The sequence below is a fragment of the Cloeon dipterum genome, chromosome X (assembly GCF_949628265.1).
Source record: "Cloeon dipterum chromosome X, ieCloDipt1.1, whole genome shotgun sequence".
Lineage (NCBI taxonomy): Eukaryota > Metazoa > Arthropoda > Insecta > Ephemeroptera > Baetidae > Cloeon > Cloeon dipterum.
The window spans coordinates 26,125,804-27,099,798 of record NC_088790.1 but is presented as its reverse complement, the minus strand read 5'-3'; the positions used below and the strand labels follow the sequence as shown (position 1 = coordinate 27,099,798).

The window sequence follows — 973,995 nt, the reverse complement described above, 5'->3', positions numbered from 1 at the left end:
TTCACATCCATAGATAAAAATACCATTTTAGCTTCTGATCATTTATGAAAATTAGTTTTTAAGATCATATTTCCATCGTGTCTTTTATTTAAAGATTTTATGTTTTTGAAAATTGATCTCAGGTTTCCGCGAGACCTTGAGGTAACCCTGGCAAAAGTAGGTCACCCGGCGCCGCAGTGCCGAGAAGCAATTTCGGATATTTTTACTCGTCTCGGCTTAGGCACAGGTCTACCAGAATGCCCTCTCGTCCCTAATCTTTGTGTGAAGAGAAGAAGAAGGGTCTGCTGAGCTGCGGCTCCAAACAAAGCAGACGTCTCTAAATAATGCACGCCGCTCTCACCTCTGAAACGCTCCTTTTTTCGCGTTTAAGTATTACAGAGGAGAGTACTTGCGTCACAGATTTACGACCACAAGAACGAGAAAGGGCTGCGTCTGCTTCTGCCGTGCGGCGCTGGTCTTTTGTTTTCACGAGATACCACCGATGTTGAGTGTGTGGATTTGCCTCGTATAGCATTTCCTTGTGTGTGTTTTGCCTGCGCTCTACCAAAACAAGCGTGCAATTTTTAGGGGTCGGTTTGTTTATGTTTAAATGCGAATCTACGGGATGTATAAACTTATTTGAGGACTCTCGCCAGAGGCAAACACAGTTCAATTATTATTCAAACAAAACTGGAGCTCGTCATTTTGCGTGAAGCTTTAAAATTATATCAGGTGCGTGAATGCCTGATGTTTTTATCTCCAACACACGTTATTTTTCTGCAAAACGCTCTGTTCCTTTAAATTCAGGCTATAGTATGACTCATATTGTTTCAGTTGTCCTTCTTTACCTTCAACAATCTTGAAAAAACGCTTAAAACCCGTCTTTGACTAAGTTTCTGAGCACACCAATCGATTCCTGAGGGTCGAATTAGGTTAAATGGATATTTTTCCGACCAAAAAGTGTAGCGCGACGTGCGTAGCACAAAAATAACCTTTTCCCGCCAAAACAATATGAATGCGAGAACTGCGCATGCGTCATAGCTGGTTTGAGCACTTGCAGAGAGACCGATTTCATTGTCAGATCCAGCCAGCTCTGACGCATGCGCAATTCTCGCATTCAGATTGTTGTGGCGGGAAAAAAGTTCACACGTTGCGCTGCACTTTTTGGTCGGAAAAAATATTTAACTTACCTAATTCGACCCTCAGGAATCGATTGGTGTGCTCAGAAACTTCGTCAAAGACGGTCTTTAATATTCCCAGCCCTAAAATGGATTAGTCAATAGATAAAACATACAAAATTTCATTTATTAATTTGCTGCTTAAAGTTTAATGTTGATATCTTAAATTTGAACAAAATCGTACGATGAATTTCTAAAAAAGCTAAAAACAGCATTATTTATGCGACCTGATTTTTTGTCTTGAGTCTGTCAGATCAGTCAGATTTCGTCTTGCAAGCAATTTTAACTAGTCTTTTCAGGTTTTCAGGCACATTAATTTAGATTCAGTTTAAAACTATCCCACATCTTGCTTTATCAAGTAAAGATTTGTTTGAAACTCGAACCTTATTATAAAATCATCAAAGGGGAATTACAAAGCAACGAACTGTACAATCTACAGTCTAGAAACCCCATCAGCAACACTTTCAGCTTTTGAAGTTGCGCTCTCGCACAATGCTTCCATGACCTGCAGCATTAATGAACTGCGGAAACCATACGCGTGCCGCTCTGGGCTCTTAAGAAGCCGATTTTGCAGCGGAACACAATAATGAGAGCGCACTCCCGTGCTTTGAGAATACCAATTCCCGTAGGCATCCGATTTTAATATCAATTGCTCACGTGACAGGCCTTTTCGCCCTCTCGCTTTATCTTCAATCCGTCGCACCGAGGAGAGCAAAATATATATATAAAGCACTCCGGCTCAGCTTTATCGCTTTAGCTTGTCATATGCAAATGTGCCGTTTTTGTTTCCTAAACAACTTGGAATTAATCTTGTGCCGCCTGTCTTATTGTCAGATGGAACGCACAGATTCTACGCGAAGCATTTCAAGCTGACTCCGATTTGCTTTCAACGCGTCATAAATGGTAAATATTTAAATTTGTTCAAGTAAAATACTAAACAGTACACAGTATGGTAAAAAGTTATGATAATGACATGTTAAAGTTGGAAAAATTCCCAAGTTGGAAATGGAAATTTGCTCAAACGGGTAAAATTGGAATATTGACAGCAATTGACCAGTTGCATAAACCCTTAGTTATTGAAGCCGCCAACAAATGGCGCAACCACAGACTTTCTTAAAAATGTTGTTTTAAGCAATTTTAAGGCATTTCCGCTGCAATTTCAGACTCAATCTAGCTATTTTGCTTTTTTTAATTAATTTGCTAATTTTTGACGTGCTGAAAACCAAAATCGGTTCAGCCATTCGCCGTAGAAACGTTGGAAAAGATTTTTTTATTTCAAAAAATAGTTTTTCACGATTCTACGGCGATTGGCTGAACCGATTTTGGTTTTCAGCACGTCAAAAATAGCAAATTAATTGAAGAATGCACAGTAGCTAGATTGAGTCTGAAATCGCAGCGGAAGTGCCTTAAAAGCGAAAGTCTACGGTGGCGCCATCTGTTGGCGGCTTCGAACACTTAGGGTTTATGCAACTGGTGAATTCGAATACAAAATTATTTTTGGCTTTAAAAAATTGATTGATGAGAAAAGGTGAATTTTTTAATTTTGTCAGCAAGTCAAATAGCACATAATTTGTACCACATTAAAATTAATATATGTTTAAAAAGGGAGGAAATTAAGCCCAAAAAATAAATGTAAAGAAATGAAAATTATAACAACCGCTTAATTGAAATTTAAGGGAAACATGGCAGGGGATTTAACATTTAAACTAAACAACTTGTGCGCCCTAGGTGTGGATTTTTAATGTGCAAATAATGTAGCGGAAAATTCAGTAGTAGCATTGAATAATCGATTTGTCTCAAAAACAAAAAACCTTTTACGGCATTGCAAATAGAACGGATTTGTTTGAGTTTTTTTTTCGTGTAATTTGAAAAAATACTTGTCAATTTCTTCAAATCATTTTATTTCATCACAATTTATCTTAAAATGGTTATTATCCTTAACAATTAAATGTCGTCTGTTGTTGAGCCATTATTATAGCGTAAAAAAGGCACAATAAGTAATACTTAAATTAAAACTATGCACAAATACATACACATAAATATATATTATCATATATATGCAACAGCAAAAAATTAAATAGTATACAAACAAATTTCCGCTGACTTGTGAGACTTAAGATTAATATTTACAGAGTACCAAACCCATATTACCCTGCATGTCTGTTAAGATTTTTGCGCGCTTCAATTTTTTCTGATCTTGAGGATGAGCACGCTAGCCGAGGAGAACACAAAGACCCAGATGATGATGGTGATGAAGCCATGATAAACCACGGGCTGCTCAATGGTCCATCCTCTGGCCAAGATGCTCCTCATCGATTCGGTCGGATAGGTCAAGGGCAGAATAGAACTCATTGTGCGCAGATAGTAATTCATTCCTTCCACCGGCCAAATGATTCCTGCGGGTAAAAATAAATTTATTTTTAGCCCAACGACAGAAGGGGATTTGGCAATCCATCAATCAGATCTGCCTCGGGCACTTTTGCAGTCAAGCATTATAGACAATTTCTTTTCCATCGCGTTATCTCCAAGTTTATGACATTGATTGATTGATTGGGTTTAATAAAGTACGCTGGGTAATTGATATTTTCATATTTTAAGCCAAAATCGGATTAATTAGATGTTTCTTACGAATGTACAAGAAATTAATTCCGAGAAAACCAATTTTTTCCTTAGAAAAATACAAATTTTATTTAAACAATAAAAAATTCCTCAAGTGGCACCTTCAATAGAATTTTAAAGAGCATAAAAATAAAATAAATATTTTAATTTAAAACAGCGGGGTCCAGATGTGCGGTAAAATTGGTTCGCACTGCGCAGATCCAAGATGGCGTCTGAATGTGGGAAACAAAAACCTCTCTTTGGATTGCCGTACGAGTGTCAAGAGTTTGTTTGTACGATCCAAAAGACACAATTAGTACAAGAAATGTAAATTATGTCCCAATTTTCGCGCATTTTCATGTGACCCTTTTTCCCGCCATACTCCACCGGACGCCATATCTGCGCGTCGCACGAATCTGGCCCCCGCTGATTTAAAAAAATCTGATTATTTAATTGCGTATACTATAGCTGACAAAATCAATATTAAAGTTCACGATCCCAGAGGAGAGTTCTGTTCTGTGTGCCAAGCATAAAAAAGAGATTTAAATCGTTCTCACCGCAAAGCATGACAATAGGCAGGAAGCTGCCAAGTCCGAGGTAGGTTGCCGTCCGCTCGTTTTCGCAGAGACACGAAATCACCATTCCTGCGAAACGTCAATTACATACGTCAATGTGAACTGCTAATGCAAACGAGATAGTTACCGAAGCACATGCCGCACAGGCCCTGCAGCATCAGCATGAGGCCGACCAGGTAGACCGGACCCTCGCACGTGATGTTGAACACGGCCAGGGTGAACACAATGACCAGGACGCACTGGCTCGTCATGACCACGAATTGGGTCACCACGTGAGAGGTCAGAATCTCCAGGGGCGTGATTCCTGCGAAATCGAACAGATATTTGGATTAAAATAAACGAGTTTGAAGCTCAGGGGAATTATCCGAAATTTGATTGGAAAGGGAAATATCCGGATTTCATATTGGGAAAATAATGACGACTGAGGAGATAAAGGAAAATCAGCTCACCACACACGAGGCTCCGCTCCAATAATCCCTCGACGCGCTCGATGATCATGGCCCCAGACATCAGGGCAACGGCCAAGAAGAAAATAATTCTGCAAAATAAAGACTCAGCGTTAAAAATTGAAGGAGTTATTTACACGACCAAAAATGCTTTGATTTAATATTATTTTAAATTAAACTCACGTCAGCATTACTCCAGGAGCGGCGAAATCCGTGAAATTCGGCACGGCTGGCCCGTAAACAGGTTGCAAGAACTGCGAAATTTACGCCAAAATTAAAACACAGTACAAATTAAAAATTCTGATGCGAACTTACTTTAACAGGGACTTCAACAAGTTCTGTATTCTCTTTGCAAGCAGTCAAAAGGCCTTTCATGAAGCTCTCGTAGGACTGGTGCAGATACCTCTGCAGCATCAGACCGATGTGCTTGTCTATTTTGACCAAAATTAGGTTAAAAGGTTATATTAATTACAATCGGTTGTGGAAACTCACTCGAAAGATCCTGCCAAACTCGCATCTCGCTTTGGTCCAGGGTCTCCTCGTCGGCGTCCTTCCACAGAGCTGCCCTGGCCACCAGGGCGTCGGTGTAATTCTCCGTGAAGTAAAGGGCACCCCAGGCATGACCAGCTTTGATCGCGTTTTTCGCACTTTCGACGTCTCGGAATGGTTCCTGAAATCAATGAGATTGAGCTGCACTGGCTGGAAAGCAAAGGCTATACATTTTCAAATTTATTTATTAAATCTATTTTAAGTAAAAAAACCTTTAAGCTGCATGGAAATTAACTGGCACTGAAATTTTTCTATAGATGTAACAATTTATTTAGATAATACAGTTTATTTAAAAAAAAATAATTTTTAGAGGAAATAATGCGATTTAATTCTTAGATTTTTCACTTATTAGTTTTTCTAACTGTTAACAAATAATATTTTGAGCTCTCCAGAGGGATCAATAATATTTAAATTAGGGGCCAGAATATTTCTCGAGAGAAAAACTAATTTTCATCCTTCAATGTCATATAATTTGCATGAAATGATTCAGAAAAGTTAACTGATGGAATTCGCAAGTTCGCAAGCCTATTACTGATGGCTTTTATTTCCCCGCCGCTATTAAAAAATAATCTGATGTGTAATATTTTACCAGTACGACTGGATATTCTCGTAAGCTGTCCAAAAATCGGCAGGCCATGTGCGTGAGGTTGCATCCGGTCAGGTCGGTCGGGCAGGACTTTCCGAAGGGCGTGTCGTGGTTGACGATGGCCAAGGTGAGACCTGCAGGGTCCCTGCCGACGGCCACGCAGAACAGAACCACCTGTATAATCGGCAAACCGACCACGAACAGGATTATCCTGCGAGAGAAGACGAAAGCCGGATTAGTGTCGGAAAGTCGAGAAAAGGGACGGCAACCGGCCACTCTGGCAGGTCGAGCCGGTTGCATAATTCAAACGTTGTGCATAAATAACCTGTGTGATATTTGAACAAGCAACGACGGGAAATAGGATCATTGAAGGAGAAAAGGAAAAGACAGTTTAGTGATTTTGTCCTGGAAATTTGCGAAAGAAATAAAGTTTTTTTTTAATAAAATTGCTATTGTAGCGGTTCGCGCTTATTGGCGTTAACTTAGTTTGTAACCTTTAGATGTCACTTGTAACTGTATGATAAGCTTTTCTCATTTACCCTGTATAATACACCTTCACTGACCGCTCACCTACGCACGCATACGGTCATGTCGCATTTACCTCTCCGGCCGGGAGTATAATGCCGTGCGCATATATGACGCTTGTAATAACTTAATAGACCCGAAGATAATACCGGGGTAAGCATTGTATTTAACTGTGATAATTATTGTTATTCTCGACTCGCATATTGATGCGTTAATTAATTGTTTATATATTGACTTTCCCTTGAGATTTTATTGTGAATATTTATTATGTAAAACTTTACAGTCTTAATTATGGATTAAATCTTCGTCTACAAAGGAACCAGATGCATTTCCTTTTGGCTCGAACCGAGTAACCCACATTTGGTGACCCCGACGGTGACGCACGGAAATTTGCCCATAGACGCGGAAATTCAGGAAATTTGAGATGAGAAGATGACATTCCTCACGCCCTGAAATTCCGAATCCACCTTCCAACGCAGCCCAACAACTTCAGATATTTCAACAATTATTTGAGAGAACTTTTATGTGGTAAAATTTATATTTCGAGCCAGTGACATTTCCCAAATTTCATTCGCAACGAACATTTCATAGCCAGTGATAGATTCCAGTAATTCTTAACTCGCCGTGAATTTGTTTAAATTGTTAACGCGCATTCTTGCCCACAAGTTTGTAATTTTAATCCCTTTGTGAAGCTAAGTAATTCCTTGAGTGCTCAACATACGCTTTTAAAATTTTGCTAATCGGTCTATGAGTCGAATCTTTCGCCTTCACTGCTCGCGCTACTGATGTCTTAGGGTCACGTCGCCCTGACATGCTACTGCGCTAGAGCCCCTCACGACCTAGAGTCATTGTCGCTCTGTCGTCGCATAACGTTTCGCCGCTGCACGCCGGGGAAGCCGAGGACTGTTGCGAGCGGCCGCCATGAGCCCCCCAGTCCCTTCCTTACCGATTTGGTATCGTTTTGGACTCAGTCGAGTCAACGCCGCGCCGTGCCCGAACGTTCCTTCGTCTTTGATTCATCCGCGCCGCGCAACCGCCGGCTAGGACCATCATCGACAAACGCATCCGCGAACACTCACAGCCCTCTGCTAGCATTACAGCAGAAGTGAGACAATCTCGGTTTGCACCTCAACTAACTCATTATAACCGTACCGTCCGAAAAGCATTCATTCCTCAAGATTTATTTTGTAAAACGCAATTTGTTTCTTTCCGGCTTCCAGCCTCAAAGGGGGGGCACTGTAGCGGTTCGCGCTTATTGGCGTTAACTTAGTTTGTAACCTTTAGATGTCACTTGTAACTGTATGATAAGCTTTTCTCATTTACCCTGTATAATACACCTTCACTGACCGCTCACCTACGCACGCATACGGTCATGTCGCATTTACCTCTCCGGCCGGGAGTATAATGCCGTGCGCATATATGACGCTTGTAATAACTTAATAGACCCGAAGATAATACCGGGGTAAGCATTGTATTTAACTGTGATAATTATTGTTATTCTCGACTCGCATATTGATGCGTTAATTAATTGTTTATATATTGACTTTCCTTTGAGATTTTATTGTGAATATTTATTATGTAAAACTTTACAGTCTTAATTATGGATTAAATCTTCGTCTACAAAGGAACCAGATGCATTTCCTTTTGGCTCGAACCGAGTAACCCACACTATAATTTCTAATTTTGGTTCTTCCTGTAGGCCTCAAAGACCACTTAAAAAGTGGAATGATACAGGACAACAATTGAAAATTATTTGAATTGTTGGATGCGATAAACAATTGATCGATAAAAAATTTGTTCATCAATTTCCTACAGTAAAAATTAAAATTTTGCCAATTTTCTCCAAAATGTACAGTGCTCGAACATATTTTTTTGGCATATTCCGATTCCTCTCGTCGAGATCTGTCCAAAGGCGTATGCCACTTATTGGGGAAACTCTTGGTTTTGAAATTAAATCAGATTTCAAGTAAGGAGACAGCCATTACCATTTGAAAAGCACGCTAACTTTCCAGCCAATTTTCTCCAAAAATTACAGTGCTTCTTAGGTCAATTTAGGCTTTAACTGAATCCTAAGGGATGAGTTTATGCATTGGCAACAAGCATTTTCCAGGCTTTTGCTCCTCTTTCCTCTTTTGATTTTTAAAAATTAATTGAACCCTTTTTAAATAATCTTCTCGCAATTTATCGTGATTTTTAATTAATTATTCTAGTTACAATTGATTCCGTAATAAATCGGATTGTGCTGTTTCATAAATTGGAATAAACCGAACTGACAAACTGCAAGCCCTGGATGTTTTGACAAGCAATGACAGGAAATTGGATAACTTGAAGGGCTGCAGATAGAGTCGAAGTTTGAATTGAACTGCGTGCAAATTGAGTTGGTTCATTAGTATTAATTTTCCATTCAGCCAGCGACATTAATTATTACGCACACAGACGATGTGCAACAATGGGAAAGTTTGCGGGAAAGTTCTGCTCCCATTGACCTAGAAGGCCTAATTGGAGTTTATTGACAAATAATGCGCCAGTGCACGCGATTTCGAAAGGTTTTAACGCAAATCAACGTGCATACACGCGAAGTTGCACAACTCCCGATGGAAATTTTCAGCTGCAGCTTTTAATAATGTGTCACCGCTGATGGTGCGCGTTGGTGATCGTTCAATGGGCTGCGTGCATTATTTCTGACGAGCGCACATGCATTTGCGTGATTCGTACTTTTTAACACGCGAGAGCAGTGCAATTACGTCGTTGCCGAGAAATGGATGCAAACGAACGCAGCCTCACCACCTGCTCACCTTGAGCCGACCCTAATAAACGCCTATCCTTGCGCTAGAGCTGTGCGTAATAGCGCACACAGCGAGCGAGTCTTTAAAGAAAAACGACCGCCTCAAGAGTGTGATTGAAATAGCAGCGCGTGTGACGGTGAATGCTCTTTTTATTGCAGTGGATGATATTCAATTTTATTGCAACTTCATTATAGAAACGGAAATTTCACCAGGAGATGATTATTTTTAGGGCAGAGAAATTTAGTTGATTATTTATCTTTCTCTTAGCGCAAATAATGCCATTTCGCGAAATTCAAGATGCAATTTTTTGAGGAACAAAATTAAACAAGCAGAATTATAAAGCTATTACAAAGAGAGTAATTATGCTTCTTCTGAAGGCCAAGCCATCCGGTAATTTAAAACTTCATAAAATTATGCCTGCATATTTATTGAATTATTTTTCTGTTCTTAAAATGTCATTATAAGTCATTTACATCACCAAAATTATGTAAGTTAAATGAATATCTTTTAATTATACCTTATACCACTTTTAGAGGAAAAAAGACGTGAGCTTTAATTAGGGTTATAATCCAAAAATTAATTTTATTCCTTCTACGAGCCGTCAGATTTTGTTTAATCTTCATTTTTCTCTCAGACCTGGATTTTTTAAAAAGCTCAGCAAAGAAAATGAAAAAATTTCGTCACATTTAATCAGCTTTTAAATCTAACTTCTTTTCAGTGAATTTTACAAATTACATTTGTTACTATTTATTATTTTTATCGGAAATAAAGCCTTTTGAAAAAACTTTAGAGGTGGCAAGAACTTTTTCGACATTGTTGGGGAAGATTGTTGAGTAAAAACTGCATGCTTTTATTGCATTATTGGCGATTACCGAGAATTTCATGCAAACAAGCGTTTTTAAACTCAAAGTACCGACCAAAGTTCAACATTAGAGGGCATTTTATTTAATTTAAAGCCGACTAATGTGCTCCCTAGAATAGTGGTCTTAAAAACCAACAATTAAAGAGGAATGATACTGCAAAAGCCTGGAAAATGCTTGTTGCCAAGGCATAAACTCGTCCCTTAGGATTCAGTTTTGAGAAAATTAACCTAAGAAGCACGGTAATTTTTTGAGAAAATTGGCTGGAAAGTTATTGAGCTTTTCAAATGGCAATGGCTCTCTCCTTACTTGAAATCCGATTTAATTTCAAAAGCAAGAGTTTCCCCAATAAGTGACATACACCGTTGGACTGATCTCGACGAGAGGAATCGAAATCTGCCAAGAAAATATGTTCAAGCACTGCAAATTTTGGAGAAAATTGGCAAATTTGAATTTTTACTGCAGGAAGGTCCTCTTTTATTATTGCAAATTGTTGAAAAAATTGTTAATCGATCAATTGTTTATGGCATCCAACAATTCAAATAATTTTCTATTGTTGCCCTGTACCATTCCACTTTAGAAATAATCAAACTAAATTATTCCATAACGTTTTAGCTCATGCTGTGAAACAAATTTAGCATTTTATTGACGCGAGGCTATTGTGTCAAGTGCAAGGGCACCTTCCTCCTCTTTCCGCCTCTGTACTTAATGTAACTCGGTTTAAACAGAAGCATGCATGCTTTTAGCTCTCCATTTGATCTGCGCATCTCCTGTGTGTCATTTGCAATGCTGCCAAGGTCTGCAGTTTCTGTACAAAAAGCAGGGTGACTGCATGCGTTTGACGGTCTAGCTAATGGAAAGAGCAAATAAGCAGAGTCCCACCGCCGAGATGCATTTTCAGCTTCCATTAGCAATATGTCGGCACCAAACGACTTTGCGACAAGTTGGAAGGACGTATTTATTAATTCACAGTATCAGAAAAAAACGCGTGTGCCGATAAACAGCACTATTTGGCCAGTTTCAACTTTTTTCAGGCAGTAAAGAAAATTTCTGTCGTGAGTTCCGACATACAGAATAGACTGGTAATTGAAGAAGCTGCAGCCACCGCCTGAGGCGACTTGAACAGCGTCCTTTTGTGCCACACAAACCGCGCGGCGTCTGCGGAACCACCAACAACTGCGCTCTTTGAAAAGTCCAATTTGCTCGCTGCTCGTGCAAATTGAATAGGGAAAATTAATTGCGGTTCGCGGCGCTAATCATGCTAATTCCGCAGACGTAATTGATTTTTCCGCCTTGGAAAATCCACCTCGGGCGCCTCATCGAGAGAAGAGAGGAAGAAAAAAAATAATGAATCGCTGCAGTGATGGGATGACGATAAATAATGCAAGAAGAAGTGAATCGTGTGCTGAGTAATGGAATGACTGCTTTTTATATACATACTTCAGAAATCCTGCTTGAGCTGTGAAATGCTAGAATCTGAGCACCGATGCGAGTACACGCTGCCTTGATAATTTTCCCCAGAGGCGAGTTGGAATAAAAAATTTCCAAGGCTGCCTTTGCATCGCAAAACAACAATGCAATTGGATATTCCAAGAGTTTCATTCGATATAATTAAAGTTACGGGAAACACAATAACAAACTATTACTTCAGATCATGTGATTTCAAAATTGCCTGTTTTTAATTTTAAATGTAATGCAACAGCACAGAAATTTAAAAGGAGAATTTTATGAATGAAAGGGGGTGAAATTTTGAACTCACCCTGGATTTCTCCACATCCACATGAAATTTTTCCATAGTAGGGCCTTGAAAATGTTGGACGACGACAGCTTCAGATTTTTCTTCCAGCCTGACTGAGGACTCTCGTCTTGTTTGTATGAGAAATCTTCCTCCTCACCTGGCTGTGCAAATAAAAGTGCGTGTCAATATATAAGTCCTTTGAACCGTTTGCAAAGGGATGCAGCAATCACATACCTGACTGCTTTCGAGCGTTGGCTCGACAACTGCTTCAGCATCCATCTGACCACCCTGGAAAATTACAATATTATAATAAGTATTTTCAAGCTTTGAAACGGGGAAATTTGGCTCAAATATCTCAAAAACTAATTTAATTTTTGCGAATCAACTCACAATTGGTACAGCGTGTGCTGAATTCTCGGCCTGGATAGCCCCCTGCTGTTTGTTTGTTTGTTCTCTGCTCAGCTTGAGGAAAACTTCCTCCAAACTATCACAGTTATATTGCACCAGCATCGACTCCGGGGATTGCTCGGCAAGCAGACGACCGCCGCGCATCAAACCAATCTGAAATCACAAATAAATCAAAATTAGGCTTATTACTTCTCGGAAAAAATTTTAAAATATAAAAATCTACAGAATTAGATCAGCGTCTTGAGCAAAGATCACTAGCAGAGCTTTAGACCAATTTATTTCTGACATAAAAATGCTTCATTTTTTCAAAGATTAACTTTTGAACAGCTCTTTTACAAAATTCACTTAAAATCTTCCAATCATTTTTTTGCTCCTTTTTACCGCAAGATTTTTTAAAGATCGCTCTGCTGAGCTTCGTTGTTAAATTTTTAACACTCGGGTGCTTGTGCTTTAAAAATTAAAATTTTCGTTCGTGCAATGCAACAGTTATATTTCTCTTTTGCGTGTTAAAATTCAGTTTCTACCCAAGAAATAGAGCTAAAAATATAGGATGTGTAAAAAGGCTGTGAGGCTGTTCTTCTACTTTATTCAAAGGCCGCTGACCTCAAGCACCACTTGTTGCGACTTATTAAAAATTGCAGCAAGGCCTTAGGAGTTTTTAACCCCTGGCTGTGACCTCGCTGGCAGACCGACGACTATCTTTCAGCCGCGTGCGCGCGATACTCAATCGACGACTCTTGCCGCCGCGTGAAAAATGCAAACCACCTTCAGCGAGATTGCGTTAGCCTTCGTTTCTGACCTTTGGCGAACGACATGCAAATCGGTCGCGAAGTTGGAATAACTGTAACCACCGAGTCGATATAATGAAAGTGGGAAAACAAGCTCTAAAAGCAATTTATCAGAGTGGTTTCAATGTTCTTTATTAATTAAATAGGATTAATTTTTCTTGCTGATTGTGAGCTGAGCAAAGAAATCGGTTCTCGACTTAAGAAAAGCAAAAATATGTTGACAAAAATTGTTCTCATGCCTCTCATTTAATATTTTGAACAATTTTTCACTAAATAAATTTCTTTGATTGGACAGATCTAGTATAAAATCCAAAAGACAGAGACAGAGCACTTTCTGCAATCTGGATTCTACTGATTTTAACCTTAAGAAATCCCTTTAGACTCAAGAAAGACCAAATTGCAGCAAGAAGTGGGACATTTTTCGACTATCTTTTTAAAAGCAGAGCTCGTTACTGATTAATTACAGGCTGCAGACACGAATTATGACGTCAGCGGATCTGGTATAATAAGTGAACACAATTATCTCCCTCTCATCTCTCGCATCTGGATGCCTTATTAGCACAAGGTTCGAATTTTATATTAAGAAAGAGCAATTTTTATAACTCTCTCGCGAGTTGCTTCGTCCGATTTAATTAAGGAAATTTATTCCTCTCCCCCGGTGTAAGGCAACGCTCGCCTGCGCCCATCCATTATACGGTACTTCTTGTCTTACTTTCGCTTCCAAATCAGCGAAGCACTGGAAATATATTATTTCCTGGGACGATAGGGACGAACAAAATTTGTCGCGAATAACATAACCTTGACTCGCGGAAAGTCAGTGTAAACACGCACTACGACAAACATATCCGCTTAATTGTTTTACAAACACATTGCGTGAGACAAGAAATATTTACATTTCACTCCAATCCGCGTCTAGAGACTTGGAAAGGGGCCTTAAAGAGTAAGGATGCGACCCTAGGGTCGTGAAGAAGAAGGACGCACGCATAGAAGAATACATATACATCCTTTGTCAACCTTTGCGTCTATATCAATAATGAGTAGGAAGAAATTAAGCCTGCAGAATTTATTATAAACCGTTGCTTGGAATTCACGGTCGCAAATTATCTTTTCTTTCAAGTGACTTTGCAGTTATAAAAGCCTTGTTCATAAACTGTGCCGATGATTAAGGATAATTAATCTTTTTCAAAACTATGCTCATGCATGTCATCCTGTCTATCACTTAATTAATATGTACATTGCAGCTCATCAAAGGCATAAAATATGTTTGAATTTTTTGTTTAAAGTAGAATGATACAGGGCAACAATTGAAAATTATTTGAATTGTTGGATGCCATAAAAAATTGATCGATGAATAATTTGCAATAGTAAAAATGGGCCTTCCAACAATAAAAATTCAACTTTTGCCAATTTTCTCCAAAATTTGCAGTGCTTGAACATATTTTTTTGGCATAATTATTCCGATTCCTCTCGTCGAGATCTGTCCAACGGTGTTTGCCAATTATTGGGGAAACTCTTGGTTTTGAAATTAAATCGGATTTCAAGTAAGGAGACAGCAATTACCATTTGAAAAGCACGCTAACTTTCCAGCCAATTTTCTCAAAAAATTACAGTGTTTCTTAGGTCAATTTAGGCTTTAACTAAATCCTAAAGGACGAGTTTATACATTGGCAACAAGCATTTTCCAGGCTTTTGCAGTATCTTTTTTTAATGGAATTTATTTATTTCAGCAAATTCTTATTAATTATTTTACTATTGATAGTAAATCGCAGCTATCATCTAGCAAAAATGTGTTTTAGTCTTCACAACAAATTGTGTTTAAAAGCAAAAGAGAGAAGCCATTTAGAGGACTCAGTAGCCGCTTAATTTTTTAGGCGGCTGCTTGCTGGGTCTGCTTAGCCGAATTTCAGCCCAGTGGCAGAGGATCAGAAAGTTTTAAAAGTGAAGTTTGATAGAACTTTGTAGTGTCCCAAAGGTCCAGGGGCCATAATGTTTAATTTCTCTGACCTTTTGACCAGCGGCTGGCGTGGCTGGTATACAGCTTAGTTAAAGTCACGGTGGCTGACGGCGGATTACGTGACCAAACAACTATTCCTGTACATTATGGGCGCTTTCTTCAAGTGACAAAACTACCATAAAAAATAGTCCATTCAATTAATTTTATCGACAGATATAAAATCGCTTCCAGGTACGCTTATATTTTTTAGAACACATTTTGCACTCTTGCAAAATGAAAATTAATTTATTCTTAAATAAACTGAAGAGTTACATGATTTCTTTTAGTTGTAATTTGGCAGTTCTACTACTTACTTGACCTTTCATTGCCAATTGTTTTCGATCAAGTTAGAGCGGCACAATTGCTGCAAAAAAAAAGCGAAACAGGTTTTCGCGAGCTAAACTTTTCTCATCAGCGGGGTTTCCCAACATGCAAAAAGTGACGCAAATCCAATATAAGCCGCCGTGGGCTCAGTCAGCGTTGTGTGCGCGGCTCAAGAGAGCGAGATAGAGGGAATTTGCTGTTCGCCGCCGCCACCGTAGCAGCAGCAGCAGCAACGCAAAGAAAGAGAGCTAGCTCTCGTATATATCTGACCTGTCTTTTACGCCAGAACCAGCTGGTTTTAATCATCCACTCTGCCAAATGAGGTTTGCATATAATAACCGGCCAGGCATGAATTTCTCGCTCAAGGGGTTGAGGAGTAATAGCGAGCGGAACTGCAAACTTTTCAACCGCACACTCATGCGTTCAATACCGACATCGCCTCTAAAATGGGCAGCCTGGCTGTTTAACCCGACAATTAAGTCTACATTATAGCAGATCAAATGCAGAGCAGGAAATTTTCTCCATGGAAAATCATTCTTTTGAACCGTTTCACTTAGAGCAAAAATCTGAATCGCTTCTAATTTCAAAAATCATTTCTTTAATTTGTGATGAATTAAAAAGACTTCTAGGAATTTAACCTGTGAAAATTTTTTCTAATGCTCAGTAGATTGGAACTGAAATATTATTTTAACGCTTTTAATTGAAAATAAATTTAATTCCACCTCGAGATATATTTTTCCAATTCAAAGAAAGTCCAGTTTTAATTCCACTGTTCGTTTTATCACGAAAAAATGTCTCAAAAGATTGTTCAGTTCTATTGAAATGTGACTTGAAACCTAATGAAACCACGGCTTCATCGGTCAAGACCAGTTTTAAGGGTAGAAAACTCATCCCGTGCAGACGAAAATGATTAAATTGTTATTATAAAATGGGATATCTTCCTAGAATTATTAATTTTTGGATTACATTTTCCTGTGACCTTCGATACCGGAATTTAAAATGTTAAATTTACAAAAAAACAATGAATACAATAAAGTAGAGAACGTGAAAAAATATTTCATTTACATTCTTTTCCCTTTCAATTTTTACGATTTTTTTATCGGAAAACCCCTTTAGGTATAAATCGATGGACAAAAATTGATATTTAGGAAGAAATAACCAAAATAACGATGAAATTAGAGGTTTGTGCAGTTGATTTCTGTTCCTGTTTGATAATTTTCACACTATATCTTTAAGTGGATTGATACAGGACAATAATTTATATGAGTTGTTGACTACGATTAGCAGTGATCAAGAAAATTAACTCGATAATGGGCAATAATCAAACTAGGACTGAGCGCCGTATAACAGAAGTTAAATTTCAACAGTTTGTCGATGTTTTTTGCTTTATTTTGATTACTCTCGTCGCGATCCATCCAACGGTGTTAGCATTGTGACGTTAATTATACCCTCTTGATAAAATAATTCATGATTATTAGTAGGGATACAGTGCTCGCTACTTGATTTTAGCACGTAAACTGGATTTTCTCAGAAATTTAAATTGCAATCAATATTTTCAGAGTATTTCAAAAGGTAAAAATGACTCTTCACAATTTTCCTGTATACTTGTGTTCACTTTTTTTAGCTATAAAATCCTCATTAATAAATTCCATTTTAATTGGCACCAATAATTCAACAAACATTCGACAAATTAGCTGTGATTTACAGCAAGCAAGGCTATACTAAAAAATTACAAAATGCACGTGTGCAGCTTGGAGCGCTAATTAATAGAATAACAAATAAAATAGACTTTCATTTCCTTGCTTTTAAGGTTCGGCCTCGTTCAGTTTTTCTCCTGGCCTTGTAATTCGGAAAAGAACTTTCCAGCCCCAATCAAAGGGGAAGAAGCCACTTTTCGGGTGGAATCGAATCAATATATACGTGGCGTTTCTTTTTTTCTCTCACTATCTCTTGACAGTCGTTTAACGATTCCCATAAAAAAATGCACGGCCGAGTTGTGAGGTAAGAGCAGCGGCGGCGCGCCGACGAAAGAACATAACTTTCACTCTCGTCTATGACATAACCTGATTCAAGAGGGATCTCGTGTTTACCATTATATAAGCGCGCGGACCGAGTATACGCGGTATAAATGGGGCTTTGTCTCGCGCGCGTTTACTCGCCTGGCTTTAATTGATTAGCCGGTCCAGTGCCTTCCTCCTTTTTCGGATCTGCGCAATTAAATAGCTGCTCTTGCAACAGCTAAAAAAATAAATACCGCTCCTAATGCGTCATTAGGACTGATTAGTACTAAAACCTTCGTTTTTTTCCTTCCTGCGAGTAATTTTGAAGCTTTCTGAACCTTGGAGACAATTAATTCGTTCATTATGCATGACTTTATGTCATATATAGCTACTGAAGACACGCGTTTTGCAATTAAAAGTGACTATTATGTTTCACAAATATGGCGCAAATTGAGCTAGTCGGTAAAACACGCAGGTTAAAAATAGTAAACTGGTTTTAAGACGCAAAGGATTTTGTATCCTGTTCAAAACGGGCATTTTTAAACAGTGGTCGTCCTAAAAATCCTTGAGCCTTAATGATTTTACGCGCCAGACAATGCAAACAGAAAGATCGTTTTATGGCGCTTGCCTTTGCTCCGTACACTGTGCTAAATTATTGCCTACATCCCGCTAAATAAATTTTCGGCGTTCCAGTTAAAGATTGCGCCATTTCATTGCGCAGGAGAGATTTTTGTTCATTATTACAATTGCGCTAAGTAATATCAGATTTGAACGGCAGGCATTGAAGGCCGCGCGGCCGCACCATCCTCGACGGAGCATCCTATAAATAATGCTATACCTGCACGTGCAACATGTGGCGAAAGCTAGACGGATCAATTTCGGCTTTAACTCAATCCTTAGGATTTTGGCAACATTTCTTCTTGAAATATATTATGGTACTGAAGGTGGGAAATTTTGCAATTTTCATTGAGATTAACAATTAAAATTTCGCGAGTTAAAGTGGATTGATAGAGGGCGACAGTTGGAAATTCTTTGAATTGTAAAATTTACAATAATAAAAAAAGGACCTTGCAATATTAAAAATTCAAAATTTCTTTTAAATTTACAGCGCCTGACCATATTATTTTAGTGAGATCTGTTCAATGCAATCTTTTGGGAAGCTCTTTGTTGTGGAATAAAATAGGATTTCAAATAAATAGACATTTCTCATCATTCTAAAAAGCTTTCTAATTTTGCAGCCACTTATAAAAAATTTAAAGTTTTACTTAGAATTAATACCAGTCCGCTTTAAATGCTTTAAAATTTGTTCATAGAGTAAACCATATTTAATTGTCAATCAATTTGAACTAAAATTTCATTCCAAATAAACTCAATTTTGAATACATTCACGACAGCAAAAGTAAAGCTTTATTCGATGATGGCAAACCGCCTCTTTTCAGACAAAAACGTAACGAATCGACAGCACATTTTAGGCTTTTGTGTGCATTATGCACTGACATTGGTCAACCCCTGCTAATTGAATTTTCACCTCTCTCTCTCTCGCTCTCTCAGCCAGACAAAGTTGCCAGCTGTGTTGGCAAAATTGCGAAATAGTAACAAACGTGTTCATTTTCACCGGGAGGTGCGTGATGCAAATTCGATTCGAGGCAAATCAGGTGGCACATTGTTACAGAAAACGAGGTGCGTCGTCGAGTCGTCGCGTCGTCGCGTTTCTCTCCGCGCGAGCTCAAATTATTGAGAAAGAATGGAAAAATGATTGGCACGTCGCAGCGGCGCGGAGAAGAATCGGAAAAGAAGAGAATAGCAATTTTCAATTTTTTCACTCACGGCGTGCGCCTGGCGAGCTTCCTCAATGTAATGAGTCGTGATGATCACAGTCTTGTTTCCATCCTTGGTAATGGCAACCAGATGCTCCCAAATGCTGCGAACCAATCGATATTTTTACGTATAGCAAAATGCAATCTCGTCCAAATGAGTTTTTTTATATAGAGCTAATCAGAAAAAAAAGATTGATTTTCCTACCTTTGGCGTAAAACCGGGTCCACCCCGACGGTTGGCTCGTCGAGGATGAGAAGCTCAGGGTCGTGCACCAAAGCAGCTGACAAAGAAACTCTTCTTTGTTGGCCTCCGCTAAAACCAACAAAACCACAACCTTATATATTGACTCTAGTAAATGGAGCTTGCGTCACGTCACGTTCAGTTTGCAACTTGGCTCACCTGAGAGTTTTGACCAGACGATGCCTTGAAGGCAATTCCAGGAATTTGAGCAAGAACGAGAGTCTTTCGTCAACCTTCTCCGTGCTGAGTCCCATGATCCAGCCAAAGTACATCATGGTCTCTTGGATGGAGAACTCGCCGTACAAAGCGATTTCCTGCGGCATATAGCCCACCCGGGGCCCCGGCACCCCGCTGCCCGGGTCGCCGGGTTTGCCGCCCAGCACCCAGATTTCACCCGTGTTGAGCCGACGTCGACCCACGATGCACGTCAGCAGGGTCGTTTTACCGCAGCCGCTCGCACCCAATAACCCGTATCTGTATAAAATTGTTGCAGTAAGGCAAATATTAAATTTTGCTTTGTAATAAAATCCAAAAGGTAAATTACAATTTTATAAAAAAAAATGTTTAGAACAATTTCTCCTCCAGACGAGGTATTTATTTTATGGATAAAGATGACAGGACATAAAAATTGACAGAAATATCTAATGATATAATTTGTTCAGAAAATAACACCATTTTATTAGTGTTTGAAGCCGCCAACAGATGGCGCCACCGTATACTTTTGTAATAAATTTAATTTTAATTAACTTCCGCTGTGATTTCAGACTCAATCCTGCCACTGTGAATTCTTCACTTAATATGCTTTCTTTTGACTGTCTGAAAACCAAAATCAGTCAAGCCATTCGCCGTAGAAACGTTGGGAAAGATTTTGTATTTTAAAAAATAGTTTTTCACGATTCTACGGCGATTGGCTGGACTGATTTTGGTTTTCAGCACGTCAAAAGAAAGCATATTAAGTGAAGAATGCACAGTAGCAGGATTGAGTCTGAAATCCCAGCGGAAGTGTCTTAAAATTAAATTTATTACGAAAGTATACGGTGGCGCCATCTGTTGGCGGCTTCAAACGCTGGTGTATTTAAAATAAATTAAAAATTACACACATTACACATTACTGTATTTGAATTTAAATCTTGTTTAATATTTATTCATCAGTTCAACGTTCAGTGGTGCCTAAAAGTGCTTTCCAAGCATTTAAAAAATTAATAAAAATGCAATCTTGTTCTACCAGAAGATTGGTACTAGTTTTTAAAATCCATAATATATTAACAAAAATTATCCAATGCAGATTATTTTCTGTAACACTGACACATATTTCAAAACATTTAAAAAAATCCAAATAAATTAAAATCATGCTCACATTGATCCCTTTGGCACGGTCATGTTGAGATTTTCAAGGACGACGTGCGGATTGCTGTTGGTGCCGTATCTTTTGCACGCCTTTCGCACACACACGGCGTTCTGTTTGCGTTGCCACACAGTGGACACCTGTGAGTTGAGCGGCGGCCGCGGAACGGGAACCGCACCCGCATCTTCTCTCGTCACCTCCATGGGGGCTGAAAAAGTCGGAGCGAGAGCCAATTACTCAAGGGGTCGCAGACAGATCAGCAAAAATAAGTCTGTTGGGTGCTGACGAGCATGACGCTTCGTCTAAAAGCATTTTGTTTAGGATAAACTACTTGCAGAAAACATCTTTTTGTTTGTTTTTTGCTTCTGCTCTCGTGCCAGACAAATAATACTTTCGCTCTTCCGCTTATGACAGCAGTTGAGCTACGAAGAACATCTTATTGTTTTGTCCTTGAAAATTTGTGAATAAATGTTGTCAGACCTTAATCGATTTCATATATGGAACCTGTCCTAGTTGCAAGGTGATATATTGAATGGCATTTCCCGAGGAGAAATAAATAAACAGGTTTGAAATATTGCAGTTGCACTCTTAGAAATAAATGAAAATTGTAAAGGCTTCCTGAAGCCATTTTTTGCAAATGAAAAGATGATTTTCATTGTCTGGAACTTCTAGATTCTGTTTTGTTCAAAATATCAAAATATAATTATTGTTGCACCATATCAACGCTCATCTCTTCTTAGTAACGGAAAAATTGCGGAGAAAAAGATTTATGAAAATTGGAGTGTTTGTTGAGCGATGTGCAATTTCTCCGCCAACAGGAAAATTTTAATATCGATTTTAATGATTTTTAAGTAAAGCAAGACCTCCTGGTGATATCGAAATAAAATGAATGAAAATCTGTATTTCCCATAAATTATATTTAATTTAATGTAAACTCCAACTTTATCCGAAATTGGACTAGACTGCGGTATTAAAATTGTTATATTATATTTTAAAAACACAAATCTTTAGATGGAATTAGAATTTTTTCATCATATAATGCAAGAAAAAATCATAGAAATAATTCTAATTTTGTGTGCAAAGAGTAATCGGCAAAAAAGAATAAAAACCTGAAGCGGTTTCATCGCTTTAACTGTCAAGAAAACAAATCTGGCAAATTTACCAGTCGTTATAAAATGTCAGCGTTGCGGAAGAATTACGTGAAGGAAATAACAGCCTTTGAATATCTCTGTTTCCTTTTCTCTCAATAAAACATAACGATATATATAGGGATGACATTTAAAAATCAGTGGGCGATCCAGTTGCGTAAGCAAGACGCACAAACCCTTATATATAGCAAACGCGTGTCTACCCTTAAATAAGCCAACCCCCGAGTGCAGGAATAGCCTCACTGCGCCAAAACGCGAAAGTTAAAATAGACTGCACGAGTAGGTGCGATCCAAAGAGTCCGAACTCCGAACGCTGCATGGTGGTTGCATAAATAATTCGGCAACCCTCGCCATAAATCTATATAGCAGGCGGATATATCTGCGAGTTGCAAAATCGCGTTTTCTGCAGCGGCTGGTTCAAATGTCGCCGCGGTGATTATTTTACGACTCCCTCGAGTACACGTTGCTTAGCGTTTTTAGGGCCGATTTATGACCGCCAGACCAGCGCTGCAAATGTTTGTATATAATGGAATTTCGGCTTCCACGACGACCCATCAGAAGGAGAAACCGCAAAAGGCGCTGACGCAAAAAGGCAGGATTAAAACTTGAAGCATATAACACATACACATTCGGCTGCGTTGTCCTGCTAGAGCTCGCGAAAAACCTTGCCGCTGGAAAAAAAACGGAGGAGGCGATGGCCGTCGTGTGTATATATATACAAACGTCACGCTGTGACTTTGAACTAAAAACGTGTGATTCATCTCGCAGCGTTACATGCACGAATTAGACAATTAGCTGTCATCTTTCATATATTGAGAAATAGTCAAGACATGCACTACTTCAAAGTTGATGATATTTGGTTAAAATCAGTGCCAAAATTTATTTATTTAAATTTATTTTTGAATATTTAAATATAAATATAATTCCTTTTATGCCACGGTGGTGAGGTAAAAATTCAAATGAATCTAAATTAAAACGCAGTTCATATTTTAAAATTTACAGTCATTTTCTGTGGGTAATTTTCCTATAGTTAGCATTAATTTTTTTAGTGAAAACAGACAAGAACAACTTGTGCAACGGCGATATTATTGATAGAAAATGAATGGCAAGACTTCATCAGTTTTTGTATTCACTCGACCAGTTTGTTGCAATTTCCTCTATCAAGAACTAACCTCGAGAATAAATTTCCTAGTGAATCACGATAAACGAGAATAAAAGTGAACAACACACCTCATATTATTGTTGCAACACACACGAGAAAAAAATGTAGTTTTTTTTGCTACGTTTAATTTCTTCAATAAATTTACTTCTACAGACGTGTATTGCATCTCGCATTTTTAAATTTGTATCTATTTATTTTTCCATTCTTTTCCAATCTCAACATCCCGGATTAAATCAACAATATAGCTGTTGGCAGCAAATTAAAAATTCGATTTTATGGAAATCCCAACTCTCAGAGGTCACGTCACGCAGGAGAGGACAGTTGGCGACAGAATATATATAGCAATTCAGCAACCTTTTGCTGTTCTAGAATGCGAACTGCGATTAGGTAAACTTTCGGTGTCGCTCTGTAATATGTGTTTTTCAAAACCTTGGCTGGCAGTAGCCTCCAATAAAACTTCCTAATTCAAAAGTCAAGGCTTTTTCCCGGGAGCCAGACTAAGGCGCACAGATCAATGATTCGTCGGAGAAGCTTCGTTGAACCGCCTTTCCAACACTCAAGGCTGTGCATCAGCCGCGTTATTTCTGCAGTTTGCAATAGAGAGAGTCTAAATAAGTGTTTGAATTGACACTACATGCATTTTAGTGGTGATAATATTGAGCAAAGCGCTGTACACTCTTTTATTAGCTTGAGAACAATAAAAATTTCGGCCTTCATTCGACCATTTAAAAACGCAATTTTGGCTGACAACACGGAGAAGAATTTTTGCTCTTTTTGGAACTTTACAGCCGCCTTGAATTTCGCATTTTGACGAAATATTAAAATTTTTTGTCCGCAGAAGGTGCTTTAATGAGAGTTGGTTAACCTTGAATCCGGGAAACCCCGTGGTAACGCATCAAAAACGCTGAATAACGAGTAGATTCAGATCAAAGCTATACGCGCTTCTTCTTCTGACGATGAGTGCGAAGTAAGAAGCAGTGAGCGATTACAGCATTTACAGCACACGACCCATACAATTTTACGCAAGGAGGAAACGAGTTTTCCCGGCGCTGCTCCGTTCCAGCCTCTCATCAAAAGTAGAGAGAAAGAAAATCACCTTTTCTCAAGTGCGTTCAACTCACCTGCCTTTTGTGCTGCAGCGGCGAATTTTGCTCAAGACAAAAAGAGTTTTTTAAGTCGCGCTTGACGGAAACATCCAGAGGGGCGATTGATCTCTCGAAGCGCTTTTTCACGTGGAATGCCTTGGAATTATTGTTATTATAATGTATGCACGCACGCCTTTCGCACTTTCACTGTTGATTTTCGTAACGCGTGCACTCACGCACTCGGCCCCTGCATAAGAACGCACGCCGGCCGCCAAGGTGCAAACGTAGACTGGCTCGATGCGAAAATCCACCACAGCTCTTGCACCTGAGTGAGCGAGCCAGCCAGGTTCCCCACCTGAGCCTTCCTCTCCCCTCCTCGCCAGAGATCCGCTAGCTGCGTTCGCCGCGCGAGAGCGTGTAAGGATCAGATTATCCAACCTAAGGTCACCGCCTATAACCGATTTAGCACTCGCGCTTGTATAATAGGAGAAATTCTCAATCTTTAGTATGTACCAAGGAAAAATACACAACTGATTGCCGCCAGCTCGCGCTGTAATGTGTAATAATAATTATTAGCTTTCAGTTTTTTAGTGTGATTTTTTTATTCGATGGCCTTACATTTTATTCCAACCCAAAATGCCGTTAAGGGACTGTTTAACTTAAAAAAATAATCTATAGCTGAGAAAATCAAAAATTTACTGCGCAGATTTTATCCAATTTAAACGTCTTTGGCAGTTCAAAGTAATTGATTTCACTTTTCAATTCAAATAAATGGATTTCAAGTGATCTTAATGGATACACGAAGCAAGGATTATTAATTTGAAGGAAAGACTCGAAAGGAAAAAGTTATGAAATTACTTAATGACTCACTATCAGGAACTGGAAAATTGATGTTACACGGAGTAAACAAATTACTCTTACCCATTGGGTGAAATAAAAATCTTCGTCATAATCTACAGATGTTCGTCATCACTATGGAGCACTGTTTTTTAATTCATTTTTTTAATGATTTCAAATAATAATGTTTTTATCTTGGTTTAGTTTGAAATACCTCGATGGAGTTGACTAATTATCTTGTATTTTCTAGTCTGTAAGAAGGAAAAAATCAACTGATTGCCGCCAGCTAGCTCGCGTTGCAGTGGGCAATTTTGTGTGTAATATCTGTTGCTGAATAATTAGCTTCCAGTTTTCTTACGATTGCTCTGAGTGAGAACGACAAAGAGAAATATTTCTACGAATCATTTCACTGCATGAATATAATAATACCAGACAAAAAGAGAGCGTGGGACGTTATGACGATCGTTTTTTGATATGCCACGCGCGATAAAAGCCTGTTCGGCGGCACAGTTTCCCTCCCTTTGCGAGTATTTAACGTTTTTGTGATGTGTATTTTGGGCCTCTTTTTGCTTTACTCTCCTAGGCACGTTGGTGCTGTCTCTCACTCATTCCTCTACTGACAATGAATGTGATATATTCATTTTTAAGCGAGGATCAAGTTCTCCCGATGGTAACTGATAAAATATACTTATTTTAGGGAATAATATGAGTTTAATGTCTTTAAACCAATTTTTAATTTCTAAACCAGAAAGCCAATCAAATGACTGAATTTTGGACAAAAAAATCCCATTTTAATGACCTTAAAAATAAATTATTTATAGAACTGTAAATTTTACTTTTGCTAGAAGAACTTTATTCTCAAAAGACACAAGATTTAATAAAATGTTTTGCTTGATAAAATGCTCGTTATGATTTAATTGTTAGGCTACATTTTTTCTACTTCTTAGAATATCAAAATACCTCGGTGTGGGAAGGAAAAAAGAAGGCCCAAGCTCCCCTATACAGCCACTTGGGCCCCTAATTATCCGTTCAGTGGGGTTTAAGACCTGGTGAGTTCGAAGCCTACGGAATGTGCTGAGCGCAGAGGCTAAAATAATAATAATAATAAATTGACCTAAAATAATCCACGAACACCACCTTAAAGCAAGCTGCATCGTAATGTTTTAAAACTATAGAAACACCCAATAAAATCATTTAAATCCCTGATGAATTTAAAAAAAAATATTCCCTTAATTCACCAGTTGCATAAACCCTAAGTGTTCGAAGCCGCCAACAGATGGAGCCACCGTAGACTTTCGATTTTAAGGCACTTCCGCTGCGATTTCAGACTCAATCTAGCTACCGTGCATTCTTCAATTAATTCGCTATTTTTTGACGTGCTGAAAACCAAAATCGGTTCAGCCAATCGCCGTAGAATCGAGAAAAACTATTTTTTGAAATAAAAAAATATTTTCCAACGTTTCTACGGTGAATGGCTGAACCGATTTTGGTTATCAGCACGTCAAAAATGAGCAAATTATTAAAAAAAGCAAAATAGCTAAATTGAGTCTGAAATCGCAGCGAAAATGCCTTAAAACCGCCCAAAACAAAATTTTTAAAAAAGTCTGTGGTTGCACCATCTGTTGGCGGTTTCAATAACTAAGGGTTTATGCAACTGGTCAATTGCAAGTTTTTTTGTCATCTTTAATTTTACAAAAAAATGTATTTATCTGTCTTATTGCGAATACATGAAACTTTAGAATATATTAAATCGATTTAATCATCTCTCGATATTAAATCACAAGAAGTGTTCATATAGCTATCATGTTTAGTTAACGATATTGATTTCTGGGTAATAATTCAATATTTTTTGCTCTTCTTTTTGACTGGCAAATATAGCCGCGAATAACTCGCAACCATTTTTGCTCCTTTTTTTAACTGTCATACGCATTTGGCACGTATTTCAAGTTTTCAGCGAACATCCCCCTCCAATTAAGAGAAACAATTTTCCTTGCCGACAAAATTGTCACATTCACGGTTTTCCAATCACCTCTTCTTTGAATCTGAGCCAGTATTATTCGCAGTCGCTTTTGTGCGCGCCCGCCGCCTATTCCAGTATACAGGAGTCACGTACGCACCCGATCGAAACTGTGTATTTATACCCACCCTGCAGTATATATATGTATATCTGCCCAATTTTACAGCGGAGCGGCGCATTTTCTAGGCTTTCGCTTGCCAAATAAATCAACAGATAAACCGAGATATAAAGTGCTAATCTTGTGTTTGGGCTCCCAGCTTGATGGAGCGTCCAAAAGTCAGATACGATCACCCTGGTGATCCTGCAATGCTGCAAAAAATCTGCTCCCTCAACGCATTGCTACGACTGAGAGGTGTTTCAGCTTTTTGTTCAAGAAAAAAAAAATTGACGCAGAGTAAAAACTGTTTTATTTGTTATTGAACGGAAAATAAATTTTTATCTGCGTGAATGTCTCTTTTTTGAGTGCTGAGCAGCGGGGTCCAGATTCGTGCGACGCGCAGATATGGCGTCCGGTGGAGTATGGCGCGAAAAAACGGTCACTTGAAAAGAACCAAGTTTTCGTCAATATTTTGACATAATTTGCATTACTTGTATTAATTGTGTCTTTTGGATCGTAAAAACAAACTCTTGACACTCGTACGGCAATCCAAAGAGAGCTTTTTGTTTCCCACATGCAGACGCCATCTTGGATCTGCGCAGTGCGAACCAATTTTATCGCACTTCTGGACCCCGCTGGTGCTGAGAGAGCGTTAAAAATTTTAAACATTCATTAAATTATAGAAACAAATGATAAAATATTTCGCCCTTGAATTTTTTAAAGGAATTATTAGCAATTTTTTCTTAATTGAAAAAATTAACCCTTATTTGAATTTTTTGAAATCATAATGTTCCGTTCAGAACATCCATAATTTTATCTTATTAAATAGTAATTAATTTGAAAAGAATTTTGCTATTACAGAAGTAAAAATAGCAACAATCGGGACACAATTTTACAAGTTCTTAAAGCACAATACTGTTTGCTATATTTTTAACAATAATTTTTTTTTAAATAAAAATGAATAAAAGGGCCAAAACCTGTCGACGTTTCAGCGACCTGTACGCTTTGAGCATGTGCCACTTTTCATTTTTTTTTTATTGTTGATCAGTGAAATGAACTAAAATTAAATTTAAAATATTGCTTGACTGTTGAATGTAATTGTTAAATATATTGTTTTTATTTTAAAAATGTTTTAATATGTCAAAGAACTAAAGAACCAAAATCCCTTAATTTTTACTCGTGCGCAAAAAATTGTAAAAAACAGGATTTTTCAAAAATCAAGAATAACGTGTACCGAAAAGGAGAGTCTATTGCAAATTTCCCAACGATATAATTGGTGGACGAAAATGGTTCATTTTAACTTATTTTAAAATTAAGGCTCGGAACCGACGTTAAATTTCGTAAACTCGAAGGTGATGCATTAGAGATGAAAAATTTTATTTGTCATTTTATTCTAATTTCATGAAAGTCTTCATGCTTCTGATAAAAACATTTTTGAGAGGAATTGCCTATGCTCAGGGTTCGCAAAGACCCGCATTTTTCCGAAAAAAACCCACTGCATTGCAAAAAACTGTCTTTTTGCGGGTTTGTCTGCAATTTTGCGCATTTTTCCGACACGCATGCATTCTTTTGGAAAATAAAAAATTCTCATAGTGGATGACTAAAAATAGGGATTTTCCAAAATCACCAAAATCAGTATTAGAGCCACTGGTTTCACCAAGAGACTGAAAATTTTAACACTCAATCACGTAATTTTCTGATATTTCAGACTCTTTTGTAGCAAAAATTGACTATTTTTGGGTTAAATTCGGAAAAATGCGGTAAAACCCAAGACTGGTGGGTTTTTCCAGCCGGTTTTTTGCGCAAAAAACCAGTGGTGCATTTTTGCGCATTGCAAAATTGGCGAACCCTGCCTATGCACCCGCAGGATTTCCCTTTTGTAAGATGAGTACAGGGCGAGCGTCTTCAGGGAGTAACTTGGAGGTGCACTCGTGAAGCACAGGCATCAGGGACTACTTTATGCATTGGCAGCAGGGATTTTCCGGAAATTCGCTGCATATCAGAATTCACAATCAGAATCCTCTTCAGGAGCCAGTTGCTGGTAGCGCCGTCAGATGGCAGAGGCGTGGCGTGCGAGCTGGCGGCGACATGCAACTAGAGGGAGTGCAAGTAGAAGAAGTGAAACTGCTGCTGCTTTCCTTTGCCGAGCAGCAGGCTGGGCTTGCTCGCTCGCTCGTACAACCTTGGCTTTCGACTCGGCCGCGACGGCGACGACGTGTTGCTGTGGCCGAAACCGCCGTCGACCGCCTCTCGCCCGACTCGCCTAACCGCCGAATCGTGGCCGAAACCGTGGCGCCACGATGACGACCAGAGGGTGAGTTCGCTCCTCGCAAGCCTTTCGCGCTCGCCGTGTGGGGTCGGTTTTCGCGAGTCGCGGGCCCCCGAACGGCCTCCAGCGTCCCGGGGCCGGCGTCTGGGACCGGGCCGATCTACTTCGGGCCGACGCGAGCCGGGTGGGCCGGACGGACGCGCTCAGGGACCACCTGGCAACCGAGGCGGCCGAAGGGTCGGTTAACGGTGCGTCGACCTTCTGACACGATTCGCAGGTGCATTTTATTCATTTTGCTCCTGCTGCACTCCGCGGGATTTTTATACACAGCGTTTTGGGCTTTAATTTTTACTGATAAATTGCTACAGCAGCCGTAGAACGGCTGACCCCGAATTTTATTTTTGTTAAAATTTAAAAAGGGTTAAACTGGAATTAGTATTTAGTTGGACTCCGCAGCCAGCATTTATAATTGAATTATTTTAGTATCAAAAAATGTAATATTTCTGAGCTAGGGCCTATTAAAATGTTAAATTATTTTATAACTATTACAATAGTGGAATTTTTATAACGACGGGTGTTTTAGGGTAGTAAAAATAAAGTGTATTTTACAGAATAGAAAAAAACTGTTTTTTTTAAATTATATGCAGTGAAAATCTGCTACCAAATATTTTTTTTAAAAAAAGAAGAAGACGCCTTTTTATGGTGTTTGAGGAGATAATGTCTTATCTATTTGTGTAATCACCTAGCTTGTTTAAATGATTTTAAAAATTAGAAATCATGTAGTGGATCTTAACTTTATTACATCACATTGAGATAATGAGGAAACCTGGAAATATCCTATTAAATTAAATTTTTTGAGTCTTAACTGATTTGTGAACTAAACAAAAATTTCTGATTTCAAATTTGTTTCTGGTATTACTACAATAAAGCTGTCAGATCAACGGTTTTTTTATTGCTGAGGCAATATCTCTTTGTTATTGTTGAGGAATAATTTTTTAAAGTGGATAAATTGTGAAAAATAATCATCTGAAACTTGTATTATAAAAAGTGGGAAAAGATAAAAAAAATTAATCATGATTTATTTCACTATTTTAGTGAAATTTTCCTCATAATTCACACACACTGGTGGCTTGCTTACAAAGAGAAATATTAGTGAAAAAATTATGGTCAAAGCTATTTCATTCTTCAAGAAATTCGTAAAACCAGAATTTAAATTCATTCCCTATCCTGATTTAACTATTTCAAATTTTAGGGAATATTTTTTTCTAGGTTCCGCATACAATAAATTATTAGGCTGCTTTTGTAAGTAACAAACAACGGAAAATGTCTTTAAATTTAATCTTGCCTAGAAAAAAAATCCACTGAAACTGAAAATATTCGGTATTTTACGGCACTTGACAACGCCAAATCATCTTTTTTCGTGCATTTATGCAGTTATTGCCTTTGTTCGCGTATTTAAATAATCTTATCTGTAATTTAACAAATTGAAATTCACACACATATTATTTCTTAATATGCCTAGGCCTACATGAGAAAATTTTTGTAATATTTTTTAATAGCGATGGAAAATGCCTCATTTTGAAGGATTGTCCGATGCTTAAAGACGGTTTTAATTATGGTAATACGATCAATTTCTGACCATGTTAATTTAACTCAAAAACTCCGCCCCGGCCCCCAAGGGACAGGGGTGGGTCTCACCCCCCGAACATGGCCTCTAAACGTCAGAATAAATTATTTTCAACTGTATTTGGGTCAAAGCCGGTCAAAATCTTCACACACTAAAATTGCTCTATTTAAAAAAACATTTTCAGGGTGCAAAAAATACGGTTTTCCAACTTTGACATCGATTTTCTCAATGAAGAGAAAAACACCAATTTTTGATATGTTATTGTCACGTAAATGGGCCAATTTTGATTTTCAAATTTTAATGTACGAAGGTGTGCCAGATTTTGTTTTAATTTTTACCTAATTTTTGGGACTTTGACCTTGACCTCACGAAGTTATTCGCCAAAAGCAACTTTTTTGACATCAAAGATACAACAATTTTGCCACTAATTTTCTCAATACAGGCTAAAAATCGCGTTTTAAAAACTTACAGCCCTAAAAAATAGGCAATTTAAGGAACTTTGTTTATTTATTTTTCTTTTTTTTATACCTTTGCTCAGCACATTCTGTAAGCTATGAGCTCACCGTGTCCCAATAATCCGGCCGAGCGGAAAACATGAGGCCCGAGTGGCCCAATGTGGCCATCTTTTCGCCTCCCTGCACCGAGGTCTTTAATTGAAACGCCAGACATTCGTCCCTAAAGCCGCTGGAAAGGTGCGCAAACCAGCAAGCAGCCCGTTGAGCTATTTGAGCATTTCGAGTCACTTTAAGGTGCGACGCAGGACTGTTAGGGCAACCCCTCCAACCAATTTCGTCCAAATCTGACAATGAGGAGCCATATATACTTGAAAAAGTACGCACATATTTTTCATAACTTTCCCACGGCCTCAAGGTTATTGCAATTGGCAGCAGTGGACGGCTAAAAAGTCTACTCGAGAAGGAATGAAATCGCTTGAAACGAGAGACACGGGTGAAAAGCAGCTCTACCGCCGCCTTTCATGCCGAACAGAATAAGTTCGCGCGCATAGGGTCACGTAGCAGAATTTTGCACAAGGGAAGAAAGAAGCCTGTGAAACAACAGCTCGCCCGCTCCGCTCGCATTTTGTGCCGTAAGGTCGGCGGCAACGGCGGCGGCGGCGGCGCCTGCTCTTGAATATGGATTAGGGTCTCTCTCTCATCCTCTCGCTCTCGCGTCGGATCAAATTAATTTGGCCCAACCGCACTGATAACATTCCTTTGTTTATACATTATTCGCAACCCTGGCCTGGCCTGGCCACCTTCCTGTTCCGTCCCGCCACCGCTAATTTTCGATCAAGGGGCGTAATTGGAGCAGAGACGTTCGACCGCACCCTCCGACTCACAATCAGGCCTTTGCTTCATTTACGTCCAGCCACACCCTGCAGTTCACGGCCGCAAATTTTTCTAATTAGGAAATTTATAAAATGGACTTCATCGAAACGCATAATTTTGTTCTTTACAAATTGAGGCATCGAGAAAAATTAACCGATTACAAAACTTTAAAGGCAGGGTTCTGAACTTTTCCCACCCGGGGTTTTTCGGTTTTAACCTGGCAAAAAACCCAATAAATCCACTATTTTACCCAAGGCGCCAATATTTTCAGTATCAAAAAGGGAAAGTAAAAATATTTTGCTTGTTGGCTGTTTTTTTCGCTAAAAAAAGTAGTGCTGCATTTTTGCGCATTGCAAAATTGGCAAGCCCTGGGGTATGGGGAGTAAATTTCTTCGTTTCTTAGTTAAAAAAAGCAGTGAATAGCAAATCTGAAAAAAAAAACCAGGTGGGTCGGGCAAAATGTAAAAAACCCGGGTTTTTCGGAACCCTGCTTTAAAGTGTTCCAAAAATACACTTCAGTTCACAAAAAGTTGAATTTTGCATTTTTTAACGTTTTCCTTCTTGTAGGAAACGAAGGCAGATTTTCCCTGTGATAAAAAAGAACAATATTAAAATTAACTTAAGATAATGGAAGCGGAAAGCATTTTTTTCCTTCCTGAGCATGAATCAATCGTTTGCCTTGCCGGCAGCGAGCGAGTCGCGTCGGACTTTTCGAAATTGTGGAACGTTTGTCAGTGCGAGAGCGGTACATGTGCTCGTTATCTGGCAATTAAGCTGCTAGATTAGATTTATCACGAGTACAGAGAGAGCGGCGCGCATTCTCTGTCTTGACCTGCGTCGCGTCGCGCCAGCCGCAGACCCAGACTCAGAGCTAGGAGCGAGAAACGCTTGACCACGCCGTTGACAGGCCCCATGTTCGTTTCCAACTGGCAGGCGTTCACGTGCTGCAGACAATTGCAAACTTATTATTGTTGTTTCTGCTCCGCAGGTGGTTCCATCCCAACATCTCGGGCATCGAAGCCGAGAATCTGCTCAAGGAGCGCGGCTACGAGGGCAGTTTTCTCGCCAGACCTTCCAACAGCAGCCCCGGGGACTTCACCCTCTCAGTCAAGTATGAATCACAAGCAGAATTATTCAATCATTTGTTGTACTTTACGGCGAAACTATTAAATAAAGTAGTGCTTATTCGTTTTATTGACCTGAAAATTAGAATAAATAATTTGGATAAAAAGTTTTCAATTTATTAATGTTTTTTTTTTTTGGGGGGGGGGGGAGCAATTCACGTTTACTAGAGGAATTTTTATTACATTTTTCATTTAGAGTCAGAATTCCAAAGTATTTTTTACGTTAGAGGTTAAATAATAATAAAAAAACAGATTAAACATGCTTCCGGCTCTTGATTTTATCATAAATCATGAACCTGTATAAATATTTTCATCTTCTTGCACTATTTTTTTCTTAAAACACTTTCATTTTCCTTCCTTGCGCAAGACTACAAATTTTACATTAAAACTGACATTTTATTTCTACTAAAAAAAATCTATCGCCTACAAAATTACAATTTTAAATTTGGATAAAATTTCATACAATTAAGACGTCTTTGGCAGTTTAAAGTATTAACTTTTAATATTTTTTTTAATTAAAATAAATGTATTTCAAGTGATTTTAATGGAAACACAGAGCAAAGATGAGTTGAAGGAAAGACTCAACAGGAAATAATGATGAAATTTCTTAATGACTCACAATAACAGGAACTATTGGAAAATCGATGTTTTTTTCCAAAAATACTAATGGAGTAAATAAAATCATTCTTTCCCATTGGGCTAAATAAAAGTCCTTGTTTTTCAACACTATTGAGCACTGTTTTTATTTTACAATAATTTCAAATAATTTTTAGATTGAAATACTTAGGAGTTGACTAACTATCTTGAATTTTTCAGGCGGAACGGAGAGGTTACACACATAAAAATCCAGAACAATGGCGACTTTTACAACTTGTTCAGCGGCGACAAGTTCGCCACCCTCTCCGAGCTGGTCCAGCACTACATGGAAAATCAAGGCCAGCTGCGAATGAAAAATGGCGAGGTCATCGATCTCAGGCTGCCGCTCAACTGCGCTGATCCCACCACTGAAAGGTCAGTGATTGATTAATTCAATTTGGAAAAAATTATTTATCAGTGAAAGAGTAATTCTCTGAATGGATGTATTTAAAAACCGAGGGCTGCGATAAATAATAAGAAATGAATGAACAGACTCGATATCAAACCCATTAAGGCTTGAGTGGAAGTGCCTTCCACAAGATGTAAACAAAATAGCAAAACAATGTTACCACTTGAGCTAGCAACCCGAGAAGCAAGCAGCGAATGCGTGTATTTCTGGCTGGCGCGTGCCCTCTCTTTTTCTCGGCTCCTTGGGCGTTTCGCAACCTGCTGCTGCCGCTGCTCGCTCAGTGCATTTCTGCTTCAGCCCTCAAAGAATGCGGCTGTGTGCTGCGAGAGAGAGAGAGTGGCGCAGAGATCAGCCAGCGAGCGCAGCATCACGCCACACTGCCTCTCAATGCATATTCATGGCGTGCACTGCGGCGCACTCTTGCCCAGCGAAAATCAATTTTGCATTGCGACCTTCAGCGAAATGAGCTTCATGCAGATGAGCTTCTTCAAAGGCGAAAAGAGAGAAAGAGAGGACGGTGCAGACGACGTGACGTAAATGGGCAATGCAAGGACGCTGCTCAACTTCGACGCAATTAAAAGGAGTGATTTTCAAGATCGTAAAAATAATTGATAATTGATTTCCAGGATTGCATTTGCTTACCACCCCTGGTTTTTGCGCAAGAAATGAATTTATTCCACATTTGCCTTGTGAAAATCTACAATTTGCGGTCGTAGTGGTCAAAATTTCCTCTACTGCGCAGATTATTTATTTAAAATTGCAATTTTCTGGTTCAATTTCTTCAAAAATTTATCTCTGACAATATTTCGAGTCAAGGTCATGAGCTAATATTTAGAAAATTATTGAAAATTGAGGTGCAAACATTGCCTGCAAGAGATTGATTAAATTTTAAAAACAAAACCACTGCACTGCATTTTTTAAAATGCGGGTTTTTAGCAACGCTGTTGATTTCTGGATTGTTAAAACCCAACTGTTTAATTTTAAAGTCTAATTTGGCGTTTCTTTTTTTGGCAAATAAATTGAAGTTTGGTAAAGAGTGGAATAATAAACTCGCCATTAATCTTAGCGTTTGAAGCCGCAGATCGTGCCACTGTTCCTTTTCAATATTTTATTACTGCATTGCGATTTCAGATTCGATCCTGATACTGTGCATTTTTGGCATAAAAATATTTTTATTTTACCAAAATCGGTTCAGTGATCAGTCAATCGCCATAGCAACCGAAATTAATACAAGACAAAAAATTCTTTTACCGTTTTTAGAGAATGTATGGTGAACAACGTTCGGTTGCATCATGATTTATCCAAAAATATCCCCCTCGCGTGATTTCTTTTGTAGAAATCGTCGTTGCTGAGGAAATGCATGCGTGAAAACAAAAGCTTTACTTTTGATTTGTATGCAGGCGAGGCGAGTGACGCACGGTAGCGACTCTTTGGACTTTACCTTGCATGCGGCTGCTGTTTGGAAAACGCGCGCTGGCTTACATATGAGCATTAAGCAAATAAATAAATCCTTCGACGAAGTCGCACGAGGCGATGCATTTTTAACGAGAATCACGATTGGTGACATCAGCAGCCGCAGCCGCCGAGGAGTCCGTCCTTAACGAATTTTGTGTCTTTTCCTCGTCTTTCGTTGTCTTACACACCGCACCATATTAGGCCATCATTGCTCACTCTCCTCACATTTGGCAGATGGAAATCTTTTAATTGGGATTCAAATTCCTCAGGCACTGCAACTTCTTGGCCTTTAAATTATTCGCGCTTTCCAAGGAGGCAGACGCTTATTATTTATTTTGAATTATATTATAGAATAATATCTACATAGGACACATTGGGATAAAATATTATGCCGTTTGCACACGTGTTTAAATGAATACGCAAGTTCTAGTTTATTTTCCTTCGGCAGCTGCCGTCTGCCAAGATTTCCAGTTCCGACTGGCAGCACAATTTATTTATCAATTTTCAAAGTTATCTCCAAGCCACAATATTTTCCTGTGGCGAAATCGGCGGCGAAAATGAATCACACCGGCCAGCCTCGGATAAAAACAATACGCACACGCGCACTTGCGTCGAAATGCAAAAAAGGCCGTACAAGTGCATTTTTATTTATCCGTCGGCGTGTTTACTCACTCGGCGTGGTGCAAACGCCTCGATACAGATTGCGTCGCAGATTACGCGTGGTTTCTGCAAGCAATAATTATGCAATCCGCCTCGCAGCTTCCAGCAAGGTGCGTCCACGAGGAAGGGAATGCGGCAAATTGCATTGAGTTGAGCATAATGGAGCGTCAGCAATTTTGCGCACTTCATTATAATCATGCAAACGAAGCGTGCGTGTTGCATTATTATTAATAATTGAGCGAAAAAGGAGGAGCTCGTGATTTTTTTCTTCTTCTGAAGGTTTGTGAAAATTGGTTATGTTTCTGTTCTTAAAACGAACATTGTCCAGGGATTTGCAATTAACATGTGTAAAACGTGGCTGAAATTAAGTCGTTTCACAGAAATCCAACTTGTTTTTTTCCCGGGAAAATAATTTTAATATGAAAAATAGCCACAGAAGATAAAATATTTGTTTGTAATTGCAAGTTGTAATTAATCTCAAAAGCAGCGGGGGCCAGATGTGCGATAAAATTGGTTTCCACTGCGCAGATCCAAGATGGCGTCTGAATGTGGGAAACAAAAAGCTCTCTTTGGAGTGTCAAGAGTTTGTTTTTACGATCCAAAAGACACAATTAGTTAAGAGTAATGCAAATTATGCCACAATATTGGCCAAAACTTGGTTCATTTTCACGTAACCGTTTTTTCGCCGGACGCCATATCTGCGCGTCGCACGAATCTGGCCCCCGTTGCTCAAAAGCTCTGTTGGTTTAAGAAGTTGCAATTTTTTTTTAACTGGCTCCGATTTTAAATAATATAAATTAAAATGACCTTAAATAAAATCCAGCAAATTCACGCCATAGCGGCAATGTAAAAAACGTTTTAATCGGGGTTTCCCTCAATGGAAATCTCATATTATTTGCAAAGTAACTTCTCTGTAATTACATCCCTTGCGGTTGGCTGATCGGAAATTTTCCAGCGCCGATTGCCTACCTGACGCCGCTCAATGCCAGAATGGAGTGTTAGCGGTGAAAACTGGGAGTGTTAGCATTGCGATCGCGTCTCCCTGCAGGAGTAATAACTCCAATTACGGCGCCTCTAATTCAATTGTCACTTAGGAATGAGACGGACGCGGGGCCATCGCTGACTGCAATAATAATGCGCCAACTAGTCCGATCTGTAGGCAGAATCTAGCTTGCCCCGACTCCCACCCCCCTTGTGATATGTGCGCTGATTTTTAGACGGATTTTTTATAAGAATTAATGGTAGAGCAGGGAATGACTTTTTTCCAATCAACGCAATTAGTATCGTTTGTCTTCCAAAATTTTAAAACTCAGAAAGTAGATTTTTTCTAATTAAACCATGAAAGTGATTTTAATTCATGGGATAGCGTCGTGAATATGCGATTTTATTTATTTATTATTATGATTTATTTAATTTTTTTCAAATTAAAGAGATACAACTTGAATTAAAATTTTCCAACGCTATCAATAGATAAACGGGAATGACTAAAATCTTTAAAATACATGTAGACCTCTTGTAACCGGTGAAAAATCAATACAAATAGTGGTAAAACATGAAATTGGTTTTTTTCCTTTCGTAGTTAGAGTATTGATACCAAAAGAAATACAATTTCAGCAACATAGCAACATTTCCAATCAATATAAATGAAAAATGACGCTCCCTAATAGAAGTTTTGCTTCTGAATATGTTCCTTGGTTTTGAATCGCATAATTTAGAGGCATTTCTAACTCTGCAACACACACACGAAACATAAATTTTATTTAAACATGCACCTCCGTGCCTGTGAAGCCGTCTAATATCAGCCGAAATCAGAGTTCATGTCTTTGTTCCATTTTGGGAGCGCGAATACGTCGGCTACACCTGCTCACCCTTGACATTTCGCCGGTTTCGGGACAGCGATATTTCGTTTCGTGCGTGTGTCGAAATATGCTTGCGTGCATTCTCACCACAAACGCAGCTGCACCGCGAAGGAGCCAAGTCAACGACCGGCCGATCAACGTTGCAGTGGCCGCTGATTGTTCGCGTGGATAAGATATCTTTCTCGCCTCCTCAACCTGACGCGAATGCGTAATTCCAACCCCATTGTTGCAGTAGTTGTGCATAAGCAGTTCAGAGCGACACGTTCGCAAAATGCTTAATGTGAAATGAAGGGTTTATCTCTTGCAATTGGGCAAGTCGGCTGGATTGCATTATCGAGGACAAACAACACCTTGCACAATTAGCCAACTGCTTTATTTGAGTTGGATTTAGCACAAACAAAATTGCAAACATGGGTGTAAACAGCTCGTGCAACCATTGTTCTCTCTTGAAATTCTTTCTTTTGTGGCGACTGCAAAATAATCGAGTTCAATTCCTGCTGAGAAAATAACTCCTTAGAGCTATTTTTGTCACTCTGAGTCATTTTTCTTGTATAGTTTTTCCCTCAACACTCAACCGCGCTGAAGGAATCACACCATTCACATTTTTATCTCTGCGCCTTTTTGGTTTGTTCAACTGATTACGAGCTGTATGCCTGCATCCGCAGAGATAAGCTGCACAAGTGCATGTTCTCTCTCGTGCGGCTCGATCTCATAAAATCGGCCTGTGTGCTTTGTGGGCCGTCCCACCATGCCGCGAACGAACGAACGAAAATTAGTGAAACAGGAAAACGCGTCGGCGGCGGCGGGTAAGTTGCACTCGCGGTGTACGTACACAACACGTAAAATCACACTCGCTCCAACACACGAAGAGGCGGCTGAACGAAAGATTGACTCACTTTTCTTGGCGAGAGCGTGCATAATAAAATGAGCCTCTTGACGAGCAGACGAGTCATATCTTATTTATTTGGTTTGAATAATATGCAGCCTTAGTCAACATCCGAGAAGGGTGTATTTCACATTTTGTTAACCACAACTGACGCAAACCCACACACAACTTCCTTGATCGTTGTTCGTCTTTTTAAACTCAACTTTGATTCTTTTTCTATTTTAAGGAAGCTTTTCCCATACTTCTGATTTAGCTTTTAACTTAAAATAAATTTTTTCCTATGGAACTGATATCACAGCGGGTCCAGATGAGCAATAAAATTAGTTCCCACTGCGCAGATCCAAAATGGCGTCTGAATGTGGGAAACAAAAAGCTCTCTTTGGATTGCCGCACAAGTGTCAAGAGTTTGTATTTACGATACAAAAGACACAATTAGTAGAACTAATGCAAATTATGTCACAATATTGACGAAAACTTGCTTCTTTTCGCGCCATACTCCACCGGACACCATATCTGCGCGTCGCACCAATCTGGACCCCGCTGTGATATCACATCTTATTTAAAAAAATGATTTTCGATGCCGCATGAAATTTAATCTTTTCCAACAAAACGTTTTATCGATGCCTTTGTTGCGTCTTCTTCTTTGAAGCTCAAGTTGCTCCTTAAGAAGAAAAGCGTAAATAATGCATTTGAGCAAGATGCGACGTCACTGAGAAAGCAGCTTTATTCCACGTAAAAAAGACGTAATTGGAGAGCACAGTTTTTTCAAGCGGTGCTCAAAGGGGAAAAATGTTGTTGACAACTTTATTTGGCGTTGACTTTCGCATAGATTAAAACCAAAGGAGGAAAGAAAAATTTCCACGTACGCGTGAGATCGTGAGGAATGTCCGCGACACGTGTTTAATGTTTGGATTTTGGAGAGCCTAAAGTTCATTTTTATAATCGCTTAAATAAATATGACGTAACTCGTCTCATCAAGTCTGTTTCTACGAGAATTCTCAACGCAAATGTTTGTCTAGTGACTTTTAAATCTACTCTTCGTGGAGCACTTCGACTCCTTTTTAGTGCCACGGTGCCAGGAATATTAAAAATATATTTCCAAGGTCAGTTCAATCACGGCTCTGCAGAGGCATTGTGATGCGCAGGATGTTGGGGGTTTTGAGCGTTCGTTGCAAAATGCGAAATGCGTCGTTCTGCATGAGTGTGGAAATAAAATGACGTCAAAAATATTAACAACTAATCTGCATGTTAAGGGTTTGAGCTTTTTATCAGATTAATTAGCAAAGCGTTAAGGATTAGCCATTGTATTGAATGACGCGTTCACGTCCACCAAAATCAAGGTAGTTATAATTAATCAAATAGGTTTGAGGATTATAATTGAAGCATATGAAATAAGCTCTAGATAAAGTTGATTTATGATTTTTTTAAAACTATTTTGCAAATGCAATTCGGTTCAAGGTTCGAATTCGGAGAAAGATTAACATGATCTTGATCTCGATTTGTTTAATTCTTCAACAATAAGACATTCAAAATTTAAAAGAAAAATCCAGAGTGATGGGAAAAGGGCATTTTTGTTGTGAAAAAAAACTCGTTGAAACACTAGAGATTGGAATATAAATAAATTAATTAATTTGAATCTAGAGGTTTTTTCTGTTACGTGTAAATTGAGTTCTTTTGAGCCCGAATCACGGGATTTCAAGCAATTGAAACCATTTTTAACTTCGAGCAAAATCGAAATATAAATCACGAAAGTGGCTAAATGGAAATATACTTGGTCTGTTTGAACAAAAACGCTGCTTTTCGTTACTATAGTTTTGGTTAAACGGTATTTTTGTTTTTTCAATTCTGTTATATCTTTGAATCAAATCGTAACAATCACTAAATTAAGATACTTAAACCTCATGCACGTTTCAAATTCTATTTTTTTAGTAAAAATCACCGTTTCTCAGGCTTTATGCATGAAAGGTCGACCATTTAATTAATTATCCAATTAAAATCTCACTAACTGTTAAACGTTCAAATTAATTAACCAAACCGTAACACGATAATTTTTATGAAATTATTATCTATTAACTGTCAAGATTCTCAGACGTCATTAAACAAATAACCAGCACAAGAGGGAAATGCCCCTCGACAACGAGCCGTTTGCAAGGCGCAGTATGGTTTGTAAAAACCCCAAGCCTCGGAAAAGGGAGGAAATTGACACTAGTTAGTCACCCGAAAAAAAAACAAATAAAATCAGCGACAAAGAAGAAGACAGTGCAAAATGACGTCGCACACGCCGGCGTTCTAATTCACCTTGGAAGGAGTTGGCCGTCCGCGAGAGGGGGGGGGGTAAGGGAGTCGGGAGAGACGCGCACCTTGCCGCTTTCGCGAGCCAGTATAGTCAGTCAGTCAGTCGCTGGTCGGATGGTGGTGTCCGGATAGTGAGAGATGGACTCGTGTTTGATGTTTCCGAGCGGCGGGCCGGCGCCCAAGAGCCACCAACGGCGGCCGTCGCCGACGCCGACAAAGGGCCTCGGCCTCTATTACGGCGCCGCGCTCTCGTACTACGGCGTGCTGAGCGCCGCCTCCTCGGCCGCACGCATCCACTTCGTGCAGCCGCCGCCGCACGGCCTCTCGCCGCCGCACGCCAGCGTCCAGCGCACCGTCCGCACGTCCGGTGGCGTCTCCGTCACGCACATGGCGCCTAGCAGCGAGAAGCCGCTCATCCAGGTCCACCCCCCGGAGCACAGGCTCGTCTCCTTCGCCGACGAGCACGAAACGTGAGCCCCATTTGCCTTGTTGCTTGTTTCGTCGTCCGAATGACACATATTCCAGTAATTGAATTTATTTTTAATGTTGTAATCAAATATTATAAATAAGGGACGGAAATTTAAATTCGATGACGAAATTGTGTCTTAAAACCGACTTATCTCGCGTAAACCTCATTCTCTTTTTAAAAAGCACGTCCTAAAACTAAACCTAAATAGTTATTGCATAGTCAAACAATTTAAATCCAGAAATGTAAACATTCTTCCCTTCGAAAGATACAATTTTACTCTTTAACTTGTTTGAAATTCAAGGTATTTTATTTATAGAGGGTGTCTAATATCAGAATGAAATTTTTCCCATGAAATTCATGCAAGCTTATTTTTCTTGTGTAGAGAACTGACTGACACTGTTATTTACGAACGTCCGGAAATTATTTTTAGCTGAAATCGACCATATTGATCCATGACACGGATTATAAAACAGTCGAAGTTTTGGCCAGAAAAACCGACTAATTTTCTAACCTTTTTTTAAACTCCGATACCCATACAACCTTTGAACTAGAAATTTGACCTTCCTAAAAATCAGTCTCGATAAAAGATTACAGTATTACATTATATATTTTTATCAGATTGTTCGGAGAAAAATACTTCTTATCAAAAAGATTTTCATTGTTGTTCATAATTATGATATGAAAATTAATCGACTTACAATTATTAATATCAATGGAGCCGTGCTATTTACTCCTAGATTCTATTTTAATCATTTTATTATTACGAAGTGCTGATTAGAAATTGTTTTACGCTCTTTGTTATCTTAAATGTAATTACACAGACGCGCCCTGCACGACTTTTTAATTATTTCATTACACTTGAAGCGGATAAAAATCAAAGAAAGTTAAAATCTTAAAATCATATCCGCGTCTTAAGATTTTCACGTGAATGACAGGCACTTAAGTATTATTAACTTTCGGTACTCAAGTTGGGTGGTGTGCCCCCTCAAAAGATCAAGGATTATATTTTATAGATAATGCTTATCTAGGTTTTATAACTCATAACCGATTGTTTCCCTAATTAAAGCAATCAAAATCAAAAAGCACGTCTACGCTCGAGTGTTTTCGTTTTCCTCTCGCACGTTTGCCCTTTGAACTCGGCGACAGTGTAGAAAGTCTATCTGCGATAATTATTAATTATTACGTGCTTCGAATGCGAAAAAGGGGTTCTTCATAATTTTCGATAGCGACTCGCAACCGGCTAAGTGGCTCGTTTTCGGCTCATTAGCGCTGGCACCGCGCCAGCGAATTTTCCCAGCAACAACAATATAATAATTCCGACTCTGTTTGTACCGCAGGATTCACGTCTGCGTGCGTTATTATCAAATTATCCCAGACGAGCCGAGGCGAAACACACAAACAGCACTGAAATTCTTCAAGGTCTGCGCCCGTTTATAATCTAATTCTGCGCCTTTTACGCCAAAGAATTCGCAACCGTCAAACTAATTGCTTTGCCTCGTAAACTTGTCAAAATGCGAAAAACACAACTAACTCACGAATTTGCATTTCGGCAACCAAAATATTTGGGTTGCTCTCAACAATGCGGCAGTTTCGAAACACTATTATGCCGTCGTAAATAATGCCTGTAAAATAAGCGGGAAGTGGCGGTAATAAAATCGCAATGAAATTAGAATAGAAGCCCTCCTAATTTGAATTCCTCCATCCGCTCGGCACAATCCTCTCCTCGTTAATTTCATTAATAATGGGAAATGATGCAACCGGTTGGTGTAAAAGTGTATAGAAGACACGGCCGTTTCTTTGGCAGTGATGAACGCCGGAATTTATTCGAAATTGATGAAAATGGGTCCCCATTGAGAAGACGAATGAATTCGAGGAATTCATCCCACAAAGAAGGGCTTAGGTTTGGGCGGAATTTATTCTCTCGGAATTCAAGTGGGGTTTTGAGCGTCTCCATCCATAAATTAGAGATTATATAATCTCGCGTCAGTGTGTAATTGGATTTTTTTAAGTATGGGATCGGAGTAATTTAAAATTAACACATATAAGCTGTTATTTTGTGCAAGTTGCGATTAAAATTGTCCAGCTGAGCAAATCGAGAGCACATTTCTCATCTAACAATCAACAGTTTTATCCTAATTTATATTTTAATGTGTTCCAGCATTACGCAATCAAACCAACGATTTTTAGATTTTTAATTGGTGTAATTAAAATTTTACTCAAGAATAATGCTAATAAAATGCAGCTTTCGATTCGCAACAGTCTCTCATAATATGCGAAAGCGTTTAATTTTTTCCATTGAGTTAATACGTAATGGCTGTGAACAATTCCAATTTAAAGTGCAGCTCTCTCAGTTTCCGGAAAATAACGCACTCAGATGCAATTAAATTGTGAACGACCAAGTGCGACCGAGTTCACACGGCGAAATTTCACTCGAGCCGCAGCAGTGCGTAGAGAGCAATCGATTTTTTAGATGAAACAATTTCTAAACACCTTGATTACTATTGTAAAATCAGGTGTCGCCTTATATAGGTTGAGCGATCGCCGAGCTGCTTCTCGATCCGTGTAAAATCTACACCACGTAGGTGGACTTTTATGGATCAAAAACACCACACATGCGACTTTGTGTATATTGGGAAAAGGACGGCGCAATTCTCATTGAGCGCTGAGGAAAATTAGAAAATTCCGTAGTGCATCGAATGTGGCGAAACAAAGTGGTGTAAAAATCCCGTCGAGGTCCTCCGTGTGCATCAGCCGTTTAGCGAGAAAAATCCAATCAGTGCCGCGCGGAGGGTTCAAAGACGAGGCCGCGAAAATTTGATTCGTCTCATCGGCAGAAGCAATCAATCACCGGCAGAGAAATGAGAGAGACAGAGGCAGCGGCCGGAATTCGCTGCTCTTTAATAACTCGTGGTCGGGCGAGATTTGCGCAAAATTAGTGTGGGTTTGGCACAAAGAAATCTGTGAAATGAAAGAGCGTGCGTGTGGGTCGCGTCGGCTGTGATATTAAATTGTAAATAACACACAAGTTGGTTTTTTTTACAACGGCTGAGTGAGTGAGAGAGAGAAAAATGACGAGAAGTGCGCAGGCGGGCCCTCTTTACATTTTTCTCGTTGCCTACGAAGAGAAAATGTGTGCGGCTTCGCTCGCTCGCCTGCTCGCTCCGTTCTCCACACTGTGTGTTTATTTTTATTTCTTCGCATTGAAAAGCGTAAAGGACGAGCGGCGGGCGCCTCTTTATTTTTTTTTTGCTGCAACCATGCAGCAGACGAAACCCTGAATTGCCATCGTTTTATTCAATTTCTTCCACCTCTTGCAAAAGGCGCAGGACTCGTGCTGTGAGCTGTGACCCGCTGCCGGTGGATTTATGGAATCTTGACCTGCGTGCGTCAAACCAGATCGGCTGTTTGCACAGCCAGATGCTACTTTTATGGCGGCTCGTCTGTCGCAGTTAGTTGTTGTTGTTGTTTCGAAATTTGAAAGTTAGTGTCACTCACGGATCATTCATTGGTCCAAAACTATTTATTTAAAATGAGGCGAACGTTTAGACATTGCAAAAAAAAATAGTTGAACGTTTGTGGTTTTTAGATGCTAAGAAAAAGAACATCAGATTTGGATCCAAATGATTGGAGCATTTTCTGTTTTGACATAATAAAATTATAACCTAAATTAGTTAATTATTGAAGGAAATGGTTTTGAATCTAGAGTTAAATAAGAGCCTTTATAGACTTGCGAAATTAAACGGTGGCGCCTTTCTTAAATTTTAATTGTTAAAAACTTAAGACCAAAGTCTTCTCGATCTGTGCCATTTTTATGTGAAGATTTATAAACGTAATTTACCAAGGGTTTGCCCAAGTTACCAAATGAAAACTATTATCCATCAGCGGGGGCCAGATTCGTGCGACGCGCAGTTATGGCGTCCGGTGGAGTATGGCTCGAAAAAACGGTCACGTGAAAATGCGTGAAAAGAAGCAAGTTTTGGTCAATATTGTGAAATAATTTGCATTACTCGTACTAATTGTGTCTTTTGGATCGTAAAAACAAACTCTTGACACTCGTAACGCAATCCAAGAGAGCTTTTTGTTTCCCACATTCAGACGCCATCTTGGATCTGCGCAGTGCGAACCAATTTTATCGCACATCTGGCCCCCGCTGTTATCCACCTGCTAAAACATGATCTAATTTAATTTAAATACGATTTCTCTATGTATTTACTTTACTTTGAAGCAGTGGTAGAAATCGTCTGTTTGTTTGTTGTGACGCTTGTGTTTTTTATTTCTGCTTTATATGAGGGCCTATCTGGAGCAGCGAGCCGAATTGCGGCAACGCCACCTTTGCCAAAACGCAAATCGGCCGCATCTCATCTGATGATACCATTTAAAGAGCCTGACGCCGCGTGGGACGCGAAACAAAACGGGGTGGAGCACGCTTGTTCTATGCTACAAGTTTATTACACCCGAGCGAAAATAATTTTGAAATTCTGCCTTAATTTCGGCGAGCCAGGCCGTAAATCTGTTAGCTCTCGCCTAGCGAGGAAAGCGTTTAAGACGGCAATAAATTGTATCGCGGTATTTATTTGCGAGAGCGTGCCACAGTACAAGTGGCTCGAGTTTGATCGATGCGATAATCAAGTGACAACAGACATAATGTACAATAGATAAAATGACAATCGGGTTATTTATCAAATTTGAAGTGCAATCCGAAGGTTATTTAGCCGAGAGAGAGATATATACGCGCGGCTGCTCGGTCCAATCCTTTCAGTTTATGTGCACTCGGCGTGCAGTCCCAAGCTGAAAATTTCAGCGTTGCAAAATAGTTGCTGAATCAGCGTCGGCTGGTGAGGGTCAGTATTTTTATTGTTGCTGAAAGGCGGTAGAACGCAATTAGCACCTAACAATGGACGATCCGAGCGGTCGGCCGATGGAGGAAGTAGCGAAATGGGTGAAGGTGGCGGGCAAGATGATGTAAGGTCAGCGCGCGAGCTGGCCTGGCCGACCGCTGCGACGACGTGGCGCCTTGACAGTGGGTGCCGGGTGTAATAAACGACATTGACTCTCGGAAGAGTCACGTAAAACCTTGGCAAATAAATCCAACTTGCGTGCCTTATATTCTATTTTCTTCGGGTCATTAAGCATGCAGCTTCCAAGTCGACAACTCCAAGCCGTTGTCACTGTAAACAAAATTGGACAGCGACATTCCCTCCACAAGCAATGATCCGTTACAGATTTTTTCTCTTTCAATGAAAAAAAAAAACACCGTTCGGAACGAGTCTCGAGCTTAATGGAATTGTCTGAAGTGCTTGAATGTAACTGAAATTATTTTTTTCCAGACAATCTTGTATGATTGTAAGTAGTTTTTTCATCCCTGATTTTTTTTAGATTTTAAATCGCATGAAATGAATGTTTTGCTGATTTTCGTGTTTTTGAGACTTTGGTTTAAAAATTTTAAGTAAAAGAAATCAGCGCACTGAACCTAACATAATTTGTAGCAAATGTTTCACCGCATTCCTCTGATTTTGCTCCGCAGGTGGTTCCACGGGCACCTGTCAGCCAAGGAGGCCGAAAAGATGATCACCGACAAGGGAAAGAACGGAAGCTTCCTGGTCCGAGAGTCGCAGAGCAAACCCGGCGACTACGTCCTGTCGGTCAGGACGGAGGACAGGGTCACACACGTCATGATCAGGTGCCAGGTGAGCTGAATGAGAGAGAGAGAGAGATACCGATGCTAATGCCTCGCTCCGAGATGGGGCGCGCCTATTTTGGTGTTGCGAAGGTCAGGCTAGCCAACTGCCTTGCCTAGCTTGTTTATTTTTTATTTATTTCTATATAAATAGCTATGAACGAACATCTGTTAAGGGTTTGCACCGTTTGGGGCTGATCGGAATGTCCTACCCCGGGGAAACGAGGAGAAAGTGCTTTTAAAAAGAGGAATTCATTTGTGCGAGGTTATCTGTAATTAAAATCGGTTACGACATTCTCCTGAGGAAAAAAAACAACAAGTTGTGAGACAATGCGCAATTGACTGAGAGACACAAAAGACAATATCCGAGAAGGACAGATCGCAACAGAAATATCGAGGCGTCTGCCAAGTTTGCCGCTCGCAAGGCTGTGGTCATAAATGCGAAAAATCAGTTCATGTCTCCATATAAAGAAGCAAAAGCAGCGACGCTCATTAACACGATAATTAATCTCGGAGCACACAGCATGAGAAAATAGGCAGGGTTGTCGACTTTAAACGCTGAAATTGCTTCAATTTAAAAAGAAATGGAATAGAATATAGAATAGGCCCCATTTATTTTATCTGTTACTTATTTTTTTATTCTAAAATTATGTAATCTTTTTAGCCTCCACTTTTCCCGATTTAGAGACACCTTATTAGTTTCAGAAATTTTATTCTAATAGCCATACATAGTCAATTTTTATTTTTTCTTTCGCCCACTTGGACCTCCATTTTCCAGAACCACAAACCATTTCGAGACATTTTCCTTTCATCATGAATATTCTGATTCATTTTCTGACAAAGCAGTCTAGACGCACTAATTTCCAAGTTGAAAATAAAGTGAAACTTCCTGCTAACAACATCCAGAGAAAGGTCAAACCAGTTGAACCAGAAAATCTCGACTCAAGTTCGCGACCCGCGTGTCGCGCTCTTCCTTTTCGCAACGCGCGCGTCGCTCTTTTTTGTCGTCTAAAAATTCATATTATGGAAAGGGCACACGACCGGCGGCGCAAAATATACGCCAGTGACCTCATGGCAGCAGGCAGCCTTCACTTTTTGCACCGCCACGGGCGACCGGAGCGAGCAAGCGAGCCGAAAAGTGCCATACGTCCGCGCGCGCCGAGCTACTAATAAAAAATGCTAGTCGACTAATTTATGCACAGATTGCCCACCGTAAATGGATGGATGCATAGTTGAAATAATGTGTGTGTGTGTGTGTGCGCGCGGCCGAGGATTGGGGACGTGAGTCGCCTTTTTATCCAGACTCGATTTGTGCGGCTGCCAGCAACGTGATTTCATTTGAGCTGATTTCATCTCTTCCTGTGTGTGTGCGCTGGCAGCGCACTGCACCGAGCTAACTAGCTAGCTAGACACATGAATTATTATAATGTAAATATATTTATGTACTCACTCGACTGGTGCCTGCCGAGAGTGCCGAGAATATTATAATCCCGTTATCATAGGGCTGCTGAAAATGAATAGTCAGCAGGGTGGTGAAAATTTGCTCATAAGCTCTCAGCGAAATTCATTAATAATTGAAAAATGGTACAAGTTTCTTTACAGTTCATCCTCTTTATTATGTAACACTTATGTACTTAATTTCTTTATCTGTTTGAGCCTCTTTAGAGAGCATTAATAATTTCAATATTTTAAGAAAAAAGGGAACGTTTTATCCAGCTCAAAAATGATTTTTTTAAAGAGGAATGATACTCGAAAAGCCTGGAAAATGCTTGTTGCCAATGCATTAACTCGTCCCTTAGGATTCAGTAAAAGCCTAAATTGACCTAAGAAGCACTGCAATTTTTTGAGAAAATTGGCTGGAAAGTTAGCGTGCTTTTCAAATGGTAATGGCTGTCTCCTTACTTGAAATCCGATTTAATTTCAAAACCAAGAGTTTCCCCAATAAGTGGCATACACCGTTGGACAGATCTCGACGAGAGGAATCGAAATATGCCTAGAAAATATGTTCAAGCAATGTAAATTTTGGAGAAAATTGGCAAAATTTGAATTTTGATTGTAGGAATGTCCTTTTTTACTATTGCAAATTGTTGAACAAATTGTTTATAGCATCCGAAAATTCAAATAATTTTTCAATTGTTGGCCGGTATCTTTCCACTTTGATTTTTAGCAAACTATTTCATTTTTATCTCCATGATTTCAAGTCCTTCACTTGGTAGCACGTACCAGAAAAATAGTTTTGAAAAAACTAAATGCACAGCTTTACTGACATAATTTTTAGAATGTGTAGAGTAATGACCAATCAAAAAAAAAATGCCAGCTGAAAGAACTGATTGAAATTTTCTCATCCTTTCGTAAACCAATTAACTCTCTTGTCAACCTGATAAAATCCTGATTGGATCTATGAAGCAGACAAACAATAATTGTCTGGCTTGGAAATTTCTCGTCTGTACCGGTTTGGTGCAGAATTTCTTTTCTTGAGGTCATTCTGTCATTGCGTGACAAGACATGGGAATTTCGCCTCAAGTGCTTGAACCACCGCCGTCCACTTGTCTAATTACATCTATATATGTATATGAAAATTTTATCTGATATTATTGACAATGCAAACATCGCTGTTACATGCTTGTTACTCGCAACCAGTGCACGAAAAGAAGAGTCCGATTGCAGGATAAGATAAGAGCAATTTGCACAATTGCGGGGTTTTTAGAATTGTGAGAACGCAATAAATTGTGAATGTGGAACTCACTCTCTCAAAATAAAATTAGTGCAACATTTTGCATTGAAGGCTCTTGAACAGAGAAAAAAATCCAACGTCTTTTATTTTTAATAGTCAAATTTATAGGTTAAATTACTTCACATTTATTAATTTTCCTGATCATTAAACACGCTCTTTCACTTTCATTTCACCATCGGACATCGCCATAACCGAGTGCTGTTGTCGCCCGCGTCGAAAATGTGTGACTGTGTTGACTCGCGCGTTGCCCAACAGCTCTGGCAATTTCCACTTCCGATTCGCCTTAATTAGCCAAACCACGTTCGCTGGAGTAGGAAACGCGCTGCGCGCAGAGGTTGAACGCGCGACGAAAATTAATCGGCGGCATTATATCGATTGGCCAATATTTGCTCATCGCGCGCGCGGGGGCCTTTCAATTTCAATTAGCACAATTTGCGTCACGACGCGCACGGTGAGTTAATGTGTATTGTTCTGCGTTGGGTGGCTCTCTCTTCTCTGGCGGCGGCATTTCGGGACCCAGCGAAAACAGAGTGCCCCCCGACTTCCTCTCGTCCCAATCGCAGCCGCTTTGTTTCTATATGCACGCTGTTCGCTTCATCTGCGCGTCGGTTCCGGCTAATTAATTCAGTTTCCTCTTGGCTCGCAATAAAGCGGGGAAGAATGTCAGCAGGTGCATGCCTGAATGCGAAATCGAAAGTGTGCCCGATTGCCCACTGACGGATTTGATAATGAGCCGGAGAAAAACGGCAAATTGAAGAAAAAACATCCGGGGTTTTTCAGATGATGTCGTTTTTTAACTATTTTCGTTCTTGTTCTGAGCAAATTACCAAATATTTGCAAGTTAGGAAGGTCAGGAATGGATAATTTTTTAAGTTTGGTATTGCAGTTATTTTGATGAAAGTTTTACTCTAATAAAAAATAAATTTTTATGCTCAATAAAATGTTTTTGATCAGTTTTATAGTCCAAAGAGTCGCATTTCTTGCAAATTGTTAGACATAATTGACCTGTTGCATAAACCCTTAGTTATTGAAGCCGCCAACAGATGGCGCAACCACAGACTTTCATAAAAATTTTGTTTTAAGCGGTTTTAAGGCATTTCCGTTGCGATATCAGACTCAATCTAGCTATTTTGCTTTTTTTTAATTAATTTGCTATTTTTTGACGTGCTGAAAACCAAAATCGGTTCAGCCATTCGCCGTAGAAACGTTGAAAAAGATTTTTTTATTTCAAAAAATAGTTTTTCACGATTCTACGGCGATTGGCTGAACCGATTTTGGTCTTCAGCACGTCAAAAAAAAGCAAATTAATTGAAGAATGCACAGTAGCTAGATTGAGTCTGAAATCGCAGCGGAAGTGCCTTAAAATCGAAAGTCTACGGTGGTGCCATCTGTTTGCGGCTTCGAACACTTAGGGTTTATGCAACTGGTGAATTAGCAAGTTATTTTTTGTAGAGAGGAAAATGGAAACGTTTCAACTGCTTTATATTTTGTATGAAATAACTTCCGGTCTTTGTTTAGAATTTTCTTTGATAAAAAATTTTCAATCCACTGTAAAAACTGTCTCCCTCTCTTTAAAAACAGCAAAAATTTCCTTAAATCATTAAAAGCCTAATAAATTTTGCTACAAACAAAGTCAAAAACCTCCGTTAGAATTAAAACCATATTATGAAATGAGCCAGAAAAGTTGTTTGAAACATATTTATATTCAAGAGTCCTGTTTTTTCTTCTTTCTGCAGGATGGGAAGTTCGACGTCGGCGGTGGCGAGCGTTTTGTCAGTCTGACCGACCTAATTGAGCACTACAAAAAGAACCCGATGGTCGAGACGAGTGGCACTGTGGTTCACCTGAAACAGCCCTTCAACGCCACCAGGATCAATGCGAGCAGCATCGATAGCAGGGTCAAAGAACTCCAGGTCAGTAACCATTATTACGCCTAATTCGGTCAAATTTTGTTACATGTAACAAATTACAGAAGGAAAATGATAAATCAACGGGTAAAGCGGGATTTTGGGAGGAATTCGAGTCGCTTCAGCAGCAGGAATGCAAGCACTTGTTTTCGCGGAAAGAAGGCCAGAAGCCGGAGAATAGAAATAAAAACAGATATAAAAATATTTTACCATGTAAGCAGCCATTTTTTAATTAATTTCATTCCAAATTTAATCCGAATAATCCATCCGCAGTCGACGACACGAGAGTGAAACTGCGCGGCGTGGACCCGAACGTGGCCGGCTCGGACTACATCAACGCCAATTACATCAACTCCGAGGAGGACCTGTTCTTGGAAGAGCCGAGAAAGTCATACATCGCCACGCAGGGCTGTTTGCCGAGCACCACCGGCGACTTCTGGCACATGGTCTGGCAAGAGGGCACCAGAGTCATCGTCATGACCACCAAAGAAATCGAGCGGGGGAAGGTGAGCCCACGGAAAATCAGATAAATCACTCTAGGCGTCATCGGCGCGCCGTTGCCGCCGCCGCCGCTTTCCTATTTCATAATGGGCGAAAGCAGCTTAAGCGATTTTCGTGATGATTTATTTCGGGCGTGGTTGCAGAACAAATGCGCCAGATATTGGCCGGACGATGGCCAAGTTAAGGAGTACGGCGCTGTGAAAGTGAAGAATATTTGTGAGAGTTCCAACGCCGATTACACCCTTAGGGAGTTTCTCGTCGGCAGAGAGGGTACCCAGGAGGAGAGAAAAGTGTTCCATTTCCACTTCCAGGTAAGCATGAATATTGCATAATATTTTAGTGGGAAAATTGTGTGTTCTTTAATTATCACACAAATAAGGTTAACAACAAATTGCAGAAGTTTGGGAATTTGTGTAAAAAATAATTCTTTGGTACCGGGGTTTTTGGTATTAAATAATTCTATATTTTTTATGTGCGTGAATCCGAAATATTGGGCGTCGAAACAGCCGAAATCGGCCGCAGAAGAGGGGGGCGTAACCGAGGGAATACAATATGGCGGCGCGGACACTGCAGGCAAGAGTGCACTGCTTCTTGCCGCTCATAAGGGGCGTGGTGCGCTGCCATACTGTATTCCCTCGGTTACGCCCCCCTCTTCGCCCGCTGATTTTGGCTGTTTCGGCGCCAAACATTTTAGTTTCACGCACATCAAAAAATCGGCCAAAAAATCTAGTATATTTTTACACCAAAACCCGGTGGAAGGAAACATCCCTTCTTAATTAATCATTAAATTCTGATTTATAGCTTCTTATTATCGAGTAAAACCAACTTTTTGTTTTGCCAAAACCGTCTCCTTTTTTATCGGAAAACCAATTAAATCATCTCAGTGAAATAATTTACAGAGGTCGAAATCTGCTCTCCAATTCCCAATTTCAATCCCATGTTTTCAACTCTTTTAGGCTTGGCCAGACCATGGTGTTCCTTCCGATCCGGGCTGTGTTTTGAATTTCCTGCATGACGTGAACGCGCGGCAGAGCAGCATTGCAGAGGCCGGGCCCATTTTGGTGCACTGCAGCGCAGGCATCGGGCGCACCGGCACTTTTATCGTAGTGGACATGATTTTGGACCAAATCAAGCGACAAGGTGAGGCCAATCCGGCGCCGTCTGCATGTCCTGACCGAAACTTACCCTTGGACCTTGCCGCAGGCCTTGACTGTGAAATCGACATCCAGCGTACAATCCAAATGGTGCGTTCGCAGCGCTCGGGAATGGTGCAAACGGAGGCGCAATACAAGTTCGTCTACCTCTCCGTGCAGCACTACATCGAGACTGTTTCCACCAGGCTTCAAGCCGAACAGGTGCGTTTTTTACCAGTTCTTGATTATTCATAGCTTAGTTAGAGTGTCTTTTGTTTAATTAACTTTTTATTAAATTTACTTTGCAAGGAAAAAATGAATAGTGGACTTTGCCAAAATAATGCATCATTTTTAAAGTGGAATGGTACACGGCAACAATTGAAAATTATTTGAATTGTTGAATGCCATAAACAATTGATCGATAAACAATTTGTTCAACAATTTGCAATAATAAAAAGGACCTTCCTTCAGTAAAAATTCAAATTTTGCCAATTTTCTGCAAAATTTACAGTGCTTGAACATATTTTCTTGGCATATTCCGATTCCTCCCGTCGAGATCTGTCTAACGGTGTATGCCACTTATTTGGGAAACTCTTGGTTTTGAAATTAAATCGGATTTCATAAAAGGAGACAGCCATTACTGATTAAAAAGCACGGTATCTTTCCATCCAATTTTCTCAAAAAATTACAGCGCTTCTTAGGTCAATTTAGGCTTTAACTGAATCCTAAGGGACGAGTTTATGCATTGGCAACAAGCATTTTCCTGGCTTTTGCAGTATCATTCCTCTTTAAAATCTTTATCAAAACCGTGACGAAGGTTACAAATATTAATTTTCGTTGGTTCATAGAAACTACACATAATGGATAAATCAAAGTTGCTAGAACATTTTGATTTGAAGAGTTAAAATAATTGTAATATTTTAATTTTTGTTATTTTTCGGGATACACAAAATAAATAAAAAATTCTCATTCAGGAAAGACACTCTAATTCACACCGAAAAAAACCCAATCCTTATCTGTTGATTAATTTGATTCATTTCAAAAGGCGAAAAATAAATGGATAACCATGTATGACGCAATTGTGAGTAAATAACCATCTGCGTTGTTTGAAATAATGTTGACCAAATCTCGTCTTCGCACCACTTTCTTTTTTTGTTTTCGAGTGCAACATTTCACTTTTCTATCTCTCTCCCTTTGTTTGGCGTGCCTTGACCAACTTTTCTTTGCACAGAGGAGCTTGCAAATGGGCCGAGACTACAGCAACATCCGCTACACGAGCGGAAACACAGCCGCTGCCGACTTGAGCGCCAATATTAACAGGGTAACCCCCGCCGTCTCCACTGTTTCCCTAGCCTCCAACTGTCGAATCGACCCCAGTACCAATGGCAACAGCAGATTACAGGCTGATGCAGAAGTTACTCTTCCAAGGTGAGAAGATTTATTAAATTTATTCATAGAAAATTTTTAAATAAAAAAAATACGGGTTTACCACTCAATTTTCACGAATTTCTTGCGCAAGACATGAATTTATTCCATTTTTCTTGTGTGAAAATCTAAAATTTGCTGTTGGAGTGGTCAAAATTTCCTCTACTGTGCAGATTTTTTCTTTTAAATTGCCATTTGCTGCCTCAATTTCTCCAAAAATGTATCTCTGACGATTTTTCAAGTCAAAATCATGAGCAAATAATTAGAAAATTATTGAGGTCCTAACATTTCCTTTAAAAAAGAGTTAAAATTGAAATAAAAATGCTTTTTTGCCACTGCATTTTATTAAAACAGAAAAAATTCGAGTTAATTCATTTTTAAATTTAAAAAACACGACTTTTCCGACTTTATCGGCTTTTTCAAATATTTTCAACTTTAAATCTGCGGTTCTAAGCGTCAGAATTGAAAAACTACCCACTGTTAGACTGGTCTTTAGCTCCCCTAAGAAGCCGCAGGGTTTAGGGGAGCTCCTCCACCCCTAATATTTTCGGAAAAAAATTATTTGAGAAACTTTGCGTAAGTAATTTTCAGAAAACCGTCTATTTTGCACCAAAAAGCTGTACAAAATTATTTGCCTACTATGTGGGAAAGATACTGTTTAAATTTTCAATTAAAAATTAGTATATATTTTTTAATTATTTCACTTAATTGTCTCTAATTTTACTGACGGAACTTTTTTCGCCTGTTGTTTCAGACCACCAGAGGAAATTCCTCACCAAATTTACGAGAACATTCCGCTGAAGGAGCGCAAAACGCCGGTGAACAGCAACTCGATCAACATTTGCCCGCCAACGAGTTACGCTCCTCCGCCGCCGTTGCCGCGCAAGCCGTGAGGAAAAGCCGGTGAAATTGGGCTCTCGAGTTTTGCTTTCTTCTACTACACGCTGTGAGGGTTCCTAGCGATATTCCCCTTCCGCAAGTCAAACGGAACCAATCGATCCTCAGTTCAGGGACCTACACTAAAATCACACACACACACACACACACAAACGTATTTTTGCAGTTTCGGTTGAATAGTTTTTAAACTTTGCGTCGGTCGCTTTCTGGTTTAACTCGTGAGGAGGAACTTCGTGTTTCAGTTTTGCTTTTTTCCACTTTTTTGTAATTTATATAGGATCCCTGCTACCTATTGTATAATGTACATTAAATATTATTGCGGTTATTAATACTTTTTTGAGCAAAGATCAATAATTGAATTTCCATTATTGCTATTAAAGATATGAAGATATCGATAAATAATGTGAATTGATTGCGTTCAAGTCAACACGATGTCCTGCACAAAAGATAATAATTTGATCGCTATCACACTTAAATGCAATGTTAAAATACTATTATAAATGGGATTTTGTGATTCGGTGGAGCAAACAAAGTTGCGGGGACGAGAATGAAAAGCAGCCGAGAAATTTCTGAGTCTATTTTTAATTAAAATAATGCAAGAGTTTCACTATCTGATCCACAAACAGAAGAATGATAATTTCACTGTCACCGTAAAATTAACATTAAAATAACATTATTAAATTCTAGTCAAAATAAAATAAAATATAGCTTAAGATGCAGAAATTCTGAGAGAACACGACAACAGTTAAGCTGAGATGTACAATAACATAGATAAAAACGATGGTTTCCTTCCCTCCCTCGACATCTGTGACCAAATTGGACAATTTTAGCCCTGGAAATATTTGAGAACTCGACGCGTCTGAATGATTTTCATCTTCCGCTGACAGGAGCAGCATAACTGTAACAGAAAAACAAACACACACATATTTTTGTAAATTGCGCCAATCGAATTTATTACATTGCTTATATTTCATTGTTTTATGTTAACGACAACAGAAAACTGATCTACAATTACTAGCGTAAGAGCATCTTTTGTGGCAAGCCAACACATGAAATGCGAATTTGGATGTTGACAAACTAATCGTCTATGACGTAACGTACACAACACACACTTTGGATGCATCATCACTTGCAACACACACACATACACTCGAGTAATAAACGTTCAGTTATCGAATATGCTGAGTAAACAAAACTGCTTTTCTTTTCTCACCTATTGGTCCCGTGGTTGAGGGCATTACCACTCTTGAATATCGATCGGATCTCCTCGATGGTTTTCACCATTAGGATGGGCACGTCGTCGTCTCTTCTCTGCAACAGAAATTATAGCGAGATATTTAAATGCAAGGAAATGTTGCAATCAATTGGAGAGGATTTTTCTTTGGAGTATAGATAAAAATTAGAAATAAATGAACGAAGAATGGAATTTTAGTCGGTTTTCTTGGATGAAATTTACAACTTTTTAATCTATTTCTTGTTTACCTGGCTGAAATAGTTTATAATTTTAGGTGCTTTTTAATATTCTTGGGGACAAAAATCGGCACATTAATTTTGTTCTTTGCTTTAAGCTTTACATAAATAATGAGTTTTTAGAGTGTTTTTCACTCTTCCAAATGACAAAGAATAAAATGTAGGATCAGAAAAACCTTGATTTTAAGGGTCCAGAGCGAAAATTTGGACAGCTTGAAATTGTAGATTTTGTACTGCATTTTGTTCACCTTTATTATCAAATCATTAGCGAATAAAAAATGTAAGCAATTGGAAAATAATTAAATAAGGCTAGTTTTCACTAACTTTGGCAACTATCAGTAATTTTAGAGACAAAAATTCAGTTTGAAAAATACTAAATTGAAAATTTACTTGCTTAGGAGAGCAGCTGAGCCTGCCTGATTTATTAAGGAAACTAAGATAGGTCATTTAAGGAATATTCCTTGGATTTTAGACTTGCTGTGGAATTTGCAAATGGGTCCTTATCGTAGCTAAATTCTGTTATTAATATAAAATTAATTTATCTTTTTTATATTTTCTTGACTAACTCAACTTTTTCTAAAATTAAAAAAATTACATCCAAGACAATTTCTAATGTACAAGTAAAAAAAATGTATCATCATTAGCAGCATTCAAAAAGTTGAATTATTTGCTCAACGGCTAACCGTTCAACACCCGGAACCATCCCTTAAGGGAAATTGTTTCCAAAAAGTAAGACAAAAATGTCTCGCTGATCGATTTATCTAATTGAAATATCTCTGCATGGAAGTAAAATATCAGCTAAACTTAGCAAAAACTGTATTTTTAAATTAATTTATAAATTTTGGGATTTTTAAAAAATTGCTAAAACTGTCAAATCGAAAAGCAAAATAGGAAAAAGGCTTCACAAATTCTGTGATTTCGCAAAATAAAAAATTAAAACATTTAAAATCCAAAGAATTTCCTTGTAATAATTTAAACTGTCAATTCTTGAATTTGGGTTGTTCTTTTCAGTTAGGTACTTTACAATTATTTAACCATTATCAAGAGCAGAATTTTTTCTATTTAATATCCCTTGATTGCTTTTTTAATCTCAGCAGGTTTTTTTCTTTTTGGCATGGATAAACTTTTATGGGAATTAAATATTCAAATACACATACAATGTTACATAATCAAAATTAGTTAATTTATTTATTTTTTCCTTACCTGGAATAAAACTTCGCCCTCGAAGTCGACGAAACAGTGCTTCCTGGCTCTGAGAAGGATGCCGACGACTTTGTTTGAAATGTGTGTGTAAATCTGCAACGAGAATAGGTTTTTAGAGAAATTCCCCGACAGACGCACACAGAGTGAGCGCGAGCACGTGGCGGGCGCGCGGAGACACAGACTTACATTGAAAAGCTCGCCAAAGCGAATGTACTTGTGACTTTTGCTGGTTGGCACGCTCTGGCCGCAATCGTTGATGATCTCGCACAACTCGAGGATCTCCTTTGCCACGTGCTGCATAGCTTTCTGGCCCCGCTGGTCAGTTTTCGATCCCTCGACGGGCCTGGAACAGCGCCAAGTGATTTTTTAATTAATTATACTGCCGTCGATTTTCAACAAAGTCTGCCAAGACGATTTAATTTTACGACCGCGCCCTGATCAATCGAGGCGCCACATGGGCAGATACAGTATAAAATTAATTGCACGCGATTTAGGCTCGAATACACGCGCAGGAGGGATTTGCGCGGTCTATTTTTAATGTTTATATATGGAAACTCATTTAAATTCTTTCCCTCTGCGCTGCGGTCCCTATTTTTAGATATACAGAAGCATTTTTTTTTTTTTGTTAATTTTCCTCACAACGCTTGCTTTAAATTTATACTTGCCCCAATTAAACTGTTCATGTGTGTTCAAGCTAATTTAATTTTATTAATTTGAATGCTCTCTTTTGTTCTTACTTTTCTTGCGAGTCTTTGTGCGGCCTCTAAAATTAATTTGCTAAAACGTGGTTATGTAACTTTAAATTCAGATATTTAAAACAAACTATTAGGAAGTCTGTTTTATTCGGTTGAAATTTGTTGGTTTAACAAAATCACAAATTTCAAGTGACTACGAAATGTCTAATTTAAGAAGCACTCTGAAATTAAACTGTCTTATTTCAGCTTATTTAAACTCTATTTGAGTGGTAGAGCAGAACAAACGTCGAGATCAAATACAATATTTTTAGAATTGCTCTTAAAACGAACATTGCGAGAGCTCGTGGAAAAGGCGAGAGTTTGGTGCTGAAGAATGTCAATTACGACAAGTGGAACTCTGGGCCAAGAATCCGTGCGTAAGAGCAGCGTCTTTTAATAAAAAGACGCCGTCCTCAGAGGAGGCGTGAGCCGACACACGCGATATTAATTAATCGTCAAGTGAGGCGCGGCGAGAAGCGCATTTACAAAAAAAAAACGCGTGATTCACACTCTGCGAGGGTTGAAAAAAGCCGTCCTCAAGGGCGGCAGAGAAACAAACAAAAGCAGGGATGACTGAGAGGTGTCGTTACAACTATTTTTGTGTGAGCTCTTTTACAGCCTCATTTGGAGCCGGTCCACGAGACGCGAAAAAAATTTTTTTTGAAGAGTCGTCACGGCGGGTACAGCGGGCATTTTATTTTTGCACGCTCAACCTTAGCGTACGTGCGTGTCTGTTTTTGTTTTGTGCGTATATTTTCTTCCTGGTCTCTCCGAATGACGCATCAGACGCCACCAAAGGGTTGCTATTTTTGACCAGCAGCGATTGCCTTTCTGCGCGTCAACAACCGCGGAATCTTTCACGGCCGCGCGACGTGCGATATGAGCCAATTTGTACATACTTAATTTGTTATTAGAAATAGATAAACACGAAATTTAATAGTTAATTATCACTAATTAATCGAGCACCGTAGAGGTACTTACTTTCTAATCTGCACAATATGTTGAGTGGCCGAAGATAACAATTAATTTTTTTGAATGACAGTTGACGAATTGTTCAAGTATTTTTTATTTGAAATTTCAATCGTCTGGCCAAGAAGTACATCTTTGATAAGAAAAGGACAAATTTTTTTATCGGGTTAAAATCAGTTAGTCAATTACACATGTTTGACACGGAGTACTTGTTTTTCAAAATTATAATTATCAGCAATCCATCATTTAAGGGTCCAAAATTATTAGTTAATGGCCAGATTTGAATTGGATTGATTTGAAATGATTATCGTCAATTGTTTATAAGTTAAAGTTGTATAGAAAAATAAAAGGGATAATTTTAACAATGAAATTGAGTCTTTTTTCCGTAATTTGTTTAGATTTCATTGCAAAATTTATTTACAATTTCAATTTTGTTGTTGTTTGGCATCTTATTTTTAAATTTTGTCGGTTTTGCAATCATACAAAACGTCTGACCAACTAATTACGTGCTTTGGAGATTCGTACAAGGTACAGATATTTTTATACTGACGAGACTGACGTCTAAAACGAGCTTTGGACAGTGAAAATATTGGTAATTCCCCAGTGGCACAATCTGATTTTGACCTTCAAGCTTCAAACTCTCTTTAAAATCAAGAAAAATATCTACATTAACCTCCGCAAATTTAATATTTTTATCAAAAAAATTAGTTGTCTAAATTCCCAGCCTTTCTTAGCAAGCCTACCTACTTTTAAATTTTAAAAAGCTGCAGATTTGAATATATTTTAGTCGCAAAATGTATAAATACAACCTTGTAAATAATAATTCCTCCTACTGTGTATTAAATTCTCCCCAAGTTTGTTGTCTAATTTTAATTTGATAACGGCTTGACTTTTGTCAACAATGTTTGTTTTGCCATTTCGACGACACGGCGGCGGCCATATTCGTGATGCACGCGTACTACGTCCTGTCGCAAATCTTCCCTGCTGGCAATGATAATATTCGCCGCAAATTAATTGGCACTGCTGCAGCTGCACTTAAGCATATATCGACTCGTCGCGAGTTGGACATGATACATTGGATGCGCGACCAAAACAGACCTTGAAAAGCGGTGCACCGCGTATAAATATTGAAGGGCGATTACTCAATGCGCCAGTGCCAATTTTAGATGACAGCATTTCCCGGCCATGCATCATCGCCCGCCGCGAGAGAAGCCAGAGGCCGCCCAGGAATCTCCGTTGCTAATTCGAGACGTGCGGTATAGCAATATATGCATTCATTAAAATTCCGCAGCGCTAATTCGCGTCCGCCGCTCATCGCCCACGCTCTGCCTTTAAAGATTTGAAGAGAAAGAAAGTTTTGCTGCCAAAAAGGGGGAATTTTTGTTTGTATTTGCATTGTTGGCAAAAAGATTTGAATTAAATATAAAAGGGAAATTACATGCTTGATTTTTAGAAGCAAAATGAAGACAGAAACTGTTAAAAGCATCAGCACTGAATTATTTTCATCAATTTACATATTTTTGTTGATTAAATTCATTGTTAGATATGGGAACTTCAGTTTTTTACCATTTCTCTAGCACTAAAATTAACTAACAGTAAACTTTTGCTTACGAAAGAAGAGTTAATATTCCAATTTCTGGATTAAAGCAAAATTACTGGTTCTTAATTGAGAAAAATCATTATGATTTGGTTTAAAATTTTGAGGGGAGTTGTAGCAGCTGCAAAAATAAAACGGAAATTCTATTTGCCAGTGCATAAATTAATCCAATCAATGAATTAAAGCCAAAATTGACCTAGTCTGAACAATAAATTTTTAGATAAAGTTTAAAATGGTGAATGAGCACTGTTTCACTACTTGAAATTAATGATGGTCTTTTCTCACTTTTCCCCTTTTTTTCAGGAGGATTGATACTGAAAAATCCTGGAAAATGCTTATTGCCAAAGCATGAACTCATCCCTTAGGTTTCAGTTGAAGCCAAAATTGATTTAAGTAGCGCTTTAAATTTTATTTCAGAAAGTGGCTTCAAATGGTGAGGACTGTCTCCTTACTTGAAATCCGATTTAATTTCGAAACCAAGAGTTTCCCCAATAAGTGGCATACACCGTTGGACAGATCTCGACGAGAAGAATCGAAATATGCCAAGAAAATACGTTCAAGCACTGTACATTTTGGAGAAAATTGGCAAAATTTGAATTTTTATTGTAGGAAGGTCCTTTTTTTATTGCAAATTGTTGAACAAATTGTTTATCGGTCATTTGTTTATTATGGCATCCAACAATTCAATCAGATGATCACTTTGGTGGCTGCTAAAATATGCAAATTAAATCGAATGTTTAGTTTTTACTCGATGTGCATAATATTTTTTATTCGAACGCTAAAAATGCATCTCTGTATATTTTTAAAATGTTACAAACCTTTCATTTAGAATATAAAATGTGACCTTCATGAGAGTTTGAAGTAACAATGGTGCAATTCAGCAAAACCTTTCCCTTTCACAGCGGAGTTAAAGAGAAACTATATACACATAAATAATGTTCATTCTCCCATGCACAGAAGTCAGTTTCCAAAATGCGCGTATCATAACGCACGGATGCGTAGGTGAGAACCGACTGCTACGGTTCACGGAAATGTCAATCAACTCTCAGCCATCTTTATCTCTTCGTGGGAGTCGCTTGAGAGCGCGAGCCAAAAAATAGATTAACCGGCCGCTTTCACCCCGCGGTGAGCCGCTAATTTGCTATTTTCCCATCAGCATTATTTTGACTCGAAAGCCGCGACAAATGGCATTCTCGCCGGGCGCAATGTAGAAATAGACGCTGATGAATTTGGCAGGAAGGAATGCCGACTTGTCGCAAGTTTAGTTGGACAAATACAAGTTTATCTTTGAGGGGGGACATCCGAGCCACCAAGGACCATTTGTTATTAGTGGCGTCCGCGAATAAGGCAGCCTGACACTGAATGATGCGTTTTTTGACTCGCGACTTCTCGCAGCGTCAGGTAATACGCACCGATTTCGAAAATAAGTCGGAATGTGGGCCGAAAGCATCATTTTGCACAGGAGAATCGACGCTTTTGTTTTATTTTTAAATCTCTCTAGAATAAGAAATGGCAAAAAAGACGTTTCGTAACAACAACAGCCTTTCAGAACTCTAGAGTTAATTATTTAAGAGGATTGTTTGCATTTTTCGGTGATTTCAGTAAGTATTTGATTGAAAATTCAGCGGGGACCAGATTCGTGCGACGCGCAGATATGGCGTTCGGTGGAGTATTATGGCGCGAAAACACGGTCACGTGAAAATTGGGACATAATTTGCATTTCTTGTACTAATTGTGTCTTTTGGATCGTAAATACAAACTCTTGACAATCGTACGGCAATCCAAAGAGAGCTTTTTGCTTCCCACATTCAGACGCCATCTTGGATCTGCGCAGTGCGAACCAATTTTATCGCACATCTGGACCCCGCTGTGAAAATTAAAACTCTAAAATGCTTAAGATACATTAGAGACTTTTTGGAGCAATTAAAATTCAAGCTATGCCAATTATCTCTAAATTTTACAGTGCTTTGACCCTATTTTCCAGGGAAAAACAGTTTGTTTATTAAATAAAATCAGATTTCACGTAGGCTCTAGAAAATATTTAGCTCAAGGATTAGTTTATGCGATGGCACAAAGTATTTCTCAGAATTTCGCGGCATCAATCCTGCTCTTTAAGAGCGAAATTAACACCCTCTCAGTCATCGCGCGAAAACAAACAAATTCCCCGGCGGATCGTGTCAGTCGGCGACACGATCTCGGCCAACGTAAAAAACGTTCCACGCCCTGAATAATACGCGCGTATCATCGGCGGTCGGCGGTCAGATCAAAAGTAGGACTTTTGTCCCGAAATAGCTCCGTGTCCATTTTTCTCACCTGCCGTAATTTGCGTCTTTCGTGTCCAGTGTCGGCTTGATGCCGTTGCTGCCCGCGTGTCCGCTGAACGGATTGCGCGACTGTCCAGCCTGGTGGTTCTCCGCCTGGCCGTTGAACATGGCCACCTTGTCGCCCAACGCCCCTCGACAGTGTCTCATATCTGAAGGAGCGTGCTGAAACAAGAAGATGAAAAAAAAACTATTAATTTCAAGTTGGAGTGTTTTCTGTAGTTTTGGGAAGAAGAAAAACTCACACTGCAACTGTTCTTTCGTTAGTAATGAGTAAAATTTAAATTATTAAGAGACTATTTCGATGAATCGCTATCACAGCAAGTTATCTCATCACCTGAGGACTTTATATCTCAATTATTTCTGTACTTCTTGCATCAAAATGGGGAAACACACGAATCTGTGTATGATTCACATTAAAATCCTTATGTAATGTCCGAAGTTCAAGAGCTACTTTAAATAATGCAATCTTTAAAAACCTCCGTGTTAAAAATAATCGAGGAAAACCTTCAAGAAGGGTTATAAATCTTCCTTTGTGTACTTCTCAAGAGGTTTAATTTTAAAAAATATTTCACCGAAAAAAACTTCTCAGAGGCGACGGAGCGTTTAAATTTCACTAATAAATATTTCTTGGCGGCTTGCTCTCATTTATAATTTCTTTTATTCTTCCACGAACACAAACAGCACACTGCTTATATTTCACTCAACAATAATTTCGTTCTGCGCTCTTGCACCTGCGCTCGCTATTTTTCTTCAAATAAGTGTCCCAGGAAACCCAAAACTTGTTTATACATTACATTTTTGAAGCTAAATGCGCTCTGTTCTTTGGATTTGCTCCAAAAACTCGGCGTCCCGAGAAAAATTCCAACTTGTTTGGCTACTTTTGCACAGCAGCTGCCGCAAGAGTAGTTTAATAGCTTTTAATTATTTGGCCAGAAATGCGCGAAGAGGAAATTCTCGGCAATTTGTGAATTTTTTAAATAAATGGCAGAGCCACTTTTGAACCCGCGCGCCGCCGTTACAGGTGCTATATTTTGATACATATTCGCGTGCAGCAAAAACTTGATTTTATTTTTTGCTGGAATGCTCGGCTGAGCTCGAGTTATTCGTTCACAGAATTTTAAAATAGAGCGTGCCAACGCCTTAGCTTGCGGATCTTCAAAAAAACAGTTCAGAAAGAGGAAAGAGCGCGATGTTATGATAGACGAGAGCGTTTCAAAATTATGACACGTTCAAACGGGAGATGTGAACTTTAACACACGTCAGAGAATTTATTTTTTGGCTTTCACTTAAATGTTTTTCTCATCTTGAAAATGATTTAGTTGCGAAAATTTCTTTAGAGAGCAGCTCAGGCACGTGAAAAGATAAATTCGTCCTGGTCCCGGTAAAATTGCGCAACGTTCAACAAACACCCAAATTTTCACTGTCGAATTGATTGTTACAACTTGCAACAAGGAATTACGCGTTTGGTTGTTGAAAGTTGCGCAATTTTACCGGAGCCTGGACGAATTCGACTTGGTAGCGGAAAATAATTGCGCATCACACAGCAAACACACAAGTTTTAAGTATGTACTTGTTTTAATCTTGTTATTTTTTTATCAAAATGTATTTTAGATATTCGCACTTCCTAGGAAATGTCAATCTTTATACGTTAAAATTAAAAAATTTGGAAAACTCTAATTAAAGAGTAAGTAGATTAAATATTGAATTGAAAACTTCCTTCACAAAACGAAATGATTTACTTGGCACATTCAAAACCGAAACTTTCTTTGTTTAAATATCAAAAGTTACGTAGTCCTGAAACATTCAAATTATTTCAACAGTAAAAAAAACGAGAACAGAGAGTTGAATGCCCCCAATGATTGAGAGCAGATAGTTGTTGTTTTGTATTTTAAATTCGGCACCTTCTCATCCTGATAAGACTTCAACTGTCATATTCAACTTCAATTCGACAAAGGGGCGAGAGGAAAAAAGAATGAAAGCAGTGCTCACCAAGTATTTGAGTGCGTCGTCCTGCACAGAAGAGGTTGCAGCCATGGCCATTGAAAAGCTAAGCGATGAGGCAGCGAGTGCCAGCAGAAGTGACTCGAAGCTAATGCAGACAATAACGTGTAACGTTTGATTGTGGCTTGGCAGCGTGTCCGAAAGCGAGATTCAGGCTAGCTCATTAACCGGCCGAGTGCTGCTGGTCGAGTGGAGAGAACTCTGCAGAGTAGCAGCCTCGACATTGGCCATAAGAGCGCGCGGAGGGGTGTTGGCGTTCGCGGTGTCGCCACTGTCGCTGCAGCCAAGAATTCTGCACGTCAGAAGAGCGATTCACGCGAATTCCTTGGCTGCACGCCGACTCGCTCAAAAAAGGCTAAATTTAGGAGAGGGTACGCGGGATTGCCGACGCCGCTGCCACTGCTGCTGGATGCGCCCATTCTCCTGTCTGCCTGCCGCCTGCCTGATGGAGCTTTCACCTCTCTTCTGCGAAGAAAAATGGTGGGAATGACACATGCACGGCCGGCGCCGCAGCCCGGATACACAGATATTTTGTTGCACCAGTCCCACGCTCACGGCCGCTGATCCTATGCATCAGCGTCTATTTTCGCACCCCTCTCGCGCTTTCCCTATGATCTGCATCTCGGACAGGATGTCTGCTTTTATGGCAAATTAGCCACCCCGATTGCGAGAATTTGCGTGGTTCCCGTATTGCAAAATTTACCTTCTTCTCTCTCTACCTCATTAAATTTTGTTAATTTGATGCTAGACTCTATAAAAATATTTTAAAACGTTTTGCAGAAGCAGTAAATTTCGGCCTATTGTTCTTATTGTTTATCTTCACACTAGGTCAATACCAGAGGGGGTCAGATGTGCGATAAAATTGGTTCGCACTGCGCAGATCCAAGATGGCGTCTGAATGTGGGAAACAAAAAGCTCTCTTTGGATTTCCGTACGAGTTTCAAGAGTTTGTTTTTACGATCCAAAAAGACACAATTAGAACAATTAATGCAAATTGTGTCACAATATTGATGAAAACTTGGTTCTTTTCACATGGCCGTTTTTTCGCGCCATACTCCACCTGACGCCATATCTGCGCGTCGCACGAATCTGGTCTCCGCTGGTCAATTACATTCATTTTATTAAAAAGTCGTCAAAATAAAATAAAACATGTGAGGAAAGGCAAACAGCTCGTTAAGACTTTACCTAGGAGGACAAAGCAGACATGGGCCTCGCACTCATATACGCCTTACACTGCTGGAAACGGCGCCGCCGAAGAGTCCTTCATTGCGGGTGGTGCAGCGTTCCAATCCCAAATTTCTCTTCTCATATTGATTTCAAATACATTTTTGTCAATTTAATTCCAAACCAATAAGTTTTAAAACTATACCAAAAGGTTGAAGTGGCAAGAAATTGTCAATGTGCAAAATAGAAAATCAACAATTTTTGATACGAAATCATTTCTGATGCAAAATTGTGCATTAATCCAACATTTATTTTTCCTTGGAACTTCAAAATGGGTGAAATCATAATAACTCATAACTGATCAATTGATTAAACTGCTTGAAATTGGTGGTCCAACTTTTTATGTGCTTTATAGCGTCTTAAAGAGTCTAAAAATTTAGTGGGACTTGATACCGCGTTGATTGGTTATGTTTTTTTAATTATTCCAAAAATGCTATATACCAGCGGGGTCCCAGACGCGCAGATATGGCATGGTGGAGTATGGCGCGAAAACACGGTCACGTGAAAATGCGCGAAAAGAAGCAAGTTTTCGTCAATATTATGACATAATTTTGCATTTGTCTTTTGGATCGTAAAAACCAACTCTTGACACTCGTACGGCAATCCAAAGAGAGCTTTTTGTTTCCCACATTCAGACGCCATCTTGGATCTGCGCAGTGGGAACCAATTTTATAGCACATCTGGCTCCCGCTGCTATATACATTTACGGTATAGAATGCTAAATAAACAGCCCTTTTAACCAATTATCTACCCTGTTGCCAAACCTCCTGCAAAAATAAAATTGGTTCGTGTATCGGTCAGATCCAAGATAGAAATAAATATAAACTCTCCGAATTTGAAACAACAAACAACACATTTACTTTACAGAATAGTGAAAATTAGGTTGGCTGGCTAGACAAAACGGCTGAACTTGACTCGTTTTTCTCTGTCACCCTTGAGCGCAAATGTAATTTCACTAAGAGCCACGCCTAAGTACTGCTTTCATTTAAAAGCACATAATTCAACGACGCCGCGCAGAAAAAGGCTGTGAGCGCGCTTGATTTAAACGGAGGATGAAATTTATCTTGCCGCCCCCGAGACGCGGCAAAAGCTAGGCACTCGACAGGAGGCAAAAAAATGATCTCGGTGGCGCCAAAACTGAAATTAGCCAACGACTGATAGGGGGCCTAGTGAGATTTACGCCGGCAAGTCGTCTGACAAGTCCAGGCAGCCAAAACAACCGCGTGCGCGCGCCAGATGAAAAAGTGCGCCTCCAGTTGGTATAGCAGCGAGGAAAGCGCAGCCATATGAGCCGAGATTTGTAGCCGAATTAATTTTTTATAATAAAATTAGGTGCATTCCAAAGGGCCACTGTTACACCTGGGCTCTGGAAAAATAAAATTTTAAACTTGTTATTAATCCTATGACTCTCACGAAAATAATAACAGAGGGATGAAAATTTTACGTAGGTTGCTTTGGCCTGAGCAAAATATTACTAAAGGTTAAGGGCTTTGAAATAAATATTTCTCCATATTTTTTAGCTTTTGGCCAATAATTTTTCATGTCTGGAAAATTTTACTCTTACTGACTTACTTGGAATATTTTTAAAAACGTTGGTGGTTTAAAAATTTTCAATAATTTGCTGCATGACAGACTGTGAAGTATTATTTTATTACATAGTAAGTAAAAAATCAACTGATATTTTAAACCAGAGCTTTTAAACCTTCAGCAATTAAATTAGGGGCTTAAAACAACGTAAAAAACTGCGAAAATTCGGCTGCAAATCCTGACTCCGTGTTTGGAGCCGGCACCGTGTCGGGGTTAGTGCCAAATGGGCCCTCTTTAAATCACACTCACCACATGTGCAATTAAAAGAAAAGCTCGGCCGGCGGCGACGGTGACGCGCGCCACGGAATGGATGTTTATTAATAAACACGCGCACACACACAAGCGCGGATGGCGCCCGCGGAACCATCATTTCATTTCCACACACACTCTTTTCTCTCCGTTCCAATCTGCGCGGCCGATCCTGCTGAAAAATATTCTGCGCCTTATTGGAGTGTGCGGGAATGTTGTTTTTGTCGTGGCGGCGGCGGTGGCGGCGGCTGCTGCTGCTCCTGCTGTAGCAATTAGCCTTGGAGATGCTCTTGGCCATCGGAGCCAGTCGAATTTAGAGTGCATTTTTGTGTCTGCGGGCCGCGCCGGCCTCTGCCAAATGCACTTGTGACGACAAATTAAATGTATCGTGTTCAAGGTGCACGTATATTTCAATTTTAAAAATATCTTGTGCTCATTTGCATCACTCGTGTATTCTTTTCTTGAATTCCTGCAGGATTTTTTTTATTTTTGCTTTTTATCCCTGTCCGAAAATTTAAGAACAGGTCACGGCTCACGGCTTTATTTTTATTAAAGAGGAATGATACTGCAAAAGCCTGGAAAATGCTTGTTGCCAATGCATAAACTCGTCCCTTAGAATTCAGTTAAAGCCTAAATTGACCTAAGAAGCGCTGTAATTTTTTGAGAAAATTGTTTTTCAAATGGTAATGGCTGTCTCCTTACTTGAAATCCGATTTAATTTCAAAACCAAGAGTTTCCCCAATAAGTGGCATACACAATTGGACAGATCTCGACCAGAGGAATCGGAATATGCCAAGAAAATATGTTCAAGCACTCTAAATTTTGGAGAAAATTGGCAAAATTTGAATTTTTACTTTAGGAAGGTCTTTTTTATTATTGCAAATTGTTCAACAAATTGTTTATCAATCAATTGTTTATGGCATCCAATAATTTAAATAATTTTCAATTGTTGCCCAGTATCATTCCACTTTAATTTGAAAACATGACTTACAATTGCGATGGTAAATGAATCTGTTAAGAGAAAGTGTACATAAAAGAGAGTGAGCGCTGACTACTTTGAGTTTAATTTAATAATTTTTAATTAGATTGAAATGTCCTCGGAAGAGCAGGGAACAAAGTACATAAATTAACATTAAAATACAATTCTGATCTATGTTAACAAATTTTATTTGTGCGTAAAAGTTTATTTAACAATATATTTTACCTAATTTCTTACACAGTGCTGAACATAGCAGCTACATATATTATTTTTCAGTGAATAATGGACCAAGTCAGTAAAGATGAAATCCGTTAAGCAATCTCAGGCCTAGCGTTCTCATTATGTGGGAACCTAATTTAGCTTGTCTGTTTATGTTCTGTATATCTCTAACCTGCATCAACGTGACTCAAGCCGTTAAAAAGTAAACATAAGCCGCGCTCGTCCAGTTTATTTTACTTTGAGATAAAAGCGAGCGCCTAAATAGAAAGCCGGAAGCAGCGGAAGTGCGCACCTAACCTAACACACACGCACGCAGAATCGGTAAATAGGCCAAATAAGCAAATCGACGCGCTTCGACGAATGTGCTGACAACACGGCTAAATTTAGCCATTGATATAAAAAGAAGAGAGCGTGGCGAGGATGCTCAAAACAACCGTGTGTTTTCGCACCCAAAGAGAAATATGTATGAAATCACGGCTAGAGAATTTACTTTTGTGATTCAACCTCATTTTTAGCCTTTTCCTCGAAATATTATAGAGTTGAAAAAGTAGTGCTTCTGGCGCGGATTGCGCCCTTTTACTTCTTGTGCGGCTGGGAATGTCTGGCATTTAGATTGGTTTCCTGTGAAGAGCTTCACGTGCTTCGTGAGTGTTTAGTTAAATTTAGGCAATGGAAATTTAAGACTGCTGCTAATTTTAAATCATTTCAAGCATAACAAGGAATTTGCTTTGCCTATTTACCATGCGATATATTTTTCAATTTATTTTGTTTCAAAAATAGCGTATTCATAGGGCTGCGAATATCCAATGATTGACATTTTTTACAAATTTCATGCAGTGTGTCGTAGGGATCTCAGCCGCAAGATTTAAGGCTGCGGCTGGCGGGACTGGCTTAGCACAATATTTTGTCTGGTGGCTGGCCATTTTCACCTGCGGCTGGCGCTTAAAGACCGTGTTTGACGGAGTTTCTGAGCTCACCAATCGATTCTTGAGGTTCGAATTAGGTAATGTGGATGTTTTTTCCGACCAAAAAGTCCATCGCGACGTGCGAACTTTTTTTCCCGCCAAAACAATATGAATGCGAGAAGTGCGCATGCGTCAGAGATGGCTGGATCTGACAATTCGTACAGGTAGTCTCTCTACAATTGCTCTGACACATGCGCACTTCTCGCATTCATATTGTTTTGGCGGGAAAAAAAGTTCGCACGTCGCACTGCACTTTTTGGTCGGAAAAAATGTCCATTTTACCCAATTCGACCCTCAAGAATTGATTGGTGAGCTCAGAAATTTCCTCAAAGACGGTCTTTAACTGTCCCCGAAGGGCCGGAAGACATTTTTCTCCTGCCCTTTTTTATTTTTGACCCTTTTTCCTCGGTGGTTGACTGGTGGCTGCCCACGTGAACCAAAATTTTCCGGCTGGCTGAGACCTCTAGTATGATGTCCAACAAAACCGTCTAAAACCAACAATTTGCTCCTCAAACTATCCGTAAATTTTGCTTAAACGCACCGTCTAAAATTCACAGCCCCAAGCACCAGTAAAAAAGCCAATAAAATTTGGAAGTGCTAACAAATCGAATGAGAATGCGTGTCTAATAAGTACATCTCAAGGCTGTCCGAGGCAACGAATTGCAAAACACATGTGTGTGCCCCTAATTCGAGGAGCAGAGCATCATAATTTGCAACAACAGAACATTGAGAAAGAGCACGCGTCTATTTGCATGCTGATTCATGTTTAAATTACGTTCCACTTCATTCAGAGTCGCGGGGGAGAACATTAGCAACAGGCTGAAGACGTTAAAACAATCCCACGCAAAAAGCGAGCGGCCGAACGCCCGCAGACTGCGCTGCCTGCTTCCATTCACCACTACTTTCCCTTTGTTTGTGATTCTATCGCGTTTGTTATTGGAGTCGCGCCGCGTACGTCTCACATAAGCAATTCCTCGTCTCCCAAAACGGAGCCGCTCGTGGTAACGCGCTCCGATTTCTTATTCGGATGAAGCTGTTCTGACAATGAGCCGTTGGCCAGGGAGGCCCTGCTCCGAGCCGGAAACCTGCTGAGCACGATGCCCTCCGGAGTGATGCCGCCGTGGATGAGCAGCATGCACAGACCCAGGATCAGACCAAACAGCAGGAACAAACTGGCGATCGCGGCCCTCCTCTGTCAGATCTGCTCGTCCATCGTGTTGCCGGCGGTTCGACGACCTCCTGATCCCTTCTTTTTCGTCACTCTGGCAATTAATTAAAACAAATTCAGGGAAATAATTATTATGGTCTAGATTGTCTGATAGTTAAACTGGAAAATTGGACGCTATTTTTATTCAATTGATAATCGCATAGTTTAGCTTAAGTTCAAACTCTATCTTAAATAAACTCCAAATGATTAATTGTGAAATGTAATCCAGCGTGAATGAAGAATGAAGACTCTTAAGTTTGAAAATAATTTGACAAACAAATCAACAGAAGCTATGCGTTAAGCTTTTCTAATTTATTTTCTGGTTCGCGCTCTGCTGAGCATGAATCACGGATCACGGAATTTCAAGAAATTAAGTCCGCATCAAACTCAACTATATTGGCATTTCCATCGAAGTTTTCTTATTTTCTTGAACTTTTTTCCTCTTAAACTCAATCCTAATATTATTTTTTTCTTTAAATTTCACACGAGGAAGGCGGAAGCCATTTCTGATTATGGAAAAAACTTTCAGGTTTCGCCTCGTTGGTTGAAATTGAGATTTTTACTATCCTCGACTTTCGACATGTTCTCCAACTTTAAATTAAATTATAGCAATTTTAATTAATTGGTTAACAAAACGCCAAAATATTTAAATTTTGCAACACAATCGTTTGTTTTTAAGACTTGTCAAATAATTTTACATTGTTTTCATCGTAGAAAAAAGCAGTTTTCCATGCAATAAGAAATGAATGTTAATAATTATTATTTTCATAATCTCTCAGGTTTCCAGGATTCTGAATAACTGTCTGAATTCGTCAACCATTGATTTTTACGAACTGAAATCTCTTAAACTGAAAAATTTAACTATCAGTATTATTCGCATTTCTTAAAGAAGTTTAAAATGTCGAAAATCGTCCAAATCTTGCTGAAGTTTGTTAAAACCGTTGTCAATTTTGATTGGGAATGGCCCCAGCCATTAAAAGTTACCATTCGACCCCGAAAAGAAAAAAAAACTAAAACGTGCAACCTCACACGTCAGTTTTTTCTCTACTTTATAACAAAGAATATGTAAACCACTTAATTTCAAACCGCAAAATTGAACTGATTGTAGTAAAAAGTAATCATTATTATTTACCTGTTAGATCTTCCAGGCGTTGAGTGGGCTGACGATGGTCTCGACTTGATGTTTTTCTTGCCCTTTGATTTTTAAAGAAAAAAAAACACTCACATTTATTATTTATAATTTTAAAAAATGTAAAAGTCTCACGTACTGAAACTCGTGACCTGGAACTAGAAGTTGCCGTCGAGTATCCAGTATCTTGCCTTGAACCTTTTGCAGGTGCTACTGTCGCTCTACTGTCAATCAAAATTAATTCTATAAAAAAAAACCATTAATGATCTTACAGATCTAGACAATTTTTTGTAACAACCCCGGGATTTTTATCAATTTATTATTAACGAAATTTAAAATTTTTCTGTTCTCTGTATTAAGCGTTATTACCTTCTCTTTGAGTTTACTGCTGCCGCGTTGAGAATGGTGCTTATCTGCGCTGGAGTGAATTCGTCCATCGGATCGTGTTCTTCCTCGGAAAATGACGCGTCTTCTTGGTCCTCCTCCTCCTCCTCGTCGCTGCTCTGTTCCTCTTCTTCAAAACGAGCAGTTTCCTGGTCATCACCGCTCAGGTACTCGTCGTCCCCGCCCATCTCCAGTTCACGCAAATCGTTCGCACTCAGCGACTTTCTCCGCGCCTGTATAAACATCAATTTTTGTTTTATCTGCTTGCAAAAAAATGCAGTTCGGTTTGCGCGCTGGCAGAAATTTGTTGACAACATCTGACGATGCTCACCCTTTGACCCCCGGTGTCAAGGCGACTGGCTGGATTGGAAGCGACTCCCAGCATCTCGGAGCAAGAGGTCGAACTATGGCCAGTGTTTCGTTGCTTGCTGCCTGTTTGAAGTTTGAATCCAAGAGAGAGAGAAAGAGAGTATGCAGTTTTAGGCAGTGATTCGTGAATGGTGCGTCGGTGGAAAATTCCAAAACGAGGAAAAGTGTGCGTGCAAATTTGAAAACTATGCAGCTACAATGAGGTAAGGCAAATTTTTCATGAACAAAATGGTACAATAAGATGCAGTAAAAATTAGTCCCGTTGGCAAAATACGTATAAAACTCAAAATCTGGGCAAAACTTAGCAAGTTTCAGAGTGTGTTAAGGTTTTTAGGCCGGGTGGATAGTTCGAAAGAAGATAGAAACCATAATACACAATTTTTTCAATTTTAATGTTTGAAAAACTTTGTCTTCCTTATTTTAACTTTCCAGCGACGTTTTGTGTACTCGACCTTGGACCTTAAAGTTGGTCAATGACCACAAATTGTTCAGTACGTCATGGACGCTAAAATTACAAAAATATCTCAGCTAGGATCAAAGTCAAAGCCGTCTGAAAACTTAGATTTTAGAAGAAAAAAATGCAGATTTGTCTACCTTGTGATAAATATTAAATTCAACGAATTTCGACCTGAGATATTTAAAGGTTCAACTATAACGCAAAACCTGAGGGAGGTTTGCCATTACATGATTTTCTGGGGGAGGAAGGCTATTTATTTTTTTTAAATTCACCAGTTGCATAAACCCTAAGTGTTCGAAGCCGCCAACAGATGGCGCCACCGTAGACTTTCGATTTTAAGGCACTTCCGCTGCGATTTCAGACTCAATCTAGCTACTGTGCATTCTTCAATTAATTTGCTATTTTTTGACGTGCTGAAAACCAAAATCGGTTCAGCCAATCGCCGTAGAATCGTGGAAAACTATTTTTTGAAAAAAAATATTTTCCAACGTTTCTACGGAGAATGGTTGAACCGATTTTGGTTTTCAGCACGTCAAAAAAAGCAAATTAATTAAAAAAAGCAAAATAGCTAGATTGAGTCTGAAATCGCAGTGAAAATGCCTTAAAACCGCTTAAAACAAAATTTTTAAGAAAGTCTGTGGTTGCGCCATCTGTTGGCGTCTTCAATAACTAAGGGTTTATACAACTGGTCAATTCAGTGTGACCTTTTTTCTTTGGTTTTGGAAACGGTCCCATGTCGAATCCGTATTTTCCACCGCCTGAAGATTCAATAGCGGCCAGGACGAGAGAAATGTCGGGCGATGGGTCCCTCTTGCTCCGCCTTTTCTTCTTTTGCTTCTTTAACGTATTTCTTTTCTCTGCAAATACTACGTAGAGCCGATACAGCTGAAGGGCGATTACCAACGTGTTTTTGCAGGTGAAAAAAATGTTCATGTAACTGATGATTTTGTAATATCCAATGAGAAGGGCTCTGTAATGTAATTTCATGTAAGACAGATGTATATAAAAAATAAATTCTTACCTAAAGATGACAAAAGGCGCATCTTGGAGTAAAATATTAATGACGATAGCCCAGACGTCGACTGAACAGCAATATGCGGCCAACCCTTTTCGGTTGCGACTCTTCTTCCCCTTTTTCTTCTTTTTGTTTGCATTCTGGACTGGAGCCGAAATCCTCGAACGCCTCGACGATTTCGTTGCTGTCAACACAACCGTGAATTGCAGTAAACTCCAGGACCAAATTGCCAGGGTTAAAAAGGGCAGAACCGGATGTCTTCCAATCGTCTCATCCTGCAGAATTATAATAATATCGAACTATTTAGTTTATTGAGGTTATGCCTGAAATGTATCGAAAAATTCTATGATGTCAGCCGCAGTTCCGATGTAGACAAGCAACAGCTGCGAAAGTTGATCCCTGGTCAGGTCTCCTTTGGGCAGCATCCACCGGCCCAAAATCAAAATCAGCATCAAAAACTGCTCGATCAAGGTCAGCCATGTGTCTGGGGAAATGTTCAGCGCGGTGATTTGCACATGAGGCTGAAATTTTAAAAAAATATTAATAATTTGCCAGAAAAACGTTTTAATTAAAAATCTCCAACCCCTAAAAGTTGATCCAATTTGTGCAGCCCTTCGAGAGTGGTTGCATTCAATCCGGCGCCGCCTTTGTACTTTTTGTCGATTTTATCGAGTTCGAGGAGCCAAATGGCAGGGACGACGCTTCCCAGGTAGAGAAAAACGCTCGGACAGAACCTGTGAAATGGATTGACATCACGTTCGAGGACAAAAGCGCATGAATGGCTTTTAGCCGATCGAGTTTCGCTAACAAAAGACGCGCTTGACATGACGAATTAAAGCAGGCCGAGCAAAGGAATCTGAATTATTCGGAAACTAGGTCAATCACATCATCACACGCTTTATTTTATTTAACGTGTTATTAGAGTCGTAGAAACGTGGAAATAATGCTAGTAGGAATTAAAATTTGACCTTAAGAAAAATCCCAAGTCGCGGCGTGCCAAAAGAGCCGGCTAATTTATTGCACAAGCCGCTCGTGTTAGCGATTCAGAGCAAACGCCTGCAGAGGCCGTGGTTATGCCATCCGCTTCACGCGGCAAAACTGCGAGTTGCCCGTGATCCGCGCGTACGCGAAGAATCGTAATCGCGCGGCGTGATGGAGAAACAAACACATCAATTTGAGGGCTTTGCGGCGCGAGCCAAAAATTGCACGAGAGAGAGAGAGAGAGAGAAAATCTGTAAAGAGTTACACCAAGGCTGTTGTGTATTTATGACGGCTTTCTTCTTTTGACGGATTAGATAGTGTCAACACCATCAGCGGCCGACCCTTTGAAAAGAACATACGAGTGAACAAGAGCTTTCTTGAAAGCCACAACACGACGTGCCAAAATATAATTACTTGTACCAAGGTAAAACAAAGAGAACGCGTCGTTTTCAAAATATGTTTTGGCAGTGGAGTGCGAACTAAAGGTTAAGGTCACTCTCAGGGCCGGAATGGGAAAATTGATTTTCGTTAAATTAAAAAACTTTGAATTCTGCATTTCATGAAGTTTCTCTCAATCGATTAAATTTTTCAGCTTTTACTTTATAAAAGTCATATGTTTTGATAATATTCAATTATTAATTTCACGTATAACAACAAATTAGAGGAGTTTTTCATTGAGCTGATGAGTTGCATCTATAGCATTTTCAATGGAAAAAACTTGTTGGATTTTTGGAACCTGAAGTAATCAATTTTTCTCGTCAAAAAACGTTTGTATAAATTAAATTTCATCGCAATCAAACAAATATTTTAATCACTTTTGTGAGAAAGTTCGATATCTTAAGGGTCCATAGATTTAATAATAAATAAACTTCTAAAAAAATTCGAAGAAGGAACTCGATTCACACTGTGTAACATTGAATAAACTAATTCATTGGGTTCATAATTTTATAATAAAAGTAGGGTTTTGATTAATTCCTCAAATAAATCATATAATAAATAAAAAATGAGTTAATAGCCTGAATAACATACATGATTTTATTTCTGTGAAGGTTTGATAGATAAATAAGACGATGGTCGTCTGTTTTTTAGGGTGGGTCTCTAAATGTCCTCACTTAATCCATCTTTAAACCGTCTTAAGTGCACTTGAACCTTTCAAAACACCATAAAAACGGTCGATTTTTTTTGTGATGAAAAAAAACATACTGGCTAAATTATACAGCATTTCCAAAATGCCTTGTTAAAAGATTTTGAAAATTTAAGAAATAAAATATGAAAAAACATCATTAAAAATTTATATTTTGTTTTCATACAAAAAATTCCAAAAACACAAGATTTGGGCTTAATATCTTGCATGAAAAATTGACCTGAAAGTTGTAAAGTCATGTGTAACATTGATCATTTTGCATGTCTCTCTGGATATATATTTATTCAAAAAGTGTAGATCCATCTAAATTAGTTTATAAATCTCCAACAGAGCAATCTCTATATCGCTGTAGCGCAGTGCATTTTTATCAGCAACGTCTCACAAAATTAAACTCAAATTAGAGTGATGCAAAAATCGCTCAAAAATTGATGCAAAAATAAAAATCCAATCATTTGTCAAAGGTTACTGCTGGGTAAAGGCACTGCCACAGCTATGTAGATATCAAACCCTCACAAAATTAATTTTTGAAAAAAAAACTGCTGAAAATTCCCACCTAATTTTAAGTAAATGTTTTCTTAAGACTTCACGCCATCCGGTAAAGAGATTTATGAATCAACAATCCACTTGTAAACTTTTTAATCAAGGTTATGGAATTTTTTTAAAGTTTTTTGCGGTTTATTTGTGGGGTTCAAGTATAAATTCGCCTCAATCAAAAACGTTTAAATAAATCCTGAAAGAGTTAAATCCTATGCTCAGCTTTAAAACTTTAAAATTCGGTTTTACCATTTCCACTCCTGGCTGCGCTTGATGGTCAACGTGAAAATGCCCTCGAAGAAGAGGAGCAGCACCGGTGCCGAGAGGTACCAGAAGTAGAGCTCCTTCTTGAGGATGGTGACCTGCCAGATGGCGAGCAGACCGTGGCTGCCGAACACCACCCTGGTGACGATGGCTTTAATCGAGGCCACCACCTTCGCCATGACCAGCCCCCGACGCACTGACTACCGCGATCTCCGTTCCTCCGGGGGCTCTCTCGCTCTCTCTCCCTCTGATGGATGGCCGGACAGATCGCGCTGAATAAGCGACAACCCATTTTCCGAGCAAATAATAATGCAAACGCGGCTCATGCTGATAGACAGACGAAGAGAGGGAAAATCGCTCTGTCAACCGCCAGCCTGCTGGACAAATGAGCCTTTTCCATTAAATAGAGTGCCGGGAAAGCTGCTTTTGCACGTCTGCTTTCGTTTAATGCAAATCTGATATATTTTTGGTTCTTGATTTTTAAAGTGGAATGATACAGGGCAACAATTGAAAATTATTTGAATTGTTGGATGCCATAAACAATTAGCAATAATAAAAAATGGACCTTCCTACAGTAAAAATTTAAATTTTGCCAATTTTCTCCAAAATGTACAGTGCTTGAACATATTTTCTTGGCATATTCCGATTCCTCTGGTCGAGATCTGTTCAACGGTGTATGCCACTTATTGGGGAAACTCTTGGTTTTGAAATTAAATCGGATTTCAAGTAAGGAGACAGCCATTACCATTTGAAAAGCGTGGTAACTTTCAAGCCAATTTTTGTCAAAAAATTACAGTGCTTCTTAGATCAATTTAGGCTTTAACTGAATTCTAAGAGACGAGTTTATCCATTGGCAACAAGCATTTTCCAGGCTTTCGCAGTATCATTCCTCTTTAAATTTTACTAAAGCGGTTGATTTGAATCACAATAAAATTTACTCTTATTTGGACTTGATTGCGATATTTATTTGATTAATTTATAATAGTGATAAATTGACAATATTTAAAATTTACAGATTTGGTCTGCTCTTGACAAAATCGCGAATTTCGTATTTCTTTTATTTTTTCGTTTTATTAATGTTTTTGCTTACAAAACTTCAGAGTATGTTATGTATTAAAGCACACTTAATTATCGATAAATTTTGATTGAGAAATTGAATGACAAGATTATTTAGAAACTGTTGCCAGCGTGCAGTAAATATATGTATACCCGTAAGTTGATGCCAATGCCAAATCCTCTATTACCGCAACGAAACACTTTTATGTCTTTCAAAGGTATTTCACATCATCTATTTTCGGAACAAAAATAGTCACGTTATTTCACACTCGTTTATTTTTTTTTAAATAATGCCAAATGCCTGAAAAATGCCTTCATGATTCGAACAGTCGAATTTCACTCTGTTTTCTTCGTTTTCCTTATTTTAAAATATAAAACCGAGTATCTGCGTGCTGCGTAGAAGTTAAAACTGAATGATCCACGTGCTTCTTGTACGAATTGACTTTCGGACACAGCTGTAGGATACTGCGCCGTCAAACTGCTATGCGAAGCAGGTAACATACATAGCAAGGATTCTAAAGTCTTAATTAGTGTTTTTAGTTCATGATTTTTACTTGTAAGTAAACGCCATTTTAAAATCCCACTTTAACATGTGGAAAATACTTAAAATTTTAATTTTCAGAGTGTAGATTTTCAATTATACCTCCTAAATTCAGTTTCATATTTTTAATACTTTCTCGTGCTCACATAATATCGCAAACAATGTGATTTTTTTTTAGATACGAGTTTCAAATTAGCGTGTAATTCAATTTTAAACCAGCGGGGACCAGATTCGTGCAACGCGCAGATATGGCGTCCGTTGGAGTAAGGCGCGAAAATTCGGTCACGTGAAAATGCGCGAAAAGAATCAAGTTTTGATCAATATTTTGACATTATTTGCACTAATTGTCTTTTGAATCATAAAAACAAACTCTTGACACTCGTACGGCAATCCAAAGGGAGCTTTTTGCTTCCCAAATTCAGACGCCATCTTGGATCTGCGCAGTACGAACCAATTTTATCGCACATCTGGACCCCGCTGTAAATAAACTAAAATCGTTTATAATTTATAATTTTTTTCATTTTTTTGTCAGGTCAAACAGACATTTTTGAGCTCAGTGGAAAAAATAAGTGCTCTACATAAATACTAAATTCCGCAATGACGTTAATTGTTACTCAATTGATTCGACTTATTTATATTCTTCTCCGTAATCAGTGTCACTTTTAGTGCTGCTGTTCACATTTTGAGGCAATTATGTAAATCGGATATAGACAATACAGTGTGAACTGATGTCTGATGCATGTGTGAAGCAGAAGCACCGTCTAGGGTTCATGCTTTTGCAGTACACGAACTCATACCATAGCACTACTCAATCATGCATTGCATGCCGCGTCACACGCCCGGCCTTTACGGGCCTTCTACGTTGGCGGGCGATCGAAATCGAAACGCAAGGCGCGCGATGGTGGAGCCACCGCGCGGCAGTCGCCGGAAGCGCCAGTTCCAATCCATTTTTGGCCGAGGGGACACGTGAGGCTGGCTAGCCGTAAGCCGTTGTTTTGCGACGTTCGGCCTGTGATGGTGGCCGCTTTTGGCCTGTGACCTTTCGAGAGGTGAGTGACACCCCGACCCACCCCCGGCAGCCGCCCCCGAAGGCTGTCAGCGGGCGAAAAAGGCGGCCGCACGCCCGCCACTCGGCACTGCCGCTTGGCCCGGGCCCAAAAGTGCAAGCAGCCGCTATTTTTGGCCGCTCTTTCACGTGATTTCGGCCCGAATCGGGCCCCCTGCCGCCGGGCCGGCCTCCTCGGGCCGCCCGCGGCCCCGACTCGAGTCACGACCGGCCGCGGTCGGCGCCTCGCCGACTCGGCATGCCCGTCCGTATGCGACCGTGCATATTTCTGCTCGTATTTCGGTCAGATCGCCGTGTTTTCGGCCCAAATTCCGACGAGCCGCTCGAATTCCGGTCTGGACACCTGAATCGCGACCCCGGACCGGCCGAGACGGTCAAAATGACGCGTGTCGGCGCTGGAAGCAACCCACCCCAAGGACACCTTGCACGAAAAAAAATTCATGTTCGGCGCCGATTATGCTCGTGCACGAGAGGTGCGAGCGAGAACTCCTATTAAGTGGTCCAACCGCTTCAATTTTGCGCATTTAGCACGGCAGCAATTTAATTGCTGGCTGCCTCTGCCTCCTTATCTCTGCAACGTGGTTCGAAGGCCGAATTTCTTTCAATGGCACCCTGTTAGTCGCTTCTATATTTGACACACAAAACTATTGTGCAAACCCATGTATATTTCTTAAATTTCTTTGTTAAAAAAATTAAAGAGGATTGATACTACAGGACCTTGGAAGCGGTGTAAATTTTTGCGAAAAGTGGCTGCAAAGTTATCATGCTTTTCAAATGGTTGAGGACTTGAAATCCAAATTTATTTCACAACAAAGAGTTTCCCTCAAAGGTTTCTCATGCTGTTAGACAGATCTCAATTAGAGGAATCGAAATCTGCCAAGAAAATTGGAAAAAAATTGAATTTTTGCTACAGCAAGGCCCTCTTTTATTTATTGCGAATCATAAAACAAATTTTTTATCGATCAACTGATTGTTGCGTGCAGCAATTTTACTTATAATTCAATTGTCGCCCTCTATCGATCCACTTTAAATGTCTTAAAGTGGAATGATACTGGGCAACAATTGAAAATTATTTGAATTGTTGGATGCCTTAAACAATTGATTGATAAACAAATTGTTCAACAATTTGCAATAATTAAAAAATGACCTTCCTACAATAAAAATTCAAATTTTGCCAATTTTCTCCAAAATTTAGAGTGCTTGAACATATTTTCTTGGCATATTCCGATTCCTCTCGTCGAGATCTGTCCAATTGTGTGTGCCACTTATTGGGAAAACTCTTGGTTTTGAAATTGAATCGGATTTCAAGTAAGGAGACAGCCATTACCATTTGAAAAGCACGCTAACTTTCCAGCCAATTTTCTAAAAAAAATACAGCGCTTCTTAGGTCAATTTAGGCTTTAACTGGATCCCAAGGGACGAGTTTATGCATTGGCAACAAGCATTTTCCAGGCTTTTCCAGTATCATTCCTCTTTAAATGTCTCAATACACATCTCAATGCCCTATTTTTATTTTCTTCCTGTTTTTTTCACGGTTTAACAATTTTGCTGGCTGCATTAAGAAGTATTTCGAATTTTTATTGTTTATTTTTGTTCTCAGTATAAATATGAAATTGCCACATTTAAATACAGAGCGTAGATTTTAGATCTATCCGACGTTGTAAATATCACGAAGCGGTTGTGAAATGAAATAAGGCTGCTAACCTTTTGAACAGCAGCAAAATTACAACAAAGGATAGGTTTTACCTTGAAAACACCGAGATCCTCTGTTTATTTTCTTTCGCATTCATACTGGATTTCTCAATACAGACCCCGGATGTGACGAAAACAGGTATTCCGAAAGATGTAAAGAATGGTGTCATGGTCAAAAGACGGTTGACCAAACCACCCCCTACATCGCGTTCCTTAACCCTCCTTTTGAATAGGAGGACACATCATGTCATTGTTCCCTCCCTGTTGTTAGCCTTTTTCAGGATTATGAAAGGAGCGTTCGCTTTCCCCTCTCCCTCTCCCCACGTGACAACACAATTGTGTTTCTGCATTTTTTCTTCCACTATTTCTCTGGGTCTATAAATTTCATTTTGTGCCTGCTTGCAGAATCTTCAGTGTGTCAGCGATGGAATACATATTTCAAGAAAGTCAAAATAGTCTGGGTTTCAATTTTAATGAGGATGTGAGCGTAAGTATTGTTTACCTTTTTTTGCGTTTGTTTCAAAACGTAATATTTCCTCTTCGTGTCATAATTACACAACATTGATTGTAAAACTCTTATCTCCGAAAGAATAGTGAGATGGTTTAGATTACGTAAAAATTTTAATCGTTCTCATACTATTACGAGCAAAAAATCGTTATGGCGTATTAAAAAAACCAGCCCCGCCATGGTGAAAATTTAAAATTCTAAATCATCATGCTTCATGTCTGTGCGTCTTCATGGTCGTTAAATTTTGAAAGTTGACGCTGCTTAAGTTTATCATCCATTACATGATGGTTAAAACCGACAAAATTATGTCTCTACGGACATTTTAATCTCTAAATTTTGTCAATTTTGTATTTCCAGGATCTAGTGAACGATGATTCAGACGACGTTATGATGGCTCTCTTCAACAGGGAACCAGAAATGTGGGATGAGTAAGTAAAATTCTTATATTTTCAACTCTTTAAGTGATAACGAAAAAAAATTAAAGAAATGCATGGCAGAAGATTTACTCAAAAATAAATCAATTTACTTTGAGATTTTTCTTGATAAAAAGCTCTATACAATGATAATAACTTACAATTCTGCCTTTTGATAAGATTGCTGGGATTATAAATATATAAATTGACACTGTCCCTTGTTTTTATTTTCATTTTGTCTAGAAATTAATCCTATCGAATGATTTTAACAACAGAGTGCATTTTTTACTGTCCTAATTTGTAAGGGCAATTATTTTTAACTGACTAATTAGATTGAAAACGCGTGACATAAAATAAGGCAGTCTTTTTTAATATGGGAGTCATTCAGGCGCGGCACACTCGGACTCGGGGGTTTCATTCGATAGTTTAACCTGTCAGATTGACACCACAACCTGCTGCCTGAGTGTGTGCGCGGCCTGACTGGAATCTACCTTATTTGCAAAGACTGCCTTATTTCATGGCACGTGTTCCCAATCCAATTAAAACTAATCGTCATTACAATTTAATTAATTATAAATTAGGACAGTAAATAATGCAAATTGCTCTGCCGCGCTATTTACATACGTTTTTACCCATGACCTCGACTTACGCAATGGGTACACAGGAAGTTTTCGCCAAATTGATTGTAGGATAGAGTATTTCTTAAACTATAACTCGCTACAAAACAGTAGAACTTCTCACACGTAACCGCAAATTTTGAATTTTGTTCGGTATAAATTTGAAAAAAATTAGTCTCTAGCATTTCTTTCACGAGAAATTGTTAAAAATTGACCTGCAAAAACCAGAACAAGAACTTGCGAGCTAATTTTCTTTTCTAATTTCACTCATTTCATCCCTTAGTCTACTCAGCGTAGAGTTGAGTCATGTTGTGTTATTTTTCTTATTTTAAAATCTTTAATTGTGGTGCAAATTAATTTTTCTTATGGGCTCAAGAATAATTTTTCTATTTTGACAAATAGTCTAGACACGTCACAGGGTTTCTTTTGCTTACCAACCATTCTATTTTAACTAATTTCTTGCGCAAGAAATGAACTTAACAATTTTCCCTGTGAACATTAAAAATTTGCGGTTGTCGGAGCGTGGTCAAAGTTTCCTTTCCTGTGCATATTTTATTTTTTAAATTGCTAATTTCTCCAAACATTAATTTCTTATCATTTTTCAAGTCGAGGTCATGAGCAAATAATTACAAAATTATTAAAAACAGGTTTTCTGCTAGAATCCAGTAAAAATTGAGAAAAAGACGATTTTAACCACTGCACTGCATTTAAAAAATGTTTTTTTGCAACCCTGAGCCATTTCAACCATTTTATTATATATTACATTGTGAAATGCTTGTTGAATTGAAGTAATTTATTTTTCTCTCTTATTTTGCAGCTTGCCATTTAACAGATTTGACGTGGATGACATGCTACACCCTCCTGGGGAGGATAGCAAGAAGATCCTGGAGCAGTGGAACGAGCAGATGGGGGCCATGCAGGCGTCGGACAGCGAGGACCTCGACATGTGCCCCGGTGAGCCGTTTCTGGACATGCTTTTCGAAGGTGACGTCAGCCTCTCGTCGGCGCCTCCCTGCAACTCTCGGTCGCTCCTGAAGCCACGCCAGGAGCGCCTCTCGGCCTCCAACGTGGTTTACGGACTCAAGGCCGAGAGCCAGGACGTCCAGCTGCCCATCATGTCGGACAGCGAGGACGAAATCGATGTGCTCAAGCCTATCAAGCAGATCAAAATGGAGCTCGAGGATGAAGACTGCGTCGACGTGGAGACGGTCGTTGACCACACGCCAAGTAATTTGATTTTGTTACCTTTGTTAGGATATAATTTAAATTAGGTGACTTTTACGATTTCCTAATTTGGCTGAAGTAAATCTTGAAGATTACAAAATGTGGGCTGTGCAGTTTTGTTATTTTTTTTCTGAAGCATCTAAATTGGCATGCAATTTCAGGCTGATGGATCCACACTTAACCTCGCCCTAAACTTTATAAAACAAATTCAGAAATGTCCTTAGCCGGAGGTGCAAATGAGGTGAGAAAAGGACTGGCAAGTGTTTGAAGGGACAGGTTTGCAGATGAAGCTTGGGATTTAATGACATTGCAATGCAAACTAGCGCTTCAACGGTTTATGCTATTGATCTCCTTGCACAATTTGTAAAGTTACACTCCCTGATTGTGCAAGCAAATAGAGAAACGTCGAATATGGGCGTTTTTCAACCGATTAAGGCATCAGTATTTTTTCACAATTTCCGTGTGATCAATTTTGATTAGAATCTGTTTTATTTTCATCTAAAATTAACCTCCTTGTTTGAATTCGAAAAAATAGACCTTAAGCTTTTAAATTTGGCATTTTAGCTAAAGTTCAAAACTAAATTTGTTGTTATTTTGCAAGACCATAAAAAAGAAAGATTCAGCAACAACCTGTTGACGATAGGGTGATAAATGTCATGAATAAAGTCGTAATTAATTTTTTATGAAGAATATCATCGTGAATAAGTCCTAAAAATATTTTCTGCATTCTCCTACACTGTTCTACACTGCCCAAAAATTATTAATTTATATTTTGAGATGCGTGAACTATAATCATTTATTAATAAATTGACTTTACTTGTTTGCTGGAATCTTACAGCACAAAAATATCATTGCTTCATGTGTTATTCGCTCAATATTTAAATCATTCATCGTGACACTTATTTCTTGGCATTCTAAAAACCTTTGCCATCAATTGCTGCAACCGCATGTCATTGCACCCATTCATCTTGGGTTATTATAGAGATAAACATTGCAAACAATGACATCACTAAACACGCAACAAGGTGCCGGTGCTATTCGCAAATCAATAATTTTCAATAATTCTGATAGCAGAATGTTTTCAGTTTTGTAACCTTTTAAAAATTCAGCTTCCTCATTTTTCTCTCCCACTTTGTTCCAGTCATTGAGGCCCCCGACCTCAAATCTCTAATGGAGCAGTTTGAGGCGTCAAGCAAGGTGAATCAAGCTACAGACATTGACAACGTTGTGCCGTCGAGTTTACCCGTCGTTTCCAACAACCTCCTCGTGCTGTCCAAGCAGAAAATACGCGATGCTCTGCCGCAGGAAATGGTGGAGAAAATCAAGGTGCTTATAATAAGCTCAATCCGCGTGTGAGCATCTATTACGTGGGAGTGTTGATTTCAGGCCTCGTCACGCAAGGTTATTCACGTAATCCCGGCCATTCCCTCAAAGCCCTTGGTCACCGGAACTCGCATGCAGGACGCTGCTGCCACTCTCAACAGGAATAAGCTGCTCAAGATTGTGAGTAATTAAACATGAAAAAAAGGGAAACGCTTTTTGCACTGCAGTAGCCTCTATTAAATTACTTTTGTCAAGAGTTCACTCATTCAAACGGTTTGTAGCACCTTTGTAGGCTTCAAGACTTCAAGAGTGGTTCTTTTGTTCTATTTTGTTCTGGATTTAATTCCCCTAAAACTAGTTTAAAAAAAAAACAATGAAATTTCATGCTATGAATTACCTGCTCCTTTTTTTAATCGCAATCCTCATTGTAACAACATTAAATCAATTTAAAAAAATAAAACGAATGAAAATAATCTCTGTAATCACCACATTACAAGTTTTAACATATTTTTTTGCGCAGGTTGCTGCCGGAGACTCCGTGCAGCGCGACCACGACTACTGCTCGAGCATCGGCGAAAGTCCTCCGCCGCAGATCAATTTCCAGCACAGTAACTCTGTTGAGTACAAACCTAGCCCGGTGCCAAGCAGAACCTCCTCTGAGACTGCGAAAGAGAACAAAGAACTGAAGCCAGCTGCGACTTGGGACAAGAATTCCAAAAAGGACAGCGGACTTGAGTCTGGCGAGGTCAGCGACGCCAGCGAGGAGGCAGCCCCGCTCCTTAAGGAGGCTGCCGAAGCTCCTTCACTGCCTGTAAGATTTTTTTTTTAATAATTCCAAATGATGATTTTAAGATAGTTGTGGAAAACAATTTTTTTGACTATTTTAATTGTTGAAATTTTCTCATTTTTGAGGGGAAAATACTTTTAATAATTTAGCTTTGGTTTTAATTTTTTAGCCTGTGAAAGTGAAGAAAAAGATCAACTTGCAAGAGTATCGCAGTAGGCGTGAGGAGCTGGATCGGCAGAAAGCGAGCGGCTCCAGCAGTTCCATCAGCAATGCTTCCTCTTGCCTATCGAGTCCAGCTCACCCCGCGTCGCCAGAACAGGTTGCCGTGAAGCCTGAGATGCACAGCGTAGAGGTTCAAACTCAAGACCATGACATTTCCACTCAGCAGCTGGCAAAAACTGAAAATAAAGACTTCTCAAAAGTAGAAAGGTGTGTAGGCGATTTAATTTAATCTTTAGAAATGCATGACTTGGAATTTTGATTGGTTGACTAGATTAAAAATAATGTTGAACAAAAACTAACTATATCGTTTGAAAGAGGACTAACATCTAGGATTTTCACTGAAATCTTTATTTTCTTCTCATTGGTCTGGATAAAAAATTAGATGCTCAATTTTCTTTCCCTTGAATAAATCTTTGTGCTCGAGAAAAGTTTGAGAAAACCGGAAATTTATACATTTTCTTAAGTCCAGACCACATGCATCAATGCATGATGTAAATTTTCTATAAAAAAATTGACCACGGGATCGGCAAATTTTTTTTTTGGGATAAGAATCCTGATGAGCAGTAAACTCAGGACAAAAATATTCCCAAATAAAAACTACTCACGTTTTTAAATAAATGAGATCTAACCTTTTTAATTTTCCTTTTTCCTCTTATCATAAAATTTAATGGTGAGTTCTTTTATATTTTGGACCAACAACGATTCACACTGCTTCAACAACTCAAAACTTCGCCGTTTACTCATTGAGGCTCAATCGTGTTTCAGACCTAGTCGTTCCCCCCACAAAAATCGTCAGTACCGTTCCCACAACAGCGAATTCCATGGTAGATCAACCTCAAGGTCGTCATGTAGCAGTAGCAGCTGCAGTTCCTACCGCCGAAGTGGGCAAAAGTCCAGGAGAAAACAGGGGAGATCCTCATCCCTTTCCTCTTCTGGATCTTCCAAGTATTTGATCCCTTCTGTCATGTGAATTTGTTGATTTATTATTTTGGATGGATGTAGCTCAAGATCTCGCTCAACCGGAGCCTCGTCCGCCAAGCGCAGGCGGCACGACTCTCCTTCCTACAGGCGAGCTTCAAGACAGATTAGCAGATACTCTAACTCCAGCAGGAGCCGTAACAGGTATTGCCTTTTTTTCTTAAATAGTTAGAATTATTTGAATATTATTGGCGAATGAAATGCGAAAATAATTACTTGACAAGCGAGAGGCGAATTCTAATTGCAGCTAAACTATCGCGATTGCACCTTTAAAACTTGGTGTGCTTGTGAAGAATTTCCCAGGCTACATTTTAGCCTTGAAAAAATGAAAAAATCACCCCTTAATTTTTAATGTTCGAAATAAGGTCGCGAAAGGAGACCCTGACCTTCAACCTGATAATTTTTCGAAACTCAAAAAGTTGTTCAGGTTCGAAAACTAGGTTAGGCAGTGATGATTTCAACGCAACGCTGTTAAGAGTTCACCTTTAATTAGCAGAGTTGGATTTTCAAATTTGAATATTTTACCTTTTCGTATTGCAGTCTTGAAGTATTTTTCTGCCACAGTAAATAATTTCTCTCGTTTTTTGTGGCAGGTCCAATTCTCAAGCCAGCACAGCGAGCAGCCACACAAGCAATACCAGTTCAGAGTGGTACTTGAACGGCAAGGACCGTCAGCGGCAGGTGGAGGAGCGAAGAGTAATTTATGTCGGTCGGCTGCCGGACGGAACAACCAAAGTGGAGGTTCGGAAGAGATTTGAAGCCTTTGGGCCAATCATCGACATCTCCATCCACTTTAGGGAGCACGGGTAAGGATGGCCAACAATTAAAATAAATTACTGATTACTTAAGTTATTAATTTGATCCGCAGAGACAACTATGGGTTTGTAACCTTTGCCTGCAAAAATCACGCTTATGACGCCGTGGAGCGCGGAAACGACAACCCCGATCTGCCCAAGTACGATTTGTGTTTTGGAGGGAGAAGGTCGTTCTGCAAAGTTCGATACTCTGATTTAGGTAAATATTAACAGCTTTGTTGTGTTTTGTTTAGTTTTAAAGCACTTTAAGTTGATACACACCTGACAAGACTCGATGTCAGAGTTTTATTGCTTTCAAAAAACAATGTAATTTTTTTGACTGGAAAATGATTTTAATCTAGAAAAATACTACTGAGGAATTTGTCTGCTGGCTAGAAATTTTTATGAGGGATGGTGTACTAGTAAACAGGATTGAGCCACTCTCTGACGAAATGTTATATCTCCAATGACAGTTTTTGTTAGACATTTAGACAATTGTCACCGCATCGTAATTTTTAAGACCACATTAAACCAGTTAAAGCTAGTTTTTTTTAATAATTTGAACATAAAATTGTTTAATCAGGAACTTTGATTGGGCCACAATTGACTGACATAATAAATTTTCTGCATTTTTCTTTGAATATTTCAACAATCTCCTAAAGCAGATTTAAAGACAGAAAATAGGAACATGATTTTTCCAGGGCTTTAAAAAAATGCAGTGCAGTGGTAAAAAGCGTTTTGTTTTTAAATTTTAACCAATTTCTTGCAGGCAATGTTTGCACCTCAGTTTTATTTAATTTTCTAATCACTAGCTCATGACCTTGACTTGAAAAACTGTCAGAGAGAAATGTTTGGCGAAATTGAGGCAGAAAATGGCAATTTAAAAGAAAAATATGAACAGTAGAGGAAATTCAGACCACTGCAACCGCAAATATATACGATTTTCACTGGAAAATATGGAATAAATTCATTTCTTTGTTTCCCAAGAAATTGGTAAAAATTTCAATGCTGAAAAAACTGGATAGTAAGCATTATAATTATGCAACCCTGTTTTTTTTAAATCATATATTCCCGAAATCTTAAATTATTTTTTTAATAAACGCTTCATGCTAGACGTTTGGTGCCGATTCAAAGTAAGCAAAAGGGGCGGCGCCCTGACGATGAAAAAATCGCGAAAAGTAGCCCCGGGACCGATCTCAGGGTGGGGTATCCTGAAAATGGTCGTCAGGGTAGGTCAGGTAGTAGGGCTCGGCGAGACAATTCGTTAGAGATATTGTGACTTCCAATCCATCAACCTGTTGAATTATTAGAAAATTAAAACTGTCGCACCCTCCAAGCTATCGACATTGCATATTATAGCGCCTTGTGCGCGTCTTACTTTTAAAATCTTAATATAAGCTTAGTAAAAGATAAATTTTAAAATGATCTTCACGGTTTATCCCATTATAGAATGAAGTTTTGGCTATACTTGCGATACATGCAGTCTTTGTTTAATTTTTTAAAATTCTAAATCTTATAAGGTCTTGTTTTCTAGATAAATTTTAACAAAGCATTATTCCACAGTTTATTTTTAAAGTGTCATTTCCTCAATTAATTCTGCGTCGTGGTATTTTTGGCGACAGAGGATTTGTTAGCTACTTCGAATTTAGCCCAAAAATAATTTTAAAAACTAGAATTTTGTTACCAGAACATGAAAAGACAATAAAAAATCTATTAAAATAATTGCCATTCGAGATCAGGAGTGAAAAATCCCCTGCTGAAAACGCTCAGCATCCCTTTTCTTTCTCCAGAGGATTTTCCATTCACGACCTTTATTTGATCATTTGGTTCGATTTGCTTTGCAGATGCTCAGAATAGTCGCAACAAAGGCGGCAACTTGCACCACGAAGACACATTCGACAACCTGCTGCGGGAAACTCAGGCCAAGCTGCAGAAGCGGGGCAAGCTGCTCTGACCACCGTGGCGGCCGGCGAGGCGGAGCTCAGGGTGAGTGAGAGCCCATTTCCTCCTCTGCAGCCACCTCTGGAGTGGTAGTCGACAAATAGAAAGAAAGAGAGAGAGAGCAGTCGTTTTCCAAGAATTTTCTCTAATAAATAGCAGGGTTCCAACAAACAAACAAACAAAACCATCAGAAACTGGGTTTTAATTTTTTTTAACTTAAGCTTTTTCTCAAAGTGTACATCATATTTTTAGGCCTGATTTGTAAATTCCCGTGAATTAGCGATTAAGATTTTATTTTCCTTTCATTTCTTTCAAAATGTTTCATCCGCATTTTTTACATTGGTTTTAAAATTAATTTAGCAACCAAAAGGGTAACGATTGGGAACCCTGTCGGTTGAAAAATGAATATCGGTACTGGCAGGCAGGCACTTGATTATGTGTCGCTCCGGCACGCTGGACCGATCGTTGGCTTAACTCAAGTGCTTCAAAGTTTGTTACCAGAGTGCGGAAGAAATCAAGATTAAATTAATCGAGAAAAGGTTCGTGCCATAGAATGTGATCAGAGTAGAATACAGTAGCAGAACGAAGGCGATGAAAGACGGGGAATAATTACGAAAATGATCTTGTTATGCCACACACAAACACACACACACACCAGCGAAATCACTATATAACTTAGCCTACTATACTGTTTAGCTGTTATTCTAATGTAGCCTACGCTAAATGTGACACACACTTTACACGAAACTGAATCATGTTCGGGTGGATATTTTCAAAGGGCAGCTGAAATGTTGAATGATGTTGATTTGCCGGCAGCGAGCAGTGGATCTGCCCTGTCCTAAATGTTCTACTACTTGTTGAAAATGAACCACGAATAAAATTGTATGAAACGTCTCAAAAAAATTCTGTTTGATTATTCATTGAAGATTCATTGAAGAGCGAAACCTGTTTGCGCGAGACGCCACGGTAAACAGGTGCAGGCGCAGGTGCTAATTCGGGTTGATGCCGATAATAAAACCCGAGGTTCGCGCGCCGCGTGATTTGCTAATTATCGACACCTTTCGAATCACATCATTTTTACTTGTTGATAGCGTTTTGCAACACGAGGGCGGGCTTGTCTCGCTAAATGGCTTATTTTCGGACGACATAGAGGATAGGTATCTCCTACAATTTATTATTTGCACCACGCTACTTCAGTATTCCAAAGTCTAGACTTTGTCATTAATGCTTGTTTGCACTCCGAAAACAGTCTTTTGTGGGAGAATTTGTTTCCACAGACAACTTTTATTGTTGGCTTCAGAAAAGGAAATAAAAGCTTTTCTTTGCCTTAGAAAAAGAAAAACATACGCAATTTTCAGCCAGCTGTTTTTGGCCGTAACTTACTAATCAAAATTTATTTCTACATCCCTCGGAAAATGCAAAATTCAATTTTTTCGTAATCAATATGAATTTTTGATTTTCTGAATTTTTATCAATATTAGGATAACTATAGCGATTAAATGTTTGGTGTTTACGCTAAATTTTATTTCTCTTTGCAAAACTGTAAAATTCAAATCCCCTGCTTTTGAAATTTGCCCAAAAACTGAGGATTGCAGTCACAGCCGCTAAATTTTGAGACTCCGCGCCCAGGAAATTTGGGGCTGATTAGATTTCGAATGTAATAATTAACGATGATCGGAAGGTTTTTGCTAAGTTATCAAATCATTGATAAATTTTAAACAAGGAAGCAGATCAAAATTTAAAAACAACAAATTTTAAAAATTACATAATTGTGGGTTGATTTATTTAAAGTGGAATGATACAGAGCAACAATTGAAAATTATTTGAACTGTCGGATGCCATAAACAATCGATCGATAAATAATTTTTCCAACAATTTGCAATAATAAAAAAGGACCTTCCTACAATAAAAATTCAAATTATTGCCAATGTTCTCCAAAATTTCCAGTGCTTGAACATATTTTCTTGGCATATTACGATTCCTCTGGTCGAGATCTGTCCAACGGTGTATGCCACTTATTGGGGAAACTCTTGGTTTTGAAATTAAATCGGATTTCAAGTAAGGAGACAGCCATTACCATTTGAAAAGCACGGCAACTTTCCAGCCAATTTTCTCAAAAAATTACAGCGCTCCTTAGGTCAATTTAGTCTTTAACTGAATCCTAAGGGACGAGTTTATGCATTGGCAACAAGCATTTTCCAGGATTTTCCAGTACCATTCCTCTTTAAAAAAAAATCATGATCAATATCTATGTCAACAACAATGATTTTGACCTAACAATACAAGTTAGCGATTTTCCGAATGTCTGGATTTGCATGGGAGTGATAATAAAATCGAAAATAAACTGTCGGAAGTGTAAATCTTATCAGCAGATTTCCGCTCGTTTGGCTCTCGCAAGAACTAAGTAAGAAGAAGGAAAGTGGTTAGTAGTTAGTTGCTGCTTTGGCGCCGAAACGGGCGTCGATATTGCGCGCGGCAGCGGCATCGGCGGCGACGGCACCCCTGCGCTGGGGGCACACGCGGTGCGCGCGGTGGAGTGCGTGCGCCCGCCGCAGCCACCGCTCCTTCCTCTCTTTCTCTCTCTCTCACTCTCTCGGCTCGGAGCTGTTTGCATCGATCCCTGGCTCGGGCGCTGCTCTCTCAGTCGTCAGTCAGTCAGTAGCAGTGTGCTCTCCGCTGCACGAGCATGTCGGCGGAGGTGTTGTCCCGAAAATCCCTGTCCAACGCAGGCGAGGAAAATGAGCAGCCTGCGGCGCCGGCGGCCGCGTCCAACGGCGGCGAAATCCGGCTGGAGGCCAAGATGACCCTGGTCAACGGCATCACCGTCATCGTCGGCAGTATCATCGGCTCAGGTGGGTGTCACCCCTTGGCGTGCCTCGTGCTGCAGCCAGCACGAGGGTGGCTTTTCCCTGGAAATTTGACTGAAAGCCAGCTCGATTCCGGCTCGGCGCCCCTAATTCTCTTCCGTGGAAAATTGCCCGTTTGTTCCGAGTATATTCGTCTGATGAAATCGGGCGCAGCATCATGCATAAAGAATTGCTATTGATCTGTTATGCGGAAAAATCGAATTTGTTATTTAAATCAAATCAAAACTGTCCGATTTATTTTTTTTAAAAATATATTTAGATATTGGGCCAGTAATTTTCCATACTTTAGATCACACGTGTCGCCCAGACAAAGGGAAGTTCAAATATTACCGTTTTTCAAGTGATAAGTTTTGAGCACTTCAAACCAAAACCAGTTTCATCACGAAACCTTTCTTTTTCTGGTTATTTTATCGTTTAAAACACAACTACATCTATACTATTTATTTTAAAAATTGTTGAACTTCAGACTATGTTTGCTCTGCAAATAATGTAACATGACCAAGAGTCAATATTTTTTATGAAATAATAAATTTAACACTCACAGAAAATGACAAAATTTTGTATTCTACATTTTAAATCATAATGTTTGGATAAAAATTTATTTAATCTTTAAAAAGACAAAAATATATAAATTAAAAAATTAAATCCTGGCTTTCAGTGGTCCAAATTCCATTAAGTACAAAATTAAAATAGGAATGTTATGTAAATCAATATTTATTTAAATTTATATCATTTTTGTAAAATTTTGATCAACAATTTATTCAATCAAGTCTAAAAAACCTAAAACTGGTTCAGATCTGAGAGATTTTGGTCTCAATAAAAAATTAAAATGGTTAAAAAATCGAAAATTTATCAAAATGGATCTAAGAAAGATATAAATCGTGCAAACAGCAATTTTCCGATGACAAATTGAATTAATTGGCCAGGTTGGCTCATCTTTAAAAATTTCAGAAATTTTGTCCCTCGTTACAAAAATGTGTGCCCGGATTTCTAGGCATCTTCGTGGCGCCGACGGGCGTGCTGAAGTACACGGGCAGCGTGAACGCGTCGCTGATCGTTTGGGTTACGTCGGGCATCTTCTCCATGTTCGGCGCCTACTGCTACGCCGAACTGGGATGCATGATTTCCAAGTCGGGCGCCGACTACGCGTACATCATGGAGACGTTCGGCCCGTTCCTCGCGTTCATCCGGCTGTGGATCGAGTGCATGATCGTGCGGCCGTGCTCTCAGGCCATCGTGGCGCTCACCTTCAGCGTCTACGTGCTCAAACCCTTCTTCCCGGAGTGCCAACCACCTGACGAGTCGGTCCGCATGCTCGCCGTCTGCTGCATTTGTGAGTACATAAAATTTTTAACATCAGTAATTTCGTCATTTGCTGTAAAACTAAAATTATTTCTACGTTTGGTATGCATGGCTGCACAATTTGTTTGATAGGAAAAAGCGTTTCACGGAATTTTAGGAGTTCCTGAAGTAATCGTTGTTTGTTTTATTCATTCTTCATTTCATTTCGCATCATAACATGACCTAGTTTTTCTCTTTTGGTTTAAATTTGAGAGTTGACGTTCAAATTCGAACGAATTGGAATTGAAATATTTTTATTTAAAAGATTCCGTGCATTTTAAATTAGCTGCAAAAGTGGATAAGTTGTCGAGAAAGAGAAAATTTTATCTTGTTTGAACTTGAAAAATTAAATCAACCCGGCAGACCATGAATCAGGATTTTTTAAATATTTTTTTAATTAGATTTAATTACATACTTGATTTATTTTCTTTTATTTGCGATCAATTAATTTTTTAAACGGATCAGCACGCGATCCAGCCTCTCTATCAGCAGCAAAGGGTGAAAGGTTAGTGTCTCACTGTGCGACGTAGGTCAGACAAATAAGCATTTCTTTCCATTTCTCGTGTTGCGCTTTTTTTCGCGTGCAAAGCAGATCATACTGACCCACTGACCAATATATTCAAATATAAAAATAAAATATTGTCGCCGTTCAAACTTCTTTAATCGCGGCAATTGCGCACTTTGTTTGGGTTCTGACGCCGATTACGAACACAATGACCCTTAAAAGGTCGAGTATTGGAATGTGATAGTAGCAAGTAGAAAATCGTTTAATTAATAACACTCATCAAGTACGCATTTTGAAAGGATTTCGACACATATTGTGTGGAGAAATCCTAAAAAACCTGTTGTTTACTTAAAAGGGAATTTTTTTTTCAAAGTTTGTTTCTATGAAATCGAATTAGAACTTTTAAAAAACAGGCACGTGTTGTAAAATCTCAACAGTTTAAATAATTTTAAACTGACCCATTTTATCGCCACAATAATATTTTATCAGGGCCCGGCAGTTTCACGGAGTTTTGCTTTATGCCCGGATAAATTTCCGTTGTTTGATTGTGTTTGAACACAATAATGGCACCCCGCCCCTCGCGATTTCCTGGAATTTTTCGCATCATGAGTCACCGCGAGCGTCCATATAATGGCAGAAAATTCGCCCGCTTCACGCGACACACAGCAGCTCGAATTTCGTGCTATTCCGTGTAAATCAAAGCACGGCGTCATTACTAAAATCAGACACGCACCGCGAAGTAATTGATGTGCGTTGTTGCAAGTGCAGGAAAATCCAGCCGCGCATTCTCTGATTGACAGACGCGGTGTTCTCTTGAATTATTCATTCTGCTCTGCGACTGACTGTGTGTGTGGCAAACTTTGATTTTCAAGCTTGATTAAAGACAGTCTCGAGTCTTGAAATAGCGCCTAAAAATCGTCTCCCTGCGAAATCATCATAAAACTTTGCGGACAGATTCCCACCACATTCAGAAATTCGATATCACTCACTCTTGAATAGAGGCAGTGGCGGTAAACGTGTTTTTTTCTCTAGCACGCCGGTGACAACAGCTCAAACATTTACTCATGGATTTGTAAATCGTAAATCGCTCACTCAACCAAAACATAATAGGAATTTTACGGTTTCGTTAAATCCATTTTAAATTTAATGATTTAAGAGTAAAGAAGATCAAAATTAAATTTGTTAATTAAAATTTACTCGCACGAAATGCAGTCTAATATGAGAAATCTTGAAGATGTTCAGCAAGTACTGGTTTGAACCGGAAAAAAAGGAGTTAATTTCCTTTTTTATTTTTGTTTAAAAAAATTACCAAATAAGGCATTTTTATCTTTATCGTATAGGAGCGAGATTAATGCTTTGTCCAAAACAATGGCGGGATTTGTTGAAGTGGTTCACGAAGAATGCAAAATTCTTGAAATTCACGATGAAATGGTTTACTAGTTCTAATTCCTAGCATAGCATTTGCAAATTTCATAATTGTCAATGTCAGAGTTGTACGTACGTTTCTGTTAGCTTTTGGGGTCCAAATTCAAAATAGATTAATTGTTATATTTTAATTTTTCTTGCAAAAATTTATTAAAATCGAAAGGTTTTTTTAAATAGAATTATAATTGACCAGTTGCATAAACCCTTAGTTATTGAAGCCGCCAACAGATGGCACAACCACAGACTTTCTTAAAAATTTTGTTTTAAGCTATTTTAAGGCATTTCCGCTGCGATTTCAGACTCAATCTAGCTATGTTGCTTTTTTTAATTAATTTGCTAATTTTTGACGTTCTGAAAACCAAAATCGGTTCAGCCATTCGCCGTAGAAACGTTGGAAAAAATGTTATTTCAAAAAATAGTTTTTCACGATTCTACGGCGATTGGCTGAACCGATTTTGGTTTTCAGCACGTCAAAAATTAGCAAATTAATTGAAGAATGCACAGTAGCTAGATTGAGTCTGAAATCGCAGCGGAAGTGCCTTAAAATCGAAAGTCTACGGTGGCGCCATCTGTTGGCGGCTTCGAACACTTAGGGTTTATGCAACTGGTCAATTTAAAAAAGATTTTTGTTAAATATACAAACATCCGGGAGAAATGATAGTATTTTAAATATTGGTAAAAAAATATCAAATTTCGTCCTAGGCTTTTATTGAGTGCTATAAATACCATGATTTGTGATCACTTTTTTAAATCACACGTACCTGAACGTTTAAAAAATAAATAACTTATTTGCGTTGAAGCATAAATCAAATTTTTTTCTATCAACTAACTAATGTCCAGAAAGCCATGAGCAAAAGTGTTATTTACAAATTCAACCGCTGCTTCTCGTTCGTTTTTGCGCACTCGCAGAAATTAAAGGGAGGATCGAGTTGCGCCGGCATTGTAATAACCGTCAAAACCGAAAATTCCAAATAATGACTGGAGCTTTTTGCTCATAATGCACCGCCGAAACTGGTTTCTCCGGCCTTGTTTGACAGAACAAGAGGAGTTCGTTCTGTGAGTGTGTTGGAAGCAGCGCAGCGTTTCACAGTATTTTATTATTTGTGGTGCATGCACTTTGAAAGAAATAATGGGGAAGGGGAGAGAGCAGCGCAGGAACGTCTGAGAGCGCGCCATTAGCATAAATGTCGAGACGTAGAGTATAATAGCGATTTTTGCATACATGCAGGAAATACCTGCTTAACACTGCTGCACGTCCACCAACATGTTTGCTGTTGCTTAGGCGTTAATTATGGGCGGAATCATGCATAATGCGATCGACTCGGCCAAACACAATTCGGCAGGGAATTTAAAAAAGGATTTTTCATTTTTTAGAAAACAGGCTGCTAAGTTATCAAGCGTTTCAACGGTGAGGACTGTCTCCTTACTTGAAATCCTAATTTATTTCACAACAAAGAGTTTCCCTAAAAGGTTTCAAACGCTGTTGGACAGATCTCGACGAGAGCAATCGAAATCTGGCAAGAAAATGTGGTTAAGCGCTATAAATTTTGGAGAAAATTTGAATTTTTACTGTAGCAAGGTCTTTTTTTATTTTAGCAAAAGTTGTAGAACAAATTTTTTGACGATCAACTGTTTATTCCGATCAAAAATTCAAATAATTTTCAATTTATCACACGCCTAAAACATAAAAAATCTTGAAAATAGGAAAAAGAGGCGAAAATGCATAAAGAAATGCGAAACAACAAAACACACACGATTTAAAATTTTCTTTTCAAAAAAAAATTAAAGTTCCTAATTCTGTATTTAACTAGAGCATGAATAAATTATTATTTTTTGTAGCTTCTTATCAAAGCAGTCTTTTTAGACTGATTTTCTGATTACTAAAATTAAAATTCGGTGATTTTCTCGTGAAATTCAACTCTTCTTGAGCTTAGAAGGGATACCATTGAAAAATGGCAGAACGATAAAAAATACCATCTTTTAATGTAATTAAAACTTTTTAATTTTATAGTGTGCAAAATGTTGCGCAGATCCTAAAGGTTTTTGCTGCATTAAAATTTGTGTTTGTGCTAAATAAATACAAGCAAAATAAATTTCGCCGCCAAACATTGCCAAGGAAAGAGGGAAGCATTCATTTTTAGAAATATCGATGCATGCGTGTTACGTGACACATGGTATAAACTGGTCTGGAATCCCTGTATTCTCGTCAGCTGATCTATGTGATTTAGTCTTTAAGTTTAATAAGCTGATGGCTCAAAACGGGGGTTCATAGAACTAGCCACCTTTTTAGAAAATCTTAAAACCAGTACCGCGATTTGAAATAATATGATTTTTAAAATATTTTTTGTTATTAGGAAAGAAATTTTGACAATTGACCAGTTGCATAAACCCTTAGTTATTGAAGCCGCCAACAGATGACGCAATCACAGACTTTCTTAAAAATTTTGCTTTTAAGCGGTTTTAAGGCACTTTTGCTGCGATTTCAGACTCAATCTAGCTATTTTGCTTTTTTTTAATTAATTTGCTATTTTTTGACGTGCTGAAAACCAAAATCGGTTAAGCCTTTTGCCGTAGAAACGTTGGAAAAGATTTTATTATTTCAAAAAATAGTTTTTCACGATTCTACGGCGATTGACTGAACCGATTTTGGTTTTCAGCACGTCAAAAAATAGCAAATTAATTGAAGAATGCACAGTAGCTAGATTGAGTCTGAAATCGCAGCGGAAGTGCCTTAAAATCGAAAGTCTACGGTGGCGCCATCTGTTGGCGGCTTTGAACACTTAGGGTTTATGCAACTGGTGAATTGTTTCGGTAGAGAAACCATCCCACAAGTTCAATCATTTTTTCTGGGAACTGTCTATGAATCACAAGTTAAAAAATTGGGAAATAAAAAAAACTGGATTCGAGTCACGGAGTGTGCTGCGTATTTATTTTTTCCATGTAAGTGGAACTCGTTGATCCGTGGCTAAAGAAATTTAATCAGGTGGTGTGATCAGGCTTCTGTTCTCTCTTGGCGGGCATGTTGTAAGCATGAATTACACTGGAGACAATACTAAAACGTAAAGGTAGCAGCCAGCGAGCAGGTTCCGGTCATGCAATACATCAAAATAAATATAAGTCGGTAGATAGCATCCAGAAATTCACGCCACTCTCGTACGTTGCTTCTCGGAAAGTCAGTTCGTGACAAAATGTGGTCAGCTAATGGAATGTTATTTTGTGTACTCACGCGTCGATACGTTTATTAGGAAAACTGGTTTATTGACATCCGTTTTCGCGCGCGATACAAAAATACAAATTGAGCATGGGGTGCCGCCGTCGCGCCAGATTTATTTACTCGGCGCGAATGAAAGAAGAAGATGTTGCGTGCATGGCAATGCAAATAAAAGACGGACTGACCAAATAAGGGAACGCAAATAAATCCTTTCTTTATTTGACGTGTGCCGCTCACGACAGTGTTTCAGAGAGAATCAGGAAGGTTCAATCCCAAAGGGAGCTGGAGGATCATATTCTAGCCAAAGATCAGTAGCGGAAATTTATTTACATATGATAAAAAAAGGAAATTGTATCTGGTCCCTTTTTTTAATTAAATAAATCTAGCAGGAAAATTTAAATTAATTTTATATCATTGTTTTCTCTGGAGTTCTATGCAATTTCATTTATTCCAGATTCGTGCGACGCGCAGGCATGGCGTCCGGTGGAGTATGGCGGGAAAAAACGGTCACGTGAAAACGCGCGAAAAGAACCAAGTTGTCGTCATAATTTGCATTACTTGCACTAATTGTGTCTTTTGGATCGTAAAAACAAACTCTTGACACTCGCACGGCAATCCAAAGAGAGCTTTTTGCTTCCCACATTCACACGCCATCTTGGATCTGCGCATTTGGAACCAATTTTATCGCACAACTGGCCCCCGCTGATGTATTCTCCAAAAGTCTATGACATAAAGTCACAGGTGCTGTCTAATGAATAAAAACAACAAGGAATTTGACGCTTTTTAACGCCTTGCTTTTGACAGCTATTAGACCAAAAATTAGTTTCCAAATTAAATTATGCGCCGTTGCTTTTTATGCTCGGCTCTGCTTACCGGTCGTTAAACCAAATTGCCTTGTGCTAGTTGGTGAAAGACGCTGGCTGGCCAATTGCGGCGAGCAAATATGATTTCCATGTAATTGCAGGTATGGATAATGATGTTGGTTTTATGCGTTTCTCAAACCCATCATTATATCCAGCAACCGACAAGCCGCGCAGAGCCAGTCGGCACTTTTTATTCGCGAACACTATGCACGTATCTGGCAGAGTGATCTCGATAATCGGTTCAGGCCGTGAGCACGATTTAAAATTTCAGTATATGCTTCGATCTCGTTAGCAAGTTCCAGTGCATCGACGCAAAATGTTTTGGGCGAAAGGGAGGGGGATTAGCATTTAAATTCCTTTTGCCAAAAAATAATTATTGGAAATACACTTTGGGCTGCGCTGATAATTTTTTTAAACTGAATAAATGTCTAATTTACTAAGAAAAAATAAAATATAATTTTGCCCAATGTTTCGTAAATATCAGCGGGGGCCAGATTCGTGCGACGCGCAGATATGGCGTCCGGTGGAGTATGGTCACGTGAAAATGCGCGAAAAGAACCAAGTCTTGGTCAATATATTGTGACATAATTTGCATTACTTGTACTAAGTGTCTTTTGGATCGTAAAAACAAACTCTTGACACTCGCACGACAATCCAAAGAAAGCTTTTTGTTTCCCACATGCAGACGCCATCTTGGATCTGCGCAGTGCGAACCAATTGTATCGCACATCTGGACCCCGCTGGTTAAAATTGTTTTTTTTATATTTTTTTCGCACCAAAATTAATTTTGAGCAGAATAAAATTGTTCATGCAATTAATTCTTAATACTAGAAAATATGTAACGAATCATTTTTAACGAAAACTTTACTGCGCAATTAACGCTTTTAAATGTAGAACATGAGTGGTTTTCCAATTTGAATAAAAATTGGGAAAAACTGTGGACATGAAATCTTAAAAACAATCGAATGCTAGCAACCATCTGGATATTAACTGAAAATGTCTTAAAAAATTAACTTTGGGTCATTGAGAAGCCGTGAAATTGGCGTTCAAAACTTATTTGATTCTCAGAAAAAGATTCAAAATGTTTAAATTAAATTCGCAGTTTTGAAAGTTTGGCAAATTTTAAATATTGTCGAGAAAATCGGAACACTTTTAGTTTTTTTTAATATGATTATACAATTTAGCTAAAGAAATTCAAAAGATTTCTAATTTCGAAACAGGGGAACATGCAAATTGGACAAAATTCATTCTCCGTCTAATTTAATTAAAATTTAAATGCAACTCCTAAACCGAGAACCTTGGAAAGTTTGAATATTTAAAACAAGATTTCATCTCATTTGCAAAATAATTTTGCAACCAATTCTGTTTTTCTTCTCTCTTATGCGGACCTGTTGATGAAATTTGAAGCGGGCTTTCGTACATAATTACCGTTTATGAACCTGTATTAAGTCCAACAATAAAATGCAAATGGGCTGGTCGAAATTATTTAAAACAACTATTGCGAAACACGCGAGACAAAAACGTGCAAATTGCTTTTGCCTGCTCTTTCCCTGCTTTGCCGATGCAGCGTGAAGGTGCCAAAAGGTAAATTATACACAGCGCGCAGGTTCAGAACAGACCGTCTGCCTCATCAAGCGCGGAGGAGACCTTCGAAGGTTCGCGGACCTTGATGCGCGCATCTACGTGTTTCCCTCCGCGAGAAAGTCGTGACGAACCCTTTTTTGGCGTGGCGAAATTAATAATTCGCGTGGAAGTTGAGGAAAATCCACCACGTGCATGTGTGTGTGTGTGCGTGAAAAGTGATTCTCTCACGTTAAAAAGTTGCGCCGTAAATCTTCGGAGCAACACTCACAAAGGTTTATGGGCGTTGCTCGCGCGGCATGTGTGCTGCACAAAGAAATGAATGAATGCGGTGTTGTGATTTGGGTTTGGATTTGTAAACAAGCATAAAATTGACGTTAGAACCCGATTTTAATGGGCTCTTTGAGTTGCGGTCCGCTACTTTTAAAGCTCCAGAAATTTTTTTAGTGTATTTTCTCTTTAAAAGGCTATTTAGATTTAATTTCCGTTCGGTCATAAAAGATATGGAGAAACTTATAAATTACGAAATAGTAGAATTTAAATTCTTGGCCCTGAAATAACTGTTTCATCATTGACACTCATTTGTATAGCCGTCAGCGGATGACAATCAGTTCTTCCGGAAATTCTGGGGACAAAAAATCCTCGGTGATTTATCTCTCAGGCTTTGTCGAATTGAAAAATTTAGACTTAGAATTAAGCTTTCTCTGCACCTCAGTTTAATTGTTTGTGCTCGTAAAATTTCAGTTATCTCGAAAACTCTTTATTTGTAACGAGTGTACGGTAAAATTCAGGAAAAAAATTTTGCAAATAATTCATTTTGTTGGCTCCAATATTTATTCAACTTTGCGAAGGAAAAAATCACAAATATCACCCTAATTCATCTCTCAGAATGAATATTTTGGTTCTAAAAATCGGATTAAATTAATTGAAATCCCTTTACCACTCACAAAGATTGGCTAAACTAAATATTTCTGAAAAGAAAAAATGAAATTTAAAACAGGTGTAGTCCTTCGTCAGTTAAGTGTCCCTCAGAAATAAAAGAAACGCGTTCAGATTTTAAATAGTTTTTTTTATAATCAAAAAATTTATATTTAAAAAGTTGTATATAACTTCAAGAAAACAAAAATAAATAAATATTATATAAAAAATGAGCTAAAGAGTAAATGGATCTCTACAGATCAAAAAATTGGAACACTTTTGCATTGTTTTCTAGAGTTAGTAATTTATAGTGTTGATTTTTTGTAGAATAAAGACACATTCTCTCTCTGAAATGTAAAAAAATCCAGAGTTTGCCAAATTTCTGTATGAAATTAATAAACGATTTCGCCGTGACTGTATTTTTTATTTTAAAGCTGAACATTTTAGCTTTTTTCCCAATTTAAAGAGATGATTGCAAGGATTTTACACAATTTTTCGGTACAGCTTAGCTTTAAAAATGCGCTGAATGGCAAGCTTTTCGGTAATCTAGACGCTATAATATATAACGAATCTTTAATCGAACACAATGACTCGGCACGAAAAACGTTCTTTCAAATTGTCTTCCCGTCTCGAGCAAAATCGATCATCCCATGCATGCACTTCTTTTGCACTATTACCCCGTCGTGACTGTCTTCCCACGTGGGTGAAATTATTTTGAAAAGGATATGTCCAATGCCCACTTGAGAAGCAATTTGAGTGTCTGCACGCGCGTGGTGACGAAGCTAGGGCCCGCAATTATCCGCCGAGTTGGGCTGATGAATGCAGCAGACGCTGAAATTGGCTGGGGATGATCAAATTTGCTTTGATATCGGATTAGCCCGGGCGTTACCGAGCTCGATGCATCCCGTCCATTAGCTTATTGTGTGTCCACACAATTGCCGAAGAAAGCATTCATCACTGTCCTGTCCCCGCCGGATAAACATTTTATTTTAGGCGACTTATTAGTTGGCCCAGGAAAATTTGACCTAAATAAATAAATAAATAAATAGGTCTGGAAGCAGATTTTTCGTATGTAATAAAAGCGTTATATGCGAGGAAACACTATTTATTTTCCTCTATTGTCCAGCATTTAACATTTAAATAAAAATTCTGCTTTGGTGATTTTTTTTTTAAGTTTAACATGATACTAAATTTTATTTTGATGCCAACTTGACTGAAGAAGAAGTTTTTAACGCAGACTGTGCTCTCAATCATCAATTATCTTACTGCTAGAAAAGAAATAATCCTTTACTATAATTATACCAAAGCATATAAGTGGAGAAAAACAAGTGAATGATAATAGTATATCATTGTGCTCGGCAGGAAGTTGTGGACGGCTTCGTAATAACACATCGCACAAAATTATAATTCGCGTGAGCGTGTTTTCTCCTGCATCGCTGGGCTCGCCTATTCGCAAAACTACGCCCTGAGAACTAAACACAGAATTGCAGCAAGACGCTATAACAGGGCGTTAAAAATTAAATATTTCGGCTGGAACAAATTATGATGATGGATTCGTCGGCTCTTTCATCAAATCCGGTTAAAAAATTACTATTATTAATTTAAATTGTACAGAAGATATTTTTTAAATTATAAAATAAATAAATTTGAGACATGGTGATGATTGGAAATTGTTTGAGTTGCCTGCTACGCATTAGGCAGTTGATCGAGTTGCCATATTTTTTAAATAAAGTAAGATTTCTAGAAGGGAAACAATTTTCGCCTATTTTCCTGAAAACTTCCAGTCAATTTTGGCTTCAAAACAATCCTAAACATTTACTCTCTGCATTTTTCTTGATTATTGGAGACTGTAAGAAATATTTGTGTCCCAGCTTGGCCTCCTTTTGCGATTTTCTGACCTATATATTCGCTGCCGAGCAACAATAAAACGCGCGAATGTGCGCAGAGTCGAAATCGACACTGCATCTTTTTGTATATATAGAAAAAGGTGACGTCACAAGCGCCACCCCCGCATAAATGTATCACTATGCTACGGAATGACGTCACACTTTTGGGGGGTTGAAATCGATTAGGTTTCTCTCGCGCGGCTCAGTTCGCTGCTTGAATGGAGCTATAGTGCGCGTATAATATTATTCTTCCGCGGCGAGAGAGAGAGACCACGTGGGCTGGCAACACGCAAACCCTTTTGAATCGGGGAAAGCCACCAATGGGTGTTTCCCGTGCAGGAAAAAAACCGCACCGTGGCTTAGCTATCGCAGCGTCACCTTCCAGAATTTACTTCTTTTCAAGAAGTGCTCCTCTGCGTAGTAAAGATTAGAAAATCGACTCAAAGGGAATGGCACTTAATATAATATCTAATCACGAGGGTGTATCGTTTGCGAGGATTGAATGGCGTCAGTGGTTTGTTTTCTTGTCGATGCATAATGCATAATTAATGCGTTTTGCCTCTGATCCACTTACCACGAGGAGAGAGACAGGTGTGCATTTGCCAATAAAGCGAGATAATTAATCGCCCCTGCAATTACGTCTCTCCGTTTAACGACTCTCTTCATCCGCCTGCGGAGAACAAACAAATGGCGCACTTTTTGTCTCAGGGAAATTGGAAGCAATATGCGTTCATTCAAATATATTTAATTTATAAAATCTGTAAGAGTAATCAGATTAATTTGATCTTGATATTTACCTAAAATTATTGATAAGAAACTTGGAATATTTGGTCGTTTAGTTTTGCAGCAAAAAATACGAACTTTTTGTTGGTTTAAAGAACAAATTAAGTCTTTTTTATATTTTCCGGAAATATATTCGTTTTCTAATTTTAATGGGGCAATAATTGTGATTTTTAATAAATTTCTAGGGCAAAATTCTCTAGTTTAGTTTATTGCCAGCGGGGACCTGATTCGTGCGACGCGCAGATATGGCGTCCGGTGGAGTACGGCGCGAAAAACCGGTCACGTGAAAAAATGCGCGAAAAGAACCAAGTTTTGGTCAATATTGTGACGTATAATTTGCATTACTTGCACTAATTGTGTCTTTTGGATCGTAAAAACAAACTCTTGACACTCGTACGGCAATCCAAAGAGAGCTTTTTCTTTCCCACATTCAGACGCCATCTTGGAACTGCGCAGCGGGAACCAATTTTTATCGCAAATCTGGACCCCGCTGTTTTTTGCAATGTTTAATTTTGTTTTGCAGTAAATACACAGTCGATGAGGATTTAATTACCAAAACAGTACCAATAATTTTATTAATTTATGTCTCTTTTCTTGTGCCTTTGTGTAAAAATTTTAAAACTTGAAAATAAATTTAAACTTTCAGATCAATCCAGTCTTTCTTTCTTTTTTATTTGCGTCGTCGTGTCTTTAATTTAGTGTCGCAAAAACGGACATTTCGCACAGACCTTGAGTTAAGATGTTTTTCCTGACCTCCCAGTTGACTGCCAGGTTCGAATTGACCCCTGACCTAACAAGTCACGACGCAAATCCATCGTCGGCAATCATAGAACAAATTCAATTTAGTCAAAATTTGAGGGATTTCGCCGGCCAATTGCTTAGATTAGCCTGGAGACGCTAAATGAACTCAAATCACGGGGGATTATGAGGAATTTTTCGTGTCGCTTATTGCAACGAAATAAATGACCAAACTGGTCCCTCGCCGACCGTATCGTCACTTGCAGAAAGAGCTCGTCGTGTGCGTCTCGAGGTCACCTTCGTGTTCGTTGTTTTTATGGTGGGCTCGACTCTCGCGGCTGACGTCGCGCATTAACGTGTTTTTAATATTCTTTTATAGATGCGTGCACGAAACGCCGCCGCAATTGGCGAGAGGCGAGCCCCCAAAACCCGCGAGATGGGAAATAAATTGAAAAAATAAACGCTTCAGAGATTTATTTTAATTTTTTTGACAGATTAAATAAGACTTGATGGACGGGCATGCAAAACCTGTCTGCGGAGATGCTAATTGGGAAATTTAAATTCATTTTAGAATAGCCAGCGGCCAAACGTGTTAAGTGGTTTTAATATTTGACGAAAGAAACAGACGGATTCTTTAATTTAAATTTTTTTCTGCATTTCTCGCCAACCATCTCTGAAATTCGCAAGCCTTTATATTTTTAATATTTGTATTTCCATAAAATTTCCTGCGTTTCTTCCTTTTTTTCTCTTCAGTTTTTATCAACTCGGTTTGACGTGTTTTTTATTTCTTTGTTTTTGCAGTGGTGCTGACGTTCATAAACTGCTACGAGGTCAAATGGGCCACCATGGTGCAGGATTACTTCACCTACGCCAAGCTTTTCGCACTCTTCTTGATCATCCTCACCGGCATGTACCAACTGTACTTGGGTGAGTTGCAAAATAAGAAGTGTAACATTATTTTTCTGAATTTGAGATCAAAGATGCGAGCCGACTCGCTGCTGCGTGTCTTCTCGAATTCAATTAAATCTCGGCCGGGCTTCCTTTTATTTACTCCGCTCATTTCCTTCTCTCTGTCTGGCCGGCCGTTCCTATTGCACTTACTGACACGGCTCGTAATTAAATCCGGCCTCTGACAATAGAAGCTCTCGCTAGCGTGAATTCGCAAATCGCACACTGGAAGAGCTGATGCAACAAGTAGGGTTGCCACGCGAAAAGACGAGTTTGAATTTGAATAAATTAAAAATACTTCGCGCTTCTTTTAAAAAATTAATGCCGAAAAGTTGTAGATTAAATTCTAGCTTTTTAACTAATTTTTTCTAAATAAGTTTCAAACCGCAAATGAAAAAACGCGGCGGTTGCTGTTAGATCAGAAAAGAATTGGCGCGTGTTGTGGACAAAGGAAAAACTTTTAGCGTCTCGCCTTCTATTTCCAGCGGCGGTGATTGTAGCTTTCAACAGGTGTAACTCGCGAGTTAAACATATTGACTGTCTCGCCAGGCGAATAATGTGCACACGTTTGCTCGACTTTCAAGTGAGTGGCCGCAACTTGACACTTGGGAATGCTTTAATTCGACAACCTTGAAACTAATTTCCCTTTTCTTTATCTCAATAATAGCTCACGAAATAAAGTTCCGATCCACGTGTATCAATTCGATATTTTTAAATAAAATATATATACATTTCAGCGCGTTGAACCGTGAAAAGTGCACTTAGACAAATGAAAATTTTCGCATCCGCTTGACTAACTCTGCTGAAGCAACTCACTCTGTTTTACTCACTCGCCTTAAACAAAACTCCTTCCGTGCACAAAAACCGCCAGGCAGCAAAAGTCGTTTGCACTCGAGCACAACTTCGCATTTGAAAGGCGGCGAGTGCTTGGGCTCGCTCGACTTCCACCGCTTGCTCTCTGATTGTGAGCGTTCCTAATCGAATGTTTTGTGAGCGAGAAGGATGTGCTAGCTAAAGCAGTGTCTCTCGAAACTAATGGAGAACCAACAGCAGCTATTGATCGCAATAAATTGAGTTGGAGCAGATTGGAGATGGTTTCATTATTAAATTTAACTACCCAGCCGCCCAACTGAGGGACAGGTTTTGAGGTTTTGTCTTCAGATCAATCGCAGCTAAATAAAATTAAAATGTGAATTTTATTTCATTCAAAAGATATTTTAATTTTAAAATGAACAAAAATACTACGGAACGACTCAGAGAAGCGTAAATGATTTTACAAAAATATTTTTAATTGCTAAAAATAAAAATAATCTCTTGAAAATAAAAAAATCCCGGTTTCCTCCTGAAAGCCATTATTTGTATTTTATTTTCCTTATTATTTTATTTCTTTTTCATCTAATATTTTAAATAATTTGTTTACAGGACACACCGAACACTTCACCTTTGACGATACGAAATCCGACGTGACAGAAATAGCGCTGTCATTTTACTCGGGTCTTTTTGCTTACAATGGATGGTGAGTATATATGTACTTGGGCAACAATTTCACTCGAGTCTTTTTGCGTAACGTATCCATTAAATTTATTTTTTTTATCTGAGAGTGGACAAAGTAACTTGTTCGTACATTAACTGGCTGATGATGGACGTTTCGCGGCAATAAACGTGTAGCTCTGCACCGACGTGCTGAGATTCTTTTGCAAAAGCCAGTGTTGCGATTCAGCGCGCCTGCTGGCTCACAGTCACTGTCAAGGTCTCATCTCGTCGAAAACCGCGGAAAAGCGCGCTGATAAAACAAAAAAATATAGAAACTATTCTGCTTGTTTTTTGTGATTGGTCTGGCCTGTTTTTCTATATTTATATACACAGTTAAGCCGCGGTTAATGAAGCCTCGAGAGAGGTCATTATATTCTAACTGATAAGCTGCTTTCCGCTGCAGCATAATATCGCCATGCCTAGGGTATCGGGAATTCAAGACTACATATTGATTTTTTGCTATGAGTCTGGAGAACGAATCACACAATTTTAAGACTGTTGAGCTCATTAAATTTTTAAATTAAATTTCAAAAAACTAGTTTGGAAACAATGAATGAGCTAGAAAAAATGCCGTTTTAATCGCTCAAGGCTAAACATTTAAAACTCTTCAAAATCTCGATGCTCTCGTTTTAAGATCGTGTCTTATTTCAATTTCACATACAAATTTATGGCTTTTTTAAATTGATTTTTAATGTAATTTGGAGAATAATAATTTTTTGTAGAAAAAAAATCTTCCCAAGCCATGTGCATCAAGTGGAAACTTTAATTTTCAGGAACTACCTGAATTTCATCATCGAGGAGCTGAAGGACCCCGTGCGCAACCTTCCCAGGGCCATCGCCATCTCGTGCACGTTGGTCACCTTCGTCTACGTCATGACCAACGTCGCCTTCTTCACCACCCTCTCACCGGTGGAGATTCTCGGCTCTGAAGCCGTCGCTGTGGTGAGTGCCGCAAAAAATAAAAAACAAATCTCAGAAAAGTTTGTAACCTTTCTGGCTTTCAGACGTTCGCGAACCGACTTTACGGCTACATGGCCTGGGTCATTCCCATGTTCGTCGCCATGTCCACATTTGGCGCCGTCAACGGAGTCCTCCTCACTTCATCTCGGTACTGAAAAACTCTCAGACAACTTTTTGTATTCATACTAATTTGATAAAAAATAAAAAACGCAGCCTCTTTTACGCCGGCGCCTGCGAGGGCCAGATGCCCGAGATCCTGACCATGATCCAGATCAAGAGGCTCACCCCTGCACCTGCTGTTCTGACGATTGTGAGATTTCGGTCTGGATGTGTGCCCTGAATTTAATTTGCTTTTCAATCTTTCAGGCTCTGCTCTCCCTGCTGTATCTCTGCGTGTCGGACATCTTTGCTTTGATCAATTATGTTGGCTTCGCCACTTGGGTGAGTAATTTTATATTCTTGTGTAAGAAAAAATTTAATTGCCAGAAATGTTCAGCAGTCCAAAAAATTAATACGCAGATTTTTATAGACGAAAGTAGTTTAAATTGAAAGTGTTTATTGTCCTCTGAGAAAATCTTGGTTGGTTGTATTATTATTATTTACCTTTTAGGAATATTCTTTAACATTTCGGCAATTTTGCAAGAGATATTTTTTAAATATAATTTCTGGAACAATAAGCGCTTTGAGCTTACGTCGGGGGCGGTGGATGGTTTTTGAAGGAAAAGATGTCTTGGCGGCATTGCCGGGAATGTTTTGAGTCATTAATGCAAGATTTTTTTGTTCTTCCAAGATTTGGACATTTAAAAAATCGCAGTAATACGAAAAATGGTCAGATTTGAGAAAACTGCACTTATGGGAGGACGTGCCCCACCAAGGGGCATTGACTGGTGCTAAAATCTTGGGCCGCCGACCAACAGGGCCCCAAAAATCATAATTTTGTAATGTCCAAATAACGTTTATTCACCTTTAAAAATCAATAACTCGGATCCTATGGGTCGTAGAGTAAAAAAACAGTGTTTGTCGGACTCGTGGTAAAATTCTGCGTAGAATGAACCTAAAAATGGCCCCCGTGCGCCCCCTCCAGACCAAAATCTGCGCAAAAAGTCCTTTTTATGATTTTTTTTATTTCACCAATGGACCGGAGGGTGATTTTAACTTAATAACGCTTCATTTGGCATCGAGAGACATTGAATGGCCGGGTTTCGGGCCAAAATTACCATGTTTGACATTTTATACACGGGAAGTGTTTGGCCACAAAGGAGTAATGTGAATTTATGCTTGCATTTTTTTTAAAAAAAATAAGCAAAAATAAATTTTAACAAAATCCTAATTTATAAAAACTTTGCAGTTGAGCATAGGAGTTGCCGTTCTTTGTCTGCCAGTGCTGCGCTACACTCAGCCAAATCTGCCGCGGCCTCTCAAAGTGAACCTCTTCTTCCCCATCTTCTACATCGTTTGCAGTGTTTTTGTTACTGTCGTGCCCATGATTGCTAGTCCCGTAGAAACAGGTGAGTCATCAATCTCTTCTATCAAAAGCAGACCCTATTCTATTCATTTCTCGCTCTTTTCCCTTGTGTAGGTTATGGTCTCTTAATGATTCTGACCAGCGTACCTGTGTACTTGGTATTCATCGCTTGGAAGAGCAAGCCGAAATGTGTGAGATCTCTCACCAGTAAGTATCGCAAATTTGTTATATCACATTCAATTCGTCGAAGAAGGAAGAAGCTTCATTTGCTATTTTTATTGCATGAAAGCTTTTTAAATTAATGTCCTTCCCACGATGTTTCTCATTTAATTTCAAACCCATTTAATGGTTTTGGTTTTTCGGACAAGTTAAATTTAAGCTTAAAGTTCGCCACCCGTTTGCAATTTCAGATGGAGCTACCAAGTGGTTACAAAAACTTATGATGGTTGTTCGTCCAAAGACAAGGTCAATAAACAAATAAATAGGTTTAAGGGCATGCTATGTAATCAGTATTTTCCTTTACTGCACTGCATGCTTTTCACTTTAATTCTTGCTTCTCACCGACTCACTAATAATTATTACTCTCCAAATTTCAGCTGTGATCACTAGGGATGGGAGTTTGAGACTATTTTTGTAAATAAAGATAATGCAATCTGTTAATTTAACGCTGATTTATTTATTTCTATTTGTTCAGTTCCATAAATTCATTTAAAGATCGTCTTTGACGAGGTTTCTGAGCACACCAATCGATTCCTCAGGGTTGAATTGGGTGAATTGGATTTTTTTTTTCGACCAAAAGTGCATCACGACGTTCGTAGCAAAAGTAGAACTTTTTTACCGCCAAAACAATATGAATTCGAGAAGTGCGCATGCGTCAGAGCTGGCTGGATCTGACAAAGAAGGCGGTCTCTCTTCAGGTGCTCAAACCAGCTCTGACGCATGCGCAGTTCTCGCATTCATATTGTTTTGGCGGGAAAGAAAGTTCGCACGTCGCGCTGGACCTTTTGGTCGGAAAAATATCTACTTTACCTAATTCGACCCTCGAGAATCGATTGGTGGGCTCAGAAACTTCGTCAAAAACGGTATTTAAATTTCTGATGATTTTTAATTTTTTCCCCGTGATTTTTTTATATTTAATTTTTCTTTTTCATTTGATTTTTTCTCTATTTGTCGCTCTAAAAGGAAATAATAAATCTACGACGTTTATTTTTTTTCCAAAATCCAATAGAAAGTGGAAGAAATTATTGCTCTTTCATAATTATGCATAAAATTTTGATCGTTTGGTATTTTAAACTGTTCGAAAAGTTTCAAAAAGGATTTAGACAGATTCGGAATGTTTTAAAAACGTGATCCACTCACATTCGAGGCAACTCCTATAAATATTCGATCGTATCAAATTCCCAGCCCCACAGAAAATGCACATAAAATAAGCTCAAACTGCTGGCCCTTCAATGCAGTATATTTATTCACGGAGCGAGCATCAGCTTCGCATGAAAAAATAGGCAACCGGCACGCTTTCCAAGTCGCGCGGGTTGCCTAACTTCGCCAACTAACATTTTATCTTACGAGTGCACCGATTTGTAACTTTTAAGCACCTTTAGAAAGAAAGAACTCTGTCAAAAATTCCACGCACGCACGCACGAATTCTGAAATGTTTTCTTTCTGCCTTTTGCAGCAGCAGCAACTAGGCTGCTTCAGAAGCTGTTATTTGTGGTGGGTCCGAACAAGGCGGCGCAGGTGTGAGAAGAAGACTCCGAGCTCGCGACAAAACCAACCCACCACGACGCATCAAAACTGCCATTTATCACCATATTCACATTCCCCCCACGAGTATCGAAAATTAGATTTTGGCTTGCGTTTTTCTCCCGGCAGTTGAATAGCAATTTACTCTCAATTGTTATTTTAGCTGGACTAAAAATTGTTTCTCTCCGACATTCCACACACAAACACACACACAAATTGGCATTTATTCATACACACATATATTTTTGAATATACTCTGCAACAAAGTTTGATGCTCACTACGCCTATTATTAGGATTATTAGTAAATGCATCAAAAGACAATATAATCGTTGTTGAAGCACTCGAGATGAGAAAGGGTTTGAAATGTAACTGTTAGGAATTAGTTTAATTCATTCCTCTCACACGGGGACCACCGAATATATACAAAACCATCCATCAGATTGCATTTCCCGGCATATTGATTCACTGGAAACAAAAATGTTGGTGTTTTTTGAGGCTAAACTTTATCCAAACCTCAATATTAGTTGGTATAATAAAAAGTCACGGTTGCTAATAATGACACGCCAAACGGTTTGCGACAATAAAAGCAATGTTAGCTTGTAAAAATATTTGGATAAAGCCTCCTCAAGAAATTCTCAAGGGCAAAATGTATTGTTTAATTCGACCACATTTAACTATAAATAAAGCTTTGGCTGTATTTTTGCGAAATTGTTTCTATGTGACATTGCATGACGATTGAATTACAAAAATGCAATACTCATACGCAGTGCAAGGATATTTTTACAAGAAAAAAAAGAGTCTTCCTAGTTAGATATCTAAATTACTCCCCATTGCACATTATTTTATTTTGCCGCACGCGTTTATTGTCTTTTTATCAATTGTCCGCACTGCTTTTCGCGATTGTTTTCGAGCCCCGGTGGCCAGAAGTATTAATTCGGCACTGACCTGTGCGAACGATGTACTCATTCCATATCACACGTGTATATTGTTGTTGTTGTTGAATCACGCGCGTCTATGAAATAACAGATTTGCTGCGCGCTGGCTATACGCACTTATCGAAAGGAAAATAAAAGAAATAAATAAAACTACTCGTCGTAAGTGGCCTAATGAATAGGAAAATATCAGAAAGTCGGTTGGGAGCCGTGAAACACACACTGCGCATTTTATTTGCGAAATTAATTGCTTCGCAAATATGGTTGTTGACAATAAATTAACAAATATTGGTGTTTTGTTGGAAAATTAAGTGTAAAAATTAAAGCCTGCTGCTTCAAAATCTGTGAAAATAAAAAAATAAATAAAAGATCGTGCAGAATATATTATCCGTCTCTTTTAATTAACACCTGACATTTAAAACCAGAAAAAAATAAATCAATTTTGCTCCGTGAAAGAAGCTTCTGGGATCTACGGCATGAAATATTTGATTTTCTTACGTCAATTAAATCAGTAAACACCATCATGACAGGCGCTACGAACCTACCAAGAACGAAACAGTAGAATTTTCGAATTTTACATGGGAAAAGCCTACTCTTTACACGCTGCAATGCCGCGCTTTCAGCTCAAACTGATCGATCCGGCGCTGCGATTGGCCCGCCGGTGCAGAGCTGCCAACGTGACGCCTGGCTCTGGATGTTGGCATTCGCATTCGCACCGCATTCACCATACACTCCTGTACATTCAAGATGGCAGACATCACTAAAGACGCTCTTCGCAAGGAAATTGCCGGTAAATAGCTACCCTGATTTGTAGGCGCGGGCCGATCGGCCGATTTCGGCGAATCGGACCTCGCACGAGAGTCGGGCGTCGATTGGCGGGCGAAAAGTCGGCACCCCACATAGGGAAAAAGCGGCATTGTCTGGTGCGGCGACGGGGGGACTTGGTAAAATTCGGTCTCGTAATGGCCTCGTACTCGCAGAGACGCTTGTGCGCCGCCTTCGACCCGCTCCCCCATCAGACATCGCCCCGAATTCGACCGTTAAGTCGGCAAAGTCGGCTCGTGGAAAAATCGGACGGAAAATCAGCTGGCCAGATGGCCGGGCGGGGCGGCCGATGCGGGCCCCCGGGGGCCGAATTCGGCGCTTTTCGGTGGCCGACCCACCGACGGTCCTATAGTGTATTACACACAGCACAGATCAGGCGAGAGAGGCTAGCCAGCTATAGCTACGGTTGCTCGTATATGTCGTTGTCAACCTTGGTCGACTTCTCGGCCCGCCGAATCGGCCTACGGCGCTGAGCCTGGTGCCGAAACGCTCTGTTGGCCGATTAGGGACGACGCGTTGCTCGTCGGCATGCCGATTTGACGGCGTGTCATATCGATTTTGGCCTTTATCTCGGCGGCTCGCCGCCGAGGCTGAATAAAATATTAGAATACAAGCGAGTAGTAGTGACTTCATCTTTATTGGTATGGGCGAGCGAGCGCGAGCGCGGCTTCTCTTTCGCGGCGCGCCTCGCTTTCACGCGCAAATACATACACGCGCATTAATTTGCCAATTTTTGTCCTCGACACACAAAATGGAAATGAAATGACTCCTGCGGAGCGCTCAAGTTAACTCTTTTTTCACCTGCCTCTTCACTGGTATTTTTAAATTTGAGATTATTTAAAAATTATTTTAATTGTATAGAATTTGGCGTTAAATAAATAAATTATTAAATTAATAATTTTTTTAATTTAAAACATTTTAACAAAACTTGCCATTTTAATTATTCTGATTCAAATCATTAAAAATGCCATCGAAATAAAATTTAATCGCAATGACCCTTTTCGCCCTTTAAAATTCAATTTTAATTAAAAAAATTAATAACCTATGAACTGTCTATAATCAATTGACATGAAATATTGTTAAAAACTGAGCTGCCATTTAAGAATGACAAATTCTGGGCAGTCGTAATTTATTTATGGACTAATAATTGTTCAATTACCTTCTAATTTGCGAATTTAAAACTCTTCTAAAAATTTATATTTTTAAAACAACTATCTCGCACCAAATTAATTATTGCTTGTCATAATTTTTTCTTAAAGAGGAATGATACTGGAAAAGCCTGCAAAAATCATCCCTTAGGATTCAGTTAAAGCCTAAATTGACCTAAGAAGCACTGTTAATTTTTCGAGAAAATTGGCTGGAAAGTTACCGTGCCTTTCAAATGGTATAATGGCTGTCTCCTTACTTGAAATCCGATTTAATTTCAAAACCAAGAGTTTCCCCAATAAGTGGCATACACCGTTGAGCAGATCTCGACGAGAGAAATCGGAATATGCCAAGAAAATATGTTCAAGCACTCTAAATTTTGGAGAAAATTGGCAAAATTTGAATTTTTATTGTAGGAAGGCCCTTTTTGCTATTGCAAATTGTTGAACAAATTGTTTATCGATCAATTGTTTAAGGCATTCTACAATTTAAATCATTTTCAATTGTTGCCCAGTATCATTCCACTTTGGCATTATTTTAAGAAGGTTGGCAGCACTAAGTCAGATCTTGAAAACCAGCCAATGAGCCGATAGAAATATGTATTATCATTGCCGAACGAAATTCGGAAGAATTGGCTAAATTTCGGCTATGTGTTCCCAGCCATCCTGAAGGATGCCGATTTGTCGACCACCTCAGCGAAGAAAGTGAGGCAGCAGATCGAGGAGAAGTTGGATTGCGATCTGTCCGAGCGTCGCAAGGAAATCGACGAGCTGGTCATGGAGTGTCTGGAGAAGAAGGACGGAAAGAAGGAGGGAGGCAAGAAGAGGTCCAAGAGCGACGACGAGGACGAAAGCGAGGAGCAGGTAAATCATTTAAAATAATAATTAAAAAAAGGTCATCATTAATTTTGTATAAAAATTGATTTGCTGTTCCAAAAGACTTGAAACTCTTCAAGCAATCTTTAATCTAGTTCAGGTTAGCTCTCTTTGGCTTATTTATCATACAGGCGTGTCAATTCGGGTCATTTACGTGCCACCCTGACATTATGGCTAGGAAGCCATGTTACTTTTACGGCAAACACGCTGTCAAAGAGAAGAATCACTGCCTAGCGGGGTAAACAAGGCAATTTTATACTATATTACAAAAGCCAGTTCAAATAAATATTTCTTGAGAATTTTTTTCGAAAAATAAACAATTTTTCAACTTATCTAGTGTGAGAAATTAATTGGTTTATTTTTATTACCAACTGATAATTGCTTCAAAATTTTCAAAGTACGAAAAAAACTATTTTAGTATTTTCTAAAAATATCTGAGTGAAAAAATTGGACTGTAGGCAAGACAGGAAGTGTTGCGAGTTGATATTTTAACACAGTCCCCTTTTACCTTCCATTCGGTGCACATTTCCTGTCCTTATCTGACACATAAGCGAATATCAAGGTTTGATGCGTATATTACTTACACGTTGATACCTGTGAAAAAAGCTTACTTGACGCGTGGTAAAAAAAACCCAACATTTTTGGTAAGCTATGGTAAAAATTGTTTATAGTTAGTTAGGCCTCCCTCCGCCTCTGCCTCTTGACGATTGATTGATTTTGTGGTTTTGTCACTGACCTGTTGATTGGGAACCAGCTTTAGTTAGTAACTCGTGAAGCACTTTAAAGGGCCAGTTAAGATTCAATACCCATTTATAGATATTTTTTTACAAAGTTAAGTGGTTAGCCCGATTTAAAGAAGGTCACTTGTATGTAGAAGTTCCTTAGTAAATAAAATGTTACCCCTCTTGTAATTTCGGCTTGCTCTTGAAGTCCATTTTCAGCGTGACGATATTTTGGCTCTGAAATATAAAATTTGGAGTGTTTTATTTTTTAGTTTTATGCAAACAAACCTTTAAAGTGGGGACTAGGGGGCGGATTTTAATATTTTTTAAATTAGGAAAAAAATTTCAATTTAAAAAATGGTGACATTCTTTTTCAGTCTTGTCCAGGGTTCGCAAAAACCAGCATTTTTCTGGAAAAAAACCACTGCATTGGAAAACACTTCAGGATTTTTCTGTAATTTTGCACATTTTTCCTTAAAACATGCATTTTTATTGAGGATCAAAAATTTTCATGATGGATGACCAAAAATAGGGATTTTAAAAAAATCAGTATAGATTAAAGAAGCCACTTGTTTGACCAAGAGAACACGGAAATTTGAACACCCATCGTAATTTTCCAAAATTTCTGACCCCTTTGGCATGAAGTATCACTTTTTTGGGGTTAATTTAGTGGAAAATCAGGAAAATCCCAACAATGATGGTTTTTCCAACTGTTTTTTTGTGCTTAAAAACAGTGGTGCACTGTAAAATTGGCGAACCCGGGTCCTGTTTAAATTAAATTATTAAAAACAATTTTGCCACAAAGGATGAAAGCTATTTGGTCTCAACACTATATACATATATTCTGTTCTATTAATGTAATCCTCTAAATACATGACATTTTTGCTGCGCAGGAGGAGAGTGAAGAAGAAAGCGAGCAGGAGGAGCGCAAAGAGAAGCGCTCAGCCGCGAAGAAGCCGCCTCCAAAGCGGGCCAAGAAGGCCAGCTCAGACGAGGAGAGCGAGGAGGCATCCGACGACAACGCCAGCGACGAGGAGTACAACCCTGGCAAGAAGGCCAAGGCTGGCGGCAAGAAGCCCAAGGGCAAGGGTAAGAAGAAGGGAAGTGACAGCGACGACGGCAGCGACGAGGACTGGAATAAGAGCAGGAGGTCGGCCGGAGGCGCCAAGAAGGCTGGAGGCGTAAGAATTTCCTCCCTTGTAAAATGAGCTCAGGTCTAAATCGAATCGGTTCAGGCTGCCAAGCGCGGTGGTGGTGGCGGCGGCGGCTACACCAGGGCGTACAACCTGTCTACAGAGCTGGCTGCTGTTATGGGCACTGATAAAATGGCCCGCCATGAAGTTGTCCGCAAAATGTGGAGCATCATTAAGGAAAAGAATCTCTACGTGAGTATCTATTTACGCGAATTTAAGTGGAATATAAAATCTAAATCCATGCCGACAATTTGTTGTGTATTATAGTGGAATGATGGTGATTTTTTTTTTTATTTTTAAAAATTACATTACATGTAAAGTTGACTCTTTACAGCCCAATTTTTTGTATACGTTAGTCCAAAAGTGCCCCAAAATCCAGTTTTACGAATTTTACCGGTAACGCCCTCTTTTTTGAGCAAAGGAAATTAATTGCTTCCGGATGAAAATAAATAGTGACTGGATAAAAAATAGTACTTTTGAGTCTTGCAAGTTATTTTTTATTTTGCAAAAATGGCAGATTTTTGAAAGGCGTCTGTGTTTTGCCTCATTGAAATGCACCAGTTCAAAGGTAAATTCACTATCATTCCTCTTCAAAGCCAGGGTTGCTGATGAAAGTGGCTGAAATACAATACAAACGAGTTCCAATGAGGTTTTGAACATTACAAGTTCCTGGCCATACAAATATCTCATTTCATTTCACCTTGAGATTTAAAAAAAGTCATTATTGCAGCTTTTGTTACACTTTTTATTTTTCATCACTTGTCATGTTGATTCGTTAAACTATTTTGAACACATTTAAGTTGTTTTTTTTGTATTTGCGCCAAATTAGTTACAAAAAAGACATACAACTTTTATTATTTTGGTTATTTTTATAATTTCTGAAAGATTTTCGACATTTTGAACCCTTGAAAATGTGCCTGGTCATTCAAATTAAAATCAAGCGCCTTTTGGTTAGATAATTTAATTTTTAAACTATCCTAATCTTAATAAGCTTGTGCAATGTTTAAAACAATTCATTTGACTTATTATTTACATGTTAATTAAATTAAGTAATTCATATATTTGCCTAGAGTTTTAAATTCAGATTATCTCTAACGAAAGCAAACCCCAATCTTAATTATTGTTGGGTTAGGACGAATTTTGAGGGGTTTTGAGGTTTCCAAAATGTTTGAAAAATTATGAAAGACGTCTAATCAGGCAAAAATGACCTGTTATTACACCATGGACTTTTTCCAATTACCTATAATTTGATGTTCATTTGATTAGGAATGGTGAGAGGAATATATTTCACTCCTCTCTTTTAAAATGGACCTAGAAGAGATGCGTAAGTTTTCCAAGAACGTCCAGTAAAACCCGCCATAATGAAAAATTTGGTGATTTTACTCCACAGAAAATATATCATAGTGTAGATCAATTAATGCTATTAATTTCATAGAATTTGCTTTCGGTCTGCCAAAACTGTCCTTTCATTTAAATCATTTTTATATTACTTTCCAACATCTTATTTTATTGCCATCTGTTAAACAGTCCAATTTTTGTGTGCGCAGGATCCCAAGAACAAGCAGTTCGCCATCTGCAATGATGAGCTTCTCCCGGTATTCGGCGTGAAGCGTTTCCGTACCTTCGGGATGATGAAGTACTTGAAGAACCATTTCCTCGATTAATTTGCTCCTTTCTCGATCCACGAAGTAATTTAGCCTATACTTTTAAACTAAATACAGCAGCATTTGCTGTACTCGAATTGCTGGAGCCTGTGACAAAATCGTAATTATTATAAAGCTACGCATCTGTTTTCCGATTCGGGATTTTTTCCGGCGAAACTTATGAATTTGTTCATGTGATTATTATGCTCTGGTAAAAGCAACTCGAGTCGTCTATGCTATTATTATGGAGAAGAGTTTGGTTAAAACCGCAGAAATTAGCCTGGTCGGTCATCTTACATTGACGTGTAAATTTCATGTGCATGGTACTACTTGTATTGCGACCACATCTCCCTTTGAATCTAATTATTACTGCAATAGCTGCTGAGCTGCAGAGGATTTGCGACCTAGGCAGCTTTGGTGTTTCCAGTGTCTGACAGAGCGTTGATTTAATAATCCGCTTGTAGTGGTTCCTTAGTCAAGTCCGCACTTCAACACGATTACCATTTTTATCAATTCAGTTCCTTTCGGCATTGTAGACTAAACAACGCAATTAATTATTTTGGGTAGTGATCCAAGTCCAATGTTCTAAAACCTTGCTTACGAGAGCGCAGTATGTCTTCTTATTTTTGAAATAAATTGTCTGATTTCCTTATGAAACTCTCCTGCGTGTCATTAGAAAAATTCTTCCTGTCCTGGAACAGTAAAATTCATTTTTTATATGATTTCTAGTTCTTGGATGTGCAGTTCATAAATAATTTATCGCTTATTTATTGTCCACAAATGAGAATCTTACTGTAGATTGACTATTCAAACATGGAAACTCATTTGAGGATTCGTTTTTTTTTTAGTTTTCGGCGAAATTATTGAATTTATATGTAGTATCCAACGAATTAAGAGTTTAATGGGGAAAATCTTTGATTCGATGGAGTTTGGGAAATATTTCAAACTCGAATTGTGAAGCCAGTTTTCATTTAATTTGATCGTTTGATATTTTAGAAGTAGACTCTACTTGGCAAGACAAATCGATCAATGGGTCACCTTTAATTCCCAAATATTTCCTGCTGAAAAATGGCTCATTTACGGTCCAAGATTATGGTTTGAAAATTCCTGAACTTACTACCACGTTATGTAGTTCCACTTTTGTCACTTGACCTATTTTTTTATTTTGAATTAACACATTTTTCTTGGAATTGAAATTTTACAAGGACTTGTTAAAATAGGAAATTTTATCAGGTTTCAGAATATGATAATTTTATTTCTTATTTTTTCTACAGTAATTAAACTATAATCCTTGCAAGGAAATTTAATTTTTCCGGGACAATTTGTCTCATTGAACAGGGTCTACAAACCAAAATTCATGCGAATCGAGCAAAAACTGTAGTTTTTAATCAATTTGGAAAAGAATTGCCATTTCCTTAAAATTCAAAGAATTGTTTAAATCGTCGTCTTCTATGAAGTTTACATATAACTAAAGGCCACATGAATTCCATGGTTTTGCCAAAAACTAAGACCTTGAATCCTTATGGTTTCCTTGTAAGCTCTGTAGAAGGCAAGACATATTTTACGAATCTAAATTTTGCTTAGAATTATTTCCCTCAACAAGCGGTCAATATTTTCCTCTGAATAAAAATTTTCTGCCCTTTTAATTTAATTGTGAACGTACTTGAAAGGGTTGGCGTGCATTTAAATCCTATTTATTGACGAATCATCTTGCAAAACCCTGAAAATGATTGTATCAAAAATGTATGTCTAGCTCAATTATCGCTATGCACAGAAAATTTAACTGCTCCAATTATTATAGCTATTAATAACATCTTAAAAACGATTGGTTTAGCAGGAAAAGAACTTTTGTGACCAAAAATCGAGTTTAACACACAGTTTCATTGAGTAATGGTCCATGTAAATTCCTTCAATCAACGTTATTTGTAAACGGAATCACACTTACTGTAATTCTTCAGATTATTTAGTATTGTATAAGTGTTTGTGATGAATACAAAAAATAAAACCCAGCCGCAACATTTTGATTCTTTATTTTGCAACAGACATAAAATTATTACGTTTCGGAACACTCGTCGTGTCATATTTGTGCAGCTTGGCATTGTTTAGTCACTTGAAATGGTCTGCAACATAATAATACGTAATTGTATATTTGAAACTATCGTACTCTCAGTTTATTGTAACAGCTCGTGAAATTGCACATCATATCTTTGCTCAGCGGGTAAATTATTCACATTTATGGCACTACCGAGTTGTTAAGGTAGGGCTGGGAAAGGAAGGAGAGAAAAAAAATTATGGCCGGGGAAATAAATTACAACCGTTTTTTCCCTGAACATGATGACTGACTTGATTGCTATTAATTATGCATCGGCAAAAGAAAGAGAGGTATACTTATTATATTAAAATTATTTGGTGGGAACAATTAATTAATATAATATTACATTCTTCTTATTAAAAATACACGATTCTGCGGTATTTTGATCAGCAGATAACATTTTCAGGCAGATCTTGTTGCTTTTCTTGTATCTTATTTTATGGCGGTTTTTTGATATATATTGTAATCAGTCCTACCAGAGTGGCACTAAAGTAGTTTCGTCGTACAAAACAATTTATATATTATATAATTTATGTCAATGCCGATCCTCATAAAATGTGACGTCAAATTTTGTCTCCGATTGAGCTTATTCACAACGTACGCGTACGCTTCAATAAAAAGGAAAAGAAGAAGAAGAAGAAGAGCAAGCACTACAGAGAAGGGGCGTTTACATAACATGAATTATTATTATACTTAATTAATTTAAAAACTCGACCGGGGGAATATATACTCAACTGAACCACATTCATTTCAATTTGGCAAATTTCTCGCTCGGCATCAATCGAAAACTAAGGTATTGGCCAAGGTCAATGAAACAATTAGGAACTGGGTCCCACAATCTAATATAGCAGTCCACGTTGGCCGAGATCCAGCTCGGAATCACGAGCACGCGGCCTCGACTAAAACGAAATCTGCTCTTTCATCGTGACAAAATTTGCCCACGCACTGTGAACTTATTTCGGATGTATCACAAAAAAACTCGCTAAATATTCCAATCATCAGACTTGAGCTGCTTAATTCACTTTTCAACGTAAAATATATGAACATGAATTCGACTCGCAAATTTCTGTTTTTGTTATTTCGCGTCTGCATGGTTAATTCTGCTTCATCAAAATTCCCAGATACCCTCTCTGCTCAACACACAGCACAGCTGTTGATCATAATAATTAAACCTATCTCGATGAGTTAATCAATAATTTTTCCATTCGGATATTTTGTTCCGCTACAAACATAATTATAGGAATTCTCAACTTTGCCGCTGCCGCTTCGCTACATACATAACATAAGAGGTCGATAATTTTCCAGTTCTATCCAAAAGGGATGGTTTTTGATTCCTGCGCAGCAGTAGAATTAAATTTTTTGTCGCTTCTTTGGCTTTACTACGTTCACGTTCGTCTCACGACCAGCGTCGCGCGCCCCTGGGGCGTCAGCCGCGTGTGTGAGTGTCGAAATACCCAAACTATCGAGGTGATGTGTATATAATGACGAGAGAGGTTCAATGCAGATCTCAAAAGAGCGGAATTTTTAAAATTCCGAATCGACTCGCGAGCTCAATACAAACTCGGGGCCGACGTTTCCTTATCCATCACATTTTTGATTTGGGTTCTTTTGTTTGTTTCTGTTTCCAGAGAGTTAGAGAGAGAGAGGCGTGAGTGAGTGACTTGTTCTTTTTTTTGTTGCTTTTCATCTCTCAGTAGAACGAGGCCCATCCACTGTCTTCGGGCGGCGGTGGCGTGTCCAGCACTTCGAGGTTAGACATCAGGTAGTCGCTGCTTTCCGTGTTCACGGGCGTCAGACACTGGAAGGCGTAGTTGGCGCCGTTGTTGTTGTCCCAGAAGACGTCGCCGGCCGTCGTGTAGCGCACGGCGAACTCGAGCCTCTGTCCGATGTCCAGCGTGTTGGCGTACACGATGAACGAGAACTTGTCCGAGAAGCCGTCCGACGAGCCGGACACGTAGGACGCCTGCAGGTCGGCGAAGTTCTCCCAGTTGTCCAGGGTGTAGCGGACGTGGACAGACTTGTGGAACTCGATGTTGAGCACGCGCACGGTGCCCGTCACGCTCATCATCTCGTTCAGGTAGGCGTTCTCCAAGCACAACCGCTGCGTCCTCAGCCTGTCCAGGAAGTCTGCGGAGGAGCACGGCTGCTGGAACAAGGCGAACAGGCACTTGTTAGGAACCTTGTTGGCCTGCTCTTGCAGCCCGCTCCTGGCGTCGAGGGCGGCGTCCTTCAGGTCCCAGTAGGCGCAGCTCGGCACCTTGGGGATCTCGTCCATGAAGGTTCGCACGTCGGCCAGGTCCAGGCCCAGCACGTCCGCGAACCGCACGATCTTCTTGCGTCCGGGCGTGCCGGGCGGCGTCTTGCCGGTCTTGAGGCTGGACGAGCGCTGCACGCGTCTCGGCGTCTCGTCCGGCGTGTCCAGCTGGGTGTCGTCGGGCGAGCCGGCGGAGGCCTCGCACGCCACCAGCGCGCACTCGGCCTCCTCGGGCGTCTCCGCCCGCGACAGCACCACCTTCGGGCTGCTCACCGAGTCGACCAGCAGGGTCTCCTCGTGCAGCACGCTGTCCACGTGTTTGTTGCTCACCTCCATGCTCTCTAGACGCAGGCACAGCTTCTCTTCTAGAATTTCTCGCTCCTCGGCAGTGATTTCGAGTCGGCCGTTCTCTTGAATCAACGCCGGCTCGTGTGAATGCTCTTCTGGCGTTTCCTCCTGAAAATAATAAACGACATATGCGTCAGAAGAAATAATTTTCGGGGCTGTTGTAATTGGAGTCAAAAACTTAAAGTAAAATCCTTCTGCACGGTTCCGTCTCATTTTTCAAATTAAAGATGGAAGTACTGAAATCTATCAAAGCCTTAGTTATAAAAAAATTCAGATACCCTAAAGTTTTTTTAAAAAATTTCGCAGTCTTTTTTGCCTGGCTAGACCGAAAAGTTCAGCCGATTTTAAATTTTAACCCGAATAAATTAAACTAGCAGTTCACTTTTCCATCAACTTCTAGCGTGTCATTTTTTTATCGTGAAGTTTTCACTTTTTTGTAAATTGTTGATATCAGTGAAATAAATTTATATAAAATAAATAAAATAAAATATTTAAATTTTTTTTCAACGGTAGGACTAATAAACCAAGCAAAAACCTTTAAATTGAGTTAATTTAAATTATTTATAGCTGTTCAAATAATTTATATTTTAGCTAAAATATAACACCAAAAGGGAACGTGTGAAATCAGACGAAAAAACTGCAATATTTTGCTAACTAAAAATTAAAACTAAGAATTTCAAGCCATTCTCTGTCTGAGAAAACTTTGGAGAAAAATTTGGCCAGACAAATTTTTCCAGAGGCGAAAAAATCGTGTAATAAAAATGCAACTTGGTCATTACACTGTTCAAACTTTCAAAAAATACTCCTGCAAAACGCAAAAGCCGTAAACTGCAAAATCTAGAGGTCTCAGTCGCCAGATTTAAGGCGGCTGGCGGCTGCCAATATTTTAATCGTGATGTTTTCTGTTGCGTAACGGCCTGAGGGACCAGAGGACAGTTTTTCTCCGCCACTTTTTAATATTTAACCCTTTTTCACGGGGGCTGGCGGCTGCCCACCAGGGTTGCATTTGCTTACCACCCAGTTTTTTCACCACTGGTTTTTACTACTCAATTTCTACCAATATCTTGCGCAAGAAATTAATTTATTCCATATTTCCCTTGCGAAAATCTAAAATTTGCAGTCGGAGTGGTTAAAATTTCCTCCACTGTGCAGATTTTTTATTTTAAATTGCCATTTGCTGCCTCAATTTCTCCAAAATATTATCTCTGATAATTTTTTAAGTCGAGGTCATGAGCTAATAATTAGAAAATTAATTAAAACTGAGGTGCAAATATTTAATTCCTGCAAGAAACTAGTAAAAAATAAAAAAACGATTTTTTTTCCATTAAACTGCGGTTTTTTTTGCAAATTTTCCAGCTAACAAAATCCCATAAAAAATGTGACAAACCTGTTCAATTTTTCGCAAAGTCCTGCCCGCGTCTGGGCTGACTAGCATCCTGCACAGCTCTTCTTCCGCGTCCTCATCCTCCTCTTCCTCCTCCACCTCCTCCTCGTCGGCGCCTGCTTCACTCTCACTGAATGCACTGTCCAGCGTCCTGGCACCGTCCTGCGGCACCAGGGCAGCCCTCTCGTCCTCGTCTTCGTCTTCATCTTGGTGCTGATTGCCGTTTTGCTGCTGCTGCTCGCCGTTTTGCTGCTGCTCTTTCCGCTCCTTCCTGCTGCCTGCCAGCACCTCCTGATGTCTCTTCTCTGGCGGCACCAAACTGGCGAACGCGTCCGCCAGCACTTCGCCCCACGCCGGCTCAAAGTACACCGAGGCCTCCTCCTCTTCGCTGTCGCCTTCGGCACCATTCACCTGCGTTGGCGACGCAAGCACGCATCCCGACTCGCACTCGGTCGTTAAGCCATCTGACTCGTTGATTATTTCGTCCTGCTAAAACAAAGGGGGCCAAATGAAATTACAAAACTTAAAATTTGATTGTTTAAAATTTTTAAAGATGTTGAAATTCCTATTTTACTCGCAGTGGAATTTTAGAATCAGCGAAGGCTGGAAATAAAATTTTTAAGGTGCTGATAGGAAAAATCTCAAGATGGAATGAGATATTTTCAAAATTGTACAGCCATAATAAATTATTTAAACAATTCATTTATAAATCTCATTCCATCTTAAGGTTTATTTTTCCTTTCAGCATATTTATATTAAAGTTAAAAATTTCTCTCAAAAGAAAAAAATAATAATTGCCCACCAGGTTTAAGTTTAAAGGATTTTTTTTAAAAAAATTACATTCTTTATCCCATTTGTCATAACACGACCTGCCTTTTTCTGTAACAAGAACATGGTAAATTTAATAGTATTCAACCACTGAAGATAACTTACAATAAGGTTGGGAGTTTAAAAATGCTTACTTTAAGATTGTGACAACTCTTTTAAATGGTTTTTGGCTCCATTTAGACAATGGGGTCAAATTCAGATGGCTTCTCTTGGTGAAGCTAGACTATTTCGAGGAAATTCAAATACAAATGGGAATTATCCTTGGTCTTCAACTTTCCCAGGCTCATTAGAAGTCGGCAAAACTGGCTTTATAACTACACGCCGCATCAAATAAAATTCTGATAATAACAAAGTTTTCCCTATAAATCATCTTTTACACATAAATTTAAAACTCAATTGATTATTCGGCTTAACAATCTGTTTCTGGCAAAAAGAGTAACAAAATAAAAAGATGAATTCACCAGTTGCATAAACTCTAAGTGTTTGAAGCCGCCAACAGATGGCGCCACCGTAGACTTTCGATTTTAAGGCACTTCCGCTGCGATTTCAGACTCAATCTAGCTACTGTGCATTCTTCAATTAATTTGCTAATTTTTGACGTTCTGAAAACCAAAATCGGTTCAGCCAATCGCCGTAGAATCGTGAAAAACTATTTTTTGAAATAAAACAATCTTTTCGAACGTTTCCACGGTGAATGGCTGAACCGATTTTGGTTTTCAGCACGTCAAAAATTAGCAAATTAATTGAAGAATGCACAGTAGCTAAATTGAGTCTGAAATCGCAGCGGAAATGCCTTAAAACCACTTAAAACAAAATTTTTAAGAAAGTCTGTGGTTGCGTCATCTGTTGGCGGCTTCAAACACTAAGGGTTTATGCAACTGGTCAATTAGACAGTTTCGACTTTTTTATTTTTTTTTGCAAAAAAAATAATGGTTATAAATCAACAACAAATTGTTGTCTTTTGTTAAATCAAACCAGCAGTTTATTAAAAATGAAAATCAACAAAAAAATGTAGTTTTGTAGAAAAATTAGTATCAAGCGGGGATTTTCAAGTGTCTTTCAAGTTTTTCACAAGCGATTTGGACCGTTTTTGGAACTTTGAGACAGCTTCCTTTAAATTAAAAATGTCGATCGTTTCAAATTCCCAGCACTATTAATTTATTACAGTACATTTTACTGGGTGGGTCCTAAAGAGCTCATCTCCTTAACTTTTTATTTGCAAAAGGCGTCAAAATCGAAGTGAACTCGTTTCGAATTAAATTATAGTGAACATTTATAAACAACATGTTTCTCGCTCTCGGCGCAAAATTGTATTGACAAGGTGTAAATACCGCCACCCTCCAAAGCACAAATTATAGGCACGCAATTTTTTACCAACCACGCATAAAGATTGAAATGTTTTGCACTCTTACCAAAACTGTGCACGAAGTGGAAAATGCTATTTTTAGGTGGAAGTTGTAAAACCACAGTTTAGATTTTTGAAAATATTCAATTTCAGTTAAGAAAAAATCAATTTAAAAATTTTAGTTTCTGAAATTTGAAATTTTAAAAACCAAAATAAAACGTATTCTAATTTTAATTGTAATTCAGGTCCTTCAAGCTAAGATCAGCGGGGGCCAGATGTGCGATAAAATTGGTTGCCACTGCGCAGATCCAAGATGGCGTCTGAATGTGGGAAACAAAAAGCTCTCTTTGGATTGCCGTACGAGTGTCAAGAGTTTGTTTTTTACGATCCAAAAGACACAATTAGTACAAGGAATGCAAATTATGCGTCACAATATTGACGAAAACCTTGCTTATTTTCGCGCATTTTCACGAGAACGATTTTTCGCGCCAAACTCCACCGGACGCCATATCTGCGCATCGCACGAATCTGGCCCCCGCTGGTTAAGATTTATTTCGATTATTTAATAACTTAAACGAAGCGAGAAGTAACAAATAAAAAAATGACGAATTTTAATTTACGAACCTCATTGGCGGGACTAGAAGCTCCCGAATGTTGGTCGACGACGTCAAAATCGTAGAACCTGTCCGTGTTGTTGGAGTCGGGCGGCGAAACAACAAGGGCCTCCTTGCTGCCGGTGCGTCGCACCTGCCAGAACTCTGGCGAGTCGGTGGGCTGTTGACCCGGGACGCCGTCCGAGTCCTCCTCGTATTGGCCGCTGCCGTGACCGAGGGAGCGGAGGCGGTTCGAGAGGCGGCGTGCGAAGGTCTCGGCGCGGCCTCTACACCCTGACGGCAACAGGGAGCCAAGGCCGCACCGCTCAGCCGCCATTCTGCAATCGCAACAATAACAGAGTCAACAATCGGGCTCATTCACTTCTCACTACTTATCGCTTCCAAGGAACTTTATAGGATTCTATTTTTATTTCGGTGGCGATAAAATTTGCTAATTGAAAATTGACGTGCCAAAAAGCACGTTTTTTAAAATGCCTTTAAAAAAATGAAGTCATGAGAAAAAAATTCACCAGATCCACACAAAGTAAGCTTGTTTAAATGAAGTCGTAAATCATTATACATTTAGCTGTGAGGAATACAAAATACTGATTAAGGATTTCTACAACACAAAAAATACAATTTATTATTTGTCAAATAGAAGGATCCTGGAAAGCTCCTTAACTGTGCATTATTCTAATCTACGCAAGCAGAATAGCAAACAAAATTAATTTGTTTCTTTTTGACAAAATTGTGCACGGAATTAGCTGCAAATATTTTCGGTAGCAGTCGATTTTTCTATAGCATGTCTATTTATTTATTGAATGCGGTCGGTTTAAAGACGAGTCAACTTAGTTTGGTTGGATAAGTTTTGCAGATTATAATACTTGGTCGTAGTTGAATAATTGCAACAACTGCGAATTTGAAGCAAGCGAAGGAAGGCTCCTCCTTTGATTGGAAGTAATTCAGATCAAGAGCTATTAAAGGCTCAATTGGACACCAATTGCGCGAGTGACTCACAAGTGTATGTAGGATGTGCTCTCCTTGGTTTTGTATCTGTGGACGGAAGAAATGAGCGTGTCAGAGAGAACAAAGCACATTTCGGCGTCGATCGATAATTTGGCTTGGCGTACGTGTGCAGGTGGTACTTACATGCTTAACATGTTTAAAGCGCGTCTGTGTCTTTCCTGTTCACAAAAAATGGTCCCCACTTAATCCTGTTGGTGTGGACGTGATTTGCGCGTTAGAAAGTTTATTTCGATCTTTTTTTTGGCTGCTTCTACTTCTTGCTCACTGTGCGACTTTCGTGAATTTATCCCCGTATGGGGCCCTCCAAAAATAATTACACGACACCTTGATTTAAGTGCAGCACGGACTGGAATAATTGCTTTTCCGTGTCTGAGCGATTAGCGGGTAAGTTTCAATGGGCATTCTATATTTACTCTACTGTCCAATTTCATTGCACACCCCCGACATTTCGTTTGTCCTCCTTTGGTTTAAATTATCAGAAACGTTTAAATTAGAGTTAGTATACGAATTCAATTATAAATTTCAAATAATGCTGACTTTCTATAGATGATCAGGCTGTTGGAGTAATTAAATCCGTAATTAATAATTAATAGGTAAGCTGGGAATAAATTTTTGCATTATTTAATCAACATGAATTTTGTTATTGAAGGTGGAATAAAACCTAAAAAAATTGGGACCTTCCAATAAGGGCACAGGCCGACAAGACAAGGTCTTACTCTAACCACAAAAAACTTGTTTAGTATATTTTGAAAAGTTGTTATCATTTAAAATTTAAAATACCAAGAAAGGAGTTCACCTCTGCGAGGATTTACTTAAAATGAATTCTAGTACAAAATTTTGCGTAGCGCTGATTTGCATTTCCCATTGATTTATATTTAATAAAATTACCTGCGCGTTTTTTATTTATTAATTCTGTTTTTAATTATTATTTTCCAATTGACCAGTAGTATAAACCGCCCTTAGCGTTTGAAGCCGCCAACAGATGGCGCCACAGTATACTCTCCAAACAATTTTAATTTTAAGGCACTTCCGCTGTGATTTCAGACTCAATCCTGACACTGTGCATTCTTCACTTAAGATGCTTTCTTTTGACTTGCTGAAAACCAAAATCGTTTAAGCCAATCGCCGTAGAATCGTGAAAAACTTTTTTTTAAATAAAAATGTTCTGACCTAATAAACAATATTTATCGAAATTTAAAACCGTCAATTAATTTTATTTGAAATTAATTTACAAAAATAAAGATAACTTATATATTGATTCAAAAATTGCATCTTTTTGGTCCAAGTTTTAGAAGAGTGTTTTTAAAACAAACGAATAACTTGAGCTGAAGAGCCAACTTAACAAAAATCCAATAGTTTGTGCAAATTGAAAGGCTTCTTTCCTTATGTATACAAGATAAAACACTGGCTTATCAGCTTATTCACGCGGTTTTGACACTCAAAATTCGCAAATTTAATGTCCTGCTTGTTTGATGTTTCCATAACGACTAAAAGCTCAGAAAAAATCGCCCAAACTTCACAGTGCCATTAATGTCACATAATTTAGTTGAAAGACCTTGTGGTGCTTCAAATGTCACTCTCACTCAGCATTATAGAAGTTTTTTTCTCCGTTTTGCATAGGTTCGGCGCACGACTGAATGAAACGGCCGAGATTGAAAATAAACTGTAGAGACTCGTTTACGATTCACCCCTTGCTTGGAAGCACTCAAGACTTGCGTAATATTTTTTAGCTTCATATCTATCTGCTGTTTTCCGCGCACGGCTTGTTTATTAATAGCAGTAGCGCAATCCGAGCCGGCTCGCGAGTGGCAAAATCAAAGTTTCCGCAGAGGTGAACCGGCTGCCGGCGGTGCACCTTCGGCGGCCGCAAAGGTGCTTGGTTACGACGAGGAAGATTTTCTTCACAATGACGTGCTCGCTGAGTTTTCTACTCTAATTGAGTGCCCAGCTTTGTTCTCCGTGCGTGCAAAATGCATTCGGATGCGAGAAAAAAAGACACGTGCGGGACAATGGCGGCGGCGGGCGGCTCGTATTTTTGCAACTGCTCTTTTATTCAAGTTCACGCGTGCAAGGGGCGGTTTCCATTATTTATAAATATATTTATTATTATGCACGCTCGCTATAGCGGTTTAGGAAGCGCATGTGTGGGTAATTTTGGACTTGCATGCATGTGACACACAGCTCCTGCTCTCATCGAGGTTGATAATCCGACTGCGAAATTTTGATCTCGGGCCAGCCTCCACTCGTGAGAATGAGAAATTCCACTTGGGCGCGCGCGGCCCGCTCGCGGGGAACAGAGTCGCCAGTCAATCGATTTCGGGCCACCATGATTTTATATGTACCGTGCAAAATAGCTGTTGGACCAGCGCCAAGTGGCCCAGCTGTACATGATGGTGATTTTGAATGGTCCGAGATTCGACAATTGGCACATGTCACGACTCGTCATTCTTCTAAACAATCAATTCGTAATTTTCCTCATTTAATAATGATTAATTATGTCAGTCGCAAAATTGTTCTAAAAGAGTTCAGTGACATTTTTTAAAAATATTAAATTTAAAGTGGAATGATACTGGGCAACAATTGAAAATTATTTAAATTGTTGGATGCCTTAAACAATTGACCGATAAACAATTTGTTCAACAATTTGCAATAATAAAAAATGACCTTCCTACAGTAAAAATTCAAATTTTGCCAATTTTCTCCGAAATTTACAGTGCTTGAACATATTTTCTTGGCATATTCCGATTCCTCTCGTCGAGATCTGTCCAACGGTGTATGCCACTAATCGGGGAAACTCTTGGTTTGGAAATTAAATCAGATTTCAAGTAAGGAGACAGCCATTACCATTTGAAAAGCACGCTAACTTTCCAGCCAATTTTCTCGAAAAATTACAGTGCTTCTTAGGTCAATTTAGGCTTTAACTGAATCCTAAGGGACGAGTTTATGCATTGGCAACAAGCATTTTCCAGGCTTTTCCAGTATCATTCCTCTTTAAATTTTTGTCACCAACCATTTCTGTAATTAATTTAATTTTTGTAGAATTAAAACATAAATAAAATGGACATAAGCCGCAATAATTTCAAAAGGGAGAGATTTTTAATTAAACTATCCAATTAATATTTACAAAGAAAGGGAGGTAGAAATTCCTGAAATTACGGAGGACAAAAATAAATAAATTCATTATATTTGACTAGAAAAGAGTCGAGTCGGCTGAGCACAAATTGGAAAAGTACTGTTATGCGTCAAACTTAGATATTTCGGCCAATCCCAGGACTGATGTATTAATTTTTAGTAAAAATGTTGTCACTCTCTTGTCATTTTAATTCGAATTTTTGAAAGCATTTCAGAAATGGAACAGAATTGATCCTGGCTTTGTTCCTTGTGGTTTCGGATAAGTAGCAACAAAATGTAAATTAAAAGAGAAAATTATACGGCATGCTTTGGCATCAGCATCAGTTGTTTTTCTGTAAAGAACTGTTCCTCATTGACCGTAGAAAACGGTTGAATAAATTTGCTCTATTTTGGTGTTTAGCAAAAATCCGATTTTTTTTTTTTTTTTTCGAGAAAACCTACCGCAATGCAAAAAACGTTGGGTTTGCGAGTGATTTTTGCACCGTAAATATAATTGCATGGATTTAAAAAATCAAATTTCACTGATTTAACAAAATTATTAATTTTAAAGCAATTAATAATTATTTAATTTTAAACCTCTCTGGTTTGGCGTATAATTTGACCTTTTCTGGGGTGAAAATTCTGCAAAAATGTGGGAAAACGCTGAAATCCACAAAATTGGTGGGATTATCTGGCTATTTTTCAGTATAAAAAATATTTGCGGGAAATTGTGGGACCCTGAAAATGAGAACGAGTGACGAGTGTCCTGAATTTCGCCACTCACCCCGTCACCTCTCCTGAATAATGTATTTCCCAATCGTATTTTCCCAGGGTTGCATTTTCCACTCAAAATTTATACCAATTTCTTGCGTAAGAAACGAATTTATTCCACTTTTCCCTGTGAAAATCTAAAATTTGCGGTTGGAGTGGTCAAAATGTCCTCTTCTGTGCAGATTTTTTTATTTTAAATTGCCATTAGCTGCCTCAATTTCTCCAAAAATTTCTCTAAAAAAATTTCAAGTCGAGGTCATGAACTAATAATTAGAAAATTATTGAAAACTAGGTGCAAACATGGTCTGCAAGAAACTGGTTAAAACTGAAAAAAGGTTTTTTGCTGCCCTGAATTTTCAGCATCAAAGTTATGTAATTTTTACATAAGATTTTTCGCAATATTTTCCTCCTTTTTTAAAAGTAAGAAATTCCGCAGAACAAAAAAGGACATTCACCTCAGATTTCAGTGCGTCGTTGGAACGGAGTCGAATTTAACTGCGTTGGCAGTTTGCAAGCAGTGCGGCGAATGCAGCTGCCGGTCGTGGTCTGGCCACCGAGTGCACGTACATCACAATGCAAACTTATGCAAAAGCCACACATTAACAACAAATGAGCTACACTATTTTGAAACGCGCCGACTGCTGGTGCCAAAAGGGCCGCGTGGTGCTTTAATTTAAAGAACTCGGCGAGATCACACGATCAAAAAATAAAAAAAAAATCCGCCGACGATCACATGTCCGCTGTAAATACGGCGAGTTGGACCGAGACGGACGCGTTGCTGACGCAATTTTCTCTTGTGACCAGCTTCTGAAAATCTCTCTTCGTAAACAAACATTCTCGCGAGTGCTCCACATTTGAAATGGTTTCTCACGTCAAAAATCTGCGAGACTAATTGCCCGAGTGCGTCGAAAATGTCAATCATTGGAGCAGAAAACATGTTCAAATAACGCGACGCAGGGTCAGATGTTGATGTTGAGAGCGTTTATATATAATTAGACGGATATAATCAATGTTTATTACCGTGTCATGGTGAACTTGTCTAACGAGAATCGGATGCAGATATGGAAAAGAGATCTGCATTAACGAGGACAGCGATTGAATGAATGAAGTTATCTTTAGCTCTTTGAAAATAAAAAAAACTTGGTGAAGAAATTGAAATGATTTTTTTTTTAATTTCATGATTAATATTTGAGCCGTGATTATTATAAAGCTCCACAATGGCGAAGCAAGATGCCTGTAGAACTTAGAAAAATATGAAACATTTTTTTGGAAATTCTGAAAAGATCGAAATTTTCCATTGAACCAAGTTTAGACAAATATATCCCAAATAATATAATAAACAGATTTGACTTAGCTTAACTGATGGAAATAGAATTCAATTTTCAAAGTAAATCATGAAAAATAAACAAAAATTAACTGGCGAGTTAAAGGACAAAAAATAACGATCTTTTAAACGTTTTAACATACCACTTTCGCTATGCCACTGATTGTGTGCGCAACGCTTTTAGCTTGAAAAGGAAGCCACAGAACGGAATGTTGGCCAGTCGCACGGATCACGAATTAGAAGCAGCCAAAAACAGCTTCTCTGCTGCTTTAACGATTCGCTAATAGAATAAAATAGGAGGCGAAAACTCACCTAAACCGCGTCTAAAGCTAAAACTACCTCACTACTGCCTTCCACGATAGGCGGTGTGCGAGAATTGGCCTGGATCTCGGCGGCGTGCACTTGCTGCTCCGAGTGGGGACAGATGGACAAATAAAGTATTCGCACTGTGCGATTCGCACCGTGCCATCTCGGATCGCCTGCGACAGGTGCCCCCTCAATTTCCACCACTGTCACTCGCAGCCACGTTCCTTGCATTGCTCTTCGTTTCGAATTACTTTTTACTCCGTGCCTTGGTGATGTCAACATAAAAGACATCTTTGTGTGCAGTGAAAAGTCGAGAAAATTAGCTAAATATATTTTAGCCATCGCGATTGGTGTTGGTTTTTTTGAAATCGCTTTATAATTTGAAAAAAAATATATATTTACACGAGATTTGCTTAGAAAAAATGTCAACCATCAACCTAAACTGCCGATATAAGTTCACAATGAATGTTATTTTTATATATTTTGATCTAAATACAGAATGGAGCAGAAACTTAAATTCATAAATTCATTCCAGCAATAAGGAAATTTTGGTTCTTAATTGAAGCTTTTATTGTTGATTTTTCAAGGTTTTTTTGTACTGCTTTGAAATTAAAAATTGTGTTTATTAAATTAAATGTTTGTTAAATGTAAAATATTTATTTAAATAATATGTAAATAAAATAATGAATAAAATTTCAAATTAAGACTTGATTGATTTCTTATACATATGTTTTTAATATTTATTTTCCCGCACACCTTAAAAAGGTTTGTAATCAGAAATTTTAGCTAAATATATCTTAGCCATCGTCTTTTCTGTAATAGCCGATTTTTTTTGTATCGCAAATATGTTATAACCCCAGAAAGGATTTTTAATTCTTCTGGAGAAAGGTAAAAACAGATATATTGGATCAAATTGAAGACAAGCGCAGTTCAAAAGTTTTACAAAGGTTTAAAATTTGGATGTTAACAATTAAAGAGGAATGATACTGGAAAAGCCTGGAAAATGCTTGTTGTCAATGCATAAACTCGTCCCTTAGGATTCAGTTAAAGCCTAAATTGACCTAAGAAGCGCTGTAATTTTTTGAGAAAATCGGCTGAAAGGTTACTGTGCTTTTCAAATGGTAATGGCTGTCTCCTTACTTGAAATCCGATTTAATTTCAAAAGCAAGAGTTTCCCCAATAAGTGGCATACACAATTGGACAGATCTCGACGAGAGGAATCGGAATATGCCAAGAAAAAATGTTCAAACACTGTACATTTTGGAGAAAATTGGCAAAATTTGAATTTTTACTGTGGGCGAAGGTCATTTTTTTATTATTGCAAATTGTTGAACAAATTGTTTATCGGTCAATTGTTTAAGGCATCCAACAATTTAAATAGTTTTCAATTGTTGCCCAGTATCATTCCACTTTAAGAGACTATAACTTGTTCTCGCAATTCTGTGGTGGTAAAAAATAAAATATATAACTGCTTAAGAGGTGATGTGGAAAATTTAATGTAGTAGGATTATTTATTTATTTTTCAATTAGCATTTTAGTGCAATTTCCAACAAGAACGAACCATTTAATACAAATTAAAAGCAGATTTTCATTCAAATTTAAATTATATTAGACCAGCAGCCCAATTTTCCTCATCTGCTTCAAACTGGTTATTTATTCTAATTTATAATTGATTTAATCCCAATTTTAAAGATAAACTTACTGCATTTAAAAATATTACAATTTATAAAAGGTTCAAAATCTTTATCCAGGCCCATTCAATTTAATCTTCGTTCGAATTAACGAGTAGAATTAATTAACAGAGTTTCCCTACTGTCTTTTTATTGGATACGCCTGCTGTTGCTGCTGCTTCACGCGGTGTCTCACAAACGATTGCGCGAATGGCTCGAATTCTCTCTCGCTAATCTCTCTTTCTGACTTTTCCATTTGCTCGAAATTAGCTTTATTGACAGAGACGCGTCGGCGAGAGGGTAGCAAGGAATGCACCCAAGGGAGAAAAAGGCGTACGAGAAATTTCGGCTGCTCGCGCGTCGCGCTGGCGCACGCACTGGCGGGAAACTGCTCTTTTTCGACAACCGCGCACTTGACATTTTTGCGAGGAAGCTCTTTAGAGGATAAAAATAAACAAAAATAAAAAGATGATGGTTAAAACCACTCATGGCGAGGGGAAAACGAAAATGTCAAGTTTTATTGAACAGAAAATTTATCTGTTATTGCTATTGATGCCATTTGATGACAAAATACGTAATTATCAATTTGGCCCCGAAAATTTGCATGAAAATATTTACTGAATACTTGCGGATCTTAGTTCACATCGGCAGTAAAAATAGTTAATAATTTTGATTGACCTTGTTGGATTGACAAAAGTCAAAGAAATGTGGAGCAATAAATGTGATCGATAACAGAATACGACGGATATAAATTCGCTAAACTTGCCCTCTTGTTACATCATCAACGCGGAAAATCGATATGAGGTCTAAAACTGTAAAACTGGACAAAAAGATAAAATCAAATAAAAAAATGCACGATTGAGTAAAAATAAATACGATTGTAAGTAAGTGCTTTCATGTTTGTTGAAAATGCAAATTTTTTAATGAAATGGGATGGATATATTTAGGTGTCAAATAACTGACCTATTTGACTAAGAATATATTACGCAGCGTAAATCTCAATGTGGAGGGAATATCCTTTTTTATTCGGCGGCAACGCAAATCGCTGCGTATATGCAGAAGCTTTTAGAAGGTTCTACGAGGCCGCCCGAATTTCTGCCTTCTGTTAAACTTTTGAAACTAGTCAACCCAGTAAATTAATGATGATTTATGGCTACAAGCTTATTAGATACCAGGTAAATACACAGAAAAAATTATTTAGAATTTAGCGAATTAAGGTCATCTTCATTTTTAGAAATTCGGCAATTATGCAACAAAAACTTAAAATTTGGCGGTTTATTGATTTTTATACAATTATTATAGAGTCTGTCAAGAGCGTTGGACTAGGCAGAGGCGGCTATTTTTAAATTACACAGATCAAATCAGAACCACGTGCCATTTCAAAGCGTGATGAAATAATAAAATATTTATGAATATACATTAAACAATCAAAATTAATACCTTTAAACTGTTACGAAATCTGCAAAACTTATCCAAAATCGATAGGAGTGAGTCACTGTAACACGAATCAAGATGAACGCGAAAAGCTGAGCAAGAAAGTGATAAGGCCAAGGGTAACAAATAACTCAACCGCAATGGCCAAAGAATCCGGACGAGGAAGCACAGCGTGCCGTGTGTCGGGTGTCGGTTCAACTGCTGAAGCCTACTCGGCTTGTGCGCACACTGGACACTCACGGTAGTCGACCTACGTGACCGACGACAAGCAGCACACACGCATATACGCATCCACCACTGTCACTGCCATACGAACACATGAATGAAGTTAAGAGTTGGTCCGCGGCTGCAGCAGCGTTTCCTGCATGGTGCTCAAAATCACACACACTTCTCACGGAAAAAAAATCAGAGAAAGACGCGGGAAAATATTCTGATGAGAGAGCTTCCAATTACCTGAAGTAGTCAATGGCTGAGAGGACGACTCACCTTTGGCGCGGAGGTCGCTTACTCGCGGGTCATGCCGCCCGCGCGCTGGTCAAGGACGAGCAAGGTCACACGCCGGAGCAGCGCCTCCTGCGGGCTGCCGGCCGCCGCCTCGCCTCTGGCCGCCTTGCCACCGCTCGCCACCACCCTCTCCTGCTGAGGGCCGCGACTGTCAACGTCCTGCGGGACTCCCTTGGCCGTCCTCGTCTACAGCCGCTCGGTGACCCGCATGACTTTCGGTGTCGGTGCTCGGGTGAGAGGCGCCGACCCTGCCTGTATCAACCAGCCAGCGCCGCAGCGGCTTTTGGCGCCAACTGACGGTCGACCCTCGTAACTAGCGCCAGCCGGTCAATCGAGCGCGCCACCCGGCGTCGGGAAATCTCCATCTCCGCGCCTTTATCGCGGTTCCCTTTCGCCCTTTATGTGTTTGATAAAATTGTACAAACACTGCATGGAGATAAGGAATGAATTATCCTGGCGGAATTAATGGGGCCGAACCGAAGTCGGAGGGAAAAATTAGTCCGGGGTATTCAGAAGCTAAAAATAACCAAAATAACTATGACTTGCAGATTTTAATGAACTTCTCTAGGCTTTTTATAGAAATTAGTTTGGCTAAGCAACGATATTTCTCTGTCATTGTGTCTAAATATAGGGTGCAGTTCCTATTTACTAGCAGCTGAAAAGTAAATTGAAGACAAAAACTGACTCAAAAATAGCTGACAAGGAAACTCTTAGGTTTTGACGTTTTAGTTTTTGGCAAAACCATGGAATTCGTGTAGCTTTTCCTGGTGTGAATCACGAACAGTGCTGGAAATCCTTCAATTCGACGATTTTAGTAAATTTAAATGTTCCAAACTTTCAAGTAAGTGATTTAAAAATAAAATTTGCGCTTAACTAGCGGAATTTTGGCGTTTTTAGACACCGTACAATGAGAAAAATCGATCAGTGGGTGAGTTTTGACGTTCAAACAAAAAAATAAAATTTCCCAAACAGGTTGAAAACAATTAAATTTAATTTTTTAAATAGGTCTAGAACTCTCTTGCATAGTTTTTTATATCCGAAAAATAATAATGTTAATTGAAAACACAAAATAAAGTAAATCAAATTTTTTTAAATGAACGAAAGCTTGATTAAACAATAAAATTGTATAATAGACAAGATAAAAAGGATGTCATCGCACTCAACTGCTCATTTGTGCTTTGGTAAATTTGTAATTTATACGAAAATCAGGTCCCTATATTTTCTTCCATGTGGTTAAATTTCATTGTTTCATTTCCGCTAAAATCAGAGCGGATTAAGGGAATTCCAACCGCAGAAATTTCTTGGGAATGCCAATTTTTGTTTCGTTGTGTGGCTTTCAAATGATGTCAGGAAATTTGATCTGGTTAAAATCAGCGGGGTTAATGTGCGATAAAATTCGTTCTCACTGCGCAGATCCAAGATGGCGTCTCAATGTGGGGAAACAAAAAGCTCTCTTTTGAATCCCGTACGAGTGTCAAGAGTTTGTTTTTACGATTTAAAAGACACAATGCAAATTATGTCGCAATATTGACGAAAACTGCTTTCTTTTCGCGGCATTTTCACGTGACCGTTTTTTCGCGCCAAACTCCACCGGACGCCATATTTGCGCGTCGCCCGCTGGTTAAAATTCAGTCTAAATTGTAAACATTTCAAACTGGCAAAACTATTTTATAAATTAAAGTCAAAATATAAATTTTAAAGAAATTTTATTCAATAAAAGGCACCGATTGAGCTCAAAAGCATACAAACTATACCTCAACGTGAGTTTCGTTTAATAACTTCCACAATAATTTTTGTATAACAATAAAACAATGTATAAAAACTAACTTAAAATAAACAGAATGATGAGAAATTAAGTTGCATTAAAATTCTAGCCTCTTTCGTAATGATTGCGTTCGATTCAATAAATAAACTTTCAACCTCATCGTACGATTAAAATAAAATTACTTATTCGTCGAGAATTAAGTAACTCCGCCATCACCAACATGCTTAAACTAGGGCCCATTTTTATTTCTTTAAAAGAATATAGAGAGAGAGATTTTTTCTGACACATTTTTTTCCGAGTTAGCTGGACGAAAACTGTCTTCTCACACAAGAGAGTACTTTTTCTGCGGATTGCTTGTTCCGCTTCCGGGGGCCTCGTAGTCGCCCTTCCGCACAGTTGTTGGGCCTTGACTCGTCTTCCTCTCGACCACGGGGGTGTTGGGCAGCGAGTCGTCCGCGGCGGGGGTGACGACGAAGCGCATTTTTTCCTTGTTGGGCTTCGGAGTGGGGCTCGTGCTCGGGCGTCGCGGACCGTGCTTCGCCACTGGAGTTCCAGCTAAAAACAAATTAAATTGAGATGGAAATTATTGGAAAAGAAAATGAAAATAAACTAAATTGATTTAATTAAAACATTTTATGCCTCTTAAATTTGCAATATGTGCAGCAAAATTAGCTTGAAAGCCGACGCTTTTATAAAATACGCCAATTGTATAAGCCCGTAGTGTTTGAAGCCACCAACAGATGGCGCCACCGTATACTTTCGTAATAAATTTAATTTTAAGGCACTTTCCGCTGTGATTTCAAATTCAATCCCGCCACTGTGCATTCTTCACTTAATATGCTTTCTTTTGACGCGCTGAAAACCAAAATCAGTTTAGCCAATCGCCGTAGAATCGTAAAAAAATATTTTTTGAAATATAAATCTTTTCTAACGTTTCTACGGTGATTGGCCTCACCAATTTTGGTTTTCAGCACGTCAAAAGAATTAATATTAAGTGAAGAATGCACAGTAGCAGGATTGAGTCTGAAATCGCAGAGGAAGTGCCTTAAAATTAAATTTATTTCAAAATTATATGGTGGCGCCATCTGTTGGTGGCTTCGAACAACTGGCGAATTTTTTATTCTATTTTTTGAATTTATTTTTTTCTCACAATCAATTTTACCTGGCGAGTTGGTTTCTGTGATAGTGGCAAGACTGATGTTGGGAACCTTCGAGTTGGGTCTGCTGACGGATTCGCGGCGCTTGGCGAGCGGCATGGCTGGCACCGAGGTTTTGCGAGGCACCGCCGAGAACGATCTTCTGCGCATCGCCGCTCCGGTCGTCGGCACCGGCAACGGCACGTACGACCTGGGACGCTGGCCAGTCAGGGTCGAGTACAGGTCCTCGAGGTCGCGGATGGTCGGACGCTCTTCAAAGCGGCCGACCGTGTTGGGCGACCAGGTGCTCTCGTTGCGGCCCATACTACCGCTGTACGTGAACTGAAATATTTTTTATTTGAGGATTTTAATTCTTTTTTGAAGTAAAATTTAATTTAAATTATCTCATTGACAGATCTTGGAGATTTTGATTTTTCTTGATTCAGTAGAACGTATTTTTCAAGAGGGAAACCAGAAATTTAAACAAAAATTGAATAAATATGAGTTACAGAGAACTGGATTGACAATTTTTTTAATTTTAATAAAATAATTCTAAAAATTGGCCTAATTTTAAATAAATATTTCAATGCTGACTGAACAATAAAGGAAAAATTTCTAATTTCCTTCAACGATGATCCATATTTTCCTATTTAACAAAACTTAAATTTAAAAATTATGCGGCCTTCATTCCATAAGGATCAATTTGGAATTAATTTAATTTAACAGTTAAATCTGAAAACTATAAATAACCTACATTTGCGTCATGGTGGCCATTCATGAAACTAATCCTGCGAATTCGGTCGAAGAAGGTGCTGTCCCTTGTTGCTTCGTTGACGACGGCGTTCAATTTGTCTGTTGACATTCCCCTCAGCTCCTCGATCAGTCTGAAAAAGCATCAAGTGGTGAGACACCTGTTGGTATGAAGTTCCAGACGTAAACTCACTGATTTCCCATATTATTGCCCTCCTCGCCGTGCATGGTGCGGTTGTAGTCTCGCACGAACTTGATGTCGTGCTTCCAGAAAACGTCCAGGTCGTCACGCGATGATTTCGGCGCCACTTCCTTTATCTGAATTGAAACGTAAAATGACAATTTTTTATGACGATTTCGCACGGAAACTCTTTACTTTTAGCACGATGATGCCCGCAATGAAGATGCACAGGATGTTGAGCAACGTGAGACAGAGGCTGATCGCGCCGAAACAAGCCAGCTCGGCAGCCTTGTTTTCTGAGTAAATGTGCAAAATTTTCGGCGACTCGGTGGCCATGTCGATCTCCCGAGCTGTTGCATTGAACCTGTCCTGCGCTTCTACGGCTTCATCGTGGTACGGGTTCTTCGTCAGCTCAGCCACGGCCAAAGCCCAATACAAACCCTGCAGAAAAGTGTTTTAAGATTGGTTAAATTTGAAAAAATAAATAATTTAATTCACCAGTTGCATAAACCCAAAGTGTTCGAAGCCACCAACAGATGGCGCCACCGTAGACTTTCGATTTTAAGGCACTTCCGCTGCGATTTCAGACTCAATCTAGCTACTGTGCATTCTTTAAAATATTTGCTAATTTTTGACGTGCTGAAAACCAAAATCGGTTCAGCCAATCGCCGTAGAATCGTGAAAAACTATTTTTTGAAATAAAAAATCTTTTCCAACGTTTCTACGGCGAATGGCTGAACCGATTTTGGTTTTCAGCACGTCTAAAAATAGCAAATTAATTAAAAAAAAAGCAAAATAGCTAGATTGAGTCTGAAATCGCAGCGGAAATGCCTTAAAACCGCTTAAAACCAAATTTTTAAGAAAGTCTGTGGTTGCGCCATCTGTTGGCGGCTTCAATAACTAAGGGTTTATGCAACTGGTCAATTTGAATTTAAAATAGATTCAATTTTTTAAGTTTCGACAAGAAATAAATTCCAGTGTGTTGCAAACTTGGTGTTTTTTTTTTTTGCAATCCTCGTTTCAATAAGTTACATAATTCAACTTGTTCAAATTTTTCAAACAATCACAAGGTAGAAAATTTCTAAAAATATTTAATTAAACGATTTGGTGTCCCGTTCCATCCTTCTCGGTTCTCTATTTTTTATTTATTTATTTTTTAACATAAAACTGAATAAATATCTTACAGCATTCACGGCAGGAGGCAGGAGGGATGCAGAAATAGCGACACCGACGAGGGAGCCCGCGTTGCCCCCGAGCACCGAGAGGGCCACTCCGGCCCCCGACGGAAGCGCGATCAAAACGCCAACCCACAATGAGCGAAGAGCACCTCTAAAATTTGGGAATAAGTGAAACCAGAAATAAAAAGGCAAGAAAAAGAAATATATTTTATACCTGGCCTGCATTTCGTCGGTGGGCCACGGAGCATCGGGACTGCCAGGCCAGTGGGGCTTGATTGAAATTATTATCAGTCCAAAGACAAAACCGATCACTAGACACATTAGCAGGCCGAACAGCTCGTTCATAACGCCGACCCGCTGCAGTTGCCTGTCCCTGATGACGGTGCCGAAGACACCAGCCAAAATTGGACCCTAAAAATATAAAAAATAAAATAATTTAGGTGTGTGGTAATGAAATAATTGGAAATAATTAAAACAACGCATATTTGTTTTTTGGTCAAAAATTGTTTATTTTACGTTTACTTGAGTTTAGGGACAATTTTTTATTTATTATCTAGATAATATGTTATGATAAAACGTACTTATAGAATTTTTATTGTATTGGAATTCTGATAGAAAAACATTCTATATGGTTTTAACTATTTTCGAGGGAATAAGTTTTTACCCGTAGTGCCTCGATTTTTATTTGTTCTAAAGTTGTTTTTACGACCAGATGGTTGTATTAAAAAAATGCTATTTAAAATTAAATTCTAAAAAATTATAACAATAATTTAAAAAAATAACAATAATGAAATTTAGTCAATAACATACTGTTAAAAACCTGGCTAAATTTATCACAGAGGGAAGAGGGACAATTTTATCCCACACAAAATTAATTTTAAAATAAATGCTTAGCAACGCGAAAAATAATAAAATGGTGCTTGCAAAAATCTAACAATTATTGACATTAGCTTGTATTGCATTAAATTCATATTACTTTGCACACTCCATAAATCAAACCGTTGTCACGCACTTTTAAGCGCATGCTTTGCGTGCACGTTGTAATATGAGAATCCAAGCGATGTTTGGGCCTATATGCACCTATGTTTGACTTTCTGTCATTGAAATGACGAGTCCATTCAGATTTCTGAAGATTGCAAAAGCTTACCGACAAAGTGGAATGATACTGGGCAACAATTGAAAATAATTTAAATTGTTGGATGCCGTAAACAATTGACCGATAAACATTTTGTTCAACAATTTGCAATAATAAAAAAATGACCTTCGCCTACAGTAAAAATTCAAATTTTGCCAATTTTCTCAAAATTTACAGTGCTTGAACATATTTTCTTGGCATATTTCGATTCCTCTCGTCGAGCTCTGTCCAATTGTGTATGCCACTTATTGGGGAAACTCTTGGTTCTGAAATTAAATCGGATTTCAAGTAAGGAGACAGCCATTACCATTTGAAAAGCACGCTAACTTTCCAACCAATTTTCTCAAAAAATTACAGCGCTCCTTAGGTCAATTTAGGCTTTAACTGAATCCTAAGGGACAAGTTTATGCATTGGCAACAAGCATTTTCCAGGCTTTTGCAGTATCATTCCTCTTTAAGCGATAAAGAAAAAAAATGAAAAGCATAAAAAAATGTACACTGGATGGAAACTTGCGTTAACCAATTAAGAAACTATTTTGCGGCTGTTCAAATTCCTCGTGTTTCTTTTTTATAACACGGCAAAAAAAGTATTGGAATTTGAGCCTTTTTTGCCCTTTTCGCAGGTAAGGTAAGGTTCATCAGTGGCGCGGCGCGCCGGTTCAATTTGCACAGCTGTGAAGACGCGCAAGAAGTGTCAGTCACACCAGACACTCGACAGCCAGACTGTTTTTTATGATGAGAGTCGTAAACTGTTATACAGCTCTTTTCATTAAACCTGCATATTCGCTCAAGGCGTGAAGACACCAGCCGCGCGTGTTTAATTGAATTTCAGCGAATCGCTCTCGATTGTTAGCACACTCAACTGAAAACGAAAAAAAAATATATTAAATGAAATGAAATGAACACTCACCATCAACGGCGATATCAACATGCTGGCCACCAATATCACAGAGCTGTTTTCCACTAAGCCTAAAGCTGCCACAATGCTGAAACGGAAAAGTTTTATCTGAATTTATTTTACTTGGCGAAGAATAAATTAATTCATTTTAAGGGAGAGCAAGAGAGCAATCAGTGAGGTCGTGAATTTTAAAAATAAATATGGATTAATATGCTCTAGTCACAAAAATCAGGTTTTAAAATAAGATTTAATTGTGAAATTTTAATTGAACGCTATTTTGTTAATTTACATCCAGATTTTTTAAAGTTATGAAGCCAGTTGCAGACTTCATATTTTTTAGGAACAATTTCTGCCCAATTTTAATTATTATTAATTTTTAAACCATCTCTGAATTATTTAAAGAGGAACTATATACACAAAAGCCTGGAAAATGCTTGTTGCCAATGCATAAACTCGTCCCTAAGGATTCAGTTATAGCCTAAATTTACCTAAGAAGCACTGTAATTTTTTGAGAAAATTGGCTGGAAAGTTATCGTGCTTTTCAATTGGTAATGGCTGTCTCCTTACTTGAAATCCGATTTAATATTTAAACCAAGAGTTTCCCCAATAAGTGAAATACACAATTGGACAGATCTCGACGAGACGAATCGGAATATGCCAAGAAAATATGTTCAAGCACTGTACATTTTGGAGAAAATGGTCAAAATTTGAATTTTTGCTGTAGGAAGGTCCTTTTTTATTATTGCAAATTGTTGAACAAATTGTTTATCGGTCAATTGTTTATGGCATCCAACAAATCAAATAATTTTCAATTGTTGCCCTGTATCATTCCACTTTAAAAAGCGAAAAATCGCTGAAAAGCTAATGCAGGATGACTTTAGGAATAAAAAAAATCAGTCTCTATTTTATTTTGTGCGAAATCTCTGCTCGCCGAGCGATCATCAATTTATTGCGCAGCTGTCAGAGAGACGTGAACTTAACTAATGAGCGCAGCAATGGCAGGAGGCAGCGCTCATCTTTCGCAGAGGGAGGTGCAAGGTTAATGGAGATAAATTTATTTATTTACTCTCGCTCGCCTCAATCGTATAAATTGCTCTCGGTTGTGAAGCGGACTCACCCTGCCACCAGAAGGAGCATGCAGAAGTCAAAGGTGAGTTCTGCGTTGGACTTGACTTGCTCCACCACCTGCGCCACCGTCAGCCGAGCGCGCACGCTCGCCACGAACTTGCTCCACGCCGTCACTTTGTTCGGCGCTTCCTTCAGTTTCCTGGGAATACACAGAATTTTGTATGTTAAAAACAGATAAAAAGAAATATATGTGAAAAATATATTCAAAATTTAATTAGATTCGAATTGAGGTCCTTATTTTAAAGTTGGATTGAAATGCCGTATATGAGAGACGAATTTATTTGGATTTTAATATTAATTCAGCGGGGACGCAGATATGGCGTCCGGTGGAGTATGGCGCGAAAAAACGGTCACATGAAAATGCGCGAAAAGAAGCAAGTTTTGGTCAATATTGTGACGTATAATTTGCATTACTTGAACTAATTGTGTCTTTTGGATCGTAAAAACAAACTCTTGGCACTCGTACGGCAATCCAGAGAACTTTTTGTTTCCTACGTTCAGACGCCATCTTGGAACTGCGCAGAGGGAACCAATTTTATCTCACATCTGGCCCCGCCGAAATAAATAAAATTGGAGCGATTACTTTCATAATTGCAAGTATTTATGTCCTCTAAAATTCCATTCACAATCAGTTTGTCGAGTATTTGTTTTCTTATTATCATTTTACTCGCTTGCATATTGCCATGGGAATACCAGCTGATTATTAGATAGAAGTTTTAGTTTATTAAATTTAAACTGTTTTAAAATAAAAAAATTAATTTATTTTATAATATGTAATTTTCAGTATTTAAAAAACAATTTTGTTTATCTAATAAAATTAAATACTTATGAACAATTACAATATTTAATATATTTTTATTTTTTATGATGCATTTTTATTTTAATTTATAAATTTGTGTTTGCTAAAGAAAGAGATATTAGCAAACATTATATCTAAAAATATGTATAAATTCCAGCCAGAATGGCAAGAATTCATTGGTGACTAAACACTTTTGATATTGCAAATTGTGTGCGTATTATTTATAAATTAACGAAATTGATTAAAAAAAATGGTTAAAATGCTATTTGAATCCAACTTAGACTTGACTTACAACCTCTGAGAGCAAATTATAAATCTGGAAAGACCGAACAAAAGAGCAAAATTTGCACAAATTATGGAATAAAAAAATAAAAATTGTAATTTTATCATAGATTTAAGAGTTTTTTACTGACTTACTCTTCAGAACCGAATTCCTCTTCGCCTGACGAGTTGTCTGCAGCCGGCGGCGCTTCTTCAGATTGGCCTTCGTAGTACAAACTGCACGGAATTACACTGAAAAAGCAGAAAACTGAATTTATGGACGGGCCGCTGACAGTTTGACACTTTTTTACCTGACGACGGAGCTGTACTTTTGGCCGATGCCGCAATCCTGCAGACACTGTAGACACTCTTCGCACGGTTCGCCCGATCCGGTGGAGAACATTACCTGAAAAGGTCATGCGTCACGCATTTTTCTTTCCAGAATTTTTTTTCCAACCCGTATACCTGATAGAAATTGCTGTTTTTGCCCGGGCACCAGACTGCATTCTCGATTTTTAGCTTGCTCAGGACGTTCGTGAGTATCTGAAACGAAAAAAAGTGCTTTTCAATGGGCTGCTAACAACTGTGTACACAAAATTCGAATGTATGCACATGTAATTGCATTTTGACAGCGGGATGAGAGCATACAAATGGTCGGCGGTGGCGGCGGCTTCCTTTTGCGCACCCACACCACCTGACCTGGACCGCGAGAGCTGCTGCGGAGGCGTACACATAATCGCAATCATCATCGCATCAAGAGCAGCAATCATTCAGCATTACACGCTGATTTTGTCAGCAGCCAGGTATGCAAATTAGATAGGTGCTTGTTGGCGTAATGCGAATTTGCACACGGGCGTGTTTGATGCGTGGCAAAGAGTAATGACGCATTTATTTTCGTTCAATGATATCGGCAGTGGAACCGGCTCCATCAGACATCATTTTTTCTCCTTTGGTAAATGCCAAATGGCTTGTAATACAAGCATTGCTATTTTGAATCCGTTTGATCAAAAGAACATTATTTTTTAGCTTTGGATCGAGATCAAATTCTTTTCAAGTATTAAGAGAGCGTTGTTTTTAAAGAGGATTGGTTCTGCAAAGCAAAACTCGGGAAAATCCCTGCTGTTTCATTCAAAGCTAATTTTTTCAAATGGTGAGAACTGTCTCCCTACTTGAAATCGATTTTATTCAATTTCACAACAAGCTCCATCAAAAAGAGTCGCCGTTGGATAGATTTCTACAAGACGAATCGAAATGTGCCTTATAAATAAGACCAATTTCTGTAAGCTTTAGAGAAAATCGTATAAATTAGAATTTTAATTTATTATTGCACATTGTAGAACGTACTGATGTTCAAACTAACAATTTGATCAGCTTCTTATTGCAGTCAACAGTTTTAATATTTTCAATTGTTGCTACCCTTTGAATAAATCCACTTAAAGTGGAATGATACAGGACAACAATTGAAAATTATTAGAATTGTTGGATGCCATAAACAATTGATCGATAAACAATTTGTTCAACAATTTGCAATAATAAAAAATGACCTTCCAACAATAAAAATTCAAATTTTGCCAATTTTCTCGAAAATGTACAGTGCTTGAACATATTTTCTTGGCATTTTCCGATTCCTCTGGTCGAGATCTGTTCAACGGTGTATGCCACTTATTGGGGAAACTCTTGGTTTTGAAATTAAATCGGATTTCAAGTAAGGAGACAGCCATTGCCATTTGAAAAGTACGCTAACTTTCCAGCCAATTTTCTCAAAAAAATTACAGCGCTTCTTAGGTCAATTTAGGCTGTAACTCAATCCTAAGGGATGAGTTTATGCATTGGCAACAAACATTTTCCAGGCTTTTGCAGTATCATTCCTCTTTAAACATTTTAAACCAAATGAGTCTGACTCAATCTGCAAAATTTTCAGTAAAGTGAACTGACCCTAAAGTTGTACACGAAAAAAGAGCTTAATAAAAGAATTATTGATTGAAAACTAATTTTTCTTTATTCAAGAAGAGGTGTAAAAACCTGATCGGTAGTTTAAAAATTTATATAAATTGCAGTTTTCGTTTAAATAAGATTTTAATTAGATGAATCAATCAATTTTAAACGTTTGGTATCCTGAGAAAATTAGAAATTTTTCCTAGAAAAATACTTAAATAACAATAGCAGATTGTGAGCAAAAAACCCGCATATTAAAATTACTTATAATTTCCTGTTGACAAAAATTACTTCTTGCAGTTTTTTATTTACACCCGGTAAAAAATTACTTGATGAAGCGATTGATTTAAAAAATTTATAACTATGTTTCGAGATGACTAAAATTGGGCTACATTATTTGCTAATCAGCGCAGAAAATTTGGAGCAACCGTCTTACAACACATGCATCTCATGCCTTTTTTACAAGCTGTTAGTAATTTTTACAGTTAAATCATAATGAAAATTAAAAATGAGACCTCTTCAAAAAAGGATTGCAATTAAAAACCATTATGATTGAATGAATCAATTTCCAAGATTAGTTGCCATCACCTTTGAATTGGAATTTATTTTTGGTTATTATTCTTTCTTTGTAAAAAGTTTTCATATTCAACAATTTCACTATCGTCCCGTTTTTCAGTTTTTTGGCAATCATTGAACCTTCAAATTAAAAAAAATCAGACGTTTAACATTTTAATTTATGATATATCAAATTTTTACTAAAGAAAAAATGCTTGTAAATTAATTTACGAGTTCCCAACATTACCAGGAATGTAAACTAAACCAAAGACATTTAAAACCACGACATGGGGAGTAATTAAAATATTTATCGCTAGAATAATATCCATTTAATGGCGAGCCTTTCATCCTATTCCAGAGCGTACACATATACAATAACAAGGCTTGAAATACGAGTATTCGCGGCGGAGTTTAATATACTTGGTCAGAAAGTTCATTAGTCGGCACACCATAAAGCAGGATGTTTGTGGGATTTGACTGGCGTTTATGACTCTGTTAGTCGAGAGATAAACTTGATTATATAAATACACTTCAAATTAGTCGACATGTTATGCAGAAGCACGGGTCCGTCCAACAAACAAATATATTATAATGCAACTCGATATTTGTGTGCGGTTTTGGTAAGTCAAAAAGCAGGCCGAAACCGCAGTCACCGATGTCAAGAATCAAGGAGGAAAACAATGGGATAATAACCTCTACTCTTCGGAATGAATTAAAAATAATGCTGCTGGTGGTGTTCGCGTGCGTGTGCGTGTGTGTATCGGGATTAGTTGCATTGACACATTTAATTGTTGCACTTGACTCTTGCGTCTATAAGCAGCACCGCGCGGCGACAAAGGTCACGAGCACTGCGCGACAGATGCTTTTCTTGCTCGGAAAACGTGCGTTTGTTGACTCCGTGTGTGAGCGGGTAATTCCAATATACATAATGCTGGTCTCGCGACACGCAGTTCAAGAAAAAGAAAGTGCAAGGGAACGCTTAAATATATGGAAGCCATAGAGGCAGCGCCAGTAAGAGTGGAGAACGTGCAAATCGGCAGCTACGGAAAAATCGTTAGAAATTCATAAATATAAATTGATCAATCTAATTGTTGGTTATTATTATAATTTTCTGGGATTTTTAAGGTAAAAAAAATTTATGACACATTTTCTTCGTGAAATGTGCGCTAAAATTTACACCAATTTGAGTTTTTAATTTTTTTAAATCGTTCAAAGGGCAAAAAATAAAATGGAGAGGGACAAAGATTATTGGTTTTAAAGGTCTTCACATTTTCATCGACAGCGTTCAGCGGAAAATCGAGATTTTAAAGGAAAAATGTAAAGGTTTTGTCCCAATTTGAGAATATAATCGATTTTAGTCTGTTTCTAGGTGTCGGCTTTTTAAATTGCTTTAATGTTTTCCTTATATTGAATAAATATATATTGAAAGGATCAGCTAAATTGAAGTAACCAAAAAATATAATGTAATACCATTTATTTTATGTTTGGCAGAGTAGAATTTATAGTCATAAATTTATTCCAGCAATAGCAAAAACTTTAGTTTACAATTGGAGATTTTATATTATATTTATAAACTTTTTGCACTGTTTTGAATTGAAACAAAATTGTATTTATTAAATTAAATGATTTTTAAGTTTAAAATATTAATTTCAACAGTAAAACAGACAAAATAAATAAATTATCAGTTTTAAATATATTATAACTTATAAGTTTCTTATTTAAATATTTATTTTCCAAAAAACATCAAATCTAGCAGGTTTTTGCGCAACCGCAATTAAGTATTTTACTGAAAACCACACTCCTTTAAGAAGAATAAATTGAAAACAACAAAACCCTGTCAATAACCGCAGAGAAACGCGGTTAAACAGTGCACATCCTCGACGCATATGAATGTTTTCGGTCAATAATTTTTAAGGTAAACTTCTAAGCAAATCATTTTTTTGTAATTAAACTACAGTAAAACTCCAACAACTGTTGAAAGTAATTTTTCCATTAAAAATATAAATCCCGAGTGTTGTTAAATTTTCCTATCTAACTTTAGAATCAAACGAAGGATCTCTCTCTACTGAATGGCATGTTCAATTGAACAACTGGCGCTGAAGCTGAATTTGAAATGTGACAATCAATCACCTCAGCAAGGAAAACGCGTGTCCGATTCCATAGGCAAATGTCATTTGGGCCAACTTGCACTTGTTTGTCAAGGCGACGATCTGTCTCTGAACGTGCCAACCAGGCGTTAATATCATCAATAAAGTGCTGCACTGCACACAATAACTCAAGGTGAGCTTTTATCTTTCTGCATTTCTCTGCCGCCCTCCACGATCGACGAATGACCACACGAAAGGTTGACGGACATTCATCCTCCGCGCCGGTGCAAACCAGATGAGAGAATATGCAGGTGCGTGATGCGTTTTATTGCTGTGCTCCTGCTGAATCGCGGCTAATTAATTAAGCGATGCAGCCAAATGGTCGCCATTAATCCTCTGATTTACACAAAGAACCCTGGTACTACTTGTTTCTCGGAAGATTATTATTTATTTAATGCACACACGCGCGTGTTCTATGTATTATATTCGCAGCGCGACGATTGCGATGGGGTTAAAGGGCGCGGAACGGGCTATTGTCAGAGATTTTTTTTGTTAGCTCTGCTGTAACATTGTAGTGAAATTGATGGGGATCGAGAGGTTGCGAAATTTATGGACTGATTCGAATTGCTTCAGATTATTGTCGCAATTACTTTTAATCTCTGTTATACACGCTGGTGTTCGAAACTGTCACCATAAATTTAATCCTTTTATTATAGACGTCGCAATTTCATTTAGTACCTCAACATTTATTTTCGCCTTAATAGCTCCTAAATCATTAAATCAATTAGCAGTTTTGATTGAAAATCTCTACCAATAATAATAATAATCTCTCTCAACGATTAATCAATTAATTCCTCTCGTTGTAATCTATAGATCCAGCGGTGTTCGAATTTTGAGGTATAAATTCCTTTTTGGTGTAGTAAATCTTGATTTTTATTTAGAAAACAAAAACAGGTGCTTGTTATTCCCCTTTCATAGGCAGGATAAATCTCTAATAAATTTGTAACGAAACTGAGATTACGTGTGAATCGTTGGGGCTGCTATATATTTTTCTGTACACTTTCTAACAATTGAATTTTTTAGAATTTTTGCGTTAGTTAGAAAACCGACAGTAGGAAAAATCGATAAATATAATCAGTTTTGATTGATGTGCAGATTTTTCCTCTACGGCAAGGTGTTCCGAACAAATTTAGAACCGAGTACAAACCCTCACGGAAAACCTTCAAAACCACATTTTCTATTACTTAATTTTTGATTCGTTTCAATAAAATAGTCTATATATATACGAAATTTCAAATAGATCAGATACGGATGAAAACTGTAATTTAAAATGTGAGTTGATGTTCACAAATTTATAAAAATTGGCTGGGATTGCATGAACCAGTGATCTTAACAAGTAAGAACACGAATTCGTCATTTGAGTTCGCTGCAAGTTCAAGCTTAAAAATCCGCACGAAAGATTTTCCTTGTCTCTTGAATAATAAGCGAAGTTTGGAGCCGATTTTCTCTGATAGTTAAAACGGCATTCCCCATTTTCGTCCAGAATTATGCCACTTAAACAAACGAGGGTGAGATGTGATTCTTTTACAAGAAGTTGTCAAATGTTCTCAACAGGGAAAATATTTGTATTGGATTGATATACTGGTCATCAATTGAAAATGATGCAGTTTGAAGTCAATTATGTGTGTTTTTAATTTTAATCACATTAAAAGTGCAATAATCTAATATTAACAAGGAAAACTTTAAATTGTTATTTACTTTCAAGAAATTATAGTTATTTTGTTAAAAATATCAAGATTTTATTTTAATTGCGTTTTTCAATTTCCATTATTGAGATGTATCAAATGGGGTTTTTTCGGAGAAACTCTATGTTGTAAAATAAATAAACTAAAATATATAAAATTTCGTGTAAAAAGGGAGGCAGCTTGTTATTTAAAAAACAACTCGTTTTTTTAAGTTTGGCCGCATCAGTGCATCATTGAATATTTGTTAAACACTGGAAACACTAGTTTCCTGACTTAATTATAGATATTTTTCATTGAAATTGGTTGGCAAACTTTCTAGACTTTATTTTGTGTTGAATTTAAAATAAATCTCTAGATAAAACATGGACGCCTGTATTTAAATCCAAAACATCGGCGGTATAGTACATATTGCTTTTCGTTTGTCAATTAAAATTTCCTCCTTAGGAATCGAAGAACAAACTCTCATAAGTCTAAATTTTATTAGGACTGTGACTTAATCTATATCGATAAGAATTGTGTTTGCATTCAAACAGCGAAAATAAGAGTTTGCGTAAGGTAGATGTCGAAAATCAAGTTCACTGGTGAGCGGAAATATCAATTACATATTCAAAATCCATGAATAAATAATTGTTCTTTCAACAATCAAGGATTTTTGCTTCCAGCTCTGCAATCAGCCACAAAGGCCACAAATAAATTATTTTTTCCTTCAATTTGTGACTTATTATTTTCTTTGGGATCTACATGATCAAAATCGCTTTGACTGACGTTTAAAAATGAAAAAAAAAAATGTTTTCAGACGTTGTTTGCTGATGTAATTATGTCGTTTAACATGTTTACGCATGTAACATAGTATTAACGCACAAAACAAACAAGTGTTCGTATTTATTCATCGCGGATAAGAAAATTTAAAGCCGCTCCCCTATTAGCAGACGGGATGTTATCTGCGCAGAAAATAAATCTGACACGAGCTGGCGAAAATTGCGTTCAATCGAAGATATTCGCTGCGAATCGGCGGCCCTGGCTGATTTTCTCGATTTTCTGCCGCTCTCGGTTGGCTCGGCGATGCGCCTTATTGATACATTTTAGCCCGGAGCCGAGCAATTTTCATATTATATATATTTTTTGCCTCCGTCGGGGCGTATTACCATCATTAAGCGGCTTGGTCCATCGGACAGCATGACATTAAGCCTAATTGATTGATTTATTGCACGCGGCTTTGAATGCGTGTATGCACGATTATCCGTTGATTGTAATTCGACGACCAGCAGGTTAGCGGAGCGAATTTTCACCGGCAGAACGCACCGAATTCCTCGAAGCGCCGATTGCATCTTATCAGGTGGAAGCAAGCGCCTGTTTTTAGGCGTGAATTCTCCGAATGGCAATTTGCCTGCCTATTCATTCTTGACGCGCGTGTGTTACTTCCATTGAGACAAATGGAATTTATGCGCAATTTAACTTGTCACTTCTTTCTAAGCGCATAAATTCTGAATTGAAATTTAATCAGACACAATATAAAGAAAAAATGTTATAGAAATTTCAGTTAAATCCTCAAAATGTTTAAATTATAATTATTTCAAATAAAAATAACAATGAGTTTTTAAATTTTATTTTCTCTCTAATTTAAAGACCGTCTTTGACGAAGTTTCTGAGTACACCAATCGATTCCTGAGGGTCGAATTAGGCAAAGTGAATATTTTTTCAGACCTAAAAGTCCAGCGCGACGTGCGTAGCACAAAAAGAACTTTTTTCCCGCCAAAACATTATGAACTGCGCATGCGTCAGAGCTGGTTTGAGCACTTGCAGGGAGTTCGCCTGTACGAATGACTTCTTTGTCAGATCCAGCCAGATCTGACGCATGCGCACTTCTCGCATTCATATTGTTTTGGCGGGAAAAAGTTCTACTTGTGCTACGTACGTCGCGCTGGACTTTTAGGTCGGGAAAAATATCTAATTTCCCTAATTCGACCCCCAAGAATTGATTGGTGTGCTCAGAAACTTCGTCAAAGATGGACTTTAACCAATACTCTCATATATTTTTTAAATTTTTATTTATAAAGATTGATGGATTTAAAAATGCAATGGCCCTTTTGACATCAACACCCCAGTTAAATTCCTTTTCTAACAGACATGTGTTCGCGGGATATGCATTTTTATTTATTTCTTTATTTTCTTATTAAATGTAACCCTTTTAACCTGGGGAGAATAAGGACCGTGATTTTAAATGGTGCGACAGACAAATTGAGAATTCTAATAATTTCTCTACTGTATTGTCCGTTTAAGAATTTAAGATTGTCAACTTCTGTCAGTTTTATTTTCATTCTAGCCCTAAATAATCATGCATTAGGCGCAATTTAATCAAAGTAAAAACTTCCAAACCCGTCTATGGAACTCAAAACTGACTAAATAAATTATGAGAAACGTCTAAATCACCATCTAAATACGCGCAAAAACTCTCAACAAAAATTGCCTAAAATCATATTGTAAAATTTAAAAAAATAATTTAATCAAATCACTTTAAGATCACATGATTTGTAATCCAAATTAAATCGAAATTGCTCTCTTTCATGTTGTAAATTCCAGTAAATTTAAATTATTCATCTCTTATACTGTACACAATATTAATGTCATTTCCTCAACAATTTTGAAGGTTTCAAATGCCAGGTCATGATCGCATCATAAAAATTGTGACCTTCTCTAAAGGAATTCCTGTCGGATTGAACTTTACGATTAAAACTTCAGCGCGAGAAATGATCGGGCAGCGCGTCAGGTGGCGTGTCAAAGTCGTTGCTTTGCTAAATTGAAATCATTAAAACAACCTCTGGCCGCAGTCGCCGCCTCTCCTTTTCATGTTTGAGAATGAAAGGGCAGTTAGTTGTAGCAGATGATGAGCTGCTTCAGGTGTGCCCTGGCCGACGCGCGGGCCCATTTATATACATATTTGGCAGGCAAAATATCCCGTCGGCTTTGCTACACGCCTTTGTTCCCAGGTGGTAAAGTAAAGCAGCCAGCACATATGAAAGATTAAAATGTGTATTCGTTTTCTGCGCGCCATACATGTTTTTATCCTTCAAAGAGAGAGAGAAAGAAAGACGACGCACGCTCACGAAAAGATGAATTCAATTTCGTTCGGCTCCTCCATTCACGTTTCGCGGCCACTCTCGGGATACATATTCTCTTTATTGATTGCACTCGCGTCAGAATTTTGTGTATTTCTCTCCTGCCTAGTGCCTGCCTCTTGAATGACGTCATTTGAATCGTGACTGACTTGTATTATTCATTTGTACAAATTTGATTAATGTCGATAAATTAAATCCAATGAAAAACTCTACAATTTGACATAATTTTAATACGAAACATCAACGTACTAAAAATTTCAGATATTATAATGAATAAAACCTTTTGCTGGACAACAATAAAAATAAATCAACATTAATTTCAAGTTTTGCCCAATTTTCGTCAATGTGTGGTCACTCTTTGTTTTAATCCAATGGTGAGCAAATTATGAGCAGCGGGGGCCAGATTCGAGCGACGCGCAGATATGGCATCCGGTGGAGTATGGCGCGAAAAAACGGTCACGTGAAAATGCGCGAAAAGAAGCAAGTTTTCGTCAATATTGTGACATAATTTGCATTAATCTTAACTAATTCTGTCTTTTGGATCGTAAAAACAAACTCTTGACACTCGTACGGCAATCCAAAGAGAGCTTTTTGTTTTCCACACTCAGACGCCATCTTGGATCTGCGCAGTGCGAACCAATTTTATCGCACATCTGGATCCCGCTGATTATGAGATTAATTTTCCATTTCCCTGCTTCCCAACTTTGGAGTCAATTTTCTTTGAAATTTTAAACATTTTCAGATTTTCTTATTATTTTAATGCTTCGCAGTGAGCAAAATAGTAAAATTAATTCAATTTTCTAGACTTAAAGAGTGACTCGTTTAGGCTATTAAAATTATTAATTAACCAATTAATTTATTTATTTTGAAAACTCTCTAGCTACTTAAAATGTGCGACAGTAAAAAATTTTGCGCTGAAAAGCTCAGGAAAAAACAATTAACACCATTGATTAATTAAAGAAAATAGAAAACACAGAAAGAAAGCAAAATAAACATCATATTTAAATATTCTGGAATGATTTTAACCAATTTAATGTGCTTCTGGAGTAGAACACCGGATGTTCTAATTAAATTTGAATCATTTCCCTAGGAAAATTCAACAAAAATATTTTTTTTCGTTTAAAAAACAATTTTATAAATTTTACGAAAAAAAATCTTAAAAGACAAGCAACAAATATTCTATTTCCGGTTTTCACGTCATCATTCTTTGCAGTGTTAATGTTTTAAAGACATTTTCAACCAATATGTAATTCATTCAGGCTTATATGTTTCATGTTTCACGCTGAGTTTTTACATAAATCGGTCGGCCCACCCTTTGTACTTGGCGTACCTTTTACAGCCATTAACAGAAAAAGCAGGCAAGTGTAACTAAATCTCTGGTTCAGCAGCGGCAGGGTAATAAAAAAGTTTTCAGGAATTGGCAGCTCCGGCGAGTCTCAAATTCCAATCCAATTAGTGCGTGCTCGCAGCAGCTTATTATTTTCTCCCTTTGTGGCTTTGCACGCAACGAGAGAGCAGAGCAATAATATGTGTATTAATCTCTGTTGTCGGCGCGATCCGACCCACACGTGTCAAATTCCGCACCTCGCAAAGCCGAAATTGAATTTACGAGCACGCAGAGCCGCTTTTTAGCGCGCAGCAGTTAGTGCCCAATTTATTGTGTTGCGTGAGCGCGAGGGAGGCGCGGTGGCACTCGCAGCAGATAGATAACGAGTCTCTCTCTCTCTCTCTCTCTGCTCCTTCTTGAGCAGTCTTTTTCTCTCAATTTATTATGTCACTTTGCTGTTTAGCCACTCTGAAACGACGGGAGAGGTGCAAGGACGGGAGTAGAGACTGTGAATAATAGTTTTTTAATGTAATTTGAAGGTTTTAAGGTCAAGGGATGTAAATTTTAGACAGTCGGCTTTTTTCTGACTTCCAGAGTATGTAAATCTAAAGATTCTGAAAAGAATTTCAAATCAAAAGGTTTAAAAAAATAATTCAGAGTTTCGGAGGAATTAATATCTCTGGTAAATTATCATATAAGATTAAATTTGCTGAGATTTCTTGACTTCTTTTTACTAAAATTTATTTATTATTATTTTCTGATGCTTTTTTGCAATTCAGGTTTTTCTTTCGATTAAAATAAAAAATTTTGAAGGAAATAAAAAACGTTAAAAATGGAATGCCCTTCTTCAAAGGAATTTTCTGAACAAAAATAAACAAAAACACCGCAGTTGTATAAGCCCTTTGTGTTCGAAGCTTCCAACAGATGGCACCACCGTATACTTTTGTAATAAATTTAATTTTAATTAACTTCCGCTGTGATTTCAGAATAAATCCTGCTACTGTGCATTCTTCACCTAATATACTTTCTTTTGACGTTCTAAAAACCAAAATCAGTCCAGCCAGTCGCCGTAGAAATGTTGGAAAAGATTTTGTATTTCAAAAAATAGTTTTTCACGATTCTACGGCGATTGGCTTAACCGATTTTGGTTTTCAGCACGTCAAAAGAAAATAAATTAAGTGAAGAATGCACAGTAGCAGGATTGAGTCTGAAATCGCAGCGGAAGAGCCTTAAAACTAAATTTTTTTAACAAAGTATACGGTGGCGCCATCTGTTGGCGGCTTCGAACTTTAAGGGCCGTGTAATTTATTTTATTTTGACATGTAGATATAAAGAAATAGATTAGCATTCTCATTACGCATGGTCGGCTCTGGTGAAAACAAATGGATATTATTTTCAAGAGTGCATCAAACAAATAAAAAACCAGGGAAGATCAATTTTTTAGCTTAGTACAAAATAACCTTTGGAGAAGGAATCTGGAGTTTTTGCAAGGCACTGGTCTGATGTAAAAAAAATAATATGCAAGCCCGAAGACACGTTCAAAAGCATCGTTCGGCTTCATCAGCGAGTGAGCTGCTACTTTTGGACGCGGCGATGAACCGGCGTAGCTGGTGTTGCCAGAGGTGTGTACATTTATATTTCAAGATGTATTGGCCATTGTTAGACGGACGTCGAGAAATAAAGAGCAGCGCGGAGAAAAAGCATCTCATCTTCGCAGCATCCATATACATAGGTGTATAATAACGCGAGCGAGCGAGCCAGCCGTGTAAGCCGCTCTTTCTTTCTTTCTCTCTTTCTTTCTTCCTTGCATGAAAGGGAGCAGCGTGCTTTCGGCGCGATAGCCATCTCGGATATATATACACATTATAAAACTGCAGATAGATAGATAGATAACGCGATAGCAGAATTAAATTTTAAAAACCATCCAGCCGAAATTCAAATTGGCCGTACGCGTCTCTCTCGTTAGATGACGTGCAGTAATTAATAATTGTTGCCTGCGGTGAGAATGAATGCAGCCGGCGAAAGAGACACTGCAAAATTAGCAAGCTTCGAGGCACGAGAGGATCGATAAGAACATGAATGTCTCTCCTTCGCGCGTGCACCTCGTACAAAAAATTGTTGCTGATTTTTTTTTGCATGCGGCTAGATTCAATTCCTAGATAATGTTTATTTTTTTAGTTTGTTTACAGAATTAATCAAATGAGTCGGAAATAAAGGATAATAAAAAAAATGAGAAACAGCGCTTGATAAAACCTTGTTCTGGGGAGCAATAATAATTGATTTACCACTGATTGAACGAAAGGTTTTGATTAATTAGAGAAATCTAGTTTTTTATTTACTTAACAGTTAACTGAAATAAAAATAATTTTTTGTAGTACCTGCGGTTCTTTATCATAACATAAGAGACTGCAGAGATATGATTTCCGTCTGATAAAAATTGTTTAAAAACGTACAAATTATTAAATGTTTGTTAAGTTTAAATAATTAATTTGAAAAGTGAACAATAGTAGATATGATACAAATAATTTCAACACAAGAGATATTAAAAAGGTACATTCTCCTTAGCAATCTGATTTATGAACATCATAACTCATTCATGGAAGTAACGTTTAATTTATAATATACATTTTTGTAATAAAAAATATTTATAAAGACAAAATTCTGTACAGTTGAATAGTTTATGAAAATGTTTAAATAATAATATTAGTTTTAATATAAATTAAAAATTAAAATTAGTTTTTTAAAAATTATACTATAAAATTAATAATATATTGCCAAATTTTACAAGTTACAAGGTCAATCAAAATAATTTTTGACATTAGATAACTACATTTTACGGATTTGCGAGGAATTTTGTTTAAAAAATGAAGACCTCGGAATCTCTCATCTCTCCTTTGACGCAACTTTAAAAAGAAATAAGTGCTTTAAATTGGATTCCTCTTGCCAATCCCATTCAAAACAATACCACGATTGATGACCTAGAGGCTACTTCTTATAATTTTGGATTTGAATTAAAATTTTGAAAATGAAGTTTAGGAATTTGTTATTTTGAAAACGTTCTTAAAATTTGTCCCAGCTGATCCATTGTGTAAAAATTTAACAGATGGTGATTTATTTCATTTACCATAAATTCAACTTAAAGACTCAAAGTGAAAATTTTTTCGACCTTTTCGTGTTTTATTATTATATTCGTGCAAATATTATCAACTAAAGATTTCCGGTTCTAACCATCAGAATTGCAAAAACTGCACACCGCTAGAATCTTCTCAACCTCCCCTGACCAGCTCAAGGGTTTATTGGTGCTTAGCCTTAACCCTTTAAACCTCACATAATTTCAAAACATCAGAAAATTGATATGATTTAATTTTAGAGCGATCAAAAAGGCATTTAATTTTTTTGCAGAATGCTTGTGTTCTCATGGCATTAACAGTGTTGTAAGTTCGAAAGACACTATAATTAAAATGTTGGTGCAAATAATGCCGTAATGCTAGCGATGATTTATTTAACAGCTGCAAACGCATCAGAGAAATGCACTCGCAACAAGCAATAATTTATCGCCGCATGGCAGCGTTTCAGATTTCAAGCCGTACAATCTTACAAAGGGGCGGACGGCTCGTTTCAAATTGGTTATTTTGTTCCATTCGAAATACGTCTGGAGTAATAAATCGTCAATTTCTGTTATTTCGCGAAGCCAAGAGGGCAGTTATTATAAGTATGTGCGCCGGAATGAATAAATAATACGATCTTGCGAGAGTGCTAATGAAGTGCAGCGCAGCGCCCGGTTCGATGCATTAAACATGGCATGCCATTTAAGGCGTACTTTCGCCTCTGCACGAGTCTCGAGACGTGGGAAACGGCGGCGGCGCAGTTCGCAGTACTTCTCTTCAATCAGATAATTAAAAAGGAATTTATTGAAAATTCAGGGTTGAGAGTTGAGAACAAGAGGCAAAAACCTTGCTCAGCCGTTTGCATTGCCACCTTTTAATTATAAAGGAAAATTCAAAAGAAAAATCCGAAAACGCATCACCAAAATACGAAAGAAATTGTTTTTTCTCTTCAGCTGTCGATAATTTTGCCCTGAAAAAATTAAGACAGTTAAAAGGACAGTTTATATGGCTTTCATTTTTTTTTTAAAGTTTGAGGAGCTCGGAAAACTCATAATAAATAATTAGCCTAACAAAGTTAGAGAGATTTGTTTTGGTCAGAAAACCATGCTAAAATTTTCATCGTCAAAAAAATAAAAATGTCTTCCATTTATTTCTTGTGAATTTTTAAAATTGAATTTCACTTCCTCAGGAATTTTAAATGCCCTAAAAACCAAAAGTAATTCTAAATCTGTTTATTAATTAATTTACAGCGGGGGCTAGATTCGTGCGACGCGCAGATATGGCGTACGGTGGAGTATGGCGCGAAAAAACGGTCACGTGAAAACGCGCGAAAAGAACCAAGTTTTGGTCAATATTGTGAAATAATTTGCATTTCTTGTACTAATTGTGTCTTTTTGATCGTAAAAACAAACTCTTGACACTCGTACGGCAATCCAAAGAGAGCTTTTTGTTTCCACATTCAGACGCCATCTTGGATCTGCGCAGTGCAAACCAATTTTATCGCACATCTGGCCTCCGCTGCTAATTTTTTTATTTTAAAGTGACAAATTTCCTCCTCATGCAATCTTGTTCAAAACATTTACGTTCGAAAAGCTTGCGTGCATCAGCACAACCTCAATCAATCCAAGTTTGATGCAGAGCAACAAACTCTGCGCGATATTTTTCCCGCAAACTGGCTGCGCGATGCGAGATTGGAATAAACGCCTTTTAATGATAATGAGCTCGGCCAATAACACGCATCATTGTCTCCGCTCTTCTCAGCGGCTGGATGGCATTGTTTGTGTTTATTTACAAGGCAATTATCTGGAGTGGTGTTGTGTGCACGTCGATTGCACGTCGATTTTATAACGCGCACGTATACAGTGCAATTCATTTACATGCAATTTAAGCAGGAGAATTCTCTGCTCCTTACACGTGAGAATTTGCCGCCGCCGCCGCTGCTGCTGCTTCGCGCACTTGTTGCTTTTTCCGGTGGCTTTCTCGCGGCCCGATTTGCGGCATCCTCAAGAAACGCATTCGCGTCAATCTCGTCCGTTGTGCGTGTACAGACGGTGTGACTGGGAATGCGCCACTTGCCCGCTTGCGTGATTTGGTACGGTACTCCACATCGAGAGGCAATTTGCGGGAAATTAGTTTTCAATGTCCTTTTCAAGGTACAAACAGAACCTACTCAATCGTCTCCGTCATGAAATCGAGAAAATTGCTTCTGGAAAATACACTGAGTTCTGGGTCTTCGAATTCTTTGATCAGGGTTTACATAAATTTATAGCAAAACAATTGTTAAAACGCCAAAAAAGAATCCTCACACAAAATTTTTAGAATTTGATCTCAAAAAAGCCAGGGTTTGGGCCGGACAAGATAAAAAGGGTGAATTAAAATTCTATAAAATGTTCAAAATTCATTATTTTAAGAGTTCAGTGGCACTATGCTTTGTTTAATTCAATATTTGGCCTCCAGTTTTTATCTTAATGATAACTGTCTAACTGCATGTTCCAGAATAATAATTGTAAATATCAATATTTTCAATGCAGTAAAGTAAGCACGCTTTTCAAATGGAGAGGACTGTTTACCTACTTGAGATCAGCGGGGTCCAGATTCGTGTGACGCGCAGACATGGCGTCCGGTGGAGTTTGGCGCGAAAAAACGGTCAAGTGAAAATTCGCAAAAAGAACCTTTTTTCATCATTATTGTGGCGTAATTTGCATTACTTGCACTAATTGTGTCTTTTAGATCGTAAAAAAATTCTTGACACTCGCCACGGCAATCCAAAGAGAGCTTTTTGCTTCCCACATTCAGACGCCATCTTGGATCTGCGCAGTGCGAACCAATTTGATCGCACATCTGGCCCCCGCTGCTTGAGATATTATTTAATTTCACAATAAATAGTTTCCCCAAAAATTATTATAAACCTTTAGATAGATCCCGACGAGAGAAATTAAAATCTGCCAAGAAAATAAGGTCAAACGCTGCAAATTTTCCGAACAATTGGCAAAATTTAAATTTTAACAGTAGTAAAAGGTCCATTTTTTATTTTGCACATTGTAGAAAATGATCAACTGCTTATGTACTATACATAGCCAATAATTTTCAACTGTAGAAACTTTTCTTTTTTATTAATTAATGGTTTATTAAACGCAAAATATGCGTGCAACACTCTACATCTAAAGGTTAATCAATTTTTACACATTTTCGCTGCTTCTCTCAAAGTAAGTTTTCTTGCTGTACACTTTTGGATATGATATTTTTCACAAGTCTCGCCACAGAACTTACATCTACTTTTCTTTTTTATAGATAAAAATTCATTTTCGAAACGAAAAATAGGTCGTGCGCGCTGGCAATAACCTTGTTCTATTTTTTAAAATGTAAATATAATAATCCCTCGCCGTATCAGTATTTCCAGCCAACCTCTGCAATCTATACGTATGTATTTATCACCTGCATGCGCAGCAGAATCTTTATTTTATAACACAACAATTGATTAATCCCATATAATCTTTATTGCAGACCGCCATTGATTTTCGCCTTTGTGGACAAGTCAAGGATTTGTTTTTAATTAAATTTAATCAACCGACAAAAAATTACGACCCATAATATTTTTGTTCTTCATCGAGAGCAAAATAATGGAGGAAGTATGTGAGTTAAATTTTGGCATTGTGCCACTTGTTCGCGAAAACAGCTGTGAGACGCCGAGAATTTGCAAAAGGTCATTGCACACTCTCTTTTTCTGCCTAACTGCTAATATTCGCAATGAAGGCTGAGCACCCAGTAAAAACAAATTGGCGATCTTAATAGCCGCAGCTCAGCTGTTTTTATAGCCAATCAAAGACAGCGCCAATATATGAAAATTTCCTTCACACTAATCGCAAACGAGTTTAAATTTAGCATGCTGCGCTGTGTGTGTGTATTCAAAAGTTCTTTTTCTGCTTCAGAACGCTTCAGTCTGAGGCCGACCGCCAGTTTAAATTCGTACGTGAACTTTTTAGAGTGCTCTCGCGCTGACATCTTTTTATTCTGCCAGCCAGCGCCGGCCGGACAAATGAACACAGACATATAATACATATATTTATATGAATTCGCGTGCAGTGGAGAGAAGACGAATGAGTGTGCAAACAAACAAACATAGAGAGCAGACACGCGAGGCCCACAGGGTGTTGATCCCTCGACGTCATTTCGCTGCGCTCTCATTTAATAAAAAGGGGCGTGCTGATCTTTCAAACGTTTGCTATGATTAAAAAATTAAACCAGTCTATTTTCAAGTATCACCTATTGAGCCCTAACAAAAACAAAAACAAATAAATAAACTATGACTGTTTCCAAGGCCGCCGCTATTACATATAGTTGTCATTCTTTCCATGTTTGTATGGTCGTTAATTCAATCAATCAATATTTAGTTGATAACTGCTAAAAATCATATCGCTAACTGTTAATGAGCTCATTCAATCTTACTTGTATCATTATTTATATTTTAAACTGTTTTTAAAATTTTCCTTAAAACTATGGTTCAATTTATTCTGATTGATTTTATTTTTAAAATGCAAAAAAAATAAGAAATAAAGAACAAAAACTAATACAATATTTATTTCACAACTTGCCGTTATTTTTTAATATATATTTTACAGGCATTCAGTACATGGTTACAAACAGTTAAAATAAGTTTAAATTAAAAATATAAAGGCAAATAAAAACCAGTTTTCAAAACCAATCTTTTTTCTAGAAACCAACTGACTTGCCCAGAAATCACCTAATTGTCTATTTTCACTGAAACATTTTTGGTAAAATTAGTGACCAAATTTTTCACGAAACTTCTCAATTCCATAAAATTCTATGTTAATTTAAACTAAATGAACACATAATGAAAAGCCAGCTTTTTCCAAAAGCGTTTTTTTTTAATCAACCTGAAACTGAAATGGGGTTTAGAATTTAAATTGAAACACATTCTGCAAATTTAATTTTGTTTATCTTCAGAGTTAAATTTTTGCCGACGTTGATGAATTTTTTAAATCATTTTAATGATTTTCAACCAGTAAAAAACAATTAGGGCTTGGAAATTTGGATGATCGCCTTTTGTCTAAAATTCCTATCGATGATGGACGATGAAATGAGCACAAATCAAGCAATTTAAAACCATTTGAACCGTCTAAAACCGCTTAAATCCACAACTATTTGTCACGTCAGGAAGTTTTTCTCGCGTTTTAATTTTTTAAAACATTTTCAAAAACTTTGGCCCGCTGAATGCCACTGGATAGTTTCAAATCTGAAGAAATGGCACCAGATAATAATTTTGTTTCTTATTTATGACATGCGAAAACTAGTCAAAAATAATGGATCAAATAAAATAAAATTGGCGGAGAGAGCAGATCTGATTGTGAGCTCTACGATGAAAGAGAAGTATTTTTTATTTCCATCCCATTCTAATTGTTGCATGTTAAAAGTTCAAAGCCTCTGCCGTAATTTTTTACGTTCCTTTCAGCATAAAAACTTTCGGTTATAATTCTTACGTCACTTTGTTCTGAAACAAAAATAGAGCAGCCGAATGCACGAATGCAGGCCGGCCGGACGGACGTTTTTTCCTTATGTTGGATCATTAAAGCGCAAAAATACAATGAAGGGTAGTTTGCATGAGTGCGTGCACTAACAAATGCGAATTCCCCGAAACAATATGCCGCTGCTGGCGGAGTTTGTCAATAATTCTCAATGCCAGAGCGGTTTATACGGCATTCTGAAAGTCGAAATCTCTTGTCTTGTCCGTATAAATACAGAATGATATTAATGAGGCACCGTCGGCTAACAATTTTTCCACTTCACTTTGATGAATTTACTCGGGCGCATGCCGAACCTTAGAATCGCGGCAACGCGCGCCAGCGATAAACTTGTCGCATTGTTACAGCGCACGGCGCGTGATTAACAATGAATCAATGATGGGCACACAAAAGCTTAGCTCTTTCCTAACAAGTTGTTACACTCCTTAAAGTGGAATGATACTGGGCAACAATTGAAAATTATTTAAATTGTTGGATGCCTTAAACAATTGACCGATAAACAATTTGTTCAACAATTTTCAATAATAAAAAAATGACCTTCCTACAATAAAAATTCATATTTTGCCAATTTTCTCTAAAATTTACAGTGCTCGAACATATTTTCTTGGCTTATTCCGATTCCTCTCGTCGAGATCTGCCCAACGGTGTATGCCACTTATTGGGGAAACTCTTGGTTTTGAAATTAAATCGGATTTCAAGTAAGGAGACAATAATAAACATTTGAAAAGCACGCTAACTTTCCAGCCAATTTTCTCGAAAAACTACAGTGCTTCTTAGGTCAATTTAGGCTTTAACTGAATCCTAAGGGACGAGTTTATGCATTGGCAACAAGCATTTTCCAGGCTTTTGCAGTATCATTCCTCTTTAAAAACAGTGGATTGATACAGGCCAACAATTGAAAATTATTGGAACTGTTGGATGCAACAAGCAGGTAATCGATAAACAATTTTTTCTAGAATTTGCAACAATCAAAAAGCACCTTGCTACAGTAAAAATTCAAATTTTCTCCAAAATTTCCAGCGCTTGATCAAATTTTCTTGACAGATTTCGATTCCTCTCGTCGAGAGCTGTCCATTAGCGTATGAAACCTTTTTGGGAAACTCTTTGTTGTGAAATAAAATAGGATTTCAAGTAAGGAGACAGTTTTGCAACCACTTTTCTCAAAATTTTCACTGCAACTTTGGTCAATTTTGGCTCCAAAAGAATCCTTAGGGATAAGTTCATGCATTGGAAAGAAGTATCAATCATCTTTAACCGATACCGACAAAATTTAAATTTAATTTAAAGTCAAATATGTTTTTTATTAAAGTTTTTTTTTAATAACTTTGCGTGATTAATTCAGATTTTGCAAGTAAAAGTTATAACCAGATATTTTTTCAGATTTGCCCTGTTACCAAATGATATTTTCGTCATTTTGCTGTCGTATTGGATGTGTAGATGTACGGCGCATAGTTGCTCTACTGATCCGCAAAAAAATTACTTAAATTGATTAACTATACATGACTCACCATTTCTCACATTGCAATCGTAGAAAATGTGGTAAGGATCGGAAGCAGAAAATTTCACAATTCAAATATCTTAATCTCGTGATATGGTGGTTTAGATAAGATTTCTGGTTTGGCGCGTTTTTGTTTGTAAAACATTTGGTAGCCTTGATTCCTACGACTGTAAAACGCATTTTTTTATGTTTGTCTGCAGCCATAGACTCAAATATGACATGTGACGCAATAAAAGCCTTTTCCAGGATTACTTTTATTCCGTATTTTCCTGATTATTTCGCAAAATTATGAGATGGCAACGGCAATAACATCCTCGTCCGCTTTTCAGAGAAATGAGCTTAAAAATAGCAAATTTCATACTCAGCGATTAAGTGCGTTCTGTTGGAATTGAAATTTTACTCCGGTGTGTCATCCGACACGCAGGTAAAAAAAGAACAAAATCAGCTGTTTAATATTGACAAGTGTGGTGTTACTTTCTGCTTCGTTTCATTCTCTTGCATGTCAAAATAAAAACACGAACAAATTAGTAAAGTCAGCTGTTATTTGTTTATTTTCATGGCTTTTAATTCTCATAGTTGGTCAAAAGTTACAATTAATTTTGTTAAACAATAACACTCGACTAAAATATTTTTTTAATGCAGTTGCACTGATTTCCTAATCAAAAACTTTTCAGGAATCATTGTTTGCACTTGGATTTTCCATTTATCTATGACAAATATCGATATGGTTAATTTCTTTCATTTATTGAGCGAAACATTGCTAAAAATTGACTTGTAAAAAAGTTAAAAAAAACTGCAGTTTATCTTTTAAATTGGGATTAAATAAATTAAAAATTAGAATAAATAACCAGTTTGAAGCAGATGAGGAAAATTGGGCTGCTGGTCTAATATAATTCAGCGGGGTCCAGATTCGTGCGACGCGCAGATATGGCGTCTAGTGGAGTAAGGCGCGAAAAAATGGTCACGCGAAAAGAAGTGGTCGTAACTCGTAATATATCCTTCACACTTTTGTCAGTTTTTCCTATTTCCCTCTTCGTTTTCGAACTTTGTTTTAATTTGTAAAGAATTTACAATTTAAAATTAATACATGACTTTTGTAACAAGACTAAATCTCGCGCAACAACAATTATTTATTTACATGTATCGCCTTGCAATTAAAATGAAGCGAGAATTTATATTTTTAAGTCTCGTTTGCACTAAAATCCCCGACAATTAAGCGAAATTTACGACTTTAAGGCGTTTCTGCTGCTATTTTGGACTCAATCCTGCTCCTGTGTAATCTAAATTTATTTATTTTGCTGCGTTCCAAACGAAGATCAGTCTACAGACGATCACCGAATTGCGTTTCTACAGCAATTAGCGATTGGCTGCACAGATTTTTTTATTGTGCTGATTAAAAGATAACATTTGAAGATGAGCAGAGCCTATAATTCACACCGGACGTGCCTTTAAATCTTAAATCTATAATGGTGGCTTTGAACATTAAGCAATTACGCAACTAGTGGATTTAAATTTATAATTTCGTAATTTTCTACTTTTTAACCATTTTACATCTAAATGTTTTAAATAGTTTTTATTCTGCAGTAACGCAAATGCCATATGGCTCGACTATTGTGCAAATAAAAATCATCTCTATCGTGATTTACAAATCAATTTCGAGCACCGCCCGTGGTTTCAATTCCAAATGAAGGAGTCAGCGAGGCGGCCTGGAGCAAAAAAAGGGTTGGTGTCATCGCTGTGACGCTGGATGGGCCGCACCCTGCTCGCTCTGCCGACTCGATTCATGCAAAGACAATGGACCGGGGGTGCTGCAGGTGGCCTAAGCTGCAGGTGCCGCCGCCGTCGCCGCCGTGACGAGATGAGCTCATACTCAAGTGGCTGCTTTTTAAAGATAGGAGCCGAATTGCTGGGTCATCTACCTTGCCCGAGCGTAAATGCTCCGGGCGGATTATTAAAATACGCGCGCGGTGCAGCTCAGAATCTAATATCACTCTCGTGGCGGCTTTTTTTGTTTGTTGATATGCCGCGACTCTGCGGCTCGTCCATCGCGCCGCGCGGCTCTCGAGCGCATATTATTTTATTTTATACATTTGGTCCTGTTTGTCTCTCACGAGCCGTTTTCTACTCTGCCGCGTCATACTCGTGGAAATCTGCCTCCGCGAGGAAGAAAAACAAAACGCGCGCTGCTTTTCAAGAGGAGCAGACCCTCGCTTTTCTTTTCTCCCCGCGAGTGGAGATTAATCTTCGCCGGCCGCAGAGTAATTTGCTGCTCTCTATACGGCTGCACGCTTATCGCCCAGAAATTGCTGGGTGAGCCTCGTGAAAAAATTAATATAACAAAAATGATAATTTTTGCTTGCAGGCGATCAGGATTATTCTAATTTATTTAAAATTGGGGCATTGTTACCATGAACTCCGTTAATAATCTCTTTTGCTTAGGCTTATCAGATTTTTTAATCAGTTTTGAAAGGCGTGTATCGACTTGTACTTAAAAACAAGATTGTTGACGGCTTTTTTGTCCCTCAGAGATAGCTTATGAATGATTTTTCACTTCCCCGATTGACGAACATCGCAACAATTCAATAATTCATTGAGGAATCTTTACTCAACGGTCATGTAATGGTTGGAAAATATAGTATTTTTTAGATGATTGTTTTTATAAACAATTATTTTTGGCACTGATTCGCACAATACAAACATTTTTAGGGCCATCATTTCAAAGTAAATTTCGTACGTAGCTAATGTATTCCGTTTTGTCAAATTTAAGCGTTGAAAATCTTTGTTTTTAAGAAAAAAAAATCATATTTTTTGCTGAAAATTGGAAAAAGCCAGAGAATAACGGCTGGTTGAATTGTGGAACTTTCTTTTTATGCATGCGGTCAAATTCAGTATTTTAAAGACCGCCTTTGGCGAAGTATCTGAGCATACGAATCGATTCCTGAGGGTCGAATTAGGTAAAGTGGATTGTTTTCCCGACCAAAATGTGCAGTGCAACGTGCGAACTTTTTTTCCCGCCAAAACAATATTAATACGAGAACTGCGCATGCGTTAAACACTTTCAAACAGACCGATTTCTTTGTCAGATCCAGCCAGTGCTGACGCATGCGCACTTCTCGCATGCATATTGTTTTGGCGGGAAAAAAAGTTCGCACGTCGCGCTGGACTTTTTGGTCGGAAAAATATTTACTTTACCTAATTCGACCCTCAAGAATCGATTGGTGTGCTTAGAAACTTCGTCAAAGACGGTATTTAACAATAAATTTGCATCGTGTTTACTTTCAATACAAAAATAAGGCACAAATTTTTTGTTCTTTGGTCTTGATGAGTTACGTAAAGAATTTTTAACTTATGCCGAGCTTGGGAGAATGTTCTGGCACAAAAATCTCACACTCTCATTTCGTCCTATTTATTTTTATTCAAAATAATCGAATCTGAATTGAACCTAAAAGTTGTCTTAAAGCTAAATAATTCGAATGAAAATGGGATTTTATTTGTCGCTCGGACAAGCTTGTCGAACTTGTCCTTAAACCTGTGGTCTTATCTGTCAAAAACTCCCAATCACGCGCATTTTATCAGTTCTAAATTACGGTTTGAATTACCATAGCACTAAAACGGTCTGAATGTATAGAACTAACAATAAGAGCTCGACTTGTTATCTAATTTCCCCTCAAAATCCCACCTATGAGCGAAATTAATTTCTCGTTTCGCTAATTAGCAATTCTCACTCACGCCTCTGCCTAATTTGAATATTGCCTCCATCCATCACAACAACAGCATCTAATGAAAATTTGGCATAACACCCAACAGCAGGGCTAACAATATCTCGTCGTGCACAATCTTTTCCATTCTTTAGACTGCCCGGGAGTATACAGAAAAAAACATAATACGCGCGCGATCGTATCTTCTCGCGGGCCGCGGAGACGTAGCCGTAAGTTATTTGCAATTTGGTCCTCTTCACTCTAGTTTACATTTTACGTTTATCTGCACGTCGGACCATTTTTTACGCTCTTTAAAACATGCTCGGAATTAGAATTCGCGGCGCAGAGAGCGTGCCACCCAAATAGAAGAGCCGGCAAAAAAGTGCACTTCATTATTCCTTAATGACGAGATAAGCGAACAGTTCGCATTTTGGAGGGGAGTGCCGCCGCGGACGTATAGAGTAAAACGCACTTAAAATTGTTGTCATAAAGATAAAAATTAAACCCGTCGCTTTTGAAAGTTTCGATCGCCCGGCCTTTTTTTGCCAATCGATTTCCAGCCGTAAAAATTATACGTTGACTGACGTTAAGTGAGCGTTTGCAACGAGAGAGAGAGAGAGAGAGAGAGAGAGAGAGAGAGAGTGTGTCAAAAAGTACACGCTTTTCACGGAATCCAGACGTCCTGCTGCGCACGTGTTTCTGTCTGCATGCGAAATTTTGGGTGAAATGACGCGATTTTTGTAACCCTCGACGCATCAAACGACCTCATTTGCATATTTTTACTGAGCACATAGTGTAAAATAAAACTCTGTGCAAAGAAAAATATATAAAACTCGAGGAAAACACCACAAACAACAGGATGCAACAAGATAAATGATTTTCCTTGTTGAGCTTTACAACGTTGCGTTTCAATCGTTGTATTTAAATTTTAAATTAAAATATTACATTCCTTATTAGAATTTGAAATTTAGGTGGAAAATTTCATTTTTATCCTGGTTTCAACTTTTTTTTAGTTTTCCAGTTCTTAAGAAGTCACTTCTAGAGAAGAAAAGTTCAGTTTCTATGTAATATTTTAAGTTGTGTAGTCGTTTTTATCTTAAACATATACGTGATAAAAAATAAAAGCTAGCTAGATGCATTCCGAAATGAATTTTAACATCAAACATGTTTAAAATTAGCATGCTTGCAAATTTAAATTCATAGCTTTTTTAGTGTCTCAGTGGGTCAAACATTGTTTTTAATTCATAACTGTTGCTTAACATTGACGATTTCAACACACTTAAAATTGATTTTAATAATTAATTGAAATTTATTATCTAAAAAAATCTGATGCAGGTTATATCTTTCAAATTTTAAAGGAGTTACAAACAAAATTTCGTTACTGAAAATTCTAATTTTAGAAAAAATCCTTTTCGTCCCAAACTAATAGTGTGCTCAGATTCGTGCGACGCGCAGATATGGCGGCCGGTGGAGTTTGGCGCGAAAAAACGGTCACGTGAAGCAAGTTTTGGTCAATATTGTGACTAATAATTTGCATTACTTGTACTAATTGTGTCTTTTGGATCGTAAAAACAAACTCTTGACACTCGTACAGGAATCCAAAGAGAGAACTTTTTGTTTCCACATTCAGACGCCATCTTGGATCTGCGCAGTGCGAACCAATTTTATCGCACATCTGGACCCCGCTGGTGCTCAGTTTTGGCTGAAAATTATAACTGAAATGAAAAAAATCATTCAATTTTCTCATCACAAACTCACAATTAACCTATTTTGAAGGTTCAAAAATTCGACTTTCCTGTAAAGCTTATCTTGGGATCGACCGATTGTAAAAGAGGTCATTTGCCTCTTGAGTGGTTCTGCGAGGAAACCAATACGCTTGGGCACGAGGCGTCGGAAATTGGCAAATTGGCAGCGATAAAAGCGCAGCTCAGGGCGTTAGATCAGCCGCACTCTCGACAAACACAATCGACGCAATTCAGCTTTATCGCGAGATATTTTTTTTTATTTTTATCTGTCTCGCGATCAGCCACGAGCATTAAAAGAGCAAAATCACTATCTGCTGGGCCATCATTTATTCTAGCTGTATTGACACACAGACGCCGCGTTAATTAATTATTATTGCGGAGTTATTATCTGGTGCGGGGTGGTCCACGCGAGGATGTTAATCATCTCTGACCAAGCGATATACAGTCATTAAATTAATGCTTCTCATATTATGAGCAGGTCTATATAATTTAACCAAATCCTGCTGCAGCGGAAGATTTTGTTTGGAAATATATAGTCACAATTACTAAAAATTGCTGAAATGAAATGGAGCAAAATTATTTGGCAGTACTACTTTAAAAGTAATGGCACAAGCAGCTTAACCAAGGTCAACATTAAAAAAACAGCCTGTCAAGAGAAGATGATAATAAGATGATTATGACTTTGCAGGAGAAAAAATATTGACACAGATGTGCTGATATTGGGAAAGAGATTTATATAATTAATGCGATAAACAAGATCACTCAGCTTTAAAGACCGTCCTTGACAAAGTTTCTGAGCACAACCAATCAATTTTTGAGGGTCGAATTAGGTTAAGAGGATATTTTTCCCGACCGAAAAGTCCAGCGCGACGTGCGAACCTTTTTCCCGCAAAAACAATATGATTGCGAGAACTGCGCATGCGTCAGAGCTGGTTTGAGCACTTGAAGAGAGACCGCTTTTTGTCAGATCCAGCCAGCTCTGACGCATGCGCAGTTCTCGCATTAATATTGTTTTGGCGGGAAAAAGGTTCGCACGTCGCGCTGGACTTTTTGGTCGGCAAAAATATCTACTTAACCTAATTCGACCCTCAAGAATCGATTGGTAAGCTCAGAAACTTCGTCAAATATGGTCTTTAAGTGAAGAAGGGGTAATAGTGTAACAAAGGTACAAAAATTCCATTTTCTTGTACAGATTTATTTAAATATAGCCGTTGACCATATTTGTGTTTTTGCTATAAAAAAAATACAATTTTTATGTTGAATAAACCGCGGAATTCCTGATTTGCGATGCCCGCGCGCGTGTTTTGTGATAAACGATCAGGCTGGTTGGTTGGTATCAAAACCAGAGCGAAACGCTCCAATTCGGGCGTGTAATTTGGCTCAATAAACTACACTCAATGTGTCACGCGGCGTTGATTTATTCTGATATGGGCGGACTCCGCAACTACCTCAGTCAGAGAGGATTTCCATATCAAATAAGAAGAGAGAGAGGGCGCGAAATGAAGTCATAAAAATGCTCTCATCTCTCGCGCGCGCCGGATGGAGGCAGCCGCGACTGCGAGAAATAATGCCCATTCCCAGAAATTATCTCATCTCTCCCTTTTTCTCGCTTGAGTCATAACAATAAAATTTATTGGGCGGCTTTTTGCACGGATTTCGCTCGCGAGCTCAATGAACGCCGACGGGGGATGTGAAAAATAGTATTTTTTGTTTAATATTTTAAGTACAGTTTTGTAAAAAGTGGACAGTTAGATCGTTTTAAATTAAAAAAATAAATAAAATGGGAAATAGATTTGGTCTACGGAGTAATTATATCGCACATTTAAATAATTCTGCGTGCCTAAAAGTTAGTCGAAAAAACACGTTAGAAATTAAAAATATATTCATCAGCACTTTTTGATATCAATTATAAATTATAACGAGAATAAACTCAACATCGAACCATCAACATAAACATTGACATTTCAAATTAACTTGGATTTCTTACAATTTAAAGAGGATTGATACTGGAAAAGCCTGGAAAATGCTTGTTGCCAATGCATAAACGGATCGCTTAGGATTCAGTTAAAGCCTAAATTGACCTAAGGAGCGCTGTAATTTTTTGAGAAAATTGGCTGGAAAGATACCGTGCTTTTCAAGCGGTAATGGCTGTCTCGTTACTTGAAATCCGATTTAATTTCAAAAGCAAGAGTTTCCCCAATAAGTGGCATACACCTTTGGACAGATCTCGACGAGAGGAATCGGAATTTGCCAAGAAAATATGTTCAAGCACTGAAAATTTTGGAGAAAATTGGCAAAATTTGAATTTTTACTGTAGGAAGGTCCTTTTTTATTATTGCAAATTGTTGAACAAATTGTTTATCGGTCAATTGTTTATGGCATCAAACAATTAAAATAATTTTCAATTGTTGCCCAGTATCATTCCACTTTAAAAGGAATTAATTAATTTGTAAAACCAAACAATCATTTATCAAATATGCGAAAAACCGTTTTTCACACCCCTCTAACTAAGTGTTTTGTTGTATGTCGAGTTGAAGCAGTAGAAAAAAAGAGTAGTTGTGACACACAAGTAGTGTGCTTTCGGCGTGAATGAACCCTTTGTCGAGCGAAACAAGATACTGCTTTTTTTATTCGCGAGTAAAAACCGACTGAGATTTTCACGCAGCAAAAAGTGGCTCTTTGCTGACGCCGGGCTCGTCTCACAGATGCGAAAAGTGATAATAAAAGGGTTGCAGGATTTTATTGTGCCATTAAAAGCGTTCGCAGTTTGCAGGCTCAATTTTATAGATCTCTTTTTGTTTCAACTTAATTAATTTCAGCGGACTGCCGCGATGAGAAGAGATAGGGTCAAATTGCAAGAGGATTTTTCCAGGTGGTGAATTTAAATTTGTTAACCTTGTAATTGACCCACTTATAGAGTAAAATTATTTCTTTCAAGATTGACGAGTTTATCTCTGGAATTTAATTCTATCAAATGGGCAGTAGACCTGAGAGGTCTTTTGAAGGAACGACACTTTTCTGATAGCAACGGCGAGATAATCGGTTGTTATTCAATGATCGCGGGCGAACAAAAGGAGCTGGCTGATGCGAGAGCCATCATCACCTAAATTTGAAGAGAGAACGCCTGGTCGAATTTTAAACGCAAAGCAAGGGAGAGGATAAAAAACATTACTTTTTAATGTTGCGTTTTTAATTTTGTAATATAAATCTGTTGAATTCTCTGACATTTATACCATTGATTTATTTATTTTATCTTTGCAATTTTAAATAATATTTCAAAAGTTGTAACGACTGCTCTATTTTATTTATCTGACAACCTGGACATTTTTTTGCGGTATAATTTGAATCTTTCTCTGTATATATCATTTTTACAGATCATATTGCATCAAAACTCAAGATTCCAGTGTTTTCAAGGCAACAGACTTTCATGAAACCCACGATTTGAGACTTCCTTGAAGGAACATCGACAATTATTGCGCCTTTCCGCCGCAACTACTTCCGTTTTGCCTCTCACGCTCATAATAAAATAACACACAGAAAAGATGAAAAACGCGAAGTTAACAAACCCCTAAACGGAGCAACAACGAACATCATCTCTTAGGGGTCACTGACCTGTTCCATGGGTTTCATTTTCAGTCTGGTATCCTCGTCCTCCTCGGCTGGTGCTTCCTGGGGGAGCGGCTGCTGCTGCTGCGAAGGGCTCGGGGGGATGGGGTTGCAACTGCCCCCGAGGTTGGGCACAGTCAGGTTGAGCGCTGAGTGCGCCTGCACCGCGTTCGTGCTCTTCGCCAGGTCATTGTTGATTTGTGGCGAGCCTACGGCACGAGGGATTTTTTTTTCATTGCGGGAAATAAAAATTAAATTTATGTATGTTGTTTAAGGAAATTAAATTTTTTTGATTTTTGGTGGTGATAAAAGTATAGTTTATTTTTTTAAGCGGAATTTAAATGGTTTAATATTGGAAAGCTATTTAAATAACTTGAGAGTGCTGATTGTTCAATGTCCAAGAATTAAAAGAGGACTTACAATTAGCAACTGAAAAAATTATATGTTGCCAATATTCTCCTAAATTTTTACTGGCTATTTTTCAGGAGAAACTCTTTGTTGAGAAATAAAATGAGAATTCTAGTAGGGAGACAGTCCTCACCATTATTTGACCTACAAGTTTAGTTTGTGCACCGAAAAGGAGGATTTTTTATGGTTATGCGCTCTTTAAAATTAAAAATTAAGCACATTTTGCATTGAGGATTATTTAAAAAAGTGCATTAAGTTTATTTAGCAACAGCTTATCTACACAATGTGCAATAAGGAACAGTTAAATTTCAGATTGTGCCAAATTTCTCAAAAAGCTAAACAGGTTTTCAAGGATTATTCGTCTAATTTCGGCCCCTGATCTCCAACGGTGTTCAAATTATGAGATAAGTTTCCCTTCTGGCGAAATAAATCATGATTTCAAATGAGGAGACAGGCGCTCGCCGCTTGATTAGCATGCATGTAGTCGATTTTCTCACAAATTTAAACGGCGATTTAGAAAATTTTTAGCTTTTCCTCATTTTAAGATACAAATATGGTATTTTAGGTATTTGAAAAGGATTTTCACCATAAAAGGTAGAAAGTTATTTTAAAAGGAAATTGCAAACCAGCATATTTTGCATACCATCTAATTTCTCGTGGAATTGTCTGCGGTGCGGGTCAAACATTTTTTATATAATGAATGAATTTCTCTTAATTTAATTTAGGTGAGTATGTCTTGCTAAGAAAATTTGGTTTTCTCCTCAATTCCATAAAAAATCTAACGACAAGCACAAAATAAATTTAACACCTTTAATAGATTAATTTAATCAAACTTAATTATGTAAAAAAACCACGCTTATTAAAAAATCCCACTGTCCTACCTTGCGGGGGCGCGAGCAAATTGTTCTGCACGGAGTTGTTGAAGATGTTGAGCGCCTCCTGAGAGGCCCTGCTGTCGAGCGCCGACTCGGTGACCGCCCTGAAGAGTTTCGGGTTGGACAGCTTGGGCGAGGCGCCCTTGGCGGACGCCGACTGCGGCTGGTGGTTGTTGAACAGCTGCGGCTCGCTCTTGTAGAACTCGGACTTCTTGGTCGACTTGAAGAACTTGTGCTTTTTGCCGGACGGCTGCGGCGGCTCGGCCGGCGCCTCCTCCTTGGCGGTGTACTTGGCCAGTTCGGCCTCGTACTTGGCCGTCGGCACGCACACCACGAACAACACGCCGGCCATGCTGAGCACGGACGAGAAAAAAAGTCGGTGCGTTCCTGCAGACTAGCGGCGAGCCGTGCTTCCGATAACTGAATGGACTGCTGCACTAGGCACCTCTGGATTTATATTTGAACGCGGCCACGGCCACTGTATGGGGGCGCTTCGCACTCGCTGCTCTGTCGCTCTCGTTGCCTCGTGTGTGTGGATGAGCGGCGATCCACCTCCTCCTCGACGTCTCTCCACCTCTGCCGGACTTATCCTCTGCACGCCTGCGTTCGCAAACTGTCCGGAATGAGCCAAGAAGTGCGGCAGTCGGAGCGAGTTTTGGCCGCGCGAAGCTTGATAAAACAACGCGGGTCGGAAGTCGGAAGTTGACGGTTTTTCCTGCACCGTTAACTTGAGAGATATTTAAAATAATAAATAAATAAAATGAATTTAAAATAAATTGAAGCAAAACTTAACGTAAATAAGTGATTTGATATAAAGTAAACTTTGAAATATTAATCAGAATCCCATTTTTTATAGCAAAAAACGATAGCTACTGGGTTTTAACGGAATTACCATTAAATTTTTACCAATATCTTGCGCGAGAATTGAATTTATTCCATTTTTCCCCTGTGAAAATCTAAAATTTGCGGTCGGAGTGGTCAAAATTTCCTCTACTGTGCAGATTTTTTCTTTTAAACTGCCTCAATTTCTCCAAAAATTTCACTCAAACAATTTTTAAGTCGAGGTCATGAGCTAATAATTAGAAAATTATTGAAAACTGAAGGTGCAAACGTTGCCCGCCAGAAACTGGTTAAAATTAAAATAAAATGCTTTAACTGCAGGATTTATTTTTTTTTAAAAAATGCGGGTTTTTTAACCCTGAAAATGAATGGAAACCTTAAAGCCGTTCATTCATTCATTCATTCATTCCCTCTGGGGATCAACAATAAATGGACAAACCCCTGCTGCGCGTGCATTCCCATATTTCCAGCCCATTGTGTGGTTTCCTTTTGTATCTTCCCTCCCCAAAGAATGTCTGACTAGAAATGTTTGCTTATTGCTGGTACTAACCACACTGACCCGTTTGTGGTTTTTGTTACCCAGAGTGGCAGTCACTCTGGTTTTTAAATGCCTCTGTATTTCCCTTCAAATTTAAACATTTTTTAAAATATTCTAGAGATCCGAGTATTTTGTTTTATAAAATTATATTTTAAGTCCAGCACAAGGTTTAAAATTCCGCCATAAAAATATATTAAAATTTTAAGAAATTGGAAAGAAGAAAAATCTTCTTGAATTAACCCTGGTTACTGACCAATTATAAAATTCGTTACATCATTCACCTAAACCCGATAAAATGGCTGGAAACCCCCAGTCTATAAAAACACATTTTACGCTTTTTACCCTCTCTCAACATCAGGATTTTAATTTTAGGTATGAAATTTCAAAACCACCAAACTATCCTTGTCAAAAATGTGCGATGATTATGACGGATGAGCAATTAACTCAAGTGTTTTCTTTGTGGGCAGCAATCAATTGTCGCCTGTTGACTGATATCAGGACGCCGGCGGCGCACTCGTGGTGGTATTGGCACTGCTGACCGACTTAGATAATAATATATATAAGTTTTATTAATCGGCCAGCTGGATCACAGATCAATAAGCGATTGACCCAAATTAGTCAGCGGACAAACACAATGGGGCAAAATTCCTACAACAAAGAAAGAAATAAAACACTTGTCTTCTGCTTTTTATATCTGCTTGTCATAGAATTTATTGAAAAATATGCTTTTTCAACACTCTTCTTTTAATATCTTCCCCTCCAAATTTACGCGCGGCAGTTGAAGTGACAAGTTCTGACATGTCGCACGCATCGAATATCTAATCAGCTTAGCTATTCATTAAAATAAAAAAAGACATGCGTTGATTTACAGCGTGGCTAACGCATGATTTAAAATTACAAAACAAGGGATGGAAACTTGTATTCACAGGCCACGGCTTAATTAGCTAATCATTCAGTTAACATCATTCTCGCACGCACTCTACATGATATACCGATTTAGGTTGGGCGATTTCCATCCCGATTTACGTCAGTGGAATTTCAAGAATAGAAAAAATAACAAGAACAGAGCAATTTCTTGATAATACACATAATATAGTAATCAGTGCCGATTGAGAGTGACAGATGATTCGCTCGAAAATAATATGTACAAACCAGAATTAAAACGAACCGTGTTTGCATAATTATTCACGAGAACATATTACGTAAAAAAATCAGCCGAGTCAGTGCCGATCCGAAGCAACAATCATATGTTAGTCGTTATTATTTTTTCTCCACCGAGAAATCAGCAGTGTTCCGAGGCTTTTGCTGCACTTGAGCAGACACACACCCCTGTGTGCTTTAAAATAGACCCAAAAGGCATTCTCCGTTCCAAGGTCGCACTTGAAAACAAACTTGGCGCACACAACCATTAACTGCAAATCATTTAAAAGTACGAATACATAGAGCAACACTGACACAATTTTGGAATGGTCCCATTCTTGCAAAAACCATGGCTCAAGTGGGGACCCACGCGGTGTCACATTTGTTTTGTTTTTTTGCACAACATATACAAAAGCGAATTTATTGTATTTGAGCTTGGGGCTAGCTATACATGCAGGTATTTATCTCACGCTCGCTCTCTTTCTCACATCTCATTCTCGTAGGCATCCGGAAATCACACTTTTAAGCCTGGACTTTTGTTTCTCTTTAATTTGCTATGGCGAAGGGCAAATCATATTCAGGCACGCAGAAGAGTAACGTAAGGAGAGCAATTATCGCACCCTCGCGGGCCGAGGCCGGACGTCTGGACTTGATTAAAATTTCAGAGAGATCAGGTCGTTTGTTTTGAATGATTTTAGTGCGAGTCCAGTTGTTAAGAGTCCGGCGCCGCGGCCGAGGGTTTCTCCAAGGACAACCTACTAAATTCACAATTCGGTTCGATTGTGTGTGACTTTCTCGCCCCGCAAAAAGGTTAGTAGTAATCATAATAGTATTCTCTCTAATTTTAATAATCATAATAATAATATATTCAACTACGAGTTTGTAAGAACCCTGCCAGAAGGGCTTTGCTTGTGTGTGAAAAAACCTATTTGCCGACGGCATGGGCGGCCCGGTTGCTACTTTCATCACAAAATAAATTAATACTTATCGTTACGTTCCAGAATCAACGGTGCCATGCCGATCGGCAAATAACATGAGGAAACAATGATGCGTGTGTGTGTATATATATACGTGTGTGAGAGTGAGAAATGGATTTAAGAAATAATTATAGTCGCGTTTGTCACTAGACTACAATAAAAGTTTAATAAAACGAGTAAAGAGTTTCCCATTTCCACTCGCAATCCTTTGCTTGCGCTGCTGGCAATCAAAGTCTTGCCTTTGGAAAGCTTTCCGCAAAATTGTTTCTTTATAATATTAAACAGGCACTCAAACCAACGATGGGAGTCTGCAGAGCTCCAACGTTTCCTCATAAACCATTTATAATATATTACGCCTGCTACGGTAGCACTACTAGTTGCACTATAGTAGCATAGTTAATCTGTTTCGGCGGCCACTTGCACGCGCCACCACAGACATATACATTAATCAACAAATATTACATTTTGAAGGGGGGGGGGGTCGTGCCGCCTGCAAGTGGCCCGTTCATCAACTTTTGTGTACAAAAACAGTCCAGTTAACCATTGCAATCGAAAGAACTTGCAAATCCTCAATAAACACGAGCAGCTTGACCGCAGGTTCCGTCGGTAATATTACGAAAGGGAACTGTCTATCCGATATATTGTTGTACACACACGATTCTGCGTCCGGAAGATAGCAATGTCACTGTCCGCCTACTTTGTGCCGCCGGACTGGTCTGTCGACTTGGCCGAAGGCTGGCCCATCGTATCACTGCGTCGGTAGTATAGGATGTATGGCACAGAAGGCGATTTCGGGTGCAGCACCACAGACTCGGACACCACCTGCACCTGGTTGTCGTCGTAGCGAACCCAGATTCCCAGGTTCGAGTTGTACGCGTCCGTGATGTAGTGACCCTTGGACGCTTCCTTTCCATCGTGGTACACAACTGAAACAAGCGTTAAATTTAATATAACGTCTAACACAGTCAAAAAGTTCAATTGTAAATTAAAGCAGGCACCAACTGCTTGATTTAAGGTTTGTTTAAAGACATTTAAATTATTTATAAGCAAAATAATTATTTAATTAGTCTAGTTAATTGCTGTAAAGACTGTGATTCCATCATACAGGCTATTTAAATGGCTTCATGTGTACGGAGACTCGGCCTTGTACATATTGAGAGCATAGGCAAAAAAAATGTTTCACTAACCTGCAAACAGCTTGTAAGTTTTCTGCTTGGCGTTGTAGTTATTTTTCTTGTTGGTTAGAAGTTCTGCAAAAATAGGAGATAAAAGTTACAAAAAAACTGCCACTTGAATTCCCTCTTTTGACACTCACTGTTTTCTATCCTCAAGTCCACGGTGTAGTTGACTGTCTTCATGATTTTAGAGCAGCCATCAGCCTTGTAGTCGAACCACTTTAGGTGCAGCAACAGCACCGGGGGGAGTTCCTCAAGGGTAACCTGCTGCCATGCTTCCACCTGTTGGTGGGTGCGGGAACATGTGACTCCTTCTAGCCTGTCCTTGTCGACCATCTGCTCCAGAGCCTCCTTCACACTGTTTGCTCGCTGCACGAAAATAAATAAATATGTCGGTTTTAAAACACTTTAGCAGATAAAATAACGGTTTACCTCAATGTCCAGTTGAAGGGTGTAGAAGGGCTGCACGTTTTCGGTTTGTTGGTCCCCTTTCCTTTGCACGTGCGAGCAGAGTTGGCCTCTGAATATGTCAGAGACTGGAGTTTTACCATAGTCAGCCCGTCGCGTCACACAGGCCCGGTTTTTGGACTTCATTACCTGTGATAAATAGGCACACTAAAGTCATGAAATTAATGTAATTTTGATGTAAATAACAGTTTATCCCATGCTTTGTTCAAATTTAGACAGCTTCAAATTAGAAAATCGAGTTTAAAATAGCCCTAATTTATTTTCAAGAGTGCCAACTGACTCCTGAGGGTCGAATAACGTCAGGCAGCCGAATCACTCAGTCGGCGATTTGACGGCAGGGTTCGTTAAGACCCGCATTTATCCAGAAAAGCCGACTGCATTGCAAATACTGTTTTTTAGTGGTTATTATCCACTTTTACGCATTTTTCCGAAACACAAAGTCTTTTTATTGATGGTAAAAATTCTTATGGATATGGATGACCCAAATTAGGGATTTTTACAAAATGAAAGCAAAAAAATGTTAATTTTAACACTGATAGTATATTTCCAAATTTTTTACTTTTGCGCAAAATGTGACCTTTTTGGGGTTAAATTCAGAAACAACCAAAATTGGTATTTTTCCCAGTTGGTTTTTAGTGCAGAAAACCAGTGGTGCATTTTTGAACATTGCAAAATTGGCAAACCCTGTTTGATGGCGACGTTCTTTTCGCAGGGGTTTTTTGCAAGGGGGTCAAGGTTTAAAAACGCATAAGTAACGATTTTTACGTTTCCGCCGGGTTTTTTATGATCAGAATATTTTGTGAGGCCATAATTTATTTATGTACAGAGCAGATTACGTCAAAAAATATTTGAGTGGTTCGGCTGCCTTACCAAAAAATACGATCCTCAGGAATCGATTGGTACTGTCAAAAATGATATCGCAGCGCTACTTTAACAATTGGAATTTTAAGACGATCAAATATTTATTTGTCTGATTATCTTTAAGGCACCAAATGAGCACAATTTATGCATTTGCGAGGTTTTTGAGCCATCCCTGAGAGCGTCAAATACAGACTAAAGAGCCTAAATCTATCTAAGCCACTTGTGAATGATTGCAGGAAATTAACTGATTTATTAAAGGCATTTAAAAAAAAAGCTGTGCATAATTTTGAGCTAATTTTAAATAATTTAGAAAAACGTATTGGTTCTAGACAAAAAAATTGACATTTTAACTTAACTAGTCAAAGTTTTCTTTTGTTGGGTTTATGAGCAGAAAAAGATGGCAACAACCAAACAATTTTCTACCGAATTTCAAGAAGAAAATTATTTTTAAAAGATCTACCGGATCTACCTGTTGAGCTAACTTTTAGTTAGCTTTGGAAAGGTTTCAGAATAAATGGAAGCTTTTCGTTTAAAATAATCCAAACTCCCTTGAAATTGACCTTAGAGCTCTAACTGAAGCTAGAATCTAATCACATAATTGCAGCTCCTGAAAATGGAATAACATAGGAAAGAAAATTGCGTATTGTTACAGCCCTTCAAGCCTGTCTAAATTGGCTCCCAAAACAGTATAATTCTTTTTAAAAAATCCATCTTAAAATTCCCAACAGAGCCGAACAAAGTGCAGTATAAATCATAGCAAATAAGGAAAAATCAACTCACAGTCCACTCTTCGTCGTCCTCGGAGAAACCGTGGTCGGTGCTGCCATTAGCTGTGGGCGAAGGAGAGTGCGCTTGGCCGTTGACCAAGACCTCTTTGGGACCATCAACCATTTTCATCAGGTCGAGCATTTCGTCGTTTAGGCCATTCAGCAGGCAGCTGAGAAACTCCTCGGCGTCTTCCTGACGTCCCTCGACCTTGAACGCAGGCGTTCTGATGGAGCCGAGCATGTTGTACACACAGGATGGCTCAAATGGTGGACCCTGGGGGACGTCGACCACGTCGTCACCCTTCCTGGCCATTGCCTTCTCTTTGCGGGCCGGTTTGGCACCCGGAGGCAGAGAGTTGAACTCAAGCATGAATTCGGTTCTGGAACAAAAATAATTTCGAATTAAAACTCGCTCAGAAAATGGGAGTAATTACGCTGGCAGAGCAGATGAAATGGTATTTTCAGTGACTTCTTTATGAAATGAACCATGTTGTTTTTTACTTGAACTAAAATTTAGTAGTTAATCTTTTATGAGAGGATAAATATTGCACGTAGCTTCATAGAAAGAATGTGCGTGTAATAGTAATTTAATGAAATTCTAATTTTATTTGAGGATCATAAACAAAAAATTAGAAACTCGAGGTTTGCTAAGGGTTAGCCAAACACAAGCTCAATTTCCTTTAGGAATCGCTTTGTTGGTCAAGTACAAATTGTTGGGAACAATTAGGAGGTTGTCAAGCTGATTTGCCTGAACTCCGAAGGCATAAGTTCCCTTAATTAATATTCCCTTAAAACCAAACGTATCCTGGTAGTATGTTGCAGAGACACAAGAGGTTTTGGGGTGAGTTACAAGAATAAGTTTTGAGGTTGGTACTTACACAGCATCGATGATTGGAGTTTTGGACTTGTACTCGTATTTAGAATTGTTTCTTTGTTTGGAAGGCAGGTTTCGCATGAGGTTGTAGAAGGGAGGGCAGGCAACCAGTGCTTGCAGAGTTGCGTTTACGTAACACCAGTTACTGCGGTTCGTAAGACCACGCGGCTGAAGCGGGGATGAACGGTGGTCCAGCATATAAGTTGATAAGTATTCTGAAATAAAACATGAGCAATGATGTGAGGAATTGAATAGGAATTGAAATAGGTTGCCAAATTGTGTGCAATGCTCTCCAGAACAGCAGCCTTAAAATCTTGAACATTAATTGCAACAAAATCCTTGATTTACCTCCAAGGCGGACGAGGAAAGGTTCAGGTGCCATGTCATCTGCGTGGTCGGCACCAAAGTAATTATTAATTTTCTTGATGCTGTTGTTATTGTTATGGTTAGCTGCCAGACTGAATTTGTCTTCGTCACTGACCACTGCGCCAACGACAGTCGGCAGTTGCGGCGCAACAGAGGCCGGCTGCCTGAACTTGAAAGCCTCAGAGGACGCAGAGTCGGCCGGGGGTCCTGTCGACTGCACTATGCTGGCCCACGACTTCTTCACAGGTGCCGGAGGCTGCTGCACAACTGGCGACTTTACTTTCGGGTATTCCGGCGCTTTCTCAACGGGCTTGGGCGGCTCAGGCAACTTTTTTTCCACTACTGCGGGCACGACTTCCTCCTCAACTGGTGGCGCTGTCGGTGTCTCGATTATAGGCTCCTTGATTTCCAGTTCCTGTGGAAATGGCGTTCAAGCAAATTGCAATGATGAGAGTTGTGCAAACATTATCAACTAAAAATAACGACTCATCATAGATAAGATGACAGGGTTCGGATGGGAAAGGCGATTTCTCGCAATATAATGGCTAATAATAAGTTAGGTTCATCATATTTGCATGAACAAAGATTACGGAGTCAATTTAATTTAAATTAAATGGAAATGAAAACAGTCTATGTAGGTGTAATATAATTTTTGTTAACTAAAATTAGAACAGTTTTGTCTATTTGTCAACAAAGTATAAAAAATCAACAGACAGGGTTGCATTTTGCTTACCACCCGGTTATTTTCACCAATTACTTGCGCAAGAATTGCAAGAAATGAATTTATTGTATTTTCCCCTGTGAAAATCTTAATTTTGCGGTCGGAGTAGTCTTAATTTCCTGCTACTGTGCAGATTTTTTCTTTTTAATTGCCACTTGCTGCCTCAATTTCTCCAAGTATTTATCTCTGAAAATTTTTCAAGTCGAGGTCATGAGCTTATAATTAGAAAATTATTGAAAACTGAGGAGCAATCAGTGCCTGCAAGAAACTTGTTAAAATTGAAAAAAACGCTTTTAACCACTGCACTGCATTTTTTTAAATGCGGGTTTTTTGCAACTCTGTCAACAGAAACCTTTGTTCTTGTGTGTGCATGGACTGTTTTGACTAATCGATCGAAGAATTATAAACTGTAACCGAGAGAAAACTTTCCTGACGCAAAGCAAAAGTTAGCAATGGCCCATGGGACATTAGACGGTTTTAATAGTGATGAAATTACTTAAATTCTTGATCCTGGATCGATTGGAAGCTCAGAAAAAATAGAAGACAGTCTAAATTTCACAGACTTAGTGATATTTGATTGAAGGAAGTATAATAAAATAATAATTATGTCTCTTGCAGATGTTAATTAAGGCTGGGCTAATTTCTATGATTTCTCCAAAATGAAAGTTAATCCTGGAATCAATTATTCCAAATCCCCTTAGTTGCCAGAGTCGTTGGGTGCGATTTCAAGGAGGCACAGAGAGGAATAAATTTGTAGGGATTAGTTCTAAATAATGCTAGTAGCTTCACTCTTTTGTTGTGTCTTGCAACTTTACAAAAGAGGCAAGAAATTATTAGTATTCTGGAATATATATGACCATGCATTGAATCCATTTCACCCCTGACCTTTCTCAGCTAACACATTCAAAGTATGACGTATTCAGGAGTATTTGGCCACCTTATTCTATTTCCCTGTCTAAATCTTACAACATCAGTTCTATTAGAAAGGAAAACTCCTTAATTTGTTTGCCATGTAATAATAAATTCAAGCTCAGCAGCCACTTAACACAGCAATTGAGCTCAATCGTTAAGGATATTGACAAGCTCTTACAAATGAATAAATAGAAATAGCTTTACCTTTGCTGGGAGAGGCGACACGGCTACCGGCTCCTCAGCCACCTGCAGAGGCACAGCCTCCAGCTCTGGCGGTTTGAAGGCAGGGGCGGTCGGTCTGAGCTGCAAATTATTGTTGTTGAAAGACGGCGGCTTGACTGGTGGCGCAGGTTGGAAGCTCGGAAGAAAGGCTGGCGCCGTCGGCTGCAAGATGGAGGCCTCCGTGTTGACGATGACTGGCTGTGGAACCTCCTTGGCAAGATTCAGGGCCTCCGGCTGCGGCGGCAAATACATGTCGGTGGGGGGCGGCATCTCGGGCTGCATCTGCGGCGGCATGTACATCTGCGGGTAGTAGAGGGGCTGGCTGGTGGTGTATGGAGCGGCGTAATAGAGCGACGAGTGCGGCGCCATCCCCGGGTTCGGCTGGTAGCCGCCATAGTTGTCCTCCTTCTTGTAGTGCCCGCTGTTAACCATGTACGTGCCCATCAGCATGTTCTGGTTCGGCGGCAGCATCATCGAGTACTGCGACGGGTTCACCATTGACGCCTGCGACATCACCACGGGAAACAGCATCGGTTTGGGTTGGGACGGGTCGTTCGGAGCCAGATCTTCAAAATTAATCATCGAGTGTTAATAACAACCAGGCTAAGCAATATACAGGTAATTTAATTGTTTCCGTCAGTTATTATTTGCCAAACTTGGCCCAGGTAGAGAAAATATTATTAGTAAATGAACGGTTAAGGACATTTGAAAGTAATTTAACGAGTGAACCAACATTCTAGTTGTTTTTTTTACGATGATTAAACTTAGCAAGGAACAAAAGATCTTGAAAGAACTGTAAAATTAGAAATATTTACAACACTTGGTCAGAATTGTTGAGAAATTAATGACGAAACTCTTAATAGTACTTGAGATTTAAAGTAAGGAGATGTTGCTCAATATTATTTCAAAAATAAAATAAAAAACTTTCCAGCCACAAATTTAACAAATTTACTGCTGCGTCTAAATAAATTTTGGCTTCAATCCAAATCTCAAAGAGAAGTTTAATCATTGGCAACAAGTATGTATTTACCCGGCTTTTGCAGCACAATTCTTTATTAGCCGACAAACAATCGATAACAACTGCCTATTTCTTTAAGGTCACCCAATGAATAAAATTACTAGTATTACCACCAGTCAACGGTTTCCAAGAATTAAGAAAAAAAAATGTTCAAGAATATTCAGCCAGAGTTGGCTCATTTACACACCATTAAGGGGTTTGGGCTTAGAACGCATCCTGTTACCCATATTTCGGTGCGGGTCCCACTGGGCCTGGCTGACCATTGGAGGCGGCCCCGCTGGCAACTGCTGCTGTAGAGGCGGCGGCAGATGCTGGGGCGGCAAGACATGCTGCTCCTGTTCTCTCGGCGGAACGACGGATTTCCTGCTCGGCACCTTCACGGACTTCTCCTGGCCGAAAAGGATGCTCTGCACACGGGAGCACTCATGCTCGTCGACTCCTGCCCAGTCGATGAACTGAATCTGTAAAGCCAAGCCGAAATTTGGTAACATACTCCTGCGGCCCAGTTTCCGGCGTTGATGAGCAAGCGGCGGAAGTGTAAGCGTCAACAATCGGCACTCGGCCGGCTTTCGACGCCCCCGCGGCCGGTAAATCTCGATATTCGGCAAACACGCTGCCGCTTTCGGCCGTGCGGCTTGCGATTATACGCCGATCGGTGATATTTCGTCACCCACGTGCGCAAAATGCACAAATGCCTGGTGCCATCTTGCAGGCAGCAACCGCGATTTCGGCCGCGCTCACAGATCAATCTGCCCTCGCCAAGTGCTAATTCTACGCTACGTACCTTATCTTCGGTATCCATTATCGGAATATTTGCTGAATTATAACATTGCGGTCGGTTAATGGGCTCAAATTCGGGGAAATTTCGGGACTTTCGATGGTAAACTTCTTCTGCACAGATCGCTGCCGTGAGAGTGATGCGCGTTTGTTAAGCTATAAGCTACCGCTGGCGCAGGGCTGCCAACATTCGTTTACTGAGGCTTTGGTGAAAGTCTGGTGGAGTGAATCAAAATCAGAGTCCGCACGGGAGTACCAACATAATTATTTTTAGTAGTAAGGATGATAGAACTGGGTAGAATAGCATGCAGGACCAGCGGATACGCCACGCGCCATACTTTTCGGTTGGGAATTCGAACTCGCCCTCCTGAAATGCTGCGTTTCTGACGTCACGAGAGGGTAAGTAACATTATTTACACTGCCTGTCAAGTGGGCGTGTCTCTTTTCCACTACTAGACTCGGACATACTTATGGCGTATCCGCCGGTCCTGGGTTCTAGTTCTGCTATCCTCCTTATCCTTACAGTTCCTTTTTTTGCGCTGCAGTTCAGTACATATGTGTGTACTACCTTTTTCCTCTTTTGTCTTAAGCCTAGGTCGTAAGTTTGTTGTTTGTGATTATTATTTTTTATCTCTGATATCTTAACGTCTTTACATGAACACTAATGTCAGTTATCTTAAATTACAAAGATGATACTACTGCTGTGTGTCTTTTACTAAACTTACAACATAAAATGATGATAGATTTCCCCGCGGTCTAAAAGTTTCAGATAATAATAATTATTAGAAAATTAAATTGTTTTTTTAATTTTTAGCTGTTGAGTGTGTGTGCATTTTAATGCTATCCAAATTGATAAGAGGAAAATTAATAATAATTTAATGCTATCTTATATATAATAAGCTTTAAACTGTTTGCATAGCAATTAAAAATAGTTAATAACATGATTATTAATTAATTTTGTTATATAAATTTGACAGAAATAGGAATTCTGTGAATTAATCCTCTATAGTTTTTGTCAAATTTTATATCCCGTAAATTTTTTAAATTTATTTGTGTTTATTAAAGTCCTAAATTTTTTAATTCCCAAAAATAAATATTTTTTAGTTATTCAGGTGTATACTGTAAATTATATTAAAACGAACACTTATTATTTGCCTCTATAAAACTCAGAGTGGACATTTATTTACGTTATTTACCATCCTAGGCTCCATATAAAAAACGGGGTATAAATAAAATTCTCAGGAAATTCCTTTCCTTTCTTTGGCACATATCAAGTCAGTCTCCTTTAAAAACGCAAGTATCAAAATAAAATCTCCAAAACACGGAGATTTTGTAATAACAAACATTTTTTAATCAATTCTAAGATGTATTTCCCAGTGTCAGGATCATTTGTTGACTATTTTTTCTTATCCTCTTCCTTGCACTTTACATCAGCTTCTTTTGATGGCGCTTTAACTTGCTTTCGACTATTTTGTCTTCGAGCTTGTTTGTGGTGTTTGCCTTGACTGCGAAATGCTGTTTGCATAGGCCGAGAAATATTTGAGCGAACTTCGGGTTCCGGAAGCGCTTCGACGGGGGCTGGTTCATTCGCATTACGTCTGTGAAATAAAATATCATAGATGCGAACGCGTTCTGCATTGCTGAGGCCGCTCAAGTCCAAAAAATTCAACTCTCCTTTGAAAATATTTATATTGTCACTCAGGTGGAGTAAAAATTCCGGATCACATACAACATTTTGGATTCGAGCGCTTTCATCCGAGTTGAGACCAGTGATGTCCAAAAACTGCAACTTTTCTTCATGACGATTTGTGTCGGGGGTCGAATTCCTCTTGCTATTGGACAATTCTCGCAACCTTCTAGACTCTTCATTTTCGTTAATTACGGGGGGCAATTGCACCTGTTGGGCCGCGTTAGCCGGATTATGTAGAATATCTTCAATTCGAGCGATTTCATCCGAGCCGAGACCATTAAAGTCCAAAAACTGCAAGTCTGCTCCTTCATGAAGATTTGTTGCAAGGCTCGAATTCCTCTGAACGATTTCATTCCTCTTGCTATTGGACAATTCTCGCAACCTTCTAGACTCATTATTTTCGTGGGGCTCTTGCACTTGTTCGGGTGCCCATGGTCTTTGCTGATAAAAGGGTGCCCCCGGAATTTGCCGATGAACGGGTGACCACGGAATTTGCTGCTGAACGGGGGACCCCGGTATTTGTTGATAAAAGGGTGCCCCCGGAATTTGCTGATGAACGGGTGACCACGGAATTTGCTGCTGAACGGGGGACCCCGGTATTTGTTGATAAAAGGGTGCCCCCGGAATTTGCTGATGAACGGGTGACCACGGATTTTGCTGATGAACGGGTGCCCCCGGAATTTGCTGATAAAAGGGTGCCCCCGGAATTTGCTGATAAAAGGGTGCCCCCAGATTTTGCTGATGAACAGGTGCCCCCGGAATTTGCTGCTGATCGGGGGACCAGTGCAAATCATCAGGTGGTGAATGAAACATCCTCACATTGCTGCCGTCGATAGGGCTGGTAAACCAGGATTCTAAAATTTGCTGGCCACCTTCAATGAAAGAGGAAATATTAGTATCAAAAGCTGGCCAGTAAACTCACAACGAACCATTATTCCGATCCATTTGCATTGGCGGCTGCATTCCAATCTGATGATGGGGGATTGCTGGGGGTGGATGATATTCATTAGGGTCCTCGTTGATGTTGGCTGGCATCACCGGATTTTCCGTGTCATCTAGAAAAAGTAAAACGGATGAGTTATGATTATCATTTTCCACTAGAAGTTCAAATAAGGAGCAGGTATGGTGCGATTAGAATTCTTCCTACCAGCAGGGTTATTAATAGGAGTTCTCGGAAATTGTTGATTTCTATCCATCCTACAGTTCCTGTCTGTGCTTCGTAAAAGTTTAAAACGCAGTTAAATGCAAACTTAAAAAATTATAAATAAATATAGGCCACAGTGGCAAAAGCCGCTATGCTCGTTCGCAGTAAAGTGTGGCAATGCCTCAGCGAGACGGAATATTGATAAAAAAAATTCTTAAAATTCCTTCCACTCTCTTCTGCACCCAAACTCGCCTGCTTCTTGTATTGCACAAAATTCACATCATCTAAACACCTATTTTTGTATTGGTATTATTTATTAGAATTCCATATTATGAAAAAACGAACTTTGACTAGCTTATTTTCTTTGTTTCAACGTATGCTGGAACGGTGAACTTCTGAATAAAATTAAGATACCTCCCATGACCATGACTAAATGTGATTTTTGGAAAAAATAATTTGGAGAGTCCTGTCGCTAGTGCAAATTGATTGAAATGATAAACCTATGTATATTTAGGGTTTGATCAAATATTTTCCATCTCGCCCGATTTAAACCAGCAAACCTTTTTTTATAACCAGCTGTTGAAATTACTTTTAAAATAGGAACCAGAGAAACAATGTTTAAAAGCTCAAAACCATTATTTGCTGTAATTTTTTTATTTTTTAAATTGAAAGTAAATTGATACGTTCATGACTGAAATTCCATTAGCGATGAATAAAAACAACGATTTTAACCAACTCTTGGCAACTTGTTTCTTCTGATAACAATTAGTGTCTCTTATTGTTTTTAATGAGTGTAAAATAGGAAAGTAAAAGTCTTCCGCCGATAATAGAATAATTAGATTTTTTCAAGACTGTGCCCGCAGTATTTAAAGAGGAATGATACTGCAAAAGCCTGGAAAATGCTTGTTGCCAATGCATAAACTCGTCCCTTAGGATTCAGTTAAAGCCTAAACTGTAATTTTTTGAAAAAATTGGCTGGAAAGTTAGCGTACTTTTCAAATGGTAAAAGGGCTATCTCCTTTTACTTGAAATCCGATTTTATTTCAAAACCAAGAGTTTCCCCAATAAGTGGCATACACCGTTGGACAGAATATGCCAAGAAAATATATTCAAGCTCTGTAAATTTTCTCCAAAATTGGCAAAATTAGAATTTTTATTGTAGGAAGGTCCGTTTTTATTAATGCAAATCGTTGAACAAATTGTTTATCGATCAATTGCTTATGGCATCCAACAATTCAAATAATTTTCAATTGTTGCCCTGTATCATTTCACTTGAAAACTAATGGAAAAATTAATTGCATTATAAATACTGGTGAGGTTTTAGTTTCCTATTTACCACCTTAAACCTTATTCTGCTATGCGGTCTAATCATTCTCTATGCCGTAAATTCCTTTTATGGTAAAATTTGAATTTTACTATCTAGTAGAAATTGAGTTTAAAATAACCTATTATGTTTTGATGCAGGTGCCACGGGGTCACAGGGACAAGCTCCAGCAGACCTCCGTTGACGTTGATCCAAAGGGGATGGCAGTTAGGAGGCGGTGATGGTGGCGGCGGCACCCACAAGAAATCTCTGCGAGGGTTCGGCCACACCGGCGGCGGCGGAGGACGCGTCTCCCAGAGGCTGTCGGCGCGGCCAGGATTCGTTGCAGTCCTCACAAGGTAAATTACAGGGGTTGGCGCCCAGTACGGTGCCACCGGCACAGGCTGATACTCAAAGGGTTGCTCGTCAGGATTTGTCTCGCAATCGGACATGATGAAACGATGATATCTATGTGTTGAAAGCACGGAAGAAACTGAACTAGGTTTTTCTCACAGAATTAAGGATCGAATTGAAAATATGTTGTCTGCAGTTGAAGTTTCAAAGTGTAGGGTTCAAAGACTACTAAGATGTTTTGTTCCGCATTGTATATTGAAAGGTGTTTGCTAAAAGAAAATATAAACATTTTGTAAACAATCTGCAGCTCGTGTTACATCATTTTTAGGTTTTAAACAAAATTTAACATTAATAATGCATTGACAGAATTATATTCTGTGTTAGCCCTAATCGTTTTGGCAGAAAAAAATAAAATAGATTTGTTACCACTTTCGTCTTAATTACTGATAAGTGACTAATTAATATGGTATTAACTGAGAATACACAACTGTCATATTCAACTGAAAATTTATTTTTAAAACAATAAAAACATGTCAGACATCAAGATTTATCTTAATATAGATAAGCACGAATTTACATACTAAATTTTTCTCACAATTTTTTGTATTACAATTTCATTTGTTTCATTGCCAGACAATCAACGTTTAACCAAAGGACGTAAATCTATTGAAAATGTATTTAAATGTTAAAATTACGCTAAAAACATTTTTCTTTTACATGAAATAACAAATGTTTTCATTTCTGATAAGTGCCAGAGCAGCAAAGGAAGCATAATATACACTTCCATTAATTATTACATTATTCACTCTAAAGGCAATATATTTAACAAACTGTTATTAATAAAGTCATTCAGGTTTCCTTCAGCATTTGGTCGTTGTTCCACTTCCTATTTTTGGAGTTTCAAATTTCGGGCTTTGTTTGTTTGTTTTGTGGCGCCTTCTCGCCACTATTAACAGTTTATTCTCACTTTGTATTGGCGGTGCGAGCTAGGTTTGAGTTGATGCATCTTTCTTCATCAGTTTAGCATGATGCATCTGAGATTGCAGGTTCCAAATCGTTGGCAGGTAACTGTAGGCGTAATAGCCATTTCCTTGCTGGGTAGGTGTGACGTAAACTGGCACCCATATCGAATCTGCGCGGTTGTCGTAGGGGTCTATCATCTGTGTGAGGATGACTTGTGGTTGTGGCTGACCATTTTGTTGATGGTTTGAAAATAAATAAAAATTTTGATGGTTTGGGTAGAAATAATTAGCTCCTGGGTCCTGCATTGGCTCCTTTCTTGAATGCTCTTGCGTTAAAAATGGAACTTTAGGTTGAAAGAATTGTTGGCCAGCACAGGTTGTCTTTTTCCTCACAGTCAGTTACCTGAAATAGTTAAAACTATGCTCACATATTTTCACTCACAATGAGGAATTGGCGTCTGGTCCTTCAGGCCAAAAATGCACATTAATTAGAGGCTCAAGAGCTGATTTGCTCCAACCCATTGTGCCAGGAATCGAATTATAGCTCATTACGTTTTATTCCTTAGTTAAAGTGGAATGATACTGGGCAACAATTGAAAATTATTGGAATTGTTGGATGCCATAAACAATTGATCGATAAAATTTGTTCAACAATTTGCAATAGTAAAAAAGGACCTTCTTACAATAAAAATTCAAATTTTGCCAATTTTCTCCAAAATTTAGAGTGCTTGAACATATTTTCTTGGCATTTTCCGATTCCTCTCGTCGAGATCTGTCCAATTGTGTATGCCACTTATTGGGGAAACTATTGGTTTTGAAATTAAATCGGATTTTAAGTAAAGGAGACAGCCATTACCATTTGAAAAGCACGGTAACTTTCCAGCCAATTTTCTAAAAAAATTACAGTGTTTCTTAGGTCAATTTAGGCTTTAACTGAATCCTAAGGGATGAGTTTATGCATTGGCAACAAGCATTTTCCAGGCTTTTCCAGTATCATTCCTCTTTAAAAACGTCGAAAATTAAAGGCACGAATTGATACGTTCTATAAGATGATTGTTTTTAAATTAAGATAATCTCATTGTTTCCTAAATGTTCCAAGCAAAAAAAGGAAGTTTGTCAAAAAATGTCAATTTATTAAATTTATTTTTATAATAATAGCTACCTAGAAGCTAATTAAAACAAAAAATAATTGTATACAGTGGCCCCAAGATCAATTCGTATCAATTTCTATATTTTTTAACAAATAGATACAAATTCTGTGAGTGTAATTTGAATTAACTTTTACCTGTACTCGGCCTTTTGATGAGAGCTCCAAAAGACTTCAATCCATCATGTTGAAATGAAAAAACTATAAAGAAAGTTTTTCAACATACCTCCTCCCTTTTTACCTTTTTATATTACTCGGAGAACGTACCCCTACGCCAAAATATAATAATATGTTGCTCTGATCTAACTAAGCTTTTTTAAAAAATATTATTTGATATTACCGTGATAGGGCAAAAAACAACTCTAATATTCTCCTCTGTCGTTAATACACATGTCATTAAATGGTTAGAAATTAAATTAAGTGTTGATACTTTTTTTCGTTAAAGTACAATTAAAACTTCGGGCGTTAAAAAAATAATTTGTCATTTCTAAAACTGCCGCTTAACATTTTAATGTTAAAAACAAGGCATCAACTAATGACTCGCGTTTGTGCTGGCCTTCTGAATCAACATGTAGGATATAGTAGATATCGTGTTGTGGTAGCAGAAAAATAAATGCGCGTAGCTCAACAACCAAACGCGAATTTCCTTTTTGGCTTATTAACAATAAAATTGAATTTCCTTGTTGCACAAAAAGGCAACAATCAACTCTATAACACTTAAAAATTTTGTGTTTGTTGAAGAGGAATTATATTGGAAAAGCCTGGAAAATGCTTGTTGCCAATGCATAACCTCGCCCCTTAGGATTCAGTTAACCTTAATTGACCTAAGGAGCGCTGTAATTTTTTGAGAAATTTGGCTGGAAAGCTTCCGTGCTTTTCAAATGGCAATGGCTGTCTCCTTACTTGAAATCCGATTTAATTTCTAATCCAAGTCCCAATAAACCGTTGGACAGATCTCGACGAAAGGAATCGCAATATGCCAAGAAAATATCTTCAAGCACTGTACATTTTGGAGAAAATTGACAAAATTTGAATTTTTATTGTGGGAAGGTCCGTTTTTATTATTGCAAATTGTTGAACAAATTGTTTATCGATAAATTGATTATGGCAACCAACAATTAAAATATCCTGTATCATTATACTCTTTAACTTTTTTGTTTTGCTGTATCTGTGTTATTTTCCAATCAGCATTTAGTTTTTTCATTTTAAAATCCATTGAATCTTTATTTACTTTTTTCTTTTTGTGCTCATTTATATTGTTATGTCTGTAAGTTGCACAGGTTGTTTTTATTTACTAAAGACCGTGTTTTCTGTCAGTTCTCAAAATCTTTATTTCTAAAAACTCTTATCATATACATAATAAATTAAGGGGCAATAAATTAAATTTAGGACTTCTGCACAGCAAAAGCTGGGGAAATGCGAGAGCGCTGCTGGATAATATCGCGTATGCGTATAGCGATCAGATAAAAAGGTACAGTCAGAAAAGTCTATGTGATTGACTTGGTCAGGAAAAGAGAGGAGGAAGAGGTATAATTTTGCGTCTAAAGGTGGAAAAGGGCTGAGGTTTACTGGGTAGGGGTGGAGCTGGAAGCGGACGAGGAGGACGTCTGCTGGGGCTGGACGGTGGCGTCGCCCTGGGGGTTGTAGTAGCTCTTGTAGGCGAGCTGGTGGGCGTCGTAGACGCGGCTGTAAGAGTTGGAGGAGGCAGCGGCGGTGGGCTCCCAGGAGGTCTCGGCAGGTCCGTACGAGTTCTGGGGAGCGGACGGCGCGTTGTAGGGCATCGGAGGGGCGCCGTAGCCGGCGGAGGGGGGAGCAGGGGTCATCTCGGGCATGCCGGGCATCATGGCAGGGGGCATCATGCCGCCTCCGCCCAGTTTCTTGCACAGCTGCATGAAGACGAAGCCGACCACGACCAGCAGGGCGATTTTGCTGATCACCAGGGCCTTGACAGCCTTGATGCTGGAGATGAGGACCAGGATGGGCATCAGGGCCTTCATCTTGAGCTTGAGCAGCAGCAGAACGGGCAGCAGCAGCTTCTTCTTCAGGATGCCGCGGGCTGGGGAAAAGGAAATCACAGCGTTAGACAAAAAGGGAAAATGTCTAGAGAGCAGCGGGGGTCAGATTCGTGCGACGCGCAGATATAATGGCGTCCGGTGGAAGTGCGCGAAAAGAAGCAAGTTTTGGTCAATATTGTGACATAATTTTCATTACTCTTAACTAATTGTGTCTTTTGGATCGTAAAAGCAAACTCTTGACACTCGTACGGCAATCCAAAGAGAGCTTTTTGCTTCCCACATTCAGACGCCATCTTGGATCTGCGCAGTGGGAACCAATTTTATCTCACATCTGGCACCCGTTGCTTGGACAATTTAGATCACTGATTTTTCTGACCAAATTGTGATATCGATGCGGAATTCAGGTCACTTACCTTCAGCCATGCCCCTGCTCATGCGTTCGGTGGTGGCGGGGAACTTGTAGTCGAGGTCGAAGGTGCTGGGGTTGAAGGTGAGCTGGACGCCCTGGAACAGGGTCTCGGGCAGCTGCACCTGGAAGACGTGGCTCTTAGCGTATCTGGCGACGCTGGTGGCAATCATCTGGTCGAGTTTCTCGTCGGCGGCCTCGTCGCGGGGCACGGCGTCGGGGAGGGGGCCATTGTCCTTGCGCTCCAGCATGTGGGGGTGGAACTGGGGCTGGCGGGCTTGATTGTGACCTGTGAATTTCGGAACAAATTGAATCCAGGGAATGGATTTCGGGGGGCACCGCGGTGTTGTTCGCGAATTGGAATTCAGGGCACTCACCCATCAGCTGGTTCATGTACATGAGGACTCGGACGCGCATGCAGGTCATGGATTCGAGGTTGAGGCTCTGGAAGCACTGGTTCATGATGTCGGACAACAGGTTGTCGCCGGACATCTGCCTCTGGATCTCATTGGAAGCCAGATCGGCGGGCATTTGCGGCTGCAGCGCAAACGCGGCGCCGGCCAGAAGAGACAAAATCACTATCCTCATGCTGCTGAACGAGCGAACCGACTATCGACGACTAATTGCTGTTGCACAGCGGCAATCTGCTTTTATACCCGGAGCCGTTTGCCAAAAAAGCTGTTGCGCTGCTGCGCGAGTGTCCGGGGAGAGGAGGCGCCCCATTGACCCTGCCCGTTGGTCTACAAAGCCACACACACAACTAAAGAATGCCTCGTGTCCACTTCCGTGCTTATTATTCGCGCCATGTGGGTGTCTGTTTGCCTGCCCCGTGCGTGCCGATTGATTCCAATTTCGCGCATTGCCATGCGGCGCGCGTGCCGCGGCCATGCATGCCGACATGCCCGCGCTCAACTGTAGTTTTAGTGGACACACTTCCAACTTTTCATTTCTCGACCTCTTTTCGTCCCGAGCGTTTTTGGCGCGCTCGCCGGATTTTTGTCGCGCCCTTGATTTGCATGGGTCGACGTGTGTAGTGTGCTTGCGGTAATTGCGCGCTGCCGGTGCACTGAACTTTTTTTTCGCCACGCTTTGTTGTGCACATGTCATCACTTTACCTTGGCAATTTTTCATTTTCAGTTTCACTGAATCAGATCTTATCTTGGCCAATGCAAAATCGCTTACATATATGAAGTGTAAAAGAGAAAAAGTTGAAGGATAAGAAACACTCAATCCGCTTTCATTGCCAAGTTTTAATGTTTTGATCCGTATTTACACACATTTCTAAAAATAGGCTTGATTGAATTACTTAATAAGCTGTAAAGTTTAAAATTTCTTAGATTTAATTAATTAGTTGTAAACGTTACATAAATGCGTTATTCTGATTGAATTAATTTTATCTTTATAGGTGTATTTTTAATTTTGTAAAATTAATATTCTTTATTTATAAATACAACATTTGTTGGGCTACATTGTAGTCTTACGAACACGGGAGAATTTAAAAATAATAATTTTGGAAATTGATATAAGATGGTTTCCACTCTAAAAACGGAAATATTTGTCAAAATAGGCTCTGATCTGGTTTATCCACTACATAAAATGCGTATATAACTTTTACCGTCGTATTGGCTTTTCATTCTGGACAAATTACAAATAAATGAATAGCTTTTTAGCATACAAAATCTTCCTTTTTTTGGTTGCTTTATTCAGGAACTGTCATAAATAAAAAACAGTAATTGGAAAATATAATATTATGCTTTTTCAATAAGCGTTGATTGCAGGGCTATTTATGTATGTCTTAGATTTTGAATATTGGGAAATTAAACTAGGTAGTCCTTTTTATATGCATATTTTCCTCTTGCTTGTTGATGTTAAGTCGGTTATGAAAAAGCTGACCCAAGTTAAAATGAAACTATTGTGTCTGATTTTCTCTGTAGATAAGTTTTATTTTATTGTTCCTAGAGTAGCTTGCGGAGAAAACTGCAGAACACGCATTAGTTATAGATTAGAAAGTAGGCAGCTCGCACGACATTCGCGTTGAGCGGCGCAGTATTTTACGCTTGCAGGAGATGTCGATAGCTGCAAAGAGTCAATGAACCATACGAGTCACACCTTCAATTCAGTATGTGCGAAAGGCATTTGGCTTTGTGGCTTAACTGCAATGACAGTTTGGTCGAAAAGGGATGAGTTAGTTGAACAAATAATAAATTATCTTTAAGCAAGAATAGCATTACAACATAATTACAATTATTAATTCTTTTGATATTTACAACACTTACCCCTAAGAATTTTTGGGTCGGCGAATTACAATGACTGTTTAAACGTAACAGAGAGAATTTGAAAATTTAATTACAAACGGGACAACAATTAATTATGCCAAAAGAAATAACAACAATATCGCACAAACACCCTGCCATAACAGTAAAAGGGTTGCATAAAACCTGGTTAATTTATAGGTTCATTCCCTTTTTCTTTATACGATGACTTCAAATTTTTTCGAGAAGCATAATCATTTATTTAAAAAATTTAATTTTATTCATTTTAAAAAATTTCAACACGCTCGCAAGACTGGGCGGCCTGTTTCGACCCGCATGTAATTATTCTTGCCTTGCTCTTTGCCAACGAAGGTTAAAACTAGGGCACGGTCTTCTCACTTGGATAAAAAGCTAACTGATATAACAAAGTTTAATTCGATTTTATTTGTTCAGGATTATCAAGAGCCTCCATCTCATAAAAATAAAATTAAATCCAGTCATGAATGAAATTTTGATTACATACTCGAATTATAAAGTCAAGAAACTGGGTTAGATTATTTAATTTTATTTCTTCATCGTGTTACATTCTGAGGTTGTTTTCAAGGTACCTTAAACAAAAATTTTGTTGATGTTCTATTTTTCATGGAAGCGTATTGCTTTATCTTTTGGCACCTTTGTAAATTATTTGAGTACATGAGTGTTTTATCACATTTTTACTCAACTATTTTGAAGTTGATTCAGTTTTTTAATTGTGATCATTTGTGGGGACGATTTTTGTCGAGAGAAAGTTTGATGAGTTCACTTAAATCATTTATTGCTCAACGTAAATATAAATTTAACAAATTAATTTTTGGTCTCCAGTCATTTGGTCGGTGTGTCGGAAGTAGAAGCGGAAGGAAATCGTCGATGGAGTGTAGAGTTGCGTTGAAGAGGACAGACAGTGGAGAGGGGAGAAGGTCGTTGCACCCGAGGAGCAAGCTGGGGGAAGCACAGAGGGTTGAGGTCACAGACTAGAGGAGTTCTCGCGTCTTGGTCCTGAGTCATCACGTCACGGTGTCCGCCAATAATCGATTTAAATACTTAATAATAATTTAATAAATTAATCAGCCACGCTGGACCTGCGAAGGAGGAGGAGGAGCGGTGGATTAGTGAATCGATTTATCGAGCAAATGTGTGATTTACCATCTTATTCCTGCTTGTGGGCGGGGTAGGCGAGGTCCTGAGCTTCGAGGTTGCGGGCGTAGTGAGCGTTGTAGGCGTCGTAGGTGGCGTAGTGAGCCTGGGTCTGCGAGGCGTCAGCGGCGATCTTCTTGCACAGCTGGAAGATGGCAAGAGCCACGGAGATGACGAACGAGAAGAAGCTGAGCTGCAGGGCGTTCCAGGCCTTCAGACCGAGCACGCCGATGGCCAGGGGCACCAGGGTCATAGCCTTCAGGAGGACGAAGACGAGGATGGGGATGATGATCTTCTTCAGCTTGCCCTTGCGAGCTGCGGGTCGCAGGGGAGGATGAGAAAAAAAATGTGAATTATAAAGGATGCGGTGCCTACCTTCGCCGACGGACTTGGCTTCAGCGGAGGCGGGCAGCTTGACGGTCATGGAGAGCTCGTCCTGGTCGATGTTCCTGGGGGAGAAGGAGAACTGGGTGCCGGAGAGGATGCTCATGCCCTCGGGGACGGTGACCTCGACGTCGCTTTCCTTGACATACTTCTGCAGTCCGGAAAGGAAGTCCTCCTGAAAATGCCGGCGGTTGGTTATTGTATGTCCGTGTGTGCGGCGGCGGCGGCGCCAGGGTGGCTCACCTCCTCGTTGAGCGGCACGGCGAGGGCGCCGAAAGCCAGGCAGGCGACGATTAGGCACTTGGCGAACACCATTGTTGCTAATTAACTAACTAATTGAATTGTTAGTGCACTGAAGGCAGCTGATCGAATGATGTCCATTTGCTGGCCGGGCCCCCTTTTATACCTCCCACCTGAGAGCCGCGGTTGCCGCGAACCCTGTGCGCAGCGCGGCCACTTCCTAATGGACACGCCGCTCGCCGCGTCCTTAGCCATTAGATATTCAGGGCGCGCAGCGGCTCGCGTATTAAAATTTAATCCATGCGGTCGGTATCTTTTCGTACATGGTGCGTGCGATCAAGTGAGTGACCTATTGGTTCCCATTCCTCGCCGACGCGATCCGTTGTCACACTTTTAGCGTCCACCCTGATCCCGTTTTCACTTGTCATGCGGAGATTGAAATGAACGATATATTTATTCGGCGAGCGAAATTTTTCCAAGTGCGTAGTACGCTGCTTTTTGTGGAGAGCTATAGCGAAATGCATTTCTCAATGAAAAGCACTCGTGAATTGAAGTCACTACAACTTTTATTCAATGAACGAGTCGTTCTCATACTTGTTTATTATTACGCGATTTTGAAGAATGGACATGATTCATGCACGTTGGAGTAATACTCAATTTTAGTTTCTATACATATACCTTTGTTACTGTCGTTGTGTAAGATACAAACACAAACAACGTATTAATTGTTAGCTAACTCTGGTAGTCTTGGAAAGTGCTCAACATTTGCGTACAATTTCTTTATAATCCTTGAGTGAAGAATTAATAATGAATAGAAAAATTAACGCTGTCGTAAAACGTAATAAAATGTATTGGTGGCGGTTGCGAATTTTCACCATACTTAAAAAAATATAATAAATACAGCCTGGTCACGAGAATTTAAATCGGAATTAGTATATAGAACAAATAGTTTCAAACCATTGTAAATTTTCAGTGAGCAAAGCTAATTTGTCTAAAATTGTTGCCAGGTAATTTTTGTGTAAATCAAAATGTAGATCAAACACTAAAAAAAGAAAGAAATAGACTCGCAGTAATTTTATGAAATTATAATTAATTTATGGCGGAAATATTTCCTTTTAGCTGCTCTTGATCCAAATTAAATCAGCGCAGAGCTGAGAGAGCCATTCATTTATTTAAATTTCACAATTTAAAGTGAATGAAAGAAAAATTAGACACAAAATACAAACAACAAAACTTAAATATAATGGAGATATCAACCTTTTTGCTGCTCGTTTGAGACAGGGTTAAATTATTACTGCTACAGTCCAGGAAATATAAGTAATATTAATTGATTTCAAATATAAGAGTGATCCGAGAAGTTCTTAAAAATTAATGTATTTTGCAGTTAACTCAGCCACGCACTTAACATAATTATTGAACTAATTAATATTTTAATCAAATGCTAATGCCCTACACGTTTTATTTCCGATCACATGTACGAACATATTGGGAAGTGAATAAGACACCAACCCGGTCATTCATCTACCGGAACCGCTCGAGTCACATTTGGAAGCAAATTATGAGTCACTTGAATATAACAGCAGATTCTTGTCAAGACTATTTCATTGCTTTTTGAGAACCTTTGCCTTTTTCTGTTTTGTTTATTTAACCAATATCTTAAATTAAATATTCTCTATGCTTGAAATGTGCCTAAAAAATTAAACTATATTTGTGCTTTAATTATCATAGCACTTACATTTTTCCCTGAAAATGTTTTATCTCAAACGAGAAATATGTAATTTTAAATTCTCTGCGCATTGTTTTCAAATCCCTATATTTTTTCTTAGAGAATAAAGGCGGTCTCTTTTTGGCCACAAAACCTTGCAATGAAAATCTTGCACGCACACACATGACCAATTAAGAAAGGGGCGAACCCTGGTCTTGATTTCTTTCCCGCACATCGCACCGTGGAACGCTAGACATCCGCCGAAAACTTGAATTAATTTGTTTGAAAGAGAGGCGCGTGGATTTAATTTCAAGGAAGAATGTATTCGAGATTATAATTAGAAACAATAGTAGTTCAATTAATGATATGCACTCGATAAAGTCCTCTCGAGGCCTCATGACCATCTTCTCGCAAAAACGAAAGGCATCGCACTGCTCAACACACACGCGAGCCGCGCTGATTCGATATAATTACAGTTAGCATTCTCTTGATCACATATATGGACACATGATGGAATTCGTAGTTCCTCTCGCCCGCGCCGTCTGCATATTTCTGCATGTGCGTGCTGCGTGTGCTTATCAGCTTTGATATATTCAGGGCGGGATGCGTGCGTTAGGATTTTCACAGAATCTAATGCGAATGTCCCGTACGCGACACATATTTTGCGCATACGATTTTATCAAACGCGGTTTCACGGCCAGCCCAATTTGGCAAAAGGCGATCTCTGTGACAGATTTCGCGCCTCCGGGATAGATATACGTGTGACACCTTTTAACACCATTTATTTAGGTCATCCAAATACTTTTCCTTGAATTGCTTGGTCAAAATTCGATTTTATTCATTCAATGTGACTTTTTAGTTTCGTTTTCTTTTATATATAGTTTTGATTTGCTGATTTTGTTTAGGATTATTGATTGAAAGAGTAAATTTAGCATTGAAAATTCAAGTATTTTTATTTCATTCATTCATTTTTTTTGACGTAACAACTAAAGACGGTTTATAAATAACATTTTAATAAATTAAGAGAAGAGAAAATCTTCGCTTTGGTCGGATGACTGCTTATTCCTGAGTCCATCCCTGGTAGGGCAACTCGCGGCCCCAGCCGTGGTGCTCGGGGACGGGGTGGTGCTCGTAGCTCAGGTGGGGCTGGGGGTAGTGGTAAACATCGTAGTTGATCACCTGAAAATATAACAGGTTAGCAAAAAGGCCGGTTATTTTAGGGAAATTACAACCTTGGGCTTGGTGAACTTGAAGACGACCATGGCGGCGGAGAGGACCAAGGAGAGCAGACCCAGGGTCAGGGCCTTCCAGGTCTTGAGGGCGATCAGGGCGAGGGCCAGGGGCATCAGGGCGGTGACTTTGAATTTCAAGCCGAGCAAGAAGGGAATGACCACCTTCTTAACAAATCCACGTCCTGCCGGCAAAATTGTTTAAAAAACAACAAAAAACTGGCGCTGAACCAGCGTACCCTGGGGAGCAGGTCCGTTGCTCAGGGGCACGGTGACCTCGGCGGGGATGTCGATGAGGGACTTGGGCACGTAGCTGGCCAGACCGACGATTTCCTTGGGCACGCGGATCTTGAGGTCGTGGGTGGCGATGAAGTCGTCGATGCGGTCCAGGGCGACGGCCCTCAGGGCTTCTTTGCGCTCCTCGGCGTTCAGGGGCAGCTCGTCCAGGTCAGCCTGCAGCTGGGAACCGGTAGGGGTGGGTTCACCGTCGCGACGGACGATGACCATGTCCTGCAAAAATTATTCAGGGCTCGAACGGACCAAAAATAAAAATTAACGTCAGCTGCGAACCTTGGTGACGGGGATGCTGTCGTGCTTGACGGCCGTGCTGATGAACGCCAGCAGCTTGGGCTTGACGCAGGACAGCGATCCGTACTGCACGCACTCATGGTAGACGTGCTTGAGCACCTCGATGGCGGTGTTGTCCTTGGTGTTGGCACCGGCGGCGGCGCCGACGAACACGATTGCCGCGATGATCACAAGTGCGCGTGCCATGGCAGTTCTGATTCTAAGGCTTTTCGGGTTGGGCGCGCGTTTTATATAGCCGCCCCCACTTTTGATCGACGCGTTTTCGTTTTTCAAAGGTGGAGGAGAGCACTCGCGGCACGTGCCATGCATGCCAAACGACGCGCTCTCGGCAGAAGGATGTGTGCCTTCCTCAGGTACGCTAGTTATGCATGAATGAGGCGTTCGCGTATGTTCGTGTGTGCTCTACTGCGGTGCACTGGGTCGACGTACGCTTCCTTTTCGCACCCGCGCCGCTCTTTCCGCCTTAATGGCTGCAGACGGACAATTTGCTAAAATTGAAAGTGCGGATTTGTCTAAATGTTCCGACACGCTGCCAAAAAGTGACAATTGATGAGCACTGATTTAATCTATAAAAAGTTGCGTATTATTGTGTCGGTTTATGTAATTTGACACGTGAATAAGGTTCCTCTAGCGCACTACCCCTTCATTTTAGAATATTATAGCTATCATCAATTCAAAGCGAGATATTCAAATGTAGAACTAATCATAGGGACGGTTTTTAGAAAATCCACGTCACCAGAAAACTCGCATTTTAAGGAATTACTCCAGAAAAAAATTAAATTAAAACCAGCGGAGGCCAGAAATGCGATAAAATTGGTTCGCACTGCGCAGATCCAAGATGGCGTCTGAATGTGGGAAACAAAAAGCTCTCTTTGGATTGCCGTACGAGTGTCACGAGTTTGTTTTTACGATCCAATAGACACAATTAATACAAGTAATGCAAAATTATACGTCACAATATCTGACGAAAACTTGGTTCTTTTCGCGCAATTTCACGTGACCGTTTTTTCGCGCCATACTCCACCGGACGCCATATCTGCGCGTCGCACGAATCTGGCTCCCGCTGATTTAAACAAATTAAAACAACTTTATTTTTCCTCAAGACTTATAGAGAGACAAATGCGATTCTTCATTCCTACTAAGAAAATATTTTTGCAAAGTTCAGTAAAAAATATTTACATATTTTATAGCGATTTCTACTTTAGTCTACAATTTGTGATTTATTCTACATTTCAATAAAATTCGTCCGAGTCGGTGGCTTTCTATTTTTCATAATTTGAATTGCACCGAATGAATTTTGTTCTGTTTTCCCTTAAAACAGCCTGAGCCAGCTTTAATCTTACAAATTGTCGGCCAAGGATTTTTCTCAAAATACTGAACCAACACACGTTTTTTTCTACTTAAATTCTTTTGGATGAGGATGTATGCGGGGTAAAGTTGCCTTGCTGATCCGCAAAGAAACACAAATTTAGAATCTAAACTAAAAACTAACGCAATCAAACGAGACCACCCACAATTTCCTCTGTGCATTTTTATTTTCTGTTAAATTATGTAGGTTATGCTATGCTGTAATTTTTAGAGGTCTCGGCCGCGAAATTTGTAGGTGGTGGCTGACTGGTTGCAGAACTGACCACGCCAAATTTTGTCTCAGCGTTTGGCGTGGTTGACAAATTATTCCAAGTGCCAGAGGTTGGTAGTGCTTAAAAGCTTTTGAAGAGCTAGAGGTATATTATTTCGTCGGAACATTTATTTATAATTTTTAACGTGTTTATTTGTGGACTTCGCAGAATTACGGCCACACCCAAAATTTTCTAACTCTCGCGGCGCACATTACGAGAGCTCGAAAAATAGTTTTTACTAATTGTGTGTATTTAGCATCGAAAATCAAGTAGTTTTAAAACCCTCTGATAATTCAAACGAAAAATTTTGGACGCGCGCATTTTTATGAATGGGTTATGTTCGCTCGCAAGTTAATGATTTTTCTCTCTCTTAAAAAAAGCTAAGTATTGACTTAGCAAAAATATGTAGTTGTAATTTAGGCTATTTTTCTCCTTAATCTGATATTTTCCCTAACCAAAAAGCAATCAATATGAGTAAAATATGCCAACTAAAATTTCAATACACTGTTTTATCGATTTTGTGCTCAACTGATTATTAAATTTCCCTTTGCTTCGCGGAAAAGATGTAAAATTTGCATACTAAATTGTATATATACATAGAAACAGGAATAAATATGGTGCGCGCGCGGATAGGTATGGCAACTAGCACGGTGCGCGGTGCGGCGCCGCTCGCTCAGGCAGTGGTTGAGCGTGCAGCGCGTTGACAGATAAGAAAAACTTGACCCAATGGCCTCTAAAATTAGTTTGCCAAAGTAGACGTGATTGAATTGGTAATGCAGTGCGCGCTTTAAATTCCGAGGTGCGTTTATTTACTTCCACATATTAATTAGATTTAATTCGATGCTTTTTTAATGGAGTAGGGCAGTGGTCTAGATCAAATAATATTTCTTGGAACGACAGTAGGTTACGTCAATTTTTGGCAAAGAGAGTTTTTTCACGCCTGCAAATGCCAAATATTAAACATTTTTCACTTTCCTTTAGCGTGTGGTTCATTGCTATTTCCTAAAGTGTAGAAAATATTTTTTCTGTCTGATAACAGCTGATAAATTTTGTTGAGGAGTCGGTTGGAAAATGGCAAGCAATGTTAAAATACAGCTTTCTCTGCTGAGTTTGAAAATTCTATGAATGTCATTTATTCTCACAATTTGTCTTTACGAGTTAAAATAAAAACATGTGTGAAATTTAAAGAAAATGACTAAGACACTGACGAGGGATTGATTCTTCAACCCTTACATTTCGTTAAATATTATAACGCAGTAAAATTAATAGATGTAGTTTAGTAAAAAAGTATGCAAATGAGGACCTCGAAACGGGTACTCACCATTTTTGCACCAAGCGTGCGTAGGTAACGTTAATAAATTCCGAATGTTGTGAGCCTTTTTGCGTGCCGCAATCAGATATCATTCCCGATCAAAACTTTTCCGTAAGCTTTTCAGTCTACAGGTTTTTGTTTCCTTATAGTTTCACAGCAAAAATTAAAGTATCTTTGCAACAAATTCTCATAATTATGATGCGAATAATTTCGCCCGCATCGTTTAAGAAAATCAATTGAAAATCTGCATTTATGTCGTTGGAAATTTTTATTCACGTAATGAATTTTCCCACAATGCCCAGCAAGAGAAGGAGTGTGTGCATGAATTGAAAAGCTCGATGTCCTTGGAAAATTATTTCTCTCGCTTGTGAGAAGCGTCCGGCTTTGATTTCTAAGGAAAGGAAGTACTAAAATGAATGAGAGTTTCATTTGCGGGTGGCACGCGGATTGAAAAAGGCGTGTGACGCTTTGGACAAGCGGATCATTGCTACCAAATAGGTTGCCTATTGCGAATTTCTAGGCGTTGAGCACTTAACAGTTTCTCTAGATTTATATTCACACTCATTTAATGTAAAATAATATTTTAGTTGGTTTGAACTGAAAAATCGGAAATATATCATTCCTAAAATTATCTTTAAATTAAGAACTCCAGGTTTAGTCTTTAGTTTACGATTTGGAACCATCATCAGGTCTTCACTAATTTGAAAAATAAAAAACAGAAACATTTTAAAAAATAGCGAAGACCTGATGGTGCTGAAACTTTGTTATTAAAATAAAAAGACACGACAAGAGCCGAAAATCGTGGATTTTTTTCGAATAAGATGCGTCTTCTTGAAAATAACACCAATGTGTTTCAAAATAATCCTATAATATTTTTCCTGAAATATGTATTTTGTTTTAAATTTGGGAAGATGAAAGCTACAAAAGTATTCAAGGTTATTTGCCGTTCCAATTTTCGATAAAATCAGCTCCAAAAGTTTTCAAGCTAATCAATCATCTCGTGTCTTTCTAAGAATGTCGTGATTTATTTCGTTAAGAAGAGAAATTAACCTCAAATTTGGCACACTGTTGGATCGATCACGACGAGAGGAATAGAAATTTAATGAAAAATATCATAAACAAATTTATAAACCGTTTAATGTTTTTCTAAATATTCACGGACAAAATCTGAGCTTACTTTTGGTGATTTGATTTTCATTATTTGCAATGAGATCAATTATTGTTGGTTGAACCACAAATAATAGATTAATGGGCCAGTTAGCCAGAGCAAAAAAATGTATAAAATGTTTTTCTGTGTTAAAAGAACCGCGTTTTAATTATAATATTTTATTTAAAATGAAAAGGCCCGGCTCTATTTGAGTTAAAAATAGTTTTATTCGTTTCTTTTGACCGTTTGTATGCTTAAATAATTTTTTTAAGTTAGTCTAGCTCTATTATTGAAAATATTTCTGGTGCTTTTTCATTTTTTTTTTATTTTACGAGAAATTGAGCAAGCGCAAACGCACTCAATGAACTCCACTGCTTACAATTGGATTATGCCCGTGTTTTCGTTCACATTCTTTTGGTCTTGCACCTTCAAATAAATTTATATATTCGAGAATATTTCAAAATTTTCATACTAAAAAACCTGAATTTTCAAAAATATTAAAATTTATTGGTCTAAAAAGTGAGTTAAATGGAATAAAATAAAACGCACTTTCCAATTTTTAGTAGATTTTTGCCTTATTCAGTTGGCAATCGTTGGGCAGGTGCTTGAAGCATCTGCAGCCAGCTATCTGCTGTTAGTTCTTCTCTCTTCTCATTCGACCGAACGACCTTCTCTTCCTAATCGTGCTCTCTGGGAACAAACTGCCAAATAAATGGTTGTCAAGAGAAGCAAAAAGGAATCAGCCGGATAGCTCAAATTTTAGACCCTTCTATCTACATTCGAGAAGCTAGGTTTCTAATAGTCAGGTACCTGCATCGCCCTATATGTATAATTTCTTGCTTGAGAAACAGTTACTAAAAGACACGTCCTTTCTCTCTCTCAACAGGAGCAATTAATACATCTAGTGATCGATGATGCTGTGGACAGTGTATCTGGAGGGTGGGCCGAGGCGGGTGAACCACGCCGCCGTGCCCATCGGCTACATGATCTTCTCCTTCGGCGGCTACTGCACGGGGGAGAACTACCGATTGATGCGACCCATCGACGTGCACGCCCTGAACACGAACACCTACCGATGGACCGCGGTGCCCATACAGAACACGGCAATGGCGCCGTTCCAGCGGTACGGACACACGGTGGTCTCCTTCGAGGGCAAAGTGTACCTCTGGGGCGGCAGGAACGACCTCAGGGCCTGCAATACCCTTTTCTGCTTCAACCCTGGTATGAGAGCAAAGCTGCAGGTTGAGGTTTAGGTCTGAAATTTGTACGTTTTGCAGCTACTCGTCAATGGTCGACGCCGCCTGTGACCGGACAGGTTCCGGACGCTCGGGACGGCCACTCTGCCTGCATTTTGGACGACTGCATGTACATTTACGGAGGGTTCGAGGAGGAATATGACAAGTTCACGCAGGATGTCTACTGCCTGGACCTGAGGAAAATGTGCTGGAGATTTGTTAGAACGACTGTAAGGCTTTTAAAAATAATTTTTATATTTTTTGGGGAAAAAACACATTCTAGGGAATGCGGGGAATGCATGATATGCGTTTTTGTTGCTTCTCTTGCATTTTTTTTAAACCAAATAGTGTTTCTGTTTCCATATTTTTATTCATTTTTTAGTCTTAAAAACTATGGAAAGATCTTGTTAGAAATAAATTAAATGTTGTTGACGCAGAAATGGGCTAAAGGGGAAAGAGGAAAGAAAAATTCCAGCGATATCAAAATGCAGTAGGGAATTTAATTCATCTTTCCTTGCATTTTTGGGGTTAGGAGGTGGAAATTAAACCTTGCGGGATTTTTCAACAAATTCTTCTCTTTATAAACGTCAGTCACTTGGCGACTTAGTCTGACAGTTTACAAGGACCTTTAAACAGAAATGATTTTTGACTTTAGGATTAACAATTTAAGAGAATCGACTTGAAGAACAATTTAAATTAGAAAAGAATTTACCCGATTGAGCCGGGTCCTTCTCAATTAAATGCTCGGAACAATTAAGATGCGACTTGTTGGCTTAAGTGTCCGGCAAAAACTAATTTAAATTCAAAATCTCTCTCTGTTGCATTAACGAATTTCTAACAATCTCATGAATAACAATACCCTAGACTAAAAATGAAAAAGGAGTGGGAGCTCGGCTCCGCAACCACTACACATTAATTTTCAATTTCAATCCTTTTCCTTTGAAGTAAAATGGGGTTTACAGCCTAATTTGTCCACGAGTATGTTAATTTGGACTAAATATTTTTCTCCACCATATTTGCATTGCTTCATATGGTGCTTAAAATTTAAAATATGTTGCTTTGAAACAACCAACATTATTTATTTTGTCATGAGAATTTAATCCTTAATAGAAACCATCTAATTTATCATTTCCTTATTAAGTATGTTATGGTTGAGAAAAGATAATCCTCTAAAATTTCGAAAATTTCAACCAGCCTTTTCATAATCATAACATTTTTTGAGAGTTATGTCAGGAATTTTAAAATCAATGATATTTATTAACTCACCTAAAAAATAACTAAAACAACATTGAAATTAAAGTATAAAACGTCTGTGTACGATCTGCAAATTTTACGCTTTCATTGAAGCACATCCATAATTTCCAATTAAATTCAAACCCATTTTTGTTGCCAGATTCAACAGTAAAAAAGCCATTTTCATATTATGTTCTCAGGGCAATCCTCCTTCGTATCGAGACTTCCACACTGCAGCAGCCATCGGCCCCAACATGTACATATTCGGCGGGCGAGGCGACGCCAGTGGACAGTACCACAGCCAAACAGAAATTTACTGCAACCAAATCATATATTTGGACACAAGAACGGAAAAATGGCACAGCTCAGTGCCGAAAAACACACCTCCGATCGGCAGACGAAGCCACTCAATGTGTAAGAAAAAAGAGTTAAAAATCTTGCGACGTAGGAATAATTTGAGTAATTAATTTCTCAACAGTCGTTTACAAAGAAAAACTGCACATGTTTGGCGGCTACAATGGCAACTTCAACCAACACTTCAATGATCTCTGGAGCTACGATCCCGTGAGCCTCACCTGGCAGCTGCTGGACCCCAAAGGGCAGAGGCCGCCGTGTCCGCGCAGGAGACAGTCTTGCTGTTTGCTTGGCGACCGAGTCTTCTTGTTCGGCGGCACGAGGTACTACTTTCTCAGGGATGGGATGGGAATTTCACAACCTTGCAGTGCAGTGGCTTTTTTAACAGTATTTGTGTGTTTTTTTTTGCACTCTAAATTGACCAGTTTTACCATTTAAAACTATGTTAAACGGTTAAATATGGGAGTTGGTATGTATTTCGTTCGTTCCGAGGGAAAAGTCCAATCTCCCACTTGCCACTTTGTAGCAAAAGTCTGATGGACTTTTTCGCCAGTGGTAAAATTGTACGAACTCACTTTCTTACATCATGGGCCTCAAATTGAAGCTGACGTCACGCTGATCACGTGACTGTGGACAGAATCGAGTGTTGCCTCAATTTCTTGAATAATTTCTCTCTGACATATATTTTCAAGTCAAGGTCATGAGCTAATTAATAGAAAATTATTGAAAACCGAGGTGCAAACATTGCCTGCAAGAACAAGTAAAAATTAAAAAAATGGGTTTCACCTCTGAATTTAAAAAAAATGTGGTTGTTTGCAAACCCTGGTATTTATTAACTTTTGTTCACATAAAATTTATTATTCAAAACAAGCTTTTATAGAATTTTGCAACAGAGCCAATAATCAATGGCAAAGTCATTCCCATGCCCAGCCCTGTGTTTCATTGCAACATTTCTCACACCTTCTTAACTGTTTTTTGCAGTCCTTTACCTGATGAAGATTCCACTGATGAAGAGGTTTTAGCCCACTATTCAGTGCCACTGCAGGATCACAATGACCTCTTCGTTTTGGATTTTGGTAAGTACTCAACCTTGAGAGTGTAAATGTTGCAAAGGCTGTATTTGAAAATGCGTTGAGAAGAGAATAAATTCCATAACACAGCTGCCCAGTGTTCGAAATTTTAGCCAGTTTTTTTTAACTTTTTCTGAAAAATTTTGAAATTTACCGAATTTAATTTTCATCAAAAATCCAAATTCAGATTCTAGATCGAAATATAACGAGTGTTTGGTTAAAGTTTTGATGATAAACACAACTGAAATCCGCTAAATCCACACCTAAAGCCTTTTTGCAGGCATAAAGGAATTTTCCTGTTAAAACCGGTTTAAACCGCTCACATGGAATTATCCAGGAAAAGCCGGCATTTTGCGCGAACACTAAGCTGTCTCCATTATTATAATGAGATCTCTGTCTGTTTCAGCGCCTACTTTGAAAACACTCTGCTTTGCTACGATTTTGAAGCACAATATTGACTGCAAAAACGTTCCTGCGGTTCTCATGTAAGATATTATTTTTATCTAGCCGAGAGTAAAACTGACTTTGGATTGCTTCTAGACGAGAACTGATCATGATGACTTTACCCAACAACATCTCACACATCACCCGTCCGGATCCAAGAGGTTGAGATTATTTTTTTTTGTTTCCTACTTTACAGACTTTGGCTAGATTTAAGGGATACTTAAGTATGTTCATTATGAAGCAAGCACAAATTAGGTGTCTGGGGTGCAATTTGCAATATTGCAACCTTCTCTCTCAAAAGTGATAATGATTATTGAACAAAATAACATTAAAACACGATTTGTTTCTTCTCAAAACACGTTCAATAAAAAAATATTCGTCTGTTATTCGAAGAATATCGTTATTTATTGCAGTTTTGAAATCTTATGAATTAAGAAAATTCTTTAAGAATATTCAATATCAAAAAGCAAATGCCAATGATATCCATTTTTTTTAGTATGAGAGTTCCTAGTGCTCCAACGAACTGTTTAAATGAGTTGTATCCTTCGTTTCGTATTTTGAATATAAATTATTCAGAGATAAATTATATGGTTGAGCTAGTTACATATTTGGACAACACGCTATCCACTCACTCACTTAGCACTTACGGGTCTGATGAGAAGGATCAATGTTATTGCACCTATCCTTCCGAGAAGTGTGACTTGATCGAAAAGTGTCAGTCCTTCATATTTGAAATTTAAAACGGCAATTTGTTCATCTGAAAAATTCAAGGTATTAATTCTCATGAAAAAATTTATGAAGGCTCCGACTTTTCCGTATTTTCTCTAGCTAAAATTAGAATTACATAATAATTAGAGATTAAAATTTAATAGGAACTTGATCATTTACAAGCGTGCCCAGTTTTAAATAGTAAAAAACTTAACGAGAGCAAGAAAGCTAAGAATTCCGATATGATATTTTATTTGTAGACAGTATAATATCTAAATAAACGATTTTTTTATTTAAACAAACAGTTACGTTTCACTATTTGAATTACATCTCATGTCTTGAAATATTTCGAATATTTAATTTCAAATTTTTGGAATCAAGACATCAGACAGAACCTGACGAACTTATTTCCCGCCGTTGTAGTGGTAGCACTACTTCTTGACACTCGCCTGCCACGCCCACCAACTTTCACAGCAGTGTCTGAAATCAAAACATTGCTGCTGAAAGGACGTTCTCTGTTCCTAGCCTTGTGCATTGTGACGCAGTATATTAAACAAGCCCAGCAGACGCACCACTCGTCCCATTATTGGACATGAGCCGGACGGACATTGAGTAAGGCGTCTACTTGATGGGACTTCTCGGGTCAAAGAACAGCAAGGAGCAGGACAACCATGAGCCCGCTCCACGCCCATACAAAGCCCCCGTGGCCCCTAGCAATCTGCTCGTCCTCCACAGACTCGGGTGAGCAATAATTGCGAACTAACTGCGCTTTTAATTAATGTAAATGAGAAAATATGCTAGAACAATGTCATGTTTCGCATTTTGCGGCCTGAAAAATGCCCCGATTTTTAGCTAAATTCGGTTGATCAATCAATGGAAATGTTCGCATTGTGAATTAATAATTATTCCAGAAGTTGATGGAAATTTTGTCATGTCATTTGTTTATTTCTCTTTAGCGTTTAGGTAATACACAAGCCTTTGATTCACGGGTGCGTGTCTTTTTCTGCGGACTAACACTGTAATTTTACCTATTTTATCGTGATTTTTATTTATTCATGAATATTTGGCGTGCATTTTGCACTGAAAATTGCCGGACGCCTTTTTCTGAGCTTCTAATAATTGCGATCCCATTAAATAAGCACAAATCATGCGATTTTAAATCATTCAAATATATCAAAGTGAAAAAGGTTTAAATTAAGACTGGGGTAAACCGAGTATTTGGGTTTTATTGCAGAAGTCAGGTCCCTAATGTTCAAGAAGCTTGCATTCTAGCTGAGATTTTCCAATTCATTAAATTGTTTATGGTTTATTTTGGTTATTAAATCGATTTTCAGCAGTGAAAAATCGATTTTATAGCCAATTTTTAGACATTTTTAATTTAGCAGTAAAAATATCACAAAAACGGTTCATTCCATTCAGAAATTGAAATTACGGTACAATTTTAAATTTAATATCTAGTAAAATGAATAAGAAATATTTTAAATTAATACAATTTTTTATTTTGCTATTAATTTGGTATAAACGGCAACCGCAAACGTTTCCTAAAATTCATCCAAACCACGAAGCGCGCAAGCAATTAGTCGGACTAAACTGTCCTAAATTCACAGCCCTAATTATTTGAACAAATTAAAAATAATTTCTTCGTGTTTGTTTTGTACTAAACGCAGTGTTTGCCAATTTTGCAATAAGCAAAAATGACTCACTGGATTTTCGCGCAAAAAAAAACTGCTGGAAAAAAACACTAGTTTTGGGTTTTTCGCATTTTTTTTATGAATGAAACTCCGAAAAGGTCACATTTTGCGCCAAAAAGTCTGAAATTTTGTGGAATTACGGTGAAATTTTAAAATTTTTTAGTCTCAGGGCTTCTGTAAAAATCCACGAGAGTTTTTTTATCTTCGATACAATTGACCAGTTGCATAAACCCTAAGTGTTCAAAGCCGCCAACAGATGGCGCCACCGTAGACTTTCGATTTTAAGGCACTTCCGCTGCGATTTCAGACTCAATCTAGCTACTGTGCATTCTTCAATTAGTTTATTAATTTTTGACGTGCTGAAAACCAAAATCGGTTCAGCCAATCGCCGTAGAATCGTGAAAAACTATTTTTTGAAATAAAAAAATCTTTTCCAACGTTTCTACGGCGAATGGTTGAGCCGATTTTGGCTTTCGGCACGTCAAATATTAGCAAATTAATTAAAAAAAGCAAAATTGCTAGATTGAGTCTGAAATCGCAGCGGAAATGCCTTAAAACCGCTTCAAACAAAATTTTAAAAAAAGTGTGGTTGCGCCATCTGTTGGCGGCTTCAATAACTAAGGGTTTATGCAACTGGTCAATTGCATTTGTTTCGGAAAAATGCGTAAAATTACAGAAAAATCCAAAAATAAATTTTTTGCTTCCTGAAAAATGCGGATTATTGCGAATTCTGACTAATTATCCACTTCTTGTTTCGCAGGTCGCAGTTCTTCGATGCGGACGGCGACCTGGCGCACGAGTTCTACGAACAGGTGTCGTCTTCGGACGGTCGCGTCACGATGCGACGCGTGACGCACGGCCTGAGGCAGCAGGGGATGGTGGCCCTCGAGCACCCACGACTGCACCCTGACTGCCCCTGCATTATGCTGATGATGTGATGATTGTTACAAGGACGAGGCGACGTGGCTCTGCTCTCTCCCCTTGTTTTAAATCTGTTTCCTTTTGCATGCTATTTATTCGTGATGCCACGCGAGCTGGTTCGTTGGACATTGACGATCTGCGAGTGATCAGTGAATGCGCGTCTGAACTGCTGCTGGCAGGGCGCTGGCTGGCTTTGCAGGGTTAATTCTTAGGAAAATGCTTCATTTATTCGGATGAATTCAATAAGCGTTATTGAGTGGAGTGGAAAAAAATATTACCCTTTTTGCGTAGAAGCCCCAAGCAACTAGATGAAAAAAAATTAATACCTCTGAAGGTCCAAGTACGTAAACAAAATTATGTGAATTCACCAGTTGCATAAACCGTAAGTGTTCGAAGCCGCCAACAGATGGCGCCACCGTCGACTTTCGATTTTAAGGCACTTCCGCTGCGATTTCAGACTCAATCTAGCTACTGTGCATTCTTCAATTAATTTGCTATTTTTTGACGTGCTGAAAACCAAAATCGGTTCAGCCAATCGCCGTAGAATCGTGACAAAACTATTTTTTGAATTAAAAAAATCTTTTCCAACGTTTCTACGGCGAATGGCTGAACCGATTTTGGTTTTCAGCACGTTAAAAAAAGCAAATTAATTAAAAAAAAGCAAAATAGCTAGATTGAGTCTGAAATCGCAGCGGAAATGCCTTAAAACCGCTTAAAACAAAAATTTTAAGAAAGTCTGTGGTGGCGCCATCTGTTGGCGGCTTTGATAACTAAGGGTTTATGCAAATGGTCAATTGTAGTGAACAAGTTTTTGACATTGTTTCAGGCCATTTTACAATTATAATTAAATTCTCCAGTTGCGTTCGAAGCCCCAACAGATGGCGCCACCGTATACTTTCGATTTTAAGGAATTTCATATTTAATCCTGTGAATGTGCATTCTTCGCTTAAATAGGTTTTATTTTAACGGGCTGGAAACAAAAATCGGTTAAGCAAATCGCCGTAGAATCGTTTCTGAGGCGAATGGCTGGACTGATTTTTGTTTCCAGCTCATAAAAATAAATAATTCTAGAAGATTTGAGTCTTAAATCCAAAGTATACAGTAACGCCATCTTTTGGTAGATTCGAGCACGCAACTGGTGAATTATTTAAACTAGAAATTGTTAAATTTTTAATACGCCGTGTTTTTTTTTCATTTTGCCTGCCAAATCACTTTTTGCTTTCATTTATTTTTGTATTTAATCTCCCTCTCTCATCTCAGTTGGGGCAAATTGTTCCAACAATAATGGCAAGCACCACATTTTCCAATCTGTGGGGATTTTGCAATCCAACGTTTTTCTCAAAGTGATCCGGAACAGCCTGTGTAAAATCTGTTCAACCTTCAGTGGGCCTAAAAAATTTACAAATTACGAAATTATCCTTAAGATAATCATGCTACCTTGAAATCTATTTAATGAAGGTTGTGGATTAGTTTTAAACTTTGACGATTGAAGCAGTTTTATCACGTTCCTGTTGTGCAATATGATCTACAAAAAGCGTTTTCTTTAATGAATCCGATCCGACTATAAATAAATAAATAAATGATTTTATTCCATCGTACAGAGCATATATTACAATTAGCGCATATAAAAATAAATAATACAGTTGTTGTACACTTGATGCTTAGAAATTTGTGTCCAGTGTGTGTTGGAGTCAAGCACCACCACCACCACCTCCCCCGTAAAAAATTGTCACCGATTGTGTCCACACTTTCTTTTAAATACAACGATTTTAACGGCTACTAGCACTGTTTGGCAGCTCTAAAATGTTTACGACACAAAAATAAACACTAGTCAGTCAAACAAGACGGCTTGTATCCTTACGACTTGACGTTTTCTTTCTTCTGCTGCTGCTGTTGTTGCTGCTGATGCATTTTCTGCAAGGAGCGCACAATTTGCTTGCCCCAGTCCCTGTCCTCGTGATCCTGAAACATGGGTTTACTCAATTAGTTCAACGAAATTTTTGCCCACAAAAATGCAAAAATTTCATTTTTTAATTTGTTAATCAGTTACTTGGGATTTGATATTTAAGTTTTTGGTGGAAGCTTCTTTGGGGGATTTTTTATTATTTTATTTGGTGAAGTATAAACTATAGTCACACTCCGAAGGTTAAAAATTCTGGAAGGGATTTACCATAATGGGAAATTTTGAATTTTGAAGCCTGATTTCGGCCAATTGTGATGATGTTTCCTGTGGAAAACAATTTTGTACCTGAAATTTTGGATTTTTCGATTTTGGCTGGGAAAATTACACAAGCTCGTTATTGATTTGAGATAATGTTTTCAAACATTCTGAGCTGACTGCCACGTCATAAAGCTCCAGTTTGGTCAACGGAAAAATTCAAAATTTTCGTCTTATTTAATTTTGAGATTTTTATTTTTCACAAATAAAATAAATTAAAAATATAGTCGGAATGTAAAATATATATAGGACATTTTTTCCACCAGAATCCCCAGATTTTAGGATGATTATGTTTTATTTTTTTGTACTTTTGCCTATTTTTACAGATCTTTTGAAGAAATGCAAACGTATTTTTTTTTTAATTAATATTTTGACCTCCACACCTGATCATAGTTTAAAATTGCAACCTTTTTTCAGGAGAGACGCCTTCCTTTTTTCATTGTAATATGAGTATAATCACTTAAAATTAAAATCAGATTTTTTATTCCTCTTATAAAGCTTGTTTTGACCCTATTTAGCCACGATAAATAATATTTTTCTATTGGACGTACGTTTCATGTTTTCACTTTCCAACACACCGGACAGTTGGACAAATTTTTGGACTAGAGAAGAATATAACTTTCTCTCTTAAAGAGCAGGATTGGTAATGGAAAATCCTTATTGTCAATGCATGACTTAGGATTTAATTGAAGCCCAAAATTTATCTTACAATTAGTAGCACTGTGGAATGATACAGGGCAACAATTGAAAATTATTTGAATTGTTGGATGCCATAAAAAATTGATCGATGAATAATTTGCAATAGTAAAAATGGGCCTTCCAACAATAAAAATTCAACTTTTGCCAATTTTCTCCAAAATTTTGAGTGCTTGAACATATTTTCTTGGCATATTCCGATTCCTCTGGTCGAGATCTGTTCAACGGTGTATGCCACTTATTGGGGAAACTCTTGGTTTTGAAATTAAATCGGATTTCAAGTAAGGAGACAGCCATTACCATTTGAAAAGCACGCTAACTTTCCAGGCAATTTTCTCAAAAAATTACAGTGCTTCTTAGGTCAATTTAGGCTTTAACTGAATCCTAAGGGACGATTTTATGCATTGGAAACAAGCATTTTCCAGGCTTTTGCAGTATCATTCATCTTTAAAATGGTTAGGAATGTCTCCTTACTTGAAATTCTATTTTTCCGCAACAAAGTGTTTCCTTGAAAGGTTTCATGCGCTGTTAGACAGAACTCGACGAGAGGAATCGAAATTTGCCAAGAAAATGTGGTCAAGCGCTGGAAATTGGGGAGAAAATTTGGAATATTTGAATTTTTAAAGTAGCACGGTCCTTTTCTTACTGTTGCAAATTGCAGAACAAATTGTTTATCTACTGCTTATTGCATCCAACAGTTCAAATAATTTAAAATTGTTGCCCTGTATCGATTCACTTATAATTTTGTAAATTTGAACATTTCATCTTTATATTTTTATATAAGAATTAGTCTTTGGAATGGAATTAGTATAAAAAATTTTGACAAACCCGGTCCTGCAAACTCCTGCCGCCGCCGAATTTCGGGAAGAGGATGACGGAGGCGGCGAACAGGGTGGACAGCCCGATGAAACCGGCCATGGCCGCGAAAAGCGGGTTGGCGGTGACGGCGACGTCGTTGCCCTTGACGTTCTCCATGTCGTCAATGTCGTTTTGGCTCATATCCGTGCTGGACTCGTCGTCGCCCTGGCCGGGCACGTGCCAGTAGTAGACGCCCTGGCCGGAATCACCTTCGGAAGGAGTAGGATACTTGGAGGACGGGGCCTCCGGAGGACGCTGCAGGTAGCTCTCAGCGGCCTCGTTGTACCAGGTCTGCAAGTGGCTCATCAGCGACTGTCCGGGGTTTTCGTAGTAGGTGCTGGAAGGGTAGGTTTCAGGCACAGGCGTCGGACCCTGAATGCGGTAGCGCTCGGTGCTCAGCTGGTTCACCAGGGACGCCAGGTACAGGGCGCCAGGGTGCTCGGAGGACGTCGCCGGCGACACGTAGATGGGCCGCGGCGCCTCCGAAGGTCGGTATTGAGCGCTGGCGGCGGACGAGACCAAAAGAAGAGCGATTGATGCTGTTATTAGGCTCATTTTTTCCTGGAAAGAATAGGACAAAATTAAAGTGGAATGATATACAGGAAAACAATTGAAAATTATTTGAATTGTTGGATGCCTTAAACAATTGACCGATAAACAATTTGTTCAACAATTTGCAATAGTAAAAAATGACCTTCCTACAATAAAAATTCAAATTTTACCAATTTTCTCCAAAATGTACAGCGCTTTAACATATTTTCTTGGCATATTCCGATTGCTCTCGTCGAGATCTGTCCAACGGTGTATGCCATTTATTGGGGAAACTCTTGGTTTTGAAATAAAATCGGATTTCAAGTAAGGAGACAGCCATTACCATTTGAAAAGCACGCTAACTTTCCAGCCAATTTTCTCAAAAAATTACTGTGCTTCTTAGGTCAATTTAGGCTTTAACTGAATCCCAAGGGATGAGTTTATGCATTGGCAACAAGCATTTTCCAGGCTCTTGCAGTATCATTCCTCCTTTAATTGTTTATAATTTTTCTACTAATAGCTCCATCCATTCTAAGTCAGTAATAGTCTCAAGAGAATAAGAGGTGTTTCGTAATTTTATTAGGTTTTGGAAAAAAAGTTTAAGCCTCTTTTAATTAATTTTCGTGGAGCCTCAATTAGAATTTATTCACAGCTCTTTGGACTTGGTCCGGATTAATATTTTTATGACAGCTAGTGCGATGATAATGGATTTGTGTCGCATTAATGCCCTTTCCAGATGCTTTGATAAAATCGTTTTTAATCATTTTCCGTGCGTAGATAAGCTCTAGAGCTTGTCTATATTATTTATTTTTAAGCTTATATTCACGTTGGACATTATTTATTTTTTGTCTTGTAAAAATTTGAACAGTTCACCCAACAAACAGTTTTAAATTTTTTAGAAATATTTTTTTTCACAAGAAATGTCACCTTTTATTATTTTTAGTATACTGTTCACTTAAAGGAAACTCTTGTTTGGACCGAAATTCAAGCACAAAAAATAAGGAAAACTATGATTTTAATTTACAATCGTCTGCTTTCAATAAATTCAATTAAAATGAAATAGAGGAAACTACCCTTAAATGTAAATTTATATTAAAATATGAATTATTGCCAAAAACCGCATTAAAATTTGTTTGTAAACCCATGAGAGCGCTTAAGGTTTGGACCGGACAACAGTGGGTGAAATCTTGATAAGTAAATTAAATTTTTATTCCTGTTGCAGCGCTCTTTCGGCCCGCAGGCCTCATTGGCTGGCTGTACAAAAAACCTTTACTCGTTATGAGATCCTTTATTCTGATTTTATGAATTAAAATGCTAGATTTTTCCTCGAAGCTGCTTCAACCCAAAGCCCTATATATTTCACGGAGAGTAAAATATCAGACCATTAAAATTTCAATATATTCTGATTTTTAATTTGTGGCATATTTTATTAACAGGGACAAAAAATTCATGTCACAGGACACGTATGATTTATTTTATTTACTCCTCCTGAATTTCATGGTTTCATAGTTTTAGTCAATGCTGCGCAGAATAAAGCGATTTCGTAAACTTTTTAGCTTCCAAATGAGATAATTTGTTTAATACAAACGTCAACTTATTTGATTTGCGAAACAGATTCAACCATCCCACATTTTTCTCCAGTAAAATTAACGGTACAGTCAATTTAGCCAATTAAGCAGCGCGTTAAATGTTGTTCAAACAGCCTGAAATTGCATAATTGTGCTCATAAAACGATTAAAAATCGATCCTCTAGATTTCACAGCCATTTTAAATATATTTTCAAACTCTTTGAGGACGACTGTATATGCATACGCGAATCAGAACGGCTATTTGGTCGACATTCCACGATTCTAAGCTGATCCAGTAAAAATTACGGCGGGACATAATTTAATATTTGCTGCACCTTTTCTCTTCTGACACACAATTCAATTGAAATTTAAACGGAAAAGAAAGGGTCTGCATTGATTCCAACTGCGAGAGTGAGCAGCTAAACTGGTTTTTCTCATTGTGAAACGGGATAAGGCCTGCGCACGAGCTTTTGGCACCGATCGGCAAACATTTGGCTCTCAATTTTAAGCAAATCACTGCCACAATGCAACCACTCTCGGCGCGAGTGCTCTCAGTTGAATGTCAAACACAGTGCGTGTCAAGATGGTTCTCAAAAAAGCTTCGTTACCTTGGGACGGACTCTTGAGAGCTAAAGCTGTATATCGTCGAGACGAGATGCCGGGATGCTGCGGCTCGACTGCGGCAACTGATTGCGAGAAGATGTGCCTTCCTCCGACTAGCTAGTGGGTCAGCAGGAGTGCACCGTTAGGAGGCCACCACACCGCGCACGGCCGACAAACTTGTCCTGCGACGCAGCAATTATTTCGGGAAATCATGGTCAAGGTTGCGGCAAAAATTAATCTCACTTGTGCATTCGTAATAAATGGTAATTTTTATTTAAGTCGGACACGTGATTATACATATAAATTATATCTCGAGACTGACGCTGAGCAGCCTGCGGTCACACTATTTTAAACATTAACCGTATTGTCTTTTTTGTTGGTACATAATTCACTGGCGTGATTTGGTGCGTTTATTTATTTATTTACATCTACAAAAATAGGAATATGTATCGCATGGCGGTTTTGGCACCCTTTCTTGCTCAGTCTCACAGGGTCTGCACGATGTCGAATTTTCTTCGCAGGTCCATGTTTTCCTTCTTCGGGTCAAATTTCTTGCGCTGCGCCAGCTGCGCCCTCAGCTCGGCGGCCGTCATATTTAAACCAGGCGGACGATTGCTCTGCGAACATTTTTAAAAATAATGACGCACAGATGGCATAACTGTTTACTAATCCAAATTTGATTGCTGTCCTAACTGACGCATTTATATAACTCGCAAAAGGGCATTTTTATTTACACCGCTATGGTTCTGAGATAGCAAGAAACGTTTAATAAGCGATTTTATAAAAGAATTGACGAGTCCAGAGCATTGTTAAGTTGTTTTGATTTAATCGTCTTTTGTGAATATAGATAAGACAAGAACGGTTTCCATGGAAAATTGATTAAAAATAAGTATATGAGGTAGTTTTCGAAGAAGAAAGGGAACTTTAACAAAAATCCGAGGAAAAAAGGCGTTTTGAACAGCGGGGGCCAGATGTGCGATAAAATTGGTTCGCACTGCGCAGATCCAAGATGGCGTCTGAATGTAGAAAACAAAAAAGCCCTCTTTGGATTGCCGTACGAGTGTCAAGAGTCTGTTTTTGCGATCCAAAAGACACAATTAGTTAAGAGAAATGCAAATTATACGTCACAATATTTATGAAAACTTTTTACGTGACCGTTTTTTCGCGCCAAGCTCCACCGGACGCCATATCTGCGCGTCACACGAATGTGCCCTCGCTGGTTTTGAAGATGTTATAACGCTGATTTTTGTAATTTGATGACTAACCTTGACAATATCAGACAATCCCGACCAAAAATGCATAATTATTTTTCTCAATTAAAAACCAACATTTTGGCTTTAACAATAAATTCCAATCCAGAAATTTGAATGTTATCTCTACTCTTTCATAAAGAAAAATTTCCTTACAGTTAATTTTAGTGCCAGAAATGGTGAAAAACTGAAGTTCCCCTATCTACCAATGAATTTAATCAACAAAAATATGAAAACAATTCAGTGCTGATGCCTTTTTCAGTTTCTGTCTTCATCTCGCTTCTAAAAACCAAGCACACAATGTAATTTCCCTTTTCCCTCCTTTTCCTTTCATACTTTAACACGCTTCGCTTTCAGACCGGTCATATAGCAGCGGTCACTGAGAGCACAATTATTATTTATTTTCTTTCTCAGTTTTCCAAGTCAGCATGCAAAAGTGTCGCCGTTGGTGTCGAGTTTCACGCAAGAACAAAAGAATGCGATCGGCACAATCGCAGTCTCCGCGTCCGACGAGCGAGCGAGCGAGCGAGCTTTCAAGCGTGCGTGCAGCAAAACGCGACTCGGCTGCAGAAATTATAACAACTCCGCCCGAGATAGTGTAATATTAATACACACGAGACGTGTTAAGAGACACACTCTCCATGCTTGCGTAATTGCGGAGGTACAATAAACGGTCCGACCAGACCAGAGACCGGACCAGACACCCCTCCAGAGCCTGCGGGATTTTTTTTTCAACGTAAGAATTGCAAAAGAAAAAAAAACATCGTAAAAGTAGCCAAAATTTAAATAAAAACATTTAGAGCAGCCATAAAATTTTGGTTACATGTTTACCTTGTGTTATCTTTCAATTTATTTCCTGAAATTTATTTTAGATTCATGAAATATGTTTTAATTATTCCGTAAAACAAAAATTAACAGTCTTCCATGCACACATTTTGCAGTTACGGTGAGAAATTTGAAGAGAAACCGCGTTTTCCTACTGCGATTAGAAAAATTAATAAAAAATCTTCGCTAATGCTGTGCTCTTTTACAATTAGACCACACTCAACAAATCAGTAAATCATTTTCCTCGTCAGGTGAGTCAAAATCCTCTGAAGGTTGCTTAATATAGCCTTGATTTTGTTTTGCTGATGTGTCCTCAGAGGGATTAAAATAGCTGCTTCCTCGTGTGAAGCATGAATTTCCTCAAGATTTTCTACTATTCTGTCTTAAAGAATTCCAAAAATTGATTTTTAATCCATTTTTCCAGCTTAAAATCCTCAACGTAGTCTTCCTGTGTCCGTTCGGTTTTAGTTTCACGGCTAGTTTTTTCTCTAGATAATCCCTGCCGTTGAAATAATATAGCTTTTGACCAAATTAAAATCAACTAAAAAGAGCAAAAAGGTGCAAGCTAAAAGCTTTGAGGCAAACAAATACTTAAATTGATTTTAATTCCGTATATATTTCATTTTCCTGGACATAAATTATATGAAGAAATATATTAAAGGTGCATATTATAAATCTCCTTAAAGCCCTTGGTGTTCAAATCCACCAATAGATGGCACCAGTGGTTTCTTTCGATTTAAATGAACTTTTCCGCTGTGATTTAAGACTCAATCCTGCTGCTGTGCATTCTATTTCTAGAATTTTTTATTTACACGTTCTGAAAACTAAAATCGGTCCAGCAATTCGGCGTAGAAACGTCGGGAAAGATTTATTATTTTAAAAAATAGTTTGGTTTTCACGATTCTTTGTCGACTAGCTCCACCGATTTTTATTTTCAGCACGTCTCAAGAAACAATTCTAGAAGCTGAAAGCACAGCAGCAGGATTCAGTTTGAAATCGCAGTGAAAGTGCCTTAAAAATCCTGTTGGTGAATGTAAAAAATATTTTCGCTTGCAGAGCACTAGAAAATAAAACAGATGAATTTTAATTTCCGTCTTCTGTCTTCAGAAACATTAAAAAACAAAAACATTATTTAAATAATCATGAACAATAGTTAAGAATAATTTTATTATTCTTAGCTATTTTACAAAGGGTTGGCCAAGGAATGGACTTATCGTGCAGCCTTCAAGCTAATATTGACTCTTCATTTTGTTCAAATTTTATATTTCTAATTTTCCTGATCAAGAAAGATAATATCTATAAATGCGGGCGGTTAAATTTCCAGAAATTTTAAAAACAAAAACACTATAGACAGCCTTTTGTCAACTTTCCGGCCTTTTGTCAAATCCTGCTGCGTTTAATTAATTGATATTTTCCTTTTACTGCGTTTTAACAACCAGAGGTAAATCAACAGAAAGTGGAATTTGATCCTTTAATACACGTAGAGTGCACTCTCTCTCACCTGATTTGGAGATGCAGTTTGGGAGGGCTCCTTCTCAATCTTGTCTTCCATTTTTGGACTACTGGAGGCGATGCTGCCGTTGGACTTGGCCTCGATGGTGGTCGTCTCCGACGGGCTCTCCTCTTCCTCCTCCTCTTCCTGCACCTCGACGTGGTGCTTCCGGTCCGTCTCGGGCGTGGTGGCACTGCTGGTGTTACTCACCACCTCCTGCTGCTCTGCGCCGGACTGCAACCAAAAACAAACATGTGTCTGGTTAGGTGCCGTTATATTAGCTAACTCCATCGGCAAACACACGTTGAATCTCAATTAAGCCAAGGGTCCTCGAGCCACAGGCTGTGCGCACCATACAGAAATCACAAAATTCCGAGAAAGAAGTGAGGAATCAAGATAAAGCCTTTAAGCGCGTAATCGGTGATATATCATGAAAAGCAGTCCATTATTTTCAGGTGATTGACATTTTAGAAATACATTTCAAACTGATAAAGTCATTTCAGGTGCGACTGCCAGAACAATGACACTTTTCGGAGGAAAAATCTTATCACTGCAGCGTAACTACTTCAAATTTAACACTCATTTCACAGAATGTATTACATTTTAGACATGTTTAGATAGGACCGTGTCCATAGATTATGACTGTGGAAAAACAGGGTTGCATTTGCTTATCACACCACTGGTTTTTATCACTGAATTTGTCCAATTTCTTGCGCAAGAAATGAATTTATTCCATTTTTGCCAAGTGAAGATCTAAAATTGCGGTCGGAATGGTCAAAATTTCCTGCTACTGTGCAGATTATTTCTTTTAAATTGCCATTTTGCTGCCTCAATGTCTCCAAAAAATTTCTCTGACAATTTTTTAAGTTAAAGTCATGAGCTAATAATTAGAAAATTATTGAATACGGAGATGCCTGCAAGAACTTCGTTAAAATTGTAAGATAAAACTTTTTACCACTGCATTTAAAAAAATGTGGGTTTTTTGCAACCCTGGGGATAAACAGGCAGAGAAATTTCATTGTTAACTAATTTTTTTGGGTTGATTAAGAATAAACAAAACTGTAAATGGCAAAAAGGCGTATACACTTTTTAATAAATATTAAAATTGTATTGGGGGTTTAAAAAAGCATCCTGAGGTGATCTAGGGTCGGCACTTTAAAGTTTGGAACTCAAATGTCGATAATAACCAATTCAACAAGCAGTTTTTACTCAAAAATCCATACCAATAATTTGTTTTATTTAATTAAAAAAAATGGCGAAAATGTTCACCACGATAACGATCGAATATTTTTTTATGTAATTTTTTAAAGGCTAAATTAATGTATCATGCAATTTTAAGACCTTTAAAACCATCTGAACTGCATCTTAAAAACAGACGGGAAAATGGTTTACACTGAAATTTAACTACAAAATGTATCTTTAAATTGATTTTGATAAATTAAACGGTTACGCATTTACAAATTATGGTTGTGGCAGTAGAAAAAGAACAATTCAATGTTGCGATTTAAACATTCAAGCCGTTTCCTAGTTTTAATGCAAATATTGTAAATTCAACATGCGCATTTTACAATTTTGATGGCTTTAAAATTGGAAGCAGACGGTGACGGTGAAGTTGAGTGACCTCTTATAAATTTTCGTGCTTTTTTAAGCTTGTGTCAAAAAGATTTTGGATCTCATTGATCTATATCAAGTCGGTTCAGGGTTGCAAAAAAACGCACTTTGTTAAAAAAAATGCAGTGCGCAGTGGTAAAAAAGCGTTCATTTTTCAATTTTAACCAGTTTCTTATTTTTGGAGAAATTGAGGCAGCAAAAAATGGCAACTTAAAAGAAAAAATCGTCCCAATAGAGGAAATTTTGACCACTCCGACCGCAAATTTTAGATTTTCACAAGGGAAAAATGGAACAAATTCATTTCTTGCGCGAGAAATTGGTAAAAATTGAGTGGCAAAAACCGTTAAAAACCAGTGGAGAAAAAACCAGGTGGTAACAAAAATGGTTAAAAATTATACACCCCCATTTTATTCATTTTAAAACATGATAAATAGGCTAAAACCGTCTAAAACTGTTTAATTAAAAATTGTCTTCTAATTCATTTAGGAAAAAAGGTTAAATTTTTCAGCCTGAATTTATCGATCTGACATTAATTAAAGTGGAATGATACTGGGCAACAATTGAAAATTATTTAAATTGTTGGATGCCTTAAACAATTGACCGATAAACAATTTGTTCAGCAATTTGCAATAATGAAAAAAGGACCATCCTACAGTACAAATTCAAGTTTTGCCAATTTTCTGCGAAATTTACATTGCTTGAACATATTTTCTTGGCATATTTCGATTCCTCTCGTCGAGATCTGTTCAATTGTGTATGCCACTTATTGGGCAAACTCTTGGTTTTGAAATTAAATCGGATTTCAAGTAAGGAGACAGCCATTACCATTTGAAAAGCACGCTAACTTTCCAGCCAATTTTCTCAAAAAATTACACTGCTTCTTAGGTTAATTTAGGCTTTAACTGAATCCTAAGGGACGAGTTTTATTGCCAACAAGCATTTTCCAGGCTTTTGCAGTATCATTCCTCTTTAAAAATAGTCATTTAATTTAGCCCATCTCCATTACAATTTAAATTGCAATATTGCAAAAAAATAACGGCTGCTGCTGTTGGCAAATTGCGCAAATGAGATTGATGAAAGAGCGCAGCGATATTATTTGTCACCTTGCGAGTGCCGCATGCGGCGGCGAGAGCATTCTAATCTCGGGCACAAACAGTGCACCGATAAGGCCGAATAACAATTGAGATAAGGAATTCCTATTCATTAGGCAGGCCGAACCTTGTGCTGCTGCTGCTCCTGGTGCTGCTGCTGTGGCGACGGTGGCTGCTGTTGCTGCTGCTCTTGTTTGGACGAGCTGAGGTGGATGACGCCGGGCATGTCACCGCGAATCACCATCTCGCGCGTCTTGAAGTACGCCTCGGCCGCAGAGTCCACCACCAACAGACGCGTCTCGTCCGCAACCGCTTTTATCCGCGCCACCACCTGCCGGTGGTTCTCGTTGCTGATGTTCACTCCGTTTACCTGAAACAAAGCCCCGTAATGATTATGTGTGATAAGGCTCGGATCAGCTTTTCCAACGGATAATTCATGATAAAAACATAACAATATTATATACGATCATCAAGAGACCATGATGAGGTATCAATAACAGCCAATTCTATCTTGATGAAATCAATATATAATTATTATTTAAAATGTATTTTAATAATAAAAATAGGTAAAACATATTAAATGTAAATGAGAATATGGAACAATTTTGAGAAAATAAAAGAGATAAAGTTTATTAATTTTATTAAATATTTTTCAGGAAAAAAAAATAAATGCGTGTTGGTTTTCCAGCTTTTATTGTAAAGAATAATCAAGGATGCATAAAACCTGCATTTAAAAAAATGCAGAGCGCAGTGGTAAAAAGATTTTTTTATAATTTTAACCAGTTTATTGCAGGCAGTGTTTGTACCTCTCAGTTTTCAATAATTTTCTAATTATCAGCTCATGACCTCAACTTGAAAAATTGTTTGAGTGAAATTTTTGGAGAAATTGAGGCAACTTTAATGAAAAAAAATCTGCAAAGAAGAGGAAATTTTGACCACTCGTCCGACCGCAAATTTTAGACTTTCACAGGGGAAAAAAGGAATAAATTAATTTCTTGCATTTTGCATTTCAAGCAATTAGTAAAAATTAAGTGGCAAAAACAACCCGTGAAAATGCAACCCTGAGAATAATGTTTATTGTGTTTCGCCTTAAGAAAAAAATAGCCCCAATTAATAAAAAACCAGGCGAATATTTAATCGCCTATTAACTAATTTTTTTCTTGCCTTTCCAAGTTTCAGTCAACTGAAAAACGCCAGAGATACTTAATATTTATAAAACTCGTGCTCGTTTAAAAAAGTTAGTATTGCTATCACCCCCGTTTAGTGGGGCCATATTATGATGAATGGGCTCATGCTGTGAAGTCAGAACAGCCATTCAGATTCAACGACCACTTAGTTTGAGATTGCATCTAATGAAAAAAGCTATTCACTCTGTGCCTGTATAGCTTCTCAAATTAATTTCGCAACACACTTGGTCAGCCCTCCCGATAATATTCTATTGAATCAAACCACTTCATTAAAATTTTCTCGGAAAATAATTAATCAATTTGATTCAGCATATTGGAGAGTTTGGCAAATGGTAATTTCAGGGAATAACCACTCTTTTCTACAGTTAATTATATTATTGTTTTTGAGATTGACGTATAAAAATAGGAAGAAAAACACTTTTTACTATAGGGAAAACTGAATGAACTGAAAAATTAGTTTAAGCTGTGTTCTTGTTTCTATTTGTTACGATTTTAAACAGAGGGGTATTTATTTTTAATCGTTTAACATTGCGAAAAATATATAAGCATTCTGTGGTAGATTGTTTTTTTTTCCAGAGCTTTTCCAGCTCTCACAATAAGATTTTTTTGTAGAACATTCTAAGTATCTAAATTTAAATTGGTTTTAAAAATTATAACATTAAAATTTAACCATTATTAAATTTTCAATGTCCCAAACGAGTCATTTTGAGAAATAAAAATTTATTTTATATACACCGTGGGCCAGATTCGCGTGACGCGCAGATATGGCATCGGCTGGGGTACGGCCATTCGAAACGGGCTGAGCAAAATGTGGTTAAGAAGCGAGGCTTCGATAAAATTGTAACAAAATTTGCAAATATCTTGAAACAATTATCATTACACCAATCAGATCAGAAAAACACACTCGCGACACTCATTCAGAGAGCGAAAAACTTGAAATTTCCCAGAATTCGACGCCATTTTGGATCTGACTCGCGGAAACCGATTTCAACGCGAATCTGGTTGATAAGAATTTTCCCCTCTCCCTCTCATCTTTCTCAGTCATTTCGTCTTGGATTTCATGGGGGAAAATACATGAAATATTATATCTTCTAGAAAAAACCGATTGTGCAAGTCCTGGCAAATCGTGAGCTAGGGAGTTGGAAAAGGATTAAAAAATGCAATAAGTAGTGAGAATCCCCCGTGGATGTCATAAATCTAGAAATTACATTTTCTACGCATTTCCCTGCCTGTATATATTTTCACCGTCATAAAGAAGCTCATCGCTGATTCTGATCACGCGAATGACGGAGGAAAGGCGAGTGGAAGGAATTTTGAAATACGTATCAAGGACGAGAGACTCCCTTTTTATTGATTCGTCGCGTGCGATTTTATTAGAAATTATTTACAAACTCTCCCTCGGGGCTTTCATTTTTTTTTCCTCTGTCAAGAATATTTGTAATACCATGAACGCGTTTGCGTAAGCTTTCTCATTAGGATGGTGTGTCGCCGAATTCTAGGCCAAAGGTTCGTGCGGGTCACTTCAGAGCAAACACCAACAACCAGCTAGGTAACATCGTTATCCTGTCTATTCCACCGAAAAATTGTACAAATTTCATGCCGTTAACCGCAGCAGAAGCACGCATGCATAAAGTTTTATTTTTATTTCATGATGCTTCATGGTGAACTTTAATATTAAAATAAAATAAGGAGAAGTAGAATTCTATAGAACAAAGCAAAAGTTTAGTTTGACATTTATGAGAAAGTTTGAAAAACAGTTATCGCATTAATTCCTCTAATATTTGCAGTTTGTTGACCAAAATTTACGACTGTTTGAAACTCTCTAATTTGTAAAAGCAACACGAGAACAACGGCTGCATGATTACAATTTAAACTTTTAAGTGCAGTAGGTAGCATGAGAAGGAGACCAGTTTTTATCGCACCACTTAATTTGATAGGAAGAGGCGATAACAAAAAGAGTTGAATCCTTCTCGAAGAATCTAACCTGATTAATTTTAATGAACGCCGAAATAATCAGAGTTTAACAACCAATATCGCCTTAATTAATACCGTTATTATGCTTTGAATCAAAACCAAGTCAAAGTTATGCAGGATTATTGCGGTTTATGCGGTTTGATTGATGAAATCTCGCACTTTACGGTCCTGTTAGCATAAAACTAAAATTGATTTATGAATTTCAACCGTCGAAATAAAGCATGATGACTGTGAATTAAGAATAAAAAATGGATTAGCGCATTTCCCTATGCCACACAACTTGAAAAATAAAAAATCCGTTAGAATCACGAGCTTTTTGGTTTGTTTATGTTTCAAAAGAAATCTTAATTAAACTACAACACTTGGAAAAATAAAAAGATAGTTGGTATCATGACATAAAGGGAGGACAATCACGATTTTTATTCGAGAAAATTTTAAGTTAATAAAGCATAGAGCAAACACAATCAACTTGAGTACCTTCTGGCCCCATTTTAATCTTAACTCTTTCTAGAGTTTGGAAACACTAATAAAAATGCTAGATTAAATAGATAAGAAAATTAAAATGTCAAAAGATTGTGCCGGATGATGTCAAGATGTTATTCCAATGCAATAATAAAGCAGGAAAAGACGATTTCGATATCGAATGAACACAGTTAAAGTGGAATGATACTGGGCAACAATTGAAAATTATTTAAATTGTTGCATGCCATAAACAATTGACCGATAAACAATTTGTTCAACAATTTGCAATAGTAAAAAAATGACCTTCCTACAATAAAAGCTCAAATTTTGCCAATTTTCTCCCAAATTTACAGTGCTTGAACTTATTTTCTTGGCTTATTCCGATTCCTTTCGTCGAGATCTGTCCAACGGTGTATGCCACTTATTGGGGAAACTCTTGGTTTTGAAATTAAATCGGATTTCAAGTAAGGAGACAGCCATTACCATTTGAACAGCACGGTAACTTTCCTGCCAATTTTCTCAAAAAATTACAGCGCTCCTTAGATCAATTTAGGCTTTAACTGAATCCTAAGGGATGAGTTTATGCATTGGCAACAAGCATTTTCCAGGCTTTTCTAGTATATTCCTCTTTAACAATTTTTTAACTAATTAATTTCTTCTCGCATAATTTCGCCGCGTGCTTGGACACAGGTCACGGACCAAATATGCAAATCGTTCCGTTCGAATTCCTCGCGTTCGACATGTTTGAATGGTCGTGTTATCTATATCAAAAAGTGCGTCTGCATAAATTTAATATATTATAAGTGTGTGTGTGCATTTGGAACTGCGGGGGCACGTGCCTCCTTTGTGGCCGCACGCTGCTGTTAATTAATGCCTGCGCACACACACACATTCACATACACACACGCGGGCTACGTGCACAAACAGCCGTTTTCCGTTTTGCCATTGGCTCGGCATCGGCACAGATACATAAAAAAATGTGTGTGCATTACAGAGGCTCAGTGGAAAAAAAACGCCGGCGCAAACAAAAAGGCGAAAGTTTAAGGTAAAAGTCCCCGGCGGAATGCGAACGAGACGATTAAGCGCTATCGCTGCAGCGCGAAAGCATTTGCGAAACGACGCGGTTCATTAAATAATAATGTATGCAAGCAGGCGTTGTGCAGATATTGGACTATGCTATTTCTATTTGTGCAACGAATGAAACTCGAACAGACGAACACGGTGAGCATATCTTCCATTCCGAATCGGTCCAACGATTCGATTGTGCGAATGGGCAGCAAAGGAGGGTATATATAACTACTTTTTTCGATTTTATTCTGAGACGGAAGACGATAATGAGCACAAATTGTGCTATTTTCAATGTGTCAAACACTTAAAATCGACTTCTTGATTCATCTACACCAGAAAAAAGATTAGATAGTTTCTGGAAATTGGGGATAATTAAAAATTACAGTTCATTTAACTCTCAGATTTTCTTTTAACTACTTTTATCGGAAAGAAAATATTGTTCAATTATTATGTACAATATAGAAAATGTTATCTTCTTCGGAACGTGTTATTTATTTATTTATTTAGGTTAATCATTAAACACTTACAATAAAGCACAGGAAAAGCAATTAAGAAATTTTCCACTGATCGAGTTGATTCTTCAAATATTGAATACGAACCAAATTTAATCTTAATTGGGCCGAAACTGTATTTTTAAATCGAGTTTGAAATATTTTAGGATATATTTTCTTCAATTAAGTCCCAAAAATCGCTCAAATCATCGAATCTAAACATTTGTACCCGTTTAAATGATTCACATCATGAAAGCATACACGAATTTGATGGTTTCACAAAAACAGAAGCCCCGAATCCTTAAGATTTTCCACGATATAGACGATAAAATTCCAGCCAATTGTGTATTTTTTTAATTATTAATTTAATTAGAAAATTAACTGATGACATTTTAACGGCTTTTAAATTAAAAAAATAAAAATGGTTTCATGAACCAGAAAAAATGTTGATACAGAACTTCAAAATTAAATTCTTCAATTATTGAAGGCCAGGGAAATTAGACTGTTAAGCGATGCTACAATTTTCAATGTCATTAGAAATCACTCCAAACCCAAAGAAAAATTGTGCTTATTAAAATTTAACAGCCTAGTATATTATCCAGTTGGGAAACCCATTGAAAATTAAGTTGCACGCAAGCAATAAAAGCGCAGCTAATGGTTCGTAAATGATTATAATAGTTTGTAAAATAGTTGATAACAGAACAAATTATGGCAGGCTGTATATAAGATTAGCTGTTAAGTTTTGTTATCACTCAATAAAACTGTTGTTCTAAAAATATGTGTGATTAAGGAAAATTTTAAATAAAAATGTAGGCAATAGGATTTCGCAAAGGATATATATTATTTATGACTCTATACATATTTTTTTGACTGGGATGTTTCCTCATTTACACAATTTATTAACATGGCAGTGTCATCCAGGCACGTCCATGCTATTGAGAAAATTACTGTGCCTTTTTTATGCATATATTACAAGGAGGTATGAAATTTCATAATTGGATATCGATGCACTTGCAGAAAAGGGAAATGATTGTTGTCTAGATATTTCCATGGCCGAGGTTTGCATTATTTTCGCACCAAGTTCATTCATTGTCATTCTACAATGAATGCCACACTGCAACCTCCCTTTTGATAGTTTTATTTTTCGCTCATTATATTATTTCACAAAGGAGCCTCTTTTTTAAGTTTGTTCAATCGTCAGGAAAACCCAAAGGCAAACATAGCCGCATTTTTAAAATTTACTAGAGCTTGGGAAAATAATTTATTAGCCTTGTGACTGGTGTTCAAAAATTAAGCTTCCGCGGTGCATGCGTCTGTTTCGGTGAATTATTATTGAGAGCATTTAACGCGAAAATCTTCATCGGATTGTGTTTTAAAGCAATACAAAATAAATAAAAAAAATTATCCCTGGTTATCCCAATGTTTTTTGGCTTAATTTATATAAAAAGTGCGTCAGCACCTAAAAATGACAAAAAATTGCACGCAAAAGTTGTTTTTAAAGTTAAAAAACAAACTGTTGTGAAATATTTTCTGTAATTTAATTGATATTCTGTTCAATTTGCGTGTTCTAGTTTCGCTGCCTTGAAACCAAAATTTATATTATGAACAAAAATTTGCACCGTTCGCGGGTCACGCGATCTTTTCCAAGAAATTCAGAACACGGAGCAGTGTTAAGAGACTATGCGGATATTGTGGCGTTAATTAAGCGTAAAATTCTACTGCAGAGAACATGGACTCTCGTTCATTAAAGATATCTTCAACGAAAATTGAAGGCTTCCAGTAACATTTAATTATAAATATTTAAAAATTTATCAGAAGTATTAAAAAATGCAGCCTCCTCGGTATGTATAGAAAGCTGTTTTTATTACCATATTTCTATAGAGAGGTCGGACCACGTGCATGTGCATCACGACAAAGGACAAGAAATACAATGCTTCCTCCGAGGGCGAGGAAAATTCTAAAAAAGCACATGTGTGCCCGATCAGTTCATATATGAAACGACTTGAAGAGAACAATATAAAAAAGCAGCGAGGGGTAGCGTTAATAGCGGCTAAGGCAGACCGTTTAGGACTTTGAAATTTATTTATCCTCATTGTCAGCCCAGCCCCAGACGGGAGAGGAAATTTAACAAACCCCTGCTGATGCTTCATTTTCCCTCAAAATGCAAGAAATAACAAAAAACTCTTTCATTGATTTGGCAAAAACTAGCAATTTTAAATTAACCGCAAATTTAAATTGATTGTGTGACAAACTCTTATAAAATTGAAACACGTGTTTCAATTCTGAAGAAATATGAAAAATCTTCACACACTGAGGAAGGTGCATTAATTTAAATCTTCTGACAATCATGACAACCTCCTGTGATTTTCTTTAAATTTAAAAATCGTTCATTTCATCGGAACAATCTGGAATCAATTTATTATCATCAACAATTTCCTCTTGTTTGTCCAAGATTTGATAATTGCCTTCGATTAACTTCATGTTTCCTTGTATTTTTTTTATTTTGCTTCAAGAAATCAGAAAAATGATGGAAAAAATACCAATGAATCATTCAATTTGTTGCAATAATTAAAACCCCAATGGCAACGTCTCCTTCGTTACTTATCATCCGGAAACTATGTTGTTATACTCTTTTACAGCCACCTGGCGATGACGCATTTTTAGTATCGTGTATATGTATATTATCTCAATGCCACACACGCCAAATTGTTATAAAATTTCCACCTGACGAACTCAACCGTAAAAAAATGAAAATAGTTATCGCACCTCAATGATCCTGTCTCCCTGCTTGAGGCCGGCGGCCTCAGACGGCGAGCCGTCGTCCACCTTGCCGACGTACTGGCCGCTGCGGCCCTTTTCGGCGTGCAGGTTGAAGCCGAAGCCGTCAAAGTCGGGCCACTTTTGAATATGGCACAGTCTGGGCGCAGGAACTTCGTCCTCCGACATTCCCATTTCGAGTCTCGGTCACTCACTGTATACGTCCTAGCAGCCCGACGGCGGAATCCTCTCTCTCTCGTATGTATCTACCGCACGTTACGTCGTCTCTCTCTCTCTCCTCTCCTTCGTTTTCGATTTCGATAGCACCTGTCCTGTGTTTGGTCTGTGTGTGCGCAGCGCCAACACACCGTCCACCGTCGCGCCGAGAGCTTCTCGTTCACTCTCCTCTTTAAACACAGAACGAGAAGCGGCAAGCGGCGCAACAAGTTAGTTGGGCTCGTTCGATTCGTGCTCTTGTTGGACAGGATTCCATCCCTCCTCCTTTGCAAGGCACCCGAGACATACCGCGAAAATAGAAGGTTACCTTTACAGCGGTATAGGAGAAGTTGATGAGGGTGTTTGTAAAGGAGTTAACGTACTTCAGTTTCTGGCTGGAATAAATTCCCAGAAGTTTACAAAATTTTAATAAACAAATAAAGTTTTAAATATTTAAATAAGATTTAAATATATTGTAGGGTGTTTAAGCCTGTAAAAATTGTTCAATTCTCTAATAATATTCCTAAACCAGCATAACCATTGCACAATCCCCTATCTCTGTGACGTCACAATTAAAATACCGCGGTTTTCTCATCAGTTCTCATGCACCACAGCTGATTTCAATCCACAGTCCACGATTAACCTTATCTTGCAGTCCGAAATCTGCACTTTTCTGAGACAAACCACCACGGGTAAGTGGTCCAAATGGAAGAGGGAGACGATTTGTCCGAATTCCTCAGTTTGCTGGAGGAAGACTGCGAGGCAGAAGACGCAAAAGCCTCGCCGAAAATCAACACCTCGCAAGCAGTGCCGGCCTACAGGGAGATTACAGATCCGGATTCCTTTTTGCGACCACGCGAAGACACCGGGCCGTCCCAGATTCACGCCGGAGACACCGATTCCTCGGACGATGAGGACAACCGCAATTTCCAGGAGCAGAACCTGACGCCCTTCGGCCGGGATGTCAAAAAGTTGATGACCGCGCACAGTGAAGCTTCTGAGGGCGGCAAGAAGCAATTTTCTCTGAGCGGACTTAAAGGCCTGGGGACCAAGACTGAGCAGAATGACCCCAAGGTCAACTTGAGCCGAAAACAGGCCAATCCTGTGAACAACAGTCTTCGTAACGCGAAGACTGTCTCGGGACTGACCGGTCTGCCCTTGAAGGCTGAAGACAGAAACTGTTTTTTGGAGCCGATTTCTGGGATTCGAGTTGTGTAAGATTTATTACCAAGTTAATTTATGAATTATTTAATATGTTGTATCCACAGAAACCCGCTTGTGACCCAGGAATTTATTTCTGAGAGGACTGAAGGCCGACAAACTGTTTCCTGTTCCATGGTGAAGAGGAAATACGAGTCGAAAGCATTGCAAGAAGACTGGCTGACAACAGGTGTCATTGTTGGCACAACAAAGAGGATTTCCCAAAAGGTAATAATTAATAAAATCGTAGGAGACTCTAATAACAATATTTTTTACAGTCTAAGGAGTATTTGATTTGGACAATCAGTGATCTCAAGCAAGACCTGGCTACAGTGACTGTCTTCCTTTTTTCAAGTGCAAACACCAAGTTCACTCAACTTCCTAAAGGAACTGTGATTGGAATTCTTAGTCCGAATATCTTGCCTCCAAAGTAGGATAATAATAATTTAATTTTTAAATTACTCATTATTATATTAATTCTCCTTCATCAGCTCTTCAAAATATGATTTAATTCTAAGCGTCAACGATGCTCAGCGAGTGCTAGTGATTGGAAGCTCAAAGGATTATGGAATTTGCAAATCCAAGTAAGTTGTCACTTCTGTTTGAAAACCAAGCTAAATTCATGTTGCAGGACAGCCAAAAATGAGCCTTGCGCAAATTTTGTGAACGCAACCATCTGCCCGTACTGCTCGTACCATCTTAGTAAGGAATACAAACGCCACTCCGGCAAACCGACAGCGCCAAACTCTGCCCTGATGTCCAAGGTGCTTGGCAAGAGCGAGGTTTTCTACGGAGGAAAGTCTTTCTCTGCCAAAATGCTGCCTCCCAAGAAGGTCTGCTTAAAAATCCAAATCAATTTTATTTTATTTTAATTAATTTAAAATTTAGATTGCCCGTGAGCATCTATCCCAACTGTCACTCCCTCAGCCAACAAACAAGAAAATCCAAGCGAGAGACCAGCTGCGTCTGCAGTCTCTCTATGGAGACGAAACGCCACCGTCTCAAAAAATCGTATCCGTTAGTCCTGAGATCATCATGCCCAGAAACCCAACTCGAGCCACTCGCATTATGAACAACATGAAACATGCCACGGCTCTAGCTGCGAGAAAAACGCCTCAAACACCAGGCAGTGTTTCCAAGCTGACGGGCATCCTGGGAAAGAAGGCTCCTCAAAGCCCGGCTGTAGCTACTCCAAGTCCGAGCTCAGCCAAAAATACTGCAAGAAATACGCCTGACTTGTCAAATTTTGGAGTGAAGCGATCAACTCCGACAAATGCGCTCAATTCGTCCAAAAGCCAAGCAAGTCACGATAAAAGTCTGGACGCGGCGAGGAGCAGGGATAAACAGTCAAATTTAAATTCAACCCCGCCTCCAGCCAAGAAGGTTGATTTGTCAGGACTGGGAAGACCAACGCTTGGAAAGTTCAACACTTTGGATTTGGGCGTGTTGGGCAGGAAACCTCTTCTCAACAGTCAGGAGCGTGCCAAGGTATTTAAGTTTAAACTTTATTTTGATAATAAGTGAATAGTTGAATGAAGTTAAAGTTGGCTGAGTTAAACTGGATAAAACCGTTTGCTATCCTTAATTTGTTGAATAACAGGATTTAATTGAGTCAGTCTTGTACTTATTGTTGCGTTCACACAGTACCAAATTAACCAAAGCCAATTTTTGTTCCAATTTAAGCTTCAAGCTTTAGAGCTGGTACGAAAGAAGGGACCCCTCAAGAAGGAAGACCCGAACAAAGTGAAAAAAGCCGCCTCTTCATCAAAAGTCGCTTCTACACTCAAGAGAAAAAGTCCCTCCACTGGAGGTATTTATTTTTTGCCTTCCTAAACCATGAAATAGAGAGTTAAATTTTTTTAAATTTTAAGAAATGGATAAAGATGCACAGGAGAGAGCCGAGTTTGAGAAGAAGAAAGCAAGGTTCCTTGCCATGATTGAAACTGGCTCGCAACACCAGGATTTGATCGAGAGCGCGCACGAAGAAGCCGAGCAAAAATATTTCCAGAACATGGAGGTTAAGGAGAAAATTGAGGACAAAATGCTAAACACTCACAAGATCGAGGCTAAAGCTGTCAGATGCACTCAGGTACTTAAATACAAACTCATTACAATCTTGTTACTTAAATTTTTTTATTTTCCAGTGCGATTACTTGTCTCTCGCAAGAAGTGACTTCTGCCGCAAACAAGGCCACCAGGTCAAAATCATCCAAACGCACAAACGCTTCTTCCAGTGCAAAGGCTGCAAAAATCACATCTGGGTGCTGGAGTTGGTGCCAACAAAGGCCTGCTCCAACTGCGGAGACAACCACTGGCAAAAGGCTGGCATGATCAAGGTAAACACTCTATATTTTAATCCCCTCAGCAAAGATATTAAGTTGAGAACTTGCAGGACAAAAACGCCAAATTTGAGACTCTTCGCATCACTGCCGGCGATCGGGAAGTCTACAATCCAGCCAACATGAATTGTTTGGTGCCAGACTAATCAACTAACAATAAGGTCAGCTTTTAATAATAACGGTCATCATCAAATGATAAAACTGTTTATTTTCTATAAACTTGAGGATTTAATCTACAAAATCATTTTATTTTATTTCCTATGGTACAATAAATCGCTTATTTTTATATTTACACATTGAAAGAAAGTCCGGTCCCTTTAAGGTTTTTCTCAGTCCAGTCGTCAAACCGGCTGACCATGTCCTTGGACATTTGACCCTTGAAGTCGCCAACGCTGCCCTTTCTCATGAACGAACCCTTTTCGATCTCCTTCTTGTCGATCAAATTGTACTTGCGGTTAATCTCGACAACGTCCTCGTAATTCACGGATGGGTTGTTTTTCATACTGTTGAAACTCAGGTGCTCGGTGAGGATTGCCACTTTCTCATCGGACAGTTTCTTGCCGAGGAAGTCGGCTGTGGTTCTGATCACCGACGGCAAATCCTACAAAAATCCCAGAAATTTCATTAAAATCAATTCAAATTTATATTCATAATTATGAAAACTATCGCATCCCTTTCATATTGAATGAATTGAAAAATGTCAGAATTGAAAACGAAATTTTCTATTTTTCCGGTTTATTCAGTGTTTGCTGGACAGTTATTTTTGGATTTAAAAAAAAAATTCTCATATTGGTTTGTGTGGCATGTGCATGTCTTCCCTATTAATTTACCACAACCAACTCAATATATTCTAAATTGTAAATAATATTAAAAATTGCCACACTCTTGAATTTTATGTATTTCAATTTTACGAATTATACGCTTCCCCTTTTTATATATAATTTACATAAGGGTATAACTACCCTGTTGTGCCTTTTGAGCAGCATCTCACCTTTATCATGTCCTCATATTTGATGAACAAAAAGTTCGGCTCGTTTCGTCTATGCCAGAATTCCAGCACATGAGACCAGAAAGGCGCAAAGCACACTAAAAACGAGTTAATCAGCACCATTAGGATTTTCCAAGAGTTGCGACTTACGGGAGTCTCCCAAAAAGAGCTCGCAAAAGTCGTCAAAGGAGCCGCGGTAGCCTTCCAGCAGGCGCGAGTGGTGATAGTAAGACACGCAGGTGTCTTTCGCGTTCCTTGCCACGTAAATCATCTAAACAATTAAAATTAAATTGAAATTTTAGATTTTATAAGTGTCGTTTTGTACCTTTGGTTTCTTCTCGACAATTTGCCTCGGCAGCAGGGGCCACGGGAAGTGCGTCTTGATGAATCTGGGCGACGGGAAGTTGTCCAGGAATCCGATTGAGTCCAGAACGTGGGGTGGAAAGACGACGTCGGGACGCGTGGACAGCAGGTCTTCGTAGTCAAAGAGCGTTGTGTGGCTAGAAATGCAGTTTTTTAAATTATTGTAAACTCTAAAACGTTTTTAAGGGGGAGGTCAACAAATAATGTGGGTCATTTTTCCTCGAATTAAACGAAATTCGTCTTGGTTTGAATGAACTTGTAACGGTTTTGTTAAAATTTATCGTTCCTTTAAAAAAAAACATTTTATGTCCATTGAACCACACTTAAAATCGTCTAAAATTGCCGGTAAAATCGTGAAAAAACGACATTTTGTGGCTCCTGCGAGAAATTTAATTAATTTATTATTTTTTCTGTTTTCTAAAAGGTTTTTTGTGAATACAAAAAGTTGGTTTATTTAAAAATTGATTTAAAAAATGCACAATTCGCCCCAAAGCCCCTAAGAGTGTTTAAAATTCCAAGCCCTTTTTAAAAAATAAAAAACACGCGAATTTATCATCGACGTGTGATTTCTGACCATTGAAATTGTTTTTTCCTAGTACCTACTATATATCAAGTAATTTAAAATCACGTATGAAATTGGTTCTTAAAATTTCATGTCGATAAATTTTCATTGCTAAGTATCATTGTGACACTCCTCTGAAAAGTGTCATCATGTATCTGAATTCAAGTTTGCGATAAAGATCAGCAATGGCCTTGGTTACTCGCCTCGCATAATATTGTGCATAGGCGTTTAATATATATTTATATTATGTTGACTTTCTGACAGCTCTATATGTTACAAGCCGGAAAGCTAAAATAGAAACTTACTCGAGGAATGGGAAGCGAACCTGAAGTGGCACCTTTGCCGCCTCAAAGTCAAGGTCGTTGGCAATACACCAAACCATTTCCTGCGTCCAGGTGGTGCCTAGAAACAAAACAATCAAGCCTATTGTGAGTGAGAGATCAATTTTCACCGGCGTGAAAATAATCGTTTTTGATGTTTTTTGGGCCGAGGTCACATTTCTTTAATAATAGTTGTTGCCAAATGCTAAATTTGGAGCAAGGCATGGAGCCGGCACATTTATTAAGAATCACAAGCGTTAGGTAACACGCTTTGCGGTTTAACTACTTTTCTGCCTGTCACTTATATTCTTGCCTTTTCGCACTATAAAGTCACGCCGCTGGGAGAAAGCTGTCGTTCATTCATGGCGAATATTTTACGGACTGGCGCGTTTTATAAGGAAACTGAATGTTTTTTTTCTGTTTTTAACTGGAATTATAAAATTATATTCGTAATGACAGTAAATAACGTTATGAAACAAAACCTGACAACATGTTAAGAAGTACTTCTTGCTGGAACTAAAATAAATAACGCATTAACGGAATAAGAAATGCATAATTTATTTATTAAACATGCATGGCATACATATGCTAATGGAAAGCTAAATATGAACTCGAGTGACCCTTCCAGAGCACGTTTTATGTGCTTGACTGCACCAAATGCAATCTGTTGCATTCACTGACAGTGAGCACAGAGATACAGAAAGTGTTAGCTTTCAACTCTAATTGCAACAAACTACCTGAAAATTACTCGATAATCGTTAAAATCTCTCATGAGGAAAAACAGAAAATTAAATTCAACTTTTATGGAGCAATCAAATAAAGTGGGGGTTTTTCATTTATTTTTTTCCTTATGGCAATTCGTTGCAAAAAAATCTTTAAACCGAGACATTTTAAAATTTCTTCACCATTAAATTGTGTCGAAATTTTATTGATTTTATAATGGCAAACCTGTATGTTCTAAAAATAAGTCACGTGACAAGGAAAATATTTAAATAAAATACAAATGCGTTGCAGAGAGTAGGCAAAAAAATAGAAATGTTTTGGCGCAAAAATCGATAAACTGCAGCTAATTTTAAGACCGCCGGGTACAAAAAGTTGTAATTTTTCCATTTTTCTATAAATATAGCTGCACTCCGTTTGCGTTAAATCAATCAATCAATAAACTTAAAGAACATTTTCTTCTCTTTATTTTTTCTAAATGAATATTAAATCATGCGGAAGTGGAAAAGAAACCTGTCTTGGGAAAGCTGCAGACGAACGCGTCGTCGGAGCGCACGTTGAAGTTCTTGATGTCCTCGGCGAACTCCTGGAAGTACTCGGGCATGACGCCCCCGTTGGCCCTGACGTAGCCCTTGCGGAACAGGTTGGTGAAGTCCTTGTGCAGACTGTCCGACAGAGGCCCCTGCAGCCCTTGGAAGACCACCCTGTCGAAATTCATGTTGGAGCGCACGTCGAGCGACACACTGCTGCCTGCGAGTCCTACTGCCGTACTTTATATAAATAAAACTCCAGCACGCTGCTGGTGAGCACCGCGGGTTTGCACACTCGGAAGCCAAGGTCGCGCCTGTTGGTCAACAAAAGACCAAGGAGGGGGGACAACTCATTTGTCATTTGTCATCTCTTATATGTTAAGACGGAAAATGGAAAAAATAATGATAATTGAAGAGAAACAGAATACATAATTGACTTTTTTATCTTTCCTCGTAAGAGAATCTTGTATAAATATCATTTTTTTTTAATGATTTTTCAGTTGTGTTTTCCTTGTTTGTCATCCTTGAAACGGTTGCGCACGTAGCATCTAGCGGAGGCTGTTCTCACAGCCTCTGCCAAATGAAAAACCTAAACATTGGCTAGCACTCCTTCTCATGCGGATTTCTTTGCCAGCAAATTTTAATTGCATTTAAATGACTCGACAGTTTTCACACATTATTCGTTATAGGCGTATGCCGTGACCCACACTTGGTCAGGTGTTTTACTTCCGTTTTAATGATTGAAAGTTGTGCAGAGAAGGACAGTGAATCTTTTTAAAACACTAAATTACTATAAAGGGTTGTAACTACATATTTTTTCTAATTTCTGATCATCATTTTTAAAACTTGTTCACATATATGATTCCCTAAACTCAAATAAATAAAAATATTCCTTGATGGTGTTTCGTTTTTTCGTCTTTCCTGCTAAAACTGCTATTTTCACAGAAAAAGTAAATTAAAAATAAACAAAGAAGCTATTTAAGGAGTGAATTTTTACTCCACGATCTCCTTGTAGATTTTTAAAGTTATCTAGCAAAATGGCCCCTATCGCTGAACTGGAACAAAACGCCCCAGATAATTAAATTCAGAAATAAGGTAGATTCAGTAAAGCTGAATTAAAATGGGAATCAGAAAATGATTTAAAATTGTGAAACTCGGTAAACTATTTAAGTGTCACCTTCAAATCCTTAGTTATTTTGCTTCGCAAATGATGTTGACAAGAGTTCAAACCACAATTTTCAAAATCCTCGATTAATATACAGCTATTAAACTATTTAATCTAGAAATTTCTCCCATCGCTTCATAATTTCATATGGCCATTTTTATCTTTGAATGATATCAATTCGCTTGAAAGTGCCAAGTCCCGATTTTTCAAACGTGTCCTTTTTGAACGAATGAAGTTAATTCAGTCAGATTTCATTGTAAAATATTTAAAATATTTAAAAAAAAATTATCTCCCCTGTACGGTTGCATGAGAAATGATTTTAAATAACGTAACTTTAAAAAGGCAAATCAATTTATCCAAAATTATATTCAACCCCAGCCCAGCAATGATAAAAAATAATGATTAGGCAAAGAGTAACAATTGCAAGGACTGTGCTATGTTTTAATTCTTTCAATGGATACCACTTTCTTATCTGTTCCAACAAATGTTTTCATCTAGAGGTTTGTGATAAATTAATGTAAATTATGTGTATATTGCGATTCTACATCATCTGGTATGTATCACCCATCCAAGGCCACCCCTTATAAAGAGTTGTAATTTTCCATGTTTATAATATATAGTTGTACGCCGTTGGAGTTCAATAAATCAATCAATATTTAAGGAGTGAAATTAAAACATGCATTTTACTTAAACGTCCCTTTTTTCTTTTCTAAATTACAATTTTTGTTCTTGAGGAGGACAAAATCCACCAAGCAAATTTTTATTTGAGGAAAACCATTTACCAAAATATCAAAAAAATTAATTTTCGTTTTTTTACAGTAATTGATTCAGCTTTTTGGTATATATGTACTGCCCATAAACTATTAATAACTAATTTCTAGTGTGTATTTTTATTGCAACTTTTGTAACAAAACAGCAAGATATGTATTTTATTTATCAATTATATAATTTAAATGAATTCTCACCGCACTTTGGGAAGCTGGCAACCCACACATCATCTTCTCGGACGTTGAACTGCTTGATGCCCTGGGCAAAGCGGCGAAAGTAGTCGGGCAGGGTGGTGCCCTCGGCCCTGATGTAGCCCTTCCTGAAGGACGACGTGAAGTGGTGCAGCAGAAGGGCCTTGATCGGCCCCTCGGGAATTTCCTCGAGACGCACTACTGCTGCTTCTTCTTCCCGCCTAGAAGCCATAACAGCACTCTTGTCTTATTATGATAGCAAGCAAGCAAGCAGACAGTCGTCGGCTCCAATTCAATGACTGATAAAAGATTCTAGGAATGAAGAAGACAAGCAACGTTTAATTGCCATTCAGAATACAAACATATGAGAGCTTGGTGAAGAGCGAGAGTCAGTCAGTCACGGTTATCTGTTGGCAGATCGAAGTCCTCCTCCGCGCGGCCGCTGATAGTGAGCGCGAGTAAAATCACAAACACAGTGAAGTCGGTCACGAGGAATGCTGACGATTCAAGGCTCATTCTATTGACATAATAATTGCAAATTAAAGTTTTTATAATGGTCTTATAGAAAATCCGTTACATTTTAACAAGAAATTTTTCTTTCAACAGTTTAAAAAATTTAACTTGAAACTGCAAGACTCCGGAAAATCCCTGCTGCCAATGTATTTATCAATTCCTATACGGACTCGGTTAAACCCAAATTTGATAAGGTAAAGTTTCAAGAAAAGTGGCTGCAAAAGTTATCGTGCTTTTCAAATATTAAGGACTTTGTCTCCTAATTTTAATTTTATTTCTCAGCAAAATAATTCCCGAAATCAGCCTACACCGTTGGATATAGATCTCAACAAGAGAAATCCAAATTTGCCAAGACAATATGCTCTAGTGGAGTAAATTTTTGGTGAATTTTTGTTGAAGGTTGATTGTTGCAAATGTAGAACAAATTGTTAAAAATTACAATTTCAACTGGTAATTATAGAATAAATTCAAATTAAAGTGGAATGATACAGGGCAACAATTGAAAAATTATTTGAATTGTTGGATGCGATAAACAATTTGCACAACAATTTGCAAAAATGAAAAAGGACCTTCCTACAGTAAAAATTCAAATTTTGCCAATTTTCTCCAAAATGTACAGTGCTTGAACATACATATTTTCTTGGCATATTTCGATTCCTCTCGTCGAGATCTGTTCAACGGTGTATGCCACTTATTGGGGAAACTCTTGGTTTTGAAATTAAATCGGATTTCAAGTAAGGAGACAGCCCTTACCATTTGAAAAGAACGGTAACTTTCCAGCAAATTTTCTCAAAAAATTACAGCGCTTCTTTGGTCAATTTAGGCTTTAACTGAATCCTAGGGGACGAATTAATGCATTGGCAACAATCATTTTCCAGGCTTTTCCAGTATCATTCCTCTTTAATGTGTTTTAAACGAACAGCAGGGAAGGTGGCGATCCGGAATCAAGTGGCTCAATAGAGCAGGTAAGCAGAAAACTTGAATACTGTGAACTTTATTGTTTGTTTAGGCTACCTAATTATTTATTCTCTGAAACGAATTGTACACATGATGGTTCAAGTTACAGAACGGAAGAGATCGGCCGGTAAATAAGTAATACGTAAGGTACATAGCTACGAACATAAAAATATATTTTGAATTTATGATTTCGCTTACCTGAATTTTAGTTTTTGAAGGGAGAAAATGTTTTGACCAAACTTGGCAACTGCTGGTGTTGCACTGGAGAAAAGATGAGATTTTATTTTCGTATGTCATCGTTGCGACGACTCTGCTACTTTTTTGCTGAGCATAATTTGCGAATTGCTTAGTCATTTTTGTATATTCAAGCGGACTGATTTTCTACCAAGCAAACTATTTGCAGCGAAATGTATAACCATAGTTTTAAATCCAAACTGATCCAGTAAGATCATATAATATATTTCTCTTAAAATTCTGTTTAATTGATTATAGGTTTTAATTAGCTTGTTAATATTTTCCTGCCGAATTTCTGTTAATTTTCGGCAGAGGGCGCTTACAGTGCCACCAGCGTGCGGGAATATGTTACGAAGGATTTTTATTGTTACTCTTAATGTATAGCCTGATTTGAATTTGACGCGCAGCAGAGTGCCGGCAGCAATCTCATTATCTAATGCAGTCTTTCAGCAACCGCGCCAGAATAAAACGCATGCTGCAATGCTGCAAGACACCACTAAACTTTCTCCGTCATCAATTGTTAGTGGAAAAAATCAGGAACACCAATATAAATTTAGCTCGCAACCTTAGTTTTGCCGCGAATTCCGTCAATTGGCGACCTTTTCAACGCGCTCACCTTCGCGTTTATTTTCGGACATATATACCCTAATGTATATTCAGATTATTGGCAGGGTTTCGCCAGGGTTTACCGGATTAAAGAAGGCTGTTTAGTCTAGGAAATGGGGAAATGTGCATGACTCCCCCACTTTATACCAATCTTGAGATTGTGCAGAGCACTTGTTTGCGATTCAATCATTTGCACTGCATCGAACAACACGCATCTGTGCTGACAACTGTCATCGCAAACTTGAGTGAGCTTTTCCAGTTATTATTTACGCGTTTCGATTTTATTCTTGGAATAGATTTATTTGTCTAATTTCCACCACACTATGACCAACTGCCTAAAATTCTTGAACATCAATCTAACCTTTTTAGTTTCGAAGAATGCAAACAAAACTTGTTTGAGTTTTATCCTTCTGATGTTTATACTGTTGGTGGTTCGCATTTAATTACGCATCAACAAGTCCTCGAATGCTGATTAGGTAGTGTTCGTGATGCATATGCGTTTTATCCTGTCAGTTTGCACGAGGTCTCCTAAAGAACAACAACACACGTTCAGATAGAGGTAAATCGAGGCGCAAAAAAATCGAAGCACTATTTCTGCAGTGAATTTGTAATAATGCTTCCCATTGGTAAAACTATTTTCAAGGGGCCAAAACTATAAAAATCAACCAAATACGCACAGTCCTATATGATCGTCTAAAAGGATTGAAAGATTTCAGAGATAACAATCTGTTTATTGGCCTAGTTAAGATAAAGTGAATCATGCATCACCAAGTTAAGACAGAAATAGATTGTTCTCGTGTATGTATTTACCTTGATGCACAATAACAATTTGCGCAACTACTAAAAAATTGATTGAATCCACTATTGCCGGGTAATTGTTGATTTGCAGGAAAATGGATGGATTAAAAATGGAGCCGCTGGTCGATGACGACAATGAAAGGTTATCTAAGGACTGCGGCTACATGTACGGAAAGGGTTTTGTCCGCAGTCAGCCGGATGGATTGCTGATGCCCGCGGAATTCGTCGAGGTGGCCCAAAAGGTGCAGGACTTTGAGGTCCGGCCCGATGATATCTGGGTGGTTACCTTCCCAAAATGCGGTAAAATTGTTCACATTAAAAATGGTTCAGAATTAAATGTGAAATAAAGGAACAACCTGGACTCAGGAGATGGTTTGGCTACTGAAAAACGAGCTGAAATACGAAGAGGCGAAAAAAGTGCCTCTCGTTAAAAGATTCCCCTTCTTTGAGTACGATTTAAATTAAAAATTTAAAAAACTAATATAGAGCATTGTTAGAGTCACGTCTTTGGCGTCCAAGTTTTTTGAGGTGCTGACCGATGACAAGGTACCTTTGGATGCGTCACTAATTGATTTGGAAAAAGCAAGCGGGCCGAGATTCATCAAGACGCATTTGCCAGTGAAATTTCTTCCCAAGTCGTTGTGGACCGTCAAGCCAAAGGTCTATCCCATTTTCAGCCAGTTAGTATTTTATAATAGGGGATTTTCTAGATTATTTACGTGGCGCGCGAGACAAAAGACGTGATTGTCTCCTATTTCCACCACCAACGCCTCATGGTCGGATACACGGCTGATTTTGAGACATTCTGCCGCAGTTTCATGAATGATGAAGGTGGGAATTTAATTTTTTTTTAATCAATTCACCAGTTGCATAAACCCTAAGTGTTCGAAGCCGCCAACAGATGGCGCCACCGTAGACTTTCGATTTTAAGGCACTTCCGCTGCGATTTCAGACTCAATCTAGCTACTGTGCATTCTTCAATTAATTTGCTATTTTTTGACGTGCTGAAAATCAAAATCGGTTCAGCCAATCGCCGTAGAATCGTGAAAAACTATTTTTTGAAATAAAAAAATATTTTCCAACGTTTCTACGGCGAATGGCTGAACCGATTTTGGTTTTCAGCACGTCAAAAAATAGCAAATTAATTAAAAAAAGCAAAATAGCTAGATTGAGTCTGAAATCGCAGCAAAAATGCCTTAAAACCGCTTAAAACAAATTTTTAAGAAAGTCTGTGGTTGCGCCATCTGTTGGCGGCTTCAATAACTAAGGGTTTATGCAACTGGTCAATTCCAACTTTTAAATTAAAGGGTTAACCCCTGCTGTATGCTGAGTTATGCAACACGCTCAGCACTTGTGTTGAGATGATTGCATAAATTGTCTACAAACAATTTTGATTTATTATTCATGTGCAATTATTTTGACCTTTCGCAGTGCTCTACAGCCCATTCTGGCCGCACGCTCTTGACTTCTGGAAATTGCGGAACGAGCCAAATATTTTGTTCATCACTTACGAAGAAATGCAAAAGGTTTTTTAGGAAACAAAATTCCAAATAAAATTTACACCCAAAATCTTTGCACCTACATTTAGGACTTGGCTGGCATCGTGAACAAAACTGCTGATTTTCTTGAGGTTCAGATCAGTGATGAAGAATTGCAGAATTTGTGCAACCACCTCAGCTTCAAGGAAATGAAAGGCAACAAATCAGTAAATTTTGAAATTTACTCGGAGGTTCTGAGGGAGAAGAAAGTCTCAAGCGATGAGAATTGCAAGTAATTAGATCGATCATTAATGTGTCTGTCCGTTTGCTGGACCGTTTTATTTTTTAAAGCTTCATGAGGAAGGGAAAAGCCGGTTCGTGGAGGGAGCAGATGTCTGAAAGTCTCGCAGTGGAGGTTGATGCTTGGACGAAGCAACAGCTCAAGAACTCAAACTATGTGGCTTGAATCTTAATATGCGTTTACTGCATTTAATTTTTAACACTTTTTTAATCCTTAGATTATTAAAAAGAAATTAACAAGACATGGGACGTTTAACAAAAATTGGCTTTATATTTTTTAACACTTTAACAATTTTAACGGGAGTGTATTTTTATTTTCTATGCCCTCATTTGAATAAAAATTAAATAAATTAATCCAATATACAATTTTATTTAAATTCTGGCCACCCTTTGTAATGATTCAAATAAAAAAGAAATGTGAATTGAGGAAAATATACGAATTAAGTTCCCTTTTCTACCGCGGCTTCTCTCACCAACCAGATACAGATTACGTCACGAGAAACACACACGCAATGCTTTTAAAAAGCCAGCGCAGTCAGTGACTTACAGCAGCGCTGCACAGTTCATCGCGCTGCTCTACTGTGTGGTATGAATTTTCAAGGTTGATCTAATTTAATGGAATACTGAGAGACCGATAAATTATTTGGTTGGCCTATATTCACATTGGCATAATGTGCTAAAAATTCATTAATTTTGCAGGCGTTAACATGGAAAAAGCCGAGTTTCGGTACGAGCCGGCCGAAATTGATCGGCACGGCGTATTCAACGCTACTTCCGGCTACTTCCGCAGCATCCCAGATGGATTTCTCATGTCCGCTGGATTTGTCGAGGTAGCTCAAGACATAAGGGAGCTTGAAGTTTACCCAGATGACACGTGGGTCTTGACCTTTCCCAAATGCGGTAAAGAGCAGCACATCAAGGAAACCGGCGGAATTAATATTTTCAATTTATTTATTTTTTAAAAATAATGTAGGCACCACCTGGACACAGGAAATGGTTTGGCTCATCAACAACGGACTGGATTTCGCCAAGGCGAAAGAGATTTCTATATCTGACCGATTCCCTTTCATCGAGTATGTAATTAAATTTTGTTAAATGAACCACTTAATCAATTTGTAGGGCCTCAGCACTCGCTCCCGATTTAATGGAGTGCATTTCAGAAGGCACTCGGAGCGACATTCGTGGCAGAATCAAATTTGTCAAAAACATGCAGCGTCCCAGGTTTATAAAATCGCATTTTCCGCTCAAATTTCTTCCAACGCAACTTTGGACTAAGAAACCGAAGGTCTGTTTTAATTTTGCTTCTCACTTCCTTTAAAAACAACTGATCGGTTTCGCTTTCAGATAATTTACGTTGCAAGAGAAGTGAAAGACGTGATTGTGTCCTACTACTACCACAACAAGATTTTTGACGGCTACAAGGCAAACTTGGAGACGTTTTGCAAGGGATTCATGAAAGATGAAAGTATTTTGTCTAATATATTTATATATTTCCCCATTAATAATTTTCTTCTTAAGTTATGTACTGCCCTTTTTGGGGCCACATCACGGAGTTCTGGAAGCACAGACATGACCTTGGCCTGCTTTGGATTAACTATGAAGATATGCAAAAAGTCAGCTCCTCAATTTAAACAACTAAATTGTATTAAAAATATAATAATCAGAACTTGGCTGAGGTGGCGAGAAAAGTTGCTGATTTTTTCGGGAAGTCGCTCACCGAGGAGGAGGTGCAGCTTTTGTGCCAACACTTGAGCTTCAAGGAAATGAAATCCAACAAAAGCGTCAATTCCGAGGAAATTGTGCAACTTCTGCGCTCGAAGAAAATCAGCAGCGCCGGCAACAACGGGTGAAAACTTTTATCTTTCAATGTAATAAACGCCCATAATTAAACGAAATAAATTTTTAGATTCATCCGTAACGGAAAGTCTGGCGCCTGGAAAGAAGAGATTTCTGCAGAATTGGCCAAAGAAGTCGATGAATGGTCTTTAACACAAATAAGAGGGACTGATTATTTTACTGATGTGTATTCAGTAAGAAATAGTCATGCATGAATGTGTATCATGGAGCAATAAACTTCTCGTCTCTTGACTTGCACTCCGTTTAATTTATAAAGAGATTATGGGGAATGGTCGAGATAAGTCAAACCCCACAAATTGTTGCAATGCCTTTATTGTATTTGCCGTAATTTAGTCCCTAAAAGGGAGTTGTCAGAGATTGGCAATATACAAACAGGGTAGTTCAATTATTCGTCAATTATAGGGTTCGTAAAAGGGAGCTATGTGCTCAAGGTTAACGAACTCATAAAATGTGCGGCCGAGGGAGCAATATTTGCTGCTACCGCACACGTTTATCGTCGAGTTTAGAATAACTGCTTATCAGGTTAACACGGATATACTCGGGCAGCCAGGGTAGGAGAGAGCGCCACCTTTCGGCAGCCACCATACAGCCCCCGGACTGAAGACTGGAAGTCGAGGAAGTACCATAACGGTCTGGAAGCTTTATCGTTCTGCCAAAACGAGTTGTTTTAGGTTGAGTCTTGGTTGGCGGTGGCTGAATTCGAACAGTTTTGCGTTGTGGGGCACTTGGCGCTGGGTTTGGTTTTCTGGCTGACGGTGTTTGGGGAGCAGCACACGAAGGACCTGGTTGAGGTTCATTAGCAGGCTCTGCAGGTCGATCTGGCGGCTGTTGCACGGCACGTTGCGGCACGACAGGCGGCTGTACAGTTGGCTGCTGTGCGGCGGGCTGCGGCACGACAGGCTGCTGCACATCGGGTTGCTGTGCGGCGGGTTGCTGCACATTTTCAGCAGGCGTCAGTGTTATCCAAGGTGCTTCCTTCTGCTCTTTCGGCAAAATTGCTTCGATGAATGCAGGTTTTAAGCGGTCGATTGAAACGGTTTTTCGCTGTCCTTTGTAGTCAATAATAAAAGATTTCTCACCTCTTTGCAGTACTTTATGTGGACCAGAATACTGCGGTGTGAGAGGTGCACGCTGCTCACACCGGAGTAAAACGTGCGTGGAAATAGCGAGTTCAGGATGTACAAAAAATTTCTTCTTGGAATTATGCCATACTGGTTGCGGGCAAAGATGAGAGAGATGACTTTGAAGTCGCAGGAGCATTTCGGTCGGAGTCATCTGATTTTGAGGTTCAACGAAAAACTCTCCTGGCAAGCGAATACTTTCTCCGTAAACCATCTGGGCAGCCGAATAACCAAGGTCTTCCTTCAATGCTGAACGTAAGCCAAGAAGAACAGGTGCTAGCGCGGCTGACCAGGTCGTCGAATGGCACATCAGGGCGGCCTTCAGGGTGCGATGAAATCGCTCAATGAGGCCGTTGGACTGTGGATGATAAGCATTTGTATGGCGAATTTCTATACCTGCTTTCTCAGCAAACGTCTTGAAGGTTTTAGAAGTAAACTGTCTTCCTTGATCACAAATCAACTTGATTGGAAGACCAAATCTACTAATCCAGCCATCTTTGAGAGCACGTATGACCGCTTCGCTGGTGATAGAGGCAAGAGGGATTACTTCTGGCCAGCGTGTGAAACGGTCAATTAACGTCAGACAATAGCGGTTACCTTCAGAAGGCGGTAGAGGACCAATCAGATCTGCATGCAAAACAGAAAAGCGTTCTGAAATTATAGGAAATGGCTTAAATGGAGCTTGGTTATGGCGAGTTATCTTCGATTTTTGGCATTCCAAGCATGTGCGGGCCCAGTTTTTGCAGTCATTTTTCATTCCAGGCCAGACAAAACGTTGAATCACTAGCTTTACGGAGGCTTTCACTCCAGGATGAGCCAGTCGGTGCAGACCATCGAATGCTTCACGTCTAAATTTTTGTGGTAGAAAAGGGCGAGCAATTTCAGTCGTTGTATCACACCAAATCATCTCGTTAGAATCGGAGACAGGAAATTGTTTCAGACGTAGCGAGCTAGTTGGCAAAAGGTAGTCCTTAATTTCTGGGTCATCTTTCTGCGCGTTTGCTACTTCTAAAAAGGAAATGCTATTTTTGTTTGACGTCAGCGCGTCAACTCTGGAAAGGGCGTCGGCGACAATGTTCGCTTTCCCAGGTACATACCTGATGTCCGTGCAGAACTCACCAATAAACTGTAAGTGGCGAATCTGGCGAGGAGAACAGTCCGTTCTATTTTTCGTGAATGCAAATTCAAGGGCTTTCTGATCCGTATAAATGACAAACTCGTGTCCCTCCAGCAAGTAACGAAACTTCTTGACAGAATCGTAGATAGCCAGTAACTCCCTGTCATAAGGAGCGTAGTTTCTCTCGGCGGCGCTGAGCTTCCTACTATGAAATCCAAGTGGTTGCCAGATATCATCGACAAGTTGTTGTACGACGGCGCCAAGAGCAAAGTCAGAAGCGTCTGTTACTAAGGCAAGTGGAGCACTTTCTTTAGGGTGAGCGAGACAGACTGCTTTGGCGAGTTCAGTTTTACTCCTTTCAAACGCTTTCTTCGCTGCTTCAGTCCACTTCACAGGTTCTTTCTTGCTTTTCCGAGGTCCCGAGAGTAATTGGTGCAGTGGGACAAGGGTTTTTGCAATATTAGGGATGAATCGACGGTAATAATTGATCATACCAAGGAATCGTGCAAGTTTATCGGCTGTGGCAGGTAGTAAGAACTCGTTAATTACTTTCACTCGTTCAGGTAGAGGTGTAATTCCGTCCTTGCAAATTCTATATCCAAGAAAGTCAATTTGCTCTGCTCCAAGTACACATTTATTAAGGTTAAGGATTAGGCCATGATTATTCAGACGCTCGAGCACTTCACGAAGGTGACTTTCGTGCTCGGCGGCCGTAGCAGAAGCGATGAGGACGTCATCAATATAACAGAAGACGAACGACAAGTCTCCAAAAACCTCATCCATGAGGCGTTGAAAAGTCGCTGGAGCGTTCTTTAGGCCGAAAGGCATAAAGTTGTAGACAAACAAGCCGAATGGCGTCGTCACAGCCGTCTTTGCGACATCATCAGGTGCAACCGGCACTTGGTGGTATGCGCGGGACAAATCCAGCTTAGAGAAGATCGAACAGCCAGACAGCGTCGCAGTGCAATCATACAGGTGTTTCATGGGATAACGATCAGCTTCAGTACGAGAATTTAATTTTCGGTAATCGCCGACAGGTCTCCAAGTCCCATCTTTCTTCTTGACGAGATGAAGGGCAGACGCCCAAGGACTCTTGTCTCTGCGTACGTCGCCTGATTTTTCCATTTTCTGGAAGAGTTCTTTCGCAACTTTTAGTTTGTCTGGAGGCAAACGACGACAGCGCTCGAAGGACGGAGGTCCCGCTGAAGTGATAATTTGGTGCACTGTTGAATGTTTCACTGGACGGCGCACCGTAGCATCGCGGAACAGATCAGGAAAATCTTTCAAGATAAGGTAAAATTGGTTGGAGGTTTCTACAACCTTTATTTTTGGACTATGAGCCAGGCGGCATTCTTGCCGGCATTTAGTAGCTTGAGCGCCATAAGTTTGGTGGTACCAGCAAAGGGTTGGGTCTTGCAGCTTCATTTCGCACGAAGGAGAGCGTCGCTTGCGCGACTTGCTTCGCGAGGAACGTCGATCGCGGCTGCGGTCGTCACGCTGCTTCTTTCTACCGCGCTGCTCTTGGTTGCCGCGCGGGCTATCCACCTGCATAAGGTACATCATCTCAGTCATACGATTCACAGCAGCTTCCAGGGCAGCGAGGCGCTGTTCGCCCGGGTCTGCTGAAGTGCGAAGCGCCGCGCATGACGGACCTGGTGCTGATGCAGCGGCTTCAGGGGCAGGTACGGCCTGTGGAGGTTGATACTGTCGCAGCACATCCGCTTTCTTAGCGGCCTCATCTATGTCAGGTTCAACTATAAGCACATGTCGCCATTCCGCAGGCATTGCAGCGCGCCAAATTGATAGAAGATCCGCTTTGAAAATCGGATTCGCCAATGTTGCCTCGTCTGCTGTTGCACGCAGACGGGCTAAAAATTCACTTGGTTTGAGGGATCCAAGAGGAATTTCCTTCATGCGCGCGCGGAGAGCTTCGTAATTTTGAGGTTTCAGATTCTCCAACAACGCAGCTTTTAATTGGGTATAGGGAGTGGCATCAGGCATCTTCCGCACTAAGTTTCCTGCAGCCTCAGGTAAGTCGTCAAAGTCCAATGCGGAAGCCAGCGTCAGGTATTTGTCAATCTCATCGACAATTTGGAATTGCTGGAATCTTCCTTCCAAAATGGTGAAGAATTTGTCCGCATGCTGAGATGAGTAAGTAGGAGGTTTGAAAAAGGTTGAACGACCCTCTCGTGGTGGCATTGCTTCGTTCGGCATGTTGAAATTTCAAGTACGTCGAGGGTCACCAAATATGGGGAATGGTCGAGATAAGTCAAACCCCACAAATTGTTGCAATGCCTTTATTGTATTTGCCGTAATTTAGTCCCTAAAAGGGAGTTGTCAGAGATTGGCAATATACAAACAGGGTAGTTCAATTATTCGTCAATTATAGGGTTCGTAAAAGGGAGCTATGTGCTCAAGGTTAACGAACTCATAAAATGTGCGGCCGAGGGAGCAATATTTGCTGCTACCGCACACGTTTATCGTCGAGTTTAGAATAACTGCTTATCAGGTTAACACGGATATACTCGGGCAGCCAGGGTAGGAGAGAGCGCCACCTTTCGGCAGCCACCATAAGATCATTATAATAGATAAAGGCGCACGTGGCGTGATGTGCAAATGCGTTACAATTTTATAACGACTTGCCGAGTAGTAAAGGGTCGATTTTTATGTTATTATTTGAAAATAAAGCAGGTCTTGGAGGAATTGGCAGGCGGGCAGGCCGCGTTGGGTACACGTGCTATTGTCGCCAATGCCAACAATCGATCATAATTATTACCAACTCGCTGCCGCGCGTAACACCACGATATATGGCTTAGAAATTAACCATTCCAATCCAGCTGCGAAGCGATTTCTTGTCTTTTGGAGTTGGGAATTTTGCAATTGCCTTCACATTTTTTGGATCTAGGCGGGTGCCTTGCCCGCTTCCTCTATGTCCTAAAAGAGAAACTTCATCCCTTAGGAAAAAGGGATGAGTTTGAGCTTCAGTTTGAGCTTTGCTGAGCGGAGCTGTTCAAAAACCCACTCGAGAGTGTCTAAATTCTCATCGATATTTTGCGAGCTCACAACTAAGTCGTCCAATGCATCGATTGGCGTGTGGATTAAACGCAGTTAATAATTCTCACTGCGATGCCGCACGACTTGCTATCCTAAGACCGTGCTCCTGCACCATTGTAGCCCGTTTAGTATCCGGAAAACCGGATCCGTACGCTTCAGAAAGAAGACGCAACGCGCGCGAGAAGACGAATAATTGCCAATTCTGTAAAATATACGGTGCTCTTGACTGTCGATATTGGCGCCTGGTCACGGCGCCTCTAAGGTCAGTAACAGGCCAAAGAGTGTCACAACAGATGCTCTCGTGTGTCCTGCGCTCGTCCCTGACCCTAAGCGCCCATGCGTTAGCGAATTCAGTTTTGTTTAACACTCGACTTGCCTGCGCCCAATTCTCGTCAGCTCTCGGTGGCTTTCTTGCGGTTTTCTCTGTGAACAATAGTGCTACACGACAAGTCAGGTTAGATCTTTTCGAGACAGTTTTGAAATGGAACAACCTCTTCTTCTCTCAAGTGTGTGCAAGTGTTATTAGAGTGCAATCCCCACTTTGCAATTTTCGCATGGATAATGCATTTAATTTTTATATAATTTCTTCAACCCTTAAAGATTACAAATTTTTATTAAAAGGAAGTTAACAAAGGTACATTACGGGTAATGTAAAACTACTTTACCAATTTTAATGGGAGTGTGTTTTTATTTTCTATGCCCTCATTTGAATAAAACTTGAACAAATTAATCCGATAAATTAAATTATTTTGTTTCAATTGGCCAACCTTGTCACGATTCCAATAAAAAAGAAACATGAGTTGAGGAAAAATACGAATTAAGTTCCTTTTTCTACCGCGGCTTCTCTCACCAACCATAGATATTACATCACGAGAAACACACACGCAATACAATTAAAAAGCCAGCGTAGTCAGTAGCTTACAGCAGCGCTGCACAGTTCATCGCGTCGCTCTACTGTGTCGTGGTATGAATTTTCAAGGTTGGTCTAATTTAATGGAATACTGAGAGAGCGATAAATTAGCTGGTTGACCTAAAAAGTTATAATTTATACTTTAATTTTGGCAGGTGCAAACATGGAAAAAGCCGAGTTTCAGTACGAGCCGGCCGAAATTGATCGGAACGGCGTATTCAACGCTACTTCCGGCTACTTCCGCAGCATCCCAGATGGATTTCTCATGTCCGCTGGATTTGTTGAAGTAGCTCAAGATATTAGGGAGTTTGAAGTTTACCCGGATGACACGTGGATATTGACCTTTCCCAAATGCGGTAACGAGCAGCACATAGAGGAAATATTTAAATTTAAATTTTTAAAACAATGCAGGCACCACCTGGACACAGGAAATGGTTTGGCTCATCAACAGCAGACTGGATTTTGCCAAAGCAAAAGAGCTTTCTCTATTTGAACGATTCCCTTTCATCGAGTAATTAAATTTTTAATATTTAAATATGTTTATGTTAAATGAACCACAATCAATTTGTAGAGCTTCAGCACTCGCTCCCGATTTCATTGAGTGCATTTCAGGAGGCACTCGGTGCGACATTCGTGGCAGAATCACAGATGTCAAAAACATGCAGCGTCCCAGATTTATCAAATCGCATTTTCCGCTCAAATTTCTTCCCACGCAACTTTGGACTAAGAAACCAAAGGTCTTTTTTAATTATGCCTCCTCCTTTAAAACCAACTGATCGGTTTCGCTTTTAGATAATTTACGTTGCAAGAGAAGTGAAAGACGTGATTGTATCCTACTACTACCACAACAAGATTTTTGACGGCTACAAGGCAAACTTGGAGACTTTTTGCAGGGCATTCATGAAAGATGAAAGTATTTTTTCTGATATTTAAATTTTCCCAATGTTTAATTCCTTCTTAAGTTTTGTATTGCCCTTTTTGGGGCCACATCACGGAGTTCTGGAAGCACAGACATGAGCTTGGTCTGCTTTGGATCAACTATGAAGACATGCAAAAAGTCAGTGCCTTAATTTAAACAATTAAATTTTATTAATTTATAAAAAAATAATAATCAGAACTTGGCTGAGGTGGCGAGAAAAGTTGCCGATTATTTCGGCAAGTCGTTCACCGAGGAGGAGGTGCAGCTTTTGTGCCATCACTTGAGCTTCAAGGAAATGAAAGCCAACAAAAGCATCAATGGCGACGAGGTTGTGAAACTTCTGCGCTCGAAGAAAATCTGCAGCGACGGCGACTACGGGTGAAAACTAATCTTTTAATTTAAAAGCTCCAAAATTAAACGAAATAAATTTTTAGGTTCATTCGCAAAGGGAAATCTGGCTCCTGGAAAGAAGAGATTTCTGCAGAATTGGCCAAAGAGGTCGATGAATGGTCTCTGACACAAATAAGAGGGACTGAATATTTTATCGATGTGTTCAGTAAAAAATAGTCAAGCATGTGTAATGCATAGGAGCAATAAATTTCTCGTCCATTGACTTGCACTGCGCTTAATTTATAGTAGATAAGGCGCACATGGCGTGATGTGCAAATGCGTTACAATTTTATAACGCATGGCTTACTGCATGCATTTAATTTCTTTAAGGGAGTGTGTTTTTATTTTCTATGCCCTCATTTGGATAAAACTGTTTTGTTTAAATTGGCCACCCTTTCTTATCATGATTCCAATGAAAAAGAACAGTTAATTCAGGAAAAAATACATTTTAACCTGTATCGCCAGGTGCCAATGTAAAAGGTGTGTGATAAGCGTGGCACCCTTACTGCACCTTCACCCCCACTGCATCTTCAACCTCGCATGGCAACAGTCGAAACAAATGTTATCTTTCCAGCTGGGATTAGATTTCTTTAAAAAAATGTTCTAGAACTATTTCTTATCAAATCCGCAACCTAAAAACGTAGCGCAGTCAGCGACTTACGCAGCAGCAGCGCTGCACAGTTTTGATTTTTGCAGGTGCAAACATGGAAAAAGCCGAGTTTCGGTATGAGCCGGCCGAAATTGATCGGCACGGCGTATTCAACGCTTCTTCCGGCTACTTCCGCAGCATTCCAGATGGATTTCTCATGTCCGCTGCATTTGTTGAGGTAGCTCAAGACATTAGGGAGCTTGACGTTTACCCGGACGACACGTGGATCTTGACCTTTCCTAAATGCGGTAACGCGAGAGCAGCACATAGAGGAGACCGGCGGTAATAATATTTTCAATTTACAACGCAGGCACCACCTGGACACAAGAAATGATTTGGCTCATCAACAACGGACTGGATTTCGCCAAGGCGAAAGAGATTACTCTATGGGACCGATTCCCTTTCATCGAGTAATTCAATTTTCTGCTAATGATAAATGAACCAAAATCCATTTGTATAGGGGATCAGCACTCGCACCCGATTTAATGGAGTGCATTTCAGAAGGCACTCGGAGCGACATTCGTGGCAGAATCAAATTTGTCAAAAACATGCAGCGTCCCAGGTTTATCAAATCACATTTTCCGCTCAAATTTCTTCCCACGCAACTTTGGACTAAGAAACCGAAGGTCTTTTTTAATTGTGCCTTTCTTTCCTTAAAAACGACTAATATTTGGTTTTGCTTTCAGATAATTTACGTTGCAAGAGAAGTGAAAGACGTGATTGTGTCCTACTACTACCACAACAAAATTTTTGACGGCTACAAGGCAAACTTGGAGACGTTTTGCAGGGCATTCATGAAAGATGAAAGTATTTTTTCTAATATTTAAATTTACCCGTTGAAAAACTCCTTCCTAAGTTACATACTGCCCTTATTGGGGCCGCATCACGGAGTTCTGGAAGCACAGAAATGAGCTTGGCCTGCTTTGGATCAACTATGAAGACATGCAAAAAGTCAGTGCCTCAATTCAAACAACTAAATTTTATTAATATTTAAAAAATAATAATCAGAACTTGGCTGAGGTGGCGAGAAAAGTTGCCGATTTTTTCGGGAAGTCGCTCACCGAGGAGGAGGTGCAGCTTTTGTGCCAACACTTGAGCTTCAAAGAAATGAAATCCAACACAAGCGTCAATTTCGAGGATTTTGTGCAAATTCTGCGCTCGAAGCAAATCTGCGGCGACGGCAACAACGAGTGAAAACTAATCTTTCAATTTAAAAACTCCAAAATTAAACGAAATAATTTTTCAGATTCATTCGTAACGGAAAGTCTGGCTCCTGGAAAGAAGAGATTTCTGCAGAATTGGCCAAAGAAGTCGATGAATGGTCTCTGACACAAATAAGAGGAACTGATTATTTTACTGATGTGTTCAGTAAAAAATAGTCAAGCATGTGTAATACATAGGAGCAATAAATTTCTCGTCCATTGACTTGCACTACGTTTAATTTATAGAGGTCATTAAAATAGATAAGGCGCACATGGCGTGATGTGCAAACGCGCTTCTATTTTTTTAACATATAAACAGAATCTGTTTTCAATTAAAAGCAATCGTGACTATTATAATAGGGTCCAGGGCAGCTGAGCGCCATCTATTTAATAGTGGGGGCCGAGCAAATCGTTTTTTTCCTGTCAATTTAAGAGTGTTCCAATGACCTACTTCATCATGAAAGATTTTATTCTCTCTCCACAAGTGCAACACACGCTCCGTTGAAGGATACAAGCAAGCTCATATGCGTTAAACATTGCAGTGAGTAGGATTTATCGAATTTATCGGTTTAAAACATTTTGTTTTAGAGGATGGACGAAGAACTGCAATTTGAGCCGACTAAAATCGAACACTATGGGCATTTCTACTCGAACGGCTTCATTCGGAGCGTGCCCGACTCGTGCCTCTTGTCGAGTATTTTCCCGCAGGTGGCCAAGGAGATAAGCGACTTTGAGGTTCACCCAAATGACACCTGGGTCATCACATTTCCTAAATGCGGTATTTTTTATGTAATTTCCAATTATTAAATAATAAAATCTCTTTGTCAGGCACCACTTGGACGCAAGAAATGGTTTGGCTGTTGCAGAACAATTTAGATTTCGACAGAGCGAAGGAGATTTCACTCTCGGATCGGTTCCCGTTTTTAGAGTATGCGTGTTGCTTTACAGCACTTTTGTCAAATTTGTTTAATGCGATACGCTCGGTTTGTAGGGCAACATCAATGGCGCCAGATTTCTCCAAATTTTTGAGCGGACAGGAAGTGGCAGTGAACGCTTCAATCGAGAATATTAAAAATTCACCCCAGCCGAGGTTCATCAAAACGCATTTGCACAAAAGATTCTTGCCGAAGCAGCTGTGGACCGTGAAGCCAAAGGTATTTTTATCAAATATTTAGTTTGATAAGATTACTAGGTTTAATTTTAGATATTTTACGTTGTGAGAGAAGTGAAAGACGTAATCGTCTCTTATTATCACCACAAACGATTTTTCTACGGATACACAGCCGACCTTGAGACTTTCGCCCGATCTTTCATGAAGGACGAAAGTAATTATTATTACATAATAAATATTTATTAATAATTTTCTTTAGTTATATTCTGTCCATTCTGGAGCCACGTGACGGACTTCTGGAAAATTAAAGACGAGCCAAATATTCTGTTCCTCTCCTATGAAGAAATGCTGCAAGTAAGATACAAGCACAAGTTTTTTTTATAAAAATAATGAAATGTATTTCATTAGGATTTAGCTGCGGTTGTGCGGAAGGTGGCTGCCTTTTTGGACAAATCCCTGACGGCCGAGCAAGTGGACAAACTGTGCCACCACCTGAATTTCAAGCAGATGAAAAGCAATAAAAGCGTGAATTTCGAGGGCGTTGGAGAAGTCTTGAGGACCAAAAATATCTCCAGTGACGATAACTGCAGGTATTTATTTATTTATTTTTAGCTTTTAAATTTTGCTCTTGTAGATTTTTCAGGGAAGGAAAGTCAGGATCAGGCAAGGAGCAAATGTCTGAGGAACTCGTCAAGGAAGTTGACGAGTGGTCCAGGAAGAAATTGGAATCTTCTGATTTTAAAATGTATTTCTAAGAGTATAATTATTAAAATTTCATTTTTAAATTTAAAATGAACATTCTATTTGCTTTGAAAACCATGTTAAATTTTAGAAATGCTTTTACGACGCCCCTTTTTTCAGCAAAATTAATTATAGCCTAAAAATACACATAAAAAACTATCAACATTGCCCTAGTTTGTTCAGCTCACGTTGCTGTTATTTTGTATAGCTCCTAATGACAAACTTATCTAATTCAAAAGTGTCACAAAGTGTAACTGTTCTTCCCCATAGACAATTGCATATACATTAGATTGGAATGAACTGTTGCGATACAGAAAGAAATGTAACATATTATTTTTGGCAACAATTCACTGGCTTGTTTCCAAGTGGAAGTTAAATTTTGGCAGCCGAAAGTATAAGTAAGTTGTCCTGTTTACATTAACATTAATGTCCGCCATGCAAATAATAAAATTGTCACATTTAATTTTTCTATTAGGGATAAAATTGCAAACAAATAAAACGTTTCAATTTTATCAGGTAAAAATTCTGTTTCAAAAATAGTAGAAGGAACTTTATTAAATATCAATAAACCTGTAAAACTTGTAATATGAGACAATATATATCACTGGCGATCAAATGCAGTCGCGAAAAACTTCAGCTAGCGTCGCTTTTCAAGTCCATGTTTGCTCTATATTTATAATCATCCGTAAACCAATCTCGCTTGTTGGAAACCTCATTGCGCCAGTAATCTAAACGATATATAGACCCTTTGAGTAAAAAAAATAAATATCAGACAGGTGAAAGTCACTCACCAATTACAGAGTTCAATTTTGGTCCAGTCCCGCCGTACTCGACGGGCAACACCTCCGGATTAATCAGACCAACCAGAGGTTTTATTGTTCGATGAGTGTGAATCTTCAAAAAATTAACCAGATTAGACGTTCAAAACTAGAGAGGATTTATTTATTAATTACCCGCTGTCTCATTTTCTCGTTCATGAACTTGCGGAAAATGTTGAGGACCATGTTTATGTGCAGCGGCGAATTTACAAAGTCGATGCTTCGTGTCCGGACAGGATAGCAATCCTGTTTACAAGGGAAAATTAATTATTTTTTACTAAAAAAGAACAGAATCATAATTTTGTCCATAATTAAAATAATTAAAAAATTGTGCAATAAAGAGGATAATAACCAAGGTTATAGTCATTATTATCTTTGCACATATTTTTTAATTATTTCAATACAGCGGCCGTACAAAAATTTATATAAATAATATTAATTCCAATTATTCAGTCTTCATTTCATATTATTTTTCCTAGCAGGCGGAATTTTAGCTTGATTTTGACGTACTGTGTCAGCTGTTATATAACATTATGATAATTTTTTAAACGGTGTGCAGTTATTTTTACCTGCCATGTGTGGACAAGTTTCTTGATAAGATGAGGAGTCAACTGGAGAGCGTGACCAAGTCCGACTCCGTCCAAATCTATGACCGCCCGGAGCCCGTAAATGTAGAGAACGGTGGATTGCCGAGTCAGGATTTCCATCACCATTTTCGCCACCTGCACGAAAAAACGAGCAGTGTTAATAAGAGAAATCACAAAAGTAGCGGCGCAAAACCTTGAGTATGCTGTTAAAGGCCGTTTCCCTGGGATTGTGCAAGGCCGCGCGTACAATTATCACAGTTTGACCGGTCGCCGAGTCTCTTTTCAGCAGGGGAATAAAGATCCTGAGAGCTGGTTGAGCAAAATTTAAAATATTTGTTTCAGCACTTGCCCCATTCTGAGCAGCCTCTGGATTTCTTGATCCTTCGGATCCCTCAGGTCGTACCATTCCGGGGAGGTCGCCCTGAGTTCGTAAAAATTTCGGATTTTCTCCCTGGCCCTCTGCTGATTGAATTTGCACCCTCTGAGAAATCGGAGCAGAGTTTCGTCATCTGGAAAGAGAAGTGTAAAAAATATGAGCGTTTCGTAATAGAGAGGCGGGTGATTTGATATTATAGCATCTGTTTTCCTCATCAGCGCGGTGAAACGGCGGTGAAAGTGCTCTTATCACAAAAAGATGAGAGATTAATGTACGCCTGCCTGACTGCACTTTGTTCCTTGTTAGAACAGTCACTGCACACAAAATCGAAATCTTAAACTACAAATAAAAAACCATCTGTGGGATTTTTTTTTAATATAAATGAATATAATTAATATTAAATGATTATGATGATAGATAAGTTGACCGATACTAAATTATATCTCTGCTCTCACTGTTTTGTCCTATTGTAAATTCATCCTATCGCTGTTTATCTATTTATAAACATAATTTTTATTTTTATAACAAATGCGCACGACGGTTTTTCCATGGCTGTAGCACAAATAATGTTTGTGTGATAAAGAAGGGTCTCGTGATATTAAGACAATTCATTTTTAAGACATCTCATTTTAGCGTGACTCACGCATTTTACAGACCTTCAAATTAACAAAAATGTCGTCATCTTTAAAAAATAGGAAATGCTCCACATTTTCGGTGCGCACTTGGCACAAGAGTTTTTTTTTCTCGGCCTTTAAATTAAACTTATCAGGTTATTTTTTAAGAATTTGAATCAATATTTAATTGGTTTTAAAACCTTGCTGGTTGAAGATTTAAGGGACGAGGAAAACTGAATTTAATTGAGATTGAGTTCATTAACCACTTTTATCTGATGCTATATCAAATCAATGTGCAAATAAAAAAGATTTGGCGGTTAGCGAGCGACTGCACTCGATTGTTGGGAATTCCCCACAGATTTTGATTGATAAAACCTCACGTGTAGAGGTCATTTTTTATATTAGAAACTCATCGAGGTTAGATGTTCCATTATAATGAAAGAAACGGACTTTATTCTCGTTTCTCAAAAGCATTGATTATATAAGAATAAAAATTTAATTCTCCTTTCATGAACCTTTAAAAGCACGCCGTTTTTTGTTCAATATACCGTCAGTTTCAACAAAGTTTGAAGCGTTGTTAAAGGGTAACAGGGAAATGAATAAAATCACGTCAAAAATGAGAGCTGATTTTTTTTAATCTTTGATTTCCAGTCCCAATATCTGTCTACAACGGAAATACTGATTCAAGGACATTTGTCAGAGCAACGAGCGAACCGAGACGGCGTGGTGATAATTTAATAAATCAGAGTAAATTAAATCCGGTTCTTTTAGTCATTTTCCTGTGCTCAAAATTAGCCGATTAAAGCGAAATTCATCAATTGAATAAAATTACTAAAATCTCCAAACACTATCCTAAGAATATCCTCACGAGGTGAAAATTATTAGAAAATTTGGCTACATTTTAATTTAAAGTCAGCAAAATAGTAATTACTTATTTGCCAACTTTTTCTAAAACAAATCGTCTTGAACTCCCAACCCATTTAAAGTGGAATGATAACAGGGCAACAATTGAAAATTATTTGAATTGTTGGATGCCATAAACAATTGATCGATAAACAATTTGTTCAACAATTTGCAAAAATAAAAAAGGACCTTCCTACAATAAAAATTCAAATTTTGCCAATTTTCTCTAAAATTTCGAGTGCTTGAACATATTTTCTTGGCAAATTCCGATTCCTCTCGTCGAGATCTGTCCAATTGTGTATGCCACTTATTGGGGAAACTCTTGGTTTTGAAATTAAATCGGATTTCAAGTAAGGAGACAGCCATTACCATTTGAAAAGCACGCTAACTTTCCAGACAATTTTCTCAAAAAATTACAGTGCTTCTTAGGTCAGTTTAGGCTTTTACTGAATCCTAAGGGACGAGTTTATGCATTGGCAACAAGCATTTTCCAGGATTTTGCAGTATCATTCCTCTTTAATAGTAATATTACTTATTTGCCAACTTTAAAAAAAATCGTCTTGAACTTCCAACCCATTTAAAGACGAGCTTGTAGAACAATTATATATTAATCCTGCATACTCATCGCAATCAATAAGTTGCGCTAACAATAACAAAGACTCAATCTGTCAATTAAAAGTGCAACACAACTACATATTAGCGATTGTGAAAGGCATCACAAAGACACACATACCGTCGTGTGCGTTGAGATACGAGTTGAACTGCAGAAACTGTCTGAGGCTGTTCAAGTGCTCGCTCCTCTTTTCCGGGTCGTCCTTGAGGAATTCTTTGGCGTAGTCCAGATCTTGCTGGTCCAGCGTTGTCACGCACGTGTCTGGACATCCGTCTCTTTGGTCGTGCAGGTCCAGGTTGCCCACCTCCGAGTTTAGGGTCGCGACCGACTGCGAGTCCTCCTCAGGCGGCATTATTTTCCGAATCGATCGTCGCACTTGAAATAAATCTGCAAACATCCTCTAAGAGTGTTAGAATGAAATGCTACAACGCATGGACTTAAAAACCATTTTTCCCACCAGAAAATCTGATAACAAAAAATGATAAGCGCGTGAAGAAGATATGCAACTTTGGAGCAATCGTCACGCCAAAAGCTTGCACCGAAGTGTGAGACATTTTATTTTTATATATATCACTGTCAAGTAGCGAGAGTTTGTCCTACAAAAGTGTCACAGACGCTCCTCCAGACGCAGACATTGATATAATTTGTTGCCGCGAACTAGAAAGATAAGCAAACGACGTGAGTGCAAAGATTTTTAGAACAAAAACCAACAGACAGTCTCAAATCTCAAGTAGTGTGCTTGACCCACCCCGCACCCACCCACCCACAATGTCTGGATTCGCACGCCATTCAAGATAATTAATAGACTTAGATGGATTGCGTGTGTCACATACATTTTTTGGAGGAAATCCCAGCCGCATTATTTTACCTAACGGCGGAATACAGAACAATATAAACGAGAGCAGGTCTCATATTCTTTTATTAACTGACGCACGAGGAAGTTTCCGTGAGAAAATATTTTTTTATAACCGCAAAAGTTCGTGTGTGAGATTATTTCTCATAAATTAGAGCACTACTTTATTGTGAATAAAATAAGTAAAATAACCGAACTCTAATTTTCACTGGAGTGTTTTTCACGACAACCCTAACTTCACAGTCTTGAATTTTTTTTGTATTTTGTATTTTCCGCATAAGGATGAAAAACGGACCTGCGAATCATTTACTTTTAAACTCCACATTAGCAGAACTCACGCAATTATTTAAGACTTAAAATAAGCTAGACTTTCATTATAACCGTCTAAAAATAATATTAAAATCCTCCGATTCGCTAAAAGAACGGAACAAATTTGTACACAATTGATTATTAAAATAGTTTTTAGATGATTTTTCAAATACTATAAAACTGTTTTGATTCTAGAAAGATAAAATTTTAAATTACATAATACATTTGAATGTTTTGCTTTGGTTTTGTAGCGGTACAACAACGCGGTCCTGCTTTTTGTTGGGAGCCAATTATTTTCGGCGGTTTGAATTATTGTAATTTTGCATTATTGTTTAAAGAGGAATGATACTGGAAAAGCCTGGAAAATGCTTGTTGTCAATGCATAAACTCGTCCCTTAGGATTCAGTTAAAGCCTAAATTGACCTAAGAAGCACTGTAATTTTTTGAGAAAATTGGCTGGAAAGTTAGCGTGCTTTTCAAATGGTAATGGCTGTCTCCTTACTTGAAATCCGATTTTATTTCAAAACCCAGAGTTTCCCCAATAAGTGGCATACACCGTTGGACAGATCTCGACGAGAGGAATCGGAATACGCCAAGAAAATATGTTCAAGCACTGTAAATTTTGGAGAAAATTGGCAAAATTTGAATTTTTATTGTAGGGTGGACCTTTTTTATTATTGCAAATTGTTGAACAAATTGTTTATCGGTCAATTATTTATGGCATCCAACAATTTAAATAATTTTCAATTGTTGCCCAGTATCATTCCACTTTAACAGCAGAAAGATGATTTTAAAATAAGAATTCAGTTTTCGTCCGTCAGCCACACGGTGCTGACGTGATTCGTTTAATTGTGCAGAACGCGATTTATAGGGTTCTTGTACTTGATTAAGTTTCCGATCGGATTTGCAACTGTAACCTAATACACCAACCAAATTCGTCAATCTGAATTCATCGTTCTTCATCATTTCAACCCTTTCAATCTCCCAAAGTTTTTTTAAATTTTATTAAAATCCGGGGCAGTTAAAATTTAAATCAATCTTATAACAAGGTCGTTTAAAATGAAATGGAATATGAGCTTTATTCAGTCTGCTGGATTTTTTTAATTCGCTGTTCAAGGGAAATGCTGATATTAATTGATTTAAGATTACTATATATCTTAACTTTCATCTTAGATAATTGAAATCTGACAGAATGCCAACGGAATTTAATTAAATTAAAATCCCTTTTAAAACAAAATAAACCTGAAAATTTATGATTTTTATTCGTAAAAAATCGCTTAAAACTAAAGTGTAAAATTTCGCCTAAAGTGGTCTAAATTTGGTTAATTAATCTAAAAATCCTGTAAATAAAAATCTGAATCATTGCCATAGAGGTGACGCGAGAAAAGCGCGACGCATTTTTACTTGCAATAAAGATAGCATCATTTGGGTGGCATATATGGGCGTGGAAATATACAAAAAAGAAAACGTAATTAGTGGTAAATTATTCGTCACAAAAAATAGCACGCCTTTTAGAGCGTTAGAAACTGTGCCGCTGCACAGTGTCGTTAAATGCGGGCGCCCGCTGGATGAATATAATTAAATGACGCTTGACAACCAACGTCGGAACAACAAAACGATTTGTTTCATGATATTATTTTAAATAGTAACACTAATTAATTTTTTTAAAATTAGTTTTCTCCAAATTATAGAAAAGTTGTATGGTGAAGGTTGTAATTACCGCAATCATGGCAATTATGTATTTCAGGGAAATTTTTAAAAATAAATAATTATTTTGACGTAGCTTGAACAACTTTAATTCCATGCATGTTTGAAACAATAGAAATTAAATAAAACATAAAACTCACCAAGAAACTAAAGAGTATATAGCGTGTAATTGAGGCTGCTGCACTCAAGTGGCGTCGCCAACTGACTGCCGACTGATGTGATTCGAGAGAGGGCAGTCCTCGGAATAATAAAAGTAGCAAGTAACAAGCAAAAGTGGTGGGTGCAGCAGCTGCAGCGCGATACAAGAGGCCAATCACCGCAATGCGCGATCTATTTGTACGATGCGTGCGCGAACCAAATTTTAAAAAGACAAGTACACTTGTGATCGTCTGCGCGACTTCAAATTCAATTAAAGCAGTTATATACTGACCGTGGTCTCCACAGTTCACACTTTGGCCTTCTGTTGGCCGTCTTGCCTTTCACAGCGCGCACACTCGAGTGAAGTCTCACAAGCCAATTGAATAATGAATGCACTCTACTTCTGGCTTTCAATAAACAAGAGCTAGGCGTCTCGCTCTCGTAATAAATAATGAAAAAAAAGAAAGGTCCATTGTAAAAAAATGCTCCACTTAAAAATACGCGAGAGGTGCTGCCATCTCATGATTATTTTGTTTTCCTGGCTGAATAATACTGGGTTAAAATTAAATTTAGCATTTTAAAACACGTATCATTGATTATAAGCACTTTTTAATATCACAACAACCAGAACATTTAATCTGCTTCGTCTACGATAACTCGGATAACTCAATAATTTCACATCGACGCGAAAATTCTATGTAATAAATGCAATCACAAGTCGCAGGACAAACAAGGTTCTTGATGCTAACTAACAACAGTCATAAAATAAAAGATTCCCAGTAAATTTGGCAAGCGGTTACGTCCACAAACTCTAAATCACTACAGAAGCTTCTTTTTGGCACAGAGAATTTTCGGGGAGCGGTTTACTTTTTTGGCTACGTCTTGGCAGTTGTGCGGGTGCTGCTGAAAGCGCTGATGGCCAAATTCAAAAGTCAGCGACATCTCTCCCACGTGCGTACGCGGAAACACGTCTGGAACCCACTCGATGATGAACGGGGTCGGATTTTTCTGCTCTGGCGCTGTTAAACCTGTAAAAGGAAAAATAACCAGTGATGGGAATTAAAGACAATTGATTTTTTTTCCTATCTGATTTACTTTTACACTCTTCTAACATTTTTAAAAACATAAAAAACACCATACTTAAAGATTTTTCTCTACCAAATATTCTGGCGATTGTTTAAGAAAGTTATTTTATTGCTTTTTTCAAAAGTTAATGACCAAGAAAACTACTAATTGTGACGCGTTTTAACCGATAATAACCGAAATTAGCCAGTAAAACCATCGAAATGTGACCTAAACGCTCTTTTTAAAGGCTTGAAAGATGAAAAATAATTATTTTTATTACTCCTTCAAATATTAATACGCATTGCGTGGCGGTTTTTTTTTTTTGAAACAAAAAGAACTCGCTTGGTTTTCCCGCAATCGAGTGGGGGAGGTTTTTCACCCACCAGAGTACCTTTAAAAAGGGATTAAAAATATTAAGGGTTGAAATTAAAAAATCCACATCACAAACCCTCTGAGGAATTTAATTACGAGTGTTTTGACACCTAATTTGTCAATTTATCTAAAAAAACAGTAGGAGGAGATCAATTTTAAACGCGACGAAACGTGGTCCAAAAATAAAAAAACGATTTTTAATCTATTAATTCGAGTTGACGGATTTTACTTCAGGACGTCTTAAATGAAAGGTAATGGCGAGTACCTGACGACCTTACCGCACCCTGAGATCGTTTCCAGAGCAACTTTTCGCGATTTTTTCAACCATTTTGATACTTTGCTAACTCTTTTATCAATAAAAAACCTTAAAAACGAAGCGCTTTGATTTAAATTCCTTGAATGGTATAAAGTGAGAGCGAAAATTGCTACAAAAAATGGGAAAACCATCAAAATGCAGCGGAAAAAACCAACAGTAAAATATTATTTTAAATACCTATTTTCAAGTAGGTTTTCAGCTCCAGGGGCCGAATGAGCGGCATGTTAGCGGAGAAAAGGGACTTTTCCTCCTCGCTCAAGCTCACAAAGTGGTCAAAAGTTCCATCTTTATTCTCGACAAAGCTCCTCGTGATGTCCAACGGCACCTGCAACAACCATCTTCAATAAACCCTGCGATATTCAAATCCAATTTCTTACCGCTGGAGTATCAAAGATCTTTTTGACGTGAATAATATTGGTTATGTGCCAAGTGTACTTGACGAAGTTGCTCGAGCGCGGCGTAGAACTCAGCAGTCGGTTCACCGTCGTCACAGCGGGAATCCTTTTCTTCTTCCCGCCGTTGCAAATTCGCTCTTTCAGGCAGTCAAAGAACACCTGGCGAAGCATGATCAGAATTATTATTTGCGCGTTCAAGGAAACTGGTCAGGCAGGTTTGTACCTGAGGTACGTGGAACACCAGCGGGTCTGGTTTGCCAGAGGTCTCGTAGTGCATCGTCTCATTCAACCGCTCAGTCACAGACGCCAGCCACTCCATAAAGGCATACGAGGCCCGAGATTCGTCCACAGGCTCTGAAAGGCGAGAGTATTGTTATTAATTTGAACAACAAAACTGAGGCTCTCATTTTTTTAATTTATTTTATCATAGACGAAACGGTATTTGATTCAGGGTTGCATTAAAATTGCTTACCACCCGGTATTTTTCAACATTGGTTTTTACCACTCAATTTTTACCAATTTCTTGCGCAAGAAATGAATTTAATCCATGTTTCCCCCATGAAAATCTTAAATTTGCGGTCGAAGTGGTAAAAATTTCCTCTACTGCGCAGATTTTTTTATTTAAATTGCCGTTTAATTTACATTTCACATTTAATTCCTTCAGAAGTGTTAAAAATCATGCATGAGACTGTAAAAAAAATCAATTCCCTAGCTCCTTTTATTTTCACGAATTTCCTGGTATCTTAAGAGATAGGTTTTCAGCATTATTACAGTTGGACTTTTCTCCCTCTTTTCCTATCGATATTTTTGTATGTTTCCTAGATGCAGATTGAATTTGGAAAAATCAACGCATTTACCTGTTGAGGCTGGATTCAACTTCTTGGCAAAACACGCTGGATTCTTTTTGGCCACTGGCTTCCTCTTCCCCAAAGACAACATCGGCATGTCTGGTGGATGCGTCCTTGCGCTCGCTACTTCAGGCATGAGGAAAGCGGTCGAGACAGCAGAGTCAAGCACGTCCACCTTCTTCCCAACATCGACTAAGCCAATGGTCCGGTCAAGCAGTTGACTGTCCAGACTCGGGAAGGTTAGACTCTCATCCTGATCGCCAATTTTCATTTGAATATCGTCAAGGTTTGCGTCTAGTGAGTGCACCTAGTAAAAAAAATACAAGATTAATGAATTAATTGAAGAACTGGACAAAATAAATTATAATGATTTACCTCAGTGATTTGTCCATCATCGTTGAGGGAGAGACTAGTGGTTCCGAGGATGGACTGGTCACTCAAAACCTGGAAACTGACTTCTTGGCCACCATCTGCGGTCTGTTTTGTGACGACAGCTACAATCTGATCAATCGGTAATTGATTGACCAACAATTTGGTTGCATCAAGCGCATCTATAAATTAAAATATCAACAATTATCTTGAAACAATGATAATTAAAAAATAATGATTTGAAGATGATGGGAGCTACAAAATTTATATTGAAGAAAACAAGTGGATTCTTGCGCCCCTTGACGCGCCTACCCTTCTGGCAACTGTCCGTTGGGCGGCAAAATTGAACAAAAGACTCTCAAATATAGGCGCCTGCCCAGGCAAAACCACAAAAAACAGTCCTGAGGAAGGTCATTGACAGGCTAGGATGAAAAATCGTCGCCAAGTGTCGCTAAATGTGCTCGAAAGTACCGAAAAAGCGTTAAAAACCGGCATGGGAGCGAATCTCAGGTCGGGGTACCCTGAAAAAGGTCATTAGGGTATCCCAAGTAAAATTACAATCCAAGAGCTGTCCAATGAGGGGTCGTGGTCGACGATCCAACGAGCAACCGAATTTAAATAAAATCAAAACTATTTTTCGCCTTTGTAAAATATTGAGAAAAAAACGGTAAAAATTATTTTAATTTTCCTATGGGCGCAAAAATCCGAAAACTGGTTTCCAGACCAACGAAACAATGAATTTGAAGATAATGGGAGTTTAAAAAATAATGTTGAAGAAAATCAATGGTTGGGTAGCATCGAAAGTAGGTCGAGTTTTAAGTTTATTTGCTTTGTTTACCAAGTTTAGGCTTGTTGAAGAATTAACCATGAATTACCTTTAAGTTGAGTGATTTGCGGGACTAGCAGCGAAACATACATAGTAAATTCTTCAGACAACTTGACATCACTGGCAAAAGCTGCAACACAAGCGTAATAGTGCAAGCACTGCTTCTCGTTTGGATTCTTCCCAGGAACTTTGCTGGTCTGCAAGTAATTTTAAGGCTAATTAATTTAAAATTTCTCTCACAGGATTACTACCATGTTGTCATAGGCCTTGCAAGCGCAGCAGTATTTGTGCTCGACTCTCTCCTTAATTTTCGTGCTGAAAATGCTGAGGTGGACGTAGCCGAGCGGACACTTGGGGCTTGGTTTGCACTTCACGACCATCATATTTTTGGAGACTCTCTGCACCAGTGGCCCGTCGGTCTCAGATTGCAGAAGCCAAATGGCCTGAATTAAAATTAATAAAAATGCTCTCGGCTACCATTTAATTTCTCATCTCACCTGCTTGACCTCATTACTGACAACTAAAGTCTGCAAAATTTCGTTTTTAATCAGCAACGGCTGAGCTTGAGTGTAACATCGGACAGCAGCCTGAATGTGGTTGCAAGGCAGCAGCTGGAGAGAAGGAAATCCATTTTTGTCCTCAAACTGCCTGCTCAATCGATATCTAATTAAAAACAGTTTTGTAAACGATAAATTCAAGTATACCTTTGGCAATTCTCGACAAAGCATTGACCCTGAGAGTTTAGCAGACTGAGAGCATCGCTCGAAGCATCCAAACTAGACGCCGAGTCCAAGTTTTGGGGGACGTGCACGAATCCACGCACATCTGGACCTTTTTCTCTCACACGAACAGAATACAACTGCGAATTTGGACAGCAAAATAACTCTAACAAGGCCGGAAATTCCAAGCATTCAAACCTGGTTGGAGCCGCCTGTGATTAATTTGCACGCGTCGATCGGTTTGTTCTGCTTGTCCGCGAGCCCCCTGTTGAAGACGACGTCGCAGGCTCTGTTCTTGCAGCTGGACCCTCTGGTGCCGTTGTACGTGCCACATTTGGGACACTTGCGGACACCCCGCAGAGTGGCTCTGCCCAGATCCCCCAGCAGTGCCCGAACTCGAGCATCATTCGGCATGGCTTAATTAGCAAAAAGGGCTTTCACAGATCTCATCAACGTTCACTGCAATAATAAATCCTCAGTTGTAAAATTTTAGAAATTTTTTAACCTTGAGAAAACCTTACAACGCGACAATGAAAGATGAAATTCTTCTCTGTACTGCTCTGTGCTTCAGTTTTCAGTTCAGTGCCTGTGTCTGCCTGGTCCCTGCTGTGCTGCAGCTGTTTATTTTGATTCAGAAGTTAAGAGGAGCGCGAGGAGCGCAGTTTTTGCCGATTAGCCAATGAGAGAAGAGGGAACATTTTTTGCTGTCCTAAAATTCATTTTTTATTCACGCGAAAAGATCTCTTCTAATAAATAGCATTTTTATAATTCTGTTGTTTAATGATAGTTTTCAAATGAGACATATATGTATTTACTTAAATTGAATCAGCATTATGTATTCAATATTATTGAAACGTGTTTTTATTATTGAACAAATGAGCTGGAACAGTTTTGAATCAGACGCCCACTGCCGCCAGACAATAACAACCAATGCTGACGTATACTCCAGGTTGGCGCGCTCTGATTGGCTGCCAAATGAAGTGTTGTCAAAGCAGAACAGATGATTTTGGTTTAAATGGCGAACGTAGAAGGAATTGCCGGGGTCGACTGCCGATGAGATTCCGGAATCATCCATGATCGATTAGTGCTTTTTAGACATTTTCTACTGCAAAAATGAAGAGCACTATTTTGGTGTTGGTTTGGTGTTGCGTCAGTCTCGTCAACAGCGACGAACACACTCATACGGTAAGCAGAAAATCGTCCTCCGCATCTAAATTTATTCCACTGCGACTGTTTACATTTTCGCTCCTTTTCCGCGTTTCTCTTCAATCAGGAGATTTGTTGTGTGAACTGAATTAATTTGTGCGGGTTAGGAACGTAAAATTTGTTCAAAGATGAAAATGTCTTGCTAAAAGCAAGCCACGAAAACATCAATAAAATTTTAGGCTTGGAGCTGAAAAAAAATGTCAAATTTTGGGTGTATTTTCCGCCCCTTTTTGTGACGGATTGCAGCAGGAAAAATAATTACATACCCTGGCTAGAAGTGTGTACATAGAGCAAATTTTCTTATATTCCGTGTAATTAAACGTATGTATGTTATCTAGTCATCAAATGTTAGGGGAACCGGTGGTATCTATGTACAAACAATTTTGCACAGCTGAACAGGCTGGATTTAATACGTATCGAATTCAACTCTACGTTATTTTTACACGGCGATTTTATTGTTTTCATAATTGTTTTTACATTAAGCCTGTTGCTGTACTTGTCAAATCATAATAAAATACATACCAAAGTGATTTTGAGTCAACAAAAGCCATAACCCTTGACATTTCGGGCATTTCCAGCTTCTAAAACCAAACATACCCTAATTTTCACTGTTAGATTCAATAAAATTCTCTTATCGCTTGTTATTTCACCGGCTTTAAAACATTCGTCTTGAGTTATCTTCCGTGTTTTACTTGCTGACGTGAGCTTTTTGAAGTTTCGTCATGTTTAATTACATCTATGCACTGTTTACAAATTTTAATGAGACGGTTTTAACCAAATATTAACACGTTAAATAATAAAAAACCGATTTAAATTCGCCCACGTACACGTTTTCCCCCAGATTACCTTTGATAATTTTCTCGCTTGTGATTGTCGTATCTCCTCCCCTCTTGTCGTGTTTCTTTTGAAAAGCGGAAGTAAGAAGGAAAATATTCATTGATTGTTGTTCTTTCTTGCAGTACGATGAAAATGAGGAAGTTGTGCTGTGGATGAACACTGTCGGGCCGTACCACAACCGCCAAGAGACTTACGCCTACTTTTCCTTGCCATTCTGCGTGGGTTCCAAGCAGGCAATCAGCCACTACCATGAGACGCTCGGGGAGGCCCTTCAGGGCGTTGAGCTCGAGTTTTCCGGGCTCGACATCGAGTTCAAAGGTTTAAAAAAAACTAAAAACTAGTGTTAATTTATTAATTATTTTGGTTTGCAGCCGACATCTCGGCTACACCGTACTGCGAAATCGAGCTGACCGATGACAAGCAGAAAGCATTTGTTTACGCTGTGAAAAACCACTATTGGTACCAAATGTACATAGACGACCTTCCTATTTGGGGTACGTTTCTTGAGCTTTCAATCCTTCAGGCCTGCAGTGATTTGAATTTTAGGAATCGTCGGGGAGAGTGAGGAAAATGGAGGCACCGTGAACCACTTCATTTGGACGCACAAGAAGTTTGACATTGGATACAATGGCAACAAAATTGTCGACGTCAACTTGACCTCCGAGAACAAAGTTCGGCTGGACCTGAATGCCAAAATTCCGTTCACTTACGAAGTCAATTGGCGGAAGTCGCCGATTAAGTACGAGGACCGATTCGACAAGTACTTGGACCCTAACTTCTTCCAGCACAGAGTAAGTTTAATAATTTCCGTTGACATTAAAGTGCTAAAAAAGCTTGAAACCAAAAATCTGCCAAAAATAAATTTTATATTTCATTGATTAACTGATCTAATTATGGATTATGGTTAGAAAACAAAGGCACTCATGCATCAGACACAATTTTGTGAGCTCCAAATTGGTTTTAAGACTTTACTGAGCTTGGAGAAGTGCATAGTTTAAATTTAACATTTAATCAAAATTGAGGAAATGTTTTCAAGAATTTCAGAGCAACATTTTAGATATCAGTTTTAAAATTTGTCAGGGTTGCATTTTTTGCTTACCACCCGTTTTTTTCACCAATGGTTTTCACCACTCAATTTTTACCAATTTCTTGCCCAAGAAATGAATTTTTCCATTATTCCTCTGTAAAAATCTAAAATATGCTGTCGGAGTGGTCGAAATTTCCCCTACTGTGCAGATTTTTTCTTTTAAATTTCATTTTTTTGCTGCTTCAATTTCCCCAAGAATTTCTCTGTCAATTTTTCAAGTCAAGGTCATTGCAAACAATTTTTTTTAGATGTGTATTTTGCAACCCAGAAATTTTTGTAACTCTTGCTCACTCTGTAAACATTAGCAGAGAATATATGGTTTAATTTAGCAGCGGAAAATTATCTCTAGATAAAAAGACAACTGACAAGTATGATCCATATTTTAATTTATTTGTCCTATAAAATTTCAGATCCACTGGTTCAGCATTTTCAACAGTTTCATGATGGTCATATTCCTTGTTGGCCTGGTGTCCATGATTTTGATGAGAACGCTGAGGAAAGACTACGCAAGATACAGCAAAGACGAAGAAATGGACGACATGGTGAGCGTTGAATGACACGCACTCAATCAAACTTATCAGCTTTTTTACGACAGGAGCGCGATTTGGGCGACGAGTACGGTTGGAAGCAGGTTCACGGTGATGTGTTCAGGCCCGCCTCGCAGCCCATGATCTTTTCAGCCCTGATAGGAACGGGTTATCAGGTCGTCACGGTTTCTCTCTGCGTCATAATCTTCGCCATTCTGGGAGAGCTCTACACCGAGTAATTAGACGAAGCAATCAATAATGAGATAATATTAAAAAAACGCCGCCTTTTCTCCCCCCGCAGGCGAGGCTCTCTGCTGAGCACGGCCATCTTTGTTTACGCTGCGACCTCGCCAATCAACGGCTACTGCGGCGGCAGCCTGTACGCCAGGATGGGCGGCAAGGTGTGGATTCGGCAGATGCTGCTGTCGGCCTTCCTGCTGCCGGCGATGGTGTGCGGAACCGCCTTCCTCATCAACTTCATCGCCATCTACTACCACGCGTCGCGCGCCATTCCGTTCGGCACCATGGTGGCTGTGACCTGCATCTGCCTGTTCGTCATCCTGCCGCTGACCCTGGTGGGCACCGTGCTCGGACGCAACCTTGCCGGCCAACCGGACTACCCTTGCCGCATCAACGCCGTGCCCAGGCCCATTCCGGAGAAGAAGTGGTTCATGGAGCCCGCGGTCATCGTCGGACTCGGAGGAATCTTGCCCTTTGGTTCTATTTTCATCGAAATGTAAGTAAACCAAATGATTTTAAGTGTGATTTCTTTCTGCTCTCTTCAAAATTAATTCAAAGGACTTCAATCAGAATGATTATTAATAAAATTTGTGATTTTTATTCAGGTACTTCATCTTCACATCGTTCTGGGCTTACAAGATTTACTACGTCTATGGTTTCATGCTGCTGGTGTTTGTGATCCTGATGATTGTCACCGTGTGCGTCACCATCGTGTGCACCTACTTCCTGCTCAACGCCGAAGACTACCGGTGGCAGTGGACCAGCTTCCTGTCGGCTGCTTCCACGTCGGGATACGTTTATCTCTACTCCTTCTACTACTTCTTCTTTAAGACAAAGTAAGAACGAACTCTACCTTTAAAAATGCAGGACGAGACTAAATACGGATTTTTGTTTGTTGCAGGATGTATGGATTGTTTCAGACAATGTTTTACTTTGGGTACATGGCACTGTTCAGTCTGACGCTGGGCTTGTTGTGCGGCACCGTCGGCTACATCGGCACCAGCTTCTTTGTCCGCAAGATCTACTCCACCGTGAAGATCGACTGAGCCGCTACTTTATTTCAGCTGTTAAACACTATAAATGTCTTACTCTGTTTTCACGCGAGTTTTGTGAGTATTTTCCTCAAAAGTCCTCGTTTTTCTGTGACCACGAACCAACTGATGCACGAGTAGAAAACGATTTATTTTATTTTGCCGTCTCAAATCTGACCCGGAAGCGCACAATACATAAATTTGTGCGAGTTGTAACGTACTAGGAAAATTAAGAGCCAGGTCTTGTTTGAGTGGTGCCGTTCGCCAGCCCTGTTTTCCAAGACTGGCGGCATTGGCTTGAAGCATTCCAGCGTAGTCACCAGTGATCAGGATGTGTTTTGCTGCACGAAGACTCATTCAAATTGAACATTATTTGTGTATATTATCAGAGTTTTATTTATTTTGTTAAGTGCGAGTGAATGGAGTCGTGATGATTATCTGTCAGTGGCATTTCAGTCATCAGCTTTTTCTCTTCGTTTCTATATAGTGAGGTAATTTTGAAGAATAAGAGTTGGTGACTATTGTTGTGTGATGTCGCGGCATTATCTGACTACTTCTTGCAAAATGGACTTTTTTATGAAAATATGTAAAAAAAATGTTCTCATAAATGTATTACTGTCGGATGCATGTTCACAAGGTATAAATATAAAAGATACGAATAATATCAAAACTTCTTTCATTAATAATCAAATAATTTTTCACTATTTTCTATACTTTTCCAGACTTAACCATAATAATGAGTGTTCCAAGCTTTTCAAATCCGTTTGAAGACGAAAAAGATTAAATTGATGTTCATAAAAATAGGATATAAACCGCTTTAGATATTTTTCTGTTTTTTTTTGTGTGTGGGATCCGTGAATTCTCGAATTAATTGAAACCAGTTATTTTGAAGTGCAAAGTGGTACAAACGATCCGAAGAAATTTTTTATTATTAGTTATGCTTGACCCTGAGACGGTTTTTGCTTTGGTTGGATGCTCCTCTGAAGTGCTGGTCACGCCACTCTCTCTCCAGACCGACAAACGTGCCTCCAATTGGTCCCTGCGCGTGCGGGAATCTCGAGCCGGATGTATTGGAAGTTTTCCTCGCTAACCAGGTCGTTAGTCGGCGCACGGCTCTTTCCTCGTATTCCCTCTGGTCATCCTGATTGCTCCGGGTGGATAGATTTGGGTCCCAGTGCCGTCCAAAGGGTCCCCTGCGAACGTTAATTTACAGACAGGACTGGAAATTTCGTAGAATGTTATACCTGGAAACGGGCAGCACTGGGTTTTGGCCTATCGCGTTCAGAATTCTACTCCGGCTCTTCGCCGGCATGCTTTTGATGCTGCGCTCCTCCTCTCCGTCTTCGCCGCTGTCCTCGCTGCTCTCGCTGGAACTGCTCTCGCTTGAATCTGCCATCTCTTGAACACAGCTGCGCATATGGCGGGATGATGATGATGCCTCTTCATTTCCTGCGATTTTTAAATTTTACTCTTACTCATTAGGAACTCTGCGTCGCAATTTATTCCTCGTCTCGATTATCATCTTTTTAATGATTTATATAATAAATTAATTATCCCGGAGACTTTTTAACTTTAATAATTTAATTTGCATATTTGCCGTCGGTACAGAGTCAACGTTGCTATTATAAATTCAGCTTGCAAATACGTATCGGGGCATAATTTTCTGTCAATAACGAATATTTATATGTATTTTCCTTCAAATAAATTATAGGTGGAAAAGTTGCCTGATGGTCGTGAACGCTGTTCTGTTTAATATAAAAGTTTTTCAATAAATTATATCAAAAGAGTCTTTGTCAAATTTCTTTAAAATTTAAATACGAAATTTTAGAGAGTGAAGGGGAAAGAGGGTTAAGAAGGAAGAGATGCACCAACATTGGCCAGAAAGATGATGAAATAACGGAGGGCATAGAACAATAATCAAAACTGGCAGAAATGTCCTATTTTGAAAATTTTAAAAAATTTAGAAATACCATCTTGTTGATAATATTATCTTTAAACTCTTCCTATTCAATATATTTTGTAACAAAATTAATTATTTTCATAAACAGTTCAAAATAAAAAAAAAAAAATATCCAAGATCGAGGCATGGTAAAGTTTTCTTGATTTTGGCTTCTCTCTATGGAAAAAAATGATTTAAATGGCCAGATTTAAATCCACATGAAATACATATTTTTATTTTCCTTGCGCCACGCGTATAAAGGTGGATAATAAATAATTCGTGAAACATAGTGGCAAATTTAATTTTTGCATGACCGGAAAAGAGTTTTAAAAAAATGTCTATTTAATACTTTATAGCAAATTAAGGCATTAAAAAGGCTTTATTGCCTGCCAGAAGATATATAGCAATAAAAATAACCCTCTTGTGCAGTTCACAATCAGATCAGAAGAGAGCAGGGGACTAGGGAGGGGACAGTAGGGAAGAATATTTATTTATTCCTTTATTTGTCTTTCCTTTTTCTTTTCCTCGGCCCGTATGTTCCTGCATATATAGCACTTATACTTGTGTGTGTTCTGCAAATTGAAACTTAGGCTGTTGAAACACACAACTGATTTAGATTTTTGTTGATTCAGGTTGGAAAACATTCCAAAAATCGTGCGTCCTCCAACAAACTGAACATTTTTCTCCTTAGAAGATTTGTTTTTGCTAAGACCGAGATCTTCCTTTGAATTTTATATGACAAAATGTTTATATTTTAAAGAGGAATGATTCTGGAAAAGCCTGGAAAATGCTTGTTGCCGTTGCCAATGCATAAACTCGTCCCTTAGGATTCAGTTAAAGCCTAAATTGACCTAAGAAGCGCTGAAAAGCGAGAAAATTGGCTGGAAAGTTAGCGTGCTTTTCAAATGGTAATGGCTGTCTCCTTACTTGAAATCCGATTTAATTTCAAAATCAAGAGTTTCGCCAATAAGTGGCATACACAATTGGACAGATCTCGACGAGAGGAATCGGAATATGCCAAGAAAATATGTTCAAGCATGTAATTTTTGGAGAAAATTGGCAAAATTTGAATTTTTACTGTAGGAAGGTCCTTTTTATTATTGCTAATTATTTATCGATCAATTGTTTATGGCATCCAACAATTCAAATAATTTTTAATTGTTGCCCTGTATCATTCCACTTTAATAATCATATCAGAAACTTACGCTGCTCTCGGCCTCGACTCGATTCCCACACGAAAGGAGGCAAAAACGTGTGTCCTGGCTTCGAAGCGTCCAGCCGTAGACACGCCATGGTCGGTTTTTGTTCCTCAGCCTCCGCCGTTGCTTCCAACCCTTTTGAGCAGTCTATCCAAACCACATAAAAATTATAAATTTGGATTAAAGAAGAGGACAGACAAACCTTGTGTTTTGGCACTCGCGACGCACGACTGTCCCAACGGCGCAGGAGCGACGGCGATGAACGTCCGGAACTCCTGGAAGATGGCCCACGCTGCTTTGTCCTGCTCGTTCTCCAGCTCAGGCACGTGCTCCTCGTACTGGCAACCCTGAAGAGAAGGTCGATTTTTATTATTAGGAAAAAATCAAGTTATTTTGAGATTTGTCCATACCGTTTGCGTTTCAACGGGGGCAAACCTGAGGACCCTGAGTCCGCAGCAAGGGTGTTTGCCGAATGCCCGCTGACCTCCGACGAATTGAGGAGCATCGGGGTGGAGGCGGCACCAGCCGACCTGGCTCAGGCAGAACAGACCCTGGCACCGGGAGCAGTTGAGCCAGTGCGCCTCTCCCCACAGCCGCCAGTACACCTTCCGCCAGGTTCGCAGCTCGACCTTCAACTCAGCCACGTGGTCCGAAAGACTCCAGTTCACCAGCCTGGAAAATGGAAATTTCTAGAGTTACATCCTGGATTTCTAATTTTCTCTACGAATTTTTGTTTTAATTTAAACAGGTAATTGGGGGAAAATGTTGTATTTTTATAAGCACTACATTTTGTTCAAAATTTACAAAAAATAACAATGCACGCGGATTCAAACATTCAGATTAATTTGTTTTTAACCTTAAAACTAAAAATCATGAGGTTTATTCATACAAACACTTAAAGGGCAAATTTTTTGAACCTTTATCCGGCCAAAAATATTTTTATCGAACAGAAAATTTTCATTTAAATATATTAATTTGTGTTTTTACAAGTATAACTTTTATTTCTTAATAAAAAAATATAAAGATTCCTAACTTTATTCATTTTTATTATGTATCAAGTTAATTGACATTTGATTGCTGATAATATTCTTTAAAAAATTTGTTAAAAAACAATATTTGATTTCATTTTACTGGCCTCCAAACTAAAATCTTTATTTCAAGATAAAATCTCCGATAAAAAAAAAAACACGAACAATACCTTGTATGCGAGTGTCTGAGCTCTCCAAAATTGCCGATCTGTGTGGCGGAGGGTGCGCAGGGGATGCGGTGCGCGAGGCCGAGTGAGGGGATCAATCTGCGGCACTCGCCGCACTGGAACATGAACGCCAGCGAGCCGAAGTGGCCGCGTTGGTTGTCCGCCTCCGGCTCGCACAACGAGCTGATCAGCTTGCAAAACAGCCGCCCCTGGATGCGGTCCTTCCGATCTCGCAGCTGCTCCACCTCCCGATTACTGAAAAGACCGGCCAACCTGAAAAATATATTTATTCGGGTTGAAAATAAGCCACGCCATTTTGCAATTTATTTAATTAACTATAGATGTTTCCTGTAATTGTTACAGAGAGAAGCAATTTTAAATTAAATCTAACGGCGGTTCTACATAAAATATGGATTTCTTCTGCTGGTAATTTTTGATGTTCAATTTAATATTCTACTCACACAAAAAAACTTTGCTGTCGACGTGACTTTTCCAAGTTTACGATTGCTTTAAAACTTTTTGGCATTGATTGGCGCGGAGAAACGAAATTGTTTGCTCGTTAAAATAAACCTGAAAGCTGCTTCATTCTGCAGCCTTTTGACCTTCATTCCATATATTTGTATCCGAGAGTTTAACCTTAAATCCTATTTGATTTGAGCAGGGCATTGCGGTTCCGTCACTCAGCAGATCGCACAGCGTGTTCCTCTAATTAATTTCACATTTGACTTGGACACTTTTGCATAGACGATCCAAACTAAAATTACGATCGAAATGTTTTTTAATAAAATTTTAAAATTTGCACGATTATTATTTAACTGGGAAAAAGGTTTCAAACTTTCAAACCTTAGCATTATAGGAAAAGAAAAAAATTGCTCATTTTATTTCTGGTCTTAAAATTATCCTTAATAGAAAATAATCTAATTCACCAGTTGCATAAACCCTAAGTGTTCGAAGCCGCCAACAGATGGCGCCACCGTAGACTTTCGATTTTAAGGCACTTCCGCTGCGATTTCAGACTCAATCTAGCTACTGTGCATTCTTCAATAAATTTGCTATTTTTTGACGTGTTGAAAACCAAAATCGGTTCAGCAAATCGCCGTAGAATCGTGAAAAACTATTTTTTGAAATATAAAAATCTTTTCCAACGTTTCTACGGTGAATGGCTGAACCGATTTTGGTTTTCAGCACGTCAAAAACGCAAATTAATTAAAAAAAGCAAAATAGCTAGATTGAGTTTGAAATCGCAGCGAAAATGCCTTAAAACCGCTTAAAACAAATTTTTTTAAGAAAGTCTGTGGTTGCGCCATCTGTTGGCGGCTTCAATAACTAAGGGCTTATGCAACTGGTCAATTGGAAATTTAAAAAAAATCAAACGGATATTTGGGTTGAAAAATAGCTGATTGTAATTGATTTTAATTCTTTTTTAAAATTGTATTTTCATAATTTATATTAGAATTGCTATTTTAGCTTGTTTAATTTATATTCCAACTATTTTCTCACCGTGAAATAAAATTTACGATAGTGAAAACCCAAGAAAAACTAACCTGGAGAGAATGGAGTCATTGATACAAGCCAAGTTTGCCGGTCCGGCTAGCAATTCATTCGCCTTTGAATGGCAGAATTTCATGCACGCCTCAAACAGCTCTTCCATCTGGAGAAACGCGGCAGACGTGAGCACCGCCACCACATTCGAGCAGTCTGCGGAATCAATAAATTTTCAATTGAAAAAAATGAATATATTAAAATCATACCAAGCTTGGGCCAAGATTCTTTGTCATCGGGCTGTCTTTGCACCCAGTTCATGAGCCACTCAAAATTCGACACGTCACAGTGGACAGATATGTCCATTTCTTCCAGCCGCTGACCTTCACCACACAAAAACTCATAATCAATGAAATATAAAATTAGAATTTGTTGCAAACCTGCCGTGACTTCAGCAAAGTATCCCATTTCGGTGACCAAGAGTGCTTGCGGGCATTTGAACGTTTTCTTCAGCCCTTTGACCTCGTCGCAGACGTGGATTTCAACCTCAACATTGCTATTTTTTTTTAAATTTAAGTTTACCCCATTTCGTAAAAATGCGTTCAGGAACCTGTTTCTATTCTTGGCCTTTGCCAATTTGTCTTGGTGCCTGCCACGCCGGCTCGGCCTCTCAGGATTCGGGCTCGTGGACTTCTTTCCACCGTCCTCGCTCTTTTTGGCACTTGGGGCTGCGGCCGGAGGGGTTGTTTTCGGCACCAAATAGGGCAGCACTGAGTCGAGCAGACCCTCTTGGAGCACCTGGTGCAGCTTTCTCTTCGCCATCGTGTGCTCACTGCCCCGAAAAGATAATAGACTCTGCTGTCATTTCATCATTTTTACGCGAGAAACTTCTTTTCCAATGAATAAATAAATTGCTGTAGCAGCGGCGATTTTTGCAACACTTTAATTTGCGTTTCGTTGAAAGAAAAGTTACGGACAATCGCCTGCCATTTGAAGGATTTTTCAGTTAAAAATTAAAAAAATATCCTGAAAAAGCTAATTGCCAAATAAATAAGACAGTTTAGTCATTTCATTATATAGAGAAGTAAAAAATATAGATTTTCATCAAAATTAATTTTTTTGCCGACAATTTAAAACACCACAGACTAATTTCATGGTTTTAATCTTGGAGACCAAGTGATAGTTTATTTACCTTGGAGGAACGGCTCCGTTTTCCAAGTTGTGTCCGTTTTGAACAAGTGCGCTGGGAGTGTCCAGGAGCTGTCTCCAGTTGATCTGTTGGACCGACTTGCCCGCTGCGGCGCCGTCCGGCGGCGTCTCCACTGCCTGGTGGAGCTGGTAGGACGAGTGCAGGAAGTCGAGGAAGTCCTGCACGGACATGTCCGAACACGACTTGGCCCTCGGGAGGCCGTCGGTGTCCGGGGGCTCGGACACGGCCGCCTCGGCCATCTCGCTGCCGCCGCACTGGAGTTGTTTGGTTGTTTGGCACAAAAACGCTATTGCTTTTGGTGCTTGGCGGCAACCGGTACTAAATGTGGGAACCGGTTGGGAGATTATAACTGAATTTGCATTTATTGCCTTCAAGTGGCCGTTCGGTATTGCTATATTATTATTGCCTTTCTCTATAGGAGCTTTTTTAGTTTCATTTTCAATTGAGTTATTTTTTTTTTAAAAGCGTGACTTATTAATAGAAGCTTAGAAAAATATATTTAAGAATAGAGAGCAAAATTAAAATTTATTTTAACAATAAATTCGAAAATAAATATTAATTTGTACTGAAAAATATTTTAAAAAAAATTTTAAATTAATATTACGTGTAAATTTTTGATAATATTTGTTTTGCATAAAAGAATTTAAACATTTATCATGCTTTTTGTATTTTAACAGGTTAGTCTTATTTTTTTGTGATCTCTTTTTGGCTCAATTATTTTGCTGAGCGAAAATAAACATTCCTTTAAACTATCAAAGAAGTATTTAATCGGAATTATTCATTTATTTGGTACTGATATATATCGGTTCTGTCTTCACAAGGTCCGCGCCCCGTCAACATTTTATAGGGTATCCAGGCAACCAGAAAATTGGGGTTGATGTTGTGTATTTATGGAAAAATGAGCCGCACACACGTCTCTCGCGCGCTGCACGCACGACCGCTCGAAATAAAATTGATATAGAGAAAGGCAGCCGCCGCAACTCTCCAAGTGGAGCAGTTTGTTTGCAACAAACTTGTTCATTTTTCGACGTATTACAGTCCGTGCCCGAGGAGAGAACAGCGTTCGCGCGAAAATTTACCGTACCGTGTGTGCTGTGCATGCCATGCTGAATTGCCACCAATATCAATAATTTACGATTGGTCACGGAAAAGAGCTAGCTATCACGCAATAAACATCGGTCTTGTTTGATTGTGAAATTATTTTTTTTATTCCTAAAATAGGAATGAATCATTTTGACGATGAAGGATTTGGGAGATTTGCATAAGTGGAAAATTAATTTAAATATCAGAGAGAAAGTTTTAAACACGGTAAATTTTGTTTGGGAAAGACCTTATTCTGGAAAATAACGTCTAAAAGTTTTCTAATCAATTCTTGACAGCAAGGAAATGCTGGGCTATTGTTTAATCTCATTTCCTAAATCTCCAACCGCCTTTCTTTAACAATTAAGAGGGAAAATAATTATTCGAGCCCCTCTTAAAACCTTGAATTGTTTAAATAAAATAATGCCTGCCTCCAGTTTTCTTTATATACCGCTGATTTTTACCGTTTTTTATAAATATAGCTCTTAATTTTTTCAAAGATAATTGGAGAGCCATAAATTTAGAACGCCAGAGATATTTTTAATTGAGATCGAAGTTTTGCAGTTTTTAGGATCAATAACAAATAATTTAAACTCGTTCTTACAAAAACTGAAATTTCTGTCACAGAAACTCCTGCTTATTTTTCGTGGAAGTTGTTTCGGAATCTTGAAATTTACTATCTCGGTCTTCTGAATCGAAAATCTTCATCTATCGGTCTAGTGCAGTTAACACAGTTCTGATATTAAGATTTTCCAGACCATTTTAAACGAATTAAATTCTAAAAATTGTGTTCTAAGTTATTAAAATAATATTTCCGTGCGTGAAATTGGCAAACCTCGGCCGTTTTACCTCTGCATTGTTTTTATTTTAAATAAAAATCGTTTGCAACATTGTCTGTCTCTATATTAATGAATAATTATTCCTCTCTAGCCTGAGGCATTCATGGCACGACTCAATTAACGGCCAAAAAAGTTTATGTTCAGCTAGGCATCCCGCTCATCGCATCTGACAGGCGGTTTGCATAGCTATATCATTTGCAGGCGTCTGTTAAAAATAAAGTGAGCGGGAAAATAATGAAAATTCCCTCTTGTACTGTCGACATTCAATCGATTTACTGCTACGTTTTTATTTATTTTTGTTATTCACAAACACAAATAATAATGACGACTACGCCAAAATGCTAGGAACTTTTTGCTGCACATATCTCTCGTTCACCTCGTCTACTGTCTCGGGTAAACAGTTATGTAGGAAACTTTGGGCACGCCCGTCTGCGACTCGAAGCCCTTTTTGTCGCCAAGGGTGACCTTTTTCTTCGCTACGTTGCGCTCGGACGGCACCTTCTTTAGGATCGACGCCGTCGGTTGCTTCTTGAGTGGCTCTTTCTTTCCGGCTAACTGCTTATTCCTGTCGTCGTACTTGGGCATCTGCAGACGTGGCTTGATGGGCTCCACTTTCCGCCTGTGATACAACACCTCCGCCACCAGCGTCACCACTGCCAGCCCGAGACCCGCCAGCATGGCGATGAAAACACCCCCTGAAATTATTAATTATGCAGTGAAAGGCGTAAAAACGGTAAAAATATTTCCATTGTTTGTTTCATTCTCTGCTCTTTCATTTTCCAACTTTTAAATTAAAAAAATAATGGGTAAAACATACAGAGAGAGCGAGAGAAGAGGAATTGCTTTTAAAACCCCAAAAATAAATCTAAATGTGTTGAATTTTTTAATTAATTTCACTTTTTTTTCGTGCTCCACATAATATTTTACATAATTCATATGCAAACTCCCGTAATTGACACAAATTTACGCCTGCATATAAAAAACCTTATGCAAAAAACGGACTTTTTTATAGTTAAATCTCGCAATTTACTGTTTTAAATGGCAATAGCTTTAATAAGGGATGGAATTTTGGGCTAAATTTCATCGTAGGGAAGCGCCAAGTAGCGAGGATCTCCAGAATATGTTTGCTAATTTTAAGTTTTTCAAAATTTCGTACTTATGAATACTGCAGCGTTATAATTACATTTTTACAAGGCTTGAGGAGCCAAAAAATGACGAAATTGAATGATACTTTTGTATTATACATTTAAATACCGTCTTTGACGAAGATTCTGAGCACACCAATCGATTCTTGAGGGTCGAATTAGGTAACGTGGATATTTTTCCGACCAAAAAGTCCAGCGAAACGTGTGCGAACTTTTTTGCCGCCAAAACAATATGAATACGAGAACTGCGCATGCGTCAGAGCTGGTTTGAGCACTTCTTGCATAGAGACCGCCTTCTTTGTAAGATCCAGCCAGCTCTGACACATGCGCAGTTCTCGCATTAATATTGTTTTGGCGGGAAAAAAGTTCGCGCGTCTCGCTGGACTTTGTGGTCGGCAAAAATATCCAGTTTACCTAATTCGACCCTCAAGAATCGATTGGTGTGCTCAGAAACTTCGTCAAAGACGATCTTTAAATTCATCTTTTTACATTTAGACCAAAATAATGTCAAATAACATAATTTGCTAGCCTCTCACCTATGCTTTCAAGCGTGATTCCCGAGTCAGTGCGTTGGCCGAGGTTGCACTGGGCCCTCTTTGATTTGTTCCACGTCTTGGCTGAAATATCGTCGAAAAAACGGTCTCTCTGCATTTGCAAAATCCTTTAAAAGGAACGTTAATGTAAAAGGTGTTTTATATTGAATAAAGAAATCGCTCACGCTCTGCTAAAATCTCGCGAAAGAGGGCTTCCTGTTGGCACGCCGAGCGCGTACGGCTGCTCGGCAAACATTTCTCCGACCTCGACAAGCGAGCAGTTCCGCAGCACCTCGTATCGCAAAACGAGCGCGTCGTGGATAAAAGCGTAGTTTCCGTCGGATGATACAACCTGAAAGAGAAGAATTTATATAATTTCTTTTATCTAAATATTAAAAGATATACGGGGATATACTTTATCTAATCCTTCACGGAGAGTTTTGACCATATTTTCCGACGTGTTGAGAGTTCTGGAGTAAATAATTGAGTATTGCTCCCGAATCGGATAATTCCAAACTCGAAAAGTTGCGTCATCATTGTTCATAACGACTGCGGTCCATTGTCTGCGAGAAAATGTTATTTCGGAAACGATCAAGCCGAGTATTTATTGATACTTGTAAAGTGTCTTCTCAGCCGCGTACATGTTGTTGAAAAAGTCGCTGGCAATTCCGCCTGTCATCGCCCCATAGAGGATTTTCGACTGCCGAGACAGCTGCTCCATCGACGAAATTGGCACCTAAAGGCGAATACATTCATTCATACTTCAGTTCATTTGCTGTGAATTTGTATGCGAGGGAGTTCACATGCCTGCATTTTCTCCACGGTGAGAAACGCCGCGAGATTCGCCGTGAATGTAGCCAGCATCAGCACCACAAAAAACCAATATGCAGCCACAAGTATTCGCGCGGATAAGTTCTGAAATGTTCTCGGTTCAGTGGCATTTAGTAAGAAATTGTTCTATGTGGTTACCTTTGGTGGTTCTCCCCCTCCTTGGGGTGTAAATGATGTTAGCGTGAACCAGAAACATTCCTTCAGGTCGAAAGTTCTGCCAGAGAAGAACACAATATTTTGTGTGAATTCAGTGAATTCGAATTTTGTGGAGTGAGACTTTTATTAATTGATAAGGTTGGTACATAAAGACGATAGATTAGTTTTTCGTGCGTCTGAACTACTTAAACAAAATTTGGATAATATTTAGTCGCAATAAAATTCGTCTCAGGAATTCTAAAGTGTCTGTAACTGCCAAAAAGCGTCTTAATCACTTCTGAGGCCTGAATAATATACATTTTAAATGCACTATTATCGGCATTATAAATAAAAAATATATTTTCTTAGAGGTTTTCAGGAAATCATTAATTTTAACCTGTCTTTTCGGCTTCTATATATATCAACAAAAAACTTAATCAGACTTGAAAGTACCTTTTAAAGGCTAAAACTGGGTTCAATACAGGGTTGCATTTGCTAACCACCCGTATTTGAAACGAATTAATTCCATTTTTCCCTGCGAAAATCTAAAATTGGGAGTCGCAGTGGTCAAAATTTCCGCTAGCGTGCAGATTTTTTCTTTAAAATTGCCATTTGCTGCCTCAATTTCTCAAAGAATTTCTCTATGACAATTTTTCGAGTCGAGATCAGGAGCAAGTAAAGAAAATTATTGAAAATTAAGGTGCAAACATTGCCTGCGAAACACTGGTTAAAATAAAAAACGCGCTGCATTTTTTTAAATGTGTATTTTTGCAACCCTGGGGTTTAATATAGTTTTGTTTCCCCTTAAAAAATGTAACTTTATTGGCGAAATATAATAATTAGTATTAAATCTAAAAGCGTTTTTCGGTGCCAACACTCTATAGACAGTGTTTTCAGACCTAAAAACCCAAACCCGTCAGTAAAAATTGTTATATTCACTAAAAACCCATTTGAAATTCCCAACCCTTGTTTTTTTTTAATTTTTCAAATATTTTCCTATTAAATGTACAAATTAAAAAACAATTGGCAATTAATGCCACGGAAAAATAATCCATTTTTGTTGTCTCTCAAATATATTTCATTCTGTCGGAGAGAGTTGATTTGAACTCACCGGCATTCGTAAGGGTATCTTTCCGGACTGCGCGTGTAGCTGTATGGAGAAAACCTCTCCAAAATGTACATCAAAAGGCTGGTAATGGTAACGGACACAACCAGCGCGATCCAAACCTCCGTTTTCAGCACCGTCATGAATTTGAACAGGGACGTTTCCGCTACGGGCTGCTTCAAAACTTCAAAGAGTTTTATGTGTTATCAAAGAGCCTTTTTGTAATTAACAATTAACAAACCAATGCTCAATCCGGTCTGCTCGACGTATGGGGTGATGAAGTCGATTACCTCGTCTCGCTCGGCGGTCATCGTCAGCGGAGCGCAAATCAAGTCAAGGTCCTGTTTATCAAAATTATTTTAATAATTAATTTCAAGCAATGATTGAGTAAATTTACTCCTTTGGCCAGAAGACCGATGCCTCCAGTCCACGTGCTTGTGTTTGATCGTTCGCCCAATGCTGTTAAGGGAACGATGTCGGCATCAAAGTCCATGATCCGTCCGAGTTCTTCCAGTAGGATGGGGAAATATCCTTCCCATTTTCTGTTCTTCAACGTAGACCATGGCTCAGCCTGAAGCAGAGATGAAGCATAGGTAGAATTGATATTTTTAACTTAAAGACCGTCTTAGACGAAGTTTCTGAGCACACCAATCGATTCCTGAGGGTCGAATTAGGTAAATTCAATATTTTTTCCGTTAAACAAGTGCAGCGCGACGTGCGAACTTTTTTCCCGCCAAAACAATATGATATACGAGAAGTGCGCATGCGTCAGATCTGACAAAGAAGTCAACCGTATTCAGGCGGTCTCTCTGCAATTGCTCAAACCAGCTCTGACGCATGCGCAGTTCTCTCGCACGCATATTGTTTTGGCGGGAAAAAAGGTTCGCACGTCGCGCTGGACTTATGGGTCGGAAAAAATATCCATTTTACCAAATTCGACCCTCAAGAATCGATTTGTGTGCTCAGAAGCTTCGTCAAAGACGGTCTTTAAAATGAAATCAGAGACCCAAACTCCCAACCCTGGTTAAAAAAGTCAAAAATTAAATTTTTTAAATATTGCCTAGAAAATAACTGAACCTCTATCATTCCAACTCGAAGCAACTTCCTTGGAGCTGTCACCTCTCGGCCTGACGCCACTAAAAGCCCTCTTTCTGGGCTCCAGGATGCCAAAAATGTGCGTCCAGCGTTGCGCGCTCGGACAACGTTGACGTCCATGGACGCTTTATAAGACACGCGCCTCCGACTCAGGTCGTACAACAGAATCGGATGTCTTTGAATCACCTAAACATTTAACCCTCAGTAAATTTGGTTGGCTTACAACAAGGCAAATGAACCTGTTGGTACAAAGTGTTGAGGTCATCCAACTTTTGGTTGGTGCTGTCGTCGACCTTGCTGTGATTAGCGGCGCAGTCCACTCGCTTCATACTTGAAATCAGACCCTGACCACTCGCAATCACATCGATCATGAAGTCTAAAGCACGGGTGATGTACGAAGGAATCACCTACCAGTCGAGAGTTAAAATATATAGAAGCCTAGCTCTGGGAATAAATATAAAATCCATTTTTCATACCGGCGGCGGATTCAAGCAGTCGCAGCCAGCCGTGTCGCGGAGGAGCGGACAACACATGTCGGGCACAGACGGTTTCAACTCGCCGACAGCGTAGGGAAGGTCCATCACCCAGTCTTTGGCTGCTGTTAAATCAGGAATTTTTATTGAAAATAACTCATTATCTGATAAGGAAACTCTTAGGAGTTTTAGTTTCTGGCGAAACTATTGAATTCGTGTATTCGGCCATCATAAGTTTTAAAACAGTGCAGCAAATTTTTAAATCCTTTAAAATCTGATGAAATTTAAAAAAAATTACCTAAAATTACGTTAAATTGAAATCTAGAATGCTAAAAATGAATTATTTTTCCCAATGCCAAAAAAGGAGCTGCATGACCTTCATTTCAACTGAAAAAATTATTTCTTCTGCCGAGCGGGGACCAGATTCGTGCGACGCGCATATATAAATGGCGTCCGATGGAGTATGGCGCGAAAAAACGGTCACGTGAAGCAAGTTTTTGTCAATATTGTTACATAAATTGCATTACTTGTACTAATTGTGTATTTTGGATCGTAAAAACAAACTCTGGACACTCGTACGCCAATCCAAAGAGAGCTTTTTGTTTCCCACATTCAGACGCCATCTTGGATCTGCGCAGTTGGAACAAATTTTATCGCACATCTGGCACCCGCTGCTTCTGCCTTTTTTTTGTAAATTAACGATTAAAGACTTGCTTGTGGTGCCAGTGTTTGCCGCGACCAGATCGAGCACAATAATGAGCCATTGCTGGTCCTGGTTGATGATGCTTTGGCTCACGGCCGAATTTAAGATCGGTTCTATGCTGGCAACTTGTGCAAAAAGCAGAAACATATCAGGCCACGGTCGATTTTCCCGCAGCAGCCACGCAGTTTCGTTACGCAACGTGGCGTAAGAGGTGATTCGCAGACGAGTGGTGGCCCAAAGGGCTCGTGATGCTTGCAGCATGTCTAAAACATAAATGTGATTATTTTATTTAAAAAGATTTGCTCTGAAATAAAGCAGTCTATAGGTATTTGGGATAAATAATAAAAAGGTTGAGAATTGAATGAGGAATGAGGTGCTTATTTTGAGCGAAGAGATAGCCCCATTCTCACTGGAGGAAGCCCAGTCCAGAAAAGGACCAACTCGGGTTACTGCCCCGCACCTGTTTGTTTATATTGAAACTCTGTAGACATTCCGTCCCGTGAAATTAATATTCACGCGTGCTGGAAAAGTGCAAACCAACATGAAGCGAGTCGGACTTCTGAAAGTAATCCTCTTAATTCCGAATGGACTCACCATTGCAATCAAAGAGACACAAATTTAAGCGTATATCAGTCCACACTCGACCCCAAACATCACATTGCAAAGTGCGAACGCAAAGCAGCGCTCAGCAATGCGAGAAATTAACGGCTTGGCTTTGTGCTATTTATAAAAAATCGATATATTTTTTTTTATTAAAATATCGTCTTTGACGAAGTTTCGGAGCACACTAATCGATTCTTGAGGGTCGAATTAGGACCAAAAAGTCGAGCACGATGTGCGAACTTTTTTCCCGCCAAAACAACATGAATGCGAGAACTGCGCATGCGTCAGAGGACTTGCAGAGAGACAGCCTGTATAGGAATGACTTCTTTGTCAGATCTAGCCAGCTATGACGCATGCGCAGCTCTCGCATTCATATTGTTTTGGCGGGAAAATGTTCTACTTGTGCTAGGCACGTCGCGCTGGACTTTTTGGTCGGAAATATATCCACCTAACCTAATTCGACCCTCAAGAATTGATTGATGTGCTCAGAAATTTCATCAAGAAGAAATTAAATAAAAAAAACATCATGACTGAAAAACAAATGGGGTTTTTAATCGAGTTTTTAAGTTTTTTTTCCGTACATTTTTTCAAGACCGTAACTCGAAAGAAATGCTAAAAATAAATATTTTGAAATCACAGAATTGCACACGTTTTTTGCGAAAAAAATCTGTTCGGGGCGGTCGGATCGCGGGGTTCAATTTAAAAAATTGTTATGATAAAAGAACACAGAATTGACCAACATTTAATCACATTTAACAATAAACCAATTATAATTATCAGTAATTTGCTCCGCGATTTCGTCATTAATTAAATTCAGAGTGTTCATCGCATTACCTGCTTCATTTTGAAAAATGAGAGCCGCGTCTGTGGCATTAAGGTTGAGCACGTATTCGGCGGCGGCCCGCGCGAAGGGCCCAATCGTGGGCTCGATCCTGAAGTAGGGGATGTAATTTTGGTCGGCCATAGTCTTTAACCTCGGGAATCCATCCCCAGTTGCATCCACGATGATCGTGACACCAAAACTCAATTCGCCGCACACTATATTCAAACGAGAAAAATTAACGGATTGAAAAATGAAACCTTTATTTGCTCGTCATACCCGATTTCCAAGCCTCGTCTTCTTTGGAAGGAGTGTGAAAAACTGTCTGGACAGTCAAGATCTTTGCTGGCCACGCTTCTCTAAGATCGACGATGGATTTACTCACGTCTGACACAATCGTTACTTGTAGCACGTCCGCAACCAACACTGAAATTAAAATTTAATAAATCGGGATGAAGATATATACATTTTTATATAAAATATATTATTCCGATTTGCTAGCCAAGCGTCATTTATGAAATGATCATGACTAAATTTCCAGAATTCCCCTTGACGCAAGTAAAAATACTCTCAAGTGAAATTGGCTTCAATTTTGCGTGAGTAAAATAATCCTCCGCAAAAAAGCAGTGAAAGTTTTATCGAAAATGAACTTCACTAATTCCTACTCTTACGAAATAGCATATTCATATTTAAAAAAGGTACGTGGGTGGCGTTATCGATTTTCAATGAAATTGTTATATAATTCTTTTTTAAAGCCCACGCTTGTTTCTGAGAGAGTATGATTAACGCACATACTGTTGATACAAATTGTGAAATTGCCAATTTATTGATATAATCTTTTTGCAAGCATTTTTTACTTGTAAGAATAAACTTGAAAAAGGGGTTTAGTTAAAATGTCGACACTCGAGGTTGGTTATTGTTCTAGATATTTTATAATTAAAAGAAGACTTCTGTCCTTGGCTGCTTAAGGAGCCAGTTGTGTTTTTCATGAAATAGGGTTCTACTGCGACACCCAGAAAGTTTTCAGAATGAAAAATTAAATGCGAAAGTTGTACAAAGCAACAGTATTTAGCTAAAATTTCAATAGATATTTATTATCTATTACAAATTGTAAAATTCAGATTTTGAACAAAATGTTGCTTCATATACTTTTTATACGTGAATCCAATTGATGTTAATTGTTTCCTGGCCGATTTTACATTTTGTCACTTTTAGAAACCTAAAAAAATTGAAGAGTGCGTTTTATTCAAACATTAATTATTTTTAAATTGTCCTGTTTCTACTTTAATAATTCACCCATAAACCACAAAAGGACAAAATTACTTAAATTATTTATAGTTATAGGAGAGTAAACATTTTTTGCTATAAACTGAGAGCTTCCAAAATAAAATTTACAGCAAAATACATTTTTTGTTCTAATTTAATAAGAATTAAATATCCCAAATTTATTTAAATAGGGTCAAATTTTGTTATATTTAATTTTGTGCGTTCTTGAACATTTAAAAAAATGGCTAGAGTTTCCATAAAACATTTTGTTTTTGCGAGCTCTGATTTGCAAAAAAACTCAAATGAGTTTGCGTATCATTCATTTAACTAGAACTATTATATTTGACTAAAACAGTGTGAAAGAACGTTTCGACAGTTAGTAATATTCAGTAAAATGCCTCTCTACACGAATAAATAACGATTTTCGGTGCCTGTCAGCCAGCTACAAACATGTAATTAACGCCCACAAAATTGACAAAACAGGAGAACTCACAGAATTTAATTTCTTCCGATGGCGGCGGCGGAAGTTGGCTGTCGCACGTCGGGATAAAAAGATATAAAATTAGCAGCAGACACAGATTTTTATGCTGAACACTGGAGCTTCTGACAATGAGACTCATCTTGCGAGCAGGACCACCGCCATCCGGAACACAAGGCGAAATACACGAACAGTCCGACCTGTGGCGCACGAGAAGCACGCGTCTGTTGCCTGGCGACCTTTGCACAACAACAAACACTCGCTTGTTTGTGTGTCAGCCTGGACAATCATCTTGTCTTGTCACGTCGGGTAATGAGTCGAAACTCGATTTATTATTCAATATACACTTCATGAAGCTTCGCAACAATTTTGATTTTCTAAATCACTGCGCAAAAGGCGCTCAGAGGAAATCAACTTGAGAATTTAAATAAAAATAAAGAAATTTTAAATTTATTCAATAGATCAAGTTTTGATTTGAGAATTAAGGTGGATTTTTTTAAATTTATGATAATTAAATAAATAATTTATTTATATCCACCGCTAAATCTTACGCATTCTCAGTTCTCGTTCGTCAGTTTAGAACAGATCAGCGGGGGCCAGATGTGCGATAAAATTGGTTCCCACTGCGCAGATCCAAGATGGCGTCTGAATGTGGGAAACAAAAAGCTCTCTTTGGATTGCTGTACGTACGAGTGTCAAGAGTTTGTTTTTACGATCCAAAAGATACAATTAGTACAAATAATGCAAATTATGTCACAATAATATTAACGAAAACTTAGTTCTTTACGCGCCATACTCCTCCGGACGCCATATCTGCGCGTCGCACGAATCTGATGCCCGCTGGTACAGATGAGAATTTTTGTCTGGTGCGTATTTGAACTAACTTTATGTCCCAATTTCTATGCCGCGCGATGCAGAATTTTCCAATTTTTTCGCACGAGAAATCGAGCCTCTTGATTAGCAGGGAATTCATGGTATTTTTTAAACTGCAATAATTGCTCGTTCTACTTTTCTTTAGATTGAGAAAAAATGTTGACTTTGCGGAGCTAAGGTCTTGCTTAAAACTAAGCAGAGACAGACATTCTTCGGGTTTCATGATGAGAGCTTTAGAAAGTAATTTAATTAAAGCCCTTGGGGCGGATGGCCCTTCAAAGGACTGATCTTCTGGAACTTCCTTTTACGCCTTATAAAATGGATAATGCAAAAATAACAAGGTTTTCATCCAAACTAATAGCAAGCGCGGTGCAGCACAATCGTTACATAATGACGCAAAATGAAGATGTCCGAAGTTTGAAGATTAAATCCACCGATAAAATTTTACATGATAATTCAGATGATAATTTATTCTCATATTAAAGGACTTTTTTCGACGGTGAGATTTATTCCCGAAAAGTTGAAAACAAAATAAAGAGTTCTTTGATAGGAGTCAGCACCAAACTTTTTATGAATGATGGTTTCATGCAGCGGAATCAGAAAATCGTCTTGATGGATTCGCTCACAGGGGATAAAATATTGATGACTTTGAACGAATGTGCCTGTCAGCAGTTTCTTCTCTATTTTCGAAAGAAATCCAGGGCCACCCCCAAACGCGTCGAGAATGAAAAAGACACAGTCGTTATGTCACTTTCACGCAATGGGGTGGTCTGATTTATTTGCTTTGCATCAAATTCGCGTGGTTGACGTCGGGGAAATTAAACTTTCAGCCAACTTTTAATGCTTTAATAACTCGCGGAAAGTTGTTTCGAGTCGCATTGTCTGATTGCATTTTTCTTGGAATATGTTCATTTCGCACAACTTATATTTAAGAGGAGAATGAATTTCGTACAATGGCATTTGTGAGCTGGAAACCAGAATGTGGAAAGTTCGTTCCAATGTCGTAAAATTGAATTTAATTATAATGTGGCATTTGACATTCCTTACGTGTTTAGCCGCGGAGAGAATGTTATTATGTGCACTTAACAGTAAATGTAGTTCGCGCTCGCATCGAGAGAGAGAGAGAGAGAGAGAGAGAGAGAGAGAGAACGAGAGAGCGAGGCAAAATTCGTATTTCGGCAGAGCGCGTGCCCAAAGGTGCATGAAGGCAAACTCTATATATATTTGCAGCAGCAGCAGCCGGCTCCTAAAAGTTGTATCAATTCATCTCCAAAGTTGGGCGTTGAAGTGTCGGCTCGTTTATTCGTTCACCCAAATCCAGGATATTATATTGACAGTTCACCATGAAGGAATGGTAATGTACTTTGCACTTTATATTTTCGCTAAGAATTTTGTGGAGCAATTTTTAAAACGGGCGACTTGTTGATGAATGTTTACACCTATATTTTATTAATACAAAATCACATAATTTTTGTAGATTGCTGTTTCATATTTTGAATATGATTTAACAAAATGTTTGAGTGGAATTTTCATTTCGACTTTTCATTTCGACCAATCAATGGTGTTGGTTTTCTTGATTTAAAGTTGTCTATTTTTTTCTAAAATAGATGGTACAGATATCAATTTTGGCGGATGATATTTATTTAACAGATTTTAATTAAAAATCCCATTGATCTTTGAGTTGTTTAGACAGTTGTCGAAATCTGCAGAATAGGGAGAAGCCGAGATGGAATGAGATTTTCAACTAACAAAGAAAATCGGGATTTATTAGGAAATTACTACGAACATAAGTTTAAAAACTTCATCTTCATGAGGCATTGGCCGAAACCTGGTCGAGATGAATTATAATACGATTTTTTTTCTTCAAAACTCACTATTCACATTTTACTATGAATTTGCTTTTTATGTAAAAAAATATACGTGTTTCCAACTCTCACAATAATCCTCTTAGCATTTAAATTCAATAAACAGCCATTGAAACCTAGAGCGAATAATACACAACAAATCAGCGCTATTTATATTTTTTATTGAATGTGGTGGAGCTGATAATTTTGTTCCCGAGAGACCTGGCTAAAAATAATTCGTTTTTGACGGATATTTTAATTTTTGATTCATCATGATGTGAGGGAGGAAATCTAATATGTGCTGTCGGAGTTGATCATCGAGGAAACAATCAAAATGAAATTTCTCACACATCAACAGCCTAGCTGCTCCACTCACTGTAACCTTATATTGGAGCAGGTTGATGATGAAAATGTGTCTTGATATCGAAATTCCTACGCACACGCTCGCTCTTATATTCCCTAAAGCTAATTCCCGTCTCTTCGAATCTTCTCTCAAAGCTTATTGGCAATTTTCGGCCTTCACCTCGTGCAACCATCGCACCAGAAAATCAGCCCCGAACTGCTGGCGCTTTTAAACATGTCGCTGAACGACACGTTGTCCTTGCTGAAAAACCTCGAGTACCCGCCTCAGGAAATCGTGGACTCGGAGGCCGTGCAGGCTGTCCTCATTGTCCTCTACTCCATAACCGGATTCACCGCTCTTCTTGTCAACGCGCTGCAAATCTACATTTTACTCACAGGCCAGAGGTAACTCATTTTCTTTTTAACAATAAAAGAAAACGTTCAGTTTTGTAAAACACTAAGAAAAGGGTCGTGTCGCTGAGACATTCAACATAATTTTCCCTTTTCTCTTTTTAATTACATTCTTTGTTGTTTTCCCCCCTGTCAAAGAGGCAAAATTGAAACAAACATGATCAATTTATTTTCATTTAAGGCTCATTAAATTTTGAAATAAAGAAGTAAGCTTTTTTTCCTTGTAATTTTCCTGTTTCTCATTATTTATTTATTTTTTTAATCATGTTATTCGTTTGCAAATTTCACAGATCTTCTGCCGGAGCGCTGCGTCCGTATTTGATCAACGTTTCTTGTGCTGATATGTTGATGGCCGTGTTCTCCATTCCCTTCACATACACGCAGTGAGTAGAGAGAGTATTTTTGTGCGTGACTGGAAAGGAGATGAGAGGTTTTCTCACGCTGCCTGGTGTTGATCCTTTTTCATCAAACGCAAGCTGTCCAAATAAGCAATTCCACGCGTTACAAGACAAGTGGATGCTACTGGTGCTGCTGTAACAAATACTTTCCGGGTGGCTGCGTGAAAACTTGTTGGATATATTGATCCACTCCCAAACACTCTTATACTTGCCGTCTTATATTTTATAAGAACAAATTGGAAAATATATGCGCATAAAATATCGAAACGAGCAGGAGTATTTTTGTTTCTTAAAAAACAAGCATAAATCACTAGACTGATTGACTGATTTTACTTTTCCCTCTGTAATCAAAACAAAAAAAAATGCTTTGTTATATTTTTGTCGCGTTCTGGATGTGGATGTATGGGGTTGCTCTGCTGATCCGCAATAAAACCATTTTTGAACCTAAATCAAGCGCAGCTCCAATTACTTTTGCTATTCAGATTCTGCTCTCAGCAGACTCATTTTGTGTCTCTTAATAATTAATTTTGAAACAAGAACAGTTGATTTTATATGAGAATCTCTGCTGCTTTGATTCGAGCCTTATTTAACTGTTTTTGTTGGACGTTTTGCATCTATTTGTCTCTGGTTTCGTTTTAACTCATTAACAATATATTCTCATCTGTGCAAAAGTAGATCAAATTTAATCTCTAATTTATATTTTAAAGCCCCTGAGAAAGTATGAAACAGCTCTCTGACAATTTTTCGCTTGGAGCGAGATTTTCGACAAAATAAAGCTGTAAATCTTTCCACACACACCCGCGTCATTATCTCACTTCTGCTGCACTATTATTTTTAAAACGAGATGCCGGGAATTGCTGCATGTGTGGTGCTCTTCGACCTGTATGGTAAAGGATGACTGGCTCTGGTGCTGACTGTGATGTGGAGAATTGGAGAAAAGGCTTTGTGTCTTTTCCGTTTATATTATTTGATTGTCAAACAATGTGATGTGACAGTTGCGTGTTGGGATTGTCATTGTTTGACAGAATGTATCCCTTTTCTCTTAAAGTGGATCGATACAGAGAGTGACAATTGAATTGTTGGATGCAATAAGCAGTTGATCGATAAATAATTTTTCTACTATTTTCAATAATCAAAACATGACCTTTTGCTACATTAAAAATTCTATTTTTTTATATTTTCTAAAATATTTCCAGCGTTTGACCACATTTTCTCGGCAGATTTAGGTTTCTCTCGTCGAGATCTGTCCCATCAGCGTGTGAAACCTTTTATGGAAACTCATTTTTGATAAATAAAATAGAATTTCAAGTAAGGAGACAGTCCTCATGCACCATTTGAAAAATATGCTATGCAGCCATTTTTCTAAAAATTTGCTTTAAAGAGGAATGATACTGCAAAAGCCTGGAAAATGCTTGTTGCCAATGCATAAACTCATCCCTTAGGATTCAGTTAATGCCTAAATTGACCTAAGAAGCAGTGTAATTTTTTGAGAAAATTGGCTGCAAAGTTACCGTGCTTTTCAAATGGCAATGGCTGTCTCCTTACTTGAAATCCGATTTAATTTCAAAACCAAGAGTTTCCCCAATAAGTGGCATACACAATTGGACAGATCTCGACCAGAGGAATCGGAATATGCCAAGAAAATATGGTCAAGCACTGTAAATTTTGGAGAAAATTGGCAAAATTTGAATTTTTACTGTGGGAAGGTCATTTTTTTATTATTGCAAATTGTTGAACAAATTGTTTATCGGTCAGTTGTTTAAGGCATCCAACAATTTAAATGATTTTCAATTGTTGCTTAGTATCATTCCACTTTAATAATCAATACATGACCTTGTGCTACATTAAAAATTAAATTTTTTTAATTTTTTCTCAAAATTTTCCAGCGCTTGACCACATTTTCTCGGCAGATTTAGATTTCTCTCGAAGAGATCTGTCCATCAGCGTGTGAAACCTTTTAGGCTAACTTTGCAGCCACTTTTCTCAAAAATTTAGTTCAATTTTGGCTTTAATTGAATTCCAAGGAATCATATTTCATGCATTTGCAACAAGCAATTTCCATGATTTTGCAGTTATCAATCCTCTTTAAAATAAAAATCAATTTAACAATGACGCCTTTGGTTATAGTTTCATGTTGGGCCGCTGGATTTTCCCTCCGTCTTGGTGTCCGGTGGTGCTGTACATGCAGCAGGTGTCCGTGGTCGTGTCCGTCTACACGCTGGTGGCCATGGGCTTCGACCGCTACAAAGCCATCGTGCACCCGCTGCGACTGCAGGTCGGCCGCAAGAGAGCCCGCAGGTGCATTTTGGCCATCTGGCTGGCCACGCTGGTCGTCTCTGCCCACATTTTCTGGATAACCGAGGCCGTCTCTTTCAAATACAAAAATCAGTGAGCATACCTTTCAGTTTAATATTATTAAAAATTCAACAGGAATGTTTCTGGTGGCTGCAAAAATACCAAATTTTCAGGGTAAAATTGAAAATTTACCCAATTTAGAGGGAATATAGACTTTTGATCGATTTCCCGGTGAATCGAAAACATGACTTTTCACATTTCCAAAATATCCAATTTTCCTGCGAGCGTAATGCCGCACTCGCCTTAAACTAATTACGTGCTAATTGCAAAAAGATGCTCTCAAAGTCATCACGGAACTGCGATTACAAACAGTAATAATCCCGAGGAATTTGTTCGGGAGGGTGAGAAAGCCTCTTTCGAATTCGCCTCCAATCTGCTTAATTAAGGCGAAGGCTCGCCTGCTCGCAAAGTTTTCCTTTGAGACGATTTCTCCGCGTCAGAACTGGTGTAACGGGTGTTTGTATGCAACCCGCTCGTTAAGCGTGCCCAACCGGCGGCATAACTAGCATTTACGGGGATTAAAGCAGAAAGCTGCTGTTCTTTGTCTTGGGAGAAGATTCACGCAAAGTTCTCTCAAGCGTAAATTCAATTTGTTGCAATTTGGGCTGAAAATTTTCACACTCACAATCACAACTATTATTTGATTAGATCAGCCGGCGGAATATTATTTTACATGATGAGTGCAAATGGGAGGGTTTAGAATAAAGTGAGAGAGATGAAATTGTTCATTGCATGGTAATTTATTTAAGTATATTTGCTCTGAAAGATGTAAATTTAATTTCCAGCCATTTGTGCACGGCTGAATATATTTCTTACTTAATGCTACAAATATTAAGGAGAACCGCGGCCTATTCCAATAAAACGTTATGTTTAAATTTAATTAAAACTGATTTTTACCATCAAAATTTAGGCCAATCCAAAAATAATTGTTCATTTGCAAATGCCAAAATTTTCTAATCGAATTATGAAGTTAAAAAAGAAGTTAAACTGTTTTTTGCCTTCATCCAGAGCTAAATAATTTTGTTTGCAGAGTAATGTACGACTGTGCGGAGCAGTGGGATCCACAGTCAGACATTTCGCAGGTCTACACTTACGTGGTGTTTGCGTCTACCTTCGGATTGCCACTGGCGCTGCTTTTCTGGACATATTCCGTGACTTCCTGGACACTGTGGTTCAGTAACAAAGCACAAAGGGTGCAGCTGGTCAACAACAGCGAAGTGAGCAGGATGAAAAATAGAGTCAAGGTATCGGATTTCAGTTGATTTTTTTTTGCAATCCAATCTCATTGAAAAATATATGAAATTTCATATTATTGAAGCCCTTTTAAACTTTGTTTACAGGTTTTCAAGATCTCAGTGGCAATTGTAGTGAGTTTTGTGGTTTGCTGGCTTCCCCTGCAAACATTTGTCATTCTGTACTACTCGCTGCCCGAATTCAGAGGCTACTTGTCCGACTACCACAAAAACGTGTACGGCATTTCGTACTTCTGCTGCCACTACTTGGCCTGCGCCAACAGCTGCATCAATCCCCTGCTCTACTGCTACATGAATAAAAATTTCAGGGTAGATGGAATAATTGTTTTTGTGGGCTAATTTAATTAATAAAAAATGAATTTGAAATAATAGGAAGACTTGAAAGACTGGCTGACTTCAAGAATTAGGTGTCGGACAAAAGAGGATAGAAGAAATTTATCTTTGCAAAACAACACGGGCTCAAAGGAAGAATTCTCAAGAATCTCGCGCATCAGGTACAGTGCGAGAACGTCAGTTTCAAATGGTATGTAATTTAATATAATTAAAAAAATTATAATTATATTTCCTCATTAAAGTTCGCATTGATACCACGTCATTGTAAAATTAATGGTCATTGAAGAGAAAAGACAACGGTGATTTTGATGAAACAGGTAATTCTGATTATTCATTAAAATATTTTCCAAAGAGTAGAGAACAACAGTTTTGATTAACAAGCGAGAACGTATTATTATGAAGAGTCAACGTATTAAATTGTTACAGGGTCAGTCTGGCGATCACATCTTGAAATGGTCCGCTGCTCGAACTTGCTTGGAATGCCTTTGCAAACTGTTCCTTCAGGTTTTCTGGGAGCTGTGAGACAGGCGAATAAATTGAATGAAAACAAAAGAATCCATTAGTTTCAAACCTTCTTGTAAAAGTCCTTAGCAGCGACAGAAAAAATCGCTAAATCTTGACTTTCACACCGACCGATCCGAGCTTGAATCACAGGAAATCTAACAATGCCAGTTAAGAAAAGTTTGTAAAGAGATTATTTTTTAGATTTTTTTTCAATTGAAAAAGGATACAGAGCTTTGAGCCACGGGTTGCTGGAGGCGCCGACGAAAATGCACGTCAGACTCCAAACTGACATTCCTACCGGGGAACATTGAGTAAAGTTTGAGAGACACAAGACCAGCCAGTCCTGCAGGAGAGGCAGCTGCTCCCGCCCACACACGTCTGACAAGAGCTGGGAAGTAAAATGTTTGATTTAATTGAATCAAAAAACATTTATCTGCACATCAGTACCTGGAATACGACATGCGCCATTAGCTGGGGGTGCGGCTGGTGGTTGGAAATAAATTCGCCGATCACTTTGGTCAGCATTTCCGATGGAGGGAAAAACTCTGAGAGGACCGCAGGCATCACTTGGCAAACGGCTCTGGCCTCCTCAGGGTAGCCTTTTTTGATCCTGGAAATATTTCTTAGTTTGTACCAACAGCTGAATTTTTTAAGTGAACTTTTACTTATCAAAAAGGGCAGACGTTTTCTCAAGGGCTTGCAGAAGCTCTTCCGGGTCCTCGGTCGGATCGATTACGCTTTTTTGACTGGTGTACATGCATGCGAGAAGAAGCCGCAGACCGGCCATGCTGGTGCCAGGGTGCGTCGACCTGAGCCTCTCCAGGGCGAGCCGAGTTATCTGACTCTTTGAAGACGCATCCATCGAGCCAAATATTATCAGCCGCTCAATGCCCTAAATTTTTGTAAAAAAACACGTCATATTGAGGAAAAACTTAGCTAATTTGATTGCTAAATTAAAAATACCAGGGAAATTATTCATCACTGTGACGCATCTGGTGTAGCTTTATAAAAATTTAACAAAGCATTTTTTGTTTCCTTAATTTACTTACTATAAAAAATATTAAAAACTTAACTGTAGGAAAATTCACATGATTTTTGCGTAAAGAAAATTTGATATTTAAAATTCCCTTATTAAATATTCGAGTACAAAAATATTCTTGTTGTCCAGGTATTAAAATTTGGGACCTTTTTTAACATTCTAGTACTATTTGTGCACGCTGATTTGAATTTTTGACGGTCAAATTAATATTTTAAACAAAAAAATCAGTGGTTAATATGCGCTAAAAATAAACGCTGCCTTACCTTTACTAAGGCCATCGAAAGGTTGGTCTGCCCCGAGGTCGCCAACGCCAGTGCAAGTTGGAACAGAGCTGCGGACAGCTCTTCCGCACGTCCTTCCTCCAAAAGGAAAAAGATCAACGCCCACAAAGTGTACAGATGTCTTTCACTGTGGCTATTTGAACTGCAAAATCTTTTGTAGCACTTGCCTTGCAATTTTTTAATGAATATGCTCACCCAGACGCAAGGTCCATGTGTTTCTGCACGTATTCGATGGCCATTGGCAGGAAGTCGGCTAAGAGCTCTCCTTGCAGTAAAAACAACAAACTTTGAAGGCCGCAAAGTCTGGACGTAACGAATCCACTGCGCAAGCTTGTGTCCAACAGTTTTTTCACTCTTTCCAGCAACTCAGGCTCCATCTACAAAAAGCAGTTAAAATGGTTACAAATTTAATTTATTATTCCAATTTTAGCAGTTTGTGCGGGGGTTGTGGCATGATTTAAAGTTGAATGATACTGATTTTTTTTTTATTAAAAAATGATATTACATGCAAAGTTAACCCTAATCGACCAATTTTTCTGACCAATCAGATGTTTATTGCCAGTTTCCTACGAAATTGACAGCACTTGACCATGTTTTCTCAAATCATGATTTGGAATCCTCTCATCTATCTGACAGAGCGTGTCTTTTATTGGGCAAATGCGGAAATTCAGTGAAAATCACGATTGCAGAAATTCCTTAGAGAATTCTCCATTAGAAACAATGCTATCTTTGAGGCCGATTTTCTCGTAAATTTACGGCGTTCAACCAATCTTGAAGGAAATAAAAAAATAATAAATAATTTTTATTTGTTTGTAAGGTCAGGACGAGAATCCAATTGATTTACTTGCATTTAAAAAAAATATACAATTCCTAAACCAACAAGCAAAACCTTTTCAAACTAGTTTTTTTAATAATAATTTTTGAAGATCACAAGTTTTCGTTTCACCTGGTCAATTGCAACAGTGGCTTTGCAAACTCCAATTGTCAGCAGCTGGTGCATTATTTCGTCCTCGACTGGATGATTTTTGCTGATTTCCAAACACCTGTGCAGCATCCACTCGAACTGGGACCGCTCGGTGAAAACGTCCGACAACATCAACACAGACCTGATGACCTCCACTTGCAGCACGAGTTGCGTTTGCGCCTGAATAAAAAATAAATAAATGAAAGAGCGCAGGAGGAATATTTTACACTTTACCTGTGGGTCAGTTAGTTGGGTGTAGTGCTCGAGTAAAAAGTGTAAGCATGAATGGATATCCAGTCCTAACGCTTTGAGTCGCTGTTCCCTTTTTGTATAATCTTCATGAACTATAAACACACAAGAATTTATTTTCTTTGGTAAGGGGAATGACATAGATTTTACCAGGTAATGATGGGTTTTCAGATCTTTGAATTGTCTCCAAGATATATTTCCTTGACAGCTGGCTATGCCCATAGCTCCTGGAATATATAAATTGAATAAAATCATTTTTTTTAAAAATAATTCATGGAAACCTTGCATTCAAGCCGTAACGCTCTAAATTGCTCTGTCCTTTGCTTGATGAGTCAAGCTTGTAGAACGCTTTTTTCAGTCTGGCCTCGCTGAAATTTAACTTTGGGCTAGAAAATCAATAAATAAACCTTCAAAAAACATACATTTCATCGCTTCCTCTTGGAATGTGAACATAAGAGCCAGAGACGAGACGCCCTGGTTCGGGAAGCACCAGACTTTGCAGAATGAGCGAAGTGATGCCCCTAACTGCCAGGCACTGGGCCTGACTTATTGCTGTCACCTCCTCGGGTTGCAGCTCATGCTCCAAACTCGCGTTCAGCACGCCCAAATAGGCCATCCAGCTTTCCTCGAAATGCTGTCTTTTCGACCATCCCAAGGTGTTCAACCTAGGGAGATAACATTTCTTACACTCGCACTCCACTAACGAATTAAACTTTAATTTCAAGAGGGTTGATACTGCAAAATCATTGTTGCCAATGCATGAATTCATCCATTAGGATTAATTTCAAGCCAAAACTGACTTAAGTAGCGCCGCAAGTTTTTGAGAAAAGTGTCTGCAAAGTTAGCATGCTTTTCAAATGGTGGGGACTGTCTCCTTGCTTGAAATCTGATTTTATTTCAAAACAAGAGTTTTCCTAAAAGGTTTTATACGCTTTTGGACAGATCTCGACCAGAGGAATCGAAATCTGCCATGAAAATGTGGTCAAGAGCTGGAAATTTTAGAGAAAATTTGAATTTTTACTGTAGCAAGGTCCTTTATTGAATGTTGTAAATTAATTGTTTAATCTGCTTAATGCATCCAACAATTCAAATTGTTTTCAATTGTCGTCCTTTATTGATCCACATTAAACTAAGGTTTAGCTCAAATTGTTTAAAAATAAAATTTGCATTCTTGCGTTTTATTTGAGCCAAGATTTCATACCTGAATATGAACTGCTCCAAGACGTCAGTCTCCATCAAAAAGTCGACGGGCAAGGTGGGAAACTGGACATCTGGTGAAGGAGTCCAGCCCATTTTGAAAGCCTCCGGTGGCGTTGAGGCGTGGACAAACAGTGGCGGCAGAAGCGCCAGACTCCGAATCACAGTCTGCAATGGCTCTAGGAGAAATCTCGGGATTTTCGGATTTCTCTCGTGAAGCCCGTCTAGGACGCAGAGTAAGGTTGCGATCTGGACCTTGGCGCTTGTCGCGTCGTCACCGATTCCTGTTCAAATTTGATTATTCTCGGCGAATGACGACTCAAAGCCAAATCAATTACCTGGCGGCGCCGGCAGCGACTTGACTTTGAAGAGCATGAGGGTTATTTTGAAGAGCGAGCTGCACGCAGAGAGAATCATCGTGACTAGAGTGGGCTCGTTTGGCCAGCTCAGGGACAAAACTGACGACGCCGTGTTCAGCAGCACACTAAGGCTGGAGAGCGATTTTTTGTAGAACGAGGGCGTTGCCTGAATGAATAAAGCGATTAATTTAAGACTGATGTCGTGAATGAAATAACCTACTTCCAGACACAGCAAGCCGAAAATAAAGATGTTCCTTGGATACTCTTTGAGGAGTCGTATTGCTATGTAAGCACTGAGTGCTCTTGCCAGAGGAATAATTTTTGAGGTCCACTCTGGATTTTCCAAACACTGGGATAATCTTGTACTGTACATATCCTAAAGATTTTCTCGGTTTTTATTTCAGATAGTTGGTGGAAATTTAACTCTTACTTCATTATTAACGTCTGGAGAAATTTGAACGAAGTTCTCCAGCTGAGTAAAGAGGAACTTTTGGGAAGCAATCAAAAGAGGACTTGTTTCGTAGCCACCATTGCTTAGCTGTTTTAAAGAAATAAATATCTCATTATCAAATCATTTGATTTACTTACCACCTCGGTTGATTCAGCACCGATCAAAATGCAGTATTCTAGAGCACTCCAATCAAACTCTGGTAAGTTCATCACGGCCATCACGTCGTTCACAGACAAGTTATTAAGAAGCTTTGCACAGCACTCTGGATCGCACGATTTGCTCCTGAAATGGTTGATTTTAAAATGCATAAAAATTAATAGGAAGTGAGGTTGACGTACCGTTCTTTAATTTGAATCAAAAGCAGTTTCTGATCTGCTTCATCACTGGCGCTTGATAGCGTTGCAGGAGAAATCTCAGGAGACTCCCCGAAAACCCTTGATCGAAGCTTCGTCAGCAGACTCCTTAGACGCTCGTGTCTGCACAATTAACAAAAAATAAGAAACTAATGCCACCGGAAAATGAAAAAATTGTGAATAACTATTTTTTTAAATAAAAAAACTTTTTCAACGTGTTTTTAGACTAATTTATGAATTCAGCACCTCTCTTCCAGTCCGTAGATGAGCGTGTCCAGTTCGCCCTGAGACACCTTGCTAGACGCCTCCTCCTGCGAGAGCAGCATCAGCATTTCGGTCCTTCGACACGCCAAATTGGTCAGCTGCCTCTGGACGGCGAGCGCGCCGACCAAGGGCAGCAGCTGGCCCACGAGCAGGGTGAGCAGCGGCCAGGTCTGCTCCTGGTGCACGCCCTCGAGCAGGGCCGTGGCCAGTCTGGAAGCCATGGCTGCCGAGGTCATGGGCACCGACGGACAGGCGGCCAGCAGCAGGCCGCTGGCGGAAGAGTCTCGGTTGACCGTGTCGATCAATTCGTGGACAGGCACCTCCTTGCTCAGCAGCACCACTGACGTCAGATGGTTTCGCAGAAGCCACTGCAGGTGCTCTTCCTCCCCAAAGGTGTCGCACTGCGTTAAAAAGAAAACGGACACGCAGTGAGTTTTGAGCCGGCGTTTCGGGTATTTGGTGAGGACAGGGCCGCTCCTTGATTGAATTCATTTATTTAGTTTAAAACATCTAAGATAATCGCTTTAAAAGAGCTGCCCGTTGGTGCGAGTGTCAAGTGTGATTAAATAAAGTCCATTATAACAAATTAGAGTTAAAGAGAGCTACAGGAAATGATCAAAAAGTGCCGTGAACGTGAAATTCAATCAAAATTCTATTGGAAATTATTGGGTCGGAAATGAAAATAAAATACCACACATACTTCTTGCAAAGAACGTACTACTAAGTCTGAGAAGAAAATGAGGCCAGCTCTGCGGACCGTCTCCAGACTGGTGCAAGTGAGCCTGAAATTTCAGTTAAAGCGAGTGCGGCGCGATAGAAACGACAATTTACTGTTTATCAGACGTCTTTCCAATCAGCTGCGACCAAAAGGGCCGACTGCCACAGCCGAGCAGCACCAGCAGATACGACCACTGCACCGCGAGCGTCGGACAAAAGGGGGAAATCTTCAGGAAGAGCTGGTTGCTTGAATTAATGTTCAGCCGGTCTTCCTGCACGAGTTGGATTGCGGCTGTTGCAACCTTGCAGTACGCACCTGTCAAACGGGGTAATTAAAAATTAAATTTGTGACTCGCAGTGACTCACCAGACTCTAGCAAATAAATTACTATCAGGAGAAGGTGGGCAGCTTGCTGCTGCAAAAAGTCGGCGGAGCTCTGTTGAAGACCGCAGTTGGTCACCAAGTGACAAACTCGCTTCATTACAGTCTCCACGGTTAAAAATAACAGTCTGTAAAATTTTACCAGCTTGGAATATATAGTTCTTTGGGGATTATTTATGGATTACCTTGCTAAAATCACTTCTGGCGGGTCAGAGGAAAGGGAAACATTGAGGGGATCAGACATGTTCTTCCTGATATCAAGATTCAGCTGGACTATTCTTTGCAGAACATCATCTTCAGACCCAACGACCACCAGATGGGAAAGGGCAACAGAACAACTCGCCAGCCAACGCTGATTTGAGATGAATAAATCTTCAGACTGCAAAATCATAATTATTCATCGAGTCCAAGAATTCAACAGGGGATTTTTATAGCAGACAATTAAAGCAAGTCACATCTACAAACGTAAAAACGCTTACTAAAAACGATACAATAGGGTCCATCTCATCAAAACCCTCAACATTTTCTGCAAGCTTTGAGTTATGCGATGGTCAAGAAAGAGTTGAACAAATAAGAATATAAAATATTCACCGGTGCTTCTGCAAACAAAAGCAGCAAAAATGGGTCAAGGTTTTCGGTGACCGACTTGGGCAGCGTCCTGAACAGCTGCATCAGCGAGTCCAGCGCCTCCCAACTGTCCAGCCGCACCTGGAAGCTGGCCAGAAGAGGGAGCAGAGCGTCTAAGATCTTGAGCGCCCACCGACTCGACCTCTCCTTGTCCCTTCTGCTCTGATGCAAAATGAGAGCAAGAAGTCGCAGCACCTAAATTTAAATTTATTATATTGAATTTTTAATTAATTATAAAAATAATATTACCTCATGGTAATCAACTAATCTCAAGAGGACTGCAACCAATACTTCCTTCTGAGTTTCCAGCTCGGAAGATTCTGCCAAACCGTGTCCACTTCGAGACACAAACACGTCTTCAACAATCGGAACCAGAGCAGGAATGCCTGTGAAAAAATATGATAATCAAAATAAACACCAACCGTAAGAGGTCCCTTACAGTGTGTTTGCGGTGGTTGTCCGCTGGCCATGAGTCCGTCACAGAGTTGCAATATTTCCGGCACTCCAATTATTGCTTTCGAGTGGTTCTTCTCATAGGACAACTGCACCAGGAATTTGAAAATCTGCGGCACGAGCAGCTGGGCTTTGTGCGTGTGGCCCTCCTCGATCAGCTCAAACTGCTTCAGGACGAAATTGATGAAAATCCTTTCACTGTCCAGCAAGCAGTAGTTCACTCGCAGGAGGACCAGTTGGCTGAGCAGGCTCAAAACTGCACACTGCAGCTCTACATCGCTCGATGTCGTGTATTGCTGAAAGAGAATATAAATATTTTTTTAAATAAAAATCTCATTTAATATTTTAAGATTGGAAAAAGGATGACAAATCTTTTCATACCTCTAATGATTTGATGACCATCGGTTCAAACAATTTGATGTAGGCTGCCAACGAGGCTTTGTCTTTGCTCCTGATCGCTTTATTGCTCGGCTTCAGGCTCTCCACCGCGTATTTGAGTTCCTGGCTCTTGACCAGGTCGCTACTTCCTGATCGCAACGCCTCGATACTGGCGAAAACCTGTCTGTAGTGCGTGGCGAAACAGCCTTCGTAAAGGCCGTTGCCAAAGATCAGAGTTTCGCTGGCGCTTGGCGTGAAAGAGTTGGAACCAAATAGACTTCTCAGGAGCTGAAATGTAGAATAGATTAGAAAACTTGTAAAAAGAGGAAAAAAATAATTTTTGTACCCGTTGAACACTCTTCACAGTTGTAACAGGACAAACAGACACGGTGCACTTCAAGTATTGCAGCAACTCCTCGGCAACTCTGCCCACTTCCGTGATGGTGGCAAATTCCAAAAGTTGTGCCAGAACTGTCAGGGTTGAGCTCAAAAGGGAGAGGAACTTCTCACTCGCTTGCGTGTCCAAAGTCAGCTAAAGGATTTCGATTTTATTCTCCACTAAAAAGCTTTTTAAAGTCAAGAACTTACTTTGTAATTGGAGTGCGAGCATTTGATCAAATCAAGTATGTAAAGACTCTGCTGGCTTGCTGAAAACTGATTGGCAAAGTGTCTGTGGCCTTTTTTGTCATCTTTTTCCTCCCCTACGATAAAAAAATTTTAATTAAAAAATTTAGAACTCAAGAAATGATATCCTCACCTCCAGATTTGTCTGCCTGATCCTTTTTCTTCTTGATCGGCGACTGCAGTGCATTCAACGCTTGTGGCAAAACGTTTTTAGAGACAGGAGTGTCGTCCAGAGTGACGGCAAACATCGCCAGCAGCTGGCACGTGTGATTCCACAGCTGTTCTGTCACGGTAGCCAGTTTACTTTCTTGGATGAAATGGTGCCACTGTTGCTTTGGAAGTTCCTCTTCGGAAGTTGTGCTCGAACTGGAAGAGTCCTTTTTACTCAGGCAAAAGCCTAGTGCTCCTGAAATTGGTCCAATTAATCCCTGATGTAATATTTTTTCCTCTATCGTACCTTCAAGAAGTTTTCCTGCGAATAATATCAGCTTCTGTTGGCATCCAAGGTCAATTGTAACGGGGGAAGTGGTTAGAAGGGCGCAGACGGAAGAAAGAAATAAGGTTGCTGGGCTGCAGTTTTCGTTGGGCTTGATTTCTGATTGACTGGAAAAACATTTGTAGGGGAAAAAATAAATATGTGATTAAAATTACCTTGCTGCTTTCTTTAGAGTGGCTTTTTTCTCCTTTCGGCTCAAGTAAAAGCAGCCCCAAGCCTTTTGATATATTTTTGGAGGATAACTGCTAGAAATTTCAGCTAGGGCTTCACAGCAACCAAACTGTTAAGATCCAGAGTTGAGATTAATTCAGCTGGATTGGCCAATCTTACCGTTATGAATTTAGTTCTTGACGTGAGCAGCGTGTTTTTAAGAATTGCTACCACTCTGGACAGATTGGCACCTAATTTTACTTTGGCATCCACCTGTCCTGAATATAAATTGGAGGCTGGCTCCAGGTATTTCGAGCCAACTTCCCTAGCATTACTGGTCAGAGCATCTTCCAGAGGGTTGTCATGAGCCATGTATAAATTTGGAATAATTCTGGAATATTAAGAAAGATCAAATAATAAAACAAATCAATGCAATTTTCACTCTTTCGTACTTGACGAGTGCAGCGCAAGCTGCTGTTCGAACCCTGGCGTCTTCATCACCTAGAAGATGGAGGACGACGTCGTTTAATAAAATGTGCTGCAAGTGGTCACTCCCAGAGACGTGGGCCAAAATTGTGAACTTTAATTCAGAGACTAGTTCCAGCAGTCGAACCTGAAAGTTGTATTCAACACAGATTTAAAATATTAAAAATAAACCTTTCATTTTTTTATTTAGACAGTATGTAATTGTGATTACCTTAACAAGCCAGTATGGATTTTCTCTGTGCTGCACCGCAGCCTCAATGAGAGGAAGAGCTAGAATACTTTCCGAGCTATCCATCAGGGCACAAATGCAACTGGACAATGTTGCTAGAGTTTGATGAACTGTCACAGAAGATTCGCCGTTGATTCCCTTGAAAAGAAAACATTATTTTTTGTATCAATTTGCAGGCATTCTTCATACTTTTAGGATTGGCTCCACGATTTGATCGATTAAAATTCCTGAGCTCCAGAAGTGGTTTTGATTCGACCTGAGCACTGCGTTGATCAAAGAGGCAGACACCTGGCTGGACAAAGTCTGCAGTTGCGGGTCAGGGTGGCTGGAGAAGAGCAAAACGTCCGACACACACTGACTCTCTATTTGAAAATATTTTAATTAAATTATTCCGATGATGAGCAGAAAATCCAACCTGGATCGCATTTGTCGATAGGCAGCATCACCGCTTTCGGATACATCGCGAAAACTGCTGAGAGACAGCCCATGGCCAGGGCCTTGACGCTGACCCGAACCTCAGAGTCTTCCCAAAGGTCGCCGTGCGTGCCCTTCAAAAGGTACTGGTGGGTTAGCAATCTAGTGCAGTAAACCAGGGACACGTCAGGGTCCGTGAAAGCGCCAGTGTTGCAGGGCCGAGCTGATTTAGGGGAAGTTGGCTCTGAGTCAACAAGAGAAGGCGCTGCCTCGCTCTCGGACTGGTCTTCCGCAAAGGAATCGTCCCTCGGGATTCGAATCGGTATGTGCACTGGACTCTCCAGAACACCCTCTAAACCTGAAATACGTGATAGAAAAAAATTGAATTGTTGAGTATTAAAAAAGGGAAACTAAAAAAATGGATAAATCACAGGAATGGCGATTGTGAGATTAGAATAAATGTTAAAATTATGTTTTATAAAATATTATTGCCAGCATTTAAATAATCTAGAACTACCCTGATGCCAGGGTTAGAATGTGATATGTATCTTTCAGGAATTTTCATCAAAATGAAAGGAAAAGATGTCGATCCCAACCTTGCAACGAGAGCAGTGGATACAAAGTTGGGTCCAACGGCAGATCAAGATCTCTGGTTGGAGGTTCGTTGCCCATCTGCAGTTTAGACGCTGGAAAGTAAACTGCCGGTTCGTCCACCAAACTTCCAGGCTCTTCGTTGCTGTAGGAAGTGGCGACGCTCAGCTGGCCTGAAAAATCATACTGAAGAACGAAGCCATTTGAACCCAAACTGCAGCACTTACTGAACGTTCGTTTCTTCAAAACGGAATCGATATTGGCGATAAACGACCTTCCCAGGCCAGTTTGATCTGTCAGCATTTCCAAAACCACGGCAGGACAGTTGCGCAAAAACTGCTGCAGACACTCCATCGCCGCATTGGCCACATTGTGGTCGGCATGCATCGCAAAGTGTAGACACAGCTCATAAATCTGATAAGAAAAAACATAAAAAAATAGTAAACAATGTTACAAATCGTCCTGGTTTCAGTAAAATTGCGCAACGTTCAACAAACACCCAAATTTTCATTGTCGAATTGAGTGTTGACCTTTTCTTGCAACAAGGAAATTCGTATTTGGTTGTTAAAAGTTGCGCACCAGGACGAAATAATACAACAATGCGTGCAAGAAAATAAATATACCTGAATGAACGATTCTTTACTGACTAGTGGGTGCTCAAGAGACCCTTCAGCCAAAGAGCCCTTAATGTGCGGCATCAAAACTCTAAAAAAGCCCAGAGCTCCGATTATTGCTGCGGTTTCGACGTCGTCTTTGAGTGGCAGGAGCGAGGAGAGCACCGACGTCAGGCTCCAGGACAAAAACATTGGCGGCTTTTTGCAGTTAAGACAAATGGACAGTATGCAGGAGGCTGCTGTGCGACGAGCCACTGCCGACACTTGGTTCAAATTTGCCAGCAGAGTTTTCAGCAGCATCTGAAGAGCACAAAATAAGCTTAAATTTCAAAATAAGCAGTCCAAATAAACCTTAATCTCAGCATCTGCAGCAAACGTGCCAATTGAAGTGAAAATTTGCTCAACAGCCACGGCCAAGGTTTCCAGCACCTGCTCCTCTGGTCTCTTGGCAATCTGGTCCAGGCACGGCACCAAATTCTGCATGTAAACCCTTCCTTTTTGGGGCCGAATCAGGTGGCTCAGAGCGCCAAAGCGCCACAGGGCAGCTCGTAAGGACCTCGGATTGCCGTTTTTCTTTATTTCCTTGTGCAATTCTAATTGAATTTTGCCAACATTTCCTTCCAACAAGGCCTAGAAATGAAAACAAAAATAGTAATTTCGTTCGAGATAAAAAACGGAATAAAAATACCCTGGTAATGATGTTCAAACTCTCGTCAGCTGCCATACGAACGTCGGTGTCGTCGTCTCCAGCCGTGGTCAACAAAGTTTCAAAAGCAATGCTCAACATCTTAATGAATTCAGCTGTGTTCCTCAGTCCTGGCGCACAAATCGCTTCAGACACCACCACACAATGCTGCATTTTTTCCTTTTTCCTAAAAAAACAATTTGTTTTGAAAATTCTTATGCACCTTAACAGATGGATTATTTTTTAGAAAATTAAGCTAAAGTTTCAAGACATTTAAATTTTAAAAGCTCAGCGGGCCAACCTGTTTTGTGTGTCCTCCGAGGAGCCGATGGGCAGTTTGAGCGAGTCAAACGCCTTGATCAACTTCTCCAAGCTCGTCATGACGATCGGCCGGGAAAACTAGTGGAAATTCAGCGGAAAATCACGGCATCCTCTTCACACAATCCCGTCTGACAGTTCCCTGGAAGATTTATTTTGATTCTCCGATATTGGATCCAGCTGGAGGAGCTCAACAGGCCACTCCCTCTCGACGTTCGAATTCTGCCGCCAAAGCAGCGTGCAAAGACAAAGATTTCCAATGTTAAGATCTGCAGCGGCGAAAATGCCTAGCTTCAAGGCAAATTATGGAACACGAGTTCGAAAGTTTTGCGTTTTCTGAACAGAATTCGCAAAACAGACGCGTAATTCCGTAAATTTGAGTGCGCCGGTGCGAAAAGAGGATCTCGACAGCTGCCAGCTGGGGGAGCGGCTCAAGTAAAAATCGATAATCCTGCGGCAATGTGACTGCATGGGATTGTCGCAGCTTTATTTGTAAATAACTCGCCGTGTGAACATGCAGTACTCTACTAAATACGCCTTTTTGAATATCTGGTCTTGCGCACTTTTTGTACTTTTTATACTGATGCACACAACACCCAATGTGGTGCGATGCGAGGCTGCCAGCTTCAATTTCATCGAGTTCGCATACAAAGAGACTTCAAAAAATGTGAGTCTTCTTCTGGTTTAAAACTGTTTTTTGCTTGAAAATTACAAAATTTGGAAGGCTTTATTTCAATGAAAATAAATGAAGAAATGTTCTACTAAATATCTGAAGTGGGGTAGTTTTTAGATTAAAAGAAGCAAGGGTAATTGCCAATTATTTAGCAATAAAATTGGAAATTCCCATTACTATAGTTATTTGCTTTTTTAGTAATTCAATTAAACTCAAACTGAATGTTTTTAAAATTTGTAAGTTTCTTTCATTAACTCAGAAATAATGAAAATGAAAATTACTTGACTAATTTGTGCCTATTTTTCTTAGGAAATGACATATCAGGAATTTGAGCAAGCGTGTCAACAGAGTTCTGAATGCCAGAATTCGTTAGGCGTCTCCTTGGAGCACTGTGTGCGAAAATGCATTTCCCCCTCTTGTTACGAAGACTTGTACAGATTTGATGAGGTTATTGATCCTAAATCTGAATATATGCGTTGACTAATCCCCCATTTTCAGTTGGAGGAAGGAGAAATCGACGTCAGGCTGAATTCCTTCAAGGGATGTTTCATCCAGAGGCTCAACAGACAACGATCCTAAACTACATATTAACGAGATTGGCACTAATCCTATAATGGTCTAAAATGATATAGTGATGTATCCGTGCTTGCACTTAGCTCAATCATAGCCACTTATAAACATGGGGTGAGAATAAAAAGGCGAGTTCTTTTTTTTGCAGTAATTTGCTTTATTTCCTTGCGACTACAACTGAATTCATAAATGAGAAAAGCTACAGGTGTGTGGTTATATTTACAAGGGTTTAAATGTTAACCTAGACTAGTTAACTTGATCATCTCCTGCCTTCTGCGTTGAAATATACTCTCCCACAGCAAAAAACAAACCGTGATATTAATTTAATTTTTATTTCGCGTGTGACTAAATCTTAATAATTGCACAGAGTTTTCTCGTTAGTGACACTCCAAAAAACAAAAAAGTTGGCTGCCAAAAATATCTATTTTTTTTCTCATCAAAAATCTCCACCATAAATATCTCCGTAGTAGTTTTTATTGTAGTTGCATCACAGCATTATTATTATTATTTTTTCGCTTCAATTCGGGCTTTGCTAAAACGCGTTTCAAAAATACGATCGTGTATAACATCTGGGGGGAAGGTGAGAGGAAAAGTCAAAATTCAGCTCCTCGGGACCATTCCATTCATCATGATGTTGGCGAGGGCGTTGCGTCGCCGCCGCCAACCGCCGAGACTCTGCGCGTGGTACTGCAGCGCCCGCACCCACTCTTTGGTCTTGTCTTCAGACTTGAAAATGAATGTGTCCCTCGTCGCGATTTCCTGCACTTCGAAGCAGTCCTCCACGTCCGGCACTTCGGTGCACACAATGCACTTGTCCAGAGACAGTGGCTCCTGAAATTTACAAATCATCGATCATTTAAAGCAATTTTGAGTCTCGAAAATGTATTTTTTTAAACAAACCAAAAACAAGAAATCGCAATTAAAATTTTTAGCCAGCAAAAAATTGGTCTGGTTTTTTAAAATTGATAAAATTATTAAAAGATTTAGTAATTTATCCAGTGGGGGCCAGATGTGCGATACAATTGGTTCACACCGCGCAGATCCAAGATGGCGTTTGAATTTGGGAAGCAAAAAGCTCTCTTTGGATTGCCGTACGAGTGTCCAGAGTTTGTTTTTACAATCCAAAAGACACAATTAGTACAAATAATGCAAATTATGTCACAATATTGAAGGTTCTTTCGCGCATTTTCACGTGACCGTTTTTTTCCCGCCATAGTCCCCCGGACGCTATATCTGCGCGTCGCACGAATCTGGCCCCCGCTGATTTTTCTTGCAAAATATAAGGTTTTAAAATGTTTATTATTTCACTCAAAATTAACTTTTAGAAGAGTTAAAAAATCAGAAATCATACCCTGAGCATTGTACATCTTCCAGCCTTGTCTTTAAGGAGCAACAAACACGCCTCTTGGATGCCCGTGGCTTTCGGAAAAGTTAGGTCCCTCGATTGCGCAGACTCAGGTCTGTAGTTATCGTTGGGCTGCAAAGAAAATACAATTTAAAAAAATAAACATCGACATTTTTCCTTTCGCGCTACCTTTCCAAGGGTGACAAGGAGTGCATTCAGGTGGCTGAGTTTGATGGTTCGCCCTTTGCGCCAGTTGCTGTCCGTGGGTTGCGTGAACAGCAGCCGGCCTTCCATGACAAATTGCGAAATCTCGGGATTCCAGCCCAACACTTCCAAAGCCAATTTTCGCAGTTTGATATTCAAGTCAGCTTCGGAGTTGCTCCTCCTGCCTGGCACGTTGATTATCGAAATTCGGCGCCACAGCTTCGTGCTGCTAATCTCCTTGGCCTCCTAAAATCAAATTTGTAAGTTGAGAATTTTTTAAAATCGGTCTACTTTCAAACTGCAAAAAAATTCGTTAAAATATCTAAAAGATTATTAAATAATTTATCACAATCGTAATTTTAGAATATTTTCTAGGAATATTTTTAAGCCCTTTTGGACTTTTCCCTTTATTTAATAACTTAGAAAAATATTTAACAATTTAAATTTATTAAAATAGAGTCTAATTTCCTACAAAATTGTTTAAATCTGGAAATAATTAAATCGTAGCCCGTTTGAACTTACCGCATTCATGTGCTCAAGGTGGGCTTCGATTTTCTGCTGGGCCTGCTTGAGCAAGTCCCTCGCTTGGTGATGCGGTGGCGTGGTTTTGTGCAGTCTTGACAGAAGCAGGGGGTACTTGGTCACCCTCTGCACAGGCACCATCAGGAAGGAGTTGAGGTTCATCCTTCGCAGGACGGCGTTTTCCATTTGCGACACCCTGAGGAAAATCTTCAGCAGCTCCTTTTCCTTCTCTAAGCTGGCCAGAAGCACGGACGCGGCACCCTGCGACACAGAAAAGAAATATATTTTTTATGCAATCCGCCGCACACATCTGATCAACTGGTTGCATAATTTTTCTCTTTCGGGATTTTTTCAGAAAGGAAGAATGCATCTTAAAATACGAAATTGATTTTAAAACAGATACAAGAAATAAATTCCATATTTCGATGAAAATTGACCAGTTGCATAAACCCTTAGTTATTGAAGCCGCCAACAGATGGCGCAACCACAGACTTACTTAAAAATTTTGTTTTAAGCGGTTTTAAGGCATTTCCGCTGCGATTTCAGACTCAATCTAGCTATTTTGCTTTTTTTAATTAATTTGCTTTTTTTTGACGTGCTGAAAACCAAAATCGGTTCAGCCATTCGCCGTAGAAACGTTGGAAAATATTTTTTTATTTCAAAAAATAGTTTTTCACGGTTTTACGGTGATTGGCTGAACAGATTTTGGTTTTCAGAACGTCAAAAATTAGCAAATTAATTGAAGAATGCACAGTAGCTAGATTGAGTCTGAAATCGCAGCGGAAGGGCCTTAAAAGCGAAAGTCTACGGTGGCGCCATCTGTTGGCGGCTTCGAACACTGAGGGTGTATGCAACTGGTGAATTGGATTTTTTCCTTAGAAGAATTATTAATAATTTCTCCATTTAAATATTTAGATCTTGAATTAATTTGGTTGAAATAAGACAGAGAGAGAGGGTTAAATTTAATTAAATTTATTAATGTGATTTTTCAGAAGGATGATTAGAGTTTAAAAAATTACCTGTCTAATGCAGTAATTTTCAAACGCATTCAGCATTTTGGTGCAGCTGATGAACTGTCTGCCCACATTGACGGTCAACAGGTCCTCATCTCCTTGGTCCAGGGCAATATCCACAGCGTCTTGTAACCTCTCTGCCAATTGCTTACTCATTTCCAACAGTTCCTGCAAGGTTTAAATTAAATATTAAATTCTAAAACTGCCACAAGTTTTTTAAAACCATTAAAAGGTCATACCGGCACATTCAGGAAGATTGCGTCCAGTTGTTCCTGCGTGAGCAAACCGGCAACCAGCATCGGTCTGTAGAACTCCTCCATCATGATGTGCAAATCGCGTCCGTACTTGATTTCCGTCTCCAAAAGCTCGGTGATGATTTCCCGTCGCTCCGACCGTCTTTTTCCACATTTCCGGCACACCAGCGGCGCGTACACCACACCACTGTGTATGGTAAAAATGTGATCAGTCTCCAGCTGCGCGTCTTGAATCGAGGGAAATGGGACAAACCTGTCTGTGACTTGAGGTTCGACGTTTTGTTCGCAGTCTTCACAAAGCAAGTCTCCCTGTTCAGGATTGGTTTTACGTTGCAGAAGCCACCGACTTCTGCTGCTCTGGCTCGTCTCCGAGCCCACCCCAGAATCGTTTCGCTCAATCTCCGCAGAGCTTCTCCGGCTCTGAAAATAATTCCAATAAAAATTTAACAAGTTGGTAAGAGATGCCCATATTTTGTGAACCATAAATTGCAGGGAAATAATTCCTACATTTATTTATATTCTAAGATTGTTAATTTAATTTTTATAAGTCAGCCTATTTGATCATCTTGGCAGTTTTTTTTAAATTTAAATATTGTTCAATTCACCAGTTGCATAAACCCTAAGTGTTCGAAGCCGCCAACAGATGGCGCCACCGTAGACTTTCGATTTTAAGGCACTTCCGCTGCGAATTCAGACTCAATCTAGCTACTGTGCATTCTTCAATTAATTTGCTATTTTTTGACTTGCTGAAAACCAAAATCTGTTCAGCCAATCGCCGTAGAATCGTGAAAAACTATTTTTTTGAAATAAAAAAATCTTTTCCAACGTTTCTACGGCGAATGGCTGAACCGATTTTGGTTTTCAGCACGTCAAAAAAAATCAAATTAATTAAAAAAAGCAAAATAGCTAGATTGAGTCTGAAATCGCAGCGAAAATGCCTTAAAACCGCTTAAAACAAAATTTTTAAGAAAGTCTGTGGTTGCGCCATCTGCTGGCGGCTTTAATAACTAAGGGTTTATGCAACTGGTCAATTGGAAACAATTTTTTTAAATTAATTAATCTAATTTTAAAACCTAGGAGAAATTCAGAAAAATTAGTGAAGTTTTTTTAACACACCTTTGTAGGGGATGAACGCAGCGGCGGATTCGAGTCTTCACTCGAGTCGCTCACGTGGCTCGCGAGCTCCATTGGGGCGGAGATAGAGTTCCTGAGGGCGGGCAGGTCGAGCACCGGCGGGCAGTGCAGACCTCTCTCTTTGGCGCCGGCCAGGTACTGCAGGATGTCGTACTTGGAGGCCCCCTCGAAGATGGACCGCGCCGACGGCGGCGGCGGCGAGATTTCCTCGTAGATCGGGTCGCGGATCACGTCGATTGGGTCGCGGATCATTTCGTAGTGGTCTTCGATCTCCTCGTCGTCGAATTCCTCGTCCTCGTCCTCCACCGTGACGTACACTTTGCTGCTGCCGTTTGAAGCCTGAGAAAATTGGTTTGGAGTTTTTAGATTAAAAAATTAAATAAATTTGTGATTTGTGTAAAAATGTGTATTTTAATAAACGGGAGATGGTTATTTTTTTTAAATAAGAAATATAGAAAATTAAATGATGGCTCTCGTCTGCACGGATTTAAAGCCAGGATTTTGAAAGGACAAAAATAATTTCCGCATTAAGCAGCCAGCTCTTTCGGCTCTTTCCTGCAAAACAAAATTCCACGCTGCACGGAATTTTTGAGTGACCGGCCGTTGGAAACAATCGACTGCACTCATTGCAGAGCACAATTGATTAGAGAAGTAGTGACAAAATTTTATGAAACCAAGTCACTCATTCTGCCTGAGACAGATTTCCCTCACACGTCTAAAATTGTTTTCTTTTCTTGACGCTGCTTAAAACATTTTAAAAAAGAAGAAAATCCTAAAAAAACATGTGCCTCACTGGAGGTTGTCGCAACTGCCGTCAAATCAAGATTTAATAGCAATGTTCCTTAGGACATTTAGGAATTTATTTATTTGGGCTTCAAAAATCGCTAAAAATCAGGGAATAATATATGAATAGTATATATTATACGTATTATTTAAATTTGATTTTTCTTTTCATTTCATAAATTTGTTAAAAATAAAATCTCTCTAATTTTATCCCAAACTCGAACATTTATTTTTTACATTTTTTAAATTTAAAATTCAAATTAGCCATCATTCCTTCTATTAGAATTTTTAAAAAACAATATTGATATTTGAAAGTGAATTTAGGTCGTTTTTTTGTTCTCTCTTTCTAAAAGAGGAGCTAACTTGACAAAGTGGAATGAAACAGGGCAACAATTGGAAATTTTTTGAATTTTTAGTTGCCATAAACAATTGGTCGATAAACAATTTGTTCAACAATTTGCAATAATAAAAAAGGACCTTCCTACAATAAAAATTCAAATTTTGCCAATTTTCTCCAAAATTTGCAGTGCTTGAACATATTTTCTTGGCATATTCCGATTCCTCTCGTCGAGACCTGTCCAACGGTGTTTGCCACTTATTGGGGAAACTCTTGGGTTTGAAATTAAATCGGATTTCAAGTAAGGAGACAGCCAGTACCATTTGAAAAGCACGCTAACTTTCCAGCCAATTTTCTCAAAAAATTACAGCACTTCTTATTGTTAGGTCAATTTAGGCTTTAACTGAATCCTAAGGGACGAGTTTAAGCATTGGCAACAAGCATTTTCCAGACTTTTGCAGTATCATTCCTCTTTAAAAATAAATAAAATTAAAAAAAATCCTAATTTTTGTAACAATTGAGAATTTAGCTGACAATTAGGACCGATTCCTTTAAAACCTTCATCTAATTAGGATAACCCGAATAAAAAGAAAATTAAAATATCCCCCATCTTGGTTTTCAGCTTCAAGCCGCTGCGTGATTACGCAAGAGATTAAATCTGACGCTCAATCCGACTCCATTCATTTGGCATGAATATACTTTTAATACACCGTAATTGGAGCAGGTTGCAAGGAATTCAACTCAATAGAGTAACCATCAAACCGAATATGGTAATTACGCGTAATTACCTCATCGTCGGTGATGGAGGGATCGTCCTTGCCGCTCTCGCTGCAGACTACGCTTACGTAAGGCGGCTCCTCCTCGGGCTGGTTCACCCTGATCGAAACGTACGGCGCCTCCGTTGACACTCGACACCGTCGCGTGTTCTCCACCTACAATGTTATTTTGCAGTCTGCTTAGCACGCAGCATATATTGCTACAAAATCACATGCGTCGCTCAACATCGAATTGACAAGATTGCGTGTGCACGTATATAATATAATACACATCAAGCATCAGCGAAATCATTGCGGTTGTTTGAGATGAAATTGACCAACACGCAATCGAGCTTGTTTTTCAGTTGGTAAACACATATATAATATTATGGCGGCGCCAGGGGATGAGAATCGTGATCGGTTTTTTCATTTAAAACGTGTATTTATTTTTATTTCTTAGAATCATACACAAGCTGGGGCATTTTTTACTCTCAGATGAATGATTGAAGCAAGCAGAAAAAATTGTAAACATTTGCTTTCAAGGAATTTTAAAAGTGTTTCATTCAAGTTGGAAACAAAAAGATCCAACGAAGTAGCAAGAAATGAAATGAATCGAGTTACTTGCATGTAATTAAATAAACTTATTGTTTCTGTATTTGTTTTATTTACAGAATTTAATTTTTTTTTAGTTCAAAACCGCAGGGTTAAAGAATGGAAATATGTAGCTAAAGAATTATATTTGATAATTAACTATTTTAAAGCCACACTGTATCTTGCTTTAAGAGTTTTAAGAGATTTAAGAGATTATTTATTGTTAGTAATAAAAGTTTTTTTCGTGGAATCTAATTCAAGAATCTTGTTAAAAAAATAATATAAAGCAAATGAGAACAAAGAAATAAATAAATCAGATTGGAAAACCTCATAGATATTAAAAATAATGAAATTTGTCAAAGGGTGAAAAGGGTAAAAAATATCGAAAAAATAAAAATAGTTGATTTTGTGCACGTGAAATTTTAAAAACATGTAGAAAGCAAAAAAACTACAATTTAAAAATTTCAAATTCAACCGTATTGTCTAGTGTTTAAATTTTTAAACGTTTCTGTTTTGTCAGAGATTTTGTGGAGAATTAGGCTAAGTGTTTGAAGCCGCCAACAGATGGCGCCACCGTAGACTTTCGATTTTAAGGCACTTCCGCTGCGATTTCAGACTCAATCTAGCTACTGTGCATTCTTCAATTAATTTGCTATTTTTTGAAGTGCTGAAAACCAAAATCGGTTCAGCCACTCGCCGTAGAATCGTGAAAAACTATTTTTTGAAATAAAAAAATCTTTTCCAACGTTTCTACGGCGAATGGCTGAACCGATTTTGGTTTTCAGCACGTCAAAAATTAGCAAACTAATTGAAGAATGCACAGTAGCTAGATTGAGTCTGAAATCGCAGCGAAAATTCCTTAAAACAGCTTAAAACAAAATTTTTAAGAAAGTCTGTGGTTGCGCCATCTGTTGGCGGCTTTGATAACTAAGGGTTTATGCAACTGGTCAATTGGAATAAACTATTTTAGAATTTCCGGTAAAATAAATAACATTTTACGGCACGTGACAACGTCAAGCCAATTTTTTAGTTTCACGCGTCCATGCAATTTATATTTACCACATTTACTCACCTTTTGGACAATGGAGCTGTCGGCAACGGTGACCTCACCCATCTTGGTGCAAATGTGCGGCACCGAGGTGGTGGAGGAGAAGCTGTCGTCGCCGTTGAGGGTGACGATGGTGGTGTTGGCCGTGTCCTCGGCCGGCCCGCCGACGTTGATCCTCAGGGTGAGGCTGTCCTGGTTGTTGACCGTGACGACGGTGCGTCCGGTGACAGGGCTGCCGTTGCTGACCACCACCACCTCGCCCTTGTTGGGCGAGGCGGACGGGGGCGGCGGGGGCGGCTCGCGGGGCCGCGGCGGACTGAGCATGCGCTCCATCGGCTGCGCAGGGAAGACCTGGCGCGAGTCGATGCGTCGGTGCGAAACGCGCAGGCGCATCGTGTCCAGGAAGAGGTTGTGGTGGTCGCCGCGCACGTGCACTATTGAGCCACCCTCGCGGCGCCGACTTGACGAGCTGCGACCTCCTCGACTCGGGGCCACTGGCGCCGCTCCTGCGAAAAAACAATAACCAAAAATTATTGAGATTTTTAGATAGGCAGATTTAAATTTTTAATGTAAAAGCGAAAGCCTTTTGAGCTTGATGGTGCCAGCGGTTTTTTAAATTTTTTATTTAGCTGTTTAAACTGCGTATCAGACATTAATTTGTTTTGTGATTTCATTACATATATCAACTTGTTTCCGCTATTCATTTTATTTTCTATAGTTAAATCACAATTTATTGAGATCACAGAAGTTACTCGTCCTTAGCAAGTCGTTAGAGCTGGATTTACCGAAATTTTCATACGCATTACATCAGAAATTAATTACAAAAGAGCTGATTAAAAATGGTAATACATTAGATAAGGTTAAAAAATAGAAAAAAATAATTTAAATACTTGTAAAATCGGTAAACTCTCTTTAATATAGTTATGTTTGTCCAACAGCACCTTAAAATATTTGGATTTTTCTATTTTTAAGAGGAAGACAGCCCTTCACTTCATATACGATTATCTCGGCTTCTAGAAGTGCAAAAGAAGCGAACTCAACGCTGTTGTAGGGCTAATTAAGTGGGCGACAAATTGGAAAGGTCAAGGTTCAAGGTCATTAAAATTAAGCCGAATTCTTAAATTCGCAGCCAGATGCGAACGCTCAAAATTTTTATGCTCATAAAAATGTTCAAAATAAAGAATTCCTTATTAATTAAATTTTTAGTTTGATTGCATTCTTTTCGTTTTCGAGATATTTACAGCAAAATCATAAAAAATGGGTTTTGCTGGCACCGAAACGTGGGGTAATTTTCAATTTTTGACTAGATTTCGAGTGGATTTGATGACTGATTAGCGTGTTGAAATGATTAACCACCCGGGGGTAGTTTATAGGCTTTAGAAAATCATTACCAAAATTAGGATTCATGGTAATTGTTAGTTTATCTTGAGTTCTCAACCAAGAAACGGATAAATATCACGCAGTCTAATCTAAAGATCTCCAAAACGTGTTTCATGATGATCACTAAGTCGAAAATACACAATTTTCTGTTTTATTTTTAGTGGTAATATTTAATTTTACAATAAAACAGTTCATGTAACCCTTTAAAAATATTGTTCAGTGTAAATATGAACGAGTGTTTATTGATTTAGAATTATAAAATATGCGCACAACAAATTCAGGTTTTCACTTTCAACGTTGGAAGCCGCACGATTCAAGACGGCGAGCGTCGTTCCCATCAAACAATGCATCATGTATATTTACGGAATGTCATCTGCGCAGCGAGAGGCACTCGTTAGCAACAAAGCTGCCTGCTAAAAATGGTCAAACTGCATTATTTAACGAAAGCAGCCGCTCTGTTCCATTATATTTGGTTCGTTTTTGCGTCTGCTGCGCTGCTGGAAATTTGTTGACAAGAATAAGATCCAGTTATTGGGAAAGGTTAGTGAACGGTTATATTTATCGTCTGACAAAGTTGCGCTCCTGCAGAGGGAAAACCACTTTTTGCAATTGGACGCAGCGATCAATTGTTGTCGCCGCGCGCAGACGGACGAACGAACGTGTGTGCCTTTTTCAACCGATGAGGCGCACTTATTAATCAGCAAAAGAGCAAGCAGGCCGTCCATTCACTTCCAAGCTGCGGGAGATCTGCGATAAATCTCGTGTGCTTGCTCCTGAATTTCGCTTGTAAAGCAGTGGATTAATATCCGGCGCGAACGCGCAGGTGTTTCATCCAAATGTAAATGCGCGCGGCGCGGCGAGAGAGCGGCGGAATTTTCGCGCATTCGTTGAACTCTATCTTGTTTGTTTGCGTGGATGTCAATCAGCTCTGATCACGCGTGAAGCCTTTTTAATGATTTTTGACGCCGTAGAGAGCGTGCGTGTGCCTAGAGGCGAATAGAATTAACCAGCGCTGATCGAGTATTTTTAAATGCGCGAGACGAGAAGACAAGTCTCAAGATAAATATTCCCAATACCGACAAAAGTTTATATCTGAAGTAAATTTTTACAGCAAAATATGCCAGACTTGGATATTTGAGGCACATTTTTTAATTTACTATAAACTCAAACGTTTAATTGTGCTCGGAAAAAATATGCAAGATTTTAGATATTGCAATTTAAAAGGGATTTCGTATATTTATAGGTTTTTAATCCTTATAGGACCCAAAATTCAGCCAAAAATAATTAGAACATGTAAATTTTATCCAGCGGGGCCAAATGTGCGTTAAAATTGGTTCGCACTGCGCAGATCCAAGATGGCGTCTGAATGTGTGAAACAAAAAGCTCTCTTTGGATTGCCTTACAAGTGTCAAGAGTTTGTTTTTACGATCCAAAAGACACAATTGGTACAAGTAATGCAAATTATACGTCACAATATTGACCAACACTTGCTTCTTTGCGCGTGACCATTTTTTCGCGCCATACTCCACTAGACGCCATTTCTGCGCGTCGCACGAATCTGGCCCCCTGCTGAATTTTATCATAATTTTTAAAACAGCCATCTTTTATGAAATGCATAAAGGTTTCATGCACTTTAATAGGCCGAAATATTACCAAAAACACTCTTAAAGCCAAATTTTATTCTTATTATTTTTTAAACCAATATAAATACAATTTCAAATTTCCACAAAATTGATTCTTATTTTAACTATGTATCTTTATTTTTCATGAATTTTTCTAAGGAATTGTGAGGCACCGCGTTCTATTATTTAATTAAATCAAGCAGCCCGCTCTCAACTTAATATTATAAATAATTTTTCAAGCCCTTCATTAGGCAAAACATAACTGGGAATTTTTTGCAATAAAATGATTTACGAGTTTTTGAGAAATATCAAAGTTGTTTTTAAAATAATCTCTCTTTAGTAACCCTTTTGTAACCCAAATTTTGTCAGTCGTCATCTACAGAGCTCAAACAAAAAATAATCAGCAGATCGAAATTGCAAAGGTGAATATTTTCTCTTTTTAAAAATTGTTAAATGACAAAAGCAAATTTTCTATGTCCTATAGTAGTTAGCCTTGATGAAAAAAACTAAAAGTCATCTTGTTTTGGCGTCACAACAAAGTAGCATGCCAAAGATTGATGAAAGCGTCGATTTCCTAACGGTATCATTGTGTCCTAGGCCCGATCTTCTAATTTGTATTCAACAACAAATGACAGAAGAATCCAATCATCTCCTCAATCTCGAATTAACATATTTCAGGCCATTTTCTAACTTCTCTTTTCTCCGAATTCGAAAATCTGCAGGCCGATTCTTCCGAATCGCCGTCAGCGCACAATGGGCAATTATCCGAATTCCTCAGGTCGCAAATTTGCCTATCAACTTTTGCTGATTGAAGCGAATTAAGCAGTCAAAACTTTCCAACCGGCGGCGAACTCTTGTTTAATTGGTTCTCTTTACCGCGCCGCGTCCGAAATACAACCAACAATCACAAACGCCGCAGCGGCGATGAGAAATAATAAATTCAAGTGCGCACTTGGCCCCAGGGGTGCAGAGTCCGTCGTCCGTCTCGTCGGCGGCGCAGAGAAAGTCATACGAAAGCGAGCGTGATTATCGCCGAAGCTGCTGCTGCTGCTTCTTTTCATTCACCTTTAGAAAGCGCGGCGTGTATATATGTATGTGCATACGCCGCGTGTGTAATTGAAACAAACATGCATGCATATTGATGCGTGTGGCGGCAGGAGAAGGGAGGGAGCCGATTATCCTTTCGGGTCGGCAAATTATCATTTTTCGCCGGACACCTGCAATCTGCTCTCTCGCGGGATGATTCTCTTTTTTGTTCTGCTTTTCATGCTTTACGGGTGAGAGTATGCTGGTCATGCGCGTCGAATAATTCCAATTCGATTAACGAGAATTTCTTTCACTTAATTGATTCCGCAGCTAACGCGAATATTTGGCAATTCTCTCCAGTGATTAGAGGGAATGGTAATAATTATGTGGTGAAGTGCTATATTGATTTTTTGAGAGCCGTTTTGCGGTTCATAGAACACTTGGACGGACGATAGGGAGATTTTTTAAAAGAAAGCAGCGATGATTAGCATATTATTATGTTTTTGCCACGGTTTCAGCTTCTAGAGAGAACGTTACAGGCAAATAATTAAGATTATGTTGCATGTGTTTGTGGAATTTGCAACAATCTTTCTTTAAAATGTGAAAATATCAAATGAGGACCAAAAGACCAGTAAATTTCTGGGAAAATTAAACGGTTTGTTGATGGATATTTCCTGATTTAGATTTCTCCCATAATTAACAGTGTGTTAATTAATAAGGAGTAAAGTTTTGCTCTGGTGAAGTGAATCCTGATTTTGAATAAGAAGACTGTGCTCGCCGATTGATTAGAATTCAAACCATTTTAGCTTTTTCCCAATATTTATTTTAGAGAGTATTTCGACTGAAGGTTCAAAGGATTGGATATTTAGTAAAAATAAAAAGGATTATTCAGAATTCAAAAGAACACATATCCACTGTGAGTTCAATTATAGATGGTGTCACTGTTAAATTTGGATTATTTTCGACGAAAATTAATTAAACACAGGTTAATTTCTCAATTAACATAATTTTTTATGGAAATCTACCGGAAAAATAAAATTCTATAAGAAAAATCTAAAACTTAGACCAATTTGTGTATTTTAACGGTGTTTGTCAATTAATTTATAGATGGTTTTAAGGCAGTTTAAGACAGATTTGGGCGTTTAAGATGTTTTTTACGACATTATTACGTCGCTCCTAGCTTAATTGTATTTAAATTTCGAGTTACTAGCTGATTTAGCGTAAATATGATAACAAACCCAAATATAAATAATATCCAACCCTGCTCCTCTCTCAAACTCAACTCTCGTTGTTCGTCCAAGGTGAGCAATGAGAAGAAATAAATCAGTTGTTTTTTAATAAAATATGATAAATGTTATGAACAATATTTAGTAAAACCGGTTTGCTACATTAAATATTTTATATTATATGATTTAAAAAAGTGATTTTTAATAAATGTTCACAGTAACACTTGTTAATTTAATACATTTTAAAATTTACTGACAATAGATTTACAAGAACTTAATGCTAAAGCATTTTTGTATAAAATATATTTAATAAATAAATTGGAATCGTATGTATTTATTCAAAAAATTAATATTGCTTGCCCACTCTCTGATAATTTATCTCACTACTGTAGTACACCTCAAAACTCAATCGTAAGAATAACCTCACCGCAAAGCAATTAACACATTTGTCAATATTATTGTTAATGCAGCAAAAGTACTATCAAATATGCAGTAAAAATTGAAATGTGAAATTTTCCTCTGACGTAATTTTATGAGACTGTTTCAGTCCCTCGGCTATCCTTTAAAGTGGAATGATACAGGGCAACAATTGAAAATTATTTGAATTGTTGGATGCCATAAACAATAGATCGATAAACAATTTGTTCAACAATTTGCAATCATAAAAAAGGACCTTTCTTACAGTAAAAATTCAAATTTTGCCAATTTCCTCTAAAATTTACAGTGCTTGAATATATTTTCTTGGCATATTTCGATTCCTCTCGTCGAGATCTGTCCAACGGTGTATGCCACTTATTGGGGAAACTCTTGGTTTTGAAATTAAATCGGATTTCAAGTGAGGAGACAGCCTTTACCATTTGAAAAGCACGCTAACTTTCCAGCCAATTTTCTCAAAAAATTACAGTGCTTCTTAGGTCAATTTAGGCTTTAACTGAATCCTAAGGGATAAGTTTATGCATTGGCAACAAGCATTTTCCAGGCTTTTGCAGTATCATATTCCTCTTTAAAATCTGGCAAACTACTAATCCGCTCTAATAAAATTGCGCGTGTCACTTTGAACAAGTTAATTCCCGCTGTAAAATTTCGATGCTCGTCTCTGGATTTCTAGTCACATTTTTAGTGTAACGCAAAAACACGCCGATCTTGGTTGGCATCGACCTCTCAAGGCGCAGTCCGACGTTAATTCTATACATCAAGTCCTGGCGCACTTTTATGACGACTTATTCTCCTTGCGCTCGCTTTTCGCAATAAAAGAACTCGTCCGTCATTGCCGCCATGCGCGAGCTATAAATAATAATCGCGTTCGAAAAATCACGGCGTGCGCGTTTAATGAACTCGAAAATGCGCGGTGAACTCTCTGGGATAGCCGGGCGAATGGCTCGCTTGTGATCCGCTCGTGCATTTGACAGGTGGTTTGAACCTTCGCTCTCTCGCTCGCTCGCTCGTTCGCTCCTCGCAAGGGCTGTGAGGCGAAAAAGGCGCGCGCGCGAAACAAAAAAGAGAGCCACGCAGAGACCGACCGAGCCGCCGCGCTATTGTGTTGCAGAAAACTGGTTGCCCAGACCACAAAAGGGATCAAAATCGCTGCAGCAGCTCCTCTTTCGCGCTCATTCCACTTCGGGAAGCCAAGGTCGCGTCACCAAAGTCATCTCTGCCCGGTTAACTGCTGCAATATACCACTGCGTGACAATCTGCAAACGCAACTAAAAACTCCCTTTTTTTAAATTTCCTAAAGAGGAATGATACTGCAAAAGCCTGGAAAATGCTTGTTGCCAATGCATAAACTCGTCCCTTAGGATTCAGTTAAAGCCTAAATTGATCTAAGAAGCACCGTAATTTTTTGAGAAAATTGGCTGGAAAGTTACCGTGCTTTTCAAATGGTAATGGCTGTCTCCTTACTTGAAATCCGATTTAATTTCAAAACCAAGAGTTTCCCCAATAAGTGGCAAACACAATTGGACAGATTTCGACGAGAGGAATCAGAATATGCCACGAAAACATGTTCAAGCACTGTACATTTTGGAGAAAATTGGCAAAATTTGAAATTTTATGGTAGGAAGGTTCTTTTTACTATTGCAAATTGTTGAACATTGAACAAATTGTTTATCGGTCAATTGTTTAAGGCATCCAACAATTTAAATAATTTTCAATTGTTGCCCTCAGTTTAGAATTTCCTAATTTATGACTTTTTTTAATTATCTTGCAATAATAACACATTGTTGAGATAGATTTTCTAGTAAAAACTGCTTGTCATGATTTGATTAATATCATAAAAGTTTTAAAAAATAATCTTAAATAAATATTCGAAATCAAAACTTATTTTTAAATTACATTTTTATATTTAATAAAATTCATTGATTTACTCGACATCAATGTTAAAACAGTTTTATATTAAAAATATTTAATAAATAAATTGGAAATCTTGTATTAAACAGAATGCACGGTTGAAACTAAAATTAAACATCATGATTCCTCAGCAATAGTTTTCCATAAGATTGTGTTCACAATTAATACAGAGTGCATCTTTTAATAGAGTGCCAAGATGCCAACAAGCGTTTTAAAACTTCAAAGCAACGAGAAAAGTTCACGTGTGTGATTTTTTCAACTTTATTTCTTTATTTTTTACAAGGTGAAACCTCTTCTTAGGCTCAAGTATGAATCAGCTTGATCATTTTTGCTAATAGAAAATATTACAAACCAAAAATTTAGCTTCCTTTTGAAACAGTTAAAATAATTACGACCGCTAGAAAAAATTCTGTCTTCTAACCCATTTAATTCAATTTAACCAATCTTCTTAACAGCAAAAATTCAAAGTTAAATGATATTCTATTTGAAAATTGAAATCTTAAACCTGAATTATTGCTCAATAAATAACTGGTATTTTTTAACTGATTTTGAGCTCATTCGGTGTAAATTTAAACTCTTCGGTCGAGGAGAGCTAGTTTCAGAGGGGATGTTGCCACCGAGCGAGTGTTCCATCTGTCAGAGCGCTGCGGTTGATCGACTACAGTTATGGATCGTGTCACGGCCGACAATCATTGCTAGGTCACGTTTTTTGATCGAAATTTATTGCACGTATCATATCACGCGCACGCATGTCGGCAGTCTTACAAACGGCACTGCGTGTGTAGATAATTAGATTTATATATTGTGTTTCACAAATTACGTAACATTTTTAAGACTGCTGCTCGTCAGACTATAAAGAAATCAAGGAATATGTTTTACTACATCTTGCATTGCAGCAATAAGAGGTCGGATGAATAAATTTATATCTTAAATGAGAAAAAACAAAAGAGAATCCAACCACCGGGGTCCGGGTTGCGATCTGTGTTGGTTCCCGCCGGTCAGAAGTCAATATGGCGTCGAAATAATGGAGACCAATCAGAAGACAGTCCAGCGGCCAATCAGAAGCGTCGAAAAAGAGGCGTGCCGACCTAATAATTTCATTCCCGCGAATTTTGTTACATTTCTATTAGCCTGATGTTCCATCTAATGGTCGATTTGCCAATTACCGGGCTAGCCAGCTGTTTGTAAAGAAATAACAACAAAAATATTCATTGTGCTGATAAATTTTTCAATCTAATTTCATTTTGCGTTTGTAACTTTCCCGCCGTACTCTACCAGACGCCATGTCTGCGCGTCGGCTTGAATATCCGGCCCCCGTGTACCCAACAAATTTTTCCAATTAATAAAATCACAATTTCTCATTGAGAAAGATATTATTCTTGCAGCGAAACCCCGAAACAATAATTTATTTAAATAATTGTTGGTAATATTGGCTTAACAAAACTTTAAATTTGAAAAATTAAATTCACGATTTTCAGTGCCCACGTAATTAAAAAAGCAAACAATTTTCTTCAAAGTTTTGGTTCAGAATTTAGTTACAAATTGTATTCCTGCAAAGATAAATTCACTCTCAGTATCGCTGAGCAGGAGTTGGTATTAATGAGAATTTTTTATCGTTCGTGTCTGCAGCAGCAATTTCCTAAGGTTTTTTTTTATATTTCGAGCACCCAATAAATAAAATCAAACCGAGACGCTCGATGTTTTATTTTTTGCTCTCTCGACAACACCTGTGCGCATGAACAAAACCTGAACTTTTAATAATATCACGTGTGTGTGTACAAAACCTCATTGTGCTCGAATTCTCACGAGAAAAGCGCCCAAAGCAGGGTTTGCACTTTGCGTGTCGAACGGAGCAGCGCAGGATAAGGAAAATCGTGTGCTGTTTTCTGGTGAAAAAACGCTGGCAGAAGAAGATGAGAAGAGGAAGATCGGTCGAGTCGCAGCTGCCGCCGCCGCCGCGTTATTCGAGGCCGCGGATCGGCGCAGTTTTAATTGAGCCAGGTCAAACCCAAACCGCCCCCGAGGTCAGACAAACCCCGCTTTTCAGAGCGGCCGGTGTAACAGGAGATCTTTGAACTTTGGAAACAAGCAACGGCGCTTTGTGAGCTTTTATTGCGCGCGCGGCCGCTGAGTTATGAGAGAAAGATGCTCTGCTGGCTTTTCTGGCCGAAAGCCGCTGCCAAACTACGGCTTCTTCTTTTCTATCCGGCCGAGATGGCGAGAGAGGAAAGAAAACCCATACTTGCCAGCGGTTGGTGTGTACAAAACGAAGCCATAAAGTGGCCAGCACTATAGTGATTTTCGCTGCGTATATAGACTGCGTATAATTATGGGAACCTTTTTCCAGCACAGCCGCTGAGTCTCTCGTTTTTTATTCGGGCGCGCAAAATTAATGCTTCGAAACCTAATAACTAATAACAGGAGGCTGAAAATAGTCTACAATAACTGTTATTTTGTAAACTCGCGCAAAGGCAAATTATTAAAAAATTTAGCAGGAATTTCCCCGGCCGCTTTTGAATATAAATTTAAATACGAGCCCATTAAAAAGTTAAAATCATGCAAAACGGGGAACACTCATTTTAGAACTGTTGACGTTGAATACAGAGTTAATGAGTTAATTGCTGCCGAATGAAGAAAAGTCCAGAATTTTTTCCCCAGTCAAATCCATTATTTATTTATTTTAGAGAGTTTTCTCGCAAAAGTTTGTGTATTTTTTAAATGGCGAGCAGGTGTTTACCTGCTCTAGAAAGAATTTCTGAAAAATGTCCCACACACGACGTTGGATAGATTAAAACAGCTAAGAAAACATGGTCCAGCTGGCACGTTAAAAGAGGAATGATACTAGAAAAGCCTGGAAAATGCTTGTTGCCAATGCATAAACTCGTCCCTTAGGATTCAGTTAATGCCTAAATTGACCTAAGGAGCACTGTAATTTTTTGAGAAAATTGGCTGGAAAGTTAGCGTGCTTTTCAAATGGTAATGGCTGTCTCCTTACTTGAAATCCGATTTAATTTCAAAACCAAGAGATTCCCCAATAAGTGGCATACGCCGTTGGACAGATCTCGACGAGAGGAATCGCAATATGCCAAGAAAATATGTTCAAGCACTGTACATTTTGGAGAAAATCGGCAAAATTCGAATTTTTAGTGTAGGAAGGTCCTTTTTTATTATTGCAAATTGTTGAACAAATTGTTTATCGGTCAATTGTTTAAGGCATCCAACAATTTAAATAATTTTCAATTGTTGCTCTGTATCATTCCACTTTAAATAACAATAAACAAATTTGGACCTACATTATTTACCCTTTAGGTACCTTGAAGTGCTTGATTGTCGATCGCCATTTTTACATTCTAAAATTATTGTTGGATTTTATTCTCTGGAAGCCATATTGTTTGTTTAAATGTAATTGTTGCATACTCTCACGACAGAAAATAATACTACAATTATTATTGTTACTTCAATTCAAAATGGAGAAAGTGGTCAGGGGTTTGAAGAACTCAACGACGACAACAAAAGCCAAGTTCTGGAACACTTTTATAATGGCAATCTCTACAAGCAATAAATAAATAAAAATACCTGCGTATGTGCAATTCTTTTTTCTGTTCTGAGTATTTGTTGTCCCTTTCATAATTTTACTGCGTTTTTATTATGAATTGGGTACTACACAAAGAATAGACTGCTGAAGCCTACAGAAAAAAAATAATTTCCTTTCATAAATAGCTCAGACAAACATCCCACCTTTGTTGTACTAATTTTAACACCGCATTAATTAGTTAATCTGCGGTCTGAGGCAGTAATTTCCATTTCAACCCGAGGGCGATAAATTTCACTGGCAAGAAAGAATTAATGTATGCACACCGGTTTTTAAGAAGAAAAGGGAAAAGTGTATAAGCAAGTGGCTGAATAATAATAATTCATCGCGTTTTCGGCCTCGTAATTGGTCGCGCCGCGAACGAAAAAAAAGCGGTCCGTGCTAGCAGCCAACAAGTGACCAGCCGCTGAATTAATCGCGAGAGATGCTGCATCTCAGAAATTATATGGCCAATAACAACTTTCACTGCTGAAAAAAAGGTGGTCCACGCGGCTCGTTACGTCCGAACAGCTTTCCGCCGTATTACGCTGGAGAAATTGACGGGATTGAAAATAAAAGTTGTCGGCCGGTATAGTATGGCTAATTCGGTTTGGTCTCTTTTTATTTCCTCGTATGTGTGCAGCAGTCGAGCAATTACAGTCCGCTCTTGGTGAAGGGGCTTTTTATATTTTTGCGCAGCACTAAAACAATTGCACGACTTTTCTTTCTGCGCCGGAGTAAATAATAATAAACTTTTATAATTTTCGCTGCCAGTTTTATTTTCCCCGACGCGGAGGCCAATTATTTATTATTATTGCACTTTTAGCCAGGGATCATAATTTCGAGTGTTACGAAATACGCATGCGAGCAATTTTTTGTTTGTCTTGCTTACGAGCTGAAAATATTTTTATTGAATCTCAACGAGGAAATAATTGTTTATGAACAATGCTTGCAAACGAGAGGGCTGAATTTTTCTCTAATTGTGTATTATTATTTGGTGGAATTCTAATTACACGATTTATTTATTCACTTCATGTCTAAATTTCAACTCTGCCAGTCACGCTTGGAATTCAGAACGCTCGAAGTTTTGAATGATTATTTTAAGGCCAACAATTTAAATAACTAACGTAAATTAAGATATTCGTAAATATAGCATTAATAGGGATTTTATAACTGGAAGCAAATATTAAAAAATAAAAATATTTTGATATTCCTATGAATGTTTAGTGGAATTAATTGATATCAATATTCAATTTGTTAATAAAATATTTTAAAATATTGCATAAAAAGTTCACCATTTTTTTCTGATGTTTGAAATTAATAATAAAATCGATTATTTACATTTCGTTTGATATTTTTTGCCAGCTCAAACCCCTGATTAAATTATATCTGCGCGCAATCTGCACCATTTCTCCGGGCGCAGAAGCAATTTAAAAGAGTGACTTGCAAAGGCAAGAGTGGCGGGTCTTTACCCAAACACAAAATTAGAGAGTCGTCGCGAGTTGGTGCTAAACACGAAAAAATAAATAACAAAATTCGAATCCTACCTGCGGGCCGACGCTCCTCATTTTCGGGGACAGCCGAGTGTCGTTTGTCGTCGTCCTGTCCAACCGTATCCCGGACAGTGTCGTAAACGTGCTCGGCTGGGTTGTCGGCAGCGGCGTCCGCGGCGGTGTTGTCTTGAGCACAGTCCTGCTGCGACTGAGCCGGCCTTTCACTCTCGGCGGCGGCGGCTGCGACGCCGGCCGCGGCCGCGACTCCAGAGAAACCCACCTGAGCAGCAGCGCGCCCCGGGCCAAGGTCATTGCCACCCGTGCCCGGTTTCTCTGGCTGACATTTTCGCAGCTCGTCCGACTTGAACTGCACTTGCTTCTTGCGCTGCTTGAACTCCTGGTACGTCGGGATGTGCATCCCCGAGGGCTGAAACACCGCGCCGAACGCAAACGTGTCATTTTTCGAGTTTAAATACACACACGCAGGCCACTGCCCTCCAAAGCAGATGCAAATGATTATTCGCAATATAATTGATGCTGATGCAGTATTTCTCTGAATAGTTTCAGGCGATTCTTGACATACACTTTGAAAGTATTTAAAAATTGTGTTAAAATATTTATGATCAAAAACTTGATACGAAAATTCCTTTAGCAGTAATTTTATGAGACGTTAACTGTTTCAGCCCCTCAAATATCCTTTAAAATAAAAATATAAACATTATTTGACCAGTTGCATAAACCCTTAGTTATTAAAGCCGCCAACAGATGGCGCAACCACAGACTTTCTTAAAAATTTTGTTTTAAGCGGTTTTAAGGCATTTCTGCTGCGATTTCGGTCTCAATCTAGCAGGTTTGCTTTTTTAATTAATTTGCTAATTTTTGACGTGCTGAAAACCAAAATCGGTTCAGCCATTCGCCGTAGAAACGTTGGAAAATATTTTTTTATTTCAAAAAATAGTTTTTCACGATTCTACGGCGATTGGCTGAACCGATTTTGGTTTTCAACACGTCAAAAAATTGCAAATTAATTGAAGAATGCACGGTAGCTAGATTGAGTCTGAAATCGCAGCGGAAGTGCCTTAAAATCGAAAGTCTACGGTGGCGCCATCTGTTGGTGGCTTTGAACACTTAGGGTTTATGCAACTGGTGAATCCTGCTGTAAAATTTCGATGCTCGTCTCTCTATTCTAGTCATGTAAATAAAAAGTAAAAAACTCACCCCCAAAGTGCCGTAGCCCTCCTCGGACGAAACAGAGGTCTTCTTCAAAATCGACTTGATGGACACCTTCTTGAGACGCCGCCTCCGCGGGGGCGGCTTGGGCGTGGGCAGCTTCTCCGCCAGCGAGGGAAGGCTGTTGGTGCGGGGCAGCTCGGGGGCGGCCGGCGGCGCCGGCGCCTCTTCGGCCGGCGGCGACGGGATGGACGCGGCGGTGGCGGTGGCGGCGACGACCGCGTTGTCGTCCAGTTCGTCGCTCTCCGAGTGCTTCAAGTACTTTCCGATCAGTTCGTAGGCCGTCACGTCGCACTCGAGGATGGAGCGGCGAGGCTCCGGGGCCCCCTCGGGTTCTCCGCGCTCGTCGCCGCTGCTCGCCTCGTCCGACGTGTCCGAGGTGGACACCCACTCGTCTGCCCGGTCGGACAGGCGAGCCCTGATGGGCGACAGGCTTTTCGAGCGGGCACGCCCACTCATCTGTAATTTTATTTAAATATTTTCCAATTTTACTAAACGATTTTAATTTAATTTTTTTTTTTTAGTATTTATTATATAACAGGTGGTGCTTTTAGTGCTCTTGGCTTCAAACTGAAGTAGCAGATAAAAGCTGCACGAACATGGACCAATTGTAATGACGTGACAGCAAAAACAAAAGCGCCGAGAGCCGTGGGGCGTAATGTGCGTGAATTTGGAGGTCTTTTGACGCCCAGCTACTGAATTAATTTTGTTGGTTACAGTAAAAAATGGACTATAAAGCACTCCATGTTGCATAACAATTGTTTCCAGGAACTAAATATTATTTAAATTATTAAATTATACACAAAATTAGCTACATAATAATAAAAATTTATTTTTAAATACTTTTAAGGCGCAGTTATTTATTTTTCAAAATCATTTTATTTGTTTTTATTTATGATTATATAATATTGAATTTTATTTTGAAAACCATAACTTTATTGCAAATTTTTTAAAGTCTGAAAGCTATATATTTTTTATTTTAAATTTTTCCTCATAGCTTTTGGTCACAAAATTTCTGAAATTTAATATATATGTTCGCTTCGTCAGTACATTTTGTTTTATAATTATTATTCAGTCTAACCTGCTCCTTGTACGCGAGTCGCGACCTGCGGACCATGTCGTAGGGGTCGACCTCAGGCGCGATGTTGGCCTCCTCGTCGGACGGGGTGGTGGGGGTGGGTCGAAGTCGCATCGGCTTGATGGTGGCGGTGGGGCCGGCGAGGGGAAGTGCGGGCCGCACCTTGGCCGTGCCCCTGGTGATGGTGCCGCCGCGCACCGTGCCCTTGGCCGCCCTTTGGCCGCACGTCTTGCACACCTTGCCCATCTTCTTGGTGCCCGGACAGGCGCAGATGCTGGTGAACTCGGCCGCCGGCGGCACGGCCGGCGAGGCGGCCGCCACCACCGCCGGGTGCACGTACTGCCGCAGGGGAGAGTTCCACGGGTCCAGGTGGTCGGGCGCCAACAAACCGTATTTCTCACGGTACTCCTGATTGAGGAAAAGGAAAAGATAGGTTTCATTTAAAACGAGTTGGACGGATTAATAGATTAAAAAGGTCATCAATTTAATTTTCAGCTGAAGTGTAAATTTTATTTATCAAAATTATCGGGGTCTCTAAGTAAGACATGAAAAAGTAGGTTTTTTTACCAACATCTTGCGCAAGAAATGAATTTATTCCATTTTCCCCCTGTGAAAATATAAAATTCGCTCTCAGAGAAGTCAAAATTTCTATGCTGTGTAGCATTTTCTTTTTAAATTGCCATTTACTACCTCAATTTCTCCAAAAATTTCTCTCTGACAATTTTCAAGTCGAGGTCATGAGCTAATAATTAAAAAAATATTGAAAACTGACGAGTTATCTGCAACAAACTGGTAAAAATTAGAAAAAGGCTTTTTACCACTGTATTGAATTTGTTTTAAATGCTGGTTTTTGCAACCTGTGAAAAAGAGATATTCTTTTTATTTTCAAGATACTAAAATGTGTTTTGGAACAAAAATTAAGCTAAAACGACCTTTAATTTTCAAGACAATGTTTGTCAAACATCAAATGATGAGCTAAAAATTATATAGGAGTATCTGAAAAACTTTGATTAAGACGGTTTTCATTTTTTTAGAGTGAAAAAAATTACAGATACGAAGGAAAATCCAAAATTTAAAAATATGATGTTAGATTTTCGTTCATTTTACTGATTAAATGAGATAATTTTTCTCAAAACAACTAGTTTTTTAAGAATTTAATGAATTTTGCAGAATATGTGTGGAAAACCTTGAAAAAATTGAGTTCAAAAGCATAGAAATTGACGTGATCAAGTGAGTAACGTCTTTGCACAGTGAAATAACGAATTTTTGCGGAAACTAAATCGAACACAAGGGAATAAAACCCACCTGTCCTCAAAATGCTAATATTGAAGTCTCAAAAACATCACAATTTATGCTAAAATGCATTTTTTTTCTGATAAAATACAATTTATTCTTTTTGTTTCTGATTTTCTCTTTCATTCATATAAAATGTTTTTACCTAAATGGATCGGCAGGTTATTTTGGCTATTGAAAGAAACTAGAAAATTTGAATGTTTGATGTCTCGACCTTTGTAAAGGAATAATTTTATAACTGCAATACACATTAAGATCTGCTTTGGTTCATGCTTTGATGCACTCCATTGGCTGCATTTCAAAAGGCAGGTGTAACTTGTGAGAAATCCTGATTAAGTCTCAATGGCAAGCTTGATGTAAAACCAAAAGCGTATAGTTTCATCTTAAAATTCCTCAATAATATTTTGTGTCCTTTGTACTGCCTCCCAAAAAATGTTATATTCCTGTTCAACTAATTGTAAGTTAAGTGCATTCGAGCATGACTCAGGGAATCCCATTTCTCACAAACGCGGCCTAAAACGTAAATATACAGCTTTTTTCCTAATGCACCTTATTGATATTACTGCGGCTCTCCTGAGAGCATTCTTAAGAGCTTTTCCTGTCATTAAATCCGACATCAGGAATATTCAGGAGCTTCCCAAAATATTTATTCATTTAATTTTTTTAAGATTTTGACGCGAACCTGCAGGTAGTCCCTGTGGAGGAGCGCGGCCGGGTGGACCTGCGGGTGTTGCTGGACCACGTTGACGTGCTGGTTTTTCTTCTCCTTGGCCAGCCGCAGCCACGACTTCTTGCTCTTCTGGTAAGTGCCCCTGCTGACCGAGCCCACCATCATCGCCGGCTGAAACAAGTGAGCGGAAAATTACCATTAATTATCGAAATAAATACATAACAAAGTGGCTGTTTGTGTCCTCGGCGCATCCGGACATGCTGCTGACACGCTGTATGCCTTTCTGCTTTACTTATTTTAACAGTTCAAACAGTTTACACACGACGCGGTAATTGAAAAGGCAGAGATTGACTTCCTGGTCAGCGAAAGAACGGAATTCTTTTTTTCTTCGCCAAACAAGGCATAATACAAGTATTTTTTGCGAGCAAAAAGTGAGATGTTGTCGGCGCTGTTAGCCTTTCAAATTTGTCATGTGTTGGGTGCTTTCTAATATTTGCGAGCCGTGATTATCACGCGTTTCGCCCGAATTCCTCTCCTCCAACCTACCGTATCATTAAATTAAATCAATTATATACATGTTTTTGCCTCAACGCACGTGATTTAAGTTGGATGATGCAGGGAAATAATTATTTGAATTGTTCACTACAGCAAGTTTTGTTAGAATAATTTGATACAGCAATATCCTGGAAAATGCTTGTTGCCAAATGCATGAACTCATCCCTTTGGGATTTAATTAAATAAAAATTACCTTAGAAGCAGTGTAAATTTTTTAGAAAATTGGCTGGAAAGTTGCCGTGCTTTTCAAATGGCAATGGCTGTCTCCTTACTTGAAATCCGATTTAATTTCAAAACCAAGAGTTTCCCCAAAAAGTGGCATACACCGTTGGACAGATCTCGACGAGGGGAATCGAAATCTGCCAAGAAAATGTAGTCAAGCCCTGCAAATTTGAATTTTTACTAGAGCAAGATATTTTTTTGATTGTTGCAAATTGTAGAAAATAATTGTTTATTGCAGCAAACAATTCACAAAATTTATAAACGTTGCCCTATATATTAATCCACCTTTTAAAGCAATTTGCAAGAGTTTGGTTAATTTTCTCCAAAATTAACTGTGCTTGACCGTTGTTTTTTTTTATAAAATTAGATTGCACATAATCCAGCTCATTCTCGGGGAAACTTTCCTTGTTACGAAATAAAACGAGACTATTTCGAGTAAAAATTTTTTTCATAAAAAAATTAAAAAAAAATTGGCTTTAAATCACTCCTCAAAGTTACGTTCATGCATTGGTAAAAATAATATGCCATTTTAATTTCTGTTCCAGCAAGAAAAATGAGCTGCTCTCTCGTTCGCAGCAGCTAATCAATCAACTGGACGCGACAATGGGCAATTAGCCAAATATATAGTTGGCTGGTCATGTGCGCTGATTGCTGACGTGAAACTGCAAATCAGCAAACTAACGCGATTTCATGCCGAACGCGTTACGCAATAATGGAGCTCATCAGCAAAGGCGCCGATCATTATTTTAAGTGCGGCCGGCAAACACGGCGGCAAAAACGCCCTGGCTGCACTCGGCACTTTGTTACGTCGTGTGTGTGTGTGTGTGTGTGTTTGTTTGGCCGAATAAGTGTGTAAATGGCCGTAACGAGGTGTGCGATTGCAACAAAAGGACCCGACAATGCGCATGAAAGGGGCGCTCGGCTCATTATTTAGCGTGATCAGCGCCAACATACATCTTTTTTTTGCGCCGCGCGCGAAGAGGCGCACACTTTTCACCTTCCAAGAACGAGCCAACAGCTGAGATGAGTTTGTGTGTGTGTACACTCTCGCACGGAAGTTTTGGTGTGAACTCGCTCGAGAGGTTTTCAACCGCCGCAGCCGCCAACAATTGCGGCTGAAATTGCAGATGACATTAGACCGTAATTTATTTTCACGTGCTGCAGGTGCGCTATGATCACTGACGGAGGTTTCTCTCCTCGCGCATTCATCAAAAATTGCCTGCGTTTTTTATTTCCTGTGAGAATATTTATACTTTTACTTCTGTAGATTAACAAAAAAAGTAGATTTCTATCAAAACTAGTCACAAATGAAACTGCTAAAATTTAAATTTGAATTTTGGAAAAGATGTTTTTAAAGAACTGTAACAGCGGGGTCCAGATTCGTGCGACGCGCAGATATGGCGTCCAGTGGAATATGGCGGGAAAAAACGGTCTCGTGAAAATGCGCGAAAAAGAACCGAGTTTTGGTTAATACCGTGACGTAATTTGCATTACTTGTACTAATTGTGTCTTTTGGATCATAAAAACAAACTCTTGACACTCGCACGGCAATCCAAAGAGAGCTTTTTGTTTCCATATTCAGCCGCCATCTTGGATCTGCGCAGTGCGAACCAATTTTATCGCACATTTGGCCCCCGCTGGAAATGTAATTTGCAAAATGGATCTTCACTGCGTGAAACATAAGGAATGGGTGGCTTCGATTGAATTAATGGCCGGAAAAAATTTAATAAACATTTTTTCTAAGGTTTTAAAAATATTTATAATTATTACTTGGGTTTTTTCTATCAAAACATTACATTATCAAGTGAAATTAAATTAAATTTTAATTGAAAATATCAACGCTTCCCAACGTGGACCAGTCTATTTATTTTAATTAAAAAATATTAATTTCACCTGCAGTGTACAGAATTAACTAATTTTACAAAAATATCCTTTGTATACGTTTACGTTTAACTGGCAGATTGTTTTTTTGTTTTTGTTTTTTTTTCTCGTCCTAAAAGTGATCTAAGAGTATGTGGTGTGCTGCCAAAAATCGAGGAATTCTACAGAGCAGATATATTTTTGCAGGTAATTCGCGAATCGTGACGGTCAAATAAATGTTTGGTCACTATAATGATGCGCAAATTTTCGAAGCAAGGTTGAATCGATTGTGTGCACTCGGAATGCTGAGGGGGCATTCGTGAAATTATGTGTGTGTTTGGCAAACAAAGGAAACTGCCTGATGACAAGCCAATATATGCTCGTAAAAAGAAGTGCTGATTATAGTTTCTCGGAAGGAGAAACTAGTGAAAAATAGGAAATTTGACATAAATGCGTTCCTCTCCTTATTTAATTCTACGTTTTATCTGTTTTTAGGGAAAACTCGGCCGTCAATCAAACGTTTGAATATCAAGATTCTTGTGAACAATCCAAATTGGCCAGACGAGCATCCAAATCAAGATGAAAATATATTTTTTACTGCCGTTGGATAAAATCTACTTTCTTATGTTGTGTTGCGTCCTTAAACCACTGATAAATTATTCTGAAACCCTCTGGAGGCGAATGAGAATCGTGTGGTATATAAAAATCATGCAAATCAACACCAGGCAAGTTCAATGTCGACGGAATGAATAATAAACTGTCAGTCATCAGTCCACTTTTCCTTTTATTCTCGCGCGCGCCCGGCATTCCGATCTCTATTTGTAAACGGCTTATAAGGCGCTAAAACAGATTTTATTGTGGTGCCGGCCGCCGCGAGTGAGATAAAAGAAAGATTTGTTTTTGTGGGTCAGCCGCCCGAAGATGCTGATTTTTCGCCGCCGCCGCCGTTGCCGCGAGTGCATAATGTGGATTCGGGGGTCCGACCGACAAGGCACTTTCACCTTCACCTTTCTATTTCATTGCTCTTCGTGTAATTAACAATGTTGAGAGATACGAGCAGGCAGGCACCTGCTGCTCGCGCGCGCGAAAAAAAGGTCTCCACGCCCATAAATTCGTTTATTCGATTTCAGTTTCACTCTCGCTCGGCCCGCCTCGGGTGCAGCTAGGTGATATTTCCAATTCGTGTTATTATTTGTCAGTGACAGCTTGATGGACACTCGCGCCTTTGGCTCGCAAACAAATCCACTTAATGAGAGGCCTCTTAATGGCTTTTGTCGCTCGGCAAATTTGCCGTCGTAAATCTCCAATTCGCCTCCTTCCCAGTTTTCCCCTCTTTGTCTGCCTTCGTGACTCTTTTTTAATTGTTTGCAGTTTTTGCCTGTGCTGCTAAGGTCGCGATTAATTAGGAGATCTCTCGGGACAGCGGTTAATTAGAGAGGTGGCGAGTATTGGCTTCGCTCTGCCTGCCGTATTTTTTGCACCAAGATAGAGAGAAAGAGATCCGAGAGAGGCACGTTTACTCCAGCTTAAACGATTGAGAATGCGATGCAGTAAATCATTATTTTTCTACCTTGCGAACAAGAAACTGGATATTTTTTATACAAAAAATCTTCGGGAGCGTGTAAAATGCAACAAAAAACATTATACTGTTGATTAGGAAGATATTATGTTTTATTTTTTAAATATTTCATCTTAAGTTTTGGCCTATTTTTGAGCAAAATCAACAAAATTCTCATTATTTATATAAGTTTCTTTGCAACGAGAATGCGTGGAAAATTTCATATGTAAAATAATATGCGGGTCACTGGTCAAGCGAGATATTTATGGTAATTTTTAGAATGAAATATGTCAACTCCTTGTGGAGCTACACATATTGGATTCCTCTTTTCGAGCTCAATCAAATGAGGACCAATTTACGGTCATCGGTCAATGTCAAATCACCCCTTTAATCCTTCAGTTCACGAGGAAAGGTCAAGTCTTTGCAATTCCGGAGATTCAGCGATGGAAATATTTGCAAAAATCAGAAAGTGAAATTTTTCATAAGCAAAAAAAGTGAAGCACGTTTAAGGACTTTTGATGTATATATTTGGGAAAAAGGTTATAAATGACCCATCGGAAATTTAAATAATTATTCTTTTATCAACAAATAAGTCAGTTGACGACTAGGATAACAGAACACAAGGACCGCTTAAACAGAATTTAAATTGAAATCAGAACAAAATCAAATTTGACCTTGAACAGACTAACATTCTAAAGAAATGAATTTGATAAATCAATCCGAATTTAAATTAGAACAAGAATTAACCCGATTGATCAGGGTATTTCACTATTAAACGCTTATTCCGGAACTCTCTCTCAGTTGCTTTACGAATTTCTAACATTCAAAGAATTGGAAGAGTTAGAGAAGCTCTAAGGAGAGAGAAAAAAGGACTTATGACGAGCAAATCAACAAACTTAACGAAACTGACGAAATATTCAAATACAAAATCATAAAAATAATCATGACAGTAAATGTCAGGGGGTAAATTGCGTTAGAAAGCATATTTCTACAACAATAATTATTCAATAAACACTACTAACACTGCCCTAAACGGAAAAGCCAAATTAACTTGTTATATTTTAATGCCTTTTATTTATCATTTAAAATTTTTGAAGGTTTAACGCGAACGCATAACACATCTATAACAGAAAGTTTAAATTTTATCTTCGCATGATCGATTTACGTGTGAGAAAATAGTACTTTCTCAGTCCGTACCTGTCGAGGACCCTGGCGGTCGCCACCTGAACTGCCAGACCTTTCGTAGCAGTTGGAGCAAGAACCGGCAGGCAGCGCCTGCGTCAACTGAGCGCGCAGGCGGCGCCAACGGGTGTTCGGTGTCCCACTTTGCATTTATGGGTCATCTCTCTCTCTCTCTGAAGGTATACGCGCACCTACCTTTGAGTGTGTGTATTTATAATCTGCTCTTACCGGCTGGCTAAATGATATCATACTCTCGGCGGGCAGCTGCAGCACCTTTTCATTACGAAATGAAAAGCGCGTCAACAAACTAACAAGTCCAGGCCGACCGCGAGAGTAATAATAACATATACTATACGCTTTCCTCTCTGCTTTATTTGTGTTTTCTAAAAACGACATTGAGCTTTCGTTCGAACGGACGGAGGCACTTCTTTATTTTGATGGGATTAATTTAAAACAAACAAAAAACCAAAAAAAAGAAGCTGCTCGTCCGGTTTATTGTCTTTTGCTGATAATTTGACGCGGTGCAAAAATTGGCATACTTCTTTACCGCCGATTCGGAGTAATCACTGGCGTTCTTGCCATCTAGTGTGTCATTAGCCTTTTTATCGGCTTAAATGAGTGATGAGTGGTCAACCTTTTTTTAAGCGACATACAGACACACTTTGCTCATTTTTCGTGCGCAGTCACTTCCTCAAAAAGAATTAGTGTTTCGTTGTTGACAGCAACCTTCAACTCTTTGTCAATGTTAATGTGTGTTTTGTGCCTCTCATTTTCAAAAGAATTGATGGCACTAGCAACAGTAGGCACCTCTAAGACTCAAGAGTGTATGTTGAAATTTCCTGTACAGTACAGCATGGAGAACTCTTGAAAATTAATTGTTACGTCACAAAATGAATTACACTCTTAAACATAATAAATGATTAAAGAGGAATGATACTGGAAAAGCCTGGAAAATGCTTGTTGCCAATGCATAAACTCATCCTTTAGGATTCAGTAAAAGCCTATAAATTGACCTAAGAAGCGCTGTAATTTTTTGAGAAAATTGGCTGGAAAGTTAGCGTGCTTTTCAAATGGCAATGGCTGTCTCCTTACTTGAAATCCGATTTAATTTCAAAACCAAGAGTTTCCCCAATAAGTGGCATACACAATTGGACAAGATCTCGACGAGAGGAATCGGAATATGCCAAGAAAATATGTTCAAGCACTGTAAATTTTGGAGAAAATTGGCAAAATTTGAATTTTTACTGTAGGAAGGTTCTTTTTTATTATTGCAAATTGTTGAACAAATTGTTTATCGATCAATTGTTTATGGCATCCAACAATTCAAATAATTTTCAATTTTTGGCCTGTTTCATTCCACTTTAAAAGAATAATTTATGCTTAAATATTCTGTGTTAAATATTTGAAAGGATTTTTGGAAGTTTTCTTAAAAAGAAATCATTCTTAATAACCAGCCAAAATTTTAAAAGCAAATTAATATTTTACTGTAAAATAGAATGGAGTCGTGTAAGAACATTTTTAACCAGAATATTTTGAGATTAAAAACGCAAGATTAGAATCCGTGTGCCAACGTGTGTCACGTACCTTCTCTCTGTCATAATTATATTTCGTAACCAGCACGCCATTGCCATTAGATAATTTTATGCATACAGCGGCCTGTCATAAGATAAATATCTTATTCAGTGACAGTTGGTACCACTTGGAAAAAGCGGTGCTGCAGGAATGCTGTCGCTTTTGGATCCGATCAATTAAACAGCTCTGCGGTAATGAGCGCCATGTTGCGTGCGTAAATGTAGACGAGAATTAAAAAAAAGGCGTGCTGCTCTCCCCGGCGCGTTTCCTGCATTAAAATTTTTTTATTTTCTCGTTTGATTGCAGCGAAATGATGTGTCGCGCTCATATTCAGTGCCGAGATCAGGATGGATAATTTTCTAAATATAATGATCTCAGGCGGAGAGTTATTTCGCCACGCTTCATTGAGCATGAAAACGCTTTTGCTTTTGCTCTCGCTGACAAAAAGGAGCAGCGGAAATTTGCGGCCAGAAAAATTGCTGCTCTCTGCGCCGAGATCATGTGTTGCTAATTTGGCCGCGCGATCGACGGAAACAGATGATGTGAAACTGAAGCAGGCAGCAAGATCGTGTGAATTGCACTTGTATAATCATTCTCATTTTATATGCATTTGTTCCACGCAGAGAGAGAAGCGAGAAAATAGATTGCAGTAAAATCATTGTTCGATTTATCCCACGCGCAATTCAAGCTAGTGCGATAATTTCCTGGAATATATATTCCATTAGAGCAGGAATTTCTCTTTGAAACTGTCTCATTTAAGGCTAGAAATGTGGTACATAAAATGTAAAATCTATTTCAACGGCAATTTTTATCTTCTAACGAATATAACTTTTATAAGCAACAATTGAAAATTATTTAAATTGTTGGAAGCCATAAAAATTGATCGATGAACAATTTGCAATAGTAAAAAAGGACCTTCCTACAGTAAAAATTCAAATTTTGCCAATTTTCTCCGAAATTTACAGTGCTTGAACATATTTTCTTGGCATATTCCGATTCCTCTCGTCGAGATCTGTCCAATTGTGTGTGCCACTTATTGGGGAAACTCTTGGTTTTGAAATTAAATCGGATTTCAAGTAGGGAGACAGCCATTACCATTTGAAAAGCACGGTAACTTTCCAGCCAATTTTCTAAAAAAAAATGCACTGCTTCTTCCAGAAATACCACAGGACAGAGTTTTTTTTGTAAATTGAGCACTATTTTGTCAAATCCTGATTTATAAAGGATCCACGGACGAAGGATTTTATACGACGGCCTTTCTCGCTTCCTTGTGTTAAAATTCAGCTCCGTCCAGATTTTCCACGGATCGAACATATTTAATTTGCAATGCAAAACAATTCAAACGACCTTTCAAATTAAAAGCACAGAAAAAAACGTAGGATTAGCAAAAGAGCCTCGAAAGAAGATGCCCGGAATGTAAGGTCAGCATGCAAGCGTGCGCGTGTAAAACTCACCCTTGGCAGGTAGGCGTAGGTGGGCTCGACCACGAAGGGCGGCATCTCCAGGTAGGCGGACTGCATGCTAACGGCAGCAGGGCTCCAATTTGCCATGACCTGACATGGTGTGCTGGAAGCAGAAAAAAATGCTCTCGAGATTAGCATTTCAAATGCTGGCGAAATAATAAACAAAATATTGTAATCCCAATTCCCATCATTAGAGGCTGCGTGCGGATTTCGTTCCCTAACCATGACCGCGTAATCCGAACAATGACACCCGGCGTCTGCCGAGAAAAATACATACATATGCGCACTCATAATGTGGGCCCTTTTTTCACCGTCTCGCGCGAGTACCGTAAAGGCGAACACACACACGCACTTATGGCTTTTAAGTGTGGGTTTGCGTCACTCGTGAGCGTTTAATTAGAGATGCATCGCGTAATAAGAATGGGCTCTTTCAGCCGCATGCGCTCATAATGCCCGGCTTTTGTTTCGCCCGCGCTTATTCATGACTTTCGGCCTCAAATTGGAGGATATTGTTCAGCCGGAATTGCATTATTTATGAGGAAAGCAAGCAAGCAATCGGTCGAGTGCTTGCTTTTTGCAATTCAAATCCAAGTTTGCAACGAACACGTCGCACTTCGTTTGATAGATCCAAGGGAAATGCATTATTTTTTAGGAGTTGCGCTCGAGCGGAAAATTATTCCACGTCATTTATGGAAATTTTCGTACATTCAGTGTCCATTTTTCAACGGTAAAATATATTTTAAATTTTTTTTTCGAGCAACCGGCAGGACTGCAAGGAAAAATGTTCCTTTTTTTAATTTAGTACAGTCAGCGTTGTAGTGGGAACAGTAGAAAACCAAAATATATCTATTAAAAATCAATAATTAAAAAATAGAAAATACAGCATTGCGTTTTGGTCTGCAAAAGGCTCTATCAGACATGTTGGTTCAACCATGCAATATAAAGCAATAGAAAACCAATCTTATTTAATCAAAAAAATTATTAAAATTATCAGAATTTGTTTTTTTTGCTAGGCGTGGAAGAAAAATCGACCAAATAAATATTTAACATGGGTTTGCATTTTTAATTTTTGATATTTGCTTTCGAAAAATTCGAAAGGACTGGATGCAAATTTTGACGACTTGAGACTGCTATTTTAATTTGAAAATTTTCAAAGTGATTTTCTGGCCAATAATTCCCAATTGCAGTAAATTTTTTATTTCAATTTCTTTTTTTATTTTAGCGTCTAAGAAGAAATTATTAATCAAAGTCAGCTTAATCATCTGATACTAATTCTAATTACAAAAATGAGACAAAATCAATAAAAAACAAAGTCCCAGTTTTCGTGAATACTTTATTGCAAATAAAGAACGGCTTATATGGTTAATTACTGACGTCAAATTGACATTTTGAATCCTAAAACTCATAAATTTATTGAGAAAAACATCAATTTTTATTGAAGCAAGTTTTACGAGTTTTTTATTGTGTCTTATCAGGCTTCACAAGAAACTGGATCGGTTTTTGGCAGTTTTATTAGATTTTTTGGGTGCCAAAGACGGTTTTATATGTTTTAAAGAGCACCTAAATAGTCTTAAAAATTCTTGATTCAAGCCAATGTGAATTAAATTCCTAAACAACTAATCTTTTATGCATTTTACTGCTCGAAAATCCAGTTTAAGGGAAATTGCAGAGATCCCTTTTTTGTGAAAATTATTTTTTTCTAGCGCAAATGAGTTGGCATCTCTGCTATTTTGCTAAGCAATTATTTTCGGTGAACTAGGACAGCAGATGTGACCGAAACTAGCCGAGATAAAACAAACACACAACTCTAACAAGGAGGGCACGTCCGCTTCTTTCAAATATTTCACAACAACGATCCGTTCCAACAATCGGAACATTATTTCCGCGTGCTGCGTGCGTTCGGAGCAAAAGTGCGAAATTTTTCGAGGCTGGCACGGCGCTTGTCTCGGCTGATTTATTGGCAGAGCACGCCGGCCACGTTTTAATACCCTTTACTGCCATTATTACGAACGAAGAGCCAAATTTCGTCATCTCTGAGGTGAAAAGTACGTCGCCCGCCGATACCATGGGAATCCGTTGCAGTCGATCCAATTTGGAGCACATTTTATATGCTCTCCATTTCATTTCATTTGTGTTTCCTAACGCTGGAAACTAGATTGGCTGTGGATATGAGTAGTGCATAATATTATAATGGTCGAAGCGTGATCACCGCGATTGCATGAGAGCAGAGATAATGGCCTGATGTGTGTGTGTCTTCCCGGCCTGTATGTCGTGCCAGGCCAGACAGCTCATTTCGCGGCCGCGCACACCGCACATATGCCACGCGTTTCGCAACTTTTCTGATTGGTCCCGAGTTGCCCAAATAGGACTGATATTCGTAGCATTAAATTTCTCATTGTAATTTTGAAGTAAAGGTAAGCATAATGAATGTAAATTGCAAACTTGTTATTATGTATTTATTAAATCTATGATGTTTTTTAGATTTTCTAGATTCGTGTTATTTTTTTACAATAAAAATCATATTTTAGAAAAAGAAATTAAATTTTTAACAATTAATCTGTCGTATATGATGTAAAAATTATTGAAATTCACCAGCTGTACAAACCCTCAGTGTTGGAAGTCACCAACAGATGGCGCCACTGTATACTTTGGTATTAAATATTAATTTTAAGGCATTTCCGCTGGTATTTCAGATTCAATCATGCCACAGTGCATTCTTCACTTAATATGCTTTCTTTAGACGTGCTGGAATCCAAAATCAGTCCACAAATTCGCCGTAGAAACGTTGAAAAGGATTTTATATTTCAAAAAATAGCTTTTCACGATTCTACGACGATTGGCTTAACCGATTTTGGTTTTCAGCACGTCTAAAGAAAGCATAGTAAGTGAAGAAACCACAGTGGCAGGATTGAGTCTGAAATTGCTGCGGAAGTGCTTTAAAATTGAAAGTATACGGTGGCGCCATCTGTTGGTAGCTTCGAACACTGAGGGTTTATGCAACTGGTGCATTGTTGTATTTAAATAAAATGTATTTTTGGCTTTTGTAGTGTTCAAAGATGATCTCTTGAATTTTCCCATTTAAATTAAGCTACTACTAAAAAAATAAAAATTATCGTTTGGAACAAAATCTTCCACGCGTATGGTTCTGGATATAACTTTGCTTATTTGTTTTTTTTATTGCAAAAACTGTTGAGCTAACTCCTAATTTTTGCATCTTTTGCAAGCGGAAAAGAGTTAAAAAATATTGATAGATAGTTGTTTGGAAACCTATTAAACGCGTTCGAAGCTTCCGCAAATCCGCATAGTGAGATGAGCAGTTTAATTATACAATAAAAAAGAAACTCCATGTCCAATATAATGTATATATTATAAGCTTCCATATTCCCATACCGCAGAGAGTTGCTGTTTAAAATGCAAAATCGGCGGCTAACAACTCTTCCTGTTCATATTGTTCGCGAGCTGACACCCGAGACGAGCCGCTGGGAAAAACGCAATCAAAGTGCGCCTCGCGCTCAAATAATCAGTGAAAGTGCTGAAGCACTAATTTGTAATTAGATCGGTGTTGAATTTGCCGTGGCGCTGCCTGATACACACAATGGAAAAAAACGGTTTCACTCTCCTGCTAATTCTCATTTTCACAAAAGAGATGCGCCGCCGCTTGTGCGTTCTTTGCAAATAAAATAAGACTTAATATGCGTGCGGACCGTCGTTTGTTGTTGTTATTTTCTCTCGGTTGGTGTTTAGGAATCTTTTTTAATTGCCATGAGAACACCTCTGCCGCTTAAAACGGTGAACTTCTAGCGAAATCTCTATGGCTTGTCTTGACTCGACCGCAAATGTGCGATATGGATGCAGTGCTCACGCTTTTTCAAGGCGAGAAAACGTCAAATTAACTTTGTGTTGAATGTAATTTTTCCCTTAAAAGCCTTGCAATAGATTTGAGCAAAGCAAAACCGGAATTTTTGTAGACGGAAAAATCAATAATTTAAAAAAATTCATTTCTATAATTTAATTGGTGTTTATTTGGAAAATTTACAGTTAATTTAATTATTTCTCTGATCACTTGCGGTAAAAGTGTAAATATTCTTTGTAATTGGCCCGCAAATGTGTTTGCTTTTCAATTGGCAAGCTCGGGCCGCCGAAAATCGTGATTTATTTTATTAGATGGAGAATTTTCCTCACGAAACCGCACACCGTTTGATAAATTACGACACGCGAGTAATCGAAATCAGCCACAAAAGCATGGCCAAGTAGCTGTTCAAGTTTTCAAGATCTGTTACTCTTTCTATGAGCCAAAAATGCACATTAAAAAATAACCATTTTAACAGCAGCCTAATAAACAAAATTTCCACGAGAAACTGATATTTTGAAGTTTGGGCTATTACAGGTATTGGAAAGGTTTCTTTCTCTCGTACCATTAAATTTATAAACAATATTGTGTTACACTGAGGTAATAGAGAAAGGGCTAAAAGCATTGGCAAACAAGCAGTGTATTTTACAGATAGAAATTCTCTCTACAGAATAGCTAAAAATAGTTTTGGCAGAGAAAGAAAGAAAGCTTTTTCGCGGAAAAAGCAAATGTAATTGACGTAGCAAAAAGATTCCCAGTGCTAAAAGACGTAATTTCGCGCAGAAGATAAAAGCAGCCGCGATCGCAGAGGTAACTGTGCTCCTGTGAAATGCATTACACACAATTAAGCCCGTCCATTAAGCGCCTGCAGCACATCAGCGACGATTCCACACATTTTCCTTCTTTTTCATTGTCAGCTCTTTCCGCGAGCACCAAGTCGCGCGCATCATTCTAATTAAATCGCGGAAAGAGCAGCGGAACGATTTATATTTAATAGAGACAATCCAAAGGTCGTTGAACAGCGCACTTTTTTGCCGCATAATTGGCCCTGAAAGGTGAGCCCCGAGGCTACAGGTCTCGTCTGACCAGCCGCGAAAGTGTTGTGCAGGCGGCATATCAGCGACTAATGACCTCTCAGGCGGATTTCGTGGGATTCGACAAACAAGACGATTATCCGCCGACGGAACGCGATTTAACGATTTCAGTTTGACCGTTTACACGCCGTTTATGTTTGTGCCCAGACATATTTTCGTCGGTTTGCGGTCTAACCTTTGATTTTATGGTGTGTTTGACTCCAAACGCCGATGAACGCGGAAAAATATCCTTCCAAGCTGAATAAATCCAAAACTATTAGTAAAAATGTTAGAGAATAAAATTTAAATTAAGAACGTTGAAAAGCAGAGTGATATTTTTCGCAACGCAATTTATTTTCTTAAATTTATACAACCTGTTGAAATAAAAACCACATTTATATATATGATATTTCTCGTGGCCACGAGCTTCAATTTATTTTTCCGACTATAGTTTCGGCTTAACATCTGAATTCATATTAAAAATATTTTATGTATTTTTTCAGAGCAAAATATATAATATATTCTGTGAACAACCTCCTGCCTGTCCTATATGTTGAAAAAGAGCTGCAGAAGCGTTAAATTGAAACTATAGTCGGAAAAATTAATTGACGCAATGAGGAAAATCAATGTCAAGCTTTTATTTTGTCGTGGTAGGGCTGAAATTGCGCATCGCTCAACAAAAACAAACAGAATTTGTTTCCCTTTTCTTGCAACAAGGAAATTTGCGTTTGGTTGTTGAGCTATGCGCAATTTCTTCGCTACCGTAACGATTTCAACAATGGATTATTCCTTATTCGCTGAGGGGCTTCTTCGATAGAATATTTTAAACTAATTTTCAAACTTCTCAGCGTCAAATTTTAAAAGCAATAACGTAGTTTTGAGCACAATACATATCAGGAATAAAATCCTCTAAATTTTGGTCCGATCAACCACCAAACACAAAATAATAAAAAGAACAACTTGTACTAACGTAGAGCTTGCCAACTAAAAAAACACGGTTAAATAAAAATTCCAAACCCAAAGCTGTTTTTAATGCATTATTTTTTCAGATTTAATTAAAATGGCTTGAATTTCATAAAATAAAAGCACTATGTATAATTGATATTTGCCTTAATAAAAATGTGAACATCTATTCTTTCTTAAAAATAAATTTGCAGGAAATTTTATGAAGAATAAAAATTTAAGCAATGGCTCTACTCTGCACGAAATTGCTAAAAACCGGGCGGTTATTAACATACGAATTTGATGTTAGTTTATTTCAATCATTAACTCAGTCGTTTTCCAAGACCGCGGGGTGATGCAAAGTCCTCTGTGGATTGCTGCAGAATTTATTTTTTATCCAGGGTCTGCGAGCACAAACCGTATTTAATGTGAATATCTTTTTGTGTATTTCCCTGATTTTCCAACTGACTAAAAATTAAACTATTTTATTTAAATAAAAATACACGCAGCTAGAGATTAATCACGAAAAGCCGTTAAGAAATTTAATTCGTAAAAAAATGACACTTCTGAAAGCCATTCCGTTGGCGAGCTGTCAAACAAAATTAATTTCGCACTTACGAACGAGTGAAAAGAGAGCAATACCGCGGCTTATTGCCCTCATCTCTGTCAGGCTCGCAGTGGGCAGCGGTTACAGTTTTGTTGCCTTTTGAATGGTGAGTCACCCGCTTGTCCGCCCTCCCTCTTGCCTTTTTCCACACGCGTAATCCGCCAACAACAACAATAATTATTATTATTATTCAAGTTTCGAAGATCATTTCGTGGCTGGACTCGCGCCAACCTTCTTTTTGAACGAAATTTATTTATCGGTTGGCGGTATGGATGGCGGTGCGCGCAATTGAGTCATGAACTGGTTTTTGCTTCTTTTCCTGGCTCTCTTGCGAGGCGAAAAACGAGACTGCCGTCGCCGAGTGAAGGCGTGCGGTGGCGCAATTAGAATGCAATGAACTCTATTGGATTTGTTTGATTAATCGAAAGCAATTAGAAATCGAGCCGCCGCGCGTTATTTGATCTTTTCTACTACCTGACGCAACCAACGAAAACAAACTGCTAAAAATTTTCTCCATGCGGATCGCGTTGCAGAGAATAAATTTTCTTCAAAACAAATATTTGTCTATGCCGGAATGAAAACGGTGAGGACGATTCGCACGCTCGGACGTAAACACCACGAGAGATAGAGAGAAAAAGGGAATTAATTTTTGGGAGCAATGAAAACCGAAAGTTCAGTCATCTTTCTGCTGCTTCCGGAAGTGTCTTTCAGCTTGGCGCACGATTTTCGTAGCGAAAAGAAAAGCAGTGCGCATTCCCATGAAACGTGCACACGAAATCCCAAGCGTAAAATCGAATTTTGTAACGAGAGCTTGTGGCGTTGCTGATTTATTTTTTCCCCGGCCGCCGTGAATAATCAGCACTCACTCGATTTCGCCTCTCCTTTTTACGCTCTTTAAAATCGGTATTTAAAGAGGCAGAGAGAGAAATTAGTCTCCTTAATCGCTTTTTTACAGCCAAAGTAAAAAAATTGTGGAGCATATTTCACAGACACCTTTTACATCTATCCTAAAATTAAATTAGCAACAATTAATTCAGATTGTATTTATTTTACATCACCGGGGGCAGCATTCACGCAGAGCGCAGATATGGCGTCTGGTAGATTACGGCGGGAAAGTTACAAACGTAAAATTAAATTGGCTTGGAAATTAAATATGAAAATACCGTCAGTATAATGAGCATTTTTGTTGTTATTTCTTTACTATCAGCTGATTATCCCGGTAATTGGCGAATCGACCAATTAGATGGCACATCAGGCTAGTGGAAATGTAACAAAATACGCGGGAAAGAAATTATTAGGTCGGCACGCCTCTTTTTTGACGCTTCTGATTGGCCGCTGGACTGTCTCCTGATTGGCCTCCCTTATTTCGACGCCATATTGACTTCTGACGGGCGGGAACCAAAACAGATCGCAATCTGGCCCCCGGTGATTTACTTTTAATTTTTTGCTCAGGAAAATATTGTAAAAAATCACATTTTTTTCGGAATTCCCTCTTAAAAATAGATTGATATGAGAGTGTTAGACGATTTTAGAAATGAAGCAGCATAATATAATTTAAATTAGAAATGCTGTTGTTACCTTTTAAGGTACAGGTATTTTTAGTTTAATTGATGTTGCCGCTTTGTTGATCAAAAAATAAATTTTATTTGGTTTATCGATCCAAAATAAGTATTAAATTTTTTTAATTAAAAACAAAAATGTAAAAAATCTATCGGTACAAACATTCGTGCTTCATTTCTCTCCAATTGTAAGTAAAAAGTACAAACTAACGAAATGAATTGTTTGAAATGCCGCATAGGCTCGGTAAGGGAAATGAGGTCACGGAGCTGCAGTCACGAGAGTTGGACCAAACCTGCCGTGCACATCTAACGTTCGCAGCCTCTCTCTTTCATTCGCGTGGAGATATCTCTCTCTCTCCCCCCCATTTGAGATAGACTGCGGGCCCAGCCTCCGCACATTTCTTTTCGCTGCTATTTTCGCCGACGAGGCGGATCATCCGCTCGGCAAACAAGTGAAAATAACACCGCCATTCATTCGCAGACAGCCGATTTCACGAGAATACGAAAAGGTCAGCACAGTCAGCATGCAGGATCAAGAGGAGAGAAGCAGCTAGGCGATAATTAGATTTTAGAGTGAATCCGAAGCGAGCGCGGAAGTTGCGTGCGCGAAAATTAGCTTATCGGATTGATTAGACTGCAATTATGTTGTAAATGCGGCTGCCCTTTAAATGCATTTTAATACATAGATATTATGCGCGTGTTATCTACTTTCTTTTTTATTTTGATTATTATTTCCAGATTCATTTGCCGTGGGAGTTTCACTCTGGCTGTCGGCTCCATTGTGGGTCGGTTAGTTGGCAATAATTTTTAATCTGCCCTCGCACCAATTCATTTAAAGTACCTGCAAAAACGCAAACAATTATATAAGTATTTTAAAGCTTAATTATTAGAGCGCAGAGAATGTCCTAAACGTCACAGGAATTTTTAATTTAAAATAAAGGAAAAAATTCCTTGTTAAAGAGTTTTGCGATAAATCAAACTGGATGGAAATGTTTGAAACCTATTTAAAGAAAATTAAAGTGGAATGATACAGGGCAACAATTGAAAATTATTTGAATTGTTGGATGCCATAAACAATTGATCGATAAACAATTTGTTCAACAATTTGCAATAATAAAAAAGGACCTACCTACAGTAAAAATTCAAATTTTGCCAATTTTCTCCAAAATTTGGAGTGCTTGAACACATTTTCTTGGCATATTCCAATTCCTCTCGTCGAGATCTGTCCAATTGTGTATGCCACTTATTGGGGAAACTCTTGGTTTTGAAATTAGATCGGATTTCAAGTAAAGAGACAGCCATTACCATTTGAAAAGCACGGTACCTTTCCAGCCAATTTTCTCGAAAAATTACAGCGCAACTTTGGTCAATTTTGGCGAGGTTCCTACATTGGCAACAAGGATTTTCTCGGATTATGCAGTATCCTCTTTAAATAGCCTGTTTTAGAGCATAATTTTACGAAGATTCTGAAAATTTAGTGTTTTTACACAATTTTGTCATTTTTCTGTGCAGAATTAAAGAATAAAAATAATAATTCAGCTCCATTATTCTCATTTTAAAATCTCTCAATGTCATTTTCCTTAGACACAATTACAACCAATCTTGCAAGCAGCCTTCAATCTGTTATTTCAAAAGAGCAATCACGTGCGCCGAATATATTCGCTATGAAGAAATTAGAGCAGATTATAGCACATGATTGTCATTCATTTATCTCAATTAGAGTCGGGCTGCTATCATCATCTCATTCTCTTTCTCCGCGTGGCGCACATACTTCACGTCAGCCTAGCTGCATTCTCCCTTTTCGTCTTTCTCCGGCCATTGTTTCTACTCGGCGACTGCTCCAATTTAGCATAGATAATTACACACAGCAGGCAAATTATGAGCATCCATCACGCACGTGTGCTCATATCGCACGAACGCGAAGAAAGGAAGAAAGGAAAGAATAATGCGGCGATAATCTCGGTCAGAGAACGATCCCGATACATTTGTGATGTCGATCTCCGAACACGTTTATCTTTTCTCTTTCCAGATACACAATGCAATAATTAGCATGCACGCACGGTGATAAAATTAGACGCTGTCTTGGACGTGACTCTTTTCATCTCGACGAGCAGCTAGAAAAATGGTTTCGTTTTTTTTCAGACGAATAAAGCGCGAAGCAGCTCTCGTTCCCTGAGGAGTGAAATTCCGTGCCCGGCCAAAGAGTCGAAGAGAGAGAGAGAGTGAAAATTGGACTAAATAAGATCAGGATAACCCGCCCGACAAGAGAGTTGCGGAGACGAATCGTTATGTAAATTATTCTTTGCTTGATATTCGTGTAGAAAGCTGGCTAAACTTGCTTGTACTTAAGTTAAAACCTAAAAGGATTTTTTTAAAGGAATTTTCCTTAATTATTTTGAGCTGCTCAGTGGAATAATTGAAGGTTAAATTTATTGCGCTGTCATCAGGAGGGTCTCAAATTTAATTTTGTAGAATTTTTTTAATACCCGCAATTATAAAACTTTTAGTCATCGATTTGGGGGGCCAAACACCGTCCGTCATCGCAAAAAATAATTTAAAATGCATTTATAAAGCCAGCTTGGCCTTAATCACAGTTTTTTTTAACTCGGAAACCAAGTTTGACCGTTAAATTTTTTGTGATTTGTTTTACTCGAGATGTGTTGTATTTACACTCTCCACGTCTGTGATTTAATTTTTCATTTCTAAATCGTTTTGTTCAATATTTTAACAAGCCTGCCGTCCATGCAAACAAGCAGAACACAATCGAAAAAGCGGCGTGTAATTTGTAGTAAATAAGTGCGGTAAAACAACAAACAATTTTTGCTGTGACACGCTCTCGTCATCACGAGCGTGAAGATGTTTGAATGGAAGTGGCACGGCTGATTTCTTTTCCAGCATCAGCTGCAGCCATATATGAACATTAGAAATTATCAGATGCACGATAAACACTCGCGCCGCGCGCGGACAGACTCTATATATGCGGTACAATATTCCTTTTTCATACACACGCGTCGGAGAAATTAGCACAAAAATTATAATTGACACCGCAGAAAGGGGAAGGCCGGAGGAATGGGGGAAAAACAAAATCTGAACCGATTTAGTTTTCCTGGAAGCGAAGCTGCATACCGTTTTCCTTTTGTGTGTCCGCGCGAGATGCAATTGAAGCATGCAGCTAATTTGAATTCACGCACTGATTGCGGTTCAATTGTGATCTGCAACATTTCATTACAAAAAGTTGCTTCTCCAACGGACGCAAGTTCAATGCCGAGCGTGCCGTGAATTAATTAAAAAAGGAGGCGAGCCCGCTTCTCGTCTTCGCGTGCTTTAAATTCCAATCTCATTCCGAGCATTGGGCCGAGAACATACATATATCTATATCGCGTCCATTAAGAACAATAAAGGATGCAGTGAAAGGGGTGCTTGCATGCCTTCTTGCACATCTCTGATTCGAAGAGAAAAGAAGACAGTTGAAAAAAAAAGAAATAAAAATCGGAAAACGATTTAAATTCAAAGGGCACGATTAAATTATATTTTGTTGGCTTAATTTAATTTCGTCAAAGGGAAAATTCAAGATTTTTTTTATCTATAAAGGAATTTTAGGTAAGCAGACATGATTTAAAATGGCATTTAATTACAAGAGAAATTTCAATCCAATTATCAGCTTGATTTGCTTTTACTAATTTAATGGTCGAATGCATACTTTTAAATTATTTTCTACACAATTGTGGAATTTTAATGGACAAATAAGTTTCGGCTAGCATTTTTCTGAATAAATATTTAATTTATTTTCAATTGTAAATTTAAAAAAAGAATGTCTCATCGTCACTGCATGGTATTTGGGAAATTTGGAAACGAAATATTTAGAGTGACCCACATCAAGGTTACAAACGCACTCTACCACCCACGATCGCGCACAAAAAGCCACCGCGGGACGCCTAAAAAGAAATCCTGGTTTTACGCAAAAGTGAAATGGCCACACACATTTTTGTGTAGGTGTATTTTCCTACTACTGTCCTTGTTTAGTTCATTGTTTTGTTCTGAATCTTTTATTAAGACGCGACAGCAAATATCCAAGACGTTATACACTGGAACAAATTGATTATATATAGCACAGCCGTCACCTCACGCACTAATTAATCAACGAATCAGAAGAAATAAAGAAGAGCGAGGAAACGGTTTGATTTAATTACTATTTTCTTACAATTTATCTGGATACCTTGAGAAATAATTGTGCAACAAACAAGTAAAAAGTGATGCATTTGCAACAAATTGCCTCCACGTCGATTTGTTATTAATGTGTTTAATCGGTAAAAGTGCTACGCAATTTGAGCAGAAAAAAGTGGTTCAATTAAATATTACTCTGCAAAAACAAAAGCTCCGCAATTCTGAGTGAGTATTGAAAGTCACATTGACGCAATTAACCGATCGATATATAATTATTTGCTGTTCGATTTAGCCAATCTGGCGGACAAGTTTCCATTTAAAAAAGCAAATCAGCTCGAACGACGACGACAACAACAACTGTGTCGAATGGCGCGTGCATGTTCGCTTACGTACGAATTTCTAAGCACATGTAAAGCAACCAACTCTGGGCTGATAGCAATAATATAGCGTGCTAAGCGGTAACGGGACCTTATAGCTGGAGCTCACTCCGCGCCAGACACCATCAGGTCACAGATATACGTAACGACGGCCAACGAGAACGGAGACTAACTCAACTCACTTCCTCCTAATGATTTGCATTTTTGCATTCACAATGAGATGGGGATTCTCCCAGTAATAAAATAATTTTATAAGCTTCAACTAGAATTCAACAAATGGCTAATTTTAAGAATACGTACTATTTTTCTGTAATTTCAAGCTCATAATAATTAGAAACCATGGTTATTATTAGTCGTCTTTCACCCTAAATTTTTATTTACATGAAAAGGGATTAAAGTTTTTGCACTAATTAATTTTCAGCTCTGCAACCATGAGAAAATTGTATTTCCAATAAAAATACCTGGGAAAATTTAATTGTATTCCTCTTAAGAGCCCTAATTTTCAAGCCGATTCTTAAATTGTAAAATAATATTTATTCTGCACGTGCCGATTGGACCAATTTCTTGCGCAAAAAATGTATTTCACACAAATTATTAAATTTTCACCTGGAAAAAATCCAAAATTTTGTTAAAAGGTGTCATAAGATGAAAATGTTTACTGCTTTGTCGAGTAATAATTTAAAAATGATATTTCTGCCCTTAATTTAAGCCAAGATTATGGAGAAATAATTCAAAAAATTAATTTTAAATGTCATTTAGACGTTTTTTCTCGACCGTTTGTAATATTTCCTAGTGGAGTGTTTTCAAATTAATTTTAAAATCAATTTAATACAGCCCAATACCATTTTCACTTGCTTGAAAATGTGAGTTCATTGTCACTTGCACTATAACTGTGATAGCATTTACGCCGATGGGAACAATCAAATCGCAGGAACGCGTTCTGAGTCTGATGGAAAGGCTGTGATTTGCATTCAGAAAATTAGCAATTATTATTAGACTAGCAGCGAGTGCAATAACAATAATAGTTATGCAACTGCGGCTCGTGTGCCCAGAGGAGCAGAGTGCCGCATAATAATTAATAATCATATCTGGAAATTGTAGCCCGTGGTGTTAAGCTGCAGCCTTTAGACTTTAGACGCAGGTTCGTTACGCAAAAGAGAAAGACGATTCAGCAAATTGACCTCTCACTATTACTGCGATTATGCCACAATAATACATAGTGAGAAAATTATGTTGAACGGATTGAAGATAATTCCGAATGGTACTTTTCTTGAGGCGTACATTCTCCTAAAATTATATTTTTATTTGTATGTCAACTTGACGCCGCAGTTTACATAAGATTGACAGCAATTACACGTATATGACGTAAAGAGCAGCATTGTGTGTGTTGTAAAAACCTGTCCTTGCACCCGAGCGTAACCTTAATCCTCCAAAATCTTGTTAGAAAGCAAAACACGTCCGTCGCCGCAGCCTCCGGAAATCGGAAACTGGATTACACGCTCAATTCATCGAGTATAATTTTTGCCACCTAGTGGGAGTGCTCATCTTCGGAAGAAAAAAATTTATAATAAGCCCGTGCGCGCGTAACGGAACAAGGGTTTTCGCTCACAAATTCAGCACACCTGGTGAGATGCTCGCAGTCTAAAAAGATAATTGTTATGTAATGAACTACTGCCCGCGGACCGACATATGTATGTATGTGATCGAGATATTGAGAAACTTGCCCAGCGCGCCGGCCGTGAAAATTATTAATAAAATGCCACACAGCGTAACATCCAGAACTAGTTCGTCTTCGTCTAGACCTCAACTAACAGGAAAAAATAATTATTTCTAAAATTGTGTTTAGCTATTTAATTATTTTTTAAAATATATGCAGCTCAAATGATAGTAATTTTTTATTTTAAAAAGATATTACATGAAAAGTTAACCCTTTTTTCACATATTTCTGACCAAAAGTGCCCCAAAATCCAATTTCTCGAATTTTTCCGGTTACGCCCTCTTTTTTTGAGCAAAGGAAATTAATTGCTTCCGGCGGGTTGAGAAAAATTATGAATATTTAGTTGTGAGAAGATAAAAATAGTACTTTTGAGTCTTGAAAGTTATTTTTTGTTTTTTCAAAATGGCAGATTTTCGAAAGGGGTCTGTGCTTGGTCCAATTAAAATTCACCAGTTCATAATAGCGCCAAAAACTGCCTATATTCCGAAAGCTGATTAAATTTCCAGTTTTTTTCCTATATATCAAGCAAATTTCTCTCAAATTTACTATTTTCTCACCAAATTCGTCTAAAAATTTCAACCGGTACTCAATTAATTCACTGATTTGTTAGTCATTTTTAAGATAAATTAATTGTTTTCTTCTTCAAAAGAAACATTTCACGGTAAAAAAAATCCACTCTTTGTGTCTTAACCGCAAAACAAAGTTTTATCCGTCCTTTATAAATTTCCAGACGAAAAAGATTAAACTGTGCCAAACTTTCCGGACGCAGCTAGCAGCTACGAGACGAATTTGACGTTTTATATAAGCCGGTGCCTTGCGGCCAAATGGCCCCTCGAAGAGGCGAGCAGATGACTGCGAGCCGGAAGATCTCAATTTGCTCTGTTTTGCACAGAGAGCCAAGAAGAATGTGCAGGCGGCCGCCGCGCTGGTATTAGCATAAAAATTCCGCTGTTGCCGTAAACGAGCGGCTTGGCCTGGATATTCGCGCACTTGGTTTTATTGCATCAGAGCCGCGGAATCGGAATATCGCCTGCTGTCGTGTGTATTGTGTTCTCGCGCGGATCAAGAAGGAGTTCAAGCGGGCAACACAACACACACACACAGACAGACAAGTCGTGCCAGTGCAGTTTTGTCCTGAAATTACACACAGCGGGATAGATGCGTGAGCTGGGTATTATTTACGGCGGAGCCGGTGTTTCTCTCGTTTTGCTAATTGCGATGGACTCGAAACGCTAAAAGTCAGCCACATGCCAGGATATGGTACCATCAGCGTTATTTTTTTTTTACCGTTTCGGACGAATTTATAATCTTCTATTCGGCACGAACTTATTCATAGGAAAATTGATGAATTTATAAATATACGGTTTTCAAAATCAAGAAAAAAAGCGCATATTTAATTTGTCGGGACTTGTCAGTTCACGGATGTTGCATTGATTTAAAGCAGATATTAATGGATTAATTAGGGAATTTTCGTTGATTTATTAGATAAAAAAACGGGTTTCGGGGTTAAAAAACCACGGTCGTTTTAAGTCATAGCTGGAATTGGGTAATATTTTGATTTTTATGATTTTTATAGGGTTGGTTCTCGGACAAAGTTATATTTTTTGCAGAATATATTCTTTCCTAGTATTTCCTTACTTGTGAAATGCAATAAAATAATATTTTCAGAAAATTAAAAGCAAGAAAATGCAAAAAACGATTAATTATTACAAGGGCAATCTCTCGCTGCACTGAACCACAAAGACGGTTTGTACAGTACTTCATTTTGCTCTCATATTGATAATATTATTATTTTGATAAAAGATAAGAGTACAAACAGAAATTCATGACCTCCAAAAACAATAAATTTTCTTTAATTTTAATTTATTTAGGGCCTCGCAAATAACGCTAAGTCAGCAATTTCGTCTCTCCAAATAAAGGGCGATTGTCAATTCTTGTCTTTCACGGGGAATAATATGTATTGCAAATATTACATCCAACCCGGAGCTAATTCTAAGAAAAAAAAACTGTATATTGTTCCAAAAATGAGAACAAGCATGAAATTTTGTCCTATTGTACGCTAAAAGGTGCTGTCATGCAAAACAACATGGAAAAAGGAAGGTTATCGGCTGAAAAAAGGATTGAGAATAAAACTTGACCACCACCAAAAAACAAAATTTTCTACTCAAGGCCCTATTTAAAAAAATCTAAACAGCAAAAATTCCAGCTACTGCGATAATCCGTGATTATAGGAAAATAGAAAAATAATTCGTAGAAAAAGAGATTGTATCCTAGGGATTTCCAATCCGTCCACGAACTGATTGCACGTATTTCATTCAGAGCCCTTGGAGAAGGCCGCGCGAAATCCAATTTCGTTTCGAAAGGTCAGCACACATACATATATATAATACTTGAGGTACATGCAGGCAACTTTGTTTCCAGCCGAGCAGGATGCAATTATTTAGAAATGAAAAAGGTCGAGAGAGTGCTGTGTTCAAAGGTGTTCCAATTAGGGAACGGAGGAAACACATAGAGACGCGAGACTTCTTTTTCGAGCGGCCGTCGTAAATTATGAATTATACGCACCAATGGGTGGGTGGAAGGCGCGAGAGCATTCTCCGCGCGCCACGCAGTGAAAGACGAAAGACGGGCCATTCTTGTCTTTATTTTCAAGCCGACGCCTCTGCGCGCGGATAGCCCACTTTACAGCCTTTTTAGCCTGACCGCGAATTGGTCAAATGCTGTTTAACTGTGCTTTACTGACTCAGTTGGGCGCGAGCCGAACTCGAAAATATATATAATGCATGGCGCGCGTGGGCGTCAACCGAGGCACGTCCACTTTTGGTCGAACCTTCTCGTGCACATCATTTTGGCTTGCAATCCGAATTGTGGATGACTGCTTTTTATTCTTGGCTTTCGATCGTTATGTAACGCCCATTGAGAACAAGCAAAACACAGTTTTGAGCTTTTAAATCTAAATTAGAACCGCGGCGAGGATTAAAGCCCTTTTCCTCTTCCCGGTATTATTGGTTTTTCCCAACGGGGGCCGGATCCACGTGACGCGCAGATATGGCGTCTGGTGGAGTGCTGCGGGAAGTTGCAAACGTAAAATGAGATTGGCTTGGAAAATTTATCATGAAAATGCCGTCAGCACAATGAATATTTTTGTTGTTACTTCTTTTCTTGCACGGTAATTGGTGAATCGACCGTTAGATGGAACATCAGGCTATTGGAAATGCAACAAAATTCGCGGGAATGAAATTATTAGGTCGGAGCACGCCTCTTTTTGACGCTTTTGATTGGCCGCTGGACTGTCTCCATTATTTCGACGCCATATTGACTTATGACCGGCGGGAACCAACAAAAATCGCAACCCGGCCCCCGGTGGGAATTACGACTGCGCAGAAGGTTTTAATTTGGGTCAGGCGTGCGCAGTGATGAGTTTCAGCTTCCCTGTGAGATTTAGAAGCGATCTGATCATACTGCGCATGCTTAAGATGCGCATACTTTTACTGCGCAGCTTCAAAATGGGCGAATATTCAAACAACACAGATCGCTGGTTTTTCCCAAATATCTGCTTAATCTTGATCATCATCGCACTAATGACGGTCGGCCTCTCGTTCAGTCCCAGGGTGCAGAAGGCAGAAGGCGCAAAAAATATCAATTCATCACCGTTACGCCTCGTGAGAGTGTTTATGGTCTTAATTAACAATAGACATGGCCATTTTTTGCTTCGTGTGTGCCGTTAACGCATGCGATATGCAAAGTACAATAGTCCAAATCAATTATCTAGCTGCCAACGCCGAATGATGCGCGAAGCTTGAAGGCAGTTCGTTACCATTCGTCATTGAACCGCGCGGCTGCAAATCATTTTCAATTCGCATTCCCAAAGTTCCGTTACGTCATTTGCTTCCATTCAAGCATCCCGAACGAGCTTCCTCCGTGCGATATATATACACAATAAAGAAAAAAAATTCTTTTCTGCGAATGAACCTGCATATTTTCCGCGAAAAGTCGTGACGCTGACGGACGTATAATAGCCCGCAGTCGTGTGGATAGTTTATAAGAATAATCGGAATTTAATCATGAACCATGATCACATTAAAGCGGATTCCAGAAGCTATTCTATTATTGTCAGGAATTGACAATACAGAGATTTTTAGCTTCCCATGAAACAACCTAACAAAATGAATTTATATCGGTATTTTTAAATAATAAAAGCATCATAATATCGATTAAAATTGACGCTTTTGGCAAAGTAAGACGGCGAAAGCTGGAAGATGAGGATAAAAAACTACAAGCTGGGTTTTTTTCTCCTTAAAATAAATTTTGTTTGGCCCACGGAAGTGTAGAATTCGAAAAACTCCCAATCATATGAAGTTTTAGTGAATTCGTTTTTCGCCTATAATTTTTTATTGCCTCCAAATTCGTAAAACATGTTTTTCATCTGTGAATTTGACTATTTTGGAAATTTATCGGTCCAAGAGAAAATCAAGAATCGCCCTGATTAATTATTTTTAGCATTTTTTTCTGGTCTCCTCTTTAACGGTCGTGGTTTTTCTTGGTCAGCCAGCGTGCAAAACAAACATCTGCTGCCCCCATGAGCTGATTGCAAAGCGCAGACACGACACGACGTTTTTAAAAGTCGTGACTGATGCACACTGCGCGCCTCGACGAATTTGTCCCCTGGTGCAAGCTGGAACCGACGGAGGAGGCACAGCCGCCAGGTCACTCAACCCTGATGCCGCCCTTCTCAGGTTTCGCGTGCCACGCCACTGGCATATAAGCAGCAGGCAGCCGCCTCTTTGCTTTATTACGTATTTATTTATTCAGAGCTCATTTGCAAGGCTGACACTTCCTCCTCGTGTCCTCGGCCGGCATTTTCATTTTCACCTAAATTTCATTTTGCGCGTGCAGTGAGAGTGCGTTTGAACATTACTTTGCTTTTAATAGCTTGGTGTAAAATTGTTATTGAGCGAAGTTCAGTGAATTTGGGTCATTTTTTTCTCCTGGTTTTATCAGCAAAGGTATTTTTTACCATCCGCTGAATGTCGCTGCCTACAGCTTAATAATAATCGTTTGGAAGAAAGAATAAATTGTTGAACTATTTTTAATCAAGTGACATCTAAGACAAAACGTTTAAAAAGATCATTACCGCCCTTTGAAAGGCTACCCTAGCTAATTTCGATTATTTTTGACAAAATTGCATTACAATCAAATGTTTTTCGTCGTAAAAAACCTCTTTCAAGCTCTTTGGAGTCAGCAATATGATATTGCGTGCCAAAACCGGCTCCTAACCATCTCTGTTTCAGAGTGAAAAACCAACAAAATTTAACAAGAACATATAAAAACGAGTGAACTGTGATTTGAAGGGGGAAAATGATAAAATCTCAAGATAAATTAGGCTTTCCCGTGTTTCTAGAACCATCTGATTTCAAAAAATAATTATTTCAATGACAATATCACCTTCAAGCTTAATTTTTCTAGATACTATCTCAAAAACTGAACACGAAAACCGCTTCCCTCATTTTAAAGGTGGCTTCGCACGCGATTTTGACGATTTTAGACGGTATAAAAATAATTGTAATAAATAATATTATGAAATATTAATACATCAATTGATTTTAAAGTAATATGACAGCTTTAGCCTACATTTTTAAATAACACACATATTATTAAACATTTCGAGATTAATCGCATTGATAATATAAATCCCGATGCGTCCGCCTACGAGTCAATATGATTATCTTTCGGATTAGCAGCCTTCATCCAGTTCTAACACCCACAACCTTGACTCACTTCCCCTTTTATTCTTCGATAATTAACAGCATTTCGAGATAATATAGTGTAGAACACGGGTCATGTGAAATACTAAAGCGTGCATTTTTCATTTTATCGCGTTTAGAAATCGAGCGTTGTCCACGTCCAGGGCGTGCATAATATAATTTCCCATCGTTGCGCCGAGACCCCGTCCGGCTGCGTGAGAATCCGAGGCACCAGGGCCTTTCTTTCTTTCTTCCTTTCTTTCTCCGCGTGCGGCTCAGGGTCCGCCGTGCTCGTTTTTGTTTCGTGGGAACCCTCCGAGTGACACAGTCCTCGTTCCGTTTAGTCTTTTTCACACATTCGGAGAAAAGCCGGCTTCGGAAAAGATTCATTCGAAACGAGAGCCGCGCGCCCGCGCGTCGCTCTACTGCGCCACACAACGAATTGAAGGAAAAAAGACGCACACGTAAATGCCGAGATCGGATTGCCGGCAGTCAGGGTGATACTCGAGATTCAGTTTCAAGACCTGGCTTTCGTTTCAGTGCGTACTTGTTCGGATCAGGTACTATACGTGCCGCATGTGGATGTGTGTTTGTGTGGTACAATACCTGCTGCCACTCGGCGCGTCAATTAGTCGTCTACTCGGGATGCATACCTGGAACAGAAACGAGACAGACGCTTTTATTTATAACGGCTGACTGATTTGTGGACGAACTTGGGAGGACGTTCTTGGAAATTCGAGATGCTGCGAGGTCAGCCGCATTGCGCGTATTATTCACAACGGTGGTAATTTATTTTAATAAAGAAATCAAGTAATAAGTAATAATGTCAATTATGAGTGTAAGCGGTTTACCTTTCCACCACGCAAAGACTTTGTGCATAGAAAGGATTAAACCGAAGAGAAATATGGAGATTTCGAATTAAATAAGAATTGAAGACAATTTAACTTCTCTTTTGTACTTCCATTCGCCATGGATAGAATTTCTTCTGCATTTGCCACCTTCATAATTTAAAAAAATAAAGTTATATATTTAAAAAAAGCAATTTTTATTACACCAAATTGAAACTTTCCCTAACAGTTTAGGTTCAATCTTCAAACGATGAAGAAAGTATTTTAAAAACTACGACATATTAGGTCTACTAAACTGCTCGAAAAACGCTTACAAGGGAAGAGCACCATTTGATCCTAAAAGTTTGCGTTTTAACCATAGATGATGGCCTAAAACCACAAGTTTCCTTCTCCTTTAAGAGTGGTAAGCGAGTTATACGCGCTGTCGATCTATTTTAGCGTGGCGGAGGACCACAGACATTCTGATTGGCCTCAAGTAACGTATTCCACCGCTGAAGCCAATCGGAACGTTCGTGGTCTTCCGCCGTGCAAAAATAGATCCGCTTCTCGCTTAATTCACATTACGGTTAATTCGCCTACGAACGAGAGAAAGAAGCTAATGTTTTATCATTCATTTTTTTATTTAATTGTTATTTTTTTAAATCATTCTAATACACCAGTTGTATAAGTTGTTTGAAGCTGCCAACAGATGGCGCCACCGTATACTTTAGTAATAAATTTAATTTTAAGCCACTTCCGCTGTGATTTCAGACTAAATCCTGCCACTGTGCTTTCTTCATTTAATCATGCTTTCTTTTTACTTGCTGAAAACGTAAAATCGTGAAAAACTAATTTTTGAAAAAAAAATCATTTCCAACTGGATTTGATAGCTCAAAAACTTCTTAATTTAGCCCGAAATCAAATTAAATTATTTTTTCTGATGTAAACCCCTCAACCTTTCAAAAAAGTCGCAGTTCAAATTAAAAACAAAACACTAAATAAGCTCCTAGAGCATTAATTATTCTTGTCTTGCGCTTTATTAGTTTGTCGCAATATTATTTTCACCGTCTTGTGTTTTTATGAACCTATAGGAATTTCAAATTTTCTTTACTAACATCCAAATGTATTTATTTATTCAGCTTCCATTAAGAAATCCGCTGTAAAGTTAATGGTTAAAGCCCTCTCCGCGTACTCGCGGATTGCATTGTTCGGCGCGGTTATGTGTGCTGACACAAAATGAGTTTCCTATGGTTATGCATGCGCATTTGTTCAGCTCGCGCGAAATACGCTGGCTGAATATCAAGCGCGGCCGGGCTTTAAATCACGAAGAGTGTGTCACACACAAATCGTGTAGACAAAACAACGCACGGCGTCTCTCGCGAATAAACTCTCCCATGCACAAGAGCCGCGAGGATGAAACCGAGCCAAGCGGCGCAGGAAAGGAAACGGATATTGGCTTCCACACCGCAGTCTCTCTTATTATGTTAGCGGCAGATGTATCAACTTTTAATTCCTTTTCCGCCGCCACACCTGAATTCCTACCGTGATAAGCTGCCAAACAAAAAGACGGACAAGATCGCAGTTGTGCGTTTCAGGCGGACCGGAAGGCGGAAATTCGGCAATAAGGAAAATTTTAAAGGGATGTTAAAGACTCATTGGTTTAAAAACCATCATTTCAAGCAAAATTAACATAACATTTTTTTTAAAAATATGTTAGAGCTAAGATAAATATTGAATCCCATTTGGTAGGGGATCTTCGGATTTTGATGAAATTTGGTGAAGGTGGTGCCCTAGTAAACCTTAGTCAGACCTGAAAATTTCAGGATGAAATTCAAAGAATTGTAAATTTTGTAAATGGTAACTGTAAATTGGTTTTTGTAGAGGAAATTAAAAAATATTAATACACAATTCTGATTGTCCAGAATCTTTCTCATACCTTTTTTCAGAGGTCAAGGCCACTAATTTTTAGTTTAAATTCCGAACAAAAAGATTTTTGTAGCCAATCCAAAGGTTTTCAGTCACCAGGAACTTTTAGTATATTAAAATATTTAAAAAATGTATCGTGATCTAACTATCAGAATTATAAAAATTAACCCCGTTAGACTCAATAAACTGAAGGGATTATTTTTGGTCTGCAACAATTGTTTGTTCCTTTTTCGTTTTGGAGAAACTCGGTCAAGAAAATTTGACGAGCATATAATTTTCAACGTGGCAGCCCTGACGGATTTCACAGGTTGGGCGGATGCAAAGGGTGCTCCCGGAATAAAGCAGTGTCTTGATGCTTGCGCTGCATACAATAAAGCTCTCGGCATTATATTTTGTCGGGTTTGGCCTCGGCTGCTAGTCAAGGTAAACCAGATCGCAGCAATCACACTTACTTACTCACCATTCTTTTATCGAGCGGCGTGTGCAAGCATAATATTCGATGCAGAGAGCGGCTTATATCGCTATTAACAATATTAAAAGCGGAGGAGGCTAATTCGCGTCGCTGCATGTAAGGCACACACAGCGATTACCGTACGAACGGAGAAAAAGAAAACCGAGCAGGCGCGTATCTTTGCGACAATCTCAATGTCTATGCAGTTATTTAATGAATCACGAACATCATGCGCAATTAATTCAACTCACGAGAAACAATGGAAGGAGTTTTTTCTGTTGGGAATTTATTCAAATTATTAGGAAAAACGCAGTATGCATTGTTGTACCTTTTCGGGTGATTAGCTCTTTAAGCTTTTAGTTCATTAGAGGGGAGGGCAAGACGAGTTTATTTAAATTCTGAAGGTTTGAGAAAATAAAAAAATTCAGGGATTATTTCCTTCAAATTTAAAGTAGAATTTCCCAAAAAAAATAATTGGGAACACCACCCTACAATTTTCATACGAAGGAGATTTTTAGTTTTTAAAATTATATCACTGTATTCAAAAGCTGTGAAAAAAACCTTAAAGACCATCTTTGTCGAGGTTTCTGACAATCAGAGTACACCAATCGATTCTTGAGGGTCGAATTAGGTAAAATGGATATTATTTCCGATTAAAAAGTGCAGCGCAACGTGCGTAGCACAAGTAGAACTTTTTCCCGCCAAAACAATATGAACGTATATGCGCATGCGTCAGAGCTGGCTGGTTCTGACAAAGAATTCGTACCGGTGGTCTCTCTGCAAGTGCTCAAACCAGTTCTGACGCATGCGCAGCTCTCGCACATCGGTTTATATTGTTTTGGCGGGAAAAAAGTTCTACTTGTGCTACGCTCGACTTTTTGGTCGCAAAAATATCCATTTTACCTAATTCGACCCTCAAGAATCGATAGGTGTGCTCAGAGACTTCGTCGAAGACGGTCTTTAATTAAAAAAAATATCCTATGATCTCGACCAATGACCTCAAAGTTGGTGCTAATTTAATAAAATTGAGCTAGACGAAAAGAGTTTGAAACACACTATCTTTAAAACTAAAAAAATATATATTGTTTGATATTTTTGTTAAAATAATTAGTTTGTTAAATTTTATAAATGCTTTAAACGTTTATTTAAAAACTGAGTCGCTTCAGACTGTTATTTTAATACTATAAATTTTATGTTCAATAGTGATGTAATATAGAAAATTTCATGAAACTGTGGCTATTGGTATATGGTTTAATAATGAGTTTGATGATGAGATTTTATGAATTTGGATAGAATTAAAAAATAATATGCTTCGATTTAAAAAGCCATAAATTGAAAATGAAATAAATTTTCAAAGAGTAATATCGCTCAAAATGATCCGAAGATAATTTTTTAGACCCATAATAATGTGGCTTTAACTCTCTTTTGATTATTGCACATACATAATGTTGTAAGTTTTGAAACCATTAACCCTTTTAAACAAATTATTTGTTAACTTTTTCCAGTTGGAGAATTAAATTCACGAAATATATTTAAATAGTTTTGAAGGTCGTCAGACATTATCGATTGACGCAGTCCAATTACACAAGTGCAATTAAATTGATCGTAATCTCGAGTGTGTCTCTCCCTTGGGTAGTTCAGCTGGTCTCTGTGCGGACTGCAGAGACAGAGAGCGATTGCGAGCGAGTTTTTCCTTCAAATCCGGGAGAGAACGGCGAACGGCGGGCGCTGTGTGTTATGCTCACTCGGCTGCGTGCACCTTTTTCTCTGTCGCAGCCCCGCCCTAGCAATAGCAAGCAAGAGGGCCGCGGGTGGGTGGCTGGGTCAGATATTGTGACGACACCATAAAGAGATACATATAATCGCGCGCACCGGTATCGCCTTACTATGCGGCAAATAATAACTCCGGTATAAAGACCGAGGATACCTTCAGACTCGAACATTGCAAACTTTCAAGTTAAGTAACGCGCGCGCCGCACGAAAGGCTCGCAGGCCGCATTCCTGCGCCGTCCCCTGAATTATTATTTATATATATTGATTTTAAATTATCTCTCGCTCCATGGGCGCGTTTATTATTATTTATTTTTTTGACTGGATATACACTCGTGCGGTCAAGGTTTGCCGAAAGGGCACAAAATTTATAGTTCAGATTTCTTTCATTAAATATAACTGTCAAAATATAGACACACTAATCGCAAAAAAAATTAATCTCCACATATTTCTATCCTAGGACTCGTGAATTTTGTTAGGAAAGGTTTGTTTTGCTGGAGGTTGCTTGGTACTTTTTTTATTGCACTCTACCCAACGATTGCTGCAATTTTGACGGTCACCGCTGTAAACAGTTTAGGAAGCGAGATAATTTTTCTCTTCATTTTTAAACCATGGCTGCTCATCCAAAATTTAAACGACAATTTTATCTGGGCTTCCAAACGTCAGGAGTCATGAGGTACAGTCAAATGAGCCTAAGAATCCTTTGAAACCATATTGTACTGTCGAATTTTTTCATGAAAATCCTCTTGATCGTGAATTATTATGTACTTTTGCCACCCTACCAAAAATGAAAAAGCCATCAATTTATTTTATTTTTGGCACACGAAATAAATCAAGAGCGACAAACCTAAACAATGGTACCTCATCCAATCAACAAATCCAATTTAAACAAACAAAAATAACAAAGGAATAATAAATTAAAATTATAATTAATTATTTTTGCCACTGCCTGCCGTTCGTGAATAATTTAAAATTGTCGTTAGCGTGGATTTCACAACAATTTTCAAAATTAATTCCGCAGCTTGCAATAATTAATCAGCATGAAATCGGATTGTCTGCGATGTCGGCACAAATCCAGGTTAACAAAGCAGTAAATTTTAATCTCCTGGAAAAAATGGACGGTCAGTTGTGCAAACCGTGCTTTCAGTTGATGAAAATCAACAGGTTAGTGCGAGACGAGGTGTTGGCACACGCCTTCCGGATGCATTCTCTATTTTTGCACGCAGGCCTAAATTTAGCAACTACATACTGAAGGTTAGCGACACGGCCTTCTTAGAACATAAAGAAGTGGAATGATACTGGGCAATAATTGAAAATTATTTGAATTGTTGGATGCCGTAAACAATTTTTTCCACAATTTGCAATAATAAAAAATGACTTTTCTTCAATAGAAATTCAAATTTTGCCAATTTTCTGCAAAATTTACAGTGCTCGAACATATTTTCTTGGCATATTCCGATTCCTCTCGTCGAGATCTGTCAAACGGCGCATGCCACTTATTGGGGAAACTCTTGGTTTTTAAATTAAATCGGATTTCAAGTAAGGAGACAGCCCTTACCATTTGAAAAGCACGCTAACTTTCCAGCCAATTTTCTCAAAAAATTACAGTGCTTCTTAGGTCAATTTAGGCTTTAACTGAATCCTAAGGGATGATTTTATGCATTGTCAACAAGCAATTTCCAGGTTTTTGCAGTATCATTCCTCTAACAGTTTCTCTCTAGTTTCGGACTAATAGAAAATATAGCGAATCTGTCATCTGAGCAGCTAGATAACGGGTGCTAAAAATGAAGCTGTCATCTGGCGGCTCTTCCCTTTCAAGCGTAAGAGCTGCGAAATTGCATCCTTTCATGCGACTCTCGCGTCGAATTTTCGCCGTCATTCACTCATAAAATCCGCGTGCAAAGACGAGTAACGGCGGCGGCTGCATCTCCTCTGGGCCGCGGCGGCAAACTTGGCGGGTTCAGTCACCGCGCCGCGGCTGCAATCACAGCGCAGCAGCAGCAGCACTGACTTTAACTTTACTTCCGTTCCAACCCGACTGTGCTGTGAGTGCCCATTTTGCGTCTCGCGCCACGAGGCGTTATTACAGCCGTCATTATTATCGCCTCCCTGCATGCGCAGGTAGGCAACACCTGCCGAAATCAATCGCCTTGAACCCGCGGACCGTGCGGCTTCGCGGCCTCTGCACATTTTGTTCGCGACCACTCGTCGCCGCGCGCGCGATCGACCCGCGATGCCTTTTTCTTATTTTTGCTCGTCGTCGTCGTTTTAATTGTTCGGGCGCCTGAAATAACGATTTAATCTGATTGCGATGAGCGGAGTAATTACTTCGGATGGAGGAATGTAATTAATTGTTCTTAACTTGATGGTATCAGCGCTTATGGTCAGGCGCTGGGATGAAACGAGAATTAATTGAAAATTAAGTCTGATATGTAAATGTAAAGAGGTATTTTTTTTAAATTAGTAAGAAAGTGTTCATCACCGGGGTCCGAGTTGCGATCTATGTTGGTTCCCGCCGGTCAGAAGTCAATATGGCGTCGAAATGATGGAGGCCAATCAGGAGATAGTCCAGCGGCCAATCAGAAGCGTAAAAAAGAGGCGTGCCGACTTAATAATTTCATGAGCTATGTACAAAATACGTTAGACTCTCCTTTAAAGCAAAGATATTTGTCTAATATAATTACTGTGCGTGAACGTAAGATTTATACAGCCTTTAAATGACTTTTTAAAATTATTTTTAAAATTTTTGAAAAACATTTAATTTTTACAAACAATATTGAACAAACTACATTAATAAACATTAAAATTGAATATATAGATCTTACAACGATTATTTAAAATAAAATAATAAATATGAAATTTCTTAAAAAATGTTTTTAAATAACATAAATTAAATATTGCCATTTTTAATGCTTTTAAAAAAATTAACGTAATAAATTATTACTTATTCAGCTATTATTTGCTCCGTATACTTATTTGACAATTAAAATCCTCGTTATATTTTGCTCGTCCATTTTCGACAAAAATGACCGCATGGCCTTTCCAAATGTCTCAAAACAATATGTACCGCCAGTAATTGCAGCAAAATCCATTTAGTTCTAGAGCAAAACATATACACCAAGCACCCGTCTCGTTTGTTGTTGGACGCACAAGAAGCAAAATGCAGCAAGGAATTATTTCCTATTTATTACCACCTTGAAAAATGATAGCTGCCAGCCTTCGGATCGAGTTAGTTTATTGTAATTGAATCGCAAGCACCGTTTTCAAGGCGTGTCCAGCAGCAAAACAAATGCAATTGAAGCGATTTTCAGATAATCGGCTGCATTGTTTAGCACAGATTCCTTTTCAACGGAGAGAATGAGATAGAAAAAGGAGACTGGCGCGCGCGGGGAGAGATATACACCGCATTTACACAACACAATACATATATGCATTATTAACCGAAACACAATTGCATGCACTCTCTTTGCATTATCAGATCGGTCGAAACTAACATTTCCTGCTCGACCTTCTGAGCCCTCTTTCTTTCTCGTTACAAAATTCGAACACTTTCCTCTCATCTTGCGATGGAATAAATAATAACTACTAACAGTCGGCTTGGTCAACACAATGCAACTTAGATTTTCTATCGTAATACCATCAGGCTCGTTGTGTGTGTTCTATCTGAAAACTTCATGCTCACTGGCTGAAAAATGAAGCAGCGACTTACGTAATGCCTGCACTGCACAGCCGAATGCGGGCCTAATCACTCTTTGTCTTTAGTTTCGGGAAATGAGCCCGACAACGCGAGCAGATGCGCGGCGGAATCGTGTTTTTTTTTTCGGCCCGCGCGCGTGCTGATAGATAACGAACATAACGAACGTCGGTTGCGCATACTTTGTCATCGTGTTGATGATTTACAAACTGGAACACTCTTTTTTTCGTGTTAATTAGTGCCGTAATCGCTTGTTGGCAAAATATATGGTTTTGTTTTCGCACGCGTTGCCTGACTAAATAATGCAGCACGACAATTCGAGTTAACCAATTGCCTGGGAAATTTTTAAATACTGAGATTAACTTTATTTGCGCCATTTTTTAATTAAAATGATGAACTGTTAATTGGGGCAGAATGTTGAAAAAAAAAAATAATTTTTTGGATCAAGAATTGAATGCCAATTAGCGTTTTTAAACTTTAAAGTGCCGACAAAATTTCAACACAGTGGGATTTTGGATCTCAGGGATACTTAGTTATTGTAATTTTTATTAAAATCGACGTATTTCAGCAATTCTCTTGTCTCAATTTTATAATTTTTGGTCTAAAAATTGTTTTAAAGAGTTTGAAACAATAAGGATTTCATCTATGTAAACACATCAAAACAGTAAATTTTCGGATTAAACCCACTCATTGATATTAGATTTATACAAACCATGAATTTGTAATCTCTAGTAAGAAATTTGTCGAGCTGGGGTTGATTGAAATGTAGTAAAAGGAACTTTCTATGGGGAAAATTCAAATTTTGTCGATTTTCTCCCAAATATCCAGTACATTGACCACATTTTCTTGGCAGATTTAGATTCCTCTCGTCGAGATCTATCCAATGGTGTATGACATTTTTTAGGAAAACCCTTTTTGTGAAATTAAATAAGATTTAAAGTAGGCGGAGAAAGTCCTCACCATCTAAACAGCACGCTAACTTTGCCGTCACTTAAAATACAGTTAATTTTGGCTTTAAGCTTTAACACACTCCTCAAGGATTTGTTTGTGATTGGCAGCAAGGTCTTACTTGGTTTTGCAGAATCAACGACGAGGAGTTATTTATATATTTAAAATGCAGTGCAAACAAATTTGGTCCTAAATTTCCTTTTTAAAGCCTTTGAAATGTTAAAATTACTCTCTAAATCCAACGAATCGCTAAAAACTAGGATACTCCGTCTTTAAAATCCTATAAAAAATTTAATTTCGCAGAAACTTGAGAGACAACTCCTAAAAAAAGTGAAACTGCTTCTCTCATAAATTCCGATAACACCCGTGCGACAAGCAAACAACGCGTAGTATAATCGTGCAATAAAAAAAATCTTTTTTCTCTTCCTAAACTTTTACCTCTTTATATTCAGGCTCAATTCAAACACTGCCTCTCGGTGGCGAGACAAAAATTGGAGCTGCCCTGACAATGGAGAGCGGCGCGCATGCACGAAAGTAAAATCGGCTGCCGATCAGGCGTGACTGCATGAAGTGGCGGGCAAAAATTATTAATTATTTGAAAGCCGGTGCATGGACACAATGGCCGAGGAAAGAAAGAAGAAAGTGGCTGCAACAGCAGGTGCACATTGTTGTGTCCGCGCGCGATTCAATATTTGAAATTCAATCGCGCGGCGGCCGCGCGTCCATTAGTCGCGCGTGTCTTGTTCCACATTAATTTACTATTCTAAAAATAAATACAAATCCGTCCACGACGAGTTCGCGCAAGTCGAAAGTATATAATATGTACGCACGTCGTGCCTGCAGTGTGCATTGTAATAAAACGGGGCTGCATCGGCCATTAATTATGATAATGCAGTGCCCCGCCGCCGTCGAGCGAGAGAGAGAGAGAGAGAATTATAAAGCTCTGCGCGTTGGTGGAGCAGGAAATTGGAATGTTGATCTCGGCTTCAGATAAAATAATGTGCGGATAAACGATCACTTACGAGGAAAAAGGACTACGGGTCGATTCTCGATTGTTGTCGCTTCATCTGTGACAATTCCAAAGAGGAAAATGTTCGAAAATAAACGAAAGGGTTATTTATAGATTGATATTGATGAACAAATAAGATAAACCAATAAAGGCTCGATATTTTTAATTTAAAGGTTTTTATTTAAGTTTGAAAAATCTGCCAACATTATTTTTTTTGACAATTTAGAGACGATTTAAAAATGATAAACAACCAAATTAGTTATATAAAAAATTAAAAAACAAAAATACAACAACCGCATTCAATCTTTTTTCATATTTGTTTTTTATTATTTGTTTTTAATAAATTCGTTGGATGTTTATCATTTCTGAATCGTGGTGGATTTTAATAACCTTAAATAATAGATACTCATTGTTGGTTTTGACTTGAAATTTAATTGAATGCAACAATTAAAGTGGAATGATACTGGGCAACAATTGAAAATCATTTAAATTGTTGGATGCCTTAAACAATTGATCGATAAACAATTTGTTCAACAATTTGCAATAATAAAAAAGGACCTTCCCACACTAAAAAATTCAAATTTTGCCAATTTCCTCCAAAATGTACAGTGCTTGAACATATTTTCTTGACATATTTTCCGATTCCTCTCGTCGAGATCTGTCCAACGGTGTATGCCACTTACTGGGGAAACTCTTGGTTTTGAAATAAAATCGGATTTCAAGTAAGGAGACAGCCATTACCATTTGAAAAGCACGGCAACTTTCCAGACAATTTTCTCAAAAAATTACAGTGCTTCTTAGGTCAATTTAGGCTTTAACTTAATCCTAAGGGATGAATTCATGCATTGGCAACAAGCATTTTCTCTTTAAATTTGTACAGATTGGTGAAAACCAAAAAAAAAATATCGAATTTTTATGACGACACAATGACGCAATTCGGGTGGCTTTTTCTTTCCAAATTTTACTATTTTTAGAGAGCCTAAGAATTGCAATGGACTACAATGTTCAATTATTCATCGATATTTAATTCTTTAACTTATTAGTGGAAATTTGAATTCGAATTTTATATCATGTTCTCTAAGAAAGGCAAATTTAATGTATTCCCACAACGCTTTCCTCCAAACGTCGCACAACGTGTTTTTAGAGGCCTCCTGCCGAATGATTGTATGAATTATGCCGCTGTTCTCGCCTGAGGAACGCGATGCATTTATTCTCTTTCTCTCTCATTTCCATTTCAAACAATTCGAAAGAGAACTTTCATTGCCATCGAGTGCGCGCACATTACACATTATGCACTCATTACACTCAACGTACATTCGCAGTGAAATGTGCGGCGCCGGCGGACAGGTTCAGGGAGTAAGTAGTGCATGTGTGTGTGTGAGTGTGTTGCCGGCCGCCACCGGTCTCTATTAGCTCGCTTACTCGCTCGCAGATGTGCAACAATCGCAAAGAGCACTTACTCGCCTCGCGCAAGGTTAAGTGAAAGGTGCATATATTACACACGAACACGCACGCACAAAAAGCTTAGAGTTCTCCGCCCGGCCGCCCCCGCCGCCGCCGCCGTTGCAGAGCTCAAATTAAAGCAGCAGCCGCGGATAATTGGTATGTGTGTACGAATTAATTGCGTTCGACACATTGTTTGCACAATGTAAATTTAATCCGAGCCTTTCCACCTGCAACAACAATGGCATGCGAGCGATTTTCACCGTCGAGAAGGATATAAATAAATAAAGTTATGCAAGTCACCGATATTTTTTTTATCAATTAAATTTCTCGTAAATTGGATTGGCGTGTAAATTTTTTAAACACCTTGAAATCCATCCGAAATCAGTCTTTGCATGATGAGAGGTCAGCCTTGCTTTTGCATTGGATATATAAATGTAGAGCCGCAGCAGTCACGGACTTTCGGGGGAGAATCGACCTGGATGCGAGGAGTCACGCAATCTGATCGAGAATATTTTTGCTGTGCGTCATCCTTTTCTCACCAATAGGATCAAAAGAAGAGCAGAATGGATATCAAAAGGTTCATTTGGAAAGGGAGAGGTTTTGATCAGTTAGGGAAAATGATTTAAATTTAATTAAAAACTATTAGATTTAAAAATTATAGTCTCTGCGTTACCCTTTAAAAACCCTTTTAATTTTAAAGTGTGTTTGTACTGCAAAATCCAGGAAAATTATTTTAAAATTTGATAATTCAATGTCCACAGTTTTGGTAAAAGCTAAAATTTGTTTGAATTTCCATGAAAATCGGCTCTAAATTTTGCTAATCAAGCACCGTGCACTATTTTTCCCTATTCAAAATCGTGATTTATTTCACCAGATGGGAAATTTCCCTCATAATTCGTACACCATCGGACAGATCCACGATAAGAGGAATATAAATCAAGCGGAAAACATAGATCAGCTGTTTAATATTCGACAATATCCAAAATTTATTTCATGCTCAGTTTTTGGCTCATTTTATAAATTAAAAAAATGGAACTACAAACCTGTAAATATCCAGTTTAAATAAAACAGACTATTTTTATCGGTTTTAATACCATCACAATTTCTTTCCTGATATTTTTATTTAAATTTGTTCACATAAATCAGATTAGATAGCCTTTTTATGCGGTGAAAACCCGTCAAAAAACACCTCTTTAAACAAGTGGTCGTGTCTCACACGAAATATGCAAATGTCCTCAAGCTCAAAAGCCAGGGAAAACAATTATTATGCAAACGAGCATCTCATCTCGTGTATCTGTCGCACAAGTGTTGTTTTGCCGTGTGTGCAGTAATATATATCAGGTTTCTCGAAAAAAGAAAAATGCCTCTCTCTGAATCGAGACGAGAAGACACAAACACACACATTATTCACCTAGATCCTAATTTTACTTTCACTGCACCTCAGCGGTGCAAATAATTTAGCATTCAAATGAGTAGGTGAAAACTCCGCGTACATATGTTATGTGTGAAGAGAATTACGATTTAATTACCATTTTGGAAAAGGAAAAACTAAGTGTTGAACCGCGGTTTGGAGAAAATAATTGTGCGTGTGAAATATGAGCCCGTGTTCTCGTCGGAGGCGCCGCGCCAACAAAGCATCCGATGTGAAATGCTTTCTTTCTTTCTTTTAAATTTATATAGATGTTTCGGCTGCTTCTTCACAACTCGTAAATAATGATGTCTATGCGGTGTGGGTGAGACTGCGCGTTTCCTGCTCTTCTAACAGTGCGTGTTTAATGTGCGGCTAATTATACGCACTCGTAATCATCGAGAAATGGGCTGCTAATCGCCGCTTTTGAAAGTCCCCCTAATTGTAAGTGGAAGAAAAGGAATCCTCTCTTTTTATGGCTTTCAGATCGGACTTTTTCACTTCCTTCTGCGTTTGCTTTCTGATTAATGGCGCAGATAAAAATATTTAACTGCATTTTTAGAAATGACGAATAATAAGGAAACCTTATTTACTTTTCTAACAGCAAGGATGGCTTCCTTTACAATATAATTGTTATTCTAGCGAAACGCCATCCAAGAATCTGAGAAGCACTTACAATGAAGTTAGTAAGAAAAGCGAAATCAATAGTTTCTGGTGCACATAAAAGATAATGGCCAATCAAGGAGGCCTCGATTCCCTCCAGAAGCAAACAAAATTAGCTCCATTTTTCTGCCGTTTAATTTAGCAGCTTTCGTTTTAATCTCCGCGATGCTTATTAGTTCGATGAACTACTCCACTCGTCATTTCGGATTCTCCGCACAAGTGCGCATTTTAAAATATTATCATGATTGATTCAAGCTTTTGTCACCGCCGCCGCCGCCGAAACCTTGAGTGTGCATGTGTGTGTGTTTTATGAAAGCATCGATAATCGAAGAGGAAAAGAGTGCGGACGCGGAGATCTATCCATCTTAGTTGGCTGCGTGGCCAACGCCGCGAGACAGCACGGGACGACACCGGCGCTTTTAGGCTTTTCTCACTCGGACGAGTAATTTGTGAGCAGCATATCGGAGTCAAGGTGAGAAACGTCCGTATGCACGCATAAAAAGCCGACATTACGCGCCCTTATTCCCATATATCTCTCAGAATCACAAGATTCACTGCACTGCTCGCCAGGCAGAAAGTCCTTGGACATGAATAATTAACGATGCATTTTTCCTTTTAAAAATAAAAAAAGATTTCAGGAATCATTTAACCGAAAAATGTGGTTAATTCTTTTAAGGTAAAAAATAATCTAGATGAGTTAGAATTCTTTTTATCAAATTGATTTTTTTCCAATTTATTCGGTTAAAACCCGGGAAATGACCATGAAAATATTAAAAAAAAATAAAATCTTATCTATTTTCAAATTTCGAAGCGGAAAGTTTCTAAAAGAAAGTAAAAACGTCTCTTTAATTTCTTCACAAGTTCGTAAAAGTAATGAGAAAATTTTTGATGGGCTTTTTACTATTTAAAAAAATGGAAATTTAAAAAAAATGTCCCATAATAACCTTTGCCTAAGACCGATGACCTTATATTTGGTGCCCGTTCGATTGGACTTAACAAGAGGAATCCAATGCCCATCTCTTCTTTTAAAAAAAAAGTCCAAAGATAAAATTTCCCCACAAAACTCAAGAATTAAAATTTGTGATTGCTGATTTTCATCATGTTGGTTAACAACTGATTTAATATTGCTCTTTTCCTTTTTCAAACGACAATAATATCAATCAAAACACGTTGGATTTTCCCCGACTCGTCTAACAGGTAAAATACATACACGATTAATTTATTTAGAATCTAATTAACTGGTTCAGGTTGATGAAATGATTTCTCAATATATGATTCCATCGAGTAGCACACATTTTTTTATAAATTGAACCAACGTGGAATTGAGACCATAGGACAAAAAGTCGTGCTTAATTGACTCAATAAAGAGACAAAAAAAATCTGCCTGTCCAGTGAACCAACGCCTCTCTCTTTCCACAAAAGACCTCGTCAGGGTTGTAAAGGCCGGCGTGTGATAGGTGTCACCCGTCAAACCCGAGTGCTGGAATGCTTTTCAACTCACACTTGTTGCGTCTGTTATTTTTTTTTATCTTCACGCTACTGATTCGAAGAAAGTTTTCTCGCGCATCATCATGCATTGACATTAAAATGCAACGAAATTATTAAATAATATAATACGCATAATGGCGATAAAACTATAGTGAAAGTCACCTGTGAACTTTTCGTCGGTATATAAATGTATTTGAATCATTGTCCCACGCTTCTCTATCCTCTCTTAAGGCACGTACGCGTTATTTTTGTAACAATCGAGAGGCTGAGAGTTGAAGTTTTATTCGTGGGTTCCAGGAAATTCGTGTAAAATGGCATAATGCTTGATTATCTCATCGCCTCCGCGCGCACACACACACACGAAAAGCTAAGCGCGCCTCAATGCCATTATATGTATGAATTGTAATCAAGATGCTTTTGTTTGCGATTCTCTTAATTGCGTGCAATCTTAGAGCGCTCCTCTCTAAAGCACTGAACTTTGAGGTTTGCGAACTAAATATTATGTAAACATGCACTTCCGTAAGCCTCTTTAGTTGTAGTGAAACTCTTCACGGCACTTTGCATCGCTTTTCTTGACTACTTATAAAATTTGCTTAATTTTCTGAGCTGTGCGTCAAGATCAAGATGACATGACAGCGTATGTTTTTTTAATTCCATGTTGTTTGTTAAAAAATTTGTTTATGTCTCCAATTAAAACTTTAAAGCGTAATTTATGATTTTTTGAAATGCTGAAATATTATATTTTTCTGTAAAACTGTAATTGTTTGCTATTTTATATAATTATTATTTTTACATTAAAAAACTAACCCATTAGTTATTTATTAAATTCATTTTTTGGATTTTAAACGAATTTTATAGTATTATGCAGCGGGGTCCAGATGTGCGATAAAATTGGTTCGCACTGCGCAGATCCAAGATGGCGTCTGAATGTGGGAAACAAAAAGCTCTCTTTGGATTGCCGTACGAGTGTCAAGAGTTTGATTTTTACGATCCAAAAGACACAATTAGTAAAAGTAATGCAACTTATACGTCACAATATTGACAAAAACTTGGTTCTTTTCGCGCATTTTCACGTGACTGTTTTTTCGCGCCATACTCCACCGGACGCCATGTCTGCGCGTCGCACGAATCTGGAGCCCGCTGGTATTAAAAGCGATTTTATTGAAAATATAAGTATAAAAAACCGCACCGGTATCTATTATTCAAATAATTTCTACTGAATACTCAAAACTTTATCATTAGTTTAATACATTATTTCCCGCATTTAATCCACAAACTAAATTTATTTTGCTTGATTTTCTAGCTGACGCAAGGAATAAAATTCGCACAATCACGTGTGGCATAGAGATCACGCAATAATTTTGGGAGAGCTCTCAATTTCAAGGCGGCAGCAACTAATTGCGCCGCTCCACACCGCAATAGTTGCCTCAGTCAGCGCGCGTCATCGATTTTAATTGCAAATATCACATAGACGCTGTATGCGCGCGCGGAGAGAGCAATTTCGAATCGCTCGTCGTCTGCGGCGGTGTTGTCTCCCTGCAAAATAGACTAATGACTTCATCCCGGCCAAAGTCACTCGCAGCCTGATTAGTATTCCGCTCGGGCCCTTTGTGCGCCGTCGTCGACGAGGTTGAACTCCATTAGCCCGTTTAGTCTCGAAGGAAAATTACGGGCACGCCGCGCGGAGATGCTTTAATTGTTTTGCCCCCGAGTGTACCTTTGCATCTCGGAGAATTGTGCAATTTTTAATGTTGTTTATTACCATCGGAAAATGTGTGTACATGAAATATTAATGATCACCGTTTTATGACGAGATGCGCGTTCTTGACTTTAATTAGCGCGCCGGATGAGAGAAAGAAAAAGAGTTGCCTTTTTGCCAGTATTAATTTTCGACTGCGCGAGATGTAATTAGCGGTAAATTTTCACGAGACACATAACGTTGCGTAGCAGATAATTTTTTTACATTGATTTATAATTTTCTGATTATTCTGTCTCCATGGCAATTTTTAAATATTTATTTGTAACGGATTTTCAGTCACAAACTAAATTTGATAATAAATACAACCACCCCCTGTTGGAACTGGGAGCTGGGAGGGGTCGCATGTAACGTAACAATGAAATTCAGCGTGCAGGTGAAAAAAAACACCGCCGTTTCCATGGAGCCTCTATTGACCAAACAAGCCGATATAAATAAAGAAAAAACACGTTACCAATTCACCTTAAACTACATTTCGCGAATCAATATCAGTTTACAGCTTTGGATTGGACAAATCTCAACCTTGCAAATTAATATTTACCTGCTTTATTTTTTTTATTAAGCAAAAAATCCACCGTTGCTGTTGGTTTTCGCGTGCTCTTTAAACTAATATGAATTTAATATCGGCGGCGCACCGGCGGTGCTAACTGTTCAGCTGCGTCGTTCTCATCGCCGAGTCGCGACGGACGCAGCTGAAAATTAAAAACAAGCAGCCGAGAGAGCTGCTCAAATATAGCGGGACTCGGTGTGCTTTCCTTTATCTAGGACGACGCACATTTCTCATTCATAACGCACTCTGCCGCTGCGCTGCTTCGAATTTTGATCAAAACACAAACGGCGTTTATCAAACGAAACGACGAGTGACGGATCCGAAATTGATGTCACATTCTCGCGTCGGAAAGTTCAGAGGACATGATAGACAGGAAGAGCCTGGTTTTGCATTCTTATATGGTTTCTCCGCGTTCTAATTGAGTTATCGAAACAAAAAAATGGTTCAACATGGAAGATTTTTTTGCTAATTTATTAAAAAGGCGAAGAGAAACATTTTTTTGTTGGTAGAAGGTTTAAAAAAAAATTTTCTAGTGCATGTTACGAAGTTTTAGACTCCAAAAGAATTTCAAGCAATTTTTGTCCAATAATAACTTTTGCCTGATTTTACGTAACTATTTTGTTTTCTTCACTGAAAATTTTTAAAATTAATTTTGAGCAGGACAATAACTGTTCCTGCAATAATTTTAGTAAGATTTATTTAACAAGAGCAGTGCTTTCTTGACAAAATCATTTGGTTTTTGACCTTTCAACTTGTACATTTAAATTATACATTCAATTCATTCCATGAGCCGCTTTTCTATTTTATATGAAAATTTGAAGGATAGTAATTTTTAAACATCTGTCATATTTTTGAGCCAAAGAAGATTATCAGTTGAAATGGTATTTCTTATAGCCACTCCTGTAAATTTATAGTAATTTATATTTTAAAATGCATTAAATAAAATTTATTTAAAATAAAAAAATTTAAACAAATAAAAAAAATTATTAAGGTAAAATTTTAATGTTAATAAAATATTTAATTTTACTTTATTTTTCCAGTTTGTCTTTATTTAACATTAACTTATAAAATGTTTTGTTTAAATATTTTTTTATAATAAAACTATAAAACTATAAAATCTTAATTTAATATTTTTATTGTTTTGTAAATTTTCAATATTAATTCATGAACCTGTAATCAAAAGTGAAATTCAATTGAATCCTTGGCAAATCTGATTTTGTTTAACTGAAGAACTTGGCTTTCCTCTCGCCATAGGCTCGCTTTTCATGGCCGGGAAAACACGTCTTTCACTCTGCGTGCTCGAACCGATGTTTTCCGCGCCGAGTGGCAAATAATAAAAGATGCTACAAGAGGAAAGCCTTTTGCTTTTGTAAAAGCATGTTCAAACACTGCATTATTTTAGCTAATATTTCTTGCGGCGCAGCGCGCGTTTGAGAAAACGAGGGCCTGATCACGAGCGTGTAACGGAATGCGCCATTAAAAAAGCGAAATAATCCCACGAGGATCGGTGTGCGCTTCTGCCGGCTGATCAGGCCCAGCCGCGAGTTTTACCCGCGGCGCCCAAGGACTTTCCTTCGCAGCGCTCCTGGGAACAATTTGATTCACTTGTCGCGCACTCGTACTTGTCTTGTGCATGTCGATGGCCTCCTTTGATCGACCAAAAACTTGAACAATTCACTCGACAACTCCTTTCTTTCTTTCTTTCTTTCATTTGGTGCGTGTTGCGAAATTTTTTAACGCGATGAAAGTTGTGAAATGCGCAAACAGTTTTCGTTTGCATGAACCTGTTTGATCACGAATGGAAATTTAAATCAATTTACGATTCGAAATATTTTTTAAATAAAATCCGGGTTTAAATTTAAATCTAGGAAATTTTCTTGGGTTTCCCGGATAAAATAATCGCTCTCAAGAATGGAGAAATAAAAATTACATTTTTTAGGAGAAATTTAAAATTGAAAACCACGTGAATTTTTGTTATTTTTCGATCTTTTCAGTTCATTTAACCCTTCCTTTGACAAAAATTCTAGTAGAGGGTTGATTTCAAGGGTATAATTTTTCTAGAGAGTATGACAAACCTTTTAGAGAAAAAGAAATTTTAAAAAAATCGTTCCTTTTATTTATCCTACCTTAAGAATTTTTTAAAATTGTTAATAACAGTAATAAATGGTTTTAAATAATCCATAGACTTGGAATCCTCAGTCTTCCTTAGTTTGATCTTAATTTTTCCTCTAACAATTCACTGATATTTCGTTGATTAGATTAACGTTGGAATTAATTACTCAGACTCGAGTTTCCATTGATTGACGGTCGAACATCCATTTTTCAAGATCATGCACCGCGCCTTTCACTCCTCAATATACGCCGCTCAATCATATTTTAGCCATTACCATTAAATTCCCTGAGATTGAGAGAAGCTCTTTCTTTCTCTTGATTTATCGGAGTGCTGTTCGTCGAGCCCAAAAATCAAGGTCGATCAAATTCCCGCTGCGAGCAAATTGACCGATCCCTCACTGTCCGACAGCAATTGTCGGCGATTTGAAGTTAAAACCAGTCAATCACACACTTAGTCGAGATACGGGACGGCGAGTCTCACGAATGCACGAGAGGAAAGAGATGCGCGGCAAGTAGAGCAGAACTTTTATGTGTATGCTACGGTGATTGCAGGTCCAGTCCATTCTCTCGCCTCGTCCAGTTTGTCTGAATGGCTTTTTGATATTCAAATCGAGCCGTATATATAATAATAACTATGGGGGAAGAAAGGGCATTAAATCCTCATCAGGAAGCGATGGGAATTATAAAAAGAATGTTGCACGACATTGTCACTTGAATAATATTTATCTGATGACTGGCGTTTTTTTTCTTTTTATTTATTGTTTGCTCTTCCAGCGAGTCAGCTAGACTCTCGGGAAGGGTCATTGGTTTTATATATCGGCGCGTTGGAAGGGAAATTTAACTGTCTGGCCAATCAGCCTTGAACCTAATTTGTTTACGACTAATCTGCCGTGAAAATTCTGCATCGTCTACAAAATAAAATTCACCGTAACGATTCAACAATAATTCAAATTGTTATTTTTTTATAATAAATTGCTATTTAAAGTGGAATGATACAGGCCAACAATTGATTAATTATTTGAATTGTTGGATGCCATAAGCGATTGATCGATAAACAATTTGTTCGACAATTTGCAATAATAAAAACGACCTTCCTACAGTTAAAATTCAAATTTTGCCAATTTTCTCCAAAATTTACAGTGCTCGAACACATTTTCTTGGCATATTCCGATTCCTCTCGTCGAGATCTGTCCAATTGTGTATGCCACTTATTGGGCAAACTCTTGGTTTTGAAATTAAATCGGATTTCAAGTAAGGAGACAGCCATTACCATTTTAAAAGCACGGCAATTTTCCAGTCAATTTTCTCAAAAAATTACAGTGCTTCTTAGGTCAATTTAGGCTTTAACTGAATCCTAAGGGACGAGTTTATGCATTGGCAACAAACATTTTCCAGGCTTTTGCAGTATCATTCCTCCTTAAATCAAACTATAAATGCGTCAAGTCTAGTGTATTTTTGCATGACCTGCATAAGATGCATGTATTAACAAATGGTGTTCGCAATTGCTTAATGATTTGTGTGAATTTCAAATACAAGTTGTCGCTGCCGTCACTTTTTATTACAAGATTAAAAGGGAAACTAGCTTTCAATGTTTATAGATTGAAACCGAAGTCTCGCATGAATACTTATGAGACATTTCGCAACGATTTGGATTGTATTCGCGCGAGAGGAAGAAAAGTTTAAATGCCAAATAAAGTTGCATTAAATTAGCCGTTCTTCTTCGAAAGCTCCTCGCTGAATTCTCTTCTCAGATTTATGCAAGAACAAATTCCAAACAAAAGTAGTATAGCTTGCAAAATGCCAAACAAGTCACAATAAAGTACACGCACCAACAAACAGCGCGGACAATACGGCAAAGTCCTTGCTTTTCGAGAGTGTAACGTGCAGAACTTAATTCAAATCCTTGAATGTCTCATCTCTCAACAAAAGCGGCTGCTGTGAATCGAGATTGCAGTGGATGACATTTTATTCGGCTCTGTGCTTTTGAGGCCGCGAGTGTGTCGTCGTATAATTATTGGTGTTGGCGGTTTATGTCATCTTCTGGTTGCGAGCAGTGACTTCATCTCTCGCACAGAGCCGGATTCGCGTATACGTATGGTAAGGTGAGCTCCAAGACAATTTAACGAAGTCATGCCCATCATTTTAGAAATTTAACTTGAGCTTCAGTTACCTAACTGTAAGAGTCACAATGATTTGTGAGAATCTGATTATTTGCAACTCTTCTCGAGATGAGTTCAGAAAACGAGGATTTTCGGCGCTTTTTTCCCCTCATAAACAACATTCAATCCTAAAATTATTCTCTTTTAAATTGAAACTATTTTATATATTTAAATGTCTCCTACTTAATTTATGTTGAAAATCTTGCATTATTCATTCATTTATTTCATTTATATTTAATTTACTTTTAATCCATCTTACAAATTCTAACGAGATCTCTAATAAAACCATTCTCTCCAATCTGAATTGCAGTCAGAAAATTATAAATAATATAACTATTTAAAAAATATAATTATAATTATTTAAAAAATTTACTTTTTGAATCCCAAAGTACCAAGATTAATTTTAGTTCTCATTCCTACCTTTAAAATCAGCCGGTGAACTCCTCCTGGACGTTGTTTTCAATCCGATTTTCCGCCTTCTTTTCCGCACACCACAGTTGGAAAAATCCCAGAGTCAAAACAATGCGAAAGGTTGGTCCGCTTGGAAAGTAGGCAAACACCGCACCGGTGCTCGCTGTTTCTCACTAATGGTATAAGCAGCCGCTGTTACGGTAAAAATATCCTTCCTGTGTCCGTCACCTGGTGCGACTCGCAGGGCACTGCCTCGCCGTACCTGCCAACTGCTCGCCGCCACCTTGCCTCCCCTCCTTCCCCTCCGTCGCGGCGCGAACGCCAGACTTACCAATTATGGCCATTTAAACAAACGCGATGAGCGGGTGTATGTATTTTATTATTGTTTGCTTTCGCGTCCTTTTTTTTCTATCGAGCCAATTTTGAATTCAATTTATTTGTCTGTGCTAGAGAAAGAAAAAAAGTAAATAGCTTGCCTTTGGATGACAATGTGATGAAAATTGATTATGATAGAAAGTGCAGCTTTGTTTGGTTCTCCTTCAGCGCGCGCCAACTGCCTGCGGATGCGTGGGTAAAATTTTATGTAAGCAGCGCTCGGGTGGGAAAAAAATGCCAAAACACCATTATTTTGTTTTAATTTAACGGTCTTTATTCCTCCAATTGCTGCGGTCAAGGCAACATTATTTTAAATCGATGAGCATCGATTGAGTTTTTTTTCAATATTAATTCTGAACCAAAATCACGGAAATAAACTAAGTAAATTCATCTTGGGTTGGGATCGACTATTTTTTTGTGTCTCTGATTCAATTAAACACCAGATTAGCACGAATCACGCATTTTCAAGACTTTTGAGCAACATATCAACACTTTAAATCGACTACAACCTTGTTTCAAAACCAAAAATCCACCTAGTTATGACAACATCGCCGTCTATATTGTTTGAAAAGACTGAAATATTCGAGAAAAAGTCTAAAATTTTAATCTATTAAAAAGTTTTGAATTTTGAAATCTGTTTGGTCGAGGGAAATTGCAAATCAAAAATTTTTCTCGTTGTTTTGATCGTTTTTGGTGGTTTCTAGCTGTACACAGTTTGTCAACGAGTTTTTCCTGTAAATTTTGTGTTTCCTATAAAATAATCGAAAAGTACAAGTCAAAATCACTAAAATTTGAATTCCTTGCCTCCTTTCAGAAGCTAAAAACGAGATGTTAAAGAAATTCAACCCACCAAATCTCCAAAACAGTCAAACGCCGTATAAATCGGCACAAAAATCATCATCTACAATCCCAAACCTAATAATTACAGCTTTTCTTATTCCTTCCTCTCACTTCTTTTGTAAATGATTACATGCATGCCATCCATTTTAATGTTAGGTTATCCTGCAGTTAATTTTGATGCACACCAAAAAAGGACATAAATTAGCCTATTTGGCGTAGATTAATTCTGACATTATCAGAATGATTATTCTAGCAAAAAAAAAACGTTCATCAAGCCATTCTTAAAGTTATATCAAAGCAATAAAAGATTTTTTCGTCTCAGAGGAACACAGTATAAAACGATAAAAACAAAAGACAGCTGGCACTTGTGACTAGAAACGGTTTAAGGGAAGAAATTATGGCATCAAAATCTGGTGACTTTCAGGGGTGAAGGGGGAGAGTCGTATCTGGCGTAGGTGTTCTCGGGCGATGCGTACGAGCGGCCCGCCTTCAGGGTGGACGCGTTCGAGCCCCTGGGCTGTTCCGAGTAGTAGTTGGGGTTGGACACCCCCGCCGCCGCGTAGGGGCTCGCGTGAGGCGACTTGGGCAACGGCGGAGCCACCGGCACGTCTTCTCCGTGCATTCCGTGGTGCCCGTGGTGAATGTTGTGCACCGAGTCGTAAAGCGCCTGCTAGAATTATTAGAATTTCTGCATTAACGTTTTAGTATACGCAGAAAAAATGTTGTTAATTAAAATATTTTGGATATATTTCGATGAAGAAAATTAATAAAAAATTTTAATCTAGAATTCTTCAGTTTCATTGAAAAACAACCAAATGAAGAGAAAAAACGATCGAAACACCTTTATAGGTTTATTGAAAATTTAAAGAGGATTCATTTGAAGCCAAAATTTGCCTAAGTAGCCGTGCAAAGTTTTGAGAAATATTGCTGCGAAGTTAGCATGCTTTTCAAATGGTCAGGACTGTCTCCCTACTTGAAATTTGATTTTATTTCACAACAAAGAGTTTCTCTAAACGCTGTTGGACAGATCTCGACAAGAGGAATCGAAATCTGCCAAGAAAATGTGGTTAAGCGCTGGAAATTTTGGAGAAAATTTGAAAAAAATTGATTTTTTTGCATCAAGGTTCTTTTTTTATCGTTGCAAATTGTAAAAAAACTAATTGTTTATCGATCAACTATTAATTGCATTCTACAAAATTAATTCAAATAATTTTCAACTGTAGCCCTGTATCAATCCACTTTCAGCTCATGAACATGCATTTTTTTAAATTTTAACAATTTTAATTAATTTGGGCCTTAATCCTCATTGTTTTTTGATAATAAATTAATTAATTATTGTTTATTTCTCTCCAATGTCATTTACATAAATACAGAAAGAAAATGTCCTCTGCACATTTTCCGCGAAACCATAGAGACAAAAATCACATAAATACCTAGAGGTTATTAAATTTAACTAAAAAAATTATTTACAGAAATTTAAGGTTTTAAATGAAAGTTTAAAAGAAGGACCTTTAGAGCAATTATACTATATTGCTCTATAAGCAGGCCTTCTTTTCCTAGAGAAGGTATAATAAAGCAAATTAATTCTTCCTCGTATTCTGTCTTTGGAGCGGAGGAATAAATTATGAGCAGAAATAAATGCTTGTATTTTGGAGCTGGATATATTGTCTTTCCAAAATGAAACTAGTATTTAATTGCGTTCATGTAATTTTTATGCTGTAGTTTTTTCTCGTGAATTGAAACTTTTCGAGGAAATTAAAACTTCGACCACAGCATAGAGGAAGAAATTCCAAAAGTTCATTTGCGTATGATGAAACTAATCTAAAATTTCAAACATTACGCACAATTCTGGGAAAAATTAATTTTATTTTGCACCATAATCATGCCAAACTATTTTTTTCAGATAAAAATTGAAATTTTTTATAGAATTGACAGTTAAAGATCGTCTTTGACGAAGTTCTGAGCACACCAATCGATTTTTGAGGGTCAAATTAGTTAAAATGGATATTTTTCCGGCCAAAAAGTCCAGCGCGACGTGCGAACTTTTTTCCCGCCAAAACAATTTGAATGCGAGAACTGCGCATGGCTGGATCTAACAAAGAAGGCGGTCTCTCTGCAAGTGTTCAAACCAGCTCTGACGCATGCGCACTTCTCGCATTCAAATTGTTTTGGCGGGAAAAAAGTTCGCACGTCGCGCTCGACTTTTTGGGTGGAAAAAACATCCACTTTACCTAATTCGACCCTCAAGAATCGATTGGTGTGCTCAGAAACTTCGTCAAAGACGGTCTTTAACCAATTCCGACCATACAGTCGTCATTTTTACCTGACTGGACCTGTACTGAATGTCTAGGATGTTTGTGGAGCTGGAGTAGGCAGCAGCCGCGCAAGGGATGGCCGACGCGATGCGCGCCCTGGTCACGGAGGACACGATCAGGTACGTCCTGGGGATGAAAATGGCGCCGAGGATGACGGTGGCGCAGGCGACCTGCCCGCCGGCGATGACCATGGGACGCCAGGGCTCGTCCAGGATGACGAAGCCGGTGACCCAGAAGATCCAGCAGGTGGCGCACATCCAGCTGGCCAGGCAGAAGAAGAAGCCTTCGCGGTAGTTACGCTTGGAGCGGGCCACCAGCGGGCTGATCAGCACCAGAAGCAGCATCAGCAGGAAGTCGTAGCCGAGCAGGACGAGAAAGGCGCCCCGATGCGTGTGGCACACCACCTGGCTGTCCGTCTCGCTGGACGGCATCGCCATCAGCTCGGACTTGTTGAACAGCAGGAACTGAGCCGTCAGTGCCACCTGGACAAGATTATCAATTTTTTATTCAATTTTCTTTTTTTTTACATTGGAAAACAATGAATAGAATTTAATTTTTCTAGAATCTCTGTTCTGCACATCCTTTGAGCTCACAAGGTTTGCGAAAAAACCCGCATTTAAAAAAAATACTGTGATAAAAATCCTTTGTTTCTTGCGGGCAATGTTTGCACCTGAATTTTCAATAATTTTCTAATTATTAGCTCATGACCTCGACTTGAAAAATTGTCTGAGAAATTTTTGGAGAAATCGAGGCAGAAAATGGCAGTTTAAAAGAAAAAATCTGCACAGAAGGGGACATTTTGACCACTCCGACCGCAAATTTAAGATTTTCGCATGGGAATAATGGAATAAATTCATTTCTTGCGCAAGAATTGAAGAAATATTGAGTGGTAAAAACCAGTGGTGAAAAAACGGGTTATCAAAAAATGCAACCCCGCCAAGCAGATAACATGGAGCCTATTGTAGCCATCTGAGGTCTTTTTATTGGAACGCCAGAGAAGTTTAATGTTTTCCAGATCGAGAATATCAACAACTTGAGAGTAACTCAGAATTTCTAAGCGTCCAAATTTTTTAGATTTATTCAGTTTTGGTTTTAATCGATTAAAAACTATCATAATTCCCATTTATCTTGCTCAGGAGATCAAACCTTACCTAAAAATGATTTTTTTTTAAAGCTGCAGACAACTCTAAAAATCAGCGATCGTCTGTTCTCTTATTTCAATAAATTTATTTAAAATGATACCTTGTGGTTTTATTTTCCTTGTTTTCTTAATAATCCTTTCATTATATTATGTTAAATACGTTAAAATACACTACACATATCATCCAATGAAATGTATACTTATTTATCTGTTCTTTTAATTATGTATGGAGACGCACGTTATATTTATACAAAGAAAATTCAATTTGAAATGTGCTTAAAATTGTAGCAAATTTCTAAACAAATTAATTAAAATATTTAAATTTTAAAAAACATTACTTATAAAATATTTTTTTATTTTTTAAATTTAATAATGAGGAAAATTAATAAAAATTAAATATAACAACTAAAGCCATATTAACAAATAAATAAATTACAATTTATGATTTAAAGTTAATGTAAATTTCATCTAAAATAAAGTGGTAAAAACCGTTACAAACCAGTGGTGTAAAAACCGGGTGGTAAGCAAATAATGCAACCCTGTAACACACCGCCGAGCAGATAACAAGCAGCCTAATGTGGCCATCTGAGGTCTTTTAACGAACGCCAGACATTATTTGTCCCTAACACCGCTGGAATTAAGTGGGAAAACCAGCCTGTTGAGCTATTTTAGTGCTTTTTGCCATCTGTTCATTATTGTGCAGCAAGTAATGCTCAAATATCCCCTTTTGCTACGGTCTATGGCATAAAAATTCCAAAAAAATTGTTCGCCAATTATCTTTTACAGCTAATTTGAAGCTGAATATTCCAATTTCACTCATTGGAAAGGCGTAGAATTATCCCTAGAATGATAAGACTGATTAAACATTATTTTTAGAGTAATAAGATGAAGTGACAAGTGAAGAAAGAATTAAAATTTATTTAAAGGAATTTTTTTCCACACGTTCAAAAAAATTTGTCGTGACAATTTGTCGTTCATATTGTTTATTCTTGCTCTACTCAAATACAATAAAATGCATTACGTTAAAAAGATTATACAAAGCAATAAAGGGCGTAGAGTACTAGCGAAAAAATGCTAAAACGATCCATCACTCACTAAAAGTAATATTATAACGCAGCACCGAGCCGCATATTTTGCAGTAATAACATGTCGTATTATTATTTCATTTTCTCAAGCAAGGAACTTGCCAAGGCTTTCAAAATGATGTCTCAACCTGCGCTGATATTCGATTAAGCACTCTCAGATCATATTGCTTCCTTGGAAGATGTAAGATGAGATGCCTTCAGGAGAGGAAAACGTCGCTCCTGCTAATTGCTCTTATCTGAACAAAAATAATCTATTTCAAGCTCACTTAAAATCTGGAAAATTCCAATAAAAATAAAAATAAAACATCCCCATTTTAAAAAAGTGGCGGAATTCACAAGATTTCGTTAATCCTTCTTTTGTTATTTTCAGCGGGGTCCAGATGTGCGATAAAATTTTTCCCCACTGCGCAGATCCAAGATGGCGTCTCAACGTGGGAAGCAAAAAGCTCTCTTTGGATTGCCGTACGAGTGTCAAGAGTTTGTTTTGACGATCTAAAAGACACAATTAGTACAAGTAATGCAAATTATGTCACTATATTGACGAAAAATTAGTTCTTTTTCACGTGACCGTTTTTTCGCGCCATAATCTGCGCGTCGCACGAACCTGGTCCCCGCTGTTTCTAAATATACTGTCAATTTTGAATTTCCTGCAACTTTGAGTTTGGTTTTTCACGTAAATCACTGCTGATGCAACCAGAAGAAACCAGACAACTGAAGAAACGTGCAAAAATCTTTTTCTCTTCAATTCTTAACTTTACGAAACTTTCCGGTTTCAAATCCATACAGATTTGAGCCATTGGGAAATTTTTAAAACTTTGCAGCCTAAAAATAATTTTGAACTTAAAACAAGTCATTTTCTTAACGTTTTTTGTCCATAATTGTAAGTAATGCGCGTCACGTGTTGCTTAGTTTCGAGTGCTAACCAAATTTGCCCATCAGAGATCATACATCAGGAGCGGTGCTGAGCGCCGATTTTTCATAATCTCGTCGGGCTAAAAGCTCTGCTGGCTGCGAATGTAAGCGCGAAAAAAGTGAGACAGCACATTTCTAAAACAAGATTAGCGTTGCCAAGAGGAAGCCTGCGTTGCGTGCAGCTCGACGGGCGGGCTGCGAGGTTATGCAACCGGGCGGGCTGTAGCGTTAACTCGGTTGCCTACCCACACGCTCTGACTGACTTCGAGAGAGAGAGAGGAAGAGAGAGACACGTCGGCTGGCTCATCCAGCCTAACATCGTCGCAATCTCATTCTCCGCCTCGGTGCTCGCTCGCGTTTTATTATGTGCGACGACGACGACGAGTCAAAGCAGTGGGAAAAATGGATTCAATATTAAAATGCACGCCAGCCGCGCGCTGTTATTAATAAAATTGATGTCACTGACTGCTGCTTGTGCGGCTTCGGCCTTGCGCCCCGCGCGCGCTATGAACTCTTCTTGAGCGCATATTTGCTGTTTTTACTTTTGCAGTCGATCGAACGTGAAATCTGTTTTGTTCGCTGTTTGACGAGATGAAAAGATTGCGATGAGATTTCCTGGCAGGATAAAGGAAATGTACGTGTAAAAAATCTGCTGCAGAGAGTCATAAAAGACTTGAAGTTTGTGGAATATTTTGTATGTTTGCGCCTGCATGAAAGAGATTTTATTTACGCAGACTATTTGTCAACCATATTTCCTCACTCAAAATAGAATTATTCTCTTTGATGTCAGTGAGGAAATGAAGGATTATTTCGTGGAAATAAATTGATCATATTTTTGGCTTATCCATTTCCTGACTTATGCAATTTATTAAACCTCATTGTTATGAAATTTTTATACAAATTATAATACTTGAAAAGATAAATCAATTTTTATGGCTTGAAATTTGAACTAGCATGCGTTTTTTGCAACATTCACGTGAATTATGAGTTTCCGAGTTTTCTCGAAAAATGTTCCAAGGAAAATTTAGAAAAACTTTGAATTGAAGGATCTATTTTTTTTCCAGATCGAGAATATCAGCAACTTGAGAGAAAATTAGAATTTCTTAAGCTTCCAAATTTTGGCGATTTAGTCAGTTTTAGATTTAATCGATTTTAATGGCTTAAAGTGGAATGGTACTGGGCAACAACTGAAAATTATTTAAATTGTTGGATGCCATAAGCAATTGATCGATTAACAATTTGTTCAACAATTTGCAATTATAAAAAAGGACCTTCCTAAAATAAAAATTCAAATTTTGCCAATTTTTTCCAAAATTTGCAGTGCTTGAACATATTTTCGTGGCATATTTCGATTCCTCTCGTCGAGATCTGTCCAACGGTGTATGCCACTTATTGGGGAAACTCTTGGTTTTGAAATTAAATCGGATTTCAAGTAAGGAGACAGCCATTACCATTTGAAAAGCACGCTAACTTCCCAGCCAATTTTCTCAAAAAATTACAATGCTTCTTAGGTCAATTTAGGCATTAACTGAATCCTAAGGTACGAGTTAATGCATTGGCAACAAGCATTTTCCAGGCTTTTCCAGTATCATTCCTCTTTAATAGGAAAACCAGTTGTTTGACTTAATAAGCTATTTTAAAAATGATTTTTTTCAAAGCCGCAAAAAAACTAAATCGGCGATTGTCTGTTCTCTCATTTTAATTAAATCCGGCAGTGGTTTTGTTTTCCTTGTTTTCCTAATAATCCTTTCATAATATAATACATTAAATTAAACGATTTTACCCAAAATGAAGATATGTATTAGTCAAATAATAAAACGTCAAAGGCGTACGTGATATTTATAAAAATAAAATTATAACCAAAAAATACTTAAAATTGTAGCAAATTCAAAGATATATTTATAAAAAATATTTAAATTCAAAAATAAAATAACGAAAAATATAAAAAATATACATTATTAATTTAATAATATTAACAAGTAAGGAAGTTGATGTTTTGAAATGATTAAAATTTGTTTAAAATATATCAAATTATAAATTAATTTTTTTGGTTCTACATAACTTTTGCTGTGCTTTTAAGAATTTCGCTTAATTTCAAAGAGTACTGTAGGTCCCTCTTTACCTTAATCTTCCTCTCTGGTCCATTTATTCATTTATTTCTAAAAATCATGTAAATTAAAAAAATTAATCAAATTTCTACCTATTTCTAAGAAAGAGAAATCTGGTAACATCTTCCTCTTTGGAACAATAATAATTTCAATGAGCCAATCTTTAATTAAACATGTGGAAACAAAGGCTCTTCATCAATATTTTCGTTTACCGAAAATAAATCACTGTTGCTGACATACTGACACTGATTTTAATTAATTATTTCATACCTGGACGGTGATTATGAAGAACCAAAGGGCGGCCTGCAGGTATCCGCTGACGTGGCTCATGAAGCCCTGCTCGTCAGTAGTGGTGAGCATGATGGCCCTGGCGAGCATCACCGAGAGCAGAAGCGCGTAGCCGAGACAGGTGCCGAGTTCGCGGAGCACGCACAGCAGACGGGGGCCGGAGAGGCAGTAGGGCAGCACCGCCACGTACGTGAACACCACCCCTAACAGCAGGATGAACGAGAAAGTTGGATTACCCTCCAACACGTCACCTGATGAGAAGCAGAAAAGGGGCGGGAGTCAGAAAATCTCATTGTCAGGGTCTGTTTGTATGTGGGGGAAGTAGTGACCTTTGCAAATTCTTGTGATGATGAAGACGGCCACGGCGATCGAAAGGGCCACCCCCACGCCCGCCACGGACGTCACCACGGCCACCCAAATCTCGCCGTTCCACCGGATCAGGGACCACACTGTTGGTCTGTAAACCTGGGAAGAAAATTTGAGTTTTAAAGATCGATTTCCTCAACGGTTTCGATTAATATCGTGTAAAAGGATTGTGGAAAAAAGAAATTGGTGGGTTCAGATTGAATAAGTTGCATAGAGAAAATAAATGTAGTGGTTCTCCACTCGGCAGTTCATTTATTCAGGCCTCATCAGTGGTAATTTACGTTCAAAACATATTACTACGATTTTAGCCGCAGATAGCTCTGAAAGAGTATCGTCTGTTCTTTTATTTTAATAAATCGATCGAAAATAAAACGTTGTGATCCTGCAACTACTCCGAATTTTATTTCAAACATATAATTGGACTTTCAAGGAGCGTGCGATATGTATATAAAATAATATTCTACCCGAGAGATGCTTAAAATTGTTGCAAATTTCAAAAGAAATTACTTTAAATATTTGAATTGTAGAAAATATTATTTGTAAGAGAAAATGAAAGTTCAAAAATAAATTGACGAGGACAAATGAAAATGAAACATTATTGTTTTAGCCATTTTTAACAGATTGAAACAAACTCTTTTATACCAAACTATAATTCTGATAATTTTAAAGACCGTCTTTGACGAAGATTCTGAGCACACCAATCGATTCTTGAGGTTCGAATTAGGTAAAGTGGATATTTTTTCCGACCGAAAAGTCCAGCGCGACGTGCGAACCTTTTTTCCCGCCAAAACAATATGAATGCAAGAAGTGCGCATGCGTCAGAGCTGGCTGGATCTGACAAAGAATTCTTTCCTACAGGTGGTCTCTCTGCAAGTCTGACGCGTGCGCACTTCTCGCATTCATATTGTTTTGGCGGGAAAACAATTTCGCACGTCGCTCTGGACTTTTTGGTCGGAAAAAATATCCACTTTACCTAATTCGACCCTCAAGAATCGATTGGTGAGCTCAGAAACTTTAAATTTTACCTCGTTAAGACAGACACAGTCCTTCTCGCAGCCTCCCCTGACCCAGTCGAAGAGCAACTCGGCGGTGGCGTTGTCCACTTTGAGCTGGCCGGCCTGCAGGTCGCCGACGGCCTCGACGCAGTTGGTCGCCTGCTCGACCTTTCCGACCTTGAACTGCGGCTCGAGGTGTCCGGTGGGGGCGGCGGCCGGCGGCTCGAGGGCCGTCGGCGCCAGGGCCGCGTCGTCGCTGAAGTTGTGCTTGACCAGCGGCTTCAGCTCCGCGCAAATGCTGAACTGGCCGCAGTCGAGCAGCAGGGCCTCGCGGAGGCGGCTGGCCGCCTCCAGCACCACGCTCGACGCCCTCCGCAGCTCGGCCAGGTGCGTCTCGGAGGCCAGCGCGCCGTGGCCCAGCGCCTCCAGCGACTCCTGGCTCACCAGCGAGTCGAGCTGCAGCGCCGCGTCCGTCGACGCCGCTATCAGCAGCATGCTCGGCGGCAGACCCTCGTAGCTCGCCTCCTCGGAGATCGCCTCCCACGGCAGGTCCACGGCCGCAGCCACCCACGACAGGCTGCTGAAGTTGGCGCTGCCCTGCAGGCCCTCCAGGTGCTCCTTGATGGACGCCCAGCTGCCCAGGACCACTGCACTTCCGCTCGTCGGCGGCGAGCCGGAATCAAAGTGGTGCGTCTCGTCGCTGCGGATCACACATTTCCAGAATAATTATTAAAGAGGGTTGTTAAAGCAAAATACTACTGCCATCAATACATGAACTTCAGTTATAAAGCCTAAAATTGACTTAATAAGTGGCGGTGTACATTTTTGAAAAAATGGCTGCGAAGTTAGCACTGTCTCCTTACTAGAAATCTAATTTTATTTCACAACAAAGAGTTTCCCTAAAATGTTTCATACGCTGTTGGATATTTCTCAACGAGAGGAATCGAAATCTGCCAAGAAAATGTGGTCAAGCGCTGTAAATTTTGGATAAAATTTGAATTAATTTTAGATTGCATCCAGCAATTCAAATAATTTTCAATTGTCACCCTGTATCGATCCACTTATTTATGATCAGAGACAGTTAAATTAAAAACTATAAGGTAGTTAATTATCTGCAAATTACTCTTAGAAAGATTTATTTTCCTACTAAAATTCTTTCAAAATTATGCATTGAAGAAAAATTAAAATTTTCTGCCTCAATAACGTTTTTTTTTCAACTAATTTTGGCGTCTCAACTGGCATTAATTAATGAAATAGGGGATCAGCCAATCAAATTGCACAAAGGTTGGGAAACAAAAAATGTATCTTAATAAATATTATGTCGAATTTTTTACCTTTAAATAATATAATTCACATTTCCTTACAAACCGAACCAAAATGGAAGAAAATATATTTAAAACTAACCATAATTAAGTTTAAATGAATAATTATAATAATAATAATAATTAATTTTCGTAAATTATTTTTTTTTAAGAAATGAAAAAATTAATTTAAAAAAATATTAAGTCAAACTTTAAACTCTTCCCTAATAAGACTACAAAAAAATTGTTTTTAAAGCGTTTTAATCGATATTAATGGGAAGAATAACTATCATAATTTCCATTTATTTTGCCCAGGAGATCAAACCTATCTTATATATAGTTTTTAAAGCCGCAGACAACTCTATCAGCGATCGTCTCTTCTTTCGTTTCAATCAATCGATTGTGGTTTTATTTTCCTCATTTTCTTAATAATTCTTTCATATTAATATAAAATATAACACACTTCCATATTGGATTCAGAAGCAAGATGCATGTACTAAAACCAAAACCAAGATGAATTTTCTTTACATTAATTTGAACTTCTTGAGCGCACGTGATATGTATAAAAATAAAATTCGTACCGAAAAATGATTAAAATTGTAGCAAATTTTAAAAAATATTAAAAATAATTAAATTTTAAAAACCAAATTTAAAAATAAAACAAAAAAGACAATTAAATAAAAATGAAATATTCTCAATATTAATATTGCACGAATATATTCATAAACTCTGTTAGTATACTAACAGAGTTTATGATTTAAAACAATTAAAATTTGTTTAAATTTTTAATCTAATTTATGTTTAGATTGGCTTTGTTGCGCTCTTGTGAATTTCACATCATTTCTAAATTTGAGGATTAATGTATTTTAATAAATAAATGCCGCAGGCGTAACGAAGGTCATATCATGAATAATTCATATTTCCTTACAAACCGAACCGAAAAGGAAGAAAATTTATATAAAACAAACCATAATTAAGTTTAAATGAATAATTTTCAATCCATTCCAGTGTACATAAATACGTTGAATCTAACTTTCGTAAATTATTTTTTGAATAAAATAAAAATTAATTTAAAAAATATAAAGTATCACCAAATGAAACATTGAGAAATTTATTTTCAATGCGTGGAAGTTTGTGGAACATCCCGAGTCAAAATTTTCTGCTTGTGTTTCCAATATAAATTTAAAAAAAATTATAATTTTTGCAATTTTTCAACAACTTTGGTGCAACAGAGCCAATTAATGTCCAGGAGGGGTCTGAAGAACTTGATTTATTTCTCATCATTTCTAGACCTTATTTGACCAAAAGGGGGTTGAAGGGGTGACAAGACTGAAAGTGGAGTGTGGCTTTATAAATCTGGCGATTAGAAGCTGAGAATTCGACGTAAAAACATTTTCCCAAAATCCCAAAAACCTTTTGATGTACTTATAATTAATAAAAATAAAAAAAAAATGAGGGAAAACACCACGCCAGATTTTGACTTATCCAACCTTATTATTTTGTGCTCAATAAGATGACTATATCAAAACTAAAAATTTCAAGCAATTTTAACTTTCAAATTCGATTTTTGTGAACTTGAGCTTTGACCTACCACTTAGGGGACTCACTGTCAATTCTGATTTTTTTGTTCTACAACCAATTTAAACTGATTCGGAAAAAAACTCCAAAATTTCGGGATTCGAGATTCAAATGCTCGTGTATAAAACCCTTGAATTTGTGAAAGCCTGCGGGTTTTTTTAATTGCGTCTTTTGTCGCATAGAGTCTAGCTTCAGTAAAAAATTCCATCTAGATCTTCTGAATAGCCTCAATAATAAACAAACCGACTCAAGATTAACAATAAAAGTAAAACATGACTGTATATTGAAGACTTAAAGCCATTAATTCCTCTAGAAATAAATTAGGTTGTCTGGTCAATTTTCCCAGAAATTTAAACAAGAAAAATTTTAGTTCTTCCCAATATTCAGGAGAATAATCTAGTTTTTTGTTTCACTTTTTAAAATTTTACAGCGCAGTTTCACTTTATCTGGTATAAAATTTTAAGTGTTCGTTGAAAATTATTAATTTAAACTAAATTAATTCATTTTTTATGATTTTTCCCCTATTGTAGGATTAAATTTAATACGTACTCCACATGCATGACTTGCTGCCAAGTAACGCAAATATCCATCTTATTTGCGAGGGAGGTGAAGGTCCTCAAAGCCGCCGATGAGTGCGCGACGACGGCTGTCTGCGTGACATTTAAGGCTTTTAGCGTCTCAATGGCCGCCAATGCGGTGGGCCCGAGGGTTCTTTGCTCTGGCAGGTATTTGCCGAAAGACTGAATGTCAAGCGCCGCGAGCAGCGGCTGGATTACTTGCGCTGTTCGGTAACTGGACAAAACACCTGCAACAGACGACGTAACACTTTACCACACGTTAGTCCCACATAAAAATTGAGCGCTTCAATTTGGAACATTTTCAATATTTCAACGCTAAATGGACATTTTTACTCCGTTTAAAGTGGAATGATACTGGGCAACAATTGAAAAATATTTGAATTGTTGGATGCCATAAACAATTAATCGATGAACAATTTGTTCAACAATTTGCAATAGTAAAAAAGGACCTTCCTAAAATAAAAATTCAAATTTTGCCAATTTTCTCCAAAATTGAGAGTGCTTGAACATATTTTCTTGGCATATTCCGAATCCTCTCGTCGAGATCTGTCCAACGGTGTATGCCACTTATTGGGGAAGCTCTCGGTTTTGAAATAAAATCGGATTTCAAGTAAGGAGACAGCCATTACCATTTGAAAAGCACGGTAGCTTTCCAGCCAATTTTCTCAAAAAATTACACTGCTTCTTAGGTCAATTTAGGCTTTAACTGAATCCTAGAGACGAGTTTATGCATTCACAACAAGCATTTTCCAGCCTTTTGCAGTATCATATTCCTCTTTAAAATTATAGAAATGCATGGCATTCGGTTTTTTTTATGAATTTTTCCATTTTCAACTCGATAAAAAATTAAAATACTGAATTTTCGTAATTTTTTGTATCAAAAGTGTTGAATATTTGTACCTAGTGAGTAGTGGCCATCGCAATCAGTCTCTGAAATAGCAGACAGGGCTGCCTTGTGTGTCATGATGCTGTTGCTGCAGGTGTCAAACACTTCTAGTCCTGTAATCAGAGCGTAAAACGTGTGCATTAAAATCGATATTATCAGTGTTTCGCGATGTCATCATGCATACAATGTAACAACGCCGGGGGTATTTGATCGTGCAAACACCAACTTGAAATAGAATTACACCGACCTATATTGATTCCTGGCACGAGACTGAGTGCGTTGGCTTCGGAGACGGCCCAGGCGATGGCGGCCATTTGTTCCAGGCCGACGGCCACCGGGATGCTGCAGTTTTCGCCGGTGTGCCCATCAACAAATGCTGAAAATTGATTTTTTTTTAGAATTTTCAATTTAAAATTAAAATTGTATTGGTGTTTGTTTTCATTAAATGATAAATTAATGCAATATTCAAAGCAACTTATATTTTTTCTCTGCTTCAGTTTATTTTCGTATCTGTTAATCTAAAGAGGAAGTTTTAGATTGTTCTGTAAAATGTTATTATGTACCGATATTATTTATTTTCAAAGGGAAAAAAGAAAAAAGTAAAATATTAAATATATATCAATTTTTTCTTGGAATGGAGAGCAGGATAGATTTTATTTTGCAAAATTCTGCTGCTGACAGGCATAGGGGCCAAAAAAGCGAGATAATTTTCTATTTTCTCTTCGGAATTCACTCGTCACAGCCACCCATCCTAATTTAATTCCGTGCATTTTCTTGGTAGCATTGTACTGGTTTATTGGCTTTGTTCGTAACCTGAGACTTAAAAATTATTTTTAAAATGTTTCCCTTTCAGTACAGAGCAAATAAGAATCCGATAAACCAACCCAATCACTTCCCTCTCATAAATTATATTATTTTAATTAATAAAATACTACGCGTGGAGTTTCCGGCGGCCACGAGTGAAATTTGACATGATTAATATTTAAATCCGTTAACTTCTCGTCATCTTTGTGGTTTTATTCAAATTCAGCGGAGTTAGCGTTGCCCCATTTGAGCGCTGAAATGAGGGCAGCAGTCGGAACGGAAACTTACATAATTCGAAACTTAGTATCCACATTTGCAATTCTAATTTCCCCATTGCAGTTTAGAGCAAGTAAGTATTTTGCGCCAGAGAGAGAAAGAGGAATAAAATTTATCGTGCACACGTGGAGAGCGATATGAAAATTATTGCACAACGCGCGCGCGGCCGAACGAGTCGCCACGACGTGCGCGCGAATGGGGTGCCTGGGGGTAGCGAAGAGGTCACCCCCGTCCGCTCGCCCACGGACTTCCTGCCACGCACCTGGCCCGCTTTTGTGCGTGGACACACACGCTCCGCGATTGTGCAAAAGCCCCTGTTGCGACAAATTGCTATCGTCAAGGGAGAGAGTCTCTCTTTTGTCAGTCAGTTGGCGATTCTCACAACGGCGCCGTCACGTTTTATCGATTCGCCCTCTAAATTTGTTCGCGCATTATTAATCTATCTGGCACTTTTGTTATTTAACTTGGCGCAACGGCTTCTGGAGTTAAATCGATATATCGGTCTTAAAATGGTAATTTACATCTTAATCCCCCCCTTTTTTAACAAAACGAAAGATGGCGACACCGATCATTTACAATTTTTCCCTGTGATTTCAGACTCAAGTGACGTAGATGGGCTGAAAATCAAAATAGGCTCAGCCAATCTTTGTATAAGAATCGATTTTTTGTGGCATTGTGCTAATTTATTGGTGGAATATTTCTAAAAAAAATTATCACTCACCTGTGATGACCGCCTGCCCTTGGACGAGCAAGTACGGCATGACCGACCTGGGCTCGCACAGCAGAGCATCGTGCGCAGGGTCGGCTCCAACCCTGAGCAGCAGGAGGGGTATTAACCACAGGTACGGAGGAAACTGCATTATTTCTGCTCCAACTGAAATCAGCAGTCAGCGAAGGTTACGGCTTTTCTCGATCGTGAACGGACAGTCAGTCAGTTAGTTGTGTAGTTGTTTCACATCGCGTGTCTGGCCGGCCACTGAATTTAAGTTATTCCTTCCCTCTCGCAGGGTGAGTGAGACTCGGTCTCACGTGGCTGCCTGCCTCACTCTCGCTCCACACACAATGATCGATTTTGTCCGCCACACGCCATATGCCTACCGTGCACCCTATTACTGTACACACACACACATACATTTACTATTATTTTTCTTTCGTACGCTCCGAGCAAACTTGCTTGGCGCTCGTCGTCGATCGCTGATGGAAGATGGAACAGCAGCATGTCAAACGAAGTCTGCAGGCAGGGGAAAGAAGGCTCTCAAAATCATCAGTTTAAGCTTCTGAATGAATAACAGCTCAGTCTCTCGCTGCAAAACCGATTTAAGTCGGGATTCAAAGCGGATTTGCAGTACTGGCACACAATACGGACCACTTCCCTTGGATTTACAGAGAAATTGTCTGTTCAGCTGCTTCTGCGGAATCGTTTCGTACAATTTAAACCATGCACATCAGTGCGAATTTAGATTCTGGTGAAATTTTGCATAAAAAATTGAGAAATAATAATTTTTCTGTAGCTGGTAAGTTAAGGCATAATTGAAATTGTTACTATTTGGTAAACGCGATCCTTCTTCGTGCTACAGTAGTTGAAAACAGCCAAAATAATTAAATATACCGTAATTAACCGTACATTCATTATGATTTACTAATTTTGCAATATTGCACCTGTGTTTTTTGCGCAAGGGGATCCTGAAAAAATCCTTTAGTTTGGAAAATCAGTCTTTTCCGGCCAAATCTGCAAGCCCATAATGCGAGCAAATTAAAAATACATAAAATTTTTCACGAAATTTGATTCTTTCGGCACAGTTTCTCTCGCCGTGTAAAAGGACTGCAGAAAAAAATAAATTGATGGATCAGATTGAATTCTCACTCAGCACACTAACTCTGACCTAACGCACTAATTTAGGCCTTTTGTCAGCGGTAGTTTCCCTTCAAAACACCATGTCGTGTAGATACTACAATTTTAGCTGCAGAGAATTCAGAATCAGCGATCGTATGTTCTTTTATTTCAATATATTACACATCCTGTTTTATTTTTTTCTTTGTTTTATTATTTATCCTTTCATAGCAAAATACTTTATTTACTTTAAGATAATTATATAAATACACACAACATTGAAAACTTGAAATTAATTGGGAATTTAATTTAATTAACTCATTTTATAACTGAAAGTGCACGTGATACCGAAATATAAAATAAAATTCTACTGAAAAGATGCTTAAAATTATTGAAAATTCCAATATGAATTACTGCAAAATTATAGAACTGTAAAAAACTTTATTTAAAAATATTATTTTAACTAGTAATTAAATTATTTAAAAATAAAATGTCAAAAAGAAAGTCAAAAATGAAATGATATTGTTTTATTAACAGATAAATTAAGATAAAGTTTAGGGAAAAAAATGACCCCTCCCTATGGAAAAAGTGACCCCTCCCTATGGAAAAAAATGACCCCTCCCTATGGAAAAAAATGACCCCTCCCTATGGAAAAAAGTGACCCCTCCCTAGGGAAAAAAGTGACCCCTCCCTATGGAAAAAATGACCCCTTCCTATGGAAAAAAGTGACCCCTCCCTATGGAAAAAAGTGACCCCTCCCTATGGAAAAAATGACCCCTCCCTATGGAAAAAAGTGACCCCTCACTATGGAAAAAAGTGACCCCTCCCTAGGGAAAAAAATGACCCCTCCCTATGGAAAAAAGTGACCCCTCCCTATGGAAAAAAGTGACCCCTCCCTATGGAAAAAAGTGACCCCTCCCTATGGAAAAAAGTGACCCCTCCCTATGGAAAAAATGACCCCTCCCTATGGAAAAAAGTGACCCCTCACTATGGAAAAAAGTGACCCCTCCCTAGGGAAAAAAATGACCCCTCCCTATGGAAAAAAGTGACCCCTCCCTATGGAAAAAAGTGACCCCTCCCTATGGAAAAAAGTGACCCCTCCCTATGGAAAAAAGTGACCCCTCCCTATGGAAAAAAGTGACCCCTCCCTATGGAAAAAATGACCCCTCCCTAGGGAAAAAAATGACCCCTCCCTACGGAAAAAAGTGACCCCTCCCTATGGAAAAAAGTGACCCCTCCCTATGGAAAAAAGTGACCCCTCCCTAGGGAAAAAAGTGACCCCTCCCTATGGAAAAAATGACCCCTCCCTATGGAAAAAAGTGACCCCTCCCTATGGAAAAAAGTGACCCCTCCCTATGGAAAAAATGACCCTATGGAGGGGTCATTTTTCCGAATTTAACCCGAAAATAGTCAATTTTCGCTTGATAAGAGTCTGAAATTTCAGAAAATTATGCAGAGTTAAAATTTTCTGTCTCTTGGTGGAACCAGTGGCTCTAATACTGATTTTGGTGTTTTTGAAAAATCCCTATTTTTGGTTATCCATCATGAGAATTTTTTATTTTCCATAAGAATGCATGTTTCGGAAAAACTCGCAAAATTGCAGAAAAACCCGCAAAAAAGTTTTTTGCAATGCAGTGGGTTTTTGCATGCGGGTTTTTGCGAACCCTGGTTAAGATAGACAGAGTTCTTCTCGCAACTCCTTGAGCCAGTCCAGCCAGTCGAAGTGCATCTCAGTGGTGGCATAATTTTTGTTTTTATTTTTTATAAAATCAGTGGCATAAGGTTGAAAAAATGTGCAAAAAAAACAGGATTTGCGATGAATTTTTCAAGTAAAAATCGGGTTTTGAGAACCTTGAATTTCTCTACCATGTGAGCAGCAGCAAAAGAGTCTCCTTTTCAATTTTGATGACTTCACCGTTCCATAATCGTCTCAAATGAGCTTGCAATAAATTTAATTGGGCATTGTATTTATTTTTTAATTTATTCAAGTTTGAAGTAGAGTGTTACTGGATAATACATTTTTTGTTTTAAGAAATTCCTAAAATGTACCATACTACAGATTGCCTTGATAATTTAAAAATGTGCTTGCTGCTGAAAAACGTAATTTACTTTGCTCAAAGAAGCCAAAATAATGTCAGACTGTGACGTGAGGAACTGAAATAAGGAAAAAACACAGTAAAGCTTTTGTCATAATCTTCATTTCGATCAACTTGAAAAACTCTGGCGGAGGATGTTTTTTTTAATTCGTGTCTAGACTGGAGCTTCGCATGACAACAGTGAATTAATGTTTGATTAATCAATTGATCGGAAAAATTATCCACTTTACCTCAAGAATCGATTGGTACGATCAGAAACTTCCCTTTAAATTAAAGAGGAATGATACTGGAAAAGCCTGGAAAATGCTTGTTGCCAAAATGCATAAACTCGTCCTTTAGGATTCAGTTAAAGCCTAAATTGATCTAAGAAGCACTGTAATTTTTTGAGAAAATTGGCTGGAAAGATACCGCGCTTTTCAAATGGTAATGGCTGTCTCCTTACTTGAAATCCGATTTAATTTCAAAACCAAGAGTTTCCCCAATAAGTGGAATACACCGTTGGACAGATCTCGACGAGAGGAATCGGAATATGCCAAGAAATATGTTCAAGCACTGTACATTTTGGAGAAAATTGGCAAAATTTGAATTTTTATTGTTGGAAGGTCATTTTTTATTATTGCAAATTGTTGAACAAATTGTTTATCGATCAATTGTGTATGTCACCCAACAATTCAAATAATTTTCAATTGTTGCCCAGTATCATTCCACTTTTAAAAAAAGCATAAAATAAATTCAACTTGATCTTCGGTGATTTTAGCAAATTGACTCTGATGTCCAGAAATTTTCCACTCGGGGAGAGCGAGCGAGCGAGTGCGTGCGGTAATTGCATTGCTCACTGAGGAGCAGCTTAATTTGCTGCTGTGCTATTGTATGCAGATTCAATATTAGGCCTGGTGCGCGGCGAGGGAGGCTGAGCCGGGCGACGCCATACAGGGAGCACCGCACCACGAAAGCGTCTGCTGCTGCTGCTGCCGTGGCGTGTGCTACTTGGCGCTCATCAAAGTGTATACGCGCGCGTGTGGCCCGGCCGACTGAATGAGTTGTGCCGCTAGAGTGGTGGGCGGGCGTACACCACACCGCACCGCACAGCAATGCATGCGTTTGTGCTTGACTTTAATTGGCATCAAAACATTCTACATACATACCCGCCTCTGCTGCCTCGAGTGCTGCAATTGTGCGGCCGCGTGCGTCTCGTCTAACAATCCCTGCGACGAAAATCCACGAGCCGCAGAGGATTGCCACTTTGATTATTAAATGCCAATTAAAACGCGCTCATATACTTATATCGAAGGCCAATTAGTGCGAATATGTGCGCGGGCTGTTATATTATTGTTGCCATAGAAACTAATTCAGGGGTGGGTGCTCTCTGCTTTTCTAACTGCTGACACATATCAGCTAGTTCTCGCTTTTGACGCACGCAAATTTTCGTGTTGCCCCGGTAGCGCAACATTGCTTTTGGCAAATGGAAACCACCCCCGTTTTATAAATTTTGATCAGCTTGAAAGCATAGACGTTTCTAACTCTGGGAATAATTCAAAATTGAATTTTGGAGCCAATTTTTATACAATCGAGTAGGCAATACTTGATAAGACGAATTGATTGGTGGTTTGAAATCTTTTTTCCAGAAAGTCTTTAATTTTTCAGCTTTTGCAGGAAATTTGGCTAAGCTCATTAACGATTCGAGATTTCATTTTAAATATTTCTGATCTTACTACCAGGCCACGCAGTTTCATTTTTGTTTTAGAGAAACATTTATAAAATATTTGTACGTTCAATTTTTTGTAAATTACGCAAAAACACTTTTTTCAGAATTTCCACTATTGCTCACATCAGGAATAAAAGGCAAAAAAAAATTCAATTGTGTTGGTCAAAAGCGAAAAAGTCGAAACCTAATAGATTCCTTGTCTAGGGGAGTAATTCTGAATCTATTTTCCAAATTTACCTAAACGAAACCAACAGTTTCATGTCTTTTATGAAGTATGTGAAAGAAATTGCGGTTCTAAAAATAGGATTCAAGACAAATTTATGTTTTTCTGAAGTGATTCTAACGAAAAATTTTAATTGAAAACAAGTTATGACGCATTCAAAATGGTCCTGTAAATATTTTGCCATATTTGAATAAAAATAAAGATCTTGTTGCGCCATGAAATTGAAACTTCCTTTGCTCGAGTTTTTCCGGGAAAATCGGTTCTGAAGCTTGTGTGCCTTTTAAAAGGCAAGCACTCGCTCGCTACCTTTGAAAATCTCGTTTTATTTTGTGAAGAAAGAAAGAAAGTAAGTCTTTCCTTTAAAGGCCTTCTGGCAAAGATAAAAGTGTAATAACCGTGTATTTTTTATCACATTTTCTTTCAAAATACCCAAAACACATAAAGAGATTGTAGAATGTACGAAAGCTGCGTTCAAAAAATTGAAGTAACCGAGTCTTTTGATAAAAAACAAAACAAAAAATGGTTGAATTCTTCGACGAATATTTGAAGCGAACAGTAAAGCAATTAACTTGTATCAATTAACTTGTAACTCTATCAATACTTCTTATTTATAAAATTCTGTGTTCTCAGAGTCATTTTTTGTCAACATTAATTAGTATTGGAAATTTTTAACACAATCATCAACTATTTTAAGATGTGCGTCTCTCTCTCTCTGGTTTACTTTTAATCTTTAATAAGCACGAATCACTTTTTAAACCGTCTAAAATTGCCAAGTCGTTTGTGATACCGGAAACACACATTAAAAACACGCAAAATTTTAGATTTTCCTCAAAATGAATTTTTCCATATGGTTAACTTAAATAAAATTTGAATTTTTTTGTTCTAAAACACAATAAACTTGCCATGGATTTACAGATAAATTATGGCACAAAAAACGAGCTTCTGCTTAGATCTCAAAAAATGTAAAAAAGCCAATATTTTCCTCTCGTATACCTTTTTTAATCACAGCCCGTTTCATTTTTCATCATAAATATATTACAAAATATCCATCGCGACCATGGCATCAGTCAGTTTTTATGCGAAACCAATTTTCAGATGTGATAGAGGGAAAGGAGGCTGGCAAAATGACATGACGTGAGGAGGCATCGCGTGCAGCTTTTTTCGCCATCGACAAAATGTATATGCATGTATGTTTACGCTTGGGCCGGGCAGCAGATTTAGCCCATTTCGCCGAAAAATGCTTAAAGTGCATAGTGGCTTTTTGTGCTGCCTCTCTTTGATATTATGGCTTCGTGTATTTATTGGATTGAAAGGCGACGCCGGCTGGCAAAGGGGATCGCGAGGAAAGCACGAGAGTGACAAAACGCTGTGCGCCGCGCCGCGTATATACCCCGAAAGCAATCTCTCTTAGGAGCAAAAATTTATGCGAAACGAGAAGAGAGAGAGAGAGAGAGAGAGAGAGAGTAGCTCACTCACCCCCGCCCTCGCGCGCGCGCCCAATATCAGTCGGGCAGCGCAAAAAGAGCGTTTCTCGCTTTATAGGCCAACACGCAAACTTTGCACTATGTCTGATGGGAGCGAGAGACTTTTGACTTTCGAGGAGCTTTTGTATGTATATGCACACATCTTCCATTTCGCACGTCTCGCAGAGAATCGCTTTCTATATGTCTATTTTCCAACCATTCCGCTTGTTTTTCTTCCAACAGCGCCTCGGGTTGTTTGGTTTGGAACGTTTTGAAACCTTTTTCTGCTTAAATACACCCGAGGGAACGCTCCTTACTCTGCGTTTTTGTCTATGACTGTGTACTCAGCGTTAACATCGAGCTAGAATTAAAAGTTATATCGTGTTGCAAGAGCGGAAAGTTAATTTAAAATGGAAAATCGAAGCTGGGGAGCAAACTGGGTTAAAAATTTTAATTAAATTATTACAGCGTTTTGTTTACTGACAGATTTACGCTGTCCTCTCGTCAAGCTGGGGTTAATTAATCTAAAAAAATAAGATTTATTTACAAAAACATATTTGAACCAAAATTAATTAGATTAAAAAAGCCCAATGTTGAAAGTTGCAAGATTGGAGCATGGTGCGGTTTGAAAAAAATCGGAATTTATGTTTTGAAATTCAATTTCGCCTTTTTGGTCGATGTTCTTGGACTAAAAAGAGGCTTTCTAAGAGATTTTATGATTGAAACTCATTTTCTAGACTAAATTTCATCGTTTTTCACTCTCATTGGCCATAATACCATTAGAAAACCACAGAATCTATTTCTCTATTTCGAAGGTTCACCCAGAAATTAGAGCAAAATATTTTACAGCCTGAGAGGAAAATCAAGATTTTAAAGCAAATACTAGATTTCGTTTTGTAGCTTATTTTTAAATAAATGGTTTTTATCAGATTATAAATAAAATAAATGACTTGAATTTCCAAGCCTAATTTTGGCGTGAAAATCCTTTCTAAAAATTGTGTATTACTCATGTAGGTACTTTTTACCGCACTTACCGTGTTTAATTTAAACTGGTTTTTCGCGTGTATGCTACCAAACGCTCATTAGCTAATTAACAAAGTTGGTTGGTTGGTTGCATGCAGAAGATTGCACGTAACAAACTCTAATTAATTTACCAGATAAGATAAATGGTACTGATAGCATCATTTAGTCTAATTACAAATTTTTAAAATTAAAATATACACACCTCGCCAAGAGCAATGCTGGAACCGAGTTGTTGTTCCGACGGCCTGCAGACTGCACTCGCCCGATTATGCACGCGGTTTATTTCCCGTTTTCCACCGCAGTGGGTGCGAAACTTGGTGCGCTTCCTGACGGTGCGAAAATCTACTCGCGGGTTGCCTCAAACCAGCGAGCGCGGCATTTTAGACGTATGTGTATAAAGTGATGCTGCAGGTTTTTTCTTTTTGCGAAGGCGGTCGGGGCCAAATGACGACGAAAGCCGTGAACCGAGTGCGGAGTGAACAGAAAAAAAAATTGATAGCTCCTTGGCTCATGCTCTAGATGGCTCAATCAATTCTTCCCAGGGAAGCTCCACAAGTGACAAAAGCAACAACCCTCTATATCCGCGAGCAGCAAATAACCACTCGTCTCGCGCAGGGATTCCTGTGTAATTAAAAAGAGAAAGGCGTGTTTTGCAATCGAAGTCGGCGCGCGTTTAATTAAGTTTTCCTTCTTCGTGCTTTGAACGGAGGGATTGTTTCATTCGAATTAATTAGAATTTTTATTTCATGCAATTTTTATTGTTGAAAGCGGTAATTCTGGAAAGAAAGAAAGAAAGTAAAGAGCTCTCTATGTCAAAGAAAATGCAGCCAATGTTCGTTCGCTTATTAGATTTTGCTTTATTTTGTAAGTGGGTGTCACGGTCTTTGTAAAGTGCAGTTGAATACGTGCGCGTAGCTCTCCGTGTACAGCAGGTTGCATAAAGCGGCGTTGTTCTCAAAGGACTGCTCGGCCACTTTGAACTCCGGGTTGACAGCCACCTACAGCGTGAAAAGAGAACGTTAACGATCCCTCTTCATGGCACGGTTTAAGAGTGAATATATTCGAAAATTGGTTTGTATGTGTATCAGAATTTGGCGAAAAGGCGAAAGGTATAAACGGGACGGGCAGATTTTGGAATAATTCGAAACAGGATTCTCTCTTCAACGTGGTTAGAAAGTCTTAAAATCGTTTTTGTTTCGCTGAAATTTATAAATTCAGTATTTTTGCTGACAGAAAAATAAATGCTATTAAATTAAACTTAAAACTCACCGATTTAAAACATTTAATAAATGTTTTATGATCAGGGGCAAGGATTAATTTTGGAGGATTATTGGGGAGAAGATCCTGAAACCTCTATAGTTTGGAAAAAACATATTTTTTTAGGAAAAATCTGCAAGCCCGTGCGAAAGAGATAATTTAAAAAAACACTTTCTCGCTTCTACGTGCGAAATAAGATTTTTTCGGCACAGTTTCTCTCGCTGTTACCGCTTGTAAAGAAGCAAATATGGTCGAGTCACCTTAAAAGTATACATTCCAGGCTTGAGCTCGGAAATGTCGACCCACTGGCAGTCAATGTTGTGCTTGTAAATGTCGGCGCAGCCCACAGAAATGCCCTGGTCGCCGTAATTGGCGCACGCATAAGAGGGTTCCACACCTGCCTTGCACTGATTATCCTCGAGGCAAAAACTCGCCTTGTGACCCTCGGCCACTTTGCGGCCCGCCGCGTCAAACACGTCAAACGTGGCGAAAACCTCCATGCTGTGGTAATGCCTGAAATTCAATCGCGCACAGGTGTAATTATAATTAATTGGGTTTGTCGTGAAAGGGAAAGTATTAAAGTTTGAAACTGTTTTAAGTGGGTTGATTCTGGACAGCGATTAAAAATGGTTTTGAATGTCAGGTTAAACGTTTAAATAATTAAAAGGTGACAAGAATTCAAATTTGATATTTTTTTCTCCGTAAATTTACAACGCTTGACCTCATTTTCTTGGCAGATTTCGATTCCTCTCGTCGAGATCTGTCCAATAGCGTACGAAAACCTTTTAGGGAACTTTTTGATGTGAAATAAAATAGGATTTCAATAAGGAGACATTCCTCGCCATTTGAAAAGCATGCTAACTTTGCTGCCACTTTTTTTAAAATTAAAGGACTATTTTATTCATTGCCAACAAAGATTTTCCGGGAGTTTACTTTAAATAAATACCATTTTTTAGGTCAATTTTCTAAAAATTTACGTATATTTTGTCTTTAATTAATTTCACCTCTGGGATTTTGCCGAATCAATCCATATCAAATTAGAAAATAAATTCAATAAAAATAGGAAAAAGTAATACATGTGGCAGAGATGGAATTGCCAAAGGTGCTTGGGCACAAAGGGTCTGAAAGCGTCCGTTCCGACGTTGTGGATTGTTGCGGTGAACCTGAGCAGTCTGCGTGTATCCAGGTGCCAGTTTTCATTCTCGTCGCGTATTTTATACGCTTGGCTGGCGAGGCAATTTTCCTCCATGGCGCACTGCAGGAAAAATAGCTGCTTGTCCTCGAGGTGGCTCGACCGCATCAGCTCGTGGTGGTCGATGACCAGGTCTGCCAGGGCTGCGAATAAATTAGAATGAAAATCAGACACGCGCACACCGAGCAATTTTCGGGCAATTCGGGGAAGAGGAAAATTAGTTCCTCCCCAAAGGTAGATGATCCGTTACTTTATCTCAGAGCACATCTAAATCCTTTGAGACTTTTTCACCTTGCGTGCACACGACGGCTGCGATATTTTCGGATTCGCCTGGACAGTCGACTTCATTGATCTGGTGGTGCAGACAAGCATCAATGGACGCTTCGCTTCCCCTGCACTCCACCCCGCTGAGCACCATCGGCGTTGTTTTATTTGTCTTCTGCAAGACAATTTATATAGGAAATTCCATCATGTCGTGCACGCGCTCGCTTTTAATAAACGAATAATTAGCTTGCTCTCGTGTCTAACAAGATTGTGATTAAATTAGCTCCGGGCGTACTTTTGAGTAGCGGCCTCCGAAAAAGTCTGTCTGGACAGCTGCGTTCGCGAAACCGAGGCCTAGCTGCCTGCACACCACTATCGCCTCTGGCAACCCCCAGCCGTCCCCGCACAACACACCCCATTCTGAAAAAAGGATGTTTAATTATAGTTAATTATTGTGATACATTTTCAGCAGCAGGGCAGGAACGTTTTTTTTTAATAATTTGAGGGATAAAATCTATGTTTTTCCAGATATTCTTAAAAGTGTGCTCTTTTTTTAAAACAATTGACCAGTAGGTATAAACCTTAAGTGTTTGAAGCCGCCAACAGATGGCGCCACCGTATTCTTTCGTAATTAATTTATTTTTAAGGCACTTCTGCTGCGATTTCAGACTTAATCCTGCCACTGAGCATTCTTCTTTTGATATTCTTTATCTTAATTGACGTCCTGAAAACCAAAATCTTTTCAGCCAATCGCCGTAGACTCGTGAACAACTATTTTTTTAAAAAAAAAGTCTTTTCCGATGATTCTACGGCGAATGGCTGGACTGATTTTGGTTTTTTGCACGTCAAAAGAAAGCATATTAAGTGAAGAATGCACAGTGGCAGGATTGAGTCTGAAATTGCAGTGAAAGTGCCTTAAAACTAAATTTTAATAAATTATACGGTTGCGCCATCTGTTGGCGGCTTCGAACACTAAGGGTTTTAACAACTGGTGAATTAAAGAGACAATTTGTAGCCACAATTTTTCAATAAAAAAGTTCTAAACATTTTTAAATTATTAAAACAAGGGAAATAAATTCTGACCAGAAGCCGTAAGTTTCTCGATTTTTAAATTTTAAATATTATTAGAGGGTGATTCCACGAGAGATTTAATTTTCTCTGCTATTTTTTAATTTTCTTTTCCCTGAAAATCGGGGTAAAATCTCGGTTGATAATGATAATCTCTGCTTAATCATTTAAAAAAAATGCCCTTAGAAAACCCACAACTTTTTAAGTTAAACCAATTTTTTTTATTAGAGAAATTTTTTTAACTAAATCTTTATTTTTAAATATAAAAAACATTGAATTTGTTTATTGCTTCTGATAATTTAGCCTTTTCTAGATGGTGCAATTTTTATTTTGCGAGACGTGGAGGGTCAAAAGAATGAAAAACGTGCATTTTTTGGGTCAAGTGAATGGTGAGAAAATCAAAATTACACGATCAGTCAATTTTTACACTCGGAACATACTCGGGGTCACCCCTGAAGTCGGAAAAGACCATAAGAACATGTAAGAAATCTAGCCCTGGCGTCAGGGTAGCCCTCGAGCGATACATGTAATTAAATTCATAAATGTGGCCATTTAACCAATACCTGACGGGCTCTGTAATTGTTCGATCTGCAAGATTATTGGAAAGGCCAAGTTGAGAGCAGATCTGGATTTTACTGGAATAACGCTCTTGCTCTAGATTGAAAGTAATTGCCGATTTAATTTCATTTAATGTTTTAAAGTGTAATTCCGCATGCTTTAAAAATAATTGCGGGAGTAACACATTTTTTACAAAGCATGAAATTCGTATTTTAATCTTCACCGCTCTTTATTAGATATATTTTAATCATGAACTAATTTATTCAATAATTTAATCGTCTATATCTGAAAATTTGTAGAATTTTATACATTTATTAGTCAATACCTCCTGCCGGCGAAAACTTGACCTCGACCCTGCCCTCGTCGGAAACCCTGCCGCCCGTCAGTCGCAGCTTTAGCGGCTGTTTCGTCGCTTTCTAATTAAAACCATACGATATATATATATATATCATAATCATCAAATCTCCACGACGCGCCTACCTCTATCGGGATGAGCACTTTCGGTGGTTTGGTCGGAGCAGGGGTTGTCTCTTCCTGATTAGGGTGGCAGACAACCCCCGCAGCCTCGGAGCTGTCGCAGTCGCTGATCCCCCAGCCATCGAAGCGGCACTTGCTCAAGAGCCTCTCGTCCCCGTTGCAATACAAGTTATCCATCCAGAATTTCCCTGTAAAAAATACGAAGAGCGTGCTCAAGTAAAGGGTCAAAATCGTCGCTTGGCACATCAAGGGTGGGCTCCCCTTAGAGATTTTTTTTCGCCGAGAGAGAAAGAGAGAGCTAACCAGCAGCTTCATCAGTTTATCAAACTTGATGCATTTTCTGTCAGCACCGGTGGGCGAATCGCACTTCAATGCTCGCTCAAGCGTGTTTCGGCGTCAACACGAATTTTACTCCGGCTGACCACTGAACTCTAACTCTGCATTTAGCTCTTTAATTATATTCATATTGATAAGGTTGGAATTTTTCCGGTTTTTCAACGCAACAGATGGCTGTGAGATTCATTTAATTGGTTTTGGAGCCAATTTAGGAGGGTTTAGGCCGTACTAATCGATTTTTCGTTGCGATTTTCATGCCAAATATGCCATTTTGCTTAGTTTAGAGGCTTCTAATAGAGCTTTAAAGAAAAATTTAAATTATTTTTAATAGGGAATAGTCCAAATATGTTTCCCAAACGCTTAAATTTGTTGGGAAAAATTTTCTTGAAATAAATTAAAATTTGAAACAAAAAATGGTCGAAATTGTTTTAGCTATCTGTATCAAATTAAGAATTAATAAAACACACGATCAAAAAGCGAGGATATAATAGCCCAATTTACGTGAACATCACATAAAAAACTAGAAACGACTAAGATTGTTAGATCTATTTATCAAATATTCCACATTGCACATTCATATTAATTTATTTTTTGTTACTTGACAATATTTCTAGCAGTTTGATTCATGTACAATATAATTACGAGAGATAACTCAAACAGAAAAGGATATGGAATAATTTTCACAGCAATAAATATTTAGCTTTAACCAGCGGGGGCCAGATTCGTGCGACGCGCAGATATGGCGTCCGGTGGAGTATGGCGCGAAAAAACGGTCACGTGAAAATGCGCGAAAAGAAGCAAATTTTGGTCAATATTGTGACGCATAATTTGCAATACTTGACTAACTGTGTCTTTTGGATCGTAAAAACAAACTCGTGACACTCGTACGGCAATCCAAAGAGAGCTTTACGTTTCCCACATTCAGACGCCATCTTGTATCTGCGCAGTGGGAACCAATTTTATCGCACGTCTGGACCCCGCTGGCTTTAACTGACTTGAATTAAAAAAATATGACAAAAATTATATACATTTTTTTCTAAATCTCTGGTTTGCAAGAAGAACAACTTTCTAATTTACTAAATATTTTTTGCTAGGAGCTATAACATTTGTATGAGATATTTATTGGCTCTAAAGTAGTAAAATGTCGTGATTGGCGTGCAAAAGTAAATCAGCAAACGTGGAAAAAATAGCACATTCGTCTTAAATTCCTGACACTATTGACGTCACTCTGCATCACTAACTAAGGCAATGACTGTGTTAGGAACAATACAACTTTTGCATAAAAAATAACGAGCTAAATCTCGTGAAAATTTATTATCGTCTGACGTAACGAAGGAGCTGTGAGCCTTTTATAGAATCGCCGGAAACTCGCATTGAATTGTAAAACACGCCGGTTGACGTGCGTGAATTTACAAAAGTTGTTTGTCTTAGGTTTGAATAATAATACTATGATTTACTCACGTCTTGCTGGTCCATATTTGGACGAATGCGTCGCAGTGCGGGCACCTTTCTCGAAGCCCAGTTGTCTGCAGACGACATCAGCCTCCCTCAGGTCCCATTCGTCGTCGCAAACGTTGCCCCAGGAGTTCTTGTGGAATATCTCGACGTTTCCTTGGAATTTATGGAGCGAGAGAGCCGGTATGAAATATGTGTCGCAGGCAAAAAAATCAATGGCCGATTTAATTTATTACTTATATGCACCGCATTTACTTTTATTGTTTTTGGCGCCTGTTGTGCGACGCGGGTAAACGAACATAAAAATAAAAACGCCGCTGGACTTGCTCCCTCGTAAAAATTCAACTGCGCCCTAGTTAAAAAAATCTGTCGGCGTGGAGAAAATGTGCAAAAAGTTGTGCTACGAATGTTTAATTTTTTAGAGAAAGGATTATGACTCTTTAAAAATAAAATGCGGTAAATTTTAACCATGAATTCTTAAGCTCTCTAATGAATTACATGCAATTCCACTAAGCTCGCAACTAATTTAGGCTGGGAATGTTGCGCAAAGTATAGTCGACTTTTTCAAGCTGATATTTAAGGAAAATTGTCTATTTACGTGGTTTCTTGTTCGATTAGACAGTTTTTAGTCATCTTTTCAAGGGAAATTAACACGCACCTTGAAGTGTCAAGGGGGATTTTTAAAAGGGAAATCTTAATTTTTAACTATTTCCTATAGTGGTAAAATTACAATTTTTTTCGATAGAAAAGAAGGATCGTAATTTTGCAAAACTGGAATATTTTTTTTTAAATCTAGAACCATTTTTTAAATACTCTATAGAACCGAATGTCCATCCATCAAAAGCACAAGGACTTTCAAATTGATAATAATACCTATCAGTAATTTTTTAAACCTTTGAATTAAGAGCAGATTGAATGTGTCTGAATTCTGAATCCTATTTGATACTATTTTTAAAATATTAACAATGTGTTCTAGAATTTGGGTTTACGGTTTAAAGAGGGCAGGTTTTCCAATAATTCAGAACTGATTATTCACTTGAAAAATTAGACTGTTTTTAAAAATATTTAATTTTCGTTCTGCAATAAAGAATAAAAAACAAGGCATTAAATAGGGATTCATTATTTTGCAATGAAACCGACCGGCATTTAATCAGGAAAACTAAGCAAAAATTATTTTTTTATAGTTCTAAATTTTATAACATATTTCTTGCATAAAAATATTCACTCTAGCGTGGATTTTTATCCGTTTTGGCATTTTTAAACAGTCATTGATAGTCAAAATTGAGAGCTCTACAATTGAAATAAGCAAAAGTTACATAACAACACTTTATTTCCTGCTTATACAGATAAAAAATCTTGTTAATATAAACTATCAACATAATTCGACACTCTAACAGATGTTTCCATTTAAAAATTAATTAATAATTTTAAAAAAAGAAGAAAACTCCATACGATACCTTCATTCTTTTCACTGCCTTCGACCAGTCTGATTTGTCCCTGAGCCACCTTTTTCTTTAGGAACTTTTTGATCAGCTTCATTTTCCGCTCTCTGGCCTGTTCGGCCGCCTGCTCGGGAGCGGCCAAGTGGCCGAGCACGGCCGCCGCCAGCAGCACCGCGGCCAGCCTCATCGTGCGAGGATCGCCGCAGCAAGAAAGCGTTTAAACCTTCTTATTGCTGGCTAGGCGTGAAAAGTGATACTTTTGCCCGGCATCTGCCGAGGAAAATGGTAGAAGGGACTCGCCAGGCAGTCCACGTCGTCCACCAACTTGCGGCAGACGCGGCACAAGGCTTATAAGGGGCCGGACTGTGATTATTTATTTGAAAGGAAAATCAATATCGCATTGAATAAATTAGAAAATTAATTAATTCTCTTTTGAAGAGCACGAATACTTAAAAAAAGGCATTTTCTCCATTTAATAAAAAGAAAGGAGAGAATTCTAATTAGAATCAAAGGTCAAGGAGAATTAATTAACATATAATGGCTTCTTTTATTTCGTCGATGGTGAATTGTTCCGGCTGACTGACTGAAGATTTATCTCGCTATTGAGCTCGAGCAGTCCGTGCCTGCGCTTTTTGGTAAGGAAAATAAATTACCACTCAGTTAGTGATTAATTCCAAATCGGGAGAGCTCGTGGGTGCTGTTTGGATGGTTGTCTGGTCTTTCGTGCGCGCATTTGTTCTCTCCCCAAGCCGAAGCCGGTTTCATTTGCCATTAATTCCGAGTGGGTGCAATCACGATTGAGAAGCACACTCTTTGTTTCCGCGGCGCTCGGCCCTCTCATCCGCTGCTTCTTGTTAGCCATAAGCTATAGTTAGTCGTTAATGAGAGCACGATTTAGATCATCCTTTTCATGTTGTTTGCCGAAAAGCATTTCACAATTTTATCATTTTTACTCAGCAGCTGTTTTTTTTCTTTTTAATTCAACGAGGTCATCTTTCTCGTGTCGTAAATCACTCTTGATATTTTCACATTCCTTTTAGGAAAGAAGTAATTTTGAAATCAAGTTTCGTGTTGCGCTTGCAAAGCGAGTTTCAAGCAGTAACTTCGTCTGCTGTGCGCCTTCTTTGCGACCGAGCTTAGCCTCTTAAATTTTACGAGACGTGTCTGGAGGCACGTGCGCGTGCACCTTCCTCTTGGAAACTATTTCCAGACGCGGAATAATACTAAGCGAGGTTTTACTAGCCAGTTAATCACTTAATTTCAATTGCAGGAATTATTGTGCAATTATATTATTAATTATTGGAATCAGTATAATCCAAATATTAATTCCTCACAATCAGATCATCATCTGTTTAGTTCATAATAAAAGCTCAATCATGCGGGTGAGATTTAATGATTAGCTCGGCAATGAAAGCTATCGCAGTGTTATATTGTTCATAAATGTAAATAGCTGTAACCTGCTCTCGTCGTAATCTACGGAGATGGCGAATAATAATGCCAACGCGCCTTATCACCTCAAACCAACCAATGCCATGATTGGCGGATTTCGGTCACGTGATTAAATAGCGCCCACTTATTGGTTAACAGAAACGGGTGTTTCAAGGGCGGTTTTTGGGCGTTATTATCGATATCGAATTACAGATTTCACCAGTTTTTACAGCTGCATCTCTCTCTATTCCCGAATAGAAAAAATTAGAGGTTCAGAAGATGTCATCAGTCGAGCAAGAGTCCACCCACTGCCATTCCAGCGCGTGATTTCGCGCGGAGAAACCAGACGGCGATCGATATCAATTCCTGCCGGGCTAGCGGGGCGCCATCTTGAAAACACGCCACCGCTGGTGCCGTCAGTAGGTGTATGGTGGAACATACCGCCTCTCGCTCCAGCCGCAGCACCACACCCCGGCGAACCGACCTGATCTAGTGGACTGTGGATGGGACAGGGTCGATATCGGCCCGGGCACCGGCCAGGCAGTCAAGCTGGAACTCATGGAACTAGAGAACATCGTGGCCAATACGGTCTACCTCAAAGCACGAGAAGGTGCGTTGAACTTTTGACACCTCCTGAAGGGAGCTCGCGAGCACCACCCCCCCAGCTTGCCTATACAAGCCGAGTTGATCCTTTTTACGGCTTTCAGGGCAAGCAGATAGTAACAAGGGCAAGAGCAAGAAATGGAGAAAGATCCTGCAGTTCCCGCACATTTCGCAGTGCATAGACCTCAAGACTAAGATAGGTCAGTACAAATAGAGCGATTCGACCGACACGTCCTGCGAGGCGCTAACGAGTGACCTTGAGGCTCGAGGGTCCTTTCGTCCTGCGGGAGTTGCGGTCGAATTTACATGCATACATACCGATGCACGCCTAAAATAACATTTTGTGGTTTTTACTTCAGGTGGTGTTGTTTTTTTAAAAAAAATGCAGCATAAAACTTGAATGTTCTGCGGCTTTTATGGCAGACTCTTCAAGTTAACAAGCGGCATAATTTATAGTGAGTCACGACCCGCAGCTCCTGCCAAAAGCGAAAACTAACTAACTAAAAAATGACACCGGCAGCAGGGTGACTAAAAATAAAACCACCGTCCTAAACCATCAAATTCTCTGCCAATTGCATGTTGATTTTCTGTTATTTTCTGTTTTGACACAAATTCTACTTTATGTATTTCAGATGTAAGATACAACTACATAGTAGACCAGCAGCCTATCGGGCGGCTGCTCTTCCGTCAGTTCTGTGAGGATGCAAAACCAGAATATCATCGATACAACATATTTCTTGACTCGATCGTCAGTATTTTTGTGTAGTGACCGCCGCATTGTTCTCACCAATTTTCTCTGCAGGAGCGGTATGAGGTGGAAGCGGACGAAAACCGTATGGAAGTGGCCAAAACCATTTACGAAAGATACTTGAGAAGAGACGTAAGAGTGTTCCCAGTTTCCCTCCGCTCGCAAAACTAATTATTGACCTCGCCAGGCGGAAGATGCGGTTGACGTGCTCAATGAGACCATGATCGAAAAATGCAAGGAGAGCATGGCATCCGGAAGCAAAGATCTTTTTGAAGACTGCATGAGTGCTGTCAAGTCCTTCCTGGCCAACGAACCCTTCCGGTTGTTCGAGGGCTCCATGTTTTTCCATCGGTACTTGCAGTGGAAGTGGCTTGAAAGGTAATTTCAAATAATACTGCATCTAATTTCATGTCAAAACAATAATTTTTTGATAATAACTTCCTTGTCACTAATTCCAAACTAAATTTAAACCAGGAAGAGCAGTTATATCTTATTAATATTTTAATTTTATACCAATTTCAGTCAACCGGTCACTTACAAAACCTTCCGGATGTACCGAGTGCTCGGGAAAGGCGGCTTCGGCGAAGTGTGTGCGTGCCAAGTGAGATCAACTGGAAAAATGTACGCCTGTAAGAAGCTGGAGAAGAAGCGAATCAAAAAGCGGCGAGGCGAGGCGATGGTGCTGATCGAAAAGCAGATCCTCCAAAGGATCAACTCGCGCTTCGTAGTGAGTCTCGCGTACGCCTACGAAACCAAGGACGCCCTCTGCTTGGTGCTCACCATTATGAATGGCGGCGACCTCAAGTTCCACATATACAACATGGGCGGCGAACCCGGCTTTGACCTCAATCGAGCAAGATTCTACTCAGCAGAGGTGAGTGAGATCATCAGATCTTTCCTATTACATTTAAATTTAAGATTATCAGATAAATAATAATTGTAAAAAATCTTGTTTACTTGTACTTGAAAAATTAGGAAAAAGCTTGAAATTTATGAGAAAATCGGCTCAAAAGTTTGCATGCCAATCAAGTTGTGAGCATCGTCCCTATTTTGAAAGTCATGATTTATTTCTCCAGTTGGAATATTTTTACTATTTACCTCTTAATTCGCACACCATTGCATAAATCGCAACAAGAGGGATCAAAATCAAACCAAAAATTCATTGACGCCGCTTAATTTTTGAGAAATTTGGCAAAATTTGAAATTTAACTTCCTTGGTCCTGAATTAAGTTTATTATTACATTTTGAAGTTTCAACCTTTGCTAAATTTCACCAGGGTTATTTGCTTACCAACTGATTTTTTCACCGCTGGTTTTTGTCACTCGATTTCTACAAATTTCTTGCGCAAGAAATACAAGAAATTAATTTATTCCTTAATCCCCTGTGAAAATCTAAAATTACTCTACTGAGCAGATTTTTTCTTTTAAATTGCCATTTGCTGACTCAATTTCTCCAAAAATTTATCTCTGACAATTTTTCTAGTCTAGGCCATGTGCTAATAATAAGAAAATATTGAAAACTGAGTTGCAAGAAACTGGATAAAATTTAAAAAAAAAGGCTTTTTACCGCTGCACTGCATTTTTTTGCAACCCTGAATTTCACAAACAATAGTAAAATGGTCTTTATTCTTTGCCTATAAAGCTCGATCCAGTTTAATTTATAAAAAAATGCTAAATGGATAGTAGAGATTAGGATTTGACATAAGTAACAGACTCTATTACCATTGTTATTGAGTTATTTGTAAGATTTACATTAATTATACCTAACTATAGAATATTAAAAAATTGGCACCACCAATCAGATAGCGCGAACATCGATTCGTAATATCTACTATCCTTAAAAAAGACTTAATAAATGATGAATAAAGACCGCACTTCATAACATGAAATTTTATAAATTATCTTGCTCAATAAAAATCGCATTGGGAATCAAAATCATTAATTTGACATGATAGGCCTAACCTGGAGCCCAAGACAAAGATTAAATTGCGAAATGTGATCTGTTTATATATAGCGTAGGAATTTCCTTTGAAAATACTGAACAAAGCATCGGTTCTCTTTGTACGTAATTTTTAAATCGATATCGTGTTCAGGAAAAGATTAGAATAGATACCTGAACATAAAATTGCCTCTGTGAATTGAGTCATAGAATTGAAAAGGTTGCAGGGTAAATTTCCAAGAAAATTCCTCAATAAATTCTTTTCTTTTTTACGTGGCACGCAGGTATGCTACAGATTGTGAGAATCGTGTTTTTTTTAGAATATCGCAAGCAGTACATCTTTATAATCGGGGTTGCATTAAATTTGCTTACCAACGGGATTTAACCACTCCATTTTTACCAATTGTGCGAGAAATGATTTTTCCCCTTGGAAAATCTAAAATTTGCGGTCGGAGTGGTCTAAATATCCTCTACTGTGCGCATTATTTTCTTTTAAACTGTCATTTGCTCCCTCAATTTCTCACAAAATTTCTCTCTTACAATCTTTCTAGTTGAAGACGTGAGCAAATAATTATTAAATTATAGAAAACTTAAGGCCTGCAAGAAACTAGTTAAAATTGTAAAAACCATTACCACTGCACTACATTTTTTTTTTAAAATGCGGGTATTTTGCAACTCTGTTTATAATAGATCGCAATTAGAATAATGATTACCATACGTTTGTTACGAGAAAATCAGCGAAAATGTACAATTTATAATATCCAGTTTGTGTAAAAATTCTTGCGGGTAAAATTGTTGACATTTTGGAGAGCTTTTAAAGTGTTTACACCTGACATCGTTCAATTTGGTAGCTTAATTTGAAACGCTATTGTCCTCGTTGCTCTTAAATGGTGAATGCCATGCCACTGTTGCTTCTTGTTTGGCACAATACTGTTAGGTTCTCAACATCACCAGCAATAATAATATTGACGTCACCAAAGACGCAGTAACATCAGGCATTTGGTCAAGTGTCGTCAGCGACCCAAGATCCATTTTTTTCTTTATCCCTCGATATTTATTTATTTTTTCTTTTGGGTCAGCCTTCGAGAATTAAAAGTCGTTCGTCCACAGGAATGTATTTAAGACATCATGCTTTTTAATGAATTGCAGGTGCTTTGTGGCCTAGAACACCTGCACGCAGTCGGCATTGTTTATCGAGACTGCAAGCCAGAAAATATATTGCTGGACGATCACGGTCACGTCAGGATTTCCGATCTGGGGTTAGCTGTGGAAATTCCCGAGGGTGAAATGGTGCGGGGGAGAGTTGGCACGGTCGGCTACATGGGTGAGTGCTTGTTTAGTGGTTTCCATTCGCAGCTGCTCATTTTTCTAATTTACATTGCAGCTCCTGAAGTCATCGATAACGAAAAATACACGTTTAGTCCCGACTGGTTCAGCTTTGGTTGTCTAATTTACGAGATGATTGAGGGGCAGGCTCCCTTCAGAGCTCGTAAAGAAAAGGTATAATTTCGGTGTTTATTATTCCTAGATTTTAAAAAATCCAATTCGTTCGGGCCGAGGAAAAAGTCCGATCTGAAATTTGTAGCTAATGTCCGACGGACTTCTTCGCCAACGGTAAAATTGTGTAGATTTCACTATTGTGGCAACCACAGTCACGTGATCAGCGTGACGTCAGTTTAAATTTGAGCCCCATGATGTAAAAACGTGGTTTTGGACAATTTTACCGTCGGCGAAAAAGTTTGTCGGCCTTTTCGCTTCTAATGAGTTTTAGTAGTATTCATTTTATATCAACATTTTTCAGGTTAAAAGGGAAGAGGTTGATAGACGGGTGAAAGAAGACACAGAAAAGTACTCCTCAAAGTTCAACGATGAAGCGAAAACCTTATGTCAACATGTAATTTGATCTATTTTTATTTAATGCCGCTCTTTGACCAATTTTGTATTTTCGGCAGTTGTTAAAAAAGCGAGTGAAAGAGCGAATGGGATGTTTGAGCCATCGGCACGGTGCTCGAGAAATCAAACAGCACGAATTCTTCAGGTGCCTAAACTGGAAGAGGCTGGAGGCGGGAATCATGGAGCCGCCGTTCAGTCCGGATGTAATACCTCCACTCAAATTGTGAGCTCATTTTAATTTTAACCTTGCTCTCGACAGCCGCACGCGGTCTATGCAAAAGATGTGTTGGACATCGAACAATTTTCCACGGTGAAGGGGGTCAACCTGGACGCCACTGACGACACTTTTTACAGCAAATTCAACACAGGATCTGTTTCGATACCTTGGCAAACAGAGGTGGCAGTTGTCTTGATTGAAGTTACGAAATAAATCTTTTAAAACTTGCGCTCTCGCAGATGATCGAAACCGAGTGCTACAAGGAACTGAACGTGTTTGGCCCTGAAAACACCCCAACGCTAGATCTGATGATCGATGCTGAACCCGAGCCTGAAAAGAAAAGTTGCTTCCCGTTTAGAAGAAAGGTAAGTGTAAATTCTTATAGCTTAAAATTTATCACTGCTTTCGAAAGACCAGGCCCTGCAATTTAAATGATAGGAAAAATATTTAGTGCGTTTTAAAACTCTGGTTTGAATTTGTTATTTAAGCAGCGTACGCGGTTTTATACCATCTGCGGTTGATTTCACAGGGATTTTTTCCTGTAAAAAATGTCCGGTTTTCCCAAACAATTGGATATTTCGAAAGTTTTGCCTTCAAGTCGTGAAAATATTCAATTTTTAAGGATTGCGAGCTCTGAATTTCTTTTTACTGGTGAATATATTGGTTTTATTTATTAAAATTGTGCGGTAATTCGAAAATGCACTTTTCCTCGTGACTTGCCCTAAAGTAGAAGAAAACATCAGTTTAAAAATTTAAATTCGAGGAAAACTGAATTGCTCTACTACGTATGGTAATTTTGCATGGTCAGCTTGAAGCAACTAGTGGAAGGTTTAGGTGTAGGAAAATAGCGGCTACACGTAAATTGAAAAATGTATGATTTTTTCATTACTTTTTTAACAAACTATCGGGCTGCCTGGGTGTCGCAGGGAGTTAATTAAAAAAAATAATGAAAAAATAATGCATTTTTCAATTTGCGTGTAGTCGCTATTTTCCTTATCCTAAGCCTACAACTAGTTGTTACAAGCTATTAGTGAAAATTTTGAAAGGAAATACTATATAACACGTTTTCGCACTGTACAGCAGCTGTTCTGGCCCTTTTAATTTAACCTTCCCTAAAAAAAGGAAAAAATTCGCTTGCTCAAAAATACCATCCATTGTAATGTTAAGTTAATTTTAAAGAAAGAGATTCTGATTTTTCTAACATGAGAATTTATTCAGGAAAAATTCCTACGCATCTTTCTGACGGCTGCGAACTTGCAAACTGCTGCCCTATTATATAAAATAAGGATTTTAGGCAAAACTCCTGCCATTCGAGAATTATACTCTACAGATTTGTTCCAATTCGTAACTGGACCTCAATGACAAAAATTGCTCTCATTTGCACGTCATTTTAATTCGTTCCCGTTTCATTCCAGAAGAAACAGCAGTCCAGAACAAAGCCGTTGCCAGTGGCCAAGCATCTGTACGAAGCTCGTCCCGCAGTTGTCACCGAGATTGCGAGCTGATGTGCTGTAAAAGCGGACGTGTTGCTCGCCACCAATAAATATATTGCAAACTAACTGACAAGGGCAGCTGTGTCGCTGAAGAAGAGAACAACAGCAGCAGCAACCACCAGCACCAGCACCAACTTTTGCACCTGTGCAGGTGCCAGTTCATACTCAAGAGGCTCCTCGCCGGCGGCCTCGCTGAGAGCAACAAACACACACTCGTCAAGTATGTAAACACTTTCACACTGAACGAAAAAACACTTAGGAGAACTGCTGCGCCTGGCAAATCTCACAGTTTTTGTTTGACTTTGGGCTCGAGTGAAACCATTGGAAAAAACACTTCTTTCAACTCTGCACATAATTTTTCGATTTTACGGCATTTTTCCCGGTAAGAAGAGGCCCCATTATCGTGGTGTATTTTTCTGTGCATGTTGCTCTTACGCAGTAAGGTTCAATGCAATTAGTTGACCAGGTTTTTAATGTTACGTTTAAATAGTGCTTTGTTTTCAATTCGATTTTAGAACCGACTGCACGCGAGCAAAATTTCTTCAACTTTCCGGCTTTCTGATAGCTTTCTCTCCAGACTGTCTCATAGATTTCTGCTTAGCTTATTTTGGCAATGGAAGTTGATACTTAGATCCTGGCCAGTCAAATAGACAACCAATCAAAAGAGAAATAAATAAATTTTTAACGTATTGAGTGCGTTCCGTCGCTGCCGCTTCGAAGGCAAAGCCTTGGACAGCATCTTAGCCCAGATTTTACTGCTTGTTTTTTGAGAGGGTATCTTTTGATGAAAACCAAACTAAACGCGATTGAGAGTACAACGCTCGAGAGTTTTGCATTTAAAAAGTAGCACAAAACAACTTTTGCATTTTTATACAAACAACGCGAGAAACACACTCAAGGCAGGGATTTTGTCGCTTTTGGATGCTCGGTGGAAAGAAAACAAAAAGAAAACAAAAAATCAACCAACCAAATGCATTTATCAAGCAGCATTGCCAAATCTCTTGCATTCACACTCACTCACACACAAACTCACTAGAAACGGTGCTTTTTTATTATCATACTGATGCCAAAAAGGAATCTTGGATTTGCACAAATAATAATATATTATAGCTTGGACTTTTCTCGCAAGATGAGGAGTGGTTCACTTTGAGTACAAGTATTTTTCCCAACAACAGACTTGACACTAATCAGGGTTTTGGCCAGAGTTGGTGTCCTCGGTCCTTCTTCCCTTCCGAACACACAGTACACGCTGCTTTTTCCACTCACTCACTCACTCACTCTGCACACTTCCACCACCGAATGCTAGTCTTTTCACAGCTCCTTCCGGCACGCAACCAAATAAAGACAAAACACGAGGTGCCCAGCCTGGCCAATTGTTTTTATTGTTGCATGGTGCTTTCTTTATTTTTTTGTCGACCCGGAGCGGCATTGTTAAATAATCCGAATCATTCCCGAGATCGCGACACTTCGCCCGGTGTTGCACGCGCGGATTTAATTAAACTGTCACAAACATACACACACACGCACACGAACTAGCAGATTAACAGCCAAACGCCAATGAAAAGCTAAAGGCTCTCTCAACGCATAATTTATCATTTTTAAATTATACATGTGTACATTTCTATTGAATTATAGTTATAATTACGCAAAGAATGAGTTGTAATCACTGTTTCTCAAGATATAGTGTGATATTATAGGACTAGCAAAGACATATTGAACGTGTAACTAACACGCGCAGAACATATTTATAATGTTTGTCCGTCGTCGTAGTGAGGATGCGTGTTTGTCGGTCGAGTGTCTAAAACGATGATTCTTCTGGTCAAGCAAGCGCGCACTTTGTAAAAAGCGTCACACATACACACACACAACTTTTAATTCAAACTCTATGATATAATTGTAAAATAATCAAAGCACAGAAGAAAGAAAGAAAGCAAGAAAGTACACACAAGATAACATGTTCATAAAATAATAGTGCTTCTGTGTTAAGGTGGATGTGTAAAAACCATAATAAGTGAAATTAATGTGCCCACTAATTGATGTTCACCGAAAAGAGCGGTTTCTAGTTTTAAATCACCAGCCTCTCTCTCTCTTTCTCCTCCTCCTGCTCCTCTTTATCAGCTGTAAAACAACTCACCGACGCATTTTGGAATCGCGGACCTCGTCGGTCTGAAGCACAAAAATCAAACCGATTAAAAAGATGCATTTAATCTTATTCAAATTTTCTGCATTTTCAACACACACGTCACGAAACTCTCCTCGAAAAAGTGCTTTCATTGCTTTGCTTGTGTACAAAACTATGATACGGGCTTCAAGACTCTAATCTCTAATTATTTATATAGCGATTGATTGCTTCCAGACTTTTTTTATAGTTTTACGCATCGAGTATCTTACACGTACGGTTAGTATTGTAATAATAATTACGGTAATTCACTGACAATTATTTCATGTTCCTTTTATTTAGTGGCTCATCTTTATATATACATATATTATATTGCTATCAAATACGCATGATTGTTTAATTTGTTTTGTTTTGTTTGCAATCGGGTCAATTGTTCTCAAACGCACAATTTTTTGACATTGTGAACATTCGAAACGACGAGACGTGGATATTTAGGGACAAACAACGCGTTTTAATATAATCCTCCCAGAATAATCGGCGCGCGTATTGTGTATCTGTGTTCGGTATCATACCAGGAAAGCAGTTGTTTTAATAATAGCTTTTAATATCTTATATATAAATAATAACTGAAAGTGTTTGAGGAGAACGTCATGCATACAATTAATGTGATGAATCGAAAATGCAAAGAAACTTTCGAGAGAGGACGTTCGTTAGCAATGTCGAGGGCGCGGAAATGAAGAGCGATGAGTTTGTGAGCAGCGCCCCAAAGTATAATATTATAAAGAAAAAATAAAATAAAAATATGAAACATAGGATATATGTGTGCCAATACCTTGTATTGAAATGGAGAATCTGAATAAATGTTTGTTAAATATTTACAAAAAAAATAAAACGCTTTTTAATTCTATTTCCCTGTGTCACTAAAAGAAGTCGTACTTTGTTAAACGAGATTAATGGCTCAAGAACTGCTACTGGTGGACGCGTACAATATTATATTATTGCAAAACGAAGACCTGCGTGACTGGTTTGCTGGGATAGCTTAAATCCGTGCGTTTTACCTGAAGAAAAATACATACACACGCCGTGGTTGCAAGACAAGTAGTGGCATTATGGTGGAAAATGAACATTATTATTTGACCTCTACGGAGTGTCTCTCATATATAGCAGAAAGAATGTGTATTTTTATTAAAAAAAATTCTCGTCGTCGCACTGATGCGTTTGGAATTTGGGACAGGGAATGAACAAGACGCGTCAGACCATTTTTCTCATGCTGAAAAAATTATTTTATGAAGAAATATTAAGTTAACCGAATAAAATTGCAGGGGTTGGGGCGTTGACATCTATATATTAGCAACTGGAAAAGGCCTCAATAAAAGTGTGTTATTTACTATGCAGCCCGCATGCCGGCGCCGGCCATAAAGCCCAATTTTGCAAACGCTATGGGCGGTAAACTAATTCAATTTGGGTGATAAACATCTTAAAAGGAAATATTAATGTCATTTAATAGCGCCGTAAAAACTCTGATGACGAAATATATCAACCGATCCGCCCAGCATAAATTGACTGCGCTCCATCCTTAAAAAATTAAAACTTTCTTCAGGATAAATTGATTGCAATCGTCAACGGACCTGATGAGCTACCCACCCGCATTTTTTAACTTAAAGAATGTATTCCACTTCACGTGAATTTACAATTTTAGGCGAATTTTTGCCTTTTAAATTGTAAATTAGAGGAAGGAATGCGGTAGTGCCCCCTGTCGCGGTGAGCTGGAACCCGCTCGAGAATGTCCCCTCCCCCAACTCCCGTGTGTACCCTCCATGCATCCACTCCAGCGGCGAACGAAAGCACGCAGTCAACACAACTGCTGCAAGCTCCGCTCAACTCAACAATAGTGAGATCGGCGTGTCCGCGAGTGCTTCGTCACAACAATCGCTCGGCCCAACAATACAGTGTGTGATGCAACCGCAGTGATCGGATTTACCTTTCGCCAGGTAACCAACCTTTTCATTTTCGGCGCCAATCGGCACTTTTTCGGCGGTTTAAAAAATATTGTATACCTGAGCGACAATAATACATAAGTCGTCTTTCACCTGAAGCAGGGGGAGGGGCACTTTTGTGTGTTTTTTCCGTCGCACGGCCTGTTTCTTTACGGGTAGTTAGGCAGGGGTGGCAGGTGGTGCAATTAACGGTGATCATTCAATCCGGGGAAACGGGCCTCGTGGTGAATGGAGCGTGCCGGTTGCTCAATGAGTTCCACCTAACTAACAACTACGATTTTTTTTATCGATTTGTTAGCACTCCCACGCACCCGGCAATAAAAGTGACGTTTTTTCTGACATTTCAACGTTGATTCTTAATATTTTGATTTTTTAAAGTGGAATGATGCAGGCCAACAATTGAAAATTATTGATGCCACAAACAATTGACAATTTGCAATAGTAAAAAAGGACCTTCTTACAGTAAAAATTCAAATTTTGCCAATTTTCTCCAAAATTTACAGTGCTTGAACATATTTTCTTGGCATATTCCGATTCCTCTCGTCGAGATCTGTTCAACGGTGTATTTCACTTATTGGGGAAGCTCTTGGTTTTGAAATTAAATCGGATTTCAAGTAAGCAGACAGCCATTACCATTTGAAAAGCACGGCAACTTTCCAGCCAATTTTCTCTAAAAATTACAGCGCTTCTTAGGTCAATTTAGGCTTTAACTGAATCCTAAGGGATGAGTTTTTGCATTGGCAACAATCATTTTCCAGGCTTTTCCAGTATCATTCCTCTTTAAACAGCCAACAATATTTAGTTTATTATTTGTTCTCTCATCTTGAAGGATGCTATTTGCATTGTTTAAATTTTAAAAATAATATTTACTTTTATTAAGGCATTCATTTGTCATAATTTAATAATTGTTTCTTATCCATCATGGAACAAAACCAGTGTGGCACTCGGCCAACAATGAGATAATCAGATTAAAATCAGAGATGACGGACTTTGTCCCAATTTCTCGTCAATGTCAACCACGCCGGTTGACTGATGTCATTCCTTTGTGGAAAAAACATGCAATATATATAAAGTATGCAGAACATATTTATTCAATTATTATTTTATTGCCTCATCGAAGGCAAAGGAGACAATAGAAAAATCGCTCAATCAGCGCTTGTGTGCCATGCTGGGAGAAAGAGCAGTGGAGGGAAATAAATCACTCACGTAACCAATTAACATGATGTGCGGAATGCGCGTGTTATGCTAACGAGAAATGAAATCATGAGTCGCTTACTTAGAGTCGGTGGCCGCCGATCGTGCTGTTGGTTTCGTTTGTGTCGCAGTTGTTGTCACTATTATGATGCTAATTGAATAAATAATAATATGCTGTCTCCGCCGTTGTTGTGATTCCGTTGACTCAGACGGATTAGAATTGTTGTTTTTTTCTCTCTCGCTGCTCCGCTTTGTTCTTATTAAACACAGTCAGGAAAGGAAACTGGGAGTTGTCAATCAACACCGGCTGTTGTCAGTATTTAAATGGGGAAATTGAACACGTGGAGAAATTATTGCAAAAATATTGAAATTGGTTAAAAGTGTCTGATGAATTGCATCAGAGCAGCACTGATTATTTCCGCGTGAATGGAAAATTAATTTGCAGCGTATACGAGAGTATTCGACCCAAACCACGAGTCAAATATTAGTAGTTAAGAATTCAGGACTCTCCAACTGACAAATTTAAAGGTTTTAAAATAATTGCAGTTTTGCAAAATACGGCAAGTGGTTTAAAAATTCACAATTTTTATTTATAATACTTGGAATTATTTGTTAAACCTCGACTTGATTGTGAGGGCACGAAAAACAATTTTATGTTATAATTCTGCAAAGCGGTACAATTTTTTCACCATGCAAACGCCTATTTAGGATTTTTCTTGGAAACATTGAAATTTCATTGCTACCGTTACCGTTAGAAATTCGTAAAAATTGTCTCAGTGGGAAAATGCAACCCTGATTTTTTTTTCAAGCGAAAGAGAAATCAGAAACTGCACTAGATTTTGCTTCAAAGGATGTATAATAAAAGTGCCGCCTGCATGCAAAGTAATAAATTCCTTGAATACCCTTCGTGGAACACTTTACCCTCTTTTCCATAATTCAGCTATCCTCAATTTCGTCACAAGAGTTTGGGTTAGAAAATGCTTTTACGAAACTGAGCTGCTCAGAGAAGTTTTGGTTTAATCAATTCAATCGATCAAAGCATTTAAAAGGCAAGGAATTTTTTGAAGACCCTCAAATTGCAGCGGGTGTTACTTCACATTCCGAAATGCGGGATAACATATCAGTTTTATTTTGATAAACTGTTGTTTGTAGTGTAATTTAAGCCATATTACAAATGGAAAAATTCTTTATCAAGGTTACGACGTATAAAATAATTTAACTGTTTCACGAAATCAATTCATTTGGCCATTTATTTCCCGTATTATTTAAATTTTTAGTTAGAAATATTTACAGAAATGTGATAAATATAAAAGCAACTACTTATTTTTATAGTTTAATTAATATTAAAAAGAAATCATACATTCCAAATTGTTTTGAAATGCTGAATAAGTATTGGCGATTGGCATATTTAACAATTTTGTTAAGTTTCAAGCTAATCGCTATTTCCAATATTTCATATATATATTCTAAATGTTTTTATAGCAAAGTAAAAAAATGTTTCAAGTTAATAAAATTAATTACTTATTCATTTATTTATTTCTTTTATTTTTAAATCATTTAAAAAGCAAAATAATCCTTTACACACATGAAATTAATTATATTTTCTCAATAAATTATTAAATAAAATTTAATTTAATGAACAAGTGGTGTTTAAGTTTATGATCGTGAAACCACGTTTGTTTCGTCCATATTGCACATCGCACCAAGTTACAGTCTATGTCTATACTTGTTTACATCTATATTTGACAATATCAAATAATTATTTGCATGGTTTAAACTTAATTAATTGTCAAGAAAATTACATCTCACGTATTCGTAATGAACAGCTCACCGTTTCGGCTGGTTTTATTTGATAATTATTTTTGAATTCGATTTCATGACCAGGTTAAAGGGGATCGATACACGCAAATTGAACATTTTTAGGAATTTTAATAAAATTTCTGAAAATTTTAGTTTTGACTGTTTGTTCTACAGTCCGAAATAATTAAAAGAGAACCTTTCTACAGTTAAAATTCTAATGTTGCCAATTTTATACAAAATTTACATTGCTTTACCATAATCTGCTGGGAGATTTCAATTCCCGAGATTTAAGTAAGATCGATTGATAAGCATATTAGCCCCTTTTCTAAAAAAATATGTGTTCAATTTGTCTTTACAACAAGGTTTTTCTGGAATCCTCTCTTTTTAATATTCTGTGAAACACTTCTTCTTCGTCTTTTGTTTTCATTTTTCCGGCTTTCGGATGGCCGAAAGGCTTACAACGTGACCGTCTAATCAAGTCGGTCGATGAGATGTAAATGACGGAGATTAGCATTGCCTTTGTGTGTCAGTGCACACAAGCAAGTGCACACAGCACACGCGAAAAGGTTTCTCGTCGAATGCGCTCCAATTGGCGCCGCACGCCATCAATTAACGAAAACCGAAGTGCCTTTGCCACTTTGCCTTTGCCTGCCGGCTGCGAGTGCGAGGCTGATTATTCCTCTCGCCCCAGTGACACTCGCGCTGCTCTAATCACCCGGCCGTAATTAACTTTCATTGTTGTCGCAGTTTGTTTGGTGAGAACGGTTTATTGCCCAAGTAAGCCGCCTGCCTGCCTCTTGATATTGCGTTGCACACACACACACACTCGCTCACCGTGTGTTTTGTTCGGAGGCGGTGCAGGAACGAGAGCAAAATCGCGCAAGTAGCATTGTTTGTTTTTTCACTTGCACTCGTCCGTCGTAAAGTGGAAAGTTGGAAGTTGTAAAATTTGCTGAACGTATATTTAAATGTTGTTTTATTTCTTTTCACTCTCTCGCATTGATGTGATTTAAACCATTCCCATCACGCATATGTTATGTGTGTGTGCAATACTTTGATTGATTGGACCGGCGGATGGTGGTAATTATGAAGAAATTCCGTGAGAACGCGTCTCGGCCGGGCCTTATTTGGCTATTGATCAAGTGGGCGCGCGCAATCTTGCATCAAAGTGATATCATAACTCAAAACCGCAATATTGGAGATAAGATTGCATGTGTAATATAAAAAGAATTTTTGTCTTTTTAGAAAGAAGGGACAGATAATAATTTTCGTATTTCAACAAAATACGTTAAAGTTAATCTTTATAAATTCTAAAGACATGAAAAAATATTTTAGGTTTCGCAAGGGCAAGGAATTTGAAACATCTTTCTGGGTTTTTTCCATAAGGATTGATTCTGACTGTAAATTTCCATAACTACCACAGGGGGCCGGATTCACGCGTCGCGCAGATATGGCGTCAGGTGGAGTACGGCGGGAAAATTACAAACGCTTGGGAAATGAAAATACCGTCAGCACAATGAATATTTTTGTTGTTATTTCTTTACTAACAGCTGATTATCCCGGTAATTGGCGAATCGACTGTTAGACGGCACATCAGGCTAATGGAAATGTAACAAAATGCGCGGGAATGAAATTATCAGGCCGGCACGCCTCTTTTTTGACGCTTCTGATTGGCCGCTGGACTGTCACCTGATTGGCCTCCATTATTTCGACGCCATATTGACTTCTGACCGGCGGGAATCAAAACAGATCGCAACCCGGCCCCCGGTGATACTTACCAGGAAATTGTTCTAATTAAGAAAAAATTTAATGCTCCCTCTGCTCCCCCGGAGGAATGCGAAAAACTCAAGCAGAGAATTTTTCTTTAATTTCGTAAAGACACTATATATTTATTTAATTTTATTCTAGAACGGCTTTAAGTTAAATTTACCAATAATTTTGAGTTCTGAATAATTGGGAGAAGAAAGAAGTACCAAAATCACCACTTTACTGCTTCATTTTTTCTTTTAATTTTATCAATATCTTAATTTATAATTTTTATTCAAGAAATTGTTGGAAATAGACTGGTAAATGAAGGATAAACCGGTTGGAGAGAAAATGTAAACCCTGCTCTCCTCGGCATGGTGCATGCTGTAAAGTAAAATATAAAAGTCTACAAGCATATACATTCTTTTTCTGGGTGCATAACTGCTTTCAGTTGTTGGATTTGAAAGATCAAAATAATTGCAGTTTTCATCAAATAAATAAACCATTCATTTATTTATTTTAAGATGTGAATCTCTGGCATGCTGCCGATGGAGATGTGTATGAATGTGTTATTGAATGAATTGAAATAAATGTACAAGCATCCGCGCAACGCGGTAGAAGCCTGCGAGAATATAAAATTGCCGGTGTATTTATTTTCGCAACAAGTGCTCATTTCGCAACGCCTCTCACAATTGCTCGCGCAGCGCACGCGGTTTTCTAACCACCCACGGCCCGCCTTATCTCAATCCCGCGAGAGAGGCTTCTTATCTTGCCAACTAGTCGTTTAGCGCTAATATACTAAAACGATTCTCTTATTCAACTGGACGAGAGCAGAGAGAGCGAGCGAGAGAGAGAGAAGCAACATTGCGCTCTTTGGTAATCGCAGCAACCGCCGCCGCGGGCAAAAATAAAACGCCCCGCGTTTGCAAAACGTGCTTGCAGACGTAAGGAACTAATCGAATTACGCCGTCGATATCAGTTGTTGCTTCAGCTCGTTTTATTATCAGCTGCCTTTTGTCGGTATTTAAACAACGATTGATCTAACACTGTCAAATTGAGGGAAATTCTCTCCATGAGAGTAAATATTGTTGATTTTAAGGTCGGGGTGTTTTAAATATATTTTATGGTGGTGATTATACAGTACAGGGCAGATTGAATATTTCAATAAAAGATCATAGTTGGTCTTTCTTATTAAAAAAATTAATTACTTTATTTTAGGATAAAATAAATCAAAAATACTTTTAAAATCTAAAATAGAAATAAATAAATTTTAAATCCTAAGATCTAAATACAAGCAGAGTTGCATTTGCTTACCACCCGGTTTTTTTTCTAAAGTTTGCGGTCGGATTGGTCAAAATTTCCTCTACTGTGCAGATTTTTTTCTTTTAAATTGCCATTTTCTGCCTCAATTTCTCCAAAAATTAATCTCTGACAATTTTTCAAGTGGAGCTCATGAGCAAATAATTAAAAAATTATTGAAAACTGAGGCGCAAATATTGCCTGCAAGAAACTGATTAAAATTAAAAAAAAACCTTCTTACCACTGCACTGCATTAAAAAAATATGGTTGTTTTGCAACTCTGAATAACTAAGGAGTAAATAGGATCCTTGCGTATAATTAAACAATTAGAAAGATATCACTTCACTTGACAGCATTATCAGTTGGCTAATATAATTACGGTTGATTGGAAACACGCGGAATTATATTCACTGCACCGCCCGCATAAAATCGCATTTCGTTACAGGTGAGAAGGCAAGCGAGACCGTGTGGATTATGTGTGCGAGTGTGTGTGTGTGTGTGTGTTTTGCATGATTGCGCTACTTTTCATTGCCATACGCCACGGCGCCACCCATCGCTCACATTTTTTTTCTTATTGTGCTCAGAAGCGAAGTGTCGCCAGAATGAATTCTGCGCTCGCCACGCTCGGCCGATCATTTCTCGGAACCCGCCCCTCGGCATCGTTGCTTGCTCCATTTCTGCACAATTTACGCCCGATTATCGCTCATTTGCATGCCTTTCGAGAGGCGGGCGATGCCGGCCGACTGCAGCAAATCGCGCCTCGGCCCCAGAACAAAATGAAATATCTTCTACGTGAGATATTCGTATCCGTTTTGCACGAAAAATAATTCATATCGAATTTTGGAAAGCGCGAAAATTAATTTGAATTCAGTGAATCGCTCCAACCGATGCTCTCTAAAAGCAACGTTCCTGATTTAAAGTAACATTTTAATTTTTATTTAATGATAACCAGAGAAGTTCATGAAGGTTTTTTACTTTACAAGTTGTTGGTCAGTTGTTTAACATGAGATGCTCCGAGCATTTAATTTTATGATTCATTCCACACTTGGACGCACGCACTCACAGAGAGAAATTAATTATTTTTTTCTTCTTCGTCTTGGAACGTTATTCACCGGATACAGACAATAACGAACGGTACTCCAATGGAATTTTCACTTTTTACCATTGGACTTTTTCCAAATCCAATTCCAAATTGCGTTGAGTCGACGTAAGCTCAAGGTTTATACACGTTTTAAAAATTATACAAGTGCAGCGCATTCCAACATGGGGGCTTTTGAACAAGAGACTGTTATTTCTTACTAAAGACCTGGAACTGGAAACGTGAGGGTTGTCCTTTCAAGGAAAAGCTGAAAATTGCTACGACCCGCAGGCGTAAAAAAAACAACTGTTTATTTATCTCTGATAGTCTTGTCGATAGTAATATTTGGAAGTCGCCACTGCTTTTTAACGTTCCATTGCCAGGGTTGCAAAAAAACCAGCAGCAAAAAAAATGGAGTGCGTTTTTTTATTTTAACCTGTTTCCTGCAGGCAAGGTTTGCACCTCAGTTTTAAATAATTTAATAAATATTTGCCACTTGAAAATCGGTTGTAGAGAAAATCTGCACAGTAGAGGAAATTTTGACCACTCCGACCGCAAATTTTAGATTTTCACAGGGGAAATGTGGAAGAAATTCATTTCTTGCACTTCAAAATTGAGCGGTGCAATAAACCGGATTGTAAACAAATTCAATTGTCCACAATCAAATCTAAATTTTGATTTTATTGCATCTCCAGGACGATTTTTGGCATTAAAACATCAGACACGCCGCACATTCGTTGAGCCCATGTTAGCGAATCGGCTGTGCTGCTCCGTGTCAGATGCGAAACTCTGCAAACAAGCGTGGCGCCTGTTTATAGCTCCCTCCAGATTAGATATGCGTGCCAGTCCAAATTTAAATAAATAAAACAGAGGCCGCAAATTGATAAAAAGTCTCGGCTGGCACATCGACGATGCATTCCGCGTCTCGAATCAAATCGCGCGCCCGACTTTATTTTGGGCCGCGGCTCTTTTTTCAAGTAGTGCCGCCTGGAATCCGAGATGGTGTAATTAGCGAATCACTCGCTCGCAATTTATATTAGGCCCTGCGCTGGCGTCAGGATAAATAAAGCTGGCCGATTTTTTGCTGTCGGGTTTTTTATAATTGCCAGACAGCGCTCGCTGTAAATTGGATAAAAGTGAGCACCTCGAAATTGACTGGAGAAGTTTTCTCATCTGATATCACGCGTGTAGAAAAGACTTTCGTGGTTTCCACCGCAACCCACATTTTATGAACACAGGAGCAATGCAGATATGCCTCATTGCAAATTGTGAAAGTAAAATTTGCTACAATTTCATTCAAAACACACTTTTTCACTCTCATTTTACTTCCACCGCTCGTAAAAGGGACATTGTGAAAGTCGAGTCGTAAAATCAGTTGTTGTTGTGTTGAGGGTGGAAAAGCAGCTGTAAATCAATTAGAGAGGCGGAAATGGGCCGGACGGACGACGGAGGCGGATTCCTTTCCGTGAGAGAGTCGCAGTTTCGGCGGCGTTTTCGTTCGAACACCTGTTGTTGTCTCATTAGATAAAATAACAGCTACGTGCTTTGTAACGTTGCAAGCCATTGTAAATCTCGCTCTGGCATTATAATGCAGTTAGACAAAAGTGTCATTCCTTTCACTCGAATTTTAAGAAGTCTATTTTCACTCCCGATTCTTGAGAAACGAACTTGAAAGGTTTTTAACCTTTGAATGAAAGAAAATTACATCATAAGGTTTTATTTTTCTGTTAGTGTAAAAGATTTTTCAATTAACAAAATAAATATGAATCTCACGCTTGCTAGGGAAAGGAATTCTCGGCGATAAAAAATAGAAATTTATTTTGTTATCCGTACAAGTTTTTTTAATTAATTTTTCGTAAACAACTTTTTGACATCCCAAGCTAGATTTTTGAATTTCTCAAGAGGATTTATACTGCAAAAGCCTAGAAAATCTTTGTTGCCAATGCATGAAATGATCCCTAAGCCAAAATTGAGCTAAGTAGCTGTGTAAATTTGTGAGAAAAGTGGATGCGAAGTTAGCATGCTTTTCAAATTGCGAGGAATGTCTCCTTACTTGAAATCTGATTTTATTTCCCAACAAAGAGTTTCCCTAAAAGATTCCATACGCTAACGGACAGATCTCGACGAGAGGAATCGAAATCTGCCAAAAAAATGTGGCCAAGCGCTGGAAATTTTGAATTTTTACTGTAACAATAAGGTATGTATTTTTTATTGTAGAACAAATCAACTAACTGCTTTTTGCATCCAACAATTCAAATAATTTTTCAATTGTCGCCCTGTTTCAATCCACTTTAAGCCCCACCACGGAGAGAATTTCATACATAACTTTTTGTATATCAGTTCTTTTCAAAAACCTGTTCGACGTCAGTTTGAATTCATGCGTTGATCTCACTCTCCTAACGCAGAAACGCAAGAATACATACATATACATTTGAAACGAAAAAGACGAGAGCGAAGAGTCAACAATCCAATAAAGAGAGCATCGATTCCAACCCGGTCGACATTAATTCTCATTTTACAAGTGCGGTTGGGTTGAATCCCGTGACAGTTTTCTGTCCCGCTCCACCTGCAGATACATAATTCTGCGGCGGCACGGCTGCGGTTGGCCGCAGATAATGCACAGACTTCGCCATGTCAGTTTTTACGTGCACGTTGTATACTTTTTGCGTTTAATCGTCGCCAAGAGCGGAAATCATAAACAACCGACTAACCAATATTCGCGGCGCCGTGCAAAAAAAAAACGTAAAAGACGAACTCATTCACGTGGGCACGGCCAAATGTACAGTTTTGTTACTGTTTACAAGAGAGCGGCGGCCACCGCTTTTCGGCTCTTGTTTTTCGCACTGACGGACAGCTGAGGCTTTAAATTAAGCAGAGGCTAATTAGTGCGGCTTCCTCGGCGCACCTCCTAACATGGGCGTGCAATTATGACGCTCTTGCTCCCGAGTTTTAACACCCGGATGAATTATTATGTTTTATTTTTGCGCAACACATGACCTGGACTAATTTAAATTGTAAACTGAATGTGCTAAAAACTGTACATTCTTTATTTTTTATTTAAATAGGAGACAAGAGTCGGACAACTGTTAAAAATGAGTCAATAACCTTCCGCTAAAATTAAGCGCAATTTGTTGACCCAGTTAAATTATGAATACTCCCTTTTAAACCATTGCAAAATTTAAATTGATGCAGCAGCCAACCATGAAATTTTAATCCGTATAATTACAAGCAACCAATTTGGTTTTTTAGGAATATTTTAAACGATGATTAAATTAATATTGAATTTGAAAATTGAGTTTTTGGACGAGCAAAACTACTGTTATCTTAAAATACAAATAATGGCTCCTCACAGCCAATAAAGAAGATTTAAACTTGTAAATTTAACATTAATCAATTTAATTTTTTTATTTCAAAAATTTTAATTTAAAATTTTCCATCAATATGTGCCAAAACCTCAGTAACATTTAGTTTTCTCTTTAGCATCACGGCCAGAATTTCCCAACCTTTTTCAAAAAATGTCGGAGGATCTCACGGCATCTCTTCACTCTCACACATTTCGCAAGAGGCGGTGCCGTCGGCAAATTAATTGCACAAACGGCCGAATCCATATTCGCACACAGAGTAAACAAAACAAAAAGCAAAAGCACGCCGCTCTCCGTGCAAGCGTAAGTGGGGCGTTGAATGTCGAAACGACGGCCGCAGTTCCTTCAACTCCGCGTCGTGTCGATTAAAACCAACCGAGAGCAAAGGTGCTCTTTCACATTGAGGCTGGCGAGCTGGCCGCTCCATGACATGGGTGGTGCAAACGAAAAACCCATCTGCTCTTTCACCTACCCACTTGGGCCGAAGCAGCCATTAATTATGTATGCGCGCACAATATGCCTTTCTGCCTGTCTAACAAAGCGACGGACGAGCCCAACGAGCAAATCTCTTTCTCCGAACGGTACTGCCTGATGACTCAATCGCCGGTGATTTGCGAATTCGGAGCGCAGCGGACACTTTAAGCCGCAAAAAACAGATGGTGCGATTTTGGCGTCGTCCGATTTCCATTTCAATCGGCCGAAAAGCGAAATGATCCGATCGGGCGAGCGTTTGACACCTCTAGTCCTTTGAGAGCGACGGACGAAGTTGTGCGCAAAAAAAGCTCGCTTGTCAGATCTGACGTTTGACGTTTGAACAGAATGCCAAGCAAAAAAGGGGCACACCTGGTTATTCGAGCTGGGCAGCGCCGAACGTGCTTCGAGCTGTGATTGTTTGTTGTAAAAATTTGGTTTTTCGAATAAAGTAAAATGATTAACAACAAATTAAATCTAGCGAAAAACACAATCAGACTATAATAAGTTATGAGCAAGGCCATTCAATACTCCTCAATTTTTTAAAATAATAAAAAAACATTCTTAACGTACATTTCCAACGATTTCTAATCAATTCTCCCTTAAATTCGTTTTTTATTCTTGAAATTTTGAGCCTTTCAGTGTTTAGAAATTATAATGTGAGTAAATAAATGAAGTGAAAATTCAAATTCGTCTAAGTTGGATATTTTTTTTTTAAATATGAAAAATCTAGAAATTCATCTACGCACGGAAAACTACTCATTACCATTACTAATTTTTAGTAAGACCATTGGTAGCGCATTAAGTTTTTAATTTAAATTTAAAAAAATAAAAAATCTACAGTATTAAAAAAAATTCCTATATTTGCTTAAAAATGTAAATAGTTCCATAAAATTCTTGTACGACATAAATAATAGAATTCAAAATTACCTGTTTTATTTTATTCAGGGTTGCATTTGCTAACCACCCGGTTTTTTACGGTTTTTACCACTAAATTTTTACCAATTTCTTTCGCAAGAAATGAATTTATTCAATTTTTCTCCGGTGAAAATCTAGACTTTGCGTTTGGAGTGATCCCCATCGCACTGTGCAGATTTTTTTTCTTTTAAATTGCCAATTTCTCCAAAAATTTATCTCTGACAATTTTTTATGCGGTTGTTTTGCAACCCTGATTTAATTTTCTGCTCAAATTTCCTTTCATTTGAGCATACAAATATTTCCGTCCTTTATTTTAAAAATAAATTCTCATTGTGAGATAAAAGTCTGACATTTTACGCTTTTTATAGTGTAAACACAGAGAATAGCCGTAATCTGTTATGGTAGACGACTCGTCGGCCTCAAAGCAAACGAGATCATAATTTGCCCCAAACGCGGACGGTCTGCGGTGGAAAATCCGACGCGAAATTATTTACACAAGGCATGTGCAAAAAACGCGCATCCATAAAGCTTGGGATCTATCTTTAGAGCGCAGCATCAGCGGCCGTGTCTCAAAAGCTTAAAGACATTGCTGGCTGCACAAGGCGCAAATATTTCAAGTGAGGCGTGAATGTCACATTTTGGTCGTCCTGGCTGTGTTATTCGCAGAAGCCATACCCGAGACACGCATACCCACATCGCGGAGCAAAGGACGCGCCGTGGACAAATAAATAAATATATTTATACACATGTATGTGAATGCGCCTCTCGCATATTCCACGAGCAAGCGACCGACCGACCGCTGCTGCTGCTTTTTGTTCATTTCGCTGGTGCACATTCCAGCGCCGGTAGTCGCACATTAGACGGGCTTCCTCGCCACGGAATTTTATAATATGTACTCGCGCGGCGAATTAAGGTCGCAAGGTCGTTTTGCTTTAAATTAATTTCTGGCCTCCGTCAAATTGAAAGGAGCCATTAGGGCAAGTCCAGCAGCAGCAGCCTGTTTTGACGAGTGCTGCAGTGGATCTCATTGGGCGGAACGCTTTTGATGCCTAATTTTAATTATGCCTTTGGAATGAGAGAGGTCGAAAGGCGATTTTTCTTGCTGCACGACTAGCTTGTAATTCAAAACGAGTTTTTAAAATTTAATTAATGAATTTATCCGATTTCACCATTTCTGCGAAATTTGCCATATTTCTAGTTATTTTTTATTTTAAACAAAGCATAACTAGAGACTTTCAACTTTCAAGAGTCGCCGAGTCAGGGTTGCAAAAAACCCGCATTTAAAATAAAAAATGCAGGGCAGTGGAAAATAGCTGTTTTTTTAACCAGTTTCTTGCAGGCAAATGTTTGCACCTCGGTTTTCAATAATTTTCTAATGACCTCGACTTGAAAACTTGTCAGAGATAAATTTTTGGAGAAATTGTTGCAACAAATGGCAATTTAAATGAAAAAATCTGCACAGTAGAGGAAATTTTGACCACTCCAACCGCAAATTTTACATTTCCACAGGGGAAAAATGGAAAAAATTTATTTCTTGCTGAAGAAATGGGTCTTTCCTCCCATAAGAACCCCAAAATCGCGTATAATTCTGCCACCAAAGAGCAGTGAACCGATTATTTAATCTCTATTTGCTGCTGAAAAGTTGGTTTACCGATTTATGACCACAGAAACACTCCGAAACTTGGTTAAAACCTTAAATATTGGGACAAATTAAAAATCCTTTTTTAAACTTGTGATTTTTTAGAAAGGCGATATATTTCAGAGATTAAAAACTTTTGTTTGGTTAATGGTAAAAAATAGAACGTTTGACGCCCAATAACTTAGGAGATTAAAGGTCAAGGTCACGAATATCAGGTGGAGTATTTAAAAAAAACTTGTAAATAACCAAAATACATCTGGAAATAACTGAAAAAATCGGAGTTAATTTTGAAAAACGTGATATTTTGCACCCTGTCTCTGAAAAACGCCAATTTCTGTTCAAATTTCGATGGGCTTTGACTCATATTTAATAATAAAAAATAGTAATCATGACTTTCTGAAGTCATGGTCTGATCTTATCGTTCGGTATCATTCAAATCTGCGGTTTCGACATAATTAATTTGAAACCTCTTTTATAAAAAAATATTGCCACAGCTGATTTATTTAATTTTGACGTGGAAAAAGAAAGCACGTTCAAGGAAGTGAAGCGTGCGGTGATACCCATTAGCATGTAAAGCCGCTTTTTTATTTACTTTTTATACTTTCCTCGAATCAAATGAGTCGACAAAGGCCGTGGTGCAAAGAGATCAAATCGAGCGTCAAATTAATGGAACGCCGGCGAGCCGAGCCGAGCAGTGCATTGAATGAAAAGGTGCGAGGCGAGTGCAGCAATGCCCTCGAGACGGAAGACACTCGCGAGTTAATCAAAACAACATCGGTCATGTGCGCCAATTAAACCTAACTGGATGTGCGCGCGCGGGCATCGCGATCGCGTGAAATGAATTATTAGAAGAAAAGGTATTATTTTCGAGAAGAATCGGCCGGTTGGCTGCCGCCGTCGCGCCGTGTGCAAGTGTTTTTCAGGTTGCCGCCGCCGCTGCTGCTGATATTGTGCCCCGCGTGTGTCACTGACCTTTACGCCACACCGACCAGCAAGCAAGCCAGCGAGCACTCACTTCTTGTGTGTGTGTATTGTTACAAATGCGCGCGAGTGCACTCGCCGGAATTTTAAAACGCGAATATATGCTGCTTTCTAAAGCGAGCGAGTGCCAAATCCGCGCCGCGCGTTTTTGGCAATTGCAGCCCTCGGCCTTCACCACTTGAATTAAAATTTTAATGTATTCTTTGTCCTCTCAATGGAATTGAAATGCACACAGTATGTATGAATTATGATTTCATACGTGAGCTGACTTGAATTGCAAATTTAGACACTGATGCGTGGTTATAATTTTCCTTGCAGTTTCGTAAGAGTTACAGTTAGTTGCAAAAATAAACACGTATTCTTGCATGAGGTTTCCTATTCATTTATTTTAATATCCCACGAGTTGAACTCACTTGCCCTACAAATTTCCAGAGACTGCATGTTGCCAAAAAGTGTTAAAAAAAATTAATTCCGCATGCCACACCCTAAAGCAGTTTGGAATGTTAAATGATTGTAGTTTTTATCCTGAATTTCTTTATTGTTTTGATTTTTTTCCTTTATTAATCTACTCTTTTCCTTGGATGTTTTTTTAAAACCGATTTGATGACCTTCGTGTGTCTTTAAGGCGCTAAATGGGGAAAATTTCAAAATGAATTAGACATTTTCCAAGATTTACGGCAAAGAAATTAAAATATAATTCGAAAAAACCATGAAAACTAGAGAGACTAGGAATTAAATTGCTGAATTGATCCATGCACTCCTGTTTTCTTTGAAGTTTCGGATAATATTTCAATTTACTTGCCAAAAAATCTTGGAAAATTATCTCGTTCCTTCTTGATAATTAATTTGTCCATTTAAAATTTTTTAAACTAAATTTTCCAAATTCCCTTGCGGGTAAATTTTGAATTTTAACATAAATCAAACACCTTCAAGTTCTAATAATAGCAGCGGTCTTTTTATTTTGTCACAAAAAATCTAAACAAAAATATTTGGAGCATTCCAGATTATTGCCATTCTTTTCCCGATGGAAATTTCTACTCCCGGTGGTAGTTGACGGAGGCAAAAGTGTCGAGCGAGTGGTCACGAAGTGCGAGATGTTTAGAGCAAATTGCGGCTCTATGTGTTTGGCGTTTGAAAGGCAAACAATGGCGAGCGAGAATTCGGAGCGGCGCATTTCTCCATTGTTTGTGCTGCACTCGTGAAGTGTGTGATTTTATAAGCGTGCTGCGTGCGCTCTTCTCTCGGAAAAGTCAAACAAAAATGAAGACATAAATCAGGTGCAAATATTTTTCTAGCACGCGGCGCTGACCGTCACAAACGCGGTGCTGAGCTCATGTTTTGGAAAGAAATGAAATTACTGAGAATGCGCGAACCCTTCCTTGACTCGGTTCCCAGCCGCGAGGTGAGCTGCGTGGCCTACAATTAAAACAAAAGCTCTGAATGAACTGCCGTTGGTCCATATCTTGCTGTAATTATTGCTGCCTCGTCACAAAAAAACCTGTTCATCCATTCATCAAGCAATTAGCGTGCCATCAAAAATATTCCGCCAAAACAATAAATTAAAAGCCAGCTAACATAATTATTATATTTTTCGTCTTCCTGGGAAACACTTTTCGGGTGAAAATTGATGTAAACTGGAACACGACCGGCAGGCAGGCAGGCAGGCAGGCAAGCGGAGAGACAAGACATTCCGCACCTTGACAAAGAAAGAAAATAATACTAAAGTCGGCTTCTATTTTTACCCGGTCACGTCTGCAGGCAGATAGTTCTGCCGATTCGCCACAGGGAAGCCCGCGATGCTGATGATGATGAGTCGCTGGAGCAAAATTATCGCTTATTCAATCTCATCGGACTCGTTTCCAAACGTCATTCTTCAAAAATTAATCTAAAAGCTGTCTCTCGAATCAAATGGAAATTAATTTACTTTCTATCATATCATTTGCACGAAACTAGGAACAAACAAAATGACTGTTCTCCTGTTTTAATTAAAAATAAGTCTCAATAAATCTAGGATAGCGTGTGAGTTAGCCTTTAATAATACCTCTTTGGGTCAGAGCGCGCGGCAGTTTCTTCGTAAACGGATAATTTTTTTCTTTCTCGGTTAATGCCGTCATTAGAGCCGCGAACGTAAAATTTAAGTATGCGTGCTCGGTGCTGTCGGAACAGAACACAATGTGGACGCGCGCGCGTCTGTATTATTTTTATTAGAGGAGGAAGAGCCCGTTTGCACTCGCAGCTGCGCCGTTTGTTGGTGTTAGAAGAGCATACACTAGGGTGCTCCAGCAATCCGACGACGCCGCTACAGCCAGCGAGAGGGGCCAGATGCCGTGTACCAGAGCTTACGTTACGTGATTGTCAGATGGGAATTTTAGTATAATTATTATCCTGAGAAACAAGCATGAAATTGCTCTCTTCGCAGCATCCTGCTCGCGCGCGAGAAATCTCCGACAAAACTGACTGCTCAGTTTGGAAACCACTCCCATTCGCCAAATTGAATTGTACGGTGCGATGAGCAGCGAGTTTCTTGGCTCTCTAGTTGAAATTCGAGCGAGTTTTTCACCAAGTTAAACTGGAATTTGAGTTGGGCCTGTTTTGGTCCAGGAAATTGCTTTTAATCAATTTATACCATTAAAACAAATTTCTAAAACCCACAAAATCCAGCATTTCCTTCTAAATGACCATTTTCTGCGTTGGAAATAGATGGCGCCAGTGTATATCTACGATTTTAAGTAACTTTCGCTGCGATTTCAGACTCAATCCAGCTGCTGCTGTGCTCTCTGCACTTAAAATGATTTCTTGGGGTGAGCTTGAACTAAAAATCGGTTCAGCCAATCGCAGTAGAAACGTAGGAAACAATTTTTAAATGAAAAGTCATTGCTGACGTGTTTCTACGACGATTAGCTACACTTTTTTTATTTTTAGCACGTCAAAATAAATCGTTTGAAGTGACTCACGCAGTTACAGGATTGAGTTTAAACAGGGACGTTTTAGGGGATGATCAAACTGAAGCAAAATGGAAACCCTCACGCCCTTAATTGAGCCTAATTCCTTGCATGGCCAAAAAACCACAAAAACAATCGCATTCCAAATGACTGAGGGGTGGTAGGGGGTGAATATTTGATGCATCAACCTTTAATTAATTTATTCAAGGTACCATTCTGAAAATTTGAACCTGATGTGTCCACAACTGGAGAGCAGAAATCACGCAAAAAGGTTATATCTTTTTTAGGGGGCGGAGAAGGGTTGAAAATCACGGAGGATGAAAAATTTTCTCTTCACTATTTAGCTTAAAATAACCAACATTTGAATTAACCTCGGGATTTTTTTGTATAAGTTCTATTTAGAAGGATTCAAAATGCAATTGGAATTAATTTCTAATTTTTTTCGTCAATATTTTTTAAAAAGTTACAGTTGTAAAAACAGCTTTTGGATCCCTCAAGGGTTACTGAGCTCAAATTATTTCGCTTTGTCTCAGAAATTTTCATATTGGCCATTACAAGAATCGCTTATAAATACTTCTCATAATTATGTCTGAGAATAATAAAAAAACATTAATTAATATTTTATTGAAAGTATATAACGTAACATCTATCTCATCATCGAGGACAACTACTACTTCATTTCCTCGTAATTAAATTGTGTTCCTTATTTGCGAAAGAACGGGAGCATCATCCGCCAAGCAATTAACAATCGTATCAGTTGCGAAAACTGTCAGTTACTTTCGTTTGCGTCGAGGTGCTCTTCATTGTCGGCTCGGTGAGACCAAATTCACTGCTGATACCGAGTTAGAAAGTCAGCTGACGCGCGCATTGTATAATTCTTCTTTCTCGAAAAGCATTCCCACAAAGTTCTCGCGGCGCGCATACTTATTTTCGAGTCAGTGTGCCGCGGCTGCATGTTTTAAAAATAAAAAAGCCCGATGCATTATACGGTGGAACGAACTTGTGAGCTGCTGGGAATTTTGTGATCTCGCGGCTGAAAACTCGGTGAGAATCTCGCGACATTTGCGCTTGTTCCTCACCAAGCAAGAAGAAATGCTGATGTCAAATTTTAATGACCGAACCGCAATTATTTTATCCTGTCTCTGCTCTCTCTCTCGCTGCTAAAAGTGCAAATTGACAGTTTCGGATTACCGAACTCTGCGGCCGCAATCTTTTTTTACGACTTGAATAACGTAAGTAAATTGACGCTATCGAAAAAACGAATTCGCCCACGGAGAATCGCGTGAATTCTGTCTATTAATTATCCGGTTCCAAACCTTTCTTACACAATTATGTAATTTCAGGGTTTTTTTATTCGAAAAAAATTCCTGCTTTTAATTTGGCTTCGTCTCGAGATCCAGATTAAAGCCGAGCATCGTAAAGCAATTTCCACCTGCTTTTCGCCGCCGATTTTTAAGCGGTCGAGTCACGACAGGCAGGCATAACTCTTGATATTCACAGAATTTGATATTCACATCGGCAGCTTTGATACACTAAAAGTATGAACATGAATTTCAAATCGAAAAGTCGAATAACGGGCTTGGCTTTATGGCACCTACCTCTCTCGAGCTCTTCTGCACGTCAGTAGCCGCTGAACACACACACACACACACACAGAGCACAGACGCGCGGTAAGAGAGGCGTACATTCGAGATAGTGCGCGCCTTTGGAAAAACGTGATTTGTTACTTTCTTGTGTCACTCGAATATGTATTTTTATCGAATTTCAAGGCAAATGCTTGTAAATTGATGGCTTCAACACTTCTGAAAATCCATTAATGTCCCCATTTCGGAACAGACATCCAAGGATTTAAGAGAAAAGTCATTAACTTCAAGCACCAAAACAAACATGGAATTAAATTTAAATAATGTATTTTAAGCTAAGTAATAAAATATGTCTCATGAGATAAACAGAACCCGAACAGCAAAATTTGTCCAGATGAGAGCCGTGAAAATCGGCAGGGAAATTGTCTCCCTGTTGAAAATCTTGATAGGAATTTTCTTCACAGTTTGAATCGAAATCCAGGTCGTTTAACTCTCCCAAAATTTAACAAAATCCAAATTTTAATTGTTAAATGTCCTGATCAAATCATTGCACAGTTCAATTTTTGCTAGATTTTCCACGGAAAATTATTTAACTCAGGGTTGCATTTGCTTGCCACCCGGTTTTTTCTCCACTGGTTTTTTATCACTCAATTTCTTGCGCAAGAAATGAATTTATTGCATTTTTCCCTTGTGAAAATCTAAAATTTGCGGTCAGAGTGGCCGAAATTTCCTCTACTGTGCGGATTTTTTCTTTTAAATTGCCATTTTCTGCCTCAATTTTCCAAAAATTTATCTTTGACAATTTTTCTAGTCGAGGTCATGAGCTAATAATTAAAACTGACAATGAGGTGCAAATATTGCCCCCAAGAAACTGGTTAAAATTGAATTTTACCACTGCACTGCATTTTATTATTAAATTTTGGCTGAATGAAATTGACCACTATAGCAGACATTTTTGCGCCTCACTTCTCGGCGCTCTCATTTTCTCTCCTCTGCCTATTAGCCATAATAAAAACACCAGCGCCGAGTATGGTAATTACCCCGCCGCGAGAAAGAGGAGAAAAACGTCGATGCATATTCAAACAGCACACGTTTGTAGCACAATTTAAATGCCAGGTCTGCGCGGCGGCGAAGGAAAACACGCTCGGCTGCAGGAAAACAATTCGCCGATTTTTGTGAGAATCTACTTATGACGCAAGTCGTCGGACCGCGGGACGAAAGAGGACAGCCCGAGAAAGAAATACATATATTTAAACGCGTTATCCGCTTACTGATATAATAATGCGGAGCGCCGCGAGTCGGATTTGAAAGTTGTTAAACAGAGATCGCGCTCGACAGCAACTTGACACTCGCGGTTGAGGTCTTGCCAGGACTGGTTCTCCGCAGACTCAAAAATGCACACCGCGCGTGAAATTCGATGAACGACCTTGTTGCTTTTCAATTCAGATCCACCCTCCGGAAAAATGCCTTTGTTTCCAGCGCGTGCGAAAATACGGACAGTCTTTTTGAGGATGTCCAGTAAAAATGTCTCTCCGGGAGAAGAAAATATAGGAATTTGCTTTTAAAATTGTCTTTAATTTAATAATCGAGACAAATTAAAATTGTCATGCGAAAATCTTGAGCAAAAACCTGTTCAATTTCTAATGATTAAACTTTTTGCTCCTATTTCAGCTGAAATAATTTCGAAATTTTGAGTTTGGCTACAATTTTGACAAGCCACTGCGAAAAAATCTTGAGTAAAAATGCTAGGATATAAAGAGACGTGTTTTTTCAGAAGCTTAAAATTATTTCTAAGCATTAATCGTAAATCCTTAATGATAAATTTATCTTTCTAGGTGGATTAAAAAATTTACTAGCAACACAAGCTTAAAACTTATGGTTTAAATTAGAAAAACAATTTATTTTGCTATAAAAACCAGGAACTAAATAAATACTGGATTTGAATCATGGTTTCAAACCCTGATTTTTTTGAAACTCTTTCTTACCAATCACTTTTAATGTTTAATTATTAAATTTAATTTATATAAAATGCACAGAGACTTAATTCCTGTAATTTTTGAAAATGTATATCAAGTGGAGGCTTAATTGCGTCGGAACAGCTGCACAAATAATGTTGAATTAAATTGGTCTCATCCTAATGAACCTTCCCGGCGCAGCCTAATCGCTCTTTGTCTTTGTCAGCACTTTTTGCGGCATTATCTTCTTCTCGAGAGCGAGGTTCAGTTATATATTATGTACGAGTGTGTGATTTGAATGCAAAAAAATGCGTACAAGCCGTTGACTCCGCTGGCCATGAAAATTATTCCGCTCTTATCATGGCGTAAAATCAAATTGTAATGAAACTATAGCCGATTAGAATGTCTATACAGAAGAAACGAAACTGCATCTCCGCGCCACCCCGTTATAATTAATTAAGGCAGCGTGTGCTATTTGGAAAATCAAGTTTGCGTGACCTGATGAATAAATCCGTGCATAACATTGAAGAGCGCTCGCGAAAGCTACAAAGCGTGAAGCGATATTTTCTGCCCCGAAAAGCCAGATTGTGCGTTTCTTTTTCTTGGGAACGAAACGATAGCCATTATTGACGACTGAACATTTTTTCTACTAATATATGGACTTTTTGAGCGGTGGAGTGAAACATTTTATATTACTCTTGATCAGATTTTTTTTTCTAAAACAATATTAATCGTCACGGTTGCATCAATTTTATGAGCCTCTTTTTCTTTTATTTAAAATTAATTTTTATCCGCGGCACATTGTACATATTTTATAATATCTCGTCACGGCAACGGCCTTGCATTTTTTGCACTCTTTCGCAAACAACTTTTGCCTTTTTCGGGCCAGGAATTTCAATTACCGCGCGCGCCAGACATTTTTGGCCTGCAAACACAATTACGCGGGCAAACGAGGAGCCTCTCTGACCGATCAAGGGCGAAACAAAGCTTCCTTGATGCTGCCTTTAATTAGTTAATTATTCTCACGAGTGTCGTTTTGTCAGTTTGGCAACAAAAAGAAAGAAACACAGCAGTGACGAAGCAGCAATTTTGATTTATGAAATGCCCAAGTCGGTCGGTCGAGCGTTACATAAAAGTTGGATGCGGCAAGGAAGAGAAATGAAGCCAACAACACGCACTCGACTCGCACCATGTTTAGCCCGAGATGCCCCTTTTTCGCTGTAAACTGCATTTCATTTCTGCGCCGCTTTTTTGTTTGTTTGATTGTTCGGCTGTCATTGTGCGACCTTGAGAGCTGGATTCGCATCTAGGAAAAAGCACTGAGTCACCAGTAGCCGACTCACATTCACAATTATAGCGCACGCACTTCACACTTCACACTTTACACGCACCCGCATCAAATTTTCCGAAAGTTTTGGTGAAAATTTTAATTAAAAAAAAATCTCTCCGAATTTAATTTTAATTGTGGTTTGGCACATTTTTGTCGGGGGATATGCAGGTTTCTATAAGGTCGCCTTCCTAATTTTTCTATGCTCATCGTCTCTAAACAAACAATGACTTAATGAATTCAGTGGGTAGAAAAAAGTGACGGGCCTGTCAGATTGAATTTGTTGATGCGGCCTATACACGAAAACAAAAAAGCAGCGCTCGGATGGAGCAAAAAGTCAAAACCCAGCACCTGCCAGGCGCAATCACCGATTCTTTCTCAGTTTGTAGAATTCGCGGCGACTCCTGGCATTTCCTAGAAGTTCGTTGTGTGATTATTGCACTTCCAGGTAGGCGAGCGACTCGAAAAAGCGACTACCACACACACACATACATGCACTCGATCCGTTATGAATTTTTTAATGAGAGCCGAACGCGCAAATTAACCGCCGTTTCATTTGCTCTGCGGCGAGTTATCAATTTTATCTATCCAACTGGTTTCACAATTAATGCCTTTAAATGGCATGTTTGTTCCGTCTGGAACTTCATTTTGGTTAATTGATTAATAGCCGCCAAGGTAACAAGAAAACTCGGCTCGTTCAGATGATTGATACTCGCTAACATGAGTAGTTGATTTACCGTATCAGCCGGCGCGCTGCATTCCTCTTCAGATTTTAGGCAATTACTGTGACATGATGATGAAAACGGCTGATTAAAGAAAACAAGTTCGGAATGATGATCGGTTGGAAGGAATTAATGCAGAACTCACATTTTTCTTGGTACTTGTTCATTAATTATTATTGGAAATACGTATTTATGACAGCAAAATTCATCAAATTTTAAAACATTTAAAGAGGAATGATACTGCAAAAGCCTCGAAAATCCTTGTTGCCAGTGCATGAACTCATCCCTTAGGGTTCGTTTAAAGCCAAAATTGACCTGAGAAGCACTGTAATTTTTCTAGAAAATTGGCTGGAAAGTTAGCGTGCTTTTCAAATGGTAATGGCTGTCTCCTTACTTGAAATCCGATTTTATTTCAAAACCAAGAGTTTCCCCAATAAGTGGCAAACACCGTTGGACAGATCTCGAAAAGAGGAATCGAAATATGCCAAGAAAACATGTTCAAGCACTTTACATTTTGGAGAAAATTGGCAAAATTTGAATTTTTACTGTAGGAAGGTCCTTTTTTATTATTGCAAATTGTTGGACAAATTATTCATCGATCAATTGTTTATGGCATCCAAAAATTCAAATAATTTTCAATTGTTGCCCTGTATCAATCCACTAAACCAACAAAACCTTTACCAAAAATTTTTACAAAATGGTTCAATAAAAAATGTGAGATCAGCAGCACATTGAAATTATCTTCTCCACTTTATCGCTTTATAGCTGCAATTTACTTTCCGTTCGTTTCAAAGTCTATAGTAGCAGTGCAACAGATTATTATTTTCAAAATGAGTCAAGTTCTTCATTAATGCGGTCAATGTGCTTTTGATTAAATATTAAGTGCCGCGCATCAAATTTAGTAATTTGTAGCGAGAAACTGCATATCCTAGATGAACACATCAAGTATGATGACCTTAATTGCCCATTTGTTTACAAGAAACTTGGTCTTTCTATCTCTCTTTCTCTCTCACTTGGCGCTGTTGAACTGACGTTGAAGAGAAATCCCTCCAGATTTTCGTCCGCGCGTTTTGCTAAAAAGGTGAATGTCGTCGCTCTGCTGGCATTCGACCTGAGAGACTCCTGGCGGTGACCTTCAAAAGCACCCGATTGTCTTGTACCTTAACTGTAATCCAAGTGTTTTTATTCCCCCCGGCCGAGAATGAGATGCACACACGCGAAAAGGGGCAATAAATAATCATTTGGCCGGCGCACACGCTCTCTCGCCAGTTGCGCTCCTTTCTGTTCCCTTGCCCCTTGCTCGCCCGGTAATAATAATTATAACCCACTGAGTTGCCCATTTTAAACGGGTTATTTCTTCAAAGAACTCTGTGCAAAAATTCAGTGTGCCAAAGGCTGTTTCCTAATTGGATTATTATTTATTTTTAAAATTTAGCGGTACTTGGAAGTTTCAAACGGTTATTAGTTTTTTTTCGGGTAATTATTTTATAAATAAATCAAAATCTACAAATCGGGGTTTGATAATACATAATTTGTAGGCTCTAGGAGGAATTTCTTTTCCCTTTCTGGAATCGCCGCCAGGTCTGTACCATTTTTCACAGCCAAACGATTTATCTGTTGTCTATTGTTGAAAGAACAAAATTAGTATGATTACCGTATTTGATAACTATTCCTTTCCTGGTCTGAAGTATTTTAATTTATAAATTTATGAACATATCTAATTAAACATTTAAAGTGGAATGATACTGGGCAACAATTGAAAATTATTTGAATTGTTGGATGCCATAAACAATTTGCTCAACAATTTGCAATAATAAAAAGGACCTTCCTACAGTAAAAATTCAAATTTTGCCAATTTTCTCCAAAATTAACAGCGCTTGAACATATTTTCTTGGCATATTCCGATTTCTCTCGTCGAGATCTGTCCAATTGTGTATGCCACTTATTGGGGAAACTCTTGGTTTTGAAATTAAATCGGATTTCAAGTAAGGAGACAGCCATTACCATTTGAAAAGCACGCTAACTTTCCAGCCAATTTTCTCAAAAAATTACAGCGCTTTTCTTAGGTCAATTTAGGCTTTCACTGAATCCTAAGGGATGAGTTTATGCATTGGCAACAAGCATTTTCCAGGCTTTTCCAATATCATTCCTCTTTAAATCCTCTTTTGTTTCACTAAATTTAACGCGGTTCAAGTCGAAAATTATGTTCCATTAATCTAATTAAATTCTCCGAGTCTAAAATTGACGACCCTGATGCTTCCAAGAGCGTTAGTTTCTCGATGATGTGTTGCATCTCTCATTTAGAGACAATAATTACGGCTCGCGCACGCATCCTCCGCAGCTCTTATCTCTGTCAGCACCTAGCACAGTTGTTGCCCGCTCATTTCAGCGGACGACCTCAAATCCCACACTTCGATCAGCGGTGCTGCTGCTTCTTCTTCTTCTTCATTCGCGCCAGATTTATCGATCCACCAGCAGCATCCGGCACGATTTCTTTCCTAATTTGCCGCGTGGAATCCGAGATAAATATTTATTCGCATGACCAGGAGGATATGTTCGTTCGTTCGTTCAATTCCGAGGGGCAATGCAGTCATGTTCCGCTGGCTTTCCAAAACACACACACCTGAGACCGAAAAGGATGCCTCATGAATGACGATAGCCGTCGTAAATTTGTAACGCGATACTTTGAAAGTCATGCTTTTCCGAAGGAAATATCACATTGACGTTTTCGGCAGATGGACTTTTTTATGGCAGTTTCTCCTCATCAACAAAAAAATGAAAAGGAAGCCTCAATCAATAACTAATTCTGATCGGGAGAGTAGTTCTCGGTTCTCAGTTCTCGTCGGATAATTTAGTTTGTTTTTGTCTGTTAATTTTGTCCGTTGCGTGTTCGAAATTATAGTTGTGTTCTTTGATTACATCTGAAGGAGACTGATGACTTGTGTATACGGAATAAAAGTCGGACGGAATTTTCGCCAATATCTTATTTCGAGAGTGTGTATGCCGCGTGTTCCCGCTCTTGACGGACGCGTGTGATTTATTTTATCTCGATCTGGGCTGCTTCATAAAAAACGTGACTTTCGGCGAGATTCCCCGTTTTACGGCCCCGCGGAGCAATATCAATTAGGCAAATTGTAAACAAAATGGGCACTCAGTTGTCGGAATATAAATCATCGAGGTTGGACCCTCGGCCCGTGTATTCAAAGACATTACATTTCTCTCTGACTCTGTTTTAAATATTTACAACAATTTAATGGTCTACTGCGTCCTTTTTTATATTTATTTTCTCCCATTGCTGCAATCTCTTCGTCAAAATCGCCTGGGAAAATTCCATTTGGCAATTGCTCCAAAGGGACACCGCCACTGGAGGCTTTCCAACAAATAATCGTCACATCAGGGTGATTAACGAGCGATCAGGGGTCGCCCTTTTGAACTCGAACGTGCAGGGAGCCCAACTCTCGTGATTCGCTTTTACGCAATCCCAGGTGGAAATTAAAAACAACAGCTTCCACGTTAGATGTTTTGAGGCCGTCGACATGCAGACGAATCGTTTGGCTTTTATTATTATATTTCTCGCATATTATCTCCAATTTGAATGCCAGCCAGCGATTTCAAACGCTGCACTCTCTCGTCTGGATTCCAGGATAATTTTACACGCCGCATGCCGTCGGCCTCATATCTTTTAGTGTGCTCTCGTGCCTACAACTATGTATTTATTAGTTAAAGTGTAAAATGTGGAGAAAGAGGAAATTGAATTGAAAACATCAGCATTTAGGTGTAATCGTTGAGACCTTGGAAAATTATTTTGGTACAAGTTTATTCACAATTTATAGATATTTATAGAATATGAACCGATTTCTCTTGAAAGAATTCTTCTGAATAAGGTGTAAATTGAAGGAATGGAGGCTCCAGGCTATTTTTGAAAAGGTTTTTATTAAAGACCGTCTTTGACGAAGTTTCTGAGCACACCAATCGATTCTTGAGGGTCGAATTAGGTACAGTGGATGTTTTTTCCGACCAAAAGGTCAAGCGCAACGTGCGTAGCACAAGTAGAACATTTTTCCCGCCAAAACAATATGAACGTATATGCGAGAACTGCGCAAGCGTCAGAGCTGGTTTGAGCACTTGCAGAGATACCGCCTTCTTTTGCCAGCTCTGACACATGCGCACTTCTCGCATTCCTATTGTTTTGGCGAGAAAAAGGTACGCACGTCGCGCCGCACTTTTTGGTCGGAAAAAATATCCACTTTACCTAATTCGACCCTCAAGAATCGATTGGTGTGCTCAGAAACTTCTTTAAAGACGGTCAAAATTTACTCTTTAAATTTCTATAAATTGTTAAACAGGAAATATTGACAGCAAATTTATTTGTAATTATATAAATTTAAAAAAAAAACAATTTAAATTTTTTATGATAATGTCATGACGCAAAATTACTTCCAAAAACTGCTGAAAAAATTCAGTTTTTAATTTCCTTGGACAATTTTATACTGTCGTGAATTTTCTATTGGACATTTTTACCGATTACAACGGCTTTCGAGCATTTTTCTGTCAGGCAATTCATCATCCTTTACCTAATCTTGTTTAAAAAAGAATGTTGCTGACTCGTAACCGCATGGTCAATCCAATGAAGTAGAGATCAATTTTCGCCTCGTCGGCAGGCGAGGCCAGTTATATTGGCAACGCGTCTCTTTTGTTCACATACGCGAGAGAGAGCCACTCTTCACACTTACAGACAATTACGATCGGCCCGCCGAGATTGGGCAAATGAAAGAGGCAATACGTCAAAATAAGTGTCCTTTTACTTTCGCCTTGCGCGGAAAGTCACCTTGGACGGCCGCATTGTCGAGCAAAACGTCAAAAGGTGTATCGCTTGATATCTGAATAATCCGGCCGGCTCGAAATTGTCGAGGGCAAAAAAATACGGAGCTGACAGCATCTTCTGTGTCTCTCCTCGCCATTAGGTGACGCGCTGATTATGCCCTGATTTACTTTTTTTCTTCTTCTCGTGTCTCTCTTCTAGCTCGGCTCTTCGTACCTTGACACGCTTCTTGAAATTAGTCTCAGCGATTAATTCGACGCCTTTTTGCTCCGAGAAATAATAAGAGAGATGATTGGTTTCCACACAGTGTAATATTGTCTTACCTCGAAGCTCATTTTCAATTCGAGATTCAAGGTTTATTAGGATTATTAATCTTCAGACTTGTTTCAACCGCAAACGGGAATTCAATACATTTCGAAGAAAGAATTTCTTAGATTTTGGACAGTCATTTATTCTGCTTGGAAATAGGTCGTTCATTCAAATCGGTAGCACTTTTTCTCCAGCGCTGAAGCACGATCCAATTAAAATTATTGAGTAAAAGGGACCGTCCAAAATCGCAGCTCACGCGTTGGACAAAAGACGGATCATTTCACACGTCTCGATCGGATTATCCCGAATTAGGAACACACACTGCATGCATCGCTCGAATCACGACGCATAAACGCGCCGTAATTATTATCCTCTGCCCAGAGAGAAAGAAAGTCCGCCGCTGGCCGGGCCGTTTATTTTTCAAAGGTGCCAATAGCGTCTTTTTGAAACTAACTATTATTATAAAATCAAACTGGCCCGCAGAGCTCTTCTGCTCTCTTCTTTGTTTTGTCCCCGAAATGTCGCTTATTAATAATTACTTTCGCCTTCGAGGTTCAATTAAAGTGACGAGACGTCTGCCACATTTTTGTAACTCGATCGTCCCAGTTATTTTAATCTCTACTATTATAGCGCTGCGGCCATATTTGGTACATGATAATTTTATTAGGCCCGTTACATTCTGTGAACTATTAATTTTATTTTAATTAAATCGGGCTTTCTTTCTGTGTTGTATTCTTATTGCGGCATCTGGAATGGTAATTTTTTTCACTAAAATTTAACAAATTTTGCTAAATAATTGCGACTTTAATCAGTGTGAGGACATTTATATCGTTTTTACACAACTTTTTGGGTTTCAAAATCAGGGTTGCATTTGCTTACCCCCCGGTGTGTTTCACCACTGGTTTTTACCACTAAATTTTTACCAATTTCTTGCGCAAGAATTGCAAGAAATTAATTTATTCCATTTTTCTTCAGTGAAAATCTAAAATTTCGGTCGGTGTGCTCAAAATTTCCTCTACTGTGCAGATTTTTTCTTTTAAATTCCATTTTGCTGCCTCAATTTCTCAAAAAAAAAAATTATCAAGTTGAGGTTGTAAGCTAATAATTAGAAAATTATTGAAAAATAAGGTGAAAACATTGCCTGCAAGAAACTGGTAAAAATTAAAAAATAAAAACGCATTTTACCACTGCACTGGGGTTTTTGCAGCCATGTTCAAAATAAACTTCCAAGCTGTATACGCGAGTACCTCTGCTGTCGTAGTTAACCTGAAAACATTAAAAATAAGGGAGAGAGCGCACCTGTCGCCTGGCAAGGTTGGCAAAAACAGCTGTTTTCTCAAAGCAAGTGTTTCTCTGCCGCTGAAAGGTTGGAGGTGAGTCCTAAAATCTAAATTTATCCTCATTGCCAGGACTGTTTACTGATTTTGGTGGCTTTTGGACGAAATATAAAGGAAAATTTTCCAATACTTATTTTTTAAACTGAAAAATTGCCAAAGCTGTTAAATTCCACCTCGTCTTTTTATTATAACGTTGATCTAAAATGGATAAATATTTAAATATTGTCTGTCGAATTATCTGCTAAGTGTTTTTTTTAATTTAAGGGCTTTCGCAACTGATGAATTGAATGAGATTAATTTAAAAATGTCATAATTATAAACATTTAAACAAAAACTTCCTTAATGTTGTCGCTGTCACATTTAATTTTCACAAGTCTTGCTGTCACTGTCCCAATTCCGAGTCGAAAATTAATTTCCAGATGGCCGCAAAAAGAGAGAGTAACACATACGCAAGCGGAAACGCACCGAGCGTACGTACATGCACGCACACGCAAAAGATAAAACAAGAAGTAAACGCTAAAGTGGGTCTCTGGGAGAGCAGGCCGCGTACGTAAATGTGTGTTCCTCTCGGGCCGCTGACTGCGAGATGAACTCGGCGACGGCGATCTTTCTCCGCGCGCGGCTGCGGCTGCCGGTTTCGTTTTATGGCTCGCCTGCATAATTCGAGACATCCTCATTGTCGAGTAAATTATGTACATACGCGACGAGAGGTGTCACCTCATTAATTTGCAGCAGCGACCGACGCGTAACGGGGTTTGCACAGCTTTTGTGCCTCTTTCGAACACGCACTGCTCGCCTCACAATTCACAATCAGTGCGTCTCCGCGGGGATGTGAAAAAAGAGGCACAAATACCCAAATTCCAAAATGAGGCAGTCAGAAAAAATAAAAATGTTAGAAAGCAGTGCTTAAAAAATGAATGACAGTTATTTAAATTTGTCTTTAATAAATTTGAACTCTTTAAGGAAATTTATGTTGATTTTTTTATATTTTTTATTTTAATTTATAAATTTGGTGCAAAAAAATCTCCCATTTTAGAAAAAAATTCGTTTTTTAATTGTCTTAAAGTTAAAAATATTTAGTAGTAGTAAAATATTTTTTAGAATATGTAAGGCATAAATATTTCTCTTGAAGCAATATCCTGTTTGTTTAAATAAAACTCCAGATTAAAAAAATCGTGTATCATAGTTAAAACAATTTTGTTTTATTTCACCGTCGATTAAAATCAATCTGAAAAATTCCATTATATAAAAAAACTCGGCCTAAACTGTTTTTTTTTCACATCCCTAATAGAGCATCGGCCTCGTCTCTCACATATTCTGTGGCGCACTTCAATCACTGACGCAGAGGTCGATTATAATTCATTGTTCCCCGCAACGATTATCGAGACGCGCGATCGACGACCGCCATTCGAGATGAAAGGAAGATCTCGCGTCCTTTGTTGGCGGTGCGTTTCGTGCCAAGCGGACCTAATTAAAAGACGCTGATGAAAATTTGCTCAGCGAAATTCCTTTGCCACCGCCGTGCGCGTGTGGAGAGGTCAATATCGTGCATCTTGATGAGAAATTCGGCAAACGCTTTAGTCCTTAACCGCAAATACACACACCTGAAGGATTTTTCCAGTGGCATGTGGTTGGAAAATCGATTTTCTTTAATATTAAAATTATATGCTTGACCTAAATGTTGAGAAGACAATCTAAAATAAATTAAACACATATTATGATGAAGCAAAATTCAAATAAAGATGAAATTCCATTTTTCTTTGAATGAAGTTTAAATTTAAAAAAATCCTACGCTTGAGGGGTAGCCTGACGCCATTTTTTAACCGATTTGATTGTCTTATCAAACCTCAGGATAGACCACCAGTTTAAAAATCAACCTTTTTCCACGTATTTAAGTTTGTTGGTCTTCTAAATCGGCATATTTTTGCACAAATTATGATTTTCACGACACAATCGCAATTTTGTAAGCTGATTTTTAATTCCCCTGATTTTCTGGGACAGCGGCCTCCTCATTTTCCCACAAAATTAGTTATTTTGAAACCTCTAAAGTACCCTAAAAACATTAAAAGATGCTTAACAAAAAGAAAATTTGAACAATCGCAATTTTCTTACTTCTCGAAGTGCTTATTAAATTTAAAAAATAAACCATCAATAAAATTTGGAGTAAAATGTTCTCTTTCATGTGTGTTTCAGAAACGATGCCGCAGCCGGAGGTGTGCAGCAGCGAGGGCGACGCCGATTCCCAACGCGCAATGTCGGACACGCAGTCCGAACCGTCGTCCGAGGAGCTGCTGAGCGACCTGGGCTCGTCGCACGGCGGCACCCACTCGCTGTCGCCGCGCTCCAAGCCGATGAAGCTGCGGGGCCCGGCGCCACCGCCCAGCAACCCCTTGCAGTTTGTCAAGATCAAACCGCCGTCGCACTTGTACACGGCGCCGCCGGCCCCCAAGCCGGTCGTCGAGCGGGTGCGCAAGGAGGAAGCGGAGGACTGGCAAAATGTGAGCTATCCTTTCATCTCTGGCCATTTGTGCGCCGCGGTGCACCCACCCTCTCGAATTAATTTAGGACCGAGGAACAAGGGGCAATGCAAATGATGGTGCTTTAAGAAGAGTATTTTTTTTTGCTGAATGGAAAATTTTATTTTTTTACTGGTCAAATTGATTATTTATTTATTTTTAAACTCATTTGAACTCTATTAAAAATTGTTTAGCCGGCAAGTAGAGGCAATAATTTATTTAAAAATCATTACATGGTTTTTAAAAAATAATTTATCTTAAAAACCGAATTTTTCGACCCTTATTTGCGTCGTTCCCTCTGTTTTCCGCCCCAAAAAAATCAAATCTGAAGCCAATTTTTCGTTTAACTTTCTTCCATCTGCTTTTCCAACTCGTGGAATGACCATATTTTCTTGAAAATAACCATTTTTCGATCCTCATTTGCTCTAATTTTTACAAACTGATAAGGAAAATAGAGCTTGAAATTGGTTTAAGGGCCGTAAATTGTGCACTTTTGGAACCACAATTTCTCTAATTTAATTTTATTTGATACCGCATGCGTTTCAAAAAAATAATCAATTCAGGGTTGCAAAAATCCGCATTTTTTTGAAATATGCATTGCAGTGAAAAACAAACTTTTTTCAATTTAAACCAGTTTCTTGCAGGCAATGTTTGCACCTCATTTTTCAATAATTTTCTAATTGACCGGTTGCATAAACCCTTAGTTATTGAAGCCGCCAACAGATGGCGCGACCACAGACTTTCTTAAAAAATTTGTTTTAAGCGGTTTAAAGGCATTCCCGCTGCGATTTCAGACTCTATTTTGCTTTTTTTAATTAATTTGGTCATTTTTGATGTGCTGAAAACCAAAATCGGTTCAGCCATTCGTCGTAGAAACGTTCGAAAAGATTTTTTTATTTCAAAAAATAGTTTTTCACGATTCTACGGCGATTGGCTGAACCGATTTTGGTTTTCAGCACGTCAAAAAATAGCAAATTAATTGAAGAACGCACAGTAGCTAGATTGAGTCTGAAATCGCAGCGGAAGTGCCTTAAAATCGAAAGTCTACGGTGGCGCCATCTGTTGGCGGCTTCGAACACTTAGGGTTTATGCAACTGGTGAATTATTAGATTATAAAATTGTCATAGAGAAATTTTTGGAGCAATTGAGGCAGCAAATGGCAATTGAAGAGAAAAAAATCTGCTCTGTAGAGGAAATTTTGACCACTCCGACCGAAAATTTTAGATTTTCACAAGGGAAAATGGAATAAATTAATTTCTTGCGCAAGAAATTGGTAAAAAAAACCAAATGGCTAGCAAATGCATCCCTGAATTAATTTTTTGCATTATTTGTTATTTGTCCTGCAGTTAAAACCTTGCAGTGTACACTTTTATCTACAAAATATGCATCTTGATAAAGATGTCACATAATGAGAAAAGGCTATCAAGTGGCTGTCGTAAATTATGGTATTTTGGTCGCTTTGCCGCACATTCAGCGCAAAATCTACGATTAGATAAACTTGTTAGCCTTGTATATTGACTCTCGACCCTTATCTTCATGCCGAGAGCGGTGAGGCGTGTTTTAACAAAGTCGCTTCTTTTCAGGACCTGGACGGTTGGAAAGCCAATCGAAGGAAACGACAGGAGCAGCTCGTCGAAAGGGTTTCCGAGTTCAAGAGGCAAGACAGCGACCCGGGATCCGGCTCCAGAAAAAGCAAAACATTCAGCGAGATGATGAAGTGAGTCTTGTTTGCGATCATTGTTTTCTAATTGCTTGATCGATTCCATTCAGGTCACGGAAACACAACTTGGTGTTGTACGATGATGACAACGAAATCAACTTTTCCGAGTTAGGCCTCAGCAGCGCCGACAAGAATAAGGAGCAGCAGGCCTCCTCGCTCGAGCACCAGTTTGAAGTTAGCAACAATAATAACACTAGCGCAGAGCCGAATGGACAGCACTCTGAGACGAAGAAGGAGAGCAAAGTCAAGGAAATCGTTTCTGAGCGGAAAACTACAGTGGTGAGAGTGCATTATTATTTTTACAAATCTAGGAAAAGTCAAAGATATATGAATAATAGCTATAAATTACTTGCAAAAGCTGTAAGTGTTTTATTATAAATTTAAAAATATGTTAAATGAGCCCTCGTCAGTTACCAAAATATTTGGCAAAATTTTCTTTTGAAAAATTGCTGTTATGCTGTGGGAGAAAATACTGAGACAAATCAATGAGCCAAATTTAAAGGAAAAAAAGAAAGCAACACTTTTCTTTAGGCAAAACCCTTTCCAAAAAACGGCATTAATTCCAACGTTGCGAAAAACCCACTTATTTAAAAAAATGGAGTAAAGTGGTAAAAAGCATTTTTTTAATTTAAACCAGTTTGTTGCAGTTTTCAGTAATTTTCTAATTATTTGCTCATGATCTCAACTTGAAAAATTGCCAGAGATTAATTTTTGGAGCAATTGAGGCAGCAAATGGCAATTGAAAAGAAAATATCTGCACAGTAGAGGAAATTTTGACCACTCGGAGCGCAAATTTTAGATTTTCATTGGTGAAAAATAGAATAAATTATTCATTTCTTGCGCAAGAAATTGGTAAAAATTAAGTGGTGTAAAAAGCAAATTTTTTGCAACCCTGATTAATTCTGTCTAATGATTGGTTTCAAAATGTCTAAAAAATATTTGTTACTATCGAAGAAACACATACACATTAAAAAATACTAATTACCCATTTTAACAACGATTTTATTTCATTTCATTCCATTTGTGTTCAGGTCGAAGAGGAGTGCACATATGAAAAAGCGATAAAGGACTACGCAGAGTTCTCGTCGACGCGGTTAAGCGCGAGCAAGCCATCCGCGGAAATCGTGCAGCCGCCCAGTGAATTGAACGTCAACAATAACAACAACAACATCAACAAAGAGGTGTCCAACAAAAAATACGCGGCGACTGCTGTGAAGGAAGTCAAAGTGGTGACGGAGACCATCATAGCGAGCGACTCGGACGAGTTTTTGGACACGGAGGAAGAGCAGCAATTGCAGCAGCCGGCGCCCAAACTGGAAGAGCCTGCTCCCAGAGCTGCTCCTGTGATCAAGTCCAGCGTCGTCAAGAAACTGTCAGGCTCCGCTTCAGCCTCCATGTTTACTAGAACGGATCATTTTAATCTTCACAACAATAACAATCAAGATATCTTCAAATCAAAAGACGGTGCGTGAATTTTGGATTTATTTATTATTATTATTTTTTAATTTAAATAATACTTAAAATGCAGTTTTATTTATTGGAAAAGCCTGGTTTTTCGGTAAGATATTTCCCCAAAAAAATATCATCTTGGCATTTCTTCAGTCCATTGCATTACTTTATGGGAAATTTACAAATATCGATTAAATATTTTTTCAATACATAACGATATTTATAATTTCTCCGCAATTTTTCTTTGTATCTCAACCAAATCAACCGTTTATACAGAACCCAGCTTGCCCACGTCACCACTGAGCCCGAGCTCTTCAACCAACCGCTTCGAAAACCTGGAAATCAAACCGATCACAGACAAAATCAGCAAGTTCGAGAAGTCCATCGAAGAGTCGGTGCTGTTCAACCCGCCCACCAAGAAGCACAGGCCGCCGGTGCCGTCGAAGCCCCCCAAGACGGCCCCTCCTGCCCCTCCAGTGCCCTTGATGGCCCCTCCCCCGCCCTCAGTCTTCCCTACAGCGCCTCTGACGGCACCTCCCCTGCCGTCAGTGCCCTTGATTGCCCCTCTCCTGCCCACGGTCGCCCCTCCAGTGCCCCTGACGGCCCCTCCCCTGCCCATGTTCGCCCCTCCAGCCGTCCCCAAGGAGGTGGAGGAGCCTGTGGCTGCAATGCCCGTCTCGCCGGGCAGCAGCGTCTGCAACGACGTTCCCGACGCTGTCAGGCCGATCACAGAGCTGCCCAGGGCACTCAGTCCCAGGGACAGGTCGCCCATGGGTGGAGAGGACTCTGGAGTGCACACGGCTGATAGTGTCAGGTGATTAGAATTTATTGTTTTCCATTTTTAATTTTCTGAATAATTTAAAATAAAAAATCTTCATTTTTGATATTTTAATTTTGATGTTGCAGCCAATCTGATGAGGTGGAAGAAGAAGACCCCACAGCTCCTGGATCGGTGTCTTCCGGCCTCCTCGACATTATCAGTGCCCCAATTGTCGACCACGAGGTTTGAAACCATTAAACTCATCGTGTTTCACTCTTATAACTGTATTATTCCCTTCAGCTTTCCGCTCTTTTGGCGCCTCCAACAAAAATGGAACCGCCCAGAGAAAAGCCGCCCCCGCCGCCTCCGGTCGGAACTGCAGATGACACTGAAACGATGAGAAAGTGCTTCCTGGGACTTGAAATCACAAGTAAAAAAATTAAATTTACCACAAAAATGGTGGAAATTTCAAATTAAAATAATCAAGTTGAAAAAAAAATCCAGCTCCTTGTTGAGGAAAGCGTTTTAATTTCTATTTGTTGGCTCTTTAATGAATGAAATGATGGCAAGTAAATTTTAAAGCCTGCCTTTGAAAGAACATGTATTAATTTTTCCCCTTTTTAATTATTCTTTTGCAGAGACGCCTCCTCCAGTTCCGCCGCCGGTTCCTCCACCGCAAACGAACGAAAAGAAAGACGAATTCCTGAGCAACCAGCTGAAGGAAAAGCTGCTGAAGCTGGAGGAAGAGAAGAACAACGTGATCAACCTGGAGAAGAAGGTCACTGCTGAGAGAGTAAGCCCTTGACGGTGCCCCTTCTAGCCTGTGGTGTGGTGTCGGTACTGATTTACCAAAATTAATCCCGCTTCCATATTTGACTGCATCTCTCTAAGTCAGCTAGTTGAGTAGACTCTAGCAACAAATGCAAATCGGCCTGTGTACAAAATACATGGACGAACGACCAGTTTTCCGCACGCGGCGGTTCCTTGCTACACAAAATTTGTCCAAAGGGCAGCCTTATAAACGGCTCTTTCCAGCGGGAGGTGAAAAAAGGTTTGATTGAAACTCGGCCAAAATTATTATGTTTTTAAAAATATTTTAAGGTTTGTTTGGGCCCAATATATGATTAAAATCAGGAAAAGATATAAAATGCGATTTTTATGCATTTTTTAAAAATTATTTAGATTATTTTGTAGGTTGTTAGAATGCTAAAGAGGTGTCGAAATAAACCACTCTCTACTAGTTTAAAATTTGTCCCTTTTGGAAGCCGAAATAGTTAAATTTTAAGGTGTTTTTTTTTTTCAAAACTTTGTGCCTCTGTAAATTAGGCAATTTTTGATTACGGAAAATGTAATCAGGGTTGCAAAAACCCGCATTTAAAAAAAAAATCAATTTTAACTCCAGTTTCTTGCAGGCAATGTTTGCACCTCAGTTTTCAATAATTCTCTAATTATTTTCTTATGACCTTGACTTGAAAAATTGTCAGAGATATTTTTTTGGAGAAATTGAGGCAGCAAGTCGCTATTTAAATGAAAAAATCTGCACAGTAGAGGAAATTTTGACCATTCCAACCTCAAATTGCACGGGGGAAAAAGAATAAATTTATTTCTTGCATAAGATATTGGTAAAAATTGAGTGGTACGCAAATGCAACCCTGGATGAAATAATTTTGTTTCATCAAATTCAAATCGATTAAACCCTTCCAACTTTTTGTCACCTCCAAATGGAAAGAGCCATTTACAATTTTGGTTCTCATTATTTCAACTCCTTACCAGGCAGCTAGTCTTTTATTGTAGGCAATATAAGAAGAAAGAAATCTTCAGGTGAAATCTTAACACAAAATCGTTAGTTAATTATATTTGGACAAATTTTAACGCACTGATTATAAACATAAGGTTTCGTAGGGTTAGCCTCAATAATTTATATACATATATTACAGTATATATTATACAAAATACTTTGCTACTATGGTTATTGTGGATTACCCTTTGGTTAGACTTAATGGATTTGGATAAACAATAAAAGCATCGTGAGATGAAGTCATCCTCCACACAGTATCTTGGTGGTTGTTTCGCTTTTTTATATTATATAAATCTTCCTTCCTTCACTCGACTCTCGGCAACTTCACTTTCTTGAGACCGTTGACACTGCTTTTGTTCAATATCTCAGTCAGGCTGCGTTCGGACTCTCTCTATCTATCTCGAAATAACTCGCAGCTAGAAAAATTAACCAATTAAGTTAAAAATCTGCATCATCTGGTTCTGTCACACACACTCTGTATCAGCACTTTGACTAGAGTAAACTTATTGGTTCATGGCGATGAGAATCGAAACAATGTACTGAATGTGATGTGCGTACACCCCCACCATTGGACTAACAAAGGCGCATGAGGTTCTCTGGGCGTCTGTCTCTCACTTCTTCTTCTGAAAACGATGATGCCGATCGCACTTAATTAGTTAGTTAAAGAGACCTTTGACATTTCATGTGTCCAGCTGCCTCAGATTGTGCAAGAATACACCCTCAGCGCTCAGGTGAGTCCACCTTGTTGTTTGCAAACTTGCCCCACAATATACAACTTGCTTTTGTTCCGTTTATTATACGGCTTGATTTTTTACTGCTTTACTTGTTGCTTTTTGATTATTTCCCCCTGTTAGGAAATATGTATTACAGTCAAAGTCACGCTGTGAATAATTATACTGTTCATAGACATTTATATAGACACAAACAAACAATTTTAAGAGAATTGAACTGATGTATACTATTTTGTTCGGATTCAAGCAATTTTTTAAATATTTTGGGCTGTGAAATTTGGATACGAGTCAGATCTCATTTTATTTTTGACCAATTTCAACAATCCTTGTGAATCTTTTCAATTTAATTTCTGAATAATAAGCTCGCAGGTAATCCAAGAACAATTCGCCACATTTTTGATAATCCGATGTAAAAAAATACGTAAATTCCACTGCTTCCATGGTCCTTCCGCACCAAAAATAACATGGATTATTTTAAAATAATTTTTTCTTCAAAATAATCCAATCCATTGGCAAAGTACAACATTTTTTATTAATAAAAAAATAAAACAAATTTCAAAAAGTATGTTGATCGATTGATTTGTCTCGTCAACGTATTGAATTTCATTCAGATAGGAAAACAATTGGGCATTTTTAAAAATTAACATGAAAATCCCCATTAGACCACATAGATGTATAGAAACTCTTCCATGATCATTTTTTATAATTTCATGGAAGCCTACACGTCCGGTGCAATAAAATAATTTTTAATTTTGGAAGGTGTGCGAGGTTTCCTATTCTATTTTTCTTTCAAAATCAATCAAATCTTAAAATTTAATTTTTCAAATGAAAATGTTTTCGCTCCAGAAAGGAATTTCTGCAAACTCTTGTTAATGAAAGTTGAAATTTTATTTATTTATGACATTTTTCGTGTATATCTGTGCAACTAGTGCCCTATAGTCATGAAAAAATATTTTTCTTGTCAAACGCAATGTCATTTCAATTATTTCTGATTTAAAAAAAATGGTTACAATATATTTTCTACAACAAAAGGAGTAAAATTTCAATTTTGAAACAACAAGTTCACGTTTGATGTTTAGTCTGCATCATTTATAAGATCAGATATATTTCTGCTGCCATCTGCAGAAGTGGAATGGAAAAACAAAGGTCATTTTTGTTTTAAATAGTACAAATTCACCAAAATAAAAATAAAATTCCAATTGTTTTAATTGGCCAAGAAGCTCAAAATTATATTAGCTTAAAATATAATATTTACGAGTTAAAATCGTTAGGACCTTTTTATATTTTATATATTTATCAGATAATGTTGAAATCGACACGTTTAAAATTTTGCAGCCCTTCTTAATTATAACACAAATTAAACGGAGCTTAAGGAAGTGGGAACAATTATTATTATTATTATAAAAAAATCCGTTCCAAACTGAGAGTAATCGTTTCGCAGGAGAGACTGGCCGCGGAGCGCGAGGCGCTTCGGCTGGAGCGCGAGATGCTGCAGCAGGCGAAGAGCAAGCAGCTGGACAGCCTCTCGTACAGCAAGCTGAAGCTCGGCATGCGCAGCCTGGAGAGCCTCGACATCATCCCCACGGAGCCGGAGGGCCGCGAGACCCCGCCCGAGGACTACCACACTGCCAAGAACACGCCCGTGTCCGGCTCGCCCCTGAAGGTGCAGCGCAAACAGGACCAGCACCACGACTACGCCAACTTGCCCCCCGAGAAGCCGCAGCAGCAGCAGCCGCTGCCGCAGCCGAGGAAGACGCAGGTCGAGGAGCACGTCCAGAAGCAGGAACGCACCTACGTCAACCAGGCATTCTTCCAACCACCGCAACCTAGGTCAGTTTTAGGTTTAAATTAAAATTTTAAGCTTAAAGACCGTCTTTGACGACGTTTCTGAGCTCACCAATCGATTCTTGAGGGTCGAATTAGGTCAAATGGACTGTTTTTCCGACCAAAAAGGTCCAGCGCAACGTGCGAACCTTTTTTCCCGCCAAAACAATATGAATACGAGAACTGCGCATGCGTCAGAGCTTGTTTGAGCACTTGCAGAGACACCATCTGTACGAATTAATTCTTTGGTAGATCCAATTTAAAATTTAAAGTCGTATTGACCAGTTTTGAACTAAGGTAGATTTATTTATCGGCTTAAGATACTTTTGGTATTTAAAAAAAAATAAACTGTCAAAGAAAATTTAATCAAAGGAACGCAAATAGTTTGATGTGTGGTACTTTGGACAGAACCAAATTTATTTTAACAAGGCTTACAAATTAAGAAATCTTACGTTTGGAATAAAGAACACAGAATTGAGCCTCAAAATCTTTCAGGTTCTTCCCAAGGATCAATCAAAAGTACATGGGAAAAAAGTAGCCATTTGCTTAAATTACTCATGCTTAAGCTCCCTTTGCTAAACTGAGTGTTTGAATCAGGTACTCGAGTTTATATGAGGATCCCTTCAGCTATGACAGCAAACCAGAGCCAGTAGTGTACAGGAAGAAGTCGGGGCCGCCGCCGCCCGTCAAACCGACCAACAGACACTCGACCAGCGCCCTTCTCACAAGGTATACCTATTTTCAATGACGAATTACGCTAAGCCTCCTAGCTGTTTGTTTATTTAGCGTACTATAATCTCATCAATATTATCTGAACTAACAAAAAAGCGGCTAAATTGATTTTCTGCCGAATATATAATAGATTTTTTACTGTTCCGATAAATTGGGAAATGTCTTGGTAAAAAGAACATTTAAATATTTTATGAATTCAAAAATTGCTTTTATTTAAATTAAATATGGTGGTAGATTATTTCTATGGACATGATATTTTTCAAGAAATGGAATTAATTAAAAACAAACAACAAAATTTCTATTAAGTTCTTGATTTTTTTTTTAATTTGATCCATTATTATTTTTGACAATTTTATTTCCATCAAACTCCTAGTTTAGTAAATAAGTAAATCAGTCTCAAAATCCTTGTTTTGTTGCTAATAAAAATTCGTGGATTGAAATAATTAACGTGGTTCTCTGTGTAGAAACTTCTCCGCCGACTCGATTTTGGAGAGCGTGGACGACGGGGGCATCGCAGCGCCGGCGGTGCCCCGGCGCGACGCGCTCGCGGCCCGTCCGTCTCTACCGCTGAGCTGCTCGATGAGCCAGCTGCCGAAGCAGCCGTCGACGGCGCCGTCGTCGCAACAGCCGCAGCTCAAGAGCCAGCGGCCGCGCAGCTCGAGTGCGTTCGGCCTGGCCAACTACCACCAACACTGGCTCGTCCAGGTCAGACTCACCCTTTTCTCCCGTCCTTTTTTTTAAAATCGAAATTTTTGGTTTTAGGAGGCCGAGCACCGCAGGATCACCGAGCAGCAGCAGCGGCAGGCGGCGAAACAGCAGCAGCAACCGCAGAAACACCTTCCTGATGCCATAATCATGTCACTCACGCAAAGAGTTCAACAGAGGCAAAAGTAAAATCTATTTTAAATGAAAATTTTAGCTTTTTCCTAATTTAGATAGTGTTTCAAGTCGAGGTTAAAACAGTGGGTGCCAGATTCGTACGACGCGCAGATATGGCGTCCGGTGGAATATGGCGCGAAAAAACGGTCACGTGAAAATGCGCGAAAAGAAGCAAGTTTTCGTCAATATTGTGACATAATTTGTGTCTTTTGGATCGTAAAAACAAACTCTTGGCTCTCGTACGGCAATCCAAAGAGAGCTTTTTGCTTCCCACATTCAGACGCCATCTTGGATCTGCGCAGTGGGAACCAAATTTATCGCACACCTGGCCCCCGCTGGATTTTTTCATTTATTGAACGATAATTTTGTAAAAAATACTTCTTCCAGCACAAATTTTCATGCTAAAAATAGTTTTAATTCAACGCAACACTTGATTGTTATTATCTTTCAGTCTTTAAATAATTCTGTATGTGCTTTTGTGTGTTTGCGCAGTAGTCAGTTGCCGCAGAGGACGTCTCCACAGCGAAGTTTGCCGCAGAGAACGTCAAATGCAAATGTACCTCCTCCTGCTGTCCAGTCGATGGACGACAAAGTGCTTAGTGTCAGCGGCAAGAAAAAATGTTCCCACTGCAATCTTGAGCTCGGTACGAATTACTTCTGACCCAGCAACTAGCAACCGACGTACAAATAAATAAATAAATGATTTTCGGCACTACTTATTATTTATAATTTTTTTATTCCAAATTTGCATAGAAATATATATATTAAACACACTTTGAAGAGGAAAGGAATCGTCTATTTTTTATTGTAGTTATTCGTTGCATGCATGAAAACCCCTAATTTACAAATAAATAATTATGTGCTTTTGGGTTATTGAATGACAAGTTAATAATAATTTTTTATTATATAAAACATATTTTTAATAGTTCATTTTATTGATTTATTCATGAAATATTGGTGACTTAAATTTAGCTTTTCTAAACTATTAATTTTTATTTTTTACTCCAACCAGAACTTAATTTTAATATTCGCTTTAGAAATAGAATTTTGCTTTTTCAATGACTTTTTTAGGTTAAAATTTTATTCATAATTTTCATATATTTATTTATCCATGAATTTTTTTACAAGTTTGTCCCTTCAGAAGGCTACTCAAATTTACTAATTTTCAGTATTAATTTTTTTCCTTCCAACTAAAAGTTAATTTAATTTTTTCTTCGCAGAATTAATATTTTTAAAGACAAATTTCTAGGGCTGTGAAATGTCGACTATTTTTATCTGAGCTTCCAATCGTTGTTGAACCATCAATGAGCGATTTAAACCATCCTTAAAACCGTCTAGATTGATTAAAAACCAAGGAAAAGTTAGTTTTTCCGCTTGGTTTTTATGGTTTAATTATTTGGCGGAATTTTCCAGTGCATGATTTTTTTCAGTTTTCTAGTCTAAACATCTTTTCACAATTGAAAATTAGGTTTAATTGCAATTTTTAGACCTGTTGAAGAGCAGACAAAACTACTCCACGTTTAAGTTCTTAATTTGCAGCAAATATTTTTTATATTCTCAAATTGTTTTAACTTCTTTGCAACGTGGGAAAAATTTTCGCCTTGTTGGTTTTGGTTGTAATGCAAAAAGCAAATAAAAAACGCATTATGGTGTTTGCATGCCTATAACAAGAATTTAATTAATTTTCAAAAAAGAAAGTTCAATCGCTCTTCGTTTGATTTGTTACAAATTTCCGGTTAAGACGAAAAGTAATAAAAAAAACACTCATGTTTGTTTCTATGAAGGGAAATTTAGAAGTCGCTTTGAATTTACAAAAATCAGGAGTGACATTTTAGTAAAAAGGCAGAAGCGTCAAAGAGCCGAGATTTATGACAGTTCAATTGTTCAAAAAAGAGAAATCGTTTGAGCAGCCCTAATGGAGGGAGGGGGTAAGCTTGCGGAACGAATCGTTGAATAAGGGAGGAATGCAAGCGCGCTATTTACCTGTTGAGAAAAATTATTCCAGAAGGAGACAGGCAGGTTTGTTTCTAAACGGTTTTTTTAATTTGTGAGTTTGGAACAGTTTTCCTTAAAAACAACAAATATAAACTCAAGATTGTTCTCTGAAAAGATAATTTTGACGGTAAACAATTGGGTCTCGAAAACTGTCTAGAACCATTTAAATTAGCCTAGCACCCGTCTAATATTAATCCGTAAAATTATATCCAAAATTAATCCTTTCAACCTAAAAATTAAAATTTATCTTTAAATATTTGTTCAAAAGATTAAGGTGAATTTATATTTTGTTTTAAAAAAGGAATTTGGCATTTTCAATTTTTATTTGTAAATATTTAAAAACAACCCGCCTTTTTAAGAAGTGTTTGATTTATCAATATTTAAACTGGGCTTCTCCATTCTTGGCTGATTAAAAAATGTTTCCCCTTTGATTCAAATCAATTTAAATTTTTCTTCATTACATACCAAAAAAGCAGAATAAAATTTCTCCTCTCTTCCTGTGACTAAATAGATTTTGACATTTTGGTTGTGCAGGGCGCGGGGCGGCGATGATAATCGAGAGTCTGCGGCTGTTCTACCACATCGACTGCTTCAAGTGCTGCGTTTGCAGCGTGCAGCTGGGCGACGGCCTCATGGGCACGGACGTGCGGGTGCGCAACGGCAAGCTCCACTGCCACTCGTGCTACTCGAGCGACGACGGTTTGTTGTTCACTGCCGTGTGAATTGTGTCCCTTTACGTGCTTTGTCTCTGTGCTTTCAGGGGTCAAGTTCAGCTGTGTCTGAGTGCGGTGTCCACTTTGTTTTACTGCTTCGTCGTCGCGAGCGACAATCGATTCTGCCACCCGCTTTTTTATTCATGTATTATTTTTTGTTCGTTCTTCGTGTACATATTCAAATTTTCGTTTTGTGATACTTGATGCGGATTGATCGTCTTGAATTAGCTCAGTACAAAGTGTCTATATACATTTGTAAATAAAATTTTAAAGACCGACGGCGGTGTAAAAAAGAGAGAGAATTTATCTTTAAGTGTATAGGGACTATTCCAATGAGTAACTATGGACGTTGCTTTTTTACATTATAACATATTTTATTTTACAACTTGACAAGAAGTGTATAATTAACAGCATCAAGATGTGTACGTACCATTTCTGTTGACAATCTTTAAAAACTGTAACACGATCCAATAAAAATTTAAGTACCATAACTTAATACTTTTTTCACATTTAAAAAAATCTATGCGCCCTAAACTCGTTAAAAAATGCATGGAATCATAAATTGGCATCAAATAGTGTCTTCATAAAAACATCATTGGCCGCTGAGCACAATCGACTTTTGGCTTTTGTTGTTGCGAGATTTTTATTTTACTGGTTGTTCAGTTGAACGTAGTTTGCGGGGAACAGGCCGAACTGGCCTTTGCACATGCCTCTCCACCAGCCTTCGTCGATCTGAAATATGATTTTTAGTAAGGAGACAGTCCTCACAGTTCGCAGCCACTTTTCTCAAACATTTACAGCGCTACTTAAGTCATTTTTGGCTTAAGGGACAACAAAAAATTTCCAGGATCAATTCTCTTTTAAATAGAAAGAATTATCCTACATACCATTTCAATGTTGGTGATCAGGTCGTCAGGGTCGAAGGAAATTTCGTCGTCGGCAGCGGCCTGGTAGTCGTAGAGCGCCGTGGCCGTGACGTTTTCCTCCTCCTCGTCTTCCTCGGCCTGCTGCTGCAACTGCCGGGTGATTTCCTGCTCCTGCCGTTCCCTCTCCTCTTCCTGGAGCCGTTCTCGCTCCAACTGCTCCTCCCTCAGCCGCTTCTTCTCGCGTTCCTCCTCTTCCCTCTGCTTGGCCAGCCGCTCCTCTCGTTCCTCGCGCTCCTTCCGGTCTTTCTCCTCTCGCTCCTTTCTCTCTTTTGCCTCCTTCTCGGCCAACTCGCTCTGCAACATTGACACAATTTAATAGATAAAAAAATGATTTTCAATTAACTAAAAATAAAATTAACAATCGATTTGAACTCTTGGTTTACATAGCTACATCTGATTAGGGACTAGGTAAAAATTAGAATAGAGGGTTTCGGTTTGAGATAAAATTAAAAATGAATAAATAAAAACAGGCAAAACCTAAAGGAGAAATATTGACCTTTGTTCAAAATGTTTTAAAAATAATCTCTTTAAAAGATTGAGAGGAAAGCTAAATTTTTCTGCTGCTAGTTAAAAAAATATAAAACGAAACGAAAAGTAATAATTAAATATCCGTAAAATTTCCCCATTTCCCAGAGTAGTAAAAGTTGCTTCAAACTTTCCAGGACGTTATGCAGCCCGCAAAAAAATTAAAAAGCAAAAATGAAGCTGGAATATACTACAATGAACTTACAAAAAGTTAAAACTCTGCCACTGGCTGTTGCATATCTGCATTGCAATTCGATTTTTTTTTTAAATTCTGATTTAAAACGTGGATTTACGAAACTGTCCCCTTTGGAAAAAATCATCTTCCATAAAACACTATCCAATTGTAGCGAAAAAACATCTTTAATAGGTGTGTTGCCTTGTTAGATAAATATTTAAGTAATTGAAATAAATCAAAATAATTTTCCCTCAAACGGACCTGTTTCCTGACTCGTTCGTTTTCATCCTGCTCAGCCTGCGCCTTGGCCATCTCAGCGTCGTAAAGGGCTCTCCTCTCGGCTTCCTCCCTGATCCGCTCGGCCTGTCGAGCCTCCTCTTCCTGAGCGTGCTCCTCCTCCCGCTTCTTCCTTTCCTGCTCCCTTTCCAGCTCGCGCTTCTCGCGTTCCTCTCGCCGTTTTCGCTCTTCCATCGCCCTCTGGCGCACTTCGTCATCGTTTCCTTTGGCCAGCTGTTCGAACTTGGCTCGCAAATTGGAAGGCTTGGCTGATCCTGAAATGCGAGTGAAAATTTAAAATGCTGACAAGCTTAATTTTATGATTTCCTTCAATATTTCAATTTAGTTTGCTATTAAAACTGTCAAATCTAGCAATGAAATTAGTGGAAGGCTAGAAAAAATACTTCAAAACATTTTCAGTAGAATAAAATATGAAAAATTCCAAAATGTGATTTTTTATTTAATTTCTTGCAAACTAAATTTTCGATTTATGGGCTGCGAAAATTGCTTGATTCAAGATTAAATATTTGTAGCTCCATTTTTGTCATTATGAAAATATTCAATTTATTTTAATTTTTACGTTGACAGTTTTTGCATTTTTATTAAAAATTATGCAAGTAAATCTAGAAAATTTCACCAGCTTTCTGAAAATTGTCCATTTTTTACTCAACGGTTAACAAAAAAAACTCCTTAAGCCCAAGCAAGACAAACAAATACTTAAAAGGATAAATTACACATTCATCAATTTGTCTCGTCAAAAATTACAATTTTCTTGAAACTAAATCGAATGATCCAGAGAAATGTTTTCCATTGATAGTATTTTCGGAAAAATCCATTTCTGTAATTTTCTGAATATAAAAAAAAAATACCAACCGATATCCGGCTTCGTCTTCTCATAGGCTGGAGCAAGTTTCGCATTTTCCTCAAAGGTATGTGCTGACTTATCAACCCTGTCTGTCTGCACTCCGAATTTGCCGCCAAATCCCTTGAATAAGAATCAAAAAATTATTAAAAAAATAATCCCCTCAACGCCTTTAATCCGGCGTACCTTGCTGTAGTCCAGTTGGCTCTCGTGTTTCTGCACCTGCTCGTGGTGCTCCCAGCCGACAGCAGCTTTGTCCTGCCGGTCGGCCTGCACTCCAAACTTTCCGCCGAAACCGACGGCGTAGTCTTTCTGCGACTGGTGCTTCTGCACCTGCTCCACGTGGTCCCAGCCTACGGCCGACTTGTCCTGCCGGTCGGCCTGCACACCGAATTTGCCGCCGAATCCGCTGGCGTAATCCTTTTGAGACTCGTGTTTGTTGAGCGGAGCCGTGTAGTCGTGACCCACGGCCGACTTGTCCATCCTGAAACACCAAGTTTTTTCTTTATTTTAATTCATGAAACAATTTCTTTGACTTACTTTTGACAAGTTGATTTTTAATGGAAAAGTTTATTTATAAAAAACATAAAAATAAAGCAGTAAATTTTAAAAATAAGCTTCCTGTCGATTTTTTTAATTCCTTCAAGGAAAATAATTTTTTAATTCATTTCTGACATATTTATTACTGTCAAGGAAGTTTTTAGGATTCAACATTTAAGTATTTTTGCGAAACCACTGAATTCATGTAGCCTTCCCTGATATGAACCACGTAATTTTTCGATTCAACGACTTTCTTAAATTTAAAAATTGATAAAAAAAATACAGTTTTCTGTTCAATTTGGCTGAGATTTGAGTTGTAGAAACTGTTAATTAGACAAGTCGATAATAAGTAGCTATTTTTTGACGTTTTGGAAAAATTAAGCAATTTCTCATCAGGGTTAGTTCCAAGCTTTGTAAGTTTTTGATGTTTGATCGTAGAGAAAAAAAACTATAAATATGTTATGAAAGCTAATAAAATTTCCTACCAGGGTTTAAAAAAATCCGCATTAAAAAAATGCCGTGCAGTGGTAAAGCTTGTTTTATTTTTTCAATTTTAACCAGTTTCTTGCAGGCAACGTCTGCACGTCAGTTTTCAATAATTTTCAAATTAATTATTAGCTCATATCCCTCGACTTGAAAAATTGTCAGAGATAAATTTTTTGAGAATTTGAGACAGCAAATTTAATGGCAATTTAAAAGAAAAAACTGCACAGTAGAGGAAATTTCGACTACTCCGACCGCAAATTTTAGATTTTCACGGAAGAAAAACGGAATTAATTCATTTCTTGCGCAATGAATTGGTAAAAATAGAGTAGTAAAAACGGTTAAAAATCAGTGGTGTAAATAAACGGGTGGTAAGCAAAATTAAATTAAGTTCGTCAAAAATTTTAAAATTAATTAATTCAAAAAAGGTTGTTTTACAATTTGTTCCTGATGACAATAATGAAGCTACATGACCTGGCAGGCAGCTCAGAAATTCTTGAAACAATATCTCCAACCGATAAAATAGCCAATAGCCAATTTCCTGGCAAAAATCTAAAAATTAGGGAATTTCCTGGAAAGTCAAAACTGACCCATCGATTGATTCATCTTGTCAAGTAGAGTATATCTTCAAAATATCTCCATGATTGAATGATAACAACTAGCTTGTGAATTAAATTTTGAAAGATTTCCCAACTTAAATTCAATATTAGCCAACATCCATCCAGAATTAATGTACTACGCAGTAGCGCCATTCAGTGTTTCTTAAATTTAAAGATTTAATTTGTGCGTATATAGTTCTCTATTTGTCTTAGAGCATTTTTAACCTTCGCAAACCGTGCCGAATCAAAAACATCCCTTATATTACCTCATTGGATACATTATTTTAAAAATTAAAAAAAAAAACTAAAACATCAAACCCTAAGGATTTCCTTGTGACTATAGGAGACCATCAATTGGCAAACAAATTTTTCGGTCCATTTAGTCTTTATTATTATTTCTCACCTGTCTTGCTGTACGCCAAACTTGCCTCCGTAGCCGTACGCAGCTTTCGGACCATCGGCCAGCTGTTTTTCTTTGCCTTGAGCATCGCCTTGCTTGGTTTCCTCGATAAGTTGCTTCATACTGAATTAAACACATTTGTACATCAGTCAAGCAGCCATGAATTAATTTTGATTCGTCTTACTCGATGGCTCCTGCCGTTCTTCCGCCGGAGGTTCCCCATCTCTGTTCCTCCTCAGTGACGTTGTTGACGAAGTCAGGATCCGTCTCCCAGGCGTCGTCATCGTCATCATTGACTGGAGCTTTGGGTGCGACGTTGTGTCCGACTGATGCTTTCCACATTTTTCACAGCAGATATCAGATACCAAACCTGTAAATTGTTGTTATTAGATTAATCCAGAAAAATGGTGTTAGCTCAGATAAGGTTTTTAGAGCTTGGATGATTTCAATTTAAAACTTGTGACCATTTATACAGAAGATAAAGTCAATTAAATTTCTTTCGTGCTTTATTATTTTAATTTATATGTACAAGAACGTAACTAAATAGGGCCTTAGTTTTTGAGAACGAATAAGTTGTTGGCTCACGTGATGAGATAAATCTAGCGGTAATAAACGGGAACAGAACATAAATTACAGGCATGTGATGGAATCACACGCACTACCCGTGATAGCGTGATGTAAAACGACTGTGGGAGGCTGGATTGGGCTGGATGCCGCACCCAACACCCAACTGCATTGCTGCATTATCAAAACATCCTTTCAGCACGATTAAATTCCAGAATTGCGAACAGAAAGTTTAAAAGTGTGAACAAATATTAAAAGAAAAACACCTATTTTGTGGCACTAGATAAAAATAATTTAAATTTGTACACTATAAATATATGGAAATGTCGATATCCGGCTTGTAAGTGAAACAAGAAGTTGAAAAGTTGTTTCGCAAAATAGATATATTAAAATGTAACTCACCTTCTGAATGAAAAAATTTGCACTAGAACGTTTTCTTTGATTGAGCAAGGATTAAAATTGACGCCTGCGTTGTTAAAACTAGCACCGATCAGCCACTCTCATTAAATTAGACTTTAAAGATAAGAGCTTCCTCTATTTTGTTTTACTTTGACAAGACAACCATTTTTATTTACATTTACAAACGAGGCGCTGGGTTTTGTGGCCGGTCTGCGAACTAACGCGTATATTTGAAAATGAATGGAGCCATTGCCACGCTTGAGGAGAATTCGCTGGCTTTTTGAAAGCGAATTCTGTGGTTTTAATTCTACATCCTACAGAATTATTAAAAAAAATAGTTTACTTACATTCCACGAAGAAAAAGTATGCAAGATTTTGAGTGCTGTTACAGAGTGTCGCGACACGTCCTAAACTTCCTTTATTCTTCCCCACTTGGCAACTTTTGATAGTTTATAATCAGTTTAAAGAGGAATGATACTGGAAAAGCCTGGAAAATGCTTGTTGCCAATGCATAAACTCATCCCTTAGGATTAAATTAAATCCTAAATTGACCTAAGAAGCGCTGTAATTTTTTGAGAAAATTGGCTGGAAAGTTAGCGTGCTTTTCAAATGGTAATGGCTGTCTCCTTACTTGAAATTCGATTTAATTTCAAAACCAAGAGTTTCCCCAATAAGTGGCATACACCGTTGGACAGATCTCGACGAGAGGAATCGGAATATGCCAAGAAAATATGTTCAAGTACTCAAAATTTTGAAGAAAAATGGCAAAATTTGAATTTTTACTGAAGGAAGGTCCTTTTTTATTATTGCAAATTGTTGAACATATTGTTAATCGATCAATTGTTTATGGCATCCAACAATTCAAGTAATTTTCAATTGTTGCCCAGCATCATTCCACTTTAATTTTAATGACCTGAGATCGTCAAAGCATGGTGATCTCTCACCTGCTGTATAATTCAAAATCGACGTTGCTTTGAATTCTACAGACCGTTTTTCTTCACCATCCTAACATGGAAAGAATCGGAAGAATGTGGTATTAAGTAATTAACTCAAGCTCCTCGTCAGAGAAGCGATACTTTAATCCCTTATTTAATCCTACAAAAGGTTTATTATTTCTTCATCCTGTAATATTTCGACTCTCAAAAGTATAGTTTAAAAAACCAAAATCTTCACCAAATTGTTACACTAAAAATATCTGGAAATTGGATTTTTGCGAGATAATTTCCAAATTTAAAACGGTTTGATTGCTTTTAAAAAATGATCAAGAAATTGCAAATTAAACAATAAAACTCAAAGAGTTTAGGGGATAATACATACATCAGAAATAAAAGAAGTAAATTTAATGGTTTGAAATAAACGTCATGTTATATATTTTTGCTCTTGCGGCGCTAACAGGGACAGTTATATCGTAACAAGTTATAATGCGCAATACATTTCAGTGATGTTGTTTAAACAGTGTCTACCACACAAATAGATAGTAATTATTATCCTCTCTGCCAATTTACAGTCAAGATAACATTCAGGATTGATGATCAACTGCCATTTCCCCCTATAGACCTTTGCCGAAGGATCGCCATAGCTCTGCAAAGCCGTACAAAGTATTCTTAGGAAATATTTAATCGTGAGATAACATTATTATAGCCTCGATCATTCTCAAAAAGGTTGGGTATTGGCTCTAAATATCAGTTGTGTTGCAGTTCAGACTGTCCAGTGGTCTCATCATTATTTTTCCTTTTCAGCGGTACATGGTGGAACACACAGGGAATCCAAGCACGCACTTCTTTCTATTTCCGAAAAGGGTTTACACGCAAGCATGGAAATATATAATTTTTTTGGTTGTAATTATTTACTTCTCCTGACACATTAATTTGATCTGAATTGATTTCACGTCGACTTTCAGTCTGAATTGTACGTTTTATTTATATGTTCGCTCAGGAGAAAATATATAAATTAAAATTCCCAAAGCAAGACAATAATTTCTAACATTCCCACACACTACGTTAAAATGCATTGCTATTTGTTATAAAAGTGATTGTTCACACATTAAATTTCCAATGATACAAAAAATATTGACGCTATTTGTGTATATGAAATTAAATAGATCAATCTGCCTAAAAACGTTTCTGTCCATAAATAAGCAGGCCAAACCGAGAATTCCATAGGTATTGCTTATCCCGAAATCCAGTTTTAGTACCGAATCCACTGATTGTATCACAATAAAATTTCATTAGCTGTGTGTATATAAAAAAAGAAGATTCAAAAGTGCTAAATGAGATTCAAAAGTGGCCCGTTCTCAATAAAATTTCTGGAATGTATCAGACGCACACACTGAACAAACATAACAATTCTACCAGCGACTGCAACAGAGAAGTACAAAACACCATTTGTTGTTTTTAACGTAAAATTCATTAATATGGCAGGATTAAAATCAGATGAAGCTCTTGTATTGCTGCAAGAGATTCATTACTTGTTCCGCACAAACAGCAGCCACGCGAAGAAAGCGTGCACGATCCCTGCCAGCAGGATGCAGACGGCCACCTGCGACACGCTGCTGCCGCTGTTTTGCAATTGCTGCTGCTGCTTTGAAATGACCACCGAGATCTTCTCCAGCTTCAGGTCCAGCCGCTTCATGTGCTCTGCCTGTTGGACCACCAGCACCTCCAGGGGCTTCAGTGCATCTCGAATCCTGAAAAATATATTCATTTTCATGAGGAAAAATTTGAATAATATATATTTTAAATTGGATTAGCTTCACTCTGCGTGGAAATTAATTTAGGATGTTAGATTTAAAAGCAGAATTTCACTCTATGGATTTAGTTTTTCATTACAAGGGATGATATTAGAGCTTATTGTGAATTTTAGTGAAGGGAAGTAAAAACACAGTGGCGCCATTGGCAAGATTTCGTCACTTTTCTCCTCTTTTTGAATTAGTTTAGCTGGCATTTTCAACGATCACTGCTGATTTATAAATTCTCTCTGGTTTTGGAGACCTGAGGGGCCTAAACAGCTTCTGTACAGTACGAGATTTAGTCATTTAATTTTTTTCTCTAAGTATGTTCAATGTTAGCTGACCATCCAAAGAGTAGAGCCTTTCAGTCGGATTTTTTGACATTAAAACGTCTAAAACTATGAATCAACTAAGAGTCTAAATAATAATTATATTTCAAACCAGAAAATTTCGCCCACGATTTAAAAAAAAATCATCAGAAGCGAAGGGCTGTTTTGCGACGTTTGTTTTGTATAATTGTATTTCTTAAAGCAAAAAATATTACTCTCGGATCTTCCATTTTAAATAATTCACACATCTTTCCGAAATAAATAAAATTATGCCTTGACGTTTTGATAATGATAAAAAGCCAAAAAACTATACAATTCTTTTATGGTTTAATAAGGCGTTCAATTCACCAATAATTGCGAAAGCCCTTAAAATTGGTGTTTGAAGCGCCAGTGGCTACTTTAGATTTTAAGGAACTTCCGCTGTGATTTCTGACTCAATCCTGCCCCTGTGCACATAAATCGGTTCAGCTAATCACTTTAGAATCGTGAATAAAAAACACTTTTGAAATAAATAATCTTTCCAAACGTTTCTACTGCGATTGACTGGACTGATTATTATTTCCAGCACATCAAAAGAAATAATTATCAAGGCTGATTGCACAGTAGCAGCAGCATAGAATCTCAAATCGCAGCGGAAGTGTGATAAAATGGAAAGTAACCGCTGGCACCGTATCTATTGGAGGCGCAACTGGTGAATTCAGTTGAAAAATAATATATTTCTTTGTAACCATTTTGCAGGATGGCAGAAAATTTAAAGAATCGACCAATTTTTAAAATAAATCGTGCATTTTGAGCAATTCACCCCTTACAATGACAGAATTTTTAATGAAATTTCAACAAAATTAATTTTTCCTCGTAAATTTTGTCATTTTGAACGAGAAGCGTGTCCCTAGGCTGTAAAAAAACCACCTACATTGGCCAAAAACCGTTTCTTTTTTGAAAAAAGCGAAAGTTCTAAATAGCAACTCACTTTTCTTGCCTGTGGTGGTGGAGTCCTCCTTCAGACCCACTTGACTCGCTGTGGTTGTCGTCGTTACTCGTGCTAATGCTGTCCGCGGCTCGTCTTCTGGAACTTTCCCTGACGTCAGCTGACAATAAAGGTATCTGCAAACGACTCGTTTCAATTGGGTCCAGCTTTGAAATTGACTTTCAATCTTACACTACTGTTTGGATCCACGCTGACTATACTTGAGGTGCGAATCATTGGCGTCTTGTGCCTCGTTTTCGTCTGAATTACAAAGTCAGACTCGTACTGGAACACGTCGTTTCTCGTGTCCCACGGCCTGAGGTCGGAATGCCTGTAAACCCACTGGCCGGTGATCAAGTCCTGCTCAAAGTATCTGGGGATCCACTCCTCGCACTTCGCCTTGCGCTCCTTCACGGCCGCCCGCTGAGCTTCTTCCAAGACTGTTTTCTCTTCAGTTGCCGCAACCTTAAATATTTTCGAGATTAATTAAATTCCAGTTTGATTTTTGAGGATTTACTTGGTCATCTCTGTGAATGGCAGAGGAGACGTGTTGCCAGAGTCTCTCTGACTCGAATTCGCACTGGTGCGTCAGAGGAACTGTGCATCTTTTGAGCCTGTTGGCTCTCATGTCTGGAGTTGGGCTCCAAAAGACTTGCTCCTCCTGTTCACAATCGGGCATGAGGATTTTTTTTTCGTTTGCGCAAGCTAATATCTAACCCCGGTTCTCTTATCTTTAATCTTAATCTCGCCGTCCCAGTAGCCGTCAATGGTGGCCAAAGTCTCTTTTCCTAATTTCAACCTTCCTGATATCATATTGGGGTCCATGTTTCTGATGAGAGGCTGCGAGTGGATGGATTTTAGAATGAATTAGCACAGAGATAGTATTTTTACCTTCAATTTGAATTCAATTTCCGTTTTGTAACCCGTCTTTTCACATTCAATGTTCACTTTGCCGCCGTACTCCATGGTGAGAGTGCCCATGAGGATGCCCTTGCAGTGAGCGTAGGGAATGGTGATGGTGTAGTCCTCTCCGCGCGGCAAAAGACTGAGGACCGCCGTCCCGTCGAGGATGGCGGACGTCGAGTTTCCGTAGAATTTCGATTTGGCTAGAATGGAGGCGCTGATGCAGAAGCCTTCCTGCCGGTTTGTCACGTAAAAGGCGGACACTGGCGGGTGATGCGACACCTTTGAGCACCGAACAAAAAATAGAATACGAGAATTAAAGGGTTGAAGGATTCATACTTGTTCTGCTAAGTAAAATGTGACTGATCCATTGTGATGTTTCCAGCTGCATCTGAAGCACTCGCCCAGAATCGGGTTGTACGGTTTTTTCAACCCCTTTGGCTTCTTGTAAAATCCGGATAGATACCACCGAACCACCATTTTCATTCTAGTGAACGCGTCTTCCTCGGCAACAGCTCTGCAAAAATGTCCATTATTTACTTCCCGCTATTTTTAGGACAAAAAGTCGGTCCACTCACTGAGATAAAAGATCTACGTGGTAGTAGGAATCACTTAATTTGTCAAGGAAGGATCTCGGCTCAAGAATGAACGTGGGAAGAACCACTTTGGACAGATCCATGCCGGGCCGGACTTGTTTCATGAGGAACCAAAGTAGAGATTTGTTTTCCTCGGCTAGCTCTTCAGTTTGCTCTCCAGCCTATGAATCAGGAAACAGAAAACGGACTTAAATGAGTTGAGAAATGGTGTACATCTAAAAAAATATTGCTACTGTTACTGAATGGCTTTTCCTCCATGGATGCATTTTCTTAACACTTTATTAAAACACGAAGTATCTTAAGCGTCGTTGAATATTTTTCAGACCTTTTTTCTCCAGAAAATTATGTTGAAATGTTTATGAGGAGCGCAAGAAAATTCTTTAATTTTCAACTTTGAAGATTTTAGAAAAATATTTTAGTCGGTCGTCAGTTTAGAGTTCCTAATTGAATTGATTTTTGTCCACATTTTCTGTCACAATCACCAACCTGTAACTAAAGCCAAGGATAAATAATATGAAAAAAATGTAGAAAAGTCAAGATTTTGGCGGGAAACTAGGAAAAGAGCACTGAATTTGATTTTTGCACCTTTTTATTCTTGCTATTTAAGACAAATATACCAAATTCATTCAAATTAATAGAGGAAAGTTCACCAAAAAATCCAAGCTCTCTGAAAATTTTGTTTGGGTTAGTACCATAGCATTTATTTAGACCCTTTTTTGTTTATTTGAAGGAAAAAAATTGTGTATGGTACTTTTTTAACTACACCATCAGACACTCCTTATTTAAAAGCCAACCACTTTTATTTTTACACGTTATTTCTATTAAAAAATTTAATGGGTTGGTGGTTTCCACGAGGGATTTGATTTGGTCTGCGTTTTTTTTCAGCACCATCCTGATTTTTTTGGTATGTTGTCGCAGGGGCATAAAGACATTGGAATGACCAAGTCGATAGCTTTCAGAATATGTCCAATTTGAGAATTAAGTTATTTTTAAAAGGTTTCGAAAAGTATTAAAAGCGTATTTTTTTCTTAATTCTCTATATTTTAGAACTTTGTTCGGTAAAAACGTAGCAAAAATCAATCAGGCATCGATTTTTCATTCGATTACCTCTGTGACCAAGCTATAAAGAATTCATCAAACGAAATTAAATTCTTAAAATACGAGTGGATCACGCTATGAAGATATTAATGCACTAATAACAGTCTTAGTCAATCTACAACCGATTGTTTACTCTAAAAACCATCAAAAAGTCGTATTTAAAATAATATGTATAATCAAGAAATACTCACAGATCCAAATTCTTCCTCCTCATTTTCTATGTAAGGCGTCTGCTCGGGTTCCCAGTCCGAGTCGTCGTGCGGTCCGTCGTCCGGCTTGCCGCCGTCCGAGTCCGTGTCCGAGTCGGACGCCGAGTGCTGGTGGCTGTCCACCTTGAGGTTGTCCATGGTGCTGGACTCTGTCAAGCAGTTCGATTCAAGCGCGGCTACTTTGGCTTTCAAAGCGGACAAATGGGCAATGTCGAGCGACATGCGGGATAAGGGACTGAGCTTTGGCTGGCCCATGTCGGCGCTGTGGCTGCGCGCCCTCGCGGGCGACAGCTCGTTCTCTAAGCACGACACGGCCGCGTACAGCTGGTGGAAAAAGGGGGTGGGCGACGGCACGGGAGTGTTTTCCACCCCGGCCGGATCCGGCGTGCTCAGCCGGTGGTGCTTGAGCCGCAACAGGCTGCGGGGCGTGGTAGGGGTTTTAGGAAGAAAGCTCTGAAGCAGGGAGTCAAGTGCGGGACTGGCAAGATCCTCTACAGCGATTTCAAGCAAAAGCATTGTACACAAATTGAAGCAAAATAAAACGGAATTAGATCAGGACATCAAACTGAAATTAAAAGGAGGCATGCTTCTTGTTAAAGTGGAATGATAGGGATATTTTTATCCTAAAAAATGATATTACATGAAAAGTTAACCCTTACCGACCGATATTTTCATATTATATTCTTACCAAAACTGCACCAAAATCCAATTTCTCGAATTTTACTGGTTACACCCTCTTTTTTCATCAAAGGAAATTGCTTCTGGGGCGAGAAAAAATATGAAAATTTAATTTCAGTCTTGAAAGCTACTTTTAATTTGTCCTTTTAAATGCACTTATCAATAAAAAGCAAAGAAAAGCTTGACAAAACATCGATTTTTTACACTTCAAAGGATGTGCAGCATGAGTCACTTATTAAAGGAAAAAAATGGGGGCCATGTGGGCATCTCAGAACCTTTCTATAAATATTTAATTTTCGTTTTTCGGAAGAGCATAATAAATTGGCAAACCCTTAAAAGAAATCATTCCACTAAAATCGAAATTAATCCAAAGACACCATCATGATGCAAGGGACAAAGATATGAGCATGCCAGACGAATTGAAAACCAACCTTGATCGGCAAAGTGCTGCTCGTAATCCCAATTGTGTTCCTGGACCTGCGGCGTCGAGTCGCGGCCAGAAGAGGAGCGAATGAGAAGTGATGAGCAGCGGAGGCCGAGTTCAAGCGCGTCCATCCAGCACTTGCCGGCGGCTTGCGAGTTGGCTCGAAAGATCAAATAGGCCGTCGGCAGAGGCAGCACCACGGCACCTTAAAAACGAGACAAAGCACGGCGCTGATAAGACCGCTTTCGGCACAGTCATGTGATCGCGTAATCTGATAAGGACGTTATAATTGAGACGGTCGTTAAGTGGATTGCTAAACAAACGAACAAGCCGTGTAAACACGGGCAATAAAAATAGACGCACCCATGGTCTCCTTGCCCGGTCCTCTCGGCGCCCAAATCGACTGTTCCATCGGGTGGAAAAGCTTGAAGCAGAATCCATCCTTCTTGGAAGGTCTCTCGATCACATTGCAGTTGCTCAACAGCACGGTCCCCACCCAGTGACTACTCTGTGTTTCACGAGAAATCCATTTTGTCGAGATTTTTTTTTAATAAAAATTTACTCCTTTCATCAAACCTTAATTTTGGGTGACTTGTAGAGGAGTAAAAGTCCCGGCTTGAGAACACACCACAGCTTGGTCCAGCTCTTCAAAGTGCCCCTGACCTTGAGCCAGTCTGCTAAAATTATGACCGAGGAGTCTTTGAGAGTGCTCAGCAGCTCGTTGGCGACTCTTTTCTTCTCCTGGCGGTAGTTCTTTCGCAGCGCCTTGTACGACTCTTTGCGGTCCAGTTTGCTCTCATGGCCCTGCAATCAGAGTCTGTATTGCAAAAAAGTCCTTTGGTCCACGCTTGTTTATAATTACTTCGTAAACAATGCTAATCTGCCATCGGTTCATGTTAACAGAGAAAGGCAGATATCGCGCAGGATTAGAACAATGCAACGGCTATCAGTTTGCAAACAGTTGAGATATTAATTACCTTGTCTGGAGAGATGCTGTCGGACTTGGCGCTCAAGCATGTCGCATCGAGAAAATTATTGGCGCCTCCTGCCGCGCGCAACAAAAAATCATTGTTATTATTCAGCTCAAGTGGATGTGCGCAAAATTAAAAATTAAGGTGCGCAGAAACACAAACTGCTGGGGCTTCTTAGAATTTGCTGCGAATTGAGAGGCCAAACAAGTGAAATTATCGCGAAAACAAAACTTTGGCTATAGTTTCATGCAGCAACACAATCAACGAATTCATTTCTAAATTACTAAATCCATTTGCTGTAAAAAATATCTCGGCTTAATGAGTTTAAGGGATTTAGAGGGAGTTTTTATGCAAATTAAGGCTGGCTACCGGGTGGCTGGTTAGTGTGATTGAGTGACTCTGAAGACCCAGAAGTTGCTTTTGTTAGCATAACTTGAAGACTGGTTCTCCGCATTTTCTTTTCGTCCGCAGCACTTAGAGGAGCTGGAAAAGAATGAGAGAAATTATTAGAACTGGTTCAAAACATGTTTACCGATCGAAAGCAGTTTAAACGACGCGCCCATTTATAAACTATTAAGCAATAATCATCAATTTCTACAGGGAAAATTACAACACCTCCAGTAAAAATCGAGTCTGCATGGCGGTTGAAAAAAATAAATAATTCAACCCTGCTCACAATCAATAACCCAATTTGAGCGCTCGAAGCGGCCTAAATAATTGAACACAATTGAGGAGATGAGTGACTCACTTCCAGGGGCTGTCAAGAGGACCTTGCTGCTCTCGTTGGATGCCGAGGGCGTGAGGGGCTCATGGTGCTGGCTGCCCGTCGAGGATCGATCACTCGCCATGGTTCCGGCAGAGGCAATCAACTCTCGGGCTAAAAATATTATTCGAATCGGTTAGCCGCATAATCTGAAGGCTGCATCTCTGACTGAATCATAATATATTAATGCACACGAGGGCACGTAGAGTGGACTGCGCGCTTCCATGTAATGTACGACACAACACGCACGTCACACGTCGGGGGTGGCTGGCTACTATTGCGCTCAAGAATTACTCCTTTATTTCCGACCCACTCACCCTGTCTGCTTCAAGTTGCGCTTGCTCGAGAATCGAGAACGGTTGCTGCCGGTGTACGACCACTCCCTCACACCATCACCCGCCGCGCCGCGTCTTCAGCATCTGAAGAGGAAGCTTCCAAGGTCCACAGCCACTGACGTCCAGCTGATCAATCAATAAAGTTCTTGCGGGTTGCGGTGTGGTGGTGCTCGCAAAGCTCGTTCGCGACGAGGTTTTTACCTCAAACGATTGAAATAAAAACCGGTTAATGATACGCGGTTCAGACAAAATCCGCTACTTTGTGATGATTTCCCAGAAATTATTTGATATAATTGACTATTGTTCTAATTCTGTATAATTTTCAATCCAAATTTGAATATTTGTTATGTTTGCATTGAAATGTTACATTTAAAAATAACCGGTAAATATTAAACCAGAGAAAATTGAGTGATAATGATGGGTGGTAAGCTAAGGAGGCGAAGAAAACAAAGAACTTGATGGGATGAAACAGACACAAAAAGCCGCAGTTTGGCATCAAGTACCACTCCGGCGTAGCATCTCCTTGGATCGTCAGACACGCCCACAATTTAAGAAAGCTTTTTATTTAACAAACACTAATCCCTTCCTTCTATCTGCGATGGGCCAGAATATTACGTAAATATTGAGGTTTCGTCAATCGGAAACGCTAAACTCATACGAATGAATGGATAAATGAAGCTGAAGCATTCCCCATATTAATTCACTCTTCACTCGCAGCATTTAAACTGATCACAGGTTCGTTCACAGCATAATGATGTGTGTTGTTGTTTTTTCATTTAACAATTATTAGGGTTTTTAGATTTCATTATTCGAGTTTGAAATAATATTTTCCACTCTTGTCTTTTTCTCGACATGGATGTTGATGAATTTTTACCATAATTACGCTTATTTAGACCTGCTGATTGTGTGTGTGTGTGTAATTATACTAATGACTGCTCTCTCGTCAGTCTGGCACACCGTGAGTTACTTCAAAACGGCCCTGAAATGGAATCCCGTCTTAAGCGACTTTCTATGCACTTGGAAGCGAACGACGAGAGTGAATGGATCAAGAGTGGCACGTACAGTTCATCCCTGTTCCTCTACAAGGATGAAAATCTGAGCGTTCTCCATTCGAACCTCAGAGAAGACCAAACCGCCTTCATGAAGGCATTTTTACTCAGAAGACTTACCAAAAATGCCATCTACATTGGCACTGGGAACTTTTCCGTCATGGAATATAGGTGCTTTTTCATTAATATTATTTTAATCACGTCAGAGGCCATCGCTAAATAAAAAATATTAAAATTAAAATTTTAATTCCAGTTTGAACAGCAACACGCTGACGCCAGCAACGTGCTTTTACGTATCATTCCGCCATCCCGATGAAAATTCCGAGACTTGTCAGTCACAAGTGATTTTTTGTCTGGTTGCACCCCCGGAAGCGCAGCTGGAAATTTACAGAACTGAACTGCAAGCGTTCTGCAAAAGACAAGTAAACTTTATGCAAGAGGAGGTGCAGTTTACAAATAATTAAAAGATTAAAAAAATAATCTCCTTTCAGTCTTTTGCAGACAGACTGAAGCTTTGGCCATTCCACGCGATTGGATTTTTCGGCAGAGTTCTAAACAACCTGGGCTTGAAAATTTCGTACCTGCTTGAGGCAGTCTTGCGGCAGTACAAAATCAACGTCAGCGCCGACTTGGACTCGCAGCTGCAAGCAGACATACATTCCTTCATCAGCTCGGCAAGTTTGGCCGAGCTGCTGTCCATCGTGACTGCGCCAGAGGACCGAACGACGATTACATTTGGACCGGAGCTCTTGTCCAATCTCAATCCAGAAACGGACAAACTGGAGGCAGTCAATTTAAATGGATCAGTGGTTTGTGATTTTGGATAAAAATAGGGAATTTAGTTCTCTTAAAATTTTGATTTACAGGACCTGGATGTGAGCCCTTTCTGTCTGAATTGGGGAAAGCTATTCGATCACGTTTCTAGTTCACCGACCACGATTAAAAAGACCGTGGAGTCCTTTAAGCTGAAAATCATCCAGGACATGAATGACTTGCGGAGAGCCTTGAAGCAGGCAGAAACGGACTATTACAGTCTTTATTTGTAAGAGTTTATCGATTTTTAAATTTATAACTTGAGAATTAAAAATTATCAGTAGTTCCGCTCTGACATGCAATTTCAAACTAGAGCGCCCATTCGGTCGGTACTTGGGAATATCAGGGAAAATTCAGATCCCGAGCAGAAGTATTAGACAGAGGTTAAATGAGAATCAGGTCAGGATCGTGGTAATTTTTTTTACAGGAATCACAGTTCCAGGAGTATTCGACCTCCAAATTTTGGTCAACTGGACGGGATTTTTTGGCGTTGAAATTTTCAGTTTATTATACTTTGTAATTGCTTTAAGAACTTGTTTATAGATGGAGAAACTCCGGGTTTTAAGCTTGGGAATGAGGGACGCAGTCAAGAGTTACAGTCCAACTATCATTCACAGAACTCGATTTTCGGGGATTTTTTTTAGATAATGAATAAATAGGGAACGCTCCCATTGCCAAGCTTCATACCTATAATTTCACCTTCTACATTAGCAAGAAGGACTTTATTTATCAAATTTAAGTGTCACGAAAACATTTTGACGCAAAAAATCCGTCTAAAATGTCCAATCGACTCAAAATGTGCAAAAACCACTGGGATGGTAAAATTTTATAACAAGCACCAGGGAAGAGCAACAAGAAAAAATTATTATTTTTAATTAAAATTAAATTTTGACCCCTCTTACTCCAAAGTAATTTATTTTAAACAATTTGCTTGGAATGACGATAAGGCAGGGATTTCCCGGGAAGTTAATTTCACGTTTCGGGTTTTCCCGAGACTTTAGAGGTCTCAGCCGCAAGATTTATGGCGGCGGCTGGCTGGACCGGCTCAGCCGAATATTTTGCCTGGTGGCTGGCGAGGCTGACAATATTTTAAACATGAAGTTTGATAGTGCTCAGCGGCCCAAAAGGCCAAAAGACATTTTTTTATCCTGCACTGTTTAATTTTCGACCCGTTTTCACCGGCGGCTGGTTGAGACCTCTAGATAACTTTCATGTCTGGCGTGTGTATTAATTTGTTGTAAATATTTCTTTCAGTGTCTACCTATTCCTGAAAAACACTGGGTACAAATCGACTCTGCTGGAGTATGCCAAACAAGAGAGTGATTCGCCAAAGGACGTCATCAGCATTCTGCAGAGATTTAACGGCTATGAGCACAACATCCAAAATCTCAAGGCTTCAGGATGCGAAGACTAAGTCGGTTTAATTTCTGCGGAAACTATTTCGGTACTTAAAATAGAGTTATTATTTTTTCTGTTATGTGATAGAGCAAAGGGCCATCCTAAAATTTCGTAAACTTAAAATAGATCATTCCTCTTAATTTTTGAAATAGATATTTACACGTTTGTTATACATATATTATTTCACATGATTAAATTAAAACGAAACCTAATTTGCAAAATAATAAATGGCATATTTATTCACTCAAAAATCCAAAAGGGCTCAGTCAAAAAATATAATCTTTTACAAAATATATACAGAAAGACGCGCGAGAGATCAATTTAATGCCAACAGAGATCTTTCAAAACAATAAATACACTACTCTTCAATCTTTGGAAAGCACAACAAACTACATTCCGAAATCTCTTCGATACGAAGGGCCGGTCGTCGTGGCAAAACTCTGGAAGGAGTGCTGGAATTGCTGCTGCATGGGGAACATGTCAATGGGACACTCAAAATCTGCTGTAAAATGAAGCCGTGTTAAAAATGGCGTCTTGTCGAATTCAAATTGACCAATTTACCTGAGGGTTCCTCCTCTTCCAGAAGTCTTTTCACCGCCTCGAAAGGCAAAGGGTCCAGCATGACCGGGTCGAAACTTGTGTCGATCTTTGAGTCTGGCAAGCTGTAATCTGTGAATAATGTGGCTCTGATTAGTGTCAATTTAAAAACGGGATTTGCCAAGGGAAAATTGAAATAATGACTGCACTTTTTTAACAACAGTGTTTTTAAGGTTGATCGATACAGGGTGACAATTGGAAATTATTTGAATTGTTAGATGCAATAAGTAGTTGATCCATAAAAAAATTATTCTACAATTTGCAATAATCCTTGGTTCAGTTAAAATTAAATTTTTTCATATTTTCTCCCACACATTTTCTTGGCAGATTTCGCTTTCTCTCGTCGAGATCTGTCCTAAGAAACCTTTCTGGAAACTCTTTGTTGTGAAATAAAATAGGATTTGAAGTAACAAGACCGAAAATAATGCAAACTTTGCAGCCACTTATCTAAAAAAATTACAATGCTACTTTTAGATTAATTTTGGCCTCAATTGAATCTTTAATGGATGAGTTCATGCATTGGCAACAAGCATTTTCCAGGATCAATCCTCTTTAATAGTTAGAAACACGGAATCCTAATTTATTGGTCACTTTAAAACTGGCGTTCTCTTCCCGCTTTGCATTTTCGCATTAAAGCAAAATTTAGCATTTTTTTTATTAATATAGTTTTTCAAATAATTTATTTCAGTATAAAAACACTTTTCAGAATTCATTTATTTTGATTACCAACAATTTCTCCACCTCTCAACATTTTTTATCACAATTTTCATCACTTTTAAGCTTTGATTTAAACAACTAAAACTATCAGCCCTCGCAAGCTTTGAAATTTGCACTTTTTGGCGTTTTTATTTATGAAAGATATTCTCCATTAACTTCAATTCTTTAATAAAATATTATCAGACTTTTTTAACGAACTGGATCTACAGAATTAAAAACCACGTTTTATTCTGAAATTTACCTGTTTGCAAGGCGTCAGAGCCGAGGTATTCGTCCATGTAGCCGATGGTCGCGTTGGCCGAAAACGCCTCACTTGGTCTCATGATCGTCTCCAGGGGTGGCAGAGGGGTGGTTTGCGGCGCCACTGCAGGTTTAGATTGTGTATCTTCGATGACGACGTCATCCAACAGCTATGGAAATTTCCATTTTAATCTTTAATAATCTGCTCAGTTTTTAATTTATCCAGTAAACTGACCGTTTTCCGCAAGCGTCCGGTGCTGTGGTTTTTTGTGTGTTTTCTGAGCGAGCTGGGGTCTGTGTACCTCTTCCTGCAGCCCGGGATTTTGCACGCGTACGGTTTCTGTCGGGGAAAAATGTCTGGTTAGCAAGAGAGTTGTGGCGACAATCTCTTTCTTATATACCGGCTCGAAATGGGTCCGCTGGTGCTTGGCCCTGTCCGAACTGTTGCTGAAGGCCTTGGCGCAGCCGTGGAATGGACACAAATAGGGCCGCTCGCCCGTGTGTGACCTCTGGTGGATTTTCAGGTTTTCCAGACGCGAGAATGCCTTTCCACAGCTCGGCCACTGAATTGAAAATAGGTTTCAAATGATTAATAATCAGGGTTTGTCAGTTTTTAGATGCGCTAAAATGATTTTCTTGTTTCCCTCTGTCATAAAAAAAATGTTTTGTATATTTATCTGTTGTGTTCTGAATGTGGGGAGGTGTGGAGCATAGTTGCTCTGCTGATCCGCAATAAAATCACTTTGAATCTAAAATGCACCAATGGAAATGCGGAAAAGGCATGAATAAACCTTCAATTTAAGAGTTTCCGAATTTTTTTATAATTTTTGGCTTCAAAAATTCCAGTTTTGTGCCAGTGAGTTTGAAAAATATGCGCATTAATTTGTAAAATTGCTATTTTTTATGTTTTTTCGTCCAATAATCTTATGGTTTAGTGTTTAAGAAAATTTTGCACAATAATTTTGGAAAACTGAACAAAATTTTTGGCAATGGGCAATACTGTGGAAATTGCTGGTTTTTGCGAAAGCTGCAAATTAAATAATTTGGCAATTTAATGAAATAAATAAATCGTTTGCGCTCAAGTCGTGGATTTCAAGCAGGTTTTTCTTCTTTTTTATTTATTTTTAGATTTTGAATGCAAGATTTTCGTGACTTTGTGTTTTAAACAAATTACTTAATGAAAATTAGAAAGTTAAGTTAGAAAGAAAAATATGATTATTACTATAATATAATTGAATTTAAATTATTAATTTTATTACTATCTTCTGAATAAATTTTTGGATTTGAAATTTTTCATTACAACTACTAGAGCCTAAATATTTTCTATTTAATATTGGAAAACAATAATACTATTTTATCCATAGTACGGCTCCTTAAGTTCTCTTAGTGAATTAAATTTGAAATAACTTCTTGTTTATTCTAGTCATAATACAAATGTAGTACAAGTCAAAGTCAGGAAATATCGATGAGTAAAAGGCAAGAAAGCTAGCGGAAAACCGATTAAACTGAACGCTATGAAAAATTCTTTTTTAAATTGAATTTTCCTAATTTAAATTTAAAACATTTTCTCTATATTTACATTTAGTAAGAGAATCGATCTTTAAATTACTATAAAATGCTAATTTATTGAAAAGTTAACTTACCGTGCACTTGTTGGGCTTCTCTCCGGAGTGCACGCGCATGTGGATGAGCAGTTTGTAGCGCGCGTTGAACGGTCTGCAGGAGCGGGGACAGTTTTTCCAGTGGCACGCAAATTCGTAGGAGCCCCTCCTGGCCTCCATCACGTGGAAGCGCTCGATGTGGCGCACCAGGGCCTTCTGGTCGGGAAAAGTCAGGGTGCAGTTGGTCCACTTGCAGCGCAGAATGTTGCTACCTGTTTAAATTTTGTTATTTTATAGAGACACACGAGGCTTGAAATTTTTTCTATCAAATTACCTGAGTCTTCCTCATCTTCATCCTCGTCGATGAGCTCTTCAACGTCGCTATCTGCGTCGTTCTCGAGCTGAAGATCTTGCTCTTCTTGGTACATCTCCAAGCACTCATTTTGCGACATTAGGATCTAAATCTTAAATTATTAATTCTGGGACTCCATTAAAAACAGGAAAAAATAACTACCTGATTTCTCGTCTCGGAAGAACTTTCCTCGAACTCGTTCTGCTCGGCGTTGCTGGGGTAAAAGTCCACCTCCCTCTTCAGTCCCAAGTGTCCAAAGTCTTCAGAGATGAAGTTCATGTCTGCTACTTTTTTTTAATAAATTTATTAGAAAAAAATTATAACGCACTATTACCTGATGTGTTTTGGAACACGGGGAAGTTGTGTACAAAGTGTGTCATCGTGTGTCCGATGTTGTCCAGGGAGACGGCCGACTCGTCGTCCGACGGCAGGGGCGAGCCATGCACGTGCTGGTAACAGCAGGCGTTGTCCTCCAAGTACATCTCGTGTCGCGTCTCGAACCACAATGAGATGAGACCATGCCGCTTTCGCGAGGGGTTGATACGCCGGTCGGCCGGCCGGGCACACACATGTATTTATTTTTGAGTCGCGCTGCACCATTTGATTGGCCCTCTCGTACTACTACCGTTTTTTGCTACTTGCTCCAACGAAAAAGCGTGCACTGGCTTGACAAAAACACAGTTGCTAACAGCAAAATAATAATAAAAAATGTAAATATAATATAAGATCAAGATTCTGCAGTATGTGTGCCACGCAGTTATTTTTTTCTGGAACGAAAATATTGCCTATACACAGCCTTTTAAAATTAGCGACTTAAAGTTTCATATTATTGTGACATGAAATTTATATTCTGGAATTTTTAAGGAAATAGAGGGATTTATTTTCACAACAAATTGAAAAATAATTATTTTTCGGTTGATTTAATCGTTTCTTTAAGGAAAGTCGACTTTTACGTTCAGTTTCCATAAACCAAAACAGGCAGAAAAATGTAAATTTCTTATTAAAAATCGTTCCTGGGAGCAAAATCCATGCAAGAAAATGCTTCTTGTCGCCCACCTCTTGGCAATGGTCTCCAGATTTCGATGAAATTCGTTGGAGGTGTTGTCCTAGTGAATTTATGTTGAAAACTGAAATATTAGGTCACAATCCCAAAAATTGCCTATTTTGTAGAAGCTCGAAGTTTACGATTTTATAAGAAAAAGGCAAAATTTTCAAAGGGGGACTCCTATTATGAGTTTTGGAGAATATTTCAGACGCTCGCCATCGTTTTTTGAGTCTTCTTAATTTTTTTGTCAATATAGATATTCAAATCTCGGCTCATTTTCGATGTATCTTGCATCATTCGTTATCCAAATATTTTAATCCAATTCTAAAAGTTTGGAGACCGCCGAAACTGTCCGAGGACGGTATAAATATTATTTATTTTGATTTAAATATATAGTTGAATTAATATAAAGAAAATTTCTTAAGGTAAAACTATATAACTCATTTTTCCCCAGTAATTTTTATTTAAATCAGAGCTGCACATTGAAATCTCAAGCAGAAAAATGAAAGTTTTCCTCAAAAACCAATGCCCGCATCCCCATTGAAAAGTTTTTTCTGTCTCGTCTGCTTTTAAAATAAAGAGCTCCCTTTTTAATATAATTTTGTCAAGAGTGTGATTAAATTAAAAACTTCACATGCCAATTCAAATTTTTGGCCATGGTTTGATGAGAAAGCTAGTTTATCGTTTTCCCTGCGTCTACTTAAATATTTTTAATCGCTTTTTTCCTTGAGTAGTGACAATGACCCTCCGATTAAGCGGTGTGATAATATGCTCTCTCTGCGATGCAGCTTTTTGCATCAACACAATGAGCCTCCCCGGAATAAATATGCATTTTTCTCCACGCCGAGCCAAGTACCGAGAATTTTGTTTGCAAGCCTCAGCGCACGTATAATTTGCCTAGCTGCTCTTGTGGAGTGTAAATGACTCAAGTCGTGCCGTGCTAATTGCAGAAAAGGATAATAATATATATTTTACCGTACCCCGTGCAATAAACCGAATGAAATTCAATGCACCTGTTGTTTCTGATTAGCACACTGCGGAATTTTTATTAGCCTCTGTAATTGTGGCTAACTGTGCTTCGCTTGTGCAAATTTATGGTGTTTGTACTTGTAAGACGACGGTAGTGACGGTACAAATACAACAAAAAATAATTCCAGGTTGTACGAGTGTGAAATTAATGAATTTTCTTTACTTAACCAAGCTCTAAATTCAGCAACTAAAAGTATAGCTGCTAGAAACGTAAATTATTTTGCCGCACAACCACAAACTGCACGAAACAATGAATTAAAAATTTTCTCAACGTTTAAATAATAATTGTTAGGGAATTATTTTATTGCTAGGCATGCAAACAAAGAAACTTGAATCCTAATTTGCTTTCGGCGCTTTGTATGGCTTTGAAGGCTATTCGGCATTAGAAAAGAAGAAGTGTAAACTAATTAATAACCATTACTCTCGTCCTAATTGGGAGGACGAGGAAGACATTAACAATTTCGCTGCGGAAACCGAAGAGCCGCAGTTTGTTTTGCAATAAATTTACGATGGCGATAGAGATACCGATCTCCTCTCGTCATGAAATGCGGCGAGAATTTTATTCCAAAACAATGCTGCTCGGCGCGAGCGACGCGATTCTTTTGAGATGAGAGAGGCCGAAAAGTCTCGGTTGGCCGCTCTGGCATTATTTGCATATAATAATTCAAATCCAGCGCATTCTGCTGCCCAAGGTTAAGCACCGGAATACACACAACGCAAGAAAGGAAAACAGAACAATGCGTTTATTTCTTTATATACGCGCAAAAAAGTGTGTTCATTATAATATACCAAGGAGCAGATCATGTAACTACTAACTAAATTATACACACACTCTTCTAATTTGTGAGGTGCAATGTGTTGCGAAGTCGAAATTTGTGCAACTGCGGTGGTTTTACTGATTTCTTTTTAATTATTTGGTATTGCAATTCTCTGCTTTGCTGTTTTCGAATGGCATTATTTTTTTGCTCTTTTTTCCCCTGTCCTCTTGGAGCGGGAAGGGCGCGCACTGCACTGGCACGAATGCTGAAACCCGGGTCCGAATAACACCGCGAACGGATAACATGGGCGCACCAGGCGGCACAGGGACCCAGCCCACTCAAGGGCCACTAAACTTGCCTCCGCACCGAGGACTGCATTGAAACGCTAGACATTTGTCCCGTGAAGCCAAATCACGCATGCTGGAAAGGTGCAAACCAGCCCGTTGAGCAATTTGAGCATTTGATCGAGTCACTAAACCACTTTTTGCCATCTCTGACGTTGGGTAGCCATTTTTAGTATTAGATCTCCGAACTGCTCAAATACCTCCCATTGCTTTGACACTCCTGAGAGTGCCTTTTAACAATGCGAGCCAACGGGCTGGTTGCCTTTTTTTATTTTAAAAATTGTAAGCTCAATTTAAAACGATTATTTCCTGGAACAAGAACAAAAAAGGGATATTAAGAAAGAACGGAACGGAAAAAAAGCAAAAGGCACTCGACTCCTGCCTTCACCGACTTGCCCTTTGTCAACAGCAGAGCCACAACTCCACTTTTAACGTCAGGGCTTATGAGTCGGCGTGCAGGAGCCAGCGCCCGGGTTGAATTTCAACCCTCATAGGTTAGCGAGATGGTGATATATTTTATTATTATATCAACTCCCTTAACCCGTTTATTTATTTATTTATTTATTTAAGTTATAACTTATTAATTTAGATAAATCAGGCTGACTTATACGGGCAGCGACTTACAAGACGCAGTGTATTGCTAGTACATAGAGGCAATTGCGCCACCACCAACGAGGGAATCATGCGTCATTGCGACCTCATCCCAGTCGGTTCAGCCCTTAGCAGCCATGTAGCGCATATTCATAAATGATGCTAGGGGGAAAATGCTGTCGTTTAGAGTTCGAAAATTGATTTTAACGTTCTTTACTTCGTGACTCCTCCAAAATATTTGTAATTGGCACCAAACGACAGCTTGTAGTTTTTGGCAAATTCTGATATAAACATATTCATTCCTTAATTAATATTCAATTTTATTTCGACAAACTAAACTCGAAATCAGCACACAACTGAATGTATGGAGGGTGACGTCACAAACCCTGAGAGCAGAAGGGGAGGTAAATTATGGGTTGGCACTCCTGAGGCCTGGCATTCACGCGTGCTTATTGGGCCAAGAGCCAAAAGCGAGCTATACTTTAGGCGGGAATGCTGAATTTGAAAAAAATAAAAATACAATCTTAATTAATTTTATACGCAGGCTAGATCAAATGTATTTGAAAATAAATTAATAACCAGCATAACGTTAAAAAATTTAATTTGAGATAAGGAAACAAGAATTGTTTTTAAACAATCTGCCGGCGGCGAAATATGACAATTTAAATTTTAGTGGTTGTTCGTTTACGCTGCGTTTATTTAGGAAACAGATGAGGCAGTGAGAGGAAAAGCAATTAATTTTTCCGGAGATTTAATACATAGCATCGCGTACGCAAGCTGGAATAAGGTATAGGTACCCCAAGCAGACATTTCAGCTCTCGTCTCAGGGCAGGTCGGGACGAGTCCAAATTGCAATTCTGACTGATAGGATCCGACATTTTGAGTTGCAAAAATGAAGAACTTTGAAAAATTCGAAAAATTCCTATTTTGTCAGCAACTATTTTTTAGAAAGTTTGAGGCCAAAAAACTTTTTAACACGTCTATGGATAGTCCGTATAATTTACGGATGGGCCGGGCCGCAAGCCGAAAAAATCGCAAAAATTTGGTCCGGACCCGATCTCAGGGTGGAGTACCCTGAAAAGGGTCGTCAAGGTACCAGACGAATTGTTTTAGACCTCGTGAGTCGAAATTAGTCAACCCATTGAATTTTTAAAAAATTAAAACCGTGTTGCACCAACCGAGTTGTCAAAATCGCAAATAATAAGCGTCTTGAGCGCGTCAAAATAGCAAAATATAGTCCCAGGATAAGAGATAATCGTGAAAAAAATGCCAAAAAAGCATCGGTAGCTTCGAAAGCCGTCAAAACCGGCCAATCAGCAGAAATCAGTTAATTCGCGCGACCTGACGAAAGGCCGGCTACAGAAGGTGATGGTTTAAAAGTTCATCGTCGAGCATGGTTGAATATGTGGCCACAAATATTAAAAACCGGCCAAAGAGAGGTTTCGACCCTCGGACACTTACTTTTCATTGTGAACCTCCCTGCGCTAAAACCATTTTGTGTGAAAAAGTGTATAGTTTGTAGGTTAAGCATTTTTTAAAGCTCTTTATTTCGTGACTTCTCCAAAATATTTGAAATCGGTACTAAACAACAGCTTGTATATAGTTGTTGGCATATTCTGATATAAGTTTATTCGTTCCTTAATTATTATTAAATTTGATTTCGACTGACTGGACACGAAGTCCGGCACAAAAAACAATGTATGGACGTCGACGTCACACAGACGCCTAGCTGAGGAGGGAAAATATTGGTTGGCACTCCTGTGGCCCGCGGCATTTTACGTATGCTTATTGGGCCAAGAGCCACGTGAGTTACTTTTGGTGGGATTGCTGAATATGGACAAAAAATACGAACTTAATTCAATTTATACACGCAGGCTACTTTTCGGCAGGGTCGGATCGCAAAGAAGGTCAAATATTGGAAGTTAAATATTTCACGACTCAATTGCGTTAGGGGTTAGGGCCATTTTGAATTGAAATTTCTCCTTAAATATTAAACAATTTTAATCAACTTTTAACTTACATTTAAACGATCGTATTTTTTAAAAAAAGGAAATGAAATTCAGGAAGCGTGTATTAAATTTATTTGAAAATTTCTTACCTTTTTCCCGTCCCAAGTTTTTCTAAAATATTTTTTCTTACCAAATTTATAAATTATAGATGAATGACGCAAATTTCACAAAAAAATAACACCAAATTTACAGTTTTAAAGTCAACTTAACATTATGAATTAACACCAATGAAAAAACACCTTGTTTTTGTCTATTTTAATTAACCCCCTAGGGCCCTACTGGTTTGAAGGTGGATTCCAAACCTCTCACAAACGTCTTAAATATTTATAAAACGATTAACCATGTTTATGATCAAATTTGAGATCATCCGGACAGAATTACTCACATTGCATGATCACCGTGATTGTCGAGGGCGAAAATCTCACTTTTTTTCAACTTTAAACATAAAAATATCTCGAAAAAGACAGAATAATGAATTTCACTAGTTGTTTATACGTTGTTCCCATTAAAAAGAAAATTTTGGCTATTTCAAATTTATATTTCCTTTATTATTTTCGAAATTTATGACCTGATTTTTTATGACCTTGACCATTCAACTAAAACGTTGGTCACAATAATATGAATTTGTTGTTTGGCGTGACATGTAGAATTTTTTCCTCGATTAAAACTGCTGTAAAAATGCATTTTTCTAAAGTGGCCAACTTTGAGTTCCTGAAAAATAGACTAGGAATTTTCTAGGAATTTCGACCAGCGGGGACAAGATTCATGCGACGCGCAGATATGGCGTCCGGTGGAATATGGCGCGATAAAAATGGTCACATGAAAATGCGCGAAAAGAAGAAAGTTTTCGTCAATATTGTGACATAATTTGGATTACTTTTGGATCGTAAAAACAAACTCTTGACACTATCGTACGGCAATCCAAAGAGAGCCTTTTTTCCCACATTCAGACGCCATCTTGGATCTGCGCAGTGCGAATAAATTTTATCGCACATCTGGACCTCGCTGATTTCCACATGAAAATTTCAAGCAGACCCTGGCCTCGAAAATTAATCAAAATTTTAAGACCATTCATTCCATCGAATGCGTATTTTTAATTAAATTAAATGCTTCGCGGAAAAATTAAGTTCTTCTCAGAAGCACTTCTTAATTTATTTTCCGTATTTTAATATTGTTTGTAATTTATTGCTGAAAAAAATTCAAAAATCACAAAGAATGTTTAAATGTAAAAATTAGAATTATGTTCAACTAAAAAAAATCAATTAAAAACCCTTTGCACTAACAAAGCCAATTGGAAATTTAACTCTTTTACTCCTTCAATAACCAAGTTCGAAGAAGGTTTTATCTCGGCCATGTGTGCCGCTCGACAAAAAGCAAAATCAAAAAGCAGAGCGCGGTGCGTGCAACTCAATCTCTGGCGCATTAGGCCGGGTCGACTCCATAACGCATATCGAAAAATTTAATTTCATCAGACGAGAGAGAGGAGCATTGCAAGAAGCGCTTGCTCGCTCTCGGCTCTGCATTTTTTAGCAGCAACAGGTGGCAGCGCTTTTGTTTTTATCGTCGCGAGCGAGCATTGGCGTGTCACATGGCGTAAATTAAAATATGCGTCAATAAAAAAAGAGGCTAAATGAGCTGCGAGAGATAATGTGTGGCGCGTTTTTGTTGTCTGCGCCGCGACAAGGAAGGACACTCTTGTGTAAATATCAACCAACCCCTTGTCTTCTTACTCTCGCGGCGCGTCGCCAGCCGCGGGTGTGTAATTATCAGTCTGCGCATCGGTGAGATGTGTGTGCGTGTACTCCCGAAATCCGAGCTTGGCTCATCAAGCACAAAATGAAAATTATGTTTTTTGTTCAAAGTCCAGCCGGGGATTACTGACCTGAACATCTCTCGAATTAAAAACAAAACAATTATTTTTAAATTAAAATATTTTAAAGTTTCTACCAAAAAGAAATGCGTTTTTAAAAAATTATTTTAGTTTTTCATTGAAACTTGTATTTTGATTCGAAATTGTTTTGGGCATTTTTTGTGTGAAATTCAATCATTTTCACCGGGGGCCGGGTTGCGATCTATGTTGGTTCCCGCTGGTCAGAAGTCAATATGGCGTCGAAATAGTGGAGGCCAATCAGAAGACAGTCCAGTGACCAATCAGAAGCGTCGAAAAAGAGGCGTGCCGACCTATTAATTTCATTCCCGCGTATTTTGTTACATTTCCATTAGCCTGATGTGCCATCTAATTGGTCGATTCGCCAATTACCGGGCTAATTAATAAAGCTATTAGTAAAGAAATAACAACAAAATTATTAATTGTGCTGAAGATATTTTCATGATTAATTTTCCAAGCCAATTTAATTTTACGTTTTTAATTTCCTACCAGACGCCATATCTGCGCGTCGCGTGAATTCGGCCTCCATTGATTATATTTATAGGCTTTTCTATTTACAAACGAAAGTATTAATAATTTCTACAATTGTTAGTCTACCTTACTGGTTCTATATCGCATCAAAAATATTTGTGGAATCGCCTAAACTTTGTTTCTTTATGGGCATATTTCTTTATTAAAAACCTTGATGAAGATGTGAGAGAGTCAGTTGGAACTCTCCTTAAAATATATTTTTTAAAATTGACTCCTAAACTTAATTTTATATAATTTATATGAAAGCTTTATTATTTACTAAAAATTTACAAAACTGATCGAGGCATTCATGCTAAGCTATTATTACATACACGTGTGCAATTGACCGCAATTTAAATCCAAAATTTAAAATTAAAAAGAATTTAAAATTTAATTAATAACAGTTAAAAAATTTAAAAACCTTTATTTAGTTTTATTAATTTACTGTAGATAAAAATAATATAAAAAAGCTATTTTGTTTTTAATTCTATTAATGGAGCATTTTTATTATTGTGTCTGTTTAAAAATTTACTGCAAATATCTGGCAATTTATTTTAGAAAGATTTTAATTAAAACTCTACTTTAAGAAAATCCACCAGCAAAATTTTCAGTTGAAAGTGACTTTATAATCAGCGTGTATTTGTTTTGAATTATTAAAACAAACTTGGAAATTAAAATTAAATTATAAAGTCATTTGAAAATACAAAAAAAAAACTCAATTAGAATTAGAATGTCCGGAAATTTTGTCTGTTTGCGCTGCAAGGGGAAATCGAGGCGCACGCGATGCAGAATTGATCCATCCTTGGCTCGCATGCGTAACTAAAAATGTTTGTTTTGCGCCACATGCACTTGAATTGATATGGGCCAAACTAAAAATCGCGCTAGGCCAAGGTCTCCCTCCGCGTGTCGGAATGAGGCGTCACTTGTCAAGTGATTTACACTGTCAAACATTTGCGCTATTAACTGCAAACCTCAATCACATGTGCTGCGCTTTTGCGATTTTTTGTCCCGCCAATTGAGTCTGCGTGTGCAAGCAAATCGGCGCCGCGGGGAATGCTAACTTTCGGCGCTAAACCAATGAACGCGCGTGCTCGAAAAACAAATAGAAAAATCCCCGGCGCCACGCGGAAATAATCCAAATAAATAATATCTAGTTCTGGATTTTATGTATGACTGTGTTTAGCGATTCGACAAACAAAGCGTGAAAAAAGTTGAGCGGAAGGCGTGCACAAGTCTGGCTCGTGTGTTGTTGGATTTTATATAGTCAATTAAAGCAGGAGATAGCAGTGCAACTGAAATGCGAATGTGATGTGCAATGCGTCGCTGTCTTCTTGTTTTTTGTCGGCTCACACACATATGCACTCTCGGCGTTATATCAAATGAAAAAGGCCTCTCGTCTGCATGGCTGCTCTGCCCGCTTGCTGGCTAATTATAATTGTATTAAGCTGTCTGGCTCTTTCGTTGAGTACGTCGAAAGCTAAATTTTATCATTCATAACTTTTTAATAAAATAAACATATTTATTAAAGTGGAATGATACAGGGTAACAATTGAAAATTATTTGAATTGTTGGATGCCATAAACAATTGATCGATAAACAATTTGTTCAACAATTTGCAATAATAAAAAGGACCTTCCTACAATAAAAATTCAAATTTTGCCAATTTCCTCCAAAATTTACAGTGCTTGAACATATTTTCTTTGCATGTTCCGATTCCTCTGGTCGAGATCTGTTCAACGGTGTATGCCAATTATTGGGCAAACTCTTGGTTTTGAAATTAAATCGGATTTCAAGTAAGGAGACAGCCATTTCCATTTGAAAAGCACACTAACTTTCCAGCCAATTTTCTCACAAAATTACAGCGCTCCTTAGGTCAATTTAGGCTTTAACTGAATCCTAAGGGATGAGTTTGCGCATTAGGGCAACAAGCATATTGAAAATACAGCAAACATATTGAAATAATAATTTTTTTAAATAATTTTAATCTAAAAAAAATCTCATTCAGTCTTTGAAGGTTTACCAACTTTTATAAATATTTCCAGACTATGTAGAGACTTACTTGGCTTCCAGTCTCGGATTTTGATGAAATCTAGTTGAGGCGTCTGCCCTAATAAACCTGCAGCTTATAGGTAAAAATGCGAAAAAAAATGCCTATTTTACAGCAGGTCGAATTTTTTGATTTTTGAAAAGACTAATTTTTTAGCGAAAGGAAGGAGGGAAATTAGAAAAATGGAGGTGTCTAAAATAATCTAAACTTCATGCCAACAACGCTGGCCAACTTTGTAGGTCGCGAAGGCCAAGGTCACTAAAATCTCGGGTCAAAATTTTCAAAGAATCTTGGCAAATCGAAGGGAACAAAAACTTTTTAGTTTGATATATAGCCAAAATGAGCTTTTTTAACGTGTTTTCTAACCTCGAAAATCAAGCTCGCTATCAAAATGCACTGATTTCACGCAGATTTCGATGCTATTTGATGTCGATATTATCGTCCTTGACTGATTTGGAGTCTTTGAAAGGGCTGAAGTCCAGTTTTTTGTCATAAATTATAATTTACCGAATTTTTCCACCCATGTTTTTGACCCCGCAGATCCAATTTGAGGTAAATTTCGCATGAAATCTTCACCATTTAGGTAATAGACGCAAAATCTGGTCAAAAAAACTGCGCAAAATTCGGGGATTTTACAAATGAGTTCGTTTTTTGGGGCGCAAAAACGCAGGTTTTTTAATTTTCGATCAAAAGCAATTTATTTGAGAACAAGGAAATAATGCCTTGTTACCATGCATATTTCATAAAATCTCCTCCATGAAATGAGGCATATTTTGCCTTCTCAAAAATTTAAACATTTATGTTCGCTTTCGTAAAATTGGATTTTAGTGCCCTTTGAGTTTTGACAAACGAAGTTGGTCTCAGCGTGGGCATAAAGAAACTAAATTTTACAAAATAAAAATATCTGGATCCAGACAAATGAATTAATAAAAATGACAATTCTACAGTCTAGAAACAATGACTGGAATTGTGCTGCGCGACCCGAAATGGACTAATTATAACCGAAGACAAATAGAGCGTCTTGTCTGCGTGGCTCATTTGGGGATGTAACGTGTACAATGAAAAATACGCACATATAATAAGCGAGCATGTACGTTGTTATTTTGTACGGTGGCAATATATGCATAGCCATATAGTTAATAAAAGCATATGCGGCACACGTGTGTCACGCCGGCTCACTCAAAATAATGTAAAACGGTGAAGCTCCTCCCTCGTACACACACTTGCGGCCTGTTAATCTAAAATTGTGACAGCCATTCAAATGTCTTTTTTGCGGCTATCCGATTTATTAAATGCAGAGCAGACCAAATGCTACAGCTGTGGCCGAGACATTAATTATTGGAAGGCAAAAAAACCTCAGGCGGATCATGTTCGGTGCACTGTGTTCGATTTTTTCTTTGTTTGTCGACAACAAAACAGAGCAGCAGCAGCAGCAGCAGGGCGAAGCACTGGGCTAATTAATTAGTAGTGAAAGACGAGGCTTTTCTCTCTTGGCTGCGTTGCGCTCATCGGAATTATACTTAACGTTTTCGTGATTGCCCCCGTTCAGAATTTCTCAAGCAGAACACGTTGTAATTATATCGGGATATCTTTTACTAATTTAGAACGGTAATTTTATTTTTGTTTGCTTTATGAGTTGAATTTCAAATTGGTGCCATTTTTGCTTTGTAGGCTGATGAATTTATTTTTTGTATAAAATTTTGATTGATCGATCGCATTTAAAAATGCCAAAAGTGTTAAATATTTTATTGTTGAAAATCACGAAATTCTGATTTAAAAAATAGCGTCTTTAAATTGAGCTTCTTTGTCTGAAAACCATAGGTGAAATTCGGACAAAAAACATATAATTTGGATTTTTGTTTTGAAATCTTTATTTTCCTCTCCAGCTGAAAATATTCTCCGTGCAACAATATTTTGCTCTGAAAAGGCCTCTATAAACTCGAAAAACTGTGGAAAAAATTTTGCTTCGAAAGATGATTTATTTCCGTAAAATTCTTTAACTTACAGAATGACTAATTTGGCCGGAAAAACAACTAATTTCATATCCTGAAATTCATAATAATAATTTTAATTGATCATTTCCTTTTGAAAAACTGCTCTTTTAGCACCAAAACAAAAATTACCATTTTCAACTTTAATTCAATTTTTGGAAAATTTAAATGCAAAATATAAATTTAAAAAGGTGAGCGTATTTTAAATTAATTAATAACAATTAAAAAATTTAATTCCTTTTTTTAGTTTTCTATTAATTTACTCTGGATAAAAATACTACACAAAATATGCGATTTAGTTTTTAATTGTATTAACGGAGCATTTTACTTATTGTCTGCTTAAAAATGTACTGCTAACTACTGGCGATTTATTTTAGAAAAAATGGATTAAAATTCTACTTGGAAAAAGCTGCAAGGAAATTTAAAGTTGAGAGCGACTTTATAATAAAGCGTGTATTTGTTTTTAATTACTAAAACAAACTTGGAAATTAAAATTAGAATAATTTTAACTAATCCTTTCCTTTTCAAAGACTGCTCCTTATTTCTAATATTAATCAGAAAAACAAAAAACATCCCTTTTACGACTCTAAATTTAATTTTAGGGAAATTTAGCAACTGCCGTGCATGAAGCAAAATCTACGATTAAGACAAAAGAAAGGTCCACATAATATTCTTTCCTCGAGGCATCACACCGCTTTTTATGCGGCACATGTTTTTGTGTCGAGATTGGAAGCAGGCAGGGTCGTGTGCCTGCATTGTTGTTCCACTTGTGGCACTGGCTATTTTTTACGCATCGCGAGAGTGATAAGAGACGCGCGCTCGGCGCGATGGAAGAAGTGGCCCCCACAAAGAGAAGTGCAGCCAAATCCACCTCCAGCAGGAGCACGTGCTACGCCAACCTCGCGTGGGGCAAACACCGTAAAAATAAATTCTAGCCTCATGAATAACAATGGGAGGACACTCGAGGGAAAAAAACACAGGCAGGTTCACTCATCCTCAACGGCCGCGGCGAAAAATATGCGCGTGTCCGCCGAAACGCGTTAATTGCGCTGCACGAGCAGAAATAGAATTAAAAGCCGGCTGCCCTCGTCGCTGATTATTTAATTTTGGAAGAAAGTAAACAACGGTTGCTGCGTTTTGTCAGAGGTTTCCTTATTTATTATTATTAATTTACACAAACATAATATAAATTATGAAAATAATATGTACACGCACGCACTTAATTAAATTAAAATACTACTTGGTCGTCGTCTCGACACTCTTTTCTGTCGTCGTGGCGTCTCTCTCCAAAAGGTATTCCCTGTAAGGGTGGCGATTGTACTCTTGCTGGTTGTGCTGGTATTGCTGGTGGCCCTGGTAGCCCTGATTGCCCTGATTACCCTGGTGGCCAGGGTAGCCGCCCTGCTCGTGCGGATGGCTGGGTCCGTTTAGGTTCTCCGAGCTGTAATGGTACTCTCGATAAATTACCTCATCACCTGGTGCCCTGTGAAAACAGGCCGGTCGCTCGAATTTTCAAAATTATTTCGACTGGAAATTTTGAAGCCAATAATTTTGGGCTGCACGTTTATTTTCTCCCTTTAAACAGTATTTAAATTACGTTACAATTCGATTTTTTTCATAAATAAAAAGGTATTTGCTAGCCGGAATTTTTCAGTTTAAGGAATTTGTACTCTTGTTCTGATCATCAGTATCACAATACTTTCCCTGTAGTAATTCAGTTGATTTTTTTATGAGTAGGATTTTAAATGTAAAATTTCAGACTGTGTTGCACTGACATTTTTTTATTATTTTTAGGGGTCTGTTGTTCACGTATTCAGAAATCATTCGTAAAATCATTTGACAAACTTAACAATTTTTTCAAATTGAATTTTATTGGAAAATGGCTACTGCTCTAAATTTAAAAAAAATAATAAAACTGAAAAAATTACAAAAAAAATATTCCAACAAATTTTTTATTAAAATTGAAAATTAAAAAAAAAAACGCGCAGCCATATAAAAAATTTAGAAATGAAACTGCAAAAAGCACTCACGGTTTGTAAGGGTGCGGAGACCATTTGTTGCCCTGGTTGTTGGAGAACCAGCCCGCCGGCTCCCTCGACTCCCAGACCGCGCTGCCCGCCCTCAGTCCACCGTGCTCTCTGCAGTCGTGGCCGCCGTGGCCGCCTCCGCCGTAGCCGCCTCCGCTCTGGGGGCTGCCGCCGTAGCCGCCTCCACCGTGGGGGCCGCCGCTTCCACCGCCGAATCCTCCGCTTTGGTGTCCACCTCCGTAGCCACCACTTTGGTGACCGCCTCCGTAGCCGCCGCCCTGCTGATGGCCGTGGCCGCCTCCGTAACCGCCTCCTTGGGGTGCGTGGCCGCCTCCGTGTCCGGCGGGAGGGCCACCATAGCCGCCTCCACCACCGTGCTGGCCGCCGCCTCCCTGACTCCATTGATTATTGTTGTCAGGGTCGTAGCCGTTGCTCCACACGCCCTTCATCGGTGGCCAACCACCCCCTGGCTGCTGCTGGGGTCGTTGCTGCTGGTTCGGCTTCCAGACGCCGCCCCCGCCGAAGCCCTTGCTACCTCCGCCGCCTCCACCGTATCCGCCGCCGCCATTGTTATTCCACCCTTGAGACATGACGTTCATCCACCCTGACCAACCCCCTGCAGGCTGCTGCTGGCCCCAGCCGTCGCCCTTCTCGCCTGCACCCTTGTTCCACCCTCCGCCTCCTCCGTAGCCTTGTCCGCCGCCTCCAGAGCCGTACCCCCCGCCGCCCCCTGATCCGTACCCGCCGCCACCACCCCCGGATCCGTATCCGCCGCCGCCGCCTCCACCCTGCTGCTCCCAGCCACCACCATGGCCTCCCCCTCCGCCCTGCTGCTCCCACCCTCCCGAATTTCCGTAGCCACCCTGTCCCTTCTGGGGCCACCCCTTGCTCGGCTGTTGGTCCCACCCGCTCGGGGCCTTCGATCCTTGATCCCAGCCGCCGGAGCCTTTTCCGCCCTGATCCCAACCCTTGTTACTATTCGATCCGTACCCTCCTTGAGACTCCCACCCTGAGCTCTGGCCCTTGTTCCAACCCCCACCGCCACCCTGAGTGGTGGGTCCGTAGTGTCCCACGTTTCCTTCGTAGTCGATGCCGTGTCCCTTATTGCTTCCACTGTCCCACCCCTTATTTCCACCGTCCCACCCGGCACTCCCTCCGTGCTGCCCTTTTCCAGCATCCCAGCCCGCGCCCTGACCCTTATTCCACGAATCCCCGCCGCCGCCCTGCTGGCCCTTATTCCATCCCCCGCCGGCGCCACCCTTGCTGCCCTTGTCCGCGTCGCCCTTGTGGGGTGCGAGGTAGCCGTTGTTGGGCGGCTGCTCGCCTTTGTCGCTGCCCGCGTCCCACGAGTCGGAGGTGGCGGGCGCCAGGTAGCCCGTGCTGGGCCCCTTGCTGCCCTTGGAGCCTTTATTGGAGGTGCCGGAGCCGCTGGGCGCCCACACGTCCTCGATCTTGCTGTCGTAGCCGAGGTTGTCGTAGCCGTGCCCCCTGAAGATGAGGATCGGCGACGACGCCTGCTGCTCCTCAGGGCCGTCCTGGTGGTGGTACGGCCGCTGCGGCTCGTCCTGCTCCTGCCGGCGCTGCGCGCCGACCCCGACGATCAGGCACCAGTAGGTCACCAGAGCTACCTGCGGAGGAACATGCATGTATTAAAGCGTGGGACAGAAATAGACAGGTTCCCACGGATGGGAAAGAAAGAAAGAAAGAAAGTGCCCCGCCGACCTTCAAAAGATTTTGATCTAATCTTGTCCGATACGCGATGAGAGATAAAAGGGCAAATTCGCAACACTTTCTGCTCCAAGGCGAGGCCGCCATGGACCGTTCGATGACCTTGGAATTTTTAATTTTTCCTGCCATTTGCATATTTAAATAATCGCGGCCGTGATGTAATGAGAGGCAATTATAATTTTTGGATGGGAATTTTCGCAGGGATAGGATGAAAATCTAGGCTAGAGAGTGAATTATTTTTACAAAGGGTGAGCACGCAAATTAATTCTCTTTATTTTCTTTTTTTCTCTTGCCACTTTCAAATATATTTTTAAGATCAATAATTTTTTTTATAAAGTTAGCTCAGGAAGGATTCGTTAAATATTTTTTTGTCTGGTCGAAAAAAATTTAAATGCCGCACGCTCTGAATTTTGTTTAGTGAGGAAGGATTTTAATATCAAATGAATATCCTTTTTTGAAATTTCAGTTTCACAGATTAAAATATTTAAAAACGTCAAAAACCCAGGTAATTTCAATGCTTGCAATTCTTCATCCTTCTTATGCAAAAGGTCCCTTGCCCAAAATAGCCAAAATAAACCCCAAAAATGCAGGCGTCGATCGTCCTTACCTTAAAAAAGGTGACCGCGGCTGTGTGGTCTCCCATGCCTGGCACTCACATTCACAATAACCACCTTGGCGCAGCATGGATATACTTATATACCTTCTCAATGCTATCTTGATAACACATTATCATTAGAGGCAGAGGAGGTGGCGCCGGCGAAGGTGCTCGGCAGGCTCCTCCTCTGCGTGGACCGACGCCGCATAATATGCAGCAGGCAGGGGCAATTGACGGTCTGCTGTCCAGCAGACCGACGACGCTCGCACCCAGTGGGTCAAGAACAGGACGGTGTATTATACTCGCCTTTCCGTTGCGCTACAATGAGAGGCAAAATTTATTGCACCCATGCATCTCGCTGCTTTTTAATTTGTCACTCTCGTCCAGTGACCTTTCAAACGGTTGTATTTCAAACCACGTAATATATAATTATCAAAACCCAAAACAACGGTCAGGCTCTTGATAAAGGAAATTATAAATTTTAAAGAGGATTGACACTGAAATATCCTGAAAATGCATGAACTCGTCCCTTAGGATTCAGTTAAAGCCTAAATTGACCGAACTAGCGTTGTAGCTTTTTTAGAAAAATGGCTGCAAAGTTGGCATTTATTTCAAATGGTGAGGACTGTCTCCTTACTTGAAATTTGATTTTATTTCACAACAAAGAGTTTCCCTAAAAAATTTAATACGCAGTTGGTCAGATCTCAACGAAGGAAATCGAAATCTGCCGAGAGAATGTGGTCAAGCGCTGGAATTTTTGGAGAAAATTTTAAAATTTGAATTTTTACTACTGTGTTGATTGTTGCAAATTATAAAACTAAAATTCTTATTGATTATTGCATCCAACAATTCAAATCAATTGTTGCCTTTTGTCGATCTACTTTAATATGTATTTTGTTGCTGCGTATTGTGCTTCTGATAAAAAATACATTAGGTTTGTTAAACAAGATCGATCTATCAAAACCTGGCATTGAAAAAAAATTTAATATTAAATGAATGCAGTAAATATACAAATGGAAACATTTAGAGGTAATGTTCGGGAAACTCAATTCAAATTTGACTATTATGTAATAATTTTTCAATAACATTTTAAAAATTTTGTTTTATTTGCTTATTGACAATATAAATTATTTTGCGATTCAAAACAAAGAAGTTTGCGATGCAACAGCGGGTTTTTGAAATTTAAATTTGCACAATTCCATACGTTTGTGATTATATATGAATCACGTTTCAACGTATAAATCATTACAAATGCAATTCTCGGGTGTATCATTGTTTAGTTATTTCTTTTTTCGCAAGAAATCTCATAATACAGAAAATAGCTCCAATTATGAGCGAATATGCAGCTTGCGAAATTCCTGGTACAGAAACGAGATAATTGCATGTATAGCCGTGCTGCTGTGGGTGCTTGAACTCTGCGCACACGTTCCCGCCAAACAATCGGATCTCTGCCTCAGGAAAATCGCAATAAAATGTAAAGTAGAGGTGCAGTGAATCGCCAAGAAGAGAACAAAGGGGTTCGCCTTTTGCGTGTGAGGTTTAATATCAAACATCATAGTCGAGCGATGCGGCTAATGACTGGAGACATGCTTGCCTTCCTTCGCTCGTCACTTGACGGTCATCCGCCACACTTTGTGGACAGCAAACTGCTTTCCGTGTGCAAAAAAAAAAATAAGAAAAATGACAAGACCAGGTCTATGCCTCACTTATTGAAACGAGCGAAAATTTGTCTTATCCTTCACATCTAAATAATAATTGTTCTCTTCCTGCGAGAATATACATGTTGTGGACAAATTGTTGGGGTTTTTCGCACGTCGTAGATTAATTTCGTGACAGCAGTTGACTTGCTGTTTATTATTTTGTCTTAAAGCGGCGGGAATTTTAGAATTTCTTTGCTAATTTTGATCAAAATCAACAGAATGCACACCAGGTGTGAAAAAATTTGTCCAAAACATTTTCGTTTTTTTGTTTTATAGAAAAATATTTAGAGAACGTGGTTTACTGAATTCACCAGTTGCATAAACCCTAAGTGTTCGAAGCCGCCAACAGATGGCGCCACTGTAGACTTTCGATTTTAAGGCACTTCCGCTGCGATTTCAGACTCAATCTTAGCTACTGTGCGTTCTTCAATTAATTTGCTATTTTTTGACGTGCTGAAAACCAAAATCGGTTAAGCCAATCGCCGTAGAATCGTGAAAAACTATTTTTTGAAATAAAAAAATCTTTTCCAACGTTTCTACGGCGAATTGCTGAACCGATTTTGGTTTTCATCACGTCAAAAAAAGCAAATTATTTAAAAAAAATCAAAATAGCTAGATTGAGTCTGAAATCGCAGCGGACATGCCTTAAAACCGCTTAAAACAAAATTTTTAAGAGAGTCTGTGGTTGCGCCATCTGTTGGTGGCTTTAATAACTTAGGGTTTATGCAACTGGTCAATTCCCTCGTCAAACCAGATCGAATAAACCCTAAATTTAAGGCCATCAGATCAGGTCCATGGTCATTGCGGGACATTTTTTTAATTTTTGGTGTATTTTTTCGCAAATTTAAAACAATCTCACCATTTAAATTATTCCCAAGACACGTGTGAACTTGAGTGCATTAATTTTAAGTGGTGTTTGATTTTTTAATTCGGCTTTTTTCTAATATTACGGCTTCTATTAACTGTTAGAATTGCGAAAACTCGTCTTGACCTCCCCTAAAGAACAGGAGCGGGTCTTAAAATTGTGCTGCTCATATTTTGTCGTGTATTAAATCACTTTAAAGCAGTTTTCCCATTCATTGCAAATTCCTGAAAGATTTAGTGCCTTTTCTACTCTCTTCGCGTACAAGGCTAATTACATATATTTTCAACACTGCGGTGTTCGTACACGAAAATTGTAGCAATTGCGCGAGCGAGCGCAAGCCTCATTACCATACAAAATTTATGCCCATCCTCGCAGACAAAACAAACAATATAATAACTCATCTCCTATGCGGTGGCGTGGCGAAAATAATAAAGACACACTGGCCGCCGTCAGCGACGAGATGTTCATGAACCTTTCACGCCTCGTGAGCGCAGCGGCAATTTTTTTTCCATATTTCTCTCATGGCATAGGCACCGCCGCTAGCCGCTGCGTATGTGCAAATGCGCTACAAATAAAAAATGCCGCTACAGGAATTTTTAATTAAATTACGATGCTGATGCTTCTTGTCTGGCTGCTCATGTTATTCAAAGTGCACACAAGGCGCTTATCATTTGGGCCAAACGTCAGATTTGCAACAGCCTTGAATGGAATTTCGGAGATCTTCTTGACCTTATGTACGACTATCACTTTAATTAGGAGAAAAGCTGCCTGTTGTTTTTTTACATGAGTGTTTAAAAATTAAAACGTTATAATTCCAGTTTTACCTGAATTAAAATTGAAAAATCAATCCATAAATTTTTCCATTGTTGCAAGATCTAAAAAATACGAAGAGAATTAATAATTTCTAGACAAAATTGAATGCACACAAATCCTGTCAATAATTTCGTTTAGTATTTCAAAATGAACATCTTAAAAACTCTGATTTTTTTATCTAAATCCTTTTAAAGACCGTCTTTGGCGAAGTTTCTGTGCTCACCAATCGATTCTTGAGGGTCGAATTAGGTAAATTGGATATTTTTCCTGCCCAAAAAGCCCAGCGCGACGTGCGAACGTTTTTTCCCGCCAAAACAATATGAATGCGAGATGTGCGCATGCGTCATAGCTGGCTGAATCTGACAAAGAAGGCGATCTCTCTACAAGTGCTCAAACAAGCTCTGACGCATGCGCAGTTCTCGCATTCATATTGTTTTGGCGGGAAAAAAGTTCGCACGTGATGCTGGACTTTTTGGTCGGAAAAAATATCCACTTTGCCTAATTCGACCCTCAAGAATCGATTGGTGAGCTCAGAAAATTCGTCAAAGACGGTCTTTAAGAATGATTTATTATGAAATAGCCTCTCAACCGAAAATCCCATTAAACCTCCTACTAATTGCAATTATTTATATATCAGATTATATTTAACAGTCAAGATATTTCTCGCCTTGACAATGAAGTGAGATCCGGCTCATTCAAAATTATTTCCCAAGCGCGAACTATGCGCAATTAATGAGACTGCCTTGGATTACATTTCGACAGTGTACGCTTTGCATTGTTGCAAATAAACAAGATTTCACGCTGCATCATTCCAGTTTGTGCTCGTCCAACGCGCACATCCTGGCTTTTCTGTTTTGCGTTTGGCCGAGCTCTCAATATCACACGACTTTGCGAAACAGCTTTTTCTATGAAACCGAATCTATTGTTCCCCGAAAACGAACAAGGTGAGCTCCCACACAAAAGATGTTAATGCAAAAAGCCACCTCTTACTCTCACTCTCCGCGGCAATCATGAATTCATAATGCACGAGCATCATTCAAATCTGAAGGAAAAAATAGGAACAAAGCCAGCAAAATTAAAAATAGCTTGGACAGATTTTATTCTTTATATGCCTAATAAAATAATAATGATGTCATTTTTAGGTGAAAAAATCGGTGCTAAAAATAAATTCTTATTAACTGGGATTTTTATAAAATTTTCTTCAGATAAAACTTAATTAAAACAAATATTTCGTTAATCCAACGGAATTCCTGCATTTTTTAAATCTCTTTGATGAAATGGCAAATAATTGGTGCCATCAGTCACACAAAAATCGTTCTTTTGATGGTGTACGTCTCAGAGCTGCACCGCGGTAAATTAAATCCTGCGGCGTCTGTGGCTGGTCCAGCTGAAAATGTAATTAGCATGCCAAGAAAATCAAAGGGCTGCCGGGGTCTATTTGTCACTGGAATTTTTTAATATTTTGACATTTATATAGCGCTGCTAACACTTCTTCAAAGTCGAGTTGGCTGAGACAGCAATCCTCGTGACCCTGAATAATATTTAACTTTTTAATTTAATTGACTAAAGCAAGATTAAGTCTTGCAGGTCTATGCAGAGGAGAGGAAACAGCCAAAATATATTTATTTTTGTATGTTTAAACTCATTTTAATAATCTTTTTTAGAAGTTAAGTAGGAAAATCAAATTTGTATATGAATTGAGAATATTTTTACCAAGATTGTGCAGTCAGCAATTGATAATAATTAATAATTCTGGATTTATGTTTGATGTAGGGGCTCAGTTGCCCTCCTAAAAGCTATAAACTTCTATTGTAAAATTCGTAAAAGACTATTGTTTATAATTATTGGCCTTACAATGTTGGACAAATTATAAATCGATCTATCTATTTTAAAATATCATGTGAATTGGTCCAGCTTTTTTAATCCGCAAAATCCGTTCGGACAAATTCCTGTCGAGGTGTTTTGAGCGATAAATTTGAGCTAATTCCGGCCCACATTCGTTTAGATTTTTAAATATTACATTAAAGTTCAATTATGTTTATGAAAATCAAGCAAAAATATTCGGAATAAAACGTAACAAACATCAGGGGAAGGAAAATCGCTGAAAACTGTATTTTTCTGATATCGTGGCAGAAAATACGACTAAAATATAAGCAATAATCCATCAATAAAAATAATTCAAAACCTATAATTTAATGTTTGTTATCAGTTATCGATTTACACGATTCTAAATTACACGCAGCTCGAAAATTTTATCCGCCACAGATCGATAGTGAAACGTGATATAAGAGCCATTATCCCGCGCGACTCTCATTGTGAATGGCTCGCCCATCGGCACTGAATTGGCACTTTGGTCGGCATTCACACACTAATAATGACAAACGCGACAGAGTCATTAGTGCTTTTTTCAATTTGTCAGATGAATACGATTTGAAAAGGAAATTGGTGCGGTGCCGACCGATCGATGAAGAGTTATTAGCGGCTTCCGAGTTCTGACAGACAGTCGTGATGAATGTACGCAGCCGGAATATCATGCCAACCTCGCAGGTTGCATAGCAGAAAACTTGCAGGGGCACAAAATATTATGCAATAAAAAGCAAATACGGGTATCGGACATGATGTATATAGATTTAATAAAATACAACATCAATCAGATCTGTTAGTTTTGACAAAATGTGGAGATTCCAGAAAAATCAATTTTTCAAAAAACAAATGGCAAAAAAACTCCATGCGGCGCCAAGATAGAAATTCTGATCATCTTGGCGGCGAACTCGAACTAATTCACAATTACATCAATAATTCTATGGCAACTAACATAACGGAGGTCACAACGCATTTAGGCAAGAATCATGGCTTATCAATATCTCTAGCTTTGTCACGTAGATAACATTTTTTGTAAGAGCACTTAGTCATAATTCAGTTTCGGTAGATTCACCCTCACTAAAAAGCTCACATTTTTAGTTGTTGCGAAACCAGAAACGATAATTATCGAGGATCTAATTATTGCTGCTTGCAGTGTGTGTTTACACCTAGACGAGAAATCATAAATGACTACTTGTAGATCATTCTTCCATCAATTTGTACTTGAAATTTTAAGAAGCATAGAATGAAGATTTCGGTTCAACAGTTAACAGCCAACCCAAAACATGAAACACCGAGTCTCTAAACGTTCCAACATTTGCTCAGACGATAGCAACACTTGTCTTGCTGTTTTGATTATCGTTTCATAGACAATATATATATTTTGAGGATGGTTAAACATTTAAGAGGGTAGCATTGTTATTATTATTATTATTTGTTAAAATCGATACACGTAAAGAGGCCGGATTGCGTTTACGATTTGGTTTTCAATAGTTAACGCTTGATTAGAGTACCATGGTGACCCGCAACTGGCCTGCAAAAAAATGGAGGCGCCTATTTTGTCCAAATGGGATGAACAGGAAATTTGGTGCTTCCGTTGATAAAACTTGGAAAACGATTTTAAATTGCTTGATATTTTATTTGACTCCTCAAGAAACAATTTAAATCTTTTTTAAAATGAAAATCCCCTCCATATAAAAAATTATGAGAGTTGAAGGAATTCATCTTGAGGAAAGGAACTTCATTGTTTGTCCCTGCTTTATTACCAGTAGGCTTTTAATTAAAATTAAGAATAAAATTTTGTCCAGGAAGCAACCAAAGATATCGCCTTTATATCATGACTATTCCAACGATTGGCCTTTTGCAAGTGACTTAGGAAAGCTAAAAGTTATTGCTGAGAAGCATGGAAAAAAGACGATTATCTTTCCTGACAATTTCAGACAAAATCAGGCGACCCCTGCGAATCCAACGGCCCAAATTTGCGGTTTGGGCCATTCCATACAAATAAATTATTTTTTCAACCATCCAAGCAGTGTGTAGGCATGCAAGGTGCGAGTCAGTAGGTTTACAGTAGGAGTCTTTTGATCAGTGAGAACTGCGACGCGAGGCGCGCAGTAATTCCAAATGTGCTCGTCGGTATTTACACGCAACTTTAAATTGTCTTGTCAGGACAGAAGCTATCACGGGAGTCTGCATTGCGTCATTCCGTCATTGTCACTTTGATTGAGTTCAGCGCGAGAAAAAACTGCGCCCGGCAACGACTACCGTTCAGATCACAGCGCGTTCAGATAGCCGAAATTATTCGAGGCTATCGTCCCGAGAGCGGAGTCATCATGCTGGAGTTCACTGCCGGGATCAAGTCCTGGACGTAGTGCAGGTGCGTCTCTGTTATCGACACTTGTACCAGCAGGATCACGAACCCTATGTACTGGATCCACGACAGGAAATGCTGAAAATTACATAAGAAAATTTTTAATTAGTTTATTAAGAGAATTAAAATGTTTCGGTGTTTTGTGAATTAATTTAACTTGTTTAGCCAGGGAGACTCTTTTGAAATTATTATTTTAGCAATTTTCAGATGCTTTGGAAAATAAAATTTTGCTTGGTTTAAAAATAGCTTTCAATATGGATTTATTTGTTTGTAGAAAATTTAAAAAGACTTATCGATCGATGAGCTATTTTAACACCATAAAAATTGTAAAACTTGAACAAAAATCTGAATGCACGAAGAAAGCTGATTCAGTTTCAAATTTTTTAACGTTAAATTAAATTGTCTTTAATTTTGTGATGGTGCTACAAAAAAAACTAATTTTATTTAATTTAAAAATGAGTTATTTTTCAAGTGATCAAGATGAAGCTGCATTATCTTTTAATCAGCGTAAAAAATTGGAGCAGTTTTATCTTCATCAATTAATGAGCATTAATTAACGATATCCTTGGCCAAAGTCTAAAACGAACAGACTTTCCCAGTAAATAAAAAATGAATCATCAGTTGAGACAATTCGTCAAATAGAGTCTACCTTGAAAAATCATCATGAATCAATTTAAAAGCATTTCCATGTTCAATCCCATAAGGATTTTATTCCTTCCGAGCCCCTAGACATGCCAACGCCGCCAAATAAAAAATGTTCCTCTTGGGATATTATTTACGTCGATGGAAAATGCTTTCATTCTACTTATTCACCGCAAACTAAAATGTAGCATTCTTAGAGTTTCACAAAAATGATAAATAAATCCAGATACTTTAAGAAATTTCAATTTTTATTTTATATTTTAGGCCAGTTAGCTCAAAGTCCATAATATTTTCTCAAGTATTCTCCAAAATTTTAAAACTGTTCACTGCAATTTATTTTTAGCTCTACAAACTCACGCTTTTAACGTAATTTGACAGAAAAAACAGACTGGTGCTTAATGCAGTCCGCGTCAAAAGATAAGAATCAAACTGCCGCTGTAAACATACCCATAATTTGTCCAGGAATATGCTAATCAAGATCATTTCCATCATGGCGTGTGGATTGGTAAGCCGCCAGAACCAGACTGTGATCCACAGGGCCGACGACTTGAACACAGTGTTTTGAATTACCTATAAATAAAAATAAACAGTCGTTACTTATCTGCAAACCAAAATAAAAATTCAAAATTTTGATTGCCAATTTTGATTTTACCAAAAAATCAAGCAAAACACAATTTTAAATTATCATTTCTCAAAAAAACCACGCACCCTAGTAGAATAAGTCGATCCAGGGATTTCTAGGAGATCGTGGTACTCGCTGAGAGTCCTGTTCCAGAAGAGAGAGCTCAGGGTCATTTGCAGAGCGGCGCAACCGACGAGCACGAGGGCGCGGCGGTTCGACTGGGCCAGCGTCTCCCTGGCCTCTTTGCCCCCGGGACCGGGCAGGGCTGAGTAGTGCGGCGGCGGCTTGCGTCGCAGTATTCCCAGGCAGCCGAAAAACATGGCCGTGCAGCCGAGGGCGTCGCACGCGCCGTCGATCAGGTGTCCTGAAGACCCGATGCCCGGCTCCTCGAGAGAGCTGTGCGCCCTGGCGCGCGCCAGCGTTCCATCGAAGGCGTCGAGGAAGGAGCGCACCTGATTTTGGAATTTTGGTTGTTTATAAAGGGATTTCAGACACAAAACAAAAGGTTGAATTTAAAATCTGGATGAACCAATATTGAGAGGGCAGAGCGTGATGAAAATTTTTATGAAACGTGACATTTTTGTGGGCTATGGGTAAACGTTGTTATCTTAATTAAATATTCTCATCTGCAATTTAAACCAAACTCTTCTCTTTCACTGAACGTGAAATTAAGAAATTGTAATAACCGAGGGAAATTTTTTTCCACCTCGAGAAACCATTTGAATGCTCTGTCACAAATACTAAAACTACTATACCGTTGGATTTATCTTTTAATCCCCTATGAAATGAAGTGATTCGGGTGCCAACCCCCACCCCGTTCCACCCCTAATTGGTTTATACGGTTTTCTGTCATTTCAGGGACTATCGACAACGTTTATCTGCAAAGCTGACGCTCATAATTGACCAAAATATGCGCTTCAAAATCATTTCTATCCCATTCCCTAATTTAAGCAGTGGAATATATTTCTTAAAATAAATGTAACAATTCAATTTCGTTAATTCATGCAAAATTACCCTTTAAAAAGATTTTCCTTGTAAAATTTACTATCGGTTCAACTCTTTCTGACGTAGTTTTAAAATATCAATATGTAGAAAATTGTGAGAAAATAAAATTTGACTGGTAATATCCAATTTTCTTATCAATTTTCAAGCATGCCATAAACTAACAAAATACTTTCGGAATTTTAGAATTTGATCATTTTTCTTTCCGAGTATTCCATTGATATTTATCTCATTTTGTTAAATTACGTATTAAATATGTTTTAACAAGATCTGTTGTCCTTTTAAATCATTCAGAATATTAATTTTACAGGAAATAATTCCAAATGAGATTTTAACGATAATATCTGGGACTATTTTAACGACCTGAGGTACATAGAAGAATAAAATTGGATTAAATTGCACAAAAATGGCTTTGCTATGTTTGGATTTATAGCCAGGATGTGTGGCAAAAAGTGAATTATGGAAGAGGAAAATTATATCACGCGTTCGTTCTCGTACCGTGCGTCGGCCCCTCACCCTATCAGCATTATATAAAGTCCAGAACATGACCAGCTCGTGTTACTGCCCACGCACCTCTGGATCTTTTATTCATTTGTCCCGTGAAATCAATTCATGTAACCAAAAAGAAGAGAGTTGGGCTGCCGCAAGCAATCCTCTTAAATCCGAATGGTCTCGTCATTCCAATGAAAGAGAGACAAATTTACAACATGTACGCATAGCATGAGCTCAACAATGCGTGACAAAAATCTAGCAGGGATAATCTAATAATAATAAAAGTCTTAGTTAGTCATACCTCAAAGAGTAAGACGCCGAGCTGTCTGGTAGAGAGAGAATCACTCCAGAGCAGCTTCATTCCGACAACAGCGACGACCACATGACTGAAGCTAACCATGTTAGCCGTGATCCACGTGAAAACCTAAAGAGGGTCAGTAGAGCCGTGAAAATCCGAGCGTATCGCCTAATCAGACAATTTCCATCATCGACTGGGCGCAAATAATGTCCGCGTTGCACGCATTGCCACACGAGAAGCTTTTCTTTTATTTCTTTTAATGCCATCACACGAAAGCGAATTACTTTTGGCACGGCACCAGACCGACAATTTATCTGATGCTGCTGAAACCAAACGTCGGCGCAGAAAGTTTGCGATTCGCACAGGAAAAAGAGGAATTCTGCGTCAGCTGTCACATCAATTCCTCTCAGAGGCCGACATTAAATTCGCTTCAAATAAAGAGCCGTCCTGTCTGCACACACTCACACACGCGCGCGGGCGCGGGCGAGTGGTGACGCAATCGGACGCATCGGTGGTCGTTCGGAATTGTTGCGAAATGCAACGCGGAGCAGATTTGCTAATTCATCGCGGCTCGTGTGTGGCTTCTCAATAAACAGAGCGTGTTTTTGCCAATTAGGGTGCAGATGAAAAATGTCTGGTTCGGCTACCGAATTGATTGCTGACCTCTGCAAAGTTCGTGGCCTCGTTAAACCAGACGGCCAGCGGATTGTGCACGTAGTGCGTCGTGTGGTCGAGCAAAAGGGCTTTCATCGTCACATGGGCGAAAGGCGATGATGAGCTGCTGGCTGCACTTCCCTTTCCGTTCGATACCGGCATAGCCTGAAAAGTAAAGCAAACACGAATTAATTAAACAAAAACAAGTCGACGCAGTGGCGGTTAAAAATAGAGTCTCATTTTTGCAATCGGGATTGTGATAAAAATCAATCGTTGAAAACATAATGAAAAGGGAGGGCTCCGTCTGCTATAGCTCACAATTCGCTCATAGTGAGACAGATTGCGATGGCAGGAATCGAAAACAAGCAAAACCAATGACAAATTTTCGCGAAATTTGGCAAAATCAGAAATAATTGCTAACTTGCTACAGTCAATAATTCAAATTGTTCTTATTTGTTGTTTTTTAAAGAGGAACTGGACTGGAAAAGCGTGGAAAATGCTTGTTGCCAATGCATGAACTCGTCCCTTAGGATTCAGTTAAAGCCTAAATTGATCTAAGGAGCGCTGCAATTTTTTGAGAAAATTGGCTGGAAAGTTAGCGTGCTTTTCAAATGGTAATGGCTGTCTCCTTAACTTGAAATCCGATTTAATTTCAAAACCAAGAGTTTCCCCAATTAGTGGCATACACCGTTGGACAGATCTCGACGAGAGGAATCAGAATATGCCAAGAAAATATGTTCAAGCACTGTAAATTTTGGAGAAAAATTGGCAAAATTTGAATTTTTATTGTAGGAAGGGCCGTTTTTTATTATTGCAAATTGTTGGACAAATTGTTTATCGATCAATTGCTTACGGCATCCAACAATTTAAATAATTTTCAATTGTTGCCCAGTATCATTCCACTTTAAAAACTAGTCATTTACATCAAATTAAAAATAAATTCCCATCTAAAGTGTTTGTTAAAAATTTGGGAAACGTAAAAACATGTCGTTATTAAAATTACATCTCCTCTTAACTTAATTATACTGTTTAATTTCATTTCAACTCCAATTAAAATTAGATGAAAAACCAATAATAGTGTCAGAAATATTTTCCCTTGATTTTTAAAGTATTCACAACTCTTGTGAGTTCAGATTTATTAATTTTAATTTTGATTTTTTGGACCAAAACTGAAGCAAAATTTAAAAAAGGCGTAAATTATAACGAGAAATTTATTTTTTAAACTTTTCTCGACTATTTTTAGTTCTGAATTTGCAGAGCCAATGTCATGTATTTATTTGACAATCCAAACAGAAAAATAAATTTTATAATAATCCACCAGGGGCCAGAATTACGTGACGCGCAAGTATGGCGTCGGCTGGAGCACGCCGTCTCAAAACAGGTGATAAAAAAGAATAGGCCGTATTCGATGACGTCGGAACTAGTCGAGGATTAAAAACGACGAATTCTTTTCGACAACGAGGATGAAGCCTGGTTTAATTTATATTGAACATGGAAACAGCCTCAAGTGGTCGCCTATATTTCAAAATTTGATAAATAAATAGAAGTACAGAAGCTGGATTGCGACAAAATAATGATATTATTTGCCGCGACACTTGTACAGAAAGCAAAAGAGAGCTCGAAGTTTCCCACATTTTTACCCCTAACTTGGATCTGACCAGCGGAAACCATTTTCTAAATCTATCTTTAAAAAATCCTACGAAAAAATGTTTAAAATCCTAGGCAATATATTTAAACATAGAAAATGATTCATAATATTAAACCATAGGAGGAAACGGTCAACTTTCCTCATAGTAAAAAGATTATAATTAATTACAGCGCATTATTTAAGCCGATAAACTAGTCGAGTAGAATGTCAAACAAAAATAACAGCTCTGTTTACAATGAGGAAAAGTCTGGTTATCAATTTCTGCGATGAGCTCATCCCTGGATCGCTGCATCAAAAATTTAGAGTAGAATTAATAAAACTTTCCCACTGACCAAGGAGTTATTTCGATTTCCCTTAATTTCTCTCGATAATTAACTATTTGTAATAAATAATTTAAAATTAATAAAAATTACACCACCCTACCGAGAGAGAGGAATATAATAACTATATCTTCCTGCAGAACTAAACTGTCTGTTTCAATGCCAACTTTTTTGCAGGGCTTAGAACTTTTTTCGTCTGTCCGGCCAGCAGCATCTTCGGTTTATTAGGCTCCGTCTGTGTATTCGGTGACTAAGAAACACTACTTGAAGCCGAAAATAATCTCGCACTGAAATGAGCTGTTTGAACTAGCTCGATTTTAGGGGTTTCGAAAACACACAGGACAGGAAGTGGAGAGGCGATAAACGAACGCTTCACAAGAAATAATGCGGGACTATCTCTAATTTTTATCAACGAAAAAAAATACAACAACAACAACTCTTTTCCAAAGGTAAATGTTTTGATAGTATTAATGCGCATTAAAAATATATCTCGAATGGTGTTAATATTTTTCAAGTTTCGTTAAAATTGAATGGAAATTTTTAGAACAAAAACAATGCTGCTGGAAATATCCAATCTATTTGATTATTTCCCTTTTTTTTTGGTATCAAAATTAAAAAGAAAATCAAGCTTTTAGAGATGAATTAGATACAACCCCAAGGGGCGGATCCTTTGCTTGTGCATATTCAGACTAATGAAAAAGAGTGGAAAAACCACATTTACAGAAATCCCCGGGAAAATAAATATTTTTTCCTTATTTGCTTAGGGAAGATGATTCAGTTCAACTTCCGCTGTTGAAAGCGTACTAAGTGTATGTGTGTACTAACAGCGAAATACTTATTTAAGATAAAAAATCCGCGAGGCGAACACAAAAACAAACAAACAAACAATGCACCTGCACTTGGTAGTAGAGGGCCACGTCCATCCAAACGTAGAAAAGCAGCAGACCGGCGGCGATCAGCTGCAGAACCTTACTATCCCATAGGTTGAGGGCCATCGTGCTGCAGGTCACGGCAGATGCCAACGTCTGCCGTCTCCGAACACGGATGCGTCGCTGCCGCAAACCATAAAAGTGTTGGTTCCACGGCGCCCTCGGCTTCTCTTCGTCTTCTCTGGCCTCCGCGTTAGCTTGCTTTGCTTTTGCTTGCTGCCCTCACAGTCCCAGCTGGCTGCATCGACAACGTTGGCGCCCATTCTGCGCAGATGTCACTTTTTGAACAGAAGTGGCGCGAACGGCTCGAGTATAGCCAGAGCCAAATAATTTAATTAGATGGCAGCGTAGAGAGAGTACTATCAATGCGGCATTGTAGGATTTCGCGAATTTCGGATGTTTTAGAATTGGAATTCGTTAAGCATAAACTAGGAAAATTCCAGGTAAATTTGGGGGAAAGTGCTGCGGGTTAAATTAAAATTCGCGAACGCACCAAAAGAGAGCAGCCAAAACAGCCACTTTCCCCTTCCACTTGCTGGCTGGAGGCACCAGCGGCACCAGGCAACGTCACTACTTGAACGTGACGTCACACTATCACTACTCGATGGAGGGGGCGGGGCCACAATCTTCCAGTCGTCTGTGCCGTGAACTCGGTATCGGCCCATATGGTTTTTGCTCCGTTCGCAGAGCACATTTCCGTGTTTAATTTGAGTCTCTGCTGATTTTGGCGAGCCTCCTCCGCGGCCCACGGACCCACTCGGCCGCCAAACGTCCCGCAGCCCGGTGGTCAGCGGCCGGCAACAGCGTCCCGCCGTCAAAAGTGAGCACCGAACCACCGATCCTTCCGACCCTGACACCATTTATCGCCGACTTTCGTGCCTGCACGCACCGCCGAAGGGTCGAAATCAAGCGAGTTTCGTTGTCGGCTCCTGTTACTACCGTATCTTACAGATTTCTCAATTATTCATCCTCGACATTGGCAATAATGCAGAATTTATCGTCGTAGAATTGCGGGCGATCAGAATATTCACTAAGCAGGAAACAGCAGCCAGCTTTTTTGATATCTCGACTAAAATGTTCTCAGAACTTGCTGTTGAAATTAGCCGACGCAGGGTCCAAATATGCAAATCTCGCTTGTTTATTTTGCTGACGCGCTCTCTTCGCGCGATTATTATTAGACGCAAAAAGGCACGAAATAATAAAAACCTGTTGAGGCTTGGGGGGAGAAAATATAACCACACGCTCGCTAGACCGCAAGACGTGCATTGTACAGCTAGTTGATTTAAATTTACTTTAACACGCATAATTAAAAAACAAAACAGCTTTAATGGCTCTCGATGCGGAACATTTATTTCGCTCGTAGTTATCGCACGGGTCGCTCAAATGTTTTGTTGTTTTGCTCTCCATATATGGAATAAATATAATGTTTCTATATATATCAAGGCCTTTGGTGCTTTTGTGATAAGCCTCAATCAGCTCTCAAAGGACTCGCTTAATTTAATTTTCTCCTGTTGAGTCCGATAATAGACTCATATAAATTAGAGAACGGCGCTATAGATGTCTCATAATGAGTTTGATCAATTTTTTATTCTGAAACATATTCTTTTAAAAAAAAAACGTTTAGAAACATTTTGAGATTGATGGTTAATGAATTAGTAAAGCGGGGGCTGCTAGATTAAGCAGCAAAAAGGCTTAGAGATAAATGACATCCGCCCGAAAACGTTGTCACGCGCCTGAAAAAAGAGAAGAAATTACGCGGGAGGCAGACACACTTATGTTCTTTTGCGCAATGCACCTTATCCCATAATTATGCAGGAGTAAGCAGCTTGGGCTTGGACGCAAAAGAACCATTGCTCAAAATGCGATCAGCGCAGTCGATGCCTCAGCTGATAATTGACTCAAAATGCAGACCGAGACAGACTTACCTGTTCCCTCTCTTTCAACTTTCCATGCATAATTCATAAGCGTACAAAATGTTTGTGTAACTGGCAAGCCGTCGCTAGACTGGCTTTTAAACTGTGGCACCGAAATCGACAAAAAGCAGTTTCTCGATCGAGACGAGTCTTACTGCTCTGATAACAGCAATTTACTCTTAATTGAAAAGTACGTTGACCCTCGCCCACTTTGAAATGAGAATTTTATTATTGTTCCTCTTGAGAGATAACTCATCATCTTTAAGCAGCAGCAGTCAGTGGCTCCCTTTAAACGAGTCGATATTCCTGCAAGATGACAAAAAGATCGTATAAAGATATGCAGCCGTGCGCCTATATACTCGACTGAATATTCACGAAGATTGATTTTTTTATGCAAAGCTCGACCGGCGCTGCTTTTTTTATTTTCCTTATTAACTTGTAGATACCCGGAGGAATGACGTGAATTCGGCCAAGCTGTCTGAGCAGTAATCAAGCAAAGACAATGGAGTCGGGTCTCAGGATGGGAGACTCAAACTCGGCCAGCTTCCTCCACGTTGGAGACATTGTTTCCCTCTACGCCGAGGGCAGTGTCTCCGGCTTCCTCAGCACCCTAGGGTAAGAAACTTTAATTTGGACCAAAGGATAAAAATATCAATCTCTACCTTTTGAATATTAAAATTAAAAAAAAAACACTCGCCTTCACGTAGCTAATTTTAATGTTCGTTCTAGTCATTTTCTAACCATTGCGATTCGCAAAAATATCCCCCTACTTTAAAGGGGGTTAATCTACATGCCAACTTGTCTCGCTATTTATTTTGTTTTGTAAGTGAACTGCTGATCATGCAATAAAATTTATTTCTGCAGCCTGGTTGACGACCGATGTGTTGTTAGTCCAAACGCCGGAGACCTTACCACCCCGCCGAAAAAATTCCGAGGTGAGTGCAACCGAGAGAAATATAGTAGTGCAGTGAATTTATTGAGGCGATTGAAATCAATTAAGCGCGCTCTCCGATAATTTCACGAGGCATACGAGGATTAATTTGCCGTCCTCGATTGATGCCTTGCAAATCAATCAAATATATCATCTGTGTCACAAGGCGCAATTGGCGTGGTGTGCCCTTTCGGCGTGAGATCAAATATCTTGCGTGCCGAGTTTTAATAATGGTAAACGAATTTCAGACTGCCTTTTCAAGATATGCCCCATGAATCGGTACTCTGCCCAGAAGCAGTTCTGGAAAGCCGCAAAGCAGAGTGCCAGCTCCTCATCTACAGACGCAGTGTTGCTCAAGCGTTTGCACGTGAGTGACCCAAAAGGTGTAACAAAAGAATAATGATTTGATCATTTGACCTTTAGCACGCAGCGGACATCGAGAAAAAGCAGAATGAATCTGAAAATAAAAAGATCCTCGGCACGGTCGTCCAGTACGGGAGTGTTATTCAAGTAAGATAAATTACAAGCAGGGCTTTTTCGCTTATTTCTTGCGCAATAAATGCAAGAAATGAATTTATTCCATTGTTTCCTGTGAAAATCTAAAATTTGTGGTCGGGAGTGGTCAAAATTTCCTCTACCTTGTAATTTTATCATGTACTGCCTCAATTTCTCCAAACAATTTTTCAAGTCGAGCTAATAATTAGAAAATTGTTGAAAACTGAGGTGCAAACATTGCCTGCAAGAAACTGGTTCAAATTGAAATAAAATAAGATGATATATTTGGTCTGCAGTTGCTGCACTTGAAATCCAACAAATATCTGACGGTGAACAAGCGTCTGCCTGCCTTGCTGGAGCGGAACGCGATGAGGGTGTACCTGGACGCAAACGGAAACGAGGGCTCTTGGCTCTACATCATGCCCTTCTACAAACTGAGGACCACCGGCGACAACGTCGTGGTCGGCGACAAAGTAATTCTCAATCCGGTCAACGCGGGCCAGCAGGTGCTGCACGTCGCCGCGAATTACGAGCTGCCTGACAACCTCGGCTGCAAAGAAGTAAGACCGAATTCTGCTTTTGTAAAACGAGTATAATATAACATTCGGTGCTCAGGTAAACGTCGTCAACTCGAGCACTTCTTGGAAAGTGACGCTTTTCATGGAGCATCGGGAGAATTTGGAGGAGATTTTGAAAGGCGGCGACGTGGTTCGTCTCTTCCACGCGGAGCAAGAGAAATTCCTGACCGTCGACGAGTACAAAAAGGCGCAGCACGTCTTCCTGAGGACCACAGGCCGCACATCAGCAACCGCAGCCACGAGCAGCAAAGCTCTCTGGGAGGTCGAGGTGCTGCTCTTATTTCCTCGTAATGAATTTGGTTACAAACCTGTTTGAAAGGTGGTGCAACACGACCCGTGCAGAGGAGGTGCCGGTCACTGGAACTCTTTGTTCCGGTTCAAACACCTCGCCACTGGACGCTATTTGGCTGCTGAAGTGGACGATGATGACGTGCTCGATCAGATGAGGAGCAAATTGAAAGGCGGTATGTCAATGCACTCGCTTTTATCTTGGAACATGTGTTGTTCTTTAATTTTCATGATTACTTTCTCCTCTTGTTCAGAACTGGGAGTTGCAGCAGGTAAAAATAACGCGTTCTAATGAGCCAATGTATAATTACCCCGCACTTTTAAGTCATCCATACTTAGCTTGCGCAAAATCATTTATGACTAGACAGGATTCGCCAATTTTGCAATACACAAACATGCTCCATTGATTTTTCTCTGCCGGGAAAATCACATATTTTGGTTTTTCAGCGTTATTATTTGCTATAAATTATAGACATGATTTATTTAATTCATTTCTCAAAACCCCAAAACTTGATCTTTTAAAATTTATCTTTTAATCCAACAAACTATTGGGAAACTCTGCAAAACAAAATTAATTGCAAGTCGATTTTTTTGCGAATCCTGGTTAAATAATAAATATAAGTACATATTATAGTATTTTTACCCCACCCAAAATTGTACATATCATATCCATGGTTCATAAGCTGCTCAACTGCTCCATTATTAACTTCATTATTTTTAAAATATCAACTTTCCCACGAATCCTCGCTCATCTAGTTAACATTTCAGAGGCCCAGGTGTACCATCTGGTCGCAGTGCCAAATTCAAACGAAATCGCTTCCCTGTTTGAGCTGGACCACACAACCCTGACAAGAAATGACTCTCTGGTTCCGCAGTCTTCTTATGTTCGTCTGCACCACTTGTGCACCGACTCGTGGGTGCACAGCACGTCCATTCCGATCGACAAGGAGGAGGAGAAACCAGTCATGTCCAAGGTTTAAAATGATTTAATTTAACTTTGTAAAAATGAATTAAACGATGTGCCGCGTAGATCGGCTGTGCGCAAATTAAAGAAGACAAGGAAGCGTTTGCGCTGATTTCTGTGCCGCCAATGGAAGTGCGTGACTTGGACTTTGCAAACGATGCCTGCAAAGTGCTCGCAACTATTTCGTCCAGGTTAGAGAAAGGCAACATTTCGCACAACGAGAGAAGGTGAAGCTTTGCTAATGTCATTTATGCGCGACTAAACTTTTTCACGCTATTTAGGGCCGTGACGAGCTTGCTGCAAGACGTGGTGTACTTCATTGCCAATCAGGAAAACGAACAGAATAAAGCCGAGGCGCTGGATTTGGTCGTGACAAATCCAAATCGAGACCGCCAGAAACTGCTGAGAGAGCAGTATATCTTGAAGCAGCTCTTTAAAATCCTGCAAGCGCCGTTTCTCGAGAGCACAGACGGCGAGGGACCCTTTTTAAAGATCGAGGAGCTCAATGACCCTCGACATGCTGCATACAAAAACATATTCAGGCTGTGCTACCGCATTCTGCGGCTCAGCCAGCAGGATTACCGAAAGAACCAGGAGTACATCGCCAAGCACTTTGGCTTCATGCAAAAACAAATTGGATACGACATTTTGGCCGAGGACACGATCACCGCTTTGTTGCACAACAACCGGAAGCTTTTGGAAAAGCACATCACAGCGGCCGAAATCGAGACCTTCGTCGGTCTCGTCAGGAAGAACATGACTAATTGGCAGTCGCGATTTCTCGATTATCTTTCCGACTTGTGCATCTCCAATAAGAAAGCGATTGCCGTCACCCAGGAACTCATTTGCAAAAGCGTTTTAAGTGCCAAAAATTCTGACATTCTCATCGAGACAAAGTAAACGAAATGCTAAATAAATTTCCTTTTGTTTATCGCTGATATTTGCAGAATGGAGCCTGTCGAGGAAGAAATCAAGCTGTCTGACGGCACAATCCAAACTAAGGAAGAGAATGAGGTTTTTCTCTCGTGGAGCAGCGGAAAGGTGGATTTAAAATTAAAAATTTTCATCTGTTAATTTAGCTTTGTTTTTTAGTACACAATGCATTTGACCGAGATTTCAAAAAAGGATAAGTCCAGTATCAAAACCTTGGATTGCGGAGCAGTCTTGGACTACTACAGGCACCAGCTGGACCTATTTTCAAACATGTGTCTGAACCGACAGTATCTGGCGCTGAATAACCTCTCGCCCCACCTCGACATTGATCTGATTTTGAAGTATGTTTTGAGAATTTTCCCAATGTCGCAAAACCATAATAAAATGATCGCACAGATGCATGGCGGACGAAAAAGTTGCTTATGAACTGCGAGCGTCCTTTTGCCGCCTGATGCTGCATCTTCACGTGGACAGAGATCCGCAAGAGCAAGTCACGCCTGTCAAGTACGCGCGCCTGTGGTCGGAAATCCCCTCGAAAATGTCGATCATCGAGTAAGGCCTGATTTTATCTGCTTTTTATGTACCATTTTTAATTTCCTTCTGTTACATTTCTATCGCTGGTTTAGGGAAATCTGTCTTCAATTGGCGCACCTTTCAGTTGTAAAATCAAGTAAATCCTTATTGGTGAATTTGAGTGATACCCTTTGAAATTTTTAACGCACGTTTTGTCTTTTCTTAATAACCTTTGTTTAGTTTTGATTGTTTTGGTTTTTTTTTCTTATCTAATATAGGAATTTTGGACTAATTTAAATCTTTTACAGCTATGATAGTAACAAAACGCCTGACCAACACAAAGAAGCTGTCAGGGCAAGATTCAGCTCCACGATCATGTTTGTCGAGGACTATTTGTGCAACGTTGTTGCGAAAATGTGGAGCTTTGCTGACCAAGACCAAAACAAGCTCACTTTCGAGGTTAAAATCTTAATTAAAATAGTCCGCCTGCGGAGGAATAATTTAATGGTTTTTACAGGTTGTCAAATTGGCAAGAGATCTGATCTACTTTGGCTTCTACAGTTTCAGCGATTTGCTCAGGTTAACGAAGACGCTGCTGAGCATTTTGGACTGTGTCTCAGAAAACGAGTTCGTCAATGGCAAAATCCCCATTGGCGAGATTGATTGTAAGTTAGTTTGCAGATAACTTTAAGACACACACGATCTCCTGTCTGCTGGACACGAGACACTTACAATGCAGACCCTTGAAATTCTGTACACAAGCTTCAGCTTGCGTTTTCTGAAAGCGCTTGGATTTTTATTCATAATACAAATTTAACTTGGGAATTTGGAGTGATGCAGTATTTTGCATGTTTGTTCCAAAAAGCTGAGCAAACAGAAGAGGAATCTGAAGGTATGGACCGGGGTCGCTTTCAGTGTTTTCCTACTCTGCCTTTTTTCAGTTTTATTAATTGGGCGATAATTTGTGTTTCCAGTTTTGACTAATATTTGACAAAAACACACACATTGATTTGACTTATCGATGATTTCGCCTTCATTTCTCTCACTCGCACACAAACACTTCTTGATTTAGTTTATTTTGCCTCAATTGCATGCGCCTTTGACATTTTGTTTTGGTTTTCTGTCTCTTTTTGTTCGCTGTCGCTGCAGCCGAAGGGGGTGTTTTGCGTTCTATCGGGGACATGGGGGCCGTCATGACGAGCTTGACTCTTGGGGCGGCCGGACTTGGTAGATCTGTTATACCCGCAGCTGTCCAGAAGACGCCGTCGCAGCTGAAGAAGGAGTACCCGCTCATCATGGACACCAAGCTCAAAATCATTGAAATTCTACAGGTGAGACAAGCCGCATCAAAAACTCAATTTTTTTATTTTTAATATACTCAAATCACGGCAGAGAATTTTCAAGGACGTGTTTATTGATGCATTGCAGTGCGCTATTTTTTTCGTCTTGTCTAGACGCATCACAAACACAATGTCGATGAAATTTTAGTGCAGCGTCGTGAAAGAATTTATGTTTATGTTTGGAGGCATGGTTCAGAGAGATAATATTATTCTGACAGATGTAACGGGATATTGAGTTACTCACTGGGAAGATGTGACTGATTTAGCTTCCTAAAAGCGTAAAAAAAGGTTTCGGAAATGATGGTTTAATTTAATGCAAGGACAATTTTAACCAACTTTAATTTTAAACTTAATGAAACACATGAGTATATCGGGTTGGGGATTTTTTGACGAAAACGTATGAGATTAGGTGGTTTTCGCCCATTTTTGCGACTGTTTTGTGCAATAAAGATTCAATTTACAAGGTTAGAAAATATTTTGCATGATTGTATCTTCTCTCCTGTTGCCGAACCACAAAAAAATAAAAAGAGACATGATTAAACACAGGAAAAAATGTGACTTAAAGATCATAAAATATACATCAGGATGAGTCAATTGGTTTTATAATCACTCTTTATTAAAATTGAAATTTCTCCTGAAATTAAAAAATCTTATTTTCACCTCTAGTTAACTGATACCATTTTCCACGTTTTTCAGGAATCAAAAGGGATTTAAGTGGTTTTTATTGTATATTTATTTTTGGTGGTTTGACTCCAATGACAATTTTAAGTTTGAAAATTAAATTTTTCCCCTTTGTAACTGTTCGTGATTTTTCTTTTGTAACTGTTTGCAAATGTTGATGGGACTCATCTATTTATTTCTTTTTAATTTTCTGCATTACATCCTTAAAAAATATTTTTCATTTTAAACACTGGCGTTTAAGCATGCACTACTTAATTGTTAAATTTGTGTTTTCTGCTCTGTTCGCAGTTCATTCTGGATGTGAGGCTTGACTACAGGATCAGCTGCTTGCTGTCAATTTTCAGAAGAGAATTCGACGAGAATGAAAATAAATCGACTGGTCAGAAAGGCATTGATTTGGACATGATCGGCACGCAGGCTGAGGGGATTTTCGGCTCAAGGTATTTTCCATTTTTGCCAATATCAGGATTTACTTTCTATTTTTGATTATCAGTGAGGAATGCGCGGCCCTGGACCTGGATGGGCAAGGTGGCCGAACTTTCCTGCGAGTGCTCTTGCATTTGACGATGCACGATTACCCGCCGCTGGTCAGTGGCGCGCTTCACCTTCTCTTCAGACACTTCAGCCAGCGGCAGGAAGTCCTCCAGGCGTTCAAACAGGTCCAATTGCTCGTGTCAGACAGTGACGTCGAGTCGTATAAGCAAATCAAAGCCGATCTGGACGTTCTCCGGCAGTCTGTTGAAAAGTCTGAGCTCTGGGTGAGTGAAATGGTCCCCCTCGTCACGTGATCCCTTCTGAAAGTGTCCATTTCAAAGGTTTATAAAGCAAGAAGTGCTGATGAACACGGAAAGAAAAAAGGCGCCAAGGATGATGACGGTGATGAGACTCGGGACGAGATGAAAGAATCGAAGAAAACGCCGACCATGCTGACAGCTTACGATAAACAAAGCTCAGCAATTGACCTAGACATTGGGCCTTTGCTTCACCAAGACCAGACCGACGAGTATAAGAAAATGCAGCAGGTATTTTTACTCTGTGAAGACCCTATTAGTTTTCTCTATACGTGACTTTCTCCTCGCAGATCTTAAGAAGGATGAACAAGCTATGCACACAAGTGTCAGATGACAATGTGAAGCCAAGGAAGCACGAGCAGCGTTTGCTGAGAAATGTCGGCGTGCACCACGTTGTCCTTGACCTGCTACAAATCCCCTACGACAAGAAAGAAGACGTGCGAATGAATGAACTCATGCGCCTCGCCCACGAGTTCCTTCAAAACTTCTGCCTGGGCAACCAACAAAATCAGACCTTGCTGCACAAGCAACTCGATCTTTTCCTCAATCCTGGGGTAGTTTAAAAAATAATTTAATCAGCGAGCGTTAAAATCCGCTTTCAGATTTTAGAGGCGCAAACCGTGTGCAGCATCTTCCAGGACAACTCGGCTCTTTGCAATGAAGTCAATGAAAAGGTCATCCAGCATTTTGTGCACTGCATTGAGACGCACGGCAAACACGTGCAGTATCTCAAGTTTTTGCAAACTATCGTGAAAGCGGAAAACCAGTTCATCAGGAAATGTCAGGATATGGTCATGCAAGAGGTATATTAATTATATCAATTCATAAATAATGCCAGCTTTTATAAAATAATTTCGAGTTTTCAAATTATGAATTTAACACCAAAAATAAAATCTTAACAATGTAAAAACATCCTCTTTTGACCATAAATTCAAACCAATTTAAAAAAAAACCAATTAATGCCGGCAAAATTGCCTTGTCAAATTCCTGAACAACACATCTATTAAATTTCCTATCACTAATCAAATTTCCTTAGCTCGTGAATGCTGGAGAGGAAGTTCTTGTTTTCTACAATGACAAATCATCTTTCAACCAGTTCATAGACATGATGCGTTCAGAGAGTCACAGAATGGATGAAAGCAGTGCATTAAAGTAATTTTTTTCTTCTGAGAAAAGCCCTCTTCTAAACGTTTAAATTATACAGGTACCACGTTGAGCTGGTAAAGCTTTTGGCCTGCTGCACCATGGGTAAAAACGTCTACACTGAAATCAAGTGCCACAGTCTGCTGCCTTTGGACGACATTGTAACCATTGTCTGCCACCAGGATTGCATTCCAGAAGTAAATGGATAACGAATTTCTTGTAATTTCGCTAACAAATTTTCTCCAGGTGAAGGAATCGTACATCAACTTTTTGAACCATTGCTACATTGACACGGAAGTTGAAATGAAGGAGATTTACACGTCAAACCACATGTGGAGTCTGTTCGAACGCAGTTTCCTGGTGGACATGTGCCAGGTGTCCGAACTGGACGAGTCGGCGCAGGACATGTCTGCGCTTAAAAATTACGTGGTCAACAGCGTGATGAACATCATTAGTACCTTCTTCAATAGTCCTTTCTCAGATCAGAGCACTACAGTCCAGGTGTGCATTTGCTACGTCTAGTTTAATTTTAGTTTGCAGGCAGCATGGCATTTTTTTTTCTTGAGAATTGGAAATTTCATGCAAAGAGAAAATTTTAAATGCTAAAAATGTCTTGTGTCTTGACTGTTTTCTCGTGCCATCACATCATCTCTGTGATTTGTCCAGGGCGTTTGTCATGTGGATTACATTCCAATACAGCTAATTTCAAAACTAGTAGAATATACCTTGTCGATAAAACAAAAGGTATTTTAGTAGATACACAGAACTAACTTACATAAATTAACTCATGACATGTAGATTAGTCTGCTACTCTGATATTTGATAAATCGCAATAATTATTATCATTTGTCGCCAAAGTAGATCGTTGAAACTAAACTCGCATAAATTAGAATAAACTTGAAGGTCATGACCGTTGAAAATCATCATCATGAAAAACTGGATTAACATAGGGAAGAAATTATTTGTTTTCAGAATATTTTTGGAGAAATTGAGGCAGCAAATGGCAATACAAAAGACAAAAATCTACACAGTAGAAGAAATTTTGACCACTCCGACCGCAAATTTTAGATTTTCAAAGGGGAAAAATGGAATAAATTAATTTCTTGATCAAGAAATTGGTTAAAATTGAGTGGTAAACACCATTAAAAACCAGTGGTGTAATAAATCGGATCGTTTAGCAATAAATGCATCCCGAACACCAACAAGAAGTGCTAAAAAAGAGGTTAATAAAAAATCATAAATTAGTTTTTGATGCAGAAACTGCCCCAGCTTTCATTTTTATAGTCTCGCCAAAATTTAATCCAGTTTTTCCATGATTTTTGCAAGCTGATATGTTTTTGACTGGTCCTGTCCTTCAAACCTTAAAAAACTCTATTATGCTTGTGCACAGACAGCAGAGCCTTTTTATGCAACAAAAGGCATGCTGCCTACGCGCGTTCGGCATGCTAAAAACGTTTTTTTGATCATGGCTCTTTCATGTCTCCTGTTGCATGTGTTGTTGATTTTTCATTGGGGTTTAGAAACAACTGCGCGAGGCCGCAATGTTTTGGAGTCAGCACGCATTCAAAGCGCACAGTAAAGTGAGTATATCTCATAATCAGAACAAACTTAACACTCGACCACATCTCACAGAAAGCACATCACATTTCGGAAACGAAATCTTTTTCTGGGAGATTGGTTGGAAATTATTTGTTTCTTGCTAAATGGGCTTGTGTGGATTGCCGGCTGGTGGTGTGCATGATCTAACTATCCTGTCTTAACTCGTAACTGCCCTCAAGTTTCCTCACCCAAACGCCCTCGAATTTTTCAATTTTTTTTGTGTGTGCTGAACCCTTCGACGTCATTTTGATAAAACTGCAAAAGCGGCTAATTTTACAAAAAATAATAATCCGCTGCAGACAAGACAGCCCATCTTCGTCCAGCTGCTGCACTCTGCAATAAAGGTGTCCCAGTGTACCTGGCTGTCGTCTGCTCAAAGGTTCAACGTTGAGAATTGCATCAGGACCCTCTCTGAAGTTGGTGAGTTGACGAAAAAATTAAACTTGAATTTTCTTTGCGAAATCCAGGGTTGCAAAAAAATTCAGTGCAGTGGTAAAAAGCGGTTTTTTTTTCAATTTTAACCAGTTTCTTGCAGGCAACGTTTGCACTTCAGTTTTTAATAATTAAATAATTATTAGCGCATGACCTCAGGGGAAATATATGGAATAAATTAATTTGTTGCATTTCTTGCTCAAGAAATTGGTAAAAATTGAGTGGTAAAAACCAGTGGTGAAAAAACTGGGTGGTACGGAAATGCAACCCTGACGGAATCGCGTCTCATTTTGTGTTTTAAGATTTATTCTGAAATATGCTTGCATCTCAATTCTTTTCCTAATATTTTAAATAATTTAATTTGGTTATGAAAAGCGAAAATTTAATTTAAGGAAATAAAGAAAGGGATTTTCCTTTAGTCTTTTGACTATTTTGTTTTTAATTTTACTGATTGTACATCCAATATTATTTAGATCAATTTAAATCTGAATAAACATTTTTACAGCCAAGACGCGCAGCATTGCAATTCCAACCGAACTTGAAACAAAAGTGGCCATCATGTTCAGCAAGGCGAAAACTTTTGCCAGGCAAACGGCCCGGTGGAAGAATGCGTCTAAAAATCCAAGCAAAATCGAAAGATCCCAGTCGCAGGTAGTAAGTACTTTCTTTTCAAGCGATTGCCTACTCACTGGAGTTTTCAGTTTGGGTTTGCATTTTATTTTCATATATATTTTCTCATTCTTTCTTTTGAACACTGACCGATGCATGTTTGCAACTTCTCTTAAGTGCTTCTTTTCTAGTCTAATGAGTGCCACTCATTGCAAAGCATTAACGAAACCGACGAAGCCTTAATTTCTTCTCCTGATGCATGCACTAACACTGTAAGTTTCTCTTCAGATTTTTCCCTTTCGCACCTATAGAATTATAACGCTTTAAGGATTGATTTTCAGCTTTTGTTGAGTATACTTGTTAATCAAAATACATTAACGCTTTTTGCCTAAAAACAAATTCGCAATATTGAGATTGGTTCTGATCATTCTCTGATTTGCAGTTAATGCGCCTCGACAGAAGTATAATTGAAGGCCTTCACGACATCGTGTCTCTGTTGGAAGACAAACTAGAACCTCTCGTTCAGTCTGAGTTGTCGCTCTTGGTCGACATCCTCTACAGACCTGAGCTGCTCTTTCCGCCAAACACAGAGGCACGCAAACGATGCGAAAACGGTGGATTTATTAGACGGTATTATATACTTAAAATGCATTCAAAAATTAAATCTTATTAAATAAATCTAGGCTCATCAAACACACGGAAAAATTGCTGGAAGAAAAGGAAGAAAAGCTGTGCGTCAAGGTGTTGCGAACTTTGAGAGAAATGATGGCCATCGATAATGAATACAAAGAAAAGGTAAAAGACAAGGTTTAATTGAAAAAAAGCTGAAACTGACTTTAAAAATAGGATTTTAAAAGAGTCAATCTCTTGCCTAAATAGCAATCAAATAGGATTAAAATCAGGTCAATTAAACGTTCTAATAATCTATATAGCTTCAACACATCACAAGGCGTTGCTCGCATGGAAATGCATCCATATTATACTCTACAAAATAACATGCCATGTTTGATCATCATGTGTTTTCCTCGATATTCTCATCAGAGTGATGTCAAAATCCACAATTGTTTCTGCTTTATATTTTCATTTCAAAGAATCTGCCGTGCTATTATAAATAAGCTTTTATCGCAGGCTTTGCTTTTACATGAATGACATTTTTGTTTCTTACTCTAAAAAGTGCTACTCCAGTTATTGACAAAAGTTGTTGGTTTTTCCTGAATGCGTTCCTCAGGGAGAAATTCTCACAGTTCGAGAGTTGGAAGACAAAATAAGGGTAGGAGAACCAATAGATGTGGACGTATGCAGAAGTAGAGACTAAATTTTCCACTACTCATCACGTTCTTTTAATTAGTCTAGAAAAGTTTCACCGCATTTTTAAGTTACATGCTTTGAATAACATGAGATTTGTGTATGCCTCCTTTTTGTTAGCTATTCTTTTGTCTTGCATGCCACTTGTTACATTCCTATCGGCATGAAACAAATTTTCATTCCAATCCGGATTTGCAGGGAGACGTCTTAAGGAACCACCTGCTGATGCGGTACTTTGGAAAAAATTTCATTCAGAAAAAAGAGACGGTCGACATCAGCGTCCGAGGACCAATGCCTGTCGTCACTCACGGACCAGGAGGTAAATTCTAATTATTAATAAATATATTTGATTGGTATCTTCATTTGTAAAAGTAGCGAAAATACTGAGCCGTGCTGGGAGGACCCTGCATGAAGTGCAGAGTCACCTGGACAAAGAGGGTGCGTCAGACCTGGTCGTGGAGCTTGTCATTAAATCAGTGCATTCTCCTTCAATCTTCGTCGAGGCTGTCGAGCTCGGCATCGCCATGCTGGAGGGAGGAAACTCAATAATTCAACGCAGCATGTACACCAAATTGCGAGCTGGAGATCTCAGTCAATCATTCTTCAAGGTATCTCCGCGATTTTCAATCAGAATTCCGTGCTCACGTTTTAATTCTCAGGTGTTTTATGACAAAATGAGGGATGCCCAGCAGGAAATCAAATCGACAGTGACTGTAAACACTTCGGACATTGCTGCCAAAGCGCATGAAGAGAAAGAGAGCAAAGAACTGGACAAAATCGCGAGGAAGAAGAGTAAGCTAATTGTTTAAGATTATATTCCGCCGTGGTAATAATTTTTTTATGTCTTAGGTCGAGCCAATGGGATAGTACTCACGGATGAAATTAGAGAAGAGCTTAGCCAGGTGGCACTCGATGGGCCTAGCGCCCTGGCCAGGGTTAGAGCTTCAATAGATCTGCAAGGTAAGCGATATTATTTAAAAAAAATTTAAAATGTGAGGAGAGCTTGAAAATTGCAGCAATTCTTTTTTAAGAGGATTTATTCTGGAAAATCCTAGTTGCTAATTCATGGACTCATCATTTTAGGAGTCAATTCAATCCAAAATTGACCTAAGTAGCATTGCAAATTTTTGAGAAAAAGTGACTGCAAAGCTAGCATGCTTTTCTAATGGCGAGGACCGTCTCCCTACTTGAAATCTTATTTTATTTCTCAACAAAGAGTTTCCCTAAATGGTTCCATACGCTGTTGGGCAGATCTCGAGGAGAGGAATCGAAATCTACCGTGGTCAAGCGCTAGAAATTTTAGAGAAAATTATAAAAATTTTGAGTTTTTACTGTAGCATAAGAACCTTTTTTATTATGGCAAATTTCATAACAAATTGTTTTTAATTCCATTAATTTTTTTATGCTTCATATACTTCTGTAATAAAAATTAACTCAATAAGTAATTTTTTATCCATGCAGCCGATGAGACTGGTGCTCTGCTTCTGTCTGGCTCGGCGATTGAGGACATGATCGCCGAAAAACAGGAGCGACACCGTGAGCAAGAGGAGCTGCCGAATCTCACGGCAAAGGTGCTTGTCATGCAGCCCATCCTGCGCTTCCTTCAGCTGCTGTGCGAAAACCACAACCGGGACTTGCAAAATTTGCTACGCACGCAGACAAACAAGACCAATTACAACCTCGTGTCCGAATCCCTGATGTTCCTCGACTGCATTTGCGGCTCCACCACTGGAGGGCTTGGCCTGCTCGGTCTTTACATCAATGAGAGCAACGTCGCTCTCATTAATCAGACTTTGGAGACCCTCACTGAGTATTGTCAGGTAAGCTCAAAACTCTATATTATTTTAAAAGGTCCCAATATGTTTTTGTGTAATTAAAAACGTTCGATTAGTAGGAAATTGAGATTTATACGCATTACTTTTGCTTATTTTCTCTATTTTATTTTTTAGGGTCCGTGTCATGACAATCAAAACTGTATTGCTACGCACGAATCAAACGGGCTGGACATCATAACGGCCCTAATTCTCAACGACATCAATCCACTGGGAAAGAAGAACATTGAGTTGGTGCTGGAGTTGAAAAACAACGCTTCCAAATTACTGCTCGCCATCATGGAGAGCAGAGGAGACAGCGAAAATGCGGAGAGAATCCTCTACAACATGAACCCCAAGCAATTGGTACTGCCTTTTTTATTCAGCCATTTTTTTTTAATTTATTCTTCAGGTTGACGTCTCCTGCCGAGCATTCCACCAAGAGGAGAGCGTTGAGATTTCCAGCATGGACGACGACCTGTCCGACAGCGAAGCTGGAGTATCTCCAAGAGAAGTAACATTTAATTTAATCTGTGCAATCTGTTACTTTATTTTAAAATAATAATTCAAGGTTGGCCACAACATTTACATCCTGTGCCATCAGCTTGCGCAGCACAACAAGGAGCTGGCCTCGATGCTGAAGCCGTCTGAGATAAACAGCGATCCGAAAATCAACCTGGCGCTCAGCTACTACAACTCGCACACAGCACAGATTGAAGTAAGAAAAATGGTGATATGATTGCATTTCTCCTGACTAATTTATTTGCAGATCGTTCGGTCGGACCGCACACTAGAACAAATCGTGTTCCCCATACCTGAGATTTGTGAGTACCTGACAACGGACACCAAATCACGGATCTTCAACACTGCCGAACTGGACGATCAGGGTTCAAAAGTTTCAGACTTCTTTGAGAAAACCGATGACATGTTTGATGAAATGAAGTGGCAGAAAAAGTTGCGAGGTATTTTAGCTTTTCTATTATATTATTTATTAAATTTATTTACGATTTAATTCCGCTAGGTCAACCGCTCTTGTTCTGGGTCAGCAGTTACATGTCCCTGTGGAGTGCGATGCTCTTCAACTGTGCTGTCTTTATCAATGTGATCGTTGCCTTCTTCTATCCCTTCAACGAAAACGTGCCACGTATGATTTGCAAATCGTATAATATAGAATCGCCATTTACAAGGTTTTGCAGAGGTGAGCACCCACTGGTCAGCCCTCACCTGGGCCGTGATGATGGTGTCGGCAGCAATTGTGATCACCGTGCCTCGGCAAGCCAGTGTTAAAACGCTGATAGCATTTACGATTGTCAGGATGATTCTCTCCATCGGGCCAGAACCAACTCTGCTGCTCCTCGGCACCGCAACTGTGAGTTGAAACGCTTGGAAATAATTTGATAATGACCAAATAATTAGAACTGAGGTGGAAACATTTCCTGCAAGAATTGAACAAAAAAAGGCTTTTTTTACCACTGCAGTGAATTTTTTAAAATGCGTTTTTTTAACCCTGAGACTTTTTTGTCCTATAACTAATGATAAAACATTTCAGGTCGTTCTGAAAGGAATACATTTAGTCAGCATCATGGGCAACCAGGGCACGTTCACGAAAAGCTTCAGGCAAATCGCCACCGACTTTGAGCTGATCTACCACTTGATCTACCTGACCTTTTGCATGTTGGCACTCTTCATGCATCCCTTCTTCTACTCTGTTTTGGTAAGAACTCTCAATTACACTTTGAACCCGTTCCTACCTTATATTTCTCGCAGCTCTTTGACGTAGTATATCGCGAGGAAACCTTGCTGAACGTGATCAGGTCCGTGACCAGAAACGGAAGGTCCATCATCTTGACCGCCGTGCTCGCCCTCATTTTGGTCTACATGTTCTCCATCATCGGCTACATGTTCTTCAAGGACGACTTCCTCGTTACTGTCGATGGAGAAATCAAACGTGAGTCCTGGAAAATATATTTATATTCACTTTTTAAATTAATATTTTCTCTAGCTGAAGATTTTTCCGACTCCGCCATCGAAGAGGATTCATGCTCGGCCGACAAAAATTGTTCTGCTGAGGAAATTGCAAATCATTACACCAGAAAAGGTAACGAAATCCAGAATTGAATAGGGAAAGGCTTTAATGAATTTACTTCTCAGCTAATCAAGGAGTGGCGGTGATAGAAGATTCCGGCGAGTTGAAAGAAAGGGCTTGTGATTCCCTTGTCATGTGCATCGTGACCACGCTGAACCAGGGTTTGAGAAACGGAGGCGGGATCGGTGATATTTTGCGTGCACCGAGCAGCAATGTAAGATAACACACTAAATTTCCACGACTGTGAATTTAAAACTGAGGATTCCTATTTTTAAGCCGTCTAAAATTGCTAAAACTGTTTAGATTGGCTAAAATCTGTGTTAAAAGAGTACATTTTCAGCTTCTAGTGCTTCACATAAATTTCAGGAGACATTTTAAAATTTTTAAAATATTTTAATCAGTTTCAGTCCGTTTATTTTGTACATTTTTGGACCTATTAAAAGTGCAAGCCATCCAATTTAACTTAAGAATTGTATAAAACCTTATTTTTGCCCAAATAATTGTCTGAAATTCACAACCTTGATGACTTTATTATTGCAGGAAGCGCTTTTTGTGGCTCGAGTGGTGTACGATCTGTTGTTCTTCTTCATAGTGATCATTATCGTTCTGAACCTGATTTTTGGTGTCATTATCGACACGTTCGCCGACCTGAGAAGCGAAAAGCAGCAGAAGGAACTCGTTCTCAAAAACACGTGCTTCATCTGTGGTAAGAGACGAGCGAGATTCGCCTCAAACCTGTTTAAACTCAAGCTTTTATTCCCTCTGGATTTCAGGGCTGAATCGAAGTGCGTTCGACAACAAGACTGTCAGCTTTGAGGAGCACATCAAGTGCGAGCACAACATGTGGCATTATTTGTACTTCACGGTACTCGTGAGGGTGAAGGACCCGACTGAGTTCACGGGTCCAGAGAGCTACGTCTACTACATGGTCAAAGTAAGCCTCGAAATTGGAGGATAAAGCGGTTTTTCTCATCTCTCGAATTGCAGGCGCGGGATTTGGACTGGTTCCCGAGAATGCGGGCCATGTCTTTGGCTGCGGACGAAGGCGAGGGCGAGCAAATGGAACTGCGCACGCTGCAGGAGCAACTTGTGCTCACCCAGAGTCTCGTCGTCACTCTTTCCCAGCAGCTAACGGAACTTAAAGATCAGGTGAATTTCATTAACCGTCTAAACCGCATGATCTTAAACGGGAAAAATGGTTCGTTTGAGATTTTTTTCTATAAGTAAAATATCATTTATTCAGAAAATCATTGTTCAAGAAATTACAAAATTTGGACAGTGTTTCCTCTTTGCCAAGATCTTTAATAAGGTTGCAAAAACCAGAATTTAAAAAAATAGTGCAGTGGTCAAAAGGTTTTTTTACAATTTATACCAGCATGTTTTTGCACCTCAGTTTTCAATAATTTTCTAATTATTTGCTCATGACCTCAACTTGAAAAATTGTCAGAGAGAAAGTTTTGGAGAAATTGAGGCAGAAAATAGCAATTTTAAAGAAATGAGTGAAAATTTTAGATTGTCACAGGGTAAAAATATTTAATTTTTTCTTGGTTAAAATTGGGTGGTAGAGACCAGTGGTGTAAAAAACTGTTTGCTAAGCAAATGAAAACCTGCGTTAATTTATTTTTCTGACTATTATTTAGGCTTAACATCTCCAGCCTCACTATTTCGTGGTAAAAATAATATTAAATATGTTCTGGTTAAGCATTTTTAAGAAAAAGAAGAACAGAAATTAAGGTTTTGATGCAATACAACAGTGGGAAATTCCTCAAGTGGCTTCTTAGATATAATATTTGAAAAGTTGCTGTTGAAACCTGTTGGTTTTAAAAAATTATGCAAAGATGTTGCTGGTTTTGAGTGCGATATAAACGAAATATTGGGCTCAAAACATAATTTTTCTCGTTTTAATTTAGGCTTTTTCCAATAATTGTGGCCCATGTAAAAAGAGATAACCCGATCTTAAAAAAATCCATGTTCGGCTTGAAGATACTGACAAATGTGTCCAACAGATGACAGAGCAGCGGAAGCAGAAGCAGAGGATTGGGCTGCTGAATCCTGGCACCTTCATGCACAGCACAGCTTATCAGTAGAGAGGCGAACGCGGTACAAAGCCAGCACAACTCCCCTCTTCGCAACCGAAACCAAATTACCTGTGTACTTAGTGTTCAAAGATGAGTTACAAATTTTGGCGGCAATATTATGTGTTTCCTAGTTGATTATTATTTTCCCTTCTCTACACTGTTACTTACGCTAAGTGTGTTGACTCTATTATGATTTCTGTTTTAATGTATTTGTTTTACATTTTATCTAAGTTATGAGATGGAATCGATTTGAAAGCGCCTAGTCACACCAAGGGATCGCCTTTAATTGTGTTAAATTTGTAAACGCGTATGGCGAATTTTGTGATTTGATAAATAAAATTTAATAATGATGGTGGTGTTTAGCATTATAGACAGCGATTAAGCAGATCGTAGCATCAAGTATTGGAATCTTGTCTCGTGCATAAATAATTCACATATCCATTAGTTTTCCTGTGCTATTGAAACAATACGCAATAAATTACTTCCATTTTTTTCTGGAGCAATAAAGTTCATTATCAATCTCTCTACATCACATCTTTTATTTATTTTTAAAATGACATCATCGTTGGACTACTTCATGAATAAATTTATTTCCTATCAACGGATATAGAAATTATTAATTTTTTAAGGGAAAAAGATTTTAATCAGTAACTCCAGATCAGCGTGGTCCAGATGTGCGATAAAATTGGTTCGTACTGCGCAGATCCAAGATGGCGGCTGAATGTGGGAAGCAAAAAGCTCTCTTTGGATTGCCGTACGAGTGTCAAGAGTTTGTTTTTACGATCCAAAAGACACAATTAGTACAAGTTATGCAAATTATGTCACAATATTGACCAAAACTTGGTTCTTTTCACGCATTTTCACGTGACCGTACTCCACCGGACGCCATATCTGCGCGTCGCACGAATCTGGTCCCCGCTGCTCCAGATATTATTTCAATTTATCTTGTTTGAAAACATAAACTCGGTCAATTGATGTATTTATTTTTTTAAATAGCAGACAAAAAAGATTTTATTAAATTTTAAACCGGTCTTTTCGTACAAACCTATTCATGGCCCGAATTAAAAGCCACACAATGAGATGAGAGACACTCCTTTTGCACAAATTAGACTCTTTAACGTCCATGATTTACGAGTGTGCGGGGGTCGCTCGGCGGCTTCATTGCTCGCTCCACTCACTGCTCTCAGAGCCGGTATATAGCAGAGAGAGCGGCAATAATTTCGAGGAAACAGAAACATGGGAGCCGAGAGCTGAGGATGATCTCATTTCAAACAAAACCACCCACCCACCCACCTGTGGTCATTCTGCTCAATTGCCCTGCAAACAATCCATCTAGTGCTCGCTCACAAGCATCATGCATAATTCAAACCCGACAAGAGAAATTACAATATTCGCCGAGAAGGAAAAAAACAGACGAGAGATGGATACGGGCAGAAATAAAATTATGCAAATGAAAGGTTGCATATGGCGCTCGGTTGACACACACTATGGAGTAAAAAACGATCGACAGGGAAATCGTAAAAATTGGGGCAGTGACTAACGTGAATAAATGTCCTTGGCTGGATCTCTTCGATATATATCTGAGAGTTGAAACAGGCGTCCCATTAATTTTAAAACTTTATGCCGCGTTGAAACGAGATTACTCCTGTAGATTTCTCTTATTCAAAATATTATATTTTGTTTCTATTTTATAATTTTGATAGTTATGCTTTATTTTTTTGTTATTAGAGCAAATTAGACGGTTGGTTTCTTAGTTGATGGTTGTTTGTTGCATATAACTCACACCTAATTTGTGGCTTGAATGGAATTCTTTGAAGAGTATTTAAAAGACATTTTAATATTTTGAAACATAATTTCACTTCTCGATAAAATTATTTAAAAATATAATTCTCACAGAGGGTGACAAGTTTTAAAATTATGTTAATTCTATAAAAGCTGAATCTTAAAAGAGCAAATATTAATTAACTGTATTAACAAAAAATGTATAAATTCTATTAAACTCTTTGGAAACGCGCCGGTTGTTTTGATGTGGAATCTCCACTAATCTCAAAATATATGTTTCTATGAGATTGTATGACTCTAGTTCTCTGTAGTGATCGAGAACACTATAGTTCTATATAATTTATGGCATAACGCATCATAGAGAGAAGCTAGGGAATCTCTAACAATCCGTTGTGTTTTACGGTCTAAATAATGCAAGAAATTTCGGTCTTATATCTACAAATACTATGTACTTTCGTGATTTTCTTGACTTTAAATGTTTGTAAAATAATCTGACTTGTTTGGAGAAATAAAAACGAATTGAATTGTACTTTCGCGACCCTCTGAATTCGGTAACCCAAAAAATAAATCAGACTTCTGCAAAAAGAAAAAAACTTTAGGCCTTTTGATTTCGGCTCCTTGAGACACTCGTCGTGAATCTTAGAAGCCTAGAAAAATTGGGAAAATAGTCGGTCACAATTTACAGTCCTATATATTTTAACTAGTTCATATTTCATTTTAAAATTATCGAATATTATCAGGAAATTGTGGAACATGGAAATTTTTTGCACAAATTTGCAACTCTGAAAATTATTCAGCATTTATTTATTTTAAGTCCGCATTTTGGCAGTTAAATCAGTTGATTTACCAAATATTTGTGACATGAATTTGCAAATCAGGATTCGTAAAAATGATTTTTGTAACCTTAAACGCAAAGCTTTTTTTCTTTGATTTAATTTTAAAAAATTTCAACGGATATAAAATTTGAGGAATATTTTATTTCGAAACATCCAGAATTACAATTCGTCCTGGTCCCGACAAAATTGCGTAACTTTCAACAACCAAACGCGAATTTCCTTGTTGCAAGAAAAGGTCAACAATCAATTCGACAATGAAAATTTGGGTGTTTGTTGAACGTTGCGCAATTTGGCCGGGACCAGGATGAATTCTTCATACATATTCTTTTTAGCAGACTGATTTTATGATTTAGTTTGTGTGTTTGAAAAATTGTTTAACACGGCCCATTAGTCCGGCGTGTGTTTTACGACGATTTTTTGCGTGTCGCGTCGCGCGCGAGAGGATAATATCAAAATCAGACGCGTGAGGTCAACACTCACATTTACGATTCACGTCACATTAGATTTGCTGCAGCGTGTGTGAGTCAATTACACACATGGCGCGCGGAATAGAGCAATCGCGAGCAATCAAGATAAATCAATACGGAGAACGAGAGAGGCGAAGCCGAAAGAAAGAGCAGGATAAATAAACACACTCGCGTTCTTTTGTCGGCGGCTCGCAAATAATAATAATCGGCTCCTTTTGTTAATTCCTGCGATGCTTTAGTAGGTTCGAGTGTGGGAGCGCCGACGAGTGTCCACAAAATCCACCTTTCGCCCACCTTAAGAGGAGAAATATATATAAAATAGCAGGGAAAGTGTTTATTGGGTCGCGCGCGCGGCGGGTGTGCGTGGTGCGGCGCAAGGCGCGAGGCGCGACGCCGACTTTTCAGATCGGCCGCGCAGTCAGTCGATGGCCATGGCGCGGCTGGACAGTGTGCGGCCTTTGTTCCTGCTGATCATCATTATCGGCGCGGCGGGCGCGGCGAAAAAGAAGAGGATCCCCTGGTGGAATCTCAAAGCAGGACAAGAACAAGGGTAATAACTAATTATTGGTACAGTGATTTTGATCGTTTTTTCCTCTGATTCGATTTTATAAAGTTTTTAATGTGGAACTTTGGCTTGAATTTAATTAATCATTTTTAAAGAGGAATGATACTGCAAAATCCTGGAAAATTCTTGCTGCCAATGCATAAACTCGTCCCTTAGGATTCAATTAAAGCCTAAATTGACCTAAGAAGCGCTGGAATTTTTTGAGAAAATTGGCTGGAAAGTTACCATGCTTTTCAAATGGTAATTGTTGTCTCCTTACTTGAAATCCGATTTAATTTCAAAACCAAAAGTTTCCCCAATAAGTGGCATACAAAATTGGACAGATCTCGACGAGAGGAATCGGAATATGCCAAGAAAATATGTTCAAGCACTCTAAATTTTGGAGAAAATTGGCAAATTTGAATTTTTAGTGTAGGAAGGTCCTTTTTTATTATTGCAAATTGTTGAACAAATTGTTAACCGATCAATTGTTTATGGCATCCAACAATTCAAATAATTTTCAATTGTTGCCCAGTATCATTCCACTTTAACTAATTAAATTTTGAGGATTTAAGAAATTTCTTGAAAAACTTCTCTAAAAAGTCTTAAAAAGGAAACTCAAAGGATTCTCAGCGTTTTATTTTTTGGTGAAACCATCGAATTCGTGTAGACTTTCATGATTTGAATCATTTACTCAAGTGCAAAATTTATGATTCGATGATTTGAGCAATTTATGGGACTTTTACTTTATTTAAATTATCCCACTTAGATATTGTAAAGATGTATATCGAAAAAAAGTAGTAAAAAATAGATTTAAACATAAATTTTTGATTAAATAAATAGATCAGTGGGTAATTTTAATATTTAATTAAAAAAATTAATCTTAATAATATTTTTCTGCGAGCATTGTAGGTTTCTAAATCTAATGAATAAAACCAACTGTCGAAAAAAATATCGAAACATATAATTATTCTGAAAGCCAATAAAATCTCCTTTTTTAACTGTTAACCAAAATTTGCTTGTTGCAATTTTTACTTAAAAAAATAAATAAGAAAAATATATATTTTTTAATATTTTTCGCACGAAGCTAGATGGCCTATATAGGAGTTTCCTTGTAAGAATGGCTCACAGCTCACAGATGGAAAATTCTGAGCCAATTAAGGAAATAATTTTAGCAGATTTCTTGATCTTTTAGAAATTGAAAGAGTAAAGGAATCTTTTCCTTCGTATATGTAATTCAAACGAGAGCTGTTGGGATTTTGGGAATAAATCGTTGCGTCAGTTGAGTGAAAACAGTGTACTTTTTGGTATCAAATTATAGGCGATTATTATAGGCGACATTTTTATGCCAACAATATGGTTTCCTAACTTAGAAAATACCGACAAATTTCACCTCAATGGGCTTACGGCGTTTATAGCAATAAAACTGTCACTCAAATAAAAAAGACGTAAATATTTTCAGCAAAACTCTGTTCTCAATTCTTAATTGTTGCAAAAATTCGCAAATAGGGTTTTCCTCTGTGGTTGTTTCCTAAACCGTTTTAAAGTGGAATGATACTGGGCAACAATTGAAAATTATTTAAATTGTTGGATGCCATAAACATTTGATCGATTAACAATGTGTTCAACAATTTGCAATAATAAATAATGGACCTTCCTACAGTGAAAATTCAAATTTTGCCAATTTTCTCCAAAATTTACAGTGCTTGAACATATTTTCTTGGCATATTCCGATTCCTCTCGTCGAGATCTGTCCAACGGTGTATGCCACTTATTGAGGAAACTCTTGGTTTTGAAATTAAATCGGATTTCAAGTAAGGAGACAGCCAGTACCATTTGAAAAGCACTGATACTTTCCAGCCAATTTTCTCAAAAAATTACAGTGCTCCTTAGGTCAATTTAGGCTTTAACTGAATCCTAAGGGACGAGTTTATGCATTGACAACAAGCATTTTCCAGGCTTTTCCAGTATCATTCCTCTTTAAAAACTTTTAGAGATTAGGAACGGGCAAATGTTCAAGAAATACCTAGAAAAAATTTGCTTTGAATTGAAATTTCGAAAAATAAAAAAATTGAATAGTATTTTTAAATCTTTTGATAAATAATTTATATTTTTTCATTTTAATTGCAACCGATTGGGCATGAAATAGTGGCAAGTTTTTTCTTGTGCTAATCAAATAAAAAAAGTTTAATTTTGCCAAGAAATAGCTGTTTGCAACCATAATTGGCCGACTTTTACCTCAAAATTAAATTATTAGCCTCTGAAGGATAAAAAAAATCTTTCTTCCGTTATTGAAAGACCCATTTTTTTAGTAAAATAAAGTTTTAAGCTCGGCTTTTTAACAGCTGTGATGTACCAAAAACTGGCGTAAGCAATGGAGGGTCCAATTTAAAAAATAAACTTCCTCTGCATAGATCGCAGAGACGCAGAAGCAGGTCAATCGAGCAATAGACTTACAAAGTTGCGAGCGTGTGCTGAGAGCGAGACACAATTTGCAATTTTAATTGGATCCTCAACCCGAGTACGTCGCTACTCATAAAAATACAAAAAAGCAGAACCCTTTTAAAAAATAATCGATTAAATCTTGTGCGTCACTGATGTCGGCAGGATAAACCGAAAAATTCCTCATCCTAAAATGGAAAATTGCTAAAATTTTTATTCCTTATTAAATTTAAATTGTAAATTTGTCTCATAAATAGACTTTTTCTGCATTTTTCAAGATTAAAATAATTTCTGTAGGCCCAACGCTTGCGTGGTGGAGGAAATCCCGGGCAAAAACTGGAAACTGTGGACAGAATGCAAATATCACAACAACCGAGATATCTGCGGCCAGAAAACGTGAGTGGGTGCGATTTTGGGCTCGGCTGTTTACAGGCGGAGACTGAAACTAATTGCAGGAGGCTGCGTTACGAGTGCTGCGGCGGATTTCACCAGCTCGACGGAGAGTCCGGCTGCCCGGGAGGTGCGCAAATTCTGCATTTTTCAATATTTACAACCCGTTAATCGCTTTCCACGCTTGCGAGCTCGTAAAATCGCACCGATTGGAACAATAGCACATTTCTGAATTCAAAGGCCGCGCGGAAGCAATAAAACACTCGGCGCGCTGCAAAAATAAACAGAATGCGAAGGCGCGCGCGTCACTTTTGTTCCTCTCCGAATAACAAACTGACCGCTGAAATCAAAACTGCAGCTCGCCAATAATAATAAAAAATATATTTACACCAGCGATTGTTCTTCTTGAAAATACATAGTGAACCCGATGGCGGACGTGCTGCAGACCGCCAGGCACTACGGCGCCGGCAAGTTCGTCGAGTTCGTCGAACAGGCTGGATTGACCAACAGGTTTAAGAGGGAAGGACCCTTCACGCTCTTCGCACCCATCGATAAGGCTTTTGAGGTTACTTTTTCACAATTTTTGAAACTATATGGTCCGAAACTGGATGTCTGGAAAATAATTTACATTAATTCCTGAAATGATTCTGCCCGAAAATTGATGAAAAGTATAATTTAAACCAAAATTGATTCATCCTATGTCCCCGTTCACCAGTCTTTCTGATGCTCTTTTATACGTTTGTCCCGTATCAAGTTTTCCTCTCTCTTGAAATCTGATTTCCTAGGGATGAGGGGTTTGGTCAGCTAAAAAAATCTCCATATTTTTTTACAAAATATTTTCGGAACATCAATTTTTGGGGTAAAACACGGGACACCGAGAGAAATGCAAAATAATTTAGAGGTCGGATCTCATTGTCAGAGGCGGCTGGGACATCGGTCAAAATTTTAAAAGTAAAGAACCGACTTTTTGCCTGACAATTTTTTAATTTTTTTTTTTTTTGCTTTTTGGCCGTCGGCTGGCGCAGCTTGGCCAAATTCACGGCAGCTGGTAACCAAAATTTATAGGCTGAGATCTCTAAAAATGATTTATGATAATAAATAGGAAAAATATGAAAGGATTTTTAATTATATTTCAAGTTTTAATTTCTGAAATTGTTGGAAATTGTAAACCTATGCACAAATAATTATTTTGGAAAGTGGATTTAAACGGTTGAGAAATATTAATGCGATTGTTTGTACAAAAGCGATGAATTTTCAAAATGTTTTCTTACAATTTCAGGGAGTTGCAATTCTTTTTCATGGGTTTATCGCTTCTAAAAAGAGCTTTTGAGGCCAAATTCAGATGGCGATAATTTTCGATGGAAAAATTGAGTTTTTTTTAATCTTTTCCAAGTCGTTCATAGCTGTCAGAAAATAAAAATGTTAACATATTTTGGCAGTTTAATTTTGGCTACAAAGACGGTTCCAAAAGTCTTAGTGTTCGACGTTTGGCATCAAAAACGCACAGAAAAAACTCGATCTTTTAATTCCCAAGCCTAGAAACCTAAACTGGAGTTATTTACTCTCTTATAAAAATTAAAACAAACATATTATTCAATTCAAAACTGAATTAACTTTTCTCGGATAGAGACTGTCTGGAGACCAAAGGCTGCGCTTGGTGCCCAGCCGCCAGAAGAATTCCACAATTTTACTTCACGCATTGGACCACAGGGTGACCATGGACGAAATCGGTTCGGACACCGTTTTGCCCTCTCTCTATGGAGTGGATTTGCGGCTCAACAAATACACGAATGGAGTAAATTTTAAATTTATAAAATACAAACAAAAAAAAAGCTAAAAAATTCCTAGATGAAGACAGTGAACTGCATTTTGATCGTGCGCAAGGATTTGCAAGCCACGAACGGAATCGTGCATCTCGTGGAGAAAATACTCGAGCCCTTCTACGTGGTGCCAGGAAAGTCTTTGGCAGAGATGATTCAGACGGTATGAAATATAAATATCGAAACTGGTTTTTGGTAAAGCTTAAAAGGTCAACAGGACGGCAGGTTCAGCGAATTGGCCAAAGCGCTGGAGGGGACCAAGTGCAAGAAAAAGCTGCAAAACCCTCACCAGAGCTTCACCATCCTTGCTCCCTCCGACGAGGCATTCCAGAAACTTCCCCACGGCAAAATGGAAAGGCTCCTCAACGATCCAGAAATTAGAGAAGGTGAGGAAATATGTATAATTATTGATTCATTGCTTTATTTTATAGGAATATTTAATTTTAAATAATGCAGGTCCGTTTGGAACTATTCTTGTTAATTTTAACGACCCTTTAAAGCACTTTTCTTTAAAAAAATTGTTTTTGGTTAAAAGGATATCTTGTATAGATTTTTATTATTTGAAAATAATTTCTATTTTTTTAAAGAATTTCAGAGGGTTGATCGCTAACACTGCAAATGTCTCATTTCTCCAAAATGATTAATATTGGTTTGAGAAATTTTTAATATATGATGACTTCTTTTGGAGATAAACAGAATTGAATTAAATTTAAATTGTGAACAACACGTTTTTTTGTCATTATCGCCTTTTTCATTTTAATTGCTGGGCTCTCATTTCATTATTATTTATTTAAAAATATCAGTCTCTCCCAAGAAGAGTGCAATTATTCCAGAGCCGTTTCTCAGTGAAGTTTTGGAGTTTTTGATAAAAAAAAATCAGAATCATCCCCTTTAATCGACAGCACTTCTGGAAAACCACATAATTCCTCACCCAACGTGCTTGAGTGCCGTCACGACGAAAACGAACCAGCGCACTTTGGGAAAAGAAAAACTCGAGTTTGACTGCGACAGCAAAGGTGTGAGCATTTCCAAGCAGAAGATGAGAAACAATTACCAACTGGGCACAAACGGCGTGCTGTACATGGTTGACGACCTTATTTTCCCTCAGAAAGGTGACAAAAGAGGGTAAAAACTAGAAAAGTATTGATTAAATTCAATGTTTTCAGCCATGAGTGCCATGCAGATTGCTGAAAACGAAAAGCTGTTCACTTTTTCGCATGTTTTGCGAACCTCTGGCTTGTCTGATGTTCTCGAGACCATGCCGAACATGACGCTTTTCGCTCCAAATGAAGCAGCCATGTACAGTAAGAATTTAAAATAATTATATACGAATATTAAAGACCGTCTTTGACGAAGTTTTTGAGCACACCAATATGAGAGATATTTAAAAATTTAAAAATTTTCTGGTTTAATTTTCAATAAAATAAAATCTTAAATTAATTTCAGCTCTGCCGAAAGAAGAACTACAGCAGTTGAAAGAGAACAAGGAGAAGGCGAGGAAATTCGTAATGTACCACGTGGTGGAAGGTAACTTGAGATCCGACTCGATGGCCGCGGGCAGGAGCGTCCGAACGCTGGACAACAAGAACAAGTTGCGCATCCAAGTGGAAATGAACGCGTTCGGCGTGCAGGGGGCAAAACTGGAAAAACGGGACCTCGGTGGCAACAACGCCTGCATGCACATCATCAACAAGCCCTTGAAGCCGCCAATGGAGTCCGTCGAGACCTTCCTCAGGGCAAAAGGAGATTTCACGTATGAGATCGAAAAAAAAAATTGAATCCGAAAATTTAGCTATTAAGAAAATGTTCGTTGCAGTTACTTCGCCAAAGGCCTGGGACAGGTTTTAAAATCGTTCGCGCACAATGGTACACTTACCATTATGGCGCCAAATGATAAAGCGTTCAGAGAACTTCCGGAGGAAACTCTGCAGAAATACACTTCGGACAGAAAATACATGCAAAAGGTGAGTTACTTTCTAGATCAAAATTAGTTTCGAGTTTCGATCATTCTTTAAATTCATAGTAAAATGCGCAACCGTTTGACCTTCTTTTGCGATCCGACCCTGCCGAAAAGTGGCCTGCGTGTGTAAATTGAATTAAGTTCGTATTTTTTGTCCATATTCAGCAATCCCGCCAAAAGTAACTCACGTGGCTCTTGGCCCAATAAGCATACGTAAAATGCCGCGGGCCACAGGAGTGCCAACCAATATTTTCCCTCCTCAGCTTGGCGTCTGTGTGACGTCACGATCCGTACATTGTATTTTGTGCCGGACAGGCCAGACTTCGTGTCAAGTCAGTCGGAATCAAATTTAATAATAATTAAGGAACGATTAAACTTATATCAGATTATGCCAACAACTATATACAAGCTGTTGTTTAGTACCGATTTCAAATATTTTGGAGAAGTCACGAAATAAAGAGCTTTAAAAAATGCTTAACCTACAAACTATACACTTTTTCACCCAAAATGGTTTTAGCGCAGGGAGCTAGGTTCACAATGAAAAGTAAGTGTCCGAGGGTCGAAACCTCTCTTTGGCCGGAATTTAATATTTGTGGCCACATATTCAACGATGAACTTAAATACCATCACCTTAAAATTGAAATTGTCATCTTTCGCCGACGGAAGATTGTTTGAAAAAAATTCTTGTTTCCTTATCTCAAATTACATTTTTTTAACGTTATGCTGGTTATTAATTTATTTTCAAATAAATTTTACCTAGCCTGCGTATGAATTTAATTAAGATTGTATTTTTATTTTTTACAAATTCAGCATTCCCGCCTAAAGTATAGCTCGCTTTTGGCTCTTGGCCCAATAAGCACGCGTGAATGCCAGGTCTCAGGAGTGCCAACCCATAATTTACCTCCCCTTCTGCTCTCAGGGTGTGTGACGTCACGCTCCGTACATTCAGTTGTATGCCGATTTCGAGTTTAGTCAGTCGAAATAAAATTGAATAATGATTAAGGAATGATTATGTTTATATCAGAATTTGCCAAAAACTACAAGCTGTCGTTTGGTGCCAATTACAAATATTTTGGAGGAGTCCCGAAGTAAAGAACATTAAAATCAATTTTCGAACTCTAAACGACAGCATTTTCCCCCTAGCATCATTTATGAATATGCGCTACATGGCTGCTAAGGGCTGAACCGACTGGGATGAGGTTGCAATGACTCATGATTCCCTCGTTGGTGGTGGCGCAATTGCCTCTATGTACTAGCAATACACTGCGTCTTGTAAGTCGCTGCCCGTATAAGTCAGCCTGATTTATCCTATTTATCCGATTTATCTAAATTAATAAGTTATAACTTAAATAAATAAATAAATAAATAAACGGGTTAAGGGAGTTGATATAATAATAAAATATGTCACCATCTCGCTAACCTATGAGGGTTGAAATTCAACCCGGGCGCTGGCTCCTGCACGCCGACTCATAAGCCCTGACGTTAAAAGTGGAGTTGTGGCTCTGCTGTTGACAAAGGGCAAGTCGGTGAAGGCAGGAGTCGAGTGCCTTTTGCTTTTTTCCGTTCCGTTCTTTCTTAATATCCCCTTTTTGGTTCTTGTTCCAGGAAATAATCGTTTTAAATTGAGCTTACAATTTTCAAAATAAAAAAGGCAATTAAAATCCAACTCTTATTGCATTTCATGATTCAATATTATTAAAATAAGGCTGTGAAATGTAGACCTGCTATAGACGGAGAGTTATTTTTTCTGAACTTCAAGTAGCCATGGAACGACGGCTAAATAAGCATAAAACATGCAGTTTTTTAGCCGCAGTATTAAATCAGAACTAAAACCGTCCAAAAATATAGTCAAGATATGTTTGGCTCAAATAGGTCCCATAATTATGTTTCGCGTCAGGAATTTTTTTCTCGATTTTATTTTTGATCATTTTTCCGTCACGATTTTTTCACAGGTGCTGAAAATCTGTTAATTTCGTTGCAATTATTGTAAAATTTAGAAAGGACTAATTATATTTACGATTACATAAAAATTATTACTGTTAAAAAAATGGCGGTGCTCAATTTATTAAAAAAACGAGTAGAGAAATAATTTTTTTCATTAATATTTCTAAGTTTAAAAGAAAGAAATCAAATACTATTAAAAAACTGTTCTTGCATTTGTCTTAATTCTTTAAAAAATGAAATTGTTTTTGAAAATATAACAGAAATAGATTTATGGCTTTTATTCGGTAAATATGCCGATGATCAAAAGTGTCCAAATCCATCTAAACCGGTTCTATTTTGCACCAAAACCAGTCTCATAGCTCTGCCGAAAACATCCTCCAAGATTAAAAATCCGCTTATTGCTAATAATTATTTCAGATTATCAAGGGTCACATCGCTGACCACATGGTGACCTTCTCGATGTTGCGACCTGGCCTCAAATATTTGATCAAGACCAAGCACACCCCCGTCTACTTCTCACAGGACAAAACCGGTCGAGGAATGGTAATTTTCAAACATTCGAAGCCTCTGGGATATTTTTTATTTTTTGTAACATGAATCCCTGTTGCAGATTGGAGAAGCAGAAGTGGTCGAGTCAGACATCACGGTGACCGAGGGTGTGATTCAGGTCCTGGACAAAGTCCTCGTCAACGGCAACAATGGTCACAAGTGAACCGAATAATATACTCGAAATGCCAGCAAAGGTGTTCATTTAACTTAACGCAAATTAATTTTTTTCTACTGCACGCCAACGCCTTGGAATCGGTGCAGCAGACGCACAAATAATTAAATAAATTGCTCGTTTCACCTACTAATATTTTTAAAACCGTCATCTTTTTAATAAATCTTAGTATCTTTCATAAAAATTGCGTTTCTCTGGTCTGAACATAACATTTCGGCGGCATAGCTGTGAAACATAGGGTACAATTCAGCGAATTAAAAATCTTTACTCAATTTTTTCAACAGATTTAATTAAATATGAGTAACAATGCTAGAGGCTCAATATATTATATCTTCTTTTTGTCGTGCTCCTTCAGCATCCATTGCAAAAATGATTCAAGTGAATTAATAAAACATGAGACGCATCTAAATATGACCTGGGTTAAACTATAATATATACTTAAGAATACACAGTTATAATGTCTGCAATACAACATCTAAAAACAAAATCCTATCATCGAAAGAAAAAAAAATCGGTTTATTACTGCAACGCCAAAAAGCAGGCATCCAAAAGATAAACAGACTTTTCAAACGAATTCTATGAATTCAGATATGAAAGCATTAAAAGTGATGGTCATTCATGCTCCACGCTGTGATGTAAAACCTTTACTTCTTCTCGAACAGGTCCCTGATGTCGGCCAAGGAGCGCTCAATCTGCTTCGCAAATCGGTTCGATTCCTGCACACAAAAAAAACAACCATTATAGCAGCTATTTAATTGAAATCTTTTCCTCAACGTACGGTTTCGTGAGAGCTCTTTTTGCTTGAAATGTGGAAGAAGATGAGATCTTCTCCAGCGATGATGTAGGACACTCCGTAGCCGTCGTCAGCGACGGGACCAAAACCTCCTCCGGCACTGATGCATTTCGGGTGTTTCTTCAGGTCCAGTCTAGCGGTCTGGCCGTGCGGCGTCTGTGAGGTAGATAGTCTCCACGGCTCGGACAATACTTCCTGTTAAGAATCAAAATTAGATCAGTAATTGTTTACAAAAAAAACTTAAGAGAAATATTCCCCTGGCACTTTTTACAATTTTACTATCTTGGTTTATATTGATTTTAGACAGTTTAAATGACACAGAAAAAGGTAAATTTTATTCTAGTCGGATTTTTAAAGCTTTTTTCTTACTCTACTACGACCTTTTTTGAGTAAGTGGAAAAAACGCGATTTATGACATTTGCCAACTCTTGTTTTTGGGGCCCAGGCGGGGCCCTCTGGGCCGGAAGACGCCGATTCCGGTACCAATCGATGCCCTTTTGTGAGGCGCGATTGCCCGTGTATGGTTTTTCAAAATCGAACCATATTTCGAATTACTACGAATTTATTTCGGCCAAATTAACGAAAAAATCCAAGCTAATTTTTTCCCCATGACCTGGCGTTTACCTGGATATATTGCCTAGCCATCTGAGCTGGTATGAAACTAAATTTTCATTTACACACAAACCATTTTACATTCTAAAAATAAAAATACACAACAAAAATGAATATTTTTACTGGAAATTAAAAAAAATCTCAGATGAGCCACCAAGTAAATCTGATTTACACAGTTTAAGCAGTTTAAAACGTTTTTTTAATAATAAAAATTGTTAGACAAATTAAATGTGGCATTTTACTGACCTTCAAGAAGGGAGAGTCCACTTCGAGGTATTTGGACACGACGTAGAGACAGAAAAGATGCCTGTCGATGCCCTTGCCGCACATGGCATCCTGGTAGCCCCTCTGGTGTCTCTGGCAGGCGGTCAGCAGCAGTTTGATTTTCTCCTCGCGCTGCCAGAAATACACGATTAACGCTTTTCACGGCGAGAACGTTTCATTTGCTTACCGGCAGCTTGTTCTCGACCATCGACTTGACCCAAGCGGAGCTCTCGATGGTGCAAGGACGGACGGTTTCAGTTCTGCCCTCTCGGTACAGACGAGTCATCGAAGCCTCGTATGTCAAGCTGAATTTGCCGGCATCCTGCAAAATTTATTAGTTAGTTATTTCTGGAAGATTCATTAGGTGAAGGGTAAATACGATGAATTATTTTCAATTAAATAGGAAAAGAGCAAATTTCGCTGTTTCCAAACGTATTTAATGAAGTCGTGAAGTAAATATCGGGAATTTAGGGTAAAAACATCACTGAGGAACGCGTACCCAATGTAATCTCGCAATTAAGAACTTTAAAATTCAATTTTTAACATTCTTAGCCACACACAGACAATGAAAAATTATTTATCGACGTCAGTTGACCATTTTGCAATTTTTTCCGAGTAAAGGGACGCCCTTTTCAGAGCAGGTGCTTGCTCTGAGCCAAAAAATCTACAAATTCGGCCATCGACCAAACCAGATCCCAATCTTTCTGTCTAAAAAAATGGCAAAGTTGCGAATTTTAGCGCAAAACCCGAGCAGACGACGCATTTCATCGTGGGGAGGCGTGTTTTTAGGTCAGAAACCGAATCTGGCCTAAAGGTGAATTTATAAAAAATTATTAAACGTAGTGCTGATTTACGGGGAATTTAGGCACCAATCGGGTCTAAAAAGACGCAGAATTTCACCGCGAATCTGATTAATTTTGGTTTACTGTAGTACAATCCATTGCAGCCAGGTTTAATTTTAAAAGTTGAAAAAAACCTGGATTGTCACACTTGCCAACTGTTCGTGCGACATGAGGACTGTTTTTTTGCGGTTTTGCCGTTTGCCAGCGCCTTCACTTATATTTCCCCACCTCGACGGAGAGTTGGCTGAACGTCTGGAGGCCCAAAGGGCCCGAGGGACGCAAGCCACTTTCATTATTTCAAATCTAACAAAATTAAAATATCTGATAAAAAGGAAAAATGAAAATTCACCCTGTAGTAAGCGAGCTGCAAGGCCATCTGGATGAAGGCGTCAGGGCTGACTCTGCACTTCTTCATGAAGCCCTTTCCGTAGTGATCGTGCACGTAGATCCTGAGGTCGACGTCGCTCAGCAGGTCCTGGGAGGCGACGAAGGCAGCCTCGATCTCCTTGAGAGCGGCCGGCGGCATGTCCCACTGCAGTCGCGTCGGCGTGGGAGGCTCGAATTCGGGAGTGCCGATCGTGTGGCCGTCCTCTTTGTACCTTCGGAACGAGCAAACTGTTACAATTCGAACGCGATCGTAGGTTTGCAGGCATGCTTGATTAATTAACATGGTTGTTATGGACATGCTCGCAAACAAAAAATTATTACACAACGAGAAGCGAAATTAATTGAAAATTTGTTATCAATGCAGATTTTTTTCTAGCCGATTTTACTAAAATTGAAAACATGCAAAAACACCAAAGAGCAAGCAAAAAGCCGAAGTGAGTGGTGGAGGAAACGAAAATGAAAAAAAGATAAAACGTTTGTCGCTTAACTCACCAATTTTTTCTACAATTTTTGCCCAGAGAAAACACACATGAATTAGTTTTGGGTCTGTTATCGAAACGAGGACGAAAAGGGAGGCGCATTTTCTGATTTCTAAGTGAAAGAATCTTGTTTTGAAACATGAGGGAACGATGTTCTACTCTTGAAGTCACAAAAGGGGCACAGTATTGACAGTTACGAAAATTACTAACAGCTTGAGAATTACGTCGATTGATTTTTTTATTTTTCAAATGATTTGCGTGAATTCTAAACTTAAAATAATTTCTTTTCGTAAACGGAAAAGTCAGTCCAGCCAACAGTCGCAGAAAATACGGCAGTTGGCTGGCCCAATTTTTGCTTAAAGCACATCAAAAGAAATAATTTCAAGTTCAGCAGAATTGTGTGGCGGCTTTGAACAATTACAGGCTAATAATTTGGATCAATCGGACTGAAAATCCCAAGGAGAAAAGTCTAATAAATATTCCATGCCAAAATCCCGTTGGCTGCAAATCCGTCAAGGAAGTTGTCCCGGACCGAGAATCGAGATCAAGGACAGCTATGAGTGTGATCGACTTGCAGCTTCTTTGTCGAGCATGCAACTCGAATTTGGAACTGGCTTCAAAGAATCAACTGCCCCGGAAAATGCGTCTTTGAATTAAGGGATCGTTACCCAATAGTGAGTTCTTCTCCGAGGGCGAACTCCCACATGTGGCCCAAGACTGGGGCATCAGCCCTGGCGTCAGAACACCATTAGTGCCGGGTGCGTTTGGTGGGTGGGGTGGGTGGGGGGGTGGAGGGGTGCAATTCTAAATTTTATCAGCTTCGAGATCACACACACAGATAAGAGAGAAAGACGGCAGAAGATTTTATATATCTACAATATACCATCTAAACATTGCGGAATTCATTGGTGAGTGCCAAACCCAGGAGTGTAAATATATTAAATTAAATTAAAAAATAATCATAATTAATGCAGCGCATTGGCGGAAATGTACACTTAGAGAGAAGAGATAGAGAAAGAAATAATGCGCTTAGGCGGTTGAGCGTGTTCCTACCAATTGGTTTCGACATCTTCGCTGAGCACAAACTCCCACAAGTGCGACATTACGGCTGCGTCGGCCCTAAATTTGATTGGAAGAGAAACATCGGAGGCGTTTAATTTCAGTTATTTCCGCATTAATGAATTAATAGCAACTGCTCCAGCCTGAAAATAACGGGTCTTTTCTCTTTCATGACACTGCGCACGTTTGGCTCCTGGATAAAAAGACAGTAGTGCTGTGATCTGAATAATTATACGAGTAGTTTTACTCGTTGTTTCAGAGTTGGACTAGATTTGGTTGGATTGGTTTGATTTAAGATTTGTTTAAATTGCCACTTGAACTCACCACGAGTGCTCCGAGTTGAACCCGACCTAGAAGTGCAAACAATAATAAGCAATATGCTAAAGGGAAAAATAACTCACAAAAGGAAATCCCGCATACCTTCCAAAAATATAATGTTTTTGCAGCAGACGTGAAGAATTTAATGAAATTAGAATGGAAAAAGTTTCTATCTCGCAACAAAGGTGAGCTATTGGGGATTTCAATGATAATATCTTCAAAAAATGGTTTTTGTCTAAGTAAAATATGGTTTAGCAGACTGTAAAATAGGCTTTATCTTGCAAAAGGAAATGTTTTCAAAAAACTGATTGTAGTATTTTTAGAGTTAATAGATATTTCATTATCAGACAATAATAAAAATTCAGTTTATTTTTTAATTTTATATATTATAATATATGTATTTGATCTTATATGATGAAAAATATAAATTTTTAAGTTCAAGGAGATTTATTTAATTTAGTTTTTTAATGTTTAATTGGCTGAAATTAAAAATCAAGTGGTTTTCCAGACAGTAAAAATTAACATATAATTGATTTATCTCGTTAAACACCAAAAATGGTCACGATTGAAAAAAAAACGATTTTTTCAATCGATATTTAAGTTTTTCAAAAATATAAATTTTGCGTAACTTTCAAGCAATTTTAGATACAAAATTTAACAGGTGGTTTATCACGTTTGATGCTAAAAAAATGTTAGAGGCGGAAGAACCACGGGGTTTCCTTTCATCAGTTAAATAACATTGCATATTTTAAGAAAATATAATTTTCCTTCAGTCACTTACCCTGCCGTTTGTGCCGATGCAGAGCGTGAAAGATTTGTCGAACCAGCGGTCATAGCCCTTTCCGTGGAGCAGAGTGCGGCCGTACTGGTCCAATTTATTGGGATCATTCTGTGAAAATTTTAAGATAAGATAGACTAAAGTGCAATTATTTTAATTGCAAGTGCATTCACAAGGAAAAACACACCAGTGCAAGATATTTCAAAAGTTATACTGATTGTCTGATATACCTCTTTTGAGAAGGGCTAAATTGGATTGAGCAAGGTTAATTTGAGGAATGCAAGTTGAGAAACAAACAAACTCACCGGATCAAAGTTGTACTCGACGTCGTCAAGGCAGACGACAAAGGCTGCTCTCTCGATGGCGTCCAAGGAGGTGCGGTTGATGCCCTTGCCAAAGAAGTTGTGGCGCGCCAGGGCCCAGTTCTTACGCTGGCCTGCGGTCAGGGAGGCCAGGTGCAGTTCGCCCTTGGCTGGCTCACTCTGGTCATCCAAAATTCTTTGCATTTGGCTGTGAAATTGGATAAAAATAAATGGACAATTTCAAGGGATTATTTTGTTTTACATTTCAATTTCACAAGGCTTGAGAATCCTGCCCTTCCAGTAGATGGGCACCCTGTAGTAGCGTCCCTTATTGAAGACGGCAATGTGGGTTGAGTCACTCAAGTGGGAAATTCTGTCAGTCTCGATTCCGGGCAGACGAGTCGTGTTAAACACCCTCTCGTACTGCCATGAGCAAAGCGGCACCAGATTCTGAACCAAAATCTGCAAGAAATTCACAACGTTTTTCATTAATTGAAAATTATAAACCTGGGAAGGGCAGTTTAAAAATGGGGTTTGGCTTTTTAAGGTCATTGACAAATTTCTGTATTTATTTTTTTAAATGAATTAATTGGCTGGAGAATATTAGTCATTAAACATGTCTTAACAAATCTTGCAAATGGCTATTTTAGTCCAAAAACTCCAATGTGAATAATTTTTTGCTATTTTATTGTGAGGGATTTATTTAAAATAATTTAAGTCCAAACTCACGGGCTCCAGCTCCTGTCGCTCGATGAGCCTGCGGAAGAGCAGGCACGAGTGGATGATGACCGCTGCCCTGGCGGCCTGGTTGGTGGTGGGGTGCAGCAAGATCGCGTCGATGCCGTAGAAGTTTGAGTTGACCATCAAGGCGGACCTTCCGCGGAGGTACACAAACTCTTCCCACCAATCGCTGACGTAGTTGCTCGACCACCACGACTTGAGCACCAGGTAGCGCTGCAGCTTCTTGGAGATGCCGCGCTGGAACTCTTCAGCCAGACCCTCCATCCTTTCGAATTGCTTGTCGTCCAGAAGGGGACGCACGCTCAGCAGGTACTGAATGGATATTATTGACACGCTTTAAACAGAATTAAAAACAAAAAATACCCTGTCCATTGTGTCCTTGACAGAGGGCAGAGGCAGTCGGGGCAGCGAGCCCTGATAACTGTAGAGCATGGGCTGTCTGCCCATGGTGAGCAGCTTGACCGATCCTAGCCAAAGGAGAGTGGCCTTGGAAACCTTGCTGCCTGCGCCACGGCTTTCGTACATCCAGCCTGCACAGTTATATAATTTACCCTTTGAGTCTTAAGTAAGGGCAAATTGAGTTCTCACCCTGGTACATGAAGAGCATTTTAAGAGTGTATCTCAGGGTGTAGGTGCACGTGAGCCACACACCGAGTCCGGTCACGGTGCAGGCCACCACCTGCCAAGCATTTGTCCTCCTGAGGAACGTATTTAAAAATAAGGGTTTGTTTTTAAATTTTAATATCAACCTTACCCTGGCAGCAGTTCAACAACACGTTCGACTATGTCGTAGGGCACCGCGACCTTTCCACTGAAGTGAACGCCCGCCAGGGCGCCAATGGTTGCCCATAAACTCGACAGGGAGGCAGGATACACGCCGCAGTGGACATTGTTCTGAGGATGAAAGTTTAAAATTAACACCAGGTTTGCAAAAATAACTGCATTTTTTTTAAAATGCAGTTCTGTGGTAAGCGGTTTTTACAATTTTAACCAGTTTCTTGTAGGCAATTTTTGCACCTCAGTTTTCAATAATTTTCTAATTATTAGCTCATGACCTCGACTTAAAAAATTGTTAGAGAGAAATTGAGGCAATTTAAAAGAAAAAATCTGCACAGTAGAGGAAATTTTGACCAAGCCGACAGCAGATTTTAGATTTTCAAAAGGAAAAATTGAAATAAATTAATTTCTTGCGCGAGAAATTGGTACAAATTTAGTGGCAAAAATCAGTGGTGGAAAAACCCGGAAAAGCACACAATTGAAAATTTTCAAAACAAAGCTATTGGCATTTGTGAATAAATACATAAATGTTGTCGTAACAAGGTTACAACATTGAGACACATTCTCGCTAGCAACTGGCAGCAACAGACGACAGTTTGCATAACAGCATATGATCGGTAAGTAAGGCGCAAAAACCATGAATCACCTTGAACCTGGCGATTCTCTTCTTCCATGATCGGACGCCGGACTGCCAAACCAGGTGAAGAACCTCGCGGTCGAAGTTGACGTCCAGACCCTCGTGGGTCACAGCGAACGAAAAGGCAACAGCCGAGTGGGCTTCCGCCATCCTCTAGGCGCGCCCTGAAATCACAAAAATAGCATTTGGTTCAAAATCATATTCCCTTAATGATTTTTTTTGTTTTTTAATAGTAATAATAAATGTACATATTGTAGATAAGAAAGTTCAACATATTTTTCGTTTGTTTTCCGGAAGCTCTTCCTGTTTTGTTTAAAACTAGAGGAGACAGAAATATTTAATCAGATTTTTGTCTTCTCTTTTAGTTAAACTGGTTTTGAGGGAAAAGCCACAGGATTCTAAATTCCTCAATAAAATAATTCGAAGATTCACACAGTGGAAGTTTAAAACACCATTAATATTTGAAGCTCTTAAATCTGCACTTTTTCTTTAATTTAAATAATGCGTATTTTAAAATTCATTTTCAAATCGGATTTCATGCCATTAAATCCGACTTGATTGGGTAGTCGTTCGTAGGAAATGGATTTTTCCTTCTAATTTCTTTTTTCGAATCAATAAAACATGTACAGTAAAGATATTTGTAATTTTCCTCTCTCAGATTCTCCGTTAAATTAAATTTTAGTATATTTTTATTTCAAAAATTAATTTTGAAAAACAAAATATAAAAATCTAATCTAATTCATTCCATTGCTTGCTTTTTAGAAATATTTTAATTTTTTCTATATTTTATTTTTTAACACATTAGATTATGTGAATGCATTCCCCAGAAATTGCGAGTAAAATTTGAATTCATTTTTGATTAATTTTTTTTATAAGAAAATGAAAATTTCTACAATAATTAGCTTTTAAATTTTTAAAATAGCATACGTGTACGGTATATCCTATCAATTATTCTTATTCTCTAGATCACCTCTATCGCCCCTCTCCTAAATTTAAATTTTAGGTCCTTTCGAAATTCCCATCCGTTGAGGAGGTGCTCAGAATTCAAGGCCGCGATGAAACATTATCTGATAGACTGACTAACTGACACCTATCGACGGAGGTGGTGCCGGCTGGAAAAACGGCTGGGGGATGGCTCAACACGGTTGAAAGGCGGTTTTATTGCGCAGCAGCCAGTCTGGCGTGCGCTGTAATTATTATACTATTATTGCAAAGGCACGTCAAGTGCATGAGACAAAACTAAACGCTGCCTTCAAGGCTGATAAAAAGCGTTTTTCTCATTCAAACGTCGTCCTGCGAGCATCCTCGACGAACTATAGCGACCGTATGCAATTCTCGAGTGGATCTTATTCGCGCTGAGAGAGCGAGAGAGAACAGTTAGAAAAACATAGTGCGCGGTAACGTGATAGACTGACAGACTGAAAGACAAACACCCAATCTAGCTTGTTTGCACTTGATGAAGTTACATTTGTGCGGCTGCAGTTGAAACAGATTGAGTCTCTCACGTTTCTAGAGCGGAAATATATATTGAGACCGACACATCCAAAGTTAATTTATTTTAATTACAATAATTAATAGGACCAAGGCATGATGTGGCATTTACTTATTTAAATCAATTAATTGGATTAGTAGCAAATAATTAAATCTCACGCCTCAGGATTCTATCTATTGTGGATTTTCTCGTAAAAATTAGCGGGGGCCAGATGTGCGATAAAATTGGTTCGCACAGCGCAGATCCAAGATGGAGTCTGAATTTGGGAAACAAAAAGCTCTCTTTGGATTGCCGTACGAGTGTCCAGAGTTATTTTTACGATCCAAAAGACACAATTAGTTAAGAGTAATGCAAACTATGTCACAATATTGACCGAAACTTGCTCATTTTCACGTAGATGGGTTTTCGCGCCATATCTGCGCGTCGCACAAATCTGGCCCCGCTGGTAAAAACAGTTTATCTTGAGCGTTTCATCTGCTATTCATTAATGTTCTCCCTCGACCGCTTCTAATTAAAGAAATTAACAAGTAAACCTGTTTATTTTAAACTCCTAGTGTTCCATTTCAATGTTTCTAAATGATAATTATTTATACAACGCAGCAAGAAGAGGCTAATAGGACTAGCAAACGGCTGCAAAACATTGAAAAAAATAAGACAGGATAAAATTAATTTCACAACAATCATTGTTGACACAAACCAGCTGTCATGTCAAGATTTGTTACAGAATGTTTTTGCAATTTTTTCCAGCTCCTATTCAAAGGTCACGGTGAATTTTGGAACGATAAATACGATTTCATTGAGTCAAGGAGGCACTCTACCGGATTAGCTGCTTTTGTTGTTGTGCTGGCTCGCGCTACTGATTAGATTAATTAATACGCGGCGTAGGCGGCAGCGTGCCCGCCACATGGCGCGGAATGTGCCAATTTTTCGTAGGGTCTAACTAACGAGATTTGAATCTAGTCTCTTTTTATCAGACACGAGCAAACTAAAACTAAAAGACCGTTCGGCCTCTTACAATTATTAGGAGGAGCGGGGACCTGCGCGAGTGTTTATCTTGGCTTTGAAGAGGTCGGTCGGTCGGCAGGCGCGAGTTTTTCAATTGGCCTTGCCGATTTAGGTCACATTTCGCATAATTATCGCATGCGCAATTTTTCGTCACAGACTTTGTACCTCGAAACTCGAAAACATATATTCTATCAGTGCGTGACGAAGCGAATAAAAACAATACATAGTTTAATGGAATAAACAGTTTTAACATTTTACGATCTAATTAGAGGGCAATAAAACAACAATTATTTTAGAATTTTGGCATGGTTGGCAAGAATGTCGCAAAATGTCAGTTTCTCCTTCAGAGCAGTCGATAAATAAACGCGGCTGGCTTCATCTAGAACAAATTAATGTTCTTGGTGCACACGAGCAGTTTAGAAGTGACATTGCGGTGCTCATCGCGAGCAATAAACGCTGGCAAGGCCGGTCGCGGCCGCGGCCGTTCGCTCGCTTTCTCGCGGAATCACAATATAATACATATGATAACTCTAATAATAACAACAAAAGCGAATCGGATGCATTGCGGCAATAATCGGGTTGGGAAACGCACCGAGATCCGAGTCGGCAGCACCGATTTATAATTGAGGTGCCGCTTTGACATTTGAGCCTGAATTTAGACTCTTGGCATCGCCGGCCGGCTCTGCGGAGTGCTCCTGCCAAAATCTAACTGTTGATTTGCTTACTGACGACGGAACGGAAACACTAGAAAACCTACGGCCATCCATGCTTTAATAATTCCTTTAAAGGTTTTAACTCTTTTGAAAGTTGAGGTTGACGAGCTCGGTAAAAATATCAGATTTTTATTATTGGAAATAAAGATCAATATTTTTAGATCAGTTATTGAATTCTAAGTAACGTTGCTTGGAAACCGATAAAAATATACAATCGTGACTAATATAGTGCATCAAAACAATTGTAAAAGGTTAACGAGCATTTCTCGTTTTCGTTTTAGAATTGAAAAAAGTAGAATAAAATGCAGTTTTTTTCAATTTTAACCAGTTTCTTGCGCCTCAGCTCATGACCTCGACTTGAAAAATTGTCAGAGAGAAATTTTTGGAGAAATTGAGGCAGCAAACGGCAATTTAAATGAAAAAATCCGAGCAGTAGAGGAAATTTTGACCACTCGCACCGCAAATTTTAGATTTTCACCTGGGAAAAATGGAATGAATTAATTTCTTGCGCAAGAAATTGGTACAAATTGAGTGGTGAAAAAACAGGGTGGCAAGAAATAAAATGGAATTTAAATTTTTGAAATTTAAAAATAGAAAGTCATGAAACCCTTATTTAGATATAAAAATATTGATTTTTCCGAGTGTGATAAAATTTCTGGGCCATCGAACTCGAGTATAACGGCGTGCAAACAAAATAAAAAAAAAAACTAAAATGAAAAGGTCTGCACCGGCGGCGAGATTGACCATTTGAGCGCAGCTCTCGCCGCTTCTCGTGAGTATATTTGCTGCGGGTGACCAACTTTCAGAATCGGCCAGCTTCCAGCTTGCAGCTTCCAGGGTCAAGCACAAAAAGCGACTCGGAATTACGACAGGAGTGGCGCAAGGCGAAATCTCATGGAATGCACGAACGCAACGCTGTTTGCTCGCACTGCCGATGAAATAAGAATAATGCTCGGAAAATGACGCGGATCGATGGAAAATGATTGCTAAAGGAAGCCAGGGAAGTAGTTTAGCAGTTGGAGCACGTAACGTGCGGCCAACTGTCCGAATAGATGCAAGATAATCGATCTGGCAGAAATAGAAATCGTTACGGCACCAGCCACTGTGTTCTTATGACGCTTTATTTAATTTTAAATACGGCGTATTTTTAACACACACAAACAAATATTTTTTTCCAGGGTTGCATTTGCTTACCACCCGGTTTTTTTTACCAATTTCTTGCGCAAGAAATGAATTTATTCCATTTTTCCCAGGTGAAAAACTAAAATTTGCGGTCGGAGTGGTCAAAATTTCCTCTACTGTGCAGATTTTTTCATTTAAATTGCCATTTGCTGTCTCAATTTCTCCAAAAATTCCTCTCTGACAATTTTTCAAGTCGAGTTCATGAGCTAATAATTAGAAATTTATTAAAAACTGAGTTTTGCAAGAAACTGCTTAAAATGGAAAAAACTTTTGGGTTTTTTCAAAGCAACTTGATATTGTTCTTTTTTAAACTAAAATCTTATATACAAGCGTGTTTACAGAATAAAACAAAAAAAAAATTATCAATATTTTGAGTATGATTATTTGATTTTGGAGAAACAATTATATTGAGATTAACAATTTAGGGCCAATAAACCACTTAGCTACTGTTATTGAACACCGAGATACAAATTCGGAGGCCTTTCTTTTTCTTAATTCGTGGCGGTATTGAACAAGACTAGTCTGAACAAATTCGGACAAGGAGAACGAGCCAGGCACTAATTTCTCCAGGCTCTCCAACTGCAAGGTCATTATGAAAAGTTAAATTACACATTTCTAATTCCTCATAAATTTAAAGGACACGTTCGCTGAAACCCTTTAAGTTGTCTGTACTTGACAACTTTTAGGGATAAAAATATTTACAAAATTGGTTTGCTAATTGCGAGTTAGACAGCTATCATTTCTAACTCGATAATTGTTCCTAAATAAGGCAATTATCTCATTTTCGCGTTTTATTTTTCGCAGACACCAAGAAAATCCAGTATTTGGCTAGTCAAAAATTAATATATTTTTTTTATTTTATTCGTTATTGACAAGTGAGTACACAGCTTAAAATCGCAAATTTATTAGATAATTTGTTTGGCACCTGTCTCAGCGAAAAATATTTCGCGAATGACGTACGGTTCAGCGACTCTCGCCGATAAGCTCGGTCAAAGACCAAAAATCAAATCCTGGTGCAGAGGCAGCAATAATTTTTATATTTACTATACGAAAGATTAAACAAACAAATAATTAACTCCCGCCACGGAGGGAGAAATGGAGATAAGAGCAATCAGGAAGGCCTTTGGACCCTGGCTGAAGTCCGGCTGTTTAATTAACAACACTGCCATTCGTACGCATGCCGCATTATTTTGTTTTGAATTGCTCAGTGAATCATCGCAATGGAAACCACGTGAATTCGTCAAACAAACATTTATTTTTTGTTCTCAAGAGGTCGTCCGTGCTTAGGGTGAGAGGTGGCAACGTAGAGAAAGAACCGTGCATGAGGCAACAAAAAAATAAGTGAACATCAAACAAAGGAAGTGACTATCAAACTCACAATTTTGTTTCACAATGAAAAAAAATCAAATCACGGTCGGAAGGAAAATTATTATAAATTAAAGACTAAACTTAATTGAATTTTCGGAATTTTCGTAAACTTGGCCACGTTGCGTTTTGTGGACGACTTTTGAACAAGTTTAGTTCAAATTCCACCAGGGTATCCACGGTTTTCCGAATTTCCTCAATCAGCCCTTTCTGCGCAATTCAAAATCGCACGGCATTCCAGTTGAAAATAAGCCCAAAAGGGCAATTCAAGAAAGTGGGTCAGGTTGTGCCGCCGAATCAGCTGTTTTGCGCTTTCTTTCCAAAATGCCACGGTTGAATGTCCCCGCATTTCGGGTTCGGTGAACTCAAGCCCCGCGTCTGACCTTTTCTCGGGAGTAATGGAACGGCGGTGAAGCCAACGTAAATAAATAAAAACATGAACGAATTTTAGGGCACGAAGGAGGCTCACCTGGTCGAGTGAAAGAAGCAGTCGGGAAGTTCTCGTTCGCCGCTTTCTTCGTCTGGGACACTCGAGTCGGCACTCAGGTGGCCACTCGCATGTCGTGCACTTGACGCAAAATCGATGTGCACAGACGGTGGGCTCGGGTAGCGTAATATCCGCGAAAATTGGGGTTCAGGCCCGAAAGAGATGGCAAGTGCGAGCCTGAAAGCTGTGCGGACCGTGTGCGAGTTGAGTTGTTAAAATGTAAAAATTAATGGAGGTGGGAGGAGGGGAGAAGGCGCAAGGCGGGCGAGCCCCTCTTTGCAAACGGAGGAACAGGCTAAACTAAAAACTAGCGGTAGCGGGGAAGCTAGCAAAGCTTCAGTAACATTAGTGAGATACTTCACTAGAGGCGCCACCGTTCATTCATCACATTACTGACTGTTTCTGACTGACGTCATCAAGACGTATGAGAAAAACCGGTATTTTTGTTGTTTTCGCGGTTTTTGTAACATTTTCTCTTGGATGAGAGTGAAATTTAAAAATTTTCGCTATTTGATTTCATAAAATCTTGTTATTTTCTTAGATTGTAACAAATTTACCACTTTATAATTCTTGATTCTGAAAGGAATTTATAACCGATAACCGGTATTTTATTTTTTGCTCTGACATACCGTTATCAAGTAAACATTAGTCACAGCTGTTTTTATCTACCTACACAACACGGTGCGGAAAAGTAGAGCAGTTATTATAGAAAATGCTCTGAACATCAGTTCTTCGAAGAATTTTTTCCAGCTAAACTTAAACAATGGCTGACCCGTTGGCTGAAGAGGCACCAGAGGTCAAAAGCCTGCTGAAATGGGTAAATTAAATTCTTGTTGTCGCGCCCTAATTATTTTGCTCCCACGCCTTTTCATATGCAATTATTATTAATTCTCAAAATTTGTGTTTCAGCTTCAGACGTTCGAAATTGCGGATTGCAACCAGCCCCTGCAACTTCAAGACCTTAGTGATGGCATCATCATGTCCAAAATTTTGAATGAAATGTAAATATTTCCATTATTTTGGAAAACTGAAATGCTTGACTTTAATATGTATAATTAGTGCTAATTATGATATTTATTATTTTTTAAATATTCCAGCGAACCTCAGTGCTTTACTGATGCGTGGAAGTCGAGCATGAATGCAAATGCGTCACAAATCTGGCGGCTCAAGGTAAAGCTAATCAAAAGTTGCAGACTTTGCTTTTTTATTTTGTAAGCGGTGGTTTCTAAATTGAATTTTAACAGGTGAGCAACCTCAAAAAGCTGGTGACCAAGATGATGGACTACTATCAGGACTACTTGAACTTCCAGCCGTTGTCCTTCGAGGAGCCGAACATAAATAAAATCGGCGAACACTGTGACCCAGAGAACCTGACGCAGCTTCTGATTATGGTGCTCGGATGTGCTGTTCATTGCGCCAACAAGGAAGGTTTGTCTGCATTTATTTTGGTTCTTTTTGTGTCACACATTCTAATTAACGCAATTTTCACATCAGAGTATATCATGAAAATCACATCTTTGGAGCTTGATGTGCAGAGCGTGTTGATGCAGTGCATAAAGGAACTGCAGAGCTGTTTCCAAATGCCAGGAGCACCTTTAGAGTCGCCTGCGTCGGTGGGGCCGGGTGAGAGCTTTGTCACCTCACACATTTCTCAGCTGCAAGAGGAATTGAGAGCAACCTCCGCCCTCAAGGAGCAGATGGCCCAAAAGTGCCACGAACTCGACCTGCAGGCAACCATTTTACAGGTAAGCTGATCAAAATTGTTAAGGAAATTTCTTAATTGCAACGCCTTTTGGTTGTAGGACGAGAAAGAGGTGCTTTTGAGCGAAAATAATGCGTTGAAGGAAAGGATGAAAGAGTTTGAAGGTCTGGAAGACGCGGGTGGAAGCCAAAGGTTGAAGGACCTGAAGAAGCAGGTGGAACTGCTCAAGGAAGAGGTTTTCAAGGCGGAAACAGGTAGGAAAATGAAACCATACCATAAGTTGTGGCAGCAAAAATGGTCATCAATGGCTTAACAATGATCGGGATTTGATAAAACCAGGCAATAAATTGTCTTTTTTAAAATTGGCTTGAATTTATGCCTAAAATAGGATGTTTATTACTGGAACTGGAATTTACTTCCCTAATTTTAGCCCATTGTTGTCAATTAAGCCGCCGAAATTATTTTTAATATTTTTGGAACACTGATTTTCAATTGTTTCCTCTGAAATTAACCTCAAACTTCCAAATATATGGGAGTGTCTTAAGAAATTTGATTTTTCCCATGTACGACAATATTTTGCCTATAAAAAGATATTTGTTTCCTTTGTTTCTAGGGATTTTTCTTCATAATATTTCGATTTTGTTTTTAGCCAGGGATGATTACCGGGCCAAAGTGCAGCTGGTGGAAAAGGAGAACTTGGAGACAAAAGCGCGCCTTGTTGAGTTGCAGCAGGCCGCCGACGAAGCGCGTTTGCTGAAAGATGAACTGGACGTGGCTCGTGAGGCTGCAGATCAGGCAGCAAAACTCGAGGCCACAATCGAGACTTACAAGAAAAAGCTTGAGGAATTCAGTGATTTGCGGCGACAGTTGAAGCTCCTTGAAGATAAAAATATCGAATACATGCAGACGAATATGGAGCTGGAGGAGGTATAAAATAGTTTAATGTTTTGAATTACAAGATAAGAAAATATTTTGCTTTGATTATCTAAAGAAAAATATCAATCTTTTGCTTAGGAGTTGAAAAAGTCTGGCTCTTGGAAGCCACAAGTCGAGATGTACAAGAAACAGGTCGGGGAGCTGCATCAAAAATTGGGCGACGAAACTAAACGGGCCGACAAGGTCGAGTTTGAAAACAGAAAACTGCTCGAAAAGCTGCAAGCAGTGACTGTCGAGAAGGAGGTGAGTTATTCTTGAGCCGCCGCTGTGAAATTATAGTTCTTGTAGATTCATCTGCACACTTAAAATTGATTTCCCCTTTCATGCACCTTTTAAGTGGTTGAGAGACCAGAAGCAGGTATTTTGACACTCCCTTGCTTTTGCATCCTAGCTACAGCTTCAGCTGAAAAACTGCCTTTTAACCCTGGCTAAAAACTGTCTTTCAAACACAGAGACTCGTCACCGTGTTGGGCGATATGAAGGAGAACATGGAAGAAATGAAGTTCACGCAAATCCAGACCGTGGACAACGCCAGTCCAGGCCCTGTTACCCAGAGAAGCGCGTCCAGTGGGCCGAATCAGCTCGACCTCAGCGTCCAAGAGCTCAAGTATGAAGTTTAATGCTTGAATTGACAGGAATTTTAATTTTTGTCACAGGGAGAAGGTTATTCGGCTGGAACATGAAAATAAATTGTTGAAGATCAAAGGCACGGGCGACGAAGAATTTGCCGTGCTGCAAGCGCAGGTGGAGGATCTCACGCAGAGGATGTCTCTCGAACAAACTGAAAACAGGTTTGTTTTCCTGTAGATAATTTTCAATTCACCAGTTATTGGATATACGGTGGCGCCATGTGTTGGCGTTTTCGAATACCCAACTGGCGAATTGAACATAAAAATCATCTCAAAGAAATTTATTTTGACTGTTTCTTTCCTTTGATAACTTAAAATTTCAATATCATGAGGAAATTGCAAACCAAATCAACAGATATTTGGTTGTAATAGCTTAAAAATTTATTAAAATTGTTAAAGAACAGAGTGTTTTCATGAGAAAATTTTAATTCTATAAAAATATGGAACAATTCATCAAAATCAATATTTTGTTCCTTACAAATATAATTTTTAAACAGCTTTGCCAGTAAATGGGTTGCCTATAATTGTCTCTATTTCTCAGGAAAGCAAACCAGAGAATCATGGAGTTGGAAAACCAGGTGACAGAAACACAGGAGCGACTGGCTAGCTCGAGCCAACAAGATTCAAATTTGTCCAGCAACGCCAAGAGCCTGATGACCCAGCTGCAAACGCAGGTCAGAGAGCTAGGCAATGAATTGGAGGAAAAGAGCGGGCAAGTGGAGACCAAAGAGGCGCAGCTCACCGACATGAGTCAGTGTTTTGTATTGCTGCACGAGTGGAATTCTCAATTTGCAGTTTACAGAGCAAAAGCTGGTCTTCCTGCAAGGTGCTTTGGAGAGGAAGGACCTGGAGATGCAGGCCAAGGAGGAAAAGTACCAGAGGTGCATTGAAAAGGCCAAGAGTGTTATAAACACTTTGGACCCCAAGCAGGACGCCAGTGCTGAGGTTGCCGAGTTGCGCAACCAGATTGAAGAGAAGGAAAGAATTATCGTCAACATGGAGGTAAGAAATTTAGATCAGTCAAAATCATTACAGGAAGAGTGAGAAATTTTAATTATTGGCATTATTGGGATGTGCTTTTAAGTAAAATTATTGTTTTGTTAAACATTCTTGAAATACCGATAGGCCAGGAGTGTTTTCTCCGTTTTTGAATTGATTATATTTTACAGTTTCTTCGTGTAACTTCAATCGTGATTAAATGTTTTTCAGAAAGAGTTTGAGAAGAGCAGAGGAATCCGCGAGATGGAGGAAAAACTGATGCTAACCGCCTTTAACAAATTCGTAAGTAAAATCCTCAATCTCACTCACTCACAATATCAGCTTCAATTTCGTCTCCAGACTGTCCAGATGAACCGACAAGCTGCCGAGCAGCGGCTTTCAAACATGGCTTCAACCTCAGCCTCTTTCCTGTCCCGACAAAGGCAACCAACGTCTGGCAGGTCAAGGGGCAGAGCCTCCAACTCCTCCCCACCGTACAACACAAGGTGACCTTTCATCCTGAACGTTTACGTGTTTAACAGTGCCTAACTGCTTGCATTTCATTCGTTTTGTAGCTCTTTAAAATGATAGAACGCTCAGGAGTAAACAACAAGGTGATTTTCGTAATTATTTTTGCGCACCTTGGTTGACTGGTTTTGCACTATTTTTTATTTGTTATAGATGCATGATTTAGAAATCTTATTGTGTGAATTTTTTCAGTGATGGATTTGTGGAGTATTAATCGGCTCGTTGCATGCCTCTTTCGATCATCAATTCGACCTGGCACTAAAGTTATGTGTAACTATTTAGGAGTTTACAAGAGAGGATAGCACAGGATTTTGAAGACATGAAGATAACCTAGCTCCTGGAAATCACCGTCCAAGTGCGAATTTTAACCCATTCAACAGTTTTTTTGTTTAAATCTTTGCCAGTCAACATGTTGTTACAAATATTTATTCCCTGCTATTTAATTAATATTAGGAAAATATTTTCTATGTAAAGTCCACAAAAAAGCAGTAATAAGATTAGAGGAGTGTACTGGAATTTTAATAAACGTTATTCTTGATATAAAAGCCTTTCTCTTTATTTTTACAATTTTCAAATTCGGCAATTTATCTCCTGAAGCCGCCGCCGCCGCCTCGTCCTCTAAATCCTCCTCCGCCGCCTCCGCGGCCTCCTCCATACCCACCGCCGCCGCCTCCATAGCCTCCGCCGCCTCCTCTGCTGAATCCACCGCCTCCACGGCCGCCTCCGCCAAATCCTCCTCTTCCTCCTCGGAATCCGCCGCCGCCGCCACCTCTTCCTCCGAAGCCGCCTCTTCCACCTCCGAATCCTCCTCCGCCGCCGCGGCCTCCTCTGCCTCCACGGCCGCCGCCGCCCCTTTTAGCACCAGGGGGCTGCGGCAAAAATCTTTGCAGCGGCAGCAGTTTGTGTTTCTCGATGAAAACCTGTGATTAAGAATTTTTTAATGAGACACAATTTGAAAAAAAAATGCATTCATGTTACCTTGTGTTTTGCTTTGAACGATTGCGACTTGACACTGTCTAAAAGTTTGACGGAAATGTAGTAGTTTCTAAGCGTGCCGAAAATCTCGTCAACTTTGCCGATTTGTGTCTTGTCCTCGTTGTAAATTGGTGCGTTGAAGTATGGAACATCTTCAAGATCAGACTTGACGACTATGTCAGCCTGGCAGGCGTGTGTGAAGTGGCCGAACTCCATGACCTGGAACAACAATTTAAAATATTATCTTAATTTATGTATTTTGACATATTATGACTGTGAAATAAAGTTCAAAAATTTAATCGTAATTAAAAAGATAGAATTTTAGTATGGTCCACCAGGGCCCACCATGTTAATTTAAAACTTATTATGAGAAACAATAAATAAATAGGAGAAAGAGAACCGCACGCAGTCCCTAAATTCAACCTAATTCAATAACAGTCCAGTCTGACAGTTCAACATTTAATTCTGGATTTTTATGAAAATACTCAAAATTAGTCTACCAATTTGAATTCAAACTTAATTTAGAGGTGCTTTAGACACTATTCGCTCCTAAATTTAAATTTAAAATTAAAATAAGGTGCGTAGGCGTAAAAAAATACCTCTTCAGGTGGCCCTTGGTCCTGCTGTCTGTTTCCCCAGCCTCCTCCGCCTCCGCGACCTGCAAGATTAATATTTTTAGCAATGAAAATTACATCTCAATAATTATAAATATGCAAATTACCTCGTCCACCGCCGAATCCTCCTCGTCCGCCGCCGAATCCTCCACGTCCGCCTCCACGGCCTCGAAACGACATTGTGTCGGTGTGTCTATCTAATGTAGATTAACTAGAAAAACACACATCTTGAGATAAAATTCAATTTTAAAGCCGTTTAACTTACAGAAAACACGAGAAAAGCCCTAAATTTTTGGCTCTGCGACTGGAATGGTACGAAAATGCTCAAGTTTCAGTGCCGCAAAGCCCGCAATTACATCGAGCGGCACGTGGATTTTCCAAAAGCAAAACACAAACACAACACATGAACAAGCGGCGGGTGTGAAGCGGCGCAGGCCACCTGGCGACGATATGAAATAACTGAGCACGTACCACGCATGCGCACATATGAAAGAATCGCGCTCCTCCGTTATGGCGCGAAGGGAAATTTAGGAAATCGCGCTCGCACCTGCAGAAGGCGGACATTGTATTGTGATGAGAAGGAATGTGCTCAATGTTTTCGCCGCATGCCGCAAACGCAAATTGAGCCGAGAGCGAGCGATGATCGGAATGCGCCGGAATCTGCGCAAGTTGAGTAAATCCGAAGCGAATACCAAAATTGAAGGTCAAGCAAGCATGCGCAGGGTGAAACGTTATCAGCCGTGTATGTATCTCCCATTCCCGGCAACAGTCTTATATTCGAGTCACGCGGTGAACTCGAGCAGCCGGTTCAAAAGTCGAAAGCCGTGGCTGATCATCTCTGGAAGCAAGGCACCAGACTCGCTATCGTCCTTATCGAGCCACAGGCATGGCAGAGGCGTGCAACGAAGGGCCCAGCACCTCAGGGGGCCGCGGTGCGCCCGAAATGGCCAGCTGCAACAACAACGGAGTCCGCCGGCCTCTCAAGTTGAATTGCATTGGCAAAATTCAAGAAATTCCTTTGTTTGATAAGGCCATTTCGACTGTCGGAGGATACTACAATCGGTTCAAGGTATAAAATCCCTAAAATAATTTTACTGTGTGTACGTAGTTCTAATTTTTATTATTTTCTTTGCATCAGAGAATCAATCCCGTGGCAGAGTGGGGCCTTGATGTGGCTGAAGGGAAGCTGTACTCCGTGGCTGAATTTTCTCTCGCATCTCCATTGAAATTCCCACTGAAATTGGCCGATTCGGTCTTATGCTACAGCCTCGGGCTCGTCGAAAACCGAATTCCTGTCATCAAACGCCAGCCTGATGAGGTGTTTATTAAAATCGAATGATTTTTTAATTTTATTAACGTGAAATAATTTTTCAAGATCATTCCGACCGTCCGAAAAATGGTTTCGGACAAGGCTGAGGCCATCACTCATCCGGTTGTGTCGCGGGCGAGTTCGTTCAAAAAGGTGGCCACCAAGTTCGGCATGCAGAAGGCCGACCAGGCCATCGGCACGCGCGTTGGGTCCATGACTGCGAATAAAATCATCGCAGCGTGCCAAATTGCTGAGAACCTGATGGACACCTATTTGCCCGACCCCGAAGATGCCCAACGAGGAGCAGGTATTTGCGACCTTCACGAGGAGGCAGCGCCATCGCGAATAATTGCTGGCACAGCAATCTCATTATTTATCATTTGTACAGCGAGCAAACGCAACGAAGCGACCAGAAATAACGAGGCAGTCATGCGACCGATGAATTAACTCTAGAACTGCATGCAACGCGTCGTAATCAATTTTAATCTCAACGTACTCGACTCGAAAGCAGACGCAAATTCATGTCGCCCAAATTTGAGATCATAGTCGCGCACATTTCGGTCCCTCGTAGGCCCTGAATCATTGACATGCCGTTAGTTTCAAGTCCGAATTTCCTGATTTCAGGCAGCGAAGACGAGGAGCTGGAACACCAGAGCGCCGCTCGGTACACCGTGGGCCGCGTGGACAACGTCACTCGCACCTTCGGCAGACGGCTCGCCAAACGCACCTGCTCCCTGAAGCAGTCCATCATGGACACCATCTACAACCTGCTCTCCTTCGTCAAATCCGTAAATAAAACGAATTGTAATTTTTACTGGATTATAAAGAAATTTTTAAAATAGATCGTCACGAATCCGAAATGCGTTTGGGACTACATGGCCAACATTTGGTACGAGCTGAGCGAGGACGAACCTGAGAACCAGCCCCCACCCAAGAGCCTCTCCGAGGTCTCTGGCGTCATCGTGAGGGAAAGCGCTCGTCAAGTTGTCCACCTGGTCAATGCTCTAACTGCCTGGCCTATCGCAGCTTTCAAATGGATTGCACATCTGATCAACCGATTCTACAAAGTAAACAATTTTTATTCGTCCAAAGAGCATTTTGGCTGTTCAATGTCAGAGAAGGCAGAAAATGTGATTAGTTAAGCGATTCGAAATGGGAGGCGCCACTTGCTGGTTTGCAAACCTTTCCCAGCGGCTCTAGTGACAAATTTCTGGCATTAAAATAAAAGACTCGAGGGCGGGGAGACAAAAAGAAGAAGTTGGGAAGGGCTGAAGAGGTTTAAAATTGTTTAAATATAATTCAATGTTTTGTTCCAATTAATTTGAGAAATTTTGAGAAATTAATTTATTTTCAGAGCGTGCGGCTTGATCAAGCGGTCGCTTTTGCCAACAAGCAGTTGAGCGCCGTGTCCAAGTGCGAGCTGTACATCCAAAGGGGCATTGGCCGCTTCCCTCAGTAATGATGCTCCGAACGTCCGTCCCGTGAGTGCGAAACAATTGGATTTGCACCATCCCAGGCACGAACACGTGCCGAAGCGCCGATTGTTATTCAGCGTTGACTCAAGCCACCATGCACCGCCCGTGTGCCACACCGAGTGGAAATTGTCTTAAAAACCATCTTATTTGCGCATTTTTCTGTTTCATACGTCATTTTAGCTTAAATCTTTTAAGGGTTCAGAGTTGCTAGTAAATCTGTGGATGGAATTATAATTGTATTTGTTTAATAAAGTAAAATAGTAAAAATCCGAACGGAAATTCCTAAACGAGAACAAAGTGTTTGTCATTGCCAATGAACATCTCAAATATAGATATATATAATCAAAGACCTTAGAGAATTCGATGCACACTCGCTGCTCTGCTGACTGAGGCAACTTCCTGCAAGTTTTGCCCCCGCCAAGAATGAAATTGCAGCTCGGTGCCAAGTGTGAATGACAGAGGAGGACTTTACACTCTTTAATAATATAAGTTGATGCATTCAAAAACTCGCCCCACTCGAAAGTTCAAAGGGGCAGTCGAAAATAGGAGGGAGGCGGCAGAGAGGCTATCGCGCGCCGAACGCCACTTTCCACTCGAGACAATCAACAGAGAGGACCAGCAATGTCCGAAGCCGCCGAAGATCGGGCCTCGCAGGCCCCCAAGGAGCGCAAGCTGTCCGACGCGATTCCTCTGGAGGCGGTGCACCGGATCGCCAAGATTCCCGTCGTCGAGAGCTCCATGAACATCGCTAGCGATGTCTACAGCAGGGTCAAGGTTCGATAAAAAAAATTTAATTTTAATTTTGAGCCAGTTTTCTTTTTCCACGTGGAGAAATTCCAAAACTGTGAAGAATCTGGATTAAATTCCCTCATTTCTCTAGTGCACAAGCGAAGCAGAAATAACAAAAATAGCTCAGATTCCTGGATAAATATCTCGCCCAGTTATTTTTCTGCCTCTCATCCTTTATTTAATTCATTAATAAATTAAAATCTGCAGGAGTCCAACTCCATGATCAACTGGACCCTGTCAACGGCCGAAAATACCGTGAGCAAGGCTGTGGAGCACGCCATTCCAGTGGCTGAGAAAATGGAAAAGCACCTGAAGCGGGTGGACAGTATCCTTTGCTCCAGTCTGGACTACGTCGAGGCTAAGGTTCCAGCCGTCAAACTGCCCCCTCACGAGGTAATGCTTTCAATTTGCTACTTTTGGGAAGGGGTTTTCGCTAACAAATAATTGCACCAGCGTTCATTTACAATTTTCAAATAATTCCACAGCGATTCCAGATTAAATCCTGTTGCTGTGCATTTTTGGCAAAGTAATTTTTTATTTGACGTGCTGAAAATTAAAATATGCTCAACCGATCACCGTAAAACCCTAAAAAAATAATATTCCGAATAAAATTGTGTTTTTCAGCACATATACTACTTAATTTAAAGAACTTTCCTTATTTCCAAATTAAAAAACTATTAAAAAAATCTTAATATTTAAAGATAGCAATGTTATCATTGAAAATCAGTGAGAAATTGATCTTTTTTGTCATTTTGGACTTATTAATTAATATAATTCCAATTAAATAAAGCGATTTTCGAATTTACTCTTCCAGATTTACGAGAACACGCACAAACTGGTGGAGAGCAAGCTGCAGCCGGCCCTGGAGCGGGCCTCGGAACTGAAGCAAAAAGGTGCCGAAAAGGTGAGGAGTCTGGCGCGCGAGTCGTCCACCACCACGCAGCTGGTGTCGATCGCCGCCTCCAGCGTGGAGGCGGCCCAGCGCTACATGCACACGGCCAGCGCACACTTAGCCAACGGAGAAGGCAAATTTTGGCATGCGGTTTCTTTTTCCCCATTCTCATGCACTTCTCATTCATCCCCGAGTGTGTCTGTGTGTGTGTGCACGAATTTTCTAGATTTAGCTCGGCAATGTTGCATTATGCATGTCTTCCGAGCCAGAAAGTTTGATCTTATTTCGATCGGCGGCAAGTGCCAAAGTGGATGTACAATTGCGTCACCCTGACGAAGCCATTGCACAGCCGCGCGCGCGGCTGACAATTTTAAAACATTAATCTTTGTTTTAGTGCTGTCTCCAGTGGGGAGTTTGATTCCTTATCTCAGTGAACTCACGCAAGCACCAGAATTTGAAATCCAGTTTTTCATTATTATTACAACCGTTAATCCCGGTGAGCAAATTGAAATAACAACAACACCTCGAACTAGTTCAAATCTGGATCTCAAATTTCTGTTTAGCCCTTGGAACGCAGTCTATATGCATGGGGGCTCATATCGGCGACAACACTGACTCTAGCAACGCTTCTTCCAATTTGAATTTTATAAAATGTAAAAAATCATTAATTAATAATTTTTTTAAGGATTAATTTTAAATTGCAAGCTGTAACAACAGAATGAATAATATATTTACTCCCAATCGAATTTTAATTAAGTTGATAGCAATTTGAAATGAAATGATAGTGATTTTATTTTGAAAAATTATTTTCTTCTGACCAAAATCCAATTTTTTGAATTTTACCGGTTACGCCCTCTTTTTTAGAAAAGGAAATTAATTGCTTCCGGGCTGAGAAAAATTTTGATAATTTAATAGTGCAAAAAAATAGCAATTTTGAGTCCTGAATTATTTTTTTATTCAAAAATTGCAGATTTCCCAAAGGAATCTGTGTTTGGCCTCATTAAAATTCGCCAGTTGATAGTAGCGTCAAAAGCTGCCTATATTCAGAAAGCTGATTAAATTTCCAGTTTTTTTCCTATTGAGCAAAATGTTCCCAAATTTACTATTTTTGCACAAATTTGGTCTGAAAATTTCAACTGGCCGTTAGAGAACGTTTAAACATTTTTAGGGGAAAATTAAAATAGCCAAAATTAATTTAATTGACCAGTTGCATAAACCCTTAGTTATTAAAGCCGCCAACAGATGGCGCAACCACAGACTTTTTTAAAAATTTTGTTTTAAGCGGTTTTAAGGCATTTCCGCTGCGATTTCAGACTCAATCTAGCTATTTTGCTTTTTTTAATTAATTTGCTTTTTTTTGACGTGCTGAAAACCAAAATTGGTTCAGCCATTCGCCGTAGAAACGTTGGAAAAGATTTTTTTATTTCAAAAAATAGTTTTTCACGATTCTACGGCGATTGGCTGAACCGATTTTGGTTTTCAGCACGTCAAAAAATAGCAAATTAATTGAAGAATGCACAGTAGCTAGATTGAGTCTGAAATCGCAGCGGAAGTGCCTTAAAATCGAAAGTCTACGGTGGCGCCATCTGTTGGCGGCTTTGAACACTTAGGGTTTATGCAACTGGTGCATTTATTCGAGAATCGTAGATTTTTTCATTTTCTTAAATTCAGTATCACTCCTCTTCAATTTTCGAGGATAATTAATTTAAAAAATAGTTTAATTACTAGATCAGCAACAAGCAGATAAATTTGTTCAAGCTTAAAAATTTAAACTCGCGTTTTCATGGCTAGAAAATTCAGTTTTGTCCCTTATGATGAGCCCCGTGGGTTTGATTTCATAGAATTATTATCAAGATATTGTAACTCATTGAAGAGACTAATTTTGAATAAAATCCGGCAGATGAACGAGTCCACACTAATGGTCATGGTGGGGAAGGTTTGCCAGCTGTGGAAGCAGGGCACCGGCACCCAATATACAATCCGCAACAGCCCCAAGGAGACGCCGCCGCCGTGCCCGCCGCCGCCGCCCCCAACTCCGTGTCTGAAGATACAGATAGCGACAACTCCCCAAGAAAGCCAAAGCGACGCCATTGACTTTTACACTCCCTTAGTAAGTCCAGAATGATCTGCCTAATCGGACAAACAGTTTCTCGCGTTTTCAGGAGAGGAGCTTTAAGTCGGTGGATGAGACGGATGATCCTCTTGAACCAAGTTGCTCCAAAAATGATGAAACTTTGCAGCCAGATCGCTCAAATATTGAAGAAATTACTGATTCTATTTGCAATGAGGTTGAAGAATTTAAAAATGCTGAAATGGAACTGATGTAATGTACACAAAAATTTGGTTTCAAGCTTAAACACTTGTTAAGTTACTACATATTTATGAAGCTTTTGCAATTAAACTACTCTGATATAGGTTTTGAATTTTAATTAGCTCTTACCACTACACATCAGACTGGAATTTTCTCCTTCTACGGACTATATTTCTTCAGAAGAACATTCACTTGTTTCGACGTGAGCTTTTTGCTGCCAATGCCTGTGGTGTCCTTTTTCATTTCTTCCCGTTTCGCCTTTAATTCAACAACAATTAATTAAAAACGTTTTTAATGAAAAAAATGTCCTCATTTACCTTATGGTCGTTGAAGCATTTCTGGAAAGTGCTGATCTCTTTTGCACAAACCGTTTGGTTAAATTCATTACTCTTCAGGCAAGTGAATAAAACAGCCATTTCTTGTAAACATGACGCACCTAAGAAATTTTCAAAGATTAAAGAGTTGCTATTCACTGGTGTTTTTCTATCGTTTTACCTTCACTGCCCTCCTTTTTCGTCGAGATCTGGTTTTTCAATTTCAGAGGCAATCTTTCTTGGAAAGGAATTGGTTCTAAGGCCGGCGTCCTGGCTTTCACTTTCCGCCCGTAACCCTGAGCAAAGGTCGCTAGAGGTGGCCAAATTCGCATATTTCTGGTCTTTGTTTATCTGCTGAAATTGGAAAAATGAAAAATATTATTCGTGTTTTTCAAGCTGATAAATTCACGATCTAATTAACAATATATAATTACGTAGATGAAATTATAAGAATGCAAACCTGAGGCAAAAATTAATGTTGCAGCAACTCAGATATTAAGAGTTTTCGTTTTCCAGCGGCTCCACAAAAACCAAAACACGAGAGCAACGAGAAATGAAAAAACAACACAAATGTAGGCGTGGCTCAAACCAATGTTGCCAGCTGAACCTGAGAATATGAGAAAAATAAGATCGATAAGAACAGTTTAAAAATGAAATTCAACCTCTTTATGAACAAATTTTAAATGAAATTATGTCCAAAAACCTATACATTTCATTCATAATGTTTTCCATGGTTTCATTGCTCTAACTTTACGTGAAGAAAATGCAATCATTGGCCTGGATAACTATCAGAAATGTGAAGTTAGCCACTCGCTCCAGCCAGTAGAATCCAGTATCATGTTCATGTATAAGCGAGCCAAAATAACGAGTAAATTAATTTCAATTAAACGATATCAAAACGCAAAGAATAACCACACTTATTTGCAAATATAAAACAAAAATAAAATGGTTGTAAAAACTTGAAATTCAAAATAAATCGACCAAAATTTACCGAGGGCTAACATATACAAATTATCAAATATATTACCCTCTGCTTGAAATTGAAAAACGCAGTTGATTTTTTAACTCGTAACATTCGCTGTAAAAATTGTTTTATTGATGCAAAAATTATCGAAAAAATGGCAAGGAAGCGTAAAGAGATAAATATGTAATGTATTAGGTTGATTTAAATAAATAAAATATGAACCGCAACACAAGAACACCCAACAATCAGAATTAACATAAACATTATTGAATTTTTGGTAACTATGAATGGGAGGCAGGAAAATTTATTTTATCTTCTGAATTAAAAGTGGAATGATACTGCATGGGCAACAATTGAAAATTATTTGAATTGTTGGATGCCATAAACAATTGATCGATAAACAATTCGTTCAACAATTTGCAATAATAAAAAACGGCCCTTCTTACAATAAAAATTCAAATTTTGCCAATTTTCTCCAAAATTTACAGTGCTTGAACATATTTTCTTGGCATATTCCGATTCCTCTCATCGAGATCTGTCCAATTGTGTATGCCACTTATTGGGGAAACTCTTGGTTTTGAAATTAAATTGGATTTCAAGTAAGGAGACAGCCATTGCCATTTGAAAAGCACGGTAACTTTCCAGCCAATTTTCTCGAAAAATTACAGCGCTTATTAGGTCAATTTAGGCTTTAACTGAATCCTAAGGAATGAGTTTATGCATTGGCAACAAGCATTTTCCAGACTTTTCCAGTATCATTCCTCTTTAAAAGACAAGGCTATATTAATAAATTGCAGAGGGTAAATAATTTTTCTTAACTAAACTAAATAAAATTGCTAACAACAAGCGAGCTCATTGTCCGCTAGGCACGTCAGGGAGCCGCTTCTGTTCTGATAACTGGTAAAAGTTAAGAGGTTGGAGGGCGCTAATTATATTTTTCGGTCAAGCAGTGTTTGCAGAATTTCGCAACATAAATACGTCAGCCCCATATCGAAAAACAAGTTATCTAATTTCCCTGCTTGAAATTAAAACGCAAATATATTTATAACTTGTCAACACCCGCTCTGAAAATTTTGTATTATATAGAAACACAAATGGCAAGAATTGTAAAATAGGTTATTTCTTAATAAAAGACAATATGAACTCTTAATTCAGAGCTTATTGTTTGTCTTTTAAAAATATGAAAAGCAAAAGCAGCAAAAAGTTAGTCCCATATAGTTCTTTTTTACTGGACCAAAGCAGAGTCCCTAAAATTTGTATGGAATTTTCGCTCACTTTCTTCTTTGGGGCACGGTTTTTGTTCCCAAGTTTCTTCCGTGAAAATTAAATTCATTATAAACCGTATATTTCTTTCTGCTTTAAAGCATTTGGCCGTAAAAGGCCTTTTTGGACTTTGTAACTTTCCAGCGGCTTTAGGGACAAATGTCTAGCGTTTCAATCAAAGACCTTGCGGTGCGAATAGAGGCGAAGAGATGACCAAATTGGCTCCTCTGCGGCCATTTGGGCCTCATGTTATCAGCTCGGCGGTGTTATTGAGACCGGGTGAACTTACAGCCCACACGGGATATATGTGCTGATTGTGAGCAGAGGTTAAAGAATGCTCGTTACAAAAAAAAAGATTTTCACGTGTTAAAACGCGTGAGTTTTCTTGCAGGGATTTATCTAAGGCGAGAGATAACGAGCGAAAAATAGTGTTCCGCGTTGGTTGGTTAAAAAGGCGACCGAAAAAAGCCATTTAGCATTTCGCTCCATGCCATTGCTTTGCTCTCGTTCGCTCCGGATGTTCCTAAAAAGGTCAGTTGGTGTTACATTTTTTTATTTTGCAGTATTATACTATTTTATTTATACCAATTAGTTTAACGATAAAATATAACTCACGCATAACCATCGGTATTAAAACGTCTTTTTTATTTAATTCATTATTTTCTCTTTGCTTTCAGCTAAAAAGCAATGTCCCCGTTCTTTGCTGCCATCTTTTTGCACGCCCTGTGCCTGGCCAACGCCGTCAATGACATCGACTTCACAACCGTCTACGATTGGGACAAATTTGATTTCGCCTGGCCGTCAGGGGCGAACAGTTCAAATAATGGACAGATCTTTAATCCGAACTACGTTCATCCTCGATACATGGCTGTTTTTGGGGAAAGGCTGTTTATAAGCCTTGATTTGAAGAACGAAGTACCCGCCACTTTGGTGTGGCTGCCAAAGAGCGGCACGTCGACTGCACCAAAGCTTAATCCTTTCCCATCCTGGAATTTTCACGTAAGTCTCTGAATTAAAAACTCTTTTCGCCTTTAATAGAAAAATCTTCGACTCGTTTAATAGAAAGTATTTTAACCTAGAGACATATAAAATATCGGACAAATTCTAAATTTATTGAATTTTTTATTTTGCGTCCGTTTTAGACTTGGAAAAATGGAGCATAATAATTTATTTTACTTCAAAACAATAAAACGTAGCATTTTCCCCTCAATTCACCAGTTGCATAAACCCTTAGTGTTCGAAGCCGCCAACAGATGGCGCCACCGTAGACTTTCGATTTTAAGGCACTTCCGCTGCGATTTCAGACTCAATCTAGCTACTGTGCATTCTTCAATTAATTTGCTATTTTTTGACGTGCTGAAAACCAAAATCGGTTCAGCCAATCGCCGTAGAATCGTGAAAAACTATTTTTTGAAATTAAAAAAATCTTTTCCAACGTTTCTACGGCGAATGGCTGAACCGATTTTGGTTTTCAGCACGTCAAAAAAAGCAAACTAATTAAAAAAAAGCAAAATAGCTAGATTGAGTCTAAAATCGCAGCGGAAATGCCTTAAAACCGCTTAAAACAAAATTTTAAAGAAAGTCTGTGGTTGCGCCATCTGTTGGTGGCTTTAATAACTTAGGGTTTATGCAACTGGTCAATTTTCCTTTTTTTCAGTACAGTTCTACGCAAAATTACAGTTCTTACTTTTCCAGTCACGTGCTGAACGAGCCAAAAGCAAAAGACTACAAAAAACTTCACTATTTGAAATTATGAAATGGATAAATTGTTAACAGATTTTCTTGATTTAAAATTACTCCTTCTTGTATGTATTGTAAAATTTGTTTAACTAGTAATAATTATTTCTATTCCTCCACATTTCCCCTCAATTTTACTTTTTTTCCAGTGCAGTTCTACGCAAAATTACAGTTGGAAATTTTTTGTTCTTACTTTTCCAGTCACATGCTGAACGAACCAAAAGCAAAAGACTAAAAAAAACTTCACTATTTTAAATTTTGAAAAGGATGAATTGTTAACAGATTTTATTGATTTAAAATTACTCTTCTTGTATTTATTAATTATTTCTATTTCTCCAGATAAAATACAGAAAAGAATGCGACACTATTAAGGTGGCCAACGGCATAACGGCAGACCCTGATGGTCGGTTGTGGGTGCTTGATGAAGGTTTCTACGGATGTCCGAGCAAACTTTGGGTATTCGACCTGAACAACAACGACACAACCGACCGCGTTCACCAGTTTCCAGACACAGTCGTCTCTCATTCGACAAGTAAAAGATCCCTGCGTGATGTAGTCATCGACAAAACGACAGACGATTATCTTGCGTACATCACTGATTCTGAATCTGAGAACATCATAGTTTACAGCCGCAAAAACGACAAATCCTGGGCAGTTAAAACACCAGGGAAGAAATGGGATTCCTTGGACCTTTCTCCTAATAACAGGGAAGCGAGACAGCTGTACCTTACTGAAAGATCATATGACTATCAACTGTATTCAGTTTCTGTGTCTGAGCTGAAGAATGAAGGTGGAAGCGCTGCTCCGAAACTCATCGGCAAATGGAGGGAATACCCTTACAGATTGGTGATCGACAAAGCCAATATCTTGTATGCCGCCTTTAACTACAAGAAATACCTCTCCAAATGGAATATTTCGGAGCCCTTCCGTGAGCAGCGTGTTCATGAGGTAAAATTTTAATGTAAAAATCGAAATTTTAGTTCTGCCTGATTATTTAAAATTTTGTAATACCTGCAAACGAAAGAAAAATATTTTTATGTTGAATATACCTTAAAATACGAATAATTAAACGCAATATGCGTGTAAAACTACATCTATAAATTCAAATTTTTTACTATTTCTCTCTCAAAGTGATTAATATCTTGCTGTACACTTTTAAATATGACATATTTCACAATTATATGGATCATGAAATTATTCATATTATGATTTTTAACGTATTTTGCTGTTTGGTTTTGAACTCTTTTTGTTGCAACTCAAGAGAGGCCTACATTCTCTCACACTGGCAAATTTTCGTACATATTTAAAGCTAAAAGTTAAGCGGGTTGTGGCACAGCAACTTCTGCAGGCGGAAATGTCTCCCTGCCAAATGTGCGGCAACCGCTACACTCTCCTTACATATTCCCGACTGTTAATTTATGCTTTGTCAAGCTAAAAATATGAAATTACTGTTCTCTATTTAGGCTGGAAGACTAGATTGCAGCTGGCCATTTACTTTTGCTTTGGACGTGGACGACACTTTGTGGATAACGGAGCGAAATGAATCTGGGGGTGTGCTGAGGCATAAACTGTTCAAGGCTGCAGTTGGCGCAAGACCATATTTACTTACAGGTAAATTAAATCAAATTGTACTACTTCCCGTTGTAAGGGAAATAATATAAATTTATAATGGAAAAATCATCAATTTAATTTATAAATCTCTATTTTGGTTATGGTTGGACTTTGTTAAATGAAAAACCCTTTGGGAGACCGCGCCAACACCATCCTTTGAGTCTAATCTCTCTCTTGTTCCTTTTCCTTTCGCAGCCTTGCCTACGCCTTAAGCATCAGTGAACACGTCTTCTTCTCGGATTCCTATTTCTGAGATCACGCGATGAGAAAATCCTCCTAAAGAAGACCCAACTCGGCAGATTTTTACCTCAATTTCTACTCACAATCTGTGTTGCATTTTAATAAAAATGAATGAAAAATACAAGAGCGCTATGTGGATTTTAAAAATTCTACAGACAATAAGAGTCCTTTGAATTAATTCTCAGGAATCAAAGTTAATTTTATTTAATAGAGAATCGCGTTGGTAATTCAGATCAACCCCATCACAGTTTTTATGTTAAATGAGCAGAATTTTAATTTAAAATAATTAATAATAATAATTTTAACACCTTAGGAATCTTAGTTAATTTATGAACACGATTTTGACAGTGTTTGGAAATATGTTTTTATTATATTCCTATAATTTATTTTACAACAATTATAAGATCGTTCCAAGATATCGTGATTGAAACGAGACTTCACTCGTGTCTAACACGTATTTCAAAACATGAGAACTGTTGAAGGTGGTTAATTTAGTGACTTGAAATACTCAAATAGCTAAATGGGGTCTGGGAGGCGCATGGGCGGCAACTCCACACTTGCTGGTTTTCGCATCTTTCCAGCAGCTTATTTACGGACAAAAGTTCAAGCGTTTCAATAATGAATTCGGTGCGGGGAAGCGTAATAAAAGATAAAAGATGTCCACGCATTGGGCTCTAGCGCCTCTGGTCCATTTATCCGCTCGGTGGTGTTATTGCGGCTTCTAATTGCATAGATTCCTAAATTACAGGTTGACAAAATAAACGAGTTTAATTTATCAACAAGGTCTTTATCACTCAATTTTTGTGATACAATATAATTTTGTGAGTATTTAATACACCGCGGGTGAGCTCTCATAGCCCACGAGATGTGCTGATAGAGCAGAGGTTAAAGATAACTCGTTGCAAAAAAGACGAGTTTTTTTCTCGCAAGACTCATGGTGTGTTGTGCGATTTATCAGAGGTGAGATAAAAAGCGAAAAAAGTTCAACGTTGGTTGGTTAAAAAGGCGCTCGAGTTCAATCATTCAAAGCAATTCAATATTTCGCTCCATGCATTTGCTCTCGTTCGCTCCGGATGTTCCTAAAAAGGTCTGTGTTTCATTTTTATATTTTTCAGTATTTTATAAAATTTTTGTTGTTTGCTAGAAATATTATTCAGGATCAAGTCGAAAATAATAATTTAGGTGTTAATTGAGCGACGTTGAACAATTTCACCGAGACCAGGCCGAAATAAAACATTGTTACAAAAGAAGTAACATCCTATAACTATCAAGAGCAAAGCAATACTGTTTTCGTACCATCAGGGATTCCGTTTTTTTTTAATTTTATTTAATTTTTTGCTTTCAGCTCGAACGCAATGTCTCCGTTCTTTGCTGCCATCTTTTTGCACGGCCTTTGCTTGGCCAACGCCGTCAACTTCACAACCGTCTATGAGTGGGACAACTTTGATTTCATCTGGCCATCAGAAGCGAACAATTCAAAAGGAGAGACTGATCAAAAATTTTATTCAGACAATGTTCTTCCTCGATACATGGCTGTTTTTGGAGAAAGGCTGTTTCTAAGCCTAGATTTCGGAACTCCCGCAACACTTGTGTGGCTGCCCACGAGCGGAACGTCGACCGCACCTCCAAAGCTTGCTCCTTTCCCGTCTTTGGATTTACATGTCAGTCTTGAATGAAAAAAAAACTGCTTTCAGCCTCTTTTAGGATAAACTGGGAAAATTTTACGTAAAAAGAACTCATTTAATACAGAGACGTATAAAATGTTGGACAAATTCTTTTTTATTTTCTTTGTTTAAGACAGCACGCAATATTTTTCTAAACCTTCATTCCTATGAGTGATTCAGAAAAAATTGGATCAATATTTTCTAAAAAAAGCAACAAAATATAGCTTTTCCCCCTCAAATTTCATAATTTCGATTCGTAAAAAGATCAATATTGGATAATAATATTTTTTTAAAATAGTAACTGTTTTCAATTCTCTTTCCAGAAAGCAAACAACTGCGACACTATTCAATGGGCCAAAGGTATGGAAACAGACACTGACGGTCGGTTGTGGGTGCTTGATAACGGGAGCAGCAGTTGTCCGAGCAAACTTTGGATATTCGACCTTCTCAACCACGACACAACCGACCGCGTTCACCAGTTCCCGCACTCAGTCGTCTCTCATTCCATTGGAGGAAGGAGGATGTACGATATGGTGCTCGACAAAAACCCAGACGATGACCTTGCGTACACCACGGACTATCACTCGGAGTACATCGTAGTTTACAGCCGAAAATTGGACAAATCCTGGACGGTTAAAACACCAGGGAGAACGTGGTTTTCCTTGGCTGTGTCTCCAAATAGGGAAGCGAGACAGTTGTACATTAAAAAATCTAGAAGCAAAGAACTGTATTCAGTTTCTGTGTCTGAGCTGAAGAATGAAGGTGGAAGCGCTGCTCCGAAACTCGTCGGCGAATTTGCTGAAATGCCTTACAGAATGGTGATAGACGGCGCCAATGTCTTGTATGCCGCCTTTTATCGCAAGACCTACTTTACAAAATGGAATATTTCCGAGCCTTTTCGAGAGCAGCATTTTTATGAGGTGCAAAAACCTTAATCCCCGATAATAATGTTAGACACGAAATAATTTTAATTTAACATGGTTGCCTTTTCCGCGTTTGCAACAATTGGTGAACCCTGTTCGTTGCAACCCAACAAGACACAAATTTTCCAGAAGTTTAGTTAGTTAGTTTGCCTCAAAATAAAACGCTAAATTCAATATTCGTCCTATTCTTATATTCGCGGAAATTTATGCTTTGTCAGGCACACAATTTTAAATCTCTGTACTCTTTTAGACCGGATATCTGGATTCTAATTGGCCATTTACTTTTGCCTTCGACTCGAACGACACTTTCTGGCTGACAGTGCGAGATGAAACTGACGAGATTAATGGCTATAGGCATAAACTACTCAAGGCTGCAGTCGGTGCAAGATCATAATACTCACTGTCAGCCCATGCACATCCACAGGTAAATTAAATCGCGAGGGAATTCTGATATCATCTCATACTTAATTTTGGAATCTATTTTGCTTTTATAGACTCTGTGGGCGGTGTTGGGTCTTCTGACTACGCGATGAGAATTTTCTACAGAAGACTTCTACTCACAATCAGCACTCGTCTACCCTTCTCCTCACAACCTTGTCAACGACTTACGTGAATTGCGGTGCGACGGTAGTAGCAAAAAGCAAGCTTGTTAGTGGTCAACTTCTAGTTTATTTGATTCTTTGAAAAAAAATTATCCAAAAATTTTAATTACCCTCATTTAATAAATTTGGCTCATTTGAAATACTCTGGAATTTTATTTAAAAAAAAAACTGACGAGTCCATCCGAATTTCCAACGCGATGTAGATACAGTTTTCCCGAGATTTTCAAGGAATTTTCCGTCTACAATTTTAAAAATTTAAACTATGCCCATTAAATTACTGGGTCTTCCAAAGAAATAAAACATTAAGAGGACTGGGAAATTTAGACGGATTTTTATTTTGGGAAAAACAGTAAACACTGCGGTATTTTTATTTAAAATATAAATTAGTTTTTTATTCAACAAAGTCCAACCATATATACAGGCTAGAGAGATTTCAAAATTATAACTATGATTTCGTGCAATTTTTTGTTGTATTTCCCTTGAAATAATGGATTTAATTTATCTTTGAGGTGATGCATATGTTTTTCGGCCAACTGCAGCCATGAGTAGTTTATGCCTATAAGGTCACCCGCTATTTCAATTTGCTCCGTCACCAATAAAATGCCGTACGCGTCGACGGTAAAAGCAAATGACCACGTCAACCTTTTACAAACCTTTACCAGTTTCACGGCACAATCAGCAGCAGCGTTCACCTCATTCTCGCCAGAAATTTGTTGAAAAAAGTGTAAACTAGTTGAGAAATAGTCGAATTTTTCACGTGCTATTGACACGTGATTTTTCTCGCGGGGCAATAGTGCTTAGTGCGATTTATCAGAGGCGAGATAAAGCGTGAGAAAAATTTCCGAGTTGATTGATTAAAAAGGCTCGAGTTGAACAAAAGCAAAGCCATTCAGCATTTCGCTCCATGCGCCTTTGCCCTCGTTCGCTCTGGTTGTTCCTAAAAAGGTCAGTGTTTCATTTTTATCTTCAATCGGTCTCTAAATTATTTCAAATTTTAAAATGCTCTGAGACTAGAAGGGGCAAAGGATTTTTTAAGATAAAATATTTGTCACGCATAAATATCGGTTTTAAAACGAGATAAAAAAACAATTTTTAAAATAATTCAGTTTTTTGTGTGCTTTCAGCGCGAACACAATGGGTCTGTTCTATTCTGCAATCTTTTTGCATGCCCTGTGCCTGGCTAATGCGATCAATTTCACATCCGTCTACGAGTGGGATGAATTGGATTTCGTCTGGCCGTCAAAAACGAACGGTTCAAAGGGACAGATTGAACAATATTTCAATTCCAGCGAAGTTTATTTTCGATACATGGCAGTTTTTGAGGAAAGGCTGTTTCTAAGCCTTGATATAAATATCGGAATTCCCGCCACTTTGGTGTGGCTGCCAACGAGAAGCACGTCCACTGCACCTCCAAAGCTCACTCCTTTCCCGTCGTGGGATTTACACGTAAGTTTCTGAATTAAAAACTATTTTGAGCATCTACTGGAATAAACTGGGGAAATTTGAACTAAAAATTAATCAACTCAATTAGTATAAAGTATTTTAACAGAGATATACAAATTTTAAATTTACTCCAAAATTTTTGTACTTCGTTCACACACGCAGCATGTTTCTGGGGGAAACACAAGAGTCGGAATCTTCGTTACTCTCGGTGAATCCACTCGGTAAAAATAGAGCCGTGAAAAAAGGAGCATTTCCACCTCCAATTGTCTGTTTTTTGTTCAGTAATTCGATGTTTTATGCAAAATTACAAACAGAAAAAGCTTAATATTTGTTCTTACTCCATCTATCGCACATTGAACGTGCAAAAACCAGTATAGATCATTCAGAATAAAAACCCTTTTTATTTGAAATTAATAAAAGAATATTTAATTTATTTTCTTATTTTTTTACAATTTACTAAAAAATTCAGACTTTTTCATTTATTGGCACACACCAGCAACTTTTAAATTTATTAAAGGGTTGATTCTACGAGCTACGAGAAAACAGAAATTTAGTTCTGAGCAAATTATTGCATTTAGTAATAAGATTTTAATAATTATTATGATCTTCGATTCGGTATAAAAATAGTAACTGTTTTATTTCTCTTATTTAATTGCCAGAAATATCAAAACTGCGACTCTATCCAGTGGGCCAAAGGTATGCAGGTGGACACTGAAGGTCGGTTGTGGGTGCTGGATGAAGGTGGCAGCGTCTGCCCGAGCAAACTCTGGATATTCGACCTGGCCAATGACACAACCGAGCGCGTTCACCAGTTCCCGGAAACACTCGTCTCTCATTACTATAAAAAACGGTTCCTGTCTGAAACAGTGCTGGACAAAACGCCAGACGATTACCTTGCGTATTTTGCGGACTATCAATCTGAATACATCATAGTCTATAGTCTAAAAACCAACAAATCCGGGCCAATTAAAACACCAGGGGTAAAATGGCAATCCTTGGCCGTCTCTCCTATTAACAGGGAAGAAGCGAGACAGTTGTGGTACATTATTAGAAGATCTGATTCCAAAGAACTGTATTCAGTGTCCCTGTCTGAGCTGAAGAAAGGAGGCGAAATAAGCGCTGCTGCGAAATTAATCGGCGCATGGCCTGGAATGCCCTACAAAATGGTAATCGACAGTGCAAATGTCTTGTATGCTGCCGTTTTCAGCAAGAATTACCTCTCCAAATGGAATATTTCGGAGCCATTCCTAGAGCAGCGTTTCCATGAGGTAATCGAAATTTTTTAATTCTGCACACGACAAATGTTTAAATTTTGTAAAACTTGTAATATAAGAACTTCGCGTTTTTATATGGAATAATCTTTAATTTGCTACAAAATAAAATACCAAATTAAAGATTCGTTCTCTCCTTACATTCGCAAATATTTATGCTCAGAAGGTAATTTATCGAATTACTGCACTTTTTTAGGTTGAAAGACTGGGTGCCGAGTGGCCGTTTTCTCTTGCCTTGGACGCGAACGACACTTTATGGGTGATGGAGCGAAATGAATCTGGGATTAATAACAGGCATAGACTACTCAAGGCTACAGTCGGCCAATCCACAGGTAAATTAAATCAAATTGCACTTCTCATTCATAGTGAAGAACATACGATAAAATTAAAATAAATATCATAATTCATTTGGGAGACTCTCTTGCTTTTAGCTGAACAAATCAATTTTAGATTTTCATATATACAATTTTGCTAAAAAAATCGTCTAGAATTCCCAGTCCTATTTCATCGGAAGACCAAACTGCGTCCACACATTCTAATCTCTCTCCTGTTCCTTTTATCCTTTTGCAGCCTTGCCTTCGCCCTAAGCATAAGGAACAATTCATCAGTCTTCCCAGATTCCTGTTTTTAAGACCACGCGATGAGAATGTCCTACAGATGACCCAACTCGGCAGATTTTTACCACAATTTCTTCTCAGCACTCGTCTCTGTTCTTCTCCTCACATCCTTGTCTATGATACTACTCATACGCGCGTGAATGGAGAGACGGAAGTCGTGAAAAGCACACTTTTACACATTTTACTATTTTTGTTTTTCTGCTTGAGCATAAAAATCTCTTAGCAAACAGTTGGTCTGTTTTTCATTTCAATTAACAGTAATTTAAAAATACAATAGAGCTGATAAAATAGCGCTTTTATGGAATTTAAACATTCAGACCTTGATAATTTCAGGAATCAAATTTAATGTGATTTAAAAGAGAATCACGTTACAAAAAATTCTTATTGACCGCCTCATAGACTTTTGAAACAATTTCAAAAGGTTTTCGATATTAAAGGGGCATATATTCAATTTTAAAGATTGATTTGAAATAAATGAACATCTCAGGAATCATCGATATTTATAATAGGTTTTACTTTTTACAAATATTTCATATATTTGCATTTTTTGCAGGACCTTTTGTTCACGAAAATCAACTCATCGCGGGAAAGGATGGCCACATTGCCCAGGTAGCACACAAAGTCACTCAGACATCACTATGATGTCATAATTTGACTTTCGTGATATCAGAAAATGACATTTACAATAAAAACCAAATTAGAAGTGAGAAATAATTTCCAAATAGGTTTTGAGACTCTTTTGTGCTCTAAAAAGAACGTCCAGTCAGAATTTTTCAAAAAAATCAATAATTTTGGAAAATCAATTTCTGACATCTGACTGACATCACTGTGATGTTGGTTTGACATCACTATGATGTCAGACACTTGAAAATTGAAAATGGCCTTAAAAGTTCAGAAAATGTATAATTCGCGCACATCCGAGACAATTTTTTGAAAATTTTTATTTTTTTGGCCCACCTCATTTTCTGACTTCTGACTGACATCACTGTGATGTTTGTCTGACATCACTATGGTGTCAGACAGTCCAAAATTAAAACTGGCCTCAAAAGTTCTAAAAATGAATAATTCGCGCTCATCTGAAACAATTTTTCGAAAATTTTAATTTTCTGGCCCACTCGCAAGCTAAGTACTTTACGATGTGGACTTAGAAAAATTTGACGCGCGCGGTTTCCCACATTCAAGCGCTCGGCCACCAGGCGGCAGCATCGGCAGCACCGACGATACAGCGAGCTGAGCGAGCCAGAGCCAGAAGTTGCGCGGCCATGTTTGATTGTGCGAACGTTTTGTTTTCAACGGATAGAACATTTTTAGCGCTTTAAAAAGTGACGGTTAGGTCGTGTGGCGTTCCGAAATTGCAGCAGCTAACAGACTACAGGACATCCTTGCCGTTTAGCACCTGGATTTTGCACCAAGCCGTCACAAAAGGTGAGTTAGGCGTTAGGCGGCTCAAGCGATTATTTTTTGCAAAGTTGAACACGCTTTTTGGTGTCAAACTTCAAGTTTTGATCGGGCTTTCTTAGAATAACTTCACGTTGAGGAATTTTTATAGTGCGTGCATTTAATTTTAGGTTAATTTTGAGACTAGCATCGTCATGAGCGGCCCGAGATCTAAACTGATGGTGTCAACTTCTCGTCAACCAACACGTCAATCACACTTCCCGGACCCTTTTCAACCTTCAGAAGGACGATCGAGGACCAGGGAGCCTGTCTGTGTCCTGTAACTCAGCATGGACACCTCCGCTTGCCTGATTACACATTTTCAACGCAGCCGTGAGTGAAATATTTCGATTATTTCATACTTTTTTCAATAAATAAGAAGTTTAATGCAGAAAAAATGTATAACTTTTGTCAATGTTCAAAGGAAGGAAAAAAATTGTGTTTTTTTATTTTAAGGCTAAGACTGACAACGTGATGAGCCGCCCGTCATCGAAATTGACGCTGTCCGCCTCCCTTGTCAACCACTCATCACTCGAGAAGCTTGAATGTCCGGGATTTTTGAGATTGATTCTAACTTATGGGTAGGGTAATCAAATTATTTAAATCAGAGCACGCCAACAGATGTTTTCAAATAATAAGAATATTTAGAAAATATTTTTTTCTTTATTTTGCAGAGCAAATTTAACATTTTTTAAACTTTTTATTAAAATGTTGGGAAGCTTAGTTTCCTTTATCTAAAAAAATTTGTTTTTGATTGAAATTTCAATATTCCTGATAATTTAAAATTAAAGTTACTATTTATGAAAATAAAAAAATTGAACATTTTATTCGATCCCGAACTACTCACGTATCACCCTCAAAAGCATCGTTTGAGATGTAATCGGGCGAAGTGATTTCTGGCAGCCGCGAGTAAGGTGGCCACTACCCGCAGCTGTGGGCAAGGCGGCCACGACCACTACCAGCGGCTGCAGGCAGGGTGGCCATGAAAGAGGCGGCCACCCCCGATGGCCGTGGGCAAAATGGCCACCAGCGGTGGCCGCGGGATAGGCGGCCAATGGCAAGGTGGCCACCACAGACGGCAGTGGGCAAGGCGGTCACCACCAGCGGTCATGGGCAAAGCGGCCACTAGCGGCGGCCGCGGGAAAGGCGGCCAATGGCAAAGTGGCCACCACAGGCAGCCGTGAGCAAGGCGATCACCATAGACGGCGGTGAGCAAGGCGGCCACCAGCGGCGGCCGCGGGAAAGGCGACTACAAACAGGGCGGCAACGGTGGAGGTGGCCACCACAGGCGGCCGCAGGCAGGGCGGCCACGTAAAAGGCGGCCACCACCGGCGGCCGCAGGCAGGGTGGCCACCACCGGCGGCCACGATGAAGGCGGCCACCACCGGCGGCCGCAGGCAGGGTGGCCACCACCGGCGGCCATGATGGAGGCGGCCGCAGGGAGGGCGGCCACGGTGGAGGCGGCCACCACCAGCGGCCACGGTAGAGGCGGCCACCACCAGCGGCCACGGTGGAGGCGGCCACGGGCAGGGCGGCCACGGGCAGAGCGGCCACGGGCAGGGCGGCCATTTGTCTATATGATATATGGGTGATTTCAGGAAGACATCACCCTGACATCAGGGTGATGTCAAATAGATGTTAGAAAATGATATCAGAGTGACATGAGAAAAGTGGACATTTGTACCTAAAAATGATATCACTGTGACATATTCTGATGTCATACAGACATCATAGTGATGTTCGGTATGACATCACAGTGATGTCTGGGTGACATTTCGTGCTACCTGGGTGGGCTCAATCTCCTTTACGGCCTTTCGGCCCCCATTTTATCTGCTCGGCGGTTGTATTGGGACCCCGTGAACTCATAGTCCACGGGATTTGCTGATGTGAGCAGAGGTTAAAGAATAATCGTTTAAAAAAAGAATGAGTTTTTCTGCGTGATGGTTTTCTCGCAGTGATGGTTTGTTGTGCGATATTTATCAAAGGCGAGATATAGCGTGATTGATTGAAAAGGCTCGAGTAAAGTAAAGGCAAAGCCATTATTCGGCAATTCGCTCCATTCGTTTGAACTCGTTCGCTCCGGGTGTTCCTCTATGAGGTCAGTGTTTGATTTTCATGTTTAGCAGTATTTTTATATTTTTATTTCCGATCGCTTTGTTTTAAATATTTCATTTTTAATGCTAGAGTGAATAAGAATTAAAGTCAATATTTTTAACGATACATATTTCTCTATTAAGAGTCACGCATAAATATTGGTATTAAAACGAGTTAATAAACATTTTTTAATTAGATTTTATTTTTTGCTCTTAGCTCGAACAACATGTCACCGTTCTATGCTGCAATCTTTTTGCACGGCCTGTGCTTGGCCAACGCCATAAACTTCACAACCATCTACGAGTGGGACAAATTTGATTTCGCCTGGCCATCGGGAGCGAACAGTTCAGATGAACAGATTGAACAAAATTTAAATTCAAGTGAAGTTTATTTTCGATTCATGGCTGTTGTTGAGGAAAGGCTCTTTCTAAACCTTGATCCATCTCCCGGAATTCCCGCCACTTTGGTGTGGCTGCCAACAAGCGGAATGCCGACTGAACCTCCAAAGCTTAATCCTTTCCCTTCTTGGGATTTAAGTGTAAGTCTTGAATGAAAATACTGTTTTTCAGCCACTATATTAGAAATAACTGGGGAAATTTGACGTGAAATCAACTCAGTTAAACGAAAGTATTAAATGTTGGAAAAATTCTAATTTAATTTACTTGGAAATATCTTAGAAGAAAAGCTTTTTATTGTTCTTAATTTTCCTGTCACGTGCTAAACAAACCTAAAACTAAAAAATTGTTATTCAGTTAATAAATTGTCTTGATTCAAAACAACTGATTTTATAATTTTTATTGCAAAATTTCGACTCGTTAAAAGATCGTTCGGATATATTTCTTTATAAACCGATTTATTAATTCTCTTGCCGCAGAAAAAAGACAACAACTGCGACACTATTCAGGAGGCCAGAGGCATGAAAGCGGACACGGATGGTCGTTTGTGGGTGCTGGATCTAGGTAGCAGCGAATGTCCGAGCAAACTTTGGATATTCGACCTGGCCAACGACACAATCGAGCGTGTACACCAATTCCCGGACACAGTCGTCTCTCATTCCCATTCTAAAAGGTGGCTGTCTGATATAGTGATCGACAAAACGGCAGACGACGATTACCTTGCATACATCGCGGACTATAGCTCCGAGCACATCGTTGTTTATTATCTAAAAACCGACCTATCTTGGCCAGTTAAAACACCAGAATTTGTTTGGCAATGCTTGGCGCTCTCTCCTAACCAGGAAGCGAGACAGCTGCTCTACCTTAATAGAAGATCTTGGTCCAATAATGAACTGTATTCAGTGTCCGTGTCTGAGCTGGAGAATGAAGCCGGAAGCGCTGCTGTTAAATTCATCGGCAATTTTACTGAAACACCTTACAGAATGTTGATGGACAGCGCCAATGTCTTGTATGCCGCCTTTTACAACCAGAATTACCTATCGAAATGGAATATTTCGGAGCCCTTTCATGAGCAGCGTGTTCATGAGGTAATATTTCCCTTTAAAAATCGAAATTTTAGAAAAATTAAAGAGGAATGGTTTTTATTAGGAAAATAGGCATGCCTTAAAACACGAAAATTTTTATCATGATCGATTTTTAACATTGCAACAATTGGCGGATAATTATCAGTGTCACACACAGGAAATTTTAGAAGTTAACATCGTCTTTAATTTGTTAGAAAATATCAAACTAAATGCTCGTTCCCTCCTTCTTCCCGACTATTTATGCTTTTTCAAGTTAAAAAAATTATCAAACACTGCACTCTTTTAGGCCGCCGGAGAGCTGGGAGCCGGATGGCCATTTACTTTTGCCTTGGACGCGAGCGACACTTTATGGATGATGGAGCGAAACCAATCTGGGAACGAGACTAAGCACAAACTTCTGAAGGCTGCAGTAGGCGCAAAAGATTCAGCCTATTCACAGGTATAAATTAAATCCAAGTGCACTATCCATTGCGAGGGATGAATTACGGCACAATTTTGTACTGAAAGTCTGAGATCATATTTTATATTTATAATTATTTTTTGCTTCAAGTCGGACTATGTTGGATAAAAAACTCGCCAATCATATAAATTTTAGATTTCCAATAAAAATACCAGTGTTTATAGTTAAGTTAAAAACAAACATCAAAAATGGCCAATCCAATTAATATTCTTTTTATTTTGTTGAAGACCCAACACCATACAGAGTCTAATCTTTCTCTTTTCCCTCATCCTTTTGCAGCCTTGACTTCGCCTTAAGCATAAGGAACAACATCAGTATGACCACGTCTTCCCGAATTCCTGTTTCTAAGACCACGCGACACGAGATTAACCTACAAAATTAAGACCCAACTCGGCAGATTTTTACTACAATATCTACTCAACACTCGTCTGCCCTTCTCCTCACAACCTTGTCTATTCAAGTTATATAAATGGATCAAGAGACGGAAGTCATGAAACGCAATCTACAACTTATTTTGTCTTTCCATTTATCATAATAATCTCATCTCTGCACAAAGTTGTCTACTGAGCCTAATATACAATAATCAGTAATCTGTGTGTTACATATGAATAAATAGTAAATAAAAAAAATTAAATAAAGCTGAACGAACACTTTATGGATTTTAAAAATTCTATAGATTATAAAAGTACTTTTACAAATCTCAGCAATTGAAGTTAATACACGATTTAAAAGAGATTCATGTTAAGAAATTTGGATGGACTATTAAATCACAGATTTTTTGAAATAAAATTATGTATAAGTTTTGAAAGAAAATACAGGCTGTTAATTTGGAAGGAGTTTTAGATGCACTAAAATATTTTTAAGCCCTGACGAGGAAGCAAGTTAAAATTTGTGTTTTAAAATTATAGCAATGAGGTTGAAAGGGGATGCTGATAAGCAGTATAAGCAACTAGGTTAAAAAAACTCGTAGAAACAAGATGGTTATTATTTCACGAATTAAACACGTGATTTTTCTCGCAGGGGTGGTGCATGTCAACTTTATCAAAGGCGAGATAAAGCGTGATAAAGGTTCCCGTTGGTTAGTCTAAAAGGCGCTCGAGTTAAACCATTCAAAGCCATTCAATATTTCGCTCCATTCATTTGCTCTCGTTCGCTCTGGTTGTCCCTAAAGAGGTCAGTGCAAAATTAATTATTTTGGTGGATTTTACTATTTTTTCTGCCGATCATTTGTCAGTCATTTAATTAGTTCATTTTTTAATGCACTGAAACTTTGGTAGAATGAATATTGGACTTAAGCCAAAATTTTTTACGATGAGTAATAAAACGAGTTAAAAAAACTTGTTTAATTTTTTTTTTGCTTTCAGCTCGAACAAAATGTGTCTGTTCTATGCTGCCATCTTTTTTCATTGCCTGTGCTTGGCCAACGCCATCAACTTCACAACCGTCTACGAGTGGAATGAATTTGATTTCGCCTGGCCATCAGGAGCGAACAGCTCAAATGGACAGATTGGAAATGTTTTTAAATCAAATAATGTTTATTTCCGATACATGGCAGTCTTTGAGGAAAGGCTGTTTCTAAGCCTTGATATCAATTTCGGAATTCCCGCAACACTGATGTGGCTGCCAACGATCGGCACGTCAACTGCCCCTCCAAAGCTTGCTCCTTTCCCATCCTGGCATTTACATGTACGTTTTATGCAAAATTCAGTTCGAAATCTTAAAAAATATAAAGCTCTTATATTGTTCTTTTTCCTATCACGTGTACTGAACGAGCCAAAATCAGAATATCTTTTTTATTTGCAACTATTAATAGGATAATTGATAAATTTTCTTGATTTAAAATTACTGGACCTTTTTTGCAAAAGTACGATTCGTTAAAAAAACAATTTGATATAATATAAAACATTGCTTTGTTAGTCTAATTGTTTTTATTTCTTTTGCCAGAAAAAAGACAACTGCGACGCTATTCAGGCGGTCAAAGGTGTGGAAACGGACACTGATGGTCGGTTGTGGGCGCTGGATCTAGGTTGCAGAAAGTGTCCGAGCAAACTTTGGATATTCAACCTTCTCAACAACGACACAACCGACCGCGTTCACCAGTTTCCGGACACAGTTGTTGTCTCTCATTCAAATAATAAAATGTCCTTGCGTGGTATAGTGCTGGACAAAACGCCAGACGATTACCTTGCGTATATTGCGGACTTTTACTCTGAACACATCGTAGTTTACAGCCGAAAATTGGACAAATCCTGGTTAGTTAAAACGCCAGGGAGAGAATGGTTTTCCTTGGCAATCTCTCCTAACAGGGAAGCGAGACAGTCGTTGTACCTGAGAAGATATGGTTCCAAAGACCTCTATTCAGTGTTCGTGTCTGAGCTGAAGAATGAAGGCGGACGCGCGTCTGTTCAATTCATCGGCGAATTTAATGAACCACCTTACAGAATGTTGATGGACAGTGCCAATGTCTTGTATGCAGCTTTTTTCGGCCAGAATTACCTGTCCAAATGGAATACTTCGGAGCCCTTCCATGAGCAGAAATTTCATGAGGTAATATTTTCCTTTAAAAATCGATATTTTAGCTAGCCTGACAAATTATGAAAATTTGTAAGATGGAAAATTTAAAAAAAAAAAAGTTTTTTTAATGAAATAGGTTTACCTTAAAACACAAATTACATTTTATCGGGATTTTTAACGCGGTTGTCATTTCCACATATTGCAACAATTTGCGAACCGTGTTTGGTGCAACTCAAAATGATCTATTTATACACGGCGAAATTTTCGTGGATATATATTAAAAATATTGATCTACAATTTTTGGCTACAAAATAATATGCTAAAATAAATATTCGTCCTTTCCTTATATTCCCGCAAATTTATGCTTTGTCAAGCTAACATTTATAGGTCTCTCTTTTAGGTCGGAAGTCTGGATACTAGTTGGCCATTTACCTTTTCCTTGGACGCGGACGAAACTTTATGGGTGATGGAGCGAAACAGAACTGGGGGTGAGGCTAGGCATAAACTACTCAAGGCTGCAGTCGGCGCAAGATCATAGTTACTCACCTCATCCACTGGTAAATTTAATTCAAGTGCACTTTCCACTGCGAGGGAAATATAGGAAAAATTTAAAGTAAAGATCATAATTTAACTGGGAATCTTTCTTGCTTATAGACGGACTTTTGTTTTGGGATAAAAAAACTAGCCAATCATACCGATTTTAGATTTTCAATATAAATTTACCATCGCTTACAGTTTTGCCCGAAAATCCGTCTATAGAATTCCCAGTCCTATTCCTTTGGAAGACGCGCCAACACCACTTACAGAGTCTAATCTCTCTCCTGTTCATTATCCTTTTGCAGCCTTGACTTCGCCCTAAGCATAAGGAACAACATCAATGACCACGTCTTCTCTCAGATTCCTGTTTCTAAAAGACCAAACAATGAAAATTTTCTGCAGAAGACCCAACTTGGCAGATTTTTACCACAATTTCTACTCAGCACTCGTCTACCCTTCTCCTCACAATGGATAGAGACGGGAGTGTCATGATAAGCACGCTTTACAGTGGTCAACTTATAATATTATTTAATTTCTCATTGAGCACAAAAATCTCTCAACAAACAGATGCGTAAAAGCGAGACTATAATTATATAATATTCTGTGTTTCATATTAATAAATAGCAAAGTGAAAAAAAAACAAAATAAAGCTTAACACATTTTAAACTCTGTGGATTAGAATTCTAAATGATAAGAGTCCTTGATAAAATCTCAGGAATCAAAATTAATTTTTTTATTTTAAATTTGCCACTTGCTGGTTTTCGCACCTTTTCAGCGGCGTTAGGGAGACAAATGTCTGGCGTTTCAATAAAAGTCCTCACTGTCAGTGCCGCGGCCACGTTCGGCCCATTCTCCTCTGCGGCCACTCAGGCCTAATTTGTCTGCTCGGCGGTGTTATTGGGAACTGGTGAGCTCATAGCCAGGCGGGATGTGCTAAGTAGAAGTTGATAAATATACTCGCGGTGTAAAAAATTCAAATTTTTTGCGTGTTAGGCACGTGATTTTTCTTACAAGGTTAATGATGCGATGTGCGATTTATCAAAGGCGAGATAAAGAGCGAAAAAGTTCCGCCTTGGTTGGTTAAAAAGACCGATTCAAATCATTCAAAGCCACTCCTTGACTTTGCTCTCGTTCGCTCCGGATTTTCCTAAAAAGGTCTGTCTTAATTTTTATATCTTGCAGTTCTAAACAAAATTATTCCACTCATTTTGAGTCTGGTACCTATTTCATTTTAAATACCCTGAGTTTATGCTAAAATGAATAAAGAATTTTAAGCAATATTTTATATTAACCATCATGCAAAAATATCCAATAAAAAAGAGTTAACATATACGTTTTTTTTAAATTTAATTTATTTGCTTTCAGCTCGAACCCAATGTCTTCGTTCTTTTTTGCCATCTTTTTGCACGGCCTGTGCCTGGCCAACGCCATCAACTTCACAACCGTCTACGAGTGGGATGAATTGGATTTCGTCTGGCCATCAGAAGCAAACAGTTCAAATGGACAGATTGATCAAAATTTTAATTCAATGGATATTTATTTTCGATACATGGCTGTTTTTGAGGAAAGGCTGTTTCTAAGCCTTGATTTGAAGACCGGAATTCCCGCCACTTTGGTGTGGTTGCCAACGAGAAGCACGTCGACTGCACCTCCAAAGCTCACTCCTTTCCCGTCCTGGGATTTACACGTAAGTTTCAGAATAGAAAACGGTTTTGAAAAAAAAACGGGAAATTTGGTGTGAGTGTGATATCAAATCATTTTGTATAAAGTATTTGAATGGAGACGTATAAAATGTCGGACAAATTCTCAATTTACTGCTTTTTTATTTCGCGTTGATTTATAGACTACATGATGACGCAACATATATATTTTTGAGGAAAACACATTCATTCACAGAGTGATTTATTAGAAATGGAGCATGACATTATACTTGAAAACAGCAAAAAAGGATTCCCCCCCCTCAATTTTCATTTTTTTAGTAATGTTCTAACAATAAGCAAAATTAAATTTGAAAAGCTAAAAAATAAGCTTATTATTTTGCTATTACTTTTCGTGTCACATACTGAACGGAGCCAAAAGCTAAAGATTTATTCATTTTACAGAACTAAACTTAATCTTGGTTTAAAAAATCTATTCTTTTAGAATTGATATCAAATTTTCGACTGGTTTAAAGATCGATTTTGGATATAAAATAAAACAGTACATTTTTAAATAGTTAACTGTTTTTATTTCTCTTTCCAGAAAAAAGACATTTGTAGCACTATTCAGGCGGCCAAAGGTGTGGAAACGGACACTGACGGTCGGTTGTGGGTGCTGGATGAAGGTGGCAGCGTCTGTCCGAGCAAACTTTGGATATTCGACCTGACCAACAACGACAGAACCGACCGAGTTCACCAGTTTCCGGACACAGTCGTCCCTCATTCATATAAAAAAAGGAAGCTGTATGAAGTAGCGCTCGACAAAACGCCAGACGATTTCCTTGCGTATATCGCGGCTACTAGTTTTGGGCAAATTGTGGTTTACAGCCGAAAATTGGACAAATCCTGGTCAGTTAAAACCACAAGGGATCGTTGGCTTTCTTTGGCCCTCTCTCCTAACAGGGAAGCGAGACAGTCGTTGTACCTTATTGGAATATTAGGCTCAAAAGTACTGAATTCAGTGTCTGTGTCTGAGCTGAAGAATGAAGGCGGAAGCGCTGCTGTTGAATTCATCGGCGAATGGACTGAATCTCCTTACAGAATGTTGATCGACAGTGGCAATGTCTTGTATGCCGCCTTTTACGGCCAGAATTACCTCTCCAAATGGAATACTTCGGAGCCCTTTCGAGAGCAGCGTTTTCACGAGGTAACATTTTCCTGTAAAGTTCGAAATTTTCTGCCGATCAACAAACGCTAAAATTTTGCAAAATACGGAATAGTTGTTTCTCTTGAAATGCGAAGCAATTTATTTTGATTTTGTACATGGTTTCCTATTCCGTGCATTGTAAATTGCATCAATTGGGAAACTCTGCTTTGTTGCAACCCAATAAGACAGACCTATTTCATATGTGCGAATTTTCGTGGAAATTATTAAGTAGAAGAATCGTCTTTAATTTAATTGCTACAAAATGAAATGCCGACTTTAATATTTTTCCTCTCCTTATATTACCATCTATTTACGCTTTGTCAAGTTAATAATATCCAATCACTGCTCTCTTTTAGGTCGGAAGACTGTATGCTAGTTGGCCATTTACTCTTGCCTTAGACGCGAACGACACTTTATGGATGACAGAGCGAAATGTGACTGAGGCTAGGCATAAATTACTCAAGGCTGCAGTCGGCGCAACGTCATATTAATTCAGCCCATCCGAAAGTAAATTAAACTATCCTGTACTCCCCATTACGAGGGAAATAAGAACAAAATTAAATAATTTCATTAATTTGGGAATCTCTCTTGTTTTAATTTAAACTTTGTTGAGTAAAATACTCGGCACTTCAAGTGATAATCCTTATTATTCGCGGCTTGCGGCCACGCGTGATGATTCTTGTAAGGTGTGGCCTCGGCTTGAGTCAGCCTCTCGCTTTGCTGTCGATGCATGGGCTCGTATTTCTGCTGTCTCGGCCGGGCCCCGTCGCTAAGCTGTGTCGTCTTACTCGTAGAAAGTCCTGGACTCCTTCAAGTTCTTCCTTGTGTCTACACTAAACTGCCATTGTATTTTATTGCGGTTGACTAGAGCAAGAATAAACAAGAATAATAAATACTGTATCGCAGTCAATTAAAAATGGAAATCATATTCAGGAAGACAGGTGACTAAAAGGGACCGCCCTACCCAGGCGAACAAAGCCTAACAATAAGTGAGCCCAGACTAGTGAAAATCTAACATCACGAAATAATCGCACATTAAAATCACTTTTACGCCTTGCAGATGGAAGGAAACTGTGCCGCAGAGCAGTCCTTCAGAGCGAGTTGCATAATACAAATATATATCATTCCACTCTTTCACGACACGAAATACACAAATTTTTTCCGAAGTCAGTGCGCGGGCTTGGGCCCTTCTGGGCCACATTGGGCCCAAGTTCCTCTGATCAGCGGCCACTTGGGTCCTAATTTATCTGCTCCGCAGTTTTATTGGGATCAGGTCGTGAGTTCATAGTCCACGGGATGTGCTGAGCAGAGGTTCAAAAAATCTTATTGAAAAAAGACAAGTTTTCATGTGATAAACACGTGATTTTTCTCGCAGGGATAATGCATGATGTCAACTTTATCAAAGCGAGATAAAGCGTGAAAAATTTACCGCGTTGGTTGAATAAAAAGGCACAAGTTAAACCAGGCAGAGCCATTCAGCAATTCGCTCCTCGTTTGCTCTGGACATTTCTAAAGAGGTCAGTGCAATTTATTTTTTATTTTTGAGAAATTTTAATAGTTTTAGTTCCTCTAAATGAACTGATATGGCATAGTATGAACTGATACTATGGCAGAATGAACTGATGGATTTTAGATTTAAATATTTTTTCTATTAACCATCACGCATAAATATCGGTATTAATAAACGTCTTTTAATTTAATTTCTTTTTTTTCAGCTCGAACCCAATGTCTCCGTTCTTTTTTGCCATCTTTTTGCATGGCCTGCTGTGCCTAGCCAACGCCATCAACTTCACAACCGTCTACGAGTGGGACAAATTTGATTTCGCCTGGCCGTCAAGAGCGAAAAGTTCAAATGGACAGATTCAACGAAATTTTATTCCAAAGAATGTTCATTTTCTTAACCTGGCTGTTTTTGAGAAAAGACTTTTTCTAAGCCTTATTCCGCATGCTGGAATTCCCACCACACTGATGTGGTTGCCAACGAGCGGCACGTCGACCGCGCCTCCAAAGCTTGCTCTGTTCCCATCCTTGGATTTACATGTAAGTTATTTCTGAAATAAAAAAAACTGTCCTCAGCCTCTGTTAGAATATACTGGGGAAATTTGACGTGAAACCAACTCATTTAACAGAAAGTGTCGGACAAAAAGATCGATTTGATATTTGTTTAAATAGTAACTGTTTCATTTCTCTTTCCAGAAAGAAGACAACTGCGACACTATTCAATGGGCCAAAGGTATGGAAACGGACACTGATGGTCGGTTGTGGGCGCTTGACCTAGGTAGCAGCAATTGTCCGAGCAAACTTTGGATATTCGACCTTCTCAACAACGACAGAACCGAGCGCGTTCACCAGTTTCCGGACACAGTTGTCTCTCATTCATATAATAAAAGGAAGCTGCATGATTTAGTGCTCGACAAAACGCCAGACGATTACCTTGCGTATATTGCGGACCTTTTTTCTGAGCGCATCGTAGTTTACAGCCGAAAAACCGACAAATCTTGGTCAGTTAAAACAACAGGGGATCGTTGGCTTTCCTTGGCAATCTCTCCTAACAGGGAAGCGAGACAGTCGTTGTACCTTATTGGAATATTAGGCTCAAAAGTACTGAATTCAGTGTCTGTGTCTGAGCTGAAGAATGAAGGCGGAAGCGCTGCTGTTAAATTCATTGGCAATTTTACTGAAAAACCTTACAGAATGTTGATCGACAGTGCCAATGTCTTGTATGCCGCATTTTACTTCCAGAATTACTTCTCCAAATGGAATACTTCGGAGCCCTTCCGTGAGCAGCGTTTACATGAGGTAATATTTCCCTGTAAAATTGAAATTTTAGCTCTGCCCGATCAACAAAATTAAAAAATGTTTTATTTGGAGTCCTTAAAACAGAAAATTTTGATGCTGATATTCAACATGGCTGCCTTTCCCGTGCATTATTGCAACAGTTGGAGAACCCTGTTTTGTTGTAATTTCGAGGAAATTTAAGAGTATAGAATCCAACATGATCGTCTTTAATGTGATACAAAATAAATTACCAAATTAAATATATACGTCCTGTTCTTATAAAATACTATTTATGCTCCGTGAAGCTTACGATATCAAATCACTGCTCTCTTTTAGGTCGGAAGTCTGGATGGTAGTTTGCCATTTACTTTTGCCTTGGACGAGAACGACACTTTATGGGTAATGGAGAGAAACGTAATTGGGGGTGAGGCTAGGCATAAACTACTCAAGGCTGCAGTCGGCGCAAGATCATAGTTACTCAGGCCATCCACAGGTATAAATTAAATCCAAAATGAACTTTCCATTGCGAGGGAAATATAATAAAATTTTGTAATGAAATTCTGAGATCGTATTTAATTTGGGAATCGTTTTTGCTTGTAGTCGGACTTTGTTGAATAAAAACTCGTCAATCATATATATACATCAATTTATGATTAATAAACATTTAATAAAATAACGGTATTTAATTTTAAAATTTTAAATAAAACCATTTTTGCGTGGTGATTAACTCCAGCACGGGCTTTTCTCTGTAAAAAAAAAAATAGTTTTCCCCTTCGACGTGAGATTGTGCGGTAGAAAAGTAATTTTTAATCAATTCATTTAATGACCGCTTTTTCTCATTTAATTTTCTTTTGAAATGCTTTAAATTCACAATTTTGCCACCTCTTTATTTGTGTAATATTCATTCATTGGTAACATCATTATTTGATATTCCGATATATTTTATTATTTGCTCTCTTTAGTGGCTGGAGACCAAAAGGATAAAATATAATATTCTACTGGCTAGAGCGAGTGGCTAACTTCACATTTCTTCACTTTGGCCACCTCCCTCTTCTTGTCAGGTTGGCAGCTTTTACAGCTGGCGGGTTGCAGGTTGTCATCAAAACAAATCTGTCAGATCTCAATTTTGACTTTCGTCTTGGCTAATTGCTTTGCAAGCTAAATTTCGACATCCGCTCTCATGGGTTCAATTGCCGCGCACGTGCAATGATTTTCTACGTTTCATGCGTCGCTTTTTAGTACCTTCGTTTGGCTTCTTTTTGCTCCATTCGGCTTCACAACTCGGCCTAAAACAAACACTCGCAGAAATTCCCATCGGCCTGCTTTATCGTTTGACAAAAGGAAGATCATGAGTCCGACGCAATTCTCTCTCCTCGCCGTTTTGATTCTAGCAGGTCAGTAAACTCTAAAATGAGAAATTTATGTAGTTGGCTTGAATGAATGTTGAAATTAAATTTGTCATTCATAATTTCAGGCTGTATGCCGCAGGGTGGGGCATCCAGGGTCTTGGAGCTCAGCGACAGGTTAAGATTATTTAATTCTTTTATGATGCATTATTTTAATATTAAAGACGTGTATGATTTTCTCTCCTCTCAAAGAAATACGCAGCTTAAAAATAGACGCAATACCTGCTTTACTAATTGAAACCCCTAAAGTGCGTTTCATCCAATATGAAACAATTTATAGTTCCTTATTCATGACTGTTGGTTGTTCTATTTTCAGATTTTTAGACATTCGCAAAGATGGCCAGTGGCTTGTGAAGGTAAAATTATAGTTAGTCATAATTTAAGAAAATAATTAAATAATTTTAAATCAGTTTTACGCTCCTTGGTGTGCCCACTGCAAACGCCTCGAGCCGATTTGGAACCACGTCGCGCAATCTCTGCACAACACCAATATCAGGGTTGGCAAAGTCGACTGTACCAGGTTTACTGCGATGGCCACGGAGTTCAAAGTGTCAGGATTTCCCACGATCATGTTGTAAGCATTGAATTAAAAAATAAAAATAATTTCCGGTTGACTGAATTAAATTACAGCATGAAGGGCAGTGAACTGTTCACCTTCAGAGGAGACCGTACGAAGCAGGACATTGTTGATTTTGCCCTGAGAGTGTCGGGACCTCCAGTGCAGCGAATTACAAGGCCAGAAAGCATTTCAAACCTGAGAAAAGCGATATCTCTGTTTTTCGTCTACATCGGACCATACGAAGGCATTCTTTGGGTACTTCCTGAGTCTCTACTGCAATAGATATAAATCAAATTAAATTTATTCTTTTAGGAGGCGTATTTATCAATTGCTGAAGCCTTCCAACCAAATGCATACTTTTACGGAGTAGCTGCGGAAACGGCCAGAGATGTAAAGGATTTGGAACCAGACGTTTTTATTTATAATTAATTTACTGAAATTGCAGCACATCGACTTCAATAGAGTTCCTGCCGTGCTTGTGTACAAGGACAATATGCATTTTTTCTTTCAAGGTGGATTAGAAAGTGTAATAACATATTTGAAATTAACTAAGAATCTCTTTGCCAGAACCCCCTGCGAAGGATGAGTCGCCTGAAGAGCGACTGCAAGCAGTAAACGAAAGTCTGACGCACTGGATCAACGCCGAGCGGTTCCACACATTCCTCAAGGTGACCAGGGGCAACATCCACCAGACCTTGGCTAGCAATAAGAACCTCGTCTTGGCCGTTGTTGAGGAGAACAAACTCGAGGACATTCCTGCTCACATGATTGAGTAATTTCCAATAAAAGTAATTTTCTTTAAAGATTAAATTCAATATTTTTCAACAGTTTCCGTGACATGATTGAGTCTGTGATCAGAGAGAACAAGGACAAGTACCACAGGTAATTATATTTAAGTCCGAAATTGTGTTTGTTTTACTATTTTTCCCCTGAAGGCATTTCCAGTTTGGCTGGACTGGCAGTCCTGAGCTGGCCAACTCGGTAGCCATGTCGGTTTTGCCGCTGCCCAGCCTGATCGTAATCAACTCGACCACTAATCACCACCACCTGCCCGCTGAACACTTGCTTGGCGCTGTAGGATTGGAGCCTGAAACGATTATCCACTTTCTGGACACCATTCTGGACGAGTCTGCACCGGTAAGCAATTCTCTGCGAATTTCGAGCTCAAATAAAAGCCATTTTTATTTTATTTGTTATTGTTTTTTTATTAAAAATGTTTATATTTATTTATCTGTACTTAATGTATTCAAAACTAGACTCTTAAGAGTCCAACAAAAATCAAAATTAATATTTTTATAGATGGATCTTTTCATCAATTGAAGGTTTACATATTTTTAACCAAATTTTAAATCATGTCAGGATTAATAGATACCACAATTATGTCATGGACCGGTTTCGGGATTGTCATTCAGCAGTTATAGCATTTTATTTGAGCTTAACTGTGTCATAAACCTAAGAATAGACACCAATTTTGATGGAATGGGACATTTACAAAATTTTATATCTCAGAGTCTCGTCACCTAAAATTTAAATGCCAAAAAACCAGTCCATTCGACCTTTAAATTAGCAGAGAACTGCTCTTTTAATATATTTTTTTTTATTTACGAGCTGTCCTAGTGGTTTTTACTTATTTTCGACCGAAAAAATAACATTTCGTTTTAATTTTCATTCTTTTTGCTTCTGCATTGCATTCAGGATATCTGCTCAAAGATTTAAAAAAATGCTGTCCTTTTGTTCTTCAGGTGTACGGGGGCAATTCGTTTTTTGTCCGCTTCTACCGCGCCTACTTCGAAGGGAAAACCGCCCTGGCCGACATGTGGATGGGCAACCCTGTTCTGACCTCAGTGCTCTTCGGCCTACCGCTTGGCTTCCTCAGCCTGATTTGCTACTCCATCTGCTGTGCCGACATAATGGACGCGGAAGAGGAGGAGGAAGAGCAAGGTAATTCTTTGTTGTCGCCTATCTCTGGTGAGTGGTTCCAATCTGCTTTCTATTTTCAGACCACGAGAAGAAGGAGTGAGACGAATCTCTTTCTACTCTCAATCTCAGCAATCGTGCATTCTCGAGTTGGCTTTATTCCAGTTTCAATTTTGTCTTACATTCTGTTTCACATGTGATCAACGATTTTCTTTTACTAAGGGACAAATTTATTATCTGTGTTAGGACATGTTGTGTACTTAATAATCATATAACAATAATTAATGAATGCCAAACGTCTAGTCAAAAGTGTAAATAAATATGTCAGCGTTTCACTGTTTGCCATTTTGTATAACGAATATAAACGGTTGAAAGTTTAAAAATCATTATTTCTCTTTATTTGCTTTGAAGAAAGCGCACCATACAATTTTTTAAATCAGCACTTTGTGAGATGGTAAAAATAATACTATATTCCCCTCAAGAGAGCGATCACACTCGGCAAAATAGGCACTTACCAGCTTGACGATTTCAATTATATAATCTCTTTAAATATATGTATAGTTCCAAAACAATTATGTGCTTCAGCGGAACAGATGAGATTCGCAATAAGCTTCTTTTTTTGATCAGAAACACACTCACTGACACACTCAGTCTGTTTCAAAGTGATTTATCACTGCGTCTCCATGCTGAGACCATCCAAATTCTCCTCGCTGGCCTTCTTGGCCGTCGCGTGATGCACCTCGGCAAGCTCCACCTGGCCTGGCGTGGTCCGCGCCTCCTCCTCGGCGGCCGCGGCGGCCAGCCTCAGCCCAAACGAGGCTCCGATTTTCGAACTGGCCTGTCTGAACGAGTCCGACAACTTCAACTGGAATCACAACATTATTTTAATTAATTATTACCATTTAAATTGAATTGATGTTTACCTGTACTACGTTGATGCACATCGAAGTCAAAGCCAGTCCAAACACCAGGTAAACGATCGAGCCCATCATAAACATTGGATGCTAAAACAGAAAATTAAATTTGAGATTTTTCCAATTAGTAATTAATTCTAGAGGTCTCAGCCAGCCGGTGATAAAGGGTCGAAATTAAAAAGTTTATGAGAAAAAATGTCTTCTGCTTAGACATCTGAGTCCTTTTCTTAAGCCGCCAGGCGCCGACATTTTTTATTGGCTCATTGTTAGCCAGCTGCGCCGCGCCAGCCAGCCAGCCACCCATTATTTGTATCGTAATCGTGTTTTATTTCACGTGACACAAGTTAAGTGTAAAGTTTTCGCGCCGCGGTCTCTGTTTCATGAATAATTTTCTGAAGTAGTTCACACTCAATAAGTCGAATGTCTTAGAAAAAAACGGCGTTTTCGTGTTAGTTGCAAATTTATTGGTAACTCGCAACGTTTTTTTTTTTAAATATGAAAACTGGTTTACACTTAATTCCCTTCTTTTATCCGAAAATTTCAATTTCCCAAAGTTCTAAAATGTGAACTAAAATTTTGGCAATTTTTCAAAGGAAAAACAGACGCAATTGAAACAACTAATGTGTCGTCCATCATTTCTTACACAACTTAATACAGCTGTCCAATTTTGCAATGCGTAAAAACCAGCCGGAAAAACCACCAGTTAACCATATTTTTCCAAAAAATCCCGAACAGATCACATATTGCGTTAAAAAGTCAGAAATTATGGAAAATTACGATGATCGAGAGTTAAAAATTTCGGTCTTTTGGTGAAATCAAGTGTCTTTTTTACTGATTCCTATTTTTGGTCATCCATCATGAGTATTTTTTACCTTCACAAAAAATGCAGGTGTTTCAGAAAAACGCGCAATTTTGCAAAATAAACATTTTTTCAACGCAGTGTTTTTCCTGAAAAATACGGTTTAACAGCGTGTTACCAGGGTTGCAAAATACCCAATTTTTTATTTAAAAAATGCAGTGCATGGTTTTTTCAATTTTAACCAAGTTTCTTGCAGCAATGTTTGCACCTCAGTTTTCAAAATAGTTTTCTAATTATTAGCTCGACTTAAAAAATTGTCAGAGATAAATTTTTGGAGAAATTTATGCAGGAAATAGCAATTTAAAAGAAAAAATCTGCACGGTAGAGGAAATTTTGACCGCAAATTTTAGATTTTCACATGGGAAAATGGAATAAATTCATTTCTAGCGCAAAAAATAAGTTTAAAGTTGAGTGGTGATAAACTGGGTGGTATAAGCAAATAATGCAGTTGTGACGTTTGAGTAACACAGTCTTAAAAATCACTTTAGCTGACTGCAAAACCGAGCCGATGAAATTTTTCCAGCTGCCGCTGACGTCTCTGTTTTGACGGCTCGGAGCCGGAAAGCCAGCCGCCGATCAAAATGTGGGTGACTCACTCAGATGTCTACCTCCGCACTATTTAAATATTGTCAGCCGGCCCCAATTTAAAAAATTCAGCTAAGCCGGTCCCGGCAGCCGCCGCCTGACAATGAGACCTCTAACTAAATCTAATTAAGAATTACTCACTTTGGGCACGTAGTCTCCGAAGCCAATGGTTGACATGGAAATAAATACAAAGTAGAAGGCTTCAAAGAAGGTCCAATCCTCCCACATGCAGTAGAGCGTGGCCCCGACCAGGATGTAGATGACCAGGATGACGAACGCAACCGAGATGGGCAGGTTGAACTCGTCATCTATGTCAAAGTTGCTGGGGGCGGGCGTGGGCGGCTCAGGTCCCACCCCCGGCACCGTCAGCAACTCCTGCAACTGGGCGCCGGCCACTTCAGGGTCGGCGGCAGCACCGTGGCCGTTCGTCTCGCCAGGTTTCTTCTGGAATCGAGCTATGTCGTAGACCATCTGGACACCCTTCATCACCTCCTGAAAAGGGAAGCAAAGGGGTTTAGTTGTGATTTCAGCTTAGTAGTCCAAATCCAAAAGTGGCAAATCTGGCGTGATAAAGCGGCAGAAGATGTGACGAAAAATAAGCGATTTGGTTGCATTTCGTGCTCTGACGGCGAAAGTTCCATTTTTTCCAAAATTATTTTGTTTTAAAGTGGATTGATACAGGGTGACAATTGAAAATCATTTTAATTGTTGGATGCAATAAGCAGGTTGATCAATAAACAAATAAAAACGACTAAAAAATCACATTTTTTAAATTTTCTCCAAAATTTCCAGCGCTTGACCACATTTTTCGATTCCTTTCGTCGAGATCTGTCTAATTAACAGCATATGAAACCTTTTAGGGAAACTCTTTGTTGTGAAAAAAATAGGATTTCAAGTCCTTACTATTTGAAAAGCATATGCTAATTTTGCAGCCACTTTACTCAAAAATTTACAGCGCTAAATTTGGCTTCAAAAAATCATACATTAGCAACAAGGATTTTCCAATCAGTATCAATTCTCTTTAAACATTTTTAATTTTATAGAAAAATATGCTTGAATAAACGGAGCAAAAGTTTGATGAGTTGCTGAAGTGAAAGTACGGAAAGTACCACCAACCACCACTCTCAAAATCTACGAAATCTTATGAATCTGTACTCACCCACCATTTTTACCAAACCGTCCAAATGAATGAAATTAACCGTATATTATTTTCCGTTTCAACATATTTAAATTCCGATGACAGTTTAAAAAAGAGGATAAATTTAAATCAAAGTTTTTACCTGAACAGGCGCGGTGTGTCTGACCTTCCTGCAGCTGCCGGTGTAGTACAGCCTGCGCACAAAGGCCCATAAAAATTTCATGGCCCTGGTGAACATCTTGCCAAAGTCGGCCAACAGGATCAAAAACAGTGGGATGCCGAAGATGGCGTAAATAATCGTAACCGCCTTTCCGGTGTTTGTTGAAGGAGTGATGTGACCATAGCCTGAAAAAAATCACACCAAAAGCAATTAATTTAAACTTGAACAAACGCGGAGTCAATTTCAGGCAAACGAGAGAAAACCAACAGAAATTAAGAGTTTATTTTTTAAATTCGTATTTTGGTCAGGTTTAGACGTGAATGAAACGTGATTAAACCGTCGCAGCTCCACACGTGTTATTTGTTTCACACCAGCGTGTCTGGGGAAAAAAGTGTCTCGTGTCTCGGGTGTGTGTGTGTTCGCGCGACGCCAGCGACGAGCGAAGCGTTTTATCTGCAGTGCGGGAAAACGCTAATCAAATAGAATAAAATGATAAAAGTTGTGCACAGGCATTGTCAGTCGTCTGGGTGTTGCAAAGTTTTATTTTATCAAGGCAGCGCGCGGTTGGTTGAGCGTTCAAACGCGACGCTGGTAATAAAAGCTAGTCGATTCAACAAATGGGACTGGGAAAAAGCACCCAAGATAATCGGATTGTAAAAAGTAGAAGTATTTCAAGCAAAATATTACGCCGCACTTGAATATTTCAGCTAGAATGCTGTGAATTTTAGACGGTCGATATTTTTTTAAACGTCCAACCGTCACGGAAGGCACGGGACCATCAAATGAGCACAAATCATGCAAGTTTAAATAATTATTGAAAGTCTAAATCGGCTAAAATCCAAGCTTACGAGAGAACAAGCCTTTTTTAAAATTAGTTTTTAATTTATTAAGTTCTTTTAAGTTAAAAATTCATACGTCAATTATAAATAATTTTTTTTTGAAATTATCAGGTTTCAATTATTTAAATATTTTAATCTTTTGCTAATCCTATAGAGGGGTTATAAAAGGTAATTTAACCAATTGGGAAGTTCTTTAGATTTTTTTGTACAAATTCAACACAGTCAACCAAGTTTTGAAGCCGCCAATAAATGGCGCTATGGATAGCAGTTATTTCCGATTTAAAACTCGGCACTCGATTTCAAACTCAATCTAGCCACTACATTCTGCACTTAAAATTATTCATTTTCATGAGCTGGAACCAAAAATCAGTCCAGCCAATCATCGTAGAAACATCATCAAATATTGTTTTTATTATTTTCAATTTTTTAAATTTTTACTCCGATTGGTTGAACCGAATTTTTGATTTAAGACATCATTAAGAAATCATTTTAAATAAATAGGATTAGTGCAGCGTAAATACATTTAAATTGTATAATTACATCTGATAATTTAAGAGATTGATTCTTTAAGCTTTTTTCTGTAAATGTTTTTAAACCTAGATTTATGAAAAAAAATCATCGAAATTCCATTGAGCCTCTCAAGTACGTATGAATTGCAATAAAAACAATGCGCTAAAACCCTAAAAACCATCTTAACACGCCAGGTTTAGAAGCCCTTATAGTGTTCGAAGCCGCCAGCAGATGGCGCCACCGTATACTTTAGTAATAAATTTAATTTTAAGGCACTTCCGCTGTGATTTCAGATTTAATCCTGCCACTGTGCATTCTTCACTTAATCTTTGTTTCTTTTGACGTGCTGAAAACCAAAATTGCTTCAGCATATATCGCCATAGAATCATGAAAAACTATTTTTTTTAAATATAAAATATTTTTCAACGTTTCTACGGCGAATTTCTGAACTGATTTTGGTTTTCAGCACGTCAAAAGAACGCATATTAAGTGAAGAATGTACAGTGACAGGATTGAGTCTGAAATCACAGCGGAAGTGCCTTAAAAATAAATTTATTACGAAAGTATACGGTGGTGCCATCTGTTGGCGGCTTCGGACACTAAGGGATTATGCAACTACTAAAATTATCAAGTTTTTGTTGTTGTACCGATGGTGGTGACGATGGTAATGCAGTAAACGACCGCGTTGAGGAAGCTCCACGACTTCTGGCCCGAGTAAGAGTTAATGCCGGCGTCGAAGGCGGCCTGCAGCTGGTCCTCGAACTCCCAGAGCTTCCTACGCGCCATCGACTTCCACTCCTCCTCGCGCATCTGCTGACTCTTGACCCACAGCCCCTCGATGAAGTCGCGTTTGACCCGCTTGACACCGCACTTGTAGAACTGCTCGAAGGTGCTCTCGGTGAAGCGGAAGATGAAGCCACCGAAGCCGCAGAACAGGAATAGGATCACGAATGAGCAGAAGCATCTAATTGGCAAGGTCCAAGAGTCGGTTTTTGAGTCGGTGTAATAAGGATAAGAGTGTGGCTGAAGGAGACACTAGAGAATTTGTTACCAGAAGAAGGAAAATAACCCAGACAATCCTCGTCGTACACATGATCATCTTTATTTTGCCTTCGTGTTTCGGATGGCACGTAAATTATATATAAAAAACAGAGTTAATTTTACACGGATTGCAATGAATTTTGCTGTTTCGAACATTTAAAAATTGTAAAAAAAAATCATATCAATCTGTGGAAAGGGACTTTATAAATTTATTACATTTTTGTACACTGTAAAAATTATTGCTCACCATGAGAGATCCAAATATCGGGTCTCAAAATGAGACTGCCAACTTTCATCTCACCTTTGGGCTTCGATCTCGTATGATGAGATTCAATTATTTTAATATAATTTTATTCTTTATTGTTATTTTTATTCAGAAAATTCCGTAAAATAGGGCAAAACAAAGACGAGGATTGTCCGCATATTCTTCCCTTCTGAAAAATCGAAGATGATTCTCGATTCTGCCTTTTAAGTCTTCATTCAACTTTTGAGGCACGAAAAAAACGGACCTGTTAGCCTCGATTCTGATCAGTTTCCAATCCTCATCGTGTTCTTCCTTAAATTGCGGCCAAGCGTTTTTGACCTCGAAAAGGAGCTCAAAGTAGCTGTCAAAGAAGCCCGGTTTATCTTCCTCGTCCTCTTCGGCTTTTTCTTCGTCCTTTTTTTCGGTACCCTCATCCTCCTTTTCCTCTTCCTCTCTGATAAAGTCATCTGAACAAGTCGCCGAATGCCTTCGATCAGCTGCTGCAGCGGCAGCAGCAGCTTCCTCGTCCTCCTGCTCTAATTTCTGGATTGCTGCTAGGCGATTTCTCCTGACAAACGTATGAGACGAGCATTGTAGAGGAAATACGGAGGAAAGTAGTGAGACTGCCTTTTGAGATTGGGATATAAGGAGCGAAAATTTGCTTCAATGTGATGAAAAATAATTTAAATATCATTTAAGGAACGTGAAAGATTTGATTTCCAATGCTGTATTTTTCAGATTTATAAAAGTTTGAAATTCAAGAACATTTTACTGAGCATCTCACTAAATGAGCAAGAATCGCGCAATTTTAAGACTTTTAGAGCTTCGCTTAAAATCATATTTATTGCCCAAATCGGTCTAAATCGCTTCTGAAACCTTAAAAAATCCCGAAGACTATACTTTGTCGCAGTATTTTATATTTTAAACAGCAATATATATTTTTTCAGGCAGGATTAAAAAGTTGCTTTGTGAGAAGTCTGTTTATTGATTTTTAAAAAAGGGAAAAATCGATTTTGGCAGTTTCTAATTTAACATTTTTTTATTTTAACGTTTTTAATCGGAAATAGATGTTAAACTTAGGTGGAACAATAAACTTTCCATGATTAAATTGATTTGAATTTAATTTCACTGCGTGAAAATGGTTTAAAGGGAAATTTTAGACCTATTAAGAAGGTAAAATCACAAAAAAATACAAAATAAAAAACTGCTTGGAAGAAAACAGTTTAAAATTAAAACCGTTTTAAGTTAAGCCCAAAACTCTTTCGGAAGGGATTTTCCGTCTGTAAAATCTAAAATTCTACACCCTACTCGTGTGACTTCAACTGGGGAAGATGGTGAATTGGAGCAAAATGGGCAAAAATGAAGGCGAGGGTCTATGATAATCAGTAAGAGTATTAAATCCAATGAAAAATTAATAAAAAAATAATATCCAGTCAAGTCAAATCCACGTTGCATGACAAAGCAGTCTATACACCATTCCCCCTCTGTTTTGTTTTCGACCGATGGGGGATAATTGCTACAAAAGGCAGCAAACTCGATCGCTTCTTCCCTTTCTTTCCAGGAATATTATTCTCTGCTGACAATGAGAAAACAAATCCGATCACGTTCCTCGCGCGACAAATTGGATGTCTATTATGCACGGGCCAATTAACAGAGGGAGCGGGACCCCCTGACGCACACGTTCGGCGTGTTGATTCACCGTCAGTTAAATAACTCGCGCGTCCAAAAATAACCCGGGTCGAGCGAGTACACTCAATTAAAAGCCGAAAATACGGGTGAATAACTCGAGGGAGGGGGTGGTCGGGGGGGAATCGACGGGGGCAGTCTCAATCCCTCGACCCTGAGCGCACCTGCGGGCCTCCTTGCTGGCGGCCCTGTCCCGCGAGTTGGACGTCCGGCGGCGGACGGCGGGTCGGACGAGCACCTCGTCCGGCTCGCGCAGCCGCACGTTCAGCTCGCCCTCGAAGGTGGCGAGCGGCGCCTTGCCCTGCGGCTCGTCCGGCGACAACTCGGCCTTGAGGCCGCGCAACGAGCCCACCGGCGGCGGCCCCTGGTCGGCCATGTTGCGTCGCGTTGCGGCAGCAGCCTAACTGGAGAGCACCGCACAGACTTCAGCGGCGGTGCCGCGACCGACAGACCGACCGGCCGGCCGCCCCTGCCCGGCTAAATTCGTGAAGGCAGTTCCCCTCGCTCCGCCAGACACAAGAAACGGGGCCCACTCTCACGCAGGCCGGCGCTCTTTTAACCAATTTAAATGCTCGGTTTAATAAAAATATTTAAAAAGCAGCAGAAAATTAAACGCTTGATTTTTCTATCTAGCTTTGTGTCTTAAACCAAAATTAAGAAGAATTATTTTGAAATTTTACATTCTGCTAATAATTAATATTTTACTGCAAGTTTTATCTATAGACTAAATTTTTAATCAATTTTACGCAGATGGCGAAATGAGGAGGAAGAATTCAATTTCCAAAATTGTGGCCCGCCAACGCACCAAAAATTGTTAATTTTTATTTTCTTTTTAAATAAAACAAAAATATATTTAAATCAGTTTGTGAACTTGCAAAAAATTAAAAAAAAATTAATATATTTTACTCTTTAATTTTCGTAGAAAAAAGGTACGAATATAAGCTGCCCAAACTAGCAAAAAAAAACTACCCTAACACGCAATAAAAGTACAAATTACATTAAAAATATTTCCTTGTGGTTCTTTATCTTTTGACGTTACAATTTCATTAAAATTGACGTTGCATGTTCTTAGAATAGATCAAAGGCTCTTTTAATCTTGTTTCTCCGCAGAAACTAGATTCAAAGATATTTTTGAGCGGGATATAGGCAAAGAAAAAGTCAACCTTGGGTGGTAACAGGGTTGCGCTTTTGTTTCACTACCCGGTTTTTCTCCCCACTATAGTTTTTACCAATTTCTTTTGCAAGAAATCCAATCATATTCCATATTTTCCCTTTTGAAAATCCAAAATTTGTGGTCGGAGTGGTCAAAAATTCCTCTACTGTGCAGAATTTTTCTTTTAAACTTCCGTTTGCTGCCTCAATTGTTCTCTGACAATTTTTCAAGTCGTGGTCATGAGCTAATAATTAGAAAATTATTGAAAACTGAGGTGCAAACTGAAACAAACTGGTTAAAATTACAAAAAAAAACGCTTTTACGACTGGACTGCATTTTTTTAAACCAGGGTGGCAAAAAGGAATAATTCCCCAGCAAAAAGAGTAAAATTTCACGAGTTTTTAAATCGATTTTAAACTAATCTTTTTGCCAGGCAGGTTCTATTAAATTGACACAAAAACCAACCAAAATGCGAACTAAAATCTAAGTTAATTTTTAATTTAAATCTTAAAATTTTCTTCTCAAAGCTGTCAGGTATTTTGCGTATTTTGTTCTGGAAGCAAATTCTAGTAAAATATATGTTGCAAAAATTGCCTGTGTAAGCTGCCTAAAAATAATTAGCATCGCATTTTTTCTCACTGTCAGCTGAAAAACAAACTTAAAAATTGCTGACAAATTCGGATTAAAAGGTTGTTAGCGGGGATAACGACAAAAATTATCAAGTATCACTGTGTTGGGATTTATTTTAAAGCGATTGAAAGTTAAGCCGGTACTTTATCCATTTTTTGTCAGCTGTTGGAATTAAATTTCAAATGATTTAGCAGATTTAATTTCCCGTGCGGAGAGTTCTCGAATTTAAAGCAAAAAGCAGCAACGCCATTTTATGTTTGCAACATCCCCAATTTCAAAGTGAGTTAAGGGTCAGTTTTCAGTGGTTGTAAAGTGCGCGACATTCGCGACAGCTGTGCGGAGGTAATGTCGGCCCGCGCGTTTGATGCGGTCCTGGACGATCGCCGAGTCCGTCGGCGGGCGTGCCAAAAGTCTTTTCTTCGCAATGCGGCTATTCGCCGGCAGCACCGCCAGGTGAACCCGTGTCTCAAACTCGCTCCTCGCTCACTCTTCTCTTCGCACGTCCGACACGCGTGTGTGGCGCCAATCCGCCACCCCAAGGTTTCGCAATCGCACCTCGCTCGCGCACACAAGAGACACATAGAAGAAGACTAATTTTAATTTGTTCCAACACGCTTTGTTTTGCATTTTGGCGCAACTGTGCTTTCCGAACAGAGCCTTTTGTCTAGACGGTTTCTAAATAGTCATGCCAAATAGATATTTACGTTTAGAAAATTAAAAAAAATGCAAAATAATAAAATGTGGTTTGCGTGAAAAGATTTTAAGAAGATTTTTACTATGAAATTTGTTATTTTAAAGATGTTTTACGTGGCTGATTTCCCTGAAAGTAAAAAAATCAAAGGAAATTTGAAGGACAGGAGGGAGGAAAAGGAAAACTTGTTTAGTAAAAAGGAGAAGTAGGTTTTTATTCCTGCCCTCCGCCATTTTTTTCTAATTTTGTTGCACATCTTTCCCTCCATATCCCTTTTTCCTTTTCCTCTCCATCCTTTCTTACGATTTTCTTTTAAAGACCGTGTTTGACGAAGTTTCTGTGCATACCAATCGATTCCTGAGGGTCGAATTAGGTAAAGTGGATGTTTTTCCGACCTAAAAGTGCAGCGCGACGTGCGAAATTTTTTCCCGCCAAAACAATATGAACCTATTTGTGAGAACTGCGCATGCGTCAGAGCTGGTTTGAGCATTTGCAAAGTACGAATGACTTCTTTGTCAGATCCAGCCAGCTCTGACGCATGCGCACTGCTCGTAATACGTCCATATTGTTTTGGCGGGAAAAAAGTTCTTGGTCGCGCTGCACTTTTAGGTCGGAAAAAACATCCAATTTTCCTAATTCAACCCTCAAGAATCGATTGGTGCGCTCAGAAACTTCGTCAAAGACAGTCTTTAAACCTTTTTAAGAAAATCAAGCACAATTTTAACACGCAAGAAGTTCTGGAAAATTTGATGGCAAAAAAAAAATCAAAACAGACGAGCTCAAGTGTGTTTACAGAACGAAGCGCGGCGGTCAGTGGGAAAAAATATGTGTATTCTGGACAGTTTGTTATTTAAAACTGCCTGGATTTTTATAATATCCAACGAGACAGAAGCCACCACATCCGATCGTAAATTCGGAGTCGTTTTTTGTGATGAGCAACGTCGAATGTCATCAAAAACGGCGTCTCGTCGCCACACCAATTACGCTCGACTTTTTCCCTCAATCGCTGCTATTCTTAGATCCGCGCTGCACATGGAATCCATTCCCGCACCCTTTTCAAAGCTCGCGCAGCATGCGGGCACATTCGGAGGAAATTTGACTTTGCGAGCCGTATTTTCCTTTGAATCATCGCTGAATCAGCTAATAAAGTGGATCACGCGTTGAAGACGGGGAGAAATAAATGGGAGTAATGAGAGATGTGGGTTGCCGTTAGATGTTATAAAAGAAGCACTGCGATCAATGCACAAATTCAAAAATGAAATAATTCTTTAAAAAAAACAGGGTTTTGTTAAAGGTCAGGCAATTGTCCTTAAGAATGCTTGATGGGTTTTTCGAATAGAATTTTCTGGATATTTCCCTTTTATAATAATACTGCTTTTTTAACTTCTGCTCAGAACATCCCGTGGGTTATTATAAACTCACTGGGTCCCAATAGTACCACAGAGCGGATAACATATGAGGCCCGCGTGGCTGCAGAGTTGAGTTATAGTTGTAATAACTCGAGCCCATAATAATGCCATCTTTTGAAAACTAGAAATATGGAAACTGCGTTTGGAAAAAACGGAAATAAATAAAGGGAATGTGTCCTTGACAGCAAAATACGAAAACTGTATCGTTGTCGCTCGAAATTCAATATCTTTTCGTCAACATGAGATGCTCAAAGAAATTCTATCATGTAAGTCATTAAAAAAATCGACTGCGATATTTGTTCTGGTAAAAAAAATTTGGAAATATTTTAAATTATAAGTTATGTTGCATAAATTTAGAAGATAATTATTCTACAAACTATTTTTATTTCCACGCTCATAATTTACTACTTTTTCAAATTTTGTTCTGAATCATTTCAACAGGATGAATTTTCAAAAAGGGCAATAAATTTCCCAGGATTTTTTTATTAACTTGATTTTTTAAGATTTTAATTGGTCTCTAAAAAGCTCAGAAATGAAAAAATTAAATTCCAGACACGAAAATGTTTGTCTCTTGCTCCAATGAGAACAATTTTTTATGCTAAAATCTGTGGAAACTATGCGTAATAGGGCTTCAGATGAAATAAATTTTAAGGGAGAATTCTTTTTTTTAAGTGCGCATGCGCTTTTGGTTTTAGCAATTTTTAAGAATTAAATTTAGCTCAATCCTTGCAGATAAGATCATTAAAAATTTAACTTATGCATGGGAAAGAAAGACTATATAGTGATTTTAAATTAGTAGAGAGCAATTTTTATATTATGGAGAGGGAAATCTTTAAAAATAACACATTTTGGCATCGCAATTTTATTTTTGGAATTTTGAACGTTTAAATATTGGTTTTATATTTAAATGGTATTTAATTACAAATCAAAATTAAGGTTGCATGTATTGAACGAATCCAAGGACAAGATAAGATCAGTGGAAAAAGAAAAGCGTTCCAAAAAAAAAGAGTAATTCAATATTTTGTGCGTTTTTCTTAATTGTCGGTCAATAATTTGTTGTATTTATTGTTAGTAAGAAAAGTAATGACAAATAAAAGATGATAATCAATCCTGAAATCCAGGTTTTCAGATGCAGCCGCTGGACTTCTATTTACTTTTCGGTCATCAACCTTTCAGAAGTATTAAAAATGGGAAAATTTCAAAGACCTTGGAACATGCATGGAAAATTACTAAAGCCGCTGCTCGATACAAAAAAATCACGCGCAAATTCTCAAAATAACATCAAACACGAGGCGTTGCAAAATTACCAAGCCAATAATTTCGAGTGCGACGGCCTTGCGGCTTATTTAATTCCCTTGGGTGACACGCTGGCGTAAACATTTGGGCGACAAAACGCCGACTTTACGATTTCACGGTGCAGCATTTGGCGCGGGTCAGTTACTCACCCTCGGGGGCCGATTGGCGGGCGGGCGGGCGGGGGTTTGCTGCAGCGGCCGCCCCCGCACCGCGAGTGCGGGCCAAAACTAAAATTACGTCTTCGCCGGGCCATCTTTTTATAACACGCACTCACTCTCAGTCGCTCGCTCGCGCAGATGAGCTGCTTCTTTTCGTCGGGCCGCTTTCGCTGCACCATTATGATTTTATTACCGCCGTTCTAGGAGTAGCTGCTCGTTTCAACAGGCCAACGGCTTTTTAAGCGGCACCCACCACTCAATATCGCGATTCTAATTAACTCTGGCGCCGCATATCTGATTTGTCCCGGATTAAGCTTGGCTGTCAGAAAGAGTAACGCTTCGTCGCCACGATTAAATGTGTCCCAATCCCAAACATTTTGGGACACACATTTAAAATATAAATTATTAATTATTATTTATTTAGAATAGTCTCCTTCCTTTTTTCTTTTGGCTCGCCAAAAAATTACCCGTTCTTTTGTTTGAGTAGGTCTTTAAATTTATTTTTTCTATAACGCAGTGTTTTTGCAGCAAGATCAACTCAGAAAAATGCATCTTGACGGTCATTTTTTAAGTTAAATTGGTCTATTTTTTAAAAATTTACTCTGGAAAAAAATAATTTAACAATCTGAAATTGCATTTATGAGCGAAGCAGCGGGAGGCAGATGTGCGATAAAATGGGTTTGCACTGCGCAGATCTAAGATGGCGTCTGAACGTGGGAAACAAAAAGCTCTCTTTGGATTGCCGTACGAGTGTCAAGAGTTTGTTTTTACGATCCAAAAGACACAAGTAATACAAGTAATGCAAATTATGTTACAATTTTGACGAAAGCTTGCTTCTTTTTGCGCATTTTCACGTGACCGTTATTTCACGCCATACTCCACCAGACGCCATATCTGCGCGTCGCACGAATCTGGTCCCCGCTTGAGTGAAGTTGTTTTTTTAACCTTTTAACGACCACATAGGTTATATTTTAAATTTTTTTCTCTCCTTAACGCTTATTTAAAAACATTAGTGAGCAGAAAAATGTGAAAAACGACAAATCTTGCAGAGAATTTTGTTGAATTCAACTAGGTTTTTTGTTTTTGCCTCTAATTTTGATGTGAAAGAAGTAAAAATAGTGGCAGGAAAAAATGGAAAATATGTAATATGTAATATCTTCGAGCCAGAAAGCAATTGAAGCAAAATGAGTTTTATTTTTTAATTCAGACAAAAAACTAGAAATTGAATAAAAGAAAATTTAGATTTGTTATTTGCCGTAAATATCAGCAACTTTAAAATCAAAGTCACGCATAGGTTCGCAAAAACCGCATTTTTATTAAAGATAAAAAATTCCCATTATGGATGACCGAAAAGAGGGATTTTCACAAATCAGCCGAATCAGTAAAAAAAGCCACTGGTTTCACCAAAAGACCGAAAATTTTAACACTCGATCGTAATTTTCCAAAATTTCTGACTCTTTAGGCGCGAAATGTGACCTTTTCAGGGTAAAATTTGGAAATATGCGAGAACCCCAAAACTGACATTTTTCCAGCTGTTCCTCGCTGAGAGTATTACGTCTATTTTCAACGGCAAAGCTCCTGCAATTTAGTAAAAGTAGAAACTAGAATTATTCACTGGGGATAGATTTTGAAGCTGTGTAGCGCGCACCAACCTTGAAATCTGCGGTTAGGGATTGTTTTATTTCTGCCGTTGGCTGATGCTTGTGCGTTGACTAGTCGACCGAAAAATAACACAATCAACTGCTAAAGCCGCGGTATTTTAATCCTCCATTACTCATTGAATTCGCACCGGGGAAAGAGGGCCAAAAAACGAACTATCCAAGCTGTGACGGCCGAACGTGAGTCAGAAGGAGGATTACAAGCGCTAGTGAAAACCATTATGGTTGATCTTCTGACTCAAAAACAACATAGTTAAATTTTCCTTCCCCAGAATCACTTCAATTTAAACCTTACACCTTGATTTTAATTTTAGATGAGTGAATTTACGAGGAAAATATGAAGTTTGAGGATCTTCCTCGAAACCAAATGGATAACAAACAAAGTTGGTTCCGTCACACAATCGGTGAACCAGACGCGAGACATGTGAGACAAAAGACCCCTTGTTTTCTGGAGGCACCGTCGTACGTCAGCGTCAGCGGCTAAATTTAAATCTCAAAAGGATTAAATTAAATGAAAATAAATCACTAGCTTCTTTTAACGGCCGCCTGAAACGTCTGACGCCCTTTGTTTGTTTCAAATCAATCCGGGCGGGTCACTCTCCCCCGTCAGCCTCGGCTGCTCGCATTTCAGCCATTTAAAAAAAAAAATCTGGCACGCAAATTAATTGGGTTTCCGAAAAATCGTCACTTTTGTCTGCACGCGATGAAATACTCATTCCACTTTGTCTGCCGCGCGCGAGTGGATCAAAACATAATTAGTTTTTCGACCGCGCATTGTCGTTTTGGCCGCGGCTCAAACACGGCTTTGACGAGACGTTCTTTGAAAGCGTAATTTCAAACATGATTTATCATTTAGCCTGCGGTGTGGTCAGTCCGTTTTCGCACTTTTCGGATATGTTTTCTCTAGAGAAAGCTTATTTTTGCAGTTGGTTGGTTGGTTAACACTCCGCGTTAAAATTCTGCTCAGCATCAAGTTTTCTGCGCAGGATAACTCGACACGTGGGTAATTTTGGAATGTGTTGCATCGTCTTCGATCTTAATTTCAGAATCAAAATACCAATTCCAGGAAAATATTACGGCGTTTTAGGCACAGCAGGGTGTTTCCTGATTGTGAGCACCCTGATGGCTTACAAAAGGTAAATTGTACATATTCTGAAAGCTCTCAACTTGGCCATTCCACCGGCGTGCAGACCAAATAAATATACAGAGCCCGTCAGGCATCGTTAAATTGATTTACACATTGGATTTAATAATAGTATCGATCGCTCGAGGGCTACCCTGACGTCAGGATTAAATTTTTACCGGTTGTCTGACCTCAGGAAAGACTACAAGTATGTTTCAAGGGTATAAAAATCAACCAATATTGCAATTTTGATTTTTTTTCACTCAAAAACACCCGGTTTTCAACCTTTTCGACCTTCTGTATTTCAAAAAGCAAAGGTTTCTTCGTCCTGAGGCATTTTACACACACCTCAGGCATCATTTTATCCCATAATTGTAAAAATTTATCTCTACAGTGTGCAAAAATAAAATCTGGACAGAGGAACAATAAATATTAAGATTTAACTTAATTTCTCGAAAAAATAAACCGTTATTGTCAATTATATTCGCTTGATTTCGATTCCTCTCCAACGGTGTGCGAATTATGAGGTAGATTCCCCCTCTGATGAAATAAATCATGATTTCCAATAAGGAGACAATTAACAATCACCGCTTCATTCGAATAAAAAACTTTTGAACCAATCTCCAACCTGGGAGATTTTTTACTTTTTCCTAATTTTTGATAGTATTTCAACTATAACGGCACAAATCATTGTTCATAAATATTCTGTAAAAACCTTTACTTTATCTTAAATAAACATTTTTTTAACAGAAATTGTTGGTTTCTCGAGGGATTTTCCAATTTAAATTTCCTTTTTTCCAACCATTTTTCACGACACGATTTAAATTCGTCGCAACCCCGTTTTCCAAGGTTGAAACGAGAGCAGCGAGCATTATTGAATTTCCAGACGGATAAACGTGCCGGGCGCAGCAGCGCAGACAGAGTTCATGAAAATTCACGAGTGTCGGTTGCTTTTGCTGCTTGCAGAGTTTTTAAATAAACAGACGCGCTCAGCAAACACCGCGTGCCTTTTTTGATCAGCAAGACCGGCGTCGAGGGCAATAATCTGCCAAAAGCGTTTATTTGCACTTGTCGCCATAATTCGCTGGACCAAAAAGGCGAACAAGTGCTTAAAAGCTATACTCTCTGAATAAGAAATGAAGAAATAAGAAAGCAACAAATAAATGTTTCGACTGCATTACACAACTTGATAATTTCCCCTCTGTTGGTTCTCTCTCTCTCAGCGTGGAAAAAAATGAGTTTCTGAACTGACCTATAGTTGTGTAGATTGTCCCGCAGTAAAAGACGGCGTTCCAGAAGTTCCAAACCTCTCTCGGATCGTCCTCCAGACCTTTGTCTTTGAACTTCTGGTACAAAAAGTCCTGATAGCGTATTAGTCGTTTTGTCGCTTCCAGCTGCCACCGGTCCTCTTCTGCTTTGCTGATGTTGTTGGACAACCAACGCAAGTCTTGCAGAACGGACTCCTGAGAACAAGAGTCAAATAATAATTGAAATTTGAATTAAAACGTCAGTAACAGCGAGAAGGGTTTTAACAATTTTAGGAAATTGCGTGCCTTTAAGATAAAAGAACATTATTTTGCGACTGTTTTCCCTGCTCATTTCCGTTCGAGATACCGAGCAATCGCAGCGGAACCCTGGAGATTTTGCTGAAATCACTTTTAGCATGCCAATCTTTGAGGAACTTAATATTTTTTCTCCACTTACAAAGTCTAATCTAGCGTGTCTAGATTTTCTGTACAGTTTCGCGAAGATTGCGGATAATTTTATGTTTTTATTGCTCGAGGGGCAGTAAAATTCGCACATTTCTCTAACAGTGTGCGTGTATTATAGTGACGCGAGATGAAAGTTCATTGGCCGAAATCGACCTCGCATTAAAGCTTTCCAGACCGAGTACAATAGTTTGAACGTCCGCCAGCGGCTGAGTAGCTACGAAGATGATGCCGGGTCGAAAAACATCGACGCCCCTTTTTTTCTCTCTATTTGCTCCATTACGAAATCGTTTGGCTCGGCCACAACCAGAAAAAAAGTTAAAAATTTGTTCACATGCCAGTTGGAACAATTATCTTCCCTTTCTATATGATTATCTGAACGTGAAATTTAGGGAGCGTAAAAATATTTTGAGCATTCAATTGGAGGCTGCAATTTGCAAATTTAATATCTCTCGTCGTGCCTCTTTGGTGATGACGGAACTTTTTTATTTTTCAAAATATTGGCATGCAAAAAACATCTGCACGCAACTCCTGCACGGGTTGAATCTAGGCGGCTCTCTCTCTCTCACGCAACCTCCACATCCGGCCAATTAAACAGCAAACACTATTAGTAAAATTGCCCCGCCAAATTTAGAAGTATAATTTGTTCCAGTTAAAACCGTAATTGTTTTTCAGAATGTTCAAAGTTCAAGAAATAATGCACTAAACTTGTGATGCCGCAGGATTTTTTGCAGGTTTCGCATCTCATTCAAAAGGAATATCTGAAGAGGAAATTCTTGTTAAAAATTGGGTGCCAAAAAAACAGGAAACGTAAGAGCCAAAATATATTTCCTTTTTATTTTGTGTCATAATTTTGTAATGTTCTAGCGTCTATTAACTGCGCGTAGAGTTTTCTTGTCAGTAACGGGCCGTCACAATTTCGTCGCCACATCCTTCACTCTATGCAAACAAACACTCGAAGTACCACAACAGAGCGGAGCGGAGCACAAGAGACGCCAGCAATAATGCGAATATCTACGCAGTAAATCAGAGGGAACAAAGAAGGCCGTAAAGAGCAATTGAAGCCGAGCTCGCGTGCCCAGTGAAACAAAGTTGGCGCATTGAACGTTCGTTTTACAACAGGCAATTATATAAAAAAAGAGAGCCTCATTAATACCAACCCAAGGGTAGTAAAACGTAAAGCATTTGAATCACCGTTTCCATCAGATTCAAGCGAAAAAATCATTTCTATTGCGCTGTCAGTTGAAAAATATTTATTTTACCAGTGACCGTTTGCATCTCGGGACAATTTTTCAAACTTTCCCTTTAAATGGATGGAGGCTTCAGAAAAAAAATTATTATCAAAATCTGGAAATTAAATTTATTTATAGTCACCAAATTTAATATTTCACGCCGGACTACCTATGGCAGAAAATTAGAGTGAACACAGTATTGATTTCGCTCTGCTTGGACAGACGTCGGCTCGTCGGCTGCGGCACACTCGCGAGCAGAGATCCCGGCGGCGCCCGTGAGTCTCCGACGCTTCGGTTCGCACGGCGTGACTCAGCCCCTTTTAAGAATTAATGCCGCCCCGACGTTGGATCTTTTCCAGCAACAACCCGCAGAAAAAAAACTGACTCATTTGCGGCAGCGACAAACAACAAAATGTTCGGACGGCAGGAGGTCAATAGGTCAGTCACCTTGCAAAAAAAACGTGTCTAGCAATAAAAGCTTAATAAATTTGCAGTTTTTAATCTTAATTTCATTTTCAATTGGCAAGCATCAGTATGTTACAATTGATTTGAAAAATAAATTATTTTTTGTATCAAAAGCAACACGTTTTTAAATAAATCTGCTTGATTTTGACAGTTATTTTTTATTAATCATTGAAATTTTAAGATAAAATAATCTATAAAAATTTCACGGGTGTAAATAGCTTTTCAAAATAAAGCAAATTTAAATATCAATTGGCCCAGTTAGCATTTTTTTTCATTGCGTCTAGAAAATTCTGTTTTTGCGTTTAGGGTGTAGCGAAACGAAGCAGAGGAAATGATTTGAAGAGGAAAATAGAAAGGATTTCGGCTCGGCTGCCAAGAATTCGACACCTTGCAGCCCCCGTGGACAAGTAGTTTGCAAAATAATTCACGGTTGCTGCGGGACAAAGGCGTAAACACACAAACAACCTGGCACAACGACACGAAAATTTCGCCATTGTTAAGTGTTAGAGTTTTAATTGTTTAAAGTGGATCGATACACAGGGCACAGGGCGACCATCAAGTGAAAATCATTTGAATTTTCGGATGATATAACAAATTGTTCTAATCAAAAAGGATCTTGCTGCAGTATAAAATCAAATTTTCCCAATTTCCTCCAAAATTTCCAGCGCTTGACCACATTTTCTTGGCAGATTTCGATTCCTCTCGTATAAAACCTTTATTTTTTGTGAAATAAAATTATATTTCAAGTAAGGAAGACAGTCCTTACAGTATCATTCCTCTTTAACAGTATTAATTGGTTGTTTCCATGCCAAACCAATGATAAAAATAAGAATTTTCAAATTGCAATCTCACCTTAGCTCTGAAGAAGTCCAATTTGACCTTCTCCTCGTGCGGCCGCTCGACGGCGACGAAAACCGAGGCGCCCAACAAGCTGTAGCCGAGCACGACGAGGAAAAGGAAGAAATGCGTGAACCACTTTTGGGACCAGTGGCTCACCTGCAACACGAAACAAAGAAGTTCGCCCATTAGTATTCCAGCGGCGGACACAGCATTGAAAAACAAGCACGAGTTGCGCAAAAAGCGCAATGCAATGAGAGCGATTTTACTTTGAAGTCAACGGAAATGGACTCATTATAAGTTTTCAAATTAGTTGGTGGCTGTGTGTCTTTTTGCTTCAGCCGCCGTGTTTATCTTCTTCTTCAGTTTCAGCCACTTCCTGCCTCGTCCTTTTGCGTCGAATTCGCTACGACGCAAATTTTCTCTTTCCCTGAGTGTATTTGCCATTAATCAAGCCTCTGCCTTTGGCAAATAAGAAAATAGTTCGAAAGCCTCAATAAAATAATGTTTTGATGAAAATTCAATATCTTGGTTGCGGCATAGAGTAATAAAAAGTTGCTGCAAACGATAAGGCAGGCAATCGTCTTGGACTCGCAGCTGCGGCCTTCAAGAACCGTATAATCTGCTGCAGCCATCGCGTGTTTTGTAAGTGTAAAAAATGCCTCCCCTGTTGCTAACCAAAATAAATAACAATAATTCCTGACGCAGGGGGAGGGAGAGTTAAATCAACAGGTGTAACAGAAACGCTCGATCAGAAATCACAGAAAATCAAATTTTTCTTCGAATTTTTACAAAGCGATTTCTCAACTGCAGAGATATTATTCTTTAATATTGAATCATCTGCTCAAAACGAACTTTTTCATTTTTATATGTCATCAATTTTATTTCTCCGTGATTTTTTTTCTCCAAAATCACCATTGCCAACAAGGAACATTCTAACTTTATAAAAATTCGAGTCATTTTCATGAATATGGGTTGGACCACGATGGAAACATTTTTAACGCAAGTTTTTGAGGGCCAAAATAATAAATTCCCTTCGGAAATTCTTAGTTTTAAAGCCACATTTAATATCGGACCAATAAACTATGATGCGGACTGTAAATTTAAACTATAACCGTCTAAAACCAAATAAAACTGCCACAAAAGTGTCTGAAAATATTCTTAAAGTGGAATGATACTGGGCAACAAATGAAAATTATTTAAATTGTTGGATGCCTTAAACAATTGACCGATAAACAATTTGTTCAACAATTTGCAATAGTAAAAAGAGGACCTTCCTACAATAAAAATTCAAATTTTGCCAATTTTCTCCAAAATTTAGAGTGCTTGAACATATTTTCTTGGCATATTCCGAATCCTCTCGTCGAGATCTGTCCAACGGTGTTATTGGGGAAACTCTTGGTTTTGAAATTAAATCGGATTTCAAGTAAGGAGACAGCCATTGCCATTTGAAAAGCACGCTAACTTTCCAGCCAATTTTCTAAAAAAAATACAGTGCTTCTTAGGTCAATTTAGGTTTTAACTTAATCCTAAGGGATGAGTTTATGCATTGGCAACAAGCATTTTCCAGGCTTTTCCAGTATCATTCCTCTTTAACCCCGTTAAAAGACTAAATGTATGAGAAAATTTACAATTTGTCCAAAACATTTAGAATATTTATAAATTTCAGGAAGAATTTACAACCATAGCATTCATTGATCAGTTTCCCAGTCCAAAAATTATTTCGTGTACACAAAAACACGATTTCATTGGGATTATTTTACTTATTCATGTAACTAAAATCATTAATAATTCTAAAATTAACGTGTCATTAAATCATGATCATTTTTTATTGGCTTTAATGACTATTTTATCTGACGAGACGGTTTAATCGATGACTTTTGCCAGATTTTTGCCTACAAAATCGCTAACATAGCTCGTTTTTGGCTTCTGATAATTGTTCCAAAAATTCCGAGTGGATTGACAAGTAATTTAACAGCATTTTTTAATTGAAAATCATCCAAAATCATGTTTAATCGAGTCTATCATTTTAAAAAATAAAAATAATTCATTTTTTGTTGAATTTAATATTTAAATTGCTCAAAATTGGCAAGATGAAAGGTCTCGGCCGAGGTTAGGCTACAGGAATCCAGTATACTCGCTTTCAACTGAAATGTATCTTGTTATGGGGGAGCAGACTAAAAAAATCGGATTGTAATTTTCTGTACAGTAAAAAAAAGATAAAAATTTTCATTTTTAGCTCTGACAAGTGGTCCTATGATTTATATTTTTTTAATTTGTCAAAAATTCATCTTTTCAATGGGCAATAATCAAATCAGGACCAAGCAAAAGTAAATAAATTTCAGATTATGTGCCAAATTTCTTGAAAAAATTAAACGGTTATTTTGTAAATAATTTTTTCGCTCTCTCTTCTCGCAAATTATGACTTAAAATGTATCTTCAGACGAAATAAATTAAAAATTCCATAGGGAAACTAAGCTCACAGAATTAATTAGTGGCGTGAAAATTTCAGGGCCGATTTTTTCGCAATTTCAAAACTAAAGGCATGTTTCACAGCTCGATCTTTCTAAATTTTTTAAATAATTAAAAATAATTTCCACCAATTTTGTGCATGAATTTCCACCCCAAAACGTGCACCAACAGGCGCCAAAATTCCTATCAAGTAAAAACGCACCTTATTGTAGAGCCAAAAGGCCGTCTTCTCGCCGACGCTGAGGCCCGACTTGCCGACGTTGACGGTGAAGTCCTTGACGCCGCGGATCTGCTTGATGACGAAGCCCGTGCGGAAGGGGCCCTGGGCCCAGGGGCCTTCCGCCAGCGCCGTCGACGGCACGGCCGTGGCGATGCCCAGCGTCGAGGCCGACGACATGCGGTAAAGGGGTGACACGCCGACCCCCTGGGCCCCCGGTGTCATCGGGACCATCGGGGGCGGCAGGGTGATGCGGGGCCGCGAAGGACGCGAAGGGTGCGGAGATGCCATGCTGATCGGCGACTCGGCTGCGAGATCAACGCCCGCACATGGCACTCGACGCCCGACCGGTCGTCACTGATCCTGCGAACGCGAAGCTGCGAACGAACGGAACGCCGACCAACACCACCAGCCACCGCCGGCTGGCTCGCTCGTGCGTGCGCCGATCGCAGCGCCACGCGTGCCGAGTGCTCGCAAACTCCGAAACTCTCACTGCACAGGTACGGGTACAAAAAAAGCTGCTTTTGGAAACTGATTGAACGCGTGCAGTGCGTAAGGAGGGTGTAATCCCTAAAGGGCTGTGAATTTTAGACGGTTGATTTTTTTTTCTAAGCTTCAGATCATTGCGGGACTGTCAAATAAGCACGAATCATGCAATTTTAAGCTAAATAAACTACACTTAAACCCGTCTAAAATCGTCTTTAACTGTTTAAGAAAGTCAAAACAGTCTAAAACCCGTCTAAACCTGTCTAAAATTGTCTAAAACCATCTGAAGAGTTAAGTTTGGCATGCAAAACATAATTTTTGTATGAAAATTCGAACTGTGATGGGTCAAAACCCAGTGAAACGACACCAAACTTGACAATTTTGGCATTTTTTCGCAATCTGACCCTCAGGGCCATGTCAGGGTAAGAACCTGAGGGTCGGAATTAATCTTTGGTGGTTCAATTTCGATCACCACAGTGCGTTGAAGTAAATAGGAGACGGAGAATTCGATTTTTAATTGACGGGCACATTTTATAATTAAAGGTCATGCTCGGGAGAGTGGATTCGAGTCCGTTTCAAAGCTTCAAACTTTGACTGCCACGAAACTGCCATTCTGAAAATTTATTTAAGTGTGCAAAATTTCATTTTTATTTCAAAAAAATAAAACGGGAAAATCGATTTCTCGGAAAAGTCGCAAAATGTGATCTTGACGACTTTTGACCTACAACCTTTTCAGGGTAGAAAGAGTTATTCAGGGTGAAAAACTAGGTTGGGTTGTGAAAGATTCAGGATGATATCTCAACGCAGTCAAAGGTTGCAGTCCAACTTTGATTCTTACAATTTAATTTTTCTATTTTCTTTGGAATTATGAAAAATCATGGAACGCACCCTTTCCCGGGCCTCAAAATCTGGAATTTCTCCATTTTTTAACGAGTACTTCAATAAAATTTATCAAATAAAATCACTGCAAATTTTCAATGTCATAAAATACCGTCCAAACCGACTATTATTTTCTAACAAAACCGCTCGATTTAACTAAAAACTACCATAGTGATTATCCTTTTCAATTAATCGTCAATCTAAATTTATCTGTAATTTAGCTCTAAAAATACAAATGTATAAGTTTAACATGAATTTGTATGAAATAAAAAAAAAACGCGAAGGAGACAATGAAAAATAAATCCGTCTAATTTGCTCTTACTTAGAAACAATCTAAAAATAGTATTCTAATTTGGCATTCGTCTAAAATTCACAGCCCTCTGAATTAATCCCTGATGCTCTTGTAGCAGGTGTAAGATAAATTTTCTAATAATGGAATGGATAGGTAATTAAGTTGATTATAATAAATCGACGGAAAACCAATAGTAAACTAAACTCAATAATTATTATGTGCAACGATAAATTATCCTTGGCGATCAGGGATATAAAAAAAGAGCTTTGTCAGCGAATACATCTCCATAAAATAGTTGTTATCAGACACCTTTCTAGTTAATGCAATGATAAATTATCCTATTATCCTTGGCGGCCATTGAAGATAATGTTTTTGAAAATTACGCAACCAAAAAGAGAAAAACGTAATTGATTTTCAGAGACATAGTGATTTTTTTTGCCAAATTTTTCAATTCGAAAAAATGCACAACTGGTTTTAAGCGCAAAAAACACCAGTTTTGGGATTTTCCAAATAAAACCAACCCTGAAAAGGTCGCATTTCGTGCCAAAAGAGTTTTAGATTTTGGATGATATCCTCGCGCCCCAACTCAATTTTAGATGGGAATCAACAACAATTTTTTTATCAAATTTTAATTTATTCTGACTTTTAGTATGGTAGTACACACACAGATCTTCTCACATGAATTCTATCCCATTGCAAAACACAAACACAAAAAGGTAAAAGAAATACAAAAATGAATACACATATTATATTACATCATAAATTTTTAGCACAGGAGAAATACTCGTCTGCATGATAAAATTTCGCTTATATATTCTTTCATGGTACTTAGCAAATTCTTTGAATCGGGGTTCGAGCCGCAGAACATTATTATACAAATCTGCCGCACAAGCAAGCGGGTTTTGCTTCGAAACTAGCGATGTCTGGACCGGAATGAACAACTCTTCTGGCTTTCCCCGGCGTGTTATGAACGTGAACGTCTGTTGTTTTATTTTAAGAATCGATCTCCAGGATACTTTTTGATAAATTTGCACGACTCGTACACATACAGTAAATGGAGAAAAAGGAAGCAAATTGTATTTTGAAAATGGCGGTCTATTTAATTTAATTAAGTTAATATCAATTTTTGATGTAACATTGTTAAATTTGAGGCCTGAAAAGGGTAATGGGGACAAATCGCGAGGTGTCAAATGTATTTTTTATTTTTCAAATATTGCCACTTCCAAATCTCGGGTTCTAACAGTCAAAATTGCAAAATGTGCACGCCATTCGACTCGTTTCGACCTCCCCTGACGAACTGAAAGGTTTTCGGAGAGGTCCAACCCCCATTCGGTTCTCCAACAGTAAAATTTTCAGTTTTAAAATATTTAATTCAATGAAGTTTTTGTTTAAAAATATTTTCAGTTCAGCCAATGTGGACGAATTGCTCGCCCTGTTGATAATCACAACTTTTACATAGACATAAACAAAAATAATGCTATAAAATTTCTCAAAAATTTAGCTATTAATACAAATACATACACGCGATTAGCAGCTAAGTGAAGACCAGCTCCTGAATTGGCTAGATTTGTATCGTTTCCACAAAACAAAAAATCTATCAACGGATATTTTTCTGAATTTCCAATTTATCCAGTTTATATTATTTTTACAAGATTGACGTTCATCTGTCATGTTCTGGGTTCTCCATTAATTTCTACCATCTGAAAAATTAGTCATTTATAATTTTGGTTCATTTTATGAGCATCGCTGTTGGACAAAAGGGTCGGTTTCCTGGCAACGACAGTTTTTCAATGGACTTCCAGGATTCCTTTATTACAGCCTGTTACGCCAATATTATTCGCTCGAACGGTGATATTGTTCCGCAGAAATAACAAAGAATCACCCGGCTGAAAAGAGATGAGGCCGCAGATAAATCAATAAAAAGCAGCTCTGTGTGACATAATAAATGAAGAGCAGTTTTCATTACATTTTAATTGGTATTCTTTCGTTTGATTAATTAGTGCGTCCCTTTGTTGCATGAAAGTTATTTCCAGCTAAGATAAAGAGAACATTTTTAAAAGATGTACTTTTGTAATAAGTAAATATTGAAAGGAAGATTTAACTTAATTAACATGCACTTATTTTTTCCACTTTGGCAACGCTGCCGATTGGTTCAAAGCACTTTAAGAGAAGTTGGAGGCAGCTTCAGTGGCAATCCAGCGTGCCAGGTGAGATGAAGGTTGCTCCGGAGAGTTGCTGCGTTTCAATCATCTTCTTGCTCGCCGCATCTTCACTTTATTTCTGCAATGCACAATCATTGCAACACTCGAAACGCTCACTGCGTAAGTCTTCCTTTATTTTCCTCAATATTCTTTTTTTAAAAATTGATTTTTAACAGAAACAAAGGTTTCTAATTAATTGAAATAAAATTGCCTTTAGAGTTTGAGTTTCCTGGCAATTTGAGCCACAGGGATTGCGGCTTGGAGCGAAACAGCGATGCACGTGCCTGGCTTGCGAAAATCGAAATTTTCGACGAGACCGAGAATACAGTGACACGATGCTACGGCTCCGTCATCTCAAACCGATACATTATCACAGGTAATAGATACCAATTTTGATTTAAATTATTATTTTAACCGCGTTCCTGGAAGCGTCTGATGCTGGTTGCGTTGAAGGAGAAGCAATCGCGTCCCAAGTGTCAGTGTCGTTCGCAAAATCTGGATTTCGGAGCGGTTTGGCAGAAAAATATAGCTCTTCGTGTTGAATACTTATAATTTTTTTTTGTCAGTCGTAAAGCCTTCACGATTGATTGTCGAGCCGCAAAACCCGTTGGCTATCCTTGAATTTGAGAGTGACCTTTTGAAGGATGGAGTTGTGCCTATTTGTGTTTGGAACAAACCGATTGCAGGCAACGGATCGCCAGTTCATGAAAATGGAGGAATAATTGCTACAGTAAAATCCTATTTTTTTTATTTATGGAAATAAAATTTACTTAAAAAAATTCCTGAAAAAGGGATCCGTTTAATTTTAGTGAAACTATTTCCTGGATTAAATCATTTATTTTCACAGATTGTCGGTGAAGAAGTTTCAGCAAGCAGAAAGGTAACTGCGGGCAAGTTCAAGGTCGTTTCCAATGAAGATTGTGGGAAAGCAATAAATCATGGATCGTTTTATTTCAAATCAAACGATCTATGTCTCATGTATCAGGGTAAATACATTTTCACAAATCCTCAATTCTAATTTACATCTAATGTTTTTTTGCAGAGGGTTTGAGCAGAGTGTGCCTCAAAGGCTGGGGCGCGCCGATGCAGTTCAAAATCGGCGCCCGCTGGTTTCTCAGAGGCGTCAACACCAACTTTTTCAACACCGAAGACAAATCTGCCGAATGCAGGTTTTTCAGGATTTACAAATTCACGGATGTTGCTCGGAAGATTAAATTCATTACTGAAAACACCGATATTAAGTTGAGGGAATTAGCAACAGGTAAAAATTAATAAAACTCTGTAATATATTAATCTAATTTTCTATTTTTTCAAGACTTCTATTTCCCAAGCAATTTGAACCACGAAGATTGCGGTCGAGTGCAAAATAATAACGACCGCGCTTGGCAAGTGAAGGTGTCTGTTGATTACTTCGTTTGTTACGGATCAGTCATTTCAAAATACCATGTCGTCACTGGTAATAATTGTTTCTTTGATATTCTATAAATAAATTAAACGTGAAAATATTTTACTCCTCTGAAGCTGCGTATTGCGTGAATGGAAAAGATCCATCTGATGTAATAGTCACCTTTGCGAAAAACCGCTTTCAAATTCAGGAAAGTTTAAGAGTAAGTTATTTGCTATTATTATTCTAAAATTATCAGCATTAAATTAAAAATTTTCAGCCATCCGAGATCGTCGTGCACCCAGAATATGATTCAGAGAGGCTTCAAGCCAACTTAGCCATCTTGAAATTTGACAGAAACCTTTTGGAAGGTGGCGTTTTGCCTATTTGCCTGTGGAATAAGCCGATTGAGGCAAATGGATCTCTTATCACTGATAATCAAGGAATTGCAAGCGTGAGAATTCAAACATTTGTTAAATTTTGCTTGTTAATTTTTCCTTTCAGGATTTAAAGGGCGTCTTTGCCGAGATTTAATTCGTGTCCACAAATCGATTCCCGCGCGAGGTTAGAATTTGGTTAGGCGACCAACTTTTCCGACCGGAAGTTCCCCGTGACTTGTGAAAACACGATAATGTTTTAGGCGCCCAAATAGTACGTACCTGCGTACTTCGCTCTGATTGGTCGAGCCTGTCGCATGCGTCGAATTTAAGTAGCTCGGATTTGACGCATGCGCCGGACTCGACCAATCAGAGCGAGGTACATATGTTTGTACTGATTGGGCGCCAAAAACACATAGTTACACACGACACGCTGAACTGCCGGCCGGAAAAGTTGATTCCCAAACCTAATTCGAACCTCAGGAATTGATTGGTTGATCATGTACACGAAAATTTCGTCAAAGATGGCCTTTGACTATAAATATATTTAACAAAAAAGAATAATTTTTAAAGGTTGCAGGAGAAGATGGAAATTCGGGTAAAAAAGTTGTTGGCAAATTCAAAGTCTCCTCGACGGCCGATTGCAAAGCAGAAGTAAATCCACAAGCTAGAAAGAACTTCAAGGATCCTGATTTATGCCTTATTTATCAAGGTTAAAAATATAGAATTTGGCCAAAAAATTAAGCATCTTTATTGTTGCTGATAAATATTTAAAAATGAAAAAATTCCCTCGGTATATTTTTAATTTAATATAACTTACAGAGGGAGTTAGCTCAGTTTGTCTCAGAGGCTGGGGCGCACCAATGCAGTTTAAAATCGGCGACCGCTGGTACCTGCGAGGCGTCAACAACGATTACCTTTCAACGCACAAAGAAGTCGAGTGCAGCGTTTTCAGAGTTCTCGGCTTTACTGATGTCGCACGGCACATCAAATTTTTCGCCGAGAATATCAAAATCACACCGAAACCCTCAATACCACAAAGTAAATTATTTTAAAATATAAAAATCGCATCATACTAATTCCTTCACAGATCACCGCAGCTATCCAAACTGTGGCGTTGTGCACAGCGATCCCGGCATTCAGCTCGCTTTTCGGGGCACGGACGCGAAGCTGCGGGATTTCCCCTGGTCCGCAGCTTTATTCAGAACGAGCACCGCCTCTCCGCCTGAATACACGTGCACCGGATCTTTAATATCAAAGAAATTCATTCTTACTGGTATTTTTAAAATCTTGAACGTTGGCAAACAACACAATTTAATTAAAAAAAAAATTCTAAAGCTGCTCACTGCGTTTACGAGGCACGAGCCTTGTTGCCTCCGCAAGCTCTAATTGTGGCTCTGGGAAAGGAGCAGCTCAATGACGGCTGGACAAGCGACTCTGGCGTTCAGCTGCACTCGGTATATGAATATGAATCATTCCCTCAAGGGTTTTATTTCTGACGTCATTGCAGCTGAGGAAAATAGTTGCGCACGAAGAGTACAATCTTGACGACCACCGCAACGACATTGCCCTTCTCGAACTGAACCGCGATGTCGAGTTTTCGGTCATCATCTCGCCTGTTTGCCTTTGGTTCAAAACGAAGAACGTAGATATTATCCAGGGAAGAAATGGAACTGTGAGTTAAATTTGACACTATAAAAATTAAGTTAAGTTTATGTAGCAAAATATTAATTTTTCAATTTGTTTCAATAGTGAGTTTAATGTATATTTTAACTTTTCAAATAATCACTTAAGTTTAAAATTACAATTCAAATTTAATTAATTACTCTTTTTTAGTTTAAAATTAAAAATAGTGACACACTAACGAAGCTATAAATTTTTTTTAACTGATTTAACATTCTTACGCGAATTTGTTTGTTTATATAGCGATCAAGTCTGTCAATATTTAATTTAAATTAACCTTCACGGTTTGTTTTAAAGTTATATTAATTTTATCACTCTCTGTTGAGAATTATAATGATAAACAAGCCCCATTTTTCATCATTCATAATGCATTCCTCAAGTGAAGAATTCCTTAGAAAATAATTTTGTTGCCTAAAAAATTTGTTGATTCTCTAGCACAGTTTGGTAAAAGGGTTTAATAGTAGAAACCAATGATCCAGTGAAACTCTTTGCCTTAAAAAGCTAGAGAGGATAAAATAAACCTTGAAATAAATAAACCCCTTGAAATTATGGTATACGTCATGATGACGTAGCAGCGAGGCCGGTTGCATACATACCCCAACCGTGCTCATGTTTCCCTTAAAGTGTTCTAGAATAATTCATTTATCAGCGTCCCATTCAGCGTCTTGATTTTATAATATGTAGAAAACCTCCATTTATAAGTTTAATGCAAAGATCAAAACTTTAGTAGACATATGAATTAAGTAGAGTTAAAATAAAATTTGCTATTAAAGAGGACTAGCTCCCATCTAGCAATGACCTGTACAGCCTATTGCCATGTGTAGTCTCGGGTAGATGGGGGCGCATTGCTATCCAAGGTTTCTTTGGAGGAAAGTCCCCGGATCAAGGTCAGAGAGTCTCATGGCTCAAGGTCATCGACCCGTGACATCGCTAGGCTATGGAGTGGAAGGGGTCAAACCTGGATCTGCAGCTTGGTGGTCGCGTGGTGCTTGTCAAAGCAAAGTCATGCAATGGGCCCGTGCAGGGCTTACTTAACGGGGCTTATCACCCTTCATCTGCCTTTTTGTTTCACGTTTCAGCATTTAATGTAGAATAAATTTGATGATAAATTTTGATTTGTTTTTATAGTATTTTTGCTTCAAGATGTTACTTTCTCACCAATTAAAAATTACACTCCTGACAAATAATGAGTTTTGAGGAGTTTATCAAAACGCTCTGTTCCAATCTAATATATTTACAACAAAAGATTGCAGGTTGGGGCCTTGTTGCGGACTATGATACAGGAAATATTCTCCAAAAGTTGGAATTGCCAATTTTCTCCATAGATGAATGCAGTTCGATCCATGGAAAGGAGTCTTACTATGCCAGAAAATTGCAGCAGTCACCCTCGTTCTGCGCTGGATATTTATTTAGTAATGATTTTTTTATCAAAATCAATGTGTGCAGCTAACTAAGAATAAAATTAATTTCAGAAAACACAAATCCTTGCAACGGAGATAGCGGATCTGCATTAGTGCTGCAGGAGGAAAATGTCTTTTTCGTGAGGGGCATAGTCAGCGAAACAATCGCGAGAAACGTCTACGGAGCCAAGTTTTGCGACCCTGAATTTCCTGCCGTTTTCACAGATGTTGCAGGATTCAGGGAGTGGATTTTGGAGAAAGCTGGAAGTGAAATCAGTTTTGATTATTCGCCTTGATTATTAATACGTTCGCAAAATGTGAATAAGACAAATGCTCAAATAATGTTGCCATATATTTATGTTTTTCTGACGAGTCAAATATGATAATTTGAATTCCGGAAAAATTCCCTTCAAGTACAAACTTGTCGGAATAATGAAATATGAAATGTGCAGGAAGTTAAAGCAATGATGATGATGATGAAGAAGTCCGTTTTAATTGTAATATATGGAGCAATCCATAATGTGTCAACATTTTAACTCAAAAACTAGTGAGAAGGCAAGATTTGAGATTTAAGCATGAAAATAAATAGCAGCGTGTGATCCATGGACCATGATTTGTATTTTGGAGAAGTAACAATTCTTACTATTTTGCTCATCATTTCACTGTTAGCTTCTGAACGGTCGTGGTGGGATGGTTAAGGTATTTATTGAATTTGAATTACGATATAATTGTGCATAAAATATTGTATTAAAAAGTTAAGTTTTTAGCATACATATTCGTGTTTCATTTAGGTGTGTGTTCAGGAGTCTTTTAAGGGTAATTGTCAATTTTACCGACTTCATTTCTCCATCCTGAATTTTACATATGTTGTTAGGGGTGTTTCATAGTGTGTAACCTGAAATTTTGAGCAAAAAATTCGGGGGCTTTTGTTGGGAAATCGCGATTTTCGAAAACGGAAAATTTCAGATAGTAAATCCGAAATATCGAGGTATCTTCGGTCCAGATTGGAATTTCGATATAGTTTTTTCACCTCCACACGTAACTTTTTCAGTAAAACAAATTTGCCATGGGTCAAAAATTTGTAGGTCAAAGGTCAAGGTCACAAATTCGCGTGCAAAATGTTGAATTAAAAATATCGCAAAATACGCCCCCTCGGATTTTTTTCATGAAAACGTAAAAAATGTAGCCCTGAGTTTGTAGAATCGAATGGTGAAGAGAAATCGATGGAGACTCTAATAGATCGCGAGATATTTTGAATTTAAGGATTCGTGTCGGGCGTCCGGCACGACGACAATATCATCCGGTGATTTTACTTTCGTAATTTACGTCGGAATTTGATATGTAACCCCACATGTTATGCATATGATTACCTAGAAAAATAAACGAGCTTTCCAGTGGTGTGCTTACATTTTGTTTTGGTTTCAAACTTCTCAAGAAATAGCGGCGCGCGAAAATAAAATATAAATATTTCAAATTTTGATATTTTTGTAAATCTCAAATCTCGGGTTCTAACCATCAGAATTGCAAAAACTACCCACCGTTGGACTCGTCTCGACCTTCCCTGACCAGCTGAAAGGTTTAGGGGTGTTTACCCTCCACCCCTAAATTGCTAAACTTCAACCCCCTAGAAAAAAACAAAAAAATGTAGCGTCTTACAGTTAGGGGTGGAGGGTAAACACCCCTAAACCTTTCAGCTGGTCAGGGAAGGTCGAGACGAGTCCAACGGTGGGTAGTTTTTGCAATTCTGATGGTTAGAACCCGAGATTTGAGATTTACAAAAATATCAAAATTTGAAATATTTATATTTTATTTTCGCGCGCCGCTATTTCTTGAGAAGTTTGAAACCAAAACAAAATGTAAGCACACCACTGGAAAGCTCGTTTATTTTTCTAGGTAATCATATGCATAACATGTGGGGTTACATATCAAATTCCGACGTAAATTACGAAAGTAAAATCACCGGATGATATTGTCGTCGTGCCGGACGCCCGACACGAATCCTTAAATTCAAAATATCTCGCGATCTATTAGAGTCTCCATCGATTTCTCTTCACCATTCGATTCTACAAACTCAGGGCTACATTTTTTACGTTTTCATGAAAAAAATCCGAGGGGGCGTATTTTGCGATATTTTTAATTCAACATTTTGCACGCGAATTTGTGACCTTGACCTTTGACCTACAAATTTTTGACCCATGGCAAATTTGTTTTACTGAAAAAGTTACGTGTGGAGGTGAAAAAACTATATCGAAATTCCAATCTGGACCGAAGATACCTCGATATTTCGGATTTACTATCTGAAATTTTCCGTTTTCGAAAATCGCGATTTCCCAACAAAAGCCCCCGAATTTTTTGCTCAAAATTTCAGGTTACACACTATGAAACACCCCTAACAACATATGTAAAATTCAGGATGGAGAAATAAAGTCGGTAAAATTGACAATTACCCTTAAAAGACTCCTGAACACACACTTAGATAAATCGCTTTACGATCTAAAATTCAATATTTCGTCCTGGTCCCGGCAAAATTGCGCAACGTTCAACAAACACCCAAATTTTCATTGTCGAATTGATTGTTGACCTTTTCTTGCAACAAGGAAATTCGCGTTTGGTTGTTGAAAGTTGCGCAATTTTACCGAGGCCAGGACGATTCATAAAATTTTATTATGGAAACCAGCCCATTTGGCTCGCATTATTGTTAAGGCATTCTCAGGAGTGTCAAAATAATGGGAGATATTTTTTGGACAGTTCGAGAATCTAATACTGCACTGCAAGTCAGGGATGGCCAAAGGTGGTTAATTTAGTGACTCGAAATGCTCAAATATCTCAACGGGCTGGTTTTCGCACCTTTCCAGCGGCTCTAGGGACAAATGCTTGCAATAAAAAATACCTCGGCGAAAAGATGGCGAGTTTAAAAAAATATGCCTTCTCTGTAAAATGGTGCGTATAACAATATAATTTCTTTTATTTCAATACACTTTTATCCGTCTTAAATGTTTATAGATCCCAACCAACTTATTGAAAACGCAATCGAACTGCAAGATTTGTTCGATATGAAACCCGCTCGGCTTGGAAAGCAAGCCAGTTGCCTACCATATTTCAAGAGGCGAAAAATAAACAGTATCGCTCGTCGCGATTTAATTTTTCTTAAATTAATTATATAAGATTTTTCAAGAATAAACGCCAAGCATAAATGTAAACCATTCATTTTTTATTTTTGTCATCAGTTAGTTAAAAATATTATGTATTAGAATTCACAATTTATCCTTATCATTTTGTGAAGAGCGCCCACCAAGAATAAATAAATCAAAATTGAGTGCATCTGAGAGTAAACATTTTTTTTCTCGGACAGTTTGATAGCATAGAGCAGTGGGAATGAATATTCACTATCACAAATTATACAGATAAAAAAGAAATCTGTTCATTATTATCAGAAATAAACGCTGCGCTATTCACTGTGAACAAGCCGACATGATAATATTATATACCATTCCAGTTGCCCTTCAGTCGGAGATAAAACTGATTGACAGGAGTACCAAGCACTTGCAATTTCAGATTCTTGAGGGGACGAGGTGCTAATTGGAGGTAAAGCTCAAAGTTACAAATTTAATTCCTTTATTAACACAAATAAGAGTATCAAACTTGTGATAATTTCTTTAGCTTTTATGAATTTTATTTCTATATATGGAACTTTGAAAAAAAAAAACTCTTAAAGTGGAATGATACTGGGCAACAAATGAAAACTATTTAAATTGTTGGATGCCTTAAACAATTGACCGATAAACAATTTGTTCAACAATTTGCAATAATAAAAAAATGACCTTCCTACAATAAAAATTCAAATTTTGCCAATTTTCTCCAAAATTTGCAGTGCTTGAATGTATTTTCTTGGCATATTCCGATTCCTCTCGTCGAGATATGTCCAATTGTGTATGCCACTTACTGGGGAAACTCTTGGTTTTGAAATTAAATCGGATTTCAAGTAAGGAGACAGCCATTACCATTTGAAAAGCACGCTAACTTTCCAGCCAATTTTCTCAAAAAATTGCAGCGCTTCTTAGGTCAATTTAAGCTTTAACTGAATCCTAAAGGATGAGTTTATGCATTGGCAACAAGCATTTTCCAGGCTTTTCCAGTATCATTTCTCTTTAATTATTTACTATTTATCAAATATTGCAAGGATTTTTAATTAGTAATTTAACGTTTTGCAAATATTATTATTTTGGGGGATTTGTGTATTTTAAATTATCTGCTGATAAATTTCGGTCAAATATGTTCCAATCAACGTGATGGGGTTTTCTTGTTAACAGTTCATTTTTATCTTCCACTCTAGTTCGTCCACAGTGTGAAGGAAATAATCAGCAGCGGCGTGAGTTTATTAGTTCAGTCGCTACTCTCCCGAAAGCCGCCCTTTGTGGCGAACACAAACAACTAGAATATGGAAAGTAAGTGTGCCCTAGCTTTCTTCGTTTTCTATTTAATTAGCTCGTTACATATTAAAGTTAATGCTGTGAAAACAAAATTTGGAAGTTTAACATCAGAGTTATTATTGTTGCAGAACCGATGAAGCAAATTATGGCCGTTTGCCGCACAGAACGCGTCTGGCTGCGCGAGATCCTGGCCGAGTTTTTAGGAACGTTTTTCCTCGTCGTAAGTTTTCAATTTCAGAAGTTTATGACCAAAAATATCAAAAACTTAATTTTAGTTCATCGGCAACAATTCAGTGGCACAGAAGGTGCTGAGCGAAGAGAAATACGGTCAGTTCCTCTCGATCAATTTCTCGTATGGCATTGGAGTGATGGTCGGCGTTCTGGTGGCCGGTGCCGCGTCCGGCGGCCACCTCAACCCCGCGGTCACCTTCGCATTGGCCGCCGTCGGAAAGTTTCCCTTCAGAAAAGTGCTGTACTACATGCTGGCGCAGTACTTGGGCGCCTTCGTCGCCGCCGCCTGCACCTACATGATTTACATCGGTAATATGCAACCTTTTAACTATACATTTCTTTCACATTCATACTTAAATATATTCAGAAATATCTCATTTTATTTTCGTTAAATTGCTGCTGATGCAGCAGCAGCCGATAATTCATCCTAAATTAAAAAACATTAAAAAAAGAAGGCATAATTAATCAGTATAAAGGTTTGAGCGCCACCACTTGTTTTGTTTAAAATGATATCGATAACAAACACTTGAACATATTTATCTCACAAATACCAGCTTGTTGTAACGGAGAGAGAGGCCGGGATTCGAAATTTTAAAGCACTATCTATTGACATTTTTTTAAGATTTGTTGCGAAATTAGACCAGCATTTAGGTGGAAAGGATGATTGGTCAAGAAGATTTATTCTTGGTGATTGTCCGATTTTTGTCAGCGGGGGCCAGATTCGTGCGACGCGCAGATATAGTGCACAGTGGAGTATGGCGCGAAAAAACGGTCACGTGAAAATGCGCGAAAAGAACCAAGTTTCGGTCAATATTGTGACATAATGTGCATTACTCTTAACTAATTGTGTCTTTTGGATCGTAAAAACAAACTCTTGACATTCGTACGGGAATAAAAAGAGAGCTTTTTATTTCCCACATTCAGACGCCATCTTGGATCTGCGCAGTGCGAACCAATTTTATCGCACATCTGGACCCCGCTGGTCAAAACCCAAAATATACCAAATTCTGAATCATTTGAATCCCCACCATTTTGATTTAAATAATTTCATTGTATATTTTTCCGCATTTACTAAATTCATATTAATTTGCAGACGCGCTTCAGAATTTTGACGGGGGAATCCGACAAATTGCTGGAGAGAAGGGCACTGCAGGAATCTTTGCGACCTATCCGCAAGATTATTTGTCACTGGGAGTCGGATTCGTGGATCAGGTCTCGTATTTTATCCACAACATTTTTTTGGACCTTTTAATAACATTTTCCAATCTCTCAGGTTTTGGGAACAGCAGTTCTTCTGGCTATGATTTGTGCTATAACAGATCCGAGGAACCAGGTCGTGTCGCGGGGGATGGTTTCAGTTCTAGTCGGAATGGTGGTTGTGGCTATCGGCGTGTCGTTGGGTTACAATTGCGGCTACCCCAACAATCCGGCCAGGGACCTGGCGCCCAGGTTTTTCACTGCAATCGCTGGCTGGAGTTTTGATGTGTTTTCGTAAGTACAGTTAAAAATTTCCACCTGAATAATACAAATCTCAACGGAAATCTGTTGATTATTTAAAACTAAAAGTCTCAGCCACAAGAGTTAAGGCGGCGGCTGGCGACTAGCGTAACAGAAAATATTTTAAACGTGAAGTTTGATATTTTTGACCCTTTTTTACTGGCGGCTGCTCACGTGGCCCAAAATATACCGGCTGGCGCGGCGCGGCTGGCTGAGACCTTTATTTAAAACTTACAATTAAATATTCTAGTCTAATTTAAAACTGATACACTCAATTCATTTTTCAGGTACGAGTATTGGAGTTGGATACCAGTTCTCGGCCCCCACGTTGGAGCACTTTTAGGCACGGCCGTCTATATGTTCTTTGTTGAGATGCACTGGCCCACAGCAGAGAGCATTACCACGAAGTCGTGAAATCTGTTTTATTTTCTAAAGAGTACAAAAAAAAATCATACACTCAAAACTTCTAAAATAAATGCATCACATTTTCACAGACATTCATTTTTTAAAAGTTCTTCTTCACATGGGTAAATGTATTGAAATACGAGTTTTAATCCAAAATTTAAAATGAAAATCGCTTTATGAAAACTGTAATAAGTGTGCACTGCCATAAAATCACTCCTAGAAATTTTTCGTATTCTTGCTCAATAATTTATTCTGTAAGTAATTAAAGCTGCATGTGTATCTAGTCAGGAAAGATGCAATAAATACTGTGACAAAAGAGTCAAAAGACTTTTTTTAATTCCTAATAAATGCAAACATTATACTTAACACGCAACAGGAATCTAGAAGATGTTGAAGAAAAGCTACAGGAACAATAATTTCAATGAATATGTCTAAATGAGAATGACCTTCCATATAAAAAGGTAGTTTATTGGCGGATTTGGATGGCTGCGTGTCACTGACTCGGCCCTGGCTCGTCTTCTTCAGATCTTGTCAGCCTCTGGTTGGTGAATACTTGTCACCGAATCTTCTTTCGCCTTTTATTTAAAATCTAACAATGTGTTGATTGTTGAAAATTAATGTTGAGCGCATACACACCAAAAGTATGAACTCGATCTCTCTCGCCACACCTACATAATCTTCAAAAATAAATTAATAAAAAATGCTCTCTAATCACGTGAACCAGAGGTTTTCTGTGAACTTCTATTTACAACAATAATGCATTAATAAAAACCATTAAACATAATCTTTGGTATTTTTGCTAAGTTCTGCAGTAGAAATTCAACCTCCTATAATTCTAATAGAATCAATATTTCCGTTAACTAAATTTAAATTTTTTGATTGGACGTCAAAAACTCAAGTTTTACCAATACCAATAAATTACCTTGAAGGCCTCTTTTATTGTCCCCAATATAGCAACACTGAGACGCGGCACGTAGTGTGGGAAATGCTTGCTTAATCTTATCACTATTGAGAGAGGTGTTATAGTCTTTTTCGTCTTTTTATTGATTGAGGAGGCTCCTCTTAGCAACCTATATTAAACGGAGACAAAGTAAAATTATACACTGCGAGCATGGATATATTAATTTTAAATCCTGAATACATTTCCTTCAAGCCCGAAAATTAAATAAAACTTATTGGGTCGCCTGGCATCACCCGAAAAAAAATGAAGAGACCCGAAAATTTAATGGAATCCCGAAAAAATATTGCATTGGCCCGAAAATTTTTATGCAAAGCCGGAAAAACTGGAGATTTATTAAATGTACAAAATCCGGAAATGAACCAACAAAGATGTATGTATAATAATTTTATTTTTTAACAGCAAATTTAAAAGCTAAGTATATATTTAGTCCAGTGAACTTGTGGGAGTAAAAGCGAATCTGTCTGCTCAATATTTACTTAGAATACTTCCTGATTTCCGATACGGAATTTTTCATGATGTGTAAATCGCAGATCATTTACTCCGATAAGCGCAGTTTTTCTCAAGCCTGTGGAAGCGCGAAGTCCTCGAGAGTCGTCGAGACTTATCTATGTCTACCTCTCGCGATCACTAAGGCACTAAATGAGATTAAAGACAATTAACAAACAAGCCGTGTGCAAAAATAATCAATGGTGTCGTGTGCAAAATTTTATATTAAAATCATTAGTGCCGTGCGCAAATTAAAATCAGATATATTAATACCACCACCTGCAGATCAAAAGTCAATAGTTAAAGAGACATACGCACAATAAAATAAAGAAAATTATATTTTTGTTTGTATTTTTGGTGTGAGTAAAATCAATTAAATAAAGTACATGCAAATTTATTCAAATAAAACTATTTTGATGCAAATTGACTAGCATTTAATTTAAAATTATGCATAATTATGTTCTACACAAAATTGTGCAACACAAACATAATAAATTATCATTATATGCAATCGATTTGTACCGGAAATTTTATCCAAAAAAACGGGTTAACAATCAAAATTTTAAGGTTATTTGAGTAGATAAAAATTTTAGTGTTAATCGTTCATTCAATGAAGGAGCTTATCGCGGACAGACGTCCTGTATATATATTTGAGGGAGAAGAGACAACCTCACTCAGATTACTCCGTGACAGTTGACCGCCGCACGACAGAGATGGAGTCGGAAGACCCTTGCATGCACTTCGACATGGGCCACACCATGATGGCAGTAAGGCATTATTCTTGTTTACTTTCAAAATATGTGTCCTCTTTTTTGATTCGATAAGAAAATCAGTAAATAAGAGGTTGTTGAGCTGTATTTCCTATTTTTCGAACATAAATTTTCAAAAAACGCGAATTTCCAGATGTCCTTCCACCTTGGCTACTGTGAAAACGTCCTTTTTGACTCGTGGAAAGTTAGGAGTGTTGAGACTTTGATCGGCTCCATGTTTGGAATAATTGGAATGGCCATTCTTTACGAGGGACTCAAAGCATTAAGGTTTTACTCAAAAATGTAAATATAATAAATATATATAATTCTCCTCTTTTAGAGAGCATCTGTTCTGGAAAGACGGGCAGAAGAAGAAAACCGAAAATTTGCCTGCAATGTAAGAAGAGTTAATTCACCAGTTGCATAAGCGCTTATTGTTAAAAGCGCCACCGTATATTTTTGTAATAAATTTAATTTTAATGCACTTCCACTGCGATTTCAGACTCAATTCTGCCACTGTACATTCTTCACTTAATATATTTTCTTTTGTCGTGCTGAAAACAAAAATCAGTCCAGCCATTCGCGGTAGAAACGTCGGAAAATATTTTTTGTTTAAAAATCTAGTTTTTTTTATTCTACGGCTATTGGCTTAACCGATTTTGGTTTTCAGCACGTCAAAAGAAAGCACGTTAAATAAAGAACCCACAGTGGCAGAATTGAGTCTGAAATCGCAGCGGAAGTGCATTAAAATAAAATTTATTTCGAGGGTATACGGTGGTGCCATCTGTTGGCGGCTTCGAACACTAAGAGCTTATAAAACTGGTGTATTTAATGAGTTCTCTGGATTCACAATATATTTTATTCACAAAGGAAACTGATCTTTGGCAAGGCCCACTTGATCCAAACTGGGCTGCACGTCGTTCAGGTGATTCTCAGCTACTTCTTGATGCTCATCGTCATGTACTACAACGTTTGGCTCTTCATTGCCGTCGTTCTGGGCGCCACGATCGGCCACTACATCTTTGGCTGGCAAAAATTGGTCCTGGCCGCGAGTTCGAACACTAAACCTTGCGCGGAGAAGAAGTGTTCGGAAAACAAAGTTGAGAAATTTTAAAAAATATTAGTCTAAAAATAAAAATTAAATATTTTTTGCTCTATATATTATGTGAGATGAAGTTTCCACTCAAGAAACACCAGGGATGGTCACATATCTTTTCATTTCAAATTAATTTTGTTGTTTTTGGTTTAAAGATATTCTAAAATTTCAAATATAGTAAGAAGTTTTGGTCTTTTACGAGAAAATCTTTCTAAGACGGGATTTCAGCCGTAACCCGTTTTTCATGTGAGCTGGTTTTTAGGTCTACATTATTTTCCGTGCTCAAAATTGGTGTCATTGATAATTTTGGAGCTTTACTTTAATTTATTTTAATCCATTCGACTTAACTCTCTGTCAGCTTTTCCTCTTAATGTAAAATCTCGATTGCCTCATTCGGACGCATGCAATCTTAATCCATTTTGTTCCTTAAGATTAAATGGTAATTATATCGATATTAAATATAAATAACTGTTGCGAAATTCTGCGACACAGCTAAACCAAAATGTATATATGAGAAGTGCCCTCCAACCCTCTAGATTACACTGGAGCAGACAAAAGGGGTTCTATAGAGATTAATAAAAATTTATCACGAAATTCTGACACCTACCATTGCGTCGTTCAAAGAAGTTGTTTTGCTCTGTTTGTATTAATTATAAATATTTTGAAAAATAAAAGATATAGTCAGTATTTTTCATTGAAAGATTTATGCATGGTTAAAGAAATTCAATTTTTATTTTTACTCCGAATAAACAGGCCCAAAAAATTGTCAACATTTTGCCGAAAATTTCAATTTGAGAAAAATACCACGCAATCATTTTGCAGCCAGTTTGAGGCAAATCCATCGGCAGTTACGATTTTATTTCTCAGGTTAAGCACTGCTGATCCGAGACCAAAAGGTCCCAGCAGCTATTATCCAGTACGAGAACGTGCGAGATATTTTTTTGGCTTCAAATTTCCTTGTTTCTTCCATCTAATAAATAAATAAAAAATTTTGAGCTCTGAGATTTTGAGATAAAACACAAAAAGCAGTAGCACCCATGATTGTAATTTTATCAATTTTTTTATCCTGAAAAAATACCCATTTACCTTTTAAATTCTTATCCTTTTTTACTATAATATATGAAAATAAAATGAAGCTCTTGACAAGCAAATGCAATGACCGAGCGGGACTCAATTATTTCATATATGAATAAATACACAAACAATCTCAGAAATTGATGATTTGATTTAGTCCGAAAATTCAATTTATATAGGAAATTGAATTGTCTCATTACCGCACAACTGATTCTTGCGCAACCAATTTATTGTAAAGTAGGAAGACACGACGGCGTTGGATATGCAATGCTCCTTCGGTGCCTAGCTCACTCAGCGTCGCGGATGGAAAGAGAAGCAGCGGCGGCAAATCGTCGATTTCTCACCGCACGCGACGATCGGCGGCGGAAAGAGAGAAATCCTGAGAATAAATCGCGTGATTTATTTGCCGGCAAAACCACCTCATTAATGCACTGTGTACTTCCTCGCCGCGCGGCGGCGGCTTGTCAGCATTTTCACTTACTGGATGCCTCTTTCACGCGCGCCACGGATTTCAATTGTCCATAATCGCCGAATGCGACAACAATGGCCCGCGAGCAGTATATTTACACGCCAGCCCCGCGTCTCTGCATTTTGAGCGAGCGGTGATGCGTGTGAGTGAGAAAAGGATTGGATAATCTCCATTGTTGGCGCTTGCTGATTGCGAAATTAAATGATGCATGCATGCGGCTCGCAATAATAATGCTGTTTGTTCATGATGGACATTTGTACACACAAAAGTAGAAAAAATATACATATTCAAATAATACAAAATTTAACCATTTTAAAGTGGAATTATTGAAAATTATTTGAATTGTTGGATGCCATAAACAATTTGTTCAACAATTTGCAATAGTAAAAAGGACCTTACTACAATAAAAATTCAAATTTTGCCAATTTTCTCCAAAATGTACAGTGCTTGAACATATTTTCTTGGCATATTTCGATTCCTCTCGTCGAGATCTGTCCAATTGTGCATGCCACTAATTGGGGAAACTCTTGGTTTTTAAATTAAATCGGATTTCAAGTAAGGAGACAGCCATTGCCATTTGAAAAGCACGCTAACTTTCCAGCCAATTTTCTCAAAAAATTACAGCGCTCCTTAGGTCAATTTAGGCTTTAACTGAATCCTAAGGGACGAGTTTATGCATTGGCTACAAGCATTTTCCAAGCTTTTGCAGTATCATTCCTCTTTAATCAATTGATGTCCGGCAACGATTGGAAGCTGAGAAATAAAATTGTCACAGCAGTGATGATTAACATTGCAATATTGAAAATATATAGCTATCGTAAAATTTTTGAAAGGAAGCGCGATTTATTTATTTATTTTATCACCTGCAACAATCGATAAAACTTGACACGAATCAATAAATTTATCTCCTTTTTTTTACGACGGTGTCAATGACGATTGCGCGTTAGGATTATCATATTGCCAGAGCTACTCTCCTTTCCATCTTCCCCGACAATTAATACCCATTAGAGCTGCGTTTCACAACGCAATTTCTCTCAATCCCTGTAATTGCCGTTGTTGCAGCCTTACAAAGAAAAAAAATGATCACAACAACACTATAACACACTCCTAAACAGGAAGGTGCGCTTGTCAGAAGCAGAGTGCTCTCGTCTGTCACCCAAGCTGCTGCTGCTGTTGCACTCTTCTCACTCTCTACCTGCACACGAGAGCATTTTTGTGCAGATGAGGAAGGTAATTTGTCTGAATGAAGTTGAGCGTGGCGTGGAAAGGTGCTTTCTCATCATAGTCATTGACCAGACCGCTTGAATAAAGTCAAGAAGTCCGTATATATGAAGCTCGCATTTTTCCCACACGCGCCAATAAAAAAGGGATTAGAGATCTTTAACAACTACTGTCATTTTTCATATCCGCGTTTTTTTCATTTGATCTTGGGAATATTGAACTAGCCACTGTGTCTTAGTTTATTAAAAAATAAGTCGATACAAAATTAACAATTAGTTCTAAAAATATGTTGGGCTGTAAATTATGAAAAGAGGATTTAATTAAGAAGCAGGCCTGAGAATTCTTGCAAAACATTAGTTTATTTGGTAAACTTTTTTCTTTTTTTTTTAATTTGTTTGATTGCCGTGATATCCGACTTATTTGCCAAAACAAATCAAGGTCATTAAATGCGATGCATGCTGATGTCATCCTTTTGCTATTCATGAGCCATTTTTTGATTCTGAATTTTGTCTCATCCTTGAATCACGCGAGTAAAATGGTGTTAGACTATTTTACCAGTAGAGGATAACTTTCATTTATCCAAAACACCCTTAAGCATTGCATTTTTATGTTTTTTCGCAATTTAAAGATTTAAAAAATTAGTTTTGTTTTATTTAAAAAGAGCTTTTTACCACATTGAACAAACTCTTTCTTATTTGGTGCAAAATTTGACTTTCTTCGGTGTCATTCGGAAAAACGCAAATGACAGTAAATGAGGTTTATTACTAGATTATTTCTTGCGCAAAAAGAGAATGGCGCAATTTCCCGCATTGCAAAATTAGCTAGCACTGATAGGAAATGTGGTAATTCTCGCAAAGTGATTGAAATAAAAAAAGACACTCAATGAATGATTAAAATAAAAGTTATCTTTTTAATTTAAGATTCTTCTATTTTAAGCTAAAACATTTTTTTTATTAATTAAACAATTAAATATATCACTTTCTTGCAGCGTATATTGTGTTATACCATGAAATCACATAGATAGAAACTAATAAAAGGTCTTGTGGGAAGCCTTGCTCTTCGTTTACCTTTTTCCGGAAATATTTCATCCATCAAACTATCTTTAAGCAAACTGGAAGAACAGAGATGATTTTTTAAACTATCCAAACATGAACAAATTGTTCAAAACCATAAAGTAATATTGAATTTGTTTTTGTTTACCTTAATTCCTGGCTCCTGCATTGACACATTTCCTGCCTTCTCTTTTTTTGCCTCTAGGACATTTTGACAGACGGGTTAGTTCGCAAGAAATACAGTATTGATCTGGTTTGGCGGCCTCGTCCGATTCCGAGGTGTCCGAAATCGCATCATCTCCAACGGGCAACGTTGTGACAGCACCAAGGATCAAAAATAAAAGTGCCAGGATGAGGAAAATGCCTCTGGAGAGCATGTTGGTAGCCCTTGATCCGGATTTAAAATGAAATAGACACCGTTTAAGAAGGGACTGAAAATATGTATAGCAAGGCTTATATAATAATAACCACGTCTGAAAACCGTGACCCGCGCGACCTCTTCTGACTTACTGCGTTAGATAAATGAATTAGGGCCAGCAAATAATGTAATACATTCAACTGGAGCAAATTTTGATGAGCATTGTTGTATAGTTTAGGGAGTTTCATTTTTGCCTATTTAATTTTTAAATGTCATTTAAATCAATTTGACAAAACAAAAGCGGATGCAGCACAATATTTCCTTCCGTATTTACCAAAATATTAATTTTTGTTTGGGTTTAATGAAAAATATAATTCGGTTTAACGTTATATTATCGTACTTTAATTTATTTAAATTCAATGTCAAGTTTTTCTACACAATCCAGCATTGCACATCAAAATAAAATTATTGCGTGCGATACAAAATTTGCAAAGTAGAATTTGAGCAATCTGTCCACACAACCTGAAAAACAAATTATTTGATAATTAAATCCGTCAAATTTGAACTAAATCATGCAATACTGTAAAAATTAATTGCTGTTACCTTCCAACATGAATATTTAGACTGTAGCGGTGACGCATCTCCTTCCTGTCCATCTTTTGCCTTTAGGGCAGACCCTAGAGCATGTTAAACAGTTCACAGTAGCATCGGATTCTTCTGATGAGTCTAAATTCGTATCATCTTGGACAGGTGACGTCGTGACAACACCAAGGATCAACATGGAAATGGTCAGGAAACAAAAGAAATGTTTAAAGAGCATGTTGTGTGCAGCGAGACAGCCAAGTGAGTTGTGAATGAGAAATACATTGTAGAATGAGCGTAGAATGAGCAGAGGACTCTAAATTGCCCTTTAAGCACGTCACGTGGTAGGCTAGCGATAAAAACCAACTGCGATTTGAACCACGACCATATTGTAATATAGCTGAATGGAGCTTTTTTTTGGAGGATTTAGTTTCAAATTAATCTTTATTATGGTTCTGCAAGGCTATTTTGCCCCATACATCGGACAAAATAATTTCAGTTTAAACACAATTTTTAAAAGAGAGGTGGTTCAATATTTCTTGAGGAACTTATCTTTTAGGAATTCTTTGAAGGTTACTTAGGTTTTCGTTCAGGCACAAATTCGGTGGGAGGTCGTTCCACAGGCGGTAGTTTTGAACTTGAAAAGTTTTCGGGCACTTCAACACTTACAAACGGGACTGACAGTTTCATTCGGTGCGCTCGTGTCCTGTCAAACGGGTTAACATCATACATTTGTGGTTACTAAAGGGCACAAATAAGTTGGACAATTTTTATGCAGAGTTTTATGTGTCTGCACTAATACGTGCAGATTTCTCCTATATCTATCACATTTATTAATGTTTTTATATGGGACTATATAATATAGAGCTATTATATCGTGTATCATGTTTTAGTACATTTTATTCATTAATTTTTTTGGTGGAAAAAGCAAATTAAACTTGCTTTAATTTTTAAATGTCATTTAAATTTATTTGACTAAAAAAAACCATATCACCTCACGTAATTACCTAAATTCCAATATAATAATTTTGTTACATAGGCGTTTAATGAAAAATATAATTAGGTTTAACGATTTCTCATACCTTAATTTATTTGAATTCAATTTCCAGTTTTTCTACACATCAAAAGAAAATTATTGTGTGACGACACAAAATTTGTAAAGTAGAATTTGAGCGATCTGTCCAGTGTCCACGTACGCAACCTGAAAATCAAATTATTTAATAATTAAATCCATCAAATTTGAACAAAATCATGCAATTCTGAAAAATGTGTTGCTGTTACCTTCTAACGTGAATATTTAGCCATTTAAACACATTTCCTGACTACCCATTTTTGGCCTTTGGGGCAGACCCGCCCAATGCATATAAAACAGTTCACAGTAGCATCGGATTCTTCTGATGAGTCCAACTTCGTATCATTTTGGACAGGTGACGTCGTGACAACACCAAGGATCAAAATGGAAATAGTCAGGAAACAAAAGAAATGTGTGAAGAGCATGTTGCGTGCAGTGAGACAGCCCCTACAGTATAGTGATCCACAAGTGGGTTGTGAAAGAGAAATATTTATACATATAATGAGAAGAGGATTCTAAATTTGCCCTTCAAGCACTCACGTGGTAGGCCAACGATAAACAAACTGCGATTTGAACCACGATTATATTATAGAAGCTGAATTGAGCTTTCAAAGGATTTAATGTTTTTATGTGACTGTAATATAATCGTGTGTCGTATTTTATTACTTGTTATTCATTAATGTTTTTGTGGCAAACGCGAACTAAGCTTACAAAATTGGATCTTATACTCTTTCAAAACTGTATTAAATGCATTTTACACCTGTGTTCAAATTTCCAAATCCTAGATATTCGCAAAAACCCACATTTTCCAGGAAAACCCACTGAATTGCAAACTGTTTTTTGCGGGTTTTTCCGAAACACATAAAATTTTATTGAAATCTAAAAACTCTCATGATGCGGATGTCCAAAAATAGGGATTTTTACAAATCAGTAAAAATGTCACAAGTTTAATCAAATACGCAAAAGACCAAAAACTCTAAAAAAATCGTTTTTTTTACAAAATTTCCGTTCTTGTGGTGCGAAATGTGACCTTTTCGGGGTTTAATTCGGAAAAATGCAGAATACCCTAAAACTGGTAGATTTTTCCATCTGGTTTTTGCGTAAAAAGCAAGCGGTGCATCTTCGCTGATTGAAAAATTGGCAAACCCTAATTATAAGGAGTAAAAAATCGCAAAACGAATTAAAATATTCACTTTTCGACTTAGGGATGAAATATCCAATAGGGGTAACGAGTGAGCACCCTAAAATCTATTCAGCTCACCAGGGGAAGTCAAGCCAAGTCCAACAGTTGCAGTTTTTGCATTTCTGACTGTTAGAACCCGAGATTTGGCGTTAACAACATTTGTAAAATTTTGAGTTTTTTGAGATTTCAAATTGAATTTTTAAAAATGTAGCCAAAAACTCCACCTTGAAATTTTTGCACCAGTTCACACGCATCCTGAGACAACTTTTGAAGGGCGTTTTGGATTTTTAAAAAGTATGGCGCTGGTTTTTAAAATTAAAAAAAATTAAAAAATTAATTTGGTGACCTTGACCGATGGCCTGAAATTTGGTGTTCATTCGATTGAGTTCAACGCATACTTTAAACGTTGAAAATTAATTTTTTCAGCCTCATAATTCACCAAAAATGTCCCGTAAATTATACAAAAATTAAAATTCAGCGAAAATAACTTTTCGGATAAATGCATATGGTGTGAAATTTCTTCAGATTATCTTGACACCGCCGAAACCGTGAATTGAAATAAAATTACAATAATGGTTATTATAATAATAATTATATTCCGTTGAAGAGAAGCGGCAGATGCAGTGTCCTGAGGCGCAAGAAGAAAGTCCCAGTGGAGTGGAGGGGACGGCGATTTCCTCCTGAGTCTCGCTTCTCGCTGGCTGCCGTTCGCATCTTAGTGTCAGTCGAGCCGAATCGTCGGCGTAGAGCGTGTGGGTGCAGTGTTATGTTTGTGTGGCTGGCATGTACGGCCGGCTCGTGGTGGTGGCGGCCGCCGTGCTGGCGGCCGCGGCGGCCTCCTCGCTGCATCCGTTCGTGATTCTGGCGCCCGACTACGGCGCGCAGCGTCGCGTCGACGGCCCCGAGCCGAAAAAATTCATGGTAGCCTGGCCACCGGGGGTGCGTTTTCCCTCGCGGCAGGTGCCACTGCGCTTCGTTGCCGCCATGGCCGTGCCCGTCAACACCGACCCTTTGCTGACGCAGAAGGAGCTCTCCGAGGTCGTCTACTACACCAGCATGGACCTCCGCAAGTTGAACGGATCGGCCAGCGCCAATAAGCGGCCCAGCGATCTGGTAAGGGGTTGATTCTTGCAGAAAGTGTTTTTAAAAATATTTTAGTTTTAAAGTGGAATGATACTGGGCAACAATTGAAAATTATTTGAATTGTTGGATGCCTTAAACAATTGACCGATAAACAATTTGTTCAACAATAGTAAAAAAATGACCTTCCTACAATAAAAATTCAAATTTTGCCAATTTTCTCCAAAATTTTGAGTGCTTGAACATATTTTCTTGGCATATTTCGATTCCTCTCGTAGAGATCTGTTCAACGGTGTATGCTACTTATTGGGGAAACACTTGGTTTTGAAATTAAATCGGATTTCAAGTAAGGAGACAGCCATTACCATTTGAAAAGCACGGTAACTTTCCAGCCAATTTTCTCAAAAATTACAGCGCTCCTTAGGTCAATTTAGGCTTTAACTGAATCCTAAGGGATGAGTTTATGCATTGGCAACAAGCATTTTCCAGGATTTTCCAGTATCATTCCTCATTAAAGAGGTTGTAAAAAATCTCTAGTAAATTTAGCTCTAAAAAAGGGGAAATTCAGTAAGCTAAATGCAGAAGACTTAACATTTATTTCTTGGCATTTTTAAAAAGAAACCAAACATATATTATGATTTTCTTTCACAAAACTCTCATTAAACATGTTAATTTATTAAATTCTTTAAGATATTGTTAAATTTGTGTGTTAAACTTAATTTTTATTTTTTAATAAATAATAATTTTTATTTTTAAAAGAGAAAAAAAATCCACTCATCTTAATTTAATTTAATTTAAATTAGAAATTAAAGAAACAATATAAACTCCTGTTCCACGCAAAGAGATTAATATTACTTTTAGCCATAAGCATAATTTCCTCCTTCTCATACGTCATAATGATAATGATCAATAATTTTTCTCAAGAAAAATGTAAATTTCTTACTTATTGACTTTATGGATAAAAAACAATCGTGGTGTGGTGCAAACTCTGGTTTTCATGGGTGAGAAACATTGTCTTGAATTATTCTGGCGGACTTAATTGTTGTTATATTGGTGTGAAAAAATACGGCGATTATAGTTTTTAGACCATTATAATTCAAAAATACTAATTGACACAAATAAAAATTTTACAGCCTTTCCGAACCTTTTGAAGATAGATTTATCATAATTATAGTAAAAAATACTGTACAGGTTTTGGAACAAAATTTAAAAAGAAAAAACAATAAGTTTTTTTGCTAGTTGAAAATTTATTTGTTTTTTTTAAACCAATTCAATAAATTTGGCATTTGATTTTGGTATTTGCAAAATCGTTCAGATTCCACCAATAAGAGAAAAACTGTTGTTTGAAGTTGAATGAATCACCAGAGTCTGCCAGACATATTTTAAAGTTACATTTTGCGTCACATTACTTTCCGCTATTTAATAAAAAGCATTAATTATTTCATAAGGTAAAAAACTATTAAGCTAATCACAAAGCATGCACCTTTCACTGCTATATTTCACCGCAAATTAAATCTTTAAAACTTTTAATTAAAAAAATCTGCAAAAAAGGCTCTGAACACACTATGAAAAAAGTTTTATCGCACCTATTTCAATAATTAAACGATTATTTTTGACGTATTACAACGGGTGTGCGGTATAACAGGCATCTTTTGTTTTCCGTTGCTTTTTCTTTGCTTATATCTTTTTTGATCAGTAAATTAAATATATTTTAACTAATTTAGACTCTATTTAAAGTCTACTAAAATTATTTGTTACGGAAAATTTCACATATTTAACTATGGTGTACGATTAAAAAATTATATTTTATAAAATATTGTTCACAAACTGACATTTTCAAAATAAATTGTTAGTGGGCTGGAGGTAGGGTTTACTTCTAAAAAGGACATGGATCAAGGAGCACAATTGAAGAAATATTTTTGTACTATTTAGAAAGTCAATTTAGTGGGTGTTTTTTTTTAATAGCTCTCCAAACCAGTTCAACCTATTCAAGAATTAAAAAAAAAATGATTTTTTTATTACCAGAATGTCTGTAAAATGCAACCGTGCGCTCCCGTTTTGGCCAAATGCACTAATTTGTTTATGACAGTTTACAATACATTAAGTAGAACTAGAACTGCACCTGAGGCGTAATTTTTAATTTTTATTCACTAACGGTTTCACAAAATGATAATAATAAAGTCGTGGAAATTGTCTGGTTGACGCATTTGGTGCCGAATCTGTTCCACTGCTTGAGCAGTGCAAAACGGCCAATTAGCCTGCGTATTTCGTGTTGCCAAAAACCGCACAAACGCAGTTAAAAATCTCTCTAGCATTTAATTGGCATAAATGATTAAGTAACTTTTGTTACCACATATATTCCGTTTCTTGAATCCAATTTTAATTTCATTTGGCAAAATAATTAGTCTCACTTAAAACTTTTAACTAGCTTTCTCTGGATTTTAGCAATATGTACACGTTCAGGAAGAAACGTTAATTATTAAAGCTATTTCGAACAGCAAAATGATTGATGTCCGGGTATTGTATCTTTTTAATCCCTGCCAGGATTGTGGTGGCTGCAAAATACTTAAGTAATTTTGTCAAAATGGAACAGAAAAATACAATGGGGATCAAGCAAAAATATCACGCGAAGAAAGTTTATTGCTTTTTTCTGCAATGACTTGCACAATGGCAGCAACAATATTGCGCGTGTTCACGTCCCTTTTGTCAGCGGTGGCCAAATGCGCGGCATCACGCGACGAGCCTCTCTGCTCAATGTTAAACTGCGCAAATATATGAAGTAATGCGAAAATCTAGCCGTGGCACGTGCGCGTTTTATATCTGGTAATTGCGTGTACATTGTCTAAATAACAACCACTTTCTAAATATTTGCATTTTTACGCCGGGGTGCCATCTGTTCGAGGCAATTTTCGTCAGTAGAGAAAAGACGGGAAAAAGAATTCGCTTCTGGCACGCAGACCGGAATATGCGGCGTTTTATTATTGTGTTAACTAGCTCTCCTCACCTGAGGCCCCGATTTCGCTTTCGTCCGAATCCCTTTTTTTATTTCATCTGCATTAGGATTCGGTGTATTAATTGAGAAGCTGTGTCTTTTGGTAGCAATTACCTGCTTTTTATAGAGGAGAAAATCAGCTAGACTCAATTAAAAAGAGACGATGAGTCACGCAAATCGATTGTAATTTATGGGAGTCTAGTATAATCGTTTTACTGCGGAGACGTTCTTGGAATAGTTATTATTTTGATTTATATACCGAATTGGACCAGATTTTGGTCGCAAGAAATTATTCGGTATGCGTCCAAAAGGTTAGTGCCCTGCTAAATGCCAAAATGATAATGCTGATCGATGTCAATAATTTCATTCATTTAAGAGTGGATTTGTGCACGACAAAGCAAAAGAAACAGTTAAAATGGTTTTATTTGTTTGTTAAAATTATTTCTGAAAAAGACCGCGTGCTAGCTCGCATTTGAAAAACTTTGCTGCCAATTATTTTCTTAAAGACCGTCTTTGACGAAGTTTCTGAGCCCACCAATCGATTCTTGAGGGTCAAATTCGGTAAAATGGATATTTTTGCGACCAAAAAGTGCGAACTTTTTTCCCGCCAAAACAACATGAATGCGAGAACTGTGCATGCGTCAGAGCTGGCTGAATCTGAGAAAGAAGCCATTCGTACGGGTGGTCTCTCTGCAAGTGCTCAAACCAGCTATGACGCATGCGCACTTCTCGCATTCATATTGTTTTGGCGGGAAAAATGTTCGCACGTCGGGCGCTACACTTTTTGGTAGGAAAAATATCCAATTTACCTAATTCGACCCTCAAGAATCGATTGGTGTGCTCAGAAATTTTGTCAAAGACGGTCTTTAAATATTAACAGTTCTTCCTTTGGCCAATTCTGATTTAACACAATTTTAATGTGCTTAGATTTCTTTTCCAGAAAATTAATACACACAACTAACTTTTTAACTCTCTCATCTTACAATAATTTAAAAGAATGTATTACAGCCTTAACAAAATCAATAAAACAATCAGCCTCATTTTCCGCTTTGATGAACTCATTTTCCTCTCTACTTCATTTCTTTTTTTCGAGAGATACAAACTCATTCACGGCCTTGAGAAATTCAAGGATTAATTACTGCAAGCGTGTCGATGCGATTGATTTTTTGCTTTTTAAAGGTCGAAAAGCGTAACGGCCGGTGCAGCGAAAATCGCACAAAGCGCGCTGATTAACGAGTAATTCGAGAACAGCGCACTCCATTTGCGTCAGTAGGTTAATTAAAAGTAAATACGCCGCGCTGTTTATTTTGATGAGCTGCTTGATTCTCGCGGTCCACTGCACTCCGCCAATTTACGAGAAACGATCGGGATGTTTACTCGCGCACAGTCATCGTCATCGCCGCAGAGATATTTTATTATATTAGCTCTCAAATTTTCTACTTTCTTCTTCGCTCACATACGCGGCCAAAATATTATTCCAGCCTAGAAAGCTGTAGGACTATGCAATTCTTTTTGACATGCAGGTTGAAAAATGGCAATAAACACTTTTGTGGAGATGACTATACGTGACTAGATAAAATTAGAGATGATGGACCTCCCATTCATATTTTCATCGTTATATTTAGTTTGGTTTATGAGCACAAGTCAGAGAAACAAAAAAAAATGCTACATTTTACTATAGTTCAGAACTAAACGAAGAGAATTTTACTTGGCAAAAAGTGTATTCTATGATAATATGGTAAAATTTAAATAGTTTTTATTCGTAAAGCAAAGCTATACAGATGTTATGAAAAATATTTGTACCATATTTACTTGCTTATGATTGGGAAATAGCTAAAATATTTCAGTTTTAAATTTGCGAGACAATCGGCTTCAAAGTTTCCATGCTAATCAATCTGTGAGCGCACTGACTCCCCTTTGAAAACCATGATTTATTTCCCCAGAAGCGAAAATTACCTCATATTTGCACAAATCAAGCGGAAAAATAATTGAAACCCCGTTTTAATTTTTCGATAAATTTGACAAATTCAATAATAATAAACTGTTGCTAAATTACACAAAACCTAGAACCACAAAAATGAACCACTTACTATAGCCAACAATGTGAAATGTTATTCACTGTTGGCATGTAAATCAAATTTTCTCAAATGAATTTTGCACAGTTTGCTTTTTTAAGTAAAAGAAAAATTCGAGGTAAATAATTTTCATCGGTCATCAGGATAGATTTTTATAATTTAAATTGTGGCATATAATTTATAATAATTTTCGCTCCAAGCATTTTGATTATCCAATCGAAAAAAAACCGTTGAGACAAAACACCCAACTTATGAAACATCTGAATTATCATCGATATCATTAACTGTGATACACATTGAACATGCAGCTATTTAAATTTATGTCTCTCTAGTATTTTTACTTCCTTTTTAGTGCAACCAAAATTTAGATTTTGTAAATATCCTATTTTTAAAATAAAAATACAATGAAATAGTTTATAAAGATCAAAGAAGCAATTACTCAAATTAAAAATAGTTTTTAGATTTTTAACACTCGCAAAATATATTAATTTTTACTATCTAAAACTTAAAAATGTTTTATAAATCAAATGAATTGGCTGGATTTTTCTTAATGTTATGCTCGAAGCACTGAAGAAATTCTCATCCCGCGTAATTAAAGAGGATTGCAACTAAAAAATCCTGGTGGTTGTTGCCAATGCATGAACTCCTTAAGGATTCAGTTGAAGCCAAAATTAACCTAAGCTAAATTTTTGAGAAAATTGGCCGAAAATGGTGATGACTGTCTCCTTACTTGAAATCATATTTTATTTCACAGAAAAGAGTTTCCCTAAAAGGTTTGTTGGACAGATCTCGACGAGAGGAATCGAAATCTGTCAAGAAAATGTGGTCAAGCGCTGGAAATTTTGGAGAAAATTTGAATTTTTACTGTAGCAAGGTCATTTTTTGCAAATTTTCGATTTTGCATCCAATAACTCGAAATATTTTCAACTGTCGGATCGCCCTATTAATCCACTTTAAATTTAATTTCAGAATCAATTCTACATCGAGCCGGAGGAAGGTGAGGACGAAGACGACGGCGAAGAGGACGAATACTACTACGACGACGCGTCAACGACCCCACCGCCCCCGGCGCCGACAATCACACCCCCAGCGCCCCCGACACAGCCCCCGATAATATTCACGACGCAGGTTGCAGTCCCGGCCGTGCCCGCCACCACCGTAAAAACGACGACACGCCGGCCGACGACGGCTCGTCCGCGGCCGAAAACGCCCACTCCGACGCCGACGGTGGTGTGGACGACGTCGGCGAGCGCCGGGACGACGGCCGTGCGTCGGGCGTGGGCGCCGCGGCGCGACGACGACTCGTGGCTGGAGGCGGAGGGCGTCGCGTACATCGTGGTCGGCACCTGCTGCGGCCTGTCGGTGCTCACGCTGGCCGTCGTGCTGCTCGTGCTCAAGATGCGGCAGCCGCCGCGGCCGCCGGGCACCGAGTCGACGTCCGACGTGTCCTCCGAACACTCGGTGGGTGCGTCGTCCCTCCAGCTGCCGCAGCGGCTCATCAACCTGATGAACTCGCACTCGCAGATGGCCTCCACGCACAAGCTGGGCTCCTGGTTCAACGGCCGCCCCACCGCCCTGTCCCTGCACGGTCAGGGCATGGCCTTCCCCACGCCAAAGGTCAACCATTCCAGCCTCAACGGCGAAGTGGCAGACTTTGACCAGATCCAGGTACTTTTATATTTTTTGGTCTTCAATTGAGCAGTTCTCCGCGAATTTGTAGGTCGATTTTTTGGCATTTAAATTTTTAGGCGACAATTATATTTGCTTAAAAGGTACTTGTTAAAGATGGTGACATTCCAAGTTTGAAGCTTGGGAAAGGGGGTGTTCCCTATTTTTCGGTGTCTCAAAAATCCCCGAAAAACGAATACCGTTACGAAAAGGTGAACTGTAACTCTTGACTGGGTTGAGATATCACCTTGAAATTTTCACTGTCCGACCTGCTTTTCAATCCTGAAAAACTTTTCAATTTACAAAAAATTCGCAGGTCAAAGGTCAAGGTCACCTTTCGCGACCTTTATCAGAAAATTCAAAATTAAGGGACGATTGCTCCATTCGATTTTTTCGGGGCTCAGGGCTGAAATGTAGCCCGTGAAATTCTGCACAAGCCCACCAAGTTTCATAGGTGTAATCGCGACAGTTTAGCTGCAATTTGAATTTGAAGTTCAAAAACCGGCTCGTACCTGCTTGATCGCGCATGCGCAGTTCGCCTCTCGTTCGTCAAGTGTATTTTTTTCGTATTTAATTTGCTTAGACACATCAAAAGGGCCTAGGGTGGACCTATGAAGGTAAAAATTGACCTTCAGGGTCTGTCCCTGACGTGACCCTGAGATCAAAATTTCGAAAATTTCCAAGCAATTTCTTCAAACTTGGTGTCTTTTTCTTCTGAAAACCCATTTATGAAATTTTTCAAAAATCTTATTTCGTGACCAGCTAACGAAATGATGTTTTACGAAAGTTATACGGTTAAAACATTTTTAATTTTCTCATTAAAACGAATAAAATGAAATATTTTAACCAAATTGCATCCCTCATCCCTTTTTCTCTGCCTGAAAAGGTTCACATAGAAAGCCGGCACCGAGAGTCTGATCACGCGGACTCGTCCAGCTCGGCAGGTTCCTCCTTGGTGCTTCACGCAGACGAAGCAGATTCCCTTCAGAGACGCAGCCTAGACGTGGCCAACATGCTGGACGACATCGATGAGTCCGCCAGCGGCAGCTCCAGCTCGCGGCACGACACTTTCATCTTCTGGTCCTCCAACAGCGACAGACTCGTCTGACGTGAGATCTCCTAAAACATAATATAATTATCCTTGGAATCAGGGAAAGGATAAAACTTTTTAGCCTCGAAGGTGGTGAGTGACCTGCTGGGAACATTTGCGTGTGCGCAGGAGTTCATCAGGACGAGAACTATATATAATGTTACCAATGTCATATTAATTCATTATTTTAAAATTCATCTCATCTCCTATAATATTCCTATTAGCTCATTTATAATTATTGTAATTTATTTTTTTGCTCTGCTGAAACAGGCGAAAGTCGCAGGTTGAAGTGCCTGCCGGAAATATGTAAATGCTGGGAGTCGATTTTTTTTCATTTAGGAATTTGACGAGATTATAAAAGCACAGACAGGCGCGAGATAACATGCAAATAACGAAAGCTGAATGCATGCAGGTGCCGTCGATTTTATGGTCAGCGAAACTTTCATTTATCAGCATCTTGTTTCAAAAGTACCGAACGCACTCTACTAAATTAATTAATTAGGGAACGAGTTTTCACTCGTCCAATGAAAGCAATAATAAAAGTTTCTTGTTTTCAAAAAATTAGCCGTCAGACGCATTTGAGGTGCTTGAACAATTCGAGTCCCTTTCTTTCCTTTCTTTGAACAAGACAACATCCGCTCGGAAGAAAAGATTGACAAGCGTGAAAATTCCAAGCTGGCACATACAAAAAGTCGTAATACGTGTCAGTTTTCAGTCTGTAATTAGCTTTGAGCTGACACGCCTTGCACTTCGCATACACCTGCCGCGCCGCACGTTATAGATAAAATCTTTTCGCCTTGGCGCACCGCTGTATTTTGCACATCCGCAACCGTTAATATTTCGACGAGCGAGCATTATGCCTTCTTTATATAAAAAATATATATTGTACGAGCCAAATTAAACGTCTCCGCGCGTGCACCCAAAATAAATCACAATCAGTGGGAAAAGTAGAGCGCAGAGCAGCTCCTGAATTCGGTGCTTACAGTTACAAAACAGCCTGATTTAATTATTCTTTATTGAGCACAAGCAAATTTTTTTACCTGTGACGCTCCAACACGAGAGGCTCCTTTTTAAATATTTGTTTCTGTCAATTGTCACCTCAAAGCGCAGAAAAAAGACTCAATGCTCACGTCATAATTTAAAGTGGAATGATACTGGGCAACAATTGAAAATTATTTAAATTGTTAGATGCCATTAACAATTGATCGATAAACAATTTGCAATAATAAAATTGACCTTCCTACCATAAAAATTCAAATTTTGCCAATTTTCTCCAAAATGTACAGTGCTTGAACATATTTTCTTGGCATATTTAGATTCCTCTCGTCGAGATCTGTCCAACGGTGTATGCCACTTATTGGGGAAACTCTTGGTTTTGAAATTAAATCGGATTTCAAGTAAGGAGACAGCCATTACCATTTGAAAAGCACGCTAACTTTCCAGCCAATTTTCTCGAAAAATTACAGTGCTTCTTAGGTCAATTTAGGCTTTAACTGAATCCTAAGGGACGAGTTTATGCATTGGCAACAAGCATTTTACAGGCTTATGCAGTATCATTCCTCTTTAAATTCCTCTCATTTTGCTATAACTGTATCACATCATGGATTTCAAAGCATTGCACGACTAATTAAATCAAATTATTTTGGGCTGTGAGATTTGGACGGTTAATTTTTGGGACTGTTTTAATGACAGAGGAAACAAAAATTATTCCTTTGCGGTTTTTCACAGTCAATTTTTTAATTTAATCATTTTAAATTTTTCATCTGCTTGAATAATCAAGTTTAATTTTTGGCCAATTTTAAAAGGCTAATTGCAAATTGTTTCCGGTGGTTTAAATTACCAATTCAGAAGCTGATCATCTAAATCTCACTGCCCTAATGAAAATTCCAATCCAACAAATTTTATAAAAAAAGAACATCAATTAAGCTGTCTACATTGTTGTGACAAATCCTGGAAACCTGCAGATTTTGCACCGTTTTATGTAAAATCAACGTGTAACATAAAATTAAGTGTAATTATGAAAAACGCGAATTAGAAACTATAAACAAAGTGCTGCTAGATTAAGCGAGATATCTATTAAAGTGCCACAGGACGTGAGAGAATCTGCCACGCGCGTTTCTGCGAGTGTTGTATATGTGTGTGTGTGTGATTTCTCTGATATGATTGAGGAGCGCGTGGACCTCAAAGGAGGACGCCAACCGCATATGCGCACTCGTCGCGTCACAATATGTATTCCGAGTGAAAGGATTATAGCAGGCGCGCGGAGAAGAAGAGGAAAGTTTATGTTACACACGACGCGTTATTAATCTGCATGCGCGCTGCTCCCGCAGCACGCATCTCTCGATATGACACGCATGAACGGATATACATATGAAAAGTGAAAAAAAAAACACTAGAAATAAAACAAACTGCTGATGTATTTGCGTGTGGTAAAGAGCGTCGGTGTGTGAAAATGCCTTCCAAATAAATCGTTGTGAATATGCAATTACCTGAAACGCGCATTTTTTATTATTTGCATGCGTTTAAAAATCGTGAGTTTGCTTTGACTTGCAGATTGAGCAGGAAAATAGAAGATGATTCGCTGCGACAGCTTGTTTTCTATTCGTAATTAGGTGAGTAATTGTGGGAAAAACGGATCTGCACCGATTAGAGGGAAATTTTCGTCTATTCTCAAGACTTGTTTGGAATTTTCTCCTATTGTGCAAACAGAAATTCTTCTTCTTTCTATATTATGGAAATTGACTTTATTTTAAAATCAAAGTGTTTCCCATCGGACCACAATAAATCAATTATTGGAAGTAGCCTTGCAAAAAGTACTAATTTGAGCTCTATTGCGTATCATAAATTTTATTTTCCTGCTAATTTAATTTGTGCATAGGAGATCTGAATTTTTCATGCTTTCTTATTATAAGATTTATTTTTAAAAATAAAGTGTCTCGTTTAAAATTAAGTTCTGAAGCAATTTTTGTCAATTTTTCCGCTTCTAATGGTAGACGGGATGTTAAAATTAAATTGAAATTTAAGCATTATTCTTGTTGGAGGAAAATAATTTTAAAATAGTGGCGAGGCTATCGTCTAAAAAGTATTCCGGATAAAACTTGTGTCAATTATCCGCCTTATTTATTATCAAGTAATTTTTCCGTGTTAATTTCTCCAAGAAGAATTTGGATTATCCTTTTTTAATCCTGATGGAATCAACGTTGACGTTGACATGGTCAATAATGTTCTTTATCAAATTGCTGCGCAAGCAGTTCTAATGACAACGAGCGAAAATTCTTGCCCGTCGCTCTTGAGACCTGAGCTGGACACGTACACTTCTTGCTTAATCAATTTAATCCTTTTCGCTGCTCCAGTTTCATCGTCTTGCCATTTTGGCACCTGCCAAAGGGTCAACGCAACATCCATTAATTTTCATTGTAAGCATAAATTTGAAAGTTTATGTGGATAGTGTTCTGTATGCGTATTTGGAAAGTAGGTGATGTGTCCGAGTGAATGTTACGACTTCGTCTCCGCCCTGGCGATAAAATAAAAGATGCTGACCTGAAGAAGCGACCCTGTCGACAGCTTTTTCTTTTGACTCGTCGATTTGCATTAATTTTTCAGCATGCCAAGTTTTACTTTCGATGTGACGTGCGTGACAAAATGCTAATCAAATTATAGGTTTGATCAGAATCTAACAGTTTGAGCGGCTAAAGCTGTAAAGTATCCTAATCTCAAATTAGTCCGTCCAGTGCTGAAAACAGGTTTTATCTGTAACGAAGAATGGTAGATAGAGTTTAGTTCTGCTCGTTGATGTCTCTCAAGTATAATACGTACCAAATGAAAGGCAGTAGAATAACGAGAATCGGGAATTTGGAAACCTGCTTGCGCTAATGGCTTGTAAGACGTCTAAAAAGAATGATTTCCTCACTAGCATGAGCAGTCCTTTTAATTAATTTATCTCTTTCCTTGAATTTAGAAAGAAAAGGCCAAATTTAAAAAGGCACAACAACTTTTTCTCGATCCAATTTAATATTTGTACTGATTTTTTTTTTCGAGAGGTCGAGACATCTGAAATAAAAGCCCGTTCTTTTTTCCTAAAAAATGAGCTCGTTTAAGCTGTATTATTTATTCTGGTCTTTTAAAAGAAATGGTTTAAAAAGCACATCACTCATTGATGAAAAATAGAAAGATCGAATGAGTTTGTATCATGTAGATTTTTTACTGTCGAGAGTGAGGTGTCAAATAATAGTTTTTGCACACCTTTACGTCATGCGTGATTAATCTCGCTTTGAAGGACAACTGTCTGAATGTGCTTAGATCAAATATTGCTCGTTATGGAACAAACAAGGGACCATAAAACCCTAAATTGGCTGTAAAAGTTCACACTTCTTATAACAAACTATTGTTCTTCGTATTTTTGTTTCGCAAATAAATTAATCATTATTATTCAATTGAGGAAATGGAGGCAATCTATTGCTCATGCCACCATAACAACAAAACCACAATTTGCTGCTTTAAACCACATATCATTTCACTCTTACTCACCGGAACTATAATTAAAATTCAGGTGTTTCAAAAAAAAAAATCAAGATTTGTACCACAATTTTTTTTAAACCAAAATTCATATAAAGAAAAAGTACTAATTACTCGCCGTAGCACATATGGCAACATCAAAATTAACGAGTGTGTGTGTGTTTGTGCATTTCTCCAGTAATGCACTTCTCTTGCAGCTTATTCTACCAGCAGCGTTAACGTTAATGATGACCTAGAAACGAATTTCACGGCCGACAAAATGCGCGTCAAATTGAAATATACTGGATGCAATATGTGATCACTTGCTTGTGAGCCGCGGCTGCATATAATGAGGATAATAGGATCCAGCAGGAAAGTTGGCGGCAGCCGCTCCAATTGAATGGGAAAGTCAATTCACGGCAGCGCTCGCCCCATCATTATCTCCGCCTCGACGCGAAAAATTGCTCGGCGCGCCGAGCGACCAATCGCAGCCTGCCTCCTGATAACTCGTCGATACTTCTTTACGAACGCGGCGGTCCAGGTAATTGATCGCCTTCTGACTATGTTTATGATGCTAATGAGAAGATATGAAAAGGGAAAATATACTTTTACAGATTTCTATTATGCTGCTGCGGTCGGTGAAATTTTCGGACGTAATAATAAATAAAGAGTAATGATGCTAAAAATTGGAGAAAATTATTTAAATCTCGTTCCCCCTAACATCAGTGAAAAAAATGCTCTTTTCCCTAGATCAGCAATAGCAAGCTCAAAAATGATGATTTTAATTATTTTTTAAAGAGGAAATGGGTTAATGATCAAGAAAAGATGTCGAAGAAAACTAAAATAAATATATAGTCGATTTAGATTGCCCTGATGTTACGTTTCTAATGTTAAGAATTTTCCAAAATTTCATGTGCCTATACAGCATTTCGTCTATGATAACCTCAAAATCAATTTTAAATTCTATTAATTCGATCAAATTTAGCATGAAATTCAATTTAATAGGCAGGATGGGTCCGCTGTTGACATTAAGGGTATCAGATTTTGATGAAATTTACGCCCTGGGTCAACCCTAAAACTTATAATGTCAGAATTACAAAAATTGCCCTCTTTACAGAGGCTCAAAGTTAGTCAATATAGAAATTTTTTATTTTTTCTGGGATTTATAGCAATTGTAGAGTTAGAGTAAAGATAATTTGTTCTAGACTAAACGACCAACAACTTTGTCACGTTAAAAACCCCCATACGTTAAAGATCAAGGTCACTAAAATTTGATTATTTATCAGATTTAAACAAATTCCTGCAATCGAAGGCAACAAAAATTTTATTTTTGAGATTGCCAAAATGTGCCTTATTTTATATGAAAATTAAGCTTTTAAATAACTGTCTAGTTACAAATTAATAATGTCAGTGCAAAAGCTCATGAGGGGGTTGAAATCAACCCTCACCCCTAGAGAGGAGGTAAGTTTTTGTTAATAAGCAGTTATTAAATTTGGCTGAATTTAACCATCGGTGTCTCGTTCTCTGTTTTCCACCCCCAAAAAATCAAATCAATCTCTGAATTAAATTTTATGTTAAAGTTTCTTCCTTCAGCTCTACGTGACCTTGATTATCAGAAGCACTTTACTGCTACTGTGCAGATTTTTTCCTATAAATTATCAGAGATAAATTCCTCCAAAAATTTATCTCTGACAATTTTTCAAGCCGAAGTCATCAGCTAATAATTAAAATTATTAAAAGAAACTCGTTAAAATTGAAAAAAAACGCTTTTTACCAGTGCACTGCATATATTTTAAAAAAATGCGGGTTTTTGCAACCCTCTTGCACTTTGGGCTGCATTTGGCATGATTTTTCTACAGATCCTATTATATTAATAAATTTCTATGTTGGATAAATTGTATACTTTTATTATTTTTAAGCCCTTATCTAACTTATCGATTTCCTAATATAGAATTTTTCTAATTTTGCGTCGCTTAAAATCCTTGACATAAATAAAAAGCTTAAAATGTGTTTTCACGCAATTAAATAATAATGCAGATTTTAGTTATGAAATTTATTCATAACAGAAAACTCGCAAGTCCATCAACTCATCCGAGCAAAAAATATTTTAATATATTTAGGGTTTTAATTTAATTAGTTTCTTCCCAAATTATTTCACCGTTTTGAGCGCTACACTGGCGTAAAATAAATGGCCAATCAGAGAGCGAGGTTTGCAAGGCCGAAATAGACGTCACAGAGAGCAGGCAGAGAAGAGAGACGAGAGACGAGCCGCTCCAGCTGATCAGGGGCCGGTCGACGTCGTCGTGTTTTCTTTTCTATTTCACTTGAATTCGCCTCGTACCTTTCGCTTTCGTTTGCATTTCTGCCGCATTTGGTTCTCAGGGTAACCTTCGACCTCGGAATGGCCTTTAGAATCTGTTCGCTGGCCGGACACGGCCTCAGAGGGGTCTTTCTAGTAAGGACAATAATTTCGCCACTAAAATTGACTGTCTGACTGATCTGTTAAAAATGGTGCCAATATTTCAGCCAAAATACACTCAGAAGCAAATTATTCGGTGTTTTCGGGTGTCGCCTCAGTTCTTGGCCACGGTGCAATTCAACCTTTCGGACATTGGCGAAGGCATCAAAGAGGTGACGGTCAAGGAGTGGTTTGTCGAGGCTGGACAGAAAGTGGCCCAGTTTGATAACATTTGCGAGGTATGCACTTTGACTGTGATCTCGTCAAGTTTATTTGTTTCTCTTTGAAAGGTGCAAAGTGACAAGGCTTCGGTCACAATCACCAGCCGCTTCGACGGAGTAATCAAAAAGCTGCACTACAAAATCGAGGATGTCGCTCAGGTCGGACAGCCTTTGGTCGACATCGAGTTGGAAGGCTCTGAAGACACGGTTAAACCTGAGGAGTCCTCCAGTTCCTCCTCTTCATCCAGTTCTGGTAAATTGCTTGCTATTAATTATATTTTACAAAATCCGTAATTTGATTTTTCTCCAGACAGTGATGGCGAGGTGAAATCCTCAACGCCCCCTCCTAGTCCTGAGGAGCAAATGCCGTATCTCTTCAAGTCTCTGGCCGCCCCTGCAGTCCGAAGGGTGGCCATGGAAAACAAAGTATAAAATAATATTTAAAAAGAAGGGAATAATTTAAAAAAATTCAAATTACTTTCAGATCCAACTCACAGACATTAAAGGCACTGGAAAAGGTGGACGGGTTCTCAAGGAAGATATCCTGGCGTTCATTGAGGCCAAGAAAGCCCCTCCTAAGGTTGTCCCCAAGGCTGAAGGAGACAGAATCGAGCCTATCAAGGGTGTTATGAAGGGAATGGCCAAAGCCATGACTGCCTCTCTGGTAAGTTGAGCTTTCAGGGTTGCAAAAAACATGAAACAAGGGACAATTTAAACCGAAAAATGCAATTTTGACCACACCGAGCATAAATTTTAGATTTTCACAGGGGAAAAATGTTCAAATTAATTTCTTGCGCAAATAATTGTTAAAAATTGAGTGGTAAAAATAGGGTGGTAAGCTAAATGCGACCCTGTTTAGTTTTTTTTCTAATCTGCATGAAAAATAAATGCCGACAGTTGCTGTTTCAGTTAAAAAAACAAATGACTTTTAAGTTTAAAATGTCATGTACAATTTTACGGCTGTGATTAAGCTGATAAGACAAATTTAAACAGAATTGCTCACTGCCTAAGAATTTTATTTTAACCTCTTAAAAGTAGATAACATTAAAATAGATGATTAAGATATAAAAGAAAATTTTCAAAGCAACTACAAGCATGATAGGATAAACCTTTGTTGACATCTCAACTGAACTGAATTATGAAAAATCTAGTCTCAAATTTATCTGATGAATATATAGCATAAATTGTAGTTTTACGTGAGATTGGGGAGCAATTGGACGGGATTTTGAGGAGTTGGAAATTTGGTCTGAAACAAAATACTAAATGAGAGGTGATGGGATTTGGTAAAGGTAAAAAGTGGTCGGTTGCCCAGTTTTCGAGCATTTGAAAAACCCCTGGAAAAAAATTAAATTTTTTAGATTTCGAAATCTTTCACCTTCACCCTAACTTTTGATCCTGAACAAATGTTGAAATAACAATAAAAAAATTATAGGTCAAAGGTCTAGGTTACATTTCGTGACTTTTTTACGACATTCCAGAGCGTTTGACTTACTCTGGCGCATCAACAGGTTCTAAATTGAACAATTAACCTTACCCTGACTTGACCCTGAGGTTCAAAATATTAAAATTCGCCAAATAAAACAAAAAAAGGTGCCGTTTTAGAGGTATTTGAACTTAATGAATTCAAATGTCAATGTAACTTGCTTCTGTATTAATTAATAATATTACTTTTTTCTTCTTAATTTCAATTTTTAACTTGAAAATTCTCCTCTTCGCAGCAAATCCCGCACTTTGTCTACAGCGACGAGATCAACGTGGACAACCTGGTGTTAGTGCGGCAGCAGCTGAAGGAGGCTTCGTTCGGCAGAGGTGGCGTCAAGCTGACCTACATGCCCTTCCTGATCAAGGCGGCCTCCCTGGCGCTGAAGCACTTCCCAGTCATCAACTCGTCGGTGGACGCCGAGTGCCAGAACATCATCTACAAAGCCGATCACAACATTGGCGTCGCCATGGACACGCCGCTCGGACTGGTGGTGCCGAATATCAAGAGGGTGCAGACCCTGAGCGTCTTTGACGTGGCCACCGAGCTCAACCGGCTCATGCAAGCAGGCATGAAGGGCTCCTTGAAGCAGGAGGACCTCACCGGAGGCACTTTCACCATCTCCAACATCGGCATTGTGAGTGGAATTGACCAGTTGCATAAACCCTTAGTTATTGAAGCCGCCAACAGATGGCGCAACCACAGACTTTCTTAAAAATTTTGTTTTAAGCGGTTTTAAGGCATTTTTGCTGCGATTTCAGACTCAATCTAGCTATTTTGCTTTTTTTTAATTAATTTGCTTTTTTTTGACGTGCTGAAAACCAAAATCGGTTCAGCCATTCGCCGTAGAAACATTGGAAAAGATTTTTTTATTTCAAAAACTAGTTTTTCACGATTCTACGGCGATTGGCCGAACCGATTTTGGTTTTCAGCACGTCAAAAAATAGCAAATTAATTGAAGAATGCACTGTAGCTAGATTGAGTCTGAAATCGCAGCGGAAGTGACTTAAAATCGAAAGTCTACGGTGGCGCTATCTGTTGGCGCCTTCGAACACTTAGGGTTTATGCAACTGGTGAATTAATTTAGATTTATTTATTTTACTGACCGGATCAATCTCTTTGATATCATTTGAGAAAATCCTTTAAATTAAATTAAATTGGTTTTCAAGATTCTTAAAAACCCACAAATCTAGAGCCTCTAAGACTTAAATTCCAAACTGTGTCCTCCAAAATTTATTCCTAAAGCCACAAAATTAATTGGCGAGATCTGACGTTTGCAGTAGTGTCTTATTAGGCCATAAAATAAGCGTAGAGTATTTTTTTGAGAATTAAATCCAATGAATTCCTTACAGATTGGCGGCACCTACACCAAACCGGTGATTTTGCCTCCTGAGGTGGCGATTGGCGGCATTGGAAAAATCCAGAAGGTGCCAAGATTCGACGCCAAGGGCAACGTCATCGCGGCCAACATCATGTGCGTCAGCTGGGCGGCAGACCACCGGGTTCTGGACGGAGTTACCATGGCAAAATTCTCCAACAAGTGGAAGGAATACGTGGAGAACCCTCACAGCATGCTGCTCGACCTCAAGTGATAAAACTCGTCCCTGTTTAGATCAAAGGCTAGCACACCATAAATCAGGAATGCAGCTCAATAATTGTTGAAAAGTGCCATTGCAGATTTATTTTTATATATATTCTTGCCCCCGATCCTTTGCGGAGCCTCTTCTGATGCTCAATGTTCAGGTTTCGCCATGACACCAGAATTGGCTCTAAAAAAAGAATCTCCCGATTTATACATATTACTGTGCCTTGAAAAGAAAATCTATTTTTTAAATTAATTGTTGCCAAAATACATATATATCAATATTTACACTGCTAATGAAATGATTGAAATAAATTTTATGTGGTTTTGAAATTTGCATATTTGATTTCCTAATGAAACAAGGTATTTATTTTTGCATTATTGTATAACAAATAAAAAAGTAAATGTCGAGAAAATCGGCCTCATAGTTAGCATTGTTTTAAATCGAGAATTCTTTTGGGAATTTCCACCTTTCCCCAAAGATTTCTGAGATGATTCTCGAATAAATCAACTTAATTTTGGGTATTTTGACTTTCCAAAAAAAAATTAAAGGTTCTCTAACGGCCAGTTGAAATTTTCAGACACATTTTGTGCGAAAATAGTAAATTTGAGAAAAATTTGCTCAAAAGGAAAAAACTGGAAATTTAATCAGCTTTCTGAATATCGGCAGTTTTTGACGCGACTATAAACTGCTGAATTTAAGGAGGCCAAACACATCGCATATTTGATTTCCTAATGAAACAAGGTATTTTTTTTGCATTGTTGAAACGTGGTTTTATTTAATTTTATTGTAGGAGTCACCGCGCAAAAGAAAAATTGACGTACGTCTTACATATTACACGAAGTATCAAACTTGTATGTATTTTCATCATATCTTAATCAAGCGTACTTGAAATTTGTATCGGCACGGAAATAAAAATCTCCACCTATATTGATTTGTTTCGGTACTGAATCTGGAACACATCAAGGAGGAATCGAAATTACGTACATAATAAACAACAAAAAAGCTAATCAAAACACAGCAGCTCGCAGACAAAGGAAGAAGTTGTTGTTGTTGTTGTTTCGAGACAATCATCAGTCATATTATTTTATATTATATGTAATTATAATATATAATTAACAATTGAATGACTTATTATGTACACTCATATTTCATAGACATAACAACTTTTTTGCTTTACCTGTTTTTTTTCGCACTAGTGTGTATGATTTTGTTGAAGGTTTTATACACTCACACAGCAAGTATTTGAAATGTTTTTTCTTTTAAATGGCGCAGCACAGACAAAGGAAGAGACAACAAAAATCCTCGACGCGTCGATGGAGATCGAGAGAGAGAGCGAGCATTGAATTAATTGTCCACAATCTGCTTGGAGGAGTTTGTGACATATAATATAGCATTCGATTCTTAAAATTCTGTGAATAGACTTTTCTTTTGATGCAATGCCGTCCGCTCGCCCCGGCCCGGACACCATTAGCCAAAACGTTTTTTACACAAATCGCAACGAAAATTGAATCAAAAGCGACTGCATTTCATGCTCGGGGGACTGCCAGTCGTGCCGGCCGGGCGGGCGGAACGCTGCTGATAAAAACACCAAACTCAAATCTCCCCGGGGGCGAATTTCCAGCTAAGTCGCTACTGATTATTACGAGTTTATACAAATTTGAAAGCTTTCCTTAGCAGCAAATGTAAGAGGTGCGTGAGTGTAGTTTATTTACTTATCCTCTGCCTAGGGTGACTCTCTCGGTTTTAAAGCTCCCTTACAATGGAATAATTTTGACGCAACTCGGAAGCAATGTTTTAATGACAACAAAGAGATCAATCAATATATAATATAGAAAAATAACAAACGTCAAAAACAGTCGTGTAACTTGAATCTGCACTTCTCTTCGTGCAGGAATGTTAAAAAACTCGCAACGGCTCGAAATGTTCGCCTGCTGTTCAATTCTCATTTTTGCTGAACAGAAACCGGCTTGTTTGGCAATCAGAGTTAAAAGATAATTTGTACGAGACACGAGGCGCAAATTGAGCTTTTTCTCATCCGTGGAATTTCGCCTGCCTTTTAATTTTCTTTTCTTTTCAACCTATGAGTAACATTAAAAACGAAATGCATGGTTTTCATCGCGCGTAAATACACCAAAGTATTAATAATTAAGAATCAATTTTAAGAATTAACAATTAATCAGTCATACATTCATAATGTGACTAGGAATGCATCTAGAACAATATCTATCGGAACATGAAACACCAAACAGTTCCTCGCCCGCACCGCTCCAAGCAATCAACGCTTTTTAAGTACTTTGTACTGCCCGTGGCCCAGTGGAATTCATATTTATACGCGCTATTTACACACTCAATCGCGGAAGTTGACCTCAATCGATCGCTGACTTTGGTGCATCGGTCTTTGACGTAAAAGTGCGAATATCTACAAACGAATAATGCAGCACTGCCAACAACAAGTTTTAACAACTGGACTAGCACAACCGAATCTTGCTTTGATTTTTCAGCTGGGGTTTTCTCTCCCAACAGCCAAATTTCATACTGGAAAACAACCCATTCTTTTATCTTTGAAAAAATCAAGTTGAATCCACCTTGTTTGAAAATTCTTTGGTTTTTTTCTAGGTTTCAGCAGAGAACTTAAAGAGAGATAAGCGTGGAGTCCAAACAGTCGCAGAACGCCTTTGTGCTTCACCTCTCGTAAAGCTCTCTTTGTTCTGCAGTCCTTTGTTTGGTATTTGCTAGCAGCTAAAGAGTTGTTCCAGCCGCTGAAGCACATTAAAAGTTGATTTTATTTTAATTAAAAACACGCAAATTGGAAACAGCAGCAAAGGCTCTACTCGAAAAATCTTCAACACTGATTGGATGACAGATCTGTGTGTTTTTCAAGCAGGGAATTTTTGCTGTTTTCTCGGATTTATGTGTTTTTAATTGTAATAAACCGACTTTTAATGAGTTTCCACGAGGATAAATCGATGAACCAACTCATTAGCATCAAGTAGGCACCAACCAATTGGCTTCAAAATAAAGAGCGATTTAAAAGGGGCATGGGATTCTTATGGGAGCTAATTTTTTAACGTTTATCTCTATTTCAGATCTCTAGATTGGTGTGTGATTTAAGGTTGTTAAATTGTGAGTGTTGAATTGCAGATTAATTTCCAGTTTGAATAAAAATAGCTCTTTTGTCTAATGAATTTAGACAAAAATCATGAAACAATAACAAATTGTGTTCAAAATTTCCCTAAAGCGTAGCTAAATTTGATTTCAATTGAAAAAAAAATTTGGTCAGAAAAAATTTATTTCAAAATGCTGAGCGCAAAATTCATTGAACCTGCAAAAAATCCCCATCATAAGCTGGGCGGAAAGTATTATTAAATTTGGTTTTACATTTTTCAATATAGAACATAACAATTAAGTAGTGCCTTCTCCACTGCAAAAAGACAGACAAAAAAAACCAAACAAAGATTATTTAAGCTCAGCATGTTAATCAATTCAGCTTTTAAGAGGAAATTTAATGGCGATTACTGGTGGATTCAGGCAATAACAATTAACGTAAAGTTATTAAACTCTTGGAAATGGATTTAACAAACTATTCTTGTGCTTCAACGCAGGAGAAAATTAAAAATTCGTTTCAGCCAGTTTATGAGTAAATCAACAAAATATAATAAATTCATAAACTTCTCATTTGCAGTGCTGCGTAGAACGGAATGAATAAAAGATGGCAACACAATCACAGAACGAAAGGCCAGGTCCGAGCGGCGGTTCACTTTTTCTTGCCGGCCTTGCCGTTCATCTTCTTGGCCGGCTTGGGGGCGGGGGCGGCGGCTGGGGCGCAGCAGGCGCACGAGGAGCGCGGCTTGACGGCTCTTTTGGCCTTGGCGGCCTCGTCACCCGAGCCGTCCGTGTCGGCGGCCTCGTCATCGCGGCGTTTGAGGGCCGCGAACGGCCGCGTGAGACACAGTTTGCGCCGCTTCGGCGACTCGTCGCCGGCGGCGCTGCTCTCCTCGTCGGTGCCGCGGCCGTTGAGTTCGGCGCCGTTGCGGCGCCGCTGGTGCTGCTGCTGGCACGCGTCCAGGTAGGAGACGCTCGAGTCGCTGTTGTTGGACAGCTCGAACGGCAGGTCGGCATCCGGGAAGAGCTCCGAGGTGCTGGGCGCGTCCACTCCCAAATCCTCGCACTCCTCCGACAGGCTTTTCTGCATGTTGTCCTGCCGCACCAGCCGCCGCTTCTTCTCGTGTCCGCCGACGCTGATGCACTTGGCCACCGCCGCCGCTGCCACCACGGCCGTTGGCTGGTGCTGCTGATGCTGCTGCGACACCTTGGCCCGCGCTGACGCGGCGACCTTCACGTCCGCCGGCACCGGCGAATGGCACGCCGCGTGACCTGCCACTTCTTCCTCTTCATCCTCGTCTTCTTCCTCTTCTTCACCTGAAAATTTGAGGCAGGGGAATATCAGTATCCAGTTTGATCTACGAAATTAAATTGTGCAGGTGCAAGTAATGCATAGTCGACTTGGCAATTTTAATTGTTTACAAAAAAAAACGAGCCTCGTCAATAGGGTTGGGAATTTATAACGGGTTCTTTGAAGGTGTACTGATACGTGGGCACCAAAGAGACGATTTTTAAGCCACTCCAATCCTTGAAAAACGTCCCAATTCCAGGGGTTGCATTTTTAAAATCGATTTTTGATTCTATAAAGAGCTTTAAAAGATTAATTTTTGATGCTTTCTCTGGCAAATTTGAACTTACGTTCGATGAAAATGTATCAGGGTTGGAAAAAACTGGGATACCTTATCAAGTGTTTTTGAGATGTTAAGAAGGAGGTTTTTTTGGCACTTTTAAAGTGGAATGATAAGTGATTTTTTTATTTTAAAAAATTAATTACATGAAAAGTTAACCTAAATCGACTTATTTTTTCTGTAATTCTGACCAATAGTGCCTCAAAATCCAATTTTTCGAATTTTACCGGCTTCGTACTCTTTTTTTAGCACAGGAAATTAATTGCTTCCGGGGTAAGAAAAATTCTGCAAATTTAATAGTGAGAAGATAAAAAATTGTACTTTTGAGTCTTGAAAGCTATTTTTTATTTTTTTTCAAAAATTGCAGATTTTCGAAAGGGGTCTGTGTTTGGCCTAATTAAAATTCGCCAGTTGATAGTAGCACCAAAAACTGACTATTTTCGGAAAGCTGATTAAATTTCCAGTTTTTTCCTACTGAGCAAATTGTTCTCAAATTTACAATTTACGCACACAATTCATCTGAAAATTTTAACTGGCCGTCAAAGAACCCTACAGTTTTTTTGGGAATAATAAAAGTACCAAAAATTAAGTCACTAATTACACTTTACGATTTTTAGTAACTTAATAGGGCTCATGTCTCATGTGGTTCCAAAAAGGGTCAGAAATCAGCAGTCAATCGTCTTAAATTCCCAAGCCTATAAACACGAAAAGAGCGCCGAAAAAGTTGCCAAAGCGACTGGAATTCCCAAGCTTGTTAGTCCCTATTGTTACAAGCGAGTGTTTTCAAGCGAAACCAAGCATTCTTACTCCAGGGAGAAGGATCTCGTATCGATCTCAAGTTTATGTAGCAGCATTGTTTGTCAAATGACAAAAATCAAAACACTATAGTTTTCCCTGCTATTTGTGGTAAAAACTAGCGATTAAGTAAGAGAAGAAGCATGTTTGAAGAAACCTAAGTCAATTAAGTGACTACCTTGTGCAATTTTTATCATCTCCGTTGCATCGCCGTCACTAAAACACGAACTAAAAAGAAAAAGAAACAATTGAACCAAATGAAAAGCAAACTTGGTTGCAAAAATAACGTGAAAAAATGGCATCCCCACAGCAAAAAATATGCGCTGAAACTCACTTGGCTCGGTCTTGATGTGCTCGTCGACCTCAGACTTGATGGCCTCTGCCTGTTGAAGCAGGGACTCTATCAGGGCGGCGTTTTCCTGGCTCTCCTTCTTGATGCCCTGGCCGGCGAACGGAATCGCCATCGACTGCTGACCCGCCGAGACCGGCACGCCGGACAGCGACTGCGAAGACATCACGGGAATTTTGACGCTGCGCACCGACTGGAAGTTGATCAGCTGTTCGGGTTTACACATCTGCTGCAGCAGCAGGGTCGGCGCCGAGGTCAGAGCGCGCAAATTGCTATTGTGCGCTGGAATCACTCGAAAGAGCTTCTGGCCCGGCGTTTTCCCTACAACCTGAAATGCAAAAAACAATGCATTAGTCAATTTATTTGCGCATAGAAATAAATATGTATTATTTTGTTTCTAAAACCTCTAAAACATCCGTGGGCTATGAGTTCACCGCGTCCGAAATTGAAAATTATTTGAATTATTGGCTGCAATAAGCAGTTGATCGGTACATAATTCTTTGTTCTAATAAAAAAAGGACCTTGCTACAGTGAAATTCAATTTTTTCCCAAAATTTCCAGCGCTTGACTACATTTTCTTGGCAGATTTCGATTCCTCACGTCGAGATGTGTCCAACAGCGTATGAATCCTTTTAGAGAAATTCTTTGTAGCGGACTAAAATAGGATTTCAAATGCACTCTAACTTTGCAGCCACTTTTCTAAAAAAATTACACTGCTACTTAGGTCAATTTTGGCTTCAACTGAATCTTAAGGGATGAGTTTATGGATTGGCAACAAGCATTTCCCGGGGGTTTGCTGTATCAATCCTCTTTAAAACGCCAGACATTTATCCCTAGCGTCGCTGGAAAGGTGCGAAAACCAGCCCTTTGAGCTATTTGAGCATTTCAAGTCACTTAAACTGACCTCCTTAGGCCATCTCTAACATTCATTTCCCCAAAACACTCATTCGCTGTCTTTGTTTATTTTAGGAACGCGTTTTTGTGCAGCTGTGAAACACGCCCATTCTTTTGAATTATGTTTTCATTATATTTCTCTTTCAGAAATCGTGTTTATAGAGGTAAAAGGTTGACGAATAAAAAAGGTCGTAGTGAATTATTTAAATTTTAAGTGTTTTGGAAATTCTGGAATTGTCGTCCTGCCTAGAGCAGACTGATAAAATTCAGTGGTTTCAAAGATTAATTCCCATAATTTCTTTGTGAAAACTGGTCCAAACTACCCTAGAAAGAACTCATAGGCAAAAGGTAGCGAACCCTGAGTAAAAATCAGAGGGGAAAACGGTGATTTCTTGCGGACTTAACGCATTTATTATGCAATTACTCATTTTTGAAACGAATTTAATTTCATTTTCCAATTTGATATCATAATAGGCGCTATTTTTTAAATTATTCAAGGTCCTCAAAATTTATAAACAGCACCGGTGCTATGACCACACTTGGATATTTTTGTTTTCATGTTGACCATGTTTCATAATATTTGCATTTATTATTTTTTTTTTTAATGGGTAAATACGATTTTTTTTGGCTGTAAACCTAGTGCACACTTTAAATATGTATGTTTTTATAGCAACACAACCTTTAAAAGTGGTAAAAATTGCACACCTAGCGCTACCTGGCGGTAAAAATTCAGCTATTTACCCCATTTTATGTCTCCCCACTAGCTAATGGCGTCCAGAAATTCGCCCACATTTACACACGTGGTTGAACAGAAAATGTTGACGTGAAATTTCATTTTTAATCAAATATTGTGGCTGATTAACACCCGAAACAAAGAAATCAAATTAATCTGATAAAGCTCAAAAGAATTTCCAGGATTAACAGCGATTTATTCAAATTGAATAGGCGATAACATTTTTAGAAATTTCCTTGATATTTGGAGCAGTTTTAACTTTTTGAAAATAGCTCTAATAAAAAAAAGGAATTTTTGGCATGTTCAACTATAATTTTTTTTAAAGGGATATGCGAGTAGCGAAGTTATCGATTTTGTGGCCTATTTCCCTCTTTTCGTTTGCTTTCAGAGATTAGTTCAAAGATCACTGCGATCCAAAATTCTCTGCAGCTTATATACAGTTTTATGAATTTTTATTTCGAGGCCAAGTTCTGCTGATAGCCAAAACGTCTGCAGTTATATTATTTTTCTTCAAAAAAATGTTTTTTTCAATATATTTTGCCTACCTTTCCTTGTTGTTTACCATTGGCCATAGTAAAATAAATTTTAATAAATCAAAAACCATCTAGCAATGCATTTCACTGGGGATGACATGGAAATTGGATAGTTTTCTAAAATAAAATTTAAACATCTTGAACAAATCAGGATAAACACAGAAATTTTCTCCTCACCATCAATTGTCTTTGCAGTACAAGCGGCTTGGACTGTGCGACGGGAATGGCGATGGCCACTGTGGGGGCCGGCTGCGGAGGCGGCTCGGCGGCCGGGGGCGGCGCTGGAGGCGATTCGGCGGGCAGAGACGAGCCAGACTCGCTGATCGAGTCGTGCTCCTCGCTGTCCTGCGCCAGGTTGCTCGAGCTGTCCTCACTGGGCACGTGTTCGTCGGCTTCTTTGCTCTTCTTCTTGCGCTTCGGACTGGGGTTGGTTGGCGGGTTCGACCGCCTCCGGGGGGCGGGCTTGTTGTTCAGGTCGGGCGAGTTCCGGAGCTGCTCCGTGTATTCGCTGAGAATCTCATAAATGCGCTTCTGCGTCTGCTCGTCCTCGACGGACGCCTTCGGCGGCGTCTTGGCAGGCGCAGCCGCTTTGGGGGCGGCAGTGGCAGTGGCGGCGGGGGCCGCGGGGGCGGGAGCGGGGGTCGGGGCAGCGGTCGTCTTGGCCGGCGGCGACTGCTTCTTGGCCGCCGTCTTGGCGGCTGGGTTGCTCTTGGGGAACGCCAGCGGGGGCGGCTGCGAGAACGTGGGGGCAGGTGCCGGGGGCGGATCGGGCCGACTGCTTCCGTTGTTGTTGTTGGTGCCGGCGCCGTTGTTGTTGTTGTTATTGTTGTTGTTGCTGGTGGCACTGCTGCCGTCGCGCTCCTTGACGCTGCGTAACACGGCGTCGAACTCGCGCAACTCGTTCTCCAACTGGCTGTTGTTGGTGGGCGCCGGCGCCGCCTCCGGGGGCCGCTTCACGGGCCTCTTGAGCCCCGACGTGCCCGGCTGCACCTCGGGCCGCAGCCGGTCAGTCAGGATGATGTTGGAACCCTGCTTAAAGCACATGATGCGCCCCTCGCGGCCGGCCAGCGCCGAGGCGAGCTGCGGGTGCGCCTGGATTAGCGCCTCCAAGCTGCTCTGCGTGATTTGCACCGGCGTGGCCATCCGCAGCAGGTTTGTCTGGTTCGTCACCGTTCTCGACGGCGGCTGAAATTGCCACATCACATCGGGGTAAAGACACAGCAGGCAAAAAATAGTTTCTCGTGATGAATACAAACCTTACAATTTATTAAAAAGTGCAGGCAGGATTGGTTACAGAATAAAATGCGCAAGGGTCTCCATGCTTTACCAATATTATCTGGCATGATAATATGTATTAAAACTGTGGGAGGAAATATTAAAACCTCCTGATGAATGGTGAAAGAAAAATAATTGATGGAACAGTTGGCAGTGTTTTGATTTGTAACCAAATAAAATCAGTCAGTAAAATTATTGGCACTGTTTGCTTTGATGCTCCACAAAATATATGTTTTCTTAGAAAGCAGTTCAACACAAAAGGAGATTGAAAACATTTTGGAACTGAATAACGATTTTTAATTACAAACATACATAGGTCAAGCAGTAAAATTAAAAATTAGCAGGTACGTTATTCTGAGGTCATTTCCTTCTTCCTAAAGTCCACTCCCTTAAACTATTTTGATATATTTCTCCTATGGCTGTTAGTCGCCTGGTGCTTAGTCGTAAGGTCATAATATGTCGATGCTTCGTTCTTTCCATGATTCCTCGTAAATTCTATATATGTTATGAGAAAAAAATTTATGAAATATAATAGTGATAGATAAATAAATAACACTATTCTACTAATCGTTTTGCTCTTTCAACCTTAACCAAACATTATTTTATTATTTTCATCAGCCCAAACCTCCAATCGATAAAACAAAATTTTAAATCCCGGGGAGAGTTAAGTAACTAAATTTTTAAAAGCCTTCATTTCATAAGCTAGCTACATTTGTTTTTGATTTTGCAAAGCATCAACGCAAAATCTGGTTTTAATTGAATAAATGCATCATACTGCTGTTTAACTTCTGAAAAACCAAATAATTTAATATGTGTATTATTTATGAAAATGACTTGTGATTGTGATTCTGTGAATTAAAAGTATTGTGAGTGTCAGTGGTTTCAAAGTAACAGAAAACTGGGCCAAAATTATAAATTAAAAAATACTAAGGAAAAAACTGAGGAGAATTCCACATTTAACTAAAAATTTACCACAACAATATTTTAGTAATCAGGACGAGTTCCTTGCAAACAGGTTGCAAAAATCCGCATTTTTTTATAAAAAAGCGGATTATTTCTTTCTAATTTAACCAGTTTCTTGCAGGCAATGTTTGGACCTAAGTTTTTAATAATTTTCTAGTTATTAGCTCATGACCTCAACTTGCTAGAGAAATTTGTGGAGAATTGAGGCAAAAAATGGCAATTTAAAAGAAAATATCTGCACAGTGGAGGAAATTTTTACCGCTCCAACCGTAAATTTTAGATTTTCACATGGGAAAAATGGAATAAATTCATTTTTGAATTTCTAGCGCAAGAAATCGGTAAAAATTGAGTGTTAAAAAAAGAAAATGCAACCCTGCGTGTAAATTAGATGAAATTCTGGGAAAACCAAAGTGAAGCACTCCAAGCACAAACGCAAATGACGGAAAAGAGTTGAGGAACACGCGAGTACCTGTACAGTCTGTTGAGTGGCACTGCTCGCCGACTGGACTGAAGTGGTTTGAGGCTGAGGCGGCTGGGGGGGCGGCTGGGGGGCAGCTTGCGGCAGCGGCGTTTGCTGCGGCTGTTGCTGCTGCTGCGCTTGCTGGAAGTTTTTGCCAAACACCTGCTGAAACTTAGGCAACTGCTCAGTGGGCGCTGCGTTCGACGGAGGGCCGTTCGCAGTCGGCTGAGGAGCTGGCGGGGGGTCCGGGGGTGGCTGACTGACTGGGGGCGACGTGTTTGTCTGTGGAGGAGGCACTCCTTGGCCAACCTGAACCACCTGACGGGACATTCAACATTGCGTTAATCAAGGAACAATGAACACAAACCGAATAAATCGTGTGAGAAATGATTTCGCTTCCAAATATTTCATCTTTTTGGCTTATTTTAATTATTGCTAATTTCGCCACAAATGATGCACAAAGGGACGAGTGCAATATATTTATTATGTGCTGAGGAAAGGGCTAGTTTCACAAAATTCGCGAGTGTGTTCAAAGCCGCCAACAAATGGCGCCACCGTATAATTTCGTAGTAAATTTAATTTTAAGGCACTTCCACTGCGATTTCGGATTTCAGATTTGATTCTGCTGCTGTTGCTTTCTTCACTTAATTTGCATTATTTAGACGCGCTGAAAACTAAAATCGGTTAAGCCAACCGCCGTAGAATCGTTGGAAGAGATTTTATAATTAAAAAAATAGTTTCCGCCGATGCTACGGCGATTGGCTTAACCGATTTTGGTTTTCAGCACGTCAAAAGAAAAAATATTAAGTGAAGATGGAACAGACTGAAAGGGCCAAAAATTAAATTTATTAACAAAGTATACGATGGCGCCATCTGTTGGCGGTTTAGAACACCAAAGGTTTAAACAACTGGTGTAATGGAAACAAAAATAATAAACGAAACACAAACTCATCTAACTACCACACAAGATTTTAATTACAACACAAACAAACATTGATGAGACACAGACATCAGACAGAACAACAATGTTTACTGAATACCTGAACCCTAAACATGTTTATTCGAATTCGCAACCTAAGTTCTAAGTTATAATTAATTAAATCCGCTATCACTTCTTCTTTCCTGAGACGGGCGACCAACTGGCGGCAAGTGATTATTTATTTTAGGATATCTCAGGTCAGAAGGGAACGCGCCCGAGGAACCACTTGTGTGTATCTCTTAAATTACTTAATCAATCATTATTTAATCCCTTTAAACAATTTCAGGGTTCGCAACAAGTGAGAGAAATCTGGTTTTTTTGGTTGCACTTAATATGTTTAGTCATTATTCAACCGATACATCAATATTGAAAATTTGTGGGGTTTACTGACTTTCAAATTTTTCAATTTGATCATCCTCAAGTTGACTCATAATGTATTTTAATAGAAAAATTCCTATTTAAATGGAAATAATGACTCTGAGAGCAACCAGAAAAGACCGGTTTAAATCTGCGAACCCTGAAAAATTTTGTACCACAAACGCTCTGCGCATTAGGTGGGAAAAATCACGGTAATAGAGATCACAAGTGTATTTATGTGCAAACCAGCGTGGGTATCAGGTCACAGTTTAGGTGCTTAAAAATAAATAGCCTGGCATTGTATTTAGTCAATTGCAGGCATATAACCAGTGCTGGTCCTAGCACGGACAATTCGAGTTAATCAAGAGTTCATCCACTCGAACAGAATACTGAAGCATAAATTACTCTATTCCACAAATAAGCGTCATCGGGTCTTGAGTTCAAAATAAATTAGTGAGCTACAATGTTAAAATTAAAAGGAACACAAAAACGGACGGATTTGAGAATTGTGCCAAGGAACCAAACCATTTCACACTGATCTTTACACTCATATGCAGTCTTTAAATCCCGCTACCTGTACAGTGGCATTTAGTGGCACAGGCTGGAAGTTATCCATCGAAGTGATGCTCTTCATCAGTGCACTGTACGACTTGTACCTTGAGGAGACGTCAACCTTAGGCTGCAGGTTTTGCCCCGCTAGACTTGGAGCGCATTCTCTCGCTGATTCACCGCAGTGATGCAAACTCAACAATTGAGCCCGGAGTGATGCTTTGCTGTCGTAATCCTTTGGACCGATTATCGTCATCTGGATCAACCCTTTCGATGGAACGTTCGTCGTATACTTTGGCTGCGGCACCTTCATCGGATCGGGGGAGGCTTCACCCTCGCTGCCGCTGCTGCTCACCATATATACAGTCGATTCGCATATGTCGGTGTCCTCTTGCATATCGTACCATTCTGAAGACTCAAATATTCGCACTTTCTTGCGTTTTGGCTCGCCGTCAGAGTAGAAACCGTCAGAGCTACAACTCGCGTCTGTTTCTTGTTGTTCCCATCTGATTCGGCGGGCCATTCTGTCTTCATTTATTTCTTTAATGTCCAGATAAGCAGGAATCTGTGGGGCATAAGGTTTTTGAATATCAAATTGGGGTTGAAATTAATTGGAGAAAAAGTCCCAGGTTGGAAATGAATATTTTCATTTGCTTACAATCACAGATTTTTAACAGTTTTTACCAATTCATGCGCAAGAAATGAATTTATTACATTTTTTCCCTTGAGAAAATAAAAAATTTGCGGTCAGAGTGGCCAAAATTTCCTCCACTGTGCAGATTTTTTCTTTTAAATTGCCATTTTGCTGCCTCAATTTCTCTCTGACAATTTTTCAAGTCGAGGTCATGAGCAAATACTTAGTAAATTATTGAAAACTGAGTTGCAAACTTTGCCTGCAAGAAACTGGTTAAAAAAAGAACGCTTTTCACCACTGCACTGCATTTTTAAACCCTGGTATTTTGCTGACGATTCTTGGGATTAGCCGAAATTGCAATCCAAACCAGTTCAAGTATTGATTCTGTTGCTTGATCTCCCGGCACGATTTTTAATAATTTTATTCCTGACCGTATAAGCTAAATAGAAATATTATTCTTCCAACTTGGGAATTATTCTTCTATTTTTTGTTTCGTTAAAATTAATGCTTCTTGAACCAAATAATGTGCATTGGCATTCATTTCAACCTTTTATTTAATATCTGCAATTCTCAGGTGGAACTAATAATTTCTTTTATAACGATAACTCCCAATTGACTTAGTTTCAAGGTTCTGTTAACACGTGTCAACTTTTTTCGAGCTTACTCTTTCTGCCATTGCAGACTTTCATTGACGAGACAAATCATTTAATATGTAATTTTGACTTTTTGGTGACTTGCCAATGAATTGAAATAAAGTTAGGGAATATTTCACCATTTGAAAACTTATTGCCCTAACCATTTGCAATATTGAACCCAAGGTGACCTTGATAGAAAATTTAAGTGTTTTTTTTTACTGAGTAAAAAATGAACCACCAGTCGAACTGTCTCATCAGAAGTAACTATTTACAAAAAATCATCAAGATTGAACAAATATTGGAAATTTAAAAAAATTTTCCCCATTGTAACTCGAAACAATGCTAAAATGTAAACAATTAGACTCTTAACACATGTTTACCTCACTAAATTATGCATTTTTCATGTTAGTTACGGCCACTCACCTTAGCATATTCCAGCTTCTCCTTCTTGTATCTGGACTTTTCGGGATCCTTCAGGTACTCAATGCACAGGTTCTTCAAATCTTGCCACTTAGTGTCCCATTTGAGAACCTGCCACCTGGCAGAACTGAGGATGATGAGCAGATCGTCGCATACGTCGCTGGTGCAGCCGATGTCATCGCCAGTGAGGGCTAGCATGCTGTCATTTTCGGACGAGCTTTCGGGGGGCGCGATGCTCTCGAGGGTTTCCAAGCCTTCGGGCGTGGGTCGCAGTGAGAAGGCGGTCAGCAGACACTCGCGGTATGCTGGCGCACAGTGCTGCACCAGTAGGCTCAGCAGCACGAACTCTTCCGCCAAGCGGTGCTCCGCCTCGACAACCAGCCGCTTGAGCTTCTCACGCTCTTCCTGCACCTCTGGGCCTTCGTCCGACTCGCTCGCTTGCTGCAAGCTATCTCGCGTCTGGATGTGGTTTTTCACCTCGTTGTGGCTCTCGTTCATTCGCCTGATTATTTGCTGAAGCATGTCGCTGTTCAGCTGAGATGTGAAACCAACCTGAAATTTTAATGATTTTATTTTCAATGTTGATTATAATTATTTAATCTATCTGTCTCACCTCCGATTGGACTGCTTTGCACACCAGGTACACATGCAGAGTCGAGTTGGCCGATTGGACCAGCCTGCCGATCTGCTCAAGCATCTCGTTTTCCGGCGTCTCCCACGTCTTGTGCAGAAGCAGCCATTGCCGGGTCACGCGGTACACCGGACCCTCTTCAGAGTTGACCACTTTCTTCTCCTGCAGGACGATGGAGAGCAGGTGGTTGACGATGGTCTTGCTGGCACGTCTCATGCCATGCTGCTTGAGCAGATCAGACGGCGCCTTTGTCTCGTTGCGCGAGTACCGATCAAGCAGCGCCAAGCCTTTTTCAACCGTGAGGTTTTTCAGGACCTGCGAAATAAACATATATATTTAATTTTACTCCAAGTGGGAGTGAAGAATTAATTTACCTCTTGGACGAACTCCTCCACTAGCTTAAATTTGTAGAGGAGACCGACATAGTAGTCGAGAATGAGGCTTTCATCCTCAGGGCTGGTGTCGCCCACACACCTGACGCACACCCGGACAAGGTTGAGGGCCAAACTATGGCACTTTTGCCGTATGAGAACGGCCAGTCTCGTGGTCAGCACTTCCACAGGCTCTGATCGGATATATTTGGCAACTGAAATTAAGGATTATAATTATCATAATTTTCCATTAACCACGTGGACTGTAGTAGTCACCCGAATTTTCAATAATACGATTGCATGCATGAATTTCTTACCGGTTTTGAATTAAAAATTAAATTTTGCTACTTCTGGCCTGTAATTTTTTATCTATTCAGGATATTTTCCAAAACATATTAAATCAAGTGGCTTACTATCCGTGCTGATTGAAGGATATTGACGAGGGTTTGGCTTCGTCTCCTCACCCTTCGTCATGTCCGTGCTGTTCAGGAATTCCACCAGCTTGTTGGACCACGGCTCTTTTATTAAACGATTTAATATGCGGCATCGTTCGGCCGCTACGGGACAATTTTTCTCGAGCTTGCTAGCGCAACTCTCGAGGGCTGTCAGGATCAAAGTCTTCTTGATCAGAAGTATCTTGTCCCAATGTACAGAGAGGATCACCACGAGGGTTTTCCTACGAAACAAAAGATGATTTTTAATATTAATTATTTTTAGAGTCACGCAGGTGATGAGATTTACCTGTATAAATCCTCGTGGTCCTTCTGGAACATAATGTCCACGTGGATAGAGGCGGGCAGTTGGCTGATATCAGTCCAGATACGGTGCAATTTCAAAACGATATCTTCGTCGTTTTGCTGAAGGTCGATGTCGAGAATCGTCTGCTTGATTTTCTAAAACAAACGAGCGTGAGTTAGGGATGATGGACGCCATTCAACCAGAAGACAACCAATCATGACAAAAATTGCCAACACGGGAACGTAATAAATAAAAGTTCGAACGCAAAACACGGACAAAATATACATAGAACCGAGAAATAATTCAGGGTGAATGAAACCAAGTGCGAAACAAAGCAAAAGCTAAGGAAGTTCGCAGAAAGTGGCCTCACCGCGAAATGAAATGACAGGGAAGACATTCAGCAACAACATCCGCATCTACGACGATCGCGTTCCTTTTTAGTCAGCATTAAAAATTGAGAAAATTATCATATTAGTCCTAAAAGGGGTGAGGGAGCGGCTTTTCGGCAGTGCCGGGCGATTTTGAGAGTAACACGGCCGTTAAGGGATGCGGGATGCATGGCTCCCATTTCAGAACATGGCGGACCTCTGTTATTATTAATATAGGCTTCATCCCTGAGAGGGAGAGGGTGGCTGTACTCTCGAATCCATTTGATAAACCTGAAATGCACGCTGTTTCTCCCGACCTTGCAGAACCCCAATTTACCTTGAGATAAGCAAGATTCTCGTGGATGCTTGCATCTCGCCCCTCGAACGCGGACATCTTTCTTTTTTTCTGGAAAAATAAGGCCCCTCACATCAGCGTCAACTAAGGGATGTACGTCCAACCGCCTTGCCCGACTGCACGCCCATCACTGATCATAGGAGTCGGAGTTGGCGAGTTACCTGCAGGTGGCTCTGTGAAATGACGCCTTCCCACAGATCTGATTGGTCAGTTTCTAAATCTTTGCCAGTGTTGCCAACATGATTTCAAATTGCCTATATTTTACGTCCAAGAATTTTATCACTCGAGTGTTTATTACGCATATTTTATAAGTTTCAGTGATGACGTACCTGTACTGCGTGTACTGCAGAGTATAATCGTCCTGGTCCCGGCAAAATTGCGTAACTTTCAACAACCAAACGTTGTCACAAAAGGTCAACAATAAAGTCGACAATGAAAATTTGGGTGTTCGTTTTGAACGTTGCGCACCGCGCACCAGGACGATATCCAAAGTTAAAATGTGCACAACTGCCTCTGTGTGTCTTTGTTAACTCAGATTGACCGAAATTCCACATTCACGCTCTGTTATTACAGGTAAATTCCTAATACGATCGGAATGTGTAGAGCTGCAAGGTTGGCAGCAGTGAAATAAACGAATTCCATTCAAAGCGAGTACGTACGTAGAGGAAATGTGTTGCTCGGATCCTTCGAGTCGGAAAGGTAGATACTCTCCTTAACCGGGAGATGGCAGCGCAGTGCAGTCGGCAGGCCTGCTTTTGCCTTATTTAATTAGTTTCCTCATGTAAATAAGCCGTGATTTGGTTTCATTCTCAGTCTCACTGCAGTTTCGCTAGCATGAGCGGCCGGACACCAAAGTTGTCGCTCATCACCGACGACTACGAAATTTCGGACAAGGTTTTGGGACTCGGCATCAATGGCAAGGTGCTGCAGTGCTTCAGCAAACACGCCCGCCATAAATTTGCACTAAAGGTGCGTATATCATAGTAGTACGTAGGTATAAAATCACTTGTTTGCTCGCGTGATTCATCAACGTTTTATCGCGTTTGTCTGAAATTATAATGATCGATTGTGCGCGCAGGTGTTGCACGATTGCGTTAAGGCGAGGCGAGAGGTCGACCTGCACTGGAGGGCCAGCGGCTGCCGGCACATAGTCAACATCATTGATGTCTACGAAAACTCTTACGGAGGCCAGAAATGCTTGCTGGTGGTCATGGAGTGGTACGTTATCAGTTGCATCACGCGCTAAAAACCGTGCTAATCCGATTATTTCCCACAGCATGGAAGGCGGCGAGTTGTTCCAAAGAATTCAGGACAGACAAGACGGTGCTTTTAACGAAAGAGGTATTTTCGTGTTGACGAGGTCAAGGCCCGCTTCGGCTCGACAGCTTGAACTTGATTGGCTTCACTTATTGCCATGCGTTCTAAATTTGTACCAAACTAAAAATATTTTGCTTCTAACAAGCTTAGCTATGAATATATATCCAAAGGAATTTTTTAATTGCAATAATTGCATGCGTTTACAGAGGCTGCGCAGGTAATGAGAGAAATCTGCATAGCTGTTAAATATCTGCACGACATGAACATCGCGCACCGTGACCTGAAGCCAGAAAATTTGCTGTATACACAACCAGGTAAGGCTATGTCGTGAGATATCGCAGCCGAGCAGTGTGCCAAAATACCGTGTTTCAGGAGAGGAAGGCGTTTTGAAGCTGACAGACTTTGGCTTCGCCAAAGAGACATTCACAAAAGACACTTTGCAGACGCCGTGCTACACGCCGTATTACGTCGCGCCGGAGGTGTTGGGCCCGGAGAAGTACGACAAGAGCTGTGATATTTGGTCCCTCGGCGTCATTATGTACATTTTGTAAGTGAAGTAGACACATTGGTTTATTTGGAAACGCCGACAAACTGCTTCCTTTTGTTTGTTTACCAATCGCGGCAAAGTCTTTCAAGTGCAAGGGCGCTTCTGCCAGTCGCTGCGGTTTGACATTGTTTACGCTTGGCTTCCTTCCAGACTGTGCGGATTCCCTCCATTCTACAGCAACCACGGCCTGGCCATCTCGCCGGGCATGAAGAAGCGCATCCGCATGGGCCAGTTCGACTTCCCTGAACCTGAGTGGAAGAATGTCTCCAAGGACGCCAAAGACCTTATAAAGGGCATGCTCTGCATAGACCCCACGCAGCGTCTTGAAATCTTCCAGGTCATGAACAACAAGTGGATCGCTGTGAGTATTTTTTGGATCTCGTCCAAATTTAAATCATATTATACAGAGACTTCAGGCAATTACATTAGTAAAGAGTAATTTGCCTCTTAATCTTTACATGTCTTCATGATTTAATTGATACATCAAAATGCTCATTTTAAATTATAAATAAAATTTATTTTATTGAAGGTATAGTATTTATAAAATCTTATGCTACTGAAAACCGCGATGTTTTAAAAAATTTTATGTTCTTACGACTTTGAAAAAAAACCCCAATAAATTATGCGTTGCTGACAATGTGTGGAATCCACACTTTCCTGATGATGTCAAGTATAAGCAGAAGGAAAACCCCCCAATATTAACGCTCATGATCACCACTTGATAAAACGTCAACTATTCGCACCTGAATTTAGTTTGAATATGAGCTGGACGTCTCCTCGTCCTCACACTTAAATTAAGGGACAAAACGGTGAAATCGTAACTTATACAATTTCTCCCTATCCACCTGAAATGCACCCAGGGTTGCAAAAAACGTATTTATTAAAAAAAACATGCAGTGCAGTGGTAAAAACTTTTTTAATTTTTATTAGTTTCTTGCTGGCAATATTTGCACCTCAGTTTTCAATAATTTTCCTATTATTAGCTCATGACCTCGACTTGAAAACTTGTCAGAGAGATTGAGGCAGCAAATGGCAATTTAAAATAAAAAATCTACACATTTGAGGAAATTTTAACCACTCCGACTGCAAATTTTAGATTTTCGCATGGAGAAAGTAGAGTAAATTCATTTCCTGCACTTCTTGCTCAAGAAATTGGTAAAAAAATTGAGTGGTGAAAAACCGGGTGGTAAGCAAATGCAATCCTGTATGCCCTGCGAGCTGCAGCGCTCCCTGTAACTTCTAATTTTTCTTTAAGTTTAGCGAGTTTCAACATTTTTTCCTATTTTTTTGGTTAACTACCTGAAACTGAACAAAATCCTCAAATAATGTGATAGATATTAATATCTCCCACTTTAGGTATTTTTTTGTATCAGTAAAACGGGAGATAAAACCAAAAGTTTTGTGGAAAGAAACTAAAGGCGATCGTTATTTTTGTGCCAAAGAAATTAGTACCTGAGATCAAGGATAAACACGAGGAAATAAACGAGGACTATTTGTCTTTCCTTGTTGCCAAAAGCTTCAATTTCAATCTCTAAGGAGTGTAAACCAAACATGAAATAGGGCTTCAGTTGCTAAGTCAAAACTAGTCGTGTAACAAATTGAAGCGCTTGGCAATGAGGAAAGACCAGAACAAAGTTCTGCCATGGAACATTCTTTGAGTGGCTTCGTTAATGAAACTTAAGAAAACTTTCGTGACGCAGAGGAATGCCTTTAAGTGCCAAGAGCCGATTTGCTAAAAGCAACAAGCCAGTTGCATGACCTTTTTAAAATAACCTAACGATTATTAGCTTCAATATTTTTCCCCATCAAGGGTAAATCAAGTCAACAACTAAATTTTCTCTTTTTTTGGGTCAAAATTCCTCAAATATTATTCATGCATTGAAAACACACAAAAAATCAATTCATTTTTTTCTAGAGAAAATTAGTCTCCTTCACAAACAGGCGTGTGCTTTCAAGCACGCCTGCAATGGCCTTCACTTATAATTAGTCTGCTTTTTAATCTGTTAAGCTCACCACTCAAATAAAAATCAATTTAAACATGATTGCGATATGCCTATCATTTTTCTTTAAAGTGGTATGATAGTGATATTTTATTTTAAAAAAAAATGATATCACATGAAAATTTAACCCTTTAACCGATCAAATTCTTCTGGCCAAAAGTGCCTAAAAATCCAATTTTTCAAATTTTACCGGCTCTTTTATGAGCAAAAGAAATTAATTGCTTCCAGGGGTGAGAAAAATTGTGAAAAATGAAAAGTGAGAAGATAAAAATAGTGCTGTTGAGTCTTGAAAGTTATTTTTTATTTTTTTTAAAAATTGCAGATTTTCCAAAAGGGTTTGTGTTTGGCCTCATTAAAATTCTCCAGTTCATAGTAGCGTCAAAAACTTTATTCAAAGCGCTACCTATGTATTTTTTAACTGTACATGATGCTCAGTACTGAATCGTTATGTGTGTTAAAAGATTTTGCAGGGAAATTCACTATCATTCCTCATTAAACTTCGATAAAAAATCCTTAAAAGCCACTAATTGAAAAAATATGCTGTACACTCCCATCCTTAATAAATCATTAACTAACATTTTAATCTGATTGTTTTCAGCAATACACAGAAGTGCCTCAGACCCCGTTGTACACTGGCCAGATGTTGAAGGAGGGCGAGGAGCTGTGGCCGGAGGTGCAGGAGGAGATGACCCGCTCGTTGGCCACCATGAGGGTTGATTACGACCAGGTGCAGGTGAAGAACCTGGAAATATCCAACAACCCGCTGCTCAACAAGCGGAGAAGAAGGGCCGAGGAGATGGCAGCCAATTAAACCGTATGCAAAACCGTTCTTGTCTTCCCCTTAACTGGATTGACGCGCCTTGAGAAGGTTTCCGCAACGCAGAGGGTAATTTCGGCTCGAGGACGGCTTACCCTTGCAAAGAAAGGGACTCGTATTAACCCTTATACTTAACGATTTACGTATTTCCCAATTGAAAAAGTCAAAAAGATAGCTCTGAAATTATGATTTCGGGCGAACTGTTGGTCTTTCTTTTATTTGTTCTCTTTGAGAAAGAAGTTACAATTTTTCCATTTTTATTTAGACAACAACCATTGTTACATAGAGAGCATATTTCTCTTTTTTATTCTTCCCAAATTTTTGAATCGTGTGATAAACCAGTTCTGTTTAGCCAAAGTTGAACTTGAATAAAAATGCAGGCTTTAATTAACAAGTAAAGTTTGTCTTTTATTCCTCGTGCAAAATAAAACAAACACCAAGTAGTCATTTTACAGCGATTTATTCTCTTTAAAAACCCTTTATTTAATTTCTGCAGTTATCAAGGCACATGTTTGGCAACCTTTTTCATCGTGGCTTGATAATTTTAGGTGGCTTTCAATTTTTAATACACAAAATAAATCATAAAAATACACAATTATATTGAGAAACACGACACCTAAAGGTAGCAAGCCACAAGAAGAGTAGAATGTAGTCAGTCTTGAGAGAGCGTCCGTTGGTTTCACAGGCGCCGCCGCCGGCACGTCAGCATTTTGGCCGGCCGACCCGAATCGCGAGTTAATTGTCTGATGGGCACGAATTGTTTTCTAATGGGATGACGAGTGCTTCTCAAAATGTGGAGCGTGCGAATTATTATGTCACTTTGAGCAAGGTCATCGCTGGAAGCACACGCACCCCCGACGCAGCGCATCTTGGCCTAGAAGCTAAAGAGCGAGTTCAGTGCTTTTCTGACACAGCTCTGGGGACACGCGCGAACGGAGGTCGGACACAATTATTCCGATGGGTCGTTAGTGAAATTGCTTCTGTCTCGGCCAAAATAACAGGCAGGGTTGAGCTAAAAATAATTAGCAAAAGCTTTCGACTGTGAAGCTCTTTACAAACTTTGATTGTTAACCGAAGAAATGCAAATTATAATCTGGTTTGAAGGGTTCAGCAGAAAATAGATGATAAGGATAATTTTAAACATGTAATTCACAGTTTGCAAAGGACTTCAACATAATGGCGCCTGGTCCGAGTAAAAAAATTAAATTTGAAATTTTCTAGTTAATTAAAATAATTTTTTCCTGTGAAGCCTCGAAGGTTTGGAAGTGCTTCTGGTTGCCATTTTAATTTTTTTTCACTTGGACCACGCCACTTCTACCGCTGCGATTTAAGTGGCAATCTTGCTGCTGTCAGGGTTGCAAAAATCCCGTTTTTTTAAAAATGCAGTGGTAGAAAACTTTTTCAATTTTTACCAGTTTCTTGCAGGCAATGTTCGCACCTCAGTTTTCAATAATTTTCTAATTATCAGCTCATGACCTCGACTTGAAAAATTGATTGAGTGAAATTTTTGGAAAAATTGAGGCAGTGAATGGCAATTTAAAAGAAAAAATCTGCATAGTAGAGGAAATTTTGACCACTCTGACAGCAAATTTTAGATTTTCACAGCAGAAATATGGAATAAATTCATTTCTTGCATTTCCTGCGCAAGAAATTGGGTAAAAATTGAGTGATAAAATCAAATGCAACCCTGGCTGCTGTGAATTCTGCATTTTAAATAATTTCTAAAAAAGATTTCAAAGGTTTAGAATTGCTAAAACAAAAAAATCGGTTCTGCCAAACGCAAAGAACCAATATTTAAATTACAAAAAGCTTTATTTCTGACGTTAAAATGCGTCGATCGGCAGCCAATTCGATTTGTTCCCTTAGCCACTTCATTACCGATATAAATTGGCATTTAATCACAACCCTGAAATCACTAAAAGTTGAAACGGCATTTTAACTCACTAATTACACACTTCAGGCTTGCTCGCTCGTACTCTTGATTAAATTACTCCGCTAATCAAAAGTGATGCGTATTATTCCCGGCAAATTGCGAGAGACAGCGCAGCTTTTACGAGTCTCTCGCATCTCACTCATCGCCAGCCAGAGTTCCGAGTGAACTTGAGAGCAGCATGCAGCCGTGGTGGCACTTGAAACTTTTATTTAGATTCCCGAGGGCCAATTAGTCGGCCCTTGAGAGCGCACAAAAAGTTGCTATATAGAGGGCGCGGTGTGTAAGGAACAAATTAATGCCGTCGCTTCTGTTCGTGAAAGGTCTTCAAAAGCTTTTTAACTATACACACACACACCGAAGAGAAATGGAGAAAGATATTATTTTATTATGCATTCAGCGTCACCGCGGCATGGCGACTTCAGGCTACAGCGGGCGCCAATTAATTTGATTCGCAGCAATATACTTGCCAAAATTAACGAGCGAGACTTGTTAAAAAAGTCATCATTTTGTAGCGCCGGCGGATTTGGATTTCGCGGTGCGTCAGGGGCATAAAACCCAAGGACGTGTCGTTCGCTCCAGGCGCACAAAGTTAAGGAGGATTTACACGACGCGCTTTTAACTCGGAAAGCTTAAAACGCCGGGTGTTTCCTGGCATTTTGCTCTGTGTGATTTTCAGTTCGCTTAATATTTTTTATAATTTTTACCATCCCTGAAAACTCGTGTTTACTTAATGATGATGAAATTCGGGTCGGTCACGGTCAAATTTTATGTTCTTGACGGAAAATTCCGTCAAACGTGGCTTGCTAACATGCCGGCGCTGTACACTCATACCCTGAAGGAGCCCGGCTTCAACCTGGACGCCTTGCAGCTCAGGGTGGAGCACACGAGCAACAAAACGGTGCCGCCAACCAGCAGGTGCGCCGAGTAGGAAAACTCGCAAGGACCTGAAACACACAAATTTTATTAGTTAAAAACCTCAAAGGTGATATTTTTTATCAGTATAGTTTGTCCATAAAACCGTCACTATTTTAATTATTTTAAAACCCAGAATATGCACTTTTTCTTATTTTTTTAAATTGCAGCTAACACATATATATGTAAATGTTGTCAATTTAAAAATCCTGCAAATTTAAAAAATGAATTTTTGCTTCGATCTAATTTTGATTGGGAGAATTTATTGCACGTCAAAATGGAGCTAAAACTCAAATTTATAAAATAAATCCTGTAAAGACCGATTTTTAATTTGTTATTTTATATTTAAAATTTCCATTTTATATTCTGAGTGAGTACACATTTCATTTCTTCTATAAATAAATTTACCAATTTAAAATCTGAAAAAAGAGATTATTTTTTTGCGACTTTCATTCAAAATAGGTCCGTTTATTCAAATTTCCCGTGCACAGGGCAAGAGAAGAAGAAATTTTACTCTATTCTTTGGTCTTTATGGCGGAAAGTCTCCTCTGGGGAAAAGGCCGAGTTCATTGTCGAGGGTAATCTTTTGTGAAGCGCCGCTCGTGTAGATAAAAATCAGCGGGCAATTTGGAAAGGAATGCTATCGCGCCGGGAGAGTATGGCGCGGCGCACAAGCGTAATTCGAGAAGGTCACCGAGGTCACCAAATTGCAGCTTTCCGCCTCAAAAGCCCAGCACGGACGGCTCTGCCGCCGATAATTCCGGCGATGAAGTCATTTTTTTCGCCCAAAGATCAAAAGCAAAGGGAAAGGAAAGGAGCGTTATCCTCTCCGAGGTTTTCAATCCGGCACGAGCATAAAGGGAACTCACATTTCAATGGGAATGTCGTCGGGATTATTATTTATTGGAGGGATTTGCGGAGTTGGCAATTTTAGATGGTTTTAAGACAAAAATTGAAATTTTTAAAGGGTTTGACTTATTTTTATTTGCAAGCAATGACATAACAGAAAGTACAACAAAACTAAATTTTATAGTTGTGGGTGAATTTATTGATTTTTTGCTATGAGCAAACTGAAACTTTTATATTTAACTTAATTGTGAAGCAACACTACTTATCCTGAATACTGATAACAAAACTCCTATCTTATGTACGTTCGTCAAATTTTTCTTGCAATTTTTTAAATTTCATAAGAAATACGAATTAAATAAAGATTTAACAAGACAAAAATTTAGCAACGAAACATTAATTGAAAATCAGCTAAAAAATGGAGTAATTATTACACACACTAAACGATTTTTTCGGCCATAGTCAAATCAATAGGGACTTTTCTGGAGAGTAAAAATAGTTGATTTATCTTTTGAAAAAGAGCCAACCAATCAAATAATATCTCGTTATGTATTTCACAAAAAGTGGCTTCAAATTTGATTTAAAAGCATTTCTTCCTTCCAGCGTTGCAAAAGCTTATCACCCGGATTTCCCCCCTGGTTTTTAACGGTATTTGCCTTTACATTTTTACTTATTTCTTTTGCAACAAATGAATTTATTCCTTATTTCCCCTGTGAAAATCTAAAATTGACGGTCGGAGTGGTCAAAATTTCCTCTACTGTGCAGATTTTTTCTTTTAAATTGCCATTTTTCTGCCTCAATTTTCTTCAAAAATTATCTCTGACAATTTTTCAAGTCGAGGTCATGAGCTAATAATTAGAAAATTATTGAAAACTTGAGGTGCAAACATCGCCTGCAAGAAACTGGTTAAAATTGAAAAAAACCCACTGAATTTTTTTAAACGCTGGGTTTTTGCACCCCTGCTTCCATCTATTCTATGTACAACAAAAATTTACCGTTAAATTAAAGAGGAATGATACTGCAAAAGCCTGGAAAATGCTTGTTGCCAATGCATAAACTCATCCCTTATTTAGGATTCAGTTAAAGCCTAAATTGACCTAAGGAGCGCTGTAATTTTTTGAGAAAATTGGCTGGAAAGTTAGCGTGCTTTTCAAATGGTAATGGCTGTCTCCTTACTTGAAATCCGATTTAATTTCAAAACCAAGAGTTTCCCCAATAAGTGGCATACACCGTTGGACAGATCTCGACGAGAGGAATCGGAATATGCCAAGAAAATATGTTCAAGCACTGTAAATTTTGGAGAAAATTGGCAAAATTTGAATTTTTATTGCAGGAAGGTCCATTTTTTACTATTGCAAATTGTTGAACAAATTGTTTATCGATCAATTGCTTATGGCATCCAACAATTTAAATCATTTTCAATTGTTGCCCAGTATCATTCCTTTTAAAAAAATCCCATGTAGTGATTTTGATATATTACAAACATTGTTGAAAAATACTCGAATTCAATAAATTCAACTCAAATTAGAACCTTTAGTTTCCTTAAGTTCTAAAATAATTCAGGCAAAATATGTAGCAATCAAGTGTTTAATATTCGGTTGGGATAAAAATAGTCTTTTCCCCCAATTATCATAAAATGAATCCCTGATATTTAAAGCAGCCTGCTCTCAGCCTCTTTTTAATTAATATCCCCAGCACACACGGCAAGCGTCCAACAATAGAACTCTCAATCAACATCACGAACAGCACACACACAGTCCGACGCATTTTGCGCGATTGGCAATTGCGGCGCACTCATTCTCTTCCACGAGCAAATTTACATATGATCGGCAAAAAGTGCGGCAAATTGATGCAAATATTTATTGTCTGCGGCTGTTGGTTCGCGCTCTCGCAAACCGCGATCGGTTCTCTCGCTCCAGAGTGCCGGCCGGATGGTATTTATAATGGCTTCGACGGTAGAGAGAAAGGTGATCAATTATGCGCGGGAAAACAAAACGTGACGAGCCGCCGGGCGATTCAATTAGAATCGAATTTGCTGCTCGTGCATTTGCATGGGCACATTGTGGGCGGTCTGCACAGGCGGATGTGCATGATGGCTCTTCGATACTGCGAAATTCAAATAGGATTTGACGTAGTTCGAGGCGAAAGCCACGTCCGTAAGCACAGGGCAGTGCGCACAAGCGGGTTTCCTGTCCTATGATTGAAATTTAATAAATGATTTTGATTGACTCTAGGGCTGTGAATTTTAGACATTCGGGGCTTCCAATTGTCATGGGAAGATCAAACAGGCAAGAATAATGCAATTTTAAGCAACTACAAAAAGTCGAAAAAATGTTTTAAAATTGTCTTAAAACCTAAAACAGCCTTTAAGAGGTGTAAATTGGATTTAAGTCCGAGAAAAGTGCATTATTTTTATTTTCCTTATGAAATGATATTTATGGTGGAATTTTTAAACTTAAAATTTTATTTATTTTTTAAATTATTGTTAAAGACCGTCTTTGACGAAGTTTCTGAGCCCACCAATCGATTCTTGAGGGTCGAGTTAGGTAAAGTGGATATTTTTTCCGACCAAAAAGTCCAGAGAGACGTGCGAATTTTTTTTCCCGCCAAAACAATATGAATGCGAGAACTGCGCATGCGTCAGAGCTAGCTGGATCTGACAAAGAAGTTATTCGTACAGACGGTCTCTCTGCAAGTGCTAAAACCAGCACTGACGCATGCGCGCAGTTCTCGCATTCATATTGTTTTGGCGGGAAAAAAGTTTTACTTGTGCTACGCATCGTTTTTTCTGTAAAATTCTTATTTTTTCGTGAAAGATGGTTTTGTTTCTGTTCTTAAACCATGTTTTCAATTGTTGTTTCTTTTCGGTGAATATATTAACTAAAACAAACTCTTTAATATAATTAACCTATTATTGGGTCCAATCTGCATGTTCAAATGATAATTATTTGAAAAGAAGAGACGCAGCTTGTTCAACGAAGAAAATGCTCTTGAATATTTTAAATTATTAAAAAGTCGAAAAACTTGTGTCTCATCTGTTTTGATGGCTTGCAAGAATTTTTTAAAAAAAGGCAAATAAAAGTCGATAAATTTTACGACTCTTTTAATTACGTTTATTGATTTAAAAATATAATTTTTTACTTACAATTTTGCAGCATATTGGAAGACAAATTAAAAAGCCAGGGTAGTAAGAAATTAATTGATAGTATATTTTAGCATTTAAGAAAAGAAAAATCAACCGTAAAATCCAGTGGTTTTCTAATTAAATGTCACACTTATATATTCATAACACGTCTTATTAGCCAGGAAGCAATTTTTTAAATCCCCGTGATATTTCCATTGATTTAAAATCACAAAATAACAGGCTGCGCTGAATTATTTTAAAAATCAAAGAAACAAAAATCTGATTTTGGAACAACCAAAACTTTCAATATCATAGGGCTCTTTTTTATCGATTTTCCACAGCACAGGAGCGAATAAAACGTATCCTAGAATTCGCTTGAATTCAGTCCTGAATGGCAACGAGAGCGAAATGTTGAATCACTGCCCTGCCATTAGTGTCCGGCGGGCATGGGAGCGCTCGCTGATCGCATCATCGCGCGCGACACTCACTCTCAGGGCGGGTCCAAATTGAATTCTATTCTTTCGCAAACACCATCAGCAGTGGCACTCGATTCGCGTATTCAAATAACATACACATTACGACGCCCGAGGGCGATTGAATTTCGTCGCACCAGGCGGGCGGACGGGTGGTGCAAAGCAGGGCGGCGGGAAACTGGCTCGGTGCTAACGACAGCGTGACACCCTTGCAGCCCTTCTCGCCGCGGCGCCGCGGGTGCACTTTGCGTCGCCTTCTCGAGCGGCAAATTAGCCGCAAACCGAGGCCCCCGCGCGCGCGCCTCGCACTTTGATCTTCTCGTTCAGAGGGCGGAAATTGGCGCGGTTGTTGCCACTTTGGGGTTGCTAAAGAGCAGCGACGAATTTGAAACGCGATTTCCAAGGAAAGCACTCCTGCCGAATAAACACAGCCGCTTTCGCATTATGAAAAGCAAATTACTCGAATTAACTTGATTGAAATTGGAGCAAAAAGGGGCAAATCCAGACGAGGAAATTGGCTCTAGTGGAATTGGAATCGCGCACCGTTTCTGGATTTCTGAGGTTTCCAACTGAGGGTGTCTCAAGTCAAGTATGAATTAAAAAGCCTAAAAAATACCAAGAGAGTTAGTGACAGAAAAAGGTCAAATTAAAGCCTTTTAAAATTCCCAACTTTTAAAGCTGCATTTTCGCACCCAAGAATAAAAAAAACTATTAAAATGATAGATGTACACGTTCTATTTAAAACAAAGATTTGCAGTGCTCTCTGCAACTGCACTGCAAAAAATGGCACATCCACCAAAGAGAGATTTAGTTTCTTTTCCTGAACAAGAATTTGGTATATAATTGCCATTTTATATTTTTTTTCTCACTCCCTCGAAAACAATGACAAGTATTTTAACTTGAATTGATAATACGTTCTTAATTTTCCACGATTCTCTTCAGCTTAAAACTATGAAATTTTTAAACGCAAAAAGTTTCAACTGTCTAATAAAATAAAACTATTTTTTTCTCTAAAAGAGAATCATGTTTTTTTGATATCACAGAATAAATCGAATTCCTGAACAAATGAAAATGCTCTTTGAATAATTCTTACTGTAAAAAAACGTAAAATTTCTGCATTATCCGTAATTAATTATTTCTAATTGCAAGATATGCGAGAAAAATAAATAAGGTCTAACTGTGCAAAATAAAGGCTGTGAAATTAAAAACAAAGGTTCTTAAAATCCTAAAATTTCATTTAATATTTGAAACTCTATTCCGAAGCTTGCTAACATGATTTTTTGCTTATTATTTTCGCTTAAATTTTTTCTCTTTTCAAATCAAAATGATTTAAGGGGGTTTCTGCGTAAATAATGTGGCATAAAAACAAATGAGATCGAGATTGCATCTCCCTCCTACGCTAAATCCACCATTCTGCGCGAGTTTTTCAGAACTGGCCATTTATCAGTTCCATTTTCACGCTGGCTCGCTAATTCAGCCTGGCGGCTGGCAAAGAATAAGTATGATTGTTCTCCGAGAGCTCAGCAACCTATTTTTCTCTTCCTTTCTACCACCTGCCCTAAAGCTATTAGCTTTTTTGGTAATTACTTTCATGGATTTAAAAAAAAAATCCATTAACTTGAAAACCAACTGTGAAAACTCTGTAAAGAACCAAGTTTTGGTCAATATTGTGACATGATTTGCATTAATTGTACTAATTGTGTCTTTTGGATCGTAAAAACAAACTCTTGACACTCGTACGGGAATCCAAAGAGAGCTTTTTGTTTCCCACGTTCAGACGCCATCTTGGATCTGCGCAGTGCGAACCAATTTTATCGCACATCTGGCCCCCGCTGCTGATTTCTTACCAAAAAATCCAGTTATTTATCATATTAAATAAATCAGAAAACACAGAAAACAGGATTTGGCTTAGTTATAGGTGAATTAATTCCTCATCCAGCCTCTTAATGCAAGAATAACTTCGCTCCCACTCCCACATGAGCCAAAATAATTATAATCTGTTCAGTACGCCTTCCTCACGGCATGCCGTGGGCTCTTGGTGAAATATTAATATATTATTTTATCAGATTTTACGAGCAAGTTTAGAAGGGTTGCCCTGCGGAATAAAACCGCTTACCTGCATCCACTGCCATAGCTTCAAAATCCCGTTCGAGTCTCCAAAGGCTTATCCCGAGTCGTTTTGCGAAACGAGAGAACAACTACTGGCGGGAAATTTCAAGCGGAAAATTGTTTTTCCAGTCACGCGCGCGTTCAGCAACGGGAGCGGAGAAAAAATAAATTATTGCTCCTGTAGTGCGCATCTCCAGGGGGGACGGCCCCTGGTAATCAAATTGCTGCAACCCGCTCGACCAGGATGCACAGCGCGTTGCATAACTAAACAACCGGCGCCCACACACACAGCTTTTTGACCCGAGAATTTCAATTTTCTGAGCAGCTCGGTTCAGTGGATTTTTGCGAACAAATCGCGAAATGAAACTTGCAAGCTGGCGCAGCGACATCAAAGACCGATTTTTCATCCTTTCAGAGGCTTCTTAATAAATATTTCCCTTTGCAGCAGTGCTCGTCAGCGCGAGCACGAGAATAATTCTTTCTCTCTTTCTCTCTCGTCGCCATTGGAGCGTTATTAAAAATTCCTCGGTGACGCTTTTCCGGTCTCGGCGATAAATTTCCAAGCAGGCCGGGCGTCAGTATATTTGCCTTCTTGGAATTCTGTTTGCACCCGTCTCAAAGGAGGGAGGCAAGACAAAGTCGGCTTCGAGTCGCCACTGATTTCAACCACTTCAAAAGCTTGTGGTGAAACTTTTTTCCTCTGGGTTATTGCCAGAGAAAGAAGTAATATAAGGAATCTTCAGGGATTTTAACTTTCACAGCGCAAATATTTGTATTTTTAGTAAAATCGGATAGGATTTCTTGAATAAGATATCACTTTATCGACAAGAGAAAAATTCAATATGATTTTGTTTTTCCAACAACATGTCTTAAATTTGCTCGCATTTGTTACATTCTCCTCTATTCAATTCCCCTCATTTCCTTTGATTTTTGAAGAGAAAAATTGATTTCTTAGCGACTGGCAACAAAATGTTTGACAGATATTCCCTTCAATACGAAAGCCTGACGAGAAAGGTTGAGAGTTTACGATGTTTTTTCTATTTCAAGAAAAATACGGCTCCTTATAAAAGGTTTTTGGCCAATTTAGACAGATTTAGACGGTTTTACATGAGCAAAATGGGCACTTGACTGACGATATTTTGCTCGATTCAGCAGGTGGCTTGGTAAATTCAAAAAAATAAGATACACTGCTCAAAGTTCACGTCAAAAAACCTCATTCTGTTTGGTCTTTCATGAATTTTATTTACAAATACCAAAAAATTACTGGCGCAAATCAAATTGGAAGTTCTGACATTTGATGCCAAATAAATGTTGTTAAAAATAAATAAAATGAACAAATAATGCAGGTTTTCGTTGTCAAAAGGTGGTTTCAAGGCTGCGATTTCAGACTCAATCTAGCTACTGTGCATTCTTCAATTAATTTGCTAATTTTTGACGTGCTGAAAACCAAAATCGGTTCAGCCATTCGCCGTAGAAACGTTTGTAAAGATTTTTTTATTTCAAAAAATAGTTTTTCATATTCTACGGCGATTGGCTGAACCGATTTTGGTTTTCAGCACGTCAAAAATTAGCAAATTAATTGAAGAATGCACAGTAGCTAGATTGAGTCTGAAATCGCAGCGGAAGTGCCTTTAAAGCGAAAGTCTACGGTGGCGCCATCTGTTGGCGGCTTCGAACACTTAGGGTTTATGCAACTGGTGAATTGTATAAATTCTTCTTATTAAGACGGTTTTTTCTTTTATTTGCACTATTGAAATATTTCCATGTTCTTAAAATCAGGTAGAAGCCAAAACTCTATTCCAGGGGAGAAAAATTTCCAGACTTTAAAATTTAATACTTAATAAAATTAAATTCTAAAACATACAGAAATAAAATGAAAAATTAGGTCCATGATTGAGTTGTAAAATTAAGGACGTACATATAAAAGTTTCATCCTGTTTTAAATTTATTCCGCAAAACGATTTTACGCCTGAAAAATCCACTGAAAAAGCGAACAATGTAAAATAAATTGCGGTTCGCGGGCAAAAGGGTGAATTGTGCGCGTAAAAAGTGGCAGTGGCTTTCTGAGAGAGGAAAGATGAAATAATTCCCCCATCGACTCTGCGGGAAGCTGTAAACGAGAGCGTTTTTCAGCTCCACGGTGGGCACCAACAATATTGAACTCTCGCTTTTTCTGTTCGGCCCGCGATAAAACAGAGGAGGCGGAAAGGGCGATAAAAGGCCGGGCGAATATGGACTTGTTCCCGCCGAGAAACACATTTCAAACCGTCCGCCAGCCGATTATAAAGCTTTTCTTTCTCCACCACCGACACCGCGCGGCTTTGCTGCAAATTTATGGTCTTTTCGCCCGCCTGCGTTCGAGTGAGTGCCGAGATAAAAATAATCATAATTTGAATTTATCTCGCGGCCTGCAGCTGAAAAGCTGCGATTCCGCCGGGCTGTCCGAGCAAAGCACAGTATGCAAATTGAGTTCGCGGCATCGCAGCAGAGTAGGGCAATCAAGCTCATTTCCAGTTTCCAACGGACAAATTGCCGCTGCTGCCACGCCGCTAATTCGCAGCATTTGTTTACCTGCGAAAGGGTAATTAGTGCTCGCTTTCTCTCCACAAGCCTTCAACAAACAATGTTAATTAAAGCCCGCCCGGTGCGTCAATGTTAATTGAAAAACGAAATGAAAGGAGAAGAAGTGGTTTTCCTCTTTGCATTGTTTGCTTTTGCCAGAAAGGTATATTGGGATACCAAAACAACATGTTTTTCTACAGCAAATTTACTTTGAGAACAAGTTGATTCCTCCCAGACCTGTATTTAAATAATGTTTTGAATTTTTAATGTTGTAAACAGGAAATTTATGGTTGGATGGAGAAATTTTCCAAGTTCAGAATTTCATAAAGCATAATCAACCTATAATTTTCCTATCAAAATTTTGTTCATGCGAATGCCAAATTTAAAATTGTAAAAAGACTAACACTGTGACGGTTTGATCAAAACAACAACAACAGGTTTGTTTGTTATTTCCATTTGGCTTTATCAAACAAGTCGCCCGTGCAAATCATTAATCACACATGACATGCCGTTATTATTATTTTTTTATGATGGCGCTTTTCATTTAAAAACGCTCTCTCCGTTATTTTAACTATTATCACGATGCCAGGATTGAATTTTTCTCTGAAGGTCTGATTTATTCTTAGACAGCAAATCCACAATTTTATGACTTTGTGAGTCATACCTGGTGCCATCTAAATCGCTTTAAAGCCAGACAAATAATAACCAAAAATAATGAAGTGTTTTTACGAGATAAACACGTGTAGGATTCTTTTAAAAAGGTTTACTATGGTCAGCCACAGAGTCTGACAAATATATTTGAGCTTCAATGATTATTTAAAAAGAAAATACTCCTTATAAACACATTTTTTATTATATTGAGCCATGTCACTTGCTCAACTCTAAAAAGAGCGTAGTTAACAGTTTAATATCATGAGAAATCCATCTAAAATATTCCGAATTCAACATTGAAACCAACTGAATTTGACCTTAAAGCCCATTTCCAGTTGTTTCAAACCATGTAAAAGAATTACTTCCAATGTTATTGTGACATTTTTGGCAACGAAATCACACAGAAAACATTTTAAAACCGCGCAGAGATTGCGTTTGGTAGATTACGGCGGGAAAGTTACAAAATTTAAAATGAAATTCGCTTGGAAAAGGTCTAATAAATTAATTTACCGTGAAAACACCTTCAGCACAATGAATATTTCTATTGTTATTTCTTTACTAACAGCTGATTAGCCCGGTAATCGGCGAATCGACCGTTAGATGGCACATCAGGCTAATGGAAACGTAACAAAATACGCGGGAATGAAATCATTAGGTTGGCACGCCTCTTTTTCGACGCTTCTTATTGGCCGCTGGACTGTCTCCTGATTGGCATCCATTATTTCGACGCCATATTGACTTCTGACCGGCGGGAACCAACACAGATCGCAACCTGGCGCTCGGTGTTTAAAACTGACTAAATTTACCAAATCTAAAATGCACACACGATTTGAAAAAAGCTACGCAAAATCTATTGATTTCTGCTCATGAATTTTGTTCCTTTATTTACAAGAGTTTTTAAAAGACCAAAATCAATTTGTTTGGTTCCAGCTTTCCAATTTTCGGCTGAATGCTTTCCATTTGTGCGAGTCAGAAAAAAATATATCCGATTCTAAAGCAGGTTATATACTCATTCTCCAGAGGCAGCTTGTTTTGTATACCACTTTGGCAACTCACAACTCACAACATGCGAACATACACGTGTTCTCGGCGCATTACGTTTTCAGCACACATAACAACCGCAGCAATAATAATTTCCCGTGCGTGGATTGGATTTGCAGTCGTAAATTTGCATAACGCTGCGCCGCGGGGGCGTGTGGTGTGCACGCGGCCAGAATGATAATTTATTTGATCATCTGCTGACTGCGACGGCAAACCAGCACTTGCATAAAACGTGTTTGAACATGTCAACGGCTGCTCTGAATTGAAATGACGGAAATGAAAAATTCAGTGAAAATGTTTCACGAACACCAGTGGAATAAAATCATGGATTTGCAGTTAAAACTCAACATTTATTTGTGCGAAAACGGATTTTTGTCATTTTCAGGAAAAATAGAAAAAATATTCAAACAAAGATAGGAAGAAACTTTCCAATATCATTAATGGTTTAACAGACTTCAATTTAGAGTGGAGATTATGATTTTATGGTTCCAGCAGCATTATTTGTTTTGTTTTGAACATGTTGTGAATTTTTATCATGGCCATAAGCCATTTTTAATTTATTAATACTGATTTTTTTAAATACTTCATTAACTCATCCCAAATAATTAAAATCAAAGTGTCAATAAATCGAAAAAAAAATGTTTCGAACCAGAAATAAATAGAAATTATTTTAAGACGAAATTTCCACGTGGACTTGGGAAAAATTTTCACACAAAAAGACCAAAATTTTCTCTTTATTACAATTTAGACAGTGTTAGGCAATTTTTACATGTTGTTTTTACAATTGTAATATGATGTTTCCGTGAGGTTTAGAAGCTCAGAAAAAAGTCGACGGTCTAAAGCATTTTACATTTCAGCTTGTAATTGAATATAAAAACTGCCTTTTCTTTCTTGAACAAATACTAAAAAAATAAATTGGCCTCTAGGGTTGGCATGGAGCAGCAGAAAAGTGTTTTGACATCAACGCTCACTGAATCCCGAATGCTCTCTCATTTTTACGATGCCCATGTCGGACTTCTTGGGAAATACACAATAACAGTTAAGACCCACGTCGTAAATTTGGAGCTGCACCTGATCCTTTTACTTCTTCAAAGCGTCTCCAGTTCCAAATATTCAGAGAAAGAGGAAATTTCGTCTTCCGGAAGAAGAAGCCTGCGTGCGTGCTGATAAAATGAGTTTTTGTCCATCGTGCCTTTTGTCGTCTTTTGATGCCCCTTGCGCGCCACCATAATAATACCGTAAAAACTCTTTATGTCCTCGAGGTGCAATTTTTCTTCCCCGAATAGTAGATAACGTCCCGCGAAGCGGCAAAAACGCGAAACACAGATTCAAGATGCCATAAATTTAGTCTTTCGGACAAAAATTACTCTTAAGGGCTGAATTTATTGCCGCGGAAAAGAATATAAACGGAAATGGCATATGAATGGCTGCTCTTTTTCATTTCAAAGTTCAAGGTAGCTCGTTTCTGGTCTTTTGGGCTTTGAAATCACATTAAAAGCGGATAAATTTCTCATCTGTTGCGACATGATTCCTAAATGAAATTTTCTCTCTGCGCGCGCTCACAAAGGAATCTTTTTGCACCTTTATTCAGTGTTCGTTCGTCTGCGCTCCCGAGAGATTTTGCGTCGTCGTCGTCGTGTCGCAACGCACACAGCTCTCGGATAAGTTAATTAGCGCCCGAATATTCCTCCGCACTTTGGCTTTTTTACGCCTCCTCTCTCTGCGGGCTTTTCCCCATCAATTCTCGTTTCCACGCGGATAAAATGCGGCTTTTTGCATTTTTGAGCACCCGACGAAGAGGATTAGGTCCTGCGAAATGCCGCCCGCGCTAATCCCTTTTACGGCGCGCCGCTCTTTCCGCCTAAAGAGATCAAATGCGCGCGCTGATCTAACCCCCAACTTCAAAAAGAGGGTTTCATTTTGTCGGGGAAATTTATTTTAAGTTGATACCATGTTTTAGAGAGGAAAAATTGTTTTTCTTTTGGTCTATTAATATTAACAGACTGTTTGCGAGAATCTTTGATGTTTGAAGAATGATGGCGTCCCTTTTAGTTTTAAATTTCAAGGCAATTCTCAGTCCGCTTTCGAATTATTCTGCCAATATTATTTGGTGTGTTAAACACAACACGGTTCGTATTACAATTTTGTCGTTTCTTAATTCCAACAACTGCTGAACCTATTTAAGTTAGAAGCGAATTTAGACCAGTTTTGTTTTTGCCCGGAATTGGACTCGAAAATCGATACTTTTGAACCTAATATAACTGTAATACCGTTTTCAGTCAGTTTTTGGCTAATTTATTCGATTTCAGAGCTAAAAAAGTGGTATTTTTAATTTCTAAGACAGTAAAAATACATTTTGGAACGAAAAATGAATTTAAACATAAGCATTCTTTTCATTTCTTTTCTAGTCTTTCTTCAAATATAAGTTTTTTCTAAATTTTTTATCTCTGATGGGTGCAAAACATAAATCTTTAGGATCAGAACAACTTATTTAATTTTTTTTAAAATATTTTATAGCGATAATATTGTCAGGTTCAAATGAAAATAAAAATTTAACAGATGAGTCGTGATTTCGTTCTTGATTTTAGCAAATACACCAGTTGTTTGAAGTTACCAACAGATGGCGCCACCGTAAACTCTCGTAATAAATTTAATTGTAAGGCACTTCCGCTGCGATTTCACACTCAATCCTGCCACTATGCATTCTTCACTTAATTTGTTTTCTTTTGACGTGCTGAAAACAAAAATCGGTTTGGCCAATCGCCGTAGAATCATGAAAAACTATTTTTTGAAATATAAAATTTTTTCCAACGTTTCCACAGTGAATGGCTGGACTGATTTTGGTTTTCAGCACGTCAAAAGAAAGTATATTAAGTGAAGAATGCACAGTAGCTAGATTGAGTCTGAAATCGCATCGGAAGTGCCTTAAAATTAAATGTATTACGAAAGTATACGGTGGCGCCATCTGTTGGCGGTTTCACACTAAGGGCTTACACAACTAGTGAATTCTGTTGGTTTTTGACCAGTTTTAAAATCAGGAAACTGTATTATTTTGCTCTCTTGAAACGTGAATCCGAATCGCGTCATTAAAATCATTCGAAACATTTTACCTGACTTGTCAGAGGTAAAATTACTCATAAAGCAACAAATATCTCGCAGGAATTAATTACATCGAAAGGCCTTTATATTAATTTCAATTGGAATTCGATATCCTGAGCGAGCTGCTCGGCGCGTTCATTAGGGCTGTGTAAGCTGATTAAGCGAAAAATACGTTTTCCATGACAAAGCGCACCGTCTCTCCAGCGCGTAATAACACACACATCCACATCAGCGTAGCTCTCCGCCTGCATCCGCGCGCGCTCGCAGTATCTCTAATTACAATTCCTGCGTTCATAATGCATATACCGCGCGAGCAAGGATAATAATTTGCCTGTCGGTGCCGTAACGACGTGAGCACATGCAAACCAGAGCGAATACATCCAGCGTGCAAATGTAATCAGCTAATTATACCCCGGCGTGCGGGTTGTAAATTGAATTCGAGGGCTCTCTGTGTGTGTTTATTAGGCATTCAGAAAACATGCCCTCGTACCGGCGGCGGTGGCGACGAAGGTGACGAAGCGGGGGCGTGACACATCGATGAGAAGAGACAAATCAATCGGGCTAATTAATTAGCGAAGAAAACCAAGAATCGGTAAAATTTGGATGGTTTTCAAGGAAAATTACCAGGATTCGCCAACTTTGCAATGCGTAAAAATGCAACTCTAGTTTTTTTGGGCAAACAACCGGCTAGAAAAAACGACCAGTTTTGGGGTTTTCCGCAGTTTTTAGAATTTAACCCCGAAAAGATTGCATTCCACGCCAAAAGTAATAAATTTTGAAAAATCACGATTAGTGTAAGAACTTCTGGTCATTTGGTGAAACCAGTGGCTTATATACTAATTTTGTAAAAATCCCTTTTTTGGTTTTCCATCATTAGAATTTTTGATCTTCATTTAAAGTGCATGTGTTTCGGAAAAATTACGCAAAAACTTGAAAAAACTGTATTTTCAGCAGGAAAAATGCGGGTTTTTATGCGAACCTTGAAAATTCCTCCTTTCTAACTCTTTTAAAACGTTTCCAAATACAGATGTTTGTATTTTTCCTTAAGTCAATTCTTTTGTGAACATTAGAAACCAAACTGAATGCAAAGCTCATGCCTTTGTGGGTCAAACTAGTCCAAGTGTTAAAGTATTTTAAAACTGGTTAATGAATAATATATTCATAATATGTAGCTATTTAATATCCTTTTTCAAACTAGGATAGAATTTTCACCACTGGAATCAGCAGATTTTCTGATATTGTAAAAATATCCACTGACTATTGAAAAAGAACTGAAATATGATGGTGCTTGCTGTACAAGTTTTTTTTAATTGCATGCTGGTACGAGGATAAAAGTGCTGATTTTCGTTGAAAACACGTCAATTTTTAAAAGCGAATACTCCATTGGACGAAAAATAAACTTTGGAAAGCTTGATTTTTGCACTTTTATTTTTGTTAAGTAGCTGCAGCTTAGCGAGCACCAGCCGAAAATTCGGCCTGAGTTTGCTGGACTTGTAATGTTTTTTCAAATAAATATAATTTGCAAACAGAAACATTACTGCTTTTTTAATTTTAATTTAATTAAGCCAGTTCCAAATCAGGTTTGAAATGTTTTAGCAGTTTATTCAGACGCTTTTAAATGTGATGAATAAAAATTCGGGCGTTCTTTTATCACTAAATGTGTACAACATCATTAGAAAAAATGAATATGAGGCCTTTGAAATGAGACAAATTGTTATCTGAATCATTTCGTGTTTCGTTCTCCAAAAATTAAATTTCCCCTACAGGTTTATGTGAGGAAAAAACAATTCAAAAGTTATGTTGCGTCTGTTGGCGTTTGCCGCTTTAAAACGGGCAAACAAAAAATGTGGTAAAGAAGCGAGGTTTTGACAAAATTGTGATATATTTTGCATTACATACATGAATTAATTTACGCTGATTGGATCTGAAAAAAACAAATCAAAATTATATATGGCTGCAAAACATTTTAATCAAAACAAACAGGGTGACATGCAGAGTCCCAAATTTAAATTGCAATTTATTTGCATGTAAAAAATTGAATCATATTATTTTAATTCAATAGCATTTTGATTTCTGCTCGCACAGATCGACATTATTTATTTGGAAAGCACGTTGACGCAGTCGCTCTTTTTCATCCGTTCCTGATACTTTTATACAGACTCTAATTGAAAGTGTCTTTTTTCCGTTCAGAATTTTGAACCCTGCTCTTTTCCTAATATATAATTCAGTCATTTGCAAGCGTGCGAGACAAACGACTCTTATATATCAAAAGGGGCAGACGGCGCTCGCATAAAACAACTTTTCACTTCCCCATAATGGAGAGACACGATGAATCGAGCCGAACTTTCACCTCTGCGCGCAAACAGAACAATAATTGCTGGCAGGCCGGCCGGCGTGAACCAAAACAAACAGAAGCAGCGTGCAATAATCTGCAGGCAGGCACAGCCGCGCGAACAAGGGTTCATTTCGGGCTGGTAATGGGCTGGTAAGAAGCAAGGCGCATACGGCCGATTAATTAATTAGTTGGCTCACCGAGTTGGTAGGGCTTGGATTGGCCGCCGCACGCCTGCTGCACCTCGATGTTGTCCCAGCCGAGCGGGTAAAGCGCCACGCCGACCGCGATCAGCACAGCTGCAACACACAAACACCCACACGACCGGAATTAGCCTCGGATTAGCGACATGACAGTATTGTGTAAGCTGGACTCTAAATGACAATGACAATTCGGAGCTCGACCCACGCGTTGGTGGCCGCTTACGTCGTTTGCTGAAAACACCACCGTCGTCTGGACCAAAACTAGACCATAATATAACGACAGCCATTTCAGCAAAAGAAAAGCACATGTTGTGGTCTCTCCTTTTCCTTGCTCTTTTATTTTTATGTAGCCACTATATGAAATTTAAGCCTTAATTCAATAAATATTAATGTAAATCTAAGGAAAAAGATGCAAAAATATTGTATTTTAAAGTGGAGTGATACAGGCCAACAATTGAAAATTATTTGAACTGTTGGATACCATTAAACATTGATTGATGAGCATTTGTAATAGTAAAAAAGGACCTTCCTACAGTAAAAATTCAAATTTTGCCAATTTTCTCTAAAATTTCGAGTGATTGAACATATTTTCTTGGCAAATTCCGATTCCTCTCGTCGAGATCTGTCCAATTGTGTATGCCACTTATTGGGGAAACTCTTGGTTTTGAAATTAAATCGGATTTCAAGTAAGGAGACCTTCTTGGGTCAATTTAGGCTTTCACTGAATCCTAAGGGACGAGTTTATGCATTGGCAACAAGCATTTTCCAGGCTTTTGCAATATCATTCCTCTTTAAATGGTGTCCAGCCAGAGTAATAGCCGAAGTTACTATTTTATCTATCGAAATATTGATTCCGTTACAATGAGATTGTAGGTCAAAAGCCATGAGCCCTAGGATGAATCTCGTTGAAAAGATGTTCAAACAATGAAGGAAATTTTGTAGATAAGAGGGGACTGGTAATTGTAGAGTTTAATTGTTGCAAGATTGTTTCAAAAATAAATAAAAAATACAGCGTTTCTTTATAGAGGATTGATGCTGCAAAATTCTTGTTGCCAATGCTTGAAATCATCATTACGATTTAGTTGAAGCCGTAATTGACCTAATCTTAGCACTGAATTTTTGAGAAAAATGGCTGCAAGGCTAAAATTCTTTTAAAATGGCGAGGAGTGTCTCCTTACTTGAAATCCTATTTTATTTCACAACAAAGAGTTTCTCTAAAAGGTTTCGTCCACTGTTGGACAGGCCTCGACGAGAGGAATCGCAATCTGCCAAGAAAATGTGGTCAAAGGCGCTGGAAATTTTGGAGAAAATTCGAATTTTTAATATAGGAAAGTCCTTTTTTGATTAAAACAAATTATTTATCTATTAGCTGCTCATTTCATCAAGAATTCAAATAATTTTCAACTTTCACTCCGTAGCAATCCATTTTAAAAAAGAGAAAAGGGCTCAATTTTTTTCAAAAGCTAAAAAAATCAAGATTTAAAAACAATTTAAACAACTGTAGATTTTTATCCGCAATCCAGGCGATTTTATAAGTAAGATTTTTTGGCCTTTTAGAAGTCAAATTATTGCTGTTAGTTAAATTCAGCAAATAAAGTTGGGTTCAAATTTATGACGTAATTTTTAAAATCTGAACTACGTGACGTAAAATATTTTAGAATTCAATCAACTTCCAAGCACCAAGCACCACGAGAGTTCTTTCTTTATTACAAGCATTTGACATACTAAATAGGAGTAAAAAATGAACATGATCGGCACACAACATCCTCTATACGATCTTCATTTTACTGATTGTGAATTGAATGCAGCTATACTCGTTTAAGAATCACTTTATAGACCTTTTAGAGTATGTGCTTTGCCACTATCGAGAGCCCCAGGAGACCGCGATCCGCCATCGAGCAGTATTTCCCACGAAAGTTTGCACGTTTTGCTGCAGTGGTGTGCTCGCCAGTAAATCGAGCCCATGCAGACCCGACATCCTTTTCCGCGCGCACAACTGCAGCTCGATCGGCAAAAGTTCTGTTTGCAAAGCAGCTGAAGTGATGCTGTCGTGTATGTGCTATCGAGGCGCAAATACAACACACCGCGGGTGACCTCAAAGTTCAATCACATTAGCAGCGCCAGCTCGCGAGAAATGGAGCAGAAACCGTTCAATCGAACGCGACTCTGGCTCGGGAATTCAAACTATTCAAAAATAGATGCAAATTTAAAAATTCTATCTAAATTTTCATTTGCGCTCCAGCGAGATTTATCTTTTGCTTTATGGCTGAGGGGACTGGCCTACAAAAATGAGCATTTCTACTTTTGCAAGTTAAGCACTTTCGCGTTTTATTACTTGGTAGATAAACCATTTCTGATCCCATAAAAGACTCTGAAAAATGCAAACGCGAGCGTTTTTAAACTGGTGTTTTCCCTTTGCAGGAATTTGCAACGACAATTGAACAAAAGATTTATTATTACACAAAAATCCAGTTTTTAAATTTAATTTAATCAGTTTTTCATGATGAGGACAGATAAATTAACCATACAGAAAAATTACTAGTTGTTTGTTTTAAAATTTGAAATTTGTTCCCATTTAAATTTAATTTGCCACTAAATAAAACTGACCTTGTAGCTCAACACAACAAGACCTTTAAAATATATTAGATAACATTGATATATATTTGTTTATTCTTGCCATATATCCATATATAAAATACATAGTAAAATATTATTATAGCAAGAAATGAAAACAAAGGCTAGGAAAATAATTCAAAATCGATTAATTGCAAGGGAAATCTCTCGCCGCCAAAATTTAATTCACAAATCACTGTACACCAGCCACAAGATTAAAGTGCTTCTTTCACAGGGAGGGAAATTCGGCGACGAAATCGTCCTTGGGCTCTTAGATTGCAGGTCGTTCCACGGTTTTACCACCCTGAAGAAGAAGGCCCGTTGGCCGAAAACACTGCGCAGAGCAACCAACAGCGATTCATTGACATGATAGTGATTTTTTACTTCAAAAACTGATATTGCATGAAAAGCTAACCATAACCGACCAATTTTTGTCATTTACTTCTGACCAAAAGTGCCCCAAAATCCAATTTTTCGAATTTTAACAGTTATTTGAGCAAAGGAAAAAATAATTGATTCCGGGGTGAGAAAAATTATGAAAATTTAATAGTAAGAAGATTAAAAATAGTTCTTTGGAGTCTTGAGAGTTGTTTTTATTTTTTCAAAAATTGCAGATTTTAGAAAGAGGTCTGTGTTTGGTCTCATTAAAATTCACAGAAGCGTCAAAAACTTCTTATTTTCAGAAAGCTGATTAAATTTCCATTTTTTCTTACTGAGCAAATTTTACTCAAATTTATATTTTCGCACAAAATTCGTTTCAAAATTTCAACTGGCCGTTCGTTAGAGAACCTTTAAAAATTTTGCGAAAAATAAAAATACCCAAAATTAAGTGAATTTATTTGAGAATGAACTCAGAAAAAAAATTCATTTTGATAATTTCCATGATTTTCAGAGGTAACTCCGACCCTTATGGCTATCAGAGACTCCACATAACACAAAGAAAATTTATTTTGATTTACAAAAAGACAGATTCATTGCTTACCACGTAATTAGAAAGATAATTAAATAAAAATAATTGGTTTAGAACAAATTGCCTTGAAATTTTGGTTTTAATTGTAAGTGGAACAGCTGACAATTTAATCACGGAATGTGTGAAGCTGAGAGTGAGAATGAGTTTCGAGAGGAAATGGAGCAAAAAGCAGTCGAGATTGGTTGTTCGTTCGGTGTGCGCGGGTGGTGAAATGCATGAGAAGCGCGGCACAGTCGTCGTTTTTCCTCCGCCGCATTTATGCTAATCCGTCTAATTGCAGCGCCGGCTGAGTTGGCGAGTGAGACGAGCAGACGTGGCAATTCCCGTGGGCGCGCACAATCAATTGCGTGACTTTACTTTCGCAAAAGCGTGTGAGAACGAACGCTTTGTGCCAAAAAGCAGCCGGCGCGGAGATTCAACAGCGCGACGAAATGAGAAAATCTGCGAAGAGCCCGAGCGGAGCAGCTATTGTTTTAAAAGCATTTCGCGCGCGCAGCTGCTGGCGATTTTTTAGCCGCCGTCACGAGCGAGTGAGAACGGCGCGCGTCATCCAGGAAATGAAGGGTTGGAAAATTGTATCTAAAAGGGTGTAGTAATTCTCGTTCCAGCCGACGACGAGATATTGCACTTAGCGTCCATTTGGAATATGAATTATGATGTAAACACGATTTTTATGAAAGAGAGAGAAAAAGCACGTGCATTCTTTTTAAAAAGGTTTCGCATTTTGTCGCCATTTGATGATAAATTTATTATTACGTAAGCATATTTTATATTTACTTACAAAATTCATTGAGAATCAGGATGTAAATATTATTTTAAAAATCATTAAAATTTAATATTCTCTTCCAGAAAATTTACAAAATGTGCTTAAAAAGTGTCCCACGACAAGTGTGGACATTGCAGAAAATTTAATTATGATAGAGTTTTTGTTTTCAAGATATTTCACTTTAAAATTCGAAAAAAAAGGAATTTTTCAAATTTTGTTAAATTTATGCAACTCCAAATCTCGGGTTCTAACCATCAGAATTGCACAAACTACCCACCGTTGGACTCAACTGGACCTCTCCTGACCAGCTGAAGGGGTTAGAGGCGCTCACCCTCCACCCCTAACAATAAGTTGCTATTATTCAACCCCCTCGAAAAAATTAAAACAGTTTAAAGCTCTGCATTTTTTATTAATTAATTTGCATTAATTTAAAAATATTTTTCAAGTTACAGTATGTAAAATAGAACGGGGTGGTAATTTAGAAGTAGTTTTAGATAGTTAAAAATATTTTAATTCCCAGAGGAAGTATGCAAAAAACATTTATTATCAAAATTGTAGCGATGGGGTTGAAAGGGGAAGGGGGTAAGCACCCCATAAACACTTCAGCTGGTCAGTAGAGGTTAAGACGAGTCTAACGGTGGGTAGTTTTTGCAATTCTGATGGTTAGAACCCGAGATTTGGTGGCGCAAAGAAGTCAAGAAATCGTAAAATGTCATTTTTTTCATAATCTCGCTGGAGGGACTTATTGGCGAACGCCTCTGATTGGCTTCCCCGTAAAACCACCCAAACAGAGGAGATCAGCTATGTACCCAAATGAACACGAATTTTATTCTCCCATGAATTATTATCATAAAAATTTTTAACTGGAGCCGATTTCCCCAATTATATCATTTTATTGGTGAACATTAATTGAATAAAATGCAAAATTTCGGAATAAAATGGTTAACACCAACTCATTTGAGTGCTGTTTGCTCCCCCTTTTAGCTTTATTTACACGTGAATATAATTAAAAATTCGTTGCCTGACCACTTTAGGACGATTACATGCGCAGCACCGGCACATCCACACACACACACACACACACGCTTGGAGAGTGGTCTTTTATTGGCGCAATGCGACATTGCCGTGCCCCAGAGATCCACCATTAAAAATGTTAAATCTCTCTCGCCCTGTCACAGCTGCGTGCGTTATTGCAGAGGAATTCACATAACCAGGAAAAAATAAAAGAGGCCGGTCGACGCCGAAATGTGCGGACTAGCGCTTTGGGTGAGAGTTTTAACGAGCGCTTTTGACCTTCTCGCAACACCGTTTTAACTTTTAACCGACGCAAAACTCTTTAAAAGGGTAAATAAATGCGAATATAGATTTTTTGTCAGCGAGCCTGGACGGTTGTTTAGTTTGTTGTCAAGCTAAACTCTTGCTGTCAGCGAAATAAAATTTAAAAAAACGTATTTTTACCTTTACTGGAAATACTAATCTAAAAATTAGTAAAAAAGCTAAAAATTTCCCAGGATGTTATTTAAACAAAAAATCGGCACCATATTTTGCATGCTAATCAAGCGACGAGATCTGTCTCTTTATTGGAAATCGTTATTCCGCCAGAAGGGCAATTTAGCTCATAATTTGCACGCCATTGGATAGATAGCGACGAGAGGGACCGATTTTAAGTGAAAAAATCACGGAAAAAACGTTACATTTTTCGAGCAATTTGACAATATCTGAAATTACCACCCAGTTTGTTTCACTACTGGTTTTTGCTACTCAATTTTTAGGAATTTCTTGCGCAAGAAATGAATTTATTCCATATTTCCCTCGTGAAAATGTAAAATTTGCGGCCGGAGAGGTCAAAATTTCCTCTTCTGTGCAGATTTTTCTTTTAAATTGCCATTTTTCTGCTTCAAATTACTCCAATAACGTATCTCTGACAATTTTTCAAGTCGAGATCATAAGAAAATTATTGAAAACTGAGGTGCAAACATTGCCTGACTGGTAAAAATTGAAAAAAAAAGTTATTTACCACTGCATTTTTTTAAATGTGGGTGTTATTTGCAACCCTGTTCTTAATTGTTGGCCTGTATAAAGCTCTACTTTAATTCCAAAACAAAACAGAACCATTTATTTTCGTCCTGGTGGTGGTCTGCAATGCTGCTCATTTTGTTAACTGTACCAAAACGTGAGAAAACTTTAAAACAAATAAATTACCAGGTCTTTACGAGCAAAAAATATAACTATTTCCCATAGCATACTCTCAATAAAATAGACTTAATCCACCCTACAGTAGGAAAGTGCGGCAAAACAGGCTTTTAATGGAAAACACTCTTCAAATTTGAATGTTTCGCAATGAAAATGATAAAAATAAGATTTCATAACCTCCCAGTGCACACTTTTGTTTCATATTCATTACTCCGCACGTCTTTGTGCACGTCCCTGAAATTTCCCAAAATTTAATCTCCCTTGCTTGTTTACACTCGCACGCAGAGGCCTTCTGGCAGAACCTTGGGAGCACAAAAAAGCCAGCCGCAGAGCTCTTCAGCTTGGGCATTCTTTTTCTTTACTCTCCTCTATACAGCGCTTTCTTTCTTTCTTACTTTTTATTTTCCCTCTAGAAAGAAAGAAAGGTTTGCGCAGAGCGAGAGAACAAAAGAGCCGTACTCGCAGACACACGTCTTCTTGTTAATTCCACGAGCTCCCCGCGCGCCGAATTGGCAACCCTTTCGGGCCGGGTGCACCTTGCTCCTCCTCGGCGGCGCGCATTAATATTCAACGCCAGCACTTGGTCGCTCGGCCCTGCAGTTATTCAGCCACCACGCGGTAATGATCAAGTTTTAATTAAAAAGCGGCGGCAGCCTGTTGGGTACTTTTCTTCCCAGTTTGTTTTCCGCCCTCGCCAGATCTTTTGTGTCAAAGCGGCGGCGACGGCGGCACGTTCCTCCCTTGCTTTTTTCCTCACAAAGCGCTCGTCGCTGCGCGCCAAAGCGAGCGGAAAATGAGTGTACCTTTGAAACTTTGCTTCGCGACTTTTAATCCGCGTGAGTCGCCCTCGCCGGTGCGTGTACTCGAATAAGCGATTTCCTCTCGCCGATCAAAAGCAAAATGTCCCAGAGATTTCAAACGTGCCATTCATAGGGGCTGCTTTGTGCACTGAACGTCAGGAATAAAAATCCTGTACACACGTTTGGCTGGGAAAAACTATAAAACAAAAAATCTTCAACCGTCGTCGCAGTAATAAAAATTATTAAAAATTCCATCTGTGCTTAGTTGTGAAATATTTGGGTCTATCTTTCGATTGTATTTATGAAAATTCTCTCCTTTTTTTACTTTTAATTATTTTCTTTCCAAGCGTGCTCAGCTTATAGAAAAAATATTTTGGGGCCGGAAAAGAGCAAAAAACATAAATTTCTTTTTTACGACTAAAATTAATCTTAAATTCGCATCGATCCACGAATTTCAGCGTCTACCCAAAATTGGCTCAACCCAATTGCGATGAAAATGACTATTAAAAACAATTTAACGGGGGAAGGGTGACCAGGGTGCAGCGGTGGCGAGTAACTCGAACGCATATTTGCCAGCGGCGAGTGAGCGAGTTTTCAGGTAAAGTTCCAAACCAGATTTGCTATAATGACGACTGGGATTGGTCGAAATTTCAATAAAAAAACCTATGCTGGATCAATTTTTTTCGTTTCACTCATTTCCAATGATTTTTCGAATTATATTTCTATTTCCTGGATTTTTTCTCACTCTATCTCGAGATTTAATTTAGCTACGCAACCTTAAAGACCGTCTTTGGCGAAGTTTGTGAGCACACCAATCAACTCTTGAGGGTCGAATTAGGTAAAGTGGATATTTTTTAGACCAAAGAGACCAGCGCGACGTGTGAACTGTTTTTCCCGCCAAAACAATATGAACATATATTCGAGAACTGCGCATGCGTCAGAGCTGGTTTGAGCACTTGAAGAGAGATCGCCTGTGCGAATGACTTCTTTGGCAGATCCAGCCAGCTCTGACGCATGCGCAGTTCTCGCATTCATATTGTTTTTGGCGGGAAAAAAAGTTCGCACGTCGCGCTGCTCTCTTTGGTCGGAAAAAATATCTACTTTACCTAATTCGACCCTCAAGAATCGATTGGTGGGCTCAGAAACGTCATCAAAGACGATCTTTAAAATATGTTGAAGGAAAATAAATTTTCATCCCGTCTAGAAAGGGCTATCAATGCAAATACAAGTGAAAGCGAGGTGAAATTGACGTCACACTGAACTACAAAGTTCTAAAGTCTTTTATTCTGCTTCACCTTCACAGTCATTTAATCCGTAATCCTATTCCATTTCAACGTTTATGCATTTTTCGATGGCTTATAAAGTTCCTAGCTGTATCATGTAGTAAAAATTATAAAGTAATTAAGATCCAGGTTAGATTGCGTGTCTGAACAAACTTCTAATTGAATCCCACTTGGTGCAAAATCACTTGAAAGTGATTAGGAATAAAGAGTGCATAGTTTGCAAAGTAAAGTAATCTCCTCATGGAAATTGCTTGCGCTGCTGCTCCATCCCAACCCGATCCTGAGGGTTTTCCGAAGTTTCGCAGCACATCAATCCACTCGACGCGGAGGGTGTTTATCTGTTGGCAGCATGTGCAGCTGAGGAAAAATTCCGGCGGAGGAGCGAGCGAGTGAGCGAGCTGGAGGCAAAGCCAAATTGAATTGCAGTTGATCAACTCGCAGGGCTCAGATGGTCTCCTTTGTTGGCCTAGATTGGGTTTTTATGGACGGAAAAGCGGCCGGCGGCAACGTCGCGGCGCGCAACAGCAAATTGCGCCAATCAGTTTTCAAATTTGGTCCCCTTTGTGCATGAGCTCTCGCAGCGATGCTCCTTTTGAAACCAGATAAACGGGTATATGTAGCGAGCCAAATATTGCCGGCCGTGTTTTCCAAAACACACCAGGGAAATTGGAAAGCCGGCCCGTTTGAATATATTTAGTCGCTGCATCATGGGAAAGTAATGGGAGGCTGCGCACGGCTCGTCGTGTATCTTTTGGATACTGCTGAAGAGCAAAATATAAAGGCTCCTCTCGTGTTACAATAACCGCAATTCTAGAACGACGGACGATGGATATCATCTCAAATTTCGTTATGTTACACAGGAAAATTGATTTTGTTTAGTAATCGATATCAAAGCCAAAGTTGATATTTTTGGATTTGTTGATTTTAGTCCATTAATTATTTGTTCTGAGCTCTGCCAACAGCAAAAGTGAACATACATATATACATTATTAAATTAAGAAATTGTTATTAAAAATGGCATCGTAAAATTCCTAAAATTCAATACTACTTCCCCAAATTCTTACTCTATCCGTTTCATTTTTTGTTTTCAGAAGAGTTCGGGAAACGTAAAAACTCTCATCATAAATGTCAAGTCTATCAAAGTCAAGCTATACAACGTAGCTATGTGTTACGGCTGATTTTTTAACTGTCCCAAAAAAACATGAACCTTTTTCATATCTTAGAATCACAATATTATAGCCAACCAAACCAACTGGTAACACCTTTGTAAAAAGTGAAAAACAGTTAAAATAAATTTTTACCACAGCATTTTTGAAAAATCCTTTAGCATTTGAAGCCGCTAACAGATGGCGCCAATGTACACTTTCGATTTTAAGACACTTCCGTTGCGATTTAGGTCTCAATCCTGCTACTGTGCATTCAAATTATCTGTTTTTTATTCATGTATAAGAGAAAGTGTACAAGAGTGGGATAAGCTGACTGAATTAAAAAGATACCGGAGGGGAATGAGAGAGAGAAAGAGGTGACGGAAAAAAATGAAGTTGCGGGGAGCGCTCCAGCGCTCTATCTTCTCCGGCTTGGGAAGCGGCGGAAACGAGTTGTGTGACATAAATACAGAGATACAAATTAAGTTATGTAAATTAAAATGTCCACATTTCCATTGTACCAGTCCCGTTAGGTTTTAATAATTCTATCAAGCAAATAGAAAGTGAATAAGGATCCAGATTTGGGACGCCTATACGGATTAGGATAAATTTATTAAGATCTCCGGTGCCTCACAATAAGTCAGATTGAATTAAAAGATACATGAACAATGACAAAAAGTGACAAGCAGGAACTGCATAACCACCGACCGAAACACAAAATTGTAACGACGTTGTCACGTGTCGCGCATTATATAGTTTATAAGTTTATCACACTCTCAACACACCTCAAGAACTACTCACACAGGGAGGGAAATTTCGATGTATCGCAGTACTAAATATAATTTCCTTTTTTTAAGCAAATCAAAAGAATGCAAAGTAGATGGATCGATTCTTCAAACGCAGCAGAAGTGCAGAATCGAAAGTAACCGCTGGCGCCATCTATTCGTGGCTTCAAAAACTAAGAGGCTTTCGCAAGTGGTGAATTGAATGATTGGATGTCATTTAAGAATCGTTTACTGATGGATTATTTCTAGTGAACATTTTTAGCCTCTTTCCCATTTGAAGTTCGTTAGAAATAAATTACAATTGATAATTCAATTCCTCTAAAAAAATAATCAATGTTTCCCACGCGCGTTCCACTTCATGGTGTGAATTTTTTCATTTGATATAGAAACAACAGTGGTAGACAAGAGAGCCCTGAAAGGAAGATCTTATGAAAAAAGCCTTGATTGTTTTACGAGAGCACGTCTAGACCACGTAGAGGAAAACAATAATTGGTCAAGTAGCATGACGGTTTTGCTGTTACGTACGAGACGCTTTAGCTGAAATTTTATAATCTCGAAAAATGTTGCTTGGCTCTTAAAATTATTCAAGAATAAATTAAAAAATGGTTCTGCTCCTGCGTGGTTTTACTCATAAATATTAGCTGCGTGCGTATTTCCTTTGAAAAAATATTTTACTTCTGTAAAAAGCCGTATTAATGAGAGAAATCTTTCATTTTTCGCATTATCAAATGAAGAAAAAATTTGAAATTATTCTCACCTGAGAGGAACTGGAAGAAGCCGACGATCTTGGCCATGCGGCCGTGGATGAGGTAGGAAATGCAGCAGGCGGCGCACGCGGTGACGGCCAGCAGGAGCGAGAGGCCGCTGCCGACGCCCACCAGCACGGTGGTCGCCTGCCACCAGGGGCTGGGGATGTCCGCGAACCTGCGACAAAGAAACGGCGCAATCAGCGGCCGGATAATATGCCTGCTGCCGAGCCGGAAAATTGAGCCCCTTTGAAAAGATGGCTTCGCATTCGTACGACTAATGATGTGCATTGAGCCGCACCACATGCGCGGTCGCGCAATAATGACCCACACCGGAAAAAGAAGCCCTTCCCGTGCTCGCTCTCTCTATACGTGGCAACGTGAATTGCTTTCATTCTGTACGTACGTCACGTGTAAATATGGAATATGTGATGAAGTGATGAACGGAAACAAAAGAGGGAAATATAGGTTATTATGATTATGATCCTTGTTTAACTTGTATGGCAATTTTAAAAATTGCTAAATAATTTATGCCAGTACATAGACAAGTTGTTGGAAGTCGGTATAATTATGCATATTTTAGCACAGCCACAAAGTTTAACGTTTTATTCATGAAAGCACGATATTATCTCAAAAGAGACTGATTTTCCCAGACTGCATCAACGCGACGTGCAGATATGGCGTCTGGTAAAGTGCGGCGGGAAAGTTACAAACGTAAAATTAAATTGGCTCGGAAAATTTATCATGAAAATGAATGATATTTTTATTATTATCTCTTTACTAACAGGTGATTAGCCCGGTAATTGGCGAATCGACCGTTAGATGGCACATCAGGCAAATGGAAATGTAACAAAATACGCGGCAATGAAATTATTAGGTCGACACGCCTCTTTTTCGACGCTTCTGATTGGCCGGTAGACTGTCTCCTGATTGGCATCCATTACTTCGACGCCATATTGACTTCTGACAGGCGGGAACCAACACAAATCGTAACCTAGCCCCCGGTGGACTTCACACTTCAGATTTTCCGGGATAATTTTAGCTCATATGAGGTGAAATTGAAAAATATCTACTGGAAAAATATTGTAATCTTGAAAATAGAAATTAAAGACCATCTTTGACGAAGTTTCTGAGCACGCCAATCGATTGTTGAGGGTCGAATTAGGTAAAGTGGACATTTTTCTAGACCAAAATGTCCATCGCGACGTGCGACCTTTTTTCCCGCCAAAACAATATGAATGCGAGACCTGCGCATGCGTCAGAGCTGGTTTGAGCACTTGCAGAGAGTCGCCTGTCAGTTCAAGCCAGCTCTGACGCATGCGCACTTCTCGCATTCATATAGTTTTGTCGGGAAAAAAGTTGTACTTGTGCTACGCACGTCGCGCTAGACTTTTTGGTCGGAAAAATATCCACTTTACCTTTCAGAAACTTCGTCAAAGACGGTATTTAATCTTACAAGACTTTGCCATTCAAAGCTTTGAGAATGTCACTAGTAAATGAACAAAATTTTCAATTATCTTGAGGACATACATCTCAAAATTCTCCAAGATAATAAAAGGCTAAAAATGTAAATTTTCTTTAAAAACTCTAGAAGGTGTGAAATACCATAAAAACATCTAAATTAATTAAGAAACTGTCAACGACCAACTATTTAACTTAAAATTGTTTAAAATCAATAGCAAAAGGGGAAAACAAGGTTGAGACAAAAACTGTCCTGGAATGTTTTCTATATTTACAAATAAACAAAGCACCAGTTCCAAAAGGGAATCATCAGCGAACTTGAGATAGATGCTGGAAATAACATTCGCTTCGCGACCATTTTCCGTGATTTTGCAAAAGTTTGTGGTAGTTGTCTGAAGTAATAATCTGCTGGCAAAGCCCGATACAAGTTGAGCGTCGTCGTTATCTGAACTGAATGCCCCGGCAGCCGCGAAACTTTACCTACATCAAGTTATTTCAAGTGAGCAGGGCGCTCGAGGATCGAAAGTTTATTCCACCGCCGAACCAACTTTGATGCAAGTTTTCAAGCACCTGTCGAGAATTCAGACTCCTGAAATTGATTAAGTTAAGCCATCAGCTCGCGCAGCCAAATTCCTAGCCAATTAGTCACCCCAAAAAGATTTGTTCAAAAAAGGACTCTGGTGAAAGGTGAAGGGAATAAAACAATTCATGGTGGCTATAGAGACATTCTCAGATTCTCAAAGCTTTGAATGGCAAAGTCTTGTAAGATTAAAGACCGTCTTTGACGAAGTTTCTGAAAGGTAAAGTGGATATTTTTTCCGACCAAAAAGTCCAGCGCGACGAAGAACTTTTTTTCCCGCCAAAACAATATGAATGCGAGAAGTGCGCATGCGTCAGAGCTGGCTGGATCTGACGACGAAGTCATTCGTACAGGTGGTCTCTCTGCAAGTGCTTAAACCAGCTCTGACGCATGCGCAGTTCTCGCATTTGTATTGTTTTGGCGGGAAAAAATGTTCGCACGTCGCGCTGGACTCTTTAGTCGGGAAAAATATCCACTGTACCTAATTAAACCCTCAAGAATCGATTGGTGTGCTCAGAAACTTCGTCAAAGACGGTCTTTAATTTCTATAATCAAGATTACAACATTTTTCCAGTAGATATTTTTCAATTTTGCCTCATATGAGCTAAATTATCCTTTCCTTTCCCGCCCAAGTCTCTGTGTAAAATTCAGAGGACCTATTTCCTATTTTATTGAGTCCCCGTCAATCTCAAGCACCCCAGACATCGTGGTATCGGAAAATAAAAATACCAATCCACGTGAGTGAGCTCGTACTTTTTGCAATGGACGTTCTGTCGCTTTGAGTCTCGTGAGCAAATAAATGGCTCACGTCACTCTGCGCGAGCATTTTCCTTTCATTTCCAGCCACAAACACTCCAACGCTGATCCAGAATTTCCCACGCGTTTCCCCCGATAATAAGCCCGGCGCACGAGAGGCAAAGAGGGAAATAATCGATTTGCATTTTTGTTTGCTTTTTTCCAATCGCTTTTCTTCCGGCACGCCGAGTCTCGCGGGTCGAGCGGCGCCGCGCTGCCCGCCCGCCCGCCCGTGCGTTCATTCAGTCGATTTTTATTCGTCTCTCGGGCCACACTCACTGCTGTACGCGCGGCCGACGGATGTTTTCGCTTTGCTGCACACACAACAAAGTCAAATACACACACGACGACGGCACGAATCAGAAATTTCATCGCCCAGGGCGGAACAGCAAAATGCATATTCTATGTGGAGCAGAGCAGATTGAATTGTGTATAGACGAGGCATTTCCTTAGAGTCCAGAACTTGAAATAGGCAATTGCATGTCTGCTATTGGATTGACTAAACTATTTTTTTTATACGACTTCTAGGAGAAGAATAAATTATAGAGCTTTTCGTGAGTTTAACAATGAATAAAGTACAAAAGACATAAAAATTCCGAATTCTCATTTTTTTGTCTACTACTTTTATCTCGGGCGATGAAAATTTATATTAAACTACCCAAATCGAGGAAATATTTAAGTGTAAATATTTAACGTAACGAGAGGAATCAACTATGTTTGTTGTTTGTAAATAACTCTTTTAACTAAATTGTGAAAAAATACGTCTAAAAATTAAACTATCATTTCTCTAAAAATCTTGTACTAACTTTTGTAAGAATTTAAGCCTTTATCCTGATAATACCATAAGAGAACATCTGGAATGAAAACCACACTTTTGTTTAAATTTTAGGATGATAACAAATAACATAAATCTCTGAATTTAATCTCTTAACACACATAATATTGAGTACATTTGGTCGAAGCTCCTTTTTTGACGCAAATCTATTAGTAAAGTCTGATTTCTGGTGTAAATTTCGTTGAGTCAAGCCATGGCATTTCGTTGTGACGGAGAATTGTTTATTTGAATAATGGCATTTTTTATAGTTTTGTTGATTTTTTCAAAAATCATATGGCATCATTTATTTATTCGCTCCACTGGATTCGCCTGCGGATGATAACGTGGTGCATAATTTTAAAAATATATTTTATTCAATTACGTTTTTGCCAACTTGCTATAATTTCAAATAATCAACTCACTGTCACATCGTCAACAACAACAAAATTGCAAGCACACGCCTTGGTGGATGGTTTTAGAGGCCTGTGGCAGGCCAAAATTGCAACAAAAACCAGTGCTAGATCAGTTTCTGTAATTAATTGGTCTCTTAATCAGGGTTCGCCAATTTTACAATGAGTAAAAAATGGATCGTCCCCCTTTTTCCTAATTTAACCGCAAAACGGTCACATTTTGCGCCGAAAATGTTAGAAATTTTAGAATTTTTTTGTTTTACATCTAATTAGCCTCAAATTTTAAGTGACCATATATAGTGAATTGCATTTAGATCCATATTCATTTATTTATAACCAAATAATTTTCCTTTTTTGACTCAAATAATATGTTTTACTCATCCGAAAAATAATGGAAAAAAAGTCTCAGGGGTGACGATTTTTTTTCAAACAAAAAAATCAGGTAAAACACTACTTCTATCTGCAAACAAGGAAAAAACAGCGTTAAATCGAGTGAAAAAAATATACGAAACAAAGCGGAAAAGGGCTTGTTAGCAACGACGGCAATTAAGTCTGAGGCGAAAGCGATCAGGCAACTTTTCCTTCCACCGCCCTTATACGCGAGGAACACGTGCCAAAAGAATCGGGCCGCGTGGTTTTGCGGCCTGCGGTCGGCAAAGTTAGTCGTGCGGGCGGGCGGACTGGGCGGGCGGGTTGCATACACACACACTCGGCAGCAAGTTTTCCAATTAATGAATTTGCCCCGTCGGAGAAGGAGTTGTCGGAGCGCAAAACTTTTCCCTCTTTCTCCCTTTTCCTTTGCCGCACGGCACACACACACACACACACACACTTGATTGCCGATCCAATTACGCGCGGCGGAGAGAATCACGCGCGCGGCCTTGATTCGCGAAACGCGCGCCACTCCATTACCGAAAAAGTGAGCAAAAAACGCACTCGACACCTGTCCTGCGCCCGTTTTTGCCGTCCCGCCGTCGGCTTTTTCCAATCTCACATGATTTAGCACCTTCTTGCACGATTATATCGGCTCGTTGCCGCGTTGTTTTGTTGCTAAGCCCCACGTCACGCTGAAAAATGGCGATGAGTCTGGCTCGTTTCAAAAAGCGGCAGTAAATTTGATTAGAAAAATGAAAAATCCAAAAAGTCCACAATTATAAATTACACAAATGATGTGATTTAAAAAAATGGATCGAAATGAAGCTAAGACATGTCAAGACACGGCACGGCAAATAAAATTGAACGAAACCCACCTAAATATTGCATGTTTAGTCGTTTAGGGCCCGCATATTCAACTTTTCTGTTTATTATGGAACGAAAAATATTAAATATTAAATATGCTGCTTTGAGACTGCACTAGAGATTGTTTCTGGAATGACAGTGTTATGTGGGTAGGTAAAAAGATTATGTAATTAGATATTCAACACTTAAAATGTATTAAAAAAGTTTGTAAACCCGCGGGAGCCAGATTCGCACGACGTGCAAGCATAGCGTCGGCTGGGATACGACGCATTCTAATGGCTAAAAGAAAATGTGTTTCGACAATGTTGTACAGAGTGATATGATTAATTTGTCTTAAATAAAATATTGAAGGGTACTGGATCGGAAAAACACTCTAGTGACACTCGTACACTAAGCAATAGAGAGTCCAAAGTTTCCCACGTTTCGATGTCATCTTGTATCTTGATTAGCAAAAAGTACAGAGGTGTGTAAAATGAGCTCGATTCATGCAATAAAACACATTTTTTTCCCAAAACTTGAGTTTTTCCTTAAATTAAAAATGCAATTTAACTATTTTAGAGCATTTTTGACCGAACAAAATGACCAAAAATATAAAAGAATTCTAAGTCTTTATTTTGTAGGAGCGGTAGTCGTATGAAGTAAAACACTCAACTACTGATTTTTAACTTTACTTCTTACTTCTTTCTTTATTAGACTGAGTGAACAGAGACTGGCCAAAACGGCTGGCCATAAAGTGCGTCGCGAAGTGGAGTTTTATTTGAATCATATTTATTGCTGTGCATTACTAATATGGGTGAAATTGGGTTTGCCTTTATTGTCAGAGTTTATTGTAAATTGTAATATCGATGAATTGAGGACACAATTAGTCAGCTAATTAATGTTGTTAATTAAAGTACATTTTGAGATGGGGGAAACTTCTGGAGGTTTTCAGCACCATCTTAAGTGGGGGTGAGAAGTCACAAGAGCACAGGGCGCACTAGCACAAAGTGGGGGAGAGAGTCAGAGAGAGTCAGAGCCACCACAGGAGTCCCTCCTTTAAGACAGGATGTCACGCTTGATAACGGTCCAAAAATCGTACACGCCGACCTGATCTGGTTACAACCTCAGGACGTGGAGGTGGCGGTGGAGGTAGCGGTGGAGGTACCCGTGGCTGAGTCTGCCGAGATGGTCTCTGAGTGTGGACGGCTGGTGTGTCGTCAGGCAGGCTGTATGCGGGTTTGAGGCGATCTTTAGAGACCACGACTTCCTTCTCTTTGATCCGAAGAGTAAAAGTTTTCTCGGTCCTCGCCAACACCTCGTACGGGCCAGTGTACGGAGGCTGGAGCGATGTCCGAACTGCGTCCGTTCTAAGGTAGACCATGGGTGCGGTGTCCAAGTCTTTGAAGATGAAGACTTTGGCTTTAGCGTGGTGAGCAGCAGGAACGGGACGGAGTGTGGAGAAGTTTTGCCGAAGCTGACGCAGCAGCTCAGAGGCGCTGATGTCATCGAAATCGGTGTTTCCAAGGAATTCGCCAGGCAGACGCAGGGGTTCGCCGTAGACGAGTTCTGCAGGGGTCGCTTTAAGGTCTTCCTTGTAGAGGCAGCGGAGACCAAGAAGGACGAGTGGCAAGCTATCGTACCAAGTGTCATCTTTGTGGCACATCAAGGCAGCTTTCAAGGTGCGATGCATACGTTCCACCAGGCCGTTGCTCTGAGGATGATAGGCAGTTGCGCGTGCCAGGGTGATGCCAAAGCGTTGGGCGAACTGACGGAACAGGTGACTCTCGAACTGTCGTCCTTGATCGGTGATGATCTTGACAGGGCAGCCAAAGCGGGCGATAAAGTTGAACAGGAAAGAACGACAAATGTGGTCAGCGGTTGCATCTTCTAAAGGTATGGCCTCACACCAACGAGTGAAGCGGTCCACGATGGTTAGGCAGTATTTGTATCCGTTAGCTGGTGGTAGTGGGCCAATCAAGTCCAGGTTGAGAACTGCGAATCGAGCTTCAGGGAGGGGGTGAGTCTGCCATGGAGTCGTTACGTGCCGAGAGACCTTAGAGAGTTGGCAGTCTTTGCAGGCCCGAGTCCAGGTAATGACGTTCTTCCGGAGGCCAGGCCAGACGAAACGTTGCGATACCAGTCGCACAGAAGCTTTGATTCCCAGGTGGGCAAGTCCATGAAGTGCCTTAAATGCGGGAAATCTGAAATCAGAAGTCAAGAATGGGCGGTTACGACCAGTAGAAATGTCGCAGTAGATCGATTGGTCTTTTCCAGGGATTTGAATTTGTCGCAGCTGAAGCGTAGTCCCTCCTTTAAGAAAGCTCTGTAGCTCAGGGTCAGTCTCTTGAGCCAGCGCCAGGGCCGAGAAGTCCACTGGAAGTGTTGACAGAGCCTCGACCTCGATGCGGGAGAGAGCGTCTGCCACGATGTTTTCTTTTCCGGGCAGGTAGCGCATGTCCGTAGAAAACTGTCCGATGAAGTCGAGGTGTCGTATCTGACGGGGAGAGCGGTTCTTTCCTTCTTCCTTGAAGGCAGATGCTAGTGGTTTATGATCGGTGTAAATGGTGAATGGTCTTGCTTCAAGTAGATGACGAAAGTAGCGGATGGTTGAGTAGATGGCGAGCAGCTCACGGTCGTAGGTCACGTACTTCTGTTGAGCCGGGCAGAGCTTCTTCGAGTAGAAACCTAGAGGTTGCCAAGCTCCATCCACAAATTGCTGAAGAACGCCACCCATGCCAATGTCCGAAGCGTCGGTAACAATGCTTAAAGGACAATTTGGCTGAGGATGAGCGAGTTTGGTGGCTTCAGCCAGCTTCTTCTTACAGGTGTTGAAGGCTTTGATGGCTTCAGGAGTCATGAAGATTTTTGACTTTTTCTTCAGGTTTGGTAGTGCCAGGATTGCGTTGATTGGAGCCTGGTCCAAGGCAATGTGAGGCATCCAGCGATGATAAAAGTTGAGAAGGCCAAGGAAACGGCGTAGTTGGTCGACCGTCTGGGGCACAGGAAAGTCGACGATGGTCTTGATGTGTCTGTCTAGAGGAAGGATACCGTTCGCAGAAACCTTGTAGCCCAGGAAGTCAATCTCTGACGCGCCGAAGACGCATTTGGAGACGTTGAGTACCAGGCCATAGTCCTGAAGACGCTGAAACAGAGTGCGTAGATGTTCTGCATGGTCCCTCTCGTTCCGTGAGAAGACAAGAATGTCGTCAATGTAGACAAACACGAAGGGAAGTTCTCGTGTTACTTCATGCATGAAGCGTTGAAAAGTTTGGCTTGCATTCTGAAGTCCAAAAGGCATGTACAGAAATTCGTACAAACCAAATGGTGTCGTGATTGCCGTCTTTGGGATGTCCGGTGGGTGGACAGGGATGTGGTAGAAGGCCTTAGGGATGTCCAGGACGGAGAAGATGGTGCAGCCAGCGAGTTTGGCAGTGGCATCTTGGATATTCGGGATGGAGTAGCGGTCGGGCTCTGTCCTAGCGTTGAGCATGCGGTAGTCTCCGCAGTCCCTCCAAGTCCCATCGTTTTTCTTGACAGTGTGGAGAGGTGAAGCCCATTGACTGCGCGAGGGACGCATCTTGCCAGACTTGATGTAAGACGCGAAACGTTCTCGAGCAGCAGCTTCTCGTTGTGGATCCATTCGTCTAGGTTTGGTGAAGACAGGAGGTCCATCGGTTGTTTTGATGTAGTGGACGGTATTGTGCTTGATGATCTTGTCGTGGGAAGGCAGGCGGGTCAACTCAGGAAAGTCTTTGAGGATGTTGAAGAAGGGGCCAGTGCCGGTGATAGTTTTCACACTGGGCCAGTTACCTGTTGGCTTGATACCAATAACGGAGCAGCTGGTGAGGTTGTCAATGAGTTTCTGCCGTCTGATGTCCACCAGCAGGTCGTAATGAGTTAAAAAGTCGACACCGATGATTGGTTTTCCTACGTCCGCAACGACAAAGTTCCAAGAAAATTCTCGTCGCAGCCCGAGGTTGAGGTTGATGTTAAGCACACCGTAGATTTTGATTGCAGATCCGTTGGCCGCAGTCAGGTCCAAGAAGGTTTTAGCGAGGGAGTCAAGGTTTTTCACAAGTTTGCGTGGGAAAACGCACACATCAGAACCTGTGTCAACCAGAAATTCAATATTTGTTTGCCTGTCTTTGATGAAGAGGCGGCCGGATGGAGAGGAGCAAGTGGTTGCCGCCTCTAGCACTTGCTGTTTAAGTTTCCCGGCTGGAAGAATTTACATCCTTCGAGACATTTCCGTGCCTTGGAGCCAAATTCTCCGTGGTAGAAGCAGGTGCCGTCGGAGTTGAAGCGAGGACGAGATCGGCTGCGGTTGCGGCGACGATCGAATTTCTTGCTGTCGTCCACTCTGTCATTCTGAACAAAGTCCTGGCGACGAGGGCTTCGTCCCCGGTCTTGTTTGAGGCTGATGGCCAAGGACTGGATGCTGTCCAGCACGCCAGACACCAGTTGTTGCATGTCGCGCTGGTTCTTTTCGATGAGGCGTCGGTAGTCGTCATATGGATCAAGGGCCACTAGTGGTGGGCGGGTCGCGGTTGCAGCAAAAGTGTGCTGTTGTTTGCCAAGAATATTCCAAATGTGATCAGCGGTCTCTGCTTGGTCCGTCAGGGAGCAGGCGGTCTGTGTGGCAAGGAGCTTGCGGATTTCGTTCGGAAGCCGGTTGATCCAGATCGTGCGCAGCATGTCGTCAGTACCTTCCTTATCTGCGAGGCATTGCAATTTGCGGAGAAAGGTTGAGGGCTTTTGGTCCCCCAGTTCTTCTCTCGCCAGCAGCTGTTGCAGTTTTTGGTCTTTGGTTGGACCAAGGCGTTTCAAAATTTCCGCCTTTACGTGGTTATAGGAGTCTGTTTCGGGTAAGTTCCTGAAGATGTCGCGCGTCTGCACGTAGATGTCTGCTGGAAGGCCTTGTTTAATCCAGGCGATACGTTGCTCGTCACTTTTGATCCGCCGGAGGGTGAAAAATGCGTCGACACGCTCGAACCAAGATTCGACGTCGCCTTTCCAAAAGTCGGGTAGGCGAAGCTGGGTGATGTTCTGGACGGAGGGGGCTTCCACGTCTTCTGCTTGCATCTCTGTTGCTAGGCAGTCCGCAGAGACGAAAATATTGCTTTTGCAGCTGGGCGTCGATCCAGGTGTGTAGCCGGACAGGTATGCTGGGCCAGGGATCCTCCAGGTAGGCGTCGAGGTGTTCCAGGCGTCCAGGTAGTCGTCCCGGTGTCCTAGGTAGTCGTCCAGGTATCCAGGTGTCCTAGGTAGTCGTCCAGGTAGTCCTAGGTAGTCGGCCAGGTGCGTCCAGGTAGTCCTAGGTAGGCATCCAGGTGCGTCCAGGTAGTCCTAGGTAGGCATCCAGGTGTGGCCAGGTAGTCCTAGGTAGGCATCCAGGTGCGGCCAGGTAGTCCTAGGTAGGCATCCAGGTGCGGCCAGGTAAGGTGTCCGTGCAGTCGGAGCGTCGGGGTCACCAAAATGTAGGAGCGGTAGTCGTATGAAGTAAAACACTCAACTACTGATTTTTAACTTTACTTCTTACTTCTTTCTTTATTAGACTGAGTGAACAGAGACTGGCCAAAACGGCTGGCCATAAAGTGCGTCGCGAAGTGGAGTTTTATTTGAATCATATTTATTGCTGTGCATTACTAATATGGGTGAAATTGGGTTTGCCTTTATTGTCAGAGTTTATTGTAAATTGTAATATCGATGAATTGAGGACACAATTAGTCAGCTAATTAATGTTGTTAATTAAAGTACATTTTGAGATGGGGGAAACTTCTGGAGGTTTTCAGCACCATCTTAAGTGGGGGTGAGAAGTCACAAGAGCACAGGGCGCACTAGCACAAAGTGGGGGAGAGAGTCAGAGAGAGTCAGAGCCACCACAATTTTGACGTCTCTTTACTGCGTTTTGCAACAAATTAAACAGTTTTATCTATTTCCCTTCACTTTTCTTGCCATCAATGTTACGTTTTTAGGGCGCAGCAATACCTTTGACATGATTACATAGCCTCTTCACATATTTTTATGCCTGCTCTTGCGAGTTTCAACGAAAATAAATCATAATTGGGGTACAAAACTTTTCCTAAGCTCTTTAGAAGTCAGCAAACAGGGTGAAAAAATATGTTTAAGAAACTATCTCCTAATAAGTAATTATTTACAAAATTGACTGGTCAAACTGCCCTTTTTAATTACAAAACACAACGAAAGTGAAAATAAACGATCAATCAACAAGAAAAATCTAATTGAAAGCCTGATTTTCGGGAAAATATCGTCGTGAAAAACTGGAAATGATTGATATTTAAAAATGAAAAAATCAGAAAAATACAGGCGGACGTTGTCAATTTTTGCTGATTCTTAAATATCTCTTCTCTGCAAACTTGGATTAAGGTTTGAAGGTTTTTGAAGCCTGAAGGGCCGAAACAGCCGCTGTGCTAAACGATAATGTGTGAAACTTTTTTTTGTTTTAAATTCTTAGCCTTTCCACTTATAGCAATTGTAACATCAATTTTATTAACTACTAAAATGGATAAAATCTAGACAAAAAAATCAATTTTAATGTTCAGAGGTAATTCGCTCTGCATATAAAATTAAAAAAGAATATTTAATATCTATTTGATAAAATTATTTTTACAAAATGATCTAAATTGCCTCCAAATCGTAAATCATTTTTTGCAAATCTTCGATAGCGATTTAGATGGTTTGGAAAGCTTAAGACGATTTTAGTGTCTGAAAGAAAATCAGACGCAAAGAAAAAATATTAAATTAAATGCCTTAATGCTACATTAAACAGAGTAAAAAGTCTGAAGCCGAAACAAAAAGAGATTGACCAGCGCACGAACCGCGTTTTTACGCGAAGTGAAATGAGCGGAAAGGGTATACTATGGTACTTACGTGGAGTATCTGCCGCAGGCCTCGAGCAGCTCGATCTGTCCTTTGTCATTGAGCACGGGGTAGTTGCAGCGGCGGAAGGAGCCGAAGTACGTCGCGAACCCTTTGGTCAGCTCGCCCTGCAATCACACACACACACAAGAGCCATCAATCACGCTGCTTGCGCTAATTCGACTAATTGAGATTTATGGCCGACCGAGAACTCGCGCCACCCCCGCAGCGCCGGAAATGTCACTCGCCGGCAGCCAATTTGCAGATTGCCCGCCGCCCGTGATGTATATCTGCTTGTAAAACCGCGAGCGTGCCAATTATTCACCACTGCCCTCGATATTTTACAACACGTCGCTCCCCGTAAAGACGCATTGTGTAACGAACGCCGAGGGTGGAAAATCAATGCTAAAAAAAATCGTTCTGGATCTGGAAAATCGGGAATTGAGTTTGCTGGTAAAATTGCCACAAAAATATTTAAGATTTTAAGATGGCATTTTTAAGTTATCTGAATTCGCGATGAGAAAATTTAAATTATTTTTGTGGTGAACAGAGTCACACTTGATTTTTCGCAAACATAATCGTTGCTGGCTCGAAAAATTACTTCAGGAAACAGACAACAATAGAAATTAAAATAATCTCTGGTTAAAAACCAACTATTTAGGAAATATGTACACATTGCTAATTCAAAGTAGAGCTTTATTGGCCAACAGTTAAGAAAATTTCGCATTGTTGGCTTTAGCTAGTGGTTCATCGATGTACTGTATTTTTTATCTCTACAATTTGCAACTATGAAATCAAGAAGACCAAGGAAAGTTAAATTTTAGATTTAATTTTAATTTTTCCAAATTTCTCGAAGAATTAAATGATTTTATTCGCTTTAGTTCCATCCTTCTCGTCGCGATCTATTCAATGGTGTGCGCGAATTATGAGCTAAATTTGCTTTTTAGATTTCAATTAGGAGACTGTGCTCGCCGCTTGATTAACATGCAAACTTTTGAGCCGATTTTCTAAATTAGGAAATGTGTTAGCTTTTTCCTAATTTTCAAGGAAAAGTAAAATGATTTTTCAATTTTTTTTTTCTGTAAAGTATTGCTAATGTGAACGAAACTGAGACATTTTTATGATTTTGCTCACATTTTAAAATATTTAGTAATACTAATCACACCTCAAAAAATGTTTAAAAAATTGACATATTCAGAAAAAAATCAGCTGGGGCCAGATTCGTGCGACGCGCAGATATGGCGTCCGGTGGAGTATGGCGCGAAAAAACGGTCACGTGAAAATGCGCGAAAAGAACCAAGTTTTCGTCAATATTGTGACATAATTTGCATTACTTGTACTAATTGTGTCTTTTGGATCGTAAAAACAAACTCTTGACACTCGTACGGCAATCCAAAGAGAGCTTTTTCTTTCCCACATTCAGACGCCATCTTGGATTTGCGCAGTTAGAACCAATTTTACCGCACATCTGGACCCCACTGGACAAAAATAATATCATTTTTGCTTCTGATTAAACAGCAATTTAATTTAATTAAATAATAAAACTAAATTTTTGTTCTGATTCTAAATCAACATTCTGGATTGATAAACACACACCAAAATGTTTATCAGACTAAGGAGTAAAAATTTTCATTGACACGTGTACAGAACTTGATTTCAATTAAACAAAGAGGATGAAGTCTTGTTATTCATTTATCTCTCAATACTACTGAAAATGTTGATTGCCAAAATTGGGACACGCAAATGCCCTAGTTCAAAGCAGACACAGCTAATTAGTCGAATTAAATGATTGCGCATTTCAAACATCCTACTTTAATAGGAAATAGTTTCGATTTTGAAGCTCGTTGGTTGCGTCATGGAGAGATTGCAGAAATAGTTTCCAACTAACCCCTTTGTGACATCCTCTCTACTCTGTCTGGATGTGATATTATAAGCACGATGAACATCATCATTAATTTAATTCCCTCTGACAGAATGTCAACCGTGTAAAAAACTCAATTGTAGAACTATTGCGGAACAGCTCACTCTGTGAAAGCGCATCACTGTTAAGCTGATTTTATGGAAAACCGTCATCGTCAACCTTGTTAAAATGCTTTCCTCGATCGAGAGAGTTTAACCTCAAAGGGAATTTCATTTAATAATGAATAAATTATTACAGTCAAATGACGTGATATGATAAAAATATTAAAATTCGTATTCAGGTCTTAGTATGATTGAAGTAGGAATTATTTCTTACATTTCTGACTGTGGAGGAAGATCAGTGATGTTGATATTGCAATAAAATAGAACCAACAAGGAAGAGCCTTGTGAAAACATTTGAGATGTTTTCAGCTCCTTTTATGGTCGGAATGCTCTCCACTTGAAGAGGATGCTCGCGTATTCTGTCCAAATTTAGACCCCGCACCACAAAAGACTAGTCTCAAACTGCAGCGCAGCAAAGAATTTCGCAAACATTTTAATTAAAGAGCTGCCATCCAGCCAGCGAATTCCTGGCAAAAACGCGCTCCGACAGGCAGATCAAGTTAACAGAATAATTAAAAAGAGGATGCGCCAACGGCGGGCCGGGCAAGGAAAAAAACTCATGGTTTTTGCTCCTTGCAGCCTTTCGGGCGAGGCAAACGAAAACCGGAGAAGAGCAGCACTCTACTTGATACCCGCCCCCTTGTCGCTAATTAATATTATGGACTCTGCTTGCTTGCCTGGCGGGCGGGCCTGGATCGGGTTTCCGCTGCAAAAGACGGAATCCGGAGCTGTGTCTTTCCAAATTAGAGCTGCTTTTTGTTCAGATTCCGCATCGTCGGATTTCTCTCTCTCTCTCTCTCTCTCTCTCTCTCTCTCTCTCTCTCTCTCTCTCTCCCTGCCGACATGAAAGGGTGAAATTGTCGGATCTGTAGGGTGTAGGGTTTCCTGCTCAAGCGTGAAACGAGATAAACACCGACGGAACTGCCACGATGCCTCGTTATTCACTGCAAGAATTTGACAGCCCAAACTCGATCTGACGTTTACTTTTTTTATTGCATTTTTTTGTGAAATATTCGACATTGTCTCGCGGAAAATTTATTCGAGACGTTTAGCTAAACAAATAACTCGGCACTTAATATAAAGCAGTCAGCACCAGCGAGAACACCTGCACCAGCAGCAGCCAAGGTCGAAAGATGAGTTTTTTTGCTGCGCCGTGCGAGCTTTCGATGCAAACCTTAGATACGAGTTTTATTGCGTAGACTATCATGAATATACACGGGAGGGCTCGTATGATAAACTCGTATCCTTTTATGCATAAACATTTAACAGTCGGAATTCATGATTTGCTATAGGAAAAGTCGAAGTTTCCTTTAGTTTAAGATTTAAATACAATCGCATGCAATAAAAGAACTTCATAACCGTAAAATTCAGCTTGCAAGAGTTAGATTTATTTTTAATTATGAAAACTCTTTCCCTCCGTCACATTGAATATTATTTCATTTTTTCGGCCAATCAACAGCCCCAGCAACAGACTAAAAAACAAAATAAGCAACCTGTGCAGAGGATTTTTCCTCACAATTGCTTACAATTTGGTGATAAACAATTGATTGCACTTAATTCTCCATTTTTTCTCTTCAAATTTTCGTTATAATTGTATAGTTTGCTGCCAAAAGTAGATTCGTACCGCCAAATTCTGAAAAATTAATATTTAATTTTCTAAAATATTATCAAGAAATTGAGAAAGGACCAAAATTGTATAAGTTGCTATTTAAATTTACGAAAAGCAATGTTTTGCATGCTAATCTAGCCAGAGTTCGCAAATTTTGCAATGCGCAAAAATGCACCACTAGTTTTTTGCACACAAAAACCGATAGAAAAAACACCAGCTTTGGGTTTCTTCCGCATTTTTCCTAATTTAACCCGAAAGAAGTTATTATTCGCGCCAAAAAATCTGAAATTTTGGACAATTATGGTGAGGGTTAAATTTTAAGTCTCCAGGTGCAACCAGTGGCTTTGGTAAAATCCCTATTTTTGGGTATCCATCAACCAAAATTTTATCTACTATAAAAACGCATGTATATGTGTGTCGGTAAAATGCGCAAAACTGCAGAAGAGGAATGTTACTGGAAAAGCCTGGAAAATGCTTGTTGCCAATGCATAAACTCATCCCTTAGGATTCAGTTAAAGCCTAAATTGACCTAAGGAGCGCTGTAATTTTTTTAGAAAATTGGCTGGAAAGTTAGCGTGCTTTTCAAATGGTAATGGCTGTCTCCTTACTTGAAATCCGATTTAATTTCAAAACCAAGAGTTTCCCCAATAAGTGGCATACACCGTTGAACAGATCTCGACGAGAGGAATCGGAATATGCCAAGACAATGTTTTCGAGCACTGTAAATTTTGGAGAAAATTGGCAAAATTTGAATTTTTACTGTAGGAAGGTCATTTTTTTATTATTGCAAATTGTTGAACAAATTGTTTATCGGTCAATTGTTTAAGGCATCCATCAATTTAAATAGTTTTCAATTGTTGCCCAGTATCATTCCACTTTAAACGAATAATACGCACACTGTTCGATAGATCGTGACAAGAGGAATCGAAATCAAGGCAGACTGATTAAATTTTTCGATGAATTTTGCAAACTCTGAAATTTAATTATTGTTAATGAACATTTTTGAAAATATTACTCAACAATTTGATCATCTGCTAATTTTAGACAACAATATAAATTAATTTCAACTGTTTTCCGTTTTATCAATTCACTTCAATTTCATATTTTCACATCATAAATACCTTCTAAACTGACGTAAAAAAAAACATTTCTGCCCATCCTGAATATATATCGCGCACATTCCGCGGAGCTGTCTGCCTGGTCTGCTCACGAGAAAGTTTTTTTTTGCATTTCGCAGTCTCTAGTGGTAATTCCTTTTGCTGATGCCACACAATATGAGTGAGTTTGGGCTGGGATGCATTCAATATTCAAGAGCGGCAAAGGGAACGAGCTTCTGTGGGCGGCAGGTTCAAAGGCTAAGCAGCGTGTGTTTTATATGGATATCGGAAATTGATACGCAGGAGAGCGACAGACGCGTGAGCAGCAGCCACCGACCGGATCTTGTTTCGCGCCTGCCATGCATCCCCTAACAACCAACACGCGCAGCAATTGCCAGTGTATCTCCGAGTAATGGAAAACTCGTGTGCGATGAATAAATTACCAAGTTATTACAACCTTCCCTGCTCGGCAAAATACCTTCGGCTCTCTCTACGCGACTGTCAAGTATGGAAACAACAGGGTCGTTTACATATTTATTGCTTTGAAAATGCTTCAGCACGAGTATTTTATTCATTTTGCTAAAAGGGGTTTTTAAAAAGGAAATTGATAATGAGAGAGTCTAAAAAAATATGAGGGGCTTTTAAAGAGCGTTTTTAACGAAGCTTCTGAGCACACCAATCGATTCTTGAGGGTCGAATAAGGTTAAATGGATATTTTTCCCGACCAAAGAGTCCAGCGCGACGTGCGAACTTTTTTCCCGCTAAAACAATATGAATGCGAGAAGTGCGCATGCGTCAGAGCTGGTTTGCAGAGAGACTGCCTGAAGGAATGACTTCTTTGGCAGATCCAGCCAGCTCTGACGCATGCGCACTTCTCGCATTCATATTTGTTTTGGCGGGAAAAAAGTTCTACTTGTGCTACGCACGTCGCGCTCGACTTTTTGGTCGGCAAAAATATCCATTTTACCTAATTCAACCCTCAAGAATCGATTGGTGGGCTCAGAAGCTTCGTCAAAGACGGTATATTAATGGAAATAAATTATTTGAACAGCTTAAAATAAAAAAAACATCTCCTCTAACTGTGTAAAACTAATAAAAACATTATCGATGGATGCTGGTGAAGGCAGAAGCACAAGGAAAATAATGCAACTTCCTCGGTTTATATCAAGCTGTTTATTTTTTCGTAAAATCCCTGTTTATCACTTTCCTCAGATTTTAAAAACTTCCCTGCTTGATTTTCCTCGTACGTCAGCGCCGCAATTCAAGGAGAATTTAGTTCCACGTAGGAAGGAACTTTTCCTTCGTGGGAGTTTAATCATTAAAAATTATCCTTTCACAAAGTTTTTCAAGCGTTTTCAGAACTTTCCTCGAAGTGCACTCTGTCAACTTTACTCATTTTGCGCGATAAAATATGCAGCGAGCACTTATTTGGTTTTGCTTCGGCTCGGTTCTCGGCCTAGCTCACCGAGAGAGCGGCGAACATTTGATGAAAAGGACACGAGTGCCATTCAAACCGAGCCGCTCGGTCGATCCGGATTATGGGCAATGTTTTTTTTTAACACAAACGCCTGCATATTACTGATGGCGAACGAGGCTGGTAAAATAAAAACAGACGCCAGCTTCCAATCAGCTTTTTCAGCCTTTGAAGTAGGCCACTCGCTAATGCGGATGGGATTTAATGAAGCTGTCTGCCTTTTTTGCCAGATCCAAACCAAATAAAATTTGTTTGTTTCAGCATGAATCCGATGTAAAATTTTCAATTCAGTTTCTGCCTCGAGCGCGTAAGTTAATTCAATTCAATGTCAAAAAAGCTACAAAATCCAGCTTGGCTGTAATAAAAATATGAAAATAAACATTTTATTATTATTATTCATTTTATTGGACACCATCGGTGTACAACTAAAGTCAATTACAATTTTATTTATTATAACGGAATGCTTGTGATAAAGTTAAAGGTTTTTTGACACAGTCTAGTAAATGGTACATACTAGAAAGCAAAGAATCACAATAAATACATTTACAATTAGCGGTGACTTCGAGATGAAAACATTTATGTGAACAGACGAGGAAATGATAGCCATGAAAAGAATATCTAATTAACATAGCCCTGTCTTTACAATTTGTATTAGTCCAATCCAAATTACACATAGCAGGGGTTTCAAAAAAATTTGGGTCAATAGATTGTCGTTTAACATTCATATTATTCAAAAACTTCTCATAGGCAATTGTAGAGGGAAGAGAGTATTTAGATTTAAGGTCATTAACAAAATAATCAGTCTGAACCAATTCATAGACAAATCTGGATTTCATTCTCTTGTCTACGCTGAGGGCTTTTTTAAAGAATCTAGATTTAGCACATTCCAACTTGTTAAGATCATTCAGAGATAAATGAGACCAAATTGCTTCTATACCATACGAAGCTACAGGAGAAATTGCCAAGTTAAATAGCTTTTTTGCAGTGGAAATAGACGATTTTGAAAGGTTATTAATTTTAGATGTTGCAAAAATTGACGCTTTAACTCTCTTATCCAGATGATTTGAAAAGCAAGTTCCAGACGTTTGGAATGTCACGCCAAGATAGTTGACAGATGAGGAAAATTGTAGGCAATTTGTTATCTCCCATTGTTTCTCGATTTTGCTATATCTGCCAACACCTTTATTTCTAAATTTAATGATAAATGATTTAAAATAAACATTTTCAAATGAAAATTTAAAACAAATTGTGCAAAAAGTTGTTGGAAAGAGGGAAAAGAAGGTAAAAATTAGTGCCACAACGGTGAAGCACCGATTGACCAGGGTTGCAAAAAAGCGGGATTTTTTTTTTAAATTAACCAGTTTCTTGCAGGCAATGTTTGCGCCTCAGTTTTCAATAATTTTCTAATTCCTCGACTTAAAAAATTGTCAGAGATAAAATTTCAGAGAAATTGAGGCAGCAAATGGCAGTTTAAAAGAAGAAATCTGCACAGTAGAGGAAATTTTGACCACTCTGACCGCAAATTTTAGATTTTCACAGGGAAAAAGTGAAATATTTTCATTTCTTGCGCAAGAAATTGGTAGAAATTGAATAAAAAACCGGATGGTAAGCAAATACAAACCTGCGAGGGACAGAAATTCCAAATTAATTATTTATATTTTTATTGAACAATTGCGGTTCGTGTCCGTGAAAATATTTAATATTCAGCACATATTTTTGGAAGTTATTAATAATGGAAGTAACGAAAACAAAGCCAAAATGCATATTTAATTATTCAATTTCCTCGTCGGCGCAAAAAAAAAAAATCTTTTTGTCCTTTATTGAGAAAATCTAATCAACTTTATGCATGCGGCCTCTCTATCTGTGCCGCACATTTCAATTCCCCGGAGCGAAATTCGGCAAAGTTCGCGAACCAGCTGAAAAAAAACAGCAGTCTCGTCACTGACACGTCGAAACAAAGCAAAATCAACGCGTTGGCACACAAAGAGTCGTCCTTTCTCTCTTTCACATGCGAGTATTTTATTTTTTTTTCGGTACAAAAAGCACGGGCAGAGGGAGAGGAAAAGTAAAAAAGCGCGGACACGTCTATCCTCATCAAGCGCTGAAAATAAAAAATATTTCGACCGGCGCGGGGGCGTTTGCTCGAGTGACGGCTCTTTTTCATCTCAGAGACCGATCGTGGCGAGATTGGCTCGAATTAACGCATGGCGAAGGGACTTTACTGCCCGGCCGGCCAGCGGATTAAATTGGATTAGCAGCAAAGGCCTCGGGGACCCTATATAACGCCTCGGGAAAGCTGCTTTTATTCAATTTTGCGCCGTCTGACAGCACGCTATGGACATGGGGTTGACCGCCAGGTTGCAGCTGTTTGACGGTTTTGTCTCCCGTGGCCAGACCCCGAGGATCAACAATGCAAGAGACTGCATGAGGATGAAATTAACGTGTCACCCCATCAGCAGGGCTTTGCACGTATGCGCCGTGATTTTCCGCCGGCCGTGTAGCAAAATCATCAAAGCTTGGCCTCTCTCGTGCTCGAAGCAAGGAATAGAGAGCGGAACCTGTTGTAATAAATTTATGACACACACCTTCCCTGTCATTCGGTTCAAAATTAAATTGTTTAGGCCTACGTAGGGGAATGATACTCAAAACAAACTGCTAAAAATAATTAATTTGAAAAGAGTCTGAAGTCTGAACAAAATTTTACATCCAGGAAAATGCTTATTGCCAATGTAGACTGCAATTTTTTAAGTTTCTCCAAATAATTGAATATTTATATTTAACATTTTTGCCAAACAATATTTGGATTATAAGAGTTTCTCCAACAGCAACTAAAATTATATAAACTCGCGAAATTGCGGATTTACCAGATAATTTGTGAAAATTCCTTCTGAGAGGAAAAAGCTAAAAGTATCCCAGATCGCCGTTACAAAGTTTGAGAAAATCAGCTCATGCTAATCAAGGGGTGAGCATTAATTGCAAAATCACAATTGACAAGTTGCATAAACCCTTAGTTATTGAAGCCGCCAACAGATGGCGCAACCACAGACTTTCTTAAAAATTTTGTTTGAAGCGGTTTTAAGGCATTTCCGCTGCGATTTCAGACTCGATCTAGCTATTTTGCTTTTTTTTAATTAATTTGCTAATTTTTGACGTGCTGAAAACCAAAATCGGTTCAGCCATTCGCCGTAGAAACGTTGGAAAAGATTTTTGTATTTCAAAAAATAGTTTTTCACGATTCTACGGCGATTGGCTGAACCGATTTTGGTTTTCAGAACATCAAAAATTAGCAAATTAATTGAAGAATGCACAGCAGCTAAATTGAGTCTGAAATCGCAGCGGAAGTGCCTTAAAATCGAAAGTCTACGGTGGCGCTATCTGTTGGCGGCTTCGAACACTTAGGGTTTATGCAACTGGTGAATTTAAAAAATTTTTCCTTAAATTACGCACACCATTCGATAGAGTGTTAATTTGTGAAAGTTAACATGCTTTTCAAATGGTGAGGACTGTCTACTTACTTGAAATCCTATTTATTTTAAAACAAAGAGTTTCCCCAAAAGGTTTCAAACGCTGTTGAACAGATCTCGTCGAGAGGAATCGAAATATGCGAGGAAAATGTGGTCAAGCGCTGGAAATTTTGGAGAATTTTATTTTTAAATGTATAGCAAGGTCCTTTTTTAATTATTGCAAATTGTAGAGCAAATTCTTCATCGATCAACAGCTTAATGCATCCAAAAATTCAAATAATTTCCAATTGTCGCCCTTTATCGATCCACTTTGCGGACGTTCATCCTTTTAGTTAACAAAAGGAAATAAACAAGTGCCCGTCGTGGTCCAATGCGTCAAATTTAATAACACACCCTTCCCTCTCAGCTTCCATGATTTCAATACACAAAACACGTACCCGTTTTGCTGGTACTTTGGAACAAAGCGTAAACAACAGCTGACATGCAACAAGAACTAAATTCCTCCACCCGCGTTTCACAGCTTGCCAGGCTCTATATTTGGCAATAAAAGGCCCCATAAATCTGGCCTTTCCCGTCCCGACAACGCAAACACACCGAGGCCAGGCCGAGCCAGGCGGGTGCAGCCCGTTCGTATAATAAAGGTCCCTGCTTTGACTGCGCCGCGCGCGCGGAGAGGCGTGATCGCGAAACTAAATTATTTCCTTCGCTACACTTTAATCCCCGGTCGTCCCAGCCAGCCAGCTCGGCAGACACACACACAATCGAGTGAAACCAATTTCGTGCCGATGTTTGTCTTGCCGACGACGAAGAATTTCGCGACGATGAGCCACCTGCTTTCCTCCCTCTCTTCTCTGGCTTTTTCTCATGCAAATCGCGCTCAAGGCGCAGAGCAGAGACTGATGCGTTCGTTCGTTGCTCTGATTCCATTTCACGATGTGCCGCGCGCAGGCAGACAGGGTTGTGCGTGAAAGAGTCTGCCTGCTTTGGCGGATTTTGATTTTGACACCCACGTCCTGGTGAAATATATTCGACAGCCGCGATAAATTGTATGTATACAGGTTCGCCTGATGCTCACAAAAGGCTTGCGCTTTAGGCGTGCGGTGAAATCAATTCCTCTCCGATACATTTCTGCCACGTGTGCTTTGCTATCGGGTTTTAAATCGTTTGTCACTGTCTCTTGACGGTGCAGAAAATTTTGCACGTCCAACCACACCTTCAAATGATGGGAAATCAATCATGCTGAAATTAAAAAAAGCTTGCTTCTGTAGAGTTAGCCCTAGAATTTTGATATTTTGACGCTTTTGTTACCAAATCATCGGTTTCCTTTAATTTCCTGATCGATAAAGATGATATTATATAACCTGAGAGTTTAGCCCACTGGCGCTCACCCTGAGCTCTGGGGAAATTTTTGAAAATTGCTGTTTTATTAAAAAAAAAATCGGCTTCCGGTCGCCATATCTCGCGATTGGGGGAAAATTTAAACAAACCCCACGGTGAATCAGCGCGAAATTTATCTGAAAATCATTTGAGACCGATTATGAACCGATCTAATCAAAATTCAGAAATCGTTTCACTTTGGAGTTAAAAAAACGTGTTTTCGCACTCCCATGGGAAATGGAAAATTCACTATTTTTTCCGCAAATTAACACAGATTGCGATCTTTACTGATCCATCGCACACGCAGACCCGACGTCGGTCTACAAACCGATTTTGAGCTTTCTCGCGCCCATAGAATAATTAAATTTCCTTTTTTACGGTTTACAAGTGTATATAGGCGAAAATGGTTTTATTTTTGTTAAAATTCGACAGATTGATGGATTTCAAGTCGCGAGGTCTCAAACGAATCTTATCGACGAGCCCGACCATCTGACCAACCCTGGCGACCTTTTCCAGGGTACCTCGGCCTGAGATCCTCTCCGCGTTTGCTGGTATTGTTATATAGCCTTAAAAAAATCTTGCTTTCTTTTGCTCTGGAGATATCGAAAAATTAAAGAGTCAGACTTAAAAAAATGCTGCCTAATATAGACACTGCAAGACATTTTATCTCTTATATAAAATCAACTAAATCAGTAATCTGTCCTTAGCTTTTATGTGTTCTCAAAGAAGAAAATGATTTTTCTTCAAAGTGAATTTTCTAAACAATTATTTATGGTCAACTGCATATTACAACCAAAAGAACGCGTGGGCTATTTTCAAGAAGCAATCAATAACTTTCTTTATTGATGTTTTCCTCAATGATTAAATTCACGAAATAGGGCTGAAACGGTACCAATTCCTGGCTCTCAAGGTGAAGCTGCTGTCTCGTAAGAGCCAACCAGATGAGATCGATTGGAACCGTCAAGAATGAAATTCCAGGATTCCAGGGTTATTTTAACTCTCCATTTGGAAATTTCCGATCTGGTTAGGATTTTAACGAAAACTTCTTTGAATTTCTGAGCTTTTCAATTTTAGAACATGCCAAATTTATCAAATAACCCATTTTAAATTAATATTTCCTTCAATAAACTCTTTAAGAATGATCAATGGAACTATTTCATCCGAAAATAAAGAGCTCCCCTCTGGTAAATTGTAAATTTAATATACGCAAAGAACCAACCGCCTTTCACATCCCCTCAGATAATTCCTTGGTGCAGGCCGGAGGGCACGACAGATCTGTCAGGCTGTGTGTGATTTGGATTTGTTGTTTTCCAGACGTTCGCTTACTCCTCCAGTTGAGAGCGTGCGCATGTTCGGGAATAAATTTCCGAGATGAGGCTCTCTCGCTCTCCCCGTCTCTTTTCTCGAGAGTAAGAATAAAAAAGTGCGGGGGTCTCATCTCAGCGGCTCTCTGTCGCTCTTCCCATTGACGAGAAGTGTGTTTTGGTTCTGAATGCCAAATGAGAGAATGGAATTTCCTCCGCCGAGGGATTTTCTCGAGGCATATCAGAAAATAGAGAGAGAGAGAGAGATTCGATTGCTTTCAGACGCCATTCAAACTGGTATGCGAGTGTTTTCCAAACAGGAATTACACTACAGCGTCAGCAGCGATATTCCCCGTTGAAAGCTTTGGCGGACGAAAGCAATAAAACGGGCTATTCCTTCTAATATTGTCTAGAATTCAGAACTGCCAGTGCCCGAGAAACAGTCACCTCCAGATTGGAACAAAAGGCAGGTCTTATCGCGATCAGGAAACAACAGGCGACACAGTACAAGCCCCCGACGGGAACAATGTCGCCAAAGCAGAACAATAGGCCACTTTTATATGAGAGCTTTGTTCCGCGAAGATTAGTTTGAGGGTGTCAAAAGTCGATAACTCCGACACTGCCAGCCCAGATTTTGAAGATTTTTCTGCTCGACTCTAACAGGGCGGTGGTAAAAAAGGGGTTTGAAAATTAATATCGAAATTCCTTGCATGGAAAGTCGGTTTTTATGTGAAAAAAACTGAAAATTTCTTTTCTTTGGCTTTTTTATCGGTTCAAATCTTTTAGAGATGGGTAGCTAACAATTATTCTTCGATAATGACTGAAAAACTGACTCTCAAGTGTGACAAAAATGATATTTTAACTGGAAAACTGATCAAAAATGATAAAAAGTTAAATTTGATCAAATTTTAAGGTTCCTTACGCGAATTATTAGAACTTTTAGATGGGTTTACACCATTTTAAGAGTAGTTTTAATAGCTTAAAATTGCCTGATTCGTGTTCACTTAATCGTCACATGATAATTGGAAGCGTAGAAAAAATATTCTATTATAATTTTAAATTTACAAATTTTTAAGTTTAATTTATTTGTATGAATACATTTAACATAACATATATACATAAATAATTATTAGATATTTTTAATATAACAGATTTTATATTTATTAATATGATTAAATTTAAATATATAATTGTGTGCATTAATTAAGTTATGAAGCGAGTCACTTGATGTAAACAATCACTAACGCTTAGGTAGGTTCATCTAAATCTATATAGAGTGAAACAAATTGAAACTATTTTACGAAAAATACACTATGTTTAACTTGGGGGTGAACCTAGCATTCCCTGGCTGAAAGAAATCCCAAATTATTAATTTAAACATATTTCATTTTTTGTGCAATGATAGCTTATGAGTTATGAGATTCCGAATTTACCCCTGAAAATAATAAAAATTATTAATATGAAATAATAATTTTTCTGTAATGATTCTCTAATAAATAAACTTGATTTTTAGTATACGATTCTCCCCTCCCCGAAAAATTGAAGGTTCTCTAACGGCCAGTTGAAATTTTCAGACGAATTTTTTGCGAAAATAGTAAATTTGAGAAACATTTGCACAGTAGGAAAAATACTGGAAATTTAATCAGATTTCGGTAAATAAGCAGTTTTTGACGTTACTATGAAATGGTGAATTTTAATGAGGCCAAACATAGATCCCTTTTGAAAATCTGCAATTTTTTAAAAAATAAAAATAACTTTCAAGACTCTAAAGAACCATTTTTTATCCTCTCATTATTAAATTTTCTTAATTTTTTCGCCCCGGAGGCAATTAACTTCCTTTGCTCAAAAAAGAGAGCGTAACCGGTAAAATTTGAAAACTGTATTTTGGGGCACTTTTGGTCAGAATTATTTTAAAAATTGGTCTGTTAGGGCTAACTTTTCAAGTAATAATATTTTAATAAAATAAAAAACATGACTTTTTAGAGTTTCTTTTGAAAATAATTTCCCCTATTCAATGTTTCACGGGGTTTATTTGCAAAGCACGCGGCGTCGATATAATCCCTTAAAAGGTCTCGGCACAAAAAGTGGCCATCATCATTCCGCGCGGTGTGCTTGCTGAATCTGAGCCGCTTTCCGATAGTGTGGACGCGGAGGAGACACACATATTGTATGGGGGCAGAAATAGGTGAGCAAAAAGGAGGAACAAGGCGAGCGAGCGAGGCGGCGTGTACGTGCTTGGCTTACCAGCACACACACACACGCGGCGGCGGCTCCTTTTTATTATTATTATATGGTGTGCCGCTGCGACGCGCTCAAGGGGAAACCGGGACAGCCAGCCCAAGAGAGCCAGTTTCAAAGCACGGCTGGATTTTCGCTTTTGATGTGGCAATTGGGCGGAAATGCGCAAGAATGGCTAACCTTAAGTTCGAACGACTGGCGCAGAAATTCGCTTGCGGACAAAAGAATCGAGCGTGGACGAAAAGGGGTTGGTTTTTCCCCACTTGGAAGGGTTATAGAGAGATATAGGTTTGCCGCGGGGAATTTCTGCTTTTTAGAGCTGTTTTATAGGCCAACCACAACGTGTTTATTTGTTTTAATGAACAAACGAGGGAAACGAGTGCTCAGTTCTTGTGTTCCGATTTTTAAGTCTGTTTGTGTGATGTTAATTTAATTTCTTTTAGTTTTGCAGATGACAACGTTGATTAAATTTTTTGTTCCGCTGCTTGTCATCTTTTCAGAGATTGTTCGCATATTTTAATAGTAGTTATCATGTGTAATCATGAACAGTCCGGCATCAAATCACAATTTTTTCGTTGTTTGTTAGTTAATTTTTTCTATTTAGTTGGTTTTGCATTTTAGCAGTCATGGTTATGCCTTGCTTAACTCCTTTTATCATGCAAAAAGATTATACCATGGCCAATTTTCTGATATAAATATAAATATAGCTGGATACGCCAGTTGTATAAGCCCTTAGTGTTCGAAGCCCCCAACAGATGGCACGACCGTATACTTTTGTAATAAATTTAATTTTAAGGCTTTTTCGCTGTGATTTCAGACTCAATCCTGCCACTGTGTATTCTTCACTTAATTTTCTTTCTTTTGACGTTCTGAAAACCAAAATCGGTTAAGCCAATCGCCGTAGAATCGAGAAAAACTATTTTTCGAAACATTAAATCTTTTCCAACGTGTCTACGGCAAATGGCTGGACTGATTTTGGATTTCAGCACGTCAAAAGAAAGAATATTAAGGGAAGAATGCACAGTAGCAGGATTGAGTCTGAAATCACAGTGGAAGTGCCTTAAAATTAAATTTATTACTAAAGTATATGGTGGCGCCATCTGTTGACGACTTCAAACACTAAGGGATTATGCAACTGGTGAATACCAGTCATTTTTCATGAAAAATATGCCGTTGAAGATTTTAGATCCAAGGTAAAACTTAAACAAATTAATAATTAATTTACACTAATTTTAAGAAAATATGTTATACAAAATTCCGCCCAATGACAGTTAAAAACCAGATGTGTTTTATTAGTTTAATAGCAAAGCTGAAGCGAGAATTCCAGGAAATAATTCCAGTTTGGCTCTGCTGTAAGCATAGAGTGGAATATGAAACACTAATGCGCACTCCGAGTGCGAACACACCTTTTCCCCAAAGCGAAGCGGCGCGGCCTGTGCTGCAAAAGTTTATTCGCGAATTGGCCAGAAGAGAGAGTGGGCTGGTTGGAGGGTTGTGCTTTCAGCCGCCGGTGGAAAACAAGCTGGGCTGCGCCTGTTTTCGAGCCTTTTAAGCCGCCCGCGCACACAATAAAGAAACTTTTGTCTTTCAACGGTCCAAATGAAGCGCGCGCTGCCTGCCTGAAAAGGGATTTTCTCTTTTCCCACGAAAACAACTTATTTCAACCCTGTCCGTGGGCAATTTTCGCCCAGAAGCAATCTCCCAGCCATAATATTCGAGCCTGCGATTCCTTTGTTTACGCTTTCACAACGCCAGCCTAATTGGCCCTTCTTTAAAGTTTGTGAAAGCGGAATGCGGGGGAGTTTAATGCCGGGACAAGGCTCTTAACACTTTTCGGAACATTTTGATTTCGTGAAAAGCTGCTTTGGAAACTTGTTAAGCGCTTTTTCTTATATTGCAAAACGACTGCTTTTATCTTCAGCTCTAGACAAAAAATAAAACTCGTTAAAAAGTCTCTTGCGACACAAAATTTTTGTTTTTATTCCAGAAATGTTAAATTAAAATATTATTATTTATGTAACATTAAAATTACGGTGTACAACTTTGAAATAATTTAGTACTTCTCATACATACGCTTTAGACAAAGACATTTCTACATTTTTAAAGATTAAGAAAAATGAGACATGTATCTACCAAATTAACATTTAAGTTAAAAGTTAAAGAATAATATTTACTACATCAAATTTCAATTCCTTTTTTTAATTTTGAATGGGTGATATGGTTAAAATGAAAAATTGAAAATAGATAACATTTCTAAGCGCATTATGTCTCACTAGAAAGCAGCCGTTGTAGTTCCTCAAGCCTCTGATCAGCAATATTTTATTTTTTGCAAAACAAATTACAAACTTGGCAATAAATACAAACATTCCCACCCTTCTCTCTTTTAAATTTCTTTCAATTTTAAAATTGTGATAGAAAATTAAAGTGGAATGATACTGGGCAACAATTGAAAATTATTTAAATTGTTGGATGCCTTAAACAATTGACCGATAAACAATTTGTTCAACAATTTGCAATAATAAAAAAATGACCTTCCTAAAATAAAAATTCAAATTTTGCCAATTTTCTCCAAAATTTACAGTGATCGAACATATTTTCTTGGCATATTTCGATTCCTCTCGTCGAGATCTGTCCAACGGTGTATGCCACTTATTGGGGAAACTCTTGGTTTTGAAATTAAATTGGATTTCAAGTAAGGAGACAGACATTGCCATTTGAAAAGCACGCTAACTTTCAAGCCAATTTTCTCAAAAAATTACAACGCTCCTTAGGTCAATTTAGGCTTTAACTGAATCCTAAGGGATGAGTTTATGCATTGGCAACAAGCATTTTCCAGGCTTTTCCAGTATCATTCCTCTTTAAAAATCTTGTGTTTATATTTCACGAGAAAATAGATAAAGCTGAGAAAAAATTTAATTCCAAGCAGGAAATTAAAAACAACGGAAGTTTTATTTAATTTCAACATCGAGTGCAACTGTCTTCATTGACATCCATCAACAAATAAAATTTTAACAAAGGAAATTGAAAGGAAAAATTATGGTTCTACTCTGCTTGGAGTTTACTTTATCAATTATCGATCTGCTGAGGACGAATTTGAACCTACATGTATTAAATACAGGGTTCGCAAAAACCAGAATTTTTTCGGAGAAACCCACTGCATTGCAAAAAACTTTTTTTCTGGTTTTTATGCAATTTTTCCGAAACACATGTATTGAAAATAAAAAATTCACATTATGGATGACCAAAAAATAGAAATTTTAACAAATCAGTTAAAGTTCCACTTGTGTCAGCAAAAGTCCAAAAATTCAAACACTAATCGTAATTTTCCAATATTTCATATTTTTTGGCGCGAAATGTGACCTTTCTGGGAAAGTGCGAACAACCCAAAACTGGTGGGTTTTCAGCAAAATTAACGAACCCTTATTAAATATGTTTCACTTATGTTTTCAGGATTTTCTTCACGACACGTCAAAACTTCTGAATCCCTTCCTTGAGTAAAACGATCCTCTTTGTTCATGAGTCATGAGCATTTCCATGATTTATTTGCACTGTGGACTTGTGGAGTAACAGCTATAGCATTCCCTGAAATCCAATTAGCTTGTTATGGAGGAAGCTGCACACCTCCATCTCCTGCTGGAAATGCAAACAACCCTTCAGCTCAGCATCTATTCTATATTACTCTCCAAGCAATAATCTCGCTCTGGCCGCAAGAAAATCGTTCCGTTCCACCCTTGCGACCCCCACAGCCGGGCTAAACAACCCTGAAAGCCGGCAGCGGCTCAATAATGAATGGAACTATTCGGGTTTAAGACACAGACACGATCCGAGAGGCGCAGTGAAATTCAAGCGGCCCGTGTAAATCTCGCAACACGGGCTGAAAGAACCGAAAAGAAGGAGAAGCAAAACAAAGGCGCTGCTGGCTCGGCTGATTGCCAATTGAGACAATTGCTCTTCAGCACTGCAGGCCGCGCCGGTGTACTTAATACCGAGCGCACAGATAATGTGCAAAACGAGCCAGCTGGGCGGCGCGCCGCGCGATAGCCTTGTTTCATTGTGACCTCGCTTGCGTCACTTAAATTGGCCGCGACTCAAGAATGATTAAACGTGACTCATTGCTGCTGCTGCTGCGAGAATTGGTAGCATACCATATCTAATTGTTTAATCGTCTGCTCCTGAAATTTAACTTCTGAATTGCAAGGAAAAATCAAATTTCCAGTTTTTGCCACTAGATGCGCGGGTGTGTTTTTTTTAAATGTATGCTATGTCAGCAGGAATAAATAGTTTCATAGTAAATAATTCAAGAAATACGATAAAATTGCATTAGATAATTTCTTGCCGCATAGAGCCGGAATTAGTGGACGAGATTTTTTGGTACAAAAATTGAAGTTATTCAATTACATCGGTTAGCTAAGTCTTTAAAGAAAGAATTTAATTTACCAGATCATAAAAACTTGATTTAATGACAACATTAACCATTGCAATTTTATTTCCTAAAAATATCATTTTGTAGAAATGCTTTATTTTTATTTCTTGCATTTCCTGAAATACTGAAGACGATTTCCTTATTTTAAAATGCACAGATTTGCGAAAACTAGTTTTTTGCAAATGATTTATCTGGAAAATACGGGATGATTTCGTTTGATGTTGTATAGTAATCACCAGAAATTACTATTAGCGATTTTGTACTTTACGGAACATAGTGCCTGTTGATAAAATTTATAAATTATCTTGTTTGTTGAATGTGAAAATTTTTGATGGTGATTTTGGCCCTGAGCGAACGAACTAATACAGTACAAGACTGATTCAATTAAATCCTGTCGTTGAAACAATATTTTGCTCCATCATGATATATTTTGTGTCACCGACACTGTGGAACCAACTGCCACGCGAATTAAAAGACCTGAGAGACAAAATTGAAGTGAAGAAAAATGTTTAGGTTTGGTTGTTGTTAAGGTGAGTAACTATTTTCTGCACACTGTGTATTTTTGTAAAGACAAAAATTGCTCTACACATTTTTTTAATAGCTGCTGATGAAGCAACTGATCGAGCACCAGCCGACAGTTCGTCCTGAATATTGGCTTTTGACTTGTAACAATGTTTTTCCACCGGGGGCCGGGTGGCGATCTGTGTTGGTTCCCGCCGGTCAGAAGCCAATATGGCGTCGAAATAATGGATGCCTATCAGGAGACAGTCCAGCGGCCAATCAGAAGCGTCAAAAAAGGGGCGTGACGACCTAATAATTTTATTCCTGCGTATTTTGTTACATTTCCATTAGCCTGATGTGCCATCTAAAGGTCGATTCGCCAATAACCAGCGTAATCAGCTGTTGGTAAAAAAATTACAAAAAATATTCATCGTCCTGAAGTTATTTTCATGATAATTTTCCAAGCCAATTTCAGTTTACGTTTGTAACTTCCCCGCTGTACTATACCAGACGCCATGTCTGCGCGTCGCGTGAATCCGGCCCCCGGTGGTGTTTCCCAATAAATTTGAATTAAAAACAAATTTTTCCATCGATCTCAAGTATAAGTTTTTTGTCTATGATATCAGCGACCTGATTTTATCTCTCTTATTTTTAGAATCGCATTTTTGAAGGTGCAAAATGCTGAAAAACATGCTGACAGCTCTTGGCGGGAGTTCCAGGCTGCTCATTGTCATAATTGAATAATGCAGTACTCGAGCAAGAAGTGCCGAGGGAGTGGGCCGGACTAGGAACTATAGGAGTGTTCTCAAAATCTCAACAGCACTTTGTTTGTGCAGCCGCAAGACACTGAAATGGAGGCTTAACCCGTTCCCATCACTTCTCTGCTTGTTTTCGCGCCGCAACCGCAAACAGTTATTAATTCAAAATTGAAATTACACAAGGAAGGCTGGCGCATGAGTCGAGAGCTCGCGCGAGCACTCTCTCGCATCTGCATATCCTTTCGAGACCGCAATTTTCAGCAGCTGCGAGGAATTAATTTCACCGAACAAAACTGCCGCTCCGCGATGATTATGAACGTCGTGCGACGTGCAGTTTTGATTGTTACTCCGACGAGCAGATTTATTCCCTCGCGCGCTAGCTCGCGAGACGAAATAATTATATTTCGCTCTCGCACCGTGTTCATGTCGAGTTATTAAACGAGTTTCGCTCTCTCACTCAGTCTTGCGAATGTTTGTTTGTCGAGGTTTATAATTCATCTCGCAAAGTTTGCGTCTCGCTACACGACTTTATACCTAAAGTTGGCTCTCGAAATGTTCATGAAAACGAACAAAATCGATCCCTGGCTCAAAATTTCGCTCTAAAAGACGCAATTATAGGGTTTTGTTGACGAGTTCGTTATTATTATGTGGCGAGAAAACAATTTGTACAGCGAATGAGGTTGACTTTTCGTAAAAACGCTCAGTATTGATTCTGCGCCGTGAAAAGCGATTTTATTTTGAACAAAGATCATTCAAAATACATTTTTTGCCAAACAATTCATCAACAACATTTCCAGTTAAGCTCAAAATTGACAGTAAACGATACTTTTTACTTTTCTATATGGTTTCTGATGATGGATATAAAAATCTATAGATTTTCAGGGTTGCAAAAAACCCGCATTTAAAAAAAGCAGTGAAGTGGTAACGTTTTTTACAATTTTAATCATAGTGTCTCGCAGGCAATGTTTGCACCTCTGTTTTTAATACTTTTCTAATTATTGACCTCGAATTAAAAAATTGTTAGAACAATTTTTGTAGAAATTGAAGCATCAAATGGCAATTTAAAATAAAAAATCTGCACAGTAGAGGAAATTTTGACCACTCCGGCCGCAAATTTTAGATTTTCACAGGCGAAAAATTATTCCTTGAGCAAGAAATTGGTAAAAATTAGTGGCAAAAACCGCAAATGCAAGCCTGGAAGATTTAATTTTGCAGCTGTTGCAAATCGCCATGGAAATTCTATCATTCTGAATGCTCTAACGATTAATTTGATCAGTTTTAAGCCGCTGAGAGGCGCAGAGTATTGCACAAAGGACGTAGCAATTCATAGGGATGTAATCAAAACCCTGCCAATAGCACCAACTCATCAGTTTCAAATAATCTGTCGGGCGAGGCTGCTCTGATAATCAACTCAAGTCGGTGCGATGAGAGTTCCCACTCGTTCGCAGCAAAAACAGCTTCCGTCTGGAGCAGATGAGCGGCGTTTTGCGTGGTCCTCTCGTTTGTATTTGTGCTGTGTGTTTTTGATATGGATAGACGAGACGCACAAATGGGCACATAGGTTTCGGTTCCCACGCACAAAAGCAGGAATTTGTGTGCGGCGAAAATCTCTCCTCGGCAGCTTGTTTCGGTCTTGCCTGCGGACTCCATTATTCAAATTCGCTGCGTGTGTCGCGTACAACGTAATTATTGCGGCACGCGGCCCACATTTGCTCACCGCCGGCCTCTCGAATGAATGAAGCGCGCCCAGCGCACACCCAAATAATGGGATCCACCAGATTTATTCGAGCCTCCAGCCATCTGCGCACAAGTTGCCGTACGCGTGAGCATGGCTTTCAGGTCGACACAGGGTGAAAAATAATGCTCATTGGACCGTTTTATTCGTGCAAGGTACATGCGATCAAATTGCAATTTAGCAGACAGGAGAGTGAACATAAAAATTTAGCATAATGTTTCACTAGAAAAAACGAGACTGCCAATTGGTCTCTTAAAATTTATTAATGTTTTTTTATCACCCATTGTTTAGAAACTTTTATGATAGAAGTTCCAAGAAGCTTTCGCTGTATTTTTGTAGCCATCTTTCTTTTAATAATTTTCGCGATTCAATATAAATTTAGAGCTGAAAAAGGACATTATTGTACCTAGGAAATTTTCTGATTCAAAATTTGGTGCTATAAAATCGTCTAAAACTAACTTGTTTGGTCAAATTTATCAAACCCAATCGACCGTTTTCTACCCGTTACTATTCTATTATTTTGCATTCAAGTTTCCAAAATATTTCTCTGGAAAATAGACCCAAAGAATTAGGGTTTTCTGACCCTCGACTTAACTTTTAGTCTTCGTACGAGTCATATGGATTTAAGAAACTTAGAAAGTCAAAATTTATTTGGAGTATTGCAAATTTAAGGAACACGATGCAAACAAATTAAGTTTTCACACAACAGAATTTTAAGCAAACCAATATCCATAAATAACAAACTTTAATATCTGAAGCGACTATTTTAGCGTGAAAAGAGCTTGAAAACTTTGAAATTGCCTCCCTATGCATATTTCTACCATATTTGGTAAAAGTCTATCCGCTGTAAACAATTTTACGCGGTCTAAAATAAGATTTGAGAAGTTTCTCGGCGCTACTCTCTACTCTGGAACCAGAGGCAGATGATTTAACATGAATTATGAACTTTTTAGCCCAAAGCAAGCAATTTCAGCCCACACTTTATCATGCCAAAAAACGCTATCCCGCCGTCACTTTGTAGAAACATACATGACGTGAAAGACACGAGAGCAGGGCTGTGAACAATAGTATAGTGCCTTTATTTCCAAATGACTGGATGGGAAGGATCTTTAGAGTGGAGATGAGTGCTTTGAGGAGAGAACAATTATTCTGATTTGTAAAGGATGAAATTCATCTTTTATCATTTGAATAAAATCTCCAGTTAGCGGAAAATCTAAATGCTGGAAACTTACATATATGTACAGTTATCAATTTTAAACAAGAGCAATGGTGTTCAAAAAGTTGTTAAGCGTCTCTTAAGACTATTTTCATTCATTTGAAAAATTTATTCTAGCTTACCACCCGTTTTTTGACCAATTTCTTGCGCAAGTAATTAATTTATTCCATTTTTCCCATGTGAAAATCTAAAATTTGTGGTTGGAGTGGTCAAAATTTCCTCTACATTGCAGATTTTTTCTTTTAAATTGCCATTTTCTGCCTCAATTTCTTCAAAAATTTATCTCTGACAATTATTCAAGTCGAGGTCATGAGCGAATAATTATAAAAACATTGAAAACTGGTTAAAATTTAAAAACAAACTTTTTACCACTGCGCATGTCATTTTGCATCTCTTGTGTCCATAATGTGTCTTAAAATTGAGAAAATCCTTAATTTTTTTCTCCGGCTGCGAGCGCCTCAGAGGATTTCTTATTATTATAAATATGTCACAATCATTTATTGCCAAAACATAGACACAAGTAAAGCTCAAGTGGCTGTTCTGCACATCCCTTGAGTCGGGAGAAAGAGAGAAAAAGAGAGTTTTCTGTATGCGGCGGAGTGCGACGTGCATATCATCTTGCAGCTGAACTCCTTTGTACGTGTATATCTTACCCTCACAATTTCCAGCTCATTTGTATTCCCGAAGCGAGCAAGGTGACGCGGCCTGTGTGCCCAAAATACCAGCATTTTTCTCCTCCTTTGATAAATTGGCCCCGGCGTGTGCGCGTTTTGACTGATGCCACCAGCCCGCGCGCGGTGCATCTTCCGTCACGCCGGTGTTTCCAGCCTCGTAAAAATAAGATGAGCTCTCCGGAATGAAAAACTTTTACAAGAAGTCCGGATAGATAGCGCTGAAAAGTTTGCCGGGTCTCCGAATTTGCGTCTTCATGCTGAATGCGATATCCGCGGGAAGAAGAGAGAGAGAGAGAGAGAAAAAAGCAAGGCTCTTCCGTGAATAATTTAGGCAAAAAGTTCAAATCGGATTTTTCAGTTTGCACGCACACCATGCGTAGAGAGCTGCATGCTTCATGCCAATATCATTACTTGCAAATTTTACAAGGTTACTTTGAAACTGCTATAGTTTTTTCTATAGTTTATTGCGCATTTCATAAAAGGTTTTATGGCTTTTGCATAATTTATAAGAAAACGAAACTCTGCTGTATCACTCGGGAATTTTGCCAAACTTGCACTGCAGTGCTTCTTTTGTATGCTGTTTTCCAGATTTTTTTTTAACCTTTAAGTTTCTAACTGGTTTAAAGTTAAATGCATGATGAGCTGGACTTTTCCTTATTAAATTTAATCAATAGAAACCACTAACAAGAGTCCGTAGTTTGAAATAGCTGTTTTTAAGAACTAATAATGGTGAAAACGTTCTCAAAGAAGCTATTTTCAACATCTCAATAAGTTTGAACATTATTGATTTCTTTTGATTTAATAATTATTTAAATTTTTAACTTAAATCAAGGTTGTTATTTTTTTTAAATTAAAGCATATAATTGCTCTAACTTTACTTAATTTAGGTTGAAATGAGCTGGGAAAAACAGCACTTTTAAAATATCATCTGAAGTTTCGAAACTTCCATTCCTGTTGCCTAGCTCTGGTAAAAGCGTTAGGAAAAAACTAAGATTCTAGTTTTTTTAAACTTTTTGAAATAATTGGAATTCAGCCCCTCCTTCTCCCTTCTAAGACAAGTTAAACAGTGTATAGTTTTTGTAGTTTCTAACGGTTATAGAATCTAAGATTATGAGGTGACGATTATTCCTAAAATTTTTAAATTCATAATTTTTATTTTTAAAAATGGAGGTTCTCAAAATTTAAAGGGTATATTATGTTCCTCTAAAAATTTACAAAACGTACAAGCGTACTGAAGTTGCTTTTGACAGGATTTCCAAACTAAAAAAAATTGGCAGTCGATAAGGAAAAACTCCGAATTTCATTCATTTGGGCTTAATGAGAGGAAAATCCAGTGCACACATGAATTTTTTAAATTTTAAATTGGGCCACGAGGAGATGAGAATTACACAATAAAAATAAATTCCTGTGAAACACCATTTTTATCCATTAATTAGGTTTTTTCAGCATCTATTCACAGAAAAAACCTGCAAGAAAACATATAAATATCCATCTGTTGAAAAAATAACATTTTCATTGTCATTTTCAGTTCAGCACTGATTTCGCAACACTTGAAGTGCTGTTTCCGGACAGAGGCAATTCAATTTTCTCCTCCAAGCTCTTTTGTCACGCTACGCAGGCAATTCATGCAGTAATATTTCAATGCAAAAGTTTACAGACGCGAAAATTTAATATTTACGATCGTCGGGGCGCGCTTTTTGTATGCCATCAATCACAAAACTACCCTGCGCGAGGGCAATAAACGGCGGCAAAAAAGGAAAAGCTCTCGCGGGCCTCGTGGGAAAATGTGTATCGGCCGACTCACTCGCTCTCAGTTTATGACGTTTCAATTCGGAGACTGCTTTCTCGGAAGAGCTATATTATTGGCGAGGAGGAGTGAAAACCAAAAAAATTGGACGCCGCATTGCATCGATTTGTGCTGTTTTCCGAATCGAAAGACAGCTTCATGTCCGTGTGTGTCGGAAATAATCTCGATCGCCCACCATCCCTTGACCTCTTCATTCTTTCTGCCGAATCGCCGTTATTGTGTGATTGCGAGTTGAGGGCGCACGGCGTTTCAGATTTTCTGCTGATTGCTCCCTCGAGGGCTGCGCGCGGAATATGAGAAATCGGAACAATGGAGAGGAAAAGCGGCAAAAGCGCGCGTGCTAGCAAAATTCATTACTCGTCGTGCCGCGCTGCGGATATTGCCACATTAAGCTTGCTTTAATTGTGTGCTTTAACGAGTAATTCCACGAATATTTATCTCACGCTGCGTTAAATATTCAAAGACGGGGGAGCGTTAAAACTGCTTGCGTTTGCAATGTGGCAATAACGAGGATAGGGTCCATTTGATAGCATATGGAATTGCAAAATGCATGCAACGTTTCGTTATACATACGGTTATTGCAGAGGTAGAAGCTGTTCTTGTTTATTGTTCCCCGGTCATACTCTTTGAAAGCTTTTCCTTTAAGTGGATTGATTTTCATAATTCAGGAAAATTGATTTTACCTTAGCACTTTAAATATTCTCATGAAACTGGGTCACAGCTTAAATTTATCCAGAATTCCTTTAAAGTTTCCTGGAAAATAAGCTCCTAAAGTTGGAGTTCTTTGTGGAAAAATCTATAAAAAAAAATGTCACAGAAGAGAAAACTTGAGAAATTTGGACTATTTTTTAAAATTTTTAATAGTAAAGAAATTCTCTTTTTGTAATAATACTTTTGTAGAGTTAAAAATAAATTTTCTGAATTTCCTAAACAATCAACTCGATGGACTGCTTTCTGAATTGCAGCCAACAATGAATTTTAAACTGGCGGGGGTCAGATTTGCGACAAAATTGGTTCCCACTGCGCAGATCCAAGATGGCGTCTGAATACGGGAAGCAAAAAGCTCTCTTTGGATTGCCGTACGAGTGTCAAGAGTTTGTTTTTACGATCCAAAAGACACAATTAGTACAAGTAATGCAAATATGACACAATATTTACGAAAACTTGGCTCTTTTCGCCCATTTTCAAGCGACCGATTTTTCGCGCCATAATCCACCGGCGCACGAATCTGACCCCCGCTGTTTTAAACTTTGATCAATCAATGAATAATTGATTAAACCAATTATTTTTTTAAGCAACAACGCAAAAATGAAGCTCATTTCTGTTATCTCCTCCAAATCTTGTTAAAAATTCTGGTGAAATGGAAACTCCTCTTATTAGCACACAACTTTATACTCCTCCCGTGAGAGGCACCAAGTTTCCATCACGATTACTCACTCACGCGCTTATATGAAAATGTGTTCGTCGTCCCAATAATGATGTTCAGCTTCCGCGAACTCCGCTCTATACACACACTGATAGCTGAGCGTCGCATTTGCCGTGTCGTGGAATCGATTTCCGAAGCGAAATAATAATTAGCAAGTCTTCGTGCGTGGCATAGATTATGAGATGGTCCCCGTGGGAGCGTCGAACGCCGCAAAAGGGCCAATATCTCGATGCTGCTTGTCCACGGTGTGTGTGCTTTGGCCCTAATTTGGCCAAGCGTGATCTCCAGGTCTTTCTACAGGCCTCACTTATTGCTAAAAACCTGAGCCGACCGAATTGCTTTAGATTTTACAACTAATTTAAAATTGATGGGTGATTTTCTTATGCATTAATTTAATTGTAAGGTAAATTAAAGCCCGTGTTTACTGAAAATCAGCTCTCAAAATTCATTTGGGGCATTTTTAGTTGCAAATAAAATAAAAATACTAAAATAATGACATGAATTATATTTTTTTAATTGAAAGGGGCATTTAAATTTAACAAAATTCGTCCTTATTCCAATAAAAAAGAATTGATTGAGTTTGAAATTGTAGCTATAAGCTCTCATAATTTTTAAACATTTATTTTGGAAACTATACCTGTAAGAAAGATTTTCTCCTTATTATTTTTAACGAAAATTTTAATATCCTGAGAGTGAGCAGAATTTTCTTTGATGAGAAATTCCCATTTCCACTCTTCTCGCAATTTTTTCGCTTCGATTTTATTAGCGATTTCCGCGTCATTTTTTTTTATTTGGCTGATGCAGGGTTCTAATCCAAGCGAGTGACCAAACAACAGGTAACTCGCGTGCGTGTTGTGCTTGGCCAGTCCTCTCTGGATGGCTCGCTTCTCTTTGGCAGAGGCTCTATATATATTACCAACTTTCCGCCCCCAACCCACCAAGGTAAACAGCCTTTACCTACTCTGGTGACGCCGCAATAATAATAATAACACTCGGAGTGGATGTCGCACAATACGAGGCCCTCGCTGTGAGTCTGCGGAGAACGCACGCGCTCGGCTTTTTTCTAATTTAGTGTTAAATGGAGTGCTCCTCGCGGACGGCGAGCAAAATTAAGTTTCACCCTTGGAACGAGGGCGAGGAGAAGGAGCTCGGTAAATAATAAATTACAGCAGCTGGCTGTGTCTACACAACGAGCCACTTAATTGCATTATCATTTTGCATTATGTCTCCCAAATTGTGAGCGCCTGCTTGAGTTGACTCGAGTCGGGAAAAGGCAAATAAAGGCACGACCATTTCTCATTTCTTCCCCGCAGAAATATAAATAATACGCCACGATCGAAAGAGAGATGCTCCTCTGTTTTCTTTTCGTCAACAAGAACAGGAACCTGGAGAGGACAGGCTGCCAGTTGAATTTTTCTAATATTTGTTTTCTTTGTTGTATGAATGACGAGCGTTTTTCACCAAAAACCAGTCGGAGGTTTTTGTAATAAAAAGACTAACATTTTAAAGATCAATAAAAAGAGAAATACATTTTCCTCATTTTAAAATCCGACGTGCAGCCTCTCTTATCACGTTCCTCACAGTCAGAGAGAGTTGACAGGCAGAAGAGGAGTGTCATTTTTATTAAAGCGGCACTGGTAGACTGGGGTATTTCATTTTTGACATTGTCAATCGATACCTGAGACTCGAATTAAGTGTGTCAGCTGAACCCGAATCACTCGGTCGAAAATTCGACAGGATGAACCAAAAATCTGTGGAAACCGTTAACGGTTTTTATTGTTCTGAACTTAGCAAAGAATGCCCCAATAACGCCGGCAACTAATCAGAGACGAGAGCGGTTTTCTGATTGGTTTAAAACCCAGACAGCAGCGCCACAGCGATAGTCAAGCGACAATTAAGTCTAGCTGCTTGTTAATTTTACGTTGGCTGTCGCTGTGGCGCTGCTGTCTCAATCTTAGACCAGTAATATACGTCAAATAGAGCCAATCAGAGCATGGCGTGGTTTTCTGACTGGTCATTTTTTAAGTTCAGACTAAAAACAGCTTAATTAACGCGATTTTTACGCTTTCACCGAATTACAGTACGTTTTGGCGAGTTTTCGACCGAATGTTTAGCTGCCTAAACTAATTTGAAACCTCTGGAATCGTTTGGCGCTGTACTAAAATAAAATTTACAAGCATAATTTTAAAGGAATATCGTTTTGAATCAAAACTTCCCATGCAAGATTCACTGTTTTCAACGCCTTTGTTAATTTCACTCCTAAATGCAGCAAGTTCCCCGTTGTTTATTTATTCGTGTCTCGTCGACTGGGGCGAAGCAAAGCTCGAAATTCACAGATAGGGCTAGAAAGTAAACAAGGGCGCTGTTGAAAACATTCCTTTGATGAGCTCTCGCTAGCTGGAAGGCACTGTCTGAGACTTGAATCCAGACAAAACCGATTTTTCTTCCCTTTCAGTCACGAGAATAGCCCATATTTCACGCTCCAAGCGAGCCAATTAATTTTTTTTTTACTGACACTACACGGAGGCAAATCGATTTTTCAAGTCCAGCAGTTACAATTTCAATAGAATAAGATTTTCCTCTCCTGCGGGGAAAATGTTTCTATTTCTGTAGCGAGCTTTTGTATGAAGGAGCTGTTGCTCCAGCGGCAGGAGAGTAAAAATGCTCTCCTCTCTGCTCCACGCCGACCGGCTGGCGTGTGTCTGTTTACAGCGAGCGAGGAGTCAGTTGTTCGACCTCACAACCAAATAATAATGCATTCCGACGCGGCAGGTGGAACGAAACACGAAACAAGCCAAAACTTCCACAGAAAAAATTACAGATTTAATTGTCACGAGTCGAGTGTTCCGTAAATAAAATCACGAGACGACGGTGACACACCTTCAGACGACGAGGAAGCGTTTAATTTAATAATTTTAACTGGCGAATTTGATCAACTGACCTTGATCCAGTATGGAAGGTAGAAGCCGGTGGAGCAGGCGAGCGCCGAGACGAGCGAGAGGAAGGCCCACAGGATGCCGAGAGCCGTGAGCGAAGTGGCCATGCTGTCGCGGCTCGGAGCGGGCGCCTCGTTTGGATCTGCACTGCACGCGGGCCCAGCCTCGACTGACTCACTCTCTCACTCGCTTCACTCGGCGCCTCGCGAGCGAGGAGCGAGGAACGAGCTCGAGCCCACGGCCAGATGAGAGAAGCAACCCGCCTGCTCTCCTAGCATGTACGCGCGTACACGCTCGCTCATATTAACAGGGGCATCATGAGCGAGCTATTATTAAATTTGTTTAAGTACGCCTGAAGAGAATTAATATCTGGCTTCCATCATCGTTCATCTCGGCTGAGTGGTTCTGTGAACACGTTCTGCAAGGAATTAATTTTTAGAGTGTCAAAAGTGTAACAAGCTGTGCTTCAAGCTTCGCAGCAGCTGTCGTAATATAACAAGAGGAATTTTTTGGAAACGCCATTTTGATCTTTTTGAGGGAATTCTTAAACCATCACCATTAATTTTTAACCGAGTTATTTTTCATTTAAGCATACAAAAAAATTAACGATCATTTCAATTATTTTAATTTTGGCTCTTAAATGTGATACAAACGATCCTGGATAAAAAAGCAAATATATGTTTGGGGCGTTCATTCAAGTCCCTAATAAAGAAATGTTGAGTGTCGTGTTTTTTTATTATTATTTTATCGACCCAATAAAAAGAAGAAATAAAAGAAGATGCTCTCCTCGCACGCCACTGGCCTCATCTCGTCTTTATGTGGGAAGTAATGCTCTCTAGTGATGGCGTAGGTGTCTGTTGGGTGCGATGATAAACAGACTTTCCATTAGAGACCATAAAACGAATGCAGCATGCTGCTTGCATTTATAAAAAATAGAGTGCATCTTTGATACGAAGCATGAAATGAGAACATTCTTTGAGGTCTTTAGCAAAATCCATAAAATTTTGTGATCATTTAATGGTCCACTTGATTTACCAGATGATTTAAGTGTTCACACAGCACACATGCGCCATTCAGGAACAGATTCAGCTAATTTGTGGTCTTTAAAAATAATTTTTAAAACTTTTTTCAAATCAGAATTTTTGCACCGTTGATTTTAGCGATTTTTCTCATTTTTCAGCAGGATAATTTTCACCAATACCAATCGGGAAATGCCATATTTTTTATTTGACGTAATTTAAAATAAAAAGTCAACATTTTCAAATGGAGATATGAAGATCACAAAAAGTTTACTTGTAATAGAAGTGAATTGCCAGGTGAAGCAGAAAGCGCAATTCTGATTCTCTCAAGATGCATTATTTACATAGAAAAATTTAATGTACATTCCTGTCTTGGAATTGCGATTCGTTATGTTACGAAAAACTGGTTGGAAAAATTGGAAAAATCTAAAAATGATCAAAGCGTATTTTACCAATACCAACAATACATACCTATTTTTCTTTTTTCTCATCTAATTCAAGTGCAATTAAAATTTAAAAAAATCTTTTCAATTTTTTAATTGAATTACTACTGAAAGACAATTCGCAAAAGTGTTGCAAGTTGCGGTGAGCGATGCGATCGCGCAGTTCACGTTCACAGTCAGATACACAACCGCGTGGCTTTCGCGCCAAAATCTTTCAATATTATCAGAGTGTAGAAACACTCAGAAAGTTTTAAAGTCAAATAGAGGTTATCACAACACGACCTTGAAAATTGGAGTTGATTTAATAATAGTCTCAGAATAAAGAATGATTGCGACTTTCATCAGTTGTAAATTCCTGAAATTCGTCCAAGAACTGAGCTCTACTTTCTCTCGCGGATGATCTCCTTTACAAAATCCTATATCTCTCCGCGCCAGCTGCGTGTGTTGTGAGTGAGTGCGCGGGAAAGGAAGATCAACACCTGAGCTCCTGCGGGCTGTCACTGTGTAATACCTGATTTCGTCTCAAATTTGCACTTCAAAGCAACTGAGGTTTTTAAAAATGACCATGGAGATTTCTCCAACGCGTTACGCGCATTCGGACGGCCACACGGACGTCTGCTACAGCTCGGACGGCAAGTGAGTTTCGTTTAGTTTTGCTCCACCACGTAAAATACATTAGGGTAGGTTTGTGTATGTACTGATAACTTTTTGTTTCTAAGATACATTTTGACTTGTGGAACCGATTCGGACGTACGAAAGTGGTGCAACATCGAGGACGATGATCCGCAGGCGCTGGGAACGAAAAATTTGAATGCCATCGCTCTCGTTTCAATGGTAATTAATCAATTTTGTCACAAAAAAAATGCATTTAAATATAATTATGGATGTCGCTTTGCAGAAAGACAAGATCTATGTGTCTGGTGATGATAATAAGGTTGCGATTTACTCACTCAGCGAATTGGCGCATGAGGGAATACTCAGGAGGGCATCGGCGCCAATCACCTGTCTTTCATTATCCACCAATGGCAATTTGGTTGCTTCTGGAGGATGGTATGCCTTTCAGTAAAACTGGCTGAATATTAATTAAAATTATATTTCTAGTGATTTTGCGATTAATGTGACCGAAACGGAATCTCACAAGGACTCGGTGTTTAATGGACATACTGCTCCAATCTTGTCTGTGGTAATTGATCCCAAGGGGGAATTCCTGGTAAAAATTATTGAATGTACCTCCTGATTAAATCCTAATTCTGATTTAAACCTAACAGGCGTCCTCCAGCTGTGATGGTTCAGTCAGGGTGTGGGAGATCTCCAGCTGCCAGCAAGTCCAGTCTTGGACAAACTGCTTTGCCAGCTCAAACGACTTCCATGCCTCGAGCACGCTGGCTAGAATGTCCTGGCAGCCCAGAGATGGCAAGGTGCTGGCCGTCCCAAGCGGCGAGACGATCAAGCTGTACCAGAGGGGCAACTGGAGCGAAATTATGACGCTCCGCAACCCCGCCATCACCAAGGTGAGAGACAATGTGGTCATAAAAGTCTAAGCAGGGTTGCATTTCTTTACCACCTGCGTTTTAACAGTAGTTGATCTTTCCTGAAGAAATGTAAATGCGATTTAAATTTAAATATTTTTAATTTTTATATGAAAGAGAGCTTAATTCTCTTCATTTCATTGGCTTTGGAATTTGTACATATATAATTGGACTCTAAATTCTTTTCATTTTATTTCCTGAATTCACAAATCATCTTATTTTTGATTGAAATCTTTGAACAGCCATTCAGCATTGCCAGTTTTTCACCCTGTGGTCGTCTCCTGGTCGCAACCTCAGGGGATGGAACGTGGTCTCTCTTTGATGTCGCTTCCAACTTTAAACTGATCTCAACCGAGAAGAACCCGAGAGGAGCGGTTGTCACTGGGCTGGCATGGAAGCCGAAAGAAAGATCTTTAGCTTTCTGCAACTTTGAGGGAGACCTTGGCATCCTGACTGTCACCCTGGCAGACGAGGATCCGAAACCTGTGGTTGAAATTGTAACAGTTTTCTAATTAATTTATACTGTGATTGGACTGACAGTGAGTTCTTTTGGAAACAGGATGAGCAGGTTGTGGCAGAAAATGGAATCGAGGACGGAATTACATCTGATTTTGACATGGATGACTTTGATGATAAGCTGATTGAGGAAAGAGTTGCATCAAGAATGAGTGCGGTGTCAGGGTCCGTCGCCACAGGTAATTGAAAATTATTTAATTCTGATACTAAGTTTCAAATATTGCTGAAAATGGTTTGGGAATGAAAATAATGTAAATAAACAATTGGAGAAAAACGCCTTAGTTTGCAGAGGGAATTTTAAATTTGCTTAACAAGTACGGTTAGGAATAGAGCGTCCATCGAGATTGTGCAAGCATAAAATTTCTTCCTTAAACTAGGAATTTTTTCTCCAATTTGTTTAAGTGTCTTTTTAATTCTTTATGGTCAATGCAACAGGGTCAGATTGTGGATTTAGTTTATAAATTTAAATTTGTTGTTTTCACTGTCCTTTTTACAGGCCAAATAGTGCCGAAAGTTGAGGCCTCCTTTTCTATGCAGGAAGCATTTCAACCTAGCGCCTGTCCCGTCCACTTGCAACGCAGATTCATGGTAAAACCATTCAAAACATATTTTTAGCGACAAACCAAGAGATACTTAATGACTAGAGGTCTCAGCCACTAGATTTAAGACAGCAGCTGGCGGGACCAGCTTAGCCGAATTGTTTTGCTGCAGCGGCTGGACATTTTCACGGGCGGCTGGCGCGGCTGACAATATTAATAATAAACGTTATTTTTAAGAGTGCTTAATTGGCCGAAGTGCCAGAAGACATTTTTTCTCCTATACTTTAATTTTCAACCCTTTTTCACCGGCGGCTGGCGCAGCGCAGCTCAACTGGCTGAGACCTCTAAATGACGCCTCTCTCAGTTTCAATGTAGAATCATCAACTAAAACCTAATAAATAGACAGCTGCCCCTTTTGCCTTTTGATTTATAAATATTTTACTCATTCTCAGGTGTACAACAACGTGGGAATAGTCATTTCGGTGGTGGACGACGTGGACACTTCGACCATCGACGTGGAGTTTCACAACATCAGCGTGCACCACAACTTCTCGCTTCCAAACATCTTTGAACACACAATTTGCACGCTGACAGAGGAAGTGCTGGTGCTGTCAGGCCCTCGGCAGGATTCGACCGACAGCAGCAAGGTGGTGGTGCAGCTGCTGCAGGGCGCTGACGTCTCCAGGGAGTGGATGGTGGACCTGCTGCCAGGCGAGGAGGCCGTCTGCGTGGCTGCTGGCCTCGGCTTCGTGGCCGTCGGCACCAATGAAGGTGCGGTCCGGCTTTTCTCCACCGGCGGGATGCAGAGAGATGTGCTGTCTATTGGCGGGAAAATCGTCAGCATGAGTGCCCATGGCAAGCAGCTTATGGTCGTCTACCACGCTGGATTAGGTGCGTTGAAATTTTCTATTATGTTCCGGAAATTCTGGCTTTTTTAAATAATTTTGGACCATTGGTTTAATTGGCAAAAAGTGGCTATAATTAGTAATTAGTAAATATAAAATAATTCAAGTATAGAAAAGATCCCTACACCTCAAATATAAAAATTTGAATGTTCACAAAAAAATCAATACATAATTTTCTTTATAGGTTCAACAATGCAAAATGTTCTCAACTGTTGGCCTCTAAAGGTCTTCTTTATGTGGATAACATTCAACCTTTTTGCTTTGTTTAACATTTTCACCTCTTCATCCCCACAATCAATGTTCAACTAGCAAAGAAGGGCCCAGTAATAATTAAATTTCAGAGTTTTGGCAAATTTCCCACAAAATCTGCCATTATTCTTAATATTTTTCCACTTCCAAACCGATTTGGATCCTCTATCTATGGAATTTGCACACTTAATTTTAATAAAACTGTTTTTAAATGATAGTGTTGGCGAAAAAATTGATTCAAATTGAAAATGTAAAATCATATCAATTTATATAGAAAAAACTTGAGACTGCTTGATATGAAAATATTTCACAAATTTAAATGTTTCAAAATCACGTCAATTTCAATTAATCTTCAGAGGCTGTTGTTCTACTTATTGCAACCGCATGTTTATAAATTCCTTTAATTCAATCAACTGCTGTTAAACTTTCTCTTTATGGGTTAAAAGTTTTATTTATTTTATTCTTTCTCTGGTGTGTATGACCTATTCTTGCTATTTTACTTTCGCATGTTTAAAAACAAAATTAATCACCTAGGATCTAGGCCACTGAGTTTCTGTTATTCCCAATACAAAAGCATACTTACGGATTTTAGGAATTAAAATCATTCAATAAATAAATTTAATTTTAATTCCCCCAGGAACCGATACTATTCAAAATTATGGGTACGTGGTGTACAGCATCCGCGACAACACGATCCGGTTTGCAAAGAGGCCGCAGCATCTGACCGTTCCTCCTGGCTGCACACTTCGCTGGATCGGCTTCACTGACGAAGGAAATCCAAGCTTCCTCGACTCTGACGGCAAAATCCACGCCATCTCTTACAACAACGTGGCTTACGTTCTCACCGATACTGAAAGACATGGGGTAATTATTATCCGACAGCAGTTCAAAGTAAAATATCTAAATTTTGGTATTAAACAGGAGAAGAGCTCCAGCAGTCATTATTTCCTGATTGGCGTCAATGAGACCGAAATGAAATTCAGAGCCATCCTGTGCAAAGGTGCTTACTACCCTCCCATCGCTCCAAGGCCGATCATGGGCGAAATTCTTATCCAGGTAAATTAATTAATAACTGATTGTATTGAATCCCTAAATTAATTACTCTGATCCAGGCTCCAATTTGTGAAGGTGAGTCGGCCAAGGGCAAGCTGGAGGAAGAGTACGTGCGAACCAAGAGGGCGGCGTACTCGTCCAAGCACATCTGTCCCAGCACTGGAATGCCCAAGGACGATGACTACTCCATTATCAGCACCGTCAAGTCCTTCAACACGACTCTTCTCAGGCTATTTGCTGTAATTATCGACCTGCTGTTTGTTTCTTTTGAATAATGGCCACGATTTTCAGATGGCTTGCGTGGCAGACATGGACACGAAGGCCTATGATATTTACAAGTTGATGACTGCCCCTGAGTGGAGAGTAAAAGCGAGGCAGTACGCGCACAGCAAGAACAAAAACCGGCTTTTAGAGAGACTGGAAGACTTTGTTGAACAGCCTGATTCTGAAGAAGAGACAGATATGTGAGTTGTCTCACTCTTAATCCTCTTTGTAACACAAGGCGGCCTATTTTCACTAAATTATCATTTTAATTACGTTTTCAGTATCAGAAAATGTTGAAATTTTCGCACGTAGTAAGCAATGAATCTGTCCCTGTAAATCAATACAAAAATTCGTGTTATGCGGAGTCTCTAATAGCCATAAGGATCCGAGTTTACCTCTGGAAATCAGATAAATGATTAAAATGATAAGAATATTTTTTCTGAGATGATTATCGAATGCATTAACTTAATTTTGGCTATTTTGATTTACCCTACAAAAATTTAAAGGTCCTCTAATTGAAAGTTGAAATTTCCAGACAAATTTTAGTGCGAAGACAGTAAAATAAAAAAATCACTCTCATTCCACGTTATAATATACTTTACTTACAGTATTGAGGAGAGTCAAGAGATTGAGCCGAGATTCAAAATTGTGAGCCAGCACAACAGCACAGAATCCTTCAGCAAATCCACAGAACCAATTGAACCAATGAGAGGTATTTCAAAATAAATACACTGCTCGTGCTTTTTACAACCAAAACAATATATTCCAGTGAGCAAGTTGAAGAAGCCCTTTTCCAGCCACAGAAGTTTCGAGATGTTCAGCAGCCCTGTCCAAGGTGGAGGCAATCCTTTTAAAAAGAACGCACCAAAGCCTCCTCTCAGTGAAACTTTGCTTAGCAAATACAGCAATTCGGAAGAACTGGACGTGAGTTTTACACTCTTTTTAATTTAGAAGTCTCAGCTCCGAGATTGACAGGCTGGCGTAGCTAATAATATTTTAATTGTAAATTTGATAGTGCTTAATGGTCCAAAGGGCCAGAAGACAATTTATCCTGCACTTTTTAATTATTGACCCTTTGTCACCGGCGGCTGGCGCGGCTGTCTGTAAAAAGAATTAATTTGTATCATTATTTACAGGTCACTCGGTCAGATTCGCCCGATAGCATGGACGTGTCAAATATGAGCTCAAAACACATGTCAGACTTTTCGGAAGCGTCTCAAGAAACAAATGCAGCACCCTCAGCTGTGATTCCCAAACAAACTGAAGCCGAGAGTGCGAAAGAAAATGCAAGCGGCTTGAACGACTTCAAAAAGTGGTTTGAGAATAACAAGACGAAACTCCAGGCAGAGCACCCTGGTCTCAAGTTGGCTGAATTGAAAAAAGAGGCCATCAAAGTTTTCAAAGTAGGTTTCTAAAAATTGTGTCCCTCTTTATTAATAACATTTATTTTATTTATTTAGTCTGAAAGTAAGGCTGGTGGAAAGAAGCGAGGGCCTGCTGACAAGGCAGATGCACCTGCACCCAAAAAGATGGCCATGAAAAAGCTTGATGCGTTTTTATTCAAGAAACAGGTCAAAGAGCCAGAACCGGCAGCAGAAGAAAACACTCAGTTTGAAGCGGAACCAGTTCAAACTGATTCCCTAGACAATACCTTAGTGTCAGACACCCCTGAGATCTAGTACTGGTTTACGCACATTAAATTTTAATTACAATACAAAGTATTTTTTAATAAACTATTTTCCTACAATTTATCTCAAACGTTTCAAGGTCAATGTTCTTCCCTCTGAACTGCGTCATTATTTTTTTTCTCTAGCGTTTATCTCTGCGTGAACTGTACGACTTTTTTACAACATTATGTTGTTATTATAACGCGCGTCTTTTCTTGATTTGGCCATAAGTGGTCACGTGACCGAGTCACATGATGTTTTGTAAGAATCAGAAGAATCACAGTCACAAGGTTTTTGTATAAAGCGTCAGTCGGCAGCTGCAGCTCATCCGCCTGTGCCGTGTAGCCAAAATCTTGCATTGGACTTTGGTTTAATTTCTGCAGGTAACAAAGTTTGACACTATTTTAAACAGGGTCGCATTTTTTAAAGCAGCTAGTGCAGCTTTTCTTAAAATTTACCAGTTTCTTGCAGGAAATTAATATTTGCACCTGTTTTCAATAATTTTTTAATTATTGGCTCGTGACCTCGACTTGACAAATTGTCAGAAAGAAATAATTAGAGAAATTGAGGCAGCAAACGGCAACTTAAAAGAAAAAATCTGCACATAGTAGAGGAAATTTTGACCTCTCTGACCGCTAGGAATTTTGGAATAAATTCATTGCATTCCTGGAGCAAGAAATTGGTAAAAATTGAGTTTAGAAAACCGGGTGGTAAGCAAATGCAACCCAGAGAACTTCATGAATTTCTCTTCCAGTTGATTTAAAGGTTTCGTTTTATTTTCCTCTAGGATGATGTTGTGGGGATTGTTATTGGCGACCTTAGTCGCGGCCTCAGCGGCAAATGTGGAGCTTGATCCGCTGTCTGATGAGTACATCGATCACATCAACTCCATGCATACCACTTGGAAAGTAAGTAATTAGACTTTAATTCCTTTAATTACATCAAAGGAGATTCTTAAGCCTAACCTCGGTCAAAAATTTTCATTTGGACAATTTTTTAGCGATTTAAATATAGATAGTTCCGAAAAAATTCGATTATTAATTTTTTTTAAATAAACTCAAAGTGAATGGTGAAATTTTTGAATAATTGACCAGATTTATCACATGATTTTATATGTTTTTGAACAAAATAATTATTATAGGCTGGCAGAAACTTCCACAAGAGCGTCTCCATGAAGTACATTACTGGACTGATGGGTGTGCACCCTAACTGGAGGGAACACACCTTGCCGACGAAGCAGACCATCTATGGAATCAGCTCAAACCTTGAAGAAATCCCTGAAAACTTTGACGCTAGAGATGCGTGGCCACAGTGCCCCACTCTGAAGGAAATTCGGGATCAAGGGTCGTGTGGATCTTGCTGGGTAAAAATAATACAATAAAAAATTAATTTCGAACTATCTTAAACGTTCTTTAAAAAAATACTTTTACTTATTAAAATTCTCAGGCTTTTGGAGCAGTCGAGGCCATTTCTGACCGTATCTGCATTCACTCCAACGGCACTGTCAACGCGCACATTTCCGCAGAGGACCTCTTGTCTTGCTGCCACTTGTGTGGTTTCGGCTGCAACGGTGGCTTCCCATCTAGTGCCTGGCGCTACTGGGTGCACAAGGGTCTCGTCAGTGGAGGCAACTACGGCTCCAAGCAGGTAATACAAAGACATTTAAAGAGGATTGATGCTGGAAAACCCTTGTTGCCAACCCTTAGGATTCATTTGAACCAAAAATTAATCCAAATAGCAATGTAATTTTTTTTAGAAAAGTGGCTGCAAAGTTAGCATCTGTCTCCTTACTTGAAATCCTATTTTATTTCACAACAAAGAGTTTCCCTTAAAGGATTCATACACTGTTGGACAGATCTCGACCAGAGGAATCAAAATCTGCCAAGAAAATGTGGTGAAGCGCTGCAAATTTTGGATAAAATTTGAATTTTTACCGTAGCATGGTCCTTTTTTAAGACCTTACGTGATAATTTTGTTGCCAGCTCTGCAAATTTTAATAATTTCTGGCTGAAACAGAACAACAGTAAAAGCCATACATTTTTCACCTCCTTCTAGGGTTGCCTGCCATACGAAATCGAACCTTGCGAACACCACGTGAACGGCACCCGGCTACCTTGCACCGGGGAAGGCCACACTCCCAAGTGCCAGAAGAAATGCCAACCAGACTACGACGTTCCGTACAACAAGGACAAGCACTTTGGCAAAACGTCCTATTCCATCGAGAGAAAGAATGTTGAGGAAATCCAGCGCGAGATCATGACCAACGGTCCAGTCGAGGCTGCATTCACGGTCTACAACGACTTCTTGCTCTACAAATCTGGTCAGCAGCTTGATTTTATTTTTTCGAGGAGCATAATATTAATAAAATTATTTTAAAATTCACAGGAGTGTACCAGCACGTTGACGGCTCTGCACTTGGAGGTCACGCTATCAAGATCCTGGGCTGGGGAGTCGAGAACGACACTCCCTACTGGCTGGTCGCCAACTCGTGGAACTCTGACTGGGGTGATGGTGGCTTCTTCAAGATTCTCAGGGGCCAGGACCACTGCGGCATTGAGGAATCGATTGCTGCTGGAATCCCTGCTTAAAATTGCCAAAGAATCTCTTAACTCTTCCAAAATAAATCTGAATAAATTTTCTTAACAGGATTGTTCGGATTTTCACTTGGTTTCTTTAATAAAAATTTGTATTGAAACTCTGCATTTTTTGTTCCTTTTAAAGCCCTCATTATGCCGGGAAAAAACACAGCATTTTATTTTGCGGTTTTTATGCAATTCTAATTGAAGATCACAATTTTTTATGGTGGATGATAAAAATAGGGATTTTTAAAAACCACTGGTTTCACCAAAAGAAGGAAACTTTTAACGCTTCGTCTTATTTTTTTAGGCGCAAAATGTGATCATTTCAGAGTCATATTTGGAAAAGTGCGGAAAACCCCAAAAATTATGGTTTTCCCATTTGTTTTTATTCATGCATTTTTGCGCTTTGCAAAATTGGTGAGCTCTGAGCCTCATCCTATAAATTTCCTTTCAAGGCGTTTGAGTCATCACTAAAAACCTTGGTCTTCTGTAATTAATGATGTCAATTTATTCAACAGAGGTTGTGTTATTTACATATGATTGCCCAATATGGAATCATGTCCATTTTACAAGTATATATTCCTCCTAAAAATACAGCAAGATTTTCCTCCAGAAGGCATCAGTAAAGGCTCACGTGTTTTATAGCATGTATATAAAAAGCTTCGACAGAAGCCCCAAATCACAGTGACATCAAAAAAACAGGACATCACCACAAATGAACACTTCGGCGCGTATTTATTTTCTGTAGTAATTTTTGAGCGGCAAAAAGGCCAATACAATACAATACATTCATATAGATTGCCTGGTTAAAATGCGCAAATGTACAAGACGTAGAGCAACTTAAATAATTACGCACGGCTGCACCATCACTAGCTGCGGTTCCAAAATAATAATTCCCTCGAGAGCGAAGTAGAAGAGTGAAATTGAAAGTTCGTCGTTTCCATTTATTAATGTGTTATTACATGATGACACAGGGCATGGCACAACAGACCGGCAGGCACACTGGCACCGCAGCAACGCCGCCACCTGAGGATTTGCTCTCGCTGCTTGAGGCGCCTTCCTTCATTTTGGCCTGAAATTAAATAATTTAAATTTGGAATTACTAAAAATGAATGAGTTTGCTCACACCGTAAAATTTTAAAAGTAAAAAAATAGAATTAAAAAATACTAGAGAACTGGGAAACGCAATAAATGACGGAAGAGATTAAAATAGCTCGTGACCTATATTTTTTTCTTTTAAAATGAGATAAAATAAGATAAGTCCCAATCTTTTAATCTCGTCTTTCCATCCTTGTCGAGCAAAATTAGATAAATTAGATAAAATTGATTTTTTTTTAACTCACGCGAACTGGTTCGTCCTTCTTGGCGAACATTTCCACGCCGGGCGGGTAGTAGACGGGAGGGCCTGCGATGTTCTTGGACATCATTCTTTCTTGCTGCAAGGCTGATGGTTTCTCAGGCTCAATTTTTCTCTGTCTCACTGGAGAGGGAGGCGCGATTGGCACTTCGGTCAGGTACTCTTCCAACGGAGCGGCTGGCACGGGGTGCTCGTTGTGCATGTCTCCTGAGTCAACCTGATCAAATATAAACCATATTTATTGAGTTTTTTGTTAGTTTCATGTATAAATATTTAAAAAACCCCGCTTAATTTACTATATGGTTAAAAATTATTGTTACAAAGCTAATGAGTATTTCCAGAACAAGATTTTTTTTAAACAATTAAGACATCCAGTATTGCACTTGCAATTCTTTTTTCTGATTTCCTGCCAAGAAAAATTACAAAAAATACCTCACTGCGGTAAAATGTTCTGTATTTTGTTTTCGAGTTTATTCTAACCTATTTTCTCAACTTACAAAAGTATTTTTTACCCATTAAGAGTATAAAAAACTTGTCAAGGGGATGATGAATAATTATAAATTTTAGCAAATTTTAAAACTTGTTAACTGTCGTAGCAAAGTGTTAATAATTAAATTCAATTCTTTTAATTTATTCCTTTTATCTGAAAAAAAAACTTCTTTTTATAAATCAATCGCATGTACGTGTGTTTAGTATTTTTTTGACATCACAAGTCGCTCAAATAATCTTCTACACGTTACTACTATATTTTTAAATTTATAAAACAATAAAAATGTTCTAAACTTGTCAGCTGATGCAAAGGGTATAATTATGATCTAATTTGAAAAAAATATGTTTTACAAATCAAATTTTCACACCAAAGTTCTATAACTGATTTTTAAAATTTCTTGAAACTGTCTGAGAACGCTGAAACTGGCAAAACTGATCTAAATTCTGCACCAGACGTAAAAAATAATACATAAAAAACGTTTTTCACCAGACAGGGTTGCATTTTGCTAACCACCCGGTTTTTTTCACCACTGATTTTTATTTAACCACTCAATTTTTACCAATTTCTTGCGCAAGAAATGTGAGAAATGAATTTATTCCGTTTTTTCCCCAGTGAAAATCTAAAATTCGCGGTAAAATTTTCTCTACTCTGCAGATTTTTTCTTTTAAACTGCCTCAATATCTCCAAAAATTTAACTCTGACAATTTTTCAAGTCGAGGCCACGAGCTAATATTTATAAAATTATTGACAACTGAGGTGCAAACATTGCCAGAAACAAACTGGTTAAATTTGAAAAAAAATGCCTTTTACCACTGCTATTTTTACAAAATGCGGGTTTTTTTGCAACCCTCTGTCAGTCTGTCACCAAAAAATATCAAAATTTCTGGAAAAAGGCCATTCTTGATTCAAATTTGTGTTAAGGAAATACACTGATTTATTCCAAACTGAAATAAAAAGAGCATTTATTTGCAGAGGGCAAAAATTGCAACAATATTCACGAAAAAACGTCAAAAGTTTATTTGTTTTTTATTGTTAACAATTTAACTAATGTGAGGAGATAATAATTATCAAAAATGGAACTCACAGTGTCTGAAAAGGAGGCGAGGAGTTCCTCAAGGCGCTTGGGGGGCTCGGCGGACGGCGGCGGGGTCATGGCGGGCGACGGGAAGGGCTTGTGGGGCGGCTCGCTCTGCTGCGTCTGCATCGTGTAGTGCAGACTGTACGAGTTGATCGGCCGGTCGACCAGCACCGGCGGCTCCTTGGGAGGCTCCAAGGCGCGGCTCTTGGGCAGGCCGGCGTACTTGTACGTGATGATCGTGTCCTCGGGCTTTGGCTGGTCCACGGGGATCTCGTACGAGTACGTGTTTACAATCGGCGTGCCCACCACCGGCTTCACGTTCACCCCGTTGTCCACCGGGATCTCGTACGTGTACGTCTTCACTGTCGTTGTCACCTGAGGAATTTCATTCATTTTTAGTTTCGATACACCAGTTGATCCTCTTTTTTCCCCATCCTATTAAAATTTTCCTTTTTTAAGAGGAATTTAGGCATTTTTTAATGTAACTGCAGGTAAAATTTAATATGAGAGAGACGAATCATGCAATTATTAAAATCACTTTTGGCCTTCACTCATGTTTATAATAATTGACTGTTTTCGCCCCCATGATACGAGTTAATAATTTCGCCTCCTTATGTCGAAGAAGGCGAATTTTTTTCGTAAAAATGTTGATTTTGCCAAAAAAATGCGAGTTTGGTGTCATCGAACCTCAATTTATAAATTTTGATCATATTTTTACACTCGGAGCAACGGATTTTTTTATTTGAGAAATTAAATTTTAATTTCGCTCAACAGGATTGCATTCCACGCGTAAAAAATGGACAAAATTTGGAATATTAACGTAAAACCCGAGCAATCGACGCGATTTGTCGCTGGGGAGGCATATTTTCAAGTCAAAACCTTGATCTAGTGCGTAGGTAAATTAAAAAAATAAAATAAAACCAAACACTTTAAAAAGCGCAGATTTTGGGGGCGTTGGCGGCGGGGGCGGGCGGCAATTGGACCTTAAAGACGAAAAATTTTACGGCAAGTTTGATAAAATTAGTTTTATTAATGTATAGCCCATTGCAGCAGAGTTATTAATTTTTAAAGTCGAAAAAACCCGATTTGTGACATTTTAAACTTTTGATTTCGGGGCCCAGGCGGGGCCTTATGGGCCGGATGGTGCTGATTCTGGCACCAATCGATGCCATTTAGTGAGAAAAGTCCACCCGTGTTCGGTTTTCCAAAATCGGACCATATTTCGAATTTTTACGAATTTTTGTCGGCCAATTTTTCGAAAAAGTAGAAATTTACAAAAAATGATTTTAATATTTTTATTAAAATTCGGCCGTTTGTCCGATCATCAACCACAACCCCTCATCGGACAGGTGTTTGAGTGGTCCCTTACTAGAGATACCCTAATGACCATTTTCAGGGTACCTCGACCTGAGATCCGCTCCCAGGATGATTTTTCATGGATTTTCAGTACTATCGAGCACATTTGGCGATAATCGGCGGCGATATTTCATCCTTGCCTGTCACCGATCTTCCTCAGGTCGAACGCCCTGAGGTCTATTTCTTGCGGTTTTGCCGGCGCCGTCACTTATATTTAAGTCTTTTGGTTAATTTCGCCACCTCGACAGACAGGGGTGGAAGCCACTACTTGTACTTTGCTTAAATCACTAAACTGAGTTCGTTGCTATTTTATGCATATTTTACATAGTACTTTAAACTCTCAAGAAGTTATAAATTTTAAGATCTTTTAGATCTAAAAAGCAAAAACATGTAAATTTTTACAAAGCTGATGTTTAAAAAACTAAAGCCATTTTAATCGGATTAGAAACCGTCAATATTTATTGGAGCAAAAGACAGTCGAATATTTTGCGATAAACCGTCTGAAATCCACTTGTTTTCCTCAAAATTATGTGCCAAACGAGATTAAAAAAATAAAAAAATTCACAATTTTTCCTTTTTTTTAACCAATTTATCGTTTTCTGTGTCATTTCTCACCTGTCTGGAGGGTGAAGGTGCCCTAACACCAGGGAGGCCTCTCCTGTTCAGGGAAGACGATCGTTCCAGTTTGGGCGAGGGCGGATACTGCAGCTCCCTGCGCACGGTGTTGGGCGTGCCGTACGTGTGGTTGTCCGCCTGCTGCGGCTGTTGGTACGGCAGCGGCTGCGGCTGTTGGTATTGCTGCGGCTGCGGCGGCTGGTATTGCTGCTGCTGGAAGGTGCGCACGACGCGGCTCACGTGCTGCGACGACGTCAGCTCGTTCGGCTCCAGAGGGGTCGACTGCTGCGCGTGGTGCAGGTCCACCAGCAGGCTGTCCAGCTCGTTCAGGTTCTGCCGCAAACGCGTGTCCGGCACTTCCTGCTGCGGAGAGCTGCCTCTGTACTGGTACTGCGTCGATGATGTGTGCTGCTGTTGCTGCGGCGCCGGAACATCTAATTCGAGATAAAATTCACCAGTTGCATAAACCCTAAGAGTTCGAAGCCGCCAACAGATGGCGCCACCGTAGACTTTCGATTTTAAGGCACTTCCGCTGCGATTTCAGACTCAATCTAGCTGCTGTGCATTTTTCAATTAATTTGCTAATTTTTGACGTGCTGAAAACCAAAATCGGTTCAGCCAATCGCCGTAGAATCGTGAAAAACTATTGTTTGAAATAAAAAAATATTTTCCAACGTTTCTACGGCGAATGGCTGAACCGATTTTAGTTTTCAGCACGTCAAAAAAATGAAATTAATTAAAAAAAGCAAAATAGCTAGATTGAGTCTGAAATCGCAGCGAAAATGCCTTAAAACCGCTTAAAACAAAATTTTTAAGAAAGTCTGTGGTTGCGCCATCTGTTGGCGGCTTTAAACACTAAGGGTTTATGCAACTGGTCAATTTGAAAGAAAAAAAAGGGATTAGAGAAATTAAATTTTCTTCTAAACCAGCAATAAATCGTCTATTACGTTGGGAAATATTTCCCTTTTAAATATTTTGGTGGAAAATAGCCTTTTAAATTTTAAAGTTGATCAATACAGGGCGACAATTGAAAATTATGGATGCAATATGCTGTTGATCGATAAAAAATTTTTTCTACAATAAAAAATTCAACATTTTCAAATTTTCTCCGAAATTTCCACCGCTTTGATCACATTTTCTTGGCAGATTTCGATTCCTCTCCTCGAGATCTGTCCAACAGCGGATGAAACCTTTTAGGGAAACTCTTTGTTTTGAAATAAAATAAAGATTTCAAGTAAGGAGACAGTCCTCAAGCATGCTAACTTTGCAGCCACTTTTCTCAAAAATTTTCACGGTTCCTTAGGTCAATTTTGGCTTTAACTAAATCCTAAAAGATCAGTTCATGCATTGCCAACAATTATTTTCCAGGATTTTGCCTCTTTAAAACATCTAATCAGAAACGAGCAAAGCAGCTGTCACATTTTTCTGCGGTTTGCCTGTGACATTTTTTTTTATTTTTTACCTTGCGGAGCTGCCGAAGAGGTTGTGTACTGGTACTGGTAGGTCTTGTACGAGGAGACGGTGTGCGGGCTGGAAGCCCTCTCGGCGACCACTGTGGTCGAGTTCATCGGCTGCAGGTACTGGATTCCGCCGACGTGTTGCTGGGGCTGGTGCGGCTGGCCGTAGTGTTGCTGGCGCTTCGTGGTCGTCGTGGTCGTGGTCACGTGGCCGTTGGTCAGGTTGTTGTGGCCTGCAGACGAGCCGGGCCGCGACACGCTGCTTTGCAGATCTTCCAGCAGCAGATCTACACATCGATAAAGATGAAAATACTTTTGTTTCTTGAGGATTTAAGGTTATATAAGACTAAGATTTAATTATTAAAAAACCTATTTGCCGCATATTTATTTGAATCTAATGTGATTTTTTTTGAAACTGCAAATTTCTCTGGTTGTTTGTCAGCAAAACTTCCATTTGTTTTATAATTTTTTTATTCAATTTAAAATTGCATAAATTTTCTTAGGTTGTTTTTTTATTCCAGCATCACGTCGAGAGTTGCCACTTTACAGAGTATGATAATTATATCATATTTAAAAATCTTGGGATTGAATTTTAAAATTACAACAATCGCATGTAATCCAAGGTAGTGAATTTTCATTTTAAAATGTTTTTGTTTGATTTAATTTTTCAATTTATTTAATTTTAAATGTCCGTTTTTGGTTAGAGAGGAAAGACGTTTATTAGCTTCTAACGTAGTGCAGATGGCATAAGTCTGAGAAAAAATAACAATTTAAATGTGTGAAACATTTATGTTAATTGTATAATTATGTCGATTTTGCGAAGAAGTCTTAGAGATTTGTATCATTTGCTCAAGTTTAAAAATAGTAATATTACTTAATTTCAAGCCGCTAAACATAAGAAAAGGTTTCCAAATGGTTTAATTTATGATAATTCATACTCTCAGAATTATAAACCGTTGGTGTCTAATAAATAAAATATTAATAAATGTGTGAAATTTATACCGTATAAATTTAAAGATTTAATAGATTAAATTATTAAAAAAGGGTAAATTATTATTTTATAAGTAAAAATTAAAAACATAAATAACTTCTTTTAAATTTTGAAGTTTTAAAAAAAAATTGTATTTTAAGATTTAATTAAAAATTCGTTTTTTTAGGTTTTTTAAAAATTATTTAACTAGTTAAATTGCTTGTTAATGCCCCAGTTTAATAATCAATCTAACTAAATCTGGATCAAGTTTGTAATTAAATGAGAAAAATGATCAAAAAGATGTTTGATCATTGATTTTGCCATTTAATTTCCAAAAATATAAAAAATTATTAGAAAAAATTAGAATCAGTGTCTTGTAATTAATGGATTTTGGGAGCGTTATTTATAAGTTCCAATTGATGTGCTTAATGAGACACTGACCAAGTGATCCGTCCATTGGCGACCCATTGTCCAGCAGGGTCGGGTGTGCCGAATTCGAAGAGTACATCGTGGTCGTTGTCTGGCGTATGCTAGTCATCTTTGAAACGTCTGCTGAAACACGCACGATTATTTCAAATAAATTAAAATGCAGAATATTCCCTGCCATAAATGCTAATTACATCTATAAATCCACCTGTCAGAGAACTGGAATGAAATTCGAACCGATCATCGGTCAAGATCGAAATTTATAGTAGGCGAGTCCCGTGTTTCGTGTTTCGTCGTTCGTCGGGCCCACACGCGAATGCATCTCAATGAATTCATGTGTGTGCTGCGAGTAGGAAGAGCGAAAGAAAGCGGAATATTATGCTGTTAAAAGGAAAATGACGTAGTGGGTCGTTCGGCGCGGCGCGGCGCGCCTCGAAAATAAAATAAAAGCAAAGCAAAAGTGTACGTGCGGCTGTGGGCAGCTGGCCGGCATCAAGGCATTCAGGCGTGTGGGCAGCCCCAACCTGACGCGCTGCGCTGCACCACTCACAATTAAATATACGTATACGCATCTTTCCGTCTCGCGCGCGGCCTTCTTGAGCCGCGAGCCGCCCACGCATCCACCAGCAATTTCCGGAGATTCGAGCGAAAATAGCAGCGAAACTGCAGGCTAGCTCGTTCGTGTCAATTTGGCTTGTCCAAGTTCAGAATTTAAATTTAGATTTGGCAGTGACGAATGGTGTTTGAAACTCATATGTCTGTTTAATCGGGTCATCGCACTTCAAGGACACGTACACGAACTTTTGTTTGGCACTTAATTAAAAAGGGAAGAATAGATGGCGCATTAAAAGGTTTTAATTTGTCGTATTCTTGAAAGATATTACATTATCTACGCAATTAAAAGTGTTTCTTAGAACGGTTTATCTCTTTTAAGAGGGGCCAGCCTATCTCAACTCTAGTGCTAGACTTTTGGGACTGTTAGTCTTTTATTCTTATTTTTTATCGCCAAACAGTCCATTTTAAGATTAAAATTGTTGATTTTCATTCTGGGAGATGAAATTTACAAAAATTGCAACACTCCTTTTCATAAATTTGCATGCAGACTCAGGAAAAAATGCGTTTGTTAGTCTTTCAGGAAGGCCGGCAGGTCAAAAATAATAAAATTTATTTTCACGGTATAATTTTTTAGCTGTAGAGAAAATATTGAAATCTTAAGGGGAAATTCTAAAGTCACACGAGCCAAAAATTATTGTTTTCAATCGCAGATTGGTGATTTTTGGTCCATCATGGTCTGTTAAAATAGTTTTTACCAAATAATTTTGGTCTTTTTCTAGACTTCTTTTTGCAATCAGATTTTTCACTCATAAAAATATGTTGTCAGTTGCCTGCCATATAGCTTTCTAGAAGAGTAGAAACAAAAAAATGGTTCATTGACTATTTCCTAGAGTCGAGTCCTGCTTTTCTATTTATTTTTCAATAGTTTGATAGATCTAGAAAGCGAAATGTTGGCATTTTACCATTAATTTTTGGTTTAAATTGATCCTTGCTCTATAACATGACTTGATTGATGAAAAATTTGCAGGCTTTTGTAAAGAAAAGAAACGAAATCATGTGAAAAATGTTCAATCGTGGTCAAATAGTTCAATTATAAATTTAAAAACGTACGTACATTCCTGGAAATTAATTTAAAAACCCCTGTTATATGAAAAATAATTAAAAGAACATTTTTTTATCGAATGCCTCATGTTCTAAAATATTTATTTCGACATAACAAATAGATTTATGGGTCCTGTTCCTTTTCATGGCACATCTGGCAAGTGTTTAGCTCAAACTTTACTTGAAAAAATGACAGGGCAGAGATGGTGTCCCTCATAATTATGTTGTTTGACCTAAATTTAGTCTCCTTTCTGATTTCATAGTGAATTAAGCTGATTTAATCATGCTAGTTTATTTATTTCTTTCTTTCTCTCTTGTTGATCACGCTCATTTTAAACAAAATGAAAATTGCGAAACGTGACAGATTGTGTCAACTGATTCACGCCTATTCTCGGCGTTTAAATCCTTTTGAAGTCGTCTCTGCCTCGTGTTTCTTTTCCTCATTTACTGCACTAAATCGCTGCCCACGGCGAGCCGCCCGCGAGAACAACCAAATATCAGCGCTGGCAGGGGCATAAGCGAATGGAGGATTGCGTAACCGCCGGACGACGTCACCAGCCGGCAACACACCTCTTCAGCTTGGCTTTTTTGGTCCGTGTGCCGATCTCTCACGCGTTTTTTTGTCCCGCGCGCCATCGGCGAAAAATATGCCAGCAGCTGCCAAGGCGGCGGTGGCGACGTCACAATTATATTAAAGCAAAAAGCCGTATTAAAACGAGATGCATTCATCCTTCGGGTAAATTGGCGCAATGCAGTTGACCTCTAACCCTTTCACTTTTTTTCTCTGTTCACGCGTTAAACGAACGCGCCGAGTGACGCTGAGTAACAATCGAACGAACGGCGTGTCCTCCGCGGCAAACAAATGGTCTTTGCTGCCATAAATGGTCACCCACACAGGACTGGACGGCTTTGAAACCCGTTCGGGTTCGTCACCGTCGAGATTAAAGCGAATTATAACATTATATACACACATGTGGCCAGCGGAAAAGAGCTATTTAATTGCATTCAGCGAACTGCGCTTTTCAAAACCTGTAACAAACTTGACTGCACACGTCAACCTCGAGTTCAAACAAACGGACAATGTGTGAGGTACGTATAATCATTTATTTGCGTTTCTCGGTAAAGTCAAGAATATCCTCTCTTTGTAATTTTAAACAAGGTTTGCAAAATCAAGGTTTCTTATTGTTAGTTTATTCCTTGACTTATCTGGCGTGTATGTTTTTAAACAAATGGTCGTCCCTTTAAATTTAAAAATATGCTTTTGATTTATTACTGAATACACCAGATGTGTAAACCCTTAGTGTTCGAAGCCGCTAACAGATGGCGCCACCGGATAATTTAGTAATAAATTTAATTTTAAGGCACTTCCGCTGTGATTACAGACTAAATCCTGCCAATGTGCATTATTCACTTACTATACTTTCTTTTGACGTGCTGAAAAACAAAATCAGTCCAGCCATTCGTCGTAGAAACGTTGGAAAATATTTTATATTTCAAAAAATAGTTTTTCATGATTCTTCGGCGATTGGCTGAGCCGATTTTGATTTTCAGCACGTCAAAAGAAAGCATATTAAGTGAAAAATGCACAGTAGCAGGATTGAGTCTGAAATCGCAGCGGAAGTGCCTTAAAATTAAATTTATTACGAAAGTATTCGGTGGTGCCTTCTGGTGGCAGCTTCGAACACTATAATTGAATTAAAACAACTCGATTTTCAATCAATTAAATTCCTACAATATCTACAAACATGCCATTGAAGCTAATTTTTACTGTAAATTTTATTTAAATTAATTATTAAATTTTTCATTGCATTTTAGTTTGGCAAAATCAAACAATTAGAGCAGGTTAAAGAACGAAATAAACATTCGGTGCGTTGAAATAATATCGTGACGTCACTGGTTTGCTCGCATCTCGCGGCTGTGACACCTACGGGAATGATGCAAATGAGCAGCGACGCAACAGACACGCTTGCTTTTTCTCAGAATGAAGCAGTTAGCCAGCAGCGAGTGACTTCAAAATTATTCTCGCCGCTCACTCGCTCACTCACTCACTCTCGATCCTAAATAGACGATCTTTATGCGCGCGCTCAGGCAGCAGCCTTGACTGACAAATGAGCAGCCGCTAATTCAGGATAATTGCTAATTACACACCACACCACGAACAATACAATGCCAGTGTCAACGAGGAGAAAAGTGCTCCACACCTACTGTTTGTGAGTGTTTGTTTGATTTAATCATCTCAGAAATTTTCATTATTATCTAATTATTGTTAAACGTTTATCAAATTGATTGAATAAATTAATCAAATTAATCAAGAAAGTTGAAAAAACTCAAGTCACAGGCGAGTTGGGACACGGCCCAAATTAAATTTGAAAAAATAAATCAGCGAAAGAATTTAATTTGTCACAAAAGTTGAAAGCTCCTAATAGATTTTTTAATTAATTAAATACAAACTTGAAAATGCAATAAACAAAAATAAATTTACAGTGTATATGATAAAATAAATTGACCAATAAAATCAACTCGACACTTTACATTTTTATAACTATGTTTTCTCCTTGCCGATCAAAAATGCAAAGAGTTACTTTCTGTTCAATCGATCCATTTGGCACGGCGCATCGCAATCAAACACAAATCGCCCGTCGTGAGTCTTACAAAGCGACAATTTAAACGTGGATGTTCAGCTGGAACGCGAGCTGCAAGCCAAGCAAGTCACAAAAAATGACGTGTTCGTCGGCGATAAAGAGCGCAGTGTATCCCTGTGCTTAAAAGAGTTCTTACGCAAAGGCACGTGACCCAAATAAAAATCTTTGCTCAGTGGGAGTGATATTCTTAATGGAATGACAAGTGAGGTGCTTCTCTCTTTCGCCAACACAATTACAGCGTGATTCTGAATCTGAACTCTGCCCGCCCGCCCGCCCGCGACTTCAATGCATTATCTTGATAGGAAAATAACGTACCTCATCGTCGGCACTGCTTTTGATCAATAATAAAAAGAGCCGGCGAGTCCTGAGCATGCCGAACCGAACAAATCATTCCATAAAATTTGAACAATTTTCAAACGTGGGCCGAAGCAAAACATGAGAATAAATTGACAGGCTCTGAGCGTGAGCATCGTTAAAACTTTTATTTTTTTAGATTGGATTAAGGATTATCGTCTTTTATGACTCTCAGACAAAGGGGAAGATTTTCGTTTAGATTGGCCCCTGCAGCAAAGAAACGTGTGTTGAATAATACATATTATTCTGGTCAAGAAACTCGTAGCGATTTTGACGGATAAATTAAATGAAGCAACAGAAGTAATTAAATAATTCTGAATTTTTTTAAATTTAATGAGGTCATTTAAATCAAGTTAAATTTCAGATTTTGACAAATCATTTAAAATAATTTAATATTTATTTCAGTGGGAGCCAGATGTGCGATAAAATTGGTTCGCACTGCGCAGATCCAAGATGGCGTCTGAATGTGGGAAACAAAAAGCTCTCTTTGGATTGCCGTACGAGTGTCAAGAGTTTGTTTTTACGATCCAAAAGACACAATTAGTACAAGTAATGCAAATTATACGTCACAATATTGACTAAAACTCGGTTCTTTTCGCGCCGTTTTTTCGTGCCATACTCCACCAGACGCCATAACTGCGCGTCGCACGAATCTGGGCTATTTTTTTATTTTACTGCCAGAATGAGAAAAATCCAGTCTAAAACTGCCATCGCTATCATCAATAATAAAAATTGAATAAATATTCCACACCTATTATTTCGAGGGTGATTGAAATGCAGAACTTTACGAAGAAAAAAATTGGTGAGTGCACATTAGCAATAAAATGCCTTATTAAAACATTTCTCATCGCAAAAGTAATTTACTTTCATCGCAGGGCTCTACTTGATGCCTTCGTGGCGCCGTGACTCGTGACCCACCCACCAGGGCCTGATTTCAATCAAAAGGTCAAACGCTTAGACATTTCACATCTTCTATAAAAGCAGAGACAGCACAAGAATCATTAAATTGGCATTCTAGCTGTGTGATGAGTCAAAGCTGCCGAGTTCGTTGGACTAAAAGTAAGAAACTTGCCAAAAGTCCTCTGTTTCAAAATTAATTCAACCAACCCCCTCTAAGAGCTAATTGAAAATTTCCCTCCTGCGGTGTCCCGTGTCAGCGCCGACGCCTTATTAACCCCTTTCTTGATAACTTCTTTTAAAAGGTGCGGGGGCGGTGGAGTAGAGCCGGCTCCTCGTTAAATGCCTCGTAAAACTGACCCAATTCCGCGTGTTTGGATTGCAGCTCGGCGGCGGCGGCGGCTCGGGCACAGGAATAAATATCCCATAAATTAGTCAGCGCGCGGATCATCTCGTGTCGCAACAAATCTTTTGTGTGTCCTCCGGACTGTGGAAATATGGAGAGAAAGAAAGAGGCCTGTCTCGGTGACAAAAAATATACAACAGACAGAGAAAAAGCTAAAATTAACTCGCTTAAGTATACACCAACAAGTAGTAGTGCTCGGCGCTCGCGGGTTAGTCACACTCGCCGAAGAGAGCGTGGTCAAATGAAGCGTTCTCGAAAGCAAAACACGCAGCTCTGCGCGCGGCCGCTTTTAAAAGAACTTGGTTGGTACTCTTTCCCTCCCAAAAGACAGACGGAAATAGAAATGGGAAGTGGATGGCACCTTGAATTGTAGGAATCTTCAAATTAGTCGAAAGTGAGTGGAACACAAACAATTCTCGGTCCCTGCCCCCGAAAATTCTATTTTAAATTATTTCAACGGCGGGGGTGCGGCAATTTACGAGTGACAGGTGTTTTTTTCTCTCCTTTCTCATCGACCTTTCCTCGTTCTCAAGCTGACGCAATCGATTGCAATGCTGCAGGGTTGGAGCCAGCCGGTGGACAAAAAAGGCGATAATATTATGCTATTCACTGCGGCGGCATTGTCCAAATCGGGCGGCTAACATCCATCAATTGGCGTGCAGAGAAAGAAAGACAGGCGGCAGCAAAGGTCAGTGCTAGCTGGCTGAATCGATTCAAATGCACTAGCAAAGGTCACTCAACACCTTGCCAGCAAATTTTGCTAATATATTGGCAAAATTTAAGAAGTTCTACGGATGGCAAGGATGTTTATTTCCTAACAAGTTGGTTTTAAAATTAATTTTGTTGTTTTTTAATCCGGGACAGATGGTTATGCCAATAAATTTAATGCTGTTGCGAACAAATTTTATTAAAAAAATATAAATGCCAAGAAAGATTTGGAAAATGTTTCGGGACCATAAAATTATTAATTTGAATATTTTAATCTAAAATAAAGAAAAAGCGTCAGGAAATCCATCAGCTCTTTTAGAAGCTCGAACCAACTAAATTTTGCAGCCTGTTGAAAGTGTAAAATTATTTACGCTAAAATTACTAAACATTCTTGTTTTTATGCAAAAGCCTAAAAAATCCTATTATAAATAGTCGTATTTTTTGTTGCAAAAAAAACAGTTTAAAACCCCCAACCCTTAGAAAGGGTCTAATATTTATTTCAGCGGGAGCCAGATGTTCGATAAAATTGGTTCCCACTGCGCAGATCCAAGATGGCGTCTGAATGTGGGAAACAAAAAGCTCTCTTTGGATTGCCGTACAAGTGTCAAGAGTTTGTTTTTACGATCCAAAAGACAAATGCAAATTATGTCACAATATTGACAAAAACTTGCTTCACGTGACCGTTTTTTCGCGCCATACTCCACCGGACGCCATTTCTGCGCGTCGCACGAATCTGGACCCCGCTGATTTATTAAAAAAACAATCATTCAAGTTTTTTGCTAGCAACATTTTTCTTTTAAATTGAATTTTATCGAAGCAAACAAAAATATCCACTTGAATTTTTTTATGTTCTTGACCTGACGACAGTGACGAATTAATTTTGACCGTGCTGAAAGCAAGTAAAAGCAGGGGATGGAAATAGCCGCAGACGGCAGACGGAGGGCGCGCTCTCGGCCCGAGACTAAATAATACAAATTTGCGCTCAACTCGGTGTAGAGGAGACGAGTAGTATTCGCCTGCAGTGCGTCGGCGAAGTTGGTTGTGCAACGCTCACTCACTCACTCAGAGAGAAGTTATTTATTGCAAAGCAGGGAGGAGTCATGAGCGCGAAAGCAGGCTGCTGCGAGAGCAATTTGTTTGGGTCTCGAATATACAGAATAATATGTACACCTTCTGCGCTCAACGTGTATGCAAATTGGCAGAAAAGCAAACTTGTAAATTCGCCAACTGTTGTTGCTCAATTTTCGAATGAATTTAGCGATTTGAGTAATGCCTTCTCATGACGCGAATTTCGGGCGTGTACGCAAGAGAGTTGATTCAAGTTAATGCAATGTAAATCAGGGAATTATTGTAAAAACAAATAAAATGTAGAAAAAATAATAAAATGAAACCCTGATCTCGTTCCTGAGCGCCCTGACGGATTTTAAAGGGTAAATATTACATATATTCTGAAAGGTCTCAACCAGCGGGAGCTAAGATGTGCGATAAAATTGGTTTGCACTGCGCTGATCCAAGATGGCGTCTGAATGTGGGAAACAAAAAGCTCTCTTAGGATTGCCGTTCGAGTGTCAAGAGTTTGTTTTTACGATCCAAAAGACAAAGTTAGTGCATGTAATGCAAATTGTGTCGCCAAATTGACCAAAACTTGGTTCTTTTCGCGCATTTTCACGTGACCGTTTATTCCCGCCATACTCCACCGGACGCCATATCTGCGCGTCGCACGAATCTGGACCCCGCTGGTCTCGACTTGGCCGTTCCAACGGTCTGCGAATCTCAAAATTGGAACTATTACAAAGCCCGACAGGCGTCGTTAATGTACACATTGCAGTCAATAATATCGATCGCTCGAGGACTAACCTGACGCCAGGATTCGATTTCCTCCTGTTCTGATGGTCTTTTCTGACCCAAGGATAGCTCCAGGCTCGTTCCGAGATTAAAAATCAGCCGATAATCGTGCAATTTTTATTTAATCACCACAAGCACGCCCATTAAATCTAATTCGATATAAATCATTCACAACGTTCAGACAATCCGTATCCATATTTAAAAAATAAGAAGAATGCAATCTAAAAATGTCTAAGTACGTTACTCATACTCAGGGCAACATTTTGCTCCATTCTTGAAAAAATACAAAAAAAAGAAAAATAAATTTAAAATATTAAAAAAAATTTGTTATTGTTTTAAAAAATTATTTAATAACAATTTAAAATTTATTTATGTATATATGTTTGCTTGCACTAATAACATTTATAAATTGTTTGTGCTTGTAAAACACGTTTCTGTTTGGCAAATGAATGTAAAATAAATTAATTAAAGTAAAATGGACCAAAAAGCGCAATCAATTTTTACTTTCTAATCGAGACACCGCGAGCAGATTTTTTTTCTCCAGTTTTCAGAGTTGAGAAGCCGCCGCGTGCGTGCGTGCAATTCGCCGGCGGTGCTCTCAGCAGCAGCGAGCGCAGAGTGAGCGGGCGGAGTGGCGCGCGAGGTATTTCTGGTCCACAATTTGTTGTCTAAAGCGAGATTCTAAAATTAGCTAACCGTGAGAGGGTGGTTGTAAAATAAATAAGGCGTGCGTCCGAATCCAAACGTTGGTCACAATTGGCGTCAATCGCCCTCGACGACGGATTGCACATCGCGCGGCGGGCAGCGAGGCGCCAGCGCACACCAACCCTTCCACGTCACGCCCAAAGAGAAATAAATAGTTTGAAAACTTGACCTTCGGTGGTTAAATATAGAGTTGGTTGAAAAGTTGAAATTTTTAGAGAGGATTGATTTTTTAATGAGCTTCTAATCGTCACAGACCGTCAATTAAATTCCATTTCATGCGATTTTAACTATATATACATAATATTATCTCGTAAAATGTTAAATAGTGCAGAATTTTGGTTTAGAGGAAATAATTTTCAATTTTTTTTATAACAGAAGGAATTTTTTACTTATTTTTTTTTGCGTTCAGGCTTGAAAAAGTTCATCTTTGGAACAACTCAGCAAGTTTTATTCTTTACAGCCTCGTATATTTCTTATAAATAAGCACTTTTCTGTAATAATTTTTGTTTTAATTATTTTTATAAACCTACTCAATAATAAAATAATGCAGGGAGAGACTAAAATTAATTTTTAATTCGAGGATTTCATGAACAAATTTTAAAACCGGTTTTATATATTATTTTTATCACCTATAAATGAGTAAAATAATTAATTTGTTTAAATTATTTCTTCATAACAATAAAAATTTAAATTATCAAGTACATTTGAATTGTGCATTCAGAAATAATCTAATATTCACAGCCCTGGAACCTTTGGTATTCCTAAAACGTAATTAAGGAATTAACAAGTTGCAAAAATGCAATAAAAAATCTGAGTGACCGCTTCTTCAAATTATTCAAGTCAGTTTGGAAGAGGAAAGCGACAGGCGCGAACATCTGCTCGGCAACCTTGCCGAGCGCAAATAAGGCGTTCTCGCCTGATGCTGCCTGCGATCTCTAGCCGGGCGGCGGATTTTTCTCCGAAAGTGAAATTCGCACCTGATCCAAAAAGAGGCGATTTGGCGGGCAAAGAGGCCGGCCCGGAGGCTTACCTGCTCGTGGACGCGACTTCCAGAAGCAAAAAGGTCGGCTGCGCGGGTTGGGTCGGCTGGCAAGCTCGGCGTCGGCCGCAATTCGGGCCGAAAGCGCGGGAGGCGGCGGAGGATCGAGTCGGACGGCGGTGCTCGCGGCTCTCGGCGAGCGAGGCGACTGCTCTGCTCGCGCCGCCGGCCGGGAGGGGGCCGCCACCGACTCGCGCTCGCACTGGAGGGGCACTCGCCGGAGTAGGTGGGATGCTGCTGCCTTGCTCTGCTCTCTCGCTCCTCCTGACGCCGCTGGTGCACATCACTCTGCCCTTCCTCAGGATCAACATCTGCAGGGCTATGTGAATTTCACTAGTTGCATAGGCCCTTAGTGTTCGAAGACGCCAACAGATGGCGCCACCGTATACTTTCGTAATCAATTTAATTTTAATGCACTTCCGCTGCGATTTCAGACTCAATCCTGCCACTGTGGGTTCTTCACTTAATATGCTTTCTTTTGACGTGCTGAAAACCAAAATCAGTGCAACCATTCGCCGTAGTAACGTTAGGAAGTATTTTATATTAAAAAAATAGTTTTTCCCGATTCTACGGCGATTGGCTGAACCGATTTTGGTTCTCAGTACGTCAAAAGAAAGCAAATTAAGGGAAAAATCACAGTAGCAAGATTGAGACTGAATTCGCAGTGGAAGTGCCTTAAAATTAAATTTAATACGAAAGTAAACGGTGGCGCTATCTGTTAACGGCTTTGAACAATCACAACTTACTGTACGCTTTTTTATGAATTTGCAACTGCGAGAAAGGAAAATTGATAAATGGCTCTACTCTACGCGGATTTGAAAACCAGGTTGGGTGGCTATAAACCTTTCAAATCGGCGATTTAAAATATCCTGACAAATACTTCAACTTTAAATTAGATTAGAGCTTTACAGGACAAAAATGAAAAACATTTTTTATTAGAGCTTTGCGCGGTTTGTGATTTTGCGGTTTGGAGTTGGTGGTTGCAGTTTTCCTTAGCCAAACGCATATCGATTTTTAGTCACTGTTTTTTTTCAATTGTTTGATAAAACATAAATATTATTGGTTGAAATTATACTTTATAGACGTACAAAACTTCAATGATATCTTTCATAAATAATGCATTGCGTAGTTCGAGCATTTATCCTAGACTCACGCTTAGAAAAAAATATAGCTGTACCAAAATCAAAACGATATTTACAAGCCATGTACGGCAAAAATAATAATTAAAACTGCTATTATGACGTAGTACATAGTTATTAGTAATTAAATTGTTAAATTCTAGCAGGCTTAGCTTTAATAAAGTGCCGTAGTTTTTTGTTATTAACGGAAGTTAATAAAAAGAAACAAATTTTCTTTTGAATAAGTAGACTTGCCAATGTGAAAATCCTCTTGTCAGTGTTAACAATTTATGGATTGAGGCAGACAGGAAGTTTGATATGTGGCAAATTTTGACGAGAATTTACCACTTTCTCTCCAAAGTCTGTAAAAAACAATCCATCAATGCAGTTTAAAAATTTCACAATAGCTTGCTGCAAAACATGCAAACTAAAATCATTTCTCAAATTTTTTCTTTGTGTTATATTTACTAGAATTATGGGACAAAATACTTTTAAATTTTAATGAAAAATAAAGTAAGCAGTTATTTTTACCTTATTTTTCCAAATATAAATTTTTGTGTGGTTTTATATTTTGGTTGCGGTTTCGAAAAAACAAATTAACGCGTAGCCTTACTCACAGAGCAAAGTTTCTTAAATTCACTCAAGCTATCACGTTAACACTTTTTTAAAAAAAAACAATTACTTAAAGTTAAGTTTCCCAATATCAATTTTTTCCATCTCCATTTTGAGTCATCATCATTAATTTATGACAGTTTATGCCCGTTTGTAGAAAAGCCCTTGGTGTTTGAGATGCCAATAGATGGCGCCACCGTATACTTTTTGTAATGCTCTTCCATTGCAAGTTATCAAAGGTACATCAAAGAGGGAATCATTTTAGGAGCAGAATGCACAAGCAGCAGCAAAATTGAGTCTAATATCGCAGAGGAAGTGCCTTATTATTGAAAGTAATCGCTGGCAATAATGATTTTTTTTTTTAAACAAAAATGCGACTGTTCATGGTCCATGTCCAGTTTTTCTACCCACTGAAATAAGCATAAATAGGAAACCTAAATCGGAAGAAGAGATGAATTGAAATAGACATGAATGATGGATTTTTATTTCAAGAAAAATGCGACTCTGAATATTTTTTATTTACTTTGAACATCATTCTAGTAAGGTAACGTAATGTGTTCAAATCATTTTTATTTGTTAAATACCTGTACAAATGTACAACAAACCACTTCGAAGCTGTATTTTAAGTGTTCATAAGTTTTTTTTGTCTTCCTCGTGTCTAGCAATACTGAAATAAAAAATCGTATTTGAACAATATGTAACTAAAACAAAAAGCTTTCAACCTGAAACTCTTTTTTCCTCACTGTCAAGAGATCGGCGGAATATGTGGCACAAGCTGCAATTAAGGGCCTCGACGCAGTTCTTAAACAAAGGCGCCGTGATGCCGACGCGGCGCGATACCGTTGTCTTGATGCACACAAGCAGGGGTCAGATGCAACCCGCAAAACTGCTATGTCGTGCCGGTGGCCTGTTGACCTGTGCGTCGCATTGTGAAAAAATGATCCTCTTGAAGAGCTGATTTGTATTTATATTTCTATGAATGTTTGCTTTTAAGGTGGAATGATACTGGGCAACAATTGAAAATTATTTAAATTGTTGGATGTCTTAAAGAATTGACCGATAAATAATTTGTTCAACAATTTGCAATAGTAAAAAGGACCTTCCTACAGTAAAAATTCAAATTTTGCCAATTTTCTCCAAAATTTAGAGTGCTTGAACATATTTTCTTGGCATTTTCCGATTCCTCTCGTCGAGATCTGTCCAATTGTGTCTGCCACTTATTGGGGAAACTCTTGGTTTTGAAATTAAATCGGATTTCAAGTAAGGAGAAGCCCTTACCATTTGAAAAGCACGCTAACTTTCCAGCCAATTTTCTCAAAAAATTACAGTGCTTCTTAGGTCAATTTAGGCTTTTACTGAATCCTAAGGGATGATTTTGTGCATTGGTAACAAGCAAATTCCAGGCTTTTGCAGTATCATTCCTCTTTAAACACACGCAGTAATAGATTGTGGTTAAAAACGATATTAAAATTGAATCTCAAGAAAAGTGTGCCTGTTTTTATCTGCTTTTGCATCTATCTAAACAATCCAGCAATAATTATTCAATTTTGTACATGTTTGCACACTCATATACCAAGTAAACTAAAATAGAATACAGCAGATTTTTTAATCCTCTCTGATTTAAAAGCCTATTATGCTTCTCGTTGTCCTTCATCGACTGTTTTCTTATTTTCTTTGATTCTTTATTCAAGCAAGAGAAAGTAAAAAAGTTGGCAATGCAGATTCCCTTACACGAGTCTGTCAGCAGTCACCTCGGCGCTGTCTTTTGCCACTTTTTGCTTGTCAAGCGTCCGGTCCAACGACTTCTCGCTGCCTCAGACAAATTTCCTCTCATTTTTCAGTGCTGCTTTTGATCATCCGCCTTTTTTTCTTTCTGCGACCGCGTTGAAAGATCTGCTCTATATCTAAATGGTTCTTTTCGAGTTTTTGCCGGTCACGAAGGATCGAGGCCGACTGACTGAGAGCGACGATGGCGATATAGGGTGTTTTTCTTTCGCATCTCTGACGTAAAAGCTCAACTTTGGCAAAACAGTGAGGGTTGCGTGAAGTTTTCCTCACTAAAATTCACTGAAGCACATTTTTTATATGAGATTTTTGCAGTATTTTGAGTATTTTTAATTTGCCTTTTTCTCAATACGGGAAGATGAAAAACATGTTGAAACGATTTTAGAATAAATATCTTTTGAAAATTAATTCTTTGGGGCTGAAGTTTCAAGTGAGGATTTTCGCGAGAGTATGAAGGGTATAATTGTCAATTTTACCGACTTTATTTGAACATCCTGAATTTTACATATGTTGTTTTTTAGAGGTGTTTAATAGGGTGGAACCTGAAAATTTGAGCAAAAATTTGGGGGCTCTTTTTGAAAATTTACAGTAAATCCGAAATATCAAGATATCTTTGGTCCAGATTAGAATTTAAATGTGGTCGTTTCACCTCCAGGCGCAAAATTTTGAGTAGAATTTTGCACCATATTTCAGAATTTTTCACCCAGACCGTTTCAGAATTTTGCATATTTTGGATTTACTGCTAATTTTCGAAAATCTCGATTTCCCAAAAAGGACTCCCAAATTTTTTGCTCAAATAATCAGGTTACACCCTATGAAACCTCTAACAACATATGTAAAATTCAGGATGGGCATATAAAGTCGGTAAAATTGACAATTACCCTTAGTCCTCAAGTATTTTGATGATAAATTTTAGACTGATTTGCGAAGAAAAAATGCTTTGTAGATTCTAGGTATCTTAATTTACAAAGATGAAACTAGATGACAAAATGACAACGAAGGGTGTTTAGTATTTCTTTTTAAAAATGCATTACTTATCCGATGGCCCCTTTACGATTGAAAGGTCAGAAAAATTGCCGAACGTCTGTGGAACGATTTTTTAGACAAATTTATTTATAACTCTTGTGTATTCCATCTAAATATCTATTAAATAGTCTCCTCGTCAATCGAGAAGCATGCTAACTTTGCAGCGACTTTTTCAAAAAATATTCAACGCTATCTAGGTCAAATTGGGATTTGACTGAATCATTTAAATAATTAGTTTATGCAGCTTTAGCAACAAGGATTTTCCTGAGTTTTGTAGCATTAATCTTTTATTAACAATTAAAAAACCTGTTTATCCGCTCACGCTGTTGCTTATTATAATCTAACAAATGGAACGCATACCTATTAAAAAGTGGAATGATACTGGGCAACAATTGAAAATTATTTGAATTGTTGGATGCCGTAACAATTGATCGATAAACAATTTGTTCAACAATTTGCAATAATAAAAAAGGACCTTCCTATAGTAAAAATTCAAATTTTGCAAATTTTCTCCAAAATTTAGAGTGCTTGAACACATTTTCTTGGCATATTCCGATTCCTCTCGTCGAGATCTGTCCAACGGTGTATGCCACTTATTGGGGAAACTCTTGGTTTTGAAATTAAATCGGATTTCAAGTAAGGAGACAGCCATTACCATTTGAAAAGCACGCTAACTTTCCAGCCAATTTTCTCAAAAAATTACAGCGCTCCTTAGGTCAATTTAGGCTTTAACTGAATCCTAAGGGACGAGTTTATGAATTGACAACAAGCATTTTCTAGGTTTTTGCAGTATCATTCCTACAATTGATAAAAATTACAATTTTTCTGCCGAATAGCTTTGCTAAATCCACGCTTATAGTCAACATTTTAAGAAATTTCAAACTGTCAATCAAGATTAATTTTTTTTAACTTAATCTAACAGTTTTGATAGCCGTGGAACGTTTTCTAAATTTTAGATTTTAACGTCCATAATTCGAAAACCGCAAGTAACGGAAAGTTTTCCTCAAGCATCTTCCCCAGTTGCCAATCCCGATGGATCTAGGTGGAATCCCGGTGGATTCAATGTTTCTGGCACCTGGGGCTATTCTAAACTCTGCATTATAGTAATAAGAATAAATCAATTTTTTTAATCCGTACCAATAGATGTGCTATCGTTGAAAAATTTTAAACAAACAGTAATAATAGGATCGTGAAAATTTAGATTTAAATTCCTGCCTTGTCGACGAGGCATAAGAATTATAAAAAGTAACTGTCTCAACCTGGTCTCATGTTTCAGCTGACTGCATCTTAAAATCGTGTCCATCCGTTTGCGTGGAATCGATGTGGTCAGCGCGCGGCGCGCTGGTCGTGTGTGTCGGTGGCTCGGTTGGTGCACGTTGGGGCCATCTATTTCAGGGGGCGCGAGAGAGAGCGGAGTGGCGCGCAGGGCCCGGTGCTGTGGCGCATCCGACGTCATCGGTTGCCTGGGCAACGAGCACGGGACGGACGGTGGCGGACCACCCCCGCCAGAGGTCTCTCCGCTCATAGCAGCAGCCCACGGCCCGGGTACACCGAGAATAAGTACGCGGCGGCGGACGAGGCAGGCAAAAATCAATTGGCTTGCATGGAGCGCTCCGCCTGATAGATAGGCAGGCACACCGCCGTTGCGTGCGCGACCCCGATTCTGCCCACCCGCAGGTACGTGAGCTAGCCCCCGTCGCCTCCGGCCAAAAGGGGCCGCCGCGGCCCCCACGCCCCCGGGACACCCACCCGCCCGCCTGGCCGGCAGCTGCTCGCGAATTCCGCCGCCGTTGCCGTTGCTGCTGCTGCTGCGGGCCTCGTTTTCCGCAGCGTGTCCGAGTTTCCCGCTTGCAGCTCCGGCCCAGGTGACCTCTCTCAGTTTCTGCAAGACCGCCTCCACAACGCCGAGCTGAAAGGGAAACCTGTGCACTCACTCGGCGGGCGAACGAGGCCTAGATTCGGATTCGTGCACATATCCCAGCTTGAAAGGTCGAATCAATTTTGGCCGCTTTTTACGTCAGCGTGCGCTGCGTTTCTCGTGATTAACTCGTTTGTGTCATTTTCACTGAAAGACAAATTAGCCCAAGGTCAAAATCCGACAGAATTGTCAAACCGGACGTGAACACTCACCAAAACTGTAAGCATGTTTTTAATTCTGAATTTCTCGAAAAGTCTTTATTTAATTAATTACAGAGTCACTTTTTATCCGTCTGCCGCAAAAAGTAGTCCTTGCCTTTGGTTTCAAGCGTTTGTCAATATTGACAAAGCATGTATCGATCCAAATTTTAGCTTTGATTAGTGTCCGCTTGTTTGACATAACCAAAGCACTGCATTGCTACAGGAAAAATTCAAAATTTGCCTCTATATGGACATTAATTTTCAAGTACATAGACGTCCAATACATCTACTCACGAATTTTTTTACTGTCAGTCGTTGGTTACAAAATGATAGCCTCTTTGCGTGGGTCATATGAACTCCAAAGGTCACAGATAACAATTCTGGACATTTCCAGTATGAGCTTCATTTGAATGATTCGTGTATGGTTGAAAGAAATAGAATAATTTGAATTAAAGAGCGGGTTGATTATGCAAAACTCCGGAAAATCCCTGTTGCTAACGCATTAACCTGTTTTTGAAGGCTTAAAGCTGAATTAATCTTTGAGAAAAATGGCCAAAGAGCACTGTCTCCTTATTTTGAAATGAATATTCGAGAAATAAATTGAATTTTTTCTGTAGCAAGGTCCTTTTTTACTATTGCAAATTTAAGAACAAATTTTTATGCATATTGCCTCATACAATTCAAATAATTTTCAACTATCGCCCTGTATCAATCCACTTTAGCCCAAATGAATTTTCCAAACAAGCGACTCGTGGTTTTCTAATGTAGAGCACCGTCTCCTTATTTGAAATCTTATTTTATTTCACAACAAAGAGTTTCTCCAAAAATTCCATACACCGTTGGATAGATCTCAAGCGGAGTCTGTAAATTTGGAGGAAATTTAACAGTAGAAAAGTCTTACAATAAAGTCCTATTTTTTATTATTGAACATTGTTGAGCAACTTCTTACCGTAGCCGACAATTCTTATAATTTAATTTTCAATTGTTGTCATGTATCAATCCAATTACAATTAAAAAAAAAACACGCCGATTATTGTTCCAAATTTATTTTTAACCCACGTACATACCGTAAAGCTTTTGCGAGCAGTTTTAACGACCTGCAAGGGTGTCATTTTCACCCCTAAAAATCGTTTTTGTTGCTACTTTTGGCGCATTTCATGCGAGAGCGCGTCACACATTCCGCGCGCCGTCACATTTTCCATGCGTTTCCGCGGTGTTCACAATTGGTAACGAGCGGCATATATAGGCCTGCGAGGGGGCGCAGGAGAAGGGAAGAGAGAGAGCCTCTCACTCACTCGCTCTCTCTGCATTGTTATCCAGTTCGCTGGCTGTGTTTTGTACTCGGTGAAATTAATTTGGGCCGCACGCTTGTTCGTTCGTTCGTTCGTTCGCTTGCCTGCCTTTCTTTCGGCGGCGTGCGCGGAAGAGGCTTGCTTGTTTTGCTAGCTGATCACGCCACGAGACGATTCCATTTTTAGGCTGCGTGCACACCCCGCAATATTTCCCGCGCCAACCGCGTGTATTTATCGCTTGTTTTCAATTTATGAACCTTCCTACGATTTATGCTCGGCTCGAAAGGGTTAGACCCCGACACGCCGGACACGCGGGAGCTTGCTTTTTAAAGGACGAAAATGCGTGTTTACGACTCTTTTCGACGGGTGGAATAACCCTGGTGGCCTTGCGATTAAAAATCACTCGCGGACATTTAATTTCAAGATCGAAAAGCGAAATGTGCGGCCGCAGATGGCATCTAATCCGCGCAGTCCATCTGAAAAGGTTGTTAAACTTTGCTCATACACGCAGAAATCGATTTTATCAACACACACATAGGAGAGCAAGCGCTCGGCACAATTGGTATATGTGTCAGCTACAATGGGGCATTCAAAGCAACTGCTCGCGGAAAGAAAAGTAAATTTCTTTGAATGAACCCATTGGCAATTGTCCTCGCGCCGCGCGTTCACAAACATGCAAGGAAAACAAAGAGAGGAAAGTTGGTTCTCGCGCATTTCCAGCCTGTTTCATCAGATGAACAGGATGCTCTGAGTTTGTTGTTGCGTCCGCCGCGCGCTTTCCTGTTGTAAAATCTATTAATAGTGCGCCCAACTCCGTTTTATACCTATCAGGAGCTTGACAAACTTATCGAACACTCAACGTGTCACTTTGATCGAACGAAATGTCGTCTCTGGAAAGAGCGCTTAATCATTTCTAACGCTGATCGTCCCGGAAAAATGCACGAAATAGCTCAATCTCGGATTTGATAAATTATTTTCTAAAAATAGGTCAGGGGAACGCGGAAAACACAGACAAGATAATCTGCCAAAATCCAAACAAAATCGATCAGTCTCAACTCAATATTTTTGCGGTCTTTACAGTAATTTTTGGGGAGTTTAAAGACTGCAATAATTCATTTTAAATTATTGATAAAATTTAAAAATTAAACCCATTTCGTCAAGCTCAATTGAATTAACACTTTTGAGGATATTGGTCAAGTTCAAAGGTTGCCTAAAGTCTTTTTCGAAAACTTCCGAGTATTTGTTTAAGATTTTGAAATCAGCACCATACTTTAAAATTCCGAAACCACTTTCAAAAGTTCTCCCAGGGTGTGAATTTGTGTGAAAGTATCAAGGTGGTGTTCGTCTTCTCAAAAAACAACAAAATTTTCCAGCCAAATCTCGGGTTCTAACCGTCAGAAAGACAAAATTGCACACCGTTCGACTTGGCTTGACTTCCCCTGGTGTTTCGGGTGCTCGCCCTGAACCCCTATTTTCCATAATTACATCCCCCGAGTAAAAAGGTGAATATTTTAGATCGTCTCGATATTTTTGCCCTTTTATATGTAAAACAGAAATTCACACACGCAGGAAAGTTAATGAAATTACGAAATGGGTACCAACAATAATTTTCAAGGCACTTTGCTGATTAAATTCTTTTTGATCAGGAAAGTTGAAAAGGGTACACGGATTTTTCATTCTTGGATTTTTGTTTTTTAGGAGGAGAGTCTCACTTTTTGAATATAATAAAGGATGGAATTTCGGGTTAGTGGCGAAGTAGACAAGTTTGTGCTCAGAAGCGAGAAAGAACAGTCGTTCAGATTTGCAGAAAGCAATTGTGTCCTTTCTCACTTTTTCCTTGACAATGTCATTTTTGTTATTTATTTTTAAAGTGATATTTAACATGATATATTAGACCGTTGGTTCAGAATTCTCTGCAGCTAATAAAGTGGTATGAATTTGGTTTTGAACGGGGCCGAAATAGACTATATAAAGCACAAATTTCACAGAAAATGAGAGGAATTTTGTAATTTAAAAGTTTTTTTAATGAATGTGTCTGTAATAGATGTAGATTGTGTATTTTTGGAAAGAATATTTACATAGCATGCCTTGATCTCGTGATAAAATAAATTAAAAGGCATGTCAATATAGACAACAATCACAAAGTTAAAATTTTATAGTGTCTGCCCCAGTTGCAAGATAATAAGGATTGATAGTGGAAAATCCTGGAAAATCGTTGTTGGCAATGCAAGAAATCATCCCTTAGGATTCAGTTGAAGCCAAAATTGACCTAAGTAGCAGTGTAAATTATTGAGAAAAGTGGCTGCAAAGTTACCATCTGTTTCCTTACTTTATTTCACAACAAAGAGTTTCCCTAAAAGGTTTCATACGCTGTTGCACAGATTTCGGCGAGAGGAATCGAAATCTGCCAAGAAAATTTGGTCAAGCCATGGAAATTTTGGAGAAAATTTAAAAATTTGAATTTTTCCTGTAGCAAACTCCCTTTTTAATTGTTGCAAATGGTAGAACAAATTTTTTATCGATCAACTGCTAATTGCATCCCACAATTCAAATAATTTTCTCTTTCTTAAATAAACCGATTTAAATTTTCAAGCAGTTTAAAATTATCTGGAATTTTCAAGAATGCACCAAAACCACCCCTATTATTTTGCTTCCGTCGTATATTTGCTAAAATTTCCTGCCGTTTGTAACGACTAGCCTACTTCCGTGTTTTCGTCTAAGGCAGCCATGATCAGACACACATACACACAAGTGAACAAATCTGGTGCCATGTTTGCAGAAACCATTTGTAACCATTCATCGCGCCTATTTCCCAGAGTGCTCTGTAAAACCAACAGAATTAGACGCATCAGTTGGCCGGCGGCCAAAGGCCCGCCCCCCGATTCCCGCGGCTGCACAAGACAATCGCTCGCTCGCTCGCTCGCGAACGAGCAAGCGAGCGAGCGACGCATGATGGTGCAAATTTATTCAATTCGCAGCGAACAGGAAAATCGCAAGGCACTACTTGGCCTGAAAACCCCTGCCAGCGGCCGCGTTAGACATTCCGTCGGGCACTTGTGTGCAGCGGGCCTGCATACGCGCGCGGAGAGGCGGCAAACACACACACACACACACACACATACACATACACACACTCGTTCGCCCGCTCGCTCAACATAATAACAATATTATTCCGGAGGTCCGAAAATAGCAGCGCGGCGCGCGCGGCGGCTGCTGCTGCTGCTGCTGCTGCCTCGGCTGGAATTGCATCACGTAGCAATGAACATTCAGGGTCTCGCCTGCGCCGTCTCCGCCAGCGACGTAAAAACCACTGTTGATGCACTTCGTGATTAGCAACTAGAATCGGAAGCCAGCGAGCGCAGAGTAAACTACGTGCTTTATGAACTATTCTAACAACCAGAAGGAGCTATTTTTAGATTCGTAGCTTTTTTCGCAACCTGTGGATTTTTAAATGAGAATTAAAGTTTAGCCACAGTCAAAAAAGGCGCCAGCGTTAATTTACCATTTTTATTGCAAATCTGTTATTGATCCTAATCGATGAGCTGATTTTGATTTGGGATATTTTCACGCCTAGAATATGTTGGGGTAGGGTTTAATCTGAAATCAGTGCGGAAAGAGATCTAAAAATGTGCGGTTTGTTGGCGCCTTTCAATTTGGTTTCTTTTCAAGTGGCTCATTAGCACTAGAAATATTGGAAATTTGCCATACTTTTAAATTTAAATGAAATCTGTCTTACTTTGTCAAATACTTTTAAAGTGGAATAATTTTGGATTTCCGCGCAAAATCCTTTAACACACCTACAGATTAGGTCCTTAAGGATCCAAGTACAGTTAAAAAAATACTAATAGTCATAAGGGTTCGAGTTTACCCATGAAAATCGTGTAAATTTTTAAAATGAAAAAATTATAAGATGATTCTCAAATAAATTAACACTTAATTTTGGAATTTTGATTTTTCCAAAATAAAAATAATGGTTCTCTAACGGCCAGTTGAAACTTTCAGACGAATTTTGTGCGAAAATAGTAAATTTGAGAAACATTTGCTCAATAAGAAAAAACTGAAAATTAAATCAGCTTTCTGAATAAAGACAGTTTTTTATGCTACTATCAACTGGTGAATTTTAATGAGGCTATAGCGTATTGTTGATTTGATTGTTGTATTTGTTCTGTATTATTTCATTGTTGCCGCGTAAGAATTGCAAATCGTCATTGTTGTTTTCTAATTGTTAACGCGAATATTCAATTGTATCATTCTTCATCTGGCAATTCAGTGTAACGGACGTTAAATAATTCGCGGACCCAAGAATTCCGAAGGCTGCGCGTTCGAGTCACGTCGGGGTCACCAAATTTGGTCGCAAGGGAAGAGTTGACCAAATAATAATTCTTCTTTTTAACACAGACTTGTTTAATCGTCAACAGGACTGTAATACAATTCAATCAATTACAATTACATTAATATTTTTATCGTTTACGGCACTTGCCCCAAATTCTTGGGTCCGCGAATTATTAAACGTCTGTTACACTGAACTGCCAGATGAAGAATGATAGAATTGAATATTCGCGTTAACAATTAGAAAACAACAATGACGATTTGCAATTATTACGCGGCAACAATGAAATAATACAGAACAAATACAACAATCAAATCAACGATACGCTATAAGGCCCTTTCGAAAATAAAGCTTTTTTAAATAAAAATAAATTTCAAGACTTTTCATAATTTTTCCCACCCCGGAAGCAATTAATTTCCTTCGCTGAAAAAAAATTGTTCGGCTATTAGGCTTAACTTTTCATGTAATATCATTTTTTTAAATAAAAAATCACAATCATTCCACTTTAAGAAGAGCAAAAGAAATAATTAAACGTTGCGAAAGTACCCTATTTTCGTACTCACTTCTTTGACCTACATAATTTAAGTACGAATTGTGATTTTGCCAAGAGCTCAACTTTATTTATGAAATTTTATCTCATTTTTTCAACTGTAACAAAGTAGATCTATTTTGAGTTGCGTGAATTTCGCACCACTGGCTAGTGATCATATTTACAAAAATAAAAAAGTCATGCACGAACTTTGAAAAAGATAGTGCCGCATTGTGAAAAATGGCTAGTACGACAGCAGGCCGTCCTTTTAATTTATTTGAACATGCCCATTTATAACGCCGAGAGGCGGACACCGCCTTCCATTTTTAATCATATCAAGCGAAGACGCCATATTTGTCACTTCAAGGCGCTCGCTTTCGCCCACCTCCTTGCAGAAAGGGGGACCAATGCTGAACGGCTCAAGCCGCACAAGTTTACTCGCAATCAAATCGGGCGTAAACGCGGCAACAAGAAACAAATACTCTCGAAGCGTGCCATCCCAAGAGGCGGCAGGCGGAAGCGGAAGCGGCCCGACCATTTGGCCCACATTCGGCGGAAAAGCGGCGGTAAAATATGCATTGCACAATTGTTACTAGGGCAAAAGGAGCGAGAAGGGCTTAATTTGCTCGGAGGGAGCCCGTGTCATTATAGAAACAATGTGACGCTTAAAGGGTTGCTGCTCATTGCCCGCCTGCCCGCCCGCCCGGCCCGGACAAGTCTCTCTTCTGTACACACGCTTTGATCCCCGCTGCTTCGCCGCCGTGAAATCAAATGCTAGGGCAGCCAGCGAGAAGCACACGACGGCCTCTCTGGAAAAGCAGCAGCGGCACGGCCGCCGAGAGAGAGAGAGACCAGAGGTGTCAGTTTTCTTACTTACTCTCTCTCTCTCTCTCCCGCTGGTGTACAACTCGGCGAGTCGGGCCAATCGATCGGCCTGTGCTTACCACTTTCTGCATGCTCCCGGTTGCACACCGCGCATTAACAACGGATTAGCAAGTGCGGCCTCAGCAAACGAGAAAGGGGGTGAGCTGCACCAATCACGCGTGATTTCCGCCCGCCCACCCTCCCGCGGCTCTCATTTCAACTGCCACACTCGGGTGATGGATCAAATTTTCGCATTTTCGCCTGCTCCGCCGCCGCTCGTTAATTAGAGCAAGGGCAGGCAATTTAAGACGATAGAGACTACATTGTCTACTGTGCATCTGATTTACTTTTGAACAACAAATGAACATGTAGCGGTAAAACAGCGCGATCCTGTTTTTTGTTGGGAGCCAATTATTTTCGGCGGTTTGAATTATTGGTCAACAGCCGAAAGATGATTATTTGAAAATAAGAATTCAGTTTTCGTCCGTCAGCCACACGGTTCTGACGTGAGACGTTTAATAGTTCAGAACCCGATTCAAAGGGTTCTTGTACATACTTGGTTAAGTATCCGATCGGATTTCCAACTGTAAACCAATACACCAACCAAATCCGTCATCTGAATTCATCGGTCTTCTTCATTTCAACCCTTTCAATCTCCCAAAAACACTATAACACGAATCACGCAATTTGCACACTTAAAGTGGAATGATACTGGGCAACAATTGAAAACTATTTAAATTGTTGGATGCCTTAAACAATTGACCGATAAACAATTTGTTCAACAATTTGCAATAATAAAAAAGACGTTCCTACACTAAAAATTCAAATTTTGCCAATTTTCTCCAAAATTTACAGTGCTTGAACTTATTTTCTTGGCATATTATTCCGATTCCTCTCGTCGAAATCTGTCCAACGGTGTATGCCACTTATTGGGGAAACTCTTGCTTTTGAAATTAAATCGGATTTCAAGTAAGGAGACAGCCATTACCATTTGAACAGCACGGTAACTTTCCAGCCAATTTTCTCGAAAAATTACAGCGCTCCTTAGGTCAATTTAGGCTTTAACTGAATCCTAAGGGATGAGTTTGTGCATTGGAAACAAGCATTTTCCAGGCTTTTCCAGTATCATTCCTCTTCAAGAGTCGTAATTAGTACAATCTAAAACTATCTTAACTGCCTTCAAAGCCCGCAAAAAATACATGTAAAATGCATACAATGATTTACACAGTCAGTTGAATTTATTATTTTTCAAAAATCATGTATTTCACTTTAATAAATTTTAATTTTTGTATATTAAGAAATTCAATTTCATGTTTACCAAAAGATAATTAAAAAATAACCATTAAACTCTCCTTTTAGAAGCTAAATCCGTCTAAAATTCCCCTTATTTTTCGAAAAATAATTAAAACTCTCATCCCTAATTGAGAATTAAACCTACTTTGTGCTTTTTTCGCAAAAAGGCTTGCAGTTTTAATTATGCTATTGCACTCGGCGCCTGGAATAGCAACTTGAATTGCCTCATCGAGGCTGCTTTGTGCACTCTGTATGTATGTGTGTATTGTATGCGCTGCGACAAATAGCACAGTGCAGAAATAACGCAACTTCTTGCCCTTACTTGAACAAATACACTCCCCAAGACGTGTGTGTCGCAAAAAGCGCTGCTATAACTTTTAATTGCAGAGTAGCAAAGCTTGTGTGTGTGTGTGTGACTTCCATGTCTTACAAGGTGAACAAAACATACTTGAAATTCATTACGAGCAGCGAGAAATAGAGTTGAAATTTATTCCTTTGCTTTACCAGTTTCTTGGCTGTAATAAGATTCTTCGTTTCGAAAGGATTACTTCGTTATAATAATAAATTTATTAGATACGAGCTGATTCAACCTTCGCTCTATATTTTAGATTTAAATGATCTCACTGCGAATTTACAATTTACATCCCTATTTTAATGTACTTTTTTCAATAGCCAATTAGGACTAGATTTTGACATTTTAATTCAATGTCTTGGCGTGAATCTATCCTACAACGTTTGGACTATGAAGAAATATATCCTTTTAAGGAAATTAATTACGATTTTCAGTAATCAAACAGTTTTCTTCTTTTGAAAAGCACGCACACCTTTGTACAGATTTTTGTTCGAAAGGTTCTCTTGCGCCAACTCTTTTATAAACTTCAGATTTTCCCCAATTTTAAGGAAATATTTTTAATTGATTTCACTTTGTCATGCGCAGCGCAGTACAACATCGATGTTGCTAAAAAGAAGCAATAATGGCTTTTAATCAAATAGAATGGCTAGGATATAAAATATATACGATATTTCCACACGTCAAGGGTAATTACTTAAAGTGGATTTTTTGGTACTTGCCAATAATTGTAATTTGCATTGCTGGCTTGGATTGATGGTTAAAATAGCAAACTGATTGTAAGCTCCAATTTAAAAGTTAGAATTATGCAAGTTTATTAAAAAATACAGTGTTTAGTGTGCTCTTTCATTCTTTATTTCGGTTCCTCTTTATGTCCAAAATTGCATGCCTTTTGACGGATAAATTTATTTAAAGAAAAATATGCTCGCTATTTTAAAAGCACAAAAAATGTGCAGGCCTCCTTTTAAATATTTCCAGTAAAATTTGATAAAATTCGAGGTGGCAAGATAGTCTGGGCTTCGTCTAGTATTTTCCATCCATTCTCAAGATCAATTTCTTTAATCAAAATCACCAAACACCGTGACAAAGTCTTTCTTATTTTTATTCAGTGAAAAAGGCAGGACAAAAAGATTCATTGAAAGCGTTTTTTGTCAATATTGGTTGCTAATCCATGTCATATTAATTAATATATTAACACTTTTCTTGATTCTTGAACAGAATTTTCTTTTGCCCTGTGCCTTACAATATATCAAAATGTGGTTTTACAGAATGCATTATATTTTACTTGTTTTGCCAATTTACCATTTATCATAGCTACAACAGATTCAAATGATAATAAACCCGTGTGATTTCAAATTAACGTCACTGATTATCGGCCCGGCTGGCTGCGTCGACTTTATTTATTTTGGACAAGCCAAAAACGAGTTAACATGCACGCTGCCAATAGACACGGGTCCCGCAGGAGAGGTGGCACGTCGTTTGATCAAAATTGAACTTGCAATTGTGTGTATGAGAGCGTGCCGCCGATTTTGTTTTATTATCGTGTGTTTGTGAGTGTATTGGTTAACCAGCGGATGTATCATTAAAATGAAAGTGCTCAATCGGGCTGAATGTGTAATTAGCTATCGATTTCACGCGCGCGGCTGCGGCTGTAAATTTTTTTTCTTCCTAACGCCGCCGATCGATATTTTATTTCCATCCTCGCGCTGTCGCAACCGCGTGTGAATTACGGTTGTAAATGTATACTCTTAGTTTGGGTCGTTGCGTGGTTTTTCGGTGATTCTAAAATACAGTGAAAAAAAAAGGCAAGAACTCAAAGTATGTAATTAACGGAGAAAGTTTTAGAGAAAGTCTTTTGTTTGACTTTGCGAGGGCGGATCGCTTTCTTTACGGCCCATATATAAGTTTCATCCCGAGGTATAGCACAGAGATCGCACGCGTCCCCCTCTAAGCTGTTTTATTGACTCGGTTGCGCCTGATAAGAATCAGCAAGAAAACATAAATTTCAAAGAATATCAAGAGGGAGGGCGCTGTCGATAATATCGGAAACGAATTCCGCGTTTTATAGCGTCCACTTTTATGCATTGCTTGATTTATAGCCGCAAAACCAACGCACAAACTCCATCCAGCGAAATCAAGCCATTATCGCATTGCAATAAAAAGAGCAAAAATAATCGATTTACCGTCTCGTAATGAGGCTTTTAAGGGATCGGAAAAGTCTATTTTTGCTGGATGTTTTTGTACACGGAGTAATTGCAATAATTGGGGTTGGCCTAGGGCCGAAAATCACGACGGTCATTGGGTGGTTTGACGTCATGTGTTTGGCAGATGGAGTGTTGCGAGGGAAAAGAAAATAATTGCCTTCTTTGAAAATCAGATAAGATTCTTGGAACTGTTTTTTTATGTCCCCTAGTTTTAATTAAAATATATTTTCAGTTTTTTTTCTGGCGTATTACAAATACAATAATAAATATTGTTTTATAGGATTTCACGATATTCGACAATTTAAAGAAAAAGCAGAATATTTGTTTAATTTTTAAAAGGTTCAAATATATTGAAAATTGCTAAATCCAAAGAATTTTTTCCTTTCGGTTCGCAGTTTTGTAAATCACACAGCTATGAAATTTTCATAAAAATAAATAAAACAAACTAGGTGAAGTGCATGAAAAGGTTAAAGCTGCTTTATTTTCACTCGTTTTTCAATTCACTTGGTTTAGTGCAAAAAATACATCCAGAAGTTTGTTTGAAATATTTATTATCTAACATTGCGAATAAAATTCAGGAGCGACTAGCAACATGCTTGGATTATACCTCTGAACACCAAAGTTAAAAGACATTTTATGCACGGCAAATTTAGTTGTTTTATTTTATCGACAATTTGCCAAAATTAATTCAAATAAATTTGCGATGATTTTCTATTCTGGTTTATTTTCTCTTTAAAATTATCTGGTAACATTTAGAGACCAAATTCAGGCCTGTCGGATCAAAATCCTAGGACTGGATAGATTTTGAAGGTTAAAAAACGAGATTTTTGCATTTTCTCCGTAAGAATAACATTTAAAATTCGCGTTTTTTTCCGAACGGGGCTTATAATAGTTTTCCATCGGTTTTATTACATGCGCAGGTCCACCACCGGTCTAGAAAACCGATTTTCAGGTTTTTCGCACCCATGAAAAATTAAAAATATTTTTTTTTTCAGTTTTTCCACTTAGTTAGTGCGAATAGTTTTATTTTTGTTAAAATTCGGCCGCTCGTCTGATCGTCAACCACGACCCCTCATCAGACAGGTCTTGGACGGGGCTTTGACCTGCGATACCTTAACGACCTTTTTCAGGGTACCCCTCGACCTGAGATCTGCTTCAAAGCCGGTTTTCATTGCTTTTTTTTCAGTAATTTCGCGCACAATTGGCGATACAAGTGACAATTTTTACCCTTGCCTTTCACTGACCTTCCTCAGGTCACGTTACCTGAGATCCGGCCCCGGACTGTTTTTTGTGGGTTTGCAGGCGCCGTCGCTTTTGGTAAATTTCGCCGCCTCGACGGACAGTTTCCCAAAGGGCTGGCGCTAAGCACCCTAGAGGCGCAAAAGCCACTACTTGTTTCATTTCTGATACAAAAATTAATCTTTCAAATTAAAAAACAATTCAGGGGGTGCTTCCACTGCTCTAAAAATGGCAATTTTATTGCTGTTCATTTCCATTTGCAATTTGTTTTTTGTTCTATCAGAAAAACGCCCTAAGAATGGCTTTCATTAAATTAATTTAACTTAAGTAAACGATAACATCACCTTGTGAAAACTCTCCGGCGGACATTTTAATCATGCAAATTAGCCGCAGTAAAAAGTGCACGCGGCATGCTAATTACGCGCACAAATAATCCACGCGGCTCACGAGACGCAAGTGCCTGTCCAAAAATAGCTCGGCAGATCCGCTTCCTCTCTTTCTCTCTCTCTCTCGCGGTGGTAGACCGACCCGCCCGTTCGCCCGAGCCACGCACAAACACATGCGCGGGGTGGAAAAAAAATCCCGTGCAAATCCGCGGAAATGGCATCAAAAATTGGGTTGGCCTTTGGGCGGAGGGCTGTCGCGGGACGCATTAAAAATTCACGAAGCTGCCTTTTTATTCGTATTTTCATTTGTGCGTGTTGTTTGTGATGGTTGCAGGAGGATGGCGTGGCCGGTTTAGGGCTGCCGGCGAGCGTTGTGGCATGACCGTGCAGAGTGTGGCGGCTCTCGCAGGCTGAGGGACCATTGCGCCGCACAGCATGGCCTCGGTGGCTGCGTGGCTTCCGTTCGCAAGGGCAGCCGCCATCGGCTGGGTGCCCATTGCGACCCACCCACTGCCACCACCACCCATCTCCAAGGTCAGTATCTGATTGATAGCCAAATAGAACCAAATGTGTGATACGTTCGATAATTTTCAACAGCAAAATAAATCAAACCTACAATTTTTTTTATAGAGATGAAATCTAGATAATTCCCAGTCATTCTCATCGAAAAATCATTTAAAAATAAGTCGTTCAAGGAGATACGCGAAGTGCTAGAAGTCGCCGAACGCCTTCTTCCTCCCATGCAAACCCGTAAATTTCTTTTCATTTGCTACATAGATGATGTTCTTTTGAATTATGACCATAGAAACACGTCACAAAAAGCAGTTCGTTAAATTCTTGATCATAATTCGATCGACAGGCCAAGTAAATGATTTTCCACTCAGAATGGTTAACGATTTACCTGGTATTAGGAAAAAGGCGTTTGTTAAAATGTCTGTTGAACTCTCTTGTGTTAAATAAATCATTCATTCATCCAAAAATAAATCTAAATTTAATCGCAACTGCTGAGGAAGACATTCTCATGAACATGAACCCATGTAAGAAATTATTGAAATTATAAATCTTGTAAAAATTAGAAATTTTCTTAACACATCCAGCAAGCACTAGAATGAAATCAAAATTATTTCTGCATTTTATATTTTCTCTTTTGAGTATTATTTTTCTTTCGAGGAGCATGAGAATGAGAATGCCTTTTTTAGTAAATGCGAGTAAATTTAATTTATTTTTAATTTTTTCTTTAAATTCGGAAATTGTTTGCAAAGAGCGTCAATATTTCCCTTTCAATAATTAATATATAGTTTCTGCTTCACATCTGAAGCCCTATTTAGTTATTACAATTATTAAAATTGGACTGGTTACAATTGCATAAAGCAAAGCAGAAATTCCATTTCGTAATTAAATTAGTTCTTATTTAGAGCTCTTTTCACTAGTATTTTATAATTGTTTACTCATGCGATAGGGCTCCAGATGTAAAGCCGGAACTAGTTGACAATAAACTGATGATCCAACGAGGAAATTCATTTCAATAATTAAACTTTCCTCAAGTGTTTTATTTTTATTAGTTTGAATTTTGCAATTTCTGCTAAAACCCAGAAGAATCATCAACCAGTGCAGCTGGAGAAAAGTCTAAAAGTTTAATTCGTACTTCATTCGTACGCAACGAAATAAGGTTGTAGATTTGCGTGATATTGTATAGATACACCAATAAAGTGATTTTGATCTATCAATACATAAAGTACTTTGAAAGAGTAGTGATGCTTCTGTAGGATTTTGGGATTAATTTTTAATTTTCTTCATTGCACAACTTGTAAATGTTGCTAAATAACCATAATTAACTTAGCTCATTCAGAAAAATATCTAAAATTTAATTTCACAAAGCAGTGATTTGCCTATATTTGGAGACTTTTAAAGTTTTTATGTGTCAATCCCTTATGTTGGACTTTAGAAATGATATTTCAATATGAATTTGTTTTAGAAATTTGGTCGAACGATTTTTACAGTTTTAACGGGCCATGAGCAGATCGAATAAAACTCCAAATTTCAATGCAAAAAAAATAATAAAAAGATTGTTTTTTTAATTTTCTACTTTCATGCAGAAATTAAAGATTTTAGTTTAAATCGAATTTCGTCCTCTGAAAGGATAAAACTGAATTAAAAATCTTCATTTGTAAAAACAACTTCAAACCGAATAATCCTGTTGATTCCCACGTATAATTCCATAAGATAAAAAATACATATTAAAATGCAGCAGGGGCCAGATTCGTGCGACGCGCAGATATGGCGTCCGGTAGAGTTTGGCGCGAAAAAACGGTCACGTAAAGAAAAGAACCAAGTTTTCGTCAATATTGTGACATAATTTGCAATACTTTTGGAACGGAAAAACAAACTCTTGACACTCGTACGGCAATCCAAAGAGAGCTTTTTGTTTCCCACATTCAGACGCCATCTTGGATCTGCGCAGTGCAAACCAATTTTCCGCAAATCCGTCCCCCGCTGTTAAAAAGGTGTATTTTAGGCCACTTCTTTCATTTCTATTATCTTCCCGCTCACATCTTAAAGTATACTGTTCCAAATTAAAAAAAAAACTGCAGCTAGAACAAATCTAAATGGCGTTTAAACAAAAAATTAAACACTTCAAACCCAAATCCATATATAGAGCTAACAATTTTGCCCTCGCTCCTAGCAGGATCGAAGAAAGTCGGAGGATGAAAAGCTGCTGATCAACGTGTCCGGTCGGCGGTTCGAGACGTGGCGGAACACGCTGGAGAAGTACCCTGACACGCTGCTGGGCTCGAACGAGCGCGAGTTCTTCTACGACGAGGACTCGAAGCAGTACTTCTTCGACCGCGACCCGGACATCTTCCGGCACATCCTCAACTACTACCGCACAGGCAAGCTTCACTACCCCAAGCACGAGTGCCTCACCAGCTACGAGGAGGAGTTGGCCTTCTTCGGCATCCTTTCAGACGTGATCGGCGACTGCTGCTTCGAGGACTACAAGGACCGCAAGCGTGAGAACAGCGAACGCCTCATGGACGACAAGCTCAGTGAAAATGGCGACAACCAGAACCTCCAGCAGCTCACCAACATTAGGTACGAGAGTTGATTCTTTATTCACTTATCCAAAAATCATTTCCGAAAGGAAAATTCTTTTGGTCTTTATAGCATAACTAAATTGATTCGTATCTTTTTTTTACTTAAAGACCATCCTTGACGAAGTTTCTGAGCACACCAATCGATTCTTGAGGTTCGAATTAGGTAAAGTGGATATTTTTGCCGACCAAAAGTCCAGCGTGACGTGCGAATTTTTTTCCCGCCAAAACAACAACGTATATGTGAGAACTGCGCATGCGTGAGAGCTGGCTGGATCTGACAAAGAAGGCGGTCTCTCTGCAAGTGCTCAAACCAGTTCTGACGCATGCGCAGTTCTCGCATTTAGGTTCATATTGTTTTGGCGGGAAAAAGAAAAACTTGTGTTACGCACGTCGCGCTGGACTTTTTGGTCAGAAAAATATCCACTTAACCTAATTCGACCTTCAAGAATCGATTAGTGTGCTCAGAAACTTCGTCAAAGATGGTCTTTAAATAGCCCCGAAAAATAATTGTTGCCAATATTAGCAACAGCTGTTAAAAACAAAAAAGGTTGCTTAAGATAGTAGGCATGCTTTTCAAACAGGGTTCGCACAATTGTCCGTCCGATGTTTTTTTTCCGGAAAAAAACAAATTACCTTTTTACAGAAAATTTTTGAGAGAGTCAATTACGTGAAATTTAGTGCAGGTTAAAGCTTAGACGCAAACAAATTTTATCTCAGGCGACTGCGAAATTTATTTTTATCCATTTCTGTACGTGACAATTACCCATATGTAGGAAATGTGTGTGATGAATATTTTTTAAAGAGTTAAAATACTTTGTTTTCATCCTGAAATAAGGAAATTTTAAAAAATCTTATACAGAAATATTAAAAAAAAGAATAACATTAATTTCTCTAAGTCGATTAGTTTGAATACTACTTGAAATCCTTTTATATTTCATAACAAAGAATTTCCTCGGAAAGTGTAAAACACCGTCAAATAGATCTCGACGAGAGGAATCGAAATCTACCTAGAAAATATGGTCATGCACTGTATATTTTTCAGGAAGTTAGCAATATTTAAATATTTCTGTAAGATTTGGCCCACGATTGATCGACTGCTCACATTATCAAATCAGAGAAAACGGCATTTTCCTTTTGGAATGCGTCCTGAAAGAGATTTGATTCGTCTTTATTCCGCCCCAACATCTTTTTCGCATGCTGAGCTCGTACGAGGGTGTGAAATCCGATATATTCATTTCCAGCACGTACAGGAAAAAAATGACACTGACTTGTTAAATCCCTGAGACACACGGAAGCTTTCACTCTTTCTGCTCCGTAACAGTTTGCCGCAACAATGCGAGATTATCTGCACATAAAATTCAAATATCCTCCAGGCGCAAATTTCTGTGGAACGCTCGCGCGTGCAATTTACCGGAATTGGCTGCAGAGGGGAGAGAATGTTAATTATCTCCCTCTCTCCGCATTTGAAAACGGCCCGTTTGGGGCTTCCTTTACCACCTCTCGACATCCTCTCTATTTGCTTTCTGCTGCTTTAACTGCCTAATTGCTCAGAAAACGAGATTTATCTCACGTGAAATGCAAACACGTTAAGAATCAGTGCGATTAGCTGAGAAATGGTTGGAGGGAGGCTGGTGTGTGTTTTGTTTGCTGTAATAGCTACTCATGCGGAAAAGCATTTGTTGGAAGTTAATGAACTGGAAAACAATCGTGACTGTACTCTGCTTTTACCTTCAGTTTAAGTTATTGAAGCAAAGAAAAGGATGCGGATTTTCTCATGGAATTCCTGTTTGCAGAAATTTTTTTAAAGATAATTTTCTCTACCTAAATACACTAGTTGTATAAGCCCTTAGTGTTCGAAGTAACCAACAGATGATGCCTCTGTATAATTTCGTAATAAATTTAATTTTAAAGCATTTCCGCTTGCGATTTCAGACTCAATCCTACCACTCTCCATTCTTCACTTAATTTACTTTCTTTCGACGTGCTGAAAACTAAAATCGGTTTAGCCAATCGCCGTAGAGTCTTGAAAAAGTATTTTTTGAAATATAAAATCTTTTCCAATGTTTCCACGGCAAATGGCTAGATTGATTTTGGTTTTCAGCACGTCAAAAGAAAGGAAATTAAGTGAAGAATGCGCAGTGACAGGATTGAGTCAGCAATCGCAGTGGAAGTGTCTTAAAATTAAATTTATTTACTAAAGTATACGGTGGCGCCATCTGTTGGCGGCTTCGAACACTAAAACGTCTTATACAAATGGTGTAGTTAGGAAAATACTAAAAATTTCCCCACTTGATAGTGCAAACAATGCGAGAAGTTAAAGTATGTTCTGTAAAGATCTAATTTATAAATAAGGCACGCACGAGTCTCGTACATTCCATTTTTAAATTACTTCTTTGTTCTTTTTAATCTGATTAAATTTTTCCGCGCTCTCCTTCTCACAATACGATTTTTTCCTAACTTTGAGCAAACTGAACCGACCGTTTACTCGTGTAACAAACAAAAAATACGAACCAGACCAAAAAAGAAGTGAAATTCATTCCCGAAATGATGATCATTCGCCAGATAAATATATTCAGGACGATCATCTCCAGAAAGGGTCACTGGCCAACAACAAATTAAATTGAATTCCCGGGCGGACCGTGCGAGGCGAGAATGTGTTTTCGTGTCTGGCTATTTATTTATTTATTTAATTCGGGCAGCACTACATACTAACACGGGCGTGCGGGCGGCGTTTTGGTTGTTGCTTGCAGGCAGAAAATGTGGCGGTCGTTCGAGAACCCGCACACGTCGACGTCGGCGCTGGTGTTCTACTACGTGACCGGCTTCTTCATCGCCGTGTCGGTGATGGCCAACGTGATTGAAACCGTGTCCTGCGGCATCAAGCCGGGACGCAGCGGCACCCTGCCCTGCGGAGAGCGCTACAAGATCGTCTTCTTTTGCCTCGACACGGCCTGCGTGATGATCTTCACCGCCGAGTACCTGCTCCGGTTGTTCGCCGCGCCAGACAGGTGACCCCCGACCCTTTTTTCCTCCCTACGCGACGAGAACACATACGCACACCCAGCCACTTTGATGGTATTTGATGCGACAAGTTTCATTGGCATTAGTTGGATCGGATCGAATTGAATGGACGCTCGACTTTTTCTTTGCTTTGTAACTCGAGGCCAGAAATAAGAATGAACTATATGATTTTTCTATCATTTTGGCCCCGTTTCAAATCAATTCATACCGTCTAATCCCCTAAAATAATCCAAATTGCCTCTGGAATAAATGAAATGCTAGTAGTTGGAAAAATTATACTTGTTGCAGTATTTATTTTAAGCGTTTTTAGATAGATCGACTTTTTTCATTGAAATATTTACGTAGAATTCTAATATTTGTATTTTTGTTCACCTGGTTTTTAAAAAAAATGGGTGGTTGAGCTAGATTTCTTATAAAAAATAATTGAAAATTCATGGTTCCTTGGAGTAGTCAATTTTTAACTTAAAAATGCTTAAATTTAGATTCTCGTCTGTTTTAAAGTTTTAAAACTGAGGAGATAAAACTAAATTAACCGTCAAAATCAGTCGATAAAATCATCAAAAGCCCCAGAAAATACTAAAGCTCCATGAACGTTTAAAATTTTGATTTAAATAAGTAAATAATCTGCTGCAATTGCGGAACAAATATAAATTAAGTTATTTCGTGACCAAAAAGGCTGGAATTTTTTCCTCACAGAAAGGGTAAATGTGACGTTGCTGATTTTGTTTAGCGCAAACCATTTTGGGCTATTTTTAGATCTGGCAGTAATGCTGTTTATTTCGGTGTTAATTGCCAAGGGAAAGAGCTCTAAAATTTTTTATAGCTAACAGTTAAACTGTAAGGGTGGATAAAGCTAATTGCTTTTGTACGACGAAATTTGGTGTTTTAGTATGAGGCTTAAATGATGAAAAGCAGTAATTTGAGTCTGGGGCTGGGCCATCAAAATTTCGGGCACGAGAGCAACCGGAAGACAATTTTAATTCATTGATTCTAATTTTTCGCTAGTTATCTTTTTACTCCAATTTCCAAACCCAATTCAAGCCATTCGCTGACATTATTACCGCCAACAAACCGATAAAAATCATGAAAATTTGACCAGCTGTATAAACCATTAGTGTTCAAAGCCGCTAACAGATGGCGCCACTGTATACTTTCATAATAAATTTAGTTTTAAGGCACTTCCGCTGTGATTTCAGACTCAATCTTGTCACTGTGCGTTCTTCACTTAATATATTTTCTTTTGATGTGCTGAAAACCAAAATCGGTTAAGCCAATCGCCGTAGGAATCGTAAAAAAACTATTTTTCGAAACATGAAATCTTTTCCAACGTGTCTACGGCGAATGGCTGGACTGATTTTGGTTTCCAGCATTTCAAAAGAAATTATATTAAGTGAAGAATGCACATTAGCAGGATCGAGTCCGAAATCGCTGCTGAAATGCCTTAAAATTAAATTTATTAAGAAAGTATACAGTGGCGCCATCTGTTGCCGACTTTGAACACTGACAATGAGGGTTTATGCAACTTCTGAGTTGGACAATTTTTCGCTTAGGGTATAGTTTCTCCGCCAATTGGAGTTTTTTTGCAAATTTTTAAACTAGTACTTATGTAAACTTATAATTAAAAAAAAACATTTGTCCAACCCCTTCCCTCAATTTATCTACTCCATTTTTTCCTATCATAGAAATTAAATTCTCCCTTTTGCTTGGAAAGGCATTCATACACAACTAAACTGTCAAGGATCTTAGAAAAGTTAGGATAATACTGATTTAAAAATATTATTTTTATCAATTTTGCTTTTGTGTTGAATTTAAATTTTTTTTTGTTACAAAGATGAACATTTTTTTCTTAATTTCTCCTCCTGTATTTCAGTCAGGTTGCGTTTGAATCATTCCCTACAAAAACAAGTACGATTTTCCGTAAAACCAAACAAATTAATGTCCCTGAATCAAAGCCTCTCTTTCCAATTTTTGTATTTATATATTAACACGCGAGTGGCTGTAGGTGCAAGTTCATGCGTTCGGTGATGAGTATCATCGACGTGGTGGCCATCATGCCATACTACATCGGCCTGGGCATCACGGACAACGACGACGTGTCCGGCGCGTTCGTCACGCTGCGAGTCTTCCGAGTGTTCCGCATCTTCAAATTCTCGCGGCACAGCCAAGGTTTGCGCATCCTCGGCTACACGCTCAAGTCGTGCGCCTCCGAGCTCGGCTTCCTCGTCTTCTCGCTGGCCATGGCCATCATCATCTTCGCCACGGTCATGTTCTACGCCGAGAAGAACGTCGAGGGCACCAACTTCACCTCCATTCCAGCCGCCTTCTGGTACACCATCGTCACAATGACGACTCTCGGGTGAGTAGCCTCTCCTTCCTTCTCCGCACTCACCCCCATCCCCCACAGTTCAAAATTCAGTTCAAAACAGTGACTCTCTCACTCAATTTCGAGTGAGAGATTTAATGAATTAAAATAAAATAAAAAAATCGCGTCACTTCATTTCAATTTAAATTTACAAACAAACAAACAAAAAAAGAAAGCTTCTTTTCAGTAGAATCGGTTTTTTCGCATGTACATAATCGACGAATTCCGAAAAGCTGTGTGCTCGTCGGATTAGACAGGTGTGAAGATTCCAAGCGAAACGGAGGAATTGACGTTTCCGTGATGAACGTTTCCCTCTCTCTCTCTCTCGTGAGTAGTTTTCGTGACGCAAATTTCTGCGTCACCGGAGCAGCAGAAGTAGCAGAGAATCGACGCGTGAGTTGCTTTAGTTTCATTATATTATATATACACACACGCATTTCGTTCTTTTTCTCTGTCTCTCGTCTCACTCGGCACGCAGATTGATTTTCGCCATTTGTGGCCGGACCGGAACAGTTGGGTTCGCGAAATCCCGAGGGACGCGAACGCTGCACACCGCCGGCTGTGCACATATGTATATGTATGCGTGCGTGCGGCGAAGCATGCTTAATTGGCTTTTGCCAGCAGGGGTCATTCTGCTTTCGAGTGTCATCCTCGCTGGAGCGCCGGCAAAAAAAAAAAATCCGCCGCCGTGTGACGGAACGCGAAAAATGGGGAAACGGAAGGGTTAAAAAACCAGCACGTGCCCCGCGCGACGCTCGGCACTTGGCTTTCGACTCGCAGTTCCGCGCCATTTTCAAAGTTTGCAGTTTAGATTTAATAGAATTCAAAATCAGGGAGCTATGTATTGGATTAAATAGAAAAGCACGTCAAATTAATCTTTAATATTTTTGTAAAAAGTAGAAATTATATATAGAATAAATAACAACTGCTTATTTCATAAAAAATTACAAAGGGAATTCCTGGAAAATATATTTTTTTATTTATATTTCAATAGGGAGTAGAAAGAGGTCCACAAATTGTAAATTTTCTGACCTTTCAGTCTATGTTTGGTCCACCGAGTCAGTTTTGTCTCTCCACATCTCTTTTGCGGGATAAATAAGAGCCGATAAGAAAAAAGAAATGTCTAATTTCGATCATCACCAAAAAATCAAGGTTTATAAAAAATGGCAGCAGTGGTGTTTTTTTTTTAAATTACCAGTTTCTTGCAGGCAATGTTTGCACCTCAGTTTTCAATAATTTTCTAATTATTAGCTCATGATCTCGACTCGAAAAATTGTCAGAGATCAATTTTAGGAGAAATTGAGGCAGCAAATGGCAATTTAAAAGAAAAAATCTGCACAGTAGAGGAAATTTTGACCACTCCGACCGCAAATTTTATATTTTCACTCGGGAAATTTGCAATACATTCATTTCTTGCGCAAGAAATTGGTAAAAAAATGAGTATTAAAAACCGGAGGTGGAAAAACCGGGTGCAACCCTGCAAAAAATAGCCAACAACAGGTCTACATCCCTGTCAAAAATTACGCTCATAGCAGACACGGTACTTTTAATTTTAATTCTTTGTCTCCTTTACCGCGGAAGACCTGTGGAAAAGAAAATTGACCCTCCAAACACTGCTGAAAATTTGCCACTTGTGGAATCTTTAAGAAAATTGAAATTTTCACATCGGAAAAAAATTGGAATCTGAAATTGATAGTACCTCTCAATCTCTCACAAACACGGTGAATACAAAATAAAACAAAACGCAAGCGTTTCGGAATCGATCGGACGGAAAAAACGGAGCGAAAAGAATGCCTCACAAAAATTTTAATTCGCGTCCCGGCGCGCCCCGTGTAAAACATTTGCATAACAACCGATGGAAATTCAATTGTTCGATTGATCTGCCGCCGCTGCAGCCGCGCCGAGCGCGCGCTTCTATTTATAAATTTGAAACGAGCCTCAAACACAGTCGTTATTATGCAAATTCCCGACCCCGTTCGTCTCGTGCGCCGAGCGGGCGCGACACCCCGGCCACGTCTGCCCACCCAAACGCGCGGTTGTTGCAGCGGTGAACTGAACTCAAGTCACGTGGAACGGCCACTCAAACAGTTCCAAAGCTCGTGAAAGGGTACAGGAAATTGAGGGAAACGTTGCTCAAATCCAATTTCTTTAATTTTTTCTCTTTGAAGGAGCAACTCAAACTTTCTATCAGGCCCCAATTTTCCTAGAGGTGGTTTTCTAGACCAGTTTAGGGTTTTTTCTTCTTGTGGAAAGTTGATTTCACTGCAAATATTTAGACCTATTGATCCAGTAAAATTTTGCTGTTTAATTTCTCATTTCAAGTAATTATCTGTTTCTTTAAATTCAATTTTTTTTAAATTTAAAGGTCAGAAAATTAATTGCTTAGTTAAAATTGGTTTTAAAATTTATGACCAATTGTGGAAAGTTTTTTATGCTTTTTAAATATTCTAAAGTTGCAATTTTGTTGTGAAAAACGATCAAATTGAAGGTTTTGCGGAATTTGCCAGTTTGATTTTAACTTTTTTTTTAAATGTTTCACTTTTTATATCTCAATGAGGGAACTGTTAATACGCATTACCTCTCAAAATCATGACGAGACCAAATTTTTGTCCGCAAAAATTGTGTTAAAATGTTAAAAATTATTCTAAAGAGATTATTTTGAACCGTCATAATCGTAAAACTCAATAAAAGGTCAAAAATTCACAGCTTTATAAATCTCAATTACGAAATCAAGGGTTCGATGCGGTCATTCGATTAGTGAAACTATGCAACTCAATTCAAATTTCCAGGAAAATGAGAAAATGAAACAGAATGGAAAAATACTATTGCCGGTGGTCAAATTGGCTCTGAGAAATTACCTTAAATGATCTGTAATTCATTTGTTAAATCAGACTAATTAATTTGAAAACTCAATACGGCAAAATTATATCTGAGTTGATTGGAATTTGCAGTTCGCAAGGCAGAAGACAAATTAATAAGCAGCATGCAATCTGCGCTCATCGATCTATTTACGGAGCTAATTCGGTTTTCAGCAGCGGGCGTTGGCGATTTATTATATACATACTGATTTTTATTTTATCGCGAGAGTGGTGGCACGCAAAGAAGCGCGGCGCACATAGCATTACTATCAATATTTGGGTGTCAACACACGCAGGTGTAGCGAAAGAGGCGGCCGCCGATCGCTATCGCGTTTCTTGGCGCTCCAGTTGGTGTGGCGGTATATATTATATGTCGTGTGACCTCTTTAGAGATTATCTCACGATCGCGTTTCTCGGGCCAAGAGAGTGAGTGAAAGAGTATAAGTGGGTTTGTTAGTCCAATATAAGACACAGCGGCAATAATCGGATTTAATCGATTGCTTCCGTGTGTCCCGACGTATGCATTCATGCATACATATAGACGCCCGATTGATTGGGAAAAATGCAAATAATAATCGACGCTAGTTGTAGACCCGAATCCCCATTATTCGGCTCCAGTCGCGGCCGAGCAGTGAGGAAATTAGTATCGGGGCCGCATTGGTATGCTGGTTGTGGATTGACTTGAAGCTCACGCGAATTCGGCGACGCAACAGTTGCACAAAAGAAGGTTTTTTTTCATTCGCGACGAAGCAGTGAATATATATATGTATATAACAGTCAGACGCCGCGGGTTGGCGTGATCGATGGGAATCGTCAGCCGTGTTGTTTGCATAAAGATATTTGGACCCTTCTCACTTTTTATGCACGGCCTTTCACGATTTCAACGATTTCAGACCTATTGTTAACTTGTCAAATCGATGGGGAAATAGATTAGATATAAACGTTTGTCTCAGACTGAATAAATAAACTACTGAGCTATATTTTTGGAAGTGGCGTTGTTATCATTTATTAAAACAGGATTTATGAACTATTACTATGCAAAGCCCCGAAAAATCCTTGCTATGTATTTAAAATTGACCTAAGAGTGTTTCTCTTTACTTGAGATCTTTGAATTTTATTCTGTAAATAAGAAATTCCTAAACAAATTTGCACTCAATCGATAGGAGGAATGTAAAAGCGTCATAAAATTGTTGACACACTGTACATTTTTTAAATTTGAAATTAAGTAGATCGATACAGGGTGACAATTGATCGATAAACAATTTGTTCCACGATTTGCAACAGTCAAAAAAGGACTTTGCCACGGTAACAATTTAAATTTTCACAATTTATCTTAAATTTGAAGCGCTGGACCACGTTTTCCTGGCAGATTTCGATTCCTTTCGTCGAGATCTGCCCAACAGCGTATAAAACCTTTCAGGGAAACTCTTTGTTGGGAATTAAAGTCGGATTTCAAGTAAGGAGACAGTCCTCACCTTTTGAAAATAATGCTAAAATTTACTCTGCTACTTAGGTCAATTTAATTAGGACTGTCAGTTGAAAAAGTATTAAAATTCATAAAAAATTCTTTTGACTGATTAAATTTTAAGATCTACAAGCCACGCGAGCCGCAGGTCACCTTAATTAATTTTGGTAATATAAATTCCCAAACATATTTGCTTCCTACCTGGCTCCGCCTTTTCGGAATACTTCTCTCCTTTAGAAAATCAACTATATTTGTTTATTCCTCCATTGCTCAGCGGCTCGTGCGAACAAAGAAAATTGCAGTCCATTTTTGTTCGTCAACGCGGCACAGATTTGCGCGTAACGAGATAATTTGGTTGGCGGCGTGGAATTGGGTTAATGGGGGGAGCGAGGGGACTTCTCGCGGATGCACTCGCTGGCTGCTGAGAAAAAGAGCCATCCGCATTATTCGCAGGCAAAAAGGAATCCGCCGGCCGCCGATCCAGCAGCTGCAGCACGCGCTGCGCTCCCTCGGCCCAAAGTTGCGCACGCAGCACCTTTTCCGCCCGCTGGTGGAGTATCCGCCACGCGTTACTCACTACACGAGACGTGCGAATAAGGACCTGCCGGGAAAGGGTGGAAATATGGTTGCTGAGACCCAGTTTCGTGTTTTGTTCTTTGCGCAAACACACAAAGACAGAGAGAGCAGGCAGCTCCCACGGAAATCTGAGAACGCATTCATTTGATGTCGACTTGTCCCAACGGACCATAAATTTCATTCACAGCCTCTACAAAATTAATCAAAGTCTTTCCTAGGATGTTAAAAAAATTATTTTCGGGAAAATACGGTTAATTTTATGGCTCTTTATATTTTACTCAATTTATGCCATAACTGGTTTAATTAATTTGTCAGTGCTTACTGATTGAAATCAGTTAAAATTCGGTCAATTGATTAAATTAGCCTTTCACCGACAAACTCCACCGATCGGTGACATTTTTTTTATTGAATTCTGCATCGACCTGTTGCGACAAACCGTATTATAGATTCCGCGGTTGTTATTTGGATTGAAAAGGGTGGCGCGCGGCGAGTGGGGCCAAACGGCGCGCGGCAGAGGCAATATGCCAAACTGCGTTTAACGACTGGCAGCTCGCTTTTTTTAGGCGGGGGCAGCCGGGTGTCGCGCGGCGCGCGCGTATGCAATTGTCCCGCCGGCCAGCCGGCCGATTAACGAGCGAATTAACCGGTGATTTGCTCCTCTCGTCTTTTTTCTGACACACATGTGGCACACTCACTGACTGAGAGAGCAGCCTGGCTGAATTGTGATCGATTGAGCTGCGCGCGTGACGTCATTTCGAGAGAGAAAGAGCGCAGAGCATGCTTTCTCGTCGCCCTCTCTCTCTCTCTATCTCGCTGTTTCTCGTTTTCGACACACCGTCGGACACTCCTTCGCGGACAATTAAGCGCGCGAGGTCGCCGGGCGCAACTAGATTTGTCAACGCCACGCCGCTGTGAATTGGATTTGCTCGCTGAAAGTAAAATGACGCGGTTGTTTTGCACGCGCGCGGAAAATCGGTTTGCTCCGCGTCGAATTGAAATTAAATTGGTCCTAACGACGAATGGGGACGTAAACAAAGTTTAATTAGAACACTCGCGGCTATTGATAGCGTGCCTTTTGCGTCAAAAATAAACGCCAGTCTTGTAAAGTAGATTATAGGGCTGTGAAATTTAGACGGTCGACTTATATTCATGCAATTTAAAACATACTAAAACCGTCTGAGCAATCGTCTAAAATTTTGGTGCATGAAAATCATTCAGTTTTCCGACTAAACTCGGCTGAAGTTTTTGCAAGGAATTAAATGTAGAGATTTATATTTTACGTTTCTCTCCATCACGATTATTCAAGATTTAAAATTCATAATCCTGTAAGATAAATTAATTCTCTTGTTCTGAGAACGTTTTCATTCGCCAAGAATTGAGGTCTGTCATCATTTCCGGCTTCCGACCAAAGTTAAAATCCATTTGCATAAGGAACAAACACGCGAACCATTTCGCAAACGCCAAACTTTTTATGAGCGCCGCGACGGATTTCCCGTAAATTAAGCAATTAAAGTACAAACTCTTTTTCCGTCTTTCGTGAGCGCCCAAATTTGGGTTAATATCTGAATATTATCGCCGGCATTATAAATCTGGCAGTGTCGGATTCCTTCAAGGATAGAGTATGCAACCTGCGTGACGGTCGTGCTCTCGTTTTCGCGCGCTATCGCGTCTCGCGGAGGCAGCCGGGAGCGGTTGAGTTGAGATTCTTGGGAGGTGCATTCTTGTCATTCTGTTTTTCGGCAGCGTGCGGAAAAACTTGATTCAGTTCTAACACGAATAGGTGGCAAAAAAATTTAAAACTGTGTGGAAACAAACTTGACTACTTACTTCCAAATCATTTAGATTAAAAAAACAGGATTCAGGGACGATAAAGGCGATTTCACTGCTTTCAAACTCCAAAAAAATAAAAAAAAATCGTGGGTGGGAAGGGCCGTTGCCGCATTCTTGCCAGAATTAAGGGGCCAAAAATTCGGCGGGCAATTTGTCAACGATGAGTTATCTGTATGTGCAGGTACGGCGACATGGTACCCAAGACGATTGCCGGCAAGATCGTGGGAGGAGTTTGCTCTCTCAGTGGGGTGCTGGTGATCGCCTTGCCGGTCCCTGTAATCGTATCCAACTTCAGTCGCATCTACCACCAGAACCAGCGCGCAGACAAGAGGAAGGCGCAGAGGGTCTGTACTCGTCGGCGCCTCGCTCATGACCTGCTCCGAACCCCCAACCCCCTGTCGAGACTTTTTACTATCCGTTGCTTCTCCGCTTATTGGTTGCGTTCTGGTCGTCCGACAAAATCTCACGGCTCCGACCGGGGGTGGCTCGCGAACGGCCGTCGGGCATGCATCAGTTGTTGTGTCGGGCTGGGAACCGGTTCGAACCGGTGAAATCGGGCTCAGGCCGCCATGGCGGACCTGAACCTGCCTTGAGGTTGCGAAAGATCGAGGAATTCGCTTGGGGATGGTGTTGACGTTGACACTCTACCATTTCGACCGAATTTCCCAGTCCTTGAGTAAAATAGTTGAGAAACAACAGGCACTTACTACTCACTGTGAGCATGTGAAACACCAGTATATTGCTCTGGTTCGTCTCACAATAATTAGTCGTTTTGAAATTAATCAGGAAATTTGTTACTGATGCACACTCAACCTGGGACACCCATTATTCTGATTCTCTTGCGGTGACTTCACTCTTTCACGTGTGGAAATTCTCTGCAAGCGTTTCAGGCAAAGTGGGTGCCGAGCAAAAAGCCAGTCAATCGTGTTTGTCGTGTTGACAGCTCAGTTTTTGCCTTTGCATGCCTGACTCGTGAGCCGCATCGCACAGACGGAGTCCTGAGATGCGCCGGGCGCGACTTGATTCTCACCAATATTTAGTTTGGTTCACGTTGCTGATTTTCGAGTTTTTAGTTTAGACGTTGTTTTGTAGTGTGAACATTTGGTTTCCATTCAGTAGCAACAGCCCACCTGTCGTCTTTTCCCTGCGCTTGACGCCTCGAGCAGAGCAGGGTCTTAGTTCCCGACCCCTGTTTCTTTTTTGCGTGACTAACAAACTAACTAACCGCTATACGGACCTGTGGCGCCACCGGTCCGCCCGTGTGTAGCTTGTCAATGTCGGGGAGGTGCAAAGGGAGCTTTCGAATGATCTGCTCAGGAGTTCAAGCCACGGAAGAGCAAACCAACTCCCCCTGCCTAGTCTTTTTCTGCTAGATTTTCTTTTCTGTTTCTCGTTTCGAGCCCTAACAAGCTCAGCGTAAAGTATAACTTTTACTCTCTTCCTCTATATACATACATATATACATTATACAATCTGCTGCAATTTCCAAACAAATATATCTTTCCACACTTTACTCATATGCGCAGTTTTGACAGTTAGAAGTTGAGATTTGAGTAGTTGGCACACTGGCTCATTGGTCAATCCATTCTGCATGTCGTTATATTGCTCAAGAGCAATATATTAATTATCATACTCTACAAAATACATTGAGAAAATATTATATATTCCGTGACGACGTGAGATGCGAACGGGGCGACTACTTGCGAAATTACTGCATGAGCAGAGTTGCGAACTGCACTGCTGGTAAGGCCACGCGTGGCCCACCGCGAGTCGGTAAAAAGCTGCTGCGAGACAGATCGAAACGCGCCCTGATGCGTTTTACCCTTTTGCGGCGAGCACGCGCTTATCAGCAGTGCGACGACCTTCTTATTAGTATTGCTACAACTTTTACCTATACTTCTATTGTCTCTATGCATACATTTGACGAGTGACGCCACCATTTCCGCGAGGAGCGCTTGCCATACCTTTGGTTTTTGCCTCGCAGTTCGCTACTGTTGTTATTTGATTATTATTGTTATTATTGATGCAAACAGACATTCGCAGCGTTTGTGACTGACGATATACTCGTAAACGCATTCGTTCATTCATTCATCCTCTCTCGCCTCCACTGTGTCAAAAATCAACAGTTGCCTCGAACCCCGGCCCTGGCGGCCTCCTTAATCCTCACCACCCCATTGACCGACCACCGACCCCTTCTTTCTATTCGTCTATGGTGTATATTTTTGTGCTCGGTAGAGAGTAGCCGAGAGCTAATTGTTTGTGTAGTGTGTGTGCATGCCTCCTTGAAAAAAATATTTCCTCCATTGTCTGCTCGCACCCGCAGAGGCGAGAGCGAATTTTCGAGCCGCTCTCGTTTTGTTTCCGTTTCGGGCCTTCCTTCCTCGAGTGGAGAACAAAAAAGGTTTATTCAAAACGCACCACTTCCCTCTGACTTAGTCAGTCTCCAGAATTCACTTGGTGTTTTGTTTCCATAAAAGGTGTTGCCCTATTTTTTTGTCTATCTAAATCTCCACTCGCCCTGAAAAAAATCTCGCTTTGTGGTAGTAGTGTTGCATGGAGATTGGTGTAAATAACTTCTGGCATTTCTTCAGAATCAACTTCTCGCTCGTGCTCCTTCACTGCTCTTGCTAGCATTCTCTAGACACATTGCAGCAGGCCCTTTTCGCAAGCAAAAGGGCCGTTGGCAAATAAGGACTGCATTTACAGAAAGCAAGACTGGCGCGAATCCGCATTGCCAAAGCCTCGTCAGGCGCCGCGTTCGTCAGCAAGAAAAAGGCTGCCGAGGCGCGGCTAGCGGCCCAAGAGTCCGGCCTAGAGGTCGACGAAAATTATAGAGAAGAGGACATCTTCGAGCTGCAACATCACCACCTCCTCAGATGCCTTGAAAAGACTACAGTGAGTTTGCACGTGATTTTCCAACCTCTGTTCGAAACCGTTCAATTTAAAAGGACTTTTGCGTCTATTCTGGATTATGGTTTCAGCGTACTGTCATTTTTTAGAACGAAATTTGAACAACCAGGGGGCCAGTTTGCGTTCTGTGTTGGTTTCCGCCTGTCAGAAGTGAATATGGCGTCGAAATAATGGAGGCCAATCAGGAGACAGTCCAGCGGCCAGTCAGAAGCGTCGAAAAAGAGGCGTGTCGACCTAATAATTTAATTCCCGCGTATTTTGTTGCATTTCCATTAGCCTGATGTGCCATCTAAACGGTCGATTCGCCAATTACCTGGCTAATCAGCTGTTAGTAAAGAAATAACAACAAAAATATTCATTGTGCTGACGGAATTTTCATAATAGATTTTCCAAAGCAAATTTCATTTTACGTTTGTAACTTTCCCGCCGTATTCATCCAGACGCCATATCTGCGCGTCGCGTGATAAATTTTAAACTGACACCAAATTAGGAATTTTACTGTAAATCAATTAATTACAACGTAGATTTGAAAAGATTGGGTCTCTCTCCTCCTTTCCTTGATTCTCTGCTCAGCACATCCCGTGGGCTATGAGCTCACCTTGTTCCAATATACTTCTAAGCCCGAGTAGCCGCAGAGGAGCTTGGACCCAATCTTTTCGCCTCCCTGCACGAGTTCTTTGATTAAAAACGCCAGACATTTGTCCCAAGAGCCACTGGAAAGGTGCAAAAACTAGCACCTCCCAGCTCGTTAAGCTAAATATATATTTATTCATAATTTCTTTCATGGTTTTGAAAGAGAAACCATTAGCGTAGGTCATCCAATTTTTTCAGAGTGTTTAGACCACCTTTTTTCCTTTGATAATGTCGAATATTAATTGCTGACAGAAGCATAAATTAAATTTATTGTGCACAAGAGCCACAAAAACGAGTGCCAATTATTGTGTGCAGCCAGACGGGTGGGTGTCTCGCCAGCAAGCCAGCCAGCCAGCCAGCCAACCAGCCAGGCAGGCAGGCTTTTCAGAATTATGCAACGTGTCTGCCTGCCGGGTCATGCCGGTTGCATAAGGATCGATAAGCCAGGCGCCTATTGTGCACAGCATAATATCGCGCCGTTTGCATTAATGCGCAGATTGGCTGCGGCTTGTTAGTCTCTGCCTGCTCCGTGAATTATGACGAGAGACCGACCGCCCGCCCTTGGTGCATGTTTTAACACCATCCGATCGGCAACATGATTTATGGAAATGGCTGGATAATTTCAATGAATCGCGGCCTCGCTTTTTATAGCCCGCAACAGATTTTGCCCGGCGTGCATCAGCGCCTCCGTTTTGAAACGAGGCAGTTTTACGTCCTTTTCAATTGGCAACGAAACCATAATCCAGAGAAACAGTTTTTTGACTAGTTAATGAAAAATTGATTTATGCCAAAATCACGAATGCAACAACTCTTGGTTTAAAAATTAATTGGTTCGTCTTTTAAAGTGGAATGATAGTGAATTTCCCCGCAAAATCGTTTAACACACAAACAGATTAGGCCCTAAGGATCATGTACAGTTAAAAAATGCATAGGTAGCGCTGTAAATAAAGTTTTTGACGCTATTTTGAACTGGTGAATTTTAAAGAGGAATGATACTGGAAAAGCCTGGAAAATGCTTGTTGCCAATGCATAAACTCGTCCCTTAGGATTCAGTTAAAGCCTAAATTGACCTAAGAAGCAGTGTATTTTTTTGAGAAAATTGGCTGCAAAGTTAGCGTGCTTTTCAAATGGTAATGGCTGTCTCCTTACTTGAAATCCGATTTAATTTCAAAAGCAAGAGTTTCCCCAATAAGTGGCATACACCGTTGGACAGATCTCGACGAGAGGAATCGGAATATGCCAAGAAAATATGTTCAAGCACTGTAAATTTTGGAGAAAATTGGCAAAATTTGAATTTTTACTGTAGGAAGGTCATTTTTTTATTATTGCAAATTGTTGAACAAATTGTTTATCGGTCATTGTTTAAGGCATCAATTTAAACAAATTTAACAATTTAAATAATTTTCAATTGTTGCCCAGTATCATTCCACTTTAATTGGACCAAACACAGACCCCTTTCGAAAATCTGCAATTTTTGAAAAATTAAAAACAACTTTCAAGACTCAAAAGAACTATTTTTTATCTTCTCACTATTAAATTTTCATAATTTTTCTCACCCCGTAATGAATCAATTTCCTTTACTCAAAAAAGAGGGCGTAACCTGTAAAAATTCGAAAAATTGGATTTTGGAGAATTTTCGGTCAATTTCTAGTGTTAATTTTTCATGTAATAAGATTTTTTCAAATAACAAATCTCTATCATTCCACTTTCAGATAATTTGTGCTACTAATAATATTTTAGAGGGTTTAGCTTAGAAATGAGACTCTTTGATATTTCAGTAACTGAAGAAAATTCAACGTTTCTAACCACACCTCACTTCTTTTTCATTTTTGGGTGTATTATTATTTGCTGCGTGCCGTGCTAATTGCAGTTTTGTTCATTAGGACCGAGAGTTCGTGGAGATGGAGGTGCCGTACAACGGACAGCCCAAGAGGCCCGGCTCTCCGTCGCCCATGGCCAGCCCGACCCACTCGACGGCGAGCAACACCGGCTTATTGCAGGCGTGTTGTGGTCGATGTTGCGGCCAGAGGTATCAGGTAAAAGAAATAAGACACGATCCAAATTTATACCGACCAGTGTGCGCCATTTTTATGTACTTATATATATCTACATAGTTTTTCTTTCTTTCTTTATTCTTTTCCACATATACACCACACACACGTCCGATGATGAGATGAAAATAATATACCATACACGATTTATCACGTGAGAATTCATTCTCAGTTGTCTATATTTCCTCGGACGATCGGAGATTAATTACCTTTTTTTCAACCCTTTTGGAGGCACAGGAGTCTGATTTCGCTTTCGTTTTTTGCAGAACGAAACCCAAAAGGACGAAATAAAACGAGAGTAGATGATTTTATGCATTACACACACAAATTCCCAAACGGCTAAGGTAGATAGACCCACTTCAGTCATACATACTTGCAAATTGTGTGCTCAGAACATTGCGAAATGCTCTCCCTTGCACGAATCACGGTCTGATTACTGGCCGCCTTTCCACAGGCCAATCAGAGCTCGCGAAAATGTTCGTGCCAGGGAGTGTTCGTTCGAACACGTTTTTGGTGTGAGCTTTGACATTTTTTTGAACTACATTATTGCAATTTTGACTCACGCAGACACACGTTTTGAGAGCGGGACATTTGTCACCTCACAAAAATCGTTCACTATGCGCGTTCGCGTGCCTGGCAGCGCATGATAAGACTACAAACCTTGGCCTTGGCGGCCGAGATCTGTGATCAAAGCGGCGAACCAGCGGCTCGCTGGCCCAATTACAATTCGGGCTTTATTTAGAACACACACACACCACCACCGTGAGCGCGCGTTCGGCATCATAAATTTTATTTGCTCACACAAACAAGCACACGACTCGTGGGTTTCTCGTCTCTCTCTCTCTCTCCAACACACTCACACACGCGCATACACACATACACACAATTAAAATATCGCACAGACAATCACCCGCTGAGTAATTGTTTAAAGTTCTATCATGTTTCGTGCAAGCTCAATATATTTTCCATACATATATATAGCGTATATATATATTCTGAATGTCCGAGACGCTTCCATCAATATATATTTCTCTCACAAATTTGTTCTTCTCATTATACTTGTGGATTCTTTGACACACTCATCCAATCATGAGAAACACTACTACATCAAATTTTACAGTGCCAGAGATTCTTCCTTCTTTTGCCTTTCATTCCTACTGTGCTTCAACTGATACGTTTTTTCCATATTTTTGTGGTTAAAGACAAAATTAATATGAAACTAAATTCGGAGCAAGGTGTTTTTTTTTATTATTATTCTGGTTTTGTTTGTGTTCCGTGACTCACTAGGGAATCGTTGGTTTTGAAGTTCACACTTGTTCAGGGTGCGTAATTTAAGTTGATGGAGTGAAAGGAAATTAATTAATAATTAATATTCTCATTTTTTTACAGTGAAAAAAAACACTCTTTGCAAGTGTGAAATTTCACTATTGGTTTTGCTTTCTTAAGATTGAATCCCGCAAATCTGGACTATGACAGTTTTACTCACAGTCAGTGTTGTTCTCGATGTTTTTGGAAAGAACTACTTTTTAACACCACCATTCACTTTTATATCATAGCTTTGCTAATATTCGGATTTTGCCCCTGCCCTTCTCTCTCGCTCTCTCACTTGCTGGTGCGCACTCTTCAAATATGAGAAGAGCATTCCCTTCCTAGCTACCAGCCCCGGGAAAGACAAGGTTGTTCTAGTTTATCAAGACAAGATCGAAGTGCGCACAAAGGTAATAACCCCAGCATTTTCCAGACACAGTCTGATATATATAAATATATATAATATTATTATTATTTCCATATTATAGCAGAAAATTATTATATTTCTATACTTTTGCATTTTCAATTCCGTATTTAACTTAAACATATATATCATATATATAAAATTAGTTTCGTGACTCTCTATATTTTCCTTTCTTTGACTCTCTCCTTTGTTCTCTCCTGCTCTCAGTCTTCTGCTGGCTTTTGATCCTTCTCTGTCTCTCTTCTCCTGCTCCACTGTTTGCTCTATGAATTCTCTCTCTCTGTCTTTCTCGTCAAACAAATATAGTTGTTCTTCTTTTTATAACTCTCTCTCTTTCTCTCTCTCTCTCTCTCTCTCTCTCTTGAGACATTTGCTGTGTGAAATTCTCGCAATCTGCCTCGACACTGCTAATTCGGGCTGCAAGTCCCGAGGTTTCGCCGCGCGTCGAAGCGGGTTGCAGCTTCTGCCTGCTCATTCCACACAATTGCATGCTTGTTGTTGCTGATTGCCGATGCCTGCCTGACTGCCTGCTCGCATGCGAGGAAGACAAAAGAGGCGTTTATGCAAATCATACTTTTTATCTGCTGCTCGGAGCGTCCGGGTCTACTCTCAACTGCATGCCGCTCGTTTTCTTTCTTTCTTTCTTTCTTCCGTCTTGACAAATGCAAGGTTGCAGAAAGAAAGCAAGAAAGTCATACATAAGACGTGACTTTTCACATTAGATGAATAAACATATAAATGCGCGAATGTCGCTTGCTCTGTGAGGCGATATGTTTGTGTACCGCGGGTGGAGGTAATTGGTTGGACAAAAAAAAAATACCAAGCGTAGTTTGAATGAAAAAGTCGCCGCACACGAGATACGAGATACGCCGCGCTGGCTGATTTCGCAAGGTGGATTTGCCAACCAACTCTGCGTCACAGTGTAATTTGCGCAGATTTATCGCCACTTGACGCACGCCGCAACTCCTAAAGGAAAGGAGAAGCGATATAAGATTTTATTTTCAGCGAGGAAAAGTTTCAACGACTAAAATTAGTCAATAGAGTTTGTAGATCTTTCGCTAATCAAGAAGTAAAACTTATTTTAATAAAAAAATAGTTTTAAACTCTGGAAAGGAGTATTAAGAATTGCGAAATTACCTTTTTTTATCATCTTTAATGAGAAAAATTTACATTAGATTTTTAAATACTTTAAAACGTTTGAAATCAGAGTTTAGATCAGAAATTTAAATTTTCCAGCTGGTAGTCAAACAAACACGTTATTTGATTCACAGTAAAAGTGGCATAAAATTGTGTATTGTGTTTTTTCTTCTATAGTTATTGAAAAGAAGTAAATTCCAGCTAGTACGTGAATTTTCATTCAAAAACTCTTGTAGCTTGTTTAAAAATATACACCTTTTGAAGAGCAACGTCTACAGAAAAAATAATTAATAATTTACCAGCCGCATAAACCCTTAGTGTTCGAAGCCACCAACAGATGGCGCCACCGTATACTTTCTTAAAAAATTTATTTGTACGTCACTTCCGCTGCGATTTCAGATTCAATCCAGCCACTGTAGATTCTTCACTTTAAATGTTTTCTTTTGACGTCCTGAAAACCAAAATCGGTTAAGCCAATCGCCGTAGAATCGTGAAAAACTATTTTTTGAAATAAAAAATATTTTCCGACGTTTCTACGGCGAATGGCTGGACTGATTTTGGTTTCCAGCTGGTAAAAAGAGAGCATATTAATTGAAGAACCAACAGTGGCAGCATTGAGTCTGAAATCGCAGCGGAAGTGCCTTAAATTAATTACTAAAGTCTACGGTGGCGCCATCTGTTGATGGTTTCGAACACTAACAACTGGTCAATTAGTATGTTTCAAAATTTGTCTCGGGTGCTAAGCGAAAAAAACAATTTTGCAACAGTCTTTTCCTGAATTTAGATAATTTTCCTCTTTTTTTTGCAAGAAAGTCAATTCTGCACACTCCATTTTTAGATGAGAATGGAATTCTTCTCTTTTTTTTCTTAAAAACTTTAAAAGAAGCATTCAAAAAAATTAATATCTTTGTTGTTCTTAATATATGATAAATCAATTTATTGGAAAATTATATTATTTGTTGGAAAATATGCATTTTGTCGTTCCTATCAATTTTGTTTCAATTAAAAACTTGCAGTCTCTTAAAAATTAATAGACATGGAATTTTAGGTCTCCTTTTACGGTCATAAATTTAAGTTTTTAGTAGGGAATCTAGACTACTTCATTTAATTTATCTTGATTAGAGCACAATTTCACCTTTGACGTGCTATAAACTCGTAAATTTTCGTAAAAAAATATAAATAAATAGCAAAACGATAAATAAAAAATGTTTGTTCGAAATTTGTAATACATTTCATTAGCTCTCTTCCTGAATTTTAACGAATTTAATCTATTTTGGTAAAACATAGTCGATTCAGGCCAGTACAAAGAGTAAAATATCAATTCCCTATCAAATTTTATTACGAAAAAAAGAGCAAAATCCACGTGTGAATCAGCGGCGTGGCATGTGTATCGTGTTTCTGTCGCGCTTCTGCTTGTAGATCGCGCGGGAGGCAGCTAGGGTGTCGTTCGGAGCCGTTCGTTCTGACTGTGTCGTGTTGTTGCAGAAGCAGCACCACCGCGGCGCGACCCCGGACACCGGCGGCCAGGAGGAGGAGATGAACGACGTGCGGTCGGCCAGTGAGGCCGTGTCGCGGGCCAGCCTGAACCAGGCGGCCAAGCCCAACTCGACGACCTCGACCGCCTCGGTGGTGGTCAACCTGCCGTCGTCGTACCCGGCCTCCGAGGTGCTGGACGGCAGCGGCACGGGCCCCCATCAGCACCCGCCGCCGCCCCCGCAGCAGCAGCAGGCGGAGGCGCCCGCGGACGGCAAGCAGCAGTCGGTGGTGCGCATTTCCACGTTATGAGACAGCAGCCGGCAGTGATCTGTTATTAATTTTTGCGTGTTTTCCGTACGTGTAATCTATGATACGACGAGACGAGCGACGATTCTCTCTTCCGAGTGGGAGCAAAAAATAATTTCGAAATCTGGATTTTGCGTTCAGTGCGGCCCGCGTGTCTGTGGTCTTTCCTCACTGTTTTATGGGTGCTCTGCTCTAATATTTTGCTGAACAAGAAGAAGAAGAAGAGAGTAAAAATCGAGATGTCCGTTTCCTCAATTACTGCGTGCAGGGGTTTTGTCCGAAAAGTAAATAAGCAACTTTTGAAGGCCTGCGGTGCGTGTAAAATCGGTCGGCGCGCACACATTCACACACACACTCACACAAGCCTTGACTACTTCTTTTCTTTTGAGACCCACACACGCGCGCTAAAAATATCTCGGCGTGAGACACGATCGCAACGTGCGTAAATTCTCGGCATTTTTCACCCGCGAATTGGCAACACACGGTTTCCTCTTGTCTCGAAGCGGCCAGAAATCGTGTCTCGCGCTGAGAGAGGTGAAAATTTTCAAATCAACACATTCCAACTTTTCTAACGACGCACCCTTCAAAAACTGTTGGCAGAGAAAACCCTCGCGGTTGAGGCGGAAATTTTTTAAAAGCTGTGAAAGATATAAATGATGTTATTATTATATACATAATTATACTGTTAGAGACAAAGATGGCGGCTGCTCATTACCCGAGCGGTCGCCGCGTTTAAACAACAACATGAAGAAGCACTTGATGATAATAATAACACTAAACCAACAAAAACCGTTTCGTTTCCGGAAGAAGCACCTTTTTGATTCCACCTCAGCAAATTTTGAATGTCGTATAAAGATAAAAATAAAAACATCTCTCCCGAGGGGCCAGTGACCTCTCCTGGTGTCAAAACTGCACACTCTGACAGGAAATAGTCGTTTGTTTATTTATTTATTTGTGTAAAATGCAAAACTGCGTTCGTTGTTGTCGTCTGCATTATATGAATTTGTCATTGCACAAGCAGAGAGTATAAAGCAACACACTCACAAATCACACACATACACACTCTAACACGTACGTACAGAAGCGAAAAAACCACAAAACATATCCAGAGTAAAGAATGGCACCAGACGCAACACTCACCAGACGTTGTTGAACGCGCCTCTTTTTGGGCACGCATTGTTTCCGATTCGCGCTTTTGAGCCGGGAATTCGACGTTCGGCGAATTTCCGAACTCGTGCCTCCCGCACCAAAAGACCGGCGAATCGATTATTTTGTTGAACTATGTTGTCAATATGGTGCTAAGCCGGGCATAAAAAAGTTAAATTAACTGTTGAGAGAGGACCCCCTTAATTAGCGAAAAGTCTACTGTACTTCCTACGATAAAATGTTACTGTGTAATAACGTTGACGATCTTTTGCCGATTGGTCTCATTTTTCGTTGACTAACTCGTGTACCGTTTGTAATAACCTTATTGTCGTGCGAAATTTTTAAAAATACCCGCGGTCCCGTTTAAAAAATAAAAAAAAATAGTACTCTGATTTGATTGTGGAAAGCAATGCGAGTAAATTGAAACAACAATCGAGTGCCGTCGCACAATTTTATTTGTACCGAAAATGGATTTAAGTGAGAGTGCGAATTGTGATTAAACCGGCGGAGGGCAGAAAAGCATCAATGGTGTGAGCAAGAGTTTAACTAAAACTATATATCCGTGGCACACAAACACCTACACACATGCAAACACGTTGAAATGTCGAAAAGTGCCGCGTCCGCTGTCCTAATGTGCCAATCTCCGAATTCCCGATCGAGTGTAGCAGACAATTGGTGCTTTTTTACCGCAGCGGAACGAAAACTCTGCTCTCCGCAAACCTTTGCTTATTATAAATCTTCGGGAAAAGCACAAAATTCAGCAGCATTTTTTGGAAGCTAAAATTTAAAAATGATAAAAAAACGCGTATTGTTATTCACTCGAGTTTAAGTCGATAACGAATCGAGCTGGACACAATCTCTTGCAGCTATAACGTTTAAGAAAGAACTAAAAAGTCGATTTCTCAGAGTAACTAACTAGTTAATTGAGACCTTGTTCTTAATGCATAAAACTATGTGTGTCCATTTATTATTAACGAATTGATTCGGTTCCGAGGAAGCGAACACTCTGTTCAGTGGACGTAGACTATGTACTTCTTGAAAGCGTGGATGTTTAGTCATTTGTATATGCATAAAAAAGACGCGTTTTTGCCCAGTTCCGTCGATGCGTTCGGAGAGGCGCCACCTGTTTCGTTTTGTGTTCATGAGCACTTTTAGAAAATTTGCAGCGGTGACGCCGTCTCGAACAACCTTCAGGGCCAGGCAAAAGCATTCACGGGCAGGCCAGCCCGTCGCTAAATTCAAAAACAAACAAACAAACAAACAAACACACGCAGGATAAGGTCAAAAGAGAGCACTTTTCACGTGCACGTGTTATTTGTACTACTTTTAAAAAGCCAGAGAAGAAGGATATATACGAAAAGAAGAAGCATTTAATGCCGCGCTTTCTTAAAGTTTTTAATAAAAAAAAAGAAGTCAGTGTCACGATCGTTTTCGACCGAATAAACTATTAAACCACACACATACACACACACGCAAAACAGAGCTTAATTGTGACGACCTAGTAAGTTGGATTCATTGTTTGCTAGACGATGATTTCGAGATGTCGGAGTTGCACCATTAAAGCGTCTCTCTCTCGCTTTTCCATCACCAATTCGAATTCAGTCCAGACTCGTGCGTGTGACAAAGGGCCTATTAAATTAAATTAAATTAAATTAAATATTCTCGTGTGAAGTGCATTGCCGAAGATTTAGAACGAACTCCCTCCGAATTGCGTCGTGTTGATTTGCCTAGATTGACGAGAGAGTTTCTTTTGGTCTAGTTGTAAAGTTTTGGCAATGTTCTTTGCCCCTCGGGCGACCCAGCGGGATTAGCAGACGATCAATCTACTTATTAAACTCGAATTTGCATTCCATTGCGGTTTTGTATTTGCAACACACACACAAACAAATTGAAAATGAGAGAGAACGCTGAGCCGAGTGAAAGCGAACCGGAGTGAGTGCTGCTGCTGCTGCGAAACAAATCTCTAGTTTTGACGGACCTTTTTGTAGCTCCCTTTTCTCGAAAAAGAATTATGTGATCTGAATTTTAAAAATACATGTGGTGAATATATGCTTTAGAAAAATGGAACACAATCTCTTTATATTAATAGTATTATAGCTGCACTTGAGTAGAGTCTAAAAATCAGCAAAACTTAACGGAAATTTAATTAATTAATAATAATCGGCTGCGCCTTAATCGAATTCCTCCTCCTGTTGATTTCCTGTATATGCTTTCCACAAGTGAAAAAACGGCTTAGTTCGATTGTTAAACCGCATTTAGGCCATCCTCGAATTTGTGCAGAGGATAATCGGTTAATTGGGTATAATTGTTGCATTAATTCTGCGAGCGAAAGTGATGGAGTAAAAACTGCTTAAGTGTACGTCTTTTAAAACGCAATTAAACTTGATTGTTTAGGGTAAAAACACAACACGACACACACACAAGAAGAGATACAAGTGACACACAAACACACGAACACATTAAAAAACACACACACACTCGTTTGTGAAAAGAAAAAATCGAGTTTATTCAACCAAAAGTTCTAAAAAGAGTTGTACTATAGTAATGTTAGCTTTGTCATGATTAAATAGGATGAGATAATAAAACAAAAAAAACAACAACTACCAGAGAGAACGTGAAGAAAACAACCAATCACACACACACACACTGCTGTTTTTGTGTTTCCTTTTTTACGATTGTTGATTTTGAATGTTCACCAATAAGTAATTATTACACGGCATATATCTGTATGGGAATTACGACGTCGCGACGCGTATATGATTTATTAAACGAGGAAAAACTTATTATATTATTATTATACACCACTACTACAAAGAAATCTTTATGATATTTGTAATAAAAATGTTCCAATAAAATTTACCAAAATCAACTCTTAAAACAAAACGAGCTTTTTTCCTCTATCTCTTTGCGTCCCCTTTCGTCCGGTTAATTTCCTGGAAAAACTTGCGGCGCCGCTGTTCGCCATTTCAAAAGGAAATTATATGTACTACAGCAATTTCCTGCTTCTGCGAATAAATTCGGGTTTACAAAAGGGCGACCCTGCGGCGAGAATAACAACGCCTCGCTGTTCAAATTGACGAATTTCCGAGAAAAGTTTTTTCCAAGCCACCCAGAAACATAACGAGCCGCCGCCACTCCAATTATCCTGGACACGCATCTGTCACTTTTAGTCTACTGAAACGTAAGCCCGCGGCAGAGCGTGACAGACTGGCTCCTTTGCTTCTATAGATGTAAAAGATCGGCTAAAAACGCAATTTTTACTAATTACTCCAGTCCAGACGTTGGTTTTAATTAATTTTTGTGAGACTTTACAACAGAAATGTCTGTTAGCTATTGATTTGATTCAAATTACTGCAATCACAATAATTGAAATTGTTTCAACATATGAGAGTAATATTATTTCATTTATCTTCCTCCGCCTACAATAATTCTGTTTCAGGGATTATTTGAGATGATATTAACGTATAGTTTGCCAACCCAGCTGTTTGTTTATATGTTAAGTTAAACTTATTATTGATTTTTTTAACAAAACATTTATTTATTCTATTTTAAATTCCAACCATTCATTTTATAAAAAATCACATAAAAAGAAAAAAGTATCCCTTATCTCTTTAAAAGTTCTATTCACGCCTTTTTTTCACTTATATTTTTAAATAGTTTAGAGATCAAGTAAATCCGTATATAAATTAACAAAAATATGAATTTTGCGAAAGAATTTTTTGGTTTTTATAAATTTCTTGGTTTTCTCCACGGTCCAACGATTTGATCCAATATGATCCATCCAAAAACATTTTAGTTTGATGAGTCATCATATTTTAAATTAATTTATCATGACTTCTCCAAAGAGCTAGAAATTATAAAATAAATCCCAATTGACCAGTTGCATAAACCCTTAGTGTTTAAAGCCGCCAACAGATGGCGCAACCACAGACTTTCTTAAAAATTTTGTTTTAAGCGGTTTTAAGGCATTTTCGCTGCGATTTCAGAATCAATCTAGCTATTTTGCTTTTTTTAAATAATTTGCTTTTTTTGACGTGCTGAAAACCAAAATCGGTTCAGCCATTCGCCGTAGAAACGTTGGAAAAGATTTTTTATTTCAAAATATAGTTTTTCACGATTCTACGGCGATTGGCTGAACCGATTTTGGTTTTCAGCACGTCAAAAATTAGCAAATTAATTGAAGAATGCACAGTAGCTAGATTGAGTCTGAAATCGCAGCGGAAGTGCCTTAAAATCGAAAGTCTACGGTGGCGCCATCTGTTGGCGGCTTCGAACACTTAGGGTTTATGCAACTGGTGAATTTACTATATTTAAAATATTATGCGACTTCACATCACAAATCAGTCATTGGATTATTTACAAATTGTTTTATCCTTACAGTTTTTCCCTCATTTAATCAACATAATTGCATTTTTCTGATTTATTTTTTGAAACTTGCGAGTAATTTATTTCATTAATTTCTCTCCGGTTTTCATGGCTACAATTCTTAGTTTCAGAGATTATTTGAGATAATATATAAGTTTTAAACAAAACATAATTTTCTTAATTTATTCTATTTTAAAAATATTTTTTAACTATTCATTTTATAAAAAATTATAAAGGGAGAAAAATTATCCTTCATTTTTAGGAGCTATCTTCGAACTTTGGCGCTTTTATTTTTTAAATAATTTAGAGATCAAGTGTCTGTATCAAAATTATATAATATAAATGTGTTAATAACATTTTCTTCTACGTGGTCTAACGATTTGATCGAGTAATACCTACCAAAAACATCGGTTTGAGCTATCATATTTTAAATTTATTAGAATTTCGTAATTCATGACCTCACCAATTAGCTAGAAATTATAAAATAGACCCCCAATTTACTACATATACATAGTTTTATCATAAAACATCTAATGATTATTTTATCCTTAGAGTTTTTTTCTTGAGCAAGGTTTAAATTAAAAATTTCCCCTCCCCGCAAGGAATAGAAAGTAGTCACTTCACTTTTTCCTCGTAATTCTGGAATGATTAGCCAATCTGTTGCGCAAAACGTCAGTTGTTTGCCATTGTTTGCGAACTAAACGCGTGCCACATCATCGGCGTGACAAGTTTGCGAGAACCGAGAACATCTGTCGCCTGCTCGTTGGCGTGCATTTTTCACCTGGGTAAAGCTGTACAATTTTCTCTTTTTTCACCTGTTGAGCGCGGTGTCGATCGAAACGTCAGGCAGCGAGAGGCCGGGGAAAATCCGTGGGAAATTCCCTTGAGACCACTTGAATTGATTTGAGTTATATTCCAGCACTTTTCAGCACATGTCAAACATATGTGTATAAAACCCACGGATTTTCTCGTAATAGAGCTTGTTGAGATTTTATTACATTTGCTGCTTTTTGGAGCATCGAAAAAGATGATTAGATTTTCCTTTCTCCGAATTATTTTTGTTGTGCTGTGGGAGGTGCAGTGTGGTTGAGGAATAAAAATAAATCCCGGGGATAAGAACTGACAGGTATGGAGAGATCAGGCGCCTGTTCAGCCAATCAGCGTCTGCGTGGGATGCTACTTCCAAAGACTGAAAAGCTCCAGCATGATAGCCGAACAGGCAGTCGGTCCTTCAGCTCTCAGTGGAACAAAAGGTAAGTGCTTTTCCAACCCGATGAGCAGAAAAATATTTTTACACAAAAAAAGGAGATTAGATGTCCTTCTTTTCTCTCTTTGAAAATATAGTTCAAATATAAATTTTTGTAAGAGTGAATTTCTATCACTGTTGCGAGTCTAAAAAAAATTTTTTACGCTCAGTCAGAGAAGAATAAGTGGTAATATTTTTTCTTTTGCAATATTCTTCCATCTTTTAGCCAACCATTATTTTTTGTTACCACTTAATGAAAGTAAAAAGCTATTTTAAAAACAATCAAATATAAATGCTCGGGGAATAATCGCAGTAAATGTTCCATAATGCTATTGTTCACAAGGGAATTGAAATTACTTTATGATATATTACAAGATTATTATCTCTTCAATTTCTAAAAGATAGCAAGTGGATGTTTATTAATAAAAGAATCCATATGGGAATCAAGCTGTTATCTGGCTAATACAGTCGTCCTCGGAGATTACAATTAATGATAATTTGGGACAAAAATGTTTTTTAAAGAAACTTGAGCTACTACAGGCATTTTGCAAGAAATAAATTTAATTTTGGTCAGAAAAACTCTGATTTTTAGTATTTAATTTATTCCAGAACAAAATTAAAAATTTGAATCAAATGTCTTCAGTTGGTTTTTGGTTAAAAAATAGATGAGTGATTGTAAAAAGTCAATTGTGGAAGACAATATCTAACGCCTGCAATTTTGATGGCATGCAGCCTTTAACTTGAGGCACTGAGGCTTCAACCCCCATCCCCTCAGATCTGCGGGGTGGTTTTTGAAAAGTCCACAATTTTTGAAAGCGAATAACTTCGCTCCAGGTGGTGCTATACCGACTCTAACCAAAAATCATTCAACTAAATTTCTTTTGCACTGCTTTTTGCTGGTTTTTCTACAATTTCGCGCATTTTTTTCCGAAACCCATTGTCATTGAAAATCTAAAATTCTCATATTGTATGACCAAAAATAGGAATTTTTTCCAATAAAGTAAAAAAAAGACCAATGATTCTAACATTAATCGTAATTTTCCAAAATTTCTGCCTTATTTGTCGCGAAATGTTACCTTTCGGGGTTTAATTTGGAAATATGCGAAAAACCCAAAGCTTGTGTTTTTTCCAGCTGGTTTTTTGCGCATTGAAAAATTGGCGAACCCTGGAAATCAAAGACATTCAAATCTGAAAATGGTCCTGCACATGGAACGGTGATATTTTTGCTCAAAATGTAACTTTAAAATAAACTTGTAGCTAAAATAAACTTTAATAAATTGTAGTAGCGTTTGGCTTAGAATGTTTGCCATCAATTTTTTTTAGTAATTAGTAGACTTTTGCAACCGGACATTTTGTTTAGTCTTATTTTTATTTGTCTCGCAAAAACCACTAACAATATTTTTGTTAAGATTGGAAATTTCTGTCTTTAGGTGACAACTAACGTGCAACAATGAGATCAGTCTTGATCTCTTTTGCCGTCATTTTATTCATCAGTGCTGTTGTGATGGACGTGTCAGGTAAAACTCCACTTAATTCTTCCTTATTTTTATTATTTATAACCATATTGAAAGGTTTGATCACATGATAAAGAAGATCAATGCTGCAAACCCTTGGAAAATTCTTGTTAAATGCTTAAATCATTTAAAGGAAAAATTGACAAAAGTAGCAGCGTATTTTTTTTTTAGTAAAGTGACTGCAAAGTCCAACTGGTGAGGACTGTCTCCTTACTTGAAATCTGATTTTATTTCGCAACAAAGAGTTGGACAGATCTTGACGAGAGGAATCGAAATCTGCCAAGAAAATGTGGTCAAGCGCTGTAAATTTGGGAGAAAATTTAAAAAATTAGAATTTTTACTGTAGCAAGGTCCTTTTTTGACTAGAACAATTTACTTATCGATCAACCTGCTTATTACATCGAACAGTTAAAAGAATGTTCAATCTTCACCACCCTGCATCAATTTACTTATTAATTAAAAATTCAAGGAGCACCCACCTCGGAGTTCTCTCCCTACAAGAGATACCGTCAATACCAAACCAGCTTCTTTCCCATTTACTACCCAAACAACGGATTCACGTCATTCCTCAAGCAAATGCGCAGTTTGGACTCGGAGTTTTTGAGCAAGAGATCAGTCAACCCGCGAGACAACCAATTCTGGACCAAGATGAAGAAAGATTTGGAATTCGCTGCGCCGCTTGTTGTCGACCATCCGACGAGCGCGGAAGTAGAGGAATGAGATCATTATTTGTAGATGTCAGAGGTATACAATAAATAAATAAAATGCAGACTCCATTTCAATGAAGTTAGAATGATTTATTTAATAATCTTGTAATACAGAGTAGAACAATAAAATATGCAGCTAAAAACTACATTCACAAATCAAGTGAGCTTTTTGTTTCAGATTAAAGCTAATATATTTAGTCTAAAAAGTAGAGTGGCTATGTGAGTATTTTTGTTTAAGTATTTTTAATCGCAAGTAGATAAATTCTCACATCATTCATAACTCGACAGGAAGATCCAGAAAAGCAACAAAGAGAATCAGATCACAATGGGAAATTATAAGTATATATGTGACAGGTAAAATCAGCACTGATCTCCTCGGCTAAAAAGCCAAAACTTTTACTACACACATCGGATTATTTTTTTTGTGCTTCACACCTAGTGACTTTGGGTCTATCTCAGATTTAAAATCAGCTACCGGGGACAGTCTTATAAAGTAATAGAATAAAATGAAGAGAAAGAAAAAAATACACTTGGCAAGACAGATATGTTCCTGTGTCAATTTTTTTCTGATTCACATTGGCATGTTTGCATAACCTTATCAATACATATTTATTGAACTGGAAGTTTCAAAATTACGACTATACGCACCTATCACTACTGGAGACCCTTTTCGACTTTTCCTATTACATGGTCTGCTGCTCACTCTCTAAACATTTATTCATTTGTGACGCGGAGATTGGCCGAATTTTTGTTCAGCCAGTTTCCAGCGGCACGGATACGATGCTGAATTAATCTCGATAAAGGCAGTGCACATTAAAATCATCCTAAGCTACATTATCTAAGTGAGAAATGGTCCTAATGCAGCGAAACTCCAAAAAGAGAAGAACCAATCAGCTGTGTGTTCGTTATTTGCTCAATCGTAAGGCACTTTTTAACTTTAAAATGGCAGTTACTTTCTTACTTTCTTTCTTTTCACCTGGTGTTTGTTTTCTTTAGGCGCGAATTATTGCTCATTTTCATTTTATTAATTCAGCATAATGAAATAGAAATCAGTTGGCCCTCCAACCACTCACTAGCGGAAGAATGGAAATCGTCGGAATCGCGTGGGTCGTGTAAAAAAAACCAAAAGTTGATTCTTTGTACAGAAAAATAAAAGTCCAGCGCTTGGGAAACAGGAAAAGCTGAACTATCCGAGTTCTTGTGCAAGAGTTCTACTAAATTTCTTGAGCTCTCACTAGCCTACAGGATGGTGCAGCCGCAGCAGCATTTCTGTGGATAGTCCGGGGCGTAGGCGCGGTTCTCGAAGCCGAACACATAGAACACGTTATTCTTATTTTTCCACCGGTAGTTAATCTCGGTGACTGGAATTATTCGCACCACTTGTTTCTGCAACACGAGAACATAATTAACTACCTAAAATTAAATTAAACAAAAATTTAGTTACCTGTCTAATGAGCTTTTGGTCGCTGAACGCCTGTGCATGAGCGTGGACAATCTGGGTGGACGCCATGTTGATGGTCTCGTCCGGAAAGTGTCCAATGGGCAGCACCTGTTGAGCCTCCTCCTCGAACGCCACCTGTCCACTGACCGACTTGACTAGGTCCTCGGGCAGCGAGAGCCGCTCCACGATGTGCTCGGCAGAGTTCACCTTCCACGAGATGGTCAGCTGGATGAAGCACTGGATTTGGCCGTAGTTGTCGCACGTCGGGCAAGGCACCCTGCCTTTCGCGTTGCATTTCAGGCAGTCCTAAAAATCAAAATTCATTAAACCGAACCATTTTTTGTAAATAAATAGAGGTCTCAGTCAGCCAGCGGGTAAATTTTGTTTCACATAGGCAGCCGCCAGCCCCCGTATTTTTACGCATATTATGCATTTTTCCGATAATATTTTCTATCAATATTAAAGTTTGTAGAGGGGTGCATATCATTTTCCGTTTAGTTTTCAAATGGGAATTAGATAAATAGGCAGTTAAAACATAAACAAATGTAATTTCAAACAATTTGAAAATAAGTCAAAAAGGAAGACGGAAATAATACAAAAATCTAAACTAATTTATAAATATGGTTTTGAAAATTAAAAATGTGTTCAAAAGTGGTCCCATAACAAGTCTGAATTTTGCGGAAAATTTCATAGCAATGGATTTTGTAACTACTGCAAAACTCGAAAAAAAAAATTTTAACATTTCGTGATTTTTGCAACTCCAAATCTCGGGTTCGAATCATCAGAATTGCAAAAACTAGCCACCGATGGACTCGTCTCAACTTTCCCTGACCAGCTAAAGGGTTTAGGGGTGCTTACCTTCCACCCCTAATTTTCTATTCTTCATCGACCCCCGCGAGAAAATTTAAATATTTTTTTTACTCTGGATATTTTTAACTTGCATTAAATTAAAAAATATTTCATTAGTTTTGAAAGCAGGGATGGGAAAGTAATTTAAAAGGATTTTAGGATAATTTAAAATATTTTAAGCACAGTGGAAGCATGATACAAATTTTATTACCAAAATTGCAGCATAGGGGTTGAAAGGGGTTGGGGCTAAGTACTCCCTAAACACTTTAGCTGGTTAGCGGAGGTCAAGACGAGTCTAACGGTGGTTAATTTGTGCAATTCTGATGGTTAGAACCCCAGATTTAAAGTTGCAAAAAACCCCAAAAAAATCAAAAAATGTTTTAATTTTTAAATATTGAAGTGGAACATCTCGAAAACTAAAAATATCACCACTCGCAAATTTAAGAAATTTTCAGCCTGCTTTTTCTGAGGGCATAATAATTATTAATTAATTGAAAAAGGAAAAACCGGAATTTTCTGGTAAATTGAAAATCCTGTCTGGTCATGTTCCGGTTCCCTGTGAAAAACCGGAAAAGGACCAGATTCCAGTTTGCCGTTTTGGTTTCCTGTCTTGGGATTGAGCCGCCGCTGGGCAAAAAATTCGGCTAAGCCAGTCCCGCCAGCCGCAGCCTCAAATCTCGCGGCTGAGACCTCTATAAATAAAAAAGATGCTTCTGCTGACCTGCCGTCCGTGTCCATGGGTGGAAGAGTGGCAGTAGAAGCAGCGTTCCTTGTAGCCGCTGGTGGAGGCGCTCCAGCCGTCGCCGTGGCAGGAGAGGCAGCGCACCCAGCCCTTGCCGTGGCACTCGGCGCACAGCAGCGAGCCGCCGCCCTTGCACCTGTGGCACGACTTGACTGACGACGTGTGCGGCACCGGAATCAGCTTCACCTCGTCCTCGAACAGGGTGCCAGGGTAGCACTCGATCTCCCAGGGCAGAGGCGGCGCGCCGTTCTCCACGCCGTCCACCTCGCCGCCGCCGTAAGGCGAGTACGCCCACGACGTTTCTCTTTTTTCCGTGAATGAGTGTAGTTGGTACTGCCGAAATCGAAATATCAAAATTAGAACAAAGGTTGACGTCAATGTTAATTGAATTATTTCCCCTGATGGTGATATTTATTCAAATTCATGCTAATTGTGGATAAAATTTCACCATTCCAGAGCGTCGAAATAGGCTCAGGAATTTGCGTTTGTGGTATTGAATAGTGTTTAATGGCAACTGACTGATTCAAATTAATAGTATTTTTGCAAAACTAATTTAAATTTATTAAAGATTGATTTAAAACCAAATATTAACACATTTCCTCGTTTTTCGCTCATCAAATTGCTAATTTCCAAAAATTTTAAAGATTAAGAAATATCCAAGTCTAGTAAAAATATTATTTTTATGCAGGGTATGGCTGAAATAGCACTCAGAATAAGAATACTTTACATGGAACGCTGATGAGTAGTTGATTTTGGTTATTGCCATCTCTTTGGCGACATCTTTTCCGTAACAACAGTGCTGGGCTACTAAGGAGAGAAGAGCCGTCCTGGCGTCTTGCTCTGTGACCTGAGGGCAGTTGGGCAGGATGTCCCGGTTGGATATTTCAGCCTCCGGAGATTCAGCTTCGAAATATGGCGGTGGAACGCTTACTGAAAAAATTAATAACTGTTTAAAGTGGATACGTTAAGAAAATATATCGTCAAGCAAAGCAAATTTCAGAAAAAAATGTTTAAATTGTTGAAACACATTCTTAAAATAATTACAGCACTCTTAAACCATATTTTCTTGGCAGATTTCGATTACTCTCTTTGAGATCTATCCTACGGTGTTTTACAAATTTGGAAAAACTGTTTGTTACAAAATAAAATAAGTGTTCAAGTAGAGAGAATATTTGCAGTCATTTTTCTTAAATATTTACAGCTGAATTTGGCTTTAATTGAATCCTTAAAAGATTAGTTTGTTCAATGGCAACAATGATTTTCCGGGGTTTTACAGAATTGATCCTTATTAAATGAGACAATTTTTCATGTAGGAAAAATAAATTTAAAATAGTTTAAGACACGTTTATTAAATAGCTTAAAAGGAATTAAAATTAAATCAAACTTGATATTTATTTATTTTTTTTCAAGAAAAGATTTATTTTTGTTTCATTTTTACCAACCATTTATTTCTTAAAAATCATGCAAGGAGAGAAAATTTATCCCTATTCCATATAGAAATAATTCTCAACTTTCGTGATTGGGCTTAAATTAAAAATTATTTTTAACTGAACACAATTCACCAGTTGCATAAAACCTAAGTGTTCGAAGCCGCCAACAGATGGCGCCACCGTGGACTTTCGATTTTAAGGCACTTCCGCTGCGATTTCAGACTCAATCTAGCTGCTGAGCATTCTTCAATTAATTTGCTATTTTTTGACGTGCTGAAAACCAAAATCGGTTCAGCCAATCGCCGTAGAATCGTGAAAAACTATTTTTTGAAATAAAAAATATTTTCCAACGTTTCTACGGCGAATGGCTGAACCGATTTTGGTTTTCAGAACGTCAAAAATTAGCAAATTAATTGAAAAAGCAAAATAGCTAGATTGAGTCTGAAATCGCAGCGAAAATGCCTTAAAACCGCTTAAAACAAAATTTTTAAGAAAGTCTGTGGTTGCGCCATCTGTTGGCGGCTTCAATAACTAAGGATTTATGCAACTGGTCATCAAAATTAATGAGTATGAAAACCATTCCGAGATCAAGAGAATTACCTCAGTGAATCATCTTCCATTATTTCTAAACTAAAAAATCGAATCAATTTGTGGCAAGCAGCGTGGCTGCATCGGCCAACCCAATTTTCCAGTAGTTGGCAAATCGAGCGGGCTGGGTTGCGTCCACCCAAGCAAAAAGGCAGCTCTAGCTCTCTGCTAATTCTCGCCGCACGCAGAGCAATTAATAAAGCGGGTGTGTGGTTAATCAAAAAGTCAGTCGGGTGTGTAAACGCGTGCGAATTCGGCGAAGGAGGCAAGATGGTGTAAAAACATGAATTATAGTACTTACTTGCGTCAAACGAAACGCTTTCGTAGCCAACGACGTGGTCCATCAACTCCAACGGCGGCGCCGACGGAACAGCTTCATTCTCGTCTACGTCAACAATGTGGCCTGCGAACAGAAAATTTGCAAATATTTATCTTTTTAAATATATGTATTTAAATGACAGTGGGGTGATGAGATAATTCTCGTTAAAAATTGCAGAGCAAAACTTGGTCTTTCTAGCATTTATTATTAAACAAAAATCAGTAGAAATTAAATTAAAGAAAAATAAACAGTTAATTTACTTAATATGGAAAAAGAGTACAGTACAGAAATTAAAATAAATAACATTTAAAATTAAACGTCGAAAAGAGAAAAAAGATTAAGTCATCGCATAGAATGGCGTTTCCGGCGCCTGTTTGACCCAGAAAATTTGCTTTCGCCCGTCACTGTTTAATTCCCTGAGCGCTTGCATAAAGTCGTCGTTAAACTTTAGAGCGCCATTGACCCCCATTTTTGCTGCAAGCAAACAAGGCAACGCGACAAAATTGGCAATTCCGGCCGACGCGTGATCGCATGCAAAGAAAATCATCGGGGTCTAGGGAGGAAATTTGCTTCTGGATGCTGGGGCATTAATTTGAAACATAAATTCTAGGTTCTGAAAATAACACGCCATGAGAATGCACAGATTGTATGAGCAGCTTTCTTATGCAATGCGTCTATCACATCTGTCAGACAGGTTGCATAACCTCGAAATTGTGGGAATGTTCTCTTGGTTTACATCGACTAAAAGGAATTAATCGAGTAAAATCTAATTGGAATTATTCAGGCCTAAAAACGTTATTTTTTAAATTAAAATCATGAAAACACCTTCAGCACAGTGAATATTTTTGTTCTTATTTCTTTACTAACAGACGATTAGCCCGGTAATTGGCGAATCAACCGTTAGATGGCACATCAGGCTAAAGGAAATGTAACAAAATACGCGGGAATGAAATTATTAGGTCGGCACGCCTCTTTTTCGACGCTTCCGATTCGCCGCTGGGCTGTCTCCTGATTGGCTTCCAATATTTCGACGCCATATTGACTTCTGACCGGCGGGAACCATCACGGATCGCAACCCGGATCCTGGTGTTATCAAAATAATTAATTTTCAATTTAAGAAAAAATTAAAAATGACAGATTTGTAAGTCGATTTATGCAATTAGAAAAATTACCGAAATTTTAAATTGTTGTCGGACCATCTGTAAAACAAAACTTGTTAAAGTTTCCATTTTTGAAGGTTCCAAGCATAAATTTATTTTCTCCTTGTAGTCCAGTTTTAAAATTAAATTGTGTATTGGATTTCTCTCGTCAATCCCAATCAAATAAACACCAAATTTAAAGACACTAATCAAGATTAATGGTCATTACGGGTCATTTTTTTTATTTTATAGTGAGTTTTCGTAAAATCAAAAGCAAATTCATTTTCAAAAAATCTCAAAAGCCCCTTTAAAGTAGTACCAAAGGCTAGTAAGAACTTCTATCAAAATTTCAGATTGGTGTTTTCGCTTTCATTTTTTAAAAATTGTAGTGTAGAAACTAAAGGCAAACGATTTATTTATTTATTTTAATTTTCATCACTAAAATCTTAGCTAGTAATTTAAATAATTGCACCAAATACAGTTTAGTAGACTCCTAATTAACTTTCGAGAAGAATCAGCCTTTTTAATCGATTTGAACAAAAGTTTATACAGGATTAAACAATTTTTCTTTTCCTTTTAATTAAATAATCTTTCGTTCCGAAAATTCTCGCCGAGATTACGAGCGTCGTTTAGCACTCGGTGGGTCGTCTTTAAGTCGAGGCGATCCGGAGGCGCTACGTGCGCTGCGCGGAGGAGGACAAAGGGCTGCTAAAAAGGCGCGGCGGCGGCGTCTTATAAATCACCCACCGACACACCGCGCGCGGCGAACAGGCGAACGGAACGCTCTTTTACGAGCGCGTGTGTGTTTCGTGGCAAAAAGGGCAGTGGCACTGCACAGACACGCAACCTGGAAATTCGGTGCGGGCGCGCTCGCTCGCGCGAGCACATGGCCTGGCTGACACAAAGAAAAGAAGAATGAAAAAACCACGGCAAAGCATGCCGAGCATTCTGGCCGCGCGCCAAAACAAGTAAGACTACTTGTAGTCGGTTAATTCGGCAGCCCGGCGCAGGCATGATGCATGCAAGGTGCCGCTGAGCAGCCAATTATTGTGTTCGGCGTCGAGTGTGCCGCCGCCGCCGCCGCTTACTCCACGTGTCCCACATGGCAAAAATGCTTGTGCCAATCGATCGACTTTCATCGCCACTTCAATCTAATCTGCACAACGTCACTTGCATTTTAAAATGAGCAATGCCGCACTACTTGATGCAGTACTTGAGCAGAGGCTAACTCTCGATGATTTCTTTTTAAATTGGACTTGATTTTATTCGGATAAGGGGCCTTACCCAAACCTAATTATTGCTCAAAATAAGTAGAAATTATAATACCGTTGTTTTTTATAAGTTTTTTTTAATTAAAAATGAATATTCTTCAGACCAAAAGTGCGCCAAAATAAAAATTTTCGAATTTTACTGGTTGCGTTCTCTTATTTGAGCAAAGGAAATTAATTGCTTCAGGGGTGAGTAACATTATGAAAATTTAATAGATAATTATACAAAAAAATAATACAAAAATAAATAACGAATAAAAAATAATAGATCATAATAGAAGATAAAAAAATAATACTTTTGAGTCTGGAATTTTTTTATTTTTCAAAATCTGCAGAGTTTTGAAAGGGGTCAGCGTTTGGCCAGATTAAAATTTAGCAGTTGATAGTAGAGTCAAAAACTGCCTAAATTCAGAATGCTGATTAAATTTCTAATTTTATCCTATTGAGGAAATTTTTCTCAAATTACCATCTTTGCACAAAATTTGTCTGTAAATTCCGACTGGCCGTTAGAGAAACTCTAATTTTTTTTGGGAAAAATTAAAATACCCAAAATTAAGTTAATTTATTCGAAAATTCACCAGTTGCATAAACCCTAAGTGTTCGAAGCCGCCAACAGATGGCGCCACCGTAGACTTTCGATTTTAAGGCACTTCCGCTGCGATTTCAGACTCAATCTAGCTACTGTGCCTTCTTCAATTAATTTGCTAATTTTTGACGTGCTGAAAACCAAAATCGGTTCAGCCAATCGCCGTAGAATCGTGAAAAACTATTTTTTGAAATAAAAAATCTTTTCCAACGTTTCTACGGCGAATGGCTGAACCGATATTGGTTTTCAGCACGTCAAAAATTAGCAAATTAATTGAAAAAAAGCCAAATAGCTAGATTGAGTCTGAAATCGCAGCGGAAATGCCTTAAAACCGCTTAAAACAAAATTTTTAAGAAAGTGTGGTTGCGCCATCTGTTGGCGGCTTCAATAACTAAGGGTTTATGCAACTGGTCAATTATCTCAGAAAAATTATGTCTATAATTTCTATGATTTTCAGAGGTAAACTCAGACCCTTATTGCTATCAGAGATTCCGCATAACACTAAGAAATTTTAAATTTATTTACAAATGCAGACTCATTGCTTCTATGTGCGAAAATTTCAAATTTTCTAATAATGAAAATTTAATTAAAATGATAATTAGTGAGATTAAGCAGCGCGCCGGCCGCCTTCTGTAACAAATAATCGAGAATTATTTTGAGATAGCTATAATCCGCCCTTTTTTAAGAAAAAATAAATATATAAAATAATGACACGGTTTTTCCGTATTTTTGAGAAATTAGTCGAATTTAAATTTTGAAAAAACGTGTTTTCCCCCAAATTAAACTCTAATTGCAGTTACACTTCAGTTTCACGTATTTTTCGGTTTGATTTGGATCCCTTTTAAATAGTAATAAGTTTTTGAGGGGGTTGAAATCAACCTAGGAGTTTATTTTCGGTTAATTACCATCATTAGTGTCGTTCCCGATGTTTCCCGCCCCCAAAATATAATTCTGTCGTCAATTTTACGTTTAATATGCTCTACATGACATATCTGAAGCTGTTGGAGCGCACTTCGCGCTGCATTCGGCATGATTTTGGTCTCCACGGTTGCAACACCACAAAATCCAATACCCAAATTTAGAACCTGCCCTTGAAAATTAACAATTCGTTCTGCATCCAAACCCTTTAAAACGCGTTATAAAAACACGAACCAAAATCTGTTTAGACGTGTGCGCAGTTGGGAGGTTGCAACGTGAGTGACAGCGGGGTCAGCGAAAACAAATTTCGCTTCGAAACTAAATCGAAGAAAAAAAGTTTGGAATGTGCGAGCGTAAAAAAATGCCTTTTAGGCGGGGGCGGAGAGGAGGCTCTTTTGTGCGAGCGAGATTTCGGTGACACAGCCGCGCAAACAAAGTGATTGATTGCGTTGCTGATTCTAAATCCGTGTGATGGCGCGCCTTTGTTGTGTCCTGCCGCTGCGGTGCCGCTTGCAAACTCTCAAGTCTGCTCGCCCGAAAACACTCTTCGCGCTTTTTGTGTTGACTTTTTAGCAAATGGCCAACATCTGTTCGGCCGCGAGCAACAGCACCCAAGGGACTACTTGCGGTCCATTTCATGAATTCGCGCACCGAACAAATACCCCGCGGCACTGCGCCGGCAAATTGATGGCAATTGTCTATTATTTTTAGCCGGCCACTCGCTTTGTTGAAAAATACGCTGCTGATTGAGAATTTTAAGCAGTTGGGCACGTTTCAAACAGATTGCTCAACGCATTTTGTTGATTTTTAAACATATAAGCAGGATTGAATGAGAGTGGTTTGCTTGTTTAAGATTAGGACATCAGACACAGAACATGAATGAAACAATAATTTCATCAATAAAGCTCCAAAGACTTGGGAATTTTTTGGCCGATAAGCCAATTTTAATTAATTTATTATTTGTAAAATAATTTATCGTACTCATGGTGGTTTATGGTCAATTTCTGGGTGTGGAAAGGACTGCGTCTATGATTAATGGGGCATTTAAATATTCTTTGGAACGAAAATTTTGCTAAATTGCTTTATTTTAATTTATTTTCTAGAATTTACATAAATTTAAGTTTATTATTCCTCCTTAATATTAACAGTACTTAATTAAAAGGTGTTATTTTTCCAGAGAGTTTAAGAGGAAAATAGAAATTTGAAGCTAAATATCATTTATTTTTGTTCAACGATTCAGTTGTTATGGTTAAGAAAAGATTTAGTTCATTTTTTGTGCCCATTTTTAAAATCAGAATGAATTTATCATATAAAAATATGTTCACTCTACTCTTCCGCATAGATTTGAAAAAAACCAGTCGAACGAGTGAAATTCCCACGTATATCAACCAGTCGCAGGGTAGCAAAAAAAACCCGCATTTAAAAAAAAAATGCTATGGTAAAACCGATTTTTTTCAATTTTTACTAGATCCAAGCAATGTTTTCACCTTTGTTTTCAATATTTTCTAATTATTAGCTCATGACCTCGACTAGAAAAATTGTCAGAGAGAATTTTCGGAGAAATTGAGGCAGCAAATGGAATTTAAAAGAAAAAATCTGCACAGTACAAAAAATTTCGACCAATCCGGCCGCAAATTTCAGATTTTCACAGGCAAAAATTCAATTCTGTCATTTCTTGCGCAAGAAATTGGTATAAATTAAGTGGCAAAAAACCCTGAATGGAAATAAAGACACTTTTCACGCTTGAATCTACATTAAATAATTCTTCTGCGTATTCAAAGAAACGATTAATCACACAGAGAAACTGCAAAACTTCCTAAATTCACCAAGTCTCGCAAAAAGCCCCACAATTCACAGGTCTAATTAAATTTGTCAAGACTGAGCCCAAGCGCAATTAATTTAAAGCGTTTCTCCGCGACGCGCGCGCGGGATTTAGCGTGAGTAAACGAAGGCAGTGATGATTGAAATTCCGCTGGCACCGTTTCCTTTCAGCCACATTTCCTTGTGTATATGCTGCTCTGTTCTAATCTGCGAAATCGTGTGTCTCCACATACAATCAGCAAAAAGGCTCTCATGAATAATTCGGCGGGCCGCGAATCTGCATAATTTCCAGGTCAGGCAGCTTCCCTCGGCGTGCACCCCGGCCGCTCCCTTTGTCGGCGGGCGATAACAGAAAAAGGCGGCGGAACCTGGTGCCAGAAAGGGGCCGCGTGATTAATGGGCGCATCATGAAGTGACTGCCGCGCGCGCGTTTCCTGCAAAAACGCGCCACCAGCCAAATTGCAAGCCGGAGAGAAAAATATGGTCTGTTTGTTCCTGCCTTTTTAGGCCTTTTGAAAAAAGCAAGCCCTCGCGCGACGCCCTGATTGAAGGAGCTCGAGATCCTGATCGATACGGCGCAGGGCGGACAGCTCCGGCATTTTTCTCGTCTAACAGCTTCATTATTTACTCCTGGATATCCGCCTGACGACCGTGGAAAATAAAGGGGTAAAATCTTATCTGATTTTGGGGCTAAGTTGCATCGTTTCCAATGGGTAGCGTATATTTTAAATAGATAAAGTTTAATTTATAGCGTAGAAATTTGACAGCATGAAAAGACTTTTTGAAATAGAATGACATTTTATTGTTATTAAAGCAAAGAAATTATGGCGAGTTGCTGTAAATTTTAGATTAAAAAATTGAGGCAAAATTTGAATTTTGATTTAATTAAGGTCCCGTTTTGATTATTGAAATTGTGAAAACAAATAACTAAAACTATTATAAACAATTTCCTTTAAATTGCAAATAAATGAAAAAAGAAAACTCCTATTTATAAGAAGCACATAAATTAAATGTAAAATAACATCACAGAATGAAATGCTTCAAGTTCTAGTCTGTAACGAAAATTTTCATGAGAATTTTCTTTAAAGCCTATAATTTTTACACATTTTATGAACTAATTACCAAAATATATCTGTAACCGTCTATTTTTCTAGAGCAACGCTAAATTTTGTGCGTATTCCTAAAAATTCCATTTTTATGTGTTTATTTTAAGTGCGAGTTATAGAATATTATAATACTTACTTAGATTTTAAACTAGTAAAATTTATGAGATTTTAATTTAACTAAACTTATAACTTCCAAATGGGTGAAATTGCAGCAAAAAATATTTTTATTAGAAAAAGCCTTATAACCACCGGGGGCCGGGTTGCGATCTGTGTTGGTTCCCGCGTGTCAGAAGTCAATATGGCGTCGAAATAATGGAGGCCAGTCAGGAGACAGTCCAGCGGCCAATCAGAAGCGTCGAAAAAGAGGCGTGCCGACCTAATGATTTAATTCCCGCGTATTTTGTTACATTTCCATCAGCCTGATGTGCCATCTAACGGTCGATTCGCCAATTACCAGGCCAACCAGCTGTTAGTAAAGAAATAACAAAAATATTCATTATTCTTGATAAATTTTCCTAACCAATTTAATTTTACGTTTTTAACTTTCCCGCTGGACTATACCAGACGCCACGTGAATCTAGCCCCCGGCGATTAAAACTAATAAATAAAATTAATTTAGACTAAATTATTTAATAATTAACTAAAAAATGGACTAGTTTTACACTTCTCAGGGTTGAATAAATAAATACATACATCCCCATTAAACAGCAATCACAATTATTATTCCTCATTGTCGGTCGAACACAAAAGATTCGGTACAAGCCAAGCTTGTATGTATGTGCTCGCATCGATTTCTATTTAAAAGCGCGCGAGACGAATCTGCGGTGTAATTTTCGCCCAGCTTGCGAATCGACGGGATGGAGATAATAGAGTAGATGGCTGGCATTTATATTTTATTTGCCGGTCGTGTGTGTAGTGTGGCGGCGAGCACGACGTTTATTGATCCGGCCGGCTTGGGCGCTTTACGAGCGAGCAGTCTCTATGAATTATGAATTGCCGCCCAAACGACATACAGACTCACACACACACACACACACACATACGAGCCGATTCCATCAGCCAAATTGAAACGTGAGCTTCCTTGCTCGTGCAAAAACACACTCCAGACAAGCAGCAAACGAAAAAAAAATAAAGAACACACACACGCCCGATTGCTTGATAAATTGCGCACTCGCTTTTTGTACTCCAATTTCAGCAGCGCAGGAGACTTGATGACGACGGACGAAAGTAGGGTAAATCATTCAAAACCATTTTAGTGCCGCTTCACCTCCTTTCTGGGTCTCTATAGTTAGCAAGCTCTTTCATAGAACGAGTTACAAATCGATTCACGGTGGATGTTTTGTTTCAAATAATTTAGAAAACTATTGTGAAGTTTGATAAATACGTAGAACCAGTATTAGAATTATATAAAAATTAAAATTTTACTTGCAAAAGAATTTTTGAAACAAAGACTGGGTCAGTAACAATTCCAAGAACTTTTCAAACAAATCTATATGTGTTAGGTGGAATAGTAATAATTTATTAATTAAAACATTCATTTAAAGAACTTCCTGCTGTATTCCTGACATGGCCGACACCTAAAAGGAAACTATTCAGGATAATTCGTATTTGTTATAGTGGGTGAATTGAATTTATTGAATTAGTGATGCCTGATGGAACAAAGGGACAAAATTTTATCGATGTTTGAAATTTTGTAATAATAATTTAATATAAATTTGATTTCGAATTAAGGCAAGAATATTCTACGCATACAAATCAATTGGACTATTTTTAAAATTATTAGAAAAGAATTTGTTAATAGGCTTTGTATTTTCTAGAAGACCAAACAATTTCAGAAAACTGATTTAAATTTTCTAGCAGTTTTTACCCTACCAAGAAAACAATAATTAACTAGAAAATTGACAATTATTGCCCAACAAATTTTTCCAATGAGTTAAAATTAAGCTTAGAGTTAAATAATCAGTTAAAAAAATTAAAGCAACGAAGGAGCCATTTCCGATTTTTCCTGCCAAAGCGTAAAATAAAAAATGATACACTATAGTCTATTCCTCTCGCTATAGAGAAGATTGAACAAAAACTAAATTCGATTATTGAAAACGATCCCCATGTTAATCCGGACAAGAACAACACGAATTAAAAATTTTAACCTGTTGGTCTGATCGTAAGATTGTCAGAAAGAGCTTACTTATTTTGACGATTTAATTAATGAACTAATAAAAGAGGACAAAAGTAGCTTTACTGGTGCAATTTTTCATCTAGATTTAGACCGGGGAGAACCCTAGTTTAGACGACTGCTCCCAAGGACGGAATCCGTCTGGGACCTTTCTCCGGTTGCACAAGCGGCGCGGTCGTTCTATTTGCACGGCCAGATTGGATAGGTTGTGTTTTAGGGAGTGCGAAGAACGTAATCCGCGCGCCGAGCTAGCGGCACAGATTGTTTCGTTCCAACCTTCCCTCGCATGTTGGCTGCTGAATTGCTCGCAGCGGCTTATATAAAATGAAAAGGCGAACCAGCTGGTGCGCACTATCTTTTCCACTCGCGCGCGAGAAATGGAAAGAAAGATTTCCCAGCGGAACAGAGGCCCCGCAGACCTTTTTTAAATGGGACACGGCACACGGCTCTAAATTCCACACTGCGTAGTATACTTGTAGGAGGGTTAAGTAGTTTCTCCACATACCGTCACAGCCACAAGTGCGTTTCAATATTTCATACACGGACAAGGGTAAATTATTATGGCCGCCATTTGTTGCGTGTTTTGGGTGGTTAACAGCGGGAAGTAGGCGTAGAGAGGTACGTAAACAGGCAATGAGGAATTTAATTTCATACAGTGAGTTCAGAGGCTTATTTTTATTTATTTTTTCGATTGCAAAGAGCGCAATTTAAAATTAGAGGGAATTATTAAATTAATTTCTTAATTTGACTCATTATTATCGAGCAAGAATAAAAGTCATATAGATGAAAATATGTTACATTTTACGAGACAATTTAATTGGATAACTATGTTCATGTAAAGAAATTAGTAATGCATGTAGCAACTAGGAAAAATTGTTTTGTTTTATTTTCATATTTGTTGTTTTTCGTCCAGTTATTTATTTAATTTGTTTCAAGTTATTGCAGAACATTTTATAGACACATTTTCGATCAATTTTTTACTGCTTAACGATGTTAAAAATTTTTATTTTAAATCGATAAAAAATATAACAAATCAATTAAACTTTATCAGTAAAAAAATTCAAATTTAATGTTGTTTCACTTGGTATTTTTCACCAATGGTTATTTATGGTTTTTGCTACTCAATTTTTAGGAATTTCTTGCGCAAGAAATGATTTTATTCCATTTTTCGCATGCGAAAATATATAATTTGCGGTCAGAATGGTCGAAATTTCCTCTACTGTGCAGTTTTCTTCTTTTAAATTGCCATTTTCTGAATCAATTTATCCAAAAATTTCTCTCTGACAATTTTTCAAGTCGAGGTCATGAGCAAATAATTAGAAAATTATTGAAAAACTAGATTGCAGGAAACTAGTGTAAAAATAAAAAACGTTTTTTACCACTGCACCCTGTCAACTATGTTTGCAATAAATGCAATAAAAAATGACGTCCAATCAACCCGCATTAGAAGTCTTACAATAAAATTGTCACAGTACAAAGCGAACGTTGGCATCTGACATTTTGTCTTTTTCTTTTTCATACATTACTTATTTATAATTTTAAATACCTGTATGAGGATAAAACAATTAAGTTATTGATTCTTGATAAATATTCTGCCTAAAAAGATAACATTTTGTATTTGTAGGTCAATTTTTGTAATTCTTTGCATTGCTGCGTAGTAAAAATGAGTTTTAATTACCTGCTACGCGGTGCCATAATAAATTCTACCATTTATTTTGAAACCTAGGCGTGCGCGAACGCCACGAAACCTTCATTACCTCTTAGGATAATCCTATATTCTGCACGAGTTTATTACCTTTCTCAAGTACTAACTAAGACACTCGCGGAGTCGTTAAAAGAGCGTATAAAGTGCAGACACGGTGCTCTCATATTTCTGCGGAAGCCCCGACGCATTATGCAAAAATTGTTTGGCATTTAAGCCCGCGAACCAACCAGGCGAAAATAGTTTTTGCGCCTTTCCCAGGCCGGACACGTTCTGCTCGTATGCGAGAGAACGTGAGAGCATATTTCCGCCAATTTGCATGTGAGGACGAACGTGCAAAAAGAGAGAGAGGTCAAAAGCGCCGCCCACTAGCTGTCGTGTGGCGTGGCAGGCTCGTGTAGGGCTGCATCCCCTTTGGTACGCATGTACTTTTCGTGTTTGTTTGCTGCCACCGACCGCGGGTGAGTGAGGAAGAATAAGACACAAGACACGAGTCACGTGCAAGTGTCGCCCTCGCAGATAATCCGCTTTCGCCGATGCGTCGGCCCTACTTTCTTAAGATTTATTTGCACTCGCGCAAAATGCATTCCAGACAAATGAGAAAGGGGAGCGAAAGTTTGTTTTATCACGCTGCTTTTTGGCACTGCTCTGGACACATTGAGAAATAATGCTGTGTGAAATTTATTCGGTATGGCGATTTGTGGCTGCTTTTATTTTCTTGTCGAAACAGCCCAAAGACTCGAGTGGTAGAATTTTTGTGTACCATGCAATGTAATATATGAGGTTGAAAGAGAAAAATTAGATCCTAATGCAGATAAAATGGCTGAAACACATTGTCATGCTACAACGGTTTGGCAAAAGGGCGGAAATCATACTGCAAGGCTGAGTGTTTTTTCCAGAAAATTATTGAAGAAAGCTTTTAAAGTGGAATGATACAGGGCAACAATTGAAAATTATTTAAATTGTTGCATGCCATAAACAATTGATCGATAAACAATTTGTTCAACAATTTGCAATAATAAAAAAGGGCCCTTCCTACAATAAAAATTCAAATTTTGCCAATTTCCTCCAAAACTAACAGTGCTTGAACATATTTTCTTGGCACATTCCGATTCATCTCGTCGAGATCTGTCCAACGGTGTATGCCACTTATTGGGGAAATTCTTGCTTTTGAAATTAAATCGGATTTCAAGTAAAGGGACAGCCATTACCATTTGAAAAGCACGGTAACTTTCCAGCCAATTTTCTCAAAAAATTAAATGCTTCTTAGGTCAATTTTGGCTGAATCCAAATGCATTGGCAACAAGCATTTTCCAGACTTTTGCAGTATCATTCCTCTTTAACTGCAAACCTTAATTTATTTTCGGAAAAATATTGTAAGAGAATGACAGACAAATTGGCACAACACTCTAACAGCTTCATTCCTCACGAGCAGAAAATTCGTGATAATAAATTACTCTTTTTAAGCCCAAAAAGCAAAATATTTTGTCTGCCGCAGGATTTGCCGCGTCTGCCTCGAAAAAATATGAGTTTTAAAACACAGGAAATCCTTTTAAAAAGCACCTACTTCAACAAAACAAGACGTCTAAAAATATCCCGACGAGTCCTGAAATTCCCCAAAAACAAACTCTATCGCACGCGGTATTATAGGGAAAGAACCCAAAAAAAAAATACCTTTGCAGTAGCTGCCCCTGCGCGAGTAGTGCGAGTTGACCGAGTAGGCGCTGCACCTGCGACTGCCCCTGCTCGTCATCTTGGCCAAAGGTACGGACTGCGGAGGAAATGTGGCGAAAAATCTGCAATCGCACAGCAGCAGCGGCAGCGATCGCGTTTTCAGCTTCTTGGCGTGGCCGCTCTGGCTGACTGAGCGAGCGAGCGTGTGTTTGTCGGCCGGCCGGTCGGTCGGTGCTCCTCGACAGTCCCACCACTGCGCCCATTAACATTACCAACTCAGCCACCCACCCACCCACCCCTTGCTTGCTAGCTTGCTTGCTTGACGTACCGCCGGAAGAGAAACACGGATGCGCCATGCTGGACCCGCCGCGCGCCAAACGCTGGCCTTCGATGAGAATCGATTTCGCGCACTTCCGGCCAGCAAAAATTCCCCAAACCTTTTTTTCCAACGCCGCAGAGGATGTTAAAGGGAATAAGCGATAGCATTTTTTTTCTTAAATTTGTTTGAAATTTTTCGTGTTTTATATTTCACTCAAAATTTGGGAAAATGAAATGTCTGAAGGTTTTCAATTCTTTTACACTGACACTAGGCCCTATTTGACAGGAAACTCTTACTTTACACATTTTCAGGTTTTGCGGAAGCGTGAATTTCGAATTTTTGAATTTTTAAGCTCGAGTTGAGTTTTTAAATTAATTGAACTCGTATTTGAAAATTTTTAAGTTTTGATTTTGTCATAATTATCTAGTAGAGCGCAAAAAAGGTTGAAAGAATCAAATGAAGAATGGCGTTTATTTGCCTTAATTTTTTTATTAAAAAAAAATAAACTACAAAGTTTGTGATTTTCCGGGTTTTCTAGAAATGTTTACATGCCCATATCTCTCTAATGGTCAGATTTGTATAAATACCACACATGTCAGATTAACTAGTCTTAACCTCCCCTAGATATCCGAAGTAGTCTATCCCTTCGATCCCTTTTTGTACCCTGAAAAACGTAAAATTTTCTAATATTTTGTTGTTTGCACCTTACTGGCGCAGCGGAATTTAGTGTTTATCTTCTTCATGGACATCATAGACATGAAAACGAGGCAAGCGATATGCAGTTTTCGTAAACGCGACTCTTTGAACTCGAGATTTAGTTGTCACACTGTTATTTGATTACTTTATTCTTCGAAAAAACACATTTTTCACACAATCTTAGCTTCTAACCATCAGATTTACAAAAACTTCACACCGTTGGACTCTTCATGATCTCCCCCAGAGAGCTGAAGCAGTCAAAGGGTGTCAACCCCACTTGACACCAATTTGGATAGACCTAAAAATTCAAAACCCAAAAAGGTGTCCGAAAACAACTGCAAATTTCAGAAAGTTGAGGAATTTCTCAATGACTTTTAGATCAAAAAGGGTAATTTTTTAGTAAAATGCAGACCATTAGCCATTTGCGTATTTTTTTAAAATGAAGTTCCCAAAAATAACGCCAACAGTACTCAACAATTTTATTTTAAATTACCTTTTCCGTTGATGCCAAATCCAGGCATTCTGAACGCCCGAAGAATAAAAATTAGGTCACTCAGTTTGAATCAAACCGACTTTTCGTAAACCGGAAAATATGTCAAATATATTTTAGACCTATTTTTTTATTTGGAAAAAACCACGAGCCAAAAGTTGGTGCATTTTTGCACCAATTTTTAGCTGACTTGGACGGTTTCAGAATGTTTTTCGGTAGCGTAAGAAATTTGAAGACGGTTTTAATACTTAAATTTACTTAAAATTGCATGATCTGCTCTCGTGACGATTGGAAGCTCAGAAAAAAATGGCAGGTTGTCTGAACCTGAACTCACAGCCCTAGTTTTGACGTTCACAATTCTGGTGTTACGTTTAGAAACCATTTTCTCAAATGAACCGGTAATTCGAGTATTTCAAATGAAATCTCTACGCGCCTAAAACACAAAAATAGAGCTTAAATATGAAATCACAGCTAAAAAAACTTTTGAATGAACGGTGGTGCCATCTATTGGTCAAAACAAACAAAGGAATGGATATTTGAACCTGAAAAATTGATTACTCAAGTGTACCAATTTTTAACAAGCAAAAAAGGTTCAACTAGCTTCTCACGAACAAATCGTCTGGTGAAGTTAGTCCATCAGCTTTGTGAAAATGTTTTCGTACCACTTGGCGAAGGGGTCAGATAAGATTGAGAGGTGCATTAGCTTTTGGCTCGAGGCTCATTTATTTTTTCAGCCTAGCTCTCGTCATCTGGAATTGTTTTTCTGTTTGCATGCCGCCACGGACACCCGGTTGTCAGCACGGCCGGCCGATTCCATTTCGCCGTCCGAATCACCGAGAGAAAGAGAGACAGCATTATTGGCCGCTTTGGCCCGCAGCCACCGGAATTCAAAATGATTTTCTCTGCGCGCTGCACCAGATCGAAATTCAAAACGTGCTCATTATTTGGGTGAGTTAAGTGCGCCTTTCAGCTTCGTTCGTCCTGCGATAATGGGTTTTAAAAATAATTTGAGGCTTTGTCACGATTGCGTCATAAACATTTAGATCCATGAATGAAATTTATAAAAAGCTTTTGGTTATTTAGAGAGAGAACACATGTGATTTTTTTAGTTAAACTATGGATATTTTAACATTTTGGCTATTGAAAATTGTTATTGACTGACGGTGGCTTTAATTAAACAAAAATTAAAACTCTAAATCCAAGTTTTTCCAGGTTTTCGCAATATTAAAAATTTATTCTTCACATACTAATACGCTTTCCCTATCTTTCAATGTATATAATTTGCCAAAAACGGGAATTTCGGCACTAAACCCGGCCCGTCGACGCCTTTCGGTGCCAAATGAAAAAGAAATGAAATGAAAATCGCCCTCCAAATAAATAATCCAAAGAAAAAGGTACTTTTTGCTCAGATTTTGAGGGCTTTTGGGGCCGAGGGGGGCGGACGGGGGCCACTTTCGGGTCCACTCGACGCAGAATTGCAGCACGAGTCCAACAAACTTTGGTTTTTTACTCTGCGACCCATAGGAGCCAAGTTATTAATTTTTTTATGTGAAAAAACGTGTTGTGTGACATTACTAAGTTAGTTTTGGTTTTCGGGGCCCAACCCAGGCCCTATGGTCCGGAGGCCCATGATTCTTGCACCAGTCGATCCCTTTCGGTATTGCGCATCCTCCCGTGTGCAGTTTTCCAAAATTAGACAAACTTCCAAATTACTGCGATATTTCAAAGGTCCCAAATTTTAGAAAAAAAATAATAACTAGGAATTACGAAGTACTGAAAATACTCCACTGAATTTTTATCCTCCCTTTAGCCGTCATTGATCACAAATAATTCCCAAATTTAAACAATGCACCATCACATATTTCCAGTGCAAATTCTTAATTTTATTCCTATACCGCAGCTATATATTTATTATTTTTGCGGCGGGAAAAGCTCCCCTTTGATGGATTGCTGGTGCGGCGCGTTGTTGGGCTGGCTCATCAATACATACTCTTATCTCATTCTGCTCGTATTCCTAAAATTTGCCCATTTTACGAGCAATAAAGCTGGAAGCGTGCCGCGGGTGCTCGTGCGGTTCTTTGGCTTTGTGTGTGTTTGTCGCTGGCTAAAATATTTACCGCGCGCGCCGCGCAGCAGATCCCACCGAGTTGTCCTTCCCGGGGGACGCAGCAGACCTGCTCCACTTCCGCTTCTCTCAAAGCAACATTTTGCGACCAAGAAGCATATTAAGGAAATCTTTGAAAAAACAATCCTGTCCAAGCAAATAGAAAGAGAGGCACGCGGGCGGCCCTGCCAGTTTCAGAGCATTCTCCAAATGCTTTCCTGCAAAAACACGTCCTTGCCAAAAATGGCTTGACGTCAGTGACACGCCAGCCATGTTAACTATGCAAGGGATGCTTGCAAATTATGCTCTACAGAGAGTTCCTCTCTGCCAAAAACAGATGAATTATTTAAATTACTGGTGCGACGAGCTTAAAAACAGAAAAGAGTGTATAAATTATTCGTTTCATTAACCTCGATCACAACTCAGGGTCAGAAAATTGTAAATTTTAGTCGATATTTTTGGGCTAAATAGAGTTGAATGTTTTAAACTGTTTGTCGGAGCAAAGTACTAATCGATTTAAACGGTTGTAAAACAATTCACGCGTGCTTGAGGTTTCAAATGACAGTTTTTCTTCACAAATTACCTCATTTTTTTGCAAATATATGTAAAAATTCGCAGGTTTATCAAGAAAAAATAAATGTTTCTGAATCTTGCATCTAGAATTAAGATTTTCTTTACTTAAAAAAATGAAACTATTATCTATGTAATTGGAAAAAACAGAACTCGTAATAATTGTGTTTGTTCTTCCGCAAAAATATTTCAAAAAATGTTAAAAAATTGGAACAACCCTGCAATTAGACTGAATTATCTTTTTACGAAAATAAGAACTGGAAACTAAACAAAATATATATTTCTGAGCTGAAATCATCCACCTCAATCTAAAAAATGGTCACCGCAGAGCCAAAAATTTGCTCTTTTTGCACGAATTATTATTTTTAGCGAATCTATACGGTTTTTGCCGCATTAAGACGATTTTAAATTTTGTTTAAAAGACTTTAAATTGCATAATTTGCGTTTATTTAGTCTTCCCGTGACGGGTGGAAGTTCAGAAAAAAAATTCGACCGTCTAAAAGTCACAACCCCTATCACAACGAAAGAGTTAGAGACTTATCGCACTTTCTATTCCACTGATTTTAACTTACTCGGAACACAGAAGAACAAGTTTGTTCAAAAGTTGTGCGCATAATATTGTTTTTTTCTTTACGATACAAACTTTGAAGGAGAAGCTTTGTGGCCGTTTTTTCTTTGAATTCACCGCATTTGAAAATTGGCACGGCACTAAACTCGGATTCAGCCTTCAGCCGGCTACATTAGCCAAATTTGAAAGCACAAAGCCCGGATTAAAACGTTTTACTGCTTTTTCGCCGCGAAAAATCGCATAAAAAATAAGCCTCGGGGAACAATTTTCATCCGGATTAAATTGACCGTCGGCGTCGGGATTAAACTAAAAAACGCTGGCGGCAATATAAAATTAGATCGCAGCCTTGAGTGGTGTATTTCAGCGTAGAAGCGGAAAATCATCCAAACAATTCGAGTCGAGCACGTGCGCGCAGTTTGAGCAATTACAAGACGTACTGCACTTGACCCGATTGTGCTCGGAACGGTCGCGGAAAACCGGGGAAATTCGCTCATCAGCGGATGCAGCAGCGCGGGCATAATTGGTTCTTTTTCCTCCCTTTCTTCTCTCGTCGGCACACATGCAGCCGTATTAGCTGGGTAATACTCGGAGCCAGAGAGAGATTAAGAGCAGAGGCAAAAAGCGGAAATAAAGGGCCGAATTCGGGCTTCCCGCCAAAGGAGAAAGCATGCTGTCACTGCGTGTTTTGCGGCCCTAATGGACACGATCTTGAGATTGTCGAGCAATTTGCACATAACTGACACAGAAATGTTCTTTAGCAACTCGTTTCGCAGTTGGCGATTACACACAGGCAAAGGTTTCCTCACTTTGAAATACATGCTTCCAACTCTTCTCATTGTTAGAGATAAAACTACTGCGATCTTCACAACCAGGGTTGCCAAAACCTGCTGCCTGCACGATTGTTATAAAAATGAAGTTGTGCGCTCTGGAATTATGCCGTTTTAAGTTTTCAACCAAAAAAGATAACTTAATAATAATTTTGTTTGATTTTGAGAGTTTTGTCCTTTTAAAAACACGCTGAAAAAACGGGAAAACCGCAAAACGTTTATTTCACGGGAAATCGCATCAATTTGCATAATATTTTGATAAAATATATGAGCAATACGTTATTCCTTGCAAGAAATTGGTGAAACTTGACCATATTATAGTTTTAATAATGAAAAAACGTAGCTAATTTCCAACGGGGGCCAGGTTCGTATGACGCGCAGATATGGCATCCGGTGGAGTATGGCGCGAAAAAACAGGTCGCGTGAAAATGCGCGAAAACAAGCAAGTTTTGGTCAATATTGTGACATAATTTGCATTACTTGTACTAATTGTGTCTTTTGAATCGTAAAAACAAACTCTTGACACTCGTACGGGAATCAAAAGAGAGCTTTTTCTTTCCCACATTCAGACGCCATCTTGGATCTGCGCAGTGCGAACCGATTTTAAATAAATATATCCAGCAACTAGGTTTTTACATTTTTTTAATTTTTTTTAACATCAAAAAGGAAAAACTCGTATATTTTCACGCGAAATGCGTCGGCACGCTCCACGGGGCGTGTCTTTGCAGCCACCTTGCGTAAGGGTGCTCGTCTCGATCATGTTAATGCTCTATTTACATTACGAAGAGCCCTTTTGCGGTGGCGACGTCCCTACTATATTCATTGCGCGCGCTTTGGCTGCTGTCCTTTTTTCTTTCACTCGCGAAAGAAGTAGGGTAGTATTTTATACATTTTGGACGGACGCCATCGAGCCAAGAGAAAGCGCCTTTCACACACACACAACACGCAGGCAGAGAGATGCGTGGCGTGTTTTCGCGACAAGGGCGAGTGCATGTACACAAAAATGTTGGTCCGCCGATCCAGCAATCCATCTCGTCGCCGGAGATGATCGATGATGGAACTCTGTTATATATGAATTGCTCGCCACTCTAAAACGGTCTTAATGGCCCTATTATGAAATGGAAATCTTTCGCCCAACTGCCAAAAGTTGGACGGCTCAAAATAAATGCTGCCCGTGGCAAAATTAATCTTCCACCCTTGGTGAGCACCGGTGGAGGGAGTACTGCGTCAAAGACATACCGCAAATTTATTTCATCTCAAATACTTTCTAGAAAGGAATTCTATTTTGGGAGTTTCTTATATATAAATATGAATTAGTTAGTTAACATAATTGTTATATTACATTTTAGTAGTGACTTAGAGTTTTTTAAATTAAAACCAAATTCTGATGTTTAAAAAGCAAGAAGAAAAAGTAACAACATGGCTATGTAAAAAACACACACGAAAACGATTAGAATAAAAACTATGATTTGAAAATGGTTTTGAATTAAGCACCGGGGGCCAGGTTGCGATCTGTGTTGGTTCCCGCGTGTCAGAAGTCAATATGGCGTCGAAACAATGGAGGCCAATCAGGAGACAGTATCCAGCAGCCAATCAGAAGCGTAAAAAAGAGGCGTGCCTAACTAATAATTTAATTCCCGCGTATTTTGTTATTTTTCCATTGACCAGATGTGTCATCTAACGGTTGATTCGCAAATTACCGCGCTAATCAGCTGTTAGTTAAGAAATAACAACATAAATATTCATTGTGCTGAAAGGCAATTTCATGATGAAATTTCCAAGCTAGTTTAATTTAACGTTTGTAGCTTTCCCGCCGTACTCGTACTCTACGGATTTTCAGCATGTTGAGTCCAATTTTCGACCTAGTGATTTGATTGCCAACCCTATTTCCACCCTCTGGAATCGATTGGCGCTGTCCAAACTGAAACTCCAGTGCTACTTAAACATTGGGGATGAAAATTTCAAGTTCTTGTGAATAAATTCGACTTGGAAGGTCCAAGCTAAGAATAAATTTGCATCCTCTTGGAAAAAGAGCCAAAAATTTACGCGTTCACGAAGTCCACATTCCGAAAAGCACAATTAACCAGCTTCATCCTTTGTCCCAAAGCTAATTCGGAGCGGCTTAATTAAGCTGCCAAAGCATTGGAGTCATTTATTTTGTGCTTATGAGGCGTGAAGGGTGCGCGAGTGTGACCCAATTCCGGGGCTCTATTCCTCATTTATACATACATATAGTGTGCGTACGAGTCGATCGAATTTCGCGGGAGGCTCCTGCCGGCTGGCTTGGGCAGGAAGGCTGGTTGCAAGGAGCTAATCGATAAATAGGCAGTCCCGGCTGACATCCAGAGCCCACGCACCGCACGCCGGCACCGCCTTTTCCTCATTTTTAGGTCGTTTGCAAACACCGCGACAGACAGATAGACCGAAATACGCACGTGCTTCCTATTCGGCGGCTCAGTTGAAAAATGAGTGGACGCCGCGCCGGAAATCGAACTGACAAGGATGAGTCCGTGTGTTTCTGTTTCTAGTTCCGTGCGCGGTATGTCATTCGGCTGACTTAGAGGAACAAACAAAAGGTGGCATATTGCGCAGCTAGTGAACCGCATGAGTTGAGATAGCAAAAAGACAGAAAGTCTTCTTTCACTTTGATGAGCATGATGTTGGGACGCCGGACTTGTCAAATGTCTTGAAAGAAAATAACGACAGACGACAAGAAAGTTTGAAATTATTTTTGGAAAGTTACTAAGGCCGACGTGTTTCCTTTTTTCCAGCAAAAAATGAAGATTTTTAGTTTACTTTCGCGATCTTGTTTTGAACAGCAGCATTTTTGATACCTCAAGACCTCGTTCAGGGGAATTTGCCTGAATAATAAATCAACACCTGTTAATGGAAACCGATTACCTGCATGCAGTTGCTTTGAGTGCGATAAAAAAAGGCAGAAGAGAGAAGAATTCCATGAGAGTCGCGACGTAGCCTTAAAAAAACCAACCATTTTAAGAGAAAATATTCTTAAAAAGAATTATTCCCTGCTTTCCGAGGGAAAGAAACTATCTGCAGGCTGGGCAGAGAAAAATAAATAAATAAATTTTAAGCTTGCAGAACTTCTAATTACGTACTGTCCAGTGCCTCGGAAATAAAAAGAACTTTGAAGCAAAAATAGCTACATACTCTCCTTGGGTTAGTTAAAATAAAACTAAAAATAAAAATAAAAAAAGTTGTATAGACTGTTGTTGTTAAAATGTATTCTGAGAGTAGCAACTGGCGTCTTTGATCGAGTTGCTCGATTTGAAAAAATAAAATTGGATTGGCAAGCTCCTTGCTGCCTTTTTGCTGCAAGAATGAGACTTATACCGAGATGAAACGTCATTCTTGGCAAAAGCGACTCACGCGCGCGTTTAATTAACAGTTTATAAAGCCTCATTTCACTCTCCTCTCGCGAGTAACACAAACGCACGAGCGTCTTTTTCCATCTTTTCAGATTCAGCGTGCCGGCTCGTAAAAGTCCTTGAGTTTGCCGCCGCTCGAGTGACATTTGCACATTTCTTCTCTTTTTTCCCCCCGCACAATAACAAAGCAGTGCGCGTCTCTGGCGCCAAAAGCACTTGGCAAATAGTTTGTTTTCAGCTGAGAAAAGGCATTCTTTCCGAAAGGGGTTGGCGGTGGGGCTCTGCAAATTGCAGGTGCAAGCGAACAAGTAGTATGCAAGTGCGGATAATTGATGGCCAACTTGTTGGCTCGCGTACGCGACGCAATTTTAAACAAAGCCTTCACACGCTCCGATGATAAACACACGGAGCGAACATACTCGCGACCACGAACAGACCATTGCCAAAATACTACAATTAAAGCAAACCGAAGTTTTACTTTCGTTTCTAGACTCTTGACTTTATTATTTTGCGACGTGTTTACGCAGCTGGCGATTTTAAATTTTTGGAACTGTTGTCTGTCGTGGATTTCTCATCTCAGGGTTGCAATAAAAATGAGGTACGATGTTTTATAAAATTTTAGCTAGGAAATTTTGTCCCTTGTATTTATAATAATTTGTTGGTTATTTGTGTATGATCTCGACTTGAATTAAGGGGCGAAATTGATAGCAGAAATAACATTTTTTAATTAAAATTCTACAAAGCAGAATTGAATTTTTGCTAGGGAAAAAACTAACCTCAGAAAATCAACTGGTACGAAAATGCAAACCTGTTTTGAATCTTTACAAACTCTAATTCCCTGCTTTTTTAATGACTTATTCATCTTTTAGTCCTAGACATTGGCTAATACGTTCGATCTAAAATTGGCAACAAGTGGAGCAATGCCACTTTCAAGCGGCAAAAATGCCTTTTGGGGCGTATGTTGGCAGCAGAAAATTTGCTTTTCTTGTTGCTGCGACGACGCTGCTTGTTTTCCAGCAAGGAAAGCACGCCGGTTGGTCGCCAGAGAGACAGTAAGTTTTGATTAGAGCACTGTGGCCTGCGGGCAGCGAGGTCGATAAACAAGAAATATAGCGGCGCCAAATTCGAAACGTCACATTCTTCACACCGGCAGAGAAGTTTTTGCTTTCTTTTTAGGAACTGGATTATTTGCACCCCGGTCAAACCCGGAAGAAAAATTCGCGTATGAAATTGAAATAAATAAATTTTTCTTATATTTCGAAATGTTCAAACTTCAAACTCATTTTGAAATGATAGAGTAAATTCTCATGGACCGTAAATCAATGCACATAATTCGAGTTTAACCTTGTTTATTGATCATGGCTAGCAGAGCAAGTATTTATTCTAAATTTGTGCAACAAGTTAACAAAAAGAAAAATATCCAGAATAAAAATTGAAAGTTAAAATAAATATTTCATGCATTCATTTATTCATCTAAATAAAAAATATAATAAAACGATATAGAACTGAGAAACATATTTTAAGTCTTAATAAAAGCGATTTTTTTTCCTGGAGGGCAAAATGCCTTTCTAACTCTGGCAGACAAACCATCAAATTCAATTGTAACAAAAGGATCGTCCCTTGGACCCAAACGACCTCAACCCACCCTCAACCCTTTTCCAGCTAATATCGAGCAAAATAAAAATATCCTTTTACCTTTGTAGTAGCGGACCATTTTGCTGGCGGTGTCGGGTCAGTCGGATGCCCACTGCCTGCAGGTGCCGTGTGTTGTGTGCCTGAGCACGACGGCGGATTGTGCGGGAAGACGCGCGGCGCGCTGCTGGGCGGAGGGACGACCGCGAGTGCGTGAATGGGCCGCTCGCCCGCCGCACGCACGCACCCCCTCCAACCCCGACGGAGCCAAAAGGGCAGGGCCGCCTCTGCTTTTGCTTTTTGTTTTTCAAATTGTGTCGTTTTTCAAGGACTTGGACGTGACTCAATTTCAGTAGCGGTATTATACTTGTTTATGCAGGCAATTTTTGGTCTCTGGTTATAGACTTTCGTCGGTCGTTTTATGATCGCATTCACTTTCATTTTACTTTTGGGATATTTTCTTTGATAGTAATGGGGGTGGTAAAAAATATGGACAACTATTTGTATAGACATAATTTTTATTCCTTTCTAAAAAGGGAATCGACCGCCTGTTGGGAAATTTGTTTGAATAATTTACCATGGAAATGTTTTGAAGGCAACATTTAATTTACGGTTAAAAGTGTTTTAAAAATTCCTACATTTTAAAACAGGATGCTTATTCGACTGGGAAGATATTTTTCCATTTATTACATCAACTATACTCATAAATTTAAATTTAATTTAATTATTTAATAGCTGTTATGAGCAATAAAAAAAACTTCCATTCGCAGTAGGAGCGACAATTGCCCGTAACCTCCAACACAGGGTTGAATTTTTAAATATTTTGCGTTTATTTATTGTTGGCCGATTTCAAATTTGCGTTTCATTGTGAGAAATTACATCGCAATCACCGCTAACACACCAAATTAAACTTGTTTTCTCTATTTTTGCGAACATTTTATTAAAAAAACAAAACCCTGATTATCAGGGTTCTCCAAAACCCGCATTTTACCAAAAAAAAAACTCATTGCATTGCAAAAAAAACTTTTTTGCCGGCTTTTCTGGATTTTTTTGCATTTTTTAAGTTCAATAACTCTCATGATGGATGACCAAAAAATAAAAATGCCACTGTTTTCACCAAAATGCCAAAAATTCTAACAACACTCGTAATTTTCCGATTTTTTGGCGCGAAATGAAACCCCCAATACTGGTGGGTTATTCTAGATGGTTTTTAGCGCAAAAAACTAGTGGTGCATTTTGACAGCACGTTGCAAAATTGGCAAACTCAGAATGATTTGCCTTTTTAATCCTAATTGTATCTGCAACAATTAATTTAATTTTACTATCCATCCCAGAAAGCAGCAATTATTGCTGCGCGGCTGAATTTAATGCTTGATGCGTGAAAATAACAAGAATAAAAACTGGAATATTATTTGGAAGAAGTCTTAGCTGTCATTGCGCGAGCACAGAAACATTATTTTGTCTTAGACTGTTCCAAAAAATTGCATTTAAAAACGTATAATAAATTGCGAGAGTTTAATTGTTTTAAAAACACGGTTGCAAAAAACCCAAAGGGTGCAGTGGTAAAAAACGGGTTTGTTTTCCATTTTTACCAGTTTGTTGCAGGCAATGTTTTCACCTTCTATTTCAACAATTTTATAATTATTAGCTCAAAATAATCAGAGATAAAATTTTTACCACTCCGACTGCAAATTTTAGATTTTCACAGGCGAAAAATGGAAAAAATTCATTTCTTGCAATTCTTGCGCAAGAAATCGGTAAAAATTGAGTGGTAAAAACCGTTAAAAACCGCAGTGGTGAAAAGACCGGGTGGTAAGCAAATGCGATCCTGTTTAACGTGGTATTATCGGCCTTTTAATAATACTGTATTAATTTTGGTTACATTTTTTTGAGCATTTAAACCATTTTCATCATCAAAAGAAAAATGCCTCTCATGAGCAGATAAATATTAATAAATTCTATACGATGGGCCAATATTTATTACAAAGAAATGTATCTTCCATTGAATAAAGAATTCGAAAGTGTGATATCAGCACCCTCTTTGTTGGAGTCGGATTTGGAGCTTGGCGCGAGAATGTCTCTCTTTCTTTCTTTCTTTCGCGCATATACGCTCACACGCGACACTCGCTGCATTCATTTGCCAACTCTAAATTTAGGGAATTATTTTTGGGCGGCGCTCATCATCGCGCCCTTTTTCTCTGTTTGTGTGTTGGGCGGCAGCAATTCCGAAAGGATGAAATATGAATCCAAATCGCAACAAATGGTCGGGAAAGGCTGAAAATCATTTGCATTACAACAGCTGGCAAGTGTCCAACTGATGCTTGTGTGCCCCTGCCCTGCGTCAGGAGGGAGAGTGACAACGCTGATAACGCTTGGCTTCACGCAAATTTGGCTCAACGGGGGTGATTTGTTTAGCCAAGTTTTGTGGCTGCGCAAAAAGTAAGTTTGGTGGCACCCCGACTGCTGCATTCCACGCACTATTTAAATTTCCAGTTCATTTGCACTCTTCTCATGCACTGCCAGGCTTGTTTTTAATTTCAGCTTTGTTTATTCGGAAAAAATTCAACAAAGCTTAAAGCTTTTGTTCACTCAATGTGCTTTAACTATAATACTGGGGTAGATATTTGTTTATTTTCCATGTTAACTGTAAACATTAAAATAAGTAATTAGATTTAAGGCGGCGGCTGGCGGGACCAGCTTTGCCGAATTTTTTGTCCGCCGGCGGCTGGCCATTTTCACAGGTGGCTGGCGCGCCTGACAATAATTTAAACGTGAAGTTTAATTGTGCTTAAAGTGGAATGATACTCGTCAACAATTGAAAATTATTTAAATTGTTGGATGCCTTAAACAATTGACCGATAAACAATTTGATCAACAATTTGCAATGATAAAAAATGACCTTCCAACAGTAAAAATTCAAATTTTGTCAATTTTCTCCAAAATGTACAGTGCTTGAACATATTTTCTTGGCATATTCCGATTCCTCTCGTCGAGATCTGTCCAACGGTGTATGCCAATTATTGGGGAAATTCTTGGTTTTGAAATTAAATCGGATTTCAAGTAAGGAGACAGCCATTACCATTTGAAAAGCACGGTAACTTTCCAGCCAATTTTCTCGAAAAATTACAGTGCTTCTTAGGTCAATTTAGGCTTTAACTGAATCCTAAGGGATGAGTTTATGCATTGGCAAAGAGCATTTTCCAGGCTTTTCCAGTATCATTCCTCTTTAACTGTCCGAAGGGCCGGGAAACATTATTTCTCTTGCATTTTTTTTTTTAATTTTGGACCCTTTTTCATCTGTGGCTTACAATTAGCCATTTTCACGGCGGCTGCCCACGTGACCCAAAATTTGCCAGCTGAGACCTCTAATTAATTATATCCTCTTATTTATTTCCCCGACGGATATTAGAGGAATAATATTTTACAAACTCCAGGCAATAAAAATTAGAAGTTTAAGACAGATTTTCCATTTCATTTTCGGGAAGTAATTAAAAGGTTAGCTGTACTCACCGTGGGCATTGGTCTTAGGTGGCCGGTTTCCATGCCTGGGAAGAGTTCCGGTGGGTATTGGCGCGCTCGGTTTGAACTCCTCCAAATAGTCGGTAGTTTCGATCTCCTTTTCCTTCATCTTTTTCTTTCTAGGATAAGTGGTAAAATAATACTTTTGAGAAAAATTTGAGCATTTTATTTAAGAAATAACAGGAAATATTAAAAATTTGGTAAAAAAAAATTATTTCTGTCCTTGCTAAAAATAAGAACAAAAGTATGTATTAGAGAAATAAAATATTCAGGATAAAAACCAGGTTAGCTTAAAGTAAAATTTGTTAAAATCCTTTTTACATTTGCTTGCGATATTAAATAAAAATTAGGGGAAACGCTAGAGATTTCCCAGGTTGCATTTAGGTTTTTGAGGATATTGGCTAGAAAGTTTGCATGCTAATCAAGCGGCAATTTATTTCACAATTTAGAGAATTTTCCTCAAAATTCGCACACTATTGAATAGATGGCGACGAGAAGGATCGAAATCAAGCAAAAAGGTCAGTGGCAAACCGTTTTTTTTTTTTAATTTGCAAAATCTGAAATTTAACTACTGTTCCTCGGTCCTGATATTGCACATCGAAGAAATAAACTGTTGCTAAATTTCCCGATAGCAATTAACTCAATGAACTATTACTTGTTACAGTCAACAATGCAAAATGTTCTTCATTTCTGGCAAGAAAACTGTAAAGCTCTGCTTTTGTGACTGTCGTGTGATTTGTGTTGTGATTTAATTGTTTATCAGACTGTTAAGACAGAGGTATCCCTACAATTGGCTATCGCTTATCTGATTTTCTTTCTGTATTTCATCGTGAGTGAACTGATTTTGAGTCATCTTACACAATATTATTAAAAAATAATATTTTAATGCCTTTTTTGGCTTGGAAATTGTCAACTGTACTGTAACAGACATTTGATAAAATACGGGGATGTGATTTAAATCAATAAAAAATAAAATCAAAATAAGAAAAAAATTACAGCTGCATTTTTTCGCAAAATGTAACTGGAAAACGTGGCAAACCAAAACAAACGGCCATCAAAGCATCAGATTCAAGTTAATAGATCAAACCGATCAAACAATAAAAAATATATTTTTTATCTCATGCATAGCAAATGAGCATCTTTCTATCTATTATAATATTAGCCTGCTCACCTGGTTGTTTCTTAGTGGTTGACGTGTTGGTGTTACGGGTTTAGAAGCTGGCGGAAGGGTTGTTCATGAGAGGAATCGGGACATTGGTGAGGACAGGTCAATGGACCGAAGTTCAGCCGTTCGATTTAACCTCGTTTCACATTACTTCGGTTTGTTGCAGGCTTAAAAACTAAAATTGTATGCACCGGATCTAATCATTACTTGCGTTTGTTTATGTACAAACAGTGTTGACAACCTACAAAAAATAAATATATTTACAGAATGGATTGAAATGGGCTAAAAATTTCATTATGATTACAAATTTGAACAAATTCTTTAATAAAGTTTGGTTTTTAAGTCAACATTTATTTTATTTAGTCAGAATAGATAATTTATTCATTTGTTGTGCGAGCATTCCCACAGTTTTGTTGGCAACCCTAATAATGAGTAAGCCAATTGAAGGCAATCAAGGCTCCCATAGGCCGGTTTTGATAGTTGGCAACAGATCAAAATTCTCGCCGCAAGCTGCACCAATTCAAGGCCATCTAGCGGCATGCTGTGCAACTGCGGCAGTTTCTTGGATCGATCGCGCGTTTGCGCGGGCGGGGAATCGATTGAGGTTGCGCTTTTCTTTGGCACATACACGAATTTGTCCCGCTAAAAGGGGGCTGCGAATTGCGAAATAAAATAAAACTCACATGTTGTGTATATGAGAGAACACTTTATTTTTAAGAACAATGGTATTTATTTAGTTTTTGCCTCGACCAACAAAGTCCACAACTGGCAAAAGAAGGTGGAAACAATTTTAATGCTGCGATGATATGGATTATACAGTGACTCTTTAGTACACAAAATTCGCCCAAACGATTAACTGGTTTTAAACGAAAAATAATATATGTTTATATTCAATTTTGCCCTGCATTTCAAACTCAAGTTCTAAATGATAATAAACCATCTCACCCTGAGTGGAACTCGAAAGATTTCATCGTGGCCTGAACGATTTTCTTCAGCAGATAAAAAATTTCAGCTCGAGGGTCGGTAGCAGTATAAGAGCGCTTTACATCTATTCTTTTCTCCATCTTGTGTGAGGTTTTGCGTTTGAATAGTACAATATATAATTGATATACTTTGATGAACATTATTAAACACTAACCAGAAGTCTCTCATAAATGCATATTAGAAGCATACAAATCTTTTGTTGTGTGTTTTTTTTTCATCGTCACACGTTATTCATTAATTGGTGCGGTGCAGAGGTAACCTTTTAATTTACTAAAATTATAAATACATAATTAGTTTGCTTTGGAGTGAGAATTGCGACAAATCCGACTATTAACTTCGTTTGGGCCACGTCAAATATATTTATCCTAGAGCTAAGAGAAATATGCCTTGACATTCTTACAGTAAATTCATTAGTACACGCTACACATACAAACTCTCGTTTTCTGGGTAAATTTTTGTTTTCAACAACAAATTCAATCGCTTACATACTAGGCTATATTAATTTGTCAATCCTGTTCCCAAATATGCGAAAAGCAAATGCTTGCGGGGGGCTTGTGCAATTCTAAACCCGAAACTTTTCTGCGGCTTCACACCATTTTGATTCTAAATTTGTCAATCACAATTTGATATCCGGAAATTAAGTTTTTTTTACTGTGTACTGTTCTGGATAAATAGACCATTCTAAAACGTGTGAAGAATATATTTAAATTTTGACAAGGTGATTTGAAAATTGGACCTTAGAACGTTTGAAGGCAGCTGTTGTTGCTATTTTGAAAATTTGCTGCTGCAGGAAAAACTGGACAAATGGTGTTAATGCAATTTTCAACATACTCTTTCATAGTTTATGCTTAAAATCACATGTTAGCTCGTGGTGTACAGGGAAAATATTCCGTTTTGAAGTCTAAAATTTCGCGAACACTTGCTGGAATGGTTTGGGGAACGAGATAGCTAGCTAAAAAATTCTTAAAATTCGATATTATTAAATATACTCATTTTGATCTCGGCAAAGCTCAAAATTTCATCCATCTTTATATTCTTCTGTTAAAACAATGAAAATTCCCTGTCCTGCATTGAATTATAATTAGTACATCGATCGATTGGTGGGTATAATAGTTGTAAATTGAGTCCCGAGGAATTTTACTCAACAAAGTAGTCGAGGAATAAGCCCAAAATACAAGTATCCTACTGTGTAAGAATTTTTTTTTTATTTGCTTGGATTAAAAATAGAGTCCGTATTTTTGCAAAATAAAATCAAACATCCCTCTTTTCCACAAATGTGCCAGACATTTTTCCTTTCACAATATATAGCAACTCTCATCATCTAATACATAATCCAGAATTTTAAACTTTGTCAACAGTAAACTCTATTTTTACGCATATTGTCACAGAGAATATGATCGCAAATACTGAACATCAGCAATAAATACATTCACAAACTTACTTTGTAAGAGTGTTGATCGCAAAAAAAAGACGAGAGAAGATAGCTATTTATGCTTGTCAGTGATAACCCTACCTCTCTATGTGTGTGTTTGTTTGTGTATAATTATCATCAAGTTAGTGTTATAACAGTAGCTCCTTTCTTATTACTTAATCCTCCCCTGACTGACTCACATTTTGCTTCGGAAAAGAGACAATTTATTTGAATTGAAAACACATCCGGTTTGGAACCAATCGCGCAATATTAATAAGTATATACTTCCCACTTACGCATTATCATATGTGTATATTACCTTAGATCGTAGCTCTAGGGTAAAATTATTGTCATTTCAATTTGAGTTAGCGTGTGTGCGTTCATAGTGTGTTTTAGTTCCCAAAGAAATCGGAGAAGCTAGAACAAAACCCTGACGATCAATAAATTTGCACCATGTGAACGAATGTAAATCGATATAATAGCTATAGACATAGTTGTAAATGTGACAGCGAGTTGTTTGTGTGATACTGAGTAGGTCAGCGGATGTGCCAAAGAGTTTCAGACACACACATGTCCGAATTGTGGAATGCAACGCACCTCACTCGTTCTCTCGTTCTCTCTTTCTCGCTCATCTCGCATCAGCGGCACTAGAAAAGACAACGCACAAGGGTTTCCTGTTAAAATCGCCGATGACTGGGCTGGTGAGTGTGTCTGGTTGCAATTTACCATTATTTTATCAACGCATTTTGTTAAAATGAGGCTCGCACCCGCGCTTAGACAGACGCACACTGCAAGCAGACAAGATTTACAGCGTGTTAATCACAATTTTATTTTATACTCTAAATTCTAAGTCTAAATATCTACATCCTGTTAAATTAAATTGGTGAAGTTGTGGATTTCATTAGAAGAGGGCTTCGGGACGCCAAAATAAAAATATTTTGTGGTTCGTGGTTATTTTAATCCATAATTGTTCGTGGATGATAGCAAAACACATCGCTATTCAATTTTAAAAAAATATTTTCAAATACACCAGTTGAATAAGCCCTTATTGTTAGTGCTCGAAGCCGCCAAAAGATGGCGCCACCGTATACTTTGGTAATAAATTTAATTTTAAGGCATTTCCACTGCGATTTCAAACTTAATCCTGCCACTGTGTGTTTTTCACTTAAAATTCTTCCTTTTGACGTGCTGAAAACCAAAATCGGTTTAGCCAATCACTGTAGAATCGAGAAAAACTATTTTTTATATATAAAATCTCTTCCAACGTTTCTAAGGTGAATGGCTGGACCGATTTTTGTTTTCAGCACGTCAAAAGAAAGCATATTAAGTGAAGAATGCACAGTGGCATGATTTAATCTGAAATACCAGCGGAAATGCCTTAAAATTAATATTTAATACCAAAGTATACAGTGGCGCCATCCATTGGCGGCTTCGAACACTAAGAGCTTAATGCAAGTGGTGAATTTTTTTAAAAATAATAAGCTGTGAATTCTCTTCATCTTGATTCCCCTGTTTGCAATCTATCCAAAATTTTCCCAATTTTTAGAAAATATTTTGAAACGATCTTTTAGAATTTTGCTGCACAGTGTCTCATTTTCCGAAACCTAATGAAAATTCCACAACTCCACTCACACCAAACCTCTTACTATGTAATATTTTTAATAATGATCGCTACCAACAAGGTTCCATGCTCTCTCACACCACACACTGCAAACTTTGGTGCAATTTTAATAGTCGCAAACATAAAAAATCCTTTATAATTGGCGTATTTATTCCGTGTGAAAGCGGTGCCTGCTCTCCACCTCCCAGATGTTACAGTGAAACACACACCACATAGTGACAACATTTAAAAACTATTTTTCCACATGTGGTAAAATCGCATGCAGTCTATTGGGGTGTGAATGTTAAATAGCGTAATCGACTCACACCCAAAAGTACAAAATGTGAAGTTGTAAAAAAGGAGAGAACACCACTAGTTTTACATAGAAGTCGTCTGGCACTGTACCTCTTCGTTTGGTCTGTCGGCAGACAACTTGCCGTTCACGTTGTCCTGTTTTTCCAGGTCTCCCGTCAATGGAGAGTTCTCCAGCTCTGCCTTGCTCAGGTGGTTCACCAGGCCGGCGCCGAGCGAGTCACCCAGCACGTTGATCATTGTTCGGAACCGATCACTGCAAACGGAAATGGCGGTTTTCATATTTTTTCTTAAAAAGCAATTATTGCAAGCAGAACCAGAGACGAGCCCCAGATCTACATATTTTTTAAAGGATTTAAAGGGGTTTCTGAAGTTTTAGACTGGATTAGCTAATTTTTGAAGAAAATTTTATTTTATTCTTGTGATTTCCTTTTTTAAAAAATTAATTAAATTATTTTGAAACAATTTTGACCTTGATAATGATTTTACAAAACGTTCTGACGCTGTTAATTAACAAAATTAATGAATAATATGTATTAAATCATTTAATAAATAAAAATATTTGTCAACGTTTATTTTTAATCTTGCTCACGCAGGTAATAAAAATTAAGGTTCTTGATTTGTATTCTATAAAAAAAAATATTGATAAAACAATCCAAAGTGGAAAATTAACTGAACAGATTAAAGAAATTGTTGGAGAAAAGTAGGACAGCGGGGCAATCATCGATTCACGTGATTTGCAAGTAAATCAGAAGAATGCGTGGGTGCGCGAACTAATGGAATGTGTCGACTTACAGAAGCCAGTCGACTGCAATAATCAAGGTGACATCCTCGGCGGGCAGTCCCACGGTGTCCAGCACCATCACCATGGTGACCAGGCCGGCCTGCGGGATGCCGGCAGCGCCGATGCTCGCGGCGGTCGATGTAATGCTGCAAACGGAACATCGGTCAGTCAGGCGCGGAATGGAAAAGTCAGTTCGGCAAATAGTGGCAAAGGAGGGGATGGAAAAGAAACGCAATTTCTTACCTGATTGCGATGATATTGCCCAAGGAAAGAGGCACCTTGCGCACCTGCGAGATGAAAATAGCTGCCACGGCCTCGTACAAAGCGGTGCCGTCCATGTTGATCGTGGCGCCGATCGGCATCACAAAGCGGGCCACGCGCGGGTCGACGCCGTTCTTGTCCTCAAGGGCAGCGATGGCCACAGGCAGGGTCGCAGAACTGAATTAATGTATCATCAAAATGGGATCGTGGAAAAATGCATAATTCTGGTTTACAAAAATAATTACGGTTTTGATTAATTTTAAATTATGGTAAAATCATAATTAATTAATTTTCGCAACTAATACTTAAGTGGATTAATACTATAACCAAAAAAAGACCTTGCTACAGAAAAAAAATCAAAATTTTCAAATTTTCTCCAAATTTTGCAGCGCTTGACCACATTTTCGTGGCAGAATTCGACGAGAGAAATTGAAATCTATCCAACAGCATTAGAAACCTTTTAGGGAAACTCTTTGTTGGGAAATAAAATCAGATTTCAAGTAAGGAGACAGTCCTAACCATTTGAAAAGCATGTTAACTTTGCAGCCACTTTTCTCAAAAATTTACAGCGCTACTTAGGTCAATTTTGGCTTCAACTCCATCCTAAAGGATGAGTTGACGCATTGGAAACAAAGATTTTCCAGGATTTACAGCATAAATCCTCTTCAAAATATTCTAAAATCATAATTAATTCATTTTTGCAACATTTTTTTACTTTAAATTTGAAGGATATAAAAAGTTATTAAGCAAACCACAGCCAATAATAAAAAAGAAGGTTCTGTTGGAAATCGCAATGTACCTGGCCCTTTGTCCAGCATTTTTAACAAATTCCAACGACATTCTGAATTTAAACTTCATAAAAAAATAATTATTTACATAAAACAATTATGACAAAAAGCATGTATTGAAAATATAATTTACCTTGACGCAGTACTGAAGGCGGTGGCCAGTGCCTGAGCCATGTTGCCGATGAACTTGAAGGGCAGAGTGCGCGTGAAGACAACGAAGATGATGGGCAGCACCACAAATCCGTGGAAGAAGATTCCCACGAGCACAGTCATGAAGTACATGCCCAACTGGCCCACTATCACATCGAAGCTCTCCATCTCCAGCAGTTTGGCGGCGATCAGGAAAAGCACGCCGATCGGCGATACCCTGAGTTTAGGCAGCAATTTAATTAAAATCAGGCTTTTAGGGGAGGTGGGGGGCAGCGCACCAAATAACCCAGCCGGTGATGATCATCATGGCCTGGCTGAGCGAGCTGAAAAAGCCGAGCAGCGGGGCCCCCTTGGGTCCCATCTTGCCCAGGGTGATGCCCATCACGGTGGAGAACACCACCAGACCCAGGATGTTGGTGCCGTCGGCGTATTCGTGCGTGATCTCCCACTCGTGCAAACTTTTCACTGCAATTAATTGTCAAATTGAAACGTTTTTATTTTATTTCATTTTCAGGCTTGGCTTTACCTGTTCCGTTTTCATTAGGCGGGGGCATTTTTAGAACGGTGCGGTACTGCAAATAAATAGACAACATTTTTATTTTTATTAACAAAGAAGGCAGTTTTAAAACGCGCCAAAGTTGTTAGATTATATTGACTGGAATAAGGAATGTGGAAAAGGAAGTGTGCATGGTGGTCGCACTGCATCCTCTCTCGCTGATAACACATTAAAGGCCAAGTTTAGCGAGTCAGTTGAGCACCAGTTTCTGAGCAAACAGCATCGGTTATTTCTTCTCTTTGCAACAATGCTGCTCTATTGCCCTGCATTAATCATATCGTTGTCACGTAAGTGCAAATATTAAATTAACCTCGACTTGCTTTACTTTTCCTGGAATTGGAGATGATCTCATTGATAATGATACACACTCCTTACAATTAGAGATAAGCTGTGTGGCAAATAATGGCTGCTTTCCGCTTTAGAAACTTATATAAGTGAAATTAATACGACGTACTCTTGATTTTAATTTTCTTTATTTACACCAGCGGGGGCCAGATGTGCGATAAAATTGGTTCGCACTGCGCCGATCCAAGATGGCGTCTGAATGTGGAAACAAAAAGCTTTCGTTGTATTCCCGTACGAGTGTCAAGAGTTTGTTTTTACGATCCAAAAGACACAATTGGTTCAATTAATGCAAATTATGTCACAATATTGACCAAAACTTGCTTATTTTCGCGTGTTTTCATGTGACCGTTTTTTCGCGCCATATTCCACCGGACGCCATATCTGCGCGTCGCACGAATCTGGCCCCCGCTGATTTACACAAAATGTCCCGTGCATCGAAAAGAAATTTATTTATTTTTTTACTCCAGGAAGCAGTCTTTGTAAACAATTTAATTCAACAAATTAAAATAAGACATTTTCTATAGGGAAAATTAAAAAAAATTGACCATTTTCTCCTAAATTTGCATTGCTTGACCTTATTTTCATGACAGAATTCTATTCCTCTCATCGAGATCTATTAAATAATTTAGAATTTGTTCTCAAGGAAACTACTTTGATCTCAAATAAATTTTAAGATTTTAAAAACTGCCATTTTCTTAAAAATTCAAACGTTTTCTACCGTATTTATTAATGTTTTAGTGGCAGTGGCAGAGGCCTCCGATAAGCTGTCGTGTTACGTGTGTGGAACTGAGCACAGCAGCGCAACACTGGAAACTTGCGAATACTTCACAGGTTCTCCGAGGTGGAAACCCTACGAGGTGATTTGTCCTGAGAACAGTGTTTGCGCTAAGATCGTTCCCGCGTACAAGGGTCTGTATGAAAATGAGCAATTTTATATTTGTCGACTTGACACCGCATTCTTGGCCATTTGCAGGGAACGTGTCGAGATCGTGCGCGCCAAATGAGACGAGCACTGGCAAAAAAATCCAACTGGGATGCTACGTGACCGGCACAACAGAGGAGGACAAGGCGACATATTGCTACTGCAACAAAAACCAGTGCAACACGGCTCACTGCCTTGACAGTGACTTTGTCAATTTTCTCTTTGTCATCGCGTCGCTCTGCTTAGCAAACTGGTATTTGGAAGGCAGGTAGAGAGAGAGAGAAAAAAGGTCTCACCTGTGAGATGCAAGCTTGTACTAAATTGGGCGGGAACATGTTTCTGAAAGAAGATTAAATACGACATTTACAAAGTGAATTCACCAGTTGCATAAACCCTAAGTGTTCGAAGCCGCCAACAGTTGGCGCCACCGTAGACTTTCGATTTTAAGGCACTTCCGCTGCGATTTCAGACTCAATCTAGCTACTGTGCATTCTTCAATTAATTTGCTAATTTTTGACGTGCTGAAAACCAAAATCGGTTCAGCCAATCGCCGTAGAATCGTGAAAAACTATTTTTTGAAATAAAAAAATCTTTTCCAACGTTTCTACGGCGAATGGCTGAACCGATTTTGGTTTTCATCACGTCAAAAAAAGCAAATTATTTAAAAAAAAATCAAAATAGCTAGATTGAGTCTGAAATCGCAGCGGACATGCCTTAAAACCGCTTAAAACAAAATTTTTAAGAGAGTCTGTGGCTGCGCCATCTGTTGGCGGCTTTAATAACTAAGGGTTTATGCAACTGGTCAATTGGGAAATTTATTTGAAAGGACACTCACCTAACGAGATCCATGAGTGTGTCATGAGTGGTGACGTTTCTCGAGGTGCCTGCCCTGGCGATGGACTCGGAGTCTCCGCGGCCAGGGTGGATGGTGACGACGAGGATGATGCCGAGCACCACCGCGCAAATGGTGGTGGTCAGGTAGTAGATGATGGCGCGCCCGCCGATTCGGCCCGACAGACTCAGGTCGAGCGAGCCGATGGCCGAGATCAGCGAGGCCACGATCAGCGGCAGGATCAGAGACTTGAGCATCCGCAGGAACAGGTCGCCGATGTAGCTCACGTACATTATCTCGCGCGGCGTCCATTTCTCTTCTCTGAAAAACGTTTGCAAATAGGGAAATGCGATTTTATAATTATTTGTGCTTGAAATTTGTATTTAAAAATTTATTTTAGGGTAAATTCTCCAGAAGGATGATGATTTTAAATTATTTTGTGAATTTACAGATTGTAGAGCAACTTTTTCTTGCATTGTGAAGGGCAAGAACTGCTGTAGAATTTTAAAATTTTATTCTTGTCACTATGAGCGATATTTTATTTCAATATTGTAAACCGATATTTTAGAATCCGACATGTCAGAATTTCTTGCGGTTAATTTCTTCTTCACTCACCTTGAGGCGCGTAAACTGATGCCTAAGACGGTGCCGGCAATGACGCCAGCCACGGTGAAAATGGTGAGCGCATTTTCTTTAAGCGCCTTTTGGCAGCAGTCGCGATTGGGTTGAGCCATCTCTCCGCTCCTGATGTGGTGTCGACGTGCTGACGACGACTGACGACGCGCTGGACCAACTGCTGGCGAAGCGGTCCTGCAACACCACAAAATGATATATAAATGCAATGATGCTTCTTATCTCGGGGCTATTGTGTTATTGTTTTGCAATTGGCGCAGGTGAGAAAGTAATGGGATTAAACAAAACAATAATTCTACTTGAATTATCTCAGAGGAAAATAATAAAATGGGATTGTAGAAATCCGGTTTATGAAAAGTAGATATTTAATTGAAAAATCTGTATTTAAATTTAATTTTTAAGCAAACCAAAACCAATATCATTTTTTGAGTGTTTAATTCACAAACAGTAGGGTGAAATGTGGCCAGAAAAAGCCAGAAAATTTTTAATTAAAAATCTAAAACTCCATTTTTACGCCATGCATTCCATTTCTGTCACTTCCAGCCCAAAGAGCGAGTTTTGCTCCAGCGCTGGGGAATTTTGGGCACGAACGAACGCTTGTGCAGTCAAAAAGAAAGACAAGAAAAATCAATGGCCACGCTTGCACGCGGGCTTACACACGATGCGTCCTTTGTTTGCGTAAATTAACCCTCTCTTTTTTTCTCTTTTTACTCTGCTGTTCTGCGTCCCCGGGGACCGCAAAAGTGGGAAAAGTTGGCGCAGTGTGCGGAATTAGTGGCCCGTGGCTTTTGGGATTGCGTTTCCAGCGGATGAAGACGCGCGATATTATTTGGCGCGACACGGGCACGCACTCGCTGATTCCGCCCTTCTGCCCCACTGGGTTCATTTCGCTGCCAAACTGCCGGGGGAGTCTGTTAGTTGAACCTGCAACGCACCAACTTTTCCCCCTTGCTCTCGCCCCACATTTAATGTTTTTGCGGACACGAGAATTAATCTGCTCTAATTAACTGGTGTTTGCAGAGTTTTTTTTAGCTTTTTCATCGAGATTCATTTCCATCCTTTTAGACTTTCATTAGGATTATGTGTCTTTTAAAACAGCTTTTAATTAAAATCCACATTAAATTTAAAAGGTAAAATGACCAAATTTTACGTAACGAAACGAAGAGAACGAAGTTATACCCCAGTCGCATAAACCCTTAGTGTTCGAAGCCATCAACAGATGGCGCCACCGTATACTTTCGTAATAAATTAAATTTTAAGGCACTTCCGCGGCGATTTCAGACTCAATCCTGCCACTGTGCGTTCTTCACTTAATATGATTACATTTGACGTGCTGAAAATCAAAATCGGTTTAGCCAATCGCCACAGAATCGTGAAAAACTATTTTTTGAAATACAAAATCTTTTCCAACGTTTCTACGGCGAATGGCTGGACTGATTTTGGTTTTCAGCATGTCAAAAGAAATTATATTAAGTAAAGAATGCACAGTAGCAGGATTGAGTCTGAAATCGCAGCGAAGGAGCCTTAAAAATAAATTAATTACGAAAGTATACGGTGGCGCCATCTGTTGGCGGCTTCGAACACTGGTTTATTAAACCGAAACCATCAAAATTAATTTGGTCTCTTTATTAAAACTCAAAACTACTTTTTAAGCAGATAAAATTTACGTTTGTCTATGAAATAAATTTAAATGGATTTTCATTGAAAAATAGGGAATCAATGGCTAAATATTTTAACCCTATCAAATTTCAACAAACTTCAAAAGGAAGATCAAAATCATTACAGGTAGAAGAAGAAGAGGTGACCCTAATGAGTCTGTCAAGCTCGAGTTGGAGCGTCAGAGAAGATAAAAAAGGTGCGTTCAAAAATAATCTCATTCATGCCCAGAGTTATATTGAGCTACGCTGCGACACCTTCCCTTTCGTCTAGTTCGTTTTTCTGACAGCTGAGCTCGACAAAAATCTTCTCGGCCGCGCTGGACCCGAGAAAGTTGGCGTGCTTGATAGATTAGGGTCTGGCTGAACGCATCACACCTGCGGGAATTAGGACAGCTCTCCAGGGGTTTGTGACTTCATTCAAAGGAGAGAGAGAAAAAGCGGCTTTCAAACTCGGGACGCTCACATATGATAAAAATAGGCTGCTTTTGTTGAATTGTATATAGCTACGGTCTACCTGATGTGAGAATTCAAATAGTTATTTTTCCTCTTCGTGGCGAAATCGAGAATTTATTTTGCATGACAATTTTTTGAAAGATTACGACGTCTGGTACAATAAATAAATGGGGAATATTTTGTAGCAGGAGTAAAATTAGTGGAGATTTTTGCCACCTCAGATGGGTTTTGTCTGTTTTTGGACGGTAAAAATAAGCATTATTATTTTTCACCGTAAAAAAAATTCTTTTTGGCCTAGCAATTTAATATTTCCGTAAATTTATGTAAAAGGAGAGCTCCAAAAATAATTTATTACTAAAATACTTTATATCTGCCTATAGGATCATGTCTAAAATTTGTAATAACTACAAATAAAATCATGAAATTCATTTATGTTGCATAGCAACCCTTTCATAATCGTATTATATGCTCGATAAAATTATCAGGTCAAAATTCCTCGTTAGAGAGGGTTGATTAATGAGGCCTAATTAACCGCGAATCGATCGCAAATCGGATCAGGGCTTTAAATATAACGCAAGCCTTTGACTCGGTCGGTGTGTGCGTGTGTTTTACTTGGGCCGCGGCGCGGGATGCACACCGCGGCGCGAAGGGGGCCCTCGGGCACACGAGGGGGCCCCCGCGGATCATTCGCATGGCTACATCATCCGTCCATCCATCCATCCATCGAGCCAGCAAGTTGCCACTTCCTTCCTGTGTGCGTCTCTGCGTCTATGTGTGTGTCGCATTTGACTGAGCGCCGCCGCCGCCGCCGGCTTTGCACTCTTCTTTGTTTACTTTCGCTACTTGCCAATCGAATTACAGCCGGACTGGAGCAGACTTTGACCGGAATTAAAGAAAAAAGGTCAAGACCGGCTCAAAATCACACATGCTCTATTTTTTTCATACTTTCACCTCGCAGAGTTTGATCTTCTTTTATGGCACATGTGTATGAACGAGCAGGGTTTTAAAATAAATCCGTGACGAATGACGGGAGGGAATTTCTTTCATAATTTGCGGCAGGAATTCCACCAGCACTCCCTTTCCTTTTGTTAAACTCCCCAGCCGCCGATCCCTTCCGTTCGGCTTGGATTATTTTCAAAAGACTCGAAGAATTCTTTTGTAGGGCGCTAATTCTTAAAACTTCTCCCGTAATCTGTTCGTATATTAGACTTTTGATTCGAAAACTTTTCGCCCTCTCCTGCCGCGCCAGTCGTTTTTGCGTAGTGGAAAAGTTTTCGCGCGCGCTCGCGCGAAACTACCTGTGCGAGCGAATGATATATTATATGGCTTTGCCGCGGGAGCCCCGCTCAGTTTCTCAGGGTCAGCAACTAACTCCATTATTTCTGCTGTTCGCACACTTGTTCGGCTTCGGTGTACGTTCTTCGCCAAAGTTTGTTATAGGATTTTTTTACACTGCTGTAAACAGGGAACAAAAACGCGTCTGTTTTGATACCTCTGAGAGTGCGTAAATACGTTTTTATTCTTGAAATTTTGCTTTGTAAAAGCAAACTGCGTATTTTTATGGTTCATATTAATTTTTAAAAATTACTTTTCAACGTTTCTTTTCATTAAAATTAAGATTTTTGTATCTATTTATATTATATCCTTCTTTTCTGAAGTCATGCGAAATAAATATAAAAATGCACCCTCTAAATTCGTCAATCAAGCAGAATTCAAAGACTGAAAATATTGTTTTTTGCTCATGGTTGAAGTTTGAAGTTTTCAAATTAATCTCTTCAAGGTCTAATCTCATTAAAAATTAGAGGAACGCGTCCTTTTAAACTATTCTGGTCAGGAATTCTTCCTAATTTAAATTATAAATCGTATTACATAATTATGAAAAGATTTTAAATAAGTTTTCATCCCTGTGCTAAAGGATTAAAAGTGTCCAGCTCACCGGCCGCCAACGAAGAATACTCCAAACACGTCCTTCATGATCACTTAACGGCTGGGGACGAGAAACGAGAAGCCAGACAAGCAGCAGCTGCAGGTTTCGATTCGACCTCTCGGCTTGCGAGCCCAACAAAAAGTGACCTGAAAGAGTCGCGTCTGCTCGTATACCCGACTCGTCTTGTATTTCCCACCCCTTTTGCGTCTCGCTATATTATGCTTTGAATAAAGAAAGGATTGCCTGCGCCTGTCCACTCTTAATCGTAAAGAAACGACCAGCAACAACGACGAGTGTGTGTAAAACATAAAGGCTGTCTCGTTAAAAATTCGTGTTCGTCAAGTGTCTATATGGCGGCGAACGCGATCATTATTAAGAGCTTCTGCTAGCAAATTGCTCGCCACCGATCGATCCCAGGCGGCGAATTTGTCAAATTATTAACAGCACTCTGCGTTTTCGTCGACTCGCAATTTCGCACTAATGGGGCTCCAAATTTCGCATTTAGGCGATTTTCAGCTTTGTCATTTCCAAGTAACGAGGATAATGGCGTTATGGTTTTCTTGAAGAAACTCTTTACTGGAAAATGACCAGCTTCAAGGCAGAGCATGTTGCAAATTCCAAAGCTTGAAATTATAATTTAGAACTTACATAATAATTAGCATTTTTTCCTCTGCATGATATTTAGGGTAGGTTCCAAACAAAAAAAGCAAACCCTTCTAATAATAATAAATGAAATTTAGCTTTCTTTGGGATAATCTGAGAAATCGAGTTTTTCAAACGTTCTTATTTTTTATTCTAATTGAAATAAATTGATAATTTTGCGTTTAAAATTTGATTCATGACGTGCTGAGCAATTTTTAAACATTTTCCAAATTGGAGGTCGAAAGTCAAGGTCACAAACATGATTGAAAAGTTACAAAAATTCACCATTAATATATCAAAGGACAAAACTTGTTCAATTTTAAAGTACCAAATTGCGCCTTATTTAATAGGGACGTGGTTTTTATCATTTTCGAGATAGTCGAACTCATAATTGACTTAATTCCAAGCAGATTTGATGTTAGCATGCTTATAGTCATGAACAATTAAGATTTTTAAAAGGCAGCAATTGGGAATTGGAACTCATCCCCTTCCTCCGGATTTTAATTTTCTGGAAACATGTCGTTCTTGATGTCAATACATGTTTTTTGCCATCATGAATTAAAATTTGGACTTATTGCGAATCTTGCAAACATTTTATTAATTAATGACTCGACTCTTAGAAAAGGCAAACGAGTAAAAATGGTTTGAAGAAGATATGATCGTAAAAATTAAAACTAAAATCTCCTGACTTCTTTCAATATTAATTTATTGCACGACTTTTGAAATGTATAATTTTTTCCTACGTAAACCAGCTGTTCGAAACCAATATTTTGGCTCCTAAATTTGGGATTCTATTGGACTATCATGAGAATTATTATACTTTGTGTTGCCTATTTTTTATTATGGGGATTTACAAATTTTTTTGAAGAAAGCTCTCTTCGAATAATAATTTGTTAATTCAGAGCTTGAAGTCAAACATCAGTAAATAATTTATTTGCAGTATTTTTCTGGCTCTGCATTTCATTTTATAACTATTTGATTTATTAGTTATTTGAGGTTAAAAATAAGTAAATCTCAAAAAAATTTATCCGTCATTCTCTATCAAGAATGGTTTTTAATTACAGAAACTCATTAAAATATTTTTAGTTGAAATAAAATGCAGATCTGCCTCATAATAAAATTATTACTTCGCTGAATTTAATTTCAACCGAAAACATTATGACCTCCACGTATTGTGCCACGCGAAATTTATCTTTCGATCGCCGTAAATTAAGCTACTGAAGACTCACTGGGGTGGGGCCCATTAGGCCGCAGGGTGTCATTAACAATTAGTACTAATTAAGCAGAGAAATTTTACTTAAAAACTCTCTTTTACGACGAAGAGCGCAAAGACGGAGGTTTTAATAAAATAAAAAAGCTTTTGCTAATTAAGCCCTCACATTTATTCAGCTCTCATGAATCCTTTTAATCTGGTCAGCCCGCGGAGAAGACAGAGGAGCAGAATTGCAGTGTGACAAAGTGGAGAGGCGCGCGTGAAGTGGCCGGCGCTAATTTATTCCAAGCATTGCACGGTGCGGCGCGTCGCGGGGTCGAAAAGAGCACGCCTTGAGTGCTGGTCGGGTGAAGGGGTGCCAAGAAGGAGCCGCCCTCTCAACAGGTACGTACGTGCGACGTGTACACACACACATACACACACTGTACTCTGTGTGCGAGGCGAAATCGCGAGCGGCAATCAATATTTTGCTGCCACTTGTTGTTGCCATGGGTGATTACGAGCGAGACGAGGATGCTGGCCCAGCACCGCGTCTCAAAGTTTATTCGTTATTCGCCCCTGAAATGAAGATGAATGCCAGCGACGTGTGACACGAGGGTAGTCAGATGAAATGAGGCCAGTGTGACGCCCGGGAACCAAAGGGGAGCAATCGAATATTCCAGGAACCGGGCGAAACATTAAATTGGCACGCAAACCTTGTAAAATTAATTTATTTATTTATTAACAGACTTCATTATGAATTAAAATATCTCCTTGGAAATTGCTTAAAAAATGGATGGAATTTTAGGAATACTTGTTAAATCATCAGGAAAAATTAATTCAATCATAAGGAAATTTTCTATTCAACGGTTTCGAATTCGATTATCTCATTACTTCCAGAGGTGCAAAAGGAAAAACCTAAATGGCAATTGAAAGATTATTAAGTGGGCAACGAATCAGCAAGAAGAGTCAGGGTCGTAGATCACTAAAATTTGGCAGATATTTTAAAATTCCATCCAGATAACGAAGGGCCAAAATATTTTCAACGCAAATGCACAAAAAATATTTGAAAAGTGCGACCACTCGAGGTTGTTTTCATGTTGAATATAATTAAAACCAGGCTTCATCCTCGTTGTCAATTAAAGAGAAATTCGTCTTCTTTATTTCTCGACCAGTTTCGACGTCATCAAGTACGTCCTAATCATGAGTTACAATTACAATCAAATACAAACAATGCAATAATGTCACATCTAAAATCATATAAATTCCATACAATTCTTAAAAAAACACCCACCTATTCATGAGGAACTTGAGGCAAGCTCCAAAGACCAAATGTAACAAATTCTAAGCCACCCCTTTGTTAAATAACACGCACATCTCACAGGTGGTAGAGGGAACCTTTTTGTTCCGTGAGCTGAATTTTCCCCTTTCAGCGCGTAAAATATTTTTCCACACATCACAAAGCAGGTGGCTTGGGTTACTAATAACGTTTTCTGAGCATTCCATTGCCACCGCCTCCAAAACTACCCTCTTCCACAAATTTGTTTCTTGCTTCAAAATTTCCACATTCTTCCAATCAAACGTATGTCCTTTTTCCTGTGCATGCCGCGAATGGAATGCTCAGAAAACGTTATTAGTAACCCAAGCCACCTGCTTTGTGATGTGTGGAAAAATATTTTACGCGCTGAAAGGGGAAAATTCAGCTCACGGAACAAAAAGGTTCCCTCTACCACCTGTGAGATGTGCGTGTTATTTAACAAAGGGGTGGCTTAGAATTTGTTACATTTGGTCTTTGGAGCTTGCCTCAAGTGCCTCATGAATAGGTGGGTGCTTTTTAAGAATTGTATGGAATTTATATGATTTTAGATGTGACATTATTGCATTGTTTGTATTTGATTGTAATTGTAACTCATGATTAGGACGTACTTGATGACGTCGAAACTGGTCGAGAAATAAAGAAAACAAATTTCTCTTTAATTGACAACGAGGATGAAGCCTGGTTTTAATTATATTCAACATGCACAAAAAATGTTCATATGAATGGACCCCAGTATTTTTATTCTTATACAGAGAAATAGACAAAATGATAAAAAAAAAATATATATATCAAGGAAGTTTTCATCTCCATAAAACCATAAATTAATGCCATGAATTAAGTGCGCTAAACCGATAAAACTGACAGAAACAAAAATCCATTTATATTGATGATCATTAAGACGTAAAATGTCGAAATGTAAATATCAGTTCACTGCACAAACTCGATCACATTTACAGTCGGCTATTAGTGTAATGTTTATTTGCAAAGTCGTGTGTGGTGCGACATGTTATTGCTTCTCGGTAACATTGATAAGGGTCAATATAATAATATCCCCTGCTCTTAAAAGTGCGGGCAAACACAATAGGTTCAAAGGACCCGCGGAGGCTAATAGTATATCAGAAAGCTATTAACAATATTATGGCCCTTATATTTATTAGGATGTTATCACTTTATTGCGTTGTGATTACTATTATTTCACGCACCAAAAGGTGTAAATTACAGGCTACATAATTCGGTAGGCAAGTTCATGATAATGCATTATTTATTGCGACGGCGATTACATCAATAACTTTCAAGTTTAGAAGAATTTAAAAATGGAATAAAAATTTTAAGATTTAAAAACGAGGATTTCTCACTTGCCGAGCGCTTTGTTCATTTTCTGTTTATGAGATGGCCCGTAGTCTCAATTATTTTTATTTATTAAATCGAAAAATTCAGGAAACAGAAATGAATGCAAGCTTGCCTTTTAATGTTCCTCAAATATTAAATAAAAATATCATTTTGAAGCAGGGTTGCATTTGCTTATCACCCGGTTTTTTCCCCACTGGATTTTACCACTCAATTTTATCCAATTTCTTGCACGAGAAATGATTTTATTCCATTTTTCCCCTGCGAAAATCTAAATTTTGCTGTTGGAGTGGTCAAAATTTCCTCTACTGTGCAGATTTTTTCTTTTAAATTGCCATTTGCTGCCTCAATTTCTCCAAAAATTTATCTCTGAACAATTTTCAAGTTTAAGTCACGAGCTAATAATTAAAAAATTATTGAAAACTGAGGTGCAAACATTGATTGCAAGAAACTGGTTAAAATTGAGAAAAAACCATGTGAAAAAAGCAGGTTTTTGAAGGCCAATGGCGTAAGGAATAGATGCTTAGTGACGCATTCAAAAGAACTCAGATTATATGATTATCTGGCCTCACAATTAGATGTCTAGCCTGGCATAGGGCAGAGCAAAGCGAAAAACCTCCCACCTATAGCACGCGTTTAGTATTCTATTGAAAGGCTCCTTTATTTGCCCAACGGCTGAGACCTTGAGGTCCATCTCTGCGGAGGCGTGCTGGCTACACAATCAAATGCGCAGTTGCGGATGAGCGCGAGAAACCAGTATGTATAAATTCGTGAATCTTAAATTCCAATTTGGAGCGGCGCTTCCTTTCCACAGGAGGATATGGGGCATCGTAAAACTTTCAAGCTGTGCCGCAGCAACTCAGTTTTTGTAAACGCTAACCGACAGATACGGGGCCAATTTAGGAACCAGTTCGGCCGGTGGAATGCTAATGGGAAGAATTGAAATTGAGGAGTGTTGGGGCAGTGGAGCAGACGGTTAACATCTCGTTGGTTTAGGTATTCCTAAAATGAACTTGGCTGTAAATTTCTGCAACGGAAATGAAAAAAACACATTTTAGAGCGTGTGGGTCAGTTGCCCATCATTTATATTTTATGGATTAAGAGTTAAAGCCTCTATAAGCAGTCGCTAATTGCCTTTATCCGGCCGATCGTTTTTTATTTCATGCAAATTAAAATTTAACATAACAACTTTTTCCAAAGGTAAACAAATCCGGTCGATATTAACGGTTTTTAGCAAAATTTACTCAAATTTCCAATGACATTTTCCAACTAAATTGCCTCATATTTGTGAAAAGTTCTAAAACGAATAGTAATTTTGGTTTAGTTTAAAATTTAGACATTTCTTACAGGTCAGGTGAGAATCTGGTGATTTAAAATTTAAATATTCCAAATATTTTTTTAAAAAACGGTTTTAATGTGTTTCTGGTCCTTGAAATTTTTTGTATCATTTTTAATGTCATTTCAAATAGAAAGAACTGTTTAAATTGCAAAAAATGAGACAGTTGTAATTAATCCTTAAATATCTCACTGGACGCTAAAAACGTTTGGACAGGAAAACAGATCAAAAAGCATTTTACCTGAATTTTAAAAATTCGGAATACTTCCTTGAGAATTTTGCACGGAATTTTGGTATGTGTACCGTTTAACAAAAATTATTACTTGTTACTCTTAATTGCATTTCATTTTAAAGAGGAATGATACTGGAAAAGCCTGGAAAATGCTTGTTGCCAATGCATAAACTCATCCCTTAGGATCCAGTTAAAGCCTAAATTGACCTAAGGAGCGCTGTAATTTTTTGAGAAAATTGGCCGGAAAGTTACCGTGCTTTTCAAATGGTAATGGCTGTCTCCTTACTTGAAATCCGATTTAATTTCAAAACCTAGAGGTTCCCCAATAAGTGGCAAACACCTTTGGACAGATCTCGACGAGAGGAATCGAAATATGCCAAGAAAATATGGTCAAGCACTGTAAATTTTGGAGAAAATTGGCAAAATTTGAATTTTTACTGTAGGAAGGTCCTTTTTTACTATTGCAAATTGTTGAACAAATTGTTTATCGGTCAATTGTTTAAGGCATCCAACAATTTAAATAATTTTCAATTGTTGCCCAGTATCATTCCACTTGAATGTCTCAAAACCTGACACTGTGATAAAAAAGTATATCCATTGTTGTATTGAAATTGAATTAAATTGTTTATGGCTTTCGGAAAAATCCAATTTCTTCGGACAGTTTCCTGGTTGTTAGGAAAAAATTAATTCCTCCCATAAATAATTTATATTTAAAATTCACAGTCCTAACCCCACAAATTAAAAAACAGCGAAAAATTTGTTAAGCTATAAAGTTAACAAACAAAATTTGCATAAATGACGTTGTAAATACGTAAACAAGTAGTTTAAAAACAAGTCTGAGCTCATTCCTCATTCCGTCTTTCCTCGGCACATATATTTATGCAAAGGCGTGGGAGAAAATTTGCACAACACAGCGTCGTTGCAACAGGGAGCAATTATTATTATCTTGGGCGCACCCTTCAGCAGCGTGAAAAGCGTCGAGTCACGTTCCGTGGGAACGAGAGGCTGTGCTCTTTAGCACGTGTAAATGAATCAATGACGAGATGCACCGGGCATTAAGCAAATTATATCTCTAGCCTATAAGTGGCCGCGGCGACACCAGCTCACGACCCGCGAGTCACATGACCAAAGTGCATTCATTCACTCATCTCGCGGCAAGGCTGCCGAGATGAGGAGCCGCGAACGGAGGGAACCGCACGACGTATGAACGCGTATGGAGCAGGGGCATGCACGTGACATTTGGCATGTGATACACGCTTTAGTTACAGGGTTCCCACCACACACTATTCGAATTTGCTGCTCCTGTTGCAAATAAGAATGGGGGCTGTTAATTTAAATGTAATATGATTTTCGATGTTTTTTAGACGCGTGAGGTACAGTTTTTACGTGTTTGAGACTTATAATGATATTTTAATAGACAATCTGGATTTTTCAATATTATTGTGATTCAAAATATTAGATTTACTTAATAAATACACCAGTTGCATAAGCCCTTAGTGTTCGAAGCCGCTAACAGATGGCGCCACCGTATAATTTCCTAATAAATTTAATTTTAAAGCACTTTCACTGCGATTTCAGACTCAATCCTGCCAATGTGCATTCTTCACTTAATATGCTTTCTTTTGACGTGCTGAAAACAAAAATCGGTTCAGCAAATCGTCGTAGAATCGTGAAAACTATTTTTTGAAATATATAATATTTTTCAACGTTTCTACGGCGAATTTTTGAACTGATTTTGGTTTTCAATAAAATTTTCAATTAAATTTATTATAAAAGTACGCGCTGGCGCCATCTGTTGGCGGCTTCGAACACTAAAGGCTTTTACTAGATGCGAATTGGAGGCAGGAACTGAAGATTTTGAACGAAATGATCTTAAAGTTGTCATACGTAATGTCATTTTAAGTACTATTTTAATTAAGAATAACGCATCATATGTTTCGGATATTTTATATCATTTTTGAATATACAAATTTTTCTTCTACAATTAAATGGAGATCATCGATCGTCTAAAATCCGAAGCCCTATATTAATAAAATTCTCAAATTTAAAAAATCACATTTAAAATTAATTTGTTTAAAAAAATGTGTTAAAAAAGAATTAAATGTTTTTCAAAAATTTCTTCTAATTGATAATAAACGTTTAGTGTTTGTTATCAATTTTAGTCTTGCATGAGGCAAAGGAGTTACTATTATGAAAAAATTGGTGCAGAAATGTCCTTTATACAAAAGGTAAAAACAAATTTTAAAAAAACAACGATTGAATATTTGTAATTGGACGAGCAAGCATTAGAAAAGGAAAGTTGGCAGTAACTCGTGAAGGCAGTAATGTTGAAGTTAATGACGATTATGGTATGAATTTTCCTGATCTCGTTTATTCTAACTACCCTGATTGTTGGTCTCTTACCGATTTTGTCAAGAAAGAAAACATAAATCCAACAAGCAATCATTACTAAAGCTGACGCGTATTCATCTTTTCCGTGTGTGTTAACCTGAAATTTGATGGCGCACGATTCCCTTGCTATACCATTGTTGTCCTTGCCTCCTGTTAAAAACCCCACAAAGTGCATTATTGTCGCCATTTTTAATTTTAAAATATTTCTTAACAATAGTTTCAGAAATAATTATCACGTTCCTGCCATTCTTTTTATTTTTAAATGGGTTTCCAATTTGTTAAAAATGTTATTTCTGCAATTTTATGGTCTTTTTATTAATTTTATCAAATATTGAGGCTGGTTCCGTTTTTAATAATTTTTTAAAATTATAATGACTGACCTCCAAGAAATTTCTCATTAAAAAATATAGTTTAAATTTTACCCATATTTATTTCTGTTACAGAAATCTCCACCCATCTAGACACTCTTTTTGAGGAGTCTTGGTGTTCCCTCTGACAGCTAAATAGGAGCGAGTGCTTCCGGTCCACAGACACATTTAATAGTGGCGTTGGTCAAAAGTGCGAGTCACCTCGACATGCATTCGCAGCTTCCAGCGCGTCCTCGATTGCAAAGGAGCTTTTTCAAGCGCGCCGCGCGCTGTGATTGTTTCATTTAACCTCTCTCCCCTTTAAACAAGACCAATTTGGAGGCGGCGATGATAACAATAATAATGTATGTGTGTGTGTGTGTGTGTGCCCACCGCCGAAAGAGATTTCCGAAATGGACCTTGAGTGCGAATGTGCTCGCCCTACCGCAGTCGCGACAAGGAGGCCCTCGTCGCGTTTGAAATGCGAAACGCATCGCCGCTCATGTGCGTTTGCAGATAGGACATTGTCAGCTCGTTGCCAAAATAGTAGTTTGAAAGGAAATTTAACTTGTGGTTTTCTTAAATTCATTTTAATAGTTATTTAAAATTCACATTATTGTCAATTAAATTGTAGGACAAATGACATTGTCCTCTTCTTCAATTTAATTAATTAAATTATAAGATGAGTTAAATTTATTTTGGCCCCCCTCATAGATATAATTGCAATCGATAATTATAAATATTTGTCAGTTAGCTTCTTTTAGTTAGTTTTTCTCGAATAAAAATTATATATGACAAAATCATGTTTCAATCAACAGGTAGATTTAACGCTGTGGAGTCATCCTCAACACACTTCCCCAGAAAGCAAATACATGCATGAATACAAGCGAGAAGAAAGTGGGACGAGATGCCTCCTCTCGCCGCGCGACTTGATTAATATTGATGGCAGCTCTTTGCCGTGAGCCTGCCGTGCCGTCTCACTATGCTGACAATGAGAATGTATTACGATTTTGACACGGACCAAGGCTAGCTGAGAGCGCAAGGAAAGAGAGGTCACCAAAACACACCTGACCGCGAGTTCGTTCACTCCGTAAAAAAGAGTCCAAATTTAGACTTTCACTATCCTGATGCGTTTCAAGAAGTGCATCTAATAAAGGTGAGAAACCTTGAATTTCTTATGTGAGGGAATATTATGTGAGAATAGAAGTCGTTTAAGATGTGGGAACTTTTTGAGGAGAATTTTTCCATGTCCATCCTATTCCAGAGAAGATGAGAACTCATTGTTTATAAAGTGAATCATTTTTATATGAATTTAACAGATTTTTTTAGTTTCTATAAATTTTAATTAATTTGGGTTTAATATTAGCGTCAAAATTAAATCAAAGTAGGACCTAACAAAGCAAAAAGTGCCACAAGAACGTCGACAACCTATCAGAGGTCTGATTGGCTTTTTGACGTAGCGAAGATCGAGACAGCAGCGCCACAGCGACAGCCAGCGCAATAAAACGACGATGCTGGCTAGGTTCAGTCCAAAAACCGCTTAAGAAACGGTTTTTACGTTTCAGGGATGTTTCCTTCGAATTTTGGCACCGGGGTTTATGTTATTACAAATACTAGATATTTGGCCAATTTTTTTATGTGCGTGAAACTGAAATGTTCAGCGTCGAAACAGCCGAAATTGGCCGCCGAAGAGGGGGGCGTAACCGAGGGAATACGGCTGGTAAGAGTGCACTTTTCGCTCCTCATAGGGGGCGTGGTGCGCCGCCATATTGTATTCCCTTGGTTACGCCCGCATCTTCGGCGGCCAATTTCGGCTGTTTCGACGCCGAACATTTCGGTTTCACGCACATAAAAAAATCGCCTAAAAAATCTAGTATTTTTTAATACCAAAAAATCGGTTGAAGGAAACTTTCCAGTTGCATAAACCCTTAGTTATTGATGCCGCCAACAGATGGCGCAACCACAGACTTTCTTAAAAATTTTGTTTTAAGCGGTTTTAAAGCAGTTCCGCTGCGATTTCAGACTCAATCTAGCTATTTTGATTTTTTTAATTAATTTGCTAATTTTTGAGGTGCTGAAAACCAAAATCGGTTCGGCCATTCGCCGTAGAAACATTGGAAAAGATTTTTTTATTTCAAAAAATAGTTTTTCACGATTCTACGGCGATTGGCTGAACCGATTTTGGTTTTCAGCACCTCAAAAATTAGCAAATTAATTGAAGAATGCACAGTAGCTAGATTGAGTCTGAAAACGCAGCGGAAGTGCCTTAAAATCGAAAGTCTACGGTGGCGCCATCTGTTGGCGGCTTCGAACACTTAGGGTTTATGCAAGTGGTGAATTAGACTACATTTTCTTATTTATTCTGGTCAAGATTCGGAGCAATTTATCCCCATTCTGATCAATTTTGGTTCTTTTGGGATAGTAATGGCTGGTATATATGAATTTTCAATATATTTGCAATTTATTTAATTTTTCAGAAAGGAAATAGTGCATCACACTTTTTGGACGTGCTTTTTCTTAAATTTTCAATTTTTTACCCGTCTGAATAGCTTCGTTGGCCAAAGAGGATGACAGTATATTTCCGCCAAGCTTGCAATTTTCGTGGTCGTTTCCCACGCACAATCGTGGACGAAATTTTCCACGCCGTGTTTACACGCGGTCACGCACTTTGGACGGCTGCGCAGACATGACGGTTGCATGCTACATTTCTCTAATTAATTCATCCTGATAAGTATCGTTCGTTTCATGCATGTGGAGTTATTTAAATAGAATCAAGCAGAGCTTCCGGTATGAAGGAAGGCACACCGCGACGCGCTCCGATGATACTCGAGCCAGCTGATGCATGCGCGCCCACCATTGCCCACTCCGCGATTATTTATAAATATATATTATAACTAGATGCGCGGCATTCATTTGTGCGTCAAAATATATACACGCATTCTGATTCAGATGTCAATCAGTCGCTATTATAAAGCAATAACCCGTCACTGACCACGACCCAGAGGGACAGAAAAGAATCAAAGGTGAAATTTTTTACTTTTGGAATATTATTTAACTAATTTTGTTTATGGCCGTGATTTTTGGCCTAAAATGACTATTTATTAATATCCAAATCGCCTGATATTATGGAGAAAAATATACACGATTTGATTTAAAGAAAATTGTGCAATTAAAATCTCTCTTTTAGCTTCATTTTCTTTCTAAATAATTTTTTTACTGTCCCGAATTCCTTTTCATCTCAAGTAGAAAAAAACACTATTTTGGCGAAATATATTAACTAAAAAATTAAAATACTTAATTTCCCAATTTGAAATATTTTTTTTAAACTGTCAAGGCCAAGCGATCGATTGAGTCATTTTTTTTAAAATAACTTGCGAGATTAAACGTCAGAATAATTCAGATTAAGCTTATTTAAAAGAAAAATAAATAGCTCTATATATAATATACCATGTTTCTTTTTTACTTCTAGTTTTGATTCATCTCGACGAGATCTTACTGGCATTATCAGCTTCATCGTGTCTCTTCATAATGAGATGCCTCTCGTAAAGAGCATAGTTCTGCAGTTAATTTTTTTTTTGTTTTCCTGCTCTTTTCATGGGGAAATGCACAAAAAGGCGTGTGCATACCGAAAAATTGGAAAATCCCCCAACAATAAGCCGCACAAAGGAAGCTGAGGAACTAATGAAGAGCTGCTTTTCTCGTTAATTAACGATAAAACGCCACGAGGCATCTCGTCGCTGCTGCTGCTGTTGCAGTCACAAACTTGACGATTTTTCCTCGCTCCTGAACAAAAACAGCGCGGCCGCTTAATCAATATTCATTGTTTTTCTGCCGCGCACTCACTGAAAGGCTCCTCTCTCTCTCTCTCTCATTGTTGGTCGCATTTCACTTTTCTCCTCCAAGGTTGGTGCATCTCTATAAATGCTTTGGAGACACGCCTAGCAGGGCGGCATCGCGATGGACACACTTTTGCAGCTCGCAATTTGAATTTCCAATGGATGAAAGGGCGAGAAGCGGAGCGTGAAATGCAACAGCGCCTTTTTACACTTTATTGTGGTCAAATCGGCAGGAAGCCGTTAACGAAATTAAAGGGTAAATCGTCGCTCTGGAAATAACAGCATCCCACTTATGTTTCTTTGCTCTCAATTCATGGGACACTCTAGTCAATTGAAACAGGCTGTTTCTGCGTCAGACGAGGCGCTTTAAATTTAAAATGATGAGGACATGTGTTGAGCAAAATTTGTCCCACACAATTTGGGAAGTCAAAAATAGATATAAAAAGAATCTTTCATAGTAGAGGTTTATACAGATTAATACAGGAAAAGAATCACAATTTTAGGCAGTTTTCAAGACCAAAATGTTTCTCTAAAGCTTTGAATCTATGATTTTGCTCATTTGATTTTGCCACAGCGAATTGAAACTTATGAAAAATATTAAATGCTCTCTGAATCTGTTTTCCTGGGAGCTACCGGGGGCCAGGTTGCGATCTGTGTTGGGTTCCCGCCGGTCAGAAGTCAATATGGCGTCGAAATAATGGAAGCTAATCAGGAGACGGTCCAGCGGCCAATCAGAAGCGTCAAAAAAGAGGAGTGCCGACCTAATAATGTCATTCCCGCGTATTTTGTTACATTTCCATTAGCCTGATGTGCCATGCAATGATCGATTCGCAAATTACCAGGCTAATCAGCTGTTAGTAAAGAGATAACAACAAAAATATTCATTTTCATGATAAATTTTCCAAGCCAATTTAATTGTACGTTTGTTTGTAACTTTCCCACCGAACTATACCAGACGCCATATCTGCGCATCGCGTGAATCCGGCCCCCGGTGGTTGGGAGCTCCAAATTGCAAGATACCTCTGTTGATATCTGTTCCCTTCCTTTGGAAGCTGGAGGCTTACGTGCGCGGCTTCCTGAATCCGATTCCGATACGCCAATTGGAAGTCGCGGGGCGATTAACTCGTTGTCACTGTGGGAAATGTCGCAATCGCACCTTGAACTTGATCATATCCATATCGCGCGCGCTTTGCTCTGTGGCGTCGCCGCCGACGGCCGATTCATTTCAGCGCTCTCTCTCTCTCTCTCTCTCTTTTATCTAATTTATCGCTCGCTCCGCGCAGCATCCTCATTTCATTGTTTGCCTTCATTGAACAAACCGACTCTCTCGCCGTTCTCACTTCTATTTCGGCGGCGCACGGTGCACATAGGCCCCATAAAAAAGGCGCAAGAGCAACAAGACTTCTTCAAATTATGACTTGCGAAAAGTAAACTCTCTAAATCCGAAGATACTAACATTTTTTCTATCTTTGTCTGCAGGTAAATGTTTGTAAAAACGCGTCAAAGAGTGGAAATATTTTCTAAAAATCTGGCTTTAAAAGTTTTAAACTGCATTTATGACGCAAATAATGTTTAGAATGTTTTTATTTTGTATGAGTAAGACTGCTCACGAGTCATGTTTGTAAATAAAAACAAGAGCGAGTGAGGATTCCCCTGCTTCATTTTATAAACCAGCTTTTGTTCTTCTTGAATCACGAATTTGCATGAGGTGAAATAAAGATTAAATCAAATCCCAATGGGGAAAGAACAAATAAAATACTAAAGCCATGAAAAAAGTCAAATTATTCTAATTTTTCAAAGCTGGTTTTTCTAATAAATCCTTGTACAAAAGAATTGAAAGAAATAAATTGCTGTAAACATTTCGCTCGTGATAATTGCACAAAAATTTAAGTTCAATAATTCGTTGCCCGAACAACTAAACGCTCTCAATTTCCTGATATAATCAAAAATCTTATTATTTATTTAATTATCGTTGGTTTAAATATTAGTTTGTATATCTTTTGGTCAAAAATTTATAACTAGATATAAAAGTGGTTTTGCCAGGTTATTGCAATTATAATGCGAGTAATTTGCAACCCTTGGTCTATCATTTACCGTTTTTCCCGTAATTTAAGAATTTATATTATTTGAAAGCAAATAAAAAAATTGGTGGTGGTCAGAAATCTATCTGTCTCTTTCTAGAAAGAATTTTAATTTATTCAAAAACCCGAAATCAGCTAAATTTTCACAAGGATAGCAAAAACCTCGAATTCAATTATTTATTTGAATATTGTACTAGAGCTTCATTATTTCCGCACCTGTGCAGCTTCTGAATAAATTGAAACCTGTTTGAAGGAAGATAAAAACGCAAAAGCAGCTCGCGCTTTCTCACGATTCCTTTCTCTCTCTCTCTCGTCAGATCGCGCGGCAAAGCGGCTGCAACCCCTTTGTCTACTCACTCGTAATCAAAGTCGGCTGCTTCGGCTGGGCTGCGAAAATCCACAAGCACACTACTGCACTGCCGGCGGCTAATTAGTTCTTTGAGCACACAAACGAGCGAGACGAGCGAGATGAGCGAGTGGCGGCGGCGGGCGAGTCGGCAGGAGCAGGCAGGCCTGGCAGGCAGGAGGCGTGCGTGCGTGCGTGCCCGACCGGAGACTGACTGGCACAGCCCGCGAACCACTGACACTGAGTGCAGCAGCACCTCGCGTCTCCGCGGCTCCCCTCCCGGCCGCGGCCACCGCCGCGCGCGCTCGTCCCTCCAGCCGCCGCCGCCGCCGCGGCTCCTGAGAGATGCGAGTGCGCGCCGTGCACCACCACCCTCGCCACTCGCCATCCCCTGCATGCTTGCTCGCGCGCCCAAACTGCCGAATGACGACTTGATCGCCCGCCGCGCGTTTGTTGCTTTCTGCTTTCACTGCCCGAAAGACTTCTGCAGCACACGCGTGGCAAAAAAGGCGCTTGTCTGATAATTTAAAATGGAATGATACTGGGCAACAATTGAATATTATTTAAAGTGTTGGATGCCTTAAACAATTGACCGGTAAACAATTTGTTCAACAATTTGCAATAATAAAAAAATGACCTTCCTACAATAAAAATTCAAATTTTGCCAATTTTCTCCAAAATTTGCAATGCTTTAACATACTGTATTTTCTTGGCATATTTCATTTCCTCTCGTCGAGATCTGTCCAACGGTGTATGCCACTTATTGGGGTAACTCTTGGTTTTGAAATTAAATCGGATTTCAAGTAAGGAGACAGCCATTACCATTTGAAAAGCACGCTAACTTTCCAGACAATTTTCTCAAAAAATTACAGCGCTCCTTAGGTCAATTTAGGCTTTAACTGAATCCTAAGGGATGATTTTATGCATTGGCAACAAGCATTTTCCAGGCTTTTCCAGTATCATTCCTCTTTAAAGTGTTCCGATATAGGGCAACAAGTGAATTTTTGAATGAAATAGGCAGGTCCTTGCTACAATAAAAATCAGGGCTGGGGTATCTCCCGGGGAGATTCCCAAACTTGCAGTGCGCAGTGGTTTTTTGCGGTGTTTACCAGTTTTGTGCGGGTTTTGCACGTTATGAGCATGAACAAATGCCCAGAGGGGTTTTTCGATTTTGTTGACTCATGGGTTTTCGAGTTTTAAATGTAATTTTTTATGAGCACGAAAAATTTGGGAGAAAATAGCTGCAAAAAACCGCTTAATGCCCATGCCCAGCCCTGTTTAATATTTTTCATATTTTCTCCAAAATTTCCAACGCTTGACCACATTTTCTAAGCAGATTTTGGTTCCTCTCGTCGAGATTTGCATGACCTTTTAGGGAAACTTTGTTGTGAAATTAAATGGGATTTCAAGTAAGGAGACAGACCATTTGAAAAGCATGCTAACTTTGCTTTTCTAAAAAATTTGCACTGCTCCTTATTTATTAGGTCAATTTTGGCTTCAACTGAATCCTTGGAATTATAGTTTATGAATTTTCATCAAGCATTTTCCAGGATTTTGCAGAGTAGAGCTATTATAGGCCAACAATTAAGAACATTTTAGGTTTTTGACTATGTATATTTATCTCTACAAAGTGCAATAACGAAAAGCAACAATTCAATTAAAGATTGTTTTCAAATTTATTTGTCCATTTTTTTCCTTGATTTCGATTTCTCTCATTGTTGCAATCTATATCCAATGGTTTGCGAATTATGAGGAAAAACGCTCTAAATTGGGAAATAAATCGTGATTTTTCAATAAGGATCAAATTTATGCTAGCCGCTTGATTAGCATGCAAACCTTTGAACCGATTTTCTCAGAAATTAAAACAGCAACCTGGAAGTGTTTAGCTTTTTCCTAATTTTTAGATAGTTTTCCTAATTTTATGTAAAGTTTTACTTTAATTTTCGGGACCTATCACTCTCTTGTCAATGAATCAAAAATGAAATTGAAACAAGGAAATATCTAACGGTTTTATTTGAATTCGTGCGTAGCCTCTGGCGTGATGTGAATTTAGCGATTTCACTTGCAATTTTGCAAGACCGACAACGATTTTATTCTCTTTGTGATTGGATCATGATTCTCAGATTAAAGAGGAATGATACTGCAAAAGCCTGGAAAATGCTTGTTGCCAATGCATAAACTCATACCTTAGGATTCAGTTAAAGCCTAAATTGACCTAAGAAGCACTGTAATTTTTTGAGAAAATTGGCTGGAAAGTTTCAAATGGTAAGGGCTGTCTCCTTACTTGAAATCCGATTTAATTTCAAAACCAAGAGTTTCCCCAATAAGTGGCATTACACCGTTAGACAGATCTCGTCGAGAGGAATCGGAATATGCCAAGAAAATATGTTCAAGCACTGTCAATTTCGGAGAAAATTGGCAAAATTTGAATTTTTATTGTAGGAATGTGATTTTTTATTATTGCAAATTGTTTATCGATCAATTGTTTATGGCATCCAACAATTCAAATAATTTTCAATTGTTGCCCAGTATCATTCCACTTTAAAATGTTCAAAAAGAAATTAAATTCATTTTTCATTCCATTACCTCAATATTAATTTTCAAAAATCGCATTTTGCTCCAACAAAATGAAGACATCAAGTCTGTTGTGAGGGATAAACTTTCTAATAACAAAATTCGTCGAATTCTACCACACTTTTCGCCGAGTTTCCCGTTTCGCCGAAGCCCGCCCGGCTCGAATCCCTTTTTCGCAAGTTGTGCTGAATGCGCGGCCCGACTAATTAACTTATCCTGTCGCGGCACAAAGGGCGGCGCGCGTGCTGTTGCTGCTGCTTTTCGCGTCTCGTACGGCTTTTCAAAAAGGTTTAGTTCACTCCAGCCCGGAGCCAAACTCAATTTTCGCGCCAGGCATCAAATTGCGAGTTTAACGACTTTCGTCACCGCGCCGCCGAAAAACGCTTCGTTGGCTTCTTCCAGCTTTCAAAATATCTCAGGCACATATTTAAAAAGGAAATTTTTGGAAAGTAAAATGTTGAATTTTTACCAGTTAATCCTTGCTGCCAATGTCTAAAATTATCCCTAGTTTATGCCGTATTTTTTTAATTTCAAAACCAAGAGTTTCCCCAATAAGTGGCATACACCGTTGGACAGATCTCGACGAGAGGAATCGGAATATGCCAAGAAAATATGTTCAAACACTGTACATTTTGGAGAAAATTGGCAAAATTTGAATTTTTATTGTAGGAAGGTCCTTTTTACTACTGCAAATTGTAGAACAAATTGTTTATCGGTCAATTGTTTAAGGCATCCAACAATTTAAATAATTTTCAATTGTTGCCCAGTATCATTCCACTTTAAACTATTTTGGAACATGCTTCCCACTGCATGATCATGCATGGTCATGAGCAGTAGCAAGAACCAGGCCGCGTACTTTATCGTCGGAATTCGTGACTTCACATTGCTGCTCTCTTCCACCTAATTTGGCTCACCTGGCCAATATCCAGGGCTGTCCACAGGGACATTACATACGCATCGCTCGGTGACTGGTGGAAAAAGCCGCATTCCAGCGGTGGTGTGTCGTCGGCATGCACAGCGAGTATAGGTCCAGCGGGCGGCGCGAAGCACGTGCAGTTGAACACAGCAAGTGGGTTAGCAGGAATACCATGAAGTCCCTTGGGCAACATTTCTCGGGTCTCCTGGGACCACCTGGTCGTTTTTGAGAATGGCATTCTAGGAATTTCAGTCACTTCTATACAGGCTCCGTTGGGTACATTTCGACGAGAGGAGTTAGAATCTCTCTGTTTAAAAAAATATTTTTTGCCAAAAGCGATGTAAAATTTGGACAATGGCAAATTTGGAATTTTTCTCTTGATTGTTGTGTATTGTAGAACAAATTCTAATTGTAGCCAATAATTATAATAATTTTCAATTTGTAGTCTTGCGTCAAAGAGGAATGATACTGGAAAAGCCTGGAAAATGCTTGTTGCCAATGCACAAATTCATCCCTTAGGATTCAGTTAAAGCCTAAATTGACATAAAGAGCGCTGTAATTTTTTGAGAAAATTGGCTTGAAAGTTACCGTGCTTTTCAAATGGTAATGGCGGTCTCCTTGCTTGAAATCCGATTTAATTTCAAAACCAAGAGTTTCCCCAATTAGTGGCATACACCGTTGGACAGATCTCGACGAGAGGAATCGGAATATGTCAAGAAAATATGTTCAAGCACTGTACATTTTGGAGAAAATTGGCAAAATTTGAATTTTTATTGTAGGAAGGTCAATTTTTTACTGTTGCAAATTGTTGAACAAATTGTTTATCGGTCATTGTTTAAGGCATCCAACCATTTAAATAATTTTCAATTGTTGCCCAGTATCATTCCACTTTAAATAGGGCAAAGGTAAACGAACTGCGCTTCCTTAAAAATGTTTATCAGTTTATTATTACTTTATGTGGCTTCTCAACTTCCATCACAAAATTGAAACATCAACAAAAACCCGGAGATAGTGCGAAACGACTGCACAAACAAACCGTCCGCGCACGTGAAAGCACGATATTTTTGAAGAAAATGGTACATCAAGCTTTTATTTTGATCATTTTGAGCTTTGCAAACATGCTCGAGGTTCCAGGTAAGAAAAAGGTTCCTTGTAGTGAAGATTATATTTTTTTAAATTTTAATTTTAATCAGCTTGTAATATGGACGATTTGAGAAATTCCGGCTGGTACTGCAGCATCGCGCCCTACTCTGCTGATGTCAACTGCATCTTATGTGGGCCGCAATGCGCGGAATCTTTCACTTGCTCAGGCGACAGAGGTTGGCATCCGACAGACAATTTTATTGGTAAGACCGCAAGACTTTTTTCTATTCCTGCATTTCAACGAATTCTAATATAAAAACTCAGACCATCGCTGCAACCCAACGCAAGCGTGCTTTTTCTGCCCGATTCCGTCTGCGGAGTTCAGTAACTGCGAATCGAAAGGAGAACGAAACCAGCGCATTTGCAATTGCAGGCACAACAATTTGAAATACCGGCTCTTCTGCAATCAAGATGGAAAAGTTACGGGCCATCACGTCGGAAGAGAAAGTATCAAATGTGCAGGTAAATAATCTCAATAAATCTCAAATTATAAAATTAATTAACTTTAAATATTTCAGCCCCAATACAGGGAAACAGAGGAGGCAGAAAGCTCTCAATTGCAAATGCCACTACAACAACTACAACTACTAGAGCAGGTGATTTTTGTCCTTCAGAATTTTTAAGAGGAAATTAAAACTGTAATATTTATAGTCACTAGGCTCGAATTTGTGGTGAACACGCCACCTTCGAGATGGGAAAACCAACAATCAACACCGGAAGCACCGAGTGCAACAAACGCCAGCACTACCGCTGACGATGAACCAGTCTTTAACTGGCTAATCATAGTTTTGATAGCTGCGATCGTCTCCTTGATTGTTGTGTTGGTTGCGGTTTTCTTATGCATGAGAAAAAGAAATAATTCGAAAAGGAAATCTGAAAATCTCGATCATGGGCACGCGAAAAATGCGTGGACATACAATAATGAAGAACCAATTTACGACGATGTCTATGAGAGATGTTACGCAAACGACTCGATGATGTAAGAGAGGTGGAAAAAGTTCTATAATATGAAGCAAAATTTCTGGTTTAATAAATTCATCAAATAAAAAAATATGAATTACTGTGCGCTTTTTAATTTTTACTATCAGTTTCCGGCTCAATGAAATGGTAGATAAGTAATTTAGAAAATCGTGCACGCGCGGAAAGTGCTGTGGCGCTCGAGATTATTTTAATCACATGCGAGCATCACATTTGTTACTACTCCCATGAGATTTTCATCTACTGTTTACTTCAGTATGCATCAGCGGCTGTGTGATAACTTTTCAAAGATAAAAGCAGAGTTATTACTTAGCTAGAGATGATTTACACTTTACTGAACTTTTCAGTTCTCACAAATTAAAATAATACTGTGAGGATCACCGGGGGCCGGATTCACGCGACGCGCAGATATGGCGTCTGGTAGAATACGGCGGGAAAGTCACAAACTTGAAATAATTTCAAATGATAAATTTTTGTTGTTATTTCTTTACTAACCAGCCGATTAGCCGGTAATTGGCGAATCGACCATCAAATGGCACATAAGGCTAAAAGAAATGTAACAAAATACGCGGGAATGAAATTATTAGGTCGGCACGCCTCTTTTTCGACGCTTCTGATTGGCCGCTGGACTGTCTCCTGATTGGCCTCCAATATTTCGACGCCATATTGACTTCTGACCGGCGGGAACCAACACAGATCGCAACCTGACCCCCGGTGGATAATATTAAAATCTCCAAATAAGATAAAACTTCTTTATTTCTTATCAAGTTATGGAAAGGAAATAACTTAAAAACCCTATTTCTCTTTAAATGAATTTTCGCTGGAGTGAAATGGCTTTGCAGGAAAGGGAAACGGTGAAAAGCCCGACGTTTTTTTTGCCAGCAGTGGCGCAGAAGCGGAGAAGCTCTTATCTTAAAAGCGACGAGTTAAGTCAATTTCCTGAGTGCCTCGCAATTAAAATTCAGGCCGCCTCTACCACTCTCAGCATCCAGCAAAGTGCTCAAAATGCCACACGCACGGCCACACAAATCGATGGAAAAATGCATTTGCACAAAAACAAGTCTATCGATTTAAATATGAAAACGTCCCCCACATTTTTTGCGACGAATGTCCGCAGGGGGCGATCTTCACAAAGCGTAATCTCTCTCGGCCAGCATAGAAGAGAGAATTCCCGCGACAATTGCCTCTTTTCTATTTCTCTTCCTATCGATCTGCGCCTGAGGGCCGAGGGCGTCCCTATATACAGAATATGCTGGGAAGGAGGCCTCTCTGCTCCTGACCGATTCACTTGCCCTGCGCGCAAAATGCACCTGCGAGGCTTGATTAAAACGACGCCAGCAATTTGCGGAATTGCCGCCGGCGCTTTTCACACCAATGGCCAAACTTTGTCTTCGTTACTGCACCCGGTAGCAGTCACTCTTGACTAATAGTCAACTTTCCGGCTGACATCCTTGTTAGCGCCGAGATGAAACGTGTTTATTTTTCGTGTAACAAGCAAACATAATGGTCTGAAAAGCACGCAGGAACCATAATTTGTATTTTAGGACAGAATTGTTAATTATTACCAGGGAATAGCAGCAACTTTAGGATTTTTGTTTTATTTTATTGTGTTATAATTAATTTTTAGACAGTTCATCCCGATTTACGCGTGTTTTCTGTCAAAATTGAGGAATTTGACTGAAAATAATGTCAAGATTTTTATCATTTTTAAAGAAAACTTTACCAAATGCACAAAATAAAACAAAAATACTGATTTCCTGTCCATTATTTCCCGTCTAAATGCTTAAATTGGATCGATACAAGGCGACAATTGAAAATTATTTGAATTGTTGGATGTAATAAGCAGTTGATCGATAAAAAAATTGTTCTACAATTGACCAGTTGCATAAACCCTTAGTTATTTAAGCCGCCAACAGATGGCGCAACCACAGACTTTCTTAAAAATTTTGTTTTAAGCGGTTTTAAGGCATTTCCGCTGCGATTTCAGACTCAATCTAGCTATTTTGCTTTTTTTAATTAATTTGCTAATTTTTTATGTGCTAAAAACCAAAATCGGTTCAGCTATTCGCCGTAGAAACGTTGGAAAAGATTTTTTTATTTCAAAAAATAGTTTTTCACGATTCTACGGCGATTGGCTGAACCGATTTTGGTTTTCAGCACGTCAAAAAATAGCAAATTAATTGAAGAATGCACAGTAGCTAGATTGAGTCTGAAATCGCAGCGGAAGAGCCTTAAAATCGAAAGTCTACGGTGGCGCCATCTGTTGGCGGCTTCGAACACTTAGGGTTTATGCAACTGGTGAATTCGCAACAATCAAAGAAGGACCTTTCCTACAGTATAAATTCAAATTTGTCGAATTTTCTCTAAAATTTCCAGCGCTTGGCCTCATTTTTGGGGTAGATTCTAATTCCTCTCGTTGAGATCTGTCCAACAGCGTATGAAAACTTTCAGGGAAACTCTTTGTTGTGAAATAAAATTAGATTTCAAGTAGGGAGAGAGTCCTTACCGTTTGAAAAGCATGCTAACTTTGCAGCCACTTTTTTCAAAAATTTACACCACTACTTAGATCAATTTTGACTTTAATTGAATCCTTAGGGATGAGTTCCTGCATTGGCAACAAGGATATAAAAAAATTACATTTCTTTTATGAATCTTGAATAAAATAATCCTTAAATGATGGGGCAATGAAATTAAATTTTCTAAAAGCAAGCTGATGAGAATTGGCCCTTGAAGTTAAAGAGTTTCGACAAATAGGGTAGCAACAGTGGAGATTCATGAAAGAAAATGTCCGGAAGGATTGGAGCAGCGCTGAACAAGGGTGCATAGTTGGCTTCTTAGTTCTTAGCTGAGCGCGAGACCTGATTAGCCGAGTGCTTGCGGTGGCATTGAAAGCGACAGTGTGCGCGCGGCCGGTTGCACCAGGCTCACTCTCTGCATTGTGAAAAATGCATTTGAAAAGGACAGGATACGTCGAATTGAATGCACTCGCTCATTAAGATGCACCACCGAACGCATGCACACGCGGATGGTCGCGCTTGCTTGTTCCCTCTTGAAAGCGGCCCTCGCGCTTAATTACCATTTGCTCCGGCGGCACCGCTTTATTCAAAACTAATCTGCATAACCGATTGTTTCCATTTTAATTGTTGCATCGCAACTTCTTTCTTACGAAATTTAGACTTCGAATTAGGATTTTTTAGAAGCACTTTTATACAGAGTGTGACAGTTTGACCACAAATAATTAAGGTTTTTCTGGTAAATAACCTAGTTTTAAAATAACAAAATTTTATTTGTTGGTTTTTTAATCAAATGGTTGTAATCTGTATAAAACATTCACCTTCATCTCGGTAAAAGAAAAGGTATTAAAATATTTTTTATTGTTGTGCAATTCAGCGGAGGCCAGATGAGCGATAAAATTGGTTCCCACTGCGCAGATCCAAGATGGCGTCTGAATGTGGGAAACAAATTGCCGGACGAATGTCAAGTGTTTGTTTTTTACGATCCAAAAGACAAAATTTATTACAAGTAATGCAAATTATGTCACAATATTGACACGAAAACTTGGTTCTTTTCGCGCATTTTCACGTGACTGATTTTTCGCGCCATACTACACCGGACGCCATAGCTGCGCGTCGCACGAATCTGGCCCCCGCTGGTGCAATTAAATATTATTTTTAACAAAAAATTGAGCAGATAAAAGGCATGAGTTTAATTTGCAAAATTGCCTTTCAAACTTATGAGGACAATAAAATTAAACACCGATGTTCAGAAAAACTGTTCAAATTTTATTCAAGAGCCAACAAAAAATTTTGACAGATTGAGAGGGAAATGTGAACTTGAGAGCAGCGAACGTAGATTTGTATTCCTATTTTGGCGGTTTAGTCATTAAAATTCTATAGAGATTCCATTTTTGGGTTAGATAAATAAAAATTAATTGCTTGAAACTCGTCTTCAGAGGTTAGAAAAATTCTTTGTCTCTACAAAAATTTCCTTGTGTTTAAAAAAAATGAAGAAAAAACATTGTGCCGAGTAGGGAGAGTGATATTATCGAGTCCAATTCAGCCTAAAACTGCAAACAAGAGAGTGGAAAGAAAATGTATACCCTCAACGTTCCGCCTCATTTTCTTCGCAATTAATTTCGCCGCTGATGTGCACCCGTTTAGTCGAAATGAAAGCGGTTAACTTCTTTCCCGAGCCACTCGAGCGAGCGGAAAAGCAGCAATAAAAATTCCTTCCGATGTTTCGCGTGTGTGTATATATATACGCAGAGGAAAAGCCGGGGGAGCGCTTCGAATCTCGAATTTGTGCCAACGCGGCCACTCCCGAGACCTCTGTTTGTGAAAACGACAACTTTTTGGAGCACGCAACCCGCGCCTCTGTTAACGAATTCCGCGGGTGAGCTCCATTTATCCCTGAGCGATGACAGCGAGGGAAATTAGACGATTTTTTTACCTTCCTGTTCTCAAGAGGCTAAATTTAGCTCCTTCCGTTTCATCCAGAAACTGACACGTCGACTTCTGCTTGTGAATGAGATTTGACTGTCAGTTGTCAGTTGCAATATTGAATTGAATAATTGAAACCGAAACCTTCAAATCCTTTTTTTATAACAAAAAAATATCTTTTTCGTATGAGTTTGCTACGCGTGGGGTTTCAAATTTTATTTTTACAAAAGGGGGGTGAGTAAAATCTGACTTGTAAACTTCATTTTGTTGATCGTTATAAAAATAATAAATATTTTAAAGCCTATACATGCGGGATTTCAGAAAACTGGCAATTAGAGCAAGACTTACAATTATCTTTTATTAAAAAAGAGTCTACAAAATCTAAAATTTTGTACAGAAATGTAAAATGTTGGTCTAGTGCGTGTGAATTTTATGAAAATATATTTTTTTCGATTTTATCTCTCCCGTATATGAATGGTATTTGAAAAGCATTTCACTATAATACTTTATGTTTTAGAAAGATAAAAATGGCTGAAGAAAAGAGAAGCCTATAGAACAAGACTTTCTTCAGAGCGTGGAGAAATGGACCGATCGCGGCATTCTTTTTAAAAGAATAGGAGCTAGATAAATTGAAGCGCGAGCAGCTAAGGAGAAATCAGGAGCGGAGTCAACAAAAGATTTCCGTCGGCTTGCTATGTATGTATGATTTTTTCCTGCTAGTTCTTTACTATAGAGACAAAGAAATGGACCCCTCCATAGTTCTAAGTAATACTGATTACCATGAGAAATTATCTCCTCTATATCGGAACTAAAGTAGAGCAGTTTCTTCACTCTTTAAAATAGCTCACATAAGAAAGGTTTTTTTTAACAAAATCAGTTTCGTTGAAAATATGTAAGATATACAGCTTGATTTTGTATTTCTTAGACATTGCTATAAATTGGTTTAATTTAAATACTACTTTTGTTTATTTTGGGGAAATGCACCGGGGGCCGGGTGGCGATCTGTGTTGGTTCCCGCCTGTCAGAACTCAATATGGCGTCGAAATAAGGGAGGCCAATCAGGAGACAGTCCAACGGCCAATCAGAAGCGTCGAAAAAGAGGCGTGCCGACCTAATAATTTCATTCCCGCGTATTTTCTTACATTTCCATTAGCCTGATGTGCCATCTAACGGTCGATTCGCCAATTTCCGGGCTAATCAGCTGTTAGTAAAGAATAACAGCCAAATTATTCATTGTGCTGACCGTATTTTTATGATAAATTTCCCAAGCCAATTTCATGTACGTTTGTAACTTTCCCGCCGTTCTCTACCAGACGCCATATCTGCGCGTCGCGTGAATCCATCCCCCTGGTGGTCAAATTGTTTAATTTGCGGCTATTTGTCTCTGGAAAACCTAATCATTGGGAAAAAATAGCCCATGATTTCAACGCTGATTGTATTATTGTTGCAATTTAATTTCCTGCTTCATGCTGCCTTTATATTTAATAAAAAGGTTGAGTTGGTCAGATTATTTTTAAAATAAAGGGGAGGAAATTGAAACACAGCTCTTTCAGGCTGCCCAGCAACAGCACACACCGAATTCCCGTGCATTTTCTGCGTTATTTTCGGCAGTGTTCACAAGATTCTCGATATCAAATGGTTTTCTGCCAGCGTGCTGCTTTGCAAATGGAGTGTGAAATGGATGGGCTGCTCTTCGCACTCACGCGTCTTCCTCGGGGGAAATCAGGCCGGCGTTTTTCTACACAAATATTCAATTAGAGGCGTCGAGAGTGTCGTGCCCGCGCGATTTTTGATTCAGCACCCCTTTGAAAGCTGCGGAAAAGCGGCGGAAAAGCGGCGGAGGCTGCGGCCGCCTATACAAACAAAATTTGCTCGTTGGATGGGCGCTCCGCTCCGTGCGAGTCCGTGCCGCCGACGGCGAAATGCAAAGCATATTTCGCAAAAGTCGACCATTCGTCCGACTCTCCACCGACTCTTCAGAGCAGAACTCGCATCGTCTTGTTGATGAAAAATTCGCCGGGCAAATAATTCGAGAGAGGCCAGGCCGCCATTTCCAGCTCTGGTGTGAGTGTGCGATATCATAAACCTTCAAACGCAGATTCGTCACCGCACCGCACACGATGCAGAAAATATTATTCAAAATTGTCAATCCAATTTCACTCTCTGCCAGATGGAAATATTTCTGAATAATCAACAGCATGCTGTTCTCTCGCACGTTACAAACAAACGATCAAATTCGTCACTGCCCAGATGTCAATGAATTTTGCTCTGCCAATCATCGGAGAAAAATATTCAGTTTTTTAGACGTTTTTAGCAAAAATTTAGGCAATGGTAGGCTTTTGAAAGGAAAATCTTTATTCAAATAATAATTTTTTCCAGAGGAAAGGTTCAAACCACAAATGAAAATCTTCCCGATTGAGTGTGACCGTTAAATACTATTTGTTAAACTACCTGGAATTTATGAACATGTGGTTTTTGCATCTAAATTTGAAAGAAGTAATAAAAAACAAACAAAATTGAAAGTTTGACAAACTGGGTTGCATTTGCTTAACCCCCGGGTTATTCACTACTGGTTTTTAATGGTTTTTATCGTTTTTACCACTCAATTTTTACCAATTTCTTGTGCAAGAAATGAATTTATTCCATTTTCCCGGATGAAAATCTAAAATTTGCGTTTGGAGTGGTCAAAACTTCCTCTACTGTGCAGATATTTTCTTTTAAATTGCCATTTGCTGCCTCAATTTCTCCAAAAAATTTATATCTGACAGTTTTTCAAGTCGAAGTCATTAGAAAATTATTTAAAATTGAGGTGCAAACATTGGCTGCAAGAAACTGGTTAAAATTAAAAAAAAAACGCTTTTTACCATTGCTCTTTATTTTTTTTAATGCGGGTAGTTTGCAACCCTGTTGACAAATCCTTATTTCTTTCTGTCTAAAAAATTTACAAAGAAGATAGAAACTAGATTAAAATAGCATTTTTGACTGAAAACGACCCTAAATTAAATGTTTTGTCGAAAAATCTTTAAAAGAACCAATATTTTTTACCATTTATTTACAATTGATTCGTGCTCATTTGGTTTCTAAAATTAATTCAGATGAAAGAGTAGAAATTTCCTACTCTTTAACTGCTTTCAATTATACAAACTGAAAAATGAATAGGTTTTAATTCCCTTGGACGAGGCAGGAAAATTAATTTTTAATAGGTTTACAGGCAAGGAAATTCCTTTCAAAGAATGAATATATCTTTTACCTTTCTAAGAAAACATCTCAAGAATCGTCAAGCATTTTAGAATACAAGTGTAGTAGTTTATTCTTTTCCTTGTTTCGGAAGGCTCCGAGTGCGGTGGTTGTTGTGTCCAGATACGAGAATGTACGTCGAGCAGACATATAGCTGGAGCGAAACGAGAACACACGCCAAGAAAGGGGCGCGAGGGGTAGTACAAAGCGATGCAAAAAGAATGAAAAGGAGCGGTTTTGCGGGCGGCTATTGTGCACAAGTAGCTGAATGGCGTGCTTTACAAAGGACGCGCGTAGTTGACTGATTAACAAAAGCTTTTAAATCGCAATCAATAAAATAACAAGCCGACGCAACAACCGCTGCATGCGGTTTTCGCGGTCGGCAACCAGAGTGAGAAATATACATTCGAATAATCTGCTGGAGCGTGTAGAAAAACGATCTGCAATTAGACTGGATTTCGCCCAACCTCTATTGGGAGTTTATCAACAGATTCTGATTTATTTTTAGACTTTTAATGAGCACAAACCACGCAGTTTTAAGCCACGCGTTTGAAACCAATTTTTACATCCCAGACCCATATTATTTTAAACAATTGTTTCGTCCTGGTCCCGGTAAAATTGTGCAACTTTCAACAACCAAACGCGGATTTCCTTGTTGCAAGAAAAGGTCAACAATCAATTCGACAGTGAAAATTTGGGTGTTTGTTGAACGTTGCGCAATTTTACCGGGACCAGGACGATTTATTTCAAATGGGATTTTGGTAGCTAAAAAAGTTTGGCTTTACAACTTGAAAAACTATAAAAAAATTTTGCAGCGGGAGCCAGATGTGCGATAAAATTCGTTCCCTCTGCGCAGATCCAAGATGGCGTCTGAATGTGGAAAACAAAAAGCTCTCTTTGGATTGCCGTACGAGTATCGAGAGTTCGTTTTTACGATCTAAAAGACACAATCAGTACAAGTAATGCAAATTATTTCACAATATTGATTCGCACATTTTCACGTGATCGTTTTTTCGCGCCATATTCCACCGGTCGCCATATCTGCGCGTCGCACGAATCTGGTCTCCGCTGCATTTTTGTTTCTATTTAGCATTCGATCTGGCCGTCACCAATTCAGCGGCGAGCTGGTTGATGGTAGCCATCCAGTTGCAAAAAAATGTAAAATACCCATGGAGGAAGTTTATGGAATATTATAAATTTCCGATAATTTACAAAATGGAAAAATGCTACTCTGCACTGATTTTAATTAGGATGGAGACTTTTTGAGTACAGTTTTAAAAAGAAAATAAAAATTAAATTCCACGTTCCCACACTGTACAGCTCGCAAACGTACATTTCAGGCCCCGCAGGATGTGTCGACAGTTTTTACTTAACCTACAGGATGAAATTCATAAGTTATTGATTAAGAATTATCATAAATTTTGTTTTGAAGTATTGCTTATGAAGCCTGCGAATCCAATAGGGCAAATTGCACGGTAGAAAAACTATCATTTAAATATTATTAAATAAATAAAGTGGTTCCCATCCTAATTAAGATCGGAGCAAACAAAATCCATTTCCTACAATTTTCTATTTTAACTATGCTCTTTAAAAATGTTATTGGTTTTTTTCAGCCGGAAACAGATGGTTAAGCCATGAATTACCAAATCTTCAAGGGAATTTGTTTACTGTTAACCCACGAAGTCAGTAGGCTCTGGAAAGGTTGTTTAATTTCGTCTAAAATAATCAAATCCATCAGAATTTGACCCACAGGCTATTTTTGCAAGCTATAATAGTGCCAAAAAGAATCTCATATTTCCAGAAAATGTGATATATACTATTGCAAGATGATCTCGGTCCATATTCGCATCCGTCTCCAATTGTCACCCCTCAGCAGCAGCAGGGGGTTCGGCCTTAATCACCGCATCCAGCTGCTTGCCTTCTAATCCGGCTTTTTGTTTCCAGGCGAAAGTCAAATTATCAGCAAGCAAAAGTGCACGCGGAGCGCGATTTGCTGGTAGAAAATAAGCGATAAATTCGATAAATTCGCCTCATCAGCAGAAGCTGCTTCATCATTTCGTTGGAGGAGTCAACAAAAGGCCCGAACGCGTGCCCGCCTCTCTCTCTCTCTCTCTCTTTCTCTCTCGTCGTAATTTGATTCCTGCCGCTTCCCTGAAGCCGAACGAGAAAGAGGAGGACGACGACGAGATGAAGACGAAGACGGGGCCGGTGTTTGTTCGCCTCCGCCAGATTTCTGCGTGTAGTATTATTATATTTATTTTGTGCCACCGCACGCCGAACGAACGGAAGAACGGAAGAATTCTCCATTGCTCTGGAAAAAATATCGATCAGTCAGCAGGTTTCCGCGACTGGAAAAAAGGGTTTCTCGTTGACACAAGATTTTCGGTTGCCCGAGTGACGCAGATGATAAGGCGAAACGATTTGAGCGACTCTCCTTTTCCGTTTTTGCACGAAACGCCTGTTGCGGTGATGCTAGGCAGCCGGTCACGCGGATCCGTCAAGCGGGTTGCACAGCCTCTCACAAAGCAGCAGTTTTTCTTGTGTGTAATCCACGTTGACAAGAAGACGGAGTAAGAGGATTAAATTTTGGACGGTAGGTATTACGCGTTGGATTAAATTCGTGAAGAGCAATAACGTTGCAAATGATAAAAAGCCTGTACGGAAAATTAATATAATGTACATTTGAACAGATGTTTCATCCTTATCTACAAAAACTGAACGTATTAATTTTTTTATTTGTTACGTTTATAGGGAAAACACAAAATTTACACGAGCAAATCTGATGAATTAAAAATAGTTTTTCTCAGTAATATTGCGTTAAAGAAAATCTGGAAAATGTAGCATTTTACGACGCTCTATTTAGAAGAAGAGAAAAATAATACTTCTGTAAATGTTTCTAAACATCCTCAGAGATTAGGAACCACTGTGACAGATAATGAAATAGCCTGGAATTTCAATTCATCGAAATAAAACAGCTTTTGAATGTATCACAATAAACCACAATTCAGCAATTGAAGAGCGGAAGTTTTACGTCAATAAAAACGATTTATTTTTTAATTTCTGCTGTGTAAATTTCAGTAAATATTTTTTCTACTCAGATTTAAATTTGAATTTCCGAAATGTTATTGACTTTAAAAAGTCCCACATCACTAGAAATTACTATAGGCTTTGGAATTTTAAATTGTTTTCTTTTTTGGTTGTGGATCAGTTTTAATTTGATAAAAAAAATTGGTTTCTAGTTTGAAGTTAATTAAATTAAATTAAAAAACTGAAAAATAATTTAAATTAAATTCACCGTGAGTTTTTGATTTCCTTGTTTCAGAAAATAAATTTTTGTCCCAAACATTTAATAAAGTAAATAAATTCACAAAATTAACCCATACTTATCTAAATTTTTTGATAATTTCCACTAAAACTATTCCTTCTGCGGACACACATATTTGTCCTATATTTTCAGGGAAAATACAAACCATTAACCGTTTCCACAAAAAAAAAAACAACAACCATCTTTACATCGAGAATACGCGCATTTAAGAGTGCGCAATGTAAGAAGAGCGGTTTCATTTCTGGAGGAAACGATCGTCGAGAAGTGTTTTTACCGCGCACTCAACGATTTGAAGCACTCGGCGAAGGAGTGTCGCTGAATCTGAAACGTGTGCGGTCGTTTCAATCCGCCCGCGACTAATAGGCGCACTTTCTGCGAGAGACGTACGAATGCGAACATTGCCAATGGGCACGCGTAGTTTTCTTTGTTCAAACAAACACTGCACGTCGAGGCAAACACGGTCGGGGCCAGCTTTGCGCAAAGTTTAATGCACACATACACGCGCGCGGGTGGGTGGATGGGTGGGTGGATGGGCGAACCAGCGAATGCTGACAAGCCGCGCGTTTCCATCCTCTGGAATCCGAATCAATACACACAAAAGTAAGTCGGGCGGGCGAGAAGCCGAGAGGCTCAGGCGGCTTTTGCTCCTCCACCACCAGCACCACCACCCATAGCAGCCAGCCGGCCGGGGGAAGGCATAAATCGTTTTCTCTCTTTAATCAAGACATCATCCAGTAAAGCACTTTCATCTCGGCCTACTTCCGAAAATGCTCTTTAAGTGAGAGCAGAGCGCAGGATGCCTCTGAGCACAAGTCACAAGTCGTGTTAACGCCCACAACCGATTCCCTCTGGGGTTGGAATTTTCTGCTTGGCATTGAGATCACTGGGGGCCGGATTCTCGCGTCTGGCAGAGTTCGGCGGGAAAGTTACAAACGTAAAATGAAATTGGCTTGGAAAATTTATCATGAAAATGAATATTTTTGTTGTTAACAGCTGATTAGCCCGGTAACTGGTGAATCGACCGTTAGATGGCACATCAGGCTAATGGAAATGTAACAAAATACGCGGGAATGAAATTATTTGGTAAGCACGCCTCTTTTTTGACGCTTCTGATTTGCCGCTGGACTGTCTCCTGATTGGCCTGCATTATTTCGACGCCATATTCCCTTCTGACCGGCGGGAACCAACACAGATTTCAACCCAGCCCCCGGTGCGATTTTCCCAAAATACAAATTGAAATCTTGAAGAGTTAAAATGGTCAAGAAATCGGATTCATCAGCATGAAATCTTAAAGAGGCAAATTGGTAAAATCTGTTGCAAAAAGTAAAATTATTAAGTTTCAGCAATGGAATTTGTCGCTTCAGGGTGACAACGTACAAAATGTTCTAGCCCTCGATTTTCGGTCGTTGTCAGCCAGCCTCTTAGCACACTTCGTCGCCCCTAATGGGCCCGTCCGTCCGTCCGTCCGCAAATTCAACCCCTCTCCCTCCCCGAGCCACCACTGCGCATTAACAAACTCTTTGGGCTATTAATTAGTTCGGCGGAAAGCCGAGTTTCGGCAAAATTTCCGAAGATCTTGTGAGCCAGTTTGAAAGAGCCCAGTCAGGACGAGTTCTCAATTATCGGAAGTCTCTGTGAAGGATATTTTCTGCCTACGTCGAAGCGGAAGTGACATTTTATATGTTTTCATTAACTTTATTTATAGAAATTCTTCTGATTCCAGTTTAGAAACTTGATACCGAACAAACTCTTAAAAAACTTTACGACTTTTTGATTTAGGGTTGGAGGATTGTTTTACGTGGACTATTTATATAATACACACGGAGGCATTTAGGTTTTAGCTTGAATAGTCAGTAAATTAATTTAAAATGTAAAAGTAATCGTTTCATCGAATAATGGTGTTCAAATTGACAAAAGTGCAGTGGTAAAAAGCGGTTTTTCTTCAATTTTAACCAGTGTCATGCAGGCAATGTTTGCACCTCAATTTTCAATAATTTGCTAATTATTAGCTCATGACCTCGACTTGAAAAATTATTTGAGAGAAATTTTAGGAGAAACTGAGGCAGCAAATGGCAATTTAAATGAAAAAATCTGCACAGTAGAGAAAATTTTCCGGGTGGTAAGCAAATGCAACCTTGTTGACAAATCTGATTCCTTGAAAATTAAACATAGATTTCCGAATTCACCATCAGTCAATGACCAAGTTTCTTAAGGCCATTTTCTGAAAATTAAAGACCAATATTTTGCAATTTCTTTTATTGGAATTTAGTAAAGCCCCTCAAAAACTAGTTTCAAGACAAAATATGAACTTTCGTTATTAAAAATTTATTAAAATATGATTTTTGGCGAATATTGCCATCTCCAACTTTCAGGTTTTAAGTGTCAGAATCGCACCAAATGTACATCGGTGGATTTTTCTTGGCTTCCCCTTTAATAAACTGATGGGCCTTAGAGGCTAAATGAGATGTTTTTCACATAGATTGACGCTCGAAGGAGTACGTTTCTTGCTCAAAATTTGCTGAAACTATGCCTTTCACTCGCAAGCAAGTATTTTGAAAATTAATGGTGTTTTTACAGATCAAATATAAGATATAAAATCCAGCCTATTTCCTCTAAGAATTTAGAGAAAAAATCTGAACTTGAATAATATTTTTTACTTGGCAAGCAAATTTAAATAATTATTTTAAAATACAGTTAATTTTTTAAACCAATTTGATTCATTTGAAACATCACGTTCCACATTAATTTTAAAATTTAAGCCAAATTTATCCAAGCATAAATCTGGGGGAAAATGCTTTTGAGATATGATGTGGGTCGCAGCACTTTGGATCGGTCTGACATTTGTGTGTGAGAACGCAGCATGAGTTATGGACATGTATCGTGTTGCTGACTGGCTATGAATGATCTCGGCGGGCCTAATTACCTCAGCAGCTGGCAATCGATAGCCTGCTGCTCGCAGCCTTGACCGGCCGTCACTTTTCCACTTTGGCCAGACGCACTGCCCGCTGCGTCCAGATATAATTCCACCGCATCAGGTGGGTGCGTTTTAAATTTAGTGCTCTGATCCCAATCGCTCACTCTCTCTCGTTATTATTTATTCCCCGAGCTTTTGTGCGGCCAAAACGCAAACACACGGCAGATAATTATTATTCACTTTCCGCCGGCTAATCTGGCACCGGTCGAAATCCAGCCCTGCGAAATTGGACGAGCTTATCGATTCGCTCTCTTTAATCCCCTCTGATAAAATAATGCATGCGTCGCGGAATTGCTGGCCCGATACGTTGTTGTTCAAATTAAATATACGGGCTTGGCAGTTGGCAGGCTTTTGGTTGTTAATTTCATGATGATTACAAATGCTGATAATTAAAATCTACTTACACGGGGTTTAATTTGAAATTAGCAGTTTATTTTCAAAAGAGTTTGGTTAAAAATAAAGTAATTTGCCCTTGGAATTTCAGTCGGTTGGATTTCTTATTGAGATAACTGAATTAAAAGTTGGAAAAAAATCAAATCGTCTTGAAATCGACTAAATAGTCCAGGGTTACAAAAATCCCGCATTTAAAAAAATGCAGTGGTGAAGAGAGTTTATTTTTTAATTTTAACCAGTTTGCTCCTCAGTTTCCAATAATTCTTTTAATTAATTTGCTCATGACTTCGACTTGAAAAATTGTCAGAGATAAGTTTTTGGAGAAATTGAGGCTGCAAATTGATTTCTTGCATTTCTTGCGCAAGAAATTGTTAAAAATTGAGTGGTAAAAACCAGTGGTGAAAAAACCGGGTGGTGAGTAAATGCAACCCTGACTAAATCCGATTTATTTAAACCAAATTACTATTCTGGGCTTAATTAAACCTGCTAAATCGACAAAAATCTTTGAAATTTTGATTATCCGTTCAACAGCTGTCAATATTTTCGTTCCGGGAAAAACTGTAATGCCCTATAAATCGATGTTTTTATGATCTTTTGCTTAATTTTTTTGTCCTAGAGTGGGTTAAAAATCTTTGATAAATGCTCGTAATTTTTAAGAAGAAATGTTGCAAAAACTCCAATCTGTAGAAACGACAACTTGAAATTTTATATCGTGTTTATTATGAATAAACAGATTTTGGTTTTCCAAATAACGACCAATCAAATAAAATCTTTTTCCGTCTTAAACACACAGAAGCAGGTATTAAATTTACATATGAGTATATTTGCTGATGCCATCTGTTATTGGCTTTGAAAAACCAACAATTTGCTCCATTGTGTCTGTGCTACATCATTTTTTCTCATTGTTTTCTCTGTAAATCACGAAGCAGCAGACAAACACATGTTGAAATTTCAATCCAATTAGCATCAGAGTGTGAATTGAGTTCAACGCAGCGAATCATTCCATTTAAAAAAAAGTGCCGACGAATCAACACGAAACTGCATTCCCCTTTTTTGTTTGCGTTGTCAGCAATTATTTAACTGTTCGCCGGTAGTCGCGAGCGCGTTTGCAGCTCGAACGGAAAGACAAGCGCTGCGGAATTTGCATAAATGGGATGCGGAACGCGCAGAATTGAGCAATTAAACGAGCGAAACAGCAAACACACCGTTTTGCGAGCGGCGGGACGGTCGGTCGAGCGTGTTTATCGCCGCGTTATGAAGTGGCCTAAGCAAATATTGGGTTATGTAATTCGTGCGAGCAACACGTTGCCGTGCCGAACCGCTCATGAGAATTAATTTATTCCGGAGAGCGTGCCAGGTTTAAGCACTTTGCTTGGAAATCAAAACGCATTAGCAAGAGGAAAATGGAAAATTACTTTGATAGAAGCATATCAATTAAGCTATAAGTGGACTCTTTCATTTATAATTTATTATGCGGAAATTTCTAATGAATTATGAAAAAAAAATTTAATTTACACTGCATTTACATTCAGCTTTCCTGACACCAACAGACTCAATTCATGCAAAACTTCCTTTTTTGTAAAAAAAAAAATTCTGAGAGACCAACCATTGCTATGGACAAGATTTTTACATCATGTACAAGATGAAAATTTCTAAAAGCCGTTTAAGTTGACCTCAGAATGGCCAATATAACATAAAAATAAGGATAAATGATTTCATCAAAAATATAATTAATCATTAAAAATAAATCAAAATTAAGTCTGCTTGGAGTACAAATTAAATTCCCAATTAAAATTCATTTTCTAAAGAAATATGAATTTATTCTATGAACCATTAATTTTTCCACCGGGGGCCGGGTTGCGATCTATGTTGGTTCCCGCCATTCAGAAGTCAACATGGCGTCGAAATAATTGAGGCCAATCAGGAGACAGTTCAGCGGCCAATCAGAAGCGTCGAAAAAGAGGCGTGCCGACCTGATAATTTAATTCCCGCGTATTTTGTTACAGTCCCATTAGCCTGATGTGCCATCTAACGGTCGATTCGCCAATTACCGGGCTAATCAGCTGTTAGTAAAGAAATAACAACAAAAATATCCATTGTGCTGACGGTATTTTCATGATACATTTTATTTTACGTTTGAAACTTTCCCGCCGAACTCTACCAGACGCCATATCTGCGCGTCAAGTGAATCCGACCCCCGGTGCATTTTTCAAACAGAGGGAATTACGGAATGCAGCAAATTAAAATCACGTACGTTTTTAACTAAAAAAAATCCTTTAAAAAAATAATTTACCGAGCGAAAACAAGTTTGTGAGTAAGGACAGGTGCTGGTGAGCAAAATTAGTCTCTCTTCCTGCGCATTCATTCGATTCTCTCGCCTCAGCATTAGAGGGAAAACGAGCATTAGAGGGAATCAAAAGGGAAAGATCAAAGGGCGAACAAAAGGGCGGAAAAAACGAGGAAGAATTGCAGCCTAGTGCAACTTTTTCTCTCGAGCGAAAAACAGCTCAAAATAATGTGCTGGAGCGGCGAGGCCTGGAATCGATGGTGAGCGAGCGAGGGAATTCAGTTCAAGCAGGGTTAATTCCAGCCCTTTGTGACGCGCGGCCGGCTCTCTCTCTCTCTCTCTCTCTCTCTCTCACGTTCATTCTCTCTCTCTCTCTCTCTCTCTCTCACTCACTCACTAGCTCGCTGCATTTTACAAGATAGAGCAAGAGTGAAACTGTGTCACACGCCGCAAATCCTCTTCATTCAATGGGACACTTGAGGCTCCGTCTGACTGACTGACTGACTGAATCGCAGCCCCGCTGACTGACGCTCCTGATAATCTTTCGCTTTCCATTATTCGAATTACTAGGGAAAACCAGCACCCATTTCGAAATGAATATTCGGGCCAGTGCATTTTGACAACTGAAAATGCGCCCGGGAGTGGAATTCCAAATTTAAAAGTTATTATTTTGATCGTTTCATTCATGAAGAGCCACACAAAAGAGGGCAAATATTGATTCTCTTGCTGCCACTCATTGTTGATCGCTGCTTTCAATTGGTATATGCAATAAGAGAATGACGTCTTAATTAAGACTCTTTTGGCTAATGCCGACTATTTTTAAAATAAATCTATGCTTGATTTTGCTCTAAAAAGGGGTTAATATTTTTTTAAACTCTGAAAGATTCGAGAAACTCGAAAAACTAATGATTATTATGGATTGACTTAAGAACGGAATGTTTACATAGACCAGAAAAAACGACCTAAATTTGCAATCCCAGATCTGACATTCAGATATTTTACAGGAAAATTAGAAGGTTGTATGAAAAATTAAATTAAATCACTACAATAAAAAATCTTTTAATTTTGGATCAATTTTACCCTTATTTTAAGATTACATTCTCAACTAATTCACCAGTTGCATAAACCCTAAGTGTTCGAAGCCGCCAACAGATGGCGCCACCGTAGACTTTCAATTTTAAGGCACTTCCGCTGCGATTTCAGACTCAATCCTGCTACTGTGCATTCTTCAATTAATTTGCTAATTTTTGACGTGCTGAAAACCAAAATTGGTTCAGCCAATCGCCGTAGAATATGAAAAACTATTTTTTGAAATAAAAAAATCTTTTCCAACGTTTCTACGGCGAATGGCTGAACCGATTTTGGTTTTAAGCACGTCAAAAATAAGAAAATCAATTAAAAAAAGCAAAATAGGTAGATTGAGTCTGAAATCGCAGCGGAAATGCTTTAAAACCGCTTAAAACAAAAATTTCAAAAATTTTAAGAAAGTCTGTGGTTGCGCCATCTGTTGGCGGCTTCAATAACTAAGGGTTTATGCAACTGGTCAATTGTAAGCAGAACTCTAGGATGAAATTTTTTAATAGATTTTATTTTATTTCAGTGGTTCATTCATCATTTTTCTATTATTTTTTTAAATTTTAATCAGTCGTTGGTAGGAAGCAGGTAGAAGCGAGTGATTTGAGTGAAATTTTAACTATTTAATTTGGAAAAAATTGAATATTGAAAAAACTGGGCTCAATCTTAACGAACCCAAATAAAATTATCAAGTTTTTGTTTTATTTAGTACCAATTCAATCTTTCTGTTGATTAATGGAGCCACTGAAGAGATTTGGACTGCAAAAAACTGGCTCACAACTAATATAAAATAAATACCAAATTGAATTTAGTTCCAGTTCATCAAATAAGAAGGCCCTCTCTCTGTCCCAAATCAATGTCCTAGTGCGGTATCTTGCAAAACGCAAATGGAACAATTCCGGCCACGTGTCAGGCAGAAACTCTAATCTCGGCAGGCATTAACGCGGCAGAGTGTAATAAGCGGAAAATCTGGTCCCGAGTCCCGAGGATTTTCGCCTTTTAGAGAGCGTGGGCGCGGAAAGGGCCGAGGGGTGCGGGTGCGGGGTTCCCTGGGCCGGCGGCGGGCGGCGGGCGGCGGGCGACGGGCAGAAATCACGCCGAGCACTTGGCGCGAAAGCGGCCGTAATTATCGCCTGGCTGTATCGCATTTGCATTATGCCGAGTAACAATGGGCGCAGATTTTCGGCTGCGCCAGAGTGGATTTAATCAGCGCTCGCTCGCTCCGCCGGCCCAGGGCTCATCTAATCAAGTTGATGCTGTGAAAAGGGGATTAACAGATTACAGCACGCAGCGACGACGAACGGCTCCTCGCGAGCGGCGCGCAATTTTTGCGCACAATTCAGGGATGACTGTATCGCCGTGCGAGAGAGAGAGAGAGAGAGAGAGAGAGAGAGAGAGCCAACCGCTGACGCGTGCTCCACTCCATTCATCACCAGGGACGCCTCGCTTTGTCTATAAAATCAATTTCCGTTCAGGTGAATCTGACTCTTCACACCCTCCATTCAAACGTCGTGCTTTTGTTTTTCTCCTCGCTCCGCTTGGCGGAACCTTTTGTCCGGCAAAATAAATATCTTTCTCCGTAATTAAGACCTAAACTAAAACAACAATGAATTTTGTGGTATCACCACATGTGACGAGGGTCGTGCGTAGAGGGTTGATGCTTTATTAATTAAATGACTATATTCAATGAATTTAATCCCATGCACTTCAGTCAGGTCCATCTAACTGGATATTGGGCTGTTTAATTTGGACTGCGGTCAGTTCCATGGATTAGCTGATTAAAGACCGTCTTTGACGAAGTTTCTGAGATCACCAATCGATTCTTGAAGGTCAAATTAGGCAAAGATGATTTATTAAAGTCCAGCGCAACGTGCGAACTTTTTTCCCGCCAAAACAATATGAATCTGAGAGCTGCGCATGCGTCAGAGCTGGCTGGATCTGACAAAGAAGTCATTCGTACAGGCGGTCTCTCTGCAAGTGCTCAAACCAGCTCTCACGCATGCGCAATTCTCGCATTCATATTGTTTTGGCGGGAAAAAAGAGTTCGCACGTCGCGCTGGACTTTTTGGTAGGAAAAAATATTTACTTTACCTAATTCGAACCTCAAGAATCGATTGTTGCGCTCAGAAACTTCGTGAAAGCTTAAATCCACCTGAAGCCGGGCACTTGACTATATATATAATGTGCCGACCGAATGAGCTGTGTCCTCGAACAACCTTGGAGAGTTACGCAATGAGAGATTGATTACCTTCAAGTCAAACCTACTATTTCCTTCAGTCAGATCTCAGGAATAATTATACAACTTGAGTTACGCTGAATTGGGGGATTATTAAAATCTTAGGAGCGCAAGTGGCGCCATTGCTGGCTCGATATAAACTGCTCTCTATCGCCATCGTGAGTTAAGAGTGGTGCTTACGGTGAAAAAGCTGCACCCATCCATATGGTTTTATTTTCATTTTTTTTAAGTTAAAAGAAAACAAATTTATCAGGCTAACATTTGTATAGCTGGCAGTTAGTTGGCTTTCAAATTTGCTTGATTTTTTGAAGCCAATTCTACGATTTGAATGAATTAGAGGACTTATATTTCACTTAATTTTTGAATGCGCAGAAGATCTTACAGATTGAAAATTGATTACCTCGTCTGTCAGCTGAAATCGCACCATGGAAGCACAATAATAATTTTAATTTAACGTTGGTTGTGATTTTTTCAATACGAAAAGCTTTCCCCAAATGGTCAAGTGGGGAAGATTCCATCTCAATCCCAATTTACATATATTATTTTTTAAATTTTTAAACATTTTAATTAGTTTCTAATTTTGGTCGGGCATGACTTTTCTCGTGGCTCAACAATTTTCATCTTAGCCTTCTTGTTCCATCCATGAAAAATTAATGTACATAATCTAAACAAATAATCATCTCCAATTAAAAAAAAAATAAATATTCATGTCCTCTGTAAACTTGTGACAAAGTAAGATATTTTAATTGCATCAATTGAGAACTTTCTGCTCCAAAAAACTTTGCCAATTAAATAAAATATCAAAGCTGCAGAGAACTTTACAAAGTTTATTTAGTGAGAGTTTCGCAAACAGATGATAGATTTGAGCCCTCTTTGAAATTCCGCGAAACAGAAAGTTTCATAATTTTACGGGCGCCCCTATCACGGCAGAGGCGTTTTTGCTTTTTAATTTCGCGCTCTGCCGCCGCCGCCACCACCACCGCTTGCTTTAATATTATACAGGGAGCATTCTGCTTGATTAAAATCATCGGCCAGGCTTCGTTTTGTGTTCTGCTGAATTCATTTTCATCCGTCGCTCCCGGCCTTTTGCACGGATATATATGCATCTCTCCGATCCGCTCTTTTTGCATGTTGCACATTTTCTGCCTGAGATATAGAGAGAAGGAAAGGTTCTTATATTAGCTCTCTCTTCTGGATTAAATGCGTATTAGAGAAAATTCAACCTTGGGTGTGAATCGATCTGAACGCTATTAAAATTCTTTGCAAATATTTTCTCACAATAGGATCTGGAAACACGAAGTTTTTGGTTTGATGGGTGATGAATAATGCAATACCAGCTACTCCTTTCTAGCCTTGAATTATAATTTTAAAATAAAAAATTCAACAAAACCGGCAATTAAAAATCAGCACGAGCTAACTTTCATATCTACGCTTATCTATCGTTAAATAGTTTTCTGTGTGGTTCATGTCTGTCCATAATTCAAACATTATGTTTTATGACATCATCATCATTATAGGTTTGCTTGTGTGTGGTTTAAAGTGGATGAGAACTAATTGTGAAGAAAGAAAAAAAGTCACATAAAATTGGTAATGACGAAGATGTCATTATTTTTCAGTTGAAATTAAATTAGCTTTTTTTCTGTATTTTTAAACAAGAAAAATCCTACTCAGCTGGCTGTAGTCCTTATCCATTACACGAACAGATTTAGTTCATAAATTTCCTTCCCCATTTTTTTAGTTAGAAATTTCTTTCCCACATTGACTCGTCTTTGGTTTGTTGTTTGCTTTATTTTCCATTTCTAGCTATTGGTGACAAAAGGTTGGAACGGGTAAATTGATTTGAATGAAATTTTTTATGTTGATTGCCTCAAGGAAGGTGTATTTTATTGTCCGAAATAAAAAAATTGCCTAACTTACAAGGGCTTAAAAATTGCAGGTTTTCGAAAAGCACCTTTTGCTTCAAATTCGATTATCTCTCGGCTTCCAGAAGTGCAAATGGGACAAACTTTACGCCTGTTGAAAGCTAACTGGGCAATTAGATTCAAGGTCCATGGCCACTTAAATTATAAAATTGTAGCCAGAAATCGAATGCCTGATATTTTACCGACGCAGAGTGCACATAAAAATGTTTTAAATTAAAACTTGTGTTAAAAAAAAAATTCTTCGTTTCCTAAAAGCCGAAAGCCTAAAAAAATTGGTAGTTCGGGCACCGAAACATCGGTAAATTTTCAAATTTTAGGATTGGAATAATTAATTATCCACCCTTCAGGAAGTCTCCGGGGGTGTTAGTTAAGTTTAATTTAAATTTGTCCGAAATTGTATTGAAATCCCATGTTTTTCAGCATCAGTAGCTCAAATCCGAGCTCATTTTCAGATTATTTCGATTTCTTCACTAAGAAAAAGGAAATCATAACTCAATTACGCAGTCTAACCGAGGGTTTCCGGATGTACCAATTGTTTAAGTTCAAAATAATCATGTTTTGTAGCAAAATAAATCGTTATATTGCTAAGTTTCAACCTTTCTCCGTGGTTTTTAGCATTATTTTTTGGTTTCAATCCACTTTAACAGTGGAGGTGCGTGCTGGTCGAGAGATTCCTGCCACAGATACTGTGTGGAAGAATGCACTCGCTTGATAATACACTCTCCGCGCCGCAGCACTTATCACGCAAAATTACACAAACAAAAAGTGCCAACAAGCGCCGAGTGAGAGAGAGAATATACGCGTGCAGCTCCAGCGAGAAAGAGAGGCGCTTCTGAGCGAGAGCGTCCTCCACGAGTGCGGAGAAAAGGCCGCAGTTGACTTTTCTTGAGCTGCAACCAGTTTGCGTATACCGGCATTTATTATTTCGAAATGAAAATAATTAGACGAATGATTAATTAATAATTAGACAAAATGATTAAAGACAACTGGAATGAGGCCAAGTATAGAAGCAGTTTTTGCCTCTTTGACTGATTAAGTTAAGTCATAAAAATCTAGAGTTAATAAAGTCAACTAAGGTTATTTGAATTCCAATGCGTCACACCTGCAGCATTTTTATGCAAATTTTCTAGCGAAACGAAAACGAGCTTGTTTTTCAACCTTCGAGGTGCTGTTTTTCGTCTCGAGTCTCGAGGGCTCGGCCTGAGCGGCGGCGATTAACTGCAGTTTTTCGCCTCGGTGGCCGGCGGCTACCTCCATCTCTGCGGCGACCCAGAGGGCAATTATCACCTGTGAGAGCTGCAAAAACACATCATCGGCGGTTGGGACGAATGCTACAAGAAGCGAAACCGCAGGCAAAGAGCTTTTGCCAGAGAGAGAGAGTGGGCCATTATATTGCTGCCGCTTTGACCATTTTTGGCCCGCGTTTGAAGTGAGCTCTCCAGGGTGCTGTGCGCGCTGTATATTTGCAGTCAAAGCCGCCTGACAACAATGCAAACAGGGGCTGGCTAATTGGCACGAATGAAGCGATTAAATTTGACAACATTTTCTTTTCAGAGCTCTTTCGGATTTAAAGTTTAGGTGCTCTTAAAAGTTTCGATGGTATTTAAATGCAGCCAGATATATTTAGAAATATTATGACGACTAAAGCTCGTTGTATTTTAGTCCAGAGTGTTCTTTAGATCAAAAGTGAAATTTTTGGACCTTTGCTCGCTGTAAATTGTAATATTTTTAATGGATTATGTGAATTTGCAAATTTAATGACAAGAAAAGCCCAGGATATGCACACTTAATAGAATAAATTTTCCAAAAAGTGTTAAAAATAAAAATGGGAAAGAGGACCTTTTCAAGATTTTACGAACAGTTTCATTTTCAAATTCTTAATCAGTTAATTTTTTAATTTCCTAGAAATAGAAATGTTAAAATTAAACTATTTCAGCTTAGGCAGATGAGTAATTAAAAAAAATACTACATAAAATCTGTTGCTGCATTTTAATTCAAAAATTAAAAAAGAATAAAACCCAGTTTTACTTGTACTCATAAATGAATCTCATTGTAGTCTGCGTTTAACAGAAAAATCGATTTTCCTTGGTGAAAAAAGCAGTGCTAAGTGCACAATTAACGTCTTGACAGATGCAGAGGAGGAAAAAGAAGAAGTGTAAGATTCTCGAGGCGAACTGGTGCATTAGACTCATGTGATGATCCTTGCAGTTCTTTCATCATTAAAAGCTGCCACAGTGACTTGACAAGCTCATAATTACACAACCATTTTCCAGCCGTCTCCAACTCTGATTTATGCCGTGCAGTTGTAATTTCCTATTTTTAAATAAATTGTTAAGTCCGCAGTCGATCAGAAAAAAAATTCAGGGTTAAAACAGCAAGTCATTGTCGGGCTTAATATTTTAAAATTGTTAATTTTTGGCTCTGCCCAAATATTTTAGTTAATTTTGCTTCACGAACGAACGTTAATAATAATAATTATTGTCTTCAAATTTCACCTATCAGCTTTTAATGTTCGACAACCAATCATGGAGTCGATCTGGGTCGACCAATCAGCGTGCATTAGATGAGAAAATTAATGTATCAATTTTTGCAAACTGATTTCAACAAACTTGAGGCCTTTTAATCCTTAAATTTTTTGCCTTTAACCTCTCAAATTATTAATTAATCATACTCCAAGACTGGAGTGCAGCTATCCCTCCTTTAGCAATTGGTTTACAATTATTATTAATAATGCTAAAAAATTACTAAATACAAAAATAAAAAAAAATCCTGGAAAGTGTCGAAAAAATTTGCCACGAGTACTCACAGCAGCTGTTGCGACGGTCCAGCGTCGTCGTCCTTGTCGTCGGTGCTGATATTGTCCCTGACAGACTCCATGCGGATGAGCTCGAGTTGGCGCAGGTAGTTTTGCAGATCCAGCTGGGGTTGCGGGGGCGGCACGCGCGAGACTGCGAGGCGTCTCCGGTGCCAGCTGACGAACGACCACCACCGCCGACAAACAAATCTGGTCGTGCGGGCCGCGCGCTGGTCAGCCGGAGCGAACGCGCGCCTCTGAGTGCGCCCCGCCAGCCCACCAGCGCTGCCAGACACCGCGACGCCGCCGCACCAGCCGCACCAGCGTCCCCTGCCGCCGCCTCCGGCACTGCTCGCTTCACGCCTCCGCCTCCGCGCCAAGATAAGTCGCGAGAACGGTGCTGCTCGTGCTTTTCTCCAGTTTGTGTCTTTTAATTGCTCTCAGCACAGGGTACGCAAATTTTGAAATGCGCGAACATGCAGCATTGGTTTTTGGCCCAAAAAATCAGCCGACAAAAAATGCAATTTTCGGGTTTTTCCTTATTTTTCCCATTTGTTATTCAATATCACAAGAAAACCATAAAATTGTAATTAAAAACAATAATAGAAAATGTACATGGAAACGCTCCAACGTCAAATTTAAATCTTTAAGGAAAAAGAAAAAAACAATTCACAGATGTATCAAAATGCAGTGGATACTCTGTTAGTGGACAGACTGATCGGATCAAGAGCCACAAAAAATTTCAGAGTGCTGTTATTTTATTTTTCGAGAAACTTCACTTCAAAAATTAAAAAATGGCATTTTTC

General features: G+C 38.8%; 73 protein-coding genes and 4 long non-coding RNA genes across 132 annotated transcripts; 43 read left to right on the top strand and 34 right to left on the bottom strand.

The window, feature by feature from the left end:
• Positions 1-3,066: 3,066 nt before the first annotated feature.
• On the bottom strand, positions 3,067-24,436 carry LOC135945876 (ABC transporter G family member 23-like). Its single transcript, XM_065493802.1, has 16 exons — positions 24,168-24,436; positions 20,749-20,944; positions 19,551-19,865; positions 19,356-19,463; positions 19,161-19,254; positions 12,211-12,381; positions 12,055-12,108; positions 11,842-11,981; positions 5,915-6,122; positions 5,269-5,446; positions 5,092-5,207; positions 4,960-5,030; positions 4,780-4,868; positions 4,458-4,634; positions 4,313-4,399; positions 3,067-3,553 (listed from the first exon to the last, which is right to left on the bottom strand). The coding sequence occupies exons 2-16, from the start codon at positions 20,937-20,939 to the stop codon at positions 3,339-3,341; spliced, it is 2,214 nt and encodes a 737-aa protein (XP_065349874.1). The 5' UTR covers positions 20,940-20,944; positions 24,168-24,436; the 3' UTR covers positions 3,067-3,338.
• A 4,780-nt stretch (positions 24,437-29,216) lies between these two features.
• Positions 29,217-57,568, top strand: LOC135945271 (tyrosine-protein phosphatase non-receptor type 11-like). 3 transcript variants are annotated; one of them, XM_065492851.1, is made up of 12 exons: positions 29,217-29,396; positions 33,295-33,417; positions 34,247-34,441; positions 47,624-47,786; positions 52,247-52,423; positions 52,483-52,630; positions 52,691-52,923; positions 53,062-53,229; positions 53,875-54,058; positions 54,122-54,273; positions 55,283-55,479; positions 56,231-57,568. In XM_065492851.1, exons 1-12 carry the CDS (start codon positions 29,383-29,385, stop codon positions 56,367-56,369), a joined length of 1,893 nt encoding a protein of 630 aa, XP_065348923.1. In that variant the 5' UTR covers positions 29,217-29,382; the 3' UTR covers positions 56,370-57,568. The 3 variants fall into 3 exon arrangements, with proteins under 3 accessions (XP_065348923.1, XP_065348925.1, XP_065348924.1); XM_065492853.1 differs by lacking the exon at positions 29,217-29,396 and adding an exon at positions 33,160-33,220; XM_065492852.1 differs by lacking the exons at positions 29,217-29,396; positions 33,295-33,417; positions 34,247-34,441 and adding an exon at positions 41,751-42,100.
• LOC135945276 (actin-binding Rho-activating protein-like) lies at positions 56,937-66,855 on the bottom strand. The gene is made up of 6 exons (XM_065492859.1): positions 66,660-66,855; positions 64,660-64,832; positions 59,233-59,389; positions 59,047-59,139; positions 57,587-57,684; positions 56,937-57,271 (listed from the first exon to the last, which is right to left on the bottom strand). Exons 1-6 carry the CDS (start codon positions 66,708-66,710, stop codon positions 57,244-57,246), a joined length of 600 nt encoding a protein of 199 aa, XP_065348931.1. The 5' UTR covers positions 66,711-66,855; the 3' UTR covers positions 56,937-57,243.
• A 4,834-nt stretch (positions 66,856-71,689) lies between these two features.
• LOC135945918 (transmembrane protein 26) lies at positions 71,690-79,574 on the bottom strand. The gene is made up of 10 exons (XM_065493866.1): positions 79,364-79,574; positions 77,039-77,189; positions 76,779-76,976; positions 76,462-76,730; positions 76,145-76,410; positions 74,946-75,046; positions 74,600-74,847; positions 74,370-74,454; positions 74,234-74,295; positions 71,690-73,156 (listed from the first exon to the last, which is right to left on the bottom strand). Exons 1-10 carry the CDS (start codon positions 79,555-79,557, stop codon positions 73,090-73,092), a joined length of 1,641 nt encoding a protein of 546 aa, XP_065349938.1. The 5' UTR covers positions 79,558-79,574; the 3' UTR covers positions 71,690-73,089.
• srl (spargel) lies at positions 75,105-93,443 on the top strand. The gene is made up of 13 exons (XM_065493865.1): positions 75,105-75,186; positions 84,139-84,220; positions 84,599-84,669; positions 86,089-86,498; positions 87,637-87,821; positions 87,882-87,998; positions 88,339-88,629; positions 88,775-89,034; positions 89,593-89,772; positions 89,830-89,949; positions 90,399-90,611; positions 90,674-90,819; positions 92,444-93,443. Exons 1-13 carry the CDS (start codon positions 75,182-75,184, stop codon positions 92,551-92,553), a joined length of 2,190 nt encoding a protein of 729 aa, XP_065349937.1. The 5' UTR covers positions 75,105-75,181; the 3' UTR covers positions 92,554-93,443.
• A 1,734-nt stretch (positions 93,444-95,177) lies between these two features.
• Positions 95,178-116,622, top strand: LOC135947338 (large neutral amino acids transporter small subunit 1). Of its 2 annotated transcripts, XM_065496123.1 has the most exons (12): positions 95,179-95,392; positions 96,402-96,740; positions 109,460-109,585; positions 111,029-111,122; positions 111,913-112,081; positions 112,144-112,247; positions 112,313-112,409; positions 112,466-112,540; positions 113,448-113,607; positions 113,679-113,771; positions 113,975-114,029; positions 115,240-116,622. In XM_065496123.1, the coding sequence occupies exons 1-12, from the start codon at positions 95,227-95,229 to the stop codon at positions 115,250-115,252; spliced, it is 1,491 nt and encodes a 496-aa protein (XP_065352195.1). In that variant the 5' UTR covers positions 95,179-95,226; the 3' UTR covers positions 115,253-116,622. The 2 variants fall into 2 exon arrangements, with proteins under 2 accessions (XP_065352196.1, XP_065352195.1); XM_065496124.1 differs by lacking the exon at positions 113,975-114,029 and having other exon boundaries at positions 95,178-95,392.
• On the bottom strand, positions 116,618-117,420 carry LOC135947340 (uncharacterized). The gene is made up of 2 exons (XR_010575618.1): positions 117,043-117,420; positions 116,618-116,974 (listed from the first exon to the last, which is right to left on the bottom strand). It is a non-coding gene; the product is annotated as an uncharacterized LOC135947340 (long non-coding RNA).
• Non2 (upstream activation factor subunit spp27 homolog Non2) lies at positions 116,900-123,301 on the top strand. The gene is made up of 5 exons (XM_065496125.1): positions 116,900-117,030; positions 118,872-119,074; positions 120,702-120,989; positions 121,044-121,193; positions 122,549-123,301. The coding sequence occupies exons 1-5, from the start codon at positions 116,988-116,990 to the stop codon at positions 122,663-122,665; spliced, it is 801 nt and encodes a 266-aa protein (XP_065352197.1). The 5' UTR covers positions 116,900-116,987; the 3' UTR covers positions 122,666-123,301.
• Positions 123,302-124,658: 1,357 nt separating this feature from the next.
• Gbs-76A (Glycogen binding subunit 76A) lies at positions 124,659-141,882 on the bottom strand. Of its 12 annotated transcripts, XM_065496114.1 has the most exons (6): positions 138,033-138,284; positions 132,638-132,702; positions 132,506-132,541; positions 131,520-131,826; positions 128,726-129,211; positions 124,659-127,446 (listed from the first exon to the last, which is right to left on the bottom strand). In XM_065496114.1, the coding sequence occupies exons 2-6, from the start codon at positions 132,646-132,648 to the stop codon at positions 126,427-126,429; spliced, it is 1,860 nt and encodes a 619-aa protein (XP_065352186.1). In that variant the 5' UTR covers positions 132,649-132,702; positions 138,033-138,284; the 3' UTR covers positions 124,659-126,426. The 12 variants fall into 12 exon arrangements, with proteins under 12 accessions (XP_065352186.1, XP_065352184.1, XP_065352188.1 ...); XM_065496112.1 differs by having other exon boundaries at positions 132,506-132,702; positions 138,033-138,285; XM_065496116.1 differs by lacking the exon at positions 132,506-132,541.
• A 1,441-nt stretch (positions 141,883-143,323) lies between these two features.
• Positions 143,324-182,641, bottom strand: LOC135946156 (uncharacterized). The gene is made up of 14 exons (XM_065494231.1): positions 182,114-182,641; positions 180,831-181,033; positions 151,331-151,408; positions 151,177-151,271; positions 151,022-151,117; positions 149,795-149,944; positions 148,690-148,765; positions 146,859-147,055; positions 146,651-146,795; positions 145,662-145,907; positions 145,479-145,603; positions 145,290-145,419; positions 144,562-144,877; positions 143,324-143,954 (listed from the first exon to the last, which is right to left on the bottom strand). Exons 1-14 carry the CDS (start codon positions 182,457-182,459, stop codon positions 143,722-143,724), a joined length of 2,436 nt encoding a protein of 811 aa, XP_065350303.1. The 5' UTR covers positions 182,460-182,641; the 3' UTR covers positions 143,324-143,721.
• A 1,529-nt stretch (positions 182,642-184,170) lies between these two features.
• Positions 184,171-193,931, bottom strand: LOC135945807 (ubiquitin carboxyl-terminal hydrolase 10-like). Of its 3 annotated transcripts, none has more exons than XM_065493687.1 (10): positions 193,771-193,931; positions 193,174-193,447; positions 191,951-192,534; positions 190,096-190,528; positions 189,752-189,962; positions 188,887-189,253; positions 187,210-187,392; positions 186,918-187,146; positions 186,790-186,852; positions 184,171-186,528 (listed from the first exon to the last, which is right to left on the bottom strand). In XM_065493687.1, the coding sequence occupies exons 1-10, from the start codon at positions 193,786-193,788 to the stop codon at positions 186,296-186,298; spliced, it is 2,595 nt and encodes an 864-aa protein (XP_065349759.1). In that variant the 5' UTR covers positions 193,789-193,931; the 3' UTR covers positions 184,171-186,295. The 3 variants fall into 3 exon arrangements, with proteins under 3 accessions (XP_065349759.1, XP_065349760.1, XP_065349761.1); XM_065493688.1 differs by having other exon boundaries at positions 187,210-187,374; XM_065493689.1 differs by having other exon boundaries at positions 193,210-193,447.
• Positions 193,932-201,669: 7,738 nt separating this feature from the next.
• LOC135946591 (uncharacterized) lies at positions 201,670-203,429 on the bottom strand. Of its 2 annotated transcripts, none has more exons than XM_065494876.1 (3): positions 203,162-203,429; positions 202,792-203,073; positions 201,670-202,419 (listed from the first exon to the last, which is right to left on the bottom strand). In XM_065494876.1, the coding sequence occupies exons 1-3, from the start codon at positions 203,370-203,372 to the stop codon at positions 201,929-201,931; spliced, it is 984 nt and encodes a 327-aa protein (XP_065350948.1). In that variant the 5' UTR covers positions 203,373-203,429; the 3' UTR covers positions 201,670-201,928. The 2 variants fall into 2 exon arrangements, with proteins under 2 accessions (XP_065350948.1, XP_065350949.1); XM_065494877.1 differs by having other exon boundaries at positions 202,792-203,061; positions 203,162-203,428.
• A 2,404-nt stretch (positions 203,430-205,833) lies between these two features.
• LOC135946366 (uncharacterized) lies at positions 205,834-210,568 on the bottom strand. The gene is made up of 8 exons (XM_065494576.1): positions 210,338-210,568; positions 210,007-210,277; positions 209,771-209,952; positions 209,600-209,717; positions 206,837-206,913; positions 206,585-206,768; positions 206,219-206,524; positions 205,834-206,154 (listed from the first exon to the last, which is right to left on the bottom strand). Exons 1-7 carry the CDS (start codon positions 210,539-210,541, stop codon positions 206,223-206,225), a joined length of 1,338 nt encoding a protein of 445 aa, XP_065350648.1. The 5' UTR covers positions 210,542-210,568; the 3' UTR covers positions 205,834-206,154; positions 206,219-206,222.
• Positions 210,569-215,074: 4,506 nt separating this feature from the next.
• On the top strand, positions 215,075-219,155 carry LOC135945520 (kelch domain-containing protein 3). Its single transcript, XM_065493267.1, has 8 exons — positions 215,075-215,239; positions 215,320-215,654; positions 215,711-215,898; positions 217,102-217,315; positions 217,380-217,578; positions 218,237-218,331; positions 218,732-218,810; positions 218,866-219,155. Exons 2-8 carry the CDS (start codon positions 215,345-215,347, stop codon positions 218,933-218,935), a joined length of 1,155 nt encoding a protein of 384 aa, XP_065349339.1. The 5' UTR covers positions 215,075-215,239; positions 215,320-215,344; the 3' UTR covers positions 218,936-219,155.
• An 812-nt stretch (positions 219,156-219,967) lies between these two features.
• Positions 219,968-222,586, top strand: LOC135945523 (tumor suppressor candidate 2-like). Its single transcript, XM_065493270.1, has 2 exons — positions 219,968-220,218; positions 221,929-222,586. The coding sequence occupies exons 1-2, from the start codon at positions 220,106-220,108 to the stop codon at positions 222,104-222,106; spliced, it is 291 nt and encodes a 96-aa protein (XP_065349342.1). The 5' UTR covers positions 219,968-220,105; the 3' UTR covers positions 222,107-222,586.
• A 1,065-nt stretch (positions 222,587-223,651) lies between these two features.
• LOC135945522 (uncharacterized) lies at positions 223,652-228,665 on the bottom strand. The gene is made up of 3 exons (XM_065493269.1): positions 228,569-228,665; positions 225,832-226,422; positions 223,652-224,051 (listed from the first exon to the last, which is right to left on the bottom strand). Exons 2-3 carry the CDS (start codon positions 226,414-226,416, stop codon positions 223,947-223,949), a joined length of 690 nt encoding a protein of 229 aa, XP_065349341.1. The 5' UTR covers positions 226,417-226,422; positions 228,569-228,665; the 3' UTR covers positions 223,652-223,946.
• Positions 228,666-228,806: 141 nt separating this feature from the next.
• LOC135945521 (Na(+)/H(+) exchange regulatory cofactor NHE-RF1) lies at positions 228,807-243,022 on the bottom strand. The gene is made up of 4 exons (XM_065493268.1): positions 242,781-243,022; positions 234,960-235,202; positions 232,140-232,364; positions 228,807-229,180 (listed from the first exon to the last, which is right to left on the bottom strand). Exons 1-4 carry the CDS (start codon positions 242,964-242,966, stop codon positions 229,049-229,051), a joined length of 786 nt encoding a protein of 261 aa, XP_065349340.1. The 5' UTR covers positions 242,967-243,022; the 3' UTR covers positions 228,807-229,048.
• A 586-nt stretch (positions 243,023-243,608) lies between these two features.
• Mcm10 (minichromosome maintenance 10 homolog) lies at positions 243,609-246,771 on the top strand. Its single transcript, XM_065496424.1, has 10 exons — positions 243,609-244,201; positions 244,256-244,415; positions 244,466-244,617; positions 244,679-244,771; positions 244,819-245,020; positions 245,076-245,675; positions 245,871-245,997; positions 246,059-246,276; positions 246,332-246,523; positions 246,580-246,771. Exons 1-10 carry the CDS (start codon positions 243,693-243,695, stop codon positions 246,670-246,672), a joined length of 2,346 nt encoding a protein of 781 aa, XP_065352496.1. The 5' UTR covers positions 243,609-243,692; the 3' UTR covers positions 246,673-246,771.
• LOC135947504 (luciferin sulfotransferase-like) lies at positions 246,715-252,380 on the bottom strand. Of its 2 annotated transcripts, none has more exons than XM_065496426.1 (6): positions 252,140-252,380; positions 248,745-248,841; positions 247,840-248,014; positions 247,665-247,785; positions 247,518-247,612; positions 246,715-247,127 (listed from the first exon to the last, which is right to left on the bottom strand). In XM_065496426.1, exons 1-6 carry the CDS (start codon positions 252,363-252,365, stop codon positions 246,816-246,818), a joined length of 1,026 nt encoding a protein of 341 aa, XP_065352498.1. In that variant the 5' UTR covers positions 252,366-252,380; the 3' UTR covers positions 246,715-246,815. The 2 variants fall into 2 exon arrangements, with proteins under 2 accessions (XP_065352498.1, XP_065352499.1); XM_065496427.1 differs by lacking the exon at positions 252,140-252,380 and adding an exon at positions 249,993-250,237.
• A 2,162-nt stretch (positions 252,381-254,542) lies between these two features.
• LOC135946365 (uncharacterized) lies at positions 254,543-259,107 on the top strand. The gene is made up of 16 exons (XM_065494575.1): positions 254,543-254,688; positions 255,333-255,541; positions 255,591-255,690; positions 255,739-255,901; positions 255,952-256,072; positions 256,673-256,767; positions 256,830-257,011; positions 257,071-257,183; positions 257,546-257,605; positions 257,719-257,919; positions 257,993-258,092; positions 258,139-258,304; positions 258,364-258,484; positions 258,538-258,632; positions 258,684-258,865; positions 258,926-259,107. The coding sequence occupies exons 2-16, from the start codon at positions 255,337-255,339 to the stop codon at positions 259,068-259,070; spliced, it is 2,049 nt and encodes a 682-aa protein (XP_065350647.1). The 5' UTR covers positions 254,543-254,688; positions 255,333-255,336; the 3' UTR covers positions 259,071-259,107.
• A 5,832-nt stretch (positions 259,108-264,939) lies between these two features.
• On the top strand, positions 264,940-266,610 carry LOC135947505 (luciferin sulfotransferase-like). Its single transcript, XM_065496428.1, has 8 exons — positions 264,940-265,147; positions 265,234-265,434; positions 265,490-265,589; positions 265,650-265,815; positions 265,871-265,991; positions 266,041-266,135; positions 266,194-266,375; positions 266,432-266,610. The coding sequence occupies exons 1-8, from the start codon at positions 265,135-265,137 to the stop codon at positions 266,562-266,564; spliced, it is 1,011 nt and encodes a 336-aa protein (XP_065352500.1). The 5' UTR covers positions 264,940-265,134; the 3' UTR covers positions 266,565-266,610.
• A 314-nt stretch (positions 266,611-266,924) lies between these two features.
• LOC135947506 (luciferin sulfotransferase-like) lies at positions 266,925-268,456 on the top strand. Its single transcript, XM_065496429.1, has 7 exons — positions 266,925-267,284; positions 267,347-267,446; positions 267,497-267,662; positions 267,723-267,843; positions 267,893-267,987; positions 268,045-268,226; positions 268,283-268,456. The coding sequence occupies exons 1-7, from the start codon at positions 267,092-267,094 to the stop codon at positions 268,413-268,415; spliced, it is 990 nt and encodes a 329-aa protein (XP_065352501.1). The 5' UTR covers positions 266,925-267,091; the 3' UTR covers positions 268,416-268,456.
• A 305-nt stretch (positions 268,457-268,761) lies between these two features.
• Positions 268,762-270,131, top strand: LOC135947508 (luciferin sulfotransferase-like). Its single transcript, XM_065496430.1, has 8 exons — positions 268,762-268,779; positions 268,827-269,016; positions 269,067-269,166; positions 269,230-269,392; positions 269,443-269,563; positions 269,609-269,703; positions 269,758-269,939; positions 269,984-270,131. The coding sequence occupies exons 2-8, from the start codon at positions 268,830-268,832 to the stop codon at positions 270,102-270,104; spliced, it is 969 nt and encodes a 322-aa protein (XP_065352502.1). The 5' UTR covers positions 268,762-268,779; positions 268,827-268,829; the 3' UTR covers positions 270,105-270,131.
• Positions 270,132-270,629: 498 nt separating this feature from the next.
• pinta (prolonged depolarization afterpotential (PDA) is not apparent) lies at positions 270,630-277,321 on the bottom strand. Of its 2 annotated transcripts, none has more exons than XM_065496432.1 (8): positions 277,301-277,321; positions 274,122-274,388; positions 271,845-272,004; positions 271,689-271,797; positions 271,478-271,630; positions 271,044-271,154; positions 270,882-270,984; positions 270,630-270,818 (listed from the first exon to the last, which is right to left on the bottom strand). In XM_065496432.1, the coding sequence occupies exons 2-8, from the start codon at positions 274,351-274,353 to the stop codon at positions 270,724-270,726; spliced, it is 963 nt and encodes a 320-aa protein (XP_065352504.1). In that variant the 5' UTR covers positions 274,354-274,388; positions 277,301-277,321; the 3' UTR covers positions 270,630-270,723. The 2 variants fall into 2 exon arrangements, with proteins under 2 accessions (XP_065352504.1, XP_065352503.1); XM_065496431.1 differs by lacking the exon at positions 277,301-277,321 and adding an exon at positions 277,011-277,154.
• Positions 277,322-277,600: 279 nt separating this feature from the next.
• On the bottom strand, positions 277,601-282,548 carry LOC135947503 (uncharacterized protein C2orf42 homolog). The gene is made up of 12 exons (XM_065496425.1): positions 282,440-282,548; positions 282,117-282,377; positions 281,904-282,058; positions 281,697-281,847; positions 281,451-281,642; positions 281,249-281,396; positions 280,380-280,555; positions 280,014-280,311; positions 279,380-279,510; positions 279,139-279,315; positions 278,939-279,086; positions 277,601-278,036 (listed from the first exon to the last, which is right to left on the bottom strand). The coding sequence occupies exons 2-12, from the start codon at positions 282,330-282,332 to the stop codon at positions 277,828-277,830; spliced, it is 2,001 nt and encodes a 666-aa protein (XP_065352497.1). The 5' UTR covers positions 282,333-282,377; positions 282,440-282,548; the 3' UTR covers positions 277,601-277,827.
• A 357-nt stretch (positions 282,549-282,905) lies between these two features.
• On the top strand, positions 282,906-287,516 carry TM9SF3 (transmembrane 9 superfamily protein member 3). The gene is made up of 9 exons (XM_065493837.1): positions 282,906-283,103; positions 284,084-284,279; positions 284,333-284,455; positions 284,508-284,752; positions 285,459-285,590; positions 285,644-285,810; positions 285,877-286,311; positions 286,421-286,651; positions 286,717-287,516. The coding sequence occupies exons 1-9, from the start codon at positions 283,032-283,034 to the stop codon at positions 286,859-286,861; spliced, it is 1,746 nt and encodes a 581-aa protein (XP_065349909.1). The 5' UTR covers positions 282,906-283,031; the 3' UTR covers positions 286,862-287,516.
• A 208-nt stretch (positions 287,517-287,724) lies between these two features.
• Positions 287,725-294,130, bottom strand: LOC135945805 (SANT and BTB domain regulator of class switch recombination). The gene is made up of 11 exons (XM_065493686.1): positions 293,854-294,130; positions 293,272-293,493; positions 293,102-293,217; positions 292,931-293,044; positions 292,724-292,877; positions 291,183-291,452; positions 290,395-290,656; positions 290,187-290,331; positions 289,991-290,131; positions 288,091-288,295; positions 287,725-288,039 (listed from the first exon to the last, which is right to left on the bottom strand). The coding sequence occupies exons 1-11, from the start codon at positions 294,108-294,110 to the stop codon at positions 287,778-287,780; spliced, it is 2,148 nt and encodes a 715-aa protein (XP_065349758.1). The 5' UTR covers positions 294,111-294,130; the 3' UTR covers positions 287,725-287,777.
• Positions 294,131-296,077: 1,947 nt separating this feature from the next.
• On the bottom strand, positions 296,078-301,730 carry LOC135946364 (ionotropic receptor 25a-like). The gene is made up of 14 exons (XM_065494574.1): positions 301,718-301,730; positions 301,111-301,232; positions 300,874-301,041; positions 300,617-300,820; positions 299,937-300,110; positions 299,781-299,880; positions 299,546-299,723; positions 298,438-298,513; positions 298,276-298,383; positions 298,083-298,204; positions 297,884-298,031; positions 297,654-297,820; positions 297,472-297,596; positions 296,078-296,485 (listed from the first exon to the last, which is right to left on the bottom strand). The coding sequence occupies exons 1-14, from the start codon at positions 301,728-301,730 to the stop codon at positions 296,172-296,174; spliced, it is 2,019 nt and encodes a 672-aa protein (XP_065350646.1). The 3' UTR covers positions 296,078-296,171.
• Positions 301,731-307,084: 5,354 nt separating this feature from the next.
• Positions 307,085-311,237, top strand: LOC135946363 (allatostatin-A receptor-like). The gene is made up of 4 exons (XM_065494573.1): positions 307,085-307,204; positions 308,193-308,441; positions 308,738-308,830; positions 310,973-311,237. The coding sequence occupies exons 1-4, from the start codon at positions 307,194-307,196 to the stop codon at positions 311,235-311,237; spliced, it is 618 nt and encodes a 205-aa protein (XP_065350645.1). The 5' UTR covers positions 307,085-307,193.
• Positions 311,238-312,211: 974 nt separating this feature from the next.
• Positions 312,212-313,054, top strand: LOC135946846 (RYamide receptor-like). The gene is made up of 4 exons (XM_065495267.1): positions 312,212-312,444; positions 312,541-312,762; positions 312,826-312,976; positions 313,029-313,054. Exons 1-4 carry the CDS (start codon positions 312,235-312,237, stop codon positions 313,052-313,054), a joined length of 609 nt encoding a protein of 202 aa, XP_065351339.1. The 5' UTR covers positions 312,212-312,234.
• Positions 313,055-313,089: 35 nt separating this feature from the next.
• On the bottom strand, positions 313,090-325,869 carry htt (huntingtin). 2 transcript variants are annotated; one of them, XM_065496105.1, is made up of 43 exons: positions 325,594-325,869; positions 325,296-325,479; positions 324,959-325,237; positions 324,617-324,907; positions 324,221-324,407; positions 323,999-324,166; positions 323,404-323,760; positions 323,178-323,350; positions 322,971-323,126; positions 322,726-322,886; positions 322,454-322,664; positions 322,279-322,403; positions 322,085-322,230; positions 321,761-322,033; positions 321,592-321,704; positions 321,350-321,535; positions 321,007-321,291; positions 320,612-320,921; positions 320,422-320,558; positions 320,137-320,367; positions 319,731-319,924; positions 319,531-319,673; positions 319,279-319,480; positions 319,148-319,229; positions 318,430-318,848; positions 318,169-318,306; positions 317,968-318,112; positions 317,810-317,917; positions 317,600-317,755; positions 317,359-317,545; positions 317,025-317,304; positions 316,246-316,488; positions 316,105-316,191; positions 315,974-316,050; positions 315,809-315,918; positions 315,557-315,754; positions 314,806-314,987; positions 314,593-314,752; positions 313,956-314,182; positions 313,738-313,900; positions 313,518-313,678; positions 313,358-313,445; positions 313,090-313,302 (listed from the first exon to the last, which is right to left on the bottom strand). In XM_065496105.1, exons 1-43 carry the CDS (start codon positions 325,671-325,673, stop codon positions 313,207-313,209), a joined length of 7,899 nt encoding a protein of 2,632 aa, XP_065352177.1. In that variant the 5' UTR covers positions 325,674-325,869; the 3' UTR covers positions 313,090-313,206. The 2 variants fall into 2 exon arrangements, with proteins under 2 accessions (XP_065352177.1, XP_065352178.1); XM_065496106.1 differs by having other exon boundaries at positions 319,166-319,229.
• A 167-nt stretch (positions 325,870-326,036) lies between these two features.
• On the top strand, positions 326,037-327,000 carry LOC135947336 (uncharacterized). The gene is made up of 3 exons (XM_065496108.1): positions 326,037-326,277; positions 326,593-326,730; positions 326,782-327,000. Exons 1-3 carry the CDS (start codon positions 326,125-326,127, stop codon positions 326,860-326,862), a joined length of 372 nt encoding a protein of 123 aa, XP_065352180.1. The 5' UTR covers positions 326,037-326,124; the 3' UTR covers positions 326,863-327,000.
• Positions 327,001-327,166: 166 nt separating this feature from the next.
• Positions 327,167-403,080, bottom strand: RhoGEF64C (Rho guanine nucleotide exchange factor at 64C). Its single transcript, XM_065496107.1, has 16 exons — positions 402,847-403,080; positions 360,178-360,289; positions 351,787-351,945; positions 349,815-350,219; positions 348,722-349,192; positions 347,558-347,930; positions 334,864-335,345; positions 333,234-333,377; positions 331,308-331,664; positions 330,445-330,611; positions 330,177-330,378; positions 329,944-330,105; positions 328,925-329,185; positions 328,388-328,648; positions 328,205-328,330; positions 327,167-327,684 (listed from the first exon to the last, which is right to left on the bottom strand). The coding sequence occupies exons 2-16, from the start codon at positions 360,271-360,273 to the stop codon at positions 327,454-327,456; spliced, it is 3,897 nt and encodes a 1,298-aa protein (XP_065352179.1). The 5' UTR covers positions 360,274-360,289; positions 402,847-403,080; the 3' UTR covers positions 327,167-327,453.
• A 380-nt stretch (positions 403,081-403,460) lies between these two features.
• boss (bride of sevenless) lies at positions 403,461-427,301 on the bottom strand. 4 transcript variants are annotated; one of them, XM_065494817.1, is made up of 10 exons: positions 427,229-427,301; positions 419,407-419,559; positions 417,853-417,981; positions 417,620-417,718; positions 416,691-416,946; positions 413,293-413,962; positions 412,231-412,366; positions 411,884-412,152; positions 406,376-406,849; positions 403,461-404,722 (listed from the first exon to the last, which is right to left on the bottom strand). In XM_065494817.1, the coding sequence occupies exons 2-10, from the start codon at positions 419,543-419,545 to the stop codon at positions 404,456-404,458; spliced, it is 2,439 nt and encodes an 812-aa protein (XP_065350889.1). In that variant the 5' UTR covers positions 419,546-419,559; positions 427,229-427,301; the 3' UTR covers positions 403,461-404,455. The 4 variants fall into 4 exon arrangements, with proteins under 4 accessions (XP_065350889.1, XP_065350890.1, XP_065350891.1 ...); XM_065494818.1 differs by lacking the exon at positions 427,229-427,301 and adding an exon at positions 427,038-427,055; XM_065494819.1 differs by lacking the exon at positions 427,229-427,301 and having other exon boundaries at positions 403,461-404,719; positions 419,407-419,750.
• Positions 427,302-427,857: 556 nt separating this feature from the next.
• On the bottom strand, positions 427,858-435,382 carry LOC135946562 (lysyl oxidase homolog 4-like). Its single transcript, XM_065494833.1, has 9 exons — positions 435,091-435,382; positions 433,640-433,789; positions 431,846-432,030; positions 431,691-431,781; positions 430,035-430,159; positions 429,767-429,914; positions 429,360-429,618; positions 428,544-428,796; positions 427,858-428,024 (listed from the first exon to the last, which is right to left on the bottom strand). Exons 1-9 carry the CDS (start codon positions 435,260-435,262, stop codon positions 427,902-427,904), a joined length of 1,506 nt encoding a protein of 501 aa, XP_065350905.1. The 5' UTR covers positions 435,263-435,382; the 3' UTR covers positions 427,858-427,901.
• A 1,498-nt stretch (positions 435,383-436,880) lies between these two features.
• Positions 436,881-446,406, top strand: Gprk2 (G protein-coupled receptor kinase 2). 3 transcript variants are annotated; one of them, XM_065493201.1, is made up of 13 exons: positions 436,881-437,113; positions 437,211-437,306; positions 437,739-437,854; positions 437,909-437,986; positions 438,042-438,232; positions 438,377-438,728; positions 440,942-441,116; positions 441,177-441,292; positions 441,594-441,686; positions 441,745-441,888; positions 441,945-442,082; positions 442,142-442,267; positions 443,321-446,406. In XM_065493201.1, the coding sequence occupies exons 1-13, from the start codon at positions 437,062-437,064 to the stop codon at positions 443,405-443,407; spliced, it is 1,764 nt and encodes a 587-aa protein (XP_065349273.1). In that variant the 5' UTR covers positions 436,881-437,061; the 3' UTR covers positions 443,408-446,406. The 3 variants fall into 3 exon arrangements, with proteins under 3 accessions (XP_065349273.1, XP_065349274.1, XP_065349270.1); XM_065493202.1 differs by having other exon boundaries at positions 436,882-437,113; positions 437,220-437,306; positions 443,318-446,406; XM_065493198.1 differs by having other exon boundaries at positions 436,882-437,113; positions 443,318-446,406.
• A 942-nt stretch (positions 446,407-447,348) lies between these two features.
• On the top strand, positions 447,349-492,604 carry LOC135945046 (proteoglycan 4-like). 3 transcript variants are annotated; one of them, XM_065492430.1, is made up of 17 exons: positions 447,349-447,505; positions 479,190-479,494; positions 481,096-481,229; positions 481,283-481,511; positions 482,264-482,696; positions 482,958-483,495; positions 483,588-483,684; positions 483,742-483,871; positions 484,080-484,234; positions 485,932-485,970; positions 487,412-487,800; positions 488,392-488,523; positions 488,991-489,231; positions 489,289-489,416; positions 489,901-490,049; positions 491,935-492,099; positions 492,161-492,604. In XM_065492430.1, exons 2-17 carry the CDS (start codon positions 479,195-479,197, stop codon positions 492,181-492,183), a joined length of 3,282 nt encoding a protein of 1,093 aa, XP_065348502.1. In that variant the 5' UTR covers positions 447,349-447,505; positions 479,190-479,194; the 3' UTR covers positions 492,184-492,604. The 3 variants fall into 3 exon arrangements, with proteins under 3 accessions (XP_065348502.1, XP_065348501.1, XP_065348503.1); XM_065492429.1 differs by having other exon boundaries at positions 489,898-490,049; XM_065492431.1 differs by lacking the exon at positions 485,932-485,970 and having other exon boundaries at positions 489,898-490,049.
• On the bottom strand, positions 492,463-498,038 carry LOC135945047 (hematopoietic lineage cell-specific protein-like). The gene is made up of 8 exons (XM_065492432.1): positions 497,866-498,038; positions 497,084-497,269; positions 496,903-497,022; positions 495,064-495,361; positions 494,889-495,000; positions 494,001-494,290; positions 493,001-493,333; positions 492,463-492,845 (listed from the first exon to the last, which is right to left on the bottom strand). The coding sequence occupies exons 2-8, from the start codon at positions 497,239-497,241 to the stop codon at positions 492,762-492,764; spliced, it is 1,395 nt and encodes a 464-aa protein (XP_065348504.1). The 5' UTR covers positions 497,242-497,269; positions 497,866-498,038; the 3' UTR covers positions 492,463-492,761.
• Positions 498,039-499,200: 1,162 nt separating this feature from the next.
• On the bottom strand, positions 499,201-508,056 carry Orp8 (Oxysterol-binding protein-related protein 8). Of its 2 annotated transcripts, XM_065493431.1 has the most exons (17): positions 507,846-508,056; positions 507,514-507,642; positions 507,135-507,248; positions 506,772-506,839; positions 506,657-506,674; positions 506,371-506,598; positions 506,158-506,302; positions 505,802-505,999; positions 504,675-504,841; positions 503,368-503,546; positions 503,129-503,306; positions 502,778-503,071; positions 502,604-502,726; positions 502,404-502,547; positions 502,079-502,351; positions 501,890-502,023; positions 499,201-500,548 (listed from the first exon to the last, which is right to left on the bottom strand). In XM_065493431.1, exons 2-17 carry the CDS (start codon positions 507,611-507,613, stop codon positions 500,326-500,328), a joined length of 2,586 nt encoding a protein of 861 aa, XP_065349503.1. In that variant the 5' UTR covers positions 507,614-507,642; positions 507,846-508,056; the 3' UTR covers positions 499,201-500,325. The 2 variants fall into 2 exon arrangements, with proteins under 2 accessions (XP_065349503.1, XP_065349504.1); XM_065493432.1 differs by lacking the exon at positions 506,657-506,674.
• A 356-nt stretch (positions 508,057-508,412) lies between these two features.
• LOC135946325 (protein Njmu-R1-like) lies at positions 508,413-511,341 on the top strand. 2 transcript variants are annotated; one of them, XM_065494516.1, is made up of 6 exons: positions 508,413-508,478; positions 508,811-509,083; positions 509,166-509,355; positions 509,404-509,721; positions 509,779-509,954; positions 510,980-511,341. In XM_065494516.1, the coding sequence occupies exons 1-6, from the start codon at positions 508,462-508,464 to the stop codon at positions 511,137-511,139; spliced, it is 1,134 nt and encodes a 377-aa protein (XP_065350588.1). In that variant the 5' UTR covers positions 508,413-508,461; the 3' UTR covers positions 511,140-511,341. The 2 variants fall into 2 exon arrangements, with proteins under 2 accessions (XP_065350588.1, XP_065350589.1); XM_065494517.1 differs by having other exon boundaries at positions 508,415-508,598.
• On the bottom strand, positions 511,335-515,150 carry LOC135946324 (zinc finger protein GLIS2 homolog). Of its 3 annotated transcripts, none has more exons than XM_065494515.1 (9): positions 514,965-515,150; positions 514,793-514,914; positions 514,613-514,736; positions 514,321-514,550; positions 513,079-513,240; positions 512,913-513,017; positions 512,679-512,847; positions 511,685-511,792; positions 511,335-511,622 (listed from the first exon to the last, which is right to left on the bottom strand). In XM_065494515.1, the coding sequence occupies exons 1-9, from the start codon at positions 515,110-515,112 to the stop codon at positions 511,513-511,515; spliced, it is 1,278 nt and encodes a 425-aa protein (XP_065350587.1). In that variant the 5' UTR covers positions 515,113-515,150; the 3' UTR covers positions 511,335-511,512. The 3 variants fall into 3 exon arrangements, with proteins under 3 accessions (XP_065350587.1, XP_065350585.1, XP_065350586.1); XM_065494513.1 differs by having other exon boundaries at positions 511,335-511,625; positions 514,965-515,149; XM_065494514.1 differs by having other exon boundaries at positions 511,335-511,625; positions 514,793-514,911; positions 514,965-515,149.
• Positions 515,151-527,973: 12,823 nt separating this feature from the next.
• On the bottom strand, positions 527,974-531,279 carry LOC135946362 (uncharacterized). The gene is made up of 3 exons (XM_065494572.1): positions 531,205-531,279; positions 528,873-530,497; positions 527,974-528,325 (listed from the first exon to the last, which is right to left on the bottom strand). Exons 1-3 carry the CDS (start codon positions 531,238-531,240, stop codon positions 528,079-528,081), a joined length of 1,908 nt encoding a protein of 635 aa, XP_065350644.1. The 5' UTR covers positions 531,241-531,279; the 3' UTR covers positions 527,974-528,078.
• Positions 531,280-537,177: 5,898 nt separating this feature from the next.
• Cpes (Ceramide phosphoethanolamine synthase) lies at positions 537,178-545,646 on the bottom strand. The gene is made up of 6 exons (XM_065494433.1): positions 545,373-545,646; positions 542,521-542,676; positions 541,861-541,983; positions 540,152-540,517; positions 539,891-540,013; positions 537,178-538,879 (listed from the first exon to the last, which is right to left on the bottom strand). The coding sequence occupies exons 1-6, from the start codon at positions 545,472-545,474 to the stop codon at positions 538,739-538,741; spliced, it is 1,011 nt and encodes a 336-aa protein (XP_065350505.1). The 5' UTR covers positions 545,475-545,646; the 3' UTR covers positions 537,178-538,738.
• Positions 545,647-546,031: 385 nt separating this feature from the next.
• On the top strand, positions 546,032-566,425 carry Itpr (Inositol 1,4,5,-trisphosphate receptor). The gene is given in 49 exon segments (XM_065496147.1): positions 546,032-546,228; positions 547,764-547,936; positions 548,186-548,256; positions 548,501-548,619; positions 548,676-548,762; positions 549,044-549,307; positions 549,363-549,593; positions 549,645-549,789; positions 549,868-549,885; positions 550,382-550,587; positions 550,644-550,804; positions 550,859-551,618; positions 551,670-551,851; positions 551,907-552,062; positions 552,332-552,482; positions 552,541-552,688; positions 552,889-552,915; positions 553,173-553,354; positions 554,333-554,484; positions 554,538-554,802; positions 554,860-555,066; positions 555,126-555,389; positions 555,438-555,638; positions 555,872-555,987; positions 556,040-556,175; positions 556,225-556,479; positions 557,877-557,997; positions 558,515-558,663; positions 559,061-559,248; positions 559,302-559,413; positions 559,847-559,888; positions 560,122-560,242; positions 560,299-560,531; positions 560,583-560,883; positions 561,385-561,743; positions 561,873-562,100; positions 562,147-562,248; positions 562,306-562,452; positions 562,504-562,696; positions 562,756-562,878; positions 562,931-563,103; positions 563,284-563,448; positions 563,502-563,682; positions 563,737-563,832; positions 563,886-564,034; positions 564,361-564,526; positions 564,594-564,754; positions 564,808-564,969; positions 565,827-566,425. Coding segments are annotated over 48 exon segments (8,370 nt in total). The 5' UTR covers positions 546,032-546,228; positions 547,764-547,823; the 3' UTR covers positions 565,908-566,425.
• A 2,950-nt stretch (positions 566,426-569,375) lies between these two features.
• Positions 569,376-579,291, top strand: LOC135945250 (transforming growth factor-beta-induced protein ig-h3-like). Its single transcript, XM_065492811.1, has 13 exons — positions 569,376-569,533; positions 572,267-572,365; positions 572,425-572,489; positions 572,779-572,924; positions 573,987-574,154; positions 574,208-574,342; positions 574,397-574,565; positions 575,082-575,291; positions 575,346-575,483; positions 575,626-575,932; positions 575,996-576,143; positions 578,501-578,626; positions 578,694-579,291. The coding sequence occupies exons 1-13, from the start codon at positions 569,409-569,411 to the stop codon at positions 578,793-578,795; spliced, it is 1,938 nt and encodes a 645-aa protein (XP_065348883.1). The 5' UTR covers positions 569,376-569,408; the 3' UTR covers positions 578,796-579,291.
• On the bottom strand, positions 579,068-593,262 carry whd (carnitine O-palmitoyltransferase whd). 2 transcript variants are annotated; one of them, XM_065492809.1, is made up of 16 exons: positions 593,020-593,262; positions 586,803-586,957; positions 586,134-586,273; positions 585,968-586,077; positions 585,743-585,909; positions 585,368-585,691; positions 584,901-585,100; positions 584,642-584,846; positions 584,340-584,447; positions 583,565-583,590; positions 583,235-583,300; positions 581,665-581,914; positions 580,661-580,795; positions 580,456-580,605; positions 579,583-579,792; positions 579,068-579,520 (listed from the first exon to the last, which is right to left on the bottom strand). In XM_065492809.1, the coding sequence occupies exons 2-16, from the start codon at positions 586,941-586,943 to the stop codon at positions 579,449-579,451; spliced, it is 2,304 nt and encodes a 767-aa protein (XP_065348881.1). In that variant the 5' UTR covers positions 586,944-586,957; positions 593,020-593,262; the 3' UTR covers positions 579,068-579,448. The 2 variants fall into 2 exon arrangements, with proteins under 2 accessions (XP_065348881.1, XP_065348882.1); XM_065492810.1 differs by lacking the exon at positions 583,235-583,300 and adding an exon at positions 582,850-582,912.
• A 430-nt stretch (positions 593,263-593,692) lies between these two features.
• On the top strand, positions 593,693-598,355 carry LOC135945118 (protein Hook homolog 3-like). Of its 4 annotated transcripts, none has more exons than XM_065492538.1 (16): positions 593,693-593,854; positions 593,947-594,038; positions 594,135-594,207; positions 594,282-594,465; positions 594,532-594,782; positions 594,840-594,993; positions 595,389-595,666; positions 595,754-595,918; positions 596,128-596,282; positions 596,332-596,466; positions 596,846-597,054; positions 597,107-597,306; positions 597,514-597,585; positions 597,643-597,788; positions 597,858-597,896; positions 598,093-598,355. In XM_065492538.1, exons 1-15 carry the CDS (start codon positions 593,801-593,803, stop codon positions 597,868-597,870), a joined length of 2,181 nt encoding a protein of 726 aa, XP_065348610.1. In that variant the 5' UTR covers positions 593,693-593,800; the 3' UTR covers positions 597,871-597,896; positions 598,093-598,355. The 4 variants fall into 4 exon arrangements, with proteins under 4 accessions (XP_065348610.1, XP_065348609.1, XP_065348606.1 ...); XM_065492537.1 differs by having other exon boundaries at positions 598,003-598,355; XM_065492534.1 differs by lacking the exon at positions 597,858-597,896.
• Positions 598,339-599,822, bottom strand: LOC135945122 (probable H/ACA ribonucleoprotein complex subunit 1). Of its 2 annotated transcripts, none has more exons than XM_065492546.1 (5): positions 599,665-599,822; positions 599,530-599,610; positions 599,385-599,445; positions 598,789-599,004; positions 598,339-598,730 (listed from the first exon to the last, which is right to left on the bottom strand). In XM_065492546.1, the coding sequence occupies exons 2-5, from the start codon at positions 599,577-599,579 to the stop codon at positions 598,395-598,397; spliced, it is 663 nt and encodes a 220-aa protein (XP_065348618.1). In that variant the 5' UTR covers positions 599,580-599,610; positions 599,665-599,822; the 3' UTR covers positions 598,339-598,394. The 2 variants fall into 2 exon arrangements, with proteins under 2 accessions (XP_065348618.1, XP_065348617.1); XM_065492545.1 differs by having other exon boundaries at positions 599,385-599,443; positions 599,507-599,610; positions 599,665-599,821.
• Positions 599,823-600,164: 342 nt separating this feature from the next.
• On the top strand, positions 600,165-602,480 carry LOC135945119 (lipid storage droplets surface-binding protein 1-like). The gene is made up of 6 exons (XM_065492539.1): positions 600,165-600,468; positions 600,538-600,717; positions 600,775-601,015; positions 601,333-601,496; positions 601,551-601,775; positions 602,063-602,480. The coding sequence occupies exons 1-6, from the start codon at positions 600,286-600,288 to the stop codon at positions 602,165-602,167; spliced, it is 1,098 nt and encodes a 365-aa protein (XP_065348611.1). The 5' UTR covers positions 600,165-600,285; the 3' UTR covers positions 602,168-602,480.
• Positions 602,481-602,758: 278 nt separating this feature from the next.
• Positions 602,759-606,276, top strand: LOC135945121 (lipid storage droplets surface-binding protein 2-like). 4 transcript variants are annotated; one of them, XM_065492541.1, is made up of 6 exons: positions 602,760-602,957; positions 603,180-603,365; positions 603,787-603,997; positions 604,259-604,360; positions 605,765-605,974; positions 606,027-606,169. In XM_065492541.1, exons 1-5 carry the CDS (start codon positions 602,805-602,807, stop codon positions 605,956-605,958), a joined length of 846 nt encoding a protein of 281 aa, XP_065348613.1. In that variant the 5' UTR covers positions 602,760-602,804; the 3' UTR covers positions 605,959-605,974; positions 606,027-606,169. The 4 variants fall into 4 exon arrangements, with proteins under 4 accessions (XP_065348615.1, XP_065348613.1, XP_065348614.1 ...); XM_065492543.1 differs by lacking the exons at positions 605,765-605,974; positions 606,027-606,169 and adding an exon at positions 604,428-604,570 and having other exon boundaries at positions 602,759-602,957; XM_065492542.1 differs by lacking the exon at positions 604,259-604,360 and having other exon boundaries at positions 602,762-602,957; positions 603,787-603,876; positions 606,027-606,276.
• Positions 606,277-609,116: 2,840 nt separating this feature from the next.
• LOC135945120 (uncharacterized) lies at positions 609,117-612,428 on the top strand. The gene is made up of 5 exons (XM_065492540.1): positions 609,117-609,247; positions 609,394-609,715; positions 610,793-611,401; positions 611,917-612,064; positions 612,260-612,428. The coding sequence occupies exons 2-5, from the start codon at positions 609,404-609,406 to the stop codon at positions 612,274-612,276; spliced, it is 1,086 nt and encodes a 361-aa protein (XP_065348612.1). The 5' UTR covers positions 609,117-609,247; positions 609,394-609,403; the 3' UTR covers positions 612,277-612,428.
• Positions 612,429-613,291: 863 nt separating this feature from the next.
• On the top strand, positions 613,292-615,635 carry LOC135945944 (protein yellow-like). The gene is made up of 5 exons (XM_065493895.1): positions 613,292-613,391; positions 613,650-613,965; positions 614,292-614,888; positions 615,142-615,315; positions 615,386-615,635. The coding sequence occupies exons 1-4, from the start codon at positions 613,378-613,380 to the stop codon at positions 615,283-615,285; spliced, it is 1,071 nt and encodes a 356-aa protein (XP_065349967.1). The 5' UTR covers positions 613,292-613,377; the 3' UTR covers positions 615,286-615,315; positions 615,386-615,635.
• Positions 615,636-616,563: 928 nt separating this feature from the next.
• On the top strand, positions 616,564-619,053 carry LOC135946121 (protein yellow-like). Its single transcript, XM_065494182.1, has 4 exons — positions 616,564-616,939; positions 617,596-618,204; positions 618,404-618,539; positions 618,778-619,053. The coding sequence occupies exons 1-4, from the start codon at positions 616,628-616,630 to the stop codon at positions 618,792-618,794; spliced, it is 1,074 nt and encodes a 357-aa protein (XP_065350254.1). The 5' UTR covers positions 616,564-616,627; the 3' UTR covers positions 618,795-619,053.
• Positions 619,054-619,813: 760 nt separating this feature from the next.
• LOC135947079 (uncharacterized) lies at positions 619,814-620,978 on the top strand. Its single transcript, XR_010575580.1, has 3 exons — positions 619,814-620,249; positions 620,393-620,594; positions 620,718-620,978. It is a non-coding gene; the product is annotated as an uncharacterized LOC135947079 (long non-coding RNA).
• A 1,187-nt stretch (positions 620,979-622,165) lies between these two features.
• LOC135946297 (protein yellow-like) lies at positions 622,166-625,040 on the top strand. The gene is made up of 4 exons (XM_065494466.1): positions 622,166-622,893; positions 623,230-623,838; positions 624,122-624,274; positions 624,575-625,040. Exons 1-4 carry the CDS (start codon positions 622,582-622,584, stop codon positions 624,578-624,580), a joined length of 1,080 nt encoding a protein of 359 aa, XP_065350538.1. The 5' UTR covers positions 622,166-622,581; the 3' UTR covers positions 624,581-625,040.
• A 623-nt stretch (positions 625,041-625,663) lies between these two features.
• On the top strand, positions 625,664-630,761 carry LOC135947082 (protein yellow-like). Of its 3 annotated transcripts, none has more exons than XR_010575581.1 (5): positions 625,664-625,981; positions 626,240-626,842; positions 627,210-627,366; positions 627,652-628,501; positions 628,712-629,033. XR_010575581.1 is itself a non-coding variant. In XM_065495651.1 (4 exons), the coding sequence occupies exons 2-4, from the start codon at positions 628,722-628,724 to the stop codon at positions 630,679-630,681; spliced, it is 1,050 nt and encodes a 349-aa protein (XP_065351723.1). In that variant the 5' UTR covers positions 628,241-628,501; positions 628,712-628,721; the 3' UTR covers positions 630,682-630,761. The 3 variants fall into 3 exon arrangements, 1 of the variants encoding a protein (XP_065351723.1); XR_010575582.1 differs by having other exon boundaries at positions 627,197-627,366; XM_065495651.1 differs by lacking the exons at positions 625,664-625,981; positions 626,240-626,842; positions 627,210-627,366 and adding exons at positions 629,588-630,190; positions 630,547-630,761 and having other exon boundaries at positions 628,241-628,501.
• A 1,179-nt stretch (positions 630,762-631,940) lies between these two features.
• LOC135945457 (protein yellow-like) lies at positions 631,941-633,884 on the top strand. Its single transcript, XM_065493166.1, has 3 exons — positions 631,941-632,230; positions 632,387-632,989; positions 633,305-633,884. The coding sequence occupies exons 1-3, from the start codon at positions 632,159-632,161 to the stop codon at positions 633,440-633,442; spliced, it is 813 nt and encodes a 270-aa protein (XP_065349238.1). The 5' UTR covers positions 631,941-632,158; the 3' UTR covers positions 633,443-633,884.
• Positions 633,885-634,065: 181 nt separating this feature from the next.
• On the top strand, positions 634,066-637,236 carry Tmx3 (Thioredoxin-related transmembrane protein 3). Its single transcript, XM_065493165.1, has 12 exons — positions 634,066-634,362; positions 634,443-634,491; positions 634,691-634,730; positions 634,785-634,948; positions 635,005-635,188; positions 635,246-635,323; positions 635,379-635,445; positions 635,501-635,705; positions 635,762-635,815; positions 635,869-636,070; positions 636,676-636,874; positions 636,934-637,236. The coding sequence occupies exons 1-12, from the start codon at positions 634,317-634,319 to the stop codon at positions 636,951-636,953; spliced, it is 1,308 nt and encodes a 435-aa protein (XP_065349237.1). The 5' UTR covers positions 634,066-634,316; the 3' UTR covers positions 636,954-637,236.
• On the bottom strand, positions 637,226-660,268 carry LOC135945455 (TWiK family of potassium channels protein 7). 2 transcript variants are annotated; one of them, XM_065493164.1, is made up of 7 exons: positions 659,862-660,268; positions 657,203-657,346; positions 654,197-654,407; positions 640,489-640,691; positions 639,350-639,700; positions 637,774-637,854; positions 637,226-637,715 (listed from the first exon to the last, which is right to left on the bottom strand). In XM_065493164.1, the coding sequence occupies exons 1-7, from the start codon at positions 660,165-660,167 to the stop codon at positions 637,521-637,523; spliced, it is 1,491 nt and encodes a 496-aa protein (XP_065349236.1). In that variant the 5' UTR covers positions 660,168-660,268; the 3' UTR covers positions 637,226-637,520. The 2 variants fall into 2 exon arrangements, with proteins under 2 accessions (XP_065349236.1, XP_065349235.1); XM_065493163.1 differs by lacking the exons at positions 654,197-654,407; positions 657,203-657,346; positions 659,862-660,268 and adding exons at positions 642,503-642,819; positions 643,406-643,708; positions 644,991-645,276.
• A 3,440-nt stretch (positions 660,269-663,708) lies between these two features.
• Positions 663,709-669,351, top strand: LOC135946500 (serine protease 53-like). The gene is made up of 16 exons (XM_065494728.1): positions 663,709-663,854; positions 663,952-664,110; positions 664,164-664,244; positions 664,301-664,464; positions 664,582-664,720; positions 664,777-664,995; positions 665,050-665,190; positions 665,256-665,341; positions 665,399-665,572; positions 666,069-666,207; positions 666,318-666,536; positions 666,586-666,771; positions 666,834-666,952; positions 667,006-667,170; positions 668,425-668,590; positions 668,651-669,351. The coding sequence occupies exons 1-16, from the start codon at positions 663,746-663,748 to the stop codon at positions 668,872-668,874; spliced, it is 2,490 nt and encodes an 829-aa protein (XP_065350800.1). The 5' UTR covers positions 663,709-663,745; the 3' UTR covers positions 668,875-669,351.
• Positions 669,352-671,918: 2,567 nt separating this feature from the next.
• Positions 671,919-675,231, top strand: LOC135945663 (aquaporin-10-like). The gene is made up of 7 exons (XM_065493485.1): positions 671,919-672,163; positions 672,912-673,023; positions 673,137-673,228; positions 673,284-673,548; positions 674,333-674,451; positions 674,513-674,730; positions 675,024-675,231. Exons 2-7 carry the CDS (start codon positions 673,017-673,019, stop codon positions 675,148-675,150), a joined length of 828 nt encoding a protein of 275 aa, XP_065349557.1. The 5' UTR covers positions 671,919-672,163; positions 672,912-673,016; the 3' UTR covers positions 675,151-675,231.
• A 2,021-nt stretch (positions 675,232-677,252) lies between these two features.
• On the top strand, positions 677,253-678,488 carry LOC135945844 (protein SLC31A2-like). Its single transcript, XM_065493754.1, has 4 exons — positions 677,253-677,355; positions 677,492-677,625; positions 677,678-677,734; positions 678,208-678,488. The coding sequence occupies exons 1-4, from the start codon at positions 677,302-677,304 to the stop codon at positions 678,449-678,451; spliced, it is 489 nt and encodes a 162-aa protein (XP_065349826.1). The 5' UTR covers positions 677,253-677,301; the 3' UTR covers positions 678,452-678,488.
• Positions 678,489-682,981: 4,493 nt separating this feature from the next.
• Positions 682,982-684,739, bottom strand: LOC135946265 (uncharacterized). 2 transcript variants are annotated; one of them, XR_010575505.1, is made up of 4 exons: positions 684,471-684,735; positions 684,272-684,390; positions 683,211-683,895; positions 682,982-683,129 (listed from the first exon to the last, which is right to left on the bottom strand). It is a non-coding gene; the product is annotated as an uncharacterized LOC135946265 (long non-coding RNA). The 2 variants fall into 2 exon arrangements; XR_010575504.1 differs by having other exon boundaries at positions 683,211-684,390; positions 684,471-684,739.
• Positions 684,740-686,170: 1,431 nt separating this feature from the next.
• On the top strand, positions 686,171-697,010 carry LOC135946633 (uncharacterized). Its single transcript, XM_065494935.1, has 3 exons — positions 686,171-686,557; positions 692,561-693,259; positions 694,146-697,010. Exons 1-3 carry the CDS (start codon positions 686,228-686,230, stop codon positions 694,365-694,367), a joined length of 1,251 nt encoding a protein of 416 aa, XP_065351007.1. The 5' UTR covers positions 686,171-686,227; the 3' UTR covers positions 694,368-697,010.
• Positions 697,011-701,100: 4,090 nt separating this feature from the next.
• Positions 701,101-705,009, top strand: Dbct (Dihydrolipoamide branched chain transacylase E2). Its single transcript, XM_065494791.1, has 7 exons — positions 701,101-701,298; positions 701,370-701,540; positions 701,592-701,775; positions 701,833-701,948; positions 702,007-702,186; positions 703,241-703,639; positions 704,355-705,009. The coding sequence occupies exons 1-7, from the start codon at positions 701,245-701,247 to the stop codon at positions 704,592-704,594; spliced, it is 1,344 nt and encodes a 447-aa protein (XP_065350863.1). The 5' UTR covers positions 701,101-701,244; the 3' UTR covers positions 704,595-705,009.
• Positions 705,010-705,332: 323 nt separating this feature from the next.
• On the bottom strand, positions 705,333-721,488 carry LOC135945726 (uncharacterized). Of its 3 annotated transcripts, none has more exons than XM_065493571.1 (12): positions 721,340-721,466; positions 721,005-721,067; positions 720,638-720,789; positions 720,310-720,572; positions 719,900-720,111; positions 719,508-719,840; positions 718,898-719,446; positions 717,231-717,770; positions 715,330-715,638; positions 712,800-713,807; positions 710,448-710,790; positions 705,333-709,007 (listed from the first exon to the last, which is right to left on the bottom strand). In XM_065493571.1, the coding sequence occupies exons 2-12, from the start codon at positions 721,029-721,031 to the stop codon at positions 708,343-708,345; spliced, it is 4,401 nt and encodes a 1,466-aa protein (XP_065349643.1). In that variant the 5' UTR covers positions 721,032-721,067; positions 721,340-721,466; the 3' UTR covers positions 705,333-708,342. The 3 variants fall into 3 exon arrangements, with proteins under 3 accessions (XP_065349643.1, XP_065349642.1, XP_065349644.1); XM_065493572.1 differs by lacking the exon at positions 721,005-721,067 and adding an exon at positions 710,292-710,341 and having other exon boundaries at positions 708,871-709,007; positions 721,340-721,488; XM_065493570.1 differs by lacking the exon at positions 721,005-721,067 and having other exon boundaries at positions 721,340-721,487.
• Positions 721,489-722,074: 586 nt separating this feature from the next.
• On the top strand, positions 722,075-726,437 carry MAPk-Ak2 (MAP kinase-activated protein kinase 2). Its single transcript, XM_065493675.1, has 7 exons — positions 722,075-722,326; positions 722,436-722,575; positions 722,634-722,698; positions 722,881-722,988; positions 723,047-723,221; positions 723,372-723,582; positions 725,820-726,437. The coding sequence occupies exons 1-7, from the start codon at positions 722,192-722,194 to the stop codon at positions 726,030-726,032; spliced, it is 1,047 nt and encodes a 348-aa protein (XP_065349747.1). The 5' UTR covers positions 722,075-722,191; the 3' UTR covers positions 726,033-726,437.
• Positions 726,438-726,479: 42 nt separating this feature from the next.
• Positions 726,480-799,016, bottom strand: LOC135945797 (LHFPL tetraspan subfamily member 1 protein-like). Its single transcript, XM_065493676.1, has 5 exons — positions 798,848-799,016; positions 768,794-768,909; positions 756,636-756,802; positions 745,321-745,419; positions 726,480-728,915 (listed from the first exon to the last, which is right to left on the bottom strand). Exons 1-5 carry the CDS (start codon positions 798,947-798,949, stop codon positions 728,797-728,799), a joined length of 603 nt encoding a protein of 200 aa, XP_065349748.1. The 5' UTR covers positions 798,950-799,016; the 3' UTR covers positions 726,480-728,796.
• Positions 799,017-800,742: 1,726 nt separating this feature from the next.
• Positions 800,743-807,110, top strand: Ctf4 (Chromosome transmission fidelity 4). The gene is made up of 17 exons (XM_065493779.1): positions 800,743-800,940; positions 801,024-801,138; positions 801,203-801,354; positions 801,406-801,514; positions 801,573-801,815; positions 802,076-802,330; positions 802,393-802,528; positions 802,846-802,937; positions 803,341-803,779; positions 804,680-804,906; positions 804,964-805,098; positions 805,155-805,334; positions 805,387-805,559; positions 805,968-806,071; positions 806,129-806,283; positions 806,496-806,762; positions 806,820-807,110. The coding sequence occupies exons 1-17, from the start codon at positions 800,864-800,866 to the stop codon at positions 807,036-807,038; spliced, it is 3,078 nt and encodes a 1,025-aa protein (XP_065349851.1). The 5' UTR covers positions 800,743-800,863; the 3' UTR covers positions 807,039-807,110.
• Positions 807,111-807,253: 143 nt separating this feature from the next.
• Positions 807,254-809,721, top strand: CtsB (Cathepsin B). Its single transcript, XM_065493780.1, has 6 exons — positions 807,254-807,409; positions 807,814-807,934; positions 808,168-808,389; positions 808,473-808,673; positions 809,082-809,346; positions 809,412-809,721. The coding sequence occupies exons 2-6, from the start codon at positions 807,815-807,817 to the stop codon at positions 809,612-809,614; spliced, it is 1,011 nt and encodes a 336-aa protein (XP_065349852.1). The 5' UTR covers positions 807,254-807,409; position 807,814; the 3' UTR covers positions 809,615-809,721.
• Positions 809,722-810,090: 369 nt separating this feature from the next.
• Positions 810,091-827,771, bottom strand: LOC135946234 (probable LIM domain-containing serine/threonine-protein kinase DDB_G0286997). 2 transcript variants are annotated; one of them, XM_065494363.1, is made up of 7 exons: positions 827,598-827,771; positions 817,370-817,480; positions 815,964-816,245; positions 814,502-814,935; positions 812,537-812,905; positions 810,949-811,179; positions 810,091-810,677 (listed from the first exon to the last, which is right to left on the bottom strand). In XM_065494363.1, exons 2-7 carry the CDS (start codon positions 817,464-817,466, stop codon positions 810,564-810,566), a joined length of 1,527 nt encoding a protein of 508 aa, XP_065350435.1. In that variant the 5' UTR covers positions 817,467-817,480; positions 827,598-827,771; the 3' UTR covers positions 810,091-810,563. The 2 variants fall into 2 exon arrangements, with proteins under 2 accessions (XP_065350435.1, XP_065350436.1); XM_065494364.1 differs by having other exon boundaries at positions 817,370-817,477.
• Positions 827,772-833,659: 5,888 nt separating this feature from the next.
• Positions 833,660-876,232, top strand: Shal (Potassium voltage-gated channel protein Shal). Of its 4 annotated transcripts, none has more exons than XM_065496242.1 (10): positions 833,660-833,824; positions 847,086-847,285; positions 849,438-849,844; positions 852,597-852,854; positions 854,870-855,223; positions 862,140-862,302; positions 864,665-864,853; positions 867,385-867,537; positions 867,819-867,896; positions 871,907-872,046. In XM_065496242.1, exons 2-9 carry the CDS (start codon positions 847,187-847,189, stop codon positions 867,852-867,854), a joined length of 1,659 nt encoding a protein of 552 aa, XP_065352314.1. In that variant the 5' UTR covers positions 833,660-833,824; positions 847,086-847,186; the 3' UTR covers positions 867,855-867,896; positions 871,907-872,046. The 4 variants fall into 4 exon arrangements, with proteins under 4 accessions (XP_065352314.1, XP_065352313.1, XP_065352312.1 ...); XM_065496240.1 differs by lacking the exon at positions 867,819-867,896 and adding an exon at positions 869,190-869,270 and having other exon boundaries at positions 833,661-833,820; positions 847,084-847,285; positions 871,907-876,232; XM_065496239.1 differs by lacking the exon at positions 867,819-867,896 and adding an exon at positions 869,190-869,270 and having other exon boundaries at positions 833,661-833,824; positions 871,907-876,232.
• Positions 876,233-878,798: 2,566 nt separating this feature from the next.
• LOC135945016 (uncharacterized) lies at positions 878,799-881,250 on the top strand. The gene is made up of 3 exons (XR_010575388.1): positions 878,799-878,967; positions 880,391-880,477; positions 880,944-881,250. It is a non-coding gene; the product is annotated as an uncharacterized LOC135945016 (long non-coding RNA).
• Positions 881,251-882,167: 917 nt separating this feature from the next.
• On the bottom strand, positions 882,168-914,448 carry LOC135945014 (protein SSUH2 homolog). Of its 2 annotated transcripts, XM_065492360.1 has the most exons (7): positions 914,220-914,448; positions 913,040-913,167; positions 886,533-886,634; positions 884,941-885,143; positions 884,193-884,546; positions 882,626-882,928; positions 882,168-882,567 (listed from the first exon to the last, which is right to left on the bottom strand). In XM_065492360.1, the coding sequence occupies exons 2-7, from the start codon at positions 913,155-913,157 to the stop codon at positions 882,421-882,423; spliced, it is 1,227 nt and encodes a 408-aa protein (XP_065348432.1). In that variant the 5' UTR covers positions 913,158-913,167; positions 914,220-914,448; the 3' UTR covers positions 882,168-882,420. The 2 variants fall into 2 exon arrangements, with proteins under 2 accessions (XP_065348432.1, XP_065348433.1); XM_065492361.1 differs by lacking the exons at positions 913,040-913,167; positions 914,220-914,448 and adding an exon at positions 909,593-909,738.
• Positions 914,449-914,899: 451 nt separating this feature from the next.
• Positions 914,900-973,507, bottom strand: LOC135945012 (excitatory amino acid transporter 1-like). 6 transcript variants are annotated; one of them, XM_065492356.1, is made up of 12 exons: positions 973,202-973,507; positions 923,774-923,968; positions 923,162-923,479; positions 922,623-922,665; positions 921,030-921,075; positions 920,782-920,968; positions 920,487-920,720; positions 919,548-919,742; positions 919,316-919,450; positions 918,614-918,776; positions 917,335-917,396; positions 914,900-917,255 (listed from the first exon to the last, which is right to left on the bottom strand). In XM_065492356.1, the coding sequence occupies exons 1-11, from the start codon at positions 973,270-973,272 to the stop codon at positions 917,382-917,384; spliced, it is 1,602 nt and encodes a 533-aa protein (XP_065348428.1). In that variant the 5' UTR covers positions 973,273-973,507; the 3' UTR covers positions 914,900-917,255; positions 917,335-917,381. The 6 variants fall into 6 exon arrangements, with proteins under 6 accessions (XP_065348428.1, XP_065348427.1, XP_065348429.1 ...); XM_065492355.1 differs by having other exon boundaries at positions 914,900-917,396; XM_065492357.1 differs by lacking the exon at positions 917,335-917,396.
• Positions 921,268-922,787, top strand: LOC135945015 (uncharacterized). The gene is made up of 3 exons (XM_065492362.1): positions 921,268-921,346; positions 922,143-922,313; positions 922,378-922,787. The coding sequence occupies exons 1-3, from the start codon at positions 921,307-921,309 to the stop codon at positions 922,596-922,598; spliced, it is 432 nt and encodes a 143-aa protein (XP_065348434.1). The 5' UTR covers positions 921,268-921,306; the 3' UTR covers positions 922,599-922,787.
• Positions 947,284-948,513, top strand: LOC135945091 (uncharacterized). Its single transcript, XM_065492502.1, has 5 exons — positions 947,284-947,521; positions 947,581-947,733; positions 947,795-947,992; positions 948,049-948,126; positions 948,182-948,513. Exons 1-5 carry the CDS (start codon positions 947,461-947,463, stop codon positions 948,511-948,513), a joined length of 822 nt encoding a protein of 273 aa, XP_065348574.1. The 5' UTR covers positions 947,284-947,460.
• Positions 973,508-973,995: the final 488 nt, after the last annotated feature.

Bases quoted from the DNA above. Each gene is read 5' to 3' on its own strand.
- LOC135945876 (XM_065493802.1), bottom strand. From the start codon at position 20,939: ATGGAGGTGACGAGAGAAGATGCGGGTGCGGTTCCCGTTCCGCGGCCG. The intron at 12,382-19,160 runs GTGAGTGAAAAA...TTGTGATTTCAG, and splicing joins AAGCTCGCCAGGCGCACGCC to ATTGGTTTGATGCGCGGCGG. The intron at 4,400-4,457 runs GTAACTATCTCG...GACGTTTCGCAG, and splicing joins CCTGTGCGGCATGTGCTTCG to GAATGGTGATTTCGTGTCTC.
- LOC135945271 (XM_065492851.1), top strand. The intron at 34,442-47,623 runs GTCAGTGATTGA...TTTGCTCCGCAG, and splicing joins GCTGATCCCACCACTGAAAG to GTGGTTCCACGGGCACCTGT. The intron at 54,274-55,282 runs GTGCGTTTTTTA...TTCTTTGCACAG, and splicing joins CCAGGCTTCAAGCCGAACAG to AGGAGCTTGCAAATGGGCCG.
- LOC135945276 (XM_065492859.1), bottom strand. From the start codon at position 66,710: ATGGCCATGGCTGCAACCTCTTCTGTGCAGGACGACGCACTCAAATAC. The intron at 59,390-64,659 runs GTGAGAAAAATG...GCGCTGTTCCAG, and splicing joins AAAGACGCAAATTACGGCAG to GCCCGTCGAGGGATCGAAAA. The intron at 57,272-57,586 runs GTGAGAAAAGAA...TTTCTGTTACAG, and splicing joins CTCAACCACGGGACCAATAG to TTATGCTGCTCCTGTCAGCG.
- srl (XM_065493865.1), top strand. The intron at 87,999-88,338 runs GTGAGTAATTAA...TTTTTTGCGCAG, and splicing joins GGAATAAGCTGCTCAAGATT to GTTGCTGCCGGAGACTCCGT. The intron at 89,035-89,592 runs GTGTGTAGGCGA...ATCGTGTTTCAG, and splicing joins GACTTCTCAAAAGTAGAAAG to ACCTAGTCGTTCCCCCCACA.
- LOC135945918 (XM_065493866.1), bottom strand. From the start codon at position 79,557: ATGGCGAAGGTGGTGGCCTCGATTAAAGCCATCGTCACCAGGGTGGTG. The intron at 76,411-76,461 runs GTAAGAATTTAT...ATTACATTACAG, and splicing joins GCGCCTTTTGTCATCTTTAG to AGCCCTTCTCATTGGATATT. The intron at 74,296-74,369 runs GTACGTGAGACT...TAAAAATCAAAG, and splicing joins GTTCCAGGTCACGAGTTTCA to GGCAAGAAAAACATCAAGTC.
- LOC135947338 (XM_065496124.1), top strand. From the start codon at position 95,227: ATGTCGGCGGAGGTGTTGTCCCGAAAATCCCTGTCCAACGCAGGCGAG. The intron at 111,123-111,912 runs GTGAGTATATAT...TTTAATTTTCAG, and splicing joins CTTTTTGCTTACAATGGATG to GAACTACCTGAATTTCATCA. The intron at 112,082-112,143 runs GTGAGTGCCGCA...TCTGGCTTTCAG, and splicing joins GCTCTGAAGCCGTCGCTGTG to ACGTTCGCGAACCGACTTTA.
- Non2 (XM_065496125.1), top strand. From the start codon at position 116,988: ATGGCAGACATCACTAAAGACGCTCTTCGCAAGGAAATTGCCG. The intron at 120,990-121,043 runs GTAAGAATTTCC...GAATCGGTTCAG, and splicing joins GCGCCAAGAAGGCTGGAGGC to GCTGCCAAGCGCGGTGGTGG. The intron at 121,194-122,548 runs GTGAGTATCTAT...TTGTGTGCGCAG, and splicing joins TTAAGGAAAAGAATCTCTAC to GATCCCAAGAACAAGCAGTT.
- Gbs-76A (XM_065496109.1), bottom strand. From the start codon at position 141,421: ATGCGTATATGCGTGTGTGCTGCTTGTCGTCGGTCACGTAGGTCGACT. The intron at 129,212-131,519 runs GTTCGTAAATTA...CCTTTGTTTTAG, and splicing joins CTTCTAGTCCCGCCAATGAG to CAGGACGAAATAATCAACGA. The intron at 127,447-128,725 runs GTTTGTCACATT...TATTATTTTCAG, and splicing joins CTTTGCGAAAAATTGAACAG to GAGGAAACGCCAGAAGAGCA.
- LOC135946156 (XM_065494231.1), bottom strand. From the start codon at position 182,459: ATGGCCGGCGTGTTGTTCGTGGTGTGCGTGCCGACGGCCAAGTACGAG. The intron at 181,034-182,113 runs GTAGGACAGTGG...CTCGTGCCGTAG, and splicing joins TTTGCTCGCGCCCCCGCAAG to GCTCGCCACAAATCAACAAT. The intron at 149,945-151,021 runs GTAAGTCAGTAA...GTGTATTCCCAG, and splicing joins GAGGAATTCGGTTCTGAAGA to GAAACTGAAGGAAGCGCCGA.
- LOC135945807 (XM_065493687.1), bottom strand. The intron at 189,963-190,095 runs GTAAATCAAGGA...GTTTTATTTCAG, and splicing joins TTTCCTCGTCCGCCTTGGAG to AATACTTATCAACTTATATG. The intron at 187,147-187,209 runs GTAAACCGTTAT...ATTTTCGTGCAG, and splicing joins CCCTTCAACTGGACATTGAG to CGAGCAAACAGTGTGAAGGA.
- LOC135946591 (XM_065494876.1), bottom strand. From the start codon at position 203,372: ATGAGGATAGTGATTTTGTCTCTTCTGGCCGGCGCCGCGTTTGCGCTG. The intron at 203,074-203,161 runs GTGAGTGCCCTG...CGAAATTCACAG, and splicing joins GTACATGAACCAGCTGATGG to GTCACAATCAAGCCCGCCAG. The intron at 202,420-202,791 runs GTAAGTGACCTG...CCTTTTCCCCAG, and splicing joins GAGCAGGGGCATGGCTGAAG to CCCGCGGCATCCTGAAGAAG.
- LOC135946366 (XM_065494576.1), bottom strand. From the start codon at position 210,541: ATGGCACGCGCACTTGTGATCATCGCGGCAATCGTGTTCGTCGGCGCC. The intron at 210,278-210,337 runs GTTCGCAGCTGA...TAATTTTTGCAG, and splicing joins ACAGCATCCCCGTCACCAAG to GACATGGTCATCGTCCGTCG. The intron at 206,769-206,836 runs GTGAGCCACCCT...CGGCATTTTCAG, and splicing joins CCGTGCCGCTCAACGAGGAG to GAGGACTTCCTTTCCGGACT.
- LOC135945520 (XM_065493267.1), top strand. From the start codon at position 215,345: ATGATGCTGTGGACAGTGTATCTGGAGGGTGGGCCGAGGCGGGTGAAC. The intron at 217,316-217,379 runs GTAAGAAAAAAG...ATTTCTCAACAG, and splicing joins CAGACGAAGCCACTCAATGT to TCGTTTACAAAGAAAAACTG. The intron at 218,332-218,731 runs GTAAGTACTCAA...TGTCTGTTTCAG, and splicing joins CCTCTTCGTTTTGGATTTTG to CGCCTACTTTGAAAACACTC.
- LOC135945523 (XM_065493270.1), top strand. From the start codon at position 220,106: ATGGGACTTCTCGGGTCAAAGAACAGCAAGGAGCAGGACAACCATGAG. The intron at 220,219-221,928 runs GTGAGCAATAAT...CTTGTTTCGCAG, and splicing joins CTCGTCCTCCACAGACTCGG to GTCGCAGTTCTTCGATGCGG.
- LOC135945522 (XM_065493269.1), bottom strand. From the start codon at position 226,416: ATGAGCCTAATAACAGCATCAATCGCTCTTCTTTTGGTCTCGTCCGCC. The intron at 224,052-225,831 runs GTTTGTCAAAAT...CCCATGTTTCAG, and splicing joins GCAGGAGTTTGCAGGACCGG to GATCACGAGGACAGGGACTG.
- LOC135945521 (XM_065493268.1), bottom strand. From the start codon at position 242,966: ATGGGAATGTCGGAGGACGAAGTTCCTGCGCCCAGACTGTGCCATATT. The intron at 235,203-242,780 runs GTGCGATAACTA...GCTTTGTTTCAG, and splicing joins AGGGAGACAGGATCATTGAG to GTAAACGGAGTGAACATCAG. The intron at 229,181-232,139 runs GTGAGAGAGAGT...AAATGTTCGCAG, and splicing joins AAACTGCATCTCCAAATCAG to AGCAATCGTCCGCCTGGTTT.
- Mcm10 (XM_065496424.1), top strand. From the start codon at position 243,693: ATGGAAGAGGGAGACGATTTGTCCGAATTCCTCAGTTTGCTGGAGGAA. The intron at 246,277-246,331 runs GTACTTAAATAC...TTTATTTTCCAG, and splicing joins AAGCTGTCAGATGCACTCAG to TGCGATTACTTGTCTCTCGC. The intron at 246,524-246,579 runs GTAAACACTCTA...GAGAACTTGCAG, and splicing joins AAAAGGCTGGCATGATCAAG to GACAAAAACGCCAAATTTGA.
- LOC135947504 (XM_065496426.1), bottom strand. From the start codon at position 252,365: ATGGCTTCTAGGCGGGAAGAAGAAGCAGCAGTAGTGCGTCTCGAGGAA. The intron at 247,786-247,839 runs GTACAAAACGAC...TTAATTGTTTAG, and splicing joins TTGTCGAGAAGAAACCAAAG to ATGATTTACGTGGCAAGGAA. The intron at 247,613-247,664 runs GTAAGTCGCAAC...ACTCGTTTTTAG, and splicing joins GCTCTTTTTGGGAGACTCCC to TGTGCTTTGCGCCTTTCTGG.
- LOC135946365 (XM_065494575.1), top strand. From the start codon at position 255,337: ATGGATGGATTAAAAATGGAGCCGCTGGTCGATGACGACAATGAAAGG. The intron at 257,012-257,070 runs GTAATTAGATCG...TATTTTTTAAAG, and splicing joins TCAAGCGATGAGAATTGCAA to CTTCATGAGGAAGGGAAAAG. The intron at 258,485-258,537 runs GTATTTTGTCTA...TTTCTTCTTAAG, and splicing joins GGGATTCATGAAAGATGAAA to TTATGTACTGCCCTTTTTGG.
- LOC135947505 (XM_065496428.1), top strand. The intron at 265,816-265,870 runs GTCTTTTTTAAT...TTTCGCTTTTAG, and splicing joins TTTGGACTAAGAAACCAAAG to ATAATTTACGTTGCAAGAGA. The intron at 266,376-266,431 runs GTGAAAACTAAT...ATAAATTTTTAG, and splicing joins TGCAGCGACGGCGACTACGG to GTTCATTCGCAAAGGGAAAT.
- LOC135947506 (XM_065496429.1), top strand. From the start codon at position 267,092: ATGGAAAAAGCCGAGTTTCGGTATGAGCCGGCCGAAATTGATCGGCAC. The intron at 267,285-267,346 runs GTAACGCGAGAG...TTTACAACGCAG, and splicing joins CTTGACCTTTCCTAAATGCG to GCACCACCTGGACACAAGAA. The intron at 267,988-268,044 runs GTCAGTGCCTCA...AATAATAATCAG, and splicing joins ACTATGAAGACATGCAAAAA to AACTTGGCTGAGGTGGCGAG.
- LOC135947508 (XM_065496430.1), top strand. From the start codon at position 268,830: ATGGACGAAGAACTGCAATTTGAGCCGACTAAAATCGAACACTATGGG. The intron at 269,167-269,229 runs GTATGCGTGTTG...CTCGGTTTGTAG, and splicing joins GATCGGTTCCCGTTTTTAGA to GGCAACATCAATGGCGCCAG. The intron at 269,393-269,442 runs GTATTTTTATCA...GTTTAATTTTAG, and splicing joins TGTGGACCGTGAAGCCAAAG to ATATTTTACGTTGTGAGAGA.
- pinta (XM_065496432.1), bottom strand. From the start codon at position 274,353: ATGCCGCCTGAGGAGGACTCGCAGTCGGTCGCGACCCTAAACTCGGAG. The intron at 271,155-271,477 runs GTAAAAATAACT...CCTTGTAAACAG, and splicing joins AACTTGTCCACACATGGCAG to GATTGCTATCCTGTCCGGAC. The intron at 270,985-271,043 runs GTAATTAATAAA...AATTTTTTGAAG, and splicing joins ACGAGAAAATGAGACAGCGG to ATTCACACTCATCGAACAAT.
- LOC135947503 (XM_065496425.1), bottom strand. From the start codon at position 282,332: ATGCCGAATGATGCTCGAGTTCGGGCACTGCTGGGGGATCTGGGCAGA. The intron at 279,511-280,013 runs GTAAATGCGTTG...CTCGCCTTTCAG, and splicing joins GTTGAATCCAGCCTCAACAG to AGCCTGTGGACGAATCTCGG. The intron at 279,316-279,379 runs GTACAAACCTGC...ATGCTTCGCCAG, and splicing joins TGGTGTTCCACGTACCTCAG to GTGTTCTTTGACTGCCTGAA.
- TM9SF3 (XM_065493837.1), top strand. From the start codon at position 283,032: ATGAAGAGCACTATTTTGGTGTTGGTTTGGTGTTGCGTCAGTCTCGTC. The intron at 284,456-284,507 runs GTACGTTTCTTG...TTTGAATTTTAG, and splicing joins AGACGACCTTCCTATTTGGG to GAATCGTCGGGGAGAGTGAG. The intron at 285,591-285,643 runs GTGAGCGTTGAA...TTTTTACGACAG, and splicing joins ACGAAGAAATGGACGACATG to GAGCGCGATTTGGGCGACGA.
- LOC135945805 (XM_065493686.1), bottom strand. From the start codon at position 294,110: ATGGCCGAGGCGGCCGTGTCCGAGCCCCCGGACACCGACGGCCTCCCG. The intron at 290,657-291,182 runs GTATTGTTCGTG...TCCATTTTCCAG, and splicing joins CTCAGACACTCGCATACAAG to GCTGGTGAACTGGAGTCTTT. The intron at 290,332-290,394 runs GTATGGACAAAT...CCTTCTCTTCAG, and splicing joins CCCCCGTTGAAACGCAAACG to GGTTGCCAGTACGAGGAGCA.
- LOC135946364 (XM_065494574.1), bottom strand. The intron at 299,881-299,936 runs GTAAATTTACTC...TTTGATAAACAG, and splicing joins TCGGTCTTCTGGCCAAAGGA to GACCTTGACTTGATTTGCGC. The intron at 296,486-297,471 runs GTGAGAGGCTAG...TAATAATTTCAG, and splicing joins AATCACGCTTGAAAGCATAG to GGGGTGTTTTCATCGCCATG.
- LOC135946363 (XM_065494573.1), top strand. The intron at 308,442-308,737 runs GTAACTCATTTT...CAAATTTCACAG, and splicing joins ATTTTACTCACAGGCCAGAG to ATCTTCTGCCGGAGCGCTGC. The intron at 308,831-310,972 runs GTGAGTAGAGAG...CTTTGGTTATAG, and splicing joins ATTCCCTTCACATACACGCA to TTTCATGTTGGGCCGCTGGA.
- LOC135946846 (XM_065495267.1), top strand. From the start codon at position 312,235: ATGTACGACTGTGCGGAGCAGTGGGATCCACAGTCAGACATTTCGCAG. The intron at 312,763-312,825 runs GTAGATGGAATA...TTGAAATAATAG, and splicing joins ACATGAATAAAAATTTCAGG to GAAGACTTGAAAGACTGGCT. The intron at 312,977-313,028 runs GTATGTAATTTA...TCCTCATTAAAG, and splicing joins GAGAACGTCAGTTTCAAATG to TTCGCATTGATACCACGTCA.
- htt (XM_065496105.1), bottom strand. From the start codon at position 325,673: ATGACGAGCTTGGAGAAGTTGATCAAGGCGTTTGACTCGCTCAAACTG. The intron at 320,922-321,006 runs GTATGAAAAGAT...ATTCTCTTTCAG, and splicing joins TGGTCATCAAATCATTAGAG to CAATACACGACATCGAGCGA. The intron at 313,901-313,955 runs GTAAAAGTTCAC...AAATATTTCCAG, and splicing joins ACGTCTGCCCTTTTTGATAA to GATCAAAAAAGGCTACCCTG.
- LOC135947336 (XM_065496108.1), top strand. From the start codon at position 326,125: ATGCAGTACTCTACTAAATACGCCTTTTTGAATATCTGGTCTTGCGCA. The intron at 326,278-326,592 runs GTGAGTCTTCTT...TATTTTTCTTAG, and splicing joins ACAAAGAGACTTCAAAAAAT to GAAATGACATATCAGGAATT. The intron at 326,731-326,781 runs GTTATTGATCCT...CCCCATTTTCAG, and splicing joins ACTTGTACAGATTTGATGAG to TTGGAGGAAGGAGAAATCGA.
- RhoGEF64C (XM_065496107.1), bottom strand. From the start codon at position 360,273: ATGGCAAATTGGAGCCCTGCTGCCGTTAGCATGCAGTCCGCCTACCTG. The intron at 333,378-334,863 runs GTGAGTAAATGT...ATAACATTGTAG, and splicing joins ACAGCTCCATTGTCCAAAAG to GTGGAGAACACGCGACGGTG. The intron at 331,665-333,233 runs GTAATTACGCGT...CAATTTTCTCAG, and splicing joins CCTCCATCACCGACGATGAG to GCTTCAAACGGCAGCAGCAA.
- boss (XM_065494817.1), bottom strand. From the start codon at position 419,545: ATGCAGTTTCCTCCGTACCTGTGGTTAATACCCCTCCTGCTGCTCAGG. The intron at 417,982-419,406 runs GTGAGTGATAAT...ATCAATTTTCAG, and splicing joins AGGGCAGGCGGTCATCACAG to CATTTGTTGATGGGCACACC. The intron at 413,963-416,690 runs GTACGTATTAAA...TGTGATCCGCAG, and splicing joins CAGCAAGTCATGCATGTGGA to CGACGAGACGCACCACTTTG.
- LOC135946562 (XM_065494833.1), bottom strand. From the start codon at position 435,262: ATGAGGCTGGCCGCGGTGCTGCTGGCGGCGGCCGTGCTCGGCCACTTG. The intron at 429,619-429,766 runs GTGAAAAAGTCT...ATTTATTCGCAG, and splicing joins AGCCGTCGTGTGCACGCAAG to CCCTGGCAGACCTGGTCATC. The intron at 428,025-428,543 runs GTGACTCGACCA...TTCACGCTGTAG, and splicing joins CTGGAATGTATACTTTTAAG to GTGGCTGTCAACCCGGAGTT.
- Gprk2 (XM_065493198.1), top strand. From the start codon at position 437,062: ATGGAACTAGAGAACATCGTGGCCAATACGGTCTACCTCAAAGCACGA. The intron at 437,855-437,908 runs GTCAGTATTTTT...TTTTCTCTGCAG, and splicing joins ACATATTTCTTGACTCGATC to GAGCGGTATGAGGTGGAAGC. The intron at 438,729-440,941 runs GTGAGTGAGATC...AATGAATTGCAG, and splicing joins CAAGATTCTACTCAGCAGAG to GTGCTTTGTGGCCTAGAACA.
- LOC135945046 (XM_065492429.1), top strand. From the start codon at position 479,195: ATGCCGCAGCCGGAGGTGTGCAGCAGCGAGGGCGACGCCGATTCCCAA. The intron at 481,230-481,282 runs GTGAGTCTTGTT...GATTCCATTCAG, and splicing joins ACATTCAGCGAGATGATGAA to GTCACGGAAACACAACTTGG. The intron at 488,524-488,990 runs GTATACCTATTT...TTCTCTGTGTAG, and splicing joins ACCAGCGCCCTTCTCACAAG to AAACTTCTCCGCCGACTCGA.
- LOC135945047 (XM_065492432.1), bottom strand. From the start codon at position 497,241: ATGTGGAAAGCATCAGTCGGACACAACGTCGCACCCAAAGCTCCAGTC. The intron at 497,023-497,083 runs GTAAGACGAATC...TGTTTAATTCAG, and splicing joins AGAACGGCAGGAGCCATCGA to TATGAAGCAACTTATCGAGG. The intron at 495,362-496,902 runs GTGAGAAATAAT...TTGGTGTTTCAG, and splicing joins TTTGGCGTACAGCAAGACAG to GATGGACAAGTCGGCCGTGG.
- Orp8 (XM_065493431.1), bottom strand. From the start codon at position 507,613: ATGGCGAGTGATCGATCCTCGACGGGCAGCCAGCACCATGAGCCCCTC. The intron at 502,727-502,777 runs GTAAAAATACTA...ATCCACTCGCAG, and splicing joins AAATTGAATTCAAATTGAAG to CCTCTCATCAGAAACATGGA. The intron at 502,548-502,603 runs GTTAGATATTAG...GATTGTGAACAG, and splicing joins TTAAAGATAAGAGAACCGGG to GAGGAGCAAGTCTTTTGGAG.
- LOC135946325 (XM_065494516.1), top strand. The intron at 509,084-509,165 runs GTGCTTTTTCAT...TTTTAATTCCAG, and splicing joins TTTTCCGTCATGGAATATAG to TTTGAACAGCAACACGCTGA. The intron at 509,722-509,778 runs GTTTGTGATTTT...TTTGATTTACAG, and splicing joins TCAATTTAAATGGATCAGTG to GACCTGGATGTGAGCCCTTT.
- LOC135946324 (XM_065494513.1), bottom strand. From the start codon at position 515,112: ATGTACTTGGAGGACAACGCCTGCTGTTACCAGCACGTGCATGGCTCG. The intron at 513,018-513,078 runs GTATATAAGAAA...TTTCCCCGACAG, and splicing joins AGCGGACCCATTTCGAGCCG to AAACCGTACGCGTGCAAAAT. The intron at 511,626-511,684 runs GTAAATTGGTCA...TTCATTTTACAG, and splicing joins GGAAGAGGAGGAACCCTCAG to CAGATTTTGAGTGTCCCATT.
- LOC135946362 (XM_065494572.1), bottom strand. From the start codon at position 531,240: ATGGGAGACCACACAGCCGCGGTCACCTTTTTTAAG. The intron at 530,498-531,204 runs GTAAGGACGATC...GTTCCTCCGCAG, and splicing joins CCGCGGTCACCTTTTTTAAG to GTAGCTCTGGTGACCTACTG. The intron at 528,326-528,872 runs GTGAGTGCTTTT...CTGTTTTCACAG, and splicing joins TCTCCGCACCCTTACAAACC to GGCACCAGGTGATGAGGTAA.
- Cpes (XM_065494433.1), bottom strand. From the start codon at position 545,474: ATGGCCCTCAACCTATGGGATAGTAAGGTTCTGCAGCTGATCGCCGCC. The intron at 542,677-545,372 runs GTGCATTGTTTG...TTTACTTTTCAG, and splicing joins CCCTCTACTACCAAGTGCAG to GCTATGCCGGTATCGAACGG. The intron at 540,014-540,151 runs GTGCGTGGTTTT...TTTTATTTATAG, and splicing joins GATCGACTTATTCTACTAGG to GTAATTCAAAACACTGTGTT.
- LOC135945250 (XM_065492811.1), top strand. From the start codon at position 569,409: ATGGCCATGGCGCGGCTGGACAGTGTGCGGCCTTTGTTCCTGCTGATC. The intron at 572,490-572,778 runs GTGCGCAAATTC...GAAAATACATAG, and splicing joins AGAGTCCGGCTGCCCGGGAG to TGAACCCGATGGCGGACGTG. The intron at 575,933-575,995 runs GTATGAGATCGA...TGTTCGTTGCAG, and splicing joins AGGGCAAAAGGAGATTTCAC to TTACTTCGCCAAAGGCCTGG.
- whd (XM_065492809.1), bottom strand. From the start codon at position 586,943: ATGGCGGAAGCCCACTCGGCTGTTGCCTTTTCGTTCGCTGTGACCCAC. The intron at 586,078-586,133 runs GTAAGGTTGATA...TACGTTCCTCAG, and splicing joins GTTGTTGAACTGCTGCCAGG to GAGGACAAATGCTTGGCAGG. The intron at 583,301-583,564 runs GTGAGTTCAAGT...AATCAAATTTAG, and splicing joins TTCAACTCGGAGCACTCGTG to GGCCGACGCAGCCGTAATGT.
- LOC135945118 (XM_065492534.1), top strand. From the start codon at position 593,801: ATGGCTGACCCGTTGGCTGAAGAGGCACCAGAGGTCAAAAGCCTGCTG. The intron at 594,994-595,388 runs GTAGGAAAATGA...TTTTGTTTTTAG, and splicing joins GGTTTTCAAGGCGGAAACAG to CCAGGGATGATTACCGGGCC. The intron at 596,283-596,331 runs GTATGAAGTTTA...TTTTTGTCACAG, and splicing joins CTCAGCGTCCAAGAGCTCAA to GGAGAAGGTTATTCGGCTGG.
- LOC135945122 (XM_065492545.1), bottom strand. From the start codon at position 599,579: ATGTCGTTTCGAGGCCGTGGAGGCGGACGTGGAGGATTCGGCGGCGGA. The intron at 599,444-599,506 runs GTAATTTGCATA...TTAATCTTGCAG, and splicing joins AGGATTCGGCGGTGGACGAG to GTCGCGGAGGCGGAGGAGGC. The intron at 599,005-599,384 runs GTATTTTTTTAC...TTGTTGTTCCAG, and splicing joins ACCAAGGGCCACCTGAAGAG to GTCATGGAGTTCGGCCACTT.
- LOC135945119 (XM_065492539.1), top strand. From the start codon at position 600,286: ATGGCAGAGGCGTGCAACGAAGGGCCCAGCACCTCAGGGGGCCGCGGT. The intron at 601,016-601,332 runs GTATTTGCGACC...TCCTGATTTCAG, and splicing joins AGATGCCCAACGAGGAGCAG to GCAGCGAAGACGAGGAGCTG. The intron at 601,497-601,550 runs GTAAATAAAACG...TTTTTAAAATAG, and splicing joins TGCTCTCCTTCGTCAAATCC to ATCGTCACGAATCCGAAATG.
- LOC135945121 (XM_065492541.1), top strand. From the start codon at position 602,805: ATGTCCGAAGCCGCCGAAGATCGGGCCTCGCAGGCCCCCAAGGAGCGC. The intron at 602,958-603,179 runs GTTCGATAAAAA...TAAAATCTGCAG, and splicing joins ATGTCTACAGCAGGGTCAAG to GAGTCCAACTCCATGATCAA. The intron at 603,366-603,786 runs GTAATGCTTTCA...TTACTCTTCCAG, and splicing joins TCAAACTGCCCCCTCACGAG to ATTTACGAGAACACGCACAA.
- LOC135945120 (XM_065492540.1), top strand. From the start codon at position 609,404: ATGTCCCCGTTCTTTGCTGCCATCTTTTTGCACGCCCTGTGCCTGGCC. The intron at 609,716-610,792 runs GTAAGTCTCTGA...CTATTTCTCCAG, and splicing joins TCCCATCCTGGAATTTTCAC to ATAAAATACAGAAAAGAATG. The intron at 611,402-611,916 runs GTAAAATTTTAA...TTCTCTATTTAG, and splicing joins GTGAGCAGCGTGTTCATGAG to GCTGGAAGACTAGATTGCAG.
- LOC135945944 (XM_065493895.1), top strand. The intron at 613,966-614,291 runs GTCAGTCTTGAA...TTCTCTTTCCAG, and splicing joins TCCCGTCTTTGGATTTACAT to AAAGCAAACAACTGCGACAC. The intron at 614,889-615,141 runs GTGCAAAAACCT...GTACTCTTTTAG, and splicing joins GAGAGCAGCATTTTTATGAG to ACCGGATATCTGGATTCTAA.
- LOC135946121 (XM_065494182.1), top strand. From the start codon at position 616,628: ATGGGTCTGTTCTATTCTGCAATCTTTTTGCATGCCCTGTGCCTGGCT. The intron at 616,940-617,595 runs GTAAGTTTCTGA...TTTAATTGCCAG, and splicing joins TCCCGTCGTGGGATTTACAC to AAATATCAAAACTGCGACTC. The intron at 618,205-618,403 runs GTAATCGAAATT...GCACTTTTTTAG, and splicing joins TAGAGCAGCGTTTCCATGAG to GTTGAAAGACTGGGTGCCGA.
- LOC135946297 (XM_065494466.1), top strand. From the start codon at position 622,582: ATGTCACCGTTCTATGCTGCAATCTTTTTGCACGGCCTGTGCTTGGCC. The intron at 622,894-623,229 runs GTAAGTCTTGAA...CTCTTGCCGCAG, and splicing joins TCCCTTCTTGGGATTTAAGT to AAAAAAGACAACAACTGCGA. The intron at 623,839-624,121 runs GTAATATTTCCC...GCACTCTTTTAG, and splicing joins ATGAGCAGCGTGTTCATGAG to GCCGCCGGAGAGCTGGGAGC.
- LOC135947082 (XM_065495651.1), top strand. From the start codon at position 628,722: ATGTCTTCGTTCTTTTTTGCCATCTTTTTGCACGGCCTGTGCCTGGCC. The intron at 629,034-629,587 runs GTAAGTTTCAGA...TTCTCTTTCCAG, and splicing joins TCCCGTCCTGGGATTTACAC to AAAAAAGACATTTGTAGCAC. The intron at 630,191-630,546 runs GTAACATTTTCC...GCTCTCTTTTAG, and splicing joins GAGAGCAGCGTTTTCACGAG to GTCGGAAGACTGTATGCTAG.
- LOC135945457 (XM_065493166.1), top strand. From the start codon at position 632,159: ATGTGGTTGCCAACGAGCGGCACGTCGACCGCGCCTCCAAAGCTTGCT. The intron at 632,231-632,386 runs GTAAGTTATTTC...TTCTCTTTCCAG, and splicing joins TCCCATCCTTGGATTTACAT to AAAGAAGACAACTGCGACAC. The intron at 632,990-633,304 runs GTAATATTTCCC...GCTCTCTTTTAG, and splicing joins GTGAGCAGCGTTTACATGAG to GTCGGAAGTCTGGATGGTAG.
- Tmx3 (XM_065493165.1), top strand. From the start codon at position 634,317: ATGAGTCCGACGCAATTCTCTCTCCTCGCCGTTTTGATTCTAGCAG. The intron at 634,731-634,784 runs GTAAAATTATAG...ATTTTAAATCAG, and splicing joins ATGGCCAGTGGCTTGTGAAG to TTTTACGCTCCTTGGTGTGC. The intron at 636,875-636,933 runs GTAATTCTTTGT...TTCTATTTTCAG, and splicing joins AGAGGAGGAGGAAGAGCAAG to ACCACGAGAAGAAGGAGTGA.
- LOC135945455 (XM_065493163.1), bottom strand. From the start codon at position 645,202: ATGGCCGACCAGGGGCCGCCGCCGGTGGGCTCGTTGCGCGGCCTCAAG. The intron at 639,701-640,488 runs GTAAAAACTTTG...TTCCCTTTTCAG, and splicing joins GACACACCGCGCCTGTTCAG to GAGGTGATGAAGGGTGTCCA. The intron at 637,855-639,349 runs GTGAGTAATTCT...TTTCTGTTTTAG, and splicing joins TCGGAGACTACGTGCCCAAA to CATCCAATGTTTATGATGGG.
- LOC135946500 (XM_065494728.1), top strand. From the start codon at position 663,746: ATGAAGGTTGCTCCGGAGAGTTGCTGCGTTTCAATCATCTTCTTGCTC. The intron at 664,996-665,049 runs GTAAAAATTAAT...TATTTTTTCAAG, and splicing joins GTTGAGGGAATTAGCAACAG to ACTTCTATTTCCCAAGCAAT. The intron at 667,171-668,424 runs GTGAGTTAAATT...TTACAACAAAAG, and splicing joins TCCAGGGAAGAAATGGAACT to ATTGCAGGTTGGGGCCTTGT.
- LOC135945663 (XM_065493485.1), top strand. The intron at 673,549-674,332 runs GTAATATGCAAC...ATTAATTTGCAG, and splicing joins CACCTACATGATTTACATCG to ACGCGCTTCAGAATTTTGAC. The intron at 674,731-675,023 runs GTAAGTACAGTT...TTCATTTTTCAG, and splicing joins TGGAGTTTTGATGTGTTTTC to GTACGAGTATTGGAGTTGGA.
- LOC135945844 (XM_065493754.1), top strand. From the start codon at position 677,302: ATGGAGTCGGAAGACCCTTGCATGCACTTCGACATGGGCCACACCATG. The intron at 677,626-677,677 runs GTTTTACTCAAA...CTCCTCTTTTAG, and splicing joins GAGGGACTCAAAGCATTAAG to AGAGCATCTGTTCTGGAAAG. The intron at 677,735-678,207 runs GTAAGAAGAGTT...TTATTCACAAAG, and splicing joins ACCGAAAATTTGCCTGCAAT to GAAACTGATCTTTGGCAAGG.
- LOC135946633 (XM_065494935.1), top strand. From the start codon at position 686,228: ATGTACGGCCGGCTCGTGGTGGTGGCGGCCGCCGTGCTGGCGGCCGCG. The intron at 686,558-692,560 runs GTAAGGGGTTGA...ATTTAATTTCAG, and splicing joins ATAAGCGGCCCAGCGATCTG to AATCAATTCTACATCGAGCC. The intron at 693,260-694,145 runs GTACTTTTATAT...CTGCCTGAAAAG, and splicing joins CAGACTTTGACCAGATCCAG to GTTCACATAGAAAGCCGGCA.
- Dbct (XM_065494791.1), top strand. From the start codon at position 701,245: ATGGCCTTTAGAATCTGTTCGCTGGCCGGACACGGCCTCAGAGGGGTC. The intron at 701,949-702,006 runs GTATAAAATAAT...AATTACTTTCAG, and splicing joins GGGTGGCCATGGAAAACAAA to ATCCAACTCACAGACATTAA. The intron at 703,640-704,354 runs GTGAGTGGAATT...AATTCCTTACAG, and splicing joins CCATCTCCAACATCGGCATT to ATTGGCGGCACCTACACCAA.
- LOC135945726 (XM_065493570.1), bottom strand. From the start codon at position 721,396: ATGTCCGCGTTCGAGGGGCGAGATGCAAGCATCCACGAGAATCTTGCT. The intron at 720,790-721,339 runs GTAAATTGGGGT...CGTTTGTTTTAG, and splicing joins AGAATCTTGCTTATCTCAAG to AAAATCAAGCAGACGATTCT. The intron at 715,639-717,230 runs GTAGCGGGATTT...ATGTCCCGTCAG, and splicing joins CACTAAATGCCACTGTACAG to GTGGTTCAGGTTGGCCAAGG.
- MAPk-Ak2 (XM_065493675.1), top strand. From the start codon at position 722,192: ATGAGCGGCCGGACACCAAAGTTGTCGCTCATCACCGACGACTACGAA. The intron at 722,327-722,435 runs GTGCGTATATCA...TTGTGCGCGCAG, and splicing joins GCCATAAATTTGCACTAAAG to GTGTTGCACGATTGCGTTAA. The intron at 722,576-722,633 runs GTACGTTATCAG...TATTTCCCACAG, and splicing joins TTGCTGGTGGTCATGGAGTG to CATGGAAGGCGGCGAGTTGT.
- LOC135945797 (XM_065493676.1), bottom strand. From the start codon at position 798,949: ATGGCCACTTCGCTCACGGCTCTCGGCATCCTGTGGGCCTTCCTCTCG. The intron at 756,803-768,793 runs GTAAGTACCATA...TCTTTGTCGCAG, and splicing joins GCCTGCGGCAGATACTCCAC to GTTCGCGGACATCCCCAGCC. The intron at 745,420-756,635 runs GTGAGAATAATT...TGTGTGTTGCAG, and splicing joins CTTCTTCCAGTTCCTCTCAG to CTGTGCTGATCGCGGTCGGC.
- Ctf4 (XM_065493779.1), top strand. From the start codon at position 800,864: ATGACCATGGAGATTTCTCCAACGCGTTACGCGCATTCGGACGGCCAC. The intron at 801,139-801,202 runs GTAATTAATCAA...GTCGCTTTGCAG, and splicing joins CCATCGCTCTCGTTTCAATG to AAAGACAAGATCTATGTGTC. The intron at 801,515-801,572 runs GTAAAAATTATT...TAAACCTAACAG, and splicing joins ATCCCAAGGGGGAATTCCTG to GCGTCCTCCAGCTGTGATGG.
- CtsB (XM_065493780.1), top strand. From the start codon at position 807,815: ATGATGTTGTGGGGATTGTTATTGGCGACCTTAGTCGCGGCCTCAGCG. The intron at 807,935-808,167 runs GTAAGTAATTAG...TAATTATTATAG, and splicing joins CCATGCATACCACTTGGAAA to GCTGGCAGAAACTTCCACAA. The intron at 808,390-808,472 runs GTAAAAATAATA...TAAAATTCTCAG, and splicing joins GGTCGTGTGGATCTTGCTGG to GCTTTTGGAGCAGTCGAGGC.
- LOC135946234 (XM_065494363.1), bottom strand. From the start codon at position 817,466: ATGACTAGCATACGCCAGACAACGACCACGATGTACTCTTCGAATTCG. The intron at 812,906-814,501 runs GTGAGAAATGAC...GAAATTCCTCAG, and splicing joins CACCTTCACCCTCCAGACAG to GTGACAACGACAGTGAAGAC. The intron at 810,678-810,948 runs GTGAGTTAAAAA...ATTTAATTTCAG, and splicing joins AGAAGGACGAACCAGTTCGC to GCCAAAATGAAGGAAGGCGC.
- Shal (XM_065496240.1), top strand. From the start codon at position 847,187: ATGGCCTCGGTGGCTGCGTGGCTTCCGTTCGCAAGGGCAGCCGCCATC. The intron at 847,286-849,437 runs GTCAGTATCTGA...CGCTCCTAGCAG, and splicing joins CACCACCACCCATCTCCAAG to GATCGAAGAAAGTCGGAGGA. The intron at 855,224-862,139 runs GTGAGTAGCCTC...CTGTATGTGCAG, and splicing joins GTCACAATGACGACTCTCGG to GTACGGCGACATGGTACCCA.
- LOC135945014 (XM_065492360.1), bottom strand. From the start codon at position 913,157: ATGAAGGAAAAGGAGATCGAAACTACCGACTATTTGGAGGAGTTCAAA. The intron at 886,635-913,039 runs GTGAGTACAGCT...TTCTGTTCGCAG, and splicing joins ACCTAAGACCAATGCCCACG to GCCACATTGTTGACGTAGAC. The intron at 882,929-884,192 runs GTCAGCAGAAGC...TTTGATTTTTAG, and splicing joins CCCATGGACACGGACGGCAG to GACTGCCTGAAATGCAACGC.
- LOC135945015 (XM_065492362.1), top strand. From the start codon at position 921,307: ATGCTGCTCTATTGCCCTGCATTAATCATATCGTTGTCAC. The intron at 921,347-922,142 runs GTAAGTGCAAAT...TTAATGTTTTAG, and splicing joins ATTAATCATATCGTTGTCAC to TGGCAGTGGCAGAGGCCTCC. The intron at 922,314-922,377 runs GTCTGTATGAAA...GGCCATTTGCAG, and splicing joins GATCGTTCCCGCGTACAAGG to GGAACGTGTCGAGATCGTGC.
- LOC135945091 (XM_065492502.1), top strand. From the start codon at position 947,461: ATGGTACATCAAGCTTTTATTTTGATCATTTTGAGCTTTGCAAACATG. The intron at 947,522-947,580 runs GTAAGAAAAAGG...AATTTTAATCAG, and splicing joins AAACATGCTCGAGGTTCCAG to CTTGTAATATGGACGATTTG. The intron at 948,127-948,181 runs GTGATTTTTGTC...TAATATTTATAG, and splicing joins AACTACAACTACTAGAGCAG to TCACTAGGCTCGAATTTGTG.
- LOC135945012 (XM_065492354.1), bottom strand. From the start codon at position 973,272: ATGGAGTCTGTCAGGGACAATATCAGCACCGACGACAAGGACGACGAC. The intron at 920,969-921,029 runs GTAAAGCCAAGC...AATTAATTGCAG, and splicing joins GCCTAATGAAAACGGAACAG to TGAAAAGTTTGCACGAGTGG. The intron at 920,721-920,781 runs GTGCGCTGCCCC...GCCTAAACTCAG, and splicing joins ATCACCGGCTGGGTTATTTG to GGTATCGCCGATCGGCGTGC.